The following is a 1149516-nucleotide window of genomic DNA, read 5'->3' on the forward strand; positions in this document are numbered from 1 at the left end:
CAGCAGCCAGGAGCAGCCAACTGCGGGATTCCACACCCCGGGCTGCGTCTTAGCTCCCCAGGCGGCCGGGGCCCTGCCGAGACAGACGCCAACCCAGAACCACAAGTGTGCGAGAACCAGAGCCGCCGTGTTCTCTGCTGGTGGAAGTCACCCACCGCTCTGCCTTCCCAAGCCCCTGTGTAATCAGAGATGCCGGGGCGAATGCTAATGCAGGGGAGGTGGACGTCCTGCGAGGGAAGCAAGGCCCTTTTCTGACCTCTACAGGCCACTTGGAGAAAACGACAGGCCAGGAAGGGTTTGCCGGGGGCGTCCTGGTCACCTGGTCCGGCCGCAGCCCACCCCCGTGTGCCCCACTTTCCCGCTGCACTGGCATCCCTGTGTAATGAGCTACTGAGGCAACAGGGAGGGGTCCCTCCCGGGAGACCCCTGCCATGGAGACAGAGAGCACCCGCATCTGTCGGAGCCCTGGCAGCTCGGCCCAGCGCTGGGCCTGCAGGCTTAGCAGTGAGTGGACTCATCTCTGTCCTCTGTGACGTGGCAGCCGGGGGGGAGACGGAAAAGTGGACAGGCAGCACCGAGGACAGAAGCCGAGGCAGGGCTTGGGCGGGAGGCCAGGGGATGCAGAGCTGACCTCCTGGGGGAGGGTGCACCGAAAGCAGGCCACGGACGGAATGAAACTCACGGGTGGGGCAGAGCAGGCCGCTTCCCGGGGCCTCACGTGACATTCTCAATTTCAGCAGGGGCCTGTGTCCAGAGAGGAGCCCAGCACGGCGCACCTGGCTGGACCCAGCCCAGCCTCAGCGCTGGGTTCTCTCCACATTCTATCTGTAGGACAATGGTCAGGAGGGAAGCCACAGGAAGAGGAATGGCTGTCCGTGGGAATCCTGCAGGGCCCTCAGGTGGCGCCTGAGCTTGGGGGTGCTGTGTTTCCCCGTGTATTCATGTCTGTGATCCAATTCATTGACAAATAAGCACAGTGAGAGATGGACAGCGATAGTGCAATAGAAGAATTCTAGAACATACTCTAAGAAGTTAACTAAGACTATGAATTGTGTCTAGAGTTTTCCAATTAATATTTCAGGCCACACATCAGAATCTGCAGGAACTTAGAGCACAGCTAACGGGGGGCTCAGCCCTGAGGGACTCCTGGCTGCCACCAGGAGAGCCACGGCCCAGGAGGACAGGCAGTGCAGCCACCACAGCGAGGCTGTGGCTCACGCAGGACCACACGGGCTCCGCGCCCGCTGTGCGGATCCAGCCTCGGGCGGCCAGCTGTGCATCAGGCACACAGAGGCATGGGGCGACGCAGAGTCCCTGGACGCGGTCAGGCTCAGGAAGGTGGGGCAGAGGTGTTTGCAGGACAGGCACAGTGCAGCCTGGCTTCGAACCCGTGGCCTTGGGTGAGCGGGAGTCTCCGCAGAAACGTGCGGCAGGAGGGACCGGCAGCTGAGCCAGCACAACGCACTTTCTGGGGCTGGGGTGTGCACTGTGAAGACAGACACGTTCCTCGACCTGCTTGGGGGTCAGGCTGCCCGTGCTGCAGCCTGGGTCCTGCCCCTCCCTGCCCGGATCTCAGACCAGTCCTCACCGGCTCCCTGCCCCGGCATCCCCACCCACAAAGTGAAATGAGCAAAGGCCAGGCTGGAGTGCGGCTTCAGAGAGCGCACACGCACTGGCCATGCAGGGTCACAGGCCACCAGCAGCCACGGCCCACTGTCAGGCACTGCTGGTGCCCCTGCCCCGGGGAACGGGATGCAGCCCGGGCTGGGACACACGACTGCCCTGGGAACACACCCCGGCTCCATCATTGCCTACGAGTGCCCCTGCAAGAAGAGCCGAGCTCCATGTTGCTGAGAGTTGGGGCCCTGCATAGCTCACGGCAGAGGAACACAGGCCAATTCTCCATGCCTGATGTCACCTAAGCTAACCTCCTGCTCAGACCAAGGCGTGCTGGGCCTGGATGACCCATCTGTCCAAGGACATTCAGAGGCTGGACGGCAGGTCTGCCAGGCCCAGGCCTTGGCCGTCGGGGCCGCAGCCAGCACAGAGCTGACTTCAGTGTCAGGTCCACGTCATTCCCCGCCAGAGACCCAGCAGGTGCAGACACCTCACTGCATTCCTGCCCCGTTTTGATCGTTTTGTCGGGGGAGCCCCTAACCCTGTCTGCTACCAGGAAGTGACGATCCCCCCCAAAGGCCCTAGAGAACACGAACACTCGTGGAGCCCCGGATGTTGAAGAAGCGCGCAAGGCTGTCCTTTGTGTCTGCCTGTCAGCACCCGCTGGGAGGATGGCTGACGCCCCCACATTTGTGTTCTCTTCCGGGGAGGGAGAGCCTTACTCCTGAGTGACGCAGAGGTCTGGGGTAGGCATGGGCCTGGGGGCCAGTGTGCGTCGCGTGCTGGTGAGACGGGAGCTGCCTGTTCCGCCCGCGGCCTCCACGCAGGTCCACGCAGCAGAATTGTCTCGAGTCATCCCAGCACCAACTGCCTGCGTAAGCAGGGTCTGGTCACGGGCCCTCTGTCACACGTGTTCTGCCACACGCCCAGACATGCTCTCAGAGTGCGAGTGTGAGCGTGTGTGTGCACACATGTGCACAGGCCCGGGTGTGGCTGGCACCGCCAGCTCAGCCTCCTGGCGCTGGATAGGATGGACGCAGGGGGAGATGTTGTGTCACAGACGATTCATAGTTGTGTTATTGCGCCCTGCAGGCTGTCATCCGATCCACCGTTATCTCAGAATCCCTCTCTCCACTCTGCTCTTCTGCTCGAAGCTTCTCGTCAGGACTCAGCTGGGCACGCACGGAGCCAACAGCAGCACAAACACGGGCGGAGCTGCCACGGGAAGGCAGCGTGGGCTGCAGGTCTGAGGACTGCGTCTGCCCGGGGCACGCGCGTGCAGGGGGCTGGGCTCTGGGCTGCGTCATTCCAGGGCTGGAGGCTGCGGGGCCCAGGGCAACAGGGCAAAGCCAAGCCGCCACACTCGCGGGAGCCCGAAGGTCAGATCCCCCATGTGAGGCCCTGATCCGCATCCCAGGAAAGATGGCCGGGTCAGCAGCTCCCAGAAGCCCCTTCTCCTGGCCGAGGGCGGAGGCTCCTGCTGGCTCAGCTCCCCTGCTCGGAGAGCGAGGCGACCTCCCGTGTGCTGCGCCCGGAACCAGGCGATGCTCACATGCTCTCTGGCTCTGAGTGTTTTTCTGTATGCCCAGAAGTGGAGCCAAGGGGAGGAATCTTCCGAGGCCAATTCTCCCGGATCCGACGGCAGACCCATCCCAGCGGCCGGGCTGGCACCGTGTGCTTGGCGCCGTGCGGCAGGACGCACCCCTGGGGGCACTCGGAGAGGCTGCGCTGGGTTCTCAGCACCTACCCGGCCCTGCACAGCGCAGGCGAGGACAAGGCCACCACGCGTCCACTGCCTCCCCCGAGAACACGGCCTCCAGGGCCACCAGCAGCCGGTGGGCGGCATCGGGGCTCAGAGCCCTTCCAGCAAAACCCAGCTCTGACTTGAGATGGGCTGTGGAGGAACTTATGGGGAATACACAGAATTTCTCTGACAGGACACCTGGAGGCCTGGGCTTGGCGCTAGGAGGAAGACGCACTTTTGAACCTCTTCAACGTGTCAAGAGCTAGGCAAGGCATGAGCAGAAGTGACAAGATAACAGCAGACACGCGTGTCAGAACTGACCTAGGCAGGGCACGGGCCTGGGCTGTGCAAGGCCCATGACGTTGGAGGTGGTGGACGTTCCACACAAGAGACAGCTGAACAGTGCCAGGGGCCCAGGGCCTGTCACGTGGCCCAAAGGCTTCACAGAAGAGAGGTGACATCTGAGCTGGGCCTTGTCACCCTTAGTGGTCACTGGGGTCATGGGTGATCCTAATCAGAGCCAGAGGAGAAATGTGTCTGGGTCTCAGAGTCACGGAGAGCAGAGGGCCATGTGGCCAGGTGTGGGGCTGTGTGTGCGTACATGTGTGCACACGTGTGTGTAGATAGATGTGTGTGGGTTTGAATGAGTATGTGCGTGAGTGCTGAATGTGTACCTGTGTGTGTGAGTGTGACCACAGGAAGTGAGTCTGTGCAGTGCACCCCCGTGTGTGTGTGTGTCAGTGCTGTATGCACCCCCGTGTGTGTGTGTGTGTGTGTGTGGCCACAGGAGCTGGGTCTGCAGCGCACAGAGACCGCGGCACCATGTCCACTCCCGCTGCGCCCACGCCCAGGCCAGCCGTGGCAGGGCCTCCTGGTTACTCCAGCCCCTGGCTTGCTCGGTGGTGACCTCTGTGGACAGCGATGCCCACGTCTACCGCTCTCCCTGTGATCGGAGCTTCTGCCTTCTAGCAGGTGCACCTCCGTGAAGGCCCTGCCTGCAGCTGCCTGTGCCCGGGCGATTCTCTGGCGGGTGGGATCAACGTTCTTTCTGAGAAAGGGAACGGGCTCTCGTTTTTCTGTTCTTACCAGCATCTGGGATGCAGTCACAAAGGCTGATGCTCTAGCAGCCACACTTGACCAAGAGGAAAAACAAAACTATAGGGCGTCAGAGCGGGGGAGCTGGTCTCACACCGTGGCCACAGTAGCAGCCCAGCTCGCCTACATCTAAAGTCCCCACGCAACGGTTAGACTTGCATGGCATGAAAGCTACTGCCGTTTGGAATTTTCCACTTCTCAGAGCCAAAGCTCATCCTAACTAAACACTCATGGCCTCTTCTCCTATGTCCCAGTCTGCGCCTGCCTCCCACGGTGCCCCTCAGCCCGTCTTCTCGGCCCGTGCCCCTCGGGAAAGTCCGGTCCCTGTCCTCGCTGGTGTGAGCCTTCCAGAGCTCCTGGGCTGTGCTCCTGTCACCTCCTCCCTGTGAGATCACAATGCTGACCATGCCTGTGTGGAGGGAAACACGCCGCTGCCGCGGTCTACCACGTGGCAAGCCACAAGGTCAGCCTGCCGGCACAGCACGTCTTTCCAGGAGATAAGCTCGGCACGGTCGTGTGTCTACGAACACTGGGGTGTGGGGGAGACTTCACCATATACTACACAGGCCTGGAGCGGACCTGGGGCCTCTCGCGGCCACGGAGGCGAGAGGGATGCCTGTGGTGGCGCAGCGGCACAGCCCTTCACGGCCAACCTCCGGCACCTGCAGACGGGCCGGGACCCTCGGGGTCTCAGGGAGCTCACAGCTGGTGCTGGGAGCCCAGGTGCCACAGGGGCAGAGGACAGCAGACGACAACACTCAGAGCAATCTAGAATTCTGGCTGAGGGGCCAAGGAGAGACCCCAACTCCGTTTCCTGTCTCACGGGCGAGGGCAGGGGGTGAGGGGTCTCAGAATGCATGAGAGGAACCCGGCAGCCTGGGGTCCCCCGCAAGCTCCAACATAAGCACAAAGCCGCCTGCACGCTGCATGCGCGATGCCGCAGAGACGGAGCAGCCAGGCTGTGGGCAAAGAGAAACTGGAGGGAACCGGGAGAGGGGTGCTGAGCGCTCGGCAGGGCTCTGCCGACGTGGACGTTGTGCGCGTGGACGGCGAGAAGCAGTGCCGCACAGCTCCGTGGGCGCAGGCTACGGGATGCCTTTTCTTCTCCACTCAGGACCCTCCTGCTCCGCTTCGGCTCCCTCGTCCACGTCGAAGGCACAGGCCTGGATCTGCCGGTCGAGCTCAGCGAAGCTGGCGTCCGGGTCCGAGCCGCTGCCCACGCTGTACTCGATCTCCTCCGTGCAGGGCGGCTCGTCGTCCAGCTCCGCCGTGCCGCTGCCAGTGCTGCACCTGCCAAGGGGTCCAGAAATCACGGGGAGGGGAGGGGAGTACAGAGGAGGAGACAGGAGGGGGAAACAGGGGAGGAGAGGAAGGAGAGACGTCAGCGCTGGAGAGGAGGGTGCGCGTCTCCTCGGCGTTGCCCCTCCAGACTGGCTGCTGCTGCATGCGCCTTACACGCACACTGCCTGCGCCCCAGCCCCTGCGTGAGACGGAAAGGAAACCAGAAGACACAGGAGCTGCCTGTGCCGGCAGAGCCTGTGTCTCTGAGCCTGTCCTGTCTGGGACGCCCCGAGGACCTGGGCAGCCTCACGTAGGGAGACGCCGGGTTCAGCCCACGTAAGCAGTCTGAGACAGCCACTGCTCTCCTGGGCGCATGAGGATGCCGGGCCACCTCCTCCCGGGGAGGGCGGCCCTGGACTTGATGGGGTGGAACTCAAAGCCCTAGCGGCTCGCCCGGGAGCCTGTGCATCCTCCGCTGTGTCGTGAGAATGCTTTCCCGGAGCTGGGAACTGGTGACTGGCGCAGGCTGGAATGGATCGATGAGGGAGTAAACCCTCCATGCCCACCCTGGGCGCCCACCCAGCCCTGCTCCAACTCTGTCTCCCGCGGGGGCGGGGGGGGGGGTCCACGGAGGCTGGCCAGGCGGAGACAGGCAGGGACAGCAGGGAGGAGGCGAAGCTCTCCGGCCCATGTGGTGAGCGACACGAGCACTTGCCCTGGCTGAGCGAGGGCCCTTTCTCCTGGAGGCTCGGCGCTGCCTGCTAGGACTTAACCAGTTAGGACGAGCAGCACGCCCGGCGAGCACTTCATAAACCGGCAGCGCTGTTCATCCACCTGCCTGGCCATCGACAGTGAAAACGGGTCATCGGCACACGCCGGCCGGCACGTGGATCAGCGGCCCCCTCCCTAACCGCATGCTGCCGACCACGGACTGCCCCAGCTCTGCCCCACAGGACCTGGCAGTCACGGGGAAGGCAGGGAGGGGCAGACACACGGACCCAGGTTCAACAGCACAGCAGCCGGCTGTCAGCACATTCTGCAGCCTGGGCTGGGGGGGGGGGGGTGCAGAGAGCTTGGTTGGGCGGAGAAGGCTTAGGTTACCAAGAACCTGTGTGGCCCAGGCGCACTGCGCCCACACCAGGCACACAGGCGCCGACGCCACGTGGTGAGCCTGACTCAACTATGCAAAGGCCTCCGCGTCCCACAGCATGGCGAGGCCAGCGCCCTGACAGTCGCAGAATCCTGGGGGGAGACACGCGATGTCACCCAGCGACACGCCCTGTGAGCCCCGAGCAGGCACCGCGTCTTCACGCCCTTGCTCTGCCGTGGATCCCTGGCAGGGAGCGACATGCAGGGGGAAGGAGAGGCCACACCGGGCTCTGCTGCTCTGGCTACTGCCAACACCATGGCCACACCGTCCTGCTCATCGCCCGCCTCCCGGTCTGGAGCTGCCGCAGGTTCTCCCTCCCACTGCTGCCAGGGCTCGGGGCAGGGCTGGCAGAGACGTCCCTGCAGGCTTGGGCTGATGGGAGCCCGTCAGGGGACGACCAGGTCGGCCTTGCCAGGCTAAGGCCCAGCCCTCCCTCCTGTGCCGTCAGCTCTGTTCTCGAATGTTCCCGCCGCTGTCGAGCTGCCAAGGTTACCCCGTGGTGGTCCCTCGCTCCAGACTGCCCGTGGTTCCTGAGGGCACCCAGGAAGGAGAGATGGCTGAGAAGGGGCTGGGACTCGCATCCCCTGGGGACTAACAGCCCCCTCCCCCATCCACGCAGTGAGATGACCTGGGAGCCGGGTGTCTACCCAGAGCTGTGCGTCCTCAGACTGGCCCTGCCAGCGTGGGGACGGCAGCAATGGGGCGCTCTGCCTCTGCAGCCGCCGTGGCAGCTGGACACCAGCACGCCAGCAGGTGCAGTGGCCCTGGCCACTCAGACACAGAGAACGCCTCCCGGGACCCCAGAGGTGGGCGGAGGAGTCACTGAGATGACAAAAGCCACCATAACCATGGCCTAGCTTGGTGTTCATGTAAAGCTACACACGTGACACTGCACATCGGTGTCACACACACGCCTCACAGCAGGGTCAGCTCCCTGGCTTAGGACTCACGTGACACACACATGAAATCCCATGCACGCCTCACAGCAGTGTCTGCTTCCCACCTTCAGCACACGTGTGATGCACACATGGGGTCAGATACACACCTCACAGCAGTCAGTGTCTGTTCCCTGCCTTCAGCACACGTGTGATGCACACATGGGGTCACCTCACAGCAGGGTCAGCTCCCTGGCTTAGGACACATGTGACGCACACATGAAATCCCATGCACGCCTCACAGCAGTGTCTGCTTCCCACCTTCAGCACACGTGTGATGCACACATGTGATGCACACATGGGGTCACGTGCACGCCTCACAGCAGTCAGTGTCTGCTCCCTGCCTTCAGCACACATGTGATGCACACATGGGGTCACCTCACAGCAGGGTCAGCTCCCTGGCTCAGCACACACGTGACGCACACACGGGTCACATGCACGCCTCACAGCAGTGCCGGCTCCTGGCTTCAGCCTCACACCACGTTGCCGTGAGCTGAGCCTCAGGGCAGAGGGGAAGAGGACTGACTGTTTCTGTGACTTTCTCGGGACCTAGTGTTGCTTCAAAAGCTAAAATTGCAAAAAGTTAAGTTTAACTGCACAAATGTCAAAAGTGAAAACTTTCAAAAAGTTGAAGACCCGCGGTCTGCATGTCCGTAGCAGAGTACGACCATGGCCAGGTCCCAGCTGCAGAATCACAGACAGGCCGCCCGGGACAGAGCGAGCTCCCTGCACAGCCGGCCCACGCCCGAACCCAGAGGGATTTTGCATGTTTAAAGTTTTATTTATGTTTTTGTTTATTTGAAAGGTAGAGTGACACACATGGGGAGGATAGAGAAAGAAAGGGAGAGAGAGAGACAGAGAGGGAGAGACAGAGAGGGAGAGAGAGAGGGAGGGAGAGAGAGGGAGAGAGAGCACAACACCAGGGCTGGGCCAGACTAAAGCCAGGAGCCTGACACTCACTGGGCCTTGCCCTTCCCCTCACTTGCTGGCTGTGTCTCCTCACTGTCTTTCTTAAAAAAATTATTTATTTATTTGAAAGACAGAATTACAGAGAGGCAGAGGCAGAGAGAGAGAGAGAAAGGGAGAGAGAGAGAGAGAGAGAGAGAGGTCTTCCATCCACTGATTCACTCCCCAAATGGCCACAACATGTGGGTACAGAGACCCAAGCACTTGGGCCAACTTCCACTGCTTTCCCAGGCACATTGGCGGGTAGCTGGATCAGAAGTGGAGCAGCCGGGACAAAACCGACACCACAGGTGGCAGCTTTGCCCACTACGCCACAGCGCCAGCCCCCTCATTATCTCTTGAGTATGTCTTTGCCTCTGCCCGAATTTCCATACCTCTTCCACTGCTTCAGCTGGTCGGCCGCCTCCATGAGCGGCTCTGTCTCCCTTGCTCTGAGCGCTCCAGCCCACACGCAGACGCACCCGCAGCACCTGCACGACTGCCCGCACCTGGGCTGCCGGACCCTGCAGCTGTGTGTGCACCTGCCCAGGCCACACGGGCAGCAGGTGGCCGTCCCCCGGCTGTCTGCCAGCGTGTGCTGGGCAGTGGCTCCTGTCAGTCTCCCTCGTGGCCCCTGGAATCCGGTGCGGGCTGCAGCGCCCCGCCTCTGGGCTCCCCCGACTCCCTGGGCGCCCCTCTCTCCTGCCCTTGGGGTTAAGGATCCTCCCAGCAGTCACCTCCTGGTGGGGGGGCCCCGCAGTCCGTGCTGTCACTGCCAGGCACACAGCAGGTGAGCCGTGAGCTGCAGAATGGATGGGCGCCCGCCTTGCTCCTAAGAGGGAAATCAATCTTTGACGTCAGGAAGGGGACAGTGATGAAGAAGTCAAATCATTGGAGTTGGAGTTTCAGGTCGGATTCATTCCGGGATTTCTGCTGTTTTGTCAGGATCTAAAAATTAACTCCAGTAAATATCTATCGGGAAGCCAAGGCGTATCCTCCCACGACTTTCCAGCTTTGTTTTGTTTTGTTTCCTGTAACCACAGCCTGATCTCTGATCCAGACAGCTGGCGAGGTGAGCTGAATCTAAAATGTATTTTGCTACATTCAAAAAATGAAATAAATCATTGGTGCATTTGAACAGTCTCTGCTCCCTTTCAGCCCGCACAGAAACAGGATCAAAAGCAAAACACTGGGATGAAGAAAATCTTCCAAACGCACGCTCAGCCACCCTTCACTGCTCCCCGCGTTGGCACCCGTCTGACATGAGCGCACCCGCAGCACGGTTCCAGCCGCGCCGCGGGCTGAGCCCGTCAGAGGCTGCTGAGCTGAGATGCACGTCGTGCCGGATGGCGCCCACCTGATGCTGCTCTAGACTTCTCCCAGAGGTTGCCTTTTCCACACCAGCCATGTCACACCCAGCCTCTCCAGCTGGCTCAGCTGAGAACGGTGCAGACGGCCAGTGTGCGTGTCCGACCTACGGACTCTGCCATTAACCCACGTCCAGCGTGCGCTTAACCACCCAAAGCTGGTTCTGTGGAGTGTCCACTGAAAGGCACAGCGTTGTCACAAGGCGCGCCCCAGGCTCTAAGACGGACGGTGTGTGCTGAAGTGGCTCAGAAAGTCCCCGACTCCGCCCTGAGGTTGCACCTGCAGTTCTCCGCTGCTGGCACCCAGGCCCACGTCTGCCCCCCACGCCCTTCTCCTGCTTCTGTCCAGCCGCTCTGCTTCCTGGGAACAGAAGTGCACTTTATTCATGTCCGTCCGACTCAGCGCGCCATTCCTTAATCACATACGTCATCGTGGCCCCGGCCCCTCCCGTGAATCCGGACCCTGGGATGGAATCCACTGACCCACTTGATCTTCACTGCGCAGAGTTCTTCCCTGGCTCCAGCCTGTGCCCAAACAGCCCAGAACACAGGCCCTGCTCCCGGCAGCCCCTGCAGCGGGGCCCTCGGCCCCAGCACTGTGCACGGGTGGGGCCAGATGACTCCTGCTGCACGGTCTGTCCTGGGTTGCAGTCCTGTCAGCAGAACCTGCCGCCTCTGCCAACCTCTGGCACCAGATGCCAAGGCCAGCCCCTCCCCCGCTCCCACAGTGACAGCTGAGCACACCTGCAGATGAGGCCAGGCGCCCCAGGCCGAGCACCAGTGGGGTCAGTGCCGAACACCCGAGAAAGCCTCTGCGGGCTGACTGAGTGGAGGGCTCGGCCACGGGGAGGGTGCAGAGGCCAGCAGAGGAGAACCTCCGAGCGTCGGCGGGCTGCCTCCACAGGTGCCGGGAGGCGCGGGTCCCGGGGAAAAGCCAGGCCTGTGCAGCTGCCCAGCCCCTGCAGGGGAACCGGACATTTAATCCAATCAGTGCACAGATGGCCGACGTCCACTGTAACACAATCGGGGACATCACCCGCCCTCCGTTTAAATCCGATACCAGGACTCCTTGTCAAGGGGCGCCAACATTAATTGTCATTTTCCTGGGAGTTCAATTCAATAAACCTGTCAAGAGAAAAATGAATATTTAACTATAGGAAGGGAAGGTAATGACATTATCCACCAGTTCTGTGATTGGGCGCCAGGGGTGCAGGGGACAGTAGGGAGAGAGACCCGTGCAGAAGCTCTGGGAGCCCATCTCGGTGACCAGGAATATACAAATGCAAATGTTGGGGAGCAGTAACTTGTTAAAGGCTAAGCGGTAAAAAAAAAAAAAAAATGATCGCACCAGAACCAAGATAAGAGAAACCTTCAGTCACAGGTGAGCAACGTGCAGGCTCACAGGGCAAAGTGCGGGACCCCACGCTGCGAGTGGCCGAGTGACGGGCACCGGAAGGCGTTTCCAGCAAGGGTTTTATCCAACAAGAAGAGGTGGTGAAGTTATGTGCCTAGGAAATTATGGGCCACATCAGCCACAAAACCATGGAATTCGATTTTGAAAAATCTGAAAGGGTAAAGTGGCGGTTCCTGGCTCTGTCCAGATGGGCACTTTATTGACGACCTTGGTGAAATACCATGATACAACTGAAGAAACGCACAAGACAGGGCTGGAGAACACAGCTGAACATCAGGGTCCCCCCCCGGACCCCAGCCATGACCGGAAAAAACAGGATTCTTCCAGTGGAGTGGCTACAGTGATTCTGCCAAGGAACCCAGGTACAGCCTGGCCTCACACCATGATAGAAACGTAATTCGAAATGGCTTGAATATGGTAAGAAGATACGTTATGGACACACTAAAGGAAAACATATTTTTTATAAAATTTAGAATAGAATTCTTTCTTAATTTGATATTGAAGGCAATTGTACCCTTCATAAAAATCTTTAAAATCAAAACGCATCTAAAACCTGGTAAACATTTTTCAAAGGCATAAATAAACCAAGCCAGTTCTTGCAGTGTTTACGTTCTGTAGTATTTAAAGAATTCTGAGAACATAGCAAGACAGAATCCTCACACCAGAGAATGACCAAGAGTGTGGGGGGAGACGAGTAAAGACTCTGGGGACAAAATAATTAAAAATGAAGGAAATACGTAAATTCAGTCTTACACTGAGCAAGCCAATGTAATAAAAGGTGTAGGATGGTGGTGCCACTCCGGTGTGAAATCGGCCTGAGAAGTGACGTGAGAGCATTCTGCGGGTTGCAGGTTGCATGGAGTCTGTCCACGTGGTTAGTGGGGGCTGGCACGGGAGGGCAGCTGTCTTTGAGGGGAGTCTGTCCACGGGCGCCCAGAGGCTGTGAGGGAGTCTGGCCACGGGCGCCCAGAGGCTGTGAGGGAGTCTGGCCACGGGCGCCCAGAGGCTGTGAGGGAGTCTGGCCACGGGCGCCCAGAGGCTGTGAGGGGAGTCTGTCCACCGGCGCCCAGAGGCTGTGAGGGGAGTCTGTCCACGGGCGCCCAGAGGCTGTGAGGGGAGTCTGTCCACGGGCGCCCAGAACTTTGAGCAAGATGCAGGCTTCGTCTGGCAGCCAGCCTCTGGTTAGTGAAAAGCTTGGGCCCCACATGTGTCTCGTGTGACAGGAAGTGGGTTCCAGAGCTGGCTGGAGTAGGAGGGATTCCTAGGCGGACTGTTGAGACTGGGGGGTGGGCAGTGGGGACCCTGGATTTGCCCCACTTTGTTTCCTGAACTCTCCAAAAATAACACAGTGAAGTGCAAAGAGTTATGCCAGTGCCATAGAACCCAGAGAACGGCTCTCATCTCAGCCACGGCCCACGGAGAGCACGAGCCCCACACACAAACCTCGGCCCACGGAGGGCAGCGCAAACAGGGCTGAGGAACCATCCCCAGTGGAACCACAGCGGACACTCTGCGGAGGGGGTCGCCGGAAACGGGGGGCTCGGCATGAGAAACGTCTTCACGGTGCCCCGGGCCACCCCCAAAATGCGGTGTGCACACCAGGGCCTCAGGAAGTCCAGATGGCATCACCGCACCCCGACGCACACAGCGCCTACAGAGAGGTCTGCCAGAGAGCGGGACGCACGGGGACAAACCAGCATTCGAGGCAGCTCACAAACACGAACATTTAAAAAATGTAAAATCAAGGATTGGGAACTGTTTTAATCAGCATGGCAGAGTGAAAAAAAAAAAAAGCAACACTGAATCTTCGAGTCAATGAAACTCAATCTCTTCTGGAGCCTTGACGACACTCACTCACCCATTAATAATTTATTCAGCACCTGCTGGGGCCAGAGAGAACAGACGAGGGGAGCAGATTTTCAGAGCTGAAGAGAGAACCTGAAGGTGATGAGAATCACAGCCATGCTCGTCACAGTCAGCGCACCCCGACTTAGCACAGGGAGCAGCAAAGACGGCAGAGCTGTGCGAGTCGGAAAACACTTGGACAAACCCAAGGAATCAAAGAGACCACTGATGGGAAAGAAGAAACAACCACAGCTAATACTGTGGGACAAATAAGATCCAAGGCCACAAGAGCTGGAATAGATATGGAACATGTAATAGAAACAATTCTCCAACACTTGGGCTTGCCCGATATGCCAGGGATAAGCACCATGGACAGCCCTGTGTCCGCAGTGACCACAGTGCCACAGACAGCCCTGTGTCAGCAGTGACCACGGCACCACGGACATCTGTGTCAGCAGTGACCACGGCGCCATGGGCAGCCCTGTGTCAGCAGTGACCACGGCGCCACAGACAGCCCTGTGCCAGCAGTGACCACGGCGCCATGGACAGCCCTGTGCCAGCAGTGACCACGGCGCCACGGACAGCCCTGTGTCAGCAGTGACCACGGCACCATGTGACAGCCCTGTGTCAGCAGTGACCATGGCACCACGGACAGCTCTGTGTCAGCAGTCACCACGGCACCACGGACAGCCCTGTGTCAACAGTGACCACGGCGCCACGGACATCTGTGTTAGCAGTGACCACAGCACCACGGACATCTGTGTCAGCAGTGACCACGGCACCACGGACAGCCCTGTGTCAGCAGTGACCACGGCACCACGGACAGCCCTGTGCCAGCAGTGACCACGGCACCACATTAACAGTGAGCACTGCTCTGTGTTACAGCAGTGAGCTCAGCCCTGGTTTGGACGTGACTGGGCTGGCCTGGAGCCGGCACAGAACAGACATGAGGCTGCACGACGTGTCAGTGTGCGGATATCAACAGGCAAAATGTGAAGGTGGGCGGCGCACAGGACTGAGGCCCAGGGCTCGAGATTCTGCTGACAAGGTGACGACTGGTCCCCTTAGTCTTGACAGAATGACGGCCATTTGGACCCGAACTCGGGGCGGGCCTCAGGGCTGGGAGTCTGGCTGATGACGTCCTAGACTCCGTCGGACACAACCCTGCCGCGTGGGTCTGGTTTTCCACACAGCTCCCACGGAGGCGGGGAGACGCACGCCGTGTTCTGCACGGGAAGGCGCACACACAGAAGCCAGGCTGCTCGGGCAGGAGTCAGCAGCCTCAGAGCTGGAGAAAGATCACGTCTCCGATGACGGAGGAACCGGCGAATTCGGAAACCCGGGAAAACGAGGTGGTCGTGGAGAGAGGTGGTGTGGATGCTAAACAGGTTCTAAAGGAAAACAAAAACCGACTCCAACAGGATGTCAGCTGAATGGCTGACGGCACCGCAGACACAGTGCGGGCTACCAGGAAGACGGAGTCCTGGCGTCCAGCTAAGGAGAGGAGAGGCAGCGTTCAAACTGACCGCTGAGCCGTGAAAGCCCTCAAGCTGAGGAAGCGGCCTGGGAGGTGGGGGCATGCAGGGGAAGTGAGTCCACCGTGGGGGAGGTGAGGTCCACCACGGGGGAAGTGAGGTCCACTGTGGGGGAGGTGAGGTCCACCGTGGGGGAGGTGAGGTCCACCGTGGGGGAGGTGAGTCCACCATAGGGGAAGTGAGGTCCACCGTGGGGGAGGTGAGGTCTACCATGGGGGAGGTGAGGTCCACCGTGGGGGAGGTGAGGTCCACCATGGGGGGAGGTGAGTCCACCATAGGGGAAGTGAGGTCCACCATGGGGGAGGTGAGGTCTACCAGGGGGCAAGTGAGGTCCACCGTGGGGGAGGTGAGGTCCACCGTGAGGTCATGAGGTCCACCGTGGGGGAGGTGAGGTCCACCGTGAGGTCATGAGGTCCACCATGAGGTCATGAGATCCACCGTGGGGGAGGTGAGGTCTACCGTGGGGGAAGTGAGGTCCACCGTGGGGGAGGTGAGGTCCACCGTGAGGTCATGAGGTCCACCGTGGGGGAGGTGAGGTCCACCGTGAGGTCATGAGGTCCACCATTGGGGAGGTGAGGTCCACCGCGGGGGAGGTGAGGTCCACCATTGGGGAGGTGAGGTCCACCGCGGGGGAGGTGAGGTCCACCGTGGGGGAAGTGAGGAGCAGCAGTGAGGAAAGGAGCAATCCCGTAACTCTGGGCGAGAAGGACAGCCACCCTGGAGAGAAGCCTCGGCATCTACTGCCTCCCATGTTTAGAATGTCCTGCATGAGGGGTCTCGGAGGTCGGTCCTGGTGGGAAGAGGGGGCCGTCAAAGGAGGCCCCTTTCTCTGAAGGAGAGAACTTCCACTGTGCGCATGGCCTTGTCCAAATACTGACGGAGTTTGTGGACTCAAAGGGCTTCCACGGCCTGGGCAGCTCATGGCAAGGGTCTCAGGTGGTCACTGACGCCGTACGTAAGAGTGTTAACTGTTAAATTCACAGCAGGAGCCACTGTGCACTACCTTCCCTGTAGGGCCTCTGTCCTCAGAGTTGTATTACGAGAATTCACTGTAAAACTAGTTTTCAAACAGTTTTTTTGGTGTGTGTTTGTGTGCAAATTGTTGAAATCTTTACTTAGTATAGAGCTGGTCTTCTGTGTACAAAGTTAATTGAAAATGAATCTTAATGGAGGATGGGACTGGGAAGGGGAGAGGGAGGAGGAGGGGGGAGGGAGGGCGGGTATGGGGGGAAGAATCAATTATTCCTAAAGTTGTGCTTATGAAATTTGTATTCCTTAAAAATACATTCAAAAAATAGCCAGAGCTCCGTGAAGGGAACATTTTATCTTAGAAACTTTTATGGAAATGTAAAACTATTCCAAGTTTAAAAGTTCAATTAAAAGAGAAGAAAACGAACTAAATAAATGAAAATATTAAAGCCATAAAGAAAAAAAAATAATGGTTTGGGAAGACCGAGGGAAAATGAATCGTGGGCTAGAACTCCACGCTCAGAAATGTCTTTGCTTCTCTCCAATGGGTGTGGGGGAAACGCACCCCCGCCACCCGGCCCGTGGGCGAGGAACTGCTCGGCCACGACCGAACTGGACAAGGCCGGGGCTCCCGCGGGGCCGACCGGGAGGTCTGGGCTCTGATCTCCCGGTAACTGACCGGTGGGCCTGCTGGCAAGACCGGGCCGGGCTCTGCTGTGCTTCTGCCCATTTTGAGGTGTTGAGAACACGCTGATTTCAGATGGATTCTTTGCACGTTTATTTATCAATTTTTAAAAAATTTTCCTCAAAGCTTAAGAAGAGAGGAATATTCCAGTGCTTGTAATCTGAAAATGCAAGCAAGCCTGGGAGGAGACGAGAAGGGAGAAGGCAGAGAAAGACAGAGGGGGTGGAAGGAAGGGAACGGGCGAGGAGCGGAGCGAGGGGAGGCGGGGCGGGGAGACGGGGCGCCGCTGGGGTTCCCCCAAGGCTCCCAGAGGCCACAGCTCCATCACTTCCGCTGGCCAGCCTGCTCAAGTCCAGCCCAGCCCAGCCGTCCTGGGCGCCCCCGCCTTCTCCACTGAGGCTCGCCGGCAGCCATGTCCCTCGGCTGGACCGGAGCTGCCCTTTCGGCGCCGGGCACGTGGGACAGAGACGGAGCAGGGCTTCCCCTGTGCGAGCTGGCCGTCTTCCTGGGAGCGCAAGCCTGGCCGCGCGGCTGTGGCCCCGTCTCTGGGCCGAGCGCTTCGCACGCTTCCCAGCCAGAATGTACGGCAATTTGCAACTTTATGATGTGATAAATAGAATCTCTTTGTTTTGATTTTTCATTTGCATATTTATTGAGATACGACGGTCCTAATTAGTTCTGCTTTTCTTGTTTTCTTTGTTTTCCTGGTTGGGAAAAGACCGTTTTCCACAGCGCAAGACAAGTCTGCACGCTCCCCAGTGACCCCACCAGCCGCAGCGCCCTCCACGCCTTCTTCCACGCGGGCGCGGCTCACAGCCCAGCTCCGTGCCCGGGCCTCGCCGGGTTCCTCCTTCAAGGCTGAGTGCGTGCACAGGACGCCCAGGCACCTCTGTCCATGGAGAAGCTGGGGGGGGGCAATCCAGTGTCCCCGCTGCCCCCACTGAGCCCACAGTGCCCCTCCCCAAGGAGAGGCGCCCTGCACGTGCCTGTCCCTGAGCCTCTGCAGGCTGCAGCTGCCTGGGGATGAGTCAGAGGGGCGGCCGTAGGGCCCCCGTGTGTCCTCCTTGGCTCCGTGCTAGGTGCCGCTGGGACCCTGCAGTGGGCAGACGTACGCGCACCGAGCGTGCCACGGTGCCCAGCCCGGCAGTGGGCGCAGATCCCTGGGTGCTCAGCACGTGCGAGGGGAGGGGGCGAACTTCGTCATCGCTGTACTGCTGTTCTGTCTGAACCGGAGCAGAGCGAGCGCGAGGCACCTTGGGCTCCTGCTGTGGGGGAGGGGCGAGCTCTGCCACTCAAGACGTCAGCAAAGCCAACACGCGTGTGGGGAAGACGTCACTACTCCTCCCGTCTCGCAGCTGGACAGAACGAGCCGTGCAGGCGTGAGATAACTTCTGCAATTCTTGAAGCTACGCCTGGTGTGTGTCTGATGCATGATGATCCGATACGGCAAGGATCCCGTGTCCCTGGTGCCCGGGGCCACAGAAGTAGAGAGGACACAGAGGCGGAAGACGCGGCTCAGGCGCACCAGCAAACGGCTCCACGGGCTCGCCTGCAGGAGATTTCTGTCTTATTTTTTGTTTTTCTTTTAAGATTTCCGTACTGATTTATTTGTAGGCAGAGCGGGGGTGGGGGGGGACAGAAAGGGAAACCCTCATCTGCTGGTTCACTTTCCAAACATCCTTAACAGCCGGCGCTGGGCCAGGCCAAGCCAGGAGCCAGGAGCTACATCTGGGTCTCCCACGTGGGAGGAGGAAATCCAAGCAGCTGAGCTGTAATCTGCTGTCCCCCAGGTGCCCCAGCGTGGCCGGGTCTAAAAGCAGCCACTCCCATAGGGCGCGCAGGCCCCAGAGCTGGTCTCTTACATCCTGAAGGTTTACGTGGAAACTGGCTTGACCACATGGCCTGCAGGAAAAGACATGGAAGATGGGGCTCACGGCAGGGAGAGACGCGGCTGGGGACCGCGGGAAGAGAAGACCTCGGTAACAGGGTCCCCTGAGGCCGCAGACCCTGGCTCTTCACCACGGGTGGGCGGTGAAACAGCACCTAGCCACGCTTGCTCTGTCCTTGTCTCTAGATTCCCCAGTGTTCACGCAGAGCACAGACCTGAACACCCAGCGATTCGGGCACCCACAGAGGCCCGCTGATCCCGACAGGGCTCCAGAGCGAGGCTGTGGCACACTCATGGCACTGCAGGGCATGGACGTGCTGGGTGCGGAGGGTCTGGGGTCAGTCTGCCGGCGGGGGCCGCTCACAAACCCCTTACACTGGGCTTGGAACCAGCGCTGGCTTCGTGTGCCCACGATGTCCTGCGCTGCTCTGGGTCTCCTCTGGCCGCCGCATTCTCACCTCCAGCCAGGATGCCCAGGAGTCTAGGACCAACTGTGGCTGGGGGAGCTTGAATTTCAGCATCAATACTACCTTTATAATTAATGCTATCTTTTAAAATGACTTATTTATTTGAAAGGCAGAGTGACAGGAAGAGGGGAAGACAGAGAGAGAGAGAGAGAGGGAGAGAGACCTTCCACCTGCTGGCTCACTCTCCAAATATCTCCAACAGTCAGAGCTGGGCAGCCAAAAGCCAGGAGCCAGGAGCTCCATCCAGGTCTCGCATGAGGGTGCATGGGCCCAAGGACTTGGGTCATCTTCTGCTGCCACCCAGACACATCCTCAGGGAGCAGGTGCAGAGGCACAGCGTGGGCAGGACTCTGAGCAGGCACTTTGACGCGGGACACGGGCGTCCCCAGCAGTGGTTTACCACTGTGCCACACACCTGTCCTCGTGCCACCTGTGTCCTGAGTGTGAGGAATTTTCACCCCCATATTGGAGTTGGTGACATCTTTTCTGTTTGTTTCAGAGAGCCCCGGTCCCCCGAACGTTTGGTTTTCTAGGCAGCAGAAATGATGAGTGGCCCCCAGCCAGGTCTCTGCTGTCATGAGACCCACACACCTGGCTGTGACCAAGTGGCCCGGAGGGGCCTCCTTGTCACAACTGAGACAGCAGAGCCGGCCCTGGGCAGCCCGTCTCTCCCTGCTGCTGGTCTCAGGGACCCAAGTCACTGATCTCCTTGGGCCTAAACAGAAAGGGCCCAGCAGTCTAAAGACCCACGCTCCACAGACGCACCCCTGTCGGCAGAGGCAGCAGGAGCGGAGAGACTGCAGCCCGACCCCTCTGCTTCCTGGGCGCCCTCTCTTTCTTCCCAGAATGCCCATGGTGCAGCGACAGCAAGACAAAGCCTGCCGGGGTCTGTGCCATCGCCATCCATGCCTCTGTGCCTCTGCCTCAGACCCCTGCCCAGAGGAGTCACGGCTGCCCCTCCCCCACTCCCGCCCACCCTCCCTTCCTCTCTTTCTACATGCTCAGTTGGAGAACTGTGGAGTCTTTGATACGATGGAGTGCTTCCCACATGGCCCCTTCGCTGTTCCCTGGGAGGCACCTGCACTTCTGCGTGGTCTGTAGCTAAAGACTCTCGGTGAGGGGCGTGGGACAGCAGGGAAGGGGGGGGGAAGCAGCCACCGTGGGGTGCGCAGCGGGAAACTGGGGCCTCTGCTCCCAGGGACTCTGCTCCGAGGCCTCAGGGGCCCAGGCTCGGACACAGTCCTCCTTGGCACGACCACCTGCTGCGCACAGACCCACGGCGCCTCTGCACACTGGGCAATTATGGCTGATTGGAGGCACGGCCACCCTCCTCCTTGTCTGGAGGTCAGCCGCACAGGCCCCACCCCACCAACCATCCCCAGTCCTGGGTCAGGAATGACCCCACTCCTGTCTGGAGGTCAGCCCCACAGGCCCCGCCCCACCGACCATCCCCAGTCCTGGGTCAGGAATGACCCCGCTCCTGTCTGGAGGTCAGCCCCACAGGCCCCTGCCCCACTGACCATCCCCAGTCCTGGGTCAGGAACGACCCCGCTCCTGTCTGGAGGTCAGCCCCACAGGCCCCGCCCCACCGACCATCCCCAGTCCTGGGTCAGGAACGACCCCGCTCCTGTGTGTCCTGCTCCGCTCACGACGCTTCCTGGAGGCCAGGCACACCCGAGGAGGCTCAGAGCAAAGAGAAGGGATGGAGGAACCCCTTCAACTCACAGAATAGATACAACGAAACGCACCCTGCCCCCACGTTAGGGACGGCCAAACCTCCACGTGGCTGCGTGGCGGCCGCACACAGAACCTGATGGGCAGGAACCCGACCTTGCACCCGGAGTCGGAGAAGTGACAGCAGCAGGACAGGTGTGGCAAGGCCCCTCTTGGAGACCTCAGTGTGCCTGGTGATTTTACAGGAGCCCCTGGTTCGCTCGCCACAGAGGATGTGGAGTTCCATCTCACCTTCTGTCCTATCTTGTGCCCTCCTAAGAACTATGACAGGGGCCGGCTCGGCTGTGGCACAGCAGGTGAAGCCACCATGTGCAATGCCAGCATCCCACAGGGCAATCGTTCAAAACCCGGCTGCTCCACTTCTGATCCAGCTCTCTGCTGTGGCCTGGGAAAGCAGTAGAAGACGGCCCAAGTGCTTGGGCCCCTGCACCTGCGTAGGAGACCTGGAAGAAGCTCCTGGCTCCTGGCTTCGGATTGGTGCAACTCCAGCCATTGCAGCCAATTGGGGAGTGAGCCAGCAGATGGAAGACTTCTCTCTCTCTCTCTCTCTCTCTGCCTGTCCTTCTCTCTGTATAACTCTGACTTTCAAATAAATAAATAAATAGATCTTTAAAAAAAAAAAAGAAAAGAAAAAGGAAATATCCTGGTCACCAGGAGGCCGATGTTGTGTGGGGTCCCTGTCCGGAAGGGGAGGTGAGACATTTCATCCCGGAAGTGAGGTCAGGGTGCCGGCGTGGACACATCCTGGCCTCTGGGCCCTAGTGTACACGGTGAGCAGGAGCCCTTGAGTGGGAAGCAGAAGCCGCGAGCGACTCCGGGAGACACAAGGCCGGGCCTTGGCAGCCGGGAGCAGCAGGAAGGGATCAGCGTGAGTTCTGCGGCCTCTCCCTCCGCGGGATGAAGGCGCCGGCACACACTCTAACTCATTAGCATCGGCCTTAATTATTTAAATGTAACTTCTTAGAAATTAGATGTGGAATTTAAGAAACATGATTAATTGGAGCAATGTATTAAATAATAATATTTAGCATCTATTAATGAGGATATAATTATATATGCTATTTAAAAACTTAGTGCAATATCAATATTGTCTCATAAAATGGTGCAAAGAATATTAAGTACAACTCAGTGACTGGACTAAATTTGTTTGGATCCCACATCTCTGGCAATAGTCACTCAGGTTTGGGAAGGACACTTAAAACTTCTCCATGTAGACGCAGGTATGGGTACGAATGATCAGCAACCATTTATAGGGAACAGTTTAAGCACAGAGGGGCTGTTCTCATTAGGAGACCCCGGCCTGCCTCAGCCTGGGAGGATCTGACAGAGTGCGGCCAGAGGAGCTGGAGTAGGTGGGTCTCAGGAACAGGTGGGTCAGGAGCAGGTGGGCCCCAGGAACAGGTGGGCCCCAGGAGCAGGTGGGCCCCAAGAGTAGGTAGGACCCAAGAGTAGGTGGGCCCAGGAGCAGGTGGGTCAGGAGCAGGTGGGCCCCAAGAGTAGGTGGACCCCAGGAGCAGGTGGGTCAGGAGCAGGTGGGCCCCAAGAGTAGGTGGACCCCAGGAGCAGGTGAGCCCCAGGAGCAGGTGAGCCCCAGGAGCAGGTGGACCCCAGGAACAGGTGGGTCAGGAGCAGGTGGACCCCAGGAGCAGGTGGGTCAGCAGCAGGTGGGTCCCAGCAGCAGGTGGGCCCAGGAGCAGGTGCGCCCCAGGAGCAGGTGGGTCAGGAGCAGGTGGGCCCCAAGAGTAGGTGGACCCCAGGAGCAGGTGAGCCCCAGGAGCAGGTGAGCCCCAGGAGCAGGTGGACCCCAGGAGCAGGTGGGTCAGCAGCAGGTGGACCCCAGGAGCAGGTGGGTCAGCAGCAGGTGGGTCCCAGCAGCAGGTGGGTCCCAGCAGCAGGTGGGCCCAGGAGCAGGTGGGTCAGGAGCAGGTGGGTCAGGAGCAGGTGCGCCCCAGGAGCAGGTGGACCCCAGGAGCAGGTGAGCCCCAGGAGCAGGTGGACCCCAGGAGCAGGTGGGTCCCAGCAGCAGGTGGGTCCCAGCAGCAGGTGGGTCAGGAGCAGGTGCGCCCCAGGAGCAGGTGGACCCCAGGAGCAGGTGAGCCCCAGGAGCAGGTGGACCCCAGGAGCAGGTGGGTCCCAGCAGCAGGTGGGTCCCAGCAGCAGGTGGGTCCCAGCAGCAGGTGGGCCCAGGAGCAGGTGGGTCAGGAGCAGGTGGGTCCCAGCAGCAGGTGGGCCCAGGAGCAGGTGGGTCCCAGCAGCAGGTGGACCCCAGGAGCAGGTGGGTCAGCAGCAGGTGGGTCCCAGCAGCAGGTGGGTCAGGAGCAGGTGGGTCCCAGCAGCAGGTGAGCCCCAGGAGCAGGTGAGCCCCAGCAGCAGGTGGACCCCAGGAGCAGGTGGGTCAGGAGCAGGTGGACCCCAGGAGCAGGTGGGTCAGCAGCAGGTGGGTCCCAGGAGCAGGTGGGTCCCTGGAGCAGGTGGCCCCAGGAGCAGGTGGGTCAGGAGCAGGTGGGTCCCAGCAGCAGGTGGGCCCAGGAGCAGGTGCGCCCCAGGAGCAGGTGTGCAGGCTCCAAGAGGAGGACTCAGCCAAACACGGGCACTGTCTGGACTTCCAGAGGAGTCCGATGAATTAATTACCGCTAATGGGCCTACCTCATAAAAAAGTATATATTTATTTGAAAGAGCAACAAAAGAGGGAGGGAGGTTGGGGGGAAGGAGAGAGAGATAGAAGGTAGGGAGAGAGAGACAGACAGACAGACAGAGACTTCATCTACTCCCCAAATATCTGCACAGCCAGGGCCAGGCCAGGACAAAGCCAGCAGCAGGAGCTGCATCCTGGTCTCCCACGTGGGCTGTCACCTCCTGCTTCCTGGCACACTGGCAGGATGCTGAAGCAGCAGGGAGGCGATGGCAGGATACCAAGCACCCAACGCAGGATGTGGGTCACCAGTTGGCATCTGTCCTGCTGTGCCACACACTGCCTCTCTTTTGTGGAGAAACCAAAGCTTGAAGAAGTAGGTCATTCGTAGCAGGTTGCTTGGCAGGCAGTCCTTGGAGTCAGAATCCACACTGGGATCCCGTGCATACCCCCACCTGGGAGGAAGTGTGCCAACTACAGCAGGGGAGCTCAGCTGGCAGCGTGGGAAGGCAGGGGAGGCACACGCCGACGCGGTTCACCGTCTGACCACGGGTGCACACGCCAACACAGTTCACCATCTGACCCAAGGATGTACACGCTGACACAGCTCACTGTCTGACCCACGGGAGGCACACACTGACACGGCTCACCGTCTGACCCACGGATATACACGCCGACATAGTTCATTGTCTGACCCACGGGAGGCACACACCAACACAGCTCACTGTTTGACCCACAGGAGGTACACGCCGACACGGCTCACCATCTGACCCATGGATGTACACGCCGACATGGCTCACCGTCTGACCCACAGGAGGCACACGCCGACACGGCTCACCGTCTGACCCATGGATGTACACGCCAACATGGCTCACCGTCGGACCCATGGGAGGCACACGCTGACATGGCTCAGTGCTGACACAGCTCACCTTCTGACAGCAGCACCACACTCCAGCACACGTCCACAGCTCGCAGCTGTCTGTCCTCAGCAGGTGACACACGTGGGCCAGGAGGCTCTGGTGCCCTGCTGGTGCTCAACCCTGGGACTGTGATGAGGGCACAGGACACAATCACGGGCCACGAGGGCCCTGCAGGGGGCCCTTCTCACGTCTGGACACCATACGCTTGGATGGCTCTGTGGAAAGGTGACCTTGGTGAGGGGTGTGGGGTGCAGAGGTGGAAAAGCAAGATGAGAAAGGACGCCCCCACCAAGGTCCAGGCCCCGGGGACAACCGTGCCCAGGAAAGCTGTGCTGGGGCCGAGGTGGGCAGAGCAGGGCCGCTGAGGACAAAGTGGCCATGAGGCCAAGGTGGCGCCGCTGTCCCAGAATGCCGAGCTGCTCGGTGGAGGGAGGGGCCCCTGAGCGGGCCTCTCAGCAGAGGACGCTCGCTGGAAGAGGTTGCCTTCACGTTCCATAGAGTTTATTCCGTGTGTCACAATACCAGGCTAATTCAGGCAACACGCTTCTCCCTTACAGACAAGCAACGACACAGTGCCACAGTGCAGCCCGGCCGTTGTCCAGTGGATTCCGTTATCCAGAGAGGAGGGAGGGCAAGAGGAGAGCCACCTCCACACACACCCCGGCCACGTTCTCGGCACCACCTGCAGACGCTCAGCCAGCGCCCGCTAGGAGACAAGTGGGGGCCAGGGCCTGCGCGAGTGGGCGAGGGGCGCACTGTCCCTCCTGTCTCTGACGATCCCCGTGCAGGAGCGGTCAGATCAATGTGTGGAGACAGGGAAAACCGTGAGACCCATGGGGACAGCGACAGGACAGTGAGGGCAGAGGCTTGGTGACAGCAACAAGGGGGTCTCATTGGACCTGCACACACACATGTACATCCTCACACTCGTGAGCCCACAAATGTTCACGTGCAGGCACTCACTCAGGCACAGGTATCCGTACGCACTGCCACATACATGTGCATAACCCACACTCGTCTGCACACGTACCAAATAGTCATACCCACCCCACACACATACACACACTCGTGTATAACCCACACACGTCTGTGTGCACACACACAAGCCCAGTGAGGACCTTCTCCCAGTGCCGAGAGCCGCAGCCTTTCTCCCTGGCACCCGCGACTGCCGACACACACAGCTCCTTCCTGGATTTGTCTGTCCTGGCTCCATGCCTGGGAAGTCCCCACGCCTGCTCCCCGGCTCTCCTGTTGACCCCGTGACTTGGACAGCGGCTCCCGGGGGCCCCCGGCCGAGGCTGTGCAGGAGCAGAGCGGCTGCGCCACCTCTGAGACCTTGGGGTCGGCTCCCAGACTCCCCTGTGCGAGGGGAGCTGTCACGGGAGCTGCTGCCGAGGCCCAGGTGCTTCTCTCAAAGAGGCCAAGGGCACCTGGGCTGTGACCAGGATCCCCGCGGCCATGGCAGAGCCAGCGGGGAGGCTTTGTGGCCGACCCTGGCGGCCCAGGGGAGATGTTTCTCCGCCTCCTTGGAGAACAGCCGAGCCCAAGGAGAGGTGATTTATGGCGGGGACTCCGCAGTCATCCATTTTAGGGAGTTTCTCGGGAATTACAACCTATACCATTTGTCATTGATCTGGCCATATTGAAAGCGGGTGCTCTGGTGCATCTGTGAGATGAGCCGCAGGCCAGGGAAAGCTGGGAGGGGACTCGTCCCACCCTAGGGGCCGGGGGCAGCTGGAGCGGGGCCAGGCCCCGGATGGTACCCCCTCCGGAGCCAGACCTACTGCAGGCCCCCTAGGCTTCGGCTGCCCACCCGACAGTCAGAGGAGCTGCTGCACAGGCTGTGGGGCCGCATGCTCATCTCTGCCCGGCCACGGGAGCCCTGGAGTCGCACACTCATCTCCACCCGGCCACAGGACCTGCACCACGGACACCAGGCCTTTCCCAAAGCAGCAACAAGGAGGCTCTCGGGAGAAGATGTGGCCACGGCAGGGAAGCGGCTGGAGCGTGGGCCAGACCTGCCTCCTGCCGGGCTGTCTCTTGTGGGTGGGTTGGTCCTGAGACCCTGGCAAACCCCTCTGCCCCACAGGGCCTTCACACAGACCCTCTCCAGCTCTGTCTTCCTGCTGTGCCACAAGCAGACCGCTGCTGAGGGCCTGGGCTTGGCCACCCCGGACTGCCCCACTCCCAGGCTGAGCTGTGCACGCAGAGGGAGGGGGTCCCGTGTGGGAGCTGGCGGTGGGGTGCAAGCCCAGATGAGTGATACAGGAGCCACAGGAGGCCCGGCAGGCTTGGGAGCCGACACCTGAGCTCTGACCCCATGCCAGGGACTCCGAGGCAGGACCAACGGAAAGAAACGCTCAGGATATTTGGTGCACAAACATGAAATCCGAGCATTGCAGCTTTTTACATTTTCTGTGACTTTTTAAAAAAGATTTATTAGTTTATTTGAAAGGCAGAGTTGCAGAGGGAGACAGAGATAGATCTTCCATCTCCTGGTTCACTCCCCAAAAGGCTGCATCGGCCAGGGCTGGGCCAGGCCAAAGCCAGGAGCCAGGAGCTTCATCTGGGTCTCCCACGTGGGTGCAGGGGCCCAAGGACTTGGGCCATCTTCCACTGCTTTCCCAGGAGCATTGGCAGGAAGCTGGATGGGAAGTGGAGCAGCCAGGACTCAAACTGAAATCCACATGGAACGGCAGAGCTGCGGGTAGCAGTTTAACCCAGACCCAGACCCACTGCGCACAGCACGGGCCCGACTGTGAGCTTTAGAAGACTTGCTGTATACAAGGACCTCCGAATCTTTGCACCAACGGGGCCGATGCTGTGGCGCAGTGGGTTGACGCCCTGGCCTGAAGCACTGGCATCCTATATGGGTGCCGGTTCTAGTCCTGGCTGCTCCATTCCCGATCCAGCTCTCTGCTGTGGCTGGGAAAGCAGTAGAAGATGGCCCAAGTGCTTGTGGGAGACCTGGATAAGGCTCCTGGCTTCGGATTGGTGCAGCTCCAGCCGTTGTGGCCAACTGGGGAGTGAACCAGCAGATGGAAGACCTCTCTCTCTGCCTTTCCTCTGTGTACTCTTTCAAATAAATAAATAAATCTTTAAAAAAAAAAAAAAGCATCTCCGAATCTTTGCCCCCAACAAGCTCGGCCATGAATTCCGTGTCTACAGACTTCCCGTTGCGCCTCTGTGTGGGGCCCTGTAAGGAGACTCCTACCCTCAGAACCAGCCGCAGGAGCCCAGGTGACGGATCCGTGAGACGGCGCTAACCCAGGCTGCTGAGCAAGGCTGCCCAGGAGACACAGCGCCAATCGCCCAGGGAGGGGCCCGGGGCAGACGTCCCGCATGGTCAGCCACTCCCTGTGCACACAGCCCAGGTCAGCATCCCCCTGTGCACACAGCCCCAGGTCAGCCTCCCCCTGTGCACACAGCCCAGGTCAGCCTCCCCCTGTGCACACAGCCCAGGTCAGCCTCCCCCTGTGCACACAGCCCAGGTCAGCCTCCCCCTGTGCACACAGCCCAGGTCAGCCTCCCCCTGTGCACACAGCCCAGGTCAGCCTCCCCCTGTCCACACAGCCCAGGTCAGCCTCCCCCTGTGCACACAGCCCAGGTCAGCCTCTCCCTGTACACACAGCCCAGGTCAGCCACTCCCTGTGCACACAGCCCCAGGTCAGCCTCTCCCTGTGCACACAGCCCAGGTCAGCCTCTCCCTGTGCACACAGCCCAGGTCAGCCTCTCCCTGTGCACACAGCCCAGGTCAACCTCCCCCTGTGCACACAGCCCAAGGTCCGCCCACAGCCTCTCCCTCAGCCTCCAGGGGAGCGGTTAGCATCCTGTCTCAGAAACCAGGACTCCGAGGCCCAGGGAGCCAAAGCTCCCACCCCGCAAGCAGGAGACACAGGCAGGCAAGCCTAGACAGGGCGCATCCCAGGAGGGGCTCCTTAGCAGCGCACCTGGTGGACTCTCTCCTGCTCTGTCCCTTTGGTCTCTCGAGCCCACGGCCCTGCTCACGGCCTCTTTGCTTTCTGCACGGCACAGCAGCAACCTTGCTTTGTCAGCAGTGGGAGGGGGACCTCAAGAGCAGCGATTCTCTGCGAGCCACAGAATCCTGATGCTAAACACCAGCTGACGGACAGGCTGGGGGGAGCGTGCGGGGCCATCGTGGGGGCACACAGAAGGGGTCCTGGCACGGGACCCTCAACCTGGGCGCTGCGTAAGGAACAAGCTCCACTCTGGGCGTGAGCCCGAGGCTGGCGGGGAGGAAAGACCACCCCGGGTCCTCCCTCCCTGCGGCTTGTTCCACCTGGAGGGGCTGAGCTGGCGCTGCTGTGTCCCAGCCGCTGGCCAGGACGCCACCTCTCCACTCTCCACAGGGATAGCAAGCCTCGGTGCCTGGGAGAAGGGGCTCCCACAGAGCACTCCGCACATGCTGGGATGCTCACATGTGCACATCACATGTGTTTGTATGTGTGTGGTCTTTGAACTGCCCACAGAAAATGCATCGTGTGAGAAACCGTGCCTGGTGTTCAAATTCTTCTGGTGCCAGAATAAATGTATCTTTTCATCCAATTCTTCCATGAACCTTCGTGCCCTTGTATGTGACCCGCGCAGTCCCGGGCCACTGTTGTGACATTTTTCACACAAGAAATCTTTCCATTGAAGTGGTTTTGCTTTGGCCCTGTTTCCCCTTTTATTTAAGTCACTCCTGGGACAGTCGCTGGATGCAATGGGCAACACCAGCAACACCGGGCGTGCATCTCCCAGAGGACGCAGGGGCTCAAGGCTGACAGACGTCTGCTGTGGTCTGACCCGCCCACACCATGCACCAGCGGTGGCACAGCAGAAAGGGAAGCCAGAGCCAGATCGGAACGCAAGGCTCAGGAGGCCGCGGCCGAGCCTCCGCCCAATCCGGAGCCGCTCCCTGCTTCCCTCCTGACCGTGAACATGAACGGCACTGCCGTGAGACCCAGAGCCCTCCCGGAGCTGCAGGCCGCAGTGTTTACTGCACCGCAACCCAGGGCGCCCCCTCGCGTGTTGGGGCTGCTCACACTCGTGCCTCACAGGGGCAGCGGGGGAGCCGACTCCCACTCGTCCCGGATGGTGGGCCAAGCCACGTGGCGCTGGGGTTGGGGGGACCGTGTTTAGATGCACATAGAAGGCTGGCTGCACCACACCTTGGAGAACGGACAGCAGGTCCCCAGCCACCCCATGGGGTCCCCTCCTGTAGTCACCCCACAGAGCCCCGCCTCCTGGTGCCACTCTTTGGGGTCCGGGCTTCCACATGGGAATTCTGGGGTGGCCAAGCCGCATGCACTCAGGCCACGGCCGGGCGGGACACGGTGTGTGTGGTCCTCCCAGCAGAGGCTCCTCACGCGGCCTTCAGCTACGCTGGGTTCTGACAACCACGTCCTCGTAACCTATAACCGACGGCACAGACCCGAACCCACACAGCCTGCTAACTCCTGTCCAGACCAACTCGTGCGGGAAGATCAGTGAGGCCCGGGCCCCGGCTGCCGTCCCCACACTCTGGAAGGAGGGGTGAAGGCGAGGGCCGGCGCTGTCCTTCCAAAGGGAACATGAATTGCTCCTGCAGAGACGAAAGCCCCGTGCTTGAAAAGGAACCGGTACAAACGCCGTCTTCTCCGCCTCCCGCCTGTGGACACGCAGGGCCCGGCAGAACTTCCCCAGACAAATGCTGGCTCTTGGAGGCGGCCTGTGTGGCGGCCACTGGGGCTGGGGCTGTGGGCGGGCAGCGGGGCACCAGGTGCCGGCAGCACGCATGCGTGTCTGACAAGCAGCGTCTTCGCCTCAGCTGGGCGGGTGCAGCCAGACCTGAGCTCCGAGCGGCATTGAAAGTTCAACCACGCAGGCCTGGGAGCCACTGGCACAGAGGCACTGCGGGAGCTGCTGTCTCCTGCCTGCACCCTGGGCAACCAGGGCTGGGCTGCGGACAGGGTGGGGGTGGGGGTGCGGGGGGGGGGCTGCCTGGGGCTGCATGTTCCAGCAGGCTCTCGAGGGCCGTGCGTGACCCGGGCTCTGCCTCGGTTGGACATTAGTGCAGGCAGCCGGGCACTGCCACACGACACCTCCCGGCAGAAGTGGGGAACCAGCGTGAGATGGCTCCAGGGCTGGGCCGGGCCTCGGGGCTGCTGAGCTTAGAGGGTGGCGGACAAGAGCAGGACCCAGCCTGGCACCGAGCCTGGCACCGAGCCTGGCACGGAGAATGGCACCGAGCCTGGCACCGAGCCTGGCCGCGTCTGTGGGGCTGCAGTGGGAGGGGCAGCCGGCTCTGCTCTCAGGACACATTGGCCAGGATCAACGCCGGGATGAGGCGTGGCTTGGCGCTTTCTTTTCTGTGTCCAGGCCCTGTCTACAGATGGGATGTACGAGGTCTACACAGGCCTCCTCTGAAGCGTGTTCCCACGCTCTGCAGGCCAACTCATCTTCTCCACGTCTCGGGGTCAACGTCCGTGAGTCCGTCTCTACCCAGGGGAGCAGCCAGCTCTGCTGCTCCAGGGAGGCTCCAGGGCTCTGGGGCGGGGGGGGGTGGGAGGCCTGCGAGCAGGGTGCTGATAAGCAGCTGTGGCGGCTCCATGTGCCCGGGGCCTCAGGTCCCACTGGCCGCTGGGCAGCTCCTGGAGAGCCGCTTCCTTGGTCCTGCCCCAGGCCACGTGCCCCGCCCCTTGTCGCACCCGCTGACCTCTCCGGTGGGGAGCTGGGGAACCGGCGGCTGGCAAATCCGGCAGCTGTTCAAGTGCAGGCCGTAGACTTGACTCCGCATAATTCAAGTTCAGATTTATCACCTCCACCAGGGCAGCTGACGGCCAGGACACGGAAGCTCTAAAAGTTCTTTTAGATGCTGCCTCGGCCCGGCCCGGGGCCTGGAGGGATTCGGGGGCCGAGGGGTTGGACCGTCCTGAGCAGCGCCCCCAGGGGGGTACACTGTGTCCCTGCCTGGCACTGCAAGCTCAGGAAGTCTCGTTCGGACCCTGTTCTGGGAGTCGGCTTTCTCTTCTTAGAGTGCTTCCCCCTCCCCTCTGACTTCTGTCCCCATCCCACGAACTGGTGCCACCTCTCCCACTCCTGCCAGTGGTTCACAGGCCCTGGTCTCGTCAGCCCAGTGCACACCGGCAGGGGCAGCCACAGGGTACAGCGCTCTTCACTAAGGGAGTCCCAGGAGGTCCCATCTGTGCGGCTCTGCTTCCCGTGACAGCCCCTACACAGCCCAGCCACACACGCCCACAAAGAGCAAAGCATCAGAATGCTGGGGACAGCGGCAATGGCCTCTAGGGGACCTGGCCCTTCCTCCATGACCACCAGTCAGCCTGGACGAACTCCCTCAGCCCAGGGCTGTGCGGGGTTTGCTGCCCGCTTCACGCACGCAACCACTCAGCCGAAGGCCCTGAGACGCCGCGGTGCCGTGCGCGTGGTCTCGGGCCACAGACGCAGCTATCCGGTGACCCAGGGGTCTGTGTACCCACGTCTGTGCCTGGTCCTGGGCACCGGGCCTGCCTGTGTGTGTTGTCATCCTTTCCTGACATCAGACGGCCTTCCAGCACACCGGCTGTCACACGCTAACCCATGTCACACACTGACCCCATGTCACACGCTGACCCCTTGTCACACGCTGACTCCATGTCACACGCTGACCCCTTATCACACGCTAACCCATGTCACACACTGACCCCATGTCACACGCTAACCCCTTGTCACACACTGACCCCATGTCACACACTAACCCATGTCACACACTGACCCCATGTCACACACTAACCCATGTCACACACTGACCCCATGTCACACGCTAACCCATGTCACATGCTGATTCCATGTCTCACACTGACACCATGTCACACGCTAACCCCTTGTCACACGCTGATTCCATGTCACATGCTAACCACTTGTCACACACTAACTCCTTGTCACATGCCAATTCGTTGTCACATGCTATCCCATGTTTCACGCTGACCCCATGTCACGCACTGACCCCTTGTCACTCACTAACTCCTTGTCTCACAATCATCCCTTGTCTCACGCTGACCCCTGTCACCCGCTGACCCCTGTCACACACTGACCCCATGTCACACACTGACCCCATGTCACACGCTGACCCCTTATCACATGCTAACCCATGTCACATGCTGATTCCATGTCTCACACTGACCCCATGTCACACGCTGACTCCATGTCACGTGCTGACCCCTTGTCACATGCTAACTCGTTGTCACATACTGACCCCTTATCACATGCTAACCCATGTCACACGCTGACCCCTTATCACATGCTAACCCATGTCACACACTGACCCCATGTCACACACTGACCCCATGTCACACGCTGACCCCTTGTCACACGCTGATTCCATGTCACATGCTTTCCCCTTGTCACACACTAACTCCTTGTCACACACTAACTCCTTGTCACTCACTAACTCCTTGTCTCACAATCACCCCTTGTCTCACACTGACCCCTGTCACCCGCTGACCCCTGTCACACACTGACTCCACGTCACACGCTGACCCCTGTGTCACGCTGACTCCTGGACACCAGAGCAGCCGCGGCGACATTTCTCGGTTTTGACAAACTAAGGCAGACGCCAGCTGGCCCAGGTGCCTGTGCGGTGACTTGCGCGCCGTCACCTGTGAGCCGGCGGTGTCTGCCATTTGCTTCCTTCCCTCTGCTGAGAGTCAAGGCCCCTGGGGTCCGCGCACCGAGTGCTCGGGTGGCACTGGGGGGCCAGCCCCCAGGGGACTGGATCAGGCCTCCCGTGTCACATGGCCCTGCTGTGCCCGCTGCCTCCGACTGCAGCCGGCAGGCCATGTCCCTGCTTCGTGCGAACGCCTGAGTCTAAATGAATCCACAAAGGACGAAGCTGAAGCCCAGGTCCCCCGCGCCGTGAGTCCCGCGTGTCAGCCCGGGCCTGCCCTGTGACAAGTCCTGCTCCTCACAGGGACGGCCCGTTTCCAGCAAAACACAAGGGAGCTCCGCCAACGGACCAGGCTCTTCCTGAACATGGAAGCCGAGGGGCCCCGCGCAGCTCGGCACCTGCACCTCCTCGTAAGTGGGGTTTGCACCCTCCCACACATGGAGCCCGCCTTCCCGCGGCCGGCGAAGTGCAGACCGCGAACACTCAGGACTGATTCCCACCACCCGGCAGCTCACTCCATCTGTGAAGCCTGGGGCTGCCGTAACCCCAGCTCCCAAAGAGACGGAAATGGACATGCCAGCACCTTCTGCAGGTGACAAAGGCGGCGACACACCACAGCCGGCGGGGGCAGAGGCCAGGAGGCCAGGGAAGACTGGTGAGTTCTGTACCTGTGCCCACCACACCCAGCAACGAGACAGCAGGTCCCCACGCGTGGCACAGGCCGATGGGGCCTCTGTGCTCACAGCGCCAGACGCCCCTTGGCGCCTGCCCACTCCCGAGTGCCACGCCTGCTGCCCCCACTGGTAGCACAAGGGCCCCCGCGAGCACTCTGCCCTGTCTCTGCCTTTGCAAACGCACCCGTCACACAGGAGCCCAGTGCCCGCCGCTCCCCAGGGCTCCCCGATGGCTTCCGGGTGCCGGGCGGGCATGGGGCAGGCCAGCGGAGCGCTGCCGCACACCTCGCAGGGAGCGCAGGCCGTCTCTCTTCTCTCCACGGCACTCCCTTGGCTGCGCTGAGTTCACGGCGCCTTGCTGGACGCCACCCCTGGCAAACGGGCAGTGTGAGTGACTGCGTCCGAAAGACTCGTGCGAGAAGTGGACGGCTACTGGACGAACCAGCATCCCCCACTCGGTTTCATCCGCAGGAGCGAGAGCCACGCGGTGCACCTCCCCGAGTGTGCCCAGCACCCAGTTACCCTGAGGTGTGGGTAACCGGGGCCGGCGGCAGGTGGGGGTTCTGACCGAGTTCCCTGGACAGTTCAGGCAGTGATGAGGGCGCACACAGTGACGAGGGTCACGGCAAGAAAGCACCGACCTTCATCTCCCAAACGACTCTTCCAGTCCCTCCCGGGAGGGGCTCTTTCCAGTCACAGGGGCGTGGTCTGGGGCCGCTGTGAGAGGGAACTGAGGTCTGTGGGTGTGAAGGGGTGGGGGCGGCAGAGAGAGAGGGTGGGGGAGGGGAAGTGGTGGGACAAGGGCAGCCCCTGTTAGGCAACACCGAGCCATCGGCTTAGCTAAGAGCACTGAGCACGTCCTGTACCTCGGGGAGCCTTCTCCCAACCAGGGAAGACAGAGGCTGCAGCTCAGCGAGGAGGGGGCACACTAAAGGCAGCCCCCTCGCTTCTCGCGGGGCTGGGGCAGAGGCCTGGCTGCAGCAGTGGGCTGCTCTCTGCCGAGCCTGGCATCAGTTCACTGGGGCCATGAGGGATGCGGAGGCTCCGCCTACTGTGCCACAGCCCCGCCCCACGGAGGATGCTTTCCCCCGGGAGAGGCACAGGGAGGGAGGCAGCCAGCAGGTGAACAGACGTGATGTGAGCGGATGCTGGCCGGAGCAGAGAGAAACCCACACGCGGGAGGCTTCCTGGTGCTTTCTGCTGCCGCCTGTCTCGGCCACTAGTTTTGACCAACACAGAAGAGGCGGCCCATGGAACCGTGGGCTCCCCGATGTCCCCAGCGCGGCCACCACTGCTGACACCTGCTACCTGGCGGCCACACAGCTGGATTTCCTACTCAAAGAAGTGTCTTAGATGCAAGAATGTTTAACATTTTGCCATATTTGCTTTGTATGTAATTAAATTCACTATTTTTCCTGGAGGCAGGGATATGAATAACAACACGGGATTCATGACGTGTATCACCAAGTGAGGAAGTGGGTGACTATCATAGGGAGGGGGCAACTCAGGAGCAGCCACACTTACAAATATCTACATCCAGATGAGACCAAATCAGACGACGTGCACACGCGACACTCGGTCCCCTCCCTGCATGTCCGTCAATCATCTGCCACCTAAACTCCCGCCCACCAGAGAACTCGCGAGGACTTTGTCTTCCTGGTTCTGGCTTTGTCCAGGCAGCACTTTGATCTCCAGGTCCCTGCGCTGTTCCCACGGTGAGCAGCGCGTTCCTTTTCGCTGGTGTGTTGTAGTCCGCTATGGACATTACCGCATGTTTGCCAGGCTGCCGGCCGGCGCTGTGGGGCAGTGGACTAAGCCCTGCCTGCAGTTCCAGCATCCTGTAATGGGCGCTGGTTCTAGTCCTGGCTGCTCCACTTCCGATTCGGCTCTCCACTATGGCCTGGGAAAGCGGTACCAGAACCTGCATTCTAAGAGGTGGGAATCAGTCCTTAACTGGCATCGCAAGGCCAAGTTCCTGGTCCACGGGAGCCCATGAGTTTTCCTCTGGGGAGCGTGCACAGCCACGGTCACACTCCTGCTACTGTGATGACCCCACCATGGTGACCCAGACAGAGCTTCCCGAAGTCTAATTACACAATGCTGGCCATTCCCAGGGAGAATCTTCATACACAAGACATGAACACTTCCTGGGACCTGCAGAAACCAAGGGACCCGGACCTTGTCCTCTAAGGAAGCCGAGCCGAGCCACAGGTACAGGCAGAGCCCCTGGCCACTATCCCCTGAGCACACCTGCCTGGCCATCCATGAGCCGTGCACTTGGCCCTGAGAGCTTGGCTGGGCTTGCGGGGAATCCTGTCACAGGAAATCGCGGTTCCTCGGGGATGCTGCACGTGTTCGCATGGAGAAGCCTCCTGTGTCTGACTGATCCTCACTCACCGGAGTCCTTTATGCATGGTGCTGACCCCCACCCAGCTCCCCTCTGTCCCCTCTCCTAGTACTTAGATGTACGTGCTGCAGCTCGCTCGCTGTGCCAAATCCCTGACCCGTGCGCGCACCTGCTGGCTGGCTTCTGCACTGCTGATTCTACCCGGACACCTGTGGCTCAGCCTGCGTGTGGCCATCTGGAGCTGCTCCCCTCACCGTCAGCAACTGCCTGTGGTCCTGGCTGCACTGTCCGCCCAAGCCTTCCCAGGGCTCCTGTCCCCAACAGTGCGAGCCCAGCCACACCCTTCTCTGATTCCATGGGGGCTTCGTGTGTTAGGAGTGTACGTCGGAACTGCCGTGGCAAACAGATTGAAGACACTACGCGCATGTTTCACGAACTTCTTGAAGACTCCTGGTTGCCCTCAGCACTCCGATAGCTGTTATCTACTGCGTGTGGTCCACGTAGTGGAAGGGACACTCGCTTTAGAGGAAGGAGGTGCAAGGTCAGTTCCGATGCCCGACTGTAGGGGCGAGCCACTCAGGGCCAATTTCACCAACTCAGTCACCTCCTCGTGTTCCTGATCTGAGACGCTGGCCGTGCGTGTTAGCATGGTGTCAGCCAGACACGTGTGTTCTCGCCGCCAATGCCACACGTCCCCGTCCCCAAGGACTTCTTTCCATAAATAACACTTCTGAAACACTTCTCTCTGCAAAATTTTGAATTATTCTCAAAAGTTTGAATTCTTCTCAGAAGTTTGAATTCCTGTCACTTAACCCACAAATATTTCTAATAAGGAGACACTGTTGTTACTCAGCTTTAAAAAACGAGAACGCTGATTGTAGTGGTTGGTGACTCAGGCGAGAACGCAGAACCGGGGTGGAGAGGAAGCGACACAGCCCCTACAGGCTCCCTCCCACGGCTGCAGCCTCAGTGCCCTGCCCGGCCCGGCTCTGCAGGTTGCGCTGCTGTGTATGGGCCACTGCTGGCTTTGCAATCGCGCCCCATTTATCTTGGTGATATCTCAGGGCCGGCCACTTGACTGGAGCTTGTGGATGCACCTGACGTGCGAGGGGACGCTTCAGGGTTTGTCATCTGAACTCATTGTCTTCTCACATTGAGGATGCTGAAGGTGTAATAAAACGGTCCCTGAGGCCTCTGGTGTGTCCACCACACGCCGGCACACAATGCTCAGGACTTGGTGCCCAGCACGGTGCTGTGGCCGTTACAAGGGAGAGCACACCGCCGTCCCCCTGCACAAACGGGGCGGCTGGGAGCACAGGGGTCTCAGGGTCGCAGGACACTTTAGCCCCCGGGCTTTCCTACACTCGGGGGCGGGGGGGGGGTTCCTGTCCTCGGCAGGCTCCCTTCCACGTAGGACTCTAGTGGGGACCGCGGCAGGGTTGTGAGCATTAAATGAGCGACTGCTCTGTGGCAGGCTGGACACAGCACAGCCGCTGACCGCCAGCAGCAGGCACCGGGTCTCCTCAACCCCACTCCCCAGACAGGGTGCTGCTGCCTCTGGCCACTGCCGAATGGACGCCCTTGGCTACAGCTGAGCAGAGCAGGTCCCTCTGTGTCCCCTAAGAGAAGCTGGCTACAGAGGGCTCCAGCAGCACCTCCTACCCACCCCGGAAGTCGGTGAGCCACGCCTCCACTGCTAAGCAGCCCCTTGTCTCAGAGCCCAGGGACTCCCCCCAGGCCTTGGGGATCCCCCTGCCCGGGGCAGGCAGGGCGCCTCGCCCTCCTCCTGCCATGTCGCCTGCTCACAGGGCCAGCAGAGCTTGGATTTTGCTGTGGTAGCAGACACACCTGCTGCCATGCCCGGAAGTGTCGAAGAGTGTGCTCCTGTGGACACGTGGGCATCAGCATGGTGTGTGCTCACACTCACACACACAGCTGTGGACATACACACACACAGGCTGTGGACACACACTCACACAGGGTGTAGACACACCCACACAGGCTGTAGACACACACACACTCACACACACAGCTGTGGAGATGCAGGTGTTAGCATGGCTCCTGCACAGGCATTCACACACACGGCTGTAGACACACACACAAACACACACAGGCTGTGGACATACACACACACACACGGCTGTACACACACACACAGGCTGTGGACATACACTCACACAGGCTGTAGACACACACACAGGCTGTGGACATACACTCACACAGAGTGTGAGCTGTGGAAACATGAATGTCAGCATGGCTCCTGCACGTGCATTCACACACAGGCTGTGGACACATATTCACACAGGCTGTAGACACACACACACACAGGCTGTGGACATACACTCACACAGGCTGTAGACACACACACACAGGCTGTGGACATACACTCACACAGGCTGTAGACACACACACACACAGGCTGTGGACATACACTCACACAGGCTGTAGACACACACACACAGGCTGTGGACATACACTCACACAGGCTGTAGACACACACACACAGGCTGTGGACATACACTCACACAGGCTGTAGACACACACACACAGGCTGTGGAATACACTCACACAGGCTGTAGACACACACACACAGGCTGTGGACATACACTCACACAGGCTGTAGACACACACACACGCTGTGGAATACACTCACACAGGCTGTAGACACACACACACACAGGCTGTGGAATACACTCACACAGGCTGTAGACACACACACACAGGCTGTGGACATACACTCACACAGGCTGTAGACACACACACAGGCTGTGGACATACACTCACACAGGCTGTAGACACACACACACACAGGCTGTGGACATACACTCACACAGGCTGTAGATACACACACACAGGCTGTGGACATACGCTCACACAGGCTGTAGACACACACACACAGGCTGTGGAATACACTCACACAGGCTGTAGACACACACACACACAGGCTGTGGAATACACTCACACAGGCTGTAGACACACACACAGGCTGTGGACATACACTCACACAGGCTGTAGACACACACACAGGCTGTGGACATACACTCACACAGGCTGTAGACACACACACAGGCTGTGGACATACACTCACACAGGCTGTAGACACACACACACAGGCTGTAGACATACACTCACACAGGCTGTAGACACACACACACATAGGCTTTGGACATACACTCACACAGAGTGTGAGCTGTGGAAATGTCAGCATGGCTCCTGCACATGCATTCACACACAGGCTGTGGACACATACTCACAGGCTGTGCATATGCACTCACACATGCAGGCTGTGTACTCACACACCAAGCACGTGTGTATTGCACACACAGAGGCTGGGCACATGCACACAGAGGCTGGGCACATGCACTCACACACAGACATGCACACACACTCACAGAGGCTGTGGACACCCATCACACATGCAGGCTGTGCACACGCACTCACACAGGCTGTGCACACTCACACACGCAGGCTGTGCACATGCACACAGAGGCTGGACACACACACAGGCTGTGCACACTCACACACACAGGCTGTGCACATGCACACAGAGGCTGGGCACATGCACTCACACACAGATATGCACACACACTCACACAGGCTGTGGACACCCATCACACATGCAGGCTGTGCACACGCACACAGAGGCTGTGCACACTCACACACAAAGGCTGTGCACACGCACACAGAGGCTGTGCACACTCACACAAGGCTGTGCACACATGCAGGCTGTGCACACACACAGGCTATGCACACGCACACACGCAGGCATCACAGCTCGTCAGGCGCAGCTGCAGCCCAGCAGCCCCGGCTGTGCGGCCAGGCTCGGGAGCGTCATTTGTAGTCATGCAGCGGCGCCTGCGAGCCTGGATGTCGGCATAAAACATTGATAAGTCAGACCCCAATAAGCAGCTCCCGTGCCTCATGACTGCACTTAACTCCTCCTCACTCCTTAGCAGAAGGGAAGACGGAAGGAACTAAAATGCACGCGTAGGAGGGGTCTCCAAAAAGTTCATGGAAATGCACACCAGAAAAACCAACCGGGCATGAATGTGAAATGTTTTCCACCAGAATGAGCTTTTGTACTTCCATTTCCCATGAACTCTTGGAGGCACCCTCACACACGCACACAGGCACACACACATGTGTGTGGGAGGCGCCCTCACACACGTGCACAGGCACACACATGTGTGTGGGAGGCGCCCTCACACACGCACACAGGCACACACACATGTGTGTGGGAGGCGCCCTCACACACGTGCACAGGCACACACATGTGTGTGGGAGGCGCCCTCACACACGCACACAGGCACACACACATGTGTGTGGGAGGTGCCCTCACATACGTGCACAGGCACACGCACATGTGAGTGCTAGGAGAACCTAACCCTGACACAATGGTAGTCAGCGTGCCTGGCTCTCCAGACTTGCCCTGGCGGGGGATGGTGGTCGCAGCTCCAGTGCACGGAGCTCACTCGGCGCCAGTGGCTGGGCTCAGAGCCATGTGCGCCATCTCACAGCCCCGGAGCAGGGCCCCGGTCGGCGTCAGTGCACTGTGTCTGCTGTCACTGGAGTCACAGCAACACGCGCAGCTCCTGCTGGGCTGAGCGGGGACGACTGCGACGGAGCAAACCCACGGGGTGGAGATCATCGCTTCACTGAGTGACCCTTGCCTCGTCAGTGTCCCCTACGACGTCCACACTCCGTCTCTCCCACCAGTCACACAGGTGCTGGTGCCTCGGGGGTGGACAGCGCACCTTCCCTAGGCACACGCGAGGACGCTCTTCAAAGAGCACAGCGGCCGCGTCCCAGCCTCCACGCGGACAGAGAATCAGCAGATCAGGCAGGAGGGGGCGGTGGGCAGGGGCGCGGCCAGGGGCTCAGTGGGAGAGGCAGCCCGGCCGCCCGCTGTCCGCCCTCTGCAGAGATGTCAAGGCAGGGCCCATCAGCAGTGATGAGAAATCCAATGGAGGTGTGGCGAGAGGGCGCCTTCCAGGGAGCGTGCACGCTGCAGGCTGAACCTGCAGGTCATGGCTAATCCTAGGCTCTTGGCCGGGGCTGCCGCCAGGCATGAGCTACCTGTTCAGCGAGTCCAGACCTCCTGCCCTCTCATCTGGAGCCGCTCAGCACCAGGGCAGCAGGGGCCTGCGGCAGCTTCTGGGCCAGGGCCGGGGGACCAGCTGGGCAGGGGCCTGCGCCCCACGTGGATCCTGCTCATGTCCCCTGCCCTTAGCATCGACACGGAGGGACCGCAGACTGGCAGGCACCAGAGGGGGACAGGATCAGCGGCTGATAAGGTTATGATTGAATCCAGAGTTTTGCTCTAATTACACTGCATTTAAATAAATGCAGCCTAGTAAGTAATTGTAATTGATGTGCAATTACACGAGTATTTATATCAGCGCCTTCCCGGGCAGCTGCTGCTCCTGCTCCCTGAAACCTGAGTGCCGCTCAGGAGGCGGAGCTGGGCCACAGCTGGAGGCCCAGGGGTGCAGGGAGCCAGGCTGGGGGCCCCAACCCTGCCGGCTCAGAAACGGGGATCCACAGGCACCACTAGGGCCCAGAACACAGACGCTCCGGTATAAACACCGTGGAGCACGGGCGTGTGTGGCCTGGCCCTCCCTGGCATGGCGTCCAGCCCCGGGAGCCCTGTTTGTCGCATCTGTTGAACCCACGGCACCTGGCCCGGTGCCTCCTGTGCCCCAGCCAGGGGACCAGTCCTCGTGGAAACAAGCAATAACAGACTGAGTGGGTGGGGCCCACTCTTCGTCCCCCTCGACAGCAGTTGCAGTGTACAGAGGGACCGTGCTGCCGACTGCGAGATCTGGAACTGGACCCTTCTCGTCTCCCCTGAGTGCCAGATGACCTTTGAAATGGGACACAGCCGTGGGCGGAGTCAGCAGCCACGGGGCCATCACAGAGCCACGACTGAGACCCGGGGAAGCCCAGAGGTCAAATTCCCAGGGCGGTGACTCAGGCGCTGCCGGGAGCTGACGGGACACCAAGCCCGAGCGTGAGCCAGGAGACACACGTGAAGGTGCCCTCTGCGGGTGCTGCAGGGGACACGTGTCCACGCTCTGAGCTGGCTCTGAAGACGACACGCCGTGAGGACGCTCCAGGTCAGAGCTCCGGGAAGCCAGAAAACAGCTCAGGCCACAGACGCAGCAAAGGAGAGCAAAGCATGTCGGTCCCTGTGGCCTTGAGCTCCGAGCTGCCCGACTGGGCCCCGGCCGTGATGGAGCGCGCTCACGGGGCCCTGCTCACCCCGGGTGCTTAATAAGGAGCCAGAGAAACACTGCTGTCTGCCTCAGCCGTGTGCGTCCTCCCGCCCAAAGGACACCATGCATCTCCCTGACAGCTCCTCATTACGGAGCCCCTGGCCTGATACCAGCTGCCCCCCGCTGCTCAGGGGGTTCTGGGTCCCCAGCAGGGCTGGCCCAGCGAGAGCTCCCAGAAGAGCAGCAGGAGACAGCCTCTGTGGATGCCAGCATGCTGGGCGGAGGCACGGCCAGCAGGAGACCCTGCCACACACGTTCAGCTTCAGACCCAGCGCACCTGGGAGGGGCAGAGACCCTCAGCATGCCAAGAGCCCGCAGCGCCTCCCTCTCGCACAGCTCTGGGTCTCCAAGCAGGTGCTGGGCCGTGCTGTTTGACCCTCACCCGCTGGCAGGGATTATCACCTGTCTGGGAGTAATTAAGCAATCGGAGACCCAGAGAGGCCGGGGAATTCTTCAAGGTCGGGCACTCCCCAGACACGGCTGGCGGCCGGGCCTCCGTATCTCCACTTCAGTGTCCAGTAAGAGGCACCTAAACGGGCAGCCGGGGTCTCTTAGGGCTCAGGTGCACGTCTTCAAGCTGGGAGTGGTGATGGATGCACAGGTCTGTAAGTTCTCTCGCTTAGCACAGGTGAGCCTTACGCTAGGTAAATGACACTTGAGGGTATGCCCAGCCTGGGCTCTGGTGTTCACCCTACAGCATGGACCAGCTCTTGTGCCGGGACAACCAGGGATGGGCACCCAGCCTCCTTAGACATCCCTGTCCTCATCTCAGAGATCAGACCGACGCCACCAACTTCTCAAACCTGCAGTGAGGATCCTGACCAGAGCAGTGGCAGATGGTTTGCTTCTGTCACTTCACAGGCCTCGGCATGGTGGTGTGGCCTAAGTGTGGATGCTTGTCCACGGCGTGGCTGGCCCCTGTGTGAGCTTCGGACATGCGATGTGGAAGCATGGCCCAAGCCTTCTTACTGGGCACAATGCCCACAGGGCGAGGAGCTGCCCACAATGCTCTGCCTCGCTGCTCTGCCTGCCTCTCCCAGGATGCACTCCCTCTCCATCAGATGCTGACCCCGGGGGAGCAGTGCCAGGCCTGTGACAGGTGAGCCCTGGGTGCCGGAGCCTGACGAGGGCCGGAGAAGGCGTTACCCAGCACAATCTGCCATGCCACGGGGGCACTGCAAGAGGAGCTGGTGCCCTGGAAGCCACATGGCCCCACGGCCCCGTGTGTGGGGCTGGAGGGGGACCCGGGAGAGTTCCAGGTGGCGTCAGATGTCGCAGGTGCGTCGAGAAACCACGCACCCACCACTGCCGGTGTCCGGGAGCAGCCCCCGGGGCCGGGCGCTGTGGCCCAGGGCTCCTCCATGAGAAACCCAAGCACTGCTACAAGCCAAGTGCCCACAGGAGCGGCCCGAGCTCCCCTCCCCACCGCCGGAGGAAGAACCAGCGTGCACGGCCCCCACCCCGCCTGCCTCCCGGCTCTTTATCCAGGGGCAGAGCTGACTCTGGCAGACCTGCTCAGGAAATCTCGCCCTTGCAAGACAGCCGGGGAGACAGCAAGTCTCGCTCAGGGAGCGGGTGCAACGCGGATCCTAGCCCATGTCCAGGTCTCGAGGCTGCATCCTTGACCAGCTGATGTTGTCCTTGACACAGACCCATGCACCCTCACCGCTGGCCCCATCAGCGCTGGGCTCAGCCCCTGCTGCAGGGCTGGCGGGCGGAGAGGACAGCCCTGGCGGACTTGGCTGCGAGACACGATCGGCACCTGCCTGAGTCCCAGTGCTCCACAGTCCCGGGAAGCCCAGAGGCCGAGGTCCAGCCCTCAATCTTCTCCCAGGGCTTACGTCCTGCACGCCTTCCCTCCACAGCTCACCCTCTCTCCAAAAATAGTGCTGAGGGCGATGCTATCAGGAGGGCGCTTAGAACGGCTCAGAGCCTGTGACCCTGCACTGCTGGGCTTGTGACGTCACTCACCCGCCCCCAGTCTCTGAAAGACAGCAGGAATCTGGTCCATGCCCCCACTGACCATGCGCATGGCAGGGAGCTCCTAGCGGTCATCTAAACCCAGCTTTCTTATCAATAAAACGGGCATGGCAACAATGGATGCGGTGAGACGGCTCTGCAGAATCTCATACAAACGTTAGCTCTTATCATGGATGCTACCGTCGACCAGAAGGGAGCGATTCTCTCATCTTCCTTTCTTTTTCTGGCAGGTGAGGCCATCACGTGCCATGAAAAGTGCTCAAAGTGCTTGGCTCTGGGCCAGCGGTGTGGCGCAGTTGGTTAATCCTCTGCCTGCAGTGCTGGCGTCCCTTATGAGCACTGGTTCTAGTCCAGGCTGCTCCACTTCCAATCCAGCTCTCTGCTGTGGCCTGGGAAAGCAGTAGAAGATGGCCCAAGTCCTTGGGCCCCTCCACCCATGTCAGAGACCTGGAAGAAGCTCCTGGCTCCTGGCTTCAGACGGGCACAGCTCTGGCTGTTGTGGCTATCTGGGAAGTGAACCAGTGGATGGAAGACCTCTCTCTCTCTCTCTGTCTCTGCCTCTCTCTGTCTCTTAAATCTGCCTCTCAAATAAATAAAACTAAAATCTTTTTAAAAAATGTGCTTGGCTCACTCCGTGTGCTGTTCCCAGGGCCACTGCTTCACGTGGGACCCGGTGCCATGTGGCACACCCGTGCTGCTGCCATGGCCCCGGGAGATGGGGATGCGGGAGGAAGCTGAGAAACCGTGGCAGTCGTCACTCTGCCGAGAAGCGTGGTCAGCACAGAGAATGAGGAGGGCGAGAGGAGGATGAGGGAGCCGGCCACAGGACAGAGGGGCCCAGGAGGAGAACCACACAAAACGGCGGCACAGGGCCAGCAGGTGCCCGTGTGTGAGGGCAGCGGGGCCTGCTCCTCGGTAAAGCTCCGTGGCTTTCTCTCTGCCACAGCGACACAGAGGCGAGAGTGAGAACTAGGAGGGGAGGAAGGGCAGCGGCAGAAGCAGGGCTGGGAAGCCGTCGCGGGGAATCCACGCCACGCACCCTCTGTGTCACCAAATAACCCACGGAGGAGAGAATCAGCAACCCCACAGCCCAAGGCGGAGAGTGCCGGCCCTGAGCATGGCTGCCCCGTGGACCCGGTCCCTGGCAGCCCTTGTCTGGGTGGAATGGGGACTCGTGCAGGGGAGAGCGCCGAGCCGGGCGCCACCCCTCCTGCCTCACCCAGTGGGGCTGAGGCAGACCCAGAGGAGTACCTGCCACGGACGCCACGAAGCAACAGTCCGAGGTCTCCCGGGACAGGACGAGGGGACAGAGGCGGGGCTTGCGGACAGAGGCGGGGCTCGCGGACAGAGGCGGGGCTCATGGACTATGTCCTCTGCTGCTTTGGAAACTGGGAGAAGCGCAACACCAGCAGCTCCTCCCACTAACAGCAGCTCCTCCCACTAACAGCAGCTCCTCCCACTAACAGCAGCTCAGCTCCTCCCACTAACAGCCCAGCAGGCTGCACACAGAGGCCTCGCCCACCCTGCTTCCGCAGCAGGCACGGGGCTCCAGACGCCGAGGGGCCTTGCTTCCTGGCTCCAGGCTCCCAGCATCGGCGTGGGCAGGCCCCAGACGTGAGCCTGGTGTAGCCGCTGCAGGCCTGTCACTGCCCGACCCCGGGGGTGACCTTGAGGACGACCTAGCCCAGATCTGTCTGCTCTCCACTCCGGACAGAATTCCACTTTTGTCCATGACAAGGCCAACCAGGATTCCCACAATTCTATTCTCCTGTGACTTGCCGTTCTATAATTTTCCTTGTGATTTGCATAAGATTGGCAAAACAACCTATTGCAAGCCACCACCTTATTTCCATAACCCCTTGTTCTGTGTATCAAATGGCTCAGATCCAGTGGCTGCCGGCGAGCGGCTGAACTCCCCGGCCCCAGGTGGATGTGTGCACAGCTGTGCCGCGGAGGGGCCGCTGCTAGCTGGGCCGAGCACCGCATGGCGCCCAGTGGCCGGCTGCTGCGGCCGCGGCAGGACTGGCTCCTGGGGACCCCCCCGGCGACCTGCGGTTCCCTGGGAAAGCGTGCAGCGCCACAGCGTGCTGTGAACCTGGCTCATTTTCAATTTTCCACCAGTAAGTGTCTCTCAGCGTCCATCCGGGCTGGCGATGGTGGAGCCAGGCACTCCCACCTGCATCCCCCGAGGAGCTCCTCTCCCTGGGTCCCTCACGGCACAGCCCCCAGCTGAGACCCCACTCGCCACACCCAGACACGGGCGCCTCCATGTCGGCAGGAACCAAGGAGTGCACAGATGCGGGCGAGGTGTGTGTGAAACGCCCAGGACTGCGCCCTGGAAAACGGAAAGGCCCCCGGGGACGCTGGCTTCGGTCAGCCTTGCTTCAGGCCCTTTCTCTGCCCTGGGCGTAGCCATGGCGACCCTGAAAGGTTTGAGGACAGAGGCAGTGTTCATGTATCCGTATTGGGACATCAACACCGCCTGTGGCAGTGAACCTGGGTGCTGCGTTCTCAGGGAACCCACTCCACAGAGGCAAGTCTCCAGCGCCAGAGTGGCCGGGGCCACCCTGTGGCGTGGTCTGCAGGTCTGGGCACTGCACACAATCACGGGGGGCGGGGTTCGTGGCAAAGACGTGGATCACAGTGCCAAAGGGACAGGACGCCGAACCCTGGGTGTCACCCTCCATATTTGATGGAGAAAATGTGACAGCTCCATTCTCATTGGTTCTTTCATTTATCCCTTCGTTTGGGAATAACTTGCTGCGATACGGCTTCCAGTGGATGGAATCTGTAGTTCTGGAAATCTGCCCCACAACCATCAGTTATAAACTGGGGAAATAGTTTGTAAAAGCATTCCAGGGCTTTGAAGATCAACCAAATGCATACATTAAAATGAGGATCAACGGTCTGAAATCACACTGAACGTCAGAGAAGAAAGCTGGGGTCTGCGGCATTTTCGTCTTCAGGAGCCCCCGCTGCCTCCCACACTCAGGATCTCTGTCCCAGAGCAGGGCGCTGTCAGTAATCAGAGCCGTTTACGTCACATTCAAGAGAGGGGCCCACTGTCGGCCAGCCTGGGGCATGGGCCTGCTTGGCCCAGAGCGGCGAAATCGCCACAAACGTGACAGGGAGCTCTGGGAGACCAGCCAGCCACCAGCGGCCGGGGCAAGCTTGTCGGCAACCCCCAGCTGAATGCCATGCGCTTGTGAGAGGCACCCACGCACCACTGTCTCGTCCACCCCTGCACACGTGTGCAGCCGGACCCGTAGGAAGTAGACGCTGGGCCAGCCTCAGAGCTGGAGGGCGCGGACATGCTCCCCAACACCCAAGGGCGCGGACATGCTCCCCAACACCCATGGGCGCGGACACGCTCCCCAACACCCAAGGGCGCGGACACGCTCCCCAACACCCATGGGCGCGGACATGCTCCCCAACACCCAAGGGCGCGGACACGCTCCCCAACACCCAAGGGCGCGGACACGCTCCCCAACACCCAAGGGCGCGGACACGCTCCCCAACACCCAAGGGCGCGGACACGCTCCCCAACACCCAAGGGCGCGGACACGCTCCCCAACACCCAAGGGCGCGGACACGCTCCCCAACACCCAAGGGCGCGGACACGCTCCCCAACACCCATGGGCGCGGACACGCTCCCCAACACCCAAGGGCGCGGACACGCTCCCCAACACCCAAGGGCGCGGACACGCTCCCCAACACCCAAGGGTGCGGACACGCTCCCCAACACCCATGGGCGCGGACACGCTCCCCAACACCCAAGGGCGCGGACACGCTCCCCAACACCCATGGGCGCGGACATGCTCCCCAACACCCAAGGGCGCGGACACGCTCCCCAACACCCAAGGGTGCTTGCCAACCTTGAGGACTGTGGAAGTAAGAGGTTTATTCTAACGCAAAAGAAAGCAAAGGGATGCGCGTGCTTCTCACCATGCAGGAGCTGAGGTTTGGGAAGAGCCTCGCAGACACAGACGCACTGGGCGGGGGGAGGGAGAGACGCACTGGCCTGGGGGAGGGAGAGACGCAGTGGCCAGGGGGAGGGAGAGACGCACTGGCTGGGGGGAGGGAGAGACGCACTGGGCGGGGGCAGAGACGCACTGGCTGGGGGGAGGGAGAGACGCACTGGCCAGGGGGAGGGAGAGACGCACTGGCTGGGGGGAGGGAGAGACGCACTGGCTGGGGGGAGGGAGAGACGCACTGGCCTGGGGGAGGGAGAGACGCAGTGGCCAGGGGGAGGGAGAGACGCACTGGCTGGGGGGAGGGAGAGACGCACTGGGCGGGGGCAGAGACGCACTGGCTGGGGGGAGGGAGAGACGCACTGGCCAGGGGGAGAGGGAGAGACGCACTGGTCGGGGGAGAGGGAGAGACGCACTGGCCGGGGGGAGGGAGAGACGCACTGGCTGGGGGGAGGGAGAGACGCACTGGCCAGGGGGAGGGAGAGACGCACTGGCTGGGGGGAGGGAGAGACACACTGGCCAGGGGGAGGGAGAGACGCACTGGCCAGGGGGGGAGGGAGAGACGCACTGGCCAGGGGGAGAGGGAGAGACGCAGTGGCCAGGGGGAGGGAGAGACGCACTGGCTGGGGGGAGGGAGAGACGCACTGGCTGGGGGGAGGGAGAGACGCACTGGCTGGGGGGAGGGAGAGACGCAGTGGCCAGGGGGAGGGAGAGACGCACTGGCTGGGGGGAGGGAGAGACGCACTGGCCAGGGGGAGGGAGAGACGCACTGGCTGGGGGGAGGGAGAGACGCACTGGCCAGGGGGAGGGAGAGACGCACTGGCCAGGGGGGGAAGGAGAGACGCACTGGCCAGGGGGAGAGGGAGAGACGCACTGGCCAGGGGGGGAGGGAGAGACGCACTGGCCAGGGGGAGGGAGAGACGCACTGGCCAGGGGGGGAAGGAGAGACGCACTGGCCAGGGGGAGAGGGAGAGACGCACTGGCCAGGGGGGGAGGGAGAGACGCACTGGCCGGGGGGGAGGGAGAGAAACACTGGCTGGGTGGGGGCAGAGACGCACTGGCCAGGGGGAGGGAGAGACGCACTGGCCAGGGGGGGAGGGAGAGACGCACTGGCTGGGAGGAGGGAGAGACGCACTGGCCAGGGGGAGGGAGAGACGCACTGGCCAGGGGGGAGGGAGAGACGCACTGGCTGGGGGGAGGGAGAGACGCACTGGCCAGGGGGAGGGAGAGACGCACTGGCCGGGGGGAGGGAGAGACGCACTGGCTGGGAGGAGGGAGAGACGCACTGGCCAGGGGGGAGGGAGAGACGCACTGGCCAGGGGGGGAGGGAGAGACGCACTGGCCAGTGGGGGAGGGAGAGACGCACTGGCCGGGGGGGAGGGAGAGACGCACTGGCCAGGGGGAGGGAGAGACGCACTGGCTGGGGGGAGGGAGAGACACACTGGCCAGGGGGAGGGAGAGACGCACTGGCTGGGGGGAGGGAGAGACGCACTGGCTGGGGGGAGGGAGAGACGCAGTGGCCAGGGGGAGGGAGAGACGCACTGGCTGGGGGGAGGGAGAGACGCACTGGCCAGGGGGAGGGAGAGACGCACTGGCTGGGGGGAGGGAGAGACGCACTGGCCAGGGGGAGAGGGAGAGACGCACTGGTCGGGGGAGAGGGAGAGACGCACTGGCCGGGGGGAAGGAGAGACGCACTGGTCGGGACGCCACAGCACAACCCAAACGCCGCTGTCACATCTCTGTGCTGCAGAGCAGGGGACCCCTAGAAGGCCATCCATCAATCAGAACCCAGGATGTTTAAAGAACTGGGTAGAAACGACAGCAGGCAGGCCCCGGGTAGCAGGTTCCGCAGCGACAGTCAAAGCAAGTGACTGAAACAACACACACGCGGCAAGAACAGAAGCCCTGGGTAGTAAGACGTCGGGGCTCAGAGTGACTATGACCATGTCACCCCAGAACCCTACTCCGTGAGACATCAAAGACAGAGGTGGTGAGACTAGAAACGCAGATGGGGAGCCGTCTCCCAGAGACCCCTGGACTCAGCAGGGGAAGACACAGTGTGTCCTCAGGACGCTGCGAGAACTCAAGACCGCGACGCCCGGGAGTCCACGGGGATTTCCCACAACGCCGTAAAACCGTGAAAAGATCCATCCGTGAATTCCGGAGTTGGAAAATACAATTTAAGTGAAAATTGCACTACAGGGACTCGGCAGCAGAACTGAGATGTCAAAAGAGAACTGGTAAATTTAGAGACAGACACACAGAAACGATCCAATATGAAGAACAGAGCAGAGGAAGGGTGGTGGGTGAAGAGAGCAACGGAAACAGCATCACCAAATGCATCGTGGGGGCTCCGAGAAAGTGGGGGAGAGGAAGTCGGGGAAGATATGAAAGGCCATGGCACAGTCTTCCTGAGCTGACGCAAAGGTGGCCTACAGATGAACCCCGCGCAAGATAACACCGGAAGAAACAGCTAGACACACTGGAACCAAACGCTGCTATCCAAGACCACCGAGGGGCTTTCTTCTCACTTCTTACCTGGAACACTGCGAAGAAAAAGGCAGGGGAGTGACACTCAAAACAGTGGAAGCAAAACAAGCAGACGAGCACCTCCACTCTCCAGAAAGACGCTGCTCCAAGCAAGTCACTGCCACACGTGCCCGAGAGCTGCTTCCCGGCTGCCAGGCTGTGAAACAGCAAACACGGAAAGTCATCCACCACGCGAGGAAGCCCCACCGGACGGGAACACAGGCCCACACGAAGCAACGAGGGGCCCTGGACAAGGCGTGTGGGAACATAGGAGAACGCGCACACCCGTGCAAATAGGAGAACACGTGTACGCACACACTGTGTGTGAATATAGAACACACACACACACCCTGTGTGGAATAAAAGAGAACACGTGCACACACACACACTGTTTGTAAATATAAGAGAACACGCATGCGCACACCATGTAAATATGAGAACACACGTGCGCACACACCATGTGTGTAAATCTAAAAGAACACACACACCCCATGTGTGTATCTATAAGAGAACACGTGTGTGCACGCACGCACACGCACACCCCATACAGTCCTTTTCTCTTCCTCAAAACAGAAGATTGAATTGTACAATAATTATCTCTATACACTTGGGTTGTTGGTATTTATAACACATAGGCGTAACATAGTATCAATATCAAGTAGGTGATGGTAATTTAAAAAATGCATTGTCACAGAGCAAATGCTAAAAATAGCTTTCGCAAGAAAATCAGCCAAGGAATTAAAATTATGCAATTAAAAATGCATGTACTTAATGCAAATAAAGCCAGTAAAGAAGCAGTAAAGGATCCAAAAGAGACAACCTATAGCACACAGGAGCAACGTAGTAGACGCGGTTCCAAGCTGCCAACAGTGACATTAATGCGACTGGACGACAGAGCCGCATAAAAGCTGTCAGACTGCATGAAAGAATTCTCACACTGGACAGGAATTATATCCAACTCCAGACTCAAAGACACAGTGGCATGAACACAACGGAAGAAACACGAAGCGTGTGGCCACGCAGAGAAGCTGGGTGGACGGTGGGCACAGCGAGGGCACAGCCCGTCAGGGAGGACAAGGACGCCCGGATTCATCCTGCCTCTGCGGCAACAGGTTTTTCACGAAACCCCGATTCACAGGGAGAGAGGCAGGGACGCGGGGAGCATCTGCCGTTCACGTGCTAAGTGCCAGCAATACATTCCACCACACACCGTACACACGGTTGCACTCACACATGTGCACCAAGAGCTGAAACTATGCAACCGCGTGATGAGAACATGGAGAAATTTCTTGACTTCGGGTAGGCCAAACTACATAACCAGAACTTGAATTACAAGTTTACTTTTATAAAATAAAAACTGATGCTATGGATGCCATCAAAACTCAACATTTGTATGGTTCAAAAGACAGCATAGGGGAAATAAAACTACAAATCCCATACTTGGGAACACTCTTTGGAAATCGGACATAGGGCAAAGGATCTCTATCTATCTATCTATCTATCCATCCATCTCTCTGTATAAGCCCCTTACAATTAATTACTAAATAGACAATAAGAAATGTGTCAAATCTTTGCAAAGACATCTCACCAAAGAACTACAGGAACGGCCAAGTGCTGCAGGACAGATGAGCCCCCTCAGAGCTAGCAGGGAAATCCAGACACCACATGTGGGCCCCAGTGCACGGCGGTGAGCACAGCAGAGACAGGAGACGACAGCCGCTGGCAAGGACGCAGGGAGCCTGAGCCCTCGGCTCCGGCCAGGACCGCGGGACGCAGGTGCTGACCGCTGGCAGTGCCCTCCCCACACGGCCCAGCACCCGTTCTCAGGGAGGGTGACAGGTGCCCACGCGGTGCTCGTATACGGGTGTTCCTGGCACGGCCTCCCCACGTGGGGAACGACCCCGGGGCCTGCCACCCGGTGCGTGGGGGAGCAGTGCAGCAGATCCACAGGCTAGAACTCCGCGCAGCCTGGCGCACGCTGGGGGTGCCCGAGTGTCAGGAGCCGGAGAGAGGCCAGATGCAGAGCGGGGGGCATCTCGTGATACCGTCCACGGACTAAAGAAGGTGCGAGGTGTGGGAGGGGCCGCGCGAGGAGAGGCGGCACTGACTTCCGGGGACACAGAGAAGCCTGGGTCAGTCCTGGACCTGCACTGTGGCGGTGACTTCCCCTTGCATGTGTCACACAGGAAACCCACAGGCCGTAAGCTGCACCTCGGTGACGGGACCAGCCACGGAGCTCGGCCACGGCAGTGCCCGGAGTCAGCTGGGTGCGATGATAGGAGAAAGGCCAGTGTTCCACCACTGTGGCCACCTGACCCCACCAGGCACAGCCTGAGCCCCAGGAAGGGGACACAGGGCGGCCACCAACCCGGCTCCCCACGGTGAACTCTCCTCTCACTCCCCTGAGCCGACCAGGACCAGAGGCCTGGGACGGAGCGGCCGCAGCGCGCACCCTTGCCGACGCCCTGGCATGTGCACCCTCTCTCCGTGGATTTTCTCCCCTCCTCTTAGATTTCTGCTTCTGCTTTTGCCTCCAAACGTCGGGAGGTCTTAGTACTTTCTAGTCAGGAGCCCTCAGGCACAGGTGTGGGCTACACCTGTTCTGTAGTTTGCCTAGGCTTCAGGGGACGTTTTACAGAACCCAAGGTAATCAGGTTTCCATGAAGCTGGGCCATCAGCTTCTCCGTGCTTGAACGTGGCCGTGGGCCTGAGACCTGCGTGTGTGCTGCGTGAGTGAATCCTACGTCCGACCGTCTTCCTGTGCACTCACACTTCAGGCTGTGGGCACGCGGAGGTCACTTGTGGGTGCGGGTGAGTGAGGCCGCGGCCACGGCCTTCTCCGCGGGGGCCACTCAGTGTCCTGCCACCTGGACAGCCTCCAGCGCTCCACTCGATTGCTCGGGCTCCGTGCCCAAGACGGCCATGCTGGCGAGGGTCAGTCTGTCAATTAGCAGAGCAGTTACGGAAAACGTACGACGTTCCCCCAGGCACTGGGAACAGAGCTGCCGTCTGAGCCAGCAGCCGCCAGAGAGAGGAGGCAGCGCGTGGAGCAGACCCGCGCCCTCCTGCTCTGCAGGCTTGCTCACAAAGCCGAGAGTCAGCCTCGAAGTCCATACAGCGACAGCTGCATGGCAAAACACGGTCCACGTGTGCCCAGCCCCGCTTTCAGGGGAATTCCTGTCCTCTGAGGCCACCAGGGAGGACGTGGGAGACGGCGTAAGCGAACAGAGCCAGGCCCAGAAAGGCAAATGCCGCACGCTCAGCACCCCACCTGGAGCTAAAATACGGCTGTTTTCCCAGTGCCCCCAGAGACGGGTCGGGGAGACGGGCAGCAGTGAGGTGAAGGGACAAGCTGCTGGTGAGCCTCGCACACGGGCGTCCACGTCTGAGCAAACAGAGAGGGGGCGCAGAGGCACGGGCCCTAGGGGAACCACCCCCGTCCCCGTCCCGTCAGTGCACGCCGCAGGCCCGAGGCAGGGACACTCGCTGACCCGTTTGATGCCCACACAGCCAAAGCACGCGTCCCCGCCGGCCGCGGGCTCGCAGGTGCACCTTTACGTGGAATAGAGAGGCAGCTCGGTGCTGCCTGCGGCTGGGCCGCCCCACCCTCGCTGCTGTGGCATCTGTGGCTCCCCATGGCAGCCGTGACGCTCGTCACCGTGCGGTCTGGCCGGGCCGTGCGCTCCTCATTCAGAGATCTCCGGCGGCGGCGGCACCAGGCTGTGGCGCAGACAGATGCTGGCTCCGCAGGCGGCCGCCTCACAGGGAACACTTGCTCCTCTTCCCTCGGAACCCGCCCCCCCTCCCCGCCCCCTGCCCCAGTGTGATCTGTGCGCAGGCCCAGCCCCGTCCTGGGTGCAACCACCAGGCTGTGGCTGGAGCAGACCCTTGCCACGTGGACTCATGGTCTAACGAGGTCATTGAGAAGCAGAGGGGAGAAGGGCAGGTTCCGTGGGAACAGCTGCCCCGTGGCAAACACACCCGGCCCCGAGCTGGCCCGCGGGCATCCCTTGGCCCAAGGGTCCGAGTTTCCCCCTTCCCAGAGAGCACGCGGATCACTGGAAGAGCACGCTTGGGTCTGGTGCTCATGGGAAAGCGCGGCACGCAGCTCCCTCTGTCCCACAGCAGCTCCGCGCCCCGCACCAGCGGTCAACCCTGCGACCCCACAGCACCCCGTGGGAGGCTTCTGTGGCGTTCCTGGTGGCAGCCAGTCTCTGAGTCAGAGGGAGAAGTCTCCTGGCCACACCACAGTGGAGGGAAGGGGGCCCTGCAGCTGGGCCAGCACAGAGCGAGCTGCTGAGGCCTGGGCTGCATCAAGGCTCCTGTGTCCTCGGAGCAAGAGCACCCACGGCAGCCGGAGAGGCACCTGTTCCCCGGCCGATGCTGAGCTCCAGGCCCGCCTGAAGAAGGCGCACGTAAGTCCTGTGTGGTCAGGGAGAGCCGGCAGGACACAGCTGGCCCTCGCTTAGAGGCAGAGCGTGGCTTTCTCTTCCACTCCGGGTTTCTGATTCTTCCGTTCCCTGCCGGCCGCCTTCCACCTTCTCTCTCCTGCTCTACTGGATCCGCCACGGGAGTCGGCCTCTGCCAATGGCTTTGGCAATGAAGAAATGGAATGGGAGAGTAATCACAGATTCCAGTCCCTTACCTAATCCGTAAGGGGGTTGGTATTTAAACCCAATCCTGTCTGATCTGAAGCCCAAATCCTGACATGCATGTGGGAATGCTAAGTTGCACAGACAGGCTAAAATTGAGTTTCCAGGGGCCGGCGCTGTGGTGCAGTGGGTTAACGCCCTGGCCTGAAGTGCCAGCTTGCCATATGGGCACTGGTTCTAGTCCCGGCTGTTCCTCTTTCCATCCAGCTCTCTGCTATGGCCTAGGAAAGCAGTCCAAAATGGCCCAAGTCTTTGGGCCCCTGCACCCACGTGGAGACCTGGAAGAAGCTCCTGGCTCTTGGCTTCGGATGGGCACAGCTCCGGCTGTTGTAGCCAATTAGGGAATGAACCATTGGATGGAAGACCTCTCTCTCTCTGCCTTTCTTCTCTCTGTGTAACTCTCTGACTTTCTAATAAATAAATAAAATCTTTTTAAAAAATTGAGTTTCCAGAAATAAATTTAAAAGAATTTTCAGGACCTTAAAGGTCGGCATCGCAGCAGAGCGCGCCTGGGACTCCTCCCCTGCACTCAGCAGGGACCTGCGGGCTTGTTGCTTCTCCGTCTGTCCCAGAACCCTCGCGCTGCTGTCTCCTCTTTGCTGACAAAATCCTCTGGAAAGGATCCAGCCGACGCGACGGTGACGCACGCTGGGTCGTCTCAGCGATGCTAATCTTCGATCAGCTTGGCAACCCTCAGCCCTGTCGTTCCCGGGGAGCTGAGTGCAGATAAACAAAGCCGTCTCCCAGCCGTGCCAAGCGAGCACAGATAAAACCATGTCCCCGCTGAGGACCAGCACCCCGGGCCTGTCCCAGCGCCTTCGCGTTAGGAGGGAGATTCCCGTGGTTGGTTCCAGGGACAAACGTGTCTGCTCTCATTCCCAGAGGCCAGCTTTCTGGGTGAAGGACTTTGAGCTGCTGAGAGTCGCAGTGAAAAGGACGAACACTTTGTCTGAAGGGAACTGTTTTCCATAATCTCAACAGACATCAGTGGGGCGTGGCCTGGGGTGGGCACAAAAGCAGGGCGTGGTTTGTTCTGACTGGACGAGGAAGGAGAGAGGGTGACGGCGATGGGGTGGGCATTTGCCCTGGGTTGGAGTCCTGGCTCCTGGCCCAGCTGCCTGCTCTTGTTTGCTCTGAGAAGCAACAGCGATGGCTCACGCACTGGGTCTGAGCACCCGTGTGGGGGCCTGGATTGAGTTCCGGTCTCCTGGTTTTGGCCTGGCCCGGCCACGGCTGCTGCAGGAATTTGGGGAGTGAACCAGCGGATGTAAGATCAATCTCTCTCAATCTCTCTCTCTCTGCCTTTCAAATACATCCCACAAACAACCGTGCTTTGTTTTTGAAAGAGAGTAAGGACGAGAAGGGGACAACATCTCTAGCAACGCGACCTGGATTTGGACAGAGAATCCTGGGTTGCGTCTCTGAGGAACACAAGCTTGGGAACCCAGGGGCGTCGGGGCTCGATCGTCCGTGTTTGATCAAAAGCCCAGGTCTGGGTTAAGTGAACAGCTCTTCAGCCGTGCAGGCAGACTGCATGCCGCCTGGGGCCCGTGTCCGTGCTGCGCCACCGTTACGGCGCGTGGCGTGGGCTCGGCTCAGACGTGGCCTGCTCCAGGCTCACAGCAGGCTGCTCGGCCTCCGTCGGCACAGTCACGGGCAGAGACTGCACTGGGGTAAGCTGCTGAACAGAGCCAGGGCTCGCGTCTGCTCCCACGGGGAGGAGCCTGGAGGTTGCCTCCCCATCCTGATCAAGAGAAGCGGAGACTGAAAACTCACCAGCGCTCCCCGCTCAGCACAGGCCGGGGCTCAGGCTGCAGACGGATGGCGGATACAGCGAGATCGGCGGAGAGGATGGAGACCAGGAGCGGCCAGCACCGCAGGGACCCGCGCCGGGGACAGGCACCGGCTTCGTGCTGCCGTGACTGGGAAGGCAGCAGGAGACGGCCGAGTATTGGAGCCTCTGCCGCCCACGGGGAATATAGGTCAGACACTCAGATCTCCATAAATCAGATGATCAGCAAAGGAATAGTGAAGGGGAAATATTGTAAAGCATTTTTATTATTTATAAGTGAATTAACAGATAATCTTTTTAAAAGAAGGTAGCCACCACTAACAATGTATGCAGTTATATATGCTCATGTACACGTCGTACATATGTGTTAGTACACTCACATCCCGTGGAATCCACGGGAGCAGCAACACAAGGGTGGGAAGAAGACGTCTTTGCTGTTACAAAGTATTTACACCAAACATGGAGTCCTAGAGTGTTAGCTGAAAGTTAAGTTGCGAATACACATTGCGAATTCCAGGGCAAACAGGGTTTTAAAAGTGTAGCTAATGTTCTATGAAAGGAGACAAAATTAAATCATGTAAAACGCTCAGTTTAAACGACAAAGACAGAAAAAAGTGGGAAACAAAAACAGGATCCCAAAACAGAGGCAACGAAGAAACTGAAGACAGAGGTTACCCCAGCGCAGCCGCAGGCCAACTCCGTGGTCTAAACGCCGATGAACACACAGAGATCTTCAGACTGGGCTGAAAACTAACACCCCGCTCTGTATTGCCCGCGAAGAACCCATGCTGAACATAGAGAAACATAGAGATCACAAGTGCTCAGATGTGGAAGACAAACCAAGCCGACAGTATTCAAAACGAAGCAGACGTGACTTTACTTCAGAAAGAGACGACTTCAACGCAAGTAACGTTATGAGAAATAACTCACAAAACACCTGACAAATTATTAAAAACATGGGAGTCATACAACGTCTATGCTTAGACCACAGTGGAAATAAACTAGAAATTAATGATGGAAAACAACTTGAAATGATCAAAATGTGTATGTATTAAGTGACCTAATTCTGACTAACCCAGGCCCAAGAAGGAGTGTCAAAAGAAATCAGAAAATACTTTGAACTAAATGAAGTTAGAAATAATATTTATCAAACTTTAGGGGATGCAGCAAAGGCTGCACTTAAAGGGGAGTCCATAGACCTAGTGTACATGTCAGAAAAGACGCTCCGATCCGTCATCTACATTGTCACCCTCAGAAACTAGAAAAAGGGTAAGGAAGGAAATAAGAAATCTAGCCAGCTGCAATAAAAATGGAAGCAAAATTCAACAGAGAAAATCAAAGGAACTGACAACTGTTCTTTGAAACGATCTGAATAACTGTTGAGCATCTGGCCAGACTAAAATAAAACAGAGAGGACACAGACTGCGGCTGTGGGAAGTGGAAAGAGAACGTAGCCTTGGGCCCCATGGACATCACAAGTACCAAGGAGAAATACTGAGTGATGCCCCGCCCACAGAGCAGATGCCCAACCACATGGCTGTTGCCCTGCCCACAGAGCCGAGGCCCCACCCACAGAATGATGCCCCGCCCACAGAGCTGATGCCCCGCCCACAGAGCTGAGGCCCAGATGGGACGGACCAGATCCTGCCAAAACTCACATAGGAAGGAAGAGATTATTGAACTGGCCTTCAATTTATTTTAAAAATAAACCAATGGTTAGCAACCTTCCAAAACAGAGGTCATCAGGCTCAGATGTATTCATCGATGAAATCTGCCATCATTTATAGGAGTAAGTTGTGCCAGTCACCCATAATCTATTTCAGAGGACAGAAGAGAATAGTTGTTAGTGCGTTATGAGCCTTCATTAGCCAAATACCAAAACCAGACCGAGACATTAGACGAAAAAATAGATCAGTATCTCTTACGAACACAGATGTGAAAATTCTCAAACCAGTGTTAGCAAGACAAATCCAACAAGGTACAAAGGTAATTACACCCCACAGCCAAGTGGGATGTATCCTAGGGATACAGCACTGGTTTGACATTTAAAAATCAATTAATGTACTCATCATATGAGTAGGCTTAAAAATCACAGTTATATCAGTGGATACATAAAGAGTATTGGGCAAAACAATAAACAAACAAACAAATAAATAAATAAATAAATAAATAAACAAACCTCTCAGTGAACCAGCAACACAGGATAATGTCCTGAACTTGACAAACTAAACAATAACTAAGAAAGCATCACACTGAACGGTGAGAGCTAGAATCTTGGCCATGAACATCCAATATAAGGCAGGGAGGCTCCTTCTCACCACCTGTCTTCAAAACGGAATAGAAAGTTATAGCTAATGCAATAAGACATGAAAAGATAAAGTGTAAACAAATTGAGAAGGCAGAGATAAGACTGCCTGCATCCACAGGAGACGGGAGCATCTATGTCGATTAATACACAGGGCAACCCCTTACTGTACGTCAGCAGTGACCAAGTAGAATTTAATTTGTGATGAACAAAATTAAGAAGAAATGTACAATGGAATCAGCGCTGTCAGATGTTAGTCTTCCCAACTTGATCTGCAGTCGATGAAGCCCACGGCAACCCCGGCTGGCGATCCTTGCACGTGGACAAAGCTGTTCCATGCTCATGTGGGGAAGATGAGACCAGAGGCCAGCACTGTGGTGCAGTGGGTTAAGTCCTGGCTACTATGGCCACTTGAGGAGTGGACGAGTGGATGGAGGATATCCCTGTCTCTCACTCTCTACCTTTCAAATCAATGAGTGGATGGATATTTTTTAAATGACCCAGAACAGCAATACAGTACCGAAGGGGACAGCACTGGAAGCCTGAGCCCTGGAATGGAGATGCTGTGAGTGACGGAGGTGCAGACAGCGTGGCGCTGGTCCAGGAGCAGGTGCACAGCTCAGTGGAGCAGCACAGAGCCCGACCGATGATGGCAGGGGAGCAGAGGCCCCGATGGAGCGGAGAGCCTTCAACAAACAGTTCCAGAACAAGGAGAATCCACGGGCCAAAAACATTAACACAGACACAAGATCCTTTGCAAAATGAATCATAGTCGCAATGTAAAATGCAAAAACTGTAAGTTCCTTCAGAGGTAACTCAAGAAGAGACCTAGATGACCTGGGGTCCGACAATGCCTTTTCAAAACAACACGGGAGACCCAGTCCGAGAAGTTCTCGAGAACTTGGACATCTTCACAAAGCAGTTCTGGTCTGCAGAACACCACTTCCAGAGAGAGCAAACACAAACTGGAAGAGAATTCTCACCACACAGAACTGACCCAGAATATCCAAAAACCTCCTGAGCCATCGCAAGAAATCAGACAAGGTTTGAGACCTGGGTCTCAGGCCTTGTCCTCCCTGACGGAGAGGGGAGGCACGCCGCACGGATCGCTGTGGCTGCAGTGACTTGAACAGCAGACACCGAGCTCTCGCCACAGGGCTGTCGGGGTGACAAAGCCCAGGACATGCACAGCCCACTCTGAGCAAAGGCAGAGCGAGAGGAGCTGCCGGCCCGCTGGTGCGCCTGCAAACCGGGGTCTCACACACACGACCCTGCTGCTTCTGCACACCGGCCACAGGCTCTGTGCGGACTCCAAGGAGCTAGAAAGTTCTGTCCACAGAAACCTGAACATGCAGGGTTGCAGCAGCTTCGTTCACAATCGCCAAAATCTCCAAGTGACCACGATGTCCACTGCGAGGTGGACGTACACACACACGTGTGCTCCTGACACTCGTTGTTCAGAGCTAAGGCGACATGAGGTCAGGCCACGAAACCACCAGGAGGAAAACAGGGTGCCTGCTACCAGTGCAAGAAGTCCATCTTAAGGGCCAGGCCGATATCCCACATAGGCACCGGTTCAAGTCCTGTCTACTCCACTTCTGATCCAGCTCCTGCTAATGGCCTGGGGAAAGCAGTGAAAGACGGCCCAAGTCCTTGGGCCTCTGCACCCACATGGGAGACTGGTATCCCAATGCAAGTGTTTTCCTGCTTTGTTTCATTTCCCTCCCTCCTCCCTCCCGGTCCTTCCCTCCCTTGCCCTCTGCGTCGCCCTGATGGATGATAATGCTGGGGTTATTTCCATGAGCTTGGCTGTCACCTGTAGGTCCCCTTGGCAAAATGCCACTTTATGTATTTGGTTTATTTTATATTTTCATATTTCAATTTCTTTACTATAGAGTCAGGAGAAATTTTGAATACACATCCTAAGTGTAAGTCTTTTCCAGCCCTGTGATTTCTGAACATTCCCCCGAGTTTGTAACTTCTCTTTTTATCCCTTTATAAGTCCTTTGCAAATTAAAAAATGTTTGATGAATGTCAGATTATCAAATTTTCATATTATGGCTCATGCTTTTGGTGTTACACCTGAAAACTCAGTATTTTTTTTTTTTGACAGGCAGAGTGGACAGTGAGAGAGAGAGACAGAGAGAAAGGTCTTCCTTTTGCCATTGGTTCACCCTCCGCCGCAGCCAGCGCGCTATGGCCTGCGCACCGCGCTGATCCAAAGGCAGGAGCCAGGTGCTTCCTCCCGGTCTCCCATGGGGTGCAGGGCCCAAGGACTTGGGCCATCCTCCACTGCACTCCTGGGCCACAGCAGAGAGCTGGCCTGGAAGAGGGGCGACCGGGACAGAATCCAGTGCCCAGACTGGGACTAGAACCCGGTGTGCTGGCGTCACTAGGCAGAGGATTAGCCTATTGAGCCGCGGCGCCGGCCCGAAACTCAGTATTTGATAAAGGGGTGAGGTGGCGGTCAGGTTCCCCTCTCTTCTGCCCCCAATCCCCACCCACGAATGTCTCACTGCTCCAGCACCATTTGTCAAATGCCTTCCTCTCTTCAATTGCGTCTGCGCGGCTGTCAACATCAGGGGAGCTGCCTTTGTGGCCTGTTTCCAGTGGCCTGTTCCTCTTCAGTGACTTCCGGAGCTGTCTGTCGGCCAGGATCACACTATCTTGACTCCTGTAGCTATGACATAACGCTAAGTGCTCGCTGGTGATCTTTCCTACTTCGTTGTCAAGGTTGTGTTAGCTGTTCTAGAATGTGTATCTTTCCGTATGAATTTCAGGATAGCTTGTCGATGTCTACGATAAAACTTGCTGGGATTTTGGGAGGAATTTCATTAAACCGGCAGGTGTACTTGGGGAGAATCGTCTTTAGTATATAGGTTCTTCCAATTAATGAACACTACTTGTCTCTCCATTTACTTAATCTTGTTGGATCTGTCATCCGGATTTTGTAATTTTACTGCACCATCCCTGTGCATGGTTCGTTGATTGCCTATCAGATTTGTATGAGAGCAATCATAAATTACAAATGATTCATTCTGCATGCTGATCTTCTAGTCTTCCGTCTTGCTGGCCTCCCCCATCAGTCCCTGCAGGTTCGGGGGGAGGGGAGAGGGCAGGAGAGGCGCCGTGGAGGTCTCTGCACAGACAGCCACCCGCAGAGGGGCCACTGTGCTCCTTCTCTCCCACCGTGGCCTTGATTTGCTTTCTCATCTCACTGCGCGTCCGGAGCGTCCAGCCCCACTGAACTGTCCAGGTGAGCGTGGACACCTTGCCTCGGGCTCAGGCTCCAGGACCGCGAGTCCAGATGGGGACCCTCGCAGGTGATGGCAGCCCGTGCGCCTTTTTGTGGATGCCCATGGTGACCGCGGGGATTCTGTCTGTCTCCAGGCTCCTGAGCGTTTCCCTGTGAGCGGGCGCTGGGTCTTGCCGGAAGGTTCTGCTGCCTCGGTAGGAGGCACAGTCATCCTTTGGCACCTTGGCGAGGTGCAGCCTGCAGACGGCTGGGATCTGCTCCGGGTGTGCTTGACCGGACGGACGTGGAGCCCAGAGACCCGGGGCGGCTCCCCTGTCCAGGCCCATCCCAGCCTCGTCGGTGGAGAGGCACTCCACACCTGTCTGTCCCTCACCCTCCCACCCCTCCAGGCCCTACCAACCCCACCCTGCAGGGGAGCCCAGCCTTCCCCGAGGGAGGCAGCAGAGGGCGGGGGCGGAGCCTGCAGCGCCTCCTTCTTCAGGGTGCAGGTTTCTGGGCCAGGAGGGCTGCGCCCATGGCAAGTGGCAGGGCCTCCTCCGGCTGCCTGGAGGCCTCCGGAGACGCTGGGGACTGAAGAGGCTCGCACCTGTCCACCCCAGGGCGACAGCCCCGGTCTCTGAGCCACCCTCCTCCTCCCAAGGCCCCCCTGTGGAAGGGGACTTTTTGATGGGCTCATTAGGGCTGATTGCAGCCACGTCTCCCTCATCAGACTCCGCGCCAGAGTGGGGGAGAGTCTCGGTAAAGACGATCCAGCGCTAACCTAAAGCAGCCGCTGACCGCCCTGAGCCTGCCATCCCTGCCGTCCAGGGCACCGGTGCTAACAGAAGCCGGCCCACTCCCCAGCCTGCTACTGGCCGTGGTGTGGATTCTGCGCCAGCGGCACGGCCAGCACGGCGCCCCCGCTCCACCTTCCAGCCGCACAGCATCTCGGTCCGGCACGGCGATGCCACGGCCTGAGCCCGCGCTCTGCTGCTCTTGTACTTGGGTTTCAGAAGAGGGACACAGGAAGGGGGCACAGGACAGAGGACGGAGGACATGAGGGCCCCTTGTGGGGCCACAGCTCGGGACCGAGAGCATCCACTCACTCCTGCCTGGGAGAGGCCATGTGAGGGAATCAGGGAAGAAAGCCGTGCACTGACTCCAGGCCCATCCTGGAGGTGCGCTGAGCCGGGCGGTGGCTCTGAGCCTCCAGCCCTCACTGGGCAGCTGCAGGGCGGGAGTGGCCAGACAGGTGGCCGCGGAGGGTGGCGCCCACGCGGAGCTAGCTCTTCCCTGCAGAGGCCATCGGGGGGGGGGGGGGCAGGTGTCCAGGGGCCCAGAGACGAGTGAGTGGGAGCAGAGCGGCTGGGAGCCCTCAGAGCGCTGAGTCAACAAAATGAGGCTCAACCCCTTAACGCTGCAGGAGAGGGACGGCTCAGCAGCCACAGCCACAGGCGGCGCTGTCGGCACCGGCGTCGGTGCCAGGCACTTCCACGGCTCCCACTGGCACCGCAGCCCTCGCACCAGAGGACCAGCACTGGCCAGCACACCGCGCCGCCGCTGCAGAGACCGCCTGGGAGCCTTTACCCGAGCAGTGATCCTTCTGTCCACTGCCGTTTTGTACACCTGCTCTTGTACGCCATCCCCCGTCACCCGGGATTCCTTATGTTTTCCCTTTGCAAAAACCGAGTTCCTTTTCAGCCCTGGGGTCCAAACCCTCCACCATCCTCTCAAGCACACCTCGCACTCGGAACGCTCCTGAGGCACTGGGAGCACGTGTGGACCACACCAGGCCCCTCCTCCTTCTGTCACTGCCGCCGCTGGTACCGCCTACCCCGGGGCAGCCGGCACCCCCCAGGCATCAGCACTGGTCGGTCCTCATCCTTCTCCCCCGCCCCCCAGCACCGTCAGACGGAAGTGCTGCCGGGGACAGGTGTGCCGTGAACGCGCCACAGCGGCTGTGCCCATACAGCCGCCACTAGTTCCCCTGCGTTATGGAGCCCTAAATGGCACTGTGGTGAACACTTCCCATGCCTCAAGCCATTTCGTCTTCCTAATAGTCCCACGGCGTAGGAATGATTGCTCCCATTTTCAAATACATAAACAGAGCCGTAGGAGCCGTAGATAACCTGCTCGGGTCTCCCAGGCTGGCAGAGGGTCCTCCGGTGCCTGCATGGCAGAGCTGTCCATGCTGCCCTGGCCTCCGTGTGTCCTCCAGAGGGGCGGGAATTTCCAGGAACAAAGGGCCACGTGGCCTACGCCATACAATGTGTGCACGCCTTAGTCCACAGCCTGAGCACCACTCCTGCCTTCGCTGGTCCCCGCCCCCGTGACTGCAGCCTGCGTGAGAGCAGGGAGACGGCCGGGCAGGCCTCCTGACTTGGGGTTAGAGGTGAGCTGGTTCCCTCGCTCGCCATCGCCTGGGTACAAATGTTGAATAACTTCCTCAGCCGCCCTGAGGCCTTGTCCTCACGATGTGAAAGTGAGGGGTGAGTGTGGAGGCCCCACGACGCCGGGGAGAAACCTCGGGATGAACAGGACCCGGAAACACCCCGCAGGACCTGGGAGCTCCAGGCTCAAGGCAGGGGCGGGGGCGAGGCTGTCGCTACCTCAGGACGCCGGCCCCCCTCCCCACACTGATCCCAGAGGTGCCGGCGCTCCAGCCGCCCTGGGCTCTCCTCGCCCTCCTGAGGGACTTCTGCTTCCTGTCCGCACTTCGCTATTTCAGTGTCTCTAGGTTTCCCCTCAACGGAGCCACCTCCCGCCGCGGCCTGGTTTAGAATCCGGGAGCGATTTTTACTGCCATTGTCTCATCACAGCAAACTCCGGGTCCAGGTTCCTTCGCTGTGCCCCGTCGGCCTGTCCCCTGGGGTCCCCCCTCGCTGTGGGGCCCATCTGTCCACTAACCTGCCTGTTGGGGAGCCAGAGTGGCCTTCAGGAATCTTCACATGGAATGCAAATAGCTGGACGCAAAGGTGGCTTTTCCCGGCCTCCACGTCTCCTGCCTCTTCCGCTCTGATGGCCGGCCTGGCCATCACCCTTCTGACCCCCGCTCTCCCTTGGTGGCTTCTGGGAAAGGGAGGGCAGAGGCTGCTGGGCACCTGCGTGAACAAGACCCCCCTCTCCTGTCCACTCCCACACCCGGCTGCCCTCGGCCTGTAGGCGGGCGTCCCCACTCCGCAGGCTGGCCTGGGAGAACCGGGGCCTTAGTGGATGCTCCTGACACCTGCCACTCACCGCGCACCTGTGCTGGCCCCATGCTTCCCGCTGACAATGGAGATCACACAGGCCCCGGAGACATAGGCTTGCTGCTTCTCTCCCCACCTCGGACCCAGCAGGTGGAAAACGCAGGCGCCGGACTTCTCCTGTGCTCCTCGCCTTCTCCCCACGGGGCCTCCTTTACAAACCCCCTGCCGTGCACGCGCCTCCCCCTCCACGCTCGGGAACCACCTCCGGCCTTGCCACGCACCTGCTTCTCTCCTGCAGTCTTCCCCGGAGCCTTGAGACTCAGCAGCTCCCCGTGCCGGAGGGCCAAGCCCCACCACCTGCCTCCCGGGCACGGGGCTTCCTCTCGGCTCCAGCGCAGCTCCCCAGGGCTGCAAGGAGCTTCCTCTCCCACTGCACAATCCCAGGAACTTGGGGGCTTCCCGGGAGCGGTGACCCTGACCGACTTCTACACACAAACCCCTCCCCAGAATTGACTGCCTCTTCCATCTCCCACCAGCACTGCCCCCGAATGTCTGGCAAAGAAGTCCAACTCCATGCTACAGGTGGGGCGTGGGCCCCCAACGTCGCCGTTCCCTGAGCGGCCTCACCACCTATGGCCAGCACCCCTGTTGGATTTGAAAATGCCCAGCTTCCAAATCAGAAGAGTCAGGCCCTCAGACCTCTGCTAAGTGACCCGGCCCGGAGGTTTTCTCGAGTCTGTGGACACAAGCGCTCAGCCCCTTCAGCGGGGAGATCAGAGGACACGGCCGCTTCTCAGCCCACTGCCTCAGCCCCCTCCCAGCACACAGGCAGCGCTGGCGCAGCACTCCGCACCTGCCCCCGGGACAGGCAGGGACCCATGGCCACATAAGGAGCCATGGACTCAGCCTCGGCATGAACGCCACGGGCCCGGCAGGTGGAGGAGAGACGTCGCCGGCGCGTGTGCCTTTGAGGAGTCCCCACGGGGACGCGCCCTTTCTCCACTCGCGTCACAGAGGAAGGAAATAGCCACAGGCACTCACAGGCCCCCGGACTCGCTTACTAAGAGTCGACAAGATGGACTCAGTGTTCTGTGGTGTCCGCTGGGACGCTGGACCACAACATAAGCAGAGACCACGCCCTGCGGGTTTCAGAGGACAACAGGGCACCCGAGCCAGACTCGGACAGGGCCCTGCAGGCCACACTCCTCCCTCCTCCTGCCCTCTGCTCCTCGTCCTGGACCACGCCACCCCTTCCCTCTCCACGCCCTGGACACATCTGTCGCCATTAACAGTGGACACGCAATGTGCGCCTCGCATGTGGCTCCAGTCCCGGCCTGGCCACCCCGTGTCCTCGGATCAGCCCGTGTCTGGCCTCCCAGACTAAACTGCCCGCCGGCCAGGGAGCAGCCCAGATTCAGCGTCCTGGGCCCAAGTGCGGTACCCATCCATCCCGCTCGGCCTCGGGTCCAGTTGCAGGCGGAAAGGGGCACCGCGCCTCCCCACCCCTTACACCAGGTGCCGGGTTCGTGGTCCAGGATCGACTGTGTTCCTGGAACTGGAGCTCAGTTCGAACGCCACGTGGTCTGACCAGCGCTGACATTTCTGCTTACTCGTGACAAGCCAGCTTGAGCGCTCTGTCTCTCTCCCCCCGCCTCTCTGTCTGGAATGCTGACCCTTGTTCCAATACCAACAAACCTCAGAACAACAACAGAGAGCAGAACAGAGCGAGGACTCCAGGGATCCGTGCGCCGTGCCAGAGGGAGGGTGGGCGGGGGTGGCCCCGAGGCGGCGAGCCCTGGGGCCCCGTGCTGGGAGGGCGGCCAAAGAGCATTCCAGGAAACACGCGTGGCTCTGTACAAGGAGCGGGTAGAGACAGGGGCCTGGGTCCGTTCACCAGAACAGTGCTGGGGAGAGCTCTCTGAGTTTGAGCACGCATGTCTACGTCACTGCGAATGAGCGTGCCCATGGCGTGGACAGAACCAGAGGCCGCGGTGCTACGTGACATAAGTCAGGCCCAGAAAGACAAACACCGCCCGATCTCACATCTATGTGGAGTCCACAGAAGCTGACCTCACCCCAGTCAGTGGGCTGAGAGCGGGGAGGAGAAAATGGCACCGGGAGGTGGGCAAGTTCCAGGTGATGGGGGGGGGGGGGCCTCCGGGCTCTGTGCACAGCACCATGACTGCCCACGGCGAGACCGCACCGCACAGCTTCAGCTCGGCTCTGCCCTGAGCGGTGGTGCCAAGCGTCCGACATCAGTCTGCCCTGCTGTGAGCATCACAGGACGCATCCATGGATCGCGTCGTCACGTGGTGCCCTCAGATGGGCATGGTTCCGTGGGTTGGTTCCACGGAGCCCTGCCGGGCAGTGAGAGTGGACGGGCCTCTGAGGCCCTGGAGCAGCCCGGCCGCCTGCCCGTCCTCACCGTGAATCTGCGCTCTCAAGGCCGTTCCTGAAGCCGGCACTCCCCTGCCCAGGGCGCCGGCCTTCCTCCCCCGTCCGCCTGCCCTGTCGGCCTCACCTGGGCCGCGCCACCTCCTTCCTGCTGCAGCTCGCACCCCTTCTTCCAGGCCACCCGCAGAGCCCCACCCCACAGCGCCTTCCATCTCCCCCTCCCCCCCAGTAAACAAACGCTCTCTGCTTTTTCCTACTTCTGAGGTACGAGGTCCGTGGCTGCAAACATCACACTTGTATCGGGTTTCTGTCCGCATGTGCAGTGCACACCCTGGGGCGTGTGTGTCCAGCCTGGAGCGATGCGGCCTATGGCACGCCTGTGGCCTGCGGCAGGCTGGCGAGCCGTGCACCCCGACAGCACGCGGAGCGACTGTGGGGCGTAAGGTGAGGTGGTGGGTGTGCAGGTCCATCAGGCTGCGTGAGGGTACAGGGACCAACTGCTCTTGCTAAGCGCACAACAGGATCACCTCTGTCCAGTGGGACTCGGTCAGGAAGGGCCGTACAGGGCTTCCTGGGTCTGGAGGGGAGGTGGTGGCGCTTAGGCATCATGGTGTGTTCGGGTAAGAGATCACAGGGGCTGGCACTGTTGCAGCAAGTTGAGCCGCTGCCTGCAGTGCCGGCATCCCATGTGGGCACTGGTTAGAATCCCAGCTGCTCCACTTCTGAGCCAGCTCCCTCCCAATGCACTTGGGAAAGCAGCAGAGAGTGGCCCAGGTGCTTGGGCTCCTGATACCCATGTGGGAGATGGAGTTCCAGGCCCCTGGCTTCAGCCCATCCCATCCCTGACAGCTGACATCAGACCGGTGCCCCGCCCTGACAGCTGACATCAGACCGGTGCCCCGCCCTGACAGCTGACATCAGACCAGTGCCCCGCCCTGAGAGCTGACATCAGACCGGTGCCCCGCCCTGACAGCTGACATCAGTCCGGTGCCCCGCCCTGACAGCTGACATCAGACCGGTGCCCCGCCCTGACAGCTGACATCAGACCGGTGCCCCGCCCTGACAGCTGACATCAGACCGGTGCCCCGCCCTGACAGCTGACATCAGAGCTGCTTCATTGGGGAGCAAATGCAGACTGGCGGATCTGCAGTGCGAGCGGGCAGGTCCTTCCTCTACTTTCCACAGTGGGGGAAGCTGGGCCTTGGAGTCCAGCGTGGACACAGGCTGGCCAGGAAAGGACACCACGGCACAGCTGGGCTGGGCTGCAGGTAATGACCCTGCACCCATGGCACAGCTGGGCTGGGCTCCAGGTAATGACCCTGCACCCGTGGCACAGCTGGGCTGGGCTCCAGGTAATGACGCTGCACCTACAACAGAGCTCAGCTTGGCTCTCACCCCCACTCTGGCCTGTGTGCCCTCTCTAGCCCCCTCCAAATTCCAGGACAGGAAGTCCTGTGTGAATTCAAAGATGGACTCAAAAGAGTTGTCACTTTGGACATCAACCTGTCACCTCCTTCTTGCTGGTCCCCAGCGGTGTTTATCTCTGACGCAGTGGAATTTGGGGCTAACTCCTTTGACGTCCTCGGGGACCAAGACTCCCTATCACTGACTGACAGTCAACAGCAATGACAACCAACAGGTGGGAAATGAGGGGACCCTTCTACGCTCAGCCAGGAGCGGAAAGTACTGGCACCCACAACCGTTTTTAGCTTGCAAGAATAGAACATTACAGGGTGAGGAGGGACACAGTTCACAGACGGGAACCCGGTCCCCGGCGGCTTGATCTGTAGCCTCAGCTCCACTCACACATCTCCAGGGGCTCCCTGGACCGTGCTCTGTCGTAGGCGACCTTTCTTGGCTCAGCTGACCTCACGTCCATCCTTCTCCACACTGCCTGGCCCCCACGATGCAGACACGGCAAACCCCGTCCTCTCGCATGCACGCTCCAGAGCCGCCCGTCACCTCCCCGGTAACGGCTTCCTTGGTCCATGTGCTTGGCAACCGGTGAGCAGTCCCTGCAGGCGGCGCCTAGGGCCTCCTCTGGCCCTGCAGGGGGCATTCACGACTTCCTCCCTCTCAGCACCCAGGCCTGGCATTGTCCTCATGTCCAGCCCAGCCTGCTGTGACAACGTGTTCACTCATGTTTCAGCCTTTAGCATCTTGCTGCATGTAATTCACTCAGCTTCACAAAGAATGGAGGCCGAATGCACTCATCACCGTGGGAAGATTTTGCACGCACGTGAAACGGCACAGGGTGGAGGTCACGTATTGATCTGCTCGGGTGAGGCGCTGGTCCTACCAGCTCCGTGCACGGCACCCAGCGCGGCTCAAAGTGCACTCCTGTTTGTTGAGCAAACGGGGCTTTAGAAACAGCGCAAAAGAGAGCAGAGGAGGGGGCCGGCTCTCTCCCCTGGGCCTGCCGCTCAAAGACCTCGGCGCACCCCAAGATTCTGAAAAATGGGCCAATCAATCAGAGACTGGAGACAGACTGCGGTCATGGACGACGATGCCCTGCTGTGGGTCACCCCGTCCTGTTTAGACACCCCCAGACTCTGGTTATGGACGACGATGCCCCGCCGTGGGTCACCTCGTCCTGTTTAGACACCCCCAGACTCTGGTTATGGACGACGATGCCCCGCTGTGGGTCACCCCGTCCTGTTTAGACGCCCCCAGACTCTGGTTATGGACGACGATGCCCCGCCGTGGGTCGCCCCGTCATGTTAAGATGCCCCCAGACTCTGGTCATGGACGACGATGCCCCGCTGTGGGTCACCCTGTCCTGTTTAGACACCCCCAGACTCTGGTCATGGACGACGATGCCCCGCTGTGGGTCACCCCGTCCTGTTTAGACACCCCCAGACTCTGGTCATGGATGACGATGCCCCACCGTGGGTCACCCCGTCCTGTTTAGATGCCCCCAGACTCTGGTCATGGACGACGATGCCCCGCCGTGGGTCACCCCGTCCTGTTTAGACACCCCCAGACTCTGGTCATGGACGACGATGCCCCGCCGTGGGTCACCCTGTCCTGTTTAGACGCCCCCAGACTCTGGTCATGGACGACGATGCCCCGCCGTGGGTCACCCCGTCCTGTTTAGACACCCCCAGACTCTGGTCATGGACGACGATGCCCTGCCGTGGGTCACCCTGTCCTGTTAGACGCCCCCAGACTCTGGTCATGGACGACGATGCCCCGCCGTGGGTCACCCCGTCCTGTTAGATGCCCCCAGACTCTGGTCATGGACGACGATGCCCCGCCGTGGGTCACCTCGTCCTGTTTAGACACCCCCAGACTGTGGTCATGGATGACGATGCCCCGCCGTGGGTCACCCTGTCCTGTTAGACACCCCCAGACTCTGGTCATGGACGACGATGCCCCGCCGTGGGTCACCCCGTCCTGTTTAGATGCCCCCAGACTCTGGTCATGGACGACGATGCCCCGCCGTGGGTCACCCCGTCCTGTTTAGACGCCCCCAGACTGTGGTCATGGACGACGATGCCCCGCCGTGGGTCACCCCGTCCTGTTTAGACACCCCCAGACTCTGATCATGGACGACGATGCCCCGCCGTGGGTCGCCCCGTCCTGTTAGATGCCCCCAGACTCTGGTCATGGACGACGATGCCCCGCCGTGGGTCACCCTGTCCTGTTTAGATGCCCCCAGACTCTGGTCATGGACGACGATGCCCCGCCGTGGGTCACCCCGTCCTGTTAGACACCCCCAGACTCTGGTCATGGACGACGATGCCCCGCCGTGGGTCACCCCGTCCTGTTTAGACGCCCCCAGACTCTGGTCATGGACGACGATGCCCCGCCGTGGGTCGCCCCGTCCTGTTTAGACGCCCCCAGACTCTGGTCATGGACGACGATGCCCCGCCGTGGGTCGCCCCGTCCTGTTTAGACGCCCCCAGACTCTGGTCATGGACGACGATGCCCCGCCGTGGGTCGCCCCGTCCTGTTTAGACGCCCCCAGACTCTGGTCATGGACGACGATGCCCCGCCGTGGGTCACCCCGTCCTGTTTAGACACCCCCAGACTCTGGTCATGGATGACGATGCCCCGCCGTGGATCACCTCGTCCTGTTAGACGCCCCCAGCAACGCAGAAAGACCGTAACAGCTGCAGGCTGAGAGCAGGCCGGGAGGACACGGGCCCAGCCCCTGTCTGGACCTGGAAGGTGAGAGGGCCATGCCCACAGCTGTGAGGGCTGGGAAGGGGACAGGAGGACAGACTGACCTCTGGGAGAGCAGCCCAGAATCCCACAGCCAAGGACAGCTTGCAGGCTGCTCGCTCTTGCTCTCTCTCGCTTGCTCTCTCTCTCTAACAGAACTGAAAACCCACACAGAGGCAAGGAGAGGAAGCCTGGACTTCTTTCTTTCCTTCCTTTCTCTCCGCTCCCCCGTTTTTTCTTCCCTTCTCTGATCCCTCCTCTTCTTCCTCTTCCTCCTCTTCAGGGCCGCCCCACCCCAAACTCCTCTGAGACGCACGGACCAGGCTGCCAGACCTCTCGCTCCGGAGTGGAGCGAAGCCAAGGATGAATTAATGCGGAGTCTTAGTGGGCTTTTCAAAACTCTGGAGCCAGCCTTCCACTCCAGATAGTCTGTGCTGAGGTCGCTTATTTATTCTGTTTAAAGCTCGCATTGCAGCGGAGCTTTGCAGCCAAGCAGGACACGGAACGCACACCATGGGGGCACAAAGCAGGCGAGGGCTCCGCGTCCCCCTAGCGATCCCTCCGCCCCGGGTGGCCTCAACCTCAAGATGACACTGAGAACGCACTGCCTCCCAGCTGCTGGCGACCACTGGGCCTGAGAAACACCAATGGCCGACACCGAATGGACCTCACCATCTCCAGGAACCAACCCGGACCGCCAGGAAGCTCCCCAGGCTCGCAGGAGCCCCTCCCCCAACTCCCGGGGACCACCCAACTCCTCTGCCATTGCTCCTGAGAGCTAAGGCAAGGCCTCTGGAATGTTCCACACTGAGGGCCACTCCTAAGTGAGCACACAGGGTCAGCGCATCACATGAGTCTGCTTGGGAGAGCGGGAGAGGAGGGGAATGACTGCCAGACGTGATTTTTGGGGTGAAACCAGAGTTCTGGTCTGGAAGGCTCAGAGCAGGTGCATGGGGGGGAGGGGAAGCTTTGGGAGGCATGAGCCTGGAGGACAGCACTGGCTTGAGGAGCGGCCTCAGAAGAGTAACATCCTCCCAACCTCATATTTCTAAAAGAAGAAAAATGAGAAGACCTACAGAAATTATTTCACTGCACACCCAAATTAAATTGAACCACCGCGCTTTAGCGAAGCCGATCTGAGATTGAATCATGAATCTGTCACTTTCTAGCTGGTGACCTTAGGCAAGTTAATTATTTCCTGTAATCCTTCCACGGGTGAGAATGAAATGAGACCGTGCACGCGGCACAGCTCTGCTTCTTCACTGCTCATCCACAAGACGTTGAATAAAGAACACATTCCCCTCATCAGGCTCTCATAGTATCTGGCACGGGGATCAATAAATAGTCATGAGGATATAATTGAATGAATTATCCAGGGAAGAAGAGATCCATCTGTGATGACCGATGACGGAGGAGAGGACCAAGTAAAATGGAGTCAAGAGGAATTAGGAGATCCTAACTCAGAGGGAGGCCAAGGTGGGGTGGGAAGAAGGGAGGAGGGGAGGGGGAGGGGGAGAGAAAGGAGCGGGGAGAGGGAGATGAGAGGAGGGAGGGAGGGAGGGAGAAGTGGAGTGGAAGAGTTTACGGGGCCTGGACCTCCTGGTCCACTCCCCTGGGTGCGGTGAGGGGAGAGAAGACCCCATGCCCGCTTGTGTGTCTCTCGGTTCTCTCCCAGGACACAGAGAGACCAGAGACTCCTGGAGGGCACCGGGGCAGGCTGTGGTTCAGAGATGCCCATCCACGGCTCCCGGTGACCCAAGCCGACTCGGGGAGCATCTTGTTCAAACCCTTACCAAGCCCTGTTCTTGCGACCAAGGACCTGGGACTCAGCGAGCTTCACCAAGGCCCGTGCACGCGGCAGAAGCTTCCAGTCGGATCACATGGGGTTTCCCCAGCCTGCAGAGCCATCACAGATGGTAGATACAAAACGAAACGCACGTTCAGAGCTGCGGCACAGAGGCAGTCATGGCTGCGTAACAAAGGCTACGTGGTCTGCCCTGCGGTTCCAGTGCAACAGAGTGAGAGATGCAAACACGCGTGGCATGTTATTTCTAGCATTTACATTTCATGGCACAGTTAAACACATGGCATGCGTCGTGCGGAGCAAGGCTCGGAGGGGACCAGTTGGTTCCCAGGGAGCGGTGTCTTCCAAAGCGCCCGACCGCCAGCTCAGGGCCACCCTCCTGCGTGCACCAACCCTCTCCCCATTGTGCACCCCACGAAGGAGGCACCGTGCGGCCGGCTCTGCCACACTTCACACGGCAGCCAGTGTGACCCACAGCCCCGCCTCCGAGGACCACACCGTCACCGGCACGGAAGACGGCACCCGCTGGCCACCAGGGCTCCGTCCGCTTTCTAGGCCTCCCCGATGCTCCCTCTCTCTCCCTGACTCTCCTTCCAGCTTGCGGTGCCTTTTCTTGTTCAGAGTCAGTGCCCCCCCACCCCCACCCCGGGGACTGATCTGTGTGGGGCCCTTCAGAGATGCTGCTGTTGGACAAGGGCACCGTCCTCCAAGCCATGGCATCCCAGCGGCTGCAACACGCCCACAGCGCGGCCTCACTGCAGGCCACTGGGACGCTTCTACACGCTCCCCAGGCCTCCCTGCCCTCCCTCCTCCAGCCCCTGACCGCTCACCGACCCCAATCGGCAGAGGCCAGAGGCCAGAGGCTGACCGCCCCACCCCAGCCCCGGGGTGCGTTCTGGCGTCTGGCTGCCCCCGGGCCCTGGCTGCGGCACAGCAGGCCTCCGACTTCCCTGCTCCTGGGGTCCCGTCACAAACCGGGGAGCACTCGTGTACTGCAGGAACCGACTGTGGGGGATTGCAGCCGCCTACTGGGGGCGGCGCGAAGCCTGGCAATGCCTGTCCTGGCACTGGAGCAAGGTTAGCATTTCATTGAGAAGAACATGCCCCTCACAAATGAAGAATTGGGTCTGGGCTTTTCAGAGAGCGGAGAGAACCCACGAGCGAGCCCGCCGGCCCAGGGGTGGCATTGGGCCCAAGTCGCCACAGCAGCTGAGAGCACCCAGCCGGTTTCTCTTCCCAGCTTCCCGGAGACGTGCCTGAGCCCCTCCTGCCCAGCCCTCACCTGCACCAGAGCCCTCCGATGCCGCAGCTCACTCGTCTGTCTCAGCCCATGGCTGGCACAGCGCGGCCCCGGCATGGAGTGGACCTGGGCACGGCAGGGTGGGCGGAGGAACCGTCTCTTGGGGAGAGCGCAGAGGCCAGGAGAAGGCACAGGGGAGACTCCGACCCTGCTCCTCCTCAGCCATCACCACCCTGCAAACTGATAGGAAATCCCAGCCCCGGGTAATGCAGGTAACACGGAGCGGGTAACATGGGTAACACAGGTAACATGGGTAGTGCAGGTAACAGGGGTAACACGGGTAACACAGGTAACACGGAATGGGTAACACAGGTAACGCAGGTAACACGGAGCGGGTAACATGGGTAACACAGGTAACATGGGTAACACGGAGCGGGTAACATGGGTAACACAGGTAACGCGGGTAACACTGGTAACACAGAGTGGGTAACATGGGTAACACAGGTAACATGTGTAATGCAGGTAACATGGGTAACACGGGTAACATGGCTAATGCAGGTAACACGAGTAATGCAGGTAACACGGGCACATGGGTAACACAGGTAACACGGGTAATGCAGATGACATGGGTAATGCAGGTAACACGGGCACATGGGTAACACAGGTAACATGGGTAGTGCAGGTAACATGGGTGCATGGGTAACACAGGTAACACAGGTAATGGGCCTTACAGGGAGAGATCACCTGAGCCAGAGGGGAAGAAGACATTGTGTCGTCTGCGTGAAGCACAGGCTGTGTCCACACGTGCCGGCCCGGGTCAGCAGGCTCTGCCTGGCTCAGCAATTACCTCCAAGCGGACACTCGGCCCTGGGAGGCCCAGCCCTGCCCACAGGACCCGGCCAGCCCTCAAGGCTCTGTGCACACAGCTTGTCCTGGGGGTCCGGTCTGTCTTTCCGCCTTAGCTCCAGGCTGAGGCTCCCCTAGCAGGCTGCTGGCTGCCTGTGCCCTCTTCTCTGTTGGCACAGCGTGGGAAACCCCCCCGAAGCCACTCTGGTTCTCACACACGAAGACCCCCGGGCCTGCCATCCTCACAGACTGCACTCCAGCGCCTGCCCGCCAGCCCTTCCCCGGGAACAGTGGCGCAGGCCTGGCCGGGCGGGGTGGGTGCGCCCTGGGCCAGGGCTGGGGCAGCCCGCACTGCTCCTCTTCCAGTTCCGAATCACAGGAGCCGCGGTGGGGGCCCCCAGGGAGCACCGCGCCAGGCTCTGGTCCTGCTCCTCTCTTTCCTGGGGTGTGCTTGTTGTTGCTGCTATTAGTTTTGATTTTTTTTAAAGTTGTGATCCCACCTTGAAACAAACCAGAGGAGGAAGAATTGTGGTAAGTTAGAAATGGGTCAGAGGGGGCCGGCGCTGTGGCACAGAGGGTAAAGCAGCTGCCTGCAGCGCCGGCATCCCATATGGGCGCCGGTTTAAGTCCCGGCTGCTCCTCTTCCATCCAGCTCCCTGCTGATGCCCTGGTAAAGCAGCAGAAGATGGTCCCAGCTCTTGGGCTCCTGCACCTGCATGGGAGACCTGGATGAAGCTCCTGGCTCCTGGCTTCAGCCTGGCCCAGCTCCGACCGTCGTAGCCATCTGGGGAGTGAACCAGTAAATGGAAGACCTTTCTCTCTGCCTCTGCCTCTCTGTAACTCTGCCTTTCAGATGAAATAAAATAAATCTTTAAGAAAAAAAAATGGGTCAGGGAGCTCCACACTGGGTTCTGGTCTGCCCTCAGCAGCTGTGTGCAAGGACCCAGGTTCTTCCTCGGCAAACATGGCTACTCGCCTGCGGCAACGGGTAAGCTGTGGCAATAGGGGAGGCTGCCCCACGTCCTCTCCTCCCGCCAAGCACTCGCCACGCCCTGAGCCACGCGCCTCGGGCCTCCCCGCACGGCATTGCTGTCGCTCTGTCACATTGAAGACTCCGTGGTGTTTTCCACCCCTGCCCACCATCTCTGAGTCCCAGCCCAGCGCTGCCACTGCTGCCCTGGGCGTCCATGTCTTACCTGCTCCCCGGAATCTACCCCAGGCCACACACTGTCCCCGTGCGGTCCTCGGCTGTGGCCCTAGCAATGTGCTGGGCGGGGCTTCTGGCCCCCGAGGGATGCCCAGTGCTTTGCAGGATGCCAGGCAGCACCCAGGCCTCTGCCCAGCAGGTGCCAGACACGCAGTCCCCCCCAAGGTGACAACCGAGATGTCCCCCCATGTCACTGAGTGTCTCTTGAAGCCACAGGCACTTGTGGCCGACGACCTCTGTGCTCTGCCCTTCCCATTCCCTCTCCTCTGGGATGTTCAGGATAAACACCACCCCCCCTACCAACCAGCAACAGCCACACCGCCACCACCACGTCCCCTGTCCACTGCAAAGAGCCACGAGATCCGGGGAGACAAAGAGGAGAGGTGGGGAACCCGGCGTGGCTTCCTGCAGTGAGGCCAGGGCTGGTGCCTCCCCACAAGGTCGTCGGGGCAGGCATGGAAAGCCCTCACCTGCCCATAACCCTCCTTGGGGTACAGCTCCCTACAAACAGAACAGGAACAGCCCTTCCCTGGGCACAGAGTGGCCGGCCCTGCCCTGAGGCCAGCCAGCTCCGCCCATCTCTCGCCTGAGCAGAGCCTGCGAGTGTTCCTTGTGTGCTATGTGCTCTGTTGTCTTCTTTGTACACAGGGAGAAATCAAGGCACAGAGCATGAGGGGCGGCTGCAGGTGTCAGGTCAGTGGGTGACCCAGCACAACACACGCCCAGGCTACCCGGCCAACGCCACAGGTGGCCCTCACCAGCCTCTGTCTGTGAACTGTGTCCCTAGCACGATGGTAGAGGACCTGCTCATGCGTCTGATCCTGGCATTAGACCGTGGTGTGCTCGGGGCCGGGAGCAGTGACACACAGATTCCCCGTGGCCACCTTGCATGAGAAACTGAATCCCTCAATGTGGCTCCAGACGCTAAGTTAACAGAGTCAGCAGTGAGCTCCTGTTAGCTTTCAAGAGGATGGAGCTGTGCCACGGCGACATGGGGACCCCTCCACTTTGTGACCTGGGGAACAGATGTGAGGGATGTGTGGTGCCTTGGAAGTTCACCCATAGAAAGCACATCAGGTAGGAAGTGCTCAGGGAGCCCTGCCACGGGCCAGGCTCTGTGTAGCAAGCAGGTACGGCGTGGCCGCCAGCACGGTGGCCGCGGGGGAGTTGTCGCCTGTGATGGCGGACCCACACCTGGCCGCCAGCTTGAGCCTCAGCTGTCTGCTGCTGACCCAGCTTCCTACGAACGCACTGGGCAAACTGGATGACGGCTCAAGTGCTGGGACCCCTGCCGCTCATGGAGGACCCGCGAGGACTCCTGGTCCTGACGTCAGCCTGGCCCAGCCCTGGCTGTCGAGGGGGTTGGGGAGTGAACCGACGGCGCAGGTCTCTTCTCCTGTCTCTGTCACTCTGCCATTCACGTAGATAAAAACAGACCTTTAGAAAAGACTACAATGGTGAGTAAGGCGGACATAGCCCCTGCTACCACAAATACTGCACACCTGTCTCGTGAAAACTGAAAGGCGTGAGAGGCTCACTGGACAACACGTGGGCCATCGGAGAAAGAGGAGAGCCCCAGGTCTGACGTTTGCATGATGCAAGGCTGAGAGCAGGTGAAGTAAACTTGGAGCTCACACGCCCCTGGGTTCTCTGTGGGACCGCTCAGGGAGACGCATGAACGCCCTCCCTCCACGGCCACAGAGGGAACCTGGCAGAGAAAGCCCTGGCCACCATCAACAGTGCTCTCAGGATTCGCACCCACTGCCCAGGCTTCAGAGCTCACCAGCGCCGCGAGTCGCGGCAGGGCTCAGTGTCTCTCGGCTTTGGCATTTCTCGTCTAGGTCCCCACCCCCAGTCCTGCCAGCCCACAGGAGCCCCGGCCCCTCGGCTGCTCTCCGCAGAGGGCACGGCAGGGAACAGCAGCCACGCTCTTCCTGCCTCTCGTCCCCAGGGCGCTGCAACTTCTTTAACCGCAAATCCGTGAAATCAGTTGGGAGAGATCTGCGCGATGGCAAGATCTCCACGGCGAAGCCAGAAGAAAGCAGACAGCTGGCCAGAAGGGTGACTGCTGGATGACTGGGGGATTGGTAGGATTCATATGTAGATGACAGATAGGTGATAGATGGCTGGCAGACATTGATAGATGGCAGAGATGGAGAGATATAAATGGATCGTAGGTAGATAATGCAGATGATATAGGTAGATATAAATGAATATACAGGTGACAGATAGAGACAGAGAGAGAGCCATGGCAGCACATACAGACACGGACACAGATGTGTGCCAGGGAGGCTCACGGGAATGCCGGAGTCTTCCAGCTCGAGGCCCGGGGAGTGGGAAGCATCAAGCAAGGCCGGGTGTGCTGCAGTGTGGGTGACACCAGCATTGCCGGCAGACCCAGGCCCTGCGAGCCTCGTCAGGAGCGGGGGGCACGAGTGAGCCTGTGAGGACGCCCCAGGCTTTTGTCTGTTTTATGCACCTAAGGGGAAATTAGCAATGGTTTGGGGCTGCAGGCAACACACTTATTACTGTGTGTTCTGCTTTCTACTTCTGCTTCTCCCCATCATTTCTCGGAAAAGAGTTTCGCTCCCAGATAAAACGCAGACGAGGATCTGAAGGGGGAGGAGCCACGGCGGTGCTGGGACAGGCAGCCGCGAGCTCGGAAGCTGGGAGGAGGCGGCGCGGGGCTCGCTGGGAGGCCCTCCTCGGGGACTCCGGAGTTTTGTGCCCTGCAAAGCGGCTCCATTGCACACATAAGGACCCTTTGCTGGAGACACGCTCTTTGGAAACGTTCTTGACTGCAGGCTTGCACGGTGTGTCACTTCTCTCACTCCTGAAACGCCACCTGCTGTCCCCTCACCGGGGAGCTGTGGCTTCTACGGGGGTCAGAGTCGCAGGTGATGGCTCTGCGGTCCCCGCCAGGCTCCTGGCTCGTGCCGCTGTCCCCACCTGTACATCTGTAGGATCAGGCAGGACACTGTCGAGCAAGCATTTCCAAACGGGAAGACGCGCTCCACGCGGCTCCGCACGGCACTTCCAGCTGGCGGCTGGCTGCTAGCATACGGCTCCCGCCTGAACCTGGCGCGGCCTTGCCAAGTCCAATTTATACTTCTGTCTCACTTTTGTAAGTCTCCTGAAAACATGAGGCAAGTTTTCTGTTTTGCTTTTTTTAAATTTTTATTTATTTATTTATTTTTTTGACAGGCAGAGTGGACAGTGAGAGAGAGAGACAGAGAGAAAGGTCTTCCTTTGCCGTTGGTTCACCCTCCAATGGCCGCCGCAGCTGGCGCGCTGCGGCCGGCGCACCGCGCTGATCCGAAAATAGGAGCCAGGTGCTTCTCCTGGTCTCCCATGGGGTGCAGGGCCCAAGGACCTGGGCCATCCTCCACTGCCTTCCCAGGCCACAGCAGAGAGCTGGTCTGGAAGAGGGGCAACCGGGACAGAATCCAGCGCCCCAACCAGGACTAGAACCCGGTGTGCCGGAGCCTCTAGGCGGAGGATTAGCCTAGTGAGCCACGGCGCCGGCCTGTTTTGCTTTTTTTTTAAAAAAAATATTTATTTGACAGGAAGGGAGGGAACGAGAGCTCTCATTCACTGGTTCACTCTCCAAATGCCTGCAAAGCCAGGAGCTGGGAGCTCAGTCCAGGCCCCCCACGTGGGGACAGGGACCCCAGGATTTGAGCCATCGCCTGTTGCCTTCCTGGGGTGCACATTAGCAGGAGGCCCGGACTGGAAGCAGAGCCAGCCTTGAGCCCAGGCACTCCGAATACAGCACTGAGGAGTGGAGAACGGCGCCACGCCCTGCCTCCGAGAGCCAGGTTCCTAAGCCAAACCTGGATCAGGAGTGCACAGTGAGGAAGGCGTCCACAGGGGAGCGTCGGGGAGAACCGCTGCCGCAAACGACCCTCACAGCACAGCACCCCTGCTGCAGGGCCCAGGCTCCCCCTCCCCGGGAGCTCCACAGCGAGCTCTGAGCTCTCCTCACTTGTATTCCAAGGTGTACCATTTTCAGGGACACGGACAAGCGAGAGAGAGGAAATAAAAGTAAGACAAAAAGATCCGGTTTCATTTATTTTTTCATAAATAAACTCAAAAGCCCACTTGCTGGCTGTCAAACATGTCACAGAACCATGGCATTATCACCGCCACCTAAGGCCCCAAAGCGCCCAACCTACAACGCGTACACAGCACACCTGTTGCTCCGCCCACCGAGTGATGTCATCTCAGCCACGCCCGGCGGTGCAGGTGCGCACTGCAGGGCAAGCGGAGACCCTGCCCGCGCCTGAGAACAGCCAACAGCAGCTCGATGCTCTCCACAGGACTCGCTGTTGTGAGAAGCCCAGGTGCCAGGACGCATTGAGCTGCGCTATGCCTGGGTAATTAGGAGGATATTTTCCTATTCTTCTCTGGAACCCCAATTTTCCCATCTGAACAGTGCCGGTTCCATGGCAATTACCCTTTGACCTTCTGATGACTTCAGGCATTGTTAAGCAGTGATGTGCAGAACGATTCCATTACAAGGTAACGATCAGCTTTATAGGCAACTCCGTCGCACTTTTCAGTAAGATTTTCAAAAGAATTCCGCCGTCAAGATGAGAACTCTTTGCCCAAAGTCAACAAGAAACAGGAGCCAAGCTCATGGCATGACTCCCGTTCCTCCGACGGCCTGCGGTGCTTCCCGGAGCAGGGATTCTCGACCTCGGCTCCTCTCACACAGCACCGGCGCCGCCTTCTTCCTTGTGAGATGGACGCCTCTGAGCACAGCTGAGCAGTGGGGGAAGCAGTCACGAGCAGAAACCCTGGCAAGGCGGGGACGTCTCCCCCGGGCACTGTTCTGCCGACGGTGTGCACGGGGCCCCGTCTCCCACACGCCCGCCAGCCACGCCAGCAGGTGGGAGGCGGCGTCCCTTCATGACGCGGGCTTGTGCGTCCCTGGGGACTGGGGACACCGGGCAGCTTCTCATGTCTTAGAGAACACGCCCATGCCCCCAGCTTCGTTGTGGTGCCACTCACAGCAGTCAAGACAGGACATGACCGGGGTGGCTGTGGACACTGTCAGAGGAAGTGCGAGGTGTGAGTACACATGGCCGGGGTCACCCAGCGCACATCGGCCACACAGGTCAACATCGCACCCAGGGAAACAAGCCCAACACAGAATGAAAACATTGCACAATCTTACTTGCTCATGGAATCTAAAACAAATCCAACACAGAGAGAGGGAGAAAAAACAGTGCTTACGGCGGTGGCAGGGGGAGCTCGGGAGGAAGCGGGAAGATGGTGCTCAGAAGGTAGAAAGCACAGTGAGCAAGTCTCACCCGCAGCCCGAGGACGACAGGCGACAGCGCAGGTGACAGCACGGGTGACAGCGCTGGCTGGGCTGGGGGGGGGGCGTGTTTAAAGAGGAAGGAGGCCCTGGGTGACCCCAGTCGCCTTTCGGCCCCGACTCTGAATCGCTCTCTGAAAACCTGCACTTTGGAATGGCTGCTTCTATGTTCTCCCACAACTTTTTATGCAATCAGAGATTTATGGAATGCTAGAGACACAGAGCGCTTCCTGAGGGGCTCTGCCCCAACAGGCAGACTGTGTGTCACTGCACACAGACACGAACAGGAACTCGGAACACGGACCCAGTGGTGCTGTGTCCCAGACGAGGGCGCGTGGGGAAGACGTGCCCAGGAGGACTCGGAGGCCTCACCGTTCTCAGCCAGGGCACCAAGGGATGGCTTCCACACAAACAACCGCTGCTGCAAATCCACAGAACCGAAGCCTGCCCAGGCGGGAGGTCGGCTCACAGCGACAGCAGCAAAAACGAGCAGAAGCAAGCACGCAAAGACTGCCACCGTCACCACCACCACCACCAACACCACAACTCACACCAACAACAACCCAACAACAACCTGCCAACAACCTACCACCACCAACAGCACAACTGACACCACCAACAACCCAACAACACCACAACTGCCACTAACAAAACTGCCACCACCATCAACAACACAGCTGACACCACCAACAACCCACCAACAACACAACTGACGTCAACAACAACCCAACAACACCACAACTGCCACTAACAACAAAACTGCCACCACCATCAGCAACACAGCTGACACCACCAACAACCCACCAACAACACAACTGATGTCAACAACAACCCAACAACACCACAACTGCCACTAACAACAAAACTGTCACCACCATCAGCAACACAGCTGACACCACCAACAACCCACCAACAACACAACTGACGTCAACAACAACCCAACAACCCACCGACAACACAACCCCCACCACCACCACCAGCAGCGGGCTCTCTGCTCTCTGGCCCCTGTGGGTGTTTCCCTGGCTGTCTGGCACAGAGACTCTGGTCTCACAGCCCCGCCGAGGGAGGTGCTGGTCCTGACGGTCTGGGTACCACACAGCTTGTGTGCTGCGAGCAGGACAGGAACTCAGATTGGAATAAATCACATTTATCCCATGTGGCCGCGGAAAGAGTCAACACATGACGCCAGGTCAAGGGTCGCGGCCCTTGCTATCAGAGTCCTGGTTCCATCTCAGTGACCAATCGTGGTGACTGATGGAAGGGGACTCCTCTTGGTTGGAAGATCCAGGAATGTCCTAGATTGAAGACTGTCTTGACAGGAAGTAAGAGATGCCTTGGCAACCCCATGTCGTTTTTTGTCAAACTAAAATGCAGATACCACAGGTTGACTCGCTCCACCCTGCTCCAGCACCCTTGCAGCCAGCATTCCAGCCCACTTCCTGCTGAGGGCTAAGATCTCAATCCTGCCAAGTCCTCTGCTGCGAGGGCCCCACAGATGGTCTGGCTTCTACCAGCCACACACCCCAGCCAGGATTTGGAAGGCAGAAGCAGGTGTGAGGGATTCCGCGGTTTTTCTCCTGTGCAAACTGTAGCAGAGGTTCTGCCTGGGGGTTTGCAGCCTCTCAGGTGCCCTCAGGATTCCATCAGACAGACCCCAGGGTAGGAGGGCACTTTTCCTGACTGCATTGCTCATGGCGGCATCACACGCAAGCAAAAGCTACTGCACATCCAAGAAACGCTGTAACCAATCGCCCCTGATAGATCTTCTGCTCAAACTAACCCTGGCTGATGCATTAGCAGAATATGATTTGACTCAGATCACCCTCCCGATCCTACCCTGAGCCTCCGTGGGCTCCTCCTTCCCACTGAGGGTTGGTCCGGATCTTGTCCTTGTCCGTGGCTCTCACTCCTTCCTCTGTTTGCACGTGGTGGGAAGCTCTCCCTGTTTCTCCTGTACACGCTGCCATTCTAGCATAGAGACATTTAAATGGTGCCTCTTTGACCCATTTTGACAGTGATTAGCTGGAAGGACCACTCAGCCATCGGAGATGCTTGAGCCAAATGAAGAGATCAATAGGGAGTGAGCTGTCAGCAGTGAGCGACCGCCTGGTGCATTTTTTATTTATCAGAGTGGGCAAGCGGAGAGGCCTGCAGGAGAACAGGTCCTGGCACGAGAAATACGGAGAAGAGAGAAGACAGACTGTTCTGTTCTTTTATTAAAATGACCCAGCCTTTCCCTGCATCACAAGAGCATCAAGGCAGAGCTGCTGGGGACCACAGCCGGGAACAGACCCGGCGCAGCAAGAGCAGGGAGCAGACGTCCGGACGCGAGGTCTTCGTGATGTGGGTGAAGTCCTTTGAGAGTCACAGGGAAGAGCATGTAGTGAGACCTACTGTGTGCCTGGCACTGGGCAGGGTGCTACGAACACCCCAATGCACGCAGACACCAAACACAAGTCGCACAAGGTAAGACGTCTGATGAGCGCCTGGCAGAGGAGAAAACCCAACAGTGGCATGGACTTCCGGAGGTGTGCACAGCCAACAGTGAGAACCAGAACTCAGGGCTGCCCAGTGCCCGGGCCGTGTTCTGTACCACGGTGCTCTGTGTCACCAGCTTCATGACAAGCTCACCCCCGCACGGCTCACTGCGGTGAGAAAGCCCAGGAGGCCCTGCAGAAAACAGGGCTTGAAGAACGTTCCCTAGAGGGCCAGAGAGCGGGCACTCGGGGACCCTTCCCGGCCTCTCCTGCAATTCAGCTCCACAGACAACATGCAGTGAGTGGGAGTGGCTGTGTTCCAATAAAGCTTGACTTACAAAAGCAGGGGAGACGCTGTCCCCCGGAGCTGTAGTTTGCTGACCCAGGCTGTAAAACCCAAGAACCGCAGGCCAGCGTCGCGTGAGCTGGCAGGTGGATGAACTGAACACCTCGGAGATGCTCAAGCCATAGCCGAACCCTTGGCCATTCCCGTGCCCCGGGTCAGGAGTGGGTAGGACACGGCCCCCGAGAGGCCTGTCACACGGTCTCCATCTCCGACCCTTGCCGGAGGGCAGATGAGGCCGACTGCCCCAGCTTTCGGAGGGTTCACTGTGTGCCCGGGGGGGCTGGGGTGGCCTTCATGGCAGACACGCAAGGACAGAGTGGATTGTGTGCGAAGCCCAGTGACATTTACTTTTCTGACACACAGAAAGCTCAGCCGGCCACTTCGCCTCTTGCCCATTCCCAGGACGAGATGCAGCGTGTGTGGCCTCCGGATGGGAAGATGAGCAGAGAGCCGGCTCCAGCAGTCGCCAGGTCAGTCCCCAGTCCATGGGATAAGACAGTGGGTGCCTTTCATTAGCTGATATCTCTCAGAAGAGCTACAAGATCCTGAACACTGCCTGTCCCCACTGACACTGAGGTCCACGTCCCGGGAAGGCCACCAAGGGCTCTCCACTGGGGCTTCCTTATGGGGCCACCTGACGCGGGCTCCTCCGGGTCAGACACCTGTGTATGGGGGCTTGGGGGTGGGTGCAGGGCGCCCTCCAGGTGTGAGAGCTGAGGTCCTGCAGCTGCAGAGTTGGGCTCCCCGGGCCAGGCAACGGGACCCCCAGGGCTGTCAGGGATGCCTTTATTTCAGAAGGATGCACAGCACCTCACGCCTGTCCTGCCCAGCGGGCCTCAGAAAGGACTGGCTGCAGGCGCCCCACAGGGCCCCCAGCCGGCCTCTGCTGCAGTGGCGATGGGTGCCCCACCCCGTTCCTCCCTCCCCCACACTGGAATCTGGACCAGCGCAGTCAACAGAGACTGACAGTCCAGCATTTAACGCTGAGGGCTCCGACTACACTCCAGGTGCAGAGCCAGACCTGCCATCAGGGCCCTGGAGACTCCGTCTCAAGCCCTAGTGGCCGCCCTCGCCCGCTGCCCTCTGCCGGTGGCCCGCAGCACCAGCACCGCGGGCGCGGCTCCACTACCCCCTGTTCTGCGGCAGGTGCTGGTCCACAGGCGGCCGGCTGACTAGGGGCTCCGAGGACAGGATGCTGGCTTCGTGCACTGTCTCAATAGTGGGTCATTCTAGACATATGCTTTGCAAACGTTTTCTCTCAGTCAGTGGGGCGAGTGTGCCTGGGTCCACATGTGTTTGTTTAATTCGGTAAAGCCAAAACCATCTATTTTTTATTTTGCCTCTTTCCGTTTTGGTGTCAGATTTAGGGACCCTCTTCCTAACTTACGGTGACAACAACTTAGACTGTATTTTCCTCCATAGGTTTTACAGTGTCGGCTGTTCTATTTGACTCGATGGATAATTTTGTGCCACTTTTCCCAAGTGCACGGGCAGGAGTCCAGATGACTCCTGTGCAGGTGGATGTCTGGTTTCCCACACAGCTTGTGGAAGAAACTGGCCTCGCCCTCACTTTTCCATCAAAAATCAATTGGCGTGGATTAAGCCCCGGCTGCTCAGTTCTGCCCCATTGATTCCGCTGTCTGGACTTCGGAGCCCAGTCTCCCCGGACGCTGTCCTGGTGAGGGAGGGCAGCACACCCTCTGGGGCTCAGCTCACAAAATACCCTGTGCACGTGTGTGGGGGCAGGCAGGGGCACGGACGGCACTCCACTCGCCTTTCTAGCCCCCATGCTAAGTGTTTTATGATTATTTTTATACTAGTAAAAATTATAAAAATGGGAAGTTCTAGAGACTTCCGTTCCTTGTGTATGACATTCCATAAGGAATATCGGGTGCCGTTACAGTCCTGAGGTCCTCAGCCATGAAGTGGCACAACTGCGCGAGCATCGTGGAGTAGTAAGCCAGGCACCTACGCCCAGGACTAGCCTGCAGAAGGAAGGGACAGCTGCTGTACTTACGAATCACACTCCCTGGAATCGTGAAAATACATCTTTGATTTTTCTAAACTTCTGCCCAAAGCCCCCGATGCTGTTCAATTTTATCAGAATTATTGCAAAGGCCTGGGCTGATGGAGCTAGGTCTTGCGGGTAACGGCTTCAAAGCCTACTTAATGTCTTGATTCTGTCCAGATTTCTCCATAACCCAGACCTGCATCCCGCACACGACTTGAGCAGAATACCAATGAAAGTCTTACCGGCCTCTCCTGGTGACTCCCGGGTACCAGCGCCCATTCTTCTCGCCGTTCTAGTCCCGTTACTACGCCAGCCCTCCGCACGGTGCTGTACACGGAGCGACGCCTCCCAGGTCACATCAGAATCACCTGCTGCAGGCCACTTCAGGATCCACCCACACCCCTGAGGCAGAGCGAGAAAGGCCGAGAGGGACGACAGAGCCAAGGCCTGGAATGGGCACTCGGCCTCATCATGATGGACACAGAGATAAGGAACCCTCTGCCCAACACTCAGGGCACACGGGTCCATGGCCAGAGGCCCCCCCCCCCCCAGCTGGCACCTGCCCACGTCGGAATGCGAGTGGGCACTGACATCCATGGAGAAACACACAGCGCTGAGCCTATAAAATCAGACAGGGGTGGGCCAAGGACTGTCTTAGGAACCACACGCGACTAGGAAGGGCCGGCTCAGCAAAGATCAGAGAGAAAGGCGTCATGGCTACTTGGCGGCCACAGAAAGCCTGCCCGGCCTTCCAAGCAGCAGGCTGGGGCAGAGCAGCCGGGAGGTGGACGGGACCTCCCCTCAGAGGCCAGCTGATGGCAACCCCCAGCAGAGCTTCCGGAGGGCTGAGACCCGAGGCAGCCTCCCACCCACGGGCACGGAGCACACTGAGTGAGCACCTGACCCTGCACAGGGTTCCGCGTGAACTACCTGTCTTAATTCTGAACGAACCCTACAAAGTAGGAGCATCCCTAACACCAAAAATAGGAACTCAGGGAATCTGAAGTCATACAGTGATAAATGAAGACTGAGGTTCAGACCCTGCCCGCGTTCTCAAAGTTTAGCCTGGGTCTTCTTGGTGCCACCTCCGCACACCCCAGGAGCCCCTGAAGGGCCCAGTGCTGGTGCCTGCAGGGGCCGCCCCGGGCAGGACAGGACTGCAGGCCCAGGGCCGGCCTCTGTGTGTTCCCCCAACCCCACCTCCCAACACTCCCTCTCTCCCTCTCTCCCCCCCTCTCCCTCTCTGCCTCTCTCCCCCCCTCTCCCTCTCTGCCTCTCTCCCTCTCCCTCTCTCTCTGCCTCCTCCCTCTCTCCCTCTCTCCCTCTCTCCCTCTCCCTCCTCTCTCCCTCTCTCCCTCTCTCCCTCTCCCTCCTCTCTCCCTCTCTCCCTCTCCCTCTCCCTCCTCTCTCCCTCTCCCTCTCTCTCCCTCCTCCCTCCCTCCCTCTCTCCCTCTCTCTCTGCCTCCTCCCTCTCTCCCTCTCTCCCTCTCCCTCCTCTCTCCCTCTCTCCCTCTCTCTCTCCCTCCTCTCTCCCTCTCTCCCTCTCCCTCCCTCTCTCCCTCTCTCCCTCTCTCTCCCCCTCTCTCCCTCTCCTTCCTCCCTCCCTCTCTCTCCCCCTCTCTCTCTGCCTTCTCCCTCTCTCCCTCTCTCCCTCTCTCTCTGCCTTCTCCCTCTCTCCCTCTCTCCCTCTCTCTCTGCCTTCTCCCTCTCTCCCTCTCTCCCTCTCTCTCTGCCTCCTCCCTCTCTCCCTCTCTCCCTCTCCCTCCTCTCTCCCTCTCTCCCTCTCCCTCTCCCTCCTCTCTCCCTCTCCCTCTCCCTCTTCTCTCCCTCTCTCCCTCTCCCTCTCCCTCTCCCTCCTCTCTCCCTCTCTGCCTCTCCCTCCCTCTCTCCCTCTCTCCCTCTCTCTCTCCCTCCTCTCTCCCTCTCCCTCTCCCTCCTCTCTCCCTCTCTCCCTCTCTCTCCCCATCTTCCTCCAAGTCTTAGCCCTCACATGACTGTTTCGGGAGTGTCCTGGACCTTCTGGAAAGCGGCTAAGATTAGACAACTCTCAGGGGCAGGGCCAAGTCTTCCACAGGACCGTGTACACAGGGATGCACGCACAGAGGAGAGGCCACGTGGGGCCCACGGGTCCACAAGGGTGCTCTCAGGAGAAACCAACCCCGCCGGCCCCTCGGCTCAGACTCCCGGGCATCGTGCTGGGGCCTGAGCTCTGTTCCTCGCCCTCTGTCACTGTGTCCATGCAGGGTGCAGCTCGCGGCTCTCACCAGCGGGTGAGGCTGTTTACTGCTTCTCTCGTGGAGCGGCTTTGGGTCACAGGAGCCACAGCGCACGTTCCGGGAGCAGCTGCCACGCGGGACGGCCACATGTCCTCGAGGCCTGTGGGTTAGCTGGAGACCTCAAGTCCTCATGGCAGGGGCAAGTCAGGTCACACGGGTGCCCGGGGGGACGGTCGCCAGGGTGAACGGCTGCATACCGAGACCCGGCTGCCCGGTCCGTGCTGCCCCGTGGGTGTCTATGGGAAGCCATTTCCCATAAAGCACACTATAAAAATAACACGATCTCTAAGAATAAGAGTCCAAATGGTCGTCATCTATTACCTGACACTCCAGAAAACGGGTTCCAGCCGCAAGTGGGCCGCACGGCAGTAGCTGGCAATCCCCGCAGGGCACAGATCCCTGTGTGCACACCTGTGTGCAGGTGTGTGCAGTCCATGCGTGTTCACGCGTGTGTGCACATGCCTTGGGCGATGGCGTCGCAGAGCGCCTGGAGGGGCCAGTCTCTACAGGAACAGGATCTTCCGGGGAAACACGGAGCCGCCCCTCCCTTCCGGATGAGGAAGCGCTGGCCAGGTGCGGCACGCGCTCGCTGCCCCTCTGCTGGCCGTGTCTCGGCCCCAGGAGCAGCGCCGAGCGATACGCGTGCACTCACACGTGCTGACGCGCAGCAACGGACACATCCCTGTTTTAAATGACGCCCAACTTCAAGAAATCAAATAAGAGAGGCAGTGAGGACGGTGCAAACCGGAGCTGCCGGAGCGTTCCTGATGGAGAGCTGTGGCGTCCCCCAGGCTCCCCGCCACAGTGTTCATCCCCAGCAACGACGCACAAGATTGAAGTCCCTGTGCACAGAGCTGCCCTGAGGGAGGTGAGCTGGCAGAGCCCTGCGGTCAGCAGGGCGCCCGCTCCCCGCTCGGGGACCGTTTGGAGATCTGAGGGTCTCAGCCTGAGGACTGCCTGTGCCCACCTCCGCCCTCTGGGGTGACTGATGGCTGAGATTTGCTGAGACGGCTGGCCAGGGCCTGATTGCAGCTTGGCTTGGCCCCGGCTCGTTGGCCGGGAGGCATAATTTACAGGCTCATTACTGCTTCCCTTCAGCCTTCGAGAAGATGGACTCAGGGCCATTTGTATTCAGCTGTTTGTCCCGCACAACGGGATCATCCATAAACCCGCAGGAAATACCTGGCAAGGAAATTTCACCAACCCGGCGGCACCCACCCGGGCCGCGGTGCAGGCTGCAGAGACGGGAATCCAGCCGCCATCTGCCGGAGGCCCGCCCCGCCTCACCCCAGCCCCACCGCACCAACGGAGTCTGCAGCTCTCACGTCCACGCCCCTCCCTCTGCTGCGTCTTCTGTACCCCTTGCCTCGAGAAGGAGCCCTGGAAGCCGCCGGCTCTGGGTCAGGAGACAGAGTGTGGCAGCCAGGCTTGTGGGCCCTGGTCCCTCACTCCCCAGCTACAGGGCTGGACGCACGCCCAGGCTGAGGCTCTGGCCTGGCGAGAGCTGGTGCTGCTAAGCCCCATCCAGCTTGGCTCGCGCTGGAAGGCTCTGCAGCTGACCCGCTGCCTTCCAGGTTCTGCCCCGTGACCGACCCCTCAGGGCCTCAGGGCCGAGCCCAGCACCCCCAGCTGCGACTTCTGCCGGCCTGGGGGCCCCGCACCTGTCCTTGCTTGCATCTGGGACAGTCTCCGCCCAGAGTCCGTTCGCCCGGTTCCTTCTGCTCGCTTGCACCTCAGCTCCGACAGCTGCACGCGGAGGCCTCTCCTTGCAGGCCAGCCGGGGTGCAGCCACGCGGCAGCCCCTGCCGACCCGGTGCAGCGTGCATAACCTCGGGGGGCTCAGCCAGGCGGTGGTGACCGAGCACTGGAAGGCGGCTGCTGGGCTCCTCCTGGGTGCCACGGTGTCCCGCACCCCTTGACCGAGGAGCAACGACATACACAAATGAGGCCCCGCGCTTGGCTCTGCTGAAGCTCCCGTCCACTTGCCCTGCCGACCCTGACGCCACCCACAAGTCCTGAAGGTCAAGTTCAGGGTCATCCCCGAGCGCACAGCACTGGCACAGCTCACGGGCAAGGAATGAAAGCAGAAGTTTCGGTTGCTGCAACACGTGTTTAAATCCACGCGTGGTTTGGGCACGGCCCCATCTCCGTGAACCATCTGACGTCCTCACGTCTGCCCACTGAGCGCTAAATAAAACGACGACCGAGCTGTTTATCCCTGACTTGATTCGTGTTGTGTCCCGGGCCACAGGCTGCCCACGCCTCTGTGTCCGTCCACGGGGTCAGGCCCTGTGAGAGCTGAGAGCCGCACTCGGCTGCCGTAGACCGCGTCCATCTCTCCCAGCCTCGGCAGTGGCAGCTCTGCTTCCCTGTCCCCCGTCTCCAAGCGTCTGATGAACGCTCCCAGGCTCCACCGCTTCCCTTGATGTTCAAGGAGGTGGCCCCCAAAACAGGCAGCTCGCTTGAGGAAGGAAATTTCCAGTGCAGTTAAGCATTGAGCATTGGCGTTCAGCTCCCACGAGGAGCTCTTGAAAATCAAGTTTAAAAAAAAATTCCAAGTAGAAAAAAAGGGAATTCATAGAAGAGTCTCGAGTGACCCAGCCCGAGTTGTAACTGAAGAAACACACAGCACCCACGCGATCCTGCAGTCCTGTGGGTGAGCAAACCCCACAGGAAATGCAATCGACGTCATGGAGACACTGCAACCCACATTCACCCCAGCGCTGCTCTCAACGGCCAGGAGATGGGAACAGCCAAGCGCCCAGCGGCTGAATGAAGAAGCTGCTTCTTTAACAACTAGCGATCCGCCACGATCCCACACCGACAAGGAGAGGCTGCCGCTCGGCGGCCTGCACGGCCCCGGAGCACCTGTGCTAACTCAAGTCAGGCTCAGCAAGACAGTGGCGCAGAAGCTCACTCCATGTGGGATCCGGAAAAACGTACCGAAACGGAGAACACCGACGTCAGGGCGGGGAGCGGGGGGCACGGACGCAAACAGGCTGAGCGGTGCCAACTCGCAGCCGTGCGGAAGGCCCAGAGATCTGAAGCGTGGGATGAGCACTTATGTAACTCTGTCGTATCGTTCCGCGACACCGTTGTCTTGTTACGTGACACCGTGGTATTTTTATGTGACACCATTGTCTTGTGCACCAGAATTTGCTACGGGAGTGGGTTTCCGGTGCCCTTACCACGCGCAGAGGGAGCAAGGTGAGTGTGGGGCGTGACGAGCGAGCCATGTGCTTCCCTGTAGCAGTCACAGTGCCACGAGCCTGAGCCACCGGGCATTGCGCTGCTCACCTTGGACGCTACAATCGAAACGATTTTCAAAGGCACAATCAAGTGACACCAAACGTCTGCTCTGTAGCAAGGAAAGAGGCACAAGGCCAAGTGGTGACAAACAGGGGGTGGGTGGGGAATCCCAGGCGCTGGGGGGCGGGTGTCAGATGGTCCAACTACCGGCGTCACCGGGCAGGGTCACGGCCCACCAGTCTCTGTCCTGGGAGAAACGCCCGTGTGTAAGGATGTGCAACGCGGCACCACATTTGACACCAGGGGACAAACCGTGCTGTGCTGACGCCACCCGAACCTGAGGTGCAGGGCTGGGTCTACACGGCGCTCCTCCAGCCGCGGTCTCAGAGGCACGTGTTGAAATACAAAGGCAAGAAGGAGGACCCATAGAGCCCGCGATAATTCCCTGGAAGTTAAAGTGTGCTAACACCTACGGCCGTGGTTTACGGCAACACACAGAGGCAGTAAAGGTTTAAGGCTGCTCTCAGAGCGGCCAGCGCTACATTCAGGGCGGCCGTTCTCGTGGATGGTGCAGGGAGGTACGTGCCACACAGCGACAGAGCATCCATTTTCTCCGTGATATTTCACCGCAAGTGTGCAAGAGCCTTAGGTATTTGTGTGCGTGCTCCCTGTGCCCTAGATGTTTTATTAAAAATAGCCGTGCACAACCTGCCCTGTGCCTGCCGACGGCCGCACAGCGGCATCCCAACCACCGGTCAGGAGCTCCCAGAACCAAGGCTCTGACGCGAAGGGGAGTCCCGGAAGGACCAGGATTAACCCTTTAGGAAATCCAAAGGCGCACAAAACCTCAGGAGAGAAGCCAGAGCCTCAGGTCCATGGACCCGGCGGTGTTGGTGCACACACCCCGTGCCCCCTCCCAGGCCCGTGGTGCCAGCGCTGCCCTGCCAGACGCCCCTCCCACCTCTGGCTCCGAGGGCAAACCCGGAGGGATGCACACGTGAGGTTTTCTCCCAGCCCCTCGGCCTTGACCGCTACCTGTGGTTCCCAAACTGACCGATCACCGCAGTCCCCGCAGAGCCTTTCACACAGGCCCCTCCCTGGGCGTCTCCTGCACCACCCTGGCCTGCACCCCTTCTCCTACCCACCCTGCCAGGCCACCCCTTCTTAAGAGCAGCCTGGGCAGGAGTCTCTCGCAGGCCCTGGCTCTCCTCCCTCCCTGTGCTCTCAGCCTTGGGTGAGAAAGGACCGACAGTGTCCTTGGGAGGCCCGTGGGGACAGCTCCATGGGCGAGTGGCCTCCGGAAATCACCCCTCTCACCTGGCGCACGGTGATAACCATAACCTCGGCTGTCACCGGGAAAGGCACCCCCTCTCGCCCGGTGCACAGTGATGACCTTGGCTGTCACCTTCCACGCAGTGACCCAATGGCTGAGGAGCTGGATTTTTCTCCATAATTTTTCCACTTTAAACAACTTCAGATTCACAGGAAATCTGCAAAGGCAGAGGCTGAGAACCTGCTCTGACCGTGCTGTGGACACACCGGGAGGAACGCGCCGACCTGCGGCCGGAGGCGGGAGGCGGGGGGTTGGTTCCCAGAATCTTCTCAGCCAGGGCAGGCCGACCTCTGACCCCTGCATGATTGACACAGCCCCGGAAGCTCATGCACCTTTAAACTTCGGCTCTGAGAATGGTGGGAAGATATGACACATCTTCATTAAAAACACATTATAAAAATATGCATGAAAATAAATCTTTTAAATCCACTTCTCCATGAATTCTTAAAATGCTCTCCTATAGAAGGAACGTACACAGCGTCAGTGACTCAACTCTGGCGTAGTCTTAGACGCTCAGTGGCTGAGAATGCCCAGGACCCTCTCCCCGAGACCCCTGAGCCCCAGAGCGAGGCCGTTAAAGCCCCAAGGCTGGAGCGAGGGCCTCTGGCTTGTAACAGGCTCTCAGGGATTTGTATCCACAGCAAAATCTGAGAAGCAGTGGGGCAGTGAAGATGGCCTGGCAAACGGAAATAAATGTTAGCTATTATTTCTGGAATTTGCATAACCACATCTCCTGTTTTCAGTCGAGCAGTTCACAAAGCAAATTGCCTTTCTGGCTGTATTTTTCCCGAATTCCATCAGAGGGCTGCCCCTGTGGGGAGCAGCAGTCTCTCCCTACAACATTGTTAACACCGGGATTAATATTTAACACGGCTGTGGGCGCCTGCAGTGGGCCAGCTCTGTCCTACGCCCTCCCTCCTGGAGAGCCCCAGCAGACCCAGGGCTGTGGTCAGCATCCGCCTCTCGCAGACAGTAACACAGGGCGGGCGGGCCCTCTGTCTGTGGCCCTGCGTGCAGACAGACTGGCAGACGGAAGACGGAGCCACGGGGGCAGGACGTGGGCAGACCGCCACCGAGACCACAACCCGGGGAAGAGCTCCCACAGCATCGGGAAGGCAGCCGGCAGGGTGGCGGTGTGGGCTCCCCTGGGACGCAGCGGCTGTTCTGGGTCTTTTACCTGATTCCACGCTCAGTGGGGAGAAGCAGCCTCCCAGGAAACAAGCGAGCAGAGCAGGGGGTGGGGCCCAGAGTCCCAGCTTCCCTCTCTGATAGCTAGAGTGAGCAGTTAGCTTCGGGCTCGTCTCCCACAAAGCTGCCCTAACAGGAGTCCCAGGGGGCCGCCCCCACGGCAGGCGAGTCCAGTGGGTCGCGGTTATGCCGACACCTTCTAGGTCTTAGTGTTGCTTTCCCTGTCTCCCTGCTGCCCGGGTCTCCGGGGGCTGATGGGAGCACTCAGACTGCGGGGTCAGCCACAAAAGGCAGTGCCACTGTTGGGTGGCCTCCTGCACTCTTCCCCGGCCGGGGCAGTCCGACCCCGGGGGCCCTCAGAACCCACACCGGGGTTGGAGCCCTGGCTCCTCTGTCTCGCTTCCTGGTCCATAAACACACTGGAACAGGCTGCACGGCGTCCGGAACACAGCACTCACGGTGGGCAGCGCCGAGGTCCTTCTGTCTCTCCCGCATGACAGCTGAGTTACACCTGCCCCCTTCACAGGGGTGAAGGCCACGCCGAGCCTAGCGGGAGAGGCCGTACCTGCAGTTAGCACAGAGACCAGACGTGGCCCAGACATCACATCCCCAGGCTGCCCAGTTCATTGCTATGTAAGGGTTATGGTCAATCATTATATTAAAATACAAGAAATATTTTGAAACAAGTTAAAACCCTGTGGAGTCTCGCCGTTTGTGATTTAAAAGACAAACAGAACAGAACACGAAGTTGGCACAAATGTCAGGTTTTTCCCGGGACTCCATCAGGGCTGTGCCATGGCGACCCTGGAGTGTCAGCTGTTCAGGTCGGGATATGGCACCCACGCTGTGCCTACGAGCCTGACCCCCGAGGCGTGGCCGCGAGGGCAGGACGGGCCAGCACAGCGGGCCACGGAAGCGGCGAGCATGGTTCTGGCAGTGAGCAGAGCAAGCCCACCTGTAAAAGGGGCGGAGCCAAGACCTCTGTGCTCCCTCTTCCCTGTGGATGCCAGGGTGTCACCAGGAGCCCACGCATGCGAGCTGGGAGGGCGTGTTCCAGCAGGGAGCCTCGCCGCCCCGGCCTCAGGGGGCCGCTCCGGAGCGCTCGGGACCTCGGCTTGGCTCTGCCAGTGTTAAGAGTACGTCTGATGCGCGGCTGGGGCCCAGAGAGCTGAACAGAGAGCGGTTCAGAGAGACAGACACCGAGAGCCCAGGAGCCAGAACGCTGGCGTCCGTGCCTTGATAAGATTCTGGAAGTCCTGGGACGGTCGGAGTGGAAGTCGCCGGGATTGAGCCCTGTCCTGGGCCATGCCCGCAGGATGCACGACCTGTTACTGCTTCTGAATCTCCTACCTGCTCCCAGGAGGCGCTGTTAAGGTGGAACACCTTGGGGAGGCCATAGAAAGAGAGAAGTGAAACGTGGATTACTGCAGGAAGGCCAGCGGCCTGGGGATGAAGGCGAGGCCAGAGCGCACAGGCACACAGCGCAGAACGAGGTGGGAGAGAGAGAAGACACAGTCACACCTTCAGTAATGCAAGTGACCAAACACATCAGAAAGACACGACAGTCAGCTTGGAACAACCCTCTGGGGGCGGGAGGAGCTGTCCTGGCAGCTAAGCCGCCCGTGTCCCGCGTCAGAGCCCTGGAAGGATTCCCGGCTCCAGCCCCAGCTTCCCGCGGGGCAGCGGTGACGGCGCAGGTAGCTGGGTCTTTGCCACCCACGTGGGGGGTCAAGGTTTAGTTCCCGGCTCCTGGCTTTAGCCTGACCCAGCCCCTGCCCTTGTGAGCATTCGTGGATGGGAGATCTGTCTGTCTCTCTGTATCTCTCAAATAATTTTTAAAGCACTCTATGTGCTATTTAAAAGACACATGAAACTTATTAGAGAATTAAAGAATAAATATACTTTTAAAAGCTACTATTTCCATCAGCATCATAAAATGTCAAAAACCTATTAACACATTAGTTAAAGCTTCACAAGACTTCTTAAAAGTAGATAATATCAGGGCTGGCGCTGTGACATAGTGGGGCAAGCTGCCGCCTGAAATGCCAGCATCCCATATGGGTGCCAGTTCAAGACCTCGCTGCTCCTCTTCCAATCCAGCTCTCTGCTATGGCCTGGGAAAGCAGTAGAAGATGGCACAAGTCTTTGGGCTCCTGCACCCACGTGGGAGACCCAGAAGAAGCTCCTGGCTCCTGGGCTCAGATCAGCACAGCTCTGGCTTTTGCGACCAACTGGGGAGTGAACCAGAGGATGGAAGACCTCTCTCTCTCTCTCTCTCTCTCTCTGCCTCTCCTGCTCTCTCTGTGTAACTCTGACTTTCAAATAAATAAGTCTTTTTTAAAAAGTAAACAATATGAAAAGAGCTGAGGGACAGGCATTGGTGCAGAAGCCAAGGTGCCGCTTGGGTGTCTGTGCCCCACGCTGCAGTGCCTGCCCCAGGTCCAGCTCCTCTTGCCGCCTGGCCACGCGCACCTGTGAAGGCGCCAGATGACGGTGCAAGAACTCGGGTCCCAGCCACCCAGACTTTGGCACGGCCCAGCCCTGGCTCTTGTGGGCATTTGTGGAATGAGCCAGTGGATGGCAGGTCTTTGCCTGGGTCTTTATCTCTGTCTTTCAAGTAAATTGAAAACAAATAAATAATTTTTTTAAAATTAAAGCAACTTGACCGTTGCCAATTCTATTAAAAATAAAAGAAAAATTGTTGAGATAAGTTGAAGAAAGCCTAATTAGTTGGAAGGATAGTCTACGTTTATAGAATGGAACATTTCATGGTGTCAGACTGTACAGCTGCCCTCAGATTCATCGACTGATTCAATGCAATCTGAGCCACTCCCAGAGAAACACTGTGGTGCGTGTTGGCAGGCAGACGTTCCATGGTTTATATCAGATGAACATGGCCAGGAAGAGGCAACGGAATCTGAAGAGGACATAGCAGGGAAGGCCACAGGCACAAGAGGCCGCCTGGGAGAGCCCGCGTTGACCAGGGCAGTGTGACCCTGTTCTGCAACAGACAAAGGCGTCAGTGGCACAGAAGCGAATCTAGAAACGGTTCTGGCACGTGTGGCCTCTGACCCCGCAGTGGGGCAAGAACGGTGCTCACAGTAGACACCAGGAAGCCCTCCCTGGGGACACCTGCGTCTCAGAGTCTGCTTCTGCCCCGCCTGCTCCACTTCCCACCCGGCTTCCTGCCAGTGCACAGCCTGGGAGGCAGCAGGCGGTGGCCCAACTACTGGGAGAACAGAACTGAAGCCCCTGCAGGCCCCTAGCTTCACCCTGGCCCAGCCCTGGGCGTGTGGGCAGTTGGGAGCTCTCTCTGTCTTCTCTGCCTCACTGCCTTTCAAGTAAAAAGGAAAAATAAAGGAGAAATAAATAACAGTATCGTGCCGCCTGGACACCAGTGGGAAGAAGTTCCTGACCGCTGCAGCCCAACACACACAATGACAAGTCCCGCGACCCCTCGCCCAAGGGTGAAAGCCGTCTGGAACACACGGAGGGGGAAGGAGAACTTCCTGACCTTGGGGTGCGCAAAGTCTCTGTAAACAGCACAAGGCAGGCGAGCCACGGAGGGACAGTGACGAGTGCGTTGGCATCAGGTGGAAAGTGCCGACTCATCAAAGATGCCGGAAGGGGGTGGGCGAGGATCCGCCAGAATGTCCAAGCACACGTTCTCTAAATCAGTCGCGAGAACATGACCAGCTCAACAGCACAATCAACCAAGATTTGAACGGGCTCTTCACAAAGAGGTACCCCAAACAGGTAACACAATATAAAAATGAAACGTCCCGTGTCTGAAAAATGCAAATTAAATTTAATGCAAATTAAAGCAGAATGAGATGCCCCATTCCTCCATCAGCGTAAATCAATGGACTCCAGACAATGCCGACAGCTGGGGACGTGCAGCTTCAGAAGTCTCCACGTGTGCTCAGAGCAGCTCTGGACCTGTGTCTGCTATCAGTCGATCACCCGTTACTGAGGCCACACCTGAATTCATACCCAAATAATGGCACAGACATTCTCATGGAAACACAGGTGCAGGGAGAGTCACAGCTGCACCGTTCACAGCGGCTCCTTGCCCCAGAGTACCCAGTGCCCACGAGGGCTCACTGGATAAGCAAATGCAAGGCATAGATGGATGAGCGAGTAGACCACAGAACGTGGGCGTACTAAGTCTGGCCTGATATAACGCAATGCGTGGTGGAGAGACTCACGGCCGCCGCTTCACAGCTCTGTGGGCTGCAAGTCCCAGGTGCGGCACTGAGGGGTTCGGAATCAGGAAAGAGGGCCTTCTGCTGGTGCGCACGCGGTGCCTCCCGCCTGCACCCTTGCCAACATCTGAAGGAGCTTCCTCCATGAGGCCGTGAATCCACGCCCACGACAGTCACCTCTAAGAACGCCATCACCGTGGGGTTGGAGCATCAGCGTGAGGATTTGGGAGGACGCAAACACTCCCACCACAGCGAACACTGCAGAGGGAGGGCAAGGGAAAAGTAGCCCAGAGCCTTGTGCACCCATTCGGATAAATGTGCGAACCCCACCCTGAACAGAAGCAGTTGAGCCACTAGCACACGCAGTGGACGGCTCCACCAGGACATTTTAAAAGGACAGGGAGACAGGTGTTTGCCTTAGTGGTGACACTGTGTTCCCCAGCAGAGTACCTGGGTTCAGCTTCTGGCCTGGGCTCCTGCACCCAGTTTTCTGCTAATGCAAATCCTGGGGGCAGCTGGATGGCCCCAGGCACTGGGTTCCCGTCTCTCACATGGGAGACCCGGATGGCAGCCCTGGCTCCCAGCTGCAGCCCCAGCCCGGCCGATCCTGGTGGGCATCTGGGAAGTGAATCGGAGGATGGGAGCGCTCTCTCTGCTTGTCTGTCTCCCATCTATTTCTCTCTCTCTGTCTGCCTCTCAAATAAATGAATTATACACACATGTGTTTATGTGGGAGTGTGTGTATGTGTTGTATGTAAAATGAAGACAGTCTGTTCCATGGTGTCTGACAGCAAGGCCAGCGACAGATCCCTGGACGAGCCGTGACAGGAAGGTGAGCCCAGGGGCTGGGATGCTCACAGCATTGTCGTCCGTGTTTGTTTTTCCATCTCCTCTCTTTCGTGGGAGCTTCCTGACCGTGATCCCTTTGGAAACAGGACTTGTCTTCATGATTGGGTCACCTGCCACACTTGTGCAAAATTCAGTAAAAGTGAAAAGACCCAGAAGAGGGGCAATGTGGTGCTATTACATTCGAGTGTGCGATTATTCTAGACAAAGCACATTCCAGATGGAGTGTTTACTGTGCACAGCTTCTATGAAAACAGATAAACCCATGTGAGCGGTAATTACAGTGCAGAAAGCACCAGCTCTCCCGAAATTCATCTGCAAGTTGGAAATCACTGTGGTCAAAATTCCAAAACAATTACTCATGACTTTGAATGAACAAGCGGATCCATGAACAAGTGGGTTCTAAAATCTCTATGGAAGATTAACATCAGATGATGAGTAGGGAAAAAGAAAGTCAACTATAATGAGAAGGGGATGGGGGGAGGCACGGGAGCAGGATGGGTTGGTGCCAGGAATATTTTGTTTTAAAATAAGTATGTGAGGATAGTGTTGTGGTACAACGGATTCCGTCACAGTATGAGATGCCAGACTGCTCATCAGAGTGCTCGGGCTCAAGTCCCTGCTCCACACTGCACCCAGCGTCCTGCTCCTGCAGCACCTGGCAGACCCGGAGGGCGTTCCTGGCTCCTGGCTTCAGCCTGGCCCAGTCCTGGCCCCTGGCTGTTGTGGGCCCATGGTGAGTAAACTAGCAGATGGGAGAGCTCTATATTCTTTCTCTCTCTCTCTCTCTCTCTCTCTCTCTCTCTCTCTCTCTGTCTCTCTCTCACTGTGCCTCTCATTGTACCTTCCAAATAAAATCAATCTGTGATCACTGTATTTTCATTTTCTAAAGATTATACGCAGGAACTACAAGGTCACTATTTTACTCCGAGAGGCACAGGCGCAGCAAGAGACACCAGGCTCGCAGGCAAGGAGCAGACCCCGTGTGTGAGGGGCGGGGCTTCCAGAGCTCAGCGTGGAGACCGCTGATGGGAAAAGGCAAAGAACCCTGTGTTTGCAAGAGTGAATCCGAGCACATGGATAATCTCATCTGAACCTCAGAAGCAGCCCCCTAACACTGCTGGAAGCAAATCTAGAAGAAACAGCTCCTCACTTAATTTCCTAAAGAATAAAGGAGAAATACAAAATGTAAAGGAGAAAACTCACACACATACTTCCACATATATTAAATTAAACAAAAAAAGTCAAAGAGAAAATTTTGTCCATCAGCATCACAAAGATGAAAAGTCACCAAGTGGGGGAGGATATTACAACCCCGAACCAACACTGCACCAAGTCCAGGGCGTGAACAAACCACTGCGAATGCCTGAGCAAAACAGCGGGGCGGGAGAGGCAGCTGCTGGGACGCGGACCACACGCAGCCGAGGAAACCGCCCGGTGACGGGACGGGAGGCCCGGTCTCGCTGACGGCCGGGCAAGTTCAGACAGCAGCAAGGCCACACCACTTCCCTTCTAGATCGTCCAGACGTGATTGTGTGGCCTCACGGGCAAGGTGAGGACGCAGCCCAGGAGCTGCTCCTCAATGCTGACATCCAGAGAATTTCCCACAGGGGAACGGACTGACAAGTCGCCGTCTCTCGGCGATGGACACAGGTCCGTAACTGAGACCACTCATCCCCAGCCACCCACCGAGGACCTGAACCCACCCAACACGGGGATCCCCAGAGAAGCTGGCTGGCCAAACATCGGGCACTGCCCGGCTCAGCCAGGCAAGGCAAACTAGGCCTGTGCGCCCACAGGTGCACACGCAGCGAGCGTGTAAGGACAGCCCCGCAGTGATGTGCGACGGGAGCCGCAGCACAGATGGCTCGGACACCAGGCACCAGACGATGAAGCCACAGTGCCTGAGACGGAACACTTGACGCGCGCCAACTCGGTCTCGTGTCACTGACTGACGGGCGTGTGCCTAGGCTTTTTCTGCACATTTTGGTATTTGATATACAGTCATGAAAATGTAAGACGCGTTTATGTAAGATACAATGACATCATGGAAAAATATCTTCTGGAGTGACTTTAGAACTCTAAGAGGACTCTGCCCAAGATGAGGCACAAACCTGGGGCTTAAGGAGCCGCCCGAGTCTCCATGGCGCTGGACCGGCCTCTGGGGCCATGTGCAGGTGCCCCGTGGGGAGTGGGCGATCTGCAGTGCAGCTCAGAGTTCCCACGCCCATGGCTCTGCCACAGGATTTAATCCTGAAATGCACCAGCAGTGTCGCACACTTGGGTGGGACCCCTCTTCCTCTGAGCCCTCCTGGTTATTCACCAAGAGAAACATCTGGCCACCAGGAACCCAGCCGCCTCCTGCCCTTTGCCTCGATTCCGTACCAGCGCCCTGTGGCCTCCACCTCCGGCCAGTCCCTGGCTCTGCTGTCCGCCTGCCAGCGGGCCCAGCCTCAGGCGTACTGCCCGTCAGCTCTGTCTGTCTTACCCAGCAGCTCGCGAGCACAGCGCCCAGCACAGACGGGGGGCGTCCTGTGTGTTTTTGATTTAAACGAATGAATCGTATTCTCCAAAGGACACACATGAGCATGTCTCCCTGCCAGCTACGGCTGTTCTGCGGTGACTGAAGGCAGCAGCCGGACCCCTCCCGGCACGGCCCCTGCCCACCGCTCCTCTAATTTCCCCCATGTCCATCGCGGCCCTCTCAGCACCGGGCCAGAGCGAACAAGCCATTCCATGCACGGCTCTGCTCGGCCGCCTGGAATTGATGGCACTGTGCGCCCCTCATAAACACCGCCCTCCCCTTCCTCAACACGGGCCATTATTTCCCGAGAGTCCCCCCATCAGCTGCCTTTGACCTTGCAAAGGCTGGACTGCCTGCCTCTCCCCGGGGCTCCCTGCACCAACACCGGCACAGCAGGCAACTAGCTTCTAGAAGACACAGGCTGACTTCTCCAATCTGTTGCCCTAGTCTACGAGAAACGCCGAGTGGACATTTAGTCACTGAATAAACGAAAACAAAAGGCAACCCAGGACGAAGGAGAGTTCCCATGGTGCCCAAGCCCCTGCGATGACTCTCAGCACGGTGAGCCACCGGTCTGACCCTTGTCACCTTGTCACCGGGACTCCCACCAGCTGAGGCTGCGCCGTGGGGGAGGGGCTGATGAAGGGAGTGAGGGGGCAGCGACGCCCTCTGGGGACTTGGGAGCTGTCAGCCTCCTGGCCTCGGGGAGGGGGGCGGGCTCTGGCTGGCATCCTGTCTGCCACTGTCCACAGGGCTCTGATTCCTCACACGGGACTCAGGTGCAACTGCGTTGGTTATGGCTGCTGGGCAGAGCCTTCTGGGATGAGCACCTGCCCTGATTCATAGGCGAATGTTTCCGAGCGTGGGTCCCTGGGCTGGCCGACACCCACGTGCCTCAGACTGGGACATAGACACCCACGTGTCTATGTCTGTGCTGCCCTCTCGGGGCCACCCCATCGATTTCCGTGGCTGGTTCCACGGTATCACCGGTTAGGGTCCCCCCGGTGGAGCAGGATGGTCATGGGCCCTGGAGATGGGAAGCACGGGCGAGGGTCTTGTCCATCCACACCCAGATGCTCCGCCTTTGCCTCTTCGGTGGGTACAGAGCCAAGCAGCTGTGGTCAGGCAGCAGCAGGCGTCGGAGGACACGGCTCCTGGTTTTCTGCACGCTCTTCCATTGGGTGCCTGAAGGCCAAGCGCACTGACATGCAGTTCTTAGCAGCTGGTTCCCTTTACGGAACGGTGAGTTTCCAGAGATACTTACTTCCTGTGTGTCTTTCAAGAATGCCTCCTCTGCCCTGGCCATGGTTGCACACCCACCACTGCACCACCCAATGCTACAGCACTCACGACCGCCCTGCCCTCGGCTGCCCTGCCCATGGTCACCTTGCCCACCATGGCCACCCTGCGCATGGCCGCCCTGCCCACCATGACCACCCTGCCCATGGCTGCCTGCCCACGACCCCTCTGCCCATGGCTGCCCTGCCCTCGGCTGCACTGCCCATGGCCACCTTGCCCACCATGGGTGCCCTGCCCTTGGCTGCCTGCCCACCATGACCGCCCTGCCCATGGCTGCCTGCCCACCATGGCCACCCTGCACATGGCTGCCTGCCCACCATGGCCACCCACCATGACCACCCCGTGCATGGCCGCACCACCACTCTGAAGGACAGCACTCTCCTTCTGAGTCTTTGCCCAGAGGTGATCAGCTCCTGAAAGCCCAATACCTTGCCCGAGCCAAACCTGAGACACAGGGTCAGTAGTGTTGGTTGAACAGAACCGAACCACAGACCAAAAGCCAAGCGTCAACGTGCTCTCGGGTCTGAGAAATGCAGCCTGCAGCCTTGATTTGCCACCACGGTGGCAGCTGCTGGTGCTCACGTCTGAGTGAGCGGCTGACCGGCTGACACGGTCAGTTGTGCTGCATCTTCCGGTTTCCTCCCCCCCAGCCCCTCCACCTGTGCTGCTTTGATCCCACTACTGAAACAACTGGCGAGGCCGCCCACGGCGCAGGGGGCTGTGACGGGAAGCTCTTCTCCTCCGTTCCCGGCTCCCCGGACCTCCAGCAGCCGCCAGTCAGCCCTGCCGACACCCGTGTCCTCGACCTCCCCCGGCCCTCCATCCTCACTTCCAACTCGTTCATCTCCTGTGCTCACTGAGTACAGCAGAGATCACGGCCAGCCCTCCCCCCTTCCGGCTCATGCACAGCCAACCTCTCCCTCTGTGACTCCACGTCCCATGAACCACGTGGCTCAGTGCACGGCGACGGGCAGGTGCACATCTCCCTGCAGCCTCTCCCCCGAAACGCAGACCCCACGTTCCGACTGCCTGGGGGAATTGTGGATGTCACAAAGTGAACTCACCACCTGGTGCCCTCCGAGCTTGTTATGTGGGAAGACTTCACCAGTTTCCAAGCCAGACATTTAGGAGTGAGTCTTAACTCCCTGCCTCTCATTTTCCTTACTGGTTCATCACTGTGCAATTAGACTCTGTGCCCTGCAAGCCCCTCTCACCTCACTGCTTCATCCATCCTGCTCTCCGGCACCGTGCCCAGGGCACTGCAGACCGCTCCCCTGCACCACGTCTGCTCTTCCAAGCTCTACACTGCCCCGCACAGCCAGTGTCGTGTCCGAGACACAGATCTGAACGAGTCTCTAGCGCAAGCCCCTCCAGGCCTTCTCCTCGCTCCTGGGACAGAAGCCCAATCCCTGCCCTGGCCTACAGGAACACGCGTTTGTCTTTGGATTGCAAATGAGAAGCCCAAACGCAGAGCGATGCAGACAACACAAGGGAACACAGGGCTCTGAACAGCAAACGCTGAAGGCATTCGGTCGGCTTCACTTAGGCTGTCCCCAGGGCTAAATGGTGTTGTCGAGACAGGTTTTCCTTTGTGCAGTCTTCTAACACTGCTGTCTTCCGTGAGGCTACATTCGCAGGTTTCATGGTACGACTGAGGTCAAGGCTTACCCGGCACAGAGAGTTCAGTGTCTCTGCTACCATGGCAGCCCCTGCAGCATCCTAGGGAGAATCCCTGCTGGCCCCGCTCAGGCGACGTGCCCAACCCTGAGCCGTCGCTGCGCTGGGCAGCGGAGGGTGCTGAGGACAGAACGCTGAGGGCCGCATGTGCACGTGTGCGTCCTGAAGGGGGCAGAGGCTCGGCCCCAGCTGAACTGCAAAGCCCACAGATGGAGGGGGCACGGTGTCCCGAGGAGACGCTGGGGAGACGGAAACCCAAGGCCGGGACAGGAGCTCTGGGTTCCCCGCACGGTGGTCTCCCTCTCGCCGCTCCTCTGTGCCCTGTCGCACAAGGACCTGCGCCCCTCTGGCCTCCCCAGCCCTGTCCGCGGGAGCACCCATGTCCTGCCATGGCTCTGGCTGCTGCCAGCCTCGCCCCACAGCCACCCTGGGGACCGGGAAGGGCAATGCCTCCAGCAGCGGAACGAGGCAGAACAATCCTGGGCTTCAAGTCCATGCTCAGGAGGAAAAGGAGAAGCAGCCCTGTGGGAACCTTTCCCCCACCTCCGAGCATCTGCCGAGCACGGCACCACCTATGTAGGGCAGCTCGGGTTTGCCAACCACGCTGCCTCTCCCGAGGCCAGCACGCCGAGGGGAAGACGGCTCTGCGCTGTCAGACTCACGGGGCAGGGAGCCTGCAGTACGGCCTCCCACCTCCCTCCACAGAGACAAGGGTGCGACCGTCTCCAGAGGCCTTCCCCAGCTCTCCCTGGACCCCGTGAGCACACCCTGCTTCCCGGCTTCCCCACTTGCCAGCTGTCACTCAGCCACGCTGAGCCCCCTGGAATCCTCTGTAGTGCGAGGTTACCGGGGAGATGGGCGAACTCTAGCTAAGGTAGAGGGTGACCTACAGGAGCTCTGACAGGTAAACCCGGAAATCCTCGCGGCTCCGAAACATACAAGCCGAGCTTTTGCTCCAGTGGCACACAGCCGTATCTTTTCACGCAGAGACTCAGGGAGCAGCCGCTTCCCCCTGCGACAGTCCCACCCTGGGCCTGAGGGTCCTTCGCTTCTGGACAGAGGAGGAAGAAAACCGGTGGGGACTTCCAGGAGCCAGGCCTGGAGGTGGCCTCACCCTGCTGCCCATGGTCAGGACCAGTGCAGTGTGCTGACCGCTGACCCTGAGTGTGCGGAGGGTGTCACAGCGGGGAGTCCTGGGGGAACAGCAAACAGCTGCAGGGGAGCCGCTGCTCTGCCCACCTGCCCCAGCACAGAACAGAGGCCAGGCACAGGCAGGCACGGCCGCCACAGGCAGGCACAGCCATGGCAGAGCTCACAGCGCGCGCTTCCACTGCTCCCAGAGAGCGCAGAGCCCCATGCCTTCCTGGGTCCTGCTTCTCTGGGGCTCCCTGGGAGCTGGCATTGCTCCAGCAGGAGGACAACGCCCACCCCACCCCAACCCCCAGGGAGCCCGTGCCTGCAGAAATGACCGCTGATCACCTGAGGTCCAACACAGCGCTCAGCTGCCCCGGGTTCCCGGCCGGCCCCTGCCCCTCCGGAGCTGGGAAGCACCCCTCGTCCGTGCCTCCCAGACTTCCCACCCGGCCTGCTGTCCCTCGGTCCATGCACCCTTCCAGTGCAGTGTTTCTGAAGCCCAGCCCCGCCGACATCCTGGCTTGTGTCCCGCGTGCTGGGCGCTGTCCTGGGAGCTGGAGGTCGCAGCAGCATCTCTGCCATTTACCCCGCAGCCAGAGCAACCTCACCTCCCTGCGGCCACGGCAAACACGGATGTGCCTGGGCACTGCCAGGGGTGTCCTGAGGGGTGGCGGCGCCGCACCTGAGCTTCCCCAGGTGGGACCTTGGCTTCCCCGTTTTCCTAGACCCGCCACGGGGCCAGACACAGGGTGGGTATTGTGCCCACGATTTGGCTTGTTTGGTTTTCACTCACAGTCATTTCTGCAGCAATGAAGATGAGCGGGAGAGGCGCAGGGGACTACAGAAGGCAGGAGCCCGGACGGCAGAGGCGACGTTTACCACGACACAGCGGGCAGGAGACACACACGGTGTCACAGGAGCGAAGTAAGAGCCTCCAACGTGGCTGGAGGGGCCGATAGACTCCTCACCGCCGCCGTGCACACCACGAGGACTCGTTCCGAGACAGATACAAGAACGCGTCATCGCGCTATCCTGCGCCTGTCAGCCTGCTCTCCTGATAAGCTCTGCCCGCATCTGCGTCTCATGTGAAGACGGTGGCCATGAGAAGCAGAGGGAAAGGCAAAGCCCACCCGCATGTGCCCGAGGATCCGATGCACCTGGCTGGTCCAGACCAGGAGGTCTCCGTGCACCCCGGTGCTGCCAACGTGACAGGGATGGGGAAGGCACCACTGTCCAGGGCTGGGACCGGGGCCCAAGCCCCTCTGTGAGTCACCAGGCCAGGCGCCGTCAGACGAGACGAGGCACAGGCCGTCAGAGCTCTCGGACAGGGCTGCCTGCAGATGTAAAGGGAACACAACCCAGAGTCCTCAGTCAGTGACGGGAAAGCCACGTATTTCCGTAAGAACATGGCACATTGTGCAAGGGCTTGGGCTCCAACAAGGGCACTGATTACCAAGTCAGACGCTCAGTCAGGAGGCACTCCAGCATGATGCAGCCCAGAGGAATCGCCCAGACATGGCCAAGGTACAGCCCCTCCCTCCCGTGCCCCAGGGAAGAGTCCAGAGACAGACAGAGCCTGCTTCTGCTCCCCTCCCCCTCTCTCCCTCCCTCAGGGCCTCCAGCCCTCCCTCCCTAACTCGAGTGGGACCACAAATACAGAACAGGACTTTAACAGGCTCCCGCTCAGGGCAATAGGGCCTTCGGCTGTCCACTTCTGGGGTGTTCACCTTCTCCCAAAACTGAAACGTGCTCTGGTGCCTCCTCTCCCTCTCGTTTATAATGGGAGGTACCGACTGATGACAGACAGCACATGACACCCTCATAGGAAGAGGAACTCGGACAGCCACGGGGGACGAGGGCCGGGCTGCTGTGGCATGTGCACGGCGGCCCAGCGGATGGGAAGTGCTCTCTCCCTCTTCATAGTCGTTTGGAAAGACGACGCTGCCCGAGCTCGGCCCTTCTTCCTCTAGTCACTCAGCACAAGGATGACAAGGCCACGGGTCCCCACCAGGTTCCCAGACGCCTGCCTGCTAAGCACCAAGGTCAAAGGTCGAAGGTCAAGCCTCGTGCTGTGGGTTCCGGGACTCACCTCTGAACAGAGTGGCGTTCTTTAAAATGTGGATTCAGAAACAAGAGCATCACTGACACTGCTCGCCACGCTTCTAAAATGCTGGCACTTCTTTGAACAACAGTCCAAGGCAAGTCAGCATTAGACACGCCTGGGTGCTTTGTCGTTAATTATTAAATATGATTATTATTTCATATATCATAAATGTCCTACTTAAAGTTTAATACAACCCCTTTACTAACTCGCCCTGAATCCGGAGTCAGAGCTGCACATCCGCTACTCTCTCCAGCCTAAACAGCGTCTGCAGGTCGGCCGGAAGAGGCTCGAGCAGAGCTTCTGCGTGTGCGTGTGTGTGCACGTGCGTGTGTGTACATGTGCGTGTGTGCACGTGCGTGTGCTGTGTGTGTGCATGACAGAGAGAGGCCCTTCCTGTGTGCAAAATTTCTTCCCTCGTGGGAAGGCTCCCCACCGCCCATCTCGGGTGTCAGAAAGGAAGGCGCCTCCGCTCCCTGGCTCCCCTGGCTCCTGTTCTCGTTTCCCCCGTGGACAGCACATGAGGGGACCTTAGACTGGGGCCAATGCCCGAGGGGGCTTTGAGGGTCAGCCCCGCCTCTTCCTGACTTTATAGCCCCAGTCTATAACCTGGGTCCAGCAGTGGCCACTCAGTAAATATTTGGCAAATGAGCAAATGGATGAACACAAGAGATATAACTCACTGTGCTGTGTTCCCTCAATTAGAAAACATTTTGACTGTCTCGTCATGTAAATTTTATATTTCTTATCATTGATGGCCTGGGATGAAATAAACATGCTGAATGAAGTAACACCATTATCAGTGATTTCTAACTTTGACATCAATGGCTAACTCGTCTGGGACACAAGATCACCCACGTGATCCTCAGCTGCACTCTGAACAGTGTCGTGACAGCACTGGGCCTGGGAGCAAGGAAGCAGGCTCTAAACAGCATGCAGGGGCCAGGGCGCAAGGTCGCACGGTCTGGCCACGCCGAGGTGACCGAGGACCAGAAGCTCAGTGCCTAGCGGCTACATTTTAGTTGATCATTCTGCTCGGCCCACAGTGCAGCTGCACACACCCAAACGGCTGCTGGTGAGAAACTTCCCCACCCCCGAGACAATCAGGCAAGAAGGTGGAGCGGGGCGGCTTCGTCACTGGGCGGAGACAGTCGGAAAGGCTTCCGTATGGCAGGCACAGGCACCGGGAGGTGACAGACTGGAGCTACCCGCCTGCGTCTGACTGCTGCCCTCACTCCTCTCTGGGCTGAATGACCCTGGGAAGATGGTTTAACCTCAACGCGCTGTCTGCACGAGGGGTAGCAGTTGTCATCTGTCCTCAACGCGCTGTCTGTACGAGGGGTAGCAGTTGTCATCTGTGTCACTGGGCTGTGAGAGTAAATCAGCAATGGTGGTGCTCAGCAGCCGTTTTGTGAACACTGGTTGTCACAGAGGAGGAGGAGGAAGAGTCAGGTGCTTTCCTGCTTCTGTGTCACCGTCAGTCACGGAGAGCCACACGTGCGACCCTAACACGGATCCACGCTTCTGTGTCACCATCAGACACGGAGAGCCACACGTGCGACCCTCACACGGATCCACGCTTCTGTGTCACCGTCAGACACGGAGAGCCACACGTGCGACCCTCACACGGATCCACGCTTCTGTGTCACCATCAGACACGGAGAGCCACACGTGCGACCCTACCACGGATCCACACCATGCCATGGGGAGGCCTGGCCACGGCTCACCCCAGCCACGAGGTATGCTCCGTGAATCCTGCCACGCTTCCAGCTCCACCAGGTTCTGCGGAGCACGGGAGCCCAGCGCCGTTCCACCTCCCCGCCAGCAGAGGAAACTTCTCCTGGGGCAGCCCAGGCCGCTGAGCGCAGAGCATCGCTATCCCCCACCATGTTCTGGAAGCAGGTTCATCAGAGCGCAGATCAATCAAGGGTGCTCTGTAGAATCTACATTCACCTGACTCGAAGGTGGCCCAAATCGACATTAAAACGTGCTTTACTGTCCACCTGCAAGATCTTAACGTCACGGTCACGGCTCCTCCGAGTGGCGTGGCCCTGTCGTTTCCCACAGAGCTCGGCATCTGAGCAAAGCGGCCTAGGCCGTTCCCAGGGTAAAGTGCAGAGCTCGCGGGGCAACCCCACTCCCCATCCTCACGCAGGGCGTAAACCACACATTTCATTATCAACTTGGGGGTCTAAGAGAGCGGGGAGGATTGATAATAACCCCCTGCGGCATCTCACACATCTGTCTGTCTGGGCTCCTTCACACACACACACACACACACACGCCGCCTTGCACACGTGCAGCTGACGACGCTCACAGCCTGTTCCCACGCGGCCCCTATGGTAGCTTGGCTGACAGCAGCAGGCTCCTCCCCTGCCGGTACCCGGGGTGGCCTCTAGGGGCACTCACCAGGGCAGCTCCCGCGCCACCTCCCGCGCCACCTCCCGCTCCTCGAACCCCTGGGTGGTTTCTGGGACCAACTACACTGCAAGGCTGACCGGTAGCCAGCGCTAGCAGTCAGGCTCTCTTCTGTCTGCTCGCTTGTTGGAGTTCTGTCTCACTTATTTTTGTCTGCAAAGTATTTCCTTATCGGGGCAAGCACTGTGCATCCCGGTTAGGACCTCGCTTGGGGCGGCTGCGTCCCTGTGGAAACGGCCGAGTTGGAGTCGCGCTCTGTTCCTGGCTCAGACTTCCCGCTCGTGCACACGCGGGAGCAGCAGTGACGTCGGCTCCTCGCTGTCTCATTCGGGGCTGACCCTGATGGGGGCCCAGGAGAGGAGTCGCATCAGGCGCTCCTGTCCCACCCGGGATAGGCAGGGACAGGCAGGGGCCACAGCATGACCCCACGGACCCCAGACACCACCGCAGAAAATAGCCACCTCCTTTATCTCTGACTAGATGTTTCTCATTAAAATGAGCATCATTTTTGTAGTTTTTACCCCCAATTTGTTGAGCACAAATTATCAACATGAGCAATGTTTTCTTTTTCAATTTGCCAAGGATAAGAGAGTCTCAGCATTTTTCACATTAAACAGTTCTCTGGTGATGTATTCTGAGAAGCTAAAAATAATCCAAGTCATTTCTCTCGTGGGAAAGTGGGAAATCGCCCGGGCGAGCCACCCCTGAGTGTCCGTGCACACAGAGCACGGGTCCCCCAGCCCCCGAGCACCTGCAGGGCCCCCCCTGCCACAGCCGCCCTTGCTCCTGCTGCTGCTAGTGGAGACCGAGCGAGGGAGAGGTGCAGCGCGCCCGCGGCTGTGTGAATGCAGGCGCCCCAGGTCGGGGGCCGCCGTCTCCTCTCCCCACACACCTGTGCAGCCCTGAGCGCGGTGATGGGCCACTGGATGCTTTTACACAGCAGACATACTTCTCGTGTCTATACCATCCCGACCACACTTTCTCCACTCCCACACTCCACTTGAATTCATTCTCCTTAAAAACACGCTCAGTTCTTTCATAAATATTCAACGAGAAGGAGCACCGAAGATAGGCTAGAATTAACATATTCTGTGATTTGGAAGCATGGAGTCCAGAGCTGCGGTAAAACCCTCTGGCCTTAGAGTTGCAGACACAAAACTCAACTCCCCGAAGCCACACGGCTCCAGGCCGGCACCGTGCTGTACCCCAGTCCCTGCTCAGTGCACCTGCCCCTGGGGTCGCGCAGGCCCCACCCACAGCTTCTGCCACAGCACTGCATGGTCGGAGAAACATCTCCTGAGCCAGGGGCTGTCCGCGGTCAACCTTCACCCTCCCCAAGGCCCCCAGGCTCTCCCTGGAGACCCCTGGGGTCCAGAATCCCTCTTCCCTCGCCCATGTTTGGATCAAGCTGTGAGGGTTCCCATCTGTCTTGGGAGACTCGGGTGCTGAGAGACGGGAGCGCCACTTCGTCACCACGTGGGTTCTCAGCTGCACGCCCTCCACCGTCCCTGTCACCCCTCATCCCCTAGTGCTCTGTTCCAGGGGCCCCATGGCCCAGGTTCTCCTGTCCTGTCCTCTGCCGGTGCAGCCAGGGTCGCCGCAGCCTGGGCCTGACTGTCCCGCCCGCTGCTGGACGAATGAAGCAGATTTTGCCGGGCCTCGGTGGACCCGGCGCCACCCTCACTGCCCCTCCACAGCCCCACACCCAGATCTGCCTTCCGGTGCGATCCCACAGCACTGCCCAAACAGTACCAGTTCTGCCCCCCCAGAACTCACACCTGCCCCCTGTGAGCTGCAGGATTTGAGAACTCAGCATGAGTTATGGCTTTGCCCTGGTAAAGTCGGGCTAACCCGCTGCCCCCACCCCTGCCCCCCAGAGAGCAGCGAGGCAGTGAGCTCTCGGTGCAGGCCAGGGTCTCTGTGACAGCGCCTGTCACACAGCTGGTCCTCGGCGGACTTGGTGCTGTCATAGGACCTTCTCCAAGGCTTCCAAGATCCATGGTTGAAATCAGGGAAACACGCATGCCCAGAGACAAAAGACTTAAACTCCCCCAGTGCACACCCTCAGCATCTGAGCAGTGGAAGACGAGGCCAGCTCGCTCTTCTCAGACTGAGTCGTGGGACACAGATGCATGTCCACCTTTTCCAGAGAGTCCACAGGCTGTTAGGACAAGGCCCGGTCTCACCTGCCCATTCTATCCCCTGGGGACCATGGCTCCTCCTCCCTAGGATGGGGCGGGGCAATCTTGGGAACCCAGTTAACTCCTGAAACCAGCAGGCCTCCCTAGCACTCCCCTCCTCCCTCCCCGCCCTTCAGGAGGGACCGGTGGAGGCAAGACAGGGCCACTCACGTCCCACCCAGAGACAGCTCCTGGGAGGAGCTGCACTGTTTACTTCTGCGAGGGCTCCCGCGGCGGCATGGCCAGCCGGGCGGCCATCGGGCCTTTCCTCCTCCCCTTGGTCCCCTCGCGGGAGCCGCAGCAGGTGGCAGGGACCCCTCTCGGTTGTGAGTTTCCATGATGCACCCCCGCCCTTCACCGATTCCGGGTTTTCCTCTGCATTTGAGTCACCGGGAGATGCTAATGGTCTGGGGGAACAGAGCACTTGGGGAGGAGGGGTGACAGGGACGGCGGAGCGCGTGCAGCGAGAACCCACGTGGTGACGAAGCGGCGCTCCCGTCTCTCAGCACCCGAGTCTCCCGAGCTGACCGACAGGAGGCGCCTGTCCACAGCCCCCCACAGCTCTATCCCAGGGGCCCAGGGGCCAAGAGCGTGCTGGGCTGGCCTCTCTGCTCCCCCCAGCCCAGGAGACAGAAATGAGAAAGCAGTGAGCTCCCCTGTTCTTTCAGTAATAAAAAGAGGAAAGTGCGTGAGACAGAGCACTGAGGCGGCGGGGACGGTGCGGGAGCGCGGGTGGCCGCGGCTCACTTCAGACTCCCAGAAAAGTCCCTACGTTCCCATAAGCGCAAACCCACTGCTGCTACTCCAGCCATCTAAAACTCTCCGCACACCTCATGGTCCCCAGTGCTGGGGCTGGCTGCCCTCCGCCCTGGCAGGTGCCTGCGGTCCCCCTGGTTTCCCAGAAGTCACATGGGTGTGCCTGTGATTTTAAGCACGACGAAGACTTCGACTGTGGCAGAGAGAAATCAGAATTGAGAGGGTCAGCGGGGAGAATGCAGGCAGCACGGAGCTGTGTGTCCCCTCCTGAAGGAATCTACCTGCGCGTCTGCTTCCCTGGTGACCTCCGGGCAGGCAGTGGACCCTGGGCGCCACCTCCCGTCATCACTCCACTAACAGGAGTCGGTCCTGGGACTCGGGGAGCAAAGCAGATGACAGCCCACGGAGGGGCGGCGGCTCCATGACAGCCATAGCACACGCTGACCCCGGGCTCGCAAAACAGCGAAATCCAAGGGACACACACTCAACGGCCAGTGCTGCACTGTCCCCTGTGCCTGGATCGTCTTGTCCACTTCTTTCCAAATTATACGGATGTTGCTGCTACTATTTCTACCATACAAGTGAGGAGACAGGCTTAGGAAGAAACCAAATAATCCGCACAGATGCGCACGGGACGGGAAGGTCCTCGCCTCTGGCCACCTTCTTTCACTGTCGCCTTAGTGGAGAGGGGCCAGCTCTTGGGAAGTGGACTCAGGTGTGGCAGGGCTGGCAGGCAGCCTGGCAGGGCCTCTCGCCTGAGCGGCCTCACCCTTCCTAACCAAGCAGGAAGCAGGAAGCCGTGCTGGAGCGAGGTTGGGCAGGGGCAGGGATGAGCTGAGAGACGATGCTGTGACCAGAGCCCAGCAGCCGCCCAGCGCAGGGAGAGCGCCTAGGACACAGCCTGGACGAGACCTGGACGGGCGCACACAGTCGCACAGGGTGGACAAGCGAGCACACGGGGTCGCAGGGGGTGCACGCCCTGGGGCCGAGTCCCTGGCAGTGGGCACGGACAGGGGCAAGCAAGAGGGAAGGGCACTTTTTCTCTGAAAGACAAAGGGGGCCCCGAAGGAATGGCTCAGGGAGGGCGTCTGGCACAGTGCTTGGGGCTCCGCTTGGGACGCCTCACCCCATAGAAGACTTCGGGTCCCAGCTCCACTCTGGATTCCAGCTTCCTGCTATGTGCACCCTGGGAGACAGCAGGTGGTGCCTCGAGGACTTGGGTCCCTGCCACCCACACGGAGACCCAGACTGAGTCCCTGGCTGTGGGCTTCGGCAGGTCCAACCCCAGCTGTTACAAGCTTCTGGGGAGTGAACCAGCAGATGCCCTCTCTCTCTCTCTCTCTCTCTCTCTCTCTGTGTGTGTGTTTGTGTGCTCACATGTGTGTGTGTGCTATGTCTTTCTCACCCTCTGCCATTCAACTAAATACAACACACATGCACACATTTAGAGGAAATGAACTGGCATCCCTGTCCTTGGCCTTCGGTGTAGACAGACAACCCGACGTCATCTGGATTTTGACATTTTCTGTCCATTCTGTCCACGCTAAACCCAACAGAGACATCCTCCCCTCGGGGCCCTGGGCTCCCTCACAGTAGCCAGCACCTGGCCTTACGAGGAGACACGGGACAGAATTCCACCCCTTCCAGTCCACGTGCCCTGAAGGTGTCCACTTTGGTTTTCAGCAGGGATGGATGGCTTCCGTGTCCGTGTCCCCAGGGGGGCAGCCACAGCACCAGCTCGCCCGCCCCGGGGCTTATCTGCCTCCCTTCCTGTTCCACCCCTGCCTTCCATGGAGCAGACCCAGGGACAAAGTCCGGGGCCCGTGGAGCCGTTCCCTCCGATTGCTGCCAAGTTCAAGGATGATGTGACCCCCCCAGGCCGTCATCCCGTACTCCGAGGTCCCTGAGCCGTCCCCCGGCCTGCGTCACACAGCCCCTCCCTCCTGCTGGGGTAAGGCTCCAGATGCCTTCCAGGGAAGGAAATGGAATCCAAGGCCAGTGGACGAAGGCAGGGAGAAGAGCCGGGGCAGCTGCCGGACACCGGAGCCAAGCTCCGCGCAGGTCTCGGGGAAGCACAGACGGGGAGTTCTGAGCCCGGGGAGGCACCAGGGCTTGGAGGGCAGTAACAATGGATGGGGAACACAGAGGAGAGGAGAAGGGGAGCCGAGCCACTGAGCCGCAGAGCTGCTGCTGCGTGGCACAGCTGGGCGCTGCAAAGGAAGCGTCCCTGACAGGCCCGGCCGACGCCCCAGGACCTCAGCAGGGCCTCAGCCATGCGAGGGGCCTGCAGGTATCCGCAGTGGCCACAGCTCTTTGGCCCCAGGAATCGACATGGCATGCGAGGGGCCTGCAGGTATCCGCAGTGGCCACAGCTCTTTGGCCCCAGGAATCGACATGGCAGCGCTGCCCTGCACAACGCCTCTCCCCGTGCACAGCTCCCTGGATCCTTGAAAAACTGAAGAGCACAGGACAGAAGCCAGACCTCAGAGCCCACCCGGTGTCGCGCCGCTGGCCAGCAGTGCTGTGTGGGAGCCGCCATGGGACTCTGGGGTTTCAAAAGCCACACGAGTGCTGGTGCTGCGGCGTAGTGGGTAAAGCCACTGCCTGTGATGCCGGCATTCTGCGTGGGCGCTGGTTCAAATCCCAGCTGCTCCACTTCTAATCCAGCTCCCTGTTAATGAGCCTGGGAAGGCAGTAGCAGATGGCCCAAGTGCTTGGGTCCATGCACCCACGTGGGAGACCCAGACGAAGCTCCTGGCTCCTGGCATCAGATTGGCCCAGCCCTGGCTGTTGCAGCCATTTGCAGAGTTAACAAGTGGATGGAGGAGCAACCTCTCTCTCCTTAACTCTGCTTCACATAAAAAAAAGCCATGTGAGTCCCCAGTCCGCCCCCTGGAGAGTCTGTGCCCCAGGGGGAGGGGCGCACAGCAGCGCTCACTGAGGGTCTCTCAGACCTGAGTCAGCACGGAGCCCTTCCCAACAGGAAGCTCCCCTGGTCTGTTGACTTAATTTTCAGAGTAATCCTGTTTGAACCGGCACAAACGTGACGCAGGATAATGTAATTAGAGCCCGTGCGTCCCAGAGCCGGCAGTCTTAATTTAGGGTGATCGATGCTGCTGTCTCCAGGACACTAAGACCTTGACGGCTTCCACGGTTCCCCGCGTGGGCGGCAGCAGCCGTGGCCGGCGTGGTTGCTAGATGCTGGGCTCCCTCATTACCACCTCGTAACCAAGGCCACGGTGAGGGGGCAGCGGGGCAGCCTTCACAACCACTCCCTCTGCCAGCTCGACCAGGGCCCAGGGACACTGGCCCCTGAGCACAGGCAGCCAGGGCGCCTCGGGGCCTGATGGGAAAAGGACACTGGATGGGGCAGCAGAGTGTTGCCCCTCGCTCTGAAGATCCAGACCTGCGCAGAGGTGGTAACACAGCCCAGATTCCTGGCCCAGATGAGGCTTTTGTGACCCTAGAGGAGTTCGCTGAAAATGAAGCTCCTTGGAGCAGGAGTGGGCGGGGCCTGGAGCCTCCTCCTCGGCAGGTGCACCGCGCAGAGGCTCAGCAGAGCCCGGATCGGGGACCACCGGTGCGGTAAGAGATGGGACTGCCATCCACGCGACACAGGTGTCTGCTCTCCAGGTGCCACTGGTCTCTTCCCAGGTCAGAGCAACTTGATGTAAATGTGGAAGTGGTCAGTGAGGAGAGAGGAGAGGGTCTCTCCTGAGCTGAGCCTCACTTCTGAAAGGGCAGAGGGAAGGAAGTGAGGAGGGAGGACAGACAGACAGATGAGGGAGGACGGACAGACAGAGGAGGGAGGACAGACAGAGGAGGGAGGACAGACAGATGAGGGAGGATGGACAGAGGAGGGAGGACGGACAGATGAGGGAGGACGGACAGATGAGGGAAGACGGACAGACAGATGAGGGAGGATGGACAGATGGGGGAGGACAGAGGAGGGAGGACGGGCAGACAGATGAGGGAGGACGGACAGATGAGGGAGGACGGACAGATGAGGGAGGACGGACAGATGAGGGAGGATGGACAGACAGAGGAGGGAGGACAGACAGATGAGGGAGGACGGACAGACAGATGAGGGAGGATGGACAGAGGAGGGAGGACGGACAGATGAGGGAGGACGGACAGACAGATGAGGGAGGACGGACAGATGAGGGAGGACGGACAGATGAGGGAGGACGGACAGACAGATGAGGGAGGACGGACAGATGAGGGAGGACGGACAGACAGATGAGGGAGGACGGACAGATGAGGGAAGACGGACAGATGAGGGAGGACGGACAGATGAGGGAGGATGGACAGACAGATGAGGGAGGACAGACAGATGAGGGAAGACGGACAGATGAGGGAGGACGGACAGACAGATGAGGGAGGACGGACAGAGGAGGGAGGACGGACAGAGGAGGGAGGACGGACAGACAGATGAGGGAGGAAAGAGAGATGAGGGAGGACGGACAGATGAGGGAGGGAGGACGGACAGATGAGGGAGGACAGACAGATGAGGGAGGACAGACAGATGAGGGAGGGAGGACGGACAGATGAGGGAGGACGGACAGACAGAGGAGGGAGGACAGACAGATGAGGGAGGACGGACAGATGAGGGAGGACGGACAGATGAGGGAGGATGGACAGATGAGGGAGGACAGACAGATGAGGGAGGACGGACAGACAGATGAGGGAGGATGGACAGAGGAGGGAGGACGGACAGATGAGGGAGGACGGACAGACAGATGAGGGAGGACGGACAGATGAGGGAGGACGGACAGACAGATGAGGGAGGACGGACAGATGAGGGATGATGGACAGATGAGGGAGGACGGGCAGACAGATGAGGGATGACGGACAGATGAGGGAGGAAGGACAGATGAGGGAGGACGGACAGACAGATGAGGGAGGACAGACAGATGAGGGAAGACGGACAGATGAGGGAGGACGGACAGACAGATGAGGGAGGACGGACAGAGGAGGGAGGACGGACAGAGGAGGGAGGACGGACAGACAGATGAGGGAGGAAAGAGAGATGAGGGAGGACGGACAGATGAGGGAGGGAGGACGGACAGATGAGGGAGGACAGACAGATGAGGGAGGACAGACAGATGAGGGAGGGAGGACGGACAGATGAGGGAGGACGGACCGACAGAGGAGGGAGGACAGACAGATGAGGGAGGACGGACAGATGAGGGAGGACAGACAGATGAGGGAGGACGGACAGATGAGGGAGGACAGACAGAGGAGGGAGGACGGACAGACAGGGCTCTATGTGGCGCGCAGTACCCCAGAACATGAGCTCAGCAAATCCATTCATTCAGCAAACTCCCTGCCCTCATGTGACCGTGAGTCCTTGGCAGATGCTTCAGCAGCTGCCCTCCCTGAGCAGCGGCACAGACGCCCACTCCTCACCCAACAACAGGGGGGCCGGGCTGCAGACGGGCCCACCCTCTTCCTCTTCCTCTTCCTCTTCCTCTTCCTCTTCCTCTTCCTCTCGAAACCGCTCCAGACAATGCTGCTCTGTGGCAGGTGGGTAAAGCCGTCACTCTCACTGTCAGCCTTGAAGACAGCCCTGACGGCCTCGGGCATGGGGGGCTCCTGCCAGCGCCTGGCCCCTGGATCATCCGCTGCTGCTCTCGCTGGAGCCTGGAGCCGCAGGGTGGTGACAGCCGGGGAGCAATCTGCCCAGTCTCCTCTTATCAGCTCCTTCCAGTCCAACTCGCTGCCTGGGGAAGTGACTGGAAGCCCCTGAGCCAGATAAAGATGGATGTGTTCGTCCTGAAGACCAGGATGGATTAAGACCCGTTTTGGAAGCACATCTGCTTGGCTCCAGCTCTCAGCACCCCTCCAGCTCTCAGCACCCTACACCCACGGTCTGGAAGCGGATAGGAGAGGTGGACGAGCAGGAGGCGGCGAAAGCTGGAAAGGGGTGTGGGGCAGAGCCCTGAGCCGGCGCGGCCAGCCCTGCACTACGAAGGGCTCCTCAGCCTTTGGTCCTGCCTGGCAGGGCTGCAGCACAGCTGGCAGGGGCTCTGGGAGGGCAGCGGGGGTGCACGGACCACAGGATGGGCCACAGGGACGGGCATGTGTGCCACGGAATGGCACAGGTGGGAGTCAGCAGACAGGCACCAGGCCTTCGAGGTCAAACAGGCATTTCTAGAACTCCGGGACCTGTGACAAAGACATGTTTGCTTTTTCTCATAAAGGCTTTTACACTTGTCTGTGAGTCATGTGCATATTCAGGATGTTCTAAAAATTAATACTAGATAAACCTCACCATTTCTAGCTGATTCTAAGGCGGGACCCCAAGAAAGGCAAGCACCAACACACAGAGGGTGCAATCTCACTGATCCAAGCTTCGAACACAACACGAGGCATATTCTCAGCCGGCAGGTCAAGGAGTAGCAGGCCCTGCTGGGGGGGCTGGGGGGGAGGGGTCTGCTCCCACCCAAGCAGTGTGGCCCAGGAGCGGCTGGCCGGAGTGCAATGCTGTCTCCCTCAGCAGCACCCCTACCCCTGAAGCCCAAGGTGCAGCCCCCCATGGACACAGGCCAGAGGACATTCCTGCCGAAGCTGTCTATCAAAGCAATGATGGACACACTCAGGGGGATCCACAGTAACCCAGGGGTGCACACAGGTGCTTGTGGGACAAACTGGGCCGTGAGACGGGACACACGGCCGCTCAGGACCTGGTGTCGTGTGTGTGGCCGAACGTCGCCAGGGTCTGCTGTCTGGGGAGACACCAGGCAGAAACAGCACAGGGAAGAGGAGAGACTTGTCCACAGGACGTCCACCAGGGCCTCCCTGCCCAGCAGGTATCCGCTTGGCCCTTGCCTTCTGCCAGGCCCGTCCTCGGCAGACCAGCGTGGTCCTCACGCTCAGGGGTCTCCGTCAACAGGTGGAGGCTGATGTGCACAGAGAATGAGACGTCTGGGTCCAGGCACACGGGCACACCCGTGGGGGTCAGGGGTGAGGACTGCACAGGGCCTCAGGATGCTGGGTTCAGACAGGTGCACCGGGGATGGGGGTGGCTCAGGCCATGAGGGCGGCGAGGTCCAAGGCTACAAAACAGGAGAGCTTCTGTCCAGCTGGAGGAAACCAGGCCATGTCCACACAGATGTCCGCAGGGCAGGGAGGACGCCTCCCAGGGTCCTGTGTGCCACAGCCGGGAGAATGAGCAGGGGCAGGGCAGAGCCAGGGCTCAGAAGGCGCCGACTGCCTACAGTGCGGCCAAGAGGCTTCAGCAGCCAGGGACAAGAGACGAAGCAGAAGCCCGTGTGGGATGGAGCACCCAGTGAGAGGAGCAAGCTTGACTCATTTATTTGAGAGGCAGAGAGACAGACAGACAGACAGACACACACACACACACACACACATACACACACACAGGGAGACCTACCACCTGCTGATTCCCTCTCCAAATGCATGCAAAAGCCAATACTGGGCCACACCAGAGCCAGGGGCCAGGACCTCCATCCGGGTCTCCCGCATGAGAGCCAGGCACGCAAGAACCCGAGCCGTCACTGCTGCCCCTCGGGGTGTTCCCGAGCAGGAACTGCACGTGGGTCCCCCTGTGGCCTGCCGGGCCCCTAACACACTGGCCCCTTTCCGTAGCACCCTGAATGGGCAGAGACCAGGGGTCCTAGGTGCAGCTGAGTGTGGGCCGGACAGATCCATCAACAGGAGCGTGCGGAGGGATGGGAATCCGGCACCCGTGTCCAGCACGAATTCACACCAAAAATTTATCATGAGCTAAGGACAGGCAGGCAGCCCATCTCTCAGACCACGGATGAACCAAGTCCGCAGAAGTCAGCAGAGGGCGAGACATTTTGGGGGGTGTGACGCTCTCTCAGACGTGTCCCCGGAGTTGGCAGCCCGGGGGGAAAGGAGGAGGGGCCACCATGCAGCCCCCTCCTCGGGGCGTGAGTCTCAGGTTGCCTTCCCTTCATCCAACGTGGATCTGCAGGGAGAGCTCTGCCCTGCCGCCCGGGATTGGCGGTCTCGGGCTCACCGTCACCGCCCTGTTCCCTCGAAGGCCCCTTGATGGCTCCCAGAAGGGCACGGGGTGGGAGAGTCCTCATGGCCTCAGGGGCAGGTCTCCACCTCTCCTCACATCTCTCTTGGCAGGAGCACTGTGCGAATGGGGGAGGGGAGACAAACAGCAAAGGCGAACCGGTTCCGGAGCAGGCGGCACCAGGCAAGGACCGGCAGAACGTGGGGGCACGCGGAGCGGGCTCGGCACCCCTCGTCCTCGGTCGTCCTCGGTGTCGCTGTGACTTTGAATTCCAGAGCTACTGGTCCCTGCCCATGGGACGCCTGCCCGACCCAGGCGGCCGGGGTGAGACCAGACCTGTGTCTCCTGTGTTGCTCTCGCCCCAGCAGGGCCCCATGCTCCATGGTCATTTATTTGAAGGTTGTTGGTTTGAAAGACAATGGGGGCGGGGGGGAGGATGGGGGAGAGAAAGATACGCTGGGAGGTCACGCTATGTACATAAAACCGGAACTGGGCAGGGCAGGCCCCACTCCAGGCCCCCATGCTGGGGAGTTGCTGTGAGGTCACAGGAGGCCCTCAGGGACAGTACCCCTGGCTCTGCTGACTCTGTCTCTCAGAGGACCCGGAGGAGGCTGGGCCCAGTCCTCCAGGGCAGAACCGGATGCCAGGGCCGGTGCTTCCTGATCTTGGACTCCCCCAGCCTGAGTGAGAAGGACGGGGACAGATTTCCAGTGTGAGCGGGGAAGGACCCAGGCCGCCCTGGCGTGGAGCCTGGCAAAGCGACTCCACGGGGCGGTGGGCTTCAGCCTCCGCTGCCTGCAGGCACCAGGGCCATAGCACGGGCTGACCACGTGGAAGGCTTCACACAAAGTGCAAGGCGGCGCTCCCCCGGCAGGGGAGCCACGGCACAGCTGGGGCTTGGGTCGCTCCTGTTGACTTCTGCTCCAGAGCCTGCCCAGCTCAGGGACCCCTGCCGGGCTGAGTCCTGGCCTGCCCCCAGCCTCCCCCTGCTTAAGGAGGTTCGCCCTTGCCTTCCCCTAGGCGAGCTGGGCAGGGATGGTAAGCCGTCAGCGCTGCCGGTCTACACACCCCGGAGGAGACAGTGAATTAATACGAATCTTGATCTACGGACCATCGAGGGAGACGGAATTAACATTTATAAGACATCGCCACGAGCCAGACCCTGTCCTGGGCTCATCACGGGAATCCCTGCATGACTTCTGGGCATGAGTGCGGCCCCCTCCCTCGCTCGGAGCCACCGAGGCTGGGGGCACGCACAGGAAATGCCCAGTGGCAGAAATCAGAGCCCAGTCTGACACGGGAGACGGGCGCCTCTCCCTCAGCCAGGGCGTCTCAAGTTCCAGTTAGAGGCTCCAAGGTCAATCAGAACCACGGGTCAAGGTGCTTCCCCTGTGCCTCACGGCCTGAGGCTCTGAGCTTCTGCATCTCCCGGTTCAAGGCCCGGTTCCCCTCCAACACAGCCACAAGTCATGGCTGTGTTGACTCTGTGTTTCAGGGCTGGTTCTCCGGTTAACCACCCTTGCAGTCCGTCACCACGGCCACGGCAGGCCTCCTGTGCCCTTACTCCCCCATTTCAGCTGGGCCTTGGCCCAGTACCAGTGGGCACAATTGTCACAGGTTCCACATCTCCACCCCTCTTTGCCCTACCCTGCGTGGCCTTTTGCGCTTGACTGGTGCTGTTTGGGGAACAAGTCCCGACAAATATCGACAGTGCTGCCCCCAGCTGAGGCTGACAAAGCTCGGCTCCCCCAGGTGAGGAGGAAGCAGCGCCCAGGTAGCAGGGAGGGTGGGGCCCCCAGGAGAGGACAGGTGTCCGATGGTCCCGTGCCTCCTCTGAGAGGAGGCTGAGCAGGCGTCCCCTCCAGGCCCTGAGCTGCTCTAGTTCTGAACGTCCTCCCACCCCAAAGCCGGCAGAGCTCTCCTATCTGGAACTCACAAGGCTGCCTACATGGTCCCTGTGTGGACACCCGATCTTCTGGCCGAGCCTTGCAGGTGCAAGGGCCCTGCACACAGCACCTCCCGTGCCTGGCTTGTCCACTGCTCCCCAGCTGCGCGCCCTGCCCGCTGTGTGGCCGTTCCGGGACTCCTGTGGCCCCACCTGCTATCTGCGACAAGCGCTCCTAATTTGTGAGCTGTGATCACCAGTCCGCTTCACCCTGGCGGATGCTCTATTTCAGGCTCACGTCCCCAATTAGACGGCAGCATCTTCAACGTCAGCGACGATTTTGGATCAACCGGAATCTACTCCAGTGTTCCCAAGGCTGAATCATGCCCCTTCCCCCAATCTCAGACTGGAAGAAGACACGTGTGCGGCTTGTGCTAGCAACACCTCTACGCCAGGAAGCACAGAACTTTCTGGATGTGCAAGCCGAGGGAGGAACATTCGCCTCAACCGTGGCAGCAGTGGACACTCTGGGTGGTCAGTGGTCGCCCAGCCACCAGGACTCAGCACGCGCTCCTCAGTGTGGAAGCCTGGGGTGCTCTCGGGAGGGAGCACCTGCACAGCTTCCGATGACAGACAGCACCATGCAGCTTTCCTAGACGGCGGACGGCCAGGGCCCGGGGCCGGCACAGGGACGCGGCTTCCCCGCTCCAGCCGACGAAAGCCGTGCCGGGGCACTTTCTTCCCTTCGAGCTGGGCTCTCCTCCTGGAGCACCGCTCAGGGCAGCGACCTGCTATTCCGGCGGAGGGGCTCTTGGCGCGCGTCACCGGGACTCGCCAGCTGTGCACGGGCCCAGGAAACCCTAAACCTCCCCTGCGTGCTCAGGAGGTGGGAGGCCATGGGCTGCAGGATGGGGCCCCGCCCACCATCCACTCACACAGCGGTGGAGCTCGGGTGTCCCTTGTCCCAGTGCGTCAGGGCTTAAATGTGAGGATGATGAAGGAGACGATGGCAATCGACTGCCACTTCTGACACTTTCCACCTGCCAGGGCAAGTCTGCTGCCCAAGGCTGCGTCTGCCACCCAGGAGACGAAACAGGAGGTCAGCGGCCGAGCTGCGACTTGAACTTGGGTCTTCTAGAGACGGCCGCATCGCCATGCTCTAGTCCACGAGAAGCACTGACCTCCGATGCCGCCACAGGGGGTTGGGGAAGGCAGCCGGGAGGGCTTCCTCACCCGACGTCCACGCACGGGACCGCGTGCCACACGTCAAAGACACTGAGGGGGCCTGCAGCTGACACAGCTCTGTGGGCCGGCCATCCGGGTTTCAGCAATCCGTTTTACTTCCTTCGGAACCCATTTCACACCAGGGGAGGTGGGACTGCATGGCCAGGACACACCTGGACAGCCACGCGTGGGGCGGGAGCGGGAGACCTGGGGACAGAGACGAGGTCCCACTTCCCCACGGAGCCCTGGAGGGGGCAGGTGCAGGAGCCTCAGCCACATCCTCCCCAGGCCGTCTCAGCTTTGCTAGGAAGCACAGCCGCGGAGGCTCTGTGGGAGGGGCGGGCAGCCTCCAGTGAGCACAGAGGGGAGATGCCCGCCCCCGAGTCTGGCCCCCTTATCACAGCTGAGTGCCCCAGAGCCACCTGTGTGACGGATGCCGGCACAGGACCACGGGGAGACGGCAGAAGTGATGCGTTTAAGGCCCAGGAGCGAGGGGCCCTTCTCGTTCTCCTGGATCACCGTGGCAAAGCCCACACCCTCGTCCTGGGAATCGCAGCTGCTCTCTCCAGCCCTGGGAAGCCCTGTTCACCTGCTGGGGCCAGCCAGGGGTCACCTGCTCAGGTGACGTGGCAAGGCCCTGCAGCTTCCCTAGCCCCTAAGAACGTTCCCCAGGTCGCATCCTCGCACGGTTCCCCACGTGGCGTCAGTCATGTTCTGCAGATGTCGCCTTCTCCTCAGCTCCTTGAAGACCGGGCACATGTCACAGCGGGGGACCTTGAAGACCGGGCACGCGTCACAGTGGGGGACATTGAAGACCGGGCACGTGTCACAGCAGGGGGACCTTGAAGACCAGGCATGCGTCACAGCGGGGGGAACTTGACGACCGGGCACCTGTCACTGTGGGGGGACCTTGACGACCGGGCACGTGTCACAGCGGGGGACCTTGAAGACCGGGCACCTGTCACTGTGGGGGGACCTTGACGACCGGGCACGTGTCACAGCGGGGGACCTTGAAGACCGGGCATGCGTCACAGTGGGGGACCTTGAAGACCGGGCACGCGTCACAGCGGGGGGACCTTGAAGACCGGGCACGCGTCACAGCGGGGGACCTTGACGACCGGGCACCTGTCACTGTGGGGGGACCTTGACGACCGGGCACGTGTCACAGCGGGGGGACCTTGACGACCGGGCACGTGTCACAGCGGGGGGACCTTGACGACCGGGCACGTGTCACAGCGGGGGACCTTGACGACCGGGCACGTGTCACAGCGGGGGGACCTTGACGACCGGGCACGTGTCACAGCGGGGGGACCTTGACGACCGGGCACGTGTCACAGCAGGGGACCTTGAAGACCGGGCACATGTCACAGCAGGGGACCTTGAAGACCGGGCATGCGTCACAGCGGGGGGACCTTGAAGACCGGGCACGTGTCACAGCGGGGGACCTTGAAGACTGGGCACGTGTCACAGCGGGGGACCTTGACGACTGGGCATGCGTCACAGCAGGGGACCTTGAAGACCCGGCACGCGTCACAGCGGGGGACCTTGAAGACCAGGCACCTGTCACAGCGGGGGACCTTGAAGACCGGGCACGCATCACAGCGGGGGACCTTGAAGACCGGGCACCTGTCACTGTGGGGGGACCTTGATGACCGGGCACGTGTCACAGCGGGGGGACCTTGACGACCGGGCACATGTCACAGCGGGGGACCTTGAAGACCGGGCACGTGTCACAGCGGGGGGACCTTGACGACCGGGCACATGTCACACGGGGGACCTTGAAGACCGGGCACGCGTCACAGCGGGGGACCTTGAAGACTGGGCACGTGTCACAGCGGGGGACCTTGACGACTGGGCACGCGTCACAGCAGGGGACCTTGAAGACTGGGCACGCGTCACAGCGGGGGACCTTGAAGACCAGGCACCTGTCACAGCGGGGGACCTTGAAGACCGGGCACGCGTCACAGCGGGGGACCTTGAAGACTGGGCACGCGTCACAGCGGGGGACCTTGAAGACCAGGCACCTGTCACTGTGGGGGGACCTTGAAGACCGGGCATGCGTCACAGCAGGGGACCTTGAAGACTGGGCACGCGTCACAGCGGGGGACCTTGAAGACCAGGCACCTGTCACTGTGGGGGGACCTTGAAGACCGGGCACGCGTCACAGCGGGGGACCTTGAAGACCGGGCATGCGTCACAGCGGGGGGACCTTGACGACCGGGCACCTGTCACTGTGGGGGGACCTTGACGACCGGGCACGTGTCACAGCGGGGGGACCTTGACGACCGGGCACGTGTCACAGTGGGGGGACCTTGACGACCGGGCACGTGTCACAGCGGGGGACCTTGAAGACCGGGCACACGTCACAGCGGGGGACCTTGAAGACTGGGCACGTGTCACAGCGGGGGGACCTTAGCCATTCTGGGGGGCTGTGCAGCTGTTGAGGGCACTCGCTGTCCACGAGACACAGACACTAATGGGTGGGTGGGTGTCGTACACAGCAGAGGGTCTCACAGTGCGAGCCAGGACCTCAGCTGGGACACATGTGACATGGCCTTGGATGCTGGAGAGACCACATTATGTCGGTGGCACCGGCGAGCTACACACACTCAGCCTTGGGTTTCCTTCTGTAAGTAACTGACCGTGAGTCTACTCATAAAGTTACGTGGACTGGTTAAGAGCTAATACGCACGGATGCTCTAAACAGTGTCTACCGCGACACTGACAGCCTGTGGATTCCAGCGATGAATAATTAACACTCATCCCTCCTGCTCCTCCAAGCTCCTCAGGGCCGTGGACTTCATCACAGCACCTTCCGTAGCCTCATTGCTCAGCTCTGCCCCAAGCACACCCGGTGACTCCATAGATCCCTGCGTGCAGCCAAAGGAGAGAGCAACTGCTGCCAAGGTGAGGCCTGGCTGCTCCACTTCCCACCCAGCTCCCTGCCGATGCGCCCGTGAGGGCAGCAGAGCACGGCCAGGTGCAGGGGCCCGCTACCTTGGGGGAGACCTGGGTGGAGTCCCCGGCCCCCGCTGTGACCTCACCCAACCTGGCCATTGTGACCTTTGGGGAGTGAACCAGCAGATCGAAGGTCTTTCTCTGTTGCTCTGCCTATTGAATAAATAAATCATTCAGAAAATTTCACAGAAATATGTATTATGCTAAAGCTATGCATGAAAATCAAACATTTTGGACCCAAGTAGGCTTGTCCTTTAGTTTTCCAAGATTGTCTGAAATGCCCTTGCACTGAGTCCAGGTCACATTCCAAGCGGCGACTCGGTCTTCCCGAGGGTGATGGTCAGGCTCTGGGAGTGGAGCAGACCAAGGGCCAGTCTAGGAGCCGACTGTGCTGCGAGCCCGTTTCTGGAAGACATCAGCGCTGAGCCCACGTCGGAACGAGGAGCCTGCATTGGCCGAACCACCGCGGTCCCAGCCGGAACCGAGGGCTGGGTGAGGGCGGCGCACCCCTTCCCTCTGCTGCCTCCCGATGTCAGCACCCCTGCACTCACGCCTTTGGTCTCAGGGTGGGGACTCACCCTCCCCTCCCCCACCCTCAGCTGCCAGGCCTTGGAACACAGACTCTGTGACACCCCTGGGGTTCCGGGATCTCCAAGCTGCAGACGGCAGACCTGGGACATCCCGGCTTCCATGACTGTGGGAGTCGAGTCTCTCTGTGTCTCTCTCTCTTCTGTGTATCCATCTACCATTTGTCTTCCATCTATTACCAGCTGGCACACTAACATCTGTCTGCCACCTTACCTATCGTCCACCTCCGGTCCGTGAGTGTGTGGACCTGTCCCTCGGATGGAAGCTTCCTCCTGGTTCTCTTGAGGACCCTAATATGAGGCACTCAGAAAACTGAGAACGCTGAATTAAAAGCTAAGATGCAAACATTTCTGAAATTCATCTATGCTTTTTGGTGATACACGCCTCCGCGGGCCTTTTTGAAGACCCCCTGGGTAGTGTCCAACGCCAAGAGAAGAGGGTACGACATTGCTGCTCCCCTGGTCCCTGCTTCAAGATGAGGGAGCTGACCCCGCACGTGGTCTGACTGCCAGGCCGCACAGCCGACGGAGGCGGAGCCCAAGCCCAGCCGTGTCACAGCTCGTGCAGCAGGAAGCACGCTGCTCCCCGAATGCCGGGGACATGAGCCCACAGCACGTGACGCGCAGTTAAGGACTCGAGTGCAGAGTTCTACGGCTCCCAGTCTCGGTAGTATTTCACAGCCGTCATGTATTTTTTATTAAGAGCAAGGAAGTAACCAAATCTGACTGATTTCATGAATAAACGAAAGAACACCGGGGACCTCCCAGAACCAGCAGGAAGCCCAGAGCAGCAGGGTCTGAGTGGCAGCTCCACCACTGACAGAGCTCCACCGTGTCCAGCCACCACGGGGCCCCGTGCACCGCGTTAACCTCTTACTGAGCACTGGAAAATCACACGCCTACACAGAGACATACAGACACACACACACACACACACACACGCTCAGATACACACAGACACATACATACAGAGACACACACAGACGCACACACGCTCAGATACACACAGACACATACATACAGATACACACAGACACATACATACAGAGACACACACACAGACACACACACAGAGACACACACGCTCAGATACACACAGACACATACATACAGAGACACACACAGACACACACACGCTCAGATACACACAGACACATACATACAGAGACACACAGACACATACATACAGAGACACACACAGATACACACACACTCAGATACACACAGACACACACACTCAGATACACACAGACATGCAGAGATACACATACATGGATACACAGAGAAACACACACAGACACATACATACAGAGACACACACATACACGGATACACAGACATACATACACACACATACACACAGACACATACAGACATGCACAGACACACACACATACATGGATCACAGAGAAACACACACACTCAGATACCCAGAGAAACATACACACAGAGACACACACACACATACATCGATACCCAGAGACACATACACACATACACACACACACTCAGACACACACAGAGACATGCAGACACACACTCAGACACACACAGAGACACACACATACAGACATGCAGAGACACGTACACACATATGCACACATGCACACGCTCCGAGGAACACACACCCACATACACAGACATGCAGACACACGTCTCCACACATATAAGCCTAAACCCATGTCTTATTTTTGACGTTAGAGCACACAGAGCCCGGAGCCTCCGCTTCTGCATTCTACGTGTGACTCTGCCATTTCCCGACCGCCGGCTCCTGGACAAGGGAATTCGGCTTCCATGGGCCTCGGTAGCCGCGTCCGTGATGCGTCCTCCAGCAGCGGCCTGCTACGTGGACCCCTCCCCAGTCTCCGTGCGGCAACCGTGGCAGCAGGCCAACAGCCACAGGAAGGCCTCTGAGCTGCAGGGGCGGGGCAGGCGGGGCCCACAGAAGCTGCTCACTGCAGGCCCAGGGCTCCCTTCTTTGGGCCCAGTGGCCGAGCCAGAGGCTGGGGCACATCCCTAAGGCCTGATCCACCCCACCTCCAGGCCGAGACTCCCCGGCCTCTGGAAGCCCAAACCTGTAAGCGACCTTGACTCGGAAGCCTCCAGGAAGCCAATGAGTGACACAGCAAGAGTGGGGCCGGGGCTCCTGTGAAACGGCCGCACGTGGGCTAAGCCGCTGCCTGCGACAACGGCAGCTCAATTCAGAGCCCTGCTTCCAGCCCCCGACGCTCTGCTTCTAATCCAGCTCCCTGCTTGTGTGCCTGGAAGGCAATGGTGACGGCCCACGTACTTGGTCCCTGCCACTCACGTGGGAGATTAGGATGGAGTTCCTGGCTCCTGGTATGGCCTGGCCCAGCCTCAGCCACTGCGGCCATTTGGGGAGCGAATCAGGGCACAGAAGATCTCTCTCTGTCTCTCCCTCTCTCTGTGACCCTGTCTTTCAAATACATAAACAAACAAACGTTTGGAAAAAGGAAGCTGACACCCTCTGCTCTCTCTGCTGCTTCCCGGCACCACCAAGTCTCACCTTCAGCGCTGCGGTCGGAGAAAGCCCAGGGGACTTCCTGCCGGCGCAGCCCAGAAGACGAAGCTGGACCTTCTGTGTGCGCACACCCTACCCTGCTGCACGTGTGTCAGCCGCCACAGCACCATCTGGGGCCCCGGGGGCTGGCTGCAGAGGAGAGAATGAGGGCCTCAGACAGGGCCCGGCCCCCAGGAAGTCTCCCCCAGGCCTCCAAGAGGCAGGGAGCCCTTTTCCCAGGTCCATGAAGGAAAGGAAAGCCCAGGGGGCCGCGGGCCAGACCAGAAAGGCCACCGACACAGCTCAGCAACGCGGACGTACAGTCACAAGTTCCTGATTTCCAAACCCCCCGTCTGTGTGTTGGTGCAAATCTCAAGGTCTTGCTGCTGCCTGGAATCAGTGATGGCACGCTCCTGAATTTCTGTTATCATTGCCAAGTGTGAAGTCTGCGCTCATGGGTTCTTTTTCTTTTTTCTTTTTTTTGACAGGCAGAGTGGACAGTGAGAGAGAGAGACAGAGAGAAAGGTCTTCCTTTGCCATTGGTTCACCCTCCAATGACTGCCATGGCCGGCGCGCTGCAGCTGGCGCACCGCACTGATCCGAAGGCAGGAGCCAAGTGCTTCTCCTGGTCTCCCATGGGGTGCAGGGCCCAAGCACTTGGGCCATCCTCCACTGCACTCCCGGGCCACAGCAGAGCTGGACTGGAAGAGGAGCAACTGGGACAGAATCCGACGCCCCGACCAGGACTAGAACCCGGTGTGCCGGCGCCGCAAGGCAGAGGATTAGCCTATTGAGCCACAGTGCCGGCCCAATGGATTCTTTTTCTTTAAGCATATTTTATTTATCTTTATTCGATAGGTAGAGTTACAGACAGAGAGAGGTAGAGACAGAGAGAGAGGTCTTCCATCCTCTGGTTCACTCCTCAGATGGCCACAATGGCTGGAGCTGAACTGATCAGAAGCCAGGAGCCAGGAGCTTCTGCCGGGTCTCCCACAATGGGCACAGGGGCCCAAGGACTTGGCCCATCTTCTGCTGCTTTCCCAGGCCATAGCAGAGAGCTGGATTGGAAGAGGAGCTGCTGGGACTGGAACCAGCTCCCATATGGGATGCCGATGCCACAGACAGAGGACTAACCTAAGCACCACAGCACCAGCCCCCTCACACATTCTTGAGTCAGCCCTGACGTTCGTGGTGACGATTTTTACCATCCAATGACAGATGGAGAGTTGCATTCCAGAAGCAAATGGACACCTCATCAAGATGACCAATGGAGAGGGCACAGGCACACAGGCTGAGGTGGCGGGGCTGGGGACTGAGCGAGGGGGCAGGGGCTGAGGTGGCGGGGCTGGGGACTGAGCGAGGGGGCGGGGACTGAGGGGGCAGGATTGGAGACTGAAGGAGGGGCACAGGCTGAGTGAGTGGGGGTCTGGGGGCTTGGCTGCAGACGTACAGCAGCAGACCCTGACTCATGTCTGAGACGAGGCTGGGGGACCCGTGATGAAGGTGACACCGTGGTGGCTCGTCTGGGAATCACGTTGTTCTCTTGATCCGCTTAGAATGCTCTGGGGGCCAAGCAGAGAGCTCCACTCCCAGGAGCCACCAGAACCTGGTTACAGGCACAGGGGGCCCTGTTGGGGGGACCTGAAATACGGTGTTAGCAGGTCCCAGACACTGTAGTTTGCCACGTGCATTTGTTTGACCAGTGAATAGCAACTGGGCCCCTACAGGCCAAACAACCTGAGCTCTGTGCCACGAAGCCCCTGCCCGCAGGGCACACTTCGCCAGCCCGTGGGCCTGCAAGTGCAGGTCGCTCCTGGGCAGTGCGTGCACCTGACCCACGTTCAAGGCTTTCAGACCGTGAACTAGAGGCCACAGCAATCAAGAGGAGCAGGATTCTCCCCAGCCCGGAACGCCACGGACACGGGGCAGAAGGCAGAGTTGCCCTCGTGGCCAGGACGAGGAGGCGCTTATGCAGTATCTGTAGAAAGAAACTACACGCGAAAGTAGGAAACGGCATAGCATCAAAATTTTGAGTGACGTCAGAGTCTCTCTTTGGTCCCAGGCTTCCACTGGGTGTCCAGAGCGCTGCGAGGCAGTGGTGAGTGGGGCTGGAGGCGGGGAGGCGGGCCCTGCTAGCGCCGGGATGCACCTGGGCGCTGACCCCTGGCATTTGTGCACAGGTCGCCAAGAAGAGTCCTGTGGGCTTTTGCAAAGGAGATTTCTCTAGGTGTTCAGGGCCACACACTAACGGGGGACTAACGCTGTCAGTCTGGTGTGTTAACATTCGATGGTGTCTCGGGATGCAAGGTAGAAGATTCCACAGCAGAAGCCAGAGGCCCCGGGCTGCCCTGCAGGAACACGGTCTCCCTGGACCCGCCAGGCACGTCCTGCTCCGTGCAGAGCTGTCAGGCCTCTGCCAGACTGAGGTTTCCAGAGAGGACGTCATTATCTTCTTGGCTTTGCACAAAGCCCTGGGAACCCAGAACATCGTGCGCAGGTTCATTGCATAGACGCACGTCTGGCGTGAGCTCTAAACAGAATGTCCCTGCAGACACATCAAAGAACTTAGTCTTTTGCAAAAGTCTTGCTTATGATGCCCCGCAAGCCTGTGCAGGAGCCAAGTCCACACAGTGTCAAGGTCTTCCCACCCTAACAGCCCCTGCTCCGAGGCTCCCGGGACTCACTGGACCCCTCGGAGAGCCTCAGACCCTGCCATGTCACAGTGCTACCATTTGTAAAATGAGGGCATAGTTACCGCTGACACCCTGAGTCTATAAACTGATTTCTTGTCCTTAAATTAGGAAATCAGAATCACCCTCCGGCCCCGTGGAAAGTATCACTTTACTGTTAGGCAAATTCTATTTTACTTTTCCAATTTCACTTGCATTTGCCTCTCATGATCTCTCTTTGCCTTCCAGTTTGCAGAGATAATGAATCTTCAGCGATTCATTTATTTATTCTTGGAAACGAAAACAAAGCTTTCAAAAAGTGTTACCCTCTGACCTCTCGTGTGTCGCAAGGGCCATTCTCGCTCATAGGTCCTGGGCACCAAGGCTGAAGAAATGGGGCTGGAATGAAATCTTCACACTGTCTTCCACAAGTCCACCGCCCGAGACGCCTCCTGCGAGGGAGACGGTCTCTCCCAGCGCCGTGTCACTGCTCAACACCTCCCTTCTCACGTCTGCGTTCACACGTTCAGCCAGTCCCAGGGCCGTGGGAGTCTCCTGTGTCTTAATGTCAGGGTCAGCCTTGTGGTGTGCAGGTCTCTGCGCACGGCAGGTATCTCACACCTTCCCTTTCGCCTGGCCAATATTTTAATGGTGTCATCACGCCCTGTGGGCCGCCGTCTCATCACCGCAGCGCCTCTTGCTGTAGGGTCATTGTTATTAGTGTCCCATCTTCCCAAGTCCTGCCTGGCACTTTATTTTTCTTCTCTTTGATGCAACCCTCAGGGGAGCCACCATGCGTTCTACGATTTAACACCCTTCCGTGCAAGCACGGAGGAAAAGTGCCCTTGTGTGTCTGACGGCCGAGAAAAGCTGCATCCCCTCCACTGCCTGCTGTAGCCCTGCCAGAACCAGCTGTCCCCAGAGTGGTGGATCTTAGGACGCACGACGGCCAGAACGGAGCCACACTCTTTGCATGCTCCCACGCCCACCCCCACGCTGACACCTCCTGCCATGGTTGTTAATGGCCCCCGATCCAGATGGAGACGCTGACCATCACAGAGCCCCAGCTCATGCAACTTCCACAACCGGAGCTGAGAGCCAGGCCCGGCTGTGCCCGGTGCCGGGGTCCACTGTCGTCCAGCCAGCCCGTGTTGGGAACCCAGCTGTCTTGCGCTCCAAAGGAGCCCGAGCGTCTTGTGGCTGGATCCTACTTCTGCCCCTCCAGAGCCTGCTCTGGCACTGGGCCGTGAAGCAGGAAACCAGGGGATGTCTCTGCTCTGCCGAGAACGGGCCTGGGCCTGATTCTGTCACTTAGGCGCGGACAGAAGTCTTCCACTGGGCAAAGCAGAAGTCCTGGAGCGGCTGCTGGGTCACGTCCTGTCCCCACGCCACAAGAATGTGTCCCTGGGCACTCGTCACGTGGCCTGTGACTATCGGGGGACATGGCACCCAAGACCATGAGCCCCAGGAGCTCCCTCCACAAAGGAGTGACCCCCCCCTCACCCTGTCGCACAGTGGGGCTTTGAAGAAAGTGGCATTCGCTGTGACTCGCCATTCACTCACTCAGCCGACACTTAGCTCTGCGCTCTATCGGTTGCACTTGGAGAACACCGGGCCCACCATCGCTCGCACAGAGTCCTTGCTTCGTCTCCAACTCCATCCAGCACGGACGCTGGCAACAGGGTGCCCTCCTGCTCGCTGCGCCCTCACCACCATATCAGCACCCTCCTTCCTGCCGGACCTCTGCCCCGGCTCCTCCGAACCTGCCTCCACCACCGGTTTCCTCCCAAATCGGTCACCCACACGCTGCAGGCCCCTCTTCCCTCCTGCACTATTTTGGCGTGGATCACCCCAAGTGGTTGTTGGGGACCCCAATGTCCACGTGTCTGAGGCTCCAGCACCCTGGCCTCTTCGGTTCCCCAGCGCAGCCATCAGCTCCCAGGCTACACCCAGGCCCTCCCGTTCCTTCATCTGCCCCCCGGCAGGACCACGGTGTGAAGCCTCTCCGCCCCCCCCATCCCTCATCTAGAACCTGGCCTGGCGGGGGCCCCCAGCCAGGCCTGTGCTCCCTGGCCACGTCACTGGCCCTGCCTCTCAGGCCCTTCCTGCCCCCGCATCCCGTATTGGCCATCTTCTCCCCTGTGCTCCATCGCTCCTGAACACGATGCTGGGTCTCCCGGGAGTCGGTCCTGCAAACTCTCTGGAGAGAAGAGAGGCGGTGGCCCGGGAGCTGGGTCTCTCGGGAGTCGGTCCTGCAAACTCTCTGGAGAGAAGAGAGGCGGTGGCCCGGGAGCTGGGTCTCCCGGGAGTCAGTCCTGCAAACTCTCTGGAGAGAAGAGAGGTGGTGGCCCGGGAGCTGGGTCTCTCGGGAGCACCAGGGGCAGGGGCTGTGCCCTACTGACTCGGAAACACCCAGTTCTCAGCGCCGATACCCTTGGTGCCAGGCCCCTGCCCCCTCGATCCTCAGACGCCTTCGTTTGCTCCCTGGTCACAGACTGACTAAGTGGGGTTCACCAAGCAGCAAGTGACGGCCCAGGACGGTCCCTGCGTTCCCGGCCGCTGGAGTCACCGGCTGCATGGCCCCTGCAGCACCGTCCCCTTTGCCTTGGGTTCTAAGGCGCTGCTTTCCCTTCACGACCGACCAGCCGGGCCCCTTCTCACCCCATCCTTCCCGGCCCCGGGGCTTGCACTGCACTCTGCTCTGCTGACCGTCCGCCATTAGCCTGCAGCCGCCGGCCTCTCCATCCTCACGGGCGGGCTCCAGCTGCACGGTTATCCACCTGGCTCCAGCCGGGGGCCAGGGCGCTCTGCTCAGACACAGACTTGGATAGATCTTCCCTCGTTCCTGTGATGAGTTGGGATTTTTTTTTATTGTACATTCTATTATGTTTTTAAATAATTATTTTTATTTTTCAAACTCTGGGTTCACATTTCACAGAGTAGCTGTACACTGTATGGCTGCAGCACTATAGTCCCACAGACTGGCAGGTCTCAGCCTCCCAAGTGCACTGTGGGAGGTGGCCGGGGCTGTCCAGCCATTTCTCTGGGGACCACACAGGTCAGAGTTCATGCACACTTGTCCAGGGACGCAGACTTGGTTTTCCCACTGGACGGAAGGCGCCCTGCTGCCTGGGGCACCTGGCCGGCTGTGATGGGTGGATCTGGGAAAAGCCCGTGCACAGCTGAGCGCCACCACAGGGGAGATGCGGCATCGCGCCCACAGAGCGCTGTCCTTTCCCAAGTCCCGCTGTGTCAGAGCCTGGCCGACAAGTCCATTCCCCGCGTCCTGTCCTCTGACCTCAGCAAGCTACACAGAACCATGGAGCTCCACGCTGATGTCGTAGCCCATGGCTTCAGGCCCCAGAGAGGAACTGCATTTGTGGAAACGGAGGTCGCAGAAGCCGACACTCCACAGGAGGCGCCACGCCCGCCCCCACACCACTCCCAGTCTCCCCCTCCACGGCCCTGCCCCGTGGTTTCTTCTGCTCCCTCCCCCTGGACTATTCTGCCCCCTTGGACGTCTCCCCTCCTGCTTTAATAGTGTTTGAGCACTCGCTGGATGCCAGGCCTTGCCCCACGCTTGCCACATGGAGTGGCGAACCTTCGCTCACCTCAGCGAAGGTTCTTGAGGCGAGGTTAAATGATCACCTCTTCTTCACGGGGAAAATCAAACGCAATAAAAACTCCGCTCCGTGGCGTGACAAAGCAGCCTTGCAAGTCCCGTGCCAAATCCGCAGAAACCCGGCTCCCAGCCCCGCCGGCTCCGACTCCCTTGCTCATGTGGCTCCCAGTCTACTGGGAGGCCCCGAGGCTCTACACAAAGTTTAACGATTTGTGGACCACGCTAAATTGGTTTTGCATCTATTGGTTTATGCATTTAGTTCAGATTTTCATCTACTGGTAATGGATCTCCTCCAACTCTCCCAAGCCTCGGGGTGGCTGCAACGCAAGTTAGGAGCTCTCGAGCAAAACGTCTGCACAACGTCTGGACTGCTTCAGAGCGGGACGCCTGCCGGTTCTCACCTCCGAAAGCTGAGGGGAGGGAGCTCCGCGGCCTCCCTCCTTCCGCCTGCCCCTCTCCAAGGCAAGGTTAGTTCACCTTTACTCTGTCTGCAGTCTTCCACGTATAGAAACCATAAGCAGCGACGTCCAGTGGCACGGTCAGAGGTCCAGTGGCACGGTCAGAGGTCTCATCGATCAGACGGGGCAGACGGCACCTGCAGAGCAGGTGGCCGAACCTGGGGAAACGCTGGTCTCCACCAGCTCCTCAGAGCCGCCCTGGACTCGCTGCCCCTCCGAGCCCTTCCAGCGCCCTCTGCAGGGTCCTAAGCTGAACAATGGATCTGTGAGAGCTTGCAATCCCCATAGCGCTTCCCTGCACCTCCCGTGGGAATGGCCAGGAGCGGCAGCTCTGTGCGAGGCGGCACCTCTGCTGCTCCCACCAACATCCAGGCACGCACAGCAGGTCTCTGGAGCCCGGCACAGACACCGCCTCAGACAGAACCTTCGAGAACAGCGTCTCAGCAAGAACGTGGGGAAAATAGAAATCAGTCCGGAAGCCTCACCTCCCGACAGGTCAGTCACACGGAGGCAGCGGGGGAAACGCTCGGGACGGGCTTCTCCCGCGGGAACCAGGCTGACCACCAGCTCCTGCCACCGCTCCCTCTCTGCCCTCAGTCCTTACCTCCACTGTCTGCAGTACCACAACCTGGGAGAGAAGATGAAGGTCCAGGGGCTCTCTCCTCCCCAAAGACTGCAGAATAAGAGCAATTCCATTTTCATTCCTAATTATCAGCTCCAAGTCAACCAGGAGCCACTGCTGAAGACCCCAGGCCAGGCAGAGTGAAATCTGCCCCCGCACAGTGACGGCGGCCGTTTCAGGCTGGAGAGCCGCGAGCTGCGGCCTGTTGCTTTGAGACGCTCAGCTTCGCTCTCTTCCGTGGGAAGGACGCAGAGCGCAGTGCTGAGCGGCAGGAGCCGCGGCACCACAGCGCCGCCGGTCAGGGCCATTTTCCCGTGGCTTCCCACTGATGTGCCACAGACCACTGCCTTTGTAGGAGCCCTGAGTGGCCGCAGCGGCAGGTGCACAGGTCTCTGCCGCTGACTTTGCATTCGGGGTTTGGGCCACTTCGCCCCAGTCTCTGCCTTCAGGCCCAGCCAGACACAGGATTCTGTGCCCTCAGCTTTGTCGGCTTCAGTCAGTGGAGTTGCTGGTGAGATCAGTGCCCCGCATCACCCCTTTGAGAAAGCAGACTAAGTTCCCAAGCGCGGCCAAGTCAAAGTGCTGGGGAGAGCAGAGATGCGAGCAGCGGCAAGGCCGTGGGGAAGCCATCAAATTACAGGACTTCGGCGAGAGGCCCCAGATGTCAGTGATGCGCTGCCTGAAGTGACAAGCCCACCTCTCATCTCTCACCACACGTGGCCAGCGGCTGACCGTGTGCCTGCTGGCAAGCGACAGACCAGGAGGGGCCTCCCCCACAGCGCCCTGCTTGTTCCTGGGACAGGAGCCCCCACCCCTGGGGGGTCAGGGTGGCAGTAGAGCCCAGGGGCACGGGGTGGAGGTCTTCACTTCTGAGCTGCTCAGACTCATGGCTGATAACATGGTCACAAGGCTGCTGCACAGCCGAGCTCTGCTGAGGACGCTGAGCCCCGGGCTGGGCCTCCTCCGGGAGCCGGCTCTGCGAAAAGTCTGCACGCTCAGGGTTCAAACCCTGGAACTTCCCAGCTTGCTTCTCAGCTGCCCCCCCCCCCCCCGGAGGTCTCACTCCACTCCAGCCGTTTGTCCACACACACTGGTGCTTTGAGAAGGTGCCCCCGCCCCAACCTCCCTGCTCCTGTGGTCTCCACCCGGGCTCTGCTCCCAGCGGGGCTGCTCACACACTGCCCCAATGCCATGCACCCCCAACTCCAGCTCAACTCCCACCCACACCCTCAGTGCCTCCCCCATCCCCAGGGAAAGGTGGCCTCAGCGCCCCTGAACGGCGGCGGCGCTGGAGCTGGGACTCTGGGGCCTCTGGTAGTTAATTCTGTGTGTGCTCACACCCCTCCCACCCTTGGACACAGCTCCTCCCTCAGAGGAAGTGGCTGTGCTGCTAGCGTTGACAGCCCCCGTGCCCCACGGCTGTCACGCACTGCCCTGGGCGAGCGGACGTTCACCCGTGCACGTGGGCACACCCTTCCTCTGTGAGCCGAGCCCCCAGCTTGTGTGTGCTTGAGGCCAGACCATACACACGTCACACACACACACCCACGTATGCACGCGTGACCCCTGCCTCTCCGGCAGCTGCAGGCTGCACTTGGGCCAGTGCTAATTAACGAGCAAACTCGCCATTAACCCGCATATACTTTACAGCTCTTTCTTGATTAATTTAATTCTAGTGTATTTCTTTGAGTAATTCCATGCTAAAAAAAAAAGAAAAAAAGAATTAGAAAGAAGAAAAGAAGGAAAGAAAAGCTGCTCTCTGGGCGCTCCCTTTAGATGTTGTTGGCGCTGCGGGGCGGAGGGCCTCTCGGGCCAGGTCCTGGGGGTCCCTCGGGGCTGCCCCCAGCAGTCCATGCTGCAGCCCAGGGCACTTTGAAGGGTGTCAGAGCCCGTCCTGCCTGCCTTCAGATCGCTCCCCCGTTAGCAGCAGCCTGATCTTTTTCCTCTTGTTCACTCATGTATTTAAAACATACTGTAATCTGCACAACGTGGCCAGCACGCTCTGGGCATGGGGTACCGACACAACGTTAACATTATCATTCTCGGTCGGCGACGTGGCTCAACAGGCTAATCCTCCTTCTAGCGGCACTGGCACACGGGGTTCTAGTCCCGGTCGGGGCGCCGGATTCTATCCCGGTTGCCCCTCTTCCAGGCCAGCTCTCTGCTATGGCCAGGGAGGGCAGTGGAGGATGGCCCAAGTGCTTGGGCCCTGCACCCCATGGGAGACCAGGAAAAGCACCTGGCTCCTGCCTTCAGATCAGCGTGGTGCGCCAGCTGCAGCGGCCATTGGAGGGCGAACCAATGGCAAAGGAAGACCTTTCTCTCTGTCTGTCTCTCACTGTCCACTCTGCCTGTCCAAAAAAAAAAAAAAAATCATCATTCTCGTTATCATAATTTCTTTGAGACAGAGTTTCCATCTGCTGGTCCGCTCCCCAAATGCCTGCAGAGGCCAGCGCTGGGTCGAGCCAGCGCCAGGGGCATGGAACTCCGCCCAGGTCTCCAGTTTGGGAGGCAGGAAACCTGGCTCCTTGAGCCAATACCACTTCCTCCCAGGATCTCGATCATCAGGGGGCTGGAATCAGCAGCAGACAGGGATGGGACCAGGATGGAACGAGAGCCGGCACGTTAACAACTGGGCTAAACGCCCTCCCCTAATACCACGCTGAGGACCCTGCAGCCCAGAGCAAGAGGGAGACAGTTCAAGACGCGCATCTCGGCAGCCGTAACCGACGAGAGTCAACCCGAACGCGCACCTGTGTACTGCACTGGCCAGCACAGCCTCACGGCCGCCCTCTCCTCTCTCTCCAACGCTCTTCCCGGGACCAGCTCTCCTGTGACCTCGTCGCCAGAATGTTCTATCTCCGTCCTTCCCGATCCCTTTCATAATTAATGACGGAGCTATACTTAGCTGCCTCCTCTTCTGGAGGAAGGAGAGAAGCTGAAAGGGCAAACACAAGGCTCTCTCCGCAGGAAGGGTTGGCAATGCCCTGCTCGCTCTCTCGGGGAGCACCCTGCCGGCATGGTGGTGCACACGGCCACACCTGGGGATACACCCTGCCTGCTGACATGGTGGTGCACACGGCCACACCTGGGGAGCACCCTGCCATGCCCGGGGACATACTGCCACGCCCAGGGGGACGATGCAGAGCACACGGCCACGCCCAGGAGCAGCATCTGTGGGCATCTGGCTGTGCCTCCTTGACAGGCTCCACTGAGGAGAGGGGCTGTGCCGGGCGAGGACACTGCACAGCGAGGCCAGGAGGACAGCAGCTCCTCCCCTGCCGCCCTCACGGCCCAGCCACAGTGCCGTAGCCTCCACGGCTCCACTGCCACCGCCCTCGCTGACCGAGGGGTCTTCTCTCCCTCCGCCCCCATTTCTGCTTCCTAGGCACAGACGTCCATTGTTCCGTTCCCTCCCGAGGAAGGAGTGGGAGCAGCGGCCGCCGCGGGGTCTCAGCAGCGTCTCCCAGCCCCCCTCCCCGCACTGAGGTCCCTCTGAACACCAGGGGACATCAACTAAGCTCCTCCCACTGCCACTGCCTGCTGCACCCAGGGTGGAGGCGCTCATCTCGGAGAGCACACAGATCTTTCTCTCTGCCATGTCAACTAATTAAACATCATTTAAATTACACTTAGCCCGGGCATATTTCTGCCCGCGTGCCTCCCTCAGCCACATTAAATTTCATACTCCACTTGGAAGCCCAATTGCCTAATCCTTCACAGCTCAGCCCATGAGCGGCTCTCGCCCTGACTCTTAGTATCTCCCTATTCCAACCTGAGCGGCCAATGTAGGGGAAAGGTTACATTTTCTCTTACAAACAAACAAGTCCCGAAATAAATAGAACACAGAAAGACGACTTGGGCAGCCAACCTCACAGCACTAGGCTGGGGCGTTTCCTTTATGGTTTCCACTTCTGGTTTTAAATTATTTCTGCCCAAGACCCAGGAGACAGGGAAACAGAGACTGGGATTGTGCATGGCTTCCTCACGGTCACTCAGGACGGCCATGGAAAACTGTCAGATCTTAGGGTGGCATAGAGACCAAAGGCTTCGAACCAGACAGGCCCGGGAAGGACAGGACGGACGCCGAGCTCCGAAGCCGCTCAGCTCAGTGCCTTGCAGAATGGCTCCTCCGGGTGTCGGTTTTCCTGATTTGCAAGGGAGCAGAAATGAGACTCAGCATGCAAAGGTTGCTGAGGACGCAAACATGGCACCTGAACGGTCCTGGCCCACGCATGACGTGGCGACAGCCACGGTGCCGGGGTCGGCGATGGTAACACGTTGATTCCTATCTTCTAAGCCAGCAGGGAGCAACAGAAGAGTGCCAGCTACAGTCTACCTGGTCTCTGCAGGTCATGAGGCCACACGCCTGTCACTGTAATGGCAGCACCCACAGGCAGGAGACACAGGTGGCCCTGGCTGCGCCTGTGGCCACCTCAGAGCAGGTCTCAGGACAGACCTGAACGCGGGCCATTGCATGCCAACTCCTATTCTGTGCCTTTGATTCACTCAACAAACTTTACCTTGTGCCTGAAACGAGTAAGCCGCTGTGTCTGAATTCGCAGCGTAAGAGCTGAGAACTCCTGGACACAGCAACAGGCCCGACAGAAACAAAACGCGTGCCTGCGGGATGTGCCCGCGCGTCCGAGAGAGGCGGCGCGAAGCAGCAGCAGCAAACATCAAACGCGTCGTCCCTGGTGCTGCTACCCCGAGAGTTAGGACAGGGCACAGAGCTCCCAGGAATCACTCCCAAGAGGACTTTCACTGACGCTATCGGGGCTTTTATCTTGGAGATTTTGCAAAGATTTTCAAGTTGCCTGTTTCAGAAGAACTGAGCTGAGTTTGCAGTGTGGTCTCTGAGCAGGGGTTCACAGAGAGGGAACCACCGGCGACAGATACCGGGCACCGAGAGCTGCAGAGCTCGGGGGGGGCTGTGACACAGGGGCTCAAGCTGCCACCTGTGATACCAGCATCCCATCGCTCACTGGTTCGAGTTCCTGGCTGCTCCATTTCCGATCCAGCTCCTTGGTAACAGCCTGGGAAAGCCGCAGAAGGTGACCCAAGTATTTGGGCCCCTGCACCCATGTGGGAGATGCAAAAGAGGCTCCTGGCTCCTGGCTTCAGCCTGGCCCTGCTCTGGCTGTTGTGGCCATGTGGGGAGTGAACCAGCAGATAGAAGATGCCTCTCTCTTTGTAATTCTGCCTTTCAAATAAATTAATAAACATTAAAAAAAAAAGCAGCTGGGGAACAGGGCAGGGGCCCTCACCAGACACTGAACCCAAACACCGCCCTGACTGCCAGCAGCGTGTCTGAGTGGGTTGCATCCCTTTGCCGAGTCCTTGCCAGCAGCTGCTCTGTGAACAACAACCTGCTCCTCTCAACAACCTGGGAAGAAAACACCAGGATGCTTGCTGTACAGGTAAGAGAACGCGGTGCAGACAGGCTGTGGCTCGCCACGCCGCCAGGCCTGGCACGGCAGTGCTGATACCTAACCCTCAGCTGTGTCCCTCTGAGTCCCCCTCCTGGCTTGCCCTGTTGTTTCAGCCGCGGCAAAGAATTTGTTTGCTTCTAGACCTCGACTCTGGCACCCGCCATTGACTGTCCGCACCTAAACCTATGCAGCGCTCCATGGACAAGGGATGTTGCAGGAGACATTCTTAAAAAAATCCCTTGTATCGAATTCACCCATTTCCTCCTCTAGTTAGTCCAATAGCAATTTAGTTTTAAAAAGTAACCAAGTGTGTTTGCCATGATTTATTGTCACCAATCTATGCTGCCTCACAGCCATTAAAATGCACTTTTCTAAATGAGATGCTAAGAGGCCCACGTATCAGCTCAAAGTCTCCGCCCACTGGAAGCAACAGGGCCACCTCAGCCCACAGTCACGCTTCCTTTGTTTGAGACTTAATGGGGGGCTATTTTCGGGTTCATAGCCATGCAGCACATCTCACAGGTCGGAAGACTGTTTGAAATAGACTGAATGGGTGTTCCCAAGGGAAGAGGGACGCTGTCACCAGGGGCAGCACCCTGCATCTTATCCCCCTGCACCTGGGAGTTCACCTCATTATCTGCAAATGTGCCTCCTCCTATACCAGGTGGTGAGCAGGGTGGGGAATGACTTCCCAACATTTCCACCCACTGAGACCTTTGTTCCAGCCCAGCGCCTCCACTCACTCAAAGCCAAGCCGGGAGTCTGGGGTTTCGGGACCACGTTTGCAGGCCCTCCGGAGTCTGCTGTGTCGGGCCCACGTATGCAGTTTGCTCATCTGGGAAGCAGGGCAAACGGGCAAGAGTAGACACAGACTCTGGGGCAGGGTGACAAGGTCTCGCAGAAGGGTTTCCAGTGGACGCAGAGAGCAGTAGGAGCCCGAGCCCCCTCCCCTGTGCATATGTGATCAGCCTGAGTGTGATGGGAGTTTAGCTAGGGAAAACACGGTTCAGAAAAGTCCCCTCCCCAGGGAACACAATGAGGAAGGGGTTGGAGCTGAGACTTTTAGCTCACCTCTGTCCAGCCTCGTGTGTTTCCATCACACCATGGAGTCGGCCATGCGCTAAACACCTACACAGCCATGACCCTTTATTGGTGCGCAAAGAGGAGACTGTGTAGCAGTCTGCTTTCTCTGGACACACAGTAGCCACACAATCCTGTGTTCAGCAACATCTTCTACTTCATGGAGAGGCTTCAGAGCATGGGGCTTCGCTGTGGAGGACACTGAAGAGCGGATTCTCATCCACAGCCACTTCGGTTGTTCAAAGCCCGGATCACAGGAAATGCTGTGTAACTGCTCATTGATAGCGACAGTGGCTGGTTAGAGCTTTGAACATGAATTGTAGGAGATTTGGGGTTTTTTCTTACTGTTATTGTCAGGGACAGGTAAGGGGGGATTCTCTTAAACACAAGACAACTAGGAAAGAACATACAGCCACAGAATTGCGTGTGTGTGTGTGTGTGTGTGTCCTGCGCAGGGGACCAGTACAGACCAGCACGAGAAGTTTTGTACAATCACTTGGACTGAGCGTAGCCTCAGCCGAGGAGCAGACTTCCTGTGTGCAGACTGGACAGCAAAGTGTTTTCCCCGGAGCAGGACTGCTTTAGGTAACACCAGAAAGGCAGGGTCATTGTGCCGTATTCTCGGTGCAGTGACGTGAATTAGAAACCGGACGTTTGAGAGGGGAGGAAGTGATACTTGAGATGCGTGGGCTCGCACTGTAGGCACACCTTACATACTGGTGAGGAGCCCGGGACTTGTCCTGGGGACTCCGGGAGGTGCATGAAATGGGCTTTAGTGGCAGACTTGGAGTAACGAGGTGGGGGAGGGGGCCTGGGGCCCAGCACCACACAGCATTAAGCAGGGAACTGGATGGCTGGATGGCCGGGGGTGGGGGCCGCAGACCCTGCAGGTCCCTGTCCTCCCTGCCCGGAGGGCCGCTCCAGCACTAGCGACGGCAGTGACGTGGAGGAGACACGCGTTTTAAACAGCACAGGCCTGAGATGCTAGCTCCATCCTCTGACAGAGCTTAGTGGAAATAACCTAGCCTCTCAGAGACCAGAGTGTTCACAGGCAGGCAGTTTCCTTCCCAGGCTTTGGTGAGGACTTCCTGAAGCCTGGCACAAACCTGCTTTGACCAGGGAGCGCTGCAGCCCACTGGCCTCAGCCTGCTCCGTGCGCACAACAGGTGCCAGGTCTTCCCCCTGACGGCTCCTGCGCCGCGGTTCCGGAGTGGGGGAGTCAGCGTGCGCGCTCCAGCAGGGCTCTTCCCGGCCGGCTGGCGGGTGCCTGCTTCGCTCTGCGTCCCTGGGGGCCTTTCCTTGCCTGTGCACACGTGGACAAAGGGCAGCCTACCCCTGTCTCTCTGTAAAAGGACACAAATGCCCCAGAACGCCCGCCCTCAGGACTTCATTTGCCCTAACTACTCCGTGTCTCCGGATACAGTTACACTGCGGGGCTCAACGTATGAATGGGTGGCAGGGCCCATAGCGGTCCCCGTGGTTAACGCCTGTTTTCTGGGAAGAGTGTCACAAACACGTGAGACATGGCCATCGCCAGGCTGTGTGCTGACGCAGGGGACGCAGGAAGGGGACAATTCAGTGGGACGCGCTGCTTTGAGCCTGCGTGCCTGGAGGAGGTGTCCTGGGGCTGCCCCCCCTCCATCTTTTAACTCACCCCTTCTCATTCCCCCAGGAACAGGCACCCACGAGCCAATCACACACAGCCTTTGAAAAGTTGCTCAACACATTTCTACCTCCCAATCTCCTTTAATAAAGGAGTTTAGGTTTAGGTTTAGGTTTAGGTTTAGGTTTAGGTTTAGGTTTAGGTTCCTACTTCCGGGAAAATTCTGAGTGGCTCTCTGTAAACGCTTTGCTCATCAATGCTGCCCTGTGTTTTACGCAGAAAGTTTCAGAAAGGAGATTTTTCATGGAACTATGAGGCTTTTCTTTGGTGAAATTCCTACATATTCTGTCCACTGGGCTCTGCCCCTTTTCCAAGTTATGAAAAAGGGGTTGGAGGAAGGCCTGTGACATCCGCTCCCTCTCAGCAATGAGCGTGTTTACAGCTCAGGAGGGCGGTGCTGAGCCTGTGTGGCGGGGAGGGGCTCACTGAAGGCTTCCTCGCCCCAGATTTGGTAAAATCAAAACCTGTTAGAGCGACGTGGTTTCACGGGAACAATCTCTCCGCTCTGCCTGCCTGGGACATAACCCTGCAGACACTGCACCTCCCCACTGGTGCTGAGTGGATCGCCCCCCCCCCCACCCCGTCCCGCTCAGGGGGCGTGGTCATCAGTGAGGCGGGCAAGGCCCTCTCTGCCACACCCCTGCACCTGTCCCCTGTCTAATGTGCACTCCCCTCCCCCCCCCCTCCTCCCCACGGGAAAGAGCTTACTTCATAGATGCCATGGTTAGAGGAAAGTCAGTTCAGTAGGTTTTCCTAGCATCCCACAACCAATGAGCACCAGGACCCCAGCGGGGACTGGGGCTGGCTGCAATGCCTGCCTATCTTGTGACGTCCTCATTGACAACAGATAATACTATACAGCTCGGGGTGCAGGGGCGAGGTGAAGAGAGTGCTGGTGCAGGGGCTGGCAGGGCAGGGGGAGCGCCTGACTGCCTGGGTGGGCCACCTGCTGAGGGTCCCAGGCCTCTCTCTGGAGAATGCACCTGAGTCCCAGGGGATCGTGAGGGACAGTGTCAGGCTTCTCCCCAAGAGGACACTCCTGCGTAACGGCACACGGTGGGAGAGCGAGCCCCAGGGCCAGGCTTGCAGACGAAGCGTCCCCGGAAATCCCTGGTCCCGAGCGGAGGGCCCGAGCCCTGCCTTCCTCACGTCCGCCGTGACGAGCCGTCTTCATTGTTCCCCTGAGGAGCTAATTTCATAGTCACAAACAATTCTGTAAAGCCCCCTTGGGACTTCTCCAAATGTCCAGCTTCCGTGTTTACTGACATATAACTGCACACGGCTGTCGGTCAGTGTGTGTTCTGACACACGTGTGTGAGATGCAGTGAGCTGGTGCAGTGAGCTCCTTAAACGTTTGTCACTTCCTTGTGTCAAGAAGCTTCAAATTTACCTCTATAAAATGTGTAATAATTTAAAAAGCTTTTGTGACAATAAAAATTCAATTGAAGTAAAAACATTTATTTTTATCAATAAATTGTGATATATTATAAAATCAATTTATCATACTCTTCAAGAATATTCATAAAACATACAGATATTACTTTTCCCAGTCAACAATTGGGGATTAGTTATTTAACACTTGATTTTAGGGGCAGGCTTTGGCTCAGCAGCGGAGACGCTGGTTGGGACACCCACATCCCATACCAGAGTCCTGGGTTCGAGTCCCGCCTCTTCTCTGATCCCAGCTTGCTGCTAGTGGTCATCCTGGGAGGCAGAACGCAAGGGCTCCAGTGCCTGGGTCCCTGCCACCCACGCGGGAGACCCAGAGAGATCTAGCACCGCCTTTGGCCTGGCCTGGCCTGGCCCCACTCCCTATAGGCACTGAGAGAATAAACCAGCAGAGGGAAGAGTTTTCTCTCCTCCTCTCTGTGTCTCTTCTTTCTCTCTGCCTCTCAAATAAGTAAATTTTAAATTAGTTTTATTTCTGATTGAAACTGAACCTTGCATTTTAGACCTCATGTCATTGCATTTTCTACCTTAAAAAGAATCAGCTTATTGCTAAATTTACTTCCAAAGGATGAGGTTAGAGAGGTGGTTCCAGTGCTATGGTTTTCATGGACTTGTCCACAGACAACGAGGATAGTGCTTATGAAAACCAAACTGGGTGCGATCCTCACTGAATTCTCTCCTTTGCCGTTGGGTTTCTGAGCACTGAGACACCTCGACGTGCTCCACGAGAATTCTGATCAGCTGAGCGCATCTGGAGACGCAATGACGATGCTCACACACCAGTGCTCCTCTGGGTTCCCAGCGTCAGCTGGCTGCACACGGTGAGCATCAATTAGGAAATGCATGACTTGGAAGAAAGCGAGTTAGTGCTACAGAAGGCTCCCGTCCCCATAACCACCGGTAGGCACAGACGGATCGGCTGCCTCGTTGCGTCTCAAGACTAAGTGCCGACCACGTGCCCAGACATGCAGAGAGCTCACACACAGGGAGCTCACCGTGCACACAGCAGCACACGTGGAAACCCCACAGTAACCGTTTGAGTTTGAAACTATGATGATACCCGTTCAACAAGTGAGGGAACACAGAGACCCTGAGTGCCGACTCCGCGGCACAGTGCCCTTCATTATCCCCACTCCACAGACAGGGGCCCTGCAAGGGAGACCTCGAGTCACGTGAGCGGCTCACAGGGAGTCCACACTCTTTCCACGGTGCCATGTTCGTGAGAACAGAGCCGGCGTCCACCTGCTCTTCTGCTAATCCATGCAGGTACAACAGTAACCCGGGGAGCAGAGCACAGCAGCATCCAGGGCTGGAAGCCCGTTCCCCGCCTACCCGGGAGTCTCCCCAGGTCACCCCATGCAGCACCGAGCTCTCATCCCCGCTGAGACCCTGCAGCCCCTGGGTTTCCGCCCTGTCTCCGCCTTTGATCATTCCTGTGGGCGACCTGGGGCGCAGGCCTGGGGTTACATTACTTCCCCAGCTACACTCACTGTCTTGAAAGAGAGGCTTTAAGCACAAGACCACAGTCCAGGTACGGATCCCGTGATGAGATCATCCCAGGAAAGGGGAGAGGAACCAGGGAATGCTCACTCGGAGGCTGCAGCAGGTGGAACAAGTGGGGGGCCCTGCTGAGACTCAGACTCCTGGGGAGAGGCAAGGGCAGCAAAGCTTGGGGGCAAGGGACAGCGCCCAGGGCTCACAGGCAGGGAGGGAAGGAGCTACTCCATGCAAAGAGGGGAGCGCAGGGAGGACTCCCGGGAGGAAGCGTCCCTGCAGCAGTGGCTCCCACTGAGGGATGGCCATGAGACAGGACCCGAGTGGGAAAGGAGGAAGTGGAGTCTGTCTGTCTTCTGAAATGAGAAGCGGAGCAACACAAGACGACAAACGGACACCAGCGCTTTGATTCCTTTACCCATCCTGTATTTATCGGGCAGCTACTACACGTCCTGAACTGCTTAAGAGGATGGGCACACAACAGCGAACAAAGCAAACCAATAAGGCTGCCTTTGGAGAGCTGCACCCAGCAGGCTCGGTGACCTTCATCTGTCCACAGGAATGGCTGTCACTCGGGTAGCACCGGTGACAGAGATCGCCATTGCCTTACTAACTGTATAAGTCTCACAGCTTACTTACCAGACAGAAGTTTTCAAAACTAAAAATCAAAGCACTTTACTCTGTCTCACTCTTTTCCCATATACTACATTTGCATTTGTTTAACTTGAGCTATATACTGGAGAAAGGAGTGATGTGGTTTAGTGAAAACTTACAGTGCTGCATCCACACAAAAGATGCAGGGAGAGAGGGGAGGGGGGGAGGGGGGGAGAGGGAGGGAGGGGAGGGGGGGGGAGAAGGGGGGGGGAGAGAGGAGAGGGAGGGGAGAGGGACAAGGGGAGAGACTTGCTTTAGCATTCTGGTTGGCTCCCTTCCCTATCTCTCCTTCAGATTGTTCAACACGCAGGGCCATTCCCAGCCTCTGGATACAGCCGCTGGTCTCACAGTCCCACCCACGCTGCGCACACCCGTGCCGGCACTCACACAGGCATGGACTCCTCCACTGATGAAGCATTTTCAGGACTGATGAGAAGTCTACATTCAGAATTACCAGCACAGCCAACTGGAGTCACCATTTCCCCTTCCACCCCCTCTCCAACACCACACCCTGTGCACACACACACACACACACAGACGCACATGCATGTACATACCTGCACGCAGGCGCACACACCCCACTCCACAAGTGCCAAAGGTGAGAAGGTGTCCTTCTTCCCCCTTCCTTAACTTTACAAAGTGCTCCCTGGCAGAGACCCCCCCCCAGTAGAAGCCATCATTTGCTTTTCAAAGCAGGTGCAAAGTTGAAGAGGCTGTGGTTAAAGGGATGCAAATGAGGCGAGGCTGGGCCTCCTTCACAAAGCTGAACTGCTTCCCGCACCTGGGAGTCCTGCAGGATTGACAGGAGGTGCAGCTGTGCGGAAGCTCTGGCAGCCCTTCCTTCCCTGGGGGTCCGGGGGACACTGGGGTCACAGCCTCCCGCAGGACTCCTGAACCGCCGGAACCTCCCGAAGTCTTGCACATCAGGGCACACAGCAGCACGTGCCCTTGCAAAGTCCGCTTGGCCAAATCCTGTATCTGAACTAGACCCCCGTGGGGATTCTGACAAGGACCCAGCAGGAGTGGAGGAAGCTGGGCCCAGCAGAGCCCCGGGTGCCAGCAAGAAGGCAGAGGGCCTGGCAGAGACCTGGCCCCTGTGCCTCTGGCCCCTGATTTCTCCCAGCGGAGACCCACAGGCTGTGGTCCTCCCTTGCAGGCAAATCTCAGGGCAGCACTGCGATGCTGCTTCCGTGCCCAGCGGGAAGACCTCCTGAAGGGGGGGCCAGCGGCTGGGTCTGTGCACACGCCTGGCCAGCCTGCTGAGAGAGTGACACACGCACCCAACCCCTAGGTCTCGGGGTGCACACACCACCTCCACAGAAAGAAGCGGGGTCCCTGGAGGAGCGGGCGACCCCAGAGCTGAGCCAGGAAAGGGCGGGGTGGACGGAGAACTTGCTGCTGTCACAGAAAAGGCAGCTTTGCGCAGAGAATTCTGACTTCTCAGAGCCAGGGGCTGGGGGCCGCCCCTTCCACAGGGGGCCAACTTCAGCATCGCAACGAATGAGGCTGAGGGGCTGTAACAGTGACGCTGATCCCCAGGAACACGCACAAGAGTGCCAACTAGCACACTGGGGAGAAATGCAGCCGAGGAGTGACCACTGGGCATCCCCGGACAGAGACGGCTTCAGGCAAAGCGCCCGCGGCGGGCACTGAGCCTGCAGAGTGCATGACCGACGCCCAGGAGCACTGTGGGCTTCAGGCTGAGGAATGTCAAAGGGAAATCAGAACTTGGCGGTGGCGGTGGAGAAGTTTGGCAGACAGGGCCTTGACCAGGAGATGGGTGAGCACCCTCAGGGTGGGACAGACATCGGATGCCCCTGGGGATGAAACACGAGAGACATGGCCGCCTGTCCTGTGGCACTGACCCCAGAATCTCACAGCCTTGGCTGAACCACAAAGATAACACCAGGAAAACCCAAATTGAGATGCTACCCAAGAGAACTGGTCTGAAATCTGAACCAAGAAGTGTGGGGGTGGACGCTGGGGTGCAGCAGAGGTAGAGCCGCCATGGGGCACCCGCATCCCACATGGATGGGAGAGCTGCTTCAGGTTCTGGCTGCTCTGCCTCCAAACCATCTCCCAGGTAACCTGCCCGGGAAGCAGCGGCTGACGGATCGAGCACTTGGGTTCCTGCCACCAACGTGACAAACCCATGCGGAGTTCCTGGCTCCTGGTTTTGGCCTGGTTCAGCCCCGGATACTGTGGCCATTTGGAGAGTGAATTGGCAAATGAGGTTTTCTCTTTGTTTCTGTCTCTCTCCCTTTCCCCCTTTCCATTCCCCCACCCTAACACTCTGCTTTTCTAATAAGTAAATAAGTAGATAAATAAATCTTTAAAGACAAAAGCAAAGGTTGTGGAAGGTCAAGTGAGACCCCAGAACTCTTCCAGACTGGACTGGAGGAGACCCAGAAGACCGGAAACCACATGACCTCAGTGTTCTGGTCAGCCCCGCTACCCAAGGTTTTCCTCTCCTGCTCTAAAGGACAACATCAGGACCACCGGAAAACTTGAATACGTTTGTGCATTCTTTTTAGAGTATGGATTACAACTGACTAATGGTACTGTGCTTACGCACAAGAATATCCCTGCTTTTAAAAAGTGCAACTGAAATATTGAGGGGTAAATTTGTACTACGTCAGCAACTGACACCTGGATGACTGAGGAAAAAAATAAGGTGTTCCTGTGTGAGTGTGAGCGTGAGTGTGAGTGTGAGCGTGAGCGTGAGCGTGAGCGTGAGCGTGAGTGTGAGCGTGAGCGTGAGTGTGAGTGTGAGGGAGGGAGACAGCACAGTGAGACAGAAGATTAACATTTCAGTCATGAAGATATAGGAATATTTTTACAAGTTTTTGGTAAGGTTGAAATTAATTGAATGATGAAGGTTTAAATATAGATTTTTTTAAATATGAAAGATACATCACTTGCAGTTGACAATCAATACTTTGCCTTTCTGCTTTCTAATACTCCATCTGTTTATCTCCCCACTTTATTATTTTAAAAGAAAGTTTTTGAGGCTGGCACTGTGGCTCAGTGGGCTAGGCCTCCGCTTGTGGTGCTGGCATTTCACATGGGCGCTGGTTTGAGTCCCGGCTGCTCCTCTTCCAGTCCAGCTCTCTGCTATGGCCTGGGAAAGCAGCAGAAGATGGCCCAAGTGCTTGGGTCCCTGCGCCTGCATGGGAGATCCCAAGAAGCTCCCGGCTCCCAGCTTCAGATCGGCCCAGCTCTGGCCATTGTGGCCATTTAGAGAGTGAATGGAAGCCCTCCTCTCTGTTTCTCCCTCTCTCTGTCGGTAACTCTACCTCTCAAATAAATAAAATCTTTAAAAAAACTACAGTCTTTTGGTGAAGTCTTAGTGGTGACTTCTGTCCCACATCACAAGAGGAGCCCGCAGGAAGTCTAAGTTGCACAACAAGTGACATGCTGAGTACGTTGGTGATTTCCAGGAGTGACCTGCCCACACCTGCACAGTGCACATCAGCACTTGGCTCCCAGAACACTGGGCTCAAATCCCCTTTGCATCTGTGGGCATCTTAGAGAGGCTCCTACGATGGAGAGCAGTGGGACGGGCCCTGGCCCAGGAAGCTGCACTCAGCAGCTTGTGTGGAAGCTACCGGCCTCCCAGTAAGGCAGGACTGTCCTGCCATGGGTGTCTCCCACAGGTCACCTTTGGGAACCCGCTTCTGTGCCGCTGGTGTGAAAGGCAGGAGTAGGAGTCTGGTAGAGGAGAGAGAGACGGGGCTTGGAGTCAGAGAGATCATCCTTTAAATGGGCACCACCACTTCACCAGCCCGAACTCGGCGTCGTCGTCTGTGATCGGCAACAGCCGAGCAGGAGGTGGTAGCAGTGTGTGAGAAGTATTTCAGAGAACAGGTGAGCCAGCGTGCAAACGTGCCATGCAGGTTTCCTTCGCGTCAGCTCCGCCCATCTCTCTGCACCCACTCCGGGTCCTGGGAGCCTGACCCCAGCGGCTCCAACTTGTGTCCCTTTCCTGGGCCACTGTTTGTGTTCAGGCAGATGGTGGCATTGCCAGGAGATCAGCAGTTGGCCAGAGACAGAGATGTGCATCACTCTGCCCACAGCTGTAGCCCCTGGTGGACAGGCCTCCGTCTACAGACCCAGGGCCCCAGGAGAAAACGTTCCTCCGGGCTGGGACCCGCCCCTGCCTCTCCAAGCTCGGCATTGTTGCCTTAGGACCGTTGCCTCGCCCAGGCCGCCTCCCCGTCCTGCCCAGCTGCTGTGACTCTCACCCTGTGATAGTGCCCTCACTGACGTCTCCGCAGGCATCCCCTTGCCACAGGCCACCTGCTGGACGCCGAGACACAGACTGCTTCAGGCCAGGCTGACAACCCTCATCGTGTCCAGTCTATTCAGGGAGGGGCAGCCCTGCAGCTGCTGTTTGGGGTGAGCAGTGACGACACACCGTGCGTCAGCCTCCGAAGGGGAGAAGGCTTTCGGGAGTCACCTTGAGTGCTGACGACCGGAGGGGCCGGGCCCCTGTAAGGCGGCCTGCCCACCTGTCCAGATCTTGTCTGCACAGAATCCTGCTGCACTTGTGAGGAAGATGGGTGGGTTCATAGCTAAAGTGCGGTCCATTAAGGATTAGCATGACGTCTCTTAATATTTTCCAAGATACCCTCAGGCAGGAGGGAGGAAAGAAGAGAGCTGACCTTCACCAAGGACTTCCTGTCTAGGGGTTTGTTTGCTTCGTTTTCGCATCCACAGATTTTAGGATGTGTGGAACCCACCTCGGTTTCTCCCTGCCGGTGGCCCCTCTCCTCTTTCCCATCCAACATCCGGAAGCATCTTGCAGGACTGTCCTAGACTCTGCCACGTGGTGCAGACGTGTGCCTTTCGGGAATCCGATTTTCTCCGCCCAGTCATTAGCCAATGCAGAAAAACAAAATATCATTTTCTTTCACGTAATGTAAAATGATTCACTAATTGAGAGCTGAAAAATAACCATCGCACGCTGGAAGGTTTGAGAACACGCGCGAGGGGACCGCCCCCCGGGACTCCGGCTGCCACATGCCTCCACAAGCTCCCTCTTGCCTCCTGCGGTTCTGAAGGACACAAGTGTATTTTGTAATTAGCTTTGTGTCTTGCTTGCAAACTTTAGCTGAAATATTCATTTGCCGTATAAGGCACTACCAGGACCCCCAGGAATACACACAGCAGTATTATTTAGAAACGGCTTTGCTTCCATATCACGTAACAAATAGGGCCTTGTTCTTCCTTTGTCTCCACTTCTTTCTAATACAGAAAATTGTCCAAAAAAAAGGCAGCCTACTATTTAATGTGGATTACTGTTGTGTCCTTTTACAATTTGAAATAAATGTCTCTATAAAAGAAAGACACAGCAATAGCTCCTGCTTTCCCCCGAGTAATAATGTAATTTTGAAAAATAGAATTCCTAAGGAAATAAATTGGGCAGGCTTATCTTACCACCTGCCATTTCTTTGAATGAACGATATGAGAAACCCTTCACGTGTTCCACAGTTCAGCACCTGTGCCGGTGGACAGCACCCTTGGACTGTGGGATTAAGACGCCGTGAATCAGTGCCTCCAGGTCACCACCTTCCTACTACAAATCGCTCTTCTTTGCAAACACAAGCAAGCAACAAACCCATCTTCCTTTGTCACCCTCATGGTGAAAGACAAATTTTCAAACAAATCCATGTCCCGGCCAAGCAGCCACGCTTCCAATCTACCTCTGCAGTGAGCTACTCATGTCAAAGAAGAACTTAGGGAAGAGTCAGGTGTCACCTGTTCCAAAAAGCAAATGGACCAAATCTCATCCCAGATGACTTTGGGGACAATGAATGGCTCTCTTGATTAGGGTTATTTCTGTGTCACTTTCTGTCTCAGAGTCGGTATAGACTCCAAACGCGCTGTCACTCAAGCAACAGTTTCTGTGTTCAGTGTGTTCTCTCTAAACGCTCCGTGTGCCCGCAGTCACCCAGGGATCGCTCTGTCCTGAGGCGTCTCCGGCTCCACGGCAGGTAATAATGGAGACTGATACATATCAGTCCCGCGCTGGGAGCCAACACTCATTTCAAGTTCTTTCCATGAGGGCCTGTTTGAAGGCGGCCAGCACAACCGACACCGGCTACGCCGTCCACCACTCTATGTCGCTGCTCTCCAGTCCTCTCGGCATTCTGCAGGCAACGCGCTGAACCCATTTCCATTCGCGGCACCCAGGAGTGAGCTCCGAATGCCAGGATCTGTGCTGGCCAGAACTCAGCAGAAAGATGCCCTTCCCCATCCAGTTCTGGGCTTTGATTTCTACAAAGGCCCTGGCTTGTCAGCAGGGCATTGGCAGCTTTGGCATACTGAGCCCCTCCAACCCCCAAACAGACAATGCCCCCTGCCCGAACGGCACTCTGGGGGTGTGCCCCCTGCCCGAACGGCGCTCTGGGGGTGTGCCCCCTGCCCGAACGGCGCTCTGGGGGTGTGCCCCCTGCCCGGGACGGCGCTCTGGGGGTGCGCCCCCTGCCCGGGACGGTGCTCTGGGGGTGTGCCCCCTGCCCGGGACGGCGCTCTGGGGTGTGCCCCCTGCCCGGGACGGCGCTCTGGGGGTGTGCCCCCTGCCCGGGACGGCGCTCTGGGGGTGTGCCCCCTGCCCACGACGGCGCTCTGGGAGTGTGCCCTCTGCTCACGATGGCGCTCTGGGAGTGTGCCCTCTGCCCGGGACGGCGCTCTGGGGTGTGCCCCCTGCCCGGGACGGCGCTCTGGGGGTGTGCCCCCTGCCCGGGACGGCGCTCTGGGGGTGTGCCCCCTGCCCACGACGGCGCTCTGGGAGTGTGCCCTCTGCTCACGATGGCGCTCTGGGAGTGTGCCCTCTGCCCGGGACGGCGCTCTGGGGTGTGCCCCCTGCCCGGGACGGCGCTCTGGGGGTGTGCCCCCTGCCCGGGACGGCGCTCTGGGGGTGTGCCCTCTGGCCAGGACGGCGCTCTGTGGGTGTAACTTATCCTCAGCCAGTGTCACCCTGCTGACCTCACCCATCACCTCAATCTGTAAGTATCAAATATATCCTCTTCACGTGCGATAGTTTCCTGTTATACAGAAAGAGATCACCATCATTTCTACAGTTACAGCTACTTTTTAGTATATAGAAACTATTAAATAGGACAGGACCTAAAGAAGCCCTGTTAGGGGCCGGCTCCATGGCTCACTTGGCTAATCCACTGCCTGTGGTGCCAGCACCCAAGGTTCTAGTCCTGGTCGGGGCACCGGATTCTGTCCCGGTTGCTCCTCTTCCAGGCCAGCTCTCTGCTGTGGCCCAGGAAGGCAGTGGAGGATGGCCCAGGTCCTTGGGCCCTGCACCCACGTGGGAGACCTGGAGGAAGCACCTGGCTCCTGGCTTCGGATCGGTGCAGCGCCGGCCGTGGTGGCCATTTGGGGAGTGAACCAACAGAAGGAAGACCTTTCTCTCTCTCTCTCTCTCTCTCTCTCACACTGTCCACTCTGCCTGTCAGAAAAAAAAAAAGAAGCAGCAGCAGCCCTGTTAGGAGTCATCCTCTCCATGTAAAAAGACCCATTAATTTGCATACTTTGAATATATTCTTTCAAGTTGTTACTTGCATTGTTACTGCTTGCTACGTACTCTACTCAGTCTGTGGTCTCCAAACGCTCCCATAGCATTCCACGAGAACATTGACAAACACTTATTCACGGATTTGCTGATTGATCACCGCGTATGCACTGGGTATTGTTATCAGCTCCACGGAGTCGCTTTACACCAAATTTCTTCTCTGTGGCCTCTACGTTCCAGCTGGCGGAGACGGGCCATTTAAGTTAGAGGTGTAACAGTGATAGTGACTGGAATGCTACGCTAGGTAATGTGGTCACGAAAGCCTTGCTGAGATGGTGAAATTTAAACCGAGATCACGACACTTAAGCTGAGACTTGAATGTCAAAGAGGAGCCAGCTATGCAGCCATCATCGGGAATGTACACCAGGCAGAGAGGAAACCAGCGAAAAAAAATCCAAGGGCAGGGCCTTCTCGGGCTGTCAGAGAGCTGAGTGTTGAAGTCCCTGGAAATAATTCCTTCTGCACATCTCCAACCTACCAGCCGGCAAACACGTAAAAAAGCACAATAAGATAAAGAGGCTGGGACATGAGCGATCTCGGCATCACCGCGCGGTGGGACGGACAGCCTCAAAGTGCGTGCTGCGGGTTTCGTCTCGATACATTTAAAAACGCAGGCAGCGTTTACGGAGAGGAAGCAGATCAGCGGCTGTCCGTGGCCGCCGGCGGGGTGCTCAGCGGATCACAGGAAGGCACGGAGATGTGGGAGGTGACGGGAAGCAGGATGACTGTTGGTGGTCATGGCTTCACAAACACGGACTTCAAAAAGTTTGTGGAGAAAATGAAATCAAACATAAGCTTATTTTGATGCCCCAAACTTTGAAATCCACGCATGGTTTTTTCATAATACACATGTTCAATGAACTTTCAGAAAACCCTTCTATGCACATACTTGCAAATATTTTTGCTGCAAAATAAACTCCTTTAATTTCATTCTCCATGAATTGTCAGAGTATCTGCTTCCACGCCCAAACCTGCCTGCGCGTTGTTGCAGGTCAACGGTACCTGGGTAAAGTTTTGGCGACACCGTTTTGTGGGCATCGCACCCGCTTGGCTGAATTTAGGTGACACTTGCCAGGGCGCCTCAGATAGGAGTCAGAAAATGCAGGGTGGAGGTGGAGAGGGACCTACAGCTGAGGCCGGCCTCCTTGCTGACAGCTTTCTCTGTGCGGTGCCGAGAGGCACCCGGGCCAGGAAGCAGCCCTCTCACGGGCAAGCGTCACTGCAGGTGGCGAGGCCCCTAGCTCCAGTCACGCAGGACGTGTGACTGCACGTGCTTCGGTTTCTCCTATTCCAATTCCCTTAGGAAATTTATGTTTTTGACCCAATTCTTATATCTGCTGCTAACAAATGTTGTGTTCTTGGGGAAGACACAAGCTGAGAGTTGTTCATGGAGTTAGTTACACAATAGCTGCTGGACGCAGACCAACCCTGCCTGGGGTCGTCTCCTATAAATCCCAAGACTTGGGCCACTGTTGTGACCTAGTGGTTAAGCCACTGCCCACATGGGCACTGGTTTGAATCCCATGTGGGTGCAGGCTTGAGTCCCTACTACTCCACTTCCAATCCAGCTCCCTGCTAATGTGCCTGGGAAAGCAGCAGAAGATAAATAGCTCAGGTGCTTCGGCCTCTGCCACTCACGTAGGAGACCGGGAAGAAGCTCCTGGTTTCAGCCTAGCCCAGCCCTGGCCGTTTTGGCCATTTGGGGAGAGAACCAGGGAATGGAGGATTGCTCTCTCTCTCTGTCTCTCCCTCCCTATGATTCTGCCTTTCAAAGAAATAAAAATAAATCTTAAAGAAAGGAATCCCGAGACGTGTGGGCTGCCCGCCTGCCTACAGGTGGGCCCCCCACTGCATTCCAGTGTCCACCCGGGGCCCTCATACACTCGCTCTAAACATAAATGGGAACTCCTGAACACAGGGACGAATTGCAGAAGCAATGAGATGACTGTCATTATCTACACACAGGAAGCTCGACAACAGCGAAGGTGCAGCTGAGTCACTGTCACTGCTCCCCGGGGACTCAGCCCGGGTGGCCTGGGTGGCCTGTGTGGCAAGCACGCCACTGCTCGGAAGCCACGGACTTTTCTATCCATGGCAAAGCTGAGTCGTACCAGCTGCTCTGGCTACGTGAAAACATTCCGTGGGACTCAGCCACGTGCCAGCTGTTTCTCCAAGCTTCCACACGAGGTCTTCACCAATCTGTCGACTGGGAAGCCAGGCCGGGCCCCATCTCTGGAGGGCATCTGAGGAGGATGGTGAGGCCGGCCAGCCAGCCAGGAGGGCCCGCGTCAGCCTCCAGCAGGCCTGGCCCCTCCTGCCTGCAGGCTGTAGAGGTGGGCGAGGGCAGCGCCAGCAAAGCTCTCGTCCACTGCAGATGGGGGCACTGGCAGGAGTGTCCTGGGAGCGCAGAGACCCGCAGCAGTCCTGGCCGGGCCCTGGAGACCACCAGCCTTGGCGTTGACGGTTCAGCAGCCGCCCCATCCCCACAGCCTGCACTGGCGGCCAGCAGACCTCGGGCTCCCTTCCACCCCAGTCCTGCTTGGACTCACACACAGCAGCTTCTCTGCTGACAGAACCTGGCGGGCGCAGCACGCGGCGGTGAGAAGCGCAAAAGTGGGTGCGCTTTACAAAACCAGTGCCCGTCTTCCCATGAGTGCTGAGCTTGGAGCGTGGCTGGAATCCCACAGCCAGCACTTAGGGGCCAGAAAACCTCACGTAAGTTATTTAAGCGCTCTGTGCCTTGTGTCTCTTCTGTAAGATGGGAACAATAACCTATCTCTTAGAGCTACTTGTGGGCATTTATTTTTTAACTTATTAAGCTCTATTTAGTCATTTATTTATTTGAAAAACAGAGTGACAGGGAAGGAGAAGGAGAGGAAGAGAGACAGAGATCTTCCACCTGCTGGCTCATTCCCCAAAGGCTCACAAGAGCAGGGGCTGGGCCAGGCTGGAGCCCAGAACTCCATCTGGTCTCCCAGAGGGGTGACAAGGACTCAAGTACTTGGGTACCAGCTGCTGCCTTCTCCAGCACGTGAGCAGGAAGCTGAGCAGGAAACGGAGGAGCCAGGACTCAAAGTGCCAACCCCAGATGAGATGCAAACGTCACAGGCAGCAGCTTGCACCACAACGCCTGCCTGCATTTACGGGAGATTTCAAAGTTCATAGGAATAAAAACTCAGATATGTCAATAAACCAGGTGCCGTTAGCTCTGAGTTCTCTGCCATGGATACCCAACCCCCAGCATTTGTTCCCCCACCGCACCCCATCCTCATCCTCCAGGCCCTCTTTGCAAAAATCAGATCAACCCTGCAGAAGGCAAAGCTTCGACAGACGCCATCACGCGGCCCGAGAGGCCGTGCGCACGCCAGGTGCAGAGCAGGGCGGATGCTCTCCGACCCACAGAGCAGCGAGGGAGACAGCAGCCAGGCGGCTGGCTCTGCCCAAGGCCTGGCCGCTCGGCGGGTGGGCTGTGCAGACTCTGTGGCTCCCAGCCCTGCCTCCATCGGCGAGGTTGCTGTGACCTCCCGAGGGGACTCAGAGCAGGAGCCAGCTCCTCGGGGAACAACTCTGATGGACACAGAACACGTTCTGCGGCCTCGGTTTTTCATTTCACACTGGAAACTGCTGTACGGATATATTTTTAAGCATCATTTACAGCGTGTTTCAAGGGAAATAACAGAGCAGCCATTTGGATTCAGTGACCTGTGCTTGAATTTCTGATCAGCCGTGTCGTAGCAACTTGGCTTTGATCAAACATTTAGCATTCTAAGCTGCCTTTTTTCCGCCTATAAAACAACAATTAATGATCACGACTTCGCACCGCTTGCTGTAGGATAACGCGTGCTAAATCGTCACACTTCCAGCCCCGGGGCGCTCTGTCCCGTGGTTCTGTCTCTGCACACTGGCACAGAGAGGGACTTCACCAGCTCCCGGTGCAAAGCCACAGTGAAGCCACGGTGATGACGTCATCCCTGACACACTGGCGCCGATTTGCTTTGCATTGAAGTGATGCGGGCGGAGCTAAGTCACCTGTGTTCTCAGTGGGCTCCTCTCTCTCCACGGAGAGAGCCGGCAGGGCTGGGATGTGCCGGCGCCTGACCGAGGGCGCTGTGTGTCTCCCCAGGACACACGTGAGGTCAGAACTGGGCGAATCCATCTGAGGACAGGAACGTGGCCAAGCTGCTCCTGGCGTGCCCACCCCCGGGAAGAGCAAAGTGTGCAACTGAGGCTGCCATGTGAAGGCCGTCTTGTTCCAGCCCCCGCTCCTCGTGTGGGACAGTGGTCTGGCTTCCTTCCCTCCGTGAGTTATTTCCTGAAATCCGCAACACCCACTTCATAACACTCTTCTTTCTCTTCCTTGTCCTCGCATTGTGTGTGTGTCACTCCTCCCTGTTGTCTGGGCATGGTCACTTCTGTCCCTTTATAATCCACTCAGGAAAATCAAAACAAAATTTAATTTTTATCCCATCAGATAAGAGCTCTGCGCCACTCAGTGTAATTCAGCTGCTTGGCTTTTGGCATCTGGAGCTCAGGGTGGCGGCCCCGCTGCCACGGCCAGAGCGGAAGAAAGCTCTGCTGCAGCTCCCAGAAGCAGCACAGGGTGTCCCGGCTGACGGAATGCAGGGGTCTTCCATTTTTTTTTTTTTTTGACCCACAGAGTGGACAGTGAGAGAGAGAGACAGAGAGAAAGGTCTTCCTTTGCCGTTGGTTCACCCCTCAATAGCGCACCGTGCTGATCCGAAGCCAGGAGCCAGGTGCTTCTCCTGGTCTCCCATGCGGGTGCAGGGCCCAAGCACTTGGGCCATCCTCCACTGCCTTCCCGGGCCATAGCAGAGAGCTGGCCTGGAAGAGGAGCGACCAGGACAGAATCCAGTGCTCTGACCGGGACTAGAACCCGGGGTTCTGGTTCCACAGGCAGAGGATTAGCCTATTGTGCCATGGCACCGGCCATGGGATCTTCCATTTTCAAACTGAGAAATCTGAGTGGACAAGTCTGGCTGGCTCCCCAGAGTCGCAGAACCTCTTATCAGCAATACACTAACCGAACTGAGCCTCCTGGAGGCTAAGCCGTGTGTCTGCGACCCGCACAGCTGAGCGCTAACTGGAGGACTTGGGGACTCTGAGGACAACAGCCCCGTGGCAGGACGCCCCTGCGTGGGGCAGCAGAGCACGCCGCGGTCTCCTTGCTTGCTCCTCTCCTGGTGTGGGAGCTCGGCCTTGGCCAGGACAAATCAGACACAGGATGGACGTAGGCCCAGAAACCTAAAAGCCGTCCTTTTTCTTCCACAGCAGTCACCCAAATTCGGGGCTTACACACACGAGATTCACTTCCTGCGATCCTTTACAGCTCCATAAGGATCTTCATGTTGGCGTCTCACGACCTGGGTTTCAGCTGTGTGGCCGCTCCCTCCTGCCCTTCCTCTCCTGTGGTTGGGCCACAGTTCCACCTCCTGCCCCCCATCTGCCTCTCGGCCTCCCCCAGGTGAAGTGGCTCTGAGCCCTCACACTGAAGGCTCCTGCCTTGGAAACAGCTGGAGGCTGACCGGGACTGAGTGAGCAGAAGCGTAATCAGACAAGCAGAGAGAGAAGGGCAGTGCCCCAATTAACGAAGTCACGGAATGAACTGAGGCCCTCCCCGCCCCGCGGCCTGAACCCCTCTTACGCAGAAGCAGCCTCTGCCGCTGGGGACGATCTCAGAGATCTCATTCGCTTTCTGTTCTTAGAATTAACAACCCCAGGCAGGTGCTGCCGGAGACCGGACAAGCGGTTTCTTCACTGGACTCCTCCCAGGCCCTGGGAACCGTCCGCAGGTACTGAAGGCTTCAAGGCGAGGGAGCAGCAGGCGCTGGGCGGAGCCTGCGGCAGAGGCGGGCTGGGCCCTGGGCTCCCCGAGCTGCAGCAGGAACTCTGTGAGGTCACCTTGCTGGTGTCACTGGGGACAACACTCTGGGAACGGCAGGCTCAGCAGCACTCCTCCCGCCTGCCACCGGTTTCCCTCCTCCGTGGTAATCTCCGTGGGCTGCCATGCTCCAGTCAGACACAAACCTTGGCCTCTGAGTAGAATTAACACAACCAGAGCACTGGAGAGTGAGGGGAGCTGGAGCCACCCCAAGGATGAAGCTCACACGGACACACAGGCAGCAGCACGCCCCCAGCAGGCACTCTCGGGAACTGCAGAGGAAAACCCTGGCCGGATTGACCTGGAGGCAGGTGGTACACTGAACGCCCCCCTCTGCGCGGATCTCCGCGTGCGGCTGACGTCATTGAGCCTGTGGACATCATTGGGTGCCCTCATCCTGTTCTCCCCTGTTCTTTGAAAAGCTCACCGTAAACGTGGTGACAGCAGCGGACTTAAACCCTGCCGCCACTCACCAGATGCACGGCATTTGGACAACTTCTTCATCTCCGTGACATTTAATTCCCTTGTGTGTAAGAGGCAATGACAATAATAGCGACTGCCACACAGGATTATTTATGATTAAGTGAGATAATACTTAGACAAGGGTTAGCCCAGCGTCGGGCCTAGGGAAAGGCTCTCATAAATGTTTACCGGCATTATTGCGTTGTGTAAACATTGACGAGCCATATTTCCACGGTTTTATAGCATTCTAGAAAGTTAATCAACAAGGCTCCTTCTCTGCTAGGGAATCGAGTTGTGTTTAAATTTTGGGGTACCTGTGGCTTCCATGAACACGCGCGCTTTCAATCCTGCCCTCAGCTGTGTTTCTTTTCTCGTGGGGTGTTCTGCAGGAAGGAGCCCCGGGATCAAGGGGAGCTCTGGAGGTTTGCACGCCGCGAGCTGCCCTCCGGAGGGAAGTGAGTCCACGCACGGGTGCACCCCGGCACACACCTCACCCGCACAGATCCACTGCACTGGCTCTCCATTACTGAAACTTACTTCCCACAGGAGACTCAGCATAAACTCAAACCAAAAACATTGGATTTGCCTTTCTACTTCTGCTCTTGGAGTTGCTTTTTTCTTTACATTTATGGACTATGTTTTTAAAATTTGAATGGAATGAAGGGTGACAGAAGAGAACTAAGCAGAAGTACTACCATAATCGCCAAGTGCGTCACTCAGAACTGAGGGAAACGGAGCTGGGTGACCCCCGAGGCTCGCAGCGAGCCTCCGTCCCCACTCCTGGCGTCAGGGACCCCTTGGGGTGCCAATCTCCCTGGCTCCCGACTCCCAGACAAGGCTGCGGACATCCATGGACCCCCGGCCTCCCTCGGTTCCCTGCACCCTCCTCCTGGACCTCCCTAGCTCTGCGCACGGCGAAAGCCTAAACATAAACAAGAATTCCTGAGGAAGCTCCACTGCCTCGCCAGGTCATTCTCCATGAGGGCAGAGGAAGGACCCACATCCAGCCACGTGGTACACGGATGCAGGCACACACAGGCCCTGGACCACGGAGCAATCGCGAGCCTCGAAGGGCTCTCCTGATTCCGAGATGAGTACGCATGAACCATGACGGAAGAGAAGCGGGGGAGGAACGAGCAGTCCCAGCCAGCACTGGCGAGGCCCAGACGCCCTGCAGGGGACACGGGCCCGAGGCCTCCCCTACAGCACCGCCTGGTGCAATGAGGGAGGTGACCGGCACGGGCCTCGGAGGCAAGCGGCCAGCAGCCAGGTGCCAGGAAAAGTAGGCAAAGGGCATCTGGGGAACATCTCGCGAAAAGGTAACAGAGCCGACAGGACGAGAGCTGGGTGCAGAGGGGACGGAGCGCCAAGGCTGACTCTGGGCCCCGGGTCACAGTTGGGGCAGGGAGTTCTGGCCGCACAGCAGGGTGGCTACAGGAAATGAGCTCTCCCCTACATTCTTTTTAATCTAGAGGAACGGAGTTTGAATGTGTTCACCATAAATAAATGATAAATGATTGAGGAGCTAGAACACGGGTCTGAACATCCAATGTGTACCTATAGCGAAGTGCCACGTGGTCCCCCAGGAATAAGCACAACTTCGTCTATCGGTTAAAAGATAAACACTATGTATATGCATCTATTTATTTCAAAAGCAAAAACATAAACGTTTCTGCAGGTGTTCTCCGCGGCTGGGATGAGTCGGCGCTGAGGCACGCAGAGGGTGTTGCGTGGAGACGCGGGGCAGGTAATCCGCGGAGCATGGAGATCTCCCAGAACGGCTCTGCTCCTACTCTGTGTGCCGCAGGTAGTTCTTTATGGGAAAATAATACTGTTTCCAAATAAACAGGCCTCAGGTCATTTCACACGTCCTGGGCGCATGTTGAAAGAGCAGAATAATTCCAGGAAATGTAAGGTGTTCCGAATCACAGGCCGACGTCGACTAAGCCCAGCCTTCATCCCTCACAGACACAGGCACACAACTCAGTTCACAGCAAAGAGCCCGGATCTCTGGGCTAACATGTATTTCAGACCATAATCAATGACTTTTCCTTCGAAATTCAAGGATGGCTAAACACTGGAAAATCTATTAACATAATTTAAGACTTTATTAACTCAGAGAAATGATCATGTTTAGAGATACCACAATGTTTTTGAGGAAAGTCCACCATCAAATCCTGATTGTTAATAACCTGAGACAGAAGAGCGGCTACTAAGGAAGACGTGGCCATCCACAGCACAGCCACAGCCCACACCTAATTCTCAGAGGCTTGGGGTCAGGCCCACTGAAGCTCCGCTCTGGCCCACGAGGCTCCCGGAGCCACCACCTTCGGCATCGTCCCCAAACTGAAGCCACGGCAACAAGATAAGGAAAGGAAACCGCAAAGTAGTCCAACACACATGAATGGTTCTGTCGTCTGGCCAAGAAAAGAGAAAATTCTGCGGAAATTAGTTCAGGCAGAGCCAGCAAGTGAGTCTGGAAGTTTTACGTATGCAAAAATCCAGAGTTCTCTAAACAAGAAGACAATCATCCGGTATCATGAAAAAGATACTTTCAGACCAATAACACAATTGGAAATATTGAGATCAAAAATATATCATGACATATAAGGAGGCTTTTAGAAGTTCACATAAAAATGTGTATTATGAAAAAACTATATGTGGATTTTAAAATGCTTTACATCAAAATAGCCATATTTTCCCATTCTCCACAAACCCTTTGGAGCGCCTCATAGCCAAGGACTTCGTGAAGATAAAGCCTGAAGCCCCGCACTGCTCTGCCGATGGAGGTCAGAGACCTCAGCAGGTGGGGAAGAGCATCCAACTTCGGAAAAGCCCAATGAGTCAACATCAACAGGCCAAGTTCAGAACCCAGGGGTCACAGAATCCATCAGGAAATGAAGATGGAACAGGACAAAGCAGGACCCTAAGGAAACGCTAACGAGGGGTGCGTGGGGGGGCCGTATATTACATCATAAAGCATGTGCTACTGAGGCCTCAGTGGGGCTGGGGTCTGTGGCCCCTCAGACACAGGTAGGACGTCCTGCACACGCAGGCTGCCGGCTGTGGCTGGGAAGCTGTCTCCACACCGACTGGCATCTCCCCCACTAACAGCTTCCCGTGCTGCGTGTGTGACCTCACGGCCTTAGATCACACCTGGGTGGGTGCAATCTTCCACCCAGAGCTGGCAGAGGAGGGGGCTCTCCCTGGGGAGAGTCAGACTGGCTCCAGGAGACCCTGGTTATCTTGTGTGACCTTGGGGCTTTAAGCCACACCTCCAGGTGGCTGCCATCTCTGACCCAGAGCTGGCAGGGGAGGGGGCTGGGCCCTAAGGACACAGACATCTCCAGGAAATCCCCACGTCCATCCGCTACCTCCATGAGCCCCAAGCCAATCAACGTGCGTGTGAGAAACCCCCGTCCAATGGGCACCCCCACCCCCAGAATGACCCAGTGAGCAGACAGTAACGCCTTAGACACCGGGCCACTTCCTCAGAGCCAGCGTCCCACTCGGGCACTCCGCCTGGGCTCCTCTCGGACCAGACACTTTCTCTGTCACCTGCCAATCAATTAAGTTTCTCTTCTGTCTAATAAAAGTTTCTGCCTCTTTGCAAATTGTTTCCTGGCTTTTTATTTCTATACTAAGCTGAGGAAAAGAACCCAGGCATCTCACTCCGGCAACCGTCCTCCCCGCCGTGACCGGTAACAGTTAGCAGGGCGGGCGTTTTGTGCAGCAGTTTCGACGCGTGGGACACTCACACCCTGCCTCGGAGCGCAGGGAGCTGGGTCCCGGATGTGCTCAGGACTCCAGCTTCCTGCTGATGCCCACTGGGGAGCAGTGCTGATGGGCCGAGGGCCTGGAGCCTGCACCTCACATGGAAGACCTGGACCGAGTTCCCCACTCAGCCTGGGTTTGGCTTGGCCTAGCCCTGGCTGTTGTAGGCAACTGGGGCGTGAACCAGCAGGTGGAAGATTCTCTCTCTCTCTCTCTCTCTCTCTCTCTCCCTCCCTGCTCCCTCCTTCCCCTCCCCCCACCTCCTCTCTCCCCTCTGTCCCCACCCTTCAAATGAATAAATTTTTAAGTTATATGTGCTTGTGTTCCTGGCAGGTAGACAAAAGGAACAGCATATAAAACCGAAATATACCCAAGTACATATGTGCACGAGGGGACTTCACAGAGTGTGTGAAACAATGGAATTAAAAGATAGATTAATGTCGGTGCAAAAAATTGAGAAATGCATGACATTTTTCTGATGCCCTCTTCCCCGGAGCTTCTAGAAGCTCCCTCACGGGGACTGGCAGGGTGGTGCAGTGGGCACAGCAGGGCCCCTGCAGGGCTGGCTCCCTAGGTGGGAGCTGGTGTGAGTCCTAGCAGCTCCGTGTCTGACCCAGTTCCCTGCACTGTGCCTGGAGAGCAGCAATGGCTGACTCAGGTACGTGGGCCTCTGCCCCCCGTGTGGGGAACCTAGGGGAGTCCCAGGCTCCTGGCTTCAGCCTGGCCTGGCCCTGGCAGTTGTGGCCATTTGGGGCATGAACCAGTGGATGGATGACTGATCTCTCTTTCTGTCTCTCTCTCCCTCTCTGCAACTCTTTCAAATAAATAAATAAATCTTAAAAGAAAAGGAGAGGTCACAGTTCTTAAAAAAGCAAAAAGATCCCTCCGATATATAATATACTGCTATTGCTAATCAATAATAGAGGACAGATTATTTAAAATACAAAATGATTCAATGCTAAAAATGTAAAAGAAGTTATACTATATAAATATACTCATCATAAATATACCTATCTGAACTCAGTAACAGAAAAATCATTTCAGGTTCATATTGGATATGAATTTTTTGGTATTAGGCTGCTAGACAAGTTTATCAAAGGTAAAGAAACAAAGGAAAAGTTTGGTGGCCATGTCTATTAAATCAGGAACCACCAATGCCAAACCACTCATAAGAAATGTGAAAGGCAAATGACCATGCAGGAAAACTATTTACAATGTGTACGACAAACCTAAGCCGACTAGTTTTTTTTTTTTTTTTTTTTTTTGACAGGCAGAGTGGAAAGAGAGATAGAGACAGAGAGAAGGGTCTTCCTTTTTGCCGTTGGTTCACTCTCCAATGGCTGCTGCGGCCGGCGCACCGTGCTGATCCGAAGCCAGGAGCCAGGTGCTTCTCCTGGTCTCCTATGGGGTGCAGGGCCCAAGCACTTGGGCCATCCTCCACTGCACTCCCGGGCCACAGCAGAGAGCTGGCCTGGAAGAGGGGCAACCAGGACAGAATCTGGCGCCCCAACCGGGACTAGAACCCGGGGTGCCAGCGCCACAAGGCGGAGGATTAGCCTGTTAAGCCACAGCGCCGGCCTTAAGCCAACTACTTTTAATGTATAATTTAAATTAATTTTAAATAAAGATTTATTAAAATAATGATTAACAAAATAGTGGCTAAAAAATATCAGGAAATGTATAAGAAAAGAATTCATGATAAAGAATTCTGTTCAAAATCAGAAAATATCAAATTCTAAATCCATACAACTCTCATTTGTACCTAAAAATTACAAAAATTTTAATACAAAAACAAGTTTTTATAAATATAGCAAGAAAATTGTTCAGAATATCACACATCTACTTATTCGCAGGGGAAAATAATATAGGTTATTTCAACAAATGTTGACAGTGATTATCCTGATGAGTGAATACAGGCATGGGCTACTTTTCGTGTTTTTCCAATTATATTTTCTTATTTAGAAGAATAAAATCACATTTTTAAAAATGAAAAAGAAATATTTTTATTATTTTTTATAATGTATTTATTATTATTATTTATTTGACAGATAGATAGTGAAAGAGAGAGACAGAGAGAAAGGTCTTCCTTCCGTTGGGTCACTCCCCAAATGGCCACCATGGCTAGAACTATGCCTATCTGAAGCCAGGAGCCAGGTGCTTCCTCCTGGTCTCCCATGTGGGTGCAGGGCCCCAGCACCTGGGCCTTCCTCCACTGCCTTCCCGGGCCACAACGGAGAGCTGGACTGGAAGAGGAGTAACTGGACTCCTATGGGATACCAGCGCTGCAGGCGGAAGATTAACCAAGTGAGCCATGGCGCCCGCCCCTCTTTTTTTATTATTAAAATATAATTGTTTTTTCTAAGGTCTATGGAAGGTGTTTATTTTATATTTATCTATGTTTTAAATTTTCCTTTGTTTCTTTTTACTTTATTTGAAAGGCACAGAGACACAGAAAGATCTCCTACCCACCAGTTCACTCCCCAAATGCCCACAACACCTGGGGCTGGGCAGACAGAAGTCAGGAGCAGAACCCGGTCTGGGTCTCCAAGGTAAGCGGCAGAGGCCAAGCCCCTGTGCCGTCTCCTGCTGCCTCCCAGTGTGTGCATTACAGCCGGGTGCTGGGATCGGGACTCACACCAGCACTCCCACTGGGGATGCCGGCTCCCCGGTAGCATCTTACCTCCGTGCCCAGTGCCCGCCCCATGTCCACTTGTCTTGGTCACCCATCAAGCTGAAGACAACCAAGTGACCTCAGGCTGTGCGGAGGCCATGAGGGGCCACCCAGCCACAGGACGGTTTGGGGGACACAGAGCCCGTGACCCACAGGGCTGCAGCTGAGCGCAGCGTAGAAGCCGGGGCAGCCTCTGCGCTCACTGGCAGGACAGAGCCCCAGGCAGTGGAGGCTACAAATTGAGACCCACAGTGGCTGACTCGGCAAAACCGCTAAATGACTTTGCAAAAGACCTGTCAGGACGGATAAACGGGGCCTCCTGAAGCCGCCGCTTAGCATTCCTGCGGCGCACACACAATTATTCCCGGGCTTGGGGAAGAAAGGAGAGCACATCAAAGCCTGCCTTCATCTGCAGACGGCTTTGGCGCGAGCTGCCGGGGCAGAAGCACCGTCCAGGAAAACCCCACACAGACGCACTTGCTCCTGACCAGCGGGACGTCGTCTGGGACGTTGCCAACACTCCCACTGTCTTTATGGTAAACCAGGCCTGAAACGTTGTCACCAAGCGTGCCATCCACAGCACGGTGTGCACCCAGCAGTCAGTGCTGGGGGCGGGGCCTGGACACAGCGCGCATCCCCGCGTTTCAAGGCAGAGTTTCCCAGGAGGCCCCCTTTCCCGGAACTCCTGTGTAGCCTTCTGCAGGGCGGGGGACCCTGTCACACCAAGAAGAGGCCAGAGAGGGGGAGGGAGGCGGGGTCTCCTGGTTATGACACAGGGGCTTCGTGGCAAACATCAGCAGCCTTGTGTGCTGTAACCATGTCCCTGGTGCCAGCAGGGTTTCTTCTTGGTCTGGTTTATAGGCAACTCATCCCCCACCCAGTCCCCACCTGGGATCAGGCCCATGACACAGGCAGTTCAGACAGGGCCCGCGGCCCTGGTTCTGCTCATCTCAGTGAGCCGCAGAGGAGAGAGGATGAGGAGGGTAAGAGGAGGGACTGCCCAGGGCGTCAGGCTGCAACACACATCCCAGCAGCCGGAGTCTGAAACACAAAGCGCCAGCCCGCTGGTGGGTGCTCAGGGTGTGGGCCGGAGCAGGCTGTGAGGTCCGAACAAGGGGCTCTGACCACCAGGGAGGGATGGGTCTGGGTGCTCCTACAGCCCAGGGGAATTAGGCCCCAGGGAAGCCAGGCCACACAGAGCAGCATGGACATCGGTGGCTAGATTTTCTTCCTGGGCTTGGGAACAGCAGCCTGACAACGGGGGGTGGGGGAGACAAGCATGGAAATGACCTCAATGACCCCAGGACGAACGCCCCGCCCTGCGTCCGCCTGCAGCCCAGGACGCAGAGCCCCCCTCAGCCTGCAGACTCCGCCCCCCTCGCAGCCCCAGTCCCCCTGCCCTGCTGCTCCAGGTACAGGCAGAGGCTGCCCCTCCCAGCCGCCCACTCCTGCCACCCCTGCTCCGCCCCACGGTCCCTCCTCCCTCCTCACCCCCAGAATCTGCGCTCACTGACCGCCCCCACCGTCACCGCTGTCCGGCCCTGCCTGCGCCAGCAGCAAGCAGGTTCTCTGGGCGACTCGTCCTCAGGCGCCTGGTCCACGGAGAAGGGACACGGCTGTTGGACCATGGGGGGACGGCCATTGCTGCTCAGCAATCGCTCCAGACGGCCGGCTGTGCACACACCATGGCTGCCTCCAGACGGCCGGCTGTGCACACACCATCAAGGCCTCCAGACGGCCGGCTGTGCACACACACCATCAGGGCCTCCAGACGGCCGGCTGTGCACACACACCATGGCGGCCTCCTGACGGCCGGCTGTGCACACACCTGGCTGCCTCCAGACGGCCGGCTGTGCACACACACCATCAGGGCCTCCAGACGGCCGGCTGTGCACACACACCATCAGGGCCTCCAGACGGCCGGCTGTGCACACACCATCAGGGCCTCCAGACGGCCGGCTGTGCACACACACCATCAGGGCCTCCGGACGGCCGGCTGTGCACACACACCATCAGGGCCTCCGGACGGACGGCTGTGCACACACACCATGGCGGCCTCCGGACGGCCGGCTGTGCACACACCTGGCTGCCTCCAGACGGCCGGCTGTGCACACACACCATCAGGGCCTCCAGACGGCCGGCTGTGCACACACCTGGCTGCCTCTGGACGGCCGGCTGTGCACACACACCATCAGGGCCTCCAGACGGCCGGCTGTGCACACACCTGGCTGCCTCCAGACGGCCGGCTGTGCACACACACCATCAGGGCCTCCAGACGGCCGGCTGTGCACACACACCATCAGGGCCTCCAGACGGCCGGCTGTGCACACACCATCAGGGCCTCCAGACGGCCGGCTGTGCACACACACCATCAGGGCCTCCGGACGGCCGGCTGTGCACACACACCATCAGGGCCTCCGGACGGCCGGCTGTGCACACACACCATGGCGGCCTCCAGACGGCCGGCTGTGCACACACCTGGCTGCCTCCAGACGGCCGGCTGTGCACACACACCATCAGGGCCTCCAGACGGCCGGCTGTGCACACACCTGGCTGCCTCTGGACGGCCGGCTGTGCACACACACCATCAGGGCCTCCAGACGGCCGGCTGTGCACACACCTGGCTGCCTCCGGACGGCCGGCTGTGCACACACACCATCAGGGCCTCCAGACGGCCGGCTGTGCACACACCTGGCTGCCTCCAGACGGCCGGCTGTGCACATACACCATCAGGGCCTCCGGACGGCCGGCTGTGCACACACACCATGGCGGCCTCCAGACGGCCGGCTGTGCACACACACCATCAGTGCCTCTGGACGGCCGGCTGTGCACACACCATCAGTGCCTCCAGACGGCCGGCTGTGCACACACCATGGCTGCCTCCAGACGGCCGGCTGTGCACACACACCATCAGGGCCTCCGGACGGCCGGCTGTGCACACACCATCAGTGCCTCCAGACGGCCGGCTGTGCACACACCATCAGTGCCTCCGGACGGCCGGCTGTGCACACACCATCAGTGCCTCTGGACGGCCGGCTGTGCACACTCCTGGCTGCCTCCGGACGGCCGGCTGTGCACACACACCATCAGTGCCTCCGGACGGCCGGCTGTGCACACACCATCAGTGCCTCTGGACGGCCGGCTGTGCACACTCCTGGCTGCCTCCGGACGGCCGGCTGTGCACACACACCATCAGTGCCTCCGGACGGCCGGCTGTGCACACACCATCAGTGCCTCCAGAAGGCCGGCTGTATGCACATCACTGCCTGCAGCCCCCAGACACCATCGCTGGCTCCAGACAGCCTGCTGTGTACACACTTCCCTGCCTCTAGACAGCTAGCTACGTGTACACACAACATCGCTGGCTGCAGACTACTGGCTGTGTGCACACACCATCAGGGCCTCCAATCTAGCTGTGTACCTATAACACCACTGCCTCCCGACTGCCAGAGTGTATACCCCACTGCTGGCTCCAGACTGCCAGTTGTCTACACACACCGTCGCTGGCTCCAGACTGCCGGCTGTGTACACACAGCACCACAGGCATTGTGGAGGCGTGTGGGTGTGCACGTGTGCCTACACCACACCCTCTCCACCGCAGGGAAGGGGTGTTCACCACACACATACAAGAGCTCATACAGGAAGTCTCCTGCCAAGCACACGTGGGCCAGCTGGCGGCCTCCCCCTCGCGTCCGCAGTGAGAGCGACGTCCCGCACGGCTTGGCGGTGGGCACGACTGCACCTACCTCGCGTGGCCGCTCTGCAGGGGGCCGCAGAGCTCCCAATGTGCCCCATGCCCATGGGCGCCTTACCGCTGCAGGGGGAAGTCCAGAGCGCCGTCCTGGGCGTTCAGCACCGCTGCGGCTCTGGCCAGGAGCTGGTGGTGGCAGCTTGCGGACTTGAACTCCAGGATGAGGAGGCCCAGGCAGAACATGGCGCCCATCTCCTCCAGCTCGCTCGTTCCAAACTGCAGACCCTGCCGGCACACAGAGCAGCCCGGTGACACACAGGAACGGAGACACATGCCCAGCACGGGCACTGGGACCGACAGCAGCTGTCAGTCCTGCCCTGGGGGTTTGTCGTGCGCTGTGGACTGGCCGTCTGTCAGGTTCCCCACAGGAACAGAGCTGGCCGGGTGGGAAAGGGCAGGAGGCTGGAAGCTCCTCCCCACGGCGGCCCCGGCAGCAATGCTCCTCTACTGTGTGAAGGTTTCAAAGCCAAAGCAGAAATTTACACACAATCTTACTAAGAGATAGCCTTCCTTTCCCTAAATTTATCAACCAATGGGGGCCGCCGCCTGCAGCGCCAGCGTCCTATATGGGCGCCAGTTCCAGTCCCAGCTGCTCCGCTTCTGATCTGCCTCTCTGCTGTGGCCTGGGGAAGCAGTAGACGATGGCCCAAGTGCCTGGGCCCCTGCACCCGCATGGGAGACCAGGAGGAAGCTCCTGGCTTCTGGCTTCGGATCAGCCCAGCTCCAGCTGTTGCAGCTGACTGGGGAGTGAACCAGTGGGTGGAGGACCTCTCTCTCTCTCTCTCTCTCTCTCTCTCTGCCTCTCCTTCTCTCTCAGTGTAACTCTGACTTTCAAATAAATAAATTTTTTTTAAAATGTGTCAACCAATGGAGCATGATAGGGAAAATCCTTCTTCCACAAATGCGTAAACAAGTGAACATGACGAGGTATCTGTGCGGCCTGTCTTCAGAGAGAGAAGCACACACATGACAGCTGATGTCAGAACTGAGCCTTCTCCCTGTGTCACAGAAGCCCACACGTGACAGCTGGCATTAGCATGCGCCTTCCCCGTGTCACAGAAGCGCACACGTGACAGCGGACGTCAGAACTGAGCCTTCGCCCTGCGGCACAGAAACGCACACGTGACAGCTGATGTTAGAACTGAGCCTTCGCCCTGCGTCACAGAAGCGCACACGTGACAGCGGACGTCAGAACTGAGCCTTCGCCCCTGGTCGCACATGTGCTGAGCTCCTGGCAGAGCGTCGGCTCACACCGGAGCCTGGCTCAGCAGTTAAGTTGCCACTCAGCTCGCCCACGTCCTCCGCAGAGTGCCTGGGTTCCAGTCCTGGCTCTGTTCCTGACCACCCCCCCCCACTGATGGGCAACCTGGGAGGCCACAGGGGATGGCTCAGATACTTGGACCCCCACCAACCAGGTGAGAGACCCAGGTGGAGTTCCCAGCTCCTGGCTTCCACTTAGCACAGCCCCAGATGTTGTGAGCATTTGAGGAGGGAACCAGCAGATGGGCCATCCTCCTGTCTCTTTGTCTCGGTCTGTGTCAGTGTCTGTGTCTACCTTTCAAATAAATAAAATTTTAAAAAATTAAAGGTTATTTTTCAGTAAATAAAAGCACCAATTCAATGATTCCTGACCGCAGCCTGTGAGGCCAGGCTCTGCACAGAGAAGGAGATCCAGGCGCTCAGAACCTCTAGGGGGTCCAGGCAGCAGCTCCTCGGTTGAGCGTCCAGTGCCTGACCCAGCGTCCCACACCACAGAGGCTGCTGTGCGTGGGCCAGGGCGCCTTCCAGGCAGCCAGGCAGAGGGTAGGTGGTGATCGGACTTAGAAAAAATTGGTTTCAACACCAGGTCCACTGTGTTCTGACCTTGTGCTCCGGGCTTAGTGAGCTGATCTTCTTCCTCGACACCTAGGCCTCTGGGGATAAGGAATGTTTCAAAGTTCTCATAATACTGACCACTATCAGCTCAAGTTATCTTTCTGCTCCTCGTAAAGGTGGCTCATGTGACAGAAGTCAGTGTGGTACCAAGGTCTTCCAGCTTATAAGACATTGCACCCAAATAAAGATAATAGTGCATTTCTATTTTTTAAAAAATAGGTTCTCACATCCAAATAGTGGTGCTAGAAGACAAGGGCAGGGAAGGGAGGGGAGAACACCCACTTTGCTTATGGCCGTGTCCAAATACCGACAGAGTCTATGGGCACAGAAGGCTTCCATAGCCTTGGCAGCCCATGGCAAGAGCCTCGGTTGACCACTGATGTCATAAATAAGAGTGTCAATCACTAAAGGAACAACAGGAGTCACTGTGCACTTGCTCCCCATGTAGGACCTCCGTCCCTAATGAGCTGTACTATGAGAATCCACTGCAAGTTTTGTTCCCAGACTGTATTCTATATGTTGTGTGTGCGTGGGGGCAAACTGTTGAAGTCTATGCTTAGCATGGAGTTGGTCCTCTGTATATAAAATCAAACTAAAAATGAACCAAAATGAAGAAGGAGAGGGAGAGGGCGAGGGAGAGGGAGGTGGGATGGGAGGGTGGGGGTGGGGGAAAGGACCACTATATTCCTAAAGTTGTATCTATGAAAAAATGCATTCATTAAATAAAAACTTTAAAAAAACAATTTAAAAAATAAGACAGAGGGCAGGAAAGTGAGTGTGCAAACACGTTGTCCGCAGCCTCCGAGGCAAAGCAAAATCCCCCCCCAAAATCCCTGAGGCACAGAGCAAAGTGGGACGTCTCCAGTTTACTCCCGCTTTTGGAGTCTGATTTGCCGCATTCGTTTTCCTAAAGCAGGGAGACGTGGCTTGTGGGGCGTCTGACCCTGCGCAAGCCCCAGCAGGAGGAGGGAGGACGGCTCAGCACTCAGCTGCTCTCCTTGGTCTGCGGGAGAGGTGCCCTCCCCAGAGCCCTTCCAGGAGCCGGCTCTAAGGTCCGCTTTCCCCCTGCCCTGCTCCTGGCTGCTTGTCCTCCATGGAGGACGGGGGCTTGGTTGGGAGACAGGAAGTGATGTCATAGCCTCCTCCTCTCCCATGTCAGTGGACCACCCCCCCGCCGCAGGCGCTCTGCAGAGCCAGAGAAGGGGGAGTTCTCGGGGACAAAACTCCAGTGGCGCGAGCCCTCCTGCTGCCCAAGCTGCTGCACTCTGCAAAGTAGAGTGCGTTCCCGGCTGCCACAGGACCAGCCCAGGAGGCCTGGACGATGCCTTGAAACGCTGTCTTGCTGTGGGGTTTGGGCAAAGCCCTCGCTCCATTCCGCCCTGCACCACTGGTCTCTCTCTACCACTCCATCCTTCTTGCTCTCTCCCAGCATGAAAACGTGTGTTTGTCTCCCTTCATCCCCAGCTACGGGTCCGGAAGTGAACACTCAAAGGCAAGGCCCAGGCAGCACCTGCTCCTGTGCAGGTCACACGGCTGTGGCAGGACACGGCCTCACACGAGGCCTGGAGAAAGGCCAACGCTGGGCGGGCACGGAGAGCACCTGTGTGCCGGCTCTGCACAGCGGGCTCCGTAGCACCTTTCAGTTATGCCCCTCGTGGCCACAGAGCACGAGCATTTTTTTCTGATTTTATTTCATGTTTGCCTGTGAGAGAGTCACCCTAACCTCTGGGCGTGATCTGGGAAACAGGTGGCAGAGCGCAGAGGTTCTGCCCGCTGTTCGGTCAGCGGGCGCGCACACACAGCAGCGAGCCCAGCAACAAGGGTGGTTTGGGCTTAGTTTGAAGGTGGGGGTCAGTGACAGGGAGATGCCCTCCCCTCGCCCCCAGTTCAGACCTTAACTGGGAACTTTAATGTCAAAAGCACTCACTGGAGTGACTTCAGTAAATGAGGTTTCCCTCTGCACGTGCCAGGAATGGGGGCGGGGGGCAGCGTCCCTGTTTCCGAGGCTGAACCTCAGGACCACGCCTGTCATTCTGGTTTCTCACCATGCTTCAGAGGTGGCTGCTGCACTTCCCCGGTGGCCCATCGTCACTCAGGAACGAGAGTGAGAGTGGGGCGGGAGTCACCAGCCTGCTTTTCCACACTGCACGGCCCTCGCGGTCAGAGCCATGCCAGCTCCTCCCTCGTCTGCCCTGAGCTCTCTGACTTGTCACCTCTCTAAGAGGCCAGGGAGAGAGGTGCCCCGTGAGTCCACGCAGCCAGTCACACCCTTCCTCTGATTCCGGGGCGTGCAGAGCCTCATCCACGCATCGCGCTCAGAGGAACACGCCTCCGGCCCAGCCCTGCACAGGTCCGCAGGCTGTCCTTAGTAACCCGCCCAAAACAAGAGTAGGTGCTACAGACTGGTAGACAAGCATAGCGTCCAAAAACATGAGTTTAAGAGCTGATGTTTGATGAGGAAAACAGTTCTAAGAAATAGACAAATGTGGATACATGTTCAACTTCGTTATTTAAATATGATGCATTTCAAGTCCAGCAAACTGGTAGACGCACAATCCAATTTTTAATATTGATTGCCAGGCTGTATGCTAAAAGTTGGTGGACATCACCGTATCTGGAGGAGCTGTGGGTTGATTCTCACCTCTTGAGAAGTCAGTCAGCAACACCTGACATGGTGATGACACCGCAGGGACCCCTTCCCCGAGAGCCGATGCCAATAGAGTGAAACTCCGTGCAGAAAATGCAAAGTAGGTCGGTGTTATAGTAATCATCAAAATGTGAGAGAAATAAGGCCCCGAATAACTAATAAGGAAGGGATGACTAAGGGAATCACAATGGGATCAATGTGATGGGACCTAATGAAGCCATTAAAATGATAATTACAGCAGCCGTCAGTAATCGGAGGGGGAATACTCATCATTCAACGGGAAGCGAGATGCCGGCGTGTCATGTGGTGATGGATGGCGCCGCTCTGGCACTGAGTGGGAGGGCGACTCCCCCCACGCCACTCCCTACTTGCAGACTCCAAGCTCCAGTTTGTCAATAAAATGCAAAACACAGGCGAAGGCTCTGCACGCTTGTCAAAGGAACTCCCACCTTGGAAAAGCTACTGCTGCCTGGCCCATGTCTATAAAGCCAGAATATGCCAACGTGCGCATGGCGGAGTCCATTCTGTCTACAAGATTCTCTTCTTGTCTTCGGTATTGGCAAATTTAAATGTATTTTCACCTGTTTTACTGGCAATATGCCGACACCATCATTGGCAGTTTTCAAAGATTCCAGGAAAACGTCGTTCCTTATCTTTGTGCACACTACACAGCCTCTGCTCTCTGTCCAGAAGCTCAACCTCATGCAACTGTTCATTCAACTTGCGTTCCCTGTTCTCATGGTGCCCCCATGCCCTTTGCCTTTCGTGTTTCCTATTTCTTTCATTGTAACAGATTCTGAATATTATTCTAGCCACGTTCGCTTTTCAAAATTTCTTCTCCAGCTGTATTGGGTCTTCTCATTAATTCACTCATCTAAAGACACTTTCTGAAACACTCATGAACACAGCTGCTGTACGTCGTTCGCCTCATCCCTGCATGTACAGTCACTGTGGGAAACATTCGGCAGTGAGGTTTTCCCTGTTGAACGTGGGTCATGTAGGTTGGTTTGCTCAACTGTTTTCCGATTTTTTGAAATTGTGAATTCATTGCTGGACTTGAATTTGGTTTTAATGCTCTTTCTCCAGGCCGGAACATCAGTTCCTCCCCAAATTCCCAATCAGGACCCTGAGAGAACACAAGTTCAGCGTGAGGACTCTGGGAACACACGGCACATCTGATCTGAGATCCCAGGCCTGCTTGAGGGAAGCATCACACTTAGGAGCGAGAAGTGATGCCCCTGCCATTTTCTCTGCTTTACTCAAAGCATGGCCAAGACAGTCAAGGACGATGCTAAACCCACGGAAAAATATTGGTGTTAAAGGGCGGCACTCTGAGGTGCCAGACAGGAGTCTGCCTGCACATTCGACTTACTACGGCGAGAAAAAGTCTGGGAAATTCCTTGTTTCCGTTTCTCAGAAAGAAACAGGAGTATTCTGTGCCGCTGACGTTAGAGCAAACAGCGTGAAGAGAAAATAATCAGAGATTAGCAGAGACTGCCCTATTCAGGTGGAAAATGAAATTTCCAATTAAAACAAAACAGGGAAACCTAACAGCCTGTTCCACACCGGAAACAAAATCCATTCCATGGACGCCAACTCCAAGAAATTCCCCAGGAGCCAAGATGGCTGCCTCGAGGCCCTGCACCTGCTGCGTCACAGAGAAGAGCCAGGACAACCCAGGGAGGACCACGTCTCCGGGCTGATGGAGAGAGCTCAGGGAACGGGGGACGGAGCCCCTCCCAGCAGTGGCGTGGGAGGCCAGCGTGGACGCAACACAGCTGCCCGAAGCGTCTGCTCCTGGCCATGGGGGTGGGGACAGCACTCTGCCTGGAAAGGCTGCGCGGGAAATCTCAGTGACCCCATCATTCCTTTAGGAGAATTCCAACCCACACAGGCTTCCCTGAAGAAGTCCCCCACCCCCGCACATCTCAGGAACCGAGGAAGCCCCACCCCCGCACTGCTCAGGAACCGAGGAAGCCCCACCCCTGCACATCTCCTGGATCAGGCGCTTGGTGTCCAGAGCACAAGCCCCAGCATGGACCTCGCATGCCCTAGGGGGCCTGGGAGAGGCACTTTCTGTGTCCTGCAGCTCCTAGACTGTGGCTGCTGCTGCTACGATCCCCAGAGGACACACACTTGCCTAGGGGCTGAGGAAGGCCTTACCTGCTTTCCTCTGGCCCAGACCCCTGGCTTCAGCGCACAAGCCCCAGGAAAACCTGCGCTCGGCCGTGGGACTGCGTAAGGTCCCTCGATGTCACCGGTTGTAGAACTGTTGCTGTTGGAGCTGTAAGCCCCAGTGTCACTTATGCCTATCCATCAGGACCGGGGACGGTCCTGTCCACATACTGGGGTTCCAGAGTGTGGGCAATCCCACAGGAGTCCCAAAAACAAGTCACGGATCACTGCTTACTCAACAACCAGTAGGAGGTGGACCATGGAGAAATTCATGGTAGTCCCAAATGAGTTACAGAGCACCGCTAGCCACAAGTAAACTAAAATAAGGATGGAGTCACTCATGCTACGCTAGGAGCTGGTGACATCACTTGTGCTAAGCTCAGTGTCTGCCAAGAACAACATTTCCTCATCAGACTGAACAAACGCCTCCGGACAGTCTGGTAACGCGTGTGCTAAGAATGAAAATCTCATGTCCCCTCAGCACTAGCACAGCGATTGGCAGCACCCGAGGGACACACTGGTACGTCCTGTCCTACACAGCAGACTGGTGGCGCCCCAGGAAATTCTGAGAAAGAAGGCGACTGATTGACACCTGGACCCCCACCAGGGGCCTTTTCCCCTGGAGTGGCAAGGATACAAGGAGAGCTCTTTTCACCACTCCCCATCCTCTCGGGGATCATGGCCCAGTACACGTGAACGTCTGGATCTCCTCGTACTTGGAGCTAAAGAGCCAGCACATGGCTCTGTAGCGGCACAAGGCAACTATGGGACCAAACCCCATCAGAGCCGACGCCTCTTACCAGCCTGCTGCCAGACCTGACATCCAAGCAGGACCAGCCCTCTCGGCAGGGGACCTCTCCAACTCCTCTCATTGCTGTCCGCCTGGGAACGTTGAGCCTACTGCCCAGAGTGGCAGCCATCCCACGACTTCCTGCCTGTAAGTGACTGTTCTGAGATCCATCTCTCCGAGTGGTAACAGAGACTTTGGACTCTGGACTTTGACCTTTCATGACCATGATACGAACCTTGAGAATGCAGCATTTATGATATTGGCCACGTGGAATATGAAGGAATGTGCCTCGACCCTACGATTAAGAATAATGTTATATGCTTTGCTGTACTTATATTAGTATAGTTGGATTGCCTTTAGAATGCTTTGATACTAGATGTGTGTTATGGTCTGTGGATTAATGAATATAACTGTATAGAGTGGTCTGCAGAGTGGTGAAGTCCTAGATTTTCACTGGGAAGACTGTGTCCGTGTGTTCCTTCTTCCCCGTGCTCCGACACGTCGCCCTGAGACAGCCTGTGTCCGTGTGCTCCCTCTTCCCCGCGCTCCGACACGTCACCCTGAGACAGCCTGTGTCCGTGTGCTCCCTCTTCCCCGTGCTCCGACACGTCGCCCGTAGACAGTCTGGGTCCGTGTGTTCCTTCTATATACCGTGCTCCCACACGTCGCCCTGAGACAGTCCGTGTCCGTGTGTTCCCTCTTCCCCGTGCTCCGACACGTCGCCCTTAGTCTGTGTCCGTGTGTTCCCTCTTCCCCATGCTCCAACACGTCGCCCTTAGACAGTCTGTGTCCGTGTGTTCCCTCTTCCCCGTGCTCCAACACGTCGCCCTTAGACAGTCTGTGTCCGTGTGTTCCCTCTTCCCCGTGCTCCGACACGTCGCCCTTAGACAGCCTGTGTCCGTGTGTTCCCTCTTCCCCGTGCTCTGACACGTCGCGCTTAGACAGTCTGTGTCGTGTGTTCCCTCTTCCCCGCGCTCTGACACGTCGCTCTTAGACAGCCTGTGTCCATGTGCTCCTTCTTCCCCGTGCTCCGACACGTTGCCCTTAGACAGCCTGTGTCCGTGTGTTCCCTCTTCCCCGTGCTCCGACATGTCGCCCTGAGACAGCCTGTGTCCGTGTGTTCCCTCTTCCCCGTGCTCCGACACGTCGCCCTTAGACAGTCTGTGTCTGTGTGTTCCTTCTTCCCCGTGCTCTGACATGTCACCCTTAACCCTTGTTGAGCTGCATGGCAGTGGGCGCTGGTGACACAGAGCCATAGCCATCACTGACAAAGGCCTGGCATCACTCACACAGGACTGTGTGTGTCTCACAGCACCAGAAATGTGGCCACAGCCACACAAACCCAGTGTGACTGACACTCAACTCAATGGGGTCTGAGGACATGCCGCTCTGGAAGCCCACACCCACTGCGAAGTCACAGACACCACTGTGACACGGCATCGCAGCCTCACTCACTGCTGGTGCTGATCACAGAGGCTTCACTCTGCGCTCACCAACACCACAGCAAAGCGATGCCCTGGCTGACCGTGCACCTCCATCTTAACATCAACAAAAAAGACTTCCCATGGATGCTGCTCCGAAAAGCAGCAGCAAATGTTTCCCCAGTTAGACAGATGCCGGTGTATAAATACGGGAAACGGGAAGGAGCAGGCAGGAACGGCCCCCAAGGAACGCAACAGTTCCCCCAAAATACACCCTGCTCTGAAGGAAATCTGAGAAATGCCTGAAAAATAATCCAAACGTGTTTCTAAAGAAACTCAATAAGACGCCAGAGACTACAGATGGGACATTTCAATAAAGTGAGGAAGATAATGCATGACAGAAATGAGACAGAAATCATCAAAGAGTCATTCAGAAATGTTGGAGCTGAGAATTTCAATCCATGAGATAAAAAATGCAGTTGAGAGCTTCAACAAGGAACAGATGAAGCAGAAGTTTCTGAGTTATAGGGCAAGTTTTTTTAAATACCCCCACTAGACGAGAAGAAGAAAACTTTAATGAGTGAAGAACGCCTGTGAGACACATGTGACAGCGTTAGGTGACAAATACCTGCACCATGGAGACACCTGAAGCAGAGAAGAAGGAGAAGGCTCTGAGCACCCGAGTGAAACAATGGCTGGAGAACTCGAGTCTTGGAAGAGACGAGGACACCCAGACACAGGAAGCTCCCAGGACCCGGCCAGACCCAGCCGAAGACCCTCTCCAAGTCACATCACAGTCAACGGTCAGACATTAAAGACGGGGAGAGACTCTGAGTGAAAACTGCTACAGATGAGGGAAACGCGTTAGGCTGACAGCGACTTCTCAATAGAGACCACACCAGACACAGACATGGTACAGCCAAGATCTCCAAGAAAACAGAGCAGCCAGCAAGAACAGCGTATCCAGCAGAGGCGTCCTGCAGAGTGCAGAGGGACTGGTCTTGTCCGGACGAGCAGCACCAAGGGAACCAAAGAGCACAGCGTGCGGATGGTGAAGAATCTTGCAGGGAGCGCCACACCAGAAGTAGAGATCGCATCAGCGGCCATGAAAACACGTGAGTAGACACACAGAAGACAGAGGAGGAAGCCAGAGCGAGTCCCATCAGACACCACTGGAAACAAAGGACAAACAGCGACTCTGCTGCTGATCCAGCTTCCTGGAGACGTGCCCGGGAGGGGCAGTGGGTTACGACCCAGGGGCTTGGGTCCCGACACCACAGTGGAGCTCCAGGCTCCTGTGCTGGGCTTGATTGTTGCAGGAATGCAGGAAGTAGATGGAAGCTTCCCCCCTCCACCCCTCCCTCCACCCCTTCTATCTTTCAAATAAATAAATCTGTTTTTAAAAAGAAAATGCAATAATTGTAAACACATATGCATCCTATACCAGGGCACCCAAATACGTAAAGTAAATGCTATTAGATATAAAGGGAGAGATAGACTCTCGACACCCCACTGTCATTCTGTCAGTGCATCCACAGGGACACATCAGCGTCGCACCGTATGTCGGTGAAATGGCCTAACAGGCGTTTACAGATGGTTCACCCCACCGCTCCAGAGCGCACTTCCTCTCACCAGCACAGGCAGCATCCCCGGGACAGACCGTCTGGTAGTAGTACACAGCCAAGTCCAGGATCAAAACTCTGCATCTCCTTAGATCGCAGCAGAACAAGACCAGAAATCAACAGCCAGGATAACAGACAGTTCACAACCGCGTAGAAACTGAACAGGGTCCTAAACAACCAGCAGATCAGTGGAGAAAGCAAAAGGAAGCGAAAGTATTCTTCAAACAAATGAAAATGAAATACAACACGTCACTCTGTGGGATACAACAAAGGCACAGTTAGGAGAGAATTCTACAGCAATAAGATATTAAAAAAAGGGAAGATTTCAAATAAAGAATCAAAAGAACCTAAAGAACTTGGGACAACAAGGACCAACAAATTAGCAGGAAGAAATAAGGCTCAGAGAATAAATAAATAAAAACAAAATTTACAAAAATATAGAAGACCAAAAAAAGAAACTTTTTTTGAAACATAAGCAAAATAGCCAAACCTTTAACCACACTAACCAAGAAGATAAAAAGTAAACAAATTAGAAATGAAAAGGGAGACACTCAAGGGAAATCACCAAAATAGGAAGGCTCAGAAGAAGTTAACACGACAACGACACGCTAACACATCTGAGAAACTGGACGATAAAATCCTGCACACATGCCACTTACCAAGATTAAACCAAGAAGATCACACTGGGGTGGTGGTGTGGCACAGAGCGCTAAGCTGCTCCTGTGACACTGTAGCCCACAGGGAAGCACCAGTTTGAGTCCTGGATGATCATGCTTCCTGCTAGTGCACCTGGGGAAGCATCAGAGGGTGGCCCAAGGGCTTTGGCCCCTGCCACCCGTGTGGGAGACCTGGAGACAGGGCTAGACCTGCCCTGACCATTGTGGCCATTTAGCGAATGAACCAATGGATGGGAGATATCAAGATTCGCTGTCTCTCTCTGCCTCTCAAATAAATAATTTTTGAAGAAAAGAAGGTATAGATAATCTAAACAGACCAATAATAAGTAGTAGAATTAAAAATATCCCACCAAAGAAAACACAGGCACCTAATGGATTTACAACTGAGTTCTACAAAATATTTAAAGAACTAACTCCAGTAATTCTCAAACTATTCCTAAAAGCTAAAAAGCATAGAACCCTGCCATACCTTTTTCACAAGGCCACTATCACCCTGATACCAAAACCAAAGAATGATAGAACACTGAGATATTCTTAATGAACATAGATGAAAAATCCTCAACAAAATACTAGCAAACAAAGTCCAACAGAAGATCAAGACCCCACATCAGGAACAAGTGAGGCAAGGATGGTTCAACGCTCCCCAAACAATAAACGTGATAACTCCCGTCACCAGGATGAAGGTGATGAGAGGCCTAGCCACCGATGCGGTGAAAGGTTCCACCTCCCTCCTTGATAACAGCTATCAACAAGTCAGGACAGCAGGCTAGGACATAGGACAACGCCCATATATGACAAACCTGCAGCCAACCCATGCAGAATGTGGGGACCTTAAGATCTGGAATAAGACAAGGATGTCTACTTTCAACACTCTTGTTTATGTTCAACAATAGCAATACGTGAAAAAGAACTATAGAGTGTGATCTAAAACCTTTTTCTCTTAGGCTGGCACAGGGATGGCGTGCTCAGGAAATCTACTAGTATAGACATGAAGATACCAGGAGATGAAGAGGAGGGACCTCTGGGTGCGCGCACACATTGCTGACAGACGCATGGTGCGTGAGCCCACTCGTGAACCCCGGGAGGACAGCAGGCCCAGTGCTGCCTCTCACTGCGTGGTCTTAGGAATCCATTTGTCCACTCTGCTTTCTCTGTGGCACAATGGAAATAACACAGCCCACACGACCATAATAACACTCGGCTCATTTGACAGCTGCGATAACTCAGTGCGTAGAAATATTCAGGTCAGTATGTGGCCCGTTGCATAGTTTGCAAGCATTTATTATGAACAAGAGCTTCCATGGAACCAACAGTTAACATCGCACGTGTTCTCGACAGTAACATTGAGGCTACGGCCCAAACTGTGGCCTCCTCTCGCCACTCTTATCTACCATCATTTAAAAAGTTCCAGCTAACTCAATAAGATAAGAAAACATGAGTCATGCGTATTAGAAGGGAAGGAATTACATTATCTTTATGTGAAGGCTGATTATGTACTGAAACAAACCAAGGGGATCAGCCAAAACACAAAAATCTATTAGATAGAAGCCAAGAATCGAGTGAGCAGACAAGGGTACAAATTAGATATATAAAAATCAATTTTCTTTCAATAAACTAGCAAAATAAATTATTAAGTATAATAAAAATTCCATTTGGGATAGCAATACAGCTATAAACTATCTGAGAATGGAAATTAGCAATAAATATCCAAGGGTTATATGATACATCCAGGACTTCACCAAGAGGTAACAAGGAAAATCCAAACAAATGACGAATTACGCTGGATTCTGGGAAACCACGCCCCAGTACCGTACGGCATCAGTTCTCGGATCAGCCCATGAAAGCAGCGAAAATCAAAACAACCCGGGGCTTCCAGATTTGGCAAACTAATGCCACTTCAGAGGGACACATGGCAAACGCGCCCCAGAATAAAAACTAAAACTAATCAAGGAGGCTTCCCCTTACAGGGGACTTGCTGAGATGCACCCAGAGCAGCTGAACGTCTGACGACGACACAACAGAGGTCAGAGGGCAGCGGAGGAGCCCAAGCACGCAAGCAAGACCTTGGGGTGGGAAGTTTGCTCGCAGCACAGGCACCTGTGGGTCGCCAGGAAACCGACTAAATGAAGTTAAAGAAAAGTAACAGTGATTTTGAGGGAAAATCCTAGCACAGATACAAAATGATTTTTAATTACAGGGTCGCATGTCGAAACACCGGACGATAGCCAGGAACGAGATGTAGATCCATGCATTGTGTCATCCCAAACCAAGAGGAGGGCTTTCAGTTCTCAAAGAAAGAGAGCAGGAAGGAGAACAGTAATGGTCGAATAAATAAAATGTAAATAGACCTGAATAGGCTGAAGTATCACAAATGAAAACTATAAAATAAACACAGTTACAATGAAAGAGAAAATCAACCTCTTTGTTACAAACTGTAAATTCACATAACGATGAGGCGGCATGATTTGATTTGCTTCTCAAGTCCAGCTTCCTCTCGTCCCCGACTCACACCCGGCTGCTGGGCGCAGGCCGGAAGCAGCGCTGGGGTAGTGGGCCACTGCGGGGAGAGCAGAGAACGGGACCCGTGTCCAAAGCTTTAAGAACATTCTGTTTCCAGACAGCACCGTGGCGTAGCAGCTAAAGCCACCGCTGGGATGCGGGCATCCCATACGGGCGCCGGTTCGTGTCCAGGCTGTTCCACTTCTGATCCAGCTCTCTGCTAATGAGTCTGCGAAAAGCAGCAAATGATGGCCCAATACCTGGGCCCCGCTCCCACATGGGAGACCCAGATGAAGCTCTAGCTGTTGGCTTTGGCCCGGTCCAGCCCTGGCCGTTGCTGTCATTTGGGGAGTGAAGAGTGGATGGGAGACCTTTCTCTCTTTCTGTACATCTCTCCCTCTCTCTCTGTCACTCTGCTTTTCAAATAAATAAAACACTGGTTAAAAAAAATTTTCCTTAAGCCATGCATGTGAGCCTGAAAAATGTAATAAAATGGAATTAATGTTGTTTTATGGAATACATGGTTTTAGTTTGTAAGTAAAATTCAATTTAAATTAATTTTTATACATCATTAGATTTAAATTAGGCAATTTAATTCAGATATTTGATAAAGACAAAAGACGGGGAGAAGCTGGCTGGGCCGACCCGGATCCCCGGGTCCCTCTTCCCTCACCGGCATTCCCTGGGCCCCAGACCTGAGCCTACCTGCCCTTGGTGGACACGTCCGGCAGCTCTGGGCAGTGAAGGTGCAGCGATGCGACCTTGTCCCTGGAGACACCTTTACGAAGCTCCGGTGGGCGTGGAGCCAGGGTGACGGGGGCGCGGGGGTTAACAGGTGTGCAGCAGCTCTGAGTACCTGCACCTCCAGCGTGACAGGCACCCCACAGAGCTGGTAAGGCTGAGCTGCCGCAGCCAGGCCGGCCTGTGGGGTGTGAGGGGCGGCAGGGAAGAGAGCACCAGGGCTGGGCGTCCCCGCCCCTATCGACCCCCTCAAATGCAGGCTAACGCTTTCACGCCAAGGACGAATCAATCCCTGACCCTCGGGGCGTCTCTGCCAGATGCTGTGTGATGGGCTGCGGCGTGCGCGGCCCCTCCACGTCCATCCTTGCAGCCCAGGCTCGCTCCCCGGTTACCCACAGGGTTTCCTTAGTGACCAGCGAAAGGCCAGGGACGCAGCAGAACAGCAGGGCTGATGGAGTGGACCGGATCGCGGACCTGTCCGTCCCCTCCGTGCTGGACCTGCCCGGGTCCTTTACGGAAAAAAATCAGCCGTGCACCAGGACGGACCCCAGCCCCTGCCAGGCCCTCTGGGCTTGTTCTGTGGCTTCCTGGAGCACGAATGTCCAGGTAAGCGTGCGTCAGAGACGGCACAACAGCTGGCCTAGGCCTGAGCAAGCGCCGGGCTGTGCTTCCAGACTCCCAGGCAGAGCCTCGTGCCAGCTTACTGAGCTAAGCACAGTTCGTGTTAGGGCTCCAGAAGGGTCAGACTCTAGCCCGGGGCCTGTTTTGACACACAGGGCTCTAAATTTCATGAACTCATAAAACAAAGTCGTTGGAAGGCTAGGGCTCACCAGCCCTGGCAGATCGCGTGCTCTGGAATCCTGGGCTTCCATCCAGGAGCCAGGAGGCTCTCTGGGTCGGCACCAGGACCTGCACAAGCCCAGGCTTGGACGCAGCAGGTGGCCTCCCTCCTCTGTCTCCAGCCCCTGGCCTTGTGCTGTTTCCTTTGATCTCTTAGCTCTGTCCGTCAACTCTGAGGCCGGCCCAAGGCCCTGCTGTGCTGACTAGCAGGAGGATGCTCCGTAGCCGGGTCATTGTGAATTTTTCCTTCCAGTGCTGTGCCCTGGGGGAAGCAGAGGGAAGGAGCTGTCCCCACGAGGCCCATGGGTCACAGGCACGGTGCCCAGAGCCTCACCTGAGAACCATGAGGATGGGTTGCAGGAGATGTGACCCATCGGACAGATCCAGCTGTGGCCTAAGTTCCCGGGGGTCATGGAAGAGGAGGAGGGGGACAGCACGGTGAGGGGTGACAGTGGGGGGCATGAACTGCGGCTGTTAACCTGTAGGTGTGGCCACATCTTAACCCACCAACAGAGCATGGCCACGCCTGTGCAGACCTGTGGGCTGTCCATTGTGAGCCTCCCTGGGGTCTCCACGGGTGTGAGTCACCAATGAGAACTGCTTCCAACAGGAAGTGGAAGTATCCCTGCTCCCCGCACACGTGGTGTCCCCGCTTCCTGCACGCGTGGTGCCTCCGCTTCCTGCACGCGTGATGCCCCCGTGTCCTCGCTGTCCTGCAGTGGTCATGGTGGTGGGGGTCACCAGTAGGTTTTGTAGGCAAAGGGAAGGACACAGTCAGGCTCAGGCCTCTCGAGTGTGGCCTGCAGATCATCGCTTGCCTACGAGAGGCTCTGACTCCCGCCTTTGATGAAGTAAGAGGCCTGGGCCAGAACGTGAGCCAACGCTGTAACCAAGCATACTTGTCACCCGGCTGCCTTTATCAATGAAGGCAGCACCGTGGTGGTGCCCATCTACAGCTGTGGACGAGCTCCGGACACGGTCAGAACAGCCAGCGGCTCCGCCAGTCTCCCAGTCTCCCGCCGCCAATCGACCGCAAACACAGCACTGTGGTGGCCACTCCCGGGACCCGTGTCCCTGGCCACCACAACGGCCGATCCAGGCGGCGTCAGCTCGCACACCCCGAGTCCTCATCCCCGTCACGGGGAAAGACGGCCCCAGGTAAGTTCCCAGGAAGACTGCGTGAGAGAGACACACACGGCCTGCAGAGGCAGAGCCGGGCCGGGGGAGGGCGTGAGTGTGAGTGACCACAGGCGGGGACAGCAGCGTCCATCAGGTCACCAACCCTGCTGCGGGGGTGTCTGTGGCTCCACGTGGACAGACAGACGCCACTCGTCTGTGCTTGGCTTTCCTTTCTGCACGTGAAGTCGTGATTCCTGTCCATTTCCCCGGTCAATTTGATGCGGATAAAACACAGAGAGACACCGAACTGAGCGGCGACGTTCAAGGGAGCGCACAGCTTTCATGCCTGTATATAATTAAAGTTGTTGAATAAGGTGAGATAAAAGCATAGTATTCCAATTACAATAATTCAGATGGAAAGTGGAAATTAAAATGAAGAAAGAAAATTCGGAGCTTGGAGCAGAGAAGAGATAAATTGTTCCCAAAGGGAGATTCACGTGAGTATTCAGATAAACTGGCCAGGAAGGGAGACAGAGCCGATCACCATCTCCTTGGGGCTTCCTGCGCAGCCGCTCGCGGCTGAGCCTCGGCAGGCTCGGAGCTCGCCCTTTTCAGCCGGTTTCAGGCCTGGGGACAGTCGGTAGCCCCTCAGACCACGTGCACTTGTGTGTGCGGGCTCTGGTGACAGCCGGCAGCTGAGCCAGGGCCTCACCCGCAGATGGTTAGGACACACTGCCCACTCCTCCGTCAGCAACGCTGAGTCAGCTCCCATCACGTACAAGACCCTGCTGTGGGAGCTGAGGAGGAAGCGTGGTCCCAACCCCACCTGTGCACCTGTCACCCTGAAGTGGCTTCACTCTGCACTGTGAGCACAGCATCTGGCATGGGGTGGGCAGCCGAGTCAGGCTGGCCAGCAAAGGGGAGGAGAAAAGACATGGGCCCATCCTGGAGGATCTGAGAGCCCCCGGGGAAGGCGGGGCCCACAAGGACCCAGGGCAGCGGTGAGCGCCTCAATATTCTCGATGTCCCAAGGGAGAGTGCTTGTCCGGAGTGGGTGGACCTGGGGACACGGGTGCTTCCAGACACCTGCCGAGCCACCTGCCCACCCTGCAAGGTCTCTGCAACATGGTCTAACCTAGGGGGAGCAGAATCCGAGCAGCTCTACCCGCCTCTGCCCTTTCCCAGTCCCCACGCATGCTTCCTGCTTGGCCCCTCTCCCTGCGCAAGGTCCGAGCTTTCTCCTCGCCAGAACTCTGCTTTCTTGAGAGCTTTGCCATTTTCCTTCGAGGCTGGCCTGTGAGTCCTCTGCAGAGGGACAGGGCAGGGAGAATCCAGTTCAAGGAGGAAGAAGAGGTGGGTGCGTTAGAGCCCACAGGTGTGTGTGGCTGGGACTTGCCGTCGCGACCCAAAGGGCACACTGGCCAGGAGCCACGGAAGAGCCTCACGTTCCGCTCAGTAAACGCGGCCACGCCCCACGCAGAGGAAACTCGTGACCCCGGGCTCTGCTGCGTACAGCTCTCTGATCGAGTCAATAAGTAGATGAAGGAAGAATGGCTGATTTAAGAATGGTTGAACTAAAAAGTTAGGAAGAAACATCGGGCAATATTGGAATATTAACACAATCCACCTCAAGAAAATGGGAGAGTATTTCTTCCTCTTTGTAAAACCGCTGTTTTCAGTCGATGGCGCCTACGGAATTGCAAACAGGTTGGAAAAGACGCTGGGCACGAACGTTCTGTCTTCAGACTCGCACACAGCGAGAGCACGGAGCATTCTGATTAATCCAAACTTTGCCTGTGTCATACGCTTTTTATGACAATTATTTCTGGCAGGGGTAAAGCGATGGCAAAGTAATGGATCCACGGGGCAGGGCCTCACGTCGAGGCCCCAGTTTTGCGTGGCCCCTGCAGGAAGCACTGGGTCCAATGGCACAGGCAGACCTTGGGGATGAACGCCAAGACAGTGCCCTCCCTCCTTCCTGCTCCCTGCCTGGCGCGGAAGCCACCGTTATCTGCACGTAACATTTCCCTGTGGGTGTTCGACCAGGGTCCTGTTTCCCAGATCTGGGGACTTGTAGAGTCACCTCTCTCCAGGAGCTGCCAAGTGGAGGTGACGGATGCTGGGCTGTGTCTCGTGACCCCCGGGTGTGCGTCTGTGGAGAGGCCCCGAGAGCAGGGAGGAATCTCAGCACTGCAGCCGTAACAGACCCGCGCACAGCCCGGCTGCTACCGCTCGGCAGAGCGCCGGTGCTGGCAGCCCCTCCGAGTGCCCAGGGGTCAGCTGGAGGCCCAGGCCCCAGAGGACTCGCTGGCAGACGCTGCTCTCCTCAAACCGCCTGCTCATCCGAGGCCTGCTCAGAATGTGTGTTTTGTGACCGATTTCAGCCTACCAGCCTCAAACCCAAGGCAGAGCGAAAGTCTCAATCAAAATTCTGCTACATTGGGGTGGACGTTTGGAGTAGAGGTTCATGTGTGGGTCAGGACGCCTGTGTCCCGCAGCCCAGTACCGGGCTCAACATCTGGCTCCACGCCTGGTTCCAGCCTGGGCTACTGCAGCCCCTGGGAGGCAGTGAGGGTGGCTCCAGCACTGGGTCCTTGCTCCAAGGTGGGGGACCTGGATTGAGTCCCCTACCCCTAGCTTCAGCCCCCTGGCCATTGCAGGCACAGGTGGATGAATCAGTAAGATTTCTCTCTGTGTCTCCATCTCTCTGCCCCACGAATAAATACATTTTAAACATTCTGCTACACGAGCCGTAAGAGAACCTGTATTCTACGTCTTCTGATCGGGGACAAGCCTGCTCTCTCTCCAGACTGTGGAGAGGAGAGTGGCTCTTCTCGGCGTCTCTCTGCCCACATTCCCCTGGGAGGATGACCTCAAGCACGTGGACTAACAGGCTCACCAGCCGAGGCACGCTGGCTGGCGGGTCTCCGTGTCCTCACGTCTCAGAGGACCCCGGGTGCCGCTGACTCCTGCGTGTCGAGGCACACTGGCCGGAACCAAGGTCGCACAGGCCTCAGGGGTCACAGCTATAAGATGGGCCTCATGATCTCATTTAGTGCAGCAGTTGCTAAACATTAAGTGACATAACAATCAGTAGTAACACAAGCGCCTAGGATAGTGCCGGCTCCGCTTTAACACAGAACTGAAACAGGAGCCCGGCGGAAAGGGAGTGTCCATCGGTCATGGGCACCCGGTCAGGCTCAGCCCTAGACTCGGCGACCCATCGCACTCCCTTCATTCGCCCTCTCCACAGCGAGCCCCTTCCAACGCCAGGCAGTCACACTGTGCGCAGGTGGAGGACCAGACCTTTCTCACTGAAGGAACTTTGTCTGGAGGAGCTTCCTTAGCCACGGCCTCACGAAGGCTCTGTATGTCCTGTGACGGAAAGCACAGGGCACCGGGAGGATCCACGGGGAGTGCGCCCAGGCCGCCTGCACCATCACACTGGTCACACCCTCGCCCATGCACACTTACACGGATATAAAAGTCACATGCGTGCCCTGTGAAGTTCTTGGAGAAATGGAATTAAAGGCCACTTGGGGTGTGTGTGTGTGTGTGTGTGTGTGAACATCCTTTCTACAATCCTGAAGACGCGTTTGGGAGAAGCTGACCATCTCACCAGCATAGCAGAGCCAGAAGCCACCCTGAGCCCTGGCCAGGCTCCCCCGACCCAGGCACTGCAGCGGGGCTGCCCACCCAAAGCCCCTGCCCCTGGCTCCCCTCTGGTGGACCCAGATTGGAGGACAGTTCGTCTCAGCTGCAGGAGACCTGAGGGAGAAGGTCCTTGTCTGTGACGTGAGGTCAGGCCACGGCCTTAAGTCTGGGCCGTTCAGGGCACCACAACGGCAGTTAGGACCCCACAGGGCTGCGCATGTCTATTAACAACGAGGGTGAGGAAGAAGCAGCAACGCCAGGCGTCTCGCTGGTATTTAGATGTCCTATTGTTTGTCACTTGTCCAAATGTCACCTGCAGCCAGTGCACGTGTCCACACACACACACACACACACATTTTCTGTATCTCAGTAGCTGGTGCACGCACAGTCGGCATACACAAACTACCGGCCTGAATTCTCCGAGAATGCTCCCTGAGAATCCTACTCAGCAGCTCTCGCAAAGCCTGGAGCAGAGGTTAGAGAGAACGGGTTGTTCTTGGGGCTGGAACGTGGATTGGGCCTTCCGGAGCTCTGCGGCGGGCCTGCTCCCAGCCCAGCTCCCCTCTGAGATTCCTCTGGGGGCAGGGCGGGGGCGGAAGCACGGCTGGAAAGGACTGGAATTCTGGAGATTTCCAAAGACATCAAAGTGCCGGGCAGCAGGCACAGCAGGCGTGAAACACGGCGACCTTCCAAGGAAATCAGTCCAGGGCCAGGGACCCAGCACGGCTGGGCAAGCTGCGGGCCTGGGCTGGGAGGGAAGGGCAGGGGCGAGGAGCGATGGGCCATTGTAGAGAGAGACACCCAGCAGGCCGCAGAAGAAGCCTTCTGGTTCTTCCCACACTTCCGTCAGCAGGGAGTGGAAGCCCCGCGTCTCCCTGCCCCACTCCGTCCTGCAGCGAGGGGAGGCCGGGGAAAGAGAGGATCCTTCCCGGACGCCTGAGAGCGTCTCATCACGAAACAGAGAGCCGGAGCACAGGCTTCGTGGGGGCTGGCAGCCCACCTCAGCTTCCTGACGCCCCCCTTCCCCACTCCCAGCCCCGCGTTGTCCTGGAGCTCAAACTCCGGAGACCTGGCTGCTGGGGGAGTGGCGGCGACTCCAAAAGACCAGAAAGAAGCTGCAGCCAACACAGCGAGCCCAGGAGCAGCGAGCCCAGGCTGAACAAATCCACCATCAGTCCAAGCAGCACTGTGCCCTGTTGTAAGAGCCGTCTTGCGACTCTGTAAGGCATGAAGTGCCTAGGCTGTACCATGACAATCTGGGGAGGCCCCCTGAATCGCCCCTCAGTGAAGACTCAAGGAAGCTTCGTGATCAGAACCCTGGGGAGTGGCGGGTCCCTGCCTGAGAGCTCTACGGGCCAGAGGAGCAATCCCCGAAGCCCCGGGCGGTTGAACACACTTCTCTAACCCCGTTAAACAGTGGATAATCCCAGTCACTGAAGCAGAAGCTGACATCGTGCGGAGCGTGGCGCCCGCTCCCGGCTGCACAAGGTTGGGAGTGTCCAGTCTGCACTTACAGAACGAGGGCTTCTGTGTACTTGGGGCCGTGACGCTGCGGGTGCAGAAGGGGGCCTGGGACACGCTCTGTGCAGGGGTCATGTGCATTTCACTGCCTGCAGCAGCTCTGGGGGAGGCACTGTTGCCCCCATTTTGCAGAAACAGGGCTTGAGCCCTAGCTCGCCCAGCAACTGAATCGTCTGACCTTCTGCTAGGTCAGAGTTAGCATCCACAGGCGCCCACTACTCCTGCCACGCCAGCCCCAAACCCAAGCCCACAGCCAGACTTCCCTGTGACATCTGCCCAGTCACCACCTCGACCTCCCAGCCAAACTATTTCTGCGGCTCCTGCATCCAAACCGAGTGCCCTCTTGAAGCCCCTTCTGTCACAAGGTGACCGTGCTGTCCTGTCCCCTCCCCACAGGTGCCATCTCTCATGTTCAGAATCGTGTCTGTCCCTGGTTTCCATACATGTGAACTTGATGGTGAGGAAGCCTCCTCCTGGGAGCTGGAAGTGTCTGGAATTGGGCATAAGAAGCTTCACATGGTCGTGGGAGCAGCGGAGGGAGGATAGGTGGGGGAGGGGAAAGTAGCAGCAAGCTGATCATCTCCCGAACTCGCACTCGGAGCCCCGTGAACACTCTTCGTATGTCCATGCGTCTCCCACCAAACCCTAGCGAGCATCGCTGCACGTGCTGGTGGCTCCACAGGCCACTGTGTGCTCAGCTGTGCTCAGCCCTCAGGAAACAGAAGGGAGAAACGAAAGAGATGCTTGTTTGCAGGCCTTGCACATCCCTGTCCCTCGCTAATGGTTTTCCCAAGGCAGAGCGCATTTCCAGGGTGGGGATCAGCCCAGGAATGGTCCCTCCAGGTACATCCGGAAGGCGTGACAACTGTCCAATGGGCCCTTTCTGGACGTCCCCTGCGCAGGGTCTCCCGTCCCCTGTGGGCTGCTCTGACAAGGCAGCGTGTGGAGAGATGCCAGGTTACAACAGAGCAAAACCTGAGTCCAGGTGGCCCCGTGCAGCTCCCGGGTGATTTCACTGCTTGTGGTAGCCGAGACAGGGAAGGGTGCGCGCACTCCTGGCCTCTCCAAGGGCCAGTCATCAGGGAAGCCTTGCCATGAGGGGACTGGGAGGTCACAGCCCAGGCCGTCCCCCCAGGACAGCTCAAGGACGAGGATTTAAAGAAAAGAGGACGCCTGCCTGTTCTGAGACTCCCGGCTCCTGCTTCCTCCATGGGTGCTCGTGGCTCAAAACAAGACGGCGAACAGACCCTGCCGCACCCCACTCAGCCTTGATCAAGGCTCTCCACTGCTCACTTCTCAGGGACAGAACACTGGAAACAAGGCCCCAGACAAACACTGGGCCGTCTGCTGTCCACGGCCAGCCTCAGCCTACTGTAGTTTGTTCACTGTCCCAATAACTTCTTAATGAAATTATTCCTATTTAAAACTTGGAAGCCTCTACATCTAAAACCCCCTTTGTCACACATCCTTGAAGCGGGAAAACTCTGGGGACACATTCCCACTTGCTCACCCCTTAGTGGAGCTGTCGGAGGCAGGGCACGGACAACCCCAGACCGGTATCCTCAGGTCCACAGCCTTGGGTTCGCCAACCATGGGGGGGAAGTAGCTTAAAAATGCTCCCGTGCTGGGCACAGGCCGAGGTTCTTGCTACTCCCTAAGCAGCACAGTAAAGCAGCCACTGGGGACTTGGACGTCTGTGGACTCTGGGGTGCATGGGCATCCCTGAACCATCCCCACGGACAGCTGTACACGCGGACTCCTTCCCATACCCCCCTTCACTCACGGCAGCTTCTGTGTGGTGCCCCAGACACAGCGGAGTCTCTGGCTCAGAATAAAGTCTGGGGTCTTCGTCACCAGCGAAGCCACCCTGCCAAGGCCAGCGCTTTCCCTGAGAAGAGACCGGCACTCTGTCCACACGCCCCTCTGCCCCGTGGGCAGGCACTCTGCACACTTCAGAGCACGCACGGCGCGCCCCTCCTGGATAGGGTCTGGAAGCGACTCACGTGCACCCTCTCTGATGGGTTTCCTGTTACGGCGCAGCCTCACCTCTGCCGCTCACCAGGGAGGAGCTGGGAGCACAGCTTGAGAGATGACCCCAGCGTCTCGTTGCGCTCTGTGGTCTCTGAGAGCACAGGACGTCGGCTGCTTCTGGCCCACAGTGAAGCCACACCTGGTCCTGCAGCCACCGGGCGTCAGATGGGAAGACCCCACCAGAAAGGTCTGAAACCGGCCTCTCTCTCTGGCTGCTCACTCTCAGTTTTGGGCAGGGAGGGGGCCGTGTGCACAGGGGAGTAGTAGAGGTGGGCAATCAGCCCATTACTGTAGAAGGGTAGAACCTGAAGCTTTTATTAGCTTTGACGTGTGTTGCTGTTGGGGCTGGAATGCAGGCTTTCTACTAGAGAACCTGCAGCTATAGGTCGCACGCTGCTCATCGCTCGGCTCTGTCTTATGTCTCTAAGCTTTCATTGGATCGTTGGCAGCGTGTTTATTTGCCTGGACACATAAGTCTGTCTCGCTTTTGAGGAAAACACAGAGACAAGGGTTTTGTGGTCTCCGAGGATTTGGAGCAGCTGCGCCCACCCTCTGGGTGACAGGGGTGGAGGCGCGAGCAGGCGGCAGGGTGCTGCACATGAGGCCCAGGTCGGTGCCGAGGGCCCAGGAGCCGTGGCCGATCGCTCCGTGTCCGCGTCAGGAGCCCTGGGCGTCCCTGCTGCTTCAGCTCACTCTGGCTCACAATTGAGGAGGTCATGACAAAGCAAAAAGGCTGTTGGCAATTTTCTAATGGGGGGCGGGGACTGGAGGAACTCGTTTCTCATAAAAACAATGAACGCAGGTCCTTGCCACGCAGCCGTGCCGGCCCAGGCACCCCACCTTGCTTTGTGGAAGAGGAGAGCGAGGTCACCAGACTCGTCCGAGTCCTGAGCCAGTTACGCGCCAGTGCTGGGGTTGCCAGAAGATCTGAGCGGTGGCAAAGCCACACGGCAAGGGAAACACAGCCCCTGCACGTGCGTTTCGGCAGGAGAACCACATGTCCACGGGAGCACCGTGTTCTTCCTCCACGCACGGCCTCGGGTGCTGGACCAGGGCACCCCCGGCGAGGTCCAAGTCGGGGCCCAGGAAGGCCCCACAGGTCTGCAGAAAGCGTCCCCGTCAGAGCCATGGGTGACACTGGCTGGGAAGGAGCCATCCTGGCCCACCTGCCTGTGTCATTCAGGGGCTGCCGAGTTGAGTGGTAGGTAGGGGGTGGGTGTAGGAACTGCAGGAAAGGGAGTCTTAGAACACTCGAGTGAGCTACACCAGAGCGTCCTTCCCGGAAGGAGCAGAGGGAGGGCTTGAACCCCGCAGTGTGATGGCGTCTTGGCAGCCACAGCGCCACCAACAGCCGCTGAGGTCCAGGAAAGCCCCCATCAGACCTACTGGGGATTTGCCCTTGGCAGAGAGCAGGTGATGGAGCAAGCCCTGAGCCACAGACGGCCACACCCACATTCAGAAGCCACAGGCCCTTGAGGGGAGAGGTTGGGAAGAGGGACGGGGAGAGGCCCAGCTGCTGGGAGCCTGCCCGAGAGCCGCGACTCAGGCGCTAGAGGTCACAGTCTGCGCCTCTCTCCGAAGTCGCACTGAGCAGCGTTTTCCCTTTGTCCTTTTAGAAGCAGCACCTTTGGTTTGGTCCTGGTCTCCACACAGTCTCCTGTGGACTCGGAGACACCGGGCGCAGGAGGCTGGGCCTAGGGGAGGGTGTGCTCTCCACTCGCGCTGTGCGACGGCCGCACGCATCGCCAGTTGCTAAAAAGCCCGCAGTAACACCAGCCTATAAAAAGTTATTTCTCTTTCACAGTCATTTGCCCCGCGGTGTCAGGGGCCCAGTTTGCTTCTCTCACATGCGTTTATGGAGCTTCTACTGTGCAGCTGCGCCGTGCGCCCAGACGGCGACCACGCCGCCTCCACCTCCTCCAGCGCGGCCAGAGACAGCCTGGAGGCCTGGGCAGAAGCTGACAACTCGTCTCTGTTTGCAGGCACCCAGCTAAAACGTGGGAGGGATTCTCTGACTAGGCAAGACTGGGGAAGGGTATCCGAGCAAAGCAGCCCAGACGGCTGGGAGGCACAAACCAAGCGCCCTCAGAGGGAGAGCCAGTGCCGGCCCTCTGGCCTGCTGGGAGACGATGCCCTTGATCCCCAGTAATTGTGACGACAGGAGAAACTGCCACTAATCCTCTGCATGAAAAAGACAGGACAACTTGCAACAAAGTGTCAACTGTGAAGACCCCAGCCCAGGCTACATTCTACAGTCATCCAATAAAACCACACACCTGTCTGCCTTCTCAGCTCTCAATTCCTGGTCTGCCGGGTTGCAGGGGCTCCAGGGCACTGAATGGAGGTCGCAAACACGTCACGTGGCCGGTTCACAACCCGGACCTGCAACGTGGCCACCTGACGGTAGCTGATTTGTCTTGCACGTTTGTGCCCTCAGTAAACTCTTCCTTCCTTTTCCTGAAGCCTCCAGCAGTTGCGCCCCCTCCCTGTTCTTAGTCGAGGATTTTGCTTCTAATCTCACTGCCAAAACTGAAACAAAGCTCACAAACCCTCTGTCCGCCTCCCAGACTCCACCCCCGTGCTCTGCCCTCCTGTGACCCAGGGCTGACCACCGCACGTGCATCAGTCCACCTCCTCCCTCCCCCTTGGGAGTCCAGCCAGCAATGCTGGCCTCTCTCGGACATGGTTTTCCTCTGTGCCACATCCTTCCCATAGCCTAGAATCACAGTTCCTTCATCCACCTTCAGATCAGGAGGGCCCCCCGCAGCCACGCCCCAGCCACGCCCCCAAGCCACGCCTCCCGCAGCCACGCCCCCGCAGTCACGCCTCCTTTAGCATCAACACCTGTTACTCTTTCGTTCTCTCACACCATCACTCTCATGAGACTTCTCATTTCTTTCTTTCTTTCTTTTTTTTTTTGACAGGCAGAGTTAGTGAGAGAGAGAGAGACAGAGAGAAAGGTCTTCCTTTTTCCACTGGTTCACCCCCCAAGTGGCCGCCAAGGCCGGCACGCTGTGCTGATCCGAAGCCAGGAGCCAGGTGCTTCCTCCCGGTCTCCCATGTGGGTGCAGGGCCCAAGGACCTGGGCCATCCTCCACTGCACTCCCGGGCCACAGCAGAGAGCTGGCCTGGAAGAGGAGCAACCAGGACAGAACCAGCACCCCAACCGGGACTAGAACCCGGGGTGCCAGTGCTGCAGGCGGAGGATTAGCCTAGTGAGCTGCGGCGCTGGCCAGAGACTTCTCATTTCCAAAGCATCAGTGAATGGCCTCCATCAGGAACGCAACAGCTCCTCTGCTTCCTCTCTGCTTGGCCTGGCCCGCCCCAGGGAGGCGCTGACCGTACTGAAGCACTCCCTGCCCTGGGCGCCCGGGCCACCGCACTCCCAGTCTGGGTGCCCAGTCCATACACTGCCTCTGAACACTCGGCACACCATCTGTCTCCCTGACATCACCATTTCCATACCTAACGGAAACCTCACATGCTTGTATTAGCTTTTATAAAACTGAATTCTTTGTCTCCATCTGATCTGAATCTTTTAAACCTACATGTTAAAATTTTTATTATTTGTTTGAGAAGTAGAGAGACACAGAAAGAGAGAAACAGGCTGACAGAATTCCCGCCCACCGGCTCAGTCCTCCAAATGCCCCAGCGCAGCCAGGGGTGGGCTGGCCAAAGCCAGGGCCTGGGAGCCCAGAGTCCACCGCTTGGGCAGCAGGGACCCAGCCACGGGCCCCTCACCTCCTGCCCCCCACGTGCAGACCAGCAGGAGGCGGAGCCGGACGCAAGCCCAGGCTCCAGGTCGGATGCAGCTGTCCCAACTGCTGGCTGAGCGCCTGCTCCCAAACCTGTGTTTTTTCCATCTCAGCACCAGCCTTCCAGTGGCTCAGGTCAAAACCCTAGAAGCCCTCCACCTGCCTGTCCTTCCACCCGCACATTCAATTTGTACCAAAATTAAAAATGGCTGGGGCCTGATTCTCCCCGCTCAGGTGGACCGCCCTGCGTGCGGCACCGTTCCCGCTCACCAGGAAATGGCAGCTGCCTCCAACTGCTCCCGCCTCCCCCCTGCCCCTTTCCTTCCCTCCCCTCTCAAGTCCCCAGCAGGCTCTCCAAAGCGTGGTGAGAGGGAGACCCTCAAAAGTGAGGGAGATCACGTCACTAGCTTCTCAGCTTTCTCGGGGAAACTCCAAAGCCCTGACCCTGGTCTGAAGCAACGCCCTGACCTTGAACAACACCCTGACCTTGAACAACCTCCTGAGCATTCCCACGCTGCACCTGCTGCTGGCTGTGGCCGGGCGCACAGGCCGCTCTGCTGTCCCTCAGAAGTGAGAAACAGGCTCCCACCTTTGTATCGACGCTTTCTCCAGAATGTTCTTCCATCAGATACCTGCACAGTTGACCTATTTAAATTGTTAGCCAAGGTCACCGCTTCAATGACGACCCGACCCCCACTCCAGGAAATATCAAACTCTCCCCCTCAATTCTTTTCCTAGCATTTGCCATCTTCCAGTCACCGGTGTGACCCGTGCATTCACTGTGGACTGATCCAGAACCAGGACTTCCGGGCCTGGTTCCCTGACGCAGCCTTGGCCCTGAGAGCAGGCTGCCCTGGAGCGGGACCAGGATGCACCCAGGCCATCACTGAACAGGAGACACAACTGTTGCTGGAATCTTGTTCATGTTTTAAACATTTCCTTCTTGGAAATAAGGACAGAAAATTACATTAAAATTCTCCAGCTCCTAATTCTACTTCTAGCTCAACAAAATACCAAACTTCTAATATAATTTAAATAAATTAACTTGCTAAACTTTAATTTTTTTTTTCAGAAATGGGCTTCAGAGAGCCAGTCCTGGTTATCTGAGCTGAGGCACCTCACATACAGGAAGCAACAATTTTGTGTGTTCAAGCCAGAATGCTGAACCGGTGTAAAGAAATGCTATAAACATTCCACAATCCGTCAATCAGGGAAGACTGTTTCAAGTGCATCTTTAGGATGTTCGGACATTTAATTGTAGAATGAACGCTCTGGGTCACCGGACAGAGACTGTGGCCGAGAGGCCAGAGCTCTCCCAGCAACACCACGAGAATCGATGGGAATGAAGGTTCCAAGAGCGAGGCAGAGAACGCGGTGTGAAGAGACGCTCATCACTCACAGAAGAGCCTACTCCAGCGTCGGGGCTCAGTCTTCAGCGTGGGCCCGGGCACTCGAAGCCTCCCTCTCCTTCCCGGGGGCCAGGCACCACGGAAGAGCAGACAGACAGAGCTGGGGCGTGGACACAGAAACGGGCAGCAGCGCGTTTCCTGCGAGGGGCGGGCGAGGCCATGCAGGGCCCGGCGCCCGTGGCCCCATTTCCAGGAAGCCGGCTAAGAGCCCCCAAGCTGACGTGAGCAGCGCGAGGCATAGGAAGCCTTCTGTTTGCAGCTCTTACTGCCGCCATGCAAGTCAGCACGGCTCTCGGAAGAACGATTTCCGTGGAATTACCTATAATGCCTGCACCGCGATAATTCCCTCCTGCCCTGATGCAAATCCTCCCGACAGCATTGAAACTCTGTCAACGGGAAAAGCCAATGACTCAGCAAACTCCCGGTGCCAGACAGGGCAGTCAACACTCAGAAACCCTGCTCCACACCAAGACGCACTCCCTCCCAGCCAGGAAGGAGCAGCGCTAGGCACTCAGAGGACTGACCCAGGCAGAAGACACGGCAGACGGACGCGCGGCCCGGGCAGGTGCACACCTGGAAAGCGGGGCTGCCGCTGTGCCACGTTGCTATCCTAACATTCCACGGCGGGGAACTCCTTCTGCCTGGCACTTCCCATCCTTGGTGGCGCGGTGAAAATGACATTGCCTGGAAGGTTAGAAAGCCAGTGTGGTGGGCGGGCTCCGACATCCCTGCCGGGCCAGGCTGGACGAGTACTTGACCCCTGGGGACAGCTCTGAGGTGAGGGGATCTGATTGACAGCTCACTGCAGTCCTGCCTACTGTAAAATGCTAGTCCGGCCCCCAGCTCTCACCTTTCAACTGTCAGTCAACACCGACCTGTGGTGTCAGGGAACCTGGCGCACAGGCTGTGCACCTTAGGCAAAGTAGAAAACCCGCCTCTTGAGCATTGAAAATTAGGGTTACATGGCAATGCACTCTTATCTTTCCAATTTTCTTAATTTAAAACTCTGAACCAAGCAGACAAGCTGAGAGAATAATTCAATGGACGCCAGTATATCCCTCATCATTTTAAACATTTTAACATATTTCCCTGCTTTCTGCACACACACAGCAGCTCTGCCCTGAGCTCACTCTCACACCCATTCTCTCTCCCACACGCACACAGAGGCACACACACAGGCACAAGCATCGTTTTCCCTGGGCTGTTACAAGCGATCCTTCAGATAACACGTGGGTCCTAGACACAAGGCCAGGATCTCCTGAGAAGCAGGACGTGGTTCTCCTTAACCACAGATCTGATTCATGCAGGAAAATCCAGCGTCAGTGACAGAAACACCCCACTGCACACGCACATGCCAAGCGCCCCACTCTCGGTGTTGGTTACTGCCCCTCCCTCTCTGACCTCACTGGTGTGTTTGTGGTCGCACTCCCACTCTGACCTCACTGGTGTGTTTGTAGTCGCACTCCCTCTCTGACCTCACTGGTGTGTTTGTGGTCGCACTCCCTCTCTGACCTCACTGGTGTGTTTGTGGTCGCACTCCTCTCTGACCTCACTGGTGTGTTTGTGGTCGCACTCCCTCTCTGATCTCACTGGTGTGTTTGTAGTCGCACTCCCTCTCTGACCTCACTGTGTGTTTGTAGCCGCACTCCCTCTCTGACCTCACTGGTGTGTTTGTGGTCGCGCTCCCTCTCTGACCTCACTGGTGTGTTTGTAGTCGCACTCCCTCTCTGACCTCGCTGGTGTGTTTGTAGCCGCACTCCCGCTCTGACCTCGCTGGTGTGTTTGTAGCCGCACTCCCGCTCTGACCTCGCTGGTGTGTTTGTAGCCGCACTCCCGCTCTGACCTCGCTGGTGTGTTTGTGGTCGCACTCCCGCTCTGACCTCGCTGGTGTGTTTGTGGTCGCACTCCCTCTCTGACCTCACTGGTGTGTTTGTAGTCGCACTCCCTCTCTGACCTCGCTGGTGTGTTTGTAGCCGCACTCCCGCTCTGACCTCGCTGGTGTGTTTGTAGCCGCACTCCCGCTCTGACCTCGCTGGTGTGTTTGTGGTCGCGCTCCCTCTCTGACCTCACTGGTGTGTTTGTGGTCGCGCTCCCTCTCTGACCTCGCTGGTGTGTTTGTGGTCGCACTCCCTCTCTGACCTCGCTGCTGTGTTTGTGGTCGCACTCCCGCTCTGACCTCACTGGTGTGTTTGTGGCCGCACTCCCTCTCTGACCTCACTGGTGTGTTTGTGGTCGCACTCCCTCTCTGACCTCGCTGGTGTGTTTGTGGTTGCACTCCCGCTCTGACCTCACTGGTGTGTTTGTGGTCGCACTCCCTCTCTGACCTCACTGGTGTGTTTGTGGTCGCACTCCCGCTCTGACCTCGCTGGTGTGTTTGTAGCCGTCCCAGATGTCACCTTTTCTGCTGAATGCCTCACAGGACACCCCTGAGCAAACCTCACACACATAAAGCTGAACGAAAGACGCCAGACAGGACACGACACAGTCAGACAGACGGCGTCCACGCCGTCAGAACCACGGACAGAGTTGTGCCAGCAGCACAGCCGTTGCTGGGAGGCGGAACCTGTGGGTGCATGAGGACTGGCGCTCGTCCTCACCCAAGTGCTCTGTGCGTGACTCATGAAATGTGAAATGGAAATAATTGAGATCAATTACTTAATTAAGTAATTATTTGTCAAAATGAAATGAATTAATAAATTGAGAGAAATATCATTAAAATGACTTTAATTTCCTACTCTCACTGTGTAATGAATGAACTATGCAAACACGTACACAGATAGTGACGAAGGGATTAATGTAATTAACAGAGCAGTGTGAGAAGAAACATTTTTAGTTTTGTGCATTGCAAGCTGAAAATTATTCTTCTCTCTTATGCCTGATGAGAATAGTTTTTTTTTAAATGCTACAGGGCATGTCATATGTATTTTTTAAAAAGATTTTACATATTTATTTGAGAGAGAGAGAGTTGCAGAGAGTGAGTTGGAGAGACAGAGAGTGAGGTCTTCCATCCGCTGGCTCACTCCCTTGATGACCATAACAGCTGGAGCTGTGCTGATCCAAAGCCAGGAGCCAGGAGCTTCTTCTGGGTCTCCTACACAGGTGCAGGGGCCCAAGGACTTGGGCCATCTTCTGCTGCTTTCCCAGGCCACAGCAGAGAGCTGGATTGGAAGAGGAACACCCAGGATCAAAATCAGCACCCATATGGGATGCTGGCGCATCAGGCAGAGGATTAACCTACTGAGCCACAGCACCAGCTCCAAGAATAGTTTTTGAAAGTTGTGTCTATGGGGTCGGCGCTGTGACTCACTTGGTTAATCCTCCACCTGCAGCGCCAGCATCCCACATGGGCACTGGTTCTAGTCCTGGATGCTCCTCTTCCAGTCCAGCTTTCTGCTGTGGTCCGGGAGGGCAGTGGACGATGGCCCAGGTGCTTGGGCCCTGCACCCACATGGGAGACCGGGAGGAAGCACCTGGCTCCTGGCTTCAGATTGGTGCAGCACCGGCCGTAGTGGCCATTTCAGGAGTGAATCAAAGGAAGGAAGACCTTTCTCTCTGTCTCTCTCTCTCACTGTCTAAACTCCACCTGTCAAATAAAAAGGAAAAAAAAAAGTTGTGTCTAGGGGCCAGCACTGTGGCATAGTAGGCTAAGCATCTGCCTGCAGCACCGGCATCCCATGTGGGCACCGGTTCAAGTCCCAGCTGTTCCACTTCCGATCCATTTCCCCACTGAAGGCATGGGAGAGTAGCGGAGGATGACCCAAGTCCTTGGGCCCCTGTAGGAGACCCAGAGGAAGCTCCTGGCTCCTGGCTTTGGATCAGCCCAGGTCTGGTCATTGCAGCCATTTGTAGAGTGAACCAGTGGATGGACAACCTCTCTCTCTGTCTCTCCCTCTCTTGGTCTATGACTCTGCCTTTCAAGTAAATAAATAAATCTTTTTTCTTTTTTTTTAAAGAGTTGTGTCTACTGGGACACGAGACTGCAACAAGGCCCATACACGGCCTGGGGTAGGAGCTGGGCTGCTTGTTCAAAGTTCCACGAGAGCGGGGCGGCGAAGCAGCCTGCCGCGCCAGGGAAGCTGCCGCCACAGGGTCTCATGGCCAAACCAGGAGCAGACGGCCTGAGAACCGCCTGGCCGGAGACTCCTGTCCGCTCACATGACAAACACGCGCTCTCAAAGATTCCAGTCCTCACTCCAGCACACAATGAATGCTTTACGTGTGCAAGAATTTAGAACAAGGATGTAAAATCCACCTTAAGGAGAACATAAAGAAATGATAAAACTCAATACATTGATTCAGTTAATTTAAAGGTTTCAAATGAGTTATCGAAAAATGTGAGAACCAACAGAGATGACAGACAAATCTAAGAGCTAGGTTGTTTAAAAGTAAACACAAAAATGGAGTACGTCCTATAAACCTGATTAAGACAGCATGAGGAAATAGAAATAAGGAGATACATATATATATATATATATAATTCTTTACACAGTGCCTAATCCAAGCTAAGTTCTCAATACCATTATTATGTGGAAAGAAAATCAAGGATCTGCTGCAGGCATAGGGCCAACCAGGAGATATTTAAATATTTTTTCTCATCTATTTGACAGACAGGGAGATTGCCCCATCAGCTGGCTCATACCCCAGATGCCTGCCAGGGTCAGGGCTCAGCCAGGGCAAAGCATGGAGAAATGGGACAACAGATCTGAAGTGGAGCCCTGGACCCGACGCGCTGGACGGTGGGTGCTGTCAGCTGCTGAAGGGCCTTTGCCCCGCTGACCTTGAGGCGGCCTCTCCCTGCCAGAGCTCTGAGAACCGCCCACCAGGACTCCCATGAGGGAGAGAGTCCCTCTCCCCTCTGACTGCTGCGGGAGACCCGACCATGAGCCAATCAGAGCGCAGCATTCTCTGGCCAGGAAACAGGCATGACTCAACTCAGGCAACAAGGGGCGGCTTCCTGGTCCTCTCAAAGGTCGATGCCTCCATCTTGGGAGTGCTGTGAAAACCCAGGCTCTCCCCGCTCCTGTGCAACGCGCCAGGGAGCTCCCCACTGCAGTGATGGCCGTGCCTCACCCCACGCGGGGAGCTGGCCCCACAGCTCTGCCAACGGGCAGACACCAGGTCGCTGACGTCATCCGATGGGAACAAACCCAGCCTCAAAACCCAGACCTGGCCCAGGACCGGCATGCAAGCCCACATGCTTGTGTCTTTCAAACAGCGTCAGGGTGCGTACCCTCTGTAACACCAAGCCGCAGCCATCAACTCAGGCTCCCGGAATCCAGGAAGAGGCCACAGACAGTCAGCACTTCCCCTCCAGGTCGAACAAAACTGCAGGAGGACAGCAGAGTGAGTCCCTGCTGAAGACGGGAATCCCAAATAAAGACCAGCAAACAGAGCCCAGAGCAGGTGAGAGCAGCTGGCACTGCTCGGATCCACGCCCGGGTGCAGAGGCGGCTTGACTTCAGACATATGGAATATTAATATATTATTTGGGTACTTAAGTAATTTCTAGATCATCACAATAATTCTAAAAGCTAAAAACTTGCATGCTGGTTAAATCTCTCAGTAAACTAAAAATATGAGTACTTTTTAACATGATAAAAAAATCCCATTTTAAACTAACAACCTGTGTCATACTTAATGGTGAAACACTAGAAGAAATGATGCTCACTATAATCTCTATTTCCATATTTCCTCAATTCTTAAACACTTTAATTATAAAGCTATGAACTATTAACTCTCAACTATTAACCTCCAAAAGAAGAAGAGAGGGAACAAGATTCACACCAATACATGCAGATACTGAGTGAAAAGACGCATTTCACTTTAGAGAGGCTAAAACACATGGCGGAATCATGATTGCTCCAAATACTTTACCCATCCCAACGATGGATCTGGGCAGCCACCCCCACAGCTCCGAGTCCACTTCCCTACCCTTTGAGGTTGAGCTGAGGGACTTGCTTTGCCCATGGACAGTGTTGGACACTGCGCAAGCATTGCCGTCACGTGTGCCTGCTTGGCGTTACCAGGTCGCCCCACGCCTTTGCCAGGAGAACAGGGTGAGGCAGCAGTCCCCCGGTGAGCAAGGCACATGAAGCAGAGAGCAGGCCGGGCTCCTGGGAAGGGGCACTGCCGGCCTCAAGCCCCCGAGGAGTGGCGCATGGCCACAGCAAGAGTGGGCTGCTGCAAGGTGCACTCTGTAAGTCCTAAAATTTAAGATCTCCTTTAAAACACTGCCTAGGTGTTTCTTAAAATGCAGTAAGAGCGGACACAAAAGTAAGAGTTACAGCTCCTACAAAGACGGCGATAAAACGACGGCGTATGTATAGGTGTAGATACAGATCCTGATAGGAGCGCTTACCCATATGGAAAAAATGAAATCGGATCCGTCTCTCACAGCCTGAGAATTAATTATGGCTGAAATGTCAATGTTCCAACCATGAAGTTTTAAAAGCACGGCAGAGAGAGACTCAGTGCCTTTGAGTATAATGAAGGATTTCTTAAAATAAAACAAAAAGATCATCAAGGCAAACATGGATAAGTCAGCCTTAAGACTCAGAGCTCATCGATCAAACTACGTTCTAAGTAGAGAGAATTTCAAGTCATAAACAGGAAGAATATAGTCCCAACACTTCTAATGACAAAAAATTTAAAACAGACATAGAGAACACTTGGGATTCAATTAGAAAACGATTTTTTTTTAAAATAGGCACAGAATTGGAACAAGAATGTCACAGTAGACAAAACATGAGTGACTCCTAAACGTGCAAAATACGCTTAACCTCGTTTACTAATAGCAAAATTACCAAGGAACCACAGTGAGAGGGGCCACTGCTGCGGTGTAGCGGGTGAGGCTGCTGCCTGCAGTGCCGGCATCCCATATGGTCGCTGGTTCGAGTCCTGGCTGTTCTACTTCTGACCCAGCTCTCTGCTGTGGCCTGGGAAGGCAGCAGAAGACGACCCAAGACCTTAGGTCCCTGCACCTGAGTGGGAGACCTGAAGAAGCTCCTGGCTCCTGGCTTTGGACTGGTGTAGCTCCGGCCATTGTGGTCATCTGGGGAGTGAACCCGTGGATGGAAGACCTCTCTCTCTCTCTCTCTCTCTCTCTCTGCCTCTCTGTAAGACTGCCTTTCAAATAAATAAATCAAACTTTAAAATAAAACCACAGTGAAATAATATTTTATCCACCATATAAGTAGAACCTATAAAGTTGGAGTCCTAATTGTTGCATTAAAAAAAAGAGAGTGGAAAGCTCATCTGCTGCTGTGGAAGGCTCGGATGCCCACGGTGGAAACAGCTTGGCATTTATCCAGCGAGGCAGAGCACACAGAGATCTTAGATCTCAACAATTTGTCTCCGTGATACCATCCCTGGAGCTATTTTTGCAAATTTACACCAGGAGATGTGTCAGGCACACAAATGTTCAAAACAAAATTGTCTGTAATTAAAAACAACCACCAGGCCCGGAAAGCAACACAAACAGCCATTACAGCGCGTGCAGGCTGCGTTCCGCCATTGGGCAAGGAGCACGGATCCCAGAGACACACAGCCCAGCAGAGACTCACAGCCGAACACGGCCGAGTGAGAGGCAAGGGACAGGGGAGCATGGAAACCCAAATAATTCGCAAACGTAGGACGGGAAGAAAGGATCATCACAGAGCACTGACAGGTGGGTAGTGCCCTGGCCGACAGGGTAGAGCGGCGTGGTTAGGGACAGCGCACGGCAGTGGGAGCTGCCGAGTCCGGCATTGGTTCCCTTTTTAAACTGAGTGGCAGGAGCAGGAGCCTTCAGGTCACCACTGCACTCCCTACCGTCTCCTGCTGGTTTGAACGTGATTCGGCTCCTGTACTCATCCCCAAGTCCTAAGTCAACGGTACCAAGAAGGTGGACACTGGACTCAGGTGTGGCGTCTGGGAGGCGGTCACAGTGGGAGAGTCCAGACCAGTGGGGATTGTCCACAGAAGGGAGGCCTCCAGGGGCTGAGGCTGGCCGCTCTCTCTGCCCCTGGAGAGCCCTCGCCCCACACGCCAGCGTGGCTGCCGCAACTTGGACTTGAACCTCCAACCTTGTGAGCTAAGTAAACATCTCTCTCTTTTTTTTAAGATTTATTTATTTATTTGAAAGGCAGAGTTACAGAGAGGCAGAGGCAGAGGCAGGGAGAGACAGACAGAGAGGTCTTCATTCCACTGGTTCTCACCCAAAATAGCCACAACGGCCAGGAGCTGTGCCCATCCAAAGCCAGGGGCTTCTCCCAGGTCTCCCAGGCCGGTGCAGGGGCCCAAGGACTTGGGTCATCTTCTGCTGCTTTCCCAGGCCATAGTAGGGAGCAGCAGGGACTCAAACCGGTGCCCCTATGGGATGCCGGCACAGCAGGTGGTGGCTTTACCTGATAAAGCACAGCTCCAGCCCTGAAACATCTCTCTTTATCATCAGTTTCTTCAGGTATTTTGTTGTACTAATAAGAAACTGACACACAAGAGGGGCCGGCGCCGTGGCTCACTTGGTTAATCCTCTGCCTTCGGCACAGGCATCCCATGTGGGTACCGGGTTCTAGTCCGGGATGCTCCTCTTCCAGTCCAGCTCTCTGCTGTAGCCCGGGAAGGCAGTGGAGGATGGCCCAAGTCCTTGGACCCCTGCACCCACGTGGGAGACCAGGAGGAAACACCTGGCTCCTGGCCTTGGATCGGCAGTTTCAGCCATTGCGGCCATCTGGGGAGTGAACCATTAGGTGGAAGACCTTTCTCTCTCTCTGCCTTTCCTCTCTCTGTGTAACTCTTTCAAATAAATAAATAAATCTTTTAAAACACAAGAGTAAAAATTAACTGCAAGCATGTTTACATCTAATCAGCAGAAATTTTTAAATTATTTCATTTGGCACAGTTGAGGGTGGATGAGGGAGGCAATGGTCCATACTGGAAGAAAGAAAACCAGAGAGTTCCTTCTGGAAAACGCTTTGCCAAATTCATGGAACTGCTTTAAAAGGTGACACCTGCAATGCAGTAATTCCACTCTTAGGACTTCTGCAAATATAATTGGAGATGTAGACAGTGATGCACTATTGAGTATTATTTAAGGAAAGAGGTAGAAATTGAAATTTCAACAAGTAGAGGAATGAACAAACTGTGCTCACATATAGTTGAATGCAACATTATGTCATGAATAATGTCTCAAGTGTATAAGGACGTTAGAAATGGTCATGATAGACCGGAAATGCAGCAAGACATGAAGTCTGTATACACACACACACTACACACACACAGAAGGCTGGCGAGAAAGGTGATAAAATATGAACAGTGGTTTCTCCTGTTTTATGATCTCACTTCTACCTCCAACTTTTGTACATCAAGTCTGATTGGTTTAGCAACCAGGAAGAAAATATTCTGGATTTTAATGGGGACGGATTGGTGCGTAGCTGTGTTTCTCTGCTGAGCTCGGATCCTAATGGTCTAACAGAGCGCGCGTCTAGAAAAAGCCCTGTTCTTGCAGACGGTGCACACAGGGTGATGGATTTGGCGGCCATGGCGCTGATAGTAACGACAATAACCCAGACGCGCACAGAGTGTTACAATCCACACTGCACCTTCAGGCTCATGTCCTTTCAGTCACACCAGTCCCCTGGAAAGAGTCACAACCCGACACGCGTGCCATCCGTGCACCCAACCTCATCCAACCTCAGCCCAACGCTGCCGCTGGGGAATACAAGAGAGCAGGAGATAAGAACACGCCTTCGAGGACTTTGCAGTCTGGATGGAGATAAAACCTGCACCCAGCGCATGTTAATGTGATGTAACCAGAAGTCCTAATACCCTGGGCTTTGAGCCCCCCTCACTGGTCTGCCTGCCCCATGTAGCCCCTCCCCCACTCTCCAGCTGTCAGACCACATTTTTGCTGTAGCCAACATTTTCCCTGGACTTCTGTCCTCCAGAAATGGGAGAAAGGACGAGAGCCTGGACACTGCTTAGGGAAGACGGGAAGAGAGTCATTTCAGAGGAGGCGCGGTGAGTCAGGCATGGAGGGCGCAGGAGAGAACACGGGAGTGCGAGCAGAGACGTGGTGACCTTGAGAAAGGGCACGAGAGGCACACGCGGCTCCCAGGCCGGCGCCCTGACCCCCAGCTATTCTGATCCTAGACGGCGTCGATCCCCACAGCAGCGCTCGAGCTGTTTCTGTGCGGAGGGAACCAAGGACGGGCTGGCCTCCCGCAGGGTGCGGCCGCTCCAGTTCTTGCAGTGAGAACTGCCACAGGACCCGGAGGCAAACAGACGTGAGGATGGCCCTGGAGGAGCTCCGTCCCTGGGCTTGTGCCTTTGGGAAACACTCTCTCCTGCGTGCAGACTGGAGCCAGGGGCGGATGCTACAGCTGCAGGGGGTGGGGGCAGGCCTAGGATTAACTCAGAAAGGGCCGCGCCCCACAATCCCTCACTCTCTCACCTCCTCCTTTGCCAAATGGATGCAGGAACTGTCCCATGAAGGAAGAAGCCCACCTGGCAAGGAGCACAGGGCTCCAGCCAACACCAGCCAGGACCTGAGTCCTTACCAGGCTGTGCCTCGAGATGCCAACAGTCGATCTGGGGCTGACAACGGCTGACCACGAAGTTTCAGCTTCATGGCGGAGTGAAGGTGAGACACACTCCGCTGAAACCACAGCTCCAGGCAAGCCCCGCCCTCCTGGGGGGAGCCCCGCCCTCCTGGGGGGAGCCCCGCCCTCCTGGGGGGAGCCCTGCTCTCCAGGGGGGAGCCCTGCCCTCCTGGGGGGAGCCCCGCCCTCCTGGGGGGAGCCCCGCTCTCCTGAGGGGAGCCCCGCCCTCCTGGGGGAGCCCCGCCCTCCTGAGGGGAGCCCCACCCTCCTGGGGGGAGCCCCACCCTCCTGAGGGGAGCCCTGCCCTCCTGAGGGGAGCCCCGCCCTCCTGGGGGAGCCCCGCCCTCCTGAGGGGAGCCCTGCTCTCCTGGGGGGAGCCCTGCTCTCCTGAGGGGAGCCCCGCTCTCCTGAGGGGAGCCCTGCCCTCCTGGGGGAGCCCCGCCCTCCTGGGGGGAGCTGCCCGTGCTCTACCAGGGGCTGTGCTGCTGAGTTAGGAGCCCTGAGTGCAGCGTCTACTTACAACGTGCTCAGTGCACAGCGGGCGCGTTGGGACGTGACACAGATGGCCATCGCGAGCGTCACAGCGGCAGAGTCCCCCCCACCAGCCACACTCAGACTGCCCCACAGACACCGTGAGACAATGCTGTGCTGGGCAGGGTCTCGACGTTTTATGCTGATTCCTTACTCAGCAACAGGTGACTCCTGCAGCCATCCTTTATGGCCTCTGTTTGTTCTCTCAGAAATTTCTCATCTCCCCAGTCCTGTGGATGGTCCCCGGGCCGGAGCCGTGGGTGATGGACCATCTCCCCAGTCCTGTGGATGGTCCACGGGCCGGAGCCGTGGGTGATGGGCCATCTCCCCCAGTCCTGTGGATGGTCCACGGGCCGGAGCCGTGGGTGATGGACCATCTCCCCAGTCCTGTGGATGGTCCACGGGCCGGAGCCGTGGGTGATGGACCATCTCCCCAGTCCTGTGGATGGTCCACGGGCCGGAGCCGTGGGTGATGGGCCATCTCCCCCAGTCCTGTGGATGGTCCACGGGCCGGAGCCGTGGGTGATGGACCATCTCCCCCAGTCCTGTGGATGGTCCACGGGCCGGAGCCGTGGGTGATGGGCCATCTCCCCCAGTCCTGTGGATGGTCCCCGGGCCGGAGCCGTGGGTGATGGACCATCTCCCCCAGTCCTGTGGATGGTCCACGGGCCGGAGCCGTGGGTGATGGGCCATCTCCCCCAGTCCTGTGGATGGTCCACGGGCCGGAGCCGTGGGTGATGGACCATCTCCCCAAGTCCTGTGGATGGTCCCCGGGCTGGAGCCATGGGTGATGGACCATCTCCCCCAGTCCTGTGGATGATCCACGGGCCGGAGCCGTGGGTGATGGGCCATCTCCCCCAGTCCTGTGGATGGTCCACGGGCCGGAGCCATGGGTGATGGACCATCTCCCCAAGTACTGTGGATGGTCCAGGGCCAGAGCCGTGGGTGATGGGCCATCTCCCCAAGTCCTGTGGATGGTCCACGGGCCGGAGCCATGGGTGATGGACCATCTCCCCAAGTACTGTGGATGGTCCAGGGCCAGAGCCATGGGTGATGGACCATCTCCCCCAGTCCTGTGGATGGTCCACGGGCCGGAGCCGTGGGTGATGGACCATCTCCCCAAGTCCTGTGGATGGTCCCCGGGCTGGAGCCATGGGTGATGGACCATCTCCCCCAGTCCTGTGGATGATCCACGGGCCGGAGCCGTGGGTGATGGGCCATCTCCCCCAGTCCTGTGGATGGTCCACGGGCCGGAGCCGTGGGTGATGGACCATCTCCCCAGTCCTGTGGATGGTCCACGGGCCGGAGCCGTGGGTGATGGACCATCTCCCCAAGTCCTGTGGATGGTCCCCGGGCTGGAGCCATGGGTGATGGACCATCTCCCCCAGTCCTGTGGATGATCCACGGGCCGGAGCCGTGGGTGACGGGCCATCTCCCCCAGTCCTGTGGATGGTCCACGGGCCGGAGCCATGGGTGATGGACCATCTCCCCAAGTACTGTGGATGGTCCAGGGCCAGAGCCGTGGGTGATGGGCCATCTCCCCCAGTCCTGTGGATGGTCCACGGGCCGGAGCCATGGGTGATGGACCATCTCCCCCAGTCCTGTGGATGGTCCACGGGCCGGAGCCATGGGTGATGGACCATCTCCCCCAGTCCTGTGGATGGTCCACGGGCCGGAGCCGTGGGTGATGGACCATCTCCCCCAGTCCTGTGGATGGTCCACGGGCCGGAGCCGTGGGTGATGGACCATCTCCCCCAGTCCTGTGGATGGTCCACAGGCTGGAGCTGTGGGTGATGGACAAAGGCTGGGACAGGCCCCCAGGGTGCAAGGCAATGCCGCCTCCACCATGCCCAGCGGCCAAGTCCAAAGTGCCTCCCAGGGCAACACACAACCCTCAACACCCTGTGCACACCTGCTTCCCCTGAGCCCCGTCCTGTGACCCTCCCCACCCTGAAACAGGACGAAACAGGCTGAAGATGCAAGCGGATGTGAAATCCCAACATCTCTTTCTGGTCGCTGAAGAGCGTCGGCTCCTGGGCCATGCTCGGCCGAGTGTTCGCGTGTGAGGACATCTTAGAGTCGCGTGCATCCAGTAACAGCACTGACTGCCGCCTCACAGCGTTTCTTCATCCTGGCTGGGCCACCAACCGCCACCGCCTTGGGGACCCTTTGCAGGTGGCCACTGCAGCAGAACTGGTTCCAAAGAGCAGCGACCGTGCTGTGTCTGCTCTGTGCTGTCGGAAGCAGCCTATGGTGCAGGGGCCAAGGGGGTTTCCTTGTCCCTGTGAGGTCCCAGTCAGGAGGCAAATGCGCAGTCACAGTCGAGAGTCCGAGGAGCGGAAGGAGACGGGAACTGGATTCTCTCCCACTGCCTCCTCAACAGCAGCCTGGACAGATCTCACTGGCGTCCTCCTCTCTCACGGACACGCCTGGGAAGGCAGGAAGCGGTAGACTTCCTTCACCCCCATCTCCAGACAAGGACTGCGGCTCCTCCGCTCCCTGGAATCGGCATGCCGGCATTCAGGCACGTGTGCGGACGCCTGGCTGAGCCTAAAACATCTCAGGTCGGAAACGGCAGGGTCTCTGCCTTGTTCGTCTCCCAGTCCCCCCTTCAACACCATGTAAAACCGGCACCACCTGCTGCTGCCGGGGAGGCCCGGTGGACCTGGGCCGAGCCGTCAAGGATGGCGCCGCGGCATGGCTGTTAGGATGCGCTTTCCTGCCTCCCTTGATCAACACCAGCGATGGCTGCTCAGCCCTCCACGAGCCCGGAGATGTAGCGTGCCTGGCTCACAGTGGTTCAGTCATCTAATGATGCGCCACGGAGGGAACACTGGGGTGAATCTGCTATAAAGAAATGCAGCAGGGAAAGACATTTTCATCTGGGGCCTAGTAGTGGGGATCTTAGAGAGGGAGGAGCCTATTCCAGGAAAAATGCGGTGGTGTACCGGGGCGCACCCTCTCGCAGCACCTCTGCTTCTCTCTCCCTCGACACTCTGAGTCCTGATGCTTTCAATCAGCCCCAGGCTCCTGCTACACAAATAAAGTAAGCAAGCGCATTTCCCTGGATGGTGCGCATGAAGCGTGTGCACAGTGGGGCCGGCGGGGTCCCTCGGGCTCCTCCCAGCGCACTCGAGGCTGGAAAATGGTCAGGAGTGGAGTTTCCACGACGGCTGCCTCCGCCCTCCTGGCCTGCGCCGTGCCGCTGCGTCCCCACACCCGTCGCGTTTCCCCTGGTGTGCAGCGGCGTCTGCGGGCACCGTGGGCGCTAACCTCAGGAGGAGTGGGAGTGGGGTGTGAGCAGTCCCTGTCAGGTGCCCGTTTCTGAGGGGCACAGCGAGCCCCGCGTGGTTACGTACGGCCCCTGCGCCCGTGCAGGAAGAGCCTCTGGGGTGTGCCGATGCCCACGGTGAGAGCAGAGCAAGGCCTGCCATCCTCCTGTGCCCCCCCCCCCCCACAGCTCTGGGCGCTGGGAGCAGGGAGGGGGCGAGGGAAAAGGCACAAGGCAGGAAACGAGTCGTGCTCCTGGGTGTCGGCAACACGTTTACCTGTGCGATTAGTTCCAACAAATATTCACTTTATAACTATTTGTTTGGTTGATTTTTGTCATTTTTTTTTATAGAGGGCGCCCTACACATTACCAGGTGAGGTACAGGCACACTACCCTCTCGAGAGAAGAGCTCAGGGCTGCACACACACAGGATCCCCGAGTTCAGGCCGCGTCGGTTCCTTCAGCCTCAGCCAGTGGCTCAAACCGTGCTGTCCACCTGCTGGGCCTCCACGCGACCTGAACAACAACCCAGGCCAATGGGACTTTGCCCTGGAAGTCACTCAAAGGGGAGGAAAAGCAAGGTCATAGCCCTGCACCCAAAGAAGGGAGAGAAACGGAGTTATGGGGAAACCTCGGACTTCTAGGCTCACACGAGGCGCCCAATCTCCTTCCGTTTCTTACATGAGAACGCATCATTTTAAGTCTGATAAATCATTTTCCTTTCCTGATACCTAGAACACTTTTCCATATTTCGTTTATTTAGTAGCTCCTGATTTCTCAGTGTACATCCACCAGGGTCCCTTTCAGCCAACCGTGAGTGTACGGAAAACGGAACCAGCTGTCTTTGGTGAAAGCTGCACTCGAGAGAGAATCGGAGGACAACAGCTTTTAGAGATGGCCTGCTTTCAATCAGAGGAGAGTACGTGTGGCCACTTCACACAGATGGGGCTGAGCCTGCCCCGCCGCGGCCTCCGCCAGTCCCTACGCACGCCTCTAGAACAGGAGTTTCCATAGTTCCCTTTTTCCTGCCGGCTTGATTGAGAGAGAATTCACAGACCATGAAATTGTCCATTTCAAAGCGTGCACACGTGCTTCTGGCCCTACACGGAGCTGGGTCGCCCTGAGCGCTGTCTATGCAATGCTTCCATGGCCCGGAGCAAAGGCCACGCCCACCGTGATGACGAGGCACCTCCCCTCGAGCCCCACTGCGGGATCAGAGATGCATCCTCTCTCCCTGGGTTTTTCTGTTCTTGGCACTTCCTGCTCACAGAACCACACAGCACTGTCTGTCCCATCCCCTAACCAGATTCTCACACTCAGCACAGTGCTCCCAGGCCACCCCGGGGACAGTGTGGGCCACCAGGTGGCAGCCTGTAGCACCTATGTCAGCAGCAGGTACCACCACTTCGCTCCTCTCCATAAAACCCCGTAGCGATGGGTCCTTCCGTCGGCTGTTGGTCTAGGAGCTGTTTCTGCTCTTTGGCTGTGGATATCCGTGCCTGGGGTCAGTGTGGACATGTCTCATGTCTCTTGCACACACGCCCAGGAGTGGGATGTTTGGACCATACAGTGACTCCGTTCTCCACGATTTAAAGAATTGCCCAGGGTTTTTCAAAGTGGCTTCGCCAATTCACATTCTCACCAGTGGAGTATGACGGCTCCGGGTCCTCCTCTTGTTTGCTGTCGCTGGGGTCTTCATTTCAGCTGTCTTAAAGTGGTTCTAAAATGGAATCTGCCGAAACACTGACCGCGTTCCAAACCCTTCTTTATTTTACGTTCCCATCAGCGGTGCAGCATTCGCCGCATGTGTGCTGAGCTATTTATAAAACCACACACACGTGTACAGAACACAGAGCCAGGGCAGTGGGCGCAGCACAAATATGCACGGCAGTGTCTGAAATACAGGAATGAAGCTGTAAAGTTACAAAGTTGTAAAGATACATAGAATGGTGTTTGTCACCCCCATGGCACTAGTCCCCCCACCTCAGCAAACATCAAAATCTAGCATCAGACTTGTGCTGAACCATAGGCCTTCAGCAGCAGAGGACTTCCCAGTGGACGGCGCACATGAAAGGCAAAGCCAGCACCATCTGAGAGAAGAGCGTCCTTTCCCCGGCGTTCATTCTTAGTATCTCTGACAACCATCAGTGGGCTGAGGATGTGCGTACTTGCTTTGAAGCCCTCCGCTGGGCCGCACTGATCCGTGCCTGTGCTCCTGTGCCAGCACCGAGCTGATCTGAGTACTACAGCTTAGTACTTCTGTACTTAGCGCAGAGCCCGCTGCTCTGCTCTTTTTGTGCAAGATTGCTTTGTCTTCTCAGGGTCCTTTGACGTCCCACACAAACTTTAGGAATGGCTTTTTTTCTAATTCTGTGAAAAGTGTGAGTAGAATGGTGGCTCCCAGAGAAGCAGGAACGAGCAATGGCTGATTGACAAGCACTGAGTCACAGCAGCGGAGAGAACCGGTGCTCCACGGCACAGAGGGCACCACAGGGAACACGAGTGGGCTGGTTTCCTAAAACAAAGGCTAGAGAGGGGATTCTGAATGCTTCACCAGAAACAAGGACAATTGTATGAGCACGTGGATACGTTTATCCTGATTTGAACATTACAAAACAAACGCACGTATCAAAACATGATGATACCCGATAAATAGGTATTTTTATGCATCAGCTAAAAAATAAGAAAATAAAATTTAAGAAAAAGATATTTTATGATGGTAGATATCACAGTCTTCATAAACAAGGTTCACTTGTTATAGACTCTTTCAGCTTGGGAACATGTGACCACAGGACATAAAATACAATTCATGACACAGACATGGAACACTGACGATGATGCAAACAGTGACCGGCGTGCACGTGGCAAGCCCTGAAAGCCAGTGACTCACCAAAGCTCCACCCACTTGTGGTCACACCCACTCATGGTCACACCCACCATGGTCACGCCCACCATGGTCACAGCCACCATGGTCATACCCACCATGGTCACGCCCACCATGGTCATACCCACTCATGGTCACGCCCACCATGGTCACACCCACCATGGTCACGCCCACCATGATCACAATCATCATGGTCACGCCCACCATGGTCACGCCCACCATGGTCACACCCACCATGGTCACGCCCACCATGGTCACGCCCACCATGGTCACACCCACCATGATCACACCCACCATGGTCACGCCCACCATGGTCACACCCACCATGGTCACGCCCACCATGGTCACGCCCACCATGGTCACACCCACCATGATCACACTCGCCATGGTCACGCCCACCATGGTCACACCCACCATGGTCACGCCCACCATGGTCACACCCACCATGGTCACACCCACCATGGTCATAACACACCATGGTCACACCCACCATGGTCACACCCACTCATGGTCACGCCCACCATGGTCACACCCACCATGATCACACCCACCATGATCACACTCACCATGGTCACACCCACCATGGTCACGCCCACTCATGGTCACACCCACCATGGTCACACCCACCATGGTCACACTCACCATGATCACACCCACCATGATCACACTCACCATGATCACGCTCACCATGGTCACGCCCACCATGGTCACACCCACCATGGTCACGCCCACCATGGTCACGCCCACCATGGTCATACCCACTCATGGTCACACCTACCATGGTCACACCCACCATGGTCATACCCACTCATGGTCACGCCCACCATGGTCATACCCACTCATGGTCACGCCCACCATGGTCACACCCACCATGGTCACGCCCACCATGGTCACACCCACCATGGTCACACCCACCATGGTCATACCCACCATGGTCACACCCACCATGGTCACACTCACCATGATCACACCCACCATGATCACACTCACCATGATCACACTCACCATGGTCACGCCCACCATGGTCACGCCCACCATGGTCACACCCACCATGGTCACGCTCACCATGGTCACGCCCACCATGGTCATGCCCACCATGGTCACACCCACCATGGTCACACCCACCATGATCACACTCACCATGGTCACACCCACCATGGTCACGCCCACTCATGGTCACACCCACCATGGTCACACCCACCATGGTCACACTCACCATGGTCACGCCCACCATGGTCACGCCCACCATGGTCACGCCCACCATGGTCATACCCACCATGGTCACGCCCACCATGGTCATACCCACTCATGGTCACACCTACCATGGTCACACCCACCATGGTCATACCCACTCATGGTCACACCCACCATGGTCATACCCACTCATGGTCACGCCCACCATGGTCACACCCACCATGGTCACGCCCACCATGGTCACACCCACCATGGTCACACCCACCATGGTCATACCCACCATGGTCACACCCACCATGGTCACACTCACCATGATCACACCCACCATGATCACACTCACCATGATCACACTCACCATGGTCACGCCCACCATGGTCACGCCCACCATGGTCACGCCCACCATGGTCATACCCACCATGGTCATACCCACTCATGGTCACACCTACCATGGTCACACCCACCATGGTCATACCCACTCATGGTCACGCCCACCATGGTCATACCCACTCATGGTCACGCCCACCATGGTCACACCCACCATGGTCACACTCACCATGATCACACCCACCATGGTCATGCCCACCATGGCCACACCCACCATGATCACACTCACCATGGTCACACCCACCATGGTCACGCCCACCATGGTCTCACTCACCATGGTCACACCCACCATGGTCACGCCCACCATGGTCACACCCACCATGGTCACACTCACCATGGTCATACCCACCATGGTCATACCCACCATGGTCATACCCACTCATGGTCACACTCACCATGGTCACACCCACCATGGTCATACCCACTCATGGTCACACCTACCATGGTCATGCCCACTCATGGTCACGCCCACCATGGTCACACCCACTCATAGTCACGCCCACCATGATCACAATCACCATGGTCACACTCACCATGGTCACACCCACCATGGTCACACCCACCATGATCACACTCACCATGGTCACACCCACCATGGTCACACCCACCATGGTCACACTCACCATGGTCACACCCACCATGATCACGCTCACCATGGTCACACCCACCATGGTCATGCCCACCATGGCCACACCCACTCATAGTCACACTCACTCATGTTCACACCCCCTCATGTTCAGTCACACCCACCATGCTCACACTTACCATGGTCACACCTACACCCTGGCTTGGCTCCTATTAGCTGCCCGCCTGCCTTCTCAGTACTAAATGTGCCTGGATAATGTTTCCTTTCTTTGTGGCTGCTTTCAAGATATTGTCTTGGGCCAGTGCCATGGTCACTTGGTTAATCCTCCACCTGCGGCGCCAGCATCCCATATGGGTGGCGCGTTCTAATCCCAGCTGCTCCTCTTCCAGTCCAGCTCTCTGCTGTGGCCCAGGAAGGCAGTGGAGGATGGCCCAAGTGCTTGGGCCCTGCACCCGCATGGGAGACCAGGAGAAGCACCTGGCTCCTGGCTTCAGCTCGGCATAGCTCTGGCTATGGTTCACCCAACGGAAGGAAGACCTTTCTCTCTGTCTTTCTCTCTCACTGTCTAACTCTATCTGTCAAAAAAAAAAGATCCTGTATTTTGTCTTAGTGGTTGAGTTTTTACTACAACATACATAAGCCCAGGCTGTATTTTTCGCATACACAATGCACCGTCTACCTAAGCTACATTTCATGGCTGACAAGTCTGAAGGCTCTCATTCATTTGTCTTCAGATTTTCTTTTGTGTTTTTTGCAGGCTTTTGGGTTCACAACTGAACCACACAAGTGAAAAAAGGATGGTTAGTCTGAAGCAAAAATGCTCCATAATGACAAGGAAGAACAAAGTAAAATGAAAGAGCAGTGTCTAAATTTTTGCACAGTAACTACGGCAGCAGAGTTGCGATGGTAGAAGACACGCGTGTGGCGATGCGGAACTACGTGTGTGTCTGAAGAGCAGTGGTGACAAAGGCACTCGCCCAGATCCCCTGCCTTCCACCACCCCTCCTGAGGACGCTGCGGCCTGGCTGAGCTCACAGAGGAGGAAGCCCTCATGCAAACAGGCAGTGAGGTCCACCCCGGCGGCTGCCAGGAGGAGGTGGGTGGATCCTGCCGGTCTCGGAGTGTCAACCGCACAGGCATATGCAAAGTCTTCCCTGGGTCATGACCAGCAACTAGGTAATTCAAGTGCACCTGATTAGTTTTTCTTAAGCTATTGGAAGGCGGGAAGCCCAGTGGGAACCAAGGAAGCACTGCTGGTTTGTAGAAATCACTAGCGAGAGAGTGGAGCTGAGGCAGCAGCGGGGGCGGACAGCAGTGGCCTTGGGGTCACTGAGAGAAGCCTCGGGAGAGCTGCCTGGGGGGGTCTGTGCATCTCCCTGGGGGGGTCTGTGCATCTCCCTGGGGGGTCTGTGCATCCCCCTGGGGGGTCTGTGCATCCCCCGGGGGGTCTGTGCATCCCCCGGGGAGTCTGTGCATCCCCCTGGGGGGTCTGTGCATCTCCCTGGGGGGGTCTGTGCATCTCCCTGGGGGGGTCTGTGCATCCCCCTGGGGAGTCTGTGCATCTCCCTGGGGGGAGTCTGTGCATCTCCCTGGGGGGTCTGTGCATCTCTCTGGGGGGGGTCTGTGCATCTCCCTGGGGGGTCTGTGCATCCCCCTGGGGGGGGGGTCTGTGCATCTCCCTGGGGAGGTGTCTCCCATCTCAGGCGCCCACACACATTCCCCGGGAGATGATGGGAGAGGTGAGTCCAGGGCGTGGGAGGACCTCCAGTCGAAGTGCAGCTCTCCAGCGATTAGAAAGTTGGGAACACGCACTTTATAAATGACGGAATCTGGGCTCAGGCCCCCCTGGGAAACTGGGCTCCGGGCACGTCACTCGGTATCTCCGAATCTCTCACCCCTCTGAGACCTTTATCACAAGGGGACGTTAAAATAAAAAAAAGGTTTCTTAGCACAAATGATGCTCAACAAATGTGATGCTTTCTTCTTCTCAAGCCTGGGTCTCCCCCACTTCCTCCCAGGACCCCGAGATATGAAGAGGCCATCCCTAAAAATGAGGAACTAAGGTGGGATGAGCACCAAGACAAACTGCGGTGGCAGCACTGTGCAGTGCTTACTGTCCACGCTCACGTTCGCGCTCTGGGACTACGGTGTGCCCTGAGTGAGTGCGAGGATGTTGGCTGCTGCTCTCTTGCTTTGGAAGCAGGGCGTGTGGCTCTCTGCAGTGAGGCGAGCCCAGCACCAGGGGTTCTTGTTGCAGAAGATGCCACCGTGTTCCAAGAAGCGGAGCCGATCCAAAGCCAAGAGCCAGGAGCTTCTTCCGGGTCTCCCACACAGGTACAGGGGCCCAAGCACTTGGGCCATCTTCTACTGCTTTCCCAGGCCACAGTAGAGAGCTGGATCAGAAGTGGAGCAGCTGGGACTCAATCGGCACCCATATGGGATGGCGGCACTGCAGGTGGCGGCTTTACCCGCTATGCCACAGCACCAGCCCCTTGGACTTCACTTTTGAACAGTACCCTAGCTGACTGTCTGCACGTTACCTCTTGGAAAGCATGGCCCGCCCTCTCCTCCAGCTGAGAACTGCTGGCCCTCATTTCCCTCCCCTGAGGCTGGCATGGCTTGCAGAATCACGCAGGAGTCCTGGTAGTTTAGCAATGTGAGGCACCAGGGCTGAGCTCCACAAACGCTGTCAGACTTTGGGTCTCACATCCCCCTAGTTACTAATTTTTAGGGACAGCGTCTTCAGGTCTCAGGGTCCTGGGAGGCAGTCCTCAGGCTTGGGCAAAGGAAAGAGCATCACATTTGTTGAGTGCTCTGCACTGAGCTTAACAAACCTTGGCATCAGCCCAGGGGTCACAGATAAAGAGGGGCTGAAGATCCAGAGAGAGAGAGGTGTGTGCGGGGCCAAGTTCACAGGACCTGGAGCCCCGGTCTTGCAACAGTCAAGAGGAGGGCAAGATCGGCATGCAGTGGCTCTGGACTCTTGGTGCCCAGTGGATTCAAACAAGGCGCCCACCTGGCCCCGGGCCAGAGTCGCAGCCACTTCCCCTCACCTGCGGGCCGGCAGGCTGACCGCACAGGAAGTGGAGGAGAACTTTTGTTCCCTGCAAAGCACCAGGTACTGGGTTTCACAAGCAAGCTGCAGCAACGTGTCAGCGTTCGCAGAAGCCGCCTCTTCAGTGGTCGCATCTTCTGCTCCTGCAATTATTAATGCAATGCAAATCGGTTCTACTAATGAGAATTACGACGGATGGGCAATGACCAGGAGCCCACACAGACGGCTCCTCTTCATCTGTTTCCTTTTATCTCTCTCTCTTTTCCCTCCTAGCGATGAATTGATTAGGGCCGGGAATGAAGGGAAAGCAGTATGCGTCAGCTCCCTGCGAACGCGGACGGGAAGCGCTGAGCGGCTTTTCTGTGTCTGCGGCGCTGGGTTCCGAGCCGCGTGGATTTATTCAGAAGTGAGCTGGGAAGTCAGTACTATAAAAATGACTAAGTGCAAACATAAAAAATTAAACCTTTGTCCCTTGGATGAGGCTGGCGGGAACCTTGCTGCAACCTCATCTCCATTTTTATTGGACGCAAATTATGCACCCGTGTGTGATGCAAAGGGTGCTTCGTTTTCTTCCTCCCCTTGCCCACGCACGGGGTTTGGGTGCCATGGCTAACTGTGTGCAAACACGGTAAGGCTCACATCTCGGCTGAGGACGTCCCGTCCACGCAGCCTGCTGCAGACACACATCACAAGAGGCTTGGCCGTGTGAACTCCACTGTCCCTGCCCGTGGCTCAGGGGATCCAGACGAACTCTTGTCCCCTACACATCTCCCCACTTCCAAGTTAGCAAAATATTTCCTTCTCCCTGCTACCTTATCCAGCTCCACCAGTCTCTGTCTTATTACGCATGTTTATTGGAAAGTAAAAAAAAAAAAAAAAAACTGAGCTCACGGAAACCAAGCAGGCGGTTGCCAGGACTGGGGGGCTGGGGTGCAGGGGGAGGGAATAGGGAGACACTGGTTAGAGGGCGCACCTTGCAGCGCTAAGATTCCTGCCCAGCCTATGAGCAGAATTAGGAAGAACGCCTCACAGACAGGAGGTCCTAAACATTCTCATCACACGCACAGAAAATGCTCCCTATGAGAGATGATGGCGACGTTAATTAGCTTGATTGTGGAAATCACTCCACAATGCGTGTGTATATAAAACATCACATGGCATACCTTGCATATATGTGATTTTGTTTATCAGTTACACCTCAATAAAGCTGAGAGGTGTAAATAAATAAATAAGAGAAGACATTTTTAAAACAAGAACGGGTGTGAGCTGAGCACGCCATGTGATAATCTCTCCTATCGTCCTGTACTGTAGACACAGGCTGGGCCGTCAGGCATGGAGAGACACCTAAAGCCAAAAGCAAACAAGAGCAACGGTTGGGATTCAACCCAGGCCCCCAATCTGAGCATCCCGCGATCTCTCCCCCGGGCCCACTTCCTCCAGGTGCGGCCGCAGGAGAAAGGAGCCAGCTGGTGGAGACCGCCTGCGCACCCACCGGAGCCACCCTGCCTCTCTTCACATCCACCTGGGGAGGCACGGAGACCAGGACCGCCCTCTCGGAGGGCGCCTGTCCACACCTGATGGGTGGGTGTGCGATTGCAGGCCCAGAGCCTGTCTGTGCTCAGGCTAAAGCAACGCTCAGCGGCCACTTCCTCACCGCGGCTCCGGAGGCAAAGGCTCCCGCTTCCCTTGGGAACCGCTCCCTGCCAAGGTCCAGACCTCCGAGGTCCATATTTCCGGTGTCCATACCTCCGGGGTCCACACCTCCGGGGTCCACGCCTCTGAGGTCCACGCCTCCGAGGTCCACACCTCCGGGGTCCACAACTCTGGGGTCCACAACTCCGGGGTCCACACCTCCGGGGTCCACGCCTCCAGGGTCCACAACTCCAGGGTCCATGACTCCGAGGTCCTCACTCTAAGGTCCACGCCTCCGAGGTCCAGGCCGGGCTCCCATCTGCCTTCCTCGTGCTCACGCCAGGCAGACATCCCCCGTGTTTGCTCACATCCATCCCCTCCCTCTGTGCCTCCCCCATCCCCATGCCTGCCCCTCCTCACAGCCTTCCGCTTATCCAACGCTGCCTGTTTTCTGCAGCTCTCCCGGACCCGAGTCTAATCAGAGATCACGTGTTCACGCTTGCACCGCTGTGTCTCTGACACCGCGTTTTCCTTCCTGCTGCCACCAGAGGAGCCTCTGACCTGGCTGTCCCGGGGTGGAGACAAAGACGCCTTTATAAAAAGGGCCCATGTGGGCCGGCGCTGTGGGGCCGCAGGTTAACGCCCTGGCCTAAAGCGCCGGCATCCCATATGGGCGCCGGTTTCAGACCCCAGCTCTCTGCTATGACTTGGGAAAGCAGTAGAAGATGGCCCAAGTGCTTGGGCCCCCACACCTATATGGGAGACCCAGAGGAAGTCCTGGCTCCTGGCTTCGGATCAGCGCAGCTCTAGGCGTTGCAGCCATCTGGGGAGTGAACCATCCGATGGAAGACCTCTCTCTCTCTCTCTCTCTCTCTCTGTCTCTCCTCTCTCTAACTCTGCTTTTCAAATAAATAAATCAATCTTTTTTTTTGACAGGCAGAGTGGCTAGTGACATAGAGAGACAGAGAGAAAGGTCTTCCTTTTTGCCGTTGGTTCACCCTTCAATGGCCGCTGCGGCCAGCGCATCATGCTGATCCGAAGCCAGGAGCCAGGTGCTTCTCCTGGTCTCCCATGCGGGTGCAGGGCCCAAGCACTTGGGCCATCCTCCACTGCCTTCCCGGGCCACAGCAGAGAGCTGGACTGGAAGAGGGGCAACTGGAATAGAATCCGGCACCCCAACCGGGACTAGAACCCGGTGTGCCGGCACCGCAAGGTGGAGGATTAGCCTGTTAAGCCACGGCGCCGGCAATAAATAAATCTTAAAAAAATGAAAAGGTCCCATTGGGTCCCCCCATGTCCACCAAACTCAGCACTGTCCCGTGCAAGGCTCTGGACAATAGCATTCCCACTGCATGTTTCCAGGACAGACCCCCTACACACACACATACACACACATGCACGCACACGCACGCACACACACACACTGCCTGCACTTCAGCAGACTGATCCGAGTGCAACCCTCCCTCCCTGTCTGTCCATGTCCCCTCTCTCCCAGGGACTCCCCTCTCTCCCTCCCTGTCTGTCCGGTCCCCTCTCTCCCAGGGAGTCCTCCTGCCTGTACCTGCTGCGCTCTGGGGGCCTGCCGAGGGAACGAGGGAACGGCCGCCCCACAGACTCCCGCGGGACTCGCCCGCCGCTCCCCGGCCCTGCTGCACTCCTGGCGCTTGCAAGTTGGCCGGGCTGTGCAGCTGTCACCTCGAGGTCGGGACGTTTTCTGCTGCCCTGCCAAGGTGGATCTCGAGGGAGAAACTCAATAAACATTGTTCTCCTCCCGCGTGCTTTCCCTACCACGCTCAGTTCCGTGCGGTTATTAACATTTGCTTCCCAAACATCCCCAGACCGGAGTTGCCTTCCATGAGTCTTCCCAATCGCGTTCTCCGTGTCTTCATCTCGCTGAGTCTTCAAGTCAGCGCTCAGGGCCACACGAGGTTTGTGCACGGTTTACAAACGAACACCTCGCTGTTACGGGATTCACCTGGGCAGATCTGTGTTAAAACAGCTGCCCTGCACCACCTCCCCAACACCTCTGCAAGGCTCACGGAGACTCAGTTTCTGTGTCTGTGAAATGGAGCCAAGTCCTCCTCCCTCGGAGGCCGACTGTGAGAGCTAGAGAAAAAAACGGGACTGAAGGGTGTGGCGCAATAAACACGCAGATCCTCCCTGATGCTCTGGAGCCTCGAGATGCCCCTTGCACTTCACAGGCTGAACAACCAAGGCCCAGCTGTGGATTCAGCGCCCAAAGGTCACCAGCTTGAAGGGAGCAAAGCCAATAGCACAAGCGTTGTACCCTTCCTGGTCCTCCTCCAAATAACGCAGCTGATTGTGACTACAGAGGCTGCCAAGGGGGCCTGTCTGAGCGGGCGTGGGGCTGTCCCCAGGCTCTCCACTCACTCACAGGTGCAGACACACCCTCCCCCGTCCTCCCACCCACACCCCAGTGCACAGGAGCCGCACAGGCCCCGGGGAGCAGTTCCGGGGGCGTCCATCTGGCCCTGGAGTGGCGACAGCCCTTGCATTCTGCTAGTGTCTCACTTGCAGTGCTGAGCCGAGGCAGCCACGGGCAGCTGGTGGCTGACCTTTCGGGTCCCTGGGGCAGGTGTGACACCCTGTGGCCAGGCAAGCTCATCACAGCAGCCTGTCCCTCAACACAGCAGAGGGCAGAGGGCTGCTCGCCTGAACCTGTGGACCATCCCGCTTGGGATTCGGCTTCTGCTCAAGCTCGCAACTCGTCTGTCCACTCCCATGCCAGCGCCTGCTCTTAATTACATGCCTTTGCAGGCTTCCAGCCCGGTGAACTCAGAGCAGCCCCAGGAGACGCCAGACAGAAAGAACGGGAGAAGTGGAGGCCCCAGTAACGGCAGGCTCAGAATTGATGCCTGGTGTCCGGAGGGCAGGGCCCTGCCCAGCCCATCTAAGACCAGGTGTACCCTGGGTGCTCGGCAGGTGTCACTGAGTGTCAAGCATGCCCTGTGCCCTGCAGCTTGGCCAAAGGCTAATGAGTGTCACAGCTGCCGGGTGACGTCCGATCCCTGGGCACGGTCAGCCTCACCCTCTGAACGTAAGCATTTGGAGGTGACCTGCTCTCCACCGTGAGTCACCAGGACTGGGCCTGAGAGGCACCCTCGCTGCCTCGGGAAGCGTAGAACTGCAGCCGCGCGCACTGACAGGAGCGGGCTAGCACCGGGCACCGCGACAGCGCGTCTGGGGCTGAGCACCGCCGGTGGCCACAGCCCCACTCGCTCTTCCCTCGGCCCCACCTCCACCGGCTCTCATCCTATTTCCCTTGTGCAAAGACTATTTTTATTTCATGCATGCTTTCAACCTTGGTGACAATATTTTTAATGAATGATTTGGCACAGGGTTCATGAGACTGGCCTGAGATACCATCAACCGTGTCTCTTCCAGGCGAGCTGCCCAGCGTCGTGTCCCCTTGAGTGGACAGCGAAGGCAGCAGCCACATGCCCATCGCTGTGGCGTCCCCTGGCATCAGCGAACCCACGGAGTAGGGTATGGGATTCAGGGAACTTAGTGGAAAAGTTGTGTTGTGTCCCTCGAACTGGGGGTCTGCAGGCCTGAAATGTGCCCTCCCCGTGTCGGCTCCTGCTTGTGTCCTGGAGCATCCAGCCTCCCGTCAGGGGACAAGAAGCAGGGAGTGGGCACAAGTGTGCAGAGCTGGTGAGAGGCCCAGGCTGGAGAGCGGTGGGGGGAAAAGGCAGGAGAGAACCAAGAACTGGAAAAGGCGGGCAGCGAATCTCCTTGTGTCCAGCTCCAGCCCCGGGACAGCCAGGCGCAGCCCCAGGGAAACAGCCCAGCCCTGGGACAGCCAGGCGCAGCCCCGGGGAAACAGCCCAGCCCTGGGACAGCCAGGAGCAGCCCCGGGGAAATAGCCCAGCCCCGGGAGAGCCAGGCGCAGTCCCTGTCTACACAGCAGGCTGCCCTTCAGAACCACAGCCCACAGTGCTCATGGTCACTGACCGGCTCAGAGGGTGCCTCCTAGCACTCGCAGTGGCCACATCCCAATTCTGGTCTCCCGAGTCCTACGTGATCCGGCTCCTGCCTCCTTCCCCAGACTCTACCCCACAACCCCCGCCCAAGCCACCACAGCCACCCTGCCCCGCACCTGCACCTGCTGAGGACGCGCCTTCCGGGTCTCCTCGGCCCCCTCGCCCTCATGCGCCGCTCCGTCTCCTGCTCCACTTTTCCATTTCCCTGGCAGCTACCTGGAATGATGTCCTACGACACCTGTATCCCCTTACGTCTGTTTCTATCTTCCTGTGAGCACTGGCGTCCTCTCTCTCTTTTGGGCAGCACTAAGTTCGTAGTAGTCCTTCAGTGAATATTTGTTGATTGAAAGAATCAGGCCTGCTGGCTTTTGTCTAAGCCCCTTCCTCTCCAACATTTTACCTGTAGAAGCATTATGAGATACAGAGACCTTTCTGAATTCCACATAGCAACACAACACTGACTCTAGGAAAATTAGTTTCTGAGCCTGAAAAACAAGATCCCGTCTACTCTCTGAAATGTCACCCCAAAGCAGCAGCAGAGACCTGGGGAAAGGGCACTAGTGTTTCCCGATGACTCACGCCGGCTACCACCATGCCAGCAGCTCCACAGATGTGCTGGCTGCCAGCCCTACCCCTGACCAGAGACGAGGAAGCCAGGCTCAGAGAGGACGAATCACATGATGAAGACGGTACTGGGCTGGAGGGACCCAAATCCTAACCCCCCGATTTGAAGACACAGACATCACTAGGCTAAAGTCCTCACCGTGCCATCACACGGACTTAAACGAGCCCCCAGCGCATCGACCGTGGCTCAATGAGAAGAGGAGGGACAGGGAGGACGCCGCGTTGAGATGGAGACAGAAGGGACAAGGTGCATCACCACGAGCACCACCGATCGCCGGCCACCCCCAGAGGCCAGGAGAGGGACACGGGCTGGGGCTTGTGCTGTCCAGGTCTCTGGAAGGACATGATCCTTGTTTCATGGGACCCCACGGGTGGTCACCTGTGATGGCGGCCCCATTTAGCCAACGCAAAACCTTGCGCTGGACAATGGCAGTGCATGGACGTGAACCTGGCCCTGCTGAGGCCTCCTCCCACCCACTGCTTTGGCTGACTCCCTGGGTGCCACACAGGGGACACTTGACTGCCACGTGACGACGAAAGCACGGCCCCACAACCACACAGAATCTGCAGCTGCGGTTGCTGCCCTCAGCCCGAGAATCACCCACGTTCACGACCGGCATGGGAGGAGAAATCGCTGCAGGGAGACCCCAGGCGAGGAAAGAAAGGGGCGGGGCAGAGGCACAGCAGCCCCAGAGCAGGGGGCGGGATGTCCAGGGACGCCGCTGGCTGAAGGAGGAGCCACGCCCTCGGACGGAGGACCCGCAGCTCGGGGCAGGCTGGACAGGCGTCCTGGAGAGACGTCCAGCCCAGCCCTGGCCCGCAATGCTGCAGCCACGGAGCAGCTCACAGCCCTTCAAGGTCCACGCTCAGCACTGGCCAGCTGCGAAGTCCCTTCCTACGGGGCTCTAAGGAGAGCCTGGGCTCCACCCGGGCCACGCGCACTGGACAGTACAGCGTGCAGGGCAGGACAGGAGGCTACGGAAGGGTTGAGCGGGAGCCACACGGGCAGAAAACGGGTTGATTTCTGGGGACAGATGACAGGCACTAAGTAGGTGGAGCTGACGAGGTGATAATGAAGGTCACCGGGCAGGCCAGTAGCAGGCCAGGGGGAGGCCAGCGTGAGTGGGAGGGATGGGTGCGAGCCGCACAGGGGCCAGCGGGTCCGGGGGCAGACTCCTGCCGGCGGGAACTTCACTACCCTCTGTGTCAGCACAGCTGAAGTCCTTCCTCTGAGCAAAGGCGCTGTATAAATAGGCGCGTGCAGTCGGCCCGGCACCAGGGGAGGAAGGGGTCGGAGCCCTCGCGGCGTCCCACACGCAGGCTGGGGCGGCCTCATGCAGCCTCCTTCTTTCTCACTGTCTGCCCCTGGGAACTGCACCTGGCACCTCTGGGAGAGCACCGGGAGGTGACACTGCCGCCGTCTGCTTCGACAACACCCTCAGGTCAGCGGTGCCCAGCTCGCCTGGAAGGGCACACACTGGTGGGCACCAGCGGGTCTGGAAGACGGGTTCTGATGGGGCAGCAGGAATGTCCAGGAACGGACCCCGCGGAAACCGAGCCTGTGCAGTGCCAGGGGACGTCAGAAGTCCGTGGAAAGCGGACTTCAAAGGGGTCTGTTGTGGTCACGGAAACTGAACTGCACACGTAGGAGAGGTCGTCAGTGCGCTCCTGGGAAACATGATTGATGCAGATGGTGCCTGGGTGTCAGGACTGTTTCACACCAAGATAACCTTAGCGTTTACCTACAGTTCCTGGGAGCTGTCGGAAGTCCCTCACCTGTGTTCTTCCTCTGTAGGCTGCATGGGCGGCCAGAGACGGCCTCCTGCCCCTGGCCCTGGCCCGTCCCTGCAGGCCACACCTGTGCACCTGTGCAAGGCCCCTCTGTGCCCCTCCTCTGAGAAGCCTGTCTTGATTGTCCGCTCAGCAGCCAGCTGCCCTGGGGGCCCCGTCTCGAGGCCAGAGCCCCTCACAGGGGCAGTGGCCCCTTACTGATCGCTCGCTTCCGCCACATCCGGGGCCCCGGGTCTGGGAATCAGAGGCAGAATGGACAAGAGCTACACTCTGCCACTGTCCACTCCCACGGCACTGCCCACCCCACAGGGCCACGCTGGCCAGCGCCGTCTAATCACCTCTAAATAGAAAAGACACCAAGGGTGATTTTCTCTCGGCTCTGAATTAACTAAAAAGGTCACCCAAAAATGTGATTTTTCTCCCCAAGGAACAGTGATATCAAAAGCTAATGAAATCTGAACTTTATCATTTCCTAGTGAACTTTTCATTTTGTTTTAGGATATTAAAACAGAGCAAGCAGGAGAGGGGCACAGAGGAGGGAGGAGTGGAGCTGGCTGGGATCTCAGACTCTGCCCCACAGGGGAAGAAACTCAGCCAGGTGCCAAGCGCACCCGGGCCGGGGGAGGCCTGGTGGAGACAGGTGCCATGTCTGTTGGAAATGATGGATCGGACACCAGGTGTGGACTTGACACTCTAATTAACAATGAATATCTCTCAGGCCCAGTGTGCTGCGTGCTCATAGCAGGTGCTTAATATATATTAGCTGTTCAACGAAGACGCGAATGAATGAAGAGGTTTGAATTAAATCAGTGCTTCCCCGGGCCTCAGACCCTTAAGGCTCTAATTACAGGAGGGTTCACACGATTTCTCAGTGTTCAAAGTCACCGTGTTTCATCTTTTAGGACGTAAGTGATCTCTTACGGCACTCACTGCTGACACCTGCCCCGGGTGCCCGGCAGAAGCGGCCATCCATCAGAGGCAGGATTTGCAGGTTGGTGGCAGAGGGAGCAGCAGGAGAGAGGTGCCTGGCCCCACGGGATCTCAGAGGAGGGGGAACCCGGGCAGACCCCAGGGCTCCTCCCCAGAGACTTCCCAAGAGCCTGGCAAAAGCCACCGCCCAGGGCCGGCTGGACTGAGGGCCGGGATTCCAGCCGCAAACCAGCCTGCAGCCGTCCCTGGCTCCCACTGTGTGCCCAGAGCTGTGTGGCACTCACGTTGCTCATTCTACAGCACAAACACCACATCAGGCTCTGACAAGCTGGGTCACACGCAGCTTCCTGCTGCAGGCACAGGCCAGGACCCTGTCTTTGTAAAAAAGCCCAAGGAGTCCTCTGAGGGTGGCCCGGGGAGCCACCTGGAGAAAGAGCGTTCAGCCCCAGCTGCCTCACTGCAGGGGGAGACCTGCCGAGCCACGGTACGCGCCAGTGAGCCACGTCTGGAGCCACTGACCGTGGGGTTTGCAGGTGGGAAAACCATGGCACTCAGAGTGAGTTCTGAAAAACTACACCTGTTTAAGGGCAAGACGAGGCAGACCTACGTATGGCAGTTCTCTCCTCTGCCGTCCACAGCCCCTGCACGGTGTGCAGTGGGGGCAGGCTGCTCGCTGTGCAGGACCCGCCTCTGTGGGACGTCGCACCCAGACTGCAAGAGAAATGGCTCGCCTCAGATGGAAGGCAGAGCAGCGACAAGCCCTGCTCAGGCAGTTTCTACGGAGAGAGTATGATTAAAAAAAATGTTTGACCCACAGGGGGTCCTCAATAAATATTAGCTCCACTAACATTCTGTAATCACTGACCCAATCTCAATCATGTGTTTTGCTTCTTAAATGGTAGATCAACACTCACCTATTCGAAGTTCTGATGCCAGGTTTTGAGCCCTCTCTCTCTCTCTCCATAAAAGGTGAACCATACACAGGAGACATTACTGACATTTTTTAACTATTAAGCAGCAATTTCATTCCATTCCACCCAATACATAAAAATGTGCATATTGGTGTGAATTTGATAATACCAGATGCTCATGAACCAAACCAAAATGCGCTCCCAGCAGCACGTGTAGCTCTAATTGTCAAAGCTTCTCATGAGGTCCAGAACGCCTACATGCACACAGCTAATTAGCATTGGGGAGAACCCGTTAGTTTTAGATATTTCACAGGAAACCTGGTTAGAGGCACCATTTCCTACACGGCTGGCAGTGTTTGGATTGCGTGTGTCCAGCCCCTCACACGAAAGAAAACAGCGGCTCTGAGAGGTCGCGCGGATGTGATTGCTGGCTATCGACTCTGAGACCCAACAGCTGTCACACTGCAGGAAACGTCAGTTCTGCCGACCGACAGCAGCCCGAGTTCCCAGCGCAAGGTCGGAGACTCGTGTAGGAGCTGCGCCCCTCGTGGAATGTCATTAGAAATCACAGAGTGGAGGTCAGGGTGGGCCAGAGGCAACTTGACCAGGCGAGGACACGACCGAGCAGACGGGAGACGACAGGAGGCAGCACGTGGGTTGGAAAAGAGACTGGGAAGTCTGGAGAGGGCTGTACTGGAGCTGCCCCAGCCGGCGAGCGACCAGAGGCCAGGGACCCGGGGCACGACTCGCTGAGAGCCGAGGAGGATGGCTGGCCCTACTCTCCTGAATTTTGTCACTCTTAAATCAACCATAGTGAAGCATAATTTACACAAGGATGGGGAAATTGAGGGTCGAGATGGACAGACTACGTAAATGCCTGAAATGTGACAGGTTTACAAGTGAATGGTAAAAAGCCATGAATCAACAGAAATTTCGTCCACACAAAGCCAAAAATGACAATATTTTAGATCTATGGCTTTGGGGAAATAGTAAATGACTTGGCATATGTAGACATAGGATGTAGCTTTGCCAGGGTCAACAGCAAGTTCAAATCAATAACAAAACGAGATGAGAGGGAGCCCGTGGGTGTCACTGCCCTTGGATCAGGCATTGTGGAGACAGCGCTCTTCACCTGCTGGTTCCTTCCCAATTTCCCGTCCATCACTCAAACCTCAGTGAGCCGTGCGCTCTTGACCTCTCCTGAAGCCTGTCCCAAGAGGCCAACCCATCTGCCCAGTGACCGGGCTCCATTTTCATTTTCCTGTATTAGAGCGATGAATATTCCAATCAGCTCAGTCGCCTCTCCACTGCCAACTCTCCTCTCCGGGAGCTGACCTTGCGCTTCCCTGGGAGTATCCTCCCTTGCATTCCTGTTGACACCTGTCTGTCTGTTGTAGCCCCTCCCCTTCTGCATATGCAGGCCCCTGCACCCCCCTCCTCATTCATCACTCTCACTTTGAGAGCCACACTTTTATCCGCTTGTTGGCTTTTAAATGACTCTTGGCTTTGACCTCTCTCTTTAACATCCAACCCACACTTCTAACTCTCTGGCTTCGAGTCTTTATGATGTTCTGGTCAACTCCAGCTGTGCCGATGTCAACCACAGACCTGTGGCCTTCGGATCCAGACAGGATTGTCCCAGAGCCTGCGGGATGTTGGCTGCCGCCCCGCCAGGGCCATCTCCATGGTGTGGCGAGTGTCTCATCCCAGCACTTCACAGGGGTGCTTTTCATTTCCCTCACATCTACCCCTGCAACCCGTGGTCCATGCCAGCAAAGCCACAGTAAACACCTGATCATCCAAGCTCCCACCTCCACAGCTAACTCATCTCTTCCTCCACATCCACTCCCATGTGGCTGTCAGATGTGTTCCTGTAGCCCTGCCCGACCTCAGGTCCTTACAGCATCTTCCCAGACCTGCTTTTAGTCAGTGGACAATGGTCTCACTGACCCGCCGCTCCCCACCAGCCACAGACCCCTCCCCCGCATTCTGGGCAGAGGGGTCATTCTGGTGGCCATCTGCTCGTGGCGCTCCTTCTTGGACATCCTCAGTAGCTGCCCATCACCTCGGTGCTTCCTCAGCAGGGGTGGGGAACGTCTGGCCTGCAGGCCATGTAAGGTCCGCTAAATCGCTGGGTCTGGACCTGCCAAGGCAACCACGGGCAGGACTCGAAATTCAACACCCCTATAGCCGGCTAATTTTTGAGTTGGTAATTTTGTATGTCCTGAAAATGATGTTATTAATATTCAAATGGCCCTTGGGAGAAAAAAGTTTCCCCACCCCTATGCCTCAATGCATCATTCGAGATAGCCAAGTCCCGAGGCTGTTGCTGTGGCGCAGTGGGTTAAGCCACGGCCTGCAGCTCTGGCATCCCATATGGGCACCGCTTCGAGTCCTAGATGCTCCAATTCCCAACCAGCTCCCTGCTAATGCACCTGCGGAAAGCAACAGAGGATGGCCCCAGTCCTTGGGCCCCTGCAGCCGAGTGGGAGACCTGGACGAAGCTCCTGGCTTTGGCTTCAGCCTGGCCCAGCCCCAGTCATTGCGGCCATTAGGGAAGTCAACCAACAGACGGAAGACACCCACCCTCCTCCCCTGGTATCTTAGTCATGCTACAAGGGCTGCCATGAATCTCACAGCTCCTACTCTCACAGCTGCCCCTAGAACGGCCTCCTCGGGCTCTAAGCTTCCCTGGCTGTCTGGGGACTGGGCTGTTGCCCCAAGGAGTCACCCCCAGCGGCCCCTGAACATGAAGTTCTCTCCCTCTGTGCTCACAGACTTTCTTCTTCCTCTCAGTACAGGACGTCACAGCCACTTCTCCACTCCATCGCTTTATCGAGCAAGTTCAGCAATGTATTTCCATGACCGAAGGGGTGCTGGGGAGCCGGTGTGTGCCGGCCCTTACTCGGAAAAGCCCATGAGAGCCGATGGTGCAAACCCATCCCGCCACCACGTTAGTGCTGTCTGTCAAGGGTGCAGCTTGAGACTGGCAGTGCTGGGGTGTTTGCACCACGCACACCGGCAGCTGCTATGAACCTCGGCTCCCACGCTAGGTTTCACCGGGCCTCATCAAGTGAACACAGACAACAGTCTCTGCACCCCTGCAACACGAACCGTAATAAAAGAAAGGTCGTTCGAGATAAACTAAAAAAGAAAATGATGGGGAAAATCAAAGGTGCTGCATACTCGAGGAAAAACAGAACAGGGTGGTGCGGGACGCTGCGGGCATCACAGCACAGCGAACTGCTAGGAGTGATCAGAGCAGCGGGGCTGGGAGGAAGCTCACGGGGAGGACCTGCAGTCACCCAAGAAGAAAGAAGGGCCGAGCCAGCAGGTGACTCAGCCTCGCAGGCGAAGGCGACGTGGTCTGATCCCTGCAGCTCGAGGCGTGCGTTTTTCATTGTGATTTATTCCTAGTGCCTGGCAGAGCTCAAGGGATGCTTAATTAGGTTAAAATAGATGGAATCTCTGTGGAGCCAGGAACCAGCTCAGGATGCAGTCTTCTGTCTTCAGTTTCACTTTGATTCAAACCAACCCCTGGAGGCTCACCTTCTCCCCTTTCCATGCAGAATTCACAGCAGCCCAGGTACCTCCCCTCGGGAGGCAGACAGCAGCCCACCTGGCCACTACTGAAACGAACCTTAGTGACATCCCCAGAGCCAGGGCTTCTCAGACTGAGAACCTCATTGTAAAACATGTTCCACTTCACAGGTGGCCAGGGCCTCAGATCCGCGTTCCCTCGGGCCGCAGACGCTGCTGCTCCGAGGACCACACTTCGGTAGCAGCTCTCGGAGCTCGCTGGGACACTTGCTCCCGAGGAGTGCTGTGTCTTCCTTAGGGAGCTGTGCACCTGCTACCGGAAGTCGGCTCCCAGTTGTTTCCCACTTGCTGATTCCGAGTCCTGGCCCCTTGTAAACGGGCAGGGAGGTGGCCACCTCTCACACACCACAGTCCTTGTGTCTGTCTCAGCTCAGGGCCCCAGCTCCTCCCCTGGCTCCCCCCGCAGCTCATCTGACCAAGCATCTCTGACTTCAGGCAGAGCCCCACTCACAGGTATGATTGATGAACGTGCTGCCCACCCCTGCATGCCAGCGACAGCCAGCGTCCGGTTCCCCGGGGGCTGAGTCTTGGTCGCTCTCATTCTGAGCCCTGCTCTGCTCAGTCTTTCCCTCAACTCTTCGTGCTGAGACTGCTCCCTGTTCTTTACTGGCCCGTAGCACAAGCAGGTGCACCCCAGACTGCCCTCGGCTCACCAAGCGGGTCACAGGGACCCTGAGGTCCCACCCTCCACAGCCGCCCTCTCCCGCCTCCCACCTCCTGTCTCAGGATACAAAACACTCTCCCAGGTGCTCCTCCTTTCTCCTCTTCCCAATCAATACCAAGAAACCAGCCTGCGTCAAACACTGCTCTGGGGGAGGGCGGCAGACAGGCGCCTCCCTGCCCAGCTGAGGACACACAGGTCGCTAGCACTTTGGACGAGAAACAAAGCCGAGGAAGACGGTGGACAAGGGAGGAGGGGCACGCGTCAACATCCAAGGACCAGGGAAGCCTCCGGGTGGAGCGGAGACTCCAGTAAGGAGAATTTCAGCACCTGTCAGGCTCAGACCTGGGTGCGGGGAGAGGCACCACGTGAGAATTCTTCACGTGGGCCTGAAATCTAAACGGGCATAAGGCGATGAGCTATTTAATATCATTTCGTATAAGCTTACTTGACCAAGCAGTCCTCAGGGTGGGGCCTTGACCCTGGGCGTGCAGCAGCCCCCACCTCGGAGGCACCCCCAGGTCCCGCTGCTTTTGCACAATCTCACAAATGGGTGTCTCTCTAACGAGAACCACGTGTCCAGCCACGCCGCCCACTGAGGTCACGCTCTCAACGTGATACGGTGGTGATGAAGTCCAGAAGCGCACGCCAGCTTTGTGACCGCACCAGCACCTTGGCAGAAGACGCTGCAGCCAATCAGCTGAGGCCCACAGCCGCCCCAAGCGGCCCGGTGTCCTTCAGCGTCTGGGGCGAATTCTGTGCTCCCATCTGGGCGAATGGCCCTTTCTCCCGGTCTCTGCTTTGGTGTCGAGGGGAGGAAGCAAGGCAAGGAGACTCTGGAAGCAGAATTGGGATCGGGCGTAGACTCTGCTCCATCTCCTGCACTCAGGAGACCGCAGTGGGGCCGCCCCCTCCCCTCCCCACGGCTGAGGTGGCGTAGATCCAGGCGTCTCCCATTCTGAACATTCACGGACAGCGGGGAAGGTTCAGGTGCGTCTGGGAACCCTCATCGCAGCCCAGTGACCGCCATCGCCATGGCACCTGCCTCACTCACACACGAGAACGCCGTCTTCACAACCCAAGGCGCAGAACAGGCATTGCAAACCCGCCTGCCCCGTGCCCCAAGGCGCCTTGCCCCTCAACATCCCGTACTGCTGGGTCCTGGCCGCGCGCTCAGTAGCTTGTGCATCACAGGACCTGCAGGTTCACTACGCTGTTCTCTATCCGAGCTGGGTGTTGGTGTTGGGTTAGCAGGAGCCCAGCAGCGTGAGAAGCCTGGTCACCCACACACGTGACACCCACACCCACTAAGCGCCGCGGGATCCCTGCTCAGAGTTCCTCCTCCACACGGGTCCCGTGAACGCCTCTCCCCCATCACTGCCTGCTTGGCGGGACTGAGGGCCGGCCCTCCACCTTCAACCACGGAAACAAGGCAGCGCCTTCGAGAGCATCTCCCTCTGGGTGGACGTGTGGGTTGGATCAGGCAGCAGGTAAGAAAGAGGGGAACACTGCATAGTCACAGGCGCCCACCAAGATACATTGCCTAAAAGTGTCTGAAAACAAAAAGTTGTGCCAGGGCCGGTGCTGTGGTGTAGCAGGTAAAGCTGCCGCCTGCAGTGCCGGCATCCATATGGGCGCTGGTTCGAGTCCCGGCTGCTCCACTTCTGATCCAGCTCTCTGCTATGGCCTGGGAAAGCAGTGGAAGATGGCCCAAGTCCTTGGGCCCCTGCACCCATGTGGGAGACCGAGAAGAAGCTCCTGGCTCCTGGCTTTGGATCCGTGCAGCTTTGGCCATTGCAGCCATCTGGGGAGTGAACCAGCAAATGGAAGACCTTTCTTTCTCTCTCTCTGCCTCTCCTTCTCTCTCTACGTAACTCTGACTTTCAAATAAATAAATCTTTAAAAAAAATCATGCGCACAAAATTCAGCCAAGGGTGCTGCTTGTGTCATTCCCACACATCTACCCATGTCTATCTAAGTACAGTTCTCAGCAGGGTGAACCCAACTGGAGCAAACGTCCCAGCTGCGGTCCCCCTCCTGGCTGGCTCTCCCCACAGACTGGCATCCAGCTCCCCCTGATTCCAGTGGAGTCCGATTCCCCAAGGCCAGGAAAGCACCAAGACCCGGCTCCTGACTCAGCCCCTGCCCAGAATGCAGCAGGCTGGGGCTCTCCCGAGCTCCCTTTCTTGGTCAGTCGGCTCCGGTTTGCTCACCCAGCTCAGAGCCTGCGGAGCCCCGTGGGAGCCTGCAGCCTGCACACATGCGGACGGCAGCTCAGGCCCCCTTAGTGCTCCCTCACCTCCTAGCGTGTCATTCCGTCTGAGAAGCTGCACGCCTGTGGTCTCCCCCACGGTGTGGGACAAAGACAAGCTGCGTTGAGCACACGCTCATCCTTGCCAGGCCCATCTGAGACCAAGAAGTGAATTAGGGGACAGGACAGGGCCAGGCCCTCCATCCTGCTCTGGTCCTCAGGGAAGCGCATCTCCAGCCACGGCAAAGAAAGCTGTTTGGGGCTCGTTCTGTGGCATAGGTTGGCCCCTGCCTGAAGCGCCGGCATCCCATATGGGCACCAGTTCATGCCCTTGCTGCTCCACTTCCCATCCAGCTCTCTACCTTGGCCTGGGAAAGCAGTAGAAGATGGTCCAAGTCCTTGGGCCCCTGCACCCACATCAGAGACCCAGAAGAAACTCCAGGCTCCTGGCTTCAGATCGGCACAGCTCCGGCTGTTGTGGCGATCTGGGGAGTGAACCAGTGGGTGGAAGACCTCTCTATTTGTCTCTACCTCCCTGTAACTCTTTTAAATAAAATAAAATAAATCTTTTAAAAAATAAACTGATCCTCTTGCTTACACAGTCAATACTTCTCTCATGGTTTATAGACATAATATAAAATAATATAATTATCTATAAAGTGCTGACAAGACGTTGGTGCACTGTCTAGATTTTGCTTACTAACTGTAGTTTGGAAGCACAGAATTTGCATAATAACAATTATTTCCCTATAGGACACTCCCACTGAGGCACCAGAAGTCAGAAAGCAAAGCACATCCTAAATCTCACCACAAAGAAAATAAACAACCCATCTGTAAGTGGGTAAAAGACCTGAACAGGCACACAGGCAGGGCAGCTAAATGACAGGACAGTGACCCCAGAGCCTGGTGAGCATGTGGAGCAACAGGATCTCTCCTCCTCTGCCTGCGGGAACGCAGAATGATGCTACCAATTTGAGACAGATTGGGATTTTCTTACAGAATTAAGCCTCCTCTTACCCTGTGGTCCAGCAACCACACTCGTTTGTGTTCACGCAAAGGTACTGAAAGCTCACATCCACACAGAAACCTGCACACGGATGTCTGTAGCAGTGCTGCTCCTGGTCGTCAAGACTTGGAAGCAATGGCGACGTCCTTCAGTGAGGGAATGGCTGCACAAACTGTGGCACACCCAGCAATGGATACCACGCTGGCTATAGATAAACCAGCTATCAAACTGTAACAGACATGGAGGAAGCTTAAAAGCACTTTGCAAAGTGAACGAAGCCAGAGTGAGGGAACTACACTCTACAATCCCAACCACAGGATATCCCTGGGGGGACCGTGATAGGGCCAGCGGCTGCCAGGGCACGGCAGGGGCCAGTGCGAGGGCTAAGGGGAAGCGGACCGGGCACTCAGAGCCCTGCGACTCCCTGGCTGCAGCGCTGGGCGTACATGGCTGCGTCGGCCAGAACTCACAGAACCTGCACACACGTCACGACCCTGATGCACACATGGGCTCGGGTTAATCGCAGGCATCAGTGTGGGCTGTCGGCTGTGACAGGTGCATCCCAGCAAAGTAAGCTGTTCACAAGACGGGCAAGCCGAGGGGCGGGAGGGATGCACGGGAGCTCCCTGCGCTTGGCTGAAGTTTTCGCAAAACTTAAACCTGCTCAGCAGAGAAGGATCTCCTGATATTTTTAATCAAACATGCTAATTTTAAGGACTTGTTCTGAGACTCACTTTCAGGACCCATTGTGCTCTCACCTTATTCTCAGCAAGACTTGAAGACAACCCCAGATAAAGCACAATTAAAGGCACACCACGCCCCACTATCGGGGCTCTAATGTGGCCGGCAGCAACAGCCCCTCACACCTCTTTCCTAATGTCTAATTTAGAGGAAGATAATTTTAACTGTCTTTGTGTTACTAATTATTCATCCAAAACAATTCACACAGAAGACCCAGCATTGTTAGTGCCGTTCCCAACGTCCTGCATAGCCGTGTTTCCAAGGCAGCGCTGGGAGGAACAGTGCCACACCACACCACACACCTGCCACTTTGCATGGGCAGAGCCACAGCAGCCCATCTCAGACCCGGGGCTTCAGAATATCAAGTGGTCAGCTCAGCAGTGAGAAGGCTCTGTCACCTTGACCCACTTCCTCTTCCTCTTACACTCATACATCCTACCCAGCCCGCACCACACACCTGCACACACACACACACACATGCACAGACACGGCCTCTGTGTCTGTGCTCAGCTCAGTGCGGTTGGACTCCTTGCCACATTCTGCAAGATCAAAACTTGGCTCCAACTGCATACTAATATCGGAGCAGGGAAGTCGGAGTCTTGGCCGCTCAGGGAGATGTTCCGTATTCCATGTGATGTGAAGAATGGACCAGTACATCAAAGATACAAAAAGAAAAAAGGGCTTGAAAGGATCAGCCCAGGAGGCCTCCAGTCCTCAGGCTACGCCGTCACTCCCCTGCCCGTCTCCCTCTCTCGTAGAAGTTCACACCCACTGCCTGCCTTGAACCTAAGGGGGGTTCATAGCTGTTGTGCAATGAAAACTAAGACATCAGGAATCAAACAACAGAGCACGCTGATTCCACAGGAAACCTAAAGGAAGACGCGAGATCCTCTTTGGCTATTGAAGGAGTCACCAGACAGAGACGTGGTGGTGTCTCCGTGAAAGGAGCAGGACTTTGGGAGCCAGGGCTGTGACTAGGGCTGCACACGCGCAGGCTTTATTCCGGGAAGCAGCCCTGTCTTCCTCCTCCACCTTCAAGCTCGCTCTTTGAAATAAAGTCAGTCCCTGTAAGTCACCAGTTTCGCCTGCTTGGTATGAAAGAAAGGCAGAGAACAGCCATTGCTGGGACTCCTAGACTCTCACAACATTTTAATTCTCAGCTTCAATCACCGGCCCACCCACCGGCTGACAGGCAAAACGTGGATGTGCGTCCTCTCTCGGCAGGGTGAGGTGTGCCGTTACGGTTGAAGGGGAAACACATCGAATCCACGCCACAGGAAGAGAGCAGGCAGAGACAGAAGCCCACGCCTGCTGCCACCCTGCAGGGGGCGTCGGTGGAGACACGGTGATGCCGGCTGGCCTCGGGCCCGGAAGACACGCACAGAAGCGTCAGCGTCCGCTCCTCCTCCAGGGCTGACTTTGACCAAGTCCCTTGGCCCCCACGAACATTTACTCTCTCGGTCCGTTAATGGGAATATTTCCCTTATCTCAGGGTTGCCATGAGAAATAATGACAACAAAAGCATACAGAATGTGCGCAGAGCCGACGTGCGGCAGGTTGATGGCCCTCACTCCCTGACGATGGGAACGTCTCCTGGTTTTGCAATTGTGGTCTCTTTGCTGGGTGCCGAGTTTTTGCTGCCCCTCCCAACAACAAAAATCGCCTATCCGCGTATCTGCTGAGGCGGCCCCGTGAGTGAGCTTGAGGGGATGTGATTTTCAGACAATCTGTGTGGGTGGACGGCCGGTTCTGTGCAGGCTGGGATCCTCGGCGCTCCTGTCCCCAGGGGCAGAATCTGAGACACCCTTCCACGGTCTCCAGGGGACAATCTGTCCTCGTTCTTCTTGGAAAGGAAAAGTGGAAATTTGCTACTCGTGGGCTAAGAAGAAAAGGAAAACGCAAATGGCAAACAGACGGCTGCAAAGGTCCATGGGGCCCCCGCGCTCCTTCCATCGAGGGATAAGCTTTCGCAGTTTCTGGCACTCTCGGTTGGAGTAATTAAAGTTTGGCAACTCGCAGATCTCTCTGTTTCTCCTCTCCTCCAGATGGAGGGGCGGGGAGGGAGGGAAGGGGTCAGCTCCCGTCAGAGAGATTCCATCCAATTCTTCTCCCTGAACACCACGATTCTCTCTGCTGGGTCCTGTGCTGGCTCCATCCCATTCCCAGGCACAAGGCCCATCTCGTGGGCAGGCTGAGCGGTGTCGGAGCGCGGGGGCAGGGCAGCAGGAAGCAGGCTCGGCTGCAGCACCGCACCTGACCCCAGCCAAGGCCCAGGGCTGCGGAGGGGAGCGTGCTGGGTCCTCGGATCTCCAGTGGGCTTCGCAGCCCCGTTCCAAAGCCGCTTCCCAGCCCTCTCCCAAAACAGCTGGGAGGGAGGGGCCCTTCGGAAAGTGAGCTCCAGCTGTGCCTGAAGTCTGGAAGGAGCAGGACGAGGAAATGTGGGGGCTGAGCGGGGGCCTGGGGGATGCTGGGGCTCCGAGGAAAACGGACGCCACCTCCTCCGGAGGGCTGGGGCCAGGAGCGGCCCTGCCTTCATCCCGTCGCCGCTCGCTCTACGATGAGCCTCCATCTCCAGTCGCAAGGCAGGTCTGCACCCAAGGGTGCGTGGGCCGCCGGGGCGGGAGGCCTGGTTTAGACGTGTGGCTGCTGCGGTGCGGCCTCCTCGCCCACACGGGAGCAGCAGGGGCCCTGGAGGCCAGCGAGGAGCCTGGCAGCGGGTGCTGACCCCGGGAGACCAGAGCCCCAGCTAAGCGCCCCTCCCCCGGGGCCCTGTTTATTTCTGCTACCCAGGCATTCAACTTCCGGATGCTCACTGTGAATTCGGAAGACACTCCCCCTGCCACAGGCAGATCTCTAAGTTTCCACTGTTGATGAATTGGAGGCCATCTACTGCAGCAAATCCGGCTGCTAAGTCCACAAACACTCGGTGACCGTGTCACCGTGCAGCCAGTCGTGCAAACCACCACAGCTCTTTCACGTGTGAGAGGTTACTAGATTACTGTGATTTTCCCACCAATGGCCCTAACCAACTGACAGACTACCTGGGTTTGAGTGTAACTCAGAGCTGTATACGCCATGGGTTTGTGACGTTTTTTAAAGACAAACATCGCTGGTGGTGGTGAGCACAGCAAAGCACAACACGGCAGCTCCACTCATTGAGAACGCGTCTCGCTGCGTGCCAGGGGTGGCGCTGAGCAGGCCAAATCCTCAGGAAAACTGCACGCCAGCCCCACGCCCACCACCTGCAGGAGAGGAGCGAGGGGCTGAGAGCTCACGGCGGGACGGGGGTCAGGGCTCCCCTGGCAGAAAGATCCCCGATGTCCACATGTCCAAGGTGTTGACCAGAAAGCAAAGAGAGCAGACCCAGGAATGGCTCCGGGGGTGGGGGCAGAGCAGGAAGTCCCGCCTCCACCCTGGCTCCTCCCTGTTCTGACTCCTTTCCTGGAACCAGGGTTCAGGCTGGGGATGTCTGCTCCAATCCATGCGTAGGTGATGCTCTCAATACAAAAACTGTAAGTGGGCTCTGCGAGGGACAGGTCCAATCCACCTGAGGACCGGCTGTGCTGTGGCGTACCAGCTTAGGCCACTGCCTGTAGCACCAGTATCCCTGTGGGCACTGGTTCAAGTCCCGGCTGCTCCACTTCCAATTCAGCTCCCTGCTGATGCACCTGGGAAGACAGCAGAAGACGGTCCAAGTGCTTGGGTCCCTGCACCCACATGGGAGACCTCGGTGAAGCTCCCGGCTTCAGTCTGGCCCAGTCCTGGATGTTGTGGCCATTTGGGGAGTGAACCAGCAGATGGAAGACCTCTGTCCATCTGTCTGTCTGTCTCTGTCTCTGTCTCTGTCTCTCTGGCTCTGCTTTAAATAATAAAAATAAAAACCCACCACAGGACTGCCAGGGGATGGCTCTTCCCAGAACATGGTGTATGGGACGTGTACAGGGTGCGCCCACAGATGCACTGTCACACGGCCACTGGCAGGAAAGTCACCCAATGAGGACCTTTGGGTACAGTTTGTTTAGAATCCTTTGGGCATTTCATGAAGTATACTTTGGTGCGAGGAGCGTACGCCACCTGTCTGTGCTCGTGCTCGTATTTCTGGAATATTCCATGTGTCCAAGGTTTACTGAGCTGTGTACAAATTCCAATCTTCTATATGGAAGAAATCACTGTGTCAACTTAGAGCGATCACTTTTCCGGGCTAAGCTCCACTGGTCTCTCAGTGACACATGGTACGCTTTCTGCCCCTTGTCGATTTGTTAACTCCCTCTGAACCCGCCTCAGCTTGCTGGCGCCTCTCCCTAGGTCTGCCCCAAACTGGTCATGGTACGCTCTGCCTGCTCAGATCAGGGGGACTGGAGACACCAATCCTGATTGACTTTGGCAGCAGTAACTCAGAGTGAAATCTAACAAATGTGCTACCATTGTGGTAACCAGAGCACCAGCTGAGATTCACCGTTACTTTGTAAAATGCTTCTCATCGTGGAGGTACATTCTCACTATGTGAGCCTCTGTGGGACACTGGCTGTGATGTGCAAAACAAGGCTAGGACATGTCACCCCAGGTTCTAGTAACTGAACGGACCCCACTGTTCACCAGACCGTTCAGAATGAGTGTTGGCCTGGGGCTGATATCCAGCAAAACGGGACCGAACTAGGGAAGAGGGACCTGAGTGCGGGGCGACGCTGGCGATGAGAGGGCGAGACGATTAGGCCGTCCTGAAGCACGATGCTGTCACCACTCCCAGGCCCTCACCGGAGAGAACGCCAGTTTTCCAGGACATCACACACGCATCCACTTATCAACCCCTTCATCATCTCCCATCTCAAGTGCCAGCGTAGCAGAGGACTTAGAGGAATGCATAAGGGAGGCAAATTCCAAACGTAAAACAGAGCGAGGGATAATGCCATTTGGAATAGATTAAGACCAGCAAGAAACAAAATATAGAAATGGAGGCAACTAGAACCCATGTGGTTAAAACGTTACCTGCAGTTTAACCTTGGACTTCACAGCAACCAGAACAAACATTGAAACTATTCGGTCCCATGGCTCACCTAGCCTTCACCAAATTTTTAGGGGAAGAACACACGACTTCGGCAGAGTTTCTACGGCAGATACAAAACACTCGGCCAGTCAGCACCCCTGTACTCTGGCTGAAGAGCAGAGCAGCCGCATCTTAGGAGAAAGAAACTTCTCCGCGTGAAACTGGCCTCTGCTCCCTCCAGGACATCGCCCTGGAGAAGGCGTCCTCTGTCCTTAGAGCAGTGAGTCATCAGTCAACATGTCCCAAGCATCACTCTGAGTCACAGACTTCTAGCGCTGAATGAGACCTTAAAGCTAATCTATTCCGACCCCCTACCCAAAGCTAGAACATTCTGCACCACCCCGAAGACGTCCGAGCGATGGCTAACCATGTTGAAAGCATTCCATACAAAGAAGCCTTCTGCTTTCCCGAGGCAATCTGCTCCATTTTCAGGGTTCTCGCTGGCAGCAAATTCATCATTATGTTGTCAATTCAACAGTCAGCCCTAGTTTTACTGTCTAAAGAGCAACAAAAGGCCGGCGCCATGGCTCAATAGGCTAATCCTCTGCCTGTGGTGCCGGCACACCAGGTTCTAGTCCTGGTTGGGGCGCCGGATTCTGTCCTGGTTGCCCCTCTTCCAGGCCAGCTCTCTGCTGTGGCCTGGGAGTGCAGTGGAGGATGGCCCAAGTGCTTGGGCCCTGCACCCGCATGGGAGACCAGGAGAGGCACCTGGCTCCTGGCTTCAGATCAGCACAGCGCTGGCTGCAGCGGCCATTGGAGGGTGAACCAACGGCAAAAGGAAGACCTTTCTCTCTGTCTCTCTCTCTCTCACTGTCCACTCTGCCTGTCAAAAAAAAGCAACAAAATATAGGTTGCGTTTTTATACATAAATACTGCCACTGAGTCTGTAAGAAGTTATCCCAGGATGTACGCTCACCATGAGTGCCACGTGTCTTACATCGGCCCTTTGTTAAGGAGAATGGTCAGAGCAGTGACCCAAACGCATAGAAATAGACTGTAACAGACTCCTGCCTAACTCTGCCAGAATTCAAGGGAACAATCGCGGTGAACAATCACATGTCTTTGGGGCTAGGCATGAGGGCATTTGTTAATAGTTATTTTTTGTACTTGGGTCAAAAAGACAAAGTAGAACAGGCTATGCTGTGTGCTCAGGAAGGACTGTCCGGATGTCCTAGGTCAAACCCCAAAGCCACCAGACTTTGTTCCCTTGTTAACTGCCTGCGTCACCGTGATGGGGCAGTGGTGCACACGTCCCACTGGGGATCCGAATGACCCTGCACGGCTGCTCTCTCCCCGTGCAAACACCATCAGGACACAGCAGAGGGGTCAGGATGCTCCCCGGCCGCTGACGGTGCTGACCAGCCTTGAATGGTGAGTTATCTGGAACTCTAGCCTTCCTTGAATTGGTCAGCCTCCCATGAGAAAAAGAATGACACACACAGAGGCCTGAGGACCTGAATATGCAAACCAACGCTCGCTGTAATTTACAGTGGAACTCTCTCCACTAAGAAGCCCACAGACGCTGCCCGAGCTCCCAGTCAGCCCAAGACAGCTAGATTGGCTCAGGAATGGACAACTTTCTTGTTTTTGTCTCCTTTCCTACCCAACCCAGGACAACTGAAGGAAGCCAAACATCCTCCCTAAACTGTGTAAGTTACCCCACTTATAGTTCTCTAACTCGCCCATGCCAACATCCCCAGTCAGAGCACCGGTGTTTTCCTTTTTCTCGAAAGCTTTGTGCCACCTGACTGCCCTAGTCCCTGCCAGTGTGGGGTACCTGGCTCCCTGCTCCAGGAAGCTTTGGATAAATAGCCTCCGTGTCTTTCCACAAAACATTAATGCTACAAGAGTCACCCTTAGTCTTCATCCGGAGCTCCATTTTATTTTGTATTTGGTGACTTGCCTGCTAGCAAAGATAAAAGCCTCCTCTGTGCAGCAGCAAACTGACAAACTGGCTCTAAGGTCACAGGTGACAGGGAAAGGTCAAGAAAAGCCCCCAAATTATAGTCTTTCCCAATTTCTGTAGTGTGAAAATTCTGCTAGGGCTAATATCAAGCTACAACTGGTTTAAAAACCAACTTTAGAATCCCGGATATTTTAAAAAGATTTATATATTTATGGGAGAGGGAAGGGAAGGGGAGGGGAGGGGAGGGAGTGGAGGGGAGGGGAGGGGAGAGGGACATCCTCCATCTGCTGTTCTCTTCCCAAATGCCCACAACAGCAAGGACTGGGCTAGGACAAAGCCAGGAGCCAGGAGCTCCACCCAGGTCTCCCTTGGGGGTGACAGGAACCAGCGTACTTGGGGCCATCATCCACTGTTTCCCAGGTGCGTTAGCAGGAAGGCGAGTCAGAAGCAGAGCATCCAGGAGCCAAACCAGCACTCCAGCGTGGGACGTCGATGTCTCAGTGGTGGCTTAACCCAATATACCACATCAGCCGCTAGAACCCCTGGACATTTAATAATCAGCTCATTGCTACTTATTTATTTTTCAACATTATCTAACAGTATGCCTAAGGTGGAGTAAATGCTCAAAAGCAAGTAGGCAAACACAGGTAGGTAGGCAGGCAGGACAGACGGACACAACAGACAGAAGCATCTTGTAGTGAGAACCGCCTGTCTAAATCTTTCATTTAATGCGAATTCGCTGAGTATCCACCATGTGATGTGCTATTCCTTGGTTTAGGTAGAAGAAAAACAATACTAGCGAGCCAGTGAAACAGCGATTCCTGCTCTTGACGATTTAACAAGTCCACAGACCATAAATAATGGGCTCAGGTGGGTTTTTACAACATTAGAAGGTGGTTGATGATGTGGGAGAAAGAAAAAGGCAAGCAGACCCACGGAGTTAGGCGCTCGGAAGGTGCAGGTGAGGCGGGTGTCCCGGGGAACACGAGAGCCGAGTGAGGACCTGCAGACGGCGGCAGCCAAGTGCGCCTCTGGGAAAGGATGGGGCGCTCAGGGAGTCTCCAGGCGGCGACGCGCCAGGTGTTTTCAAAGACCTGTCAGCAGACCGGTGCATCTGGAACAGTGGGTGAGGGGGACGCACCAAGGGCAGATCACAGAGAGAGCTGGGAGCCGTTACCAGGGCTTTGCCCTTTACTCTGGGAATACTGGGGGAGCACGGTGGGATTTTAAGTGGAAGAATGACATCACTGGACTTAGGTTTCAAAATGATCCTAACATGAATGTGTTGAGAATGGTTTCAAAGCCTGGAGGCTTTGATAGTAATCTGGGACAAAGATGATGGAGCCGCCAGCTCAGTGGGGTGAGAGACGGGGTGAGGGCGATTAGACTTGACAGCGTAGTGACATGGGGAAGAGGGCTGGTGCGCTTGCTTTGTCAGGAAATTAAATTCGAGGGAACCTGGATTTTCATCAAATATTAGTACAAGAGTATACTCATCAAATATGACTATAAAAGTTGAATCCCAGGATTCTGGACTGAATACCCAGAAAGACAGAGTTGACATTAACTGAAATCAGAAAGATTAAGGAGCAGGTGTTGGATCGTGGAGGGGCAGGTGTTGGAGAATTCACCGAAGAGTCTGTGAGGTCTGTTGGATGTCTCAGTTTGGAGTTAGAGGAAATATCTGGAATTATCAGGGTAGAGAGTCAGTCACGAATCTAAGTGAGCCTATCGAAAAATTGCGGTGACCATCTTGCCACTGTCTCATTTCTCACTTTTTGAAGAAATAAAAAGATGAAAATTATGACGCCATTCGGTGTTTGATTGGAGGCATCTGTGTGTCCTTGTGTTTTTGCACATGCTGTGGACATTGTCTATCTCCGATCTGTGTGATGAGACATCAGCTCCAATGAGCACACCTAACCCCTAATCCGCGGATCTTGTTTTCCTGATAAAAGGAGATCATATGAAAGAGAGACAGCAAGAGAGAGGGGGAGGGGGAGGGCAGGCGGGAAGGTGGGCGGGAGGGCGGGGGGGGGGGGGGAGAGGGTTCCTTAGAAGAAAAGCTGACTCCACAGCCAGGCAGGAAAAGTACGAAGTTGTGGTGCCAGAAACTTTAAAAAGTGCTCGCAGAGTGACAAGGACCTGTGCAGAGGAGAAAACGGACATCGTGAGGGCTCTCAACCACATCAGACGCAACCGGAACAGGGAAATGAGTAATGGCAGTGACAGACTATACCCCATTAAAGAACCCACACATCCAGACAGACAGACAGACAGATAGGAGGGCACCTCAAAAAGCCTGAGAAACAGAATTAGTTTATGGTGATGCAAAATTTGATGTTCATGCAGGCCTTTTCCATAATGTGCATTTTCCATGGCTTTTTAAACACTCCCTGTGTGCACTAAAATAATCTTCTAATTCCATTTTCCATGAACTTTTTGAGGCATCCCTACAGACAGGATGGATGATAGATACATCGGATAGATGCTTGATAGACACATGATAGATAACTGATTGATGACGATGATAGAAAGAACAGATGAGGTGGACGGATGAGGAGAAAATGCTTTGTCACAGAAGCAATGATGGAGTACAGAATATTCCGGATGCTGAGCTGGTGGGTAGGTGGCAAGCAGGACATGGACATGGCCCAGGGCGTCTTCCCTGAGGAAAGGGTGTCGTTACAATGAGGGAAACAGTGACTCTTCAGTCAATTCTCCCGGCAGACGGCACTTAGCCACGTGATGAATTACACAACACTGCCTTGGGACAACTCCTGAACACACGGGGGAGCACCCAACATGGCCTCTATGGAACCCTGCCAAGGGAGACCGCCGCACAGAGCCCACAGAAGGACAGGTTCTTCAGAGCTGCCACGTCGGGAGAGAGAAGGAAGGAAATGTGCCTGACTGACGTCAACCACGGAGACGGAAATACACGAACATGGGTGCTGGGGCTGGGTCAAAGCGAGGCAAACCGCTCTGAAGTTCACTGTTGGCGCAGCTGATGAGGGCGGAGCAGGACTGCGGACCAGCACAGAGGAGTGTTTGCTTCCTCCTGTGATGGCCCCGCCTGGGACCTGAAGGTTCTGCGCTTTCCTGAACTGCTCTCTTCTCAAGATGTTCAGAACAGACTCAGCGCACCTGCTGCAGGAGACAGCCTGTGCCTCTCACGGCTGCAACCCAGGGCCAACCGAGGAAGCTCTCCTGGGAGCACCCCCACAGCACCACCTGTGTGCCTCCCGGCAGCACTCCCACAGCTCCACCTGTGTGCCTCCCGGGAGCACTCCCACAGCACCACCTGTGTGCCTCCCGGGAGCACTCCCACAGCTCCACCTGTGTGCCTCCCGGGAGCACTCCCACAGCACCACCTGTGTGCCTCCCGGGAGCACTCCCACAGCTCCACCTGTGTGCCTCCCGGGAGCACTCCCACAGCACCACCTGTGTGCCTCCCGGGAGCACTCCCACAGCTCCACCTGTGTGCCTCCCGGGAGCACTCCCACAGCACCACCTGTGTGCCTCCCGGGAGCACTCCCACAGCACCACCTGTGTGCCTCCCGGCAGCACTCCCACAGCACCACCTGTGTGCCTCCCGGGAGCACTCCCACAGCACCACCTGTGTGCCTCCCGGGAGCACTCCCACAGCACCACCTGTGTGCCATTGGGCATGCCTCCTCTGAGAGGCACTCCTCCTAATCCTGCCTGGAAAGTTAGACCTATTTCCCTCAAACCCCCACTAACGCCAGCCTCTTCACATTGCATTCTGACACCTCGAAGCCACCAAAGGGAATCTCTCTGTTCTCAAAAGAATGAAACTTGCTACCTGGGTGTGGCTCTGCTTACAGCTACCTCCAGGCTGCTGTGCCAGCATCACATATGGGCACCAATTTGAGTCCTGGCTGCTCCACTTCCAATCCAGCTCCCTGCTAATGTACCTGGGAAGGCAACGTCAGACACCCAGGTACCTGGGCCCCTGTATGCACGTCCGAGACCCAGAAGAAGCTCCTGGCTTCGGGCTTTGGCCTGGCCCAGCCCTGGCTGTTGATGTAGCCATTTGGGGAGTGAACCAACAAATGAAAGATTCATTCTCTCTCTCTCTCTCTCTCTCTCTCTCTCTCTCTCTCTCTCTCTCTCTCTCTCCTTTTCTCTCTGTATTTCTGCCTTTCAAATAAAAAAAATATATAAGACAAAGAACAGCAAGCCACACTGTCGGTTCCACTGCTGTCACGACAGAAGGAATTTTGCCAAGCTCTCTGGCTCCCTGGACACACACACCCATCAGCCTGCCCACGCCCTGAGCAGAACCCACGGACTTGGTTCCAGCTCCCCAGGTAAGAACGTGAAAGACTGCTCTTCATAAACTGGAATCAGAGGAGCGATTAGGAAGGAATACTGCCCAGCCCATTTCTGTGCTTCTCTCTTTTCCTCCCAATCTGGAATTTGTTTCCAAGCAGGCAGCTTCTAAAGGCTGTGCAGTGAGCACTCACAGTGTGAATGGTAACAAGTACTGTGAACTAGGTGCCTGCCATGAGCTTGCCTGGCTTAGCCTTGACCTCAGAACAAGTCACAATAGTGATTCAACGAGTATGTAAGTGTTCTTTCCCTGTGTTAGATTAAGTATGTAAACCTACAAGATGGATCAGGGCAGAGAATAGCTGGATAACAGTCCAGTCAAGTGACGAAAACAGCACCATCCAAAGGGCAGGTGCGCTTAGACCATCATCCCCCGGGCTCCGCGACCTCTCCCTCTCTCCGATAGTTTGCTCACATTTAAGAGAAGCAGTGTGTATGTTGGCCTTGACTCGCAGCTTGGCTAGCATTCTCCTACCTTCCACGTCCATCGCGCTCTGGCCTCTCCCAATATCCAGACCTTCCACAAGGGACACTTCTAGTGCTTTACTCCAAAGACAGTTTTCCTCCCAGAGAGAAAATAACAGCCCAAGTTCACACTCCCCAATAGGTAGCATCACAGGATTGATTTTAAAACACTTTCAAGATAGCATATGTTAGGCCGGCGCCGCGGTTCACTAGGCTAATCCTCCGCCTTGCGGCGCCGGCACCCCGGGTTCTAGTCCCGGTCGGGGCGCCGGATTCTGTCCCGGTTGCCCCTCTTCCAGGCCAGCTCTCTGCTGTGGCCAGGGAGTGCAGTGGAGGATGGCCCAGGTCCTTGGGCCCTGCACCCCATGGGAGACCAGGAGAAGCACCTGGCTCCTGCCATCGGATCAGCGCGGTGCGCCGGCCGCAGCACGCCAACCATGGCGGCCATTTGAGGGTGAATCAACGGCAAAAAGGAAGACCTTTCTCTCTGTCTCTCTCTCTCTCACTGTCCACTCTGCCTGTCAAAAAAAAAAAATAGCATATGTTTTAAAGTTTTAAAATCATAAAAGCCTAGGGCTTAAAAAAATGTCTAAATTGGAATTAAAAAACAAATTTATTTTGGTGTGAAAAACAATGTTTTCACAATATGAATTTTCTATGAACTTTTTGAAAACCACTCATATAGTGCCAGTACGTCCATCTCCCTGGCTTAGCCATGTTCAAAAAGTTTTAATTTTGGGGGCCCGCGCTGTGGCGCAGTGGGTTAATGCCCTGGCCTGAAGCACCAGCATCCCATATGGGTGCCGGTTCTAGTCCTGGCTGCTCCTCTTCCGATCCAGCTCTCTGCTGTGGCCTGGGAGGGCAGTAGAAGATGGCCCAAGTCCCTGGGCCCCTGCACCCATGTGGGAGACCCGGAAGAAGCTCCTGGCTCCTGGCTTCAGATTGGCACAGCTCCAGCCATTGCGGCCAATTGGGGAGTGAACCAGCGGATGGAAGACCTCTCTGCCTTTCCTCTCTCTGTGTAACTCTTTCAAATAAATAAATAAATCTTTAAAAATAGTTTTAATTTTTTATCTCATAGAGTTGGAAGGTAGCGTGGTTATCATCCGATCCAATCTACTGATTTTTGTCAGATAAGGAAATCAAGACTCAGAGAGGGCACCTGAGAAACCACACTGGTAACTTAGCAACGGTTCCACATCAAGGGTGGCACTGACTCAAAACGGGACAAGGGACAAGTGCCAGGTACGCTTTTGGTTGTCACAGCTAGGAAGGTGCTATTGGGCTCTACAGGGTAAAAGCCAGCAATGCTGAACACCCCATGCCGCACAGGTCAGCCCAGCGTCAGCAGTGCTGAGCTGAGACACCCCACGCCCGTGCCCACGCGTGTCCGAAGTCACGAGTCCCCAGGGAACTCCTCTCATGGTGCTCCTGCTTCTGCATCTCCTTGAGCCAGTGAGGAAGTAGCTGGGACGGGGAGTTTTGTGAGAAAAAAATATGGGTGAGAGCACTTCAAAAAAATTGTAGAAAAATTGAATTAAAAGACATGTCTGCTTTTGTGCAAGAAAAAAATTGAAACTCATGCATGGTGCTTTCATAATCCTAATTTCTCATGACTGTTCTAGACACTTCGCATGTAGATTCAGCTAAGCTGACCCAGAGTCGCTTTCTTCAGTCAAAACAACCCCAAAAATACAGCTTTGCATTTCTAGGAAGTTAATAGTCAGGAGGAAACCTACCATAAGAATATTGAGTACGGAAGAATAGCTTTGGAATTTAAATGCAGCTCCAGTGAGGATAAAGTCAGTTATGTTGAAGCAGCAATGGGTATAAGTTAGAAAGACTTTCCTAGGGTTCATTCGGCAATTTCACATTCTCTTCCACTGCCGGGCTGATCCGGACTCAAGAGTATCACAGAGGAAATGGGCCACGGAGTTTGCCATGCCAAACCCGGCTTCTGGAGTTTCCACAAGACCCCACCCCTCCCACACTTCCAACACAGCATCCACAGACACCCACAGGACCCCGCCCCTCCCACACTTCCCATACAGCATCCACGGACACCCACAGGACCCCGCCCCTCCCACAATTCCCATACAGCATCCACAGACACCCACAAGACCCCGCCCCTCCCGCGTTCCCACACAGCATCCACAGACACCCACAGGACCCAGCCCCTCCCACACTTCCCACACAGCATCCACAGACACCCACAGGACCCGCCCCTCCCACACTTCCCACACAGCATCCACAGACACCCACAGGACCCCGCCCCTCCTGCACTTCCAACACAGCATCCACAGACACCCACAGGACCCCGCCCCTCCCACACTTCCCACACAGCATCCACAGACACCCACAGGACCCCGCCGCTCCCACACTTCCCACACAGCATCCACGGACACCCACAAGACCCCGCCCCTCCCGCGTTCTCAAACAGCATCCACAGACACCCACAGGACCCCGCCCCTCCCACACTTCCAACACAGCATCCACAGACACCCACAAGACCCCGCCCCTCCCACACTTCCCATACAGCATCCACAGACACCCACAGGACCTCGCCCCTCCCACACTTCCCATACAGCATCCACAGACACCCACAGGACCCCGCCCCTCCCGCATTCCCACACAGCATCCACAGACACCCACAAGACCCCGCCCCTCCCACACTTCCCACACAGCATCCACAGACACCCACAAGACCCCGCCCCTCCCACACTTCCAACACAGCATCCACAGACACCCACAAGACCCCGCCCCTCCCACACTTCCCACACAGCATCCACAGACACCCACAAGACCCCGCCCCTCCCACACTTCCCACACAGCATCCACAGACACCCACAGGACCCCGCCCCTCCCACACTTCCCACACAGCATCCACGGACACCCACAAGACCCCGCCCCTCCCACATTTCCCACATAGCATCCACAGACACCCACAGGACCCCGCCCCTCCCACACTTCCCACACAGCATCCACGGACACCCACAGGACCTCGCCCCTCCCACACTTCCCACACAGCATCCACGGACACCCACAGGACCCCGCCCCTCCCACACTTCCAACACAGCATCCACGGACACCCACAGGACCCCGCCCCTCCCACACTTCCCATACAGCATCCACGGACACCCACAGGACCCCGCCCCTCCCACACTTCCAACACAGCATCCACGGACACCCACAGGACCCCGCCCCTCCCACACTTCCCATACAGCATCCACGGACACCCACAGGACCCCGCCCCTCCCACACTTCCCACACAGCATCCACAGACACCCACAGGACCCCGCCCCTCCCACACTTCCCATACAGCATCCACGGACACCCACAGGACCCCGCCCCTCCCGCGTTCCCATACAGCATCCACGGACACCCACAAGACCCCGCCCCTCCCACACTTCCCACACAGCATCCACAGACACCCACAGGACCCCGCCCCTCCCGCACTACCAACATAGCATCCACAGACACCCACAGGACCCCGCCCCTCCCGCGTTCCCACACAGCATCCACAGACACCCACAAGACCCCGCCCCTCCCACACTTCCCACACAGCATCCACAGACACCCACAGGACCCCGCCGCTCCCACACTTCCCACACAGCATCCACAGACACCCACAGGACCCCGCCCCTCCCACACTTCCCACACAGCATCCACAGACACCCACAGGACCCCGCCCCTCCCACACTTCCAACACAGCATCCACAGACACCCACAAGACCCCGCCCCTCCCACACTTCCCACACAGCATCCATGGACACCCACAGGACCCCGCCCCTCCCACATTTCCCACATAGCATCCACAGACACCCACAGGACCCCGTCCCTCCCACACTTCCCACACAGCATCCACGGACACCCACAGGACCCCGCCCCTCCCACACTTCCCATACAACATCCACAGACACCCACAGGACCCCGCCACTCCCACACTTCCAACACAGCATCCACAGACACCCACAAGACCCCGCCCCTCCCACACTTCCCACACAGCATCCACGGACACCCACAGGACCCCGCCCCTCCCGCGTTCCCATACAGCATCCACGGACACCCACAAGACCCCGCCCCTCCCACACTTCCCACACAGCATCCACAGACACCCACAGGACCCCGCCCCTCCCGCACTACCAACATAGCATCCACAGACACCCACAGGACCCCGCCCCTCCCGCGTTCCCACACAGCATCCACAGACACCCACAAGACTCCGCCCCTCCCACACTTCCCACACAGCATCCACAGACACCCACAAGACCCCGCCCCTCCCACACTTCCCACACAGCATCCACAGACACCCACAGGACCCCGCCCCTCCCACACTTCCCACACAGCATCCACAGACACCCACAGGACCCCGCCCCTCCCACACTTCCAACACAGCATCCACAGACACCCACAAGACCCCGCCCCTCCCACACTTCCCACACAGCATCCATGGACACCCACAGGACCCCGCCCCTCCCACATTTCCCACATAGCATCCACAGACACCCACAGGACCCCGCCCCTCCCACACTTCCCACACAGCATCCACGGACACCCACAGGACCCCGCCCCTCCCACACTTCCCATACAACATCCACAGACACCCACAGGACCCCGCCACTCCCACACTTCCAACACAGCATCCACAGACACCCACAAGACCCCGCCCCTCCCACACTTCCCACACAGCATCCACAGACACCCACAAGACCCCGCCCCTCCCACACTTCCCACACAGCATCCACAGACACCCACAGGACCCCGCCCCTCCCACACTTCCCACACAGCATCCACGGACACCCACAGGACCCCGCCCCTCCCGCGTTCCCATACAGCATCCACGGACACCCACAAGACCCCGCCCCTCCCACACTTCCCACACAGCATCCACAGACACCCACAGGACCCCGCCCCTCCCGCACTACCAACATAGCATCCACAGACACCCACAGGACCCCGCCCCTCCCGCGTTCCCACACAGCATCCACAGACACCCACAAGACTCCGCCCCTCCCACACTTCCCACACAGCATCCACAGACACCCACAAGACCCCGCCCCTCCCACACTTCCCACACAGCATCCACAGACACCCACAGGACCCCGCCCCTCCCACACTTCCCACACAGCATCCACAGACACCCACAGGACCCCGCCCCTCCCACACTTCCAACACAGCATCCACAGACACCCACAAGACCCCGCCCCTCCCACACTTCCCACACAGCATCCATGGACACCCACAGGACCCCGCCCCTCCCACACTTCCCACATAGCATCCACAGACACCCACAGGACCCCGCCCCTCCCACACTTCCCACACAGCATCCACGGACACCCACAGGACCCCGCCCCTCCCACACTTCCCACACAGCATCCACAGACACCCACAGGACCCGCCCCTCCCACACTTCCCATACAACATCCACAGACACCCACAGGACCTCGCCACTCCCACACTTCCAACACAGCATCCACGGACACCCACAGGACCCCGCCCCTCCCACACTTCCCACACAGCATCTAATTCCTTCACAGACTCGCTCATCACAGCAGCTCATCTTCGGGCCTGGTCCTTCCCTGTCCGGAACGTCTCTCAGATGTGTCCCTCCAACAGGGGGCCGTTACTACAGCCTTCTGAGGGCTCCCTGCCCCACCCATCTAACAGCCAAGAGCCCAAGATGCCTTGCCCTAGACGACACCAGTGGACACCTGTTCTCTTTGAAATAGACCCCACTCTCCTGAGGAAGCTCCACAGGCTCTTATCCGGCCGCCGCTTACTTCTGCCACAATGCTTCCATCTGTCCCCCAAATCCGTCGTGGTAGTGAATGGAACACATTTTTCTCAGTGCAATTAGACTGAGTTGGAGAAATAACAGCTTTCTCATTTTAGGCATTATAATTTTAATGCAATTCAATACACATTCACATTTTAGCATATTCACATTTGATTCATATTACATTTACAGTAAGTAAAATGCCTAAATATTTTTTTATAAACCTTCTTGTACTTGAGCAATTTCTTTATGTTTTAATGAAATACAGGACTTCCCAATTATCCATATTAAGTTCCTCTTTTGAGATTTTGCCCAGAATTCCATCTTGCTAAGATGCTTTTAGACACAGATTCTGCCACGTAATCCAATCAGTGCTCGTCCCAGCTCTGTAACAGCTGAAAATCACATCAACATGAGATGAGGTGGCTCAGATGAGGGACCGCCAAGGAGCTGTAGGGACGTGGAACGCCACGGAGCTGTGCTCTGCCTCAGTGTCCACGCCGGGAGGAGGTGTGAGAGCACAGGACAAGTGACGGGTGAAGACGAGGACTTGCTGGTGTCCCGGGCAGCACTAAAGGCCTTACCTACACTGGCCTGAGGGAGAGGCGCTCATTAGCACCTTTCTGTCTGGTGAACTACACTGAAGGCTAAAGGGTGAGTAAGTTCCCAGAAGTCCAGCCAGTCAGTGGTGGAGGGGCCAGCACTGGACAGCGGGACGAGCTACTGCTGGACACCGGCATCCCACACTGGAGTGCTGGTTCAGTTCCCGGCTGCTCTGATTCCCATTCGACTTCCTGCTAACGCATTGGGGAGGCAGCAGCAGATGGCCCAGGAACTTGGAGCCCTGACCCCCACGCGCGAGGCTTGGATGGACTCCCAGGGTCCTGGCTTCAGCCTCTGCTGTTGCGGCCATTTGGGGAGTGAAGCAGCAGGTGAAAGGTATCTTCCCCCACCCTCCCTCATTCTGCCTCTCAGATAAATAAATTTAAGAAACAACATAAAAAACGGTGGATTTGGAGTATAGAAAAGCTGTAGTCCATGTGAATAGTCACATCATCTTTCTGCTCAGGTCATGCATTTTTCAAACACTTGCTCTGCTCTCCCACTGAGAAGTGAGGCTGTTTCCAGGCTCTCAACACTAACGAGCAATGACATCCACAGTCTCATATCTGGAATTCAATTTCTGGAAGTAGAACCTCGGGGTTAAGGTCACGCATTTTTTTGTTGGATATTAAAACAGGAAGAGGTAGCTCCTGAGAGTCCCCCAGCGACAGCAGCTCCCAGGCCAGCGGCCAGCTTTGCCTCCGGGGCGGCACTGTAGGCCTCCCAGTTCTACCCCTGGGGCTACCGCTCCCATCCCAGGGTGGGGACTCCCGTTACTGCTACCATGCAGCCAGGCCAACCAGCGGCGCGGCCCGATCTGCCCGCTTCTCCCACCCTCCAGGACTCGGACGAGCAGCCGCACAAGGGCCAGACAGAGCACGGGACCTGTCTATTGGACTCTCAGGCACACCTCTGACTGACAGGAAGCAGGCAGATAAACATTGTCTCCTCTCTTGCTTTGGCCACGTCTGGCCCATCCAGAAAATCCCACGTGGCTGAGCCTGGCTCACTCCTCACTCTCTCGTTTCGGTTTCCTCTCGTGCCGCCGGCTCATCCCGGATAATTAGGCTCACGAATGTGCTTTGTGCGTTCTGGACCACAGTGGAGAGAGAAGGCACCTCCGCTGCTGCGGGTTTTGCTGTTCTCAGCGTACTTGGGGGAAACGCAGCCAGCATTTTATTTGCGCTAACCCAATTCGGAGCACCTGTACTAATTTCCATACCCTTTACCAGTCTAGGGAGGACTAGGAAATATTCTTAAGGTGTGTGATGGCATTTGCTTCAGGGAGGGATAGCTAACTAACCACAGCCTCCAAGGGAACGCCTGCCTTTCAGGGGGCGTCCAGGGGGGCACAGACACAGAGCAGGAGGACGCGTGTGCACAGCGCCTGCCTCAGTATCGAATCCCCTGGCGAGATGTGGAACACGAGAGGAGGCCACAGTGGGACGAAGGAAAACTGGAGGGAGAGGGAACCTGCCCTATTTTCAAACAGTGATCTGCGTGCCCAGGCGTCACACAGAGAACCTGTTGCCCCCTCCCCCTGCATTCTCTCGCAGCACCAAGAGCTTCCCCTCTGCTCACGCAGTGAGGGCTGGTTTAAGCGCCTGCCCTTCTGGCGGGGCCACGGACGCTGCAGGGCCGGAGACTGCCAGCTCCAGACTCTGCGCATTGTCGGATCTGTAGACAACGTTTCTTGAATGGGGAGTGAGAGAAAGAGCGAGTGAGGAGTGAGATCTGTGGAGGACGCACCTGGCCTTGCGAGGCGCGTTCTGGCTTCTGCACCCCCAGCAGACGCTGCAGCTGGGCAGCTGCCTAAGCAGACGCACTGACCGACGGCACAATCCCAGGTCTGCACAGAGACACCTGGCGCTGTCTTCCGACAGCAGGGTTCAAAGTCGTCTGACCTGTTCCATTCTGCCCCCAGTCCTGCTTGCTGGTGGACGTAGAAACCTGTGAGGCCCTCCTGCTGGAGCGAAGACGTGGTGGACAGTGCTGAGGAGTCAGCGGGAGACTAGAACCATCCCCTGCCCTTTGCAGTCAAGGAGGGCCCTGGGGTTTGGGGTCCGCTGCGCTTCACGCACAGTGAGAACGCGCCTGGTGCAGGCCCCTCACCACCTGACAGTGTCCCACTGCGCGTGGGTGTGAGACGCACCCCAGCAACTGCACTGGCACCAAGGGCCAGGGAAGAGTACGCCACGCGAGGCCAGTCCTGTTCCTTATGCTGGACACTGAACAAAACCCTGAATTAAGTCAAGGCTTTCTTGGGCTTACTGTGTGTTCCCCAAGGGTGTCTGGCTTATTGCGTTTACATTGGTCACGTGGGTAGGGTAAGATTTACAGAGATAAACCGTCTCTTCTTCTTTGTGGCCATTTGCAGCCAAATCATTTTCAAAGGATCAGAGGGCATTTGGGGCTTACTGGATTATTCCAAGTGCCAGATTCCCTCCTTATTTTTGATACAAGGACTCGTTTTCTACAGTGGGCGTGGAAAATTCAAGGCTCCCACGGATTTCCTAATCCCCGGAAAGTCTCCTGCTGGCAACCTCATTAGCGTCTCTGCCTCTTGATTCTTTAATTCCTGTTAATATTCCATCAGCGTGCCGACAGACATCACGGAGCCAAGGGCGACAGAACGAGGGCAATATCTCACTACCTCATTACACCAGCAGTGAGTTAATAAACTGCTTATAATGTGCTTTGAGATCAAACACAAAGAGGCTAGAACCACAGAACCGCAGACAGCGGCAAGGCGATACTTGTGGGATCACAATCAGTGCGAGGGTGGAGCGGGGCACAAAGGTCTCTGATACAACCACACTGCAGGACACGTCGAGCACCAAGGTGTCACACACAACCACACTGCAGGGCACGTCGAGCACCAAGGTGTCAGACACAACCACACTGCAGGACACGTCTGTTAGGAAACTGGCACAGTTTTATCTATGGCGCGATCTACACCCTGATTTACATCTTACGTCCTGGTTCCCGCCACCATTGCTGGAAGCCAGGTGACCACATGGCCCAACTACCTGTGTCAAGCTCCACCCCCATCCTAATGGGATTCGCTGCTCCTGCTTCCCTGCCCGCCCTCCTGCAAAGTTTTAAAAGGGCCTGTTCCTGAACACGTGGCTCCCTTGGTTCCTCTCGTCTGCTCTCCTCTCCTCCTCTCTTCTCTCTTCTCTCTGCTCTCTTCTCTCCTTGCTCCCTCTTGCCCACTCTCTCTAGCCTCCTCTTCTCCTCTCTCACTCCCCTCTCTCCTCTCCTCTCTCCTCTTTCCCTCTTACTCTCCTTTTACCTCTTCACCCCTTCCCTCCGGTCTGCTGGGTTTTCCCCAATAAACTCTTTCCCTTACTCCTGTGTTTGGTGTGTTTTGTGACAGCCTAACAAAAATACATAACAATGTCGAGCACTGAGGTGTCAGACACAACCTCACAACAGGACACGTTGAGCACCAAGGTCTCAGACACAACCTCACTGCAGGACACGTGGAGCACCTGGACTCCATGTCTCTATCTATACAGGAATACAGTGGCGTCTGACAGCAAACACACATTTGGGAAACGGTCTTCTCTCCCGAGCCCTGCAGGACGGAGGCTGTCAGAGAAGACAGGTGCAGGGAAAGCAGCTCATGTCACATTAAAATGTTAGCGCAGATCTATCACGTGTCTTCTATCAGGGGCGCTCGCAACTTTTATCACATTCACACACAACATCTCATTCTAGCTAGAGAATTCTGGGAATGACTTCCTGTCCTAACACAAAGTGAGTTCCTAGGTTCCTTACCCGAACTCCACCCCTCTTCCAGCCAGGCTGCCCTGCTGCTGGGTCGCAGGTTCCCTGGGGTTCTGATTCAGTAGGTGGGGCCTGGCCCCCCTCTCCCCCCTGAGCAAGCAGCTTGAGAAAAGGCCCCTGGGACACCAGGGTCCTCAGCCCCCCGGGGGTCAGACTGGAGCTCACCCAGCACATGGCTGCCCAGCAGCACCCTTGTCCCGTGCCAGGCACATTCCATCTGACCACAGAGGCAGGCCGGGCACCTCCGGAGCTGATGTAGAAGCAAAAAGTAGGAAGCTAGAGCCTTGGGCTCCGTCAACTGAGCCACGAGCTCGCCATGTTTTTGGGGCACCCGTTCTTTTCAGAACATCATTTTTTAAAATAATTTTTATTTATATAAGGTAAACAAATTGCATAGGCACAGGGACCTTCCCTCCTGCTCTCCCTCCCGCCCATTTTTACAGTGACACACTTTCCGTTAACTTTACAATCACAAGCTCAACATTCCACTAAGCAAAGAATCCAACAAACAGTAAGAAGGAAAAAACACCCTTCCACAACAGCAGACAGGGCTGTAAACAACAATCAAGTCTCAGAATGTCAGTTTCGCTCATATACATTTTTTTGTAAACACTGTAGCTATTCTCCTGAGAAAAGGTTCCCAGAGCCTACACAAGCCATTGTTCATAAGCTCTCTCTGTTCCCAGACTCACAAAGGCCCACCCAAGAAAAGTGTCCAAAGATTCCCAACACAAAGAAATGATAAATGCTTAAGGAGATGGGAATGCTAATTACCCTGACTGGATCATTACGTCTTGTATATGTGGATTGAATTATCACACTGCACCCTGTAAACATCTCCAATCATTTCATATCAATTGTTTTAATTGTTCAAAGACACCAATGAGAGAATTCAGATCTGGGGTTCCCCTAGGAGTAGGAAAAACAAAGACATAAAAAGCATCTTCAACTCTCACTGATATTAGACAGCTTTTTTATAGAATTATGCCCATTTCCTAAAGTTGCAAATGAAGGGAACAGGGGTGCAACCAGGAGAATGGGACGCTCAGTGCGAAAGTTCCGATAGGAGCAGGTGCACCGAGCGACAGAGTGCTGCAGGCCCGACCTGCTCTTTGCACCTGCCCTGGGTGTCCTGCCTCAGTCGCTCAGCGGCCCCCATGGATGTCCAGGGAGGCTCGGTGAACTGCGGCTCCCTGGGCCAGAGCCCAGAACAAGCAACCTGTGGACACACAGTTCAGAGACTTGCACTGTGGAAGCTCCCAGGTGATTCTCACGCGTGCGAGAATGTGAGGGGGTCAAGCCTTCCTCAGGTTGTTCCTCGGATTTCATGGATAAAAGTAAGGCCCCCCCCCCCCCCACAATCCAATGGCCAGAAGAGTGGCATTACTGTGGTGGCCACCTGTGGAACAAGGAAGCGACCTGGGAACAGTGACCCTACAGGAACTCCGGGGCTGCAGCCCTGGTCCAATGGGCTTTCATTGTGGTCTCTGGGGAGACAACGGGGCCCGCCCTGCCCTCCACTCCTCACTCTTGCCTTGTGCTCTGGCTGGAAGATGCCCAACCATGCTCATCGCCTTCCTAGGCCCTTGAAAGGAAGCAGCTACTACACAGACTATGCTGCCCAGGAAGTTGGGTAGCGGCAATAGATGGGTTGATGATAAAGCCAATTTGAAAACAGTACATACAAGAGCTGCCGTGGCACAGCTAGGTCTATAGAGATGTGTGACATCAGTGCCTGCAGAAGTCAAAACGTGTGGTCCCCAACAATGCTGCACAAGAAAGTTTATAGTGCCATAAAGTCCTGACCTCCAGCCTCAAAGATTCTGGTTACAACAGTCTCAGTTATGGCTAAAAGAGGGCGTCGAGGGGCTGACAACGTGGTGCAGCAGGTTAAGCCACCACCTTCCGTGCCAGCGTCCCGTATCAGGCCCCGGCTGCTCCACTTCTGATCCGGCTCCCTGCTGCTGCACCTAGAACAGGATGGCCTGAGTGCTTGGATCCCTGCCCCCACCGGAGAGACCCAATGGAGGCCCAGACTCCGGCTTTTGCCCGGTCCAGCCTGGTCACTGCGGCCATGTGGGAATCAACCCGTGATGAATACCACTCTGTTTCTCTCGTTCTACCTTGTCAAATAAATAAATCTCGCACTTTTTTTTTTAAAGTGGGAGTCTAAGTGTCTTTATCCAAAGTAGAGGAAATCGCTGCTAATAACTCTTACAATCAGTGATAGCACAGTGATGCGTATTGAGGATTTACTATGGACATGGTGGGGACATCCCACAGGCAGGGGCTCCTTGGGGCAGGACTCATGAGGGACACCAAGGTCACAGGACACTCTCAGAGGTCAGGAGCCGCCAAGGTCATGGCTGTGCAGGACAGAGCTGTCCTCGGAACTCAGCCTGGGTGATCGGCTGTGTTTCCTGCTGTGACTGCGACCTTGAGGCCCACAGGGTTGTGCACGTTTACTACACACACACACACACACGTGTGGGGGAGAGCTGGAGGGTGTGTGTGCCCGGGTATACCAGGCACGTCTACACACACACACACACACACGTGTGGGGGAGAGCTGGAGGGTGTGTGTGCCCGGGTATACAGGCACGTCTACACACACACACACACACACGTGTGGGGGAGAGCTGGAGGGTGTGTGTGCCCGGGTATACCAGGCACGTCTACACACACACACACACACACGTGTGGGGGAGAGCTGGAGGGTGTGCGTGCCCGGGTATACCAGGCACGTCTACACACACACACACACACACGTGTGGGGGAGAGCTGGAGGGTGTGCGTGCCCGGGTATACCAGGCACATCTACACACACACACACACACGTGTGGGGGAGAGCTGGAGGGTGTGCGTGCCCGGGTATACCAGGCACATCTACACACACACACACATACACACACGTGTGGGGGAGAGCTGGAGGGTGTGTGTGCCCGGGTATACCAGGCATGTCTACACACACATACACACACACACACGTGTGCCTGGCCACACAGGCATGACTGCTGCTCGGGACATCTGTGTGAGAGCAGTGAGCCTGGTGGGAGAAAAGCTACCAGGGAGAGACAGCGGGGCAGCAGCAGCCCAGGAGCTGCCTGAGGCAAGGTAACCTGGCTGATCCCTCGCTCCCTCCGTCCCCCGCCGCACTCCTGCCAGGCCTCTGCGCTAACTGGAGGCCAGGCCAGGAAAGGCGGGAGGGGGCGGGGCTGGTGGAGAGAGGGCCAAAGGCACCGGACAACCGGCTCCTTGGTACCAGCGTGGACTTTCTCCCTGGCAAGGTGAGCAAACTCAGAAGAAGCTGCAAACCACGGCCATGCCAGCCCCCCGGGCTAGGGGGTCCCTGAGTCCCCAGCCAGCAGACCGTGCCATCTCTTCACTCTCATTCTGAACCAGGGAACTGGAGCCCGGAGAGGGCAGGACGCACCTGCTGCCAGAGCTGCTGTGGCAGCCAGAGCAGAGCTGCCTCCTGTTTCCTCAGCCCAGGCTCCTCTCACCAACACCTGCTCCTAAGCAGAAAGCATGGGGGTGACGGCCAAGAGCCCCGTGCCAGACTTGCCTGGCATCCAACCCTGACTCCAACGTACAGGCCGTGTGACCTCCAACGACCTCCTCGTCCTCCCTGTCTCTGTAACACAAGGCCCACGACGGAGAGAACAGAGCTGATGTCGCAGTGTTTTGTTGTGCAGCAGCAGGTACGGGGTGGTTTCACAGGTGCACGGGGTCGGCGTGTCTGTTGCCATCCCTGTCACCTGAGCATCCCAGCCCTGACTTCATCAGCACTCATCACACACGGCAGTGACTCTCCAGATGCTGTGAGATCGACCCTTCCTGTCATAAGGTCGAGAGAGAACAAGAGTGTGACCACACCCGGGATGCTTCCCGGCATTGCTGGGTGTCCTGTAACTCCAACCAGGCCAAGTCGCGTGACCCCATCCGCCCGCCCGAGGGGTCACTGCAGATGCAACTGGTTAGGCTGAGGTCATAATGGAGCCAGGGGGCCTTCACCCAGTATCTCTGGTGACGACCAAGAGGGCACTTGAGTGATGTGCCCGCAGGAAGGAGTACCAAGGGTGCTGGTGACACCGGCAGTTAAGAGAAAGGCACAGAAAACTCTGCCCTGCAACTGTGAGAGAGCAGCTTGATCTCAAACCTCTGGGCCCCGGGACCAAGAGGACTAAGGATGCCGCGTTAAGCCTCCCAGTTTGTGGTGGTTTGTGATGGCAGCCACAGGACATATGCCACAGCCAGCCCGTGTTCTGCTCCGAGCCACCAGCTCGGGTTCTGCGTGGCCCCGCTACCAAGCCGGGAGAAGCAGAGTACAGAAGCTAGGATCCGGGAGGCTGCGACACCAAGATCAGACGGCTCCACCTCCAGGGGCAAATCCAGCCCCGTCAGCCGCCTTCAGGGGTGCTCAGCCAACACGTGTGTCCTCTGACCAAACTTGTGAGACACTGGGCAGGGGCTGCCCGGGGAGCAGCCTGGAGACTCTGGGATCTGCATGTACAACGGTTTGGGAGATGCTCACGGGAACAGCCCCAGCAAACACGAGAAAGCAGGGCTGGGCGGGGAAGTTGAACTGCAGAGCAGAGGCCCCAGAACCCACAGGAGAACTGGAGGGCTGCGATGGCCTTTGGGGCTGTCCCAACTGAGGCCAAGAGGCCGGGCCCTTGGACTCACCGTGGACCAGCTGGACCCACCGTGGACACAGGTCCCACCGTGGACCAGCGCTGGACACAGGCTGGCTTCTTGAGGAGCCATGGCTTTGGGCAGCCTGGCTGCTGTCTGGAAAGTTCAGGCAACTCCATTGGGCCGACCCCACGGAGACCCTGGAGGAGACAGGCACCAGGCTCGGCAGGCTGCCCGAGTTCTCGGCGTTGCAGGATTGCTTATGGGAGGTGACAGGGCTCTGGGCTGGTGGCCCAGCCTGGGTGTGTAGGGCAGCTCAGACACACATGCCAGCATGCGTTGTACTTCTCGACATCCACGTGTAGGCTGCCTTCCACACACGCCAACCCAGGAGCCCCTAACACATGCCCCTGCGCTGGCACCTGGCCCTCCCTGGGCTCCTGCATCATGGCCTCAGGGAGTGGTGAGCTCCCTCCCAGTCTGTGGTTGGCCCACTGGGCCCTGGCTGTGAGCCTGGGAGAATGAGTGCCCGGGGCCTACAGAGACCGCAGGGCGGCTGCAGCTCTGCCCAGTGCAGGGACGGAAGCTGTCTGTCTCACCGTCACCTGTTCCAGAGCCACCAGACCTCGCGCCTGGACTGGCGCCGCCCTTGCTCTGGGAGGAACCCACCGGGGCCTCTGAGGTCGGGTGACAGTGACAGGCCTGCGCCTGTCAGCACTGCCTCCCGCCCACAGGGCTCCCACCTCCACCCCGCAGCGACGGCTTCCGGTCACATCTGGACCATGGCGACGTCTTTCCTAGTCTCCCGTGGCTTGAGCAGACTTGGGGCCTTGCCGACGCGGTGAGGGAGGGGTGCAGCGCCCGGAGGCCAGGACACAGAGCAGGCAGCTCGCAGGCAAGGCCTTTGGCGCCAGATGGGCCGCTAGCCCACCTCAGTCCACCTGCCCACCCACCGCCCCTCCTCTGACCAACACCCCCCAAGTGAGCGGCGCTGCCAAGAAGCGAGTCAGCCCGCCTGGGTGGGAGCTCACGGAGGCCTCCAAGCCGCTGCGCACGCCAACACATCGCGCACAGGACGCCAGGGCACACCCGCACAGCTGTCCGCACGGGCTGCACACCTCTGAAAAATGAGCCCCAGCGCCGCCATCACTCCGTTTGGGCTTCCCCTGGACAGGCTCCATAGCCTGGGGCCGGACCCCAGTGGGCAAAGTAAATCTCTCGGTGGGCGGGGCCTCCCCTTACATTCACATCACAGATGCAAGCAAACAACCACCTCCCAGAGAAATACAAGCCGGGGCGTTTTAAAAATGAGCCACCTACAGACTGGGAAATAGAAGAGAAAATGCCGTATTAATGACGATTATTTGAAGGTAATAGGTTGTGTTCTTTAATGCAGTTCCAACATAAATGTCAGTGTAAGAAATGATGCTTCATTTCGCTGCTAACCAATCAGGTACTTAGTGTGCTGGAGAGAAACCACGGGCACTACTTTAAAGCCACACTAACCAGAGAAACTGCAGAAATATTTACGTTCCTAGGAAGGGAGGAAGGAATGCCACTCGCGGGTGTATTTAAGGATCCTCCCTCTGCTGGATACATGGTGATGCTAAACGAGAAATGGAAAGATGATCTCAGAATAATAACCTCAACACCCAGCTGGGACCCCGCTTCCCCACACACAAAAATCATCTGCTATGTGTCCGGGATGGAAATTTCTATGCTGCTTTTATAGCTCGCACAGAGCTCACCCCAGCACCCGGCACTGGGGGAAGGAGTGCGGAAAATCACTCCCCTCCCCCTGCTCGGACGCTGCGCCGTGTGCAGGGTGAAGGAGGGGACAGAGAGAGCCGGTCCACCGAGAGGTGTTTCATATCGAGCGCGGCACGGCTGAGCCAAGCCAGCCACGGCGCCGTGCGGGCTGTCTCCAGCCAGTTCTCGCCATGCCTCCCCCACAGACCCCACATGGAGCGGCGTGGATAGCAGCCTGCCGTGTCCACACCTAAAAGCCCTCCCACTGGGCGTGGCTCCTTCATCTCCTGTCATTTCTAACAGCCACCGGGTGTGAGGCGGGGGAGACAGAGATGCAGCGGCAGCCAGGGCCTCTGAGCCACTTGGTTTTCAAACAAGTCCCCAAGGACGGGGGACTCCAGTTCATGGCCATGAGTGGCACTGACACTGACACTACCAGAGCTGTTAGCCTGAGTCGGCGCTTGGAGAGACAAAGGTAACGAACGTTGGCAACCAGCGAATCTGGGGGAGCCGCAGGGAGCTGTCTTTTCAATAAATTCCTGGCCCCTTTCCGTAGGAGGCACACAGCTGAGACACACAGACCCGGATCCAGAAGGCCTCGGGGTCACCTGCCCCAGGCTCTCTCCCCTCCGACCTACAGGCCTTGAACGCCGAGAGAGGGCGGGGTCTCTGGGGATGGAGCCTGCACCACACTCACAAAGGTTCTCCCCCAGCCTTTGCGAGCATCGTGTGTGGCCGAGAGGAGCAGGATCCTTGTTAATACCTGCGCTTGACGCATGAACACAGGGCCTCAGCGGGCTCAGCCGCTGTCCACACTGCTGGGAAACAGACCAGCAGGCTCCCTCGGTGCCCATCCCACAACCTCCACTCTTCCTATCCTGCAACTGTGTTGACGTGGGTAATGAGGATTGATTCAACCTAATAATTTATTAATACAGTCACAAAACAATTCCTTGAGAAAACTGTTTAAACTAGCTGGCTCTCTGACAGATTTAAGGGGTCAAAACAAGCCTAACAGCAGGTGGGAAGTGAGACAGCGTTCTCCATCCCTGGCTCCACACAACCCTTCTGACAACCAGCAGGTGCACACGGGCTGGGACCGCACAGGTGCCAAGCGCGGCGTGGCTGTTCCAGCAGCAAACCAAAGCCAACCCATGAGCGTCAGCGCCGGTGAGGTCCAGGTACCCCGAGGTTGAACAGAAGTCACCAAGGAGTCATCCATCAACTCGTCTAGGAAACTTAAAAGAGCCCCTTCCCCTGGCTCCGTCACAGTGGCCCTTATTTATGCTCCTCTGCCGGGAGAGGGAAGAGCCGCCAGCCAGGAGCGCCTGCTGGAGCCGCCAGGCAGCTGCGTGCACAGTTAACACAGCTGTGGAGGGAGCACTCGCCCTGCCACTGAGCGCCCGTCCCAGACCCAGCCACTCTGGGAGACCCTGCATGCGCACGTCTGTGCCAGGGGCAGGAGGGTGACACAGAGGACCGCTCATTGAGGAGGGCACAAGACAGAGAGATGCCACACATACGTAGTGGACAACCATTGCGGAAAACCTGCGGCTGTGTGACGCATGAGGACCTAGGCTCCTTGTTGCAAAAAGCACTGACAGATTCCTGTGTGCGTTACAGACCCAGGTGGGCAGGGGTCTGTGAAAGGGGGCTGTGCGACAGAGGGCGGCTCCTACTGTCTGCCGCGGAGGGCAGCTGACCGGGGAAGCCGGCTGGAAAGTACGCGCGCTCTGCCTCCGGGATCAGCACGGATGAGGCTGCAGGCCAGGCTGGTGGAGCCGGCGCCTCCCACCAGGAGCCTGCTTCCCCTGCAGTGGAGAGAGTGGGGTGGGTCTGTACGGCTCCCCACTTGCAGGTGTGGCTGAGCCAGGGGCAGGCGGTCCTGCAGCCCACGTACCTGGTAGCGGCCCTGGTTGCAGCCGCAGAAGCTGCTCTCCATGGTGTAGCTCCGAGACACCCCCATCTCCCTCCACACCACCACGCGGGCCGTGGAGGCTCGGGACTTCTCCACGAGGAAGCTGCAGCTGCTCATGGTGAATGCCGGCGCCAGCTTAGCGAGGATTTTGGGGAGAATCTACAATAAAAAAAACACAAACTGATGAGTCGGGGTCTCTACGACACATCTCTACGTGTCAAGCACTTGCTTATTGTGAATCCTTTACCAACTCTGAGAAACGGGGACTGACTGTTCTGTAAATCATTTTGCTGATAAAACCTCGGCCCAGAAAAGGTGGAAATAAACAGCATTAAGTCCCACAACGCTGGAGAGGCCAGAAGGAGGCCCAAAGACCCAGCTGGCTGATGCCACACTCGCCCCTCCGTGTGGCTGCTCCGCACTGTGCACGTGGCCTCCCCTGTGGCTGGGCTGAGTGTCTGGGAGTCACAGGTCCCCCAGGGCCTGGAAACACACAGTCACTGGCCAGCTGCTCTCTGCCCTGGCAGGACACCAGGGCCACGGGGCCACGAGGAGGCTTCAGCAGTCACTTGGCTCCCATGAGTGTGGGAGCGACACATGAACCCCTCAGCCTCATGCCCTAAGTTGCCGATCTGAGGCCAAGGCAACGGTGAAACCACTGCGTGTGGGTCACGCAGCCCAGCTCTGCTTACAGAACGGCTTTTCTCGTGACCCCCGATGTCCAGCAGAAGGCACCTGCAGGCTCTGACGCTCTGACTGGGGGACCGCGGTCTCTGCCACCGGACCTCCCCCAAGGACGGTGACCCAGGGTGATGGTGCGCACAGCCCTGGGTCACGGGGACACCGAGAACTCTCACTTCAGTATCGACAGAACTGCACCACACACTGCTGCACGCGTTGTATCAGAAGGAGCGAAACACCAGGCTCTGGGGCAAGCCGTGGAGACGCACAGTCGATGAGAATACAAATGAGTCGTCTTTAAAGAAAGGCCGTTTTGTTAATTTCTCAAACAGTGAGTAAATCTCTTAATCTGGTACTTACTGTCCCGGTTTTCTGTGTACTGCTAATTCCATCACATAATTATTAACTACATTGTAAATTACACATGATACAAAGAAGGGGCCACATACTAATATGATTTACTATCCTCTCGGAGCTCCCCGCAGCCCCCGGACCTGCAGGCGGCCTGACAAGGGGCCACGCAAAGCTCAGTCAGCCCCACCAACGTCTCCAGCTGCCTCCTGGGTGAGACCCGCACAGCACGCCCACTCGTGTACGCCAACTGTGACCCCTCGCCCAACTTTTGTCCTTCAGAACGTTTAGCACGAGCGCAGGCACTCGGCACAGCAATGAGGACACAGCCCCACAGTGGAGCGCCTGGTCCGAGTCCCAACACCACCTCCAATTCCAACTTCCCCAGGACAGCTCCCGTGCTCGGGCCCCTGCCACCCACCCCCATGGGTGAACGTCTGTGCTCCTGGCTTCTGCTTGGCCCTCGCCCTGGCCAGTGTGGGCCCACGGGGAGTGAATCAGCAGATGGGATACCTGCTTATCTCTGTCTCTCTGACTTCCGAATCAGGTAGAAAGCAGTATTCAAACACCTGAGCTGCTCTGGGTGCAGCCCGCTTGTGTCCCATCTCTCTGCAGCCTGGAAACTCCGTGAGGGAATCTGGGTCTCGTTCACCAGACACCTCTGCGGGCCGAGCAGCTCACGGGTCAGAGAGCGCGCCCGGAATTCCTGGCTGAAATAAACAGGATCTGCCAGGGCAGGGCTTTAGGGGACACACGCTATCCATATATACCACAGTGAAAGTGATGGAAGACACTGGAGGTCGTTTTAGCTTATTAGCATTTAACCATGTCTTTATATTTGTGAATCTTCACCTTTAGCTGTTCTTAGGTTGTTTTTTTTCCCCTAAGATTTATATTATTTATTTGAAAGTCAGAGTTACAAAAAGAGAGAGGGAGAGACAGAAAGGTCTTCCATCTGCTGGTTCACTCTCCAAACGACCCCAACAGCCAAGGCTGGGCCCGGCCAAAGCCAGGAGCTAGAGCTTCATCCGGGTCTCCCACGTGGGGGCACTGGCATCCTCCACTGCTTTCCCAAGTGCATTAGCAGGGAGCTGGATGGGAAGTGGAGCAGCCGGGAGACAAATTGGCCTCCAAGTGGACACCAGCACTCAGGTGGCAGCTTTACTCACTACGCCGCAACATTGGCCTCACTTTCTTTTTTAAAAGGTTTTATTTGTAAGAGCAGTGTTAGGTCCACAGAAAAAACTTGAGAGGGCGATACAGAGACTTCCCAGGCGGTCCCTGAGGTCTCCCCACGGTAAGCACCCCCCACCGGAGGGGCCCATCGCTTACCACTGAGGAACCAGCACTGGCTCCTTCACCCTCAACGCCCTCGGTCTGCACGGGAGGTCAGACGCCTGTGATGGCACGAAGCCAACCTTACAGCACCACACGGGATAGCGCCTGCCCCCTCCCGTCTCTCCTGCCCTCGCCCCCCGAACCCCGGCAACCACTCATCTGTTCTGTCTCACAGCTGCCCTTCCTGGGCGCCACAGCCACAGTCAACTTCTTTTCCCACTGCCTCCTTCCACTCGGTGGTACCTACGGAAGCGTCGTGTCTTCCCAAGGCCCGACGCCTCATTTCCTCTTAGTGCAGAACAGGATTTCATTGTCTGCCTGCATCACGGTTGATCCGTTTACCTACAGAAGGACATCTCGATTGCTTCCCAATTTTGGCAATTATGAAGCAAGCTGCTATAAAAACCCATATGGAGGTTTTTATGTCGACATACGTTTTCGGTTCCCTTGGGTAGGAGCCAGGAAGTGTGTTCAGTGGGCTGGATGGGAAGAGGATCTTCAGCTTTATAGGAAACAGCTGTCTGTCTTCCAGGGCGGCTGGAGCATCTCGCACACCCACCAGCAGTAAGTCAGAGCCCCTGGTGCTCCCTGCCCTTGCCAGCGCTGCTTGTGTGTGGTAGAATCTCATGGTTGTTTTCACTGTTTTGATGGTGTGTGGTTGGGAGCGTCTTTGCCATGTGTGTATATCATCTTCGGTGAGATATAATTTTTCCTAAGACTTATTTATTTGAAACGCAGAGTTACAGAGAGGGATCTACAGAGAAAGGAATTCCCCATGTGCTGGTTCACTCCCCAGATACTGCGATGGAGGGGCTGGGCCAGGCCGAAGCCAGGAGACCGGACCTCCATCCAGACTCCCACATGGGTGGTAGGGCCTAAGCATTTGGGCATCTTCTACTGCTTTCCTAGGCTCGTTAGCAGGGAGCTGGATGGGAAGTGGAGCAGCCGGGACTCCAACTGGCACCCATGTGGATGCCAGCATTATAGGCGGTAGCTTAACTCACTGAACCATAACACTGCTCCCTGTGAGAAACTTTTTAATATTCATTTAATTATTTGAAGGTCAGAGCTACAGAGCAAGAGGGTGAGACAGAGACACACCACAATGCCAGCCCCTCAGTGATCCATTTTTAGTTAAATTTTGTGGGTGATGAGAGGCAAGAATCTAAATTCATCTTTTCCCAAGCGACTGTTCACCCATTCCACCACTTCCTGCTGGACAGAAAACCTCTCCTGAATTGCACTGACTTGACATCTTGTTAAAACATCTGTTGCTCATTCAAGTGTATTTTTGTTGTTCTGTCGCATCGGTCTATATGTTCATCTTTATGATTACTATAGTTTTATAGTAAGTTTTGAAATCATGTAGGAAATCCTTCGACAATTTTCTTCTCTTTCAGAGTTACTTTGACTATTGTAGTTCATTGGCATTACCTTAAAAATTTAAGATTGACTTCTCAGTATCAATAGAAATTGCACTGAATCTATAGAAAAACTGGGGAATAATCATCTTTAAAACAGTAAATCTTTCAATCCCTAAGTTTGTTACACCTGCCCATGTAGTTAGGTTTCCCCTCATTTCTTCCAGTTATGTTTGGTTTTGTAGTCTTCAGCGTATACATAATGGACTTCTTCCTGCTCAGTTGTCTAATTGTCTTACTCTTTTTCACATGATTGAAAACAATTTTTCTTACCCACATTTGTAGACTGTTCACTGCCTGTGTATAGAAATGAGATCAACTTTTATTCTGACCATGTATCAGTTTTTTTAGATTTCTTGGATTTTTCTACATAAAATATATCACCTGTGAACAAAAAGCAATGCTCTTCCCTTCAATACTTCGCTGGCTTCTGTACTGGGTAGAAAATCCACTACAATGTCGGATAGTGATGGAGGCACACATCCGTGCTTGTTCTCTGTCTGACGAGGAAAGCGTCCACGATTCTGGCAGTATGCGTGATGAATTCTTTTAGCGGCTCCATATCAGGAACAAGAGTTCCCCCTCCTAGTCTGTTATGAGATTTTATTTTGAATGAGTGATGAATTATGTCATCTGATTTTTTGCATATATCACAATCATGTAGTTTTGGCCATTTTTAAAAATCTACAGTGGGGATAAAACGTTTAAATGCTTTAATATTAAGCCAATCTTGCATTCGTAATATAAACTCCACCTTGTCACAATGAACAATCAGTTCTACATGCTAGTCAACCTGATGTGTTGGTATTTTGTAAAGAAGTTTTGAATAGATGTTTGTAAGAGACATTAAGTTGTAGCTCTGGTATCAAGGGAACATAGGCCTTATAAAATGAGTTTGCAAATATTTCTTCTCCATTTTCTGAAAAAATTTTTGATTACTTTCATTAATTCCTTAAGAATTTGGTAGAATTCATCAATCAAGACTTCTGTTTATGGGAAGATTTTAAGTTACTAATTCATTTTCTTAAATAAGCCTTGTCAGATTTCCTGCCTTTTTGAGTCTTGGCTACTTGGACCCTGGGAACCCAGCTGTCTGTCAGCAAACACCTATCAGTGAGTCTTCCCTCCGTGCTGTGTGAGGACGGTAGTGATGCCTCTTCTTTCAAAGGCTGCTGGTTTGCCTTCTTTCTTTCTTAGCCCAGCTGAGGAGTAATTACTTTTGTTGACCAATTCAAGAAACTGAATTAGCATTCGTGGCTTCTACATTGTTCGTGTGATTTCTGTTCATGATTTTCAACTTGACTTTTGTGCTGTTCTTTCTGATATTTGGCTTGGGATCCGTTTCTTCTGCTTTGTTTTTCCTTTGATTCTGAATGTGGCAGCTTAAATACCTTTCCAAAAGAAGCACTGAAAACTACAGATTTTCCCCAATTTAAAATTTAAAATTTCCTTTAAATTTTATTAAATTCAAAATATTTTCCAGTTTCCCTTTATGTTTCTTCTCTGATCCATTAGCTGATTTTTTAAAATACTCATTCATTTATTTATTTATTTGAAAGTCAGAGTTACACAGAGAGGAGAGGCAGGGAGAAAGACAGGTCTTCCACCCAATGGTTTGCTCCCCAATTGGCTGCAAGGGCTGGAGCTGAGCTAAATCCAAAGCCAGGAGCCAGGAGCTTCTTCCAAGTCTCCCACAGAGGTGCTGGGGCCCAAGGACTTGGACCATCTTCTACTGCTTTCCCAGGCCATAGCAGAGAGCTGGATCGGAAGTGGAGCAGCTGGGTCTCAAACCAGCACTCATATGGGATGCCGGCACCACCAGTGGTGGCTTTACCGGCTGCGTCACAGCGCCAGCCCCTGTCCTTACTTTTCTAAATCTTCAAGTTGCATCATTAGATCTTTAAATTGAGATTTTTTAAATCTAAGAACTTAATGCTATAAGCTTCCCTCTTAATACTGCTTTTGCTGTCTCCCAAAAGTTTTGATATATTGTGTTTTCATTGCCATTTATTTCAAGAAAATTTTTTATTTTCTTTTTAATTTTTTCAATGACCCATTGATCACTTAGTAGCAAGTTGTTTAATTTCCAAGTATCTAGGAGTGTTCTAGTTGTCGATTTCTAGTTTCATTCATTTATGGTCGGAGATGATATACATGATACGATTTCAATCTTTTTTGAATCTGCCAAGACTTGATTTATGGCCCAACACGTGATCTACACTAGAAAATGCTTCATGTGCTGGTGAGAAGAATGTGTGTTCTGTAGCTGTCAGCTGAAGTGCTGCGCACATTTCTGTTAGGTCCATTTGCTCAATCGTGTGCTTCAACTCCAATGTATCTTTATTGATTTTTTGTCTGAATGATCTGTCCATTGATGAGAGTGGAGTGTGGAAGTCAACCACTGTTATATTGGAGTCTTTCTCTCCCTTTAGGTCTAACAGTATTGTCTATAAATATCTGGGTGGTCAGTGTTGGGCACATACATATTTATTATTGCTATGTCTTTTTTTTAAGATTTTATTTATTTATTTGAGCAATAGTGACAGACAGAAAGAGGGAGAGACAGAGAGAAAGGTCTTCCACACACTGGTTCACTCCCCAAATGTCCGCAGAGGCCACAGCTGGGCCTATGTGAAGCCAGGAGTCAGGTCTTCCACGCGGGTGTAGGGGCCCAAGCACTTGGGCCATCTTCTGCTGCTTTCCCAGGCCATTATCAGATTGCTGGATCAGAAGAGGAGCAGCCAGGATCTGAATTCGGGATGCCGGCATCACAGCCGAAGGCTTAACCTGCTGCACCACAGCACTGGGCCCGTATGTCTCCTTCATCAAAATATGATGAACTTCTTTATCTCTTCTCACAGTTTTTGATTTAAACTCTGTTTTATCTGATATCAGGATAGCTATGACTGGTCCTTGCTCACAGATCATTAAAATGTCTATACTGCCTAAAACAATCAACAGAGTCAATGCAGTCCCTACCAGGAGGACAACAGCGTTCTTTACAGAGTAGGACAAACAATCCTAAAATCCTAGAATCACAAAAGGACCAGAATAGCCAAAGAAATCCTGAGCAAGAAGCATTAAGCTGGGGGCATCACAATACCGGATTTGAAAGCATAGCACAAAGCTACAGAAATTAAAATAGCTTCGAACTGTCCTAACAACTGCTGTAGATCAATGGAACCAAACAGAGAGCCCAGAAATTAACACACATACATACAGCAAACTGATTTTTCACAAAAGTGCTCAGCCCATACAGTAGAGTAAGGATAATCTCTTCAACAAACGGGGCTGGCAAAATGGAATGTACACATGTAGAAGAATGAAATTAGATCCATACTTCTCACCACATACAAACATCAACACAAGGTGGATCAAAGACCTAAATTTAAGACCCAAGACTATGAAGTTGCTAAAAGAGAATGTAGGGAACAGTGCAAGATACTGATGTATGGGGTGACTTCTTGGACAAGATCCCCAAAGCTAGGCAACAAAAAAATGAGACCATACCAAACGAAGAAGGTTTTGCACAGCAAAGGAAATGATCAATAGAGTTAAGAGACATCCAACAGAATGGGAAAAAATATTTTAAAACTACCTACCTGACAAAGGATTGACACCCTGAATATGTCAGCAAATTTAAAAAAAAATCTCAAGAACAACTAAACCAATCCAGCTGAAAAGCAGGCAAAGGGCTTCAACAGACAGTTCTCGGAAGAAGTACAAGTGGCCAACACATACATGATGAAGTGCTCAACGTCACTAGCCATCAGGGAACTGCAAATCAAAACCACAATCAGATATCACTTCAACCCTGTCAGAATGGCTAAAATCCAAAACACAGAAAGTGGCAAACGCTGGCGAGCATGTAGACAAAGAAGAACACGTACACACTGTTGGTGCGAATGTGAATTGATGGAGCCCCTGTGGAAAGTGGTGTGGAGATTTCTTAAGAAACTAGAATAGACTTGCCCTAGGACCCGGCAATCCCCCTGCAGGGTACACACCCAGACGACGTGAGCACACTGTGTCTGCAATGCAGGGACCTGCACCATCCTGCTTAAGCAGCAGTGTTCACAACAGGCAAAGTCTGGAACCAGCCCGAGTGTCCATCATCGGTTGAGTGGATAAAGAAAGTGGGGCATATCTACACAGTGGAATGTTATTCAGCTATGAAAAATTAAATGCTACCATTTTCAGCAACATGGACGTGCCTGAAGGAAATCATGTCAAGGGGCTGGCGCTGTGGCGTAGTGGCTAAGGCCACCGCCTGCAGTGCCGACATCCCATGTGGGCGCCGGTTCAAGTCTCGGCTGCTCCACTTCTAATCCAGCTCTCTGCTATGGCCTGGGAAGGCAGTGGAAGATGGAGTAGGTCCTTGGGTCCCTGCACCCGTGTGGGAGACCAGGAAGAAGCTCCTGGCTCCTGGCTTGGGATCGGTGCAGCTCCAGCCATTGCAGCCATTTGGGGAGTGAACCAGCAGATGGAGGACCTCTCTCTCTCTCTCTCTCACTCTCTCTCTCTCATGCCTCTGCCTCTCCTTCTCTCTCTGTGTGACTCCAACTTTCAAATAAACAATTCTTAAAGAAAAAAAAGGAAATCATGTGAGTAAAATAAATCAGACCCAGAAAGACAAACACCACATTACCCCTTGTATGTGGGAGATAAAATTTAAAAAATAAACAAGAAAGAAAGGAAAAATAAAGAAATGTCTGTGCACATCAGTATTGCTGCAAACAGTTTTCTAAAACTTTGTGTTTTTACCTTTGTCAAGTAAATGATTGGGAAAGTTATACTACTACAGTTTTAAAGTCATACGTGACTACTTTAAAATTGATTGTGTATGGATTAAATGGTCATTTTCCCATTCAATTATCGTTTTATAAGCATTGTCTATATTCCTACTAAAGTAGGATGTTTTTGCTTTTTACTTGTTAAACTTATTATTCTGTATTAAGCCTTTTTACTGTAATGTAACTTTAAAATATTTTATCTCAAAAACTAAAAAAAAAAAAAAAACAACAACAAACAGAAAGGGAGGAGTAAAGAAGGTGGTGGTGGGGGGGAAGAAATATCATTCTGCTCTTAGAGTTGTCTCTACAGATCACACGGAGTCTGTCAAACACTGATTAAAATAAAAATCGGGGCTTCCTGTCTGTGACTCTCCTGTCCTTCTCACATCCTGGAGAACACAGAAGCAAAGCTCCGAGGAGAAGCCCTGATTCAGCCAGAGGGGAGGGAGGTGAGCGTCCCCAGCCTGCTTGTATGACAAGCCTACGTCAGGAAGACAGTGGGTGCGCGCAGGGCTCGACTGTGTTCGTGCAGTCGCTGTCCCCCTGCGGTGGTCCTCCGTGACTCACTCTGTAGCTGACGTCCTCCGAGAGATGAGCGGTGCCCACCGTGCACGCTGCCTGCCACAGGGTCTCCTTGATGCTGCACCCGTAAAGGAACACGTTCTTCTTCTGAGAGTGGCCGTGGAAATCGCAGAAGACCTACAACAGCACACAGGGGAGAAAACAGACAAGCTCAGGGGCGCTGGGCTCTCGGATGCTCACAGTTTCTCAGATGGATACCGTCTACTCAGCGGAGCCAACCGTGTGGAGCCGCTGGTGACCTTGGGAAGAGCCGTGGACGAAGGCAGCTAGCCAGGTGTTGGGCTGCACGGGAGGTGAGGAAGCGTGAGTCATGGACAGCTCTCTTGGGGAATTTACTTGAAAGAGAAAATAGGAAAAAGAGCATTTGAAAATATACGAGTGCGTTAAATAATTTAGTCAACAGGAAAGATCTGTTTAAGAGGACTGGAGTGGCCTTTCGGCCGGAGCCGGCATCTTCCACTGACTGGTCAAGATGACCATCAGAGGGGAAAGACAGGCGCACGTAGCCGGTGCATCCCCAGGCCATGCAGGACACACAGAGTCGTTCCTTTGCCCACATCCATGGGCGTCTACAAGAAAGGTGGCATGGTAGACACCCAGGGGACAGTGCTGCTCCCAAAGGACTTAAATAAAAAAGGAACAGAATAAATACACAGAAGAGAAGCTAGTGGATCGCTACACCGTCCCTCCAGGCTCTGACGTGGACAGGACGACCCAGTGACACTCGGCAGCTTGGATTCCGGGCGATGCTCCACTCGCGCTGCAGACTGGCCATGACTGCCGTGCGGGTCATGAGGCCCACGCCAAAGGCAGAACCTGAACTCGGGACGTGCTACACGCTCTTCCTGTGTCTGAGGGGCAGAGGGAAAAGGTGGACTCGCACAAGGGCTGTTCGAGCTGCTATGGAAGCCTGGCAACCATGGAACTGTTCATACTCCATCGGTCAGACGCTAATTGGCGGGGCGGCTTGTCCCCCTGTGGGCTGGCTCTTCAAGTCACAGGTCAGAGGGCAGTGATGTGCAATTCTGTTAGCAAAAAGAGATGCTAATATTTGAGAGAAGTCATAAAATATTTAAAAATGACCAGAAATTCTTCCCAACCCCTTTGCAACTACGTTCCGTCTCCACGGAGAAGACTGCATTTCTCCTCCCCCCACCTCGAATCTGGACTTGGCCGCGGGACACCCTTCGCTCGACAAACGTGAGCACAAGTGATGCGGGCGCCTCCATGCTGGGGCTGCCTCCTCGGCGTTCCTGCAGACCCGGCCCAACAGCCGGTGAACACGCATGGCCAGCCTGCCGGGCGGGGAGACACGCAGCCGAGTCTTCCCCCACTGGGCAACACCAGCCCGGCCACCAGACACGTGAGTGATTCCGTCGTGGGCCACCCAGTCGTTGCCATCCCGGTTCAGCTCAGAGGAGTCACCAGGTTAGCTGGATGGGTCTCACTTCCAATGGTTAGAAGAACGCACAGTGTCGTCCAGTCCCAGGCCTCACAGTGCCTGTCTCCCACACAAAGCCATGACTACAGCCACCTGTCCTTTCAGTCTAAATGCAAGGGGTCTTGAACACTCATGGGAAAGGCACACCATGCACCAGATGTGCATGGACTTCAAAAAGAGCTTTGTACGCAAATGAACTTATTTCTTAATTCTATTTTTCCATGAAATGTCTGAAGTACCCTCCCTTCTGCTCCCCTCCATTCTACGTGAAAGTCCTACCCCTCCCTGGGCAGGAGGCACCACGCGCAGCATCTGGTCACAGGCCACACTCGCAGTCCAAGGCCCCATTACTGTTTCCACATCCATGAACAACAGAGGAGAGTTGTCTCCCTCTTTCTCACCTCCACACAGTGGCCGGAGGAGGAGACAATACCCCAACGACACGCACGTGTGCAAGGCGGTGAAGGGGCTAGAGAGCAGCCCCTCACCCACGTGGCTCTGACGGGCTCATGGGCAGACGGTGTGAGGCTCCTGAGGTGGGAGGGGGTAGGGGCTGATTGGGCCTTGACCCTGCTCCCTGTCAGTAGCTCTCCAGCATCTTCCCTCCATGAATCTTTACTCTGCCCTTAGGAGGCGCTTATTGTCCCGTCGTCCTTTGATGAAAAGAACTTTGGAGAACACAGCCTTCTGTGAGGCCAAGCACCTATCGTCTCTGATTCCCGATGGAGAAACTGGAGACCCAAAAGTCATGCTGGTCTCAAAACTCACAGTCCCTTTGACTCACAGCACTAGAAAAGCCCTGGAAATGAAAGCAAGATGATAGGTTTTGATTCAAAGATGATAATTCATTAAACGTGAATGCCCAAACACACCAGTTGGAGGGGAGGCACTGGCACAGTGGTTAAATGCCGGCACCCCGCACTGCAGTGTCGGGTCCAAGCGGTTCTTCCTACTAACGCACACCCTGGCAGTCACCAGGCGATGGCTCAGGGGCCTGGGTCTCAGCCACCCCGGTGGAGAGCCAGATGGCGCTCCGGGCTCCTGACCGGTGGGTGCAGCCCTGGCAGTTCAGGCATCTGGAGAGTGAACTGGCAGGAGGACAACCTCTCTCTCCATTTCCAGTAAGTTAGTTCTTAGAGATGAAGAATGTCAGGTCGATAAATGAGCAAGATCAAGGATATTCTATCTACAGGAAGTCACTTTAAATATAAAGGCGTGGGTGGGTTAAAGGTAAAAATGTGTAGAGAGACACTGTGTGCAAACACTGCTCCCAGCTGGGCTGACTCTATCACTCGTCGGAGGAAGCAGATCCCAGAACAAGCATTCCCTGAGATGGCTGAGGTGTCCACGGGCAGGTGCTAGCCCTTGACCCCTGCTATCCTGGGATCCCATGATCTCACCAACATCAAAGACCCACCCCCACAGAGCCGGCCTTCACAGAGAGCCCCTGCAGAGCCGCGCCAGGGTGAAGACGCCCCCTCACTGGCGCGTTTCCCACGGCCTCGGTGCAGGCGGCACCTCGAGACCCCGTGGGCAGGACGGACGTGCGCAGGCCTCCTGAGAGAAGTCCAGTGCACGTTCCCAACTTCCGGAGACCGGGCTCTCTCTTCACACCAGCGAGGGAAGCCCGGGCACTTCAGCCCTGCTAAATGTGGGCAGCTGTTGGGCACAGCACTCGGTCAACCCATTAAGCTGTTAGCTACACCTCGACTGCTCCAGCTAACAAATTAAGTGTGGACTGTGCACGCCTGCCAGGGAAGTCGGCCAAACCCGGCGTTAGGTTCTGCCCTTAATGCATCCTTGGAATCCGTCCCTACCCACACTGTCCAGGTCTCTGACGATTGATGTTATCAAAGTCTTGCGATTCTTTTGGTGTGCAGGCTGTTTCCTCCAGGGGCAGAGTGTGCAGCTCTGCTCCGATCTGCTGGTGTTTGATCCCATTATGAGCGCAGGGAGCAGCGAGGGCCAGTTGTGCTGGGCCTTGGAGAATAGGAGCACCTCTTTCAAAGCACCTGCCCCAGGGGAGGGGATCACAGGATTTCCAAGCAGAGGAAGAGCAGTGGCCCCCTCAGTCCCCACTGGCAAGTGAAGCCCGAGTGATGTTCTAGTCTGCTCTCGAGAGCGGGCCCTCAAATATGAATGAGCTGCAGAATAACAGAAGGGCTTGTTAGAGCCCAGCGCGGAGCCGTGACCCAGACACCCTGCGGTTCAACAAGCCTGCAGTGGGCCCGAGAATTTGCATGGCTGACAAGTTTGCACAGTAAAGCGACCCCTCTAGTCCCAGACCATCCTGAAAAGCTGCAGCCTAGGGGAACCAGCAGAACAATTACCTGGGGCGTAATCCTTGTGTCATGAATTTTCCACCAACCTCTATCTCGCACACCGCAGGTTCTCTCTGTGAACAAACACCCACCATGCTTATGAAAAGTGTGCAAACAAAGTAAGGCTTGTGTCTTAGCAACAGATATCTCCACAAATCCTGAAGCTCTGCCTCCTTAGTGATGGGGCCCCAGGAACGCTGAAGGCACTGGAGAAGAGGGCGTCCTTCCGCCCTGGTCCCGCAGGCTCCGAAAGCCGAGATAAGCAACAACTTACAGACCTCTTCACTCTGGGAATGAGCGCGGCTGGCCTCCGCACTCAGAATACAGGCGATGGGGACATTGTTCTGCCAGTTGCTCAAATGATATCCCAAAAACAAGTGCCTGTTAATTACAACAAACACACGCTCCTCAAAGAGCAGGGGTCAATGACAACCAAACCGTCAAGTTATTTCAGTTAGGAAGCTTTCTCTTTCCTACTGGAAGATTTAATATTCCCTTCCAGCAAAATTATATACCAGGCACTAGCAGATGTGTCCAGTTAGGTGCTCCAAAACCCACAGGCTGATCAATAGCCTTACTTTGCTGCTGCTGCTTCTTCTTCTTTTTTTTTTTTTTTTTTTTTTTTGGACAGGCAGAGTGGATAGTGAGAGAGAGAGAGACAGAGAGAAAGGTCTTCCTTTTTGCCATTGGTTCACCCTCCAATGGCCACTGCGGCCGGCGCATCGCGCTGATCAAAGCCAGGAGCCAGGTGCTTCTCCTGGTCTCCAATGCGGGTGCAGGGCCCAAGCACTTGGGCCATCCTCCACTGCCTTCCCGGGCCATAGCAGAGAGCTGGCCTGGAAGAGGAGCAACCGGGACAGAATCCGGCGCCCCGACCGGGACTAGAACCCGGTGTGCCGGCGCCGCAAGGCAGAGGATTAGCCTATTGAGCCACGGCGCTGGCCTTACTTTGCTTCTTCATCCAGCAAATTTCTCCTGGATGCCTGCTAAATTGAAGAGAGATTAAAATTGTAATATAACACAGCACCCTCCACAGCAACAGTAACAATGACAATTTATGGAAGACCACAAAACTGCAGATACTGTGCTGAAACTTATAATTGTGTATAAAAATCACGTAACTTACATAACTCTGTAACACTGCTCAAAACCTACATTTTACATAATGAGCAAGAGTTCAGATTATCTTATGGTGAAGTTGGTGCTATTCTTTTTATCCGCTTTCCATGGCTAAGACCACAATATTCGATGAAACAAATAATTTGTCCAAATTTGCACCGCTAACAAGTGTGCGAGGAAATCTGCGAGCCGCACTCTGCCCGGGGCCGGAGGCAGTGTTTCCAAATCCTCCGGTTCCTGTCCTGCCTGACACCGGAGCTGCGGTCACCCAGGCCTATGGCCTGCGGACCACAGCGCGAGCGCAGCTTGGGGCCTCTGGGAACTCTACTGAGGGCAGTGTTCACACCGACTGGACGCTCAGGAGGCTTCCTTGTGGTGGTCCTGGGATCCCCCGGGGGCTTCCGCAGGAGCTGGGTTTCTGAGCGACAGCTCTCCAGGCAAGAGAAACTGGGGAGGGTTGAGGAGCTGCAGCGCAGAGGGGAAGGGGGTGGGTCTCGGCCATGTTTCCCAGGGCAGCGGTCAGACGGTGAGTGCGCCGTGCACCATCCTAGGGTGTGTGGGCGTCTGCCGGCCCGGTGAGGGCGGCTTTCCAGTGTCTGAGGACGGGAGAGCTGGGGACGGACTAGAGGGACTGAGACATTGTGGCCTGGCTCAAAGCACAGCCGCAGGTACGTAGGGAAAGCGGGTTGTGTGAGGGTGTGGAAGGAGCTAGATGCTGAGAGGAGGAGGTTAACAAGGGAGCCTGGGCTTCCAGGTTAAGCGAGTGGGCGGTGGCTGTGTTTTCCCAAAGGCGAGGGACCTAGGGAACCACGCAGGTTTGAAGGCCACGTGAGGGGCCACTGAGCTTCCTCTGAGCTGCAGTGCTTGGTTCTGAACTTCTGGCCCTTGGCTAACCTGATGCTGTGTCTGTCTCTTCGTCAGCAAAGCGTGCAGTGCAGGTTGGCTTGGGATTGGGACATCAGACGCTTCTGCATTTCTGGGGGACTTTTCCAGTGAACACTCGCCTGAGCTGAACGGGCAAGGTTAATTAATTCACGCGGACTTGAGTTCCATTGTTTCTTGCTCAACAAGGAGGCTGAGCTGGGCCACATGGCTCCTCCCACACTTCCCACTCTTTGCCCTCCCTGCCTTGGTCCCTCTGGGGTTCCTCTGCCCGAGGTCCCCCTCCATCTCCCACACACCCTTCCACTGCCCCATCACTCCCCACAGCTCGCCTACCCCTACGGCGCTTCTGGCTCTGCTCTGCCAGCTCTGAGCTGCTGTTTTCCATCGCTGACATCTGAGTCTCACTGCTGCCTCCCAGCAGCGAGCTTTGTGCAATATTTTATCACTGCCACGGGGAATGTGCTAGGAACCCCACACAGTGACACCTCCCACTAAGCCAACCAAGGCCCACGAAGGCACTAGAGGGTTCAGCCTGTGCCCAATATCGTGCGAGCTCCGCGTGGAGCAGACGTCTCTATGAGGGAATGACGTTGGCAATGTGTTCAATTCCCTTCCAAGGGCCCGGTGTGCAAGACCACATCCCCCAGTTCTGTTCTGCTTTCACTGACTACCACAAGGTCCCTGAGTATCCACAGGGGTCCGGGTGCAGGCCTGTGCAGACGGTAAGAGCCTCAGAGGCTCAACTCCTCTCTGTAACCTGGTGCCGAGTTTGCACACAGCCCATGCACGTCTCCCACATCGGTAATCATCTCTAGGTGGCTCACAGCAGCTGGTACCAGGCACGTGCTATGTAAGTGGTGGCTATGAGGACTGTTTCGGGGATGACCGTATGTTTATAGTACACGTGCAATTTATTTTCAAACATTTTCAATCCATGGTTGAATGGGTCTGAGGACGGGAGGCCAACTCTGCTCTCCCCTTCGCTGTGTTTCCCCTGAGCTGTCAGCATATCTGGTCACGGCTGAAGTTAACCACAGGGGTCAGGGCAGAATCGACATTTTAACTACCTGAAAGGGGATTTTATGCTCTGCTCCCTTTGCAAAACGAGAGACTCTCACTTAAACTGGGCCATTATGGGCCGAAGTCCCAACACAGCCATAAAAAGCAGCCTTTCCTTAACTACCGGCTTTGTTCCCTCCCGGTGGCTCACCGGGGCGCCAGCATTCACACTGACCTCGGCAGAGTGCACGAGTAACCGACTGTTCACAGACCCCCCACGGCGGGGTCTCTGACTGTGTGCAGGAGGAGACCGTCCCTGTGGTGTGGATTAAACCCTCTGCCTTCCAAAATATTTCCACTGCGCTGCAGGAGCCCATGTCGAGCCAAGCACGGGATGCAGCGGAAGACGTGGCTTTACTTTGCCACTAACGTCTTCCCACTGATCACCACCATCTTAGCGCCTGCTCTTGGGTGCCTGATGCACGCCTATCAGAAAGCTAAGACCCCTCACACATCCACGCTCAGCGTACACAGCCCAGAAGGAGGCGCTACCCCCGCTCTGCCTCTGAGGTTCAGCTCCCAGCAGGCTTAAAGGACATGACACCGCTCGCCCTTGGCCACTCCCTAACCACAGACACACTGTCTCTCACAGTAAAACGCGTGAAGACGCTGGACTCTGCCATGGTGAGGACCAACATAAACATAAGAAGGCTGTCAATCAGTGAGATGCTGGGCTGCGGGAGGTCCCCCATAGCGGCTTGCTGCTGAGCCTGGCCAGTGTCATCTGTGGGCGGGAAGACCATTCCCAGCAGGTGCCTCTGCAGCTGAAGCTGTCCCCGTTCCCGGCTATCCACATGGAGCCTGGACTCCAGCTTGGACACAGTCCCTGCGGCCTGTCAGGCTGGGCAGACCTCGGCTTCTGTCCCAGCTGCCGACTCCAACACCCACGGCGGAAGCGTCCCCCACCACTGTGTGCCAAACCCAGCAGGGCAGACGGGCTCTCAGGACCTCGGACTTCACCGGAACAGGGGAGTGAGACTGGTCCCTTTGACCTCCAACCAGTTCCCACATTGTCTGGTTAAACCCTCGGGTGGGGGATGGATACTCACCTTCTGCCCTTCCCACCCTGTGCACATCCAGAGGTCTGCCCCTCTGCCTCCGTCTCAGGATTTTTTTTTTTTTTTGACAGGCAGAGTTAGACAGTGAGAGAGAGAGAGAGACAGAGAGAAAGGTCTTCCTTTTTCCATTGGTTCACCCCCCAAGTGGCTGCTACAGCCAGAGCGTTGTGCTGATCCAAAGCCAGGAGCCAGGTCCCTCCTCCTGGTCTCCCATGGGGTGCAGGGCCCAAGGACCTGGGCCATCTTCCATTGCACTCCTGGGCCACAGCAGAGAGCTGGCCTGGAAGAGGAGCGACCGGGACAGAATCCGGCGCCCCGACCAGGACTAGAACCCAGGGTGCCGGCGCCGCAGGCGGAGGATTAGCCTAGTAATCCGTGGCACTGGCCCCCCGTTCAGGATTTCAATCCTGTCCGTGAGGACTGGCTGCCCTGCCCCTCACCCGGCGCCCTGGACTAGAGTGTTGAACCCTCCAGCCATGAGCCTTGCTGGTGACCATGACCGCCCTGCTCCACTCGGCCTTTCCTGTGACCACGGCTGCCGCGCTCCATTCACTCAGTCGGTGCCCTCAGATCTCCAAGCAGGCACGTAGAGGACTCCCCAGGAGGTCCATGGAAAACGGGCCTCAGCAGCCAAGCATGCTCTCCTCGGACTCCCAGGGCCCCCTGTGGCTTCATCCCTCCCAGGGACAGGACTCGGACAGGTCAGCTCCTCTCGCCGGACCTCCTTCCCTCACTTCCAACCTCCCACCTTCCCAAAAGTTGGAGGGAGCCCTTATCCAGGCAACAGCGGCCCCCTACCCCTCCCTACCCCGAGAGAAATGAAAGAAGCGAGTGTGTTAGGCGCCTCTGAAACACCTGCCAGCCCCCACCATGGCTCGCAGAGGACCCTGGATCCCCAGCCCTGAGCCACATGGACGTTCGGTACAGGACCCCCGAGCACAAGGGCAAGGTGCCCTTCACTTCGCCGCGGAACTTCACCCAGGAAGCTGGCAGTCACCCCCACGGAGCTGCTTTGTATCAGTCAGCAACCACCCAGTCATGGCGTCTGCTGGGACAGGAGCATTCAGCTCTACCCTGATGGCACGGGGAGGGTTCTGAATCACACACACACACACACACACACCTCCATTTAGCTGCTCTCAGCCAGAACCCCCGTGGGTCCCCGGACTGCGGCCGCAGAGTTCTGGGGTACTCTTGCCCTGACATATTCTCAGATGCAGAAAGAGGGGAGTCCTAGACTTAGGAACATTAGCACGAGTCAAGAAAAATAAGTAAAATTAGCAAAACTCGACCGTTCTTCTGCCCCTTCTGCGGAGCACAACCCGGAGAAAACCGAGTGCCGGGCCCGCGTGGCCGCAGCGATAGTTTAGGAGGGGACACTCCGTCCCTTTCCTTCTCCTTTTGTGCCTCTTCTAAAGAAGCCGATTAGCTAAAAACACATGCCTGAGGGACAAAACAAGACCAGAAAAATCATTTAAGTAGCTAAAAATTCTATTCCACCGGGCCCCAGAGAAAGCCACAACCAAAACACGCGCTCCCTCGCCGTGGCAGGAGGCCGCCGGGCTGCGTGTGCTGTAAAAGGAAATCAATCAGCCCTTCAAAGAGCAGTGCAGCCCTTTACCAACACGCGCTCCCACGGCGCGCCAGGAGCGCCCGCATCGATCCCTCGGCCTGGTTCTGAAGCCCAGCTGTTCACGGTGGCTCGAGGACCAGGCCAGCTGCCATGGGACACCGCGCAGGGCGCTGCCCTGGCCTCCCTGGCCTCGCGCCCTCTGGGCTCTACTCCACGGCAGAGGCCATGCGGCCCCCTGCCTCCAACAGGAAGCTCCGTACACAGGATTCATGCCCCCTGCTGGTTGGTGGGCGGCCCCTCTGCACCTCAGGGCTCTCCTTGGGGTCTTCTCGCTGGCCGATGGTCTCCCACAGTCTTCCTGCTCTGGGCGCAGATGTCCCCTTGTCCTGCCACGTACTTCTCCACACCAGTCAGTTTCATTGGGGGCAGCCTCCTCTGTCTTCCAGTTGCATTTTAAAGCCTTAGAACTTTGCTCTGGTTTATTGGCTTTTAATTCTCTGTATTTAGGTAAGTGTGTGCCTCCGGTGCAAAGCACAGATCTAACCCGCACTTCAGTGAGTCTGATGGACCCCGCGCCCTTTCATGCAATCCCCTTCCCGGGGGCAACCACTGCCCTAATTCCCATCCTCACAGTCACCTGTCCTGACCTTGAACCTCACATCCGTGGAGGCACAGAGATGCTGTCACTGGTGCTCGGAATCTTCCAGTCAACATAGTAGCTCTGAAAGCCACGCCTGTTAGCAGGTGCAGCACAGTTAACAGGTTTGTGAAAAAGGAGGGAAAGGCTCTCCCGTCTTCAAGCACAGATGGCCCCTGCAGCCTCCAGCCTCCCCAGAATCCTGAGATAAAGTGACCCAACCCGTCTGTGTGTCCCAGCAACATCTCCCACGAGCCTTTGTTACTGTTTTGTACCACACTGGTTTCTTTGCAGACCTGACTCCCCTTTCCATCAAAGTAAACTGTGAACTCCTCAAAGAAAAGGACAATCTCTAAAATTCTCCTCCTGTCCCTGGTCCCCGGCACGCTGATGCTACACACGCAGGCTGTGAATGGAGAGACAGTGGAGACTACTCAGGTGGGAGGGTGGGTGGACGGACAGACGATGGACGATGGGTGGGTGGGTGAATGGACGATGGGTGGCGGGCAGTCAGATGGGTGGGAGAAGCAGCATGTGAATACGGCCACATGGCCCACGAACTGAACGGCTTCTCTGGTCTGAGCAACACCAGCAGCATCTGGGCACTCTCTCCTGTGGCCCCACGGTCTCACGGGTGCTGGGCACTTGTGTTATCCTGTGTAGCAGCAGGGAGCCACCTGAGGGGCGTCTAGGACAGGTGAGACATCCTAACCGCCGGGGGGGACTTCGTAGCACTCCAGACAACACCGTCTACGAGATAGAGGTCGGCTGCAGCTGATCCCAACAATACAGCCCTAAGTCCGTCCAGCACAGTGGAGACCCCCGGGGCTGGACAGGCCGGGAGCTGAGTGAGGGGCAGTGTCTCTGCTGCCGGCAGGGGGCTGCTTCAATACGGCGTTGTGGGTGACTGGGAGGTGACGCCGAGCCTGCCAGAGAGCTCGGTGACACCGCGAACACATTTAGCGCTCAGCTGTTTCTCACCCACCTCTCAGATGGTCCCAGCAGGGAACACGTCTGCGGCTGTCATGTTTGTAGCTAATTAATGTTTATTTATATTTTTAAACAAGGCTTTCACCTGCCACGCTTTAAAATAAATGTTCCACTCTTCAATGAGAGACTGTCAGAGCGCAGAGGCTCCCTGTTCTGCTGTGAGCGGAACGCACGTGTGTTTACATGTGCAGGAGACGGTTCTCTCCTTCAGTGTCTGTGGCCTCCGGCAGGCTGGAGCTCCCCTTCCAGGCATCCCCTCTGAGAGGGGGCTCTGCTAAGCAGCTCCTGAGCTTGCCCCCAGCCCCAGCGGCGGCCAGCTGCCAATGCAGTGCCTTGCAGCCATGGGGGAGGGAGCTGCCACGGAAACTCCGCCCACCTCACCCGTGCAGACCCAGTGTTCTGAGGAAGAAAAGGCGAGCTTCGTCACCGGTGCAATGGGGGTGACCTACTGAGTGTGGCCCCCCTTTCAAGGAAAGGCAGGGCCCTCGGTGGGAGACGGAGAGCAGACTTCATACCCCTGGCTTCCGAGGGGCTCTGTTTCCCCGAGGACTCGGGCCATTCAGAGACCGATGCTAGCAGTGTGACAGCGGCCACCCTGGGCTTGCAGGGAGAGCTCTGGAGAGGCAGTTATTAGGATCGGTCGCATGGGGCCTCAGAGCTACCTAACAGACCCCCAGTAAAAATCCTGGACTCCAGGCTTTGGGGGGCCTCTCAGGCTGGTGCCGAGAGGGAAGTCCTGCCCAGACGCCCCCCCCGAAAGAGGACTCCCCGGAACCTGAACCTGGCTGCCCATGACCCCGCCATCCACGCCTTTTCCCTCTGCAACTTTCCTGCACAGACTCACTGCAGCCGGCTGCCACGGTTACGTACGGCAGCGCCCTGGGTTCTGTGACGGCTTCCAGAGAACCAGTGACCGGGACTGGTCTGGGGACCCTCAAAGGTGGCGCGCTGGAGGGAGGTGGACTCCAGGGTGGAATCCAACCTCTGCAGTGGCACTTCTGGTGGCCTCTTGGCAAACACTTGGCCGCTCCTCTCCCGGGGCTGCCTGTGCGCCGCGTATGCACCCATCTCCCAGCAGGCACCGGTGCACCGTTTGGTCACGCAGTGGTGGCGGTCACGGCGCAGACGACTGAGCTGGCGAATCCTGTGAGCTTCCCCACTCCCGGCTGCTCAGAGCAGCAGGGACTCTGCGTTTGGACACTGCACCCACGGGCGTGTCCACACTTTGCAGCCAGCATTTGCACGGCTACTTGGCTGCGCCTCTTCCTGTCTTGAGCCAAGGCCTCTGGTTTCTCTCATGGATCCCACGGCACAGCAGCCTTAGGAGAAAACCCTGGACACGTGAATACCTCGCACAGCGACAGAACCGCCTTGAGAATTCACTGAGCCCTCGCACGTGGACATGAACACCTGGAGATTTCTCCCAGTGCTGCTTAACAGCTGTGTGCATTCTCCTCCTTGCCCAATAACTGAACAGCCAGGCAAGTAAAGACCAAGAAAATGGGATGAAATAAAATTCCTTGCGCAGTTTTCACCAATGCGCACTGAACCCAAGGTTTGCCCTGTTGTGGAATGAACTGTGCTTCGTGGAGCTGCGACCCCTCATCCCTGGGAGTGCAGCCTTGCTTGAAAATCCATTCTCCACACTAGAGCTGAAGCCACAGTGAGGCCCTGCTGAGCTGGGGTGAGCCTAACGCACTGAGTGACGTTTATGAGAAAACGGGCATTGGAGACAGACACACACAGAGGGAAGACGGCCTCGTGGGGACGGGGGAGTCTGGGCTGGGGTCTCACAGCCGAGGACCAACAGTGCTGGCCACCAGCAGGACGCGTCGGGGGCAAAGGCGGCTTCTCCCCCGAGCAGACTGAGCAGCGAAGACCGCCGGTGTCCGGTGTTTTAGGACAAGCAGTGTGTGCTTGTCTGCTATGGCAGCCACAGGAAACCAAGGCAACGCCCCCCCCCCCCCCCCCGAGCTTCTCACCAGGGCTTGTGCCTTAGTCTGGCTTTCTTTTCTCTTTATAAATATTAATCTACTGTATTTAAGGGGAGAGAGAGAGGTCTTGTTTCCACTTGATTGTTTTCCAAACACCTGCTGGAGCCAGGAGCCCTATCCTTGACTTCCAAGTGGGTGGCGGGGGCCCAAGGACCTGCTTCCGGAAGCCGGCATCGAGAGCTGGGCTGGAGCTCGAACCCAGGCACTCCAATGTGGGATGCAGAGCCCCGAATGGTGCCTTAGGCACTGTGCCAGCCCCGACGTGTGGGCTCACTCTCCTGGAGGATGGAAGGAGCTGGGTGGGCAGAGACTCACCACGGGACTCCGGCCGCACCCCACCCCCACCCCCACCCTCACCCCCACCCCCACCCCCACCGTGTGGGCTCACTCTCCTGGAGGGTGGCAGGAAGTGGCCCGGAGCCAGCAGGTGCCGGGGTCAGGCGCGCAGCGACTCACCACGGGACGCCGGCCGACGCTGCCCAGGTAGTGGAGGAGGCCTTTGGCGTGGTACACGGTGGGCTGCCGCTGAGCCGTGGGAGACAGCCACTGCCTGTTCAGGTCTTCCCCCCACAGCGAGCACCTGTGACTGAACAGAAAACAATAAGCAAACACAGGTTAGAAGAAGACAACCTGAGACAATAAAGCTCGACCAGACAAATAAACTAGTGAGTCCAGCTTCCCTCGGACTTCTGTCCGTCGGTGTCGATTCCGGAAAGCTGCAGATCCACCCTTACGATGCCAAAAGACCGTGGTCATTCACAAATGTCGCTGCCTTAACACTGCACTGCTAGAGTGTCAGAGCGGGGTCTGGGAAGGGTTCCCCACCGACACATCCACGGAGGGAAATGCAGTCATTTCTCCAGGCTGCGGGCCCTTCAGTCCCATAGATAATTATCTGAGCTCATCCGTCACACTGGGTGTGTTGCACATGCTATTTCCAGCTGCCCATAGCCGTGCAAGGTAGATAGAGACTGAGGCTTAGGAATGACTGAGTGAGTGGCCCACGCACTCACGACCACAGGCAGGCTTTGTGCTGGGTCCTGTTGGCCTCTGACACTCAGGTCTGCTGTCCCAGGGCACTGCCGCCACCCCTGGCTGTGCAGGACGTGGTGAAGCCTGCCTCCTTCCAGAGAGCATCACAGGGTGTCAGACCTAAAGGGGGCAAGCGCGTAATTCACTCGTTTTGAGAACGGAGGTGTCTGCTCTCGGAGGCACCAGGCGGATTTGCAAAGGTGGCCCCACTGGGTAGGGGTGGCCTTGACGGCCACTCTGAGCCGGGAATCTCAGAGCCCGAGTCATCCGAGAGGCCCGCAGCCAGAGGAGGTGCTCCCTGTCCTGCCATGCCACTATCTCCCCCGCAGGGTTACCGAGCCAGGTGCTGCCACCGGCACTGCCAGCCCCGCCACCCCCAGGCTTCTGCTTCCAGCGTCCAGGGAGTCATCTGTGCTGGGCTCTCAGAGATGGGTCCTGATTTCCCAGGCCACTGCCTTCTACTCCTGCTCATTGCAATGGCATCCCGGGGTGCACCCAGTCAGAGACTTTGTAAAGCCCTTTCAGATGGGTTATTCTTACTTCCTTTTTTCCTTTTCCTTCCCTGTTAAACTGAGAGCTGCCTGGGGGGTGAGGACAGCTTCTTGGTTACCAAGAAAACCCTGCTAGGGAACGGAGTCAGAGCTGGCATTCAGAGCACCACGCAGCAGGAGTAAGCACTTGCGCATCCAAACGCAGAATCTGATGTGCTTCCTGTGTTTTCCACAAACAGCCCCATTTTCCATAAACCCTGGAGGTGGAAGCAGGCAGCTCAGCCTCCCGGCTCTCGGCGTGCTCATCTGTGTGCTCCTGAATTACCCTTAAACACCAGCTCCCTGCTGCGCGTCAGCCTCCTCACGCATCCCGGGGACTGAACATCCTCCGAGTGATCACTCATCCCTGATTTCACCATTAAAATATTTTGACTTCGAAATGGTAGGTTTACGCATCTTCCTCGCTGGCGTCTTTATTCCTTTTCTCCCTCCCTTCCTCTTTTTAGTGACAATGACATCGAGAAACAGGCTGATCTGTTCTGCCTGGCGACCGAGGAGGAAGGGAAGCGTGAGGCGGATCTCTGATGCCAACAGTGAGGGAAGGAGCTATGTGCAGACTTGGCCGAGCACCTCTGCTGCGTTCAACTAACTTCCTTCTCAAATTAAGGCACTTGCAGGTGCCACGTCCCAGGCCTAGGGTCTGTCTAACCCCCCGGGATGCCGCTTTGTAGGCACCACATCCCAGGCCTAGGGTCTGCCTAACCCCCCTGGGATGCCGCTTTGCAGACGCCACGTCCCAGGCCTAGGGTCTGCCTAACCCCCCTGGGATGCCGCTTTGCAGGTGCCACGTCCCAGGCCTAGGGTCTGCCTAACCCCCCTGGGATGCTGCTTTGCAGGCACCACGTCCCAGGCCTAGGGTCTGCCTAACCCCCCGGGATGCTGCTTTGCAGACGCCACGTCCCAGGCCTAGGGTCTGCCTAACCCCCCTGGGATGCCGCTTTGCAGGTGCCACGTCCCAGGCCTAGGGTCTGCCTAACCCCCCTGGGATGCCGCTTTGCAGACGCCACGTCCCAGGCCTAGGGTCTGCCTAACCCCCCTGGGATGCCGCTTTGCAGGTGCCACGTCCCAGGCCTAGGGTCTGCCTAACCCCCCTGGGATGCTGCTTTGCAGGCACCACGTCCCAGGCCTAGGGTCTGCCTAACCCCCCGGGATGCTGCTTTGCAGACGCCACGTCCCAGGCCTAGGGTCTGCCTAACCCCCCTGGGATGCCGCTTTGCAGGTGCCACGTCCCAGGCCTAGGGTCTGCCTAACCCCCCTGGGATGCCGCTTTGCAGGTGCCACGTCCCAGGCCTAGGGTCTGCCTAACCCCCCTGGGATGCCGCTTTGCAGGTGCCACGTCCCAGGCCTAGGGTCTGCCTAACCCCCCTGGGATGCTGCTTTGCAGGCACCACGTCCCAGGCCTAGGGTCTGCCTAACCCCCCGGGATGCTGCTTTGCAGACGCCACGTCCCAGGCCTAGGGTCTGCCTAACCCCCCTGGGATGCCGCTTTGCAGGTGCCACGTCCCAGGCCTAGGGTCTGCCTAACCCCCCTGGGATGCCGCTTTGCAGGTGCCACGTCCCAGGCCTAGGGTCTGCCTAACCCCCCTGGGATGCCGCTTTGCAGGTGCCACGTCCCAGGCCTAGGGTCTGCCTAACCCCCCTGGGATGCTGCTTTGCAGGCACCACGTCCCAGGCCTAGGGTCTGCCTAACCCCCCGGGATGCTGCTTTGCAGACGCCACGTCCCAGGCCTAGGGTCTGCCTAACCCCCCTGGGATGCCGCTTTGCAGGTGCCACGTCCCAGGCCTAGGGTCTGCCTAACCCCCCTGGGATGCCGCTTTGCAGGTGCCACGTCCCAGGCCTAGGGTCTGCCTAACCCCCCTGGGATGCCGCTTTGCAGGTGCCACGTCCCAGGCCTAGGGTCTGCCTAACCCCCCTGGGATGCTGCTTTGCAGGCACCACGTCCCAGGCCTAGGGTCTGCCTAACCCCCCGGGATGCTGCTTTGCAGACGCCACGTCCCAGGCCTAGGGTCTGCCTAACCCCCCTGGGATGCCGCTTTGCAGGTGCCACGTCCCAGGCCTAGGGTCTGCCTAACCCCCCTGGGATGCCGCTTTGCAGGTGCCACGTCCCAGGCCTAGGGTCTGCCTAACCCCCCTGGGATGCCGCTTTGCAGGTGCCACGTCCCAGGCCTAGGGTCTGCCTAACCCCCCTGGGATGCTGCTTTGCAGGCACCACGTCCCAGGCCTAGGGTCTGCCTAACCCCCCGGGATGCTGCTTTGCAGACGCCACGTCCCAGGCCTAGGGTCTGCCTAACCCCCCTGGGATGCCGCTTTGCAGGTGCCACGTCCCAGGCCTAGGGTCTGCCTAACCCCCCGGGATGCCGCTTTGCAGGTGCCACGTCCCAGGGCTCGGGTCTGCCTAACCCCCCGGGATGCCGCTTTGCAGGTGCCACGTCCCAGGCCTAGGGTCTGCCTAACCCCCCGGGATGCTGCTTTGCAGACGCCACGTCCCAGGCCTAGGGTCTGCCTAACCCCCCTGGGATGCCGCTTTGCAGGTGCCACGTCCCAGGCCTAGGGTCTGCCTAACCCCCCTGGGATGCCGCTTTGCAGGTGCCACGTCCCAGGCCTAGGGTCTGCCTAACCCCCCTGGGATGCCGCTTTGCAGGTGCCACGTCCCAGGCCTAGGGTCTGCCTAACCCCCCTGGGATGCTGCTTTGCAGGCACCACGTCCCAGGCCTAGGGTCTGCCTAACCCCCCGGGATGCTGCTTTGCAGACGCCACGTCCCAGGCCTAGGGTCTGCCTAACCCCCCTGGGATGCCGCTTTGCAGGTGCCACGTCCCAGGCCTAGGGTCTGCCTAACCCCCCGGGATGCCGCTTTGCAGGTGCCACGTCCCAGGCCTAGGGTCTGCCTAACCCCCCGGGATGCTGCTCCCTGCCCTGCCCTGGATTCTCAGCCACAGGCAGGGTTTGTTTTCCCCAGGTAACACTGACCGTGATTAAATCAGCCAAGGCCCTTTAAAAGCATTTCTATTTGTATAAATGAAAATGCGAGTGTTTTACGTGTCGGTCAGCAGCAATTCTGTGTTGTGCTCTCCACAGCTTCTGTCCCTGTGCTCCATGGAGACCAAGTGCAGGGCAGTGTCCGTGTGGGGACGGCCCCCGCGTCACCATGCAGCAGGAACACAGTTCTCCATCACAGCCCCCCAGACAGGAAACGCTGGGTCTGCACGGCAGCCAGAAGCAGCCGGAGCTTGGTTAAGATGACCTGGATCCAGCTCCCAGTTGTCACCAGTGTGGGGATCTGGGCTTCCCCGAGAGTCAACGTTCTCACGTGGGGAAAAGGTGAATATGCTGAGCCCACCTCTCCAGAGTGCGTCTGGGGATTCAGTGACACAGTCTCTGTTGTCAATACCCCCATGGAAACTCCCTGTGAAATCCCACCTACACCCAACACTAAGCCACACCTGCACCACGCCTGTCACCAGGGAGGCACGGCACAGCTCCGTGGCTCCTTAGGACACATAATCTGGTGGCTTCGCAAGCTGGGCAGAGGGACAAGAACCTTGGAGATGGGCCCCAGGCGAGACACACGGGCATGTGCGCTCAGTTGCTTGCTCTATCTAATTATTTATTTAACAGAGAGGGAGACAGAAGGCGGGGGGAGCAAATGCTCTCATCTCTGCTGGCTCACTCCCCAAGTTCCCACATCAGCCAGGGCCAAGTAGGGGCCAGAGTTGGGAGCTAGAAATTCAACTCGGACCACTCATGTGGGTGCCAGGGACCCCATCACTTGGGCCACTGCCTGCTGCCGTGCAGGGCACACATCACAGCAGGAAGCCGGCATCAAGAGCTGAGCCACGTGTGCGCTCAGGAACTCAGCGGTGGGACGTGGGTGTCGTAGCAGCTGGACCAACGCCCACTCTTGAGATCGGCTTCAAGCAGCAGAAGACCTGAGCGCACTAACAGTGGAGACAGTAGGGCTGAACAGGAAAGAATTCACCTAAGAACAAAACGCAAAGGAATCATCGACGGAATTCACTGGAACTCGGATGTTCTCACTGCACAAGGGAAGCTGGCACCGACGTTCATCCCAGTGAAGAGAAGACACACGGAAGCCAGGGCAGCTATCAGATGTGAACAGGGACAGAGGCAGTGGCTCTCCCGGGGGCACGCAGGGCCGTGTGGCTGAGGACCCCCCACGTGTGTGTGCGCAGGGCAATGGGGACGACAGTGTCTGCGATGCCTCTGGCTCCGGGGGCTCCCGGATCTCTGCAGTTGCCAATGGCTGCGGCAGCACTACACCTCGCTAAAGTGCTTCTCCTTTTAAAGCAAGTCCATTGGCTTCCAGTTTCTCAATCCATTTGGCATCTTTGTGTTAATAATGCCAGAGATGCAGTCAGGAACCGCTGCTGCATTTCCTGGGGATTTGTTTTAAGCGTTTGAAAACGAAACGCACTCGTCTTGTCCTCCACTGTAGCGTTTCTGAAATGACAGCCGCTCCCCCTGTGCAGGGAGAGTTAGATGGAGAGCGAGGGCTGGCTGTGACAAACTCAGGGCCTGTAATTTCCGAAAAGGGGTCACCCCTCAACGAGAGTCTGGAGTCCTGCTTCACTTACGAGAAGAAGAAAATGGTGATATTGGTATTTTTTCCACTAAAAATCACAAACTTACAAGGAAAAAGGAATCCACCTCCTTCTTGTTTCAGAGCTGAAGTCATTCGATCCAAATGGACCCTCCCTGTTTTTCAGAATTTAAGTAGAGGCTGGTTTAAGACAAAGTCTAGATGAACAAAGTGTGCCAGACGTAGGGTGCCCGGCCACCCCATTTGTCAGGAGTGTGGACGCAGGAGCTCACCCACCTGGATGTCAGGAGTGTGGGTGCAGGAGCCCACCCACCTGGGTGTCGGGAGTGTGGGTGCAGGAGCCCGCCCACCTGGGTGTCGGGAGTGTGGGTGCAGGAGCCCACCCACCTGGATGTCAGGAGTGTGGGTGCAGGAGCCCACCCACCTGGGTGTCAGGAGTGTGGACGCAGGAGCTCACCCACCTGGATGTCGGGAGTGTGGGTGCAGGAGCCCGCCCACCTGGGTATCGGGAGTGTGGGCGCAGGAGCCCGCCCACCTGGGTGTCGGGAGTGTGGGCGCAGGAGCTCGCCCACCTGGGTGTCGGGAGTGTGGGCGCAGGAGCCCACCCACCTGGGTGTCGGGAGTGTGGGTGCAGGAGCCCGCCCACCTGGGTGTCGGGAGTGTGGGTGCAGGAGCCCGCCCACCTGGGTGTCAGGAGTGTGGGTGCAGGAGCTCACCCACCTGGGTGTCGGGAGTGTGGGCGCAGGAGCCCGCCCACCTGGGTGTCAGGAGTGTGGGCGCAGGAGCTCGCCCACCTGGGTGTCGGGAGTGTGGGCGCAGGAGCCCGCCCACCTGGGTGTCGGGAGTGTGGGTGCAGGAGCCCGCCCACCTGGGTGTCAAGATTGTTACTCTGAAGCCTGGACACTCTTGCATCATAGAAACCCTCAGCAGATGCAGACTGTGCTCTCCCTGCCCAGGTCCTGCATCTGGGAAGTTCTGCAGAGCTTGGATCCCAGAGCAGAACGGGCCTCATGGCCTTGCACCGACCTGGAGCCCCTCGTGGGGCTGCTCCTCCCACCCAGCCTCATCCCCCTCCCTCGATGTGTGGGGCTGCATTGCCTCACAAGCACATCCTCTCCATCCCCAGCCATTCGCAGCCCGTGACAAGGTCTCCAACCTTTGGAACTGGGTTTGCTGGGACCGAGCCCTCACGGTGAGCGTCTGGTCTTACTTAAAGGAGAGTGTTCAGCCAGATACCAGGAGACAGGCAACACAGCCAAGGGTTTCAATTAACGACCTTACATTACCCGGAACCCTGACTCAAAGAATGGGCCACGAGTCAGGGGATGAGAGAGGAAAACTTCCTAAAAGAGAATCAATAAAGCTGCAGTCAGAGAAATAAAAGGCTTTTCAAAACTCCCCCATCTACCCGTGCCTGTGCAACGGAGAGGCGGCGTCCATCAGCATGCAGGAACGACTCCTGGCTCGGTAATGTTAGGGCCCCCAGCACAGCGAGCGCGGCTGCCCAGGAAGGCAGCCTGCTGGAGATGTGGCGTGCAGCATCACCGTTCACTGCCATCCCGAGAACGGATTCAGCCATCGTGCGGGAGAATATCTATAAAGGCAAAGGGAGGCACGGAAGCTTCCAGAACACGGCAGAACAGCACGGGGCACCATCAGCCAGGCACGACTCCCGGAGCTTTCCAAATAATCGTGGCTTAGATGGAAAAGGGACAAAAGAGGGAAAAACAAAAGGCAGCTCATTTTAAGGGCACAGTTGCTCTAAAGCCAAAACAGCCAGTGTTGCCAGGGACATATTATTATGTTCAGGACATTTTTATCACACAAAATGCTCAGAATCAATAATCTAGGAATAGAAGAGACCAAAGCCACGTGTTCTCAGCATCGCTGAGAGCCAGCAATGGGTGAGCAGGAGCAGGGTCACCCCAGGGACCAGGACAGCTGGAGCTTCAACGAGGGAGCTGACCTGGCTCGAATGTCATCACTGTGCAACAAAGCACCCAGTGTCGGCGTCTGAAACGGGGTCAGCCCAACACGAAGCCAGCCACCCGCTGTGCCCTTGTTCGTGGCCACCCAGGAGCACCCTAGGGTCCTCCCTCTGAATCTGCATTTTACAACACCCTTGGTGGGTGGGTGCACAGTTCAGTGGGAGAAGCAGTGCTGTGTGCAGTACCTTAGGGAAAGAGAGAAAAGCAGCTTTTCCAGAAACCACTGACTTTCAGCCAGCCTCAGCACCACCACATGTCCAGGAACTAGAACACAGAACACAGTGTTGACTGTCTCCAGCCTTCCCCGGAGCGGAGCCAGCACCAAACCCTTGGAGAACACCCCCCAACAACGCCTGACCGCCCCCTTCCGCCCCTTCCTCCCCTTTATGTTAGTCTCTTGAATGTTCCAATTTGACAGCCAACACAGAGTGAAGACTAAGAATCTTGACGAGTCAGACTCCATAGTACCACAGCATCCAACGGGATGATTCAAAGGACCCCACAACAAGGAGAGCTTCCACGGAAATCTGTTCAGACCCGATCAGAGGCTGGGCCAGTCTGGCTGCAAACACAGAGGTGCTTTATGACGCCACAGGCACCAATCAAGAGTACGTAATCAGTTAACTTTTTACATAATATTCCACCCCATATAAAACTGACTCCATAAAAATAAATATGGCTCCCAGTTGTCTACACTCAACGGTAGAAGTTTCTAAAGGTACGTGCTAAGACTGACAAGCATCTGTGGACAACATACAAACAGAGCTGCCCGTGAGCAGTGAACTGGAGGTTTGCCATCAGTTCTGAGGCCAGCCAGTCCATAACCACGTCACGTCATTGCTGCAACCAGCTGAGTGAGGGACCACGCAATGGTATTTGCTAGATATGAATAAGAGTGAGTTATTCAGTTTCTGAAACCTTAAATCCTTATTAAGCCTCAAAAGAAGTTGTAAATTGGGAAATTATAAAAGAAAATCTTCACAAATCAAGAGCTAACCATCACTTCCATAATGATAACAGAAGCTTTTCAAAGGGCCACACTCATTCCTAACGACAATAATCAAGAAAGACAAAGTTAGTGGACAGCACGTGCACACACACACACATGTAAAACCACTTCTCTAAGTATCCTAGAGGAAGCATAGGAAGGCTTCCCTCAAAGGAGACAACGGAGGAATCTCCACAGTAGGACTGAGGTGGCCGAGGCAGCCATGAGCACGGCTCTTCAGTACGTAGGGGACACACCAGCCAAGAAACTTAGAAACAGCCATCAGCTAGAAGAACAGAAACAGGTTGTCATACCAGAGCTGCCTGCCCCCCCTGGTTTCTGCAATGCCGCTCACAACAGCAGAGACATGGAACCAAGGTACCCATCATCTGATGGACACACCGAGAATGTGGCATACGTACACAGTGCACAAGGCCACCGTAAAAAGAATGAACTCCTGCCACCTGAGGAAGGCGGCTGGAACTGGAGGAACCCACCTCATGCAACATAAGCCAGATACAAGAGCCGAACACCAGCTATCCTCCTGTGCAAGCTAAGAAAACGCCCTCAGTCGAAACGCAAGAGTGATTACTAGAGCCTGGAAGGAAGGAGGGGTGGAGTGTGGGCGGTCCAAGTCAGAGTCGACTGCAGGAGTAGGCGCTGTGCCCCAGAGCGCAGCGGATGGCTGTGTCCACAATAACTTATTATATATTTATGAGCAAACAGCAGAAAGGGGCACCAAGTCCCCATCAACCAAGTAATGTCAAAGACGGAGACACGCTGATCGTCCTCATCTAATCAGAACACATGGCAGAGGTGTCTTGAAATGTCACAATATAAGGGCCAGCAGTGTGATGGAGCGGGTAAGCAGCCACCTGCAGTGCCGGCATCCCATATGAGCACCAGCCCAAGTCCTGGCTGCTCCACGTCTGATCCAGCTCTCTGCTAATGGCCTGGAAAACCAGAAGATGGCCCAAGTACCTCGGTGCCTGTACCACATGGGGGACCCAGGGGGAGCGGCAGGCTCCTGGCTGTGGCCTAGCCCAGCCCCAGTTGTTGCAGCCATCTGGGGAGTGAATCAGCAAATGGGAGATCTTCCCGCCCTCCCTCCCTCTCTGATTCTGCCAGCCTGTCTCTCTCACTCTCTAACTCTGCCTTTCAAATAAATCAATAAATCTTTTATAGAAAAGTCACAGCCCGGCACCGTGGCTCACTTGGTTAATCCTCCACCTGTGGTGCCAGCATCCCATATGGGCGCCAAGTTCTAGTCCTGGTTGCTCCTCTTCCAGTCCAGCTCTCTGCTGTGGCCCGGGAAGGCAGTGGAGGATGGCCCAAGTGCTTGGGCCCTGCACCAGCGTGGGAGACCAGGACGAAGCTCCTGGCTCCTGGCTTCGGATCGGTGAAGCACCGGCTGTAGTGGCCATTTGGGGAGTGAACCTACGGAAGGAAGACCTTTCTCTCTGTCTCTCTCTCTCTCACTGTCTAACTCTGCCTGTCAAAAAGAAAAGGTACAAAACTTGTAACATTTACATATATATATATCTGTGTGTATGCACATATACATACACACACAGAGGGAGTTAAGTGATGAAGAATACATGGACTGAAGGAGACGGAAAGTGCATGCATCTTTTTGTTTGTGAAAAAATGCAAAAAGACAAATCAGAAGCTATTACAGCGACTACCTACAGAAGGTGCCTGGCAACACAGGATGAAGAGGAAGAGGGCTGAAATGCCCGGTGTGGGGAGGGTGCAGAGCGAGCGAGGCTCCCCTGCGCATGTTTTCTGTTTTGTTTTGCATGGGTCCAACTCAGCACCATGTTAATGATCCACATTCTCATGTGAATTAATAAATAAATAAATGTGATCAATCAGAGACCCATGGAGGGACCCAGGTGGACTACAAACACTCACAATGAACTCAACCTCTACAACAAATAAATAATACTGAAAGAAGAAAAAAGAACCAACCTAAGTAACTTCAGAAAACATAATTTCAGCTATAAACTGTAAAGCTAAAGACAAAAAGGACAGTGCACAAATTTGCCTTTCACAGCAGTGTGCAGCTCTGAGCTAGCAATTCTAAAATTACTTTGTGTGTATTACAGGACTGAGTAAATAAACAAATCAATTAGGAATAATAACAGCCAGGTTCCTCGCAGTCACAGAAAGGAGTTGCAGATGAAGCATTAACTCGAGGATGTTGTATTGGAATCGGAGGGATCAGCATGGGCTCGATTTTATACAGAAAGGTAAACAAAGAAATTGGTGTGTGTGTGTGTGTGTGTGTGTTCACACACCTGTTTCCTACCTCTGTCTCTGTCTACTGAGGAGACCAGAGGTAGAAATGTCCTAATAGCAGAAACATACGTAGTGCCCAGAGCTCCGTTTCTAAGTACCATTACCCAGTAAGTGGATCCAGGGCTTCTTGGAGAAATGCCCGGCTCTAGAGGTGAGGCAGAGAGAGAACAGAGACTAGAAAAGTTAGGAGGGGCTGGCACCATGGCGCAGTAGGTTAATCCTCCACCTGCGACCCTGGCATCCCATAGAGGCGCCAGTTCTATCCCAGCTGCTCCTCTTCCAATCCAACTCTCTGCTGTGTCCTGAGAAGGCAGTGGAGGATGGCCCAAGTGCTTGGGTCCCCGCACCCACATGGGAGACCAGAAGAAGCTCCTGGCTCCTGGCTTCAGATCAGCGCAGCTCTGGCTGTTGTGGTCATTTGGGGAGTGAACCAACGGAAGGAAGACCTCTCCCTCTCTCTCTCTCTCACTGTCTGTAACTCTACCTCTCAAATAAATAAAGAAAATCTTTAAAAAATAAGGAGAACTTGCTGGAATGACAGAGATTGATTCTAAGAGAACCTTAATGGCCGAATGAGTTGAGATTTCACAATAAAATAAGAGGATTATATAACAACCCATAGAATAAAACTCATCATATCACACTGATATATACAAACCAAGGAGTAGAGGAGACAGGATGGCTCCTTGGTAGAAATTCAGTTAGCAAGCAGAAGGAGTGAGGAAATGGAGGCTATCACTTGGCAAACCCCACAGGATAAACTGCTGAACGCAAAGAGCCATCCGCGGATGCTAAAGCCAGCAGGCGAAGGTAGAATCAGCGGCAGACGTCTACAGTCTCAGGGAATCTCGCCCCAAGACGCTTACACGCGCCAAAGGGAAAAATCACAACTCACGGTGGAGAAGCCCGCAGACACCAGCTTAGCAAGCGCCCACTGGTGAGACAGGACAGTGTGACGCTCTGGGCACAGCACCACAGCCCTGTGAGGGCGGTGCTCTCGCCCACAACGTGACGTAACTGCTCATCACAAGGACACATCACCCAAACTCAAATCAAGGCAGAGTCTAAACACCGGCCAGTTCTCTTAAACACGTCTGGATCAAGAGAAGGAACACAGACCAAGGGGTTCCTGTGGGTTGGAGGAGATCTCAAGACAGGACAGCTAAACCTAGAGCTGTGCCCGGGGAAGGCACAGTGATGGAAATCTGAACGATGCACGCAGAGTTACTGACACTAGAATCTCATTGTGCATGTCCTGGTGTCAGCCATTACTCTATGGCTATGAGAGGTGCTCGCATTTGAGGAATATGGGTGAACTATATACAGAAATTTATATACTATTAGTGCAACTTGTTTTTACCAAAAAAGTACAAGGTACATAAGTAAAGAGTTTTCTTAAAGTTATAACTTGAAAATGCAACCCAGTAATATTGTTCTATAATTTATGAAAAAACAACATAAGAATTAGGAAATCTCAAAAATGAGGTAATAATAAATGGTTAGGAAAAAAAATGAAAACTATGATAGAAAGGACACAAAAGTGAGTAAATATGGCAAATAATGCCTTGAGATAAAAACAATGTAACGATAAAACATTTTTTAATCATAAGGAAACAGATTAAAAGGATTTAAGACAAAGTAACAGACATTGAAAATAGGCAAGGAGAATCCAACACACAAATAATGGTAACTCCCAAGAGAGAAATCAAGGATCAGAACAAACCTTAAAACTCAAATAAGAGCTGGCACTGTGGCGTAGTGGGCTAAGCTTCTGCCTGCAGTGCCAGAATCCCACATGGATGCCAGTTCAAGTCCCGGCTGCTCCACTTCTGACCCAGCTCTCTGCTATGGCCTGGGAAAGCAGAAGATGGCCCTAATGCTTGGGCCCCTGCACCTGCGTGGAAGACCCAGAAGAAGCTCCTGGCTCCTGGCTTTGGATTGGCTTAGCTCTGGCCATTGCAGCCATCTGGAGAGTAAACCAGAGGATGGAAGAACTTTCACTCTGTCTCTTCCCCTCTCAGTCTGTAACTCTACCTCTCAAATGAATAAAAATTTTTTTAAAGAAAACCCAAATAAGAAATTGTTCATTGGGACCTGCATTGTGGCGCAGCAGGTAAAGTTGCAGCCCTCAGTGCCTGCACCCCATTTGAGCACTAGTTCAAGTCCCAGTTGTTCCACTTCCAATCCAGTTCCCTACCAACGCAGCTGGGAAAGCAGCAGAGGATGGCCCATGTCCTTGTTCCCCTGCACCCACACGGGAGACCTGGGTGAAGCTCCTGGCTTTGGACTGGCCTGGCTTTGCCACAGCAGCATTCTGGGGAGTGAACCAGCGGATGGAAGATCTCTCGCGCTCTCACACTCTCTGTCTCCCCCTTTCTCCAAATACTCTGCCTTTTAAATAAATACAACTTTTTTTAAAAAGAAAATGCTTATGAAATAGTTTTTTTAAAAATCCAAGCTGCACACTTAAATAGTGTTTTATAAATCTGAGAATATTGATCCAGAACAACCAATACCAAGACAAAATCCAATAATAGGACTGCAATTTAATGAACAGGAAACTCGGGGAATTTAGGTAACAAGAAGATGCCATTCAGAAGCTAAATATGATATAAATATGATAAATATGATATCACCCTTTGTGATGGCAACGCTTCAGGAGAAAAGTGCATGGCGATAGTGAAAGCATTCAGTAAGATATTTAGAGAAAGAGAACGTGAGGCGATGGTTCTATAGCCACTGAAACTGATATCCAAACATAGAGAAGTGCAATTATTATCAACGTTCAGGAACACAGGAGGTATTATTTGCCATGATCACATCTTTACAACTGCAGTGGAGTGACCACGACGACCCACGGTGTGGCCAGAACCCGAGGACCCTCTGATGACACCACCGCTGCGTGCTCCACCAAAAGTTCAGCCCTTCAGAGACAAGACAGCGCTGAGTCTGCCTCCAGACCACGGGGCACGAGAAGGCACCTGTCCCACAGAAAGCACTGGGTGAACTTGCATTAATGTGAATAAAATTATGTTTTTAAATTTCTTATGTGAAATGAAACCAATTGGAAAACAAATCCAATGCTCACTGCTGCCATAAAGGCAAGAACACGTTATTCTGCACATTTATCTTACACAGCTGTAATGTCTGTGGTGTGAAATAAAATGGGTAATTACTGCTCTTCATGTAATATCAGAAGTTCCTCTCACCCTGTGAAGAATGAACGAGGCACAATTCATCCTTTCTTCACCCTGTGAAGAATGAACGAGGCACAATTCATCCTTCCCTTTGACTCCGTTGTCAAGGCAACTCCTCCTCCAGAGCACTGTCCTGGCCATCATCATCCCCAGCCGTGGTCCCGTCTGCGTCCCCCAGAACCCCACCTTCATCCCCACCCTGGAACCCTGCATTCAGCCTCACCCCGGAACCCCACCTTCATCCCCTCCCCGGCACCCCACCTTCGTCCCCTCCCCGGCACCCATACCTCACACCAAGCCCCGGCGAGCTCCTTGCTCTCTCCAGGAGTCTTCACTACAACCCTACAGGTATTTGGCAGAAGGAAGGTCCCGTGCCTGGACGGCCTTCTGGGTGGAGAGGAAACACAGAGAGTGGTCCTGGGAGCCCAGAGCCTCAGGTGGCTCCTCGAGCCCTCAGGAACCGGAGACAGGAGAGTTTGCTAGCGGAGGGCTCTGGCACCGCCCGGGCGACCGCTGTGTCTCGGCTTCTCTCTGAGCTGCCTGTGGAACCTGGGAGCCAAATTTGCATAAGGAATGTTTTCTCTGTTTAGTATGTTTTTTTTTTTTTTTTAAACAGGCAGAGTGGACAGTGAGAGAGAGACAGAGAGAAAGGTCTTCCTTTTCTGTTGGTTCACCCTCCAATGGCCGCCGCGGTAGGCGCGCTGCGGCCGGCGCACCGCGCTGATCCGATGGCAGGAGCCAGGCGCCTATCCTGGTCTCCCATGGGGTGCAGGGCCCAAGCACTTGGGCCATCCTCCACTGCACTCCCTGGCCACAGCAGAGAGCTGGCCTGGAAGAGGGGCAACCGGGACAGGATCGGTGCCCTGACCGGGACTAGAACCAGGTGTGCCGGCGCCGCAAGGTGGAGGATTAGCCTAGTGAGCCGTGGCGCCGGCCCTCTGTTTAGTGTTTTAAAAGCCCTGGCCTAAGAGTCCAGTGTCTTGCCTTGACCACAAATCCCAGAAACCTTTGCATTCACCTTTCTTATCTGTAAAAATCGAATGCTCTCCTTCACACTTGTCCCAGCTGCTGTAAGACATGAAATGACATTCAAAACATAAGAGTTATATAAAAACGTACTGCTCACTCACTCACCCAATGTTTGTTATTCAGCCAAAGTACCTACTGTGCGTCAGACACCAGTGCACCCTGGGGAGCACAGCAGTGAAGGGCCCTGCTAGGAATTCCATCCGGGGGTTAACATCAAGTGGCCGCTCAATGCAGGACCCCCGTGAGCCCCGGACACGCACCCCCAGCGCAGTGGCCGCCTGCAGCGGCTGGCAGCTTCACCGTCTCCAAGACAGGAGACTCGGCTCCCTGCTCCGCTGCTCCCCGGGTGTCGCTGCTCTGCAGGCCAACATCCCAGTTCAGGCCCAGTGTGTCCCACTGTCAGCTCAACAGATTGAATGACGGATCGCGGGTCATTCCTGGTCACCTCTGCCCCAGCCGGGGCCGCCTCCCTGTGGGGAAGTCTGCTCTGGATCATAAGTCACTTTCTTTCACTTGTTGGAATAAATCTTCTGTAGAAAATAACTCATGTAAAGTTCAAAACTAAAGACATGAAAAAAATAAAGGTGTTTTTCAGAAGTTAGTGGAATTCCATCTTCTCTCCCTAATGCAAAAGCTGACGGAGCTCCCAGTGAAGTTCCCTAAGAGGCTGCACAGCGAGGGTCCCTCAGGACCCAGAGACCCATGCTCCTCTTCCTGGGCGAAGGGGAGTCAGAGCTCTTCACTTGTTCCCTTTTTGTAGCCTCCAAAGCGTCCCCTGAATTACGGGAATGCTTCCTTGTGGGACAGAAGGCAAACCAGAGAGTTACATCTCCCCGATGGGTTCACAAGCCCCAAGGTGCCTCCAGGGGGTCCCAGCTCTGGCCTTCCCTGCTGACCAGAGTGAAGGAGGGTGCTTCCTGCAGAGGGGGTCAGCGCCATCAACTCTGGTGTGTGATAAAGTCCAGATGAGCCTCTGGGGTGAGCAACAGACCTAGAAAAATAATTTCTGCTCCCTGGCACTTTCAGAAGCCGCGGGACATCCAGACCGTCCCCAGAAAGCACTGGTGGCTGCCAACGCCAGCCCAGGTAAAGGGACGAAAGTCACCCTGGGACTCGGGACATCCTTGAGGTCCTAGCAGACTGGGACGAGCAGGGCCAGGGCACTCACAGCGCTGAGGGAAAGCTCAAAGAACACCCGAGCCTGCGTCCACGCTGCGGCACCTGCTGAGAGTAATGGCGGCAGCTGCCTGGACTTCCCTTGATTCAGAGCTGTGTGCTTTAAAATAAAAAAGATTGGAATGCGTGATCTGTACTAAAGTGAGTTTCCCTTTCAAGCATCCATAATTAGTGGTAAAGACACGCAAAGAAAAGAGAAAGAGGGGCGGGGGACACACGAGGAACCTTGTCCTTTGAAACACAAATTCAGTCCCAGAAAACCTGTCCAGGACTCGCCAGCATCTCTGGATGGCGGCCAGCGTCTTCTCACAGTTTTCTCATCCCCTGCCATTCGTAGTGCCTTTCCTCCAACGTGACACAATGCCAAACTCATATTCAAATCTGGCAGTGGCTTCCCACGGCCTGAAGCAGGCTGGGTTTTATGATCTTCCACAAGCCGGTCTCCGTTTACCAATCTGAGGAACTTTTTCCCACACTAAGCAGGTGGTATAGGAAAGCCAGATTCCCATCTGTGCGCCCCCACTGTCGAATCCTCACTACCGCAGATGGAAGAGGCTGACTCCTGACCGGTTCTCCTCTCGCTGTGCCCACCTGTGCTCAGGGACTCTCCCAGGCCCTGTCCCTTTCACTGTCTTTGACTTCTCCAACCCATAGCAACCTCCACATCCTCACACCTCCTGGAGAATACAAGTTAGTGAGGAGTCACCTCAGTGTCACCGGGGTCAGGCTGGGCCTTCAAGTCTGCCTGTGCTACTCACTTCGCAACCTTGGCCAAATTGCTTAACTTTGCCAAGTGTAAGTCTTCAACATCAGATGAGGAGTGCACGTTAGGGCATATTAGTATTTAACTCACAAGATTTTGTTTATTTCTCTCTTAGAATTAAGTGACATAACACACTGAAGGCACTTAGCAAACGCTTCGCACATCATCCGTGATCAACAAATGCTTGTGTTTTTCCAAGCGGCTCTTCCGCATTCACATTTGCATCCCATCAAATACTGCGTGAGCGTCTGCCTAACTGCACCACGGACACAGCCTATAAATCCCGGGAGGAGAGCTGTGCGTCTCTACTGTGCATCGAACCTGATTCAATACTTATCATCACAGCCTACATTAAATGGGTCTTCATAACTATTTGTTACATCAAGACTTAGAGATAATTAGATCATCAATACTGGACTTCTTTTTGAGACTTTCAGTAAACCATGATAATAAAACACTATTTATATTTATCATTTAACGCTCAAAACAATCTATTTCGTATCTGAGGGAACTCTACTTTAATAGGTTTATGCTATTGTCTTTAGTCACATCAAGGGGACATCAAAAACTGTCTGGAAAATGGAATTAAAAAATAAGCTGTTTGGGCATAAAAAAATGTTTGAAAACCACTCCATTTTTTTTCTTAATACGCATCTTCCATGAACTTTTGAAGACACTCACACTTTACATAAGAATGCGAGCCCAGGTCTTTCCCCAAACACAAACAGGTGTCCAGGAGGGGTCAGAAAGCCCCCTGAGTCCAAGGACAGTCCTCCCCCAGCCTCCCCTGCTCCCTCGCCCTTGCTCCCCACTTGCTCTGCGGTCACCCAGGAACAGCTTCCGCGCTGGCTGGAATCTCAGCCAAGTCCTCCGGAGTCCATGTAGGCGATGGATGTGGCTCTCTGCCTTCCCCCTCCCTCTCTCCCTCCCTCCCTCCCTCCCTCCCTCCCTCCCTCTCTCTCTCTCTCTCACACACACACACACACACTTCCATGAATTTTTCAAAAGGCAAATAACCAAGTCTTAGCTTCATAAACACCCACGGGAAGAGCACCAACCACGCTCTTTCTCAGTACAGTGGGACCATCGTACCCCCAGGCCCGTTCACTCAGCTCCCTCAGCGCCCCTCTGCCCCTCTCACCTCTAATCCCGTTCAACAACAGAGGTAGACAGAAAGCAGCCACAAGGCGCCCGTCCAGGTCAGCGCCACCTCTGACCCCAGCCACTGCAAGCGCTCCTAATTATTTCCTTTGCTGCCCAGGAACTGTCTACACCCTGGGCCAGGACGCACACCACACCCTCAGAGTCCCCATTCCTTCCTCTCCCACTCCCTGCATTCCAATCCCACTCTGAATGACAGTCACTCCAGAGGACCCGACCTGCACCGGCCCCAGTCAACTCTCCAAGCTCATTGTCTACGATTTTCACTTTCTTCTGGCTTTCCTCACTCTGTGAGGATGCTCCCCTGCTGGGCGTTTGCATCTACCTGGTGACGTCTTTTCCCAGATGGCCTCCCTCTCCTTACTCTAGGTACTTGAGTTTCTTCTAAATGTTGTTTTTTTTAAGATTTATTTATTTATTTGAAAGCAAATTTAGAGAGAGAGAGAGAAAGGTTGAGAGAAAGAGAGAAAGAGAGAGAGAGAGAATCTTCCATCTGTTGGTTCATTTCCCAAATGGCTGCAATGGCCGGGCCTGGGCCGATCCAAAGCTAGGAGCCAGGAGCTTCTTCCAGGTCTCACACATTGGTGCAGGGGCCCAAGGACTTGGGCCATCTTCCACTGCTGTCCCAGGCCACAGCAGAGAGCTGGATCAGAAGTGGAGCAGCCAAGACTTGAACCAGTGCCCATAAGGGATGCCGGCACAGCAGGCAGTGGCTTTACCTGCTACACCGCAGTGCTGGCCCCCTGAATATCATTTTATCAGAGGTTCTTCTGTCTATCCTACAACACCTGTTGACTTCCATCCCATCGCTTGCATTATCTTGGTCACTGTACGAGCACCGTCCACCACCTAACTACAGGCGCACCTGTAGTTCAGTTTAGAGTAGCAGGGACATGGACTGTGCCGTTCTGCCCGGCCACCGTTTCCTCGGCACTAACAATGCACATAGCGGTCTGGAGAGTTAGTAACAGGGTGAATTCTTCCATCTCCAGCCTCTGGGAAGCAGATCTTCACAGTATGAGGATATGAGGATACTTCAAAAGTTTGTACAATAGTGGAATTAAAAGATAAATTTACTTAATGCTAAAAAATGAAATCTGTGCATTGTTTTTCTATCATGAACTTTCGGAAGACCCTCTGTTTCTCACTTTTGGAGTGAGTTTGGCTGAGCATAGGAGTGGTATTAATAGTCCCTTTCTGAAATGATCATATCGCCATCTTTATTACTGACAAAGAAATAAGCTCAATTCTTTTAAGTGGGCTGGCTGCCTAAAAGATATTACATTATTAAGTTATTTCACTTCAGTTTATTTCCACGAAGATCCATAGAGAAAATAAGAGGACTTTTATCATTTTAAGGAAGCCATTTTAGAGAAATCAATCCTTATAGCAAGGTTTCATGGATCTGGAAAAAGTTATTTTCAGGGCTGGCACTGTGGAACAGTGGGTTAAAGCCCCAGCCTGCAGTGCCAGCATTCCATATGGCCACCAGTTCGAGTCTTGGCTGCTCCACTTCTGATCCAGCTCCCTGCCAATGGACCTGGGAAAGCAGCAGAAGATGGCCCAAGTCCTTGGGCCTCTGCACCCATGTGGGAAACCCAGAAGAAGCTCCTGGCTCACGATCAGCTCAGCTCCAGCTGTTCCAGCCATCTGGGGGGTGAAACAGTGGATGGAAGCCCCCTCCCTTCCTCTCTCCCTCCCTCCCTCTCTCCCTCTCTCCCTCTCTCCCTCTCTCCCTCTCTCCCTCCTTCCCTCTCCCTCTCCCTTCCTCCCTCTCTCTGTAGCTCTTTCAAATAAATAAATCTTTTTTAAAAAGTTATTTTCCATTGACAGAATATTCGAAGCTAAAATGTCCACCTCAACCATAATGTAATCATTAAGAATTTTGCATTTCTCTTATTAAAGGAAATAATCATTAAAACAGTAATCAGTAAGAAAAATATCCCAGATAAGCTGATACTTGTTCTTCTTCATTCACCGTCCAAGGTACGGAAATTCCGAGTAAATCTTCAGGAAATAAAAGAAGCCTCCCTCCAGATACTGTTGCTCCCTGGCTTCCCAGCCCCAGGTCGGGACCACAGTCACCAGGAGGGGCTGCTCTCGGTCACCAGGAAGGGGCTGCTCTCCGGGTCACCAGGAAGGGGCTGCGCTCTGGGTCACCAGGAAGGGGCTGCGCTCTGGGTCACCAGGAAGGGGCTGCGCTCTGGGTCACCAGGAAGGGGCTGCGCTCTCGGTCACCAGGAAGGGGCTGCGCTCTGGGTCACCAGGAAGGGGCTGCTCTCCGGGTCACCAGGAAGGGGCTGCTCTCGGTCACCAGGAAGGGGCTGCGCTCTGGGTCACCAGGAAGGGGCTGCGCTCTCGGTCACCAGGAAGGGGCTGCGCTCTGGGTCACCAGGAAGGGGCTGCGCTCTCGGTCACCAGGAAGGGGCTGCGCTCTGGGTCACCAGGAAGGGGCTGCTCTCGGTCACCAGGAAGGGGCTGCGCTCTCGGTCACCAGGAAGGGGCTGCTCTCCGGGTCACCAGGAAGGGGCTGCTCTCGGTCACCAGGAAGGGGCTGCTCTCGGTCACCACGAAGGGGCTGCGCTCTGGGTCACCAGGAAGGGGCTGCGCTCTCGGTCACCAGGAAGGGGCTGCGCTCTCGGTCACCAGGAAGGGGCTGCTCTCGGTCACCAGGAAGGGGCTGCGCTCTGGGTCACCAGGAAGGGGCTGCTCTCGGGCCACTCCGCCACCTGCTCTGGATCACACTGCCCGGCTCCGTCAGGTAGAGTAGCAGATGGCAAGTGAAACCCAGCGAGTGGTGTCTTGCACGTCGCGTCAAGACTCTTCAGTTAAGGTTGTTTTGTTGAGAAGTCACTGGATGAGTGTTATCCCCATTCATAGGCAAAGGGAAACAGCAGCACTGGTCTCTACATTTGACCTGATTCAAACTTACTGAATGAAAACCAACATTTTCTCACAGGCATGGAAAGCCATGACACGATGGCAAAAAACAATCTAAATGAAAGACCCTGGTGAACAAGACCCCAGCAGAAGGAACAGGCCATCAAGGAGGGAGGCGCCTTTCTCTGAAGGGAGGAAGGAACCTCCACTGTGACACGGCCTAGACTAAACAAGTTCAGAGTTGGTGAACTCAAGGGACTTCCATAGCCTAGACAGCTCATGGCAAGAGTCTCGGTGATTGCTGACTTCATAAATAAGAGTGCCAATTGTTAAATCAACAATGGGAGTCACTGGGTACATGCTCCCCACGTAGGATCTCTGTCCTTAATGTGTTTTACTATGAAACGTAAAAACACTACTAGTCAAACAATACCCTATACCTCGTGCGGTTGTGTGAGTGCAGCCTGTTGAAATCCTTGCTTAGTGTATACTAAGTTGATCTTCAGTATATGAAGGTAATTGAAAATGAAACTCGATAAAGGGCGGGATGGGAGACGAAGTGGGAGAGGGGAGGGCCATGGGAGGGAGGGAGGTTGGGGGGGCACAACAATACAAAAGTTGTACTTTGTAAATTCACATTTATGAAATAAAAAAAAAGAAAAAAGAAAACCGACATTTTCCTAGGACACTGTGAAAGAAATTGGTGACAACTGCAGAGTGTTATGGCATTCTGAAACAGTGGGTAATACGTGGACAAATCACACAACCACTAAAACTTAGAAACTTCCGTAAGAGAATTTGAAGAGTGCCAGCACATTCCTGGGGATGTACATGCACAGGGTTGTGTGCCAACCCAGGGCTGTCTGCACACTCAGGAAAGACCAGAAAAAGTCCTGAGTTCTTGGCTAGGACGATAATTGAGGCTCTGTATAAGCAGGACGCGAGTGGACACTGTGGAGCTGTTGGAAACCTGATGAGTTTTGGAGGCGTGTCCTCACACACACACGAGGTCCCACACAAAGGCTACAGACTCCCGGTTCTAGGCAGCCAGGGGCAGGTATGATGGTGCAGGAGTTCATGCCAGCAGCCACCATGGCAGCAAGGCCTGGCTGCTAATAAGCCTGGGAGAGCAGCAGAAGACGGCCCACGTGCTTGTGCCCTCGTCACCCCTGTGAGAGACCCAGAGGAGCTCCCTGCTCCTGGTTTCAGCCTAGCCCAGCCTGGCCTTCTGCAGTCGTTTGGAGAATGAGCCAGCAGATGGAAGATCTCTCTCCCTCTCTGTCTCCCACTCTCAAATAAATAAATCTTAAAAAACAAGTTCACTAAGATAGTCATGCAGAGACTTTAATAACCAATCTCAACAAAGAACACACAATTTACAGATTTAATTTCAAAAATTACAAAGCTAACAATAAACTATGGGTTAGGGTAAGAATCTGATTTCCACAGTTGAAATATTGTGTGTTTACAATGTTCAGTTTTCACTAAAACAAATCATAAATGCACCTTTCAGTTTTTTTAAAAAAAAAAAGCAAACAAACAAGAAATATGGCCTAAACCCAGGAACTAAAGCCATTAATAGAAGCTATACCTATAGAACCCCAGACACTGACTGACAAAGATTGAAATCAGTTATCATACTCAAAGAACTACAGAAAACCAGGTCTGAAGAACTACAACATGAGAATAAGGTCCCAACAGACAGAGACCAGCAATAAAGTAATAGAAAGAGAATCAGGCGAAAATTCTAGAGTTGAAAAGTATAATAACTGAAATAAAAAATTCACCAGACACACACAACAGATTTGGGCAGACAGAAGAATCATTCAGTAATTTAATTTAATGAGAGGTCCGTTGAGATTATCAAGTTTTACAAAAGAAAATAAGTAATGAAAGAAATTAATTAGACACCACAGAGAGGACAGCACACACACACACTTGCACACGAACACGCACACATACGTACACACACGCACACGCACACACACTAGGGGTTTCATAAGCAGAGAAAAAGAGGCAGAAAACAGTGGAAGCACACATTGTTGAAAATTTCCTTAAAGCTTTGTGAGATCCAGCAATCTACACATCCAGGAAACTCATCAAATCCCAAGAAAGATAAAATCAGAGCCCACATTGAGATCCACAATAATTAAGATGTCAACAGACCCGAGGATTCTGAAAATAGTGAAAGAATGGGACAATATATACCACGCAAACAGTAACCAAAAAACGATGGAGCGCTATACCTTCAGGTACAATAGACCTGAACTCAAAAGTTACAAGAGACAAAGGAGGACATTACATAATGATACACGGTCAATTCATCAAAAATAAATAATAATTGTAAATGTGTGTATCTAATTTTTGCAAAGCACCATGATACATGGAAGAAGCAAGAAAAACTCAATTGAAAGCAATAACTAGACATTTCAACTCCCCACCCTTGGTAATGGATAGCGCAAGCGGGCAAAGAACAGAAAGGAAACAGAGATTTTCATAATACTATAAACTCTTTATACTAGCAGGTATCTAGAGCACTCTTGATCAACAACAGCAGAACGCACACTTGTCTCATGGACATATAAAGTATTCTCCAGGGGAGACCACATGGTAACCCATAAAGTAAGATTTGATAAATTTAAAAGACATTGAAGTGTCTGATCTTTGACCAACACAAATGAAATTAGAAATCAGTACAGGGATAAATGTGGAAAATTCAAAAATACATGGAACTTAAATAGCATACTCTTAAATGATCCGTGGGTCTAAGAAGAAATACAGGGGAAAACAGAAAATATTTGTGATGATTGGAAATAAAAAAACGCAGCAGCACACAATGAAAGCTGGGCTTAGAGGAAAATACATATTTACAAGAGCCTTTATTTAAAAGAAGAAGAAGAAGAAAGAAAGATCTCAACTAATAGCCTAAACTTCTACCTCAAGAAACTAAAAACAGGACAAAATTAAACCCAAAGCAAACTGAAGAAAGAAAAATAAAAAGATTAAAAGAGAAATAAATGAAATAGAGAATAGTATAATAGAGAAGCCAATGAACTAAAAATTGGTTCTTTGAAAATTGACCAGTGTTTAGGTGGAGTAGAAAGGAAAAAAGAGACGCTGCCTGTCTCTTTATTTAAGGTCGGAACGAAGGGATGTTACCATTGATCCTCCTGGAATCAAGACGGCTGCAAGGGAATACGATGCACTGTGCACCAACAATTCAGATAACCTAGATGAAATGGACAAAACCTGCAAAGCATTTTAACTTGAAAATGCAATCACAAAATGTGAGAAACATTCCATATTCCAGAGACTCCATTAATTAACCCCTTAACTGGCAGGGTTTCCCATTTACATAAGGAACTTGGAATAACCTGTTCTTAACCTCCCTGCCTTTTGTGTGAATCTCCAGCTGTCATTTTCAGAATTCAGATTCAATTTCAAATCTCATCTTGTTGGAGAGTTCCTGGGAGCTCAATGATCAGCTGGAAGCCAATGACAGACACAGAGGCTGTCTCCAGGACCTGTGCGTCCCAGAAGGCGCTCCAGGGCTCGCCCCGGCAGCCCCACAGCATCTCCGGCCGCCCCTGTCCCCTGTCCGGAGCAGGGAATGGCACCGCTTTGTTTAGTTGTCCGTTCTGTCTGGCAAGTCAGCATGACCACAACCCAGCAATTTCGCAGCTTTCCCACAGCGAAGTAAAAAGAGCTCAGGTTGTCAAAGGAAAAGCTCTTTTGATAACCAAGGCAGTCACACCTGAGAAGCTGTTAGACCTTCCCTGGTGACTCCCCAAGGCTAAGATGTTAATTAACCTGAAGAGAGCAGAACCCACCGCTGCTCCATTTACATAACAATGGGACACCTCTGTGGCCGGCTGGACCTCCTGTGTGCCCGCTGCTAACCAGGCCACGGCCTTCCCTGAGCACCTGCTGGTAGTTTAAGATGGCAGAAACATTTATTCACAGCCTCAGCTCCCTGGGATGCATTTAAAATGTACACCACCTCCAAGCTGGATCCACGCTGAAACCTCTCGCTGTGGGAGCGTTGCAGAACTGAACTATAACACCAAGTAGGGTAGGTTGCAGTCTACGACATCCCAGGATAAATCAGTTCCTTCCATGTACAACACGCCTTTCTGGTCTGAATCGTCACCAAGTTCCTGCTGGCTCATCCTTCCCATAGATGGGATTCTTGCTCTCACAATGTTTTCCTCGACTTTTCAAACATTCTCTTGTCTTAGCTCAGTTTCCCTGGTTCCATTTCACTTTATTCTAAATTATGTGACCATAGAACCCAACAGTTCTCAAACCCACTGGGGTTCTCGCTCCTGGAACCAAACACCAGCCCAAATCCCCAGGCTTTCTGTTTCTTTAAGGAGAGGTTAGACAGGGCCCACATTAACAGAAGCAGTTACGTCTTCTACCCTCAGCAAAGTTATCATCCCCTTAGCTGACAAGTGTTGGTCGTCTCTGCATAAGCAGAGACTCGTGGGGCGTATGATCGTGTCTAAGAACCCTGTGACCTGTGAATAACGCGGGTCCCTGTACACTGTCCACTCAGAGCACTGAAGGAGACAAGCTCAAACTACGGTCGCTCCTCCTGGGGATGGGCCCTGGTGCAGAGGTATGTCTGTGCTGCTACCGGCCTGAGGTCTGGCCCACAAAACACGTCTGATGGTGGAGGCAGAAAACAGGGGCGTGGTAACTGCCACATGAGCACGTTGGGTAACGGCAGACATGAAAAGTTCACCCGTGCCCCTTGGCAGCTGACATGTGATCTATGCATGTTTAATTTTTTTTAAAAAAATTTAATACACATAAAAATTATATATACTTACGGGGTACTTGAATTATGTTTTCCTATAAGTATACATTGAGTAACAGCCAGTGTGTGTAAAAATATCTATCATATCTCAGACATTTAATATTTCTTCATGATGAAAACATCCAAAATCCTATCTTCCATTTTTTTTTTTTACTAGAGAAACACATGGTGCATTTGTCAGCCCAGCACTAAATACGGAGACACAGTCTCATGACTCCTGGCTACTTGCCCAAGGCTGAAAGAGGGCGGCCGGACAAGTCCCCAGGGGTGCACACCAGGCCCACGCTAGCCAGAACGAGCCAGGGCCACTGCAGCACAGGCCCGCCCCAGGGCCAGGCAAGTCTCGAGGCTCCGTCTGGGAGCGCTGGCCTGGAGGCAGACTTTCCAGGCTTTACCCGAGCTGGGTCTGGCCGTGGCAGGCCAGCTCTGAGCCCCGTGGCAAGGCCCTCAGCCCCCTCTCCCACGCTACTCCATGGCACCAGGGTGGAGGTGGCTGGCAGGTGCAAAAGCCAGCTGGCTGTGGAGCTCGGTGACCTGTCTGCAGGTGTGGGCCTGGGGGCAGGGGTCCAGGGGCCCTGCGACACTCAGCTCTGTTGCACGGGGCCTGGCACTGGGATCAGCTTCCCCTCTGTCCCTGAGCACGAAGCCTCTCTTCACACGGAACTGCTTGCAGCTCGGGGAGGAGGACACAGACATCTCGTTCCTTTCTGCTTTCTCGTTTTTTCCTTGTTGTTTTAGGAAAACAGGGCCCTGTGGTGTCCCCCTGGCTTCTGCAGGCCCAGGGACGGTGACTTGTGAAGAGCTGTTCAAACGGGGAGGGGGTCTCTAGCCCACCTGCTGTCCTGTCCAGCCCTGCCTGCTCCTTTGAAGTCACGTCCAGGGTCCTGTCTCTGCTGCCCCTCATCTTACAAGACGCAAGGTGGATAAGGGGTCTTCCCTGTCTGTCCAAGTCGATGGCGATCATCTGCGGTGTATCTCATACTCCTTGGAAGAATAAACGAGAACAAAATAAAATACCAGCCGGACTGCTGGAACCGCAGGCGCAGACGAAGGGGTTGGTCTAGATTCCAAATCTGGAAGCACCTTCATCAATAATCGAATTATCCGAGCACAGGGTGACACTGCTACGTCGTCACTGCTTGAGGTCCGAGCCTTCTCCTGGCGCTGGTTTCTAAACCCGCTAATCAATCAGAGCCTATAAAAAGGCCGAGAGGAGGCCGTGAGGACGCGGCGCACATCTGGTTCCAATTCCCCACCGAGGGTGAGAAATCTGGTCACACCGAACACTCCTGTGTAAGTTCTGACTCGAAACTGCTAGGTGTTACAGAAGCGGCATTTAGGGAGTAACTGCTTTGCCCAGACACTGTGACAGGTACTAAATATTCTCAAGTGCACCAGCGCCTAGGAGGCTGTGACCCAGCCAGCTCTGCTCGGCTTGTAAAGCCCACCAGCCAAAGCCAGAGCTATGAGAAAGACAAACAGGGATGTGGAAGCAATTAGTCCTGAATCGGGGGTCAATTACAGAGAGGAAAGCACAACAGCCATTTATAATTATAAGTTAATGTGTTACGTCTCCCTGGGATAGTTCTAATTATGAAATGAAGACTCTATCTGCTGTTAATAGAATTTCCAATGTCTGCAAAAACTTACTGGAAAAGATTTTTGTTTAAACACAGAAGGTTGAATCCATGCACTCGTCCATGGTACCTCCAGAACCCTCTCCACAATTCCCATAAAGGGTTTAAGAAATACTGCTAAATCTTCAAACACAGAGAAAACAGGAATGGTGCGGAGACAGCTGAGAAATGTGTGCATACTGAGCGGTCGGAGCACAGCTGGTGTCTCTGCAGGGGAGGACCACGGAGTTCCCCGGCTCGTGGTGACGCCCGCGCAAGGCCTGGCCGACCTGCAGGTCCCGCAACCGGCACTAAGGTCTCCGCTTACTGATGCGTCGCCTTGCGGAGGGAGGTGTCCCCTCCAGACGGATCTGCCAATGATTGAGGCACCTGTCCCGAAGCTGGGGCATCAGTCACAGCCTGGGGAGGCTGCAGTGCCCTCCCTCCAGCCCCGGCAGGGCACACGGTGCAGTGGAAGCAGAGACAACGGCACAGAGATGGTGCAGTTCCTCTACAAGGACGGCCAGGCTCTCTGAGCAGGTTCCTCACTCGTCACAGCACACAACTGCAGGCAACGCAGGGAATTTCAGAGCTGAGGGGGAGACAGCTGTTAAACTGGAATTCTGATGTAGAGAAAGTATTCAAATGAAGAGGAAATAAAGACGTTTTCAAACAGAAAACAAAATTTAGAATTATGTCTCATAAATGGGTCGTGAAAGAATGACTGAAGGGTGTGCTTCAGCAAGAAGCAGGAGGAGCGCGTGGAAGGGAAGGAATTCCTGTTCCTTCCCCACGTGAGGAAGCTGACTTCCTTCAGATCAGTGATGCTGATCTGCACACCGCACGTTGTCCGTGGTGTCAGATACTGTGTGGTCAACAGGACTGGTGCATGTTAGAGAGCCATTCCCACGGAAGTAGGGTTCTCTGATCACAGTGGAATGACTTAGACATCAAGTGTCACTTCAAAGTCTATAAGATCAATCACTTTTAAGGGTTTATTTTATTATTTCATCTACTTGAAAGATAGAGCAATGGGAGTGGGAGGAAGGGAGGGAGGGAGATTCCATCCACTGGTTCATTCCCCAAATGCTGGCCCAGGTCAAAGCCAGGAGACTGGAACCCAGTCTGGGTCTCCCACGTGGGTGGCAGGGACCCAAGTCCTTGAGCCATCACGGCTGCCTCCCAGGACACGTGAGCAGGAAGCAGGGTCAGAAGTGGAGCTGGGACTCCCGCCAGCATCCAAGCGGGGCTGTAACTCCTCTACCACAGCGCCCGCCCCAAAGATCGATTATTCCAATAACACCTTCCGGCATCCGGAGACAGATTCTATTGATTTGGAGGCTACAGAAATAATGATGGAAATTACAAAATATAGAAAAATGAGAAGATAATGCTTACTGGATTTCAATTATAAGGTTTTTTTAAGAATGCAGAGTTAAAACAAGTTTTGTTCAAACCAGGAATCTGCGGGGGGAAATGGTGTAAATCCAGAGAATGAAGGAATGCACAGACTCGACTAAGAAGAAGGAGATGCAGGGAGCAGACGCGCTGAGCACGCCCAGAGGGAGGCTGGGAAGCCAGGAAGCCCCCAGCAGCCACCGGGAAGACATCATTCGCGGCCAAATCATTAATAAAGGGAGACATCATGTGATCCTTAAGGGGAGGATGCACTAAGTAATTCTCACAACCATGTGCGTGCATGGCTGTAACCACTCACTTCAAAATGCACAAGTAAAAATAATTGCAAGGAGAAATTAATAAAACCTCAGCAGTTGATAGATGAAGCTGGGAAGAATGATGTTGGAGACTCGTTTTTAACTTGGGGATTTTCTTGGATGCAGGGCTTTTAATTAATGGAGAACTTCAATGCTTTCTATAAAACATTATCAATTTGTCATATACAGATAAAACAATTGGCCAAAGACAGCAGAGAGAAAAAAGTGAGGCAAAGAGAAGGAGAGAGAGAAAAGAAGAGGAGGAGAAGGAGGGGAGGAGGAGGAGGGGGAGGAAGGGGAGGAGCAGGAGGAAGGAAAAGGTAGAGGAAGGGGAAGGAGGGAGGGGGGAAGGAAGGAGATTATGACGGTGATGGATGGATGGATGGATGGATGGAAGGATGGAAGGATGGAAGGATGGAGGATGGATGGGTGGATGGAAGGAAGGATGGAAGGAAGGATGGGTGGATGGAAGGAAGGATGGATGGATGGAAGGATGGGTGGATGGAAGGATGGATGGATAGATAGCTGGATGATGACACGGCTGATAGGTAGCTGGCTGTACAGGACGAGAGGCAGGCAGGTGTGTGACAGATGAACAGGCAGACAGACAAGCAGGCGGACTCATGGACAGACTGACACCTTCAGGATCACTGTGTTTTGGAGAGAAGACAATGGAAACTGGATTGTGAATCAATTCAATGGGGACTTGAATTCTTATCCACAGGATTTTATTTGCTTAAAATGAAAAGCCTAAAGCAAACATGTAAAAGAACTAAAATTTGTTCACTATTAGTGCTACTTTCATTATACCGTGCATTGCTATATGTTTGAATTATTCTATAAATAAGTAAAACAAAACAAACATGAGTAATAACGGCTCCTTTATGAAATGATAATTACTGAGGTTTAGTTTTTAGAGATTGGTGCTCCAGAGTAAAGGATAGAATCTATTTTTTATAAAACAAGAATAGTCTCAGTCCAGTCTCTCCCTGGGCCTGCTGCTGCCAGTGCCCCAGGGGCCCTGTCCTGAGACCATGGGCCCCGGGGAGTCTGTGCACGGCGGCAGCTCTGATGGCTGCCTCTTCTAACCTGGGAAACGTCGCCACGGAGGAGGACGGGGGCCGGCAGGGGACAGAACCCAGCGTCCCCTGTGTTTCTCGGAACATCACCTCGGTTCTCTTCTGGACATCAGCTACTTTTTGTGAGTGTTTATTACAGGGAAGGGTCCTGTCCGTGTTATTCCTGCCTCAAGAACCAGGCAGCAACTCCAGGCCCTCAGAAGGGGGCTCTTCCAGGCAGACGGAAGTGCAGAGGTAGAGGCCAACCCCTCAGGGTGGGGCTGCTGCCAGCTGCGGTCAGCCACACAGAACGTGGGGACAGCAGCAGGATGGGGGTGCGGCCTGTGACAGCAGCAGTGTGACCCCCCACCCTGAGAACAGCCCCCTGGCCTGCGTGTTAGACCCACCGCCTCACACCAACCACCTCTGTGCCGACCAGCAGCACAAGCAGCGAGCGGGACGATGGGACCCCCGGAAGGCCACCTTCTCTAGGGGAGAACCTGGGCAAGGCCAGGCTGCAGCGGCTAAGAGCCACTGAGGTGCCCTGGAGTCGAGTCCAGATGAAGCGGCTCACTGCCCGCTCTGCTGGCACACTCCACACGGTGGGCAGGCTCCCGCCCCTCCCAGGCAGCACTGACCCAGGTCTACAGGGAGGCGCCCCTGGGAAACCCCTGGCCCCCGCCCTCCTGCTGGCTCCAGCTGCAGGCTGGGGTGTTGGTGAGCACCCAGGGTGGGAGATGAAAGAAAAGGCACTGTGCCTGCGAAGGGTGGGGCGGGGAAGGAGTGATCTGTGGCTCCAGAGTGGGGCAAAAGGGAGGAGCCAACAAGAAGGAGGGAAGGCATGCGGAGGGCCGGCACATCACGGTGTGGAGCGGCCAGGGGGCTTGGGTTGGGGCAGGGAAGGACCACCAAGGATCCACTGCCTGGAACTTAGATTCAGGAACCCGGTGGTCCCCACGTTTCAGTGGAGTCCATGATGCTCGGAGATGACTCTGCATGTTCTGTGGGGGTGCATGAGAGCACCTGTGTGGATGCGTGTTCTGTGGGGCCATGTTAGAGAACAGGTGTGTGTGGATGCGTCTTCTGTGGGGCCATGTTAGAGAACAGGTGTGTGTGGATGCGTGTTCTGTGGGGCCATGTTAGAGAACAGGTGTGTGGATGTGTGTTCTGTGGGGCCGTGTTAGAGAACAGGTGTGTGTGGATGTGTGTTCTGTGGGGTCATGTTAGAGAACAGGTGTGTGGATGTGTGTTCTGTGGGGTCATGTTAGAGAACAGGTGTGTGTGGATGTGTGTTCTGTGGGGTCATGTTAGAGAACAGGTGTGTGGATGTGTGTTCTATGGGGCCATGTTAGAGAACAGGTGTGTGGATGTGTGTTCTGTGGGGCCATGTTAGAGAACAGGTGTGTGGATGTGTGTTCTGTGGGGCCATGTTAGAGAACAGGTGTGTGTGGATGTGTGTTCTGTGGGGCCATGTTAGAGAACAGGTGTGTGTGGATGTGTGTTCTGTGGGGTCATGTTAGAGAACAGGTGTGTGTGGATGTGTGTTCTGTGGGGTCGTGTTAGAGAACAGGTGTGTGTGGATGTGTGTTCTGTGGGGCCGTGTTAGAGAACAGGTGTGTGTGGATGTGTGTTCTGTGGGGCCACGTTAGAGAACAGGTGTGTGGATGTGTGTTCTGTGGGGCCGTGTTAGAGAACAGGTGTGTGTGGATGTGTGTTCTGTGGGGCCGTGTTAGAGAACAGGTGTGTGTGGATGTGTGTGCTGTGGGGTCACGTTAGAGAACAGGTGTGTGGATGTGTGTGCTGTGGGGCCGTGTTAGAGAACAGGTGTGTGTGGATGTGTGTTCTGTGGGGTCACGTTAGAGAACAGGTGTGTGGATGGGTGCTCTGCAGGGTCACGTTAGGGAGCAGCTGCGTTATGTCCTCTCCCCATTCTTCCTCAGAGCGGCCTTCTGTAGACACAGGCACCCTAACGCACACTTCCCTAACGGCCGCCAGTGCCTTCCCCTTTCTTCCACGCCAAGGTCCTGGCTGAGCAGGCCCTGAAGCCTCACTGGCCACTCAGCCAGGTGCAGCGCCCCGGCCTCTTTGTATTTTGTCCCTGTGTCTCCTCGGGCTGACCCTCCTGCCTCACAAACCATCCCCCCTCACCGGACAGGTGTGCCCTCCTCCGTGAAGCCCCTCCAACCAGCTCCACGCCCCCCAGTACCCTCGCCTCCCTCGTGCCCACCTGCAGCAGGCAGTGAACGCCCCATTCACACTGAGTTCACCTGCCCAGTCCACGAGCGTGGTGAGAGTGGGAAACGTGTTGTCTCTAAGCCTCCTTCCCTCACCCAAAAACGGAGGGGAAGTCGACCTCTAAGAGCCCTTGTGAGAAGAGAAAGCACGAGTGTGGGACACTTGGGCAGCGCCTGGAATAAATCATTTTTAAAATGAACACGACTTCCCTTCTGTTCACTGTGCTCCCCACGCCCACTTCCAGGACCTCGCTGCAGGCCCAGAGCTAAGCAGAGCCTCATTAAACGCCTTTCAAATGGTGACTGGAAACATCATTAACCTCGCCCAGTGCTTTGTAGCTTGGCAGTGCCTCCGCTCAGCGACTGGCTGAATCATCGGCGGTAGCACAGCCTCCTCCTCCCTCTGCCTCACCCGCCGCCCTCCCCATGGTGATTCAGTCACTGCTTCAGGAACCCACCCCCCTCGCCCCCGCCCCAGGTCCAGTCTCCTTCCCAGGAAGCTGAGGGAGCCACCCCCTTGCTTTAAAATGACCCTGTGTGCCTGATCATAAATACACTGGGCTGGGGGCCACGCCCTGCCCCAGAGAGGCCCCCAGGGACCTGTGTGCACACCAGCCTCACCCTCTGCTGCCCACCCTCCTGTCACCCAACACTGCCAAACCCTCCGGAACTTTGCACGTAGGCCCTGGTGTTTCACACCCCGTGTTTCGTCGCACCTGTGGCTATCACATCCTTTCTCATCCACCTCAGTTGATGACAGTGACCCAGAACACATTCAGGTGCACGTGGGGAGAAGCCGCCTGCACACACAGACTCAGAGAAACGACCCCTCCTGCCCCCTGTGGGTGCCGGGGACCCCAAGCGAATCAGGCTGGGAGCATCCGTCTGCGAGACTGCCCCCTCCAATACACTGAGCCGTGCCGCATAATCACGCGCTAGGTAAAGGACCTAGAAGCAGCAAACACTTAGGAGCGTGCTGCCACGTCCCATGGGACCACAGCGAGCCCCGTGAGGATGGCAGAGGTCAGAGACGTGCCAGCGCAGTCGCTCGGGCTCCGTGCCGCAGGGGCAGCGCCCGGTCCTCCTGTTCCCAAGCCCACGCTATTTTGATACTGCAGGTGCCTCTGAGAAACAGGGAATTTCAATATTGTCTTTGTTTGCATGATTTCACTTTAATCACGCAGTCTCTTAACCAGTCTGCAATCAGGTTCCTTATCTAACTCCGCGATGGCACAGGCTGAGCGCCAGCCGCAAGATGAAAAGGCGAACAGCAGCCCCTTCTGTTGGGCTTGCTGTGATGCTGATGCCGGCACACGCGGAGCCAGTGTCTGCCTGTCGGCAAATCCAGCCCAGCTTACCAAAGGGAAAAACCGTCCAACTGCAAAATTCCCCCACAGCCAACCAGGTGCCTCACGACAAGGCTGCAAGAAGAGGAGGCCTGGGTGCCACGGAGCAGACGGCTACAGAGGCGCCCAGTGCAGGAAATGGCTGCACGTGCCTCCAGGTGCGAGCGGCCCCATCTGTTCAGCCGGCTCAGGGCTCCACCGGGAGGAAAATGATCTCAGGGGGAAGGCAGCCTGTACCCACTGCACGGAAGATGGGAGCCGGAACAGGCACCGTGTCTAACTCCATTCCTGGAGCAGAGCTGCGTGCACAGCGACTTCCCAACCACAACCATGACAGAGTGCTGGGACAGCCCAGGGGGGCGCCACAGCTGCCGGTGGAACTGCGGGCCCTCGTGGGGGCTGCTGCTGCGCCTCTGTGGCCCACAGGCAGCCTGGGCTCAGCCCCGGGTCCTCCGGTGCCCTCCCTGGTGACGGCCCCTGCTGTTCTCCAGCCACGTGTCCACCTGCACGGCCTGGCCTTCCAGCGCAGAGGAGCCCCGTCCAAGCAGCACACGGGGTCCAGTGCAAGAGGAAGTTTCCTGTTTCCTCGGCGTGCTCGAAGGGGCAGGTGCCGTCTGCCGAACGAATGCCCGACGGTCCAGGCTGGAGCGCGGCCTTTGACATCACCTGTCACAGCCACGCAGCTCCACCGTGGCAGGGAGGAGTTCCAACAAAACTCTGTGTACCCAACAGGGCACGGGGTCAGACCCCTGACACAGGCCCCCGGCAGGCCAGAGAGGAGACGGACGCCCCGTCACTGCTCCTTCTGGCTGGATCTTCGGCTTCAGATTTGTTGTTTTTATTTTATGCTTTGCGGCTCATTGGCGGAAGCGCAGAAAACACTGACAACCCACTAATGGGGACATCAAGTGAGAGAACAAATGTGGAAACATTTTGGGAAATCTCACAGATACAAACCATTATTATCAGTGCAAATGGATCTAGCCGAGTCTGCCCAGACCTGCTGGGTTTGCACTGTCAGGTGTGTGTTAGGTGCCAGACACCGGGTGACCCCGGAGACAGGAGACAGACAGAAGGGCCCTCGCCTACAGTGCTTCGGGTCTAGAACGAGCCAGCAGCCCAGCCAGCGCAGGGAGCGCCGAGGGCCCAGCTCTGCCGCTGGCTGACGTCTCTGGACTGTCCCGAATGTGCTCCCTCTCTGAGCCTCTTATGGCAGTGCCCCCGCCACAGGTCATCCAGGAAGCCCTGATCCCAGGGACGAGAGAACACGGAAATCACGGGAAAGCGACGGCCTAGAGAACTAGCGTTCAAGTGGAAGCCTTGGTTATGTTTCTCCCCACTTGCAGGGAGAAATGCTGGGAGGATAAGTGATCGAGACAGAGGAAGGAGTGTTGGCCACGGGGACCTCTCTGCTGGCAAGGAAGAGGACAGGCCAGCCCAGGCGTGGGAGAGAAGTTCAGGACAGATGGATGCTCCCCGAGCCTTGGAAGAGGCAGGGCAAGGAGGGGTGAGGAGTGCGGAGCGAGGGGGATGTGCTGGGGAGTTGTCTGGAGCAAGGGGGTGCACATGGGGCGGGAGGGAGAGCGCAGGGTGGGGGCGAGAGGCTGAGTGGAGTCCTGTGGGGGGCGTTGCAGGTGCTGGAGGGGCTGCCTCTGTGACCCCAGATCTCATCTCAGACCTGCACCAGGGTCTCACCTTCCAGCGTTACCTTATCATCACGTCCCCTCTTCAAACCAACCGATGCACCTGCCTGGCTCACTCTGCAGCTGGATGGACGAGCCTGGCGCCGGGTCAGCTCCCGAGGAGAGGAGAGCCTGACTGGGGGGCTGGGAGCAGACTCCGCGCTCTGGCAGGGATCTCGGGGGTGAGAGCAGGGACTGCCAGATCACAGCACGGAATTGTCATCTTCAGGCGACTCCAGCTGCAGGGTCCTGGCTGCTCAGAGCCTGAAGTCCACCCACTCCACCATCCTTGCACAGTTAGGAGCAGGCGTGGCAGCCCCAGCTGTCTTTTGGCTTAAACACCACGTGTGACACGGTGGCCGACACGACCGGAAACTGAACGGGGGCTGAGGGAAAAGTTTGGGGTCAGTGAAGGACGCTTCCTGCTGCGCATCTGCCCACACCAGGTGAGCCCTGCTCCCTAGAAGAGGCCAGAGGTGGGGGAAGCGGAGACCCAGGCGGACACCACAGGGCGCACCGCACAGCTACCAGTGCCCCGGGAGTTGTGGCACCACATGGGGTGGTCCAGGGGCCATGGGTTTGGAGGTGTAATTTACAACAGATGGGTTTGGCTGCTCTGGCAAAGGATGTCCCCAAGGTTCGACCACGGTGCCGACCTCAGCCCCACCGCTGGGTCCCTGGAGATGGGGCTCAGGGGCTGCCCAAGAGCAGAGGGGGCATTTGCTGTGGGGCGCAGGCCCGGGCCTCCTTGCCAACCAACCAATTTAGACCAAAGCCAACGTCTTCTTTAAACAATCAAGAGTCCTTTGCAGATCTTCAGCTCATGGGTGACGGAGGGCGTCCGGGTCTCAGAAGTGCCTTTGGGGGACCCCCTTCTCCCTGATCAGTCAGCACCCGCGTGTTCCCGAGGCGTCCGTGGGATGGCACCACGTGGCAAGTGCTGCTTTCCCTGACGTGGGCGCACGGCAAGGCGGTCAGCGGTGCTGTCCACACCACAGCAGGAAGGCTGCACTTCCACCCTTCGGGGGCTCTGGGGAGAAGCCCTGGGAGCACAGCCCCTTATTCAAGCCGAGGTCTATAGGGAGAGAAGATTCCAGGGGACCTAGCTTGTTTCTGGAAGAAAAGGCCCTGGCCTTCGTGCCCCTGCCTCTCTGATCCGGGAAGCCTTTGGGAGCATGTCCTAGAAGATCCACAGCAATACAGCAATAGAGACCTGGTGGGCCCCAGGGATGGCTACACAGGCCCAGGGATGGCTATGTGGGCCTACAGGGATGGCTATGTGGGCCTACAGGGATGGCTATGCAGGCCCCAGGGATGGCTACATAGGCACCAGGGATGGCTACACAGGCACCAGGGATGGCTATGTGGGCCTACAGGGATGGCTACGCAGGCCCAGGGATGGCTATGTGGGCCTACAGGGATGGCTACACAGGCCCAGGGATGGCTACACAGGCCCAGGGATGGCTATGTGGGCCTACAGGGATGGCTACGCAGGCCCAGGGATGGCTACGCAGGCCCCAGGGATGGCTACACAGCCCCAGGCATGGCTACGCCGGCCCCAGGGATGGCTACGCAGGCCCAGGGATGGCTACGCAGGCCCAGGGATGGCTACGCAGGCCCAGGGATGGCTACGCAGGCCCAGGGATGGCTACGCAGGCCCAGGGATGGCTACACAGGCCCCAGGGCACAGAGCCTGGCCCACCTCGCAGGATGGGTACACGGTCGCTGGAGCATCCCCTGGCTGGAAGGGGATGAGACGAGCCTCCAGTGGTCCCATGGAGAGTGCAGCACTCCAGCTGAGGACAGGCCACGGGTACAGGTGTTGCCAACGGCCACTGGGAACCAACGTCCAGAGAGCCAGGCTGATGGAGGTGCGTAGCCAAGAGGAAGGGAAACATGGTCAGGCACAGCTGAGCCCCCAGTGTCCTCCACAAGGACACAGAGGAGGGGGCACGGGGGGGGGGGGCTTCCCTGGGTGCTGAAAGCAACAGGGACGCATCACCCAGATCAACAGCTCACTTGCAGGAGTGAGGCTGGGAAAATAAAATTCCAGTAAGAAGTCTATGTGATACAGAAGATGGATTTTCATAGCTCCTCTCAAATCCTTTACTCATAGCAACTATTGTATTGATCTCTTCCATTCACACAGCAAGCGGCTGTTGACGCCTGCTCTGGGAGACAGACAGCTGCAGAGGCCAGGCCCAGCGTGCGGGAGCAGACGGGCACACGCTCATAGTGACAAGCGTTGGGACACTGGGGTCAGCCAGGCACGAGGAGGGACAGTGGTCCCTTTAAGCAGAGACGGGGGAAGGGGAGCGAGAGAGAAAGAGAGAGAGAGAGAGAGAGTGACTGAGACTTCTCGTATCCACGGGTTCACTCCCCCACATGGCTGGGCCAGGCTGAAGTCAGGAGCAAGGAAGTCCATCAGGGTCTCCCACAGGAAGCAGAGCAGCCAGGACTCAACCCAGCACTGCAACATGGGGACGCCAGCTCGCAGTAATGGCTTACCCTGCCACACCACAACACCGCCCGCCTCCCAACCTGGGCACCTCATTACCCAGAGCCCCAGACTCATGCTCTTCAGTGGTTCTGGGCTGAGCTCACAAATAGCCACACTAAGTGCGAGTTGCTGACCACTGAATAGGGAGCCATGCATTCCTTCCGTGCTTCAGAAGCAAAACAAGATTCTCTGAGGGAAAGGCAGAGCTAGGAGCGCGGCTGGTTGGTGTCGTGATCTTAGCGAGACACGGAGAAAACCGAGACCGAGTCAGAGTGGAAATGAGACGCGGGGCGGTGGGCAGGCAAAACCACGGGTCTGACCACCGCTCAGATGCAAGTGGCAGAGGACTGAACGCGTCCTGCATCGCTGGGTGGGAGGGAAGGCCGTCGGGAGAAGGGTGTGTTCATCAGAGGCCAGGTGCAACCAGGCACTCTGTGAGCGTCCCCTTCGTGTACCAACGTCCACGAGGCGCTGGCCACCTGATGGGGCAGAGGGCAGATGGACGGAGAAAGAGGTCACACTGAGGGCTGGCGCTGTGGCACAGCAGGTGAAGCCGCTGCTGTGATGCCGGCATCCCACACGGGCTCCAGTCTGAGTCCCGGCTGCTCCACTTCCAATCCAGCTCCCTGTGAGTGGCCTGAGACAGCAGCAGAAGACAGCCCAAGTGCTTGGGTCCCTGCACCCCCGTGGGAGACCTGGATGCAGCTCCAGGCTCCTGGCTTCAGCTTGGCTCTGCCCTGGCCGTTGTGGCCACTTGGGGAGTGAACCAGCTGATGGAAGACTTCTCTGTCTCTACTTCTCTCGCTATAACTATGACTTTCTTTTTTTTCTTAAGTTGTTATCTAATGGTTGAAACGGTTTGCTAAGTATTCATGTGATATTGCTATTGTCAGCAAGCGATCTAGGACTTGCTCCCTCATTTCTCTATTCGAAGCCCAACTTGTTCTTTCATTTCTCTATTCTCTTCAAGGTAGGAAACTAATTCTATTCTGAAGGAATCTGTAGGATGCACAATTTAATCTTTAGACCTTATAAAAGAGATGGCTAACATTTTTCTGCAATAGCATAGCCAAAATAAGAACTCAAATAATAATCTCATAGCTAGATTCACTTCGCCATCAGCGAAGTATACAGTAAGTAGAAAAAACCTCCCTTTCAGACCAAAGGGAAAGAAAGTTTTAAAGTGAGAATATAATTTTCCTCATGGGCATTGTCTACCTTAGAAAAACTACTACAGAACATGCCTGTGACTATAGACTTGTAGTTCAGGCCACCGAAGATTAGAGATGGGAAACGGGCACTCCCTTGACTTGCATCCTCTGGTCTGCTTTAACACAAACCAGGAGGAAAAGAAAGCTTGGCATCAGAAGCAATGGGTGGCAGGCCTATTAATGGCTGATCTGTACAGTGATCTGCCCTCAAGGAGACCCAACAGGCCAGTCCACTGCAGTGGCTTTCAATGTGGTAAGCCTGGGCTTCAGCAGAAGTCAGCTTGTGAAGAGCCCTGGCAGCTCTGCCAAGAGTTGGATCACTGGTAATGGACCTGCCCTGGAGTCGAAGGATGCCCAGGTCAGAGCCACAGATCTTATTGGCTCTAAGCTGACTTTCAAATAAATAAATAAATCTTAAAAAAAAAAATTAATAAGACTGATGCACACACCATCCAGTGGAACCACGAAAGAGAAGACTGCCCCGGCTGGTGAAATCAGTGATCCTAATCCTAGCCTCATCCAGGTGGGGAAACCTCTCTGGCAGCCTTCAAACACGATCCTGGACGGGATAGCCTGGCTCCCACGGTTCTGTTAACACCACTTTACAGATAAGGCCACAGCAATGGAGCCGTGTGACACTGCCTCCACGTGGTCTGTCTGAGGCCAGACTCTCAGGGGGAAACAGACCTGAGTTTTACTATTTTGAGTCAGAAGTGGGCGAGAGAAAACTAGGTCGAGGTGGAAAGAGCATCAGATACAGCAGCACATGTCTGATAAGAGATAGGATCCAATCGCTCTGCACACAAAGGAAGAAGTCAGGCGCTCTCAGCTTGAGCTCCAGGAAGCCTCAAGGCGGGGCTGTGCCATTGAGAAGCCTGATGCATCCCAGAGCTGGCGCTGGGGCGTTTTTCTGGAGCCAGACCAGTGATTCCACCAGAATCTCAGAGATCCGGCAGCCAAAAGCAGTGATGGACCCCAGGGTGAAGACCCAGCCGTCCGGGAGGCAGGAGATAACACGGGTTCCTGTGCACTGGCGGGGACAGGTGCTGAGAACCGGCACACACCCCTGCGAGCTGTCTGCAATCCTGTGTGGAAATGCGTCAGGTGCCACCCAGCAGGGCTCCTGAGGGGGCGCCCCTCTTCATCCCTGCTCCCGCCGACACCCTCTCGCAGGTCTAGCCTAATCCGGAAGTTACCTTTCCAGACAAACCAGCAATGTATGAGACAGTGGGGGAGAGGCAAATGAGACAGAGAGGCAAACAGTCCGGTAGGAACATGGTGATGGGTAGAAAGAGACGATTCTGTTCAGAATATGATGGACATTTTAGGGAGCACAATGAACTTCAAGAAAAAAGTGTCCTCACTTTAAAATTAAGATTTTGCACTTAAAATGATATATTTTGAGCGATTGCAGATTCAGGAAGTAAGGAATATTATTATTTGAATGTTAATTGTTTAAGCGCATAACACTTAAGAGTGATTGAGTACTTCTTATGCATCAAGTATTTTGTTAGCAATTTGCATGATTTTCCCTCTTTTAATCCTCACAGTGAGAAGAACTTAATTTTCTATGCATTCCCGAAGATAAAGCTGGGGTAGAGACAGATCAAAGAACCTGCCCAAGTCAGCCAGCTGACAGTGCAACGCAGGGCACGTGCCCAGGGGCAGGACTCGGGAGCCCACATCCGCCCAGCCACAGCACTGACCTTCAAGGACGGGGACAAGCACCGAAGCAGCCGGGCCCTGAACACCTGGAGGAGCCCGAGCGAGCGAGAACAGAGCGCCCACAAAGCCATCGCTGTCACCTGGAGCTCGTCAGAGGCGTGCCGTCCCAGGCCTCACACCAGACCCACTCAATGCCATCCACATCTCAACACAGCCCCAAGAGATCCCCACACAGCGCTGCTCACACCACAGCTGAATACAGAAACAGAGCCAACCCGCAAGCTTCAGCTCCCGCTCTGACCATTTCTGTACAGACAGCTACGCCGAGTTTTCATGGATGTCAGGGGTCAAACCAAGCTCCGTCAGAGAATCAATACTTTAGGCTCTGCGGGCTGCACGGTGTGCGTTTCAACTACTCAGCTTCTCTAGTCCGGGGCGAGGGCAGCCACTGACAACATGGAGAGGCCGCACAAAATCTCTGCGAGAATGAAATTAGAAGACAATTTTTTTAGGGCTAACATTTTTAAAACACAGGGTGGGAATTGGATCCTGAGGATTGACACAACACTAGGAACATCCAAGTTCCACAACAGAAGGTCTGGGTTCAAGTTCTAGGTCTGTTCCCAATTCCTGGACTGCAACCCTAGGAGGTAGAGATCAAGGTGGCTCCAGTGCTTGGGCCCTCGTCTCCCACACAGGAGACTTGAGCTTGACCAGCCCCAGCTGTCGCCGGCATTTGGGGAGCGAACGAGTGGATGAGAGAGGAGAGATCTCTGTCTGTCTGTATTCAACCCCCCACATATCCCTGTCTCCCTTCTTCTCAAATAAATCATTTTGGAATCCATACAAATCCTTACATGGGTCTTTCACAATACACATTTTCCATGAGTGTTTTGAAGAACCTTTCTATCCAAGCCCATGGCTGTGGCTATGGCCCAATGCAACTGTACACATTTATGAGCACTTAAATTTGAACTTCACATAGTTTTTAGATATCATAAAATGAGTTTTCCAAAAAAAATTCATGGGAAATGCATACACTTGGTTTTCAAAAAGTTTTGCACCAACATAAACGAATCTTTTTTCTTGAATTTGTTGAAGCCCCTTGTACTCCGTCTCCTCTGATTTTTGGTCAACCACATAAAAGACGTAACAAGCATACTCCGTGGCAACAGACAGGGGTCAGGCGTGGCCGGCAGCCCAGAGCTTGCCCACTGTCACACACACACTCCAATTTGCATCTGGTTTTCATTCCGCTGTGCAGATCCATTCATTCAAAATCAATTCTCGCTCCTGGCTCCTGGCTTCGGACTGGCTCCGCTCCAGCCATTGCGGCCATCTGGGGAGTGAACCAGCGGATGGAAGAAGACCTCTCTCTCTTTCTGCCTCTACCTCTCTATAACTCTGCCGTTCAAATAAATCAATAAATTTTTTTTTAAAAAAAGCAGTTCTCTTCGGCCTTCCTAGCCAAGAGTTCAGTCACCCCTTCGGCTAGTTTTACAGAGCTTGAAAGACACAAACTAAGAGTTTCAGAGAGACCCCTGCACCCGGAGCAAACGGAGAGAGGCCAGGACAGTGCACTTGGCACATCCGCGCTGGGAGGAGAACAGGGAGGATCGTCACTGTGCTGCGGCGTAACCCTCTATGCTACCGGCTCCAAGTTCCTTCTCCCAAAATCCTCACCCACACAACCAAAATCAACACAGATCTCAAAACTGTCCTGGGAAACCCATCACTGCAGACGGTGCTGGAGCCTGAGGAGAAGGGGCAACGACTTCAAACTCGTGGGCAGGACACCCCTTCCTCCTGAGCAGCAGCTGCCCACGCCCTGTCCTGCCCGTGGGCCGGGTGGGAAGGCAACGTCTGCAGGTGAGAAGTGAGATCCCTGGCGTGCGCTCACCATTGAGCACCCGCTCAACACACAGCGAAGCGAGAGCTGCCGGCGCGCCCTGGTTTTTGTTGTCATGGGATCTACTCCATAAATTGTCTGGAACCGAACGCCGCACCTTCATTCCTTACCGACACAGCCCTAACAAGCAGCGTGCAAGCCCTGAGAGTCCACCTGTGAGGGAGGCGGCAGAATTAAGCCCCCTTTTCTTCTGTGCTTGTCCCTTTCGGGAAAATATCAAGGGGAAAATGCGGACAACACACACCGACACCAAACACTGTGGGAACCTTGTGGGTGCCTTTCCCTTGCCCTTCAGATCAAACCTAACCTGGGGCCCGTGGCCCACAGACCCAGCGAGGCAGCCTCATCTCCCCCAGCACCCAGCTCAAGCTGCGTTCTCTCCCCTTCCCCCACTGCCATGGGCGCTGCGATGGTGGTCCACCACCCAGATGCCCCCTTAGCATGGCGGCACTCACGTGCCAGCTGCCGGGGGCGCTGCCACTGACAACCCTTACCGAGCTCCATGCTCTGGGACTCACCTTCGGCGCCCTAACTCTGCACTTCCCCGGGCCACGTCCCGTTCCCAAGAGCAAACTGCAGGTGGTCGACCAGGAGCCGTTCTCAAGCCTGGAGGTTCTGAGAGCAGCTCTGCCAAAGGCTGCAACCCCAGGAGTTGGCAGGGACCCTGCTGTGGCTCCCTGGCTGGTCACCAACTCCCCTGGACTGGGTCTCTGCTCTTGGCTCCACAGCCAAGCCCAGGAGTACTTGCACGAGGCCTTCCTGCCCACAGCTGTCCACGTCCCGTACTGCAGCCCAAGACACTCGTGGGAGGGTTCCCTGCCTACCAGCGTCCAGCTCGGAGTCTGTCTTCCAAGGCAGCTGCTGCTTAAGGCCAGGCTTGTCTTCCGTGGTTCTCAGACAACGCCGGTGCCTCTCCCACCCATCCTAGGCCTGGAACCTGCTGCCCAGCTGCACCTCTCCCACAGCTGCCTGCGCCATTCATGGCAGCCTCGTGTGTCTCCCACTGGGAGGGCAAGCGCTCTGCGTCAGAAGCCCCCGGGACCTTGTTTCACTCCCCCTAGAACTGTGTCAGTAACCACAGCGAGGAGACCCTCACTTTCTAGACAAGTGCCCAGTACACAGAAGATGTTGGTCGGATGCCCGTGCACACACTACAAAAAGGCATCATAAAACGCTACAGCACACATTATCTATTATTAGAATAACATTATCTTCTCTTGGCCCAAGCACACCGTCCTCAAGACCAACCAGCAGTCTGGCAGGATCATGTGAGCACACGCCTCGCTCGGCACGCTCTGGCTGGGCCACTGACGCCGTCTCTTAGTGTGCGCTTGGCCTCCCTGGTGCTCCGTCCCGCTTGCAAGGAGGTCTCGGAAACCACTGAGGGTCTAAGTCAGTGACCGGTGGGAAGGGACACGTGAGTGGCTCCACCAAGCTGGGCGTGCGGGAAGGTGAGGCAGGCTGGGGCCATCTCGGAAGCCTCTTCCATCACCTCCGGTGACGCGGCCTCACCCAGAGCTTCGAAACCCTTCTTGGAGCACGTCTACGCAGCCACCCCACTGAGCATCACGGCTACGGATTTGGAAGAAGGGAGCAAGGCCTTGGGGTTCTCAGGAACACGCGTAACAGTGACAGAGGGCTGCCCTTCGGGTGCATCTCCATGGGCAACAGCACCTCATGGTGCCGCGGCAGTGACTGCACCCCACTCCCTGCTCCCCAGAACCAGGAGCGTGGGAACGCAGAAGTAGCACGCCCCCTTGCTCTTGACATCAGGTGCAAGGTGGGGGAGGCTTGGGGAGAATCAAAATGATACCTGTCAGTTCCAGAAATGACCCCTCGCATGTTCAGCTCATGGGGATACTGAGTCCATTTATTAAGTTTTGTCGAACTAGAAAGTGCCATGAGTCCTCGTGAGCAGGTGCCCCAGGAACTCCTCCCTGTAGGTGCACAGCTGGACATCAAACCCTCTCCCCTGCCTGGCTCTTCCCACCCTGACCCCTTCACAAATTACCCCAAACCGCCCCTGCTTCGTGACCCCCTCCCCTCCCACTCTGCTGTGGCTTGTAGGAAGTCTGTGCACGCTCCCGATCCCAGGTTCTCCGTTGCACCACTTGTGCTTGCTGGAGGGGACAGGAAGAGCGGTTACGCTCTCGACAGCTGCCTGAGCCAGATGTTGCCCTGGGAGGCTGTGATTGGCTGGCAGATTGAGGAGAATGGCTCTTCCCAGGCAGACGTGAACAGCCACAGGCCCATTTCAGCCCGGAATTAGCAGGTCCTCATTAACCTGATTGGAAATGTCCTTCAAAGTCGGACGGGAAAACGGGGAGGACGTTGTCACGGGATCTTTCAGCTGGATACCAACTGTTCCCTCCCTGCTAAAATAGCAAGCAGCTTATTTGGAGAGATCATAACCGCATTCGAGATGAGCTGGGACTCATTTACACAGCATCTGCACTGGCAAGCAGTAATTGTGGAGCTGCAGAAGTTTGTTTATTTTAACAGCTAAATGTTTGTATCTCAAAACCCAATGAAAGTTTTCTGTAATCACTTGGATGCACTTGAACCATTCCATCCGCCCAAATCCTTCCATTGTGTTCCCAGCCAAAGACAAAAGACAGAGACTGGGGCAAAGTCAAGCAGCCATGGCCTCCCCCTGCCTCCCAGGGACAAGTGAAACCCAGGACATACACTCTGGCTGCTGAAGTTTGTGCGAATGCTTAGGACCATGCGAGATAAATTAATTACGGAGTCTGTCCTGTGCTGACCATGTGTAGACCAGGCGGATGTTGCAGGTGGCCAGCGCCTGCCTGTAAGACACACAGCAGGAAACCACCTCGCCCTTGACCTTCTCACACCACATGGAGACACCCAAGTGCACTTCCCTCACCTCACTTCCCAATAGAAGACATAAAGGATACAACCAGGATTTTACCGCAACTTGTTTTAATAACAGACGCCAATAGAAGACATAAAGGATACAACCAGGATTTTAACGCAACTTGTTTTAATAACAGACGCCAATAGAAGACATAAAGGATACAACCAGGATTTTAACGCCAAAACTCAGCAGATGAAATAGGAGGTGGAAGAGCTGCTATTTATGGTGCACTGGACGGGCACCTGCAGGGGCAACCCAGGGATGAACGGAGGCAGAGGCCGTCAATCTCTGTGGCCCCGAGCAGGAGTCGACAGCCATGATAATTAATAACCATTTGTGCTCGCTAGCTCCCTTCAACTGCGATCTCAAGGTATCTAACTCACACACACTCCTTAGCCTCAGCCACACCTGGGCATTCAGAAAGCGCTTGAAGGCTAGGCTGTTGCTGTTTTATATTCACACTGCACTTTTCCTCCAAGAAGCTCAAAAGGATTATAAATGCATTACCAAAGCAGGTTAGCTCATCACAGCGATGGGTCAGGAAAACAGTGCTTTTCTCGCCTTAGCCTGGGCACTGCTAAGCTGTGACAGACGGCAAGGCGGAAGGCAACACAGCAGCCGACTGGGCTTGGTCCTAGCCGCACTGACCCGCTCCTTTCTCTGCCCAGTGTTTACCCTCTGCACCATCAGACACGGCTTTGCCGCACTCGTTCCCTTCTCAGCTGCGTTAAATGAGTCATCTGACGGCAATGCAGCTGTGCCTCAGGCCAGTTCTGTGCAGGAACCCACCGAACTGCTGGGTGAGAGCTCCCATGGGGCGGACAGTGAACGGGTGAGACTGGAGTGCGGCCCAGCTCGAATACGTGGGTTTGACGGAACCTGCAGAGAACAAAGCCCCCCGGGCAACTCTGCCAGGTATTCCCCACACAGGCCGTGTCCTACCCAATTTGCCGTGGGGCTCAGACACAAGTTAATGAAAGCACGGGGAGGGTCTCGCTCCCGGAGCTCCACCTATCAGGTGTGGGAACACAGTGAGCGCTACGGTCTGGAAGCAGCCGATGGAGGTTTTATTCCCAGCCCTGTAATCAAAACTCGCGTGACCAGAACAAGGCAGTGACCCGCTTACACTTTGACGTCAACATCCATAAATTGCGGCTTTAAACACCTACCTAAAACGTCCGGGGAAAGGGCATCCTTTCAAGGCGAGGAGCTGGCCCGTCACAGGCGCTCAAGAAAGGACAGCGGCCGTTGCTGTCACGAAGCCATCACAAGGCTTCCCATCGAGGAAGAGGACTCCGGCAGCTCTTCCCTCACTCTGTCCCTGGCTCCAAGCTCAGGTTCCACGTCACAGGAAGGGTTCTACTCCTTTCTCCTCCTCGTTTTTCCCCACGCTGTCTCCCTCTTGATTGATCAGTCCTACCCTTTGAAAAGAGTCCCCAGTACGGCAGGACAAAGCCCAGAAAGATCTCAGTGTCCTTAGCAGCATGACCAAGTCCTGATTCTCCAGCCGTCACCCAGACCAGACTGGGCACATTTCCCAAGTGCCTCTGCCCTCCTGACTGCACCCTGTCTCCATGCCGTTCCCATGGCCCGCTAGGCTCCATCATGGACCATTCTGTCTGGCTTGCAGGCCACTCTCTGTGTCAAATCTTTCAAAAAAACAACAAAGAATGAACACTGTCTTGGGACAGGCATGTGGCAGAGCGGCCAAGACACTGCTTGGGACACCTGCGCCTGTGTGACAGAGCTCGCGTCTGAACTGCAGCCCCTTCATCTCCTGTTAGTGTGGCCGACTCCAGCTGTGTACGCCCGCCAGCTAGTGTACGCCTACCTCGGGGTGACTCCAGCTGTGTACGCCTGCCTCAGGGGTGACTCCAGCTGTGTACACCTACCTCGGGGGTGACTCCAGCTGTGTACGCCTACCTTGGGGGTGACTCCAGCTAGTGTACACCTGCCTCAGGGGTGACTCCAGCTGTGTACGCCTACCTCGGGGTGACTCCAGCTGTGTACGCCTGCCTCGGGGGTGACTCCAGCTGTGTACGCCTACCTCGGGGTGACTCCAGCTGTGTACGCCTGCCTCGGGGGTGACTCCAGCTGTGTACGCCTACCTCGGGGTGACTCCAGCTGTGTACGCCTGCCTCGGGGGTGACTCCAGCTGTGTACGCCTACCTCGGGGTGACTCCAGCTGTGTACGCCTGCCTCGGGGGTGACTCCAGCTGTGTATGCCTACCTCGGGGGTGACTCCAGCTGTGTACGCCTGCCTTGGGGGTGACTCCAGCTGTGTACACCTGCCTCGGGGGTGACTCCAGCTGTGTATGCCTACCTCGGGGGTGACTCCAGCTGTGTACGCCTGTCTCGGGGGTGACTCCAGCTGTGTACGCCTACCTCGGGGGTGACTCCAGCTGTGTACGCCTGCCTCGGGGGTGACTCCAGCTGTGTACGCCTGCCTCGGGGGTGACTCCAGCTGTGTACGCCTGCCTCGGGGGTGACTCCAGCTGTGTACACCTGCCTCGGGGGTGACTCCAGCTAGTGTACACCTACCTTGAGTGCTGATTCCAGCTAGTGTACACCTGCCTTGGGGGTGACTCCAGCTGTGTACACCTACCTTGGGGGTGACTCCAGCTAGTGTACACCTGCCTTGGGGCTGATTCCAGCTGTGTATGCCTGCCTCGGGGGTGACTCCAGCTGGGTACACCTACCTTGGGGGTGACTCCAGCTAGTGTACACCTGCCTCGGGGGTGACTCCAGCTGTGTACACCTGCCTTGGGAGGCTGCAGGTAACAGTCCATGGGGTTGGGTCCCTGCCATCCACATGGGAGGTCTGGGTAGTGTTTCTGACTTCTGGATTCAGCCTATCTCAGCCCTCGCTGCTGCAGACATTTGGGGAGAGAACCAGCAGATGGGGACGGATAATTCTCGTGCTCCCCATGAGAGCACTGTCACCCCCTCCCTCTGTTACCAGGACATAGCGGGTGCAGCTCTGGCCCTGCTGTCACACTGTGCACTCTGGGAAGACTAAGTCCCATTCATCACCACACAACACCCGACACAGAGCCCCATGCTCGCAACCGGCACACAATGAGTCTACCAAGAAGAATTTGCTCAGTCATTTCTGGCGCAAGCTCCCTACATCAGCCTTCTCACCGTACGTTCCATTTGCGTGATAAAAACGACCCCAAGCCTGCACCGTGCACTCCCACACTCAAGGGGGAAGCAAGTCTGAATGTGTGCAGCACGGCTCTTTCTGTAAAGGTGACTTCCACTGCATGCATCTGAGGGGAACAGCACAGTGTTGTGGACACAGAAGACAGCAGGGGAGGCAGCTGGCACAGCACAGCGGCCCAAGCCGCAGACTGTGATGCCAGAGTCCCACACAGGGACAACAGCTGGAGTCTCAGCTACGCCTCTCCTGGTCCAGCTCCCTGCCAATGCACCTGGGATCCTGCTGTCCACTGGGAGACCTGGCTAGAGTTCTCGGCTCCCGGCTTCAGCCCGGCCCCGCCCCAGCCATTGTGCCCGTTTTGGGAGTGAACCAGTGGATGAAAGAATGAAAGACCATACCAACCAACCTCTCTCTCTCTCTCTCTCTCTCTCTCTCTCTCTCTCTCCTTCTCAAGTAAATAAATAATCTTTTTAACAATAGTAAGAACGTTTTCCAGAGTAAAGTAAATCCACATGTCCATCACCTCAGAGTTGCCCATTTCTTTGTTGTTGTTGGTTTTGTGGCAAGAGCAGCCAAAATCTGCTTATTTAGCACGAATCATAAATCCACTCCAGTTTTGCTACGCTTAGTCCAACAACACATGTCCTTCCTGTGAAATCCGGTCATCTACAACAGGAATATTCTAGAACGTTCTCCAAAGGGACATTTGGCCCCAGTTATCCAAGAAGAAACGTGTCAGGAGCCTTGACCCAGCACGACCACAGTGGAAGTTCACGCTGAGGACGTGATGCACAGACGGACAAGGACCGGCGGCGTTGGTGTCCGTGGCCCTGTTATTCTTAAGGGTGAAAAACTGGAGGCAACGAACATCCCAGAGACAGCACAGCCACGCTGGAGATGCGAGGACCACGATTCGGAAAGTTATTAGGTCAAATGAATCATTTTCCACTCTTGTGAGAAAATTGTATTATCATTAGAATCATGTCTCAGAAGAACAGTTTGGATGTGAGGAAAGAAACTGATTGACCCTGTACATACCACAAGATCACTTTTTAAAGCTGTCAAGCAACACTGTACACTTTACATTCACACAGAAAATGCAGACCAGGAGCACTGAACCCGCCCAGATCACGCTACCGGACATCGGTTTTCTTCTTGGGCTTTGCTCTTTGACTTCAATTCTGACCTATGGAACATTAAAGCCAATATAGAATTATATTGATATAGATCAATACAGATATATTGATAAGATCAGTGCAGATAATATTGTAATAGATAATACGAGAGCAAAGTTATCCACAGACAAGTCCTGAGCACCTCCCTGCACTGTCCTGGGGGACACTGAGTGAGACGCCCCCTCCCATCACACCCAATGCCCTCCCCCATCACACCCACGGCCCCCCCATTATACCCAATGCCCTCCCCTATTACACTCACGGTCCCCCCCATTACACCCACCGCCCCTTCCATCACACCCACCACCCCTCCCCCATTACACCAACCACCCTCCCTCCATCACACCCACTACACCCCTCCCATTACACCCATGGCCCCCCTCTCATTACACCCACCCCCTCCTTCCACTACACCCACTGCCCCTCCCTCCATCACACACACCACCTCTCCCTCCCATTACATCCACCACCTCTCCCTCCATCACACCCACCACCCCTCCATCACACCCACCACCCCTCCATCACACCCACCACCCCTCCATCACACCCACCACCCCTCCCTCCATCACACCCACTACCTCCCATCACACCCACCACCCCTCCCTCCATCACACCCACTACCTCCCATCACACCCACCACCCCTCCCTCCATCACACCCACTACCCTCCATTACACCCACTGCCCCTCCCTTCATCACACCCACCCCCCTCCCTTCATCACACCCACCACCCCTCCCTCCATCACACCCACCACCCCTCCCTCCCCTGAGGCTAGGCCAGGAGCTCTGCTCCAGGCCCCTGGCACAAATGCCCGGGTACAATCCGACCTGCATACAGGAATTTGTCGGAGCCTATGTGTTCCAGAATCAGAGAACAGTCCCCCCGGAAAGACTACGGCACCATCAGAGCAGTGCTCTGGGGGAATATTTTATTTGCAAAGGGAAAAGACTCAAGATACTGTTAAAGTAGGATACACATTCAAATATTGGTATGGGGATAATGTGTCATTTTTATTTTATTCCTTTTGTCTATATTTTCTAAATGTTGTTCAATTAGCATTTTTCCAATTAGAAAATATATTATCAGATAAAAACAAATTAACAAGCATACTATAATAGCTGTCTCTTTTCATTAGCTAATATCCAAAATACATGAGAGTTTTAAACAATTTAATAGCAAGAAAATAACAAATAATCTTATTTTTAAAGTGGGCAAAGAATGTGAATAGACATTTGTGAAAAGAAGACACACAAATGGCCGAGAGGTATATGAAGAAATGTTCAACATCACTAATCAACGAGTTATTACTCACGCCTGCCAGAATGGCAACTATCAAGACAGAGGATAGAAGGCCGGCGCCGTGGCTCAACAGGCTAATCCTCCGCCTGCGGCGCCGGCACCCCGGGTTCTAGTCCCGACTGGGGCGCCGGATTCTGTCCCAGTTGCCCCTCTTCCAGGTCAGCTCTCTGCTGTGGCCCGGGAGTGCAGTGGAGGATGGCCCAAGTCCTTGGGCCCTGCACCCCATGGGAGACCAGGAGAAGCACCTGGCTCCTGGCTTCGGATCAGCGAGATGCGCCGTCCGCAGCGGCCATTGGAGGGTGAACCAACGGCAAAAAGGAAGACCTTTCTCTCTGTCTCTCTCTCTCACTGTCCACTCTGCCTGTCAAAAAAAAATTAAAAAATAAATAATAAATAAAATAAAATAAAAAAAAGACAGAGGATAGAAAGTGTTGGGGAGGGTGTGGACAAGGGGGACCCTGTACACTGTTGGACAAAGTGCGCAATGACAAGGTCTTCGAAGGAAGATGCCGATGTCACAGAAAAACTCCAGTGGAGCTGCCTGTGGTCCACAGGCCCACAGCTGGGTGCTTATGCGAGGGAAGCCAAGACAGCACATCCAGGAGCGGTCTGACACCGACTTACCCCGCGTGTGCATGGACAAAGTAAGTACTACACACACATGGCTCACACCGAGGTGGAATAGTGTTCAGTCCTAGAAAGATAGGATTCCCTGTTTCAGACAGATGGACAAACCTGGGGCTGTCGTACTACGGCACAGACACAAACTTGAGGACCTCACTTCTGCGTGGACTCTAGACCAGTGGAAGTCACAGAAGGGGAACAGTTGGCTGCCAGGGGCCAGGGCTGGGGAGGGGAGGGGGGATCTTGGTCAAAGGCATTCAGCTTCCGTCGGGGCCAGGGTCACAGGGACCGTGGCTAACAGCAAGGGTTTCCATGCTGGAGAACTGCTAGCAGAGTGGATCTTGAATTTCTCACCAAGCGAGAAACTGACTCTGGGAGATGATGAATATGCTAATGAGCTTGGTTGTGATAATCATTTCACAGTGAATACATATATCAAAACATCACATTGCATGCCGGCGCCGTGGCTCAACAGGCTAATCCTCCGCCTTGCGGCGCCGGCACACCGGGTTCTAGTCCCGGTCAGGGCACCGATCCTGTCCCGGTTGCCCCTCTTCCAGGCCAGCTCTCTGCTGTGGCTAGGGAGTGCAGTGGAGGATGGCCCAAGTCCTTGGGTCCTGCACCCCATGGGAGACCAGGAGAAGCACCTGGCTCCTGCCATCGGAACAGCGCGGTGCGCCGGCCGCAGCGCGCTACCGCGGCGGCCATTGGAGGGTGAACCAACGGCAAAAGGAAGACCTTTCTCTCTGTCTCTCTCTCTCTCACTGTCCACTCTGCCTGTCAAAAAAAAAAAAAAAAAAAAAAAAAAAAAAAAAAACATCACATTGCACATTATAAATGTCTATAATTTTTATTTGTCAATTATATCTTGATAAAGAAAAAAAAATCACAATCCGCCCTCCTTTCCCACTTCATTCAGCTAAATTAGATTCAAAAATGAGAGACAAAAAAAAATCTATTCTCATTCAGTCTCAAGATGGATAATTCCCCAGCCCTCCACGACCCCCTTACATCTCTTGTGCAAAACTCTCTTTTAATGCTGCAATTGCTGGAGTATTAGCTAAGGAGTTTATGAACCCTGCTCGTTGCTCCTTGGTGATGAAAGGAAATGCCACAAACACGAGAGTCACACTTAAAAGAAACGCACAGCAGCCTTCTAGGGGAGCCCTGGCCAGAGCAGACCCTCTCAGAATGGAAGGTGCGCAGCCGAGGGGCACCAGAGCTGGAAATGAGACCACCCCCTACCGCGTCCCCGGAAGATGAGGACCCACAGGCCGCCTGCAGGTGCACCCGTTATCCTGACATTGGAGCTAATCTGAAAGTGAGAGAGCCGAGAGTCTACAGGGCAGCTTCCGCCTGGAGCTGGGAGGCTGCACCTGGGGAAGCCTCAGCCGTTAGAGCATCCCAAATGCAGTCCGAACTTCACACAACACACACAAGGCTTGTCCAAAGATCCAGCGTAGGGCCAGGTACACACGTGCTGAGGCCCTGGAGGCCTGGTCTAAGGCTCTCTCCCCACACGGCAGGTGGAGAGCCAGGCATTGCTGTGACCTGTGCGAGCAGCGAGCGCCCTCCCACCCCTGCCCCCGGAGGTTGCAGTCCAGGGCGGAGAAACGTGGGAAGGGATTCCACTTGCAAGGGTGGGAACCTTCTTTCTGCCAAGGGCCATCGGGGTTTTTATCACATCATCTGTGGGCTTAGAAATTAGCCTGCTAGAGATGTGTGGAGTTTTGAGAGCGGCAGCGGTTGCCTTGGCAGGGCCAGACCAGACGATCTCCAGGGCGTTATACGGGGCCGCACATCCCCAGCCCCACGGAGGGACGCTCAGCCAGGGGGGTCAAGCAGGGGCGACGATGCCATGGGAAACGAGTCCTGAGGAATCTGTGCAGCAGCCGGAGAATCAGTCACAAGTCGGGTGGACAGGGCAGGGGAGGCTGCACGGCCAGGCCTCAGCGTGGACACAGCAGCAGTTTGATGACCAGGGAAACAGCCCCCGAGCAATCAGGCACACGAGGAGTGCCCGGGCCCCGAGCGCAGCCGTGGGAATTCCAGCAATAAAGAAAGAAGAACGCTCTCCCAGAGGGAAGGAGAAAGAAAAACGGGGCACTAGCGAGCAAAAGAAGGCGTTGGAAAGAAATGGCGGTGGGGGGAAGCTCACTTGGGGGTTTAGGGTGAACACATGCGAAGGGTGTTTCCTGCCTTACACACACTTACATGACACCTACGCCCACGATGCCTGTGGCATGCACGAACCGTAGGGCACTCACTTGTCCTGAAGTAGTTTTCATTATTTAGTGCTGGCGTCACGCTCCTGTGAGACCTCCCATAAAACCTGGGGGAGGGCTAACGAGGTCTTCAAACAGATCTGCAAGGTGCGTGTGCTCCGAGGCCATCAGCTACGTAAACACCAGGCTAGGTTCTTCCCGGGCCGTGGCTGGGCACTCGCCCACAAGACCAGGCGCGTACCTAGAGCAGAGGCTTGTCCCAGCCCGGGGGACTCTCCTGAGCACAGCGGCTCCAGGACTCTCGGGGCGCTGTCCTCACCCCTGGGCGCAGCAGAGGCACCAGGGACAGTCAGGCCCAGCCCCGGGCCAACTGCACCGCCACCCCCTGGGCAATCTGGAAAGCTCCAGGAGGGACATCACCCACAACAAACAGGAAAACAGATTTGTCTTCGAGCACCTTGGGCCAGAGGTCGTCGTGTGGGGGGCTTGAACTGCCCATTCTCTCACACAGGGCTGGCAGACACAGAGCACAAGGCCAGCAGTAGAAACAGCCAGTGGCCATGGCCAGAGGCAGGAAGGGGACCACAGACGTCGGCAGCAGCAGCTGGGGCTGGAAGAAGGCAGCGCTGAGGTCAAGGCCACAACTGGCAGGAGGACCCAGGCACTCGGAGCCAGGCACTCGGAGGAACGTCGTTGGGAGTCGGTTCTGCCGGCCGACGCCATCTTAGTCTCAGCGCTGTCTGACGGCAGGGACCACCTGGAATGTGGGATAAGCAGGGCCCCCAAGGCCGGCAGCACCCCGAGTCACAGACACAGGGCTGGCACCAGGAAAGTCACAGTGGGAATGCTTCGAAAAGTTCTTGGAAAACGGAATTAAGAGCTGTACTTATTTTCTTGCAAAATACTTGCAATCCATACATTCAAGGGCTCTTCAAAAGGTTTATGAAAAATACGTATTTTGAAAAAAGTATGTATGGATTTCAGAACGTTCTTGCACCAAGCGCATCTTTCGACTGTATCTTCCACAGACTTTTTGCAGCACCCGCATGCATTTGCAAGCACCTTTGATGTCTGTCACGCACGGTCTGCCCTGACGTCCCAGCAGATACAACTGACTCCCACGACCAAGACCCCAGGTCGAACCGGGTACCAACCCAGCCTCGTCTCCAAATTCACACAGCTTGGCACTGGCACAAAAGTCCAGCTTTTGAGCCGTTTCCCCGCCTACTGCAGAAGCAAGGGGATTTTGTCATTGATTATGCACAAGGCTTGAGCATACATTCTTTCCTGATTTTTAGATTCTCTGGGGTCCACATCCCGTAGCAAGTCCCTGGGCTATGTGTGCTCATTCTGTTTGTCAAAGTATCTTCCCGAGGATGTTCCCAGGATTCGATTACGGAATCAAAGCTGGGTAGAGTCGCATAGATGTAAAGATTTTTATCTTCAAGTCTTTCTTCGCATTCAGACCAGGATGGAATGAGAACTGGGAGATTCATCTTCGCCGTCTGGTACAAGCAGCTGAGCGACAGCGGCGTCGCCACGCGTTGCCAGGCAAGCTGACTGTGGGAGTAACACTGATCCCAGAGTCGGGAACAAACGTACATTTGCCACTGATGTGGCTTCTGTTTCCCTCGCTGTGTGGACACACACTTGTTGGCAAAGTGCAATGAGACTGGATGAAAATCAGATGTGCACATGCCACTCCAGTTCACCTTACCAAATGGTAGGAAGCCCCCAGACCACACAGAACCAGCAGGAAACAGCCGAAGCACAGCTGTTCTCTGTGAGGTGGGCCCTGGCCAAGAGCCTGCTCTGGCCACAGGGTCACTGCACACACTCACAGGCAGGGAAGGCAACAGCTAGGGGGCATCCCAAGTGCACACAAGCCAGGGAGAAGGAAGGCACCCCACTTCTCCCAAGTCCAACTCAGCTTGCAGGCAGGAATCCTTAGGCACAAAAGTTCCTAGGAGGACACGCAAGAGATTCTGCCAAGCTCTTAAGGCCAGAGCTAGTGACTGGCTGATCACACACTGTGTGACTAACTCACGGCGGCTCTGGCTCCTGACTGGCTGATCACACACTGTGTGACTAACTCAGGGCGGCTCTGGCTCCTGACTGGCTGATCACACACTGTGTGACTAACTCATGGCGGCTCCGACTGAGCAGCGCTCGAGAGGACCTCCATAGCTTCTCTGCCTTGACTGCCGGTCAGCTGCAATGTTGCGTTTTGCAGGCTCACGTCCCCATGTCCCCTAAGCACACACGATGGCCTGTTGCTGCAAACTCCGTGGGCTGTGGCTTAGGATGATCATGCGGCAACAGGCACTTGGTGATGGGTGCCCGTGGGGAGCTGCTCACCTCTCCCTGCCTCCATTTCCCATCTCTTAAACAGCACAATACAAGTATGGCTCACATAAAACTGCAACAAGGAACATAAATCAGAAAATACAAAAAGGATGCTTGGAGCATGGCCCATGGATGGAAATTACTGTATCATAATGTAGATTGTACAGGATATAAAATATAAATAATAGTGTATTTCATGCAACAATGTTGATTGCAATTATTATTAATGTACCCCTTGACATTTTGACTCTTATAAAGAGAGCCACCTTCCAAACGTGGGGAAACACAGCCTCGTCACTCTAGTCCGGGCCACTCGGGCCGACTGCTGGACCTTGTCACGGAGTCTGTCTACCTTGCACGTGGCACCGGGTGGACGGGAGCAGTCCGCCCTGCAGTGAGGAAAGCGGGCCCCTCGTTCCTCCCTGCTCACCTGGTCTCTCCTTCACGCCACCAGTGCGCTCCGGGCACCAGGCCAAGGGAGGACTGACAGCAAGAGAAGCTGAGAGACCAAGCGCCCACCATGGATGAAGCCAGGGCTCTCGCTGACCCCAGGAGGAGACTTCTCAGAGGAATTAGGGGACCCAGCGACTCCTGCTCGCCGTGTGCGCCTCACGCTGCCCTTCCTTCTCTTGGGGGAAGACCAAGCTTCACTTCCCCTTACAGAGTAGGTGACTCTACTCCCTCAACGCCATCCAACCAGGACCCCTGCACCCCCTGAACACCAGGACCATGCCCGACACTGCCCCGCAGCGTCCGCAGAACACATCCAACCTTGCTTCCTCTCAGGGTCATTTGTTCTTTAAAAAAATCATTTATTTGAGAGGTAGAGTTACAGACAGAGAGAGAGAGACAGAGAGAAAGGTCTTCCTTCCGCTGGTTCACTCCCCAAATGGCTGCAACAGCAGGAGCTGGATGGATCCGAAGTCAGGAGCTGGGAGCTTCCTCCTGGTCTCCCATGTGGGTGCAGGGGCCCAAGGACTTGGGCCATCTTCCACTGCTTTCCCAGGCCACAGCAGAGAGCTGGATCAGAAGAGGAGCAGCCGGGACACCAACAGGCGCCCATATGGGATGCCGGCACGGCAGGTGGAGGCTCAGCTCACCACGCCTCGGCACTGGTCCCCCGTTATTGGTTCTCAAATACCTGCACAGCAGAGGGGGACATTTGGCCCGGACTCGGGACTCCTCATCCCCTTTTCCCAACCCTAGAACTCCCCTGAGTGAAATCAGACAAAACCCGAGTGCGAGCAGCCGGCTGAGGCTGAGTGTCCCCGCGACGGCCTGCCCCATTCTGAAGGCACAGAACATTCCATGTGTTAGAATTTGGTCCTGGTGGGGTGACAAGAGAGGGGCCGCCAGCAGCCTGTAGAGGACCCTCCTCTGCAGCAGACAGAGTAGGAGAAGCAGCGTGGGAACCACAGCCCGGCTGCAAGTCCCGGGCCTTCCACAAATCATGTGGGCTGCAGAACAAGGCTCACGCCAGGTTCAGCCTTGAGGGGGAAAGTCGCTGTCATGACGAAGAGCTTGCCAAAGCAAATGTGAAGAATGGCAGAGACAGAGGACCAGGTATTTTCCTTTTGTCTCTACACAGTTTCCAGGAAACACAGGCTGAGGTGATTCCCCCGGGCTCCGGATGAAAGGGAGTTCTGTCCTGGTTTACAAGACCACGCGGTGCGTGCTTCTCTCCATCGCCGGGGAAGCTGTCAGTCTGCAGCGCGCACGCAGTCCCCATACGAGACCTGATTCCCCACGCCGCTCAGTCCACACAGTAGCAGGGTCACAGAGCCCACGCGTGGAGCCACGCAGAAACGCTCCTCCGTGTACAAGCGGCCGGGTAGCTCTGACCCACGGAGAGACGCCGCGATTCCTGTCTTGGAACCGAGGCACCAAGACTACAGGCACGACATTTCGTTTGCTCTACAAGCGAGGCTCCACCGCGTGTCCTCACTGAGCAGCCCCATCAACCCGGGACTCTGACGAGACCTTCCCTGCCCTTACCTCTCACCCGGGAATCCCCCAACCATGAGCCCGCCTGTGGGCACGGATGTCAGCCGGGAGCAGGAACACGCAGAGCCCTCCAACACCGTGCTGGCCACGGGGTCTTCTCAGCCTCCCGCAAAGGCACTACTGCACCAGGACCGCCCGCTCCTGTCCGTGAACTTGGGAGCCGAGTTCTTCAGTTGCCAAGCTGAAGCATCACCGTACCATGAGCACATGCTAGATGTGGCCAACAGATTATCCAGGAGGGAAAAACCAACACGGACAGAATCGGCCGGGCAGCTTTCTGAGGGCTGCCGTTAGTGTTCTCTCACTGTAAGGTAACGCCATCCAGACAGACGTGGTGTGGACTGCCCACGCTAAATTCACACGACTAGCGGACAACAACGTTACTGCTCAGTGGGTCCACCTGTGTTGCTCTGTTTATTTCCAGATTGTTATCCAGGCACACTAGTTGAACTCACTTAAGCCAGACTTCTGGGTCTCATCATTGAGTTTGCTTAGATTGTTTGTAAAGTAAATTGTAAGGATGTGATCAATTTGCCTTCCAACAACACAGGCTGACCTCTTCTCCCTGGTCAACTCATGTGTCCCCACTTTCTTTTCTTTTTAAAGATTTTTATTGTTTATTTGAGAGGCAGAATTATAGAAAAAGGGATAGACAGGGAGAGAGGTCTTCCATCTCCTGGTTCACTCCCCAAATGGCTGCAACGGCCAGGGATGGGCCAGGCCGAAGTCGGGAGCCAAGACATTCTTCCAGGTCTCTCACGTGGGTGCAGGGGCCCAAGCATGTGAACTATCTTCCACTGCCTTCCCAGGCCACAGCAGAGAGCTGGATCGGAAGAGGAGCAGCCGGGACTTAACTGGGAACCAGGTGGGAGGCCAGCACTGCAGGTGGAGGCTTAGCCCACTGCGCCACAGCACCGGCCCCAACTGTCCCCACTTTTATTCCACACGTGTTCTCTGTGCGTCAGACCAGTTCAGGATTTAAAACACAAGATGCCGAATGAGACCCAGTGCCCCTCCCACCACAGAGAACCTGGGGCACTCGGTAGTGGGCTAATGTACAGCAGTGGTTCGTATTCTGAATAAGAAGCAGGTGGAAATCTCAACAGACACGAAACCGCATGACCTGCTCTCTGTTCATCTCTGTGGCCACCAACCTGAATGACAACAAGGCGAAGGGTATCACTAGGTGGACACTATTTATCATATTGTGAGGGAAAACGCCGAGACTACCGTCCTGGAGGTGGCTGGACGGTGGACGGATGGGCGGATGGCAGATAGATGGATGGCCCAGTGAGTGAATGGACAGATGGGAGTGTGGATGAGTGCCTAGACGGACAAAACGGTTCAAGGTCATGATGGTGTGAGACTTGAATATAAACCACACATGTTCAATCTCTCTGCCTCTCTTTCTTACCTAGGATTCTGGGAAAATCTGTGTGGATTTCCATTTCCTCACACAAAATGCAGGTCATGAAGACAACAACGATGGTGGTGGTGATGGTGGTGATGATGGTGATGATGGTGGTGATGGTGGTGATGGTGATGCTAAGACCCACCTCATCTGGTTTGTTGAAAGCTAACTGATTATACATACTACCTGTGATAGCACTTAAAACAGCATTTGGGGGCTGGTGCTGTGGCGCAATGGGTTAAAACCCTGGCCCCTGAGCACCAGCATCCCATATGGGCGCTGGTTCTAGTTCCAGCTGCTCCTCTTCCGATACAGCTCTCTGCTGTAGCCTGGGAAAGCAGTAGAAGATGGCCCAAGTCCTTGGGCCCCTGCACCCATGTGGGAGACCCAGAAGAAGCTCCTGGCTCCTGACTTTGGATCAGCCCAGCTCTGGTCATTGTGGCCATCTGGGGAGTGAACCAGTAGATGGAAGACCCCTCTCTCTGTAACTCTTTCAAATAAATAAAATAAATCTTTTTTTTTTAAAAAAAGAAAAGAAAAAAAAACAGCATTTGGTACATTTTAAGCACAAATGTTAGCTTTTATTGTGATAGGAAAAAAAAATCCAAGTTCTACCCTAAATCTTATTTCTACTTTTTGTATTTCTACAAAGCTTTAGAGTTCACAGAGATTGGTCAAATATTTTAAATTATTTGTCAACATAGACCGTGATTTACAGCATAAGTCTCCATCAGAGAAGCTACCTGGGAAGCAGTATAACTTGTCTGAAATTTTCATGTAATGAAATAACCTAGTGCCAGGAACCCGGGTCTGAAACCTGTCCCCACTAATTACTAGAAGAGACTTTGGAAAAGTCGCCTGACCTCTCCGGCCAAGCTTCCTGTGTGTCTAAAGCGGAGACACTTCAGGTCAGTCCCGCCTACTCCAGAACGTCGTGAAACGCAATCACCCAGCCTGCAGTCTCGGCGTCTGGCCCGTTGTGCTAGGAACAGGGCGCCTGAGGTCCACCCACGCTACGGCACGCATTCTGCAGAGATAAACCGCAGCTGGGTCCGTGCATCTGCTGGCAAACGTGGGGTTCCGGCTCGGGTGATTCTGAGCGCAGCTGTCGGGAGCACTCGCGCAGAAACAAGCTTTCCTTGTACTGAAGTGGACACCTAGGAGTGGGATTACTGAGTGCATTGTGATCAATGTGTTTTCTAATTAAAAAAATTCTTCAAAAGTGCTTTCCGTGGCTGGCGCTGCGGCTCACTAGGCTAATCCTCCGCCTAGTGGCGCCGGCACACCGGGTTCTAGTCCCGGTTGGGGCGCCGGATTCTGTCCCAGTGGCTCTTCTTCCAGTCCAGCTCTCTGCTATGGCCTGGGAAGGCAGTAGAGGATGGCCCAAGTCCTTGGGCCCTGCACCCGCATGGGAGACCAGGAGAAGCACCTGGCTCCTGGCTTCGCATCAGTGTGATGCGCCGGCTGCGGCAGCCACTGGGGGGTGAACCAACGGCAAAAAGGAAGACCTTTCTCTCCATTTCTCTCTCACTGTTTAACTCTGACTGTCCAAACAAACAAACAAAAAAAAAGCATTTTCCAAAGTCAGAGGTCCTTTTTGCACTCTCCGGTAACACTGTAAGAGTTCCAGTGTCTCCTCATTCTTGCCCACACCTGGGTTCACGTTAGTGTACAAAGCAGTTACTGTCCGGGGGGAAGGGCAGAGAGGGAGCCCACAAGCTGCAGTCATTTCAGTCGGTCATCAGCTCACGAAACCTGGAACACAACGCACCAGACAGAAACCAACAGGCAAACACGGGCCAGGCTGGGACCGGTGCCGACGCCGCTGCCGCTCCCAGCCTCACTCAGGGCTCCACGCCGGGCGGTGGCTGCGGAGCCTCTTCAGTACCCAGCATCAGGAGCGTAGACACTGAAATCAGCTACTTTAGGGTCAGGCACTGGGAAAGATGCTAATAAAACAGATCGACCAGCCACCTACGGATGAGAAATCCCTAAACCCCGGTGGCTTTTCACAGGTGACTGCAGCCAGTTCTGGGTCAATGCCGACTGTTTCTGGGTAAAATGCCTGCATCAGGCTTCCAGAACATCACTGCAAGAGGCACGGCTCCGCTGTCGGGAGAAGCAGTCAGGCCCGCTGCGCTCCAAACCTGCTTCGCAGAACGGCGCCAGACGGCGTGCGCTTTGTGTCATTGACACCACTGTGCCTGTACTGGACTTGAACTCCAGAGCACGCATCGTATTTAACGCAGGCATCTGCTCACGCGGAGAGAGGGACGTGGGCGGCTGAGGGGTACAGGCACCTACGTTTAGTGTAACAAACACGGGCAGTCTGTACGCTCTGTGCTCACCTTCGCCTGTCCATTTCTTTAGCACACACCCATGTATTCCTCAAATAGTTACTGAGCACCCGCCCTCGGCTGGGCCTGTTGTAAAAACGCCTTCGGCCAGCAGCTGAGATACCTGCATCCCTGCCAGATCGCCTGGTCTGCTCCTGGCTCTGCTCCTGGCTCTGCTCCCGGCTCCAGCCGCCTGCCGTGATCACCCTGGCTGGCAGCTGTGATCGTTCAATTAATTGGGCGCCTGCCACCCATGGGGAGACTCAGACTGAGTTCACGGAGCCTGGCTTCAGCCTGGCTGTCGGCATTTGGAAATCCCAGTGTTGGGGACCCTTTTTCTGTCTCCTCCACCTGTTGGAAGAGGTAGTCTTTAAGATAGAAGAACCGAGCCAATGATCCCCTAGATCGAGTAGAGATTTCTGAACAATGAAATGATAAATGTTGAAACAGAGAGACGGTGCATGGCCTTGGATGTAAGGGGCGAGGAGCTCAAACTTCATTCAGTGAGGATTAGGAGCCACTGAAGGTTTAAAACATGGTAAATGTGCTTTTTTGGAAAAAATAACTCTAAAAAGACTTGCCAGATTTATTAGAATTGGTAGAAAAGCAGCAGGTTGGAAGCCACATTAGAACAGTGGTCAAAGCCTGGAGAAGACTGGAGGATGTGGAAGAAGTGGAGGAGGCTACCTTTAGCGAAGGACAGAACACAGAAGATGGGCGGCGCCAGTGCTGCCCCCCCCCACCCCCATTCCCCTTTTGTAGCTGCAACTGGAATCTCCTTTGAGGACTTAATCCAAACTCCCGGACTCCACTGGCCAAAAGCTGGACAAATGACCACAGGTATGATCCTGTCTAATAACTAAAGATGCAGACGCATAACCAGGCTGTTTTCTGAGAGGTTCTGAAAGAGAGGGAATTCAAACATAATTCCAGTTCAACGAGTGAGCGCTTTAAACGACAAAAATGGGAAGAATGGAAGAATGGAGAGGGTGGGGTCTCTGCCCCCAAACCTCCTATTGGAAATGACAGAGGCCGGTCTCTCCTCCCGCATCGTTTACAATCCTTCTCTTTTTAGTTTGTACTGCCATCAGTTACAGAACCAAACAGCAAAGGCAATGAGATGCCAAAAATGGAGGGAGTCACACATCCCAAAACTTCAGTAGGAAAGCATTCGGACAGCAGACTTCCGGCAAACATGGTATAAAAAACCAGTGGTGATCTTGTACATACATTAAGTATGTCCGTATATACATGTACGTGTTTAAAAATTAAGTTTTCAAAGAAACCATGGACACTCATTGAAACACACTATAGGATATATTATTATTTTATAATCCCAGCGGAAAAAGAAACCAATTAGAATATACAAATATCTGGGCTGATATAAGAAAAATGCAATAAGAATATCATTGATTAATCAGTCAATAATATAGATAAATTGTTATTAACTATAGCTACTGTTTAGATTTCATCCCATGGCCAGGAATTGAGCTAAGGACTTTACAGGCAGCGACTCTGTGACCCTGACCACAGACACATGAGGTGGTGTCTTCTGCATTGGATGAATTAGGGCTTAAAACAGTGGAGTTGTGGGGCCAGGTTGTGGCACCCTAAGCTAATGCACTGCCTGCAGTGCCATTATCCCATGGGCACCAGTTCAAGTCCCCTGCTCCGCTCCTAATCCAGCTCCCTGCGAACACTCTGGGAAAGCAGCCCAAGATGACCCTGCCAGCCACGTGGGAGACCCAGAGCTCCAGGTCCTGGCTGCTGTGGCCATTTGGGGAGTGAACCAATGGATGGAAGATCTCTCTTTCTGTCTCTGTCTCTCTCTCTCCCTCCCTCCTTCTCTATCTCTACCTTTCATATAAATTAATCTTTTTTTTAAAAAAAAAAAAAAGGTGAATTTGCAGCCCCTAAGTTATTATGTAGCTGAGTTGGAATTTGATCCTATGTAATAATAATAATCAAAAAGCAAGGAGTGACCCTTATATCTCAACAAATGAGATGAATAATGTTTTAAATTTTCTGTAGGTGAAGTTAAAAGGAAGCATGTAGCCCCACTTATTCAGAAAACACAATTTAAAAAATCTAATCCAGCTCAATTGTTCGAGGACATAATTGTATGTGGCAAGCTGCTCTCAGAGGTGGGCTCCAGGGCACCCAGCTGGGCAGGTGTCAGGAGCCTGCCGTGCCCACGGGGCTGTGGGGCACCCACCTGGGCAGGTGTCGGGAGCCTGCCGTGCCCACGGAGCTGCGGGATGCCCCAGAGGCCTCCACAGGTGCGTCTGGCCCAGGCGAGCCCCTCCGCGAATCGACAGAGCAGGTGATGGCTTCATATGTCTGATCAACTGAACTGAAAAGAGCGTGAAGGAAGCAGAGATGGAAGGGGCGAGGGAAAGGCAGGTTGCAGGAGGGACTCAATGGGGCTCATCTTCCTGGTTTGCTCTAAGCTCGGAGGTTCCTTTCCTGGCTTCCTCCGGCTTCGTCCTGATGCACACACCCCATCCTGCAGGCTCCCTCTCTCCCTCCTCTCCTTTCCCTCCTCCTCCTCCTCCTCTCCCTCTCCAGTCCCAGTGTTTGGAGGGAGCTGGCATGATGGATGGCATGTGCTTTCACACACTGTGCCATTTGTCCCATGACAGCCCCAACCCTGCGAGCGGGCCCTTCCCCATGTGTCACTGTCGGTTTTCACACAGCCCCAATGCATCAACAGGAAATGGTCAGCACAAGTCCTGCATCCCAGCTCAGAACAGGGGCTGGGGGTGCTGTGCCCCTTTCCTCCCCACCGCATCTGCTTGTTTCAGCTGCTCCCGTTCCTGATACATGGATGGAGGGACTCGTCCAAGTTCGGGTCGAGGGGAAATTGGTCCGCAGACTTATGCTCCAGGCTGGAAGTGACAGGGAAGACAAGCCTTGAGCAGGAGGCCACACCCACCACGTCCCTGCCAGAGGCACGCTTGTCTTCACAGGAGCACAGTGTCCGCCACACTTGGTGGCGAGGACCGTCCAGGGATGGAGTCCGCAATCCAGACGGACGCTGGTACTGAAGGGAGGAGAGTGGACGGCGTCAGCCAGCAGGCAGGTCCCCTGGCAGAGCCTTCACTATGGCTGCTCCTACTCTGGCAGAAGCCAAAGCGTTGGGAGGTGGTTCTCCTCTAAGTCATCATCCCAGAAACATCGCCATGGCAACAGGTCACAGCTGAGGAAGCACCAAAGGCCGCCACGGGTCACAGGCTCCCCGGATTTCCCTCCCCAGACGCCCACAGGAGACTCACCTCCCGCCAGCCGGCATCTCCCCCAGGGTCAGGGCTTCAGGCCAAGCACACAGCAATGGCGCTTCACCTGCAAGGCCTTGGAGCAAAGGAAGCAGAGAGGGGCCAGGCACCCGGAGTTTCTAACCTGGGGCTGTTCTTGCTTGCACTGGGACGACTTGGGTACACACTAAGAGATTTCCTGTTGAAGTCCCAGCTGGAGAAAGTTTTAATTTCTACCTCACGTGCACTTTTCACTCCTGCCGGTGGGGGGTGGGGGGTTGTATATGTTAGTGCACCTGTTTTGACTGCCACCCTCCTTCCATGCCCAGGTGTGGACTTTGCCACCTGTGGCGTGGTGTTCATAAAGCTCAGGTCTGGGAGCATCTTGAAGCCTGTCAGAGTTCGGGGTGCTCACCCTGCAAGCTCTCGGGTTTGCCACCTCACTCAGATGCACCGAGACAAGGTGACCTCCACCTCTCCATACACATGGCCCTGTCCCACCGGACAAGGAAATGCTCACATTGTCAAATTAAGGTGTCTCAGTGTTTCCTAGTTTTCTGTGGGGGGACAAAGAGTTCAATGATAATGTTCCTTTTTTTTTTTTTTTTTTTTTTTTTTTTTTTGACAGGCAGAGTGAACAGTGAGAGAGACAGAGAGAAAGGTCTTCCTTTGCCGTTGGTTCACCCTCCAATGGCCGCCGCGGCCGGCGCACTGTACTGATCCAAAGCCAGGAGCCAGGTGCTTCTCCTGGTCTCCCATGGGGTGCAGGGCCCAAGTACTTGGGCCATCCTCCACTGCACTCCCGGGCCACAGCAGAGAGCTGGCCTGGAAGAGGGGCAACCAGGACAGAATCCGGTGCCCCGACCAGGACTAGAACCCAGTGTGCCGGTGCCGCAAGGTGGAAGATTAGCCTATTGAGCCGTGGCGTCAGTCCCTTCCTTCCTTTTCCAAGATGGCATGTGATTTCAGAGGAACCATGAAGGTGTAGGGTGGGGCAGGTAGCCCCTGGCCTCATGCTGCAAAGCCCTTGGGTGCTGCACCTGCTCGGGCGGGGTGGCTCTGGTGCTGGCCCCAGTACCTGCCCCTTCTTGTCCACGGCCCTACTTTCACCGAAAAGATGATGTCCCCCAGACCCCAGTGGCCACCCTGGTCCCCAGGGTCTGGGAGGGAGACCAGAGAGGGCCTCAGCTCCTCTAATCCTTGCCACTGTCTGCCTTTGCTGTGGTTTTCCACAAAGTGCACCTCAGGCCAGAGCCCTTACCCCACTTCTTTACTGGGATGGGCATTTGGCGAAAGGTGGGGGTGGAGCACTAAGTGTGGGCACAAGCGGAGCCACCACACCTGCGCCCTATCAGGGTGCTGGTCTGAGTCCCAGCTCCGCTTCCAACCCAGCTTACACACCCACCCCGGGAGGCGGCTGGCGATGGCTCCAGTCTGTGGGTTCCTGCCATCCATGTGGAAGCCCTAGATGGAGTCCCAGGCTGCTGGCTGTGGCTTGGCCTAGCCCAGCTGTTGGGGAGTGAATCAGCAGAGGAAAATGCTGTCTTCCTCTCTCTGTCTTGCAAGCAAATGAAAATAAATAAACATTTTAAAAAGAGACAGGAAAGGGGGGAGTGAGGGAAGCCAGTAGAGTGGAGGGAAACCACGCGATGTGTGTTCTCGTCAGGGATCCCACGCACGCGTCCCATCGCCAGGAGGCAGACAGCAGTCGCACCGCCCATGATCCCGAGTCCATGTGGCCCGAGTCCCCGGGCTGGGTGGGGAGAAAGAGCTGGTGGCCACCCTGGCTCGGCCACTGCAGTCCGGCTGAGGGCAAGTGTCCTCCCCAACAAGCTGGCCTCTGGGGTAGGAGATCCACAGGGGGCAGCCACGGTACCCAGGCCACAGCAGACTGCCCCTGCCCCGGGACCCTCTCACACAGCAACCTCACCTCGGCTTTTTCTTCCAGGGCTACATGCAGACAGGAGCAGCAGCCCCTCGGCCTCCTCCGCGCCCACCGACAGACTTTCCCGAGAGGGCGGCCAAGCCGAGCTTTTCCTGCCCGCGATCGGAGGAGGCTTTTCCCTGTCCTCGCCGGGTCCAGCCGAGTCTCTGGGGAAAACGCGGTTCCTCCACACCCAGTCTGCTCCTGCAGACGAAGCAGGACGTGCCTTCCTCTTTTGCCGACCTCACCGTGTGTCTTCCAACCTGCACACCACAGGCTGCACAGCTCCCGGCTCCACACACCCAAATGTGTCAAGTGAGCAGCTTCTGCTTTCAGGGCTCCCAAAACAGACGGTCCCACAGCGGTGACCCCCGACAGCCCTTCACAAAATAGGCTTGGCCAGCAAAGCGCCACCTGCTAGGTAGGCGCTGGCCATCTTTCCTGGGTCCCGGCTGCAGCCTTGGTCATAACCACATCCCTGAAGGTTCGCTGTCCCCTCCAATGGTCTCTGATGTATGCTCTGAGCCCAGGGTCCACTCCTGCACTGAGTTCGATCTTGATGCTTCTTCCTCTTTTTCCCACGCCTTTCTCTGCCCCTGATGTTTGTTCCACTTCCCACGCCCCAATAAAAGCCATTTCTACTCCTAGGCGGCTCCTGCTCCACTCTCGTGAGAATGCTGTGGAGTTTGGTTGCTGCTCCCTGGCTCTCGCTCCCACTGCAGTCACCAGCGCGGTGGCACCCAGCAGGAGGCCACGTTACATGCACCACAGCCGGTGCTCCTTGTGGGTGACACCTCCAGTGATGTCATTCGCTATCTGCACCCATTTCCTGCCTGATAAGAAAACACACACAGGACGGTCACGAGGAATAAATGAACCCACATCTACAGAATGCTTAGCACAGCCCCAAAACAAAGCGAGGGTCCAGCTCTTGCTAGACAACAAGTCTCCTTATCGTTCTTCTGGCTCAACCCATGCAGAGGCTGGACAGTCGCCCAGTCTACCTAGACTTGGAGGGACTCTTGACCTTCACCCAACTTCTGCTCAGTGGCCTCGATAATCTACGTTTCACAGTAGCCCAGTCACAGATGAACCAATCACGAGTGTATCATGCACTTTTTAGCATTTTCCCAGTTGGAAAAATTTCTCTTATTTTTTAAAACTTACACACAGTCTCCTTGAAGATAGCATTAAATTTCCCGATGCAAAAAGGCTTAGCTCCCAAGGCATGGTTTTCAAAGGATAATCATGACTCTGTCATTATCATGCAGACGTCGAACACGGTGTTTCCATTTCATAAAAATATAATACGGCTGCACAGGACTCACAGGCAAATTACGGTGGAAAATTAGTCAATAAACTTTTATTATAAAAGTCCTTAATGCTGTTATTAATATGGAGGAACTTAAAATTAATTTCTATCCAGAGCAAGATTTACTGCAGAACTCCAGAGACAAAGCTGGCTGGGCACCCAGGGAGGCCCCTGCAGGGCCCGCGGCTGTTGGCAGCTGGGCTGTGTGCGTGTGCCTGTGTGATGGAAGGACGCACGTAGGACAGCTGGGCATGCTCTGTGTGCACACCCCCTCACCAGGGCTGCACCGGTGAAAGAGGGCTGAGCAGGGGCAGTGCGCAAGACAAAGAGAAGGCCCCCTCACCCCTGACACCCGAGGGGCTGGGCGTGTGCAGAGCCACAGGACAGCACCCAGATGGGGGGTGTTGCCGCCTGTCCTGGTGGGAGCAGCCGTCAACTTCTACCTGGTGGCAGGTGCTCCGTTCTCAGCGCTGCTGTCGGCTCTGCGTCTGATCTCCACGGAATCCTGCTACCCTGAAACTTAGGGAGTCAAGGATGCATTCGCTTCTCCACCCAACCTTTCAGCAGATAGTGCTTCAAATACTGAGCCCTGGAGAACCAAAGATGGGCGTTACCCTTACTTCTTGGAGTTTAGTCTCCTTGGGAAAAAATAAGATCTACACACAAGGCCCTTACTACGGAGCCAGAACAGGGCCACCTGTGCGTCAGCTGAGAGGCTGCCTCCAGCGTGGGCTCCGAGAAAACACTTGGGGAGAACACAGCAGCCCTGGCCAGCACAGTGACCCCTAAGACAATTAACTGGCTTTAACAGCTAAGTATCGCGCATCACACATGCTTGCTTGCTTGCTTTCTATCTGCCTGCTTGTGAAAACTGGGAACTCAGAGCCTTGCCTCGCCGAGGGAAACAAGCCGGTGGGTGCTGCCCTGGCCCGGTGTCAGCGCCAGGACTTCCACCCGCCCGCACTTCCAGCCCAGCCACTGCAGAAAATTGGGTTTGCCATCCCCAGGAAAATTTTTAAATATCAGACAGGGACGGGCAGCCAGAAGGGAGTGGAGGAGGAAGAGAAGTGCCAGATAAAATACAGACTGTCGGGTACATCTGAATTCCAGATAAACAGTTGATAATTTTTAATAAACGCAGCCCCTGAAATAGTGCATGGGACACACTTGTACTCAGAAATCTGTTGTTTATCTGAAATTCAAATTTGCCTGAATGTCCTGTATCTTTCTAAATGCATTCAGGAATGGAGGGGTTGGGGCTGGAGTGGTCAGCTCCGATGCACTGAATGATAGAAAATGCCAGGAGGACAAGGAGAAGCGAGTGCCACCACCAGCCCAGAGCGTGCTACTGGACAGTCCAGTGCGGTGCCGCCACCAGCCCAGAGCGTGCGACTGGACAGTCCAGTGCAGTACCACCAGCCCAGAGCGTGCGACTGGACAGTCCAGTGCAGTACCACCAGCCCAGAGCGTGCGACTGGACAGTCCAGTGCGGTGCCGCCGCCAGCCCAGAGCGTGCGACTGGCAGTCCAGTGCGGTGCCGCCAGCCCAGAGCGTGCGACTGGACAGTCCAGTGCAGTACCACCAGCCCAGAGCGTGCGACTGGACAGTCCAGTGCGGTGCCGCCGCCAGCCCAGAGCGTGCGACTGGCAGTCCAGTGCGGTGCCGCCGCCAGCCCAGAGCGTGCAACTGGACAGTGCAGTGCGGTGCCGCCTGCCCAGAGCGTGCAACTGGACAGTCCAGTGCGGTGCCACCGCCAGCCCAGAGCGTGCAACTGGACAGTCCAGTGCAGTACCACCAGCCCAGAGCGTGCGACTGGACAGTCCAGTGCGGTGCCGCCACCAGCCCAGAGCGTGCGACTGGACAGTCCAGTGCGGTGCCGCCTGCCCAGAGCGTGCGACTGGACAGTCCAGTGCGGTGCCGCCGCCAGCCCAGAGCGTGCGACTGGACAGTCCAGTGCGGTGCCGCCGCCAGCCCAGAGCGTGCGACTGGACAGTCCAGTGCGGTGCCACCGCCAGCCCAGAGCGTGTGACTGGACAGTCCAGTGCGGTGCCGCCTGCCCAGAGCGTGCGACTGGACAGTCCAGTGCGGTGCCGCCACCAGCCCAGAGCGTGCGACTGGACAGTCCAGTGCAGTACCACCAGCCCAGAGCGTGCGACTGGACAGTCCAGTGCAGTACCACCAGCCCAGAGCATGCGACTGGACAGTCCAGTGCAGTACCACCAGCCCAGAGCGTGCGACTGGACAGTGCAGTGCTGTGCCACCGCCAGCCCAGAGCGTGCGACTGGACAGTCCAGTGCTGTGCCGCCGCCAGCCCAGAGTGTGCGACTGGACAGTGCAGTGCTGTGCCGCTGCCAGCCCAGAGCGTGCTACTGGACAGTGCAGTGCGGTGCCGCCACCAGCCCAGAGCGTGCGACTGGACAGTGCAGTGCGGTGCCGCCTGCCCAGAGCGTGTGACTGGACAGTCCAGTGCTGTGCCGCCGCCAGCCCAGAGCGTGCTACTGGACAGTGCAGTGCGGTGCCGCCACCAGCCCAGAGCGTGTGACTGGACAGTCCAGTGCGGTGCCGCCACCAGCCCAGAGCGTGCGACTGGACAGTCCAGTGCGGTGCCGCCTGCCCAGAGCGTGCGACTGGACAGTCCAGTGCGGTGCCGCCGCCAGACCAGAGCGTGCGACTGGACAGTCCAGTGCGGTGCCGCCGCCTGCCCAGAGCGTGCGACTGGACAGTCCAGTGCAGCACCGCCAGACCAGAGCGTGCGACTGGACAGTCCAGTGCGGTGCCGCCGCCAGCCCAGAGTGTGCGACTGGACAGTCCAGTGCGATGCGCTACCTACCCGTCCTCTCCCCTGCTCTAGGAGTCAGGACACTGAGAAGGGCTGGAGGGTGCTGGGTCCAGAATGGTGCAGTTGGCCATGGGAAGAGGCAGGATTGACCTAAGGAGACTTGAGTGCCTCCCACCCCCGCCCCACACAGCTGCCTGTGACAGGAGCAGCAACAGACTGGGGCTTTTTAGCCTAGGATTGTGCGCCGCTCAGCATTTCACCCCCACCCCACCCCAGTGCTCCGGCAGCGTGCCCTGACGCTGTGGGTGCCCCTACACAGGCCGTCACCGCGGCAGCTAGCTCGGCTTAGGGTCAGCAGAGCCTGTGATGGCAGCGGGAGCAGGACCAGCTGGGCTGGACGAGGATGGGCGCTGGACGGAAAACCTGGCAGAGCCCAGGCCACGCAGGAGGAGGCAGCCGCATCTCTCGCTCGCTCTGGAAGCACCCAGCAGCTCAACGGAGGTCTCAGGAAGAAGACCCCCGGAAACACCCCCGTCCCCAGGAGCAGCTTCTCCCGTCCTCTACCGCGGAGAGAAAGCGGCGGATGCCTGGGCTGGTGCTCCAGCGACCAAAACCATCGCCATACTCGGGAAGGGTTAGGGCAAACCACACCCAGAAGCTTAAAATTCCATCAACGCTGAGCAGCACTTGGTGCCAGTGTTTCTCTGTTGGTCTCTCCAGGAAGAGGAGTCTTCAAAATGTTCACGGAAGATGCAGATGACGAAAACCTGCACGCGCTGCAAAGATGTTTGCACCAATGGGAAGGTGCCGTTTAGTTCCATTTTCCACGAACTTCACGAAGTACCTCGTGCACACGCTCATACAGTGTCTTCAAGTCGAAATACTGTATAAACTCATCAAAGTGACGATCCATTCAGTGCCCCCTCTCTGGATACAGGGAATTGGGAAAAGCTGGTCTTAAAAGATGCTGTCAGTGGAAAAGCCCCAGAAAAAGTCTTCATTTGGCATGAAGCAAAAACAAGCACAGCAAGACCCCAAAACCCCGTCAGAGCCCCAGGCACGAGGCTTCCCCAGGCTTCCCCAGGCTCAGCCAAGCCGCTTGTGTCACCTCCGGGAGGCGCAGAGGCTTGGACACAGCAGAGCTCCTGACTCTCTCGTTCCCTTCCGGAGACATCAGCGGGTCCTGAGCACCCTCTGAAAACCTGTTCCATTACACTAATTAACTTCAGGTACCCGCTCCTTAGTAAAGCTGTCACTCAGCCTGTTTGTAAAATAACAACTTGGAGGTCATGGCTGTCAAGCCACATTAACAACCTCTAATACGATCTTTCCCATTAGCTTGGAGCAACTGCCCTCCCAGCGGGGCCCTCTCTGGTCTCGGCCACTGTGCCTGAGGCTCACCACTGCTTGTCACCTGAGGGTGCCACTCAATACCCGTGGAGGGAACTGGATTTCCTGGACCCCAGGCTCTTCTTGCATCCCAAACTCACGCTGGGCAGGACCTCGGTTGTCAACAAGAGCCTTGCTCCCAGCAGACACACTGGACTGTTGTCTAGGTTTTCCCTTAGGCTAAGTCTACGATCACGCACATTTTCCTGTGTTAGCGACTTATTTTCTCTTCTTCAGTGCATCTTCTGCTGCAGTGCCCCTTCCTCCTCCAGACCTCCTGACTCTCAGATGCACAGTCCGGGCAGGGGATGGAATTCCCATCAGCCCCAGCCCCAGGGTCCCCCGCACACCCCCCTGACCTGACTACCACAGAAGCCAGGGCAGTAACGTCCGCAAGCACACAAGTCTTGGAGCCGAGGTCCTCAGTAAGAAATGTGTCCACAGGGGAGACGCAGAGGGCGCTGGGAGGCTGTGTCGCAGGCACCCCAAAGTGCCGTGTCTGGGGAAGGCAGCCCAGTGTGATGCTCCCGTAGACTGGGAATGTACTTTAGCCAAACAGGAAGTCCATGTATCTGTTGACGATTATGATATATTGTCCTGGTACTGATAATTAACCAGAATAACGCTCGTCTAAGATGTACCGAGCATTTATTACATGCCAGGCTCAGCGTGAAGCACTTTGCTTGATTTTTTAATTTGACAGATAGGTTGTTATCTTCCCGAATTTCCCATAGGGACTCTGTGCTGCACACAGGTTAACACAGGTATCCAAGGGCAGCAGCCGGGCCGGCAATTTCAGAATCCTGGCCCAGAGCCTACCTGCACTTGCAGCATACACGAGGGTGGTGAGCAGCCTAAACAGCCACTCAGGCGCTCCGAATTCTGAGTCTCAAATTCCATGAACACACAAATCTGTGACTTGAACTTCTGATTCTCCTGGAAGTGACCCTGAAAAACTCAGCCTACGGGGAGCACCTGTCACAGCTTAAAGTTTAAGACACAGAAAATATGGAGATGTCAGCCCCATCCCATCGTGTCTGCCCGGTCCTCACTCAGCAAGAACAAAATGAGGCTCCCCACGGTGAAGTAGGAACCTCCTGGCCAAGCCTCCGTGCCCGGTCCAGAGAACCCCACCTGCCTCCACCAAGTCCCAGCTCCGGACTGAAGCCATGGCGGAGTCAAGGACATAAACTGGGGAAGACAGGAAATCCTGAGGGCGCGTTTTCAACGCGGGATCCCAGGTGCCCATGCGGAGGTTTACCTGGGTGGGCTGACGCCTCCTCTCCTCTTAGGTAAGTCATGGGCGGAGCCGTCCCCATCGGCCACTCATACTTCCCCCGCCCTGCCTGCCTCAGTGGAGCGGATGTACAGGGTCCTGAGCACGTGCCGGCACACACGCTCAGGCAGGAAGACGCGCGACCCAACGCACACCCTCATTCAGAAGCTTCGAGCTCGGCCGTGGCTGTGGAGCAAACAACTCCCGAGCCGTGCGGCAGATGAACACTGAGCACCGCGCGTCCGCTTCTCCCGCACGGAAGCGCAGCGGCACCACGAACCTCTTCTGAGCGGAAGCCCAGTCCCGCCGGCCACGCTCTGCCCGAGACACGTGGGCATTGATTGCTGTGCGGCGATGCTGCAGTCCCCTGATCGCCCTGACATTCTCCGGTGCCGGAGCCTTTGGCAGCAGGTAGCAAAGCCGAGGACAGGGGAGCGGCTAATGGATTCTATTTAAGGACATTTGATGAAAATGTTGACTGGCCCATGACCAATTTTATTCTTAGCGCTTAAATGTTAGTTAGTTAGTCAATTTGAATGTTAATTAGCCATAATGACAAGGAGTGTCTCTTTTTACGATCCTCTTAAAATGTGCCCAGGGGCTAATAAGCAATGGGTGCATCCCATAAATATAATAAGTAAATAAATTAGCATCAGTTAATTTAAATGTAAGCAGACTGCGCTATGCGGCTTTCTCCACTCCCTGAGCTTCGCTCCCAGCGCCTCTCGTCCTCGCCTCATCAGTTTCATGACCCAAACAATGCACTCTGCAGCTGCGGAGCAAGGTCACATGTTATTGGACTCGGTGTAAAGCCAGTGGGCCTCTTCCACTCCTCAGACACGCGCCGTCCCAGAACCGGGCGGTCAGAATAAAGGTCACAGGAAATGAGGCTCGTAAAACCGCGCTTCCGCGCACGCCAGCTCCACTGCCGCGGTCATCCTAGACAGGCAGTGCGGTCCCCAAGGGTTCGTGGGGTCAAACGCCCGCCTGCCCCACTGTATGGAAAGCTAGGACGCCCGGCCCGCCAAGGGAATAGCCCAGGGTTCCCGGGTGAGCAGGCTCCATACGGTGCCCAGAGTCCTCCCCGGCTGGATCCACTGGGACTCCTGGCAGGTGCTCTGGTTTGGAGTGGAACACAGTCAGGAAAACCTTACAAACGGGGCCCCCACAGCTGTACTTGTAGAAATCGACATCCCTGGGGTGAGAGCCGGAGAGTCACAGGCCAGCTAGGAGAAGGGGCAGGAACAGAGCCGTCCAAGAAAGCGCTCCGCTGTTCCCCCCTCGCCCACTCACCCAGCGGGTGTCGGTTTCTGGACGGCAGTGGTCGTACGCCAAGTCCCCCAGACCTAACAGGGAAAGCCGAAGTCCCAGCCTGGGCAGGGCGTCTCCCCAGAGGTGTGAGCTGCCACACTGCACGTGCCAGCGTTCTCCCAGGGCGTAGAAGCCCTGCGGACGCAGCTCTCTCCAGGAATCGCACATGCCCAGCAGCTGACCTGCGAGTGGTGCGGGCACAGACCTGGGGGCCATGGTGTCCTCAGCTGGCTGGGTTCGACCTGTCCCACTCGGCCCTTCCGCCACGGGAACACAGAAGCAGCCTCCAGGGAACAGCAGAGAGCAGGAGCCCAGACCTTCCTGCTCCAGGGGGAGCTGGCCAAGCTGCTTGAGGTCGACCTGCCCTTCCTGGCTCTGTGGACCACCCCTCCAACATGCAGCCAGCGCCCAAAAGAGGAGTGACGGCGCTTCATCTTCTCTCCAGGAGCGAGCTCCGAAGCCCTGCCGGTCCGCAGAGGTGGCCCTGCCTCAGGGCCCACAGGGGCCAGCTCTCGGCGTCTGCTCCTATGTCTCCCCTCTCGGCTGTCACCCTCGCCCTGGAGTAAGTGCAGCTGACTCACTCTGCTCCTCGCACTGTGAACGTGACGCTGGCCCCCACTGGCCCGCCCTGGACCTCCTGCAAGGGCCCTCCAGGCCTGCGGTACCCCCAGGGTGCGTGGGATGGGGCCACTCGCCTGTCCGTGTGACCCATCCCTGTGAGGCCGACAAGCTGGTCTGCAGGCACCTGCCAAGGGCCACACCCTACTGCTCACCACAGTGCTCTCCAATCCCTGTGACCTGGGATAACAAAGCCAAAGAGGAGAGGCTCAGCCGTTCGGGTCTCCCTGCTTTCCACGGGCGCCCACCCAGCTCCTCCCAGCTCCGCCGTCCGTGGCAGTGATGGGTAAAGTCCAAGTGGAAAATTCGGTCAGAAAGGGTGCAGCAGAAAGCATGGTGGTCACTCCTCCAGAGCGGAGAGGCTGGTGGCCCTTCACGCATGGGTCAGCCTCAGAAGGGGCGAGGCCCACGGCCAGAGAGACGCATCTGTGACACAACGGGACGGATGCCGTGGACGCCTGTGGTCCACTCCCCGAGAAACACGGCCACGAGGAAGACGCGAGGCAGGTCCCAGTCAAGGGGCCTCTGCGAGACCGTCTCGGTGGACAACAGCACAGTCCAGGAAGTGGCCAGAGCCGGGAGGAAGCGGCAGAGACACAACGTTGAGCGTAACAGACAAGGACGTGGACTTCAGCCCACGACGGTGTGTCGCCGCTGTCTGTCGGGGGGAGGGGTCCCCGGGCAGCTGGCCTGAAGCCCCAGAGTTGGTCCTTGGGGAGCAGAAGCCTGAGCCACACAGCTGAGGCCCAGCTCTGGGAGTGGCAGTGCTGGGCACCACTGACCGCCCAGCTTGGGAGGATATGAGATGAGTCTGCGGGCCCAGGCCTGGCCGGCGGGAGAGGCCACTCAGGACCTCGGCTCTGCTGGTGGGCGGGGAGCTTTGGGGCAGCCGGCTCCCTGCAGAGGGGAGCCAGGGAGGGCCAGAGGGGATAACGCCCCCCCACGACACCAGGGTTCCTACATGATGACCACAGTTCAGTCCAAGTGCTGCTGAGCGGTAGCTGTTAAATTAGCATGAGTATTTAAAAATGCACGTGGAGTCCTACAGCTTGTGAGATGCTGCAAAACCACTCAGGCTGAGTGATTAAGTGAAACCAATCTTGTTAACCAGGACTAAGGAGTATGAAGGTCAGTGTGAGCTAGAGACGCCCCACCTGCGGCCTCCCCGCCTCCCGCCCAGGCAGACACTGCGGCCGGACACAGTGCTGGGAAGTCCTCGGATGCCACGCACTGGGCTCACGGCTGCCCCTGCGTGTGGACACCCCACACTGGGTCACGGCTGTGCACTGGCTCACGGCCGCCCCCTGGGTGTGGACACTATGCACTGGGCTCACGGCCGCCCCCTGCGTGTGGATGCCGCGCACTGGCTCACGGCCGCCCCCTGGGTGCTGTCACTCCTCTAACCCTGCGAGGGCTTCATGGGGCAGCAGCTCCTACAGTGCAGATGAGGACGGGATGAATTCAGTTTCGTGAAACCTAAGACCACCTGGGTGGTGAGTGGACATGAAGAGCCAAAGTGACTCCATTTTAAAAGCAAGCAGCCTCCGTTTCCCATAGCAGACCCGAGTCCTTGTAAAAGCAGGCATTCAGGCATTCCGGAGATGTCAAAGCTCACCAGGGACAGCTAGCTCGGTAGACCAAGGACAGCACAGTAGATATTGCTAAACAAAGTCCCTCCCTGCGCCCAGAGCTCCCGTGCTGTGAGCTCCCACTGTAACTCCCTGTGCCCAGAGCTCCCGTGCTGTGAGCTCCCACTGTAACTCCCTGCGCCCAGAGCTCCCGTGCTGTGAGCTCCCACTGTAACTCCCTGTGCCCAGAGCTCCCGTGCTGTATGTAACTCTTTTTTCCTGCTGATGTAGCCCTTTTTGCATTTAAAAACTCTCCCTAACAAAGACCAGGGCCTCACTCCTTCCTCCGCTGTGCCGGTTGGTTGGATGGGGTCCCTGTCGCGGCTTGTACTCCCGCATAAACCTTGCTTTTGCAGTTCGGTGTGATCGACTCTCTGGGGGTCTCTGCGGGGATCTAACAATCTGGGCACGACATATTTTTTGGTGTCCAACAGACACAGAAACCAAGAGTCCCCAGACAGCCAGGCCGTCGTGGGGCAGGGCCCAGTTCTGGAAGATGGGGTCCATTGTGGGCTCTCCTACTTATCTCATTACCAAGGTCACTGCTGACGAGGGGGTCCTGGGACATCACAGCAGGGCGGGCCGGGTTCCCACCCCAGCTCTAGCACCCAGAGAACTCGAGTAAGTTTCTTAGTCTCAGTTTCCCTGTCCAGAGAAGGCCGTTCAGCACGGCCCCTGCCCGCACGGGGCTGCCACAGGACCACGTGGCATTGTCGTAGGAAATGCTGGGCGGACCCCTGGCTGAACAATGCCTTCCTATAAACGGTGTGTCACAAGACAGACGGCAGCATCACCCCCTCACGGCGCCTTTCAGCCCCGCCATCTCCTGAAACGCTGCCCACCTGCCGCACCTCGGGAGCGAAGCTGGTTCTCTGTGCTGCTCTTCGCCTGCACAGCTCCTCCCTGCCATGGCGAGAGCACACCCGGGCAAGGACATCTGCTGGGGCGTCAGGCTGACCGCCCCTCTGGGGACAAGACACCGTGTCTGCTTCCTAAGACCCGCCTCGGGGCCTGGCCCTTGGCCCAATAATCCCATGTGTGTGAACGTTTTCCCTGTGTCTTTAATCACCTCATCCCTGAATTCCACCTCCGGGTGCTGAGCAAATCCCGTGTGGAGAAAATCCTGCAGACAGCACAGTGGAAACACAGGCCCTGCAGTAACGATCGGCCGTCCACGCCTTCGCCCCGACGCACGATGGCATTGGCGTGATGCTTTGACACGCGACGTCTTGGTATCCAAAGACTGGCCACGTCAGTGAGGGCACTGTTTCCCAGGACAAACGCTGGGGCTCCATTGTACTGCGCCCCGGAGCCGGGATCATCAGAGGATGAAGAGCTGCCTGGCCTCGAGGCCGGCCTGGGCCAGGGTGAAGAACATCCATCAGAGTCGTGTATTGCTGCTGTTTGTTGCAACCACCGGATTTTTCTTGAGCTCCTTTTTATTTCCAAGTCAGGCTCTCTTGGCATCAGAAGCAGCCGAGCGCAGGGACAAAGCAAGAAGGATGCCTGATTTCCAAAATTGACATGTCCTGCAAGGGACCCGTTAGCGCTGATAACAGGAAGGGCATGGACCTGGCTCAAGGCTGCGCCCCCCACACGGTGACAACAGAGCCTGACATTTCAGAGCTGCGAGCGTGCGGGGCACAGAGAATGGTGTTGGCGAAGCCTAGCGGCATCGCCCCATCTGTGGGATCTGCACTGAGGGCCTGCCGGACCCCGCCATGATGCTGAGCCTGGCAGTGTGGCTCACAGCCTAGTGTGCACACACAGTTCTTTAAACTCACACCTGCACAGAGACATCACAGCGTCCTCTTGCCCAGCAGCGACCCAGCAGCTGTGCACATGGAGCCATGGAGCCTTTCCCCTCTCCACGGGCCAGGACAGACCCAGCCCAGAAGCCGGCCCCAGAGGAGGGCAGAGGCAGGGCCTCTGAGGCCACACCAGCCTGGGTATGACAGGAGCCTTGTCACTGGGGACAGGGAGTCCACCTGCTTTCTTGCTCATACCTGGGCATCCTTGTGAGCAGCCCCAAGGCAGCCAGGACGCTCGTGCTCACACCCGGGCGTCCTCGTGAGCAGCCCCAGGGCAGCCAGGACGCTCGTGTTCACACCTGGCATCCTCGTGAGCAGCCCCAGGGCAGCCAGGACGCTCGTGTTCACACCTGGCATCCTCGTGAGCAGCCCCAGGGCAGCCAGGACGCTCGTGTTCACACCTGGCATCCTCGTGAGCAGCCCCAGGGCAGCCAGGACGCTCGTGTTCACACCTGGCATCCTCGTGAGCAGCCCCAGGGCAGCCAGGACGCTCGTGTTCACACCTGGCGTCCTCATGAGCAGCCCCAGGGCAGCCAGGATGCTCGTGTGCGTCCGAAGCCAGTGCACTCACGCCCTCCCACATCTCCTGGCATCACTGTCAAAGACACAGCTCTTCTGGAGCATTCCATGGGCGATCAGCCTCCCAATTGTTTTGTTTCCCTCCGTGAAGGAGAAGAACACGCATCTCCAAAGGGGCAAAGTTGCATCATCGCGAGCCAGGAAGGGGTCTCCTGCAGCCCTCTGCCTCCAGGCGCGGCTCACCCCTCTCTCGTCCCCGACGCCATGCTGGGGTCCACGCTCCGGGCTGCACCCCGCAGTCAGCGTGCACGTCCTTGTCTACCGTGCTCTCCTCTACAACCGTGTTCCTGCTGCTCGGTTTTCTCAGCGGAGAAATTAACTCATAAAATAACAATTAAGCACACACTAAAAGCACAGCATGCATCTTCTGAATATTGTCCAGGAGACAGTAGGGACACCAGAAAGTAGATTATGTCTAAATACAGCAGCGAAGGAACTCTGCGGATAGCAAGCAAGCAAGAAAACTCAGGAATATCAAGGGGGAGGTCGGGACCTGGCTGTTCCTAGAGCTTCCCTTCAGTTCACGGCCTCTGCCTTTGAGGGCGCCGCAAGGACAAGGCTACACGGTGGCCCTGGGGACAGCAGGTGCACCCTCGGTCCTCCCGGGAGAGTGCAGACACTGAGGGCTCCAAATACCCAAAGCTACATTGGAATTTCTGTAAAATGTTACCGCCATGTTGGCTCGACTTTTTCAGCTCCCTTCCTTTAATCGGTTTATTTAGGGACTTCTGAAAATACACAGCGGGGGCCCAGCGCTGTGGCACAGTGAGTAAAGCCGCTACCTCCAGTGCTGGCATCCCACATGGGGGCCAGTTCGAGTCCCAGCTGCTCCTCTTCTGATCCAGCTCTCTGCTAGCCTGGGAAAGCAGTAGAAGATGGCCCAAGTCCTTGGGCCCCTGCACCCACATGGGAGACCTGGAAGAAGCTCCTGACTCCTGGCTTCAGATTGGTTGCAGCTCCAGCCATTGCAGCCAATTGGGGAGTGACCAGTGATGGAAGACACACCCCCCCCGCCCCTCCTTCTCTGTGTAACCCTGACTTCCAAAGAAATAAATCTTTTTTTTTTTTTTTTTTTGGACAGAAAGAGTTAGACAGTGAGAGAGAGAGAGAGAAAGGTCTTCTTTTTTCCGTTGGTTCACCCCCAAAATGGCCGTCACGGCTGGCGCGCTGCGCCAATCCAAAGCCAGGAGCCAGGTGCTTCCTCCTGGTCTCCCATGCGGGTGCAGGGCCCAAGGACCTGGGCCATCCTCCACTGCCTTCCCGGGCCACAGCAGAGAGCTGTCCTGGAAGAGGGGCAACCGGGACAGAATCCAGCGCCCCAACCGGACTAGAACCCAGGGTGCCGGCGCCGCAGGCGGAGGATTAGCCTAGTAAGCCGCGGCGCCGGCAATCAAAGAAATAAATCTTTAAATAAAAAAAATAATACACAGGGAACTATGCAGTACGCTGACAGGAAAGACAAGCTCCCAGTATGCGGGACCAGCTCCCAGGATCCCAGGTCCCTCATCTTCTGGGCACAGGCGCCCAAGCAGTCTTTCAGACCCACCCCACCCAACACTGAGCCCCTTGCCTGACGTGGACAAGGCTGAGAATGGGGCGGGGTGGGGGTGTCCGGCACGTGGCCACCTTCTGTTGCATCTTCACCGAGTTTGCAGCCCTGAATGTCTGGGAGCAAAGCTTCGGTTTCCAGAGAGGACACAGCTGGGAAGCAGAGAAATCAGCGACTCTGCAGTGGACGTCGGGCCAGCCGTGACCCCGCCGACCACGCAGAGAGACGCCGTCAGTGTGCTGCCCACGGCGTGGGGCACAGAAAGCGTCCTCGGAACAATCACGCCGACGGACACGAGCCTGCAGGAACGGCGTGAACCCCAACACCTAACGAATGGTCCCAGAAACTGCAGGACCTACTTTCCTGTGGACTCCAGGCCTGCATGCCCAGAACAGACTGAAAAAATAAAACAACACGAAAGATGGAATGGCGGCATAAAGCTGGAAATGTCATCTAGGACTCTGGAGAGGCCCTGGTCTCCACTCGCAGAAATATTGCCTAATTAATGGCTCGCTGTGTACTAAAATATCTCATGAAAGACACTAACGTTCACCCTGACGCAATTTCTGTTCTTGCTTATGGATATTGCAAAAAGGTCTAGCCCATTTGTCACCATCTTTGTAAAATGAGACTTTTATAATTTCACTCCGTGAACCGTTCCTCTTCTCCCTTCTGCCCATGAAAAACATTTTATCTGGGGTCTACGCCAGTAATTCAGTCAACCACAAAATCATCCGGTGACAAGAAAGAAGGAAGTGAATTTCTTTCCTTAACTGATCACCATTTCTCTCAAACTAAAATAAACACAAAATACACAACAGAGCAGACAACATGCGTGGCGGAGCAGCCGCCACCCAATGTGGGCAGCGTCGGTGCCAGGCCCTGTGTTCCGGGGGCCAGCGGGCCTGCACTTGGTGGGCCGGCCCATTACCACGCTTGCTCGGGCAGCCTCTTTGGGGCTTCAGGGCTCCAGGTGGCTCAGGCTGATGCCACATGGAGGAGCCCCTCAGGACGGACCCCGGGTCTTAGCACGGTTCCTGCCAGAGTGAACCACGCCACGGTAGCACGGTTCCTGCCGGAATGGACCACGCCACGGAAGCCCTCACAGTTTTCCTTGGGGCTCACCTCCATTGACAGCTCATGCACTCGAGCACCCGGCACACAAAGTGCGATCCTCACCCTGGTCAGCCGGCTGTCCTGACTCACGAGGACAGGAAGAAGCCCTTGGCCAAGCCATCTCATGAGATTTCTGGACCTGGACCGGTCAGAACCCAATACTGACGGGCTCGGCCCTGGGCCACTACCTGAGACTGACTCGTCCTCTCCCTACCCATGAGAAAGCCTGGACTCCCCTGATGAGGGCCTTTCGGTTGATTCCAAGGAGCCCTCGGTCTCCACCTGCAGAGCTGCAGTCGTAGCTGGCAGAGCCCCGTGCTGGTTTCTGTCCCCACTGTGTGTCCTGCTTTGTGTATCCCATGTGTAGAAATGAGCACAGTGCATCTCTGCGCTGGCAAACTTGGAGCTGCTGCAAGCTGTCAATCACAGAGGCCGGAATCGCAGAGTCAGGAGCTGGGGGCTCCTCTCCCGCTGCAGGACGCTGTCTGTGCCCACCCTTGGCTGGAGATGATGAGGCTCCAGGATGCTCTCTGCGCCCACCCTCTGCTGGAGACAATGAGGTCGACACCCCTCCGTGTGGGAAGTCGGGGAAAACCGGAAGAAACCTGTGAACTCGGCAGTGGCTTTCAGCAAATTCTGGATGAACGGGGAAGTGGGAGGCGCCTAGAAAAGGAAGTAGGAATCACAGAGCCCAGCACCAAGGATGACTCAGCACATCACCCCATCTGCGTTCCGCACTCTGGCAGGCGATTAGACAGGAGACGGAGCCCTGTGGCTGTCAGCGAGGAGTTGTCTCTGAAGACATCCTTGCGAGCTGCGTAGAGACCAGTTCTATGGCAGCTCTGAAATAGATTAGGGAGAGGTTGAATGATCACAACTAAAGGGTCCATGTCTTCTTGTGCAGTGTCCGTGGCTCACTCGAGCTCAGCAGACCTATCAGTGACACGTGCAAAACACGGAAGGATTCTTGTCAGTGCTGAAGGCCCATGAAATCGGCAGACAGCCTCATCGAGGGAGTGTCCGAGTGAAGGCTCAAAGTGTCCCATCGTCTCCCCGGATAAACCCGGGATGAGTGTGAACCCAGGCACTCGATCCACCCAGGTCAACCACACACACGGTGACGCAGCAGGAAACCATCAGGTCAGTGGTGATGAGCAGAAAACAGAATCAGGGCTGCTTCACTCAGCAACGAACTGAAGGGAGCCAGCCACGGTCCAGGCATCAGGAGAGCTTAGGCTCAGGCTCAGAACTGAAGGGAGCTAGCCACGGTCCAGGCATCAGGAGAGCTTGGGCTCAGGCTCAGGACTGAAGGGAGCTAGCCACGGCCCAGGCATCAGGAGAGCTTGGGCTCAGGCTCAGGACTGAAGGGAGCCAGCCACGGTCCAGGCATCAGGAGAGCTTGGGCTCAGGCTCAGAATTGAAGGGAGCTAGCCACGGTCCAGGCATCAGGAGAGCTTAGTCTCAGGCTCAGCGACAGCACCAGGGTTTTCTGAATGGTGGTATGACCACCTGAAGCCTGAGCCGTCCAGCGAATCAGGACCCGGATGTGACTCTGGACGTGCTGCCTGTAGGAAGCTCTCGGGACGCCCGACCCCGGCTGCCCGCACTCCGGTGGCTGCCGCCTAACCCTCCCCCTACTCTCATGTAGATGGCTCAGGAGGAGTGCTGGACCGCGGGGGACCAGGTGCCCTTTCCTAGCCATCTCTGAGGCCATCAGTCACTTCTAACACTGCCCCGGGCTGTTTCCCGCTCTGTGCCCACCTCGCACAGGTTTAAGTCTCTCTCCCGGGAGATGTGCAGCAGGTATTTATTGAACGACGAATGAACAAGGCGATTCAAACAGGCATCGGGATGGTGTGGAAGCGTCCAGACCACACCACAGGCAGGTGTTTGAGGGGTTGCAGGTGCTTACCCTGGGGAAGAGAGGCCTCCTGGGGGAAGGCTATCACAGTGGTCCTTAGCTCTGTCTAAGGAGGAGTGGCTCCCCCACTCAGTCACGGCACCCGGAGTAGGAGCTTTGAGGGGAGATTTTTTTTTTTTTTTTTTGACAGGCAGTTAGACAGTGAGAGAGAGAGACAGAGAGAAAGGTCTTCCTTTTTCTGTCGGTTCACCCACCAAGTGGCTGCTACGGCCAGCGCAGCGTGCTGATCTGAAGCCGGGAGCCAGGTGCTTCTCCTGGACTCCCATGCGGATGCAGGGCCCAAGCACTTGGGCCATCCTCCACTGCCTTCCCGGGGCCTCAGCAGAGAGCTGGACTGGAAGAGGATCAACTGGGACAGAATCCGGTGCCCCAACTGGGACTAGAACCCGGGGTGCCGGCGCCACAGGCAGAGGATTAGCCAAGTGAGCCACGGCGCCAGCCAAGAGGAGATGTTTTAAGATGGTTCAACAGCTGATTCTGTAACAGGACTATCAGCCACAGAACGCACTCCAGGAGAGACCACAGCTGCACACTGGCGGTGCCAGAACACGGACTCCAACCACACGGCATGGACAGCTCAGGATGGACGTTGGGCCGGCACGAGGTCCCCTAAGAGCTCACGGCTGTGTAATCAAGTCAAAGGAACGCAGCCCTTGGTAGCTCACACAAGCTCACTCTGCGGAGTAATACGGACGGGATTTTTGTCCGAGAGAAAGTGCATTCATGGAAATATCACTGGCCAAATGGACTTGACCTCATCTGCTAGGAAATTGGGTAAATTTTACAAATAGCATCAAATCACTAAGTGAAAGATTAGGTTGGGCCAAGTGTTTCTGAATATTCCTTTGGATACAAAATCGATTCTGTGCTCTTCAGTCGCTTTAAATGACTCACGCTAGGGGAATGCATTGTTTTTCAAAGGATATCATTGTGTAACATGCATTATGGGCAAGCCTCTTGATGGCAAATCCACTGAATTAGAACCTGCAATAACTCAGTGTCAAGACGGCTAGATTAATAGCTAGATACTGAATCACGTTAAAGGAAAAGCCTTCCCACATTAGATCTGAGGGGCTTCAGTGACCTTGATGACCGCTGAAGGGAGTCTCGCTGTCTGCGTCGCTGGGCTTGCTACCACAGGTGACAGATATTCATTAACCTCCCTCTGAGAGAGCCCCCCCAGTAAAGACCCACAGGCACGGGGATCCTTTGCCCTGGCATTGGAAAGTACAGCCCAAGCTCTGGGCATGTTCAATCAACACTGTACTTAGGGTAAAAAAAAAAAAAAAAAAAAAAAAAAAGATTTCCACCATGCTAGCATCAAATATCCTGACATCACATCAGCACAGGCCATCTCTAGCACAGGCCATCTCTAGCACAGGCCATCTCTTCACACAGACAGCTCCCCCTAGATCTTATCAAAGTCACAATTAAGCTCATAGGAACCAGTCCATATCTAGCCATTTCTGTCCAACGTGCATCTTCGCCTGGGCTGAACTTCACTCATTTGCTTTTTAGCCAAATCCCTGAAGAGGTAGACTGCTCATTAGAGAGGCCTGCACGGTCAGAGCACACCAGAAATGCAGCGTGGAGACAGGAGCCTGCAGACACCGAAGCTGTTATTAATTCGTTAGGACTAGAACACATGCCTTGTGTCCTTTACGTTTCCATTGTCTTAACTATGAAGTCCATGACTAATTATCATTTTATGTAGCTTTATTTATATTTTGTATGTTGATTTCTTGGGCCTTTGTGGAGTGCTACCAGGCACACTGCAAAAAACTCTGGATTCACAGGGGCCTGTTCAGAAGTGCTGCTCGGTCCCGTTGGTCTGTGGATCTACTGTATGCCTCACCATGCTGCTTCCCTTCCTGTAGGCTTGGGCTAGATTGTAGTCAGGTGGCCAAGTGACTCCTCCTTTGCTGCTTTCTCTCGTGACCCCTTTGGCTATTCAGGGTGGTCCGTAGCTGTCCATACAAATTTGAGTGTTTTCCAGTTCAGTGCAGAACGTCACTGATATTTTGATAGAGCCCTTATAAGCAACCTATACATCTGTAGCCATATGATCTCAAATGAATGTGCCAAGAACATGCACTGGAAAAAGAACAGCGCCATTCAATTTCAACTATTCACATGCAGAATCAAACCTGACCATTATCTCTCAAAACGGATTAAAAACCTGAATGTAAGATTTGAAACGCTGAAACTCCCAGAAGGAAACACAGTGGAAACACTTCAGGATATTGGAATGGGAAAGAGCTTTTGGGATCAGATCCAACAAAGCACAGGAAACAAAAGCAAAATAATACACAAATGGGATTTCATCAAACTAAAGCGCTTCTGCACAACAAACGGAACAATCAGCAGAGTGAACACACGGTCTACAGCACGGGAGAAAATAGTTGCAGATTATACCTGAAAGGAGGTCTAGAACCAGAATACGTAAGGAACTCAAACTCAACAGCAAAATAACAACAACAACAACAAATGGACAGATTTGACCAGGCGTTTCTCAAAGGGAGACATTCAGACTGACAATCAAGTACACAGAAACGATGCTCAATGTCACGAATCATTGGGGAGACACAAATCAAAACCGCCACGAGGTTTCACCTCCCTCTAGGCAGCGCGGCTCTTACCAAAAGACAAAGGCAACAAATGCCGGTGAGCATGCAGAACCGAGGCAACGCTCACACACTGTCGGTGGGAAAGTGCATTACCACAGGCACCATGGAAACAGTATGGCGGCTCCTGGAAAAACTAGGAGTTACCATAGGACCCAGGAATCCGACGACTGGGTTAATAGCCAAAGGAGATGAAATCCCTCGGCCGAAGAGATACCTGTGCTCCCAGACCCAGGAGCGCATCCACCCAGGCGGCCCCGTTCGAGCCAGCTCAGACAGTGCTACTGACATCTCACGCGGGGGCCCAGGATCGCTCACATTCCAACAGCACTAACAAGTTCTGCAGTGAGAACCCCTTCCCAAAACCAGGCTGCACTTTTCCAACCACAGCGCTGTCTAACGCGAGACATCTGTCAGCACCCACCCACAGCCTGCCTACGTCTGCGAAACGCTGGCCTAGAGACGTCTTTGTTCTGCCAGCGGTCAGGGGCCTCCTGCACGCCCCTCCTTCATGTGACCACTTGTGTCCAAGCTCGTGTGCTCCCCGTCTTCCTCCCAAGCCTCTGTGTCACAAAACTACGCAGAAGTCCCCACTTCAGTGTCTGCAAAGGCCACAAACACGTTCGTCTCGCCACGGCCACCAGGGAGTGGGGGAGACCCTCAGACCTAGACTTCAAATTTACTTCTCATGCTGTGGGAGCTCAGAATTTTAAGAATCCACTACACCGTTAGGGCATCTGGGTTCTCTTCTAGAACGCTGGAGTGAGGCTGGGATCGTGGATACACAGCTGCCCTTCCACAGTGACGTCACAGGACTCTACAACTCCGGATTTCACAGGCAAACACTGGTGAGCAGGCAGGAATCGCGCACACACAGCAGCCAGCCGCGGTCAGCTTCCTCTCTACCCCAGGCCGTTACCTAGCCCCAGCTTTCTCATGAGTAACGGCAGGATGACACGAACGCTGGCAGAGGGTGGCTGTGGGTGCGGCCACTGGGGTGAGAGCCCAGTGCCGGGAAGCGTGTAGTAAGTGCTCGATGAATGGCAGCCATTCTCTCGTCATGGATGGTGGTGCCAGCAGAGATGGCGGTGACGGGAGGGCGGCGGCATCTTTGTCTGAACTCTGCCTGTCCCGGATTGGTGCCCGAGACCAAGCTCCGACAGCAACTCAGGAGAGCGTGGCCACGTGATGGGTTTATCGGTGGGTTTGAGGCTGCAGGAACCAGGCTGAAGGGTGACGCTCAGAGGTGTGGCGAGGCCACTGGGCCTGGCCTGCCATCCACACCGGGACGGGAAGGAAGCCACACTGTGGCACCACACTGGGGGCTGGGGCTCAACACAGAACACACAGCTCAGCACCCAGGAGGGAGACGGCTCCAACAGGAAAGCCTGGGAAAGACAGACGGCTCTCATGCATGGAGAATGGCCTCGGTCGATGAGCAAAAATAACTGCTCTCATTTCCACTGCAGGCCAGAGGACAACTGGATGCTGACCGCTGTGGGCAAAGTCAGACTGGCCGGAGAGAAAGGCCCTTCACCCTGGGGCCAGTGAGCACCGTGTGTCCCGCCGAGGCAGGCACCGTGGCCTCCGCTCGGAGCCCCACAGACGACGGGGCCAAGGGGAGGTCTGAGGACAGTGAGAGGGCAGTGGGCTGAGCTCTGGCGACAAGGTGACTCGGCTCCGTGCCTGTCCCCGGCGGGCACAGGACTGCTCCCTCCGCGAATCTCTGTGGTGTCTCCCCTTCACAGACCCGGGCGTGTTCCGAGAGCAGCCGCTGTCCTAGGAGGCTGCGTCTCCAGGCAGAGCGTCCGCAGGGCCGGCAGATCAGTCTCTGCTCTGGCAACGCCCCTTCCCTGAGCTCTGCTCCCTTACTTTTTATTTATTGTAATGACTTCAGCAATAAGATTTGTTTCCCTGTTATGTATATATGACCGTGCAGAGTAACAAAAAACATAATAGCCAAGAAGAGTTATGTTTCTTATTTATCTCCTTGGCCGTTATTGGGCCAGGGGGAAGGGCGGGGAGCAGGGAGGAGCCGTACATGGAGGAGACAGCACTTCCTGCGGAGTAAGATGTATGGAGGCCCATTTGCAAGAAGGTAGCAGGGCCATGGGGCAACCGGGCCACCAATTCACAAGGGCTAGGGCAGCTCAGAGGTAAGTGACCAAGGCAGAGGCCACCGGAGGCCAGGACAGGGAGGGGACCTGCGTCACCAACTGTTACAGATCCTGCTCGTAGTTCTTACCTGGTGGGCAGAAGGCTCCAGAACCACAGAGCAACAGGCCCTGGGTGGGGCAGTGCCCTCTGGCCTGCCTTGGAAGAGAGATTCTCTCTGCTCCCACTGGGTGCATTTCCCTGGATCCCAAGGCTGGGGTGCAATAGAGAAGGGACCTGGGCTTGGCACAGGCTGCACTGGCACAGGCTCCCTCAACAGCCCCAAGGGAGGCTGGCTGGGCCCACAGTCACCAGTTGCTAAGGGAGAGGAGCCGCATCGTTCTGTCCACGCCAATGGACCAACCGCATCTGTTTAAAGGAAAAGGGCGCTTGCTGTAGCCCACGTTGTAGGCGCCCTCGCCTGCTGCAATTCGTGCAGGCCTGGACCCACTCCATCACGGCCAACCACAAGGACGACCAAAGCTTTACCAAGATTCTACTCAGACGCCTTCCTCTGTGGAATCCTATCACTCGGGGCTCATCCCGGGACCTCTCTGAGACACCACACATGGGAAGCAAGAAAGCGACCATTTCCACAGCTCCGCTTGGCCGTGCACAGCAGTGAGGGCCAGCCATGGACACGCAGGCATCCACGCCCGGCTCAGTGCTCAGCTTTGAACTTCGAGCATTGACGGTGATGCTAATGGCGATCAGGCAAGACACAGCGGTAAGGGTCCAGGCGCTCTTAATGAGTTGAAAACACAGGAGCAAGCAGAGCCCCTGTCCCCCGGGGCCACTCCCCGCTCCCCAGCTGCAGGCACCTGCCTCAGGGAGCCACGTACGGAACATCACGGAATGCGGGATGGCCGTGAGGGAAACTGAGGACTAGCAAATCCACTCTGCACCCAGGCTTCGCTGTAGAAAGACTTCCAAGTGCAGCTTCAGAGTGTGGGGACACGGGCGCCCAAGAGGGACATCTGGGCACTCTGAGAGCAGGGGCTCTGCCCCACCCCTCCAGCCCCGCCTCCCTGGCCCCATGGCTTCCCCTCCATGGGTGGGAGGAGGGCAGGGAAGGAGCGTCGCCAGCAGGCGCCCGAGCAGCACGCAGTCATCCGGCCAACGAGGAGCGGAGCCTTTAACAAAGCCAGCGCGTTTTCCCGGAGCCGCGGCCGCGTGATCAATGGCTCCGCAGCGTGGACTCGTTTTTGATTTACTGCTTCTGGGAAGTGAGGGGACCCATCAACTCCAGGCACAGTTGGCGAGAGCTGGGGATTAGCATTCGGCAGCATTTATTATCGCTGTTTATGATGGCATAAATTAGGTTTATGCTGATATAATTAATAACCCTAAATTTGGGAATAATAAATAGTAATATTTTTTCGGAGCCACAATGTCAGAGAAGCCAACGGCGTCCTCAGGTCCCGACTTGGTTCTGGGTGCAGGCGGGGGGGGAGAGGCGTGGGGAGCCCCGCACCCTGCACCCTTCACTGGCACACAGGGCTGAGCAGCGGCGCCGCCCCCATTCCCAGGCAACTGATTTCCATTTCCATCTCCACGGCCAGGCTCAGCAAGGTGGAGCGCACTGTGCATCCTCCAGAACCCGGACGCCGACCGCTCATGGAGCCCACACGACTGCTGTGGCCTGGGCCCAGCAGTGAGGTACGGGCACAGCCCACTGCCCCTTCGCGGCCTCTCCAGCGCCTTCCACTGGGAGGGTCTTGCAATGTCCTGCGACTCCCAGCCAGGCTCTGAGAACTCACAAGGAAAGAGCTCAAGGCAGCACACAGCTCAGCACTTTTAGATTAAATACACGTCCGTCCTTCACACAGGAACCTGTGAACAAAAGCCGCGAGACAAGAACTCTCCTGCCGCCGTCCAGCTGTCCGGGAGGGCGCTGCAGCCTCCTGGGTGGCTGAGCAGGGCCAGGAGGCGGGGGACAGAGCCACAGCGCCTCGGTCACACGTCTTTTCTCATCGTCATGTGGGAGCAAAGGGCGGAGACTGACGACCCTGAGCCCACTCCTCACAGAGCCCCCCACACAGGGCAGAACCACAGCCCCGCCTCTCTTCTCTCTTCAGTTAATTTATTTGAGAGAGAGAGAGAGAGAGAGAGAGAGAGAGAGAGAGATTGATTCCATCTGCTGGTTCACTCCCCAGATGGCCACAACTGCCAGCGCTGGGCCAGGCTGAAGCCAGGAGCAGGGAGCTTCATCTGGGTCTCCTACATGAGTGGCAGGGGCCCAAGTACCACCTTCTGCTGCTTTCCCAGGACATTAACAGAGAACTGGATTGGACGTGGAGCAGCCAGGACCCAGACAGGTGGGTCCTATCCCAGGCAGCAGCTTTACCTGCTAAGCCACAGCGCCAGTCCCTTGTCTGACATTTTCATCCAAACATGCAGCCTCTGCTATGCATCCAAAAAAGTCCTGGATTTTCCTAAAATCAAGTAAAGTGCAAATTTCCACCCAGTGTTGACTCTGCTCCATTCCGCAGGGTTTGAAACAGTGAAAGCCACCGCGAGGCCCATGTCTGCACAGGTGCCTTTGTCAGCTCAGGGCAGAAGGCACTGACGCTGGGCACCTGAGCGCCCTCCGCTAAGAGGCTGTGGTCTGAGGACAGCAAACTTTCCACAGGGCCTGGCTCAGAGCAGGTCTGCGCTGCCCCCGCTCGCTCTGGAAGGAGACATCAGGAACGAGAGTTTGCACGGAAGCACTGTGCCGAGGTCAGCCGTCAGCACCATCCCTGAAGAAGTGATGCAGCCAGTGCCGCATCTTTGCAGAGGCCACAGAGCAGGCCAAGCGCTCTCATACGGCCCCGCCGCCGGCCATCACCCAAGCTTTCACCGGGGGGCACAGTGCCTTGCCAGGTGGCCTCCTGTCCTGCCCCACTGCAGCTGGCTGCTGGTCTCTGCCCTTGCTACACCCCCCACATGGAGCTCCAGAAGCCAACTGAACACCAGATCTACAGACGAGGGAACCATTCGCACCTGATCCAGGAGCCGTGGACCACGAGTCTCACCGGCGTGGTTACCAAACCCTGGCCGTGTGACTAACAGGCCCCAGCTCCGGGCTGCGTCCCAGGTGTTCCCTGAGGACCACCAGTGACAGCTGAGAGGAGGAAACAGCGTTGGTGAGGACGACGCCCACAGCTCAGCAAAACTGAGACTCCAATGTGGCAGATGCTCACCTGTAGCAGGACATGGCTGCTGGGTGCCCCAACCTAGTACTTAGGTGCCCATATCCTACTGTGCGGGTTTCAAATGGCCTCACCTTCAGAAAGGCCAGGTGCACCCAGGGTTAGCCCTGAGGGCACTCACACCAGGCACCACCACTTCCCAAGGCTATGCTAGACACATGCAGGGCGAGGCCAGGAGGACTGCCTGGAAGTGGGAACGCAGAGGCTGACAGCCCAGGGAAGAGCCGGGTTTGGTCACCGGTGCCCAGCATGGAACCCCTGCCCCTCAGTCATGGGGCGGTGTGTCCTGGAGTGTGTCCCTCAGTCTCCGTTTGCCTCGTGTTGTTAAGTCTGCAAAGCAGGAGTAAAATGTCTTCCTTTTCAACCAGCTGTAACAATTAGAAGTCAGATACAAAATTATATGTTTAGCCTACCAGATTGACAAAAAATCAAAAGGTTGATGATGCACAGTGGTAATAATGGCGTGAGGACCCAGAGCTTGTACCCACTACCGGTAGGAATTTAAATCTCTGACTTTTCTTTTTTTAAATTTTATTTATCTATTTATTTATTTTTGGGAAAGGGAAAAGAGCTCGCTCCTACCCGGTGGTTCACTCCCCTAACTTCCTGTATCAGACCACAGCCCGGAGCCAGGACTCAATCCAGGTCTCCCACGTGGGTGTCAAGGACCCGAGTCCTTGAGCCATCACCCGCTGCCTCCCAGGGGGGCATCTGCAGGAAGTGGGAGTTGGAGACAAAGCCAGGCCTGCGCGCTACGACGGGACGCAGGCATCCAGGGCAGCCTCCCATCACCAGGACAACACCTGCCCCAAGCTGGCCCTTTTCCAAAGAGATTAACCTGGCCATGACCTGCATCAAATATAAATTCACCAACATTTGGGTCAATGACTGCTTTTGAAAACTTATCTCAAGGAAATTAGCAGAGAAATTCACCAAGAATAACTGTCTATTGTTTATAATATGGGAGAGTTGTTTAAATTATTATGGCCCATCAGTAACATGAGATCGTTATATTAAAACCTAATATTATCATTTGTATCTTTTGCCCTAGGAAGATGTTGTGAGTTTATAAATTATACCCTAAAACGTATTATCTTGCGAATTAAAGCAGGCGTGGTTCTAGAAATACACCCGAAGAAGCAGCGGGTGTACCTGAAGCAGTCAGTTTGCAGACAAGAGACCGGAGGGTTTTCTCCGACTTGCTGAACATCTGGGGGGCAGCCTCCTGCAGCTGCACTGTGCAGCGGGCACAAGCGTGTGAACGCAGCCCTCGGAACCACCCCCGCAGCGCCCCTGGAGCTGGGTGCCCCTCAGCAGCGTCTTGCCCCCGTGCGTACGGAGTGTCCCAGGGTAAGGATGCATCCTTTGCCCACGGGAAACAATACGACCACGCTGTTTTCCAAAAGCGACTCGCACAGCCGGGGCGAGCACCACGCTGGTGTGTGCTGGGCACCCAGGAAGTGCGTGTTTTCCGCTCGTTTTCTCCTGCTGTCCAAATCGCAAACTGCAGTGGGCAGAACCCCCTGCCCCTTGGATTCCAAGAAGGCTCCGCCAGCGAGAGGCACGAGGAAAAGACAGGAAGGCCGAGAGAAGCAGAGAGAGACCCCCGTCCTGGGCCCAGTTCCAGGGAACGTGGCTGGAGGCTGCAGGGGGTGCAGCCCCGCCTTCACTCTGCACTCCCTCCAAGGGGCCAGTGGCAGCAAGGACCACAGAGACACCTGCACCCTCCAGTGTCCCCTGGTCCACTGATGCCCAGCCAGGTCCAGTCCTCACCCCAGAGCTCCAAACCCAGCCTCATGGAGCCCTGGTTCTGGGAAGACCCCTCCTTGTAGTGCACTGCCCCTCCCACAGCTGGCAGCTGCCCTGTGGTTCTGTCTCTCACCTTCCATAGCTTTGCCTCCTGAACTTCCGGATTCTACTACCCAAGGGGTGTGAACCGATTCCCACCTCAGCTGTTGTCTTCAAAACCCCAGTATCCTGGCTCTGTCATTTGCTGTCCTTAGAAAACACTGAAGCTGGGGCCACCATCTGCAGTGCTGGCATCGCACATGGGGGCCAGTTCAAGTCCCGGCTGCTCCACTTCCGATCCAGCTCCCTATCAGTGCACCTGGGAAAGCAGCAGAGGATGGCCCAGGTCCTTGGGGCCCCACACCCATGTGCGGATCTGGAAGAAGTTCCTGGCTTTGGCCTGGCCGTGCCAGCCATCTTGGGGTGTGAATCAGCAGATAGAAGCTCTTGATCTCTTTTTCTCTGCGTAACTGACTTCCAAATAAATAAATAAATGTTTTTTAAAAAAGGCAGAGAAAACACTAGAGCTATTTTAACTCCTTTAATGCCTCAATTTTGCCGCATGCAATTCTTGGAAGAGATCAGCTGTTAGCCTCATTATTCACTGTTTCCTGGGGCGTCTCACTATGCAGAGTCGCTGCCTCCCCCTTCCCAACATTAACCAAGCCACAGTTCCTTAAATCCTAATGGTGCCGCTGAGACAAGACGGAGGCTTCGTGGCACTCAGCTCGAGTGTCAAGGAGATGGCACAGACAACCACCCAGAGGACATCTGAGACCATTACTGCACGGCGGTCTTCATGGTCAAGTGGCCGGTCAGGGACGGCCTCTTCTAATGGCCTCCACGCGACAGACGCTGCTTTCCCTCTGTGACCGGACAGGACACTACAGTTAGACCACAGAGCCCCATGTGAGGCTTAGAAGATCCTCTCACCTCCCAGCTCTCTTCCCCAGAATCGCAGGGCACACTGCAAGCACACTCAGGCCGCCATCTGCAGACGCAGCCTCGCGCTCTCCTAGGCTACCTGAGGACCCCTGGGAGACGGGAGGCAGGAAGCAGCAGCTGAGATCCTGAGATCGAATGGCTCACCAGTCTGCTGGGGGTCCCCAAAGTAGCTTCCATTTCTGCACAAATTTTTAAATGATATGCTTGTTAATCAGACCTCTGTGTATGTACTTGCAATGGATCCACACGTCTACAAGCCGCTGCTACGTGTGATTTTATAATGAAGAGATGTTCAAAATAGAGCTGAGGCCAAAACGAGACGGAAGAGGCATGGCCCAGCCCATGGGGATGTGAGCCCAAGGAGGGAGAGCCAAGTGCTTTGTGACCCAGCCGAGTGAGAACACGCCACAGAGGGGCCGTGGCACAGGGCCCAGGGCCGATACCCATTCAACATGAGCTGGTGGTGCTGGCAGCCAGTCCTCCAGTAACCAAGGAGGCGGTATCTCTAGTGCAGCAGGCTGGCAGGGCCAGGCAGAGCGCCAAGGTCCCAGCTCGGCCAGGTCCCCGTGCCAGGGAGCCGAATCCTGGGTCAAAACAAGAGATCTCTGGGAGTGCTGCGCCTTGGCTCCCCCCAGGCCCCTGCACACGAACATCTGGATCAGCAAGCTTCAGAGCCTGTCAGCTTCAGGGCTCGACTCTGTGCAGCTCCAGCCCACCCTGCGAGGAGCCCATGGCTGGACTGGACAGGGAGCTGAAGCTGGGCAGACTGGGCTCAAGGCGCCGCTCTGCTAACAAGCTGGCATTGACCTTGGGCGTGGCCGTGTGTGCACCTCAAGACAGTTTCTCCAAGCCATTTCACCTTGAACTAGCGACGTGACCGTAGATAACGCTTTCCCCTCGTGCGTCTCCACGTCCTCATCACTGAGGGGCTGAGAACACACAGCGCGCACGAACACTCCCGGCCAGAGCATTTTAAGAGATTTTGGTTCTAATTTCCTTAAATCACAGCAAAGCAGTGCAGGAGAGACAGGAATTCCGGTTCTGGCTCTGCAGTTTCCTCCTGGGAGACCCCACGGAAGATTACGTGTTGCAGGGCCACAGGGACAATTACATGAGACAATATACGCAACAGCAGTGGGCTCCTCGCTGACCAGGAGAGATACAGCCCCCGAGAGCCCTTCTGGTGAGGAGGGGAGCCTTCACCCCCAGGAGAAGAGCCGGCACAGCCTCAGACACCCCGACTGCCGTGACCATCAGGGCCTCGACCTGATTGCCGTGGTTTGACCGTCTTCCTCCGGGACGCCCGGCTGCTACCCCACAGTGACCACACCCCTTCCGCCGTGCTGACGTACATAGGTCCTACGGCCTGTGCCCTGCTTGTTCCCAGCCCACGGAAGGTGAGTCTGTGATGTGCACAATCAACCTCCCGGGCTCCGTGTGCCATAGGCAGACGATGTCAGGCTGTGTCGCGGCCACCAAAATAAGAAACAGTGGGCCTGGCACTGACTTCATGTGCCGCACCCCGTCCCACCACATCGTGTCCACCTCTTGGGCAGCTGAGGGGGTCACCCGCCTTCTCCCACTTTCTGCTCCAATCTCCCGTTTCACTTCGACCGCAACCCAAGGTGGTGACTCCCTGCTCCGTGTGACCCACTCGAACAGAACCCCGAGAGCTCCCTGCTCCGTGTGACCCACTCGAACAGAACCCCGAGAGCTCCCTGCTCCGTGTGACCCACTCGAACAGAACCCCGAGAGCTCCCTGCTCCGTGTGACCCACTCGAACAGAACCCCGAGAGCTCCCTGCTCCGTGTGACCCACTCGAACAGAACCCCGAGAGCTCCCTGCTCCGTGTGACCCACTCGAACAGAACCCCGAGAGCTCCCTGCTCCGTGTGACCCACTCGAACAGAACCCCGAGAGCTCCCTGCTCCGTGTGACCCACTCGAACAGAACCCCGAGAGCTCCCTGCTCCGTGTGACCCACTCGAACAGAATCCCGAGAGCTGATGAACCACGCTCTCAGCGGCCCCAAATCTCACGGAACTCAGCTCAATTCAGGATGCACCACCAGGCCAGCAAGGTGGCAAACTGTTTCTTGTGAACGTTCATAACTGTCCATCTCTGTGTTTTGTTTTCCTGTTCAGACATGACCTATGTCTACAAAGTCCTGGCTTTGTCTCCCCGGTCACTGTTACCAAACCTGCCCACGGCCCCCGGAGGCTCCATCAGCACCACCAAAGGACACTCCTCTGCTTATCCCTGTGAACTTCCGGGAGGCCCAGTACTGCGTGTCAAGGAGAAGGCCTGGAAGGTTAAGTGCCGCGTTCAGGTTCAGGCTCTGGGATTCGTACAGTGAGCACCCACAGCTGGGCAGGAGGCAGACAGGGCAGCTCTATCACCTCCAAGCAGCCGGTTAATACGAATATGCCCAGGGAAAATCAGCAAAGATGGGAACAGTGGAAGCAATACCACATAAACATTTAGGGGACAAAAACTGGGCAAGGGATTCCCACGGGGGAGGTGAGCACGTATGAGAGGGGTCAGATTTGTATCCAGGGTTCCTCCAAGGAGACCCCACCTCAAATGGACAAAGCTCGCGGGGCAGCGCTCCAAGCTCAGGAACACACAATCCACATACTTATTCACAAAGAAGGGGCCTGCGCTGAGGGGGTGGCAATCGCAGAGCTGACGTGGGGAACCACGTGCCTGGGGTGCTCTGAGGACAGCTCAGGAGCCGAGACGTTGGCCCTCTGCTGTGAGACGCAAAGCATCCAAGGCAGCCTCATTTTCTCACGACGACACGCTCCAGCCTGCGGATTTTCCTATCAGCATAGTAACATCCTGGCTTCCAAACCCCTGCAGGCCAGCAGCGTCTGCCTGATCCAGGCGGTCACCAGGTGTCTGAGGCTCCGGGATGAAAGATGCACACAAATGAAAAGGGGAATTTGAGTCATAATAAATAACGGTAATGATGATGGATGCTGGGTCACTGGGAGTGAGCTGGCCTGCCATCTGGGAGCCCGAAGCGGCCAGCTGTGAGCTGCAAATACCGTGTGTCCAGGCCAGGAGGACACACGGGGTCTGAGACCACAGGAATCCTTAAGCCGAAGACCTGGAGCGGGTCCCTGCTTGGGAGGCAGGAGCCCTTGGAACGGAAGCAAGTGCAGCACTTCATCTCCAGACTTGGAAGCTGCCCTGGGCTTGTGAGATCCTTTCCCAGAGAGGCGGACAGTGAGCACATCACCCTCCTCGTCCAGCAGGCAGAGCACGGGCCAGAGCCGGGGCAGGGGCAGGGCTCAAGGCCAGGGCTGTTCCCATCCCCCCCGAACCCATACAACCCAGCGGGAGGAAAGACGACCGCAGAAGACAGCCAGGGTGGGGGGAAAATGTCCAAGTGGGATCAAGCCTCAAGACGCCGACTCGGCTGCTTTCTGTCCATTAGCGTGGGGAAGTCTTGGGAGTAAATCCCACGGCTGCTCAGGCGGGGAGGGGCCCCTCGCTGATGGCCTGTGAGCCCAGGTTGTCCAGCCTGAGTCTGGGAGGCGTCCCTGGTGCCAGGGGTTTGACCGGGCGCTCCCCAAGTGAAGGACATGGCCCCCAGGCCTCCCATGTGTGAGGGTGAAGCAGTCGCGGGAGGGACAAAGGAGAGACCCTGCCCTCTGCCCCAGCGTCCCTGCTGTCACTTGCCAGGGCAATGACCTCCGGGAGCTCCGAGCCCCAGGCCCTGACCCATCAGAAGCCACAGCCGCTCCCTGTGTCCCCTGCACGTGTGAATTCTGTCTCCACAGCGCAGCCTCGCTCAGCCCGGGGAACCTGTGCTGTTCCTCTCTTTATCCGTTATCATCTTTATAGATTTAGCCTTTTTAATTATCTGTCTTTATTCTGAGCTGATCCTTTGAAGTCAGTCTATTCTCAGCTGTGTAACAATTCATTTCTTGAAGAAATTACTGCTCCACCTACTTTAAACCATTCGTATTTGTCACTGTAATTTTATCTCCTTGAAGTTTTTGTTTTCTTTTTATAGTATCTCCTTCTAATTAGCATTTCTTTATAATTCTCATTCTATCTCTTCTACTTCACATTATTAATACTGCTCTATTTTCTCTACTTTCTAAAGTTATGTTTTTACATCTTCAATACTGATACTTTAAATTGAAGATACAATTTGAATTTGCAGCTTCTGAAATTATGTTTTCAATATTTGCTGTGTATCCCATGTTCTGTCTTCCTTATTCTGAAACGAGAGACAGGGTCCATCCCCGGATAACAGGAATTCACCGCTACCACGGGCAGGGCCGAACTCTCCAACTCCGAGGAGGAGACGAGATGAGTGAACGTGGATCCCGCCACCTTGGGCCTCCACTCACACTCCCTGAGAAAGCTGACGCCGCCCACTCCCCACCAGACTGTGCCCCCCGGAGGCCCCTCGGGCTGGGCTCGTGCCCTGACTACAGCCAAACACGGAACTCAGTAAAACGCAGCGAGAACAACACAGCTGTGCAGCGAAGGAGAGCATCGGCCAGGAGCCTGACGTACTTGCCGCTGACGACGCCGTCTGGGTTGAGCATGGGGATGATCTTGAAGATGAAGGCCTCCCTCAGCAGCCTCGCAGTGGGGGCCCTGCTGACCAGGAACTCCAGGGCCCCCTTCATCACCCAGCTGGCGTTGCTCTCCCCTGGGTGGACCCGGGCAGTGATCACCTGGTAGGGACGATGTCCTGCGGGAGAAAGGACACAGGAGAGCCAGCCTGAATAGACTTCCAGAGTTACGCCTGCCCGGCACAAGGAGCCAAGTGGGGCTGTTATCTGTGATGCGCATCTCCTCTGCACCTGCCCCCTCTGCAAGACTCCCGAGACCCGAGACCCGAGACCCAGGGTAAAAGATGGAGGCTGCCGTCAGAAGCGTGAGCGACGAGTGCCGTGGCGGGAAGCCAGCGAGCGGATTTTAAACCCGTAATTCTCCAGAACCTTCCGTGTGACTCTGCGGCCACAGGTCTGAGACCGCTCTCATCCTCTTTCGCGTCAGCTGTGAGCTCCTACATGCTGACTAGTTTCTCCAAGGCTTTTTCCACACGCGTAACACGGGACAGAAGGCAGACCGCACACGGCTGCGACAAGAACAACACAAACACGAAGTCGGAGCACGGATGCCATTCAGTTCACTCCTCCGTCCCCGTGAGGGGAGCTCTGACCGCCCGGCGCCCCCACCCCCTGGACAATCAGGGCCGAGGACGGGCACGGACGCAGCGGGCACCCAGTCCCTGTGAGAGGCTGCAAGCTCAATCCTGGGGTTTGCCTTACCCTGGGTTCCCTGTGCAGAGGGAGTTGGGGACACCCAGCCTTACCCTGGGTTCCCTGTGCAGAGGGAGACGGGGACAGCCCAGCCTTACCCTGGGTTCCCTGTGCAGAGGGAGACGGGGACAGCCCAGCCTTACCCTGGGTTCCCTGTGCAGAGGGAGACGGGGACACCCAGCCTTACCCTGGGTTCCCTGTGCAGAGGGAGACGGGGACACCCAGCCTTACCCTGGGTTCCCTGTGCAGAGGGAGACGGGGACACCCAGCCTTACCCTGGGTTCCCTGTGCAGAGGGAGACGGGGACACCCAGCCTTACCCTGGGTTCCCTGTGCAGAGGGAGTCGGAGACAGCCCAGCCTTACCCTGGGTTCCCTCTGCAGAGGGAGACGGGGACAGCCCAGCCGCAGGGCGTGCCGGGAAAACACCTCCAGGAGCGAGGGCAGGCTGACTGAAGGCTCAGTCCGAGCCTGGCTCGGGAGGGAAGTGCGTGCGATCCGATGGACGGATGAGTGACAGCATATCCTCAGGGAAGGGGCTGTGGCATGAGAACAGGAGCCCCAGTCTCCTCTGACCTCGTGGCCAATCTCGTTTTTCCCCACTTTCTTTTCCTTTCTTATTCTCACCCAATTCTTTTTAACTTTTATTTAGTAAATATAAATTTCCAAATTACAGTTTATGGATTACAATGGCTTTTCCCCCCTATAGCTTCCCTCCCACTCACACCCTTCCCATCTCCTGCTCCCTCTCCCATTCCATTTCCATCAAGATTCATTTTCAATTATCTTTATATACAGAAGATCAATTTAGTATATATTTAGTAAAGATTTCATCAGTTTGCACCCACACAGAACATAAAGTGTAAAGTACTGTTTCAGTACTAGTTATAGCATTAATTCACATTGGACAACACATTAAGGACAGAGATCCCACTTGAGGAGTAAGTACACAGTGACTCCTGTTGTTGACCTAACAATTTACACTCTTGTTTACAGCATCAGAAATCTCCCTAGGCTCTAGTCATGAGTTGCCAAGGCTATGGAAGCCTTTTGAGTTCACTGGCTACGATCTTATTCAGACAAAGTCATTCTCAAAGTGGAAGTTCTCTCCTCCCTTCAGAGAAAGGTACCTCCTTCTTTGATGGCCCCGTCTTTCTACTGGGATCTCATTTGCAGAGATCTTTCATTTAGGTTTGGTTTTGTTTTTTTTGTTTTGTTTTGTTTTGTTTTTTGCCAGAGTGTCTTGGCTTTCCATGCCTAAAATACTCCCATGGGCTCTTCAGCCATATCCAAATGCCTTAAGGGCTGATTCTGAGGCCAGAGTGTTGTTTAGGACGTCTGCCATTCTATGAGTCTGCTGTGTATCCCACTTCTTGTGTTGGATCGTTCTATCCCTTTTTTATTCTATCAGTTAGTATTAGCAGACACTTGTCTTGTTTGTGTGATCCCTTTGACTCTTAGACCTATCAGTGTGATCAATTGAATTCTCACCCAATTCTTTCTTCTTCCTAAACTCTAATGACAAATGAAGTATTTGCCAAGTATAAATATCCCAACCGCCAAGTGACCTGAAAGTAATAAACCAGTAATTTCTTCCCAAATCATCCAGATCACTGTGAATCAAATAGGTCTCTCCTCTTCTTAACAGCAGCTTTTGCAAGGGCAGCCACTGGGTCCGAAATCAGGCACAAAGAAAGGTGATGCTGAGTAACTTCTGGTAACAGAGCTGACGGACGCGTAACAGGAGGGGCAAAAATAAACCTTCAAAGACAGCATCACACTCTTATCGTCGCCAGCTAAGACAAAGAGGGAAAATGCAAAGTCTACTCCAGGTCTCTCCTGTATGTCTGCTGACAGCCACTAATCCACCGAGGTCTGGGCCCCAGGCACAGGTCAGCGAGCTTTTGTGACTACGGCGAGAGCAGGCCGCCCTGTGTCGGAACAACCCTCGGTTGTGTCTTTGCTGGAGCCAGGGCCTGGGGGAATTCCAGGAACTAGGTGGGGGCACTGAGTAGAGGACGCTGAAGCCGTTACAGTTCTTGCTCTCTCGGAGGACACGGCATTGGTCAGTGGTGACCAACACAGAAGCCAATAAGGGCAGGTGAGCTCTGGGGCTGCACGCAGAGCCCCACAATGGCTCCCCCGGTGGTGAGGACATTCTCAGGGCCGGGATGTGTCAGCAGGCAGCTGGGACTTCCAGGTAAGCACCATCTCGCCGCACTGAGAAGGTGGTGAGAATTTTCTAAGATGACGATGCTTTTAAAAGTAAAGAGAAGGTTTGGTGGTGGAAGCAAAGAGCTAGAGGTGGCCGGACATGAATTCAGAAAGAGGCTGGGGGTAGCGGGTAGAGCCGCTGCCTACGATGCCAGCGTCCCACATGGGCACTGGTCCGTACCCTGGCTGCTCCACTTCCAACCCAACTTCCTGCTGTTTGCTGGCCTGAGAGAAGCAGCAGAAGACGGCTCAGATGTTTGGGCCCCTGCCACCCAGGAGGGGGACCCAGATGCAGCTCCCAGCCCCTGGCGTCAGCCTGGCATAGTGCTGGCTGCTGTGGCCATCTGGGGAATGAACCAGTGATGAAAACACACACTCTCTCCCTCCCACCCTCTCTCTCCCTCTCCTTTTCCCCTTCCCCATGCCCAGAACTCCTTCAAATAAATAGATCGTAAAAAAAAAGAAGTGTCGGCTGGGGTCAAGCTGGTAAGACCCTCCCCACACACTGTGTTTAGGGGTTGGACTTCACCCACAGGGCAGACATTCTCAACAGGCAGTCGGCCTCTCGGGGGTTTCCTGGGTTAGTAATGGGACCTCCCGTGGAACCATCAGCCACCAGTGAAATACAAGTGTTTGTCATACTGTACGTACAGCTGCAGCTGCTGTTTCCTGCCCAGTAGCCTTCGTCCCCACCTCGCACTCCCAGAGCCCTGGTTTGGGGGTGGGGCGGGGGTTTTCCCAGACTGAAAGCTCAGCTGTGGAGATCTGCCGCAGGTGGAGTGGCCATGGCTGCAGCTGTGGCCAGCGGGACGGAAACGGTAGCAGAGGGCGTCTCTCTGGACAGCCGAGGAAGGAGGACAGCGTCACCGGCAATGCCTTTTTGTCTTGCTCTTTGCCCATCTTGTCCCACCTTGCTCACAGATATGACAGCCTCAGAGGAGGATCCAGCGTGAGAATCAGTCACAGGCCAACTATGGTGACCACAGGGGCAGAAAGAGCCAGGGCTTCCAAAAAACCCATTAGGCAGCCACACCACACCTTCACCGGCTTCTTCAACACTCTGGGATATTTGAAAATAAGAAGCCACTGCTTGGGTCGGCCATTGTAACCATGTTTCTGTTACAGCCTCTTAACTCCAGTCCAACACATGAATGGAAGCTCAGGCTCAAAGCCAGCCTACAATCACTGCCCTGAATGGCTGCAATCAGACGCACTTTCCGCACTGGGGAGAGAGCGGGAGAGTGAGTGGTAATGAGAATGACACTTGACACGTCTTCCAGGGAACAGCGAGCAGCACCACTTCAAGGCAAAGGGAGTCCGTGACGGCTTCTCATCAGGAGACAGACGTGCTGTGACTGTACTTTCGGTGATTCTTCCGACTCTGGGAACTCCCCGGGAAGCACCTGCCTGAACGGAGGCAGTGGGCGCAGGGGACGGAGAGCCACGTGAAAGTGACACCAGATGTCCAGGGCCCACGTGGCAGCCTCACCTCTTCTGCCGGGGATGAGCTGCATCCATTGCTGGAGAAACGGGGTGCTGGGATTTGTCTCCACACCTGTGAGCTGCTACGAGAGCGCGCCGTGGTCAGGGCGGCTCGTCCACCCCGGACATGTGTCCCTCACAGTTCTGGGCATGGAGAAGTCCACGCTCAAGGCGCTGGTGAATTCCATGTCTACTCGGTGTCTGGTTCAAGGATGCCATTTTCCGGGGCATCCTCACGTGGTGCGAGGGATCAGGGGTCTCTCCGGGGCCTCTTCTGCATGGACACGAACCCCATGTAACCCAAGCAGCTCCCAAGGCCATCACCCCGGGGCCTGGATTTCGCCACAGGACACAGGTATCCAGCCCCTGCAGATTCAGTATTTGTGGATGCGACTAGCTGTTGACTAACTGGAGCTCTCTATATAAGCACGATGGGGGAGCCATGGTTAGCGTGTCGGCACAACTGAAGCTAGCTAGGGCCACCTTTCCCACTCCCTCCTCTGCTCAGAGCAAGCTGTGTTGGCACTCCAACAAAAAGCCTGTTGATGAATCCGTACCCAATGAGCAGCCCATTTTCAGGCCCACAATTCCACAGCACTCTCTTTGTGGTTTTTGAACTATGCTCATTTGCAGCATATTGGACAACAACAGTAAGTGCTCCTAGTCCAGCAAGAAGAAATAAAAAAAAAATAGCTTAAGCTCTTGTAAATCTTTGACATCAGCTGAACACGCACTGTCTGGGCCAGTTGGCCTCCATCGCCTGATGGACCCAGACGATGCGGGTGTTTGTCCATAAGCCAAGTAAGCTCTTGCCTGTGTCTCTCTCCTCTGCAGAGCCAGGCTGGGAATCTGCTGAACTGGAACACGCCACAAGACCTACCCGGCCGCTGGAGCTCCTGGCAGAAACAAACTGCATTCCCGGGTTCTAATGAAGACACAGGCAGCACTAGCCATTCCCAGCGGCTTTCCGCTCCTCCCTCCAAGATGTAAGGTGGCTTCGCAGTCGTCTTGCAGAGTTAACCTCCAGGCCCCCTCCACTGCGGCAGCCAACAGCACTCCAGAGAAGCTGTAAGACAGCAGCTGCAGCCCGTGGGCAACACGCATGCCCCGTGCGTTCCTCCTGCGATTGACACACAGTCCCAGTAACCGTTCTCTGCTCAGGGTCTGCCGAGAAGCATCGGGGATCTGCATTTATTTATTTATTTTCTCTAGAATTGACAAAATCTACTCGAGACACTACTGCAATCCATAGGAGAATCGCAGTTTGGCCATATTCTAATTCTCTTTTATTTATTTGTTTGTTTATTTGCTTGACAGGCAGAGTGGACAGTGAGAGAGAGAGCAGAGAGAAAGGTCTTCCTTTTCCATTGGTTCACCCCACAATGGCCGCTGCGGCCGGCGCACCGCGCTGATCCGAAGCCAGGAGCCAGGTGCTTCTCCTGGTCTCCCACACAGGTGCAGGGCCCAAGCACTTGGGCCATCCTCCACTTCACTCCCGGGCCACAGCAGAGAGCTGGCCTGGAAGAGAAGCAACTGGGACAGAATCCAGCGCCTCAACTGGGACCAGAACCCGGGGTGCCGGCACCGCAGGTGGAGGATTAGCCTAGTGAGCCGCGGCACCGGCCCATATTCTAATTCTTAGAATTCTAATTCCTGTTGAATGTATGCCGGTGCTAATGATATCTGTGAGGAGAGATAGGAACAACTAGAGAAATGAACAATGTATAAGAGATGTCCAGCGAAAGGCCAATGAGAGGTTGAGTGAAAACTGCAGATATGTGGGATGAAAAACTGGCTATGTAAGGGATGATGTATGAGCACGTGTGTGCCCAATTACATATACACCATTCACCCACTCCTTCTTCCTTCCAGCAATATAGCTCCCACTGGCACTCTGAGGGTCCCCCCCTCCCGGAGAGATAAGGATGTTTGCCCACAGGGAACTATATCTGGTGGGTAGCACAGGCACTCAGATAACCATGATCCAATATGATCAGAGACATTTGTCAAGAAATTTTTAAAATGCAATGAAATACTCATTATGACACTGTTTCTAATAACGCAAGCAACCGGAAGTAGCCTAAATATACATGCAACTAGTGAAGGAGTGGACATGAAACAGAGAATACTGTTCAGCCATTAAGAAAGACGTGTACATCTTTTTCTGTTGCCATGAGAAATACCTGTGAGCGGGGAGGAAAGGGCAGAGCACTGCACCATGGGAGGATTCCATCCATGTGTGGCTGCGCCATCTATTTACCGACGCGTCTACAAGTGGAGGCCACCTGAGTAATTCTTGCGTCTTCCTTACCCTCTTCTGAAATGTTTGCCTTTTCACAAAAAAATGATCAGATGCCAATGTCCATGAAGGCACCATGGTTTCCAAAGCAGAACCCCACAGAAGAGGAAGAGTGAGGAAGAGGAAGGGTGAGGAAGAGGAAGCTTCGCGTAAGAGGCAGCGTCTGCTCACGGCCATCCAGTCTGCGCACGCGTGTGCCAGGTGGCGGGGTTCGAGTGTGGTCTGTCCTCTGAGGCCTCATGCGGTGATGTGCAGAGGTGCCGGCTAGGTGGGAGGTGATTCGGTTACTGGGAATGTGCCCCTGGGAGACAGGGAGGTCGTTCTCGGGGACCCCAGTTGTTCTCACAAGAGGAAATTTTTACAGAAAGACCAAGAGCAGCCGCTCCCCACTCCCTGCTGTCTCACAGGCAACCTCATCTCTCACTTGTGCTGCCACCGAGAGGCTGTCTACCACCCTGTGACACTGTAGGGAGTCAACGTCAGGGCTGAGCCAGACCCTCTGGCCTTCAGACTCCAGAACAGCGAGCTAAATAAATCTCTTCTTTATAGCATCTCTGGATGCCACTCTTGCAAAGGAAAGTGGACTCACACGCCAGCTGAAGAAACACAAGGAGCAGAGTGGCAGAAGAGGCCTAAGTAAGCATAGCTACACACTGCCAAGGTCATGAACCTACACATTGCCAAGGTCGTACACCTACACACTGCCAAGGTCGTACATCTACACACTGCCAAGGTCATGTACCTACACACTGCCAAGGTCAAAGACCTACACACTGCCAAGGTCACAGACCTAAACACTGCCAAGATCACAGACCTACACACTGCCAAGGTCATTCACCTACACACTGCCAAGGTCGTACAACTACACACTGCCAAGGTCGTACACCTACACACTGCCAAGGTCATGCACCTACACACTGCCAAGGTCAAAGACCTACACACTGCCAAGGTCATGCACCTACACACTGCCAAGGTCATACACCTACACACTGCCAAGGTCATATACCTACACACTGCCAAGATCACACATCTACACACTGCCAAGGTGATATACCTACACACTGCCAAGGTCATGCACCTACACACTGCCAAGGTCGTACATCTACACACTGCCAAGGTCGTACACCTACACACTGCCAAGGTCGTACACCTACACACTGCCAAAATCATGTACCTACACACTGCCAAGGTCACAGACCTACACACGCCCAAGGTCACAAACCTACACACTGCCAAGGTCATGCACCTACAAACTGCCAAGGTCGTACACCTACACACTGCCAAGGTCGTACACCTACACACTGCCAAGGTCACAGACCTACACACTGCCAAGGTCACAGACCTACACACTGCCAAGGTCATACACCTACACACTGCCAAGGTCATACACCTACACACTGCCAAGACACAGACCTACACACTGCCAAGGTCATATACCTACACACTGCCAAGGTCGTACACCTACACACTGCCAAGATCATACACCTACACACTGCCAAGGTCACAGACCTACACACTGCCAAGGTCACAGACCTACACACTGCCAAGGTCATAGACCTACACACTGCCAAGGTCACAGACCTACACACTGCCAAGGTCACAGACCTACACTGCACCTACACACTGCCAAGGTCACAGACCTACACTGCACCTACACACTGCCAAGGTCATATACCTACACACTGCCAAGGTCACAGACCTACACACTGCCAAGGTCATGCACCTACACACTGCCAACGTCATGCACCTACACACTGCCAAGGTCATACATCTACACACTGCCAAGGTCACAGACCTACACACTGCCAAGGTCATACATCTACACACTGCCAAGGTCATGCACCTACACACTGCCAAGGTCATGCACCTACACACTGCCAAGGTCATGCACCTACACACTGCCAAGGTCATATACCTACACACTGCCAAGGTCGTACACCTACACACTGCCAAGATCACACATCTACACACTGCCAAGGTCATGCACCTACACACTGCCAAGGTCATACATCTACACACTGCAAGGTCATGCACCTACACACTGCCAAGGTCACACATCTACACACTGCGAAGGTCACAGACCTACACACTGCCAAGGTCAGATACCTACACACTGCCAAGGTCAGATACCTACACACTGCCAAGGTCATAAAGCGCATTACCCCTGAAAGCACAGTGTGATCCTTGCAACTGAAGCAAAGACGTTTGGGAAGCAAGGGGCGGAAGTGAAGCCTCGAGGCCGCATTTCCACTGCCTGGGCAGCTACGGGTAAGGGGAGAGGCAGCTACGGGTAAGGGGAGAAGCACCATGGTGTATCATCCTGCAAAGGTGTGATCAGATGGGACTTCGTGTTGCAGCTGGGGAGCTGGACAGGAGCTGAAGGCAGAAGAGGTGGCCCGGAGAGCGGATCCTGGCATCAAGGTGAACTCAGCTACCGTCAAGTCCAGCAGCCCTGGGAGACTGAATGAAGACAAGCTGGCAGAAGACCGGTGGGCTGAGCAAGGAGACGGCACTAGTAAAGGAAGTGTCAAGGAGAGAAGGCTCAGAGAAAAAGGAGCGTCCGAGAAGGGTGTGGTGGGAAGTCTGAGGACTTCATAGCGCACGTTATACTAATGTTCACCACACAAGGTGGCCCCTGTGTGTTTCTCATTGACCAATCACCCTGGGATCTGTTCAAATCAATATGAAAAAGATCCTGTATTCTTCTTTTAGGTTTATTGTGATACAATCTGCATAGAATAAATGTTATGATCCAGTGAATGTTGGCAGCCATATACGTGATCTCAGACATCATTATCGTTTCGAAAATTCCTCTTTGCAAGTCCAAGTCCTTAATGCTGCACTTTCAGTCCAGCTCCCTGCTAATGAGCCTGGGAAGGCAGCCGAGAACGGCCCAGTGTTCCTGGCTCCTGGCTTCCGTCCCAGCCCAGTGGCCGTGTAGGGAATGAACCAGCCCATAGAAGATCTTTTTCTCTATCTCTACCTCTCTCTCTTTGTAACCTGCCTTTCAAATAAATAAATCTTAAAGAATAAAGAAGAAGATTCTCCTCATTCCTGTCTCCAGGCATCAGACCCTCCTCACACGCTTGACCCAGAGCCCCCGTGGATCTGCCTTGTCACTGCCAGGTTCTTCTCTTCTGGAATTCCGTAATCATGGAAGGAGAGCATCGCCTTCCTGTCTCCATGAGCTTAGGCTTTAGGAGTCCTCCGTGCTGCCGACGCTGCACGTGTTCCGGTCGGTCACTGGCGTGTATCCCAGCATCCTGTGCGGCAGTGCACATGCCATGTCTGTCTTTCACCTGCTGCTGGACATTTGAGTTCTTTCCAGTTGAGGCCATGATGAGGGCAGCTGTTCTGGTCACTGCACAGTCATCACTCTTCGGGATGACCACCTGCAAGTACTTTCTGGAGAGCAGAGATGGTTACTATTATGGGATGTCACTAAAAGGTGCTTCCAAACAAGTTCAGAGGGAGCCCGTGCGGTCGGCACGTCCAGCAGCAGTCCTGGCCACACGCAGCCCTACCCTGCCCTGGCCGGCTTCGTTACGCTGGGCGTGCTGTTGAGGACTCGTGGTACCTAACCGCTGTCTGAGCTCCCCAGCGTCTGCCCCAGTGTAGCTCCCTCACAGCTAACGACACTGGGAATCTTTTGTTCTGCTTTTGGGCCACCTGCACATCTTCATAAGGGAAAAGTCTGCTCAAATCTCTGCCCACTTTAAAATCGGGTTGCATTTCCTGTGAGTGAACAGGTTCTTTATTCTAAATACAAGTCTTTAGCAGGTAAATGTTTAGAAAAGTCTTCATGTCTTTAGCTTGCCTTTGACCGCATTTTGGAACATAGAAGCTTTTTTTATTTTAATAAAGTCAAATTTTTGGTTTGGATATCTTGCATTCCATCTAAAACTTGACCTGACCTAGTTCTAACAGCGATTTTCTTTGGCAAGATTCACAGTCTGAGTCTTTTTGTTACATTTAGGTCTTTTTACGTCAGGTCCTGTGAGTTGATTTTGGGACAAGGGGTGTAATCCAAGAGTACGACACGTTTTCCCCTCTGTGGTCTCCTACAGGGTTTTCTACAAATAACGACAGCCTCGTCTTCCTCTAGGAGTCTTAAAGGCATTTCTTTTCCATGGATCTGGGGAGGGGTTTATCCCCCAGGAGCTGTCTGGCAATGAAGAGTCACAGCTTGGGAGGGGATGCCACTGGCTACTGAACAGAGGCCGGTGCTGTATGCAGGACGGCACAGCTCCCACAGGAGAGAATTCCACGGCCCCAAAACGTCAACACGGCCTGGATGGACATCCGTGGCTCACCACACGGCTGGTCTCTCCAGTGTAGCGCGAACATCCGTGGCACTGGAGGCGCCCGCCCTTGCCCACCGCGGAAGGAAAGCACCCACGTCCACCATCGAGGCTGCGGTGCCCTTGGTCCTAAACGACACCAGATTATCTCAGCTGGTTTATTAGGAGCCACAGGGAGAACACATGATTTTCTCCCTTATGTGTTCTTACGGCGAGTTACCTTGATTTCTTTTTATTTCTTTTATAGAAAATTCCAAATATATACAATTGTATTTATTACCCAAGAACAAAAACTGTCACATCATGGCCCTCCTGTTTCCTTCATAGTCCCACAAACTTGCCACTTCTCACAAGACTGTTTTGAAACAAATCCTCTCACTCTAAATGGACAGTGTTTCTTCAAGATAGACCCGTGCTACGATCCTGGAATAAAATATATTTGATCATGTTGTCTTTGTGCGCAGTGCTCCAGTTGTTATCACCTCTGTATGTGCTCAGAGTAACTGCTCACAATTTCCTTGCTTGCCACGTCCTTATCAGACTTCGCCACGGCGATGTGGCGAGTTAGCAAGCATACTCTCTCCCTACTTCCTCGTGGAGTACTTCAGATGGGTTTACTCCTTCCCTAAGCAAAGTTAGCTGGTGACGCCATCTGGGTCTGGAATTTTGTCAGAAGATTTTAATCACAATCTATTATACGATAAAAAAATAAGAATCATTAGAAACACATTCACGTTAGGCACTAATTTAGCAATTTAGATTCTTCTATCTCTTCTGGTGTCAGTTTGGCGATCACACTATCTACACTTTCGAATTTGGCAGCATCGGACTGTTAAACCTTTATCACTCGTTTCAAGAATCTCTGGTGATGCCCACTTTAATTCTCCAGGATAAAGATGTCTTCCTTAATCCATTTGAAAATAGCATCACTCTTGGTCTTTCCCAAGAACCATTTTCTACTTGTTGATTTTTCTTACAATTGTTTTCTCTTACATGAATTTCTGTTCTTAATGTTTGCCTCTCCCTTTTAAAAACACTTGGTTGTTTTAATCTTTATTCCCTTTACAAAGAGGATAGATGGTATTTAGATCATTAGCCCAGCACCCAATGAAACCGAACATCACCATGGCCTGAGGAAAGCTTGCTGGGTGGAACGTTGCACAGGCGCCACCGAGGGCCAGCTGGGGAGGCACAGGCGCCACCGAGGGCCAGCTGGGGAGGCACAGGCGCCACCGAGGGCCAGCTGGGGAGGCACAGGCGCCACTGAGGGCCAGCTGGGGAGGCACAGGCGCGCTCAGCGCTGAGGTTCTAACTAACACTGCATCTGCTCCTTCTGGCTTGAGGTTTTTCTAGTTCTCCTGTGACGTCATCAGGTCTTTACTGATTCCAAGGTTACATTACACATGGTTACAGATTTACAATGACTCTATTTCCCTGATCATGTTGGGATTCTGGGGTCATAAGTATGGTAATTCTATTTGATGTCTACGAACCTCCATCCTGTTTTCCACAATGGTTGCACAGTAGGTGACTACAGATAAGGCTAACGCACTCTGTTTGTCTTTAAAAGATAGGATTTTGAATGCTTTCATCATAAAGAAATGTTAAGTATTTGAGGAGACAGATATATTTACTTTGATTGGACATCACATATTGTATCCACATGTTGAAACATCACCTGGTATCCCTAAATATGTACAATTTTTATGTTTCTGTTGAAACTATACAGCTAGTCTCTGGTGCTGTAACTTGGTATTATTAATATACATCACTTTGTCACCTCCTTACTTTCAGCCTCCCTGTACCTTTCCATAAGGACTTGCCTTGTGGAGCGATGTGGCTGCATGGTGCGTTTCTCCCAGCCTGGCTTTATTTTAGACTCTTCCCATCAATTTCCATTTGATGTGATCAGCAACATTAGTGATTTTAACGCCAGGATTTCGTCATTTGCTCTCTCTTTGTCCTAACTTTTAGGAGACTGACTGTCTTCCCACTGGACCTTTGTCCAATGGAGTGGACGTTTTCCCCATTGTCCTTTTCCCCTCTCTGTCAGTTTAGTTGTTACACAATCGTTTATCCTCCTTTAGTTGGCTAGAGATTACAAAATGGATCTTTGACCTGGCATAACAGGATACTCTGTACTATATTTTAATTCCACTGTGTATCTTAAAATCCCAAGACACGTACAATTATTGTTTAATAAAGTCAACGTTGATTTAGACTAACGTACGTAGTCATCCTTTTTATTATCCTTCGCTCCTTTCTGCCTTCAAATTTCCATCTGGTTTCATTTCTCTTCTGCCTAAAAAGAAGTCCCTCTAGAATCTCTCTAGTACAGGGCTGCTAATGGGGAACACTCTCACTGTCTGTCAGGAACGAACTCGTTTATCTTCAGCCACGAAGAAAATTCTTGCCGGAGACAGAATCACAGAGCCCCGCTCGACGGCTCCCTGCTGCCCAGGGGTTCCCACGGCCGCTCGCGGATTCTGCAGGGGAACCTGGAAATCGGTTCCCTCCCTTTGCAGACATAGGAGTGGGTGTTTTCTTCCTGTCACGTGTGCTCTTTTTACAAGTTTTCCAAGAGAATGGAGAGAGGATTCACTGGAGCTTCCAAGTTCTGAAACTTCCTTATTCTTGTTTTTTTTTTTTTAACCTTTTCTGTTGATTCTCAAGATTTCCAGGGACAATCCTAACATCTGCAATGAATGAAGTACGTCTTTTTCTCCAAAGTGTATGTCCCTTATTCCTGATGCATTTCTAGTTTCTTTGACAGAATTCCCTCCATGATCAGATGGAAAGCAGTCCCTTAAGTCCGCGTGACACTGACAGACTCTGCCACGTCATCTCGTCCGGCTCTGGTGCAGCCCATGGGAGTCCCTGAACACATTGGTGACGCTCACCCCGTGCCCGCAGGTGAAGGCTGCCTTCCTCTGCCTCCCTCTGTCCCCATGGTCGCCTGAGAAGCGGTGAGACAGGCATCCCCCCGTCCTCTTGTCGACAGGGAAAGCAAGGGAGCAACTCAGGTGCTCCGAGTCGAAGCCGCACCTTCTCTTCGCTTTGTCCTGGATGCTCCTGTCCGCACACAGTGAGGAGGAAGTTCAAACGAGCCCAGAGGAAGTATCACTCCCAGGGCAGCAAGGTCCCCGCCCATCACGTACCTGCAGCCTTGGTTCTAGGGTTAGCGCTGCCTCTTGCTCAGTGAATTGATGAGGACAGATTAAAATCTTCTGAGACGCCCGTTTCTGCCCTAAAAGCAAGGCTCCCTCAGGTCTCCGCCTCACTGAACCAGTGACTGTCGGTGGCAATGAGACACAGGAGGGTGGCAGACTCTTCCACCAGGGGTTTCCTTTCTCTCTGATTCTATTGTGTTCTTCTGCACTACTTCAGTGGGGCTGATGGGAAGCGGCATCTCTGTCCAACATGGAGATGCACCTGCTACACTGGGCGTGCCCACAGTCAGGGGGCGGAGGGGAAGGGGTTCCTCCTGCTGGCAGCCAGGCCCAGGACGATCAAGTGGGCCAGTCTCCTGCTGCCGCCAGCTCTGGGGCACGGCCCCTCCCAGGGTAGTGGGGTCTGCCTGCCCACACACCCTTTAAGACAGCCTCTGACCCGAACAGCATAAGAACCAGAAACTGTCCGGGCTGTGCCTTCCGCGTTGTCTCCCGGGCAGTTGCTGCCAACCCCGAGGCAGACCCCCGGCCTGGCCCAGATGCTCACCTTCCTCCCTCGCGCCCTCCCCAGGGCAGACAGTGGCCGGGCCTGCCTTTCTCTCACAGCACAGGGCCCGGCCCCCCTCAACCCCGTGTCATTCCGTGAAGAGTCCATGGGGAGACACAGGGGGGTTCTCACGGCCCCACTTCCCTTCCGGGCCTCCTGCAGGCAGCAGGGAAGAGCCGTGGAGACCGAAGCTGACCCTTGGTAGCTCAAGAGTGTGGAAACTGCCATAGGATCACGGTGGTCGTATTAGCAGCCCATAAACCTGATGTTTGCTACACATCTTCCCAAATTATGAAACTTTAAAGTAAACCTGGAAGTCAAGTGCCCCCACTAATGTGGACCTGCAGGGCCTGCTCTTGCAAACACCCTCTCTTCCCTGCCCACAGCCTCCTCCCTTCTCTCACAGTGACCCCTTCCTGAACCCCTGAAGCCAGTGTCCCTCTCTCTCTGGTGTCCCCCGAACATTCGTCCCTGCCCTGTGACCCCCAGCCCTCTGCCCAGCAGACCTGCCTACCCGTGCCCTGGGGCTCCCCCAGGACCTCTGGAGTGTGCAGCCCTTCTCCACGTGCCGTAGCCTCCACCAGACATCGTCCCCAGCCCAACAGTGACCCCCACATCTGTCTCTTGTGGGATTCACCCTCACATCTGGTCCCTTCCACCACCCCAACTGCTTCAGACCCTACTCTGTGCTCCTCAGGCTGTACACCTTGGGGCTAGCCAGGAACACCTGCTGTGTAGACGGATGGGTGTAATTGTGATTACACCTGCGGTTGACCCTCCACGCCCTCATATGTCACAACACATCAGGCACGTTCCCATCCATCCATGGTGTACCAGGGACAGGAACTGACGTTCCCCTCCCCCATGGGGAAGGCACAGGGCAGCTTTGTGAAGGCCCATGAAGAGGGGAGACAGCAGGACAGCAGTGCCAGACGGGGGCACCGTCACCGTTCTATGAAGCAGGTCACCTCCAGGAGCAGCCATCTCAGCAGAAACCTCTCCGGGCTCAGATCAAGAACACACTTCAGCAGAGCCGGAATCGAGTATGCGAGGGGGAGGGAACCGCGTAACACTCCTGGTCCGGGAGGGCAACTTTCAGACAACAGGCTGGGCAGGGACACCACCCGGCAGGAGCATGCCGCTCTGCGCCTCGGATGCCAAAAGGACACCGTGGTGGCAGTCACATGACCCTGGCGGTGTGACACCACAGTGGGCAGCCACGTGACCCTGACGGTGACACCGTGGTGGCAGCCAGTGACCCTGACAGTGTGACACCATGGTGGCGGCCACGTGGCCCTGACGGTGGTTGCCTGCCAGCATCCATGCCGTAGCAGGCAGGGCCGGGCGCTATTCATTTGCCCAACCTGAACTGAGTGTCTTCTGTGTGCCGGACTGTAGCCAACACTGCGGGTGCCGACGAGCTGCACAGCGCCCTCTTCCAAGTGCCCAGTTTCCCACGTGAAGCCGAGGGCGTTTGTGGGAAGGGGTGAGTACGTGGGCCGTGCGTCGTCTTCCCCAGTCACAGCAGGTTCTCAGGTTGCACCATCGTGTAGATGCCCAGAGACCGTGTGGTTCCGTCCCGGTGGATCTGAGGAGCCTGACCCTGCATCGCCACCACGCCCCGGGGGTCGCCGAAAGCGCTGGGCCAGGGGACCACAATGTGAGTAGCGAAGCCCTCCCTGGCAGCCAGACAATGCAGGGAGACAAGGTAGAGACATCACATATGCAATTTTGGTTTTTCTAGGAGCTGCATTTTTAGAAAGTGAAATAAAAATGTGAAATTAACTTTAATAAAACTTTTATCTAACCCAATAGACCTGAGGTATTAATGCACAATCCGCTTGAAAAATTATCAATGAACTGTCTCACACCTCTGCACACAGCCACCAGCAGCCCGGCATGCATCGTCACCAGGAGCCCTTCTGACCTGACGACCTGCTCCTACCTGTTCACTGGCCGCTCAGGGCCCCTGCACTGAGCAGCGCCACCCCAGTGCTCCCGCGGGTCTCTAACTGGAGCTCTGCCCACACTTCTAGTACACTTGAACTCAGCTGAGACAGATCCCCGTCTGAGACAGATCACACTGTCCAGGCCTTCTTTCTCATGGAACAATCCAACTTTGAAACATTAAAACTTGCATTTCTTCCCACAGGGTATGATGCCTTCCTAGTCACACCCTCTCTCTGAGTGAGGAGAAAGCAGGCTCATGTAATGGGTACAAATGAAAAGAAAATCAGCAAATCTATTCCCAGCAATTTTCAGATAAGCAGGAGGAAGTGGTGTAATGGGGCCGAGATAACAGCTCCAGACTCTGCATAGAGACGAGAGACTGATCTGCACTTGTTGGTCTGCGTCAAGCGTACAGACTTTCAGGAGATTTTGTTACGTGATAATATGCTGGAAATAAAAAAAAATACATCCGCGCTATAATGATGCATAACACATACAGCATAATAACACGGAGTTTGGATGAGGCTGGAGCGTTCACTACACGGAGAGGCGGAGGCACCAGGGAGAAGTGCAGAATCGCACCAGGAAAACTGCAGGCAGGCGTGGCGTCCCTGCTGCCACTCCACCAGCTGCCTCGGCCCTGCTGCTCGCTGGGCCCTGCACCACTGGCTCCCCTGCCCCATCCCTTCTGGTTCCAGGTCCCCAGGAGGCTCCCGGCACCCAGGCCCCCAGCGAGAGGCCCAGTGCCTTCCAGCTGCTCCTGGGGAATGATTCCTATAGACCCAGCCCTGGTGTGAGCAAGCTCCGCACAGAGCCGTGCGTCCCCAGGACAAGAAACATGAAGGGCCAGAAGCAGATGGGGGGCTGTCCGTGTCCCACAGGGCTCAGCCGACTCCTACCCTGCGGATCTGGGTGTGGCTCGCCAGGTCCTGCAGGTTGTAACACACAGGAGGACGGGGTCTGGAAGAGAGAAAGCTGCGGTTTTCATCCAGGAAACTGAAATCCACTCTACGGTAACTCTGCTCTCACATCATACATGGTTTCCTGCTCAGAAACATATTTGAACAGGAAAAGGATGCGGGGTCAGGCGCCCAAGACAGAACCAAGTGTGTCCCTGCCTCCGTGCTGTGGGGCTGCTGGGGCAAGCCTGTTGCAGGCTGTTGTTCCCAATCAGTGAGGGTGCAGGGAACAGAGCAAAGGGAACTGGGAACTTAGGCGCAAGGGAAATGAGAAGCAGGCCAGTGAGTGGCTTCCTTCGCAGGCTGAAGACTTGCTCTCCACAGTGTTGTTTTTCCCAGGATTCTTAGGGTTCCTGGGTCCCGTCCAGCCCTGGCTATTAGAGAGCACAGCACCACTCAGGGCACACGGCTAGAATAATAATCAAGGGTCCTGAGTCTAGAAGACTAGGAAGGCAGGAAAAGCATTTAGGAGTCCAAAGTCCAGAACTGACACCAGCACAGAGTTCATGGAGACCCTGCCAGGAGGTGCCCACCACAGCGGCAGCACCTGCTCTGAAATGCGGACCTTTGTGCACCTGGGAGGGCACCCAGCAGCCACGTCTGCAGAAGCCTGGAAGGCTCTGGGCACGGGGACAATCCACAAGAGGACGAGGGACTCACAACAGAACCCGGGGCTGCTGGGGCACAGGAGGGCCGAGAGGCTGGTCCACAGTGACAGGGGGAGGGGGAGACTAGGCCGAGATGCTGGTCCACAGTGACGGGGGAGGGGGAGACTGTGGGCTGAGATGCTGGTCCACAGTGACAGGGGGAGGGGGAGACAGGGAAGCTGAGATGCTGGTCCACAGTGACAGGGGGAGGGGGAGACTGTGGGCTGAGATGCTGGTCCACAGTGACAGGGGGAGGGGGAGACTAGGCCGAGATGCTGGTCCACAGTGACAGGGGGAGGGGGAGACTAGGCCGAGATGCTGGTCCACAGTGACAGGGGGAGGGGGAGACTAGGCCGAGATGCTGGTCCACAGTGACAGGGGGAGGGGGAGACTGTGGGCCGAGATGCTGGTCCACAGTGACAGGGGGAGGGGGAGACTAGGCCGAGATGCTGGTCCACAGTGACAGGGGGAGGGGGAGACTGTAGGCCGAGATGCTGGTCCACAGTGACAGGGGGAGGGGGAGACTGTAGGCTGAGATGCTGGTCCACAGTGACAGGGGGAGGGGGAGACAGGGAAGCTGAGATGCTGGTCCACAGTGACAGGGGGAGGGGGAGACTGTGGGCTGAGATGCTGGTCCACAGTGACAGGGGGAGGGGGAGACTAGGCCGAGATGCTGGTCCACAGTGACAGGGGGAGGGGGAGACTAGGCCGAGATGCTGGTCCACAGTGACAGGGGGAGGGGGAGACTAGGCCGAGATGCTGGTCCACAGTGACAGGGGGAGGGGGAGACTGTGGGCCGAGATGCTGGTCCACAGTGACAGGGGGAGGGGGAGACTGTAGGCCAAGATGCTGGTCCACAGTGACAGGGGGAGGGGGAGACTGTAGGCCGAGATGCTGGTCCACAGTGACAGGGGGAGGGGGAGACTGTAGGCTGAGATGCTGGTCCACAGTGACAGGGGGAGGGGGAGACAGGGAAGCTGAGATGCTGGTCCACAGTGACAGGGGGAGGGGGAGACTGTGGGCTGAGATGCTGGTCCACAGTGACAGGGGGAGGGGGAGACTAGGCCGAGATGCTGGTCCACAGTGACAGGGGGAGGGGGAGACTGTGGGCCGAGATGCTGGTCCACAGTGACAGGGGGAGGGGGAGACTAGGCCGAGATGCTGGTCCACAGTGACAGGGGGAGGGGGAGACTGTGGGCCGAGATGCTGGTCCACAGTGACAGGGGGAGGGGGAGACTGTAGGCTGAGATGCTGGTCCACAGTGACGGGGGGGGGGAGGGGGAGACTGTGGGCTGAGATGCTGGTCCACAGTGACAGGGGGAGGGGGAGACTGTGGGCCGAGATGCTGGTCCACAGTGACAGGGGGAGGGGGAGACTGTGGGCCGAGATGCTGGTCCACAGTGACAGGGGGAGGGGGAGACTGTGGGCCGAGATGCTGGTCCACAGTGACGGGGGAGGGGGAGACTGTGGGCTGAGATGCTGGTCCACAGTGACAGGGGGAGGGGGAGACTGTAGGCCAAGATGCTGGTCCACAGTGACAGGGGGAGGGGGAGACTAGGCCGAGATGCTGGTCCACAGTGACAGGGGGAGGGGGAGACTAGGCCGAGATGCTGGTCCACAGTGACAGGGGGAGGGGGAGACTAGGCCGAGATGCTGGTCCACAGTGACAGGGGGAGGGGGAGACTGTAGGCCAAGATGCTGGTCCACAGTGACAGGGGGAGGGGGAGACTAGGCCGAGATGCTGGTCCACAGTGACAGGTGGAGGGGGAGACTGTAGGCTGAGATGCTGGTCCACAGTGACAGGGGGAGGGGGAGACTGTGGGCTGAGATACTGGTCCACAGTGACAGGGGGAGGGGGAGACTGTGGGCCGAGATACTGGTCCACAGTGACAGGTGGAGGGGGAGACTGTGGGCCGAGATACTGGTCCACAGTGACAGGGGGAGGCGGAGACTGTGGGCCGAGATACTGGTCCACAGTGACAGGTGGAGGGGGAGACTGTAGGCCGAGATACTGGTTCACAGTGACAGGGGGAGGGGGAGACTGTAGGCTGAGATGCTGGTCCACAGTGACGGGGGAGGGGGAGACTGTGGGCTGAGATGCTGGTTCACAGTGACGGGGGAGGAGGGAGGGAGGGAACAGGATAAAAATGAAAAGGACAGCCAGGATGACCCTGACCACTCCCATGGACATGACCCCAGGGGTACCCTGGGTTCTCCCCCTGCAGTTGAACCTGAGGGGTCTCTCTCAAGCTGCCTTTCTTGTCTGAGCACTCAGCTGCCCTCGCCCCCGAATCAGGCCCCTTGCACACGACGGGGCTACAAGTAAGGGCCCCTGGCAGGCTGTGTGCTCAGGGACCGTGGGGAACCCGCAGCGGGCACAGGGGTCTGCCCAGAGAGCTGGACTGGGAGAGTGGGCCGCACACTGAGGTCTGAAATGGTGAATTCAGATCTGCAGGACAAAGGCTCGCTGCTTCCAGCCAGGCTGCTGCCAGGATCAAAGAGCTGCCTCTGGGCCCCAGCTCTCAGCGTTGCCTTCCCTCGTTAGCCCTCCCCGGGGCCTTGTGACAGCATCGGGGACAAGAGCCCAAGAGGCTGGACCCCGGAACTTGGATGGCCCCTGCTGCCCCCAGTGGCTGCTGTGGTGGTGCCCAGCGCCACCCCCTGCAGTCACCTCAGGCAAAAGGGGGTGGTCTCCCCAGACACCCACACCACAGTCCCCACCCAGAGGTACCAATCTTGTCACTGCTGCCTCTGGGGTGCTCTCCATCCTCCTCACTCCCGTTCCGTGAAAGTCTTCAGGGGCTCCCACTGCCTCGAGGTAATAGGAGGGCATCCCCAAGGAACCAGCCCAGCGGGGGCACCGCACAGCACCAGGCCCACTCAGAGTACAACTGTACCGACGCCTTCCACAGGTTCCCCAGGCTGCCGGAACGCCCTCTCCCACCCCTCACAGCCTCTCCCCCTCCCCACGGCCTCTAACCACAACCCCGCACCCTCACAGCCTCTCCCCCTCCCCACGGCCTTTAACCACAACCCCGCACCCTCACAGCCTCTCCCCCTCCCCACGGCCTTTAACCACAACCCTGCAGCCTCACAGCCTCTCCAGCCCCTCACAGCCTCTAACCACAACCCTGCAGCCTCACAGCCTCTGGCCTCCCCATGTCCTCTAACCACAACCCCGCACCCACACAGCCTCTCCCCCTCCCCACGGCCTCTAACCACAACCCCGCACCCTCACAGCCTCTCCCCCTCCCCACGGCCTCTAACCACAACCCCGCACCCTCACAGCCTCTCCCACCTCTCAGATTCTCTGCCCTGCCCCCAACACCTTCCCACAGGACTTGGAGTTAGCACAGGTGGAGAAGGAGACAGGCAGGCTGAGATGCTGCCTCTCCCCTCCACCTGTCACTGTTTCTCTCCCTCCCGGGATAACCGCCCTCCTGACCCCTTCAAGTCCAGGGAAACCTGGGGACCCAGGTGCTGTGCTGTGACCAGGCTTCTCCTGCCTTGTGTGGGAGGCCCGGTCCAGCCTGCCTGGCCCACAGGAGCCAGCATCAGCACAGAAGGCCACCAGTGTCCCCTGCCCCGCAAGTTCCCATCACTGGCCACAGAGTCAGATAAATATTTGAGATCTGAAAAGAAAATGTATCAGCTCCAAAATGTGAGACTGTTAAACTGAAATAAATGCTTAATTATCCCAAAAAATTACATCAACTTCATTATGGAATTTAGTAATCATGAAAGTTCTATTGGCTGTGAAAGCAATTTGTAGGTGAGGCTTCCATACTCTGCCAAGAGTTACCAACTACAGACAGTCACGGCTAAAAAGTCACAGCTCCTGGCACGTCAAGTATCACCCATAGCCCAGCTGTGAAAAGCCAACACAAAACTATTTGAAATTCAACAATTAATAAGATATTCAATGTGGGTGGTGTGCCCACATTGTATGGTAGATGATGATATATGATGGTACATGATGATAAATACCAGTATGGTAGATGATACATGATGGCACATGATGGCACAAGATGGTAGATCAGTATGGTATATGGTGACACATGATGGTACATGATGGTATATGACATATCAGTATGGTATATGATGATATGTGATGACACATGATGGCACGTGATGGTAGATGATACATCAGTATGGCATATGATGATATACGATGGCATATGATGATATATCAGTATGGTATATGATGACACATGATGGTACATGATGTTATATGATATCAGTATGGCATATGATGATATACGATGGCACATGATGGCACATGATGGTAGATGATACATCAGTATGGTATATGATGGGGCCTCCAGCTCCAGACATACCTCAGGTCTAAAAAGCACTGAAAATGGCCCTGCATGTGTGCTGACTTCAGTTTTGTTTCCCCAGAACTAGGAAGCTGCCCAGCCACCAGTACACACACATTTTACCAACACCACGAATTAGAGGAACAAAGACCAGCAAGGGCTCGTGTCCCTGTCTGGGAATGAGGCGACGCTCAAAGCAAGGACTGTTAACGCTGCACTGCGTCACAGGAAGAGACGTGGCTCCCTGGGACTCACCTGGGTGGATCATCCCCCAAGTCAGAGCTGCACGTTGAAGATTAATAAGGCAGAGTTTTCAACCACGCACACGCGTGGGTGAGCTTGTGAACTGGAAGGAAGCTAATGAAATACTTCTTTCCTATTTCAACTTCAGAGACACAGGGATGGACAGGGAGGGATGGATAACAGGGCGGGAGAAGAGGGGAGGAGAGGAGAAGAGAGACCGTGTGCATGAAGTTAAGAAGGAAGACCCGGTCTCTGGCCGTCAGTCTTTCCCCAGCAGTGTCTGGATGGAACAGTCCCCGGCACACAGCTCCATGCCAACCAGTGACATCCACGTGTGCTTTGCCTTAACACAGTCCCAAGCCCATACTATTGACTGTGCCAGAAGTGACCGTACACATGGCACAGAAATGAGCATTTCGTAAATCAAAGCATTGCTCAAATCGAGTTTGAGACCTCTCACTTTGAAGCACCTGGCTAGGAGTCGTTCTGAAAAGCTACTGTTCTCACACTGTGTCTGAAGCCAGAGGCAGCTACACGGGGAAGACTGCAGGTTCTGCCGGTCTTGCAGCCGCTCTGAAGAGGGCAAAGCCTGCAGCAGGCAGTGCATCCTCTGTCCACGAGGTCTCTGCCTGGGACGTGGGCGAGAACCCCGGCTCCACATCCCCTCAAGGCTGGGACCGGAGTCCAGGGGTGCCCCTTACTCACCCTTCCGCTTTGTGTGGCGTCAGGGGTCCGTCTGAAAATGTTAATATTTGTCTTGACTCAGAAGACAGGGAGCACACTCAGCAGCTCTCGTCGTCGTATACTGTTGCAATGATTCTTCATTATTGCTCTGAATATCTTACTGTGCTTAATTTATAAAGTAAACCTTATCATGGCTCTGTGTGTATAGGAACAAGTATTGTATGTAGAGGGCTCAGCTCTACCTGCAGTGTCAGGCACCCATAAGGTCTTAGGATGCATCCCAGGAGGCTGAAATGGGGACTACCACGCTCTGAGATTCAATGCCTTATTTGCAAAACTTGGAAAATAATGGTACCTGTCTCACCGGATTACTGCAAAAAGTAAATGCAATTATGCTTGTAAGGCATTTTGCAAAGTATATAGCACACATTAATTGTTCAATAAAAGCAATTAAGTTGTGTAATTACTGACATTATTAAGAATTATTATTCACACTACAATAAATTAAACGTATGAAGGAATGAATGGCTAGCATGGCCACAACTAGATTGAGTGAGAATGACTCAAATTTGACGTAAGAATGTTTTTCTAAAACACAAAAGCAAGAGGAAGCAGAGAAGAATGGGCATCGCTGTAGCCACGTCTCTGACGGCATCCCCTGCTGCCCTGCTCCACGTAGGCAGGCAGCTTCCATAAAGGACAAGAGCAAGGGTTTCGGGGCCGGTCTGTGACACTGGGGGTTAATCCTTGCCTGCAATGCCTCACCTGTAATGCCAGCGTCCCATATGGACGCCGGTGCAAATCTCAGCTGCTCCATTTCCCAGCCGGCTCCCTGCTAACGTGCCTGGCAAAGCAGCAGCAGAAGGCCCAAACGCGTGGGCCCAGCACCCACATGGGAGACCTGGAAAAAGTTCCTGGTTCCTGGCGTGGGGCCATTTGAGGAGTGAACCAGCAGATGGAAAATTCTCTCTCTCGCTCCCCCCACATAACACTGCCTTTCAAATAAATGTTTAAACAATCTTAACTCGCCTGGGATCTCCGTGGTGGAGGCGAGGGAGTGGATGAACCATCTGGTCTGCCCAGGACTGCTTGGGTTTCCGCAATGAAAGTCCACATCCCGGGAAATCCCTCAGCCCGGGCAGAGCAGCACCATGGCCACCACCAACCCCAGCCCTGCCACTGCACTTGGGCTTGGCCTTGCGTATACCATGTGCACTCAGCTGTGAGCGCCTCAGCTGTGGAGTGGGGATAAGGACGATCGCCCCGGCTGTGTAACGGAAATGAAGGAAGAGCTTAGGGGAACAGCAGTGCAGTAAGTGAGCAATGAACGATCACATTGTGTGAGCCCCAGGAACTCAGGTTCCCCCAGGAAGCCCAGGCGGGGGCTCAAGCTACTCGGTGCCCGGTGAAGCAGCCCAGGACCCCCAGGGCGGTCACACGCCCCTCTGTTCAGAGGCAAAGAGGCTTCTAGGACCCTGCCCGTGGACACAGACCCCAGAGTAAGGAAGAGGAGGAGGCTGACGGGCGTGGGCGATTTCCCTGACACAGAAATCCTCTGTGGTCATCACACTGCTGGGAAAAGGAAACACGTGGAATTTACATGACAGTTTAATAGGGCTTTGTGAAATACGATATTATTTTCTAGTTTGCCTGAGTGAGGTGGACGCACATTAAGGTAACTCCGGCTCTGAGAAGATGATGGTGATAATACTGTATTTCAAACTCTCGCATTTGTCTTCCTGGCTGCGTCACTCGGAGGGTGTGTATTTGAGTCACGCGTGGACGCTGAGCCGCCAAGTGGAGCTCAGGGTGGGACTGCCTTCACACTGCACCCAAAAGGAGCTGTTGGTTCTCCCTACGGCTGTCCCTCTGCCCTGGCCGCTGTCCACCACAGCAGGAGGACCGGACACAGCAGGTGATCCTCCCTCAGGGCGATGTCCCCTCCCGGCAGTGACACAAATCACACCTGCCTGTGTGTGGGGGAGGACAGAGTCCAGGCAGCCTCCCAGTGGCCTTGTCCTGAAATCCACGGTGTTGGGGGAGGGGGCTTGGCTCCCAGGAATGGAGGGCAAGGCAGTCCCTGGCTGCACAAGGTGATTTAGGGCTGGCTTAGCTGTGAGACTAGCATGCCGGGAACCGGCTACTCTGAGATGTCACTTATATCAAATAAGCTTATAAATTGCAATATAAAATAATGCCCTGAGAGAAGCCTTTGGGGCCCAGTGAGAAGTAATGAAAATGGGGGTTGCAAATTCAAGACTTGTCAGCAGCAGCAGGAGAGGCACTGCTCTGGTCTGAGGGTCTGGTGCAGACCATGATGTCGGGGCAGTGGGGAAGCCGGTCTGGCCGACCACTGTGGGTTCTGAGCCAACCAAGCTGCCCTCTGGGGTAACGTGGGTCCTGAGCAGCTCACCTCAGCAGGGTGGGAGCACCGCAGGAGGCAGCACTTCTGTTTCTGAGTAGGGGCACGCACACAGTTAAGCATGCACATTTAACTGGAAATCGATTGGCTGGATTGTGACCTTGGTCCATGCGGCCTGATCCACCTGGGGAATCGGACCAAATCCACGTTTGGGACCTGCAAAGCCAAGTCTGAGGCTGCATGCATGGGCTCAGGCCCAGCCAGGAAAATCCAGCCAGAATCACCGTCCCCGGTAAAGGCCTGGCCCACTCCAGCTCTCCCCAAGTCAACCTGGTCCACTCTCCACAGTCCCTACAGCCGTGTGCCACCATTCACAGGATGACTTCAGCTTTCCCAGAGAGAACGGCTGCTTACAGGGGGTCCCTGGGCCCCTAGAATGTCCTGCCTGGTAGGAATAGATCTATCATCTATCCGGGGGCTTTGGCCACCAGACCCTCTAACAGTGTGAGTCAACGTGGCAGCTGGGGCCGTGCCCGATCACCCCCACCTCTGGAGAAACAGGAAGCTAAAGGCACTCGCACCACCTCTGCCCAGGGCTGGAGACAGCGGTCAGCCACGTGGGCAGGGAGCAGTCAGACCCCCATGAAAGCTTAGACACAGAGGTCCCAGGAGGGCATCTCTGGTCGCAGCACATGGAGCAGATGGCACCCACCGCGGCCGGGGGCAGGAGAAGCCACCAGGACTGCACAGGAGGAAGGCCGGGTCTCTGCTCGTGGACTCCTGGGCTCTGCCCTAGGCGTCTTCTACCCGGCCTGTTTCTACTGTGCACTCACTCCCTGTAATAAACCGGCACTGTGAGTGTAACGGCTTCCCCTCGGCTGTGTTGGCCTCGGCACAGCAGAGCCCCAGGGTGGCTTTGGGAAACCCCAAACTCACTGCTGCTGCCCAAGGGGGCACAGTCTCGTGCAGGTGTCCCAGGATGTCAGGGCTTGGCTCGTTGTGAGCAGACACCCACCCGCATGAGCCCCCCCACTCCAGCCCCTGACCACGCTCCGCGGTCTCACCTCAGCGGTCTTTCTGGTGAGATTCTGACAGCCCTTTGTCCCATCGCGTCCTCAGCCAGCATCCAGGCTCAACGCCCACACCACACCCTCGCCCAGAGCCCGAGTCCTCTCCAGTGTAACCATGTTCTCCATGTGCCACCTGACATAGGGGCCTGCTCATACTCCACTGGGTCAGAACCCACCACCTTGTGCAGAGCCCTGGGGCCACCAGGCCCAGCCAGACCTGCCCTCTGTCCCCAGTACACCCTGGGCTGGTCTTCCACTTTCCCTTCCTCCGTGGCCCCTCACTTAGGCCCTCCTCTCTCTGCAACCACACAGTAAACGTGGCGTAACACACACGTGAAACTAACTGCTAAGTGCAGGTCTTGGGGCCAGCTCAGGGCTCCCCAAGAGACCACTTCCACTGCGGGGTGCCACGCTTGTGCACGTCCACCTGCGTGGCACACAGCACTCTCATGGCACCGGGCACTGTGCAGGGTGCTGGAGACAGATGAAGGGAAAGGCCGCCATGCATGGGAGAGGCAGGACACCAACAGGATGCTGCCACAGGACCGCGCCCCTTTCAAACCACATCTGCACCCGGGTATGATCTCACCAGGGTTCGGGCAGCCTGACTCCCAGTGGCTGGCAAGGAGGCAGGGGGCAGATGCCATAAGGAGAGGGCGGGACTCAGCAGCTCTCGGACCAGGTAACAGACAGAGGTGCCTTCACGCCTGTCCACGGTTGACTGGGCATCACCTGTGTGAGCATAAAATTATCCCAAAACAGCTCAGGAAGCGAGCAGCCAAGTGTCTGGCCCAAGGCCCCCAGGACAGAGACAATAAAGGCTGGATTCTGTGTGTGCTGTGCCCTCGTCCCTGACGGGCTCCACTGCATGACGAAGGGGCTGCGTGAGAGGCCCACCCACGACCCAGACCCCAGACAGGGCAGCAAGGCAGAGGGGCTCTGGGGACCTCCTTCTGGCCACTGTCTTGGATCTTCAACTAGGGTGGCCGAGATGGCCAGCCCAGCTCCGCCCCAGACTGCTGCCCGAGTACAGTCACAGCCATCATTACCAGAGGGACTGGGGTGGGAAAGTGGACACAGCAGGGGGAGCTGTCACCAGCAGGGTGCGAAGGAAGGGAGGCACACCCTGACAGAGGAGCCGCTTGGTCTCATGGATACCATCCATGATCCATGCTCCTACCGCTGCGTGATGTTTGGATGAATGGAAGCCAAACAGTCAAACACAGCCCTCCAGGGTGAACATCAAAACATATCCAGAAATCAAAACCACACCAACCCTCACGGGCTCAGTGATAGACCAGACACCCCTCTATTCACACTGTGAGTCCCCACGAGCTTAACTGGAGAGGTGCATGGGTTAGGATTTGGAGAGCTGGACCGTGCAAGCATTTCTGGCTTTGCTGCCAGCAACTTCTGGCTCCTTCACCAAGTCAAGTTAGAGCCGGGACTTCGGTTTCTGCCCAAACCTGAAATGGGTCGAGCTCAGGAGGAGCCTGTGGGAAGCGTGCTGGCTGGCCTGTGCAGAAGTCACGCTCGCTTGTGCAGCGCACGCCACAGGCCTTGGCCGGGCACGGGGTCCACGGTCATGGTTCTCAGCACATCCAAGCTCACCGAGTCCTCAAGACACAAAGCAGGCGAGTCTTGCCGGCTGCACTTAGAGCATAACGAACGCCTGGCAGACCTCGGGGTGCTCCCGGAGGGATCCCCGCACCCGACACGAGAACTGAGCCCAGACCCAACTGAGCCCAGACCTGCTCTTCCTCGGCTACCCTTGTTCTCACCAGCGCTCCCGGCCTTGCTACGCTCCAGTCCCAGCCTGGGCCTGCCATCCCTGTGCGTGGTCTCCGGCTGAGGTCTCACCCTGCCCTCCTGCCTGGTCAGCCTTCCTCCTCGGCCTCAGACCTGCTGAGTCCTACACTCTACCTCTGACACCCGCGCGTTCCAATAGCACAGGAAAGCCGGCTGCTGGCCCTTCCCTGGGGACAGGGGAACAGGACCACTGCCATGTCCCTCCATCACTCTTCCCACCCCGGGTGGCGAGGTACTCCTCTGCCCATGGCAGCACGAATTCTAAATGCTGGGAGGACGCCAGGTTCTCTGGGGGAGATAATTCACCACGCTGTAAGAGCCTTGCACTTGGACAGCAAAGTGCATACGGAAATTCCGCCCAGAGAATTCCAGGTAGAATATCACCGAGCTTCTCCTTAGGAGGTGTCGTTACACTGTGATGTGTTGCCCAGGTGAGGGCTGATGAGGTGTGTTTCAGAGGCAAGGGCCCCTTAGGCCGCCTGCCATGTGAAAGGGATGTGGGAGCAGTTCCAAAACTTGTGCTGCTTTGACCACTTAATTACATGCCAGCGGCTCTGAGAAAAAGAGGAGGAAGCAAGCAAAGGAGGCGAGACCAGCTCTGCCCGGTTCTCTAACACTTCCTCTTCTAGGTCCCAAGTCCCGCCCTGGCCACCCGGGGGCAGCCGTGGCAGCAGCGAGTGCGTGTGTCAGGGGAGGGGGGTTGGGGGGCCTGCCTTTGCACCTCACTTCCTTCTGCACAGAGCCCCAGGGCCCTGGTGCTTAATTTGGAATTTCTCCAGGGCCATCTCTGCAGTGCCTGGAATCCAGCAGCCAGGCCGGGTAGCACTGAGTGCAGCGTCCCACGGGACAGCTTCTCAGACACTGTGCCGGTGGACCACACAGAGACAGCCAGGAAAGCTGTAACCAGGGGAGGGAGAGCCAAAGCCTGCGTCCCCACTCTGAACCAACCAGAGGCCAATAATAGAGTTCCCACGAACTTTCTCAGCCCCCATGAATGCGTGGGCTTTAATTTCATTTTCCAAGAATGCTTAAATGCCTTCAGATATACCTTACACAGTATGCACACGCAGTGTGGTAAAGATTATTTAGATACCATTTAAATGCTCACAACTCTCAAGGTCAGGTCCCCAGCCTTGACCTTGGCTCTGAAGCACGGATGTCAAAGACCAGCAGTCTGTGCAGGTGTCAGGAGGACACGTGCGTGCCTCCGTGATGGACTTCACGTGCTAACCCCTACTGTCCACACACAGCCCCTGACATGACTTGGGGGTGTTGAGATCTCCCCCAGCAAGGGGGAACAAGCAAGCCACAAAACACCACACCATAAGGCAGACTGAGCCGTGCCCCGAGAACAGAGAGGTGCAGACAAAGGAGTATGAATCAGGTCAGGTTTCGGATCAGAGGGCACACTGTGGGGCAGTGTCACCTACCCTGCCACTGTAGAGTGGGGACAGTGGGAAGAGACGGGCAGCCTGGGAAAACGACCAAACATTTGAGCACCCCATGGGGTGTGGCCAGGTGCCCCAGCGGCCGGATTGGCTGCATCCCACACTCCTGACAGTTCTGATTGTCTTCAGCCCAGGACGGCTGGAAATTCCAGGGCGACTTCCCATGAAGAATTAAATGTTCAAATATTTTTGTGATCGATATGAAATCAGATCGCCCTGCTCATGAAGCCTGCCAGGGATTCTCTGAGATTGCCTGGGAACTGACAGGAGCCAGCCCGGGGTCAGAGTGTGTCCGTCTGTCCAGAGTGGAGACCTACACGTTCTAGTAAGGCGTTTATTCAAGTCCCCCGCCGCGTGGACGTGTCCACGTCTCCTGGTAGCCCGCTCCGGCTCTGCTCAGTTGGCATAGTAACCAGAACGTGTGGCTACGTGTCCTATTATGCACTGGTGCTCTCGGCTCCTACACACAGTTTCCTCAAATTGTCTCCCATCTGGTGCTAATACTACCACACAAGCTCACAACTGTGAACTTGAAATGACGTCTTAAGTGTCCTTCTTATTAGCACAATGGAAACAGGTTTCAGTTTTATCCATTTCAGTCTAGAACAGTCGATCTTAGTCCAGCTGTATTTGCTGGTACTACAGGTGGTTCGCACGTTCATTTCCGCCCACTCACGCTAACCGACCTTCCTCTCCCCCCCCCCACTCTGCTCTATGCTGATGTGACAGAGCCAGATACATTCCGCCCTGCTTTCTCTCTTAAAAGTTTCAAAATTACAGATTTTTATCTCTGTCTTTTTAGTGATTATCTTTAGACTATACCTCTTCCAAACAAAACAAAGTTATTTACAACGCATCACCTCCCCTAAAACATGACAGGAATTTTATCATATTACCCATTTAAAACAGGCTTCCACCTTGTTATTGCTGCCTAGAGTTTATCACATGAGATGATAAATCGGTTTTTACGGCCAATCCTTACTGTGGTTTTTATTTTAAATGTATCAGTTTCTATGGCCACGATCATTTCTCGTATACCAGGCCTAGCATCTCTGGTTTACTCTTCTCTGGCTGAAGTACATCTACTAAACTCTCTCTGATAAAAGGGCGCTCCGATAAAAATTCTCTCCCTCTTCCCTGGCTGAAACTATTTATACTTAAACTGTATTCCCTGAAGACATTGTGCATTCTTGCTGATCCAGTTCTTTCCATCGCATGTCTTTTTCCCTCGAGGAGGTTTTAAAGTTTCTCTATCCTGTTGTTCTGCTGCTTCAACACGGTGTTTCTAGATACGGCTGATCCCGATTCCTCCTGTGTATTCCGAAGGCACTTTGGAAAGACCCAAGTCTTCCTCTGTGCTTCAAAATCTTCAGCCATTCTCCTAAACCTGTTCTCTCCCATTCCCTCCACTCTCTTCAAAGTCCCACAGAGAAACGTTGGAGCCCCTCAGTGAATCCTCTGGCTTCACTGTCCAGTCAGAGACTCTCTCCCCTCTCTTCCCTCTCTCTCCTCTCTCTCTCCCCTCTACCTCCTCTCTCTCCCCACTCTCTCCCCTCTCCCCTCTCTCCCCTCTCTCTCTCCTCTCCCCTCTCTCTCCCCTCTCTCCTCTCTCTCCTCTCTCTCCTCTCCTCTCTCTCCCCTCTCTCCTCTCTCTCCTCTCTCCTCTCCTCTCCTCTCTCCCCTCTCTCTTCTCTCTCTCCTCTCCCCTCTCTCCCCTCTCTCTCCCCTCTCTTCTCTCTCCTCTCACCTCTCTCTTCTCTCTCTTCTCTCTCTTCTCTCTCTCCTCTCTCTCTCGTGTGCATGCACTGCCCTCTGAATGAACTTATTCCAATTCATTAAGTCTCTCTTCAACCGTGTCTAGGATTGAACTGATCTCATTTACTTCTTAAAAAGTGAGCCCTGTATGTTCTCAAATGCAAGATTTTTGATTAGTAATTTCTCCTACTCTCCTAGTCTAATTTCATTTCTGCCTTTTCTGTCTCATATGTTCTTGTGCTTAACTGGTATTACTCCTTCATTTCCCACTCTGAATACCCTAAGTGTAGCAACTTTAAAATCTGCAAATGAAGTTTCCTCTCTTTGATATCATCTGGGAGCATGTGTGGTTTTGTTGGCTTTCTTACCACGTATTTTGGCTTTTCTGTGGAGAGGCTTGTTTTGAGCGTGGGGTTTGCATAGCTGTTGGTGAGGTTTCCCTGCCCTCCATCCCTCTGTGCGCCCCACACATCCGACGGTGCAGTCTGCCCCACCACGCCTCCAGACCCCGGCTCTGTGTGCCCCACACTCCAACAGTGCAGTCTGCCCACCACGCCTCCAGACCCCGGCTCTGTGCGCCCCACACATCCGACGGTGCAGTCTGCTCCACCACACCTCCAGACCCCGGCTCAGAAGCAGCAGAGGATGCTTCGCCCACAGGGCATCAGGACTCCGGCACCTTCATGCTGTTGCCGGCTGTGTCTGCCCTCCTGGCTTCCTCGGCCGTGGACGTCCCCAGCTCTGGGTCGGCAGTTATGTCCTCCTTAGGGCATTTCCCTTTGCAGGATGTGGTCAGGACCCAGATTCTGCCTCTGTCACCAAGCATGAGCCCAGCCCTGGGGCCCCAACCCACAGGGGGCAGCACAATGCTGGCCTCCATCGTCTCCTCCATCCTCAGAGCCCAGCAGGCCCCAACCCGTGTCCATGTCGGCACTTTGGATATCTGACCACCTGCGGCACACACTTGGAAGCCCACGTTCTCTGTTCTCGTGTGTGTGTGCGCGAGTGTGTGTAAGCGTGTGTGGGAGTGTGTGCGTGTGCGTGCGTGTGTGCACGTGTGCGTGTGTGTGCGTGTGCATGCGTGTGTGCGTGTGCATGTGTGTGCACGTGTACGTGTGTGTGTGTGCGCGCGCGCTTTAACTTCTGTATCTGTCACATGTTTGGAGCTTCAGGAAACTGTCCTAAAAGGCTTTCTCTCAGGAGGTACCTGTGCATGCAGGGGAGGAGGCCGGGTCCTGCTCTGGACGACATATCTGGCCACTGCATGCCCACCCCCACCCATCCTCTTTCTTCTGTTTATGGAAACGTGACTTTCCTTGGTGAACCATTTATTTCTCAGGTTCAGGCCACAGGGTGCAGGTGGGTGTGGCCCTGGGTTTCAGGCTTGGGAAACTTGCAGTTTATCACCAACCCTCCCCACCAGCGTGCCGGGGTAAAATCCTACATCAGGTCAAGAGGCAGCTCTAGGGTGGGTACCTGCCCCTGGGAAAGATGCCTTCTCTTAGCACTGGGGTTGCTAAAGAGAACATAAACTGGGACCCAGGGGTGGAGGAACAGGACCTGTGGGGGAACGACCTCTAAAATGAATTCTGGGGCAGACGTTGTGACAGTGTGCCAAGTCCCCACCTGGGACACCCATAAGCCATATCAGAGGCCATTGCAAGTCCCAGCACCTCTGCTTCTAATACAGCTTCCTACCAATCCTGGGGGTAGAGAGATGGCTCGACTGCTTAGGCCCCTGCCACCCACGTGGGGAATTGAGGTAGAGTTCAGAGCTCCTGGCTTTGGCCTGGCTCAGCCCTGGACACCGCAGGCATTTGGGGAGCGAACCAGTGGATGGGAAGATGGGAGACTCATTCATTCTCTCTCTCTCTCTCTCTCAAGTTTATTAAAAGAAATACACAAATATTTTAAAAATAGAATGGACCCAAAAAGCTGAGGAAAGAGGGCAAGAGACTGAACTCTGAAGCAGTCCAGTCCTGGGGTAGAACCAGGCCTAAAAATTCCCCTCTCCTGGACACGTAGTCCACATGAGCCCGTTCATTGTCTACTTTATTAAAGCCAATCTGCACTGAGTCTTGTCTCGGGGTCTGAAGACACTGCTGACTGTGATACAGTCTGGAAGGTACATGTTTGCACTTCCCTGCACATTGTGTGCATATAACGAGGACATCACAAGGGAAGGGAGTGCACTCACACCTAGAAAACGCGACACGGTATCAGCAGTGAGAGCCGGGACGCTGTGGAGTATTCTCTCCTGCAGATCCTACCGCGGACGACAAAGTCTACAAACATACAACTCACATGGGTCCTCAGCAAATGCCGCCAGGGACCAAAGCACCATACATGTGCTGCGAGTCTCCGGTCCAAGTCTGCTTCACAAAAGCATATTACAGCCCAGGTGCTGTGTTCCAGGGCTGCTTCCACCATGGGTTTTGTCCAAATTGAGAAGTCAGAGCAGCAAAGTGGTCCCCCCACTGGCTTCCGGGGCTCCCACTCACAGCCTCTGGGGCCTGCGTATGGCACTTATGCCTTGGTCTTCAGGGGTGTGGTACTGCTCTGCCAGGCAGGACGTACCACACAAGAGACTATCCAGGACAAGAGAAACCCAACGCTTGCTGGCTGGGGCAGCCGCTGCACTCAAGGTTCTACAGGGACAGAACCGGGGGAAGGCTGCCACCTGACACCAGCCCCCCAGAGCCTGACTCAGACAGATGTCCAAGCCCAGGGTCCCAAAGAGCCTAGGTCCCAGTGTAGACCCGCACACCTGACTGCCAGAACAGAGCCAACCGCCCCGCCCAGCAGCATCGCCTGCCGCGCGCCCACAAGGCGGCCGGGGAGCTGCTCCTCCTGCAGACCCCATGGCTTGTTTCCGACAGCTGGGAGTGTCTCTCTGCAGCCCAAGTTGCTCCAGGAGTTGGGAACCCGCACATTTCCCAGGTATTTTTGACAGAATCCATTTGGAGAGTGTAAGGGAATACGACTGCCGAACCTTCCAAAGAGCTCAACAAAGAGGGCCTGGGGAGATGTCTACAGCATCCACGACATGAAAGATGCCGGGGCACCCTCAGAGATGCACGATTCCAGGGCGCCCATACAGATGGGAGATGGCAGGGCGTGCATGAAGACGCATTCCCAGGACATCGACAGAGACGCTCTCCGTGGAGATGGGAGATGCCCGTGTCCACAGTGATGACGGCCGCCAGGCTGGCACCTCCCAGCAGCACAGGACACGGCGAGGAGCCGGGACCCTGGCCCTGGCTGCATCTGAATGCTGTTCTCCCTCCCTGGCAGCTTCCCCACGCTGACCTCTCCACGCCTCGGTTTCCACAAACATAAAAGCAGATGAGCGCTGGCCTGACAGGGTGGTCATCCATTTCTACCGGACTTAGTGTTGAAAGACCCCTTGGAATCTGGTGAAGTCCTACAGAGTCCGCAGTCACTCCTCCGACCCCCAGGGTCCCTCTTTCATTGAAGAAGGGGCTGGCAGAAGAAAGTGGGGGAGGGAGGGACACTGCCTTTACTCCACAGTTCCTGAGGACAGCCACAGACAAATCCTGGACGCAACACTTTACACCCAGCACCTGAGCAACCTCATGGAGACACAGGCAGCCCCCTCGGGGACACAGAGGCTGCGGGACCAGGCGGCTCCTGCACAGCGTGCACAGGATCGCTCTGCTCTGATTGGAGCATCTCAGGAGGGAGAAAGAGGGTTTTTTTTTTTTTTTTTTTTTCAAAATCATGAAAAGGCACCGCAATCAGAATCTTCCATTATCACAGGGATAAAATATCAATTTTTGTCAGGATAAAATGAAGCACAGATTGGTCCTGATAGCGAAAATTAAATTTCTAGCCTCCACTTGATTTGATATTTATCACTCCTTTACCCCAGGAATGTTCTGTCACAAAACATTAAAAACATTTTTATTCATCACACACCCAACAAACTTAAAGCCTCTTAGAAAGCAGAACTGACAAATAGCAGGTGTGATGAGAGAAAATCAAAGGGTGGAGAGGGAAAGGGGGATAAAGAAAAAATCAGAAATGCAAATACTTCTAGGCAGCTTCACAAAGACGGAAACGGCGGCAGAGGAGCGAAGCTGAGTGCACAAGGAGGCAGGAGCCCCACCCCCCTGCAGCTCACTCTGTCTACAGCTGCAGAGACGGCCACAGCCACGCACCTCCGGGGCCTGCGGCCTGGGGAGCCACGGCAGGGGCATCGCTCCCCTGGGGACCGCTCCCCACTCAACATCAGAGGATTCAAAGAACTCCAAATTAGCTCTTCCAACAGCACTGCTGTGGAGACTGCCGACCTGAGTGGCCAGTGCAGGAGATCAAGACAGTGCTATGAACTAGTGGACCAGCTGTTCTGACTGTGCCATTCTCCTGGACACTGGCGAGGTCCTTGTTCAGTTATCACTTCTCTCTTGTAGATGAGGCTTTAGCTTTGCTCACTGGGAAGGGCCGTTCTCTAAGTGTAAATACATCAGTGACACAGATATCAGTGACTACAAACCAATGATGCTCCTTCAGTTTGTCCAAACACTATTGCTAGAAACAGAATCAGAAGCACAGGAACGGTGCACCACATTGAATTCCAAGCAAATCTGATATGCAGTCGACGTGCTACCAGCCATTTCAATTTCAATGAAGACTCTACCATACTGTGGCAAGGCACGCTTCTATATGTCTGAAGGGATAAAGGGATGATTGACAAACAGTTCCCGAATTTAAGGAGATAAAAAATATCAGAGCTGGAAACCCAGAGGTGCACATTACTATAAGGAGTCTTTAATGAGGCTGTGTATAAAAGCATCAAATAACTAATGTCAGATTTCAAGTAGGGAGCAGGACGCAGCAAAACCTGTGCCACAGAAGAGGGCGTTTCAAGTTCAAAAATTCAAAAACAGAATTAAAAGTATGGATTTCTTTTGGTACAAAAAACAGTGCAAATTTTCTTTACAAAATGTCAAATGTATCCTTTTTAAATGTATTGCTTATTTACTTGAGAGAGAAAAATCTACCCACTGGCCGATTCCCCAGATGCCTGCAATAGCCAAGGCTGGACCAGGCCACAGCCAGGAGCCAGGGCTCCACCCTGGACTCTCGCGTGGGCAGCAGGGGCCAGGGCACCTGAGTCTCACCTGGCCTCTATTAGCAGGACGCTGGACTCAGAAGCAACGTCAGGCCTTAAACCCAGTCACGCGTCATGGGAAGAGACATACCAGGAAGTGTCTCAACGGCTCAACCAATGCCCACTCCAAAAATATGCGTTATGAAAAATCTATGCATGGGTTTCCATTTTTTACCTCAAAATAACCTTATACTTCCAGTCACACTTCCACAGGCATCCGGTACCCCCTTGCGCTGTCCAGTACAAACCAGACGGGGGCAGGCGGGGCAGCCGTCAGCCGCGGTCAGAGCCGGTGCCGTGCAGCAGGCGACAAGACAGCGGGATACGAAGGCTGCAGATTCTGGCGCTGCCCTCAACTCCGATGTTTGCCGACGACGAGACCGCCAGCATAAACCCAGCATTAAAATGATGAAGTCACAACAGTAGGCAGAGCCCCGACGGTGCAACAGGGGGTAGACACACTAACTGCTCCGGACACGGAAAGAACAAAGTGAGGACTCTGTTTCCAGGGGCTTCAGTAACAGAAATTTTCAGGGAAGAAGTCAAAACAACAACAACGAGGATGAAAGAGAACAGAGGCACTCTGCATCAGCTGTGCGGCACTGCCGGCTGCCGGCTGCGAGCCACCAGCTCACCACGTCACAGCAGGAAGAAGTTGCTGCGCGCCCTGCGCACAGTTTCATCTGGAATTCCACGTCGCCCCGACTTTGACATCAGCCTGGAGACTGACGGGGGTCTGAGCAGCTGCCGGGTTTGGAACAGGAAAGCTGTGTTGTTTCCTCTCCTCCCTTCCCCCACCCGCACACAGCACCATACTGGGCAGTGAAAAGCCACACAGCACAGCGCCGTTCTCCTACGAGCATCGTAGTCAGAGTCCAGGCAATGTGTGGGGCGGAGGACAGAGCCCCTGCAGCCTGCTACTGCGAGTGGGGCTACACTCACACACTCCGTGTGAGCCAGGGTGGTCACCTGAGCCAGGGGCTAACACCAGAAGCAGGGATGAAAAATCCACTCCCCAGATCCCCTGCATTCCGTGACTGTGGGAACTCTATGACTGCACAGTAGGCGCAGGGTGTAGCTGGGTCTCTGGGCAGTCACTGTGTCTGGTACCAGCAGCTCAGAGCTCCCTGGTTCTGTGGGGTGGGTCATTGCAGAGGGATCCGAGCTCACACCAAGGCCTGCGCAGGTCCTTTGTGCAGTACACACGGCAGCACAGGTGAGTGCTGCGCCCACTATGGGCTAATCCCAGGCATTGGTCACCTTGGGAGTGAGGAGGTGAGGGTACGACTACGCCAAGAGGGGTGTTCATACCCTCCACTGTTGATAACAGAGGTCTACCACATCCACCTTGGATGGATGCTCACCCCATACCACAGCACTGACCACAGCTCCCTGTCCACACCCAGCAAAGGCCTCTGGGTATTCACTGAAAGAACAGACATACCACTAAGCCACAGAGGCATAGTTCAAAGACAAAATCCATCAGAGAAGAAAACCAACAAGTATTCCCATAAATCCCTAAAAATAAATGCAGAAATTCAAGAAACAAGAAAGACAATATGACTTCCTTAAAGGAACACAACAACACTTCAGTGTTAGAATGTGAAGATGAAGAGACTGACAAAATACCTGAAAAGGAATTTAAACACTGATCAAAAGATTACTCAGAAGCAGTGAGAAGCAAATTCATGAGTTAAGGAAATCCAAACATGACTTGGAGGAAAAATTTTCCCATGAGATTTTGAAGAAAAATCAAACTGAAATATTAGAAATGAAGAATTCAGTATCTCGGAGCCAGTGCTGTAGCTCACTTGGTTAATCCTCTGCCTGCGGCAACGGCATCCCATATGGGCACCGGCTTCTGTCCCGGCTGCCCCTCTTGCAGTCCAGCTTTCTGCTGTGGCCCGGGAGGGCAGTGGAGGATGGCCCAAGTGCTTGGGCCCTGTAATGTGTGGGAGACCTGGAGGAGGCTCCTGGCTCCTGGTTTCGTATCAGCCCAGCTCCAGCTGTTGAAGCCATTTGAGGAGTGCATCAGGAGATAAAAGACCTCTCTCTCTCTCTCTCTCTCTGCCTCCTGTAACTCTGACTTTCAAATAAATAAATCTTTAAAAACAAAAAGACACAGGCTGGCTGAATGGTTTAAACAAGATCTATCTATTTGCAACCTATAAGAAACACCTCACCAACAAAGATACACACATATTGAAAGTGAAAGGGAGGCCGGCACTGTGGCACAGCGGATTAATGCCCTGGTCTGAAGTGCCGGCATCCCATATGGGCGCCGGTTCAAGACCTGGTTGCTCCACTTCCTATCCAGCTCTCTGCTGTGGCCTGAGAAGGCAGTAGAAGATGGCCCAAGCCCTTGGACCCCTGCACCTGAGTGGGAGACCTGGAAGAAGCTCCTGGCTTTGGATTGGCGCAGCTCCAGCCTTTGCAGCTATTTGGGGAATGAACCATTGGATGAAATCTAAAAGATTTGTTCATTTATTTGAAAGTCAGAGTTACACAGAGAGAGGAGAGGCAGGGAGAGAGAGAGGTCTTCCATCTGATGGTTCACTCCCCAGATGGCCGCAAAAGCCAGAGCTGCGCTGATCCAAAGCCAGGAGCTTCTTCTGGGTCTCCCATATGGGTGCAGGGGCCCAAGGACTTTGGCCATCTTGTACTGATTTCCCAGGCCACAGCAGAGAGCTGGATTGGAAGAGGAGCAGCTGGGACTAGAATCAGCACCCATATGGGATGCCGGCGCTTCAGGCTAGGGTGTTAACCTGCTGTGTCACAGTGCCAGCCTCTAAATAAATAAAATTTTTTTAAAAAAAAAAAGTGAAAGGATGAAAAAAGATATTCCATGATAACAGAAAGCAAAAGAGAGCAGGTGTAGCCATCCTAATATCAGATAAAATAGACTTTAACACAAAAGCTGTTAAAACAAAGAAGGGCATTATGTAATGATTAAGGGATTAATTAAACAGGAAGATGTGACTATAATAAACATATATGCATCCAATATTAGGCCACCTAGCTATTTAAAACAATTGTTAATGAATCTAAAGTGAGACATAGACTAAAATACAATAGTAATGGGGGATTTCAACACCCCACTTTCATCAGTGGACAGATCAACTAGACAGCAAATCAAGACAGAAACAAGAGAGCTAATCTACACTATGACCTAATGAACCTAACTGACATATGCAGAACCTTTCATGCCACAATTTCACAATATACATTCCTTTCATCATTGCATGGAACTTTCTATAGGAACTTTTTCTATAGGATTTCTAGAGAAATCAAAGGCCATAAAGCAAGTCAGCAAGTTCCAAAAAAAAATGAAATCATAACCCTAAATCTTTTCATACCACAATGAAATGAAGCTGGAAATTAACAACTCAAGAATTTCTCGGGGACGGTGCTGTGGCATAGTAAGCTAGGCCTCCACCTGCAGCAATGGCTCCCGTAAGGGCACCAGTTCATGTCCCAGTTGCTCCTCTTCTGATCCAGCTCTCTGCTATAGCCTGGGAAAGCAGCAGAAGATGGCCTAAGTGCTTGGTCCCCTGCACTCACGTGAGAGACCTGGAGGAAGCTCCTGGCTTCTGGCTTTAGATCAGACTAGCTCCAGCCATTGTAGTCCTTTGGGGAGTGAACCATTAGATGGAAGACCTCTCTCTCTATTTCTCCCTCTCTCTGTCTGTAACTCTATCTCTCAAATAAAAAAAATTTAAAAAATAATCTCTAGAAAATATGCAAACACATGGAGTCTGAACAACACACTCCTGAATGAATAGTGGGTCATAGAAATCAAAAGGAGAATTTAAAAAAAAAACTTCTGGAAATGAATGAAGAGGATAATACAACATATCTTTCCAATTTTAGTATAACTGCTGCCAAAGTGAGCATGACAATACAACATCAAGACTACGGGATACAGCAAAACCAGGGCCAAGAGGGAAGTTCAGGGCAATTGGTGCCTACATCAAGACATCAGAAAGGCATCAAATAAATGAGCCATCGATGCATCTCCAGGAACCAGAAAAACAAAACAAATCAAACCCAACATTAGGAGGGGGGAATAAATTATTAAAATTAGAGAAGAAATAAAAAGTTTAAACAAAAAATTATAAAATATGAGTGAAATGAAGTACTGTTTTTTTAAAAACATAAACAACATTGATACAACATTGGCCCAACTAACTAAAAGATGAGGAAGAAGATCCAAATTAATAAAATCATAGAGAAAGGAGATGTAACAGATACCACAGAAATAGAAAGAATCATCAGAAATTACTACAAATAGCTGTATGCCAACAAACAGGAGAATCTGGAAGAAATGGACAGATTTATGGATATACACAATCTACCAAAATTGAGTCATGACGACAGAAACAGACCAATAACCAAGGTAGAGATTGAGTCAGTAATAAAGACCCTCCCACAAAAAGAGACTCGGGACCAGATGGTTTCACTGCTGAATTCCACCAGACTTCTAAATAATTAACACCAATTCTCAACTGAAAGTGTGGGAACCCTCTAGAACTCCTAGTAAGAGGCATCACCTTAATTACAAAATCAAAAAAGATAAAACAAAGAAAGAGAACTATAGACCAATATCCCTGATGAACACAGAGGCAAAATTTTTCAACAAAATACTAGCCAATTGAATCCAACATCGGAAGGATCATTCACCCAGACCAAGTAGGATTTATCCCTGTCATGCAGAGCTGGTTCAACATATGCAAAACAACAATGGCGATGCACCACATTAACAACTTGAACAAAGCCATATTACAGTGGCAGAGAAAGCACTTGATAAAATCTTATATCCTTTCATGAAAAAAGCCTAAGCAAACTGAGTATAGAAGGAGTATTCCTCAACACAATCAAGGCAGTTTAGACAGACACACAGCCAGCATCTTATTGAACGGGGAAAAGTCTGAAGCATTTCCACTAAGATCGAGAACCAGACAAGGATGCCCACTTTCACCACAGCTGTTTAACATAGGCCTGGGAGTTTTATACAGAGCTATTATGCAAGGAAAAGAAACCAAAGGATATCAATTGGAAAGGGAGAAGTCAAATCGACATGATTCCATACATAGGGAAACCAAAAGACTCCACTAAGAGACTATTGGAACTCACACTTCCTGATTTTAAAATCTATTACAAAACTACCATCAACAAAGAGGCATGATACTATAATCAAAGTATAGATGGACGGGACAGCGGATAGAACAGAGAATCCAGAAACAGATCCACACAAGCACAGTCAACTGATCTCCACCATAGTTGCCAAGACACCAAGTGGAAAAAGGACAAGCTCTTTTTAAAAAAAATATTTTATTTATTTATTTGAAAGTCAGAGTTACATAGAGGAGAGGCAGAGAGAGAGGTCTTCTATCCGCGGGTTCATTCCTCAGATGGCTACAATGGCCAGAGCTGTGCCAATCCAAAGCCGGGAGCCAGGAGCTTCCTCCGTGTCTTCTCCTGCGGGTGCAGAGGCCCAAGAACTTGGGCCATTGTCCACTGCCTTCTCAGGCCACAGCAGAGAGCTGGATCTGAAGTGGAGCAGCTGGGACTTGAACCAGCACCCATATGGGATGCTGGCACTGCAGGCGGCGGCTTTACCAGCTACGCTACAGTGCCGGCCCCAAGGACAAGCTCTTTTATAACTGGTGTTGGGAAAAGTTGATATCTACATGCAGAAGAATGAAATTTGGTTCTTTTATTATACACAAAATTGAAGCCACATGGATTAAAGACTTAAACATAGGATCTAAAACTTGGGGCCAACATTGTGGAGTAGCGGGTAAAGCCACTGCCTGTGCCACCAGCATCCCATGTCCTGGCTGCTCCACTTCCAATCAGCTCCCTATGAGTGGCCTGAGAAAGCAGAAGACGGCCCACGTGCTTGGACCCCTGCACCCCCGTGGGAGACCTGGATGCAGCTCCGCTGGCTTCAGCCTGGTTCAGCCCTGCCTTTGCAGACATCTGGGGAGTCAACCAGCAGATGGAAGATCTCTCTCCGTGTACTCTTTCAAAATAAACAAAAAATCTTTCTTTAAAAATCTAAAACTATAAAATACCTGGAAGACAAAGGGGAAACTCTTCTAAGCTTCAGCATGGGCAACGACCCTCAAAACACAGGCGAGACAGAGAACAGACAGAGTGGGGACGCCTCCTGGGGACAGGAGAATGGGAGACCCTCAAAACACAGACAACAAGACAGAGAACAGAGTGGGGACGCCTCCTGGGGACAGGAGAACGGGTCTGTTAGCCATGCATCCACCTGACAAGCACTGACATCAACATGCACGGGGAACTCAAACTCCATAGCAAAAAAAAGTAATCAAAACACGGGCTAAGGATTGATTAGGCATTCCTCAGAAGACATACAATGTCCAACAGGTGTCTGAAATATCTTCATCACCAATAATCATCACAGAAATGCAAATTAAAGCAACAATGAGAAATCACCTCACACCTGTCATAATTACCACTATCAGAAAGACAAAAATACTTTTTCACAAGAATATGGAAGAAAAGAGAAGTCTTGGATAATATTAATGAAATGTAATTTGGCACAGTTACTATAGAGATAAGTACAGTGGTTCCTCAAAAAATTAAAACAGCATGATCCAGAATCTCACATTTGGGTACACGTATAACGGAAACGAAATCAGTACATCAGGGAGACACCTGCACCCCCATAGCCACTGCAGGACTCACAGAAGCGAAGAAACAGAACCACCTAAGTGCCCATGAGCAGATGAATGTATGCTACATATACAAAACACGGAAAAGTGCTGTTTGTGACAATATGGTGAACCTAGAAGGTACTGCGCTAACTGGACTGATTCAGGTGCAGAAGGACAAATGCTGCATGATCTGACTTCTGCACGAAAGCTGAACAAGTCGAACTCAATCTGATGGTTCCCAGGAGGGGAGTTGGAGAAAAACAGAGATCTTGGTCACAGGGAACTAAGGGTCCGTCAGGCAAGACGAATACGTTTGGGGGATCTAATTTATACTGTGGTGACTATAATTAACAATATGGTTTTGCATACTGGAAATTGGCTGAGAGCTCATCTTAAATGTTTGTACCACATCAAAAAAAATGTGTGAGGTGAAAAATGTGATTGTGGCAATAACTTCACAATGTGCACACATTTCAAAATATGTTGCCCATCTTTTTTTTCGTAAATATACTGCATAGAATTTTACTTGGTCACATCTACCCCCAATAAGGCTGGGGAGGGTGGGAGAGAAAATTTAGGAGTGAGCATGAATTGAGAAAGCGGAAGTACCAAGTACAAACAAAAGTTACTGCTTCACTAGAAGATTCAGAATGGAAATGTAAGTGCTGGCGGCACAGGTAAGAACTGCCATTGTGATGCAAAGAACCCACGGTCTGTAGCTACATGGCGGCAAAGAGTTCCCCTGGAGGAGACATTTGAAAAGTTAAGGAGAGAACAAACAGGGGTGAATCTATCAAAAGGTGGACTTCGCCATCCAAAATGTCCTTTGTCACCAAATATGAAAGCAAAAGCTTAGATGGAGTGGGAAGTCCAGAGTACACAGCGAAGTAGCACACAGAACGTCAGGTGGAACAGTGCTAACTCTGAGGGAAACAATGCCCACCCCGCCCTAACACCAGTTCTGTAATTCTCTACAGCATCTCCCGAAAACGACCGTCCGCCTGGACGTAACTGTCTGAGAAGACACAGAATCTGGTATCATGTAAAGCAGGTAATTCCATGTAAGGCTGTAGAATTGGAAGAAAATTCTCCCTTTCTGGGTTGAAATCTGCGTTCCTACAGTGGATACTCAATCCTGCATTTGCCCCTGAGACCACACGGATCGGGCACATCGCTGTCCTGTGGGACTTCCTAGAAACCTCTGACGGGGGCAGGCGTGAGCCAGCTGGGCTTCCGAGTCCTCCAATGCTCTCTCATCCAGACTGGCTCTGCGCTGACCGTCTCCATACCTGCCCCCAGGAAACAAAGACGAGGTGATCCTCAGGGAAACATGAATGGAATCGGTGTTAGGACTTGAGGACAGTGGAGCCTCGTGGGGTCAATCCATAGCAATGCTGCCCACTGTGGGACGTTGGACCACCATGGTCCCCCGTGGGACTCAGCCGACTTTTAGGCAAAATGAAGACGTCTCCATCACACAGACGAGGCCACGTGGCCAAATGCCAGGGACGTCTGCAAGAGGAACACACCCTCGTTTGTCTTTGGGGGAGTCAGGCCCAACGCTAACCCTAACCCCAGCCGTGGCTGTGCAGCCTGCAGCCGTCACATCCTCCCAGCGCAGGTCTGAGCGTGGCATCCTCTGTGAAGCCTCAGATCCATGGACCCGGCACATGACCTGTGCCGAGCCCATCAGGGCCACCAAGACCTCCTCTAGATTCTGGTCTGGAAAGAGCAAGCTAGCGTCCCATCCCCCCTCCTCCCCCAGAAAGGGCACGGCTTCCTGTACGGTTTATCAAGATGTAAACCGAAGTTTCGGCACTCACACGTATCTCCCCGGTAAACATGTGACTCCCTGAGCTGGCTTGTTTCTTCCTTTCCCTTAATCCCTAACAGAAACAGGAGAAAATTCGCCTAGTGCCACCCCTAAACACAGGGAGTTTTTCCAGTTATCTCACTCAGTGCCTTTGTGGACTAACTCCGAAAAGTTTTATTCTTCACCCTCATTTTATTCCCAGCCAGCCTCTGTGTTTCTCATTCGTTCCACTCCTCCTTCCAGCCTCACCAAGCAGCCCACCCCTGTGCTACCTGTCAATCCAGCTCTTGCTTACCATAAATTAGCATTTCCAGTAGCCACACTTACAGTTCAAACACAGAAGGTAGCTCTATGGACTGCACAGGAAGGGTGCACACTAGCCCACAGCCCCACCCCGGGCTGTCCACCCAGGCAGATACATGGCTTCCACAAGCACATCACCACATTCTTTTGATCAGGATGCTAAAGCGAAGACGCGTAAACTCATGGATGAGTTTTCAAAACACAAATAAGGAAAACCTGTGAGATGTCACGGTTGGAAAAGGTTGGGCCCAGTGCTGACAGAACCGCCCGAGAGGGGCTCCCTTGGCGCCAAGGCCAACTCCTGCATGTATTTTTAACACATTACAAAACCGTCTTGAACTGGCAATTATCGTCTGTGTGCGCGTGTGCCTTAGATGCACAAACACGTCCGGACACAGAGACTGCTGGGAGATTTGTCGGCTTTGGCAGAAGCTGAGGGGAAGAGTGAGTGTGAATGTCTGACAATGAACACGAGCCAGCAGCCCACAGAAGCAGAGAGCAGGGAATTTCACACAGGCAGGCACTCCTTATCACTGAGGATGTGGGAAGGGTGGGGTGCATCCTATTTCCAGACCAGCTCGTGGTGGCGAATGCCAGCATTCGGCCCGAGTGTGCAGGCACTGCCCTCACACTGACAGTTTTCTCTACTATGTTATATAGTGCAAGATACATTTTGGACAGGACTGTGTGTGCACACAGGTTTCGTGATTGTGCATGTTCACACGTCTTTATTCGTGTGTGTATAAATCCTGATATGCGGACATATTACTTTTCTTTTTTTCTTATTTGACAGGTAGAGATATAGATAGTGAGAGAGAGAGAGGCAGAGAGAAAGGTCTTCCTTCCATTGGTTCACTCCCCAAATGGCCACTGAAGCCAGTGCTGCGCTGATCCAAAGCCAGGAGCCAGGTGCTTCTTCCTGGTCTCCCATACAGGTACAGTGTAGCCGTTGAATTCTCTACAATGTAGCAGTGGGTTCGTTTCTGAGAAGAGCAGCGTGGTGGGGGCAAGAGGCGCGGAGTCAATACACAGACCCCGGGAGTCCGGTGAGAGCAGGCTTGAGGCGAGCAGCCTGCAGACTCGTTTATTACAGTTGATACAAAGCTTATATAGCCAAGATCAGCCAATCTGGTCAAGGGGCGGTCTATACCCCAACCAATCACAGCCTGTTGCCAGGCAGTTTCCAGAGCCATACAATCACAGCCTGTCACCAGGCAGTTTCAAATCCATCCAATCACAGCCTGTCGCCAGGCAGTTTCAAATCCATCCAATCACAGCCTGTCGCCAGGCAGTTTCCAGAGCCATCCAATCACAGCCTGTCGCCAGGCAGTTTCAAAGCCATTCCTGACTAACTGATGCTCGCTTGCCAGTGGCCACCTTGGCATGGCCTTCTCATTCCACTACAGTACAGGGCCCAAGCACTTGGGCCATCCTCCACTGCCCTCCCAGGCCACAGCAGAGAGCTGGACAGGAAGAGGAGCAACCAGGACTAGACCCTGGTGCCCATATAGGATGCCAGCGCCGCAGGCAGAGAATTAAACCAAGTGAGCCACGGCGCTGGCCCCCTGGACATACTACTTTTCTATAGTTGTCATAATAAATTACCACAAACCAAGAGGTTTAAAACACAGCACCCACTTCTCTCACAGATTTGTGGCTTGGAAGCCAAATGCCGGTCTCCACAGACAAGCGTCAAGGTGCCACCAGAGCAGGGGTCTTACAGAGTCTATGTTGGAGAACCCTCAGGTCAGCCAGGTCCTCGGCAGACGTCAGCTCCTGTTGTTAACGGGCTGAGGCCTCCCTGCCTCGCTGGTCCTCAGTGAAGGACACCCCCCCCCACCCCCCCGCATCTTCCCTCCGTCCACCAGGCAGCGGCACCACAGGAAGCTCTTTTCAGATTCCAGTCTCTGCAGCATCTCTTCCGTCTACCACACCCGACTACGACCACAGAAAGTTCTGGTTTCAGATGGGTGCTGAGATCCTGCCGGCTTAAATAATGCAGAGATCTGCCTGCTTTAAGGGCTGTGACCTTGTTAGGTCTGCAAGGGTCTTTAATATGTAAATTAACCCACTGTGGGTCAAGGATTAGGGCAAGAGCGTCTCTGAGGAGCCGGGATGAGTATGTCATCTGAATTCCTTTATCCACTGAACTGACACTTCAGAAACCTCAGCTGGTGCCCAGGCCACGCACACGGCTCCAGATCTCCAAACCCACTCGCCCTGTTTAACTGCTGGGTATCCTCCCACTCACGCCTCCCACCCAACCCCTTCCAGCTCTGGGCCATTCAAACACATGTCATCCAGGACATTCAAAACTCGTCCACGTCCTCCCTAGTCCAGGGTGTGCCCAGCAGTCATTCACATCTCACGTCTCCTCAGTGCCATCAGGTCACTGTCCTGGCCCTTCCCTGAGCTCTTCCATCTCCTTGATGTTCAAGTCCCCGGATGAACCCCCTCCTTCCCCGTGCTGACCTGAACTACGCCGTAGAGCAGGTCCACCCTAAGCACTCGTCTGCTTGGTTGTCCCTGGGCGCAGTTTCCTGGAGAAAGGGCAGGTTGCCCCCTGTGCCCGGCGTGGACAGAACCCCTTCTCAACAGAGGGACATCACACAGCCATGCCCGTGTCTCTGAGGCAGTGACGTGCAAGTCCGCTTCCCCACTGTCTCCCCAGAGCCACGTGCTCCGGGCCGGGAGTGTTGTTCCGCCTTGAACCCCGCAAGAAGGAAAAGAGCAGCTGTTTTGCCGAGGGTGTGTGAAGTTTGTTACAGCAACTGCCACCACAGCTTCTCCCACACTCCAGGCCGGCTCCCCACGTGACTCAGGTGTTCGCTCAACATCTGGTCCTCTTCCACATCGCCCTGGAAGCCTGGCTTCGCCGCTGGGAAGTTTTCCTCTCCATCTCGACTCTGCGGATGTTACACCTCTCACCCTCCTGCTCAACGCTGAATTCCCGAGAATCCGGTGCAGACGATCGGTCTCGCAGCTTCCCAGATACCTGCGCTTCTCTGCCCTTGACCCATTTCCCATTCCCATCGGATGATTTACCAGAAACTCACACGCACTGCAAAACAGCTGGCAGCGCTCGCTGACGTGGAGAGATGGGAACACATGCCCTCCATTCTCCTGGCAAGGGGCGGCGTCTACTTCGGCATCACGCTGGGCTGCGTTAACGTTCCGCTCTCCACTCTCCTTCGCCAGTGGATGCAGCCTGACCTGCAGCTGGCCCCAGCGGCAGCCCAGGGGATGTGCCCACAGTGGAGAATCGCTCTGCACCGATGGGCCCTGGTTGTAGGCACAAAACCAGATGGAAGCTGCAAGCTGCCCTCATCCTGGCCAATTTCACGTCATAAATAGATCTCCGTGAACCTCTTCCTCTCCCTGGCAACAGCCTGAATATGTTCAGATAGCCCACTGCCAAGACAACCAGCTCTCCTGCTCAGACTCTGCGGACGGTGGGAAAGCTGTAATGGATAACACATTGTTAGACAAAGAGCAACAGTGGGAATCAGGACGGAAGGAGGTCAGCCATTCCCCGCCCCAGGTTTCTTTCAGCTGGAGCGTATTGGAACACAATGACGTGCTCTTGCCGAACATCTCTTTTTAAATACGCTTTATCTTGACAAAGCTTTGCATTCCTCTGACCTACTCAGAGAATACAGTCTAACCACTACCCTCGACCCTCACGTGACCACTAAGCCATTTTCTTTCCAACGTAAGAAGTTTTCTTGGCCTGCGGTCCCTAGGAAAAGAGCTGTGGGCAAGAACCGAGGCACTGCTGCTCGAGAGGCACAGACCACAGGCCTAAGCAGGGAGGAAAAAGCAGGACAGAAGACACACCCGAAGCAGCGCGGCAGCCTTCCCTCACCACCTCGGCTCCCAGCCTCCATGAATGGACAGAGCGAGTGACAGCCTACGGGCCGTCCGAGGCAGGGTGCGAAGGCGCGATCGCTCCTCCCAGGAGTCAGCACAATGGAAGAGCGGGGACCCTGACCACCTCCTGTGGCTTCCAGGTGCGCAGAGGTCGCCTCACAGAGCACTGGACGTTCCTCCAATACTCGGCTGTCCTGGTCAGCTCAGGCCCTCACTGTGGCTGCCCTCCACATCCAGCAATGGCTGCGCTGTGGTCTAACAGGATGTCGCTCATTAACTCAAGCAGACATCAAATCCTTAAGTTGCTGATGGTACTAAGAGCTTGGAAGCAATCAATTCTGGTGTTCAGGAGTCAGGCCTGGTGAGGGGCCATCCGGCTTTTGAGGGGGTGCCCTTTGAAGGGGATCCCCAGGAAAGCCATTTAAAAGCCCAGTGGGTCTAGCCCCGCCCCGCCTTCCTGGCTCACCGCAGGGCCACTCCTCGGCAGCTGCATGGCCACTGCTGTCTCCCGGGCTGACCGGACAACTGAACCGGGGAGCCAGCCAGTCTTGGACTGTGAGCCTGCGAGACCACGAGCACAAAGCCCTCTCTCCTTCACAAGCAGTCTGCTTCGGGAATCTGACTGCAAGGACGGACACAGGCCGCAGGAGTCAGAGGCTGTCCTTCCGCTCCTGGTCATCCCAGCTCTGCGGGACAGCCGCAGAGGACGGCATCGACCCTCTAAGGACAAGCGACTGGGCGGTCCCACGGGGCCACAGGCTGTTAGAAGGTGGGCAGCCCCTCCCGCAGGAAGAGAAGGAGAAATCCAGGAAGTGTGCATGCCACACGTCTGATAGAGTGGGACGCACGTTTAATTCAGGTTCAAGAGCCAGGTGGTGTAGTGGGTTAACCCACAGCGTGCGGCACAGACGCCTCACGCGAGCTCCACTTCCAGGGCAGCTGCTCCACTTCTGAGCCAGCTCCCTGCTGATGCACCTGGGAAAGCATCAAAGATGCTCAAGTGCGTGGGCTCCCACCACCCATGTGGGAGACCTGGATGGAGTTCTGGGCTCCTGGCTTTGGCCTGGTCCAGCATCGGCCAGTGTGGTCATTTGGGGAGTGAGCCAGTAGATGAAAGATCAATACCTCCCTCCCCCTCCCTCCCTCCCTCCCTCCCTCTCTCTTGCTCTCTGTCCCCATCTCTCCTGTATATATGTGTGTGTGCCCTCTCTCTCTGTAACTCTGCCTTTCAAACAAATAAATAAGTCTTTAAAAATAGATAATAAAAATTGAAGGAACATCCATCATGCATGTTGTGTTGAAACTGGATGGACCAGAAAGGAAGTGCAAAAGTGTTTATGTCACCGTGCACACAGAAACACATGGCCTCAGCCTGGGACAGAAAGCAGAGGTATACAGATAGATGAAGAACCCACGGCCTCCGCCCCAATGAGGTGCATGTAGAGCTGTTTTGCACAGGATCCTCTTGGGAATGAACTTCTGAAAACCCAGAAATGTGAGGCTTGTGGAGTGAGACATAAATAGCAAAATTAGTATTAATTTGGCAGTGCAGCAGGCAGCTAACCTGTTTTCCTCTGGTGATCAAAGACCTGCTCTTATAGCATCTTGGCAGAAGATACCAGCACTGCTCGGCGGTGATCGCCTGTGACGCGCCCGTCCCTCCTTGGCCCTGACGGAGATGCAGCACCCACGCGGGATCGGATGTACAGGTGGCCCCCACCAGGATGACGCAAGCCAGCTCCCCACAGGCGAGACGGGCAGCGTGGCGTGCACCCGGGAGTGGCCGTCAGTCCTCAGCGGTACTGCAGGGACTCTCCAGCGCAAGCCCCTGGGGTGGCAGCCTGCCACAACTGGACAGCGACCACAACTGGACAGCGACCACACTGGACAGTGACCACACTGGACAGCGACCACACTGGACAGCGACCACACTGGACAGTGACCACACTGGACAGAGAACACTCCACCCTGAGACAACACAGCACTACGTTTTCCTCGCTCCAGTTCTGGTCTCAGCCGGAAAAATCATCCTCCTGGATGTAATTTGAACACAATTATTCTCTAATTCATTTAAATGCACTTTTTTCTCAAATTTCATTTTCCCCTGAAATGTTCCACTGGACGCCTTTCCATGCCAGCATATTTTGGTCAGGGCAGAGACCCTGCACTGGGCCGTCTCCCAGAACAGCTGTCTTGGGACCGCCTCCTGGCTGGCCACCTCCCAGCCCAGCACCCCCCACCCCAGACTCTCAAAACTGTCCTACTGGAGCTCGGAGAAGCCCTGTTCTGAGGCTGCGGGCAGCACCCAGAGTGCAGGCTGCAGACGGAGCGCGGGGTCAGCCAACTCCCACTGCTCCCGTAGAGAAACACGGCCCAGAAGGGGGCCAGGAAAGCGGCCTTCATGAAGACGACCTACGAGCACACATCATGCCATCCTCCCTCCGTGTGATGTCTCCTGCACCACGCCGCCTGGCCCCGTCTGCCCCACGTGCCCAGTGACCACCTGGACCTTCCACACAGCCTGGAAGCCAGCACGCTCCACCGAACTGTCACGGGCTCCGAGATCCTCGAACTGCACACTTGACCGTGGCCCTTGGTGTGCCTCAAATGCAAGCTGAGAGCCAGACCTGCTACCTCGCAGGGCATCCTAACCACCACCCCCAAAAGCAAGCCTGGCGCACAGGGCAGCAGTCTCAGCAGCACACCCCTCCACGGTCCTGTCTGCCTCCCGCCCCGTGTACTCACGTCACCTGGGTGGGCCACCAGCGGGAAACAGGAGCAGAGGCCTGCCCCCATTTTCGGGTGGGGGTCCGTCCACGCCAGGCACCGCTATTCCCACGCTACAGGAGAGAACATGCGAGTGGCCTTCTCCCGCCTCTGTCCCACAGGCCACGCTCTCTCCACGCCCCGTCCACACCAGGCCCTCCTTGCTGGGTTGGCAGGATCACCATGGACTTCTCAAGCATCCGTGGCCACAGGGAAAGTGCAGCCTCGAGACCTGGGCAGTGCTCGGCTGACGAGCGTGGACTCAGCGCCACTGTAACCGATGACGCGCTGACAGCCGCTACTGAGTTCCTGGTCCTCTGTTTCATCGGAAGCAGAGAAGCCAACACAGCCCTGCCCCTGCCTTCTAAGAGTTAAGAAGCTGGCTCAGCGCAGTACACAAAGGCCCCAGGAGTTAAATAGCGGGTGAGAGGTGAAAGGTCACACGCGCAGAGCCTGCCCGGAAGCACACATTACACAGCAGGCATCCCGGGCTCCGGGCGCGAGCTCTACAGCAGGGCTCCTCAGACCATCGCCTTCGACCCAGGACCACGCGGCTGCTGCAGGTGCCGTCCCGTGCCTCCCGGCATGCATCGCCACACCGTCAGCTGCCTATGACAAGGGATGACCTTCTCCCTCCGAGGCTGCACCATGGAGCCAGCAGGGCTGGGGCTCGCCCTCCACGGCTCTCAGGAAGTCGCCGTCCCTGCCTCTCCCGGCTTCTGTGTCAAACATCCTTGTGGTAAGGACACCAGTCATCGGATGAGGGGCCGCCCCAATCCAGTGTGACCTCAGCTTCGCAGGGTGACCTCTGCAGACTCCATTCCCAAGTAAGGTCGTGCCCACAGGGACTTTGTCGGGGAAGCGGGAGGACGACTCTTCAGTCCAGACACCTGGACCCTCCCCGCGACAGCGCCTCCCTCCCCACCCTGCCAGCGTCTCCTGACCCCACCAGCTGTCCCCTGGCGGCACAGCAGGGACGCGCCTGTGCCTGGGCACCCACGCTCTGCAGAGGTCAGGGGAGGGAAGCAGGAGCACGGGCCGTACCTGCTCAGCAGAGACGCACACAGTCTGGCTTTCCCCAGCTCCCTCCCTCCTCGTCTTCTCCTGCCTGAGGCTCTGTGTCCTTCTTGGCCCGGTTTATTTTCTTACACTTCCTGCCTCTCCTCTTTGCTCCCCACCCCCTGGCAGGCCTGCCAGCTCCAGCCAGCCTCGGAGGTTGCCATAGAAAGCATCAGATTCCCCTGACGGGTGAAAGGGAGGCCGGGTGGGGGGGGGGGAAGGGGCCACAATGGTGTCCCTCCTTCCCTGTCCCCTGGAGAAAAGCTCTCACCCAGGCGTCTCCCTTTCAAGGGTTTGTTAAACCCATTCAGTGAGGGGAAAAAGAAGACGTGCGAAAGGAATTATGAACTCTGGAGGAAAATTACTTTTTTTAAGGTTAAGTAGCATGACAATGGCAGTTGATGGAGCAAATTAAATTCTAACCGCACCAGTGATTTGATAGATATCATTTTGCTAAGTGTTACCGAGAAAATGCCTTCTTGGGGACAGGAAGCTCAAATCCAGAACGAACACCCGTCATCGAACATCCACTTCAGTGAGGTGCGGTTCACTGGCGTCGGAACGCAGAACACGGGTCCGGGGCCCTTCCTGTCTCCTCTGGGGACAAAGGGCAGGAAGGTACTTCGCCTCTGCCTCCATGAGCAGGCATCACGGGGAGCAGAAATGGTTCACTTTTGTGACATTTAAAAACCCTGCGCAGGATCCGTCCCCACGAACAAAGGCAGAGCTCACACAGACTCGCCCTCTCCCAGAACGTGTCGCGTCACGGGGATGTGGCCCTGTGTCGTGGGCAGGAGGCCAGGCTGGTGACCCCTGCAGGCACTCGGAGACAACCTTGCACCAAGAACTGAGCACCAAAGGCAACTGCTAACTGGCATTTCCAGTAGTCACCTAGTTATCCTTAAAAAAATTAGCAAAATGGGTGCTGTGAAATGCTCTCCATGAAATATTTATCACCCATTTAGCAGATCACTTCTCCTAAGGCGTTCACGCAGGGCCAGCTGAAAGAGTTTCAAAATCTTATTTTGCCTGGATACAAGCAAGTCCGCCTCATTAGTGATCAATTACCAGCCAGATCTGCCCTAATAAGTCATTAATATATACCTTGTACTGTCAGATCCAGTAATTGGGCACCACATGTCCAATAAACCATCAGTCGTTGTTATTAACAAAGCCCTCCAAGCTCCACAGGATCCATACTGTGTAGACGAGGCACCAAATGGGGTCATTTTTCACTGCCTTCCAACTTGTCCTGTGATGGATCAACACAGAGCAGCCGGAGCTTGGACCCAAGGCAGAGTCTTGCTCAACAGCACGTCACCAGCATCGACCCCCGAAGCTCTCGATGGAGGGATCCGTCGTGTAAGCTTCTTCCTGGGGGCTGTAGGCCGGGAGGAACCCGGCGAGCTCCACGACTCAGAAGCAGCTCAGCCCTCCTGACTCCCAAGTCTGCGATGCCGCTGTTCACTGGGTCATAAAGAACAAGGTCTCGTCTTGGGCCCTGGAGTGCTTTCACAGGAGGAGCCGTCTTGTGTCCGGGGGGGAGAGAAGGAAGGATCAGCAGCCAAAATTCCACAAGCAGAGGGCGAAGGACCAGGCTGGTGACTCCTGCTGTCCACTCCACCTCCTGAGATGCCACTCACCCTGTGGGAGCCTCCTGGGAGACCCTCCGTCGGAGGACTTCTGTCGCTCACCTGCTCACTGCCTGGGGCTGGACGGTCTCGCCACTGCACACAGTCACCAGCCAGTCAGCAGGCCCTGTGCCGACCCTCCTGGGGAAGCACTGCTTTGAAAACCAGCCTGAGATTTCAGAACCCCTCTCCCTCCACTTCCCCCACCTGCAACTTGGTGTCGCCCTCGGTGTCCCAGCTGAAACGCCACCGCTTTCAACCTCCCCAGAATGTCCACATTCATCATTAAACTGTGACCTGAGGACGCGTTCGGCTCAGTATACCTGGTGCTCCGCACAGTGCCTGGTACACAACAGGTGCACGATTAATTGTTCCTGAATGACTGACTGTTGATGCCACAAACTACAGGAGGCAACCATGGGACGGCTTGTCCCCAGCAGAGCCTCCAGAAAGGGAGACCAGTCAAGCCTTCGAGGACTGGGCCCACTTCCTCTACCCTCAGGAAGTCTTCTGCACGTGCTGGCCTCTCTCTCTTCCTCCCACCTCCTGCTGCATTCTCCCAAAGAGGCTTCGTGCAGGCACACGGGAGCTGTTCAACAGCCTTTGGGCATGGCGTGTTTAATGTCTTTGTTCTCTGTTGCTGCCCAGAACCCAAAACAGCACCCGAGGAAGAAGAGGTACTCAATCAATACTTTAAATCAACGAATGAGCAGATTGATTAAGTCATTGATTGTGTAAAAGCTCTGCTCCTCTTTGCACCCCACTAAGGACGCGTGACCAAGCCAAGACAGGGAGTCACGGAGGAGCTGAGGACGCTGGCGTGGGCTTGACGGACGCGTGCCCCTTCACTCCTTGTCGTCGCTGGGCAGAGCCGGCCTGGCGGCCACGTGTCTGATCAAAACACTGGTGAGGCTCAGGCACTCCAGCTCTGCCTCCAGCTTCCGGCTAAGCAGACTGTCGGGAAGCAGCGATGGCTCCAACACCGAGTTCCCGCCACCCACGCGGGAGACGCGGACCGCGTTCTCCGCACCCAACTTCAGACGCGGAAATTGCAGGCGTTTGGAGAATGGCCCTGTAGACTGGAGTTCCAGTTCTCAGTCAGCCAGATAAATCATCCTTCCTGGCCTCCTGGCGTCTGAGGCCCAGCAGGAGCCACATTTTTACTAATAAAAGCATCAGTAGTTAACAGATCGCTCAGCACACTGAGCAGAGGGTCTGAGTTTCTCAGTCTGATCCTGCAACTGAAGCCACACAGGCAATGCCCTTGTCACCAACTTCACAGAGGACACTCAGCAGGGCTCAGGGACGGGAAGCCTGTGTCACACTGCTCACGACAGCTCCGGGATGCTGCCCAGGCACCCCACGCGGCTGCTGGGCTCTGCCGACCTCTTCACCAGGTGCTGTGAACCCAGGGCCGCTCTCACGGCCACAGCTCACACACGGCACAACGCCAGGAGTCCACGCTCAGGGGTGACCATGGGAACGGTGCCCTCTGGGTGTAGGCTACAAGGAAACTTGGACATCAGGACACGAGCTCAGGACACAAGCTTTCGGCGCCATCCCTGGCAGAGCTTCAACACCCACCTCCCACAGAAGCCTTGGACGTGAGCGTTGCTGCCACTGTGACGACTCAGCATGACAATGACCGTGATTCCAGGCCCTTCTCACGCTCAGATCACCCTGACCCGGGAGGCAGGCCCCCGGCCCACGCTGCGTCCATCCACACGCATTTCCAGGAGACTTCTCTCCACTCCAGTGGCCTCTGGTTAATTTACACGGTGCCAAACTGACCTTTCCCAATGCGTCCCACAGCACAGCGAGAGCGAGGGAAATTTACTGCCAGGAACCAAAAATAGGCACTTTGTGAAATATGGGTTTTTTCATGGCTTGATTTGAACTTCACATCAGAAACTGTGGAGCAGTTCAATGATTATTCACCATCTGAGGATGGGAAAAGGCAGTCGGGGGGCCTTCGGGGGCCATATTTCACAGCCCTATCAGACGCTCACACAGGTGATTAAGAGCCCAGCAAGCAGCAAGTGCAGGCCTGCTGGCCACATCCTAGAGAGACAGACTTCTGTGAGAGGCAGGAAACTCAAGGACCCACAGGTCCCGGCACAGGTGGTACAAATTTCCCCAGTGACTTCACTTGCAAAGAAAGTTTTCAAACGTCCCTTCTTCCCATCTTCTGTTCTTCCGTGGAAATCCACCCAGGGCCCTTCAACCTGTGCCTTCCCGAGCGCAGGCCCGGCTGGGTGACAGCTGGCTTGGTCCATCTGAGCACGAGGAGCTGCAGGTGCGAGAATGGCCTCTGAGAAGATCGGGGGTCGGTGCCAGCAGACAGCACTGAAACGGGGGGCACAGCAGGGGCTGCTGCGAGCACCCCAAGGGGAGAGGTTCCTTACTGGTAACCAGAAAGGCAGAGGCATCATGGAGAGGAGGGTTGCAGCCGACTCACAGCCAAGGAGGAGGCCAGGGAAACAAAGGCCGTGCTCTCCCACTCTTCCCGGCACACGGCTTCTGCACTGCCTCCCTCTGGACACACCGCCCCAAAGCCACTGCCACAGAGGATCCTGCTGGGGTACGAAGATCAGCCGCCCCTAACACACAGTCCCTGTGCTGGGTGGGAGGTAGGCATCAGAGGCTGGAGTGGCCCACTTGGAACTGTCCAGCAGACCAGGAGAATCCCTCCAGCCGACCTTTGACCTTGACCTCCAAGCCTGCCCCATGCTAGTGGAGCCCATGTCAGGTGCAGCAGGGTGACCGGTGCAGCCGGAGCGCCAGGTCAAGCTACACAGAGCAGTGCCAGCTGCACACGAGCAAACTTTCAGTCCACAAAACGCTGCTCCCACAGCGAATTCCCAAGATGTTCCAATCACTTTGAATCTCGCATTCCTCCTCCACCACGCTTAACAATTTCTTGGAGGCAGAGAAACACAAGTTGCTAATAAGCGACATAAACTTGAGTGCCTTCTTTTACTACATAGGCTATACTGTTGTTACTGCATTTAATTATCTTCATCCACATCTTAAAAAGGAAACCAAAGCCCAGAGAATCCACATCTCACAAAGGAACACAGCTAGGACGAGGCAGCGTCCAAACTCAAATCTTTCAGGTGCCAAAGTTCAGGTCCCGGTCCCTAGCCTCCAGGTCATGTGGTCTGGTGTCTGCCTTTGAAATCCCTACCCTGCTGAGATGGTCTCTATGTGTTGGTTGGCTGGAAGGATAGATGGATGGACGGATGGAGCCCAGCTGAGTTAAACCTTAATTCTCAACCATTAGTAGCCAAGTCCTCTTGCATTTTCTTAGCTATCCCTAGAGGTAGAAAAGTACCAGGAAACATAACCATTAAGCCTCCGACAGTATATAATACATCTGAGAAAAGCTGTCTCAATATGCACAAGTCCAGGAGCACAGCTACGTGTGCACACAACAACCAGAACTCGGCCCTCTGCCAAGTGCAAAGCTTGGGTGATGCTCAGGACACAGTGCACCGGGCACACAGAGGGCAGCAGGGGCGACAGGACAACAGGCGAGACACCCAGAGGCCAGGGCAAATCCAGAAAAGGGTCATTTCAGGCAGGAGCTCTCGTTGGTGCACAGAAAGCGTGAGAAGAGAGAGCAGTAGCCCGCCCCACAGGCCAGCGTCCCAGCGAGCAGTTCCCGACTCCCGCACCTGTGCTCGGGCAAACGCTCGCAAGCCGAGTGGCATCCCTTCCCACCGGAAGCACCAGCCTTGCGGGAGTCCACGGCTAAGCGTCCTGAAATGAAGGCCCCCTAGAAATTACTATTGATGTCGGCTCCCACTTGGAGCAGGATCTCACGAGCGAACAGGACAAAAGCCATTTCTGACCAGAACCTCACCACGGCCTGCATCAACCACTCCTGAGTTTGGGAGACTTGATCGTCTTCAGCTTATAATTAAAGTCCAGGTATAATGGCTCCCATAGATCTCTGGAGGGCCTGAGAGAGATGCTAACCAAGAAAGGGCTTCAAACACCCCTGACCTCTGCCCCTGGGGACACGAAACAGAGGCACCGAGCCTTCTCCTGCCCCCAGGGCTGCTGAGCGCCAACACTCTGTGTGAACAAGCGCAGGAAAAGTCTGAGAGGTGGAGAAGAGGGGCCAGCCAGGGCCTCCGACCCCAGGAATGACACAGGGCAGTTGCCTGGCTCTTCTTCTGGCCGCATCCTTCCCCAGCCGGGAACGAATGAGTCGGGACCCAAAGACTCCAGGGATCACAGACAAAGCCTCCCGAGGATCGGGGCGGGGGCGGGGGCGGGGGTGGGGGTGGGTTGACATTTGATACAAAGTGTAAGACTCCTGCACTTCCTATCAGAGGGCCAGGGCCAGGTCCCAGCCTCCCTCCGAATTCCACCCTCCTGCTACACGCACACTGGGAGGCCCAAGTGCTGGGTCCCTGCCACTCACAAGGGACATCTGGATGGACTTCCGGCTTCCTGGCTTCCACCTGGCCCAACCCTGGCTGTGTGGGCACTTGTGGGCCTGAACCAGCAGACGAAAGTACGCTCTCTGCCTCTGTGTGTGTGCGGCTGCCTTTCGAGTGAGTAAAATAAGTAGACAGAAGTGGAAACAAAGCCCCCAGGAACGCCTGCTCCCTCCAGTCGAAGGCACAGGCCAGGGGTAACCCAACAAGTCAGGACACTCCCCCACGCAAGTGCAGCCAAGCATGCACCTCACCTATGGCGACAACTGTGAATGGCAGTGCATCTCATCAAGACCACGGAGGCCAGAGGAGGCTCACAGTGATGAAAGGAAGGACCACCAGCCAGGACCCTGTGAGGAGCAAACATCCTTCCAGGGGAGGGGTCCATGAGACGAGACCCCAGATCCCGTGAACACCCACACGGACACAGCAACCGGTACAGAAAAAGCAAAACCCTCTCCTGAGGAAAACCCTCAGAAGCAGGGACGGAGGGCTCCCTGGGACCCGACGTCACCGTCCACAGCACCCGCTGCAGGAGCCATCCCCAGTGGCTGTCGTGGGCCGTTTGTGTGGCTGTAGCACGATGCCACAGACCAGTGGAGGACAGAAACTTCTCACAGGCCCGGGGGCGGGGAAGCCCCAGCCCACGATGCCTGCAGGTCCTCTGGCCTGGTGAGGGTGCTCTCGGCTTCTAAGTCAGTGCCTCCAGGGGCTGGGGCACGGGTCTCCCACGCCAGGAGGCAGAAGGGTGAGCCGCACCGGACCCTGCCACGGAGCCCTTTCCTAAGCACTCCAGATTCCTTCCCTAGGCCTCGTGGCCTCTTTTTTAAGACCTGTTTTATTTATTTGAAAGGCAGAGTTACAGAGATGCAGATACAGAGAGAGAGCCGATCGGAAGTAGAGCCTTGAGCGAGCACTCCTACTGGCTGCCGGCCCGGCATGGCAGCAGGCAGCTTCACTTGCTGTGCTGGGCCCCTCACAGCTTCTTAATACGAATGCACTGGCAATGCCTGCGTGTTGGAGGTGACACATTCCAACCTCAGCACTGGGGACAGACGACGGGTGACCCAGAACAGGCCCTGCACTGGTGTCCTGGCTCCAGCCTCTCCAGTGGCTCCAAACTGCCTATCCTGAGAGTCGTCCTGGACGCTGGTCTCTTCCCCGGACCGGCAATGACATCTGTGGCTCTGCCTTGAAGGTGTGTCCAGGACAACCACCTGCCAGCCCCGACTGTTCTGTTCAAAGTCACCACCGCTTCCACATGGACAGAGGCAGTGCTCCTCAAAGCCCCCCCGCTGCCCTGTTAGCTTTTCAGCCTCATCAGAGCGGCCGGGGCGGCCGTTCCCAAAGGCAAATCATCCCACTTCACTCCCGACTTCAACCCCCAACAGCGCCAAGTCAGGCGAAAGAAAAGCCGGCATCTCCACAGCACCGCAGGTGCCTCCATCGCCTCATACCTTCCTGGCCCTTCCTCTGGTCCACGCCAGTCAGCCACGTGGACTCCAGGCTGGAACCCCACACCCACTCCTGCCTCAGGCTCTGACACAGCTTGCACACCAGCCTTCCGGCCTTTGTCACTCCTGGCCACGGATGGCCCTGCAAGACCCCCTCCAGCTGGCACCTCCTGTGGGCTTCTCCCACCACTTCTCAGGCCGACTCAGAGCCCGGGCCCCTGGCACTCCCTCCCCACGCTCCCGGTAGCACAAGCAAACCACCGGATGTATTTTGTAAAACACCACACAACACACAGGCTACAACTCCACCGACAAACCATGTGCACGTACAAATCTGCACGAGTTATCATGGCAATGAGCAGAGAAAATGAAAGACGAAAGCTCCCAGGATTAACTTTTTGTGTCCACAAAATTCTTCACCTTCGAGGGTGACAACCTTTACCCCCGCCCCCTGACAGCCAGCATCCTGCAGAGTGCCTGCCAGAACCAGGGAGACAGAGTCCAGCAGCCCCCACTCTCTCTTGGGCAACGTCCCCTTGCGGGACAACTGTCTGTGGGTGGAGAGGAGGCAGCACCGTCTGTGGGTGGAGAGGCGGCAGCACCGTCTGTGGGTGGAGAGGCGGCGGCACCGTCTGTGGGTGGAGAGGCGGGGGCACCGTCTGTGGTGGAGAGGAGGTGGCAGGGCGACTCATACACAGGCCACAGTCTGGTCAAGCTCGTCTGTCAACACAGGAGCCGCACCCAGGGCCTCCTATCCTGCTCTGTCTTTGGGTATCAGACCTGCTGCTGCCCAATTTCAGAACCATGCAAAGTCCCCAGCGAGTCTCTGCTCCAAGGCTCAGGGAGAGGTTTGTGTGAGTGAGCAGGAGCCCCAGCGATGGTGCAGCCTTGCCTGCTGTCCCCACCTCAGCACACATCGTGGGTGGGAACTGCAGAGTGTCCTACCAACCCCACAACCCTGCACGGATGGAACCCCCATGCACTCCCTCAAGCCAGGGCACTGGGTGACAAAACCCAATCAAAGGCCAGCGTGTATGCAACAGCTGTCACTCCAGATGAGGCCTCGCTGCTGTCTGCCCAAGGACAGCGGACGATTATTCATTTAGCTCAAATGCAATTGGTTTCTGGACTTGTTTCAGTTGGATTCGCTCATGCTTTACGCGCCATAATAAGTTTATGTTCTGTACAACAAGAATCAGCAAAACCTCAGGGGCATCTCCTGCAAGTTAGAGCGATGATCATTAGCAACTCGAAACAGAACCCAACCCCACGGAGCAAGAGCCCAGCGCGGTGGCCAGAATCTGAGCTGAGGGACCGGCTGGGCACCAGCACTCCGTGGAAACCTCTGCGCTGCCGGGCTCCAAGCTTCAGCCAGGCCCGGCCACCAGGGGCACTCCGATGTAGCAGGTGGACGCGGGTGGTGGGCTTCTTCCTCCACCCTGGATTTCTCCACAGCCCCTCCCTGCCGGTCACAGCTGACCTCAGCTTCTCCACAGCCCCTCCCTGCTGGACACCAGCTAACCCCACTTCCCCTGCTCTCGGTCAACCTCCTAGCCCAGGCACGTGGGGTCTTGTGGCAGAAAATGCCCGTTGCTGACGGTGGGAGCCAGCTTGTCCGCAAAATCAGAACCACCAGAGAAACGCCTGCGCGCTCCTGACCAGGAGAGGGGCAGAGCAATTCCCACGGGTGTTAGACAGACCCAGAGGAGGGCCACCCAAAGCTGAGTGCTGCAATTTCCCCATTCAATGCCTTGGAACGTTTTTCTTAGATTTTCCTCTCTTTTTCACAGCTTTCGCACAGTAACACCTTTCTGAGTTTTAGAAAACAGTGATCTGGGGGCCGGCACTGTGGCGTAGCAGGTAAAGCTGCAGCCTGCAGTGCCAGCATCCCATATGGGCACCAGTTCAAGACCCAGCTGCTCCACTTCCGATCCAGCCACTCCACTTCTGACCCAGCTCTCTGCTATGGCCTGGGAAAGCAGTGGACGATGGCCCAAGTCCTTGGGCCCTGCACCCACGTGGGAGACCTGGAAGAAGGTCCTAGCTTTGGATCAGCACAGCTCCAGCTGTTGCAGCCAATTAGGGAGTAAGCCAGCGGATGGAAGACCTCTCTCTCTGCCTCTCCTTCTCTCTGTATAACTGTGACTTTCAAATACAGTAAATAAATCTTTAAAATAAATAAGAAACAAAACTGATCAAGCACTAGGCCATGCCACCGTCTAACTTCCCCTGCACATTTTCTGTTCTGCAATCCCACTTGGCCATGGATTCAAGTTCAAAGTAATTGTCATCCTCAACCTAAGGACTCGCCTCCTTCAAAATTCTGGGAAACTCTCAGCCAGCAACGGAGGGCACGGCCTTCTCACCTCCACATCCCGTCCTCTGCATCTCTGTCTTCCGTGGTGCTCGGCTCCTTCTCCAGGCCATGGGGACTGCGCTCTGCTTCCAACACGGCTTTTGTTCTCTGAGATTCTTCAACTGTGCTCAGTCTAAGCTCGGCGTGCACTGCTGTGCTTTCCAAAACACGTGCTTGCTTTAGTTTCCTTAAACGCACCTGCTGGTTTTCACAACTTCTTATTCCACCTTTAATTTCCTAACCCTTCCCTTCCTTGGTTTGCTGGTCATTTGACACGTGACAGTTGGAAGCATCTGTAGATGATTCTGCCGTCTCAGGTCCCTCAGAAGCAAACGGCCCCCATTATCGTGACCGCTGGGCTTCCGGCTAGTGCAGGCTCCCTCCTAGCAGAGCTGTGTTTGCACCAGCCCTGGGCCAAGGAGCTGCCCCCGTGGATGGCTCTGGAGAGGGGGCAGGTTCACCACCTGTGCAGCAGCCCATCCACCGCCTCCCCTCCAGGCTGCTCCCTGCACTGTGCACACGGCTCCAGAGACAACCTCGTCCCCATCTGAGCTCTGGGCTGGGAGGATCTGAGCCGGAGGGCAGGAGCCTTCTGCACGGCCATGTTCCTCGCAGCCTCCCATCCTGCTGCCCACAGGCCTCTGCGTGTCCTTGCCACACACACGCACGCGGCCCCGCGCCTGTCTCCGCGTGCACCAGTGTGTGTTCTCACAACCTCACACGCTCACCAGTCAGCCACTATTCCTCTTTCATTTCTGGCACACAGGCACTTCCCTGTCTGTTATGCTTGGATGTGTTTTCTTTCTAAAGGTTTATTTTGAAATAATGTCAGTTGGACAGAAAAGTTGCAAAAATAGTTCAAAGGATTCTCGTGTACTTTTCACCTCCAATCCCCGGATCTCCCAATTCCACAGCATCCCCGCCCCCGCCCTCTTCTATGGACGTGTAATTGGGCAGGTGGGAGCAGGGTCTGCCCTTGTCACAGCAGAAAGCCTCCAGCAGCACTCACCTGCTCTCCCGCATTGGGGGCTGGGAGTCCTTTGGTCAGGAAGAGGTAGGAAGACAGGAAGAGCAAGAATCCCTAAAATCAGTGACCAAGTCTGACGTCCTCAGTATTCGACTCACTGGCTCTTCAGAATAATAGCAGGCCGGCGCCGCGGCTCACTAGGCTAATCCTCCATCTGCGGTGCCGGCACACCGGGTTCTAGTCCCGGTCAGGGCGCCGGATTCTGTCCCGGTTGCCCCTCTCCCAGGCCAGCTCTCTGCTGTGTCCCGGGAGTGCAGTGGAGGATGGCCCAAGTGCTTGGGCCCTGAACCCACATGGGAGACTGGAGAAGCACCTGGCTCCTGGCTTCGGATCAGCACAGTGTGCCGGCCGCAGCGCACTGGCCGCAGCAGCCATTGGAGGGTGAACCAACAGCAAAGGAAGACCTTTCTCTCTGTCTCCCTCTCTCACTGTCCACTCTGCCTGTCAAAAAAAAAAAAAAAAGGAATAGCAGATGGTGTCTGAGCTTCATTGTTAAGAAAAATAGAGGCTTAGAAACAAAGACTCGCTCCACCTCAGAGCTGGGAGGTCCACATGGTCCACGTGGCTGCAAAGCCAGGAGGCTAAACTGTCAGGGACGCTGGCTGGGGCTCCTCAGGGGCCGTGGCACCGCGCCTCCCCCTGGACAGGGGCCCAGCCTCCTCAGCACGAGTGCAGAGTAAATAAATGAGAACGGCCTTGCTTCTCCCCCAGCGAGCAACCAGCAAAGGCACCCCCGCCGCAGGCTCATTTGTACACGCACCCCGGCTCCTCGGAGTTTTATACCTGTCGCTTTCGGCAATTAGCAGACTCAGCCGAACCTTCTGTGAGTCACCTCAGAGCGCCATATGCTCACAGCGGCTCACGTACAGAAGAAGCAGCTGACGCCCATGGAAAACATCAGCAAACCCGGGGAACGCAGCGGCTCTTCTGGGCACACAGACCGAGACCTAGCGCCTCTCGCGTGGCTTCCTTTACTTCTTGAAACAAACGAGCAAAGCTGAACTCATTTCTGGTGACATCTGCATTCAGACGAGCGTGTCTGCTCCCAAAGAGCACGCCTCGCTTGCACACGAGGAGCCAGGGACGCAGCAGCTCCCGCGGCGGCAGGAAGGGGCACGTCTGGGTCTCACACCGTAGGAGCAAAACCGCCAGCCCGGGCTTGGAGTGCCACGGGCCTATCACGTAAGGACATAGAAAACAAGGTGTTCCTGACCTTAACCCCCTTCAGTCCTCAGTCTGACACTGCCCGGCACAGCTTTCCAACCCACACAGGTGGAAGCCCCGAAAACCCACAGGCTCACCCTGGAGCATCCGCCCTTGCTGTCGCCCTCCCTCCCTTCTCCTGGAAGGGCTGCCCTACTTTGCCCATTCCCACACAGCGGTCCACGTGCCGGCTGCTCGGCCCTGCCGTGCGGCAGTGTCGCTGGGGGCGCCAGCCCGGAAGGCAGAGGTGTTGTTCTCAGGGTACCCAGTAACTCCCTGACAGTGCGGGTGGTCCCAAAAGAGCGGGCCTGCCTCCTGATCCTCTGGCTTCCTGTCTCACAGCAACGTGTTCCTGGTCACGTGTGCACTGCCCTGATGTCTTCTGCCCTGTCACGTGGCCAAGCGGACACGGCCGCCCCGTCTTGAACTCACAGCCTCCAGAACTGTGAGCTAAGTAAACCTCTTTTCTTTATGCGTGAGCTTAGATACCTTAGTACAGAGGCAGAAGTTAGACCAGTGCACCCCTCAAATCCTCCTACCCTATCCCCCATCAGCAGAGGATCTCAAGATTCCCTATGCAAAAAATCAAAAGCGGGCCCAGCACTGTGGCACAGCAGGTGAAGCCTCTGCCTGCAGTGCCAGCATCCCATATGGGCACCAGTTCAAGTCCCGGCTGCTCCACTTCCGATAACAGCTCTCTGCTGTAGCCTGGGAAAGCAGTAGAAGATGGTCCAAGTCCTTGTGCCCCTGCACCCATATGGGAGACCTGGAAGAAGCGCCTGTCTCCTGGCTTCGTATTGGCACAGCTCTGGCCATTGCGGCCAATTAAGGAGTGAACCAGCAGAATGAAGATTCTCTCTCCTCCTCCTCTGTGTAACTCTTTCAAGTAAATAAGTAAATCTTTAAAAAAAACAAACAAGGGCCTGGGGCATGACCTCCCCCCACGTCCTGCCTCCCAGTCTACAGGTCTGTCTGCTTCTAGAGCCCCTGTCCTGTTGAAGGGACAGAGGTTCCTTTGCCATCACCCACAGTTCATCCAAGCCGATTCCCTTCCAGCCTCCTGGAAACAAGTCATCATCACTTGTTAACCAAGTCTGGCTACATCTTTATCCTTCTTTTCCCTCAAAACTGGCTTCTTCTACACCAGAAGTTCTGAAAGCTCAAGTGCTGCAGTCTTTAAACAAAGCAGCAAAAAGTCAACAAGAACATCAAGAATGGATACAAACCCCTTCAGTGCTCAGTATTGCCCTCGTGGTCTCTTCCTCTCCACAATGCCGATTCTCGAAGACTATCAACATCATCTGTTTGCTCCCTGGCCAAACTTTCCAGCCAAGGAAGTGACTCACCTCCCAGTCTGCTCCTCAGCTTCCTTGGCCTCCCTGTAGCATTTGAAAACTTCAGTTACGCTGCAGAATAAACTGAAAACGGAATGTGCTGGCTCCTTAAGCAGCAGGAGGGAATCAACTCCTCGCTGATGGAGACCGGCATGGGCGGCCGAGCTCCCACCTGCCGTCACTCAGGGGAGCAGAGCCGGGCCCTCCTCTTCACCAGAGGAAAAGGTGTCCAGCACCCTCCAGATCGCGTCCAGCACCCTCCCGTGGCTTTGTGTGATGCTTGATATTGGGCCTGGTGTTGTGGCACAGTGGGTTAAGCAGCTGCCTGCAACACCAGCATCCCTCATGAGCACGGGTTCGAGTCACCCTGCTCTGCCTCCAATGCAGCTCCCTGCTAATGTGCCTCAAAAGGCAGCAGCTGATGGCCCCGTGCTCGGGCCTCTGCCACCCACACGGGAGACCCGGACGGAGCTCCAGTTCCTACTCTCGGCCTGGCCAGCTCCAGCCGTTGTGGTCACTCGGAGAATGCACCTGAGGATGAAAGCACTCTGTCTGTGACTCTGCCTTTCAAGTATATAAATGTTTTTTATAAAAGACGGACACTGAGGGGGGGAGCGAGACGTCCTGCTCATCTAGGGGGGCTGGGACCTTCTGAAGGTGGCAGGACTGCATTTGGGGCTTCCCATGTAGGAGATTCTGTAGAAAAATGGGAAAAATCATGAAGTATGTCTTGAAGAAAAGGGTCATTCCTGTGAGTCTTTCCCTTTCCAACTTTTAAGTCCATAAGGTGTTTCCCATATGGATGCAAGACAGCAACCAGACCACACAGTAGTAACTGCTACCCCTTCCACTGAGCGCGCGCGCGCGCACACACACACACCCCGCCACTCTGGGGGAGGGAGTGACAGCCCGCAGTTCCACTCACTCAGTGTTCTGCTGGTGAGAACAAATCGGCGGCAGTGAGAACAGGGACACTGTCTGGTCCCTGTTCATCTTCTGGGGGGGCGGGGGATGACTGTGCCGACAGAGACGGGGCCGCGGGCCTGGCCAACTCCGCTCCCCAGCGACAGCACCCTGGCAGCAGGGGTGGGCATGCCCCAGGCGTGAAACCTGACTCCTGGTGTGGATCAGCCAGTAGAGGCCTGACAGGCAGGGGTCGTTTCTAATGCAATCCTGATTGCTCTTAGAAGCCCCACGTGGAGCCCCCGTCCAACTACACGCTACACGCTCAGGCTCTCAGACAACAAAGGTCACCATTTGCCTCCTACAAAAACCCCCTCGGGGTTTTAGCGGCGTGGAGCCCACAGTCCGGGATTTTCCGGCAGCTCCTCCTCTTGCCTTGCCAAACGCTTCGCTCGTGTCCCTTCCTCTCGATTCCCGAACACATTCACTGTTTCCTGTGCACATCACCACCTAACAGCTGGCAAGCTGAGGTGCAAAAGACCGGAACAAACAGATTAATATCTAATAACTCCATCCCTTCCGGAACCGAGACACCACACAGAGGAGAAACTCCCAGGGAGAGGTCAGGACAAACACCGGAGAGAGGCGAGTCCCGAAGCTTGCGAAGCAATGCGCAAGGGTCCGAGACCTTAGAATAAAGGAACAGCTTCAGAGGTCACATGACAGAGACTGGCGAGCAAGGTGGAGTCCAGGGAGTTCGCCTGTTAAAGACCGGCCCTTCACCTGAACACTGGGGGTGACAACAACACAAGGTCCACGCGGGCTCTGCACCGGCAGCCGACGTCTGACCTCCTGGTCTCCGGCCGGATCGGCCTTGGCCCCACATCCCGTCACCTCCAGCCTTCCCAGTCACAGGGAAGTGGGCCGATCTGATTATTTCTCCAGACCTGACATGTGTTCCATGGACTTCTAAAGTTACTCAGCTGTTTAGATAAGCAGAGAAAAGCCAAGAACTTTATTGTTTCTAGAGATATTTCTCATATATCACTTGGCTGATCCCCTCAGCCACTCCAAGAACGAAGCATGAAAAACGCTCGTCAAACTCTTCTATTTCTGGCAACGTGGGAGACGGGAAACCTCCCTCAGCCTCCTCACAGAGCGGCCGAGCTGACGGCTAACACACAAAGCGTGCAGACGCTGGTCTGAGGAAGGAGACGCTCTGTGCGCCCTCGCAAAGTGAAACCAGAGGCACTGGCGGTGCGTGCGCCAACCGCCGGGGGCTGCGAGTTCTGCATTAGGAGCCGCGCAGGTCCCAGGACACAGGAACAGCAGCTCCAGGTCTGACCGCTGTGGAGAATCTGCCAGGAAACCATGGCCAAAATCTGGTACCCAGAGGTCAGAGTCCGAAGTGGACCAGAACCAGAGCCTTTCGCTGAGGGGTCAGCCAGAGAAGCCATGTGACTTCGTCTGGCGCCGTTCTTGGAAAGCGTCCCTGCGCGACCTCGAGCTCGCTTTCAGTCCAAATTCCCATGAGCAGGGGGCAGGAAGGCAGCCAGCCGAGGAGCAGACGCACAGCAGGCCCACGTCAAGCCCGCTGTGAGGTGACCCCCAGAAGAAATCCCCAAGAGGAAACTGCGCCCCATCTCCAGGGCGCTCCCCCAGATGCACTGCAAGTGAACGGCGCCTTAGCAACCAATGTTCCTAAAGCAGAATCCTGCAGAAAGCAAGTGGCGTGACAGACAGACCTCCAAACACACCCATTCCTGGAGACAGACAAGAACATACTGATCCCCAAAATGTAGAGAAGAAACACATCAGAGATCTCTAAGGCACTGGAGAGGAAGATCACTCCGTAATGACCAATGTTTCCATTAGGAAGAAAAATAATTCTAAACTTAGATGCAGCTAACAACATAGTATCAAAATAGATAAAGCAAAATGTGTTAACCAAAGAAGGAAAATTAGTAACTATCATAACAAAGAGGTTAACACAATTTTCTCAAATATGGATACATCCAGCAATCCAAAAAGTCAGAAAACAGGCTGACACAGCACAAACTAAGGTGTCTGATCTGAAGTATGTATGTGTGTGTACACACATACATGTGTGCATACATAAATATGTGTACATGTGTGTTTATATACATATGCATGTGTGCACATGCATGTGTATATACTCATGTGTGTGTATATACACATGTGTGTATGATGCACCCAATAGCTGAAAAACACGCGCTCCTTTCATGCACACGTAGGCTGTTCACAACATTAGCGTGCTCCAGGACGTAGCCTAGCCTCCATTCAGGATGAGTGAAAATAGGCAGATGACATGCTCTGTTCATAACACAGCTGACGATCAACACCAGATAACCAGACAAATTCCACATACCTGAAAAGTTAAAGAAAGTGATGAACAGCTCATGGGTTGAAAGTTGTACAATGAATATTTGAAAAAAATGTGTTGTTGACAAAAATGAAAATACCACATAGAAGTTCTGATGGGAGAGAGCTAATCATGGAAATTAATTGTCTTAAATGTGTATAGGACAAAAGAATAGGCATGAAAAAACATTAAGAAAGGAAAAACCAAGTCACACAATTTGAAGAACTTGAGAAATTAATAAAAGACCATAGGATGAAGCTTACTCCAGCGATGTTGAAAAATTGAATAGATAATTACAAGGGGGAAAAAAGTTTATCAAACTTTTCTCAAAAATAAATAGCAAAACCAGGAAATAATAGTCAACAAAATAATTGAATCAATAGGTTAAAAACTTTTCACAAACTTTTCACAAGGCCCAGAGAACTATAGAGGCAAATTCCCCTAAACACAGGAGAGAGAATTCTAAAGTTGTACAAAGTCCCCCAGAGAACAGAAAAGAGGCAAACCCCCAACTCGACTCTAAGGGAGAAACACAGCCCTGACACAGGAGAGAGAGATGAGAGAGAGGAGACGTGGCCTCCAGCAGCAGTGGGCTCCTGAGCTCCTCCTGCACAGAGCAGGCTTACTGCGGGATACGGACACAGCGGAACATCAGAAACTCACTCACGTGCTTCACCCTCGTCACAGATTAAAGGAGAAAACTCCCTGATGAGCACAATAGATTTGAGAAGAACAGCCACAGAACTCGGCGATCACTCAGGTTACAAACTCCCAGTAAGTGGAGAAGAGCAGGTGAATACACACAGCTTCTGTTAGCACGTGGTGGTGGTGGGATGTTGGAAGCATTTCTGCTAGGGTCCGGGCCAGGACAAAGGCACCCACCATCACCATTTCCACCACAGACATTGTCCTAACGCAGGGGAACGTGAGGCTGCAACGCTCAGAAACAAAGCGGGAAGTTGGCATCCGCACGTGGTATGATGACCCACACAGAAACCCTAAATAAGCAGAAAACGTACCTAAATGTTAGAAGTGCTGTACACAATTTTCTATAAATTGGTATGGAAAAGTCAGTCTTGTTTCTCTATACCAGTAGCAATCATTTAAAAAGGAATTTGTAGAAAAAATATCATTTACAATAGCACACAAGTATATAAACTACCCAGGAATAAAGTTACAAAGTGTAAGCAGGTATCTTACAAAAAACCCATGATGTCTCATGGAAACCATTGAAGAACCTTCCCTAAATGGAGAAATAAAACATATTCTTGGAAACTTCTCGGGTAAGTGTTCGATATCATGGAAACATCATTTTTCCCTGATATTTCATTTCAACAAAATTCCAATAAAAATCCCAGTAGGTATTTTGTGTTTTTGTAGGCTAGACAAGCTCATAAGAAAATTTACTTAGAAATGAAAGAGTCCAACAATATTAGAATATTCTTAAGCAAAACAAATTGTAGGACTTCCCCATAAGACATCAACACATATCTAAAGAGAAAGACAGGAAGCTGGTATGACGGACAGAATAGCACAGAATCAGAATCAGGACACCGGAAACAGATGTGACTCAGGTCAGAGCTGGCGGGGCATGTGAGTGGGGAAAGGGTGACACAGGAGAGACACAAACCAGGGGAATACTCGTGTCCTGGGAGAAGGAATCCAAGACGCTAGGGAAACATTACGAAAGGTGTCCAGCCTTGCTTCCAAAGAATGCCAATTAAAATGACCATGAGAAAATCAGACACCCATCAGCCCAGATACCATCACGTACCCATCAGATCGTCACACTGAGAAAGTTAGCAAGGGTGTAACTGTCACCCACAACTGACCGGCGGCCACTCTGTAGTCACCTCAGCACCCAGTCTCTGCTCATCGGTTCAACATCTGCATATCCCCAGACACTGTGATTCCCCTCTAGATGAGAGCTCTAAACCGCAGCGGAGCAGCACCAACGACAGCGAACACCCAATGGTCAAACGGCAGGGAGACGTGAGTGTATCTGTGCCTTGGATATCATGTAGCAACGAAAATAAACTACGGTGCTCAAGCTGTGGCTGGCTTGTGCATCTGATTCCCTTGCAGGCAACAGGCTGTAAGGGAAGAACTTAGGAAAATCCACCTTGAGTCCCGAGAAAAACCAGCCAGCCAAGCCCTGGCGTGCAGCACACACTGTAGAAGCTCAAACTCTTTCCATGGCCCTTCATCGAGGTCCGTATGCTCCAAGTCAAAGCCACAAACCAACTCACCTACCAGACCCTACACGGACTTGTGTGCTCCAGCGACAGCTGCGTGGGTGATGACAGTACCTCCCAGGCTTATAAATCCTGACCCTTCCCAGCCACAGAAGTCTCGACTAACCCCAGCTCCCACATCCTACAAGCTCCCTCCCATAACTCCCCCTCTGAAGGGCCCAGTGAGTTTCCACTCTGTCTGAGGCAGAAAGTTGTCGCTGTGACCTGCTCGGCTCCAGGTCTGGCCTTAGGGGTCTCTGGATCTTGGGCTTTCCCACACATCCACGTGGAGGGTTTTGCAAAACAGCTTGAGGGGACCGCTCATGTCAGAGGAGGTGCTGCAGGACGGCTCAGATAATTAAAGCTCAAAGAGGTGAAGTTGTGCCTTGTGTTGCAATAAAACCTTTATATGTGGTGAAATCCTAAAGACAAGCAAAGAGATAGCGGTGTTCTGAGGGTGAGACCTGGGAGACGCACACGGTTTGGGCATGGTCTGTTTTGTTTAAACATGAGTTTGTGGGGAAAATAGGTACTCATTGTGTTACCCTTTAGCTGTGCAGACATATATCATAGATTGTTCTACATCTCTAATGTGGCTCACGAGAAAAAAAAATACATCTCCAAAAGAAAGAACTGGGAGTGACTTTGGTTCAATCATTTATTTGGCCAAGTTGGCGTGGCTCATGAGCACATAAAGCTTCTGACATCGACGTTTGTGCACTGCTGTGTTCCCAACGCCCAGCAGAAAATTCTTCATGAAACAGATCTGCAACAAACATGTGCTGAATGGACAGAGAACCCCGGCTCTCGGTCCCCATGTCTTCCTCCCGCTCACGACCCCGTAACTGTGAGACAGGGAGCCCCCAAGAGCTGTCGTGTCCACACTGCCACTCACAACCTTTCCCTGGGAGCAGGAAACGGAGCCTGTGACCCTCAGCTCCCAGAGGTCCGCGGGCCACGCTTGGCCACCTCCTGTGCCTACAGATGACGCGTCACTGGAACACCACACAGGCTAGTGCAGGCCTGGCCTATGGCTGCTTGTGTGATGAAGTCAGAGTCCAGCAGTTGGGAGGAGACCATCTGGCCCCCTGAACCTCAAATATCTACAGCCCTTACAGCAAGAGCCTGTCAACCCCTGGTCCAGGACAGCGTCCCTATCGACCGCACCCAACCATCCCTCACAGCCCCGGGCTGTACCCAGCCATCCCTCACAGCCCCAGGCTGTACCCAGCCATCCCTCACAGCCCCAGGCTGTACCCTGCCATCCCTCACAGCCCAGGGCACGTCCCTCGAAGCTCTGATGTGCTCTGCGTGTGTGACGCTTGTCAGCCCAGAAGAGCTGGGCAGATCACCTTCTCAGTGTCTGCAGACACAAGCACTGCTCACCAGACTCGATCACTCCCATCCCTAATTTCCCTGACGCCATTTGGAAAGGCTGCCACTTCTCTCTCGTTGCCTCCTCATTTATCTCTCCGTGTTCTTTACCCCCAAGGAAGTCTACGTGTGGACAAGATAGTGCTTTCCTTTTCTTCTTTTCCAAAAGCCCATCTGCTCTCTTGCCACCTAAGTGCCACTTCAAGTCATCACCCTCCGTGATATCATTGTTGGTTGCTACGGAAACAGGTGAGCTAGGAGCTAGGCTGGTCTACAGCTGTTGTGGACACTTCCTTTAAGAAATGTGCATTGAGTTTCACTTCATGCAAATCGCCTTGCAGGGAAACAACAGGGAAGCAGCAGCAAACAGGTGAGAAGCAAGAAGCCCCAGACTCCCTGCTGTCCACGGCGATGGCAACACTGAATGATGACGCCAAGGCGGCCATCTTCTGTCGTCCACAGGACAGCTCATCACACTCGCGGTCTCAGTACAGACTTCCACCATCATTCTACACAGTGTTTTCTCACAGGACAGCATCATCCTGGGCAGGATTCAGGCAGCCAAGGACCAACACCAGCTACCGAAATGAAATCAAGGAGGGGAACCAGGACCAGGTAACCGAACTCAGATCATGGAAAACTAGTACCAAGTACCCAACTGAGACCAGGGAGGAGAACCAGGACCAAGTACCCAACTGATCATACAGAACTAGCGCCAAGTACCCAATTGATCATACAGAACTACTGCCAAGAACCCACCTGAGACCAGGGATGAGAACAGGACCAAGTACCCAACTGATCATACAGAACTAGTGCCAAGTACCCAACTGATCATACAGAACTACTGCCAAGAACCCACCTGAGACCAGGGAGGAGAACCAGGACCAAGTACCCAACTGATCATACAGAACTAGTGCCAAGTACCCAACTGATCATACAGAACTACTGCCAAGAACCCACCTGAGACCAGGGAGGAGAACCAGGACCAAGTACCCACCTGAGACCAGGGAGGAGAACCAGGACCAAGTACCCACCTGAGACCAGGGAGGAGGATGCACAGTGCCTTGACCCAATCGGGATTCACGGAGTCCAACTCGGACGGGGACTATCAGCACAGTTCGGAACGACAAGAGTTGGGAAACAATGACACACGTGGTGTTTCCTCCCCAGAACCCGTGGCCTGCTCCCTCCCTCTAGGAAAGTGCACCCAGTGTCACAGGTGAAGGCTGGTCAGTTAGGAAGTGACCTCTGCTGCCTCTAGAGAAGGAGGGAGGCACACACAGGCCTCCGAGTGACGGCTGCTGTGAGAACCAGGGCAGTCCGGCTTCAGAACCTACTCTCTCCAAGCCCACAGCTGACAGCCTCTGTCTAGACCCGTGGAGCATGGTGGGAGTGGTTCTACAATATCATCTGTGTGTGAAAGAGAGGGAGAATCCAAGCACATGAATCAAGCACAACTCAAATAAAGTCCTTGGCAATTATCTGCGGTCCCTGGAGGAGCCCTTCACTCCAAGATGAGCTGGGTTTATTTCAGTCAGGAACAGCAGTTGAATCTATTAAGAGGTTGCCTCCAACGTCTCGTAGTATTCTCAGGACGCCTTTGATTGCCTCTACTCTTTGCGCTAATAAATGGGACCTTCCAGGCAGTCTCACGGGCCCATCCTTGGTAGACGAGCTAGGTGTAAAGAACCAGGCCAGGAGAGGAGGGGATCCATTGCCCAGGCTAATATTAGGTACATCTGGATTCACTGGGCCAAATGAGTAAGATGAAGCTTGGTCTGCTGACAGGCACCTTTCGCTCGGTGTAGTAAACACAGATCAGGGTTTTCCTCTGGGAGCTGTAGGCTGAGACAATGTTTTTATTACGTGTTACTTCCTGCTCATCGGCATTGTCTAATTTTACAAAGAAAAGGCTATACTCTCCTTGCAGCAAAGCCACACTGGAGGCAGGTTCTGACTGTAGAAGGCTCATGTGAAAGGAGTAAGAGGGAGACAGTCTGATGTGTGCCTGGCACTGTGGTTTATGTGTTCAAATTCTGAACTTCACCATTGTCGTAAGAGAAAACATTACTGGCGTGGGTTAGAGATGAAGAACAGGAGCATTACCTAACAGTCAGCCTGTGCACAAGTCTACCCAGCGACTGCACGGGAAAGCCCAAATGTGAGGGCAAAGTGACTTCAAACTCTTTCTGGGGCTGTATCTCTTGACATTATATGTGGGGAGTTCGTCCACCCACTTGGATCTCACCCAGGGCCCATCTGTTCCAAAGGCTGTGAGTTAACCTCTGTGATAAAACAGCACCCTATATGATGGGCGGTCTCCACCTGCAACAAAGAAGGGGGGAGGGAGAATGTGAGCATCTTCCCACACACCGCGCCGTGTCAGGAAATACACCTTATCTCGTCAGCCTCACCCCAACTTTACGGGGGTGTAATATCCCCATTTTGCAAACGAGGAACTTGAAGCTCGAGTTTAAATCACTGCCCGAGTTCCACACAGGAAATTCAAGATTCCGAACCACATCTGATGATAAACCCACACTTCCCACTCCTGTCAAGACGCCATCTTTCCTGGGGAGCACACACTTGAAAATGCAGCTTCTAACGGAACTCACAGAAAGAAGCGAAGGCGCCCGAAAAGCGGATCTCACTTCTTATCTGCTGGTTTCTGAGCTCAGGGCTTGGGATCAAGGGTGCCTTCCCCTGGAGAGGTCACGGCTCAGGGGAGCCAGCTGCCAGCAAAGCCTCCCGTCCCTCTGACGGAAGCACCACTCCAGCGCTAAGAGCCAAATGTGCTGCTTGTGTCTGCCACAAAGCCAAGACCAGGTCCCTACTGACAGCTGTGGGAAGTGAGGAGTCACCACGGAGGAAGTTCTCACATCTCACCCTCCCCTTGGCATCAAACAAGACTCCACGTGAGGTCAGAAGCTGGCCGGCCTTGGGAACACCACCCTCCCCTCCGTCAGCTCCTGTCCTTTGCTCCTCTGGCATCAAGCGACCAGCCTGAGGCTACAAGGCAGAAAAAAAAACGAAATGAAACCCAGGGAGGTGAGTAACAAGCAGGGGGTCTAAGCTGCCTCGGGTAGGGTTTCTCCTCCTCACCCACAGGTGCCTGTAAGATACGCCATCTCGGGCCGGCGCTGTGGCGTAGCAGGTTAAGGCTCTGGTCTGCAGCGCTGGCCTCCCATATGGGCACTGGTTCAAGTCCCAGCTGCTGCACTTCCAATTCAGCTCTCTGCTATGGCCTGGGAATGCAGTGGAAGATGGCCCAAGTCCTTGGGCCCCTGCACCCATGTGGGAGACCCCTGGGAGGCTCCTGGCTCCTGGCTTCAGATCGGTGCAGCTCTGGCCGTTGTGGTCTTTTAAGGAGTGAACCAGCAGATGGAAAACCTCTCTTTCTCCCTCCAGCTCTGCCTCTCTCCGTAACTTTCAAATCAATAAAATAAATCTTAAAAAAAATATATATGCCATCTCCCTGAATGGCACACACCCACGAGAGACCCCACGCTCCAGCAATAAGCCCCAAATGTCCTTAGACTCATCCACACTGCAAGGGGGGACAGTGGCTGGCTCAGTGGCATATAACAGGGTCTTCTCTATGGACAACTCCTTGATACAGTCTCAGCTGGAAAAGTCCACCGAGCTAGACGGATGGCATCTCCCTGATGTTAGGCTCTCCAAAGAGTTGTTTCTCTTCCAAGGCCTGAGGACCATCTTTCATGCTGCAGATTCCATTTGGTCTTTAAGGAATTGCTTCCTCCCCCCAGGACTGATGATAAAAGCATCCCTCGCTCTCAGGTGAGACCCCCAGACCCTCCAGGCTGGGGCTCAGTCTCACTGGACAGCCTCAGCAGAAGAATTCACCGATAGCAGGTAGTTGAAGGCTGACAGCACTGACACCACCCACACCATTTAGCATCCGTGGCTCCCTTACCTGGAGGTGTGCTGGCCTCTGACTAAACCTTTTAATCTCTTGAGCTTCAGTTCGTAAAGAAGCTAAATGCCTACTCCTCTTAATTAACAACACAGGGTTGAGAAAGCCTCCCTCTTTCTGACCAGCTCTGAACTAAAGATAATCTTGCTTCATTAAAAACCCCATCAGCTTTATCTCCACAGTTATTCTAAGAAAAGTACTTGAGCATTTTGTAATTAACATGTGGCAGGAGGTGTGATGAACAGAGCAGGCACAATTACAATAACTTGAAGTCAATAATTCATAAATGATAATGCATTATTAATCCATTATTGGGGCCTGAGCATTTAATGAGATTAAGCTGATTGCTGGGCTGAACTGTTGGATACATATTGATTTAATCCAAGTGCTTAATTAGACTGTGTAAGTTGCCCACCAAATCATTACATCACAGCTTCCTTCAACGGGGAACAATTTTCCTTCTTCTTTTCTCTTCCTTGTGAATTAGGAATTGTTATTGATTGAAAAGAAATTAAGATAAGGAGTCTTGCTTTTCATAAGAACTTCAGAAACCGCCATGCCATCTGGCGCCATTTCTCCTCCATCACAAGGAGTAAGTGGGGTCTGCCTGAAGTGTGCTCAGAGTGCAGCCTGGTATGCAGGTTCTTTGTTTTTCAAGAGCATTCCGAATCTTAATAAACAAGGCTCCTCTGTACGCCCAAAGACGACAGTCCCCTGTAATCCTCCGTGGTAAAGACCGAAAACCGAGCCTTAGAGAACTACAAAGCCCTGCAAAACTGGAAGAACCAGGACTCAGATCCAGGCAGCCCCACCCCTTCCCCAGCCGCAAGTGCTCCCCAGGCCTCGAAGCAAACTTCAGGTGAAAATCAGAGAAGCAAACCACTTTGTTCTAGAAGGTTCTCCCAGAATCTCCCAGAAGCCAAAAGTCTTCAGAACCATTCGGCTTTTCCAATAACACATAAATCCTCGTCTGTTGACATGCAGGTCCTCCTTTCACTTGTCACACTGCTAATGATGGGAGTTATTTATGTTGAACAGAGAACAAAATGTTTTTTGCTCAGTGTTCCAGCCCAGTGATCCTGCCTGAGGGGACAGTGACAGCTCTGTCTTGGCATCTGGGGTGCAGGGAGCCCTGCTGGTCTTTCCAATTAGGGCTTCACCCTGTCAGTTTCACAATAGCCTCTTCCAGATGCTCTGGGCATCACCACATGCCGACGATGGCCTCGCTCTGTAAGATTCCACAATGTCAGAATCCACAGCTGGCTCCTGGGCAGAGCTCAGTGAGCCACAGGGCGCCAGCTGCACGAGGTCCTGGGGCAGCACCGACTCCCGCGCTGGTGTTGTCACCGGCTGCCCGCACCAGCTCGAGGGGAGAGCTGCTGCACGCCATCATTACCCAGGTGGCCACCAACAAACATCCCGATGATTCCTCTGGGGCGGCTAATTGGCCCAGTGACTCAGCTCCTAACCTGCCTTCCGGAATCTCACTTTCAGCTGGAATCAGTGGGGCGGGGGGAGCTCCAGCCACAGCCTACAGGGGCTCCGGTTCACGGATTTCTTCCTGCCCATGCCTGCCTTTGGGAGAATGGCAGAAGAAATCTATGGACGACCCAGAAACTGCCGTAGCGTTCCCTTCAGTCTTTCCGCACCAATTCCCCTCCCTGCTCTCAAGGAGAGAATGGGGAGGCGGCCAGTGAGTCAGGCAGCCATGTGTCCTGTGCACTTCGTCACCGGGAGAGAGAGTCCAGCTGCCAGAATCACCCATCACTCACCTCCAGAGAAGACGAAGAGCCCCAGTGGCCATGAGCACTCACTCTGGAAAAATGGCCAGGGCCACCCCCAGGCTCCCCTGCATCACTGGGTCCTGGCTTCCTGACAGCCATCAGTCCGCCAAGAGTCAGACGCAGCCCAGTCACACAAAGGACATGGCCCTGCAGGCTGGCGACCCCGTCCTCGGACCTCCCGAATCTCGACCAGCTGCAGGGGAACAAGCCGGGGGCACAGCCAGAGGCGCCCCGAGCAATCCCCGTGCAGCAGAAACCATGGGGAAGATGACATCGCCGGCCTTTCTGAGCTTCCTGGTGTTGATGCTGGACACGGGTGAGTGACATCAGAGGAGGCACCTCTGGGCAAATCAGTCACCTTACACAGAAAAAATGCACCCTGCCGCTGATGTTCCTGTGTCAAGGCTAGACAGACAGAAAGCCCTCGAGAAAACCCAGTGCTTGGTTGGAATTGTAATTCAGAGATTCCAAAATATTTCTCCACTGAAGTCTTACTGTCGGCTAGGGAGAAAAATGAGCCAAAGGGTCATAAAAGAAAAGGAATTCTTTTCGACAAGAACAATGTCATTTCTAAACACAGACCAGCAGATATACCATTTCAAATTAGAAGCAAACTTTTACTCTCACATTATCCACTGTAGCACACAACAAAACACCGCTTTCATTTTCCTAATGGAAAGGAACAGCAGATACAGTGGAGGGGCCAAGGGGCCTGGGACCTCCATGTCTCCAAGAATTATAGACCAAATACCCTGAACAACCCTCCAAAAGAAACAACAAAACTGCTAAAATCTTTTTCCAAAACTCTTTGTTGTTGCCATGCTGAACTAGCCTGAAAGAGTAAATCGGTAGCTGTCAAAAATAAAGTGACGCCCAGGAGCCTGGGAAGACAGGCATCACGGCTTCTCCTGAGGCTTCAGCCGAGCCTTGGGGACCTCGCGGTCCTGCCTTGAGGCCACAGAGACTCAGGGAAGCCGAGAGGAAGCTGAGCCCCACCCTCGGCAGCCGTCCAGCAGGACAGCTGTGCACAAAGCTGAGACCCCGAAGGTCTTCACTCTCAGTTCACTCAAGAGGAGAGTAAGCCCAGCTTTTTATCTCAAATTTCCCCTAGGAGTGTAGACCCAGGAGCAAATCCTCAAATCCGGATGAGTTCCCAGCACACAGGGTGGGGAATTATTGCCGGCCCAATTTAACACACTCTCAGGTGTGAGAAGAAGCAACTACAAACGCCCGCCAGGCTCCAGCCCAGGCCCCGTGGCTCCATGCTCCATGGACCAAGGGTAGACTCATACCCTGGGTCAGTCCTTGCAAGCCCAGCCTCCAGGCCACCTGCTGAGTAACAGTCAACAGGTCCACTTGAGGGGACCACGACCCCTGCCGACCAGGGCCCCACCACCCTGGCAGACCCTAGCTTCAGGTCTTCCTGGTGAAACCAAGCTCTAGACCAAGGCACCTGCTGACCCAGGCACCAGGTTCCCACCCAGGACTGCAGAAGGAGCCCGCCTGTGGATCACGGGATGGCCCACCAAGAACTTCTGGACCAATGAAACTAAGTATTAATTTTGCAAAAATACAAACAAAACAGACAAGCCTTTAGCTAGACTAAGAAAACAGAAAATTACAAATGAAATGAGACATTAAAACTGATCCCACAGAAATACAAAGGATCCTAGGAGAACACTGTGAAAAATTACACGCGAACAAATGATCACCCAAAATGAATCTGACCTTGCCTTGCCGTGCCTCCACGTTCCGTGACAGCCTGTGAGCCCGCCGGTGCCGCTGAGGGAAACCCCGCGCATGAGCAAAGTCATTCATGTCTGAGCCAGCTTCCGCTGCCCAGCTCATCCTCTGACCCACGCCAATCCACAGCCCTGCAGCCCTGGCACCCTGAGGGGCTCAGAGCCCCACTGCCCGCTCCTCCTGCCTCCGCATTTGCTGTTTTCCTCCTTGAAAAGGAACCGTGTCCATGTCACTGCCTGTAGAAGGCGCACGCCACTGACATTGCTCTCAGCCTCAGTTTTATCATCCATACAATAGGTGCAATAATCACCTTGCTTAACTCACAGGGCTACCACGAGGACAAAATAATATTATGTGAAGCTTTGTAACAGGAAAATGGTTACAAGACGGGGTAGAAAATAAAGTGCCAATCCCAATCAACTTACATCCTCATAAAGCCATAAATCATAAGTTAAAAAAGCAAGCATAATGTGAACCTTTCTCATACTCACACGTCTAACCTACGGCTGAGCCAACACCACCGTACGCAGCTCAAAACACAGGCTTGCCTACATCTGGAACACAGCACTCGCACAAACCCCACCCTATAACTACATGTTAATGTCTCACGTACTTGAAGGAAGACATGATGGGGTGCAGGGAAAAACAAACTCAGTATCCACAGAACGCTGGCACACCGCACAGGGTCATCACGACTGTGTGGCTGCAGGAGCTGCGTGCACTGCCCAGCGGCCCGGCATCCGGAGGCAGGATCAGACCACACAGCTCCGGCCCAGAGAGCCAAACCCAAGTCTCCAAGTGCGGACTCTTCGGAGGGCAATCGCTTCTGCGCCACTGCAGAGTCGAAGAATCAGGAGCCGACCGTGGTAAACCAGACGCCCCTGGGACAAAGCTCTCCATCTTCCCCATCTGTCCAGCTTCAGAAGAAGACTGTCAGCTTCCCACCTGCTGGAGTGACCAGGCTGGGGGGGGGGGGGGCAGAGCTCTGCCATCGCACAGTTCTGAGGGTCTGTGCCGAGAGTGACACTGCTTGAGTCACCTTGTGTGAACGGACCGATGACAGAGTGACAAGGACACATTGAAGACGGTGGGCATGTGTTTCACATACTCTCCACGTCATGGTCCCTCGAGAAGATTCAAATTTTCTGCAAAGGTTTTCATTCCCAACGGAGGTTTCTTTGAGAGCAAAGCTATGTCGACGTGGGGCTCCAACAGGCGACTCCGGCTGTGGGCTCCCCGATTCCACCACGTGCCTAATTCCGCTCTCCTCGCTGCCTCCCCAAACTTTGCTCGGCCCCAGTTGTAGTGTAACTTGCCGTGTTTAACCAGCTGTCTACACGACGCACTCCCCGCAGCTTGGGAGTAATGACAAGGGGGAAGCAGTCCTGACCTTCACATCCAGAACACCTGCCATGGTTCCCGGCCTGGGCGCCCACGAGATGGGCAGGCCCGGGAGAAGCGGGCACGGTTCAGGTTCTCTCTGCAGCTCCTGTTCTTAAAGCCGTCCACACCAAGGAGACCTGTGCTCCGGGAGCCCATTTCCTGGCTCTAATGTGTGTCCGAAGGAGCACGTTAAAAAGACAAACAGAAACAGTTTAGCCAGGACACAGGGACTGAAGCAGGTGCGTCTCTGCCACAACCTGACCGGGTTCCCAGGTCCCGGCCAACATCAAGGTCTTGGTGGACATCCGTACTCTACAGCTCCGAGATCCCTCATAGCACGTGGCCCCGCGTGCCCCCGGGAGGTAAAACGAGGAGCTTCAGGGGAGACAGGCTTTTCCCTCCACTTCCTTGGCCCGCTGTTGTCACCTGCGGTGTCCCCAACAGAAATCTCCACTCTTCCTCCCCCATCAGGTGTCTCAGAAAGAGGCAAAGGCCAGAGAGGATGGAAAATGATTTGCAAAGAAGCCAAAGGGGGAATTCTGTAACTGTGTATTTTTCCACTCCGTTCTAATTTAAAACCACTTACAAGTGACAACTCCCAACCCTCGGCAGGTGCCTGTGGTAGCTCATTACACCCTAGGGACCCCCTGTAAATCTCTCTTCAGAGAACAGCCATTGTCTTCCCAGGAAAGGCTTTTAGCATAATGGCAGGCTGAATAGAGCCCTGCTTTTGTAAGAAGGTTTTTAAGGAAAGAAAAGGAGAAAGGCATTCTGAATGTCTGCAAAGGCAGCCTCTCCCTGCCTGGGCCCCCCAGCTCCCCAGGAAAGCACAGTGTCAGAGCCCCAGGGACGGCAGGAGCGCAGGCACTCACCTCCCAGACACAGAAAGGTCACACTCTGCTCCCGGCTCTAATGAGCACCTCTTGCCGGTGTCTCTGGCTGCGGACAGCAGAGCCGTCCCTCCCAGCCACCCTGGCTGAAGCTCCTCACCAGTCCGCGAGCCAGGCCAGGACTGCTCTCGGTAGAGGCAGAGCATCTAAGGAGACAGTGGCTCTCCCCCACGCTCCCCACACTCCACTCCTCCCCGGCCAGCACCCGAGGACCCCCGACTGGAAGGGGACAGCTTTCTCTTCTCGGGGCTGAAGCGGAGATCTGCACCCCAAAGCCGCGGGGCAACGCAGAGAGAAGGGGGAAGTGAGCCAGGAGGTCCCACTGTGTGCAGCCTGCACGGGGCAGGGCCCACTCCTCCAGGGCACTGACTGCCCATGGTCCTGGGCTGGCCCCGGGCTGGCTGCCTTCAGAGTTACAGTCGGCAAAATGGGGCAAGGAGCACAGGGTCAGGAGGAAGAGCCCACGCCACACAAACGCAGCACACAGTGGAGTGCGGGCATGCTACAGGTGCAAGGGACTGCTGTCTGAATCGCTCCATGCTGCTCTCGGTGCAAATCCAGGAAGGCGGACCCCACAGTGCACACCCCACATGCACACCCCACAGTGCACACCATACACACTGCACACACCACACTGCACACAGCACACACCGCACGGCGCATACCTGCCACAACACTACATACACCACATTGCACACACACTACGCACATACTGCTATAGGCAGGCATATAGGAGGAGGTTTGTGAGCTGCAAGTCCACGCCTTCACCACACCCCCGAGTGATCTCAGCTCCTACCCCACCACACCTGTGTGCCCACCTGCCAATCAGGCTAATTAACCACTCCCCTTTGGAAGTGGCTTAAAGGCCTGAACACGGATGGACCGGGCCCTTTTGCCTGTTCGCCAGTGCGGACCCTTGCTGCCCCTGCGCCTTCGGTCCAGGCCGCCACCGCACGCTCCCGGCATGCCTGCTCCTCCACGTGGCTCCCGGCGCTCGGTGTGAACCCAGACTTCCCTCCCTCCTTAGACAGGGCCCTCGCTCTCCCATGCATTTCTCTCACTGAATAAAAAACTTAAAAACTTACCCTGCTGCCTGGTCTGTTTGTGCCAGTATTCAGAATTCTTCTCTGAATATGAGGCACGGACCCACACAGCTTATTAATTTTGAATTATTAATAAGCAAACCGGTAACATAATCGGCTGTTTTGAATTAAAAGAACCTACAATACTACACACAACTAGACACACACACCACACTAGACACACACACACTGGTCACACACACACACTACACACACACACTGGACACACACACACTACACACACACACTGGACACACACTAGACACACACACACTACACACACACACACTAGACACACACACACTGGACACACACCACACTAGACACACACACACACACTACACACACACTGGACACACACACACTACACACACACACTGGACACACACACACACTGGACACACACTAGACACACACATACTACACACACACACACTAGACACACACACACACTACACACACACACTGGTCACACACACACACTACACACACACACTACACACACACACTACACACACACACTGGACACACACTAGACACACACATACTACACACACACACTAGACACACACACACTGGACACACACCACACTAGACACACACACACACACTACACACACACTGGTCACACACACACTACACACACACACTGGACACACACTAGACACACACACACTACATACACACACACTACACACACACAGGACACACACACACCACACTACACACACACTGGACACACACCCCACTCTGAGGAGTGCTCCAAGTGAAGACAACGTCAGCTCTCAACTGGAAGCACTCAGCGCCTGCTCAGGTGCACCTCACAGGCTCCCCTAGGCTAAGTGCAACGACCCCAGATCACCCACGGAACATCTCAGGCTCCACCGGAAACAGCTTCCTGGAGGGAACTTCCTGCACGGCTGTCTCCAGACCAGCTCCCGAGACGGCCTCTGCTGGTGCCTTTGCCTGTTCCCTTGGACTCGGCTGCCCCACCCCACCGGCACTCTGTGGTGCAAACCCCAAGTGCCCTGAGCTCCCCCTGTCCTGACTCTCCCCAGGCAGGAAGGACCCACCCATCCTAGTTGCCAGTCTGCCCTCCATCACCACCACCATGCCTTGGGTGCTATACCATGCTATCCCTCTGCCACCATCCCTTTTATCACCAATCTCTCATCCCAGATGGCTCCAAGGACGATTTGTCAGAGGTCGTGCGTGCTCACGGTCCACGGCCGAGGCCGGGAGGATCCTGGCCCTTGAGCACAGTGAGCCTGGTGGCTGAGGCTCCGGGCCCACGCTGTGGGCAGGCTTCCCTCAGGAGGTTTGCAGGAGAGCATCGCCCTCACTTCCCCCAGTGGAGACGGACTGGGCAGCCAGCAGGTCTGGTGGCAACGGTGCTAAGAAGACGTCCATCCAAAAAGTAAGACGAACGTTTCCAGGAAAATAACGTTCTTAAAACAAAGTGCTTTTGAAAAATAAACCAAATGCAATAAATGCTCTCGGAGACTCTCTGGAGCCCGGGCCCTGGGAAAAACCGAAGGAATCAATAAACCCCCCTGGAGGAGCTCCAGATGGAGACTTGAGACCCAACCGCAGGGAGCCATCCTGCAGCGGGGGAGCCCCGAGGCCCCAGAGATGCGCTACGTTCCTGGATTTCTAAAATAAGCCTCGTGACAAGCCTCCCAGTGCCCAAGCAGTTCCCGAGCAGGGGCCGGTGGCTGTGAACCAGGAAGCTGCCAGCCGGTAGCCCAGGGCGCAGACTGTCCCGCACGCGCGGAGGAAGCGGGTAAGACCATGTAGCTCCCGGCAGAGAGGCTGGATGCAGGAGGAGCTTGGCCACTGCTCCATGTGCTGTTTTATCTTCCTGCATCAATACGCCCATTCGGGGGCTCACGGGCAGTCAAGTGGTTTTCCTTACAACCTACAGCATGAGTAAGCGCACGCGGGAGGGTAGAGGGTGTGGTTATGGTTTTCCCTTTTAGACACAGAGCAACGCGTGTGTGCGTGTGGCTATCACAGTTTGCCGTGCGATTTTTTAAAATTTGATTTCATGTATTTGAAAGGCAGAGGGTAAGAGTCAGCATCGCTTCACGATGAACGGTCAACAAATGACCGAGGGAGCACACCTCAAAATGCAGAAGGCTGTATGAGACAGACCCACAGCAGGGGCAGCGGAGAGCACTTTGCCTCCAACCTGGAACAAGGCGCAGGCGGCCAGCCTCACCTCGCTTTTGCAACGTAGTAGCAGAGGCATTCAGCAGTTAGGGAAGAGGAAGAAGTGGTGTTGAAACAGAAAAAGAAGTTACAATGTTTGCTGCCAATGTGATTTTGCATGTGGAAAACCTCACCTTTCCACCAAAAAGCTGTTGGAACCGACAACAAAATGACATAAGTAGAAAACTGAAATTAGATTCCTACCTCTTACCATATACAAAAATCAACTCAAGATCCATCAAACACCCACATGTAAGACCTGAAACTATGAAACTACTAGACCTGGTCGGGGCGCCGGATTCTGTCCCTGTTGCCCCTCTTCCTGTCCAGCTCTCTGCTGTGGCCTGGGAGGGCAGTGGAGGATGGCCCAAGTGCTTGGGCCCTGCACCCCATGGGAGACCAGGAGAAGCACCTGGCTCCTGGCTTCGGATCAGCATGGTGCCAGCCGCAGCATGCCAGCCACGGCGGCCATTGGAGGGTGAACCAATGGTAAAGGAAGACCTTTCTCTCTGTCTCTCTCTCTCTCTCTCACTGTCCACTCTGCCTGTCAAAAGAAAAAGAAAAGAAAAGAAAAGAAATACTTGAAGGAAACAGGGGAGGCACTGGGAGACACTGGAATAGGCAATGATTCATTGGCTAACTCCCCAAAAGCGCAGACAAGGAAATCCAAACCCGACAGGTGGGAGTCTACCAGACTCAGAGGCTTCCGCACAGCAAAGGAAAGAACGCAGGGAAGGGAGAGCCACAGAACGGGAGAAGACATTTGCAAACTACTCAGCTGACAAAAGATTAACATCCAGAATGTGTCAGAAAAAACTCAACAACAGAAAACAACCAACACAGTGCAGAAACAGGTATTTCTCAAAAGAAATACAAAAGACCAACCACTGCACAAGAAAAATGCCTCCTATCACTGGCCATCAGGGAAATAAAACCACAATGGACATCAGCTCACCCCTGTCAGAATGGCTGTTATCAAAAAGGAGAGTGGCATATGCTAATGAGAATGTGGAAAAAGAAGAATCTTATACTGTTGGTGGGAATGTAAATAGCGCAGAAAAGTAGAAGCGGAACTGCCATGTGATCCATCAATCCCACTGCTGGGCATACACCCAAAAGACATGAAATCACTGTCAAAGACATACCTGCCTCACCATGCTTGCTGTACCACTGTTCAAAACAGCCAAGATACGGAGTCAAGTTGTCCATCGTCAGATCAAACATATGTGTGTGTGTGTGTGCATACCGGGACATACTGCTCAGCCACATAACAATGCAATCCTGGCATTTGGAGCAAAATGGCTAAAACTAGAGGCTATCATGTTCCGTGAAATAAACCACACACAGACAGACAGACACCACATATCCTCCCTCACACGAAGAAGCTAGAAAAGCCTCAGTCTGAACACAGAACAGCGATGACCAGAGGCCGCAGGAGGTGGTGGGTACAGGGAATTTGGACGACAGGTACGGAACCCGAGTCAGACACCACCCCCGCCCCAGGCCAGGAGACGGAATACCCTTCACTGAGAGCAGGCACAGAGACATACACTGATGTGCAGCCGATTCCACACCAGTTGCTTTAACCACTGGTTCCTGACAGCCAAGGACACAGGACGGGGACAAGAAGGTAGGAACCAGGACACAGTCGCCGAATACCGGCACGGGCACACTTGCTGTACGTGTGCCCTCCAAACCAGACACCAAGGCTGGATACCAGCACCACCACGGCCACAGGACTGAACTTCCTGAGCCCCACTTAGTGATCTGTGAGCCAGGGGCCTCTGGATAGAAGCCTAGGGATGAGTCTCCAGCCAGCTCCTCACCCACACTGGCAGGACTCTCGGCAGGAAGGCCGGCAGCAGCTCGGGAAGCGAGGACGGAGCAGCAAAGGGCTCCCGCCCTGCCACCGAGCACTCCCAGGCCAGGCTCCACCGTGAGCAGGCCCCGCGTTCAACGCTGACTCCAGGGTGGTGATGGAAGAGCAGTGGATGAGCCGCGCTGCCTTTCGGGGGGTGGGGGGTGTGCGCAATGGTCCGGGCCCCACGACCACACAGACAGCCCTAGCGCAGCTCAGCTTCCCTCAACAGCCGAGGCCTTGACTGTGGTCAGCACCCCTCTGAGCACCCGGGAGCCCCCTCTCCCGCCCACGACGCCGCTTCAAGTGAGCAACTGGCAGGACAGCACGCGTGCCAGAGAAAAAAGCCAGCGCTGCACGAGGTGCACGTTCGAGAACTGATCAAGGAGCCTGCGGACGCGGGGCTGATCCGGCAGGGCGCACCAGGAGTCCTCACCCTGCCTGCCACCCCACCCCCGACCTTGTAAAACAATTTCCTCGAACGATCTCTAGTGACAACACCAACACAAGCAGCGGTGTCAGCAAAACGCAAACACACAGCCCCTGGGGGCCCAGCTGCACGCCGGGATTCTGCCCACCTCTTCCCTGGAGACAGAACTTGGACTCACACAGCATGTGGTCATCTAGTGCGCTCGCCCAGGAGGGATTTGCTGTCCCCAGGCCCCGGGTCCCGCCCACCTGCGACAGTCACAGAAATCGCCCTGAGTGACGTGGGAAACACATGCGAGGGAATCTTCGGAAAATCCCCTAATATTCAGGAAAGTGTTCTAGGGCCTCTATTTCAGACGGGACCACTGTTGTTTTTGACACAAGTTGTTCAGTGCCCGCTGTCAGAGGCCGAGCAGGACAAACTGCACTTCGTACCCACCAGTCCTGGACACAGCTGGCGCGTCGCCCGGTACAGCTGGGTCTGCGGGGGACAAGTCAGCTGGATTTTACTCCTCTCCAGACGTGTCTGTGTGGACAGCGCCCCTCACCCTGCACAGGGCTTCCTGCCAAAGCCACGTCTGTGACCGCAGCAGAGCCACTGTCAGACCTGCACTCGTGACAGGTGAGTCCCACTCCTGCTTAGAACCCCCATGTCAGAAGGCACCTGCATGTCTGTGTGTCCCCGTCTGTGTGCACGCGTATCTCCTGTGCGTGTGCACCCTTGCATGTCTGTACGTGTCTTCTGTGTCTGTGTTTGTGTGTGTCCCTGTCTCTGTGCGTGTGCATCTTGGCATGTCTGTGTCTCCTGTGTCTGTTTCCAGTATCTCTGTGTGTCTGTGTCTCTGTGTGTCTGTGTCTCTGTGTCTGTGTGTGCTCACTTTCTATGTGTCTCTCCTGTGTCTCTGCGTGTCTCTGTGTCCGTGTATCTGTGTATGTCTGTGTCTCTTGTCTGTATGCTTTCTGTGTGTCTGTGTCTCTCATGTGTCTCTGTGTCTCTGTGTGTGCTTTCTCTGTGTCTTTCCTGTGTCTTTGTGTCTATGTCTCTCCTGTGTCTTTGTGTGTCTCTGTGTCCGTGTATCTGTGCACGTCTGTGTCTCCTGTCTGTGTGTGTTTCCTGAGGTTCTGTGTCTCTCTTGTGTGTCTGTGCATCTGTGTATGGGTGTCTCCCGCATTTCTGTGTGTCTGTGTGTCTGTGCGTGTCTGTGCGTGTGCATCTCGGTGTCTGCACGTGTGCTGTGTCTGAGTGTGTGAGCTCTCTGACCAGGGTGGAGGTGCGCGCCGGCGTCCCGGCTGTGTCACTGGGAACAGCTCTCTGCTGCAGCCAGCTCTGGGTCCCTCTGTGCTCCCACAGCAGCCCTCGCCTCCCTCGGCGTCCATCAGGAGTGGAGCCTGTCTTACAAGCACAGACACGCCCCAGCCCATCAGGAGCTCCAATGAGAAAGCATGCAGCTCTCCCAGGCTGCACGGCACCCCCGCAGCGGCAGCTTTGGAGAAGAGGGTCGTCGTTTTACTCACGGAACTGCTCCAGGTGGTCAGGGCTGCTGGACGCGGGCATGGCGGTGACGGTCACCAGGGGACACGGGTTCCCTCCCAGCGTGTGGCAGAGGACCTCCTGCCGGAAGTAGACCTGCCTGCGGTCGACGCTTCTTTCCAGCAGGTCCAGGTGAGTCTGGAGCAAACACAGAGCAGGCAGCGCGGTTTTCACGGGTTCGGTAACAAAGCAGCAACAAACAGCAGCCGCTGGCGTCGGCTGGCGCCCGTGGGACGAGTGTCCTGTGGACCTAATCCGCCCAGCATCCGCGGGCTCGGAGTCACTGGCAAGTGTGGCCCTTCCACCTGGACGGGTGCGGAGGCTGGGGGCTGTTTTCAGGTGGCACTGAATGCCCGAGGGTAGGACCCCAGCCCTGTCACCGGAAGACAGAGTGCCCCAGGCCAGGGAGCAAAGGCTGAGCCAGGAGCACACTGGAGGGAGGCGGGCAGCGGCTGCCCCGGGACTTGCTAAGCTGACAGATGACCGGCTAGGAGCAAGCTATGTTCCCAATACCTGCAGAACTGCAGGTAACGTACAGACAGGACAGGGACGACCGGTGACGCACCTGCGAGTCCTCTGAAGCGACTCACTGACCAAGGCACCAGGACCAGCCCCGAGGAGGCCGAGGCTGCCCACCGCCCTGCGTGCTCACGGTGCCTTCAGCACCAAAAGTCATCGCCCCAGACGTCAGGGCACGAATCGCCTTCCCGTCTAAGAGCTAAAGATCCCACCACCAGCAGGGAGGGCCTCCCTGGGCCAAGTAAAAAGCGCTCATCTTGTTTCTTGACAAATAATAAGCCACTTGCCAAACCAAAAAACCCCATAGGAATCTTACAAAGCTATTTATAAGACAGCCATGAATACGTCACGATAAAGGGCGTCATGTCCCCAGCAGGCAGAGCGAGTGTTTACGGGGGGAAGGGTGAGCTCCAAGGTGCTGGGCAGGACCCAGAGCCTGGCTCTGTGCTCCCTCGCACAGTGTAAGGGGCTGCAGAAAAGTTCAAGATCAAGGTCGGCCTGAGACGGGAGATGGCCTGCGTGACACACGGGCCCAGCCCTCACTGGTGATTAGCGCAGACTCTGTCCTGGCTGCGGGAGACCCAGAGACGCAGCACAGGGAGGACTCAGGCAGCCAGCGGGGCCCCAGGCCAAGCCAGGCTGGTGGCCTTGGAGCAGGAAAGGCAGGAAGTGGATCCCCCCTGCCCCAGCCTCCAGAAGGGACCAGCCTGACACCCGTCTTTGCCCGGTGAGATCCTATCAAACTTGCAACAAAACTAATGCCTAAGCTAAGTAAACATCCCAGAATTGCACAGACCGGACCCAGTTGTACGTGTATTATCCTGGAATATCCGAGGTGCACAGGGAAAAAACATGCAAAGGAAAGAGACCACCAGGTGACTCTATGGCCTTTCTTCTGGTCTCAGGGTCACCGGACACTGGGACCCCGAGTCACTCTCACCTGCCACAGAGGGCCACACCCATCTGCTCACACGGCCTCCTGCGTGCTGAGCGTGGCTTCTTTGTTCCCGGCCACCATCAGCGTCACCTCACTACTCCCAGAAACCCTTACCCAGGAAGAGACGAGTCACAGGTTGACTTCTGTGTGTCCCAACTTTTCAGCAGAATGAACCAAGTCTGATCCAGGATTCGGGACCCTCCGCACAGCATCCCCGCCTGGCGCATCCCAGTCACCTCATGACCCTTACCAGCCCCAGTCAGCCCCACGTTAAAGCACCTGTGTCGGTGAGCGTCCCCTCTCGGCCTCCCGCAGGAGGCACAGCCAAGGTGCCGCCTCTTTCTTCCTCCCCCGCTCAGTGTGTTAGTTTTCTGCTGCTGCTGTGACACTCAGCCTGATCTTACAGCGCTGGGGGCTTGGCAGCAGAATCCGTGCCTCTCCCAGCTTCTCGGGCCGCCAGCATTCCTTGGCTCGGGGACTCCCCCTCTGCCGTCACAGCCAGAGCCTGCATCACGCCGGCCTCTGTGCCCACGGCATCATGGACATGTCCCGCCTCCTCCCCAGCTGGACCCTCTGGCCGCATTCTTGTACTTTCAAGGAGCCTTGTGATTACCCAGGCGGTCTCCCTGACCCAGAATCCACCTGTGCATCCTCACGGCTCCGGCAGTCAGGATGTGGACACCTCGGCAGGCCCTTATTCACGCCAAGGTAAGCAGTAAACTCGACTCTGCCTTAGCAGGAGGCTGCCTGTGAGACTCCAAGGAGGCGGGGCTTTGGCTGCCCAGAGGAATTGTGAGCAGCAGGTCTCTCCCAGAGTCAGAACAAATGGAAATCAGCCGGGGCCGCGGCGCTAGCCCAGTCTTCATATCTCATTGTTATGGTTGGAAATTAAGTGATAAGTACCAGGTATGGAGGAGCTCCTACCGCCGAGCAGACAAGGGGGCTGCACGTGCTCTTGTGCACGTGAGCACACACACATGGGAGCTGCCCAATTTGCTAAGTGTGGGAGCCTCAGAAACCCAGGGCTGACGGCCTCCCTAGGCTGCAGTGGCCCAGGCCTACTCAGCCTCACCTCTCAAGACCACATGATCCCCCGGTGAAGACACTGGAACCAAGGAAGTCGTGTCTGGGGGTCCCGAAGCCGTGACCAAACTCATCCCGTGCGTGCTGGGCGGGGTCGACTCTGCAGCCTTTCCGGGCTGAGCGCCCTGGATCTGGGTAAAGCCCGGTCTGCGTGCTCACCGCCGTCAGTCTCCACCCAGCGCCACTGCTCCTGCTGAGCACAACGGGCTTGCGCGTTTCCGTTTAGATTTTTAAAGTGTGTACGTGTGTGTGAGCCTGTGCCTAGACACACAGAAGTGTGTGTGTGTGTGTGTGTGTGTGTAAACACCATCCCTGCATCCAAACACACAAGTGTAAGAGGGAGAGTGAACAAGACCACTGGCCCTGGACCTACCCACAACAGCTCACTCTCGGGGCTGCTGTGGTGTGCAGGGGGTTAAGCCGCCATCCGCAGAGCCAGCGCCCATATGGGCACCGGCTAGAGTCCCAGCTGCGCCGTTTCAGGCTCAGCGCCCTGCTGATGCACCTGGGAAGGCAGTGGAAGATGACCCCAGTCCTTGGCCCCTGCATCCACATGGGAGACTCAGCTCCTGGCTCCTGGAATCAGCTTGGCCCAGCCCTGGCAGTTGCAGCCATTCGTGAAGGGAACCAGTGAACAGAAGATCTGTTTCTCCTTCTGTCTCTGTAACTCTGCCTCTCAAAGAAAAGCTTAAAAAAAAAAAAATTCAGCTCCTACTTCTCCCACGACGTGGATGCTGGGAAAAGGAGCACTTAGGGCTCAAAGCTGCAAAGCAGCGAGGATCGCAGTCCAGTGAGCCCATGCGCAGCTGGATGTCGCTCGGGCCTCAGCTCAGACCGGAGCCTGGGAGCACAGAACCCCGCACACCAGCTGCCTCCGGTCAGAAGGAGAGCACCACAGTCCAGGCACACAAGGCTCCGTCTCAGTGGCCATGAGAAATACAGCTGCTGTACCGTGCAGACATGAAAACAACCGAGGGCTAAAATACACATTACCAAACACTGATGGCGCCACAGGGCTCCAAAATGAAATGCACAATACATGGACAAGGGAGGAACGAAGGGACAGGGGGACTTTTGTCTTTCGTAGACCTGGCAGGATCACTTAATTCTTGGAAATGAGAGAGCAGCAGAGGAAGCGGCCACAGGCAGGCGCATTCGGCTGCACACTCGCCTTCCGGCTGCAGAGCCCGGGCAGGCTCCGGGGGTTCCTCACCTAACCCCTGTGGGACTCGGCGGCTGCACACTCACCTTCCGGCTGCAGAGCCCGGGCAGGCTCCGGGGGTTCCTCACCTAACCCCTGTGGGACTCCGGCTGCAGAGCCCGGGCAGGCTCCGGGAGTTGCTCACCTAACCCCTGTGGGACTCGGCGGCTGCACACTCGCCTTCCGGCTGCAGAGCCCGGGCAGGCTCCGGGAATTGCTCACCTAACCCCCGTGGGACGTGGCTTTCTCATCTCTAACTTGGGTGTAGAAGGAGCACTCCCAGCCCTGTGCAGTGGCTGCCCTACTGCATCTAATGACAGTGAAGCCCCTGCTGGGTGTCAGCGGGAAAATGTCAGTGCAAACAGATTATTTTCCAGACCTGGAAGGGAAGCCCTGGTGTAACCGCAAACATCAAGGGGAAATGTCAGAGGAAACGTGACCCACGCTGCAGTGAGAAAGAAAAACCAGCAAAAAGGCGTGGAAGATCGCGTGGAACCCAAACGGCAGAAGGAAAGCAGAACTTGCTACAGACAACAGGTCAGCCGGCCTGGTGCAATGGCACAACTTTCAGAGGACTCCTTCAGATCCCAAGAGACACTTTCAGAGAGCGACAGCAACATGATGCGTACGCGGAGCCCCCCTAAATGACCTCTGCTTCCACTCCGACGTGAGAGGAGAAACCCTGGAGCTAAGAGTAAGCAAACATAAGCCAAAGCAGGCATGGTCACCGCAGATGACAGCCACATTCAAGATCAAGGGCATTAAACGGGATTTAAAAATCTTATTTTGAGAAAGGGCATGATTCACGATGAACATATACAACTCACAAATCTTAAGAAGCAAATCACATGGGATTGAAAGATACACACAAAAATGGCAGGGAAAAAAATGGTACTCAGAGTGGGAGCCCTGAGGACAGCAGCTCAGTCACGCATGAATCAAAGCACAAAATGAGGGCAGCGCGCACGACCCGGTCCCGGTTCTGTGGCCGGGCTTGGTCTTCAGAGAGCACCCTCCACCTGCCCACACAGCCGTGGGGCTGGAACACACTGCAGCGCCCGGGTGTGGACGGAGGAGGACGAGGCTGGGAACCCATGGCACAGGCGCGTGGAGAATGGAGCAGGAAACAAAATGAAGATGTCACTGGGCCTGCAAGGCTCCCCCCACTCAGTAACCTGCCCATGGGCACCGGCAGCAGAGAGGCTGCACAAAGTCTGTGTGTGTGCATCTGTCTCAGTGTCTGTGTGTCTGCATGTCTCCATGTGTGTCTGCATGTCTCAGTGTCTGTGTGTCTCCATGTGTGTCTGTGTGTCTCCATGTGTGTCTGTGTGTCTCAGTGTGTCTGTGTGTCTCCATGTGTGTATCTGTGTCTCAGTGTGTCTGTGTGTCTCCATGTGTGTCTGCATGTCTGTCTCAGTGTGTCTGCGTGTCTCCATGTGTGTCTGCATGTCTCAGTGTCTGTGTGTCTCCATGTGTGTCTGTGTGTCTCAGTGTGTCTGTGTGTCTCAGTGTATCTCCATGTGTGTGGCTGGCTATGTCTCAGTGTGTCTGCGTGTCTCAGTGTGTCTCCATGCGTGTCTGTGTGTCTCCATGTGTGTGGCTGGCTGTGTCTCAGTGTGTCTCCATGCGTGTCTGTGTGTCTCCATGTGTGTGGCTGGCTGTGTCTCAGTGTGTCTCCATGTGTGTGGCTGGCTGTGTCTCAGTGTGTCTGTGTGTCTCCACGTGTGTCTGCATGTCTCAGTGTGTCTGTGTGTGTCTCAGTGTGTCTGCGTGTCTCCATGTGTGTGGCTGGCTGTGTCTCATTGTCTGCGTGTGTGTCTGTGCCCCAATGTATACACACCTCTGTGTCTCTCTCCAATCTCCTGTCTCTCAGTCCATCGCTCTCTCAGCCCAGACAGAGGCTGCTGGCTGCAGTGGGAGCCTTCTGCACAGGTCAGTGGCTGGGGTTCTGTGATGGGACAGCTCTTGCCACCTGTTCCCCGACACTAACACCACGACGCAGTCTAGACCTCCCGAGTCGGCGCTGGGAAGCAGGGCTGGTCAGTGAAGGTCAGCAGGCACAAGTAGCTAAGGGGACAGAAAGAGTCACAGAGCCACAGCTGTGCCACGCACACTGTGCTCAGGCGAGTGCTGGCCCAGCGCACACCCTCGCCACCAATTCAGAAGCACGCGATGTTTGCACGTTCTCTCTCCTGTGGCCGGGTTTGGCGTCGTTCACAACATACAGCTCCACGAGCGCCGCCCATCACGGAGCATCGCTCATCTTGGGGGGACACGGGTTCGTCACGAGTCCCTGTGTGAAATCCCTCCACTGGACCTGCCGCTGACGGCACTGAGCACGCCAGAGCCCACGCTCGGGATCGTCCGCTGCCTGTCACGCGGAAGCCTGCTACACGCAGAGCAGCTGTGAGCGTCCACGTGTTTCCTCTGGGCAAAAATGGCTCTATCCTGATCCCCTGAAAACGAGGTCCCAGCAGATGTGCCCTCTCACCCCAGAGAGGCCCCGAGGCGCCAGACCTCACTGGGATCGTGGAGGAGAGAAGTGGGGCCTCTGGAGGCACCTGCGCCCTTGGTGAACGTGGGGATGAGCCCGGGGTGTCCAAGAGGCCGACTTCGCGGGGAAGCCCCTGGTGACACCGAGCAGCACACTCGGCCTGCGCCCCATCCTGCGTCTCCCTCTCCAGGAAAGCCCCCCTGGACCTCCGCAGGCCCCTGCTGACGCTGCTGAGAAGCGAGAACGTTGTGCACTGGGAAAGCATCCCCACTGCCGCCCCCGCCGCTCCCCGGCTCAGAACGGCCGCCCCGAAGATGAAGATGAGGCTGCTGTATCGTGCGCGGCCCAGGTCTCAGCTGCCACGCAAACACCCTCATCCGGGAATCTGCGAGTTCTCATCACGAGAGGACAGATAACAGCTGACCCCAGTGACCGCTGCCCAGCCTGCGGAGTTCCCCTGGCCGGCCCATGCGGCTCTCCCCAAGCTAAAGGGACCTACTTCAAGTTGAGAGAAATTACTAAACTCTGACTATAAAGAAAGGAGGGATTAATATCCTTTTTCTATTAAAATTAAACACATTTTTATCACTGAGAATTTTGGGAAAGAGTAAGGAAGATCACCAACCACCCTATGAGAGCCATGAGTGGCCTTCCTAGTCATTTCTGTTGGGTCTTTAATTTGGATTTCTGGAATAATTTTAATTTTACTATAAATTATAGAACATCTTCCACTCAGTTCGTCAGAGAAAACGATCGCACATCATCCCACAGAGTAAGTGCACAGCGCTTCCATGGCTCCATCAGTACTGACACCGGCCCTTTATTAACCTTCCCACCTGCCAGTTTGTCACAGCCCATGCACCCATCACGTGATCTGCGAGCGGGCCTGCAGAGGAACCGCTGCTGTGTGCCCACCTCACAGACGAGAAGGCTGAGGCTGAGGGACGGACGGTGGCTGTCCCCGGTCACAGCCAGAACACAGAGGGCCGGCTGGAAACACCGCCATTCGTGCCCAGCGTGGCCCCTCAGGGTGCCCACCGCTCTCACGTCCTCAACAGGAACCCCCGGGGCGCCTGACCGCCGCTGCCTACTGATCGCCTGACGAGGCCGATCCACGCCTTGCTCCGGCATCCTCGCTCTCCCACGTGGAAGGCAACATTTGCCATGTGACACTGTTTAAACTCTCCATGAATTCGGAGCCCTCTGTAAGACAGCGTACATACAGCACCCTAAGTCTCTCTCCCTCCCCCACTCCCCTTCTCTGAAGATAACGGCCCATGCCTAGTGAGGACACTGCCTGAACTCTCCCAGCCTGTGGCGTCTACGCCAGGCTAGCCTCCCTGCCTTCGCCAGCTCTCGCGGCTGCGAGCTGTCAGTGAGTCTCCCTTCGTTATTTCCTGAGACGCCCATGAGAATCGCTCTTGGGTCCCTGCAGCCATCATGTGGTCCCGACACTGCACCCAGCATGGCTAACAACACTGAACAGCCACTGCAAAACAGGCATCACACAGCGGATTAAACCATAACTCCTTGTTTGCTTCAGAACGACAACAATGTGGTATTTCTTTCTCTTCGCTTTATTTTAATTCTGTAATTTGGCCAATTACCCAACAGAGCTGCTGGCAAGCATCTGGAAGATATCAGAGAGAAGGAAGAAGCACTAATTGTCTTATTATGGTGGAACAATACAATTCTCCAAGTTCCAAAACTGTATTCATGCTGAAAAGCAGCCAGCACACAAGGCCCCCCGCCCCCTACCCAGTAAAAAAGCCTGCAAGTGCTCAGCGTGATCCGTATTACCAGAGAAGTGCAGGGCCAGGGCTGTGGTGCGCTGGGTTAAGCATCCGCCCACACCGGCGCCGGTTACAGTCGCGGCTGCTCCACTTCCCATCCAGCTCCCTGCTGCTGGCCTGGGAAAGCAGTGGAGGATGGCCCACGTGCTTGGGGCCTGCACCCATGTGGGAGACCAGGAAGAAGCTCCTGGCTTTGGATCGGCCCAGCTCCAGCCGTTGCAGCCATTTGGGGAGTGAAGTGGCAGATGGGAGACCTCTCTGTCTCTCCCTCTGTCTGTAACTCTGCCTCTCAAGTAAATAAATAAATCTTTTTTTAAAACAAAAGAGAAGTGCAAACTGTGAATTCCCCTGGAAAGTGTTTCCCAGCCCTCGGCACAGCCCCAGGCCGCCGAGCCCAGGCACTTCCTGGTTAATGTGTCATGGATCTTCTGGGAGAAAAACCTTTCTCCTCAGGACAAGTCCAGAGATAAAAACACCCAGCTGCATCCAGAAGGCACTCATTACCCTGACAGCAGGAGGGCTTCTTAGGAGCAATCATAGGGTCGATGGCCTCCAATCCAGGGAGGACAGAGACCGAGAGTTATTCAAAATGTAAAACCTAAAATTGAGATTATACGTTCCGTCACTTGGAGGTGACAAACGGCGTCTGGAACCCGCGTTACTCAGGCGGGAGCAGGAGGAATCCATTCCTGCCACTCATGAAGTGGACAGCCCGCAGGCCGGGTCAGTTACCGGGCCTCCCTCCCGGCCCTCAGTGAGACTCAGGGCTGGGGGACCCGCTGGCTCCTGTTCCCCTCCTCTCACGGTGGAATGAATGCCCCTCTTAGGGAGTTAAACGTTAGCCCATGTGTGTGAAAGGCCTGAAGACCAGCACCTACTGGGAAACCCCAGAAGCCAGCATCTGCACTTCAAAGCCTCCCCCCCCCCCCCAGACCTGAGAATCTCCCAGGTGGTCCCTGCCCTTCCCCTAAGGAAAGCTCCCAGAATTCTCTCTCCCCAGGACCAAAGGGGTTACCTGACCTGATAACACTGGGCAATAAAACCTTCACAGACACCCTAAGGGGAGCCCCCCTACTCTGCCCGGTGCCAGCAAATCTGGGGAGGAACTTGCTAAGTTTCACCCAACAAACCCCATCCTTTGTCCTGGAGGAGAGGGGGGTGGGTAAACAGACTCCCTTAAAACCTAGGGGGTCTAGACAAAGACTGTGGGCTCAGCCCTCTGCTCTCTGCTGAGCCGCCCGCCTGGCCCGCCCAGGTGTACTCTCTCCATTCAACCATGAAACCTCGCTCTCCCCGGTCAGAGAGACTGGGCGCTCCTCTGTCGTTTCCATTCTGACAGCTGCCCTGTCCCCAGTAAAGCCTATCACTCCGCTGTCTCCCACTGGCATTCTTTCTTGTGTGAAGACAAGAACCCCATGGCCTCCAAGGCCTTCTCTCCAGTGACAACCCCATGCCCCAGAGGCTCCTTCCTGTGTGTCTGTTGTAAACTTCAGACCACGGTCTCTGCTCTGAACATGAGGGGCCCAGAGGCACAAGGTAAGCACCAGGTACGACAAGGACAGGTTGGGGGCCGGCGTTGTGTTGTAGGGGGTAAAGCCACCACCTGCAGCACCGGCATCCCATATGGGCGCTGGTTCAAGTCCCTGCTGCTCCACTTCCATCCAGCTCTCTGCTATGGCCTGGGAAAGATGGCCTCTACACTCACATGGGCGACCTGGAGGGAGTGCCTGCCTTCGTAGCAGCCTCCAGACCAGGACCAGAGAGGCCGACAGGGACTTCCCCAGCTCCTCCACGCCCTCCACCCCGCTCCTTTCCGTGAGGGGTCTTCACATTTGCCCTCAGCTCCCCAGTGCAGCTCCACCCCAGCTCAGCTCCAGTCTCCCCACACTAACCCTGAGGGCTGAAGACAGAGCTCCTAAGAGACTCCCCCACCTCCCACACACACCCTGCAGAGGCCTTGGGCTTCTCAATGTCCCCTGGAGGGGGGGCTCTGTCCTGGGAAGGGGACAGGGCCCCTCTAGAGCCACCAAGTCCCTGGCGCCCTCCAGAAGGCCTTCCCCGCCTGCCACCCTCCCACCTGTTGGGATACCCAGACTGCTTAAGACAGCCCTGGTGAGCCCTCGGCCGCCAGTCCCGTGGCAAGGGGCACGTTACCATGAGGGCCGTGTAGGTGTAGGGGTAGTGGTAGGCCACGTAGCAGACATCCTCGCCGTGCGGGAAGGTGATGGAGAAGGTGAGCGTGTAGTAGCACTTGTCGCGTGCGCCGCCGGCACCAGCCACAGGCTGCACGTAGCGATTCCTAGGAGAGGAGCACAGGATGAGGTGTGGTGGCCGCAGGCATACCCTCGCCTGCCACATATGGGTCACAGGACCCTCAAAACACACAGGAGAGACACAGAAGACATGGAAATGCACCAGTGGACCTGCTGCAGGCCGAGAGTCAGCTCCCAGTGCCGGCCCTGCCCCAGCCTCGCCCACATGGAGTACAGGCCATGGGCCCCTCCTTGCTGAAGCTGAAAACCCGGGTTGGGTGGGCACTGAGCTGGAAACCTGGGGGACTGCTGGGTACCCCGTTAACTCTGCAGATGGGGTCTTCAGTCTTTGTGACTCACAAGGGCACCCCCCTAGGCTACAGGGGCTGGTGGATGCTGCGTGGCCATCTACCAAATCCATGCTTGAACTGAATTCTGAATCATGGCTGACGTACATCATCTTCTGTTAGTACTGCAGCAGCCTGCTGTGTGGATGAAGGAGAGAGCGTGGAGAAATTCATCGGTAGCTGCAAGACCAGAGCCCAGATCTCTCCGGCTGAGGAGCCTCTGTTCTGTCACTCCATGATGCTTGTTTCCAAAGGGACCCGTGCGTCCCCCACTGTGGTCAATCCCGGGCAGCCCGAGAAGGCGCAGTCCCTGCGTCAGGATGAAGAATCAATCCCGATGCTTCCGGGAACGGGCAGAGGAAGCCACACCTAGAAGTATGTCCCCGCACGCTGCCAGCCACGCTCTCGCCTGCTGATGCCGAGACAGCCGTCAGGGCGGCGCTGTGACCCAGAGCGCACCCCGACACCACCGCGCGAGGCCACCCTCAAACACACGGCACTGCTTCCCGGCCACGGTGCTGCGGGGGTTTGCGGGGGGAAAGGGCGCGGCGGGGAGGAAGCAGCAGGCAGTTCTCGCAGAACATAAAGGCTGGGGGCATTCTCCTCTGCCTTCACGCCGCCCTCAAAGCAAAAGAGCAAGTGTGTAAGAGACGCGGATAGAAACTCCCACGTCTCGTGCTTTGTAACACGAGAAGTATTTCTGAAAACCACGAGGAACGGGAGTCGGATGAGCTGGTGGCCCTGCCGACTATGGCCGGAGCCACTGCTCAAGCCTCAGCCTCTGACAGCCACCTGCAGCCCTGACCACTGGGGACCAGAAGATGCCGTAGCCCCCGAGAGCCCCGTGCACCCCTGTGCCTCCCAGCAGAGTCTGCTTCTTTGTGCCTGTGGTGTAGAAGCGTCCAGGGGGTGGTCTCCCCATGGAGTTTTCTAGATCTTGACACCAACACATGGCTCTGTTCTTCCTGATTTCCCACAAGTTTTTCCGAAAGCCAAGATGCTGGTCCCTGGGAAGTCTGCAGAGCAGCAGGGGGAGCTCAGAGGCCTGTGGTCGCACACGCGCTGTCTCTCTCCTGCTGAGATTGCTCTAAAGCTCACGGCAGACATGTGCCCAGTCAGCAGCCCCTCCCCACAATGCAGGCGCCGGTGGAGACGATGTGAAGGGGGAGGGATCACCTGGAGACACATGCGTGTGAGCGAGCACACACATGCATGCAGGAATCTAAAGAAGCACACATCCAGGCCTTCACTGCCCCCATGTTCTTCCCCGACAGACACTGAAGGCAAGGCCTGTCTCCACTGGAGGACAGAATGTCCTGAGGGCCCAAGGAGTGGATAGGGAGAGGGCTCCCTGAGCGGGGGTCTCCCTGAGCCGGGGTCTGCCCTGGCACGGCCAAACTCCCCGTGGGTTCCCCCACCCTGCCTGGAACAGCCCAGGAAGCCCCGCTGCAGATGGCAGCCACTGGAGCACGGGGAGAGCGGGCGGGCAGCTGAGATCCCCAGAGGCCCCGGGCCTCTCCCCACTCAGCCCTGGCTCTGAGGGGACAGCAGTGGCCGCAGAAAGGGAAGCGGCGCAAGGCGGGCCGGCCCCCGGCTCCCAAGTCACTGCGGCTGCTGAAGTCTGGCCTCTCACCTGCCTGACGCAGCCCTGACGTGCCGCCGGGTGGGGTGGGACTGTCCTGGCAAGGCTGCCTGCCAGCCCTCGCAGGACACTTGCTGGAGGACCACAGAATGGACGCCACCTCATTTAGAAGCAGCTTCAGCAGGGGGAGGGCCACCTCCGTCCCTCCCCCCGGGTCTGAACTCCCGCCTGCACCTGGAGCAATTGCTCTCAGTGGAGTCACCTGGCACTACCTGGAGCAGGCGCCGCCCAGGAGACGGCCCCGCCCCCAGCTAGGCAGGCCTCTGGTTTATAAGCCTTCTGCTTGGTGGTGACTCTGGCTGTCCATGGGAGCGCGGTCTCACCCGTGGGCGGTTTCTGTCCTCCCAGTTAAGACGTGAACATATGCAGCGAGGTTTTCACGGCCGTAACAGGCATCTTTCCTGTCCCACCTGCTTCCCACGTCCTCCCTCTGTACGCAGAGCCACCTCCCACGGCCTCTCAGGTCTCCAGGGTCTCCTGCAAACTGCCCTGCCTGGTGGCAAGCCCCAGCCACGCTGTGCCTCCCTCACTGCCAGCTCCCCACAGCAGGGCCTGGGCTACACAGCTGTGCACCCTGATGCTGGGTGCAGAGTCCGGCCATAACAGCTGCTCATGTAAAGTTTGTAGAATAACTCCAGGAGCAATCATTAGGATGGCCGTAACCACTTTAATCCTAGCAACATCCTTCAAGGTCACTATCATCACACACATCCTACAGATGGGAACATGGAGGTGCACACGTGTTCATCGTCTTGAGAAACTCCGTGTGAGCATGGTAAACAGGTTCAACCTTCCATGGGGCTTACTTCCATAACCACAATTTTTATCATTGTCATCAGTGGCCTCTAGGCACTGGGCAAAAAGACAAGAGGTCTTTCAGCCAATTCAGCAAGAAGTCTGACGTTCTGGACTTTGTAGACCAGGGTCACCTGGGAACCGAGGGTCTAAACCCCGGGAGGAACATGCAATAATCAGGGGAGAGCTGGTGGAGACCTCCTCACTGCCTTGGGCCCAAAGTTCACACTGTTCCTCCCCTTGTCAGTGCTGAGCTGACCAACACTCCTCCAGCACCTGCTGTGTTCCGGGCGCTGTGAAAGCTCCCAGGTGTTTGTCTCCTGCCACTGGCCCTTCAGAACAGCTGCGGCCGGCAGAACCTGCCCCACTGCACAGAGAATCACAGGGCGAGAGGAGTTGGGGGTAATTCGCCAGGGTCCCTTCTTAGGGTGCAACGTGCTTCCAAGAACTGCCCCCCAAGCCTGTTCTTCTAGGTGAAGCCTGGCACCACCTGGGTGAGCCCTGAGACCTGCTGGGGGCCCAGCCAGAGGGATCCAGCCACCCACGTTTAAACGGCCCCCTCTGTTCCCACCCCTGAGCCCTTTATCTCTGGAAGGAGTGCACCTCTGTACTTTGAAGCCTCCAATGAGGCGAGCAGGGAACACAAACACAGTTAGGAGCCCAATCTGTTTCCATCTGTGCTTAGAAATCCGCTGGGAACTCCTGTCTCTCTGGGTGTTGATGGAATGAACAAGCGGCACGACACAGTGAGTCAGGTAATCTCGTAATGAGGACATTCTGCTTGGCAAGTGTGCATCGGCCGGAACAGGACCTCACAGGGCAGAGCGGCCACGTCCCGGCCAATGGAGACTGCGTCCCCCAAGTGCAACCCCAGCTCTGGATGCAGACGGCCGCTAACCCTGCTTGGAAGCCATCACTGATGATCGGCACAAACCGCAAGCACAAACGACCAAGAAAGTGGCCACACAGACCCGGGCTGCCCCACTCGCGGCACCCGCTCTTTCCAGAGAATTCTTGTCTGGGTAAAAGCAATCATTGATCCGGAACGTGAGGCTTATCCCAGACTGTTCACATTTCTTGTTCATATTTCTTGCTGCTGGTGTTGTGATATCCCAGCAGCCTGTGGGTGACCTGCAGACCAGGCCGCCTCCCTCCCCACGGCTCATCCACCTTGAAGGAAATGAATCCTTCCCCCTGCCCTTCGCTGCCGCTGTATACCCGAGGTACAAATTCCCAGAACACGGAATTAAAAGACGCGTCTACTGTGGTGCTAAAACGAATACTGAAATGCAGGCATCTGGAGGGCCTTCCTAACGTTCATGGAAAATGAGAATTGTGGAAAAGCTGTGCGTGGGTCGCGAGGTCTTTTGTTCCAACATAAACATCCTTTGACTCCATTTTCCATGCGCATTTTAAAGTCCTCCCACATCCGCTTACAGTTCCCCCGCCATGGAACACCACAGCTGGCCAGAGCATAGCAACACGCCATGGACCGTAGTAACACGCCATGGACCATAGTAACACGCTATGGACCATAGCCACATGCCATGGACCGTAGTAACATGCTATGAACCATAGTAACACGCCATGGACCGTAGTAACACACTATGGACCATAGCAACATGCTATGGACAAGGAAGTGCGGGCCCGAGTTCTCCCAGACTAACAAAGTCAAGCGGAGGATGAGGCCAGACAACCTTGTACACAGATCAGCTCAGGGACTGGGATGCCCATGAGATACTGCATAATAGAAGGCGGTTACAACAGGGAGAGGTGTTCTGATTTCATGGGTGAATGGAACTGCACACATCCATCCAGTTGTTAGACTCCATTACTGGAAAATGTTAACATAATGTGTGATAATTGTGCAACAAGCCACAGCACAATGCAGCAGGCTTATCCCATCATCTGCTGTACTGGGGCTGGGGAGTACATTCCACACGCATGGTTTCCATCCCCACCCCGCCCTTCTCTTTAATCACCCAACAATTGTCTTGTTAATGAATCCGAAAGCCATTCACATCTGCTTTTCCAGCCGGGGCTGGACTCCCGGGTTAGGACTTTTCCTCTGCTTTTGGCTAATGGAGGCCCCGTCCTGAGAGCTGCATGCACCCACCAGGGAGGACACAGGCCGCTCCTGCGCCCAGCCCCTTCTCAGGTGCCAGAGCCACGCCAGCCTGCAGCCGGGTCCTCCGAGTTCAAGTGTCACCATCTTCAGAGGAAGCCGAGGTCATTCCTGCACAGATGTGGGTTTTCAGACTCCTGTCCTGCAGCCGTGGCCTCTCTCACACCCTGAGGCGGCTTCCAATCCACGTCTCTTTCATAAAAAGACCAGAGAATCCTCAGAGTTCGCCAGAGGGTAGCTGCACTCAGGTGACCGGGAGGCAACAAAGCTGCTGCCTCTGCTGCTGTCGTAAAGGACGTCTGGAAGCCGTGCTCGGATTCGGTCATGTTCAAGGGCCGAGGCTGCCGGCTCTGACTCCACTCCAGGGCCAGCCCGGCCCCGGTCTCCCATGCTGGTCTCTGCCTTCCGTCTGACACACGGCAGGAGCCCTGCCCGTCCCCCTTCAGTCCCCACGGCCCAGATGCCCGGGACACACACCCTCTCTTTTCTTCTTACACTTTACTTAGGTATTTGAAAAGCAGAATTACAGAGAGCGAGGAAGAGACACAGAGATCTTCTATCTGCTGGTTCACTCCCCTGATGGCTGCACCGGCCGGGACTCACAGGCGGCGGCTGACCCTGCTATGCCATGACACAGCCCCCACCCCCTCTCCACTGGTGCTACAACCTCAAACTCTAGAATGTGTGGTAACAGAATTTTAAGGGCCTTTAAGCCAAGACTGACTTCAGCCAAGAAAATAAGTACCAGCCCATCAGTTTTTAGAAGAAACTGGCAATGAGCTAACAGATCCTACATGCCCTGACAATTGCTATCCTTTTATGTCTCTTAGACTTGAATTGTATTTTCCACCATAGGAAAATGCATACAGAATCAACTCACGGGTCTCAAACGCATTTCCTTCATCTCACGATAAACGTGTTTTGACTTCATTATAAACTGACGCCACTGGCTACTGAGCAAGGGCTGGAGGTGAAGTTTGGAACCCACCCCCCTCTGCTTCCACCTGATCACCCTGCCCACAGCAGCTGCTCAGGTGTGTGATCCCCTGGGAAGGAGAAGCACGGGTGGGCAGAGCGGGCCAGCGCCTCCCAGGCTTGTGGGAACAGCTGAGGAAGTGCGGTGTGGTGCGTGAGCTTCGGTTGCGCCTGCTCTGCTCGCCTTAGTGCACTGGGAGGAGGACAAGCCACGCCCAGCAAACCAGAGGCTGCTGCCTGGGGTCGGCTGTGGGTGCCATGCCTTGCTGTGCCTCTGAAGGGCGGGCATTTGCCACTGGACGGGACAGCCACAGAGCAGCACTCAAGCCCACGCCGCTGGGGTTTGTACACGGGTGTGGGAAAGCCACACAGCGAAGACAATCCTGGCTTACCTGTAGTAGCAGATCTCCGAGCCCGCCCGCACCCAGGTGGGTCTGCCGAGGAGGGCCTCCTTCATGGAGTACAGAGTCGGCTGCATCCCTGCACGGAACAAGAGTGGGCTCAGGCCAGGAGGAAGGAGAAAGGGACACAGCCGTGGGGGCAGGCTGCGCGGTGGCCTCCGGGAAGGTCCAGGTCCCAGGCTCTGCGCGCCGTGAGTGTGAACCAGGCGTGGCCAAAGAGGCCTCGCAGAGGATCTTGAGAGGAGGCGACTGTCCCAGGGCCCCATGAAATCCCGAATGCCCTTTGCAAGGGAAAACTGCCCGGAGGAGCCGTGGGACAAGAGCAGAGAGAACCCTGAGCACGTGGCTACGCTGGCTCCAGAGACGGGAGGGGCGGTGAGCCATGCACGCGTGGGGAACACTGCAGTGCACACCGCCTGGGCTGCCACCCCGACACACGCACTTGGACTCTGGGGCCCCAGAGGCCTGAGGGAAGGCACGGATCTTGTTTGTGGCAATGGCCACAGCAGCCACACAAAGTGGATGCAAGGGTCAAGTCCACATTTTCCCTTTCTGTACCACCAAGGGGCTTTGTAGTCAGCACGAAACACAGGCAGCCCCTCCCCTGTGCGTGGGCCTAGACAGCACCCAGCCGTTAGGCAGGAGCCAGCAGGAAGGCACACTGGGGCCACAGGTCAGTCGTGGGCTCCTGGATGTCTCCTCCAAAGTGGCCACAGGGACCCAGGAGAGTCTGAAGTTTCTCCAGTTTTCCGGGAGTGTATGTCAGGTGTCCCATTGCTCCTGCTCTGTGTTGTGACGAGCAGGTGCAAACACTCGATCCCAGGGGACTTGGGAGGTGACGGTAAGGAATAATCAAGCCGGCTCGGCAGCCTCAGTGAGTGCAAGGTGGGAAAAGGGAGCCTGGAGGCAGCAGAGAGCCCTGTGCAGGTCAGCTGTCCGGGGTAGAGGGAGGGTCCCCAGCCGCCCCTCCATGCTCACAGCTTGCTAAGTGCCACGCCTGGCCACCAAAATGTGCCAGCCCCTCTGGGCACCGAGCAGGGCTTAGGCTGATTATCCAGACACATCAAGAAGTGGCCTCTTTCCTGGTGCTACTGAGAACCGCCCCCCACACACCCCCGCTGCCCCTGGGGCGCGTACCGTAATTGAACTGGCTGTTGGGCTTCTCACAGTTGATGATGTTGAAGCGGTACGGGGTGGCAGCCCTCATCCGGCTCACCTGGAAGTAGAACCACTGCTGGTGCTGGGAGCTGCTGACGTCGGCGTTGATCAGCAGGTCGTACTCACACCTGCAGTGGGGAGCGGGGTTGGAGGGTTACCTCGAGGTCCTTGGGGAAACTTCCAGAACTGGGCACAAGGTGGGGGTGGGGGAGGGGGCTCCCGGTACCAGAAGGGTCAGTGACACAGGCCAGCTGAAGTGTGCAGGTCCCACAGAAAACTCAGTCACACCTGCCTCGGTGTTGCCACTTCTTCCTGTGCCTCAGGAAGCAGCCCCTGAACGTGCAGGGCTGTGTGCAAAGACGAACTGGTTGGGTGACAGGAATCCCCCACGGGCAGCCACACGGACCAGGCTGGCAACACAGTGCTGTCCGTCCCGTCTCTCTGTTTTGAGGCAGAACCTGTGTGTGGCCAACTGTTGCACACATGCTAAGTGCATGGGTCAGCTGGCCGCCCGCGTTACCAGCACCCAGACACAGGCTGCTCGGAGCACGCGGCAGGCGCGCCTGTGTCTTCCCAGGTGCTTTGTCTCCAAAGTTAATTATTTTCAGAACTCTGCCCACAGAATCAGCAAGGCGGTTTTGATTTACACGTCACGACCAGGATTCGTAGTCTTCAAAAATACTGCCTCATCCCCTTGGTATTTGAGCTGCTCTTTTACAAAGAACACTGTTGTGTCTTGATCCATCTACCCTCTCCCAGGGCGGACCCCAGACACGTGCACGTGGCTGCTCAGTGAGATCCAAGGGGAGGGCAGCTCGGTGTAGGACAGAGGTCAGCAGGGCGGGGCTCACTGGGGCAGCCCCACCTTTCTCACGGTTGTTAGAATCACCACACACTGACCACGGGGCTCCCCAGGCCACATCTGAGGGGCACCTGGCCCCAGCAACTCTGCAAGGCCTGACACCCTCCCCGTATCTCTACTCCCACACCGAAGTCAAGACTCCTGAGCAGGAGGGGAGTCTGTTTTCCTTCCTCTTGCTCCACTACCCCGCCCACACTGATTAGTTAAGGATCCCACACATGGGTGAAAGCCAGAGCAGAGACCTGGGCCAGGCCAGCAGCCCAGGCACAGCCCGGACTGGCACCTGCCCTCCAGGAGACGTCCAGTCGGGCCTGGTCTCCTGGACCCGGCGCACCTGACACGTGCTGAGAACCAGGAGTGAAAGTGGCAGCCACGGAAGCAGGAGCCGAGCTGACCTTGACCTGGACTTGTCTTTGTGAACTATTTCACGTACCAAAAGTAAATGAATAAAAAACACCCTTTACCTCCCTCAAAACAGAATGACTGGGCGGATACAAAGCCGGTCTGAGCTTTTCCAAGAGCTGAGCCCATCACGGGGACCCTGCACCCCTGAACAGGAGCTCACGGCGACTGCGTCTCCCCTCCCCAGGGCACTCAGCGCGTTCTGTAACTCCCAAACCCACCCAGGCGGGTGCCATTGCTGCCGCACGGCCTGCGTGAACCACAGAGGCGCGGTCTGTGAACTCGCGCAGTCTCCCCTGGAAGGGGTGAAGGGCCCTCACGGCCGGACTCCAGCCCAGCGTCCGGGCCCCCGCACGCCTGCAGAAGCCAGGCACGCATCTGGCCTTCAGGCATCAGGAAACAGGGTCCACCCAGCCACAGCAGAAGGAACTACACCTCGGGGAGACAAGCCCGCTCTGCCGTCGCCCGGGCTCGGTCCCCTCAGCGCCCCCGGCCTACGAAATCCTTCTCGGCTTCTCAGAGGTTCTGCCAGGGAGGCACGGCACTGCGCCTTCTCTTGAATAAACGTTGCACCATCATCATGGTTTTTGCGAGACCAACAGACTCAGGGAGGTGCGGAGCGGGGAGCCCCACAAACTCCACGCTGGCAGAACGAGGCCTGGCATCCGTCAGACACAGGTCTCCCGTCAAGGGGCTCTCACCCCACTGCGGACTCTGTCTGCAACGTAAGCCGTGTTCATAACCGGTCACCTCCGGCGAGCAGTGCACCCGGCCGTGACCGCAGCTCGCGAGCACCCTGGGGTGATCACTGGTTAACATCTGAGCTCCCAGAGGAAGAACCTGCATTGGCACTGTTTGCCAACGTCCAAGGTGTAATCCTCCCAGCACGGCTGCTCCCAACCCCTACGGGAGGCCGCTGGACGAGAGTGGGAAGAGAGGGTCACAGATCTCTCTCTCAGGGCCCCCAGCCCTGTCCCCGCCCCGGCTCCCCACACTTACTCCCGCACTTGGATGGCTTTGCGGAGATTTCCTGACTCAAACTTGGAGAAGAACCTCAAGCTGTTGGAATCAGTGTCCTGTAAAAGCCTGGAACGAAATTGAGAAGATGTGAGCACAGGACGGTGGGCGTGCTTGGACACAGCTGGCCAGCCTCGGGAACTTGAAGGCGATGAGCTTGGGGCCAGAGGTGCCAGCCGTGAACGCAAGTGGGAGCAGTGCCTGGAGCAGTTTATTAAAGACAACCCTTCCCCTACAGAGCTTCTCTTTAAGGTTTGTTGATTCAACAGACAGAATTACAGAGAGACAGATCTTCCATCCACTGATTCACTCCTTACATGGTGACAATGGCCAGGGCTTGGCCAGGCTGAAGCCAGAACCAGGAGCTTAATTCGGGTCTCCCACAAGGGTGCAGGGCCAACCATCTTCCGCTGCTCTTCCCAGGCCATTAGCAGGGAGCCAGATTAGAAGTCAGTGGCTGGGGCTCAAACCGGCGCCCGTATGGGAGGCGGTGGCTCTACCAGCTGTGCCGCAGTGCCCGCCCCCTCGTGGGTCCTGAACCCAAGTGCTCATGGTTCTCTTTGTGGGAGCAGCAATGTATTATCTGGGTGACATAGCCCTATATCAGTCCAGGGGCAGAATCCCCCACACCCCCCACAGCACGGATGCACGAGACCACCTACCCAGGCTCATCCAAACTGAAGACCACTTTATTTAGGACATCACTAGGCTGGATCAGCCTCCGGACATCCTCCAGGATCTTGATCCTGGAGAGAAAATTGGAAACATTTAAAGGGCCGACCCTCGCTCCCCTCTTCTCACCCTACGGTCACCTGGGAAGGGCCCTGGAGAGGCCCAGAGGTGCACAGGGAAGTCAGGGGCGTAACCGTGCACAACCTTGTGTCCAGGGCGCACTCAGCACTGCCCTGCTTTCTCCTCTCTACGGCTGTAGCAGGAAGCTGCGCACTTGGATGTCAGCGAGAGGCTTCTTGGCTTGACAGGGGCCTGTCAAGTGCATGCAGGCTGGGGGTGGGGGGGCGGCCTGCACTTCCCTGGCTGGAAGGATAAGAGGACCCTCGGCACAGAGCTTGGAGGGAGACATCGGGCTTCAGGTGGCAGCATCCTCGCGCCTTGGGAGGCTCCGGCAAACCCTGTGTCCCCGCGCCAAGGGTTGCTGGTGCACGGTCTGCTGCAGAAGCCTGGGGTCAGCCGTCTGCCTGAGGGCCCCAGGCTCTGGGAGATCTGAGCAAGAGGGAGGGGGATCCCCGGGAGGCTGTCAGGTTCCCGCCCCCGAATCTCCAGTGCACTGGGCTGGGGTGGGAGGAGGGTGAACAGGAGCAGGCGCGAGGCCTGACTCAGGGGGGAGACCGCCCATGCAGGGCCCAGAGGTGCTGGCCACCTCGGGAACTTGAAGACGACGAGCATGGGGCCAGAGGTGCCAGCCGGGAACGCAAGTGGGAGCAGTGCCTGGAGCCGTGGTCCAGAGAGCGCTCTGGCGAGCACACGGAGGGCAGGTTAACCGAACCTCACGGCTGCATGCTTTGCTCCACGCTCCCCCATTGCCAGGGAAAACACTCGCTTGCTTGGCTTGGGCAGTCCTCACTTTAACCTCGCAGTGCTGAGCCAAAGGCAACGTTTGCTTCCCTGCACTCTGGGAGTAATCCATCTCCCAGCGCCTCTGCCCCGGAGACGGACGGCTGCTCCGCCCTCCTCGGTGATGCAGTGGAATTACTCTCTGACCGAGCCAAGATCTACAAGTCAGGGGTGCGGGCGAGGGACGCAAGCTCCTCTCTATTAGCAGGAGGCCAGAGGCGAACTTGAAGAAAACACATCCCAGTAATCAGCTCTTGGCTTTTCTGAACGCGCCCTCTGAAGACAGATTTGGGGATTAGGAGAAACTGGATCACCTTTCCCTAACGTCGCCCTCCGCAGTGGGTGTGAGGGAAGCTTGCATTAGGGCTCTGCAAGGAATTCGTAGCAGGGAAACATGTGCCCGTCACTACCCCGCACTCCACTCTGCAACGGCCCAGCCTGTGTGTCTGGCAAGCCTCCCAAGGGTTTAGCAAGCTCCTGACTAATGCTCACACCCCTGCAGACAACGGGACTGTCTGTAAAACCGCTCCACCCACAAAAACACTCAAAGAGAAAATACACTCCAGCCAGTAGCATCGGCACCTTTGGATGCCGCATTTGCGCTCCAACATGGACTGGGCAGAGGGAGGTGGGCGGTGTCCCCAGAGATCGGGAAAGGCCAGCATCTCGAAGTCCACCACAGATCTGGTCCCTTTGGCTTTGGCCACGTAAAGATGGGGATCGTGGAAAGGCACGTGCGTGGGGTGTGACTTCAGGAGCTCCTCCAGCACGTCGGCCGTGTCTCCGGATCTAGCCGCAGTGCAGAGGAGAGCGCTCAGCCGTGCGCAAGAGACCGCTCCCAGGTCCCGAGCATCCTCTTCGAGGGGAGTCTGAATGCCGGGGCTTTCATTTCCAGGAGAGGCCGTCCCAAGGCCGTTGGCTTGTCCAGCTGGGTGCAGGGTCGTGGCAGGTCTTCTCCTGGCCCCCGCCGTCTTCACCATCCTCAGAAGCGAAGCCTGGATGGTGTCTTCCCTTTCTCGCTCCTGGGAGCCTTGGTCCTGACCCACGCAACGCGGCTTGGGGGAGGCGGCAGTCGGAATGTGCTGGTGATTGGCACATCCAGAGTTCAGGTCATCTCCAGACTGGGACTCCAGTTCCTTTGGGTTTAAAATGGAAAAGAATATGAGCTTGGTCCATTGCCAGCCAAGGAAGACGACTCTTCACGGCTCAAACGACAGAATCCCAGAAGCCCATGCTGGCAGGAGGCCTGGGGGACCTCGCGCAGTCCTCTGCAGCACTGGCCTGGGGTCTGCTGGATCAGCCTCAGGAACAGGGGCCTCACTGCACCCAACAGTGCCTCCCCGCACCCTGAGGCAGTGCCTCTTACGATGATTCTGACTGTCAGAGATAAGAGGCAGATCTGTTATCCTGGTGGCAACAGCCGCACCAGCAGCAGCCGCTACCAGGCTCCGCACCGCCATGCCCAGGCCGGAGCCTGGACGCAGCACGGCCACCTGCAGAAACCCATCAGGATGACTCTCCACACTGGCCAGAGAGCCATGGCGTCTGCTTTCTCCGTGCTGGGGCTGGACACGTCGGCCACCAGATGGCATGTGCCCCGGCTCCATGCGGGGCAGGGCCTCGCTGGCATCGATCCTGGCCGCCCCCTCCCATTTCTGCTTGGCCTCTGCCTGTTTCTCAGAAAGACCCCAGAGGCAGCCTGCCTGGGTGGGGTGGGGTGGGGAGCCATGCCTCCATCCGGACACCTCTGCTTGGCCTCCCCGCTTCCACAGAGCCCGGCGCACATCAGCAAGGGGCAGAGCCACAGCCCGTGTCCTACCTCGAAGCCACAGGAGAGCTCAGGACACATCGCCTCATACTGCAACAGCTCCTCTTCTGGCCGGTCTAGGCCAGGTTTGGCGGTCAGCTTGTCCACATCTGTTTCCAGGTCATCGTCCTACAGTGGAGCAATCACATGGCAATCAGCGAAGCAGCCCGAGACCACACACTGTGAGCTTCTTCAGAGCTCGAGTAAGGGCTCCCTGTCTCCAAGTCACAGTGTAAACCGGTCCAGCAGAGAATCGAATATGCTGGGTGGTGTTTTAAAAACAAGAAAGGAGGAGGATATGCAACTCTGTGTCACTACTGTGTCAGTATTTGTTAGCCTGCATCATAACTAAGTAATGCTTCATAGCAAACGAGGTGGACTAAGCAAACTACGAAGCAGCACCCAGAAGAAATCCTTTGTCTCATCACCGCTGGCCCTGGGGTCGTGGCGAGCTTTTCCGTATTCTTCCATCTACATCTGCCTTGTAGGTCCTTCGCCGTTTCCACACACATTCAACGAGCACCTGCTCTGACCACGGACTCGCCCAAGCCCTGGAGATTCCACAATGCAACAGGCACACAGCCCTGCCCTGTGGACTCTGTCTTCAGGGACAGGAAGACGGCAGTCAGTAAGAAAGTCGGCAAACACGGTCCCTTCCCGTGGAGCCCGGAGCCCCGAGGAGGAGGAAGGCAGGAGTGGACGGCGACAGCCCGGGCTCGGCAGCTCTGAGGGTGGGCCACCTGCGATGGCCCCTCAGAGGAGCACGCATCCTGAGACCCCAGCGACAGAAGGGCCGGCCACACAGCGGCCTGGGGAACAGAGCCACTCACAGGAGCAGCAGTGGGGATTTCCCGCAGAGCAAAGGTGTGAGAAGAGGCGGGAGGAAGTGCCTTAGGCTGCGTGGCAGCAGAAGCCCGCGCTCTCCCGCCACCGCGACCCGTCCACTCCGGGAGACCCGGGGCCGCCACTCCTCCCGCGGTGGGCCGAACCACCTTCCTTCCGGGTCAGCATCTCCCAACAGTCGTGGTGAGGCTGACTTCTCAACACTGGCTTGTCTGCCAGGGCTACTGCGTCTCCAGGAAGGGCTCCAGGAATCAGGGGGCCCACTCCCTTCCTCTCTCCACGTCCTCCATCAAGTTTCCCTGGCAACATCAAGGAGAAACGTCTACCATGTGTTTGACAAGTATGGTTGGTTCATTAAAGAAAAACCTGGCAGTGTTGGAGGCCTAAATCAAACGAAGTCCTGGTCCAGTGAAAAAGAAAATACAATATTCCTTCCACCTTCTGCCATATTCCTCCACACTTCCACTTAAGAGAAACGTGTGGCTGGCACTGCCATGCCAGCATCCCACATGGGCACCAATTAGAGTCCCAGCTGCTCCACATCCCATCCAGCTCCCTGCTAATGTGCCAGGGATGGCAGCAAAAGACGGTTAAAGTCCTTGGGCCCCTACACTCACACAGGAGACCTTGAAGCTCCTGGCTCCTGGCTTTGGATCAGCCTAGCTCTGGCCATTGTGTCCACTTGAAGAGTGAAACAGCGAATGGAAGATCTTGGGACCAGCACTGTGGCATAGTGGGTAAGCCACTACCTGCAATGCCAGCATCCCATATGGGTGCTGGTTCGAGACCTGGCTGCTCCACTTCTGATCCAGCTCTCTGCTATGACCTGGGAAAGCAGTAGAAGATGGCCCAAGTCCTTGGGCCTCTGCACCTGCATGGGAGACCCGGAAGAAGCTCTTGGCTCCTGGCTCCTGGCTCCTGGCTTCAGATCAACATAGCTCCAGCCATTGCACTCATTTGGGGAGTGAACCAGCAGATGGAAGACCCCCCCCACCGACCGCTGCCTTTCCTTCTCTCTCTGTGTAACTGTGACTTTCAATTAAAATAAATAAATCTTTAAAAAAAAGAGATCTCTCTCTGCCTCTCTTTCTCTCTCTCTCTCTGTAACTCTGCCTTTCAAATAAATAAATCTTTTAAAAAATTAAGAGAAAAGTAAATCATGTGAGCTGGTTGCAATGACTTTCAGGTGTGGTTCATGCCAGACCAATCCCGTAGCCAGAACTCTTGCCCTCCCAATGTCCGCCATCACCTCCCGCCTGCCCCAGGCCCTCGGCTGAGCCCCGGCAGCCACTGAGCAAAACTGTCCCTGACAGCCAGCACGGCTGTGCTCCCTGCTGGAGCCGGGGGTGCTGTGGCTCCCATGGGCCTCAGGCTGACGCACTCCACGCGTGGCGAGGTGACACACCCAGCCTCAGAGCGCAGGTCAGCACACTTGCTGTTTTTCAAGTCAGGCTTCGCTGGGACACAGCCCCAGCTGTGCACATCTGTTAGTGACAACCACTTTCCCAGGACAACAGCCAGGTGTGCCCTTGTCACAGAGATGGTTTCTGGTCTCCGAAAGTCCGCAGCGCAGGGATACAGCAGGTTCCCACCGCCATCTATGCCGCCCCCAAGTGCCGTGTGCACACCTTGGGGTGGACCCACATCTGGGCCCGCACGGAGCCTGGGCCTCTCTTCTCCCACTGGGTTCCGGCGCCCACACAGCGCTCTCTGGCCTGGGCCCTGGGGTACAGATGTTTCCTGCCAGACTTGAGTGTGCGCCCTGGGAAGGAGGGATCCACACTTGAGTCGGGCCAGCCCCAGGCTCACTGCACCGTGAGGGCTCTGAGGATAAGAGCCTGCTGGGCGATGTGCTTGTGTGACACGACCGTCCCCGGCCCCAGCAGGCTGCATGTGGATCTCACCCACAGAGTGCCTGGAAGAAACAAGAGACTGAAACGAGGAGGTGGGAGAGGAGGCCGGGAGCGTGAGCATGGAAACACCCCTGTAGTCCTTGTGTCCCTTTGTCCAAACCTAGTGCTCTGTGAACAGAAACCGCTGCCGACGCCCGCTCCGCACTGGTCCTGGCCTCTCTCCCCCGTGTGGGTTTGCTGTGCTCCCAATCAAAGGAAGCCTGGGCTCTCCACCCCCAGGACCGTTCCCAGATGAAAGGCCCCTCTAATCCTCCCCGCGCAGAGGCTGGTCCCCATTGTCGCCTACGATGTTCAAAAGAGACGGCCACAGGTTCAAGCCCGAGTCAGCTCTGTGACCAGAAATAAAACCCACCCAGCTTCTCGTCCTCATCTCTGACACGAGGGGCAGAGCAGGGCCCTGCTCTCGCCGCACCCAGAGCCCATCCCCGGGGCCAGGCCTCCGTCTCCCTACAGCTCACACACACACTCACCGCGGTCCTCCCTGGCTTGAAGGCTGTCGGTGAACAGTCTCCAGGCCTCCCCCGTTCTCCACACTCCTCTCCCAGCCGGCTTTGTGCACCTGTTTAGGTCCCACTCTGCAGAGCGGGGACCGCGGGCGCTGACTGAAAGCCCTCCCCGCGTGTGTGAGGCCAGGCCCGGCCCCGAGCCTTGCCCCCGCATCAGATCCGCACGGCGCCAGGCCCCGCGTCAGACACGCCGCTGTCACACAGTAAGCAGGGGGCAGGGGGAGTGGCAGAGATGGATGACTGCAGCCACCAGCACCGCTCACACGCGGCACACGCGCCGCGGGCCTGCACTGCCCGGCCCCAGGCAAGAGCCAATTTGCTCCTGATGACTTCGGAAATGATTCTATTTATCAACAGAACCCTGAGCCGCCCAGGCTGTCAATAGCCGTGTAAACCGAGACGTGAGGCCGAGGGCCATCCCTGTGTGAGTGCTGGTGCCACCAGCAGGCAAGGACCATGGGATGAAGACCTCCAGAGGAAGGAGGGAGGAAGGGAGGGGCGGAGTGGAGGAAGGAGGAGGGGAGGAGGGAGGAGGGGAGGGGGGAGGAGGGGAGGAGGGAGGGGCGGAGAGGAGGAGGGAGGAGGGAGGAGGGGAGGAGGGAGGAGGGAAGGAGCGAGGAGGGAAGGAGGGGAGGAGGGAGGAGTGGAGAAGGGGAGGAGGGAGGAGGGAGGAGGGGAGGAGGGCAGGAGGGAGGAGGGCAGGAGCGAGGAGGGAAGGAGCAAGGAGGGAAGGAGGGGAGGAGGGAGGAGTGGAGGAGGGGAGGAGGGAGGAGGGAGGAGGGGAGGAGGGCAGGAGGGAGGAGGGCAGGAGCGAGGAGGGAAGGAGGGGAGGAGGGAGGAGGGGAGGAGGGGAGGAGGGAGGAGGGAGGAGGGGAGGAGGGGAGGAGGGAGGAGGGAGGAGGGGAGGGGGGAGGAGGGGAGTAGGGAGGAGGGGAGGGGGGAGGAGGGGAGGGGCGGAGTGGAGGGGGGAGGAGGGAGGAGGGAGGAGGGGAGGGGCGGAGTGGAGGCGGGGAGGAGGGGAGGAGGGAGGAGGGGAGGAGGGAGGAGGGAGGAGGGAGGAGGGAGGTGGTTTAAATTCAGCTTTCCTCCCCAGGAATGTCACAAAGGGCAGCATCTGTTTCTGGGACTTACTTTAGAGATGACCAAAATGAAGGATCCATAACTTGAAGGAACTTGCCCACGCCCACGTGTGCCAAGAGGAATGGAGGTGGAATTACAACCCATAGACAAACTATCATTGTGCGGGAGCAGTGGCTTTCAACCTGGGGCGATTCTGTCGGTTTCTGGTCCACGGTTGGGGAGGAGGGGCAGGTGCTGCCTGTACCCCGTGGGCAGAGGCCAGCAACGCCGCGAACGTTCTATGACGCCCAGGACAGCCACCTGCAAGCAGGAGCTACACGGCGAATCGCTGAGCACAGGGCGGCTTAGCCACCCCTGCTTGTGTCTGTAAACACGCTTTCGCTGGGACCCAGGCACATCTGCTCATCTACTCGCTGTCCGTGCCCGCTCCTGCGCGCTCGTGACAAAGACTGCATCGTCCACACAGCCTGAAACAACTGCTGACCGACCTAGAGACCGGCCTCTGCGGGCCTCTGCTCTGTAGCCCAGGCCACCATGGACAGGGGCCGGGGAGCAGCACGGCCCAGTGGCCAGAGGTGCCCCGTCATCTCCAGGGAGGGCCCTGCCCCTGGGCTCAGATCTCAGTGGAGTCGCAGGGCGCAGCAGGCCTGGGCCGAGTGGCTGGAAGAAGAGACCCATGGAGCCGGGAGGGGGCCTCTAGAAAGCCTGGGGGACCCCCCCTCTTGCTGCAGTTGCACTCGCTCACTCAGACCACTCTGAGCAGCGAGTGTCCACCTGCGCTCCCACCGACACGGCGTCTGAGGCCCGTAACAGATGCCCTCTGACCTCACAGCGACCGTGCGCTCCACCTGCCAGACGGAAGCGGCCACAGGGAACCCAGGCCCGCCCTGTCACCTCTTCAGTGTCCCTTCACTGGATGGCAGCACAAAGCAGGTCCCTGAAACTCACACCCGGCCCAGGCGAGCTCCGGCCTGATGGGAACGTGGCGGGCAACGGAAGCACCCACCTCTTTCACGTCTTCAGGATCCAAGTCCTTGTCAAGCTCTTCGTCGCTGTCATCTTCAAACTCCTCTGGGAGGGGGGGAAAGAAGAGGGTGAGCCGGGCCCTTGGCTCGGGATTCAGACCTTCAGCACCCTTTGCTCCCACAGACCAGGGACCGTCACCAGGTGCACGGGCTCCTGACACGCAGGAGCTGATTGGCACGTAGGGAGCCACATCACCAAGTCCGCGCCCCCTCCCCCACAAATGCAAAGGGAACGCCGAGTGGCCATCGCTGGAGTCCCGGCCCCGTTCACAGGCACTCCCAGGATGAACGCCACCAAAGCTAACAAACCGTGCCGTAGCCTGGAGATCACCTGCATTGGGCCCCTAATCTGCAAGTGCAGGAGGTCACTCAGAAGGTCCCCAGACAGCAGCCCATGCCACAGCAACACAATCGTGTCCAGGAAGTGCGTTCCGTGGCGGGAAGACAAAGCTGGAAAGACCAGGGTACGAGGTGGACGGACACCTCGCTGCAGACTGACTGATCCCGCTAGCAGACCCCCTTAGACCAGCACGGGGTCTGAAGCAGCAGGCGTTCCATTTCCGTGTCACCCTTGGCGGGAGCAAACCCCACCACAGCCAGCGCAGTGGCAGGAGACAGCAGCTGATGGTGGAATGGCGAACAGGTCTTTTTTAATCGGCCAGATGACCATGCAGGCCGTCAATAGCTTCCAGGCACCCTGGGGACCGCTGGTAATTAAGAACCAAATGAGTGAGCTCCATGTTTGTTCGCCCTGTGTATGAAAAATGGCTTTTTCATCTCTATCCATAATTAGCTTATTAGACAACCACGGTTGGCTGGTGAAACAATGGATTCTAGTTTTATCTACGTTCCTCTACTTATAGCCATGAGGCAGATGCTCGTCCAGAGTCCAGGGCTGCCCACTTCTCTTACCGTCCGTCAGAGCCGGCGGAGGGGCGGGGGTGACGCTCCCAGGGGCTGGGGCGGCATAGGCGCAGCTGGCTGTGGCCAGGGGCAGGGGGCTCCTCGGGCAGCACTGTCGCAGGATCTGAAGCATGGCCGAGACCACGGGCTCCACGCTGCTGTCCTCCAGGTGGCTCTGGGCAAGGGGAGAATGCGTCAGACCCCACCGTGCAAGTGCGCGCCCCTCGCGCCACAGGAGTTCAGGGCGCACATCACACACAGCCTAAGTGCACACACACGGCCTGCGTGGAGGTGGTCCCATGTGAACACGCGTGTGGAGTTTTCTCTACTACAGAGCTTGCATTTGTATTTCTCTTTCACAGCTCATATGGGATCGGAATAAATTTAGCCTGAAAATAGACTCAAAATTATTTCAAGGGAGGCTTCACGCAAAGCAAGCCATTGTCCAGGGTAGCGGGAGGCGGGGCGGGGGGAGCGAGCTCCTGCTGCAGCCACCCACGTGTCGGCCTGAATGACTGCCCAAGTCAGGGAACAAGAGCTGAGTCGACGCGAGTCCGTCTTCTCTCTCAGCCGCTCTCTGAAGAGAACACATGAAGGGGAAAGATGAAATATGAAATCAGACGAGCAGGCTGGGTCCCAGGTACCTACACGAGGCCGCGTGCCTTTGGCTCAACACACACAGTGCCGGTCCCTCTAGGTGCCGCCCAAAGCAAAGAAAAATTGGGTTTGCAGACGGAGCATTTTGACAATAATGGAACATGACAAGACCTTTCTTTTCAGACACTGAGAAAAATGTAAGAGCAGGTCTGCTAAATGGAGAGCGAGCGTGGGGTGCACGTGGGTGTCTCAGTGTGTCGGCGGGCGCTCTGTCTGCTGACTCGCTGCAGCGGGCTGGCCACTGTTCCTGCTGCGGCCGCAACTGCTCCGGCCAGGAAGTCACAGCAGGGGACCTGGGGGCGCAGGTCCCCACTGCGGGACCCTGCCAGACACACGTCACAGGGAGCTCACTTGAGAGATCAAGGAAAAACGGTTTGAATACACATTTAGCTGTCAAATGACTGCAAAGCCCGCTTGCGAGCGGAGACGCTCCGGACACGGCCGGCGCCGGTGCTGGTGCACAGCGGTGCGCCCAGCACCACGGACCCGCGCCCTCGAGGAGGTCCACGCTGTGTGACCTGCATGTGTATTTATTGTTAATTTAGAAATCAAAGCAGACCATATCACGTCAGCCACTCCCTTGCAGCAAACCGGCAGGGGGAGAATCCAAATCCTTTCTCACATCCTAGGGAGCGCCAGCCGGGAATGCCTCCTCCTCCACCTGTGCCTGAACTGGAGGGAACTGACCCCAGCTCTCAGGAGCTCTGGGCAAGCCCGGCCTTGGCTCCAACTCCACCGCAAGCCGCCTCAGCCCTCAGTCCACGCAGCTCCGGGGTCTCAGCTGGCCCTGCCCCACCACCTCCCCGCTCCTGGGAGCCCTCAGGTCCTGACCCCGGCTCACCCGTGTCCTCCGGATCTCAGGTCAGGGGAGCTGCTCTCTGATGCCCACCCGGCTCGGCCTGTGTCCCCTCCCCCCACAACACCTGGGACACAGGTGGGGAAATCCCAAGGCCACCAACAGAGGTGGCAGAGCTTCCGTCAGGGACCGCCCTCCATGGGAAAGCTCCCCGGGTGTGGCCTTCTGGCTCACCCTGGCCCTTCTCCCCGTGCCCGCCTCCAGATGTCCGGCTGCTTGCCACTTCCACGCTGCTTCTCTCACGCCCGTTCCTCCGGCCACATCCTGGCAGCTCCCCGAGAGAACCAGTGTTCTCTTGGCCTGACGCAAGACTCCCTTCTGAGGCTTCCCCAGGCAGCTGAGACCGAGAGGGGCTCTCCTGCCCCGCGCGGTTTGTGCACCGCCTGCACAGCCGTGACCATGCCCTGCGCCTGTGTGCGACAGGTTGCCCGAGGCCGGTCCTCACCACCTTGACTGTCGCCCTCCTGTGAGCCCCAGCCCCAGCCCACTGCTGAGTGACCGGGGAACCATCTCAGACCCGTCCGACCTCCGGGACTGGCTCCCGACTCCAGGCTGGCAACATTCCCTCCTGGCCTTGGAGCCTCCCCCATGCACGCACGGCGCTACAGCCGCTGGTCCTGCTCGGCGAGAGGCTCGGGGCACTGGGGCCAGGCCTTCCTCTCTCTGAGCCACGGTGACTCTGGCTGTGACTTCAGCAGCTCACCCTCATGGTCCGAGGCACCCGAACCGCCAGCATCGGCCCGAGAGCCTGCTGGAAACGTGGACCCTGCGCTCCCCAGAGCAGCCGCGTTACACACTCTGGAATCTGCACTTCAACACGTCCTCCGGGGCCCTCACACATGCTCAAGTGTGACAGCCACAAAGTTTAGCAACGTTTTGGGTCTCTGACGCTGTGTGCCTCCAACACGCGGTCCCTTCATGGCCACTCCACACCTGCTCCTGCAGACCGAGGACCCCTCATAGTCTTTCAGGGCACCCACAGGGGTCTTCTCACAACCTCACCCCCCCACACACTTAAGTGGAGCTCCAGCAGGATCCTCGCTCGTGGTCTGTGTGGGGAGGGGAGGCTCGTGGAGCGGGGCGGGGGCCGGCAGTGGGAGGGGCCGAGGCTGTGGGAGTGCTCAGGGTTCCTGCTGCACCCAGCTGATGTCTTCTGTGCGCGTGATGACATCACACACAGCAGAAGCAGGACAGGGGTTATTGTAACGATTCAGAAAAGTTTTAAGTTTACAAAACCACATGTGAGCAGTAACACAGAGTCCCGTGTACCCCGCCCCCTCCGCCCCTGGGAATCAAGATTCAATGCTCAGATGGAAGTGCTTTTTTTTTATTTCAGCTCCCACATGTAAGGGGAACAGGCAGCATCGTCTGAGTGTGGCTGGTTTCACTCAGCGCGACATCCATGTGGCTGCCGATGCCAGGACTCAACTCTCCGCAGCCGAGTAATACCCCACCGCGTGCCCGTCTCTTATCCCGTCACCCGACGGGGAACGCCTTCACTGTTCCCAGGTCAGCTCTCGTGAACAGTGCTGATGGCCGTGGTGCAGCAGGAGTCTCTGGGATACAATGAGCTCACGTCTTGGGGATTACACACCCAGTAGTGCACCTGCTGGGCTCTATGGCAGCTCCATTTCTAGATTGTAAGGAAATCTCCACACTGTTTCCCACAGGGGCTGCACTCATTTACACCCCACCAACTGTGTACAGAGCCCCTTTCTCCACACTCTCACCAGCACCTGGTACTCTCTTTTTGATGACAGCCATTCTGACAAGGGTGGGGTAATAGCCCACTGTGGTCTTGGTTTGCATTTCCCTCATGACTTACGATATTGAGACTATTTTTCCATGCACTTGTTGGTCATTTGCATTTCTTCTTTTGAGAAATGTCTGTTCGGGTCCTTTGCCCATTTCCTGACTGGATTGGTTGGGGTTTTTTGTGGTTGTTGAGTGTTTTGAGCTTCTGGTCTGTTCTGGGTATTAACCCTTTGTCAGCTCCCTTGCAAACACTTTCTCCCATTCTCCTGGACGTCTCCGCTCTGGTGACGTTTCTCTGCCGTGCAGAACTTCTGAGTCTGACAGAATCCCGTCTGTCGGTTCTGCTTCTCTTTCCTGCGCCTTGGGAGTTTTATCCAAGAAGTCACCAGCACCAATGTCTTGAAGTGCCTCTCAGGTTGTCTTCTAGAAATGTCAGTTTTCAATCTTACATTTAGGTCTCTGACCCACCTTGAGTTGATTTCTGTATAAGGTGACAGGGATCTAGTGTCCTTCACACACACACACACATCCAGTTTTGCCAGGATCATTTATTGAAAGCGCTATCCTTCCAGATGTGTGTTCCGGTACATTCGTCAGAACTCAGCAGGCTGCATGTTCATGATTTAATGTATGGGCTTTCTATTCTGTTCCACTGACCTGAGTGATTTTAGGCCAGTACCATGCTGTTTTAACTCATGTAGTTTTGTGGTATGTTTTGAAATCCTATCTTAGGATGCCTCCAGCTTTCTATTTTTTTTCCCCTCAGGATCACTTTAGCTATTCAGTGCTTTTTGCAATTCCATGTGAATTTGGGGACTGTTGTCTTCTAATTCTATAAAAACGTCATCAGCATTTTGCTAGGAATTGTATTGAATCCATAGATTGCTTTAGGTACTATAGACATTTTTTAAAACTTATTTTATTTATTTGGAAGACAAAGTTACAGAGAGAGGTAGAGACAGAGAGAGGTCTTTCATCCACTGGTTCACTCTGCAAATGGCTGCAACAGCCAGAGCTGGGCCCATCCGAAGCTAGGAGCCAGGCGCTCCCTCGTGGTGAGGGGCCGTCCTCTGCGGCTTTCCCAGGTGCATTTGCAGGGAGCAGGATGTGAAGTGGAGCAGCCGGGACTCGAACCAGCGCCCATGTAGGATGCCTGCCACAGTGTCGGCCCCAACACTTTAACAATACTAAGTCTTCCAATACACGAACGAGGAGTTTCTTTGTTTATTTTTGTGTGTATTCTCTATTCAGTTCATCAATTTTTACAATTCTCATTGTAGATATCTTTCACTCTTTGGTTACATTATTCCTAATTTTTGTAGCTATTGTGAAAGGAATTTCTTTCCTGACTTCGGTTTCAGCAAGATCGTTGGTGCATCCAAATGCTACTGCTTGTTGTATGTTGACGTTGTATCCTGGCTTGGTGTGTCAGCCCCAGCAGCTTCCTGGTGTTGAGGTTTCCCATGTACAGTTCCACGTCATCTGCAAACATGGACGCTTTGACTTCTTCCTTCCAAATTCCGATGCCTTTACTTCTCTCTACCCTCGAATCGCCCTTGCTACCACTTGCACTACTACGTAACAAGACGGTGAGAGTGTACATCCTGGTCCTGTTCCAGATCTGAGGGAGACAGCGTCCCGCGTTTCCCATCCCATGTGAGGCTGGCTGGTGGTGCGTGAACTCGGAGATCTGCTTCTTCCGTGCAGTCCCCACCACGCCATCCACAGCTTTACCTTCGTTTCCCTCTGCTCTCACGCCTGTCACCTGGCTTCCCACTACCGTTACTTTGAACTCTGTGTCCGGCGTCTCCTGGCGTCCCCCAGATCTACTGGATGAGCACCGTGGGCCGCCACAGGTGTCGTCTTCCTTGCATCTTCACGACTCCCGCACCTGCGGCGTGAAAGCTCCTTTCCCTAAGGAGTAGTTCTCACAGGAAATTTCCTATTTGGATGGAATGGGGGCATCCCTTGCTTTGGGCGGAGTTGTGGCTAGGCCCAGACATGCGACGTCCGAGTGACTTCTCCAGTGGCACAGTGACAGCTGTGTCTATGAGCGCCCCAGCGTCTGCCCTCCGCAGTCTGTGGAGACAGTGCTACCACTGACCCCAGTGTCCGGGGCTGGGAGTCGTCGCACTGAGGCGCGTGAAGACTGCAGCCATGTGTCTGGTGCTGTAGGACATAGAGCAGGCCGTCCCCTTGTCCCACCAGGCAAACCGGAGCGGCACCAGGAGCTGTGGCCCTAGACTGCACCACGCGGACAGGGCCTTCCCAGGTCCTGCGTGGTGTGACTACTGCTGCGGCTTGCAGCACTGAGAGACCAGGCAGGCAGTGGGCCATGTTAGGGGACTCACCCCAGCCCCCCAGGGGTACACAGGGCACACTGAGGCCGTGCACCGGCAGGAGTGGGTCTGGAGCACTGGGGTGCAGCAGGCTCCCCGCTAGGCCCTGCCCTGTGTGTCCTGATGACCCTGAACAAGTCATGCTCACAGTCCCAGTCCTGGAGCTGCAAGATACCTGGATCTTACCCAGATCGCACGGCGTCAGTGCCAGCTGTGCTGGGCTCGTGGCTGGAAGCAGAGGGATTCAGGTAGGGCCTTCTGGGTGCCACAGGTGAGTGCAACGTACCCAGGGGACATCACGTCACACAGAGCACGCAGGTGTGGCTGCAGGGCCGTGCCCAGAACCCTGGCGGCTGCAGGATTCTGGGGGCTAGGAAATGCCCTGGCTGTCTCCAGGGCCTCAGGCTGCCAAGGGGCTGCTGGCTTCCCCCAACAAGTGGACGTAGAGCTTCCTGCCATCACCCAGGTCTGGCACTCTGGGCAGGGAGAGGCAGCCTGAATCCTTCAGTGGAGCCAAGTAGTTGCTGAGACCCCAGCCAGGCCTCTAGACTGGATTTAAGGTGGTGAGGACAAGGACTCCGGGGCTGTGCTCAGCGGGGCGCTCAGAGCTCTCTGCTCCCCTCTGCCCGGCAAGATGGCAGCAGCCCCGGCAGCGGCAGTGGGCAGCGCGCTTTGTTCCTCGCTCTCTGCGGCCTCAGGGTCTCTGGGTCTGGGCACCTCTGTGCCGCAGGGTCCCCTCAGTTCCCACACAGAACCCCTTCCCCAGCAAGATGGCGTCCCAGGCCGGGCACGGCGGAGCAGCGCGGGGAGCGGCAGCGCCAGGCAGTTTGTTCTCTCCGCTGGTGCTCAGCGCCTGTGCTGTTCGCAGTTGTTGTCACTTCCGCGTACGGAGAGGACAGAGACGTGTCCTCCACCCACTGGTTCACTCCCTAAGTGGCCACGGCGGCCAGGTGTGGGCCAGGCTGAAGCCAGGAGCCAGGAACTCCGTCTGGGCCTTCCCAGGTACATTAGCAGGGAGCTGGATTGGAAGTGGAGCAGCCGGGACTCAAACCGGCACCCACACAGGCTGCAGGCGTCACAGGTGGTGGCTTAACCCACTGCGCCTCCCGCGGGCCCCTGGCGTCACCTCTTTACTGTAGTCCCCTCAGCTCCAATATCTCACATAGAGAGCCTTGTCCTGGCAAGATGGCGTCCGCCTGCCCCGCTGGGGCTTTGCCCTGCAGGTGCGAGGTCCTGTGGGCCGCAGCCAAGCCTCCCAGCAAGGACTCACGCTCAGCAGGAAGTGAGGAATGACAAGCCCCTGTCAGCACGCAGCATCTCCACGGGGCTGTGGCGTCCACGCAACGACACAGGCACTATCATTTCCACTTTTCCCAGAGCTGAGGCCCAGGGACGCTGGGTGACTGTCCTGCAAGTCACAGGTGCAGGTGCAGGTGCAGGGCTGGGACATGGCCAGGGCCCCCACCCGCTGCAGCTCCCAGAGCTTCCCCCCCACAGGCACGAGGGGACGAGTACACGCGTGACCCAGCAGGAGCCGGGCGGCAGGCAGGGCGCCCCGCTCTGTGGGAGCGGCCCCTCCAGCAGCCCGGGGCTGCCATGCGACCCACCTGTGCGTGGCTGAAGAGGAGCTCCATGCCCCCCGCCGCCAGGAAGGCCTCCCTGCCGGAGCGGACGGTGGTGACGTTCCTGAGGCAGAGCAGCAGGCCCCGGCGGATCGGCACGCAGGCGGCGGCCGCGTCGTGGCTGTGCCAGTCCTGGTGCAGCCTGAGCAGGCTGGCGACGTAGCCCTGGTTCACCGCCCGGCGGCTGTTGGACTCTGAACACACAGGAGAGGCGGTTTCAGGCCCAGGGTGCCTCTCCCAAGAGACCCAGGGCCCCCGGGTTCTGCCCCCGCAGAGGGCGCCTCAGCCGCCCCAAGCCAACCCCGCCAGCCAGCGCCCCCTAGCGCGCCACCCTGTGCACAACCTGACCGGCAGCCTGAGCAAAGCCAGCAGCCCCCCAACGACGGACGCCCCACAGATGTGACCCACGTTCCTCAAAGAGTCAGTGTCGTGAGAGGCAAAAGAAAGGACAAGAACGGAGGCTGAGAGACAGACCACATGACACACCAGTCAGTCCGCGAGTTCCGCCCTGGGCGTTCGGGGCCAGTGGGAAAAGCTGAGCGAGGTGTGGGGATGGCGGACACAGTCGACGCTGACTCTCAGGTTCCATAAACTGTGGTCTCTGTTTTTAGGAAATTCATAACTGCAGTACATGCGGGTGTGTAACTTATCTCAGGGTGGGGGGTGTATGACAGAGGGGTGGGGAAGGGAGGGAGGGGCCCATCGTACCCTCATGCTGTCAGGATGCTCGGTGGACCTAGGACATCGCCACGGGTTGAGCCAACCCAAAGGTAGGGTGGGGAGGCAGCCACCAAGGGAGACCCGGGATCAGGAGGGCTCCCACGCGGAAGAGCGGCTTCCCGTGAGGATGGATGCTCCATACAGGTAATCAAGGTGCCGCCGCTGTGGGTCAGGCCTGACCGGAGTCGTCTGAAGCCAGCTACACCTGCCACCTCTGACCTAGTGAAACCCCCTCCCCATGGGGGGGTGGGGGGAGTCCTGAGACATCACCCAGGCGTTTGCCATCCACTGACAAAACCCAGCACACCCCACAGCTGCTACATGAAACCCTTCGGGCAGGGCCAGAGTCGGGATCAGCCGCTCCAGCGCCAGACACCACAAATAGCCGTAGGGCTCCCCAGGGGCCGACTGGAGCTTCACCCACACACCGGCCTCAGCACCACCACCTCCAGACTTCCCGCCAGCCCCCAGGTGTCCCCAGGGCCCCTACTCCCATGGATCTGAGAGTGACACCTGCTTCGGTCACGTCCCGTGTCTTCTGGGTGGCCTCCTCCACAGCCCACTGGCCATCGCACCTGGGGGGCCCTCCTGGAGCGGCCGCCTTGGCTTAGGAACTGCCCAGAGACCCTCAAGATCCGATCACGACAGAGAGAAGCCGAGTGTGCAGGGGCCTCACGGTCACGGCTATCCAACGCCATGGCGGAGCAGCTTGACCCGGACAATGCTCGGCGGGGGCTGGAGGTCGCCCAGCAGGACTGTCAGCTGGGCTGTCTGACCCCTGACCTGTCACCCAGGCTCTCGGGGTGCTTTACCATGGACCCCGCAGCTTCTCTGCATTAACTCCGTGTGCCTGGAGGAGACCCTGCCTCCCCAACACCCCGTCCATGGCTCAAGTTCTCTTGGAAGCGTCGTCTGAACCCCTCTCGGGCTCCTTTCCAGTTTCAGCTTCTGGGCCACAGGTCGGCCCCAGCCAGCAGACGCCCGGCCCACAGCTGAGCACCCAGCCGCACAGGGCCCAGGTGGCTGGCACAGCCTCCAGGGCCCAGCTTGCAGCCCTGCGTCTCCTGCTGTGCCTGTCACTCCCAGAGCACCGGCGCGGCTGTGACACAGGGTGAGCCTCGGCCGCGTGTGTGGGGAGGGCCCCGGGCTGCAGTCAGAGGAGCAGAATCGCAGCCCCGAGCCCCCCTCCCCTGGCGACGGCGTGACTGCGCAAGTGCACAGCCTGACGTGGACACCCACGCTTCCTACCAGAGGGATGTCTCTGCTGCTGGTGGAGCGGTCTCCCGGCATGTCTAGCACACTCTAAATGGCCAGGCCCGGCTGAGCACCACTGCGCAGTCGGTTTTATTTATTTTTTTCTCTCTTGACAACATCTCACTCAGCCGCGACCTTGAACTGAGAGACGAGCCCTCTGCACACAGCGATGCACTGTGGACGTTTAAACGCGCCTGCCTTGCCTTCGCTAATGAATTATTCTTTTGCATCAAAACATTGCTCTCTCAGGCTGGTCCCGGCCACCCAGCGCGAGAGTTCCTGAACGAGCTTCCAGCCCATCCAGCATCTGACGCTTAGGAAAAACTGAGGCTGAAGCAAGAGGCGATAAGAACAGCACCACTGAAAGAAGCCAAAGTGGCCAGGAGCGGGCAGGGTGCGGGGGCAGCGCGAGGCTGGGGACTTGGGCCCTTGTCTGTTCCAAGTGGGTGAGACTGACCACGCCTCCAGCTCGCGACCTTCATCTGTGGCTGTTTTCCAACAAGGGGAAGAGGGCAGTGAGAAGCATCTCTAATTGTCTGGGAGAATAATCCCTTATCAGATCCAGCGATTTTATTCATGGTTTCCTGCTAATCCCCAACAAGCCGTGGTGTTTACCAAGTCTGCGATGGCCGCCCTTGCCCCCTGACCCCGGCCCGTCGCTGCTCCTCTGAGACAGCTCGGAGAGCCCTGCACAGCCCAGTGTCTCGAACTCCCAGCGAGGCGCGTCCGGCTGAGCAGGAGCCTGTGTGGGGGAGCACAGCACCAACGGGGCGGGAAGGGTGCTGGGCGTCCCGAGGGGAGAACCCTGACGAGGAAGGAGGGGGTTCGGAGACCACCGCTGGGCTCGGAGCTGGGGGCTCCAGAACCCCGCCCCTTGTCAGGTTACATAAACAGCCTCCTCCTAAAATTTGCTCGGAAAAAACTTTCCTGTTGCTTAATTTGATTTTTAATTTCCTGAGAAACACGGCGTGTGTTACACTGGTTGGAGGATGGGAGCGGTGGGCAGAGGGGAGCTCCGGGGTCTTTCCGTGTAGCCCGGGGCCTGCCCCGCCACAGAGGCCCCGGCTCCAGCGCCCAGGCCCCGCGGCCTTGCCTCCAGGTGACCTCACCTGACCCCGCTCTGGGCCGCCTCCTCCCTCCGTCTGGCACGTGCTCTGGGGGTACCCTTGCTCTCACCCCTCGCAGCTCTTCCTTGAGGGTCAGGTGCTTCTCTCCAGCGCTAACCCCGTCGAAGCCAATTTCACACCCACGCAAACCGGAAAGGAAAATGTCAAGGTATCAAAAGGGGACTGAGAGCTCCAGTTGCTTGCTTAGACTTCCCTGTCGTCCGTATTGGCCAAGTGTTCCATAGTAAACTTGGATAATCTGGAGCACAAAACATGCAACCCTCGCCCAGAGTCACAGAGGGGCCGCCCGGCCTCCAGGTGTGTGTTCAGGTTGCCATGGCAACTACCTCACTCCACCTCCGTGACGCTGCTGGGCACAAGGACCATCTTCACAAAGGGGACAGGAGGGCCCGGCATTCACCCAGGCTCCAGGCTCGGTGTCTCAGTGACTGTGTCTGCCCACAGCCCGCCTCCCCATGCATCCTATCTGGTCTTAGGCAGAGGCACTGTGGGAGCAGGTGCCTCACGCGGGGGGGACACAGCCCTGCAACTCCAGGAAGCAGGCACAGAACCCTGTAGACCCCACCCGTCCTCCCCACGCTCACGAGCCCGTCCTGCCTGCTGGTGCTCTGTGCCGGAGACTCGCCCACAGCCAGGCCCGCCACGCTCTGAGGCACTCGGCAGTGCCTGCACCGAGTTCGCCTGCAGACAAAGCTAGGAACGACCCGGCTGAGGAGAGACAGCAAGAGCCTGCGAGTCAGACCCCATTCCTGCGACTGCGACGCCGCCTGTGAGGCCGCGAGCTCGCCTCCTGGCTGTGGAGGCCCCACGTCCCACGGCACGTCACAGACAGCCACGGCAGGCGTCGGAGAGCGTGGGCCTGGGCCTCAGCTCTCCCTCCCCTTGGAAAGCCACCAGGATCCGACCACAGGCCTCACTCAGCTGACCCGATTCAATCAAGTCACCCGCACCTGGGCACCGGGGCTGGATGAAGTTTCCACCCTCTCACTGTCAATCACTTTGGGCTTCGGGTGTGGGTTCCGGCCTGAGGTCAGAGGACACGTCACACTCGAACCACGGCGTCCCCCGTGGGCCGAGGAGCACGTGCCACACACTGGGCACTCGGCACCTGCTGCCCGCTCTCCCCTCTCCTCCTGCTCCTCTGCCCATCACACCAGCACCCTCTGTCCACTGTTCCACACCCCGGTCTCTGTTGTGCCAGATGCTCAGGCGGATGGGAACTTCCTCCTACAGCCTTGTGCAAGCAGAGGAGCTGCCGCAGGTCCCAGAGCCGCTGGCATGGGCTTGGCCCGCTGCTCACTGCCGTGCAGCCTCAGCCAAGTTCCCCAGTGCTGTGGTTTCAGGGTGTCCCTCCAAAACTCAGGTGTTGCTGATGTGAGAGCATTAAGGGGTAGGGCCTTTAAGACGGGACCAGGCCATGAGGGTTCCCCCCACTGCAGGAGGCTCGGGGCCTCCTAGGAGCGGTCCCCTGCTGCATCCCACGAGCTCGCCTTCCATTCCCTCCCGCCAGCACACGGCAAGTGGGCCCTCCCCAGATGCCACTGCGCTTTCCACCTCTGGACCGTGAGAACCTGAATTTATGTTCCCTGTCAATTACCCAGTTTTGGGTATTTTGTTTCAGCAGCACAAGACAGACTGACACTTAGCCATTCTACACTGTCTTTGCGTCTTCTGCAACTGTTACAGCGACAGGAACCGATAAAGACGTTTACGTAGCTGCCTTAAAAGCCCATTCGAAGCACAGGACGCATAGCACAGCCCTGGCCATAGAGCAAGGGCAAAGCAAACCGTAACCCCCTTCCCAGTGCCGAGGGCCCCGGCCCCACTACTTCTCCAGTGAGAACAGCCCTGGCAAGGTTTCTAAAGAAGCCCCCACCTCTCACCCAGAAGGGCCCCCAATCTTCTGCTGCTGCCTTCTGTCCTGAGACGCCCTGGCCCACATGCCCCACCTCATCCCTGCACCCTGACAAGGTCAGGTCCACGAGCGCATCTTAGTGGTCCCATCTCTGCGGATAGTTACATGTGCTGGGCCCCAATTTCAGAGGAAAAGGCTTAATCCTGGGAGACCACCCTGGATCCTAAGTGTTTCGTGGACCACCCTTGCTTGTGATGAGACGTGTGAGTAGAACAAACTCAGGGACCCTGCCCTTCCTGGCACGAGAGACCACCCTCGGCTGCCAGTGCTGGCCACTGCTGGCCCAGGAAAGCTGTCACCGAGTTTCCCATCTGCTCGGGACCTTTCTAGAAATCCGACCCAGAAGACGACTCAGCGGGACTCGTCCAACCTCCACTGGACTCCACGCTCTGCCTCCAAGCCCTCTCTTCACGGTGTCACCAACCCTGGATCGCTTCACCAGTTAGGACCCCACACTAAAGACCCCCTGTGGCCCACAGCCTCAGGCCGTGGTGTCCCACCCTCGAGCCTCCCTTCTTGGACATAATTGAGACCCAGAATGACAGAGCTGACTGCCGTGCCCCGCACGTGGCTTCAGTGGTCTTCCCGGGGCCTGAGAAGATGTCTGGACATCGCAGCCTTTCAGCGAGGCTGCTGAGCCACACGGAGAGCACCTGCCATGGCTCCGAGCACCCTGCCCACCCGCCACGTGCCCGGCACCCGTCTCATCATTTCCTGGATCTTCCCGTTGGCCTCAGGAGAAGCCTGAGACGAGCATGGCCTTTCTGCTCATACGGATGAAGACACGGAGGCCGGGGGAGGTAAACGTCCGCAGAGCTGACAGTCGGCGCGTCTGGGGTTCAGAGGGGGCGCCCCTTCTGACCCGAAGCACTTGTCCCACGTTACCCCCAACGCCCCCGAGGCTGTGGGCGCAGTAGACAATGTCTGCACCCAAATACACACCTTCAGCTCTGCCCACTCAAGCCACACCGTGGGGAGGACTCTGAAGGCTACTGGTGACAAAGCCACGGAAGACCTGCAGCTGAGGCCGCCCCCCCACCAGCCAGGCCCCGGCCTGTGCTGGGAGCTGGCCTCAAGGTGAAGGCCCACAAGATGGCCTATGCTTCGTCAGGGCTCCGGGGCCCACCTGGGGTCTTCGAGGCTTGGAGGGAGGGATGGGCCAGCCCTCGCCCCCAGTCGGGCTCCCACGCGGGCAGGGCAGAGCGCGTGCTGCCACAGAGCTGGTCTCAGCGCCACCCTACAGAAACTACTCGGTCATCTCCAGTTCCAGGAAGATCACGCCACGGCGTCAGCTCACAGGTGTTTGTTTTCCTGTGTAACGCAGGTACGGTTCAGGGAACTCGGCTGAAAGGTAAACCCCAAGTTTGAGCAAAGCCTGCTTTCCCACTGACCGCCGTCATGAACCCACAGCCACTGATGGGCGGCGCCACGAGCGGCATCTGGCACGGCCAGGGCCACGCCCTCGGCACCTGCGCCTGAGGACGGTCCAGCTTCACTCCCGAATCACCGGGCGTCCTCACTCTCAGGAAACCTCAGAATCCAAGCCTCCCTCTGCCCCCCACCCCCGCATGGCCTGCCCTCCCTCCGCCCCCAGCCCCTGCATGGCCTGCCCTCCCTCCTGCCCTCCCTTCTGCCCCTGAGCTTAAAGGAAGGGCACTGAGCCACAGGAAGGGGCTGGGCCTGAGGAGGGGGCTGGGCCTGAGGAGGGGGCTGGGCCTGAGGAGGGGGCTGGGCTGTGGGGGGGGCTGGGCCTGAGGAGGGGGCTGGGCCTGAGGAGGGGGCTGGGCTGTGGGGGGGGGCTGGGCCTGAGGAGGGGGCTGGGCCTGAGGAGGGGGCTGGGCCTGAGGAGGGGGCTGGGCTGTGGGGGGGGGGCTGGGCCTGAGGAGGGGGCTGGCTGTGAGGAGGGGGCTGGCTGTGAGGAGGGGGCTGGGCCTGAGGAGGGGGCTGGCTGTGAGGGGGGGGCTGGCTGTGAGGAGGGGGCTGGGCCTGAGGAGGGGGCTGGCTGTGAGGAGGGGGCTGGGCCTGAGGAGGGGGCTGGCTGTGGGGGGGGGCTGGCTGTGAGGAGGGGGCTGGGCCTGAGGAGGGGGCTGGGCCTGAGGAGGGGGCTGGCTGTGAGGAGGGGGCTGGGCTGTGGGGGGGGGGCTGGGCCTGAGGAGGGGGCTGGCTGTGAGGGGGGGCTGGGCTGTGGGGGGGGGCTGGGCCTGAGGAGGGGGCTGGCTGTGAGGAGGGGGCTGGGCTGGGGGGGGGCTGAGCCTAAGGAGGGGGCTGGCTGTGAGGAGGGGGCTGGGCCTGAAGGGGGGCCGTGGCTGCAGTGCCGTCCTGGGGGAGGGCCATGGTGCCCTGGCCACAGGTGACAGCCCCCTCAGCCGCTGTGGTTCCTCAGCGTCCTCTCCCCTTCTGCTCCCACCACGATGGCGCCGTTCCCGGGAATGGGGTCCGCACCACTGGGGCGATGTTTTCCAGTCGCTGCGGCACACTCCACACGGTGCGCGGACCGCGAGGACGTCTGAGTGAGGAAGAGGCTGACTTCCAGCGTGGCTACTTTGGAAATATCTCCTCGTAGCGATACCAGGAGCTGATTCCCAGAGACGTGGCCACTGGAGGTCTCCACAGAAAGGCACAGCCTGCGCTGGTGCAGCCCACACGGGCACGAGCCAAGACCAAAGCCAGAACCCAGACCCAGGTGCCCCAGGGGATCCACCGGCCAGGCACTTCTCTAGGACGTCATCCCGCCAGCGTGCGCCATGCGCAGCCACAGCCACTGTGGACACAGCGGGCCTGCCTGACCTGCAGATCCACGGAGACACGGGGACACAGACACCGACAGGCACAGCACAAGAGACACACGGCCCTGCAGAGGGACAGACGCTGAGGCCTGGAGACACGGGGACACAGACACCGACAGGCACAGCACAAGAGACACACGGCCCTGCAGAGGGACAGACGCTGGGGCCCGGAGACACGGGGACACAGACACCAACAGGCACAGCACAAGAGACACACGGCCCTGCAGAGGGACAGACGCTGGGGCACGGAGACACTGGGACACAGACACCGACACGCACAGCACAAGAGACATGTGACCTTACAGAGGGACAGATGCTGGGGCACGGAGACACGGGGACACCGACACCGACAGGCACAGCACAAGAGACACACGGCCCAGCAGAGGGACAGACGCTGGGGCCACGGCGGGCTGGCTGCTGTAGGCCCTGTGGTCAGGGAAGAGCCCCTGAGGGGGGCACCTGAGCTGGAACTGAGTGTCCGCAGGAGTCAGGATACAGACGTGGGGGTCTTCAATGCCACGTCATGAGCAAGGCAAGGAAATGTGTGCAGTGCGGAAACTATGCACGGGTTCCAGAACTCGGTACCCAACAATGAACCTTTATTTCCTTTTCCACAAGTTTTTAACGGACCTGGGGATCCTGGAATCCCTCGGCACAGCAAGCGAAGAAGCCACAGCTTGGCGCCAATGACAAAATGGCGGCGAGCCAAAGCCCGGCAACGGAAGCGCAGAGCGCAGGGCTGGAAAGGCAGGCAGGGCTACAGACCCCAGCCCCAGCGCAGAGGCCCCTCCCGGCAGCCGTGCAGGTGTGGGGCTGGCCAGGCCCCGAGCTCCTCCCTCTGCTCTCTGCTGCTCCCGGGGAATGAGAACCTTTGCCTGGGAATTCACCAAGGCGCTTTCTTGTCGGGTCCAGATGCTGAGGACGCCCTGCCCAAGCCCCAGCAGGAGCCCCCGTGGCCACTGGTCCCTGCAGAACACCGGCGGCCGCGGCCTCGCCAGAGCTCGCACCAGGGAGCAAGCCAGCACGTTCCAGGAAGGAGAGCGGCAGAGCCCTCCCCTGCCCTCCTCCTCCCTTTAGGGCGGGGCTTCTGCCTGGCGGGGCACCACGTGCTCCTGGCCAGAACACAGACATGTGTTCCACATGGCCCACGGAAAGCAGACCCACGTGTGGCGGCTGCCGTGGCCCGGGGAGCATCCGGGGAGGCCACAAGCCGCGCCTCGCGCCCTGTCCTGTCACTCAGCTCCTTTCCTTTCTGGTGTTCCATGCTCCCCACACCCCTCGGCGGGGCCGGCAAAGCCCCCACACAGCCCCCGCCTCCCTCCCCTCCTGCACTGCTGCCCAAGCCGGACGCTTCCTTCCTACCCCGCCCCCCAAAATGAGTGGGTCCAGGAACACCCACAAGGTATCCCCGCATCTCCTGGGGGTTAGGGACCGGGCTACAGAGCAGGCCCATGGGGTCTGTGGGCCACCCCCCACCCCACCACCCAGGCAGCCCCTCTGTCATCCGTGTAAGTGCACTGGCTCGGCAGAACCACCTCATCCAAAGGTAACCATGTTTTATTTTTTATAGAAAGACCTGAAACCGTTGGTCGTGAAGCGAAAGGAGGCATTTTGGCCCCAAGCGTCCAAGTGTGCACCCACGTCCCGGGAGCTGCTGTGTCCTCTTCTGCCGCCCCGGGGCCTGGGGGCCCCAGGATGTGCGGCATCTCCCAGGCCCTCCTTGGGAAAGGCCAGCAGCCCCAGTCACCACGGCCCCGGCATCTGCAGACCTCGCTGAGGGTTCTCTCACTCCCCGAGCACCTGTGCTACTGAACAGCTAGACACTCCTGTCCTGCCAGCGCGCTGGAGACGCCGCGCCACTGCCCCGTCCCGCCGGCGCGCTGGAGACGCCGCGCCTCTGCCCCGTCCTGCCAGCGCGCTGGAGACGCCGCGCCACTGCCCTGTCCTGCCAGCGCCACGCTACAGGAAGGAGCTCTGCTGAGCGCTATTATTAGAAGCCTGCAGGAAACACCTGATGTGCGCCTCGACATAAATAAATAATTGAACAGTCAATCCGGAATGTGTGCCTTCGCAGGCGGGAGATGTTTATCTTTTTGTCTATCTCTTTAAATCTTTGTGATACTTTATCTTTGTCAATCCATAGCCAGGCATCCATTACGCCAGGGCGATACCAGATCTACACTCTCCGGCACTTAGGGATCAGCAGTTAACCCCTGCCTGCCTCCAGTGACAGCAGCCGCGTGCCTGCACCTCTGCGGGCGGGGCGGCACAGGTGCATCTGTGGGCAGCGCTGCACACGCCGTGTCTCTGTTTCCCCAGAAACCGGCCCAAGCCAGTGCAGTCCAGCAGCCCACAGAGCTGAACGGGGAAAGGGGGCTGCATGGGCCCGGCCACCGGTCCCAGAGCCTCACCCCTCCACTGCCCGCACACACAGCCCTCCCTCAGGCCGCAGCGTGGACAGAGCGGTCCCCAGCCACGCGGCCCCACCACACGGCCGCCTCACGCATGGTCCTGACCACCGGGCAGTGCCAAAGCCCCGGAGGAGACAACAGGTGTGGGGCCATCCCGCACAGCTGTGAGACGCCGGCTCCGTGTCCCCAGCACCACCACAGCCGTGTCCAGTGGGAACCCGCTGAGCCCTGGCCCTCTGGTCTGGGGAGACGGCTGCCGCTCGCCCTCTCCACCCCCAGAAAGCTCGTGGACAAGGACGCGAGCGCCAACTCTGGGTACCAAAGGTTTCTGGAATGCACGCTTAGTTTATGACGCGCAGTTTTCCATGAACGCCTAAAGGTGAGATCGGCCACGCCTCCAAGCCTCGGGAGAAACGGCCGGGTCCAGATTCATTCCAAACCACAACCTTGGCTCTGCCCGCGCCCCGTGAGGCCCCTTCCAGAGCCTTCCAGAGCCTTCCAGAGCCCGCGGCCAGTGCCTGCGGCCCTCGGGGCTGGGCCGGCACGAGCGGCCACCTCGGGCTCTGCTCCCCGGGGCGGGACCCCCGACGTCCAGAGAGCACGGGGAGCCCCGGGCAAAGGGCAGGCGGCCCCGGGCCGTGCGGGGCGGGAGCCCGGGTCCCGGGAACAACAGGCTGTGCGGGGCGGGAGCCGGGGGCGGGCCGTGCGGGAGGCGGGGGGCACTGCTGGGCAGGAGCCGGGGCCGTGCGGGGCGGCCGGGCTCAGGGCGCCGGGGCCGGGAGGCGAGCACGGATCATCCCGGCCCCGCTCACCTGGCCCGTCCCCGCCTCCCGCCCCGCGTCACGGCTCATTTCCTTCAAGACATGCACGCTGCTGGCGCTGGGAACCACAGCGAGTGTGGAACAGCAAAGATGGCCAAAATTAGATTAAAATAACCTCCCGATAAACAGATGACTCACCCCGCGTCCACACCGGCCGCCGCGGCGGAAACCTGGAGACACAGCGCCACCACGCGGCGGCGGCGGGAACGGCGGCCCGTGGCGCGGGGCCGGGCAGCGGGGGGACCCGGGTCCCGAAGGCACCTGCCGCGGGGACTAGACTTTGGGGTCAGAGTTCCCTGTGCCCGCCCCCTCCTCTCTGCCGGCCTCACTGGTGAGGCTGCCCGGCTCACCTCACTCCGGACACCTGACTCCCCCCAGATGCCTGTGCAGACCTAGTAAGACTTCCATCCTGTGCAGACCTAGTAAGACTTCCATCCTCCCAAAATGATGCTCCTACCTCCTGGGAAGAGCTGCCTGAGCTCCCTGCTGGCAGCTCCTCTCCCAGCCTCCCTCAGGGTCCCGGACCTGGGGCCTCCAGCAGCGCTGGGCATCACCCAGCCTTCCACCTGTGAACCGGCCTCACATGCCCCGCCCCCCAAGGCGGAACACGCGGGCTGTGTTTGACACCTAAGAACTGGACAAGCGGGAGACGTCTGTGTCATCCCTTCAGACCGACAGCGCTGACGGATGGAGCTGGCCAAGCTGTGCCGGGCAGCGTGGATCCCGGCGGCAGAGGTGGGCCCGGCGAGGCTGCGGGAAGCAGAGCTTCGGGGATCAGCCATCACCTCGTGCCCCCCAGGAGTCACGGTGCAGAAGACAGCAAGGCGTCACCACGGCGAGGGTCCTCCTTGCCGCCCAGGAGTGGGACGGCCACTTCACCACGGCAGCCTAAGCCAGGGCCTGCAGCCTTCTCAGTGGACACTAGGGCGTGGGCAGCTGCCCCGGGGAGCCTGTGGGCCTCTCCCCGGAACACACACAGATGCATGCGATCTGTTGATCCCAGGAAAACACGCACACAGACAAATGTGCAAAACACGCGTGATCTGTGGATCACAGCATGGCTCTGTCTGCGGAGCTGCAGGACAGAGTCCTAGGAAGAGGCTGGGCAGGGACCCACGGCTGGCATGGGGGCTGGGTGGGGTCAGAGACCAGAGGGGGGGCCTGTGCGGGCTGAGCGAGTGTAGCACAGGTGGCGCTGGTCCCCTGGGTCCAGTGTGTGGTCGGGAGACCAAGGGAGCCAGGGTGCTGGCCGCCTGGAGACACCAGTCGCCGTTCTGAGGACTCCATGCCGTCTCCCTTGACGTTGTACATGCCCTGGCATCTCTGCATTGCCCACTGTGGGGCCAGTGGACAACCAGCAGCCAGGGGCAAGGCCGTGAGGTGCTGAGAAGGCGCTCCCCTGTGTCCCTGTGCACCTGCCAGACACAGCATTGACCTGGAGCCCTCGGAAGTGTCTTCTTCCTGCCAGACCTCCCATTAGCTCGCTCCTGCCTGCCTGCCTCCCTCCCTGCCTTGCTACCTGGCCTCCCTCCTGCCAGCACCCTCCCCCAGCCCAGACTCCTGTAAGCACCAGTTCCTAAGCCACAGACCAACCACCCACACCTCCCGGAGGTTTAGGGCCGGCCCCAGAGGGCGTTTTCTCCTTGTAGGAACTTGACCTTTAAATCTGAGCGGCAAGGGCAACACCGAGCTGCCACTGGGGGACTCATCCTGGAGCCGGCACCAAGCAGGCACAGTCCCGTCGTACCTCACCCAGAGCCACTTCCGGGGCTGCGAGTTTGCAACACGTGTTTATGCCTGATGCTTGTGAAGGGAAGCCATGCTGCGCGAATGGACAGAGACGGAGACGGAGGAGGGCGAGAGTGGACAGAGACAGGATGAGAGCGGACAGACACAGAGACAGAGACGGGAAGCAAAGACGGAGCGGGGCAGGTGGCAGGGACAGGACAGTGGACCGTAGGCTCCTTAGGTGGACGAAGGAAGGGGCCTGCCAGAAGTCACCATTCCTCAGTCACAGCTCTGTGACGTCCTGGTAGAGAAAAGCTAAGCATTTGGGCTAAGATCAAGCAGAAGAATGTAGGGTGGGATCTTCCCCAGTTTGGGTGGAAAGAAGGGAGACTCACAGGGCAGGCCTGGGATTTGGGTTGGAGCCCCGAGCCTGCAGAGGTAGAGGCCGAACCCGTGAATGAGCATGTTTGTTACGGTGCGGGGTGCCCCACCGCCGAGACCGCTGGGAAGAGGCCGAGGACGCCCCAGCTCACTGGGCAGGCCACTGCCCAGGCAGGAAGGAGGGCCAGGATGCCCCCAGGCCATCCCTGGGCCCCTGCCAGCCTCCAACCCCACACGTCGCCCCACGCAGGGGCTGTGGGAGAGACAGCTGAGCCTGCCTGCCACCCCGTGCCCTCTGTTCTGTCTGCTGCCCGGCCGAGCCTCCCAGACTCCCCCACTCTGCTTTCCTGTTCCCCCTGGGGACAGCGCCCAGCCAGCCGCCGAGGACCTCGGATGCCCAACCCAGTCCAGTGTTTGCTGTCCCGGGAACACTGACTGCCCCGAGGCAGTAAATATTTTGTTCTGGCTTCACTTAGACCAGGAATGCTCTCCTTTTGTGGTACAAGCGTGGCCGACAAGCGAGGGTCAAGGCCAGGGTAACCACCAGCTGAAAGGAGCGAGGCTCTAGGGGCTAAGAAGCCAGAGAAACATTCCGCGAACCAGTGCCAGCTGGCGAGGTTTTAGGCTGCACACAGAAACTGACTCCCTGCACCCTGGGAGCCACACCAACACACAGGCCAGGCCCGGTCTTAACCGTGCAGGACCAGGCATGGCCCACAGCCACAGGAGAACTGCGGGCCACACACACCCTGCAGCAGCCCCGGCCGCACGGCCACGGCACCTTCCACACTCGGACCCTCATGCCATGGAGTTCTTGGCTCAGGCTGGTAGAACACAGGGGCGACTGCCTGGCCTGAACCCCAAGTCTGTGAGTCTCCACTGTCTAAATGCAGCTCTTTGCTGCACAGCCCGGCTGTGACCTCAGAATCCTCCTGTCCCCTGTGACGGCACCTGGGCGACCTCCTGGGAGTCCCCCAGAACCTGTTCCCCCACAAGCAGTCAGTGCGTGTTCACCTACCCCCGCCCCAGGAGCCAGGAATTTAAGATCAAGTTTGGGGGCTGGCTTTATCACTACACCACCTGCAGTGCTGGCATCCCATATGGGCGCTAGTTCGAGTCCCAGCTGCTCCACTTCTGATCCAGCTCTCTGCTATGGCCTGGGAAAGCAGCAGAAGATGGTCCAAGTCCTTGGCCCCTCCACCCACATGGGAGACCCGAAGGAAGCTCCTGGCTCCTGGCTCCTGGCTTCGGATCAGCCTAGGTCTGGCCATTGTGGCCACCTGGGGAGTGAACCAGGGATGGAAGACCTCTCTCTCTCTTTCCCTCTGCCTCTCTTTCTCTCTGTGTGTAACTCTGATTTTCAAATAAATAAATAAATCCAGCTGTTGTGGCCATTTGGGGAGTGAACCAGCGAATGGAAGGCCTCTCTCTCTCTCTCTCTCTCTCTCTCTGCCTCTGCCTCTCTGTAACTCTGACTTTCAAGTAAATAAAATCTTTTAAAAATAAAAAAGACCAAGTTTACAAGAAAGACATTGCTGTGAAATGCCGATCAAGGCACAAGGGGATGGGGGCCTTGGAAGCTTTCAGTGGGCTCCAGCCTGTGGATGGCAGTTTTGACCTCTTGGAGGGTGAGCATTTGTGTGCTATGCCAGGGGTAATGATGCTGGCCTTGGGTGGGTGTGGCTAAGTGTGCTGCTGTTTATGTATCATACCCTAGCAACAAGGAATTCTCCAAACTCCAGGGGCCCAGGAGCGAGAAGCCCAGAGGACACTGCGGTGCAAACCGAGTGAGAAGTGGAGGCCTCCCACCCGACTCTTCCGTTACGAGTGGTGGCCTCAGGCCCAGCACCCACTGGGACACTGAAGCCTGTCCATGGCCCCGTGAGACTGTCAGCGCTCCCCGACATGCCGCATCGAACGCCAGCTGTCCCAACTGAGTGGCAGCCAGCAGGCAAACAGGGAGAAGCCAGTTCAGTCCCAGAAGGACCGGTCTGCTCCCCTCGGCCCCTGCTCTCCGCCCTCACGGCACCAGCACATGGATCCGGCCGGTTCCATGAAGCAGGTGAATCCAGGTTTCTTTGAGTCCTTGGGTCTGTCACAGGCAGCACCGTGTGACCACTCCCTCTCTGGGCTCATGGTTGACAGAGATGTATGGTTGGCAGGGGATGTTTCTAATTTTATTTATTTATTTATTTGTGAGTTTCATTAAAGCTCACCTACTACCCACAGGCCTCAGGCTCCCCATAGAGAAACAGAAATCACAATTGAAGCAGCTGGTTTCCAAGGCACCAAATTAAAACAAATGAAGAAATGTTTTTCTTCAAAAAATAAAAATATCAAGCTACGACTTCCTCGCTCCCAAGTGCGTCGTGCCTTCTATTACATTGCACACTCGAAATTGACTCTCAACCTATTTAGGCCATGGCTGCCGGGCAAAAGGAAGTTCGCAAATTATTCAGACCCCCAGAGCCACACTCCTGCAATCATGCCAGCAATAGAGAAGAGCCCCCTGTTTAATGGAACTTTGCTACCAGCACCCTGGCTGCCCAAGCCACGCCAACACTGCAGCTGCCCAGAACACAGACCCCAGTGCCGGGATCCGCGTCCCCACGGGAGCCCGACCTTGCTCTCAGCAGTCTGTGAGCCTGCTGGCCCTGCTGAAGGGGCTGGAGTGTGGCCCCTGGCCGCACTGGACCGTCCCCCACCCGAGGCCAGCTGTCTGGACAGCACTGGCACGGCACATCCACGGATGGCCCTGCTCTCTGCAGTCCTGTACCAGGAACACCAGTCATGGTCTCCATCTCACCCCCCCGTGCCCAGGACCTGGTCTGCGTGGCCTCACGGTCGACAGTGAGGGTCCCTTAACTAGAAACAAAGAACCAGTTGTCTGCAGCGGTACTTACTGGATCTCAGCAGCATGGCCAGGACTTCCGTGGCTACCCTGGGGAGAGAGGAGAGGGGAAGTCAGTACACAGGGGGCGCCCTGTCAGCCCCATGCCCCCATCCGTGTGTTCCTGGTGCCCCCTTGAAGCCCTTACTACCAGGCCTCCCACTGACCATGAGCTGACCGGTGAATGAGCACAGACACAGAAATCACATCAAACAGGCGTCCACTCAGCCCTCAGAGGGACGCCTCTGTCCCTGCTGCCCACACCGGCTGGAGCTCTGCTGTGTGCCTGGGAGGTGTGGGGGCCCCAGGGCGGGTGGGGAGGGGAAGGGGTGTAGTGGGTTCTGCTGTGGCCATGGGAACACCACGAGGGAGGCTGTGTCCCTCGGCTGGGAGACGGTCATGTCAGCTGTTTGCCTCCAAGTGCCCATCTGGGCCTCTCTCTGCCGCTCTGCAGCCTCCCCAGCTGCTGTCCCGAGAATCTTCCCTCCCCAGCCCTGCCTGGCCTTGGCCTGGCCCGTGAGAAACGGCGCTCTCGGAAATACAGGATCTGATGTGGGGGGGAGAGCCAGCCACGCAGAGGAAACAGCGGAGAGGATGAGGACGAACTGAAAACAAACGCAGCCCCGAGACTCCACTGCTTCCTGGGGCCTACGAAGGCATCTCCCAGCCGCCAAGGCCTGGCCCTGCAGCCCCAGGCAGTCCTGGAGCCCGGGAGAGGCCAGCTCCAGCCCACGTCCACGCCCACGCCCGAGTCACCGCCTGCTCCTCTACCTGACCTCCGGCTGCCCCAGCGCCACCCTGGCTAACCCAGGGAGATCGGCCGGGGCAGTGGACGTCAGGAGCAGCACTGGGTGCTGGGGGAAGCCCGGGTGTCCAGGACACCCAGGGAGATCGGCCGGGGCAGTGGACATCAGGAACAGCACTGGGTGCTGGGGGAAGCCCAGGTGTCCAGGACACCCAGGGAGATCGGCCAGGGCAGTGGTCATGAGGAGCAGCACTGGGTGCTGGGGGAAGCCCGGTGTCCAGGACACCCAGGGAGATCGGCCGGGGCAGTGGACGTCAGGAACAGCACTGGGTGCTGGGGGAAGCCCAGGTGTCCAGGACACCCAGGGAGATCGGCCGGGGCAGTGGACGTCAGGAACAGCACTGGGTGCTGGGGGAAGCCCGGTGTCCAGGACACCCAGGGCTGCAGCCGCCGGGACTGGCCTCGGCTAGGCAAGAGGGAAATGGCTGTTTGGGGTAATGCAGGCGGCTGAAGTAACTTCCTGTGTGGAGTGGGCTGAGAAGAACCTGAAATGGGGGAGAGTGGGGCCAGCCCAGGCCGGCCAGGTCTGCATGGGCTCTGATGGGGGAGGGGCACTTTGGTTCCGGGGAGCACACAGACTTCAGCGTTTCAGGAGGCCAGGCCGCAGAAGGTCAGGCGGGAGCTGGGTGGAGGGAGCACGGGCCGTCCCCCTAGAGACTGGGCCCCTGAGCAGCTGCTCCCATTTCCCGGGAGCAGGTGCAGGCCCTCAGCCCCCAGAGCGGCCGCTCTGAGGCTACTGGTGCACACGCCAGGGCTGGGCGCCCCTGGCGGAGGGGACAACACAGGGGCTGCCTGACCCTCGGCATGAGCACAAGTGGACGCTCAGATCTGACCGGAAAGCACAAACAGCACAGAAACAAGAAACAAATCTGACTCCGACACCACGTGGCAGGCAGCAGCCGGGCAGTGCCGCGTGACCCGGAGCGATGCGGCTGATTCCTGGGGAGCCGGGCACGGCGGAGGGGCCACAGGGAGGGCAGCAACGGACCGCGCAGGCGAGGACAGTGCAAGGCTTCAGGCCGACGCCCGCTATTCCAAGTGCTCGAATTCAGCTCCAGTCGCCAGGGTGATGCGACCGCGAGGGCAGGGCAGAGGACAGCAAGGACAGCAGGACCTGCAGAACGGTGAGCTCAGAGGGCGATGGAAGCGCGGCTCTGGGGATGGCTGGGAACCCCGGGCTGGGTGCACGGAGGACAGGAAGCCACCGTCAGCCCGAGGAGGGGCGCGGCGTCTTGGGAGAGAACACTCGTTTTGCTTCCAGAGAGGCTACATTCAAGACGACGGGGAGACAGGACGCGGGCTGCTCAGAATTCTGAGCGAGGTAGGGTGTGCGTTACAGACTCACACAGCCAGGGTGGTTGTAGCCACGGGAGCAGGTGGCGTGGGTGAGGAAATGCAACCAGACAGCACAGAGGACCAGCCGGAGGAAGGGAGCCCCCACAGGAGGCAGGGGAGCAGGGGCCGCCTGGGGTGCTCGATTTCAAAGTAAAAGTCCCTGGACTGCCCCGGCACCGTGTTTCACAAACTGCAGATGGTGGGTTATAAAATTAATTTTGAACTCTGCCTCTCAGCTAAACAAATAAATCTTTAAAAACTAAAATCAATTGTGTAAGCATTGACTACACTTTTAAATAAAAGAGGAGAAATCAGAGCAGAATCCAAGAGAGCCGAGCAGCGATCTGAGAAGCCTTGGCCTTGTGGCCTTGGGTGCCAGGTTTGCTTGATCTCTTGGGATCTCGTAGGCTCCTTGTCCGTAACATCTAGAACTGATGGGCTGGGGCAAAGGGTGAGGCAAACAGAAATTAAATTAAGAGCCTCCCACATTCCCAGAGGAGCACCGACTGGAATGGCGGCATGCGTTAAGGGCGGTGGAACAAATACGGGGTGGGGGGATGCAGGCTCATTCCTGCCCCTGTGCCTGTGGCCAGGAGACCCCTGGAGAAAAACAGGTTCCTACCCCAGGGAGCCTGAAGCAACAGGGACCAAGCTATCTCTGGAAGTCACGTGGGCAGTGAGCCACCTGCACCAACATGAGCTATGGTGTCACCAGGCCACACACTGCCACACGTGTGGCTGCTTGCACGGGCCTCACTCCACCTGTTTGTGCAGTGGGAATCCCACGCTCGGGTCGGCCACAGCTGGGGCTCTCGCAAGGCTGTGTGCAGGCGTCAGCCGGGCTCAGCCTTCACGCGCAGCTTCTCAGCCCGAGGGGGTCCTTGGCAGGATGGACTTCCTCGTGGCCGCAGGGCTGACGACCCTGCCCGCCCCTGCCCACACCTGGAGGAGGATGCTACACGGAGGCTTGGACGCCAGGAGACTGGGATCCTGGGCTCCACCGTAGAGTCCCCCCACCACCCAAAGCCGCCCGGAAACAGCGACAGGGTACCAGGATCCTCACACCCTCGCAGCCAGGAACCGACCCTCCTCGCTCTCCCCCTGCCAGAGCGAAACCACGCCTTCTCCAGCCCCGGGCGTGCGTCCTTCCTGGTCCTGACCAGCTGGGCATCAGCACACGCTCAAACGACCCCTGGGGAACTCCTCCCGAGCCCCTCCAGGTCATCCACAGAAGGCTGCGACTGCTCACGGGGAAATGTAATTTCTGGAGCTATTGGCCCTTGTTCCAAATTTGCATTTTAATTTTCTATATAATAAGTGTATATTAGCTACATGAGAATTTTAGGTAAGTTGAAAAATATAGTTACAGAAAACAAATAGAATAAATTAAAACCAGCCAGCCGTCTCTCAGCTAGCCTCTGCCGTAGCCTCCTAACTAACCCACCTGTCTGCGACTGTCATGGTCACGGGCAAGGCCGTCTTCTGGCCCCAGGGACACCCTCGCGGTGCTGCCTGGTCCTTCTCACTCGGGGAGGAAAGTCCAAAGCTGAGGCCTGGACCGGGAGGCCCCACCAAGCAGAGCAGCTGCCCGCCTGCCCACTCGCCTCTGTGCCCCTGCCCCGTCTGTCACATCACTGGTCCTCGTCCTCTGTCCCTGTGGGAGAGGCAACCCCAAATGTCTGGGGCCTCCCCCCCCTTTCCCTGCAGCTCACACCCCCTCCCATCCTGATCCTGGCCCTGGACGGGTCAGCCATCCTTCCCCCTTCCTGGCCGCCCCGCTCACCAGTGTGTGGGGTTGTTTTGTCTGTGGCTGCCTTCTTCAGGCCGTAAGGTCTACAATTTAGGAGACGTATTTTGTTTTGTGCTATTCCGCCCTCACCACACAACAGTATTTGAACATAGAGCACCATCAAATATTTACTGAGCCTCTTCCAAAGCTGGGTGCTGGTCGAAGAGCTTTGTATGTGCCGTCCGCTCACTCTACAAATACGTATTGAGCACGGGGTGCATGACAGGATAAGCTGAAAGATCCTTGGGCTCGAACAGCTTCTATTCTCAGGGCTCAGGGTGAGTCGTTAGTAGGTAAGAGTAGCTGCAGGAAGTACAGATGACTGTAAAAATGTGACAGATGCCGTGGACAGAAGAAAAAGCCAGCCAGGGTGATGAGATCAGCGGCACAGGGACCAGTGGGTGCGGAGGCCTCCTCGAGACGGCCGCGGCCAGACCAAAGTTGGAAGGGGGAGGTCGCCACACCAACGCCAGGAGGAAGCATGTGCCGCTCGGAGGGCACAGCCTGGGGACACTCTCGGGTGACAGTGGGCCTGGTCTGACCAGAGACAGAGTGGGGCAGAGCCGAGGGGCAGCGCTGAGGGGCAGCGCTCCACAGGGCCTGGGAGCAGAGGCAGGCCTGCACGTCAGCAAGCACAGGACTCACTCCAGGGTCTAACCTGTTTCAGGATTTCTCCCACTCTCTACTTAAAAATAAATAATAGAGACCCCTGCTACCGGGAAGACAGGAGGAGAAGCCCGAGCCAGCGGAGCAAGCAGAAGACAGCAACAGACAAGAGGGAGCCACACAGTGACCAGCCCGGGGATGACCAGGAACGCAGGGCTGGTTTCCCTCCTGGGAGTCAACAGCATGCCTCCACGCTGTAGAGCAAAGCCTTGAAGACCACAGGACCTTTGAGAAAATCCATCGCCCTTGCACTAAGATGCCACTCAATAAACGAGAGCAAAGGGGGACTTTCCCAAGCTGATAAGGAAGCTACCAAAAACCAAACTAATGCCATACTTGGAGACGAAGGACTGGATGCTTGTCCCCTAAGTCAGGAACAAGAGAGGACTGTCTACTCTACCCGTTTGACATCGTACTACAGGTTCCAGCCAGGGCATTTAGGCATAAATACATAATAGACAGATGGTTGACAGAGCATAGATGGTAGTGTACATACAAACTGGAGAGGAAGTACAATTATAATTGCAGATGATATAATCTTTGATACAGAAAAGTTTCAAAATCCACTAAAAATGGCGCTGATAGTTAGCCTCACAGTGATTGTGCCAGTGGAGAGGCCCACACCCACATCAGAGAGCCTGAATCCAAGCCCCAGCCACAGCGCCTGACCTCAGCTTTCTGATAAAGCAGACTCTGGAAGGCGGCGCTGATGGCTCGAGTAACTGTGCCCCTGCCACCCATGTGGCGACTCGGACTGAGTTCCCAGTCCCCAGCTCCCAGCTTCCTCTGTACTGAAAAGCCACTGTGGGCATTTGAGGAGCGAACCACTGGCAAGAATAAATCTCTCTCTCTCTCTCTCTCTCTGCCTCCAAAATAAATAAATTTGAAAATGTTTTAAAGAGTCTACTAAAAAGTATTAGAACTAAAAGTTTTGCAATATGCCAATGATAAAAGATCAACATACAAACCAAGTGTAGTTTTTACACATTAGCAACAAATGATTCAAAATGAATGTTTTTTAAAAAATCCCATTTAGAGCTGGAGATAGGCTGTGTGGGGCAGCAAGCTTACGGCCCTTCCCGGAAGCCTCCAGAGCCACAGCCAGAGTCCACCTGCTGCTGCCCGGCCCCAGCAGAGCGCTGGCTGTCACGCCAGGCTCCCGTCCACCGCAAGCCCCACCCCTCGGTGCTCATCCTGAGGTTGTCTAGATCACACGATGAAGAAGTGCCTCTTCTACTTCAGTCTCTTCCTTCGCGTTTAGAAGTATTAGGCCGTCCCCTCCGCTGTGCCCTGAGGAGGTCACATAGGTGATGAATGAGGGAATGAGAGAGAGAAAAGGAACGTGAGGATCACGGGTTTCTGCTCAAAGAGAACGTAACACGAATTCACCCTCCCTGCTCCCTAAACCCCGTTAACCTCAGGGTAGAAGCACAAAAGCGGTGATTCCGTATCAGTGGGGGTAATGGAGAAGGTCATCAGCCGGCCAGCTATCTCAGCAGATCAGGGGAAGTTCACGGACACACGGGACAGGGACAGGGAGCCCGGGGCCAGAAAGAGCTGTGATGAGAGAGCGGAAGAGGCTCCAGGACAGGTGGGGGTCAGCCTGACCGTGAGAAGCCCAGCGAGGCTGTGGGTGGAAATCCCACCCGGCCCCGCCCTCATCGGCAACGCCGCGGTCTCGCCTTGCAGAGTGCACGGACGCCGTCTGAAGAACGTGAGCTCCTGCAGCTGATCCCACAGTATTTCCAGCTGCCTGCGGGAGGATGGCGTGCTGTAGCTGCCTTCAGAGGGTAAGCAGAACACTTCAGATTTGCTCACCCGACTCCTAAGTGCCCGCTCCCCCTAAGCTGGCAACAGCGGATCTCGGCCGTGCAGCACGTCTCAAAGCCCACACCAGGCGTGAGCTCCCCAGCCCCGCACCCCCGCCACACTCTGCGGCTTCGATTGCGGTCACTAAGCAGTAATTCGCACCCTGCTGCCGTCTCTGGCTCCTCCCGGGAACCTCCCAGCGCTCAGCACCAGGGCGCGTCACACCCAGAGTCCCCAGGGACGCGGCCTACATCAAAGCTTCCCACCACTGGCAGGTGTGTGAGGTCAGAGGGCGAAGCTTCCAATTTGGTGGATCGACTCTCTCAGGAAATAAGCGCGTCGCATCCTCACCACCTGCGGATCATACGGCGTCACGGCGTCACAGTGGACGGTGTGACCCTGTTGCCCGTGGAACCCACTGCCCACTTGCCAGGTGCAGGCCGGCAGCAAGCGCCTCACCCCCTGGTCCTTCCACAGCAGACCTGCGGCTGCCCCGCTGCGAAGACGCCCAGGGCTTAGGGAGCCGAACTCAACGTTCACAGCTCAGCATCTCTGGTGCCAAATATAGCACCTTGCCTTTCTCACCAGAAATCGATTAAGAAACCAAAAATAGAAGAATGGTGACACGGACCCTGCCTCCCGGGGCCTGACACAGGTGTGGTCTCTGGGGATCACGTTAACGGACTCCTACTGGCCTCCTTGGCTGCCCAGACCTACCGTCCTTGTGCGAGTCGCCTACGAGGGCCCTGAGAAGAGAAGGGGCCTCTAACCCTGACCCCTGCCCCTGCTGACGTGGCTTGTGTGATGGGCTCGGTACAGAAGCTCTGTGCAGGCCACTGTTGGCTACGCAAAGGATGCCCCAGACTCCCAGGGTGGCCCGGGAGCGGGACACGGCCTCTGTTTTGCAGACAGACAGCCTCAAGCCCTCGGCCACTGCTCTTCCTCTCCTCCCGCAGCCTCCAGGTTCCTATGGTGACAGCTGGCCTCTACCATGGGGAGAGTCAGACACCAGCTGCCACCTGCCAATCCCCGGTCAAAGCTACTCCGGTGAAGACAACACGGACGGTGTGCTGCGTAGGAAATGGCCTGGCACCGGCTGAGCCACGATGCCCTGTGACGACGTCGTGCCTGTGGGTGGGAAGCTTGTCAAGGCGTCTTCCTCTCAGAGTGGCCCCTACGTGGCACGGCTGCAGGATTGTGCTTGGGGGTCGGACCCCGAATAGAAGCCTGCAGTGCCGACAGTCCTGTGGTGTCTCTAATCCAAGCTGCCTTCCTGGATACAAGAACACAGGAAGCTCCCTCTGCCCACGGGGGAGAGGTGGGGGAGAGGGGCGGAGAAAGGAGCACCCTGCTATGGTACGGGAGGGCCCCATTGTCTCTCCTGGGTCCTGACCAATCCACAGGCTAATCCCAGGAGCCCTGGGGGTACAGATCCTGGATGCGCCTATAAATTAGTAAAACCATTGTCGCCGACTCGCGTGTGAGGGGGCATGGTAGCAGTGGCTATGCTGCTGTTAGATCATTGAATGAACACTCTGATAAACTTATGACTGCGCGCATTGGGAAAGACACTCTTTACACCACCACTCTATGCCGTGCGTTGCAGCACATGAAAGTGTTTAGACGGGAGTGTGAGTAAGGTGATTTCTTTTTCCAGTTTAAAAATCTGTGGTTCTTTGGGGCCGTACCATTATGGGAACAAATGGGGGGGGGGGGAATAGTGTCTTTTGCTCTAGAAAAATAACATCACGGACCTTACACGTGATGCAAAATAAGCGTTTTAAATAAGGACGCAGGGGAGCCCCTCGGCCTGCAGTAGCTGAGGTCTGTGACGACCGCTTCGGTCTCCGGGGACCGAGAGACGGCAGATGACAGAAACGAGCTACCGAAGACGAAGTGGACTGGGGAAAGATTCTTCCTTCTTGTAACTTCCCGGATCCAGGGGAAGAAACTCATTTACAACTTTCCAAGCCTCGGATCCATCAAGTTAATGGCCCTGGCTCTTTGTCTTTTCTGCCACGTATATGGGCTGTCCCTGGAAAAATCCCAGCCAGAAACGAGGCTTTAAAAACGAAGAAGTGAAAAATGTAAACGTTTTCATTTTTGAGGAATTAAATGGGCAAAGCTTCCAAAATGCCGCATCTGGGCCTTCAGACCCCTGAGTGGGGGTACATGGATGACAGTGAACCGCGTCGGCGGGGGCCTGCAGAGCCCCACTCTTGCTGTTGGAATCCAGTGCAGCCCCTGTCTCTGATAACACAGCGGTGCCTTGGCCTCTGCAGCTCGGCTGCGAGAATTCCCAGGCCCGTGAGAATCACCCGTGTTTATTTTAACAACCCCATTCATAGGATTAAATGGGTTTAAAGATTAAATGGCTTTACTAGGGTGGGTATCGCACATTTGCAGAGTGGTGTTGATAAATAAAATTAAGTTCAAATCATATAAATTACAAGAAGTCATTTTCCTTGTAAACACTGGGGACATTTTTAAACTTTTCCAGGGAGGCCAGGGTCTTTGGTGCTGCCAGCATCCTGCCTGCAGCTCCGTCAGTTGTGTTTACCCTTGTGGTGCACGTGGCTGGGAGGAGAGTCCATCCCAGATGGGAGAAGTCAGCATCGGGTGACGTCACAATGTCCCAACAGCGCAGGGTCACGGATGGCCCCTGGAGAGCGGGCAGCCCCACTCCTGTGCACAGGCCAGACAAAGACATCCCCACGTGGCTGCTAATGAGCGCTCCGCGTGCGCTGGGCCCATCCGGCCTGGTCCGATGTCCTGAGAGCCTCTTCCACGCCCACAGACACAGAACCTGGCGTTGCAGACTAGCAGGCCCAGCAATGTGCTCTGCTGACCGGGAGCCCCGGGAGGTTTTCTCCGCGTTCAGACGAGCGTGGGAACCACCCCACACGACACCCTCCCCAGTGGGGGTGGCCCAGGAAGCCACAACACACCTGCACCTCGTACCTGGGCAGAGCGGCTGGGGGGGGTGGGGGGGAGCTGTGCATTTTGGTGAGCAGAAACAGCTTGCAAAACAGAAAGTAAAATATCGAGCATGTGTCTCATTTTTACAAAAACTTTAAAAAAACAAAAACGAAGGGAAGGAAGAGGGGGATTGAGGGGGGGAGGGAGGGAAAATGTTTATCTTCTTAGAGCTGTTCTCTTTCTATCAGGCCCCAAACAAGAACTCTGTCTTTGTGTAACCCAGGGCGAGGACCACATGGCAGTTGTTGTATGTCCATGCAAAGCAACACACTTCACATACAACTTCTTCTCATTTCTCACACGCTGACGCGGCATAAGCCTTTTCCTGAAGGATGACAAGACTTCTTGCCACTGAAATCATTTAAGTCACCAAAGTTATCATAAATGATCTAACTTCTCAGAAATATGCAATGTAAATCTTTTTTCATTCATTTATTTACTAAAAAATTTAATTGATTCAAAAAATGTAAATATTTATAGCATGCCATGTGGTGTTTCGATACATGTGTATCTCGGACAGTGTTCACATGAGGGTAAGTTATCTGTCCGGTGAAAACATTCAAAATCCCTTTGTCCAGGTTCTTTGGAATACACAGTAGTGAGGATTATCTACAGTCACCTACCCCGCAGCTGAACACCAGGACTGACCTCGCCTATCCAGCTATCCCTAGAGCTCCTAGAACAAAACCACACTGACAACCAGCAGATCCTCCACAAAGCGCTCAGAACACACGTTAGAAAGGAGGACAGTGTAGTCAGAAAACGGAGCCGAACTGAACACCCACGTGCAGAAGAGTGGCCCTCATCTCTCTCCATGTGTGAAAATCAACTCAACACAGGTAACGACTTAAATACGAGACCTGAAACTGTGAAGCCATGAGAGACAAGATGGGGAAATCCTTCAGGACGTTGGAATGGGCAAGGATTTTGGGATAGGATCCCCAAAGCACAGGAAACAAAGACAAAAACAGACAAATAGGATTATGTCAAACTAAAAAGCCTCTGCCCAGCGGTGAGAGATGACCTGCGGCAGGAGGGAGACACCTGAGCAGGGGTTACTACACGGAGTTCGTAAGGAACTCAGACGACCAATAGCAAAGATAAATATGTGGCTCCTTTTAAAGACTTATGAGCATCACTCCCCGAGAAACTTACAACATATATGATTGTATTACAGAATCTGAGACATCCTGTGGTTTAAAAAAGGACCCGATTGTATTTGAATCAGAGCATCCCAAATTCATTTGATCATGGATTCCTTTTATTTTCTGTTTAGTGGACTTGCTAGCCTCAACAAAAGAGGAGACTGACGGATGGAAAGACGTCCCCAGGGCTTTCCCAGGATGAGCACAGACGCGGGTAGGGACAGAATAAACAGGGGGTGCCGGGGACGTCTACACTCTGGGGCGTCCAGCAGCAGGCGCGGCCACGCTGTCCTGCGGTTTGACCGTCGCCGCCGCCACCTTTGGCCCCAAGTCCGCCATGAAACCTGCTGTGTAGACATCTACCAGGGAACACTGGCGGTGGAGTGACGCCGACTTTCCCAGATTTGCAGTCAAATTTCACATTAGTCTGAGGCCTTGGGGTCCCAGAGAGCCAGATTTGTGGACCTTGGAGACTCTGCGATACAAACACGACGTACTAAGTTTCCTAGGCATCATTCTGATGGAGGAGTCGTGTTTGGGGGCATCGTTTCCTAAGCCAGGTGCACTGAACAATATCAAATGTGTGTTAAGTTTAGAACAGAGCGCCCAAAGCTCATGAGCAAGACGCCAGGGCTGGCTCAGCGGTGAGCAGTCACTCTCATGCATGTGTGCTACCCCGGGATGCCCACAGCAGGTTCGCCGCTCAGAGCTCCAGAACACCCGCCCACCTGCCCTTGCCAAGGCACCTGTGCCACCGGCTGCCCTCAGGAGGCTACCAGCGTTTGTAGGATGCTGTGATTGACATGTGTCTTCCCACTTACCTAGAAACTCCCTGGGGACAGAGAGCAATTCTGTTTATCCCCAGTGGCCCAGAACACTCAGCCTATGGTAAACTCTCATAAATGCACACACGAGTAAGTAAGGCATTTAAAAACCCCGTCGGTCACCGGAACAAGTGAGTCACTGGTGCTTAGCATCTATGCTTAAGGAATAAATTGATGCCCATCATAAAATAATGCCTGCAAGTCCAAGAGGAGACAAAGACTTTGCCCGGACCAGGCTCGGCAGAAGTCCTACATGACAGACTGTAGGATGTGGTCTGTCCTCATCCAGGGATCCTCGCATATGCTGAAAACCCACGTGTGCATGTCATCATTTTCGGCATCAAAATAAACTCGTCTTTCATTTCCATTTTTCATGAACTCTTCAAAGTCCTCTCATAGATGTCTTTTGCCTGAGACCTTGCGAGCTTGCTTCTTTGGTGCCTCGTTTGGTGGGGCTGGGACCAGGACTTGGTGACCACAAGGTGACTCCAACCTCTGGTAGATGGCAGGGCGGGTTCCATGTCTGTGTACAGCTGTGCCTTCTGTTCAAACCAGCTCCCCCGTGCAGGGCCAGGGATCCATCGCTCAGCCTCTTGTATGTCGGCACCACCAGCACTACCAAAGGTCAGTTGGTTGTAAAACTCCTTGGAGCTCTAGGTACTCAGGGGCTCAGACACAGAGAGCCCTGGTTTCCAGAAAGTTCTAGCTCTAAAACCATCGTCCCAGAGATCCGAAACTACACCAGGCTGAACACTCTTTGGGAGCAGAGGCTGCAGGAGATGCTGTGGTCTGGTAGGGCAAGTAGGGAGCAAAGGGCCCCGACTGCCGCCAGACAGGCCTCAGCCCGGGAGTGCATACCCCCCCTCTTCTGTGCAAAGGGCCAAGCGCGGACCAGACAGTTTGACAAACGAGTAGGATCACGGAGAGCGCTGAGGAGGAGGATGGAGGGAGTGGAACCGCTGATGTACGAGGAGAGAGGGTTTGGAAAATCTAATTAGGAGTCGGCCCGGCCAGACGGTGGGTCTGCCGAGAAAGTGCAGACGAAAGTGGGGGCGTGCGCCCAGAATCAGCCCCCGGGCAGGCTGAGGACAGAATGACTTGCAAGAGGACGTGAGTGGGAGTGGAAGGGATAGACACAACTCGGGGGAGGCGGGAGCAGTCCCAGGACCGCGTTCCCCCCGGGCTGCGCTCCACAGCGGGAGGGCCCAGGCTGCAGACGCCCGGCCGCTCAGGACTACAGGGCAGGCACCCTTCCCTCGCCTGGGTCTGGGAGAGGCCCTGGCGTCTCAGTCCCTGTGACTCAGGCAAAAGGCTCCTGTGTTTGTGAGAGGAGAATGGCCCCAGTGCCGCCTTCGAAATCTGGCGAAGGGAGCAACCTGCGCCAGGAAACCCTGAACACAACGCTGCAGGCGCCACGCGCTGCGCACGGCTCTCCTCCACGCCAAGAAACCCAGTTCCTTAGCCCGACGGCTGACCGCAGCTCCACACGGTCAGGGCTCTCCCTGGCCGAGTGAGCGCCGCACAGAGCCAGGCCCCACTGTGTGCCCGCACCCCTGCCTCCAGCACCCACATTTAGCACCGAGCGGGAGCCACTCGGAGAGCAGGGGTGGCCGCAGCCGCAGACTCGGGGTCAGGGGGCGATCGGTGGGCAGGGGCGACTCGGCTGGGCCACCACCTCCTAGCTCGGAGACTCGCAGAGTGGGCCTTAGTGCGTCCAGAGTCCAATCTGACGCAATGCAGAGTCCTTGACCCAAGAAAGCAGTCTCTCATTTCTATAATTGCATTCTTCCGCCTCCATGTTTGTGCTGTTGCTCCTTCAAGGCCATTAGCGTCTCGGCCAGCTCCTCTCTTGGGAGAAGAACGCCCTGGGATGGCTGAGCGGTAGGGACAGAAAATGCCCCATCTGGGTGATGTCTCTGACCGCACCCAGGACAGCGTTCCCGTCAGCCCTCAGCGCAGCCGCTGTCCACACGCGATGATTATTTTGGTGTTCATAAAGGTTTCTACATTTTCTAAAATACCATCTTAGGTTTTCCTAAGATTAAAAGACATTTTAACTAAAAAGTATGGGGAAAATTAAGTGTAAAACAGAACCTATTTTTGGAGTTTATCACGCCAGCTTCAGGCAGAGAGGTGACTGGAATGGATGGATGGCCAACAGATTGCCAAATGAGATTCCATACGTGTGTGTACAAATACATATACTCTTTCTTTTTCATAGTACCTGCATTTTTCCCCTAACAATGAATTTTCAGCTTTGTCCCACGCATTGTAAATGTTCTCCTAAAATATGATTATAATGACTGTGTAGCATCTGATGTTGTGTACACATCATTACGTATTTTATTAATGCCCTAGGATTTAATTTTTCTTTTATTTCTAATTGTTTATTATTGGGAACAATGTTACAAACTCTGATCATTTATTTTTTAAGATTTATTTATTTATTTGAACGACAGAGTTACAGAGACAGAGAGGGACAAGGAGAGATCTTCCATTCACTGGTTCACTCCCCACATAGCCACAATGACCAGGGCTGTGCCAGGCCAAATCCAGAAGCCTGGAGCTCCATGTGGAACTCCCACATGGGTGCAGGGGCCCAAGGACTTGGGCCATCTTCCGCTGCTTTCCCAGGTACATTAACAGGGAGCTGGGTCAGAAGTTGAGCAGCCAGGACATCAACAGGTGCCCCAATATGGGATATTGGTGTTCCAGACAGAGGCTGAACCCTCTGTGCCACAAAGCCAGCCCCTCTGATCATCTCTTTAAGAGGAGTTGGAAAAATGGAATTTCAGGGCTGATGTTGAGGTGTGGCGGGCAAGACCACTGCCTGTGACGCCAGCATCCCTTACGGGCGCCCATTCGAGTCCCGGCTGCTCCACTTTGGATCCCCCTTCCTCCTCATGTGCACCCTCGGAGGCAGCAAGGGATGACCCAGGTCCCTGGGCCCCCGCCAGCCACGTGGAGACCCGGACGGAGCTGCTGGCTCCTGGCGTTGGCCTCGGCAGCCCTGGCTATTGCGGGCACTTACAGGACGAGCCAGGGGAAGGATGACTTCTCTGTCCCTCTGCCTTTCAAATAAAATGAAAAATTCCTAGGCCAAGGGGATGGAGCGCCTGCATGGTCTTTGGTTCACATGGACTGGGGCAGTGTGTGAACAGACCTGCCTACGCTCCCCTCCCCAAACCTCAGCTCAGCATGCCTCAGACTGGCCGTGTGACAGACACGGTGTATGTCAGGCACATCCGTGTGTACCTGCATCATGGCCTTCATCTCTAGAGCAAACATTAAATTTATATTTTACTATATACTAAAGACATGTCAATATGTATAATACATTTGTATAAAGTATTTTGCATATAAAATTAGAATGATATCAACATGATTTATTATATAATTAAAAGGCCATATTTATAAATTCACAGTATTTACATTGTATTATAAGTAAAATAAATTACTTCTCCACGTTAGGTGATAATGGGCTGAGATTTCCCAACACAACACAAACTTTTAAAATAACCAAAAAAAGTTCAGGTCAGAGGCGCACAGGGACCTTTATGAGAGAGAACAGTTTCAGGCCCCTAAGGCGTGGGTGTAGACGGATGGGCTGCACCGGCCCTGGTAGGCACTGCTCACACAGAGTGACCCCGGCTCGGCTGCCCTGGGCACGCACGCCCGGCCTGCCGAGCCTGGGGCACAGGCGTCAGGAGGGCTGCGATGCCCCTTCTCCCAGCACTGGTTTCTAACTGGTCCCTTCCAGCAGCTGGGGACGAGGTCCACAGCCACCTGTCCACCTTGCTCAGGCTTAGCTGCCGCACAGGTGTGGCTCAGCCTCTCCAGGTGGGCCGAGCACCCCTGCCGTGACTCCCACTCGTGTCCTGAAACTCCAGCTCTCACCGAGGACTCTGCCAGGGCACAGCTGTTGGATGCCAGGGGTCTCCGTGGCAGCTTAGGCACAGGGGGAATTCCTGTGAGTGAGCTATGTGCATTTGGGAGAAAATAGTGATTTCTGCTTTTCTTTTTTTAGCAGAAAATTCTGTATGCAATTATCATCTTAACCTTGTTAATCGTACCCCTCAGATACACTTCTCTCGTTGTGTGTGTGTTTAATGCGTTGCCTTTTGAGACAGACGTGTGGAGCTCCCCCGATCTCATGCGAGCTCCAGGGGTTCACGCCTACGCTGCGCCGTGGGTGCTGGGAGAGGCGCAGTCCCACATCCTCTCGCTGGGTCTCACTTTCAAGATAAACCGTCCCTTCGTCCCCTTTCATTCTCTGGCCTTCGTTTCTAGTTTGTCTTACATTAAGGTCGCCGCGTCTTTGTGTGTGTGTGTGTGTGTGTGCGCGCGCGTGGCTGCTGTGGCATTCACAAGGACCTGCTGCATCTGCCTGTCCCTGGGTCTGTCCTGTGCCTGTCCTGTGCCTGTCCTGTGTCTGTCCTGTGTCTGTCCTGTGCCTGTCCTGTGCCTGTGCCTGTCCTGTGTCTGTCCTGTGCCTGTCCTGTGTCTGTCCTGTGTCTGTCCCTGTGTCTGTCCTGTGTCTGTCCTGTGCCTGTCCTGTGTCTGTCCTGTGCCTGTCCTGTGTCTGTCCTGTCCCTGTGTCTGTCCTGTGTCTGTCCTGTGTCTGTCCTGTGTCTGTCCTGTGCCTGTCCTGGGTCTGTCCCTGTGTCTGTCCTGTGCCTGTCCTGTGCCTGTCCTGTGTCTGTCCTGTGTCTGTCCTGTGTCTGTCCTGTGCCTGTCTTGTGTCTGTCCTGTGTCTGTCCCTGTGTCTGTCCTGTGTCTGTCCTGTGTCTGTCCTGTGTCTGTCCTGTGCCTGTCCTGTGTCTGTCCTGTGTCTGTCCCTGTGTCTGTCCTGTGTCTGTCCTGGGTCTGTCCTGTGTCTGTCCCTGTGTCTGTCCTGTGTCTGTCCTGTGTCTGTCCTGTGTCTGTCCTGTGTCTGTCCTGGGTCTGTCCTGTGTCTGTCCTGTGCCTGTGCCTGTCCTGTGCCTGTCCCTGTGTCTGTCCTGTGCCTGTCCTGTGTCTGTCCTGTGTCTGTCCTGTGTCTGTCCCTGTGCCTGTCCTGTGTCTGTCCTGTGTCTGTCCTGTGTCTGTCCCTGTGTCTGTCCCTGTGCCTGTCCTGTGCCTGTCCTGTGCCTGTCCTGGGTCTGTCCTGTGTCTGTCCTGTGTCTGTCCTGTGCCTGTCCTGTGTCTGTCCTGTGTCTGTCCCTGTGTCTGTCCCTGTGCCTGTCCTGTGTCTGTCCTGTGTCTGTCCTGTGTCTGTCCTGTGTCTGTCCTGTGCCTGTCCTGTGTCTGTCCTGTGCCTGTGCCTGTCCTGTGTCTGTCCTGTGCCTCTCCTGTGTCTGTCCTGTGTCTGTCCTGTGTCTGTCCTGTGTCTGTCCTGTGTCTGTCCTGTGCCTGTGCCTGTCCTGTGTCTGTCCCTGTGTCTGTCCTGTGTCTGTCCTGTGTCTGTCCTGTGCCTGTCCTGTGTCTGTCCTGTGTCTGTCCTGTGTCTGTCCTGGGTCTGTCCTGTGTCTGTCCTGTGTCTGTCCTGTGTCTGTCCTGTGCCTGTGCCTGTCCTGTGCCTGTCCCTGTGTCTGTCCTGTGCCTGTCCTGTGCCTCTCCTGTGTCTGTCCTGTGTCTGTCCTGTGTCTGTCCTGTGTCTGTCCTGTGCCTGTGCCTGTCCTGTGTCTGTCCCTGTGTCTGTCCTGTGTCTGTCCTGTGCCTGTCCTGTGTCTGTCCCTGTGCCTGTCCTGTGTCTGTCCTGTGCCTGTCCCTGTGTCTGTCCTGTGCCTGTCCCTGTGTCTGTCCTGTGTCTGTCCTGTGTCTGTCCCTGTGTCTGTCCCTGTGCCTGTCCTGTGTCTGTCCTGTGTCTGTCCTGTGCCTGTCCCTGTGTCTGTCCTGTGTCTGTCCTGTCCTGTGCCTGTCCTGTGTCTGTCCTGTGTCTGTCCTGTGTCTGTCCCTGTGTCTGTCCTGTGTCTGTCCCTGTGTCTGTCCTGTGTCTGTCCTGTGTCTGTCCTGTGTCTGTACTGTGCCTGTCCTGTGCCTGTCCTGTGTCTGTCCTGTGTCTGTCCCTGTGTCTGTCCTGTGTCTGTCCTGTGCCTGTCCTGTGTCTGTCCTGTGTCTGTCCTGTGCCTGTCCTGTGTCTGTCCTGTGTCTGTCCTGTGCCTGTCCTGTGCCTGTCCTGTGTCTGTCCTGTGCCTGTCCTGTGTCTGTCCTGTGTCTGTCCTGTGCCTGTCCTGTGTCTGTCCTGTGTCTGTCCTGTGTCTGTCCTGTGCCTGTCCTGTGCCTGTCCTGTGCCTGTGCCTGTCCTGTGTCTGTCCTGTGCCTGTCCTGTGCCTGTCCTGTGTCTGTCCTGTGTCTGTCCTGTGCCTGTCCTGTGTCTGTCCTGTGTCTGTCCTGTGCCTGTCCTGTGTCTGTCCTGGGTCTGTCCTGTGTCTGTCCTGTGCCTGTCCTGTGTCTGTCCTGTGCCTGTCCTGTGCCTGTCCTGTGTCTGTCCTGTGCCTGTCCTGTGCCTGTCCTGTGCCTGTCCTGTGTCTGTCCCTGTGTCTGTCCTGTGCCTGTCCCTGGGTCTGTCCCTGTGTCTGTCCTGTGCCTGTCCTGTGTCTGTGCCTGTCCTGTGCCTGTCCTGTGTCTGTCCTGTGCCTGTCCTGTGTCTGTCCCTGGGTCTGTCCTGTGTCTGTCCTGTGCCTGTCCTGTGTCTGTCCTGTGTCTCTCCTGTGTCTGTCCTGTGTCTGTCCTGTGTCTGTCCTGTGTCTGTCCTGTGCCTGTCCCTGTGTCTGTCCCTGTGCCTGTCCTGTGTCTGTCCCTGTGTCTGTCCTGTGCCTGTCCTGTGTCTGTCCTGTGTCTGTCCTGTGTCTGTCCTGTGTCTGTCCTGTGCCTGTGCCTGTCCTGTGTCTGTCCTGTGTCTGTCCTGTGTCTGTCCCTGTGTCTGTCCTGTGCCTGTCCTGTGTCTGTCCTGTGCCTGTCCTGGGTCTGTCCCTGTGTCTGTCCTGTGTCTGTCCTGTGCCTGTGCCTGTCCTGTGTCTGTCCTGTGTCTGTCCTGTGTCTGTCCCTGTGTCTGTCCTGTGCCTGTCCTGTGTCTCTCCTGTGTCTGTCCTGTGTCTGTCCTGTGTCTGTCCTGTGCCTGTCCTGTGTCTGTCCTGTGTCTGTCCTGTGTCTGTCCCTGTGTCTGTCCTGTGTCTGTCCTGGGTCTGTCCTGTGTCTGTCCCTGTGTCTGTCCTGTGTCTGTCCTGTGTCTGTCCTGTGCCTGTCCTGTGCCTGTCCTGTGCCTGTGCCTGTCCTGTGTCTGTCCTGTGCCTGTCCTGTGTCTGTCCTGTGTCTGTCCTGTGTCTGTCCCTGTGTCTGTCCTGTGTCTGTCCTGTGCCTGTCCTGTGTCTGTCCTGTGCCTGTCCTGTGTCTGTCCTGTGCCTGTGCCTGTCCTGTGCCTGTCCTGTGTCTGTCCTGTGCCTGTCCTGTGTCTGTCCTGTGCCTGTCCTGTGGCTGTCCTGGGTCTGTCCCTGTGTCTGTCCTGTGCCTGTCCTGGGTCTGTCCCTGTGTCTGTCCTGTGCCTGTCCTGTGTCTGTCCCTGTGTCTGTCCTGTGTCTGTCCTGTGTCTGTCCTGTGTCTGTCCCTGTGTCTGTCCCTGTGCCTGTCCTGTGTCTGTCCTGTGTCTGTCCTGTGCCTGTCCTGTGTCTGTCCCTGTGTCTGTCCTGTGTCTGTCCTGTGCCTGTCCTGTGCCTGTCCTGTGCCTGTCCTGTGTCTGTCCCTGTGTCTGTCCTGTGTCTGTCCTGTGTCTGTCCTGTGCCTGTCCTGTGTCTGTCCTGTGTCTGTCCTGTGCCTGTCCTGTGTCTGTCCTGTGTCTGTCCTGTGTCTGTCCTGTGCCTGTCCTGTGTGTGTCCCTGTGTCTGTCCTGTGTCTGTCCTGTGTCTGTCCCTGTGTCTGTCCTGTGTCTGTCCTGTGTCTGTCCTGTGCCTGTCCTGTGCCTGTCCTGTGTCTGTCCTGTGCCTGTCCTGTGTCTGTCCTGTGTCTGTCCTGTGTCTGTCCTGTGTCTGTCCCTGTGTCTGTCCCTGTGCCTGTCCTGTGTCTGTCCCTGTGCCTGTCCTGTGTCTGTCCTGTGTCTGTCCTGTGCCTGTCCTGTGCCTGTCCTGTGTCTGTCCTGTGCCTGTGCCTGTCCTGTGCCTGTCCTGTGTCTGTCCTGTGCCTGTCCTGTGTCTGTCCTGTGTCTGTTCTGTGTCTGTCCTGTGTCTGTCCTGTGTCTGTCCCTGTGTCTGTCCCTGTGTCTGTCCTGTGTCTGTCCTGGGTCTGTCCTGTGTCTGTCCCTGTGTCTGTCCTGTGTCTGTCCTGTGTCTGTCCCTGTGTCTGTCCTGTGTCTGTCCTGTGTCTGTCCTGTGCCTGTCCTGTGCCTGTGCCTGTCCTGTGTCTGTCCCTGTGCCTGTCCTGTGTCTGTCCTGTGTCTGTCCTGTGTCTGTCCCTGTGTCTGTCCTGTGTCTGTCCTGTGTCTGTCCTGTGCCTGTCCTGTGTCTGTCCTGTGTCTGTCCTGTGTCTGTCCTGTGTCTGTCCCTGTGTCTGTCCCTGTGCCTGTCCTGTGTCTGTCCCTGTGTCTGTCCTGTGTCTGTCCTGTGTCTGTCCTGTGTCTGTCCCTGTGTCTGTCCTGTGTCTGTCCTGTGTCTGTCCTGTGCCTGTCCTGTGCCTGTCCTGTGTCTGTCCTGTGCCTGTCCTGTGCCTGTCCTGTGTCTGTCCTGTGTCTGTCCTGTGTCTGTCCTGTGTCTGTCCTGTGCCTGTCCTGTGTCTGTCCTGTGTCTGTCCTGTGCCTGTCCTGTGTCTGTCCCTGTGTCTGTCCTGTGTCTGTCCTGTGTCTGTCCCTGTGTCTGTCCTGTGTCTGTCCTGTGTCTGTCCTGTGCCTGTCCTGTGTCTGTCCTGTGTCTGTCCTGTGTCTGTCCTGTGTCTGTCCCTGTGTCTGTCCCTGTGCCTGTCCTGTGTCTGTCCCTGTGTCTGTCCTGTGCCTGTCCTGTGTCTGTCCTGTGTCTGTCCTGTGCCTGTCCTGTGTCTGTCCTGTGTCTGTCCTGTGCCTGTGCCTGTCCTGTGTCTGTCCTGTGTCTGTCCTGTGTCTGTCCTGTGTCTGTCCTGTGTCTGTCCTGTGTCTGTCCTGTGTCTGTCCTGTGTCTGTGTCTGTCCTGTGTCTGTCCTGTGTCTGTCCCTGTGTCTGTCCCTGTGTCTGTCCCTGTGCCTGTCCTGTGTCTGTCCCTGTGCCTGTCCTGTGTCTGTCCTGTGTCTGTCCTGTGTCTCTCCTATGTCTGTCCCTGTGTCTGTCCTGTGTCTCTCCTGTGTCTGTCCCTGTGCCTGTCCTGTGTCTGTCCTGTGTCTGCCCTGTGTTTGTCCTGTGTCTGTCCTGTGTCTGTCCTGTGCCTGTCCTGTGTCTGTCCTGTGTCTGTCCTGTGTCTCTCCTGTGTCTCTCCTGTGTCTGTCCCTGTGTCTGTCCTGTGTCTGTCCTGTGTCTGTCCTGTGCCTGTCCTCTGCCTGTCCTCTGCCTGTCCTGTGCCTGTCCTGTGCCTGTCCTGTGTCTGTCCTGTGTCTGTCCTGTGTCTGTCCCTGTGCCTGTCCTGTGCCTGTCCTGTGTCTGTCCTGTGTCTGTCCTGTGTCTGTCCCTGTGTCTGTCCTGTGTCTGTCCTGTGCCTGTCCTGTGTCTGTCCCTGTGTCTGTCCTGTGTCTGTCCTGTGTCTGTGTCTGTCCTGTGTCTGTCCTGTGTCTGTCCTGTGTCTGTCCTGTGCCTGTCCTGTGCCTGTCCTGTGTCTGTCCTGTGTCTGTCCTGTGTCTGTCCCTGTGCCTGTCCTGTGCCTGTCCTGTGTCTGTCCTGTGTCTGTCCTGTGTCTGTGTCTGTCCTGTGTCTGTCCTGTGTCTGTCCTGTGTCTGTCCTGTGCCTGTCCTGTGTCTGTCCTGTGCCTGTCCCTGTGTCTGTCCTGTGTCTGTCCTGTGTCTGTCCTGTGTCTGTCCTGTGCCTGTCCTGTGCCTGTCCTGTGTCTGTCCTGTGTCTGTCCTGTGTCTCTCCTGTGTCTGTCCCTGTGCCTGTCCTGTGTCTGTCCTGTGTCTGCCCTGTGTCTGTCCTGTGTCTGTCCTGTGCCTGTCCTGTGTCTGTCCTGTGTCTGTCCTGTGTCTCTCCTGTGTCTCTCCTGTGTCTGTCCCTGTGTCTGTCCTGTGTCTGTCCTGTGTCTGTCCTGTGCCTGTCCTCTGCCTGTCCTCTGCCTGTCCTGTGCCTGTCCTGTGCCTGTCCTGTGTCTGTCCTGTGTCTGTCCTGTGTCTGTCCCTGTGCCTGTCCCTGTGTCTGTCCTGTGTCTGTCCTGTGTCTGTCCTGTGTCTGTCCCTGTGTCTGTCCTGTGCCTGTCCCTGTGTCTGTCCTGTGCCTGTCCTGTGTCTGTCCCTGTGTCTGTCCCTGTGTCTGTCCTGTGTCTGTCCTGTGTCTCTCCTGTGTCTGTCCTGTGCCTGTCCTGTGCCTGTCCTGTGCCTGTCCTGTGCCTGTCCTCTGCCTGTCCTCTGCCTGTCCTGTGCCTGTCCTGTGTCTGTCCTGTGTCTGTCCTGTGTCTCTCCTGTGTCTCTCCTGTGTCTGTCCTGTGTCTCTCCTGTGCCTGTCCTGTGTCTGTCCTGTGTCTGTCCTGTGTCTGTCCTGTGCCTGTCCTGTGTCTGTCCTGTGTCTGTCCTGTGTCTGTCCTGGGTCTGTCCTGTGTCTGTCCTGTGTCTGTCCTGTGCCTGTCCTGTGTCTGTCCTGTGCCTGTCCTGTGTCTGTCCCTGTGTCTGTCCTGTGCCTGTCCTGTGTCTGTCCTGTGCCTGTCCTGTGTCTGTCCTGTGCCTGTCCTGTGCCTGTCCTGTGCCTGTCCTGTGTCTGTCCCTGTGTCTGTCCTGTGTCTGTCCCTGTGTCTGTCCTGTGTCTGTCCTGTGTCTGTCCCTGTGTCTGTCCTGTGTCTGTCCTGTGTCTCTCCTGTGTCTGTCCTGTGTCTGTCCTGTGCCTGTCCTGTGTCTGTCCTGTGTCTGTCCCTGTGTCTCTCCTGGGTCTGTCCTGTGTCTGTCCTGTGTCTGTCCTGTGTCTGTCCTGTGTCTGTCCCTGTGTCTGTCCCTGTGTCTGTCCCTGTGTCTGTCCTGTGTCTGTCCTGTGTCTGTGCCTGTCCTGTGTCTGTCCTGTGTCTGTCCTGTGTCTGTCCCTGTGTCTGTCCTGTGTCTGTCCTGTGTCTCTCCTGTGTCTGTCCTGTGTCTGTCCTGTGCCTGTCCTGTGTCTGTCCTGTGTCTGTCCCTGTGTCTCTCCTGTGTCTGTCCTGGGTCTGTCCTGTGTCTGTCCTGTGTCTGTCCCTGTGTCTGTCCTGTGTCTGTCCTGTGTCTGTGTCTGTCCTGTGCCTGTCCTGTGTCTGTCCTGTGTCTGTCCCTGTGTCTGTCCCTGTGTCTGTCCTGTGTCTGTCCTGTGTCTGTCCCTGTGTCTGTCCTGTGTCTGTCCTGTGTCTGTCCTGTGTCTGTCCCTGTGCCTGTCCTGTGTCTGTCCTGTGTCTGTCCTGTGTCTGTCCTGTGTCTGTCCTGTGTCTCTCCTGTGCCTGTCCTGTGTCTGTCCTGTGTCTGTCCTGTGTCTGTCCCTGTGCCTGTCCTGTGCCTGTCCTGTGTCTGTCCTGTGTCTGTCCTGTGTCTGTCCTGTGCCTGTCCTGTGTCTGTCCTGTGCCTGTCCTGTGTCTGTCCTGTGTCTGTCCTGTGCCTGTCCTGTGTCTGTCCTGTGCCTTTCCTGTGTCTGTCCTGTGTCTGTCCTGTGTCTGTCCCTGTGCCTGTCCTGTGTCTGTCCTGTGTCTGTCCTGTGTCTGTCCTGTGCCTGTCCTGTGCCTGTCCTGTGTCTGTCCTGTGTCTGTCCTGTGTCTGTCCTGTGCCTGTCCTGTGTCTGTCCTGTGTCTGTCCTGTGCCTGTCCTGTGTCTGTCCTGGGTCTGTCCTGTGTCTGTCCTGTGCCTGTCCTGTGTCTGTCCTGTGCCTGTCCTGTGCCTGTCCTGTGTCTGTCCTGTGCCTGTCCTGTGTCTGTCCTGTGCCTGTCCTGTGCCTGTCCTGTGTCTGTCCTGTGTCTGTCCTGTGTCTGTCCTGGGTCTGTCCTGTGTCTGTCCTGGGTCTGTCCTGTGCCTGTCCCTGTGTCTGTCCTGTGTCTGTCCTGTGCCTGTCCTGTGTCTGTCCTGTGCCTGTCCTGTGCCTGTCCTGTGTCTGTCCTGTGCCTGTCCTGTGTCTGTCCTGTGCCTGTCCTGTGCCTGTCCTGTGTCTGTCCTGTGTCTGTCCTGTGTCTGTCCTGTGTCTGTCCTGGGTCTGTCCTGTGTCTGTCCTGTGTCTGTCCCTGTGCCTGTCCCTGGGTCTGTCCCTGTGTCTGTCCTGTGCCTGTCCTGTGTCTGTCCTGTGTCTGTGTCTCAGGTTTCTTGTGACATCTCATTTCCAGAATCTCTCCTGTGCATGCCACACAGGTGGCTTTTGTTTTTTTAAGATTTATTCATTTATTTGAAAGAGTTACACAGAAAGAGAAGGAGAGAGAGAAGGAGAAGGAGGGGGAGAGAGGGAGAGGGGGAGGGGGAGGGAGGGGGGAGGGGGAGGGGGAGGGGGAGGGAGAGAGGTTTTCCATCTGCTAGTTCACTCCCCAGTTGGCCGAAACAGCCAGAGCTGAGCCAATCCGAAGCCAGGAGCCAGGGCTTCCGCTGGGTCTCCCATGTGGGTGCAGGGGCCCAAGGACTTGGGCCATCTTCTACTGCTTTCCCAGGCCATAGCAGAGAGCTGGATCGGAAGTGGAGCAGCCAGGACTCGAACCGGCACCCATATGGGATGCTGGCGCTGTAGGCAGCAGCTTTACCACTACACCACAGCAAATGGTGGCTTTTAAAAGCAATGTCTGCTCCAGTCCTGTGTCTGCCTCGCTCACATTTGTTGCGATATTGTGTGGGCTTCCGTCTCCTTTGTTGTGTTTTTATTTCCTGTGCATTCCTTCCATTTAGGTCTCTTTTCTTTCCAGCTTCTCGATTGATTAAAATTACTTTGTTTACTTATTTTCGCTCTACTCATATAAAAGTCTTCCCCTCCTATTTTCTACTGGCCATCTTGAATTTTAAACACACACAATTAAACCCTAACAATGTATTCCGTTGGAATTTTTACTTACAAAAACACTTTTTCCTTTTTAATTTCTGTGTATGCTTTGCATTTTGTGGGGGTGAGGACAGGGAAGCCAGGAATGATTTTTTTTTCTGTGTTTCCCAAAATATATTTATGATCTTGACCTGCAGAGATACAAATGCATGGTTAGGAGTTCAGATAAAATTCAGGCTCAGGAGGAAAAGAGCAGTGCAGAGCCACACTTCGGTGTTTACAGCCTGCTCCCTAAAAGCAAACTCCTGAAATATTTTCCTGCTGATTCTAGAAAGCATCTGTGTGCTTCCTGCACAAGGGTCTCACGCTGCTGCTCCACCCGGCTCACTCAGCGCCTCCAGAGCTGCCGGCGGCCTCTGTGTGTCCCCCCCACCCCGGCTCAGCGCTGGGGGCGGAACACCAGGTGCCTGAGCCCAGCATGGCCATGTGATTCCCCGGGGAGCTCGTCCCTCCCCACTAAGAAGGCAGACACAGGAGTGGACAGCTGCTGGTCCTGCCTTCGCCGTCTTGCACAGCAGCCACAAGCCAGGGTGGAGGAGAGAGCGCTGGGCGGCCTCACCTCCGCAGACTGGGCCTCGTGGTTCCACTCGCCCAGCCTATCTGAGGCCACCCTAGGGGGTGTTCAGTCACTCACGGCCGTTGTATTTCTGTCACTTGCTACTTCCACAGACCAGTTCTCAGAGCAAAGCAGAAGCCCTGGCCTTCTTGTCACTGCTGCCACTCGGGGGCCTCATCTCTGCTATGGCCTGGGAAAGCAGTAGAAGATGGCCCAAGTCCTTGGGCTCCTGCATCCTTATGGGAGACCTGGAAGAAGCTCCTGGCTCCTGGCTTCGGATCGGCGCAGCTCCGGCCGTTGCAGCCATCTGGGGAGTGAACCAGCAGATGGAAAACCTCTCTCTCTGTCTCTAACTCTCTCTGTAACTCTGTATTTCAAATAAATAAAATAAACCTTTAAAAAAAACTCAGCCCAAGATACAGCCCAGTGAAACCAGCAAACCCATAATATAAAAGGACACCCACATATGTGCTGTTACTTTAGCATAAAAATATAAGGACACCCTGATGTGTATTTGAAACCATGCATTACTCCTTATTATTATTTACTTTTCTAGTATATAAATTCTAATATTTAAACAAAAATGTCTGAAAGTAGGAACTAGTAGTAATTAGTAAATAAATGTGAACAAATGTCATGTTTTATCATATCCCTTCCCATACTCTGATGGAACAACTCATTTAACCACGCTCCCTAGGGGATACTACAGAATCACGCTATATATGCATTATGCTATATCAATGTGTATTCACGGGGGCATCACATATGACGTTTTAAAAAGGGACATGGATACAACAGGACTAAGGAGACAGATACCTATGTGCAGCAGCAAGGTTCCTTCCATCTCCCAACACCGCGGCATCGTTTAATCTCCTCTGACTTCTGGGATAGCACCTCTCTGAAACACACACCCTCTGGGACTCCTACTGTCGACTGTGTGGCCGGTGCAAAACTGCACATGGTCAGAGCTACAACCCACCCTGCCTTGCAGCTCTGCTCTCGTCCAGCCCGAGACACACTGGTTCCTGGCATCTGTCCTGTGTGTTGGAGCCTCTCCACACGTGCAGCTGAATGTTCAACATTGCACTGACTCCCAAAGCAGGTTTTCAGAGGTCACAATTCCTTTTCGTCCAAAAATGCCCATCCACTTTGTATCCACCGGCTTGTTATGGTGGACTAGTTGGTTGACTTGTTATGGTAGACTAGTTACTTGCAATGGTGGACTAGTTAGTTGACTTGCTATAGTGGACTAGTTACTTGCAATGGTGGACTAGTTAGTTGACTTGCTATAGTGGACTAGTTACTTGCAATGGCGGACTAGTTAGTTGACTTGCTATAGTGGACTAGTTACTTGCAATGGCGGACTAGTTAGTTGACTTGCTATAGTGGACTAGTTACTTGCAATGGCGGACTAGTTAGCTGACTTGCTATAGTGGACTAGTTACTTGCAATGGCGGACTAGTTAGCTGACTTGCTATAGTGGACTAGTTACTTGCAATGGCAGACTAGTTAGCTGACTTGCTATAGTGGACTAGTTACTTGCAATGGCGGACTAGTTAGTCGACTTGCTATAGTGGACTAGTTACTTGCAATGGTGGACTAGTTAGCTGACTTGCTATAGTGGACTAGTTAGTTGGCTTGTTATGATGGACCAGTTAGTTGTCTGTCAATTTTTACATAGCTTCCACATGTCTGAAATGGCCATGACTTTCAAACATTCCAAAGTTAACCTGTCTCCGAAACAATGTTTTAAAAAGCAGAAGGAATCTACACTTCTGCGATCAAGGTGCCATTCCAAACAAGTAACAGCTCAGCAAAGAAATTGAGAAAATTGGGCTTAATTGGATTGTCCTTTTCTATTGACATTTTTGAATCCTGAAGCACTGTTCTTTCCAAACACTGAGCCTTTTTGCCATGTAAATGTTTGCCCCAACCTAAAACAACCCAAGTGCTGGCAGTCCGCCCTTCCCCAGGGCCTGGGATGTCCTCTGCAAGGTCAGATGGCTTGGAGAGCAGAACAGCCTGGCCAGCCCTGCCTTACACGTTCTCCCCTTCCAGTCCTCTCCTTCATGTATTTCCAAACCAGAGGAGAGGGCCTGTGTGTGTGGATGTGTCTGACAGCGGCCCGGTGTGTTACCAAGGTTCTATGACCAGCAACTGTGCAGGTGCACCACCCTTAGCGGGTAAGAAAATGTCGGGTGGTCCATCTTCAACACAGAAAGCAAATTTCTGTTGGTTGTCTTGCTGATGGAGCAAAACTCATTATGCAAACAGCAAGTTATGGAGTAGCCAACCCACAGAGAAGGGAGGGAGAAGGTAACTTTGTAACTTAGTGACGTCAGGGAAGATTGTATACGCCATGGCACTCAGCCAGTGAGGACCCAGGGGAAGGACCTGCATGCTGGGGTATAAATCACTTACTGTGACGGCTCCTGGAAGCCTGCTCCGCAGACACTGGTCTTGCAAGACTGCTACTAAAGTCTCGCTTCACGGCACTTCCTGATCTGAGTCCATCTCTTGAGTGGACAGGTGAGCATATTTCTCACACAGGTACACTTCTAAGAAGCCGTCTCCTGCCATTTGTGTAAAATTGAAAATATTATCCATTGCTTCTGCATATTATGAGAAAACTTAAAAGTGACCAGGATGGGCCGTCACTGTGGTGCAGTGGGTTAACGCCCTGGCCTGAAGCTCTGGCATCCCATATGGGCACTGGTTCTAGTCCTGCCTGCTCCTCTTCTGATCCAGCTCTCTGCTATGGCCTGGGAAAGCATCGGAGGATGGCCCAAGCCCTTGGGCCCCTGCATCCATAAGGGAGACCTGAAAGAAGCTCCTGGCTCCTGGCTTCGGATTGGCCTAGCTCCAGCCATTGCGGCCATCTGGGGAGTGAACCAGCGGATGGAAGACCTTTCTCTCTGTCTCTACCTCTCTCTGTAACTCTCTTTCAAATAAATAAAATAAATCTTTAAAAAAATGACCAGGAATCTTTATTACTACATCCTCAATACCATAGGTCAAACCCCACCTTCTCCAGCAGTCGTGTGCAAGATGCGTGCAACGTTTAGCAGGTAAGATCTTGTTTTCTTCAGCATAAAGCTTGTAGGCTAAATAGAATTTGTCAAATTTACATCAGTTCTGTCTGCCACAAATATGCAGACAAATGAGCAAACTCTGTTTTGCATCTGACAAGATTATCAACAATTTTTTGCTTTATGTTTTCTGCAAGTTCATTAAAATTTTCATGGGAATCAAGAGGGTGGTTTGAAGCTCCATTTTTCCTAATCTGAGAGCCAGCAGACATCCCCTGGCGCAGTAGGAGGCAGGATCATTAATAAGAACTCAGATTCAGGTCTGCAAGGGGAGGGACCAGCAGACCAGTTTTCAAACTGCCCCCCTATTTTTCAACCACAAGGTATCTTAATTGCAACCTCTGAATCAGGAAAGGCACTTTCACTCAATCTAAGAGAACATTCAAAGGAGCAATGTGATGCATGTGTAGCCCTTCGTGCAGTGGGCTCAGCTAACTCAGCAGCTGTCAGGTGAGCTGGTAGCTTTTGAGAAATAAGAGGACTTTAAACTCTGTTCATGGTGCACCTGCCACATGGCAGGCGTGTGAGGGTCTACAGCATCCTGACCCCACACTCCTTTTGGCTGTGGTTACTTACTGTTTTTATCCAGTTGAGTGTGTCCTGCCTGCCGTAGAAATTCTATAGCCAAGTGGCATTCTTTCCTTGAACTCTTAGAAAACATGGACAGGGACTGCCGCTGTGGTGAGGCACGTGAATCCTCCACCTGCAGCTCCAGCATCCCATATGGGCACCAGTTCAAGTCCCGGCTGCTCCATTTCCAATCCAGCTCTCTGCTATGACCTGGGAAAGCAGTAGAAGATGGCTCAAGTGCTTGGGCCCCTTCACCCACATGGGAGACCAGGAGGAAGCTCCTGGCACCTGGCTCCTGGCTTCAGATTGGCCCAACTCTAGCCATTGCAGCCATTTGGGGGGTGAACCAGCAGACAGAAGACCTTTCTCTGTCTCTCTCTCTCACTGTCTGTAACTCTGCCTCTCAGATAGATAAATAAAATCTTAAAAGAAAACCTGGGCATAATATCCACAGTGTCTAAAATTAAACTAACAGAGACAGCCAGTGTTCCCAGTTCCAATGTGCTTTAGTTGCCCCACACAGAGGAACGACACGGGCAGTCTGTCCTCGGGACCAGCGGCCAGGCTGCCGGGTCGGCAGTCAGAGCACACAACCGCTGCAGGTGTCCACTTACCCATCATGCCATTCTGTGCGACACTGAGAACCATGCTGTCTCCAGCCCCTATTCCAGGGGTTCCCTAGGAGTTCCATTCTCCCCCCCAAAACTTCCGGAGCTCTTTAGAAACCAAAGTGTTGCACATCTCAAGAGGGGATTCCAAGACAAGATTTTCAGCACAAAAACGGAGAGTGCCACAGTGAGACTGAGGTCTCCCTTCCTTTTGGAACCTGTTTAAAACCTGGTCACACACCCTCATTGGTGAGAGGGTGGCCTAGCCAAGAACACTTGGGCTTTCCGTCACAACTGATCCAGGCTGGAACCCAGCAGAAGTCGTCGGCCCAGGAGCTTGCTCCGCCTCCCACCCCCACCCCTGGCAGCTGGGTGTGTGACTTCCCATCCCAGGAACCAAGAGGCTGAGATGACGCGGCCGGGTCCGGGGTACCCACTTCTTATTCTGCCCCAGGGCCCCTGGCGCATTTTGCTTCGCGTATTTCCTGATAACATGAACCCGGGCTGCTCATTCTCCCCAGCACGGCCTCGGGGGTATGTTAGAACAAGCGTCAGCCCACCAGAGGGTGCGGGCACACCTATAAAGAGATCGTCAGAACTAACAGCAAAGAGGCAAGCAAGCCGACAGGAAAACGCGCCAAGGAAATGACGGCGCTGTCTCCAGCAGAGGTGCACAGTGGCGTGAGCGCTGTCAGCCGCTGGGGAACACATGCAAAGCCACAAGGAGTCAGCGCCTCACGGACCAGAGGGACCATGCTGGAGTCAGAGGGTGCAGCACTGGTGATGCCGTGGATGCCGGAAGCCGCCAGACCCCTCCCGCACTGCTGACGGGACTGGGAAGAGGCTCAGCTGCACGGCTCCTCGGAGGGCAAACCACGAATTAGATTACAACCCAGCAATTCCACTCAGATGGGCACCTCTAAGAACAACCCGGGCTCACAGGACAGGCGTGCGCGCCTGCCCCAGCAGCTCTGTTCACGACAGCCAGTGGTGGAGACAAAGCAGGTGTTATCCAGCTGACGGACGATCACAGGATGAGTTTCGGCCGCACAATGGACGGCCACTCAGCCACGAAGGAGCTGAAATGCCCAGACACGCTGCGATGCGGTGAAGCTTGGAAACGGGGTGCTAAGTGAAAAAGCCAAACACGGCAGGCCACATGTTAACTGGATCCACGTATAGAGTATGTCCGAGAGAGAGAGAGAGAGAGAGAGAGAGGTTGAGAGAGAGAGAGAGAACAGCAATTAGTGGAGAGGGAGAGAGAGAGAGAGAGAGAGAGAGAGAACAGCGATTAGTGGAGAGAGAGAGAAAGAGAGAGGTTGAGAGAGAGAGAGAGAGAGAGAGAGAACAGCGATTAGTGGAGAGAGAGAGAGAGAGGTTGAGAGAGAGAGAGAACAGCGATTAGTGGATGCCAGGCCCCCCGGGGGGGGGGGCAGCAGTGGGAACGCACTGCTTCATGGAGTGGAGACAGTCTCCCCAGGGCGCTGGTGACAATATTTGGAACCAGATAGAGACGTGGTCACAGCACTGTGCGCGCACTCAATGTCTCTGCATTACGTTCTTCTAAGTGGTGGGTTTTATGCTATGTGAACTTTATCTCAGCCTTTACAAACGATACATACTGGAGATGCCAACTACCTACCGGGGAAGCATTCACAATCTTTGTTAAATAAATGGTGCAATAGAAGGGAGTAGTCTTAGGTTAGTCCTGCTTCATGAAATAATTAGGGCAAAAATAGATAGGTCCGTGTGTAAGTTATCGCTGGAGAGTAGAACTGCAGGAGACATTCGTTATACGTAATTTTTTTAAAAAAGAAAATAGAAAAGCTTGTAACAGACTTTTTTCAAAGGAATTAATGATTCTTCCCACATATAAGCTAAGCAAATTACCATCAATCCGCACCAACCCTGCCTGCCTGCCCGTCCTCTATCACACTGTGGTCTTTCAGGCTCGCCATGACTGACGTCTTTAGCTATTTCGCCTCCATCTGTCCTCCATCTCCCTGCACCCCCGCCTGCCAGAGAGGGAGATTGAGACGGAGCGTGGCGGGGGGGACCCTGGCCCCTCTCCTCAAGGCAGGCCCGTCACTGTCCATCAGAAATGCCTGACGCTTCTAGCACGTGGGTGACACGTCCCGGCCAGCGTGACTGCATCAGGTCACCGGGAGACGGAGCAAACAGAAACCAAGCCACATCCTGGGCAGATGCCCGGGGACTCGAATCGGGGCATCCGCAGGCCGGAGGGCCGGGCTGGCTCCCCTGGGCGCCGCCCCTGCCGAACCGTGACAGCCTCGCAGAGTGTGAGCTGTGTGTGACAACAGCAATGGCACAATCCCGCGATCCCGGTGAGACGGAGGACCAAGTGCAGATTCTTTGTTGCAGCTCAAGTTCCCTTCCTGGCCCTGGGCCCCGTGAGCGTCAGCGCACTCAGCCGCACGGCGGTCTCCTCGGACAAGCACCACTCATCAGGCAGAAGCGAGGCTCGAGGGCATCGGAGGACTCGCTTTTGGCCGGCGGCAGAGGGGGAGTTGCGACTTGAAGGCAGGCCCGGCTCCCGAGGAGACGGCGCTCTCGGCTTCCCAGAAGGCTGTGGTCCAGGTTCTTTCAAGTCCTGCCGTGCAGTGTGGGGCCCGGGGGTCCCAGGAACACAAGGAAAGCAAAATGCCAGGTTCTCAGCTGCTGTTCCCAGCAGAGAACTTATTTGTGTTCTAAGAATTCATTTGAAGAAGAACGTAGGAAGTCTCCACTTTAAACAACACAGCTTCCAAAGGCGTCAGGTCTGAGACACACAGCGACATCTCTGCCAGCCGCACCCTTTCTTCTGCCGCTGGGGTGTCAGACCTCGCCGAAGGGCGTGTGGACGCGGACGAGCGCTCGTTCTGTAGCCGTGCGGGCGCAGGTGGAGGTTTTCGCTCAGAAGCAAGGCGGGAAGACGCAGAAGCACCTGCTTTAGCTTGGCTGACGTCGCATGAGCATCAGCGAGAGACCAGTGACCCTCGGAACACACAGGGCGTGAGCCCAGGCCGGGCTGGATGGTTTGAGGAGCCAGGGTCCAGGGTGAAGAGCGTGGGACGGGAGCGTGTCACGGCCCAGGAGGCTAAGCCACCTCTTGGGACACCCACGTCCCATGTCTGAGTGCTGGTTCAAGTCCTAGCTCCTCTGCTTGCAATCCAGCTTCCTGGATGCACACCCTGGGAGGCAAGGGGGCGGCCCACGTACTCGGGTCCCTGCCACACTCGTGGGAAACCTGGGTGGAGTTCTGGGCTCCTGGTTCTGGCCTAGCCCAGGCCTGATTGTTGTGGCCGTTTGGCCGATGAGTCAGCAGATGGGAGTCTGTCTCTCCCACCCCAGCCCTGTCTCCCTGTACTTGGAGTGAACATCCATCCCAACCAACAAACAAAATTTACGGAGTCAATATTTGGATTCGGCAGACAACAGAAAGAGAAAACAGTGAATTGAGGGTTTTAAGCGATGCTCTGCGTTTCTCAGAGATAGCATCCTCATGAATGAGACGCTGTGAGAACAATTTTAAACTATTTTTAGGCACGCCAGCTGTGGCGGGGCAGCCTGGCGCTGTAGTACCCAGGGCCACCAGGTGGCGGAGCGGTGTGCGCATGCCCAGGACTGCTGGCTGCGGGAGCCCCTGTGTGTCTCTGACTCCTGTTTCAGGATGCTGCTGTCCCCAGGGCCACTTCCTGGTCACTTCCTGCTCTCCCCTCACCCTTCTACGCTTTATTCTGCAGCCGTATTATGCAAATCCGTAACAGCCTCCTGTCATTGAGGGGCCCTGATGTGAACTCTGAGAAGCGCTTTGGCGCTTTGGCCTGGAACACGCCCCATAAAGGGGGACTTGGTGCCGTGTGATGACGATGGCTGTGACTAGGGGGCCATTTTCAAAGACAAATTATTTCAGCCTCTAGGAATCAGAGGCTTGGAGCTGCCTCCCTCCCCACGGGGGCTCTGCTCGGGTCCCGTGGTCATGTCTGTTGCAAACGCTGGGAGGGAAGAGACTTGTCCTGGCCACGTCGGTGTGAGCCGCGGGGACCCACCTGGGCTGACCCCGTCCAGTGAGGGCGCTGGGCGAGTCAGCACAAGCCTGTAAGGTGTCTGGAATTTAAGGCCCCGTGTTGCACTGCAGCAGGTTAAGCATCGCTGGCGACCGACGCCAGCATCGGTATCAGAGTACAGGTTCAAGTCCCACTGCCCCATCTCCAATCCAGCTTCCCGCCAATGCGCCTGCGAGGACGTGGGAGACCTGGATGGAGGTCCTGCCTCCTGGCTTTGGCCTGGCTCAGCCCTGGCTGTTGTGTGGCCATTTGGGAAGTCAACCAATTGATGAAAAATATTCTTTCTCTCTGCCTTTCCAATAAATACGTAAATAAAAGAAACAGAATCTAAGATGTTTTTAAAGTGTCGGAATATAAAATTGGTTTACCCTTTAAAAAAAATGGTAGAAATATTCAAATCACAAAATGTCAGCAGTACTGAGAAACTGCCAGAGTAAAATACTGAGAAGTATTTGTGACGGCGAGGGGTAGGGCAGAGGCCCTAGCAAACTCCTGGAGAAACCGTCCACCCCAGAGAAGTGAGAACTCAAGGTGAACGCCACACAGAATCTTCTGGACACCGTGATTTGGTCACCGCCCCCTTCACACACCTGCGTGTCAGGGGCCCCTGAGCGTTGCCACTGATCGCACACACCACTGGGAGCACCCAGTGCCGTGGCCCCAGACCGGCTCCACCGCCCCCGAGGGCGCCACACGCAGAACAGCAAACAGTAGCCACGCGGGTCCCTCTTCTTCCGTTAAGCTGAACCTGGAGCTCCCACTATGAAATATTTGCCTGGACACCTACACCAGACTCCAGCATAATCCAATGTGACTGTTATTGATTAAAACTAGCGCTGGCAGAGAATAGATCTGCTTGTGTAAGGCAGAAATAGCAAAGCAAACTATTTTCAGCTCAAAAGAAGAAAGTAATCAATTCTTAGATATTCAGGGGTGCCCTCCTGTGAAATAGAGTAGAAGCAACTTAGGAAAAGGAAATGAATCCTAAAATATCTGATTTGCATTCTTCAGAATATTCTCACATTTTAATTTTCTATTCACTTACTTTCAAAACATTAAAGTCTTTGATTAATAATTTATCCATATCTATGGTGCACGTTAGAATGAAAAAAAATAAAACCACTAAGATGACAAAGAGCAGAGAAAGGGTGGTGATAGGAGGGGATGGGAGGGGGAATGAAGAGGGAGGGAGGAAGACGAGAAGAGACAGAGGGCCGTGGACGGCTACACCTGCCCCTCCTGTCACCTGGCCTCTGGTAACACCCACTGATGAGTGCCCACCCAAACCGCTCTGCTTCCTGTGTCTGCATTCTCTTATGTGTTGTTCTCCGCCCAGAAAAACTTCCTTCCCCCCCCCTCCCCTGGTCCCCAGCTCTGCCGACGACAGGTGACATCCAGTGCTTCTATCAGGACTCCTCTTCCTTCTGAACTGGTGAGTGTGACATCCACTCGTATGTGGGGGGGTGTGTCCAGGTGTGCTGCCAGCTCCTCTGTGTGTGTGTGTCCAGGTGTGCTGCTAGCTCATGTGTGAGTGTGTGTGTGTGCAGGTGTGCTGCCAGCTCCTGTGTGTGTGTGTGTCCAGGTGTGCTGCCAGCTCCTGTGTGTGTGTGTGTGTCCAGGTGTGCTGCTAGCTCCTGTGTGTGTGTGCCAGGTGTGCTGCCAGCTCCTGTGTGTGTGTGTGCAGGTGTGCTGCCAGCTCCTGTGTGTGTGTGTCCAGGTGTACTGCCAGCTCCTGTGTGTGTGTGTGTGTCCAGGTGTGCTGCCAGCTCCTGTGTGTGTGTGTGTGTCCAGGTGTGCTGCCAGCTCCTGTGTGTGTGTGTCCAGGTGTACTGCCAGCTCCTGTGTGTGTGTGTGTGTCCAGGTGTGCTGCCAGTTCCTGTGTGTGTGTGTGTGTCCAGGTGTGCTGCCAGCTCCTGTGTGTGTGTGTGTGTCCAGGTGTACTGCCAGCTCCTCTGTGTGTGTGTGTGTGTGTGTGTCCAGGTGTGCTGCCAGCTCCTGTGTGTGTGTGTCCAGGTGTGCTGCCAGCTCCTGTCTGTGTGTGTGTGTCCAGGTGTGCTGCCAGCTCCTGTGTGTGTGTGTGCAGGTGTGCTGCCAGCTCCTGTGTGTGTGTGTCCAGGTGTGCTGCCAGCTCCTGTGTGTGTGTGTGTGCAGGTGTGCTGCCAGCTCCTGTGTGTGTGTGTCCAGGTGTGCTGCTAGCTCGTGTGTGTGTGTGTGTGTCCAGGTGTGCTGCCAGCTCCTGTGTGTGTGTGTCCAGGTGTGCTGCCAGCTCCTGTGTGTGTGTGTGTGCAGGTGTGCTGCCAGCTCCTGTGTGTGTGTGTCCAGGTGTGCTGCTAGCTCGTGTGTGTGTGTGTGTGTCCAGGTGTGCTGCCAGCTCCTGTGTGTGTGTGTCCAGGTGTGCTGCCAGCTCCTGTGTGTGTGTGTGTGTCCAGGTGTGCTGCCAGCTCCTCTGTGTGTGTGTCCAGGTGTGCTGCCAGCTCCTGTGTGTGTGTGTGTGTCCAGGTGTACTGCCAGCTCCTGTGTGTGTGTGTCCAGGTGTGCTGCCAGCTCCTGTGTGTGTGTGTCCAGGTGTGCTGCCAGCTCCTGTGTGTGTGTGTCCAGGTGTGCTGCCAGCTATTGTGTGTGTGTGTGTGTCCAGGTGTGCTGCCAGCTCCTGTGTGTGTGTGTGTCCAGGTGTACTGCCAGCTCCTGTGTGTGTGTGCCAGGTGTGCTGCCAACTCCTGTGTGTGTTTGTGTGTGTGTCCAGGTGTGCTGCCAGCTCCTGTCTGTGTGTGTGTCCAGGTGTGCTGCCAGCTCCTGTGTGTGTGTGTGTCCAGGTGTGCTGCCAGCTCCTGTCTGTGTGTGTGTGTGTCCAGGTGTGCTGCCAGCTCCTGTGTGTGTGTGTCCAGGTGTGCTGCCAGCTCCTGTGTGTGTGTGTGCAGGTGTGCTGCCAGCTCCTGTGTGTGTGTGTCCAGGTGTGCTGCCAGCTCCTGTGTGTGTGTGTGTGCAGGTGTGCTGCCAGCTCCTCTGTGTGTGTGTCCAGGTGTGCTGCCAGCTCCTGTGTGTGTGTGTCCAGGTGTGCTGCCAGCTCCTGTCTGTGTGTGTGTGTCCAGGTGTGCTGCCAGCTCCTGTCTGTGTGTGTCCAGGTGTGCTGCCAGCTATTGTGTGTGTGTGTGTGTCCAGGTGTGCTGCCAGCTCCTGTGTGTGTGTGTGTCCAGGTGTACTGCCAGCTCCTGTGTGTGTGTGCCAGGTGTGCTGCCAACTCCTGTGTGTGTTTGTGTGTGTGTCCAGGTGTGCTGCCAGCTCCTGTCTGTGTGTGTGTCCAGGTGTGCTGCCAGCTCCTGTGTGTGTGTGTGTCCAGGTGTGCTGCCAGCTCCTCTGTGTGTGTGTCCAGGTGTGCTGCCAGCTCCTGTGTGTGTGTGCCAGGTGTGCTGCCAGCTCCTGTGTGTGTGTGCCAGGTGTGCTGCCAGCTCCTGTGTGTGTGTGTCCAGGTGTGCTGCCAGCTCCTGTGTGTGTGTGTGTGCAGGTGTGCTGCCAGCTCCTGTGTGTGTGTGTCCAGGTGTGCTGCCAGCTCCTGTGTGTGTGTGTCCAGGTGTGCTGCCAGCTCCTGTGTGTGTGTGTGTGTCCAGGTGTGCTGCCAGCTCCTCTGTGTGTGTGTCCAGGTGTGCTGCCAGCTCCTGTGTGTGTGTGTCCAGGTGTGCTGCCAGCTCCTGTGTGTGTGTGCCAGGTGTGCTGCCAGCTCCTGTCTGTGTGTGTGTGTCCAGGTGTGCTGCCAGCTCCTGTGTGTGTGTGTGTGTCCAGGTGTGCTGCCAGCTCCTCTGTGTGTGTGTCCAGGTGTGCTGCCAGCTCCTGTGTGTGTGTGCCAGGTGTGCTGCCAGCTCCTGTGTGTGTGTGCCAGGTGTGCTGCCAGCTCCTGTGTGTGTGTGTGTCCAGGTGTGCTGCCAGCTCCTGTGTGTGTGTGTGCAGGTGTGCTGCCAGCTCCTCTGTGTGTGTGTCCAGGTGTGCTGCCAGCTCCTGTGTGTGTGTGCCAGGTGTGCTGCCAGCTCCTGTCTGTGTGTGTGTGTCCAGGTGTGCTGCCAGCTCCTGTCTGTGTGTGTGTGTCCAGGTGTGCTGCCAGCTCCTCTGTGTGTGTGTCCAGGTGTGCTGCCAGCTCCTGTGTGTGTGTGCCAGGTGTGCTGCCAGCTCCTGTCTGTGTGTGTGTGTCCAGGTGTGCTGCCAGCTCCTGTCTGTGTGTGTGTGTCCAGGTGTGCTGCCAGCTCCTGTCTGTGTGTGTGTGTGTGTCCAGGTGTGCTGCCAGCTCCTCTGTGTGTGTGTCCAGGTGTGCTGCCAGCTCCTGTGTGTGTGTGTCCAGGTGTGCTGCCAGCTCCTGTCTGTGTGTGTGTGTCCAGGTGTGCTGCCAGCTCCTGTCTGTGTGTGTGTGTCCAGGTGTGCTGCCAGCTCCTGTGTGTGTGTGTGTGTGTCCAGGTGTACTGCCAGCTCCTGTGTGTGTGTGTCCAGGTGTACTGCCAGCTCCTGTGTGTGTGTGTGTGTCCAGGTGTGCTGCCAGCTCCTGTCTCCTGGGGTGGGGAGATAAAAGCTCAGGCCCCGTCTCCTCCAGGCGTCCCGGCCCACCATGTGGCCCTTTCTCTATAGACTCTGCCATCCACCACGGACCCTCAGTAGGGCCAAAGCACGCACCTCCCACACTGTGAGCTAAGAAGTAGTCTCTCTTCATAAGCTGTCTGCCTCAGGTATTTCATTACAGTAACAAAAGCTAATACACCAGTAATAAAATATAGTACTGCAATTATTCTCATTTAGTTTTCATAATTATAAAAGTAATGCCTCATAGAAAAAATGAAGTTAGTTCACAGTCTCATCCCTCCAAAATAAGTAGTCACTGGTATCTTGTTTTGAAGATTGAACTGTGCGTGTTCTTTGTAAATTTTTTGAACCAAGGATTGAGATAGAATTGCAGTCATTGAAGCACACACATGTGCAGGACCCCAGCCAAGACAGTGAGCTCACCCCGACCCCCAGACGACCGCCGGGCTCTTTGTAGCCCTCCTGCCTGCCTCCTTCGCCCATCCTCATCTCCAGATGCATCCGGCCGCCCTCTCACACCACTGCTGCAGTTCTGGGATTTCACAGAAACAGAATTGTGCACACGCACTCCCCGGTCTGGCCCCTGAGTCAGCACCGTTAACCCGAGATCTGCTCACGGGTGGCATCTGTCAGCGGTTTGTTCTGTCTGTTGCTGAGCAACATCTCATTGCAAGGGAAGGTCATTGTGATCCGCACGCCAGCTGATGGGCACTAGCACCGCTTCCAGCTCGGGCGACAGAGAGGAAGCCACTGTGAACATGCGTGAGCAGGTCTTCGCGAGGAAAATGCTTTCATCTTCGCTGTGCAAACACCTGAAAGAGGAGTGGCTGGGTGTCACGACAGGTGCAGGCTGGGTGTCACGACAGGTGCAGGCTGGGTGTCACGACAGGTGCAGGCTGGGTGCCATGACAGGTGCAGGCTGGGTGTCACGACAGGTGCAGGCTGGGTGTCACGACAGGTGCAGGCCGGGTGCCATGACAGGTGCAGGCTGGGTGCCATGACAGGTGCAGGCTGGGTGTCACGACAGGTGCAGGCTGGGTGTCACGACAGGTGCAGGCTGGGTGCCATGACAGGTGCAGGCTGGGTGCCATGATAGGTGCAGGCTGGGTGCCATGATAGGTGCAGGCTGGGTGCCATGACAGGTGCAGGCTGGGTGTCATGACAGGTGCAGGCTGGGTGTCACGACAGGTGCAGGCTGGGTGCCATGATAGGTGCAGGCTGGGTGTCATGACAGGTGCAGGCCGGGTGCCATGACAGGTGCAGGCCGGGTGCCATGACAGGTGCAGGCTGGGTGCCATGATAGGTGCAGGCTGGGTGCCATGATAGGTGCAGGCTGGGTGCCATGACAGGTGCAGGCTGGGTGTCACGACAGGTGCAGGCTGGGTGCCATGACAGGTGCAGGCTGGGTGCCATGATAGGTGCAGGCTGGGTGCCATGACAGGTGCAGGCTGGGTGCCATGACAGGTGCAGGCTGGGTGTCACGACAGGTGCAGGCTGGGTGCCATGATAGGTGCAGGCTGGGTGTCACGACAGGTGCAGGCTGGGTGTCACAACAGGTGCAGGCTGGGTGCCATGATAGGTGCAGGCTGGGTGTCACGACAGGTGCAGGCTGGGTGTCACAACAGGTGCAGGCTGGGTGCCATGACAGGTGCAGGCTGGGTGTCACGACAGGTGCAGGCTGGGTGCCATGATAGGTGCAGGCTGGGTGTCATGACAGGTGCAGGCTGGGTGTCACAACAGGTGCAGGCTGGGTGCCATGATAGGTGCAGGCTGGGTGTCATGACAGGTGCAGGCTGGGTGCCATGATAGGTGCAGGCTGGGTGTCACGACAGGTGCAGGCTGGGTGCCATGACAGGTGCAGGCTGGGTGCCATGATAGGTGCAGGCTGGGTGTCACGACAGGTGCAGGCTGGGTGTCACGACAGGTGCAGGCTGGGTGTCACGACAGGTGCAGGCTGGGTGCCATGACAGGTGCAGGTTGGGTGCCATGATAGGTTCAGGCTGGGTGTCACGACAGGTGCAGGCTGGGTGTCACAACAGGTGCAGGCTGGGTGCCATGATAGGTGCAGGCTAGGTGTCACGACAGGTGCAGGCTGGGTGTCACAACAGGTGCAGGCTGGGTGCCATGATAGGTGCAGGCTGGGTGTCACGACAGGTGCAGGCTGGGTGTCACGACAGGTGCAGGTTGGGTGCCATGATAGGTGCAGGCTGGGTGTCACGACAGGTGCAGGCTGGGTGTCACGACAGGTGCAGGCTGGGTGTGATGATAGGTGCAGGCTGGGTGTCACGACAGGTGCAGGCTGGGTGTCACGACAGGTGCAGGCTGGGTGCCATGACAGGTGCAGGTTGGGTGCCATGATAGGTGCAGGCTGGGTGTCACGACAGGTGCAGGCTGGGTGTCACAACAGGTGCAGGCTGGGTGCCATGATAGGTGCAGGCTGGGTGTCACGACAGGTGCAGGCTGGGTGTCACAACAGGTGCAGGCTGGGTGCCATGACAGGTGCAGGCTGGGTGCCATGATAGGTGCAGGCTGGGTGTCACGACAGGTGCAGGCTGGGTGTCACAACAGGTGCAGGTTGGGTGCCATGATAGGTGCAGGCTGGGTGTCACGACAGGTGCAGGCTGGGTGTCACAACAGGTGCAGGCTGGGTGCCATGATAGGTGCAGGCTGGGTGTCACGACAGGTGCAGGCTGGGTGTCACGACAGGTGCAGGTTGGGTGCCATGATAGGTGCAGGCTGGGTGTCACGACAGGTGCAGGCTGGGTGTCACGACAGGTGCAGGCTGGGTGTGATGATAGGTGCAGGCTGGGTGTCACGACAGGTGCAGGCTGGGTGTCACGACAGGTGCAGGCTGGGTGCCATGACAGGTGCAGGTTGGGTGCCATGATAGGTGCAGGCTGGGTGTCACGACAGGTGCAGGCTGGGTGTCACAACAGGTGCAGGCTGGGTGCCATGATAGGTGCAGGCTGGGTGTCACGACAGGTGCAGGCTGGGTGTCACAACAGGTGCAGGCTGGGTGCCATGACAGGTGCAGGCTGGGTGTCACGACAGGTGCAGGCTGGGTGTCACGACAGGTGCAGGTTGGGTGCCATGATAGGTGCAGGCTGGGTGTCACGACAGGTGCAGGCTGGGTGTCACGACAGGTGCAGGCTGGGTGTGATGATAGGTGCAGGCTGGGTGTCACGACAGGTGCAGGCTGGGTGTCACGACAGGTGCAGGCTGGGTGCCATGACAGGTGCAGGTTGGGTGCCATGATAGGTGCAGGCTGGGTGTCACGACAGGTGCAGGCTGGGTGTCACAACAGGTGCAGGCTGGGTGCCATGATAGGTGCAGGCTGGGTGTCACGACAGGTGCAGGCTGGGTGTCACAACAGGTGCAGGCTGGGTGCCATGACAGGTGCAGGCTGGGTGTCACGACAGGTGCAGGCTGGGTGTCACGACAGGTGCAGGTTGGGTGCCATGATAGGTGCAGGCTGGGTGTCACGACAGGTGCAGGCTGGGTGTGATGATAGGTGCAGGCTGGGTGTCACGACAGGTGCAGGCTGGGTGCCATGACAGGTGCAGGCTGGGTGTCATGACAGGTGCAGGCTGGGTGTCACGACAGGTGCAGGCTGGGTGTCACGACAGGTGCAGGCTGGGTGCCATGACAGGTGCAGGCTGGGTGTCACGACAGGTGCAGGCTGGGTGTCACGACAGGTGCAGGCTGGGTGTCACGACAGGTGCAGGCTTCGTGTTTAAGAACCCACCAGGCTGTCTTCCGAAGCTGTGAAGTGATGTTTACCCTCCCACATCAGAGTGTGAGACTCCAGCTCCTCTTTGGTCAGTCGTCTGGACGTTGGCCATCCTCAGAGGTGACTAGTGATGGCACACTGCAATGTTTATGTTTTCTTAATGAATTATGATAGCAAGCGTATCTTCTAGGCACCTTTGTCAACTGTGTGTCTTCTTTGGTGATGTATTTTACTCATTCTAATTGTAGTGTTCATTTTCTTATTATTTAAGTTCTCATTATATATACAGGGTCTTCCGTAGCATCTTCTTTTTCTGGTGTCTTAAGGCAGAAACTGAGGCCATTGGAGAATTTTCTCTCTTCTCTTCCGATACACATCTGTAGTTCTGTGGGCATCCCCGGGATTCTAAAATGCTGCCTCTAGTTTTCATTACTTTAAAACACTTCCTAGTTTCTCTTTGGCGATCGTCTTAGCCTCGTGATTTCTTTAGACATACACTGTTTTTCCAAGATTTGGGAGCTCTCTCAGAAAGATTCATTTCATTGCAGCCAAAGAACATCTTTCCCATCACCTGGATCAGATAGACCTGTGTCTGGTTTATGGCCCATCACGCCAGCTCGCGTGCTGGACGTCCACGTGAACTTGGAGGGAACACAGAGTGCTCTTGGTGGGTAGAGAATTCCACATCAGTTGAGCCACACTGGCTGGTGGCATCGCTCACGTCTCCTCCAGCCACACCGGCTCTCTCCCTGCTGACTCTCCCCTCTGTGCGCATGGCTCCTCTGTCCCTCCTCCAATGCTGACAGTTTCCACTCCAGCTACTGTGAAGCTTCTCTGGGAGGGTGGACATCTGTGGTTTCGGTCCTCTGATGAGCTGACCCTTCCATGAAATCACTGTCTTTATCCCAAGCCCTGGTTTGCTCTGAAGTCTGCTTCATCTGAGGATATTAAAGGCGCCGAGCGCGGCTTTGATTAGCGTCAGCTTTGGACCTCTCTTCCACCCTTCCACGTTCAGCCTACCTGTGTGTTGGCCTTCAGCGCGTGTTGCGTGTCCACGGCCGGCTGCTGAGTCTCCTGTTCACAGTCTGTGAGTCTCCCTGTGTGGCGGGGTGCCGTGTAAGCCCGTCCTGCTGTGTCTTGTCAGCCTGCAGCAGTCGTTCCCCGGTGATTAGCTATCCACTGCACTCACTAGTTCTGACGCTGCTTTGATGTGCACCTTAACTTGGCGAGTTCAACCCGGAATGCTTGTAGACGTTATACGTAAGACAGTGACAACAGAGAACTTGCATTTCTCTCCACCTTCGTGCTCTTGTAGCAGATATTTGACTTTCACAACCACATTCTGGTCATGTTTACTTACACACTTCACCGTCATCTAAAGAGACCAGAATAGGCCGGCGCCGCAGCTCATTAGGCTAATCCTCCGCCTGCGGTGCCGGCACCCCAGGTTCTAGTCCCGGTCGGGGCACCAGATTCTGTCCCAGTTGCTCCTCTTCCAGGCCAGCTCTCTGCTGTGGCCCGGGAAGGCAGTGGAGGATGGCCCAGGTCCTTGGGCCCTGCACCCCATGGGAGACCGGGAGAAGCACCTGGCTCCTGGCTTCAGTGTGCCGGCCGTAGAGGCCATTTGGGGGGTGAACCAATGAAGGAAGACCTTTCTCTCTGTCTCTCTCTCTCACTAACTCTATCTGTCAAAAAAAAAAAAAAAAAAAGAGAGAGAGAGAGAGAGAGAGAGACCAGAATTAAGCAACAATCAGGCGTGTTTGCCCGTAGACAATTCCAGGGCTGCAGGGTCTCCTGAGCTCGTCTGTCCACCCGGTATCACTTCCTCCTGCCTGGAGCTGTCTCTCCACGTCTCGTCAGGAGAGGCGGCTGCCAGTGGCGTCTTTCAGCTTTTGTCTGCGTGAAGTCTTGTGCGTGTTGTACGTGCAGTTTGAGTGCCGCCCTCCCTGAGTGTGCACTGCACACACTGGGGACGCTGCGGCACCGTGGTCACTTCGTCGTCTCCCAGGAGCAAAGTGCGGGCCCGACCTTCGATCTTAGCTGAATGGTGCGTCTCTGCCTTCTCTGATGGCTGCCGTTGAGCTTCGCTTCTTCATCAGTGATTCTGAGCAATCTGATGACTCGCCTTCGAGCAGTTTTTTGTTCGTTTTCGTGTTCCTGAGCTTGCAGTTGATAGAGCCTTCTGGGCTCCGACGTCACACTTTCCATATTTCAGATTTCATTGTTTCTCCACATGCGCTCCCTGCCCCACTCCTCTCCCCCTCTGCCGAGGCCTCGTTTGACCCCTGTCGGTCACTGGAAGCTGCCCAGGGTTCACTGGCTCCCCTCCTCCCCACTTCACTCTGGACGCTCTCTGTTGCTGTATCTTCAAGTTCACCTTCTCTTTTGCCGTTTCTCGTTTTCCCTCATTGTACGCCAGCGTATTTACCTCTCATCCCCTGTAGACTCCCTCTAGCAGTTCTTCTTTGAGTTTTTTGGACACGGGGAATATCCTTAGAACAGCTGCAGCGTCCTTGTCTGGTCATTGCAACATCTGTCTCAGTGCTGGCTGGCTTTTGGTTGACTTATTTCCTAATTATGGAAAAAATGTTCCTGTTTCTTTGCACGCTTAATAATTTTTCATTTGGTCCTCTCCTTTGTGCCGTTACCTGTTGGGTGCTGAACACTTCTGTACTCCTGTGATACTGGGAGTCTGAGCTGGAACACAGTCGGGCTGCTTAGGAGCCACTTTAGCCTTCCAGGTTCTAGCACTTGGCAGGCAGGGCCAACGCAGAGCTCGGCTCCGAGGTGGCCACACCTGGATGAGGCGAGACCCTCCTGTGTGCTCTGCACCGCGTCTGGTCAGTCCTGGGCTTCTCCGGCCTGCCTCACAGAACCAAGTGCTCTCTCCAGCCCTGTGCACTGTCTCCAGCCCTGCGCACTGTCTCCGGCCCTGTGCACTGTGTCCGGCCCTGCGCGCTGTCTCCGGCCCAGTGCACTCTCTCCGGCCCTGCGCACTGTCTCCGGCCCTGTGCACTGTCTCCAGCCTCTCTGGCCCTGTGCACTGTCTCCGGCCCTGTGCACTGTCTCCAGCCCTGCGCGCTGTCTCCAGCCCTGCGCACTGGCTCCGGCCCTGCGCACTGGCTCTGGCCCTGCGCGCTCACTCCAGGCCTGCGCGCTGGCTCCGGCTTTCCCAGGCCATAGCAGAGAGCTGGACAGGAAGTGGAGCAGCCGGGACTAGAACTGGTGGTGCCCATATGGGATGTCAGTGCTTCAGGCCAGGGCGTTAACCCACTGCGCCATAGTGCCAGCCCCAACAATGTAACAATAACATGCATAAACATATCACTTTTGTTTTTGTGCACATCCACCTTTTGCAGTAATTGTTCAGGACAGATTTCAATATATGAAAACCGTGGGTCACAGAAGAGGAATCTTAAAACCTTGATGGGCATCACCACAGCATTTCCCCAAAGATTTTACCACCTTCAATCCCAGTCGCACGGGGGGTGCCCAGCTGATTGAATCCTCAGCACAATAAATATCATTTTTCAAATCTGCTACTCTGACCTGTGAAACTGGTGTCTTCAACTAAACTGTGTTTCTCCGGTTCTTAGAAAGTCCAATACTTTCATGGGTTTGTCAGTTGTCCTGTGTTTGTTCCCACTCTTTCGCTTCCAGCCAGGATGGCGGGTTGCCCCACGTCAGGCCAGGTGAGCTTCCGGCCCTCAGCCTCTTGCAACACACTCCAGCTGCACCCTGACCCACCGTGCTGGGAAGTCCTGTGCCGCAGGCGTAGCCTCTGGGAACACCGGCCCTCTTTCCGACCAGCGAGTCCCCCACTGCCAGGTCCTGAGTGGACCAGGGCCCTCCTCGGGCATCCCCGCCCCACAGGAGGTATCTCAGACATTCACGGGCTCACGTGGGCCGGCTTCTGTAAGTTCTGCCGTGGACGTCCGCCCACGACAGCATTTCTCCTGGCTGTTGCAGGCTGGCGTGCAGGTTCCCACGCACTCCTACAGGCCAGGACAGGAAGATTCCCCTCAGAGCTGCACAGTTCTGCTGGCAGCGGGAGCCTCGTCACACTGCTGATGACTCTCGGGTGCTGGAGTGTGGGCCTCATGTAGCCCAAGCACACAGCTCACCAGGCACACTGAGTGCCCCGGTCTCCACCTGGAGGCGGTGCGGGCTGGCTGCTGTCCATCTTCTCAAATGGCCGACCCTTGCCCTCTGGCCACTGAGGGCAAGGAATCACCACGAGGGCCCCGCCTGCCCCGTGCTGCACGCTGGGCCCAGCTCCGAGAGGCAGCTGGCAGCACCTGCACAGGGGCCACGCGGCCTCACTGTGTGGACCACGCCCACCCGCAGGCCCGCACCCCCTCACAGCCCCTCGGGACAGCCTTCCTCCCCTCACTCTCCGCTGTGTGGTGTCTGGAGGCGGGCTCCATCCCTGAAGAATTTGGCCCTGGCCGACTGGCGCAGACGCAAGGTGCTGGTCGACCGGGTCCCCCAGGCACGGGTCTTCCTGTGCCTCTGCCGGACGCCACTGTGTGCACAGCACTGGGGGCGACACACACACACACACACACAGAGGCGCCTCAGTGGGGCAGGCTGGGCCAGGTCAGCTCCCCGGGGCCTGTGGGGCTCCGCTGGGATCTGTCCCGGCTTCAGCAGGCAAAGACAGAGAGCGGCTTCTGCACAGAACCCCCTGGGAACACGACATGGGATGCCGGCCCAGGAAGACGAGACTCAGGACTGGGTCTGGCTCAGCTTGGCTTGCTTTTGGAGCCCAGCTCTGTGAACAGGTAAATCCAGCCAGTCTGATCCGGTCAGCACCGTTCTGACTGCCCCCGGCCACCACCATGAGGAAGAAACTCCACACAAGCTCGGGGCCAGGTGTGCCGAGGCCCAGGGCCCAGAGCCAGCCAGCTCAGCACCGGGGTGTTTCTGAGGGCGGCACTGTGAGCATGGGAAGCTGGCCCGACTCCCGAGCCTGGCACGGGGTCACTGTGAGGATCTTCCGACCCGCTGCACCGCCATCACTGGCGTGCACAGGCAGCAGCTGGAACAAAGCCTGGCTCGTGTCCCCAGTGCCTGGCACGGAGGTGGCCATGTTGGGTGAGGTCAGCCGAGGGTTCTCGTCCCGAGCACGTTTGCTTTGCACCATGCGGCTGAACGCCTAGGGGATGAACCGTGTCTTGAAGTTAGGGTGCAGGCTTGGCTCAGGCTCTCTGGGTTTCAGGGAGCTCACCTTAAGGTGAAGAATACGGAGGCCCGTGTTGCGACGTAGTGGGTCAAGCCACCGCCTGCAGTGCCAGCATCCCATATGGGTGCCGATCGCAGGCCCAGGTGCTCCACTTCTGATCCAGCTTCCTGCTAATGCACCTGAGAAAGCAGAAGACGGCCCACGTGCCTGGGCCCACGCCACCCACAGGGAGCTCCTGGATGGAGCTCCAGGCTCCTGGCTTCAGCCTGGCCCAGCTGTGCAGCCATTTGGGGAGTGAGCCAGAAGATGGAAGGTCTCTTTCTCTCTTTCTCCCCAATTCTCTCTATTACTCTTTCAAATAAATATTTTTAAAGATATATTTATTTATTTATTTGAAAGTCAGAGTTATATAGAGAAGGAAAGGCAGAGAGAGATGTCTTCCATCCGATGGTTCACTCCCCAGATGGCCGCAACGGCTATAGCTGCGCCCATCTGAAGCCAGGAGCCAGGAGCTTCCTCCGGGTCTCCCATGCAGGTGCAGGGGCCCAAGGACTTGGGCCATCTTCTACTGCTTTCCCAGGTGGTAGCAGAGAGCTGGATCGGAAGAGGAGCAGCTGGGTCTCAAACCGGTGCCCATATGCCGTTCAGGCCAGGGCATTAACCAGCTGCGCCACAGTGCTGGCCCCATAAATAATTTTTAAAGAAAAAAGAGGAAGGGGATAGGTGAGAGCCATCATCAGACCTTCTAGCTTTAGGTGCCGTGGTGGAAGGTCTGTGGCTGGGCCTCATCCGGAGAGCTCACTGGCTTCTTAAGGAAATGAGCGGGATTTAAACCCATAAACCTCCTTGCCAAGGTTGAATGCATGCAGGAAACGATCCATCCACCCTCGGTGACAGGCTTGGGTCAGGTTGCAGATGCAGGGATCGCTGTGACGGGAAGCTGAGCCCAGGCGCAGCCCACCCAGCACCAGGGCTGGGACGCTGGCGCAGTGTTTTGTTCCTGTTCCAAGGGGCTTGAGGCCCCACACTCCGGAGCACGCAGCTTCTCAGGCCAGGCCGTGAGCTCTTGCTCTGAGAGCACGGATCTGCTCGGTTGTTGGAGCCACAGAGCCCTCAGTGGTGGGGGCGGGCAGGGAGGAGTTCAGAGGCTATTTTGAGAAACAGAAAAATCTGTGTCTTATAACTTGGACCCCACCGTCTCAAGGACAGAGTAGCTGAGTCACTGGAGCCTTCTAGCCCTGGCTGGCTCTCTGCTCACCTGTCAGCCACTACCATTAAATAAAGAGGAACAGCAGGGCGGCTGGAGACGGCCCAGCCAGCCTGGCCTTGGGAAAAAGACGGTGGCTTGGACAGAGGGAGAGGAGGAGCAGGATATGTTTTCCAGCTCATAAATTGAAGATGAAATCACCCCAAAGAGCTGCCAACAAAGCAGTGCCCAGGATCCTGCACTCGGGCAGGGCTCGGGTGCCAGTGCAGCCCCGGCATATGGGGCCCTTGAAGGGAGACCAGCATCCAGCATGGCTCCAAGCCGAGGGGAGACCAGCATCCAGCTCGCTCCAGCCGAGGGGAGACCAGCGTCCAGCACGCTCCAGCCGAGGGGAGACCAGCATCCAGCTCGCTCCAGCCGAGGGGAGACCAGCGTCCAGCACGCTCCAGCCAAGGGGAGACGGTGCTGAGGATCCTGCTCGTGAGGCTGCCCGAGGCCAAGCACACCCAGCCGCTCCTGTCACCATGCTGCCCACACCAGGAGGTGTGCAGCACACAGCGGCCACCCCCAGGGGCCGCCGATCCTGCAGAGGCAGCCTGCACGCTGTCCTTGCTGACCCTAAGGGGTGGGGACACTAAGGGGTCCCGTTGGCCTGAGCGAGGCACTTCCTGTTCTTGGAAAACTCCGGGGAGAGTGGAGGCAAGGGGGTGAAGGGGCTGCCTCAGCAGGGCGTCCCGGGCCCACGTCCTCGGAGTGGCAGGCGATGGCCCGAGGGCGCCCAGGCTCCGGACTCAGCCTGCGCTGGGAAGGCCCGGCCCATCTCAGTCCACCCTGCCATTTACAAGGCCAGGCAGGCGGGCAGAGCTGAGGTCCCTGGGGAGTCGCTGGTCACAAGCCCTGATGACGGGGGCCGAGGGAATGTGGCTGTGCCTGGGACGAGGGCACGGCAGGCCCTCCTGGAGTAGGGAGGGGGTGCCCCTCGCAGAGGGACAGGAGCGAGCACGGCTCTTCTAAGGTCACAGGGTGAGTCAGTCGCGGACAAGTCATCTGTCTTTGGCTCGATAAATTTTCCTACTTAATGAGTTTGGACAGCCTCAGATAGCTTTGGTGCCGATAAACAAGCTTACCCGTGGTGGAACAGGCTAGCAAGGGGGGGCACACCCTGGCCCAGCGGCAGCCCTCCCGTTTCTATAAAAAGCACCCCAAGAACTCCGAGGCCCCAGCAGCCCAGACTAATGGGCCCAGCTCCCCATGTCCCAGGGAAGGCAAAGTTTCCACGCCGACGCTGCCTCTCCTGGCCCCGCGAGCCCAGGTCTTTCCTCTCTGCCCAGCTCTGTGGCTTCCCCAGAAAACTCCAAATAGGAAACTGGCTCCAGCCCTGCCCCTCCCCGTAGTCGGGCAAACCCAGCTCCCTGGCATCTCAGCCCCATGCCGCGGGGCCCTGGGTGGTCCTGACACCAGAGCACCACATGCAGGGGGTGACAGCCCAGAGGCCCATCTGGTAAGGCTGGTTTACCGACTGTCTTGCAGGGAATTCACCAAAAAATACCTTGTGCAAGTATTTCTCTAGAATTTAGGCAACAGCCCACTCAGGCTACGCACAGGGCTGGGCCCCATGGGGAATGCAAGCTGCCCACCCCCGGGGACTGCAGGGTTGCGAGAGGAGAGGAGCCTCCCGGGCCAGCCATGCGAGCAGGTAGAGTTGTGCACGGTGCAATTTAAAGAGCACGAACAATGACCCGGCAGTGCCCGGAGCAGAGACGGCCCCTTCCGACCTGTGAGAGGCAGCAGGCGGTGTCCGCCGAGCTGAGGGCTGGGCAGGGCTCTGCTGTCTGCCGGCAGCGAGGCCAGGGGAAGAGGAAGGCCAGGCCAGGGCCAGGCTCACGCGGCCACACTCAGAGGAGGAGAGAGGACTGAGAGCCCAGGCTGCAGAGGGGACAACGTCGGGGAAGATGGACCAGAGGGCTGCAGGAGCAGCCCCAGGCTGGCGCACGGCTCTGACTATGGGCAGTCCCGAGAAGCAGGGGCAGGGGCAGGCACGCGTGGGCGACGGTGGCCGTGCACCAGCACAGGGGCCGGCTGGCAGAGGAGGAGGACTGGCAGAGCCGCCTCCCCTGGTGTGAGGCTGGCCCACGGCCACCAAGGGCTATGACCTTGCCCTCCGCGCCCCCTCTCCCTGGTGGTACACGGTCTGAGATGCCACCATAAATCTCATCCTGAGTACGAGCTGGAGATGGGGCCTCGCCGGGGACAGCTGCACATCTAATTTTAGAGCCCTGCTGGAGAACTGGGCAGCTTCTAGCCCCACAGGAGGAAGCAGCACAGGGGACAGCACCGGGCGTCTAGGGAGAACTCCGGGGCTGGCCAGCATTCGCAGGACACTCCGTAGGGCTCCCAGCGGCCGCCGACGGGATAACCTAACCTTCCGGGAGGACCCCTGCCTGCCCGCAGGCTCCGGCATCCAAGTGGGTTGAGCAGAATCCACTTAGATACGCTGCAGTTACCTCTGCGGGGTGAAGCCCAGGAGAGAAGATGGGGCAGAAAGCTCCCATCTCTGTCCTGCTGCAGCCAGGCCCTGCCACCTGCCTGGTCCCCCGGGGCAGCCAGGAGTCCAACCACCTTGAGTTACTAACGAGCTCCAGTGTGACTGCACGGCCAAGCTCACAAAGCTCTCACCCATGATTCCATCATGTCCACAGCCAGACCTGGTCCTCCTTGGTCTTCACAATTTACAAAATGTCAAAGTTCAGGTGAGAGAAGCTGGGCGACCCAGAGTTGCCTGGGAGTCAGCCCGACAGCGGCTACAGCGCACCGCTCCCCAGGTCAGACCCCAGTTCTCACCGTGGTGCCGGGAGGCAGTGGCGAGGTAGAAAACAAGGTAGCTTGGGGAAGAATCCAAAAGCAGAGGCTATAGATAGGTAGACGTGGAGAGAAGAGAGGAAGCAGAGGAGAAACTCCCTCTCATTAAGCAAATTGTTCCATGGGTATGAGCCATTTAGACAGTAAAGGATTTAAGCAAACTTCAGCAGCTGCGCGTGTCTTCCGTATGGTGGATGTAGGAGCGAGCTGCGGGAACAGGCTGAGTGAGACTCCCCTGCCGTGGCTTAGGGCTGCAGCTCACTTACCAGCCAGCGATCACATCCCAGCTCTCGCCCTGACACCCCAGCATGTTACTCCACTACTCGGGTTTTAACGTGTCCTCCTGTGAAGACGGGGACAGCAATAGCACGTGCCGTGCAGAGGAGAGGATGTGCACCGGTAAGACAATGCACACTGGAGCCCGCACGAGCCGGGCCCCTGAGCAACACCCTGGCTCAGAGCCCGCACGGGCAGGGCCCCTGGCCAGCACTGTGGCGATGGCCGATCGTGACAGCTGGGAGGGGAAGCCATTCTTCTCTAGAGGTTTGGGTCAATTTGACCTTTGAATAAAGAAGGGAAATCGTCTTGGCCAAACTAATAGAGCAGACCAGAGGTGCGGACACACGCCTCGCGTCCCTGGGAGGGTCTTGGGCTACTGAGAAGACCCCAGCCCAGTCCTGCCCAGTCACTTTCGCATGTTCCGGCCGCACCAGCACGAGACCCGCAGCTGCAGACCTGACCCCCTTCACAGGAAGCAAAGACAGCAGTGGAGAAAGCGCCTGGCGCACGCGTCTGAGGGCGGGGCTCCCGTGCTCTGCTGCGACATCCCCCAAGCTGCCCCACCAGGGAGACAACAGAGCAATGAGGACCCCATGGCAGGGGCCGGTGCCTTGACACGCAGGCTCAGCCAGGAAGGCCTTCCTGGTGACGCTTGGCAGGCAGCAGGGCCCCGGGGGACAAAGAGGAGACTGAGTGAGACACCCCGTCGGGGCCAGCAGACACCCCACGACTGGGCACGTGGTCGGGGGAGGCCACCAGACGTCTCTAGCTCTGGAGCAGCTGGGTGATGCCAGCCTCGGAGCAGAAGGAGCCCTGTGCACGGGCAGAGAGTGCCCCCAGCCTGGGGCCAAGGCCATGCTGGGGCTTAGGTGCCAGCACACACATGATGACACGAGACATGTGAGACACATCCACGCCTCGCCCCCGAGTGGACACGACGACTCAGGACAAGCTGTGCTACACCTCTGCGTGACCTCCCCGCTGTGCCCCCCAGGAAAAGGGGAGAGGACTCAGAACGCCCAGTGGACCAAGGCGCTAATCCAATTTAGATCTCTGATTAGACGCTGAATGATGGTTTCTGTTCTCTTGGATAAATAGAAGTTTCAACGAAAAATGACAGAAAAATGAGGCTTTTTGTCCTTGAGTTTGTGACACTGAAGGGTTCCACTACTACAGGACGGTCCCCGGGCAGGCTTGGCATGGTCCCACTTTGCAAGGAACCTGCACTCTGCAGGAAAGGTTTCCGAAAAACAAGATCCATGGATCGCTGACCCCAGAAAGGGTGCTCTCCAAAAGCAACTCACCCCCACAGCTGGGGAGCAGGGCGCACTGCATAGCCACCTCGGGGGTCTCAAGACGCCTGGGCTTGTTCAAGGCCATGAGAGCTCTTACAGTAAAGAAACCCATTCGACTCTCCTAAGCACAGGACTTCCAATGTACTTGATGAGGGTTTTTTTTTTTTTTTTATTTCACTGCAGAAAATGCTGGTGCAGAAAGCTGCAGGTGAGAATGGATGATAATGGCATAACTGTGATGACCCAAGAGGAAAATAATCAGGTGGATCCTGAGCCTGGGCGGGCTGCTGGGATCAGAGACCGCACAGCCGGGCACGGCAGTGCTACTTATCGAATGACCCCATACATCTTGGCAAGTGGCTGGATTTCCTTTAATATTCTTTCAAGGTCCTTGCTGAGTCACTCCCATAAATGATGGGTCCTAATGGCTCTGAGCATCTCAAAAGCCTCCCGTGCAGTCACCTCCCTCTGTAACCTGCGATTCGCTCCACCCCAGCCCGCAGAGCAGAGCACAGACCTCTCCCGTACCAGCCAGGCCAAGACCCGCGTGCGACCCGGCAGCCCGGCCCCCAGATCCGAGGTAGGGCTGGCGATTCTGAGAGACCCTGTCGGTTCCAGACTCTTTTCAGGACAATGCTCATCCATGGTAGACTCTCTGTGAGTAAAAGGGTCTATCTGAAGGCTCTAGACCAAAAAAACGTATCATGGGGGCGTGTGTGGGATGCTCGGAACTCCAATCTCGACTCGGCCGTCCCCGGCACTGACGGGGATGAGGCCCGCGCGGCAGCTCAGCCTCTTCATCTGATGAAGGCAGTGACCGCCACTCAGGGTCAGCGTGAGCATTTCAGGAAATGACTCAGGGGGAGGAGGAGCACTGGTCCATGCCTCCAGGGGGGGAATCGTGGCTACACAGGACCCCGCTGCGGCCAAGCGGACGGAGGGCCCCGCAGGTGCGCCGTACCTGATGGTCCGCGTGTGCCTGTGGGTGTAAGGAGGGATGACCTTGAGAAGCAGCTCCATGGCTCCGTTGATGCCCAGCATGGCCCCCGTGGTCACTGAGAAGGACAGAAGCACAGTTGTTGTCACAGGAGGACGAGTGATGGCTCAACACAGCTCGGTGCCTCTCCAGCAGTCAGGGGTTACTATGCATCAGCGAAAAGTCTCTTTAGAAACCTTAAAGCGTAGCCCAATAAGCAAGAGTCTCCCTTTCTTCTCCACTGTGGCCCCAACTTCCCTATGACTGTGCCTGGACCTCCCTCAGCTGAGACAGGGACTTGCTGGTGTGTCCACTAGAAGGCCAAAGAGAGTCAGCTCTCCTGTCGTGGCCCAGCAGCCTGGCGACAGAAATTCATTCTACTTTAGCCCAACGGGACGCCTATAAAAGACACAGCCACAGATCTGAGTGGTGGAAATAAGCTCAAAGGGGTATCTGGTCAGTGGACGAGACCTCTGGGTGCCACTCTTGTTTCCAAGGCTGCCCCAGCCTCTTTGTAAGTCTTCGATATCCCACTCCACTCAGCCAGCCTTAGGAAGTGCTCTAGTCACGTCGGAACTACGAGAGGAATCCACAGGACCTGTGTGGAGCCTGTGTCACCAGGCAAGCTGGCCTTCCCGGGTGGGACCCTCTTGTCCCTGGCCTGCACCGCACTGGGGCTGGCCACGCCTTGTGCTTGCGGCAGCCTTGTTCCGGGAAAAGCAGCTGGGAACAAGGAGGCCTTGGAGCAGCCGAGAGGGAGAAACACCAGTGGCTGGGGAGAGGCGGCTACACGGAAACCTGGAGGCTTGAATGTGCTTCCCGGTGGGATCTCGGTGTCGCCGACCACAGGGACGAGGCCGTCCAGCTGTTCTGGGACAGCTGTTCTGGGACACCCCTGCCCAAGTGCCCCTCCTGAGGGAGCACAGGCCTAACTGACCGGATCAGAACTGGGGGAGTTGGCACCCTAGTCCTGCCCATCGGTCCTCATTCTGACGGCTGCTCTCATGGTCCTTGCTTCTAGACCAGGAAAGCAAACTCCCGGAAACCGAGAAGTCATGGTGTTGAGTCCAGTTGTGGAGGGGATGGTTGTGCTAACACAGAGACTCTGGACCCGGACCTGGAAAAGGCTGACCAACACAGCCCTCATGGAGGCCAGCCTCGCTGGGTGCCTGAGAGTGGCTGGGTGTCCGTCAGCTCTGGAAACAGCCCCAGCAGTCATCTGGGATCTCACTGGCTGCTCTGCACCCATCCTGGTCCCAGGCAACTCCTTCTCGAGACGGAAACTGACTGGGAAGCTTCCGGAACTTTCCATAGTGCCTAATGAAGAGACATCAACCTATGGCTTCCTGAACTCTGCCTGTCGCTCATCAGACTGGCACTGCTGGAGAGTAGTGGTGTGACTTTTAAAGCTATCTTGGCGAACAGTCAGTTGGTACAGTAAATGTAGGCTTAGAATCTGAGCTGGAGGGCTGCCTCCTCACACCCAGGCAGATCCCAGAACTGCTCAGAGCTCCAGCCAGGGGGGTTTTCTAGGTCTCCACTGCCACCCTGTATTATGGAGAGGACAAGTTATTCTTCAGGAAACCATGAGACATTACAAACCCTGTGCTGCTGGCGGGCTCCCCGTGGGGAGCACCCCAACTCCGCGCTAATGCGGGACCTCCTTGGTGCAGGGCCAGGTGCCTCTCCCTCTCTCAGGATGCGATTTTGCAGACCCAATTTTTGTACTCCCAAGTGCTCTGCTTTCTGGCCAGTGTGCCTGGGACATGGTAGAGGGGGCGCTATTGGGGAACACACGGTCGAGAATCTATCCCATTTTTCCCAGAAAGCCTCTCTCTCTCTATGGGCCCTCCATGCTCATTAGTGGAATTCTCTAATGAAAATTGGGGTATTTTTGTAGTTCTCAGGACAACCGGGAAGAAGCCACCTACTTGCTCCCCATATTTGTACTCTTCTTGCTATTTCAAAAGACAACGGGGAGAATAGAGAGGGGAACACAGCGTGTGACAAGCCCACCTGTGGCCCCTGGCTCACGTCCTGTGCCAAGTCTGTAGGCTGTGTCACAAGCTACGTCCCCCAAACCCAGAGTGAAGCCCCGATCCCAGTACCTAGAGAGGTGATTAAGCTCAGTTAGACTGGGCCTGATCTCTTCTGACTTCTGTGCTTACAAGGAGAAAATTGTGCACAGAGAAAAGTCCAGGGACACACAGGAGAAGACGCCATCGAGACGCCAAGGCGGGGCCCCGAAGAGCCGACCCCGCTAGCGCCTCGCTCCAGGGCTTCCAGCCCCCAGAGCGGTGAGGAAGGGACTTCCTGTGGCCCAACCACCAGGCTGCGTTTTGACACCGCGGCCTGAGCTGGCCAGTGGGGATAATTATTGCCTCTATAATTCTACAGAGGAAACTTGGGTCAGTCGGGTCAGGTGCCCACGTTCCATGACTCATAAGAAACAGGATCCGTGAGACTCAGGTCTTCCCGGCACTAAGCCCACGTTCTTTCCCCTAAAGGGTGTTTTACATCTAAATAATCGTCACTTCTATCCCACGAGGAACGAGCTCAGGAAGGAGAAGTGAAAGTCTGTTCACTACACGTGCGAGAGGTCCAGAACTGAGATTATTAACTAAAACGTCTCCATACGGAGAATTAGCGTGAGTCTTGGAGCCACTCAGCCCGCACAACCTTTACCTGCATGAATTCAAGCCGCTGTTTCACTCTTCTAAGTTGTGTTTTCCCCTTAACTATAAAATCGTGAGTGTACACACAGGATTGTCAGGGCAGCCAGAAATCAGCCAACCCAGGATGGCAACGACACGGGCACCTCACGCTGTGGAGCAGGGGCCGTCACCTGCAGGGCTCCACGGAGAGGCCCACGCGATCAACACCTCCAACAAAAGTGGGAAGGGACAGTCACACACGCGTGCTTCAGGCGTGTGCCAGGGACAGAGATGTGGCACACGGACGCTGAGCCCGAGTGCAAGGGCCTCCTCCCACCACAAGTACTCTGCCTTGCAGCACGAACAGAGGGGCCTGGAGTGCTCCCAGGGGGAAACAGCATGGAAGTCGACCTCCAGAAGCAAGAGCTCTACTGGCCGAGCAGGAGATGGGCAAGCGAGTTCTCACCTCCACACCCTGCGCCTCTCAGGTGCTCCACTCCTCTGGCTGGGACCACACGCCCCCCCCCCGCCTTCCAGAAGGCTCTGCCGAGCACTCACCACGGGTGGCAAACACGCGCAGCGCCCAGAGACAGTGCAGGAGGTTCTGGCTGTGGGACAGGCTTTTCCTGGCCAGAATCAGCGTCACATCAAGTGCTTCCAGTTCCAGTGCCTTCTGTCCAATTTTTTTGTCTAGGAAAACAAAGAAATCTCTCTTAATTGCATTCATATCAACGCTACAATTGTACAAGGCATGGGGAAGGGGAAGGGGAAGGGGAGGTGATGGAGTGAGGAGCAGGCTCTCACCAAGGAGTTTTCACACCCAGTAAAAAAAATGCTGCGGGCTCTGCCCCCTTCATAACCGAGCAAATCAGAAGAATCAGCCTGGGCTGCACAGACCACAGTGAGGCTCGTGGGCTTCTCCCTCTGCACGCCCGCCCCGCCACCACCGAGGGCCTGCCCCAGGCAACCTGGGCTTCCAGGCTCTCAAACTGGAACCCAGGTCCTCCTCGGCAGCTCGTCTTGTGGACTGTGTCAGTGACAAAACCGGGTGCAGAGTGGCACTGCGGTGATGTGACAAAACCGGGTGCAGAGTGGCACTGCGGTGATGTGACAAAACCGGGTGCAGAGTGGCACTGCGGTGATGCGGGAAAACCGGGTGCAGAGTGGCACTGCGGTGATGCGGGAAAACCGGGTGCAGAGTGGCACTGCGGTGATGCGGGAAAACCGGGTGCACAGTGGCACTGCGGTGATGCGGGAAAACGTCTCTTTTCAAGCACACGCCTAAAAATAGGATCCAAGAGCAAAACTCCGTCTGTAATTCTCCTGAAGATGCTTCAGATAAAGAGAAACGAGCGAGGGAAATTTGTCAAAGCAGCAATAGGAGCTGCGGTCTGGGTAGGTGGGAGGTCGTCGTTCGAGGTGATGAAGAACTTTCATAATGAAAAGCAAAAATGTATTTTGAAGAAAAGAAAAATTTGCCCTAAAATACCTCCAAATCATTGCTCCAAATAACTTGACCTCCAGTGTTGCAGGTACGTCTTTTTTTTTTCTTTTTTTTTTTTTTTTTAAGATTTATTTACTTACTTGAAAGTCAGAGCCTCAGAGAGACAGGGAGAGAGAGAGAACTTTCCCATTCACTCCCCAGATGGCCACTGCAGCCAGGACTGGCCCAGGCCAAAGCCAGAAGCCAGGAAATTCTTCCAGGTCTACCAGGAGGGTGCAGGGGCCCAATCACTTGGGCCACCTTCTACTGCTTCCCCAGGCCATTAGCAGGGAGGCAGATTGGAAGTGGAGCAGCCGGGACGTGAACCAGCACCCATAGGGGATGCCAGTGCCATAGGCGGCGGATTTACCCTCTAGGCCACAGCACCAGCCCCCATCATTATTTTTAACAGCCAGAAATAAATATTAAGAAACAAGAAAAACAATTTGCTATTCTGTGTTCCCTCCTCCTGCTTTGGGGGCAGGTGAGCGTGCTGCCAGCCACATCTGCCATGTCCTTTCCGAAACAGGAGGCCTGAGTCACCGTCGTGCTTTGGCAGGGACACGTCACTCAGATACACTGCAGGTGGAAATGAGTCACAGCACACGGGATCCCAAGTGGCTCCTGATGGACACCAGCAAGGAGACTGTGACCCCGCCCTCCTGACCCGGCCCCTCCGTTGGAAAAGAAACTGCAGGGCCGGCGTGCAGCACAGCAGTGAAGACCCCACGTGACACGCCACACCCTACAGGCAAGGGCCTGTGTTCAGGTCCCAGCTGACGTGCACCCTGGGAGGCTCAAGAAGTAGGGTCCCTGCCATCCCTGTGGGAGACCTGGATTAAATTCCTGAGACCTGGCTTCTGCGGGCATTTGGGTCATAAACCAGCAGTTGGAATATCCATCTTTCTATGTCTCTCTGCCTTTCAAATCAATATGAATAAATACATAGAAATAAGTAGACAGTAAGTCTCCATCCCACCCCACGCCATTTGTGCTGTGTTCAGGTCTTCCCAGGGGTGGCAAGTCAAGGACTCCAACGTCTTGGTGGTAGAAAAGAAGATGACATCACCACTGTGTGGTACCCAGCATCACAGTAGTACAGGACACGTGATGTTACAATAGTGATGCCAGGGCAGTAGCCTGCAGGTCACGGTCTTGCTGTCTCTCTCGTCTCCTTCTCTCATGCCGCTTGCGTGACCTTGTCGCCAGGCCCTGACCCATTCTCCACGCCTGTGACTTCAGAGCTTCGCCTAATCCTCACCGAGACTCCAGAGCAAGAACTGCTCCCTGCATGAAGCATGGGGCATGATGGCTCACAAAGGCTGAACACCTGCTTCGCCAGGCCACCAGCTCACGCACATCAGGGCCAGACCTGGCTTCCCAACTTGACTGCGAGTCCCCTGCAGGCACTTGGCCTCTTCCTGGGGTTCTGCTGACTCACTCTTTGCTGACTTCCTCTTGTCCTTCACATTCCAGCGCCAATGTCACCTCTCCCTGCCCATGCATGTCAAGGTAGCGTCACTATTCGTCTTCCTCACACACTCACCGTGGTCTGCTCCCAGCCAGCAGGGACATGCTGTGGACATGGCAGCCTTGTCCTTGGAATGACGCCGTGTGAGAGCAAGCCCCTTAACTTTATTGCTCCCCTGGGTGTTCCCGGTACCTAGAAGAGTGCCCGGCCCTGGGAGACACATAGCAAGCACCTGCTGAATGAGTTTACTGCTCTTGTCTGGGACATGTCCACACTGGTGCTGGCTCGGAGCACCTTCTCAGGTATTATCCACAGATGATGAAATGGACACAAAGTAGAGATGCCCAGGTTAAAGAGGGAGTGCCCAGGCCCTTGGCTGCAGCTGCTAGCACTGGACATCAAAAGTCTAACTCTCAGGCCGGCACAGTGGCACAGCGGGTTACGGCCTTCCCTGAAGTGCCAGCATCCCTTATGGGTGCCAGTTCAAGACCCGGCTGCTCCACTTCTGATCCAGCTCTCTGCTATGGCCTGAGAAAGCAGTAGAGGATGGCCCAAGTCCTTGGGCCCCTGCACCCACATGGGAGACCTGGAAGAAGCTCCTGGCTCCTGGCTTCAGATTGGCACAGCTCCATCCTTTGCAGCCAATTGGGGAGTGAACCAGCAGATGGAAGATCTCCCCCCTCTGCCTCTCCTTCTCTCTGTGTGTAACTCTGACTTTCAAATAAATAAATTCTTGGTTGTGACTCACATAATGCTAATTTCTGTGACGACTTCGGACAAACTTCGAGTGCCCAGTTTTACAAACCCCACTTCAGGAAGGCCTAGGCCTGAGGGGAGGTGCTCGAGGGCCCCCGCGGGGACAGAGAATGAATGCGAGTGGCAGCGGGGGCTCCAGGCTCCCATCCTCCCTCCACCTGGGGAAGCTCCACTCTTCTACGTCCCTGAAATTCACGGCCACCCAGCACCTCAGAACGTTGTGCTATATTGGGAAAGGGTTTTTGAGGTCACAGAGATTAAAGCAGGTGCTACCCTAACCACTGCTGCCCTGTGCCAGGAGGAGAGGACACAGAGACACACAGAGGAGCAGGCCACGGGAAGATGGAGGCAGAGATGGGCGAGCTGAGTGTGCAAGCCAGTGAACGCCAAGGCCTGCCAGGAGCCACCAGGAGCCCCGAGGGGCCTGGAACTGGTTCTCCTGCAGAGAGACCAGCAGGGAGCAACCCTGCCAACACTGGGCTCTGGACTTCCGGCCTCCAGAACTGACAGGCGTGGGTTTCTTCCGTGCTGAGCCGCCCGGCTTGGGGAAATGCGCTGGGCAGCTCCGGGAAGCACACATCTCTCACGGACTCCCACGTGCAGGCAGCAGCGCTCCACCTGTTCGTTCCACGGTCACCAGCTGCATTTGGGGTACCTCCCATGCCTCCCACCGGGGGACCCAGATAGCCCGTGCCTGCCCCTCAGCCCTCGGCACCAGACTTTGGACTAGCTGACATCCAAGTCAAAAAACGACCTCCAATTCCGGAAGGGTGCTCCCTCCCACCGAGGTGTGTGGGACCTCCCTGCACTTCCCCTGGATTCCCCACGGCTCTTGGGCTGACATCTCCAGAAGTGCCCTCCGGCCATCCCTGGGTCCTGGGCTGTGGGTACCTCTCAGGCCGACTTTGGCCAGCAGCCGGAAGAGAGGCAGGAGGACATCGTAGTCGGGGGGGTCTGTCCTCGCCGTGTCCACCAGGGTCCGCAGAAGGGCTTCACTGCCACCCTTGCTGATCAGGTAGTGGATCCTCCGGTCTGTGCCTAGGGGGACGGGAGGGAAGAGCAGCACAGGGGTCACTGTGACTTTGCCGGGAGCAGAAGGCACACCTACGGCTCGGGGCACAGCGAGCTGCACTTGCTTCATCCCAGAGACTGAACTGTGCAGCTCCTGAAGCAACCTGTGTGCAGAGCTGCAAGGAAAAGGGTGTGAAACAGGGGCACACGGACTATGTAAGGTCCTCGGTGAGCTCCTGCAGAGGCTGTGACAGACGGAGCCTGGGACTCACTTCCTGAGGACTGCCAAGTCTTCATGTGCTGTGTGTGTGTGTGTGTGTGTGAGTAATCATGTAGCCTTAAACATTTCGTCATATGTTTAGTAAAAGAGGGGTTTTCATTATTCCCTGCACTACACGTTTGAATAGTCTGAAACAGGGATTGGGATGAAGACGTTATCTTATGACAATGATTTCCCAACACTGCCTTCAGTTACTGATGGGAAGAAAACATGGAAACCACTGGAGCAGTCCCCTAAGAGACAGGCGTCTTGTGTAGGGAACTTTGAGGAGCACCTGGAGCTGGGATGCAGTGTTGGTCTCTGATGAAGAACAACTTTGTTGAACTCCTTACTTAACACAGAGTTAATCATATGTGTACAAAGTCAATTGAAAATAGATCACAGTAAAAAATAACAGTGGGAATAAGAGAGAGAGGAAGAAATTTGTAACTATAAAGCTGTATAGTTCTGCATACATTCCTACGGACTTACTTCAAATTAAAAACTTGTTATAAGACTCCAAATTCCATTAAGCTTGGTGGTAAAAATGCCATTTTAATTGTGAAAGTGATCGTATTAAGTGTTAAGGTGAACAGATAGGATTGAGTGTTAAAGTGGCCATGTAAATAGGCTCAAGTGCCTGGTAATAATAATAGAATTGAAAAGGAGAGAATGTTCCAACATGGAAAACAGTCCACACTCATAGAATGACAATCACTTTAAGTAACACTCTGACCTCAGAATCAACCCTTAAGGCCTCCTGGTCTGTCTGAAAAGCCCATGAGAGCATTTCAGGCATGGAAAGCCAAGACACTGTGGCAAAAAATGTCCTACATGAAGGATCTCTGTGAGACCCCAGTGGAAAGAAGGGATCACCAAAGGAGGTACTTTTCTCTAAAGGGAGGAGAGAACTTCCACTTTGCATATGGCCTTGTCCCAACACTGACAGAGATTGTGGATTCAAAAGGCTTCCATGGCCTTGGCAGCTCATGTCAAGGGCCCCGGGTGGTCACTGATGTCATACTTAAGAGTATTAATTGTTAAATTCACAAGAGGAGTCACTGTTCACTAACTTCCCATGCAGGACCTCTGTCCTTAATTAGTTGTATTATGAGAATTAACTATGAAATTTGTTCTCAAACAGTTTTGTGTGTGTATGCGTATGTGTATGTGCAAATTGTTGAAATCTTTACTTAGTATAGAGTTGATCTTCTGTGTTCAAAGTTAACTGAAAATGAATCTTAATGGAGAATGGGACTGGCAAGGGGAGAAGGAGGAGGAGGAGGGGTGGGAGGGTGGGAGGGAGGGCGGGTATGGGGGGAAGAATCACTATATTCCTAAAGTTGTACTTATGAATTTGTATTCCTGTTAAAAAAAAAAAAAAAAAAAAAAAGAACAGCCTGGAACAGGGGCCTCCCCCCCCTTGCCTGAGGACACGTTCCAAAGCTTGGAGCAGGCCCTTGCTGATCTCTGTGCAGGGGCATGCCTGACCCAACCCAGGGGTCCCACAGCGGGAGATGGCAGGCAAAGTATATTTTCCTTAGGGAAGGCAGGCAGCCCCACCGGCATCACAGGGAGAATACAAGAGACCCTCTGGACAGACTGGAGTCAGAACTATCCCAAAGCACTGGTGGCTTCTCCCACGCAGGGGACGCCCCCAATGGGCTGCATGGAGGGAGCCAGCCTAGTGCAGTACAAACAGCAGGAAGACGCCTGTGGCAGGACCTTTGCAACCAAATCTGTGCCCAGCTTCAGCCGGGTGTTCCTCTTTGGTGTTGCCTGTTGGGTGTTAATGGTTTTTCCTGTAGTGACAGAGCCACCTCCATGGAATTGTACATGGATTGTAGCAGAATCCAGAACCTGGGTGCGCTCAGAGCTCCTGGAGCTGTGCTCAGCTGACTCTGCTGATTCCAGTGTGGGCAACTCTCATCTGAGCTCTGCAAACCAGAAGCCTCACGGCACTTCTGGTCCAGCTCCTGCCTCGCATCCCTGTGTCCACTGGACACACGTAAGGGATTCCAAGGCCTGGATATCTCCTTGGAACCAGGGATGGAAGGAGGGGGAGGTGAGGGTCAAACCACTGAGGGGTAGCTTTTCCCAGGGGGTCAGAGGTGGACACAGCCCCCGAGGACCCTGGCCTCATAGATGGGAAACTAAAGCACCCACCCAGAGTTCAGTGTCCACCCGTGCTTTGGTCCCTCCAGGGAGACAAGACTGAAGGCCCCAGGTTCAGAAATCCCCATGTTATGGGTGTTACTAATTCAAACGGGAAAAGTGTTGGCAACTGTCTCTCACAGGAAGCTTGAACAGGGCAAGCCCCAGGCCACCCAGACACCTGCACAGATGGCAGCCACGTGGCCCACTCACACGCCTCCCCCAGCCACCAGATGAGGGGCGGGGCATGGCCTACTCACCGACAGAGAGCAGATCTGCCAGGACCCTCAGGATGGTCAGCACGGACTCCCTGTCACAGGAGCTCTGCAGAGAGAACGCAGACAGTGTCCTGAGAAGAAACCCAGGGACACGCAGCGGGCAGGGCGCCTTCCCGTGAGAGCGTGCAGGAGAGGGCGGGCAAGGGGGTCCACTGACGGCATGGGGGTGGGCACCCAGCCTTCATCGCCAGGACTCGTCCTTGTAGTGGCATCAGCAGCAAGAGTGAAGGACTTTGCCCCGATATCGACACGGGAGCAGCAGGGGAGCAGGCCCCTGGGGACTGGGGAGGAGCCGGCTGCAGGCAGGGAAGGGAGAGAAACAGAAACGCCCAGTGTTCTAGGCCAAGGTTTCCCCAGCAGATAACAGGCAGCCTCGCTTTCCTGAGAGGCACCGAGTTCAGGCCGAATCGTCGCTGTGGTGCTGAAGGGTGTGGTGCAGGACCCGCCCCTCTCTGAGAGGCAGCAGGGGACACTGAGCTCAAGGGAAGAAGGACCACTGGGTCTCCAAGGGCGTCCACACAGCAGGGGCCACTCCAGGTTCCCAGAAATCAGGCAGCGGCCTTTGCCTTGTGAGACATGCTTTGAGAGCATTTGAGGCAAAGCCTCATCTGCCCATCAGTGGGACTCACGCCCTCCTCTGCTCCGGGGACCGGTCACTCCCCATCAAACTTGGGATAAGTAGGTTTCCGAATTTCTCTGTGGTCTTGCCTCACGTATGCCCCAACGTCATCATTCAACACCCTCCCCCTAAATAAATGTGCTAGAAACAAGGAACGTCAGTCTCCCACCCAAGCCACGCTGTTTCCCACTCGACAGCTTTGACCTTCTACTTCCTCTGCCCACAGCACGGCAGTGCCAGCTCAGCCTTCAAGTGAGATTCCTCTGGGGTCCCTGCTCTCCACAGGGCACTCACCATGTGGTATGAGCACCAACTGCTATCTTGCTTCCGCTCCTCACTAGAGATTAAAATCTTTAGAGAAGGACCAAGTTCTGTGTCTTATTCTTGGCGGCTGACCATGGGGTACACAGGAAATATCTGATGAGCAGACGCAAACCCAACCAAACACAACTCCAGGGGAGTCATGCAGACCAGCACCATGAGCAGGACACAGTGGGGCCCAGGCTGCCTTCAGCCCTGGCCTTATACCCTCCTCCAGGGAGTCCTCCCTCAGACCCAGATGGGCCACGTCTCAGGGGGCACCACACACATACATAACCATAGGTCACACCTTAACGCTACATTTTCACAGATCAAAAGTGATGCCAAAAAATCCTGCTAGACAAAATAGCAAAGTTGAACTCTCGGACCCCTGGGTGGGATGAGCTGTCTGAGGACCCTTGACACTTGACGTTCACCTGGGGAACCACCCCAGCTCCATCTCCACTGGGCGCTTGGGCCTGCCAAGGGCACTCTCAGCCTTGGCTTTGCTTATGCCCCCTTCACCGTCACACTGAGCGTCACTGGAAGGTGCTGTTCTCCGAATCCCTCCAGCAGTGCCATAGACCCCTGCCCACTGGGCCTTCCTCACCTTAGGACCAAGCCAATAAATTTCTAGACGTTGAAGGACCCCAGCCCGAAAGGGCTCCCAGAAGGAAGCAGAGTCCCCAGCATGGTCTCCCTGAGTGTGTGCGGCTGGACAGACGCCGGCACACCTGCCTTTCTGTGAAGAGGGGGAGAAAGGCCCTGTGAGGCTGTGTGGTGTGACCTGTAGAATGCATTAATGAGGAAAGAGGAAGTGGGAGACGAGAGAAAGGAAAGAGCAAAACTAACAAGGTGAAAGCTGGAAACGAGGAAAAGATACAGTGAAGAACGAGAACTATCAACCAACATCCCTGACGAACAGAGGCGCAAAAACCCTCCCCAACTACTAGCCAAACAAACACAACAACACGTCCAAAAGGCATCCACCCAGGCCAAGTGGGATTTATCCCAGGGGTGCAGGCATGGTTGAACATTTACAAATCAACAACATGACACATCACATGAACAACTGAATGATAAAACCACAGGATTGTCTCCACGGACGCAGAGGAAGCTTTGGGGAAAATACAGCATCTTTCATGATAAAAATCCTTAAGCCAATCGGGCATAGAAAGGACATTTCAACACAATCAAGGCAACACATGACAAACCCACGGCCAGGATCGCATCGAATAGGGAAAAGCTGAAATCACTTGCACTAAGATCCAGAACCAGACGAGGATGTCCTCTGTCACCGTTACTATTCAATATACTTCTAGAAGTTTTAGCCAGAGCCATTAGGCAAGAAAAAGAAATCAAAGGGATACAAATTGGAAAGGAGGACGTCAAATTATTCCTGTTTGCAGATGACAGGATTCTGTATATAGGGGGAAAAAAAGACTCCACTGAGAGACTATCGGAACTCATAAGAGAATTTGGTAAAGTTGCAGGATATAGAATCAGCACACAGATTATAGCCAGGGCTGACGCTGTAGTGCAGTGGGTTAAAGCCATGGCCTGAAGCACCAGCATCCCATATGGGTGCCAGTTCGAGTCTCACCTACTCCTCTTCCGACCCAGCTCTCTGCTGTGGCTTGGGATAGCAGTAGAAGATAGCCCAAGTGCTTGGGCCCCTGTACCCACATGGGAGACCCGGAAGAAGCTCCCGGCTCCTGGTTTCAGATCAGCATAGCTCCAGCCCTGGTGGCCATCTGGGGAGTGAACCAGCAGATGGAAGACATCTCTCTCTCTGTCTCTACCTCTCTCTAACTCTGTCTTTCAAATAAATAAAATAAATCTTTTAAAAAAAGATAATAACCTTCAAATGTACAAGAAATACCATGGATGAAGAAGAACTTGTAAGGTCAGTCCCATTCACAATAGCTAATAAAAAATTTTAAAAACTTGGATTAACCAAGGAGATGAAAGATCTCTATAGTGAAAATTACAAATTATTAAGGGAAGAAATGAAACAAAAAATTGAAAAAAAAAATCTTCCATGTTCATGGATTGGAAGAATCCATACCATCCAAAGCAATTTACAGATTCAACATAATCCCAATGGAGATACCAATGACATTCTTCTCAGATCTTGAAAAAATGATGCTAAAGTTCACATGGAAACACAAGAGACCCCAAGTAGCTAAAGCAATATTAAACAACAAAAACAAAGCTGGAGGCATCACAAGTCCAGATTTTATGACATACCAAAGGGCAGTTATAATCAAAACAGCCTGGTACTTGTACAAAAATAGACAAGTAGACCAACACAACATAGAAACCCCAGAAATTCATCCACGCATCTACAACAAAATAATCTTTGACAAATGAGCTAAATTCACTCCCTGGAGAAAGGACAGTCTCTTCAACAAACAGTGCTGGGAAAATTGTATCTCCATATGCAGAAGTATGAAACAAGATCTCTACTTTATACCTTATAAAAAAATCAACTCACAATGGATCAAGGATCTAAACCTTCGTGCTGAAACCTTCAAATTACTAGATTAAAACCTGGGCAAACACTGCAAGACATGGCATAGGCAAAGACTTCTGATTAAGTCCCCAAAAGCAAGGTGATAAAAGCAAAAATGATAAAATAAGCTTCTACACTGCAAAGGAAACACTCAGCAAAGTGCAGAGGCGACCTGCAGAATGGGAGAAAATAACTGCAAACCACACAGCTGATCAAAGACTAATACCCAGGATGTATAAACAACTCAAGAAACTGAACAACAACATAAGTGATCCAGTTATGAAATGGGCTAAGGACATGAGCAGGTATTTTTCAAAGAATGAAATTCAAATGGCCAACAGACACATGAAAAAATGCTCAGGATCACAGCCATCAAGCAAATGCAAGTAAAAACCACAGAATTTCTCCTCACCCCAGTTAGAATGGCTCTCATCCCAAATCAAAAAATAGCAAATGCTGGCGAGGATGTAGGGGGAAAGTCCCCCCAGTATACTGTTGGGGGGCTGTAAACTCATGCAACCACTATGGCCAACGGTATGGACATTCCTCACAAATCAGAAAATAGATCTACATGTGACCCAGCCACCCCTCTCCTGAAATTTACCCAAAGAAATGAAGTTGCATATGAAAGAGTTATCTGTACCCCCACGTTTATTACAGCTCAATTCACAATAGCTAAGATACGGAATCAACCCAGATGTCCTCAACTGAGACTGGATAAAGAACATGTGGTGGGGCTGGCTCTGTGGTGTAGTGGGTAGAGCTACCCTCTACAGTGCCAGCACCCCATATGGGCTCCAGTTTGAGTCCCGTCTGCTCCACTTCTGATCCAGCTCTCCGCTATGGCCTGGGAAAACAGTGGAAGATGTCTCAAATGCTTGGGAGACTCGAAAGAAGCTCCTGGCTTCAGATCGGCACAGCTCCAGCTGTTGCATCCATTTGGGGATGGAAGATCTCTCTCTCTCTCTACTCTTCTGTAACTCTGCCTTTCAAATAAATAAATAAATCTTTAAAAAAAGAAAGAACATGTGTATGTATACACTACGGAATACTACATAGCTATAAAGAAAGAATGGAATGCTTTCTCTTGTAATAGAATGGATGCTACAGAGATCATTACACTCTGTGAAATAAGCCAGACCCCAAAATACCAATATCACATGTTTCCCCTGATTTTGGATCACTAATGTATATAGCACCAAAAAACAAACCACTGAGGTTAAGAGCGAAATCGACATCTTACGATTTGATCATTTACAGCCCTTGGCTACATTCTTCTGGAACAGCGGTCTTTCTGTCTTTTACTTGTTGAACACTATATTTAGTGGAGTATTGAGCCTGTGATTATAGAGTAAATTTGAAGAATAATATCGCAAAAATGAAAAGAGAGGAAGGAGGAGGCACGGAGGGAGGGAGGGAAGTATCCTGTGTTCTTGGATTTCTATCTTTGGAATACGTGAAATCTGTTCCTTCATGTTAACAAAAATATTTCAAAACAAGAAGCTGGCTGGGGAGAAACGTTAGGTCCCACTCTCATCATCCCCAAACCGCACTGGCAAGGGTCTGGCTACTGGGGAGGCCCACACATCACAGCACAAACCGAGGGTCCTGCTCTGGCTGGGGAGGGGCTGGAAGGCAGGTGGGACCAGGTGGGAGGGGCTGGGCAGAGGGATCCAGCCTGGCCCTGAGGGGGAATCTGAGAAGCCAGGCTGATGGGGCGAAGCTGCCTCCAGTTTAGCATGGAAGGGAGGATGGGATGGCGAGGGGCGGGCACCGTCCCTGCGGGCAGGAGGCAGGTCTGGCCTCTCCCTGCATGCCTGCTCCTGGGGCCTAGCAGGGCATGCGTGCAGGCTACTGAATCCACGCCACAAGCTGGGAGCTTCCTGCCTCACTGGCGCACCACGCACACTTCTCTCTCTCTCTCTCTCTCTCTCTCACACCCACACACACACTTCCGTCCTAGCTGCCGGCAGGGCCACAGAGCTGGGCACGTGCCAGGCACTACACCCCAGCCCTGGATCTCTGGGACCCGTGGCTGGCACTGCAGGCTGCACACACAGCAGCTGCTCCTCTGTCGCTGCCTCCAAGGAAGCCCCTGCTTGCTTCCAGGACGGGGCGGGCGGGCAGCGCTCCTGGACCCCCCAGCCTAGGGAGCGCCAGGGGCCTCTCCTCCATCTTCTCCTCTTAGAGGCGAGTCTGAGCTGAGATCGGGATTCTGCAGAGGTTTTCCTCCAGGGTTAAGAGAAAAAGAGCATGAGCTAAAAACAGAAACAACATGGTTGTATGAAGGCCTGACCCCGGGCCAGGTGATACCACTCAGCAGCAAATCGACTGGATGCAAGCAGCTGGGCGCTCAGGTAAGTGGAGCAAGAACTTCAGAGCTGCCTCCAGCCAGGGCCACTTGTAGCTGGGGAGTTGGTTACAGAATTCTGATGCGACGGAGAAAGATGAAAATTTTATACCTCCAAGTGTTCTCTCCCCAGGCACTCGGGTCTTCAAATATAGAAGAAATAGATTTCAGGAGGGCTGCAGGCAGCCGAGAGAGAGCTGCCGTCCTCAGAGACCGAGAGTCCCTAACGCCACCCCAGCTCCCAGCCAGAGGGGTCGGCGTAATACTGCTTCTCCTTCAGTAAAAACGATGGCATCAGTGGAGAAAGAGATGCTCCCCCAGCTCTCCACTGGCATTAATTTATGCACCGCTATATTTACCAATAAATATTTTACACTATTTAGAAAAGTGACACAGAGCCATTATTTCACCTCCAGCAATAATGAATGAGCAGTTAGAGGAGGCAGGCTGCGACGTGCCTGATTCTCCTCCAAGACGCCTTTAGATGAATCATTGCGTGGTCCCCCGGTGTTCCGGACTCTCCTACAAAACCCCGACCTGCCAAGACTTCAGGAGAGGCAGGTGCCGGAAGAGCAAACCGTGTCTCACAACCCACAGGAGTCTGACTGCAATTTTCTCCTATTGTTTCACATTTGTCACTGCCCTGCTTTAAAAATCCCGGGTCAGGGCTGAGTCGTGGCGTAGCGACTTAAGCCACCACCTCCTGAGATGCCGACATCCCGTGTGCAACGGTGCCGATCCTGGTCCCTGCTAATGCAGCTGGGAAAGCAGCAGTGCTTGGGCACGTGCTACCCACATGGAAACCCGGAGAGGCTCCTGGCTTCAGCCTGGCCATTGTGGCCATTTGGGGAGGAACCAGCGGATGGAAGGTCTGTATCTGTCTCTCCCTGTCTCGCTGTAACTCTGCCTTTCAAATAAATAAAACGAAACCTTTAAGAAAATGAAATAAAACCTCTGTCTCCTTGATGCGTCTTTCCCCTGACTGCTCAGTGTCATACACAAACAAGATCTTCACGTGAACCTGCCCTGCAGGTGCATCGCCAGCCCCTCCCCCACTGCCTGAGTGCCATTCCTGCCTCTCTCTGTGGCCTGCCTCCATTCCCAGCTCCACTCCCCTCTTTGTACAACCTCTCCGGCACCTGTTACCCACAGTCACCACATACACCTGTGCAGCTCGGGCACGGCACAGCTGCAGGGACGCCGGCATGATGGGTGCCCCGGCCCCTCTGAGGGTTACGCGTTCTGGGTTTGTCCTCCAGCAACCCACACCTCCCACTGGAGTTCTTACCAGATCCTGGCTGCTTTCTTACCTCCCTGTTCTGGTCGTCCGTTGGAGGGTCACCAACTACCCCACAACTTAATGTGTCCTGATCTTGCGGGGACGGAGTTTGGACAGGGCTTGGCCCGGAGGGGTTGGCTTTCTGCGGCACCAGCTGAGGGCACAGAGGGGTGCTCAGCTGGGGCGTCCGTGGTGGCCTCACTCACGGGTCTGGCTCCTTGGCAGGGACGACGGAAGACGGGGCCGACCCTGGACTGTGGCCCTGGGCTCCCACCCTGTCCTTTCAGCAGGACAGCCGCGAGGTCCTTGAACTCCTTGCACGGCAGCCGGCTGCCAGGCCAAGCATCCCGAGGGAGCTGGACACAAGTTGCAGGCTCCTTCTGACTCAAGCTCAGGGAGCCGAACTCGCCGGCTGCTGCGTCCGATGGTGCACGATGTCACTGACGCGGCACAGACTCGGGTGGGTGGGAGTGGACCCCACCCCTCCCAGCCCTGGCATCGGGGAGGGGGAGTGCAGAGCTGGTGTTTAGGAAACCATGGGATGGGAAGGGGTGGGAAAAGCGCAGTCGGCCAGAGGCTCACTGCCAGCTTTTAGCCTAGAGGACACCCGGCGAGAACGTGGTTACGGCAGCGTACCAGGCGCACAGCCCGCTTTTCTGACAAGCGAGCACTAGCAGCTGAGCCCAGTCGGCCTCCGTCATGTTGTGAATAGGAAGTATCAATACAACCACAGGCTCAGAAGTGGGGACCGAAGCATCTGGTGCCGTCCCCAGATTCCTGCACAACCCTGGCCCCAGGTGTCTGAAGTAGGAAATCCAGTTGGCCCCCACCCCACCTGGAGCAGCACAGCCGACACCCCCGAACCATGCTGCTGCTCTGTTCCCACGGGCGGAAGGAACAGGCTGTGAAACGCTAACTCGCAGTCTCTGTAGGATAAGACAACATGGCTTCCAAAGCCAGGAGCCAAGAGCAGAGGACACGGTCCATAGCCCAAGAAAACCATCTTGCCAAAAATAAATGTGCTCTTCCAGTCATGCAGCTTGAACACTCACACGGGAAGGCCCACTGGTTACATAAAAGGCATTATTGGATCTGGAGCCAGTCATGAAGGCTGATCAGGCTGCAGTACCAGGAGTGGCGCCCCCCACGAGCGCGGCTGGCCCCGCTCCGTCTGCGCTCAGGAGGGAGGGGACAGGTTCTATTAAGAAGTAACAGCAAAGTCTGGGACTTCCGGGTAAGAGAGTTGAGGCAGGAGTAAGATGGCCCGGGGCTAGTACTCAACGCCAGGGACAAGCCCGAGGCCAGGGAGGCTCAGGGAACAGGAGAGAGAGGAGTGACAGACTCACTTTCCCAGTGTCTGAAAGACTTGGCTTCCGCCCGCACCAGGAGCCTAATAGTCGGCCCTAAGAACAGGTACACTCGAGTTAGATGTAGGACGGCCCAGCTCACCAACAGGTGCACCTGGCTTAGAGGGGAGATGGCCCAGCTCACCAACAGGTGCACCTGGCTTAGAGGGGGGACGGCCCAGCTCACCAACAGGTGCACCTGGCTTAGAGGGGGGACGGCCCAGCTCACCAACAGGTGCACCTGGCTTAGAGGGGGGACGGCCCAGCTCACCAACAGGTGCACCTGGCTTAGAGGGGGGACGGCCCAGCTCACCAACAGGTGCACCTGGCTTAGAGGGGGGACGGCCCAGCTCACCAACAGGTGCACCTGGCTTAGAGGGGAGATGGCCCAGCTCACCAACAGGTGCACCTGGCTTAGAGGGGGGACGGCCCAGCTCACCAACAGGTGCACCTGGCTTAGAGGGGGGACGGCCCAGCTCACCAACAGGTGCACCTGGCTTAGAGGGGGGACGGCCCAGCTCACCAACAGGTGCACCTGGCTTAGAGGGGGGATGGCCCAGCTCACCAACAGGTGCACCTGGCTTAGAGGGAGGACGGCCCAGCTCACCACCGGGCCGCTATGAGAGCTCAGGACCGTGCCAGGACCATCCTCACCGAAGAAGACTGACCTGAGGGCAGGTCTGAAGATCCTGAGACACCTTCCTGGGTCAACTTTCCACCCAGGTGGTGATGCTCCCAACTCGGCTTAACACCGGTGACCCAGGCAGGGCAGTCAGCCGGCACCGAGGTTTTGCAATCCCATACGTGGCCCGTGACGCCCTGCTCGCCTCTGCCTATTGGCGTCGGCAGAGGTCTCCAGGTCTCCAACAATACTGATGGTAAGTGACAGTGAGACCGCCCCGAAGGCCTCTGGTTGCCTGTGAGCAGCACTCACTGGAAGGCTGGGCTGTCTGCAAAGCACAGTTGACAAATCACTGCACAAAGCTTGCAAGGTGGAATTAAGGATTCCTGAGAAGAAGAAGTGCCCAACAGTTCTCAGCTCCTGAATGAGTTCCGAACCCAGGAAGCATGCAGCCGCCCCTCCCAGGTGCCCACCACCCAGGGACCTCCCAACCACCACCTTCAAACAGCCCTGAGCAAGGGAGCCCCAGCACTGCAGCTGAGAGGCCACAGAGCCCACCGGGTCACAGGTGACTGCGTCCACCGAGCCCACCGGGTCACAGGTGCCTGTGTCCACGGAGCCCACCGGGTCACAGGTGCCTGTGTCCACCGAGCCCACCGGGTCACAGGTGCCTGTGTCCACCGAGCCCACCGGGTCACAGGTGCCTGTGTCCACCGAGCCCACCGGGTCACAGGTGCCTGTGTCCACCGAGCCCACCGGGTCACAGGTGCCTGCGTCCACCGAGCCCACCGGGTCACAGGTGCCTGTGTCCACCGAGCCCACCGGGTCACAGGTGCCTGTGTCCACTGAGCCCCCCGGGTCACAGGTGCCTGTGTCTACCGAGCCCACCGGGTCACAGGTGCCTGTGTCCACAGAGCCCACCAGGACACAGGTGCCTGTGTCCACCGAGCCCACCGGGTCACAGGTGCCTGCGTCCACCGAGCCCACCGGGTCACAGGTACCTGTGTCCACAGAGCCCACCAGGACACAGGTGCCTGTGTCCACCGAGCCCACCGGGTCACAGGTGCCTGTGTCCACCGAGCCCACTGGGTCACAGGTGCCTGTGTCCACGGAGCCCACCGGGTCACAGGTGCCTGTGTCCACTGAGCCCACCAGGACACAGGTGCCTGTGTCCACTGAGCCCATCAAGTTCACAGGTGCCTGTGTCCACTGAGCCCACCGGGTCACAGGTGCCTGTGTCCACCGAGCCCACCGGGTCACAGGTGCCTGTGTCCACCGAGCCCATCGGGTCACAGGTGCCTGTGTCCACCGAGCCCATCGGGTCACAGGTGCCTGTGTCCACCGAGCCCATCGGGTCACAGGTGCCTGTGTCCACCGAGCCCACCGGGTCACAGGTGCCTGTGTCCACAGAGCCCACCAGGACACAGGTGCCTGTGTCCACCGAGCCCACCGGGTCACAGGTGCCTGTGTCCACGGAGCCCACCGGGTCACAGGTGCCTGTGTCCACCGAGCCCATCGGGTCACAGGTGCCTGTGTCCACCGAGCCCACCGGGTCACAGGTGCCTGTGTCCACAGAGCCCACCAGGACACAGGTGCCTGTGTCCACCGAGCCCATCGGGTCACAGGTGCCTGTGTCCACCGAGCCCACCGGGTCACAGGTGCCTGTGTCCACAGAGCCCACCAGGACACAGGTGCCTGTGTCCACCGAGCCCACCGGGTCACAGGTGCCTGTGTCCACCGAGCCCACCGGGTCACAGGTGCCTGTGTCCACCGAGCCCACCGGGTCACAGGTGCCTGTGTCCACCGAGCCCACCGGGTCACAGGTGCCTGTGTCCACCGAGCCCACCGGGTCACAGGTGCCTGTGTCCACAGAGCCCACCGGGTCACAGGTACCTGTGCCCGAAGATGCCGAGAGGACGCCGATCCCATGTCCTCCGCCCCTTAACTCGCAGCGAGGAGTCTGCACGAGGACGAGGACAAGGACGGGCGGCCCTGTGTGTCGGGCTGCCCGCCTGGGGCTCCTGCTACCTGCAGTTCTCCACCACCTGGTACCTGGTGCACTTGGGGGCGCTGGTCTTCCCTGGCCCCCTCTGGAGATTTGAAAGTTTGCCGTGCAACAAGCTTCAGTAATACACGAGCTGGCATCCCATGTGGCCGCAGGTCAGCACTGAGAGCTTTGTCCAGCCGTCATTTACCAGTGCCGCTTAATCCTCAACACAGAGCTCTCATCTCGCAGCTCCGCATCATTAACCCGTGGTACAAAACAAGGCCAGGAGAAGCTGAGTGAGGTGCAAGAGTAACATCTCTTCTATGTTATGAACTGAGTTTGAAACCTAACAAATTTGCAAAAAAAACAATGGGAGACTTTCTGAAGTAACCAAATTACTATTTCTTTAGTAAAAGCTCTTTAATTCTGGAATCCAAACTGGAACCATTGTTAAACCTTGTCTGCAAATGCTTTGTCACACCTACCAGCAAGAGGTGACACCTATGTTCCCTACCCGTGAATCTTCGCCGATCTCAATAACTCTCTTATTACCCGGCAGACTGTAACAGGAGAAATACTGCTACCTTCCAGGCGAGCTCACAGAAACACTGCAATTTGAAGGTACATTCGAGGGCTGCGAATCAGGCTGAGATCTGCAGGTCTCCACGTAACAGGCCGGACTACACTAAGGTGACCAGGTTGAGAGCTGAGGTGACCACACGGGAGGGAGGCACTCCAGTAGATGGTGACACTCTTGGCAGAACTGGGAGCAGCCGCCATCAGCTGTCACCCACGGGCGACTCATCTGGGACATCCAGAACAGAGGGAACACAGACAGCTCCTGCCCTCCCACAACAACATGGGAGCCACCAAACAGCTGCCCTACTAAGTCCTTCCCAAATGCCTGCCCCGCCCCCACGCTGTGAGACGGGTCAAACGGCCACGGCAGGACACTGAGATCGGATAATATCTCACACAGCGGCAGCCACAGAACGCAGACCAATCTCAACAACAGATCGATAGAAGGCATCGAAAACTTGATTCTACAAACTGAATTTGGAATGCATGGCTACAAGGAGGCTCTGGACAAGCATTTAAACGATGACATTTCACAGAGCTATTGCTTGGCTTCTTCTCGCTCAGTTACTGGTTGTTGCAAAGCCTACATGTTAGAGAGAGACGCCGGACGGAGGCAGCAGACCCAGCTGTAACCCCAGTGTCTCCGCTGGGACGTCCGGTGCAGCATTTCCCTTCTCTGGACCCCGCTTGCTTTCCTTGTGTTTCTGCTCACGGGCTAAGAAGGGACGATCCCGCACGCTGCTCCCAGGTCCACGGCCGGGTGACGTCCTGGGCTGTTGACCGGCGCCTGTGAAAACCCATTGCGGTGGCCTGGGCCAGCGTGGCTGCCGGGCCTGGCAGGGGAAGTGGGCATGTGGGTTAGGAGTCTCAGGGCACAGGCAGAGCCTCAGGGGGCTCAGGAGAGCCAGGAACTCGGGCTGCCTGCAGGCACGAGAGCGGAAAGCGTGAGGGGCCCGCACTCCAGCCGAGGAACGTCTTGAGCTCCAGGGTCCTGCCCTCATCCGCTCCCTGTCCCTTGGACCTCTGTTCTCTTCAGACAGAGCCACACCCTTGTAGGTGCAGCCCAGCCTCAGCTTGCTCCTGGATCAGGAGTGGTGGCCAGGAGCCCCCAGATAGCCCAGCAGTCCAGCAGGGGTCTTCCAACATCATCGTCTTCTGTTCCTGCCTTTCTGCTCGCCCTGCCCCCTCTCCCCTCTTCTCCAAAGATCTGTCGATGAAGTCAGCTACTCGAGCGAGCGCAGGGCTTCCCAGCCTCAGCACTATTGATATTTGGGGCCCGGTAATTCGTTGTGGAGGAGGAGGAGGGAGAGCTGCCCTGCAGGGTGGTCAGCAGGACCCCTGGTCTCTGCCCACTGCAGGCCGCAGGCCTAGCCACGCTCCACCCCAGCCCCAGTGGTGACAAGTGAAGATGTCACAGACTGCGGGAGGCAAGCCTGGCGCTGGTGAGTCACCGCATTGGTGCACTGGAGTCTAATACCGACGGAGTGTGGCAGCCCTCCCAGGTGGCTCACGAGGACAACAACATAAAATCAGGAATCAAGTTCTCCCATTCCCAGCAGCAGGGAGCCAGGCCAGACAGGTGCTTCCCACCTGGAACCTGGCAAAGCTCCCCGCCAATTAGTCCACCCAGACGACCGAGACAACTGTGCCCACTCTCACGTAGCGTCAGCACCAGCCTCCCGCATCAGCCACATGGTCCAGGATCAGACACACTCACAGGGTTGAAGGAGGACCTGGCCGAATGCAGCAGATGTCACTCGACTATCAGAGTGATAACTGACGCCCCTCCCTCCACGGCACTGGCTGCGTCCTCCGTCACCCTCAGCAAGGTAAAGATTTCCCCTTTGTCTTCTTGCCAATATTCTCCCCGCGGCGCCCGTGATCGGCTGATGTAATTGGCAGGTATTTATTGGGCGCCTACTCCTGTCAGGGACTGGGGATGCCGCTGTAAATAAGTCAGCGAGGACTGAGCTCTGGCAGGTGTCCCCGCCCAGGAAGCCTTTGCTCAGGGACCCCAAGATTAGCAGAGATAATTGGCGTTGGCCCTTCGCAGCCTGCAGGAGCAGTTTGCCTTCCCAGCTCCAGTAAATGAGCTCTGTTGGCTTACAACAGAAGAGAAGAGATAAGGAAAGAGAACGCAGGTGAGTTAGCACAACCAGGTCAAAACTCCCTGCCTCCAACACACAACATCCAGCTTGGGATGCAGAGGAGGGGAGAAAGGGGCACCGCCTCTCAGCTGCCGCTCAGAGACTGACCCCTGGGGACCCCGAGAGCCAACAGAACCAGGACACAGACTTCCCAGCCGACTCCAGCATTCACACTTCTACCAGGACTTGAGAGTAATCTCTCAATAGATATGCAAATGTGCAAGGTGTATGTTCTAGTTAAGACAACATTACCCACGGGTCCTAGTCATCTTAACAAGGTATGAACGGCCCAACCATAAAAAAGAAGGAGAGAGCTTCTGAAATCACACGAAGTCCAGAGAGGCATTCTTGATTGACGGCGGGGATTCTCCGCACAGCGGGGCGGGAACCCAGCTCCCTTCTGTCCGGGGTCCGCTTTTCTCAGCTGTAAGCTCCAACCTCAGGGAGCTCATCTGCCTGGGACAACCAGGATAAAGGCCCGGGACCTCCCCCGGGAGGCCTCTGCGGTCAGGCCTGGGCCAGGCACGCGTCATTCCCACCTTGCTCACCATCTCGAAGTCCGTCACATGCTCACACGGCTGAGAAGGAGACGGGAGCGTGCAGCCCAGCCCCTGAATTCACAGGAGTTCCGCAGACAACTAACCAGTGTGGTTTCCCAGCTTCCACGCCGCGTTCCCAAGGCCCTGCCCTTGGCCAGCCTCTGCTGGTGAGGGCCGTCTTCCCCTGGCCGCCTGCAACCAGACCTCCTTGGTGTCCACAGGCTTCAAACTGTAGCCCCAGGAAAAACGAAGCCAGACACGGTTCCCCATCCTGCCACGCAGGTGATTTCCCGAGACCTTACTCCTTGCGGGACCCACCCCCTTCAAGAAGGATGGCCTCTGGTTCTGATTGCCCCTTCTGGATGAACAAAAGCCCCGGCTCGGGGAGAAGCACAATATTACATATGAAAAAACCTCAAGCAGTGGCGAGAAGGAATCGATCACAAAGCCGTAGCCAACGTTGGAAGCACAAAGCCCTCGTACCCTGGTGAGTGAGTCCCTAACGCCACCACCAGGCTAAGGACCACAGGTGAGGAATCCCATGGTCCCACCCTTGCTTGCAGGCACATCCCACGGCGCATCTCAGAAGCACACGGTCAACATGCGGCTTTGAGCGTCTAGAAGACCTTGCTCGTCCTGCTCGTCGAGGGAGACACAGGCCGCGCACTTACTGCACCAGCTGGCCGAGGTCAAGCGCCTCTGAGGAGCCTCACCTGTGACTCCCAGCCCGGCAATTCTCATCTTCAAAGAGCGGAATGTCCCCCGCGAAATATACCCAGGAGTCTCAGTGCTGTGAGGCCAGTGCTGTGGGAATTCGTTGCCAGATTTGCTGTATTAATTCCAACTGTAGGGCAACCGCTAGGCAGAAAGTTGTTTGGACGTAAATTAGGCATCACGTTCGCCTTTCCAAAGGCCCTATGACGTCATTCTGTACTGTGCGAAGGCCAAAGATTAAACATAACAATGAAATAAGGGGCCACTCTGACCCTTTCCGCAGTGAATGACGATGTTCAAAATGTCATCGTCAGGAGTGGTTTTACGACACAGTGAGTTAAGCTGCCACTTGCAACACCAACATCCCATGTCAGAGCACCTGCTCAACTCCCGGCTGCTCGACTTCCAATCCAGCTTCCTGCCAAAGCACCCGGGAAAGCAGCAGAGGACGGCCAAGCCCTTGGGCCCCTGCACCCACCTGGGAGACCCAGAGGGAGCTCCTGGCCCCTGGCTTTGGCCTGGCCCGGGCCCAGCCATTGCAGCCATGCCCGGAGTGAGCGGATGTTAGAGCGCTTCCTCCCTCTCCCTCTCTCTCTGTGTCACTCTGCCTTTCAAATAAATAAAATAAATCTCAATAAAAAGTCATCAGCACTACCTAATACACACAGATAACCGTGTGCTGTCATTCTCATCTCTCATCAACAGGAATTTGTGCTTGAAGCATTGTACAAGTCATACAGACTCTCCCTTCCACTGACGGATAGCGGGAAGTGTGGACAGGCCACCCTGGGGGCACCACGACCCACAGCTGCCACCCTGCCCTCTGCCAGCGTCAGGGTGAGACCTGCATGAAGAAGATCTCTCTGGCTGCTGATCACCCACACGGGGTTCTCCCGGCACTCGGGCCTCTTCATGGCACAGAGGGAGCAGGGGAACCGTTTTTAACGGAAGGTGACACAGAACACAAACTGAAAATCCCAAACAGGATTCCAGAAAATCAACGTCAGAAAGCTGAGTTGTTCAGTTAATGAGAGTTAAGAAATTACATAAATGGGAGAAGACGATGGGGAAAAAAAGAGCCTCCAAGGGCGGAACTGGTAGTTCCACTGTGGATCAAGGCTTCCAGGGTCAAAGATTGCAACAGGACACAGAGAGGAAAAGAGTCTATTACAAGGTTCAGCAGCCAAGCCCTGAATGCTTGGCGATCAGCCAGGAAGTCACCGTCTAACGGTCCAGAAAAGTGTCTGCAGCTGTGTGGGCTCACGTAGCCCATGAAGAGGATGGCAGGCAGCTCTCTGCTCTGATTGCCAGGGCTGCCTTCCAAGGACTAAGGAGACACTCAACAGGCTCTTAGTTCAGTGCTCGCCTTGAAGGAGCACCAATTACCCTCATTTCTCCTCTCCAGAATGCAGCTTTCTGGTGAATGATCAAGTACATGTCCTGATGACTGTGAGCTTCTCCGTGAACCTGAGATGTGCCTGGGACCCAGTACCCCGGGGGCAGGGAACATCAGGGTGCTGAGGCGAGAAAGCTGCCAAGGAGAAGATACAGTCACGGGGAGTCCCCCTCCCACCTACCCGCTCCAGCACCCGTGGCTCTGCACTGCTTGGTGCACTGAGCCACGGACGAGGGGGACACAAGGCCTGCCACAGCTTGGGAGTTCTCCGTCCAGCTGCTGACAAGACACAAAAATGTCGATGAGTTCCCACCGTCAAGTCCAACTGAATCCCGGGCATGCGGGCAGTGAGTGGGGGTTCAGGAACAAGCATGAGAGGAAGCAAACCTGGCTGTGAAAGCCCTCGTCATGGAAACGGAATGGATAGAGGACTGTGAGGAGGCCACAGGAGAAGCCGCGATTTTGCTCCACACCATGGTCACCACGGCAAAGTAGAAACCCCGCCCACACACCTTGTGGGTGATGGCTGACTCCGCCGGGGGTGTTGGCCACCATCTTCCTGAAGGCAGGCAGCACCCATGTAGATAAATCAGATTCACCCTGACCAAAGACCAAAGCTCTCTGTGTCAGGAGGACGTGACTTGGTGCAAACACCGGTGCTGCCGAGCACCCTCCATGTTTGACAGGTGTGTGGCCAAATGAGTTCTGCAGCCCCTGTCTTCATTCTTCCACAAACCAGGGTCTGCTGCTTCAGCATCGGTCAGTGCCCTGGAGCCTGCCGCTCTGCCGGCTCTGAGGACTCACGCTGAGTGCCCTGACCTGCTTCTGTCCTCCAGAGATCACGTGGTCAGTTGACAAGTACGTGATGACGAGTAACCACTCCAGCCATCAACTCTTCAGAAACACATCCAAGGGGCAGGTTTGGCTGGGAGGCTAAGACAGCACCTTTCACGCCTGCGTCCCATATCGAAGTGAGTTCAAGGTTAGGCTTCCTACTGACATGTGGCCCGGGGGCAGCAGATGCGGCTGAAGCACTTGGGTTCCTGCCACGCCTGTGGGGGACTCAGGTGGAGTTGTAGGCTCTTGTTCTTTGGCCTAGCCCAGCCCTGTCTGCCACAGGCATTTGGGGACTGAACTAGTAGATGGGAGTCTCTCACTCTTTCTCTCCACCCTTCAAACAAGTAAATAAATAATATTTTTTATAAAATACAGTCAAAAACCCTGCATTTGAGCCATATAGTTGGGCATGTGGGTATTTTGTGAAGCACACGCTCATTTCCTTAAATGTTATCTGACAGATCTGTGGCAGAGGCATGGACCAAGTCCTTTAGGTAATGAAAGAGGAACTCACACAGAGAAAAAAAATCCTTAAATATATTTTTAATAAACTTTTTTCACGTGGGATATGTGGAAGTTGTTTGAAAAGTTACAAAGGTAGCACAGAGTCCCCGTACACCCCTCACCATGTCTCCCCATTGCTGGGTCTTCAATAGCACCCTGCGTTTGTCAAAACTCAGCTTGACTGGATATGTCACCGTTAACTCCAGACTCCCTGCCTGTCCCCAGCTTTGCCGCCAGTGTCCTCACTGTGCTCCTGTTACCCCGCCCCCACCAAGCTGCACACTGTGGTGGTCTTCACACCTGCCCGCCTCCCTCTGTGACAGTGCTCATCTCTGCTCTCAGCCTGACCCTGACAGCCCAAAGAATCACAGAAAACGCTCCTGCGTGGCCTCCCGTCCGTGCTTTTCTGACGTGTTTCCTCTCTGCTGACCAGTGGGTGCCCAGAGGTAAAGGCTCCCTCCCATCACACGTCTGCATCGGGGACACGCGATGGCCCTGTTGATGTGGGAAAACTCAAAGTGGATAGCTGTTTCGTGAGCTGGAGCCACACCTCCCCGCCCCCAGGTGACCCCACCTGTATCCACCCACCGTCAGACTTCGTAACCACTCCGTTTTTGGAAGTGGATAAGAAGCATGGTGAAGGGGAGGGGCTCCCTCTCTCTCTGTCCCCTGGTGGACCCTGGGAAAGAGTGGTACGTGGGTCTCACTTTCCCCTTCCGGGACCACTCTCCCTTAACAAAGCCTTCACGTTCCTGTGTATTCATTTCACTCCGTAAATAAACCTTATCACGCTGCACGTCATGTTTGGGCCTGTACTTAGGATTCTTCTCTAAGTGGAAGGCAAGAACCTGAAATAGGAGTTTGAGCCTAACCTAGCCCACAACACTCTGACATCACTGATGATGGCGTCATTGGCTCATCACTTGGCTAAACTGCTGTTTGCCAGGACTCCCGCTGTGCTAACCACACAGTTTTTGGACTTGAGTGGCTGTGTCTGTCCGTTCCTTGGGGAAAAGGGGCGGAATTCAGCTCCAACTCTACATGGAGCCTTCAACTCCTTAGAGTTTGAGGGAGAAATAGTTGGGCTCGTTCACCTCTCATGGGGACGGCTACATCCCCCCCTGCCCTGTTCTGCACCATCACTGCCCCATGACCTCACTCAGAAAGGACTCCACACACTCCACCCGCCAGTGCCTCCAGCGACCGTGTCAGGAGACGGACAGTATCGGCCTGCTCCCTCGGCTGCTCTGACATCAGCCGCGGATTCTGGCCGCTGAGAGGCGAACGGGAAGGAACTTGGAGACAGTTCTTGGGAGAGAGAGCTCGCATGCAAACGCGAATGTGGTGCAGTAATTAGGTATGATGGGCTGCAATTTTCCAACTTCCTTCAGCAGAGCAAATTGCTTTGGGGGCTGGAGTGTTCCCTGCTTTCTTGCCTCAAGGTTGGCCTCTTATGAAAGTCTCCCTTTGCAAAGAGCCAAAGTTGCTTCATTTTCTCCTGTAAGTAGCTTAATGGTAACTACACAATGACTCCATTAGTCATCACGGGACAATAACACCTCGTGGAACGTGCGTGAGGCAGCAGAGAACAGACGAAGGTCAAGCCTGGAGAGCCGTGGGGCAGCAGAGAACAGACGAAGGTCAAGCCTGGAGAGCCGTGGGGCTGCCCGCTGCCGGGGACGGGAGGAGGCGCTGGAGTCCTGACTCAGCACAGCAGGCGCCACCGGGGAAGGGGCTTCGCCCTGGAATCCATGAAGATTCTCCAACGCTGAGAATGGCAAACTCCAGCCCTTAGAGCTGATGACGTTCAGACACGCACAGCTCTTTAGAATGCTCTCCCTGAGACAGGAGTTGGCGGCCCCCAGAACAGCTCGCACCACTCTCTCACACGGCAGTCACGGAAGCTCCTCTCGAGACCTGGTGCATCCTTGTGATGTTCACAACCCCACGTTTGTCTCATCTCCTCGAAGGAGAGTGATTGAATTAAAATATCTGGGGAAACAGAGGCTCGTCTTTGCTATTCCTGAGTGTGGGATTACAAATGACTGTTCCTTGATCCATTGCTAACTTCTCTAGAATGACCACAGACTTCCACAATAAAAAATACTAAAAGCAAGTGGAAATATAAGAGGAGACGAACGTAGGTAGAGGAAATATGTGAGCCCACGATTTTCTAATTCCCTTGGGGGCAGGAACAAACTTGCACTGAAGCGATGTCTCTACAACATCTAAAATTCTAGCCATGTAGCCGGCCATCTTACACCGACTCAGTGATATTTATAAGCAACACGTGCTCAGCCTCCTGCCAGGCCGCAGGAGCACCGTTTGTGAGTGCGGGCACAGGTGGGGACAGACGGGCGCATGAGTGAAGGCAGGCTCTCTGGAGCGAGGGTGGCGTGAAGCTACGTCCACCGTGCAGGCAGGCAGCTCGTGCGCTGCTCCGTGAAGCCGGTGTCCAGGTGCGCGTATGTTGCGCCGTCAGCGCCGGTCCACATTCCTACTGCAGGGCGCGTCCCGCATGCGGCAGTGTCTCCGGGACAGAACCCTGCTTTCTCACGGGCACAGGTCCCCAGTAGGCGACTGGCTGTTCTGAAGGTCCCCGCGGGCGATGGGAACACACCAGGGCAGGGCCACTTAGCTTTGCTCTGGGATCCAGGAGGGTGCTGCACAGAAAAGGCTGGGGAGGGAACCGTGGAGCTCTGGCTTAAGCCAAGAGAGGCTCGTCCACCAGCAAACCAGGCAGAAAAACATTGCTACTTGCCCAAGAGCCCTGCGTTCCGACAGGGGAGGCAAAGATGGTGTTCAGAGTCCATCCCGTCGGCAGTGGGACAGGGTCGTCTGTTTTTAAGGCCTCATTTCTCATGCTCAGTATGGTGAATGAAAAATGAACGTGTGAATGGATGGGTGAATGATGTTCGGGCTCGAAGCTGAGAACAGATCACAGACAATTCTCTTCCCTGGCTCCCTTCAGTCCCCAGCCGAATCTGTCCACCTTTCCCCATCGACGGGAGCCATCCACAAGAACAGGATGGAAAGCACTGTGTGGCCCCCTGTGCACCCCCCAGGCCCCCACCTCCAGGAAGCACCTGCCCTAGCAGAGGCGCCCTGGGCTTTGGTCACATACAGCCGAGCAGGAAATGCTCACACAAGCCCTGGTGTCGACGTCCGCTGGTGCCATCCACGCTGGCCACTGCAGGAGCCGCCATGTCTATGCCTCCCCATGTTTTGACCTGCCCACCGGCCCCCGTGCTGGGTGGCTCAGTCAGGCTGGCCCAATCAACCCCATTTTCAGGACTGTTGGAGCAGTGCCTCTACCGTGCCACGGTAAGCTCAGGAACTGCCGCAGGCCGTGGAGACAGCCGCATGGAGGAGCCGGCAGACGCCCGTCTACACAAGGAGGAGTCACGGGAGGAACAGAGAGAAGCAGACAGAACACTGCCGACGTCCTGCAGGTGCAGGCGGCCTCGGGGGTGCAGCCCCATGCTGGTGTGGTGAGAAACCTCTGTGTCTCCGGAATCAATTCCCTTTGATGTGGAAGCCGGAGCTGAGCTACATTCGTTTCACTAAATCCATATGTGACTTGCACGGGGTTTGCTGGATCCAGACTTGGCTTCCGTTACCCGCAGCCCAGCACGTCCTCCTCAAGCCAGCAGCCAGGCCCCAGGAGGGAAGAGCAAGGACTCGGCCTGTGGGTCTGGGTCTTGCTTCGGCCACTCACTGGCAAGGCAGCCCCCGTGGAGCCCCTGCAGAGTCTCAGAGCATCCCACAACACGCACGCCCCACGCTGGCCGTGGGAACAGGAGTCACGGTGGCAGCGTCCCTGGGACCCACCTGGGAAGCAGCAGGCACTAGGAGTGTGGCCATTGCCATGCTTGGGCCATGCCAGGGGCCCCTGTCCAACACGGCTGCTTCACGCTGGCTGCAGGAGCCCGGGAAGGTCCTGGTGAGTTACTAGCACAAATCTGTGTCCTCGTCGCACTCCCACCCAAAACTCTCCTTTAGCCCAGGCCCGTGCCCCTGGGTGATTGCCTCGTGCGCAGAATCCGAGAGAAGGGCTCGCCTGTCCTGCCCAGCTCGCCTCTTGCCATCCAGAGCCCGTTCTCAGTGACGGGTGGGACCGAAGTGGGACGCTGGGTTCCAGACTGCGGTATTAGTCTTGAGGTCTGCGGCTGCTCCCCAGCAGCCTTACACAGACTGACTACGACAGCAAGCAAAGGCCTAAAGATGCAACGTCTGGCCGTAATTATAACATTATCCCTGGCGCCGACTCACAGAGGGCCGGCAGCGCGCACAGCGCCACAGAGCTCCTGCCAAGGCAGCCTTGGTGCACAGGAACACGGGGCGGAGGTGCCTGGAGTCCTGGCTTTGCTCTCTGAAGTCGAACCTGCTGATTCAGATCTTCCCACTCCTCCCACCCCAGCCCAGAGAGGAGCAAAGGAGGAGGGGCACGGTGACCTGGGGCCGGCACCTTCCACAGTGGAGCTGAGCGCCCACCGGGACGGTCAGTGCTGCCCCGGGAGAGAACCGGGCATTTCTGACAAGGGGGCTGCAGCCCCCCAAGTGGATGCAGGCGGGGGTCTGCTCACCGGGACAGCACAGACAGAATGGGCACGGACTTCTCCATCCAAGACACGACGCCAAATTAAGACCAGCAGTCTAGAAAGCTCTCCTTGTGCCAAGGTCCCACCAGGAAGACGTCAGCTTCCTGCACCACAGACGGCCCAGGCCCACCCAGACCCTCCAGCCAGAGGCCCAGGGGACGGGGCTCAGGCACAGCAGGTTTCGGGGCTTCCTGTCACTCTGCAGTCATCCTCGCTCACGTTAAGCTTGTTGTTTCTTACTCTGTGAAACCCTGGATAAAGAAAAACACAGGATGAAGTGTCCTGTGCGACAGTCGGCGGGGACTTGGGATTCAGGCAAGGAAAACCAGAGCTTTGAGTGACGCTGTCTTCACTGTCTGACACTGTGAGTGATGCTGTCATTGCTGTGTGTCAGACACTGTGTGTGACGCTGTCATCGCTGTGTGTCAGACACTGTGACACTGTCATCGCTCTCTGACACTGTGTGAGTGACGCTGTCATCGCTGTCAGACACTGTGAGTGACACTGTCATCGCTCTCTGACACTGTGTGAGTGACGCTGTCATCGCTGTCTGACACTGTGAGTGACACTGTCATCACTGTCTGACACTGTGAGTGACACTGTCATCGCTGTCTGTCAGACACTGTGAGTGACACTGTCATCGCTGTGTCAGACCCCAGGTGGCACACACACTGTGAGTGACACTGTCATCGCTCTCTGACACTGTGTGAGTGACGCTGTCATCGCTGTCTGACACTGTGAGTGACACTGTCATCGCTGTCAGACACTGTGAGTGACACTGTCATCGCTGTCTGTCAGACACTGTGAGTGACACTGTCATCGCTGTGTCAGACCCCAGGTGGCACACACAGAGATGGGTCTGAGCCTTGGCATCCTCATCTGTCAGACAGACACAGTGCCTACTTTCAGGGCTGAGTGTTGTGGCTTGCAGGGTTAAGACAGCACGTGGACACCCACATCTCATGTTGGGGTGCCAGTTCAAGTCCCAGAAACTTTACTTCCAACTCAGGTTCCTGCTGATGCCTCTTGGGAAGCAACAGGTGATGGCGCAAGTGCTTCAGCCTCTGCCACCCATGTGGGAGGTCAGGATGGAGCTCCAGGCTCCTGGCTTCAGCCAGCACAGCCCTGGCTGCTACAGGCGTGTGGAGAGTGAAGCAAGGGATGGAAGACCGACCGATCTCTCCCTCTCTCCCTCTCTCTCCTTCTCTCTCTCTGCCTCTCTCTCTCTCTATGTGCCCCTCTCTCCCCCCTCCCCCCTCTCTCTCTATCCCCCCTCTCTCTCCCTCTCTCTCTCTCTATCCCCCCTCTCTCTCTTTCTCCCTCTCTCTCTCTATCCTCCCCCTCCCTCTCTCCCTCTCTATCCCCCCTCTTTCTCCCTCTCCCTCTCTCTCTCCCTCTCTCTCTCTCCCTTTCTCTCTCTCTCTATCCCCCCCTCTCCCCCTCTCTCTCTATCCTCCCCCTCCCTCTCTCCCTCTCTCTCTCTCCCTCTCTCTCTGTCTCCCTCTCTCTCTCCCTCTCTCTCTCTGTCTCCCTCTCTCTCTCTCCCTCTCTCTCTCTGTCTCCCTCTCTCTCTGTCTCCCTCTCTCTCTCCCTCTCTCTCTCTGACTCCCTCTCTCTCTCCCCCCTCTCTCTGCCTTTCTCTCTCTCTTCCTCTCTCTCTCTGTCTCCCTCTCTCTCTCTCCCTCTCTCTCTCTCTATCCCCCCCTCTGTCTCCCTCTCTCTCTCTGTCTCCCCCCCTCTGTCTCCCTCTCTCTCTCTGTCTCCCTCTCTCTCTCTCCCTCTCTCTCTCTGTCTCCCTTTCTCTCTACCCCCCCCCTCTCCCTCTCTCTCTCTCTATCCTCCCCCTCCCTCTCTCTCTCTCCCTCTCTCTATATCCCCCCCTCTCCCCCCCCCTCTCTGGCACTCTGCTCTTCAATGAGATATAAGCCACGCCTACTTTCAGCACTTCGGTAAGATTTAAACAAGATGATCGAGCAGAGTGTCTCACTCAGAGAAGTTATAAAACTTGCCCAGCAAAATAAAGTTAGTCACAGGGAAAACTGGAAATTATAGCCGGTTCCGTCTGACACCACATCAATCTCCTCCTGACACACTCAGATTCCCACTGGAAAAAAATTCTCCGATGATGAGAAATAAAGGAAAACAAAGTCAGTCACCAGGCAGAGACGGCCAGGCCTTCCCCTTCTTCCCTGAAAACAGGCTGAGGTTAGCAGGGGCCCCAGCAGCCACCATGGGCTGGGGGTGCCCTAACCGTGGCCACAGGGCAAGGACAGGAGAAAAGCCGAGCTGTGGACGTGGCCCAAGCTTCCTCACCCGCAGACGTCTAAGAGGGGAAGAACTGAACGGTGAGTTTTCGTCTTCTCTTCTCCATAGCCCAATCTAATTCTCATCAATACAGTCACACGGGACACTTCAGCACGCCTGTGATGATGACAGTCAGTGGATCATTAAGCCAATGGCCTGATACACAAGGCCCTCTCAGCGAGCGTTCCTGGGACCAGATGAAGGAACAGGGCGTCCTGACAACCGGCTAAGGGTTCTGCCGAGAATCACAAGCAAGAGGAAGCGGCTTCCGATGGGAACTGGCTCGTGTGGCTGCTGAGGCCAAGGACCAGACCTCCCTCTGTGGGCTGGAGCCCCAGGGGAGAGGATGCAGTGGCCCACATGAGGCAGTCTCAGAAGGAACCCCAATGTCCCTGCCCAAGGTGGGGGAGCGAGGAGGGCGGGACTTGGGAGGAAGACAAGAAGGGAACCCAGGATACAGCTCTGGGTGCTAAGAGTGCAGGTGGACAGTGAGGAGCCGGTTAGGAGCCTGGACAGAGGTAGCGCTCCCTGCCCCAGGGCCCTGGGTGTTCAGAGCTGACAGCCAGGCGGAAGTGTAAATAATCCTGGGTGCGTGGCTTCCTCCAGCCTTATAAATTCACCATGGTGTCACTCAAAGCTCCTTCGTCTCCAAGCAGCACAGTGGTCCTAACGACGTTGCTGATGTGTGCTTCCAAATCGCCCGGAGCAGCAGAATCTATTTTTCTAAAAAAAGGGAAGAATGAAAGAAATAGCCAACCTGCGCAGGCCTAGGTTTATACTCTAGCACAACCTAGTGGCGCCATGTTTAACAGGCAGGTCAGGCCCAGGATGGCGTGAACACTGCGGCGGAAATCCTGTCTCCACTGTCCAGCCTGCACCTTCAAGATCAGCAGCAAGATGGCCGTCCCGGCACTGCACAGCAGCTTACACGTCCTTCCAGAAACTTCTGGAAAGACACAGGGGGTCTCCGCGTGCCACTGGTGGTGGCGGCAGCTGTTCCGGCAGTCAAGACACCGCAGGTCTCCCCCATCCCAAGGGCCCACAGGCTGTCTACTCACGACCCAGGGGTGGACAGACAGTGCCCAAGGCCTCAGCTGGCCCTGTCCCCGCCACGTTAGCACATGCCATGACCTCAACATCATCATCCCAACCAAAGGCCAACCTCAGGACAGCTCAGGCTGCCTGGACCATGGTTGCCATCGGAACTGTGTTCCAGAGGAGTTCACTGAGAAATGGATTTGCTTAAGGTCTCCTTGGTGTGCACAGATGACACACTGACATCTCATGACAGTCCTGACAGAGGGAGCTGTACCTGCAGCCTGCTCCGCGCACCCGCAGTCGTGTTATGGCACCATGCAGTCCTCAGACTCCCTAAGCCGACAAAGTCCACAGCTTCAGCAGGAGCCAGGTGCACGAGGCCGACCCCTCCTGGAACTCCCCCCGAACTTCTCTGTCTCAGAGGCCAAGCCTGCAAAGGAGCTCCCATCACAGAAGGCATGCCGGGGCTGGAGGGAGCCAAGCTCCTGTTACTTCTCACAAATGCGGGGCTCCAGGGGTCCCCCTGGGGTCCGCCACACTGGGCGTCTCCTCAGGTGGGCACGCTCGGGCTGGGGAGCTCCTCCTCTGGACCCCGGCCAAGGCAGAGCGCAGACTCGCTCCCCACCCACAGGGCCCTAGGCTGAAGACACAGACCTGCTTCTACAGCCAGCTGCAGCTGTAAAACTCAGAAGCGCGGCTGATACCCCAGAGGGGAAGACGGCGCGTGCGATGCCGAAAGCTCCCTTAATTGGACTGTTCAACAAGACCAGAAACAGTTATTGGATTCCCATTCCAGCCAAGTTTGTAAATAATTTCAATTTGCTAAGGCTCAGTTATTAGCAAATATAGCCCTTGAAATGTCAGTGATAGTCACACATTTTCCTTCAAATGTAGTTAATGATGGAAGTGAAGAGTGTTCGGAGTTGTTTCCCAGGCGTGCAGTGACAATTCTCAGTGTTCTCCAAGAACCAGGATGGCACACGCACCCCGGCTTTCTGGGGGTGGTGGAGAGCGAGGAGCCTTGCAGGGTGGGGTCCTTGCTCTAAGATCACCCCGCATGTCAGAAGACGGTCTAGAAAGCTCAGGACTCCAGGACCAAGTGGCACGATCAGAAAACAGCATTACCCACCAGGGGCTTCGAAAACTTGGCAGGAAATGTGAATCCTGAAAAGACGACGTGTGGATCTCGCAAACTGTTGCACCTGCTGTACACGAGCCACTCAGGACGCTCAAGGGGTAGAGACAGACGTTCCTGGACATCTGGGGGCTTGGTCCCTAGGAGGGGGCACAGCAGTGCAGGCACTTGGCTGACCAGATGTTAGGTCAGCAATGAAGAGAGGAGTAAGGTACTGAAGGGCAGGCACAGAGCTGAGCAGCCCAGGGACAGAGAAGCAGCCCGAGGCCCGGCCCGGCACCTGCCGCGGGGGCCGCCACTTCCTCCGGGTACGGTGTTCCAACGGGAGGCACATCTCTGGAGCCTGAGAACAAAGGAGGATGCTATAACCCGATGCTGACACCTCCGCGGAGAATGTCCTAAAGCAAGCTTCCCTTGCCCAAAAGAAATAAGCAGGCAACTCACAAAAGCAGAAATGCAAATGGCTACTAGGTCATTAAAAAATGTTCAATCACATTAGTAATCAGAGAAATGCAAATTAGCACAAATTACCATCTTCCCTGTCTCACACGGGCAAGGATTTAGAAGCCTGAAAAAATGCAGCCCTGGTGAGGGTGACGGGAAGCGAACATCCCTCCCTCTCAGGGTGCAGGCTTCCACGGCTTTCCTGCTAGGCTGTGAGCCTCTACGATGGACAGAGCCTTTGACCCATCCAGTCCACAGCAGCGACTCCCGAGGGGCGGCGACAGCAAGGCCCTGCTTCGCGCCCCTGCTGCTGCCATCGTGGGGAAGGGAGAAGACTCGGCTATGGACGTGGTCCCGAGGCAAAGCGCGGCACTGCTGTGCTGGGGCCTGCTTGTCCCTGGGAGGGACATCCCTGTGAAGTCACCGCCATGCAGCACACACGCCTCTTCTGAGCGACGGCAAGTGCAGTGAACGCATCTGGGAGGACACAGTGTCCACTGACGGCTATGCGTGGACAGGCGCCCTGGCCAACAGGTGCGCCTTCACCAGTGGGACAGGCGCCCTGGCCAGCAGGTGCGCCTTCACCAGTGCAGGCCTCCTGCTCCTCCACGAGGGCCTTCCCCAGCTCAGCCTCCCAGTGCCCTCTGCAGGGTCTTCAGGTGTGACTCACACGTCCCCTCCCCAGTCCCCTCCACTGTCCATTACCCATGGCCAGCCCAGGGCAGCTACGAGGCGTCAGGTTCAGCAGAGATTGTCCCTCAGGCCCTGTGTTTGAAAAGGCACAAGCCCTCCCCCAACTCTTCAGAAGGAACGTCCTCCCTGGGAACGGCTCCCCAACAGATGGGTCCATACACAGCACGGGCACTCACGCCTGCACACACGCACATGCACATGTGCGCACACGTTCACACACATGCACACATTCATGTTCACACATGCATACACATGCAGCCACACACATGTACATATTCATATTCACACATACATACACATGCAGCCACACACATACACTCATACTCATGTGCATATTCATATACACTCACACACATACACACATGTACATATTCATATTCACACACATACACATGCAGTCGCACATGTACATATTCATTTTCACACACATATACATGCAGCCACACACATGCACACATGTACATATTCATAGTCACACATACATACCCACACAGCCACATACATGTACACATGTACACACCAATATTCACACACATGAACACACAGTCACACACGTGCATACATGTACATATTCATATTCACACACATACATACACATACAGCCACATACATGTACACACATACATATTCATATTCACACACATGAACACACACATGCCCCAGAGTCTTGCTATTCCAGGACTTCCTCCCGGCAGCCTGCCAGGGACATTGTACCCCAGCAGGACTGACTTCCTCCTACCACTGCCCCAGCAGCCCATCCACCCCTCAGAGAGGAGTGACCGTCACAGGGGAGAGAGACGCCAACCTGTTCTCCCAGATTTGCAGTCAGATTTGACTAAGGACCCTCAGCCAGGAGCCACCAGGGCGAGGCCGGGAACTGAGCCGAGTCCTGCTGCCTCCGCCTTCCCCGGCAGCTTCCATTGAGAGGAAAGCCTGGGACAGTCGTCCGGTGCTCAGTTTGCCCTCAAGCCTCGCTCCTGGGAAACGAGAGGTGGGCGGTCACAGGCGGCGATGATGGCAACAGTCTCCACGTCTCCACAGCCCTGGGAAACGCAGGCTGTGACCAGCAAGTCGCTGGTCCAGGCAGAAGGAGGGCAACAACGCTGACCCTGCTCTGCCCTGTACCAGGCCTGCGTGGGCATGGGGATGGACATGAGGGAGACTGAGGCAGGCAGTGACAGAGCCAGGGGCTGCTCCACGGAACATTCGCTAAGATCCTCCAGCTCCTGGGGGCTGGTGCTGTGCTGTAATGGGTAAAGCTGCCGCCTGGCACGCCAGCATCACATACGGGTGCCAACTCAAGTCCTGGCAGCTCCTCTTCTGATCCAGCTCCCTGCTAATGTGCCTGGGAAAGCAGCAAAAAAATTTCCAAGTCCTTGGGTCCCTGCACCTACATGGGAGACCCAGAAAAAGTTCCTGGCTCCTGGCTTCAGATCAGCTCAGCTCTGGCTGTTGTGGCCATTTGGGGAGTGAACCAGCGGATGGAAGATCTCTCTCTCTCTCTTTCTCTGCCTCTGCCTCTCTGTGACTGTGTCTTTCAAACAAATAAATAAATCTTTTTAAAAAACCTCCAGAGGTTCTCCCAGATTGGACGGTAATCCTGAATGTTCCCCTGATATCACCCCAGAACAAGTCATCAAACTGAAAGAAATGTTTCTCTCATCCATAGTAAAAAAGAAATTTTCACCAGCCCTGAAGAAGAGGCTGAGTGACCCTCATATCCTCTATGAAATGGCATTATAAAATACCATATGAATAGGACAATCAAAGAACATTCAACCCCCGGAGATGGGGGAAGGGTTGGAAGGCAAGTCAATAAGCCAATTTAAAATACACCAGTTTTCTGGCTTTGCGAAGTTTGTGGCATCTGTCAGCTTGAAAACCACTGCTTTGTGAAGCTGCTCATTCTACATAAACTCCCTCATTCATTCTTTGTGTCTGTGCCTTCAAATTCCTTTTCCTGAAGAGAGATGCAAAGCCACACACACACCGCGGGCCCCGGGAACCTGGGCGCACGGGCGCTCTTGGTCGGTGTGTGACGTTGCTGCGGGGCTACCCAAACACCTGCTCAGCACGCCACAGACGCACGGGGGACGTGCGGCTGCTTTTCCCTCTAGTTTCTTTTAACAACCAATATCCACGTCACAGCCCGCTCTCTAATCCAAAGGCAGAGGGGCCCCAAACGTGCTGAGAGGCCCCCACCCCTTAGCCAAGGGCCTCCAAGATTTTCCACTGCATTCTCTTAACCTCCACGCACCCCGATTTCCTGGGGTGGAGACTGAAGCACCTGGACGTATCCCCACAAAGCGAATGACCATGAGCTTCTGAGTCCCCAGCCTGTCCGGCCAAGGACACAGCAAGCCCGGGGCCTGCTCTGATCTCCCCCCCACTGCAGCACAAAACCCTCCTCCCAGGGGAGGCTCACTGGTGTCCTTGTGTCCCTGCACTGGGCTCCTCTCAGGCCCAAAGGCAGCTTTGGTCTTGGTTCTGGGTTCTGTGTCCAGAGAGCTGCCCTTCTTGGAGGACGGAGGTAGGAAAAGTGAGGTCCTCTGCTCCAGGACCCCGAGTCAGAAGCCATGAGACTGCAAAGCAGCAGCCAGCGTGACGGAGTCCGGCTCCTCCCGCGGAGAAGCCCTGAACCAAGTCGCCCAGGCCCGCCTCCCTGTGGTCCCCGGTCTGCCCCTACACAAAGAGGAGAGGAGGGCGCGCTGTGTGGGAGGTGAAGCAGCCCTCGCGCTCCCGTGCCACCAGGGGCCTCCGAGGCTGTGGCCGCCAGCACTCCCGGCCTGCCGGGGGCCTCTGGAGCGCACCTGCCCTCGCACATCATACATGAGAATGGCTTTGACTGTGGGCACCCTGGAGCATCCAAATGCATTTATGTCCTGAGTAATGGGGAATTGAGCTTTCCTGAACACAGCTCTGTGACTCCAATCTCACCAAGACCAAGCACAGGTCACAGAAGTACCGCATTCACCAGATGCTGAACCCCCACCCCCGCTTTCTCTGAGGAATAGACAGAAAACGCGGGCTCACGGAACACCCCAGGAGTTCCCGCACACCACACGGACCCCACACCGCTCTGCACGTTACTCTTCATGTGCATTTCTCCCATGCCATTTGTAGAATTAAATGACAGCATGGCGAGCAGGTGCTCCGAGGCAGAGGGAGAAGCGATTCTCGGGGGAGGCTTGAGGAGGTGGGGGCTGGGGTCTCAGGGCACTCGGGAAACCCCCGAAGTCCCAGCGCAGCCTGTGACTTGCAAGGCACCAAAGCAAACCTGTGCTGAAACTACTTCGCCGTCACCACTCCTGCTGCACCGGCCCCAAGGGGTCCAAGGAGAGGCAAAGGGTCAGCCCAGGAGCTCAGATAAGCCTGGGCTGGAAGAGGAGAGGAGACGCCGGTTGGGGCAGCAGAAGCCGAGCTGTAAAACTGGGGGTCGGACGACGAGGTGGAGGCCAAGTCCACAGCCGCTGGGCACAGGCCCCGGGACTCGGCGCTCAGCCGAGCCCTGGCCCCAGCTTCTCCTCACCTTCCTCCTGCTCAGCCCTTAGGCTGACAGTGGTCTCCACCATCATGTCTTACTGTGTGACGGAAGCAGGGTTGTCCTCCGCTCTCAGTGCCTTGGAAGTGTCTGACAGAGACCCCACTGACCAGGTGGGACTGTGCCCCCTTCCTAGCCCCACGGTCGGGTGATTGGTGTGTCCTCCTCACGTTCCTGTACCTTGGTGCTGACCTAGAATTCCCATGGCCCTCTGCAGAGGGGTGACAAGGACCAGGAGCAGTGACCCCAGTGAATGGAACGTGGCAGAAGCCCTGAAGGCCTCCGTGGCACTGCTCCTGCCTGGGCCCCGTGCTTGCAGAGGCCACAGGCCCAGACGCCAGCTACAGGCTGGGGCAGCTCAGCACAGGGCTGACAATGTCCAGGAAGATCTCAGGAACACTGTCGCAGTGCCCCAGGCCAGGCGGGCTCAGCTCTGGTCAGCATGGACAAGGCAGCTGCACAGGATGTTGGTGGTATCCCAGTGAGAGGACGGGGAAATGCGCTCCCTGTCAGTCACTGAGGAGGGAGGCGAGGGCACAGGACCCAGCTGCACCAGGTCACTCCAGGGCCGAGCGACCCTCTGCTGGGACAGCTCCTGCTTCCAGGATCGTAGGAGGATGAAGCATGAGGTCCATGGCCACTCATCATGAGGTCCACGGCCACTCGTCATGAGGTCCACGGCCACTCGTCATGACGTCCACGGCCACTCGTCATGAGGCCCACGGCCACTCGTCATGGGGTCCATGGCCACTCGTCATGTTGTCCACGGCCACTCGTCATGAGGCCCACGGCCACTCGTCATGGGGTCCACGGCCACTCGTCATGAGGTCCGTGGCCACTCGTCATGAGGTCCACGGCTACTCATCATGAGGTCCACAGCCACTCGTCATGAGGTTCACGGCCACTCATCATGAGGTTCACGGCCACTCATCATGAGGTCCGTGGCCACTCATCATGAGGTTCATGGCCACTCGTCATGTTGTCCACGGCCACTCGTCATGAGGTCCATGGCCACTCGTCATGAGGTCCATGGCCACTCGTCATGAGGCCCACGGCCACTCATCATGAGGTCCACGGCCACTCGCATGAGGTCCACGGCCACTCGTCATGGGGTCCACGGCCACTCGTCATGAGGTTCACGGCCACTCATCATGAGGTTCACGGCCACTCATCATGAGGTCCGTGGCCACTCATCATGAGGCCCATGGCCACTCGTCATGTTGTCCACGGCCACTCGTCATGAGGTCCACGGCCACTCATCATGAGGTCCACGGCCACTCGTCATGAGGTTCATGGCCACTCATCATGAGGTCCACGGCCACTCGTCATGAGGTCCGTGGCCACTCATCATGAGGTCCACGGCCACTCGTCATGAGGTCCACGGCCACTCGTCATGGGGTCCACGGCCACTCGTCATGGGGTCCACGGCCACTCGTCATGAGGTCCACGGCCACTCGTCATGGGGTCCACGGCCACTCGTCATGAGGTCCACGGCCACTCATCATGAGGTCCACGGCCACTCGTCATGATGTTCACGACCACTCGTCATGTTGTCCACGGCCACTCATCATGAGGTCCACGGTCACTCGTCATGAGGTTCACGGCCACTCGTCATGAGGTCCGTGGCCACTCATCATGAGGTTCATGGCCACTCACCATGAGGTCCACGGCCACTCGTCATGAGGCCCACGGCCACTCGTCATGATGTTCACGGCCACTCGTCATATTGTCCACGGCCACTCGTCATGAGGTCCACGGCCACTCGTCATGAGGTCCATGGCCACTCATCATGAGGCCCATGGCCACTCGTCATGAGGCCCACGGCCACTCGTCATGAGGTCCACGGCCACTCATCATGAGGTCCATGGCCACTCGTCATGTTGTCCACGGCCACTCGTCATGAGGTCCATGGCCACTCATCATGAGGTCCACGGCCACTTGTCATGAAGTCCACGGCCACTCGTCATGAGGTTCACGGCCACTCGTCATGAGGTTCACAGCCACTCGTCATGTTGTCCACGGCCACGCATCATGAGGTCCATGGCCACTCGTTATGAGGTCCACGGCCACTCGTTATGAGGTCCACTGGCCACTCGTCATGAGGTCCACGGCCACTCATCATGAGGTCCACTGGCCACTCATCATGAGGCCCATGGCCACTCGTCATGAGGTCCACGGCCACTCGTCATGAGGTTCACGGCCACTCGTCATGGCTACATTTCAGACACAACACCTGGAGCCCCACTCTGGAACGGGGCTGTGGCTGGGACTCACACTAACACACGTATGATGTCAGAGCTCGGCCCTCATCTGTCCTCCAGCACTCCTGGCCCACAGGAGTGGCTGTGGGGACGGGACTTCACCCCACAGACCAGCTAGTCCAAAGGGCAGAAGCTGCTGCTGAAGATGGGGGACAGGGTTCCGGGGGCTCGGTACACCCAGCATTCGGAGTCCCTGCAGCACACAGAGCAGGATGTTCGTTCTCAGCCAAGCGTCTGCTCCTCTCAGGGAATCGTCTCTTCCAATCCCAGTTACTGCATATTCCCAAGGCCGTTCAAATATCTGCTAACCTCTCAGAAAACCGCAAGGCCCCGGGGCTCAGAGATGCAATGGGCAGCAGCACCAGAGGGCTCATGACATCGTGTCTCTTCTATGACATTCAGTTCTGTGGCTCCTTCCTGTGGGTGCTAAGCGCCACTGCTATACTTAGGGCTGTAGAAGAGCATTCACCCTAAGTTAAAAGGAACACAATTCCTGGGAAAATGTTGAATAAACAACAGTACAGTTGATTTGAAAATGCAGAGAACCAACTGTGGGCTGGCAGGTGAATGAGCTGAGGAGCTGATGTGCCTGCCCTTACTTCCCAGGTGACGAAACCAACACACAGAGGCCACCGGGCTGGCTGCAGGTCACACAGCCAGGTCCCAGGGTGCCCAGGCTCATCAGGATGAGGCTGTGGGTGACAGCCCTCAGCCAGGTCCCAGGGTGCCCGGGCTCATGGGGACGAGGCTGTGGAGATGGCAGGTGACAGGGCCCCCAGATATCTTCCTGGTAGGAAGTCCCAAGGCGCGACTTCAGGGGTGTAGCCCCACCTCCCACCTCCTGAAGACAGAAAGGCCCTCAGCGGTGGGGAGAAGCCCTGTGTGGGGAGGTGGTGCCCCTGACCTCACGGGCAGGTGCGTCCGCACACAGGATCCTGGAGAGAGTAGGTAGTGTTTCCTGAGTTCTGGGAGCTGCTCAAGTGAACTACCAAGTGCAAAGAGATGGTTGTGGGAGCCCCTGGATTCATAGCTGATTGGTCACAAGTAGGGCAGCTGTGATTGGCTAACAGGAGTGAGCCCTTAATTGATGGGATCTGATGCTAATTCTAGGTGAATAATGTCAGAAAGTAGCTAGACAGGAGGACACTCACCCATGGCTGCAAGAATGGGTGTGGAGGGAGGAAAAACCTCGGCCACAGATGTCAGAGGTGTGGTGTGGGCAGAACAGGATTGTGGGAACCACACCCCCATCAGGAGCCCCCTCATCCAGTGGTCATCAGTGGTGCTTCAAGCCCCTTGCTGCAGGGCTGGGGGGGATGATGCTGAGAGACCACCCAAGGTCCAGCACTGTCCATGAGGTCAGCAGAGCCTTTGCTGTGGCCACACTGTGGTGCGATCCTCCCTCTCCATCCCACTTGTTCCCCTTCCTCTGTGGGGACCATAGCTCTGCCCAGCTCACCACAACCCCGCCCAGCTCACCAGGCCCCACCCACGTTGGCATGGCCCTGCCCACTGCATAGCCCCACCTAGTTCACCATGATCCTGCCCCCTACAGAAGCCCCACCCAGCTTACCGGGGCCCTGCCCAGCTCCCCTTAGCCCTGCAGTTTGCCCACTGTGTGCAAACCACCTCAGCTCACCTCAGCCCTGCACAGTTTGCCCGCTGCGTGCAAACCACCTCAGAGCCTCTTTTTCACATGAAAATGTGGGGTTACTTATCAGAACACCAGATGGGACAGAGAAAAGGGCAAAAGGAAGGAAATGGTAGTAGTTCAGTTAGCTGTGACCCTGCGAGCAGATCTGCACGGTGTCACTCATTGCCAACAGCCCAATCAGGAGTAACACACGGGAGCTTTAGGGGTGTGTCGGCCACAGGAGTAGCACACGGGGGCATCGGGGTGTGTCAGCCCCAGGAATAACACACAGGAGGTTAGGGGTGTGTCGCCCCCAGGAGTAACACACAGGAGCGTTAGGGGTGTGTCGGCCCCAGGAGTAACACTCGGGGAGCAAGGGATGCCAGCATGGCAGGCGGTGGCCTTACCTGCTACGCCATAGCACCGGCCCCAACGTCCTTAGTTTTCAGTGCCATCTGTGATACCCTCTGCTGAGGGAAAAACTGATTGAAATATTAAAAATGACTGCCCAGTAATTTTTAGATAAGACCGTGAAGGGTTGGCTCAGGTGCACGGGCAGGTGAGCGAGTCCCAGCTCTGGGAGAGCCGATCTCCCCACAGAGACCTGGAGCAAGGACGACCCTGGGTCCTCCACTGGTCACCACACACTGCACTGTCCCATGGACAAAGGGGCCGGGACTGACGCAGCCTTCTGCATGTCCTCCTCCCTGAGCCTGGGCAGTAGCTATTGGAAGAGCCTGGCTGATAGAAGTCAGAGAAACTTGCCACCCACTGCCCGGTCCCTCATGTGGCTCCAGGGGGCGTTCAGCAAATGAGTGAGCAACAAGGGGGTCCCACTGCATCGGGGCACTGGGTGACAGTGCTAGGTAGATGTCCTGGCACTGAGGTCTGAAACCACCCAGGGTAGCAAGCCAAGCAGAAAACCAGGGGCAGCATCCGAAACCAACCCCAGCCTCGAACCCAGCCAGGAGACCCAGCTCCTAACATTAAAAAAAAAAAAAAAACACCTTATGTTAACTGTGAGACTCCCCAATCATGCAGCACTTCCCTGGGTGGAACAGAAATGAGACTGCCCAGTGCAAGAACTGTTAGTGCTGTAGCTTTGCGAGCTGTTGGCACATGCTGGAGGGGGTGGCGTGGCAGGCACACACTACGCCAGCAACAAGACTTGGGAAAAAGTGAGCGCTCTAGTGTGACACTTCAACATCACCGAGTGTCTGAGTTCCATAACGGAAAGAAAGGTCATACGGCAACAAATACCCATGGAGGAAATTCTCGATAAAGTAGACTAGTGAAATGCAATGTTTAACTCCCAAAAGTAAATATAAAGAACATAAAGTCAAGGTCAAGTGAAACACTAATAGAAAATGCTTTTCACTGAAATATCAGCACACGTGCCAAACAACTGCTCGTCCAGAACACTCGGCTGAGTCTCCACGTGCCGAATGATGCAGATGTCAGGTATATGGCTGCATGAGAAAGACTTCAACACCAGTGTGTTAAGATGACATGAACATTGCTATCCAGTGACAACTAAATACACACTACTGTATGTGCCAGAGTACTTCAAAAAGTTTACGGAAAATGGAATTAAAAATATTGAGTGTGCTTTGGTGTAAAAAAATGTGGTACGAGACATTTTTTCAGAATACATGGAAAACACGTGTTATAAAAACTTGCATGGATTTCACAATTGTTCTTGCACTAAAATAAACTCGCATTTTTGGTTCCATTCTCCACACACTCTTTGACCCTCTAGATTAACAAATCCCAATGAGGCTGACTTAGGGACTAGGATCCGATGGAGGAGACGTTTACTCCTTACCGTTTGTAGCTACATAGTCATTAATTTTTAGAAGATAAGGAGCTTGTATATTCTCACCAGGGAGACGTGAAGTGAGGAGAGGACGCGTGAAGGGAATCCATGATGCGTGGGCCGTGTCCAGGCCCAGATCCCGGCTCTGCCACATGAAGGCTGTGTGAGCGCCAGCGAGCGCTTGTGGTTGCTCCACGAGATAGGACACGGAAAATACTGGAGAGTCCCGGGCACACGCTGGGTGCCAGGAATGCCCACCATGCTTCAGATATTATAGCCATGGCAGCCTCTTTCTCCCTTAAATGTCAGCTGTCATTTGGAGATACCTTGATGCCCTAGGACATAGAATGTATATTTTATGATTTCCAAAGGGAAGTCAAGGAGCCAATGGGACTTGTGTGTGAGCTCTTCCTCACCTACCATGGCCCTTGGGGCTGCCTGGATGAGCACTGTCTTCAAGGGGGCTGCAGAGGACGCCCATGGGCAGAAGTGTAGAAGGGGCTCCCAGTGCCCGGTGGCCCCCACAGCTTGGAGGTGTTAACAAGCCTTGTGATGGGGGTGCCCTAGGGGGGCAGGTTCCAGCTGCTTGTCTAGAAGTCTCTGAGGCAAAATTTCCTCATGGGCCCAGACCCCGAGACCCATCCATGCCTGACCCTACCTGGAACCCAGAGCTAGGGCTGTGCTTGTTGTCAGCAGAGGGCCTCCTGGGGAGCATCCGAGGGGCTTTTTCTGCAAACACAATGCCATCTCGTGATAAAAACCTTAGCAAATAAGGTAAAGAAGTAACAAACCTCAGACCAATAAACACTACCTACGACAAGCACACAGCTAACGTCACGTTGAATCTGGAAGAGCTGGAAGCCTTCCCACTAAGGTCTGGAACCAGACAAGGATTCCCGCTCTCACCACTCTTGTTCAATACAGTTCTGGGAGCTTTAGCCAGACCATTACACAAGGGAAAGACATGAAGCTGTACAAATTGGACAAGAGGAAGTCAAATTATCCCTGTACACAGACAACATGATTATATAGCAGGGAACCAAAAGACTCTCCCGAGAGATTGTTGTAACTGATGAGAGAATCCAGCAAAACTGCAGGCTGCAAAATCAACACACAAAAATCAGTGGCAATTTTAAAGCCGACAGTGGTCTTACTGAGAGAGAACTTAACAAGAACAATTCCATTCACAGGCTACCAAAAAAATAAATATTTTGGGATAAATTTAATCAAAAATATAAAAGACCATGACGATGACAATTATAAAACATTGATGAAAGGAGAAGACGCAGGAAAACAAAGGAAAGACCTCCCACGTTCATGGGCAGAAAGAATTAATATTGTGAACATTTCCATTACCCAAAGCAAATTTCAGATTCACCTCAAGTATCCATCAAAATCCAATGTCATTCTTCAAAGAACTAGAAAAAAAATCCTAAAATCTCTATTGAACCACAAAGACCCCAAATACCCAAAGCGATTTTGAGCAATAAGAACAAAGCCATCGGAATCACAATACTAGGTTTTGAGACACTACAGGGCTACGGTAACAAAACGGCACAGCACTTGTGTAAAAATAGACACAGAGATCAATGGACCAGAACACAAGCCCAGTCATAAATCCATGTATCTACAACAAACTTGTCTCGACAAACATGCTACACACTCCTTGCACAAGCAAATATAGTCACTTCAAGAAGTGGTGTTGCAAACGTTGCATTTCCACTTGCAGAAATTTGAATGAAGACCTCTACCTTACACCCCCCCCCCAAAAAAAATCAATTCATGATGGATCAAGACTCCAAATGTAAGACTTGAAACCATGAAACTACTGGAGGACACACTGAGGAAATACTCCAAGACCTTGGTATGGGCAACGACTTTTTGGACAAGATCGCAAAAGGATAGGCAATAAAAGCAAAAACAGACAAATGGGACCATATCAAACGAAGAAGCTTCTGCACAGCAAAAGAAACAATTAACAGAGTGAAGAGACAAGCAACAGAGTGGGAGAGAATATTTGCAAACATGCATCTGATAAAGGGTTAATATCCAGAATATATAAGGAACTCAAGAAATTCAACAAAAAAAAACAATGCAGGTAAGAAATGAACAAATGATCTGAATAGACATTTTTCAAAGGAGGAAACACAAATGACCAACAAACTCATGGAAAAAGTCGTCAGGATCACCAGCCATCAGGGGAATGCAAGTGAAAGTCACAGTGAGGGATCCTCTCATTCCAGTCTGTGTGGCTGTTGTCCAAAAGTCAAAAACTAACAAACGCTGGCCAGGGTGCAGAGAAAAGGGAGCCCTAGTGCACTGCCGGGGGAATGCAAATGAGTGCATTTGTCAGGGAGAACAGTACAGGCATGCCTCCGAAAACTAAAAATAGAGCTCCCATAAGACCCAGCTGTCCCACTTCTGGGAACTTATCCAAAGGTACTGAGGTCAGAATATCAAAAAGCTACCTGCACTCCCACAGTCACTGTAGCCCAGTTCACAATAGCAAAGATGCAGAATCAACCTCGAGGTCCCTAGGTGGATGACTGGATAAATGAAACGTGGTACACATACGTGATGGAATATTACTCAGCCATAAAAAAGAATGAAATTCTGACAAAACAGGTGGAACTGAAGATCATTATGCTGAAACAAATAATCCAGACACAAAAAGGTGAATTCTAATTCTCATGTTTCCTATCACGTTGGAAGTTAACACAGAGGGAGTGTGTACAAGGGTTTGCCGTGTTGTTCGGCATAGATGTTTACCAGTGCTGTCTTCCCTGAGTTTTACCTCTTACCCCATAATCCACCCTTCTCTTCTCACGTTATGATCCTGACATGAGCCCACATTGTGTGATATTCAAGAAGAATAGCATGTGTGTGTGCATGTAACATACACTAGAAGCGATATGGAAATATGTTAAAGATGATTAAACACCTGTGTGCCCCTGCACTCCTCTTCATACTTCTCTGTATTATTTAAACATTCAGAAAAAGGAAAACACTTGTGCTCCACAGCTGTTGCTTGTCTTTTTGTCCCAGGCAAGGAAGGAGCAGAAATTCTCTCAACTCAAGGCCGGCACACGGGCTGTGGAGTCCCCACTGGACGATTCCCAAGAGAGGGGATGGCTCCAGGCTTCCAGCCAGAGCAGCCGCAGACCCAGGCAGACCAGAGCAGTTCAAACATGGGGGACCCATTTCCAGATCAAAGGGGGCTGAGCTTTGTGAACCACCACCTACAACCGTCGTGCATAAATATATATAAATGATTTTGCACGACATATTAATAAGTTGGTGTTGCACTAGACAGCATTTCTAGACCATCTTGGACACGCTCTAATATATGGTCTAGAAATGCTATCTAGTGTAACACCAACTTACTAATATGCCACACAAAATCATTTTTATTGGCAATCACCAAACACTGAACAACTACCACGTCTGAGATCATGTCTTCAGGTAGCAGAGATAGAGTGGACAGACAGGTGAGAGCCCAGCCCTGACGGGGAGGGCGGCCGGCACTAAAACAGACGCAGCACTCAGCGGGAGGTGGAGCCGTGACTGAGCCTCCCACAGAGGAGCCTCTCAGAGAGCGAGACGCTTACGAGGAGAGCTGAGACACATACGTGTTTCTACACACATAGAGACAGGTCACCCCCACCCATTCCTCCCGCCCTACACTTGGACTCCATCTGCCCCTGCAACCCTTTGCAGCCAGGCGCCCATTAGCACCTGGGTGCAGGAAACAGGGATGTAGCCACTCTGCACAGAGCTGTGGGAGGAGGGGGAGGGAGGGGGGAGGGAGGGGGAGGGAGGATAAGGGAGGGAGGGCGAGGGAGGGTGGGGGAGGGAGGGAGAGAGGGAAGGGAGGGAGAGGGAGGGCGAAGGAGGGAGGAGGAGGGAGGGAGAGAGGGAGGGGGAGGGAGGGAGGGTGGGGAGGGACGGGGCATGGGGTGGCAGACACGGACACGCGTGTGCTTCTGGCCTCTTCCATGTGCCCCCTCTGCTCCTCCCCATGCTGCCGGCCCCTCTGCTTGTGACCCTCCCTCTTCTCACACCAGCCCCCTCGAGGAGAGCCTGGCGGGCAGCGCTCCCACTCGGAAGGGCCCATGCGGCTTCCTTTCCCTGGAAAGACCCAGTTCCAGAGAACCTCCACTTCCTCCACGTGGGGTCTGGCAGACGCACGCCGAGCTCACACCCGGAGGATGCACTTCCCAGCGCCTGACTCTGCATATGAAGAGGCACCGACCTCTGACTCCAGGCCACCTGCCCCAGCAGCCAGAGGCCCTCTTCCCGCCAGCTGACTCCCTCGGTCCAGGCCCCCACCCACCTGCGCTGCCTCTCCTGAGACCACTGCCAGCTTGGGAAACTGAGCGAACTGTGGGTCAGCGCTGCCCGCGGAGGTTCTGCTGCGGCCACACTTGCTGCCCCTGGCCAGGACACCACGTTGCCAGTTGCACCTGGAAGCCATGCCAGCCCCTGCCCCACCCCCACCCTCCGAACTGGGTGATCAGACCCACAGGTGGGAATGCCAACTGCTGGCGACGCCCCAGTGGTTGGGGGCTTTTTGCCTCAACTCTGCTTGTTTCAAATCAGCCGTGCTGTCAGAGGACAGAATGACCTGTGTCTCTTCCAAAGGAAACATAAGAAGTCACAATGCGGCTCCTCCCTGCAGCCCTGGGCCCCTCCTTCTGGGGGTAGGGTGGGGAGGAGGCTCTGGAGGAAGAGGTGCAGGGGTGAGGCGTGGCATGGGCAGTGCTCAAGGCTGGGCCACAGGGGCAGGAAGAGAACCAGGGACAAAGGTCAGGACTGCAGTGGGCTGACAACAACATCACATCACTTGATGAAAAAAACAAAGACCCCAAAACAGCACTGCAGTCACATCAAATGTCCCCCCATCCTGGCAACTCCACGAACGTCCTCTTGGCCCAGCATTCTGCAGCCCAACCCCCACATCCAGGGGTCAGCAGCCATGACCCTGGGCACAGCTGGCTCTGAAGCTTGCCCCGCAGGACCCCAGGGCCCTGGGCAGGCTTCCATCTCCATCTCCTTCCTTGCTCCTCGTGAACTTTGTGTTTCCATCAACACTGAACACCCCACAGCTTCCCCACACCTGCCACCTGGGCCACGCATGCCCTGAGGCGCTCCCTCAACCTGCAGCCAGCACCGCGCCTTCTCCAGACGCCCACCTCCACCACACTCTTCACACATACCTGCCCTACGGACGGCTCTGTCTCCCTGCTTTCTCACTGCCACTTTGCACGTCCAGGAGGGCGGGGACAGTGTTTAATGGTGACCATTGGTGCTGGTGGCCATTACCTCTCGACATGCGTGACCTCTGAACTCAGAATAGCCCTTGGGTAGAAACCATGATTCTCACGTTGCAGGTGAAGGCATTTCAGTACAAGATTCACCCACTTGTCCCAAATCACGCAAGTTGTAAGTGGTTGAGTCAAGATCCAAAACCATTGCTTCTTAGCATATCAGCTTACCCAGGAGTCTTTGATTCTCTTCCTATGTGGAGGAAGCTGTGGATGGATGGATGGACGGGTAGATGGGTAGATGGGTGGATGGATGGATGGATGGATGGATGGATGGATGGGTGGATGGATGGGTGGATGGATGGGTGGATGGGTGGGTGGGTGGGTGGATGGGTGGGTGGATGGGTGGGTGGATGGGTGGATGGGTGGGTGGATGGGTGGGTGGGTGGATGGATGGGTGGGTGGATGGGTGGATGGGTGGGTGGATGGGTGGGTGGGTGGATGGGTGGGTGGGTGGATGGATGGATGGGTGGATGGATGGATGGGTGGGTGGATGGATGGGTGGGTGGGTGGATGGATGGGTGGGTGGATGGGTGGATGGATGGGTGGATGGGTGGGTGGATGGGTGGGTGGATGGATGGGTGGATGGGTGGGTGGATGGGTGGGTGGATGGGTGGGTGGATGGATGGGTGGATGGGTGGGTGGGTGGATGGATGGGTGGATGGATGGATGGATGGATGGATGGGTGGATGGATGGATGGGTGGATGGATGGGTGGATGGATGGGTGGGTGGGTGGATGGGTGGATGGATGGATGGATGGATGGATGGGTGGATGGATGGATGGATGGATGGATGGGTGGATGGATGGGTGGGTGGATGGATGGGTGGATGGATGGGTGGATGGGTGGGTGGATGGGTGGGTGGATGGATGGGTGGATGGGTGGGTGGATGGGTGGGTGGATGGGTGGGTGGATGGATGGGTGGATGGGTGGGTGGGTGGATGGATGGGTGGATGGATGGGTGGATGGGTGGGTGGATGGGTGGGTGGATGGATGGGTGGATGGGTGGGTGGATGGGTGGGTGGATGGGTGGGTGGGTGGATGGATGGGTGGGTGGATGGGTGGATGGGTGGGTGGATGGGTGGGTGGGTGGATGGATGGGTGGGTGGATGGGTGGATGGGTGGGTGGATGGGTGGGTGGATGGGTGGATGGATGGATGGATGGATGGATGGGTGGATGGATGGGTGGGTGGATGGATGGGTGGATGGATGGGTGGATGGGTGGGTGGATGGATGGGTGGATGGGTGGGTGGATGGATGGGTGGATGGGTGGGTGGATGGGTGGGTGGGTGGATGGATGGGTGGGTGGGTGGGTGGATGGATGGGTGGGTGGGTGGATGGGTGGGTGGATGGATGGGTGGGTGGATGGGTGGGTGGATGGGTGGGTGGATGGGTGGGTGGATGGGTGGGTGGGTGGGTGGATGGGTGGGTGGATGGATGGGTGGGTGGATGGGTGGGTGGATGGATGGGTGGATGGATGGGTGGATGGATGGGTGGATGGATGGGTGGATGGGTGGGTGGATGGATGGGTGGATGGGTGGGTGGATGGGTGGGTGGGTGGATGGATGGGTGGGTGGATGGGTGGGTGGATGGGTGGGTGGATGGATGGGTGGATGGGTGGGTGGATGGGTGGGTGGGTGGATGGATGGGTGGGTGGATGGGTGGATGGGTGGGTGGATGGGTGGGTGGGTGGATGGATGGGTGGGTGGATGGGTGGGTGGGTGGATGGGTGGGTGGATGGGTGGATGGATGGGTGGATGGGTGGGTGGGTGGGTGGATGGGTGGGTGGATGGATGGGTGGATGGATGGGTGGATGGATGGATGGATGGGTAGATGGATGGATGGGTAGATGGATGGGTGGGTGGGTGGATGGATGGGTGGATGGATGGATGGATGGGTAGATGGATGGGTGGGTGGATAGATGGATGGATGGGTGGACGGGTGGGTGGGTGGGTGAGTGACCGGGTGGCTGGGTGAGTGGAAGCATGGGTGAGTAGTTGGATGGATGGATAGGTGGGTGGGTGGGTGGATGGTTGTATGAGTGGATAGATGGGTGAGTATTTGGGTGGGTGGAGATAAATACTGGAAATACTCAGCGGGCCCAGAGCTGCGGTTTCCTTTCTTTACTGGGTGTTGTTCTCCCCCCAAATTAGGGTGCGAGGATGATTTACGTCCCACAGAAGCCTCTTTCTATTGTAGAGAATTTGTGTTCCTCCAGTCTCCAAGTCCCGTCAGGCCAGATTAATGCCCTCAAAACAAAGACCAGAGTGAGTGTCCTGTCGGCCACTTCAGCAACACGGACCCTGACCTGCCTCTGCCCCCTTCCGTCGGAGCCTTGAGTGGCTGAACCCACTCTTGCCATCAGTGAGGCAAAGAACACCCACAGATCCTCCCAGGGGGCAGGGAGAGAGCATCAGTGGTGGATGTAAAGGCCTGGTCCGAACTGAACCTTTAACTTTTCATTTCCTCCAACCTCTAATTCCAAAAAAAATTGAAGGCACTGAAGGCAGCAAGATCTTGAGAACTAACACGCCAGATAACACTTCTCCAGTTCTGCTCAGCCGGCCCCTACGTGCGCCAGTGCCCGCGCCTTCCAGCAGGAGTGGCCCCGAGTCCGGCCATTGGCACTGGCAGGTGCAACGTCTTGTCGGTTTTGTGCTTTTGTGGTTGGGCTCCTGTCTTATGGGCTTGTCTTTGTCTTTGCCTCTGCTGGTGCCCAAAGTGAACATGGATTTCAGTGTTCCCACATTTGGGTTTCTGTTGAGGTTCAGAGCCCAAAGCTTCCCCGGAGACGGAATCCCAGTGAGCTCCAGAAGATCTGTTCCATGTTTGCTATCTGGGAAGAAATTCTTCTCTTCATTTGCCCAGACACCTCTGTTCACCCCCAAGAGGAAAGCTCTCGTTCTGCTCCACCTGGGCCTGAGCATGCCGAGGGTAGAGGTTGCCACATCCGCAGATAGCAGCACAGGAAAAGATCAACACATGTTTTGGAAGAAAAAGTCCCGAGTGTTGTGAGTGATGCCTGTCGTCAACGTCTCCACCCGACCCTTCCTTGCAGCCAGTGGCTGAATCACCTGTGATCCCGCAAGTGACCCTGGGAGGATCAAGTCCAGGGTTCCAGTGATCAACGCCCACAGCTCCCTGGAGCCGGGAAGCCCACATCCATAACAGATCATGTTCTTGGAGCCCAGCGAGAGAAAAGGAGCTAACTGCACATTTGGCAATGACACAGACCTGGGATTTGGTTCGCGTCCCTGAGACATAAAATAATAAAGGACAAATGCAAACAGCAAGAATGTGCCCGTGTAATAGCTCCGAGTGTGCCAAAGCCAGCTGAATAATTAGAGACTTTTCCTGTTTCAATAAGGCACTTAACTGGCATTTTGTGGGGCGTTGCTGGGCGAGGGCTCCTGGCACACGAGCTGGCGTGGAGCTGCAGGCGGCCACCCTGGCAGTACCCCATCTTCCCCATTAGCTCGGAACCACGTGGAGGACGAGAGCAGAACAGAACGAGACAGTCTCTTTCCCCACAGGTGTTGGAGCCCACCCAGGAAAGAGCGAGGCGAGTCGATGAGAAGTGTGGGCAGCCGTCCCGCCCTGCGGCTGTGCCCTCGGGCCGTGCCCTGGGCAGCCTGGGAGCGTTCTCCTGCTCCCCTCCCCTGCGCACTGGGGCGGGCGAGTGCCTTCTGGTGTGGCCCTTCTCAGACCTGCACAGAGATGGCGACGCTGAGGGATCGCCCAGCGAAGGCAGGTGGCGAGTGTCAGAAATGGGGTGGATCCAGGCCTCCGCGGCTTCCCCACCCAGGCTGGGGCTGCAGCCCCTTCAGCCAGGCCCGTGTGCCCCTGTCTGACCTCCCACCGCTAACCCGTGCTGCCAGGACCAGGGACTTGGCACACTGGCCCTCCTCACGCCCTTAGGATGGAGGCAAGGTGGGCCAAGCCACTTCCCCTTTCTCCATGAGTGCAGGGCCAGGGGCCAGGCAGGAAGCTGCTCTCTGCTGTGCCCTGGGGACGCAGAGCAGATCTTCAGCAAGAGCTTCCACCAAGGGTCACGGGACGCCTTGCCTTGCTCTTTCTGGTCACTTTTCTTTCCTTCTTCCCTGTGTGATGCCCTGGGCCACTCCAGAGGATGTGGGGCTCGGGGCTAAGCTTCCACCCTCCTCGGGTGCTGCACAGCCTTCCTGGAGGTCTGAGGGGTGCAGGCGTCTGTCTCCCGTGTGCTCAAGGACAGACAGCTCCGTCTGAGCAGCGGAGGCTTTGGGATTCCCCGCTGACAGCGTCCCTGGGTCAGGGGCTCGCTAGCCAAGTCCCTAGGAGCAGGGGGGGACACAGCATCAAACCGGGAACATGAACTACCACGTGCTCTGTACGTGCACGCTCACAGCATTCCTGTTTGTAAGAACCGCAGACCCAGGATAACCCAAGAGTTCATCAGCAGGTGATTGGGCCAAGGCTGGTGCATCATGGGAAGATCATTCAGCCACAGACACTGACACGTGTACCAGAGCACCCGCACTGCCCTGACCCCCAATGCAGAGGCAGGAACCAGGTGCTGAGGGCTGCTTGTGGGAGCAGCTGGGGACCCAGACCTGCTCTGCCAGCGTGTTCTGATCATCGGGCGTGCACAGCGAGCCTGCTCCTGCTACTTCAACGTTCTGGTCACGGGGAGCTAAGCAGGGCCAGTGGATGATGTTTGGGGGCCGGTGCTGTGACTTAGCAGGTAAAGCCACCACCTGCAGAGCTGGCTGCTCTACTTTCCATCCAGCTCCCTGCTAATGGCCTTGGAAAGCAGCAGAGGATGGCCCAAATGTCTAGGCCCCTGCACTGGGAGACCCAGATGGAGTTCCTGGCTCCTGGCTTTGGTCTGACCCAGCCCTGGCCATTGCAGCCAGTTAGAGAGTGGACCAGTGGATGGAAGCTCTCTATCTGCCTCTCCCTTGGTAACTCTGACTTTCAAATGAATAAATAAATCTTTAAAAAATGAACACACAAAGTCAAGTCCACATTGAAATTCTTCAGGCCCCCTCTCGGCCCTCCCCCACCCCCCAGGAAGCAGTCCTGTGACACTGCAGAACCTACTGCACTTCTGAGACTCGGTTTTTGGTGCTTAAATTTTTAAAGATAGAGAACTCCTTAAGAATCGGAGGACAGCTCAGTTTTTCATAACGGGAAACCGTGTATGTTCCCAACATCTGTGCCTCCCATCCGTGGACCCAGGGCTTACAATCCTGGGGCAGAACATGCCTTGGGCCTCTGCATCCATCTAAAGGCACACTCCCCACCCCAGAGCCCCAGCCCTGGCGTCACCTGCCCACCAGCCCTGGGGAGCGCTCTGGGCTCCAGTGCCCAGCTGCTCCCACACCAGCAAGGTCAGACTGTGCAGGGGTGGACCGCAGGCCCTGGGACTTCTGACGCTGCTTAGGCGATTACAATGTCCAGACAAGTTTGCAAACCTCTGCTCTGCAACAAGGAGTCTCGGATTAGGAGGGAGCAGAACCACCTGGAGGAAAGAGGATTCGTGGGTGCCCTGGTGGTTCAGGTTCCTTCTGGCCAGACCCTGCCTGGGAGTCCGCACTGCCAGCAAGGGTCCCCACCCTGGGAGTCCTCATTGCCAGCAGGCATCCCCACCCGGACCTCTCTGATGGGAGACAGCCACAGAGCAGGAGGAGCCCGAGGGTCCCCTCCCTGCCAGCCCCTCCTCCCAGCCGCGGGTCCCCTGCCCTGTTCGGCCACGGCTTCAACAGGGCACCCTCACTTGCATTCTTTTTCTCCCCATTTTTCCCATCTCTAGAGAACTGGAGCCTCGTACTGGAACCTCCGCTCTTCCCAGGTTCAGCCATTCAGTGGGGAATCTCCCGCACTGGCCGTTAGCACGTGAACACCACAGCATCGCTCAGGTCAGCTTCAAGGTGAGAACTGACTCCCGCTCTCTGGCCAGTGGCCAGGCAGTGGTGGCCCGAGGGGACTGTGTGGGCAGGGCTCCAAGCACAGCCCCAGCCCACCGGGCCGCAGCCCTCCCCCTTCCTACCTGAAGTGTGTGCAGCAGGACCTGCAGCCCGCTGGCTTCCCGCTCGGCCATCCTGCCTCGGGCCGGGCACCGGCTGCCTGCCGGGGAGCCGGGCTGCAGAGGCCGCGGCTGCCCAGCTGACCTCGCTGCCCGCCTTGCAGGAGGAGGCCTCAGCTGCACATGCTGCTGAGCGTCAAGTCCCCACGGTGCAACCCTAGCCCTCGGCACAGGCGCGAGTGCCCCTGACCCCCAGGGCGGGACCAGGCAGCCGGGCCACGGGGAGGGCTGCGTGCGCATGGGGCGCGGACGGGGGAGGGCCCTGCGTGAGTCACGCACCCACCTCCAGGCCCACGCAGGAGCCGCCCTGGACGGCTGACAGGCATTCCCAGCTGACCTGGTCAGCCTGCCTCCCCCCGCCCGCCCCCCCAACACTCTTTATTTTGGTCTGTCGCCGGCTCCCGGTAACAGGAGACCCGGGAGTGCTTGCACAACTGTGGCAGCTCAGGGCACAGGCGCCCAGGCCCCCGAGGTACCAAGCTCGCGGACGGGAGCCCTGGCTGGGAAGGCAAAGGGCAGCTCAGGGCCGTTCCTGAGACCGGGGCCTGCGCGAGGCCTGTCCGCGAGGCCTGTCCGCAAGGCCTGTCTGTGTTCTCAGCACTGCAGCGGCATCACCCACTCTGCTCTCTAATGAGGAACCCAAAGCACTCGGCACAGAGCGCAGGAGGGTGTGCCAGGCCTCCCACCAGGACCCCCACCATGGCACCGCCCTGCCCCCTACAACCGCAAACCGCCTGGGCAAGGTCCGGCGGAGAGCAGACGCCTGCTCCTCCCCACAGCCACCCCCGGGTCTTGTCTTCCTTTGGACGCTGGCTTCTCGGAGTGAGGTCAGGGGTGTTTCACGCACCACAGGCCTCCGGGATCCAGAGCTGCCCGTCAGGATTCCTAGCTGGTTGTCCAAGGACTGAAGGAGGGGAGCCTACTTTCATCAACTTCCCTTCCAGGAGCCGCCGCTGCCTTGGCCGCGTCTGACAACGCTCAACCCCACAAACGGGCACCTCACCAGCTGTGAGAACAGCGTCCCCGTGTGAAGCTGAAGACGGGCTCGGGCTGGCCAGGGGCACCGCAGGTGGAGGACCCCCAGAGACTGAGCACCCAGCCACATCCCTGCAGAGCCTGGCACTCCCCCGGCAGCCCAGGCGCCCTGCGGCAACTCAGATCTCGACTGGCCCCAGGCCTCCAGACACTCGAGCCCAGCCCCCAGCTCAAGGGCTCCTTCCGTGGCCGGCAGAACACCCGTGGTTGTTGTGGATTGACACTGAGATCATCGTGTTCCCCGACAGCATCGAGTGTTCAGTGCACCAGCTCCCTCCTACTCTACATTTTTATCAATGACTTGGATGAAAGTAAGGCTGCACGCTTGTCAGAGTTTCTGGTGACACCAGTTGAGAGAGAGAAATAAGTCAGATGTCACAGCGGGGATCCAAAAAGGTTTCAGCAGCCTTGAGTGATGGGCCAGAACCTGTGGGATGAGCTGTGCCAGAGCCAGGCGGAGGCGTCCTGCCCCGGGTCCTGGTGCCAACTGTGCAGAGCGAGGTTGGGCAGGGCCACGGCGCTGCGTGTGGCCACGTCGTGGGTGCCGCCATGGGCGAGAGCGATGGTGTCCTCTCCACCCAGAGCCATCACCTTCACAGGGCACAAACGCTGCCCCCCACCATGAGGCTGGACTGGGCCCCTGTGCGGGTGGCTCTGCTGTTGTGACAGCTGTGGGTTGTGGTGATGGGCGTCACCGGAGCCGTGGCACAGCTACAACACAGGAGAGCCTGCTCCTCAGTGGGCACAGAGAGGAGCGGTGGACCTAGGGGCTAGGACCAGGACCAGTGGGCAGGACCCAGAAGGGGCCCGACCTGGGAGGACGCGGGCTGCCCCGGGGCGGTTTCTCCATGCCATTCAAGTAGCTCGAAGGGTTGTGCCGCTTCCCACGTGGCACACAAAGCAATTTCAGTGGCACTGGGGTGAACAGGTGGAGTTCAGTGCGTGAGCTGTATCCCAACCTGTTAGCAGAAATACTGTGCACAAGAAAGCCACGTTTTCTGAGACACGAGTCCATGCTGAGGACACAGAAATCAGTGCACGCGGTACCAAAGACGGCACAAATCTCAGGGGGGAGGGGGTGACCACATTTAAGGTTGTGTTCCTCCGCACTTCCTACCAGTGCTCAGAGCGACTCCCAGACCCGATGCTGAGACCACATTTCACTCCAGGAGCAGCCACGCTCTCCCCTGCTCGGATCCTGGTTGGTACAGGGATGCTCCCCGGGCACACAGCAGAGCAGCTGTCTGCAGAGGGGCCGAGTGCCACACACGGCCGTGTGCGGACTCCTGGGCTGGGCACACAGCCTGTGTGAGAGGTCGGGGCTCCCAGGGGCCCTCTTGCTTCTCCTAGCACATGAGGTGCCTAAGAGGGTGGCGCTAAGGGGCAGCGCTGCCGTTTGCATCCATCGCCGAGTTCTGGCTGCGCCTGCCCGCCCAGGACGCCTGTCAGGCGCACATGAGACGACCACGGCCAAGTGATGGGAGGATGTCACATGAGGGTTTCACCATGGAGCCTTCCACTCTGCGGAAGCTTAGGGTGCGATGGTCCAGGAAGGGAAATTCTCAGTGGATTGAAACTCAAACGGCAAACGGCATTTCTTTCTTTTCCAAGAAAAAGAGGAGCACGTGGGGAGCAGAGGGCAGGAGGAAGCCTCCCGGTGGGCAGCAAGGTGCCTGACTCCAGAGTTCCTGTTTGGCCACCACGGGGCCAGGCTCACGGCAGGGTCCTCTCCCTCTGAACTCAGAACGCCCCCTTGCCTGTGACCTGTGTGTCTGGGAAGCTGCCACGCTCTCTGGCTAGATTTTCTCCCCTGTTCACTGGGAGAGGGTGATGCCGCCCTTGCGAGGGCTGCTGGGGGGACTGGTGCAGCACCGCTCTGAGTACAGCGCTGGCCGTTTACTAAGCCCTGATGTTAGTTGTGTTGTTATCACCATTGTTACAGGTTCACTGACATCTGCCCCCAGACAACTGGTAGAGGAATTAAGTGAGCAAACACGGTCCTTCCTAGGTGTCCACATGGGAAACCCCCAAGGGAACCCCAGTCGGCAGATGCTCAAACCCTGATAGGACACGGTGCGGTGTTCACACAGAACCTGTGCAAAAACCGCCTCCACCCTCAAGTCGCCTCCGGATTGCTCGCCGTACCTGACAGCGTAAATGCTGTCCAAACAGGGGTTCAGCTGTGATAAGGAAAAATCAATACATGGTCAGTACAGTTGCAATAATGTTTGAATATTCGATATTAATAGTTAATACCTTAATATCCGAGGTTGTTTGAACCCACGGACACAGACCCTGTGGATCCGTGGAGCTGACCCTGGACGTGCAAGGAGAAGAGTGGCGGGTACAGATTCAGCGACACTGCCCCGACTCCTCCTGGGTCAGAGGGCACAGGGACGAGGGAGCACTTGCACTCACGCTCTTGGGCTCTGGCCATTCCCACGCATTTTTGAAACAAACGACTGTGACCTCACAGCAGGTGCACGATGGCAGGTACTGCAGAGGGCTGGGATTACAGTGCAGGGAGCTCAGCCCCAGCAGGTTGGCACAGCCAGGAGACACAGCGTGACGCACCAGGTACAAGGCAGAGGGGCAGCCCCGTCTGCAGGCTGCAGGAGTCGACCAAAACTAGAGAGTTTGTCCTTTGGGGAAGAAAAAACCCAGGGTTTAGAAGTGAGGGATTCACGCAGCATCACCATGCCCACCACAGCCAGGCCTTGTGCCAGAGCCACACAGCACGTGAGCCAGGGCAGAGGGAGCATCCTGAGGCCACCCCAACACCAAAGCTATAGGAGAAACCCCCCTTGACTGGGGAGCCTGAGGTCTGAGCGTCTGCCTCCCCCCAAATTCAAATGTGGAAGCCCACCCCCAAGGGATCTGTCCAGTAGCAAACCGGTGTGTGTGGTTGTGTTATGAGACCACGGACATTGGCTCTGAGATGGTCTCTACTGGTATTCTACTTTCCACTTCATTCATTTCTGCTCTTTATTGTATTTTCCATTGTACTTTGGATTGAAATTGCCTCTTGGGGCCGGCGACGTGACTCACTTGGTTAATCCTCTGCCTGCGGCGCCGGCATCCCATATAGGCACCGAGTTCTAGTCCCAGTTGCTCCTCTTCCAGGCCAGCTCTCTGCTGTGGCCTGGGAGGGCAGTGGAGGATGGCCCAGGTGCTTGGGCCCTGCACCTGCATGGGAGACCAGGAGGAAGCACCTGGCTCCTGGCTTCAGATCAGCACAGCACTGGCCGTAGCAGCCATTTGGGGAGTGAACCAGTGGAAGGAAGACCTTTCTCTCTGTCTCTGTCTATAACGCTACCTGTCAAATAAATAAAAAATAAATAAATAAATTGCCTCTTAAGGCAGAAATGTGGGTCAGTTGTATTAAATCTTTCTCCTTGCCTGATGATGTAAGCATACAAAGCTATGAATCTCCCTCAGTGGGCTGCTGTAGCTGAATCTCTCATGTTTGCACGAGCGTGTTAACTGTCAGCTGAAACTGTTCTCTAACGTGTGACACGTGGGTTATATAGCACAGGTTTTCTACAAGCGTTGGGAATTTACCAGCATTTGTATCACAAATTTAATTTCCAGTTTAATTCCATTTGGACAGAGAATATACTCTAGAAGTCAGCGCCCAGCGAGAGCTGATTTTTGACTTCTTGTGCGTGAGTAGAGTGTGTGTTCTGCAGCTGTGCGCTGGCCGAGCTGTGAATGCCCGCGAGGTCCGGGAGGTCACGATGGCACAGATGCTCGCCACCCCCAGTCCTAACCCCTGATGTGATGGGATCAAGAGGGGGGTGCCTGGAACTGACCGGGCCAGGAGAACGAGCCCCTGGGAGCCCTCCCACCGTGTGAGGACCCAGCAGGAAGTCGGCGGCCTGCTGGGCCTGAGTCCCCGCGCAGGGATCTTGGGTTCCAGACCGTTAGAAGCGAGGAGATGCTGTTGCACCAGCCCGGCCGTGGGGTTTTCAACAGAGCAGCCCGAGTGGACTGACAGGCGTCAGCGGTGACGCAGGGCTGCGTGGGTCTCAGCTCTGTGTCAGGCAGACACACATGTGTGTCTTCCCGAGGAACTGGCCCTGTGTGTCGTAGAGTCCCCGTGCGACGCCAGTGCAGCCCTGCAGCCCTGCGGGCTTGGTGGGGCTGATCCATCCTTCTCCAGCCTTCGCTTCAACCCCGCTTTGTCTTACAGTTAAGGTCACTTCTTGTACTTGAGACGTAATGAAGTTTTACTTTTCTTTCCACTCCAACAACCTCTGCCGTGAAATTCGCCTCTGATTCGTTTACTTCACTGGGCTGTGGATGCGGCCGGGTTCACGTCTGTCCTTTTGCTATTGCTCCCCTGTCTCATCTCTTTGCAGCTCTCCTCCCCTGCTTTTCTGCCCGCTTTGGGGTAACCTACTATTTTTTCGCGTTCTGTTTTAAATCTGCTGCTGGGTTCTCATCTCTACTTCTGCGCATTGCACGTCAGCGCTACGTCCTGAGCTGTGACCAGAGTCCTGCCTCACGGCGAGTACAACAGGCCAGCTCCACGTACTCCCCCTGCCTGCACCCTTCGGTGTTGTTGTTGGATGGAGTGCACTACATTTGCTATAAACCGCACACTAGATTTTGCCTACAACAGGCATAATTCTATTAGAGAAATTACGGGAAGAAAAAGCAGTCCTTTGTGCCCACCCCCCTCGCTACCCTCCTTCCTCCCAAAGATCCGTGTTTCTACCTTCAGCTCGAAAAGCATTTCATCAGTGTCTCCCGAAGTGGCCACAGATGATCTCTGGCTTCTTTTATGGACAATGCTTGTCTCACCACCATTTTTTTAACCATGAAAGTTTGGGATTCTGGGTTGACAGTTTTTCTTTTTAAGATTAATTAAATAATTAATACATTTACTTGAAAGCCAGGGCAAGAGAGAGAGAGAGAGGGAGAGAGAGATCTTCCACCTGCCAGTTCACTCCCCAGTTGGTCACAACAGCTGGGGCTGGGCCAGGCCAACAGCCAGGAGCTCCATCCACATCTCCCACGTGGGTGGCAGGGACCAGACGTTTGCTCCATCACCCGCTGCCTCCCCAGGCAGGTCAGCAGGAAGCTGGTTGGGAAGCGGAGCAGCCGGGGCCGCACCAGCACTCCAGTACGGAACACCGGCATCGCAAACGGCAGCCTGGCCACGGCTCCACGAGCCGGCCCGTGTTCTCTTCCCTCTGCCGCGCCCTGAAGGTGTCGCTCCATCACTCCATGGCCTTCTCACTGCCGCTTTTGTAACAGAGAACTGGTCACCGGTGTGCCTGCTCCCGGCGCGTGATCTGGCCTTGCTCTCTGACTGTGTCCAGAGCTGGTCTTCCTCTTTGACTTTGGCTGGATTTATATGCAGTGATTTTCTTTGTTCATTTAATTATCCTGCTTATATTCCATGAGTTGCTTCATTCCTAAAGTTTGGTTTTTTTTTTTAAAAAAACTTTGGACCTTTTAGTCATATCTATGGTCGTATCTTCTCCATTTTTTCTCCTCTCCTTGGATTGGAATTATATGTATATATATATATATATATATATATATATATATATATATAACTTGATATGGTACCACTGGGTCTTGAGGTTATTTTTGTCTTTTAGGCCTTTTTTTCTTTGTTCTTCACATTGGGGAAATTCTGTCCATTTCTGGTTTACTTACCCATCCTCTCCGTGTGGTATTAGACCCATACAGCAGTCTTTAAATTCCGGATATTTAATCTCTACAATGAGACCGCAGCTCCGTTCTTTCTTCCACGTCCCGTCTGTCGGTCGTTAGCGTCCACCTGTGTGCTCGTCATGGCTGTATTCTCCTTTAAACCCCCAAACACACTTCAAGGAGACGCTCTCCGGCCCCAGTCTCTCGTGCAGCAGCTCCGAGTTTGTTTCTATTGACCGCTGTGTCCCCTGACTACGGAATCCATGTCTCTGTTTCTGTGCCTTCCTGGCTGCCCTGTTCTGACCACGAGCCGACAGGACACCAGCGAGACGCCACGCCGTCCCTCTGCCTGCGCTGACCGGCTCCGGCCATCTGCCAGAGGTGGCCCCAGGTACGAGGGACAGCACAGAAGCCAACCCCGCCTCCTGCCCCCGAGTGCAGCGTCTCCCCACCCTGCAGTCTGCCGATTCATCACTATTTCAATACTTTTCCCAAATATACTCCTTGGAGATATTGCTTTCTCATCTCATTTTAGAGGAGGAACCCTAAGCCCTTCCTTTTCTGGTTTTTTGGTTTTTTTTTTTTTTTTTTTTTTTTTTTTTGGACAGGCAGAGTGGACAGTGAGAGAGAGACAGAGACAGAGAGAAAGGTCTTCCTTTACCATTGGTTCACCCTCCAATGGCCGCTGCGGCCGGCGCACCACACTGATCCAAAGCCAGGAGCCAGGTGCTTCTCCTGGTCTCCCATGGGGTGCAGGGCCCAAGCACTTGGGCCATCCTCCACGGCACTCCCGGGCCACAGCAGAGAGCTGGCCTGGAAGAGGGGCAACCAGGACAGAATCCGGCGCCCCGACCAGGACTAGAACCCGGTGTGCCGGCGCCACAGGCGGAGGATTAGCCTATTGAGCCGCGGCGCTGGCCGCCCTTCCTTTTCTGTGTCTGGAGGTCACTCATTCATTCTGGTCCTGTGATGCTCCTGCTGTCACTCCTGGCGATGGCACCTGAGATCCTTGAGCACCTGCCCATGGCCACACACCCTGCTGACACGGTGGCGTTGGCCCCCGGCAGGGAGCGGCACCTGCCCCGTCCTGCTCTGAACTGTGTTGTCTTCTTGCAGCAGCTTGCCCGATGCTGCCGTGCTTGCTGGCAGAATCAAATACTCCTTTTTACATGGATGCAAAGCACACACGAGCAACATCAGAGTCATGATCATGTCACACGGATGACATGTCAAGGCCCAGTGGAGCCCTCTCTGTGCTGGGCACATGGGCTGGGCCCCTCTGGCGTCCAGCGTAAGGGAAGCGCCTTGCACCAGGCCGGCATCTGCCATTATTCCCAGCCTGGTCAGCAAGTAGCGGCTCAGAGGTCACCATCTCCTTGGTCCTGTGAGGCAGCGGGCCAGTGCTACTCGGCGTCCACTCTGAGTTTTGTTGCCACGGACACCTTACAAAGTTCTGCAGGGAAAGCCAAGCCCGTCCCTCTCTCCCCCACCCCGGCCTGGCCTCATCAGTGACCAGACCTGCAGTACTGACAGGTGTGGAATGTCCATCAGAGCCTTGCGGCTGGGCCAGCCCGAGGCCTCGTGGCTTCTGGGCCCCAGCGCCGAGGTATCAGGTCACCGGCAAGTTGGAAGCAAGGGCTCCTCGGGTCAGGCTTCCCAGACAGGGGCACGGGGGGAATAGAGATGTCAGCCATCGGGCCGCCCGTCCGAGCCCGAATTCCTACTCCTTTTCAAGCGAGGCTGCAAAACTGCAGGCCAGGACCACAGGAAGAAGAGGCCGACTGGACAGGGACGTGGCTTCCCTGGGTGTGGCTGTGAGGGCTGGGCGCTCTGGCGGTGACACGGGCATGCAGCTCAGAGCCACGTGCCCATGACAGCTCTGCGGTAGGGACCCTGCAGAGTCCCACAGCACAGCAGCTAAGGCCAGTCTCTGCGGTCGCACAGGTCAGGGCCACCCACACTGAGATTTTTGACAAGTTCTATCCGTCCTCTGTGCCTCATGACTACAGCGGATCCGGAGACTGACATGTGCAGCCCGGTGTCTGGCACAGAGCAAGAGCTCAGCGGGTGCTGGTGGTTGCTAGCATCAGGCCCGGGGAGACATCAGAGAGATCAAGGAGGAAAAAGGCAGCCCCTGCCCTCCCGGAGGAGCAGGTGGAGGGGTGCGAGGGCCGACCTCAGCTTTGCAGCGTGAGCCGGGCCTGACAGCAGCACTGTGGCTGTCCCCCGGGGAGAGCGGCTTCTCCTTCCTGGAGGTGCTGGGGAAACTTCCCCAGGAACGTGGGCCTTGCACTGGGCCTCGTGGGGATCCCAGGCTGCAGAGAGCCGCAGTGGGGTGTGTGCGGGAGTCTGCGCGCTGGGTGTGAGGTGACGAAAGACTCCCAACGCTGCAGAGGAAGCCCAGGCAGGCAAAGCCACGTCATCCCTAACGTGCCACTGGAGCTCAGGGAAGGTTTGTTAAGTGGGGAAGGGACACAAGTAAAGTCCGTTCCCATGTCCCACTGTCATCCCTCTCCATGGCAATGTGAGTTTGCCCCCTGCCAACAGAGTGGAGCACCTGACACCTTACTTTCCCTTGTCTTTATTCATACTAGGCTGTGAGAGACTGATAGAGCCCGATGCAAGGCTTCCCCGAGGCCCAGGATGGCTCAGTAGAGCACTCGAGCCAGAGGAGGCTCAGAGACCCCCAGCCCCTCCGTCCAGGTTCTCCTCGGCGAAGCTCGTCTTCCAGTTCTTCCTCTGCTGGAGCCGCCTGGGGGTCCCGGTGCGGTGTGAGCCCCGCAGACTCTGGACCCCCACCCCGGGAGGTGTGTGCAGCCTGTCCCGGAGCTCCTGGCCCTTGCACCTGCCCAGAGCTGAAGCACTCACTCACGGCCAGGTTGTCAGGAGCATGGGGGCAACGTCCCGGAAAAGACCAAGGTCCTGGACGGCTTCGTAGTTTCCATCCCACACCCGTCCAGCAGGGCCTTGTCTTCCCACAACTCCACCTCCCTGCCCCACACGCATCAGTGAGGGCTGGTGCAGTGGGCCCTGGTTCCCGTCTCGCTGTTCTGTTGGGAGTAAACTAAGCAAACCGTTTGAAATTCCCTCCATCTGCAGTCGACCTGCACACAAGGCAGGGTCCCTTCCGGGACTGTGAAACACCTGAGAACAGGCGGGGGTGTCTGGGCGGCAGTGAGGGAGGACTTACGCTCCGTGACCTTGGCCTTACGTAGGCCGGACAGAGCTGGACATTGCCCAGGCCTTGTGGGATGACGGTGACACCGCCAGACCCCGCCAGGCCCTCCACCTCCTGGTTTGCATGCCCGTAGAATACGTGCAAGGGACGCTGCGACTCTCGTGGCACGTGACTCCTGGTACAGACTCTCCTCGCCAGCTGGGTTAGCAAGCAGCCGGCCAGGGAAGCCCACCCTGCACGAACCGTGGGGGCCTGCACGAACCGAAACAGCCAGCCAAAGGCCCGAGCCCGCGCCCTCCGCCACCTGCAGCCCCACCCCTGTGCCACGGCAGCTGGGAGTGGAGCCCCAGCCCTGAGCAGCCAGGAGCCCAGCTGCCATCCCTTCTGCCTTTCCCACCCCCTCGCCTTCGCCGCCCACCCCAGCCTCGGCAACCTCGCCACCCGCGCAGGAATCCGGAATCATCCGCGTGCCTGCACATCACTCACACCCAAAACTACAGCATCGTGGGGCGAAAAACAGCAGCGTCGGATCCGGCCGGCTGGAACCAGTTCTCATTACCGTGATTCACAAGAATAGGAGCTCGAATTTGCATGCCATTAAGTGTTTAACTTGTGCGAGTTGTATTGGATTCCAGCTTTAAATTCTTCATGGAAGCTGGGCCTCCGTGGTTTTCTCTCCCAAGTTCCAGAGCTTTGAAACAAAAAATAAAAGAATGGGCATGCCCAATGGGTTTCTTTGAATTCACAAACTCACTCTGGGGAGGGGGCACGGAGCACTGGGGCCGCTCCCTCAGCAGGGAAGTGGAGCCGGGACGGAGAGCCGCGCTGACGGGAAAGCCTCTTGGAGCAGGACGTGGAATTTTAATGCTGAGCTCTTCAGAGTTTGCGAAACCTCGTCACCCCCTGCCAGGACCTGCCACAGCGGGCTCGGGGTCTGCCATCTTCCATAGCAACAGGAATCCAATGTGCACTTGACCCTGCCTCGGGGCTTAGCCACACCTGTCCTCTGGCTCTGAGTGCCAAAACCTGGGTGGGTGTGACTGCCCAGCCGGCCCCTGTAAAACCCGAGCAGCCTTTATGTAAGGACACGGAGCGGCAGTGGATCCCCACGGGGCAGCAGTGGACCCCCACGGGGCAGCGTCCTTTTACGAGCCACGCCCGCACACCACTTCCCCACACCGAGGGAAGCGACTCTGAGCACCCATTAACGGCAGCCGAGAGGCGCTGGTTTGCATCGGCTGTGTTGTTTCTGGCAACAATTGCACCTGTCGGTGACGCCCTGCGAAACCATCAGCTCTGGCAGCACGAATCTTCAGGGCAGAATAAGAGCCACTACCCGAGGGGGGCTGCTCGCCCACTCGGAGCTCACAGCTCGCCCACCAGGGTGGAGCTCAGTGCAGGCGTGGCTTCCAGCACCCACGGATGCACCCACAGGTCCTCCCCTCGCCAACGCCCCCTCCTCTGAGCTCAGAGGAAGCCCGGACCCTCCCCCAGCCCAGGAGGAGACTGCCCACAGGGAGCAGGCGGAGGAGGGGGGAAGGAGCGCCGCCCGGGCACCAAGTGCAGCCACCGTCCTGGGGCAGAGCATCAGGGCAGGGCGCGGGGCTCCCCCCAGCACCGACCCCACCTCCCTGGAATCAGCTCTTCTGGAGCCAAGTAGGGAACAACACGTTTTAGTAGCAAAGAAGCCCAAACCCTGCAACCCTCCCACCACGTGCTTCTCCCAGAGAGCAGGGGCCACCCAAGATCCATCACCCGGAACGAGCTCCTGGGGAAAAGGAAGGGCCCCAAGCCTGAGGCAGGGCCGGGGTGTCCCGGGTGGGCACTGTAGCCCGAAGCCCAGGCCGCCCCAAAGGCTAGTGCGCAGCCCTGGGCTTGCACCCCGGCCCTCCTGGCTCCCAGCACCATCACCACCGGCCGGCGGCTCGGACGTCATCCGCAGGGAGAGGGCAGCCTGAGGCTCAGGTTCTGGCGTGGCAGCCTGGGTAGGGTTACACGTGTGCTTGGTGCCTGCCGCCCTCTGCTCAGGACAGCCAGCCAGGCCAGGCAGAACTGGCATCCCAGAGCCAGTCCCAGCCAGATGTGGCTCCACAGACACCGGGCCAGGGGACAGGATTCTGGGGTCCGTGCAGCCCCGCCCTGCAGCCCCACGCCTGCCCACTGAACCTTAGGGAGGTAACGTCTTGACCTGAGCCCACCCTTGCCAGCTCTGCCTGCCAAGCCTCAGGAAAGTACCCCAGGGCGTTCCCCCAGCCCCTCGCCACCCCCCGCCTCTGCCAGGTGCCCCCAGACTCCTTCACAGATGTCCCCGAGGCCCGAGGTCCCTTTGTCTCCCCCACTCGGCTTCCCAAGTGTCCTTGAACCAATCCTGGAGGCTCCCACTCTGCCCCCTACACACTGCCCCAAGCTCTGTCGTGTGGATCACATCCATCTTCAGGTCCCAGGGCCCTAGGGTGCTCAGGAAATGCAGGTGGAGGAAAGGAAGAAGGGGGTGGGGGGCCCTGAATTCCCTGGAAGCTGAGCAGGTTTCCGCGGTTGCTGGAGACAAAGGGGAAAGCCGGATCGGAGCCAGCGTGTCTGTATCTGGCATCGCTCTGAGTACGCTGTTTGACTACGCACACGTTTAGTTCTCTCATTACATTTTATAGGTGAACAGCCGGGACTCAGAGCCGTGGGGAAACGTCCCCAGGGCAAACAGCTGGCAGGCTGGGAGCCGGAGCCTGGATCCCTGCCCGCACACCGGTGGAACACACACCCACACTCCCCCAACACGGCCTTCTTGGGACCCAAAGTGTTTGGACCCAAATGGGCCTCGGAGGGGATCTCATCTGAACCGTGTGAGGCCCAGATAGGCCACGTCCATCGCCCCAGGTCACCCAGCTGGTTTGTGGCAAAGCCAAGAGCTCCCCTCTCCCCACTCCCCATCCAGGACTCTGGCATCACCCCAGCCTGTGCAAAGCTCCGTGATGAAGTGCCGGAGGATCCCACCAGCCCCGACCGGAGCACAGGGAAGCAGCCGGGAAGCAGGGTCGGCCCGAGTGCCTTCCCAGAGCAGCTGTGCGTCCATGGACACACTGAGCAGACAGACGCCTGGAGGACAGCGCCGACCCCTGGTGTCCCTGCAAGGGGTCTGTCCCTGGGGGAGCAGGCACCGAGGGTCTCTCTTCAGCCTGTCGGGCCCCGCCCTCTGACCTGAGTGCGCGCCCAGCAGCCTGCCCGCCCCATGGACCACTTTGCCGCCTGTGTCTCCCGGACAGCACCCTGGAAAGCCAGGCCCCTGCTGTGGGAGCAGCAGCCCTGGACAGCCCCGGGCTCGGGCCAGCACCTGTCGTCCTGGTGGTGCTGCCACCCGGCTCCTCCTCCTCCCTCCCACCTTCTGCTCCCCCTGCCAGTGGTTTTCTCTGCAGATGGTGGCCCCAGTTCTTGCACTTGCCCCGCCCTTGGGGACACACGGGCCTTGGCAAGGGCTCCATCCCCTACATTTTGAGGTTTCTCGGGGCTGCCCTGACTTGTCCACTGTCTGACCTTGACCTCCAGCAGGTGGCAGCAGCCCTGTGCGTTTAGACGGATCCACCCCACGCGGCCACCTGATGCTGGAACTGCCTCCAGTCCGGCGCGGCTGCTCCCACGCAGGAGCCAGGGCCGATGTTTCTGGTTTGTTCTCCGTGGCAGCGTCCACAATGATGATGCTGGTGGACTCATTAGCGGACGCAGCGCCAGGCGTGCCTGGTGTCTGAGCCACCCTAACAGAGGGCCACGGCCAGCCAGGGGCAGCACCAAGGCCCCTCACAGCCCAGCAGGCCACAAGTCCAGCGCCCGACAGCAGCAGGCGGGCTTCCCCCAAGGCCTCCCACACCCGGGTGTGTCCACCCCAAACGCCTACCGTACCCAGAATCTGGGCCCCCTGGGCTGAGATGGGGCACCAGGGGCTCCCCCCACCCCTCATGCGCCAAGTCCTAGCCCCCACGTGGTGGGGCTTTGGGGCATGATTAGGATGGGATCCACGCCCTCATAAAGGGAACCCCCTTTCACCGTGCAGGGCAAAGGGGGGCGCCGTGAACCAGGAGGGCCCTCAGCAGCATCTGTGCCGCTGGTGCACGGATCTGGGACTTCCCTCCCGAGCCGTGAGCCCCACAAATCCTGCTGTGTCAAAGCCCGCCAGGCTATGCTGTGTCAGACAGCGGCCAAACCAGACCCGGGGTCAGACTTGAACACAGGAGCTGGGGCCACACAGGAAGCCACCTCGTGTTCCCAGCAGCACCAAGCAAGCCCCACACCAAGGCTTTCTGTGAGAGTGTGTGTGCACGCGTGGTACATGGATGTGTGTATGTGGTGTCGGTGTGCGTGAGTGTGGAATGTGTGCTGTGAGTGTTCAGTATGTGTTGTATGTGTATGGTGTGTATGTTATACGTGTATATATGTGTGTATAGAATGTGCACGTGTGTGGTGTGTGTGTATGATGGTGTTTCAGTGGGTGTGTATTTGTGTAAGGGTGTGTGGGTGTATATGTATGTGTGTGATGTGTACAGTTGTATGTGCTAGTGGTGAGTGGTGTTTGGGTGTGTGGGTGCGTGTGGAAGGTGTGGTGTGTGTATGTGTGTGGTGTGTGTGATATGTATATTTGTGTGTGCAGTATGTGTATGTGTGTATATGTGTAGTGTGTGTATGTGTGTGGGGTGTGTGTATGTGATATGTGCAACTGTGTGCGTGTGGTGTGTGTGTGTGGAATGTGTGGTGTGTGTGTGGTGTGTGTGTGATATGTGTATTTGTGTGTGTGCAGTATGTGATGTATGTGTGTGTATGTGTATATGTGTAGTGTGTGTATGTGTGTGGGGTATGTGTGATATATGTATTTGTGTGTGCATGGTGTTTGGCGTATGTGTGTGTATGTGGTGTGGTGTGTGTGTGTATGTGTGTGGGGTGTGTGTATGTGATATGTGCATCTGTGTGCGTGTGGTGTGTGTGGAATGTGTGGTGTGTGGTGTGTGTATGTGTGGTATGTGTGTGATATGTGTATTTGTGTGTGTGCATGGCGGTCTTCCCCGGGCCCAGAATCACCTCTGGCTGCCGGCCTGGAGGAGGGGGCGTGCTGCCTGCTGCAAGCCGTTGCGTCCAGGCAGTGCCTGGGAAAGAGCAGGTGCTGGGTGTCCTTCGTGTGCCGGACTGGCTCGTGTTTGAACAGCATCTCGCGCCAGCGTGATGCCCTGAGCCCTGTCCCTGGCTGCGTCTGCGTGCCCATTGGGTGCTGCAGCTCCGACCCTCACCACGAAGGCGCTATGCTCAGCGTGTGAACCAGGAGACCTCGGAAGGCCCCGGGCGCAAAGCCCCTCTCCGAGCTTCTCTCCGCGCCCCCTTTCCCCTGCCCCCTCCTCCTTCAGGGCTCACAGAGCCCACAGCTCCTCTTGCTCAGGCTGTCGTGCAGGCCGGAGCCCCTCTCGCCCAAAGCCGGCCCTGACGCCCCCACACACCACCGGGGTTCCCCAGCATCCGGGACAAGACGGCCAGAAGGAGCTTCCCGCCTGCCCCATCTGGTCCCAGGCTGAGACGCTTCCACCCACCCAGCAGCACGGAAGGCAGTGCCGAGATGCCGGAGACGCCACGAGACGCCCCGAGATGCGCGAACCCAGGCCGCACGGGGTCCCCTCCGGCGGTCGCCGGAGCCCTGGCACTGCAGCCCTCTCTCAAGTCCGCCCAGCTGCCTGCTGTTCCTGAAACCTCTCTCATGGTCTCAACACCGTAGCTTGGAGACACTCACCCCAGAAGGAGGGGACAGTGGCGCCTGAGCTCCCTGGACTTAGCCACCTGGCGAGGCTGTGAGAAGATTTCCCTGTATGGACCCTGCGGTTGCTCTCGTTGTAGGGGTGTCAGTGCTCAGCCTGGGACAGGTGTGGAAATGCATTGCAAATGGTCACCCCTTTCCACCCTGCACGGCTGAGCCCCCCTGTGGTCCCATCCCCTCCCCTATGAATGAGCGGTGACTGCGCCTCCCTCAATCACTGCAGTGAGGAGCGCCCGGAACCCCACCTGGCCAATACTATTATACACATTCACCCCACAGCCCACGACGCCCCTCGGAATCCAGGCGCATTCCCTCCAGGGTTCAGCCAGCCCTTGTCCCCCGCCAGGCAGCGGTCGCTGCACTGGAAACCATGGGTTCAGGGCCGGTTTGCCTGCAGCCTCCAAGCAGTTTCAAGGTGAAAGCTGGCTCTGTCCAGGAAGACGCTCCCCGATCCACAGTCGCTACCTTTGCTGGCCTGGGTCCTCCCAGAGGGTCGGCGACGGTCCGGTCCCCTCATTGTCCATCCAAGACTGCAGGCTTTGAAGCCACACGCTCAACGACTGCTCTCAGAGCACACAGCCTCACCAGGTGGCCAAGTCCAGGGAGCTTCGGGCGCCACTGTCCCCTCCCTCGGGGGTAAGTGTCTCCAAGCTCTGGAGCTGAGGACCGTGAGTCTCGAGCCGACTCAGGACAAGTTGTCCGATGGGCTCCCTGGTGTCTTTGCCCTCTGACCATCTCAGTGGAAGCTTCCCGAGGCCTATAGAGATGCGCCAGTGTGGGAGGAGCTGGACGGAGAAGACTCACCCCGCTTGTTCCCTTTCGGCCTGCACACACCTGCCCGCCCCTCCCAGACCAGCTGTCGCTGATGTCGGGAGCACCTGCGCGGGCCCCGTCTGCCTGCCTCGCAGGGACACCGGGGATTCAGGTTGGAAGCCAACAAGAGACACTGAATTTGGGAAGTGGCTTAGATGGTTCCTGTGGGGTATCTGCTTCTTTAACTTGAGTTATTTTTAATTCTGCCTCACTAGTCCTTAGCTACCCTCAGTCCTCTAATGAAAAGTGGTGCGTGGTTTATGGAGCTAGGAGATGTCTCCCTTGTGTGAACCTCTGCGGATTTGTACGGTCACATCCTCCACACAGCTCCAGCTCCACACACACCACCCAGCTCCATTCCAATCAGATTTAGGCACCTGCTCTCCCAAGGTGCCTCTGAAGTGGTGTCAAGTTCTATTCTTGGAACACCTGAAAACATCTAGGATCCCTCGTGAGCGTTACATGCCACCTGTTAAGTCCAAGGAGGTTTGCAGTTATGGGTAGGGCTCTGCCGCGTGGGAAAGCGTTCATTCACCCACTTCATGCTGTGTTAAAGGAGGAAGATCACAGAGCCGGCGCTGTGACGCAGCGGGTGAAGCCACCGCCTGGAGCACCGGCGTCCCATGTGGGCACTGGTCCATGTCCCGGCTGCTCCACTTCCCATCCAGCTCTCTGCTGTGGCCTGGGAAAGCAGTAGAAGATGGCCAAGTCCTTGGGCCCCTGCACCCCCGTGGGAGACCCAGAAGAAGCTCCTGGCTCCAGCCTGGTTCCGCTTGGAGAATGAACCAGCAGATGAAAGATCTCTCTCTCTCTCTCTCTCTCTCTCTCTCTAACTCTGAAATAAATAAATCTTTGGAGGAAGGGAAGAAGAGAGGAAGAAGGAGGAGGAGGAGAAGAGAAGGAGAAAGAGGAGGAAGAAGAAAGAGGAGGAGGAGGAGGTCAGAATGGAGTAGCACTAGCTCAGGAGGTCACTGCTAACGCAGATCTCAGACACACACACGGCTGAGCTTTGCACGAGGCTGACTGTGGCCAACCCTCCACCCCGTGCATGTGGACTTCTGGACTGGGCTCGACGGTAACCCATGAGCCTTGGTTAACCATCTGTGAGCCCAGCTTCCCCTGAGTCCCCTGGAGAGGGCCTTGCCAGCGTCACTCCGGCCTGCACCCATCACAGCTCCCTAGGAGCAAAAGACACGGCCCCAGCCACGCAGCTGAGGTGTTAGTACAGCCACTGCCTCACGGAACCCCGCAGCCGGCCTCCAAGGCTGCCCGGGGCTTTGTTCTCCCATGGAACCCCGCAGCCGGCCTTCAAGGCTGCCCGAGGCTTTGTCCTCCCAGCTGCAGCCTCAGTGTGACGCTCCACGGAACCCCGCAGCCGGCCTCCAAGGCTGCCCGAGGCTTTGTCCTCCCAGCTGCAGCCTCGGTGTGACGCTCTCGGTTCTCCCTAGGCTGGCGGCTGAGCACCAGGGGTAAAGGAGACAGGCATGGATCCTGCCACCCAGGAGCTCCCGGTCCTGGCCGGAAGAACAGACAAGGCACCGAGGGGAACACAAGCGGTAAGAGCCCGGGAGAACGAAATCAGAACAGCGGCTCCGGGGGGCCGGGGAAGATGGGACCATGGAACAGTTGATCTCGCGGGGCAGACGTGAGCTGCAGCCCGAGGGCAGGGCCGCAGCCGAGGGAGAGAGGGCGGCTGCCCCAGGTGCAGGCAGTGCCGCTGTGCAGAGCGTCCTGCAAGGACCATACCCTGGCCTGTGCAGCCAGCGGGGTGGGAGCCCCGTTCAAGTTCCAGGCACGCTTCTTCCCAGCTTGCCCGAGTCCCCACTGGCCTGCTCACTTATCCCCGTCACCCACCGGGCTCAATGTGTGACCCCGGAGCCATGGCAGCCACTGAGGGGATGGAGGAGGAAGATGCTGGGTCAGCCCCGGCCTGGGTGAGAGGGCAAGGTGCAGGGAGAGCCCAGAGCAGAGCCAGGACTCCGGCTGGTGGTCCCTGTCCAGCTGCTGGACCCCGTTTATGCAAATAGACAGCTAAGGCTCCACCCACCTTTCCCCTTGGGAGCAGCCAGCAGAAGCCAGCAGGGGCCTGGAGCCAGCAGGGGAGATGGCCCTCCAGAAGCTGGGGCCTCAAGATCCTCCCCACCCCGAACCCAAAACCTGCAGCTCCGGCTGGTGCACCTCAGAGCCGCTTCACCACCTCCTCCCCCTCCCAGTCTCCCGCCCAGCCCCCTACCTGTTCCCCCATCCTCCCCCGCTCCCCCAACCCGCCACTGGCCTAAATTAAGTTTTCCAAAGGCTCTGTGCTGATTTTTGCTGGAGAGCATTGAATTCAATAAAACGTAATTATTGATTTAATTAGAAGGGTGGCTCTGTGAGAAGGGAAGCATTTTAACAGGCAGCCCGCATAGTGTAGCTTCTCACACAAATTGGGCTGTTTTCTCAATCGGCCAACTCTGTGTGTGGCTCTGAAGTGGCTCCCACAGTGGCTCCTGTGCGCAACTTACGGAGAGCAGGGGCCTTCTCACCGGCAGGGGGGGGCTGGGAGGTGAAGAACTCACGGCCCCACCCCTGGGCGCTCCGTTTCCTTCTGCTACCTGGTGCTGAAAGGACCGTGGACAGGGACTGTGGGACTCCCGTGCTGGCCCCACGTCCTCTCGGCAGGGCCAGCAGCCTGGGGAGCAGCCGCACCCTCGGTCTTCACTATCCGCGTGGGAGGCATTGGGCTGAGCACGGGGCATGGCAAAGACCCGGGATGTCCCCGGCACAGGGCAGCAGGGCCTGGGCCCCTCTGGCACCAGCCTCCTTGGCAGCTGTTGGCCCAGGCATGTGGAGAAAGAGATGTGTCCTGGGAGAAGACGTAACAAGGTGGTGACACGGTTTTAATTCACTGCCTCGCGTAGATGATCACTCCATCCCCCCAGAAAGATGGGCAGTTCATGGTGTCAACGTGACACAGCTGCTGCGGGTTACACACTCACACACAGCCACTCACACTCATATTCACACAGCCACACTAACATACACACACACCACTCACACACACAGTTACAGTGACACACAGTCACACACACTCATACTCAGATACACAGTCACACTAACACACTAACACAATCACACACATACAGTCACACACAATCATACTCTTACACACAATCACACTAACGTATACATACAATCACTCACACACAGTCACAGTCACACACTCACACAAGCCAAACACACTCACACACACAGCCACACTAACATACACACACACCACTCACACACACAGTTACAATAACACACAGTCACACACACTCATATTCACATAGCCACACTAACATACACACACACCACTCATACACAGTCACAGTAACACACACACATAGCCACACACACTCATATTCACACAGCCACACTAACATACACACACACCACTCACACACAGTTACAGCAACACACAATCACATACAGTCACAGTCACACACACTCGTATTCACACAGTCACACTAACATACACACACACCACTCATACACAGTCACAGTAACACACACACATAGCCACACACACTCGTATTCACACAGCCACACTAACATACACACACACCACTCACACACAGTTACAGCAACACACAATCACATACAGTCACACACAGTCATACTCAGATAAACAGTCACACTAACACAATCACACACATACAGTCACACACACAACTATACTCTTACACACAATCACACTAACATATACACACAATCACTCACACACAGTCACAGTCACACACTCACACACAGCCAAACACACTCATACTCACGCACACAGTCACACTAACATGCACACACAATCACTCACACACAGTCACACACAATCACACACAGCCACACACACTCATACACACACACTCATACTCACACAATCACAGTCACACACTCACACACAGCCACACACACTCATACTCAGACACACAGTCACACTAACATACACACAACCACTCACACACAGTCACAGCAACACACACTCATACACAGCCACACACACTCATACACACACAGTCACACTAACACACACAGTCACTCACACAATCACACACTAACATACAGACACAATTACACTCACTAAGACACACACTCACACAATCACACTAACACACAGTCCCCCAGTCATACACACTCATACACAGTCACACTAACACAATCGCACAATCACACACACAGTCACACACACAATCATACTCTTACACAGTCACACTAACATACACATACAATCACTCACACACAGTCACACACACAGTCACACTAACACAATCACACTAACACACACTGACATACACACTAATATACAGACACAATCATACTAACACACAACCACACTCACACAATCACAATAACACACAGTCCCCCAGTCACACACACACACATACACTCACACTCGCACACACGCACAGTCACACACTCACACACTGTGGCTCCCTGATGACGCTGTTCAGCGGCAGCCGCGGCCTGAGACAGCGAGGCCGCCCTGCTCGCAGCCTGGGGCCGTGGACTCCGCTGGTGTGAGCACCGGGCTTGCGAGGGAGACACCGTTCGGGCACCTCCTGGAGCCTGGTGAGGAGCACTGTGTCAGGGCCTCCACGCAGGGCGTGGGGACCTCTGCAGGGGGGGTTTGCAGTGGGGGCCGTGAGCAGAAAGTCAGGGCAGGCGAGGCCACACAGGGATGCGGGCTCTGTGTCAGCACCGGGAGGCACACAGGTGGGCTTGGAGAAGGTTCAGGAACCTGATCAAGTTTTCTGGATCAAAGAATCTTGGTCTTGCGGGGGCTCAGAAAACCATAGCCGGAAATAAACCACTCGAGCTCAGCCTGAGCGCTCTCGGGAGCCAGGGCTGCAGGAAGGGGCTTCCTCCCTGGCCCCTCCTCTACCCCAGACCCAGACCCCCAAGGAGGAGTGCAGCTGCACCCCAGCTTCTTCCTGCAGCTCCTTTAGCCGGGGAGGAGAACGCGGGTTCCAGAGGAAGGGGACGTCCAACAGCACACGGGAGCCGTCCCGGGCCTCTATCCCGGGGGCTGTGGCTCCCTGCAGCCCCTCCCTGGCTCTTCCTGAGTCTCCTGGACCAGGAGGCCCCCGGCACACATGCACAGCCACAGGCCAGCAGGCTGCCATCTCTGACCCAAACGTCAGACTTCCCGAAAACGGAGTGTGCCCAGGACCAGCATCTGTGACACGCGTTCATGACCTGGGTGGGAGTGGGTCCCAGTGGTGGGTGCTTGTCCTTGGACAGAGACGGGCTCCATGGGGCCACAGCAAGGGCTCCGTGGACAGAGGCTCGCCAGGAACACATGTCAAGGCTGACTGGGGAGTCTCACGGATGGTGAGCAACCAAGGTGAAGCCCGGGGACTTCACCTGCTTGTCCAGGGTAACATCAGACACCAGGGCGGGGGGAGGCACCAAACCCACCCAGCAGGGTTCTTGCTGAGACTGGACCCAGGAGGCCAAGGACAGGTCCCAGGGTCGACGAGGAGACCCAACCCCCTGTAGGGTCAAGGGGTGCCTTTGGTTGCTATGAGACCTGCAATGTTCCAAGGCGGAAGCCAGCGATGTGTTGACGGCTTCAGGAAGTCGCTGGCAGAGGAGAGGCCCCCCCAGCAGCCCCTCCCACCCAGGCTGGAGGCGCCGTCTGGAGACTTTGCTGCTCTGCAAGATGGCTGCCTCCTGTCCGGCTCCGGCCTTGCCCCTGTGTCCTCAGTGGCCGCTGGCCGCAGGCAGCTTGACGAATGTAAGAGGTGCCTGTCCCCTGGGTTCTCAGAGTCTTGAAATGTCACCGGGGCGCTCTTGGAATCTCAAACGCCCGCTGCAACAGCAGCCGCGTACCCTGCAATGAAGTGAGCCTTGCCGGCCCCGTGCCAGGCCCAGAGCACACAGTGTCTTTACCCAGCCCTGGGAGGTGGATCTTCCTGCTGGTACTATACAAGCTCACGTTCGGAAATCGGCATCTTACAAGACAGGGCTCACGCTCCAGCCCGTTTGGCTTCCTCAAGGCTTGCATGGGGATTCCTGACACCAAGGTTTTTATTCTCAATTTGCAACAGAGAAGTCACAGCTCAGAGGTGGGATTCGAACCCATACCTTCAGGACCCAGAATCTGAGCATGACCCAGTGCACGGAGGTGAGGTCAGACGATGAAACTCCCGTCCCATCCACCCTGCGGGAGGCAGCGTGCCCACTGGTCATTCAGCCTCCACGATTTAGCCATAGAAATCAGCAGTGGAGCCTCCCCTGGGTCCCGGTGGAGAAGCAGGTGTCAAAATGAGACCCTCCCGGTGCACGGGAGCCGCTTCCACCACCACCGCTCCCGCAGGCTCCTTGTGAGCAGAGCCGGGTCCGCTTCCCGACGCGGAGTCACCACGGCCCAGGAACAAGGACTCCGGCAGCACAACAGTGACCCGGGCTTCCCTGCTCCGGGAAGGGCCGGCACTGGTGCAGCCCGCACACCTCACAGGATACGTGATCGCGGCGGGGGAAGACAGCTCTCTGAACATTCTGGAAGCTCACCAGGGCCAGAGGGAGCCCGCCGGGGCCATGAGAAGGGGGTGCAGGAGCAGTGGTCCCCAGCGTCTCTGAGGCCCCCGGGAGATGGGCAGGTGCTGAGTGCGCCCTGGGGTGTGTGGGGAGCCACACGGAGTCAGTTCAGAGTCCATAAGAACGTACACCCGAGAGCGCCCTGCTCCCAGCCTTCCTCCCCAGGTGCCCTTTGTCTTCAAGGGTGAACAGAGTAAGTTCATGGCTACAAAGGGTTTTCAGTTTAATTGCTCTACATATGAAGACTTTGGGCGGCGACCCACACACGCCCACGCACCTGGCACTAGGAAGGTGCCCTTTCTCCTACATCCCTAGGTCAGTGGTGCCGCCTCTTCCCGTACTCTAAGTGCTACGTGGCACCTGGCACCTGGCGCCTTAAACAGTGAACTAAAACCACTTTTGCTGGGGTTGAGAAACCCTTTGAGATCACTGGCTCTCATCTGGAGAATCCCAAAGCCAGCTCTGAGCCTCTTCAGGACAAACCCGGCAGGCCAGACCTGCAGACCGGCAGCTCTTCCCTCCCAGCCTCCCGGCGGGGCTTCTGGACAAAGGGGGGAGTCGTGTCCCTGTCGTCTCCCAAACACCGTGTGTGGTAGGGGAGCCGAGTCTGCCCTGGAGGAGGCCATGACGCGGTGACGTGCCAGCTTCTTCCTTCTTCGCAGGTCAGCAGAAGCCCACCCGGTCCACAGCACAGGGGTTTTCCCAGAGACCATGTGTGCTCCATGTCCGATGACTGCCCACGTGGCTCACAGCAGCCCTGCTCCTGTCTGGAAACCACGGAGGTGACCAGGCACGCATGTGGGAAGGACCCCTCAAAGTGACCCCCATTCAGGTCACAAGCTAGGGAAAGCCATGGCCCAGAGCTGTCCTCGGGGGCGTCTGTAGCCCGCCAGCTTGCGGAAACCCCGGCAGAGGTCCTGAGAGGGGCTGGGAACACACCCCATGGAGCATCACCTCGCCCCTGCCTGTGCCGGCCAGGCCGCCTCCCCCAGGGCGGCTCGCGGAGCCAGCCGTCGCTGCACTCAGGATGCTAGGAATCAGCCCCGTGGCCGTCCTCCTGACAAACGCTGAGCCATCGCCTGCAGTTCTTGAACTTGTGCCTCCAAAGGAAGTCTTTAAATGAAGCGACAAAATAATTCTCACAAAATCCCACCCCATCAGTCCACCGCCCTGCTCCTCTTCTCGTCCTGTGGTTGTTTTTCTAGATATAGAAATGTTTATTCTGGAACCTGGCAGAGGGGGCTTCATCGTTGCTTGGGATTCAGGATGTAGCTCAGGCAGGAAGCAGGCAGGAACGGGGCTGGAGGGAAGAGAGCAGGACCCAGGGTCCAGGCCTCCCCTCCCGGCTCAGCCCGGGGAGCTGGTGTGGCGGGGACCCAGGAAGAGAACCCCGGGTCTCCACTCAGCGTCAGAAGAGTTGAGTGACAGCCTCGGCGACAGGCAGAGGGAAGTCCAATGCCCACCCTATGTCACAGCCGGGGTCCACGGTCCCCTCTGAAGAAAGCTACGTGATCCTGGCTGGGCAGGCCTCTCAGTCCCTGCCCTCCCCCGTCAGGGCTATTGTGAGGACGCAACAAGAAACACCTGGGAGGTGCTTGGCGCGGCGCCAGCGGCAAGTGCAGGACACTGATGAGTGCCTGTCCCAGACAGGAGGTCCCAGGACAGCACGGGCGCACTCACACACGGCTGGGCTCCTGAGGTTCTCGCTCAGCAGTGCGGAGACACCACATCTTTGCAAGGTGCACACACACACAGAGGACCTGAGTCCGTGACTGTTTTACGGTGCCGATTTCACTTTTAGGGACATGCAGCGAGTTCTTCCTTTCAGAGCCTGGGATCGATTGTCCTGCGCTGCCGCTCACGGCCGGCCACATCTGAACACATAAACTTTACGAGGCAGTGGAAGGAGCTGCAGTCTGGCTGAGCGGAATTCTTGAACCCTCGGGGCCTCTGCGAAGCTCTGTGGGCAGACATCCCACCCGGCTCAAGGGGGCTTCAGTTACTGCTCTCCCTGACCTTCCCCGTCCAGAGCGCAATGACCAAATCGGAGTCCACCCCGGCAAGTGAACCCCGGTATCGTACACGCCTACAAACCCAGCCCCTGAGGAATGGCGACGGGGCGGAGCTTAACCTGGGCAAGGAAGGCTCCGGGGGTGGAGGCTTGGGTTGAGTGACAGGTTGTCCGAGACAAGGTAGATTTTCCACTTTTGTGGTGTGACCCGAAAGTAGAACATAATGAGGACGGTCTGCCAAGGTCAGACAAGTGACACGACCATGTGACGTGCTCCACACGCAGGAGTGGTGGGCCGTGGCCCAAGTGAGAGAGAAGACTACATCCATCTGCGGGGGCTGGGTGCCTGTCCCCTTACAGGGCTCAGGAAGAAATGTGATGGGCGCTGGCACAGAATTAACGGGTGGGGGTTCTAGTCCCGGTTGGGGCGCCGGATTCTGTCCCGGTTGCTCCTCTTCCAGTCCAGCTCTCTGCTGTGGCCTGGGAGTGCAGTGGAGGATGGCCCAAGTGCTTGGCCCTGCACCTGCATGGGAGACCAGGAGAAGCACCTGGCTCCTGGCTTCGGATCAGCGTGGTACGCCGGCTGCAGCGGCCATTGGGGGATAAACCAACAGTAAAGGAAGACCTTTCTCTTTGTCTCTCTCTCACTGTCACTCTGCTTGTCCCAAAAAAAAAAGAAAGAAAGAAAGAAAGAAAGAAAGAAAGAAAGAAAGAAAGAAAGAAAGAAAGAAAGAAAGAAAGAAAGAAAGAAAGAATTAAGGGGTGGGACCCAGCGGGAGCCCTGAGACCTGGATGTCCACGTACAAGAGCCCCGGCCCCAGCCACTCAGTACTGGGCCAGGGAAGCTCCCCTTGGGGACTTGCAGGGCTGACGGCCACCTGCCACTTGGGCCGTCTCTGAGCTGGGGGGGTGGGGTTCTCGGAGCTTCCAGAAGAACCTAGAGTGGAAAGGCAGACTTTAACACCCTAGCCCAGGAAGGGTTGCTGGAGGCCTGCAGGTGCCACGCCCACCACTCCTGTCTCCTGTGGAGCACGTCACATGGTTGTCACTTGTCTGACCTTGGCAAACCGTCCTCATTATGTTCTACTTCCAGGGCACACCACAAAAGTGGAAAATCTACCTTGTCTCAGACAACCTGTCACTCATCCCAAGACCCCACCCCCTGAGTCTGCAGGCCGACTGACACTTGAGAGCAGAGTACATGGTGTCCCATAGCCCTCATGCCCAGCCATCCCCTCCTTGACCACTAATGGACTTGACCCCTGGTAGAAGTGACCTCTGGTGGAGGTGACCCCTAGTGAAAGTGACTCCTGGTGGAAGTGGCCCCTGGTGGAAGTGACCCCTGGTGGAGGTGACATCTGGTGGAGGTGACCCCTGGTGGAAGTGACCCCTGGTAGAGGTGACCTCTGGTGGAAGTGATCCCTGGTGGAGGTGACCCCTGGAGGAAGTGGCTCCTAGTGGACGTGACGCCTACTAGAAGTGACCCCTGGTGGAGGTGACCCTGGTGGACGTGATCCTTGGTGGAGGTGACCTCTGGTGGAGGTGACCCCTGGTGGAGGTGACCCCTGGTGGAGATGGCCCCTGGTGGAGGTGGCCCCTGGTGGAGATGGCCCCTGGTGGAGGTGACCCCTGGTGGAAGTGACCCCTGGTAGAGGTGACCCCTGGTGGAAGTGATCCTTGGTGGAAGTGACCCCTGGTAGAGGTGACCCCTGGTGGAAGTGACCCCTGGTGGAGGTGACCCCTGGTAGAGGTGACCTCTGGTGGAGGTGATCCCTGGTGGAGGTGACCCCTGGAGGAAGTGGCTCCTAGTGGACGTGACGCCTACTAGAAGTAACCCCTGGTGGAGGTGACCTCTGGTGGAGGTGACCCTGGTGGAGGTGACCCCTGGTGGACGTGATCCCTGGTGGAGGTGACCTCTGGTGGAGGTGACCTCTGGTGGAAGTGACCCCCAGTGGAAGTGACCCCTGGTGGAGATGGCCCCTGGTGGAGATGGCCCCTGGTGGAGGTGACCCTGGTGGAGATGGCCCCTGGTGGAGGTGGCCCCTAGTGGAGGTGGCCCCTGGAGGAGGTGACCCTGGTGGAGGTGACCCTGGTGGAGGTGACGTGGTCCCCATGCTGGCTCAGTCACCTGAATGTGTTTCTTGACCTCTCTGGGTTTCTACGTCTGTGGATGAGAGTGACAGGAGCAGTGTCTGTGACAGCACCTGCTGGACCCGGGGGGGGGGGGGCACTGAAAACCCATCTGGCCACCTGAGTGCCCCCCCTCAGTTCTCTCAGGTGGAAACACCAGGTGCAGTCAGCACACGGGAGCAGAGGGGCTTCAGCCACCGCAGGCAGCAGAGGGGAGCGTGCACAGCCCTGGTCCAGCACCTACAGGCCTTCCAGTCCTGGGGAAGCCCTGGGCACCTTGGGTTTCACGTCCACAGCTGTGCATCAGGCGCTGTGAGGTGATGGCCCAGGGAGGCAAAGGCAGAAAGGCCCTGACCCAGCCCTTCGGTGCTCTGCAGGAGCCCAGGCCCGCCTGCGAGTCCCTGTAGTCTGCTTGCGTGGGACAGACAGTGACGAAGCCTTGCCGTAGTTCACTGAAACCAAGGAGATTAGATCGCGTCCCCCTGTGGCTGCAGCGTCCAACCGTTGTCCTGGCCTAACACGTGTGTCCACGTGACTGTTGGTGGCCCCTGGAAGGAGGACCCGTGGGCACGCAGGGAAGGCCGCCCACAGCCCCGTTCACGGGACAGAGCAGACGGCTGCGCTCTGACCCAGAGGGCCCTCCCCGTGCAGGCCGGCTGGCGCAGAATTCAGGGGTTCTAACCACGTCCTGCTGAGGATTTGAGGAAATAATGTTCCCACGACCCCCAAATGGGGAAAACCAATTAAGGCACAATCCGTTATTGCTGCCTAATATGGGCCAGTCTGGGTCCCTGGGAGCCGATTAGCCTACTAACGGCATGCACCAGGGACCTGCTGTCACGAGGTCTCGACTGTGGACCCGTGTGCTGGAAGCCGGGGACGGGGTGACCAGCGGACTCCCTCCACAGGGGCAGGCTGGGATTCTGACACGGAGCAAAGCCAGCGGCAGTCCCTCGCCAGGGGAAAATGGGGAAGAAGGCGAAGGACGCAGAGAGGAGAAAGTAGGGGAGGAAGGGCGCGGGTCACACTGCTCACGGGAGGCCCTCGGGTCACTGGGCAGGATTCCTGAGAAAGACGTGACCTCTGGGGTCATGTGCACAAGGACACAGCTGGTGCCCGGAGTCTCTGGCTTGTGCGGCGTCAGCGGTCAGCCAGCCTGAGTGGCCCTCGGTCGTCCCCGCCCCCATCCCTCCCCATCTCAGCTCTTCTCCAGGCAGTGGAAGGCAGAGGTCTCTTCCCCGGGACCCCTCCACACAGGGCAGAACGGGCGTGCGAGCTGCCCGCTGCGGCCACCTGAACCGGCCGTCCGTCCTGAACAGTGACAGCTCAGGGCACCGCCACCATTATTGAAAGGAAGGGCAAACGCTCAGGGATCTGAAACTCGGCCTCCGACGGGGCGTCCCTCGTGCGAGCCACGCGGGTGAACTCGCCCTGCACGCCCTGGACGCTGCGACCTGTTGGAGGATAACGACCCCAGCGTCCCCAGGGCGACGCCCAGCAGCGCAGGAGGAGGAGCCTGGAAGCGGCAGGTGCAGGGCGGGCAGTGCCGAGGACGCTGGGGTCCTGGCAGGAGAGCACAGCCTGGAGGGGGAGTTTGCCGGCACAGGGCGGGAGCTGCGTGCCTGGCCGCGGTGACCGAGAGCAGGGTGCCGGTCCCGGGCTTGAGACCCAGCGTGTCCCTCCAGACCGTGCGAAGACTACACTCAGGTCTGCTTGGGTTTTCCTTGTCCCCATCTTGTCCCTCTCTCGCCACCTGACAGCTGTCCTAGGCCATTTCGCTCGCCGTAGGAAAAATGGTGGGGCCTGAAACGCAAGTTACCAACAGCGCCCACCACGCGATCGAGTGGACTTAATGCTCACTGTGTTTTATTAACGCTGTAACATTTATTGTGCATTTTAAGTTGTCATTGATTTTTATGGAAAAGGGTGCTTTTATGACAGGTACCTGGCGCCAGTAAAGCAAAACCCTCCCCCCGCCAAAGCGAATTGGGGTTCTCTTTCTGTAAGTGGTTAGGAGAAACCCTGCTGGATTGGGCCGCCCGGTCACGCCTCCCCGGCGACAGCCTCTCCCCTCGCCCCACCTGCGTGAGGGGTCAGCAGCGCCTCGCCTGGGCCTGGCGTTCGCCAAGGAAGCACACGATGTTTCCGGTGCTTTTTTTCTTTTCATTTTTGACCATAAAACTAATGAGCAAGTGACGCCATCTGCTCACCAGCTAACACGTCAGCCTCGCCACAGACATCCCTGGGTACTGTCACCGCTCCTCCGAGAGCTTGCTTCCCCGGTGAGCAGCCCAAACTGGGTCTCGCCGCCGAGTTTCCTGTTACCCAGGCTGTCCCAAGCTCTCGTGCGTCCCGCCAGCTGCTCTGGCCTCCGATTTCTCCCCCACTCTCGCTTCCTGGATCCAGGAAACTTCCCCTGGTACTTGGAGAGATAAGGGAGTATTCTGCTCCCTCCCACGGAGAGGCCACCAGCCACAGGTGGCTGTTTACGTCCAGCCGTGGGATCTGTGCGACAGAAGTCCTCGTCCTCATCTCTCCAGCCGCGTGGCCAGAGCTCAGGAGCAGCGAGGTCCGAAGTCGGCCGTCCCGGACGACACAAACAGCAGGCAGCGCAGCTGGGCAGTGCCGCCCACAACCACCCGGCCCGGCCCACGGGCTCCCGCAGCCTGTTTCTGGAATTCGCCGTGAGGCCCTCCTCTGAGTGCCTCATGGCCCCTCGATGGCAGCCCCAGCGCCCTCCGGCCTGAGCGTGCACCCTTCCTTCCAGGCCAGCGCCTGTCTGGGAGGTGCTGGGATGTGAGGCCCAGGGAGGTGCCCGTCCCGACGTGACCCTGGCGGGCTGAGCAGGAGTTGGCAATGCACTGGTGTTGCTCTGCTCGACTGCCTTCCACAGATCACTGCTTCCCAGGGGAAACGCTGGGGAAGAATCGCTCTAAAGGACCGTCTGCGAACACACGCTCCGGACCGACGCCTGCAGGCTTCACTGGGAGCAGAAAAATCTGCCCTGGTGTCTTGCCCTGCGCGTGGTGCCACATCCTTCAAGCTCTGTACACGGACGCGTTCAGACGTGCATTTGCACCCCCCAAACCATCAAATGCCCGAAGGCGGCCTGAGGGAGGAGGCCCCAGGGAGGCCTGGGGGCCCCAGGAGAGGCCAGCGCTTGGGCCACTCCTGGAGGGTGGGAGGGAAGAGGCGCTTCAGAGAGCACCTTGGGCAGGGACGATCTCGCACCTCCCGGCGCCGGGCAGAGGGGACGCAGGAGCAGCCCCGGCCGCTCAGGCCATCAGTGACAGCTCCTGAGGGCGGGGCCAGGGTTGTTCCTGCTGTGTGTCCGTGTAGCCAGGGCCGCACCTGGTATTCTAGAAAGACGGGCAGAGAGAGATGAAGCAGCTGCCCCGACGCGAAGCCAGGCTCCGTGGGCCCCAGCCCCATGCAGCGTGTGCGTCGCCCACGCGGGAGGATCCACAACCCGGAGCCTCTCTGTGGTCCATGGCCGCAGACCCTCTGACGAGAGCATCATGGCGGTAGCGGTGCCCCAGCATCTGTGCCGGCCTCAAGACACCGCGAGAGTCCCCACAGGCCAAAGTCCCGGCTGAGCCCCTTCCCACACAAAGGTCACCGGGGGCGGGAGGGACTGTGGGAGGTGGGGCTGGCTGGGAGGCCTGGTGGCCGCTATGGCCATACACCCACCCCCTCTGTGCTCCCCGTGGCCAGCTCACCCTTCCTCCCCAGGCAGGCCCCGCCACAGGGCCTCACCAGAGCCTGCTCCACATATCTGGACTTTACAGCCTCCAAAACGCTGAGCTAAATAAGCCTCCCTCAGGAACAGCCTGTCCCAGGGACCTTGTGTGGAGACAGACGCTGACGAATACCCCACTCCCCCTCCCCCCTCCTCCCCCTCCTCCTCCTCCCCTCCTCCTCCTCCTCCCTCCCCCTCCTCCCCCTCCTCCTCCCCCTCCCCCTCCTCCTCCCCCTCCTCCTCCTCCCCCTCCTCCTCCCCTCCCCCTCCCCTCCTCCTCCCCATCCTCCCCCCAGGGAGCTCCGGCTCCCTTCAAGGCCAGGTCTAAATGTCACTTCCTCTGTGAACCTCCCTCCCCCTCCAGGCCAGAATCGATCTTCCGGTCACTTTTCAGTCTTAGTGCAACTGAGGGCGTGCGTGGAGCCGCCACTGGATTGAGCTTCCGAGCTCCTCTGCAAACCAGCACAGATCCCTCCTCCTGCCTTCCACAGTCACTCGCTATCCTGTCCATGTACCCAGGCCGAATATTCTGGAAAATCAGAGAGCCCTCGAGGCCAGCGTGCCCCAGCCACTCCCCCACGAGAGGCAGCAGGGGCGCGCAGACACCCCTAGCCTTTCTGTGGCTCCTCCCCAACTGCAGAACCCCTCCCTGGGGCTGTCTCCTGCCCCCAGCCAGGGGACGTCCTGGCCACCCACATCCACGGAGGAGCAGGAGGCGGAGGGCAGCCGCCCGTCTCAGGCCCTGCCAACATCAGGGATGCCCCTGGTGGAGACGGAGAATGGATTTGGTGATGGCTGCGACCCTCGGATGTCTGCCACCTCCCCCAGGCTCAGGATACCAACCCAGGCTCTCCAGTGCCCTGTCCCTCTGTCCAGGAATACGTGTGTCCTGCCCCCGGGACACAAGTTCCACTTCACGGCTCCAGCCCTGTGAGTCCAACTCAGAAAACTAGACTTTGGTGCAGAAAGAGGGGAGGGGGTGAGAGCTGGACCAGACCACACGGGGGCTTGGCTCCCAGCCCACCCCCAGATGAGCGCGGGAACTGACGCTGAGAGGGAGGACGGGGTCCGTCTCCTGTTTCACACGCTGCTCCTCAGCTCGTCCGTCATCCGTCTGTGTCTTTCAGCCGTGCCAGCCCTGGGAGAGGCGTCCAGTGCGTCTCTTCAGCCAGTTCTAACATGAAGCTCGGAGCAATTAGTGGGCAGATTTACCTCCCTGTCTTAAAAGCATTTTTATTACTTAATCAATCACCAGCAATTCCAAACAAGGCTGGGGTTTTACAGGGGCCATAGATCTCCCACTTGCTTCCAGGAGAAAGAGCAGGAAAAACAGGCCTGACATTCCAGAAGAGACGTTTTCCCAAGGGGGGGCTCGAACCCTGGGGCAGAGGCAGCCGCAGGGCCACTGAGCACCCTGCAGAGGGAGCTCTGGGGCCTGGAGTTACCGCCCTGGCCCCGCGGCTCTGCCTCGCGGAGTGGAAGCCGAGAGCCCAGCAGACTCAGGCGTGCCAGAACCCACTGAACCCCAGGACCTGAACCTGCCCCGGGGGGCTGTGTCCAAACTCTAGGTGGGCGGCTCCTCTCCTCTGGGCTCCGGAACTGGACCTGTTTTTAACTCACAACACGGTCCCCTGGGCTTACCTATACTAATGACAGGGGCCAGCCTTGTGGTATAGCGGGAAAAGCTGTGGCCTACAGCACCGGCATCCCATGTGGGCACCGGTTCATGTCCCGGCTGCACCACTTCCAATCCAGCTCTCTGCTAATGACCTGGGGAAGCAGCAGTGAATGGCCCAAGTGCTGGGCCCCTGCACCCATGTGGGAGACCTACGCGTGGCTCCTGGCTTCAGCCTGGCCCAGCCCGTCATTGCAGCCATCTGAGGCGTAAACCAGCAGTTGGAAGATCTCTGTGTCTCCCTCTCTCTGTCTCTGTCACTCTGATTTTCAGATAAACACACAAATGCTTTTTGAGAAGTGCTAACAACTGTCCTAAGTGTGTCTGCACTCCTAGGAACTTACCTTGAACGGCCCAGAGTCGCCCCAGGAGATGCGGCATTTAATCTCCATTTCACAGGGGCGGAGTCGGAGGAGGGCGACGCCGTGTGCCCCCCCCCCCCCCCGACACAAGGCAGTGACTCTCGACTCTGCGTGAAGAAAGTGCGCAGCATCAGACAAGTCACAAACACCCCCGGATTCCCGCAGCAAAGCTCACGTCACATCGAAGGAGATGACCGAAGCTTCGCATGTGCACAATGGGTGAAAGCTTGGGGTCCAGCAGGCCCTGCGATCGGGGCCATGAAGCGAGGGAAGGCAGCTGACTGCCACGGGCCCCTCCCCACCGCCCAGCACTGCCCCTCAAAGGCGGAGCCTCTCTCCTGCGTGGCCTGTGACTGGCAGGACCACGGTCGTGGGCAGGAAGTTGTCGCGTGACCGCCACGGGTTATACCTGTCACGTGGAGTGAGCCTCAGAAAGGTCTTGGGACCTTCACCCACCACGGAGGGAAGCTCCACACTGAGGAGGAGCCGGGCCGCATGGACACCAGGCCGTCCAGCTGCAGCACAGCCCCAGGCGGGGGTTGGGGAGCTGAGACATGGGACGCCAAGCCTGAGTGCCAGGTATAGAGGGCATGGGGGTGCCAGTGCCAGCTCTGAGCACAGGGCAGGAGCACAGGCGTGCGCTGGGGACACTGGCACACAGAACTCGGACGCTGGATGTGGAACACCAAGCTGGGGAGGTTCCCGCAGAGAACGGAGCAGAGCGGAGTGAGCAGGTGCACGGACCAGATCCCCATGCTCCAGCGACGCCTGCACGGCTCAGCATGTCAGCTGCGGGTCGTGCCATGGCCGCTGGGGCTCTGGCTGTCTCTGTGTCCCACCCGAGACTCCGCTACAGGAGCCCTGGGATGCCTGGGATCAGCCACGCAGGGTCCAACCTGGGGATATTCTCCTGCTGAAAATTCTGCCTGGGGCCTAAGGCTATGCTACTGTTTGTTTTTTTAAGTTTTTATTTTATGAATGCATTTTTCATAGATATGCTACTTTTTTAAGATTTATTTATTTATTTGAAAGTCAGAGTTACACAGAGAGAGGAGAGTCAGAGAGAGAGAGAGAGAGAGGTCTTCCATCTGATGGTTCACCCCCCAGTTGGCTGCAATGGCCGGAACTACGCCGATCTGAAGCCAGGAGCCAGGAGCTTCCTCCGGGTCTCCCATTCGAGTGCAGGGGCCCAAGGACTTGGGCCATATTCTACTGCTTTCCCAGGCTATAGCAGGGAGCTGGAGCAGAAGAGGAGTAGCCGGGACTAGAACCAGCGCCCATATGGGATGCTAGCGCTTCAGGCCAGGGTGTTAACCTACTGAGCCACAGCACCGGCCCCATGCTGCTATTTTTTTAAGAGTATAATTTGCTTATGGCCTACTGCTGAATTTAAAACATAAAAGAGAACACAGAGAACAATCCGATTTTGACACAAAACAGTGCCCACATGCACGGATACAAACAGTACTCCCCACACACACAGAGTGCACACTTGTACACACTCGGTACACCTGCACACACAGAGTGCACACTTGTGTACACACTCAGTACACTTGCACACACACCCAGCACACAAAGAGTGCCTGGTACTGAGGAGAAAGTTCACATGACTGCTGCAGGTGGGAGGACAAGGCAGGGGGAGAGGCTCCAGGGTGAGGCAGCGGCTCTCAGAGGACGTTGGGGACCCACCACGGCCTCCTGGGCAGGTCCAGCCTCACAGTCCTTCAACACAGGCCCCGTTCAGAGTCCCCTGTAAGCCTTAGCATGTTGGCTCCGGAGGCCCGTCCCAGCTCCACAGTGACGCACAGAGGCCAAAGCCACCGGCACTGCAGGTGCATGGAGGAGGGCCCTGCTAATCCCCACCGGGGCCTGTTCCAGGGTGACTCCGTGCTTCCAGGGGACGCCCTGGCACCCGTGCCCCCAGCTCCCAGCATGCACCTGCTCAGCATCGTGCTCGTACAACTGGGCGGGGAGGGTGCTCCGTACAACCAGCACCCCCCGCTCCTGTGATCTCGCGGGACCCCTAGGAATGCAGAGGAGGCTCTGCCCCCAGGCCCTGACACACACCCAGCATACCTGCACACACAGAGAACACACACACCCAGCACACCTGCACACACAGAGAACACACACACCCGGCACACCTGCACACATAGAGAACACACACACCAGGCATACCTGCACACACAGAGAACACACACACCCGGCATACCTGCACACACAGAGAACACACACACCCAGCATACCTGCACACACAGAGAACACACACACCCGGCATACCTGCACACACAGAGAACACACACACAACCAGTATACCTGCACACACAGAGAACACACACACACCCGGCATACCTGCACACACAGAGAACACACACCCGGCATACCTGCACACACAGACAACACACACCCAGCATACCTGCACACACAGACAACACACACCCGGCATACCTGCACACACAGAGAACACACACAACCAGTATACCTGCACACACAGAGAACACACACACCCAGCATACCTGCACACATAGAGAACACACACACCCGGCATACCTGCACACACAGAGAACACACACACCCGGCATACCTGCACACACAGAGAACACACACACCCGGCATACCTGCACACACAGAGAACACACACACCCGGCACACCTGCACACATAGAGAACACACACAACCAGTATACTTGCACACACAGTGCACACTCGCACACACCCAGCACACCTGCACACACACACTGCTGGCAGCCTCGCAGACGGGCGCCAGGACAAGCTCCGGCTCTGACCCTTGGCCCTGCTCCTGACCCAGAGCTCCCAGTCCCTGGTCATTTCCTGGGTGACGAACCCTGCACACAGAGCCCCTGGGTCCTTGGCATTCCGGGTGACAGGCACGTCCTTGCTCTAGGGAGGGGACACTGGTGGGCTCCTGGACAGCTTCAGGATGGGAGCCGCTGGCCAGAGGAACCAACCATGGGACAAGAGGCCTGGAACTTTCCACCCACCCCCTGCCATCCAGGGGAGGCTGAAGGTTGAGTGGGTAGCCAGTGCCGATGACGTCATCAGTCATGAACGCTCCAGAGAAACCCGGAAGAGACTGCTGCCTGCTTGGAAGTGCCCAGAGGGTGGCATCCAGGCAGGGCACGGGAGCCCTGCCCCTTCCCTCCAACCTTGCTCCACGCATCTCTTATATGGCGAAAACATGCACTTCGGCTGTCTCTTCAGACTCCCCAGAGGGAAGCGTGCCCGGATGGTTCCATCTCTCACAGCCTGCGTAGCCGCCAGCTGCCTCCCTCCCCCAGGCCCCCGCCCACCAAGCAGAGCCCATTCAGCACTGTGCCAGGCTGGCTGCTGGGAGCCCCAGGAGAGCAGCCATGGAGTAAGCACCCATCAACACCTGGTGGACATCAGAGACACGAGCCCCCAGCGTTGCAGTCACCGTCTGCCGGGATCACCTTCTGCTACCCAACCTGGGCAGAGGAAGAGGCGCTGGGCAGGGCCAGCGAGAAGACGATAAATAAAGCCCTCCCTCTGCAAACGATCGTCCGGAGGCTCGGCGCTCCTCTGTGTCTGTGTAATTGAGCTACTGCCGCGGGCGAGCCATTTGTCCAGCAAACTTCGCGGGTACAGACTGGGGCTGCGGTTCATTAATCCACGCTGGGGATGAATGCACTGTCCCGGGGCCCAGACACTCACATCCGTCTGACCGGGCACGCGCTCGGCCCGCAGCCGCGGCGGTACCAGGAGGTCGCCCGCTTTGTGATTCAAATTCAGCCAAAATGAACCAAGCTTCAGCATCATGTGTGGCACTGGGCGGAGAGGACGGGGAGACGGAGACGTGAGGCCGACTCGGAAGAGTCCACAGCCAAATGGAAGTGTGGTCACACTGCCGCTCACCGAGAGCCACGCCACAGCAGGTGGCCAGGCCCATGGATGGGGCTGGGGCCTTCAAGGACTAGCGGGAACTTGCCCGGCACAGGGCTGGGAGAGGAAGTGGGTTAAGGCTCACTGTGTCTACACCAGGCGTGAGGGGGTGAGGTGTGGCGGTGCCACAGCGTGGAGAGGCAGACGGCGCTCACATCACAAAGTGGTGCTCCGCGTCGGTGACATCCGCCTTACCTGGGGCACACGTGAGTGCCCGGAGCCTCCGGAGCCAGAAGCGGCCCAGGCATGTGCACAGTGGGACCAGACGGGCTGCAGGGCTGATTCTGAGGTGCAGCCCGGCCGGCATCTAGCCAGGAAGGCAGCATGTGCGACTTCAGACTCACGGAGCGCTGTGTCATGGGACACACAGGAGCCACGTCAGCTGGGCAGGGGGCGAGGGCGCCAGGCAAAGGGACCGATAGGACCCTGCAGACGGAGGCAGCAGAGATTTGCTTTCTGCCATTGACTTGAGAGGACACGCGGAGCCCACCCTCTGATCCCCTTCCCAGATGCCTGCAATGGCCAGGGGACCAAAGCCAGCAGCCAGGAGCTCAGTCCAGGTCTCCCACGTGGGCGGCAGGGACCCCAACCCCCATGCCATCGCTGCTGCCTCCCTGGGTCTGCATGGACGGAAGTCGGAGTCGGGAGTTGCAGCCGGGAGTCAAACCCAGACACTCGGCTATGAGCTGTAGGCCATGGGCTGTGGGCCATGGGCCGTGGACTGTGGACTGTGGACTGTGGGCTGTGGGCTGTGGGCTGTGGGCCATGGGCCGTGGGCTGTGGGCCGTGGGCTGTGGGCTGTGGGCCATGGGCCGTGGGCTGTGGGCCGTGGTTTGTGAGCTATTGCTGTGGGTTTGGGGCCGTGGGCTGTGGCCATGGGCCATGGGCTGTGGGCCATGGGCTGTGGGTCGTGGGCTGTGGCTGCTATGGACCGTGGACTGTGGGCTGTGGGCCGTGGGCTGTGGGCTGTGGGCCATGGGCTGTGGCTGTGGACCGTGGACTGTGGGCTGTGGGCCGTGGGCTGTGAGCTGTGGCTGTGGCTGTGGGCCGTGGGCCGTGGGCCGTGGACTGTGGCCGAGGGCCGTGGGCCATGGGCTGTGGGCTGTGGCTGTGTTACCCAGCGTCTTCACTGCTGGGGCCAATACCTCCCCACACAGTGATTTTCAGGAGGAGTCACAGGCTCTGGGGGGAGGGGCAGCAGGTCCAACTCCGGCCGGGCAGGCAGAGGCGGAGACCCCGGCAGGCGGTGGGTGCCGTCCTGCGCGTGAACCCCACGGAGCAGCGGCTGGCGGAGCAGGCGGTCTTGCTTCCATTGTTTGTCGCAGGCCTGAGAACTGCTTCCTCTTAGGGACGCCTGGGTCTCCCCCTCCAGGCCTTTGTGGTGGCTGGAAGAAGCAGTGACATCTGCCTCAGCCCATGCGATGTGACCAATCACACGCAAAACGCACCTCCCCCCATACCAGTCCGCATTGGATCCAACACAGGGTGCTGTTTGCCAGGTCACACCAACCCCACCACCCCTGCCGGGAGTCTGGCTCCGGCCAGCCCCTGCCCTTCTTTCTGGTTGAGAGAAGACTGCCAGGGGCAGGCACGGTGGAGCAGCAGGTAGAGCTGATGCCTGCAGTGCCAGCATCCCATGTGGTTCAAGTCCTGGCTGCTCTTCTGACCCAACTCCCTGCTAATGCACCTGGGAGAGCAGCGGAAGATGGGCCAAGTGCTTGGGCCCCTGCACTCATGTGGGAGGCCCAGAAGAAGCTCCTGGCTCCTGGCTTCCCTTTGGCCCACCCTGGCTGTTGTGGCCATTTGGGACTGAACCAGTGAATGAAATGTGTCTCTCTCTCACCTACCCCACCTCTGTAACTCTGCCTTTGAAGTAAGCAAAATAAATCTTTTAAAAAAGAAAAGGAATTTGCAAACACAGAGAAGTTTCAGGTGGCCGTCAAAGCCTTGAGCTCCCCCAAACAAGGGTGTGGCCCCACGCCTGGGCGGCAGCTCTGCAGCCCAGGGAGAAGGGGAGGGCACAGGGGGACCCCGGGCTCGTTGAGGGAAACTTGCTGCTTGTTCGCTGTGCACCGAGGCTGGGTCCCCGGGGCTGACACGACAGTCGCTGGCTTCTGCCGTGCCCGTCCTAATGAGAACGAATGGCGGACGTGCGGTTCCCCGCTCTGCCCGCCGGGAGGATTCTGATGAACGGCGCCTTTCTGCTTTTCTTCACGGCCCTTTTCATCACTCGAGGGGAGACAGGAGCGAGCGGCTTCTCAGTGCAGAACCTCTGCCGGCGGAGGCTGCACACCGATCCGGGGAGCCCGGGCCCCGCTGCTTCCCACGGGAGCCCCTGAGCCTCTCCTCTGCCGTGGAGAGAGCAGGCGCTGCTACCTCCTGTTCCCTGGAGCGAGAACAGAGCACACGGCTTTTCATTAGACTGACCTGAATCAGCGACGCCAGGCCCGCCTGAATCTGACCCTGCTCTGCCCATTGAGGGCAAAGAACAAAAGCTCAAAGAAGCAAACGCACATGGACCTTGCTAACTGAGGAGCCGGAGTCTGGTTGAGAAATCAAAGTGGAAGTCTCTCCAGCCAGCCAAGCCGGGGAGCTAGACCAGGAAAGGGCCCGCAGGCCTGAGCTTGGTCACAGCTTGTAAAAGCGCTTGTCTTTGAGGCTGAGGACAGCGCTGTGTCAGGGTTAAAAAGCACAGATGCCCCATGGCTGTCAGTCACGTTGAAAACCCAAGAACAGCTTGCAAGAGCGAGCAGACTTGACCACTGGCTCAGGAAGGGCTTTGCGTGCCACGCTCCCTCCCACGTGGGCTGTGAGCACACAGGGGCTTGCCCAGGCCAATGTCCTCCACCAGGGTTAGGTTTGCCGAGAGGTGCTGTTACCCAGCCGACTCAGGCCCCCACAGCCACCGTGTACATCCACGCTTTGCACCGTCGCGGTCTTGCAAGGGAGATGTACAGCCGGGGGCAGCCTTTCCCACAGTGCCCACCTCTCTGGGAGCACCCCCTCCACCAGCGGAGAGATTACAAACATCAGGGCAGAGACCCACGGAGCAGACAGGGCGCAAGTGCCCGCACTGCTCTCTCCTGGAGCTGAGCCAGGCCCTGACGATGAGTGGACCCGCAAGCCCCCAGGACGCGAGTCATGCTCAGAGCGTCTGTCCCCAGCCTCTACGTAGCTGGTGAGCCACGGGGCAGAGCGGGGCTGCCGGCTCTTCAGGGCGGCCCCTGAGGCTCAGGGGCCACACCCCGCCTCCCAGGTGCAGGGGCCACGCCCCACCTCCCAGGTGCCGTGGTGCTCAGGACCTGGTGGGGGCAATACTCAGGACTGGGCCGCAGGAGCCCAGGCCATTTGGCTCCCTGGGCACGTGGCTCTCGTCTGCCTCTCGACCCCGTGAGTTTCATCTCCTGAAGACGCTCCCCTTCCTGCACACCTGCCGACTGGACTCCGGGCTTGCACCAGAAGTTGTGACTGACACAGGGCCCTGCATGCTGAGAGGGTGCAAGGGATTGAAGGGCGCCCAGGGTCCTCACGTGGAAGTCCTAACCCTCCCCCCTCCTTGAAATGGGGCCTTATTTGGAAATAGAATCATCACAGATGTCAGTAATTAAGGAGGGGTCATTAGGGTGGCCTAGCCCACGGTGACTGTCCTCATCCGAGAGGCCGCTGCCCACAGGCACAGGCAGGGAGGACACGGCGTGAGGCTTCTACAAGGCAGCGGTAGCCAGAGCCTGCCAGGAACCACAGGAGCAGGGTGGGGGCGGCACACAGAGCCTCCCCACGGCCCTAGACGGAGCCTCCCAGACGCCGTGGACTCAGCAGCCCTCGGGAGCCAGGGCAGAGCTGCAGCTTGGACAGGAAAAACCACGGTGACTTTACCCCCTTCCCCTAAGGCGAGGTGGTCGGCAGCCCCTGGGCCTCCCCTGTAACTGTGCAACTGCCAGGGTGAATCCCGAACCTCCCGGCCCAGCCTCCAGCACGAGCCCCTCCCCCCACCACCCCCCAACGCACCAGCCAGCCCACGGGGCCCTGCCCCACCTGCGGATGCCCCTGCAGGCACCCTCCCTCTTCTACATCCCTCCCTATGTGCCCAGAAAAGACACACCTTCCACAAAATAGCTCAGACATGCTCTTCCCCACGCAAGCCCCCAACACCCTCGGCCAGAACAGACCATGCCCCCGGGGCCGGTCTCGACACAGACCTAGGAGTTACAACATCACTGTCACACCTTCCACCCACTCTATCAGACCTTACACACCTAGGACACAGACCACTCCCAGGACAGAGACCACACCCAAGACACAGACCCAACCAGGGACCACGCTTTCAGCGCAGGAACCCCTGGGGGAGTCGGTCTTTGTCCCTGGTTCCTAAAGCCCTGGGCGCTCTCTGATAGCACTGCCTCGCATGGTTCAGGGAGTCGCCTCGCAGCCGCCTGAGTGGCGCTGACATGCGGGCTCAGGCTGCAGGCCACGGGACTGCTCCCAGGACAACTCAGTCCCTGGGGGGCTGGACTTCCAGGCCCACCAGTGGCCTCCGGGGAGGGGAGGGGCTGCAGATGGAGCTCTGTAAGATTCTGTGATATTCTGTTGGATTCTGTATAGAGTCCATGAGTGCAAGGTCCTGTAGGATTCCATGAGTGGAAGATTCTGTAGGATTCCGTTGGGTTCTTGAACGAGAGTCAGAGTTCCTGTGCTGGGGGCGGGACAGAGCCCAGGAGGCAGGTGGAAGCCCCGTGCCCCTCCCTCGCCCCTCCCTCGCCCCTCCCTCGTCCCCGTTTCCCTTTGCATGTTCCTGGTTGGCTCCTTTTCAATATTCTACTCATAGCACAGCGCTTGTCTGAGCTCCAAGAGTCACCCCTACAAATTATTGGGCTGGCGTGGGGTGCTGTAGGGACCCCAAGTTTAGAGCTGGTTGGTCCAAAGTGAGCCTTGGGACTTGCCTCTGGCGCCCAACTTAGTGGAAGTCTCACGGGGCTGAGCCTGCAACCTGTGGTGTTGCGTGGCCTCAGACGGCAGGGGCCAGGATCACACTGTGTCGCTGGGCACCTGGTCGCTGGGAGAGAACTGGAAAAGCTGTTGTTGGAGGGCCAAGGATGTGTCAGAGCAAACGCATGAATTCATTCCCGGGGTGTCCGGTCTCTATCAACTCAAGAATCCCAGGCTGGGGCCAGTGCTATGGTGCCACGGGTTAAGCCCCTGCCTGCAATGCGAGCTCCCCCATCAGAGTGCCGGTTCAAGTCTTGGCTGCTCTGTTTCCCGTCCCGCTCCCTCTAATGCACTTGGGAAAGCAGTGGAAGACAGCCAGAGACTTGGGCCCCTGCCACCCACCTGGGAGACCCAGATGGAGTTCCAGGTCCCTGGCTTCCATCTGGCCCCGCCCCAGCCATTGTGGCCATTTGAGGAATGAACCAGTGGATGGAAGATCTCCGTCTCTCCCTTTCTCTCTCTGACACTCTTTCAAATAAATACATCTTGCAAATAATAAAATAAAATAATAAGAATCCCAGGCTCAGGAAGTGTTGGTCACTCCCTAGGGTCACACAGGTCATTAGGCATCAGCTGGGCCGGGCCTGTGTGACTCTCCGGGCTCCAGGTCTCCTCCACGGAGCCACTCCTCGTCCCTCGGGGCCCCACAGAGGAGATGGCACACAGGCGGAGGCCGCACCAGCTGGCCTCAGGGACCCAAGACACCAAGCGTTATTGTCAGCTGATGGGAAGGGGGTCTTCCCACGGGCCTCAAAGAGGAGGGTCCTCCAGGGACCCTGAGCCCCTGCCCACTCTGGAATGACCCCGAGCACCCGCACAACGTGCCCTGTGCATCCGCACGACAGCCCAGTTCCTGGACCAAGTTCACACGTGGGGTTGCGAACCGGATCTGTCTGGCTCGGAGCCAAGCACGTTTGCTCTGTTTCGTTTGTAATCTCCCCTCCTGTCCTCGTCCCGCCTGGGCCACCCCTGGGCCCCGCAGCGTCTCCCTCAAGCTCCAAGACTGCGTCGCAGGCACCAGCAATCCCACTCGGTGTGGCTGACTCGGGACTTGTCGCTCGCCCCGGTTTGATGCCGCGGCCTCTGCCTCCCTCCGAGCCGGCCACTCTCGGTCTGACAGGGCGAGTCCTATTCTGAGCCTTGTTACCCTTCCTAAAAGGCTCGTTTCCACAGCCGTGGTCGTGTGTGTTGTGCTGATCGGCTGTGAAATTCATCTTGCTTCATCAACATCGGCTCACAGCGCGTTGGCAATAACAAGGCGTCTGGAAAGGAGAGCGACGGTGGGGAGGGCGGGAAACGGAGCTGGAAGTGGGGCAGAGAGGGGGTGGCGTGCAGGTGGAGGCACAGCCCACGGTGGGAGAAGGCGGGACTCAGCAGGGACAGAGAACAGCCCAGCAAAGAGGGGTGCAGGAGGCCTGGAGCGGACATGTGGGGAGAGGGACAGTCCACACAGGCAAAATCTAGAAGTTTCCAGGGCCTGCACATCACAGAGGCAGCCAAGCAGAGCACAGAGGATCCAGCCATGCCGCCCTACTTCCCCGGGGCCCCGTGCTTTCTCCCCAGGCCGCAGCACGTGCTGTTTCACTGGCACACCTTCCGCGTCCCCCATGTGCACGGTTGGTCCTCACCCTTACGCCTCCCACGTTTCCTGCTCCAGGGAGTCGGCCCCACATGCCACAGCTCCACACTGCACGGTCCTGCACACTGCCCTGTCCAGACACAGCACTCCTGAGGCGGGGCTGTGCGTCCACTCCGCTGCAGGCTTCAGTCCCAGCAGTCCTGGGAGGCCAGCCACTGTCACTCATGCCCCGACCCGGTCAGCCTGCAGGGATCCGAAGCTCGGAGCACACGAGGTTTGCACAGGACCCAGCTGGGGCTGCTTGGGCCTAACCACCCAGGTGTCCATGCAGCTCAGGGTGACCCATGGCTGTAGGTCGCCCGAGGACCAGCAGGAAGGGGCTTCTGTGTGCAGCTGCCGTGGGGGCTGTAGGGTTCTTTGCCACACTCTTTTGGGCTTCCTGGTCCTGAGGGTCCCTCTGAATAGAACTGTTTGCCTCTGCTTTTTTCACCTCTGCCAACTTACCAAGTGGGCATGTGCCAGGTCCCGGGGTCACCACCTTATCCCGCTGCAGGAAACACAAAGGTGTCCAGACAGGAGACCCTAAGACACTGCTGCAGGCCACTCCCGGCCCCACTCGCACACCTGGCTCGAGGCGGGGGAGGGGCCCCCAGGTGACGTGCTCAGCTCCTTCCCAGGGCAGTGACCAAGAGGTGCCGGTCTTCCAGCAAACACCCCTGGAGCCTCGCAGCTCCCTGGGCTCCGGGTCCCAGGGTAAGAGGAAAGGTGAGACCCTGCCTCGATTTCTCTCTCGGTCACTCTGCTCTGCAAATAAATAAAACACAGAAATATGTTTTAAAAAGAATTGAAAGCAGGGACCTGAGCGGATCCTTGCATGCCGTGTTCACAGTGAGCAGGCGTGCCTGGGGAAGCCGAGGTGCACTCCCGCGGTGAGACGCACGCGGTTCAGCCCCAGAAGCGGGGCAGGTTCCGAGCCCGGCCTCAGCGCCGACGAGGCGTCCAGCCAGGAGACCGCATGCTGTGCGACTGCACTCACGTCCGGGGCCTGGAAGAGCCAGACTGGGACACACAGAGCAGAGCAAGGGACACCGCGGGGACAGGGCCGGCGCAGAGCCTGTCGGGATGAGACGTTCTGGAAGACGGTGGCGCTGGCGCCCACAGAGCGTAAACGCCAAAGGCAGACAGACAAGAGGTGCAGGTGAGAATCTCCCTCCACTCTCTGCTCATCCCTGTCGGCCTCTGGGCTGTGGAACAAACCGACTCCAACTCCCTGTTTCTCTCCAACGCGTCTGGAAGAGGCAACAGCAAGGGAAGAGGCCGTGCTGGGGGTGACGGCTTCGCACACTCACAAACTGCTGGTTCCAGCGGCAGCTAGCACGGTCTGTCACCAACAATCAAGGCTTGTTCTGTGTGCAAGCCCTCTGACTCCTGGGTAACTCGTCTTCTGAGTTTGTGTCCCAAGGAAATAATGAGAGAAGAGTAAACAATCAACATTGTAAGGATGTTTGCTTCTGCATTATTTATAATAGAGAAAGAGAGGAGCCGGTTAAAGCAGCAGGTTAAAGCCCTGGCCTGAAGCGCCGACTTCCCATATGGGTACCGGTTCTAGTCCCGGCTGCTCCTCTTCTGATCCAGCTCCCTGCTATGGCCTGGGAAAGCAGTAGAAGATGGCCCAAGTCCTTGGGCCCCTGCACCCACGTGGGAGACCAGGAGGAAGCTCCTGGCTCCTGGCTTTGGATTGGCACAGCTCTGCCTATTGTGGCCAATTGGGAAGTGAACCATCAGATGGAAGACCTCTCTCTCTCTCTCTCTCTCTAACTGTCTTTCAAATGAATAAAATAAATCTTAAAAAATAATAATAGAAAAAGAGAAGCAGCAAGGAGGGAGGGAGAGAGACAGGAAAAGAGAGGGAGGGAGAAAATTGAATCCCCTACAGTGAGGTAAATGGCTAAGTAGACTGCAGCCACACGACCAATTTATGAAAGGAACACTGTTAAAAATCCCCGCACTGTGGAGAGGAGCTGAGGGGGCCCCAGCGTGTGCAGAGCAGGCCCTGGCTCACTCCCACACCCGTGCTGGTCTTGCCCTGGCCAGGCAGGGCCCCTCCGGTCCCAGCCGCCCTCGAGCCCCGCTGACGACTGAGGGGGCCCCAGCGTGCGCAGAGCAGGCCCTGGCTCACTCCCACACCCGTGCTGGTCTTGCCCTGGCCAGGCAGGGCCCCTCCGGTCCCAGCCGCCCCCGAGCCCCCGCTGACGACTGAGCGGGACTCAGCCGTGGCCCCGAGCTGGAATTCCTGCCCCAGCTCTTTCTCACCAAGTCTAGATCAAACAGCCTCCCCAGCTTCCCACAGGGACGGCTCCAGGTGGTGATGGGGCCACCGGGATAGGGGGACAGGAAGGCCACACGTCCCACCGTGCTTTAACCAGTGAAAATGACCAAGTGGGGGACAGGCTGCCGCTGAGACACCTTCAGGCCCCTGGTGCCGTTGGGTCGGCGTTCCCAGCCGGGCATAGCGGGGGTGGGGCAGGGTGGGGTGGACGTTGGGGTGGGTTGGGGGGCAGGCCTGGGGCTGCTCTGAACCCCTTCCGGGGGGGCTGTTCCCGCACCCACACGCTCCATGAACTCCTCCTACATTTGTGATCATAATTAATTTTTGGTAATAATTAACATTAATATAATGCGAGTGGCACGTGATGCTAATTACTACTGGTAGCAATTAATATTAGTGATAATTAATGTTATGCTAATCAGTATTGGTGATAATTCATGTTAGAAATAATTAATACAGTGATAATGTGGTGCTAATTAATATGGGTGGTAATTAATATTAGTGATAATTAATATTATGCTCATCGATATTGGTGATAATTAATATAGTGATAACACGCTAGGCCGAATCAGTGGTAACTCATAGCAACACCGACACCATGCCAACCCAGCCGGTGGCAGTAACCAGCACCAGTGGTGGCGCAGGGGCCGCCTGCTCCCCCCACCCCACCTCCCCCTGACCCAGAACGCCCCCACCCCGGGAGGCCTCTCTCCCCTCCAGCCGGCAGGACCGCCCCACCTGCTGGCCCCCCTGAGTGTGCTTCCCGCGGTCACTGCTCCCCGGGGAGGGTGGCCCGCGCAGCCTGGCCCGGTCACCACCTCTGTGCCCAGCGCCCTGTGCACAGCAGCCCCAGGGACACCACTGAGCACAGGGACGTCTGGGGAGCCGCCGACTCCCCCTGGTGGCAGCGGGAGCGCCCTGCACACGTCGCTCTGCCCACAGGAACCCGGGGGATTAAGAGGGAAGCTGGTGGGTCTTTACCCACTAGGGAGTGTGCCAGTCCTGGGGAAAGCAAGCTGCTGGGCTCCGGCTAAGTGATGCCACTGCCCTCTCCAACAGGAAGGTTCTAGAACCCCAGAACGGCCACGGCAGGGTGAGGGCCCCTGATCCCTGTCCCCAGCCACGGCGTGGGCGGCCCTGGTGTCTCCTCTTCCCCGAGGTCACTACAAAAGCGCTGGCTCCTGCTCTGCCATCGGCTGCACCCTAACCGCTCCGCCTTCCTGAGCAGCCACTGCCCACAGCCCCCCCCCCCCCCCGCCCTCCTGCTGTGGACGCACTGAGGCCTGAACACTGCAGACGGTGGGGTGGAAAAGCCGGAAAAAGCCCACTGGGCAACCACCGTGCCTGCCCGGGTCCACCCCAGCCTGTCCAGGTCTGTCGCAGTCATGGCGCCGGCTGGGCATTCGGCCCGACACCTGCCTAGGTGTCCTCCAAACGAGGCTCCACGTCAGAGAGCACCCGCCCCTCCCCTGCGCCGTCGTCCCCGGGAGCTACCAAGCGCACTGACTCGGGCGCCGCCTCACTCCACCTCACCAGCTCCCGGCTCCCTGGGGCACGGCCGGCCCCTTGCCTTTCGGTGGGGGCCAGGTGTGCTGCCGAGGCAGGGACTCCTCACGTGGCCGCTGGTCGGGGCCACGTGTCCTTTCTTCCTGGCTGTCTTTCGCCAGGGCAAAAATCCAGGGGAATTATTGTCATCAGGGGAGGAATGCCGCAGGCCCCCCCCACCCCCACCCCACCCCACCCCACCCCCGTCTCCAGGAGCGGAAGGAAGCCACAGCCACGTCTCGGTGCAATCACTGGTATTTTTCCTGCCGCAAATGTGCCATTTACATATTAAAGTAATTATTAGAGGAGAGAGCTCACTGGTGCTAATTTGACATTCAGACGTCAGGCACTCTGTAAATAAGGTCAATGGTGATGAGGGCTCCGCAGCGCCCAATTAGGCGCTGAGCGTCTGACGGTGCGGGCGCCGGCATCTGCGGCCCCGCCACACAGATGCTGATGAGAGTCGCCCCCTCCCGTGGCCTTCACACCCGCGGCTCCCAGCCCTGAGCCGCCCCGGGGGGCTGGCGGTGGGCACGGGGCAGTCTGAATCCGTTCTGGGACTCCCACAGACTGGGGAATTGCCGAAGAAGCTTACTCCACTCTCGGCTCCAGGGGCTGGGAAGGCCTCTGGTGAGGCCCCGGGCTGCACCGCTGCCCGGCTCGGGTGTCCAGAGCAGCACGGCAGGCTGCAGCACGGGCCTCTCTTCCTCTTGGGCAGCCGCTGACGTCACCATGGGGTCACCCTCACGGCTTCTTCCCAACATGCACCTGGTCCTCCGGGGCTCCTGCACGCACCATGGGGGTGGGGCAGGCTGCTCCTTGGAAGCTGGAAAGCTGAGGGCCCCTCCCTCGCTCCGGAAAGTCCCTGGTCCTAGGCGGGTGGACCCTGTCCCTCCTGGAGCTTCCTGAAGATCAGAGCCTGCGGGCGGCCCTGTGTCCACAGGCGATGATCGCCCCGGGTCAGTCTTGAGTCCACTGGGGGCCTGCAGCCCAGCTCTGCTGCACAAGACTCCCTTCCCACCATCACCACCCCTCCCCCTCCAAGACCCCCAAGCAGGCTCAGGGCTCCCCCCCAAGCCGAGACCCCCTTGAGAGCCCTGCAAGAGCTGGAGGCCGCCGGGCCCACCTGCAGGAAGCCCGAGCCCCTCACAACAGCGGGAGCACTTGTGTTGGGCACGTGGCCCTTGCGCGAGGACAGACGAACCTGGCTGAGGCAGTGGCCGCCGCTCCAGGCTCTGACACCTGCCGAGGGAGCCCGTGGGTAAGAAGCCAGCCCCTGAGCCATGGGAACCGTGGGAGAAAAACTCAGCCCCGCGAGTTTGTGGGATTTTCTCTGCCCTTGGCCGTCACCGCAAATTTCACTCCATCACACCCGAGAACACTGGCAGGCGGTCGCCGTGCCTGGAGTCTGGGAAACCACCCAGCTCACAGATCCAAGGAATTTGCTTCCGCTTTTTAACTTCCGTTTTCCTATTATCTGCTTGCTTTTTGACTCTCCTGCACTCTTCTCTTCTTTTTATTTTTAATTTTTGCTTATTTATTTGAGAGGCAGAGAGGAAGAGAGAGACAGAACCCGTCTGCAGGTTCACCCCTCAAATGCTCGCGTCGGTCCCGGCTGAGGCTGAAGCCAGGTCTCCCACTGAATGGCAGGGACCCGACTGTCCCAGCCACTGCTGCCTTCCAGGACCTGGAGTCAGAGCCAGCAGCTGGGTCAGGGGTCAATGCCAGGTGCTCCAACGGGGGCCGCGGACAGCAGCGTCTTCTCCAGCTTCCTCCCCCCTCCGCCAGGCACCGCCCCTGGGCCTTTAGCACTTTGTGGAGCACACGTCAGGGCTGCGGTCCCCTCTCCGGGCCTCCTACCCTGTCCACGAGAGCTCCCGGGCCTCCTATCCTGTGCACGAGAGCTCCCGGGCCTCCTACCCTGTGCACGAGAGCTCCCGGGCCTCCTACCCTGTCCACGAGAGCTCCCGGGCCTCCTACCCTGTGCACGAGAGCTCCCGGGCCTCCTACCCTGTGCACGAGAGCTCCCGGGCCTCCTACCCTGTGCACGAGAGCTCCCGGGCCTCCTACCCTGTGCACGAGAGCTCCCGGGCCTCCTACCCTGTGCACGAGAGCTCCCGGGCCTCCTACCCTGTGCACGAGAGCTCCCGGGCCTCCTACCCTGTCCACGAGAGCTCCCGGGCCTCCTACCCTGTGCATGAGAGCGCCTTCTCTCTGGAGTTCCCTCGGCCTGGGTTATTTCTCCCTCCTGACCGTCCAGGACCCTGATCTAGGTCTCCTCTTCTCACTCAGTTCAGCTACTGAGTTGTTAGTTGGCAAGCTACACCTTCACACAGGCAAATGCCTCTCTCCTGGGCCCAGAATCCTGCCCAGTGCAACGGGCTGAGAGTGGAGTGCGGCCCCCGTTGGAAACAAGGTCGTGGCAGACGTAATGGGTTAGACAAGGCTGCCCTGCATCGGCCCAGTGCCACGTGTGGTGCGTCCTTCAGACAGGAAAGAAGCAGGGGACACACAGGGTGAAGGCCACGTGGCACAGAGGCACGGGTGAGGCAGCCACAGCAAGGCTCAGCTTGTTCTCGTCCCACACAGGAGAAAACCGGGCTCGGGTCCCCGGGGCCTGGGTGGAGCCCTGGGCCACGGAGGGCCCTGGTACTGCATGGACACTCCCACTGCAGCCAGACTGACAGGATGCAGGTACAGTGCGATTGAAACTTGGGCTGGGGCGGGGACAGGGCCACCAGTGGCTGGGTCCCTGTGGCCGTGCTCCTGTGTGCATCCCAAGGCCGAGCGTCTCCAGGCCACTGTTTGGTTTCTGGCATCAGAGCGTGTATACAGCGCACACGCAAAGTAGCCACTTAAGGAGACAGAAATCTGCTCCCAGTTCTGTGGCTTTGCTCTTCTCTGCCACCGAGCGCCTGGCAGGCCGCTCGGAGCCTTCCCCGACCCTGGGGGCCCTCTGCCCTCACACGCCGAGGGCTGGGTCTGACCTGAGCCAGCTGACATCAGGAGCCAGGCCCCGGGGAGCCGCTTTCTGGAACCTTCCCTAACTGGACCATCACCCCTCCCCTGGGACCCCTCCTGGGCTTCCGTGCTGGCTCTCGCCTCAGCCCACCTCCTGCCTCCCACCCTCCCCACCCTGCACCTAACCCCTGTGTGCTGGAGGGGAGGTCCCCAGGAGTCAGCACACAGCCCGTGTTGCCACGGAAACAGGGGAATCGGTGGTTGTTTTCCTACCTGGCAACCCTGCAAGTGGTAATGGTCAGGCCTGCCAGGCTTGGAGCCGCTTGGCAGAGGGCACTGCCCACCCTTCATGGGCAGGCGTGGGCACTGGGAACATCCCTACTACCCGGACTAGGTCTGGTCATCCCGACGCCACTGCATGGCAGGTGCCTCTACAGAGTCGCATCGTGGCCAGGAGGGCACTTGAACCAGAGCCGCGTCCCCCGTCCCAGCCGCCCGTGAGGCGGAGGCGTCACCAGCACCCAGACCAGCTCTGGCTGGCAGGCATCGCTCCATGGTAGCCAGTGCCTCCCTGTTCCCGCTGCAGGCTGAGGTTTAGGTGTCCCCAGGCCTGCCACTGGCCTGCCGTGTGCCTTGGCTGTGGCGTTCTTAGCCGGCACAGAGCAAAGGTGCTGCCTGCATATCCTTGGGACCACGAGTCTGAAACCCCAGACATGGGGTGGGGGGTGCTCCCTCCTCCGCAGCTGCCGGGGAGAAGCCTCCTTATCTCTCCCCACCTCTGGAGACCCTGAGGGCGCCTTGGCTGTGGCTGCATCGCTCCCGTCCCTGCCTGTGTCATAAACATGGTTGTGTCTGTGCCCATGTGCAGGTCTCCTCTTCGTGGGACGGGGGTGAGCTGGGTCGAGGGCCACGCTGCTCCAGCAAGACCTCGCCCTCACAACCACATTGGCAACAATCTCATCACCAGATAATGCCACCCCTGGGCACTCAGGAGAGGCATTCGGGGTCTCTACAGATCTTTCCAGAGGACACAGTTGAACCTATAACCCTGCTAGGAGCTTTGATGGTTAACCTCTCTGAGCTTCCTCAGCTGAAGGAAACAGAACCGTGGCTCACTCCGTGGGAAGTGGGGCCGTGGCTCACTCGTGGGAAGTGGGGCCATGGCTCACTCCGTGGGAAGGGGGGCTGTGGCTCACTCTGTGGGAAGTGGGGCTGTGGCTCACTCCGTGGGAAGGGGGGCTGTGGCTCACTCGTGGGAAGCAGGGCCGTGGCTCACTCTGTGGGAAGCAGGGCTGTGACTCACTCGTGGGAAGCAGGGCTGTGGCTCACTCGTGGGAAGCGGGGCCGTGGCTCACTCGTGGGAAGTGGGGCCGTGGCTCACTCCGTGGGAAGCAGGGCCGTGGCTCACTCGTGGGAAGCAGGGCCGTGGCTCACTCGTGGGAAGTGGGGCCGTGGCTCACTCTGTGGGAAGCAGGGCCGTGGCTCACTCCGTGGGAAGCAGGGCCGTGGCTCACTCGTGGGAAGCAGGGCTGTGGCTCACTCGTGGGAAGCAGGGCTGTGGCTCACTCCGTGGGAAGTGGGGCCGTGGCTCACTCCGTGGGAAGGGGGGCCGTGGCTCACTCCGTGGGAAGGGGGGCCGTGGCTCACTCGTGGGAAGCAGGGCTGTGGCTCACTCGTGGGAAGCAGGGCTGTGGCTCACTCCGTGGGAAGTGGGGCCGTGGCTCACTCCGTGGGAAGCAGGGCTGTGACTCACTCATGGGAAGCAGGGCCGTGGCTCACTCCATGGGAAGTGGGGCCATGGCTCACTCCGTGGGAAGTGGGGCTGTGGCTCACTCTATGGGAAGTGGGGCTGTGGCTCACTCGTGGGAAGCAGGGCTGTGGCTCACTTGAGGGAAGCAGAACCGTGGCTCATGTCCCAGGGCTGCCCTGGGGCCAGAGGAGGCCTCTGGCAGATGTTCGGTAAACACTGGCTTCCCTCCCACCCACTACGTGCCTCCCCGCTCCCCTCCAGACCCGTCTCTGTCCACTTTGGGGCCACTCTTGCCTTTGATTCAGGTCCCAACTCTCTGCCTGCTGAGATCAAGCCCAGTCCAGGCACAGTCACAGCCCAGAGGAAAGGCGTGGGGGTGGGAGGAGGGGCCTGGCTGTGGCTCCAGCCTGGGCAGCAGCACTCCAGCCGTGGGTTCAGTGGGAGCTGGCGTTTGGCTTAGCAGCTGGGACACTGTCCCACATCAGAGCACCTGGTTCAACACCTGGCTCTGGTTCCTGCTAACGCACACCTGGGAGACACAGTGATGGCTCAGGTGATCGGGTTCCCACCACCCACGGGGGAGACCTGGACTGAGTTCCTGGTGGCTTCAGATCCAGCCCAGCCCCAGCTGTTGTGGCCATTTGGGGACTGAACCAGTGGATAGAGGGCTCTCTCTCCCTCTCTCTCTCTCTCACACACACACACACACACACACTCACAAATATTTTTAAAAACACAGGTTTTCTGGGACTGGCACTGTGGCACAGGTTAATCCTCCATCTGCAGTGTCGGCATCCCATATGGGCATCGGTTCGAGTCCCAGCTGCTCCTCTTCTGATTCCGCTCTCTACTGTGGCCTGGGATAGCAGGAGAGGATGGCCCAAATGCTTAGGCCTCTGCACCTGCAAGGGAGACCTGGCAGAAGCTCCTGGTTCCTGGCTTTGGATCAGCCCATTGTGGCCATCTGGGGTGTGAACCAACAGACAGAAGATTCTCTCTCTCTCTCTCTCTCTCCCTCCCTCCCTCTCTCTCTCTCCTCTCTCCCTCTCCCTTCCCTTTTCTCTCTCTGTATCTCTACTGTTCAAACACATAACATACATTTTTTTTTGGTAGAGTAGAGGTTATGATTACAAAGGAATGAGGCCCAAGTGCACTAGACAGGGCCTAGAACAAAGGACAGAGTCATTATTAGAGGAGCTAAGAAAGGTGCTGTCTAAGCTACAATGAAGTTTTCTGATTGAGAGGCAAATAGAACCTGATAGAAGGGGCTTGATAATAATCTGGTGGGCTTTAGGCCTTGTAAATTCAGAGGCCCAGACCTATCTATCTCTTCACATGGGGTATATCCTAAGGGAGGTGTGAACCTCCTAGGGGAAGGCACTCTGTTGACTTTCATTACTTGGCTGGCCTGGGAGGAGAGCTGGCCAGGTAAAGGCAGGTGGCATCTCTAACAAGAAATTTACAGTTCTGCCTGCAATGTTGCTGACCCTACTTGACCATCCCCTCAGCTGCAGTGGTCACTTTGGAAGTTGGGCTGAGTGAAGGGCTTTTCAGCTTAGAGCCAATAAGATCTGTGGCTCTGACCTGGGCATCCTTCGACTCCAGGGCAGGTCCATTTCCAGTGATCCAACTCTTGGCAGAGCTGCCAGGGCTCTTCATAAGCTGACTTCTGCTGAAGCCCAGGCTTACCACATTGAAAGCCACTGCAGTGGACTGGCCTGTTGAGTCTCCTTGAGGGCAGATCACTGTACAGATCAGCCATTAATAGGCCTGCCAGCCATTGCTTCTGATGCCGAGGTTTCTTTTCCTCCTGGTTTGTGTTAAAGCAGACCAGAGGATGCAAGTCAAGGGAGTGCCCGTTTCCCATCTCTAATCTTCGGTGGCCTGAACTACAAGTCTATAGTCACAGGCATGTTCTGTAGTAGTTTTTCTAAGGTAGACAATGCCCATGAGGAAAATTATATTCTCACTTTAAAACTTTCCTTCCCTTTGGTCTGAAAGGGAGGTTTTTTCTACTTACTGTATACTTCGCTGATGGCGAAGTGAATCTAGCTATGAGATTATTATTCAAGTTCTTATTTTGGCTATGCTATTGCAGAAAAATGTTAGCCATCTCTTTTATAAGGTCTAAAGATTAAATTGTGCATCCTACAGATTCCTTCATAATAGAATTAGTTCCCTACCTTGAAGAGAATAGAGAAATGAAAGAACAAGTTGGGCTTAGAATAGAGAAATGAGGGAGCAAGTCCTAGATCGCTTGCTGACAATAGCAATATCACATGAATACTTAGCAAACCATTTCAACCATTAGATAACAACTCTCCCTCTCCCTTCCCTTTTCTCTCTCTGTATCTCTACTGTTCAAACACATAACATACATATTTTTTAAAAGCAAGTTCCAGAATACAGTCCTTTTATCTATCCTTGTGGAAAAGAGAATCCATTCACACATGCCCATCTGTATACACACACCTGCCACCCGCACACCCGTGTGCCTGGGACATTTCTGGGAAGATACGTTTAACGTTAGTGAGTGTTTGCCTTGCGGAAGGGAACTGGCAACGGGGCAGCAGGCCAAGGGCAGGTTTGCGTGGCAGGCCCCGCCCCTCTGTGGTTTTGCATACACGCTAGTACGCAGTCACATACTCGATAAATGAACGTGCTCTTTAGATTACAACAGGTTCCAAAGTTTGTGACCAGTCGGGCTCCCCCAGAGCAACGCGAGCTCCAGGGAGGGTTTCGTCTGGTGCGAGAGGGAAGCACGAGGAGGTGCTGATAGTGTGGCCAGCAGGGACCTCTTCATTTAGGTCCGGCTGGCCAAGTGGGCAGACAGGAGTGGGGGCTGGGCCTCCACAAGGACCCAACGGGAGCAGCATGGTGGCTGGGGGTGCAGCCTCCGAGCCAGGAGCAGAGATGGGGCTCTGGGGGGGAAGAGGGAGATGGAGAATACACCATCGCCCACTGGAAACACTCCTGGGGGAGGAAGCTGGGCCAGGCTCCACACACACACACCTAGGAGGTGGGAGGACACCCCCAGCCCTTGCAAAGCCAGGAGGGAAGGCAGAGAAGCCGGAGCCAAGCCCGAGCCACCATCTGCCCAGCCAGTGTCACACACGTCTCCCTCCACCTCCTCCTGCAGCGGCTGCAGGGGCGGGCGGGTTTGCTGAACAAATTGGGGCACGCCAGCTGCCAGCCAGCACTACCGCGGGAACACCCCGGGGGCACCGGAGCCGCTTCCCCGGCACCAGCTCCACGCTGCTGTACTCCCAGCTGCTGACTGTTTCGTTTGCTCGTCCTTCCCAGGCGTGAGCCCCAGACCCCGGAGGAAGCCACCTCAGGCCCGGAAGGAGGGCAGGGCACGGCTGGGGCCCTGGCTGCACCCTCAGCTCCCGAGACAGAGCGGATGACCGGCCTGAGGACCCCTTGAAGGGAACAAAAGGCCACTTGGTGGGCGCTTGCCAGGGCCTGCTCCGCACTCCGGGGTCCCCGGGACAGCTCACCTTGAGCTGCCGTCAGATGCTGCCTCGGCGTGTCAGGTGTGCTGGGCCCGAGGGAACTGACGCCCCCGGAAGGCGTCCCAGGTAGGCCTGGGAGCGCCCCTTGCTCCCCCAACTTCTGCAGCCCAGGGACGGGGAGAGAGGCCCTTCTGCCACGCGCCTGAGAGCGCGGGAGCCTGCCTCGTGTGTGGCTCAGCTCCCTGAGCCACCAGCGGTTCCTCCTGGGTGACGGCTGCTCTTAGCATGCCGGGGACAGAAGCTCCACGCGACTGCCCTGGTGCAATCGGGTATTGATTTGACACAGCGTTAGCTCCGTGTTTTAGGTCATTTAGGGCTTTAATTTGTAATTAAATCCAACAACGCCACATCACTGGGACAGCTGGGACTTGTTAACACTGCCACGCCAGCAACTCCCCATTAGGCCCTGAGCCTGGGGGGGTGGGGTGAGACTCCAAGCCCCGCAGCTTCTGCCCTGGCCCTGCAGCCCAGCGGGGGCCTCCACGCAGGGGGCCCAGCCCTGGGAAAGGGTCCACAAGCGACAATGTACGGAGGCAGCGGGGCAGCTGGGACCCTGCCGCGTCTGTTCTGAATGGTCCCCAGGCCCCTGACCACTCTTCCCCCTGCCCGCGCAGGAGCCCGTGCTGTGGCCACTTTCACCATCGCACTCGGTTCAACACGAGGTCCCCATCCTGCTAAGAACTCGCAAGATGGCGCTGACAAGCGTGCGAGTCCCGGGCATGCACCCTCTGATCTCGGCCCTGGGCACAGGGTGGCTCCGCACGGCGTGCGCCTCACACAAGGACATAAGACCCTCTGAGGGCCTCCGTCCCAAGCTCCCAAAGGCATCGTGTGCCACCACTCAGCTGGCAACCGCCGACCCAGCGTCAGCAGCCACGGAAAGCCCTGCCTGTTTTCAAACCACCCCGGCGTTTAAGAGCTCAGCAGCGCAGGACGGGTCTGGGCCACCAGGGGAGGACAGAGAGCACCCGTCCGCTGCAGGCATGGCTTTGCTGCTCCTCTGTGGCTTGGCTCCTTCCCTGTGCCGTTCCTGCCCCCGCTCCTATGTCAGCCTAAGATCCCCACTTGCCCTCGACAATCCGTGTTAGACCAGCCCCTGCCCCATCGCAGCCACAGCAGCATTTCCTGAGAAGCCGTCCCACGGCTTCCACGTGGCTCCGAGGCCACACAGAGATCTCAGCGGCACAGGACTTCGCTCTGCCCTGCCCCACACGTGCTCAGAAGCCCCGGAGGTGAAGGTGAGGCCAGCGCCCGCCCGGGGAAGCAGTGGTGCAGGGCTGGGAGTGCGAGCCCCCATGGTGTAGGGGAAAGAGTCTGACTCCGCCCTGGAAGCTCCTCCCAGACCTCGGGCAGCCCGCCCCCACGCCCCTCCTTGCCCTGCACAGGGACTCCACGGGGTGGGAGGGGGCACGGAGCAGGGATTATGCCGCGTCCCAGTGCGATGGGCAGCTCTAGCTGGGCGGGGAAGGCACAGCTGTTGCCACCGGGGCCCCGAGGTCCCTGAGGGCCTCTACGTCAGTGGTAGGCTTAAGGAGGGCGTGGGAAGTCTTGTTCGTGATGCAGCCTCTGGGACCGGAAAAGCCCAGGCCAGCTGAACACTGAACTTGCTTTAATTACAGGGACGGCGCTCACACCCATGGTCTCTCCCTGCTCAGTGACCGTCCGGGGAATGGTCAAGGGCCTGGCGCTGTGTCTTAGTGGGTTAAACCTCGGCCCGCAGCACCACGTCCCATACGAGTACCGGCTTGAGTCCTGGCTGATCCACTTCTTTTTTTTTTTTTTTTTTTTTTTTTTTTTTTTTTTGACAGGCAGAGTGGACAGTGAGAGAGACAGAGAGAAAGGTCTTCCTTTTTCCGTTGGTTCACCCCCCAAGTGGCCACTGTGGCCGACGTGCTGCGGCCAGCATACCGCGCTGATCCAAAGCCGGGAGCCAGGAGTTTCTCTTGGTCTCCCATGCTGGTGCAGGGCCCAAGCACTTGGGCCATCCTCCACTGCACTCCCGGGCCACAGCAGAGAGCTGGACTGGAAGAGGGGCAACCGGGACAGAATCCGGCGCCCCGACCGGGACTAGAACCCGGGGTGCCGGCGCTGCAGGCGGAGGATTAGCCTATTGCCACTTCCAATTTAACTCCCTGCTAATGGCCTGGGAAAGCAGCAAAGGACAGCTCGAGCCCTTGGCCCCTGCGTCCACATGGAAGACCAGGAAGAAGCTCCTGGCTCCTGGCTCCTGGCTCCTGGCTTTGGCCTGGCCCAGTCCTGTCTGTTTCAGCCATTTCAAGAGTTGAAGAGTGAGCCAGTGGACGGACGACACCTCGCTGTCTCTCTGTTTCTCTCTTCATTTCGAAAGCACAATGATGCGTCTGGGTGCCCACTTCTCTGGAACCCATGGGAGCACTAACAACTCCGTGTGAACCCCAGCCCTCCATTCATTGGCCACACGGCCCTTCCCCAGGCCTGGAAACCAGGAGGGACAAGGCCGCTCTCGTCACAGTGCTGCAGTGACCAACCCGGAAGGCACACGTGAGCCCTCAGCAGAGGGCCTGCGCCGTGCCGACCGCAGCCAAGAAGGCTTCCTGTCGTTACGACCCCTCAGGACAGCCCAACACACCGCCCAGCCTGGCTCACACTGGCCACAGCAAGAGAAAGAGCAGGGATGCTGAGCATGGGTCAACACTGACAGCCGTGGGGCACTGTGAGGACAGAACCCCTGAGGGCGGACCCTCCCTGACCACCGAGGCTCCGAGCCTCTGCTGGTCAACGGAGCAGCCACCCACAGATGTCTGCCAGGAGTGCTGGCGGCCCCAGGCTGGACGTCCAGGGTGGAACGGCACTGCCCGGGGCTGAGCGCCAGCCCTCGCCTGGGCGTTTGTGTGTTCATGGCAGGCTGATGGCGCTGATGGCCCTGACGGGAAAAGAGGCTTGGAGTGGTGAAGCCTCTCTCCTGAGGTCGCCAGCCACTGAGCCTGACTCCCAGCCCTCTGACCACACGGTCGGCCTCATCCTCTCCACCTGCTGGGCTGCGAGCCAACACCCACGCGTAAGCTCTGTAGGACGCAGACCGGAGCAGAGGCCACCCTGACTCCACCTGGCATCTCGGGCCAAGGGCCGAGGGCGGTGAGACCCCAGCTCTGGCCATCCTGGCATCAGGGGAGGGGCGGGGCGGGGCTGCTGCTGAGACGGCGGCTGCCCACAGCCCCTGGAGACGCTGCCTGTCCGTTTCCTGTGGCTGCTGGAACAGAGAGCCACAAACCGGGCAGCTTCCAGCTGCAGGAATCTCTCCAGGGCCCTGCCCTTCCCGGCTGGTCCCAGCATTCCTTGGCTTACGGCTGCCCCGCCGGATCTCGGCCTCCATGTCTACACAGCCGCCCGTTCTGATCTCTGCCTCCTCCGAGGACACCTGTCACTGGGCCACAGGCGCCACCTGGCTAACTCGGGAGATCTCATCTCAGGGTCCTCTATCCATCAGCTCTCTTAAGACCACTCTCCAAGCAAGGTCCCATCAGCTGGTACCAGGGTTCGCAGCTGACACACCTTTGGGGGCCACCTCAGGGACCAGTCCACCTGCCAGCCAGGGCTCACGAGCTGATGGGGTTGGGGAAGACCCTGAACTGTGGTCAGCGTCAGGCGTTGCCTGAGAGGACTGAGGCCAGAGAGGCCGGGGCGGGGGCGGGGGATGGTGAGCATGACAGGCGATGACTGACAATGCGATGGAGTCCTGTCCCTTTAAGTCCCGGAGGCCCTGCTCTTGGGCTTGCTCTGCGACTGTGCACAGCCGGTTGGTGCAGGCTGACGGGAGCAATCGCCCGAGGACAGACGTCCAGGTAATTTACACTCAGTCAATGCAAACCCAATTCCCAGGTGACCCGCGCTGTGCCCAAGGAGGCTGAGATAATTGTGTATTTGCCCTTCACCCTGGAATTAGACGGCAGGCACTCACCGTGCAATTTCCCAGCCACTAAGTGACAATTACCGTGTAATTAAATGGTCAGCGGTTACCATGTTATCCAGTAGCGCTGACACGATATTCGTTCCACAGAACCTTGTACTGTCACCACAGAATTAAGTCCCCACCAACACAGCCATCCCCAGGAAGATCTCTAGGCCAGGATGGCTTCCAAGCTGGCAGAAAGGGAACCTGGGAATGAGCCACGCTGGGCACAGATGCAGCACGGACCCAGGCCGCTGGCCGGACCACAGACCCCTCCACCCTCTGCGGCCCAGCTCCAGGCCACGCCAGGACGTCTGGACCTGCCCGCCACCCTTCTCTGAGAACGTGGGCAGTGGGGAGGCGGGCTCCACGCTCCTTCTCTGGTGGAGCTGGGACCCGCCCAGGGCACAGGTGCAGCAGAGCTTGGAGCCCTAATGGAAGCTGGAATCCCATCTCAGCCTGCGAGAAACCCTCTCCACATCGACAACCGAGAACAAACCTCCCGCACGCTCCCCGAGGACAAGCCTGCGTCTGTCTGGGTTGTCACTCATCGCCTGCACCATCCAACACGTGGCAAACGCGAGTGTTAGTTGCAGGAACAGATTGATTAATTGATTGATTTGCACACTTCCAGGCTCCAGGCACTGGAACAGCTGAGGACGCCGCAAGGTCTACATGGAGAACCAGAGGCTGAGCCCTTGTCCGGGGCCCAGCTCCAGCTGGGAGGTGGCGGGTGCACAGCCAGACAAGGCCAGTCCAGCTCCAAAAGCTATTCCCTTCCTGACACCCCAGCCTCTAGGTCACAGCCTCAGCCCATCTTGAGACACTGAAAGGGACCTTGGAAAGCTACAGGCTTGCCCAGGGTGAGTGTGAAGGAATGGGATGGTGAGTGCCAGCTGTTTGAGAGGATGAAGAAGGTGCACCTCAGAGGCCGGCAGAACAGTCCAAAGTCACACCGCCGGGAGATGAGCCCAGAAGCCACTGCCCCACTGCGGTGACCGGAGAGACAGACTTCCTGGCCCGCACATCCTCACCGTGGGAATGGTAGGTCTCTGGCTCCGTATTGCTTCCAGGTGGTACTGCTACAGTGCAATATCTCACTAGCACCATCCAACACCCTAGGGCGTATTACACAGCCTCCAAAGACACCCTAGGTATCCAACACCCTAGGTATCACACGGCCTCCAAAGACACCCTAGGTATCCAACACCCTAGGTATCACACGGCCTCCAAAGACACCCTAGGTATCCAACACCCTAGGTATCACACGGCCTCCAAAGACACCCTAGGTATCCAACACCCTAGGTATCCAACACCCTAGGTATCACACGGCCTCCAAAGACACCCTAGGTATCCAACACCCTAGGTATCACACGGCCTCCAAAGACACCCTAGGTACCCAACACCCTAGGTATCCAACACCCTAGGTATCACACGGCCTCCAAAGACACCCTAGGTATCCAACACCCTAGGTATCACACGGCCTCCAAAGACACCCTAGGTATCCAACACCTTAGGTATCACACGGCCTCCAAAGACACCCTAGGTATCCAACACCTTAGGTATCACACGGCCTCCAAAGACACCCTAGGTATCCAACACCCTAGGTATCCAACACCCTAGGTATCCAACACCCTAGGTATCACACGGCCTCCAAAGACACCCTAGGTATCCAACACCCTAGGTATCACACGGCCTCCGAAGATACCGTAGGTATCCAACACCCTAGGGCGTATCACACGGCCTCCAAAGACACCCTAGGTATCCAACACCCTAGGTATCACACGGCCTCCAAAGACACCCTAGGTATCCAACACCCTAGGTATCCAACGCCCTAGGTATCACACGGCCTCCAAAGATACTGTAGGTATCCAACACCCTAGGGCGTATCACACAGCCTCCAAAGACACCCTAGGTATCCAACACCCTAGGTATCCAACACCCTAGGTATCACACGGCCTCCAAGGACACCCTAGGTATCCAACGCCCTAGGTATCACACGGCCTCCAAAGACACCCTAGGTATCCAACACCCTAGGTATCCAACACCCTAGGTATCACACGGCCTCCAAGGACACCCTAGGTATCCAACGCCCTAGGTATCACACGGCCTCCAAAGACACCCTAGGTATCCAACACCCTAGGTATCCAACACCCTAGGTATCACACGGCCTCCAAAGACAGGCACGGGGAGGTGAAGCCATCAGGAATGCACAGAACCTGAGGCTGTAAGGGGACAGAAAGCAGGTCTCCTGTGTGTCCACTCGGATGCTGGGATAGCGGCCGTCTGGAAGGTGCATCGGGGCTCAGCAGTATGGTGATTGATTAGTGATGTCTGCAGCACACATCTCTGACTCCACAAAATACGGTCAGGCTTGGAATTGTCAGGGCCGCAGAGAAGCCAGAGGGACGACCACAGCAAGCAGCCAATGTCACCTATCCTGCCAATAAATCAGAAGGTGGAGAACGAGGGCTCAGTGAGAGGACGACGTGGCTCAGCTCCGCAGCTGGGGGACTCCAGTTGTCTGCTGGCCCCACTGCTCCCCACCCCTGGGTCTCCATTTCCTCCTCTGTGAGATGGAGGGGCTCGAGTGCAGACCCCAGACCCCTCCCACAGCCAGGGCCTGGGAGCCCGTGGTGGCTGTGAACGGAGCCGACAGAAGGGACAGTGACCGGCAGGAGAGGGGGCAACAGCGGGTCACACGTCCTGCTCACTCTCGCAGTGAGAGCCGGGGGTGAAGCCAACGCTTCCGTTCCAGACGAGATTCGGAGGCCAGTTCAACAACCGGCTGGCAGTGCCGGGCACAGGGCGGCAGCTCTGTCTGGAACCTCAGGGAGATGCCTGGGTGGAGGAAGGGAACTTGGAGAGAGAGGGGGCCAGCAGCGTCCCAGCATCTACAGCTCAGGCAGGACGGGAGCCCCAGCAGCGATGAGAAGGGACACGGGAGACAGAGGCTGCCACGGACACAGCGGGCAGCGGGGGTGTCAGGGAGGAGCTGCCAGCTGGGCGCCAAGCTGAGGGCTCTGTCGAGTAGCACCGAGGGGGAGTGACGGGGACAGACCCTGGCGGGAGAGAAGAGGACCAGGTGGAGGCAGAGGCGGCACGGACGAAGCTCGAGCTCAGGTCCTGGCCCCCAGGACTCCCCGCGCCTGGCATCTGCGTGAGAGCAACGTGGAGGGTCTCAGGCACACAGGCCCCTGCCCCTCTGCCCCGTCTGCCTCCCCCCGCAGAGGGCTGGCGTGGGCCCCCGTCAGATGCTAGTGTGAAAGCCCCTCTGTCTGACCTTGGCCCCAGGGAGCCTGCGACACCCCCAGGGCTCACCTGCTCATCTCCCACCTCCCGTGGTCAGATGGCTGCCTCACCGGGCGGGCCAGCACCAAGGCCAGGACGCCGTCTGCTGGAAGATAGGAAGTTGGTCAGGTGCAATGGCTTCTACAGACACCCTGCCACCAATCCCACCGACCCCTTACGGGAACTCCATAGCCTGAACCCTGCTGCCACTGCTGTGGCTCGGACGTGGTCTCAGTGTGTCCCCCAAGCACGCATTCACGTGCTGGGGACTAGATCTCCATGTGGAGGTCTCCCTGCTTCCCACCTGGCCATGCGGTCTTTCCCGTGGCTCGGGTCCCACCACTGTGGTGCCATCAGCCACACAGCCGCCCCAGAGCCACTATCGGCACGTTCAGCCTCTCCCCGTGAGCTAAATGAGCCCCCTCTCCTTATCAATTTTGTTATGGTCACGAAAGCAGGCTGATGGAGCTAGCACCCAAGTGCGCTTACTGGTCATGTCCCCGTCCTGCAGCACAGAGGCCGGATGTCCCCGAGAAGCGCTCTGTTCAACCCCCACCGGTCCACCCAGCCATCGGCCCCCCATGCACTTCTGAGCACCCACCTACAGACACGCACGCTACAGACGCAGCTCCCATTTGGAACAGTAATCCGTTAGTTAGGTGCAGTCGTCCTGAACAAGCTTGAATCGTCAGTTCCCTATGTGATAGGCAGAGATGAAAAACCACGAGAGCCCCCATCACCAGGGAGATGATGGAGAGTGGACCCCCGAGGCCCAGAGGAAGGAGCCACCCAGGGAAGGGAGGGGCCGAGATATCGGCACCAGCTCCCCAGAGTGGCCAAGCCAGAGAGGCAGGCGGCACCCACAGCCTCTCCCCCGTGAGGCCAGTGGTGCTTTTCCATTTGCCAGGCGCCAGAAAGGCGGCTCCAAGACATAGAGATCGTCTCTGGGACAAGGTTATGGTTAGGGTCAGAGCGTGGAGACGGAATTCAAATCCTCACTCTCCCTTCGCCGAGCCCAGGCTGCCACCTGCCAAGGCCTCTGCAGACTCAGGGCTGCCGGGTGGGGAGGGCTTCCGGCCAGCCTTGGCCACAGAGGCCCAGAGGCTCAGGCACAGCTCGTGGGGTCCTGGGCAGTGTGAAGCGAGGCCCTGGCAGAGCAGCGGGGGACCTGCAGGCACCTGCTGGCCTAGGGTGGCTCCCTCTCCTGCCCTCCAGGAGCTGGTGGACAGGCCGAGAGCAAGTGACCAGAACGTCCCCCTTCCTGGTTCTGTGCACACACACACACTGAGAGGGTGAGAGGACTGCGGCACATGGTTGGGAGGAATGAAGACAGGAGCCCAGAGGTGCAGGCCTGGGGCCGCCATGCCAGCCGGGTGCCTAAGTGAGGGCTCCTAGCCTGAGCTCCAGGGGCCACACCCCCGACCCAGGCCTGAGGCACGCCAGTGGTCATTCGCCTGTGAACAGCACCCACCTCCTGCGCACTGTGGCCACAGCCTCGCCTACACCCAATCGATCTCCCCACAGGGACCCAGGCACAAGGCAGTAAGGTGGGGCGGCCAGGAACCTGAAGTTCGCGTTTCCTGCTATCAACCACGGCCCATGAGTACTGCCGCAGGTGCATGGACGCAGCAGGAGAGACGCCGTTCACCCGGTTTCATCAAGTGTACAGTCACGACTGCTATTTCCTTATTAGCCGTTGCTGCGTATCTCTTGTGCCTTATGTGTAAGTGAAACCTCATCAGAGGTGGTCCGGCCAGCACCACGGCAAACATAGGGCACCCACAGGGGGTCCTGAAGCGTCTCCCCCGTGGCTAAAAGCAGGGGGCAAATGTACTGCGGTTGGGAGAGCACTCCGACCACGTGACCCACAAATGCACGGAGGGTTGAGAAGAAGGGGCCGTGCTCACACAGTGAGGATGAACAAGGCCGGGAAGATCCCTGTGGGAAAGGGACTAAGGGGCCAGGAAGAAACCAAAGGGGGTCCCTGGTCTTCACAATTCCCCAGGGTCAGGGGGCAAGGGTGGATCCTTCTCACCTGTGTGGGCCCCTGGGTCCTGCTCGGTATCCAGAGATCACACTGGCCGTCGCTCAGATCAAATGCAACCAGAGATGCAGGCCGGTCCCAGGTCCTGGCACGTGGCAAGCCCTGAACATTGTCCCTTTGTTCATCCTGCAGCTCCACGGCTCGCCAAACCCCGCACTCAGCACCGCCGGGCAGGACAAGCAGCAGCAGGACCCTGAGACGCCGGAGCGAACAGGCCGGAGCAGCCGTGCTTCCGGGAGCTGGCCCCAGGCAGACTCCCGGCTGGCCTCAGACCCACACTTCCACTGCAGAACCTGCCGTCCTCCCCATCACCACGGGCCGGTCCGAGGGGCCCCGCGGCCTCCCTCCCCCCGCCGCCCTGGACGCAGACTCGCCGAGAACGCAGGCAGCGCCCACCCTCCCTCACCACATGCCACCGCAAGTGTGACAACTCCCCACACTTAACTCTGTCCGCCACGGCAGTGGTGACGTTAACGCATGTGATTTTTGATATCGTATGGTGAAATGTGGGTTTGGATAAGCCAGTATTTGCAAATGACTGACAAATGAGATCACCAAATCGCATCTAGCACTTGGTCTAGCAGTTAAGACCGGTTAGGATGCCCGTGCCCCACATCAAAGGACCTGGGTTCAAGACCTGGCTCGGGCTCCTGACTCCAGCTACCTACTGATGCAGACCCTGGGGGACAGCAGTGACGGCTCAGGAGCTGGGTCCCAGCCACCCACACTGGAGACCTGGACCGGGTTCCTGGCTCCCAGAGCCAACCTGGCCCAGCCCCGACCATTGCAGCCTTTTGAGGAGTGAACCAGCACTTGGAGCTGTTTCTCTCTCTCTCTCTCTCTCTCTCTCTCTCTCTCTCTCTCTCCCCCACCTCCCTCCTCTCAAATAATATTTTTAATCATGCATGAGTAAAAGATTCATTTAAAGGACAAAATAGACCACTGGGTTGTTATGTAACAGAATACAAAACTTCATAGATGGGATTAGAGATGGAAACTACCATTTACCCAGTTTTGATGTAATCGTAAAAAATTTCACAATCACATGAGTAATGCTACTAAAATACTTCTGCCTTTACCAGTTATGCATAAGAGGTCTTTAAAAAGTTCACAGAAAAATGTATATTAGGAAAAAAACTATGCATGCGCTTCAAAATTTTTTGAAAAATAAGCTTATGTTTTCATTCCATTTTGCAATGAACTTTTTGAAGTTCCTTTGTGTTTGTATGAGGCTGACTTTTTTCAAACAACAGATTAAATTCCTGCAGCAGATATGAGAATCCAGTCATCTTCTTTCAAACCAGACTTTCAAAGAGATTTGCAAAAATGTAAAACAGCACTCCTACTGATTTTCTGAAAATACAGTTTTTAAATACAACATTCATTATAAATAAATTAACACATGTTATTAGCTGTTTTGTAAATATCGACAGCTGTAGTTCACCCTCAAATCTCACTTTGGGATCTTTGACAACTACCAAGTATGTACAACGTCTTAGACCCACATGTTTGAGAACAGCTGCTTCGAGCTGTCGGTATTTCGGTTGCTGAGTCTTCCAAGACGAGGATGCTTTAGCTCATTCGCAACCTCATCTTCCGATTCGCAGCTGGCGGCAAAGCTGAGCAGAACTCAGAGCTTAAGCAGAATCCTGGACTCTTGAGACTGACGCTGACTGACGGGCGTCTGCCCAGCCTGAGCCCTGATGCCCGTCCCAGGCCGAGCAGCCGTGTCCCGGGTAGACCAGATGACACACTGGCAAGCACTACACAGACCTGTGAGTTCTGGAGGGAGGCCCCTCACCTGGGCGGCCCCAATACAGCAGAGTCGCAGGTGGCTCCTGCCAGGACCTATGATGAGCTCCGGCCCCCAAACCTCCCTGGTTCCCCCTCCCTGACTCCCCTCGTCTCACCCCAGCTCCCTGTGGGGCGCAGCAAATGATGAACCTCAGGGGTGTCGTGCCAGGGTCTGTACTGGGGGAGCGGCAGGCCTACCTCTGAGCTTGCACCGTCCACCCAGCAGCCTCCTGACTGTTCTCCTGGCTCAGAGCCTGCAACAGCGGCTTCCATCGGCTCGGGGGTCTGCAGATCCGGGACGCGGAGACAGCAAGGACTCCTGCGTCTGCTCCCGTACGTCGGAGGCCACAGCTGAGACTCCGACCCGCAGGCTGAGGGTGCCTGGGGAACCCCTAGGCTCAGCTAGACTCGCTTAAGCACAGGTGTCTGGCACCTGGTGAGAGATTCAAGGCTGGCACAGCCACCTGGAGCACCCACTCGGCGCCCCTGCCCGTGGCTCGGGCCCCTCCCAGCCCAGCACAACTCAGGGCTCCAGCACAAGTCCCCAGTGGCAAGGGGGAAGCTGCCGTGGCCTGCATGACAGTGGAAGTCACCCAGCGTCACTTCCTCTGTATTCCAGCCGCACGCTGCCTGGGCCGATTAGATGTCATCGCCTAACAGACACTGGGCGGTCCAGGAACCACACGTGGGGAGGAAGATACTCTTCCCGGCCATCTTTGGAAAGCATCCACTACCCCATCTCCGCTGCTTTCATTTCTCCATAGACCACCTTGTATTCAGTAGACGAAGTCCACGTCACTTCCTTCCTGGACATCGCTCGATGGTTCTTCATCACAAACCCCAGCGCGTCCCGGCAGCCAAGAGGGCCCTGCACAGCCAGCCCCGGCCTGGGCACCTGCCGCTCCCCCGCCCACTCCTTCCCCTGCAGCTGTTCCTCCACAGCTCCTTCTCCCCATCAAAGTGCAGCTCCAGGGGCCGGCGCCGTGGCACAGCAGGTTGAAGCCCCGGCCTGCAGCACGGGCACCTCACACAGGCACTGGCTCGAGGCCTGGTGCTCCACTTCCGATCCAGCTCCCTGCTAAAGCACCTGGGAAAGTAGCAGAGGACGGCCCAAGTGCTTGGGCCCCTGCACCTGCGTGGGAGACCTGGAAGAAGCTCCTGGTTTGGGATTGGCCCAGCTTCGGCCATTGTGGCCGTTTGAGGAGTGAGCCAGTAGATGGAAGACCTCTCTCTCCCTCTGCCTCTGTGTGTGTGTGTGTGTGTGTCTACCTCTCTCTGTAAACTCTTTCAAATAAATAAAAATAAATCTTAGAAAAAAAAAAAGTGCAGCTCCAGTGAAGCCTCCGAGACAGGGTGTCCTGCAGAGCAGCCCCAGAGCCCAGGGTTCAGTGAAGTGACCAGAGTGTAGACAGCAGGGGTGAAGCGACCACAGTGTAGACAGGAGGGTAAAGTGACCAGAGTGTGTGGGGGGGGTGAAGTGACGGGAGTGTAGACAGGGTGGTGAAGTGACGGGAGTGTAGACAGGAGGGTGAAGTGACGGGGTTGTAGACAGGGAGGTGAAGTGAGGGGAGTGTAGACAGGGGAGTGAAGTGACCAGAGTGTAGACAGGGGGGTGAAGTGACCAGAGTGTGGACAGCGGAGGCAGCAGGTGCAGATTCAGAGTTCTCTGGGCAGCCCCCAGACGCTGCCCTGCGGAGCCCTGGCCCCGCACCAGTGTGTGTTAGAACCACAATGAAGCCCCCCCCAAATCCCGATCAGAACACGGTCGTGGGGCTTGCTTCTCAGCGTGGCCATTCCCAGAGTCCTCTGCTACCTGCACAGAGGTCTCCACGGAAGGGTGGGGGGAGGGGCCCTCAGCTTTCTCGGGCAGCCTCTCCGGGCTCCACCTGGAAAAACCCTGCTTCTGATCTGTGTCCTCAGACTGCGTGACAAACAGCAGAAAACCTGTGGCAGGCCCAGCTCCCCTAGGAGCGGCCTGATTGGCTGGAATTGAGGTCATGCTGTTGATGGGTGCTCCTGACTGGCTGGCAGCGACACCCCAGTCACGGCCATGCGTCGGTAGACAGGGGAGCCCCTCGCCTCGAGGTGTGTGGCCATGCGTCGGTAGACAGAGGAGCCCCTCGCCTCGGGGCGTGTGGCCATGCGTCGGTAGACAGGGGAGCCCCTTGCCTCGGGCGTGACTTAGAGGGGAGTCACGGAGGCCAGCGCTGCTGGGGGCTGCACTTTCTCATGGAGAACTCTGAGGCTGGTCAGCAGCGGCTGTCCGACCCAGAAGCAGCCTGGCTGGCCCTGGGCTCCAGCTGGACACCTCCGAGGAGATGCCCAGTGCCCAGAACAAATCTGAAACTACCAGAAAAACTTACACTTGCAGTCACTGCTCATTCCCGACGCCTTCTGGGAATGCTTCGGGGCTTGGCTTGGTGAGGAAAGCATGTTGTAGGTTCACTGCGGTTGGCTCTCTGTCCCGTGAAACCAGCACCCAACAGCCGAGATAGCTTCCATCCTAAGGGGAGGTCAGTGCCCCTCCCCGGAGCCTGCCGCACACTGGGCACGGCTACCCTGTGGGGGGGGGGGGCACTGCCTGGGGCACCCATCTTAAGAGGGAAACTGAGGACCCAACACTCCACAGCCAAGGAGAAGAGCAAGGTGTGGATCCCGGGCAGCTGAGCGCCAGACCCAGGCGCTGACCCACACTCGCCTTCCCCGGTCCAGCTGCTCCGTGCAGCTCCTGGGGTGGGTTTCACTGCACCGTCCTTGCTGGAGGTCACAGCCCTAGTGATGCCCCTGCGCAGCCTGTGAAACCACGCTGGCGTGAGCCCACCCCTCTCCTCCTCCCAACACACCGCCCCCCAAGAGAAGGCCGTTCCCAGCCCAGGCCACCCGGCCCGCCAGGACGCAGGCTGCCGGCTGCTCTCCCTCGAACACACCCCACCCACCAGCTGCGACGTGAGAACATAAACAGCCTGGTGTGACTGAGGCCCTGCGGCTGCGCCGGCTGCCGCTTCTCCTGACTCATCCCAAACACACACAGCCGACGACGGAGGACGAGCGGGGAAGAGTGCGCGGCCACAGGCTTCGCAGCAAGCAGCTGCACACAGCCCTGTGATGCGGCCCGGGCTGTGCCCCAGAGCCGGCTCCTGGGAGCCGCTGTGCCCCCCGCCTGCGGCAGGTGCCTGTGCGCCCCCAGGAACAGCCCCGTCCGGCCTTTCTCTCGCCGCAGCCCCCATTGCTGTTCTCCACTGGCGAGCCAAGGAAATAAGTCTATTTCCTCTGAGTAGCCGTGGCCCAAGCTGCTGGGAGCAGGCGGTGGCCTCCACGGCTCTGGGTGGACGCTGCCCGGTGGTAAAGAAACCAGGGCTTGGGCCTGTCCATCCGCGGGTGTGCGACAGTGGAGTGAGAACCTCCACCCTCTGAGGCCTGCCCTGGCCTTGTTCCACCCTCTCTGGATTCACAGCCACTGGGGCTTCCTGTAAGGAGGGCGCTGGGCTAGAGAGACTGAGCCAGCATCCCCCCCATCCCGGAGCTGAGCCACAGCAGGACAGTCCCCTCCCTGCTTTGTCCTGGGAGCCAGCACACAGCGGCAGACGAGCCCTGCTCGGAGGGGCGTGGCTCTCAGGAAAGGACTGGCAGGCAGTGACTCCCGGCACCGCCTTCTAAGACCCACCAGAGGCCGGGACAGAAGCCGCCCTCTCCTGCAGGTGGGGCCTACCCGTGCTTCCCACCACCCAGCCCGGCTCCTTTTGAAACTTCAATATAGCTCCAAATGGGATTCCCCAGAGTGAAGATCTAGAGCGGTCACAGGACAAGGCGGCACCCAGGAGCACCTCCCGATCGGCGGAACAGCAAGAAGGTGCTGGCCCGTCTTCCAGGTATCTGCTTAGCCCATCGGTCCTTGACACTTTCCAGATTCACGGGCACTTCCTGAAAGGCTCTGGTCCAGAAAACTGGCCCTCTTGCTCCGGCTCCGTCCACCTCGCCAAGACTTTCCATTCTGCCAGCTGCGCTGCCCAAAGCCCGCAGGTTGACCAGCAGAGTCAAAGGGGAGAAGGCGGGCAGGACCCGTGGGGGGCAGGAGGAGGCATGGAGCCAGCGGTGCTGCAGGTGAGCCCAGCGCCAGGGCAGGCCGGTCACGGCCCCTCCTGGCAGGGACCATGCATCACAGCCTTGTCCCTGGCGGAAGCAGCTCAGGATTCAAGAGCAGGTGGTATCTTTCTGGGGGCCTGTTGTCTGGGCACCTGTGAGTTTCACCCACATCGCCAGGGCACCCCAAGCCCTGCCCGCGGAGTCAGGAGATGCCGCCCTGCAGGTGGGGGTTCCCGGGCAGCGGAGAGCGGTCTCCTTCCCTCACACATGGATGATTCTTTCCTTTAATAGTTACTTAGTTATTGAAAGACAGAGTTACAGAGAGAGACAGAGACAGAGAGAAAGAGAGACCTTCCAGCCGCTGGTTCACTCCCCAGCTGCCCACAATGGCCAGGGCTGAGTCAAGCCACAGCAGGCCAGGACCTTCATCCGGGTCTCCCACTTGGGTGCAGGGACCCAAATACTTGGGCCGTCTCCTGCTGCTTTCCCAGGCACATTAGCAGGGAGTTGGATCAGAAGTGGAGCGGCAGGTATAGGAATCAGCACCCACATGGGATGCAGGTGGTAGTGGCTTTACCCTCTGTGCCACAGCACCGGCCCCAGCTGATTCTTACAGAAGGGGAGAGGAGCTTTAGGGAGCGTCTTCCACAGGTGAGGAGCCACGCAGGGAAGTCCCCGCCTACCGTAGGGGGGGGTTAGCATCTCAGAAGTCCCCGCCTACCGTCGGGGGTTAGCGTGAAGTCCCCTGTCCTACCCAGAAGTCCCCTGTCCTACCGTCGGGGGTTAGCGTCTCAGAAGTCCCCTGTCCTACCCAAAAGTCCCCTGTCCTACCGTCGGGGGTTAGCGTCTCAGAAGTCCCCTGTCCTACCCAGAAGTCCCCTGTCCTACCGTCGGGGGTTAGCGTCTCAGAGCGCTTTCTGTGTGCCGGGAGCGGTGCTCACACCCTCACAGGCATCATCCCACGTACGCCACCTGGCAACCTTGTCTGAGAAGTGCTGTTTCTGCTCCACTTTGCAGACACAGACATTGAATGTTGGAACATTCGAGGAACTTATTTAAGGTCGCACAGCTACCAGCCTTGTGAAGCCAACCAGGGTTTCACAGCCATTTTCTGAGCTTTGACTTCACCCCAGCTGTGCCCAGGGGACTTGGCCCGAGAGATGACACAGCAAGTCAGGTGACAAATGCGTGGCCTCGCAGGTCCCCTCCATGCTTAGCCGCATCTAAGGGTCACAGCATCGTCCCCACCCCCGTTCCTCTTGCTCCCCTCTGGGAGTCCGAGGGTCACAGCATCATCTCCCCCTCTGTTCCCCCCTGCTCCACCTCCCAGAGACCGAGGGTCACAGCATCGTCCCTCCCCCCGTTCCCCTTTCACAGCCCCCCCTGGGATAGGTTCAGGCTCCACAGCCAGGCTTCAGCCCTTCTCTTGTATAAATACATGAAGGGAAAGCGCCCAGAGCCTCCCTGGATGGCCATGACCGCCCCCCGGGTCCAGGCTGAGAGGGGACAGGTATTTCTCCCTGGGTGGGAAGCCACGCCCTCCTGCCACGCTCCCCTCCACGGCAGCCAGCTTCCCCAGAGTCATGTCCACTACCCTCCTAACAACTCGCTTTTCCAGGCAGGCCAGACTCTCGGGCGGCTCAGTCCTAGCCCGTTGCTTTCTCTAGAACTTTCTTCAACAGAGCACTGCTGAAGCCCGAGGCAGCCCTACCTGTGCACAGCACACATGGGCTGAGCTGGCTATTCTCAGCTCCTCCCAGACCCGGCAGGTGCTCCAGAGGGGCCTGGATGCCAGGTGTGCTGCCCCCCTACATCAGCACAGAGACCTCGGTGGGCCACGCGGCGTCTTCCTGGAGTTCACGGAAAATGCGCATGATGAACAAACCGGGCTCCTATGCCAAATGCTGTCACAAAAATAAGGTCGTTATGACCGGTCTGGACAGGTCTCGTGGGAGGCACCAAGGAGAGGAGGAGTCAGTCTGAAAGGAGCCCCCATCGGCTCAAACTGGAGCAAGAACGAGCGCACACTGGTGTGAGGCCGGGGTGGCCGCGTGGGGAATCCCCAGGCTTCACAAGGAGCTGCCCCACAGAAATCCTCCCCGACAGCTGGTGACGGTGAGGAAGGGGGAGGCTGTGTCGCAGATGAAGCCTCGGCAGATCACCGTGACAGTTTGCAAGGCAAAAGTTAATCTTGTGGCTAAATGTACGTGGACCGGTGACTGACAGCAGAAGCAGCTGCCAACAGCGTAGCCTCTCCGTGGCTTAGCTCACACGGTTTGGACAAAAAGATTGAAGTGGAGCAAACCCGCAGCCTGACAGGTGCCGAAACCTCTGACACAGGTGAGCTGTGGACAGAGCAGGGTCCTGGGGGCGACCTCATCTGACCCAGGTGACCTGCAGACAGAGCAGGGTCCTGGGGGCGACCTCAGCAAGCGGACCCAGATCCCGACGCGTTTCTTTGAAGAACTGCAGCAGGAGATGAGACACGGCTGTGCCGTACCATCCAGAAGGCAAAGCACAATCAAATCCACACTACCGAGCGGTGGGCGTGGCCCAGCCGAAAGGCAGACCCGTCCAGAGCAAAGGCCACGGCGCAGCTTCTCAGGACGCTCAGGGGTTTGCTTGCTGACCTTCCGAAGGGCCAAAGGGGGCTGCTATGAGATCGTGCCGAGAACAGCAGCCAAGCCACCACTGACAGAGCCCAGGAAAGCCGCCCCAGAGTGCCTCCCCCACGACCACTGCCACTGTTCACCCTCACCAAACAGCAGGCTGGGAGGGCTTCCGGGGCACGTCCACACCCACCTCAGGCTTCCTTCGGCCCCTAGTCTTTTTTTTTTGAAGTTTTTTTTTTTTTTTTTTTTTGACAGGCAGAGTGGACAGTGAGAGAGACAGAGAGAAAGGTCTTCCTTTGCCGTTGGTTCACCCCCAAATGGCCACCGCGGCCGGCGCACCACGCTGATCCGAAGGCAGGAGCCAGGTGCTTCTCCTGGTCTCCCATGGGGTGCAGGACCCAAGGACCTGGGCCATCCTCCACTGCAATCCTGGGCCACAGCAGAGAGCTGGACTGGAAGAGGGGCAACCGGGACAGAATCCGGCGCCCCGACCGGGACTAGAACCCAGTGTGCTGGCGCCGCAGGCGGAGGATTAGCCTATTGAGCCACGGCGTTGGCCGGCCCCTAGTCTTACGGCATCTGCAAGGGCTCCCCTTTTTCTCCGGCTGGTAACAGCTGGTAATCTAAAAATGACTGCACTGGGCTGGCGCTGTGGCATAGCTGTTAAAGCCTCCATCTGCAGTGCTGGTATCCCATGTGGGCACCAGTTCAAGTCCCAGCTGCTCCACTTATGATCCAGCTCCCTGCTATGGCCTGGGAAAGCATCAGAGGCTGGGCCAAGTGCTTGGGCTCCTGCACCCATGAGGGAGACCCAGAAGAAGCTCCTGGCTCCTGGCTTCAGATCAGCCCAGCTCTGGCCGTGCGGCCACCTGGGGAGTGACCCAGCGGATGGGAAACCTCTCTCTCTGCCTCTGCCTCTGCCTCTGCCTCCTATAACTCTGCCTTCAAATAAATAAATAAATCTTTAAAAAAAGACAAGACTTCATTGTCACGGTTGCATTCCTGGATACTGAGTCCCTCAGGGAGGAGCTAACGGGCTGGAATCTTCACTTGCAGAGTGTCCTGAACCTGGTGGAGCTATGGTGAATGCTTTTTAAAAATCTTTTAGTTCCATTATTCCGTGAACTTTGTTGAAGCTCCCTCCGGCCCGAGTTTCAGCTCCTCCGTGTGAGCTGCACCAACAGCTGACGCCGCCTGCCCTCGGAGGTTCACCACACCTGGCCGCCGGACGGAGCCACAGCGAGAACCAGAGCGACAACCCCCTCTCGTGGGCAGGGCCACCGGCAGGCTGTTTCCAGGAGTGGCCTGGCTCAGGCTGACAGCTTACAGCTGGAACAAGGGAGCGGAGAGGCAGGAACCAGGGCCACGCCGACGTGAGGGCAGCCTCGAGGGAGACAGAGCCGGACTCGGCCAGGAAAATGCACAAGTCAATCCTACTGGCCATTTGCTGCCTACCAGCCCCGAGCGGCCTGTGTTTTGTTTATTATTGTCACATTTTATTTTCAGTTAATACTTAATAATTCCATGAGCTTTGTATTGCCACTCTCATTCTCAACAAGGAAAACCTGGGGTTCCTGGAGATGGGGTGATTTCAGCTGCGACTTATGACTAAGAGACAGTGAAGCAGGCTTGCTCACCGTCTGTCTGGTCCCCGGCGGCAGCATGGAGTCAGCGGGTCTGGCCGGCCACACACTGGTGTCCAGGCACAACAGCACCCGCTGGGCACGCAAGGGGCCGCCGTGCTCCATCCCAGAACCTGCTGGCTCAGCCTTCTACCTCTTCTTCCTTCCTTTCTCCCGTGCTCTGCCCAAGCACTAACCCCAGGATCCAGGCTCCAGCCCCACGGCATCCCAAGAACACATGGAATTTCCTGGAATGTCCAGAGAAGCAGCTTCCGGGGGCTTCAGGGGTTGAACTACGCTCCCCCCCCCCCCCCCCGGAAGACGCACTGAAGCCAGCCCAGGGCTTCAGAATGTGGCCTCACTTGGGAGCAGGGTCTCGGCTGACTTACCCAAAGGATGCCAAGGGCACGCGCCATGCGGCCGACGTCCAGGGGACAGAGGAAGCACTTGTCCCAAGGGAGACCATGGATGGATCCTCCAGGAGGCAAGGTCAGGAGGGGATGACTCCCCCATGGAGGTGCCTGGTGCCCTTCCTGGGGTGGGGCTCAGTCAGTCACCTCCCTAAACCACCCCCAACACGGCTATGTCAGGGGTAGGGAGAAAGGCGTTCAAACCACAGCGCAAAGGATCAGCAAGAAGACCCGCCACAAGCTGGGAAGAGGTCAGGAAGAATCCCTGCAGGTTCCAGAGGGTGCGTGGCCCTGCGACACCCGGGTCTCAGAGACACAGACAGTGAACTTCTCTCGCTGAAGACACCAGGCTGTGGGGTTTGGTCACGGGAGCCCTTGTGAAAGAGCGTAGGGGTGCCCCACCCCTGCCCTCAGCCCTCAACCCCCCCACCACACAGGGAGGCATCTTTGGGCATAGCCTGGGAGACCCAGGTGACCGGTGCTAAAGCCAGCCTGGGCGCCGGCACTGTAGCCTAGTGGGTAAAGCCGCCACCTGGCCTGCAGCACCAGCATCCCATATAGGCACCAGTTCACGTCTCAGCTGCTCCACTTCCGATCCAGCTCTCTGCTAATGCACCTGGGAAAGCATCGGAGGATGGCCCAAGTGCTTGGACCCCTGCCACCCACGTGGGAGACCCAGAAGAAGCTCCTGGCTCCTGGCTTCAGCCTAGCCCAGCCCTGGCCATGGTGGCAATTTAGGGAGTGGGGAATGAATCAGTGGATGGAAGATACTTCAGGTCCCACAGAACTGGGCCCTCCTCCCCACCTGTCTCTCTTCACTCAATACCTCGAGGCAGGTACGTTACAGCCAAAGGTACTGGGGGCAGGGACCCTGGCCAGCAATACCCAGAATTTTCTAGAACAGCAACACACCACCCACTCACCCACAGGAAACTGCCAACCACAGCTGTGAGCGTCCACAGGGCTTCCCTGGTCCCATCCTGAGCTCACCTGTCCAGGCAGGTGACAGTCTTACAGGGCAATAGTCGCTTAGCCCCACATCTAAATTCAGAAACCTCCACAGCCCTAAAGCTTTGCAAAGCTCGGCAGCAGCAGAATCTGACCAAGAAGACAGGCGTTTCGTGCTTATCTTCCACTGTGAGTGGCTGTTCAGATGTGCTGCCGGGCTTCCAGGCCCCAGACGCCAGGGGATGTTCTGTGCTAAACAAGTCCTGTTTTATCACCCACCGCCACGTCCCCACCGTGCCGAATGCAGCCTTCAGGAAGGAGTTACAAACCTGAGCCTGTCCCTAGCATCATCGTCACAATGGAGACAGCCGTGGCAGGGTTAGCACAAGAGGGGCCGGCAGGGGCGAGCGGGGAATTGTCAGTGGAACTGGGACTGGAACCCAGACACTCAGATGCGGGATGCAAGTGGCATCTGAAATACTCAGCTGAACGCCGACCCCATCCTGGTCCTGCAGAAGTGGCCGGTGCTCCCTGGACTCCTAGCCAGGGCCTGGCCCGGGGTCTCCCCATAGCTGCCTCGCACCCGATGCCATGGCTGGGTTCTCCGCTGAGCCCTGGTCTGCCGAGCGAGGCACAGCAGCAGCCGTGTGTGCCCTGGGCCAAGACGGGCAAGGGCCGGTTCCCCTCACTGCTTGGCCACCCCGCGTGTCAGGCGCAACAGTCCCAGGTGAGCAAGACCACCCCTGAGCAGCCGGGCCACCGTGTTCCCATCCCCCAAGAGCACAGATGCCATGGCACCGGCATGGCCAGGAGGCACCTGCCGCGCAGGCTCCCCTGCAGTCAGGGTGTGAGGGGTTCCCAGGAGAGCAGGAAGCAGGGGGAGCAGCCCGGGTACTGCTGGTCCAGCCTCCTCCGGCGGGAAGCCACAGCCAGGCCAGGGTTGCTCTCTGCCATGTGGGTTTTCCTTCCTTCCTCCAACTCTATTCCTTGAAGAAGAGCCAGGCTCAGCCACGCCCCCTCATCACAAAATGCTCAGCTACAGCGAGAGAGGGAGAGACCGACAGAGAGGTCTTCTATCTGCTGGTTCACTCCCCAAATGGCCACAATAGCCAGGGCTGGGGCAGGCCGAAGCCAGGAGCCAGGAGCTTCCTCTGGGTCTCCCACATGGGTGCAGGGGCCCAAGTACTTGGGCCATCTTCTGCTGCTTTCCTAGGCGCATTAGCAGGGAGCTGGATCGGAAGTGGAGCAGCAGTGCGCATGTGGAATGCCGGCATCACGGGCAGGAGCTTTACCCACTATGCCGCAGCGCCGGCCCCAGCCATGGGGTTTAGTTCTTCCTGACAGGTTCCAGCTGTCACACATGCAGGGCTCCAGCCTGCCTGTGATCGTCCTACTCTGACTCCTGCCTGGAGGCTGGGAGCCCCAACATTCAGCCACCAGACAGGCTTGGGGAGGCCAGTTGGCCAGAACCTGTTGTGGTAGAGGCCAGTCTCCTATAAAGCAGGAAGAGATATTTATTCTGATGCAGACCCGGGAGGCAGCAGGTGACAGCGTAAGTGGCCAGGTCCCTGCCACCCATGTGGGCTTCCTGGATGGAGCTCCTGGCACCTGCTTTGGGCCCGGCCCAGGCCTGACTGCTGCAGACATCTGGGCAGTGAACCAGCAGCTGAGCACACTCTCCCTCCCACCTCCCCTCAAGTATGTGAACACAACTTTTTTAAAAGGGAATACGATTGTATTTGAAATATGATTGTATTTGAAAAGGCCCACTTCCTTCAAGACAGCATTCAGGATGCCTGTTCCTGCTCCCAGCAGCCCCTGCATCATCACCGCTGGGTGCTCTGCCTGCATCACCGCCGGGTGCTCTCCCTGCATCATCACCGCCGGGTGCTCTCCCTGCATCACCGCCGGGTGCTCTCCCTGCATCACCGCCGGGTGCTCTGCCTGCATCACCGCCGGGTGCTCTCCCTGCATCATCACCGCCGGGTGCTCTCCCTGCATCACCGCCGGGTGCTCTGCCTGCATCACCGCCGGGTGCTCTCCCTGCATCATCACCGCCGGGTGCTCTCCCTGCATCACCACCGGGTGCTCTGCCTGCATCACCGCCGGGTGCTCTCCCTGCATCATCACCGCCGGGTGCTCTCCCTGCATCACCGCCGCCGGGTGCTCTCCCCGCATCATCACCACCGGGTGCTCTCCCCGCATCATCACCGCCGGGTGCTCTCCCTGCATCACCGCCGGGTGCTCTCCCCGCATCATCACCGCCGGGTGCTCTCCCTGCATCATCACCGCCGGGTGCTCTCCCTGCATCACCGCCGGGTGCTCTCCCTGCATCACCGCCGGGTGCTCTGCCTGCATCACCGCCGGGTGCTCTCCCTGCATCATCACCGCCGGGTGCTCTCCCTGCATCACCGCCGGGTGCTCTGCCTGCATCACCGCCGGGTGCTCTCCCTGCATCATCACCGCCGGGTGCTCTCCCTGCATCACCACCGGGTGCTCTGCCTGCATCACCGCCGGGTGCTCTCCCTGCATCATCACCGCCGGGTGCTCTCCCTGCATCACCGCCGCCGGGTGCTCTCCCCGCATCATCACCACCGGGTGCTCTCCCCGCATCATCACCGCCGGGTGCTCTCCCTGCATCACCGCCGGGTGCTCTCCCCGCATCATCACCGCCGGGTGCTCTCCCTGCATCATCACCGCCGGGTGCTCTCCCTGCATCACCGCTGGGTGCTCTCCCTGCATCACCGCCGGGTGCTCTCCCTGCATCATCACCGCCGGGTGCTCTCCCCGCATCATCACCGCCGGGTGCTCTCCCTGCATCATCACCGCCGGGTGCTCTCCCTGCATCACCGCTGGGTGCTCTCCCTGCATCACCGCCGGGTGCTCTCCCTGCATCATCACCGCCGGGTGCTCTCCCTGCATCACCGCCGGGTGCTCTCCCTGCATCACCGCCGGGTGCTCTCCCTGCATCATCACCGCCGGGTGCTCTCCCTGCATCACCGCCGGGTGCTCTGCCTGCATCACCGCCGGGTGCTCTCCCTGCATCATCACCGCCGGGTGCTCTCCCTGCATCACCGCCGGGTGCTCTCCCCACATCATCACCGCCGGGTGCTCTCCCTGCATCATCACCGCCGGGTGCTCTCCCTGCATCGCCGCCGGGTGCTCTCCCTGCATCACCGCCGGGTGCTCTTCCTGCATCACCGCCGGGTGCTCTCCCTGCATCACCGCCGGGTGCTCTCCCTGCATCACCACCGGGTGCTCTCCCTGCATCATCACCGCCGGGTGCTCTGCCTGCATCATCACCGCCGGGTGCTCTCCCTGCATCACCGCCGGGTGCTCTCCCTGCATCATCACCGCCGGGTGCTCTCCCTGCATCATCACCGCCGGGTGCTCTCCCTGCATCACCGCCGGGTGCTCTCCCCGCATCATCACCGCCGGGTGCTCTCCCTGCATCACCGCCGGGTGCTCTCCCTGCATCATCACCGCCGGGTGCTCTGCCTGCATCACCGCCGGGTGCTCTCCCTGCATCATCACCGCCGGGTGCTCTCCCTGCATCACCGCCGGGTGCTCTCCCTGCATCATCACCGCCGGGTGCTCTCCCGGCATCACCGCCGGGTGCTCTCCCTGCATCATCACCGCCGGGTGCTCTCCCTGCATCACCGCCGGGTGCTCTCCCTGCATCATCACCGCCAGGTGCTCCCCCTGCATCATCACCGCCGGGTGCTCTCTCTGCATCACCGCCGGGTGCTCTCCCTGCATCATCACCGCCGGGTGCTCTGCCTGCATCACCGCCGGGTGCTCTCCCTGCATCATCACCGCCGGGTGCTCTCCCTGCATCATCACCGCCGGGTGCTCTCCCTGCATCACCGCCGGGTGCTCTCCCTGTCACCGCCGGGTGCTCTCCCTGCATCATCACCGCCGGGTGCTCTCCCTGCATCACCGCCGGGTGCTCTCCCTGCATCATCACCGCCGGGTGCTCTCCCTGCATCATCACCGCCGGGTGCTCTCCCTGCATCACCGCCGGGTGCTCTCCCTGCATCATCACCGCCGGGTGCTCTCCCTGCATCATCACCGCCGGGTGCTCTCCCTGCATCACCGCCGGGTGCTCTCCCTGCATCACCGCCGGGTGCTCTGCCTGCATCACCGCCGGGTGCTCTCCCTGCATCATCACCGCCGGGTGCTCTCCCTGCATCACCGCCGGGTGCTCTCCCTCCATCACCGCCGGGTGCTCTCCCTGCATCATCACCGCCGGGTGCTCTCCCTGCATCATCACCGCCGGGTGCTCTCCCTGCATCACCGCCGGGTGCTCTCCCTGCATCATCACCGCCAGGTGCTCTCCCTGCATCACCGCTGGGTGCTCTCCCTGCATCACCGCCGGGTGCTCTCCCTGCATCATCACCGCCGGGTGCTCTCCTGAACAGAGTGGTCTGGACAGAGCCCTGGGCCCTGGAGGCTCAGTGTTCCCAGGCCAGGCCCAGCTCCCGCAGTGCTGCCTCTCTCCCCAACACGCATGGAATGAAGCCAGGACCCAGTGCTCGGATCCCACCGCCAGCTCCTACCACGGGGGCCAAGCTCTCTGGTGTCCAAGCACACTCCATCCTTGGCGTCCCCGAGGCGCTGTAGAGCCAGCCACACATCCACTGTGGGGCAGACCACACTCTTGCTTGCAGTCCGCCCCTGCTCTGCGTCCTACCACTGAAGCTGATGGGCTGGGAGCAGGTGACAGCCTCCCCAGCCCACGAGCCCTGGCGCGCGCTCTCTCTCGGGACTGCCATTCCCCCCAGTGCAGACAGCTCCACGGCTGTCTTTGCAGCCACAGGATGGAACGGCCTAGAACAAGCCTGTCCTAGAACCAGGCGCAAGACCGCCCTGCCCCTAGAGTGGTGGCTGCTCTGCTCGGGCACCTGCCCAATCCAGCCCCCGAGGCCAGGTTACTGCCCCCTCCCCAGAACTCCCCCACGGCAGACGGAGCCCCTGTGCATCGTCCACGCAGCTACATTGCATTCGTAGCCTCGACTCCAGCCGCACAGCCGAGAAGCCCCCTGGGAGGTGTCTGTGCTGGGGGAAGCGCTCAGTAATTGGATCTTAAGGCGAACCCACCTCAAAGGACGCCTGTAAAGCAATCAGGGAACTCCTCATCCAGGCATCGCATCAGACGATCTGGAGGGAGCTAGGATGTGATCCTGCAAGGTGTTTCGTAAAAAGGCCTTAACAGTGACAGATCGGGGCTAAACCAGTTGCAGTGAAATGATTCAGGGTTCGCTTTAGGTAGTCCAGGAAAATCAGTAGGGGAAAGGAGATGAACAAACGACGGGAAAAATAGTAATTCCTGGTCTCAGTGAGGATCCGTAGAAGTCCCTAAAATTGTCCTGCTGGGGCCGGTGCTGTTGCGTAGTTGGCTAAGCCTCCACCTGCTGTGCCGGCATCCCGTATGGAGACCAGTTCATGTCTCTGCTGCTCCTCTTCTGGTCCAGCTCCCTGCTTATGGCCTGGGAAGCAGTAGAAGTTGGCCCAAGTCCTTGGGCCCCTGCACCTGCATGGGAGACCTGGAAGAAGCTCCTGGCTCCTGGCTTTGGATCAGCTCAGCTCCAGCCATTGCAGCCATTTGGGGAGAGAACCAGCAGGTGGAAGAGCTCTCTCTCTAACTCTGCCACAACCAATAAATAAATAAATAATCTTTTAAAAATCATTCTCCCTCTTGTGTGTCTGAAAATGTCCATTATAAAATGCTGTGGGGTTTTTTCTTTTAACTGATAAACCCACAGACTGCTTGGGCAGACTGGGGGCTCCTCCGGCCCCACCCCATCCCACCCATGGGTGTCACTGGCTCTTTCCTAGACCTCCGAGCACCCGCTCTCCCAGCCGCCCCCACGGCAGGGACTCAGACTCCCCAGGGGGCTCGTTCTCAGCCTGGCAGCCTGGCAGGGCAGGAGGTGTGCAGTGGGGGGTGGCCCCAGCCTCACATCCTGGTGGGCGGTGCTCCGGGGGCTCAGCCCTGGCCCATGACCCAGACGGGCAGGTCTGCAGTTCTGGCTTAGACAGATGCTGTGGATTCCTGGGAATGCTGGAGGAAGCAACAGGCTGTGTCTCAGCACAGAGAGCTGCCCACAAAGGGTCCCCCAGAGCCTCCCAGGGGCTGGACCAGCTCTGAAAGGGATACAGGCCCCGCCCTCAGCAGTCACCAACACGGATCCTGTGTCCCTGCCATGGGGTCCCGGCGTTCGTCTCTTACCAAGGGCCCCATTCATTTTCTGGAGGGGTACATGCCAGCTGACGTCACCTCCAGGTCTTTGAAATTCAAAGAGCCGGATTAATGAACCACCGACTTCGTGCAAATTAGCTGTGCCGTCCACCACCCTGACCACGGCTTGGCCATTGTCCCCAGCTCCTAGGAGCAGCAGGAATTTCCCAGGCTGCTTGGAGGGGGACACAGCGCACCACGTTCACCCTTCCTACTGATCCTCCGCGCCGGGAACCGGGTGATCCCAGCATTTACCCTGTTCAAATGCCGCACTAGATTCCAGTACCTTGCAGTCTTCTCCCCGTAATCCCTCCTCCCCTGAGCTGTAGAAAGTGCTCCTCTCGGCAGCCTTGCAGAAAAGCTGTAGGAACGGCCGGCACTTCGGGTTCTCTGAAGAGGCACCTGCTCCTCGGAGGCCGGCTGCTCCACTTCCTGTCCCCAAACCCCTCGACAACGTCAGAGCCACCAAATCCAGGGGCAGCGTCTGGGCAGAGCTGTCCACCTTTCTTTCCGCACTGAAATGGCATTAGCATTCATGGGTGGAAAAATATCTATCGAACTAATTGCCTCCTTTTCTTCCAAAGTGAGAAACGCGCTAACACCATTCTTTTGGACAAAATGTCATTTCTTTCACATACGGGGGGTTTGGGGTGCTCAGAAAGGTTGGTGTTTAATATGTGTGAATCCAAACCTAGATGAGCTAATTAACTCATGTGCCTGAGAGCGAACTGAAGAATCGACATGCCGGGAAAGTTGTCACAAGCAGAGAAGCCCTGGAACCTTTCTGTGTGAGACCGTGATGTGCCATGGCTGGGCTCAGCCGGAAGTGAGTCCTGGTGGGGAGCTCTGGTCTCCTGATAACTGAAAGGAACACCTTCATTTTTTAAACTCTTTTTTAAAGATTTATTCATTTATTTGAAAGGCAGAGCTATAGAGAGAGAGGGAGAGACAGAGAGATCGTCCATCTGCTGGTCCACTCCCCAAATGGTCACGGCAGCCAGAACTGGGCCCATCTGAAGCCAGGAGCCAGGAACTTCTTCCAGGTCTCCCGTGTAGGTGCAGGACCCAAGCCCTAGAGCCATCTGCTGCTGCTTTCCCCAAGTGCATTAGCGGGGAGTTGGATCAGAAGAGGAGCAGCTGGGACACAAATGGCACCCTCTGGGATGCCAGCATCACAGGTGGCGGCTTTACCCACCACACAACAGCGCCAGCCCCAGGGCCCTCCCTGAAACAGCAAAAGCTTTTTTCTTTCTCTCAAGCATTTCCCTGCGCCCAGATAGCAAACACTCAGTCTTGCGTGGCCACCACGGTGACACGAAGAGGGCCCACGCTTGACAGATGGGTCGCCTGTCCCCACATGCAGGTGCCCAAGTTGTGCTGGAAGCACCTGCCACAGGTGTCGCAGCTGAGCGCTTGCTGTCTGCTCCCAGCCAGACTCCAGCCGTCATTGTGCAGAATCTTTGCAACCAGAGACCTCAGTTGTGTTCATTCTTTGCAGGGTCAGGCAAATGCCAAGGTCATTTCTTTAGTGTTGCTGTCACCTAGGGATGTGACAGGAAAACCCAGTCCCCAGCTAATCCAATCCTGACTGACAGAGGAGGAAGAACAGAAAATTAGGTTCTTGGCTAGAGTTTGCTGGCCATGGCCATCAAACGCCTCACAGAAAGTTCTAGAAAAGCAGACACGGGGACTGAAAAGCATCGGCATCACTGTCAGCTTCCCGGGCGATGCTCTCAGCATTAACTTGGCTGCTGGAGGCCCCCATGGTTCTGGTCTGGGCAGTGTTTTAGAGGCTCAACTTCCAAATGCTCACACCTGCCCGTCAACGGCCGTGGAAACGACCGAAAGTGCCCTGCTTCTCCCGCTTCACGTGAGGACAGTGTGGTGCCTCGCTACTCCCCCAGGGGACAGGAGGGTCCGGCCGCTCCTCTCTCAGTGTCACCGTCAGGCCAGAGCACACCTGGGACTTGACCGAGGAGCCCCGGGCCGACATGCTGGGGGATTTCTCCCCAGCTGGGGACTTTGGGGAGGTTTCCTATGCTGCTTCCTCTGTGTGATGGAGACCACCGAATCCCTGCCCGGGAGCGTGCTGTGAGAATTGAACATCGGCGCGGAGACCGGCACGCTTGGAGTCCTCCCGGGAAGAGAGGTGCCTCGGTCTCCCTCAGTTTATCCGAGGTCCTGCACCTTCTCCATTCCTTGCTTTTCTTCACGATTTTCTTCCATCTTCCACCTGATCGCGCAGCTGTCATGAGTCCCCTCGCATACCCAGGTGTCCTGCTCCTTCTAACTTTGCTTCCTGCTCTCGGTGGGTTATTGAAATAAAATGAAGCTTTTTAGACTGTGTACAAAGCAAGAGAAAACCGGCCTCGACGTGGGGCCTCCGCTCTGGCCTGAACCCCTCCCTGGGTGAGCTTGTGGCAGGAGTCCTGCCGAGGTGACTCCACAGTGGCTGCTCAAGACCGTGCTCACCTCATTTTCTCAAAATCACTCCTCGAGTTATCAATTTTCTCCAAGAATTAGCACTTTAAACAAATACATATTTAAGAAACAGGAAACTTTTGGAATGCTGTTGGTTGGACAAAGTGCACAATTTAATTTATAAAGTCTTTTAAATGCCTGAATCCAATCAAGACAGGAGGCCATCAGGGACTGGAGGAGACGGACAGAAAGATCGACCAATGCCTGCGGTGCCCCAGCTGGAGACCTGACTGCCCGGCGATTCCCCGGGGAGGAGGGCCTGTCCTCAGCCGTGGGGCACGACGCTGTCACTGGGCTTGGTCGCCTCTCTGTTGGGGGACACACGTGGTTCACGAGTCGGTGATGCACGTTTGGGGTTCCCTTTTCTCCTACTCCAGCTGAAAATAAGAGTGTGTATGTGAGGGCACCAGACAAACAAAACCAGTAGAATATCGGTGTCTGCTGGGGCGGGGTACCGAGGGCTTAGCAACCATTCTCTTTAAGGTTTATCAATGTGACATATTCCCAAACCAGTCTTCCAGTCTATATGGCTCCCCTTGTAACAAGCACATCAAAGCACCACACTCCCAGGGTCGAAGCCGGCTGCACTCGCTCAGTCCAGCCATCCATCAGCACTTATTGAGCACCTACTGTGCACCCGGCCCACAGCGCTGAGGGATCGGCTCATTAGCCAGCATTTCCCGTGCAGCGTTGACACTGGAATGCATTTTTTTCATTGAATCAATTCTGGGAAATCGTGGGGACAATGAGATTCTCATTTGGGGCCAGCTCAGGTGGAGAGACAAATCCGTGTGCCGTTTTGCCCTTCCGTCACGTCCCCAACGTGTCCGTGTGTCAGCAAGTACCTAACAAAGTGAACAGAGACTGTCTGGGCGCACTCACCTGTCTGTCTCCGACCGCCTGTGTACCTTTCTCTGCAGGTTTGCAGGGCAGAGCTCAGACTGCGTGGAGCCCTCTACCTCCGGATACAGAGCCTGGTTCTTTGATAGTTTGGGTCCCACAAAAACAGCAGCACCAGGAATCTGGAGAAAGGAGCCCGTCTGTGCTCTGAGACTCGATCTCTCCGCGACAGATGGCTAACTGTGCCTGTCACACAGGGGACGACGGAGCTCACCCACAGTCGTCCCTGCCCCCTCGATTCAGGGACCCAGCAAAAGAGCACAGGCTGTGCTGGGAGCCAGGCGGAATCACCTGAGAGGCAGCAGGTCAAGACACAGCACCTGAGGGCAAGGCTTCCTGAAGCCAGGCTCCTGAGAGCGGGCGTGCCTGTCCCCAGAGGCTGGAGAGCCACCTTTCACCTGGACCTCTGAGCACAGCGCGGTGTAGACAGTGTGGTCGATGCAGCACAGTGCAGTGTAGACATGGGGAGATGTAACAGTGCAGTGTAGACATGGGGTGATGTAACAGTGCAGTGTAAACACGGGGGTAGTGCAGCATAGCACAGTGTAGACACTGGGGAGATGTAAAACAGTGCAGTGTAGACACGGGGGTGGTGCAGCACAGTGCAGTGTAGACATGGGGGTGATGTAACACAGTGCAGTGTAGACACGGGGGTGGTGCAGCACAGTGCAGTGTAGACATGGGGGTGATGTAACACAGTGCAGTGTAGACACGGGGGTGGTGCAGCACAGTGCAGTGTAGACATGGGGGTGATGTAACACAGTGCAGTGTAGACACGGGGGTGGTGCAGCACAGTGCAATGTAGACATGGGGTGGTATAGCACAGTGCAGTGTAGACACGGGGGTGGTGCAGCACAGTGCAGTGTAGACATGGGGTGGTATAGCATGGTGCAGTGTAGACACATCCTCTGGATGCTGGCTCATGGCCCATGCCCGTGGAGAGTGACGATTTGATGGACCAGAGACCATCAGGGGTGCGGGAGACCGGGCCACGCCTGGGGCTCCAATGCTTCCTGCCATGTTCTGCCTGTCAGCAACACAGGGGCCCACTGCAGAAGAAGTGAGCGGCCAGCTCCCCTGGGCACAGCTAGTGTGGAATAAAAGTGCTGTGGCGGAGTAGGCTAAGCCGCCACCTGCCGTGTTGGCATCCCAAATGGCGCTGGTTCAAGTCCCGGCTGCTCCTCTTCCAATCCAGCTCTCTGCTGTGGCCTGGGAAGGCAGCAGAAGATGGCCCAAGTCCTTGAGCCCCTGCACCCCTGTGGGAGACCCAGAAGAAGCTCCTGGCTCCTGGCTTCGGATCAGCACAGCTCTGCCCATTGCAGCCATCTGAGGAGTGAACCAATGGATGGAAGACTTTCTCTCTCTCTCATTCTCTGTGTAACTCTGCCTTTAAAATCAATACATAAAATCATTTTTTAAAAAGGTGCTTTCGATCAGGGAAGAGGCGCCAGCTCTCACGAGGGCCACAGTGCAGCAGCCTAAGGCGGCTGCTCAGTCCCGAGACACAGATGGGTTTGGGGCAACAGGCTCCCTGTGGGCTCAGAGCACAGTGTCCCCGTCACACACACACAGCGGAGGCCAAGGGAGGCGCTGGACCACAGGGGCGCTCGTGTGAGCCAGGCTCGCCGGGTGCCCACCCCACTCCACGAGCCCACCTGTGTCTCCTTCGTGTGCCCACGGGAGGACGCTTTCACCCCAGCGCTGGAGACAGCCGCTCAAAGACAACCATGTTGTTCTGAAGAGACGGGGGGAGGAGGGAGACACAGTGCCAGGGCTTGGGCTGTAGGGGGTTGGAGCCATCGGCAGATAGGCGGGAAGACACTAGGGGCTCAGCGGGACTGCCTCCCCCCACCCCATAACCCGCTCTGTGGGGGACACCTTCCCAGCCCAGGGTATAACCCTCTCCGGGCTCTTAAATGCCTCTCCCTCCACCCCCGCCCAACACGGAAGCAGGGGGCTCCCCCCTCAGCTCAGAGAGGGTGTCCACGTGGTGCCGCCAGCCGGTGAGGGGACCACAGACCAAGGGTACTCGGACGTGAGGTTCGGAGTGCGGAGGGGCCCATGTTGTCTGGAATGCAGAATCCCGACGGGCGGCTTCACCGCTCACCTGTGGGCGGGTTTGGGGTTGCTTTCAGCGTGGGGTGATCAGGAATAAAGCTGCTATACACACGCGGTTATGGTTTCACGTGATGTGTATTTTCGTTTCTCTTGGGTGACTATCTAGGAAAGGCTGACTGCACAGGACGCTGAGAACTGGTCTCCCGGGTACTCGTGCCCGGTGACGTGAGAGCTGCCGCTCCAACACGGCCAGCACTGGCACTGCACTGGACGGTGGCTCAGTGGGGGGTCTGACGGCGGCGTTGACCTCGCCCCCCCACAGATGCTGGCCCAGGGCTGCAGGTGCTTGCTGCTGCCGTCTATGCCTGTGTCTTCTGTGACCTGCCTGCAAGTGCCCTCGGCCCAGTCTTTTCAAAGGGGGTTCTAGTGCCCAGCGCTGTGGCACAGCGGGTTAAGCCGCCACCTGCAACCGAAGCATTCCTTGTGGGCACTCCTTCGAATCCCGGCTGCTCCACTTCTGATCCAGTTCCCTGCTATGGCCTGGGAAGGCAGCAGAGGAAGGCCCAAGTGCCTGGGCCTCTGCCACCCACCTGGGAGACCCGGGTGGAGTTCCAGGGTCCCAGCTTTGGCCTGACCCAAGCCTGGCCATTGCAGCCATTTGGGGAGTGAACCGGTAGATGGAAGCGTTCTCTCCTTCCTTCCCTCCCTCCCTCCCTCCCTCTCTCTCTTGTTCTCTCTCTCTCGCTCTCGCTCTCGCTCTGCCTCTCAGTTAAATAAATAAATCTCCAAGAACAGTCTGCATTGTTCGTTCTAGTTCTCCGTCGCACAGCCTCCATCTGAACGCCGGCTGATGGCCGCGCCTTCCCGTTTCCCTGACGGCGCCTTAGGAAAGGAGTGGGTGTCTGATTGCGAAGAAGCCCAGCACGCGATTCCTTTCTGTTCAGGTTCGTGCTTCCTGTGTGTGAGAAGTCTGCCTAGCCCAGGGCACGGCGTCTCTCCCGTCTTCTCTTCCAAGTTTCAGTGTGAGGCGTGGGTTCAGGTCTCGCACCTGCTGTGGGTTCGTCCTGCGTGGCGTGCAGCGTGTGCTCTGAGGTCCACTTTCTCACGTGCGGACGAGGCCAGCGCTCCAGGGCCCTGCACTGGAAAGGCAACGCCTGCTGCCTTGAGTGGCCCGGACACCTCAGTCGAAACCAATCGACCACGCACACGCGGGCTAATTCTGCACCGGATTCCGTCCATCGATCCATGCGTCTACGCTCCTTCAATACCGAGCTGTCTTAATTACGTAGCTTCCTAGTAAGTCAAAACCAAGGGGTGAGACTTCTCCGGTTTCGGCATTTCCTCCAAAATCATTTTTGGCTAATCCATTGCCTTTGCATTCACAGGTGCGTTCTCCAATCAGCCTGGGTCCATGAGACTGCAGACAACTTTTGAGATGGAAGGATGGCTTCACCAAGGTCACACGGCCAAGGTCACACGGCCATTTCTCTGTACCCAAGTCTGGATCTGACCTTGGCCTCGGAGAGGGGCTGAGGGATGGCGCCACATGGAGGTAGACCTGGGGCAGGCTCCGCAGAGAGTGCGAACGGTCAGAACTCCGGCTGCCGAGCACTGGGCAGAGAAGCGGCCCGGGCTTTCTGAAGCCAGAGCTCCAACTCCCTGTCCTGCCACCGCCACACAGCGCCACAGCCTCTGCCTTGGCGGCAGCAGGGGCTCCAAAGCTGGGCACGCCCAGGATGCTCCCTGCTGCCCGCCCTCTGCTGGCTCCCGCCCCGCAGCCAGCCCTGCCCCAGGCCCCTCCTCTCGTCTCTGGCTCCTTCCCACACCCAGCCGGGCTTCACTGCTCACTGTGGACACCTGGTCATCACCCCACGCCGCCGCCACTCGGGGGCGCACAGCAGGAGGCAGCCCAGGTAGCAGGTGAGGACCCCAAAGCTGGGGCTTGGTGTCAGAGACATTTTTTTTTGTCAGGCAGAGTTAGTGAGAAAGAGAGACAGGGAGAGAGTTATAGACAGTGAGAGAGAGAGACAGTGAGAAAGGTCTTCCTTCCGTTGGTTCACTCCCCTAATGGCCACTACGGCAGGCGCTGCACTGATCCAAAGCCAGGAGCCGGGTAATTCCTCCTGGTCTCCCATGGGATGCAGGGACCCAAGCACTTGGGCCATCCTCCTCTGCCCTCCCAGGCCACAGCAGAGAGCTGGACTGGAAGAGGAGCAACTGGGACAGAATCCGGTGCCCCGACTGGGACTAGAACCCAGGGTTCTAGCAGACGGAGGATTAGCCTAGTGAGCCGCGGCACTGGCCATCAGAGACATTTTGGATCCCAAGTCTGAGTGTCTATGGCAGACCCAGGGAGCAAGGGCAGGAGACAGCAGCAGGCCAAGGACGAGCAGCGTCTGGTGACAAGGGACCGGAAAGCCTGGAGAGGCAGCAGTGGCCCAGAGAGGCAGGCCCCAGGCTGCTGGCTGGCTCTCCGGCTCCTGTCTGTCGGGAACCCAGCAGTCACGCACAGAAGCCCTGCCACCCACAGGCATGTCCTGAGCTCTGCCCTGCACAAGGCCAGGGCACAGCCCTGGTGTTGGCCCTCACGGATCCTGGGAGCCTGTAGGGCGGACAAACCATGAGAGAGCCCCTGGGTGAGAAATCGAGCCATCGCCAGTGATCAGGCTCTGCAGAAAGAACAAGAAAATAAAGCAGGAGTAGAACCATGACATTGGGACTGAAACCTGAACAAGAAGCACTGGCCAGGGTGCTGGGGACAGGGAGAGCTGCCCAGCCCCCAGAGCATGGAGAAGCCAGCCAGAGCGCAGTGAGTGAGGCCAGCAGCGAACAGGGGCTCCGCGGAGCTCGGGGCTGGGAGTGTCCGGAGGCCACGCTGGCCATGAGAAATAGGATTAGCAAAAGGAGCCTTCTGATCATCAGATCAGCACTTCCAGAACATTCCACCGGCAGCCATGGGGAGGCGTCCCTGTGCCAAGTACGAGAGGAGCTGGAGAGACCACCAGGCGTGCTGCAGCCCAGGGCAACCGTGAGTTCTCTGCCTGAACGGGCACCTGTGCAGTGTTCGGACTTCATGTCAGCAGGTCCGGGGCTCCGTGACACCGCGTGCTGGCCGGGGTCACCCCAGACAGTCATCAGGTCACCCCGGCAGGGCTCCTGACAAACCTCTAACCTGAATCCCGTCACACAGAAGCCATGAGACAAGACGAGGATCTCACCTTGCAATGTCAGAGAACCACAGAGGGAGGACGGCACTAACAAAAGGTGGCCGAAGAGACGAGGCCGGCAGCTGTGGCCCTGATTCCAAGATGGACCAAGGGTCGGTTACAGTACACTGCGGGGCCGAGTGGCCAAGACCCCGCACACCACAGCAGACCGCGGCTGGCCCCCGCCCCAGCTCCCTGGCCACTGCACACCCTGTGAGGCAGTGCTGGTGACCCAAGTGCTTGGGCCCCTTCACCCACATGGGAACCCTGATTGTGGTCCAGGCTCCTGGCTTCAGCCAAACCCAGCCCCGGCTGTTGCAGGCATTCGGGGAATAAACTGTTGAATGGGAGGAGGTGGGGGCTCTCACTCCCAGTCTCTTTATTTGTCTGCTTCTCAAATAAACAAATGAATGAATTAAACACACACACACACACACACACTGCTGGGATTCGTGGGGACATTCACCGAGGATTGTGTAGTGCACAGTGTCGCTGTCTCAGTGCCATCTTCCATTTGTGACCGTGACGGCGCCCGCAGCAGTGATATGTGCCAGGTGTGGAGGGGTCAGGGTCGGGGTCAGCTGCCCTCCTGGAAGATCTTCACCCAGGGGAGCAGAGCCAGTGCGGCTCAAGGTGGACAAATGGATCCCAGTGGAGGGCAAGCAGGTTGGAGATGTGTCAGAACAAAATGCCGGGGTTTTGGGAAATACGTCCATGAATCAGCAGCCGAGCGGCAGGACTGCTTCGTGAGGGCTGTGCTCACCGTGAAGGGGACAGCGCTGCTCCTGGCTGGGACAGCGGTGGAGGGTCTGCCGGATGCATGCCGGACTAGGACGGCCCGGCCTCCTGCGCGGATGCTTTGGCTGCTACTGCCATCTTCAGGAAGCCGGGTCTCAGTGCAGCTTGGCGGCCGGCTCGGGATAGGAGGCTTAAGGATCTCTGTGCACCTTCCATCCAGAATTGGCCCCTGCCCTTGGCCTTGCCGTGGGGGTCATGACCTTGGACATTAGCAAGCTCAGCAGGACCCACAGCGCTCACCCCACAAAACAGAGCCGGAGACCGCGGGGGGTTTCTCTGCTGCGGGCGCCAGTGCTGACTTGTCGGCGTCCTGCTATTCACCAAGGCTCATCCAAACCGTCCGGGGCACTTATGACACCTGCTCGTCAAGCCGCGGATTAGAAAGAAGCAGACCCTGACCTGGGAGGGCAGCGAGTCGGGAACTGGAATCAAACGCAGGGGCTGCGATCGTCTCCAGCCAGGCGCTCCGGGGCTTCGCTTTCCACCTCTGGGCGTTCAGAATGTGCCGCAGCCTCAGTGGGCAGGGGGGCCCTTCCAGAAAGCGGCAGGTGTCCATGTCCTGCCTTCTCACGAGCGAGTCAGGAGCCAGCGTGAGGCTGAGAGGGGAGCGGCACTCTGGGTGCACACAGTGACGGGTGTCAAGCACTCGGCGCACATGCTGGAGCTGTCCGAGGACCCCCCGGTTCGTGGCCAGCCTGTGGGGCAGTGGGCTGGGGGCTGGGGTCCTGCTGGTCAGTACGTGCTGTCCTCACAACACCAAGCACACCACGTACTCTAAAGTGTCTGAAGTCCAGCCACACGTCCGCAGTGCTAGGAGCACTCCCCATTGTACGGTGCTTGCATCCGTTGTGTCACTTGTCCCTGAAATCCTCACACAAGGTCCTGTCCACCCCAGATCCATCTCAGAGGGCTGAGCAGGGGCTTCCTTCCAGAGCCCCGGCCACCCCCGGCCCCTCCGTGGGGAAGCATCTTCCCAGGTAACACCCGACAGCCCTTCCACCTTCCCTGTTCTCATGCTGTTTCTTGCTTCCCGCACTTGGAGCTGCTGCTAGGATTAACCACGGGAGAGAAGTGAATCCCGGCTTAACTGGAAATAAGTGTGGGGACACAATTTCACTGCAAGCTGGCTTCCATCCCAACGCACTCCCCCAGGTGTCCCCGCCAGGGTCCACCCCAGCCACCCTGCACCACCCAGGAATCCAGAGCGGCCAGCCCAGGGCACTGTGGCACCTCCACTGCTGTCTGCGCCGTGGGCAGGCTGAGGGTGGGGCAAGCACGTGGCCGACTCCGAGCCACCACTCAGCGAGACCAGAGGAAACTGGACGAACTGGCAGGACGAGCTCTTCTCAGAGTTTTAACAAACATGGAGACCCCGGCCCCTCTGAAATCCCCCTAGGACCACCCCACCACCTGCCAACTCCCCACACCCACGGTGACCCCCATCTCCACCCTGACTTCCAGCTCCAAATGTTGTCTCCTGGGTTCTTCCTGGGTATCTTTGTGCCCCCTCCAGAGTCAGCGCGCTGAGATCCACCCCAGGGGGCGGGGTGGGTGGAGGCTCTAGGAGGGGATTAAGGCCTTGATGGTGGAACCATCCCAGCCAGCGTCCTGCCAAGAAGACGCAGGGCGCCCGCCTCTCCCCTCTGCTGGCGGCGTCTCAGACCGGGAGGAGGGTCCTTGCCACGTGCCAGATCTGCCAGCACCTAGGCCAGAAACCCCCAGCCACCAGACCCGTGAGCAGGCCACGCCTCCCAGGACACCTGCTACAACCAGTGCCGCCTGGGACACGCGTGTCCCTCCTGACATGTGTGGTGCCTGCACCAGGAGCACAAGCAAGGCCACCTGCCGTGCCTGACAACACTTCACAAAGCTCGTGGAAATGGAAGAAAAGTAGCGTTTTCCATGAATTTCCTGAAGACCCGTGCTGTCTACAATTGTATTTAAGTGACCGATCAGGCCAGCAATCACTCAAGACGACTCCAGCCCCTGTCCCCACGGCCACACCTCACAGCGACCTGGAGCCTGGTGACTCTCAAGGACTCAGCCTCTTGTGTGGTCTCTGCTGGCCCTGGTGGCCTGTGGAGGACCGCCCTCTGTGGCCTGTGGCGTCGACACCCGGCCCACACTGCCCTTCAAGCCTCACTCCACACACACGCAGGCCCCCCAGCCCGTGTCCCGGCTCCGTCTGCACCACAGACACCAGCAGTCACCTGGGCCACCCCTGGGGTTCGGGGACACACACTGGGCCACACAGTCTGTCCTTGGGGCACAGGCCCAGACAGGAGACCCACAGGGACCCTGAGTGGGGCTGGAGGTTAGGATGTTGGCTCAGGGTGGGTGGGCAGAGACTTGGGGAAACACAGTGCTTGGGTCTGACTAAAGAGAGACCCCAGCAGGAGCCTCTTCTCCCAGGTGTGAGGGAAGCACCTGGTGCCTGGCTCCCCTTCTTGGGGGCCTAACATCTCAATTCCCTTTGGGGAACCTTTCTCCACCACCCAGGCAAGGTGTTGGGGTGCAGCTCTGCAGCTGGGGGTTGGGGTGCAGCTCTGCAGCTGGGGGTTGGGGTACAGTTCTGCAGCTGGGGTTGGGGTACAGCTCTGAGGCTGGGGCTGGGGTGCAGCTCTCAGGCTGGGGTTGGGGTGCAGCTCTGAGGCTGGGGTTGGGGTGCAGCTCTGAGGCTGGGGTTGGGGTGCCGCTCTGATGCTGGGGGTTGGGGTACAGTTCTGCAGCTGGGGGTTGGGGTACAGTTCTGCAGCTGGGGGTTGGGGTGCAGCTCTGATGTTGGGGCTGGGGTACAGCTCTGATGCTGGGGCTGGGGTACAGGTCTGAGGCTGGGGTTGGGGTGCAGCTCTGATGCTGGGGTTGGGGTGCAGCTCTGCAGCTGGGGTTGGGGTACAGCTCTGATGCTGGGGCTGGGGTACAGGTCTGAGGCTGGGGCTGGGGTGCAGTTCTCAGGCTGGGGGCTGAGGTGCAGTTCTTAGGCTGGGGCTGGGGTGCAGCTCTGAGGCCTCACATCCCCAGGAGAGAAACACACTGAGCCCATGTGATTGACAGCGACCAGCCCACATCAGATAATTTACGGCTTTAATAACAAATTAGCGCAGTGAAAATTAAAGAGACAATAATCCAATGCAGCCGCAGGCGCACTTCAGCAGAGGACCCTAACGGTGCCTTCGAGGCTTCGCGTAAGGCTCCCGCCCTGGCTGCACCTTAGATTTGGCTGGGGAGCTTTTAACCATCCTGGCGCTGGAGCCCCTGCCCCCAAGACTCTGATGTAATTGGTCTGGGATGGGGCCCAGGTAGCAGCATTTTTTTTAAAAGCTCCCTGAGTGATGATAATGTGCAGCAAGGAGTGAAAACCGCTGGTTTAACATCCAGCAGGCGCTTGGAAGACGGGAGCGTTCACTAAATACGAAAGCACATGGAGCCCAGAGCTCCCGCCCAGAACCATCTGCTGGGCCAGGTTTACAAAATTCACGTCTCTGGCTGCACCCTTAAGCCGCCAGGTGAGGCTGCCACTCGGCGCTTCTTCCAGAGCCTCAGCCGTGAGCTGCAAGAGCCTTCTCTCCCGGGACGTCTCAGCTCTGCCCAGCGCCTGCCCAGGCGCCCATGTCGGACGGGAGCTGGCCACACAGGGTGCGAGCAGCACCCACGCCCAGCCCCACCCCTGCCTCCAGGGGGACTGGAGCCCTCGGCCTGTCCTCTCCCTGCCAGAGTCGGACACACAGCTGCAATGTGTGTGGGAATGGGCACGGGCCGCCGTCACTGGAGTGTGTCATGGTGCTGGACGCCAGAGAAGCAAGTGCTCCTCCCAGAGAGGAAGGGGGGAGCCTGCCCTAGCGGTGGTCCACGTCCCTCATGAGAAACGAACATGTAAAACCAGGGGGGTCAGGCCAGGCGTGCGGCTTCCCAGGGATGCAGGGGAGATGAAGCACCTGCTGGTGACCGCGCCGGAGCTTCCGGGGCTTTCCACGGCGCTGCCTGGGCTGCCGTGCCGCGCACAGAGCGTGGTCCTGGTTCCTCCAGTCCAGGCTGCCATGCCGTGCACAGAGCGTGGTCCTGGTTCTAGCCTGGCCTGCTGCGCTGTGCACAGAGTGTGGTCCTGGTTCCAGTCCAGACTGCCGTGCCGTGCACAGAGCGTGGTCCTGGTTCCAGTCCAGGCTGCCGTGCCGTGCACAGAGCGTGGTCCTGGTTCCAGCCCGGCCTACCGTGCCGTGCACAGAGCGTGGTCCTGGTTCCAGTCCAGGCTGCCGTGCCGTGCACAGAGCGTGGTCCTGGTTCCAGTCCAGGCTGCCGTGCCGTGCACAGAGTGTGGTCCTGGTTCCAGCCCGGCCTGCCGCGCTGTGCACAGAGTGTCATCCTGGTTCCAGCCCGGGGTGTCACAGCTTCTGCAGAGTTGTTTGTTCTGGGGTTGCTGGCGTCTTTCTTGTTTTCTAACTGAAACTTCCTAACTGAAAGAAAGGTGAGAAATGCAGGTGAAAAATGCAAAATCCAGGACAGGCTCATGGAACCTGCGAGTCCTCCTTTGGTCCCGTTTTTCTAAATGTCACAGAGTGGGGAACGTGTGAACATCACCCACCAGCACACTGCCCTGCTCCGGAGCACTGCGTCAGCGACCACCGGGAGATCTCCCATCTCGGGAACGTGGCTCCGGTCACCTCACCGCTTGCAAACAGCAAAACCACACAGTTGCCAGTCTCCACCTACTGTGAGGAAGGCTTTCAAGGAGAATCTTCTCCAAGGCGTTGCACTTTGGTGGACGGGGAGCCGTGTCGCCACTCGCTGGGAGCCTGCTGGGCCACACTCTCGGCTCCAGTAAGACACAGACAAGACACGCAGAAACACACAGCCCTCAGCAGCCACGCAGGGGTGGACGCTGGTCACGGCGGCTTGGGTCGCTCCTGAGGACGCCCACAGCCGGCGCCCAATGCCCGCCTGGAGTCCTGGGCCCTCTGCTTCCCTTCAGCCCCCTGCGGAGGGGGCACCAGGGAGCCAGCAGTGAGGCGCAAGTGCTCACGTCTCTGCCACCCACGTGGGAGACCAGAGTCCAGTGCCAGGCTCCTGGCTTTAGCCCGGCCCAGCCCTGGCTACCTGGGGAGTGAGCCGACAGAAGTGGGTGCACTTGCTCTGTCTATCTCTCTGCCTTTCAGATACGGGGAGGATAAATAAATACCAATGTGTAGAAAGCCCAGGCCCACTGCAGCCATTCTGGGAGTGGATGAACAGGTGAAAGATCTCTCTCTCTCTCTCTCTCTCTCCTTTCAAATAAATATCTTTAGGGGAAAAGCTAGTGGGACAACTGATAAAATTCAGATTAAATCATTGATTGGCTATTAGTACTGGGGATGCGAATTCCCTGACTGTGATAATCCCGCGGCTCTGCTAGCAGACATGGCCGGAAGCGAGGCTCTGGTCTCCGTGCTGGACAGAGCTCAGGCGGAGACGCGGGCTCAGCAGCACAGTGAGGTCCAATGGGCAGGGCCTCCGTCAGGAGGGGTGGGCGCCTCCCCAGGCGGAATCGGAGAGAACGCACTGCCAGACCGCGCGGGCAGCTCGGGAGGCTGGGGCTCCCGAGGGAGGGGGCCGGTGCTTCCCGCCAGACCCCACTCCCTGGACAGAGGTTGCTGGTGTGAAGCAGGTGGAGCCTCGGGAGGGACTCACTCCCTGGGGGCGGCAGGCGGGCAGCCCCTGGGCGCCGGGCGCTGTCCTGGGAGGGGGGGCTGTGACCGCCCAGGGGTTCTCGGGGCCTGGGCAGGACTTTGTCATGGGAAACACGGGGCTGCCCCGTTCCGGTCCCCAGGAGCCATGCTGTCCTCGGCCCCTCTCCCGCACACAGGCTGCCTGCCGTCTGCCTGCCTAACAGTTACAGGAGAGGGCGTCCTCATTCTAAGGAGACACAGAAAGAAGCAGTTCAGGTAAAGGCCCATGGCGCTGTAGACACCAGACATCTCGCATCTACGTTGTGACGACAGGGCAAAATACTGGGCCTGTGAGCGAGGGCCACAGGTCAGACCTCTACTATTTGTGCAACACTCCTGAGAGCCTGGAGCTACTTCAAAACATTCCTAACTTACTAAATATCCCCGGGAATGCGCCGCGGCCACCGCAGCCAAACTGTGGCGATGCGCGAATTCTCGCCCGGCTCTGCCAGAGCTCGCCCGGAGCCTCACCAGGCTGCTCCCTCTCCCCTCTCGCTATGGAAACAGAGACGAAACAGTGACTCGGAACAGGTCGGAATTCCAGACACAGAACGGATCAGAACTGCAGGAGAGCAAGGGCACCAATGCTACAACAAGTCCCCCGGGGGCAGCCTGTTCACCTGCAGGCGCTGGGGGGCTCCGGCCTGGAACCGGAGTCCCCAGGGAGGACCCACCTGGAGGCGTCTCCCAGAGGCCCCTCGCAGCCGAGAAACCAGATGAGAAGAGGCCAGCACCGGGGGTCCCTGCAGCTGAGAGGACCTCGCGCTCCCTAGGTCAAAGTCAAGGGAGGAGCTCCTGAACAGGACAGAAAGCACTGCAGAGACCAGGGCTGGCGCCTGATCACACAGGGGTCAGGGCTGGCAGAACCGCGTTCCGGAGCCACAGTCTACCCCACTTCCAACGTCCAGCAGCCACGATGTCCGGAGGCATACTGGCCAGGAGCAGTCATCTCTCCTAGAACGTCCCCCAGCCCCCCGGGCTATGCACCTGCTGATGCGACCCCCAACAAAAGCGACTCATGCAGCCACCTAGGCTCCCGCCGCGGCCCAGCCACCAGGCCAGGCTCTGTGACTCCGTGCAGAGCCCTCGTGGCCTTGCCTGCTGTGACAGTGTCCTCGCTCCTGTCGATCTCTTCGTCAGCTGCTGCAGAGAGCAGACTTCTGAACACTCAGGAGCTCCCGCACACACATACATCTCCCCCAGAGGACAAGGCTGAGCCCCCAGAAAGCTGCAACCCGTTACCATAGAGACAGGCTCCGGGGAACCCCAAGCGTGGGCCGGCAGCACCACCTAGTGGGGCACTGGTTGTCCTGCGTCCCCAAAGCCCTGGATCTTGGATGGCCGAGGAGCAGGTGTTCTGTTTGTGGTGCTCAGCTTTGCTTTGCTGCTGGTAGCGTGGTTCGCCAGGGCTGGGTCCACCAACGTCCACTTCAACCTCACTCCTCGAAGCCCCTTCCTTCCCACAGGGAGACGGCACTGCAGCTCCTCTCGGATCCCAGTGCCCACTCTGTGATCCCACCCCGAGCTGTGCACAGACAGGCCCTCAGGTGTCCCTCGGTGTCCCCCTCGGTGTCCCCGTGGCAAAGCCAGGCCAAGACTCCCCAGCCCAGGCAGTGACGTCTTCCTCTGTCGCTTGCTCCTTTACTGAGCCCATGCAGCCACCGCTCACAAACCGGGTGTACACAAAGTCAGCGTTCCTCATTTTCTGCAAGAATCTCACCCAATCCAGCTGGGGGCAGCAGGTCAGCATCTGTGAATTCAGGGCCCGCCTGTCTGAGCACCCTGGCATCAGAGCCCTCGCCCACTCCTCTCTGCTGCTCGGCCTCCTTCCCCTCCTCTCAGCCAGGACCCTGGGCACGGAACCCTCCGCCCAGCTGGTCCAGCCACAGGCGTCCCGGGCCAAAGCTGGCCTGAGACTCTGTCCTCCCAAGCAAGGGCCACAGGTGGACCAGCAGAAGAGGGAGACCCGGGAAGCCTCCCTAGATCTGTCTCCCACCGAGGTGCGCGGCCCGGCCGAGACCCCTCTGAGCCCCGTGGTCTCTGAGGAGGAAATCACCCACCCTTTTCTTGAGCTCACAGACGCCTGAGGGACAGAGCTGCTGACCAGGTGTGGGAGGGAGCCGGGGCCCTCAGCAAAACGCTGAGCCAGGTGCACTTGGATTCTCAACCTGTCAGCATCTTCTACTTATTTATTTTGAGAGTTACCCGGCAAGGGAGGGAGAGATCCGCCGGTTCACTCCCCAACTGGCCACGAGGACTGGAGCCGGGCCGGGTAAAAGGCAGGAGCCCGGAACTCAACCCAGGTCTCCCACGTGGGTGCAGTGACCAGAGCCCTCAGGCCACCTTCTGCTGCTTCCAGAGAGTCAGGCTCACCGTGCTCTGTGCCCCGCCCCCCACAGCAGCAGCTCTGAGGCTGGGCGTTCGGAAGAGAGCAAGCCACAGCCCTGGTCACATCAGCCTGAACAGGGGCTCAGGTACCACAAGGGCAGGGGCCCCAGGGCAAGGCTTGGGTGGCCAGAGGGGCATACATGACTCCTGGTCCATCACAGGCCAGCCTCCGGGCTCCCGCTTCACCCTGTGGCCCGGTGGGGACTGTGTGGCCAGGCGGGGACTGTGTGGCCCTGTGGGGACAGCATGGCCCGGCAGGGACTGTGTGGCCCTGTGGGGACTGTGTGGCCCGGTGGGGACTGCGTGGCCCGGTGGGGACTGCGTGGCCCTGTGGGGACTGCGTGGCCCGGCGGGGACTGTGTGGCCCTGTGGGGACTGCGTGGCCCGGTGGGGACTGCGTGGCCCGGCGGGGACTGTGTGGCCCTGTGGGGACAGCATGGCCCGGCAGGGACTGTGAGGCCCGGTGGGGACTGCGTGGCCCTGTGGGGACTGCGTGGCCCGGCGGGGACTGTGTGGCCCTGTGGGGACTGCGTGGCCCGGCGGGGACTGCGTGGCCCGGCGGGGACTGTGTGGCCCTGTGGGGACAGCATGGCCCGGCAGGGACTGTGCGGCCCGGTGGGGACTGTGTGGCCCAGCGGGGACTGTGTGGCCCTGTGGGGACTGTATGGCCCGGTGGGGACTGCGTGGCCCTGTGGGGACTGCGTGGCCCGGCGGGGACTGTGTGGCCCTGTGGGGACAGCATGGCCCGGCAGGGACTGTGCAGCCCAGTGGGGACTGTGTGGCCCAGCGGGGACTGTGTGGCCCTGTGGGGACTGTGTGGCCCGGTGGGGACTGCGTGGCCCTGTGGGGACTGCCGCAGTCTGAACCTGGTCCGTGCTTGCCGGTGCGTGCCGCCAGGAGAGCTAACCTGAGCCCAGCCCCGACCCTGAGCTCAGCGCCAAAGATGCTCCTGAGGCTCTGGGCCCACCTGGGGGGGTGGGCCTGCGAGGGTGCAGGTGTCTGGGTGGAAAGGGACGGTTAAGGTGGCCCCTCCCGCCTTGGCCATCGCAAGGTCAGCGGTGCATACACGGGGAAGTCTCTGTCCAGGCTGGGGACAGGGTGTACAGGAGGCCGGCCCCTCAGATCCCACCCAGGGGCCGTGAAGAGGCAAGTGTGGGGACCATGGCCGAGCCACCCAGCAGGTCGCCTGTCCTTAGGGGAAATCCGAAGTTTGCGCATAAATATTGCCAGTCACCCAGACTTCAGTTCCACCTGCTGAAGCTCCCCTGGGGAGGTGACCTCTGACCCTCCACTGCCAGCGACCTCAGGAGTTGAGAGCTCTGCCTTTGGGGCCGGCAAGAGCGCCACCATCGCCCCCCAAGCACAAGGACCTGGGTGGGTGGCTGGGCTCACCCCACCCCATTTCTCACAGACTTGGAGCAGGGAGAGGAATGCACGCCTCGCCCCGCGTGGGGATGAGTCCCTCCTCACGCTCCCGCGAAGCAGCTACTCCTGCACACTTCCAGAAACTTCCACGATGCGACCCTCGATCACCCGGGGCAGCTTCTCGATCCAAGCAGCCACAGCGTGGCGCGTGGTCACTCTGACGGGGATGGGGACAAACCATGGCGACAATGCAGAGCACAGACAGTCAGGAGGTGGACAGGGTCTGGGGTGGCGAAGGCCCAGCCGCCCCCAGTGACGCCCACGGCGAGGCCGAGGGCCTGGGCACGTGCTGGGACCACGGCGCGTCCTGGCCGCCTCTGAGTCGGCCGCAGCCCCATCGCCAGTGGCCGGCGTTCCAGCCTTGGGCTGGAAATGAGCTCAGCCAGGTCCATCCTGCCCTGCCACGAAGCCCGTGAGCAGGTTAAACCGGAACGTTCTCGGGCTGAGACAGGCAGGCCGGACCGGGCCCCGTCTGTGCGGCCAGACGTCTCTCTGTCCAGCTCTGCGCCCAGCTCTGAGCCGGGCCCGAGGGTCCTGTGAGGCTGAGCTCAGCACCAGCGCTGTGGGTGGTGCCTGTGGGTAATCGCCCCGTGGCTGAGCCCCACTAGATGTCCCGGTGCACAGAGCCAGTGTAGACACAGCCAGTGCAGACAGAGCCAGTGTAGACAGAACATGTGTAGACAGAGCCCAGTGTAGACAGAGCCCAGTGCAGACAGAGCCAGTGTAGACACAGCTAGTGCAGACACAGCCAGTGCAGACAGAGCCAGTATAGACAGAGCCCAGTGTAGACACAGCCAGTGCAGACAGAGCCAGTGTAGACAGAGCCAGTGTAGACAGAACATGTGTAGACAGAGCCCAGTGTAGAGAGAGCCCAGTGTAGACACAGCCAGTGCAGACAGAGCCAGTGTAGACAGAACATGTGTAGACAGAGCCCAGTGTAGACAGAGCCCAGTGCAGACAGAGCCAGTGTAGACACAGCTAGTGCAGACACAGCCAGTGCAGACAGAGCCAGTATAGACAGAGCCAGTGTAGACACAGCCAGTGCAGAGCCAGTGCAGACAGAACATGTGTAGACAGAGCCAGTGTAGACAGAGCCTGTGTAGACAGAGCCAGTATAGACATAGCCAGTGCAGACAGAGCCAGTGTAGACAGAGCCAGTGTAGACACAGCCAGTGTAGACACAGCCAGTGCAGACAGAGCCCAGTGTAGACACAGCCAGTGCAGACAGAGCCAGTGCAGACAGAGCCAGTGTAGACAGAGCCAGTGTAGACACAGCCAGTGCAGACAGAGCCAGTGTAGACAGAGCCTGTGTAGACAGAGCCCAGTGTAGACAGAGCCCAGTGCAGACAGAGCCAGTGTAGACAGAGCCAGTGTAGACACAGCCAGTGCAGACAGAGCCAGTATAGACAGAGCCAGTGTAGACACAGCCAGTGCAGACAGAGCCAGTGTAGACAGAACATGTGTAGACAGAGCCCAGTGTAGACAGAGCCCAGTGCAGACAGAGCCAGTGTAGACAAAGCCAGTGCAGATACAGCCAGTATAGACAGAACATGTATAGACAGAGCCAGTGTAGACAGAGCCAGTGTAGACAGAACATGTGTAGACAGAGCCCAGTGCAGACAGAGCCCAGTGCAGACAGAGCCAGTGTAGACACAGCCAGTGCAGACAGAGCCAGTGTAGACAGAGCCAGTGTAGACAGAACATGTGTAGACAGAGCCCAGTGTAGACAGAGCCCAGTGCAGACAGAGCCAGTGTAGACAGAACATGTGTAGACACAGCTAGTGCAGACACAGCCAGTGCAGACAGAGCCAGTGTAGACAGAATATGTGTAGACAGAGCCTGTGTAGACAGAGCCCAGTGCAGACAGAGCCAGTGTAGACAGAGCCAGTGTAGACATAGCCAGTGCAGACAGAGCCAGTATAGACAGAGCCAGTGTAGACACAGCCAGTGCAGAGCCAGTGTAGACAGAACATGTGTAGACAGAGCCAGTGTAGACAGAGCCTGTGTAGACAGAGCCAGTATAGACATAGCCAGTGCAGACAGAGCCAGTGTAGACAGAGCCCAGTGTAGACAGAGCCCAGTGTAGACAGAGCCAGTGTAGACACAGCCAGTGCAGACAGAGCCAGTGCAGAGCCAGTGTAGACAGAGCCCAGTGTAGACAGAGCCGAGTGCAGACAGAGCCAGTGTAGACACAGCCAGTGTAGACACAGCCAGTGCAGACAGAGCCCAGTGTAGACACAGCCAGTGCAGACACAGCCAGTGTAGACACAGCCAGTGTAGACAGAGCCAGTAGACATAGCCAGTGCAGACAGAGCCAGTGTAGACAGAACATGTGTAGACAGAGCCAGTGCAGACAGAGCCAGTGCAGACACAGCCAGTGCAGACAGAGCCAGTGTAGACAGAGCCTGTGTAGACAGAGCCAGTAGACATAGCCAGTGCAGACAGAGCCAGTGTAGACAGAACATGTGTAGACAGAGCCCAGTGTAGACAGAGCCCAGTGTAGACACAGCTAGTGCAGACAGAGCCAGTGTAGACAGAACATGTGTAGACACAGCTAGTGCAGACACAGCCAGTGCAGACACAGCCAGTGCAGACAGAACATGTGTAGACAGAGCCCAGTGTAGACAGAGCCCGGAGCAGTCAGAGCCAGTGTAGACAGAGCCAGTGTAGACACAGCCAGTGCAGACAGAGCCAGTGTAGACAGAACATGTGTAGACAGAGCCCAGTGCAGACACAGCCAGTGCAGACAGAGACAGTATAGACAGAGCCAGTGTAGACACAGCCAGTATAGACAGAGCCAGTGTAGACACAGCCAGTGTAGACAGAGCCCAGTGCAGACAGAGCCAGTGTAGACACAGCCAGTGCAGACAGAGCCAGTATAGACAGAGCCCAGTGTAGACACCGCCAGTGCAGACAGAGCCAGTGTAGACAGAGCCAGTATAGACAGAGCCCAGTGTAGACAGAGCCCAGTGCAGGCACAGCCAGTGCAGACAGAGCCAGTATAGACAGAGCAAGTGTAGACACAGCCAGTGCAGACAGAGCCAGTGTAGACACAGCCAGTGTAGACACAGCCAGTGCAGACAGAGCCAATGTAGACACAGCCAGTGCAGACAGAGCCAGTGTAGACACAGCCAGTGTAGACAGCCAGTGCAGACACAGCCAGTGTAGACACAGCCAGTGTAGACATAGCCAGTGCAGACAGAGCCAGTGTAGACAGAACATGTGTAGACAGAGCCCAGTGTAGACAGAGCCCAGTGCAGACAGAGCCAGTGTAGACACAGCCAGTGCAGACAGAGCCAGTGTAGACAGAACATGTGTATACAGAGCCTGTGTAGACAGAACATGTGTAGACAGAGCCCAGTGTAGACAGAGCCAGTGTAGACACAGCTAGTGCAGACAGAGACAGTGTAGACAGAGCCAGTGTAGACACAGCCAGTGTAGACAGAACATGTGTAGACAGAGCCAGTGTAGACAGAGCCCAGTGCAGACACAGCAAGTGTAGACAGAACATGTGTAGACACAGCTAGTGCAGACACAACCAGTGCAGACAGAGCCAGTGTAGACAGAACATGTGTAGACAGAGCCCAGTGTAGACAGAGCCCAGTGCAGACAGAGCCAGTGTAGACAGAGCCAGTGTAGACACAGCCAGTGCAGACAGAGCCAGTGTAGACAGAACATGTGTAGACAGAGCTCAGTGTAGACAGAGTCTGTGTAGACAGAGCCAATAGACACAGCCAGTGCAGACAGAGCCAGTGTAGACAGAACATGTGTAGACAGAGCCAGTGTAGACACAGCCAGTGCAGACAGAGCCAGCGCAGACAGAGCCAGTATAGACAGAGCCCAGTGTAGACACAGCCAGTGCAGACAGAGCCAGTGTAGACACAGCCAGTGTAGACACAGCCAGTGCAGACAGAGCCAGTGTAGACAGAGCCAGTGTAGACAGAGCCCAGTGCAGACACAGCCAGTGTAGACACAGCCAGTGCAGACAGAGCCAGTGTAGACAGAGCCAGTGTAGACAGAGCCCAGTGCAGACAGAGCCAGTGTAGACACAGCCAGTGCAGACAGAGCCAGTGCAGACAGAGCCAGTTTAGACACAGCCAGTGCAGACAGAGCCAGTGTAGACAGAACATGTGTAGACAGAGCCTGTGTAGACAGAGCCCAGTGTAGACAGAGCCAGTGTAGACACAGCCAGTAGACACAGCCAGTGTAGACAGAGTCTGCCATGGTAAATACGCCAGGTGAGTCTTGTGTGCCAGCTGTCAGGGCCCTGCAGTGGGCGGTGTCAGAGCTCATCGTCTACACGGGCGTTCTTGTGTGGCTGTGGACCGGCCTGGGTCTCCCTCCAGCCTTCTCAGCCTCTGCCCCCTGCCCGTGGCCGCTGCCTCGCTGTGCTGCACACACGGGGGGTGGGCTTTCCTGAGGAACGGCCCCCACGGCCACGCAGGACCCTCGTCTGCTCTTCCCTCGCCGCTCCTCTAAGGCGGAGCCAGCCACCGCGCTTCAACCGTGTTCACATGTGCCACATCACCACGAGCTTCACCCCTGCACGCCTGTGCCACGTCTGTCCCGTGTTCACCCTGCACACCTGTGTCATGTCTGTCCTGTGTTCACCCTGCACACCTGTGTGTCTGTCCCGTGTTCACCCTGCACACCTGTGTGTCTGTCCCGTGTTCACCCTGCACACCTGTGTCGTGTCAGTCCCGTGTTCACCCTGCACACCTGTGTCATGTCTGTCCTGTGTTCACCCTGCACACCTGTGTCATGTCTGTCCCGTGTTCACCCTGCACACCTGTGTGTCTGTCCCGTGTACACCCTGCACACCTGTGTGTCTGTCCCGTGTTCACCCTGCACACCTGTGTCATGTTTGTCCTGTGTTCACCCTGCACACCTGTGTCATGTCTGTCCCGTGTTCACCCTGCACACCTGTGTCATGTCTGTCCTGTGTTCACCCCTGCACACCTGTGTGTCTGTCCCGTGTTCGCCCTGCACACCTGTGTCATGTCAGTCCCGTGTTCACCCTGCACACCTGTGTGTCTGTCCCGTGTTCGCCCTGCACACCTGTGTGTCTGTCCCATGTTCACCCTGCACACCTGTGCCATGTCTGTCCCGTGTTCACCCTGCACACCTGTGCCATGTCTGTCCCGTGTTCACCCTGCACATCTGTGTCATGTCTGTCCCGTGTTCACCCTGCACACCTGTGTCATGTCTGTCCCGTGTTCACCCTGCACATCTGTGTGTGTCCCATGTTCAACCTGCACACCTGTGTCATGTCTGTCCTGTGTTCACCCTGCACACCTGTGTGTCTGTCCCGTGTTCACCCCTGCACACCTGTGCCATGTCTGTCCCGTGTTCACCCTGCACATCTGTGTGTCTGTCCCGTGTTCACCCTGCACACCTGTGTGTCTGTCCCGTGTTTGCCCTGCACACCTGTGCCATGTCTGTCCCGTGTTCACCCTGCACACCTGTGTGTCTGTCCCGTGTTTGCCCTGCACACCTGTGCCATGTCTGTCCTGTGTTCACCCTGCACACCTGTGTCGTGTCTGTCCCGTGTTCACCCTGCACACCTGTGCCGTGTCTGTCCCGTGTTCACCCTGCACATCTGTGTGTCTGTCCCGTGTTCACCCTGCACACCTGTGTCATGTCTGTCCCGTGTTTGCCCTGCACACCTGTGTCGTGTCTGTCCCATGTTCACCCTGCACACCTGTGTGTCTGTCCCGTGTTCACCCTGCACACCTGTGTCATGTCTGTCCTGTGTTCACCCTGCACATCTGTGTCTGTCCCGTGTTCACCCTGCACACCTGTGTGTCTGTCCCGTGTTCACCCTGCACACCTGTGTGTCTGTCCCGTGTTCACCCTGCACACCTGGGGAACATGTGAAGTGGCTGAGCTCTCCTAACACACACAGTAGCCAAGCTACTCAATCAAAGCAATGAGTTGGTTTGCTTTAACAAAATAAATATTAGCACAGCTCCCATCCAGTTATTCAGGCGAGACGGGCAGCAGTCTTTCAACTAAGGGGCGTCCCTAGTGGGCAGCGGCCCTGTCCCAGCTGATCCACAACACGCCCCGGCGATGTCACTCCTCCGCTCCCGTCTGTGGCTCCTGTCATGGGCGGGAAGAGCCCGTGCCTCCCGGGGGCTCCCCGCTCTGCCCCCAGGGCGCTCACCCCCTGTGCATCCCCAGTTCCTGGGACGACTCTGCTGTCCTCCGTGTCCAGAACATTCCCTGACCCCCTTGTCCCCGGAAGGTCCCACTTAAGCCCAAGCCAGGAGCCACTTGTTCCAGGAGTTGCACACCCACCTGCAGGCTCTGTCTCAAGGCGAGGGAGTCCGACCAGGCCCGGCACCACGGTCTCTGCAGGGTCACACGTCAAACAGCTGCCTGGCCCAGCGCACACCAGCAAGCACGGAGGGTGACGCTGGACTCTCACCGCTCCAGGTCACGGGCACAGCTCTGCCATCACACCCTGAGCCACAAGGACACGTGTGCCCCCCCCAGCACAGGGCTGGCCCGCGTGTGCACGCCGGGGGCCGGTGTCTGCCTCTCACAGGACTGGGTCTCCTTACTTTAATTCCACAAAGGGTGGGGATTTCAGTCCCTTTGTGCGTGTCTCCCCCTCTCTCCCTCCCTCTGTCACTCTGCCCTCCAAATTAACCCATCTCTAAAGAAAGATCTGTCCGGTGGGCTTATAACAAAGCCTGACCCTGGAAGGGGGAGTCGGGGGCTGGCGCCCAGGTCCAGTCCCAGCCCCACTCGGACTCCTGCTTCCTGCAAGGGTGCACCTGGGAGCCGCAGGTGAGGACTCCAGAGGCTGGGTCCCCACCAGCACGCGGGAGCCCGGCCAGAGCTCCCAGCTCCCATCCAGCCTGGCCCAGCATCGGGGAAGTGACCCACTGGATGGGCAAGTGCCCGCCCCCCTCTCTCTCCTCTCTCTCTCCCTGTCTCCTCTCTCCCTCTCTCTCCCTCCTCCCTTCTCTCTCTCCTCTCCCTCTCCCCCTCCCTCTCTCCCTCCCCTCCCCCTCCTCCCCCACCTCCTCCCGTGTCTCTCTCCCTCTCCCTCTCTTCCTCTCTCTCTCTCTCTCTCTAATAAATAAACACATCTAAATCTGAACGCAAAGGAAACTTGGGGGCCCTCTGCGGCTGCCGTGCGTGCTTTGTCACGGGAAGGCGTCGGACGCCCGGACGTGGGAGGTGGGAGCCATGCGGGCCGCAGAGAAACCCCAGGGCGGTGCGGAACCCGGCGCGGTGCGGGCCCTCGCCGCCAGGGGGCGCACGCGTGCCGAGCGCCGCCCGCTGCGGGATCGGACCAGAGAGGCCGAGCCTGTGTCTGCGCTGTGCACCTGCGGCCGGCCGGCCCCGGGGACCTCGCTGCTCCCACAGCGGCGATTCTGCTGGAGCCCAGTCACCTCCCAGGTGCGCATCCCCAGGCGACACGCCCAGGGCGGCCCGGCGTCTCAGCACAGGCTGAAGCCCTGACCCCAGTTCCCCGGATGTGATTGGGGTTGGACAGAACGCCCCTGAGAGGGGTCAAGTTGGCCGGTGCTGTGGTCTGCCGCTCAAACCGCTGCTTGTGACGCCGGCATCCCAGGTCAGAGCGCAAGTTCCAGTCCCGGCCGCTCCACTACCCACCCAGCTCCCAGCTAAGGCCTGGGAAGGCAGCAGATGGTGGCCCAGTGCTTGGGCCCTGCACCCACGTGGGAGACCCGGATGGAGCGCCAGGCTCCCGGCTCCTTCCACTGCAAACTCCTCCCACAGCAAACCTCCAGACAAATCTGGAGGCCTTTTTAAGAATTTGTTTCTTTTCCCTTATCTGAAGGCAGACAGAGACAGACAGACACAGAGACAGAGACAGACACAGACACAGAGTTCCTCCCTCCACTGTTGGTTCACTCCCCAGATGGCTCCAGCAGCTGGGGCTGGGCTGGGCAGGAGCCAGGAGCCCAGATCTCAGTCTGGGTCTCCCAGATGGGCAGCAGGGACCCAGGAGCCTTCACCTGCCTGCTCCCTGGGTGCACATAGCAGGAAGAGTCAGGACTCGAACCCGGGCACTTCCAGTACCAGATGTGGGCTCCCCACGGCACATCCCAGCCACTGCGCCCACACCCGGCCAGACTTGGAGACTTTGGAGGCCGCAGCTGTGTTGGGGAGGAAGACTCATCCCCAGGGCCTGGGGCGGGGCCGAGGCCTCACTTTTCCTCACCCCCAGGGCACCCCCTTGTGGCTAGCAGGTGGAAGCTGAGCCGATGGACAGGGAAGGGGAAGGCGGCACCGGTGGGGACCCTCCCTTGGCGCAGGGGACGGGTTGGGGCCATGAGTGGCTCTGCACGTGAGCGGGAGGGTAAACAAGCCCCGCTCTGCCTCCCTGACCGCTGAGGTGAGGCCCAGGGCTGGGGAGTCCGGTGCTCAGAGCCGGGGCCTGGCGGTGTGGGCTCCCGGAGGCGGCCCTGAGCTCACTCTCACCCTGCAGGAAGTTTTGGCCCGAGTTCGGGTCTGCAGGGCGATGCACAGCTGCCCACGGGCAACCTCGGGCTGTGTCCAGAGAAGCCAGCCGCACTCCGGCTTCCCACGGAGCCACCGCGGGTCCTCGCGGTGTGGCCCTGGCCCGGTCACTGCACGTCTCCGCCTCGGCTGTTTCTGCACCCTCTTCCTCGGCGCAGGCGCGGGAGGCCATGTACTTAGCGGCTCCTCCCAGCACCCAGAGCCTTTGCCCAGAGCCACGCAGCCCCTGGCGCGGTGACCTGTCCTCCAGCAGCGCCCAGCACGTGGGTTGCGAGGCCTTTCCCGGCGTGGTCCCTGTTCCGCACCCCCAGCCTCCCCAGGCTCGCCCTCCACACCCCGCGGGGGTGCCCGAGCACCCACCATCCCAGCCACGTCCTCCAGGGCCAGCTGGCGGGCTTCGAGTGGACACGGGTCCCCCCTGCTCCCCCTCCCACTCCCTCTGGCTTCACCTGCCCCAGAGTTCTGTGACCTCCAGAGCCCCCGCACCACGGCCCAGAGCATGATGGGAATGCGGGCTCTCCTGGGAGGACCTTTGTCCCCAAAGCTAGGCAAGCTTTTTACACTTCTAGAAAGGGGGAGGCTCCCTTCTGCTGGGCCGGGGTTGACTGACGTTTCCCCAGGCCCAGGCGCAGCGCTGGCACCCAGGACGCAGTGAGCCCCAAGGTTAATGCCCGCCCGCCAGGGGTGGCCTTCAAGTATCAGGGGCTGAGGACGACGGCCAGTGCATGTGCGCCCGGTAGCAGGACCAGGCCCGTGCCTCCCTCAGGGAACAGCCCCCGGACACCTGGAGAAGGAGCAGCACCCGTGCTTGTCATGTGCTTGGCACAGGTGAGCATGCAGGTGGCCCGGGGGCCAACCTCAGCGCGTGGGTGGGGGCTCGCCCCCACTTCACAGGTGGGCCCGGCGGGCAGAGAGGCCGCCACTGCCCTGCACAGCCCCTGGCTGGTCACCATCACTCTCTCCGTGGCGTGGTGCAGGTGCGCCTGGGGGTCACCCCACAGTTCCTGTCCTCGCACCTCCTGGGGGGGTGACCACTAGCACTTCCCCGGTCCGTGCCTCTGTGGGGAGAATCTCCTCTGGCTTTGGAAGCAAAGGAGGTGCTCCTGGTGCAGGAACCACCTTTCCCCGTGCAGGCTCCTCCTTCTGCCCCTGCCCTATGGACGCAGCTCGGCTCCTGAGCTACACCTGGGCCCGTCAACCATGGCTGCGGCAGAGTGACCCGGCCCCAAGATGGTGGCTCCCAAGAGTCCCCTGCGGGGGCAGGACACAGCTGCAGGTGCTGGCCCAGGCTTTCCCGGGCAGCGGGTCTGGAACACCTGCTTCCCGCGGCCACGGCCGGCTGGCGTTTTCTCACAGATCTACCCGTAAGCACTGGAGCCAGAACTGGGAAAGCAAGCGTTGTCTTCCAACACCGGAACGCTAGACCCAGCAGCCAACAAGCGGTGCGGCAGGCTCCGAAGGGGCCAGGGGGCCGCTCCCGAGGTGAGTGGCAGGACGTCCCTCCGTCCTCACCTGCCTCCGCCCCTGGTTCCTGGACCCCGCTCCGCCGGCAGTGTCCGCAGCAAGTCCTTGGCCAGCTTCCCTGGCCCCGGCTGAGTTCAACCTCACAGTAAAAACCCAGCAGACGCTGCTCAGCGTGGAGTTGGCCCGTGTGTGTGTGCAACATGCAGCCCCGTCCTCCCCGGGCGTCGCCTGCACCCCTGGTGACAGCTCTGCGCCCTGAGGGAAGTGATGGCATGCATGGTGCAGCCCGGCGCTCACACTCGCTGCCGTCTGGGACCCACGCTGCTTCTCAGTGTCTGGCGTGGAGCTGGGGGGGGGGGGGGGACTCTCTCAAGCCTTTGTGAAAAAGCCCCTCCCTCCCAGCCAGGTTACCCCGGGGATGGCTGCGTCCTCACCCTTGACCTCGTGTGGTTCCCTGAAGATGCACAGGTCACGACCTGCAGCACTGCCATCCCTGGGGTTCCCCGCGTGCCCAGCAGTGGCCACAGACCTCAGCTCGGGCCCTGGCACAGCTGTGCTAGGCCTCCAGCATCCACACCGTTGATCGTTGATTTAGCACATTGCTAAATTGGCCAAGATAATATGGTAAAAACCCGTTAAAATGACAGTTTTTTCCCAATATGACACAGTTTGTGGACAGGAAATTCACGTTTATTTGTAGAATTTTCATCCGCAAGGCAGCTTCTCTCTAGGTCAGCCCCCTCCTCCCAACTCCAAGCTGAAGACACAGCTGGGGGCGGGGGCTGTCCACACACTGCCCAGGAGATTCTGGGTTCAAGTCCAGCTCCACTCCAAACTCTGGCTTCGCACACCCTGGGAGGCAGCAGGTGGGGGCTTGGGGACTGGGGTCCTGCCACCCACATGGGAGATCTCGATTAAGATTCTGGCTCCTGGCTTCAGGCTGGCCCAGACCAGGTTGTTTTGGGCATTTGGGGAATGAACCAGTGTTTGGGGGAGTCCCTCTCCCTCTCCCTCTCTCTCTCCCTCCCTCTCTCTCTCCTTCTCTGCCTCTCACATAAATATATCTAAATATTTCTTCAAAAAGACATGAGCTGAACTGGTATTAAAAGCAGTCAACTGTGGCATTTCACTCTCTCCTCATGAGAGAGGGAGCAGGGCTCCCAGGTCCACACCTCAGGTAGGAGGGCCCCTCTGAGAGTGGGGGTGCAGAGTGACGGGCAGCAGGAGCCACACTTGCTCTTTGAGGGTCTTCTCAGTCTCGGAATAGCTCCCTCTGTGGGTGACAGCGTCCTGGCGACAGCTCCCTCCGTGGGTGACAGCACCCTGGCGACAGCTCCCTCCGTGGGTGACAGCGTCCTGGAGACAGCTCCCTCCGTGGGTGACAGCACCCTGGCGACAGCTCCCTCCGTGGGTGACAGCGTCCTGGAGACAGCTCCCTCTGTGGGTGATTATCCTTGGGGGAAGGAAGTAGCCAGGACCAGCATCCTTGGCCAAGCACGACTCAGCCTACAACATGGGGCAAAAACCAGAGTGCACAGTTGTCGTGAGCGCCACTTGTCACGCAGCTCGACAAGGCTAATGCGACGTGTCGGAGCACGGGAAAGAACCACACAGAGTTGTGATAGTCTTTTCAATATAACTTATTATTCAGTACTACTCAATATATACTCAGTGTACACATCTAAAGGTCAATACCACTCAATAGGTCACTAGTCCACAGGTCGTAACACATCTAGGAGTAAGGCAACTTCCAGAAATATCAAGCAATGGTAATAAGCATAACACATAGAAAGCATAAGAGCATAGGAGCATAAGCAGTCTAAACACTCATGGCTGAGGATGTAATGTGAACGCTGTGTTCTCAAGGTTCCTATCACGGCCACGAGAAGTCAGAGTCCAGAGTCCAGAGTCTCCGTTACCACTGGGAGAGACGGAGCTCAGAGCAGTCACTTACGGGCAGGGCTTGTGGGATGGCTGGCACTCTGGGCAGTGGGCTCCGAGTTCCCAGACGGACGGCGAGGTGAAGGGCTGGAGAGGTCACCTGACGAGAGGTGCGGTCCGGCTCCGATATCACCTGATGAGAGGTGCGGTCCGGCTCCGATGTCACCTGACGAGAGGTGCGGTCCGGCTCCGATGTCACCTGACGAGAGGTCCGGTCCGGCTCCGATGCGGCTCCGATGTCACCTGACGAGAGGTCCGGTCCGGCTCCGATGTCACCTGACGAGAGGTCTGGTCCGGCTCTGAGGTCACCTGACGAGAAGTCCGGTCCGGCTCCGATGTCACCTGACTAGAGGTCCGGTCTGACTCCGATGTCACCTGATGAGAGGTCCGGTCCGGCTCCGATGTCACCTGACGAGAGGTCCGGTCCGGCTCCGATGTCACCTGATGAGAGGTCTGGTCCGGCTCCGATGTCACCTGACAAGAGGTCCGGTCCGGCTCCGATGTCCCCTGACGAGAGGTCTGGTCCGGCTCTGAGGTCACCTGATGAGAGGTCCGGTCCGACTCCGGTGTCACCTGACGAGAGGTCTGGTCCGGCTCCGATGTCACCTGACAAGAGGTGCGGTCTGACTCCGATGTCACCTGACGAGAGGTCCGGTCCGGCTCCGATGTCCCCTGACGAGAGGTCTGGTCCGGCTCTGAGGTCACCTGATGAGAGGTCCGGTCCGACTCCGGTGTCACCTGACGAGAGGTCCGGTCCGGCTCTGAGGTCAGGTCCGGCAGCGGCTGGGGTGTCCAGGGAGGTGGCTCCAGTGGACTGGCAGACAGAGCTCAGTCAGTGGTCACCGGCAGAGCTTCGCTTGCATGAGCCGTGGTCCCCGGGGGATGAGAGCAAGTGTGAGGTTTTCCTTTTCGACCCACTCTGGGGTAGGTGGGCGGTGAAGGTGCCCTGGGTGTCACCAATCACAGGCTCACCTTTTGGGTGTCACCAACCAGATGTTGTTTGGGTGTGACCAGTGGTGAGTCGAGGGTCTCCTGGGCATGGCCAGTCGTGCAGTAGTGTGGGTGGAGTAAAGCAGTAGCCAGCTGGTTGGCTGCTCCTTGTGATGGAACGTCCCCCAGTCCTCATCAGGCCTCACCACCTGTGTCTGCTCTGACCGATGGTCCGGGCAGTTCCTGGCGCTTAGTGGCCTTAGCTCAAGTAACTCCATTTTGGTTTTGCTTTGTAGCCTTAGCTTAAATAACTCTATTTCAGTTTTGTTTTTTCTCTTTCTTTTTGGGTTAGCGGTGCTCTGTAACTCTTGGGACTCCTGTGGGATTCCCCACTACAGTGGCTGCTCCACCAGACCCACTGGGCTGCCTGGGAGTCCAGGGCCAAGGAACGCCCTTCTCGGTGGACAGCAGCATGGCTCAGTGGTGGCTGCCACTTGTAAACAAGCACATTGAAAACGAGCCGCCCTTGGGCTTCAGTGCTGTGGCACAGCGAGTTAACGCCCTGGCCTGAAGGGCCGGCATCCCACATGGGCGCTGGTTTCAGTCCCGGCTGCTCCACTTCTGATCTGTCTCTCTGCTGTGGCCTGGGAAAGCAGTGGAAGATGGCCCAAGTGCTTGGGCCCCTGCACCCATGTGGGAAACCTGGAAGAAGCTCCTGGCTCCTGGCTTCGGATCAGCACAGCTCTGACCATTGCGGCCATCTGGGGAGTGAACCATCGGATGGAAGACCTGTCTCTCTATCTCTCTCTCTCTCTGCCTCTCTCCTCTCTGTGTAACTCTGACAGCCATGGTAACAGATGGACGTCCCCACTCCTGTGTCCGATGCCTTCTGGGGGTGATCCCGTGAGACTGCCTGCCTGGCTGGCAGGTGGGGGGAGCCCCAGGCACACCTCCCCCACCCCGCCTTCTGCCAATCCGGTCAACCGTTCCCGGAAAGCCACCGTAGCCTACGTGACCTCCAAGCTGATTGGAGAAGCATATCGCTGCCCTTTAAAAGTGTGCTTGTTTGCTAATAAAGCAACCGCGTTCACCAAAGCTTGTCTCTGGTGCCCCACCCATGCCGACAGCGCCCGGGCCTCTCGGGCGAGCCCACAATGTTAAGTGATGTGGAGATTTCACCTTGGCTCTGGGGTCTTCCCCTGTTGATCTCACCGTCGAGCCACACGAGGGAGAGGGGGTCACTAAAGCCTTGGGGAGCTGCAGGAACCCCAGGAATCTCTCAGAGGACCCAGGGCCAGTGCCGGGCGTCTGGAGAAGCATTGCCAACACCTGCCGCCATCCAGCAAGGACGCCTGGCACGGGCGCCGCTTCCTCACCCAGAGCCAGCGAGCTCCCCCGGCGACATCACGACCCCAGCTCCAGGACCCCAGAGCCTTCCAGGAGCGACCGCAGGAACCTCGAGGAGGTGAGTTTCACAACCATGGGTGTGCCGTCGACCTGGACACTGGAGACCGGTGTCCCGCCGACCTGAACGGGACAGCCCCTGCTGCAGCTGGGGTCCTGGGGCGTGGGTGGGAGCAGGGCCTTGGAGTGGAGGCGGACAAGGCAGAGCCTCCACCGTAAGTCACTTCTCAAACCAAAGCACCGTTTTCTCCTCCCAGTGCCTGAATCTCACTGGACACCAGGTGCCCCGAAGGCTTCCCGGGGCTCTGTCGGCAGACGTCAGGTGGTCACACGGAACTAATGGCTCAAGCAGGGCCCTGGACACCTCTCCACTCTGCCCACCTGGGGCAAAGCGGGCCACGTCTGCTTACTCTCCCTGCGCCCACATCGCAGACGGCATCTCCCAGGAGACGGCGCCTCTGTCTCCGTGCAGAGCAGGCGACCCCGCTGCCACGCAGGGACGTCACAGCTCCAGCCCTGACCCCTCCGAAGTCCCCTTGGTGATGGTCATGGCAGGGCCAAGCTCACCTCACTGTTGGGTTCATGAGGGAGAACACCTGGGACCCCCGAGGGGTGCCCCACACGGGACCCAGCAGTCACTTCTCTTTGACTCTTTAAACTACAGAAACTGAGGCCCAGAGGCGCTCAGGGACCTGCTTCCGAGGGACAAGAATCAGACCGGGGGACACAGCCAGGCCTCGGAGGACCGGGCCCAGACCTGCTTCCTGTACACAGAGCCCGCTCTCCAAGCAGGGGTTCCCCCTTGGTCTCCTAGGCCTCCATGCCCAGGGCCCGAGCCGGGGCTGCCCGTGGGGTTCCACTTTTAATATGTGCACCTTCACCGCGAGCAGACCTGAAACTGGCCACGTGCTGGGATCCCGAGCCCCTAGCAGCACCAGCTGCTCCTAACCTGGGCACCCGCCTCCCCGCCCACCGTCAGGCTGCCAGCTGCCGTCAGCACAAGCCAGGGCCTGCGGTGAGCGTGGGCCTGGGAGGCGGCAGGAGGCTCTGCTGGGCAGAGACAGTGCCCCCAGCCTGTGAGCCCTCGCCCCTCAGCCCGAGGGGCCGCGCGCGGCACAGGCTGGGGCCTCGGGAAAGTCACGGCCCCGGGGCCTGAAGGGCAAGTTTGCTTTGGTGAAAGAAGCCTGAAACCCGTGCACAGTTCCTGTCCGTGAAATGCGTTTCCGTGGACCTGCTGAAGCCCCTGGTCTAAGGTCTCTCGCTCTATTTTCCAAGAACCCCTTGAAGTCTGCTTGGGCGCCGTGGCCACCGTAAGTTACCAGCAGCTCTGCACACGTCCTGCGTGTGGTTGTCGTCCAGGGTTTTTGTTGCTGACTTCTTTCCTTGTCAATAAGCTTCAAGCCTCAGATGGATGCCAGCAGGTACGGTGGCAGGATCCAAGATGTTAGTGTGTGTCTACGTTTATAACTTTATTTTTCATTTGTCCCGAGTTTCAAGCATGAAGTTTCTGTTTTCAAAATGGACCCAGCTGGCCGTTGTCCAATTATGATTCAAGAACCTCACATGGTGCAGTCAGAAGACACCTTCAAATAACTCCAGCGCTTCACGGGTGTGAGCCCTGGCCAGCCACCCCCACCCGTCTCCTTCCACCTCCTTCGTGCCCCCCCTGGCTCCGGGCAGTGGAAACACCACAGGTGACGCTAACCAGTCCAGAGTGTGACCCTGGGCGGCAGAAAGCCTAAGATGTGGCACTCAGCCGGGGCCGACAGAGTTCAGCTAGGGTCTGCACGCCAGGCACCCGGAGAGGAAGAGTCCTTAGGGCCAGGTCCCGACCAGGAGCCGGGGTTGCTGCCAGCCAGCCCTGCAAAAAGAGGGCTTGGGGTTCAGAATTGCTTGGTGGAAGGACAGCGTGCGCTGAAGCAAGAAGTCACTGAAGACGCACCCAGGGGACACAGGGACTCTCGTCCACCATCCTTGGACACTGCCTGGCGCACACGGAGGGGGCGGGGCTAGCTCCCTGCCAGTGGTCAGATCGCCTCTCCTCAAAGACACTCCTTGCCCCCAGGGAGGACTCCGGCCCTGTGCTTGGGGGTCCAGGATGGTGGACAACAGCACTCCTGAGCCAGCCTGAGACCCCACACACTCGGGCAGACCTGGGGGCTGGGCCCGCCTGGCAGTGCGTGGGCAGAGGGGCCATTGGAGAAGTGGTCAGCTCTCTGCTGACCGTCTCTGCTGGCCGGTGCTGGGCCTTGGGGTTGCAGCCGGGACATCGGCGGGGGACCTGCAGGGGAGTCTGCAGCCGGGGAAGGCGCGGCCCGCAGCCCAGCTGGAAGCAGCCTGGTGAGGCGGAGCAGCAGCCTGGCGCGGGGAGGGTCTGGTGTGGAGCAGGCACAAAACCCACACCACGGGAAACTTCCCGACCCCGGAAGTGGTGGGTGCCCCCTTGGAAGCCCTGAGCAAGAAAGGGTGGCCCAGAACCCCATTTCTGTCAACAGTGCCGAGGCTGGGCCAGCGTGGTGAGGAGGCGAAGGAGAGGAGCTGCTGCTGCCCACGGAGAACACGGGAAGCCAGGAGCGCCCCCCCCGCCCCCCCGCCGTCACCGCGAGGACGAGGTCACTCTGACTCAGCTGTGTTCCGTTGGCAGGACCCTGGAGAGAAAGCCAGCTCAAACCCCAGGCGCCTCTCTCTATGGCAGCAACAGAGAGAGAAAGCATGTAAAGGTGGACGTCAGTGAGACAGCACCCAGCATTTCCCGACTTCCCCCGTGGTGGGGCCACGTTGGTGGGATAAGCAAGAGCCCTCCTGAGAGCCGGGCTGGAAAGGTGGCCGGTCCCTCTTGCAGACTGGAAGGGAAGTGACCCGCGGAGGCAGAAGTGATGTTGCCGGCTGCCATGGTAACCCTCAGGAAAGCCAAGGTTCCCCGGGTGGGATCCACATCGGAGCTGCACATGGGGGCCAGGCTCTGGGGTGGTCACAGCCTTCCAGACTGGCTCCCAGAGACACCGTCGACTTAGACCTGGGCGCGAAGGGAGAGCGCTCCTAGCTGGAGGTCCCCGGGGCTGGCAGAAGCTGGCTGAAGACCACCCATTCCCTCCTCGCCCCCTGCTCATTGTGCCCGTGGTGTTGTCCCAACTGCCGGCCCCTCTGCCCAGACATCCCTTGGGACATGAGAGGCCTGCACTGGACAGCCAGGTGCCGGAGCTTGGGCACTGGGCAGCACTCGGATGCCAGCTCCGTGGCAGGTGCACCTGCCTCCTGAGATGCGTGAACCTGGAAAGAGGGCCCGGGATCCCCAGAGAAGAGGCCACCCAGAGTTGCCAGAGTGCGCATGCAGGGGCCTGGGAAGTGCAGCCCTGGCTCTGCTTGCACCATGCAGACTGGGCTGTGCCCCGAGGTGCGGGGGTGGGGTGCAGCCACCTCCAGCCCTGGCCCTGTGAGATGCATAAGGTCCCCAGAGCCCCCATACTAGCCCACAGGTGAGCAGACCTGTGGGGGCCTCAAGGAGGGGGGCTTAACGAGGTCGCGGAAGTTGCTTTGCTGGAACGAGAAGGTCCCAGTGGAGCTGATGAGGCCCTGGGCGGCCCTGTCCCCGGCTGTGCTTTGGTGAGTCATGGTTCCCAAGCTCCACTGCCAGCTCCTCCACCCTCCTCCTCAGCCCCACTCAAAATCTGTCACCAGGGCCCCAGGAAGACTCAGATGAGGGAACTGTTGTTTGTTGTGCGTCATGGACGTTGGGTCAGACTTGCAAACGAGAATAAGCTGCCCTTGGGGGGGATCAGCCACAGGAAGCCTGGGGTCCATGGTGAATGGGGGCAAATCCGGGGACGGGTGGCCCCATGGGTCCGGCCAGAACGCTCCCCTCTGCCCCAGAAGCGCTCCTGGCACAGTTGGCACCCAGTCTCTTGCTGGCAGAGGGAGGAGGAGCTGAATCCTCTCTCTCTTTCCTTTCTCATGAGTCTGGACGCTCCTCTGAGCAAAGCAGTTCCCTCAATTATTGTCCATCCACGGCAGAGGGGGCATGATTTTCCCCCTGGAAGTTGTGAAAATTTATTTTTCAAGTGTAAACATGTTAAAGTGGAAGGGGGCGGGCAGCTGGAGCCGTGGTTAAGCTGCCACTGGGTCACCCAGGTCCCATCTCAGAGCCAGGGTTCCAGGCCCAGCTCCACTTCTGACCCCAGCTTCCTGCTAACGCGACCCTGGGAGAAAGCAGGTGATCGATGGCTCAAGTGCTTGGGCCCCAGCCACCCAGGTGGGAGACCCAGATGGAGTTCTTGGCTTCTGGCTTCCGCCGGCTTTGATGCCAGCTCCTGTGGCACTTGGGGAGTGAACGTTCAAGTACAATGGACATCAGGACTTTTCAAAGGAGCAGAATGGTCAGAGGGCCCCAGGGTTCAGCAAAGCTCTTCCCTGGGCCGACTTCTCCAGAATCCGATCCTGCAGCCAGCAGCCTGGCTGCCCCAGCCACCTCTAGGGCTTCTCAGGGGACGATTGAATCCAGCAAATTTTCATTCCTGAAAAGAAAAAGTGTTTCTCTGGCTTCAGTGGGGAAGGAAGCCTGGGGGCTCGTGGAGGAGGTGGCGCCTTCCTGGGGCTGTGGAACCAGGGGTGGGAGCACTGGCTTTCTTCCCCGCCCCCCATCCTGCTGTCCTCCTGGTCGCCCCTCTGAGCCTGACCCCTAGGGATCCATTTCAGGGTCTCCTTGGCCCTTGTGGCTTAAGCCAACGTCAGGTGTGTCCAGGGTGAGCCAGTGCCACCCATGCAAGGACTCTGACCCCTGTCCTCAGCCTGACCAGCGCTGGCCTCTGCCTCCCGCCGGCCACACTGCTGCCCCCAGGCCTCCCATGGCAAGGGGAGGCCAGGGGGTTCCCCTCACCCCACACTGCATCCGGGGAAGTGTGTTCCCTTGCAGTGCCGTTTGTTAGGAGTTGGGATGAAGTTCCTGTGGAAGATTCTCGCTGGAGCCACTGCAGTGCCAAGTCCCAGAAACACCCCCACCACTCTGCCACTGCCCAGCCCCCCTGAGACCACAGGGCTGCTCCAGAAGTTTACAGAAAAGGTGAATTAAAAGCTTATTTGGTGCACAACTTTTTTTAAGGCCATGCATGGATCTTTCATGACATCCGTGGGCTTTTTGTTGGTGTTGTCTCCCAGGCAGATGGATCCTTTATAGACGACTTCTTAAATCTCCTTGTCACCCAGCAGTTCTGTGCCTGACACATCTTTAACGTAGTTTTCATAGCCTGTGTGTTCTCAGAAATCTTCAGTCACTGAGGCTCTGAAAATGTCTTGTTACGCTGTTGCATAATGTGTATTGTGTGTGTATACATAGTGTTTTTGTATCTATAGGATGTAAGTTATTAGCTGTAAACAGTATCTACCTTCTGGCCTCGCCTAAGCTTGACAATGTCCATCAACAGGATCATTCTTTATGTGTCCCTTTGCAAATTGCTTCTCATTCAGCATCCAGTTTGCCAAATGTATCCATGTAGACACAGAAAGAGCGCCTTGCTCCTACTGCCCTCAGCCTTCGGGCAAGCGCTGGTGTTTATCTGCCCACACGCCTGGTTTGTCACCCGGCAGTTTCTGTGCTACGTTCAAGGCCAAGGGCCATGGTTGACTCATGTCTCGGCGCCCCACCTCCTGCTTTCGCACCCCCACCGCTGCCTAGAGTGGAGCCTGTTCGTGGGACACTGAGGCCAGCACCTGCAGCCTGCAGACACCTGTGGGTAGGTGACAGTCCCACCTGGCTGTGCCCCGGCTCATGGGAGCCAGGAACGCAGCCCAGCAGGTCCCCGTCGGCTCCTCTGGGGCGGGGTCCCTTCCCGGCTGCCCCCACACAGCTTTTGAGGGGTGAGCTCTGGGAAAGGGGGAGTCCTGCCATGGATCTGATGAGGAAAGCGAGGCTTACAGAGAGGAAGTGGCTCCGCACCGTCCCACCGAGGCGGCTGCTCTGGCTTCTCCACAGGAATTTTTATTCCCGCCTTGCTCCCCCCCCCCCCCCCCCGCCTCAGCCCCTCCCTCCCTCCTTGCTTCCCTGTCTCCCTCCTGACAACAGGAGAACAAATCCCCTTTATTCTTCCCCTGCCTCTCATCTGCATAGCAATGCATCATTTTATTTCATTTTTCAAGCTTCTGACCTGGTTTTTGAATTATTTTTTTGATTAAGCAATCAGTTCCTGTGGCTCAGAAATCAAACTCTCTCACAAGGCTGCCTGTGGTGTCAACCTCTGGGCCCCGGGGCCCTCCCCCCTCAGGGGGCTCCTGGGTCATTTTCTGAAGGCCCTGAAGCGTGTCTTGATCCACACACACACGTGCTGGTTTCTCCCACTTATGGACCAAAAGGAAGCAGCTACACAGACAGGTTTGTCTTTTTTGAAGATTTTTCTTTTGACAAGCAGTGTCAGAGAGAGAGGGAGGGAGACACATACAGAGAGAAAGAGAATCTTCCATCCACTGGTCCACTCCCCAAAGGGCTGCAACAGCTGGAGCTGGGCCCGACTGAAGCCAGGAGCCTGGAGCTCCATCTGTGGGTGCAGGGGCCCAAGCGCTTGCACCATCTTCCGCTGCTTTCCCAGGCGCATGGGCAGGGGGCGGGACTCAAACCAGCACTCGGGTGTCAGAAGTGGCAGCTTAACCGCTGTGCCACAACACCAGCCACTGCGCCCGGCTCCTCACTTGGCTCCACCTTGCATGTTCCTGGGGAGGAAGGAGGCGGACAGGCTTGGCCACAGCTGCCTCTCTCCTTCCTGCCGCCCAGCTCTCCCCGGGTGTGGCTGCATCACCACGAGGCTCTCAGGCTGAGCCCGCCGTGCGTCTGCGCGGCGGCTGCCCTGTGGACACCTTCCCACCCCTCCCCGAGCGTGGGTGCACACAGGTGCCCAAGTTTCTGCATCAGACAAAGGTCTGATTGTGGCAGCTGCTGGGAGTGGAGACTCAAGGCTCAGACCCCTCCCCCTCCTTCCCCAGCAGCCTCCAGGAGAAGGTGTGGTACCTGCGCCTTCTGCAGCCCCTGGACCTGCCCGACCCAGCCCTCCCACATCTTTGTGTGCCCGAGCCCAAATGGTGACTGTCTGGGATTCGGTACTGGCTGCAGACCCAGGACGGCAGCCACTGCCATGGGCCCTCCCCTGGAATCCAAGGTGCAGGAGCCACTCCCACTACTGCCCTGCCCGGGCGTCCCCACAGGTCCCAGGGCTCCATGTTTCAGGAACTTGAGGGGAAAACGGAGCCTTGGATGAGTTTATGGGGACTGAGATCCAAAACCTCTCATTCCCTGATGGCAACACTACCTCAGTGGCCACCTGTAGCTCACTCGGAGCCCAAGCTGGGGGAGCTCTCAGCGAGGCTGCTGGGGGGGCTCAGCGAGGCTGCCGGGGGTGGGGGACACTCAGCCAGGCTGCTGGGGGGACTCAGCGAGGCTGCTGGGGGGACTCTCAGCCAGGCTGCTAGGGGGGGGACTCAGCCAGGCTGCTGGGGTGGGGGGACACTCAGCCGGGCTGCTGGGGGGGCTCAGCGAGGCTGCTGGGGGGGTGCTCAGCCAGGCTGCTGGGGGGGCTCTCAGCAAGGCTGCTGGGGGGGACACTCAGTCAGCTGCTGGGGGGGGAGACACTCAGCCGGGCTGCTGGGGGGACTCTCAGCGAGGCTGCTGGGGGGGCTCTCAGCAAGGCTGCTGGGGGGGTGCTCAGCGAGGCTGCCGGGAGTGGGGGACACTCAGCCAGGCTGCTGGGGGGGTGCTCAGCCAGGCTGCTGGGAGGGGACACTCAGCCAGGCTGCTGGGGGGGGGGGACTCAGCCAGGCTGCTGGGGTGGGGGGACTCTCAGCGAGGCTGCTGTGTGTCCAGCCTTGCTGCTGGCCTGGAGGTGAGGTCCCGGGGCCTGGGAGAGCAGCAGCAGGAGAGATTCCTCCCCCGTGACTCTGATGTGTGTGTGCACCTGTGAGTGCGTGCGCATGGGCGTGTGTGCTTCACTGTGGCAGGGGTTAGAGCAGGATTTGGGCTTTGGCTTTGGCACAGGCCTAGGGAACTAGGGCTTTGTTCCAGGCCAGGGGTGTCAGAAAGCGGGGGTGGACCTGTGAGGAGGAATCCATGGAGGGAGAGCAGGTGCCGGCAGGGGGGCTGCAGCTCCGGCAGGAAGCTCTCCTCGGCCAGGAGGGGGTGTGTCTGGCACTTTGTGGCTGGGACAGGTTCCTGCTCTGCGGGATGCCCTAAGTACCCAGCATCCTAGCAGGGCGTCAGTAGAGCATGGAGGGGCCGGCATTGTGTGCAGTGGGTAAAGCGCCACGTGCCGAAGGCTCCTGTTCTTGTCCCGGATGGACCCCGCTTCCAATCCAGCTCTCTGCTGATGCTCCGGGAGACAGCAGCGGATGGCTGAGGGCCTGGGCCCCTGCACCCACCTGGGAGACTGGACGGGACTCCTGGGGCCTGGCTTCATTCAGCCTGGCCCAGCCCTCGTCGCTTCAGATGGAGGATCTCTCTCTTTCTCTCTGTTTCTCCCTGTCTCTGTAACTCTGCCTTTCAAATAAACAAAGAATCTTATCTATCTATCTATCTATCTATCTATCTATCTATCTATCTATCTATTTTAGAAAAGAAGAAGAGAGCCTGGAACGGCTGGTGTGGGTTTCCGAGCAGGGACCTGACCCGGAAGGCAGGACTGCTCTCTGGCTGTGTGTTTGCAGTGGAAGCACAGCCATTCCAGGGCCAGCGGGGAGGAGGGGCTGGGGTCACTCTGGTGTCAGGTGACCTCTGACATCTGCGAAAGAAGCAAGAGGAAGTCACAGCTCCCTTTGGGCTTTCTGTCTCGTGCAGAAGCTGATTCTGACGGGTGCCCTGTTTGCAGGTTTTCAAAGTGGGGTGGTCAGCCTGGGAGCAGTGCCCAGGACCTGCAGGTGCCGGGGGGGGGGGGGGCACGGAGCAGGTGTCTCCAGGACAGCTGCAGGCGAAGGCGCAGTGGGCGCCAGCAGGGTGGGGCAGCCGGCAAAGCTCCCCATCCATGCTTTCCCTCGCAGTGACCTGGACACGTGGTCTAGGGCTGACGCCCGTCCACTGCCTCTCTGATTTCCATGTATTCCAGGGGCTAATTGAGGGCTTGGAACGATGTGGGGAAGGCGATCGCACGGCCAGATCTTAGCTGCCGGCACCTGTAATCTCGGAGCCCCGGCAGTGAGAGCCCAGGGTCAGGACGGCCTGTGGCCTGCGCTCCAGCCAGCAATTACACAAGCGCTCCAGCCCAGCAAATTGGCAGGTGCCGAGCCCGCGGGTGCCCGCGGTGCCATTTCTGGGCCAGAGCCGTAATTCTGGCGCCACCCTGCCCTTCCGGAGACGCCTGGCTCCCGGCCCCGGCCCCCGTGGGCTCGCAGCCCCCAGACGTGGGCCGAGCGCTGTGGCTGCTCCACCTCCACGGCCAGGCTGCGGAGTCCTCCGGCCACTCCTTGGGCACTCCTGGCCTGCCCAGGGGTCACCTGCAGGACCGGGCGCGAAGCGGACCTCAGGCGCCGGCCCCTGGAGTCTGGCCTCGGGCCTCACCTGTGCCCACCTCGCTCCATGCGGGAGCAGAGGAGACGCCGCCACCCGCAGGGCGACTCTGCCCGGTCCCCAGGTCACCCTGTGCGGCAGGAGTCACAGGTCCCTGTGCCTCCCCTCACGTCACACACACGTCCACGTCACACACACACACGTCCACACACATCACACACACGTCGCACAAAGTCACACACATACATATCACACACAGGTCATAAACACACGTCCAGGTCACACATACCCACACATCACACACAGGTCACACAAGGTCACACACAGGACACACACACTGCACATAGGTCACACACGTATGGTCACACACAGGTCATAAACACACGTACAGGTCAAACACAGGTCACACACATATCACACATATACACACACTCCTACATCACACAGGGTCACACACAGGTCACATATATACACACACGTCGCACATAGGTCACACATGTATGGTCACACACAGGTCACACATATCACATCACACATACCCACACCTTCGTCATACACATACACATGTACATGTCACACACCTACTTACCACACGCGTCACCCACACCCACACACACCCATAGCCTTGTCACACACATATACGTACACGTCACACACATGTACACGTCACACACATACTTATCACACAGGTCGCACACATAGACCCCCCCACACACCAACACCCACACCCACACCCACACACTCACACACACCCCGTAGCCACCGGGGCTCGCACCCCACACAGCAGGCCGGGCCGGCCGGGAAGCCCTGGGCTGAGCCTTGTGTGGACGCGCGGAGTGGGAACGCCTCGTCACGGACGCGCGTGACCCCCACGGGACTCTGCGGACGACCCCGCATCTCCGCAGTGGGCGATCCCGCCCCGACGCCGCGGTGGCAGCAGCTCAGTCCGTCGAAGTCTCTAGAACGTCCAGGCGGTCGGCGTCCGGCACCGGGGTGCGGGACCTGGCCCTTTAAGAATCCGGTCCCAGTCCTTCCACGCCCCGCCCCCCGCGGAACCGGCGCGGCTCGCACGCCCGGCCCCTCTCCTCGGCTGCCACGGGCTCGGCCGCCCGTCCGTCACAGGGGCGCGGCCTCTGATTGGCTGCGGCGCTTCGGGCCAGGAGGCGGGGCGGGCCGGCCGGAGAAAGTAGCTGCCGGCGGCGTCTCGGCGGTCCCGCGGCGGTTCGTCCGGCGGAGCGGAGTGGAGCGGAGCGGGCCGGGGTCTCGGTGAGTGCCGGGGCCGCCGCCCAGGGACGTGGCCCTTCCTGGGGCCGGGCGGCGCGCGGGAGCCAGGTGTCCACCGGCGGCCGCGGGACCCGCACCGGTCAGCCTGGCGGCGCGCGCCGCGGGTCTTTGTGGGCGAGCTTGGCGCTCCCGCGGGTGGGCCGGGGTCGGGGCGCGTCTCCGCGGGTGGGCCGGGGTCGCGGGCGGGCCGGGGTCGGGGCGCGTCTCCGCGGGTGGGCCGGGGTCGCGGGCGGGCCGGCGTCGGGGCGCTCCCGCGGGTGGGCCGGGGTCGCGGGCGGGCCGGGGACGGGGCGCTCCCGCGGGTGGGCCGGGGTCGCGGGCGGGCCGGGGTCGGGGCGCGTCTCCGCGGGTGGGCCGGGGTCGGGGCGCTCCGCCGCGCGTGGGCCGGGGTCGGGGCCCGCCCGCCGCGTCCTGGGTCTGCCCGCCCCGGCGGGGCCTCGCCAGCCGCTGCCTTCGGGAGCTGTGCCCGGGCCGGGCCTGCGGGTTCCGGCGGGAAGTTGCGTTCGGGCCGGCCGCGGACCCCGCACCGGGCCCCTGGCTGGGGGCAGAGGCGGTGCCCCGCGGCCGGAGCACTTGGCCCTCGTCGGGGGGCCCGCAGCTGACCGGAAGCAAGGCCCCCTCGGCCGGGGCGCCCCGAGCCGGCAGCGCGGAGCCCCGGGGTGCGGTGCGAGCCCGGTGCTGTTGGGACGCGGTTCCTGGGCGCCCTGGCTGCGGGGAGGCCGAGGCGGGTGCTGCCGGGCACCGGTCGGCCGTGTCCGTGCGGGGGCGAAGAGAAGACCCTCGGCTCAGAGGAGCGCAGCCCAGCGCGGGCTCCAGGCTAGCCGCCCCCTGGGGTCCCGGGAGAGCCCACCCCCGGACCGGAGACCCGCCGGAGGGGCTGGCAGAGGCAAATGAGGCGGGCAGTGAGGGGCACTGTCCAGCTGGAGGTAGCCGGCCGGGCGCGGGGGCCGGGGAGGGGGCTCACCTGCCCGCACCTGTCCTGTGCCTGCAGAGCTGACTGCGGCGTGGCCGCTGGGAGTGCGCTCTGCGCCGCGGGGGTTGGCGAAGGGGGCTCCCTGCTGCCCTGGGTCCCGGTCAGCCCCCACCCTCTTGAGCCCGTGGCCAGCCAGGGCTGTGGGCATGACAGACCCCACAGGGAGCCTCGCCGGGCCCTCCCTTCCCTGTGGCCTTCCTGCTGTCAACAACCCCCCACCCTGTCTTGGTGCCGGTGGCCGGGTAAGGGGTGGGTACTGTGGCTCATCATCCTCTTGTCAGATTTTAATATTTTCACTTAATTTGAAAGAGACACGGGTGGAGACGTTGAGTGAACCCGCTGGTTCTCCAGGGCTGGGCTCGGCCGGAGCCAGGACCCCAGCACCCCATTTGTGTCCTCCACGTGGGTGGCGAGGACCCAAGCCCCTGAGCTCCACCTGCTGACCACCCCCACCCCCGAGTTGCTCATTAGCAGGAGGCTGCATGGGCAGTGGAGTAGCCAGACCCGGGTGACCACAGTCCCGCCCTGGCCCTTAGGATGAGCACCATCTCTTCTGCACACACAGGCAATGTGCCGCCCCGGCCAGGCTCCTGCACGTGTCTGCAGGCTCCTGGGCTCCCTGGCCTCGGTTTGGTGTTCTGTGCAATGGGTGGGTGCCCCTCTACGAGCTGCTGTTGAGTTCTTCCAAGCCCTGATGTTCAGCATCGTGTGAGGCCTCGGTGCCTGCCGGCCCAGCTGGCATTCACGGGGGGCGGGGTTCGGGTTGCAGCACCACCTCTGCCGGGGGCTGTGGGTGACTTCCCTCCCCTTCCTGTACCCTGGCTTCCCCGGGTGTGGGGTCTTTCTCCTGGGGGTGACTCCAGGGGGACAGACGCTCGTCCCTCAGCCTTCCTGGGTGCCTGCCCAGAGCTGTGGGCGAGGGCGTGAAGGAGGTGGCATGTGGGTGACTCACTTCCCCAGGGCTGCTCCTGTGCTGGGACCTGGGCAGGGCGGTGGGAGCGCCGAGGCTCCCCTAGAGCAGACGGTGAGGCCTGGCCCCCGGGAGCCCCGGGCACAGAGCCGGGGCCGCCTCCTGGGAGAGGTGGACAGAGAGGAGGGGCCGAGCGCCCACGGCACCTCGCCTCACCCGCAGGACCAGCTGGGCGGCCCTCACCCAGCTTGGCTGCTTCCTGCTGTGCCTCTTGTGTCCCCGGGGAGGCTGACCGCAGATCAATCCAGGCTGATTGATCAATCCAGGGAATTAATTTCCTAATTACGCCGAGAGGAGCTTTCTCGTTGCAACCTCAGGACGCACGCCTGCGGGGACAGCAGCTGGCTGGCTGGTCTGCCGGGTGCCAGCGAGGGCCGAGGGTGGAGCGTTTGCTCTTCTAGGAAGCCGTGGCCGTTGCCTGAAGCGTCCAGACTCCTGGTGCTGCTGCCCCCAGGTGGCCCCTGAGGCCCAGGGCGGCAGGTGCCTCGACCCGTGGGTGGCTCTGCCTTTCAGGCCTCCTGGGTGGCGTGCACTGGGCTGGACCCTGGGGAAGGGGCTCCAGGAGGGCCCCTGCTTGCCCGAGGCAGGCCGGGCCCGGGGTGGACCCGTGCTCACGATGGCACGCGGCTGCCTCGGTTTCCCTGTTGGAAGGGAGAAGTGGCTACTGCTGGCCTCTTCTCTGCCAGCTCTGGGGTTCACGGCGGAGCCCAAGGCAGGGCCCACTCCCAGACCACAGGAGGCTGGCGGGGAAGTGGGCGTCTCTCGGGTGACATTTGCACCGGCGCCCAGCCCCTGTGGAGGCAGGGCCAGCCGGGCTGGGAGGAGTAGGTGACAGGGCGGGTGCAGGCTGCAGCCAGAGCACTCTGTGGTCTGTGGAAACCGATCCTTGGAGTTGTTTGTGTTAAATAACTTGCCAGGCGATCTATGTAAGAGATGGGCCACGGGCGGGAGTCCGCCTCCTCTGGGCCCTGCAGGCCCCCGTTCTATGATTGTTTTGGGTAACTCAGGGACCCCCTGTGGTCCACGGTGAGCCCCAGGGCACCCCACGGCCACACCGCTGTCCTCCACTGCCTGCCTCCCGGTGAGAGGCCTTGGGCCAAGCCTGCGTTCCCCTGTGTGTCTGAGCAGGGGTGAGGGTTCTGTGCCCTGTGCCCTCATGTGCGCCCGGTGTGCATGGTTTCCTTCTGATGCTAGGAGCTCCGATGGGGAGTCACCCCACCCCCACCCCGCTAATCCCTGCCCTGCTGTGCCGCTCTGTGCTTTGCATGGGAGAACATTCCGGAATGCTCTGTAGGCACGGGGCGGCTGTCACCAGTGAAGCCCTGTCTGGGGCCTGGAACCTTCCAGTGAACAGGCCCGGGGAGGGGCTGGGGCCTGCCTGGCCTGACCTGAGAGCGCCCTCAGGTCACCTGCAGGGGCAGCAGCACCCTCTCCTCCATGAGGAGGCTCAGCAGGGACACTGGCCAGCCTGACAGAGCTGAGCTCCGCTCGCCTCGAGTTTGTCTCCCCAGGCTCCCTGTGTCTCTGCCCAGCCAGAAGGTGCTAGAGCAGGGAGGCCGGTGGGAAGGCAGATCTGTGAGTGGGGGCTGCCTGGAGGGTGTCATTGCCGCTGGGGGTGGGACTCCCTGGGGAAGTGCAGCAGGGTTTGGCCATGCTGGGGACGGCTCAGCACCAAACCTCAGGGAGGCTGTTGCTGTCACCAGCCTGACCTGGTTGGGGTCTTACAGCCTCGGGGCGTGGGGCAGGGGGAACAGCAGGAGACCTGGGCGCAGCTCTTGGGGTTCCCAGGCAGGTGTTTCTGGGGGAGCGAGGGAGCTCTCACTGAGGGGGGCCATTCCCTCCCGGCTGGGGGAGGCGGGCAGAGCTGCTGTAGGAGTTGAAGTTGCTGTTGTGACCTCCCCGGGGACTTGGCCGCTGGCACAGTGAAGAGGAGAGAGTGGTGGGGCCAGCCGCCCGCCTGGCACTCAGCGCGGTCCTCTGCCGACGTCTCGGGACAGGACCTTGGGCAGGGGCAGCTGCCGCCCCATCCTGCTGCTGACAAAAGAGGCTCCCGCTGCCGGGCGTCCGGCAGGGCTGGGATTTGAGGGGGCACTGGTCACTCCGAGTGCCCTGTGCTGTGTGTGGACTGTGGGGTGCTTGCCACACTCCATCCAAGGAGAAACGCACCCCCGGGAGCCTGTGTGGAGACCCCAGTGCTGCTGGCCGATCCTGGTGTGTCCTGGTGACCCGGGTGGCAGAGGGGACGTGCAGGGGGCCGAGCCTGCCCTCGTGGGTGCCCAAGAGTGACCTCTTGTGTTGGTGATTCCGACATCTGCACGCCACTCAGGTGAGGCCGTGATGGGAGTGGAGTTCAGAGAGGGACGAGGCGGAGCTAGGACAGCCCCATAGGGAGGGGCTGGGCTGGGCGGTCAGCAGCTGACCGTCTGGCAGTGGAGTGGGGCAGTGGGCGGCACTCCGTGGGGCCTGCGGCACAGGGGATGACAGAGCGGGCCTGTGGGACCTTGCTGGCACACACCAGCGAGGGCGCTCCGTGGGCACCCCCGTGTCTGCTATAAATAGATGCGCTTCTGTCTTCAGAAATCCAGTGCAGCACCCACGCCACCTTGCCGCAGAGGCCCTGCGGGCACAGGGTGCAGGCGCAGCCCACCGTGGCCTGGGTGCTGGCTCCAGGGGTCCTGGGAGCTGAGCCGGCCCTGCTCCAGCAGAAGTCGCTCCCCTGAGAATTCTTAAAGGCAGGGTGCAGGGTAAGGGAGTCCCACCGCCCCGCATTCCTTTTTTTTTTTAAGATTTTTTTTCTTTCTTGAAAGGCACAGAAAGACAGGGAGAGGTCTTCCATCCCCTGGTTCACTCCCAGAATGGCCATCATGACCAGGGCTGGGCCAGGCTGAAGCCAGGAGCCAGGAGCTTCACCCGTTTCCCACACGGGTGCAGGAACTCAGGTGCTGGGGCCGCCTTCGCTGCCTCCGGGGTGCGCAAGCACAGACTGCAGCCGGCACCCCAGCACCACCGCGGGGTGGGCCCTGTCTCCATGGTAACACTAAGGCGCTGTTGCCCTCTTCCCAGATTCTCCCGCGTGAATGACTCGGTGAACCGTCGCTGCGCCAGTGATGGATGGATTCAGACAGGGCTCAAGTCCCTGTGGTCCCCGAGGGTGAGGGGGCCTGGGAGGGCCTGATTCCTTCCTGTTAGCTGACCAGGGCGGCACGCTGGACACGCTGCACGCAGGCAGGTGCACAGCCGCCCCCAGAGGTGTGGCAAGCCTTTGGTGCTCGGCACTGTGCCCGGAACAGAGCTCGGGTTTGAGTCCTGGCTCCTCCACGTCCAGACCAGCTCCCTGCTGAGGGAGGCTCCAGGGCGTGGGTCCCTGCCCCCACACGGGAGATGCACAGAGTCCTGGGTTTGTGCCTGCGGCCTGGCCCAGCCCTGACGTTGGGGCGAAGCAGCAGATGGCAGCTCTTTTTTGTCCCTCTTCCTTCAAAAGGAAAAAGGAAAAAAAGATGTTTTTGTGCAAAAACTTGAAATCCATGTGTGGTTTTTCATAATGTGCATTTTTCACAGACTTTTTGAAGATCCTATGTGTGCATGGATTTCAGAATTTTCTGAAATAAATTTCTTTTCATTTTCACAGACTTTTTGAAGTTCCCATATGTGAGAATGCAGCCACTACCCCAACCAAAATTGGTTGGAGACTTGGCCTGTGGAACCAGCTCTGGTTTGCACAGCCCCTGAGTGTATCCGTGGTGGTTAAGCTTCCTCTTGGTTTTCATTTGAAAATGGTAAATACCCCAGGCCCTGGCGCAGCGGTTAGGCTGCCACCTGCGGCACCAGCTTCCCATGTGGGCACCGGTTCAAGTCCTGGGAAAGCAGGGGAAGATGGCCCCTGCCACTCACCTGGGAGACCCAGAAGAAGCTCCTGGCTTCAGCTTGTGCCAGCCCCGGCTGTTGCAGCCATTTGGGGAGTGAACCAGTGGATATAAGATGCATCTCTGTAACTCTGCCTCTCAAACAAAGAAGTAAATCTTTAAAAAGAAAATGGCAAAGATCAAGAGGCAAAACTGCGTGAGAGAGGCCCTCGGGCCCTCAGTGAGGAGGAGCCCTGGACGGGGCCGTGGGGAGGGGAGCAAGGCCCTCGGGCCCTCAGGAAGAGCCCTGGACATGGGCCGTGGGGAGGGGCCCTGCACAGACCGCGCCCTGCTCTGGTCCCCTCGTCTCTCAGCAGCCCTGAGGAGCAGGCCGTGAGCAGGCCGTGAGCAGGTCGGGGATGAGGCGGGGGACCACGTGAGGTCGGGCAGCTCACAGCCCTGGCAGGGAGCTCCGGCAACCGGAGTTCGAAAGGTGGACCCTGGACCTGACGCGAGAGCGGGGGTCAGAGGGCGAGCCGAGAGTGCCAAGTGCCTGTCACCAGCCCGCCTGCCGCAGGTGTGTGCAGCACGGCAGGGTGCAGGAGCGGCGTACACGGCGGCTGGTGCACGCAGTGGGTCGCGTGTGCACGGTGTGTCACTGGTACCCAAGGCAGGTGCACGTGGGGGTTGGCTCTGTGTGGTGTGCGGCCTGTGGTGCCTGGTGGTGCACATGGCCGGGTGCTGTATGGTGCCGACGTTGGTAGGCGGTCTCGCCGTTCCCGTGTGAAAGCTGCTGTCCCGTGCACGGCCTGTTGCGCTTTCACTTGCCCAGCCGGCCGCTTCCTGTTCTGCTGGCTGTGTGGCGCCTGGCTCCGTGGCTCTGCCACGGATTATCTGCCCCTGCAGCTGCGCTGCCTTGGGAACCCCCTCTTGTGCAGGCACCAGAGGCCCAGGGCACCTGCCGGTGCTGCCAGCCGCACCCCGCGCCCTCCCGTCTCCCGACGTGCAGAGGCAGTGCCGTGGCTGCGGCCTAGGAACCAAGGAGCATTGTCGTGCTGCTGGGCCCCTGCGTGGGCAGCCCGGGGAGGGGCCGAGCGAGGGCGACGCCCACGGCAGTGACTGCCCAGTCACATGCCTGCTTTCCCATGCTGGGCGCAGGCCCTCGGAAGAGTCTGGGGGGGGGGGTGGAAATGGAGTTAAGACGATTATTTTGACACAAAGTAACTTTTAAAAATATTTGTTACTCGTCTATTTGAAAGGCAAGAGTTAGAGAGCACCAGGTCTGCCTGCTGGTTTTCTTCCTGAGTGGCCTCAATGGCCAGGCTGGGCCAGGCTGGAGCCGGGAGCCGGGAGCTCCACCTTGGTCTACCGCGTCTCCTGCCGCCTTCCCGGCGGCGTTAGCAGGTGGCTGGATGGGCTGCATCGCGGTGTCCAGGAATAGAACTGGTGCTCTGACACCGTGCCAGCCTTGCAGGGGCTGTTGAACCTGCTGCACCGCAGCGCCAGCCCTGGCATGGGGTTATTTTGAAACTCATACATAGTTTTTGCGCAATCCACATTTTCTGTGAGCTGCTCGAAGAGCCCTTGTCCTGCTTGTTGGTTTAAGTTGCCCTGGTGCCTCGGGCCAGTGGCATCCAGGCCAGGCCAGCGGTCACTGGGTCCTTTTGTGAGGATCCAGGCTGCCCCGGCGGCTCGGGGCCTCGGAGCTGGGTCCAGGCCGTCCTGCTGGCGAGGGCGCAGCCTCCACAGGAAGTCGTGCTTGCTCTGGGGGTCCTTTCAGCTGCTGGCCGTGCCCTGCTGAGAGCTTGTCCACTCTGCCACTGGGACACAGGTGCCCTTGTTGGCCATCTGGGGCGGGAGCTGGGGCGGCAGGTGGGCACAGGCAGCACCCCCTCGGCTGTGCAGGTGCCCGCCTGGGGGCCCCAGAATCATGGCATTTCCCCCGAGGGGACAGGGCAGGAACAAAGATGTTAGCGGGAAGAATCCCACAGCTGCCGAGTCGCCCGTCCACGCCCCGCGGCCGCTCAGTGTGTGTATTTCTGGAGGTAGAGGGAGGCACTGCCCGCCCCAGACCTCTCCAGACCCCTGCTCTGGCTTGTGCCCACCCCCGAGTCTTATACAGAGTGGGGTTCTTGTCCTGGGGCAGTGCAGCCTCCCCCGCCCTGTGAGAGTGCCCGTGTTGGGGCGTAGCCTGAGCTCATCGCTGCAACAGGACAGAGTGCCCAAGTGCCACTGCCCGGCTCGCTTGCCCCCTGGGAGCTGGCTCTCCCCAGGGAGGCAGGATGCCTGCACGTGCCGTGGGCTGGGGGTGTGGCCAGTCAGTCACCATGGTGGGGGACCCTGCAGGCCGGCCCCTGTCTGAGGAAGAGGTGGTAAGGCGCTGGCTGGGGACGGGAGGCTGTGCCCCAGCGTGGCCTTTCCACCCAGCAGGGGGCGGGGCTGCTCTGGCCGGACGAGTTGGCAGCTGGGGTGTGGGAGTGGCTCCCTGCGTCCGTGTCCCTCACAACTTTGTCCTCTTGGGGGTTCGCCGAGCCGGCCACGTAGAAGCTGGTCAGAGGGCAGAATCCTAGCACCGGAGCCTGACAGGTGCCCAAGGCTGAGGCTCACAAACCAGCCCCTCTGCCCTTGGTGCCTGGGGGAGGGGAGCTGGGACCGGCAGCTTGCCATGGCTGCTCCCGCTGTGGTGGGGCTGAGCCCCTGGGCAGGCACGGGGACCAGAGTTTCCTGCTGGCTGTCACTCCTATCCCTGCAGAGCCCCTGGTGGGATCTGGGAGGGCTCTGCTGGAAGCCCCTCCCCGGCACCGCCTCCTGCAGCCTCTCCAGCCCCAGCAGGCAGGGCTCCCGGGCGGTGGGTGCCGGGACAGGAAGGGAGATGCCTCCTCCCCTGCTGGGGTAGCAGAGGAATGAGGGGCTGCCCTGGGGGAGTCCCTGGGCCTTGGCTGCTTGTCAGGAAAGCGGCTGCTGTGGTGGGGCGCTGGCTGTGGCGCTGTGGCCATGCACGACCCTGTGCAGGTTTCTCGCACACGGAGGCCCGGGCGCCTCCAGGCGGAAATCCAGCCCCAGGGTGCTGGGGAGTGGGGACCAGTGCTCATACCCAAGGCCACGAGGGCCGGGTTGGCGGCAGCCCTGAGACAGTTGCTGGCACCTGGGAGCCACACGGAGCTGCCTGCCTTGAGACTCGCCGACACAGCTGGCGGAGGAGGTGGGAGGGAGTCCCGCCCCAGCTAGGCTTCAGGCTTCCCGAGGGCAGCACCTGAGGGCCCCTTTTATGGCCTCTACGCATTCCTTTGGGAGTGGTGGCCAGGGGTCCAGCCCCAGGAAAGCTCGCAAGTCCCCTGGAGGTGTCACCCCCGGCAGCAGGTGGCAGCCTTGGGTCAGCCATCTGGGCGAGGAGCCTGCGTCGCCGCTCCAGAACACATCTCCGTATAGACCCGCCCTTCCTCGTCTCAGCTGGGTACGTGGAGAGGGTGGGGTGTCAGGGCCCCGGGAGGGGCGGCTGCCCGATCCAGTGGCCACCACCGCCCACGGTGGAGCACTCGCTGCTGTCCCTAGCCGGCCCTGCAGGCTGGATGTTCTGCATAGTGACGACGCGGGCTGTGTCCCTGGCAGGGGGAGGGATGGACGGGTCCATCCGGCAGATGCCGTGACCGTGGTGCTATGGCCACATGGGCTCTGCACATAGCAAAAAGCCGAGCAGGGACTGGCACGGTGAGGGTGGCCGTGCCTCGTCAGTGGTGCTGCGAGTCGGCTGGGGACCGACCCGCCGCTTGGGGGCAGCATCGTGCAGGAGGCGGCGGGGGAGCTGGGCAGTGGGTGCTGCGCTGGCCTTGTCTGGCGGCTCCGCAGTGTGCACTCAGCCAGACCCCCATCGGCTGTGCCCCTCAGGGCCAGGGGGCTGCTCTGCCAGGCTTTGTCCCTCCAGAGGGCTGGCCAGGCCCGGGGGCAGCTGCCTTGGGAACGTGGACCTGGGGGTTGCCAGGCCAGGCAAGCTGAGGAGCTCACTGGATAGGCTTGGAGCATGCAGTCCACGTGTGGCTCTGGACAAAGCAGGCCCTGCCCTGGCCAGGCCTGTGGCTCCCTTGGAGCAGGTGTGGTGGCCATGGTCGCTCTGGAGGGGTGGGGCACTCGGGGCAGCATGAGCCTGGTTCATCAGTGGCCTGGGACCCGTGGAGTGAGGGAGCACTTGGGAGCCAGGCTTGGGGGGTCTCCTGCTTCTCGCTTTCCCAGCCCTGCCCCGGTCTCCTAGCATGGTCTGGAGAGACTCAGACTGTCCTGGGCCCTGGGGCGGGAGAGGAGGAGGCAGGAAAGTGTCCAGTTACGGAGGGGCGGCCGCCAGGAGCCGCTACAGGGGCTGGGGCTCAGCCTCTGGGGCCCGAGTGAGGGCAGCCTGGCTCTGGGACGGAAACACTCGGGGGGCGCGGAGGCCTGGGCAGGACAGGCTTCCACTTCTAGATGGGAGTCGGAGCGGCAAGGGCCTGGTGCCTGCCCCACCTGGGCCCAGAGCCAGGCCCGCGCCCCGCAGCTGACCGCTGGCTCCTCAGGAAGGAGAGGCAGGGCCTCGGCCCAGACCTGGAGGTGAAGCGCAGAGACCCTGGCGCCCGTTTGCCGCTGCCCGCGCGGAAAGGGCGTGGTCCGGGCGCCCGACGGTGGCTCGGGGCGGTTTCTCTCCAGGCCGTGGGCTTTGCTGCCTTTTGGCTGAGCCTCGTTTCCACAGCCCTCGGCCGGGGTCTTGGTTGTGCCGACCGTGGGAGTGTGATGAGTGCCTTGCTGTCCCGACCCCCACCCCGTCCACGTTCAGTCCAGGTGGAGTCAAGGCCAAGGTGCTCAGGTTGCCCAGGTTCAGGCAGGGCCTGGGGGTGGGGGCCTACAAGGCCCCGGATGCATAGTCCCTGGGAGGGGGGCAGTGAGCGAGGGCACCACACTGGGGCACCACCGGCCTGTCTCGGTCAGCCTGCCTACTCCACGTCCTCACATGTCCAGGCCTAGGATTACAAGAGTACGTGGCTATGCAGGCCACGTGTGGCCGGTACCAGGTGGAGCCCAGCTCAGGGCTGCTCGCAGGTGCTGTCTCTGAAGTTCCCATAGCAGGTGCTGCAGGAGGCCAGTCTCCTGGGGCCGGCCGTAGAACTGGGTGGCCTGCATGGGCGCCCTGGCTCTGCCTCTGAGGCTGTCCCCAGGGTGGGGTGGGGGAGGGTCCCTGATGCCCGCCCAGCCAGGTCTGCGGGGGCCAGGCTGCCAGGGCCGCTCACCGTGCCTCGTCCCCACAGGTCGGCACCATGTCGGTCAGCGTCCATGAGACCCGGAAGTCGCGGGGCAGCTCGGGCTCCATGAACATCACGCTCTTCCACAAGGCCTCGCACCCCGACTGCGTGCTGGCCCACCTCAACACGCTGCGCCAGCACCGCGTGCTCACGGACGTCACGCTCTGGGCCGGCGGCCGCGCCTTCCCCTGCCACCGCGCCGTGCTGGCCGCCTCCAGCCGCTACTTTGAGGCCATGTTTAGCCATGGGCTGCGGGAGAGCCGGGACGACACGGTGGACTTCCAGGACAACCTGCACCCCGAGGTGCTGGAGCTGCTGCTGGACTTCGCCTACTCGTCGCGCATTGTCATCAACGAGGAGAACGCCGAGTCGCTGCTGGAGGCGGGCGACATGCTGCAGTTCCCCGACGTGCGCGACGCCGCGGCCGAGTTCCTGGAGAAGAACCTGCTGCCCTCCAACTGCCTGGGCACGCTGCTGCTGGCCGACGCGCACCAGTGCCGCCGGCTGCACGAGTTCTCCTGGCGCATGTGCCTGCTGCACTTCGAGACCGTGTGCCGGGGCGACGACTTCCACGGGCTGTCCAAGGACGCGCTGCTCGGCCTCATCTCCAGCGACGAGCTGGAGGCCCAGGACGAGCGGGCCGTGCTCGAGGCCGTGCTGCAGTGGGTGAAGCACGACCTGGAGCGGCGCCGGGCGCACCTGCCCGAGCTGCTGCACGCCGTGCGGCTGGCCCTGCTGCCCTCCGACTGCCTGCGGGAGGCGGCGGCGGCTGAGGCCCTGCTCATGGCGGACGAGCGCACCCGGCTCCTGGTGGACGAGGCCCTGCGTTGCAAGACCAGGATCCTGCAGAACGACGGCGTGGTCACCAGCCCGTGCGCCCGGCCACGCAAGGCCGGCCACACACTGCTCATCCTGGGCGGGCAGACCTTCATGTGCGACAAGATCTACCAGGTGGACCACAAGGCCAAGGAGATCATCCCCAAGGCCGACCTGCCCAGCCCCCGCAAGGAGTTCAGTGCCTCGGCCATCGGCTGCAAGGTCTACGTGACGGGGGGCCGGGGCTCCGAGAACGGGGTCTCCAAGGACGTGTGGGTGTACGACACTGTGCACGAGCAGTGGTCCAAGGCGGCGCCCATGCTGATCGCGCGCTTCGGCCACGGCTCGGCCGAGCTGGAGCACTGCCTGTACGTGGTGGGTGGCCACACGGCCCTGGCGGGGGTCTTCCCTGCCTCGCCCTCCGTGTCCCTGAAGCAGGTGGAGAGGTACGACCCCAGCGCCAACAAGTGGGTGATGGTGGCCCCGCTGCGGGACGGCGTCAGCAACGCTGCCGTGGTGAGCGCCAGGCTCAAGCTCTTCGTGTTTGGGGGGACCAGCATCCACCGCGACATGGTGTCCAAGGTCCAGTGCTACGACCCCGCGGAGAACCGCTGGAGCATCAAGGCTGAGTGCCCCCAGCCGTGGCGCTACACGGCCGCCGCCGTCCTGGGCAGTCAGATCTTCATCATGGGCGGCGACACGGAGTTCACGGCCGCCTCCGCCTACCGCTTCGACTGCGAGAGCAACCAGTGGACGCGTGTCGGGGACATGACGGCCAAGCGCATGTCCTGCCACGCCCTGGCCTCGGGCAACAAGCTGTACGTGGTGGGGGGCTACTTCGGGACGCAGCGGTGTAAGACCCTGGACTGCTATGACCCCACGTCGGACACGTGGAGCTGCGTCACCACCGTGCCGTACTCGCTCATCCCCACGGCCTTTGTCAGCACCTGGAAGCACCTGCCTGCCTGAGGGGTGTGCACAGCCCACAGGTGAGCGCGGAGGCCGGGGGGTGCCCCGGCTGCGGCCTCCGTGGCTTTGTTTTTTTCTGGGAAAGGGATGGGGGGGGCAGCCGGGGGGCAGCAGTGGGGCTGGAGGCTCCGGCACCTGTGGGCGTGGCTGCTCATGAGGCTGGCTGGCAGGTGTGTTGGCCCTGCCCTCCTGTCCGCTGGGAAGTAGGTCACCTCTCGGAAGCTGGGGCGAGGCCCGGCCCCTGCTGCACACCCAGGCCTGGGCCTCTGCACACCTGGAGCTCCCTGGGGTGCTGCTGTGAGGACTGAGGCCCAGGGACCACCATAGTGTCCACCTGGGGTAGCCGTGGTCACTTGTGTCCCTACCTGTCCTGCCGCTGAGGTGGAGCGAGGTCTTTCACAGCAAGTGGGCATCCCTTGGTCCTGGGAGGTTCGTGTATGGAGATGGGGGAAGGAGATTGCCCATGGCCCGCCTGGTGCCTTCTGGGAGTGGCAGAGCTGGCCCAGCAGCGCGAATGACTGGTGGGTGCGAGGGGGGTTTTGTTTGGAGCCACGCGCCCTGGGCACACCTGCCCCACACTCCCATGCTCAGGGACAGGCGCTGGCCGGCCCAGGTCCCGGGGCCCTGTCGGGAGCCGGCCTGGACCAAGGATGCAGTGGCCGCGAACACTCAGCCGAGCACCGGTGGTCTCTGCTCGCTGGGCTCTGGTCTCCGTGCTGGACAGAGCTCAGGCGGAGACACGGGCTCAGCAGCACAGTGAGGTCCAATGGGCGGGGCATCCGTCAGGAGGGGTGGGCGCCTCCCCAGGTGGAATCAGAGAGAACGCACTGCCAGGCCGAGCGGGCGGCTCGGGAGGCTGGGGCTCCCGAGGGAGGGGGCCGGTGCTTCCCGCCAGACCCCACTCCCTGGACAGAGGTTGCTGGTGTGAAGCAGGTGGAGCCTCGGGAGGGACTCACTCCCCGGGGGCAGCAGGCGGGGCAGCCCCTGGGTGCCAGGCACTGTCCTGGGAGGGGGAGGCTGTGACCGCCCAGGTGTTCTCAGGGCCTGGGCAGGACTTTGTCATGGGAAACACGGGGCTGCCCCGTTCCTGTCCCCAGGAGCCATGCTGTCCTCGGCCCCTCTCCCGCACACAGGCTGCCTGCGTGACAATGCGGTCAGCACAGGGCAGCGTGGCCGTCTCTGGCCCTGCCCTGGCCTTCAGTCCTCCTGTGCCCACGGAGCGGCCTCCGGGAGCCAGACCTGCGGCGGTAGCCTCCTGGGCTCCTGCTCGCCAGGCCGGGTCCCCTGCGGCTGCCGTGTGCGTTCCGAGTCGGCCCGGCAGTGGTGGCAGTGGGGGGAGCAGCTGGCCGGCCTGGGCAGAAGCGGAGCTGTCCCTCTGCGGTGGCGCCTAGGTTGGGCCTCTGTCCGCACCGCACAGCGCCAGGCCCTCGGGGATGGGTAGTAAGTGGATGGCCTTGCCTTCCTCCTGGCCCTCCCCCGCCGTGCCCAGGCTGCCTCGGTCCTGACCGAGCACGGGGCGGCGTCCAGCTGAGGGAATCACCCAGCACATCCTGGCCTGCCCGGGAGGCCCCTCCTCCACGGGCGGCGGGGTGTGTGGGGCCCTCTGTGGCCTGCACGTGGGGTGCACATGGGGGCACCCGGCCCCTTCTGCTGGCTGTGTCTGAACTTGACCGTCTGGGAGCTCTCTCTGGCCAAGGCAGCCCTCCTCGGGGCTGGGCGGAGCCTCGCAGCGCTGCCAGCGCCAGGAATGACCACACAGCCAGTCGGCTCCTGCCCTTGCTTCTCGGATGCGGTTCCGGCAGACCCGCCATCCTCTCTCCCAGGCCTCTGCTGCTCAGAGTGGACGCACCCCGAGAGTGCCGCCGGGACCAGAGCCGTGGGGCCGTCCTTACAGCCTGCCCCATAGCCTCCGTCTGACGGCAGGGCCGGCCGGGCCTCGCCCTTCCTGGTCCTGCCCCACATGCCTACTTCTCCGATTCCCACCTCAGTGCCTCTGCACGTGCGGTTCCCGTCGGTTCCCGTCGGTTCCCCTCAGGCCAGCTTCTCCGGTTAAACGTCACTTCCTGTCTCGGCGTTTCCCTACCTCACGTTGGCAGGCCGACCTGTGCTTTCCCTCGGAGGCCGATGGGCCCGGGGTGCAGGAACGGGCGACTGTCCCGGGCTGAGGCCACGCGGGGCGGCGTGGCCGCTGACTCCTCCCTTCTCTCCTCCACAGCCGCCCGCGCCATCACAGGACTCTGTGCCGCGGCCGCCGCCGGCTCTGCCCGTCCTGGGAGCGGCCTCAGAGGAGAAGCAGAGCGCCAGTGCCGCCCGCCCGAGGGCGCGGCTGCCTCCAGGCAGACTCCTGTGGAGATGCGGCTCCTGGGTGCGCCGGTGGCCGGGGCCGTGCTGGGGCCCAGGACACAGCGGGGCTGTGTGCCCGCGGTGACCGCCAGAAGCTCCGGTAGTAAACGTGCAGGGCCTCAAGGTCCTGTGGGAGATTCTTGCCCCCCTCCCCCGCCCCCCAGCCCCAGCCCAGTGCCCACTTGGCCCACTGAGGACCTGCCCCAGGGCCCTGCCCAGCTGGGCCCACCTCACAGCGAGGACCCCTCACCACCGTGGGCCTGCCCTCAGATGGGGACCTGCTCTCGGGACGGGGAGGCCCCAGCGAGGACGCCGACTCCCAATCACGGTGGCCCCAGACCTGCCTGATGCCGGGCCTGGCCTAGGCTCCCCCCGCTCCTGCAGACGGTGCCCCGGGCCAGCAGCGGAGGCCTGGTCCTCACCCTGAGCCAGCGCAGTAGAAGGGGTTCCTGGGAAGGGCCCAGACCTGCTGGCACACCAGCCTGCAGTGTCCCTACCCCCAGGTCCAGACCTGTGGGCACCTTTTGAGTTGGGGCCTTTGCCTTGGGTTTCCCATTGCTGGCGAAAGAGCCCAAAGCACAGGCTGCTCCCCGGGGCGCGGCACTTCCAAGCACAGGACCCAGCCCGGTGCTGCCTCCGTTTGCCAACTTAATAAAGAGAGTTGAGAAGGTCTCTGTGTGCCTTGGCCCCCGTGCCGACGTGGGTGGGGGCTGCTTCGGTTCCCATCCCCCACTAGGGCCCAGCGCCTACAGCGCCATGGGGCCCGGGGAGGCGGTAGCTGCCTTCGATGCCTGCTGCTGTCCCAGTGGTGAGTGCCAGGAGCCGATGCTTTCGTGTCTCCTGTGCAGCCCACGTTGCGCTCTGGAAGCCCTGCCCCAGGGCCGGCGGGCACACGGCCTCGGAGGTCGCGCCTCCCTGAAGCCAGAGCCAGCAGCTGCAGGCTGTGCCCAGGCTCAGACCCAGCAACACTGCCTTCCTGGACTCCCACGCCACGGGGGCAGGGCGGGCTTGGTGGGGACACAGGGCGCCAGTGTCCTGCCAGTGCCCCTCCACCAGGCGTCTGGTGCTTGGTTAGGACCCCGTGCCCCACAGGGCAGGGCCTGGGTTTGTGGCCTGGGCCCACTTCGGGTTCCAGCCTCCCACTCATCACATCCTGGGAGGCAGCAGGGCTCGAATGTTTGGGTCTCGCAGCCACGTGTGGCTCCTGGCTTCGGCCTGGCCGGCCCCGGCTCTTGTGGGCATTTGTGGAGTGAACTGGCAGATGGAGGCTCTGTCTGCGCCCTTCAAGTGAACAGTGAGAACCAATCGTTGGCTTCTGAGACGGCCGTGGCGCTTGTGCCGGGTTAGCAGGTGGCTGAGTGGCAGGGTCTTTGTGTTCTGGAAGATGCACTCACTGGTGCCAGGAGGGGCTGGGTGGGGACGCCCTGGTGTGAACCGGGCTCCTGGGCCCACGTGAGAAAGCAGCTTCGCAGAGACCTCGCTGACGCCGGGTAGATGATGTGTTAAATTGTACGCCATTGGGGCCGGCGCCGGGGCTCACTTGGTTAATCCTCCACCTGCAGTGCTGGCATCCCATATGGGGGCCGGATTCTGTCCCAGTTGCTCCTCTTCCAGTCCGCCTCTCTGCTGTGGCCCGGGAAGGCAGTGGAGGATGGCCCAAGTGCTTGGGCCCTGCACCCACATGGGAGACCAGGGGAAGCACCTGACTCCTGGCTTCGGATCAGCACAGCGCCAGCTGTAGTGGCCATTTGGGGGGTGAAACAATGGAAGGACGACCTTTCTCTCTGTCTATAACTCTACCTGTCAAAAAAATAAATAGTACGCAGTGATAAAAGGTGACACGTGTGTATCCCTGTGGTGGTGGCCGTCGCCCGTGTCATGTGCTGGCCCCAGAAGGTACAGCTTGGCGGTTTTCAGGACAGACACGGTGGTGCAGCCGTCATCACGGTCAGATTTAGGATAGCACTGTTCCCTCCAGGCTGGCCCAGCCCACCATGGGCACCTGTGCCTCAGGCTGACCATGCACATGGCAGTGTGCCAGGCTCAGACGCTGCCAGCCGCCCGGCAGCCCCGAGCCCCGTGAGCCGGCCGCACGGTAACCATCCGAGTCCGCATTGTCAGCGTGGCCCCAGCAGCATCGGAATGCTGTGGAGCGCGAGCTCGCACAGGTTCTCTAACAGCCACGGCGTTACTCTAAAACAGCGCAGAAACATGGGAGCTGTGGAGACGCGTGGTGAAGTCCCAGTGCTGAGCGCGCGAGTGAGGCCCCCACACCCAGCACGGCCTCCGACTTGCCAAGTGTGCACACGGGGGAGCTTGGGAAGACGGTGGGGAGCTTTCGCATTTGAGAGGCTGAAGAGCCAGGCGCTCGGTCCAGGTCTCCCACCCTGAGCCGTCGCCGGTGCCCTCCGGGTCCAACTTAGCAGGGAGCTGGTGTCAGGCGCAGCAGCCGAGTCTCGGTGGCCGGGTGTGGGATGCGAGTGCCTCGCTAGGCCAGACGCCTGCCCACGTTGGGGGTCCTAGTGAAAGGTGGCGGCGTGGTTTATTCTGGGCTGTGGGATTACAGGTGTTTGCAAATGTTTAAAAAATCACATCTCAACTTTCCCCAGCCATTGTGGCCACGTGAGGAGTGAATGAGCAGATGAAGAGTCTAACTCTACCCTTCAAATAAATATATTTAAATAAAAATTTAAACACAGCACTGGCGTTGATACATCCTCTTTAGCTAATCATAAGATCGTCATCAAGTTTCCGCGCTGACACCTTCATTCCCGGCATGCACCTGGCCCTTTCCAAGACAAGGAAATGGGTGGTTCTGGGGCCCCGCCCAGACAGGCCTGTGCCTGCACCTCCAGGCGTGCCCGTCCCCCCGGGAGTGTGTGCTTCACTTCGCTGGCAAATCAGCTCGCTTCTCCGCTGGCCGTCACTGAGTCAGAGGCGAGAGCCTGGAGCCAGTCACCCAGAGTTCCATGAGGTTGTGGAAGGGAGGTTCCTGTGGGCAGCCCAGTGAGTGCCTGCCCAGGAGGACCCCTCCCGGGACAGAACAGGGACGGACAGGCTCTGCCTGGATGAACCCAGAACCATCAGGGCTCCTGACACTGCACCCGGAGGCCGCCATCCAGGGAATGCCGCGTGCGTCCATGCTGCAGCCTGCGAGGTCTCTTACAGAAACCGCAGAGGGCACGCGGCACCCTGTCTGATGCGGAGATGAAGCTCCGCGAGGCTGAGCCGTTGTTTCAGGATACATGGGCAGGAGCGGCAGAGCTGCCGGGGCTGTTTTGAGGGGGAGAGGCGGGGCGATGGGGTTCCCAGCCATCCCAGCCCCGGTGGCAGGGAGGCTGGACCTTGGCCACTTCCCGGCACCCATGCACCGGAGCCTTGGATGGGAAATGTGGACCAGGGGCCTGGGGAGGGGGGCGGGGCAGCGGCAGGGCTGGGTGGGCGTGGGTTTGCCTGGCACCGGAGGTGGCTGGTGGGCAGGAGCCGAGCTCAGCCAGCTGAACCCGCACAGCTCTGCTGGACACTGCCCGGCAGCAGCCCCTGCAGTCCTGAGGCTGGTGGCCACACTGCACGCCATGTGCCAGCCCTGTGTGAACACCCGTGTTCACCTCGGTCCAGCCCAGCTACTGGCAAGAAGGTCACGTGTGGGAAGGGCAGCGGCCAGTTGGGGCTGGCCCGCGCCGGCCCGCGCCGGCCCCCGCATGCAGCTTTGTTTCAGCTGCCAGCGTCCCCCTCCTCTGGTCCCCAGAATCAGACAACGCGTGGGAAAGTGCGCGGTTGTCCAGGCAACTGGCAGTGGGAAGTCAGTTCAGGGCTGGCTCCCAGGGAAGGGGGGAGGGGCGGGGAAGAGGGGCCTCTCAGCTGCTGCCCCCCCACCCCACCCCATCAGTTCCCCGAGGCCTCCTGGACCCTTCTGCCCTGTGTCCCCAGAGACAGCAAGTGACTCCTGGATGGGGAAGCAGCCCAGCTGTGTGGAGCAAACAGCACCAGGTGCAGAGGGGCCTGGGGCTGTAACGGGGACCAAGGTGCACAGGGCAGGCCAGCTCCTTCCCGGCCCAGCCTCCATCCCCCAGGGGTGGCAGGGCGGGAACAGGGCTGCTCCACCACCCTCTCAAGGGCACAGGAAGGGACGTGGGCTCCTGGGTGTGCTCCTCGGGGTGGCAGCTCAGCTCACCTGGGTCCTGCTTCCACCTCCAGCCTGGCCGGACCAGGCCGCCTCAGGCCTGCCATCCCCCCTCCGCGTCTTCCTGGAAGTCTCCAACCGCTGCACAGACCCTTTGCTGAGGTCTCCTCCTCGTGTGGCCTGCGAGCCCCTGGCACCGTCACACAGGCCACATCCGTGCTGTGGCCCCCAGGAGCAGGCGGGGCGTGACCACCTGTGGCCTGGAGCCCATTTGTGCTTCCGCTGTCCTGGAAGAGAACGGACCTGTCCTGTCTCCCGGAGTGAGCCCGACCCTGGCCCAGAGCCAGCCACACAGGCCTGGCAGGAGGCCATGGGAACTCCCTTCCGCCTGTTGAGGGCTTCCCGGTGGGGGTGGAGTGGGGACTGCAGGGCTGGGGGGGGGGGGTGGAGACCAGTGCTTCACTGTTTCTGGGGAGGCAGCCGTCGCCAGGGATACAGGACTCCTGAGAAAGCCCTGTGTTCCACGGTCCTGGAGAGAAGGCAGGTGGTGGCCCCCTGCAGGACTTCCGCTGCTGTGAAGGGCAGGGCTCCTGCGGCGTTGCCCCACGCTCAGCGTTTCTGCACGTGGCACGGTTCTCCGGGGCCGGCGGGGAGGCAGGCAAGCCGGGCTGGCTGGGCAGGCGGCACAGGAGCTGGCATCCGAGGGCAGAGCTGGTTCATCCCCGCTCCTGGAATCTGCTAGGCAGTCACTTCTCCACGTGGGCGGTGCGGAGCAGGTCAGCAAGGACAGGTCTTCAGTAACTGGTCAAGGAAACTGCATTTTATGCAGAAACGATGTATGCACCCAAAAGTGGTTTTTTGGGTTTTTCTTTTTGCATCAAAATAAACTTGTCCTTACTGGTTTCAACACGGTCTGAACGGGATCTAGCCCGAGGCGAGGAGCAGTCCAGACAGCGGCTGGGCCGCACACGTCCCAGCTGCTTCCACTCACACAGCTCCAACAGGAAAACTCGAGTGGAGCGCACTTGCTGTTCGACAGGCACCAAATGCCGTGCCCAGGTTAGCCGCAGGCAAGTCCCATGGGAAAACCAGGTTCTGAAGCTTCCCTGGGACAGACTGGACGCGGGGAGGACAAGGCTCCCGGCAGGTGGGCGAGGCACTGGCCTTGGGGACCAGAGGGCCAGATGAGCAGCGTGTGTTGAGTGCACAGTGCTCAGCGCCCGAGAGCCCCTGCCCATGGGCAGGCTCTGCAGGACACAGTCCTGATGGCCCCCATGCGGCTCCCCGTTTCTCCAGGTGGTGCCGTCAGCAGGCCTGCGCGGGCAGGCTCCTGCTCCCGGGCCCTCAGCTCTTCAGGCATGGACCGGCGGCGGCTGTCACGGCGTCCAGGGGTCCGGAGCGTGGTCCACCATCTCCCGCGTGCATTCCGTTCCTCCACACACCTTTGCTGAAGGCGGAGGGCCCTGGGTGGCGGCACTGACATGTGCCCCGGAAATCCGAGTCCTGGCTGCGGCCCAGCCCTGTGCCGGCGGGTGGGTGTCATGGTTTCATCCTCAGCGGCGTCATGCCACAGGCCTCCGCTCCCCTGTCCCCCCTCCTCCCCACCCCCGGCACCCTGGACCCTGGAGGGCCCCTGCCCCATGCAGATCACTCACAGTGACAATCTAGACTTCAAAGGAAGTTCATTCATTTATTTAATTTTTTTGAGAGGGCTGGGAGGACTTCACAAGAGCCTGAAGCCAGTAACTAGGAAGGAAGATAAATCAAATACAGAGCCAGTATGTCATGGCAAAATGCCAGAAAACACACTGAAAAAAGGGTACAGTTCACAACTGCTCACTGTGTACATAATTACAAGTCCATATACAACAGCTGGGCTCCAGGGATCGAGCACAGCGCGGTGACGGGCATCTGCAGACAGGCAGTGAGCACGGGGCGCGTGGTGTGCGACACACAGGAGACCACAGGCTGACCGGCACTGTCCCCTCGGCACCCTGGGACTGCCTGTGCCTCAGGTGCTGCCCAGAGGCAGAAGCGTGGGGTGGGAACGGTCTGGGGGAACGGGGTCTGTGCTTCCTGTGGGAGCGCCTCTGCACAGGGCACAGTGGGGCCCCCGTTAAGGGCAGGTCGCCTGCTCCTGTGGCGGGGGACACGGGGCCGGGCATGGCGAGGGGGGCAGCTAGGAGCCATAGAGCCCCCCAAAAGCCTTAGGGAGATGGAGACCATGGCCTGTTGATATCTGACAGGTTAAATGAGATGAGGAAGTGAAAGATGCCCGTTTTCCCATCCATCCTTCTACCTCCCACTTTGAAACCTGGCCAGCAGGCTCCGGACCCCCAAGCTCTAGTTGTCTAGCAACGTTTCGCTGCGACAGAGGAGAGGTTAAGAACCAATGCAAACCAACTCTGCCCTGGGTCAGAGGATGCGTGGGCACAGCCCAGACACAGGCGCAGTGCCGGGACAGCCCAGCTGCACCCTCCTTCTGGACACAGTCCACTCACCAGGGTTGGGCTGACCTCCAGGCACAGTGGCGCGGGTCCTTAGAGTGAAGCTCAGCTCCAATGCCAATGCCAAGGCCTTGGGAGGAAAGAACTAGCTACGGGAAAGAGCTTGAGAGACAAAGAATGAAACAGTACTTGTATGAACAGCAATTTCTGGCCCAGAAGGTTCCACCCTTTAGGGGAGGGAACTAAATCGAATCCCTGCACCCTATACCTCATCCCAGATAAAGGGCTGAGCGCAGCCCCAAGGGGGCTCCTGAATGGGCGCCTACTGTTCACCGAGGCCTCGGGGAGGCCACGGAGGGAGAGGACACAGCACAGGCCGGTGGTTAGTGCTGCTGCCCTGAGACAGGACAAGGAAAAAGGCAGAATTCGTACCTTCCCAAAAGCAATGCTGACAGGCCCTCCCGGCAGACGGCCCGCGGGGCGGCGGCAAAGGCAGGCTGCGTGGTTTAAGCCTCCCCACTTCAGAGGAGACACAGGCACACACTGGATTGTCTGAGGAAGCTGGCCGCGAGGGTCACGCACGTGCACGTGTCACGGCCCTGTGGCGCCACAGGCTCCCCTCCCAGGAGGAGCACTCCGTTCTGGAAACCGCACCCTGGGTGGGCAGCTCCATCTGTGCGCCCAAACCCACACGATGCCAGGCACTTGGTCTATTCAGGGAGATGGGGAGCAGCCTCAGGATGAAATCCCGGTCCCCAGGACAGTGAGCCCGGAGGGCTCAGATCACAGCCAGAGCGCAGCAGCCACAGTCGACCTCGCGGCCAAGCTCAAAGCGGGAGGGCGAGGCCCTGGCAGGGGCGCCCCGTTCTCGGCGAGTGCTTCTCTCTGCTCCACAGAGCTCGTTCCCTGACAAGCCAGGGCCACTGCAGCCAGGTGGGAGTGGGAGGCTGTGGACAGCGTCCGCTGCAGACCGCAGGCCACAGGCTCGCTCACCTTGGCTCCGGATTGCCTGCCTGGGAGCCCCGGGAGGAGCCAGGCCTTCCCCGCCAGCACAGCACTTGCGCAAGGTGGGGCGAGGGGCAGAGCCAAGCGGCCGGGTCCTGCAGCCACGGCAGGTCTTGGCTGTAACCTGGGGGTTGTATGGAGCAGTGGAGGAAGCACCAGAACTGGTCGCTGTTGAGGCTTTTTAGTGGGCGCACCACGGCTCCAACAGAAAAACCAGAGGGCTTCAGTTTTGAAGTCTTTCTGGGGGTGAGAATTTATTAAAGCAGGGCATCCCACAAAGGTGGCCAGTTTCTTCGTTCTCAAGGAAGACACCTGGGACAAAAGAATGGCCTGAGGGGAGGGAGGGAAGGCCGGGCGCCTTCCCCAAGCCTGAGTTTCCACTGGAACCGCCAAGGTCCCTGGGAAGGCGGGTGTGGGGGAGCTGGCGGAGCAGCGGCCGCCTCAGCTCAGCACTTCAGGGTTGCGCGCGCACACACACACACACACACATACACACACACACACACAATAAATAAAACAAACCTAGGTTACAAATTCAGAACCAGACCTCTTTCAAATAAACTGAAAGATAAATGCCCCACCTGCAAGGCCAGCTTGCGCCTCACCAACCAGCACCAAGGTACAGATGGTTTCGTTTCTGTAAAGTGTGTCCAGAGCCCCTGCCTCCAGGAGCAGAGCGCAGGCAGCGAAGGCCACGTGGAAAGCACAGACTGCCCCGGGGCCCCGAGGGAGGCCAGCCCGGCACACACAGACCACAACACAGCGGAGAAGGAAGAGGAGAAAAGAAGCAGGCAGCACCTGGGACAGCGCTGAGCGGTACAGCCCGATTAATGACGACGGACGCTAACTTGGAAAGTGTTTTAAGAAACCAAACGTGGCCAAGGTCTCCTGACCCAGACCGAAGTGTGTCCCGGGCCAGCTCCTCGCGTGGGCCGCAGTGGCAGCAGCCAGGCCTGGCCCCACCTGCACCTCCTTCTCCACCAGTGGTCCCTGCCTGGTCCCACCAGGAGCTGCCCTGGGGGCTGCCCAGGTTTCAGGAACATTACCAGGGGCAGTGCCACTCCTGGGTGCTCAGTGACACCAGCAAGTGTCACACCGCAGGGAGCGCTGTGAGGCGCCTCTCATTTTAGCGGTGCCCAGAACGCGAGGGCAAACTACTTGGAAAACCATGCACTTCCTGGGGATCGTGACGACACGCCATCTTCGTTCCCCTGAGTGCCCCGACAGAGGTCAGGGTGGGCAGATCCCGCCCTCTCCTTGGTCTCACAAGGGGAGGGCACAGCCTCTGAAGACCATGGGTGAGCACCAAGTGCCATGCGCCCGGCAGCACAGCACTGCCACTCGTGCTGAGCTACAAGGGCCTAGCTCGGGCACACACCGTGTGCTGTGGCATGCCCTGGGTCTCCATGCCGACGGTCCCTGGGAGCACACAGATCGTCCAAACTCTCTGCCCATTCACTTTGGTCATGTTCCCCCAAATACAAGGCAGCCAGAGTTTCAGACCTCGTTTGGCAATTCGTTCGGCTCTCAGGGATCCTGGATGTGCCCAGGAGCTCACCTGTACTCCTGGGCCACCACCTTCAATAGAGGCCTGGGTGCAGCCGGCCCCACCTGTGAGTTCTGGGCACGCACAGGTCACAGACAGAGCAGGGGCTGGGCCTCTCTCCACCCTAACTCGCGAGACAATCTGCTGTTCTCCTCGAGGCCCTGGGGCAACCCAGGACAGGCCATCCGGTGTGGGGGAACTTGCACACGCAGGCAGGGCAGCAGGAGAGGCAAGGGTGGGGCGGCGCTCAGCAGAAGATCTCTTCCCCCTCTGCTGATGCTTCTGACACAGGACCTTCTGCAAGGCGAAGCCACAAGAAGATTCAGAAACAACTCCGCTCATGCCCTTCCTCCCCAGCCACACCTCCTGCAAGGCAAACCAGTTCGGGGTGCAGGGCAACTGCACTTTCTGCACCCCGGGACTTCCCAGCAGACTCGGTGCACGGGCTCTGGCCCGGCCTCCTTCACCCCGCCCCCTTTAACGTGTACCTTGGCACCAGGACTACTCTTCACACGGGGCTGGGAAGCAGAGTGTGCTCTTAGCATCCCACGCACTGAGAGAGCAAACCTAAGGCCTGGGTGGGGAGAGGCCAGGGCAGGGGAGGCCCTGGACACTGCGCTGTGGCTCCCTCCTGTCTTACTCCAGGCTTCTGAAAACTGCTTCACCACACGCCCACGCCTGCTGTCAGCGGCTGGGCTGGGGTGAGGAAGAGGGGAGGACGTGGGGTACTCTGTTTAGGCGAGTCCCAGCGCCTCTGCAGGAAAGGCGCACTCTGTCTGGGGCAGGGCGTTCTTCCCACGCGAGGCCAGCTCTGCGATCCCCATGGCCCGAGGGCGCCATCCCCTCCGAGCGCAGTGAGTGGGGTCTCACCTCCCGGCTGAATGCGGCCTCCTCTGCTCTTCTTCTTCTTCTCCTTCTTCTCCTTTGGCTTCGCTAAGCCAAACAGGCGGGAGGAGGACGTGGAGGAGGAGGAGGTGGAGGAGGAGGTGGAGGAGGAGGAGGAGCACCCAGGGGGCAGGCTCGGCCCCTCTGGCCCTCTGTGACTCTGGCTGGCTGAACCAAGGATGTGAAAAGGCCCCTTATCCTTATGTGTCCGGGACAGGCTGTTCCGTTTTGGGGACACGGAAAGCTCGGGGTCCAATGGCCCTGACCTGGCAGCGGCAGGTGCGGGCGGCAGAGACGATTCCTCAGGGCTGGGAAGGAAGGACGGGATCCTCATCAGCTTGCCGTGTGGACGGGAGACCTGCACACATGCAAAGAGGCGTCAGCATCCCTGCCATCCACCCCAAGGCTGAACCGTCAGCTGTGCTGGCCTCTGAGAACTGCACAGATCTCACTGTGGAGCAGCCACAGCCCCCAGCTGCACTGCGAACTATGTCTATGGACATCTTAGAAACAGCACCTTGGGCACACGGACATTGGCATCGAAGCATGAACACACAGCTGTGCTGGGGCAGCTCGGAGGAGAGCCCTTCACCCCGCAACACACGGAGAGTCCGACCTTAAGGCTGAGTTACACAGGGATGGAGGCCAAGGGGTCACAGCAGCACGTGCCGGCTGCAGGGCAGGAGGAGCTGTGCCGCGCTCCCAGGCAAGGGCCAGGCCCAGCGGCCAAGCCAGAGGCCACCTTGTGGTTTGGTGCCCTCCACTGGACTCCCAGCGCCTCTGCAAAAGTGAATTTTCTTTCACATTTCAAGGTCAGTGAGTCAAACGGCAACACAGCAGGGTTTTCAGGCGGGCAGGTGTGTGTGCAGCCAGGCTCTCCGCCCGCCACCAATGCCCATGGTCCAGAATCACCATGGAATACCGCCAAATAAACCCGGAGCCAGCGTGCCGGGGAACCGAGAGCCCTCCCGCAGCAGCAGGGACAGACACCGGGGCTGTGTCAACAGAAAGCAGGCGAGGCCTGAGGGCTCCACACAAGGTTATCGGCTGCAGGTGAGGGCAGCAGCTGCATCCACTGCTCTGACTGCCCCGGCCGCCCCTGCAGCATCTCAGGAGCTCTCGAACCCAAGCCGTTCCCTGACCCTGGGTTCCGGGGCTCCTTCATCCTTGTGTTTCCCCATCAGGCGACAAACTCCTTCAGGTGGGAGACTTGCCTGATTTCTTTTTAGTTATTAACTTATTTGAAAGGCAAACAGAGAGGGAAAAGACAGACTGATCTTCATCTGCCAGTCCACTTCCCAAACACCAGCAATAGCCAGGGCCAGAACTCCATCTGGGTCTCCCATGAGAGCCATGTTCCACTGCCTTCCCTGCACACTGGCAGGATGGGGAGAGCAAACAGAGCAGCTGGGACTCAAAGTGGCACTCCCACCCAGGATGCCGGCATGACAAGCAGGGGCTTAACCTGCTTTGCCCACCACCAGCCCCCATGCCCAATTTCGGACACGGCACAAAAGTGAGGGGAGTGGAGGGCAGTCATGCCTAAGGCTACTCTAGCCCAGGCCTAGGGGGTCAGCTCCAGGAGTCCTTTGGATCCTGGCCATACCCTCCAACATTCCTCAACCTCTTGGACATGCAAAAAGCAGAAAAACACGCACTCCCATCACTGCTGCCCTTGCGGGTAACAGAGATTCCGTACAAGCCGGCACCACACCTCCGCCCGCTGTCTTACAGCACGCCCTACAGACCCTCTGTCTGTGCTGGTCACCACCCCGGCTGGCAGGGCGCCCGCTACCTGGCAGAGGTCACGCTCCACGTGGCCCTGGCCCAGCCGCTCAGCGTCCCGCCGCAGCCGCTCCTGCTCTCTCTCCAGCTGCCGCTGGGCGGCGCGCAGCTGCTCCAGGTCGCACTGGTAGGCGCCCTTCCTCTGCTGCAGGTCCTCTTGCTCCCTCTCCAGGTCCCGCTGGCCCCGCTGCACCTGCTCCTCACGCTCTGCCAGCCGAGCCTCTCGCGCCTGCAGCTCCCGGTCACGGGCCTCCCACTCGCGCTCGCGACGGCGCCGCTCTTCGGCGTGCTGGGCCTGCTGCTTCTGCAGGTTGGCCAGGTCCTGACGCTGCTTCTCCAAGCTGCGCTGCTTCTCCTGCTCCACGAGGGAGCTGGGGCGGGACGCGCCCCGCGTGAGCGGCCGCTCGCTCAGCACCAGCTTCTGGTCCTCGATGTAACTGTCCTGCTGCAGCACCACGCCCTGGGGAGGCACAGGGGAGGAGAGCCCGCTGTAGGCACCAACAGAACGCAGGGAGCACAGGTCAGCGCCGGAGCAGCCGGCGGCACTGCCGGGGCTGAGGGGAGTACATGTGCTGTGCAGGGGGTGGGTAGGTTCCGTCTCTGGGACAGGAAGTGAGCAGAGTGAGGCTATTCCTAGGGTCACCCTGTCCAAGTGCTACACAGAGGCACGGGGTATGCAGCCCACAAGCAGGCAGCAGCCCGTGTGCACGGGGCATACCCACAGGCTGTGGCCTCTGTGAGTCCTGGAAGGCCCCGGGGCACCCTCTCCACCGCAGCTTGTAACCTCCCCACCACAGAAGGCCCCATGTCCACATCAGCAGCCCACGGCCCTCGCAGGCCCAGTCCAGCGGTCGGCAAGGCACATACCTGCAGGGCGCTCAGCAGCTCGTGCAGGTGAACGACGCTCTGCACCACCTGCTGCGAACAGAACGCAAAGATGCATCAGGGATTCGGGCAGACCCTGGGCGCCGGCAGTGCCCTGAAGAGCCCAGCAGGGCACCGTGCGGATGTTCTCGGCCGCGTTACTGAACAAGCAGGTGGCCGGGAGCGCGGGCACCCGGGGGAGAGAGAGCCGCGGGGCCCTGCTGCAGTGCGGGCGCCGTGACTGCTCTCCCGGCACCAGCAGTGGCCCCTCGGTGTGGGACTGTGGTTATTAAGTAATGCACACCACTGCTCTCTTTTCTTTTTATAGTTCTCAACATTTTTCCAGTTTTCTTCCAAAAACATGTATTGCTTTTATAATCCCAAAACAAGTCATTCGTCAACAAAATGCAAAAACTTAATCACAACACGCAGGTCTTCTGAGAGTATCCTCTGCCTTTCGCCGAGGGTTATTCTCAGCTGCCGCGGCCCAGGGAAGCCTCAGCCACGACTCTGCTCCTGCTGTCTCCCCGGCCGCCCTCACCACACACCACGGAGGCTGCTGCCACATGGGAAAGCCGACCGACGACCGCTTTACCCAGCAGCCTGTGTGGGCCCACGCTGAGGCCAGCGAGGGGACTCCGTTAGGACACCACCCAATTTAGACTTCAATACCAACAAGCAGACAACAGTCTCCTGTGGTTTTTTTTTTTTTTTTTTTTTTTTGGGGGGGGGGAGGCGATATTTCTTTTAATTTAAGTTCATAAGACAGAGCTCCTCAGGATCTCAAAAGCAAGATGAAAGAGAGAAAAAGAAAAGGAAGAAACACACAAAGAACACCACTGAGAATACAGCTTAGAGGGCAGGCGTTGTAGGCAGCCACCCCCCCTGTCCATGGGGATGGATTCCTAGACCCCCCAGCAGATGTCACACCTGTGATAGCACTGAGCCCCATTTCTCACGCTGGTTCCCACACATGCACACCCATGACAAAGCTGAGCTTACAACAGCCACAGGAGCCAGTGCTATGGCACAGCAGGCAAAGCTGTCGGCTGCGATGCCCGCATCCCACGTGGGCGCCAGCTCAAGTGTCAGCCGCTCCGGTTCCCGCCCAGCTAACGGCCTGGGAAAGCAGTGGAAGATGGCCCAAGTGCTGGAGGCCCTGCACCCATGTGAACGACTTGGAAGAGACTCCTGGCTTCGGCTTGGTGCACCCCTGGCTGCTGCAGCCATTTGGGGCATAACCCTGCAGAAAATCTGTCTTTCCCTCTAACTCTTTCAAATAAATTAAAAAAACACAAAAGCCGAGGCACAGGGAGGGTGGCAAAGTAATAAAGTAGAATCCCATGATGCAGTTCACTTCTCCCTCCGAAGCAGCAGCCCACACCTTCCCTCTGGCATCTCTGCCCGGGCGGCGCCTCTGAACTTGTGCTTGGGCCATTGGAAATTAAGTGAAGGCTGACTTGAATGCAGTACTGTGATAGCACAGCAGGCATCTGACAGCCCTGATGGTGGTGAGTGACCCCCACACAGGCAGAGTATAAGCAAGAGGGACAGCTGCCACCTGGAATCACCCCCAGTCCATCTCCAGGGTCCAGACTTGTGGCTTTTGGCACCAGGTTTGTGTTACAAAAAAAGCTGCTGCAAACTCTGCTCGTGTGTCTAAGCCTGGAAGACACCAGAGAGGCTGTACGGCCCACAGTCACAGGAAGCTGAGGACAGAGGACGCTTCCGAAGGACAGAGCATCAGAGGTCACGGTCAGAGCAGATCTCCAAGAGGCTGGCCTGGGGCAGGCCAACAGGAAGAGTCCAGGAGACCAACAGCTGTGCAGCTCTGTGTGCCAAAGGCAGCCTGCACTCAGCTTGCGGGGCACAGAGAGGCAAAGGCGAAGGCGGGCACCTGGCAGTGAGAAGCAGCAGTAACCAGGCTCCTTACCTCGGTGTTCCTCTTCAGGGTAAACACCAGGGCAGCATTTCCACCCTGTAAAACAAGACAGTGCTTCAGAAGTGAGCATCCTGACACAGACGCGGACTTCCACACTCGAGGCGCAGCCTCCCACTGCAGCAACGGAAGACCTGAGCTGCAGCCATTGCTACTGCAGCCAGATACAGAGACCCCTGGCCTGGGGCATCAAGGGCAAGTTCATGCTGGAACCAGCTCTGCCCAGGCCACAGCACGGCCGTGAGGGCAGACACAGCGTCCTGAGCCAGACAGGCTGAGCACCGGCGGCGTGGGCTGCCCCACTGAACTGTTCATTTTTTAAAACTGTGCTTTCCCCTGAAAATAAATTGCGACTTCATGAAAAGCAGCAAGTCAGGCATCTAAACCAAGATCACAATGGAAAAGCTCCAAAGGCTACGGATTCTGGGGGGTGGGCCACGGGGGGAGCCAGGGAGTGTATATGAGGCAGGAATACCTTTTTCAGACCACTGTCTGACTCCGTTCTCCTAAGATCCTGGCCATCATCTCCCTCTTCCTTCTCACCTCCTAAACAAAAAACAGACAGACAGAGAGCTCCGTGGTTGTCCTTCAAGGCGTAGCCGCAGACGATCTGCTCCAGACCCTTTAGAGACGACCGCCCGAGTCCTGCTGCTGCCCCCACCTCAAGCCGGCCTGCAGGCGGCTAACTCCAGCAGGAGGAAGCAAACGCAGCTTCTGATTTGGCTCTTGTGTAGCCCAGATGCCACGAGAATCTTCTGTTACAGTCAAGACCAGCCAGACTGGGGCACACGGTGACTGCCACGTGTGGAAGAGGGGCTGGCACCCCCAGAACAGAGGTCGTTCCTGGGAGTGGGAATTCGGGCTGCCTGTCCAAGACGTGGGTTCAAATCCCATACCTTTTGAAGCATTCATCTGGTGGCTGTCAAATCCGCCGAAGGTCTCCGCTCTGCGAGGCAAGGACACAGGGCCCATGCTGCCTTCCTGCCCCACGGGGCTGCTGGCCGTCTGCCCCAGGGGGCCTCCCAGACTTCCACTCACCAGACCCTGAAGGACCTCCACTGGGAAAGAGAAAACACGCACAACTGAGCTCTCCTCTCTCAAGGTGACACGGGACACAGACGGGAAGCAGGATGACCACCCTGCTCAGAGGAGGGTCTCAGGTACGTTTGGGTTTTAGTGGGTTCTGCTGGAAACATGAAACCTCTACCCCGATGCATAGACAGGGAGGCGTAGGGGGTTCCAAAAGGAATAGGGAGGCAGAGCAACTGACTGGACAGAGCACGGCTTCTGGACAAGGCCCAGAGCAGCTGGAAGAGGCGTCCTGCCATGTGACGGGCGACTCCAATGCAGAGCAGTGCAAACCACAACCAAGACTGTTTGCTAGGGCAGAGCTCAGAGGGGAGAAAGTGCCGCACATGAGCTGGAGGCTGGGTGCAGGGCAAACAAAACAGAGGCAGGAAAGCCCACAGAACACGCCGCCTGGCTTTAAAAAACAGGACAGAAAGACAACATGCGGGCACCCTAGGAAGAAAAGCTCTCTGAATCTAAAAATTTAAGAAATTAGTATCACATAAAAATGAGCAACAGAAAAATGCTGAAGTCAAATCCCACAAGTCACACAGCTCACCTGGACAACAGGCTTGTGATACACACAGGCTGAGCATAAAACAAAGTGAACTGGGAGACAGGAACCTCAGTGGAAGGAGAAGACACAGGAGGTGAAAGCGAGCAAACGGCATCACCGTACAAGGAAGCGAGCAGAGTGCGAGGACAGACAGACCCAGGCGAGAACAGCCAAGCAGGTGGTGGCTGAGAGGAGTGGCTGCACGTGAGGCAGGGGGCAGGCGACAGGCGCTGAGGACAGACGACGCTGCCTGGGGAACTGGGGTGCCTGGAGCCGGGGCTGGGACCAGCACCGCCACGCTGCAGGGCAACGCTGCTCTCCCCAAGTCTGCAAAACGTGGACATGGAGCAGCGGCCAGCACAGCAAGGCGCATCTGGTACGGCCGCCTGGATGAGTGAGCCCACCGCGCCCGGGAAACCCGCCGACCGCCAGGCTCTGCCAGCCGCGCTCCAAGCCAGAGCGTGCACGCCAGGCCCGACGCCCGCGGCAGCCTATCAGGGTGAGGGCGCACGTGACCTCAGCACACAGCACCCTCAGGGGTGCCTCCTGAGGCCCCCGCCAGACAGCAAGCTCCACGCACCGTGCTGACACAGGGGTGCTGCCTAGGCCGGCTGAGTGCTGGGCACCTAGTACACGCACTTGAGAGAGAAGACTGCAGGCCTGGGTGGACGAGAGAGCACAGGGCAGGCGTGCCACTCCCTCCAGGGAGGCAGCACACGAGGACCCTGTCTGGGAGCGGCCCTGCTACTACAACGGTTCGGCAAAGGCGCGGCACTGGGCAAGTGTGAGACCAAGCAGAAATGGAGGAACTCTGGAGGTGCGATCGCAAGAAATGCCACAGGAAGAAGAGGATGCGGGGTGGGGCTTGTGTCGACTCAAACGTCTACTGTGAAACGTGGGGGCCGCTGTCTGGGAACGGGAGCGGAGGCCATGGGACCTTAAAGCGAGGTCACTACGCACAGCAGCATGGGGCCTTCTCCCTCTGCAGGGGCAGGTGGGGGTGGTGGGGTGGAGGGGTCTTAGGACCACATTGTAAGGAGGCCCACCGGCAACAACTTCTGCTGCAGGATATGTTTTCTCTAACAGACACGGCAGCAGTTAAGCTGTGACCGGGACGTCCGAGTCCCACCCCACGGAGCCCGGGTGTGCGCTCCAGCCCCGACCCTGCGTCCAGCTAATGGCAACTGGCGTCAGGCGATGGCTCAAGGGGCTGGGCTCCTGCTAACCACCGGGGAGACCTGGACCGAGCCCCAGGCTCCTGGCTTCAGTCCTTTGGAGACTGAGTCTCTCAGGTAAGTACCAAGGAGCAGAGTGCACGCTGGCAGGTGGCTGCACACAGCCCCGTGGGGAGGGGCCGCGCTGCACGCTGCTTACCTTCACTCATGGCGCTTCTCATGAGCGGTCCTCCTTTGAGAGCCTCCTGTGTGCTGGAGCGGAAGAGGGCTCTGGGGCTGTGAGCAGGGGAGCAGTCCTCGGGCAGCGGAGCGCTGCACTCCGCCAGGTCCCGGAAGATCGCCTCCTTCTCCTCCAGGAGCAGCAGGATCTGCTGGTCCTTCTGCCGCAGCTGCTCTGCAGGGGAGAGAGGCTGCGTTGGACAGGCGGCTGGGACGCGCGCGCCCCCTTGTGGGGACTTGCGGAAAGCGGCAGAACTAGCCCGGCCTCAGGAGGGCGGAATACTAAGTTAGGCGACATCTGCCTGTCACCACCATCCTGATTCTAGGATTAATCATGTGGTTAAGGAGTAGTCCCTTTGAAAAGACACATGGTTTTCTCCCTAATAAGAACTGTGAAGCCACTCGGCCTCTGGCAGGCACTGCAGTCCCTGACCCAGGCCGTGCTCAGCCCACTGCTCACTTCCTGCTGCAGCCACCACCCCACGGCCGCCCAGCCCAAGGCCACACCTCCAGTGCCTCCTTCCCTCTCCTCTCTGCAGATCTGCCACCCACAGGAGCACCCGGCAGCCTCCTCCCTGCCACCCCTCTGCCACCTCTGCCTTGCACTGCCCCGGAGGGTGGATGTGTCTTGACTGCTTCCTGTGTGCTGACAACCAGGTGAGTGTCCCCGCCCCGCGGCCCCCTCTGCAGAGTACACGGTCAGCGGCCATCTCCACAGAGACCCTGCCACTTGTGGTCTCTTCCTCATCAGCAACTCTCCCCCCGCCCCCCAGCTACCTGGGACGTCTGGGAGAGGCTGCGGCTCAGCTCTGCCCCTCCACCCACACTCAGCTGACCAGGCTTGCTTGTTTTCCAATATTTATTTATTTTCTAATTTTTAAAAATTATTTATTCATTTGTTTCTTTTAAAGTTTTTAAAGATTTATTTATTTTATTTTTATTTGTTTGAGAGGTAGAGTTACAGAGAGGGAGCAACAGAGAGAGAGGTCTTCCATCTGCTGGTTCACTCCCCAAATGGCTGCAATGGCCAGGGCTGGGCCAGGAAGAAGCCAGGAGCCAGGAGCTTTTTCCAGGTCTTCCACACAGGTGCAGGGGCTCAAGTACTTGGGCCATCTTCCACTGCTTTCAAGCCATAAGCAGAATGCTGGATTGGAAGAGGAGTACCCACAAACTGGCACCCATACAGGATGCCAGGGCCATAGGCAGAGGCTTAACCTATTCCGCCACAGTGGCAGGCCCTAAAGATTTATTTTATTTATTCGAAAAGCAGAATTACAGAGAGAGAAAGGGAATGAGATCTTCCATCCGCTGGCTCACTCCCCAAATGGCTGCAATGGCTGGGGCTGTGCCAGGCTGAAAACAGGGGCCTAGAGCTTCTTCTGGGTCTCCCACGTGGGTGGCAGGGGCTCCAGCACTTGGGCCATCTTCTGCTGCTTTCCCAGGTGCATTAGCAGGGAGCTGGATCAGAAGTGGAACAGCCGGGACTCGAACTGGCATCCGTATGGATGCAGGTGTTATAGGCAGTGGCTTCACCCGCTACACAACAGCAGTTCCGAGCTGCCCAGGTTTTGATGACCCTGTCATTCACTACCCCCGCCTCCTCTCTAGCTCAGGCCTTACACAACCCAATCTAGGAGTCATCCCACTGGTGTGTCCATTTTCAGCATGCCAACTAAAAAGACAAATCAATCCCTTCAGCTGAAGCACCCATCATCTGGCTGACACCATCGCCATCTGGCAGGTGCATCGAGTCCCTCTTAGTCTGCACACAGCTCTCCTTCTTGCGTGGACAACTAAGTTCCTTCTGATGCAGTTCACGCCCTGGCCTCCCCAGGAGGCAGGGTGGGTGGCTCCCACATGTGCAACACGTGCACCGGTCTAATGAACCACTTTGTGGCCTGTCACTTATGTCTGTCTCCCTTTCATGAGTCTGAGTTTCCAAAGGCAAGGTCAGCACCTAGCAGCACCCCTAGCCAGGGGTCAAACAAAAGTTCACAGGAGGATATGATTCGGCTCCGCAGTGTGACACAATGCTCTCTGTGCAGCTCCAGGGACCAGCAAAACTCCTGGGTAGGAGCCCTTAGTTGACCCCAGGCCTTGCTGCTACGCAAGGCACAGGCCTTACCCTGGAATCTTCAAAAACCACTGGGAGGCCACACTGTTTTAAGACAGAGCACAGGGCCGGTGCCGCGACTCACTAGGCTAATCCTCCGCCTAGCGGCACCGGCACACCAGGTTCTAGTCCCGGTCGGGGCGCCGGATTCTGTCCGGTTGCCCCTCTTCCAGGCCAGCTCTCTGCTGTGGCCCGGGAGTGCAGTGGAGGATGGCCCAAGTGCTTGGGCCCTGCACCCCATGGGAGACCAGGAGAAGCACCTGGCTCCTGCCATGGGATCAGCGCAGTGCCGGCCATAGTGGTCATTTGGGGAGTGAACCAACGGAAGGAAGACCTTTCTCTCTGTCTCTCTCTCTCACTATCCACTCTGCCTGTCAAAAAAAAAAAAAAAAAAAGAGCACAGATTCCACTCAGCGTGTATGACCCCGGTCTGCTTGGTCTCTCGGTCCTCAGTGCCCTCACCCGTACAGTGGGGCCAGACTCCCCGGCCAGCAGGGCTCCCAGCAAGGCCACCCAAGAAACAGTGTCCAACAGGGTACTAGTCTGTCTCCAAGCCCCCGCCCAGCTCACTGATGAACACACGTCAAACAGATCCACTGAGAATCCTCATCCTCAAATTCTGTCCTTCCCTGTTTGGATTTTAGAAGGGCCTATGATTTTGCAAAACATCCGGGGACACGGACAGAGACGGGAGACTCGGTGCCCCTGGAAGCATCTGTCTCCTGCGCCCTCGAGACGGCCAGGATGGGGCCAGAACCACCCACCCCACCTGCTGACCTTTCAACTCCCGGGCTCTGGTGTCCAACATTCGCTTTTCCTCCTCGTTCTCACTGGGGACTCCTTCATCTTCATCTCTGTTCCTAAGACAGCAAACACAGACCAGACTCAGACACCAACCACCAGTCACCGTCCACTGTGACAGGGACAGGGCGGCGCGGAGGCCGGGCGGGCTCACAGGGTGTTGATGGTGTCCTGAATGGTGCGGATCCAGCTGTTCCTTTCCTCTTTGGAGCCGGCGTGGACCTCCACCATCTCTGGGTCCTTCACCCCCATGCTGATGAGAAACAAGCCCTTCTCCTCGTGTGCCACTTCCCTCACGATCAGCTTCTTCAAGGAGATCACCGTCGATTTCTGGTCCTGAAAGGCGGGGAGAGGGGAAGTCCATCGCTCACAGACACACTGCCTACCTCTCAAGGAGGTCGTTGATGTGGGTAAGACCAGAGGCTCTCAAAAGCATGTGGTTCAAAGAACGGCAGCTGCTCTGATGGAGAGAGGTGTCCCCCAATTCCATCCACAGAGCTCGCGCTGCAGGACAGCCAGGGCTGAAGTCCACGCCCGCCCAGACGCTGAGACCTCAGCAGGGCAGTGACTCTGCTTACCAGTGACGCGAAGATGTACTTCTGGTCTTTCTCTTGAAGGAAAACCAGAATGTCAGTGAGCAGGATGGCCTGGACCTCTGCAAAGTGGAAATGGGGAGGGAAGAGAACAGTGACTACCGGCAGCTGCAGACCGCAGTGGGCTTCTACCTCTGGGGCACACCCCGAGACTGCAGCTGGCCAGGGCAGAGCCTCCCCAGCTCGGCAGGAGGCAGGCAGGTGCATCAGCAGGGTGCTGGATTGTGGGTGGAGCAGCTGGGGCTCGAACTGGTGCCCACACGGGATGCTGGCGCTGCGATTCAGGGCCCCGCAGCGCCAACCCCATGAGGCAAGGTTTTCAGAATACTTCGAGGGGGCTGCTGCTGTGGCGTAGCGGGTAAAGCTGCCACCTGCAGTGCCGGCATCCCATATGTGCACCAGTTTGAGTCCTGGCAGCTCCATTTCTGATCCAGCTCTCTGCTACGGCCTGGGAAAGCAGTAGAAGATGGCCCAAGACCTTGGGCCCCTGCACCTGCGTAGGAGACCCAGAAGAAGCTCCTGGCTTCAGATCAGCACAGCTCCAGCCACGTGGCCATCTGGGGAGTGAACCAGCAGAGGGAAGACCCCCCCCCCCCTCTGCCTCTCAAATAAATAAATAAGTCTTAAAAAAAAATACTTTGAGACTTCACTGTATCTTCATGTCATTTATAAGCTACCGCAAACCAATCCATTTGGATATCAGATTAAAACAATGAAAGGGAGGTTGACGCTGTGGTATAGTGGGTAAGCTGCTGCCTGCAGTACTGGCATCCCACATAGGTGCTGGTTCTAGTCACAATTGTTCCACTTCTGACACAGCTCCCTGCTGACGCATCTGGGAAAATAGTGGAAGACAGTTCAAGTGCTTGGGCCCCTGCACACAATCAAGAGGCTCAGAAGCAGCTCCTGGCTCCTGGCTTCAGCCTGGCCCAACCTTGGCTGTTGCAGCCATTTGGGGAGTGAACCAGCGGACGGAAGACCTCTCTCTCTGTAACACTAACGTACTGTTGCTTCCGGGTGATGTCTGGGTGCCTACTGCGGGAAAGGCTCTGCTGAACCCCCCACCAGAGCACAGGCCCTCGGGGCGAAGGGCGCCTCACCTTTCAACCGGCCAGTGGAGCTCTTGAGAGAGACGGTCCCATCTCGCACGAGCTGCTTGCGTTTCAGGTCCTCTTTGGCGAACATCTGACCGCTATTCATCCTCATGATCGACTTGCTGTCTGTCTTGGTGTAGAACTCACTGAGCCGTGCCTTCTTTTCATAACTCGCCACTTTGCTGTCCACAGCCCCAATCACGTCTTTCACCAGGCTCAGGCACTGGGTGAGGTCTTCTTGCTCTGCCTCGTTGTCTTGGAGCAAAGGATAATTCTGTCATTAATGGCTCTTGCAGATGAGGGGAGAGGGAGCCAGATCAGCCTCCTGCTCCCACCGCCACTCCCTCTGTGGTTCCACAACACAGGAGAGCCAAGAGCTGGAGGCCACGTGCCTATCCCTCGTGCCATCCTAAATCTAATTCTAAAGAAAGAAGTTTCCGGTGACATGGACAACACTAAGTATGAGCTAAGTTTTACAATAAAAGGACCCAATGATTTTTAGGGAGGGCGAGCAGTAGAGAGGAGCCAGCAGCTGTTTTACCTAATCTTTACTGGAACTGCCTGTAAGCCAGCACTGGCAAGACAGAGAGGAATCCGTCAATGCCGACGCACTGAGCAGGGGCAGCAGCTCCAGCCCTCACAGGGAGAACCGGTCACCCAATTCCCAGGGGAGCCGGCGGGTGTTTCCTTTCCCTCTTGCTGCTGCCCGCCCTCACCCCAGTGACAAAACATTCCACAATTTTACTCAAGAAAACTGTTTTCAGGATCAGACAGAGGATTCTCTTTTAGACCCAGTATGAAGTAGCTCCTCCACGCGGGCTCCAGTGCTGCTGGGTACCTGGGAAGGAGACCACTGGCTGATGAGACAGTGTTAAAAAGCAGACTCACCTTTGGTACACTGCAATATTCTTTGGAATAAAACTGGGTACTTGGTGATCCGCTGGGTTACGAGCAGTATGCACTCGGGGATTCCAAGCCTCCTTACTACCGAACTGCTCATCTTCTTCTGCAAGACAGTAAATGAGTCATCAGGAACCACGCAAGGCAGAGGCTCTGGCTAAGACGAACAGTGAGTGATGACTGCTCACGACAATGATGGACAGGTTCACGGTTCACATCAGTACCTTCACAAAGGTCTGAAAGCGTTTCTCCTTGGTGTAGAGGTCTTTGAAGTAGTTCACAGACTGGTTGTGCTGCCCACAAAACTTGCCATAGGTCTTCTTCAAGCGTTGTGCATTCTCACCGGAAAACTGCAGAGAGAAAACAGCACTTACTCCAACACGCACAAAGTCCCGGGCTATCTGTGAAAGCCTGCAGTGCTGGTTCGTCAGTTCCCTCCACAGCAGCTCTGCACAGCTGCCCAGCTCCCACAGATGTGTGTCCACTCACACCTGTGACACATACGTGTTCACAGCACTATCATTTATAGTAGCCCCCAAGTGACAATCTCTCATGGACAAATAAAATATGGTATTATCCACACAATGGAATATTATCTGGACATAAAAAAATAAAGTACCAACACATGCTATAATTACGATGAATGGAACCATTATGTTACAGAAAATAATCATGCATTCTGCATTATTTCATTTATACACGATGTCCAGAATGGGCAAATCAACAGAGTGCGACAGGAAGAGTACTGGTGGTTGCCTAGACCAGGAGAGCACAGGGGTGGGTATGAAGGATGAGTGACGCCTACAGGTGCTTCCTGTAAGTGATGAAAATGCCCCCAACCACTGCATGATGGCTGCACGACGGTGAATATACACACAAAAAATTAACCGTGCACTTTAAACGAGTAGACTGCATGACATATCAACTATACCTCAAGAAAACTGTCACATATATTTGATAAACAAAAACTCATAGAAATATCCATGTCCAGCATATACAGCACAACAAAATATGCCCTAATCTCCATTTGTTACAAACATATTAGCACGTTTCTCAAGGAATAGTTTTAAAAATAGGATCCGGGTCAAAGTTAGACATCAACAGTCATCAGTGGGGTCAGCAGCAGGGTCAGCCACCAACTGAGACACAGAGTGTCTGAGATACCAGAGTGCTGGTTCGAGTCTCGGCTGCTCCACTTCCAATCCCGCTATTGTTGCACCTGGGAAAGCACTGGAACACAGCCCAAGTTCTTAGACCCCTGCACCCACGTGGGGGCCCTGCGTGGAATTCCTGGCTCCTGACTTCAGCCTGGCACAGACCTGGCCAGCCACTCGGGGATGAACAGACGGAAAATCTTCCCCCCTCTCTCTCTCTCTACCACTCTGCCTTTCAAATAAATAAATCTTAAAAGAATAGAAAGCAAAACAAAGAAACAGCCATTATTACCCACAATCTGTTCACTTCCTTCATGCAGCAGGCCTCATGACCCGGCATGGCCCTTCAATCATTTTCAAATGCTCACAGTCTCCACGGTTCCCCTGAAGTTAGGTCCACTTGCAGGTAAATCAAGGCGCTTCTCTGTCCACAGGACGCCTGCTCAGCATTTACAATTTCCATGCACTAAAAACGCAAGCCGATCCTAGCTGAAGAATGTGGGAGACGGGCAGCAGAGGGCGCGCAGGTGCTCTGCCTGTGCCTACAGCAAGTGCCTGAAAAGGCCAGTCTGGGGCCCGGTGGTGCTGAGGCTCCAGTCAGCTAGCAACCAAGACCTTGCTGGAGAACCTGCACACAACAGGGCCTTAAGTCCAGGCAGAAAAGTGGGGCCGGACGCACGGGGATGGCCGAGTGGTCAAGGCGCTGGACTTCAGAGAGGTGGGGCAGAAAGGTGGACACGCAGAATGTTTGGGTCAGAGGCCGTTCAGGGAGGAACGATCCTCATTCGGAGGTTCCACTGCTGGGTCCTGGCCGCCTGCTCCAGCCCCCCGTGTGCAGACACTATCCACAGGGCATCTATAGTCCCTTCTTACCCAGGGATCAGGGGACCCGCACACGCAAGTCCAGGCTGCTCCAAGCTCTGTAGCTCCTCCTGGCCCTTAGCGCCTTCTCAGCAGACAGCTGAGCAATGCATGTGCCTGCTACTGCATGAGTGAGGTGAGGTGGATGGGCTCAGGAACACAAGAGGAGGCCTAAGTGTCCAACTATCTGACAAACACTCCAGCAATGATCTGCTGATGGGAAAATACCAAGTCACAGGCCCAACTTACAACCCTCTGCCTGTCAAGCTGCTATGAACAGTGTCTTTTTGGTTTTAAGAATATCTTTAAAAGAAACATTAAAAGCTGTCTACACATCTGAACATATCAATATAATTTGCAGCAGAATTTTTTGGGAGATTGAACCCACACCATCCGCTGATGAAATTACCAACGTTAACAGTCTGCCAGGTGTTTCCCAGTTTCCTGCCCAAGTTGTGCCTCAGCTGGCTTTTAGAGAAGTGAGGCAGGGGGCAGTTCAAGGCCTCCAGCAGGCACTTTCTGGTTCCTTACACCACGGTACTTCTGATGAGGGCACAGATGGAGGCAGGGCAGCTGGCTGTCACTGCTTCCCTGCCCCATGATCAGGGACTCTGTGGAAACACTGTCTCGAACCTTCTCAGCGGCATCAGGAGAAAGCTACTGTGCTACCCATTCTTCAGAAAAGGAAATGCCGCGGAGCAAGGCCGAGTGACCTCCCCACGTGGACACTGACGGGGCTGCCCTCTGCTCCCGTGCCCGTGTGCGTTCTCACCTGATTTACAAGCACGTCCCCTATCCTCTGGATGAGAAAGTTCTCACTCTGATCCAGCACAGACTCCTTCTTCCGCTCCAGGATCTTCTGAAAGAACTGGCTGTGGATATTGATGAGCTCGTCCAAACAGGGGAACAGCTTGTCCACCATCTGCTGTTCGAAGTGCAGCTCCCCCACCAGGCCCCGGCTGTACACGTCACTCATGATCTTGAGGGTGCGGATGTGATGGAACTCTGTCTGCATCAGCTCTGCAAGGACAGCAAGGACCAGGGGTAACCCGGCCGAGGGCGACCCGGCCAAGGGTGACCTGGCCAAGGACTTTCCCTCGGAGATCACCTGTGGCACTCCCAGGTGAGTTCGGAGCCCAATTTCAGCTTTCAAACCGGGTCAAAAGCTGTTTTGCCCCTCTGAGTATTCTCATTTCGCACCTCTGTGTGTCACACAACCCAACCCTGCACTGTGAGGACAGAAGCACTGCTGAGCCAATAAATGCTCAGAAGGTTGAAAAGAAACAGTGAGGCAAAGTGGAAAACAGGGTGCACTCCAGACCACATTCTCGCACCTTAGTTTTTAAAACAAATCTTTTGTCATCTGCAGGGGACAGAGCTGTGGAACAGTGGGTTAAAACCTGGGCCTGCAGTGCCAGCATCCCATATGGGTGCCAGTTCGAGTCCTGGCTGCTCCACTTCCAATCTAGCTCCCTGCTAATGTGCCCGAGAAGTCAGTGCAGGACGGCCCAAGTCCTTGGGCCCTTGCACTCATGTGGGAGACCCGGAAGAAGCTCCTGGCTCCTGGCTTCGGATCAGTGCAGCTCTGGCCACTCAAGTCATCTGGAGAGTGAACCAATGGACAGAAGACACCTCTCTCTCTCTCTCTCTCTCTCTCTAACTCTTTCAGATCAATAAAATAAATCTTTTTTTTTAAAGTCATCTGCTCAAAAACTGATTTCCCATAGCCCAGACAAGGCACCCCAAGTGCAGGCAGAGTAAATGAAGCCTCTCACCATAGATCACTTCCTGCCGTTTGATCACATCTTTCTTCTGCTGTCTCAGAAACTTGCTGTCCACAATCCGGCTCCAGGACTCAGCTTCCAGCTGTCTGGAATCAATCTCAAAGTCCCCCATCAGCTGTCCTTCGTTCATATCCGTACCTACTCCTCCAAACATCAGAAAACCAGAGTTAGAGTGCCGGAGTCTGCAGCGCGGCAAAGCCTGTGCCGGCCGTCTCAGCAGAGCGGCTTCGGCGGCGCACACCATGCACGTATATAGGGCGGTCCCAGAAAACACATTCTCAAACTACTGGCGTCAACGCCCCGTTGGCGGTGACGCACTATTCAAGACTTTGCTTGGGAGCGATAAACATCATACACACTGCACATGAAGAAGACATGATTCCTGTATTAAGTAGGACTGCGCCCTGTTTAAGAGAGCAGGCCGACAAACGCGCCAAGAATGCTCGTATCCAATGTGTGCCAAAGTCCAGGAGGGAAACGGCTGTGCGCCCACATGAAAGCCGGACACCCTTCAGTGCACAGCTGACAATCGGGTAATGACTGCCAACTCACTGTACAGCCGGGTGGCTCAGAGAAGCAGCCTCTGCAGAGGCATCGAGTCGGGCTCCCATCTCCCTCTTACCCTCATCGGTGAGCGACTCTGTGGACTCGGTGACCTTGCTGATTTTATTTAGTGAGTCTGTTGAATGGGACAGGAACTTCCAGGTGTTGGACATGCTCTCGTCACTGCCGACTCTAGGGACAAGAAACAGTGAGCACGGTCAACCACATCCAGCACGCCACGGTCTACACTGCTAAAAGAGCCCCCGAAATCGCTCAAGTTCCTGCTGGCTGAGAGTACCACAGAGACCTAAGGGCAAATTACTTCTGCCAGGTACACAGCAACGGGCCATGCCATCACTGCAAACTCAAGCCTTTTAAGCCTTTTTTAAAAATGACAAGAGGCAAGAACAATCTTGCCTGAAATCATCATCCATTTCTTAGCTTAAAATTTCTTGCCTAACTGTACTTCCACCTTCTCGCCCCTCCCCCATTTCCTGAAACAACCAGACTTATAATGAGCTGTATTATAATAAGTGAAGCTAATAGTACTCCCATAATACTTTAGTAAGTTAACCATTATAACACTTGTGACAAGCCATATTCCTCGACTTTCTCAACCCCACTCATTAGCCAGCCCAGGAAGCGCCCGGGAAATGTCGCGTGTGACACAAAGGCCAGCAACAATCACTGCAAACTTCAAATTTTATTGAGGATCAGCTTGTCAAAGTCATAATGCAAATCCACTTTGATAACGTCTCAACTTCGAAAGAAGGCTTTGGGAGATAATGAAAATACAAAGACAAAATAAAAATACCTGAAGCATTTTTTTAAGGAGGAAGAAACATAGCCAGGCACAGAGGTTAGGAAATACAGACAAAAGGAGACTGTGCATCCTTTTGTTAAACCTCTCCTCCAACCTAGGTTAAGAGACATGCAAGAGATGTCTGAGTCCTGCATTTGCCATGACTACTTCCCAGGAGGCCAGACATCTGACCCCACACAGCCTGCAACACCGAGCTCCGAGCCCTGAGCTCCCCTCTGACCCAGGCCTCAACAGCCAGGGCCACAGCAACTTTCGTAGAGGCCTGAGAGGAGCTGGTGCGAACCAGTGACTGCCTGGGAGCCCACAACTCACCCCCGTGACACTGACTTCCGAGTTAAGAGCCAAGGATGGAAAACAGTTAAAAAGAAATGAAACAAAACCAGTACATCTGAACGGGAAAGCCTGACAGCTCAAAAGGAAGAAGTCGCAAGGAAAAAACATTCCCTCTTCTTATTGAGATCTAGAAATCTTTGCAGAAAGTAGGTTCTTCGAAAGCAGGGCTAATGATGCAACTTGGCCTGAGAATGGTTTCCAGAGTCACGACAGTGCCCCAAATACAAAGCCCTGTTCTGCTCCTGCCCCCCGCCGTGACCACTCCCTTCCAAGTGAGGAATCTGTGTCACCTACCCCGTGATGTTCTGTATGGAGACACTCTTGGAGAGGGAGACGCTCTGCTGGGCCCGTCTCTGGGCAAACACGGGGGCAGCAGCGGTTTCCTCGGCGAGGAGGACTGCAGATCGAGGGCGCTCCTTGGGCTGTGAGGCTGCAGGAGAGAAGAGCACGCCGGCCGGGACATCACCCACCGGTGCCCAGCTGGCAGACGCCAGACACTAGCAACACACTCTCAGAGAGGTGTTCCCCGGGAGGGCAAAGTTGCACAAAACCTCCACGGAGGACAGGTGGCAGAAACTGCCGAGACTGAGCGTACGTGAGCTCTTTGACCTAGTAATTCCACTTTGAGAACCGATTTATTCTGTAGGATTTGCTGGTATATGTATGCGATGATGTACGCCTTAAATTATTTAATACAACACCATTGGTTAAAAAAAGGGAAACAATACAATGGAGTACCAAGAAAGGAAGACACTCTCCACGGACTGACAACCTGTCCTCCAACTCACATTGAGGGCTAAAAAACACCATGGGACAGGACAGTCTACGTAACAGGCAGTCCTTTGTGCAGCCAGGTTGGGGGCCGGCACTGTGGTGTGCAGGTAAAGCCGCCTGCTGCAGTGTCCATATCCCATATAGGTGTTGATTCAAGACCCGGCTGCTCCACTTCCAATCCAGCTCTCTGCTATGGCCTGGGAAAGCAGCAGCAGATGGCCCAAGGCCTTCTCCCATGTGGAAGACCTGAAAGAAGCTCCTGGTGCCTGGCTTCAGATTAGTGCAGCTCCGGCAATTGTGGCCATTCGGGGAGTGAACCAATGGATAGAAGACCTCCCTCCCTCTCTCTCTTTCTCTCTCTCTCTGCCTTTCCTCTTTCTGTGTAACTCTTTCAAATAAATAAATAAATAAATAAATCTTAAAAAAAATCCAGGTTGGCATCCATTTAATCTGGGAAGAAAAAACAGAAAACTCAGAAGTGTGGTGACTTGTGTATGAGATGGGCACCACACAGCGGGCAAGGGGTCAGGTGGAAACAGGAAAGCAGCTTCCAGGGCAGCAGGAACCTGGCGACACTGAGGCCAGCACTCTGTGGGACCAGGCAGTGCCAAACCTCCCAAGCACCCATCACAAAGGCCAGCACCGTGGGCCCAGGGTGGGATCCCTTTCTGGCAGGTTCCTCAACTGATTTTGCTCACTGTTTGAAAGCACAGATTTCCAGCAACTCTTGTCATTTACAAATATGAAAAATATTACACAGCAATTTGTTCTTACACTGCGTGTTTCTCCTGAACACAATCAAAGAGGAAACTGGAGCACTTGAATGACAAATTATTTTCCCTGGTGACTGAGCTGTAGGAAGCAAGGCTGTGTGGCAGCTACGACTTCACAGCATTTCAGGATGTTCTGACTTAATAAGCTTTATTATAATCAGTAGTTTCCAATTCAAATTATATTTAAAAGATGGTGATAAAACACAGAAACATGGTACACGGCCAGACCCCGGCTGCAGGCAGTCCATGGACTATGACGGTCTGCCGCCGGGGCTGCACACATTGCAGGTGTCGGCAAGGGAGGCCGGAGAGCAGACGCCGTCTACCGGGAGAGAGGCCGGTTCTGGAAGCATGGTAGGATATGAGCAGGTCAGAAGGAAGAGACATTCTGAGGGGCCTGCAGTGGAAAACCAGAGCGGTTCCCCAGGCTGAAGGTAAGCAAGAGGTGGAGGGAAGCCATGAGGCTTGCCAGGCCAAGCCCCACGGCAAAAACAGCATCTGACGTCTAAAGAGCAGGCGGCATCAAGAAAACAGCAAGCTTCTCCTTGTTTGAACCAGAGGATGGCTGCAGGCAAGGCTTCTCACCGCCGTGTGACCACTGTGACTCCATCTCCACTTCCTGCTGCAGCTAACCCGTGTGATGCCCAAGGCTACACAGCTACTGAAGTGGAGGTGCTGGGACTCAAGTCCACACAATCCGAATCCACAACCTGTCCTGTAAGCCAAGTACCACCTTGGTGGGATAAAAGAGAGATCAGGCATCCATGTGGGCAGAGGTAATACACAAGAGGAACCCAAAACCTAACAGGTGTTTGGTTTTGTTTTAAAGACTGATGCTATTTCATCTGACATAAAAAAAAAAAAAAATAGGCTTCTGGCATAAGGGAAAGAAAGAGCTTAGGGAAACTGGACTCATAACAGGTGTGCGGAACGTGTCAGGTCACAGGTCCAAGTGGGCGTCAGTCTGCCCAGCTCCCCATCTTGTCACCCACACACACAGCTTTCAATGTGCGGAGAGAAGCCTCCCTCATGGGGGAGTGCAGGCAGCCCAGCCACTCCAGAGCTGCGGGGCAGCATTCAGAGCAGCGAGGCAGAGCAGCGGCTCCCGGGCTGCGCAGGGAAGCAGCACTCGCCTGAGGATCCATCACGGCACAATCAGCCGCTGGATTCCACTCAGGATTTCGGACTCCCAGCTCCGGCAGGACCCAAGGAGGGGCAGTTCTAATGGGTCCAGAACTATGCTCTGTGAAACAGTCTTGGCAAAGTCTCACAGAGGAGCCAGCCAAAAGATACTCCGCTCATTCCTGAGTTATCTATGGTAGCAATTTAAATATCCTGTTTGGTGAAACTGAAACTGAAAATGCGACATGGGCTCATGAAGGGACGTAGCAGGTTACTGTGCTGTTTTACTGTGACCAGGCTGGCTTTCTGACAATTTCTAAACTGGGTCTTCTGAATTCAGGGCTTCCAGTCAGATCCCTGGAACTCTCAAAGGATGAGACTCTCAACTTGGTGAGATAATGGTTGTTTGAGTCAATTCAGATTCTGGGAAGTACACTGTAAAGTTATAAATGACACCAAATTTATGTTGTACTCATGTCGCTCCTTTAAAGCTAGAGTTGTTTTATAAAAAATGAGAGTAAATTGTGCACACGCATGCCTTTACACTGTCACGTCGAAGTGAGCCAGCGGACTGGCTCAGAAAAGTGATGTGGATCCAATGCCCTTCAGTTCAGTGGCTCACATGTGGTCTTTGATGATACGTTTTAAACTTGTTTTTCTTAAAAGGATAAAGATATTTTCAAAGTTGTTAACGTACACCAGTGCCTGTGTTTGCTGTTCAGGAGGTATATATTATCAGTTATTTACAAACATGGAAATGTAACTTTGACCTTAAAATAATTCAGACAATAGTATGGTATTCATTAATATCTCAGTGTCTTAAGTCATCTAGGCATAGTTGCTAAATAAAACTTGGGTAAAGGTAAATACAAATATGGACATGTGTAATCTTAAATTCTATAAGGAAGACTGTTGGAGTTTGTTAACATATTTTCATAATTTGTCTATGAATGACAATTCAAGAATGCTTGAAAGTTACTAAAAGTTTAAGTTGCAAAATGTGTGAGCAAGTCATAAAAATTTTGAGAGGAATAAATCTTGGAAGAAAAAGTTTATGTGTGAAAAGGTTGATTATAATTTTAAATTATTGTTTACAGAGTTTTCTACAAATTGAGCGTTAACGTCAAAGTCACACTGACCTAAGACTGAAGTCTGATCTTTTGTTACAACAACAAGGTTTCTGAAAAATATATGTTAATATCTTAGTAAACATCTGGAAATAGCCTTGATCTTGAATCTTAAAAAATCTGTTATTGCAAAAAACTGAAATGTCTCCTTTTAAAGTTTCTGTTTAACTGGTTGCTCTGTTCCAATTTTATAGTTAGGTCCTATAAACTCTTTTCTGACTCTGTTAAACTGCTTTTTATATTTTAATGTTGTTATTGCTGATTTTTGTGATGACCAAAGAGACATAGATTTTATGTTCTGTTGAAGTAATCTATTGTGTTCTCTACTGTCTGTTAAGGTCGATTGTTGGAAAGTGTTGAGTCTCAAAGTTAAAATTATTTTTAAATATGTATTTATTTAAAAATATTTGGCCACTTTATCATTATTATTAATCTGATCTAAAATTGGTAAAATCACCCTAAAGAGATGGATACTCTTTCGTGATGTTAAGGAATTCCATTTTGACTGGATACTGGAAGTTCTCTTGGCACCTTGAACAGACTTGCTGAAAATCAAGCTCTGGATTCCCTGGACTTTGATATTTCTAGTCGGGCCCCTGGAAGTGTCAAAGGATACATCCCTCATCTTGTAAAGATAATAACCAACGAGGCTGTGTGGATTGGATGTGTCGCCAAGATGTGGGGTGATGCTAAACTTCAGTTACGGGCATCTTGTGTGTGTGTTGTGTGTGTTGCGTGTGTGCTGTGTGTGTTGTGTGTGTGTGTGCTGTGTATGTTGTGTGTGTTGTGTGTGCTGTGTGTTGCATCTGTGTTGTGTGTGTGTGTGTGTGTGTATTTTCCCCCAGCTGTTCCAGTCTCCTGGCTTGCAGGCCAGATCTTCAAAGGGCTGACAAAGCCTCAGTCAAGGTAACACTGAATAACCGGTCACTGCCAGTTCAAAATGTGGATCAAACGGGGGTTCAGCCAACAGGGAGGGAGGGTTCCAGAAGACACTTAGAGACGACTGGAGATGGATACGCAGCAGATATCAGACAGCTCCGTTCCAAGAGCCCAAGAAAGCTCTAGTATTCACAGGCTACATGGTGAAAATCCGAAAGCCAGAAAACTTACTAGATGAATCTGAAACTCAATTTTGAGTTACATGGTAAGCACTTGTGTAAATTTATGGGTTATAAAAATGAGTTAAACTCGGCAACCCAGGCCCATAACCCACCGGCTACACAGTGAAAGTCCGGAAACCTAAGGATGGCAGAGACATCACAAGTCCTCTAGGTCAGGCTACGCGGTAAGCACCGGTTAAATCTGAAAGCCCGGGAAGTCAGGCTGAGCGATCAGCAGCCCCGACGCGCTGCCTCAGTTCTCCTCTTTTCAAGATGGAAGTTGACTGTTCTGCAGGACTCTCCACTGCGATGCATGGCTTGATCCCCAGACCTTAGAAAAGGGATGACTGACCTTTTCTGTAATAATGCCCAGTCACAATACAGAGGACCACACAGCACAGCTGGAAAATGAGGTTAAACTTTGAAACGATTTTACAGCTAGATTTTCTATGTGCACAGGAAATGGAAAGAACTCCCCTTTTAAACCAAACTGAGGGGGAGTTGGGAAGTTTTACTGATGACCTCAAAATATACAGAGATCACCACATTTATCTTACCTGAAAGGCCACAGTTACCCTCATGGGCACGGTTTTAACTAACAGGGACATACTAAGTGTCACAATTTGCCCATGACCATAGCTTTCCAGCTCACCCTGACAATAATACAAGACATTTCCAAAAACTAGGGATGGGACTGAGCAGTCCTTTGACTGACATCATAGAGGCTGCCCCGGGGTCTACCTAACAAAACTAGGAGAAAGAGAGCGAGGGCGGCAGCAGGAGCAATGGCAGGACAATCAATGGCTGCTTTACACAGTGATCTGCCGTCAAGGAGACCCAACAAGGCCAGTCCATCCCCAAACAGCACCTGTTTCCAACAGGAGTCAGGACACTGGGCAAGCAGCTGCTGTGACAGAGACGAGCTTCTCAAGGCCCTGTCAGCTCTGCCAAAAGCCAGGCCACTGGAAAACAGAACTGCTCTGGGAGTCCTTGGGTCAGAACTGCAGACCCTGTTGGCTCCAGCTGCCAAAGTAACCTTTGTTACTGAGGGGATGGCCAAGGGTCAGTGACACTGCAGGTAAGACTGCAAATTTTCCCCGGTTGCCCCTCTTTCAGGCCAGCTCTCTGCTGTGGCCAGGGAGTGCAGTGGAGGATGGCCCAAGTGCTTGGGCCCTGCACCCCATGGGAGACCAGAAGAAGCACCTGGCTCCTGCCATCGGAACAGTGCGGTGTGCCGGCCGCAGTGCACTACCGCGGTGGCCATTGGAGGGTGAACCAAAGGCAAAAAAAAGGAAGACCTTTCTCTCTGTCTCTCTCTCTACTGTCCACTCTGTCAAAAAAAAAAAAAAAAAAAAAAAAAGACTGCAAATTTCCATTTAGAGACACTGCCTCTTCTGGACCAGCCTCCTGTTCAGACCAGCTCTCCTAGTCCAGCCAAGTAAAGGGAGTCAACAGGTGTCTTCCCTAAGGAGGGTCACAGCTCCCTTGTAATGTGTCTTCCAGGCCTCACACATACCTGGCCAGGCCTTAAAGCTTACCCGATTATTATTAAGACAAAAAAGCCCCTCCTGTCAGTTCTTATTGCCTTTGAGTGGGTTAAAAAGAAAAAGCGGGGCTGAGAGCAGCAGCAAACGACAGTCCACCTATCTGGACGGGCCCTCACAGAGGACTTATAGGACCTATCTCTTGAGGGGGTGCAAAATACCCCAGAAGGCAGATGGTTCACTCGTCTGTTTCCCTCCCCAACCCAAGAGTCTGGTCATGTGCTAGCTAAGACCTTAACTTCCCGGCAGCACGGAAGGGATTTAGCACTTGTCACCCTGGGGAGAGAAGACCAGGCCGGAGAGGACACAGCCAGCAACAAGTTCCTGCTTCTGCAACCTTGAGCCAGCCCCAGCATTTCCCTAACAGGTTATGAATTCCTGGGAAACAGCAAAGTTCCTAAATCAGGCTCTCAAGAGTGAGCCAAAACAGGGGAAAAAAAAAACAAAGAAAACACAGCCTTCACCCACTGAAAGGCTGCCCCATAACAGGACTGTTAACCCCAGTCCTTCAACACAGGCAGGCCCCAGACCTGCCAACAGCTGCCCAACAAAGTGTCTATCCCAACAATGTTTATTGGGTCAAACGAGGCTGGCATCTGGTCATGGACGTGCTGGCCATGCCCCTCTTGGTGCCGTGGCTTCCACACTCTTTCCGCTTCCCTTCAGACTACGGTGTGTTAGTGCCCCTGTTTGTTTTGTCTCTAACAGAACACAAGTCACCTAGCTCCAGGTCCTTCTGAGGCTGGGCTGGCAGCCTGCCCTATCAGAAGATGGTCAGTCCTCTGGCCAGTCTTTTCCGAGGCCACCCTCAACCACCACAGGACCGACAGCAGGAGAAGAATTCCCATAACCAGCTCTATGCCCATTTGTCAGCTCTGGACAAACTACAGAAGATGGACCTTCATCCATTCTATCCCCATACGATTATGCCTACTTTCTCTTTTCTTTAAGATTTATTTTGATGTATTTAAAAGGTGGAGTTACAGAGGGAGGTAAAACAGAGGTCTTTTACCCACTGGTTCACTCCCCAAATGGCTGCAACGACTGGGGCTGGGCCAGGCAGAAGCCAGGAGGTTCTTCTGGGTCTCCCACATGGATGCAGGGGCCCAGGACTTGGGCATCCTCCACTGTTTTCCTAGGCGCACGGGCAGGGAGCTGATTGGAAGTGGAGCAGCCAGGATCCAAACCAGTACCCACATGGGATGCTGGCGCTGCAGGCCGGGACTTTAACCCTCTGTGCCACAGTGCCTTCTCTTGAGGAGGGGAATGTTGGGTAGGAAGTCAGAAATCAGCCTGTGTGTGTGAGAACAGCCTACCTGCAGAGGCTCAGCCTGGACGCAGCCCTGCATTCCGCACGACAACTTTAGAGCTGGTCTCTGCCTCCCCCAAGGCAGACTCCCCAGGAGAATCCTCTCTCCTCAGCACCAAATGGGCTACCTGATTGAGCAATACAACGATAACATCCTTCCTCCGAGGCAGGCACCCTGGGGGAGGCTCCTCTGCCTGGCACCCAGTGGGCTCCCCGGGCTGATAGCACTGAGCAGTGGACCCTTGGGAGGGACTGTATCTAATGCGCACTGGGCCATCGGTGTCCTGGCGGAGGAGGGGAAGGGGAAATGGAGAGAACTGGACCCCTTCGCCCTGAGCCTGTCTGAGTGCAGACTGCACGCTCAGCTCTCTCCAGCCGCCCGCCTGGCCTGCCCGGTGTTCTCTCCAGTAACCACATCACTTGGCTTTCCCCAGCCTGAGTGACTGGACACCCTCTCTTGGATTCTGTCCATCCATGCTGACAGATGCCCTAACCCTTTAAACCTTGCTACCTTGTTTACCACTGCTCTCGGTCTCACGTCTGAATTCTTTCTTGTGCGAATATCAGACCCTACCCCACCTGTGGCCGCGAAGAGTCATACAGCCGCGAGGCACTGAAAGCGAGAACTGGAGAGATTAGACACACCTGCTCAGACCCAGGCCGCGCGGCCGCCAGGGAGCAGACGCGCACACCTGACAGAACCCTCCTCGCTGGCTATCCCGTACGGGTCAAGCCACCGGCCAGCAACTCCGACCACACGGCAGGTACTGAAATCTTGAAATCAAGAATCACGAGACAACATGACAGCAGGGTTTGAAGTCCGGAGCCAGAGAGCAGGGAGGGGCCTGAGCGAGGACGCTGACTACTTACGCTTGGTTCTCATGATGACCGTGGGCAGCGAGGAGGTGTCATGCGCCTGAAGGCTCCCTCTGGGCTGCTGAGGAAAGGAACAAAACACAATGACTGCACTGGCACCTGCCCTCCGTCAGGGCTCAGGAAGCTCGGGCAGGACAGTGGGCAGAGGGCAGTGTGCGTCCTGGTCCACGTGCCCTGGCCCTGTGCCCCACGGCTGCTCACTGAGCCCATCACGCACGGTGGTGCTCAGCTGCTGCCTCCTGCCCGGAACAGCTGTCTGGCCTCCACAGGTGTGGCACTCTTTCACCTCCTGCGTATTAAGCACCATCTCCTTGGTGAGGCCACCCCTGAAGACCCCGCGCACCCCGCACAGCACTGTCTCCTTTAGGGAACTGCCTGCCCGTCTCCCACACCAGGTGCCGGTTCCTTAGCAGCAGCTGGGGTGCTGCCTTCTCGTCCTTTCTGTTTCTCCAGTGACCAGCACTTACGAGGCTCATGAATTCTTACACAAAATACTCATTTTAGTTAAGGATTTTGTTGTCGTACATAACAAAAATATTGTAAGAAATTACAAACTGAACAAATTAAACAGATTATATCACGAGAGAAAATAGGCCACTCCCAATTTAGATGGAAGCCTCCTTTCTGGCTGTATCTGTGACACGGGAGACGCTGCTTCTCCAACCTCAGTGACACAAGGACCATCAGAGACCACAGACGGCCATGACGGGGGCGCCGGAAGGAAGAGTGACAGCAGAAACCTACAACTCGCACATCCTGTCCGGGAGGCAGTGGCCATCACTTGCCTTCCCTCCCTCTGATGTCAAGGACCTGAAAGCCGGACACCAGCCCCGGACGCCAGTGCCATCATCCCATCCACTGGCTGCCCGCAGGACACCTGCGAGTCTGGAGCTCACGTTCCGTGAGGAAGAAGTGAAGGCCACAGAGAGAGGGACACAACAAAGACCAAAGTGAAGGCCACAGAGAGAGGGACACAACAAAGACCAAAGTGAAGGCCACAGAGAGAGGGACACAACAAAGACCGCTAGGTGCAGATGCTGGGAAGGTGACAGGACTGAGGAAGGAGGACAATGGGTAGGATGGACTGGGCTGGGCACGCCAGGCCCAGGGCTGACAGACCTTTGGGGAGAAAGCAGAAATGCAAAGACAGGAAATACGATCTTTCAATAACTGCACACCAGGGCGTGGCTGGCTTAGTGGTCAGGCTGCTGGGCGGGGTATCTGAGACCGCATCTCCGTGCCTACGTTCCAGCCCAGCTCTGCTCTCACCTCCACCTCCTGCTAACATGTACCCTGAGAGGAGCTGGTGAGGCGTCAAGGAGGTGGGTGCGAGCCTTCCCTGCGAGAGATCCAGACTGAGTTTCCAGCGACTGACTCTGGTCTGGTTCACACAGGCTGTTGTAGACATTTGGGGAGTGAACCAGCTACGGAATCTGACTCTGTGATAAATAAGTAAAAATGTTAATATAAAGTGTGTTGGTTACTGGTGAGGCTCACAGCACCTGGGCACCTGTGTCCAGGCTGGAGCGTTCTCTCCTGCCCCAAACCCACTCTGACGTCTGAGGGCTACAGGAAAACTGCACTGGTAGGCAGCCTGCAGGCTCAGAGCAGGCAACACACACGACCAGAGCTGTCTCTCAGAGCAGCCCCGCCCACCAGCACGGCCAAGGCCTGGTTGGCAGCGGCTGCCCTCCCTGTCCCGAGTGAAGAAGCCAGGCGTACAATCGGCAGTGTCCTGCGGCACAGAAATACTAACGTGACAGGTGCAAGTTCTGAAAGCATCCTCTTTTCCAAAAGTCTCAGGTTCCCAAGGATGTTAACCAAGACGAGATGAGCACTTTGAGAAAACCTGTCTTCTGGTTACTGTGGTCTCAAAGCTGGTACCAACTGACTGAATCAACCCCCTACAACCTCAACGTTTCCAACTCTGAAGATTTTACTGGTTTGACCTCTTTATTGTGGGCCTTTGTTTAGCAAGAAAAACCTTACCTTCATCTTGACCTTTGCACAGGAGGCCAGACTTTCCCTGCAGCCTTTGTGGACGAAGGCACCGCAGTCTAAAAAGAAAGCAAAACCCAAGGTCACAGGCTGACAGACAGATCCTGGATCCTGGCTCCCCTGCAGCTTCTAGGGCAGAGCCAGGCTAGCCAGCTGAACTGGGGGGCACAGTCCTTGCTGGGGAGCAGGGTCTGGGACGTTCTTTGGAGGAAGAGAAGTAAGAGCAGATGCGGTTTTGGGTTAACAAAACCTGCAACTCGGGAACTTCACAGAGAAGCCTGAGAGACCACCAGAGCTACAAGTATAAGCGTCTGTGGACATCTCGGTCACATACAGAAACAAAGCCCCCCACTGCATGGTAAAATGTGTAGTGCCTGATCAAAGTGCACAGGGTGCATCTAAAAACCCAGCAGCCTACTCCTTCTACCCGGGACCCTAACCACCCTCAGCTTTCCCAACCGAGTCCACAGCCACAGGAACGGCCGTCGGAGCCCCCACAGTACTTCTGGGATCCCAACACAGGAGGTGGGACTTCCTCAAAGGCAAGGCACAGACCACAATCCACCAGCAACACCGCATTTTTCTTTCTTCTGCATGAATTCAAACTCTTTTTTTTTTTAATTTTATACATAAATGTCATGTACATACACATTCTTACAACTTTTGTTGAAAAGTAGTAAGGATATTAACATCGCATAATACAGGATTCAGGAAAGGATCATAATATGAGGAGGAGAGGGCACATAATTACGTAGAGGGTATAATTCAGACAACATTTACAATTATCTATGCACAAATCAACATGGCATCCACACAGATTTTATAGTCTCTCTCTCTCTCTCTATTAAATCTCACACAGGTAAGAAAATGTGAACTTTGTCTTTCTGTGCCTTGCTTATTTCACGTAGCATGAGTGATCGCTAATTCCATCCAATTTGTTGCAAATGTCAGGATTTCATTCTTTTTTATGCCTAACATTCTATTGTGTATATATTCTAAATTTTCTTTATCCAATCATCAGTAGATGGCTATCTAGGCTGATTCCATATCTTTCCTATTGAGTTGGACTGTAGTAAACGTAATAGTGCAGACATCTCTCTCATATGCTGACTTCATTTCCTCTGGATGTATTTCTAGAAGTAGGCAAATCAAACATGATAGTGACAGAATGAAGAATAAAAGTCACATGACTATCCCAACAGATGCAGAGAAACCACTGATGATGCATTGATACAATGTAACATTCTTCAGAAGAAACACAGCTCAAGACAGTAAATGCTATACACACGCCCACAGCGACATCACACTGACTGGGGAACAGCTGGAAGCCTTTCCGCTAAGGTCTGGGATCAGGCAAGACGTCACTCTCTCCACTCCTGTTCAACACAGTTCTGGGAGTTTTAGCCACAGCCATTAGGCAAGAGAAAGAAAAGGCTACACACATAGGAATGGAGGAAGTCAGATGATCCCTGCGTGCGGATGACAGGATTGTATATCAGGGAACCAAGACTCTACCAAGAGACCACTGGCAGCTTATAAGAGAAATTGGCAAAGTTGCAGGCTGCAAAATTAACACACATAATCAGTAACATTGTTATACACCAACAACAGTCTTGCTGAGAAGGCACTAAGAACATCCCATTCACAAGAGCTACCAAAAACAAAATCCACCACTAAATGCCTTGTGATAAAATCAACCAAGGACGTGAAAGAACTCAATGATGAAAATCACAAAACACTGATGAAAGAAATATGGGGTCAGCATTGTGGTGCAGGTTAAGCAGCCACTTGTAACACCAGCAACTCACGGAGCCCAAGGTCAAGTCTACGCCACTTCTGATCCGGCTCCCTACAAAGGCACCTGGGAAAGCAGCAGAAGATGGCCCAAGTCCCTGGGCCCCTGCACCTATGGGGAAGGCCCAGACGGAGTTCCAGGTTCCTGGCTCTGGCCTGGCCTAGCCCTAGCTGTCGTGGCATTTGGGGAAGCAGCAGATGGAAGATCATTCTCTGTCTCTAACTCTGCCTTTCAAATAAATGAATCTTAAAAATAAATAGATCACACACACATACACACAGAAAAATCTCCCATGTTTATGGATTGGATATTATCAAAATATCCATCCTATCAATTTATAGATCCAACACAATCTCCATCAAAGTACCAACAGCACTCTACAGAACTAGAAGTAACAACCCTCCAATTCATATGGAAACACAGAAGACCCAAATTGCTAAAGCAATCTTGCACAATACAGTCATCACATTACCAGATGTACAGGGCTGCTATAACCAAGACAGCATGGTTCTGGCATAAAAACAGAAACAGGACTTAAAGCCATCATTTCCAATTTCTCACTCCCTTGGCTTTTTCCAAGGGCCACTGAGGTAAAAACCCAGCTCTGTATCAGCAATTCCTGCTGCTACAAGGACATGAAACAGAACTGTGCCAAGACGCGGGGCCCAGGGAGAACAAGGCAAGGACTTTGTGACGCGCCTGCAGAGTGTCTGGACCTCCGCTCAGTGTGGCCGCCCTGTACGTTCCTGCCCCGCAGGTCTCAGGGTCCTCACGTGTTCCGTGAGGGAGCAACACGTATCTCCCCAAGCCCCTCTGCGACTCTGCAAAGGCGGAGGTGGGCACCAGCCAAACACACAGCTGAGGAAAACCTCTTCCTTTCTTCTCGAGAGTGACAGAACGCCCTGCCCTCCCTCCCACCGTCTGTAGGGCCCTGCCCGAGCGGTCCTGTCCCGGCCCTGGCTTCACAGCTCCCTGCCTCCTCCGGCCTCGCTCTCCAGCCTGGCCCAGCTGCAGTCTCCCAAGTGGACCTTGTGGAGTCCCTGTCCTCCTCCCCGTAAGAGCACTGCCCACACACCGTGAGAAGCAGCTGCGCTGCTCTAAGACACAGGAGTCCAGAGCAAGGGCCGGGAAGGCCACACACATCACACGGAATAAAACGCGGCACCAGCACACAACCAGCAGCAACTTGGGGATATCAGGATCTCAAGACGTAAAGAACAACAACCTCACGGAAAACCGGACAAAGACAATTCACAAAAACAGCCCTGATAACCTCCTAGAAATCAGAGAAACGCAGACTTAACACCAAGAAACACAGGTTCTTGTCGACCAGACTGGCCAGAAGAAAAAGCCCTGGGAGGGCTGGAGATAGGGTGCTCTCAACACTGCACACGGCCCACACAGCGACTCTGCACACGGCCCACACAGCGACACTGCACACGGCCCACACGCTGACACTGCACACGGCCCACACAGCGACTCTGCACACGGCCCACACAGTGACTCTGCACACGGCCCACACACCGCCACTGCACACGGCCCACACGCTGACACTGCACACGGCCCACACAGCGACTCTGCACACGACCCACACGCCGACACTGCACACGGCCCACACGCCGACACTGCACACGGCCCACACAGCGACACTGCACACGGCCCACACACCGCCACTGCACACGGCCCACACAGCGACTCTGCACACGGCCCACACGCTGACACTGCACACGGCCCACACAGTGACACTGCACACGGCCCACACAGCGACTCTGCACACGGCCCACACAGCGACTCTGCACACGGCCCACACAGCGACACTGCACACAGCCCACACAGCGACTCTGCACACGGCCCACACAGCGACTCTGCACACGGCCCACACAGCGACACTGCACACGGCCCACACAGAGACACTGCACACGGCCCACACAGCGACACTGCACACGGCCCACACAGCGACACTGCACACGGCCCACACAGCGACTCTGCACACGGCCCACACAGCGACACTGCACACGGCCCACACAGCGACTCTGCACACGGCCCACACGACTCTGCACACGGCCCACACCCCACCACTGCACACGGCCCACACAGCGACTCTGCACACGGCCCACACAGCGACTCTGCACACGACCCACACAGCGACACTGCACACGGCCCACACGCCGACACTGCACACAGCCCACACACTGACACTGCACACGGCCCACACAGCGACTCTGCACACGGCCCACACCCCGCCACTGCACACGGCCCACACGCTGACACTGCACACGGCCCACACAGCGACTCTGCACACGGCCCACACGCTGACACTGCACACGGCCCACACAGCGACTCTGCACACGGCCCACACAGCGACACTGCACACGGCCCACACAGCGACTCTGCACATGGCCCACACAGCGACTCTGCACACGGCCCACACACCACACTGCACACGGCCCACACAGTGACTCTGCACACGGCCCACACACCGACACTGCACACGGCCCACACAGCGACTCTGCACACGGCCCACACACCGCCACTGCACACGGCCCACACGCCGACACTGCACACAGCCCACACGCTGACACTGCACACGGCCCACACAGCGACTCTGCACACGGCCCACACAGCGACACTGCACACGGCCCACACAGCGACTCTGCACACGACCCACACAGCGACACTGCACACGGCCCACACAGCGACTCTGCACACGGCCCACACCCCGCCACTGCACACGGCCCACACAGTGACTCTGCACACGGCCCAGTGACACTGCACACGGCCCACACAGTGACTCTGCACACGGCCCAGTGACTCTGCACACGGCCCACACAGCGACTCTGCACACGGCCCACACAGCGACTCTGCACACGGCCCACACAGCGACTCTGCACACGGCCCACACAGCGACACTGCACACGGCCCACATAGCGACACTGCACACAGCCCACACAGCGACTCTGCACACGGCCCACACCCCGCCACTGCACACGGCCCACACAGTGACTCTGCACACGGCCCAGTGACACTGCACACGGCCCACACAGCGACTCTGCACACGGCCCACACAGCGACACTGCACACGACCCATACACCGCCACTGCACACGGCCCACACAGTGACTCTGCACACGGCCCACACAGCGACACTGCACACGGCCCACACACAGAGTCTGCACACGGCCCACACAGCGACTCTGCACACGGCCCACACAGTGACACAGCGGACCAGTGGGCAGCCCTGGGTCACATGCAGAATGCTTGCACTTTATGAACTGGCCCACTGGTCCACTGACACCACCAGGTGTGGCAGAGGGGTTGGGGACATGGTGATGCGGGCAGCAGGGGAGAGAGGTGGTCCTGCTAACCCAAGAGAGCACCCATGCTGAGCTGAGTCAACATACTCGTTCCCCAAGAGACGACGTTGAAAGGAAAGTGAATTACAATGTAAGATGTGGTGCAGTTTCTTTTAAAACTGTACATTGAAAACAAAAAATAAACACTGCCTATGCATGATGAGCTGAAACTGAAAAACACAGACAACGACTCTACTGAACTAACGACATTGCCCTTGAGGAAGAAGGAAGAGGACTAGGCTAGGCAGCAGAGAAACCCACTTTTTCGTGTCATAATTCATGTCTTTGGAAAATGACGAACAGGGCTGGGTGTTCAGCACAGTGGTAAGCTGCCCGAGACACTTGCATCTCAGATCCAAGGCTGTGGGTTCAAGCCCCAGCTCTGCTTCTGAGCCAGCTTCCTGCTAATACACACCCTGGGAGGCAGCAGGTGATGGCAGACCCATGTGGAGTTCTGGGTGCTTGGCTCAGTCCTGGGCCAGCCCCAGACGCTGTAGGCATTTAGGGAGTGAACTAGTGGATGAAGATTTCCCTCTCTCTATGCCTTAAATAAATAAAAAACTTAAAAAAACAATTGCAGTCTTACAACAACAAAATGTTACTTTTTCCATTAGTGGTGGGGTACACAGTATTATCAATATATAATACTTTGATTAGTATATTTCAAAATTAAAGAAAAAATCCCAAACCAGTGCATTAAACTCTAATATCCTCTAAAGTTCCTTGGAGTTCCTTATAAACTCTACCTTATACTGTAAAAAGGGCAAGGAAACGATCTTCAATTAGGTCTTAGTGTCATGTATTCCATTGGAAAGTGCATTCCTTTTGCTATACTGAACATCTACAATATTGTGTGCATCTATGGGCATGCCAAGAGGTGGCGGGTGCACTTGGGAACCGGCCACTGATCCTCACCCGCAGAGGGAACTTGGTCCTGAGCAGCCTTCCGCCTGCCCCTCGCCAGCCCCTTCAGTGGTGCCCCTCAAGGAGGGGCATGGCCACTCTTAAACAGAATGCACAGGGGTGAGCACAGTGGTGTGGTGGTTACGTCACCACACAGACGCCCACAGCCCGAATCAGAGTACTGGCTCGGATCCTGCCTCCTGTGCTTCGAAGGCATGCATGACATAAATACGTATACACACAAGTATAAACATAAAATCACACACAAATCTTGGAAAATCCAGACCTCGGCAATGTTCAGGTTCTCAGGCCAGTGACCGAGACGTAAAGACAACTCTAACTGAAAACTCACAGAACAGAAATGCCACTGGAAATGTGCTTCTAGTTAATACAATTTTCCACATAAATTCATGGTTTTAGCTAACTGGGACAGGACCCACATCTACAACACAACTGAGCTTTAGTATGCTCTCGAATGGCATCACAGGCCCTGGTGACAAACAGTGCACGCGGACACTTGGTTAACACGCTCGAGATGCTACTTGGAAACCACTCAACTTGTCATCAAGCTGTCCCGGCTCAGCCCACGGAGACAGATCTGGTGCTGTGCGTAGGTGAGTCAGAGACTCCTGTCCTAATGACATCAGCCAGAGTCATGAGATCCAAACCTTCCTGTCTGTCCTGGAAAACAGACAATTACCAAGAACTGAAGACAGACCTAACAGAGTTCCCAGTTCTGTGCAAACCCTTTGTCAGGAAGATCAAAGAGGAATTATCTGGCTCCTCATTGATTCAGTCTCTTACAAGATTGCCCAAGAGCAGTACGCAAAATGCATTCATTTTTCAAAATTTTTCAGAAAGGTCTCAGCACAGTGGTCTGTGGGAGCAGAGCTGACCTCCAATCGGATTTCTGAACTCAGAAGCAAGCGCCCCTGCCTTCAGCTTCTTTCTGTTGGGACAAGGAGGCATCAAACGAAGAAAATGAAGCAAACCCCGCCTGACGAGGAACCACCTTTTATCTCTTGCCACACTTTTTTTTTAACACCGCTACCACTCACTACAGATCTTCGGTGAACTGTTTTATACTAAGCATTCTTTATCTTTCATCAGAAAATTAAAGCAAGTCATTAGAGAGACTATTTTTTTTTTCTTTTTGACAGGCAGAGTGGACAGTGAGAGAGAGAGACAGAGAGAAAGGTCTTCCTTTGCCGTTGGTTCACCTCCCAGTGGCCGCTGTGGCTGGCGCACCGCGCTGATCCGAAGCCCGGAGCCAGGTGCTTCTCCTGGTCTCCCATGGGGTGCAGGGCCCAAGTACATGGGCCATCATCCACTGCACTCCTGGGCCACAGCAGAGAGCTGGACAGGAAGAGGAGCGACCGGGACAGAATCCGGCACCCCAACCGGGACTAGAACCCGGTGTGCCGGCACTGCAGGCAGAGGATTAGCCCATTGAGCCATGGCGCTGGCCAAGAGACTATCTTGAGGAAGTAAGTTTTATGGAGAAGTAAGAGGGGTGGCCCATCAGAAAGCCGGGACCACAGATACTAAGGGACTGCCTGTTAAAGGGGAGTGCACGTCCGTGGGTGCCTCTGCTGCAGGCCAGGCGCGGGGGCTGGGCTTCCCACACACCGAGCCCTGACAAGAGGCCGACTGGTCTACCTCCTAGGGCCACGGCTTTCCTTCCTTGGAAAAATGGTCTGGTCCTGTTTAAGGATCCAGGTGGAAGAATAACTGCTAAGACAGAAACAAGCAATTTCCTATCATTTCAACCCCACCAAGAAAATTAAAACAAACAGCATTTAAATATGAGCAACTCTCCCTGTGCCTTCCTGAGTAAAACCTGTGGGCAACGTGAGACACCACGCTGACATCTGGAAGACAGGAGCCAATCTACAGACATCACACGCACCGTGGTGACTCCGCGTCTCATCTGTCTGCACGTCGACTCTACATCTGACTGAGGGGTGGCGTTTAGCCTAGCAGTTCACACTTCCAAACCACAGCACAAGGCCTGGGTCCAGCTGCTGCCCCGGCCCCGACTCCAGCTTCCTGGCCCTGGAAGACAGTGGGGAGTACTCAGGCACTCGGGTCCCTGCCCCCCACGTGGGAAATCTAGGTTGTCCCTGAGTCCCCGCTGTGTTCAGGCCCAGCCCCTGCACTGCAGGTGAACCATAAGATGGGAGCTCTCGGTCTCTCTACACCTATCTCGTAAATAAATAAAAATTAATAAAAACAAAACCTGAGTAGCTGCTTGGGTTATGAAGCTCCACCCAGGAGTCAGCAAAATATGGTTCTATTAAGGCAGAAGGGAAGTTACTTTCTTGTAAGAGCATCATGGTTTCCCAGGAGACACACGCCTGCCTGCTGGGACAACACATTCCCTGAGCCCCCTGGCGCACTCGGAACACGGCGGGGGGGGGGGGGGGGGCACAGACGGCTGAGTCCTGAGTTAGCCAGATTTTCCCCTTCCTGCCCAGATAACAGACGAGCCTTCACACACACACACACACACACGTACTGCAGGCCGTTCTTCAAGAGGCTGGAGACGCTCAATCAGCCAGTTAGTTCTGTTTCTCTGGGAAGATGACTGCATAGCGTTCCTTTGCTTTTAGGCTGTGATTTCCTCCCGACTTCTGCCAAGAGGCAGGCTGCTCACTGTGGTGCCCAAACCTTAATGACACCACCAGGCAATGAGATCGTCCCAACACCACTCCTGGAGCAGGGTGATGTGGGGTGCTGTGCAAATTAAAACTGCATCTTTGAACCTTCGTGCATACGAAGACAGTCATGAGGCCCCACTGAAATTGTTCCTTTTGCTAATTCTTTTCAGTTCACTTTTCCCCTTGCCGTTCCTGAGGGGTTCAACGGAGATGACCCTGACAAGAACCCCTGGCACAGGACCGTGGATGCCCCTTCCCTCTCCCATCGACTGGGACAGAACCGCAGCCGATCCACAGTGCACTGGTTTCCCACTTCTAAAATGTCTTAATGAAATATACTGCTCCATTTTGTGTCATCAGGTACGTACACATCTAACATAGATTTACTTTTTGAGCTAGAATTTTGACATCTTCACTTTTAAAGTCAATCAGTGAGTACAATGAAGCTGTTCTGATGGACACAGAAGTGGTGAAATCAGAGAGCCAAGGGAGCCCTGCCAGTCACCTATCTTAGCACCTGGCTTACTTCTGTGTATTTAGTTCTGCGGACAGGACACAGAGGACATCCGTGTTCACAAAATGAGGAAGTACAAATGTCAGCAGATTTTCTTTGAAAGTGGCTTCAATTAATTAGAGGAATCAGTAAAAATATAAATGGGCAGGTAGGCTGACACCCGAAGCCAGTGTATTGATGCTAAAATCTGCTATTGGTACAATTGTATTACATATGTTAGAACTCACCCGTGTGGAGCCTGCCATCAGCAGACATCCCTACACCAGTCCATGAGGACACTAACTGGAACCCGAGAAACCTTCACATGCTTTGTCTTCCTCAGCTCCAGACCCTCCACAAGACTCGAGACTCTCCGTGGGTGCTCTGGCATCCTCGGGCAGTGGCAGTGCCAGCACACGTGGTCCTACAGCTAGGGAACCCGAGCTACGAGTGCCTTCTCCAAGGGAGTCCAGCCACACACGCACAGGTGTGCTCAGGGCACCTGGGTCAAGAGGCACATTCTCTAATACTACAATGGGCACTCGTGGGCTGGCATCAATTTCTGTAAATAAAGTCTCACTGGAACCCAGCCACCTCCATTTTCCTGTCTGGTTTGTGCTAACTTGCATACTACCAGGGCAGTCAGGCAGCTGCGACAGACATGAAGAGCCCAGCTCCACACACACGGCCCCCAGCTCCACACACACGCCCCCCAGCTCCTGATCTACCTGATTCTTTGCAGCACCGTCCCCATATCGCATCTAATGACTGCGTGTACTGGAGCTGCTGCGTATTTAGACGCTGCTACAATGGCTACATGTCAAGGATTATGCTTTGAGGACCCTTATCTAACATCATCGTGTCAGCAGCTTGGGAAAGGTGCCCGGCACATACTGATGCACCTTTGAACAGTCCATGGAAGATCTGTAGTAGGAAAAAGTCATGCATGGGGTTCGAAGTCTTGTGCACTCCGGGTTCCCACCAGCCCGTGGAAAAGCCCTCACACATGTGCACTGTTCTGCTGGCCAGACACAGACCCTGCACCTCGTAGCATTTGGGCAGTGGTCTTTGTTCACCAGCGACCCGAGCGTGCACCCACTGAGGGCTGCACCTGAGAAGATCTGGTCTGAGGGCCTCAAGATTCCTGCACTGCTCAGCCAGGCCCAGCCAGGAAAGCCGACAACAGTGTGGACGCCATTTAGAAACAAACCGAAATCAGAGCGGCAGCGACAGGACAGCACACTGGAGCAGCTGAAAAGGCCCCACGACCTCCCCCCATGACTGCTTGTATTCTTGAAGCTGTACTGTTGTTGTTTTCTTTTCCAAATATTCCTCTCTATTGTCACAGCATCATCTCCTATCAGGGAGTCTGCTCACTTCAACACTTTAACAATTTTCAGTATCTCATCTTGCCTGCGCACCTGCTGCTGTTCCTAAATGTGGTCTATTTCCTCACACATTTTCATCGTGTGCTCAGCTTCACAGGACTCTTGTCTTCCGCCCCAGTGGCCCCTGAAATACTGCCGTATCCGCGTGGTTTTATTCACCGTTAGCTAGGGTCCCTCAGGATGTCATCAATCCTACACTGGGGTCTCAGGAAACCTCTTGTGAAAACTGCTTAGCTTTGGGTTCCAGCACACATGAAGATATAAATTTGGATACCAGAATTCAGTTTGACACCGAATTCTCTCACAGCCGGGAGACAGCAAGGATCCCCACTGCTTCCGAAGGCCAGGGGCAGGTTCATGGTCCAGGTCCCTCATGATGGGTATGACAGTCTGCCAAGTGTTTGTTTTCAGTTCCAGTCTATATACAGTGTCCCACGGTCACACACGCTGTCCTCAGGTACTGTGAGGGAACGCTCTTTACTGTGAGATGACCGGGGAAAGAATCCTCTTGGAATGCTGCAGGGTGCTGGCAGTGTCTTGTTTTCCTAGAAGTCACAGGCAGGAGGAACTCGTGGTTGATTAACCTTACGTGAAGGGTGACACGCGCACAGGCAACCTGTCCTCCTGGGACAGGAGTGGACACAGATGGGCACTCCTACAGCGCTGTGTTTTCAAATAGGACAATGAAACAAATACTGCTGCACACTATTTTTAAAGCATAATATATCCACAGGTCACTTTATAAGGAGGGACTTAAAAGTCCCAACAGCTGCAGGCCACGTGCTCGGGCAGTCACACTCCGCTACTCAAGAAAGCAAGGCAGCAGAAGTCATCATGGAAGGGACTTTGATCCTGCCCAAATGAACTCGTAAGTATTTCAAGTGTAAGCTAGCTATTTTTAGGTACTAACAGTTAGTTGGAATACTCAACACGGAGGCCTAAAAACAAGAAGTCCCGTCAAGGTCTGAGACTGGCCCCTGGGGGTCTGAATTAGTCGTGTTTGTTGGGACTGGCCCAGGTGCAACAGGATGCTGTCACCTTAGCCTTCGGTGGGCTGGGGTAGCTGCATCTCCACCTGTCCCCTCTGAGCAGGAGAGGCCTCCGTGACTGGCCTGCTGTGCTCTGGAAGGCACTTATCTTCTGTGTGTGCAGTGGCCGAATCTCAAATACAGGCTTAAAAATGATGACCTAGGGGCCAAATGGGGAGGGTCACAACCTGCTTTGTGTAGCCCTGGAGCAACGAATGATTTTTATATTTCTAATGGTGGGAACAAAATGAGAAAGATTTTACACAGCACATAAAGTTTTATGACACTATTGTTTCGGATGCACCTGGCCAAGCCAGCTGCAGAGTCCAGCAGTGGAACCTGAGATACCCTGTCCAGTCCACAGCAGAAAAAGTTGGCGCCTCCTGCCTGAGAGCATCTTACGCAAACCAGGAACCAGGCTCAGGTAGCACACCTGGCGTCCTGGCAGGTGCAGCAGGTCAGCACCACTGCACATGAAGGCATTCACCCGTGGCCGTCACAGGCGAGGGAGGCGAATGGTCAGGGCACAGACCCAGGATGGAACCGAGGGGAGCGTCCGTGCGCCACGGCAGACTGCTGCGCAGCTTCCTGGCCTGATGCCGGCAGGCTTTTGGAACAGGAAGCGAGCAGTTTAGGAATCAGAGAAGTATGTGAAATCGGGGCTATCTGAAGAACTGAAGGCTGAATTATACATCGAGCACTTATTTCTTCAATGATGTCTAAATAAAAAAAAAAAAAAAAAAAAAAGGCGCTACTTCTCCTCACAAATGAGGAACAGACAGGGGTAGCAGACAGGAGCCAGCACGCGCTGCCGGGGCAGAGCTCTCTCACAAGGAAGCAGCACCTCCCTTACTTGTGCAAGTGTGGGCGTCTCTGCTAGGGAACGGCTTCGCGCACTGGCTGCAGCTGACGGGGCCCACCACGGGGATGGGGCTGAAGCAGTGCCCGTTGATGGCCTTCTTGTCCTTCTCCTTCTCTTTACAGTCTTTCTCCTTCTCCTTCACTTTCTCTTTCTCTTTGTCCTTTTCCTGCCAGAGAGAAGAATCAACAGTTAACTGCGCATGGGCAGGTCTTTCCCCTTCTCGAGCCCCAGATGGCAGGCAGTCAGGGGGGTCGGGAATGGTTTCGACCAAAGTGGAGGAACCACGTTCTGGACAAAACCACACTAAGTGGTGAACATGACAACCGCCATGGAAAGCCCTGTGAACACCAGGCTGGCAAAACAGTGTGGCAGGGGTCCCTCAGGGTTATTTCCATCGAGAAACACCACATCCAAGGACCAACTCAAGAGAGAGGCTTCTGAGGTCCCCTCTGTAGGGCACAGGGGGTCCACACAGGAACAGCTTCAGACGGGAGCAAAGAAGCGTGGGAGCAAATGGGGATGCGTGAGGAGGAAGGAGGACTCCCGAGGCTGCTCTGCCCGCTGCACACCCTCACCCATGTTTCCTCTTTCTCTCCGGCCACACACTGTAAACATCTCCACCCCTACAGTTCCACTTTTTACTGATGAGCATTTCAAGGCTTGTAGATACAAACTTTTATCCAGTGTCCAACCTGGGAGGAGGATGCTGGGAGGCATCGGATGGAAAGAGCACAGATGAGGGGACCAGGAACCGCCCAGCTACACTACCTCAAAGTAAGGTAGGACCGCGAAAAATGCCTTAGAGACTAGAGGTGGAGGACCAGCTCTGGCATCCAGCCTCAACTCAAGAGAGCTTAGCAACGCTTCTATAGTCACAAAGAGGAATGGTAAGAAATTTATATCTTGGGGCCGGCACTGTGGCGCAGTAGGTTAACACCCTGGCCTGAAGCGCTAGCATCCCATATGGGCACTGGTTCTAGTCCTGGCTGCTCCACTTTTGATCCAGCTCTCTGCTTTGGCCTGAGAAAGCAATAAAAGATGGCCCAAGTCCTTGGGCCCCTACACCCGCATGGGAGACCTGGAAGAAGCTCCTGCTTCCTGGCTTAGGATCCGCGCAGCTCCGGCCATTGTGGCCAATTGGAGAGTGAAGATCTCTCTCTCTCTCTCTCTCTCTCTCTCTCTACTCTCTCTGTGTATCTCTGAATTTCAAATAAATAAATAAATCTTTAAAAAAAAATTAAATCTTGAAAAGTTGAAATAACAGTGACATGTGCTGGATCTTGAATAAAACATTTAAAGCATTGAGGGGCACTTCAGATGCACGGTGTCCCCAGGAGCCAGGGCGCAGAGGCACTACTGGGCATGGCACACGGCTGGCCGAGCAGCTTCGGTGGATTTCACTGCCACTCAATCAAGGAGCACAAATGAGTACAACCCTCGAGGGAGGAGCTCTGCTTCCCGGAGTGTGGTCCACCGCGACTGACAAATGCCCACCACTACACACACTGCTCCCTCTGCTTCCAGGACTGAAGTGTGCAGGCTGCATCACAACCACCAGGGAAACTAAGGGCTGGAAAGTCCTGGACTGTCACTATTCGCAAAGTACTGGGGTGAGCAACTGACACGCACTTTCTCACAACCACCACAGGAATTAAGTGCTGCCGGACCTCCATCTTCCGTCTGAAGAGACGGGGGCTCACACGTGTCACACAGGAGGTACTCAAGCCCCAGAGAAGACCCAGACCCAGCTGACAATCTGCACAGAGCCAGAGCCCAGTCTCCTGCTTCCTGCTCAGAACCCACGGGCAAATCTAAAATGGAAACATCTGTGGGTCACAGACAAGTCCTAGGTTTACAGAGTGTGTACGCGGAGAACCCAAGAGCGCGACTGCCACTTTCAAACTATATGATACTAGAGGAAGGAAGAAAAACTGCTTCCCTTGACAAAACAGGAAACTGCTGAAATAAGTAAATTTCTAGTAAAACAACAACTGTAAACTCTGCCAACAGACCAAGAAACAGCAGCAGTCTCCAGGAGGCCCGCTGGCTGCCTGCGGCTGAGGCTTGCCCCGTGCCTGAGCATCTTCGCCTGAGGGAGCCACGGCCGGCCCGGTCGCCAGAAACTCCCGTGGCAGCTGCCTCACTCCCTCAAGCTTCGCAATGCTTTTCAATCCCAGTAAATTATAAGCGAGGTTTTTATCCTAGCAACAACCCACAGTCGTTCTTCAAGGATAAAAGCAAACAACCACCCCCAGTGTCTCTCTCAGTGTCATCTGAATTCAGTGCTTAAAAGAAGTCAGGCGCTTACCTCCCCACGTTTCGGTCCTAAGAATCTCACGGTTACGAGGGGCGCCTCGTGGAACCGAGCCCATTTCCCCAACATGGTCTGACCCCCATGCCAGGAAGCGCACTCTCACAAGAGGAGGGCTCATGCCGGCAGGGCACAGCTCAGCCGCTCTGGCTGCCCTCTGCAAGAGAACCCTAAGAGGAAGCCAGAGACAAGTTGAGAAACGGAAGGAGGGAGGGCTGAGGCCGCCCGTTTCCTGGTGACAGCCTCAGCTGTTAGACTGCTGCCAGCGCTGAGCACACAGGAAGCAAGCTGCACTCATTCCCGACAGAGCCGCAGACAGAGCTACGCGGCAGCAGGGGCTGGGACGGGCAAGCCCGGACTCCCTGTCTGAGAGGAAGCAGAGAGCTGCAAAGCGAAGTTTCAGTAAAGCTGCCCAGCTAAAGGGCGACCAGCTGGCTTTCCATGTTTGACAACTGCCACATGCTTCAGCCTCCTGCTGCGGAACACAAGGGAGCAGGGCACTTCTGAGCCTACCAGTTTTAATTGCAATTTAAAAACCTGAGAACACTGTAGACAACTATGACAGCAGGATGGGATTCACCTGTCACGCTGAAGATCCTCATAAAAGCAGGAATGTGACCGTCTCTGACACCGACTTGAGCCTAATCTCTGCTGCTGGCCCCTGGGACACACTGACTGGAACAGCTCTTTTTAACCAGGCTACAGGAACTACAGGTCTTGTTACAAGTTATACAGTGCGTCAGCAGCCGAGCACCCGGAAGGGCCTACAGCAGTCAGCGGAAGTCTGTCTGAAACATCTCTAACCATCCTGGTGTTCCCCAAACTGATCATTATCAAAAGGACAGGTGAAGATCACTGATTCAATCTGTTATCAAAAGAAGAGGGAGGGAGAACGACAGGAAAACATACCCGGGAATGCGAACACCGGCTGCTTGCTAGGTCCTCTGACCACTACTCAAGGCCTGCTGCATGGCCACCCTTTACCCCACTGAGTGCCATGTGCCTGGGTTAGTAAGGACAACCTCCTTCCATGTAAACACACCTCTGACACATAAGTGAAGCAGAGATTTCTAAGCTATCCTTGCACACCTCAGAATTACAGCTGACATTTTAATATAATATTCAGTAAATGCTTCAAATTTCCTTTAAAAGGAAGCATAGTTATATTACACAGATTAGTGAAACAAACAGATTATATGGTCTCTCATAGTAAGACATCATTTTCATAGGAAATTCAGTGTTAACAACTATACTGGCACCTCCAGTTTTAACACGATGGAGAAGGACCATTGTTCCATAGTGAAGGTCAGGGAACATTTATTATTGTGCTACTGTCTGGAAGATGGAGGCTTTCTCTGTGGTGAGGCTCCACCGTAGATGCAGGGCACATCAGGAGAGAATGTTTAATGTAACAACACAAAATAACCTTATTTGGGGCTGGTGTTGTGGTGTGGTGGGTTAAGCTGCTGCCTGTGATGCCAGCATCCCATATGTGTGTAGGTTTGAATCCCGACTGCTCACTTCCCATCCAGCTTCCTGGGAAAGCAATGGAAGGTGGCCCAAGTGCTTGGGTCCCTGCACCCACATGGGAGACCCAGATGAAGCCACTGGATCTTGGCTTCAGCTTGGCCATCTGAGAAGGGAACCAGCAGATGGAAGGAAGACTTCTCTCTGTCGCTCTAACTGTAATAAATAAAATAAATCTTTAAAAAAAGTTATTTCTTACTACCTTTTGCTAAACAGAAAAAAGTCAAGTTGTTCTACAGGAGGACTGATATCAATCTGACCTAAAAGTCAGCTAATAACAACTACGAAAGGCGACTTCTGGGGCTGGTGTTGTGGACAGCAAGGTTAAGCCACTGCGTGCAACACTGGCATACCATACGGGTATTAGTTTGAATCCCAGCTGCTCCACTTCCGATCCAGCTCCCTGTTTATGTGCCTGGGAAAGCAGCAGAAGATGGCCCCTACACCCACAAGGGAGATCTGGTAGAAGCGCCTGGCTCCTGGCTTCAGCCTGGCCTAGTCCTAGCTATTGTGACCATCTGGGGAAGGAACCAGTGGATGGAAGATCTCTATGTAACTACGACTTTCAACTAAATAAATAAAAATATATTTTGAAAAAAAAAAGGAAAGAGAGAAAAAGATGATTTCTTCATCTACTCGTCCACTGAGGTACTGCAAGTGCCTGATAGTGGGAAAAGCACTACGGATTTGTAATATTTGAGGTTCCACTGCTCGATGGCACTGCCCCCCAAGATCAAACCTCAAAGCCAAGACGGAAAGAGGAACAAGCTCGACTGCAAGAGTGCTGTTGGTCTGACTCGGGAGAGGACGGCGGCGAGGTCGCCCGTGCTGCAGCGGCTTCTGCCACAACCACGGGCTCTCGTGGCAAACGCTAGCCTCAGACTTAAACACGCTTCAAAGAGGAAAAAGGAAAATACACATAGCACTTGGAAACGGATTTCAAGAGTGAGCAGGAAAAGATGCGCGCTACATGTACATGTCAGCCAGGCCAGGGGAGCCTCTGCCTTGCTCTGGCTGCCTCTGTGACCCAAGAACACTTCCCCATGCTTAGTGTGAACATAGAGAAGCTGGGACGAGACCTTCTGGAAGGTCAGGCTCAGTCTACGTCGTGTGTTGGTATCACCTCGTCAACAAGGCCAGTGGTCTAGTCACAGCACTGTCCAAAAAGCTCATGCCACTGGAGGTGGACAGAAAGGAGAAGCTGCAGTTGAAAAGTCTGTTTGAGGACAAGATTCCAAGTTTAAAAATGAAATAAAGAGCAAAAGCATCGTGAACTCATCCAAACCAGATCACAAAGATTTTCACGGTCATTTACTGCACCTAGGAGACTTCTAAGACGGTAGAAGTCACTCAGTAACACTCAACTTAGGTTAATCTTCCCAAGGGGATGTTCTTTTGTTGATGTCAACTTGTACCCAAGCCAGCAACAAGCGAAACAGCTAAGGCTCTACTTTAAGCTGTTTTTCCACTTAAAGCTTTGTTGCCAATATATGGAAGAGTAGCAAGCATTCCACTCTCCTTGACCTTAATTTTTTTTTTTAATACTAAACCAAGACCGAATACGACTTCACACGTCTCTGTGACTGGGCAGACACGGCCTGCTGACCTCGGTGCTGTTTCCTGACGGCCCACTTTCCCTTTGCTCTGCACTTTGGCAGCAGACATGAAGAAAAACTGCAATGCTGGGGACAAGTTGTTGGAAAAATCCCTCTAGGTGATGACCAAATCTGGTGTTTTCTAGATTGGACAACACATCAGCTGTACTTCAATCAGCCCACTTAACTGAGTGCCCAAGAGACTTAGTGGGGGGCTGGCGCTGTGGCACAGTAGGTTAATCCTCCGCCTGTGGTGCCAACATTCCATATGGGTGCTGGTTCTAGTCCTAGCTGCTCCTCTTCTGATCCAGCTCTCTGCTGATGGCCTGGGAAAATAGCAAAGGATGGCCCAAGTCCTTGGGCCCCTGCACTGACATGGGAGACCTGGAAGAAGCTCCTGGCTCCTGGCTTCTGATCGGCTCAGCTCTGGCAGTTGGGGCCATTTGGGACGCAAACCAGAGGATGGAAGACCTGTCTCTCCCTCTCACTGCCTGTAACTCTACCTCTAAAATAAATAAGTACAATTTTTACAAAATAAAAATAAAAAAAAGACTTAGTTGGGAAGAGGGAGTGGCCTTGTTTCATGTTTATTCCCTTAGTTCTTCCATGCGTGTATGTACATATGTACCCATGTATATGTATGTATTCATGCATATACACACATATCTTTTTTCTTTCCTCTTAAAATATATTAAATACATTTTTTTAAAATTAAGAATATACAAATCAAAATACTAGCAGTAGTTATCCCTTTATGTAGTTATTACAGGTGATTATTTTCTTATTTTATATTTGGAAGAGTTTATAATGAACATGTAAAAAATAACTAGGTTAACTAGTTTCAATATTTTAATTTAACATCAGGCACTAAAGAGGCTACATTCTAAATGTTCCAAATCAGAAATAGATCTAGGAATTAACAGTAAGATAATCTTAAAGTTCTTAGAATTTTCTGTGGGGTCATCTGTCTTCCTTCTAAACCCAAATACTGCAAGTACTTTCCATACCCTGTTCTTGGTATAAAACCTTTCTACAACATTAAAAATTTTAATTAATTCATTAATTTATGACAGGTGGAGGAGATGGAAAGGGAAAGAGGGAGGGAGAGAGAGGGAGAGAAGGAGAGGGAGAGAAGGAAAGAGGGAGAGAGGGAGAGGGGGAGAGGGGGAGAGAGGGGGAGAGGGGGAGAGGGGGAGAGAGGGACAGAGGGGGAGAGAGAGGGAGAGGGGGAGAGAGGCAGAGAGGGGGAGAGAGGGGGAGAGGGGGAGAGGGGGAGAGGGAGAGAGGGGGAGAGGGGGAGAGAGGGAGAGGGGGAGAGGGGGAGAGAGGGGGAGAGGGGGAGAGGGGGAGAGGGGGAGAGAGGGAGACACGGAATGGGAGACAGCACTCCCACCTGCTGATTCCCCCCACAAACACTTGCAGGAGCAAGGCCTGGGCCAGTGCTGAAGCCATGAGTCAATGACTCCATCCACGTTTCCTACATGGGGGCAGGGATCCAACTATGTGAGCATGGCCTGCCGGCTTCCAGGATGTACTTTAGCAGGAGGCTGCAATTGGGAGCCGAGTTGGAGCTGGGACCTGAAACCAGGCATTCCATACAGAATGTGGCAGTCCCAACGGCTATGCCAAACTCCCATCCCCTTCCGCGACATCTTTAATAATCCTATATGTTTCATTTTATTTGAAAGGGAGAGAGAGAGAGACAAAGAGCTCTTCCATCCTTTGACTCACTCCCCAACTGTCCACAACAACTAGGGCTGGGTCAGGCTGCACCCATCTGGGTTCCCACTCGGGTGGCAAGTACTCAAGTACTTGGGCCCTCCCTAGATACACGCTAGCAGGAAGCTGCATCCGAGGGAAGGAGCCAGGATGGCTACCAGGCACTCCGTAGGGGATGGAGCATCCCAAGCAGCCTTTGAAGGTTTTGCCAAACACCTGTCCCCTTCTATGACAGGGAATCCTAAGTCAAAGAAATCCAAGACTGAACCTCTTCTCCACATTTGGGGCACTCCCCACGGTACAGGGACTACCTGCGAGACACGGCTGCGGGACAGGTAACCATCTGTGGGGAGTTCTCAGCACACACAGTGCGAGTGTACCGAGTGCAGCACTTCTCGTGACTTGACTTAGTGCTGCTCCTTTGCTCCACGGTCAGGCTATTTCAGACCGCTCCCGAGTTCACTTCCAGTTAGGTGCCCATCCTGGAGTCCTGGAGTTCACACAGCGGCGGCAGGGCTTCCCGAGGACGACTGAGAGGGCCCCTCAAGGAAGACGCGCGCTGGCACTTACTTTGCTCTTCTTGCTGCTGGACATTTTATTCTTGATGTAGCTGAACGTGCGACTGACTTTTGTTCCACTCTTCCCTTCGAAGTCTTTCTTGGAAGGGCTCTGGGGCAGGAAATTGTAGCTCTCTTCTGTCATACTAAATAAAAACAAGAAGAGTGACCTTTTTAGGGACCAGAGAAGTTCAACGGTGGCAGAAGAAGTGGTAGACAGAGATGGCTGAGTGGTTTGGGTTTCGTGCAGTATCTGGGGACAGCATGAACTACAACACCCACGTTCTGTTGCCAAGAGCGGGCTGTGTTTTTTCTCTTAGTCTTAATGTTGTAATTATAGATTTGCAGTGACTCAGGTTAAAGACCCTGTCAGTTACTCATTATTTTATCTGAAATTTCTAACACAGCATTTGGTCTACAAACTTTGTTGCAAACTGGTGCTTGAAAGGACAGTCCTACACATAAACGAAGGATGAGGCACTGGTTACCAGGGGATGCAAACCAGGGAGCCTCACGACTGATGGAGGCTCACGCTCACCAAGCTTTGGGCACCAAACAGCCAAGACCGTGGACTGGTGTTTGCAGCTACACATGCTTCACGAGGGTCTCGACAGAGCAGCGGGCCAGTCTGAGCTGCAGTGTGTACGCACAGAGCCCTTCACGAATTTTATACAGACACTTGCTCAAGAAGCCCACATAACATCTAAGACCATCCCAAGTGAACCAGTGTGACCTCAGGCAACTCGCACGGCTGACCTGTGAGTTCAATCCCTGGCCTTGCCACGGCTCAGTTTCTCCACGCCGCCTCTGAGACGACCTCGCCACGGGGAGGGTGGGAGGGAGCACAGCTCGTGTGTCACTAAGGCTCCTGCTCCACTACACTGAGCGCCCAGCTCCTGGAGCCCCAGCCGCGTGCTGGGTGTGAGTGCGGGGCTGCTTTGGAACGGGAATCCCTGCCTGGCACTTCGCTCACGTGCTGTGGCACCCCCTGGCAGGGCAGCCCTGTCCACCTCAGGTGTCTCTGGGAGAGGAGGCAGAAGCAGAACCACAGGTCCTCTCCACAACCAATGCCCACTGCTATGCACGTTGCTTCTGTGCTGTTGTGAAAAAGTGGACTTGAAAGGATGGCTGGGCAGCACCCAGAAGCCCAGAACTCTCAGATTAGGATATTTAACCACACAAGCATGAGATGGGAAGGATAAAAATAAAAATAAACAATGGGCCAGAAGAGCAATCTTGTGTCTGCTCCAAGAACCTTGCCCACTAACTGGGAAAGAGCATTGCTCAACACACACGTGCACAGAAGAACCCAACTTGAAAACATAAAAAGGTGAAGGAGGTGGAGCACAGTACGGATGTGGGGACAAGGGCACCTCACAAAGTGACAAGAATTTTTTGGTTCAAAAAATGTTGAAATCCATGCAGACAAGGGAGCTTCAAAAAGTTCATGTCAGCTGTGTATTGAGAACAACTATGCTCTGATTTAAAAATAAATCTTTACAAAAATAAATTTCTTAAACCTATTTTCCATGAACTTTCTGAAGTACCCTCATATATACTAATTACAACACAAATTGTACTTAGAAATTTAAAATCACCACAAAGCATGCACAAATCCATGACGTCCAATATGTATGTGCCCTCACATGACTAACTATAACCAATAATCTTCGTCATGAAAACGGGAGGAAGCAGTAAACCATTGGAGATCTGCACGTAAAGGACGCAGTCTCCACTGTACGTCTAGTCGTTACTGCACATCCATCACTCGGGAATTACGTGCCCATGACCTCAGCTAACCGAGCTGACTTCACTAACGGCCCGGGACACTCCTGACTCCCCTCACTTCATTCTGGGAAAGGAGTAACAGGGTCACTGTACCGCACCTCTCGGTCAGATGAGCACTGGTGTTGTGGAAGGACCGTGAGTCTAGAAAACAAAAGGCAGAGGACACGTTAGCAGAGGGCCTCCCCACGACAGGTCAGCTATTTAACAGTTACAGTGACACCGCTAAAGCAGACACAGCACCTGAGAGCCACTGCGTGGCGCCTCTTCCTTCCGAAGGCTTGGTAGAAGGAACAATTAAACTTGAAACCTTTAGCCACGGGGAGTGGATTTCTTACAAAGAAAATAAATTTAACCCAGGATTCAAGTAACTGAAAAAATCCCAACCAATATTTTCTCTCTAGCGCTTACACACACACACACACACACACACAGCAGCTCTTCAATCCCTGCCTTGCCACGGCTCAGTTTCTCCACGCCGCCTCTGAGACGACCTCGCCACGGGGAGGGTGGGAGGGAGCACAGCTCGGGTGTCACTAAGGCTCCTGCTCCACTACACTGAGCGCCCAGCTCCTGCAGCGCTGCTGTTCTCTTCAGAGAGCCTGGAAACAGGTCAGTGAGCAGGAAAGAGCATCGGGCTAGCGTATAGAATGCCGGCCCAGTCACTAATTCAGGGTAAAACTGCAGGATTTCAGGATTGTGAAGTGAGGGAGGAAACTCACACGGCGAAGTCCTCTCCACGAGTAAGATGAGTTCTTTCTCCCCCATAACTGGTGGCCCACAGAGGGAAGCAGGTCACGAAAGCCCTAGGGACAAGTCAGATGACAAGGCACGAAGCAGAGAACGGTGAAGCAACAGGACCGCGACTGCCATCGACCACACGTCCAGCAAGTCGGAGTCACTCTCAACACCTCATGGCTTTCAGTTTCGAGGTCAGACACAGAGAATCTTTGCAAGGACACTCCACCAGACAAAGGAAGCTCCGGCAAGTACTAGGATAGGGAGCACGCGTACCCATTCCCCTTCACACTGGTTCTAAGAACCCCTGAGATTGCTGTGAGTAAACTGTCCTCAGGCAGACGTGTCATGATCTACAATCAGATGACCAGCACCTGAAACCTTTAAACGCCCCAAAGATTCTAGGTTCTGAATAGAAATGCCGAACTGTGGCTACTACTAAGTAATTCAAACAGCCAACAGGTGGGAATAACTCCTAGGAAACTCAAAAACAAATTCTAAGTCTTCCAAAGATTGCTTTCTGTAAGTCTTCCTTTTCCGTATCTGGGGCTCTTCTACTCCACTCCCTACTAATGCAGCCTAGGGGAGGGAAGACCAGACAACAAAGGCCAGCGCCCAGTTCTGCAGAAGTCAGGTGTCCACACAACCAGCATTTGAACCTTGACGCCTTAGTGCACGTAACAAACTGGAGAGGCTCATTCAAGTTAGTGGCTTTAACGTTTTACACTAAGGAGCCTTCAGTGACAAAAGCAGAATTAAATTCTCTCAAGTCACAAAGATTCTACTGTACACTTAAGCAAGGGCCTAGTAGGTCAGCATTCTAGGAATGCAAACAAAATAAAAATAAACAGAAAAGTTCCAACTACACAAAGACCTGCCAAGAAAAAGCAAGCAGCAGATTTCTGAGGAATAAATTACAAACTAAACAAAGCCGTGACAGCGACCTGGGGGGCCCACGACTCCTAGGAGATGTCCAGCTTTTTTACCACTGAGACTTGGTTTCTCTGACCTCTTAGCTGTCACTCCGAGGACAGTGATTAATCCAAAGCTGCCCCTGAAATTCCTAGATTGTCACCAAGCTTTCAGAGCATCAAGGAGTACAGAAAAACCAAGGTTGTTTACACAACAAAATTACAGACAAAAGTAAAGGAACTTGTCATCAACCCATAAGGTTTACAAGTATTACTGCAGGGGGCCGCCGCTGTGGCATAGCCCTGGCCTGTGGTACCAGCATCCCACATGGGTACTGATTCATAGGAGTACTTTTTAAATAAATATACATTTTTTTTTTTGACAAGCAGAGTGGACAGTGAGAGAGACAAAGGTCTTCCTTTGTCGTTGGTTCACCCCCAATGGCCGCTGCGGCTGGCGTGCTGTGGCAGGCGCACGGCGCTGATTCGAAGCCAGGAGCCAGGTGCTTCTCCTGGTCTCCCATGGCGTGCAGGGCCCAAGCACATGGGCCATCCTCCACTGCACTCCGGGCCACAGCAGAGAGCTGGACAGGAAGAGGAGCGACCGGGATAGAATCCAGTGCCCCGACCGGGACTAGAACCTGGTGTGCTGGCGCCGCAGGCAGAGGGCCTATTGAGCCGTGGCGCCAGCCAAATATACATATTTTTAAAAGTTAGAGTCACAGAGCCAGAGAGATAGAGATCTTCCATCTACTGGTACACTCCCAAAATGGACACAATGGCTGGGACTGAGCCAGGCCAAATCCAGGAACCTGGAACTCCATCTGGGTCTCCCACATGGGCAACACAGGGCCCAGGCACTTGGGCCAGCTTCCACTGCTTTACCAGGCACATAGGCAGGGAGCTGGATCTGAAGTGAATCTGCTGGGACTGAAACTACTGCTCACACTGTAGACAGTGGCTTAAACCACTGCGCCACACTACCTGCCCCAACCACAGGAACACTCTAATTGTCAGAGAGTCATAGTGTCAGCTGCAGGAAATGAAAACAGTTCAGTAACCCACTGAACATCAGAAAAGGTTTTTCCGGGGCCAGCACTGTGGTGCACAATGGGAAATATAATTTTTAAGTTAGTTATTACCAAAAATGTATTAATCTGAAACTTACAGTTTATTGAAAAGTTTAAAGATTTAAAAAAAAAAAAAAGAGATCCAAGGAGGAGAAATACATTAACTCCCACTCCCTTGTTCACACGGTGTTATTTCAAATGAAACATTTTTAAAATTACTTCATTTATTTACTGTCAGAAATGATGAGAAGATAAAAAATGCAATATAAGCTTTTAAATACCACAGATGGGCATCTATACAGTTGTACCACTAGACAGAGGGGAAAAAAAAACAAACAAACAAAGCCAGGACAATGAAGCTGCCATGACCAGGTGGAATGTTTGCTGAAATTGTACCCAGGACTACAAAGGCACAGTGAGGGTTGGGAACACATCGCTTATGCCTTGAGATACCCTGGAATCGGGAGGCCACTGGAACAGTTAGAGGTACACAGAGACAGAGATGTTGGCTCTAGATCCATTTTCAGAGCCAAGTACAAAAACGTGATTTCCAAAAGATGGCATGCAACGGGGTACAGCCAACATTAGTGCCAAGCCCACAGCACTTCCGGAGCCGTGAGGCCGGAGCAGCGGCGGACACGAAGCTGCTCACTTACTATGCAGCTCCTCCTCCGCACTGGAGTCAGAGGAGCCGAGAGGAAAGAGCGCTTTAGACTTGAGGAGGAGCGGAGAGACGCTCACGGAGAAGGAGATCTGCCTCGGGGGCTGCACCTGCTGCTGAGCTGACAGTGGGTAAGAAGAGTTAGAGCACACAGATCAGGCACATCACGCCAGCACGGCGTGAACCCCTCCAACCCAAGTGGAAACGCAACTGTCACGAGCCTACCAAGTCCCAGGAAAGTCCTGTGGTTTGACAAATGCTACTTCTTAACACTTTCATCTTCATTTCTAAATAGCAGGAATTCAAAGGCGCAGTGCAAAAGAATTCTTATACTGGGGCCGGCGCTGTAGGGCAGTAGGTTAATTCTCTGCCTGCGGCGCTGGCAACCAATATGGGCAGCGGTTCTAGTCCTGGCTGCTCCTCTTCCAATCCAGCTTTCTGCTGTGGCTTGGGAAAGCAGTAAAAGACGGCCCAAGTCCTTGGGACCCTGCACCCGCATGGGAGACTGGGAAGAAGCTCCTGGCTTCTGGCTTCAGATCGCAGCTCCGGCCATTGCGGCCATTTGCGGAGTGAACCAACAGAAGGAAGACCTTTCAGTATCTCCCTCTCATTGTCTGTAACTCCTCCTCTCAAATAAATAAAAATCTTTTTTTTAAAAAAAGAATTCATCTACCAAGTATGTACTTGTTACCATTATGAAAATAAGAAGCAAATTATTTTAATGGTCACAATTCATACCTGAAGTTTCCAAGGGCAAAAGCTACTGCTTTTAAACACTGGGGTGGTGTGCCCCACACGCCTCATTCCCAGCTCTTCACCGACTCTGAGCATAGCGCACCTTCTTCTTCTTTTTGTTAACAGTTATTTATTTGGAAGGCAGAGTTACAGAGAGAGAAATATCTTCCATCCACTAGTTCACTCCCCAAATGGCCACAATGGCCAGAGCTGGACCAATCCAAAGCCAGGAACCAGGAGCTTCTCCAGGGACTCCCAAGTGCATACAGGAACCCAGGCACTTAGGCTATCAGCAGGAAGCTAGATCAGAAGTAGAACAGCCAAGGCTTGAACTGGCGCCCATATGGGATGCTGGCACTGCGGGTGGCGGCTTTACCCACTACACCACAGCACTGGCTTTGTAGCAGACTATCTAATCTCTGGCCAGATCTCGCCTTTGAGCTCCAGGCTCTATGACTTGGTCATCGATGGTGGATATCCCACAGGCAGTCCAAACTCGGGGCTTTTCCTACAGACCTGTTCCTCCTTGCCCTGGTCACCAGATTCTTACAGCATACGTCAGCAGGCCTCTACCTACTGTCTTCTAGATCTCTCTGAAGCTCTGCTCCCTCCCCGCCATCCCAGCCCTGCACCTTGCCTCCAGACACCATTCACTGCTGCTCGAGCCCTGCAAAGCCTACTGTCCACCAGCCAGACTCCGCACACACTTTCAGTGGAGTTAGCTTGAAGTTTCAATCAATTCATTTTTTTCATTTTTATTTTTGACAGGCAGAGTGGACAGTGAGAGAGAGACAGAGAGAAAGGTTTTCCTTTGCTGTTGGTTCACCCTCCAATGCCCGCTGCGCTGCAGCCGGTGCACTGCGCTGATCCGAAGGCAGGTGCTTCTTCCTGGTCTCCCATGGGGTGCAGGGCCCAAGCACTTGGGCCATCCTCCACTGCACTCCCGGGCCACAGCAGAGAGCTGGCCTGGAAGAGGGGCAACCGGGGACAGAATCTGGCGCCCCAACCGGGACTAGAACCTGGTGTGCTGGCGCCGCAAGGCGGAGGATTAGCCTGTTGAGCCACGGCGCCGGCCAATTAATCAATTCAATAACCTTAAGTGACCACACTGCCTCCAGGAAGAAGCCCCAAATGCTCAGTTTTGCTGTCCACTCCTGGTTTCCTGCTAGTCTAACCTTTGCTATGACTGCTGGGAGCTTTCTCTGACTCTCAGGTCAGAGACTCCAAAACTTCCAAGGTTTGTTTCATAGCCGCACTCACCACTTCCTATCGGATTCTCCCTCTCTCATCCGTAGCCTGCACAGATTCTTCCTGCTCACAGCACTGCCTGGTCTGGTGCATGGCAAAAAGCAGGAACTGAAAATACTGACTGGATGAACAAACCAATAAATGAATTTCCCTCACCAGGCTTTCAGGAATCCCAATGTCTTACATGGAGTGTGAGCAAGTCTTGTACCTCCCACCACAGCCCTGGTAAGCACCGTGCGAGCTCAGAATGCTTGCTGTCTGCAGCCACTTCAAGCGGCAGAAACTAAACACCTGGCCCCGGCGTTTTAGGCAGAGACTGTCTCCTGCGAAAGCCCCATCGTCCTCGGTGTGCCGAGTAACTTCCACAGGTGAAGTCAATCAGGAAATGTAAACAGGCCCCCTACTACCGGGAATCTAATACTATCCCCTTCTTGGGTCACAAAATCATGGACCATAAGGAAAAAACTTCACTGGCACGGAGAAGAATAACCCTGAGGTTATCAAGCTATAAGGGAGAGGCACTGCTCTGGTAACACAGGGATTCAGTTTTATAATCCATTCAGATTACAATGCACATGTGGATATTCTTAACAAACATGTGTGTTCACTAACTGTACAACTCAACCCAATAATAAAAAGTTTCTTTGCCTGACTAAATTGTTGTTCAGACAGTTGTGTCAATGCTATATTTTCCAAACACAACTATGCTGAGAAAATGCATGTGTTTCGGGAAATTTCCACCCTATTGTCCACAAGAGATGGGGCCAGACAATGAGCATGGAAACAGATAGAGGGGCTGCCATGTACAGCAGGTAAAGCCACTGCCTCCACACTGGCTTCCCACTCTGCAGTGTCAGCTGCTCCGTTTCCAATCCAGCTCCCTGCCAATGCACCTGGGAAGGCAGTGGAAAAGGGCCCAACTACTTGGGTCCCTGCTACCTGTGTGGGAGTCCAGGACAAAGTTTCTGACTCCTGGCTTCAGCCTGGCCTAGACCTGACTATGGCAGCCTTGTGGGGAGTGAAACAGCAAATGGAAGATCGATCTCAATCTCTGTTTCTGTCTTTCCCTCTGTCACTTGGCCTTTAAAGTAAGTACACTAACAAATAAGTAATTATCTCAGCTCTCATGTCTGTCTTCCCGGAGGCTCACTTGTTTATCCTTTTAAATCTGGTACAAATTGCCACAGTTTGGCTCCCTTAAAACAGACTTAGCTTTCAGAACGTATTGCAAGCTATAAGGTAGAGGTCCCATTGGTATGAGGCAGCCAGGCAGGCAGTCACAAGCCTCCACTCCCTGCCTACTTGTCAATCAAAGGGCCTGGCTTTCCAATGGTCACCTGCTGGGAGTCTCTTGCTAGAAACTGCTTGGTCCATATAAAGCTTTTTTTTTTTTTAAATGACTCTAGGGTGAGCTTTTGAAATGTGAATGTGGATGCTTTTGTACTTTGGCAACTGCTGGAGGCCAGCCTCAGCCTGGAAACACCAGGGTTAAAGGGAAACCATGGAAATTCTTGGTAATTGCCTGTCACCAGCCTAAGATGGAAACTGTCTGTCCAAGTGCGCACCTTTTAAAAGCAATGTAGTTTTGGAACTAGATTTTGATGTAGGACAGTTCGTTTCTTACCACTGAGCCATAACTGCTGGATAAAATGTGGTGGACTCAGATTTGTCCTCTTGTGCTGACCACGTGGCTCCTCCACCCCACCCTCTGCTGCTGGAAGAGGGAAGGGCATTTCCTGCTACATTTGGCCAGCAAGGGAGTGTTTAAAGGTAGGCTTAAATTGTCAATTGCTTGGGGCTGGTACTGTGGCATATGGGTAAATGCTGCAGTGCCAGCATCCCATATGGACACCAGTTCGAGACCTGGCTGCTCCACTTCTGATCCAGCTCTCTGCTATGGCCTGGGAAAGCAGCAGAGAATGGCCCAAGTTCTTGGGCCCCTGCACCCACGTGGGAGACCTGGAAGAAGCTCCTGGCTCCTGGCTTTGGATCAGCACAGCTTCAGCCATTGTGGCCAATCTGGGGAGTGAACCAGCAGATGGAAGACCTCCTCCTGACCTTGTGTGTGTGTGTGTGTGTAATTCTGACTTTCAAATAAATACATAAATCTTTTTTTTTTTTTTAATTTTTGACAGGCAGAGTGGACAGTGAGAGAGAGACAGAGAGAAAGGTCTTCCTTTTGCCATTGGTTCACCCTCCAATGGCCGCCGCGGTAGCGCGCTGCAGCCAGCGCACCGCGCTGATCCGATGGCAGGAGCCAGGGGCTTATCCTGGTCTCCCATGGGGTGCAGGGCCCAAGGACTTGGGCCATCCTCCACTGCACTCCCTGGCCACAGCAGAGAGCTGGCCTGGAAGAGGGGCAACCGGGACAGGATCGGTGCCCCGACCGGGACTAGAACCCGGTGTGCCGGCGCCGCAAGGCGGAGGATTAGCCTAGTGAGCCACAGCGCCGGCCAATACATAAATCTTTTAAAAAATAAACTGTAGATGGCACTGTAGATGGCTTTTCGTTCCTGGTATAGGAATGTGGTTTCTGCTGCTCGGTGGAACCTAAGAGCTCGTGCACAGCTATGCTGGGGTTTCTCAACTCCAGCTTCTGGCAATGCCTGGATCCTATCCCACCCTGGTGCACAGACTCCAGGCAGAGAGCTTAAGGCCACCTAGGGGTTGGATACCCCAGGCACAGAAGTGCAGGCCCCTGAAGATGTTCAGGGCACAGGGCTTCAGGGTTTATGCACAACTCGACAGCTGGTCTCAGCTTTATGCTGCTTTCTGGGACCCTGGAGCTGAGCTTCCAGGCACGAGGCACAGTGCCCCTCATGAAGTCTCCAGCAGCAGTGGCGCAGCCCCCAAACTCATTTTGATATGGGATAAGTCAGATAGACAGATTAAATTCATGAGCTGGAAGCCACATAGCCCCCACTCCATGTTACCATATCCACTACCTGTCAATCAGATGACCCTTTCCCCAGAAAGTACTTCCCCCTACCCAGGATCTGGGGGTAATACCATGCAAACACTTCCATTTTCCAAGCTCATAAGAAGTCAGGTAGGGGCTGGCACCATGGCACAGTAGGTTAATCCTCCGCCTGCAGTGCCAGCATCCCATATGGGCACTAGTTCTAGTCCCAGCTGCTCCTCTTCCGATCCAGCTCTCTGCTATGGCCTGGGAAAAGAGTAGAAGATGGCCAAGTCCTTGAGCCCCTGCACCTACATGGGAGACCCAGAAGAAGCTCCTGGCTTCAGATCGGCACAGCTCCAGCCATTGCAGCCATTTGGGGAGTGAACCAACAGAAGGAAGACCTTTCTCTCTGTCTCACTGTCTGTAACTCTACCTCTCAAATAAATAAATAAAATCTTAAAAAAAAGAAAAGAAGCCAGGTAAAGCAGAAGCTGGCTCTCTCTCCTCAGGGACCCTTAGCGAGCCGGGTATGGAATCCCTCTTCACCATTCCTGGCCCACTCTCCCCAGGTAAAGCCCACAGGTGCATATGTACTTTCCTCACTTTGTAAAGAAATACTGTGTGTTGCACATCTTATTTGTGCCTGTACTTAGAATTCTTCTCTAAGTAAAAGGTAAGAATCTGGAATAAAAATTTAGGCCCAATCTAGCCACAACAAATTGGGGTGCTAGGAAAACACCCCAACCATACATGTAATTGTGTCCTCTGATGTACTGGCATCTTAGCAATGGTGACAGCGCCTCCTAGTGGCCAGTTACCCTAGGTGTGGTGGTTAGTAAAGTTGAAGGGGCATTCTGTGGTAATACCCCAGGATCTAAATAGATCTAAATATCTAAATAACTTGTAAGGGTGAACACATGTGGACTGAAACAAGTAACTCCACTTTGGGTGCAAAAAGAGACTCTAAGGTGCCAGATTTCATCAAACATAAGGGGTTTAAGCCACATTCTTAAGTATAAATGGGCTGTGGGGAGCCATGTGTCCTTGTCTTTCCAGGTTCTACAGACACTTCTCAGCTGTGTACAGTTCTGCACTCCCTCCTATGGACTCACTTCTAAGGGTACAATTTCAAAACCTGGCCATGGGACCCCAAATTCCCATGGGCCAGATGGTAAAAATAAAACGTAGGGTGTTTAATAATAGCAACAGGGCTGAGGAGGAAAGAGTACTCCAACAGGGCAGCAGCCTCACAGGGCAGCAGCTCTTCAAGCACTGCCCAGTGACCTCACTGGAAGCCCACAAGAGAATGTTCCAGGTGTGGAAAACCAGGACAGTGGTGCACGAAGTGTCTCTCTCTGAAGGACGCCTGGTCCACGCCCCCAGTGCAAGAGACGTGGCCATGCACAGAGGGAAGGGAGCAGAGAACTCCGCGTGCTCGTGGCCTCGGCAGAGGTCTCACAGGAGGCTCCCCGGCTTTGCCGTCGCATTCAGGAGCCTGGGGAGGTTACCGACCTCACAGACTACAATGCTGATTACGCTGACAGGAGTCACTGCGCTAACCTCCGATACAGAACCTCTCTCTGCAGGAAAAACAAAAAAACTATTAGGAGAGTTGATGGCAAACCTCATTCCAGGAAATCCACTTTGCCTGGACCTTCTCGAACAGAAGATATTCTTGTCTCTCACCAGCTTTTGGTCATGTTTGAATGTCCAACTCCTGGGCTTGGAAGAGATTTGCTTATTTTCCTCAAGTTAAGTGTTCCTAAGCTTAGCTCAGAGAGCTCCAATCAAAGAATAGTGCAGTTCTACAATCTCTAGATGACACTCTCATTTGCTGCCCCTCCAAGCAGGGCTCAGATGAAAACACTATCCAAGGCTTAGACTTTTAGGAAAACGGGGATACAGACTTTTCCCAACCAAAACTCAGATTTCAATATAAGAGGTATACTACTTGAGTATATTCAGACCCCAGAAAAGCAATGCTCTTTCACAAAAGAGAAAGGAGGCTATATTATGTACAGGGCCACAAGGCGAACAGCTGAGTACATTCCTGGGAATGGCAGTGTTCTGTAGAACATGAGGTTCCAGGACTCTGACAGCCAGACTTTTATGTAACGCTTTAACCCAGATGCAATCTCCTGGACAGGAGCAGAACGGAGTCTTCCAAGGATGAAAGGGCTCTTAACAGAAGCCCCAGCACGGTAACTGGGACAAGTCCTTTGTTGTTCGTAGCAGGGAAACCGAGGTGGCGCTAGGAGTACTGACTTAGAAGCTGGACCTCCTAACACGATCCGTGGCATACTTTTCTAACCAGCTAGATTCGGTGGCTGTAGCAGGGCCTGGAGGTTTAAGGGTGTTTGCTACTATGGCACCCTTGGTTGAGGAAACCACCAAGCTGACTTTGGGTCAGCTACTGGACGTTCAAACTCCACCCCGGGAGCAAGGAGTCCTGGGGATGAGAGGCTATGATCAAGTATCAGGCTCTTCTGTGAGACTCAACTAGGGGAAAGCTCGAGTCAGCCGCGTGCTCCACTGCCGGCGGCAAGCACTGCAGGACTCACTGCTGGGTGGCGATTCTAGCAGGCACAGCCGATGAAGATGAGCCTCTGGGAACCCCGATGTCCAGGGCTTACTAAGTCAGGGAGGCCACGCCATGACGGACCTTACTCAGGTGACAGAAGCTCCAGCACTGCCATCCAACATGTCAGCTCAAAAGGCTGAACCTACTGCTTTGACTAGAGCCTTAGAATTAGGAAAAGACCAGAGTTCATTTTAACACAGACTCCAAAAATACTTCCCATGTGTTACATGCCCATGTGGCAATTTACAAAGAAAGAGGCCTATGGACTGCAAAGAACCTTCCCACTAAATGTGGACAAGAAGTATGAACTCTCCTTCAGGCAGTGCTGGAGCCTCGGGAAGCGGCTGTCACTCACTGCAGGGGCCATCAGGAAAAAACAGCCAAGTTAGCAAAGGAAATGCATTAGCAGATGACTTGGCAAAAAGAGCTGCTGTACAGGGGATTCTAGAAATGGCTTTAATACCTCAGCCTGCAATGGTAACTAAAATCCTAGCACGCTGAGCCCGACACAGAACAGGCTCCACGGGGTTACACTGAAGATGCCAACGGGTGGTGGACGTTAGACCATACGGTCACGCTCCCAGTGGTTTCTCAATGGAAAATTACTAAGGAAGACATGACTCTACCCATCTGGGAAAAGGAGCCCTGAAGCAAATCGTTTCTCAGGTATTTGGAGGGAAAGGACCACATCCTGTCACGGGGAAGTGACTCGTTCCGTTTGCAAAATAACCCTGCTGGTCACATCGGCCACCTCCTTCGCTCACTCCCGTCAAAGGAGAACGTATCCAGATGAGGCCTGGTAAATGGACGTCACTAGCATGCCTTCAGCAAATCGTTACAGACACCTACCAGTCTTCATTGATACTTTTCCAGGAGGGACAGAAACTTGACCAACCTGAACAAAAAAGGCACAAGAAGTGTTCAAATTACTGTTACAACAAGTAAGTCCTCACTTTGGCCTTCCAAGAGTGTCAGTCCAGAGTGACACTTGAGTCTGAAGTGACTCGGCAGATAGCCACTGCGCTAGGGATCTCATCAACTCCATGCCCGGGGGACTCTCAAGTCATCAGGTACAGTTGAAAAGGCCAATGGTAATCTTGAGAAAATTCTGGCTAAGCTTAGCCAAGAGACCTCAAAAACATGGCACAAACTGTTGACTACCGCCCTCCTCAGGAAGAGAAGGGCAGCCAAGGAGCACTAAAGTTTAGTTCATCTGAAATGCCTTATGGAAGCACTCCTACTGCAGCAACTTGGAAGGCAGTCCAGGACGGGCACATCTGTCAAGAATTAAACTTTTACCACTTGAGTCTGGACAGGCACATGTAGAGGATCCGTCTGAGTACTTTTGTGAACCAATAATGAAGACATCAAATATCTCTTCACAAATCAGTAAGCAAAGTCTTTGCCTTTGTCTTCCCAAAGCTGCTGCACTTTGCGGCAGTCATGTTTTACCCACCTCTTCTCCTGATTCTCTCAGGAAGCTGCAACTGGCAAGGAGACTCCTTAGTGAGTCCTTCTAGTTCTATCATCATGAGAGAAGACCCTGCTATACTGCAGGCAGCCATTTTTTAAAATCTCTCTATCATGTGGGGCAACCTAGCCCACACCTCAGGCCCACTTTTACAGCAAGCACTGAAGTAGGTACTTCTAAGGCAGCCCTGGACAACCGGCCAGCTTAGCACAGTGTGGTGGAAGGGAAGAGCGTTACCAGTGGTTCACAGAATGCTGCACCTACCACTGGAGAATATCTTCTAAATCTGTATGCCCAGGCTACTGTGCAGAGAGAATCTACCAGTGTCTGCTACTTGGGAACCAACAGGATGCACTTTTCCTTTCTTAAAGGGGATTCCACCAGCAATTTATCTTTTTCCAATTATGCACATTCTGTTAGAAAAACGTGTGTGTTTCAGAACTCGACAACTTCTCAGAATCACGACGACCACGCGGGGTCACAGTCTCTGGAATTAACTGAAGACAGCCCTCCAGCTCGTGAGAGGATCCGCCAGATGAGACAGGTGGGGTTTCCAAAGCCAGGGCGGGCAAGGTTCAGGACCCTGGTCAGCAGGAAGTAAGCACACAAGACAGAGCTTCACTCCTCAGCACCCCCTGAAGATTAAAGGCTGAACTGCGGGCGGGGGAGAGGATGGAATAGGCAGGCAGCTAGTAAGGTCTGTGGGCTGGAAGTCACTAGCTGTTACCCCTTCCCCCACTGAGTGTATCCTACTTGTCAATCAAAGCGTCTGCCTCCCCATGATGCAGCTGTTGCATCGGGGATCTGGGCGCACGTAAGGAAAAGGGAATATGTGTAAGAACAAGCTACAGTACATACCTGACCGTCTGGCCGGGCAGAGGCCCAGGCCAGCACACCACCCTGCGTGCACTCTTCTGACAAGTATAGACCCTAGGCTACAGGCGTGGAAGGCTGAGCGAGTGGGTGACACGTGCTAACCCCACCCTCACCTTCCTCCCTTCCCTGTGGTCTTCAGTGCACGTCTGGACGTCTGGACGCCACAGGAAGCGAAACAGTTTAGAGAGACGACTCACACTCAGGAGCCATGAGACCTGCAGTACCCTCTGTATTGATGCTCTCCAGCCAGGAGGCAAACCGTCTACTTTCTCTCTTTGATCCTGGAGCTTACAGAAAAGTGCACCCCCACCTGGCCTGCTTACTAGCAGAGGGTGGAGAAGGTAGCGTGAGTGAGCTGTGAGAAGTGCCGGCCCCTCCACTCTGAGTCCCTTCTCAGAACTCTGCCTCCTACCAGGCCTCTCGCCTCTGTCACCCAGCACGTGCTCCCATGGGCATTACATTCTTCTCCGGGTCACAGAGCCCCGGTCTATTCAGGGAGCCACCAGGGTTCTGTTACTGCTGGGACGGAGACGTTCACCCAGCGGAGGAGCTCTGTCCTCAGGTGACCACTGCCCCACTGTTACCTTCGCCGGGGTTCTAGGCAAGCATGGCCGGCAACTCCAGATGGTACTGACTGCATATGGATGAATCCACATGATGACTTGTTTATTTTGGACAGGCAGAGTGGACAGTGGGAGAGAGACAGAGAGAAAGGTCTTCCTTTGCCGTTGGTTCACCCTCCAATGCCCACCGTGGCTGGCGCGCTGATCTGATGGCAGGAGCCAGGTGCTTCTCCTGGTCTCCCAGGGGGTGCAGGGCCCAAGCACTTGGGCCATCCTCCACTGCACTCCCGGGCCACAGCAGAGAGCTGGCCTGGAAGAGGGGCAACCGGGACAGAATCCGGTGCCCCGACCGGGACTAGAACCCGGTGTGCCGGCGCTGCAAGGCGGAGGATTAGCCTGTTGAGCCACGGCGCTGGCCTCACATGATGACTTCTTGAAATACCTCCTGACCTGACTCCTCATCCCTGAGACTGGTTTGAGCGACAGCCTCACTACTGGACACTTCCAGCAGTGGCTTTTGCTTCTGGAGTATAAGGTTATTGTCTCTTTGCAGGGCCTCCAGTTTTTCTCTACCATGCCCCTTCATGGGCTCTTACAGGAGCCTCCTTGTACTAACTGCCCTCTTCTACCACCCCTCAGATTCTCCTTAGGAATCTCTGGAGGGGTGCCCACCTGCTCTGGTGGATGCCCTCTCCCATTAAAACCGAACAATGGTGAGCAAGCTCTAGTGGACTTCCTGTCCTGGCACATGGTCCCTAGCGCACAGTGACCCTGAGACCCATCTCACTGCTGCTGACCTCTGGCACATGGTCCCTAGCCCACAGTGACCCTGAGACCCATCTCACTGCTGCTGGCCTCTGGCACATGGTCCCTAGCCCACAGTGACCCTGAGACCCATCTCACTGCTGCTGGCCTCTGCTTCAGAGGCAGTCCAGCAGCTGACTGCGGACTAGGTACCAATGGCCTAAGGGGTTTTTTCTTTGAGTAAAAGGAAACCCAGTCTCAAGTTCAATCAGAATCTAAAATGATGTCTTTGGTAAATATAATTTGATATAAATTTAACTTTGACCTTAATTCAGATAGAGGTATGGTATAATATCAACATCTTCAGTCATCTAGGTGTAATCGCTAAACGTAAATAGGGAAAAGCAAATGAGATAAATCTGTCTAAACGTAAACTTTGGTACTCTTAGCTCCTTATATGCTATGGGGAAGCTATTTGCGTTTGTTTAACAAATATGTTTTCATAAACTATCCATATGAAAACAGTTCACCACCACCTGAGGTGAACACCTAACTAAGGCTGAAATTGGATGTGTTTCCTTATTTAAAATATTGTCTTGATCTGGAGATTTTAACAAAATGTAAATCAAGGAAGGTTAGGATGGAAAGAGTGTTCTTGGTAAGGAAGCTTCAGAGAAGAAAGGACGCGGCTTGTCAGAATTACTCGTTAGTTTACTCCAGACTGCAATGGAAACAATAGGACATTTCAAGTAAGCTGAAGAGGGTAAGAGGGCGTGGAAGTCACAGAATTAGAAACCGGTCCTCTGTTAAAGCAATGAGGGTTCTGCAATTTATATATGTTAGCAAATATTCTGAAACTGATAAAAATCTGTGTTTTTTTTTTTTTTAAACTACAGCATTTCCTTTTAATAGTTTTAATTGGTGACTCTGTCAGTCTTTTAACTAGCCCCAGTAAGCTATTTTCTCTTCCCTAGTTTCTGTTAAAATTATTCCAAGTTATGGGTTAATTCCAAGTGCTAACTAACTTAAGTTTTATTTACAATTCTTGAGATGACCAAAGACAGATTCTGTTGAAGTTATCTACTGTATTCTCTTAATGTCTCTGTTAAATCCTAATTGTTTAAAAATAAAACAGTTGAGTTTTTTTTATTAAGAGCTATGGGTTATTCAAATATGTGCTTATTTTCAAGAATTTGAGTAATCACTTTGTATCAATGAACAAATTTGGTCTATATTACTTCATGATGTAAGGGATCCTATTTAAATGATAATGTAAAATACTACTGATACAAATGTCCAAAATTCTAATGATCTTGTGTTGTTATCAAGACATAATGATTAGCTTAATGAAAAAGGCCCAGAGGCCTAAAAAGGTTAAATGTTTGATAAAATCCTACAGGTGCTTTCAAAAATACTGCGTGGAATAAGCAAGTGCCTATTCTTTTTGATTAATGAGTTCATGATTTTAAAAATGGCTATTTAAAGCCTTTGTCATCCACAGTTTTGTATAAGTATGGTTAATTCAGATTACTAAGGGCAGAGAGTAATCCTAATTGGTTGACAGTAATAAGAAACCTGCTAAAAATTTTAGGAAACTGTTACTGATGTTGCTCTATTGTTCTATCGTGTGTTATGATACATTGTGTACATATTGTATGTCTACCTGGGAAATGAGTTGTTTTAATTGGCTTTTGGATAAAATACTGCTCATAAGTTCAAACTAAGTTAATCAAAGGTATCTTTTTGGTTCATGTGACCTAAATTTCTGTACCAGATGTTATAAATTTGTTGACTTTTCACTTGGGTTTGCTGGTCAAACAAGTTACACTTGTGTTAGATATTTAAGCAATGTTTCCAAATACGTACACTATTGTCTTAAAATTTATAGAAGGCATTGGACCTTCAGATAAATGTTTTTGTAAGTTGTTACTTAACAGTTAAAATTGTTTTCTAGTTTTCATTTGATATTGTTATTGTCAGTAAGCAATCTGGGAAGCCTAACTTGTTCCCTCATTTTCCTATTCTGTTTTTTAAATTTATTTATTTGACAGGTAGAGTTACAGACAGTGAGAGAGAGAGACAGAGAGAAAGGTCTTCCTTCCATTGGTTCACTCCCCAAATGGCTGCCACTGCCGGTGATGCGCCGATCCCAAGCCAGGAGCCAGGTGCTTCTTCCTGGTCTCCCATGCAGGTGCAGGCGCCCAAGCACCTGGGCCATCCTCCACTGCTATCCCAGGCCACAGCAGAGTTGGACTGGAAGAGGAGCAACCCGGACTAGGACCCCGCGCCCACAGGGGGTGCTGGCACCGCAGGCGAACCAAATGAGCCATGGCGGCCCCTCTCTATTCTCTTAAAGACAGGAAGCTAATTCTATTCTGAAGAACTCTCTAGAATGTACAATTTTATCTTCAGACCTTATAAAAGGGATGGATGACATTTTTCTGTAATAATAGCATTGCCAAAGTGAGCACGTAAATTGTTGATTCCACAGCTGGATTTACTTTGCCATGGGCACAGTAAACAGGCAAAACCTGTTTTTTTTTTTTTTTTAACCAAACAATGGGAGAGAGTTTTACCAATGACTTAAAATTTAATAAATAAGGTGGTCATCATTTTTGACAGCTTTCCTCATGGGCATTGTCTACCTCAAAGAAAACCATCAGAACGTGCCTGTGACTACAGATTTCTAGTGTAGCCCAAAGATTAGAGTCGGAGCAGCCCTTGACTTACAGTCTCTTAAAGGTTTCCTCTGATTTGCATTAACAAAAACCAGGAGAAAGAGGAAGCTGAGCTGTAGAAGCAATGTAAAGATAGGTGACGGGCCAATTAATGGCTGCTTTACACAGTAGTCTGCCCTCAAGGAGACCCACAGGCCAGTCCACTGCATTGGTTTTCGATGTGGAAGGCCAGGGCTTCAGCGGAAGTCAGCTTATGAAGAGCTCGGGCAGCTATGCCAGCCAAGAGTTGGGTCACTGGAAACGGACCTGCCCTGGAGTCGAAGGGCTCCAAGTCAGGGCCACAGGCCTTGTCCACTCTAAGCTGAAAAGCCAAGCCCTTCACTTGGCACAGCTTCCAAAGTAACAACTGCTGTCGAGGGTATGGCCAAGCAGGGTCAACAACATTGCAGGCAGAACTGTATATTAACTAATAAATGTTTTCCTTTTAGAAATGTACCTACCTTCTCGTCAAGCCAACTCTCCTCCCAGGCCAGGTAGGTAATGGAAGTCAACAGGGCGCCTCCCTCATACTGTGCCACATGTGAAGAGATATAGCTAGGTCTGGGCCCCCTAACAGACAAGGCCTTAAGCCCACCTGATTCTTTTCAAGCCCTTTCTGTCAGTTTGTATTTGCCTCTCAATGAAAAAACTTGCTCAAGGTGTAGACACTTTTCTTAGGGCCTCTCATGATGACTCTGTCCTTGGTTTTAGATCTTGTTGATATCAGAATTGACCTCCTAAAATATGGATCAAAATGTGGCCCCTTAAAGGTCCCCACAGGGGGGATGGAGCTGGGGTTCACTTGGCTAATCCTCCGCCCGCAGCACCAGCATCCCATATGGGCACCAGGTTCTAGTCCCGGCTGCTCCTCTTCCAGTCCAGCTCTCTGCTGTGGCCCAGGAGGGCAGTGGAGGATGGCCCAAGTGCTTGGGCCCTGGACCCGCATGGGAGACCAGGAAGAAGCACCTGGCTTCGGATCGGCGCAGCGGCGGCCGTGGCTGCCATTTGGGGAGTGAACCAATGGAAGGAAGACCTCTCTCTCTCTTTCTCTCTCACTGTCTATAACGCTACCTGTCCCCCCAAAAAAAAAAAAAAAGTTCCCCAGAGGTCGAGTCTGGGGTGCCACCTATGTTATCGAAATTTGGGATGCCACACGATATCACCATATGCTTATTAATAAATCCCAAATATTAATAAGCCCAAGTGGGTTCTTGCCTAACATTGAGAAGAATTCTAAACACTGGCATAAATGAAGGAGGCAGCATGGTGTATTTTAAGCTTTTATTTAGTGCGAAAGATGTATAGGAGACTGAGGGCTTTATCTAAGAGAGAGGGGTAAATCTGGGTTCATACCAAGTACCAGGAACCAGCCACGTGGAAGAGCATCTAGGCCTGGAAGCATAGGCCATGTGCCTTGGAGGAAAGGGCCAGACCCACCCTGTCCCAGGCGTTTAATCCACGTTCAAAGGGGCGTGGTTAATTAACCTGATTGGCCAGTGGGCACTCAGGTGTGGCCAGGTAGGGGCATGATGTCACACAGGGGCGTGGTGAGGGCATGGTCTTCCAGCTCACAAACCTAATCAATTTTAACCTGTATGCCTACCTGCTTCACTGTGAGTTTAAACTGCTTGTTAGATTCATTTTCCCTGGACTTAAAAGAAAACATTCTAGGTGGCCCTGCGCATGAAACCTCAGACGGAAGCAGTTCCTGCAAGCTGGCGCTGCAGCTCCTGGAGAAGCCCCCCTGCTGGAGCCCTGTCTTGACTCCCCTTCCCAAAGACGCAGCTTCTCAGCAGGAAGCAGCCAGAGCCATCACCGTCCAGTTCCCACTGACAGGTGTTAGGGTCTCCATTCCGGAGGAGTCAGACGGGTCAGGGGTCCCAGTGGAATTTGGGCTGTAAAATACTTACTCCTTCCCCTTCCCCAAAACTTTATCTTTAGCAAGAACTGACAGGCTGCCTTCCTTCCTTCGGAATCTCCAAATTTACCGTTAGAATAGCAAGGGAGCTCCTCCAGAGCTCACAGCTTATCGTGAAAACAACTTATCTACCCACCCTTAGCAGGCCAGACAGGAGGGAAAAGAGTAAATGAGGTCTTTTGATGGTTTTTGTCCCTGCCTGGTAACAGAATGCCAATCTAATCCTTAAATTTTTTTCCCTTGGAAATTATACTTAAAGCTGACTGCCACCAGTCCCTTTTGGGTTTTCCTCTCTTGGATGCCCCCCTCCATGCCACTCTGGCTGGAGGTTCTTGATTCTAATAAATACTTTTAGTCTCTTTGCCCCCACCCCACGGACCTCATGTACAAGTACTGCACCAGTTCCTCTGGCACTCAGCCAGAGCTCTCCCACTCTCGCACCCTCCTACCCTGGACGGTCCTTCCCAACCCCAGGGGCCGTCTGCAGTCCTCTCTTCACCCTGCGGCCCACTCGTGCTGTGCATCTCTGTGGAGGGAGGCCCACACTCAAGTGGGAATGTTTCTTCCCCACTGCCAAAAAACGACTCCTAGCAGCACCCAACAGCAGTCTCTGCTGGGTATTTCTACCCCTGTGGGAGACAGGACCTGGATCAGACATTAACACAGGCACAGCCACCTCACCATCCAGACACACCAGAGACATGCAGACTCACGCCACAAGTGAGACTGGCCCCAGGGCAGGTGTCACTGATGAACAGCCTTCGCTATGCCAACCAATCACGCAAAACCAAGAGGTAAATGGAAATGGCATTCAGAAGCATACGAGATTAAAACATCGGGTGGGGCCAAGTCCCCCTATAAATATTTCCACCACTAACGTGCTAAGAGGTCTTCGGGTGTAATATCCGGTGTGCACGATGAAGAGTGTCAGAAGGCACGCCTCGAGGAGCCAGTCTGCGACCGGGTAATACTCTGCATAGGCAAACACCACGCTGATTCTGAAATCCTATCAGCTGGTGACGAAGATCCCACACAGTCTTCTCCGAGGTCCAAGGAGAAGCACGGTGAACACAGTTTCTGGAGCTGCTGCTGAAGCAGGCAGGCATACAGGCTACAACTGGTTAGATCTGTGAGCTGGAAGGCCATGCCTTCGCCACGCCCCTGTGTGACTTCATGCCCTGATACCTTCGCCATGCCTCTGTGTGACCTTACACTCTACCTGATACCCCACCACGCCCCCATGTGACATCAGGCTCTGACCATACCTGAGCGCCCACCTGGCCACAAGCCACTCCCCTGTGGAAAATATATAAAAAGGCAGGGAGTGTCGCAAAAGCTCTCTCGGCCTCTGCGGTGCTGCTGGTGATAAGCGGTGGATAGCAGCTCGAGCTGCTTGCTGCACGTGGCTCTGGCCTGCTCTCTGAGCGGTATGGACACTAATCCAGTTTCCAGACCTTCCCCTCTCTCCTACCTGAACTAAAGCCTTCACTTCCCTAGATACTTCTTACACTAAATAAAAGCTTAAAACATACCATGCTGCCTTGTTTATCTGTGCCGGCATTTAGAATTCTTCTCTAAATATTAGGCAAGAACCCTCTTGGGCTTACGAATATCGGGGATTTAGTAATAAGCCCGTGGTGAAATCGTATGGCACCCCAAATTCCGGTAGCACATGTGGCACCCTGGATAGCATTTCTAGGGAACGTTAAGGCCACATTTTAGTGTAGATTTTAGGGGGTCTTCTCGGATTTCACTGCCATCAGGACAGGCCTCCCAGACTGTGCCTCCTGACAGAGCCAGTGTCCTCCACTACGTGGATTCCGTAAGAAGTGGGCAGGCAAGACGCACAGGGCTGTCACAGATTTCCCACCCTTTGTGGCTCCCAAATCAGCTGCTGCCTGTCAACTTTCCAATCCAGAAAATGTTACAGAAATACCCCGCCCCCTCCGGTACTCAGTACTTCCTGACAGCAGTGGATTTGTAAACACTCAGCCGGGAAATAACGCCATCGGACTGCTGTGCGGATCTAGCACATGACAGCTCAGCGCGCTGAGTTTTTAGAAACGCCTGCCAACGTCACTGTCAGCTGTGACAGTGGCTCAAAGCTGCTCATCCTCTCTCTAGACGGCGCTCACGGGGAAAGCTGGAGAGCAGAGGGGTAAGGGTACACTTTGGAAGCATTCGGTTCCTCGACCAAAGGACTGGAAGTTGCGGCCACCTCCAAGACAACAAGGGCCAATGCTGCGGCTCCTGTGGCCCTGCTTCCACTCCGGTCTGAACAACAAAGCCGGGCAGCTTCTGGCAGTTGTGGACGCAGCACTCCACCAGGATAACCAAACACACTAATGACACGACAGGAAACAAAGAACTTGAATGAAGTCACGTTTCAGCACATTACACCATCACCCCCATTTCACAGCTGAAGAGCTTCAGGCAGTTTTTGTAATGAGCTCAGTCACGTGGCCACAATGTCTGCTTACAACAAAACCCCACGGGGAATCTGAGCGCACCAGGCCTTTAGCGAGGACACTTTCAGCCAGGAAGACCTTCAGTCTAGGGCAGGCACACCACACAGAATTTTAACATTTCCAACAGGACTTACCGTGTTTCTAGAGAATAAGAAACACAGCTTGGAAACCAATGAACTGCAGGGGACTCCGGGCATGGGGCACAGGGCTTGTGTGGGGGAGGAGCTCTGGGGAAACAGTGACATTACAGCTGGGTGTTCTGCCAATCCCAGCACGCACTGACTCAGAACGCAGGCAGGAAGTGCTGCCCGAAGGCCAGGCTCTCCTCTGACAGCAGCCTCCCAATGGCGTCAGGTCCCTCAGTGAGCCGACAAGCACATTTCCCAGCAGCAGGAAGAAGAGCTCCACGTGACAGAACCTCTGAGACTGTTTTCTGGAGTCAGCCACATTATTTATAGTATTAGTGTAGCAACCACAAGCAGTTGAAGCCATCTTGCTTTTAGGAGGGAAGTTAAAGAAATGTTTCACTCCCAGGAAAGAGGCACATGGGGTGTACCCTGCTGGTGATGGCAGACTCTGAGGCCAGGGCAGGACACCCTCGGCCACATGTCTGCTGGCTGCAGACAGAGGGCGCGTGACATTGGTGCAGTATGGGTGCTTTCCTATTTTTGGCTCATCAAATCCACTAGAAACAATTTATAATTTCCATTCTATACCAGTAAAACTGCTAGCCCAAGGCCAAATCCTAACAAAACACAAACAAATGAGAACAGAAATGCTTTTCTGCCACCGGGCTATGAGGGCCTCTGTGCATCTTTGGGCAGAAGTCACCATAGGCACAGACTTGTGTTTACAATGTGAAGCGACAGCCACAGCTGTCAGACTACAGGGGGGGAGAGACCACCGCACAGGCACAGGTAACGCCCTCCCAGGCAGCGCGGGCAGAAAGGACTTCACACTGCAGTCACTCAAGAAGCAAAAACAACGTGTTTCTCAAAGAGCATCTGTGGCCAGCAGCAGTGTCCAAGTCAGGCACGGTTCTGAGAATCTTTGGTTCACAGTGCCCAGAGTTCAGGACGCCGTATCTCCACATGACCGGCCCTGCCAGCTGGCTTCAGTCTGCACACGCACCCTCAGCTGCTACCAATGATCGCTCGGCACTTGCCGAACTAACGGGCCCTTCCCAGCTTGGCATTTCCACGAGGGATATGCCAGATCACGGAGACATGACCACCTAACTCAGTGCATCCTCTTGGACTGGGTCTTGGGTGCAAAATGGGTGAGAGATTTGCAAACCTGAAAATGGCCTGTACGATAACAGTAAACTTTTATCAATATTAATTTTCCTGATTTGGAGACTTACACTGTAATAAAAAAAGTATTCCTGTTTTTAGGAAATATACACTAAATTGTGCAGAGACAAGCAGCAGCACGGTATCGAGGATTTGTTCTTTGGGCACCTCAGAAACAAACTTCAAGGAGAGTGATGACATACAGGGGAAAAAGGCATGCAAACAGATGTTCTGGGGACACCAGGTGAAGAATACGTAAGAACTCATTGTACTGCCATCTACAACTAGTTTTCTTCCCCAGGAGGACTATTTGCAACTATTTTTCAAGTCTAAAATTATTTTAAAATAAAAACCGTAACAAGTATGCACCAGGCACCACCTAAGAAGGGAAGGCCTCAGCTGCTGGGGAGGCCTGCAGGCCGGAAAAGGCAGGCTCCCAGCACAGGGCCTGCTCACCTCCCCTGCTGCAGCCCCGAGCTCCTTCCGTAGAGGGAGACGCAGACAACCTGGTGAGGTTAACGTGATGGGGTACAAAGGGGGACACACAGCAGGAAAAGTGGTGACAACGTCAGATACTGGACTTCTTCCAAAGCAGGATACTCACTGTCCAGTCCCGAATGGCTGATTGTCATCAGGGAGACGGACTTTGTCAGTGGAGAAGCAATGGCTGCCGTGCAGTAGTTAAACCCCTGCTGCTTGGATCTGTGGCGCATCTGTGAAGAACAAAGTGAAGAAGGCCCTGAGCGTGCGGTCGCTTCCGGGAGAGCACACGCCTGCACCCTCACGGGCAGCCCAGGCGGGGCTGCACTCGCTGCTTCAGCCTCCGCTCCTCAGAGGCTCCTTGGGTTGGAGGCCTTGGCCTCCTCCACACATATGAGGGTGAGAGCCTTTGCCGTGTACAGAGATCACAGATGCCCACAGGACCTGAACGTGTTTCCGATGCAGTGGGCATTTAGTAAGTATCTGCTGAATGCATAATCACATACAAATGACTGCACTGCATATATCCATGCAGGAACAATACTCGTCCCTGAGAATTTAAAGATCCCTCATCCATACAGACGTGCAAGGGCGTCAGGAACGTCATTCTGGGTAGACAGCTGGCACCCGAGACGCCGGTAAAAGCGCTGTGAGACCACAGCGAAACAGCAGCGCATCAGCAAAGAAGCCGAGTCTCTTCCACTTCCTTTTCCAAGAGTAAACAGGAGATTCCACAAGGACGTGAGGGGACTGAAGCTCTCACTCCCTCAGCGAACTCACAGCAACTGCAAGGCCACGGGGTCTGAGCCCCTGTGGAGGTTCTGCTGCGGCACCTCAGGGGCCCAGGGCGCCGCCAGCACATTTCTGGAGATGGAGGGCACCACCCTTCTGCTCTGAGAGTCATTCTAATCATAAACCAATTTTAATTATCATTCTAGGATGAAATCTACCTCCTTATGACTCACACATGTTGAAAGGGAGGCAAAGAAAACCCATTTCTTGCAAGAACTTGATTCAACTGAGCCAAGGGCTCTGATTATTTAGAGCCTGGTCTGTGTGTAACCATGGAGCCTGAGCAAACAGTTGCTCTGTTTCAGATACAGCTGTGCGGTCTGAAAAATGACCTCAGAGGCAGGCAGAGGCTCTCCACAGGAAGTAGCTGCAGGCAGCTCGTCCAGACCAGAGAAACAAACTGTGCCAAGGAGCTGCTCTAACGCTGAGCAGAGGGTGGGAAGCCTGCAGGGAGATCAGACGGCTAAGCAGAGCAGGCACTACACTGCGGGCTTCATTCAGAGAGGCTAAACATTTCAGAAGGCTATCAGTGGTGATTTGTGTCACTCACTGTCAAATTCTGGAAGTATCAGTCTAAAAAGGCATCACACAAACAGCGCTGAGTGTTCTCTATCCTCATCCAATGTGTCCGCTTCCAAAACATGGGAAGCAGCGGGGCAAACGGCCGGGAATTCTGAGTCGGACACTGCTCAGCTCACAGCCACGCCTGTGGCCCAGATGGGCGTGATGTTCTCACACGGGAGGGCTTAAGCTGAATCTGAAAGGGTTTATTCCCTCTAAGACCACAACTCCATACACAAACACAATCCTGCAGGTTTATCTGGTCTTGCAAATGATTCCCGAAAGATTCCCCACACAAGAAATGTGATTTGTTTTAAATTTTCTGGTTTATTTACCCTCAAAAAAAGCTGTATTGATCAGTCACCAGGCTCATTCCTATTTTTCCTTCTGTCATTTGCTAACTACATCTAAATCAGCTGCTTCGATAACCACCTTCTGCCGCTGCTAACCTTTTCAAAAATATCAGGCCAACCAGAAAAGGGAGGGGTACGGAACGTGACACACAGAGCTAAGGTGGCCCTAAGCGGTCACTTTTCTCGGGCAATTGCCAGGGACTGGTATACACTCAGGAGTTGGAATTCCACAGAGAGCCACCATCTTCACGTCAAAGACACGAGCTCCACTTTCTATTTCACTAGAAAGGTTTCTGTGGGAAAATTCAGATGTAACTCCAAATCCTCTCAGGAATTGATCCAGAGTCTCCCTGCCCAAAAGCAGAAAGCAGGACAAGGCATAAAGTGGGATGTGATAAAGGCAGCCAATACAAATTCTCAACTCACAAAGAGCCCAAGCAGCGGAGAACCAAGAACATGCCACTGGCTTGGCTGGCAAGGCCACAACCTCCAGAAGAGGAGTTTCCCGGAGTGGCAGGAGGTGAGAGGACAGCAGGGAGCGCGATGTTCTCAAGAATCTGAGGTGCTCGCTTCGGCAGCACACACACTAAAACCGGAACGCTACAGACAAGGTCAGCAAGGGCCCTGCACAAGGATGACACGCAAATTTGTGAAGTGTTCCACATTTCTAAATCTTAAAAAAAAAAAACCACAGAACTTTGGAAGGGACAGGAAACAGTCTCTTCAGCCATTTCCCAGACGACGTGTGGCAAGACATTGGATTCTAAGGAAGCAGAGACCTTGGGATGCGTTGAGAACTGGGAAACTTAACAGGCTGGGAACACATTTCAAGGCTCATTGTATCACTGACAAGTGATAAAACAAGGCCTCAGAAAAGAAAAAACTCAATGTTCTATTTTCTTAATTCTTAAAAGTTAGCTTCAATGGAACCTTTAAATTATGTGGATTAAGGTAATCTGTAAGGACTATGAAGCAGCAGGTTGTTGTTTATAATGGGCAACACGAGTCTTGCTTTCCATGTTCCTTGGAAGGTCACACTTTGGAAATGAATTGTTTCCTGATCAGCAGTCTTACCTGGTGGTCAAACACCCCGTGTTCTCTCGGGTCAGACTCCAGGTCCTCTTCCGAGAGTGACAGCAGAGAGCCCCCCCGCTCCTCGCGGCTGGAAGGGTGTCTGCGCTCTTTGCTGTCTGCAGGACTTCCTTCCAGAGATAAGGACGGCTTGTTTCCCAGAGCAGCTCCTCCTGCCAAGCCTTCCAGACTGAAACTGAGCACAGAGCACGGGAATCAGTTCATTCGGCTTGGGAGTCTAGACTGGAAGGGCACAAAACCTCGCTGGCTGTGTGTCCCCACTGGAGTACTGTCCCCAGGGCACGGCACACAGAGCCACTGGAGTACTGTCCCCAGGGCACGGCACACAGAGCCACTGGAGTACTGTCCCCGGGTCACGGCACAGAGCCACTAGAGTACTGTCCCCAGGGCACGGCACACAGAGCCACTGGAGTACTGTCCCCAGGGCACGGCACACAGAGCGTCATCCTCCCAGAGCTCTGGGAGCTGAGGAAGCACGCTGCACTGAACGCCTTCTCACCTTGGGCACCGCATTTCAATGATGACCAGTGCAGGCCACTTCCTGAGCTGTTTTTCTCTCTCTCACGTGACCATACCACACTGTCTGATCTTTCGTGTGTGTGCTTCTCCTTGATCTGATATAATTAAACTGCACCAGGACCTAACACTTCGATGCCAAATAATCAGATGCCACAGAGAAAACAAGAGCATAAGTAACTGAGAAAGCACCCTGGGTGACGTGCCTTTGTCTGTTAAGTGGATGCCACAACTCTACACTCAGCTACGTCCTAGGTGACCCCTGGTAACTGCACAGGTACGTGTCCAGCAAAACCCAAATGGAACCCATGTGCATTTTCTTCTGGGCACACCTGGCCAGACACTGCTGCGTACAGAGTAAGTGGAAAAAAGCTACCAAGTCCAAGTGTTCACATTTTTGTCTTGATACTGATAAAGGGAAGAAAAGCAAACAGGGTTCAGAATTTAAATGAAACCCTTTAGCTGAAGATGTTTGTGGTCTGCAAAACGCAAAAGCGTTTTCAGTAAGCATGAGGCCAGCGAGGTTATCAGTGAGGTATGCTCCTTGGGTTGCTTATTAAAATAATTCACACCTGTTAGAACTGCAATGGGAATTTCTTTAAAATAAGCAAGATTTCAAGATACAGTAGAGGGGCCCATATCTTCCCTCACTGGCACTGTATTTGAGAGTACCCTGCGACTGTTTGTTTACGTGAGCTTCGGGAAAATGGCATTGTGGGCTCCCCCATGCCAGTCTGGAAGACCTGTGCTTGCCTCTGTTATCCCCACAAATTACTCCTGAACTGGAACCACTGGCTTCTATCTCCTACTGTGGGTAAACAGAACAGATACGAGAACAGAACCACAACCATAGGAAAATGTCTTTCCAAAACTTATTTTCAATACCACAGGTAAGCGCAGAGACTAAGTAAAGAACAGATTCAGCGTTCTGTTGTGAGTTATTTGAAAAGCCAGAGGAAACCAGATCAATGTTAACATAAAACTCAACCCCGAGAGTGTCGGAGCCATGAAGTCCAGCTGCTCCGCACGGGGAGCCTCTGAATGCTGAGGCAGGAGACTGACGGTTTTGGAAGCAAAGCAGACACCAGTGCACCTCATTAGCTGCCTTTCTTTTCCAATCGTTCTCCTCAGGATACGGGAATTCCTACGTCCTGGGAACTGGGACAGACCCCAAAGACATGGCGTGCCATTCCACAAAGACGAGCCAGCAGAAGACACCAGGTCTACAGCCACTGGAGACAAACCAGACGCTCAGGGCACTGCCACTCCTAGGTGCCACCCCTCCCCCATCAGCAGTGCCCACAGCAGAGGCAACAGCAGGCCACCCATATGCACCACAGCCACACAGAAGCCAGCTCCAAGCCAAACACCCAGGTGCCACACTGGACAGTCCCCTGCCAGGTGGCGGGACAGGTGAGGATACCATACCTTCTGTAATTACAGTCAGCACTCAGGGCGGCCGAGTACTGCACACCAGAGGGGCACCAGCTCATACTGGGGATGACACAGAGGCAAAAATGAAAACAGAGAGAGGGAAACAAGGATGGCATTATTAGGTTTTAAAAGAAAGGGCACAGTTAGAGAAAGAACCATCAAAACATTTAAGAATATAACATTGAGAATTTAGAAAAAGGCTCCAGTGAGATCCAGGGAAACTTAAAATAGCTTCATCACTGTCTAAGTAATGTTTTGGAGAAGACTAAGTGAGCTCCTTGCAGGAGAACCAGTCCCACCTGACTCCCCCGAGCCGAGAACTCCTGGTTACCACTCGGCAAGAGGACACCAGCCCTGTGGCTCCCTCCAGAGACCTCAGAGTGCTTCAGCTCCCCTGAGGCCAGCCTCTCCGCACGGCCACCTCGGCCACATCGCCCTGAACACAGAATCTCTAACTGTGCGCTTCAGGCAACAGTAACAAGCCAGGCTCAGGGGCTCATGAACGTAGTTGCTTTCCTCAGGTTTCCATTAGGAATCCAACTGCACACACAGTTCATTAATCCTGCACACAGGCTAATGGGCTCATACTCGCACCCACTTCTAAACCCAAGTCACAAGGAGATAAGGCAAAACCAGTATCTGAATAATGATGTAGGGATCTCTCTCTCTCAGGAATTCCATGTACTGAGCTGGAAATGTGTATTTTAAACTTTCAGCTTCTAGCCGTGTTTCCCGCAAAATAATCCGAGGCCATCTGATCACGGACCTGATGACCGATAACTGGTATCAGTTCTCAAGCGGCGGGGAGAGAAAATCTGGGGCTGATAACTCATCCGAAATATCTAGAGCTCGGTGACTGGAAGGGCAGCAGGTCAGAGTTTTTGAATAGCCAAAAGCTGTTAATTCAAAAAAATCCACTGTTACTATCTGCACCTTCCAGCACTGAGTGGTCCCCTTTGTTTTCAGAAGGGGGGTTGAGAACAGAGCTCAGGGGCAACAGGAAGACCACGCTGCTCCTCCTGAACCCTGCGGATAGGGGAGGGGCTGGCACCAAACCCCAGGGGAGGGGCAGGAGAGCGGTGTGTGCGGCACAGAGCCCCTCTCAGGGTCTTTCACAAGATTTCTAAGCCGTCACTCACAAATCATTTAAACAGCATTAAATCCAATTGAAAGACTAACACAAAGCTCGTAAGTGGGACAGCAGCAAGCAGGGATACACGGTCGAGGCACATCACCGGTGAGCAGGACCCGGCTAATGCCAGTGCTCTCCTGGAGCAACAGCGTTCACAAACACAAACACAAACACCCCAGTGCATTCCCAAGATGCTAAAAAATAAGTCCGATATACCTAAACACCCAGCTTCTTAAAAATTGATCGCGGTAATCTGTAACTGAACAGACACTGCGAACTGCCTCTCCCAAGAACCAGCTCTCTGTGCAGTTAAACACTGCCCTTGCCCTTGCGGAAGAGCAGGACGAACCGCACGCAGGGCGTGGAGAGTGAGGATGACCACAGCCCTCTCAGAGGGCCACAGCGTCTGCCCTCCGGGTGGGGAAAACGTCCTGGGGCACTAAGAGCACCTCTGAGAGCAGCCTCCTTTTCTCAGCCCCTCTAACAGTACAGGTAAGATCTAATGGTTCACCGGCTTTGTTTGGAAATTTAGGAAGTCCTAGATTACAAAAACAAACATTTCTCTCCCTCACTTTTCCATACCAGGAATGTTTCAATTTTACAAAATTTAAAATTGTATTTCATGGCCGGCGCCGCGGCTCACTAGGCTAATCCACCGCCTTGCAGCGCTGGCACACCGGGTTCTAGTCCCGGTTGCCCCTCTTCCAGTCCAGCTCTCTGCTGTGGCCAGGGAGTGCAGTGGAGGATGGCCCAAGTGCTTGGGCCCTGCACCCCATGGGAGACCAGGAGAAGCACCTGGCTCCTGCCATCGGATCAGCGCCGTGCGCCGGCCGCAGCGGACACTGGGTGAACCAATGGCAAAAGGAAGACCTTTCTGTCTCTTTCTCTCACTGTCCACTCTGCCTGTCAAAAAAATAAAAAATAAAAAAATAAAAAATAAAAAAATAAAAAATAAAAATAAAATAAATAAAATAAAATTGTATTTCACGTTCTTCCTACAAAAATAGGCTTCAATCTGGATGAAACTATCCTTGGAGTTGCTGATGGTTATGTCGGTCATGCCTTGGACGAGGGCCAGCAACTCATCTGTCACCTACTTTAATAAATGAATGCGGAAGATCTCTAACAGTGAGCTGACAAATACCCACAGGGTTTAATACCTTTTACTTCATGTGTTCCCCTCAAGAGCAATTCAGCCGCACTCACAATTATCAGAGACACTACAGATTATCTGAATCTAAACTCATACACACCACACACACACACATCACACACACACAAGTACACGTGTTCACAACCACACACAAGCACACACGTACACACATCGCACACATGTACACAACCACACACAAGCACACGTGTACACAACCACACACAAGCACACAGGTACACACACAAGCACACATGTACACACAAGCACACATGTACACACACAAGCACACAGGTACACAACCACACACAAGCACACATGTACACACACAAGCACACAGGTACACAACCACACACAAGCACACAGGTACACAACCACACACAAGCACACATGTACACAACCGCACACAAGCACACATGTACACGCACACACCACACACAAGCACACATGTACACACACGCACCACACACAAGCACACATGTACACACACACACCACACACACACATTTTTGGTCTCAAACCTGGCATTGACCAAAGTATCCATTTGAAAAAGTTCAAGCAGGAAAGATCACTACTTGCCTGCCTCTCAACAAATCAGCTCAGCTAACAGTAATACCCCTTCAGCATGTCCCCTAACACACAGGTCCATCTAACAGCTAAAACACTCCCTTGTATACATGTTCCCAAAAACAAGAAGCTAGCTTAAATGCTATAAAGGTCATTAATGATTTACAAATAGTAAAAGTAAACCAAACTCAGCATTTAGAAAACCTAAAGCAAACCAGCACTTTTGACTAGAACTGACTTCCAAGCTTACTAATCACTTATTTTTAGTTGCACAATTTTACCTGGGAGGTAATAATTAAGGAATTGAAAGGCTGAAAGATGGACTTATGCCTCTTGTTTTCAGAAACCACTATATCAACAAGGCAATGGGAACTGCCAGGTAGCCCAGGAACAAGTCTCTCACCAACAAAGTGTCGAAAATATATCGGGGGGGGGGGGGCAGCACTGTGGTGCAGTGGGTAAAGTCGCAGCCTGCAGTGCCGGCATCCCATATGGGTGCCAGTTCAAGTGCTAGCTGCTGATCCAGCTCTCTGCTGTGGCCTGGGAAAGCAGTAGAAGTTGGCCCCAGTCCTTGGGCCCCTGCGCCCATGTGGAAGAAGCTACTGTATCCTGGCTTCAGATCAGCAGATCTCCGGCCATTACGGCCATCTGGGGAGTGAAGCAGCAGATCGAAGACCTCTCTCTCTCTCTCTGCCTCTCCTTCTCTGTGTAACTCTGAATTCCAAATAAATAAATCCTGAGATATGTATGTATCAGGATCTGTGCGTGAGCACACAGGTGTTTCTATTTCTCTTCTAGCGAAGGGAAGAACTGCTTTTCAGGGACAATTAAGACAAGTCCAATTCCCCTACAGAAAGGCAGGTGAGACCTGACCATCCAAGTCATCCGAACACCAGTGAGTGACAGATGACAAAAATACTATCAAAAACGTAACAAAACAAAGTAGAATCGGGAAGAAACATCAGATTAAAAAAATTTCCTTTGGTACAGATCCCAGCATTCACTAAGTACGTAGATTTCATCTGCTCAAATCAGATGCAGCATTTGACAGAAAACAGCGCACGGGATGAAGCAGTGAGGTGCCTGTCAGTATGCACTGGGAGCGGCAGGGTTAGTCCATCGAGGTGAAGAGCTCTGTACCTTCTCCTATGAATGGGAGGTCTCCTGACAACATCCCCAAGAACTCGCACTGAACTGAAAATGAATGGTGGAAGAGGTCAGTGTCGCAGGGCACAGAATGGGACACAAACGCACGAGACACACACACCACAAGGGGAAGACAGACACAGTACAGGGGCAAGACAAGGGGGCATGGTGGAGCAGTGGGGGCCGCCTTCACTCCCCCCACCCCGTGCTCTAGGGAGCCAATCAGATGACATGTTATTAAGTTTATTAAATTGTAAAAGCACAAGGATCAAAAAAGATTATTCAAAACTTTAAAAGGGTTTTTGGAGGACTTTAAAATTCAGGTGCATAATATTATAAGTCAAACTCATGAAAGTGATCATTAAAGTCCCATGACATCAGACACTGAAAACACAAACAACGTGACTGACAGAGTTCTAGGCTCACTTCAGTCTTGAGATCACCATGAATCCTGGGAAAATCATTTATTTGAGCTTCAATTTCCTCATCTGAGCTACCAGGTCACAAACTAAAACGCAGCTCTGACAGCAAAGTCTCCACACAGCGGCCCACGTCCCTGGAACACCAATGCTCACTGCGTGATGTGCTCATCACTAAGACACGGTCGCCCTGGTCAGCACGTCACCCTTGCTTTGGGAAGGGAACTCTGGCTGTAGGGATCATTCCCCACACCCATAGATTTTCCTTTGTGGTCCATGCTTTAAAAAAAAAAGTACAGCATGAATCAAACTGGTAAGCAAAGTGCTTAGAAACTGCTTTTGTACATAATCTAGAGTCTGTGGATGAGACTATCAGCAGATATAACACACCAACGACTCTGGTTAGCACCCTGAACTTGGCAGATACAACACGCCGACGACTCTGGCTAGCACCCTGAACTTGGCAGATACAACACGCCGAAGACTCTGGTTAGCACCCTGAACTTGGCAGATACAACACGCCGACGACTCTGGTTAGCACCCTGAACTTGGCAGATACAACACGCCGACGACTCTGGTTAGCACCCTGAACTTGGCAGATACAACACACCGACGACTCTGGCTAGCACCCTGACCTTGGCAGATACAACACGCCGACGACTCTGGTTAGCACCCTGAACTTGGCAGATGGGCGTGGGGATGCACAAGGGTCCTGGATTAAGAGCTGGAAGCGCCTGGTGAATGACACAAACTCTCGGCCCAGTGTCGTCTTCTGTGATCGAGGGGATGACACCCCCAACGCAGGGGGAGCCGAGAGACTGCACGGACGGTGGAACTAAACAGGTCTGTGAGCCCCAGGGGCAGCTGAGCTGTGAACACGGACGGCCGTAAAGCAGCCATCAGCCCTCTCCTTCAGGTACTTCTCCCCGGGACCAGGCAGCTCTGGAATGCGCACAGCCTGGCAGACGCACTGTTCACAGGTGTCCAGGCATCCGGGGACCAGAGCAAACCCAACTTCTCTTTCTACAGCCTGCTTCCAAGAGAGGGACTAAGCCTGGGGAACACAGATGTCCTAAGACCAAAGACACATGATGAGATTATGCTCCCTTAAGGATTAAACAATGGCCATTTATCCTTTATCAAAGCCTTCTGCTTTAGAACCACATGGCTTTAATTCTTGGAAAGCTTTTTTTTAAAATGTAGATTTTTGTTAAGGCTGTAAGACTCCTTGTTTATCTAATTCAAGACGGGCAGGAAACTAGTCCCTTCCATGTTCTCTGTGCACAGATCTCACTAACACAGCTGGCAAACGCTGCACTTACTACGTATGCACTCTACGAGCCACAGTTCAGTTGATTATTACAAGCATTTAAAGGCAGGTATTTTACAGATGAGAAAATCGAAGCTCAGGGGATGAAGTGACTTGTCCAAGGGTCACCTCCAAAGCAAGCACAGCACTGAAATCTGAACATGCATCGTCCTGACCCCAAAGCGTGGGTCTGTCTCCTAGTCTCACCAACAGTAACAGCAAAGCAGAGACTCCTCAACAACAAGCAGACAGACACTGCGCCTTCAGCCCGCTCTCACCTCCGCTGGTTCATTTCTGCATCGCTGGCTGTGTTCTTCCCAGGACCCCAGCTGTGCCTCCGGAAAGGGGACAGAGGACGCATGGAGCCCCGCAGGACTGAGCAGCTGGCAGGCACGTCAGTGATGCTGTCCATCTCTTCTTCCTCTTCCACCTCACCACCGCCACCAGGCTCATTCTCACTCTCGCGGCCCTCAGCTCCCATCCCGAGGCTGGCAAAGCCATCAGGGCTCTGCTCATCTCCGGACCTGTTCAACCCTGCAACCTGGGGCAGAGACACATCACCACCCCGAGAGGAATGCTGATCCGGCGAAGCTGCGTCCTCGGCGGAAGAACTGGATCCCAGGATGTCGCTGGCCGACCGCTCTTGTGAGGGCTGCAACAGACAGGAAACACGGTTGGCTCTGACAACGACGTAGCAGACAGCCCCAGTTACTCCAGGCCATGCCAACGGCTTCGCAGTAGACCCCAGAAGGGCAGGATCAGAACTGGCTTCAAATACACAGATTTTTTTTTTTTTAATTTATCTGAGAGGCAGAGATGGAGAGAGCTCCAGTCCACAGCTTCACTCCTCAAATGCCTGTGATGGCTGGGGCTGGGCTGGGCTGAAGCCAGGAGCCAGGACTTCTCCAGGCTTCTCACGAGCAGCAAGGACGCACTCACTTGAGCCGTCAGGATCTGCACTGGCAGGAAGCTGGAGGTGGGAGCCAGAGCCAGGACTCCGACACTGGCTATGGGTTTCCTGATCAGCATGTTCACTGCTAGGCTAGATGCCCACGCCAACAGAGAAGCCTTTGGAACACGTGACCAAGGCTTGGTCTGAGTCCACCTGGCCTCCAGGATAGAATGGTCAAGGTCCCCTCTTTCCAGCCTCTTCCCAGAGGAACAATATTAGAAGTACAGAATTTTTGTTTCTTTCTTTTTTCTTTCTTTTTTTTTTTTTTGAGAGGCAGAGTTACAGACAGAGGGAGAGACAGAGAGATAGGCTTTCTATCCACTGGTTCACTCCCCAAATGGCTGTGACAGCCGGAGCTAGGCTGATCTGAAGCCAGGAGCTTCCTCTAGGTCTCCCACGTGGGTGCAGGGGCCCAAGCACTTGGGCCATCTTCCACTGCTCTCCCAGGCTATCAGCAGGGAGCTGGACTGCAAGTGGAACAGCTGGAACTCGAACCCGCACTCATGGGTTTCCGGTATCACAGGCAGATAGATGCTTAACCCACTATGTCACGGTACTGGCCCTTTTGTTTCTTTCAGAGTAAAGAAACACATTTTCTAGGTCCATCCTTTCAGTCAATGCCATCAGCTTAAATGAGGCAGCCTGTTTGCCTCTGGTTTCCGCAGTATGAAAACTCCAAGCCAGCATTTCATCAGGTTTAGTTTTATTCACAAACTTAAACTGAAAACAAAGCCTGGCCTTAACAACCGTGCTCCAGCTAATCTTCCAAAGAAGCATGTGGCTGCTTTGATTGAACTCCTGGGAAACAGGATGGCTTAGGATCCCACGTAAGGTAGGCTGCACATACCTGTGTGGAAAAACGTTACTTTTCCCCAGTTTCACTGAGAACTAGCAGAAGGTTATGCAGTCCGATCATACGTAAAACGATCAGTCCAGGCAGTGGAGCGGCAGTGCCCTATCCCCGGGCAGCTTCCAGAGCCCTGCAGCAGCAGTGCAGCTCTGGTCCGGCAGCCCTGCGTCCTCCACCTGCTCAGACACCGGAGCTGTCACCGGGCGGCTGAGGCAAGGAGGAGCTGGGCATGATCGCATCCCCCTTCCAATGCGGCCATTGTCAAAATACCTTTATTTTGCACTCTTACAGGACCAGGAGCAAGGGAAGGGAAGGTCTTTTTGTAATTTTTTTCACAATATTTTCCTAGTTCTCTAAGTAGGCAGCTGACTCAATGTTTCAGTTAAGAGTGAAGAAATCTGGCACTGACACTGTGGCATAGCAGGTGGGGCTACCACCTGCAATGCTGGAATCCCATATGTATGCTGGTTCATGTCCTGGCTGCTCCAGTTCCCATCCAGCTCCCTACTAGTGGCCTGAGAAAAGCAGCGGAAGATGGCTCAAGTGTTTGGGCCCCTGCACCCACGTCGGAGACCCAGATGAAATTCCTGGCTTCTGGCTTTGGCTTGGCCCAGCCCCTATCATTGCAGCTGTCCAGGGAGTGAGCCAGTGTTCGCTCGCTCTCACTCTCATTCTCTCTTTCAAGTGAATGGATAAATCTTTAAAAAAAAAAAGTGAAGAAATTTATGATACTTATGGGAAATAAAACCAATCTATGAGAACCAATGCACCGTTTCAGCTTTGGAGCAGAAAATCAGCACCAGAACATGAATCTTTTCAAAGGTTTAACTTAAGCAAACTTAAGTTTCAGATGAAAAACATACTAGCTTCCAGGCCAACTCTCATGGCTTTTATCATGAGGATTCTTCTTCGCCCCATCCCGTGGAATCCAGCTCCCGTGTTACCTGCCTGTGAGATGACATGTGGATGAGACTGACCGTCTCCCTATGTGTCTCTGTCTCTTCTGTCCTGATGACGCCACCCTCTGCAGCGTGACCTCATCTTAACTAACGCGTGTCAAAGACCCTGTTCCCAGTTAGGCCACATTCTTGAAGGACATGTATTTGAGAAGGACACTAATCACTTAAGTACAGGCAGAATGCTGGCTTTGAGATGTTTTCTGAAGATGACTGAGGGACAGAATAGAGTTTGGTTGAAGTCGACCTGAGTCCATGCCTTGATTTTGCTGCCCACTGCTTGTGTGGTGGGAACAGACTGGGCCCGTGAGCTGGGTGTGTGGGTGAAGGAGTCGGCTGGGAAAACGAGGACTAAGCCTGTGCCTGAGGCGACATGAAAGTCGTCCCCCCCCCCCCCCCCCCGGTGTGTCCTCCTGCACAGGAGGGGAACACAGATGAGGGACGGCCCTTTCACCTCCAACATCAGCCCTCTTTCCTTAGGGCCTGTGCCATTTTGAAAACCAGCAAACATCCTCGCAGGTCAAAGCAGAAGGCGCACAAAGAATGGATGCTCCAAGGGCATGGTGTGAAGTGTGGCTGTGCTTTAGGAGAGCCACCCTCTCACTGGGACAGGGCCTGGAGGTGTGGCTAAAGATACCTTTCTGCTGCATTTCAGGCCAAATAGACTACAGAGATTGTTTTAAAGATTTATTTTATTTATGTGAAAGTCATGGTGTTGGGGGGGGGGGGTGAGAGAGAGAAGGAGGGAGGCGGGGATGGTGGTGGTGGTGGTGGAATATCTTTCTTCTGCGGGTTCACTCCCCAAATGGCCACAGCAGTTCGGGCTGGGCCCGTCTGTCTGGATCTCCCACGTGGGTGGCAGGGCCCACATGTCTGGACCACCACTCAGTCACTTCCCCAGACACATCAGCAGGTAGCTGCACCAGAAGTGGAGCAGCCAGGACTCCAACTGGAGCTCATATGGGATACTGGCATGCAGGCTGTCGCTTTAACTCTCTGTGCCACAATGCCAGTCCCGTTACGGAAATTTTAATTGTAACAATCAAATCATAAAGCTAAAAATTAATGAAAAGGTCTAAATAAAATGACAATGATGGCGTGGGAGTTTTGCCCAGTGGTTAAGACACACATGGTTTAATTCATGGCGCCACCTCCTTGCCCCGGGAGGCAGGTGATGGCTCAAGGAATTGGATTCCTGCCACTTCTGTGGGAGACCTGGACTGAGTTCAGGTCTGCAGTCTGGTGCCGCAGACCGGCTTTACCTGGGCTGCAGGCATCTGAAGAAGGAAGCAGACAGACCACTCTGTATGTCTCTCTCCCAAATGTTTGTAATGTCTGAGAAGCTATTACTATTCTTAAATACATGTGCAAAGTAACCAGTGAACATTCACAGAGTGATGACTGGTTACGCAGCACGCGGGAGGCTCTGTGTTTAGCCAGATGGATTACTTCTTCTAATCCAAGCAGTTATTTCGCTTAGTACGGACACTTACTGCCATTTTACAGATGCGAAAACTGTGGTTCACTGAGGTTAAATAATAAACTCAAGACTATTTAATTTGACTGGTTTGGGGCAAGGCCAGCTCTGCCTTTTTTAAAGTTCCCTTGGTGATTCTAGATAGAGGGTGGGCTTAATCTCACTTCTACAAGCTACATAACGGCTATAAGAATATTTACATCAAGTACGATGGAATCCCCAGTCCTAAATGCAAAGACCAAAACTAGGAAGCTTCTAAAGAAAATCACTAGCTGGGAGTGGGATGGAGTAAAGAAGAAAAAGAATTAATAAGTGGCAGGAAATCAGCTTCCTGGGACACGACCATGAGAGTAAAGAAGTAAGCCGTGGACTGAAGGAATAGCCACAACATTCAAATCTAACAAAGGACTGGAATCCAGATAGATTTGGAACTGCCACTTCTCAACAACTGAAAAAAAATCCAAGTCTTAAAAATAGGCCACAGACTTGAACAGACACCCATAAAGGAAGATACACAGTGGCCAATAAGCACGGGAAAACGTGTTTCAGACCATATTGGTTATCAGGGAAATGCAAATCTAAACTATAATGAGATCCTCACTACACGCACATCAGAAGTGCTGACATTAAAGCAGTAACAATTACACATGTTGGGAAGCACGTGGAGCAACCAGAGCGCTCACACTCGCTGGTGAGGATGTGAGATGGCGACACAGTCTGGAAAGGTCTTTTTCTTACAAACACGACACCTCCCACACCTCCCACCCTCAGGTGTCTGCCCAAGAGGACCAGTACTGTTTAGATGGGTGTAGGGAGGAGCAGAGCTTTCCCAAGTGATTCGGGCAGGTCCTGGCTGAGGAGGCCTCAAGCAACAAACAGGCCAACCGGAGCACTCACCACAGCTCAGAATGCGCACTTCCTCGTGTGTGCTGTTACCAAAATAACTGTACACAAGTGAAGTGATACTTTTAATTCATTCTGAGATGCATCAAAGAATTCGAGGGACAGACAGAAGGATGGACACACACAGTTATGTAACGAAGCAAATTCGATTAAAGGTTAATTGTGGGCCGGCGCTATGGCTCACTAGGCTAATCCTCCACCTTGCGGCGCCAGCACACCAGGTTCTAGTCCCGGTTGGGGCGCCGGATTCTGTCCCGGTTGCCCCTCTTCCAGGCCAGCTCTCTGCTGTGGCCAGTGAGTGCAGTGGAGGATGGCCCAAGTGCTTGGGCCCTGAACCCCATGGGAGACCAGGAGAAGCACCTGGCTCCTGCCATCGGATCAGTGCGGTGCGCCGGCCGCAGTGCGCCAGCCGCAGTGGCCATTGGAGGGTGAACCAACGGCAAAAGGAAGACCTTTCTCTCTGTCTCTCTCTCTCTCTGTCCACTCTGCCTGTCAAAAAAAAATTTAAAAAAATTAAATAAATAAATAAATAAAAGCTTAATTGCAGAACCCAGGTCCGCGTCTGTGTGAGCTCACGGCACAATTCTCCAAGTTTCCTGTATTCCAGTACCTTCGCAATCAAAGATTTGGGGGAGACGGCCGTTTGGCATCTTTGAGCAGAGTTACATTACACAAACAGGTATCACATAATATACGCTTACTACCTGGAAATACAGAAACTGCTGCCACTTACTATTACACCTGAAGGCATTCACTTAATACTGCCAAAATGAGTCCTTTCATTTTCACTTACTCGCCAAGTATTTGTTATTTGCTATGTTACGCACAAGGCATTCCACTGTGTGCACATGAAAAGACCAGCCCATTTTAAACCAGCACACATTCATCATTTAATGGATTCTAAGAATCTGAAGACCGGAACACAAGCATTGTCCCTGGTCCACAGTTCTGAAATTCTAATGATTTTGGTACTTCACAGTTTTTCTCATTTTAATTCTATAAATATATTTATTTTTACCTAAAAGTTTTCTTTTATATACTAATTTTTTGGCTTGGTGTTCAAGTACCTAGGCAAAAAGTACACCTTATGAAGCCAAGGATGTTCCTGTAAGTTACTCTGATAATAAGTAGTTGTGGCTCCCTCTCACCAGCCAGGGAGAACACAGTGGAAGGGCTTAGCCTGACCTTCCCAAGGAGACGCAGCGATTCCACCCTCTGCTGCTCTCCCCAGGCCATTAGCAGGGCGTTGGATGGGAAGTTTAACAGCCGGGAAGTGAACTGGTGTCCACAAGGAATGCTGGCATCACAGGCAGCAGCCTTACCCTTTTGTGCCACAGTGCTGGCCCCATAACAATTCTTACAGTCTCTGTACACCTCAACTATCCTTGTGCATAACAGAATAGCGCAGATCATTGGTATTTTATGATCACAGCTTCTCAGTTGGTGCCAAAATGATCCCAGGACTGTATCTTACTTTCAAAACAAAATCTAAATTTCATGCTGTTGATCTTAGAAACAGCGCAGGAACCAGAAACTGCCCATAAGGGCTGCAGACTGAACAGAGCTTGCCTCCCCAAACTCATGCAGAGTGGGACTTTTTAAAGGTTGACAAATTCATGGAATTACAGCATCTGGAGAGGCAGGTCTGCTGGGGAGGTGGCTCTTGTCATGGGGCTGGGGTACTCACGCAGAGTTCCTGCCTCTCTGTGTGACCTTCCTCACACCCTCTCCACCAGATGCCAGACCTCTGGGGCTGCCTGGACCTGAACGGAGAGACTGCAAACTCTAAAACTTTTCCTTCCCAGAAAACTCTTCTCAGGTTTTAGTGCAGTCACGAAAAGCTAATACCGCAGGAGGAATCTCAGGGCTCACGGCACCCCCTGTAGTCACATCGAGCAGGAGGACAGTGAGTGGAAGGAACAGATGAAGGTGAGAGGTCAGCACAGGCACTGGCGGCGGTGCTGGAGGCCGCTGCAAGGCCGGATTCTCACACGGCTCCAGGAAGTGACTTCATGCAGCACTCGGAGCTCACAGGGAAGGATGCTGTCATGCCCTAAGATTATTTTCTAGTGCAGGGAGGAGAAGAGGGTCAGACCCTGGGAAGACACTTGAGGACATCCAGTATTTCCCAGCGCATGCTTTGGGGTGACCTCTGAGTAGCAGACAGCCTGTTCTGCCAGTGCCGGGCTTCTAGATGAATCACCGGTTACTAGACTGAGTGGAAAAGACCACCACAACAAAATGGCCAACAGTCAGGCCTAGCTGCAAACTTCGATTCTCTATCTCGCTGAGTAACTTGGGGTAAAGTCTGTTTCCACAGGGAAGAGGGTAAATCCACCTCCCTGCAGGTGACATCGAAGGCCGAATGTGTGCGATGGGGCTGACGCCTGCCTCCTGAAAGCATGGGTCAGCCTCAGCCCTCCCGGTCCTTTCCCTTTCACGGGGGAGGCCCCACTGAAACACTGAGGACACACTGTTGCAAACACTGCTCCTGGGCCCATCCCAGGCTACCCAGACATCTCGCGCCCGCCTGGAGAGGTGGCAGGCATGCAGCACTCTGCAGAGGAGCTCTGATTTGGGGAGTATTGTTCAGCTTTTAGAAGTTGTATCTGGGGAGTCTTCCTGCAGAAGCTGCCCACCCAGCACAGGTCCTTTATGGAAAAACCAGGACAACCATCACTCTGCAGGGAGCAAGCTGCCGTGCACCCGAGAGGTAGGAAGCATTTCTTAGTCAAGACACTTCCTTCTTTTTTTTGAAAAGTTGTTACTATTAAAAAAATTTTCAAACACACATAAACATTCAACAAATTTCCACACCTTTGTGACCCAATTTCACGGATTAATTATTCTATTTTAAAGCAGGAATTTAAAGAAAAATCTCTGATCTCAGAAAAAAAGCATGTTCACATTATACAAATAAAAAATTGCTTAAAGAGAAAAAAGCATGTTTTTAGGAACCAATATCTGCAGAATGGTATTCCCCTTAATGGGAACAAAAATCTACATTTAAAATGTCACCATCACAGTGGAAATTACCCAAATTCTGATTTAATAAATAGAAAAAATGCTAGTTCCTGTTTTCTCAATTAACTTTAGAGAAGGAGGATGTTCCCTCTAAGAGCTGGTGCAGCGAGTAACAGGGGCAGAATCCCCAGGCCCACCCCAGGTCTCTCCAGAGCTCTTGGGAAGACAATGAGCCCCAGAGGGAAACAAGCCAGGGAAGGAGGCCGTGCGGGAACGGCCCAGAGCTAACGCACAGAGGCCTCGGGCGCTCCGGACCGCACCGCCAGGACTCGGCCTCCACTCCTCACCACGACTTCTAAACGTCCTCTCACGAACACAGACCGTAAAACCAGTCAGTCTTCTAGTCTTCCTCACAGCTCCCGAGTTCTGCCCCACTCCCCACTCCAGGAGACCCACCAGGGCGTGCGACTGAGCACAACGCTGCCCTGCTATGGGAAGCCCTTGACCCTGGCTGAGCCAGAACCAAACACTAGAAACAGAAAGCAGTGACCACTGCCTCCCTCAGCCACCCCAGCTGCACGGCAGTGACCACTGCCTCCCTCAGCCACCCCAGCTGCACGGCAGTGACCACTGCCTCCCTCAGCCACCCCAGCTGCACGGCAGTGACCACTGCCTCCCTCAGCCACCCCAGCTGCACGGCAGTGACCACTGCCTCCCTCAGCCACCCCCAGCTGCACGGCAGTCACCCTGCCTCCCTCAGCCACCCCAGCTGCACGGCAGTCACCCTACCTCCTTCAGCCACCCCCAGCTGCACGGCAGTCACCCTGCCTCCCTCAGCCACCCCAGCTGCACGGCAGTCACCCTGCCTCCCTCAGCCACTCCAGGTGTATGCAAACATGGCCTGACTCACGCCCACAGGCTTTCCACTGGGGAGATTCAGAAGTTCCGAGTAAGCAGGACAGATGATCAGGGGTGATGTCACCACGCTCAGCAGCAGGCTTCAGGCCTGAACACACGAACCGGAAATGACTCCATGGTTGGCATGTCACATGTGACATCTCGCAGGCCACGCTGTGGTCCCCTCTGCCCGCTAACCGCACTCTCTGTCCTTGACTAAGCTCACCCTGACGGATCTCCCACTCCTGGAGGCTTCAGTGGGAGCAACAAAACCTGCAGAAAACCAGCCACGCTCTTGCAGAAGATGATGTGGGCAAGGCCTTTCCCAAATCCCTGGCAATCTGGAGTTCCTTCTCCAAAGGGAAGGTGTACACTCTAGCTTGATCTCCGCTTACTGGGGGAGGCACCTACAGCGTGGAACAGGTCTCGGCCAGACAATGAGCACAAGGACAGAGGAACAAGGCAGGAAAGGGTTAGGGCAGCCAAAGAGGAACCTGAGAACCACAGGGACAAAAATGCGAAGAAGGCCCACCCAGTACCTCTGAGAACAGGATGCTGCCCACGCCGTCACTGGGGGAGGCGAAGAGCTCCGGATCGCTGCCAGACGCGCTCTGCAGTCCGGCTTGCTTGGGGGCACACTCTCCACCCAGCCCACCATCCAGGAACTTCTCGCATTCTAAAAAAGACAAGTGATCAAACAACATTTAAAAGGAAAATGCACTCTCTTTTCATCCCAGCAGCTGGCCTTTCAGATTTCTTTTTTTATCTTCTTTCCATTCCCTTCCTCTCTCCATGCATCTATCATTCTCTGTCTCTTTTTTTCTTTTTTAAAGATTTATGTTTTTATTTGAAAGGCAGAGCTACAGAGAGGGAGAGGCAGAGAGAGAGAGAGAGAAAGATCTTCCATCCACTGGTTCACTCCCCAAACAGCCACGACAGCTGGAGTTCAGCCAATCTGAAGCCAGGAGCCAGCAGCTTCTTCCAGGAAGAGCTTCCGTGTGAACACGTGGGTGCAGGGGACAGGACTTGGGCCATCTTCTGCTGCTTTCCCAGGCACATTAGCAGGGAGCTGGATTGAAAGTGGAGCAGCTGGGACTCAAAATTAGCCAGCTAGCCCATATGGGATGCCAGCACTTCACATGGCAGCTTTACCCACTATGCCACAGTACTGGCTCCTCATTCTTTTAAATATTAAGAACTATACAGGACACAGCAGTATTTAGCTCTGCTACTCCAAGTCTAGGCTGATACAACTAGTGATGATCATGTTCTACCTACTTACAGGTACATAAGTGGTAACGTTTACCTCCTCCTCCTGGTAGTTAGGGAAGTTTTTCTTTTGCTTCCCGAACCTGATGTCCTCTACCAGGAAACTAAGTGATAGGGTTTGTGGTAACTTTTTGTTTTGAGTCTAAAGTTCTATCTGGAACTTGTTACTTTATCAATAAAAGACAAAGTGAGGAATAACAGAGAGAATGGAACCTCCCCTACTTAAACAATCTTCCGCTGGGAAACTAACGTGTGGTCACAGGACACTGACCACCAAAGTCTGCAGCTCGGCAAAGTGGGACAGGGGCTCTGCTCAACACAGGTCGGGTTCTAGACACAACTGCACTGGAACACTGAGGGAGGCCCAAAGCTTCGCCTGAGGAAATGCAGCAAGGTAGCTCACCTATTCTCCCATGTGATCTGTGGCATCAGTGTCAGACGGTGAACCCAAGAACCTCCAGACCAACTGCTGGGTGGCCACGCACCTCCCAGGAGGCTCTGAAGGTGAGAGCGCAGCACCTGCCCTCTCTTAGCACCATCAGACACGTGCACTTTGTCAGACTTCATCAAATCTGAGGGGGGAGGGCAGCAGAAGGGGTACCTAGCTACTCATAAGACACAGCAAATTCAAGAGCAGCTGATAGTACAAGATGATAGCAAAATTAACAGACCACTAACAGTTTTAGTCTTCATTAATAGACAGTGCACTGAAATCTAAAATGAGAATAGCCCTGGCACCATGTGCTACCCGAACCATGCCTCCCAGGACTGCGTTTGCCCCTAGGTAACATCTGAATTAGAACACTGATGAGCAGAGGGGTGCACGTGGTCATGAGGTCACAACAATGGGAACATTTGGATACTCTCAGCTTTGCAGAAGGACTGGAGGAAATGTGCGTAGGACAGGTATGGGGCAGCTGTGGATTCCCACTATTCTGCCATGGACAAGAACAGAGACCATCAAAGTGGCGGCCCCCACATTCCACCACACAGGGCTCTGGCACAACAGGCTGCATAGCCTCAGAAAGCAGGGAGGTCACTTAACCAGAAGAGCGGATCAGACGTGGTGAACAACTCAAGACGTCACAGAAGAGAAATCCACTCAGAGGGGAGGTGCAGATTCAGCAATATAACTCCCAATGTGACTCTCAGATTCCAAGGTGGCACAATAGCTGTGTAGGGATGGGGGATACAGGCAGGGGGAGGCATGCTCCAGGAAGCTAGTTAACTATCCCCCTTCTCTCTCGTTTCACACGATCTCCAAGACCCGACCAATCATGCTCCCTTCCATAGCTGGGGAGCACTGGTCAACAGCTAGACACGTCCAGCCCCAGCGCCTGCAGGGCCCAGTCAGCATCGGCCCTGACCCTGTGTCCGGGTGACGTAGATGAGAGGGTAGTCGGAGGGCCTTTTAAGGACGGAGGATCCCACTTCCCCAGCAGACATCCAGTCTGGGGTCGCTCTCCGTGTCTTACTCCTGGGGAGCTCTGCTGTTCCGCTCTTCAGCTTTGCTCTACTCTCTCGCTCACCTAATAAAGTGTCCTCACCTTGCAGCTCAGACCAAGTGGTCCTCTCCCACCATGACACTGTACGTGTGCTGAGACACTATGGAAAGAAACTATGCTTATCTAAATGAATTCATAGTCAATGAGTAGTTGACAACAAATTATTTGCCACGAATCAGTCACATAACTTAGAGCATGGGGAGAGGAAGCCTTGAATCACTTGCCAACAACACCATCTTTTCTATTAGACAGGCATTTGGCTACGCAGTGGGAAGTATCCAAACAGAAATGGTATGGGGGAGGGGTGGTGATTACACTCTTCTGACAGAGATGAACATATTAGACAGTTGCAACATAGAATTATATTAGAATGAAAGAGGAAGGAAGGGATTGATCGGAAAATATTTCAGTTGAAAAACGATCTTCACCCATTTCGGCCTTGGTTCAGACCATTTCAGTGTGTGTCTGTCTTTAAAGAGACTGGAAAGACGGGTATTCTGGAGGTTTTCTCCACACTTCGCAGAAGATGCAGTAACTGAAGGTGCTGGTGGATCATGACCTCTCTGTTCCTCCCCGTTGTGCCCCGTAGGAAAATCAAACACTGCACTCTGTGGTTGGGGGAAAACAGGGGTCTGGCCAAGGAGGGAAAGGGCTGTCACAGCAACTGGGCATGGCTGCTTCCTGTCCAGCTGGCAGCCCAACAGACCACGTCCAAACTCCAGACTGAAGATCCCATCAGAACACGGAGAGCAGACCCAGGGTTAGCTCTGCAGGAATACCTCACTTGGAAAATAAATCCAAGCCAGCACTGCAAGGGACCACAAACCAAGTGGGATAAGAGTCCACAGTGTGAAACAATGCTGACTGTTATGTGGGGAGAGGGAAAGCATGAACAACAGGAATAAGGAGAAGGATCCTCAAAGGTACTATAATACCCCACCAACCTGGGAGAAGGATCCTCAAAGGTACTATGATACTCCTCCAACCTGGGAGAAGGATCCAAAAAGGTACTATAATACCCCCCCAACCTGGGAGAAGGATCCTCAAAGGTACTATGATACTCCTCCAACCTGGGAGAAGGATCCAAAAAGGTACTATAATACCCCCCCAACCTGGGAGAAGGATCCTCAAAGGTACTATAATACTCCTCCAACCTGGGAGAAGGATCCTCAAGGTACTATAATACCCCCCAACCTGGGAGAAGGATCCTCAAAGGTACTATAAAACTCCCCCAACCTGCGAGAAGGATCCTCAAAGGTACTATAATATTCCCCGAAGCTGGGAGAAGGATCCTCAAAGGCACCATAATACCCCACCAACCTGGGCGAAGGATCCTCAAAAGTACTATAAAACTCCCCCAACCTGGGAGAAGGATCCTCAAAGGTACTATAATACCCCCCAACCTGGGAGAAGGATCCTCAAAGGTACTATAATACTCCCCGAAGCTGGGAGAAGGATCCTCAAAGGTACTATAATACTCCCCGAAGCTGGGAGAAGGATCCTCAAAGGCACCATAATACCCCACCAACCTGGGCGAAGGATCCTCAAAAGTACTATAAAACTCCCCCAACCTGGGAGAAGGATCCTCAAAGGTACTATAATACCCCCCAACCTGGGAGAAGGATCCTCAAAGGTACTATAATACTCCCCGAAGCTGGGAGAAGGATCCTCAAAGGTACTATAATACTCCCCGAAGCTGGGAGAAGGATCCTCAAAGGTACTATAATATTCCCCGAAGCTGGGAGAAGGATCCTCAAAGGCACCATAATACCCCACCAACCTGGGCGAAGGATCCTCAAAAGTACTATAAAACTCCCCCAACCTGGGAGAAGGATCCTCAAAGGTACTATAATACCCCCCAACCTGGGAGAAGGATCCTCAAAGGTACTATAATACCCCCCAACCTGGGAGAAGGATCCTCAAAGGTACTATAATACTCCCCGAAGCTGGGAGAAGGATCCTCAAAGGTACTATAATACTCCCCGAAGCTGGGAGAAGGATCCTCAAAGGTACTATAATATTCCCCGAAGCTGGGAGAAGGATCCTCAAAGGCACCATAATACCCCACCAACCTGGGCGAAGGATCCTCAAAAGTACTATAAAACTCCCCCAACCTGGGAGAAGGATCCTCAAAGGTACTATAATACCCCCCAACCTGGGAGAAGGATCCTCAAAGGTACTATAATACTCCCCGAAGCTGGGAGAAGGATCCTCAAAGGTACTATAATACTCCCCAACTTGGGCAAAGGATCCTCAAAGGTACTATAATACTCCCCCAACCTGGGAGAAGGATCCTCAAAGGTACTATAATACTCCCCGAAGCTGGGAGAAGGATCCTCAAAGGTACTATAATACCCCACCAACCTGCAAGAAGGATCCTCAAAGGTACTATAATACTCCCCGAAGCTGGGAGAAGGATCCTCAAAGGTACTATAATACCCCACCAACCTGCAAGAAGGATCCTCAAAGGTACTATAATACCCCCCCAACCTGGGAGAAGGATCCTCAAAGGTACTATAATACCCCACCAACCTGCAAGAAGGATCCTCAAAGGTACTATAATATTCCCTGAAGCTGGGAGAAGGATCCTCAAAGGTACTATAATACCCCACCAACCTGGGAGAAGGATCCTCAAAGGTACTATAACATTCCCCGAAGCTGGGAGAAGGATCTTCAAAGGTACTATAATACCCCACCAACCTGCGAGAAGGATCCTCAAAGGTACTATAATACCCCCCAACCTGGGAGAAGGATCCTCAAAGGTACTATAATACCCCCAACCTGGGAGAAGGATCTTCAAAGGTACTATAATACTCCCCCAACCTGGGAGAAGGATCCTCAAAGGTACTATAATACTACCCAACCTGGGAGAAGGATCCTCAAAGGTACTATAATATTCCCCGAAGCTGGGAGAAGGATCCTCAAAGTTATATGTACTGGCAGTTTCAACACTGGTGAAATCCTTCCTTTCTCCCCAGCCTTTCAAAGTGTGACCAAGTGCAAAGGGCACTGGTTTCAGAGTGGCTCCATCTGGCATAAATCTAGGCCCGAGCACTTTCTACAAGAGGAAAATCTCAGGCAAGTAAGCTGTCCTCTCGAAGTCTCCTCTCCACACAGTGAGAGTGGGGCAAGTACCTCCCTGCTAGAGATGCAGAAGCGGTTAGAAGCAACTTATGCATGTAATAACTCTGGGAGTCAGTACTCAGCAGGTGTGCCACTCATGTGCTCACTGACGTTTAGACTTCATTCATCTCTGTGATCCAATGAAGTACTAGAGGACAGCACTTTAAGATGGGCACAGCTGAAGCCTGTCCCACTTTACGGCCTATACATAAATGTGACAGTCGCTATAATCTCTGACAGAGATTATAGTCCTACAGCCTATACATAAATGTTAAGGTCGCTAGGCAGACATGAATCTATGTGTGTGAGAGGAGAAGATGGGTTTCTTTTCTTTCTTTTTTTGTGTGTGTGTGTGTGTGTGAGGAAAATCAATAGTGGAATAAGGAAAGAAACGTAGGACAGGCCTTGGAAGCAGACCAGCATTTACACATCAGAAGTCTTGTCCTTGGTTCCATCACCTTGTTAGGCCTATGGGGATCTCCCCAGCCCTACACCAAGCAGGCTAGCAGGTCCACTATGAAGTTCTGGGAGGAATCTCGGGAAGGTCCAGGCCAGGAAGCCCTCCACCCAGCCACACTCCAAAGGGGGGTGTGTGGGGAGGAGAAACAGACCCGCGCCACATCCACATCCACTGCACTCTGAATACAGCCCGAGTTCTCAGCCCTCTGCTGAGATGCCCGTCCGGAACTCTCTCCATTAAACCTGGCTACCTCACTGGGGCTACGCTCTGTGTCCCTTCCACATTCTCTGTGAGAAGACAAGAGCCTCCAAGCAGCCGTCTCGGGTAGCGCACTGGCAGAGAGCGAGGGCAGCAGTGCAGTCCTGACGAGTGCCGTGTCCAGCCTTCTACCCTTTCCCCGCCTTGTCCAGTGGCAACCCACGTCTGTCAATGTTTCACCGAGACAGATCTTACCCATTTTCCTTTCAACTAGCCACCTTGGCCCTTCCCTGTTCCGCCTCTCTTTTAGTCAAGTCTCTTTGCCACACTCACGCAGGAAAAGCATCCCACATGAGCCGAAGTCAACTTAGTGTTTATCAAACTCTGCCAAGCCCTGCCCAGGTCTGGTCACTCCCCAGCTCTCCATCTCAAAGAGCAGGAAATCAGGGATGGCACTTCTGTTAGGCACACAGGGATGCCATGGGACCCATTTCCCCTACTGCCTTTGCCACTGTTTTGAAAACGTACTGGCCAGAAGAGGTTTCAGACGTTTTCACTGCTACTTTTACCAAGGACCACACCCCCAGCAGGGCCACGTGTTTCAACTCCCTCTTCAATTGGGTTTTTCCCCTAAACTAGTAACAGCGGGCCTCATGGGACCAAAGGGTCCCCATTTTCTCACCTGCTAAATCATGACAGTTTCTCTGCCCACTTATTTAAAGACCCTCTGTTCTACAGCTGAGGCCAATGAATGCCCTGTTACAAAGCTGTCCAATCACCACTGCCCTCCAGTGTAGGATGCCAGGCCTGAAAGATCAAAGAGTAGGGGCCGGCGCCGTGGCTTAACAGGCTAATCCTCTGCCTTGCGGCGCTGGCACACCGGGTTCTAGTGCCGGTCGGGGCGCCGGATTCTGTCCCGGTTGCCCCTCTTCCAGGCCAGCTCTCTGCTATGGCTCGGGAAGGCAGTGGAGGATGGCCCAAGTGCTTGGGCCCTGCACCCGCCCGCATGGGAGACCAGGAGAAGTGCCTGGCTCCTGGCTGCAGATCAGCGAGATGCGCTGGCCACAGCGGCCATTGGAGGGTGAACCAACGGCAAAAAGGAAGACCTTTCTCTCTCTCACTATCCACTCTGCCTGTCCAAAAAAAAAAAAAAAAAAAAGAGTAAAAAGTCTTACCATGCTTTCTAAGATGTTCTAAGCTGCTGAGTCGCCACTGTGACCACCTATGTTAAGTCTTTTTGTCACCCAGTTGTGAATCTCTAAAAATACCCTTAAAAGAAGTTATATTTATGGAGCTATGTTACGAACATAGCTCTATCCGTAAATGTTTTGTCTCTTAGGTTTAAAAGTTTTTCTGAGACAAAGATAAAATGAAACTATGGCCTGAAATTGTTTTTATTAAAAGGTGTTTTCTCTTAATTTAGAGGTGTTGAGGATTGTTTCCAGATGTGAACTGAAGGAATCAGTATGTAGGAAAGAAAGATGTGGAGAAACTTATAAACATAAGAATGTACTTTTGGTGATGAGGATTAACAAACAGAATTTATATGTGGCTAGGAAGTGAAGGACAAAGTATGCTGCAGATGGTTTGTGCAAGCTGAATACTGTGTGAGACTACATCGGATGAGATTAGAAGGAAATGATTTTAAATTCAGCTCCTGCTTATCAGAAGTCCAGATAACAGGGTCAGATGATATTTTACCTCTTTTGTTTCTTGATGTATTTACCTGTCCTAAGTAATGGGAATGTATGCTGATGTCATGTGCTGATCCTTTTAATCAAGGTTTCTCTGAAGTGTTTTAATCAAGGTTTCTCTGCAAGTAACCTAGATAAAGAGAATTTTATGAGTCTTGGGAGTGTTTTGTTGTTCTGAGTCCTGATTACTTGAGAGAGAACTGAGTCATAAAGGAGTTATATTATCTACCTAATTAAAAATGTTTGAGTGATCACCTTAACTTTGATTAGATCTGGCCCATGGCTTTGATTATTAACAATCAGATTAAATGAAATACTACTTTTATTTTGATCCTCTGACAATTCCTTTTTATTTTTTTTAAAGATTTATTTACTTATTTATTTGAAAGAGTTACAGAGAGGCAGAGGCAGAGGGAGACCTTCCATCTGCTGGTTCACTCCCCACATGGCCACGATGGCCGGAGCTGGGCTGATCCAAAGCCAGGAGCCAGGAACTTCCTCCAGGTCTCCCACGTGGGTGCAGGGGCCTAAACACTTGGGCCATCTACTGCTTTCCCAGGTCATAGCAGAGAGCTGGAGCGGCTGGGTCTCAAACCAGTGCGCATATGGGATGCCAGCACTGCAGGAGGGCTTTACCTGCTACACCACAGCACCAGCCCCTGACAATTCTTTAAAGTTCTGAACTGAGTGAGTCTTTTGACTTCGACGTTTCCAGTTGGATCTCCAGGAATCTCAAAGGATGAGACTCTCAATGTGATGAAACAATAGCTATTTAAGTTAATACAGATGGTATAAAATGATGACAGATTGGGCTTACTATATACGTAAGTCAACAGGAAGCAGTTCAGGAGTAGTCCCATCCACCACGGCTTCCTGCCAGCATGCCACAGAGGGTGACAGGGATAGATGGTCTCCCCCTTGTCACCAGCATCTGATCACACCAGGCTGGTGCTGAGGCAAGGAGCTGGCTGCCCTCTCCCTGCACCTCCATCTTTGCTTAACACCCCTCTTCTCCAGTACCTAGCAAGTCCTGAAACTAGGAGTTAACCCCCTAACCAGGGCTGCGGTGGGGGGCAGGAGGTCATCATCTACTTAGGGGTCCAGAGATGCACCAAAGGGGAATACACCCCTGGGCTGGACACCCACATCACAGACAGGGAGCTGCCTGGCAGGCATGCAGAGACAAATGTGCACATCTTTCAGGCCAAACTCTCTAAAGAGAAGGGGGGGAAAGGCTAAGCAGGGGGTACCATGTAAAGGGCGTAAAGCCACCACCTGTGCCCACGGCATCCTATACAGCACTCATTTGAGTCCCAGCTCTTACACCTCCCATCCGGTTCCCTGCTAATGGCCTGGGAAAAGCAGTGATGATAAACCAAGTGTTCAGGCCCTGCCACCCACATGCAAGACCTGGAAGAAGCTCCTGGCTTTGGCCTGGTCCAGCTGTGGCTGTTGCAGACATCTGAGGAGAGAACCAGTGGACAGAAGATCTCTCTCTAACTCTGATGTTCAAATAAATCTTTAGAGCGGGGTGGGGTGGGGTGGGGTGGGGGGTGCTAAACAGGCAATTTTGCCTTGCCCCAGCCGCTAGGCTTGGCATGCGGGTCAGATTCTTAAAAGGGGCACTGACGAGGGCTCAGGCAGGCTAAACATCAGACATCCAGGCGACCGGAAGGCTGCAAAAACGACTCGGAGATGGCTGGAGACAGTTACGTGGGGAAAGTCTTGAAGCTGAGCATAATTTACAAGTCGCACAGTAATACCAGTTAAGCCCAGAAACCCATGGCCATAACCCATGAGCTCCATGTTGATAGAGCAAAAGCCAAAGGGTGGGAGTGAAGTTCTTTCCAAGTGGGGAGGTAGAAGCAGGGCCTCCTGCTCTGCCCTCTGATGGCGAAGATGTCAGCCATGACTTCTCCTCAGTTCTCTTTCAAAGGAAAACCAACCCTCACTAACGCATGACTCACCACTAGGGTGCACTCTCAAAAACTGGCCTCAGTTTGACTCCAGCTTTGAAGCTGACACAGCAAATTTCTCTTTGCAACACCACCTGGCCACAATATAAATTAAGTGACCGGGAAGCCTGGCCAGAAAATGGGGCTTTAAATTAGAATACCGTTTTACAGCTGCATTTGTTCTGCCGTGGGCATGGTAAAAATGGACACAAGTCCCTTCTGAATAGGCCTCTATGGCACTCAGAGAAAATTATGAACTTTGTAACAACTGAGAGGCAAAGTCAAAAGAACTGACAGCACAGAGCAGTGCCCCAATAAACACTCACATGGCGCTCTACCCTCTGTTCCCCAAGAGAGCTCTCTCCCTTGTTTGGAGAATCAACCCTCAGCCCTGTGGAAAGGAGCCACTGGAATGTACCCCCTACAGGAGACAGTGGGACCAAACAGTATATACAAGGCAGGATTTCTCTGAGATAAAAGGGACATTTTGAAGCTTTAAAGAGAACCCGAGTAAGTGGACAGACAGAAGGTGCAAGGTGACTAACATGGTTAGTCTCACTTGGAAGGACGAAACTCTGCTCCTGTCTTAACTCACAGGGAAAAATATAAAAACATGTCAAAACATGCCCATGACTACAGTTTTCTAACTCAGGCCACCCTGGGTATTAGAATAAAGTTTCACAAATTAGGGATGGGACTGAACATCCCTTTGGCTGACATGGCCCATGCTGTCAGGAGACCTACCAAGACCCGTTCACCCTCAAACAGCACCTGTGTTCAATGTGGGACGCCAGGGGATCGGGCAAACAGCTGCCATGACAGAAGCTAGCCTCTGGAAGTGAGGCTGCCCCAAGGGTCAAAGGACTCCCAGATCATAATCGCAGAACCTGCTGGCCCTCAGTTGAAGAAGCCATTCTCTCTGCTCGGCTCCCAAAGAAAAAACTCGCTATTGTGGGGGACAGGGCACAGGTCACTGCTGGCACGGCAGGGAAGACTTTTCCCTTAGACGCCTGAGCTGCCTGTTCTGTACCCAGCTCCTTCAGGCCAACTCTCCTCCCAGTCCACCCAGGTGAAGGGAGGCAACGGAGTGCCTTCCCTACGGAGGGCCAAACACTTCCCTTGAAACGTCTCCTCCAGTCCCACATCTGAAGAGGAAGATCTACAGTTCTAGGCCTCTCTTGAGGGGCAGGAAGATAATCCAGCAGGTAGGCAACTTGCTCACCTGTGGCCCCACCAAACTCTGGTCTTGGGCACTTCACCAACACCCTTAACTTCCTAGAAAGTCATGGCTACCAGGTATCTGAGCAGAAAACACAGCTGGTCCATCAGGAAGTTAACTACTGGGGGCTCGTCCTCACCCCGAGGAGCTTGGACTGGCCCCTAGAGGCTCCATGCCATGCTGCAAATTCCCATCCCCACAATCTTAAGACAGCTCCGGGCATTTCTTGAACATGGATCCCTAGGTACAAGGAAACAGAGAATCTCCTTTAGCATGCTCTCAAGAGCAAGCCTCTCCTTTGGGAAAGAGAACAAGGCAGCCTCCACCCAGTCTGCCGTAACTAAGGCTCCTGGCCCTCGTGGCTGAGTTGTAAACCCAGTCCTTCAAAAAGGCCGGCCACAGACATGCTGACTACTGCCCAAGGAGACAGCTGTGCCAGCTCCATAAACAGCGTTGTTCTGGGGTCAAACCGGACAGGTACAAAACCACATTCATCATTCCTTGGATGAAGCCAGACAATTCCAGGATCAGACCAAACAGGGCTGGAATTTCTGGCTAGTATCGGGTCACAGGAATCCTGGTTGTTGTCTCTCCTTGGCCCTACAACTCCCATACTCTTACTACTTCTCTTTAATGCACACATTCATTTTGTCTTTGATAGAATCAGAGCCATCCAGCTCCAACCTATCGCCCTGGATGACACAAGCAGCACCCTGAACCACACAGGACGATCTTTTCCAAGGCCACCCCAGACACCACAGGACAGACAGCAAGAGAGAGCCCGTGAGCAGCTCTACACCCATTTGCCAGCTTGAAGAAAGCACACAGTCTTCACTCGTGCTACCCACACAGGTTACAGGTTACTTCTCGTGAGGGCAGGATGTTAAGGCAGCTAGGTAGGCAGCAGCCTATGTGTATGAGGGGCAGAAGGAGATGAGGTGTTGTTGTTTAGGAAAATGGGCAGCGGAATGAGGAAAGAAACGATGTAGGGCAGGCCTTAGAAGCAGCCCAGCATTTACACATCGGAAGTCTTGTCCTTGGTCCCACACCTTGATCAGTGGCAGTCTATGGGGATCTCCCCAGCCCTACACCAAGGGGGCTAGTAGGTCCATTATCAAGTTCTGGAAGGAGTCTCAAGAAGATCAAGACCAGGAAGACCTCCACCCAGCCATATCCCAGAGAGGGAGTGGGGAGCAGAAAGGCAGGGCCTCACCCATATCCATACACACTGCAGTCTGAATACAGGCTGTTCCCAGCTCTCCACTGAAATGCCCATTTAGTGCTCTCTTCATTCAACTTGGCTACCTCACTTACTGGCTACTCTCTGTATAATCCCAAATTCTTCGTGCAAAGACAAACGGCTACCTCTAAGTAGCTGTTCTGGGTAACATGAATCTCTCTATAATTGTTGTACACTGAGCCATTAGCTTTTTAAAAACACTATATAAATACACATGCACACATTATAAAATATAAAGGCAAAATTACAGAGTGAGATGGAGAGACACAGTGAACCATCCATTGGTTCACTCCCGAAATGGCCACAATAGCTGGGGCTGAGTCAGGTCAAAGCCAAGAACCTAACTCCATCTAGGTCTTCCATCATGGGTGGCAGGGACCCAAGCACATGGGCCATCTTCTACTGCTTTCCCAGGGACATCAGCAGCGAGCTGAGTGGGAAGTGGAGCACCCAGAACTTGAACCAGCACTCATATGCAAAGCCAGAGTACAGGAGGCAGCCCAACCCCCTGCACCACAACACTGCCCCACATCGTGTAATTTTTCAGATGCTATCTAGTCATTTGACACATATGTAGGGCAAACCCATAGCCCAGCAGTTAAGGCATCGGTTAAGACACCTGCATGCCGTATCGAGTACCTGGGCTTCAGCTCCCGACTCCAGCTTCCTGCCGCTGCAGATCCCAGGAGGCAGCAGTGGTACTGAAGTAACTGGGTTCCTGCCACACACTCAACCCACGCAGCCGCCGGTTCCAACCATCTGGTAGTGACACCACTAGAAGGCAGCAGCGCTCTGTCTCTAATCTCTATCTCCCTGCCTTTTAAATAAATTAATAATACAATGTTCAAATCTGGCTGGGGGGCCGGCGCCATGGCTCAATAGGCTAATCCTCCACCTTGCGGCACCGGCACACCAGGTTCTAGTCCCGGTCCGGGCGCCGGATTCTGTCCTGGTTGCCCCTCTTCCAGGCCAGCTCTCTGCTGTGGCCCGGGAAAGCAGTGGAGGATGGCCCAAGTGCTTGGGCTCTGCAGCCCATGGGAGACCAGGAGAAGCACCTGGCTCCTGCCTTCGGATCAGCGCGGTGCGCTGGCCGCGCCGGCCATTGGAGGGTGAACCCACGGCAAAAAGGAAGACCTTTCTCTCTGTCTCCCTCTCTCACTGTCCACTTTGACTGTCAAAAAGAAAAAATAAAAATAAAAAAAAAAATCTCGCTGGGGAAGAACAGAATAACCTCTTAGCAAAAACATACGTATCTATTGACAGTTTTATCCGATTCTAAACACTACACTGTATGCGCAGGCACAGCACAGATGCTTTCACAAGTGAACTAAGAAGCCATGCAGCCACCAAAACAAAACTAGTCCCAGGGGCTCATCTTCAGCTGTGACACAAATCCTTACGAACCCAAATCACACCCCTTCCTCTGCTTAATGGTCACCATGTCAAGGACGGGCAGATGCCCAAGTGAAACAAGCTGTCATTAGAATGGTACTGTGGCTCTAGCAAATAGACAATTTAGTACAGGTATTCAAGCAAATTGGAAATGGAAGACCTCTGCTTACCTGCACCCTGCTTAGAAGCCAAAAGAGATGCTGCATCAGGGCACGGCTCTAGTGAACACCAGCTTTCCCGGTTTATCTGAAAGAAAAGAAGCTCTCTGAGTTCAGACAGTCAAGGCATACGGGAGAATTTTACAGCTGCTGGCAGTGCGTCTAGTGCCCATACATGCTTATCTTCTCAATACTATCTTGCAAGGCAGACAAAATTATGTCAAGAACAAAAAGCACTTCACAACACATCCAAAGTAATCTGTACTCAGGACTCTGAAGACGTGGTCAACAAAAACTAGGCATACAGAACAGCAGATGTACAAACAGAGCTCAGATGTAGGCCAAGGGTAAAATAAAAAAGAGTTAACAGATGAAAATGACCAGATAATACTTATGTAATGTTCTAGTCTGCAGGTTTAAAAAACAAACAAAAGACAAAGGCTGTCAGGGCTCAGCAGGTTAAGCTGCCACCTGCAGTGCTGGCATCTGTATCTGGGTACCAGTTCCAGTCTTAGTTCCTCATGCTGACACGGCTCCCTTTAACACACCTAGGAAACCAGCAGAATGTGGCCCCAGTGCTTGGGTCCCTGCCACCCACTAGGAGATCAGCTGGAGTTCCAGGCTCCTGGCTTCATCCTGGCATGGCCCCAGATGTTGCCATTTGGGGAGTGAATCAGATCTCTCTGTCTCTCCCTCTCTCTAGCTCTGCTTTTCAAAAAATAAATAAAAATCTTTAAAAAAAAGCTTAAGAAAAAATATTTAAGAATATTACCCTGTTGAGAGCGTCACAGCTCATGTGCATCTCACTGAGCTGCCACAATCTAGGTAGAGTATCCAAAGGAGAAACGGGTCCAAGGGGTTTGCTGGAGTACACATCTGTGATTCTGGAAAGCAAGGAACTCCCCTTCCTTAAAGCAAATGTTTTCTGCTTACACTTCACAACTCCCAGTCATAACACCATAATGCTCTACTTTAACTCTGAAATAATTAATTCTTCTTTTTTTTTTTTTTTTTTGACAGGTAGAGTTAGACACTGAGAGAGACAGAGAGAAAGGTCTTCCTTCCATTGGTTCACCCCCAGATGGCCACTACGGCTGGAGCTATGCCAATCTGAAGCCAACAGCCAGGTGCTTCTCCTGGTCTCCCATGGGGTGCAGGGCCCAAGCACTTGGGCCATCCTCCACTGCCTTTCCAGGCCACAGCAGAGAGCTGGACCGGAAGAGGAGCAACCGGGACAGAATCCGGTGCCCCAATCGGGACTAGAACCTGGGGTGCTGGCACCGCGGGCAGATGATTAGCCTGGTGAGCCGCGGCGCTGGCTGAAATAATATAATTCTTAAAATTACCATTCCAGATACCAACACTCTTCACTCAGTAAGTCGGCAAGCATACAGAAAACCTGGAAAACATCAGCCAACTGGACCTACCCAACACAGGCAGCACAGCCCCTGGGAGTAGCAGGACACTGATCTTTTCAAATGCACATACGGGATGGACACATTCCCTGGCAGCAAGCATAACACACAAGATCTACATATTCTGTGGCATAAAACAAGTCTAAGTGTAAGAGACTTAAGATGCCCCAGTGCTTGGACCCCTGCACCTGCACAGGAGACCCGGAAGAAGCTCCTAGCTTCAGATCAGCCCAGCTCTGGCTGTTGCAGCCATTTGGGGAATGAATCAGTAGATGGAAGACCTCTCTCTCTGTCTCTCCCTCTCTACAACTCTGCATCTCAAAAAATTAAAATAAAATAAAGTAAGGCATCTTAACCCCTGCGCCAAATGCCTGCCTTGGCATGCTCTCTGAACACAAGAATAATAGAAACCAGAAACAAAGATATCTGGAAAAACCCCAAATATTTAAAAACTGTTATTAAAAAAAACCTTCTAAATATAACCCATGAATCAAAAAAGAAATATCAAGAAAAACTAGAAAACATTTGGAATTTAATAAAAATTAAAATACTACATATAAAAATACGTAGGAAAAAACTAGAGCAGTGCTTAGAGCAAAATATCTAACATTAAATACCTACTAGATAAGATCTCAAATCAGTCATCTAAGCTACTGCCCTAAGAAACTAGAAAAACAAATACAAATCATGCAGGAAAAAGTAAATAAAGAACAGAAATCATTGAAATAGAAAACAAGAAAAATCAACAAAAAGTAAAAGGTAGGTCCTTGCAAAGGCCAACAATTTCAATAAAACTTCAGCTAGACAGATCAAGGACAGAAGAAACGTACAGCACACCAGTGTCATACATTACAGGCCGCACAGACACTGAGGGTAACGACCGGAACTGAGGTGCGGTCACCGTGTTGGATGGAGACATTCCATCAGACTCTGCCAACTACCCCAACTCGCTCAAGAGCACATAAACAGCCAACAGCCTCACTCTGCCTTGGTTCCGCTGAAGTCACTGAGGAAAAGCCCCACACCCAGCCTTCAGCGGTGAACGGCATCACTTAAGAAACAACACCGGCTTTTCCACCAACTCGGAGGGAAGCAGCAGCAATGCCCAATCATAAAACAAGACGTCGGAAAAATACAGATTAACAACCGTCAGGGCCACAGACACAAAACTGTCTAGAAAGTGCATCCACAATTATACAAACATATTACAACCAACTGGGCCTGTCCCACAAGTACAAGGTTAAGTTAGCTTAGCATTCAAAAAAAGTTATTTCAATTAAAAGACTATAATAGGCCAGGTTCTAGTCCTGGTTGGGGTGCCGGATTCTGTCCCAGTTGCCCCTCTTCCTGTCCAGCTCTCTGCTGTGGCCCGGGAAGGCAGTGGAGGATGGCCCAAGTGCTTGGGCCCTGCACCCACATGGGAGACCAGGAGAAGCACCTGGCTCCTGGCTTCGGATCAGTGTGGTGCGCTGGCCACGGTGGCCACTGGAGGGTGAACCAATGGTAAAGGAAGACCTTTCTCTCTGTCTCTCTCACTGTCCACTCTGCCTGTCAAAAAAAAAAAAAAAAAAAAGACTGTGATAAAGCTCACAAATTAATGATTATCAATAGATGAAAAGAACTTAGGAGAATTCAACTTCTGTTCATGCTAAGACTCTCCAAACACTAGGAACAGAAAAGAAATCCCTCAGCCTGATAAAAGACGTTTTAAAAACCCTACAGTGAACATCATACTTAATGGTAAGGCCAGAACTCTTTCATCTGAGAGCAGGAACAAGATAAAGATTGCACTCACATCACTTTTGTTTATTTATTTATTTTTGGCTTGTTTTTAACCTACATGAAGGCAGAGAGACAGAGAACATGCTATCTTCTCTCAGCTGGATCACTCTCCCAATGCTTACCACAGCCAGAGGAGGCTGGGACAAGCTGGAGTCAGGAGAGTGAAACTCCACTGGGATCTCCCCCATGGCTGGCAGAGACCCAAGTCCTTGAGCTATCACCTGTTGCCTCCCAGGAAGCTGGAGCAGAAGTGGAGCAGCTGGGACTCGAACCAGCAGTCTGAAGCAGAGTGCAGTGTCTCAGTGGTGGTTTAACACTGCTGCACCCCAACGCCTGCTCTCATCTACTCTACTCAGCACTGACCCAGAGGGAGAGTGGTCAGTGCAGTAACTCAGAAGAAGAAAAAATGAGCACAGCTGGACAAGAAGTAAAACTGTTCACAGATGCTATGGCTGTCCATGTGGAAAATCCTAAGGAATTCACAAAAATCCTACCAGAATCAATGGTTTAGCAAGGCTGCCAGATAGAAAGCTGACACCCTGCCCTCAAAATCAACGCTAGCTCTATGTGCTAGCAACGAACCACTAGAAATGTAAACCAAGAGGACAAGCAGTATCATCACTACACGATTCCAAGACAAAGTACAGAAGCTACACTCATTAAGTTAGAAAGGCACTGGGCACAGACAAGAGAGAAGAGAATACACAAATAGACCCTCACAGATATGGCCCACTGTTTTTGTTTGTTTGCTTTTAAAGAATGGTAGAGTTATAGAGAGGGAGAGACTGCAGAGATCAATTTTCCATCGGCTAGTTCACTTCCCAAATGGCCACAATGGCCGGGGTAATCCAGGCCGAAGCCGGGAGCCTGGAACCCCATCCGAGTCATCCATAGGTACAAGGGGCCCAAGGACCTAGGCTATCTTCCACATTAGCACAGAGCTAGATGGGAAGTGGAGCAGCCAGGACTTGAACCGGTGCCAGCTGGCACTGAAGGCGGTGGCCCACCTGCTGAATCACAATGTCAGCTCAGGTCCATGGATTCTAACAAGGAAGTCAAATACATCAATGTGGAAAAGAAGTCGTGAAAACGGATGCTCCAGCAACTGATATCAACAAACAAAATTCACCCTAAGCTGGAGCCTTTTATTACACCATGTATAAAAATGCACTAGAGGAACTCTCTGTGACTTTAGGTTAGGCAAAAAATTTACTAGATACTACACACAAACAGCATGAAAAATCTGGTAAATTCAACTACACCAGCCTTAAAATCTTTTGTTGCTCAGAACTGCTAGGCAAATGCAAAACATAGTCCACAGACAGGGAGAAAATATTTTAATGACATCACCTGCTTTAGCACTGTACCCAGATCTGAAACCAAAACCAAACTCTCAGAGTACAATAATAAAACAACATTTTTTAAATGGGCAAAAGATAAAAGATACAAGAATGGCAAATAAGAACAGGAATCAATAGGCAAATGCAAGTTAGGATCACAAAGACCAGCACACAGTCACCAGGACAGCTGAAACTAAAGACATAACACCAAGTGCTCAGAAAGATGTGGAGCCCCGGAACACGGAGGTGGCAAAACAGCACAGCCACGCTGGGACACAGTGCCACTGTTCCTTACAATGTCAGACACACACACACACACACACAAACACTACACCATCCCACTCCTCTAACTGTTTGCCCAAGAAAAATCTAAACATATTTCCACACATAGACTCGTATCTGAGTTTTTTACAGGAGCTTAGTCAAGACAACTCCACACTACAGAGTCCAGATTGCCAGCAACTGGTACCTAAACTGTAGCATGCACTTACAATGCAATAACTCCCACAAAGAAAGAGTGAACCACAGAATTAAACTGCAGCATGGATGAAACTCAAGAGCACTACGCCAAGGAGGAAAAGCCAGACAAGACGCCACCTTGCAGTGTTCTGTTGATGGGGCACTTTGCAGAGGCACAGGGGTGGGGTCTGCGAGTGACCCTGAGGGCCTGGAAGCGGCTGCAGAGGGCACTGCTGAGCTGACAGACCTGTGCTTGTGTGACCGGCGGCGATCACCAGTTCACACACTGTCAAAGCTCAACAGACTGAAAACTTCAACTGGGGAGTTTTATTACATGCAAATTATACCTCAGTAAAGTCCACAACAAATATATTCCTAAAATAGAAATAAAAATACAAACACTTCATTATAACCCTCTCAGCACATTAAAATTGAGACCCATTCAGCCATAACTCCAAACAAAACACAGCAGGAGCATCTAAACAAATTGTTAAGGAGCCGAGTAACACCCAAAGACAGAAACTGTTGCCGTTTTTGGTGACCTCTAGAATACAGTTTGTATGCAGGTTCTAGCAGATTTCTGGTCACTGGTGAGAGGATACTAAACTACCCTGGATCCATGGATTTACTACATCTGCTAAGTGGGATGGGCAGAAAGCAAGAGAGTATCTTGTTAAATTACAGCTGGTTGCAAAAGAAAATAATTAAGCTACTTGTCAATACTCGCTTTGTCAACAATAGTGCAAACTTAGACCCTCACCTTACACTCCCTCCCCAACTCTAGCCCACCACGCATCACTTCTGTGACTACCTCTACCCTGCCCATTTCATTTAAATGGAATGATGCAATTGATGGTCTTTCATGACTGACACTGAGCAAAATATTCAAGATTCATCCATGCTTCAGGACATCAATGTGTCTTTCCTCTCCCTGCCAAATAATATTCCAGTATGTGGGCATGTCTACATATTACTCAGATATTCCTCCATGGACAGAGGTCTGAGCTGTTTCTACTTTCTGGCTGTTAGAAGGAATGCTGTGGCACAGCAGGTTAAAGCTCTGGCCTGCAGTGCCAGCATCCCATATGGGCACCTGTTCGGATCCTGGCTGCTCTACTTCCAATCCAGCTCCCTGCTAATGTGCCTGGGAAAGTAGTGGAAGATAACCCAAGTCCTCAGGCCCCTGCACCCACGTGGGAGACCTGAAAGAAGCTCCTGGCTTCAGATCGGCCCAGCTCTGGCCATTGTGGCCATTTGGGGAGTGAACAGGTAGATTGAAGACCTCTCTCTTTCTCTGTCTCTACCTCTCTCTGTAACTCTTTCAAATAAATAAACCTTTTTTTTTATTAAAGGAATGCAGCTATGGACACTGGTACCCAAGTTTTTTGTGAACATAACTTCTCATCTGCCGTGCAGAGAACCTGGGCTACACACATGGTCACTTTCTCCTGTTTTTCAGGAACCACTAGGTCATTGCCCAGGGCAGCCACAGCATCTGACAATCCCTCCATGTGTTTGCCAACTCTGCTTTTGTTCTTGTCTGACGTGTTGGTCACAGCTCTCAGAGTGGGTACAGTGTGGTATTTCATCCCAAGTATGTGTTTCTCTTATTTTTTTTTAAAAAGACTTATTTATTTATGTATTTGAAAGGCAGAGCGACGCAGGGTGGGGACTTGTGCAGAGACAGATCTGCAACAGCTGGGGCTGGGCTGAAGCCAGGAACCAGGAACTGATTCAGATCTCCCCCATGAGTGGCAGGAGCCCAAGTACTTGGGCCGTCTTCCACTGCCTTCCCAGGAACATCAGCAGGAAGCTGGATCAGAAGTGGAGCAGTCAGGATGCCAACCAGCATCCCAATATGGAATGCCAATGTTGCAAGCAGTGGCTTAACCCGTGGTGCCAAGACGACAACCCATTTCTTTTAAAATGGATAATATTTTAATCCATTGCTTACTTTATAGAAAAGGAAGACAATGAAGATGTTCTTCGTGCTCAATTTTTGTTATTTAAAAAAAAAAGCTGTTGAATACTTTCTATGAATCAGATATTGTGCCAAGCTTTCAGAGCAGAACTAGGAAAAACTCGCCTTCATAAATGTTGCAGTGATGCACAGGTCAGACCCCTCCTCTGTTGAAGGAGACTCTAGTTACAACTACATAAAGCAAGAGCAGGGCCATGTCAGGTGATGCAGGACCCAGTCGGTGTGACCAGGAAATGCAGAAGCAAGCTGCCCCACACTGGCTTGTTGCCAGTGACGCGCTGCCCGGTAGCACACATGAGAATATGCAGAACACACTTCAGACAGGAAACCATGGTAAGGTCCAGCAACAGACAGGATGCTGAACAAGGCGTGATGCTGATTAGAACCTGCACAGCAGGCGCCGCAGTTTACAAGATGAGGAACCCGATCAGGAGTGTCCAGGGTGGCAGGGGTCTGCACTGTCAGACAAACTGGCTCCTAGGCTAGGAAACACTCACGTACTTGTGAAACACAACAGGTACAAACAACCACAGTCCACAGCGCTAACAGAGCCTGAGCATAACAACAATCATTTCTGCTTCCGCAATTTGGAAAAGGTTCAACATAGTGCTGGCCCATGGAGGAGTCAAAAGAGGGGGTGGTATGTCCAGGGGAGCGGCTGGCAAGACTGGAACTCCAGCCACGTGGAAGCGAACGTGAGCAAGCGCTTAGCACACGCCAGCAGACTTCACAGCCTGTGTCACAGACATCTGTGAGATGGCCTGCGCCAGGAACACGCATGTGTGTGCCCCAGCTGGTGGTTCTGGTGCACACTCTTACTACCCCTCACCCCACCCCATATTACAGGCCTTTGCTTAAGAGGTTTATCAGGAGCACAAAAGGACCAATAGAGTTCAGAAGTTTAAACCAAGAAACGAACAGGAGATAGCTACGATAGGCTGCAGTTCTAGCAAGGCAGAACCCTCCAAGCACATCGGCAAGGAATGAAAGGATGAGCGGCAGCGGCAGCACTGTGGCACAGAGGGTTAAGCCGCTGCCTGTGACTTCAGCATCCCATATGGGCACCAACTCATGTCTCGGCTACTCTGCTTCCAATCCAGTTCCAGGCTAATGTCCTGGCAAACGGCAGAAGACAGCCCAAGTACTTGGGTCCCTACTTTCCCGGGGGGAACTCCTGGCCCAACCCCAGCCATGGCAGCCATTTGGGGAGTAAACTAGTAGAAGCAGGATTTCCCTCTCTGTCTCTCTCTTCTTCTCTAACTCTTTCAAATAAGTAAATAAACAAATCTTTCTTAAAAATAAAAAAAGGAAAGAACTGATCAGTGTATACTTAGAAGGCAGCTCTAGAGGATGTGCAGAAACGAGATGGGACAGCAGAGGAAGGACGCACAGCCTTCTGGGCACACAGTCAGGATGAGGCCGCAGACACCTGACCCTGCGGGGCAACCCCTGGAGCACGGAAAACAGTGGACTGCAGGGAGCTGGTACAGGGAACAGCATCTCCAGACATGAGAAAGAAGCACCAAAGATCCACAAGCGACAGAGCTAGGAAACCCATAGGGATAGAAGACGGTGATAAACTCTCTGCCTAAGCAAAATTTTGGACATGTCCTGCCAATGGGTAAACACAGTCAAGAAAGCTTAAGTGAAAGGCTGGGCTAGCTCTGCTTGTTCTTGAGGTAACAGTGAAAAGAATGCATGAGAGCACCAGAGAGCGCACTCAGAAAACGCTGAAGGCAGCCCGCTGCAGCTGGCCTGGCCTGGGGAGCGCCTACTTGCTGACTTACAAACACAAGCAGCACAAAAGGAAAGGTGCGCTAGGGAAACGCAAATCAACACCACAGTGAGGTGTCACTTGACACACATTAGGATGGCTATTATTACAAAAAAAAAAAGAAAAAAAGAAAGAAAGAAAGAAACAGTAAGTGTTGGTGAGAACACAGAGAAACTGGAGCTCCTGGTGTACTGCTGTTAGGAATGGAAAATGGTGCAGCCACTGTGGAAAAAAGAACAGCCCTTCCTCAAAAATATGTAAAAGACATAAGCATATACTCACATCACCTAATGACGCAGCAATGTCACTTCTAGGTATGTGACCAAAAAGAACGGAAAGCAGGGACTTGAACCGATTATTTTGTATCTGTGTTCAAAGTGGTATCATTGGCCGGCGCCGTGGCTCAACAGGCTAATCCTCCGCCTTGCGGCGCCGGTACACCGGGTTCTAGTCCCGGTCGGGGCACCGATCCTGTCCCGGTTGCCCCTCTTCCAGGCCAGCTCTCTGCTGTGGCCAGGGAGTGCAGTGGAGGATGGCCCAAGTGCTTGGGCCCTGCACCCCATGGGAGACCAGGAGAAGCACCTGGCTCCTGGCTTTGGATCAGCGCGGTGCACAGGCCGCAGCGCGCTACCGCGGCGGCCATTGGAGGGTGAACCAACGGCAAAAGGAAGACCTTTCTCTCTGTCTCTCTCTCACTGTCCATTCTGCCTGTCAAAAAAAAAAAAAAAAAAAAAGTGGTATCATTAACAGCCAGACCATGGAGTCAGCCCAAGAGTTCCCAGAGACAGAAAACTGGATGAACAAACGGCGGTGTACACATACAATGGAATACTATTCCACCTTTAAGAAGCAGGAAATGTGGATGCCTGTGAACACTGCCAGGTGAATGGAGACGGTCACCAGAGGACAAATACACGAGGCCCCTGGAGTAGCCAAATTCCTAGAGACAGAAGGCAGATGGTGGATCCCAGGGTCTACAGGGAGCAGGAATGTGCAGCTGGGGTTCACCAGCTGGGGATGGTGACAAAGGTCTGGAGACAGCTGCAGGCGATGGTTTACACAGTGCGAGCCTGCTTGGTGCCCCTAACTATACACCTGGAAAGAGTTACGATGGCAAACTTCACTTTATTCTAATTTTAAAGAGGATATGCAGCAGCTAGCAGACAGGCAAGCCTGTTTGGAGAAAAGCAGCTTGTCAGCCCACGTGGCTCATCCGAGCCAGAGATCTGAGCCACACAGTCCCCGTCGTGGGCAACACCACTAACCAGAGGACAGATGCCACACGCACTGAGTGTGGAAAGAACACCGAAACACGATTCAGCACTTTCGGCCACATCCTGTACAACACCAACAAGCAGCATGTAACATCCATGTGTGAAGACACTGTGCCTCCGTGGTAAGCACGCTGTTGAAAAGACATAAACTGGATGTCACATCCATGTGTGACGACACTGTGCCTCCGTGGTAAGCACGCTGTTGAAAAGACATAAACTGGATGACCAAGTCTTTCCCCTGCCTCTGCGCTATTTCAGTCACACTGTGGAAGATAAATGTGCCCCGGCCTAGCCTCCATTCATCGGCAGCTCGGCCCTTTCCTTCTCACTCACAAAACCAAAGCAAAACGTGAAACATTTTCACAGCATTTCCCAGAGGGCCAGACGGCTTCCCAAGCCCACACACCTGAAACGTATGGTGTGCAAACCAATTCGTTCCAGATATTTCCGGTGGAAGGAATGCTTGTTTTCCATTCCAAAAAAATGATTTCTAGGATTGAGATTTTCACCCTGACAGTCAGCTAGTTCCCAGTTCTAGTCCTGAGATGAGGCCTGGCCAATGATTAGGCTCCTCAGAACCTGGCGACAGAGTCTGAAGGAAAAATGACCATCCAGATTGTGCCTTACTTCCGGGCTGTGAACAAAATGCCCCACTGGTAACTGACTGGGTGGGAGAGAGGACAGGTCAAGATGTTCAGAAATGTTATTTGGCAAAAAGTTAGGAATGTGAAAACCAGAGCTTCTGCCGTTAAACAGCAACACTTTTTAGAGGTAAGTTACCAAAATACATTTTTTGGCCCCGAGCGCAGTTATGATCCTTTAGCCACTGCTTTTCTCTTGTGCACAGCATCCCCATGACAACCAGATCAGGGACAGCACAGGCACTCAACAGCAAGGGTACAGTGCACACAGAACAAGGGCTCAGACGCTCCTCAAAGTGCGCATCAGAGCTGTGTGGTCACGTCTCCCCCCTCCCCACACTGAGGCCGCCAGACCTTGTGCAACGACCCAAGCCACACCCTCCATCTTTCCCATCAGTCTGAAAATAGACCAGCACATATTTTCAGTTGAGAGGGAGCTGGCTGTGTTTCTGGCAGGGTTCCTGCTACTGTTTATATCGGTTCCTCCTGCTAATGCAGCTCGCAGTTCCATCCAGCCTTCCCAGCCACAGCCCCATCCACTTCCTTTGCCTCTGTCTCAAGAGATCAGCCTGGGCCGCAAGGCTGAACAAAAGTGAGCACAAGCCCACCATCCGGATGTGGTGTCAGTCTCTGGTGAATCAGGCTGTATTTGAGCAGACTGGCTTTCATCCGAGCCTCCTGACTTTTGTTATAAGGCGAGGGCAAGTCTCTAAGAGCAAGCAACATGCATTTCTCAGGGAAATGACACTGGAGTTAGGGACAAACTGCTGCTCTGCCCTTTTGGTAATGGGGTCATCCTCAAGCGTCACAGACAGGGAGCTGCCTGTCCTCTGCCAGTGCTGTCATGTTCATACACACAAACACGGCTGCATACTTCTCATCTCCAGCTAGCAGTCTCCGGCACTAGCTACAAAATATGCTCTTGATGAATCTGCAGGAACCAAGAGTCACACTTGCCGTTAGTAGACAGGCTTTTCCCTTACCCAAAGTTACAAAAGCAGTAAAAGAGAAATGGTCCCTGGCTGAAGAACTCCAGTGTGAATGCGCAGCAGTGAACTCCACATCCTGACCCCTTTCCTTTTTGGTTCTGGTACTCACGAGGCTGCGTCCCACCAGCACTCCCAGCAGCCACCACCCAGGGAGGGGAAGGATGCTTAGCGGAATGGGCACACTGGGCCAGGGGGCTCCTGCCAGCAATCAAAGTTCTCCCATGTTCGTTTGTTAGCCTATGACTCATGCTTACTAACCTCCTATCATAAAAGCCAGAAGCCATGTATGTCATCGGGAAAGAGAACACGAGGATGGCACTGACAGAGGACTAAGATGTGAGATGCACCGGGGCTGGGGACCAGGGAGTATCATCGGCTTAGGTTTGGTCACTTAGGAGAAATTTTCAGAATATTTCAGGGATGCTGCTGTTTGACGGTGGGATGCAAAAGCGATCTGAGGCTGGAGCCCCGCGCCCCCCGCCGAACCCTCCAGGGAAGTCCAGCTGCCCTGAAGCTGACCACGTGGAACTGACCCAGGAGCACAGGTCAGCATGCCGGTCCTGAGGCTGCTCCACAGCGCGTCGTCTGCACAGCCCTGGGAAGGGCTGGAGCTGGAGGCGCACACCGCCACGGCACACAGGCTGCGGCGGCCACCGCCCCTCTGTTCTCAAGCCACAGCATCAGCACATAAACAGAACTAAGGTAACTTGCTACACAGGATCCAAAGCTTTAGATCGTTAAAGATTAACTCAACCAACAAATATTTATTGAGCATTTAATATGAATTAGTTAGTGGTCTGAGTGCCTGGGTTCATTAATGAACAGGTGAAAGATGACAAACTCCTTCATATAAAAAAGCAAGTGTCTACAGATAGGCGTAGAGAGAGGGAAAACATGACATGTCACTTCAAACTCTAAGTGGCACACACACCCAACATAGCCATGGTTTAAAAACAATGATAGAAAACACTGAAATTCCAAATGATTTTATATAAATCATTAGAGAATACTACTGAGTAATTTTTTTAAAAAAAGAAAACAGAAGGACCAGCATTGTGCAGTGGGTTAAGCCACCATCTATGATGCCGCCATGCCATTTGGGCATTATTTCAGTACCTGGCTGTTCCATTTCCGATCCAGCTCCTTGCTAAAGTACCTGGGAAAGGAGTTAAAATAAATCTTTAAAAAAGTCACTGGGGCCAGCACTGTGGTATACTGGGAAAAGTGGCCACCTGCGATATCAGCGTCTCACATGGGCGCCAGTTCAATCCCTGGCTGCTCCACTTCCAATCCAGCTCCCTGCTAATGTGCCTGGAAAAGTGGAAGATGGCCCTAACACTTGGGCCCCTGTACCCACGTGGGAGGTGGGGATGAACCTCTTGGCTCCTGGCTCCAGACTGGCCCAGCTCCAGCGATTGCAGCCATTTTGGGAGTAAACCAGTGAATACAAGATTTCGCTATCTCTCTCTCCCTAACTCTGCCTTTCAAATAAATAAATATTAAAAGGGGGGGGGGCGGCGGCGCTGAGGCACAGTGAGTTAACGCCCTGGCCTGAAGCGCTGGCATCTCATATGGGCACCAATTCTAGTCCTGGCTACTCCACTTCCAATCTAGCTCTCTGCTATGGCCTGGGAAAGTAGTAGAAGATGGCCCAAGTCTTTGGCCCCTGCACCCACATGAGAGACCTGGAAGAAGCTCCTGGCTCCCGGCTTCAGATAGGCTCAGCTCTAGTCGTTGCCGCCATCTGGGGAGTGAACCAGTGGATGGAAGACCTCTTTCTCTCTGGCTCTACCTCTCTCTGCAATTCTGTCTTTCAAATAAATAAAATAAATCTTAAAAAAAAAAAGAGAGAGAAACAAAAGAATTGTGGAGGAAGCAGCTAAAAAAGTGTGTGACAAACTTAACACGTGTCATGTACAAGGGGGCCGTGCAGAGTCTGTGGGAAAAAATGGAATTAAAAGATAAGCTTATGCTGGTCGGGGGGCTGGGTTGGTGCTTCCTGGTCTTCGTGGACATGTGAGGCCCAGCCGGGCCCCAGACCCACCCCGTGGGGGACGCCGGGTGCTGGCACCTCGAGCCTGCCCCGGCCACTGAGAGACCCGGGAGTGACCGGCTGGGCAGGGAGGGGGCCCAGACTCCCGGCTACCGCCCCTACAGCGAGGGTACACTGGTCCCTAGGTGCTGAGTGGCCGGCACCTATGTTGAGGATGGCGTGGCAGGGCCCCCACTTCCGCTGCACACAATCTTTTGCACTAAATTTTGCAGTCTCCTGGAAGCTTCGTTTTCTGCTAATTCGCTGGCGGTATCGGAACCCCCCTGCTGAGGGCGCAGGGTGGTGGGAGGGGGCACGGTTGCCCCGTCTCCAGTGCCTGGTCAATTCTTTATGAGGTGAACCACTGGCATTAAACCTAATTTTTTAACGTGTACAAAAAAAAAAAAAAAATAAGCTTATTTTAGTGCAAAGCTTTTGAAAGGCACATCCAGTTTTTTTCATGACAGGCCTTTTCCAGTCTGTGAAGGCCTCTGGGTCCTGTGTGGCCCCACAGAGGAGCTCCTGCGCTGGCCAAGGAGACTTCTAAGCCACCTCCTAAATACACAGTCTATGCCAGGAAAAGAGCACAGATAAACCTGCCCATCAGATCACAAACGGCGTCACTCAGAGGTGGCGGCCCTGAAGGGCAGGACCACGTGCGGAGTCTGACCACAGTCTGGCCCTGGGCTGCTCCCTCCTGCCTGTCCCTGTCACACGGGAGGAGGAAACGCTGGGCGTCACCCACTATCTGAACCTGACAAGACAGAGGGGGAATACAGACATTCAGTGCCTGTGTCTCAGATGCACTCACTCTTTCCTGCCTGGGCCACACAACAGCAGCCTGACGATTTCCACGTGAGGTAAGGTATCCTCCCCACGTCTGCTGGGGTCCCTCTGGGGCCCCGGCCTTCTTCAGACACTACTTGTAGCCTGCAACTCGGAATGCTCCCATCCGGCTGTCAGGACAGTCCCGGGGATTCTTCCCTGTCCCAGAGCCTCTGGGACATCTCTTGTATAGCAGGTGTCTTCTGGGGACCAGCTCTGTAAACACCAGCAACTCAGAAAGGCCCTCTATGATCCTCTCCATCTAAAACAGCACTTGCCATCACTCCCCAGGCAGTACCTACTAATTTCTGTCAACTTCTCTGTTGAATGCTGTTAGTGGTGTGAAGATAAAGACCATAACCCTGGTCCCAGCACCGCTCCTGCCACAGTCAGTCCTTGTACTTCAAAGCGAAGACCCTGACACTAAATGTTCCCCCATCTCACTCCAAACTGCAAACAGCATTTTCAACACTCCTAGTACTCACTTATTTGCAATAAATGACTACATTCTAAGAAGAGAGGTTTTCAATAAAGAAAAGTGGTAGGCAATAAAATGTACAAATACAACAATATAAGCATCTTCATTAGCAATAGCCTTGTGGGAAAAAAACCCCACATTTTTCTCACTCAAGTCCTTACTCCTCATTATGGCTGGGATAAGCCGCAGGCTCTGCACTGGCAGTGGGCACAGAAGGCCCCAGAAGCGAAGTGCGTGGCACTGCGTCCTGAGCACTGGGCGTCAGCCTTTCCCGAGCTGCGCTGACGCAGCCCCATGTGGAGAGGCTCCCGCCGGCGGGACAGGGCACCACAGGGTCTGTCAGTACTTCAGATGCCAAACGGATTCACAGCCTGGGGTGGTCTCGCCATCACTGTCTCCCCCACTCCACACATTCAGAAAGCACCATGCAAATAAACGCCCTGGAAGTGAGGCTGCCCCACATTCAGCTCAGGAGGAATCACACGTTAGAGAAACTAAAACAAGTGTCGGCTTGGAGTACGTTCAAAACACCAAGTTACCAACTGCAACGCGCCTACGGTCAGCAAGTCCACCAGTGCCTGAGGTGACGGTGGAAGGGTGAGGACACTGCCAGATGCCACACCTCCTCCCCCGCTGCCTTGCCTAACAGGCCCTTGTCCAGCTTCTGGGCCAGTTCCTAGCCTCACTCAACCAAAGAAAAAAAACCAGTGAGCATTAGGCAATAAACTGACTTCAGAAGTCGGTCAAATAGCCCCCGTCTCCCCCACTAGGGCTCTGCAGCCCCACTTCGACTTCCCGCCTAGCTCAGATGCGGAGGCTCTTCCGGCATCCCTGATGCCCTTGGTTGACTTCCACGTTCCCCTGCCTTTGCCAGAAACTTGCTACACTTCCAAAAAGTGCTCCTGAGGCACCAACATTCCCAGACTCTCTCTGCTGGCTGGAGGGGCCCTTCCCAACTCTGGATTCCGAGATGAGATGCCGTCTGTGAGCAATTAGCTACCCAGCGGCTCCACCCCCAGCTGCTCAGACACCCAGCACAGCTAACGCCAAGAAAACACACACACAGAGCTCCCAGCGGAAAGGCAGTCCAGCCAGAGGGCAGCTCTGCCCCTTTAAGAATCAGGGTGACTAGAGATTCTTCCAAAAAAAATAAATGGAGTCTGTCTTTCCCCGGAAGAGTTGGGAGTTGAGAGAGCAGCCCAGCAACAGATGGAAAAGACTCAGACAAAAGGCAGAGACTGGCAGGGAAAGAAACCCAGACAGAGTGGGCAGGGGAACGAGACAGAGACAGGACACCCCCCCGCCCCACCCCCAAGGAGAAGCAGACCCTAAGGTGAATTTCTCCTTCTGTGATTTTCAAGACAATGCATTCTCCTGAGCCCAAGAGTCCATTTTAAAACTAGCAAAATCACATTTCAGCAGGAAGTAGCTCACTGCCAGCTCTCGAGCACCCCTTTTCCTAGTTCAGATGCTCTGTTAGGAACCTGTGAGTCTTCCTCACCACCAAGCCCTCCCGAGTGCACAGATCTCTCAGCTCTTCTCCTGGCAGGGGAAGGCCAGGACACAGCCCCTGGAATGAAGAAGAGGAGAGCTTCAAGATGCCCGAGGCACGGCGCCCTTACCTTCAGCAACACCACATCCACAGTCCTGTCCACTTTGGAGATGTCACACAGGCTGTAGCGCCTCCTGTGCCGCTCATACATTTTGCCTGAACGCAGAGGAGAAGAGACAAAGCGCAGGAAGTGCACCGCGGTGAACTCACGGACCAGTTCTCACGGCAAGCAGGGGGTTTCTGCCCTCCAGACTTCCCTATCTGAAAATCCTCAAGGGGCCAAAAAACGAAGAGGAAAGAAACCAAGCAGAATCCAATTCTTTCAAGAGACAGAACTTCGTGGCAACTTCAGAGCATGGGATAATAGATCTGCAATTCCCAGTAGAGAACCAATATCCCCAGACGCTATACTTTGCGCAAATCTTGACTGAGAGGGAGGCACACACCCCTTCCATCACTGGTGATAAATCCAGAAGAGAAACAAAGAGCAAACTGGCTAAGCATAACAGCTGACAGTCACGGAGAAGCCCACAGCAGGCGTAAAACTCCAGTCTGCGCTTGGCCAGGAAGAGGAAAAGAAAGACGACTATTTCAAAGGAATCACACGAAAAAATGTATTAAATTCTGTTCTTACTCAGAAAAGAAAAAAACAAATGCAAGGAAAGTCAATTTTTCCTTACAGGACTTCGAAAGAGGGGAGGGCTGGAGACGCTTTGCAAGGCGGAGTCTCTGAGTCTCTTGCTCACCAGGCAGCTGGGCTGGGTTTTGATTTCAGCTGCAATATCCAAAGACAGCAGAGTAAAAGGGAAAAAGCTCACTCCTGCTTGCGGTCCTGCCTCCGTCAGCCCGCCCAGCCCGGCCAGCCCGGCCCTGCCCAGCCTCCCCTTTCTTCCTTCTCTAGCAAGAACGTCACCACTGGCCCTTTCAGCTCTGCACCCGCAGCCCTGGAGGTTTGAGAACCTAATTGCAGTGGTGGGAACATGATTCATCTACAGACTGAGTAGAGAAAAACAAGGCTTCCTTTTCCAGCACGCTTCCTCCTCCTCCTCCTCTTCCTCCTCCTCCCCTCCCCCTCCCACAGCCCCCTATGAAAACAGCTCAGTCAGGCAGCTGAGTGCTCTGATGTCAGGGCAGCATGCTAATAAAGGAAGGGGTATGGTCCCAAACAGCACAGTGTGGATAGCGCACTCATCTGCTCCCTCAAGCATAGATATGGAAGCTGCCCCAAGCAGACGCTGCCTCTCCCTGCCAAATGCAAGCCACGGATTTAGGGAGAAAAATGTCAGCCAGCTATATCAGGGCTGCGTGTCTACGACCCTGCAGAGGCTAGAGAAGTGCCTGCAAGGTTTACAACCACCAAGAGTCCTGGTGGGGAGGAAGACAGCTGGACTTTAAAGAAAATTAAAGGGAAGAGGAGTAAAATGAATACATGCCTTCACACTTCTGTGACCAACAGCCCCCGGTCCCTGCTCCCACCAAGCGGTGGCCGTGTAGGGCTCTGATCTGGCATGCGTCCCCCTCCTCCATGCTCCAAACCTTCCAGCCTCCACCCCAGACCACATTTTCAGGGAAGACTACTCCGAAAGGCAGCCTCTGACTTCAGGCATAGGTGGGAAGCGGAAGAGGAGGAACACAGGAAGAAGCCAGAAAGGAAGAGGTTAAAAAAAAAGTTCTCTTCCCCAAGCTGCCTGTCTTCCTTGAGTTGCCCAGAGCAGAGCGTGGCTGGACCAGGAGAGTGTGCACACAGGGTGCCAACAGCACAGCAGAAAGGCAGGCGGGAAGGTCCTGCTGGCCCTCACACTTGGGGAGGCTTCTCAGGGCATGGCAGCTCTGAGTCTGCTGAGTCACCTTCCCTGGGCTGGTCACTCAACTTGCTAAGCAAACCCCGTTAAGGGCTATGGCCGCCTGCATCTCCCTCCTCCCTGCTGACACACTCCAGCTCAGCCGGAACCCACCCCACAGCTCCCAGCACCCCGCTCTGCACCAGCTCTTCTCAGGCATGAAGGCGGGGAGCCCTTCCCTTTCCAGGCTGCCAGTGAGCCCTGGCTGTGATGTCACCAAGGGAAGGGGAAGGGGACGTGGTTTTCACAGCGAGGACACTAGGAAGCAGCAGACTCACAGATGGAAGTTGTAAACAGGAGTTCTGCTTGGGTTTACTGAAGTGTGGGAATCTGGCCGGGGGGAGCAAATACCTCAGACGAGGTGGCCAAGGCACACCCAGGAGACCCTCTAGAGAGGCTACAGAAAAGCTGAGAGCGGGTCATCTTTCCGGTATCAACTTTCCCCTAGCAATAATTTACAACTCCCCGACCTGCCACCACACAGGCACAACACTGCCTCCCCTGTCCACAGAATGGTTCACCCCACACACACTGCCCTCCTAATTAGAATCAAATCTGTTTCCTGTTCCCAGTGTTCCCAGGGCCCTCTGCCTTAATCACCAGAGCCACTCACCCCAACCCACCTAACGGAAGGCTTCAATGGAGCTCATCTGTACCAGTCAAGCAGACACTGGGCCTTGCAGTCTAGGAAACAAATAACAAGGTCTCTGTCCTCAGGAAGTTTATCAAATTAAGGGGAAACATGTTCCAGAGTAATCTAATTCTCTGAAAGAGCCCACATTACTGCTTGAGACATATAGGTTAACCGTTTTATTTCTGACTACCCGCTGGCTTTGTGCTACAGGCTGGACATGTGGGCTTTCCACCGCTTCTGCTCACATAAACACACCGAAAGTGCAATTAGCAGCTGTCCTTGTGCGTCCTGTTCTTGGAGAACAAGCCTCTGGGTGGGGAACGCGAGCATCTGCTTTCCCTCCGGATCTGCTCAGCACTCCCAACGGCAGACAGAATCTGCAGGCCTGCGCATTTGCTGTGATGTGACCATTCCAAATTTTTATCAAAACCATCTGGAACCACGGACTGTCACTGTTGAGAGTTGAAACACAGCGACCAACCACTTCCTATTACACCAGGGCTGGGAGTTCTAAAGGAGACTGAGTCTACTTCCCCGTCCTCGAGTTTTGGGAACAATGAGCACTTAAGGCAGCGGTTATTGGCAGTGCTGACGGGCCCGCCCTTCCGTGTCCTCCTCCACCCTTGCTCCACAGTACGGGGCTCCCAGTTCCACAGAAGCAGCCAGCATTAGGCTGTGGCATGCTGTAGGCTCCCACAATGGGAGGCAGGAGAATATTCCACACATAGTGACTGTAGCATTTCTGTTCCTGAATTACTTTTTTTTTTTTATTTGACAGGTAGAGTTCTAGATAGAGAGAGACAGAGAGAAAGGTCTTCCTTTTGTTGGTTCACTCCCCAAATGACCGCCACGGCCAGCACGCTGTGCCGATCCGAAGCCAGGAGCCAGGTGCTTCTCCTGGTCTCCCATGCGGGTCCAGGGCCCAAGCACTTGGGCCATCCTCCACTGCCCTCCCGGGCCACAGCAGAGAGCTGGCCTGGAAGAGGAACAACCGGGACTAGAACCCGGCGCCCATCTGGGATGCCGGCGCCACAGGCAGAGGATTAACCAAGGGAGCCGCAGTGCTAGCCCCTCCCCTTCTCCTGACTACACTCTAATGGTTCAGGCCCTCCCTCACGTGGGTCAGCACTGCCTGGCTTCCGCAGCCCTGGTCCAGGCAGAGGCTGAGTCCACAGCAGCTCGGAGGCAGGACACTGCCCACTGGATGTGCAGGGCTGTCCACTGCTCCTCAATGCTTCTCCTGAAACTCCAGGGATTAGTGAAGTCTTCACAGGATGGGGAGGAGCGCAGGGTGAACGTGAAAACCCAGGGGCCTGTCTTCTCTCCGAGCAACTGAGGAGGAACTGCTCTGAATCTCTGGGCCTCCATCTCCAGAACAGAAAAACAAGAGGGTTTTGCCCCGGACCCCATGTGAAGCTCAGCCCAGCTCTACAGCTGTATGTGGTTGCCCGAGAACAAGCAGTCTCCATCACCTGCCATCTGGCCACAGGATGCGGATGGGTTCAGAAGACAAAAGGAACGGAGACATCCTCCCGAAACTTGTGAAAAACACAACTCTTCCAAAATGATGTCCTACCTGTGCTCCCGGCACGAGACGGGGGGAAGAAGACGTTTCCCCAGCCAGCACTTTCCATTCACCAATGATCCCGGTGGCGTGGTGAGTCACCCCAGAGATGCATGTTCGCCAGTGGCAAGATTTACCAGAACACAGCAGGACACCTTGCATGCACTTGAGGGACACCCGCACGCTGAGATGAGCACAAGGCTTCAAACAAGACGTCTGGGTACGAGAGCAAGAGGAAGGCTTGCGGCAGAGGCAGCACCTCCACCCAGGCTTCCTCTCCAGGCTCCGGCTAGGCCTTTGAGCATGGCTGGTCCCCATGCTTCCCGCTGGTATCTCACTGACTCACACACATGAGGGTTCCAGGAAGGGTGACACGGTACAGGGGGAGGACAAAGTAGTGTAAGTGCAGCCATTGTAGCCACTGCTCTAACACCACTGCCTTTGCAAGAGAAACCTGTCTAAAGACCACACAGCTGGGAGCAGCAGGGCTTGACAACAGAATAGCAGAAGTGACAACAACAAGAACTAATCAAGATGGAAGAAAACAGAAAGTCTCTTCACAAAAGTGTGTTCTTGGGGCCAGAGCTGTGACATAGCCAGCATCCCATATGGACGCCAGTTTGAGACCTGGCTACTCCAATTCCAATCCAGCTCTCTGCTGTGCGCTGGGAAAGCAGTAGAGGATGGCCCAAATCCTTGGGCTCCTGCACCTGTGTGACAGACCTGGAGGAAGCTCCTGGCTCCGGCTCAGCTCAGCTCCGGCCGTTGCAGCTATTTAGGGAGTGAACCAGCAGATGGAAGACCTCTCTCTCGCTACCTCTACCTCTCAAATACATAAATCTTTTTTTTTTTTTTATAAGGTGTGTTCTTCACAGGTAAGAGATGTTAAATTTTACTACAATAATCAACAGCTTTCTGAAAAAGGAGGTGGAGAGAAGAAAGGAGATGGCTGAAGGGATTTCAGCTGGAAGGATAATGCTGGCACAGGCGTTCTGGAGCAAGAGCAGCAAGGCTCTCACCGAGGGCCTCCCGTCTGCTTCCACACTCAGCGCTCCGGTGCCTCATACACAGCCACAGCTGAGACTGCACTGTCAGCTTACAGAGGAAGACAGCAGCGCTCCGAGTTCAAACTGGGCAGATCACACAGCGGGTAAGCTAGTGCGCTTCCAGCTCAGTGCCATAGCTCACCCCTCTTTCCTCCACACACCACATTCTGCTGTGTGGGAAATGCCTCCCATTAAAAGAAAGGAAACCACAGTGGAGAAACAGACACTAAATTTTGAGGGAAGAAAACCTAGAATTCATTACTCGTCATCAATATTCTCACATTTGACTTGACACTAATGCCAAAGGACAGGAAGAGATGTTATCTTTTAAATAACAATGACCAGTGACCCTGGTTTAGAAAGCAGGTACCGAATGTGTTATTACACACATCGCTCAAGTTCTGTGTCAGCAAAGTGCTTGACGTTACAGGTTTTTAGCTGCTTCTCACTAAAGTGACATCCTACAAGAATTAGAACGAACACACCCACACATCACCACCCAGGCCTTCTTCGGAATGAATGGCTATGACAACCCTAGTTTTCCCTTACATCTCTGAAGCTCCCCCACAGCTCCCCACCCTCTGGATCCAGATTCCCAAGCTGCTCCCCAAAGGACACCTGGTGGACATGGGGATGAGGGAGATAAAGTGGTTTCTAAACACCAACACCACCCTGCTAGACAGACAGGCCTTTGGGGAAGCAAATTCACTTCCTATACCTTTTGTGCATTTGATTTACGTTAGAATAGGTATCCACACCCTATAATCTTGTGTTATTTATTCTGAAATTTCTTTGCATCCCACAAAGCTGATGCTCTCCTCTGCTTTAAGTTACCATTTTAGCCTAAAAAGACCATCCTGAATCTGGATACTGAAGTAGCTGCTATTCCTTCAAACTCTGTGTCACACAGAACCCAGAGGGGTGCCAGAAAACCCCCAGCAGCACCATCAGCCCTCCCATGAGCCGCACCCACCTTCCGGACAACACAGAAGGCCTATGGACACTTATCATGAAAGTCGCACTGTAGGGCGGTGGTGTTTTCCTACTCAACCCAGGAGTCCTGTGTGACGGCCATGGCTCCACCTGACACCAGTTCCAACGTCATTTCCAGAGTAAGCTGTATCTACTGTAACTCTTCCAGCCACAACTGTCTTTAGCGTGACGACGACCATCACATAAGACAGATTAGCACAGAAAAGTACAACTCTAAGTTTTCCATACTTACATAGTATGGTACAAGAATTTCTCTTGTCAAAATCTTACTAACATCATGAAGTCTGTAAGTGTAAAGTTTTGAGTAAAATGGCTACAAATGGTATCCTTCCCTTTTTCCTCCTAAGAAATTAACAGTGAGGAGGATATGATCTCTCCCCACTTTCTTATTCTTAACCACATTAGATCCACCATCAAATAGCAACTTCAAATGGATTCATGTCTGTGGGCTGTTTTTCCTACCCAGTCTGTGCACATGTGTATGGACTATAGACTGCTCACAACACTGCTACAGAAGTTGGGTGAGAGACCATGGTAGCTGGAATTCAGGGCATGAAGTGCAAGCCAGAAAAAAATTCAGAGTCCAGAAATGTTTAACACTAGCCAAACACTGGGCATTGAGGATGGGAACATAAAAGAAAAACAGCCTAGCTCTCTGCTATGGCCAGGGAGTGCAGTGGAGGATGGCCCAAGTGCTTGGGCCCTGCACCCCATGGGAGACCAGGAGAAGCACCTGGCTCCTGGCTTTGGATCAGCGCGGTGCGCCGGCCGCAGCGGCCATTGGAGGGTGAACCAACGGCAAAGGAAGACCTTTCTCTCTGTCTTTCTGTCTCACTGTCCACTCTGCCTGTCAAAAAAAAAAAAAAGAAAGAAAGAAAAGAGGCCTGTCCTGGCAGGTGCAACCGGGCACACAAGCAGAAGTTCATGCTAGACACAGGGACTCTGGAGCGTCTCAGAGAAAGTCAAGCAGAGCCACGGTAAGCAGCACGACATGCGTGTTGAATGCTGGCGACTGGGAACCAACACAGGTGTAGAATCGGGGAAAAGAACTAAGCACCGCAAAGACAGAACGATCAAACGCCACATGAGGGCAAGCAGACAAACCTGGATTCTGCCATGCAAATGTCGGGGGGGGGCCTTGGTGAGGGTAATTCTGGGGCAGCTGTAGTGCAAAGAAACTTGGATTTAAAGATTCTACCATTCTATGGGAGAAAAGTCCTTTTGATCTATTTTTTAGAGATTTACTTTCTATTTATTTGAAAACCAGAGTTATAGGGGGAGAGAGAGACAGAGCGCACGCGCTTCCATCCTCTGGCTCCCTCCCCAAATGGCCACTGCAGCTGGGCCAGGCAGGAGCCATGTGGGTGCTTTCCCAGGCAAATTAGCAGGGAGCTGGATTGGCAGTGGAGCAGCCGGGTCTCAAACCAGCCCCAGAACAGTTTTGTCATAAAGTGTATACTCAACTTTCTGGTTTCTCCACAAGATATTTTTCCTGCTAGAGAGAATACCTTCAGTGAACTCTTACACGAGAGGTGCTGTAATAGGATGGCAATAAAGGTAAACAGGACCGCAGCTCTGATCAACTCTGACAAGTACAGCACTGACAGAACAAGACCCACCACCCTGAGCTGAGTTGTCTGCAACCCACATGACTGCCCTCTGTACAGTTGATTCTGTCAGAGATCTGCACAGAGACCAGAGCATCGCACCCACGTGCACACCCTGCCTCCGGGGGGTGGGGCATGCAGGGGGGTGCGGGAGGCAAGAAGGTCTTGGCAATGAACAGAAAAAGAAAGGAAGAGCCAAGAAGAAACTCCTTTTCAGATGACCATCTATGGAAATAAGAACAATTTCACTCCGTAAAGGCAACGAGGTCAAGGGGAACAGGCTGACATTAGCCGACAGAATTTCTTAGAGGGATTTTGTCACCACCAGCATGGGGTGGTCAGTTAGCAGTAGACCACTGCACACTGGCCAACTTACTCCCCCATCCAACAAATATTTAGTTATCTGCTCTAGGTGAGTTGCTCTGTAATGTCAGAAAGAGACAAAAATGCATGGAACATTCTGGGCTCTCAAGGCAAGGGCATTTAAAACCAGCACAGGACAGCACTGGGGGGGTGGGGGGGGGGGACACACAGACACAATGCACAGGCTCGGCAGGGCAAGGCTCTCTGGCTGATCCGGAATAAGGTTCACACACAGGAGGCACACAGTCCTCCAAGTTGCTGCGCACTCATGAAAACGTCTGTCACATCAGCACCACAGGACAACTGTGCCGAGTACCTAAGATGAACTGCTTCAGGAAGGGACTTCTTTTTCTCTGCAGAGTCGCTAGAGGAGCCACGGAGACTCAGCTCCCATGGAAGATGGCGCTCATCTTCCAGGCCAACAGCCAGGACAGGCACGCCTCCCAAAATGCTCACAAGACAAGGCAAAGGGAAAAAGAGAAAACCCTTCATGAAGAAGTCCACTTTCCATACTACGGGCAGGCTAACGATGGCATTTAGTCCCTTAGAGACAACCTCGTGCATCTGTATTCTGATAATTCTATTCAGGTAAACAGGAATAAAAGTGGAAATTCTGAATAAATGCAACATTAACTGTGTACCTAAGACTAACTTGTGAACATTTGTTTAGAGAGAAGGGGATGCTCTTGTCCCTAAAGACATGCCAGCTGACACGTCGTCCGCAGCACACAGCAGAGACGGCAAGGTGCTGCCTCTGACTCTGCCGCGCTCAGAGCGCCAACACTGCAGCCAGCTGTCTGCAGCAAGCGACAGAGCTTTGTTTCTGCAAAACGGGGATAAAAACAATGAGGAAAAGAAAGTTGTTATGAAGAATAAATGAATTCATAGATAAAAGCATGTGTCTAATGCTTATGGTATAAGTACCATAAAGTGTTAGTCGCTCTATTATTTTTGCATTTTTACAGGCAGTATTTAAGGCCACTTCCCAGGATGTATGTGCGTGCGTGTGTGTGTGTGTGTGCACACGCATACACATACATACATATATATGTCTGTATCAACATTTTAAAAAAGCCAAGCGGGAGCGTGTGTGGCCTGGTGATAAAGAGGCCAGTTAGGCCACATCCAGCTCCCACATCATGGTGCCTGGGTTGGACTCTCAGCTCCACTTCCGGATCCAGCTTCCAGCCAGACACACTCTGGGAGGCAGAGTGATGACTGGAGTAGTGGGGTTCCTGTCACTCCTGTCAACCCTGTGGGAGGTCTGGGTGACTGGAGTAGTGGGGTTCCCGTCACTGTGGGAGGTCTGGGTGACTGGAGTAGTGGGGTTCCCGTCACTGTGGGAGGTCTGGGTGACTGGAGTAGTGGGGTTCCCGTCACTGTGGGAGGTCTGGGTGACTGGAGTAGTGGGGTTCCTGTCAACCCTGTGGGAGGTCTGGGTGACTGGAGTAGTGGGGTTCCCGTCCCTGTGGGAGGTCTGGGTGACTGGAGTAGTGGGGTTCCCGTCACTGTGGGAGGTCTGGGTGACTGGAGTAGTGGGGTTCCCGTCACTGTGGGAGGTCTGGGTGACTGGAGTAGTGGGGTTCCTGTCAACCCTGTGGGAGGTCTGGGTGACTGGAGTAGTGGGGTTCCTGTCAACCCTGTGGGAGGTCTGGGTGACTGGAGTAGTGGGGTTCCTGTCAACCCTGTGGGAGGTCTGGGTGACTGGAGTAGTGGGGTTCCCGTCACTGTGGGAGGTCTGGGTGACTGGAGTAGTGGGGTTCCTGTCAACCCTGTGGGAGGTCTGGGTGACTGGAGTAGTGGGGTTCCCGTCACTGTGGGAGGTCTGGGTGACTGGAGTAGTGGGGTTCCCGTCACTGTGGGAGGTCTGGGTGACTGGAGTAGTGGGTTCTAGTCACTGTGGGAGGTCTGGGTGACTGGAGTAGTGGGGTTCCCGTCACTGTGGGAGGTCTGGGTGACTGGAGTAGTGGGGTTCCCGTCACTGTGGGAGGTCTGGGTGACTGGAGTAGTGGGTTCTAGTCACTGTGGGAGGTCTGGGTGACTGGAGTAGTGGGGTTCCCGTCACTGTGGGAGGTCTGGGTGACTGGAGTAGTGGGGTTCCTGTCAACCCTGTGGGAGGTCTGGGTGACTGGAGTAGTGGGGTTCCTGTCAACCCTGTGGGAGGTCTGGGTGACTGGAGTAGTGGGGTTCCCGTCACTGTGGGAGGTCTGGGTGACTGGAGTAGTGGGGTTCCTGTCAACCCTGTGGGAGGTCTGGGTGACTGGAGTAGTGGGGTTCCCGTCACTGTGGGAGGTCTGGGTGACTGGAGTAGTGGGGTTCCCGTCACTGTGGGAGGTCTGGGTGACTGGAGTAGTGGGGTTCCCGTCACTGTGGGAGGTCTGGGTGACTGGAGTAGTGGGGTTCCCGTCACTGTGGGAGGTCTGGGTGACTGGCGTAGTGGGGTTCCCGTCACTGTGGGAGGTCTGGGTGACTGGAGTAGTGGGGTTCCCGTCACTGTGGGAGGTCTGGGTGACTGGAGTAGTGGGGTTCCCGTCACTGTGGGAGGTCTGGGTGACTGGAGTAGTGGGGTTCCTGTCAACCCTGTGGGAGGTCTGGGTGACTGGAGTAGTGGGGTTCCTGTCAACCCTGTGGGAGGTCTGGGTGACTGGAGTAGTGGGGTTCCTGTCAACCCTGTGGGAGGTCTGGGTGACTGGAGTAGTGGGGTTCCCGTCACTGTGGGAGGTCTGGGTGACTGGAGTAGTGGGGTTCCTGTCAACCCTGTGGGAGGTCTGGGTGACTGGAGTAGTGGGGTTCCTGTCAACCCTGTGGGAGGTCTGGGTGACTGGAGTAGTGGGGTTCCTGTCAACCCTGTGGGAGGTCTGGGTGACTGGAGTAGTGGGGTTCCCGTCACTGTGGGAGGTCTGGGTGACTGGAGTAGTGGGTTCTAGTCACTGTGGGAGGTCTGGGTGACTGGAGTAGTGGGGTTCCTGTCAACCCTGTGGGAGGTCTGGGTGACTGGAGTAGTGGGGTTCCCGTCACTGTGGGAGGTCTGGGTGACTGGAGTAGTGGGTTCTAGTCACTGTGGGAGGTCTGGGTGACTGGAGTAGTGGGGTTCCCGTCACTGTGGGAGGTCTGGGTGACTGGAGTAGTGGGGTTCCCGTCACTGTGGGAGGTCTGGGTGACTGGAGTAGTGGGGTTCCTGTCAACCCTGTGGGAGGTCTGGGTGACTGGAGTAGTGGGGTTCCTGTCAACCCTGTGGGAGGTCTGGGTGACTGGAGTAGTGGGGTTCCTGTCAACCCTGTGGGAGGTCTGGGTGACTGGAGTAGTGGGGTTCCCGTCCCTGTGGGAGGTCTGGGTGACTGGAGTAGTGGGGTTCCTGTCAACCCTGTGGGAGGTCTGGGTGACTGGAGTAGTGGGGTTCCTGTCAACCCTGTGGGAGGTCTGGGTGACTGGAGTAGTGGGGTTCCCGTCACTGTGGGAGGTCTGGGTGACTGGAGTAGTGGGGTTCCTGTCAACCCTGTGGGAGGTCTGGGTGACTGGAGTAGTGGGGTTCCTGTCAACCCTGTGGGAGGTCTGGGTGACTGGAGTAGTGGGGTTCCCGTCACTGTGGGAGGTCTGGGTGACTGGAGTAGTGGGGTTCCCGTCACTGTGGGAGGTCTGGGTGACTGGAGTAGTGGGTTCTAGTCACTGTGGGAGGTCTGGGTGACTGGAGTAGTGGGGTTCCTGTCAACCCTGTGGGAGGTCTGGGTGACTGGAGTAGTGGGGTTCCCGTCACTGTGGGAGGTCTGGGTGACTGGAGTAGTGGGTTCTAGTCACTGTGGGAGGTCTGGGTGACTGGAGTAGTGGGGTTCCCGTCACTGTGGGAGGTCTGGGTGACTGGAGTAGTGGGGTTCCCGTCACTGTGGGAGGTCTGGGTGACTGGAGTAGTGGGGTTCCTGTCAACCCTGTGGGAGGTCTGGGTGACTGGAGTAGTGGGGTTCCTGTCAACCCTGTGGGAGGTCTGGGTGACTGGAGTAGTGGGGTTCCTGTCAACCCTGTGGGAGGTCTGGGTGACTGGAGTAGTGGGGTTCCCGTCCCTGTGGGAGGTCTGGGTGACTGGAGTAGTGGGGTTCCTGTCAACCCTGTGGGAGGTCTGGGTGACTGGAGTAGTGGGGTTCCTGTCAACCCTGTGGGAGGTCTGGGTGACTGGAGTAGTGGGGTTCCCGTCACTGTGGGAGGTCTGGGTGACTGGAGTAGTGGGGTTCCTGTCAACCCTGTGGGAGGTCTGGGTGACTGGAGTAGTGGGGTTCCTGTCAACCCTGTGGGAGGTCTGGGTGACTGGAGTAGTGGGGTTCCTGTCAACCCTGTGGGAGGTCTGGGTGACTGGAGTAGTGGGGTTCCCGTCACTGTGGGGGGTCTGGGTGACTGGAGTAGTGGGGTTCCCGTCACTGTGGGAGGTCTGGGTGACTGGAGTAGTGGGGTTCCTGTCAACCCTGTGGGAGGTCTGGGTGACTGGAGTAGTGGGGTTCCCGTCACTGTGGGGGGTCTGGGTGACTGGAGTAGTGGGGTTCCCATCACTGTGGGAGGTCTGGGTGACTGGAGTAGTGGGGTTCCCGTCACTGTGGGGGGTCTGGGTGACTGGAGTAGTGGGGTTCCCGTTAGTGAGAGGTCTGGGTGGAGTTCCCTGCTCCTAAGGGCACTGGGGAGTGAACCGACGACCAGGAGCTAAACTCTCTCAGGAACACTGAAGCTTTCTGGTCCCTGCAACCCTGGAGAAAGTAGCAGCACAACCCACTGGGCAAGCGGACACCCAGTTTTCTGTGAAGAAGTTCTTTCTTTATACAGTTAAGACAGGACTGGGAACAAAAAAGATGATGGAAATTTACACATGTTTCTTGGCCACCTGCCACAAGTCCCTGAAAAAGATCCCTACCAAGAAAGCTGGACAGCCTGGCAGTGGGACCCAAGAGGATCAGAAAGTCTTGCTCACAACAGTGTCTTCGGGGACCCCCAGCACTGGGATCCCTCTTAGGCCTCTTTTCTGATATTCCTGCCATTTAAATGTAAAGTTTACATAAGCCATGGATGTTCCAACAGACATACATACTAGGGAAAACAGGCATCTTCTCTGCCCCTGGATACCAGTGGTACTGTCTACCCACTGCACACCATGGCACCGCGTGTCCACTTCACACCATGGCACTGCGTGTCCACTTCACAACATGGCACCGTGTGTCCACTGCACACCATGGCACCGTGCGTCCACTGCACATCCTGGCATTGTGTGTCCACTGAACACCATGGCACTGTGTGTCCACTTCACACCATGGCACCATGCGTCCACTGCACACCATGGCACTGTGCGTCCACTTCACACCATGGAACCTTGCGTCCACTGCACACCATGGCACTGTGCGTCCACTTCACACCATGGAACTTTGCGTCCACTGCACACCATGGCACTGTGTGTCCACTTCACACCATGGCACTGTGTGTCCACTTTACACCATGGCAACATGTGTCCACTGCACACCATGGCACTGTGCGTCCATTGCACACCATGGCACCGTGCGTCCACTTCACACCATGGCACCGTGCGTCCACTTCACACCATGGCACCGTGCGTCCACTTCACACCATGGCACTGTGCGTCCACTGCATACCATGGCACCGTGCGTTCACTGCACACCATGGCACCGTGCGTCCACTTCACACCATGGCACTGTGCACCCACTTCACACCATGGCACCGTGTGTCCACTGCACACCATGGCACCATGTGCCTACTGCACACCATGGCACCGCGTGTACACCGCACACCATGGCACTGTGTGTCCACTGCACACCATGATACTCTGTGTCCACTGCACACCATGGCACCGTGTGTCCACTGCGTCCATTGCACACCATGGCACCGTGCATCCACTGCACACCATGGCACCATGCGTCCACTTCACACCATGGCACCGTGCGTCCACTGCACACCATGGCACCGTGCGTCCACTGCACACCATGGCACCGTGTGTCCACTGCGTCCATTGCACACCATGGCACCGTGCATCCACTGCACACCATGGCACCATGCGTCCACTTCACACCATGGCACCGTGCGTCCACTGCACACCATGGCACCGTGTGTCCCCTGCGTCCATTGCACACCATGGCACCGTGCATCCACTGCACACCATGGCACCATGCGTCCACTTCACACCATGGCACCATGCGTCCACTGCACACCATGGCACCGTGCGTCCACTGCACACCATGGCACCGTGTGTCCCCTGCGTCCATTGCACACCATGGCACCGTGCATCCACTGCACACCATGGCACCATGCGTCCACTTCACACCATGGCACCGTGCGTCCACTGCACACCATGGCACCGTGCATCCACTGCACACCATGACACTGTGCGTCCACTTCACACCATGGCACCGTGAGTCCACCGCACACCATGGCAACATGTGCCCACTGCACACCATGGCACCATGCGTCCAGTGCACACCATGGAACTTTGCGTCCACTGCACACCATGGCACCGTGCGTCCACTTCACACCATGGCACTGTGCGTCCACTTCACACCATGGCACCGTGCGTCCACCGCACACCATGGCACCGTGCGTCCACTGCACACCCTGGCATCGTGTGTCCACCGCACACCATGGCACCGTGTGTCCACTTCACACCATGGCACTGTGCGTCCACTTCACACCATGGCACCGTGCGTCCACCGCACACCATGGCACCGTGCGTCCACTGCACACCATGGCACTATCTGTCCACTTCACACCATGGCAATGTGCATCCACTTCACACCATGGCACTGTGTGTCCACTTCACACCATGGCACCGTGCGTCCACTGCACATCATGGCACCATGTGCCCACTTCACACCAATGGTACCATCTGTCCACTTCACACCATGGCACCGTGTGTCCACTACACACCAATGGCTTTGGCACTGAGAGTTCATCAGGGTACGGGACCTATCTGAAATTAGTAAATGCAGAAATTGTCTAACTACCTATTTTTTAAAAAATAATTTTAAAAATTGGAAGCCGGTGTTTAGTACAGCAGGCAAAGCTATGCCTGCGACAGCAGCGTCCTGCCAGTTCAAGCCTTGCCTGGCTACTCTATTTCCCACCGGCTCCCTGCTAATGACCTGGGAAAGCAGAGGAAGATGGCCCAAGTTGCTTGGACCCCTGCCTCTCACATGGGAAACCTGGATGCGGCTCCTGACTCCTGGTTTTGGCCTGGCTCTGTCCTGGCCATTGCGGCCACTTGGAGAGTGAATCAGTGGGTGGAAGATTGATCTTCTCACCCTCCTCCAGTAACTCCTCCAAATAAATATCTTTAAAATAGTAATAAATAGGGGCAGCATTGTAGCACAGTGGGTAAGGCTGCCACCTGCAATGCTGGTATCACATATGGGCACTGGTTCAAGTCCCAGATGCTCCACTTTCGCTCTAGCTCCCTGCTAATACTGCCTGAAAAGCAGCAGAAGATGGTCCAAGAGCTTGGGCCCTGTACCCATATGGGAGACCCGGAAGAAGCTCCTGGCTTCAATCTGGCTCAGCGCTAGCTGTTGTAGTTAATTGTAGAGTGAAACAGGAAGACCTCTCTGTCTCTTCCTCTCTCTCTCTCTCTGTGACTCTGCCTTTCAAATAATAAAATAAATCTATAAATTAAATAATAAAATTTAAGCCACTTTACTGAGGTATGATTGACATACAAAAATTGTTAATGTGTACAACTTGATAGGTCGGGGGCTATTTTTAAAAAATATTTACTTGGGGCCAACGCTGTAGTGTAGTGAGTAAAGCTGCTGCTTGGCGTGCCAGCATCCCATATGGGCAGAGGTTTAAGTCCCAGTTGCTCCATGTCCTACCCAACACCCTGCTCATGTGCAGTGGAAGATGGCCCAAGTACTTGGGCCCCTGCACCCACATGGGAGACCTGGAAGAAGCTCCTGGCTCCTCGCTTCAGACCAGCCCAGCACAAGCTGTTGCAGTCATTCAGGGAGTGAACCAGTGGTTAGAAGATCTCAATGTCTCTCTCTCTCTCTCTCTCTCTCTCTGTTTGTGTGTGTATATGTGTGTCCTTTTCTCTGTAACTCTGCCAAATAAATAAATAAATTTTGAGAGAGAGGCAGAAAGATACAAAGGATCCAGCCACTGGCTCACTCCTCAAGTGCTCCTAAACTCAGGGCAGGAGCAGGAACCGGGAACTCAATCCGGTCTTCCCCACGGGCAGCAAGGATCCAAGTTCTTGAGGCGTCACTTGCTGCTCCGCGGAGTTCACTTTGGCAGGAAGCTAGCGCAGAGAACAGAGCAGGGACCCGGTGCAGGCACTCTGACGGGAAACGGCAGTGTCCACACTGGTCCAAACTCCTGCACCGGATGCAGGTCCTGGCCACTGTGGTCCACAGGCTGCCATCCCAGTGATTTTCGTTAAAATATGTGATGTCGCTTTCTGGAACTAACGTGACTTCTAAAAATGTGAATGTTTTCAACATAAACCTTGAAACAAGAAAACAAGTGTTCCAGTAAAACTTTTAAACATACTTTGCACAAATGGTCCATTACTCAGGCCAAGTTTCACGGAAGTATTTTGATAACTTCTCTAAAAATCAGGGTGTGTGTGTGCATTTAATGGGCAGCAACTTGCAGAGACAGGCCGGCCAAGCAGCGAGCCCAGGAGATGAGGTGAGCGGGGAAGGTCAGCCCTGGGCTCCAGTGGATCGCTGAGCAGAACAGAGGGCCTCTGCTCTGTGTCTCACTAACACCCACCTACTGCCTTCCCTACGAGGCTGCTACAGTGACCCACACCAGGGGAGCTCAAAACAAGCACATCATCTTCAACACAATCCACTGTGATCATCTTTCTTTCAGACGAGTAGTCTTCCCGGGTCTGAATTCCAAGGACTCTGCCTCTGTGCTGACACTGACAACCAGCTCTTCATCCGTTCCACTGCACAGAAGCCAGGGAGGACCGGGCTCCCTTCTTTCCTCAACCCTAACTATACACAATAATGGACTGCCAATGGCGGCTAATGCCACCTCCACCTGATTTTTATTTTTTATTTGACGGGTAGAGTCATAGACAGTGAGAGAGAGAGACAGAGAGAAAGGTCTTCCTTCCATTGGTTCACCCCCAAATGACCACTATAGACAGAAGTGCGCCGATCCAAAGCCAGGAGCCAGGTGCTTCCTCTTGATCTCCATGTGGGTGCAGGGGCCCAAGCACCTGGGCCATCCTCCACTGCCTTCCTGGGCTACAGCAGAGAGCCAGACTGGAAGAGGAGCAACCGGGACTAGAACCCGGCGCCCATATGGGATGCCGGGGCCCCAGGCAGAGGATTAACCAAGTGAGCCACGGCACCAGCCCTACACCTTATTTTATTTATTTATTTATTTATTTATTTATTTATTTATTTTGACAGGCAGAGTTAGACAGTGAGAGACAGACAGAGAGAAAGGTCTTCCTTCTGTTGGTTCACCCCCCCAAAATGGCCGCTACGGCGGGTGTGTTGCACTGATCCGAAGCCACGATCTGGGTGCTTCCTCCTGGTCTCCCATGCGGGTGCAGGGCCCAAGCACTTGGGCCATCCTCCACTGCCCTCCCAGGCCACAGCAGAGAACTGGACTGGAAGAGGAGCAACCGGGACTAGAACCCGGAGTTCCAGCGCTGCAGGCAGAGGATTAGCCTAGTGAGCCGCGGCGCCAGCCCCACCTGATTTTTTTAAGATTTATTTATTTAAAAGAATTACAGAGACTCAATGCACATCAGCCCATACTGTGATCACATGGGGTCCAGCCACAACCTCCAAGAATAGGTATCAGACAGTAACTTGCCAACAGGCAGCACCAGAGACCGGCACAGCAGATGCACACAGCTGATCCACCACAACACCCTTGCCATAATTTCTCTCTTCAACGGGAGTACGGGAGAGGGTTGGGGTTCAGGGAGCTATATGAAGCAGAAAGTCCACTGACAGTAAAGAGAGTCAAAGAGCTTCCTGGGTGAGGATTTCCTGGAGAAACAAGAAAGGGCTGGCATCAGCAGAAACACTGCAGAGGGTCCCAGGCTGAAGATACTGGGGGAACCTATTTCAGCAGGGTCAGTGCCAAGGGCGACACTGGAGAGCAAGCAGCTGGCCCACACCGGCTGGCCCTGCAGCTGCTGCTCTCCTGCCTCGCACATCAAAAGCTGCAGACCCCATGAGCACTAACATTCTTCCCTACACCAAGATTCTAGGGTAAAAATAATTACTTCTACAAGATTCTGGATTCGTGTAGTTACAGAATCTAGGATATAAACAGACAAGCTTTTGAATGGTTTCAATTACACACTTTCTGATCCCATACTATTTCTTTACAAATGAAACAGGGGAGATGGGGTCCCTGCAATTCAGGTGTATTTTTCTACTGGTATCTCTCCTCACGGAGTCTAAGCAATGAAATAAGAAATTTCTCCTCCTGGACTTCCTCTGCCTCTACTTTTTTTTTTTTTAACCTGACTCTAGGAAGGGTTGGGCTAAAGCTTTCCAGATGCTGTAGCACTCCCCATGTACCTTGTGTGCTGCACAGCAAAAGAAACACACGGGGGTGTGTCTGTGAGTCCCACGTTAATGGAAGTTCCAAATCTAAGTATTTCTCACAGGGGCCGCTTCTCTAATTACTCCTGTAATTACTTCAAACAGTTTCAGAAATCTCTTGCAATTATCTGCAGTAGGAACACAGGAACGTGTTCAACCCCCAACCACAGTCCCAGAAGGACGAGGCTTTAAGGTTTAAATATAGATCAACGCCATGGCTCTGTCAGGGCAGACATGAAGCACACAGGAGATGAACCTGTAAGCCAGGCCCAAGGTCAGGATGACTTCAAGGTGCTCCTGAGAGCCACTTGCTGGCCCACATGGGGGAAGTCGTCACTCCCAGCCACTGTTCTCCAGAAGCTTCACATGATAACGTCACAACACACATCTAGTCCTCAGGCAATGAATGACAGGGCTTTGGGAGTTTCCAGAATGGAAGCAAAATGCTTGCATCACTGCATGGAACCAGGAGGCCAGAAAGAGAAGAGACTCCCACTGGTTGAAGGCAGACAGCTGAGCAGAGGCCCCATCCCTCTCGGCCCCCAAGTGGTCCACGCACTACTGAGTATTGTCAGCCTCCAGGGTTCTAGGGCAAACGGCTCAGTGCATTGTGAGCACAAAAAAAAAAAAAAAAAAAAAGTCTGAGGCCGAAAAGCACGCCCACGGCTCCCTAAATGCAGCCTCATTCCCTCCGATGTGCAATCCATCCACCTGTGCTACCACGTGATACTCACACTGCAGACCACACTTCTCCAGGGGCCTGCGCCCTGGGAACTCCTGGATGGCATGGCACACGCATTGAGTCACATACTGTGATAACTTCACACATTTGCTTGCTAGCTTTAACCAGATTCAAAATGTCTAACTTTTGGCCGGCGCTGCGGCTCACTAGGCTAATCCTCCATCTGCAGCGCTGGCACTCCAGGGTTCTAGTCCCGGTTGCTCCTCTTCCAGTCCAGTTCTCTGCTGTGGCCCAGGAAGGCAGTGGAGGATGGTCCAAGTGTTTGGGCCCTGCACCTGCATGGGAGACCAGGAGGAAGCACGCGGATCGTGGCTTTGGACCTCTCTAATTCTGCCTGTCCAAAAAAAAAAAAAAAAAAAACACGCAGCGTGGACAGTGAGAGAGAGAGAGAGAGAAAGGTCTTCCTTTTCTGTTGGTTCACCCTCCAATGGCCACTGCGGCCGGTGCACCGCGCTGATCCGAAGCCAGGAGCCAGGTGTTTCTCCTGGTCTCCCATGTGGGTGCAGGGGTCCAAGCACTTGGGCCATCCTCCACTGCCTTCCTGGGCCACAGCAGAGAGCTGGACTGGAAGAGGGGCAACTGGGACAGAATCCGGCACCCCAACTGGGACTAGAACCCGGTGTGCCAGCACCGCAGGTGGAGGATTAGCCTATTGAGCCACGGCACTGGCCAGAAAATATCTAACTTTTAAAAATGCTCCTGAGGCTGGCATTGTGGCTGCTGCAATACAAGTATCCCATATGGGTACCAGGAAGGAGTCCCAGCTGCTCCACTTTCAATTCAGCTCATTGCAAATGTGGAAAACTGGAAAAGCAGTGGATGATGGCCCAGGTGCCTGGGTCCCTGCCACCCATCTGGGAGACCTGGATTGAGTTCCTGGCTCCCGGCTTCAGCCTGGCCCCTACCTGGCTATTGTGGCACTATGGAGAGTGAATCAGAGGATGAAAGATCTCTTTGTCACAATCTGCCTTTCAAATAAATAAATAAACCTTTTTTTTTAAGGAGATCACATTAATATTACTAGAATATAAATATGGTGAAAACACGTCTAAGAGTTGGATGCTACTAAAATGTGGTATGTCTCTGTGACTTTTTTTAATTTTTAAAAACTGTATTTAAGTTATCCACGTTTCATGTATTTCAAGGGCCTACTGTAAACGTTGGTTACCACGTCCTGTCAGTGCCACGGCTCCACAGATTAGTTCCCGAACTACGTGGTAGCTGCCACGTGATAGCTTGGTGCAAGGGCCATGAAAAGCCACACAAAGCAAATGCTTTTAACCAAATTTCTGAGAATGCAAGCATGCCCTTGAGAGAAGAGAAAGAAAACAGTGTACCATTAAAAATAACAACAGGACACAAAATTCGAGAGATACTAACAGGAAACAGTACAAGACCAACACTGCAATTACCACAACCCTCTAGAAGCAAACATTAATACTACTATAAAAATAAGAATGGGAGAGCTGGCGCTGTGGTATAACGGGTAATGCCGCCATCCTCAGTGCCAGCATCCCATATGGGCACTGGTTCAAGACCTGGCTCCACTTGCGATCCAGCTCCCTGCTATGGTCTGGGAAAGCAGAAGATGGAGTGCTTGGGCCCCTGCACCCACGTAGGAGACACAGAAGAAGCCCCTGGCTCCTGACTGGCCCAGTTCCTGCCGCTGCGGCCATTTGGGGAAAGAACCAATGGATCAAAGATCTCACTCTGGCTATGCCTCTGCCTCTCTGTAACTCTGCCTTTCAAATAAACAAATAAATCTTTAGGAAAAAAATGAAATTTCAGCTGACGGGATGTTTGGTTTCCCTTCTTGACCAGGGAGTCACTGCAGGCAGAGCATACCTTCTCACTGATCCTCAACACATCAGTCTGCTAGTTGTCCTTGACCATAGCATGAGCATCCTGAAGACACAAACTGCCTGGCAGAATTAACTGTTCCTGACAGCTAAACAGCTTTCACAGTGCGCCCCAGGGGAAGGAATTACTGCAGATGCCGCATGAGCAGATCCCCAGGAGGCAAAGAAGCTGGCCACATCTTGAAAAGCAAAGACCCCTATACTGCAGGGTGCTGGTGTGCAGCAACGGATACAAGCAGGCAGGAATCTGAATCTCTGCTGGCCGTGGTGGAGCACCCTGGCCAGGTACATGGTCCCAGAGGCTTCCTCTCTGGACTTGAGAATTCAATGCTAGCTCCTGGTTTCCATTCAGCATCTGTCTCTCTTCCTAACAAAGCTTAGGAAATAAAAAGCAGGTCTGAATGTTACATAATTTCTGCACCAAAAGCAAGTTCCCTGGACAAACACCATCTCGGACAGATAGATTTATTTATTTATTTATTTTGACAGGCAGAGTTAGTGAGAGAGAGAGAGAGAGGTCTTCCTTCCGTTAGTTCACCCCCCAAATGGCCACTATGGCTGGTGCGCTGCGCCGACCCAAAGCCAGGAGCTTCCTCCTGCTCTCCCATGGGGTGCAGGGCCCAAGCACCTGGGCCGTCCTCCACTGCCCTCCCAGGCCACAGCAGAGACAGCTAAACAGATTTCAAGTGAATCAGCTTCCATCCCAGAGTGGCCAAAGTTACTGCTCCGGTGAATACCGAAAGCATGGGAATGTGACGCACGGTCAGGATCTGCACCAGAGCACAGGGGAGCCTGCGGACGTGCACTCAGGACGGATCTTCTGGAAGCAGCAGCTGAATGCGAACGTGACTGACACAGAAACTGACAATCAGCCGTGAAACAAAACAACGTCCACTGCTTCTCCTCGAAAGCACTTGGATCCCCTTTAGAGTTCCTTCCAAATCCCAAAGCTCTCAGAAACAGAACCAGGTCCATGTGTCCCAACTGACACTAACGGAAGAGGCCTTCATGACCCCTCATAACGCGCACTCAAGCAGCAGTAATTGAGCTTGAACCACCAGATTCCACAGGTAACTTGGAAGAGTGAAGGGGGTGTGGGAACATGCCGGTGTTGTGGCACAGTGGCCTAAACTGCCGTGCGCTGTGCTGGCATCCCACGTCAGAGTGCTGGTTCACGTCCCACAGCTCCTGCTCCTGCTCCTGGGAAGGCAGCGGAGGATGCTCCGGGTGTCACAGGCCCCTGCACCCATGTGGGAGACTCAGACGGAGATTCTGGCTCCTGGCTTCCGCCCGGCCTAGACCTGGATGTGGCGAACATTTCAGGGAATGAATCAGCGGACAGAAAACCAACCAATCAATCTCTGTCTCTTCCTCACTCTGATCTCTGCTTTTCCAATAAATACGTCTTAAAAAGGAAAAAAAGGGAGGAGCATGGACACTGGGACCTCAGTTCCAAAACGAATGAGCAGCTCTAGGACGGCTGACGTGCACCAGGCTCTGTTCTAAGCCTGTGATACGCAGTCCTTCCACAGGGAAAGGAAAACAGCCAATGGCAATCTGAAACCATGAAGTGCACAGCGGAGAAGCTCAGGAGCAGGAGGGACCCACATGCAAACCACGGCAATCTGTATCAGCAAACCACAGCCATGAAACCATCAGACCGTACACAGGGATGAGCTTTGTTGTCTGCTAAATGACCTGGCACCCTAAACGGTGAGCAATTTTCTGTCAAGCAAAGAAAGTTAAGACTATCATGAGATCCGCATCTTTTAACATGCATGTGTTTTCTCTGATCAGATAAGCTAATTCCTTTGTGAAAGCAAGGCTTATTTCACGGCACATGTGTTAGGGTGAGGAATGCAGTCACTCCCAAGCTTATATGACAGGTGACAGACTACTGAACTCACAAGAACAGGACTCTGGCTGTTCTGTTCAATTCTTGTGGTGCCACTCGCCAGAGACCCACGTCCTGACAATCACCTGTTTAGACAAGGTGACCCACGTAAGCAGTCAGATGGATTCTTCACGTAGGTTACTAGGAAACTGCCACAATTTCCCCTCTGTCCTAGTTTTTCAGGCACAGAACACACAAAGAGGACGAATGGATGAAGCCATGATTCAGTAAAGCGAGGACTGTTCGACTGCTCCCAACTCCAAACCACCGACTGCGCTCGTGTCAGGAAGACCAGGTTAACTAGTATTAGGCAAACACCACTCCTCCTCAACTACAGTCCTAACTCAACCAGCCCTTTGCAGAGGGCACAGCCAGACGCCAAGGTACAGGCCAGACAATGAAGACCTGACACACAGAGGTCCAGGGGGCCAAGCTCAAAGGCAGCTCAAGAGAGACAGGATTGCAAACCGGCCCCAGCTGGTAGTGTAACAGAATGCCTTTTTTTAAGGGGGGGGGGGGGGGGAGGGAGAGAGGGAGGGAGAGAGAACAAATCTGTTGCTTTCTTTCAGAGCACAGGTATGCTCTGGATGGCCTCTGAAACTGTAACAGTGGATTTCATACTTTGTTTTTAAATGACTGGGGAAAAGGTTCAAAACAAGATTATTTCAAGACATATGAGCAACAGGAAATCAAGCCTCAGACCCACGGTAAGGCCTGCTGAAGGCCAGCGGCGTGCAGTCCTCTGCACTCGGCAGCTGCTCTCACGCCTTAGCAGCAGAGTGGCAGCTGTCAGACTGTGCATCCCACTGCTGTCCACGACCAGTGAAAACCTGCAACAAGCACACAGTCCACGAGCAGCGAAAGGACGAGGAGAAAATGGGACACAGAGAAATTAAACTGTGTCTACTTTTGCCTTTCAGTCCACGTGAATGGGGCAAGGGTGGCCCACAGCAGGAGGACAGGCAAGGAGTCAGATCTCACGTCATTTTGACAACACTGTGAACACAAAAACTCTATTATGATGTAGACCTGAACATCTCCCAACCTGCGTGCAAGGTGAGGCGCAGAGGGCAAGGCCTGGACATTCACGTTACGTGGATCTCGGGCTCCACAAAATGTCTCTGCCAGGGATGGAGCCTGGCTGAGAGGCAGTGTGGACTGTGCCCTGCTGTCTGTGTCTTAAGCCCAGGCCAGGCCCCTCCTAACAGCTGGGGATGACCTTGAGTTATGTGATTCTCTCAAGATCCGTTCTTTTATGCAGAAAATGGCTGTGTGCTGACTAATCAGAGGAATATTACCCCGTCAACTCCTAAAACTGGAAGAAAAATGAGAAGAGAAAAGGTTCAAGAGGAGAAAGACTTCAAAAAAAAACCGTTTTGTTTTCTTCTTTACAGAAGATAAGAAACAGTTAGCACAGACGTGCGGAAGTGAAGCCCCGGGAGCCAGGCCCAGGCCGGCTCCATGGCATCCCTCACCAGCACACTAAGACCGAGGCCTGCGAGTTCCAGGACGTGTGCTCTGTCCTTCCCTTCCTGTGGAGATGTGGGAACAAAGACTCGGGCAGTGTTGCGCTGTCCAAGCAGCTGCCCGGGCGGTGGTCACAAACTCTATCTGTAATGAGGGGTGGCTTGGAAAGTCAGCCCCTCCGCACCAGGGCACACGAGGAGGCCTGGTTATCACGTGCACACACTTCAAACAGTGTACCTAAGGGGTACCTTTAGACCAAACAGCACTGTGGAGTCCAGCTGAGTCCAAGACTGCCTTTAGGAGAAACAAGACGACGCTTCCAGCTCTCTAAGGATTCTTTTGACCAGCGTGGAATCTAAAGCAGAGTGCTGTTCCTTTCAGCAAGAGGGTTTGCTTGGGGCCAGTGTCCTGGCACAGCAAGTTAAGCTATCGCCTCAATGTTGGGATCCTGCATGAATGCAGGTCCAAGTCCCGGCTGCTTCACTTAAGATCCAGCTCCCTGCTAATGCATCTAGCCCAAGAAGATGAAAGATCTCTCTGGTCTCTAACTCTGCCTTTCAAATAAATAATCTTTTTTAAAAATGCTTCCTTTTTTTAAACAAGAAAAAAATAATTAAAATCAAGACCCTGGAGGAAAAAATGAGGAGACTTCAAAAGGTTTACAAAAAATGGAATTTTAAAATGAGTTTATTTTGGTACAAAAATCTGAGATCCATATAGTGCTTCATAATATATATTTTCTATATATTTTTTGAAGATTCCTCATATTTTTAAAAAATCTACTGGATATCAAATGTGCAATTATTATGTGACCCTGCCTGCAGGGACACGGCAACACATGCACTTGCTCTTGCACACAGAGCTCTTCACAACAGCCCACAGTGGGATCAGTGCACACGCACAACAAGACGTGGCACAGTCACACAACAGAATATTTGCCAACTAAGAAAAATGCTGGAGGGGCCGACACCATGGCGCAGTAGGTTAATCCTCCGCCTGCAGTGCCGGTATTCCATAAGGGCACCAGTTCTAGTCTCAGCTGCTCCTCTTCCAATCCAGCTCTCTGCTGTGGCCTGGGAAATCAGTAGAGGATGGCCCAAGTCCTTGGGCCCCTGCACCCACATGGGAGACTGGGAAGAAGCTCCTGGTTCCAGATTGGCACAGCTCTGGCTGTTGCAGTCACCTGGGGAGTGACCAACAGAAGGAAGACCTTTCTCTCTGTTTCTCCCTCTCACTGTCTGTAACTCAACCCCTCAAATAAATAAATAAAATTTTTAAAATAAAAAAAAGAAAAATGCTGGGGCCAGCGCTGTGGTACAACAGGTTAAAGCCCAGGACTACAGCACAAGCCAGTTCGAGTCCTGGCTGCTCCACTTCTAATCCAGCTCCCTGCTAATGAGCCTGGGAAAGCGGTAGAAGATGGCCCAAGTCCTCAAACCCCTGCACCCACGTGGGAGACTCTGAAGAAGCTCCTGGCTCCTAGCTTTAGATTGGCACAGCTCCAGCCATTACGGCCATTTGGGGAGTGAACCGGTGGATGGAAAACTTCTCTCTCTCTCTACCTCTCTCTATAACTCTTTCAAATAAATAAAACAAATCTTTAAAACAAATAAAAAGAAAAATGCTGACACATGCTACAACATGGGTGAACTCTGATGACATGCTGAGTGAACCGAGAAAGCCACACATCACATGACTCTGCTACACGAAGCCTCACGACGGACAAACCCACAGCAGCAACAGCAGATTCCAGGCTGTGAGGCACTGGAGGGTGCAAGGCTGGGAGAGCGACTGCTACAGGGTGGGTTTGGGGGGTGACAATACTGTCCTAAAACCAGAATACCAGTGGTGAATACTACACAGCACCAAAGAAATTAAAACCACTCAACTGTGCACTTTATTTGAATGAATGGATTTCACAGTATGAATTCCATCCCAAAAAGGTGCGACAAAAAACCTTGCCAGACCGTTCATGGTCACTGTAAACACAACTTTGTATTTCAGATGATGACCACTGAGCCATCAACTAAATCTCACCGGTGCTATCAGTCTGTGAATGAAGAGTGAGTGAAGAAAGGCTGCACAGCCTGTTGTGGTATCTGTCATTGTGCGACACTTTTAAGCTTGAAGACAAAGTCTACAGTCCTGTGCTCACAGGGAAAAAGCTTTTCACGACAATCTCTAAGAAATTCACGTAGGGGAATCTCGTTTTCTTTGCCCTTATTACAAAATCTTATAAGCAATTTAAAAAATGGGCAAACACATTCCTGTGCCCACCTGGCTGGTGACAGGCACCTTTCACCTTTCATGTTACAGTTTAACTGCCACAATCTACATTTAGTTAAGAAAACAAAGAGGGGTGAATGCCACTGGGTCCCTCTACCCCCACACAGGACCCAAGGCCCTCAAGGAGACACAGCAGACCAGACGGCGTAATCCGGCATGCACACGGGCACCGTGCCACTCACCGCCTGGCTCTCCGGGCCTGGTCTCATCTTGGGTACAGGCGCTCCGCTGCCCACAGCCACCTCTGCAGAAACTGAACTCACTCTGGCATGACTCAGAAAATCCACTTCATCTTCAGCTTTCATGTCGGGCATTTCTGAAGAGAACAGGAAGTTACAGAGCACATTTGAAAACACCAGTCCCTGTGCCTCCTACTGTACTAGCAAACCCCCAGTTCCGTGTTTGTTCGTGTTCGCTTTTCTGCTAACTGGAGACTCTCCCCTTGTTGTCAGGAGCTGGTGTCACGTCTGACCTGAGCCGCACATGCTCGTGGGGTTCCCCTGGTCTCCCTGCGGCTCTGCAGTGAACAGAGATGCAATTCTATGTCTGCTGGATATCCACTGCCACCCTGACTTTTCTGAGTGTGGTGCTGACTTGCCTGCGGCAAAGCAAATACCTGAGTGCTAAGGGGACGATGACAGCTCAAGTGAGGGGGTCCAAGCTGGCATCCACAACAAAGGCAGGAGAGAGCTATGCAAGACCAAGTGGAACAGGCCACAAGAGTGAGGCCAGGCATCTGGTAGAGGCTGGCTGCCTAAGAACAAGCCACACACCCAGCAACGGTGAGGCCCAACTAGTCTGTAAATCGGTTTTTAACTTGAATTTCTTTCAAAGCCAAAATATAATCACAAACCAGCAATTCCTTATCTTGGGGAAAAAAAAGTCTTTCCATGTGTTTTTTTTTTCTGCAACCACACCACTGTCCCCTCACTGGCACAGCTGACAGACCAAACGGTAGTGGCTTAGGTTGACCTGACCACCACATACATGATCAAGCACAGGAAGGAAGTGATCAAAATTATGTCCGAGGCAAATTTAGCCTCCTGACACTTCTCTACAGGGGCCCCGGGCTGAAGAGCCGCAGTTCACCTCGGCAGTGCACACACCGGCTTCTCCGGTTCACCTGCAAAGCTCCCTGTGCTCGTCTTTAACCCCATGCATGCTGCTGCTGCTTTGGCACAGAAAGACGCTCCCGCCACCAAAGAGCAGGGCAGTTTCCTTTGCCAAAGAATAAATTGCATTATTAGGATTTTAGACTAACAGCACATGTGGCAAGCACAAAAGTCTAGTTTAGATTTAGGAGAGTTATACTTCTATAAATGAACATTTATAAATCTCACTTCTCCCTTCATTGCCCTAATTATACAATCTTACCAGCAATCTTACAATGGGCAAACAAGTTTTTCCCTGCCCAGAGGAACAAAATCTGGGTCAGATTTCATAAAATGTAATGAAAGGTCACAGACCGACTGAGCGATCCTTTAGCAGCATCCCTGGATGCGAAGACATCCACGAGAAAGGGCATTCCTGTGGGCGGGAGAGTTGTGGCTGATTGTCCTCCTCACTCACTCGGGGATGTGATTTCAGGTACAACCTTAGTTTCCTATACCTATCACCTGAAAACATGCATCTGGGCAACAGTGCTGAGAGGGGGCTGGCACCTCTGCTGCCCTGGTTGGGGTCCCTCAGGCGCCACCAAGGCCTACATAGTGATCAACGCTTTGGCTGCGTGAAGGGCCACACCTCCTTCCTTCTAACCAGCTGTGTCTCCTGGCTCATCAGACAGCATTAAATTAAACACAACTGGAGCCTCAACTCGGCAGGAGACACCCTGGGCTCTGAGGTCACCGTCAGGTGCTTTTTATCCAAGGCAATGTGACCAGGGACTTTCCCAAGCTGGCTACTTCTGAAGAAAGCACCGATTTCATCACTTCGACGAGCCCTTTCTATAATTTGAGGCCATGAGCACAGAGCCTGCCATGGCTCCTCCAGACCGCAGAACAAGTTCCTCGCCTACACCACACACACTGCTGAAACTTTCCGCCTTCAAAAGCTTACACATCGCTCCTCTGCATCTTCACTCTCTTTGTGCATTTTAACTCAAAGTCTGACATTCCTCCTGGTTCTAACCTGTCTTCCACAGGAACTATAGACCCAAACCCCATAGAGCTCATGCTTGCCTGGCTCACAATCCAAGCATGGAGAAATCGTCCAAGCCCGAGAGGCCAGGGACACAGCACAGAACAAAAAGAACACAGCGGGCATCAGCTTACAGCCACTCCCATTCTCTTAAATGCCAACCTGCCAGGGCCCCCAAAATAGACTTCTTGCGGTGCGGGACCCGAGGCAGCAGCCAGCAAATCTCGACCATTCACCACCCAGAGCGTCAGTAAAAGTGAAAACCTGAACTCATCGAGGGGTAAGGCTGCAGCCGGCTGCACGGCCTTCACCAGGGGCCAAGGGCCATGTTTAAACTGCTCTGCCTCCCAGGCAACTTCTTTTTGCATTCTGTTCAGTTCTTTTCTCTCCAATCTCACAATCTTAACATATACTATGCTTAAGGGATTGCCAACAGTGAAAAAGAATGGCAGAAACACTCAAACAATCAAGACAAGGCAGACTGCTCCTTACCTACAGGAGCCTTGGGGCGAGCACAGGGAAGTCCTTGTCCCCAGCTGCTAACAGGCGGTGGCATGAAGGTGCGTATCCTCACTGCCCTTTAAGCGCTTTCAGGAGTCAAGACCAGACCCTCAGCAAGCTCTCCTGCGACAGCGTAGCTCCCCTTGCGCTCGCCACACATGGTTACCCACAGAAGACCGGGCTGCCGTGCGCAGGCTGCTCGGTGCAGCTGCTTCTCTGAGATAAGCAGACACAAGGTCTGCCAGCGACAGCCGCTCGGCAGATGAAGCTTGGGCGGAAATCCTGCATCCTACCCCGTGCGTGAGGGCCCTGAGCTCCGGGACTGCTGCCCCAAGCAACAGGCAGTGGAACTGCTCCTCTGGCAGGAAAGGGAAGGAGCCTCCCTCCCCCACTCCCAAGCAAAACCAATGACCTAACTCCACCATTTTGGAGGCCAGGCCCTTAGCCTGGAACGCTACCAACAGCTGCTCCTGCCACCACCCTGAATAAGCTCTGCTCAGAACGCAGAGGGTGACGGGCGTGAGTGGGTTCAGGCTTGCACAGAAAACATCTTTTCAGCCATGGTAATCAGAACACGGACAACTCCTTCACCAGCTAAGAGCACCTGTGGCCAGCAGCGTGGGAAGTGGCAGCTGCTTCAGTGTGAGCAAGCAGAGAGCCCACAGGCCATCCCGTCCTGTGCCCATGGAATCTGCACCACAGGAAGCAACATCTGTTCTGCCCTGAGACCACGGCCTCTCCTGAGGGTGGGGCCTCGAAACCTGGCCAGTACGCAGCACATACAAGGCCTCCAACGACAAGCACACCAAGTTTCAGCATCAACAGCGTTATCACAGAGACGCATGGGGAATCTGCTTCTCAAAATGTTAACGGTGCACCCTGCTCTGCTCACCTGTTGTTGAGGCGGGCCCTTGGACAGGCAGACTCTTCTCTGATGCCTCCTGTCCAGCAAAATGCCCTGCGAGGTGGCCTGCAGCTTCTTCCAGAACACTGCCTGTCTGTGAGGTCCCCCTGGGTGGGAGAGCGTGCCCTCTCTCTGTGGGAGCCTCCTCCGGCCACTCAGGACAGCACAGCTGCCCCTCAGGCGCCAGTGCTCCTGAGGCCCGGACGCGTTCCATGACAGCCTCCACTATGCGCGTGGCAGCCTCCTCAATGGAGTCTGCTCCCCGAGGCAGAGGCCCCCCTTGGGCAGAGACCCCGCGAGGTGGAGAAGGAGCACCCCTGTCTCTGCCTGGGGCCGAGGCTCTCCTGCGTTCTTTCATGCCAGTGGGGGCCTCGTCCTCTTGGGCCACAAGCGCTGGCTCTGTGGGGGTCCCCTGGGGAATAAGCTGCTGGGCTTCGTCATCCACCGGCTCCTCCCTGGAGTCGCCCGTGGTACAGCTGTGGTCTGCTCCCTCCAGACGCCCTTGCTGCCAATCAAGAGGTAGCGTCTCTGGCGCTGCAGCTGCCAGCAGGTCTGTGGGAGCTGAGTCTGGTAAAGGTCCCGGCAACCCCTGGCTCGCATTCTTCTCCAGCCTCGGCAGGACTCTGGGGAGCGGGATGTCCAGGGGCTCGTCAGGTAAATCCTTGCTTGAGGGCCTGGCAGGGCCTTGTGCAGCCTCCACACTCACCTCACAGGCACCAGCTCCGTCCTGGGGTGGAGGGGTCTTCACTTCAACTCCCAGAGCCAAAGGCAGACTGTGCAGAGCCTGAGAGCCCTCTGACCACAGGCCAGGCAGCAGGGTGGAGCTGTCCTGCTCCACAGTCAAGGCTTCTACAGCCAGTTTTGCTCCTGGTGACACCAGACTCCCTGCAGCCAGACCTTCACCCGGCTGTGGGGCCACTTCCTTGTCATGCTTGGTGTCCATCTTCAGACAGGCAGAGGGTGTACCCAGCGAATGGCAGTCCTGAAGCGCCTTGTCCTGGGCACAGGCAGCCGAGCTGGGTTGTTTACAGAGTCCCCGCGTCTCGAGTCCAGGAGGCAGTACTCTCTGCTCACCCTGCAAGGCTCCTGAAGAGAGTGTGTCTTCCTTGATGGAGGAACAAGTCCCTGTCTTGTCCGTGTCGTCTTGTCCCTGAGCTGCAGGGCTGTCTGGAACCACCAGCGTTTTTTCTTCTTCAGTCAAAGCTGAACCAGGAGCCAGAGTGGGCTCACCCACAGTCTGCAGGGCACATTCCGTGTCCCCCTGGACATTCCGAGCTTCAGGGTTTGCGGAGGAGCCAGGGTCCTCGTGCTCCCCACCAAGTCCTGTGGGACTGGTATTCCCCATGCCAGGCTGCAGCTGGGAGGCAGGGGAGGACGTGGGCAGTCCAGCTGCCAGGTCTTCTCGGCCCGTCTCAACAGGACCACTTGGCTCTCCGTCCTGACCCTCTCCACCATCTGTAGCTGTATGTGGCGGAGGAGTTGCTGTTCCCTTTTCTTTCTGGGAGGAGACAGGGGAAAGTGCGTCATCTTTGGTTACTGATTCACTGCCGGGACCGCCTGCCAGAGAGACAGCGCTGCCTGATGTCACCGCCCGGGCTGGAGCCATTTCTTTCTCAGTTTTAGGCACAACTTCATGTGGAGGGGAAACATCCACACACAGATTTACTGCAGGTGTATCTAGTTTTAAATCCTTTCTCTGGCCCATTTTATCCGAAATGCCAAGAGGACAGGTATCCTCGCGTTCCTGGGAATCCCCACCAGGGTCAGAGGTGATGGCGGTAGCCTGCGGATCTTCACAACCAACAGCAGAGGAAGCATCTGGTGCGTTGGGCTGCCCTCCTGGGGTGCTTTGGGGCTGAGTCACTCTGCCACTGCAGTGCTGTGCACCACACTCGCCACTAGAGGGCACTGCACCCTGCAGACACAGAGGGTCCGTGTCCTGCGGATCACTTCCAGCTGAGGAATTTGCTTCTGACTGCTGGTCTCCCGTGGCACCGTCTTCTGGCCCAGGAACGGTTATATCCCAGCACGACACTGCCCTACCTACGTCTGCTAAGGCAGAGTCAGGTTCCGATCCACCTGAAATCCTGTCTTCTGCAGCACCCGCAGTGACCGGAGAGCTGGTATCTACCAGAACATCAGCATTGCGCTCAGCACGTCTTGGAGTTTCAGTGTCTGCTGCCTTCGCCACGGAACTTTCTCCACCGCTCACAGCAAGTGCGGCAGTGGCCGGCTCGGCCCCTGCCCGGGCAGTGGAGGCAGAGGCACCGTTTGGAACAGCAGCTCTGCCCCCGGGCTTGCCTGTGACCTGCGCATCAGAGGCCCCCGCTGTGCGGACCTCAGAGTTCCCAGATCTCTCCGCTGTATGCTTCCCTCCTTGAAGCACCTTCTTCTGCATGGGGGCAGCTGGGTGCTCAAGGTCTCCTTCTGCTGCCCCCGCAGCCTCTAGGGCACAGACTTCTGTGGCTAAATCACCTGCCAGCTCACCTGCAGGACACCCTGTGCCTGGCTCCACGACCACGTCTCCTCGGGGCACGCTAGCTCCGCTGCACACAGACTCCTGGCCTGTGGCCATTCCAGAACATGTTCTTCCAGTTTCTTCATGTCTGTCTCCACGGGATGGAAAGTTCTCTGAGCCCCCCACTCCACAGCCAGGCTCACTCTGAAGGCAGCCCTCCTGCCCAGACACCACTCCGGAATCCCCAGTGTGTGCGGGCTCCACCTCTTCCCCTTTTCCTTCGGTGCCTTGCTCCTTCACAGAGGAATGGTCTCTGTTCTCTCCCTCAGCCACGCTCTGTGGCGCGAGGCCACAGTCACTCTGCCCAGCAGGGCCTCCTTGGCAGCATGCAGCACTCTCAGTCTCTCCAGGGGGAGGAGGAAGTCGCTGGCTGCCCGAGGGCTCTGGTGCACAAGGAAGAAAGCAGCCATCCGTCTCCTGCGCACTGGCACTGGGTGGACTGCAAGGATCCTGGGCTGTCACCGTTAAGGGCACGAGATGGTCCATTTGCTTGAGGTTTGTTTTCTAGGAGGAAATGAAACATATTTTAAAGAACTTCCATGGGAAGAGATGTTCTATAAGCAAAAACCCTACTGGACTGAAGCTCACCACCACTCCAGTCCTTCTAACGTCACATAACAAATCCATCTAAAGAGACACAAGTCAGTCTTCTCTTATTCCTAACATCTTTTGGTCCTATCTGCATATCCACTGGGACATTAAAAACGGCATGAAATACAAATACAAAATGACAGTTTTCTACAGTTTAAAGTTGTTCTAGAAAGTAGATGAGGTGGTATAGCGGGTGGGTAAACCCACCACCTGCCGTGCTGGTATCCCATATGGGTACCAGTTCAAGACCAGGCTGCTGAACTTTCAATCCAGCTCCCCACTATTGTGCCAGGGAAAAGCAGCAAAAGACGGCCCAAGTGCTTGTGCCCCTGAACTCATGTGAGAGACCCAGATGAAGCACCCGGCTACTGGATTTGGCCTAGCCCGGTGCCAGGTGATGTGACAATTTGGGGAGTAAACCAGCTGATGAAAGGTCTCTAAATCTTAAAAAAAAAAAAAAAAAAAAAGAGATGAACACTGAGCCTCAAAATCCTTATTTTAAAATATCACAGTGGATATCTGTCAAATGAGCTGCTAAGAAGATATTTTTATGGGATCTTTGGAGGAGCAGAGCCAACTCCCATCCCACCTTACACACTCAAGCAAAAACAACTCTTCAATCCCAAGATGCAGCCAGGTGCTTCTATGCCCTACACGCTTACTGAGGAGTTACACAGGGTCTTTTAATTCCCAAAACATGCTCCTCCAATCCAACCTAACCATTTTAGTTACAGGTTTATAGTTTCAGGAACAGTGGCATGGTAATAATAGCTATTGTTTCACTTTGAAGAAAAACAAGTATTTATGTGAGAAGCAGAGAGACAGAGCTCCCATCCACCGATTCACCCCCGCAAACCGCCACCACAGGCAGGGCAAGACCAGGAACCAGGAACACAAGCCAGGCCTCCCACGTGGGCGGCTGGAACCCAATTACTTGAATCACCACCTGCTGTGTTCCCTGGGCCTGCGCCGGCAGAAAGTCCGGAACCAGGACAGAAAGCTGCATGAGATACGGGCATCACAGCCACTGGCCAAGTGTCCGCTCCCTTGCTTTCACCTCTGACAGATGTGATCATGCAACACTACTATCACCTAGCTTCGTAATTATCACTGGAAGGTGCTGAGTAAAGATCGTCTTGTTTCACAGGGCAGGGATGGGCACTGAAACTTCAATGTATTTTTAATGTAAACAGAACCAACAACAGAGTTACCAACCTGATGGACAATACTATGTTTGTACAAAATTTTTACTTTTAATATCACTGTGCAATTGGAAAAAAGGTTCAACAATACAATGTGAAAAAAAGAAAAAATCTACAGTTAATCCAAGGTTATAATTATGCAAGTATTTCATGTATGTGCAGACAAGGTTTAGAAAGATGGAGAAAAGCATACAGGTGGATTTTGTAGTAAATTTACCTTCCTATTCAAATTTTAAGAAATCTTATAATAATAATACTTGCTCATCATGACCACTATTTTTAAAATACCTGGTTTGGGAGCAGCATTGTGGCATAATAGGGTTAAGCCGCAGCTTGCAACGCTGGCATCCCGTATGGATGCCAGTTCAAGTCCCAGCTGCTCCATTTCTGATCCAGATCCCTGCTAATGTGCCTGGGAAAGCAGTGGAAGACGGCCCAAGAGCAGGGTGGGCCCTGTACCCACCCTGGAAGGAGTTTCAGGCTCCTGGCTTCGGCCTGGCCCATCCCTGACTGTTGTGGCCATTTGGGGATTGAACCAGTGGATGGAAAATCTATCTCCTGGACCACACATCCCCTCCAACTCTGCCTTTCACGTGAATCTTAAAAAACACCTGGTTTGCTGTCTACTCACTATCTGACCTGCCCAATAACCGTAGACATTATCTACTGTTCTCTGTCATTCATTTACTCACGCAGCAAACGTGCTAAGCACCAGGGCTCCATCATCACACTGCCCCGTCCACTATGGAAGTTTCTGCACGAGTGTGAAATGTGTCACACCCACTGACACCCTTCAGTTGGGAACGTAAGAAACACGCACTTTGACTAAAGGCTCCTGTGTTGCTCCTCTCTTCTAGTTCTCGTTTTTTCCTGTCAGCCATTTCCAGCCTGGTTGTGCTTGCACCTGTGGCCACTGCCCACCCAGCAGCAAGAGTCCCAAAGGAAACTCTGACTTCCTGGAGTCCACGCGGGAAACGGCACGACACCGGCCCCACAACAAACACGCTGCGAAAGCAAGAGACCGGCACATCCTGTAATCCTAGGATGGGCTGCTGGGCCCAAAAGTGATGCCCTCTGCCAAGGACGTCGCTGGCGCTGAGATGACCTTAGATGACCTTAAAAGAAATTACTGTCAAGCTATTTCTAAATCAAATCAGCTCCGTGATACACTGGGTGGAAAAGTCATCTAAGCTTAGCCATTGAGATGTTATGGGCAAGAGAGATGCAGGCAAAAGATGTTGCTATCCCCGTAATAATGCTACCAGGGCATCCATTATGTTTCCATGACTAGCAGCAGCTTAACCTTGAGGGCTTCAGTGGATTATAACATTTTCTGTTGTTTTTTAGTTATCGTTTTACCATACAACTATCAGTTTAGATACATCCACATTGTTCACTAGACTGGCTGTGAAAACACTCCTGAGGAGTGGCTTGATGCTTGCTCTTTAGCAATAATCTTGTCTAGTTTCATAAAATTAAAAACAAACCACGTATTTCCTTTCATGCCAGGAAAACTCAGTTCCAGCTGTTTCCTACTTCTGTATCTGCAGTATGTCTGGATGAGAATCTCATGTCTTGAAAAACCTGACCAAAACCAACGATAAAATCTCTCCCCCCTAGTTCTGGTTATTTCTAAGTGATCATGCTGGACACGTCCCGGGTGCTTACAGCCCTCACGGTTCTTACAAGAAGCATTTCCTGTATATTTCATGATAGCCAGGTTCACTAGGAGGTGGGGACGGATGCGTGTGCCCATACACGCACACCCTCCGAGTGTGCACATGCCCCCCCCACACCAAGTGTGCAATGCCCCCCCACACCAAGTGTGCACATGCCCCCCACACACACCCTCACAGTGTGCACATGCCCCACACAAACACCCTCTGAGTGTGCACATGCCCCACACACACCCCCAAAGTGTGCACATGCGCCCCACAAACACACCCTCTGAGTGTGCACATGCCCCCCATACCCTCACAGTGTGCAATGCCCCCCATACCCTCCCAGTGTGCACATGCCCCCCCACACCCCCAAAGTGTGCACATGCCCCCCCACACGCCCTCCGACTGTGCACATGCCCCCCACATACACCCTCACAGTGTGCACATGCCCCAAACACCCTCTGAGTGTGCACATGCCCCCCCACACCCTCCGAGTGTGCATATGCCCCCCACACATACCCTCACAGTGTGCACATGCCCCCCCCACACCCTCACAGTGTGCACATGCGCCCTACACCCTCACAGTGTGTACATGCCCCCCACACACCCTCACAGTGTGCACATGCCCCCCCACACCCTCACAGTGTGCACATGCCCCCCCACACCCTCACAGTGTGCACATGCCCCCCCCACACCCTCACAGTGTGCACATGCGCCCCACACACCCTCACAGTGTGCACATGCCCCCCCACACCCTCACAGTGTGCACATGCGCCCCACACCCTCACAGTGTGCACATGCGCCCCACACCCTCACAGTGTGCACATGCCCCCCACACACACCCTCACAGTGTGCACATGCCCCACACAAACACCCTCCAAGTGTGCACATGCCCCCCCACACACCCTCAGTGTGCACATGCCCCCCACACCCTCACAGTGTGCACATGCCCCACACACACCCCCAAAGTGTGCACATGCGCCCCACAAACACACCCTCTGAGTGTGCACATGCCCCCCCATACCCTCACAGTGTGCAATGCCCCCCATACCCTCCCAGTGTGCACATGCCCCCCCACACCCCCAAAGTGTGCACATGCCCCCCCACACCCTCCGAGTGTGCACATGCCCCCCCACACCCCCAAAGTGTGCACATGCCCCCACACACACCCTCCGAGTGTGCACATGCCCCCCCCACACACCCTCAGACTGTGCACACGCCTCACACACACATACACACCCTCCGAGTGTGCACATGCCCCCCACACCCTCACAGTGTGCACATGCCCCCCCCCACACCCTCACAGTGTGCACATGCCCTCCCACACCCTCAGACTGTGCACATGCCCCCCCACACCCTCAGACTGTGCACACGCCTCACACACACATACACCCCCTCAGACTGTGCACATGCCCCCCCACACCCCCTCAGAGTGTGCACATGTAAAGCACAAACTTCTTACCATCAGTTGCTGCTGGATGTTCATAAGTTTAAAAATATGCCCAGTGCAGCTGTCTCCAGAAGTGGGGGGCTCCTGACGGGCCTCAGACTCGGAGGTTAACGTGTAAACATCCAGCTCCCGGTGGTGCCTCACAGAGCAGTCTCCACAAGGGATCTCATAGGACAAACTGCTCCAGGAGTCAGGTTCTCCAGCATTCTCCCTGCAAACAAGAATCTCGGTTAAGGTTAAGTGTGATCTGCCTCCTAGACACAGGCTCACCCTTCTCAGTCTGTCAGAGTGCCACATGCCCCACACAGACACCCTCAGAGTGTGCACAGGTCCCCCACACACACCTTCAGAGCGTCACAGAGTGTCACAGCTCCAACCTCACTGTGCCTCGCTGACGCTAGCGAGGAGCCCATCACTGCATCCTCCCCCAGCAGCCACCGACGGCAACGTGCAGACCCCAGGGTTCCTCCCCAAGGACACTGCTTGGGTCCAGATAAGAAGTCGGTGATCTTCAAACAGCAGTATGCTGACCGCCCCATAATGAGGAGGTGTTCAGACAAAGTTTTAGCCTGGCTTTCCACAGAACAAGACTTGCCAAGAGCTGCTCTTGTAAGTCACACAGTATGCTGGCTGCAGGCTGGTACAGAGGCCACCCAACCACACAAGGGCACTCCAGCTTCTGTAACAATAGCTGGGGGAAACAGCCTCAAAGTTTTGAACTCAACTACACAGAGGAAAACTGCCACAATGCCATTTAATACTCCACTTGTCTGTATAGTTGTCAGCTACTTTAAAGGAAGAGCCAGGTTCCAAGAACTTTAAGTCAACTTTTTTTAAAAAAAGATTTATTTATTTACTTGAAAGTCAGAGTTACACACAGAGAGAAGGAGAGAGAGAGAGAGAGAGAGAGAGAGAGAGATAGAGAGAAAGAGAGAGAGAAAGAGAGAGAGATCTTCCATCCGATGGTTCACTCCTAAATTGGTCGCAACAACTGAAGCTGCATCGATCTGAAGCCAGAAGCTTCTTCCAGGTCTCCCACGTGGGTGCAGGGGCCCAAGGACTTGGGCCATCTTCCACTGCTTTCCCAGGCCATGGCAGAGAGCTGGATCAGAAGTGGAGCAGCTGGGTCTCGAACCGGCGCCCATATGGGATGCTGGCACTGCAGGCAGCAGCTTTACCTGCTACGCCACAGCGCTGGCCCCAATTTTAATTTAAAAAACAACTTTGCTCAAACTTCTCTTCATGACCATATGTAAGATAAAAGTAAGTCAACAAAGGTACAGGCTATACTCCCTGGGGTCCTCCTTGTTAGTCTGGTACACGGGATAATGGACAGTCCGATTTCCAGGCTCAAATCCTTGTACCTTATGATCTAACAATGTGATGTTAGACAAGTGTCTTAACTTCCCTGGGACTTTACCTCATAATCTGCAAGTAAGAACACTGAAATCCAAGAAGGAACTGGAAGGGCGTCTGCAGTACGCGCACGGAAGCCACACGCGGACGCTGCCTGGCGCTCCTCCTCCTGCTCCTCTCATTCAAAACAGCTCCTTCCCGTCTTACTCATCTTAGGGTTCTCTACTTTTTTCAGAAAACCTCGCTTTCGCCGGCGCCACGGCTCACTAGGCTAATCCTCCGCCTTGTGGCACCGGCACACCAGGTTCTAGTCCCGGTCGGGGCACCGATCCTGTCCCGGTTGCCCCTCTTCCAGGCCAGCTCTCTGCTGTGGCCAGGGAGGGCAGTGGAGGATGGCCCAAGTGCTTGGGCCCTGCACCCCATGGGAGACCAGGAGAAGCACCTGGCTCCTGCCATCAGATCAGCGCGGTGCACCGGCCGCAGCGCTCCTACTGCGGCGGCCATTGGAGGGTGAACCAACGGCAAAAGGAAGACCTTTCTCTCTGTATCTCTCACTCTGTCCACTCTGCCTGTCAAAAAAAAAAAAAAAGAAAGAAAGAAAGAAAACCTCGCTTCCTCTGGACGCTGTGAACACGCTGGGAACAATCTCCACACTCTGATCACATGCAAGCGGCTCCAGGACCAGGCACGACAACAGATCACGCTCTCCATCAGACTTTCCGTCTCTCCCTGGAACAGTGTTTATTTTTCCTTTCCTCAAACAATGTATTTTATGCAAATAAACTCAATTAATCAATTATATTTATTATTTTCCCATAGCCAAACAGCAGATTGCTCGGGATTCCAGGAAGAGAAGATAGGCTGTATTTGAGTTCATTACCATATTTTGATATTGAAGAAATTAAAGAATTAAGAAATAACAAATATACCATACACTGACAAATCACATAAGAAAGGACTACTTCAACCGTCTTTCCCAAGTGTTTTTTAGGAAATCACACTGTCTGCCGTGAACAATTCACCTGAAATGAGAAACAGGGGTGGGCATCTGGCACAGCGGCTGAGGTGGTGCCTGGGACACCCACGTCCCACAGCCGAGGACCTGCTTCCGGTCCAGCTTCCTGGTAAGGCACTCTCTGGGAAGACGGGGTACCGGCTCCAGTCTCAGGTGTCTATTACCCATATGGGAAACCCAGATGGAACTCCAGGCTCCCAACTGCAGCCTAATCCACCCCTGGTTGGTGTGGGCATTTGGAGAATGATCCACCAGATGAAAGCTATCTCCTTTCCCTCTTCTCTCTCTTCCTTTCAAATAAACTGGAAATAGCTATTCAAAAAAAAAAAAAAAAAAAAAAAAAGGCTAAAATTACGCCTCAGTGGAAAGCTGAACTGAGGGTAACAGTGACGCTACAGCAGCAGCCGGGGCTAACAACAAGCCTACTCCAAAGAACACGACTGCCCAACAGTTGCAAAGGCAGGGCAGGCATTTGGTCTAGAGGGTAAGAAGGCAATGACATCCATTAAGCTTCCAGAGTACCACATTACAGAGCCTGGCTTCGATGTCTGGCTCCAGTCCTGATTCCAGCATCCTGCCAACGTTTACCCTGGGAGGCAGGGGTGGTGGCTCCAGTAACTGGGTTCCTGCCACCCCGTGGGAGACCTGGATAGAGCTCCTGCTCTCAGTTTTGGCCTAGCCCAGCCCTGGCGAATCAACCATGGGACGGGATCTTTGTCTCTCCATCCCCCTGCTACCTCTGACTCTCTGGGGTGGGGCAGAAGCAACTGGAAACAACCTAACGAGTCAGCAACTACAACATCACTTGATAAATTAAAGAACAGATCTATAGGCTATCCTGCAGCCATCAAAAATAACTGACATAGTCATTCAGTCACACTGAAATCAACGACATTCAATGAAAGAAGCAAAATCTGGATTCAAAAATGTAGGTATGTCTAGACAGTAAAACAGACAAGCAGCAGTGCTAACGTCAGGCTGGCTGGTTCCAGGCCCTTCCTTCCCAGGATGCTTTTCAGTTTCCATCTCGCTAGCCTCGCTGCTGCTCAGGAATGATCACTCACTTGTCTATTATTCATCTTTCCCCACAGGGGTTCTATATTTATATTATTTTTATAAAATTATATTTTATAATATATCTTACATTTAATATAAAATAAATTTTGTATTTCTATATTATATACATATTTATATTTACTAAGTTATAAAGTATTTTATGTTTGCATATGTACTATGTTTATGTGTACTGCATTATAAATATGTATTACTTCTATTCTGCAGAATTCTACATTCTATAACTTCCTCAAACACCAAACAGGAGCCTCCGGGGACCTTTCCTCCTATCTTAGCAACAAGCTTGAGGACTTCGAACGTGAGCTCAAGAAACTCAACAATTTAAAAAGGCCCCACCCACGTCTCCCCCCTCAGCATGCCCTGCTTCTGCAATCAGCCCCTGGCTGCCTGCAGTTTTCCACTGGCTCCTGGACCCGCAGTCCTGGCACAAGGGGAGGTGCTGTGGGGAGAGGAAGCAGACACAGACTACCAGCTCTTCCCCCAGCAGGTCTAGAGACATCACGGTTGTCACACACGGGGGGTGGGGGAGCCTACAACAAAGAATGACCAGGTCCACACTGTGGGCTGTGCAGGGCCGAGGGGCAGAGTCCAGGAGTCGTCATCTCCACTTTCTTTCCAGCCCTCCCACAACTTTGCAATCTGGCATCTACTCACTCCCAGTGGTGCTACCACTTCTCTGCCACACAGATCAGTGGTCCTCCTCTGTCACCATGATACATGTGGCAGGATCTTTAAACACTGACTTGAGTCGTCTTTGTGAAATTTACCTCACCTGTCATGGAGCCCGAGCCATCCTGTGCACACACCGCACCTCTTCTTCCTCCCCACACTCGGTGAGAACCCAGAGCCCCCAGAGTCCGCTCGCTGAGCCCAGGCCTCCTCGGGTGTGCCCCTTCCCACAGGCTCCGTCTCTGAGCGCCTGCCCCACACTTCACAAATGACTCCGTGAACATTCACTAGCATCTCCGGGGCCTGCCCCCAGAGCAGGTTCCTCTCATTCCCCAGATCAGCAGCAACTCCACGTGTTTCCACTGTTACTCCACACCACACCATTGCCCTTACGGGAACACTTTATGGGTTCATTCAGCCCCTCACTTCAACTCCTACAGCCTCTGCCCAGCTGGGACTCGCTCCAGGCTGGCTGCCCTAAAACCTCTCCATCCCCCAAGCTTACCAGCATAATGATTTCACAGAAGCACTGATGCCACCCTCTCGCTCACATGTTTTGCAGCCATATAACACCCAGCCTCTCTTCCTCCTGTCACATCGACTGTGTGGACGAGTGAGACAGCCCCAGCTGCCCGGCTACGAAGCAAGGAGAAGCTAGAACCGCCCCTGTCCATTCGGACGGCACCTGCACAGGCCATGCTGCACCAGATCTTCTGCCTGGCCTCGGCCGTGTCCCACATTACAGCCACAAATCATTTCCTTCAACCCCATCCTGCAGCCAAGTTGCACATTTTCATTCCTAAGATACACTTCAAGCCAGCCTATCCAGAATCCCTGGCTCAGCCTGGCTTCCTGGTCTGTCCCCATTCCTCTACTGGGACAAGTTAACGTCCCCTCTGACTACACGGGGCCCTTTCGGTATCACTTTCTGGTAGCATTTTTTAAACAACCTCCTGGGACTATTTAATACAGAAGTCTTTTCCCCTACATAGAATACAAGCTCCTTAGCTATGGGATGCTGTCTAGTCAAGGTGCAATTGACTGAGGGTCAAAGACCTAACCAGTACATAAGAATGTAAAAGTAAGAGCATACGAGGAAATTCTCTTTTTCACTAGTTTCTGGCTGAGTACGAAATGAAATCCAAGCCTGGCATTTTTGACTCATGTTATATTAAAAGCCTGCAAACAGAGTCACAAGAAGTAGGGCATAACACACACACTACAGAGGCACTAAACTGGAATTGAGAATGACACGTTACACACTGAGTTCCCAGCACAGAAAGCCAGTGTTTCGCCCTCTACCTGCTCACTTCCCAGCAGACACAGGCACACAGTGTGCTCTTTGCTCCTGCTCTCAGTTACGCCTTGGTCGGATCTGCATTCAGTGCTGACCCAAGGACTGTACTAGTACTTTCTTTCACAATTACTTTCCCTGAACTAAGTGAGTCACTTTCTGTAGGGAAATTAGGTACACAAAGCAATTCAAAGATGGTGCCCAAAGGAAGTAAGGTGGGCGGAATCCCAAGTTGTTTACCACCAAAACTCATTGGCTACACAACTTCAGGGGAGGTGGCAACAACTGATAACGAGGGTGTAGACATAGGGCTAGTCCTGTGAAAATCGCCCCGTAAAGTGACCCTTTAAATGATTGGTTGGTCCTTAGCCCTGCCCCAATGACTCTGCAGTTTTGTGCTTTAAAAGGCTTTGTTACGCGCGAGTTCTTGCTAGACTTGGCTCCCCGCCTCCAGGATCGGGGAGGCTGGGGAACGGGCGAGCGGAGCACTTACCTTTCCTCGGGCCAGTCCATCCTCATACGGGTGGACTAAGACCCTGCAGCTTTCTTTTTTCTGATTACTCCTAACTTCAATCTTGCTTTCATGGTCTAGCTTCAGACAGCACCTTCAATGGGGCATGCACCACCTCTGATGGGCACTACGCGAGATGCTAGGGTCAGCAGGACAACTGTGCTCTGTAAGGATTAAACCAAACGCAGTCTGAGAACAAGTATGACTGTGAGAACTGCCATTTGGCTGAGATGTTAGTGCCACCGCCACAGATGCGAAAGGCAGGAGACTCTATCGGAGTTTTCTGCTTATAATGTGGCATTCTCTGCACTAAATCTATCATAGTTCATCATAATGAAGTCACTCTACTTGTCAAAGCAGTTCTATGGTTTAGAAACTAAGAGGGAAGAAACAACTTATTTGGGAGGTGCCTGGCTGGGATGGTCTGGGTGGAGCCCACATGACGCAATCCTGGTGGCTTTATAAAAGCAGCTGCACAGACGACAGACACGCTCCCACCTCGTCTCATCTGAGGCTCTGTGCCCGCAAGAACACCTTCACCAGCAGCCTGCCCAACTGTGCCCTTCCAGAACTGTGAGCCGAGCACGTCGCCCTCCTTTATAAAGTTGGTCTGCTTCACATATCCTGTAATAGTGACATAAAGCTAACTAATACAAGCATCATCATATATATGCCACTAAGAAGTTAAAACTATGGCAAATTAAATTATAACCTCGGGGCCGGCGCTGTGGCAAAGCGGGAAAACCCGCTGCCTATGGTGCCAGGATCCCATATGGGTGCCAATTTGTGTCCCAGCTTCTCTGCTTCTAATCCAGCCCCCTGCTATGGCCTGGGAAGGCAGCAGGTGATGGCCCAAGTCCTTGAGCCCCTGCACCCACATGGAGACCCGGAAGAATTTCCAGGCTCCTGGCTTCAGCCTGGCCTAGCCCTGGCTGGTGTGTCCATTTACAGAGTGAACCAGCAGATGGTAGATTCTCTCTCTCTCTTTGTAACCCCACCTTTCAAATAAATAAATCTTTTAAAAAGAATTATAACCCCACATTATCATAATGATCAAAATGAACCTATTTCACAGTTTGAAAAATGTGTAAGATACGAGAGAAAACAATGAACTGCCTGTCCGAAGCCCTGGCTCTGGCTGCACAAATATTCCATATGAACCAACAGTTCCAACGTCAGCGGCTCTCACACTGCACGCTGTGGAAGTTCAGGCTGCCATCCAGCCACCTGTGTTCCAAATGCGTGCAGCAAATGCGCAGCAAATCCCTGCAGAGGAGGGCACCCCAGGAGACTGCAGCTGGGAACATCCCCCAGAGGTGGCCAGAGACAGCTGCCAGACTCTGAAGCAGCTGCGTGGTTTCTGAGAATCGACTCTGCTGTGATGATGGGGCTGGGAGCAGGAAGGCAGAGGCCTGCTCTCCTGCACCTCCCTCCGTCCCCTGGGGCACCACGAGGCTGCTCCCTAAAGTTCTGCAACCCCCCGCAGTGCAGGGCTTCCTTATGGACAACCGCACGGCCCCCACTTCAGTGTTCAGTCGACTGCAGACGGCAAGTCCCTCCTGTGTCTGCAGCTGTAACTGAGCTGTGTTTCTGCCCGGGAATCTAACATTCACCTTGGACAACGTGTGCACAGATTCTACTGTAACCAGACCGAGTGTGGCAGGAGCAAAGCACAGCCACAAATCTCTAGAAAGCCCAGCTCTCCCACAGCTGAGCACTGAGAAGCACCACAGCCCCAGCTGGGGCTGCTGAACAAGCGGTGCCTGTGCCATCTGTGCGCGAAGACGGTAAACACCTAGCGACAGTCTGCAAAGATCCCTGCCAGCTTCCGCTTCCCCATCCCAACTCTGACGGAGGAAACGATGCTCCACTGCTGGCTGTGGCATGACGCCGAGCAGGCTCCGTCCCATTGCCATGGCAGCAGACAACACAGGGGCTACTCAGCTAGCACAGTCCAGCAGAGCCCAAGGCACACTCTGACACAGAAAAAAGCTGATGTCACGAGTACCCAAAGCAGGTGGCTGGTGCTGTCTTCAACCACCAGGAGCGCCCTGGATTACAGCTCAATGGCAGCACACGCCCGGGGTGTGCCCTTCCCTCATCTGCAGCCCCTCCGCAGACAAGGGCCGTGTGTCGCTGACCCACACGGCCACCACCTTTCCCTTCTGACATACCAGCGGGCACCAGTGTTTGCTGGGATTTCATTCCCCATAGCAGAGCAGGATCATTCTTGCTTTTTTCTCAAGCTTAAGAGGCAGGTGAACTCTAGTATGACCCAAAGCAGTGGGAGCAGTAACAGCTTGAAGGACACTCAGAGCTAAGACAAACAAATCCAGTGTCAGATCAAGAACAAGAGAAAAACCATGTCCCAGAGGAGAATTAGCAGGTCTCTAAGGAAAAGCTACTAGAAACCAAGCATTTGCTCCTGGTGGTACTACCAATATTAAATTGCTGACTTGGAGGAATGCACTACTATGTAAGACAAGGTCTTTGTTCTTAGGAAGTAAGTGCTGACATACAATTTCTGCAATTGAAGCTCACGGAATTCAGTAAAACTTATACACACTCCAAAGCAAATGTTAACAATTGGTGAATTAGGGCCAGCACTGTGGTACAGTAAATGCCAGGTCAACACCAGTTCAAGTCCACTGCTCTACTTCCGATCCGGCCCCCTGCTTATGGAACCTGGTGAACTACAGGGTGATGGTCTAGGTGCCTGGGGTCCTGCCACCCACATGGGAGATCTAGATAGAGTTCCAGGTTCCTAGCTTCAGCATGGCCTGGCCACCAACCGTGTAGCCATTTGGGGAGTAAAGTAGCAGACAGAGGATCTCAATCTCTCTCTGTGTCTCTACCTTAAAAATAAATAAATATTCAAAAAATAAACCACAGTTGAAGAGTAATGAAGGTTATATATTCATTATACTATTCTTACATCTCTTCTGAGTTCCAAATTTTGTAAAATAAAAAGCTAAATATAAAAATTATTTTTAAAGGGAAGAGGAAACAACTTTTTTTTAGGATTTATTTATTTATTTGAAAGAGTTAGAGAGAGAGGGAGAGACAGAGGGAGGGGGAGAGGGACAGGGAGAAAGAAATCTTCCATCTGCTGGTTCACTCCCCGGATGCCCACACAGCCCAGTGCTGAGCCAGGTCAAAGCCAGGAGCCAGGAACTCCATGCAGGTTTGCCAATGTAGGTGGCAGGGGTCCAAACACTTGGGCCATCCTCTGCTGCTTTTCCCAGGCCATTAGCAGGGAGCTGGATCAGAACTGGAGTGGCTGGGACATGAACTGGTACCCATGTGGATGTCGGTGTCACAGGCTACAACACTGGCCTGGGGACAACTCTTTCACTCTTCTACTGATTCCTCTTTACGTACAGGAGGAAAAAAACAAGCAGGATTTGGGTATTTACTAAGACACAGAGGCCCTAAAAGTGCATTTTGAGGTACAATCTTTGTGGCATTCTTCATAGTAGTACTGCTGTGTCAAGATGAGAAAACTAGGACTACGAAACAGCAACTCATCAGCCTGACAGTGAACACAGGCTCAAATCAAATCTGATTAACTAACAAGATGTGAAAACCTGGGCCAGACCCTTAACCTCTTTTGAGTATGGTCTATAAAAAAATTCAACAGTCCCTTTACAAAACTGCTGTGGCAATCAATGGGGAGAGGGCACAAGTCACGTAACTATCACATGGCACACGGTAGGTACTGGCACAGGTAACTAACTCGCCAGCACTGCAGGTCCGACTTTGGAAACAGGCTGCACAGCCTGGGAAGTCTGTGCTCTCCCACTATCCAGCTCTGCAGTGCTTCAGGGGGGAGAGGTGGTCCCGGTGAGAACACCTCCCAGGGGAGCGCAGCAGAGTGCATTTCGGGGGACACCTCAAGGAGAAGCTTCTCTATGAGGCAAAGCAATGCCCACTCCAGGTGGCACATTTGCAACATTTTCTCAAAAAATGTCCCAAGTCCAGCATTTGCTGCTACATTGATGAGACTTGGATGAAAATGTAAGACAAACTGCTTAGCCCCAATTTCCATTGCTTAGCTGTTCTCAAAGTAAGCACATTCCACCGGTGAAAGCCAGGACCCATCTTAACTCTGAAATGCTGAGAATGGCATTCCCACGTAGTTCACAAAACTCACACCCACCAGCATCTACCTTATCCTAAGGGGCAAAAGAATATTCGTCACCCAGTTCCCTACAATTTATCTAACGGTGTTGAGTTCTGTCTTCCCTGGAGGCTAAATCACAGAGTGGGAGGACCAGAAAAGCACTGGCGTCAGCTCCAAGTATCTCACGCACACCACGGTCTGACCTGAGACACACCACACAGCTCCTACCTGCCAGGGCTTCTTCCATCTGTTAACTATGGAGGAAAAAGGGGCCGGCGCTGTGGCGCAGCAGGTTAGCACCCTGTCCTGAAGCGCCGGTATCCCAATATGGGCAACGGTTCTAGTCCCAGATGCTGCTCTTCTGGTCCAGCTCTCTGCTATGGCCTGGGAAAGCAGTAGAGGATGGCCCAGGTCCTTGGGACCTGCACATGGGAGACCTGGAAGAAGCTCCTGGCTTCAGATCAGCGCAGCTCTGGCTGTTGAGGCCAATAAGGGAGTAAAAGGTAGATTGAAGACCTCTTTCTGTCTCTACCTCACTCTGTAACTCTTTCAAATAAATAAAAATGAATCTTTTTTTTAAAAAAATGGAGGAATAAGATATGTGTGTGTGTTTAAGATCTATGTGTGTATACGTGTGTGTATCTGGCTATATATTGTGTATATATATGTGTTCAATTATACGTGTGTATACACCCGTAATATTATCTATGCCTAGTAAATACTCATTAAATACTGGTTTCTATTTCCTTCTACAAACGAGGGGGTCCACGCCACACCCATTTCCTTTCACTGTTAATATTTATCATTTCACCATGCATCAGACATTGAACTATGGTGCTTTAATAATCATTTCATTCATTCTCTTAACTACCCTGTGAGGGAGAATGCTATCACTCTCACTGGTAGAAGAGAAAACTGCAGATAGGAGAAAGAAGCAATCTGCTTGTGAATAAGGGAACCAGAACTCAGCCAACATTGCAAACACCACACAAAACCAACGCCACTGCCTAGTGTGTAGCAGAGAACGCAGACCGATGAAACACACAAAATTCTGTTTACAGATTTATTTATCAATTTGAATGGCTGAGTTAAAGAGAAAACGAGAAGAGGTGGGGGGAGGAAGGAGGGAGAAAGGGAGGGAGTGGAGAGGGAGGGCGAGAGAGGGAGAGAAAGGGAGGGGGGAGGAGTATGGGGGAGGGGGGAGAGAGGGAGAGGGGAAAAGGAGGAGGGGGAACAGAGAGAGGGGGAGATAGGGGGAGGGGGAAGGGGGGAAGAGGGGGGGGAGGGGGGGAGAGGGAGGGAGAGAGAGAGAGAGAGAGAGAGAGAATCTTCCAACCACTTGTTCACCCCACAAATGGCTGCAATAGCCAGGGCAGGGCCAGGCTGAAACCAGGAACCAAGAACTCCATCAGGGTCTCCCACGAGGGGGAGAGACCACTGTCCTCCCAGGCACATTCTCAGGAAGCCAGATCAGAAGTGAGGTGCTGGCAATGCAGGCAGCAACTCTAATGCTACAGTGCAGGAACGCTGACCCCACAAACAAGATCTTATAAAAACACACATCTGGGGGGCTTATGGTGCAGTGGAGCACGGGGCACAGACTGTGGCCACAGCTTCCACGATGCTTTTCTGCTCTTGCCTCCTTTTCTCCTGTGCAGCTTCTCCAGCTCCCTTACCCAAGGGTTCTGGGACTTTTGGATCACCACCTGCCTCTAACACCCAACTGTGTGTCTTTTGGACCCCTCCCCACTGCCTTGCTTTCAAGATCTTGAAAAAGTGACTTTTCAGCCGGTGCCATGGCTTAACAGGCTAATCCTCTGCCTTGCGGCACCGGCACACCTTCCTGTTGTCGCCCTCTTGTTCCGGGAGACATGGGCCACCTCAGGGACTCAAAGTGGATAAATAAGGGTTTCCAACCCGGTGGTCTAAGACAGAGGATTCCCATGGGAGGCTCTCTGCCAGCACCTGTGTCCCACAGCAGTCGGCCGCCTGACCACTCACTGTCCCCTGAACACCCCGTGCCTGCAGCTGCTCAATGACAAAGGCTGTCTTGAAAGTAAGAACATGAACACCCTGGACCCAAATCAGTTCTCAACTGGGAGAGGAGAGGAAGTGCTAACTGTCATTTCACACTAACAACAGCAAACAGAGCAGAAATAGCTTAAACTTCTTGGTGTGGGGTGGGGGGAGCCTTTTATTTTATGATTTTTATTTTTTTATGAAGACAACACGTTTCTTATACATAGTCTTACGAACATAATGGCATTTTAAAACATCAAGAGTTTCTTTAGCTAATAGAACAAAAACACAAGCCAAAAATCATATGCCAATTTAACCAAATCATTATAGAAAGAAAGGAACACCCATCAATTCTCCTGGTCTCATTACTAAAAATCATTCAAAACTAAATAGGAAGATTTAGGGGCTAAGCAGGAAGTGACAGTTAACACTAAAAAACCTGAGAAGCAGGCTTCCAACTGGACAATTTCAAAATCCTACAAGTCGGCCATTTTTTCTACTTACAGAAATCCACAACTTCAATCCAATGACGTCATCACCCTTTTTTTTTTTTTTTAATTTTATTTTGACAGGCAGAGTGGACAGTGAGAGAGAGAGAGAGAAAGGTCTTCCTTTGCCGTTGGTTCACCCACCAAGTGGCCGCTGCGGCTGGCGCATCGTGCTGATCCGAAGCCAGGAGCCAGGTGCTTCTCCTGGTCTCCCATGTGAGTGCAGGGCCCAAGGACCTGGGCCATCCTCCACTGCCTTCCCGGGCCACAGCAGAGAGCTGGCCTGGAAGAGGAACAACCAGGACAGAATCCGGCGCCCCGACCGGGACTAGAACCCGGTGTGCCGGCGCCGCAGATGGAGGATTAGCCTACTGAGCCGCGGCACCAGCCGAAGTCATTACCCTTTAAACAAGCTTTCCAGTTCAGGAAAAATGAAAATAAACTTCTGCTAAAAAAAAAAGAAGTCTGGGCAGCACCCGTCTCCAGGCATGAAGCCGTGTGACTGTCATTAAGACGCAAAGGCAGCTCCGCACCCAGACACCCGGGAAGCTCCTGATGACCTCAGTGCTCCCATGCAGTGCACGGCCTGACTCGGCACTTCCCACGACTCATAACTGGAACAGAGCAACGTTATCTGGAAGCAGTTAGGAAAACAAAGCAGGTCATAAAAAAGAGAGAACATCACGTCCAGGCACTCAGTGTGACTCTCCAGTCTCTCACCCACAACCTGCTGCTGTGACAAAAGCATCTCATGTGGACCTTCTCTCCCTGAGAACAGCAAGACACACTGGGTCAGAGCAGAACTTCTCAAACGATTTACCAGGGCTAACACGCTGCTTTGCACACATTCCAATACATCGCAGAAGCAAAAATTCTAGAAATAAATTTCTAGAGGAATGAAATGTGGTCTCCATAGCCCCCGCAGCCCACCAGCAGGTGAGAGAGCGCACAGCTCAGACTGGACACGGTTGTGACGGACGCTCCACTCTGCTGGCTGGACAGCACTCCAGGCGCACCACAAGTTCATTCCCAACTGGCCTTCATCGTGCAGTCAAATGCGTCCAATACCCACCTCCATGGTGATGTCCAATGGGAAACACCAGGAACAAATCCCAGTCCCTAAGGAAAATGACACACTGCAGAGCAGCCCGCCATCCTTCAGAACATCCTCGCCAGAAACGCCCACTCCACCTTCCAGGTGAAAGACCAAAGTTCTCCAAGAGAACAATAGCTCAGGTAAAGCAATCACGGCTTCACAGAGCCAATGACCCAATGAGGGGAAAAATGCCAAATATTTCTGTTCACTCCAAGCAATCCACTTCTTCCAAAGTAACTCCATGTAGCAATTCATGGGGACTAACTGGATGGAAGACAAGTGCTGCCTTAGAGGACATCTTCAAATGGCACTAAGGGATTCTACTGAACACTCCTATCTTAGCAACAAAAGTGCTTTCAAAAAACATGTATTCTCTGTCCAGTGCGTACACAAAGACTGCACAGGTGGATGGAGGATTCTGACTCACTCGGCATGAAGTCTGAAGTACAGACACAGTCTTGTGAAACTGAAGGGAGTAGCCTGCACATGAAGCAATTACAAAACACCGCCCCGCGGCCTCGGAAAGAGCAGCAAGTTCTGCGTGAACACTCGCTTTTGAACAGGCACACAGGCGCTGCTGCTGTCCCTCACAGCCTGTGGGAAAGATCAAGCCACAGATCGACTGCCCTCCACCTGGAAGCCAGCCTGCTCGCCATCGTTCTTAAGCTCATATTTCAGGATGCCCCCAACAACACGATTCCAGAAAATTCAACAAATGTTCATGCATTATCTGCTATGATTCTAGATACCAGAATATATTCATGAAGAAATAAGACAGCCATGGTCCATACTGAAATGGAACTTCTGTTTCAGAAGGGCTTCAGCACTGACGGAGACGAGTGCTTTGAAGACGACACAGCAGGCTGCTCGTGGCAGCACCCATCCTGGGCTGGGCAGTGGTTTCTTCAGTCAGGCAGTGAGGAAACACTCACTCTCTGAGGAGGCGACACGGCCGCTGGCCTGAACTACGAGTGGAGTGAGTGGGACAGAAACGATCGGGCAAAGGCGAAACTCCGAGGTGGCAGTGAGCAGGCCAGTGTCACTGTCAGGGAAGACAATGGGAATGAGTGGAATGTGCTGGGATGAGGGGCCAAGGTTGCAAAGGGTTCAGGTCTCAGAGGGTTTTGCAAGGCCTCGCAGGAGCTAGGATTTAACTCTTACCAGGGTAAGAAAACATTAGAAGGAGGAAGGCGAAAAAGAACAAGAGAAGGAAGCTTGGGGCTGGGGTCGTGGTGTGACGAGTAAAGCTGCCATGGGCAATGCCAGCAACCCCTATGGGTACCGGTTCATGTCATGGCTGCTCCACTTTCAATCCCGCTCCCTGATAATGTGCCTGGGAAAGCAGTGGAGGATGGTCCAACGTGGGAGACCTGAAAGAAGCTCCTGGCTTCAGCTCAGCCCAGCCCATGCTGTTGCAGCCATTTGGGAATGGAAGATCTTTCTCTCTCTGTAACTATGCCTGTCAAACAAATAAATAAATCTTAAAGAAAAAAGGAAGCTTACAAAAATTAACTATTTAGTCTGGTATCAGACAAATGAATAGCTGTAGTATTTATGAAGCTCATCTGGTAGATTGGGTTTCTGCCATGAACTTTATAGGATCACAGCAAGTTCTTCAACTGTAGTGTAACACAAATCAGAGGACATTCCTCTGAGACGGGGTTACAGCATCCAAACTGAGTACCTATGGCTGGCCCCAAATCCCAAAGTTTATGTAGGTGGTACAACAAAACTTAATTTCCCAGCATCCCACTTGATATTTCACCACTGAAAACCAGTGTACCTCTGCCTTCCTGCCCAGCTTTGTATGGTACAACTCATGACAAAATCCAGGCTTTGACATTAACATGCATTTGAAACCCAGTCAAATTAACTACAGAGAAAAACACTTTTCTGGTCCTAACACAACCAGTCATTCAGGGTAAGTCCACACGTTTCACGTTGAAAGAAAGAAAGAAAAAGCCAGAGACACGCTCAAAGAATAAACAGTGAAGATCAGTTGATACTCACACACACCTGTCCGTGCACCACGAATACCGCAGGCCCATCCTATTTCAATGCTTGCCTCAGACGAAAACGCAAGGATAGAGAAAGCAGTCGAGTGGGCCCTCCTAAGGCATGTCTGCTCTGGTCTGCTCTGACGAGGAACTGCGTGTGGCACCTACTTCCGTCTTCAGGAAGCATTGCAACATTCCCAAGAAACCGCATCACCCAAGCAGCACCACTCCACGAGCTCCGAAGCAGCCATGCAGCCTGGTGACTAGGACGCCCTGTGCCATGCTGGAGAGCCCGGGTTCAACCTCAGCTCCCGATCCGGACTTCAGTTCCCTGCCAACGTGCACCTGGGAGGCATCAGTGACGGCTCAGGTCTCAGCTGCGGGAGGGGGAAAGTGTTCTTTCTCTTGTAAATGAAATCAATTAAATTGGCAGAAATAAAAACCTCCGTGAGTTCTGTAAAACAGACCACAATTCCCCTGAAATGGAGCTGGAGAGGCTGAATGCCAGAAGGCGAGGGCAAAGGAACAGCTGACGCCCAGCCCCAGCGCCTCAGGAGACTCACACATCATCCGTGCACACAGAGACGCGCTGGAGGCACCAGCATTAACGTGCCTCATCTTCTCCTCACTGGCTTCCTCATTTGGGGTGGTGGTGTGGCACAGAAACGTCCCTCCGTCCTTCACAACGTATGTAAGGAGAGTGGAAAGGAGAGGGAACAGGCGCATGGGCCAAGCGACTACTGTACACTGGGTATTTTGTTCTAAATTGTGCACCGTCACATCATTAAAGACAGAGTTTTAGAAGGCAATGGTTAGAACATAAGCTGGAAAGGCAAACAGATTTGGTTTAATCTGCGTCACCTTGGTCACCCACGCTCCTCGGCACACCTGTTTCCTCATACGTACTGTGGGAATGCTACCGTGTGTGAGGAGCAGACAACACGGGTGTGTGATGAACAGCGACGACGTGGTACAGTGTGGGACCGCAGTAACCCTGAAGAACATAAACGGAGGAGCCGGCAGGTGCTGGAATGGAGGGGAGGGGGACACAAGCACCTTGCTCAGGCTAACAGCAGGCAATGCCCTTCACATCACCCACCACTGCTTATTCCTCAAAATTCTAAGAACAAAATGGGGCTCAGTTTCCTGCTGTTTTAAAAGACAGTGTTGGGACCAGTACTGTGGCATAGTGGGTAAAGCCATAGCCTGCAGTGCCGGCATCCCATATGGGCGCTGCTTCAAGTCCTGGCTGCTCCATTTCCTACCCAGCTCCTTGCTACTGTTTCTGGGAAAGCAGTGGAAGATGGCCCAAGGCCTTGGGCCCCTGCACCCACGTGGAAGACCCAGAAGAAGCTCCAGGCTTCTGGCTTCGGATTGCTCTGGCCACTGAGGCCATTTGGGGAATGAACCGCGGATGGAAGACCTCTCTCTCCTTCTGCCTCCTCTGCCTCTCTGTTAACTCTGCCTTTCAAATAAGTAAATCAATCTTTAAAAAAAAAAAAAAAAAGACAGTAGTACTGTTCTAGGTAAGGCTGTCCAGGTTACAGTGAGTGAGAAACCACGTGGTAATGGACGTCAGATCACACACAGATCAAATCATTCCCGGCTGGCGCCGCAGCTCAATAGGCTAATCCTCTGCCTGCGGCACCGGCACACTGGGTTCTAGTCCCAGTCAGGGCGCCAGATTCTGTCGCGGTTGCCCCTCTTCCAGGCTAGCTCTCTGCTGTGGCCAGGGAGTGCAGTGGAGGATGGCCCAGGTGCTTGGGCCCTGCACCCCATGGGAGACCAGGAGAAGCACCTGGCTCCTGCCTTCGGATCAGCGCGCCAGCCACGGCGGCCATTGGAGGGTGAACTAACGGCAAAGGAAGACCTTTCTCTCTGTCTCTCTCCCACTGTCCACTCTGCCTGTCAAAAAAAACAAAAAAACAAAAAAAAATCATTCCCAAGGAATTTCCCAGTTCTCCAAACAAAGGGACACAGGACGTTTTGAAGATTATTATAAACATGCTCTTGTTTAGCCCTAAGTGGTCCATGAGGTACACATTATTTCTTCCCATTTTATTCATGAGGGAGTTGAGGCCCTCAGACGTAGGACAATGGGATTCACCCAAGCCCAGCTTTGCCAGGGAGACGCCTTCCAAGCACCAGTGTCGTCAACCGGCCAAGTGACTGCTCCGGCTGTCACCGCATCAATGAAGCTACACCACCAATACAAAGACCATCATGGGACGCTGAGAAGCGTTTGTGCAGAAGTGGAATTGAAAGGCACGCTTATTTGGAAGTCATGTATAGTTTTTCCACAATACATACATTCCAGCAACTTTTTGAAGACCCTTGTATTAAACTAGTGAGTATGTTTTAACTATTTTTTTTTAAGATTTATTTATTTATTTGAAAGGCAGAGTTGCAGAGAGGCAGAGGCAGACTGAGAGAGACAGAGAAAGGTCTCCCAACCACTGGTCCACTCCCTAGATGGCCACCAACGACCAGGAGCTGCGCTGATCCAAAGCCAAGAACCAGGAGCTTCTTACAGGTCTCTCACGTGGGTGCAGAGGCCCAAGCACTTAGGCCATCTTCCATTGTTTTCCCAGGTCATCAGCAGAGAGCTGGATCAGAAGTAGAGCAGCCGGGTCTCAAACTGGTGCCCACATGAGATGCCAGCTCTGCAGGCAGAGGCTTTACCCACTACGCCACAGTGCCGGCTCCTGCTTTAACTTTAACCTACAAAATTTAAAGTACAAACCTCCTCATGTGCTCTGTATGCAAAAATTCTATCACTAGTTAAGGCATAAAGTACATATTTATTATAAGAGTAAAATGCTGCAAAGTTAGTGACTGAAAACTCTTAATGTTTTATGAAATGTTATAAACAATTTTCAAATGGTCACACAGAGCAACAGCTTGACTATTAAGACAACAGCTTGAAATACAAATATTAAGAGATTACACAAGCTAGGTAACCTCTGTAAGCCAACAAATGTTTATAAAATTCTAAATGGAATGACACAGAACTATAGCTACTTGATTACATTAAAACCCTGGTTTTGATCAACTTTGTTAACTAGCATTCAGAACCTAAAATACATATTGAGTAGAAAAATTTTTAAGAACTTCAGATATCTCATTCCATGTGAGCCACATCTCTCAAGGCAAAGTACTAGCTGTAAAATATCCACACCTTAGAAAAACATTAAAACAGAATGTCAACAATGCTATTTCCTAATTTTTTATAAGGAGAAAAAATGCCCAAAATCACTACAACTATAATGTAAATATACGTGGAAAATGTGTAAGAAAAAAAATTCGGGATCTCCTATACATTTTGTTTTCATTAATCAAAATTCAAAACTGTAAGATCACTTCAAGAACACAAAGCCTTCTAATCTTAAGTGTCTCTGGCCACATCTCAACCACACCTGTCAAAACGACTGTTTCGCAATGCTGACCACTCTCAGCAGTTAAAGGACTTCTGTGGTTCACTAAGCCAAGAATCCTAATATAAGATTTCTTCTAGAAAACATGTTACTGAAAAGCTTTCCTGAATTCTAGTTTTCTACAGTCCAATGAGGATTCCTGACGTTCAGTAGGAAGTATGCACACTGTTTCATAATCCAGCGATGCATACTTGCCCTGAAGCCGGCGAAGCTGAGAAATCAGTGCCCTTCCAGGACTGGTCAGATGTTGGAAACGAGCTATCACATCCCAATACGTGTATCAAATTAGTTATGCTTTACATTATCTCCTACTTATTCTTATACCACAAAACTTCATTCTATCACGGTGATACTCAGTTTTGGCCAACTACTGATTTTAGCCAAAATATTTATTTAACAGGCCTACTTTTCTGCCCTTGCGTAAGGATCACTTCTATTTCTGCTACTAATAAACAGACAAACTTTTCAAGTCATTATTTCTATTCACACATTTTTAAGGAAACTTCAACACTGGCCAAATAAAAATATTGTGCAATGGTCTCTATGGAGTCGGATTTTTTTTTAAGAGAATGGAAGGTGCCAACCAACCAACCCACCCTTAATTTTCCCGTACCTGCATATTAAGCCCCATATGCATTTGGCCAATGTTGTCTCTCACTTAAGGCTACAGTGAAGTCAGCAACAAGTTGTTCCAAAAGCACATGCTGTTGCCATAGAGATCACCTTACCACAGACCAGGCTGTGTCACTTCGCAACTATGGAGAAAAACTCTGCAGAAAATGCTGCAGCATGAACATTACCTGGCCACCTCCACAGGAGCTGCAGGAAGGGACACAAGACACTGGGAATGGTTTTGTGACTGCAACACAGACATGTCCCAACACCTCCTACCCTCCCAGGAAGATCACAGCCCCGTAGCAGCCTGGCTCAGTCTCCTGTTCCAATCTTCCCTAGCTGTGGCCTTCCCTCCACATAGGGGGGACATGCCCACCCATGAGGGTCAGAGGACACTATATGAGAATCTATGCAAAACGCTAGTCCAACACATACGACGAATGGAGACTAGTGCCCCTGTTTCCCACCTAGAGTGATCAGCCTTAGGAAGTTTACTATACAATATTCAGCAAGGTACCAGGTTGCAATCTTGAAATTACTAGTTGAAGGGCTTAAAAAGTTACAAAACAGGGGCCAGCACTGTGGCACAGCAGGTTAACGCCCTGGCCTGAAGTGCCGGCATCCCAATATGGGCACCGGTTTGACTTCCCATGCAGCTCTCTGCTGTGGCCTGGGAAAGCGGTAGAAGATGGCCCAAGTCCTTAGGCCCCTGCACCCACATGCAAGACCCGAAAGAAGCTCCTGGCTCCTGGCTTCAGATCGGCACAGCTCCAGCCACTGCGGCCAACTGGGGAGTGAACCATCAGATAGAAGACCTCTCTCTCTCTGCCTCTCCTCTCTCTGTGTAACTCTGACTTTCAAATAAATAAATAAATCTTTAAAAAAAAAAAAAAGTTACAAAACATCAAAATCCTTAAAGTCATTCAACCAAAAATTTGCACAAAGAGGGGGGGAAAAGATACCTAAAATCAAATCTTTGCATCACATAATCAAATTAATTTGGTTTTAAGACAACAAATGTTATCATGGCTCCTCACACAATTCTATTGATAAAGCTGAAAATCACCTGAAGACAGTCTGTGATGATGGCAACTCACTAATGTCATGGCCCTGGGCGAGCTGCTTGGCCTCTCTGGGTGTCTCCTCCTGTGCAGTGCTACTGAGCGGCCAGCCGAGAGCTTGCACACAGAACAAATGGAAAACACAGTGCCGTGTGTAACAAAAGCAGGTATTCATACTCAGTAAATGTCAGCGCCTTCCCAGCACCTCTAGCCCTACCCATCTCCACCATCTCACCTTTTCCAAAACACACAGACCCATACATCAAAGTGACAGGTCAGGCAGATGGACAGATGGGCAGAGAGCCAGATGGTTATTACTTGGAAGAAGTTATGTCTGCCCCATCCTTTCCCCGATAAGCAAAAGAAAGGCTCCAAAAACTTACTTTGCACCGTATGTGCTATGGAGGACCATTTAAAAGGACCCTAAAATGCAATTGCTATATTTATAGAATATCTTGCTCCAGAGCACTCGGTTCAGCCGTGAAATAGGTACACTGGAGGAGCTGCTCTGGAGTCTGACTCTGAATCTAGGTTTAAGTGCAAGTGTCTCAAAGAAGGAACAGAGAACCGAACAGGCAGTCACACGTGTCACAGCAGCTCTACCGCTGTCCACACTGCCTCCCCCAGGAAACTCAGAAAACACTCACTTCAGAAAGGCCGTCCGAGGCTGGGATAAAACGACAACTGCAACACAGCAACCGTGGTTTCTAGTGCAGTGAGGTCATTCGACAAACAAAGATTTGTTGAACAGTCACTAAAAATGAGATAAAGTTTATGAGGGCAAATTCTTTAAAACCAGCTCCTAGGGCGGCTGAAACGTTTCCGCACTGCTCTGACAACGCTCCAGAGAGCAGCCCTGCGAGCGCCGGCTTCTGCGGAGCACGGCACCTCGCGAACGAGTCTGTGCGGCCGGGAGCCCCTGGCGCCACCAGGCTGTCAGCTTCAGCCTTGCAGCACGTCCAGCGCCCCGCTGACTGCACTGGGACATCTGGAACCCTTAACACGCAGGGACATCCAAGAACTGCCCACAACACTTCAGGACCTTGGCAACCTTCCTTTAATGCATGAAAGATTGGTCAGGCATGAAAGGCAAACAGAGGAAAGGGTAGCAACAGATAACACTGACGTCAGTCCCCGAGTTACGCCCTCACCACAGGTTCTCATCTGTGTCTCAGAGCACCTCTGACTCTCGCCAGGCAACAAACAAATCCACGGAGTGAGCACACCGCACAGCTTCACGGAGGCCCCGGACTCCAAACCACCAACCCATCTGGCCTCCCTGACCAGTCGCTTCGGCAGACACTCTCCATCAATCAGCTGAGATGAGTTCCACTCCAGTGAACTCTGATCTCACTAATGGCGTCACCATGCAAGAAAACTTACCAGCCAGTGAGCTCTGTGATGGAGGCATGACAGGCACCATCTAGCACAGAGGACATGCGTGGACTCAGGCTGGATGGGTAACTTCCTCCCAGTTACACGGGCCACAAGTGAAGAGACAGCTCTCGGGCCCTCAGTCTCTGTTCACACTCAAGTACTGACAGCTTCTCCACCTGCTCCACAGAGCTGAATGACACACAGGCCCTGGTTTTTCTGCTCAGGCAGAATGGACGGCACCACTCACCGACAGTCATCACGTCACAGAAGGCACACGGAGTGGGGCTCACCAGTCAGGCCACAGCCGGGTCTGGCTGTGCACTACAGCAAACCTGGTGGGCCCGGTATCCTGGGGCTGGGACTTCTCAGGTGAGACTGGTAACATCTCATCCAGAGTCAAATTCAGTTACCATGTACTTCCATACACACAACTGAAGATCAAAAGAGAAACTACAGCAAGTGGGCAGGAAGTCCACAAAATCTCCCCCTTCCCTGTCACTGAACAGTCAGTGAAGGGCAACAGCCGGGGAACAGAGCAAAGGAACCCTCAGAAGCATCCCAAAGGGCTGTCACGACCGGCTGGGCTGAGTATCCACGTCAAGTCTCTAAAGACCCAGGTGTTAGAGACCCCATCTGCAGTCGAGAGCAGCAACTCAGTTTTCACACAGAATGAGACTCGCTTTATCAATGGATTGCCAACCAAAATCAGCCCTGGCCACAAACTGCACCGTCTCCCACCCCACCCCCACCCCCACCCCCAATTTTGAAAGTAAGCAAAAACAAGGCAAAGCAGCCAGGAATTAAAATAGCAAATGTATTTTAGAATACATTTGTATGTAGAATACAAAAGGGTTAAATGAAGTTGACTTTTCAGAAGATTAGAATGCAAATAATTTCTCAATAAAAATATACACAGGCACACTTCAATTTCATATTTGTTGAACAGAAGTGATACAAGAAACAGGCCTTACTCAGAAAAATATGCATTACAACTTCTGCCTATGGGTTCGAGGCAGAACCTTGTTAGAAATCCAGGCGTGGGCTGGCCCTGGCCAGCCTCTCAGCAGATCGGGCCTCTGTTTCTGGCCCTGCTACTTCTTACCCAAGTCCAGTCACTTCATCAGTCCAGCGCCTGTTACAGATGATCTCCCCTTGTTAAGGCTGGATTGGCCCACTGCATGGATACTGTATGCCCGTTTATCTGCTAAAAGATATTTAGCCTGTTTCTATCTTTTGTCTATGTGTAAGTTTTTTTTAAAAAATGACAAATGATCATTATAAACAGTTACACAGTAAAATTTGATTTAGATACATTTAATGTAGAAAGATTAAATTAGTTAATTAACAAATCTATCACCTCACCTACTAATTTTTTTCTGTAGCATGACTATTTAAAATCTTCCTCTAGCAGTTTTCAAGTATAAAATTATTCTGACCCACGTGACAACGTGGATGCAGCTAACACTGTGCCATGGGAACCAGCCAAGAACGGGACAAACGCTGCACAACCCCCATGAAGGAGGAACCCTGAACAGAGCTGACCGGGGCTGGCATGAAGAGGCTGCGCTGGGAGACGGTCCTTCACGGGGTACCATTTCTAGACAGGGCCATGAGATGGGCACTAAAAGAGGTCAGACCAGTCAGTCTTACACATATTTTACCACAATAAACCCTTTATGGCTGAAATTCTAGCGCAGTCTACAGGTATCACAGTAAGACAAGGGATTTAGTGGAATCACCTCCCTCCCATGGTGCACATGCCGGCTGTGACTCGGCACCTGCTCGCGGCTTCAGCCCAGGACAGCACAGGAGGGCCCACCTCAGAGTCCTCCAGGAGTTCCCTGGAGACTCCTCAGGTTCTCCCTGACCCACCTCTCTTCACAGGGAGCCGGGTGGCCTGCCCACACGTGACAGGGCAGCACTCTAAAGCACACGAAGATCCCCAAGAACAAGCGCTCTCCAGTTTCCTTAGAGCCGTGCTGCAGTGACCGCCGTGTGCCGGCGGCGGTCCTTCATCGACTGTGCTTCCAAACTCAGGCCAGAAAGCAAATCCAGAGAAGTGCATCTGAGCTCCCAGCAGCGGGCCACAGTTAGCTGCTTCACATGCTGAACGAGGCCACGCAATCACCAGCCAGAGGGGCTGAGGGGAGGAGTGGAACACCTGGGTGCCGGGACAGCGTCAGCACGGAAGTCAGGTGTCCGCAGAGCATTCTCTGCCAGGAGCCTCTGTCTGTCCTGACTGGAGAAGCGTACACAGGGCAGTGATGTGAAAAAAAGGTCTCCTGACCGCACTGTGCGCTGAGCTCCCTCCTTGGTCCTTCCAGACCACCCAACTCAACCCAAGGATTTGGGAATAAACTCTGCTCACTACGAAAGAACACGGATCCTGCGGGGTTTATTCTTGCTCAGATCATCTGGTGGAGCAGATGATGACGACCATAAAACTAATAGAAAGGCATCCAACGAGAGAAACTTCCGAAACTCCTGCCTTTTGTAAATTTTCCAGTGAGAAATGTTGGCTGTTTTAATGCATTTACTTTTCTGTTTATAAAACAAAAACTCTTTCAACTTCCTAAAAGTCTTCCACCAAATTTTTCCTCAAGGAGTCAGAACATGAACTACTGAACCCACAGACAGATGGAGTTCCTGCTGCCCATCTCCAGGACAACTCCTGTGCCATGTACTGCACTCACACAAAGAGAACCCCACTCTCGATTCCATTCACAGAAACACACTCAACTGACGCCAAACCAAAACTTAACAGCATGGCACACTTTCTGTATGCAATTAAAATAGGAACATACTGGTTTCTAATTCACTCTTTCACATCAAGGAGACATAGTGAAGAAAATACATGGCACAGACGACTTTCCTGTTGTATTCAACCAGGATAAACTACACACACAGGTAATGTTACAGACAAGACTCATTCTGAGTTTTCAGAAACTATAAGAGGTAACAAGCAGCGAAAGCAAGGAGGCAGGGAGGGACCAAGTGGCAGGAGGATGACGCACAGTTGTCTCTCGGCAATGATCTGGACGGCAGGAGCAGGTTCACGCACTTGCAGCTGGGTGGGCACAGGGCAATGGTTTTGATTGGTGGCAGCGCACGCGGAGCTGCCGGGCCGGCACCACTCTGAGTCAGGGGTGGGGCTGGCAAGGAGAGGAGGGGAGCAGAAAAGAGCACTCACTGGGTGAGAAGCTGGTGCAGCTGGTGATACCCTCGCTCCAAGGCCAAGCTCACAGGTGTCGCCCCTTCCTGGTTGTGGATACTGAGAGCTCCGCGGCCACCTGGCTTCTGCAGCAGGAACCATGTCAACCTCAGCAGTCCCAGGCGCACAGCGAAATGCATCAACGTCTCACGGGGGCCAGCATCTGTCAGCAGGAAGGACGTGAGAGTCAGAAGAGGAGAACACACCAACAGAGGAGCCATCAGCCACACCCACCTCCTCCTGCACACCAACAGAGGAGCCGTCAGCCACACCACCTCCTCCTGCACACCAACAGAGGAGTCAGCCACACCACCTCCTCCTGCACACCAACAGAGGAGCAGTCAGCCACACCACCTCCACCTGCACACCAACAGAGGAGCCGTCAGCCACACCCACCTCCTCCTGTACACCAACAGAGGAGCAGTCAGCCACACCACCTCCTCCTGTATACCAACAGAGGAGCCGTCAGCCACACCCACCTCCTCCTGCACACCAACAGAGGAGCAGTCAGCCACACCACCTCCTCCTGTATACCAACAGAGGAGCCGTCAGCCACACCCACCTCCTCCTGCACACCAACAGAGGAGCCGTCAGCCACACCCACCTCCTCCTGCACACCAACAGAGGAGCAGTCAGCCACACCACCTCCTCCACCTGCACACCAACAGAGGAGCCGTCAGCCACACCACCTCCTCCTGCACACCAACAGAGGAGCAGTCAGCCACACCACCTCCTCCTGCACACCAACAGAGGAGCAGTCAGCCACACCACCTCCTCCTGCACACCAACAGAACAGTCAGCCCCACCACCTCCTCCTGCACACCAACAGAGCAGTCAGCCACACCCACCTCCTCCTGCACACCAACAGAGGAGCAGTCACCACACCACCTCCTCCTGCACACCAACAGAGGAGCAGTCAGCCACACCACCTCCTCCTGCACACCAACAGAGGAGTGAGCCACACCACCTCCTCCTGCACACCAACAGAGGAGCCGTCAGCCACACCCACCTCCTCCTGTACACCAACAGAGGAGTGAGCCACACCACCTCCTCCTGCACACCAACAGAGGAGCCGTCAGCCACACCCACCTCCTCCTGCACACCAACAGAACAGTCAGCCACACCACCTCCTCCTGCACACCAACAGAGGAGCAGTCAGCCACACCACCTCCTCCTGTACACCAACAGAGGAGTGAGCCACACCACCTCCTCCTGCACACCAACAGAGGAGCAGTCAGCCACACCACCTCCTCCTGCACACCAACAGAGGAGCCGTCAGCCACACCCACCTCCTCCTGCACACCAACAGAGGAGCAGTCAGCCACACCACCTCCTCCTGCACACCAACAGAGGAGCAGTCAGCCACACCACCTCCTCCTGCACACCAACAGAGGAGCAGTCAGCCACACCCACCTCCTCCTGTACACCAACAGAGGAGCAGTCAGCCACACCACCTCCTCCTGCACACCAACAGAGGAGCAGTCAGCCACACCACCTCCTCCTGCACACCAACAGAGGAGCCGTCAGCCACACCCACCTCCTCCTGTACACCAACAGAGGAGTGAGCCACACCACCTCCTCCTGCACACCAACAGAGGAGCCGTCAGCCACACCCACCTCCTCCTGCACACCAACAGAGGAGCAGTCAGCCACACCCACCTCCTCCTGTACACCAACAGAGGAGCAGTCAGCCACACCACCTCCTCCTGTATACCAACAGAGGAGCCGTCAGCCACACCCACCTCCTCCTGCACACCAACAGAGGAGCAGTCAGCCACACCACCTCCTCCACCTGCACACCAACAGAGGAGCCGTCAGCCACACCACCTCCTCCTGCACACCAACAGAGGAGCAGTCAGCCACACCACCTCCTCCTGCACACCAACAGAGGAGTCAGCCCCACCACCTCCTCCTGCACACCAACAGAGGAGCCGTCAGCCACACCACCTCCTCCTGCACACCAACAGAGGAGCAGTCAGCCACACCACCTCCTCCTGCACACCAACAGAGGAGCAGTCAGCCACACCACCTCCTCCTGCACACCAACAGAGGAGCAGTCACCACACCACCTCCTCCTGCACACCAACAGAGGAGCAGTCAGCCACACCACCTCCTCCTGTACACCAACAGAGGAGTGAGCCACACCACCTCCTCCTGCACACCAACAGAGGAGCCGTCAGCCACACCCACCTCCTCCTGCACACCAACAGAGGAGCAGTCAGCCACACCACCTCCTCCTGCACACCAACAGAACAGTCAGCCACACCACCTCCTCCTGCACACCAACAGAGGAGCCGTCAGCCACACCCACCTCCTCCTGTACACCAACAGAGGAGCAGTCAGCCACACCACCTCCTCCTGCACACCAACAGAGGAGCCGTCAGCCACACCCACCTCCTCCTGTACACCAACAGAGGAGTGAGCCACACCACCTCCTCCTGCACACCAACAGAGGAGCCGTCAGCCACACCCACCTCCTCCTGCACACCAACAGAGGAGCAGTCAGCCACACCCACCTCCTCCTGTACACCAACAGAGGAGCAGTCAGCCACACCACCTCCTCCTGTATACCAACAGAGGAGCCGTCAGCCACACCCACCTCCTCCTGCACACCAACAGAGGAGCCGTCAGCCACACCACCTCCTCCTGCACACCAACAGAGGAGCAGTCAGCCACACCACCTCCTCCTGCACACCAACAGAGGAGTCAGCCCCACCACCTCCTCCTGCACACCAACAGAGGAGCCGTCAGCCACACCACCTCCTCCTGCACACCAACAGAGGAGCAGTCAGCCACACCACCTCCTCCTGCACACCAACAGAGGAGCAGTCAGCCACACCACCTCCTCTTGCACACCAACAGAGGAGCAGTCAGCCACACCACCTCCTCCTGCACACCAACAGAGGAGTGAGCCACACCCACCTCCTCCTGCACACCAACAGAGGAGTCAGCCACACCACCTCCTCCTGCACACCAACAGAGGAGCCGTCAGCCACACCCACCTCCTCCTGTACACCAACAGAGGAGTGAGCCACACCACCTCCTCCTGCACACCAACAGAGGAGCCGTCAGCCACACCACCTCCTCCTGCACACCAACAGAACAGTCAGCCACACCACCTCCTCCTGCACACCAACAGAGGAGCAGTCAGCCACACCACCTCCACCTGTACACCAACAGAGGAGTGAGCCACACCACCTCCTCCTGCACACCAACAGAGGAGCCGTCAGCCACACCCACCTCCTCCTGCACACCAACAGAGGAGCAGTCAGCCACACCACCTCCTCCTGCACACCAACAGAGGAGCAGTCAGCCACACCACCTCCTCCTGCACACCAACAGAGGAGTCAGCCACACCACCTCCTCCTGCACACCAACAGAGGAGCAGTCACCACACCACCTCCTCCTGCACACCAACAGAGGAGCAGTCAGCCACACCACCTCCTCCTGCACACCAACAGAGGAGTGAGCCACACCCACCTCCTCCTGCACACCAACAGAGGAGTCAGCCACACCACCTCCTCCTGCACACCAACAGAGGAGCCGTCAGCCACACCCACCTCCTCCTGTACACCAACAGAGGAGTGAGCCACACCACCTCCTCCTGCACACCAACAGAGGAGCCGTCAGCCACACCACCTCCTCCTGCACACCAACAGAGGAGCAGTCAGCCACACCACCTCCTCCTGCACACCAACAGAGGAGCAGTCAGCCACACCACCTCCTCCTGCACACCAACAGAGGAGCAGTCAGCCACACCACCTCCTCCTGCACACCAACAGAGGAGCAGTCAGCCACACCACCTCCACCTGTACACCAACAGAGGAGCAGTCAGCCACACCACCTCCTCCTGCACACCAACAGAGGAGCAGTCAGCCACACCACCTCCTCCTGCACACCAACAGAGCAGTCAGCCACACCCACCTCCACCTGCACACCAACAGAGGAGCAGTCAGCCACACCACCTCCTCCTGTATACCAACAGAGGAGCAGTCAGCCACACCACCTCCTCCTGCACACCAACAGAGGAGCCGTCAGCCACACCCACCTCCTCCTGCACACCAACAGAGGAGCAGTCAGCCACACCACCTCCACCTGCACACCAACAGAGGAGCAGTCAGCCACACCACCTCCACCTGCACACCAACAGAGGAGTCAGCCACACCACCTCCTCCTGCACACCAACAGAGGAGCAGTCACCACACCACCTCCTCCTGCACACCAACAGAGGAGCAGTCACCACACCACCTCCTCCTGCACACCAACAGAGGAGCAGTCACCACACCACCTCCTCCTGCACACCAACAGAGGAGTCAGCCACACCACCTCCTCCTGCACACCAACAGAGGAGCAGTCAGCCACACCCACCTCACCTGCCCGAGGCCCCGAAGTGCAGCTCAACACCTCAGGAACCTCTTCATCACGCTAGCAAGGTCACCTCGACAGGAGAGCAAAATGAAGCAAGGAAACAGCATGGGAAGCAAGACCTTCCACAGGAAAGCCCTCCATTTCTGCGTTCTGACGTCATACACCGTCAGCCACTCCCACAGGAAAGCCCTCCATTTCTGTATACTGAGTTCATACACCGTCAGCCACTCCCACAGGAAAGCCCTCCATTTCTGTATACTGAGTTAATACACCCGTCAGCCACTCCCACAGGAAAGCCCTCCATTTCTGCGTTCTGACGTCATACACCCGTCAGCCACTCCCCACAGGAAAGCCCTCCATTTCCGCGTTCTGACGTCATACACCCGTCAGCCACTCCCACAGGAAAGCCCTCCATTTCTGCGTTCTGACGTCATACACCGTCAGCCACTCCCACAGGAAAGCCCTCCATTTCTGTATACTGAGTTAATACACCCGTCAGCCACTCCCACAGGAAAGCCCTCCATTTCTGCGTTCTGACGTCATACACCCGTCAGCCACTCCCACAGGAAAGCCCTCCATTTCTGTATACTGAGTTCATACACCGTCAGCCACTCCCACAGGAAAGCCCTCCATTTCTGCGTTCTGACGTCATACACCCGTCAGCCACTCCCCACAGGAAAGCCCTCCATTTCTGCGTTCTGACGTCATACACCCGTCAGCCACTCCCACAGGAAAGCCCTCCATTTCTGCGTTCTGACGTCATACACCCGTCAGCCACTCCCACAGGAAAGCCCTCCATTTCTGTATACTGAGTTCATACACCGTCAGCCACTCCCACAGGAAAGCCCTCCATTTCTGCGTTCTGACGTCATACACCCGTCAGCCACTCCCACAGGAAAGCCCTCCATTTCTGCGTTCTGAGTTCATACACCCGTCAGCCACTCCCACAGGAAAGCCCTCCATTTCTGCGTTCTGACGTCATACACCCGTCAGCCACTCCCACAGGAAAGCCCTCCATTTCTGCGTTCTGACGTCATGCACCCGTCAGCCACTCCCACAGGAAAGCCCTCCATTTCTGGGTTCTGGCGTCATACACCCGTCAGCCACTCCCACAGGAAAGCCCTCCATTTCCGCGTTCTGACGTCATACACCCGTCAGCCACTCCCACAGGAAAGCCCTCCATTTCTGGGTTCTGACGTCATAAACCCGTCAGCCACTCCCACAGGAAAGCCCTCCATTTCTGTATACTGAGTTCATACACCGTCAGCCACTCCCACATAAAGCACGCCATTTCTGTATTCTGAGTTCATACACCCGTCAGCCACTCCCACAGGAAAGCCCTCCATTTCTGGGTTCTGGCGTCATACACCCGTCAGCCACTCCCACAGGAAAGCCCTCCATTTCTGCGTTCTGACGTCATACACCCGTCAGCCACTCCCACAGGAAAGCCCTCCATTTCTGCGTTCTGACGTCATACACCCGTCAGCCACTCCCACAGGAAAGCCCTCCATTTCTGCGTTCTGACGTCATACACCCGTCAGCCACTCCCACAGGAAAGCCCTCCATTTCTGCGTTCTGAGTTCATACACCCGTCAGCCACTCCCACAGGAAAGCCCTCCATTTCTGGGTTCTGATGTCAGACACCCGTCAGCCACTCCCACAGGAAAGCCCTCCATTTCTGGGTTCTGATGTCATACACCCGTCAGCCACTCCCACAGGAAAGCCCTCCATTTCTGCGTTCTGACGTCATACACCCGTCAGCCACTCCCACAGGAAAGCCCTCCATTTCTGTATACTGAGTTCATACACCGTCAGCCACTCCCACAGGAAAGCCCTCCATTTCCGCGTTCTGACGTCATACACCCGTCAGCCACTCCCACAGGAAAGCCCTCCATTTCTGCGTTCTGACGTCATACACCCGTCAGCCACTCCCACAGGAAAGCCCTCCATTTCTGGGTTCTGATGTCATACACCCGTCAGCCACTCCCACAGGAAAGCCCTCCATTTCTGTATATTGAGTTCATACACCGTCAGCCACTCCCACAGGAAAGCCCTCCATTTCTGGGTTCTGGCGTCATGCACCCGTCAGCCACTCCCACAGGAAAGCCCTCCATTTCTGCGTTCTGACGTCATACACCGTCAGCCACTCCCACAGGAAAGCCCTCCATTTCTGCGTTCTGACGTCATACACCCGTCAGCCACTCCCACAGGAAAGCCCTCCATTTCTGCGTTCTGACGTCATACACCCGTCAGCCACTCCCACATAAAGCACGCCATTTCTGCGTTCTGACGTCATACACCCGTCAGCCACTCCCACATAAAGCACGCCATTTCTGTATTCTGAGTTCATACACCGTCAGCCACTCCCACAGGAAAGCCCTCCATTTCTGGGTTCTGGCGTCATACACCCGTCAGCCACTCCCACAGGAAAGCCCTCCATTTCTGCGTTCTGACGTCATGCACCCGTCAGCCACTCCCACAGGAAAGCCCTCCATTTCTGCGTTCTGACGTCATGCACCCGTCAGCCACTCCCACAGGAAAGCCCTCCATTTCTGGGTTCTGATGTCATACACCCGTCAGCCACTCCCACAGGAAAGCCCTCCATTTCTGCGTTCTGACGTCATGCACCCTTCGGCCAATCTCACCAGGCAGTGTCTAAGAGTGCCCCTCTCACACACTTCTCCTGAACGAGGAAGAAACAGAGTGACTGTGGAAGTGTACCCAGCCCCACTACAGGGGGATGCAGGAGGAAGAGCTGTCACACCCAGATGGGTGTGCGCTGAGGGGTTTAATTACTGTCAACAGAACACAAACAGGAGCTGGCCAGTCACACACTAAGAACAGGTTCTGCCTGTTAGGTACCCACAGCTCTTTTCAACTCCTTCACATTAAGGGCAATCAAACAGCTGGCACTGTCAGCTCTTTGTTTAAAGAGAGAAGGAAAGGGGTCTTCGGGGGTAAGGAAAACGAAGACAATGCACTGATGCCTTCAGAGAGGAAAACGCAGGCCTGCGTGTAACTCACTTGGAACGAAGGCTCCTTCGTGGTGTTAATGAGTCCAAGTGGGGAGAAGAGAGGTGCTGCCGAGCCAGACAACTCTGCTCTGCCGTGGCACTGACCAGCTGGTGACCTGGACGACTCTGCTGACCTCCCTCCCTCCCAGCGTTCCCACGGCCAACGTGAGGAGGCAGGTGAAACGCCAGCGCAGTGCCTGGCGGGAATGGGTACTCACTAAGTACTGGTTCCCCTCCCTGCTCTCTACCCTGTCCTCCTGGTCTTCAAAATCACCTTCTAGGTTGACTAGCATCAATCTCTATGTCAACCATCTGCTTGTGCCCAATCTGTGACAACAGGATCTAATGCCACCGTAGACCACCGCTGACACCCAGCGAGCCCCGAGGCTGTGCCTGCACCATCCTGGGACTTGAGGCTGCCCTGGAGTCTTGCCTGCCTCTCCTCTCACGTTCAGGCCTCGATGCCTCCACTGAGCACACTCAGGCTCTCAGGCTGCGGGTTTTCCTCACTCAGCAACCCTCAGGTGCCGCTAAGTGTGACAACCACAACGGGACTGAAAGCATGCCTGAAGCTGGGATTTTACACGGATCTGCACTGCCCAGTGTCACCTGTGTATTAATCCATTCTCCCCATTTCCAAAGTAAATTTCCTTGGCAGAAAAATCTGTTTCTTATTTTATATTTTCCCTATAGAATCTCTCTCTCTCTCTCTCTCTCTCTCTCTCTCACACACACACACACACACACACACACACACACACCAATGTTCAGGATGATCAAATAGAGGCACACGGCTGGAAAAAACGGAATGCCCCAGAAGACACAATTACATATACTGGTACAAACTTTGATAGTCAATACCGCTGAGAAGGTGGGCAAGGGAGAACCCCACAAAGATCCAATATCACCATCTACTGGTGCCTGCAGTCACTCACAAGCATGGGCACAGCCTTACCAAACCAGAAGCGCTAATAACGCACTGACTGACCCAGAAATGGGACTCTGGAGGCTGGCTGATTCCAGACTCACTGGCACGCCTCTCTAAGGCACGGCCTCTGCAGTCCCCCTGCCCTTTCGTCTTGTACTTGCTGAGTCAGCTTGGCAGCAGGAGCTCAAGATGGGCAGAGTCCAACAAGAAGGCCATGCACCGCTCAGAAGCCAGCAGGTGAGGCTCCTCCGGACATGACGTGCCCGCACCATGACAGCTGTGTTGCAGCTATACGGGAAGTCCCTAAGCAGCTCATGAAGCAGGGTGGCTACCCTGGGCAGACGGAAGGCTCTGGAAGCAGCGAGTCCGCCATGGACAGCCTGCCGCTCCCAGAGGGCCTCCTCCCAACCGTGTGCAGACAACAGCGCTGCCGAGACCTTCCCTCCTGCCCTGTGAGTCTCGCACTTGCTCAGCCCAGCCCCACAACCCACACAGCCAGTCTGACAGTTTCCTGCTGCTCCCTGACTGATGCCCTCATTAAACCCATCTTCTCCCTGCTGCTTCCTCTCTACTTTCATAACAGATCTGATTTCTTCAATCATTTAAAAGACAAATGGAAAATCTCATCTCAGTTTCTCTTTGGTTTCTTAAGGAAAATCACGAGTAGAGAGTGGTCCATCTGAATACTCTTGATGCTCTCCCTGTCCTTCAGGCTGTGATGCTACACCACAGGACCCCACTGTGCAGCTGCCCCTTTAACCAGCCTGGGAAAGGCCTCCATGCAGGCCTCACTTCCACCCGCAGAGCTGCCCCTTTAACCAGCCTGGGAAAGGCCTCCACGTAGGCCTCACTTCCACCTGCACTCTCAGATGGGCAGAAAGATCAGCAGGCAGGCAGCGTTGTGCACCTCCCACAAGGCTCTGCCTTTTCCAACCCATCAGCCGCCTCAGACAACAAAACCACTCGAATTCTGGGAGCCGCACAACCACAAAGGATGGCGTGGACTTTCCTACCTGTCAATCCATGCCAAAACTCTGTGTGAGTCCTAGTGGGACTCATCTCCCCACACGACCCTGCATAGGGAAGGAAGACACTCAGCAGGCCACTGGAGAAAACGGGCTCTTGGAAAAGTGAGACTTTTCTGCTCACAACAGGGCCAAGTTTTGGGAAGCAATGGAGCCTCCAGGAACCAATGCCCTGCCGCTACTGTCCCTGCCCGTCCTGCACAAGATGGTATTAATCCATGGCCCAGAAAAAAAAACACTAGCAGTCTTTTTATAGTCTATTCTTTTATTTTTGGTAGTGATGACAGCTGAAAACAGTACATAATGGTAGCTAAGGAAACCCTTCCCTGAGCACTCTACAAGGGAGGTGGGCACTGCTCTCCAGACAGCCGTGGCCACAGAGCAGCGTCAGATGTGTGGCACGAGAGACCAGGCTGGCGGGGCTCTCAAACCTGCAGCCCTCTCTCCACCACTTTCCCCCAAGAAGCTCCTCCTTGTTTTCTGTGGAGCAAGTCGCCTGTGAGTTACGCTAATCACTACTGCACCAGGGTCTTCTGGGAAAAGAGTCTGCTTCACCAGTTCCCACCCTTAGCAGCCAGGGGGAGACCTGGGAAGCCCAGAGCAGGAGGCCGTGCCCGCCTACCTCTCCCTCCACCCACAGGAGGACACCTCCTAGCTACGCTGAAGACAGGATGTGGCGACAAGCACGGAGCAGAGGCTTTCCTACCCAGGGTTAGAGCACCAGGAAGGACAAACACAGACAACGCCCTCACACTGCCCTGAGCTGCCACACCCTCTCTGGCTTTGTACCTGAGAGGTTACTGGACACTGGTCATAGGTACGTTCAGAACCAGAGCTTGCAAACTAGCCACACTATCACAAGACACTGATGTCATTTCACAAGGAAGAGGCTGAGTGACAGGAAGGCATTCCGCTCACGCCTTCCCCATTTTACAGCATCGGATCTGAACCAAGGGCACAACTCCAGGTCCATGTCTGAGGCAGGGTTGACCAAGAGATCTGCTGTAAGAACATGCTTGCAGATGGTCACCTGTATGCATTTTTCTCCTGAGAAGGTAGAGCAATTTTCAAAGGAGTCACTGACCTGAAACAATGTTTAAAAGCACCTAATGTAAACAAAGAGGAGGAGGATTATCCATAAATCTTCCCAGATCCCTCTGAGCAAGTACTGGGCTGGGCACCTGTGAACACCCCAGCTCTTGAGAGCAGGTGCTCCTGCGCGGTAACAAGGTGCCCTACTTGGCTGTCATTGTTGCAAGCACCACGCTCACTTCACAGCGCCTCCTTTCAGAAACCTGCAGCGCCTGTGACGGGCAAGCACAGGGCAAAGACCGTGCCACCACCCGTCACTGCCCACGGCAAGAAGGAGCTCTTCAGGGACAATGTGCTGCTCCCATTCAGCTCCCTGCCAAGGTGCCTGGGAAAGCAGCAGAGATGGCCCTACTACTTACAGGATGGAGTTTCTGGTTCCTGGTTTTGGCTTGGCCCAGCCCCAAACACTGCAATCATTTGGGGAGTGAACCAGCAGATGGAAGATCTCTTTCTCTGTCTCTCCCGCTCTGTCACTTAGGCTTTTTTAAAAACAAGCAAACATTTTAAAAACTTGAGAGACAGACACAAATAGGTACCTCCCATCCACTAAGTCACTCCCCAAATGCCTAGAGCCAGGAGCCGGAAACTCAATCCAGGACCCGCTTGTGGATGGCAGGGACCTAACCATGTGTGCCATCACCTGCTGTCTCCCAGGGTCTGTAGCAGCAGGAAGCTGGAATGAAGAGTAGTAACAGGACTCTGATCCAGGCACATCATCAACATGGGATGCACCTGCTTAACCAGTAGGCCAAATGTCCACCGATGAAGTAAACATTTTGGGGGCAGGTGTTGTGGTGCAGTAGGTTCAGTAGCCACTGAGATGCCTGCATCCCACCTCAGAGTGCCTGGTTCATGCCCCAGCTGCTCCATACATCCAATCCAGCCTTCTGCCTAACACGCCTGGAAGGCAACAGATGATGGCCCAAGTTCCGGGACTCCTGCCATCCACGAGGCAGACTTGGATGGAGCTCCTGTCTCCTGGCTTCAGCCTGACCTAGCCCTGGCTGCTGTAGGCTTTTGGAGAGTGAACAAGCAAATAGAAAATCTCTTTCTGTCCGTCTTCTTCTCTGTCACTGGGATTAAAAAAAGAAGAAGAAGAAGAAAAGTAAACATTTTGATTGCAATCTGACTCCTCGATCTTTCAACTGCATCAGAACTCAGAAGGGAAACAGGATGTTCTTTACTGAGCCACAGTAGAGATTTTACTTCATTATGTAACTTTATACAGCAATATAATAAAATAAAATCATGACATCCAGATGTCCTTGGTTACAAAAAATAATTATGTGGAAAACATTTATGTATAAAGTGGAGTCCTTCCCTCTCCCCCAAAGAAACCTTTCATTCAATGAGAATAAATTTCTCAAGTGCAACTTTAGGAACACAGGGATTCCTTCATCCCACCTCCTCCCTCCTCTCCCATTCCCAGCCCTATTGCTCCATTAAGATTCATTTTCAAATAATTTTATACACAGAAGACTAACTCTATACCAAGTAAAGATTTCAGCAATTTGCACACAAACACACACACACACAAAAAAAAACAACTGCTTGAGAACAAGTTTTACAGTTAATTCTCATAATACAACTCAATGAGAACAGAGGTCCCGCATGGGAAGTAAGTGCACAGTGACTACTGTTATTAATTTAACAATTAATACTCTTACATATGATGTCAGTGATCACCAGAGGCTGTTGACAAGAGTTGCCAAGGCCATGGAAGACTTTTGAGTCCACAATCTCCATCAGTATTTAGACAAGGCCGCAAGAAAAGTGGAAGCTCTCTCCTCCTTTCAGAGAAAAGTACCTCCTTCTTTGATGATCCCTTCTTTCCACTGGGGTCTCACTCACAGAGATCCTTCATGTAGGACATTTTTGCCACAGTGTATTGGCTTTCCATGCCTAAAATGCTCTGATGGGCTTTTCAACCAGACCAGAATGCCTTAAGGGTTGACTCTGACATCAGAGTGCTATTTAGAATGACTGTCATTCTATGCATCGGCTGGTGGACTGCTTCCCGCACTGGAACAATCTCTCCTTTATAATTCTATTATTATTACCAGACACTTGATTTTATTTATATGAACCCTTTAATACATAATCCTATCTTTATGATCACTTTAACACTTGATATGATCACCTTAATATTTTAGATGGCATTTTTACAACCCAGCTTAATAAGATTTAGGGTTCCATGGCTTGTTTTTTAAACTGTACACTTAGAACTAAGTCCACAGAAATGTACGCAGAACTATACAGCTTTATAGTTACTAACTTCCTCTTCCCTCTCTTATCCCCACTCTTATTTTGTACTGGGATCTACTTTAAATTGGTGGAGTCCTTTCTGCAATGAACTTTCGTATGGAGAGCCAGAAGTCAAAACCAGCAGCAGTGAAACCACCCTGCTAAAGTGGACCACGGTTCCGGGCCAGGGCTGTGGCTCACTTGGTTAATCCTCGGCCTGCAGTGCTGGCATCCCATATAGGCGCTGGGTTCTAGTCCCGGTTGCCCCTCTTCCAGTCCAGTTCTCTGCTGTGGCCCAGGAAGACAGTGGAAGATGGCCCAAGTATCTGGGCTCCTGTACCCACATGGGAGACCAGGAGGAAGCACCTGGCTCCTGGCTTTGGATCGGCGCAGCACCGGCTGTAGCAGCCATTTGGGGAGTGAACCAACGAAAGGAAGACCTTTCTCTCTTTCTCTCTCTCTCTCTCTCTCACCGTCTATAACTCAACCTGTCAAATTAAAAAAAAAAAAAAAAAAAGTGGACAGTTCCTTGGAGCCCATCCTCCCATCACACTCCAATCTTTTTCTTCCTCTAAACCCAGGCAATCTGTAGGGAACTTCAGGACAAAATAATGAAAACCTTGTCTTTGAAATCTGAACCCCAGAGTTACTCTTCTAATTCCTGGGCCACCTGATGTGCTTCAAAGATCATGCAGGCAATCCAGGCTCTAGAAGCGGACACTCCACTCTCTTCTTGGGTGTTCTGTCTCTCAGCATCTCACTGTGAGGATGGGCCAGGACCTGTCCATCAAGGCCACTTTGCTACAGTAAGGGTAAGGAGTACTCAGCCACCACGGAAGGTCTGACTATAAAGACTACAAAGACGAAAACACAGAAGCTTCCAAACACAAGGTTTGTTTGTGAGTCACAGAACTTCTTACCATGCAAAGCTTCATCTGTCCCCAACACATTCCACTCGGCGGGCAGCTTCAGGTGTCTGAACGCCAGCGCAACCTTCTCATCAAGGGAGTTCACATCCCCAGACGGCGGCCCTGACCGGTCCAGGAAGCGGGTGAAGTTCAGGGCCTGCTGGTTCCCAGCGCTGGTTGCCAGGAACTGGGCTGCATCATAGGCCTCATCCTGGACGAAGCGGAAGTCTTGTTCGGCCACCACAGACACGGGGAGGCCCCCTCTGGAGGCACAGAGCAGCACCTTCACGGTCTCACAGCAGTCGTGGCCTGGAGAAAACAAAGCAAACAGCATTAGCATCCCCAGTGACGGCAGAACAGGGCAGAGTTCTGTTAGCTCCTTTTCCACTAGACATAAATTTCTCCTCCCGAAAGAAACCCATCCTAACTCTGAGCACCAATAGCATTTTCATTTGCAAATGTGAATGAGTCCCCTTAACAAAGAGCAAACAACTTTGTACCCCAGCTTGCTCCATGACTGTAACGTGGTACCCATGGCCCAGAACAGGCTAGGAATGTCAACCACTTCTGCTCAATTGAACAAACTGAAGACTGAGACGTCCAGGGTCCTAGACGGTTCAGGCACAGGGCAACTGAATCCACACTGAGCCGCCAACCACCCAGCGTACAGAGAGCAGTGTCGCAGGGCCTGGCTCCTTGCCTCGTCACCACAGCACAGAAGACACTATGAACTACACAACCACTTGCTGCTGTTTCACTGTGATTAGCAATCTCTGGCCTAAACAACAAATAACCATAATTTTTGTTCTCTGATACACATTCTTCCCCATCTCAACCATTAATATAAATGTAAGGACTTAAATGAAGTCCCTGGTCACCCTGATGCGACATAAGCAGAGGCTGGAAGCCCCACCCAGGAAAAGCAAACAGCCAGGGACGGGCTGGTGCCCGCTGCATAGCCCTGCAGGCACCTCGTAGGCTGTGACCTCCAAAGGCTTGGCCTGGACCACTTCTCTGTGGGCACGCACTTCTGCAAACTAAGGACTTCTTTCAGGCTTCTAGCCTCGCAGAATTAAGGATTTCTAATAAGCCGAAGGTACTTCAGAAAACATAACACTGTTTTTCTTCAACTTTCAAATGCTGATCGCAACTAGCTAGAACACTGCTCCTACCACCATCTCTCTTCTTTCAAAAATGTCTTTCTGATGAGAAAAAAGGGAAAACCTGAGTTAATGCTTTATTGCTTGCGTTATGTCTCCTCCTGCTTTGCCCAATTCGCCACAGCACTTCTGCGTCTCCGGCCACGCTGAATCAACACTGCGGCCAGGGAATGTGCAGAGGGCTGGGGTCTACAGTCCAGGACCCAGGCCAAAGCAAGTTTCAGACTCACACAGAACAAAGTCTGCTTTCTGCTGTCTGTGGAAGGGAAAACCATGTTGCCTCCACGTGACCCATCAGACAAATAAGGAAGTAAATGGAAAACCACGTTGCTTCCACATGACCAATCAAATAAGGAAGTTGAATTTTGTACATACTTTTCCCCCGGGAGCCTCCTTAAGCCCTTCAGCCTTGTGACAAAAGAAATCTCTCACCGTTGTGTAGTTCTTGGGTGGTTACAAATATTCACTAATCAACGGCTTACCATATGCCATGCACTGGACATGTCCTTCTCTCCACATAACAACTTTATGAGGCATGAACTGTCCTCATTTTACAGGCGAGAAAACCGAAACTTCAAGGTGTGCCCGAGGCTACATAGTTACTAAGAGGCAGAACCCATTACGCAGAGTCAAGGTTGGTGCCCAAGGACACACAGCCCAATGTATCACGAAGCAAGGATCTTGGAACACACTGCCTCTGAGATGAGGAGGGTCACAGCTAAGTCAGAGCCTAACGGAGCCCAGCACTTGGAGGGACAGGGAAAGTGACTGCCAAGTACAGGTCACAGGCTCAGGACCCACCCAGCATCTGCACACAGACACCTGACTCCCTTGCACCCCAATTCAGAAGTTTCTACGAGGCTGTCGGCAGTCAGTGTCTCCTCCACTAGGTGGGGTGCAGGGAGGGCCCACACACACACACTGCAACTCAATACATGCGCAGGGCTGAAACACTGAATGTCTTACAGGACAGGGCAGGCGAAGCCCCACAGCTAGGACACCAGTTAAGATGCTCCCGCCTCCTGTCAGAGCACGCGGGCGGGACACGCAGCTGCAGCTCCTCACTGGCTTCCTGCTGGAGCACATGTGGAGGCACAGTGATGGCTCAAGTAACTGGGTTCCTGCTACGCACGCGGCAGAATGAGACTGAGCTCCTGGCTCCCAGCTTCAGCCTGTGCCAGCCAGGACTGTTGTGTGCATCTGGGGAGTGAACCAGCAAACGGGAGTGCTTGCACTCGCTCACTCTGTCTCTGTCACTCAAAAAATAAATCAATTAATAAGAATATAAATACAACACTAAAGCAATTACAAGTCAAAACTAAAAAATAATAATAATAATAATTTAACACATGAAATGAAATTAGAAAAAAATGAGCCCTCTTTGCAGGGCAGCAGCCTGATTATGTGCCTAACATCAGAAACGGAGTCTGGCGCAGGTGGCATTGGGGCAGCTTCTCGGGCAAAAAAGGGCCTCTTTCCCAGGGTCCCAAGACACTCAAGTTCTGTCAGCCAGACAGCTGGGAGCCCCCCGCGCCCAGATACCTGCCAGAGGTGCAGCCACAGGTGCAACAGAGCCCACCCTCCAGGGGTTGTGGTCCGTAGGACATCCAATGACGGCAGACAACTGCAGGCTAAATCCAGCAGGGGGGCTCTGTAGGAAACGCGAGGAAGGTTCTTGGAGGAGGCAGCCGCAAGGGAGCCTGCAGCCCTCAGAAATCAGCCGCACCTTCCCTGTCCTCCGTATTTAACATCCACTGTGTAACACTCACTATGCCACACATGATCCACTTCAGGCCTTTCCCAGTAACAACCCACTGACGTCTCAGAGGGACCCTAGGCAGCTGCAAGTACTGTGGTCTGCACTTCCAGATGACAAACTGAGGTACAAAATACACAAGAACTTGTTCAAGAACAAAGCTCTTAAGTAGCAGAATCAGGATTTGAACTCAAGCCTCATGCCCCAAAATTATGGACATTCACGATGGTTGGTTCAAGAAGAAAAAACTTTGTTACAGCACTTTCAGTCTAGACAGTCCACTGTCCTTATGAGCGAGGGGCTATCATTTAGAAGGGCCCTCCCCGACTTTTTTTTTTTTTTTGGTCAGGCAGAGTGGACAGTGAGAGAGAGAGACAGAGAGAAAGGTCTTCCTTTTTGCCGTTGGTTCACCCTCCAATGGCCACTGCGGCCGGCACATCTCGCTGATCCAAAGCCAGGAGCCAGGCACTTCTCCTGGTCTCCCATGCGGGTGCAGGGCCCAAGCACTTGGGCCATCCTCCACTGCCTTCCCGGGCCATAGCAGAGAGCTGGCCTGGAGGAGGGGCAACCGGGATAGAATCCGGCGCCCCAACCAGGACTAGAACCTGGTGTGCCAGCGCCGCAAGGCGGAGGATTAGCCTGTTAAGCCACGGCGCCGGCCCCTCCCTGACTTCTTGAACACTATCACCCAAAACAATACACACAGCCTCACTTCACTTTCAAATAAAGTAGACAGATGTGGTAGTATGTACTTCAATCGGACAGATTACTTTCACTTTAAAGAAAAGATCGTTGTACCACGAAGCTGACCAGCAACTACAGCACAGTACCATCTGTTCAGAACTCAGTTAACATATGAATTCCTGATAGGCCTTTAAAGGCAAATTGAGTAAATGTCAATAAAGACTAAAATCATAAATTTCACAATTCAATGAGGATGATGTAAATAATTTTAGATCCAAACTGAATTCTGCCTTCAAAATTCAGATTTGCTATACTTTTGAAGAGAGATTACACAAACCTAAAATCCTTCTTTCCAGTCTCCTTCCCAGCCCGTGCAGAGAACAGAAACCCAGACCCTACTGCAGAAGGGGCCACAATGCACTAGAGCAAAGCTCACTCACTACTGCACACACAGCAAAGAGCCACAGGGAAGCAACACGGCTTTATTCAGAATCACAAAGTGTAGAATTAAAGGATCTGCACAAAATCTATCTAGATTGCAAAAACGACTGCTGACTTGACCAGAACGGTGTGGGAAAATGAGAGAGAGGGAGATCAGGGGCCAGCAGCACAGTGCTCACCTCTTTCTGCTCGGGCAGAAGAGTCTGTTAGCAGGGGACGGTGACCCACTGCCAAGTCCGCTAGCGAACAACTGAAGGAAACTGTGCATTAAAGAAAGCCAAACACAAGCAGCCAGAGAAGTTATGCAACTCTCAGCCCAACACTTCCACTTCAAACGCGAACTCTCACCTCTGAAAGAGAAAGTCAATCAACAAAAGTCAAATGCACCATAAATCCCCAACCTGCTTGTATGACTATAAGCTTCTTTCAAAAAGCCCACTGAGTGGTAGAGAACCAAGGATTCTGGGATCAGGCTTCCTGAGACACACAGCAGACTGAGGAGTCACCGCTGACAAGGAACACAGCACCTCCCCACCTGTCGGAGCACCAACCACCCAAGACTGGCAGGGTTCTTCTCACGACCAGGCTTCCTGCCCTGTGGCTCTCAGACAAAGCACAGGGGTGAAGGCGGGGGCGATGTCCCGTGTTTTCTTAACCCACAGGTTATATAACACAGCACTGGAGACATGGCTGGTCGCAAGGCCCCTCAGTCCCAGGTGGCTCTGGTACATGAAGAACGCAGGGCACTGACACTGCCAGTGACACTGCAGAGACACACGCACAAGGAATCACGTCCAATCTCCTTCAGCACCACAATCTAACTCTGCCTGGAAACAGAAGCTAAACAGGAAGAACACCAACACCTGAAACTAGTTCCATGGTGGTTTTCATTCCTCTCAATTTCCTGGTAACAAAAAAGGAAAATAAAAATCTTCGTTTATTTCTTGTTTACTAAAGGGAAGTTGTGACGTTTCTGAACTTCTGGAGAAAGCTATCCCAAAGGACGTACAGAGGGAGGAAAAGAGACAAACTGAAGAAACGTGGCCTAAACAGCAACGCCACCTTTTAAACTGCCACTACCAAGTTCAGTTCAATTACAAAAGACAGCTAAAATAAACGAAGGGCTGGGAGATGTCGGCTCCCGCTGGGGGACAGGGAGGGACCCTGCAGGCTGCTGCCAGCTAGCAGTGGAGTCAGGAAAACATCAAGCTTAACCCGAATCCGAAGCAGACAGGTTTGGGACCCGAGACAGTCGTTCAACCTCAGGGCACTAAGTGAGGACACCAGCAGGCAGCCTCATCTAAAGAGCAAACAGGGCCGTGCGCCCAGCACCTGCATACTGGGCACCGGAGCCTGCAGGCAGCACTGCTGCCCCTGTCAGCTCACTCGGGACAAGGCAGCTCTGGAAGGGCTTCCCGGAGGAGCACCTCAACACGGCTGCACAGCTCACCGCTGCCTCTGGCACCACAGACCGGAAACAGAAAGGGCAATGGGGAAGAACACTCAGCACACGGGAGCCCCAGGAAGAGGGAAGACCTTCCTGTCCCGGGCCTCTGAGACCACCCCCTCCACAGCTGTGCACAGCCACAGGCCCACAGGTCAGGTTGGTGCCCTCCTGCACACTCCATCCCAGCACGTGAAGCACTTGCCCCCAGGGGGACCAACCAGTGCCACAGAGAAATCCAGCTGCTGCAGCGCTGTCCACAGTTGCTGCCTGCCCATCCAGCTAGAAGTGAGACAAGCCCCACACGCATCCTCTTGAGGATGAACAGCTGGGACTTTGAAAGCCATCTAAAAGAAGCACCACCAGTGCTTGCTGGGTTGGCCAAGCCGCACCCCACAGGTGTCCCCAGGGGCACACCCAAGTTGGCGGTGGGAAATACGGAAATGGTCTGCTTACTGCTTCAACATCACTCTGATGTGCTGCAGGACTTCTTTCTGAAGTGGCCCTAACCAGGTTCAGGAAAATGTCCACCTTTAGACCCACACTCAGTGTCCGACAGCCTGAGGGCCGTATGGGGGGGCGGGGCACAAGAATCGCATCAAGTACATTTCAGGGATGGGAGGGACTAATTAATTCTAAATATCATCCCCTCAGGAGTCTCAGACATTTTTCTCTACTTCCTGTGTCATGACATTTAATGCCATGTATTCGTACACACGTACCTGTGCTTATCCATAAAGAGTCAGACCTCGCGCTCATGGACACCACCCCATTCTAAAGCACACCCCAGACCCCAGGGCTTGTTGCCGCGCTCAGGGCTCCAAGGGCACAAAACACACAATTCCTTCATCATTACCAGAGGACAGTGTGGACAACACACTGGGTCCCCATCAGCAAGTCTGTCTGTTTTCCCAGTATAACCACCGTATGTATTGAAAGCATGGGGTCAGGGCCGGCACTGTGGCGTAGTGGGTAAAGCTGCCACCTGCAGTGCCGGCATCCCATATGGGCACCAGTTCAAGTCCCAGCTGCTCCACTTCCAATCCAGCTCTCTGCTGTGGCCTGGGAAAGCAGAACATGGCCCAAGTCCTTAGGCCCCTGTGTCCACATGGAAGACCCAGAAGAAGCTCCTGGCTCTGGATTGGCACAGCTCCGGCCATTGCAGCTATTTGGGGAGTGAACCAACAGAAGGAAGACCTCTCTCTCTGACTCTCCTTCTCTCTGTGTGTAATTCTGACTTTCAAATAAATAAATAAATATTTTAAAAAAATAAAGCATTGGGTCAGGAATGTAAGTTTTTTAATATACGATATTGTATCTTCAATAGGGATCTGCTAGAAAGTGTCCAACAAAAAGTAACTGATCACTTTCAGGAGCTGAGTACCAGTATTAAGAGCCTACAATCTGAATGGCTTACAGCCTGAATGAACTTAATTATTATTTTGTAACCATACAGGAAATATTTGGATGTTATGCTGTCATTGGTTTTACTTCATTGAAATAAATTATGAAGTACTAATTGACCCATAAAAAAAAACTAAAAAAAAAAGACCTACCACTTACTTCCAAATATACTATTCAGTTTGGTAATCTTTGGACACCTGCTTCTATAAAAAGTATTGGTTCCTGAGAAACGATACACACATATCGCTCTAACTATGGGACCACCTGCTGAGATCGGGGTGCCAATCTTCTGCTAAACCCAAAAAAACCTGTCATGACAAATTTCCTAATGACAAATCTACTTTAAAAAAAAAAAAAAAGTACTTATTTTGCAAGTCAGAGTTATAGAGAGCAAGATCTTCCGTCTACTGGTTCAGTCCCCCAGATGGCCCCAATAGCCAACACCAGGCAAGACCGAAGCCAGGATCCAGGAGCTTCATCTGGGTCTCCCACATGGGTGGCAGGGACCCAAACACTTGAGCATCCTCTGCTCCTTTTCCCAGGCCATTAACAAAGAGCTGGAGGAAGTGGAGCAGCTGGGACACAAACAGTTGCCGTATGGGATGCCAGAGTTCCAGGCTGCGACTCTTCCTGCTACGCCACAGCACCAGCCAACAAATCTACTCCTCATAGTTCCTTTCTGTATGACTGAGAAATAAATGAAAAATAAAAACACGTGAGGTTTTATCAAGGGCTTTCTTTTCCTGCAAACAAGACCCCTTGCAGTGAACTCCAAAAGTAAACAAGGGAGCAGGTGTTCTGCCCGGTGGTTAAGACGCCCAAGTCCCACATCAGAGTGCCTGCAACTGAGTCCTGGCTCCCGCTCCTGATTCTGGCCTCCTGCCAATGCCGAACCCAGGAGGCAGCAGTGGGGGCCCAAGTGATCGGTTTCCTGCCACCCATGTGGGAGACCTGGCGCCTGGTTTCACAGACAGAGACACAGACACTGAGACCACTGTGCTCCCTGTCACTTGTTCTGCAGCCCTTTCAAACTCTGCAGAAGGAAGGCCCAGGTGAGGCCTGGTCTTCCCATCTCCAGACGCAGCAGCCAGAACAAGCTTCTTTTCTTTTTAAGGTTGGGCCACCTCGGGTACTCTGTTATAGTAACGAAATGCTAGTCCTCAGGTACTCTGTTATAGTAATGAAATGCTAGTCCTCGGGTACCCTGTTATAGTAACGAAATGCTAGTCCTCGGGTACCCTGTTATAGTAACGAAATGCTAGTCCTCAGGTACCCTGTTACAGTAACGAAATGCTAGTCCTCGGGTACCCTGTTACAGTAACGAAATGCTAATCCTCGGGTACCCTGTTACAGTAACGAAATGCTAATCCTCAGGTACCCTGTTATAGTAACGAAATGCTAGTCCTCGGGTACTCTGTTATAGTAATGAAATGCTAGTCCTCGGGTACCCTGTTATAGTAACGAAATGCTAGTCCTCGGGTACCCTGTTACAGTAACGAAATGCTAGTCCTCGGGTACCCTGTTACAGTAACGAAATGCTAATCCTCGGGTACCCTGTTACAGTAACGAAATGCTAATCCTCGGGTACCCTGTTATAGTAACGAAATGCTAGTCCTCGGGTACCCTGTTACAGTAACGAAATGCTAATCCTCGGGTACCCTGTTACAGTAACGAAATGCTAGTCCTCGGGTACCCTGTTACAGTAACGAAATGCTAATCCTCGGGTACCCTGTTACAGTAACGAAATGCTAATCCTCGGGTACCCTGTTACAGTAACGAAATGCTAATTCAGCCACTAATTAGAAAACACGCAAAAAAAAAAAAAAAGACAAAAAAGGCAAGTGATAGGACTATAATTGCCTAGTCTAGGTTGTATTTTTTTAGGAGATAACTTAGAGATATCTCATTTTCCACTCTGAGGAAAATATTAACTTGATAAAAGGTTACAGACTAACATCAAGAAGGGCACTGGCCCCTAAAGGCTACAGCTGTAGAAAACACGGACAGTGAAACACAGGAGCTGCCTGGATGAAATGTGACAGAAAAAGCAAGAGCGAGGCCCAAAGCTCTTCTTGTCAGTCAGCCCAGAGGTTTGATCCCACAGGTCACCGGCCCTTCTGGCCATGAGTGGCTGGGCGCTGTTCCAGCACTCAGGATGCACAGAGCATCGGACAGCGGCCCACGGAGACTCCTGAATGAGCTGACCCTGCCTGCAGAGTTGCTAATCCAGGTCAGGACAAGCTTGGAAAAATCACCCCTGCTCCGGCAGGAACCAACAGATTCTACCTGGATAAGGAGCTGTTTCTCACCAGCACCAACATATAACAAGTGTCTAGCAAGGAGGTATTGCATGCCACCTGCCCTGCAGAGAGCAGGCCTCAACTTCCAGATAGGCCTTTCTGATCTGATACAAACCACAGGAAACCAGGCTGGAGCCGCAATTACAAAGGATACCTAATACTTATTAGAAAAGAAATCTGGACCCATCCTGACTGCTTACATTCTGATCCTGAAACCTTGGAGGGAACACGCCCAGAGACTGTCTGGAATCTCTGAATCCTGTATTTTTCAAAACCATTTTGTCAGTCACCATAATCCCAGTTCTGTCATTTTCTATCATTTTCAGAATTCGATGGGTAGCAGGAAATTAACTGATGTGAAGCGACACAATAACAAAAAAGTAGCAATCTAAACCAATCCCATCAAGACCAGATATTCAAAATGCTTCCTAAACTAAACTTTTCAGACCACCTAGACTAAAACTGGAATCAGCGTTTTCCTGTAAGAACTACATCCATTCTCTAAAGGAAAGTAGTTAAACTGTTGCCAGTTTTTAAAGGCTTCCCCTCCTCCTGCCCTCTTCTGAATCCTGATGAGTGCCAGGCAGTGGCCAACTATGACAAGAGGCACGTTAGGACTAAAGCCCAGCTCCAGACGCAGCGCAGTCTCTTCCAGAGCTGTGACAGGCCAACAGCACGAGGGCCGGAGCTGGGCAGATGTGGAGCCAGGAGCTTCTTCCAGGTCTCCCAGCTGGGTGCAGGAACCCAAGTGACCAGGCCATCTTTCCCTACTCTACCAGGTGCATTAGCAGGGAGCTGGATCAGAAGTGGAGCAGCCAGGACATGAACCAACACTCATGGGATGCCAGGCATCACAGGCTGCAGTTTTACCTGCTATGCCACAGCACTGGCCCTTCTATAAGGGATTTTTAATAAGTAAACATTTTTCTTTAAATTCTGTTACACTTATATAAATATAATTGTAATTAAGCAACTGTGTTATCATAAAATCAATTTGTTAATATCAGGTAAATTTGGCTTCCCAAAAGATTCTGTCTTCCCACCAAAGATACTGGGGCCTGTGCTATTTACTGTGCTTTCTATCTTGGTTTTAGCACCATGAAATACAGAACCAAGGGGCCTGTGCTGTGGCACAGCGGGTTAAAGCCCTGGCCCACAGTGTCAGCAATCCATATGGGCACCGATTCTAGTCCCGGCTGTTCCTCTTCCAATCCAGCTCTCTGCTGTGGCCTGGGAAAGGAGTCGAAGATGGTCCAAGTCCTTGGGGCCCTGGACCGGCATGCGAGACCGGGAAGAAGCTCCTGCTCCTGGCTTCAGATCAGCTCAGCTCTGGCTGTTACGGCCATCTGGGAAGTGAACGAGTGGGTTGAAGATTTCTCTCTCTCTCTCTTTCTGTGGCTCTACCGCTCTCTGTAACTCTTTCAAATAGATAAAATATAATCTTTAAAAAAAAAAATACAGAATCAAAGCTGAAGTCCTCCCATGGTGCCCAGGTGGCACTCACATCTTCCGCCTGGTGGTTTGGCTTTGTGTAACAGTTCAGGTTTTTGTGTAACAGTTTGGATGTATAAAAATAAAGATTTGACCACAGCCCTAACATCCTGACTAGCTCTCCCAATCACTGTCCAGGAAGAAAGAGCAAAGGTGCTCGGAACTGGAAGAGATGGGTAAACATTCCATTCAAATACTTACCGGGAGCAATGGTCTCCAATGTATCCGAGCTAACCTTCCGAGTACTTGCACAGTGATGGAGGGTAGAACCCGAAAACACTAAGTAAAACACTACATCCTCTTCCACTTTGTCCTCCTCAGCCAGCAGTACTGTAACAACACAATCGCCCTGGGAAAGGAAGAGACAGCAGTCTGCGTTACCGAGATTCCTCTAGGAGCCCATTGTTACACAACACACTTAAGGGGAAATCAAATATACCCTCTTCCCTGTGCCCATCCTAGCAGGACTACACAAAAGTAACTTCTGCCTGACCACTGTCACGCACTCCAGGCACCGGGAATGCAGAATGAACCTTAAACTAAGACTTCTGTCCCCTTATTGAAGCCTGTATTTTAGTGGAGGTGATGAGACAAACAAGAAGGCAACAGTTTGCGGGGCCAATGTGGTTTGTGATACCAGCATCCCATACGAGCAGTGGTTCGAGTCCCAGCTGCTCCACTTCTGATTCATCTCCCAGCAGAAGATGGCCCAGGATGGTCCCCTGCCACCCAAATGGGAGACCTGGAAAAAGCTGCTGGCTTCAGCCTGGCCCAGTCCTGGCCATTGCAGCTATTTGAGGAGTGAACCAGTGTATGGAAGAGCTCTGCCTCTCCCTTTCTGTAACAAATGAATAAATCCTAAGAAAGAAAGAAAGAAAGAAAATATAGCAGTTTGTGATACTGCATGATGAACATTTTTTTAAAAGGGCAAAAATTCAAGAAAATCCAAAAATGAAACCAAGAGGATGCATGTGGTATGTTAAAAGCTCCATCCTCGCAGTCAGAATGTGCCTTGACGTCTGGGTCCAAATGCAGCGAAATCTCTAATGACACATCCCACCACCACTGCCAAGCCCGCCCCTATGCAGCACAGGCGAGGCCCTGCAGTGCTTGCGGGGGGGGGGGGGGGGGGGGTTGGCTGTAAGTCCACCCGCACAGCTTCCCAGACACACTGATCCTCACATTCCTTGACTGTACAAAGACGACGGTACGCCTTCTCTCCTGACAGCTGCCGTGGAGAAACCACCGAACACATGCAGCTTAATCAGCTACAATGGGAGAGCACTTTGTTAACAGTCTGTACCTCCTAGCCTAGCTGGCTCTGCTTTATCTACAACTATACCCAGTTTTCCAAATATTTAGAGGGATATCTTTGTCCTCTATCTATATTCTTGTTTGTTTTTACACGATGATTTTTTTTAATTGAGGCCAATGGTTAAATTAGTCTATGAAATAAAAACCTTACGTAATTACCATCTCTCAATTTATAAACAATGCAAACCCCACTGTAACTGTAAAGTTACAAGAGATCTTAAAACATCAGGTTTAAAGCACTGAGATTTAATATTATGTAAATCCTAATAATGCATTATGGAAAGCTGAAGGTAGAGAAATACAGGCCATTTAATACTAAAGTTAGAGGAGAGAGTTCTTTTTTTCTTCCTTCCCATTTCTGCAACAATAAAGCCACAAGAGAACCTACCACCCTACAGTCACAATTTATGAAGCCCAACAAGGTAAGAGAACAGAAGGGAGTTTCTTACTAAACACTGAAAGCCAAAAATCATGAAGTTAAACCTAGGACCAAGGCTATGAACAGAAATACTTCAGAGGGTTGATACTGGAAACAGTTCAAAGGATTCCCAAGCCCAAGTCTCCGTTTCTTGTTTTATCTGCCTACCTTGCACAGTGCACTCTATACAGAGTAAGTGATCAAACTTGTTCAGTGCAAACACAAAAAGTCAACATAAACTACAATCCCAAATAAGCTGTAACTTACTCTGCAGAAAAGTCGGTTCTTAGTAAGATTCCTGGGCTGGAGTGTCCCCTAACACAAGGAATATGGTAGTCCTAACACAGAATCATCGCTGGCTCCAGCCTTGGTTCAGAACCATACTTCCTCCTGTATGTAAGTCCTTCTCTGAAATGCTGTAGAAACAGGCCGGTAAATACTGAATACCTTTGGCATGATGCAACCAGTTAGAACGCCTGCAGCATGCACAAGGAAGTGCCTCAAGGTACTGAGATACCACTATAACCTGAAAGCAAGGCAAATCCAAGTTTACAAGTACCATCCTTTATTATACAGGCTGGCAAAGTACCTCCCAGGGGGCAAATCCAGCCCTTCCCCCACCCACCTCCTGCTTTCTGTAAGGCTCACAAGATCTCTTTCATTGTCTGATAATCAGAAGATCTTTCAACATGAAAATCTTATAAAATTTGGTGTCCATAAGCCAACTTTTATGAGAACCTGCCACACCCATTTGATTATACACTGTCCGTGGCCATTGGATCTACCAGGGGGCACAGCACCTGAGTGACCTCCGCAGATGGCCAAGACCAACTGCTAGCAGCCTCCACTATGCACTGTCTAGGGAGCTTTACCGAACACATTCTGCCATGATTTCTAACTTGGAATTCTAACCTAGCTTCCTTCTCTAGATCAAAATTCCCTTTCCACATGAGAGCCAACGTCTTGTCAGGAGACCCTCTGTGTCCCCAAGACACCAGTGATGCCTGTGCCCTTCCTCTTCCTGGGGACAGGGCAGCTGGCTCATCCAGGCAGTTGAAGCCATTCCAACAAGAATTTCAACACAACCTCTTTTTTCACTCCCAAGACGAAAGTAAATAAGCTTAAAATTGTTTTCATATCTTTGTGGTTTTTTAATGCTGAATCACATTACCTTATCCTCAAAATATGAAAAGAGGAAAGAACACAGAGGCTTCGTTCCCTTCAAAGCCACTTGGAATGCAGATCCCAAAAGCGTGGAATCAAAGTCCCCATCTCCTTGAAGGAGTGCTCTCTGCAGGCTGATCAACAGCAAGCAAGCCTGCATAGCAGCCACCGCTGGGGTACCAGGTACCAACTAGTACTCAGGATTAACAGAGCAGCATGGTGAGGAAAACAAAAGCCGTAAGAATTTCTGTCCAGCTTGTGCTGTAACTCCACCCTCCTGGAGGAACACCTGGTAAGTTACTCGCTGTTCACGGGAAGAGGTGGCCCCACAGCACGGACAAACATTGGCCACTACACCATTAGGGAGCCGAACGTGAACTTTCTCACAGGCCAGTTCTCAGCACACACTCAGTGATGCTCCCTGAGTACCCAAGCCCTCAGAGAGCACACACCCACACAGGAAACCACGCTGCCCGGGGACATTTCCATGTCTGCTCACGAAGAGAAACGTACCCTTGAGCCTGACTCCTTTTGCTGACACATGACACAATCACTAATAGAAAAGACGATGCTGACCAGGCCCACTGTCCAAGTACTGACCCCCAAGGGATGCACACACTGAGGGCACAGCAGCACTTACAATGGTCCCCACAAAATGTATACGCTCAGTCTAGTGACAAAGCCATATCAAGGAGCTTCCAAAGAAAAGCAGGCCTGTGGTTTTCATCAACAGAAGACAAAGGAAGACTGAGAGACTTTTCCAGATTAAAGCAGACTACACAGACTTTGCCAGCTAACACAATACAGGGCCTTGTCCTGAACCTTGCATGAGAAACACAAATTGCTAGTAATGACAATGAGGGGACATCTAGCAAATTCTGAATGTGGTTTGCAGACTGAACACCACCTTGAGCTAGCACTCCAGGCTGACTGTGCGGAGGTTATGTGAGCGAATGTCCTTGCTCTCAGGAAGCACACAATGAAGAGCAGGGAAAGGAACAGAGACTACAACTCACTGTCAGAAGAATGAGAACGAGGGGGAAGAGGGACAGGGACTAGACACATGTCACACATTGTCAACGGTTGGCAAATCTGAGTTCTGGGTGTATGGGATTTCTTTGTACTATTCTTAAAACTTTCATGTAATTTTGAAATGATTACCAAGTAAAAAGAAGCATCTGTATTCGAAGTTAAAAGATGCAAAATTAAGTTAGATTTCGGAGATTACTTTTTTACATGCTGCAGGTAAATACATTTACATACAGGCATTCTTGCAAGGTACTGGGCCTCGGAATTATGAAATTGTAATAGTAGCTACCTTTCTTTCAAGCATCTTAATGGAGTTGCATGGGCCCTCCCAAGTCAATGTGCCCACAGAACACAAGTGGGCAGAGGGAGACAATGCAGATCTGCTAGCCAGTTAAATACTGAGCATTATTACAAAGGGAGGGCATCATCTGCTAAAGCAAACCAAGAGTAGCTTTTAATGGGTGAAATGCCAAGTCTTACCCCTTGGAAGCTCACAGCAGCCTGTGTTCAATTCCAGAAGGGTGAGCTCACCTGGTGCACAGATCTTGGTCAGCAACGCCAGGCTTCACTGAGGAGCTGGGCTCCTCGGTGACATGGCTGATTTCAAGTTGGGGTCAGGGCATTCCCAGATGGAGAAGGAGCAACTCTGCGCACGGCTGAATGGTGAGGGCCAAGTAGTCAAAGTGGAGAGACTGCAGAGTGGTGAAATTACCACTCTGCTACCATGATAGCAGCTGATGCTGGCATAACCACCAAGGAATGTTCAAAGTCTGGAAATCTGGGAAATCCTGGTAAGGAAGGAGAAGCTGACACTGTCTTGAATACCTTCCCAAGGCTGCATTTACTGAATAAAGAAATCCGTCAATACCTTCACTGAACCGAAATAAACATCCCACTAACGAAGAGGGATATGGTATACCCTGAAAACACAGGTCCCCCATGCAGTGGGAGTCTGCCCAGAAACGCAGGGCCTCGGTTTCATCACAAGGCAACAGCAAAGGACACTGTGTCTGGAGAACTGCCTGCACCACGGGGATGAAGGATGCGTGTGGACAGGTACCAGAGCATTGACCATGCTATCAACGTGAGAGCATACACCCCTGCTCTCTCTCTCTCTCTTTTTTTTATTTTTATTTTTATTTTATTTTATTTTATTTTTTTATTTGACAGAGTGGATAGTGAGACAGAGAGTCAGAGAGAAAGGTCTTCCTTTTTGCGGTTGGTTCACCCTCCAATGGCCGCCGCGGCCGGCGCACCACGCTGATCCGAAGCCAGGAGCCAGGTGCTTCTCCTGGTCTCCCATGCAGGTGCAGGGCCCAAGCACTTGGGCCATCCTCCACTGCCTTCCCGGGCCATAGCAGAGAGCTGGTCTGAAAGAGGGGCAACCGGGATAGAATCCAGCGCCCCGACCGGGACTAGAACCCGGTGTGCCGGCGCTGCAAGGCGGGGGATTAGCCTGTTAAGCCACGGCGCCAGCCTCTCTAAGATTTTATTTATGTTTTTGAGAGGCAGAGTTACAGACAGAGAGGAGAGACAGAGCGGTCTTCCTTTTGTTTGGCCACTCCCCAGATGGCTGCCATGGCCAGAGCTGAGTCGATCAAAGCCAAAAGCCAGGAGCTTCTTCCAGGTCTCCCACGTGGGTACAGGGGCCCAAGGACTTGGGCCATCTTTCACTGCTTTCCCAGGCCAGAAGTAGGAAGCTGGATTGGAAGTGGAGCAGCAGGGACTGGAACTGGTGCTCATATGGGATGCAGGCACAGCCATGGGAACTTGGGCCCGCACTCCTCCCGCACCTGCCTGTGTGCCTGCGGGCCTCACTGCAACCAGGGCCTCATCAAGCAGGCCTGCTTCCGGGTGGCCCCTGGCCTGGAAGGTTCTGGGGCTGGACCGGAGGTGTTGCTAGTGGGCCCTTCTGGAAAAAATAAAATACAGCTCCCTCCTGCTCAGACACAGGATTGCACTTAAGTCTGCAGCCCATGGCTTCAAACTTGAGGGAGCATTTTCTCTGGGACTCTGAAGCACTCAGTGGGGCAGCCCAGCTGACAGGAGTGCATGACCCCTGTGCAGGCTGCTGTGTGTACTCAACTTTGAAATGCTGCTATTAGTTTGCACTGTTGGTTAACTGGATTTTTTTTCCCCTTACTGAATTTTTTCATGCTTATAAAGTGGTTATCGGTATTTATTTTAAGGGTGCTAGAGTTAATTTCCTTTGTTACTAGAGCGAGATGCTTGTCTTGTGCTCCATTTAAGCACAGCACTGATTTTTTTTAACAGCCCACATTTAATGTGAAATAACTGGTGTGGAATACTGTAACTGTTCAACTTCAGGATTTTGTTCGTAACCTAATAACAGTGAGCTACTGAAACGTTCTGTACTGTGCTTGTGAGCAAACTGTCAATTAGAATTCAAGTGAAACCTAAAAGCCTACTTACACCACAGCGCTGCAGCCTACTGCCCCCACACCCTCCCATTCCTAGAATGAGTAGCCAGCATGCATGTAACTGACAGTTCAGGGACACTCCATCAGGTGAGTGCAAGAACACAGCTAAAGAGTGTAAGTGAGGAGAACAAACAGGGTAAACCGTTACCAATCACCGGTAAACTCGGTAAAGGGCACATGGTACTCTTTCTGCTGTTTTTAGAAAATTTTTGTAAAATTTTCAAGTAATGAATCCTTTCAAAGTTATTCCCAAATAAAAAGTCTTAAAAACACAAAATTATAAAACTCAAAAGGCTTTAAAGAAATTAAGGCTGAAGCTGTGAGAAGCACTATAGGTGATGTGGACAGAGCTCTGCCATCAACAGAAAATTCTACAGAAGATCCCCTTGGTATTCAGCCCACATTGAGAACACAGAGCCTGTCCTCACCCTGGCACAACTGTTCTTCCCCTGAGGATGCACAAAAATACAGACCAGGGGCCGGCGCTGTGGCACAGTGGGTTAACACCCTGGCCTGAAGCACTGGCATCCCATTTGGGCGCTGGTTCAACAGCCAGCTGCTCCACTTCTGATCCAGCTCTCTGCTATGGCCTGGGAAAGCAGTAGAAGATGGCCCAAGTCCTTGGGCCCTTGTGCCCGCGTGGCAGACCCAGAAGAAGCTCCTGGCTCCTGATCGGTGCAGCTCTGGCCGTTGCAGCCAATTGGGGAGTGAACCACTGGATGGAAGACCTCTTTTTCTCTCTCTCTCTCTCTCTGCCTCTCCTCTCTCTGTGTAATTCTTTCAACTAAATAAATAAATCTTTAAAAAAAATAAATACCAGTACACCTCAGACGTTCATCACCAACAGCAAATACTGCAGGCATCTAGTGCACCTGGGGCAGGAAGGCAGGCGGCACGCTGACTGCTGTGGTCTTGCAAACACCTAAGGCAGCACAGAGCCACATGGGTGCTTTACAAAAACCCAGCAGGACCCAGAGCCCCATTTCAGAAACGACCAAAGGGGGGCCCAGAGGACGGTCAATGCCTGCTTAAGAACCAAGCTGGAGGGGCCGGCGACACGGTCAACAGGCTAATCCTCTGCCTGCGGCGCCGGCACCCCGGGTTCTAGTCCCGGTAGGGGCGCCGGATTCTGTCCCGGTTGCCCCTCTTCCAGGCCAGCTCTCTGCTGTGGCCCAGGAAGGCAGCAGAGGATGGCCCAAGTCTTTGAGCCCTGCACCCGCATGGGAGACCAGGAGAAGCGCCTGGCTCCTGGCTTCGGATCAGCGTGGTGTGCCGGCTGCAGTGCACCGGTCACAGCGGCCACTGGAGGGTGAACCAATGGTAAAGGAGGACTTTTCTCTCTATTTCTCTCTCTCACTGTCCACTCTGCCTGTAAAAAAAAAAAAAAAAAAAAGAACCAAGCTGGAAGGTGTCCAGTTGGGCTACCAGAGTCTGTGTTCTTCCACCCTCTGTCCCCGCAGTGAAGCCCAGGAGACAGGCGGGAAGGCAGAAGTATGCAGCACTCCCAAAAGTTCACAGAAATATGAAATTGAAAAGTAAGCTTACTTTGGTGCGTATGTGTAAAGAGGGAATTACCAACAAAACACATGTTAAAAAGCAAGCAGCAACTGACACCACCAGGGCTACAGGGCCGCGGAGGACGGGGTGCTGACTGTCAGGAGGGGGCAGGCCCAGGATGTAGGACAGAGGCAGAGGCATGTTTCTGGGGCACTTCACCCACTGGACTGGCAACATCTCATCACTGTCTGAGACGGTGTCTTTGGAGCACCTCACGCTTGCCTCTCCAGAGGTGGAGTTCCTTCAGCAACTAAGAGGACAATCAAAGGTGGCAGCAACCACTGATGCAGGATGTTCATGGAGGCCAAACACTCAATCAGTGTCTGCCGGGTTGAACCAAAGCATTTCATCTTTTTTTAAAAGTAAAACTTGGGGGCAAAGTTAAGCACCACCCACCTGCAACACTGGTGTCCCCCATCTGAGCACGGGTTCAAGTCCCAGCTGCTCTGCTTCTGATCCAGTTCACTCTGCTAAATGCCTGGGAAAGTAGTGCAAAATGGTCCAAGTGCTCAGGCCCCTGCCACCAGTATGGGAGGTCAGGATGAAGCTCTGGGCTGCAGGCTATGGCCTGGGCTAATCCTGGCCATTGTAGCCAGCTGGGGTTAAAGCAGTGCTTGGAAGACCTCTCCCTGCTGTCCTCCATCTCTCCCTCTCCCTCTCCCTGACACTCTTTCAAATAAACAGCACTTAAAAATAAAACACAGAAAACTTAACATGCTGCAATAAGAAAAACACTGAATCTTCTTTGCATATCAGGCTGAGTATCAAGGTTATGAACAGAAGACATCTCTTGGCCTCCTGGACAAGGAAACCTGTACTTACAGCTGCCTAGGCGCTGGGTCAGAGAAGCGAGGATGGGGCTATGGGCATCGGAAGGCCCTCAGTGCCACCTGTCAGTTCTAGGGGCTGTCCACAGTCTCCTCAAAAGGGCTCTGGTAGGAGCTAGAGGAACACAGGTTTTCTGCCCAACTCAAATTCTGTGTGAAAAAGATGACAACGACTGGATGGAACTGGTGCATGACAAGTAGCAAAAAAAGGCTACAAACTAAACCCAAACCATTTGGCCAGCAGTTGTCAGACCTAGGAGCTTTTTATACACCAGGTACAAAATGTCATAGATCCCAGCAAACTCAGCACAGACAGCACCCTTCCCCACGTTTCTGTCTCTGTGAGCACCTGACAGGTCCACCCCTTGGCCTTCCTTACATTGAAATCCATTCAAAACGAAAACGCTGCAAGTATTGTGACCTTGATCATCCGATGAAAACTATGGTCCCTCCCTCCAGAAAAAAACAAGCATACCAACACACAACCCTCTGGTATACATCTCCCCAAACTCACACATTGCCCCCATCCCAGTACATCAACAAAAAGGTAAGAAGCCGGGACCCAGGAGGATAAACTTGTGTCGACAAATAGTTACAGAACTGTAAGAAGCGCTGTCTATGCAAATACTATGATGTAAGACAAGAGAAACGAACAGGTAAAATCAGGCCAGGAAAGGCTAAGAGACTACCTGGAGGAGACAAAACTGAAGAAGAATCTTAGAACACAGGCAGGCGCTGCCCAGACAGGCAACCAACAGTCACTCCAGGAAGAGGGGCGTGGACAGAGCCAGCATGTGCACGGTGTGTGTGCCAGGGCAGCAGCACAGGACACAGGAAAAGCCAGGACTCTGGCATTTACATTCTAGACCTCAGGGAGCCACAGGAGGGTTAGCCGCCTCTATCCCGTGTACTACACATGGCTAGAGAGGGCCAACTGGGTTCATCACAAACAACTGTTATGTAACACGCTCGATCACTAGTCTTCCGATGACTCCCTCTAGGCGAGCTCTTCCCCAGCCGCTGCCCTCACCCCTCCCTCTTGCTCTGCTTTACTCATTACCATCTAACGGGCACCTTTATTTGTGTACATACAAGCAGTAATACGCAGTGTGCATTACACATGTTGGCAAGAGTGTGTATGTATGGACTTGTCTCAGTCCCTCTCTCCTCCGTGAGGCCTGGAGCCATGTCTGTTTCAATCAGTGCTGCAGCTGAACCTCAGTGTTTGGCTGGTCGTTCTAGTGCTCAATACATAAACTCCTAATTGGACTCCCCTTTCTGCTTCTCTTAGAAATTAAAAAGATCTAGAAAGTAATGCTCACTTTTAGTTAACTGGTCCTTAAAAAGTCAATTAATACATAACTAAGACTCCAAAGGACTACTGACAAGAAGGGAACATGAAAGCCAAGGTGTGTTTGAGCTGTGGCCACCCAAGTCCTTCTTAGGTGGAAACATTCAGATACTTGCCACGTCCTCACATGAAGCCCACTTACCAAACCTGCTGGCAAAGTGCTCTTTGTAACGCTTCCCTTTAGAATAAGCACAGAGCAACTCCAGCCTCATCAACAGAAATCCACTGACCTCAGCACAACCTGCAGGCATTGCCAACATAGACTTGGGCAGATTACAGTGTCTGAAAATATTACACGTCTTATCTGGGCACTGGCAGTCACTTTCCACAGACCAGGTTAATCTGCCAGATAGACACTGGGCGAGGAAATCCCTACAACCTGCCTTCTATGTCTCCGGTCATGCAGGTGAATGCCACAACCCAAAGCAGCCTCCCTCCCACTGCTAATACAAAACTATTATTTGAGATACTGCTAACAATAATGCAGATTCGCCCTGTCTACCAGCTTCATCACTTTGCCAACACTAAGAAATGGGGTGTGGGCACTGTGGTGTAGAGGGCAGAGCCACCACCTGTGACGCTGGCAACCCACATGGGTGCTATTTCATGTCCTAGCTGCTCTACCTCCAATCTAGCTCCCTGCTAACGGCCTGGAGAAAAGCAGTGGAGAACAGTTCAACTGTCTGGGCCCCTGCCACCCACTGGGAGACCCAGGTGAAGCTCTTGGCTCCCGGTTTCAGCCTGGCCCAGTCCTGGCCACTGCAGCCATCTGGGGAGTGAACCCGTGAATGAAAGTTCTGTCTGTCTCTCTCTCTCTCTGTAAATTTGACTTTTCAAATACAGAAATAAATCTTTAAAAAGAAAGAAATGGAGAACTCTCTCTTAAGCACCACTTCTCAAACCAGGGAACCCGGCCAGCAGATGGCATTCAAGAGTCCTGCAGGGTTCCTGGCTCAGGGAGCAGTTCCAGGAGCTGAGCAGGAGGGGCTGAGAGTTTAGATGGAAAAAGAATCAAATTACAGTAAGTTCGGAAGTCATTTCATGTATGGTCTCCTTAATTAGAAATATTTCTTTAAAAAATTACTAAAAATTCCAAAAATGTAGGTTATTTATCTTTCTACCCCACTTCTCAGTTGACTCTTGTTTTACCATTTTGCAAGGTTCAAGTGGCCAGAGGACATTGGCTTTTTTTAAATTTTTATTTATTTATTTGACAAATAGAGTTAGACAGTGAAAAAAAGAGCGAAAGGTCTTCCTTCCATTGGTTCACCCCCCAAATGGCCGCTACGGCCGACGTGCTGCGCCAATCCGAAGCCAGGAGCCAGGTGCTTCCTCCTGGTCTCCCACACGAGTGCAAGCGCCCAACCACTTGGGCCATCTTCCACTGCCTTCCTGGGCCACAGCAGAGCTGGACTGGAAGAGCAGCAACCAGGACTAGAACCTGGCACCCATATGGGATGCTGGCGCAGCAGGAGCCTAGTGCGCCACGGTGCCGGCCCAGGACATTGGCTTTTGCACAACAACACACGCACATGCATGCATACACATTCCCCTCCCCCAATATCCACCCAAACACACCACACCACACCACACCCCTCTCTCTCCCAAATGTTAACTCTCCAGAACTGCCACAATAATTAGATCAATACTTAAAAAAGACATTCTTTTGCCAGTAGGACTACATACTTGGTTTAAATGTAGAAAGGATGGGGCTGGCATTGTGGCACAGTAGATTAAGCTGCTGCTATTACACCAGCACCCCATACAGAGTGCCAGTTTGAGGCCCTGCTTAGCTTCCAATTCAGCTCCCTGCTATCATGCCTGCAAAGGCAGAGGGAGATGGCCCAAGTGTTTGGGCCCCAGAACCCACAAGGGAGACCTGCCTCCAGGTTTCACCCTGGAAGAGACCATCTGGGGAGTAAACTAGCAGATGGAAGATGGCTCCCTCTGTGCCTCTACCTCTCTCTATCACTCTGCCTTTCTAACACACACACAAATCTTTTCTTATTTATTTATTTATTTGAAAGGCAGTGAGAGAGAAAGAGAGAGAGAGTGTGTGTGTGTGTGTGTGAGAGAGAGAGAGACAGAGAGAGAGAGAGAGAGAATCAATCTTCCATCCGCTGGTTAACTGCCCAAATGGCAGCAACAGCCGGACCTGGGCTGATTAGAAACCAGGAGCCACGTGATTGTTCCAGGTCTTCCACGTGGGTGGAGGGGCCCAAACATTTGGGCCATCTTTCACTGCTTTCCAAGGCCACAGCAGAGAGCCGGATTGGAACTGGAGCAGCCGAGACCCAAACCGGTGTCCATGCAGGCAGCAGCCTTACACACTGCACCATAGTACCAGCCCCTAAATAAATTTTTCTTAGAACTACAGAGAACATAAGATTTTTACTAATTCTTGATAAATGTTTAATCAAAATTTTAATCTAAGAAGGTGGGAGTGGTGAGGGAACATCTATTTCCGACTCCTCATCCTCCCCCTCCCCTTCTTTGCTGCAGAGCACACCGGGTGTTTCCTCTGTTCCCTGGCTTCCTGGGTCACCATCCTCCATTTCAAGAGGCTGGACTGCAGGCTGCAGCTAAGGATCCACACCTGAGGCTCCAAGGAGTCTGCAAAAGCGACTCCCCTGCCACTGTGGGGCAGCCAAGGCAGGAGATCCCAGCTCCAGAGCGCCCCTTCCATCCGCACAAAAATCCTCCACACCCTGGGGCCAGTTGTGCCCCTTCCAGGGCTCTCCCCAGACACCACACTGACATCACAGCAGTCTGCGGTGCCAGGTCACGCACCCCAGCCTCACTCCCTACCCGGCCTGTGATACGGATGGCCAGAGTGACAGCGAGGACAAAACAGTGCCGCCTTTCCTCTGCAGGTGAAGACCTCCCTTCTGACTCAGGCAGATCACAGTGCCTCTGAGCCTCTGAGCCCATCAGGCCCGGGAACACAGCAGCCCCCAAGTCACTGCTAACACAGGAGGCTGCAAGCTCTGAGACCATGGGAGAGAGATTTGGAGTTGGCAAGTGCCACACTGTCAGCCGCACCACGACTAGGAAGGGACCAGGAGGGGCAAGCTCAGGATGGGAGCACCAGGGGAAAAGCGGACTCCGAACAGCTTCCCTGGACTGGCTGAGTGCCTACCATCAGCTGCTTCCTTCAGCAGCGGCTCACACCCTTCCTGGGACCAGCTGGTCTTTCTCGCCTACTCATTCACAAATCTGAAGTGCAGAAAACAATGGTTCTGTCGCCAATCTCAAGGAAATCAAAGTATTTCACATTTCAGAATCTCTACACACTTTTACCTCCTTTTTCAATCTTTTCAAGTGAAACAAATTTCTCAAAGTGTGACTCTTTTTGTATTTTTTAATTTTTTAACTATGGGTGAAAAATTTTAACTGGTTAGCAAACTGGTTTTATGAGAAACCCTCTGAACAGTAGTCATAAGGGATGAGGGTTAAAAACAATAAAATTAGTTTTAAAAGTAAACTATAAAGCTTTCTTAAAAACATGTGCTTTCTAATTTGTAACAAACAGCTCTATGGGCATTAGTCAATCCACAATAAGAAGGAAATTCAATCACTTCAGATAATACCAATATTTTTCTTATCAGGCACTACAAAAAAAATTTTTTAAAGATTTATTTTATTTATTTGAAAGGCAGAGCTAGACAGTGGTAGGGAGAGGCAGAGATCTCTCATCCACTGGTTCACCTCCTCAGACGGCCTCAACGGCCAGGGCTGGGCCATCCAAAGGCAGAAGCTTCATCCAGCTTCCCACATGAGTACAGGGGACCAGGAACTTGGGCCATCTTCTACTGGTTTCCTAAGCGCATTAGCAGGGAACTTGATCAGAAATGGAGCAGCCAGGACATGAACCAGTGCCCACATGGGGTGCCAGCAATTCAGGCAGCAGCTTACCTCACTATACCACAACGCTGCCCACCAACACCCCTGCCCATAATTTTTTTTTTTTTGTTTTTAACTAAATGAGTAACCCAGTTTTTAAAGTTTTCCTCTTGAAGTATCAGTATCTTCACAGAAATACACAGCACTCTGACCTGGGGAGCATCACCATCTACAAGTCACCTCACTGAGCCCCTGGGAACACAGATCACGTGACACACGGAGGCACCTCTCCACGTAACTCCTTTACATACTCAATATACCCTAGGCATTGCAGTTGTTTTAAAAATCATGTGAAAATCACGTGTAACTCCTCACAAACCCTGTGATACAGGCACCACCCTGCTGCATCTCCAACTAAAGGCTCTGAGGCTCCCACAGCCAGGGAGCAGCAAAGCCAGACTTCCAACTCCTGGGACGCGGAGTTCCTCGGTCCTGCGCTCTTCTGGACAAGTTCTGTCCCGGGATCAAGGAATAGCAGAAATGCAGTGGGATGAAGAAACGCAGTCACGTGTGTTTTCATAAACCCCGAAAGTGATTCCAGTGTATCCTACAGTTTGAGAACCGGTGACTGCACAGCCCACACTCTACTGCACCCTGTATCACAAAGTCGAGTATCCGGCCCGGAATAATTTTCCATTCTTCCACTTCTCATATCTCCGCTGCCTGTGATAATCTCACCAACATCCTTGCTTTACAAGTCCCGGGCAACAGCCCACTTCTTTTCCATAACATATGGCGGGGTGGTTAAGAGCAGACAACAGCAGCAACAGATACACTGACACAATTATTTCTTTTTTTTTTTTCTTTTGAGATATATTTATTTATTTGAAAGGCAGAGTTACAGAGAGGCAGAGGCAGAGGGAAAGGGGAGGGGAGGAGGGGGGGAGGGAGGGAGGTCTTCCATCTGCTGTTTCACTCCCCAGATGGCCGCAATGGCCGGAACTGCGCTGATACAAAGCTGGGAGCCAGGAGCTTCCTCCGGATCTCCCACATGGATAAAGTCTTAAACAGGCACTGCAGGCGGCCATTTTACCCACTACACCACAGTGCCAGCCCCAACATTATTTCTTATTTACCTATTTGGTTTCTTTTTTTCTCTCTCTCTCCTTTTACTTGAAAGAGTGGAAGTGAGACAGCAAGAGCTAGAGTGAGATCTTCCAACCACTGGCTCATTCCCTAAACGGCCACAACAGTCAGGTCTACTGTGGCCAGTAGCCAGGAACTCCATCCTGGTCCCATACATGGGCGGCAGAGGCCCTGTTACCTCCCAGGTGCAGTAGCAGGAAGCTGGATCAGAAGAACAGCCAGGACTTGAACTGGTATGGGATGATGGCAAGCAGTAGCTTAAGCCGCTGAGCCACAAGGCTGGATCATGACATCATCACTTTAAAGTTAAGGAAGGCTTGCATGAATCCAAACTCTATCACTTGCTAGCAGCACGAGCTCAGAAGCAACACCAATTATCTGACATTCCCTCACTTGTAAAATACAGAAAACAACAGTAATCTCATGAGGCTGTGAGAATGATGAACTGAGGACACACAGCACTGCAGACAGCACTGGCAGGTACTGAGTTAAGTAGAGACTCTTAGGGTCACAATTAAAACACAATATACAGGCCGGCGCCGTGGCTCACTTGGCTAATCCTCCACCTGCGGTGCTGGCACCCCGGGTTCTAGTCTCGGTTGCTCCTCTTCCAGTCCAGCTCTCTGCTGTGGCCCGGGAGGGCAGTGGGGGATGGCCCAGGTGCTTGGGTCCCTACACCCACATGGGAGACCAGGAGGAAGCACCCGGCTCCTGGCTTCGGATCGGCACAGCGCCAGCTGTAGCGGCCATTAGGGGAGTGAACCAACAGAAGGAAGACCTTTCTCTCTGTCTCTCTCTGTCTATAACTCTACCTGTCAAATAAAAATAATTAAAAAAACACAATATACATGCCTGCTAACCTCTACTGCATACACTTGGGCACGCGCACACACACACACACACTATGGCAAATGAAAAACTAGTTCCACGACTCTATGCTCACCAGAAAGGAATAGGAATCTCACCAATTTTTCTATTTTTAAATATTTATTTATTTATTTTAAAGTCAGAGTTACAGAGACAGAGAAGGCAAGGCAAAGGGAGAGGTCTTCCATCCACTGGTTCACTCCCCAACTGGCCACAATGGCCGGAGCTGTGCCCATTGGAAGCCAAGAGCCAGGAGCTTCTTTCAGGTCTCCCACGTAGGTTCAGGGGCCCAAGCACCTGGGCCAACCTCCACTGCCCTCCCAGACCACAGCAGAGAGCTGGATCGGAAATAGAGCAGCCAGAACTCGAACCAGCACCCACATGGGATGCTGGCACTGCAGGCGGAGGCTTTACCTGCTACACCACAGTGCTGGCCCCATCTCCTTGACTCTTTTTTTTTTGACAGGCAGAGTGGACAGTGAGAGAGACAGACAGAGAGAAAGATCTTCCTTTGCCGTTGGTTCACCCTCCAATGGCCGCTGTAGCCGGTGCATCTCGCTGATTTGGGCCATCCTCCACTGCCCTCCCAGGCCACAGCAGAGAGCTGGCCTGGAAAAGGGGCAACCGGGACAGAATCCGGCACCCCGACTGGGACTAGAACCCGGGGTGCTGGTGCCGCAGGCAGAGGATTAGCCTATTGAGCTGCGGCATTGGCCTCTCCTTGACTCTTAATTCTGAGTAAGATACAGGCAACATACAAGTACCATACCATTAAGATGGAAATACAGTAAAACAAATTTTACAGAGAACTGGAAAATGGGGATTTGTGGAATAAAAACACTGTCTGTAAGAAATGCCCACAGCAGTAGCTTCTGAACATTCTCCAGGAGGAGCCAGGCGGAGAATCACAGCAGAAGTCATCAGCTGCATTCACAGGGCGCTTCAGGAGCTCCAGAGGTATCCAAGAATCAGAGCTCCAGAGGTATCCAAGAATCAGAGCTCATGAGGGTAAGTTAGGATCCCCCCGGCCTTCAGCTAACTCAGGAAGATGACAAGAATGGTAGGAAGTGAGCTCACAACCAGCTCGGGGGTGCCATGGACCGAAAGGAGAACTTACCACCATCTCAGCACACCTCCTCCTGTGAACAATGAGAATCCCACCCTCACCACCAGACACTTTGTATAAGGTCAGGGTCAACAGTTTATCACAACACAGCATTGTGAAGGGCTTCAAAGAAGCACAAGAGATCTTTTGCAGTTTGAAAAACAGGCCAGGGATTCGGCACAGTGGGTTAAGCCATCGCCCACAGCACCAGCATCCCATATGAACACCGGTTTATGTCCCAGCTGCTCTACTTCTGATCCAGCTCCCTGCTAATGCACCTGGGAAACCAGCGAAGACAGCCCACGTCCTTGGGCCCCTGTACCCATGTGGAAGACCAGACAGAGTTCTAGGCTCCCAGCTTTGGCTTGGCCCAGCCCCAGTCATTGTGGCCATCTGGGGAGCAAACCAGTGGATTAGACATGTGTGTATGTCTGTGTCTTTCTTTCAAGTAAATAAATAAATCTTTGAAAAAAATAAACAAAGCTTTGAGAGTACAAGTGATGTTCTCTATGCTTAAGGTTAAGTCTCACAAGATATAAACCCCACCTAAAGGAAACCACCAGAATCTGTGCAGGAGAAATGTGCAGGGCTGAGAAAAAGCACTCCTGTGCCCGCTGGCCCATCCATCAACCACTAAGCTCACGTGCCCACATCAGTGTCTTCCCATCTACCTGGAAGGTGCTTCTCTGGGCTTTCTGAAGTGCAATTTCAGGGCTGACATTACAAATGGAGCCAACAGTCCAACAAATCCCAAAAGGAACAATGGAAAGATTCAGAACTTTAAGATCTACACCTTCCCGTCTGAGTTCCGCATCTCTCCGTGAGTGGAGAAGGAGCAAGCACAGGGAGCTCAGGTAAACACTCCACACCCAATACAGAGTGCTAATAATCCTGGTCAAATTCAGTTTTCATGCAGGGTCAACTCCAAGTCTTCACTAGAAGAGAGTCTCCCCAAGGACCTCCTGAGGTCACAGCCAAGTGGCTCCAGGTCCCAGAGTCCACCAGTGAAGTTCCATCTGCCTACCAAATGAGTCAGTGGCCTTCCCTTTGAGATCATAAATCTTAACCAGAAACAGATCAAATCTTTGGCTAAAATCAGCCATTCACAGTCATCCACATTCTCACTCTTCCCAAAGAACAGCTTTGGCTCCACCTGGGCACACTTTAAGTACCTGTAGCATGCCACGCACTGTAATGGAAGATGGAGAAAAGGTAACAGCAATAGAAACAGTAACTCAGATTCAAAGTGCCTGCCTTCAGGAGGAACCCAACAGACTAAGTGCCCGAGTGCCCTGGAAGGAGCGAGGTATTGCAGCAAGGTCTGCATGGAGTAGCTGGGTGATGTAGGAAGGCTCAGGAGAGACTCCCCAGCGGCCAGTGGCTGTACTTGAACCCTGGAAGATGAGTGGATTGTGTGTATTCGTGTGCATTGAGGATGAGGCTTGGGGGGAGGGGGATTGTATTTGAGAGGGGAACAGATGTGACAACACTGTCCGTGGCTGAAGGGGAGACCAAGTTGAGTTGTAAGTGTTTAATCTGAAGTACCACTGAGTCAGCATGGGGCCCACCAGGTGAGATTTTTAAACTCCCAAATGCAAACTTCAAAATATTGCTTCTATTTATCCTGCTCAAGAATCACTGTCAGGCCGGCACCATGGCTCAACAGGCTAATCCTCCGCCTTGCGGCGCCGGCACACCGGGTTCTAGTCCCGGTTGGGGCGCCAGATTCTGTCCCAGTTGCCCCTCTTCCAGGCCAGCTCTCTGCTGTGGCCCGGGAGTGCAGTGGAGGATGGCCCAGGTCCTTGGGCCCTGCACCCCATGGGAGACCAGGATAAGCACCTGGCTCCTGGCTTCGGATCAGCACGGTGCGCCGGCCGCAGCCTGCCAGCCACCAGTGGCCATTGGAGGGTGAACCGACGGCAAAGGAAGACCTTTCTCTCTGTCTCTCTCTCTCACTGTCCACTCTGTCAAAAAAAAAAAAAAAAAATCACTGTCAGGGGCCAGTGGCCAGTGCTGTAGTGTAGAGGGTAAAGCTACCACCTGCTGTGCCAGCATCCCATATGAGCACCGGTTCAAGTCCTGGCTGCTCCATTTCTGATCCAGCACTCTGATATGGCCTGGGAAAGCAGGAGAAGATGGTCCAAGTCCTTGAGCCCCTACACCCGTGTGGGAGACCTGGAAGAAGCTCCTGGCTTCAGATCAGCCCAGCTCCAGCCATTACGGTCACCTGGGGAGTAACCCAGTGGACAGAACACCTCTCTCTCTCTCTCTTTCTCTTGCTCTCTCCCTCTATGTAACTCTTCCTTTCAAATAAATAAATCAAACAATCATTGTCAGCACCTTGTCTACAACCTCAATCCAAACCCATATGCCCTGAGCAATTCCATTTGCACCAGGGTCTGCTCTGCTCCTGTTACAAATTTGGCTTTAATTATCCACAGCCACACAGGAAGAATTCGTGAGAAACTCTAATGAAATAAGAATATTGTAAAGAGAGGCTGGCATTGTAGCACAGCGAATTAAGCCACTGCCTGCAACACCAGCATCTCGCGTGAATGTCAGTTCAAGTCCCGGCTGCTCCACTTCCGATCCAGCTCCCTCCTAATGTGCTCGGGGAAAACAGCTGAAGACGGCTCAAGTACTTAGCTCCCTGCCACCCACATAGGAGACCAGGATGGAGTTCCAGGCTCCAGGTTTCCACCTGGCCCAGCACCCAGGCAGCACAGACATTTGGGGAGTAAAGAAGAAGATGGAAAATTTCTCCCTCTCTCTGTAATTTGCCTTTCAAATAAATAATCTTTGAAAAACATCCACTGTGAAGAAATTAACACCTTAACCAAAGTATCTTCTGAAAATCACTTCTTCCTCTCACTAAGAGACAGTGCAGCTTCAGCCCTTGCGGTTAGACTACCACAGTGAAAACAGCAGCTATCCTCTCACCGCGAGGATGCCCCAGAGAACAAACTGCCCACCCCTTCAGCCCAGGACCTGCCACACCACTGACAGCACCACGTCCACACCTGGTTCCAAAGACATTTCCTCCTCTCACTCTGCCTTTCCATCTCTCCACACCCTGCCTGCAGGGCCTGCATCTTTCTTCCTGAGGCTTCCCAACACTTTCTACCAGTCTCGCTCCTCCCAGCTCACCTGGCAGGGGACGAGCACACAGGGAACCAGCACTGGCATCCAGTTAAACGCGCCTCTGCGCCAGTCGCCAGTGAAGAACCGTGCCGCTAAGACCGCATCTCCCCCCACCTGACAAGTCCTTCGCAGATACCCGTTCTGAATGAACTAAGGATGCAGGGCCCTGCGTTTTGTTCTTACCTAGACAGCACGACTTCTTTTCACTAGTACCAAACGTGAATTTTAACCCTTCACTGTTATCTGGAGCTTGGAGAACCCTGAGTTACTATATTAAAACGCAAAATACAATAAAGAAGCCTGTACACAGGCCTTGAGAAGTATTTATCCTATGTATCTTGTTTCTAAAAATGCCAAGGAAAAATATGAAAATACTACTTTCAGATGTAAAGGCCAGTACCTTCAAAGTGTCTGAAAACTGACTAAAAGGTCCGACAGGAAACTGGAATTTCTGCCTCGAAGCTGGATGGAGGAACACTTGACTTCCTTATTCCTTCTGGCAGTAGCAACAAAGTGTCATTATTTCAGCACCCAGCTGGAAGCCCCGCAGGCTGGAAAGCCCCTAGTCCACCAAACGCTGGGCAGCCAGCCAGCAGGCCCATTGTCAGGGCAAGGGCAGGTAATCCACTTGGGAGATCGCGGGACGACAAGGCTCTTCTGCACAGCACCACACAGCCCACAGCCAGGTGGCTCAGCTCCTCCCAGGAAGGAGGGCCAAACTGTCAGCACCAAACGGGTCCTCTTCCCTGCAAGGGGGCAGCTGAGCCGTTCGGCTGAGGGCATCCACGCGCTGCGGCCTTCCAAGCCTGGATTATTCATGCCAATTACGGTCACCGCACCTGCACCTGCATCTAGGCGCTGCCGGGGCTCCAGAATCCGTTCTCTGAGCACACGTGCAGGGACCTGGGCGTGGCGTGGTGAGAGGAGAAGGGTGGCAGCAGAGTTCCTCAGCTGCGTTTCCCTCCACCTGCACACAGGGGCACTGCGTGTGCTCTCCACACCTCCCTTCCTCCCAGGGCTCCAGAGAACGCACACACCCCACTGAGCGCATCCGCGTGTGGACATTCACTGGGTGTGAATGGGGGACGGAGGGAGGGACTTTTCCTGGCATATAAATTAGGTGATTCGTCCAGGTTTGCTCTCTGCCCAGCAGAGCATCAGCCAGGGTCTGGGGAGCAGGACACAAACGCGTTCCCCTCGGAGCCCTCGCCCCATCTGTGAGCGGAAACACTAAGCCGACCTCAGTGCTCCTGTGAGGAATAAACCTGGCAATGACCACAGAGCCCTGCCAAGAGCAGCTTCTCAACGGTAACACAGCCCGAACCTACTCTGCCCTCCCATGGGGAAAACAGAAAGACAGCTCACAAGAAGCGCCCGACTTCACAGCTGAATTCCTCAGAGAACGCTGGATTCGCACATTTTACCCAAGAAAGGCACCCAGCACCACACAGCCTTTTCATGACCTCTGACTGTCCTCCCACGCCTCCAGCTACATGCAGTTACAAAACAGCATTTAGGCCGGTGCGGTGCCGTGGCTCACTAGGCTAATCCTCCGCCTGAGGCGCTGGCACCCCGGGTTCTAGTCCCGGTTGCTCCTCTTCCAGTCCAGCTCTCTGCTGTGGCCCGGGAAGGCAGTGGAGGATGGCCCAAGTGCTTGGGCCCTGCACCCCATGGGAGACCAGGAGAAGCACCTGGCTCCTGCCATCGGATCAGCGCGGTGCGCCGGCCGCAGCACGCCTACCGCGGCGGCCATTGGAGGGTGAACCAACGACAAAAAGAAGACCTTTCTCTCTGTCTCTCTCTCTCACTGTCTAACTCTGCCTACCCAAAAAAACAAAAAACAAAAAAACCCAGCGTTTGGTACAGAAGCAAACAGCATCACAGGCCCGCTGGGCTCCTGGAGGTCATTTTGTAACTGGAACGAATCTTCCCCCTGCAAACCTCACAAATGTGGGTTTTCCCACAGACCCGTGGCAGGTAATGCCAATCATCCCGCATATCATCTGAGGCAGAGTTCGCATCTCACATCTGAGTAGCTCGGAAAATTAAATAATTTTTAAATACTTTAAATTCTCAAAATACTTCAGAAACTACTTAACTTGGAGGGAGAAATGCCTTTTGGCTTTTCTGAGACCCAGAGTTGCTTTCAACAGAGGACAACTCTGAGACACAAACAAAAAAAGCAAATTTACAATTTAGCCTGAGAACGGCAGATCATTCCAGTCATCTCAGCCAGCCCATGTGTGCGGGGCACAGCCATCTACTCTGGAGCTGCCGCTGCTCCTGTCATGAACCCAGCATCCAGTGCCCACTGGAACACAATGGAAGCCTGCCAGGAACACCCTGCTAGCACAGAACAAGCCGAGAATGGCAGGAGCTGCACCTTACACAGGAGGAAGGCCTTCACAGCTCCAGGGCATTGGTCACAGGCTTACTGGTCCAAGGCCAGTAAACCACCATCCTCTTGAGAAAATTCCAGTAAAAGATAAGTTTATCTGGTGCAAACAAAGAAACAAAGCAAAGAAAATCAAAATCCATCCATAGTCTTCTCATAATTTGCATTTCCCATAAACTTTTTTTTTTTAAAATATTTATTATTTATTTGAAAGGCAGAGTTAGAGAGAGTTAGAGAGCTAGAGAGAGAGAAGCAGAGACACAGAGAGGTCTTCCATCCACTGGTTCAGTCCCCAAATGGCCACAACTGCCAGAGCTGGGCTGATCCAAAGCCAGGAGCCAGGAGCTTCTTCCAGGTCTCCCACGCAGGTGCAGGGGCCCAAGCATCTAGACCATCCACTGCTGCTCTCCCAGACCATAAGCTGGGAGCTGGGTTGGCAGTGGAGCTTATGGGATGTTGGCACTGCAGGCAACAGTTTTACCTGCTATGCCACAGCACCAGCCCCTCCCATGCACTTTTTTGAAGACTGCTTGTATGCATGGGTTTTGAAATTGTTTCACTAAAATAAACTTATCTTTGGATTTCATTTTCCACAAACTTTTTAAAGCCTTACCTTGGCCACTCCTTAGGACAGAGTGGTCACACCAGCTCTGACTCGGTTCCTCCTACAATACTCTCAGAAGAAAGATCACTTTCTGACATCAATGTGGAGGGCGAAGCAACTCTGTGAGCGACTTGGTCCGTGGACAGCGTCAGAGCCCTCAGGCTGCAGGCTCACTCCTGGAGACTGACCCCACTGCAGAGGCCCGTCACAAGCCCCAGGCTATGAACTGGAGTTCCCACAGCCTCGTCTTGGGACCCAGGATTTGCTCACGGACCTCAGGGAGACACGCAGACACAAGCTGTCCCAGAGGGGGCGGGCAGGGGAGGGTGCAGGGGGCGGGAGGTGCACGGGCTCCCAAGTCCTCTGCAGGACCCTCCAGATGTGCTCAGCTGTCCAGACGCCCCCTGCACCCACCCCTGGACTCTGCTGGGGGCCTCAGTGCACAGGAATGACCACTGAAGAGCTGAGTGGGAACCCACCTGGCGTCTTCAGCAGCCCTGCCTGGGGGCCGGGGCCGGGGCCGGGGCCCTCTGCCGTGGGGGAGGTCTGAGGCCTAGTCTCAGACTTGCTGTCGGCTCACCACCACAATACCTGGGTTGAATAGCAGAGCCGATCAGAGAATGAGCCATCCTGAGCTTTTGATTCCTTGTGTCGAGGAGGGAAAGAACATGGCCCTGTCACGACAGCCCAGTAACAGCAGGTGCGCATGTGCTCTGGGTGCTATGCGGTACGAGCTCCTTGTTTTAAGAGGCCACAGGGGATGCAGCAGTCACTGAGCAGCAGCAGGTGAACCCTGGTGACGCCACACAGCACTCAGTAACTTCATCACTGCCTCACAGCAGTGCATCTGGAAAAGATGCCCGTCCTCCCAAACAATGAGTCCGCCAGGAAGGACATAAACAAAGCAGCAGTGTCTTGTCACACTGTCCTCTGACAAGTAAGACACAAATCTGCTAAAAACGTCCCTCAACTCAAGAATGTTCATTTTCATCTAAAAGATGAATCTCAAAGATGACTAGGAAGGACAAAACTCTCTCCTCACATCAGCAGTCCACAACCCATACATTCAATCCACCTACGGAGCCGGTCACCAGGACAGCTGATGCACATTAAGATAAACCCAGAATCCCTAAGAGGTTTGTCTGGATCGCAAGCAGAGAGCTGGATTGGAAAAGGAGCAGCCGGGACATGAACGGGCACCCCTATGGGATGCCAGCACGCACACACACACACCTTGGTGTTCACAGTATCATTATTCACAGTAACCAAAAAATGGGACAACCTACTCATCAACTGATGAATGGATGATAAAATGTGGTAAATCCACACACAGGGATATCACATTCTTCATTAGAAAGGAACAAGATACTGACACATGCTCTACAGTGGAGGGACCCTGGAAATACGAGACTAAGTGAAAGACGCCAGTCACAGAAGGCTGCACACTGAATCTATACAGTGAAACTTCCAGAACAAGTAAAGCGATAAAGGTACAAAGTAGGCAGTGGTGCCAGCAGCTGGGAGGAACGGAGACTACGCGTTTCTTTGTAGGGTGAAAAAATGTTCTCAAGTCAGACAATGCTGACTGCACAGCTACTAAAAACCCATCTCACTCTCTGGAGGCAGAAGTTTACAGTATTTAAATTACACCCTAATAAGGCTATTTTAAAAATAGCCAAGGCACTTCGTGCATGTGCAAACCCACTGCTGGATATAAATTATCTGCAAGTAGTTTGGAAAGAAAATAAGCACATGAAACATCTAACATAACCATCAGCTAGGCAGAAGTTACCATGTTTCAAAGGTGGCTGTTTTTATACACTGTGGTTAAAGCAAACATGGGAAGTGAGCCACAGCCTCAACACACACACCAGGACTGCCCCACGCCTGGGGCACATGCCCAGCTCCCCACTCCTGCCTACCACCTAGGTCACCTGCCTTTTGTCTTGCACAAATCCTGTCACATGAACTGCAACCACAAGGTCCTGGTTTTCCAAAGCCTGCTCTCACCCTCTCCAGGCCCCAGAAGCCCAGCATCCAGCAGTGCCTCCAAAACAGGTGCTTTTCACCACACAGATGCACCAACTCCTGGTCCTGCCACCTCCTCCATGCAGGTGCTGCCTGGGCAGTCCTCCGGCCAGTGGCAGGTCGACACCTAGTGGCTGCCCAGGGAACTCGTCCTCACAGCAGGGGTCCTTAAGCCCCAGCAGGCCCCACCCACCTACCAAGTCCTACATGCATTTCGTGCTCTTTGCTTATGTCATTTAGTATTTACCAAATTAACCTCGATCTCTAAGGCAAATTTCATCAGTAAGTACACATGTACACGGTTAAAATTTCCTGAAAATTCCTATCACAAGCCAAGTTTATTCTAACAATACTGATAAGTACAAAATTAAAAGAAATGTCATGATTTACTCACATATAATGGAGCTTGTTGTGGATTAAGTTTCATGTCCCGAAACACTGAAACAGAAATGCAAAAAAATGAGAATTAGAAGTTGTCATCAAGAAAGCATAAAAACCACCCAAAGTCCTAGGAGCCAGGCACGGCTCCGTGAGTACAATCCGTGCTCCCAGCTTTCTTGGAGGCTTGGGAAGAAAGGAAGTCCCAAGGCTGCAGAAGTCCTTGGATGCCAGGCTCCGGGCTCCAGGCACTGAGGTGGGGAGGAAATGTTGGCACTGAAGAAGATAAAACGCTTCCCTGCTGCAGAAGGAACCCTGGCGACCAACGGTTATGTCAGAAGGAGCTACCAAAGCCACGCCACTGCCCTGAGAACCAGAAGCCGGCACCCTGCTCAGCGCCAACAGTGTCATCCCCGCTTACTACTCTCAGTGGAGTCCCACGACAACCCACGCAGAAGGCCTGCAGAACAGCTCGCTGCCAGGAGTGTTTCTGGGGGAGGGAGGCCACCTCTTCCAGGCTGCCGCAGCTTGCACAAAGCATGCCGTCCTCACCGGTCCCAAGCAGACCCAGTGACGGCATTCCCGGCTGATCCGGGGAGTTTCTTGCCCCCCACCCAGAGAAGTGAAGGCACATCCTGCCCGGCCAGAGCACCAGCAGTACGGAAATGCCAAGGACGAGCACAAACGGACGAGGCCCTGACAGCACAACCCGGGGATTACCACCGCAAACGTCTCGAAGAAAAGGCCCCTGTCAGGGTCCACGGACAACGTGAGCTACCCTGCAGCCTCACGGTCCCAAGATCCTCACAGAGCAAGGCAGCTCCCACACTCAGGAGAAAGAGCCCACAAACCCTCAACCCAATCAGCTGTGACCAGCCACCGGCCGCAGAGGGCAGCAGGCGCGGACAGGCAGGTGGGTCCAGAAGCCGGAGTCACTCCATGCCCATCCCCAAGCAGCTACCAGCCTGCCCCTCCACCCTCTCCTTCCTGCCTGCCTCCACTTGATGACTTCATGGCCCCAGGGGCTAAGAGCATCTGCAGAAACCCACACTGAAAAGAAGCTCAAGAAATGTAGCAATAACAACTATTTTTAAAGAAAGATAAAGTAATTCCAAGCCCATCAGACTGGAGCAGTGGGCAAAGGTTAAAAAGGAAAAGAGTGCGGGGTGGAGAACTTTCTCAATGTGTTAAAAATCTTTTATTTTAGGATTAACTCACTGTGCTCATTAGCATTTTAATCAGCTTTCCAGGTCCTGTTCAGACTTGCCTGGGACAAAGCACCGACAGCCCTCACCACCATCACAGGCACAAGGGCTATTAGTGACACCAACACAGAAACTGACACTTGGTCACCAGGAGCTCCAGACTCTACAGACAGGTCCCCGACAGCAGCCCTCGGATGCTCTGTGACTTGCCAGAAACCAAAGGGCCTTGTAAGACCCATGATGCCAGCTTACCTGTGCAGCTCCTGCTACACCGGGAGAGGGACTGTGACACTCAGCTAGCACTATAGCTGATGCCACTGCAACTATCTGAAATTATGAACTCGACTCAACACGTTTCAAAGCCAGCACTATCCATGTCGCTCTAATACAAGGGTTAAAGAGAGAGGACAAAGTGTCTGTCCTACACTGGCCAAAGGGCCCAGTCACTGTCACACAGGAGACACAAGTGGCTGAAAAGAAGATCTGTCAACAACAACCAAAGTAATGACCAGAAGGTTCCAGAAGTAGTCTTCTAAGTTCGGGTGACCTCTAGGCTTTGCAGTGCGAACACACAGGAAGCAGTGAGCCATCTGAGACTGCATTTCATCTCATAAACGATAATATTTTCACTGGTGAAAAATGGAGTTGGGTTTCCAAGATTACATTATGTAATACCAAGGACAAGAAGTGGGAGAGCCCAGATTCAAACCCAGCCTGATAACTGTGCACATGCACTTCCCCCACATCAAAAGATGATCTGCTAATGACCTCAAATTTTAAAAGTTTGCCTGGGGCCAGCGCCGCGGCCCACTTGGCTAATCCTCCGCCTGTGGTGCTGGCACCCCAGGTTCTAGTCCTGGTCGCGGTGCCAAATTCTGTCCCAGTTGCTCCTCTTCCAGTCCAGCTCTCTGCTGTGGCCCAGGAAGGCAGTGGAGGATGGCCCAAGTGCTTGGGCCCTGCACCCACATGGGAGACCAGGAGGAAGCTCCTGGCTTTGGATTGGCACAGCGTGCCGGCTATAGTGGTCATTTGGGGGGTGAACCAACAGAAGGAAGACCTTTCTCTCTCTGTCTCACTGTCTAAAAAATAAAAATTAAATTAAAAAAAAGTTTACCTGGGCCAGACACTTAGTGCAAGCAAGGGTTAAAAGACACCACTTGGGACATCTGTATCCCATATCAAAGTGTCTGGGTTCAAGTCTTAGCTCTACTTCCAACTCAAACTTCCTGCTCTTACCAACTCATAAAAGCAGCAGATGACTGCTCAACTACTTGGGTCCCTGCCACCCAGCACTGGCATGGTAAACCTGGATCAAGTTCTGGGCTCCTGGCTTCAGCCTGGCCCAGCCTCTACCACTGTGGGCATTTGGGGAGTGAATCGGTAGATAGAAGCTCTCTCCGTCTGTTCTTGCCTCTCTGTGTCTCTTTGCTCTACAAATAAAATGAAAATAAACAATTTTTAAGATAATAAAAGCTGACTTGCTCTCCTGCTGCACACAGTATAGACCCCCTGGCTCTGCTGTTCCTCTCCCACGCCAGGCACCGCTGCTCCTCAAAGTCCTCAGAGCTCAGCAGAGTCAGAGGTGGGAGCCCCTGCCTTCAGACATCGCATTATAGGAGCAACACAGATAAATAACGTCACAAAATAAATGGTCTTAAATAATAACAAATGTGGTGGAGGAAAACCAAACAGAGGAGATGGGACATGAGGGGGGAGCGTTCTCAACAGGGAAGCCTCCCTGAGACACACACGTGACACTCAGAGCTGGGCCCCAAAACTGACAACTCAGAGTTACAATGCAAAAGGTGCTGCCTGTACCACGAGGCCTCAGCCACGCGCAGCTCTTCTCTACTGGAGAACGCCTCTCTGCAGCAGAAAACACACCCTAGGAGGCTCTCCTGAGCTCACACACCCTGACCCGCAGACCAAGAACACAGCAAATTCTGTGCTTTGTCAACAGGTTTTTCCCAAACCTTTCAGAAAGGAAAATGGGAGAAAATGCAGCATGTCCATCCACTTGAGAAAAAACTATCGTTCCTTCCTTATCCGGTACCCAGTGATGACTTAGAGCAACGCCCCAGCTTCCCAAAGGCTGCATTCAAGAACAAGGACAGTGCACCTGCCCCCGCAAACACACGCAAACACACACACACACACACACACACGGGGGGGGGGGGGGGCGGTGTGCCTAGCCTTTGAAAGACTATGAAAAGGAGGAAATAACAAAATTCAAAGACCTAACTGATGTGGTTTTCAGTATGTTCACCCCACCCTCCCTCAGTAGTAAAAGCAGCTGGACTCAAGAGTGGTCGATGAGTCGAGCATAAATTTGAGGGCGTGAAATGAGATAACAGCAGAAGTGCATTAATTACTTTTATTTGTCCCACACTTTTCACTTTTTTACAATGCTGAAAGAAAACAAATGGAATCTGTTACAGGTGAAAGCAGTGCACACTTTTTTATCATCAAATCAAGACTCACCCAAGTTTAATGCAACCGCCTCAATCAGATACACCAGCGGCCTCCAGGCCCAGCCCGCGACAATCCGAGTTCCAGAAAGGCGCACACTGCGGCTGCAGCCTCTGCCTGCGTGCCATGCCGACTCCCCAGGCTTTCCTTCACAGGCCCCCATGCGCACAGTACCTTCAGAAGGTTCCAGGGTAGAGCAGGGGGTACTCACAAAGATGAGCAATTGCACAGTTGGGGGATCTCAAAATCATGCTGCCTGCAAAGGACTATGTAGAAACCCAATGCCTGCACAGGACAAGAAACTCGCACAAGTTGACAGGGCTGTCTGGTTTAGAAGTAGGGGACAGAAAGCACTTCCACCAACCAGCCTGCCTGAGCTAACGAACGCAGGCCCTTAGAAGCAACAGGCATTTCACACAGGCCAGAAGTGCTGTCTGCAGTACTGGTCAGCGGACATCCTGTAGGGAGCAGATGCCCAGCACGGCAGGCTCTGCAGGTCACATGACCTGTTACAACACGTAAACGCGCACGCCTGCTGCCCTCCAGCAAAACTTGCAGATCCAGGCCCCGGCCATTCACGCTGGTGCCCAGGAACAACGAACAAAATACCTCTTCCTGAACAGCTACGCCCAACAAGCAGTGTCTTCCCATTTAGCAGATTCAGATGTCCCAAAGATGTTCTTAGTTTAATAAAACAAAAAAAACTCCATCAAACAGAAAAGTCATGGCTGCACAACAATCGCTAAACAAGAAATCAAACTACAACCCAAGTTCTCTACAGATGACCACAAGGTCCTCATCTGCAAGGTCTCGACTCCTGTCCACACCGTGGCACCACTTCCTCCTCCTGCCGACCCCACATCAGCACCACAGAGGCCAACCATGGAGGCCTGGCCAGGAAGGCCTTCGGGGACTCAGGAATGCCTTTCTGACAATTCTTAAATCACCATGACAGGGGCCGGTGCTGTGGCATAGTGGGTTGAGCATTTGCCTGTAGAGCTGGCAAGTCCCGGCTGCTCCACTTTCGATCCAGCTTGCTGCTGATGGCCTGGAAAGGCAGCAGAGAATGGCGCAAGTGCTTGGGCCCCTGCACCCACGTGGAAGACCCAGAAGAAGCTCCTGGCTTCAGAACGGCCCAGCCCCAGCCATTGCAGCCATTTGGGGAGTGAACCAGTGGATGGAAGACCATTCTCTGTGTCTCTCCCTCTCTCTGTCTATAACCCCGCCTCTCAAGTACATAATCTTTAAAAACAACAACAATAACAACACATGGCAGGTATATGACAATTCTAAAATATAAAATAGTAACCACAGGAAAGAATCCAGAGAAGCAAACAGATGTCGACTACACCAGGAATTTTCATTCTCGAATCACCTGCTTCTTAATCATAACTGCTCGAACAACAGATAGTACTTCTGAAACCCAGAAAACACTGCATTCAGCCCATCTGTTTTAAGTCTCCTGTCAGTCAACAGATCACAATGGAACTGGAAATGACTATAAAAAGAGTTTCCTAAATGCACAACATTGGAAATGCTGCAATCTTTGCTCAAAGTCCCTTCAGCCAATAAAACAAAGACAACAGAATGAGAAAGCCTGCACCGGCGTGTGCTGACGGAACTCTGAAGCACCACTCTGCATCAGCTACACTACACTGCAGAAGAGGTAACACCTGCTCCACCTTCATGAAAGTCCCTCAAGAGGGGGGAAGGTGATCAGGTTACAGACCAAAAACTTCGTCATGTCCCTGTTACCCATGGTTTCAGCTCATTTCCTAAGGACCAGCTGCCCAAGCTGGACAACCCTATCACTTCAGCTGACCTGGTTTTGGTCACTCGCCGTAAGGACATGCAACCACCCTCCACACGGTCCCCACCCCTAAGAGGGGGAGGGCAGATGTCTGGGACTCAGCCCAGTGTAGCAGGTACAAGATTTTTTTTTTAATTAAACTTTTATTTAATGAATATAAATTTCCAAAGTACAGCTTATGGGTTACAATGGCTTCCCCCTCCCAAAACTTCCCTCCCACCCGCAACCCTCCCCTTTCCCGCTCCCTCTCCCCTTCCAATCACATCATGATTCATTTACAATTCTCTTTATATACAGAAGATCAGTTTAGTATATATTAGGTAACGATTTCAACAGTTTGCCGCCATATAGCAACACAAAGTGAAAAAAAAAAAAAACTGTTGGAGTACTAGTTATAGCATTAAATAAGAGTGTACAGCACATTAAAGACAGAGATCCTACATAATATTTTTTTTAAAAATTAATTTTCTATGCCATTTCCAATTTAACACCAGGTGTTTTTTTTTTCATTTCCAATTATCTTTATATACAGAAGATCGATTCAGTATATAATTAGTAAAGATCACATCAGTTTGTACCCACGCAGAAACACAAAGTGTAAAAATACTGTTTCAGTACTAGTTATAGCATCACTGCACATTAGATAACACATTAAGGACAGATCCCACATGGGATGTAAGTACACAGTGACTCCTGTTGCTGACTTAACAATTTGACACTCCTGTTCATGGCGTCAGTAATCTCCCTAGGCTCTAGTCATGAGTTGCCAGGGCTATGGAAGCCTTTAGAGTTTGCTGACTTTGATCTTATTCCGATAGGGTCATAGTCAAAGTGGAAGTTCTCTCCTCCCTTCAGAGAAAAGTACTTCCTTCTTTGATGGCCCCGTTCTTTCCACTGGGATCTCACTCACAGAGATCTTTCATTTAGGTCTTCTTTTTTTTTCTTTTCCATGGTGTCTTGGCTTTCCATGCCTACAATACTCTCATGGGCTCTTCCGCCAGATCCGAATGCCTTAAGGGCTGATTCTGAGGCCAGAGTGTTGTTTAGGACGTCTGCCATTCTATGAGTCTGCTGTGTATCCCATTTCCCATATTGGATCTTTCTCTCCATTTTTGATTCTATCAGTGAGCACTTTCCATGGCAAAATGCATTTCCAGTGCATTTCCATGGCCAGAGACCCTGCAAAGTCTAGCTACAGGCAATTCTTTGAAACCTACAGAAATTCACAGTGAGCATTAGCGTGGAAATGACAAGGAATGGTCTGCACGTGCAGCACTTCTTCGGGGCCAGGAAGAGGACCCAGACTTTCCTTCTTTCTGGCAGGGAACTGGCAAAATCCGCAAAAGCAGCAAGGAACAGAGGAAACGAATGGGCTTTCCCTGCTGAAGACGCCAATCAAGTCTGTGACAAATACCAAACACCCACACACCAGAGCCGCTGCCCAAGCAGGACTGAGCAAATCCTCTGGGAGCCTCGGGACGGCTTCCCTTCGGTGTGCAGCTGCTGGGAAGAGTAACTGAGAGGCGGCTTTCAGGCTCTGATGGGCACACACACCCAGCTGCCATGGGCCTGGTGACAGAGAGCAGACCCCTGCCCCTACCACCAGAGAGTCCGAATCAGGAGCCCAGATCTGGTGCTGCTCTGGCTCTGGAGTCAGGGCCCACATTCTGAGAGACAGCGACGCTGAGTCCCCTACGCCTGTGTGCTCCCTGCCCAAGGGCCACAGGGCACAGACTGAGCAGCCACCATGGAAGGAGCAAAGCACTCATGGCAAAAGGGAGCAGGAGCTGGCAGAGAGGACAAGAAGACCCAGCACAGAGGGACTGAGTACGCTCCACAACAAACACAGCACGAGCACCCACCTCCACTCACTCACTCTTCAGAAAGATGGGTTACACAGCACACAAAAGGCCTTAGGGAAAAAGCACACACACAGAGCTCCAAAGTAACTACTACTGAATGAAACATCGGAATTCTCACCATGGTAACAAATAACTAACAAAACAATCTAAAATTGTTGAAGAAATGAAATCTAATTTGAAGACTCAGAACTCTGGCTTTCAGACTTGCTCCGAGATTCCAGTAGGAGGGACAAGCTGTAGAGCCTCCTATTCTTCACATGTGCACTGAACACATGACCACGCGCACTCAGTCACGGCAGACGGCACAGTTCTGAGCCCCACAACAGCCCACACGCTAAGCCAGTCACTGAGCTTTAGAGGGGAACAACCCCACCAATTTAGCAAGAGGTCTCGATATGTAAACAGATATAATGGGATGGGACATTCATAAAAATGTTACAAGGATCAGGAAAGAGCAATACACGCTCCAGCAGGTGGGGGCTGGGACAGAGTTAACAGGAAGCCAGCACAGGCAGGGCCTCCAGGAAGACAGGCCATGGGTGGAGCAGGAGTCAGTCAGGGCCAGAGTGGGTGGTGGAGAACACAGAGGAGATATGCAAGCAGGGGAGGACAGCAGAGGCACTCATGTCAACTCACCGACCTCAGGAAGCAGGGAGGGCAGAGAGAGGAGAAGAGCAAGTCACGACAGCCGCCCTACACTACAGAAAATCACAGCCACGCGATGGCAATGGTAGAGACTACGTCTTCTTTCTCTGTTGTCACTAAACTCAGCTCAAACTTCTTCATTCATAACTGCAGGTTCAAAGATTCACAAGAGGTAGCACTCAAAGAAGTTTGTGATCATGTGAGCTGAACTCAAACCAGGACCCCCTCACACGAGGGGCCCAGGCCATCCTTCTTCCCTGGGAATCACCAGTCCCCCTGTCTGGCTGCAGACTTGAATGCCAGGGCTTCATCACCATGAGAACACCTCTCCCTGGTCCACTGCACCTGACTCGCCCTCTCTCAAATGCTTTTACTCGGTTACACCTCTCCGCCTACACTGCAGGAAGCAATCTTTTAGCAGGTTCTTTTGGAGTGCTAGGGCAGTTTTCTGGGAGTTCTGGGGCCTAAGATAGTCACCAACCAGGGAATCAAGGAAGGACAAGTACAAACGTAACATGCGAATCATTTAGTTTTCCAAGCACTTCCAAGCTCCATGTGTTCAGGTGCAGCCTGCATCCAGACACTGGGCCTGCACAGCAACCAAGCTCACTACACATCCTCTGTGAAAGTTAAACGTTTACCGGCACCAGCGATCCGCACAGCACTCAGGATAAAAGGAAGCACCCACAGGGGAGGCCTCACCTCCCGCGGAGACAAGCTCCCTTTCAGCACTGAAGAGCTCTTTAACAGCTCCAAACAGAACAATGTGAAGACACAAATTCAGAGATGAAAACAGCCTGGATTTGAGGTGCGGCTCTGGCTCTGGTTCTGTTACCCATGAAGCTCTGCTTCCCTCAGCCATGAACAGGGATAAATGTGTGCACAACACCTGGCACAGTGCTGAGCAGAAGGAAACACCTGATACCAAACAAGTTTCTGTTCTGACAGCCTGGTAGGACCTAACAGCCACTTCAGGCCTGACCACAACCACGTCCCCGCCATGTCCCTCAGCCCACCCTGACCCAATTCTAAATAAACGGCAGGGCTGAGGGACGTGCAGGTCCAAACAGGCAAGGCGCTCTGGCCAACATGCCACGCACGCATAGCGGGCACCCACAGAAGGCACCCACACTACCCCTACGACCGCACCGTGCCCCTCTGCTGCCCTCACCCCCACACACCTTGAGTGTCTCCTCAAGTTCATGTGCTCCACCCTTGCAGAATCTGACCACTCAGTCAGCAGTCAACCTGCCCAGTGTGTCCTCTTTCGCTTCTGGGCCTGCCTGCTCTGCCCAGCTTATTCTAGCCAACTCCCTGCCCATGTCCTCACAGCCCCTGGCCTAGCAGACCCCAGGCAGACAGAGACATCAGCCAGCACCACTGCATGAACGCCAAGGGGTCCATAGCTCTGAGTACAAAAATCAACTTACCAAAATCCCTACATCGGTGCAGCCGCTTATCAAAGACACTCTGGGTTGTGCCATGGGTCAAAAAATCCAGGTCAAAGAAGCCATGTGTTTTAATCTGCCAGGAAGTGAACGGGACCCCTGTAAGGGGAGGCAGCACCCGACCGGACAGCCTCAGCAAAGGCAGGGCTCTCTCATGAGGGCAGAGCCCTTGGGGAGAGGAGCACGGCACATGCAATTACAGTTCTCTTCTAGTGTTTAACATGGGCTTGTGGTTTCCTGCAAAAATGGTTTCTGCTGCTCTGAGAAGATCTGTACAGAGAAGAAAACGCCCAGTGGCCATTGCACAGGTGAGAACTCCGCAGCCAGCTGCATCCTGTTATCCAAGGGAAGCCAGGAGATCCAGACCCAGGACAGCAAGACCATAAATTCACTGAGTGCTGACATACTTATCCCTACGGTAAGAAGAATAAACTTTAAATTTAGAAAAATTCATACACAGCTGGGCTTTATGTAAATTAACTTTTTTCAGGGGTGAAAATAGATATCCGGTAGAGACCTCTGCACTTCCTTCATCACCCCACCCCCCCCAACCGTCCAGAAGGCAGGCAGCCCGATGGGCTGAACCAGCGACAACCATCTGCAAAGACCAAATGCTGGCAGGTGGGCTCTCGCCCAAGTGCATTCACTGCAGAGCTGGAACGGCCTCCCTGCTCTGAGGCTGCTGTTCTAGAAACCACTTCAGAGACAGACAGTCCACCATGGACACATACGGTGACAAAGGCACTATCAGATGGCTCCCACAAAGGGCAGGCAGAGGAGGTCAGAAACAGGTGCTAACCATGTCCATGTGAGCCTTTAAATCATGAGAATGGTTGTCACGTCTAGAGGACAGTGCCTCCAACGCTGATCCCATAACACTAAGTCTCCACATTAGCGCCCTGAGGACAATGACATCAGAAAATGCAGAAGTGGCAGGTTTTAAAAGTCATCTCAAAACTGGAAGAAAAGATTTTAAAACAAAACTTTAATAAATTTGTATATGTCACAATTAGATAAAATGCTATAGAGACCACAAAATAAATAAATAAATAAATAAATAAATAAAAGCATCCAATATATCAGTCTTCTATTAAGGGTTTTCAGAAATGCTATTAACTGCTTAAATGAAAAAATTTTTTTCTTTCTTAAGATTTTATTTATTTATTTGACTGGCAGAATCACAGACATGGAGAGACAGATAGAGGGGTCTCCCAACCACTGGTTCACACCCCAAATGGTCACAGTGGCCAGAGTGGAACTGTTCTGAAGCCAGAAGCCAGCAGCGTCTTCTGGGTATCCCAAACAGGGGCAAGGGCCCAAGCACCCGGACCGTTTTCCACCGCTTTCCCAGGCCGTAAGCAAAGAACTGGACTATAAGAGAACCAGCCAGGACACGAACCAGTGCCCATATGGGATGCCAACTAAGCCACGGTGCTAGCCCCCCCGAAAATTATTTCTAATGCGCAATTTTTATTCGTAAAACATCCTTGGTCTGTGCAATCCCTTGGAAAGTCATTCTTGTTCTTGAGAATATACAGTGAGCAGACATAACTTTAAAAATCATAAATCAATTTTAAATGGGAAAGAACTAAGATCAGTCAACTTATTTTTTATACAAACTATTTTTTTCACCACTCTTTTTTATTTGACAGATAGAGTTAGACAGTGAGAGAGAGAGAGAGAGAGAGAGAGAGACGGAGAGAAAGGTCTTCCTTCCGTTGTTTCACCCCCCAAATGGCTGCTACGGCCGGCGCGCCGTGCCAATCCAAAACTAGGAGCCAGGTGCTTCCTCCTGGTCTCCCATGCCGGTGCAGGGCCCAAGCACTTGGGCCATCCTCCACTGCCTTCCCGGGCCACAGCAGAGTGCTGGACTGGAAGAGGGGCAACCGGGACAGAATCTGGTGCCCCAATAGGGACTAGAACCCGGTGCCCTTATGGGATGCCGGCACCGCAGGCGGAGGATTAACCTAGTGAGCCATGGCACTGGCCCCAAGATCAGTCAACTTAAAAAGCACATGAAAATCACCATGCCCACTTCTAATAATTTAGATGCCAAATCCATACAGTACTCTGTGATAACATGGTTAACATTTTTAGCACGGAATTTGACTATCTAAAGATAAAAACCAGGAGCAGGTGTTTGGCACAGTGGTTAAGACGCTGCTTGGGATGCCCACATACCACATCACACTGCCTGGATTTGGGTTCTGGCTTCACTTCCAATTCCAGCTTCCTGCCACCCCGCTAGGCAGGAGGCGATGGCGCAACTGCAGGGATCCCTGCTGACCCCCGTGCAGACCCAGCCTGGGTCTGGCTCCGCACCTCTGCTGCCTGGCCCAGCTCTGGCTACTGCAGGCATTTGGGTAGTGAACCAGGACCAGACGGATGATCCCTCTGTCATCTCGTCTTTGTCTCTCTGCCTCTTAACCAATTTTTTCTTTTAAATTTTGAGTATTCTGCAATACTGTAACTCTTTCTCAACTTCTAAGGGAGAAGGTCTCATTAATCCGTCCTAGCTAAACATGGAAGGCACTAAAGCAAACTGCACGGAGAGTCCACAGGAAAGAGAGAAGCACCTATGCATTTGTAAAATGGCAACTTAAAGTTACAGCCAGCTCAGTCCAAACAGTAATGAAGATCATTCCCTTTGAATTCAGACATGCTGTGCTACAAAACAAATGTTAAATGCCGAGACAAAGAATTGCTAAGTGTATTTTTACAAATTCTCATAACTTCATCAGTTCATGAAAACAGCTTAAGAACAATGATTAAAAAGGGGGATTTTCATCATGTTATTAAAAAGTTACTGCTAAATGAAATTTGAGTAATATTAGACTCATTCTAGGATTTTGAAACAACTGATTTGAGAGACATTTTTGGTGATTATTACCTGAATTTCTTGATTTTCTGAACTTTTCTCAAACAGGAAAATCATAGAGCTAAATGCATAAGAACTTACCACGTGGTACATGAACGGAATGTTAATTCCCCACTTGAACTATCATAAAAAGTAAAGCTGCCAAAAAAACCACAGACCTGGCGCTTCAGGACACGCTGGCAGTGGTGAGGAAGTCGAGGCTGCCGACACACCAGGACACAATGACACAGCTCTGCGCGGTGAGCGGACCAGAGCCCGCTGATGCGGCAGTGCAGGCAACAGCAGACATCTACTCCTCGCAAGCCTTACACGGGGGCCCAAAGGCTCAGAATCTGGCCTGTAAGTAAGCACTGCGGGGCAAGGGGCTCGGGCTCGTTTTCCTGAAAGGTTGGAGAGGAGCTTTCACAGCACACTGCCCTCCAAGCAGGGCAACTCTGCAGATCTGCTCCCAGGGCGTGGGGAGGGAGGGCAGCACCCGTGTGTGGGGACTCGCCCCCCTCCAACTGCGGCAGGAAGAAGACAGAGAGCTGTGGGGGGGGTCCCTCTGTGCAGCAGAGGCCGGAGGCACCTCACAGGCAGAGAGCAGACAGCAAGGTGTGAACAGTCCAAATGAACTCTGCAGCCAGCACTGAGACCACCCGGGTGAAATGGGCCCAGGGCAGAAACAGCTGATTCAGTGCTGGATTAGTCCCCGTCAGAAGGTCAGAATCCACACTGATCTGAAAGACTGGAGAACTGAGGCTGACCCCAAAACTAAACATCCCACGCCAGTCACAGAATGGGTGGGTGGGTGGTTTTGGTGCTTCTAAAAGGGCTGTGGGTCAGGAGGGGAGCTGAACCCAGCCTCCCGCTAGCTGCGGGCCTCCCTCCCCTGTGTACAACCCAGGGAGCGCCCAGTCACCTCCGAGAGGCTGCAGGTGAAGGGTGCCCCGGGGAGGTGCTCCACTGGCACCTGGCCTGCACTGACCACCAGGGGAAATGGCAAAGGCAAACATCTGGGAAACCAAGTTCTCACTCCTGATGGCTCCTTAAGAAACAAGACCCCTCAATCCCTCGAAAACGAAGTTTCAGCTGAAAAGCTCCGTGACACAATTCTCTTTCTAGGCCACTCAAGCTGAACAAGTGCTGCCAGGGACAGCGTTCTTCTGGCGCGCTGCCTCCCACAGAAGCAGCAATGGTGAAAACCACACATTCTCAGCACCTGCCCTAGGAGGGAAAGCTCTCGAGGTCAATTTTTTCTCAGTTTTTAAATAAATATTCCCAATTCCCCTTTCCTTCCCTCTGCTCCCTTCCCCAGTGTGGGTGCCACCAAGCTACAGGTCATTCTAGACAGAACATTCTAGACAGAACTGCCCCAGTGCTGACTAAGGAAGAACCGAACCGAAGTCGAAGGCCGAGGACTGACCTGGCTCCATCCCGCACTCTCTCCCCTGTGCTCTCCAACCCCAACTGGACACCCAAGCTCCCAAGGAGCAGTGGCATTTTCGAGCTCACGTGTGTGTACAGAAATAGAAACACGGTAAATGTTGGAGAGCAGAATAAAAGGATTATCAAGTAGCTCCAATTATAACAGCTGCTCTCATCTCCTGTCACAAGCACCTCCCTGGCATCTGAAACCATTTCTGATGGATTCAGCATTTAAAAAAAAATACTCCCTCCTCCCTCATCCTCTTTCCCAAGCAGACACAGAAACACACCCAGGGAAAAACGTACGTACTCACAGCTTTCAAGAGTCGCTCTTGAAAATCATGCAACACCCACATCTGTCGTTACCCATGGTTCACAGCTCCCCATCTCACTCCACAGGAATCCTGACATCTTACAGCTGCTTGTCAATTGTGAAGACACCACGGCCATCAGCAGCATCCTCCCCAGGACTACTCCTGTCCCCTGAGTTAACTCATTTTACAAATGAAGACATTGATGGTTAAAGTCACAGTCACCCAGATAGTCAACCAGTGGCAGCTAGAATTTGAACCCCAATGTGACTCCAAAATCCACTTGCATAACCTCTACACTTGCAACACACCGTAACCCCACACGCAAAGACACTGGGCCCCTAAGAACACACACAGATGAAGCAGGTGATTCTTGTGAGCTGGGAATGCAACAGTGATGGCAAGGAGGAACTTTAGCCACCCACTCCAATGAAAACACTTGGTGCTGGAAGTGGCATCTCACCAATCCAAAGACCACAGGGCAAAGACGAGGACAGAGATGTGCCCTCTGCCTGTCCCCAGAACTTACGACTGCAGAGGAATTCACAGCTGTGCTCTATTCTGCTTTCTCCAAGCAAGCAGTGGCTAACAAACTACAGAGGAAATCGCTGCATAACCAACCAACAACTACAGCCCTCAATGGACCAGCATGTTCCCACCCACATCCTCTTAGGCAGAAACCTTTATAGGTCAGAAAAAGCTGAAAACGGACACTCTCCCTCACAGATAGAGGCTCACATCCAACCTGGCTGCTGTTAATGTAAGCAAAAGAAACTTCTGAGAATGTTTTCCCCCAAGTTCTACAAAAATCTGTTGAAAAGGGGCCAGCACTTGTGGCACTGTGGGTTAAGCCACTGTCTGCAACCCTAGCACCCCATATCGAACTACTGGTTCCAGTCCTGGCTGCTCCACTTTTTTTTTTTTTTTTTTTTTGACAGGCAGAGTGGACGGTGAGAGAGAGAGACAGAGAGAAAGGTCTTCCTTTTTGCCGTTGGTTCACCCTCCAATGGCCGCCGCGGCCGGCGCACCGCGCTGATCCGAAGCCAGGAGCCAGGTGCTTCTCCTGGTCTCCCATGCGGGTGCAGGGCCCAAGGACTTGGGCCGTCCTCCACTGCCTTCCCGGGCCATAGCAGAGAGCTGGCCTGGAAGAGGGGCAACCGGGACAGAATCCGGCGCCCCGACCAGGACTAGAACCGGTGTGCCGGCACCACAAGGCGGAAGATTAGCCTATTGAGCCACGGCGCCAGCCCTGGCTGCTCCACTTCTAATCCAGCTCCCTGCCAATGCAACTTGGCAAAGAAGTAGAAAATGGTCCACGTGTTTGGGCACCTGCCACCCACATGGGAGGCCCAGCACTACAGCTATTCGGGAAGGAACCAGCTAATGGAAGATCTCTGTCTCTCCCTCTACTGCTCTTTCAAATAAATAAAATAAACCTTAAAAACCCGAAAAAACAGTCAAGCTTCAGAACTGACACCTGAACTTGAGAACGCACAGAAAGTCCTCCATTCAACTCCAGTGAAACCACTTGGCAATGTTTCTGTCACTACTATCACACTTCACAAGCAGGGTCCAGCACTAACAAGCACTACATCACCCCACCATTTCTTGGCACACACTGCGAAGCACACTGGCCTTTCACACAGGTAATTATCTGCTCTGAAATGAGCTATTAAGCTGAAGAGAAAAATGAAAAGGAGGCAATTGCAAAGCAAGATGGGCCGATCACAGATTTGGGCCATGACCTTGTGCTTACAGACCAACCACTACCCCAAGTCACAGCAAGAGCAAAGGTAGTCCTCTACTGCTCCCCTGTCCCTGGTGTCAGCCACCTGCAGTCAGAAATAGTCCAAAAGCATTTAATGAAAAAGTCCAAAAAATAAGCAATTCTCAGGTTTCAATTTGTGAGCTGTTCTAAGTGGTGTGATGAAATCTCACAGGGTCGCACCTGGTGTCAGAATCACCCTTTTGTCCAGTGTGCCCATGCTGTCTACACACAATTCCCTTCCGTGAGTCACATGGTCAGGTAGTGGAGTGACTCATGGTATCACAGTGCCTGTGTCACCCATCTTGATCTCCATAATGGCCCCAAATGCAGGAGCAGTGACACTAGCAAGTGAGATGTGCCAGAGAAGCCATTATCATGCTTCCTGTAAGGGCATGGTACAAGCACAGTAAGGGATTTTGAGAAGGAAGACAGAGACAGATCCCACGTTCACACAGGCAATTATACAGTACAGGTGGAATCTTCAAGTTGATGGAAATGTGCATTATGAAAACAGCAATACATGGATTTCAAATTTTTTCAGCAAATTAAAACATCTTTTAATTCCATTTTCCATAAGCTTTTTGAAGTACCCTTGTATTGTTATGATTGTTCTACTTCGTTATTTGTTACCATTTTTAATATCTTACTGTACCTAGTCGATAAATTTACTATAGGTATGTAAGTACAGGAGAAAATACAGTACATACGGATTTGGCACTAGCCTAAGTTTAGGCATTCACTGGCAGTCTTGGAAGACAAGCCCCACGGGTAAAGAACTCAGCTTCCCAAAAGACAAAGGACTACTACAGAGCCAGGAGTCTAAAACTCACTCACAGAATCTCCAGTGCGATACCGCTAGGTATCCAGAGATGAGCCAGAAGCTTCTGGCCTCCAGCTTTACCAACTCGACCTGGGTGTTTGGCACAGCAGTTGAGACACTCACATCCCACACCAGAGTGCTTGGGGTACACCTTGAGAGAGAGCAGTTTATGGCTCCAGCGCTTGGGTCCCTGCCACCCATCTGGGAGACACAGACTGAGTTTCAGACTCCTGATTTTGGCCTGACCCAGTCTCCGGCTGTTGTAGGTATCTGGGTGTGAACTAGAGGATGGACGATCTCTTTCAAATAAAATGAAAATAAATAATTTTAAAAAGAAACAAATACAACCAAACTTTCCTTGCAGCACCAGCATCAGCTCCACTTACTCTACCTTCCAACAATCTGTTCAGAACAGAACTAGAAACAAGGGAAGCATGGCTTCAATCCTGCCAAATAAATCAACCTGACACCAAAAATAGACCAAAAGAGATTTTAAAAAAATACAAATCAAGTCCCTTATAAAAGTAGACACAAAAACCATAACAGAATATTACCAATTCACATACAGGGAAAGAACTATATATACACATATACATACATGCACTATATGCACTATAACAGACAATTGCAGGCTGAAATTTCAAACATTGAATTTTATGGTCTGTATACTGAAAACAACAAAACTTCCTTCTTAAAAAATTCTTTAAAAAGAGATAAATATCAACTCTCCCCCAAACTGAGCTATAAAGCTTTAATGCATTTCTACTAAAATTCCATAGATTTTCTTAATAAAATTGGTAAGCGGATTCAAAAATGCATATAAAAATGCACATGACTAGATTAAAACCAATTCTGGAAAAGAACGAAGTTGGAAGACTTACACCACCCAATTTCCAGGTCCACAACAAAGCTGCAATGATCAAGACAGTACAGTCCAGCATACCTCAGCTACAGAGCTCCACAGACACTGTGTGATTTAATAAATCAAAGGGTATATTGAGCAAGTCCACTGGGGCCACCTTCCAACAGCTGACATGGTTGTCAGCAATTCTTTTTTTTTTTTTTTACCAATCAAGTATACTTAAGATATATACATCATTGTTTCAGATACACTGCCACTGCACACGCATAGCTCATGGTATAGTGTAAACATAACTTTCATACACATTGGGAAGCAAAAAAATTGCTGTGGCTCACTTCGCTGTGATTTGTGCCTTTTTCACAGTGGCCTGTGTTAACTCACAACATCCTTGAGAAATCCCTCCACTGGTTTAAGGACAAACAGAAATGGTGAACAGACCCACACATATCCAGTCCATTCATTTTAGACTAAGAGGTTAAAGTAATTCAGTATGGAAAGATAGGGGAAGATTTATTTATTATTTATTTGAAAGGCAAACTAACAGAGGGATAGGAGGGGGAGATCGTCCACTGGTTCACTGCCCAAAATGACTGCAACGGCCTGCCAGGAGCTTGGAACTCCATCCAGGTCTCCCACATGAGTGGCAGGGGCCCAAGGACTTGGGCCATCTTCCACTGCTTTCTCAGACACGTTAGCAGGGAGCCAGACTGGAAGTGGAACAGCCAGGATGCAAACTGGTGCTCACATGGGATGCAGTGTCGCAGTCTGGCGACAAGGCCAGCCCCACGGTTTTATTTTTTCCCAACAAGTGGGACATTAGGTACAGAAAAGCGCACCCCAGGAGCAAGCGTTAGACACAGCAGCTTCAGTCACCACATGGCTCCCCCATGCCACACTGCGAGCCTCAGCTGAGCCCAGTCTGCTCCCTGCTGACAGGCGCTCTCGCAGGCAGCAGATGGTGGCTCGGGTCCCTGACACCACATCCGGAGCCCCTGGGTTCAGCCTGGCCCAACCCTGGCTGCTTGTGGGCATTTGGGGAGTGAACCAGTGGGTAGATGATCTGTCTCTCAGATAAAATGAAAATAATTTTTTAAAAAATGAACCTCAACAATTACTTCACCCCATCTACAAAAAGTTAAAACAAATCACAAACCTAAATTTAAGAAAGAAAATTTCCCAGAGTAAATGTGGGAGAAAAGCTTGTTACATTAGGTTTGGCAAATATTTCTTACATAAGGCACAAACACACAAAAAAAAAAATGGACAGACTAGATTTTAATACGTTCTTAACAATTAAGAACTTTAGCTCTTTAAAAGGCAAAATTAGAATAAAGAGAAAAATTCAGGTGAAATGATTTGCAAAACATATCTGGATAAGGGGCAGGTATCCAGAACATTGTAAGAATTCTTACAAGTCAGTAAGTCTCTCCAAAGATTAGCAAAAGACATTTAATGGATCATCCACCAAAGAAGAGAGGTGCTAAACTTTATTAGTCATCAAGGAAATAAAAATTAAAATCAACATGAATTAGCATGACACATCCACTATTGTGACTTAAATTTAAAAGACTAATACCACTGATTTTTGAGAAGTAAATAAAGTGATTCACTTTATTTATTCACTTTATTTATTCACTACAGGTGCAAACAGAAAAATGTGCAGCAATTTGCAGAAGAGTCTGGTGGTTTCTTAATAAACTCAGACTCACTGAACATATGACCCAGCAATGCTTAGGTACAAGAGAAGCAAGAATATGCGTCTACAGAAAAACGACCTGCAGAGTCCTGGGAGCTTCAGTCACACTCCCTAAACCTTGGAAACCGTCCAAGCATCCAGCCAGCAGAGGGTAAGCTCTCAGCAACAAAAGGAACAAAGTACTAAGACCTCATTAAAGCTACTAAAAAACTCCAGACATGAAAACAAAATCAACAACAACAACAAAACTACCATCCTTCTGTATGATCCCATCCTTATGAAATGCTAGAAAAGACAAAAACCGTGACACAAAGCAAGCCAAGGCTCACCTGACCCAGGAATGTAGGGAGAAGGCTCATTACAAAGGAGCAAAAAAACGTTCTGGAGTGATAAACACGATCTACACCTTAGCTGGCGACATGACAGAGTCATCAGGACCAACTGACTTCAAAAGGAGTTAACTGGGTGTGAGCATGTGGCTTATTATCAAGAAACCCATGTCCCACAGCGCAGTGCCTGGGCTGGATTCCCAGGTCCTGCTCCTGATTCGTTTCCTGCCAATGCAAACCCTGGGAAGCAGTGGGGATGGTTCAAGCAGATGAACTGCCCTGCCAGCCATGGGGAAGACAGGGATCAGATGCATGACTCCACCCTAGCCATTGTGGACATTAGGGAAGTGAACCAGCAGATTAAAGCAATCTCATCTTCTCAAACAAGTTTTTTTAATTTTTAAAAAAATGGTAATAATTTGGAAGAATGAATTAGATTGTATGCAATTTATACCCTAGTAAAAAAGCAGACCTCAAAACTTCAACACTCCTTGAGAAGGCTGTGTGCTCTGTTCCTGTGCTGAGCACCAAGTATGACTGTTCTGGCTGGGTCTGGGGAGCAAAGTCTCTGCTCCCTCTGCGAGGGAGGCAATGAAGGCCAGCAGTGAGTCCTAAGGGGCATGGAAAGTGCATAAATTAGGCAACCAGCGTAGTGCCAAACTGTCATCAAAAAGCACTGAAAAGGGGCAGGCAAAGTGTCTACTCCTGGCTCCTGACTCCAGCTTCCTTTTTTATTATTATTATTATTTATTTGACAGGTAGAGTTATAGACAGTGTGAGAGAGAGAGACAGAGAGAAAGGTCTTCCTTCCGCTGGTTCACTCCTCAAATGGCCATTGCAGCCGGCGCTGCACAGATCCGAAGCCAGGAGCCAGGTGCTTCTTTCTGGTCTCCCAAGAGGGTGCAGGGCCCAAGCACTTGGGCCATCCTCCCCTGCCCTCCCAGGCCACAGCAGAGAGCTGGACTGGAAGAGGAGCAGCCAGGACTAGAACCCAGCGTCCATATGGGATGCCGGCGCCGCAGGTGGAGAATTAACCAAGTGAGCCATAGTGCTGGCCCCTCCTTTTTTTTTTTTAAAGATTTATTTGAAACTCAAAGTTGCGTGTGGGGGAGGGGCAGGGGGAAGGTCTTCCATCCACTGGTTCACTCCCCAAACGGCCACAATGGCTGGAGCTGCACTGATCCAAAGCCAGGAGCCAGGAGCTTCTCTGAGGTCTCCCATGCAGGTGCAAGGGCCAAAGCACTTGGGCCATCTTCCACTGCCTTCCCAGGCCACAGCAGAGAGCTGGATCAGAAGTGGAGCAGCCGGGTCTTGAACCGGTGCCCATGTGGGATGCCAGTGCTTCAGGTCAGGGTGTTAAGCTGCTGTGCCACTGTGCTGGCCCCCTGACTCCAGCTGCCTACTAACACACACCCTGAGAGGCACCTCCACACACACTGGGTTCCTGGCTCCTGGTTTCAGCACTGGCCAAGCTTTAGTGAATGTGGGCATTGGGGAGTGAACCAGCAGACCGGGGAACACTCTCCCCCACACCAAACATCTTATAAACAAAAAGCACTGAAAAGTACACAGATAATAAGGATAAGAAAGAGTTAAATCCCAGTGAGACTTTACTGACAGCAGCCATACTTATCGGGAAGGCTTCTTTCCTGCATTCTCAGAGACCTCAAACAACTCTGAAAAGCAGACACACTCCCGGTTCTATTAAAAGAAAATGGACATCAGGACTCCAGAATTTTTTAAGGACCAAAGTGGTAACCTCAGTTTCACCTGACTCCAAAGCCCCTTCTTTCTTAACCCAAGACCACACTTCCTCCTGTAACCTGTAACGGATTTCCCACATCTCCTCACACACTGTGGGCACAGGCGCAAGAGGAGAGACAGGGAGATGTTTAGGCGTTTACGAAGAGCGCAGGCTCCCACTCCCTTCCGGGTAGGAGCTGTCTGGGAAGGAGAGGGGTAATCCTCAGGGCAGTCCCAGAGCAAGCCAGGCCCGGCGGAGTGTGAACAACGCGCGGCCATCTCTCAAACTTCTAACAATCATTAGGATCCCACCAGTGCATACCAGCTGGGTGTGAGCGCACAGGTGTACATTTCTAAAAAGGTTACGAAATCCAGTTTAGAATGATGGGCGTGTGGCCTCCCCATCTCAACCAATAGATGGGCTCATTACCAAGGGACTCCCAGCACCGCCACCAGCATCAGCCCCGGAGAAAAAGCAGACCCAACAGAAGCCTCTCCTCAGAGGTCAGCGCCCCCTCCAGCTGACCTGGGCAGAGAGAACTGCCTTCTGATGTAACCAGTCCAGCGCAAATCCTCTACTTCCTCTTTGCCCCTCATCAGAAACAAGAAAAGGGCAGCAGGAAAGGACACAAAGAGAAGAGGCAGAGGACACAGCAGGACACACAGAAAGGCCCAGTGTGCCCCGCAGAACTCGGAAGAAAGCAGCCCTGGCACGTTTCCAAAAACCACCATAGCCCACCATCCTGTGCAACTTAGTGAGGCTCCAACTTAACTACTGAGGTCTTTTTGTTTTTTAAGATTTACTTATTTATTTGAAAGTCAGAGTTACAGAGAGAGAGAAGGAGAGGGAGGGGAGGGAGAGGAGGAGAGGAGGGGAAGAGGAGGGGGAGGGGGAGGGAGAGGTCTTCCATCCGCTTGTTCACTCCCCAGTTGGCCACAATGGCTGGAGCTGAGCCCATCCCAAGGCAGGAGCCAGGAGCTTCTTCTGGGTCTCCCATGCAGCTGCAGGGGCCCAAGGACTTGGGCCATCTTCTACTGCTTTCCCAGGCCATAGCAGAGAGCTGGATCTGAAGTAGAGCAGCCAGGACTCGAACCAGCGCCCATGTAGAATGCCAGCACTGCAGGCAGTGGCTTTACCTGCTACACCACAGTGCCGGCCTCACTACTGATGTCTTAACAGCATGAATCTGTAAGATCCAGAAAAACACACCGTAGGAACAGAAACCAGGCAAGCTTGTTAAAAGCAGGCCTTTTAGGAGAAGTGGGTAGTAATGCCGTAACTCTTCTAGCAATGATTCCTTATAATTCTTTTCTTTAGTTTAGGAAATGTTCACCCCTCACTAGCTCTTTCGCTTTCGTTGTTGTTCCGTTCATTGTATTATAGACCTTTTTGGAAATGCCCCACACTTTTGTCCTGCTGCTGTGTCAATGTGTTCTCTCTGTTCTTCAGATTAGTTTTTACTGGCTCAACGAGTTCAATGATTCTGTCATCTCTGTCCTGCTCTTAAACTCATCCCATAAAGATTTTATGTCTGCCAGCTTTTCTTTTCTGTCATTTCTCCGCTGAGACTCTGTAGCTGTTCCTCACGACATCCCTAGTGTGGAATGGAGTGATACGGAAGTCCCAGCTGCTTTAACCCTTGGCAGCCAAGCCCAACACCCACATCCACCCAGTGAGGGTCCACCTCCACCTGTGTGTCCCTCGGGAAGAGGCCACAGTTTCCTGTTTCTTCTTTCTCTGAGCAGTGTCAGGGGCCACCTGGACACCACAGCAAGCCTGGACCGTCCACTGCTCCATTACTGTCCATCTTGCTTCCTGTGTCAGTGGCCAGTTGACAGGGCTGTCCCATCAGAGCACGGGCTGGTGACTGGGACAGACCGTACTGCTCTCCGCACCCTCTCCCCCCGCCTGCACTGCTTCTTCATGTCCCAACTGCTGCGCCGGTCTTGCTCTGCGTCTTCTGGTGACACAGGCCACAAACACTCAGGCCACCCCCAGGCAAGAAGCTAAACAAGACGTTCACCGTGTGACTGCAAATAAACTGCCCTCCAGAATCGACTGTGCTAACGCTCCAGGGCGGGCAGGCAGCTGGCCGCTTTACCCTGACCTGTAACTCACATTAGCTGAATGAACACAGGGTAAGGAATCTGGTATTCATGCTGGATTTACCCTGGGTACAGCTTAAAAACAAAAGAGGAAATCAGTAACTTTATCTCATTTATTCAAATTACCGAAGTGAAATTTTTGAGACTTCTTCATGGAAATGGAAAAGTACACACTGCTCAAACTTCTCTCTAAAGGGACTACGATATTTTTCACTATACTTCAAACTGTCCTGTGCATATGACACACATGAAGCAACAAACCATCAGCAGGAAAAGAATCACCATAGTTAAAGCAGGAGCAGGAAAAAACAAGTTAACAGGAAGCAGACAAAAACAATTTTTAAAAAGTAAAAATGGGGGCCAACACTGTGGCGTGGGAAAAGCTGCCTCCTGCATTGCTGGCATCCCATATGGGTGCAGATTTGAGTCCCACCAGCTCTACTTCTGATCCAGCTCTCTGCTATGGCCTGGGAAAGCAGTGGAAGATGGCCCAAGTCCTTGGGCCCCTGCACCTACGTGGGAGACCGGGAGGAGGCTTCTCACTCCCAGTTTCCGATCGGTGCAGCTCCAGCCGTTGTGGCCATTTGGGGCGTGAACCAGCAGATGGAAAACCTCTCTCTCTCTGCCTCTGCCTCTCTGTAACTCTGCCTTTCAAATAATCTTTGAAAAAAAAAATAAGAAGAAAAAAAGTTAAAATGGCAACTCAAAACGTAGCTTCTGAGATTGAGAACTGGGCAAAAATTATAAAGACATTTATAAGGATACAAATACCATGCTCATTTAACGTTATCATTTTGTTAGTATTGTTAGATGCTGAAGACAGAGATGAAAATATAACTAAGCCCCTGTCTTTACAGAGCTTAAAATCCAGTGAACAGAAAGACAAGAAATTAGTCCTTTCCAACCTGGGCCCGGCAGGAAGGTAGCAAGAGGAAGGGCCGCTCTGCCATGGACGAAGTGGTGACTGGGAATGCACACCAACATTCACACGAGCACCCATGGCATGGGCTTCAGGGAGCACGCCTCTCAGGCACTCAGAGAGACCCCGAAGTTTGCCATTGGGAGATGGGGACTCCAGGTGTGCAACTGACACCAGGCTCAACAGAGCTGTCCGGGCCGACGGATAGGAAACGTCCCACCAGCACCCGCATGAGGGTCCAGAAAGCACAATGAGGATGAGGAGTCCCTGGCTCTGCACTTTGGTCACCTCCGTCCCTATCACCACCCTCAAACACCTACGGTCACTGTGCCTGAGAACTAACTGCCAGCTGCAGAAAAGAAATTAGACATATAACACGGGAAGGCCAGGAAGATACAACAGAAGTACACTAACTTTCTATTGCAGTTATGACAAACTACCACAAACCTACTGCCTTAACACAACAAAAAGAAGCTTCTTTAAAGCAGGTCTGTAAGTCAGAAACCTAGCGAATCTCACTGAGCTGAAAACGAAGGTGTCAGTAGCACTACATTTTTCTCTGGGTCCCATTAGAAAGTCTGTTTCCCTGCTGTTTCCTGTAGTTTCTGGAGGAAACCTGTATTCCTTGGGTAGGCCCATTCTCCAGGTTCAAAGCTAGCAAGATCTTGTTTCCTCCCCATCCCTCGCTCTCACTCTGGACTGGCCCATCTGATAATCCACAACAGTCTTCCCACCTCAAGGTCCTATCTGTGAAGTGCCTTCTGCCATGCAAAGTAAAACAGCCACAGGGTCCAAGGAGAAGGACATAGATGGCTCTGGGAGGACACTGGCCTGTCTACAACAGGAAGTATCACAAGAGAGTTAATAAACGTGAAACAAGTAAGGTATTTCTGGCCAGCAAAGGAATGACAAAGTTCATGAACAGTGTCACACAAGAACTTCAGTTCTATCTTCAAGGACTCATACCAATGATAGGGAAAACACAGGGTGAGTTATACAGGGGGCTGTATAACTTTCCAGACAAAATGAAGCGCATGTGCAAATAAACATACACATGTACATAAAACTTCATTAAATATTCAGAAAACTGCTACAAGTTTGGAAGAAAAAGTGATGACTAGGTAGGTACGTGATAGCAACAGGAGATAAGATCTGAAAGTAAAAAGAAATAGTTACAAACTGTTAAGGAATTCAAACCTTATTCGAGATGGGAATGGGAAACCATTAGAAGTCCGTAAGCACGGGCAGGCGGTGTGACTCAGCTAGAACGGCTGCTCATACCTGAGTGCCAGCTCAAGCCCCATCCAGCCCACTTCCAACCCAGCCTTCTGCTCCTGGGATTCTGGCACCCACGTGGGAGACCCGGATGGCTGCTGCCTTCAGCCCGGCTCAGTGCAAGCATCTGGGGAGTCAATCAGTGAATGAAGACCTAGATATATCTCAATATTTCTATCTGTAACTCAATCTCCCTCTCTTTCCCCTACCCCCACTCTGCCTTTTAAATAAATAAATAAACCTTTTTAAAAAATCTGTAAGCATTAAAATTGCAGGACACATAAGCCTAAGAAAGTAATTTCTATCCATAAGGTAAAAATAGATTTGAAAATGTTGTTGAGTAGGAAGTTGAGAGACTACTCACTAGTCCTTAAAAACTGTAATGGACAGGAAGTGCAGCCGGTACTGTGGCACAGAGGATTAAAGCCCCTGCCTAAAGTGTCGGCATCCCACATGGGCGCCGGTTCAAGTCCTGGCTGCTCTACTTCCCATCCAGCTCTCTGCTATGGCCTGGGAAAGCAGCAGAAGAGGGCCCAAGGACCCACTTGGGAGACCCAGAAGAAGCTTCTGGCTCCTGGCTTCAGATCGGCTCCAGCCACTGTCGCCATTTAGGGAGTGAACCAGTGGATGGAAGACCTGTCTGTGTGTGTGTGTGTCTACCTCTTTCTCTAACTCTTTCAAAATAAAATAAAAATAAATCTTTAAAAAAAATAAAAAGGACAGGAAGTATAAACACGAGAGATAGGAATGGAGAGAGATGTGAAAGGGAGCACAGCCAGACCTTAGTGCTCTGATACACTCGGAAATAAAGAACAAGGCAGGGGCTCAGAGCACTGCTACCTCATCTACATGCATGATGGCACTACTAAGAAAATAAGGTGAGCAGGTAGTACTCGCAGGGGAATACAAGGAGTTACATTCTAGATATGCTCCTCTGTAACAGATGGCTCCTACGGATCTAAAGTTACAAGAAAGCCTGGGTTAACCACACCGTTGGGAATCATCGGCACACAGGTAACAATGTAAACCTTAAGGTAGAAAAAACTGCCTAGACAAGAACACACAGACTCCAAGGAAAATGAGTATTTAGAAAGAAGCCGCGGGGCAGGCACTGTGGCCCAGTGGGTTAGGCGGCTGCTAGAAAAACCACACTGCCTATCGGAGCGCCGGGCATTCCGTGTGCCCTCTGCTTCCCGCTGCTCCACTCCTGGGAAGCCACAGACAACGACACCAGCAGATGGCTCCCTGCTACCCACACGGAGACCTGGGAGGAGCTCCTGGCCCTGGTTTTGGCCTGGCCCAGCCCTGGTTGTTCCAGGTATTCAGGGAGTGAACCAGCAGGTGAAAGATCGCCATCTCTCCTCGCTCTCTCTCCTCTGTCTCTCTTCTCTCTCTGTGCAATAAATTAAAAAAAAAAAAAAAAATAGAAGCCAGAGAAGTGGAGGAACAGGAGACTGCTATGACAGAAGCCGTTGAGGGGGAGACAATTCTGACAGCACAGCAAGGTTGGATTGATGCTGGGAAACAATAATGGCTTCGAGTCACTATAGAAAATTTTAAAAAGTAATCCATGCTAGGAAGAGACATTTGTCCAAAATTGTAAAATAAAATTTTGAGCAGAAAAAACTGTTCTGAAAACCAATGATTAAAAATGATTTCTTTAAATTTCAAGGCAGCAAAGAATGTGTCTAACATATATCAGGTACTTCAAAATCAAATATTTTTTAAAACAATCATTCTAAAAAGACTGTACTTATGATATTAAAAACCTAGACATAGTTTGTGTAACATTGAGAATGATATATAGATTAAAGCTATGGGAACTAGACAGCAGGTGCAAACTCACATAATATGAAGTAATAAGAATTAAAATACAGACAGAACATTCCGTGCACACATAGTAAAACGCAAAAAAGAAGAAAAAGGACTCAAATGTTCACAGTGACTATTCCTGGAAAGTGCAATTATGATCATTTTTATTTTTATTTTTCTAATTCATATTCTAAAATTTCCACAAGTTAAATTCTACACAACAAGTAATATTTCTAAAAATCAGGAAAAAGATGATGCCTTTAAGGATACTTGAAAATGTCTTCTTTCCAACTGCTTACGGCAGATGCATCACCCCTGGACCTACTCCTTCGTGGCAAACACTCAAACCTCTCTTCAAGGAGGTTTGGCTGAGAAGGGCTCAACAGGGCTTTCATTACAATCAAGCAATGCAGTGTAGCCCCCATCCAAAGTCCCACCCAGGGCTGGAGTTCTGTAACGAAGACAGTCACAGTTAATCAAAGAACCCAAAGCAAAGACAAATCATTTGGTTGATTACCATGCAGCAGACGGGCTAGACCCAAGGAAACAGCCGTGTCCGAGTGGAAAGGGGCACACAGATGATCCAAGGAGTCAAGGCTAGGACACCCCGGCGCCGAGAGGGCCATCTCCGCCTGTGCCTGCAGCAGCGCGGCTCAGCACACAGCGCCCCCAGAGAAACGGAGGAGAGGCCTCTCTTCTAAAAAACTCCCAACGGCTTTCCCCACCCTTGGCTTTAAAAAGACCAAGGATGTGCTTCCTTTAATTTTTTTTATCCTCCAATGCTTGGCCCTCAATAGCAGAGAGAAAGATCACCTGGTCTCGTGTCAAACAGACCTAGACTAGAATCCTAGACGTGTTGTACTGGTTTTGGCCAAGTTACTTTTCAAGACTGAAGAATGCAGATGGGGTCTATGGTGATTCATTTGGCCCCGCTAAGCTTCAGGCTCCTGGCCAACAAGAAGGGAATCAGATTCCCTTCTTACACTGTTAGAAGGGTTAATGAAGAAAATGTAGGGGCCGGTGCTACGGCACAGGTTAATCTTCCGTCTGCAGCGCCAGCATCCCATATGGATGCCAGTTCTAGTCCCAGATGCTCCTCTTCCGATCCAGCTCTCTGTTGTGGCCTGGGAAAGCAGAAGAGGGTGCAAGTTTTGGGCCCCTGCACCCACATGGGAGACCGGGAAAGCTCCTGGCCCCCTTGGATCAGCCCAGCTCCGGCCATTGCAGCCATTTGGGGTGTGAATCAGCTGACGGAAGACTGAACTTTCAGGTGCTCCCTCTTCCTGTCTGCAACTCTACCTCTCAAATAAGTAAAATTTAAAAAGAAAGAAAAAGAAAATGTAGAATGCCCAGCTATAGGCAGTGGGTGGCACACAGCAGAAAATAAACCATAGTTATTATTGCACAGCATCGAACAGATTGACACTACTCCGCAGTGCCATGGCCTCATGGAACCTTCAGAGAAGCAGAGAGCTTAACCAGAGCTCACGGCCGTCCAAGCCAAGCAGCCCCACTGCGGAGCGAACAGCTGCTGACAAGAGCTGTAAGCAAACAGAGCTGGGACTGTCCTGAAGGCTCTTGAGGTCCTTATGATTTGGATTCTGACTAAGGCATGGTCAGGAATTGTTCTCATCTCTAATGCCTTATTAACAGCCATCCTCCTCAATCCAGAGCAGAGGGGCCTCTGACCAGTGTATTTATCCAAGTGCAAAGCAATTAAACTCTGTGCTTACAACAAGAAGGATGAACCCAACAAAAGCGGAGAGAGCGAAGTCAGAGAGGGTATAATGCTCTACTCCCAAAATGAGTTGAATCTTGGGAAACTGCCATGGACTATAGCAGGGCCTCTGTTTTTCTAATTTTGTTTGAGGGAAGACAAATAAGTAGCTCCGAGACCTACTGCTCAGTGTGCCTGTGAACAAAGATGTACATAAAACAGCTCCTTGTCTATTTTACTTCCTCCATTTCTGTCAAGGACAATGAGTTTCAGAGTATACAACATCGAATAAATAACAGCAAATAAAGACAGTCTACTTAAATATACACATTGTTGGAGCATCTGGTTTAAAGGAGTTTGTCCCGGGTAGGAAAGAGGTATCTCCTGAGTTATGAAACATTTAAAAATAAAAAGGGGGGGCCAGCACTGTGGCGCAGCGGGTTAATGCCCTGGCCTAAAGCGCCGGCATCCCATATGGGCGCCGGTTCGATACCCGGCTGCTCTACTTCCGATCCAGCTCTCTGCTATGGCCTGGGAAGGCAGTGGAGGATGGCCCAAGTCCTTGGGCCCCTGCACCTGCATGGGAGACCTGGAAGAAGCTCCTGGCTCCTGGCTTCAGATAGGCGCAGCTAGACAGTTGCAGCCAACTAGGGAATGAACCATCGGATGGAGGACCTCTCTCTCTCTCTCTCTCTCTCTCTCTCTCTCTCTCTCTCTCTCTGTAACTCTGACTTTCAAACGAATAAATACATCTTTAAAAATAAATAAATAAAAGGGACAGGCATTTGGCCTAGCAATGCAGACACTGCTTGGGTCACCAGCATCCCGATTCTGAGGACTCAGCTTGATTTCCATCGCCATTCCTGCTTCCAGCTGCAGATAAGGTGCAGCATGGCAGGCAGCAGGGTCCCTGCAACCCTCCCAGAAGGCCTCAACTGGCCCAGCCCTGGCCCTTGTGGGCATTTGAGGAGTGAGCCAGCAGATGGAAGATCTGTCTCTCTGCCTCTGAAATAAACTTTTTTACTCATATTTTAATATATTTATTTATTTGAAAAGCAGAGTGATAGTGATCTTCCGTCTGCTGGTTAACTCCACAAATGGCCACAAAAGCCACAGCTGGTCCAAGACAAAGCCAGGAGCCTGGAGATCCATCCAGGTCTCCCACAAGAGTGGAAGGGGCCTACGTTCTTAAGCCATCGTCCACTGCCTCCCTAGGCACATCTGCAGGGAGCTGGATCAGAGCAGGACAGCGAGGACTCCAATCAGCACTCCAACATGCCAGGATGCCAGTGTCACAGGCAGCAGTTTAGCTCACCGTGCCACAACACTGGCCCCAACAAACTTCTTTTTAAAAAAATAAAAGATTATAAAGGGACAGCTGTAGTTTATAGTATCTGTAACATATTGTGTTTTTTGTCAATATCTGACACAAATTTTTTAAGGATGCTTTATGAGCCTTAGGGAGCAATAAGCTAAAAGCTCAGCATAGGAGAGGGCACTGTGGTGCAATGTCGAGCCACTGCTCAGAACACCCACACCTCCTACTGGAGTGCCTGGGTCCAAGCCCCTCCTCTGATTCAGGCATCAAGTGAGCCTGCACTCTGACACTCCGTGACAGCACACCAAGGAGCAGATAGCAAGCGGCCTATGACTTTGGTGGCCGTAATCTACTCAACACCAGTAAGATGACAGGTCCAGACAGGGATGATGTGGCTCATTCTCTTTTTTCTTTTAATTTCTATTTATTTACTTTCATTTTATTTGAAAGGCAGAGAGAGAGACAGACAGAGAAATCCTAACCCATTGGTTCAGTCTCCAAATGCCTGTTAACAGTTAGGGTAAGGCCAGACCAAAGCCAGGAAGGAGCCTAGAACCCAACCCATGTGGTTGACAGGCACCCAAACACTTGGGCATCATCAGCTTCCCCAACAGTACACATTAGCAGGAAGTTGGACTGAAAGTGAAGCCAGAGGGCCAGCGCTGTAACGTAGCAGGTAAAGCCACTGCTTGCAGTGCCAGCATCCCATATGGGCACTGGTTCAAGACCTGGCTGCTCCTCTTCCAATCCAGCTCTCTGCTACGGCCTGGGAAAGCAGTCAAAGATGGCTCAAGACCTTGGGCCCCTGCACCCGCATGGGAAACCCAGAGGAAGCTCCTGGCTTTGGATCAGTGCAGCTCCGGCCACTGTGGTCAACTGGGGAGTGAACCAGTGGATGGACGACTTCTCTCCCTCCCTCCCCCTCTCCCTTTCTCTCTGTCTCTCCTTCTCTGTGTAACTCTTTCAAATAAATAAATAAATCTTTAATTTAAAAAAAAAAAAAAGTGAAGCCAGAAGACAGACCCAGGGACTCAACATAGTATGCGGGTGTCCAAGCGGCATCTCAGCCGCTGTGCCGAACGCTGCCCCGTGGCTCAGTTTCTTGCTGCCTCCGGAAAGGCCATACGAGAAAAGCATGAAGTGTAAGTGACTCAGGATTAGTGCTAAGGTCACGTCAGAACAGACAACATCCAGACAGTGCATGGTTTCTTTCTGGGATATAGAAAATGTTCAAAAAAGTGTTTGTGGTGATGGCTGCAGAACTCTGGGTATAATAAAAGTCACAGACCTGCATACTTCAGAAGGTGAGTTCTATGGGATGCAAAGTGTATCCCAATAAAATTATTTTTAAAGTTAAAAATTAAGGGTCAAGGGGCCAGCGCCATGGCACAGTAGGTTAATCCACCGCCTGTGGCGCCGACCTCCCATCTGGGCACCAGTTCTAGTCCCGGGTGCTTCTCTTCCAATCCAGCTCTCTGCTATGACCTGGGAAAGCAGTGGAAGATGGCCCAAGTCCTTGGGCCCCTGCACCCATGTGGGAGACCGGGAGGAAGCTCTGGCTCCTAGCTTCGTATCAGTGCAGCTCCAGCTGTTGCAGCCATTTGGGGAGTGAACCAACAGAAGGAAGACCTTTCTCTCTGTCTCTCCCTCTCATTGTCTGTAACTCTGCCTCTCAAATAAATAAACAAAATATTTAAAAAAATAAAATCTTTTAAAAAATAATAATAAGGGTCAAACCCAGATCCACAACCCTTCCATTTTACCAATTTTTTTTAAAAAACAGCAAGTCCATTATTTTAAAAAGTAAATCAGAGGTCATTTTCTGACTACATATTCCCTTTCTTTTCATTTACCTACTGTTCAATTTCTTCCTTAAAGCTCAGAAGGCAATATGAACAGTAAGGCCTGTCAAGCAGCACAAGAAAACCAGTGCTGTTATGGAAACTATGGCCCAGGTCTTCCTGCCCACACACTTGATTTGGCACTAACGCTGTTCCAAAACAAAAATGGAGCCTCACTTACCTGACGTGCATTTCCAAAGGTATGACCAACTTCTATGGTCCACACACACATTATCCAGTGCATGCTTCCAGACCCACGTCAGGGTCAGCCCACACCAGCAGGGTTCTATCTCCCCTATCAGAGAGCTACTTCTGCGACCTCTGATTACATACAGATGACACAGTCATTCAACTACGTAATAATGGAGTTCATGCTACAGGCTAGGACAGGCGCTGGGAAGACAAAGTTGAGCCCACAGTGTGCACAGTCTGCAGAGGACCAAAATGCAATTATCACACATGGAAGCGGAAAAAGGCAACAACCCTACAACCGTGAGGTATATGGTTCTGTGAAAACCAGTAGGGTGGGGGGCTCATCTGATTAAGGAGGTTAAGGAAAAGCTTCCCTGAGGAAGTCAGGTTGTGGGCTGAGAAGCCAACAGGCAAAGAAAGATCTCATCTTACAGCAGAATGGAGTAAGTGAGCATGATGGCTGAAGCAGAGAACAGAGGTGCGAACACCGTAGGGGAGGCTGGAAAGCACCCCTGATGACGATCCTGTCCACACTTCAGTCTTACTCTAAGAGAACAAAAGTCACAATCAGATTCCAGGAGGATCACCTGTTTTATTAATTATTAGTTATCAGACTGCAAATGTACTCAATTACTAAGTGGACCATTTAGAGCAGGTATCAAGAGACACAGTGATAACCGCTAATAAACCTAGCTGGAGTTTAATGGGTACTAGGCTCTGTTAAAAGAGTTCTTGGTTTTGTTTTTTTTTTTTTTTTTTTTGGGGGGGGGTAGCATTGTGCCGTACTGGGTGAGGCTGCCACCTGCAATGCAGGTATCCCATTTGGGCGTTGGTTCAAGTTCCAGCTGTTCCCATTTCAAATGGCTTCCTGTTAATACACCTAGGAAAGCAGCAGAGGATGGCTCAAATGCTTCAGCCTCTGCACCCACGTGGGAGACGTGGAAGAAGCTCCTGGATCCTGTCTGGCCCAGCCCCAGCTGTTGTGGCCATCTGGGGAGTGAACCAGCAGATGAAGATCAATTGATCTCAGTCTCTCTCTCTCTCTCTCTCTCTCTCTCTCTCTCTCTGTGTGTGTGTGTGTGTGTGTCTCCCTCTCTCTGGGTCACTCCCTGCTGGGTGGGGCAAAGGTTTTACAGTAAGAAATCATTTGACTTTCTCAACAGCCATAAAGGTTATTTCCATTTTACAGAGGTACAAAGTCACATGGCTGGTAGGGGGCAACTAGTAAGGAATGAACAGAGAACGGCTCGGCACCCAGCCATCCTGCTTTGAATCCCTGCCCTGCGTCACCACGCCACGCTGCTTCTCACAGTGCACGGAGAGAAACCCAGATATTACTGACTCAGCACACAGTTATACAAAGTTTACTGACAGATTTTAAATTAGATCATCTTCATCAAAGCCTGAGCATCAGGACGGGCTGAGCAAGGTAGTGAGAAAGGAAAAGCCCGCCTGGCTGGCCACAGAGCGCCCTGCTAATCCAACAGTCTCTCTGCACCTCACTCCGTCTCAATCACTGCTTACGCACACACCCTTGGCCAACACCAACTCCCCAGTCCTGACTTTCTCCCTTAGTCCACACCTGCCAAGTGCCAACCAGACAACCTGGAGCCAGAGGTGTTGAGCACCTGCTGTCTTCCACCAGGGCTGGGAAACCTTCCTGCCAAGAGCCACTTGAATATCTATAGCATCATTCACAGGACATACAGAATTATCAACTTAAAAATTAGCCTGCTATGAACTGAATTTCAAGCCCCACCTGTGGTTGCCCTGGTAGGACCAGATCAAATGATTCTACCAGCTGGACGTACCCATTCATAGTGTCACCTCCTGCTCTGTGTCACTGCTTCCTTCTCCTTCCTGTCCCCTAGGAATTTCAACAAGCCCCACTGCCTCTACCTCCATCCTTGGAGCCCAAGCCTTCCCCCTCACCCTGGACCACAGCTTCCCCTGTTCCAGGTGCTTTTAGAAATGCCCTCCACAATGGCACAAGGTTGAAGCCCCCCTACAACTCAGATATGACATGTGAGCCAATTCTCTCACCAAATCATCCATGAGAAATATTCCTGACAGTCTTCATAGTAAGGCCAACACCCTACTCCCAAATTATCTGCTATTTTCGGAGGCTCACAACTATAGCAATACCAGGCTACTCACTAACTTCAGTCCTTGTGCAACTAAGTGAAAAATGGAAAGAAATTTGAGGTACATTGCATTATACGGAGACAATACAAGCTCTCTCCTTCCTCACCTTAATTTAAGTAATGAGTTTACTTATAGACTACTTTCCCAGCCAGATGCTTTTCTTCGTAAGTACTACGACACAGACAAATCGCTGTGCCATGGAGCCCACAGGAAGATGAAACTGAATGAATGCTCATCAGGGCACACTGGCACAGAAACCGCTTCCACAATATGACAAGCAGGTAAGAGACCAATTAAACGACATTTCAGGAAACTGAATATCCTACTGCAGTTCCTGGTTAAATCATTTTGTGTCAATGGTTATTAAAACTCCTACGATTCCATTTCCTTTTCTGTCTCTAAAATTAGAATATCAGCCCAATAACTCGTGAGAATAACATCACAACCTATGGCTCACACTGTGACCCCTGGAGACAGGAGGCCCCTTTCAATGAGAAGGTGCCAGTGGTACACTCTTTTCCTTGCCATTGTAGGCTCTCAAAAACAATGCCCACAACTGCTAACTGATCATCCACCAGAGCCATCCAGCTATTTTAAAAACATAAATAATCCTAAGAAGGACCATTCCGAACAACTGTTTTGATCAGCTAGTTTTCCAGGACTTATCAGAAATCAGAAGATTAAGGGCTTTCTTGCAGAGAATGCACATGAGGGTGGGGGAAGGGACCTGGTCAAGTCAGAACTCTGTACCCCAGGAGACACATGACAGTAGATGGAGAAACAACACGCATGACCCTGTGCAACCTCGTCCTGCCTTAACTTCCGCAGCTGCGGAACAGATTTCACAACCACTCTGAGGACTGTGCCACACAAAGAACTGACAACCTCTGTGGACACGCAATTCTCGGGAACCACCAAGGACAGAGGGCGGGAGTACTGCTGGAGTGCTGGGGTTAACCTCACACAAGTTTATCACAGCAGAGCCCCTGGCCCCACAGCCCTCTGAAGAGATCCTGCTGTCCATCCTAGACAGCCCAGAGGGACTACGCTCCCTTGGCAGCTGAGTCAGTAACGGCTTTTCTTCCTAATTGCTCTAAAAACGTGAAAAGCAAAAAATGCCATCGATGCAAAGATTTTACTCCAAACACTGGCACTGAAGTAAAAAAAAAAAAAGAAAACATTTCACTTTTTATCTCCACTAGGATTTCATTTCTCCAGCTCATAAATCGCCTTTTACGTTCTTCACCAGGATTCTCCGGTCTACACTCACTGAAGTGACCACTGGGAGCTGCCACCTCGGGTTATTTTCTGCTGTGTTTGTTGGCATGAGCCTAACCGGGCAGTGCAAACCTCCACACTGGCCTGAGTTCTGTCAGGAATAATGCGATTCATATCACCAAGAGCGACTCAAGAGGAAAGCCTAAATCACTAACAGAGCAGGTTAACACGGAGCTCTGCTTTACAACGGTCCAGAGTCCAGACACCCACCTTCCTCTGTGCTCATTGAAGTCCCAAGCCTTAGCCTGAATCATTAGGAGAAAAATTTCTGCCAGAATGTCAACTGGAAAAAAAAAATGCTGGATTCCTGCACAAACCCATGAACCACCTTTGTTTTTAAAAAGGATGCTATGGCAACAAGATATGCAACAGATTAGACAGAACATGCCATGCTACGTGACAGAGTGAGGGCACGGAAAGTTTTGACTGTCAAGACTTTTACAGTCCTAAATGCCTCCGAAACAAAGGAGGAAACACAATGCTCTAGGATCACAAATCTACACAAACACACACACCATAACACACCACTCACATCCACAACACACACCACACTCATACACACAACATACACATGCACACTCTCATACATACCACACACAACACACCACACTCACACACACAACATATACATACACTCTCATACATACATACCACACACCATAACACACCACTCACACAAACTGCACATCCACAACACACACTCATCAGACACACACACCACATACACACACCATACTCATACACACAACATACACATACATACCACACACAACACACCACACTCATACACACAACATACACACCAAACACACATTCATCATGCACATACCACTCACTCCTACACAACATCCATCGCGCACACACACACACACACACACACTGGACATGAAGAGGACACTGCAAGCAATGCTCCTCACCCACTGACAGAAACGCGAAGGTCTGAGGATCTGGACTTTGGTGTGTACTTGTCCCTGTGACAGGTACTATGTGACCACATCACCAAAACCTATTTCTACTAACACAAAACATAAGAATGGCCAAGAGACCACAAAAGGAGCCTTGCTGAGGGGTGGCCTATTTTACAAATGAACATAACGACTGGCTGGCCTTGAAATCTACAGCTACATTTCTGATGAAATCAATCTAATTCAAGGAATTTTCCTTATTAAAAATCTAAGCTCATCTCCATCTTTCCATTCCAATAAAGGCCAAAGTTAAACCAATGGCCTCAGAGTTGAAAACATGGAACAGGACATGAGGGGATCACAAATGCTCTGACAGAGAACAGAAGGGAGCCACAGGTGCCGGGAAAGGCAGGACAACAGCTTCACTCCTCCTCTTCCCTGGCCTTCCCCTTCTTCTTCTCACATAAAGACTTATTATTTATTTTATTTGGAAGGCAGAGAGAGAGAGAGAGAGAGCGAGAGAGCGAGAGAGAGAGAGAGCGCGTGCGCGTGCGCCCAAAGAGACAGCGATCTCCCATCTCTGCTGATTTACTTCCCAAGTGACCACAACAGTCGGGGCTAGGCCAGCCCGAAGCCAGCAACTTGGAACCCCACCCAGGTCTCCCATGTGGGTGGCAGGGAACCAAAACTTAGGACACCTTCCACTGCTTTCCCAGGCACATTGGCGGGGAGCTGGTTTGGAAGAGGAGCAACAGGAACTCAACAGTGATACCAGTCTCAAAGTTCTGGGGGTGTCCTCTTAAAAGGTAATCAAGCGAGTGAGCAAGAGCTCCCTCCAGCAACTCAAGGCCCAAGACAACTGCTGTCCCTCCCTCTCCCCTAGTCCAGCCAGAGGTGGGGACTCTACTCACTGGCACACAGCAGCACAGCTCTGAGGAAAAAGGCTTTCTAAATGCCTGTTCAACAACAGCACTAGAACAAGCATCTATCAAAATCCAAAATGCAAAACCGTGAACTTAGACCCTCTGCTCACATCGTACACAAAATTAACCGAATTATGGATAAAAACATAAGAACCAAACCTATGAAAGTTTCAGAAAAGAAAGTCTTTGTGACCTTGGGTAAGGCAAAAATCTCTCAGATTTGATATCAAATGCATGATCTATAAAAGAAAACAAGATAAACTCGACTTCAACAAAATTTATAGCTTTTGCTCTTCAAAAGATACAATCAAGAAAATGAAAAGACCTGTCAGAAATAAGGAGAAAATATTTAGAAATCACTGATCTGATAATGAACCTCTATGTAGAATTAAAAGTATAAGCAAAGGCTAATAACAACGAAAAATTTTAATAGGCAAAAGGGTTCAATAGCTATGTCATCACCAAAGAAATTAAACAAATGGCAAGTAAAGCACAGAAAACAATGCTTTATCATCAATCACAACTGACACACACTGAGCAGAATGGCTGTGATGAAATAGACTAAGGCTACCAAAGACCCGTAAAAAGGCAGCAGCAAGACCGGGATCCACCTGCCCTGACAGTGCAAATGTCAACTGCAGAGCCCAGCAATCCCACTCCAAAACACACAGATGTGAAGACAGAACCAACACAGGCCTGAGCAGGACGTGCAAACCTTCCCATGGCATCAGACCCTGGGCTGAGATCTTACACACGCGGCAGCACCACTTGCTATGAAACTGCTGGCTCCTGGAAGTGCTCCCTCAGCCCCTTCAGTGAAACTCATGTGCACCACTTAAAACCACTCCGGAATTCTTATTTTAAATTTCCATCACATTAATCAGGAGTGGGAACACATTTTTCTGTCATCGGTCATTTGGGTACTTATAACATCATTCAAGGGCCATACAAAATCATCAACTTAAAAAGATTAACCTGCTATAGGGGCCAGCATTGTGGCATAGCAAGTAAAGCCACAGCCTCCAACACTTGCATCCCACAAAGGACAAGTTTGTGTCCCAGCTGCTCCACTTCTGATCCAGCACCCTGCTAATGTGCCTGGGAAGGCAGCAAAGATGGCCCAAGTGCTTGGGTCCATGCACCCATGTGGGAGACCTGGAAGAAGCTCCAGGTGCCTGATTGTGGCCTGGCCCATGGCAGCCATTTAGGGAGTGAAACAGCAGATGGAGGATCTCTCTCTCTAACTCTGTCTAAAACTCTGCCTTTCAAATAAATAAATAAATCTTTTTTTAAAAAATTAGCCTGCTGGCTGGCGTCATGGCTTAGCAGGCTAATCCTCCGCCTTGCGGCACCAGCACACCGGGTTCTAGTCCCGGTCGGGGCGCCAGATTCTGTCCCGGTAGCCCCTCTTCCAAGCCAGCTCTCTGCTGTGGCCCGGGAAGGCAGTGGAGGATGGCCCAAGTGCTTGGGCCCTGAACCCACATGGGAGACCAGGAGAAGCACCTGGCTCCTGGCTTCGGATCAGCACAATGCGCTGGCCGCAGCAGCCATTGGAGGGTGAACCAACGGCAAAAAGGAAGACCTTTCTCTCTGTCTCTCTTTCTCTCACTGTCCACTCTGCCTGTCAAAAAAAAAAAAAAAATTAGCCTGCTATAGATTTATTGAATTTTGAGTCCCACCTGCCGTTGGCAAGATCAGACCAAATGATTTAAGGGTCCTTGTACAGCGTGTGCTGGGACGTTCCCCATCCCTGCACTACGTCATTCCCAAAGTACTCCCTGGCTCCCGAACGTCCTTCTTACTTTAGTAGAGGCCAGGAAAAGAGACAGGATACGTGTTCAAGCTGCACACATGGTCAGCTGGCTGGATGGCTCTGACAGAGCAGCTCTCACAGGAAAAGGCAGTGTGAGAGCAAGCTCCAGGGCGCCTCCCTGCTGGCCTCCCTGGCTTCGCACACCCTCATGTTCTTTCGGTTACCAGACAGTCCTCAAGTGTGAGGACACAGATTGTTTAATTAAAGATTCACACACACAACACCACACTTAACACTCTCCACTGATGAACACAGGGAGAAGGAAGATCTTTCATCTATATGACAACTGCCTTCTATGAGTTAGTATCTGCTCTGTGGTACCAAAGTCAGGGTCCTCCTGGGTAGAACTCAGAATTTACAGTTACGGTAACAGCAGCACTCAGAACATGTAAATTATTTCCAGGAAAAGAAATTTCTAAATTAGGAAAAATTGTTCATGCATGAAACAATAAACAAGCAACTACTGCTGTAGGAACAAGTCTCTAACCTGTTAGCTACCTGACAACCTGCCAATCACAGTCAGAGAAAAGGCAGAGGGAAGAAAGGAGCAAGGTGCTTGCCCTGAGGCGAGGAAGGGCAGACATCCTGACTGGCTCTTCAGGAGGCACAAACCGGTCTGGTCAAAGTGACTGCGAAGCAGAGGGAGGATGGGCAGTGAGCACCATAAACAGGGGTAGCTTTCTCCTTCACGGGCAGTTTCCAAATGTTGCGTGACTTCTCAGCGACAACCTGGTGCTTCAACGACAGCACACTGGTCCAACACAAACACCCACGCATTTAGGAGGCAGAGCAGCCATGTGAAGGGGTGATCCGAAGTCCCCAGAACTGGGTTCAAACCAAAAACAAAGGTCTAGGAGCAGACAGGCTGACTGGACACTCAGGGTGTTTTTCAGAGGCACAGAATCTCACCGTATGCAACATGACAACATGTTCCACCAGAAATCAGGAGAGGGAAAGAAAGCAGAAATGCCCAGTTCTCACAAAGATACGGGAAAACAAGTACTTCTATGCTAGAACGCTGGGCTTAATAAAATGTGGGTGTCACAAACACTGAGGATAAAATTTAACAAACTTGAATGTGTGTGTACATATGTGTATATGAAGACTTTAGTGTGTGTGTACATATGTGTGTATGAAGACTTTAGTGTGTGTGTACACATGTGTGTATGAAGACTTTAGTGTGTACATATGTGTATATGAAGACACTTGAGTGTGTGTGTACATATGTGTATATGAAGACACTTGAGCGTGTGTGTACATATGTGTATATGAAGACACTTGAGTGTGTGTACATATGTATATATGAAGACACTTGAGTGTGTGTACATATGTGTATATGAAGATGTGTGTGTACATATGTGTATATGAAGACACTTGAGTGTGTGTGTACATATGTGTATATGAAGACACTTGAGTGTGTGTGTACATATGTGTGTATGAAGACACTTGAGTGTGTGTGTACATATGTGTATATGAAGACACTTGAGTGTGTGTGTACATATGTATGTATGAAGACACTTGGGTGTGTGTGTACATATGTGTATATGAAGACACGAGTGTGTGTGTACATATGTGTATATGAAGACACTTGGGTGTGTGTGTACATATGTGTATATGAAGACACGAGTGTGTGTGTTCATATGTGTATATGAAGACACTTGAGTGTGTGTGTACATATGTGCATATGAAGACACGTGTATGTGTACATGTGTGTGTAAGAAGACACTTGGGTGTGTGTACATATGTGTATATGAACACACGAGTGTGTGTGTTCATATGTGTATATGAAGACACTTGAGTGTGTGTGTACATATGTGTATATGAAGACATGAGTGTGTGTGTGTACATATGTGTGTATGAATACACTTGAGTGTGTGTGTACATATGTGTATATGAAGACACTTGTGTGTGTACATATGTATGTATGAAGACACTTGAGTGTGTGTGTACATGTGTATATGAAGACACTTGAGTGTGTGTGTACATATGTGTATATGAAGACACTTGAAAAAGGTTTGGCCTTTCAGAATCAGCCCTCAAGGCATTCGGATCTGGCTAAAAAGCCCATGGGAGTATTTCAGGCATGGAAAGCCAAGACACTGTAGCCAAAAATGAAATGAAAGATCGCTGTGAGTGAGATCCCAGTGGAAAGAAGGGGCCATGAAAGGAGGTACCTTTCTCTGAAGGGAGGAGAGAACCTCCACTTTGACTATGGCCTTGTCTAAATGAGGTCAGAGTTTGTGCCCTCAAGAGGCTTCCATAGCCTTGGCAGCTCATGACAAGAGCCTCAGGTGATCACTGACGTCATAAATAAGAGTGTCAATTGTTAAACCAACAACAGGAGTCTTGCTCCCCATGTAGGACCTCTGTCCTTAATGTGTTGTATGTACTATGAGAATTAATGGTAAAACTAGTCTTCAAACAGTACTTATACTTTGTATGTCTGTGTGGGTGCAAACTGGTGAAATCTTTAGTTAGTATAGAGTTGATCTTCTGTATATAAAGATAACTAAAAATGAATCTTGGGGCCGGAGCCGTGGCTCACTTGGTTAATCCTCCGCCTGCGGCGTCAGCATCCCAGTTCTAGTCCCGGTTGCTCCTCTTCCAGTCCAGCTCTCTGCTGTGGCCCAGGAGGGCAGTGGAGGATGACCCAGGTTCTTGGGCCCCTGCACCCATGTGGGAGACCAGGAGGAGGCACCTGGTTCCCGGCTTTGGTTCTGCACAGCACTGGCCATGGCAGCCATTTCGGGAGTGAACCAACGGAAGGAAGACCTTTCTGTCTCTTTCTTTCACTGTCTCTAACTCTATCAAATAAATTTTTAAAAAAATGAATCTTAATGAAGATTGGGATGGTTTCTGGGTGAGAGGGTGGTTATGGGGAGAAGAACCACTATAATCCAAAAATTGTACTTTTGAAATTTATATTTATTAAATAAAAGTTTTCTATTAAAAAAAAAGGCTAATCCTCCACCTGCGGCGCCGGCACCCCGGGTTCTAGTCCCGACTGGGGCGCCGGATTCTGTCCCGGTTGCTCCTCTTTCAGGCTAGCTCTCTGCTATGGCCCAGGAGTGCAGTGGAGGATGGCCCAAGTCCTTGGGCCCTGCACCCCATGGGAGACCAGGAGAAGCTCCTGGCTTTGGATCAGCGCGGTGCGCCGGCCGCAGCGGCCATTGGCGGGTGAACCAACGGCAAAAAGGAAGACCTTTCTCTCTGTCTCTCTCTCTCACTGTCCACTCTGCCTGTCAAAAAAAAAAAAAAAAAAAGGAAAATGGTTTGGCCAAGTATGTTTATTTTATCCTAAGGAAACAATGATGGATTGACGGGGAGACTTGGTAGGGTGTTCTGGGGGGCTGGGCACAGGCAGTTGTCTAATACATCTTATAGTACCGAACAACACAATTAAGATATTCAATAATATAGTATCCAAAACTCTGTATAACATGGGAACACAATATTAAATGTTTAAAAAGAAAATTGTGTGTGTGTGTGTATATATATATGATTTTTCAAGTATGTATTTTCAAAAGCCATGTACAGCCACGTAGATGAGAAAGAAAACCAAGATGCTAACAATGCTGTGTAATGGGCTCAGGCATAATTTGTTTTCTTCTCTAAATATTTTATAAGTTCTACTTGTCGCATATGTATTTGGGAAGAAGCAGGGGAGGAGACAGTAGACAAACCCACCACCACCACCACTTTTCACAAGCATGACAGCAACCAACGTCAAGGAGGCAACAACAAAGCCGTCAAATCCACCCACACCCTCGAAATGGGCATCTGCTCTTTGCACTTACGATCTAGAGTCACAGAGACCAGCTCACCGCAAAAGGGCCAGGATTGTAGATCTTTTCTCTTTCTTAAGATTTACTTATTTGGGGGCTGACGCTGTGGTACAGTAGGCTAAGCCTCCACCTACAGCACTGGCATCCCATATGGGCACCAGTTTATGTCCCAGCTGCTCCTCTTCCAATTCATCTCTCAGCTATGGTCTGGGAAAGCAGTAGAGGATGGCCCAAATGTTTAGGCCCCTGGAAGATCTGGAGGAAGCTCCTGGCTCCTGGCTCGCATGGGCCCAGCTCTGGCCATTGCAGCCATTTGGGGAGTGAGCAGCAGATGGAAGACCTTTCTCTCTGTCTCTCCATCTCTCTTTTACTCTACCTCTCAAATAAATAAGTTAGAGTGATGGGGGGGGGGGGGAGGCAGGAAGAGGGAGAGAGGGAGAGGGAGAGAGGGAGAGAGGGAGAGAGGGAGAGAGAAAAAGACAGCGACAGAGGCAGTCAGATTTTCTATCTACCGGTTTGCTCCCCACATGGACACAACAGCCACGGCTGGGTCAAGCTGAAGCCAAGAGCCAGGAACTCCATCCCAGTCTCTCCCATGGGTAGCAGGGTCATCCTCTGCTGCTTCCCAGGTGCACTAGCCGTGAGCTAACTGGACCAGAAGTGGAGCAAGGTCACAAGCACCAGCTTAACCAGCTGTGCCGGCCCCTCTCTCATTAGCCTAATAATGTCCAGTTTTGTAAAGTAGATGAAAATCCAGGGGTATGATGAGGGTGGCATCCACCCAAGTCTTTTTCAGATAGCAAAGTTCTGCTGGTTTATTTAGTGAACTAATTCTTAGTCTCCTAGATCAGGATGGTAATGGTGCCCACAACAGCCCGGTTCACCAGCAAGCTGCCACTGAAGGATGCCAAGAAGGAATACAGTGTTCCCCAAGCTTAAAATCACTCCGGCAAACTCAATCAACTCCTTCAATTAAAAATAAAAAATAAAAATAAAAATAAAAAGACCGGCAGAGGCATGAACAAAGGCCAAGGGGTTAAGAAAATAATGGGGAAAAACATAACCCAAAATAAATATGCATTAGCTTGCATTTTTCTCCCACACTGAAGGAAAAACAGTTTTATAGAAAATTAAAAGTGGGCAGGATTTTACAGCCAAAATAAACTATAAAGTTAGGCTAAGTTAGGAATGAGGTTAGAATGAGTTGAGATAGCTAACAGAGAAAGCTGTTTTCTATTGTTCTTAAAGTACATATTTCCCTGAGAAGGAAGAAATGAGAACTAATCTGGTATGTAACACTCAATACTCAAAATAATAATAATAAAAATCCCAGAGTTAGAGCCTCTCATCAAAACTGCAAGCCATGAGTTCAGGCATCTTCACACACCAAACCCGGATCCGCGTGGCTATGCCGGCCCTCATCCAGATCAGTAACCACCACTGGACACTCTTCCTCTTGCTTTCCTCCAGACACACACAACTCCCTCACATTGTATCTCTCAAGTTGTATCTGTTGCTCTGCTCAAGGAAATCAGCAACCAATTTTTCCACAATCTACCTTCATATTGCCTATAAGCAAGGATATTTTAAAATATGAACTGTTAAGAATCCAGAATTTTACCTGACATCCTTCAATGAGCAAAAGGCTGGACATCATCAACCTTAGGACCACCAAGAAAAGAAGGTTCGACAACAAATGGCACCATAACCTGAGCCTCATCACTGAACCTTCTCTCCACCCCAAGGCTTCCACACCAGCTCAAATGTAACACACGCTCCCATGACTTCCCCACTGGCGCATGACAGCCAGACAACACCCAGAGCTCACCCTGGGCCACACTCTGCTGGGTCAATCTCACCAGCCACCACACACCACCATACACCAACAAGTTTCCTGACTTTCAAATAAATAAATAAATCTTTAAAAAAAGGATTAAACGTTATTTTGTTCCTCTGGGTTTTTGTTTTTTTTTTTTAAGTTTTATATTTTATTTGAAAAGCGGAGTTACAGAGAGACAGAGAGAGACAGAAAAAGAGAGATCTTCGATCCACTGGTTCACTCCCTAGATGGCCTCAATGGCCAGGCCAAAACCAGGAGCCAGGAGCCTCTTCCAAGTCCCAAGTGGGTACAGGGGCCCAAGCACTTGGGCATCTTCCACTGCTTTCCCAGATTCATTAGCAGGGAGCTGGACTGGAAGTAGAACAGTCAATATTCAAGCTGGCCGCCATATGAGAAGCCAGCACTGCAGGCGGTGGTTTAACCCACTACGCCACAATGCCAGCTTTAAATATGTGTAATTATGTCAGTTATGCAAAAGATAAAAAAACACAAAGATTTGCCCACAGACTGTGCTACTTCAGTATGCAAATGGATCTGTGTACACACAAATTCATTAATTTTTACCTACAGGGGCTGGCACTGTGGTGTAATAGGCTAAGTCTCCACCTGCAATGCCGGCATCCCATAAAGGGTGCCAGCTCATGTCCCAGCTGCTCCTCTTCCCATCCAGCTCTCTGCCGTGGCCTGGGAAAGCAGCAGCAGATGGCCCAAGTGCTTGAGCCCCTTCACTCGTGTAGCAGACCCAGAAGAAGCTCCTAGCTCCTGGTTCCGGATAGACCTAGCTCCAGCCAGTGGATGGAAGACCTCTCCTTCTCTCTCTCTCTCTCTCTCTCTCTCTGTCTCTGTCTCTCTTTCTCTGTCTGTAACTCTACCTCTCAATAATAAAATCTTCTAAAAACATGTGTTTTACCTATGCTCATTTTAAATGATCCTTGACAGTAGTCCCAGAGACTCCTAACAAGCAGCGTCATTTGTCAGCTACAGGAATCTGGAAGCTTGCCACTGTTCGTCGTGCGACTGCCTTAACAGCCCTGACTTCATACTTCCAGACCTCATGCTGCAGTGAAACCTTGAGAGGACTCATTAGCAAAATGTCTAAGAAACCAATACAGAATAGTTTTTTCAATTTCGATAACATATATAATCCAAAGCACTGAAGAGCCCAAGATTGGAAAGTACACGACGAACACGGACTACCCTGTGAGTGTGTCTGCATGGTCGGCACCGACTCCACCAGCTGCCACTGCTCCGCGTGTTCCGTGGAGCGCCTTTCACAAGGGCCTTCAACCGGCGCTGGAAAGCCTTCACTTCATGCACACTTCTCATATCTGTCCTCACAAAGCTGATTTTGCAATTTGATTATCAGCTTTGTTTAGCAATCCTGTTAGTAAATATCTTTTAGGCTGTGTACTTAAAAAAACCAAAAGAACACCTGCTCAAGAAAAACTGTCTGCCTCCACCAAAAGCCTTGCTCTGGTTCCTACAGTAACAGAGTGAAGACAGTAATTCCCACCAAGTCGAGGCCTTGAAGGACTTTCTTTAAATGAACACAGTTTGAGTTTCAAAACAGCTACTCAAGAACTGGAAAGGTTTGTCCAATGTAGTTCAAACATACCAGGCTATTCCTGATAAGAAACATAAAGGGAACGCGACAGGAATGCATGGTAAACCTGAAAGCCTGAATACGCACTCTAGTCAAGCAGTCCATCCGTGCATGGTCTCGCACAACCAGAAAACAGCACATAAATAAGGTACAAAACATTTCTCAAAGTTGCCTAATCACACTGCGGAGCACTTGCGTTACTCGGACGGATTTGTTGCCGATGTAGGAACATGGACAATTACCACCAGCTTCCCCGGACCAGGGCACAGCGCTGCACATCCTCTCCTCACTCACAAGGCTGCGCAGTCATGGCCACAGAAGGATGCCGCACTTTGTGGTTTGGGGGTAGGCAAAGCAAAGTTCTTTCTTAAACTGCTCTGCTGTGAGAGAACTTTGTATGAGAAGAATAAAACCCAACCCACCACGGAACTTCCTTATGGCACACAGGCTGTGAAGTGACAGTGCAGTCATCCTACTGTCACTTGTGACACCGGGGGAGAACCTGCTCCAGGACCCCCACGATGGATCCATGGGTGCTCAAGTCTCTTAATATAAAATGGTGGGGTAGTTGCCTAAAACCTACACACATCCTTTTGTATGCTTTCAATTATCTCTAGGTTACTTACAATCCCTGATACCGTGCTATATCAACACTTTATGAAGAGTTGTTACACTGCACAATTTAAGTAATAAATTATTTAAGTTAAAAAAAAGTCTGTCCATTTGGTGCAGACAAAATGCTTTTGATCTGGCTGAGTGTGCATGTCCCCATCACACCAACCGGGTGCTGCAGCACCTCCTCCACTGCCGGGCAGTGTGGTGCTGGTCCCAGGTACATGAGGAAGGGGGGAGACCTCCCTCAGGGAGCAGGAACAGCGACATCAGTAAGCCAAATGTTCTTAATACAACATGACACATGCAACCTGAAAAACACCTAGGAAAAAAAGTGAGAAACCGTTTGCAGCCACCTCCTTGAATCTGTGAAATGCTGCAACTCACTAAACAAAGGAGGAAGGGCCTCTGCCTCTCCCAATTACTTGAGACCAACAGGGTGCAAGCACTAGACTGGACGGGGAAGGCAAAGAACAAAAAGCACACGAAGACAGACACACAAGCACACACTCACGCACCCACACCCCACCATCAAAACATCTGCCGCGCTCCTCAACCTCTCTAACCAAACAGCGCTTTTATTTTGACAGGGCCAGAAATTATCAAATGTTCCCTGTCATTCATTCCATTTCCTGTGCTCTAATCCAAGCTCTTTTCATATCTTTCCCAAAAATGCCATGAGAGTCAGGCAGGACTTCTCAACAAAGCAGAGAGCAGACAGGGCGGATTCTTCCGCTGGGAGCGGTGAGGGAGCCGAGAGCCCCACTGCAGCTGTTCCCAAGTTCAAATGCACACATAAGCCTCCATCTATTTTTAGGTTTAGCTGTGCCCACCCTTTTAGGAACCACTAGCACACTTCAAGAGCTCAAACGCAACCTGAAGCAACACTCTCCCCTAATTCATCCAGTTATATGTGCCTTAAGACGACCTGACATCTCAGTATTTCACAAAATAACTACTTTCCAAGACTGTCAACTTACAACTTGAGAAATCAAGCACAAACCAGCGAGCACCATCCCTCTGTACCTTTGTTTCTGAAGATCTTAGGGCCTAGAAACAGTTCTCAAACTTCCATGTAATTCAGGTTTCCCAAATGATTAAAGTAGGAGTGGGCCACAACTCCTTTAAAAGTAGCAGTCTCAGGGCTGGTGCTGTGGCCAGTAAGTTAAGCCTCTGTCTGTGCTCCCAGCATCCCATATGGGTGCCAGTTCAAGTCTCGGCTGCTCTACTTCTGATCCAGCTCTCTGCTGTGGCCTGGGAAAGCAGCAGAAAGTGCTTGGGCCCCTGCAGCCCCATAGGAGACCCTGAGGAAGCTCCTGGTTCCTGGCTTCAGACTGGCCCAGCTCCGACCATTGTGGTCATTAGGGGAGTGAACCAGCAGATGTTAAGACCTCTCTCTCTCTCTGTAACTCTGCCTCTCAAATAAATAAATAAATCTTTTTACAAATTTTAGATATGGATTCCAGGATTTGGATGCCAAGCCTTTGTATGAGGCTTTAAAAGGCCCTGACACAGGGCTGGCACTGTGGCACAGCGGGTTAAAGCCCCAGCCTGCAGCACCGGCAGCCCATATGGGTACCAGTTCAAGTCCTGACTGCTCCACTTCTGATCCAGCTCTCTGCTGTGGTCTGGGAAAGCAGCAGAGGATGGCCCAACCTCTTGGGCCCCGCACGCACATGGGAGACCTGGAAGAAGCTCCTGGCTCCTGGCTTCAGATCAGCTCAGCTCTGGCCGTTGCGGTCACTTGGGGAGTGAACCAGCAGAATGAAAGACCTCTCTCTGGTTCCACCTCTCTCTGTAACTCTTTCAAATAAACAAAAATTAAAAAACAAAACCAAGGCCCTGACACAGACACACTGTGCTGGACAGGGGATCTACAAAAGGTGTTCCAAAGAATTAAAGACCTTTTAACAAAAGCTCCAACATTAGGAATTCCTGAACAAGCCATCCATAAAGATCCTCTCCAGATCAGCTGCAGCCTAAATGGATGGGACCTTCCCAGGTGCTACTGAGCACGGCTACTTCAGTAAAATTAGGGTCAGGCGTCTACCTCCTAAGTCCTCACAGGTGAACTCAAAAGACGCGCCTAACTGTTCCTGTAAGCCAACTGAAGATCTCAGACACCTCTTCAAAGACAAAAAGTAAGGAAAGCTGTTGCTTTCATCACATCAAGACTGCCGTACCCTAAGCAGATGTGCTGTACCTGCCTCCTCTTTTGATTCTCTCTGGGAACTGTTACTGAAGATAAACTCCTTAATAGGTTCTTCTATTATAATGCTCTATGCTCAAGCTAAATGGTTTTATAATCCACATAAGGGTAGCCTATCACCACCTACTATCTGGGGGTAAGATCAGTTCTTTCTGTCTTAAGGGGCACACCACTCACAACTGGCTTTGTTCCAGTTTTGCTTATGCTAATTAACAAACTTCTGTTTCAGAACTCAACAACATCTAAGAATAACTGACCATGCAGGGGACACAGCCATAGGCGGTGTCTGAAAATTCTCCAGCTCCTAAAACAAATTCCTTAGGCGAGATAGGCGTAGACTTCCAGACCAGGACAGGCAGGGCCTGCACTACGCCCCTAATCAGAGGAAGCAGCTATAGAAGATGTGATGATTCTATGCCCTGCAGCATCCCCTAAGATTAAGGTCTGGAATCTCTGAGGGGGAAACGATGCAGGCAGGCAGACAGGATAAAACTGATTAGCTTTGTGAGCTGGAGACCGCATCCCCTGGGTGACCTCATCCCCCTACCAGATCTCATGTGGACGCCCACCTGCCAATCAGACTATGTAACCACTCCCCTTTGGAAGTAGATAAAAGGCCTGGAACACAGTGCACCCCTGCCTTTTTGGCTGTGCACCCTCGTTGTGCCCTTGTCCAATGGACGCTCCGGGCGAGGCCTTATGGCCTCTGCCCTGCCTCTGCTCCATGTGGCACCTGGCCTGCTCTCTGCCTGCTATGGACCCAACCAAGCTTCCTGTGTATTTCTCTCAATGAATAAAACCCTTAAAAAACTTTAAAAAATTTTTTTTTCAGAAAGTAGTATTCTCATTTTGCAAACATAGTTCAGTTTTTTCCAAAGACAAAGCAATATCTGGGGCAGGCACCTGGCCATACGGTTAAGATGCCTATGTCAGGATACGGACTCCAGCTTCCTGCGAATATAGTCACTGGGAGGTAGTGGTGAAGGCTCAAGCAACTGGGTCCCAGCCACCCATGTTTAAACCCAGACGGAGCTCCTGACTCCTGGCTTCAGCCTGACCCAGCTCTGGCTGCTGTGGGTATTTGGGGAGTGAACAAGTAGATAGGAGATCCCTGACATACTCTTGGCTAAGAAAGAAAAAAAGGGAGGGAATAAATAAATGGGAGGGGAGGGGAAGGGAGGGCAGGGGAGGGGAAGGGAAAAAACATCTCACGTCGAAGGAACCAGCGAAAGGAACCTTTTCTTATACTTAAATAGTCCTTCTTTACAATTCCATGTCATTCAGATACTTCCTCACACAAAATAGCTGGCTCCAGACCCGCTTCGATACATACTGCACTGTATCCCATAAGCAAGAGTTGCAAGTTAACCAAAAAAAAATAATGTATCTCTGGTCCCTCCTTTCTACCTCTCCCGAAAATTTCTTAACCAAATCCCAGCTGGGCAAGAGTGCTCAATAATGTGACTTTTCTATCTCAGGCTATGGTTGACTGCTTTACAAATAACTGGGAAAGAGTTTTCACATAAGATACTAAGATAATTAGAGTAAACCCATAGCCTGCATCCATTCTTTCAAGCAAGAAAGGGTCCCACCAGTCCCAAAGAGGAGAGCACACTGATGGTCATGTGCAAAGACCCGGGCCGGACTGTGCAAGAAGCTGCTGCACAGAGCATCATGAAAACGAAGCGCCACGTCTGTGTCCTGAGGCTGCCTCTGCTGCAGCCCTGCGTGAGGGCCACTCTCAAGCCTCCCAGAAAGGACAGAATACGGAAGGTGAGTCCTCCTCTTACCCTCCTACTATCTGCAGCCCACAGCGAGATAAGGTGCAACACTGCCTCCCTCAGCACCTGGCTTACCTTCAGGCATCAACAACTACCAACAGAACAATGTCCATTTCTACTGACAAAACGCCTTCTGTTACCTTCAAGAGCTTTCAATCTTTTAAAACAACAAATAAATACCAGTTAACTAATCATTTCTCTCTGTTCCCTCTCTTCCCCCCAACAAAATAATCACTAAACTGGAAAAATCTTATTCTCGTCCCCTAACCCAAATAAACTATAATGGCAATCATCTTTCACTCTTAAATGAGTAGGCAACCACATTTCCATTCACCATGACCCAAGCTATTCTAAGTATAACAGCCAGTATGATACTCACATCCAAGACTGGTATACCCTAGTGTACACACACAGGTCACATTACTTTTTCAAAAGCTTGGTCAAAAATGCAGATCACATTTAGCCATGTGATCGGGAATAGAAATGTGGCAGTGGGGACGCCTGGTGTAGTGGCCACAGACGTTGCTTGAGATACCCCATCCCATACAGAGTTCCTGACTTCAAGTCCTAGCTCTACTCCTGACGACAACTTCCTGCTAACGCACACCCTGGGAGGCAGCCACGAGGGCTCAAGGAGCTGGGTGCCTACCACCTGGGCGCTTACCACCTGGGTGCCTACCACCTACGTGGAAGACCCGGACTGACTTTCTGGTTCCCAGCTTTGGTCTGGTCCAGACGCAGCTGTAGGCATATAGCAAATGAATCAGCAAATCAGAGATCTCTTTCTCTGTCAGTCTCTCTGCCTTTCAAATAGAAAACATGGCTTTAATGTGGCAAACCACACACTGTCAAAATGAGAAAATTTTATGGACTGGTTCTGGAGTTGTCACAATCCAATCCTCTCAGCACCACATTATAAACTTTTTCAAAAATGCACAGACACTCACAAAGCACTTACACTAAGTTTCCAACTTTTTTTGCCAACCCCACAATGCTAGGGGGTAAAGTTCTATCTAAAGCAAACACTGTCTTCATTGTAAAATATCCCAAAATACACGGAGTTTCACTCTTTCCACCACCCTCAAGCTTTCCTTCTCAACCATAATCAGACAAAAAAAAAAAATATTCTGGCAATAACTGTTGTAATTAATCCACTGAGGGTGAGATCCTTGAGCACAGGTTCTACTGCTTGTTTTAATCCTTAAACACCCGAACAATGCCAGGCACAGAGTAGGCAAGAAAAGCACGTTCCTGGGGCCTGGCGCTATGGTATAGCAAGTAAAACCACCATCTATGATGCCAGCATCCTATACGTACGCTCAGCTGCTCCACTTCCCATCCAGCACAGTGCTAATGGCCTGGGGAAATCAGTGGAACATAGTACAAGCACTTGGGCCATGTCATCCATGAGGTAGACCCTGAAGAAGCTCCTGGCCCCAGGCTTCAGCTTGGCTCTGCCCTGGCCATCACAGTCACTTAGAGAGTAAACCAGCGGATGGATGGTATCTGTAACTTTGACTTCCAAATAAACAAATAAATCTTTAAAAAGAAAGAGAGAAGAAGAGCAAAGCAGATGGAATCATCGACCTTTAATCCATGTACACCATTTCAACTGTTTCCTTTTGTGTTCAAAAACAGTGGTCCCAGCCACTTGTGGTCTTTATTATTAGAAATAACTACATGACTACATTCTTTTTTATCTCTACGCTAAGCACAACTTCTTGTCCTTCAAATGTCACTGTTTTTTTGTTTGGTTGTTTTGTTTTTTATTTATCTGAGAGGCAGAGAGAGCTCCCATCTGCTGGTCTACTTCCCAAATACATGCAATGGCCCCGCCAGAAGTGAAGCCTAGAGCCAGGAACTCAATCCAGGACACCCATGTAGTAGCAGGAGCACAAGTGCTTGAGCCATCATTAGCAGGAAACTAATTGGGAGCCAGATCTGGGACAGAACCCAAGCACCAGGAACAATATGTAACGCAAGCGTCTTAACTGCTGGCCAAATGTTCACCCCAAGTATCTTATTTAACCTACATCATCTACTCCTGTTCAAAGGAATACAATTTCTAAATATAGGAAAGACAACCAAAAAGCTGCATTACCAAAAGGCTACTGCATCACTGTCAGCAATGTCTGTCAACCAGTCGACAGCTGTAGTTGCGTGCTCTGAGCTTAAATAATTTAAAAACATCCAAAACTTAGGTTCATGTTTTAGACCCGATTCCTTTGGTGCCTACACGCTTAAGAGAAGCAGACAGAGTGGCCACTGCTACGGGCAACATGTCGCCACTGATCGGCCACATGAGACCATGAATGTTCAGAGGGGTCCAGTCTGAATTGAGAGGTGCTGCACAGTAAAACACACTGATTCCGAGGACTCAGTATGGAAACAGAACACCAAGTACCTCAATTTTTTACATGAATTACATATTGAAGTGGTATTCTTACAAACTGTCTACACTTCTTTTTACTTTTCTAATGTGGCTACCAGGAAATTTTAAAGTCCATGTGTGGCTCATACGGTATTTCTGTTGGACAGTGCTGAGCTAGGGTCAAACTTGGGTTCAGTTCCCAGTATCAGTGACTTCAGCTGGCTTTGTGCCACTTAAACAGCTGCTTAACATATGGCCTTCATTTCCCCACGAGTAAAACTAGATAGAGTAAGGTCACCTCCTTCACTGGGTCAAGGTGAGGACTAAGGAGCACTCGGAGGCAATGGCTGGAACCTAGCAGAATCTTCATCAGTGGCAGCCATTTTTAACCGGCACAGAGAGTTCCAGACTCTGCCAGTGATGCCCTGCCCCTCAGCAGCCCCTCGACAGTGCGGGTGGGCTAACTGTTCAGCAAGGCAGGACTCCACGGCAGCCCCTCGACAGTGCGGGTGGGCTAACTGTTCAGCAAGGCAGGACTCATCGCACAGACTCACTAGCTAGACTGCGGCCCTGGCCACTACCACCACACCGCGGTGAATTCTGGCTGAAATTTCAATTCAAAGGCCTGTTCTTAAGCTGTTTTAATTCCACCAAAAAGGAACCTTGAGTATCAGAAGGATCCCTTTGGTTGTACATAGCAATTCTACATGCCTCTTTTTTTTTTTTTTTTCCATTTCTATTTATTTATTTTCATTTCATTTGAAAGGCAGGGAGAGACAGAGTGAAAGACATATAGCAATCTTCCATTCACTAGTTCACTCCCCAGATGCTTGCACCAGCCAGGGCTGAAACTTAACCTGGATCTGTCACATGGCAGGGACCCAAGTACTTCAGGCCATCTTTATCTGCTGCTCCCCAGAGTGGGCATTAGCAGCAAGCTGGAATCAGAGAGCTGGGGCTCGAACCAGGCACCCAGTATGGGATGCAGGCATCCTAAATCCTAAGCACTACACCCCACATCCATAAGAATTTTATATACATAAGAATTTTAAACTCAGAGAAAAACCAACAAGGTCCAAATCCAACCCACAGTCTAGCTGAAAGCTCATGAGAGCATTTCAGGCACTGAGAGCCAAGACACTGTGGCAAAAAAAAAAAAAAAAAAAAAAAAATTGTCCTACATGAAGGACCTCAGTCGTTGAGACCCCACTGGAAAGAAGTGGTTACCAAAGGAGGAGGTACTTTTCTCTGAAGGGAGGAGAGACCTTCCACTTCTTATGACCTTGTCTAAATACTGATGGAGTCTGTGGACTCAAAAGACTTCCACAGCCTTGGCAGCTCATGTCCAGAGCACCAGGTGGTCACTGATGTCATACGTAAGAGTGTTAACTGTTAAATTAACAAGAGTCACTGTGCACTAACTTCCCATGCAGGACCTCTGTCCTCAAAGAGTTGTATTATAATTATGTCTAACATTCTTAGGTGCTTCTTTAAAGTTAATTAAGTTTCCAAAAAAAAAAAAAAAGTGAAATTAACTTCAAGATGCAATGACTTTGAACAGCCCTTGTCTCAACTGTTGAGGAAGTTTATTTTTTGTTTTTTTATGCAAATTGTTAAATTCTTTACTTAGTATAGAGTTGGTCTTCTGTGTACAAACGTAATCAAAAATGGATCTTAGTGGAGAATAGGACTGGGAATGGGAGACGGAGGAGGAGGAGGAGTGGGAGAGTGGGTGGGAGGGTTGGTATGGTGAGAAGAATCACTATATTCCTACAGTTCTATTTATGGGGGAAAAAATTACTACCCATATCCAAAAGGAGGTTTCTAAAATCCTGAAAAAAAAAAAAAAAAAACTACTGGAAGCTCACCTGGCATATATTAAAAGAAGCCTGGCACTTGTGTATGGTGAACATGTTACTACTGTCAATGCCAATCTAGAGTAACAATCAGCAAACAATAAAAAGGGAAAAGTTACCTTTTGTTCCTAAGTTGGCAAGGTTATAAGGAAAATTTATTGTAAAAATCAGTTGCTCAAATTAAGCAGTAAGTAATATTCCCTTGGGGAATAATGGACAAAGACAGTTACACTGGTGAATAAAATCCCATATTTTATTTGAAACACATTTCTACCACTCTGACACCTCCCACTGTGCCACCAACAAACATAGGTCTACACACAGAGACAGGCTTCTGACCTGTCACAGGACAGTGTTTAAGGGGGCACCAGCAGGTAGGAAGTCTGAAATTTTACTACCTTTAATGGATGGGGAAAAGGAGGACTGAAGCGTGACAGGGAAACTGGCACTGCCGAGAGCAGAAAGGAGTGAACACACTGGCTTCCGGGTGGGTCAATTTTCAGCAAAACAACTTGGACACTATCTCTACTTTTCAAACATACACCAGAAGCTGACGCTGTTGCGTAGCAGGTTAAGCCTCCAACTGTGGCACTATCATCTCATATGGGCACCGGTTCGAGTCCCAGTTGCTCCACTTCTGATCCAGCTCTCTGCTATAGCATGAGAAAATGCCATACTGGAAAATGGCCCAAGTGCTTGGGTCCCTGCACCCATGTGGGAGGCCAGGAAGAGGCTCCCGACTCCTGGCTTCGTATCAGCCCAGCTCTGGCCGTTGTGGCCATTTAGGGAGTGAACCATTAGATGGAAGAAGACCTCTTCCTCTGCCTTTCCCTGTGTCTGTAACTTTGCCTCTCAAATAAATAAATAAATAAATAAATCTTTAGGAAAAAAATACACCAAAATTCCCACCACTGAGACAGATGTGAGTCACCATTTACACAGCCTGTGAAAGCTAAATGTGCTGTTCCCCACCTTACACGTGCTCACGGACCACTGCAGCCCCCAACATCACTGTGATACCCAGTCACTGCCCATGGACACTACAGGGGACAGGTACCGGAGAGAGGTACATTACATTAACAAAACGGGTGTTTTCTGAAGTGGCTTAGCAGCAAGGGGGAGAGCAAATAACCCAACTAGCACACATCCTGTCCGAACCTGGCTGCCCATAAATGAGTCTTAAACTACAAGGTATAGCCCCACCCTTCCAAGAACACTGGAAGAACGGATGCAGGACCAAATCTATCTTCTCTTTCTAACTCCCCCAAGAACCCAGCACAGTTCCAAACACAAACTGCACAATGATGCTAACTCTTCAGTGTGCACTCATGCAGATACCCGGTGCCATGAGCTGAGTCTGGACCAGCAACCCCGCTCTCCGTGGCTCTCCCGCTTCAGGAATGCCCTCCTTGCCCCTCGCCCCCCAGCTCCGCTGTCCTTCAGGGTTCCCACCTAACTGCTCAAATCTTTCGATGCCATTTATCACACTGCCTCATTATTTCTGTTTAGAAATCAGCTTCATTCCATGCATTATAAGCTTAAGAAGAGCCAGACACACTGACCTGTAAGGCTCTGTGTGCACCAGCTCTCATGTCCACCTTCCATCACCTTTCAGAAGCCACTAACACACTTGTGTTTCACTTTTAAAAAGTCACTTCTTGGGGACTGCGCTGTAGCACAGCAGGCAAAGCCGCCACCTGCAGTGCTGGCATCCCATATGGGCACTGGTTCCAATCCCAGCTGCTCCACTTCTAATCCAGCTTTCTGTGATGGCCCGGGAGTGCAGTGGAATATGGCCCAACTTCTTGGGCCCCTGCACCTGCGTGAGAGACCCAGAAGAAGCTCCTGGCTTCAGATCGGCCCAGCTCTGGCCATTGTGGCCACTTGGGGAGTGAACCAGTGGATGGAAGACCTCTCTCTCTCTCTCTCTGCCTCTCGGAAACTCCCTTTCAAACAAAAAAGATCTTTTTAAGGGAAAAAAAAAAGTCATTTCTCTCTGAAATTCCTCCTCCTAACTAAACAATTATCACTTTCTAGAGTAACTTGACTACCCTCTCCAACCTGAGAATAAATTTAAGAAACAAATCAGCCCAACTTGAGCACAGCCACTCAGCAAAGTTCACAAAGCACTCCCTCAAATCATGAAGTTACACTTGAGTGCTCTTCCCATCATAAGCAGCGAATCCTAAGCCCAGATTCCCAGACCATTCTAGTCACATCCAGTCAACACACTCACAAGCTGTGCGGTACGGCAGCTACACAGTTTGGGATGCACACTGGAATGTCCAGTGTAGGCCTCGGCTACCCAGCTTCCTGCTACACCCTGGGAGGCGCAGACAGTGGCTCAACTGGGTCCCTGCTGCTTTGTGGGAGGCCTGGATGGAGTTCTGGTTCTGGCTTCAACCTGGCCCAGCCCCAGCCATTACAAGCATCTGGAGGGTGAATCTGAGGATGGAAGATCTGTCTCCATCCCCCTGCCTTCCAAATAAAAATGGAAAGAATGTTAGGGGTCTTGGGGAGAAGGGAATCCAAACACTAGGGGAAGCCAAAGGCAAGAACAGGCCCCAGGCAGAGGCTGTCTGGGAGTAAGGACATCTTCTCAATGTGTCACTGCTCAGAAGACTTTGAACAAGAGACAAGAACAAGCTAGCCATTCATTCTAGAAATGTTTCCACACCAAAAGACGGCATTTTGACATAAGAACAAAATATGCTGTCTGCCAACTTGCTTCCCTAATCTTTCAGATCGCACAAATCAAAGAACACTTTGTACCCATTCCATCAGTACTAACAGTACTCTTCCATGTCATCTACACCGTGCTGCAACACACTCTTAATGAATGTATAGGAATCTTTTCTGTTAATTATCAGAGAATAAAAAGCTACTGACAAGTTCAGAAGGGTAAAAGAAGCACAATCATCATGTTCCCCTTCACTTCTGTGTGCGTGTTCCTGTTGGCTCCTCATTCTAAAACTCCTCACACAATTACCAATTCAATTCTATGACAAAATACAGTTTTAGGAGTGAACAGGCAATCTCGACAACATTTAAATTTGCCCCGTCAAGGCCCATTTACATAATACAAATCTGAAGCAGGAGTACCAATTACACACTGGCCACAGCAGTGCTGAGTAAAAAGGCGGTTCTGGTTCCAGGATCCAGCATGAGTATCCCAGAAAAAGCTCAAGTGTTTTGGGCTCAAGAAAAAAAATAAATAATTCCTGTTTCCATTCCCACTGAGGTGGTAAAAAGCTTAGAGAAAACAAGGAGAGTTAAGTGGGTATACAAAAACTACATAGATTCCTTGACAGAGGCAGATTAATAAATTAACAAAGACAATGTCCAAGCAGCAGAGAGAGCTGCACAGGGCACAGGGACACTGAACACACCACAAGGTCCTCTGGTCAGAAGCCCACCAAGCAGAAGTACCAGTGTTCTGCTGACCATGGCTCCAGTACACTCGCCATCCCCAGAGGAAGCCAGGACAATGGATGCTCCAGGACAGGGGTCCACGTCGAGTCACTTCCACTTCTTGACCTGTACTCTGTCACTTACTTTCTTCTCAGTCACCCGAGGATCTCAGCACAGTAAGCGGACAGCCTGGCATCGCAGAACAGTGCTACGTGTCTCATCTTCACCTGGTCTCAGCTCACCCCTACTCCCTTTGCTCCTAGTGAGAAAACGTCTTCCGGTTCAAAATAACACTCTCGGAGGAGCTGAGGTTTCTATGCTCTTAAATGAACGGAGAGGGGGGCCACGTCCAGGAGCAGTGTGCTCTGAACTGCCACCCACCCAGCCATAGGGAGTTCACGAGAAACCACGCACACACCCTGCCCCTGGTGGTCTGCTCTAAACTTTCGAGGGAACTACCTTCTCAAGAGCATGTTCCACAAAGCAAGACAAGATGCTAGCCTGGGTTTAAATCAAAAAAAAAAAAAAAAAAAAAACAGGGCAGGACCTCTAGCCACTGCTTCCACCTTGCATCAGCAACCCTGGAAAGACTCTCTGGGTGGCTACACAGCAGGGATGCCCAATTCTGTGCAAGGCCTGGGCTTCTAGATCAGACTGGAAAACGGTGTTGCCCAGGAACCTCTTGAGGAAGTTTGAGCCAAGCCCTGGTCCTCCGTGCCCTCGTCCCTGCCACTGGAAACGCTGGGGTGTGTACGCTGCAGCGTAAGGGTCAGGAAGAGCAATACAGGTATTGTGTTTCGTGCAAAGCCAGGCACATGGTCAGTGCTCAATGAACGTGACTCAGCGTGATGCACACAAGTAGAAACACACCATTTCTCTTTTCTTCTGTGTTGCTTTTATAAAGACTTTCAAATGAGCCAGAAACTAAAATATTTCCTCAAGAGATTATTTTAGTTGTTTGATCCACTGCAAACTATAATCAGTGCTTTCAAACTTCTAGGTCTTCTGAAACCTTTTTACTCTTAAAAATTAAGGATATCAAAGAACTTGTATGATGTGGTTGTATTTATTAACATTTAACCAGAAATTAAAGCAAAAATAATGAAATATTAATCCACTTAAAAATAACTGTGAACTCATTATTACATATTAAAAATAAATACCATATTTTATTAATGTGTAAAATAACTATATTTTCTGAAATAAAACGGGAATGTAATTACAAAGTAGCGCTATTTTACCTTTTTGCAAAGTTCTTCAGTGACAAGCTTAAGAAAAGACTGGAGACAGATTCTCCTATCTGCTTCTCCACTAAAACTGTTACTGTTTTTGGTGAAGTATATGAAAAAATTCAGGTTTATATAGATACACAGCTGAAAAAAGGAGGAATATTGTAATAGCCTTGTCATCTAATTACTAATAGTCTTCTTCAATATTACACCCAAACTTGACAAGCAGTTCTTTTTCAGGGTTAGCGACCACGCGAGATGTGAAGCCAGGACAGTGGCAGTTCTGTACCACGCCATGAAAAGTCATCAGGCTCTCACTCTGAAGGAGTCTTCTAACCACGCATGATTCTGCAACACAATGATCATCAGTAAAATACTAGTGCCTTAAATTATGTAAATCTTCCAAATGTAGACACATTTCATGATATATTACCAAAAAAGTCATATTTGTTAATAGTATAAATAAAAATATCACAAAGTTTATAAATACTTGGAAGGCTGTCAAACTCATGAAGAGAAATACAAGTCCCCAAAACTGAGTTGTTCACTTGAAAACAGATTTTATCACTGGCAGATATTGTTCCTGATTTCCCTTGAAATAACATGACTGCTTTACTTTCAAGAAAATATATGCCAAATTCTCAATTTCTAAATAACCACAGTTTATCAGTCTTCTCTTAAAAGCAAAAATGAAGCTCCATTAAAAAATAAAAGTTACGGGACAAGTCTTTGGTACCACAGTTAGGCCGTCACTCACGACATCCACCTATCAGAGGGCTTGGGATCCAGGCCCAGCTCCCCAGCTCCCACTTCCTACCAACAGAGACACTGGGTGGCAGCAGGTAATGGCTCAAGCAGTTGGGTTCCTGCCACCCATGTAAGACAACTGGGCTGAGTTCCCAGCTCCCCAGTGATTGGGAGGTCTCTGTTCATCTGTGTCTGTCTCACCCTCTTACTTGCAAATGCATTTTTTAAAAAACTGAAAACACAAAGCAGTAGTTTTTCCTGAGTGGCAATCACACAAGACCTTCTCCCCAGAACCGGAATTTCCACGGGCAGTCCTTGAGCACACCTGTTTTCATCGCACACTAAGAGCACATACTCGGGGGCCGGCCTGCGTGCAGCAGTTAAGTCACCATCTGGAATGCCTGCATCCCTAAAGAATGCCTGGATCCAGTCTCAGCTATTGCCACTTCCAATTCCAGCTTCCTGCGATTGCGTATTCTGGAAGGCAGCAGATGATGGTTCAAGTATTTGGATCTCTGCCACCAAGTTGGGAGACCCGGACTGAACTTCAGGCTCCCGGCTTCAGCCCAGCCCAAATGCCTTGCTGTTGCAGGCATTTGGGGAGCCAGGGGCTGGAAGATCTCTTTCTCTTCCAAATAAAATGAAAATAAATATTTTTAAAATATGTGTGTATATATATTAAAGGTTGAGATTTTCATGAAACCAATATTTACTGCTTCATCAAGGACATTTAGTGAAACTGGCATCAGCCTTCACTCGAGTCCATGACTGTGACAGCTACAATGCCTACTGAGGGTATGCACGCCAAAGAACTGGGAGCACAGACTTAGAGCAGTATTCGCACCCTCACATTTATAAAGTTACTCACAAGAGCTAGTAAGTGAAACCACACCAATATCCATCAATGTATGGATGTATAAGCAAAACGTAGTCTATCCACACAACAGAATTTTACTCTGCATTGGAAAGGAAACTCTGTACATGCTACAACATGGACGAACTCTGAGGACATTACATCAACGTGAAGTCACAGAAAGACAAACACTGTGTGATACATCTGTATGAAGGACACGCGGTAGTCAAATTCATAGGGACCGAGAGTAGCATGATATTTGCCAGGGCTGCAAGAAGACAGTTGCTTGTGTACATGCAAGAGGAAGTCTTATGGAGAGAGGGGCCATAATGAAGACTGCACACAATGTCAACAGAGGTAAAGCCACTGAACTGTCACTTGCATGTACTTAAAATGACAGATTTTTACCCTATATGCCCTACCACAACTATGATCTCCTCTTCCGATCCAGCTCTCTGCTTTGGCCTGGGAAAGCAGCAGAAGATGGCCCAAGGCCTAGATCTCTTGAGGGAGACCTAGAAGAAACTCCCGGCTCCTGGCTTTGGATCAGCGCAGCTCTGGCCGTTGCAGCCATCTGGGGAGCAAACCAGCAAATGGAAGACCTCTCTCTCTCTCTCTCTCTCTCTCTCTGCCTCTGCCTCTGCCTCTGCCTCTGCCTCTCTGTAACTCTGCCTTTCAAATAAATAAATAAATCTTTAAAAAAACTAAATAGAACCTAAATAAAACCTAAAATAGCTTGTAGGCAAGAACAAGAACCACTCTGAACTCAACTGTTAGCCCCTCCAGGAAGCCTACCTCTGCTCACGGGGGTGAGTCACTCTCTTAGTAAGATGACTTTCACCCAGCAGCGTATGCTAGAAACTTCCAGTCCCCCGGACAATGACCACCCTCATTTCCACTACCTACTCACCATGTGTCACCCCCTGGACCTCTCATATAGCCCACAGATTTGCTGACCCCTCATGACCACCACCGTAACCTGTCCTAAAGGTCTCCTGTCCCCGGTCTCTGAAGCAGTGTCCCCCACTCTCCACCTCCTCTCCATCCATACTGCTTCCAGGATGAACAACCCAAAAAGCCACAGACCATTTCTCTTTGGCTCCAAATTCTCTACCACATCCCTGACACATCCACCACCCCCACCCTGATTTCAGGTCTAATCCTGTGGCCACATCTGACCCACACTAAAAAAAGCCAGCAGCCCCTCACTACACAGGGCGCTGTCTCACAAGCTCTCTGTGTCCAGAGTCCATTCCTCTCCCCAGCCCATGCCCGGCAAACTCCTACTCATGCTTTCAGATCAGTGCAAATGTCACGTCCCCTACTCCTCTTCTGTGTTCTCAGAACTCTGCACACCCATCACACCACAAACCTCCATCTCTCCTACTACAGCCCCGAATTATCTCTGCACTCCTAGCAGCTGGTGCACGCCGACTGCTCACTTCTTCAGTGGGCAGGACCTTCGTTCTCTTGCTTTGTGAGCTCATCCTTCAGTCACTCTCTCACCTTCAGTTCTTTCAGAGTCCTGCCCACAATCTGCTATTTCAAATGTCTGCTGAAAGGATTCCGAGACAAATGTTCCCCAATAAAGCTAACAAATTAGCTCCATCACACTCTTTCGCTCCAGGTATCTATGCTCTGCTTACATAAAATGTTACGAAATGTAGTTGTATTAACAAAAATTCACAGAGAAACAAAGTTGCAAACAACTTCGTAGCCAATTGATGTCTGCGGAAACAGGAACACAAAGATCACAGCTCATTGACTTCCAAGCAGAAATGCAGACTGAAGGTCAGGGCCTGCTGGCAGCACCTCTTCTTCAGCCATCCAGAGTCTTACGCCATGATCTACTTACAATTAAAAAAAATTCTTCTCACTTGTAGCTACCACCACAGATGAAAATACGTATGTACTATGTGCCCAGCAACCAGCAATACAGTCTATGAAGTGGGTATTCTTCCCCAACTAACATAGGCAATCGCAGTTCAAAAAAAAAAAAGACTAAATTCATGTCTAATCCAACATCACAAAAAGTAGCTGACAGCAACACTTAAACCCACAATCAGAAACTGGTCCCTTCACACAGGGCAGATATAAAGCGCACTGAAAGAAATAGGAAATTATTGCATTATTGTGGAGTGTGCAGTCTTAACAAAAGTCATCCAAGCTTGAAAGTAAGGCTGGGAAATGCGCATCTCCACACGCCCAAGAATGGAGAACCAGAACTCCCAGTGAGCAGCGCAAGCGCCCAGGTCACCCTGCTGTTGCACCACGTCCAGTAACAAAGCAGCCGTCTGGAAAAGCAGACGAGCCCCACTTCTCTGCACTAGTTACCACCACAGTAAACGTGCTGTTAGGGAGTCAAAGGGACCACCGAATCTCCTCCATGGCCTTACAAAGGTCAAGAATCTCACACTGACCATGGAACAAGCTATTCTCCACAAGCTCACTGACTACGGAATTTAGCAACATCTATTTTAGGGTTCTTTCGGTATTGCTTTTCTGTTCTCTTTTTTTCCCTTATTTTCTAAAGACATAGCAGATAAGAAGTATTATATACAGCTGATCAAATAATTTCTGCCCTGTTAAAGCATTCCTGGCATAAGAAGCAGTTAAGAACAACGAAGGCTGCCGATACTTCTATTACCACATTTCATTAACGAGAAACATGAGTAACAGTCTTGCTATTAATAGCTTGTGTGAGCTACAGAAATTTAGGAGAAGTGGACAAAGAATGCACGCATTTTAGAAACACAATCCTGGTCTCAGCCCACAGCCTGTCACTAGCAGTGGAGGCAGGCTAGCCAAGCTACAGCTCTCGGCAAGCCTCTGTCACATCATCATCACACAGGAGCCCCGAGATAGTTCACGGGGCTGCATGAGACAGCTTATACAACATCCTATGGGGAGCACTCGAAAACTGACAGTTTTATTTATTTATTTGAGAGGTACAGTTACAGACAGAGAAAAGGTAAGACCGAGAGAAAGGTATTCCATCTACTGGTTCACTCCCCAGATGGCTCCAACAGCCAGAGCTGGGCCAATCCGGAGCCAGGAGCCAGGAGAGCCAGGAGCTTCTTCCAAGTCTCCCACGTGAATACAGGGGCCCAATCATTTGGGCCATCTTCTGCTGCTTTCCCAGGCGATGGCAGAGAGCTGGATGGGAAGAGAAACAGCCTAGCCTACTACGCCACAGTGTCGGCCCCAAAGCAAGGAGTATTGACTTTCTGCTCTTTTTTATCAGGATTTTCCAAGCTACAAGAGAAATGAAAAGTGCTTTAATTTCTAATCTTTTAGTTGGGGGATATCTCACGTGCAGTTAACATCACGGCATAGCAAACAGCCCAACACCACAATTATCCACTTCATTATATGGTTCCTGCACGACTGAGCCAACATCTCCCTAACACTGGAAGAATCATGCCAAGAATAAGAACACACTAGCAGACGGGCATTCATACGCATCAGACCTTAGCATCAGAAAGCACCGTCAATATGTCTCAGTTCAGATGCCTCCAAATTCATTCTAGGCATTGGAACTCTCTTCAAAGAAAACATTCCAGGAAAACAACAAAGTAAAATTTTTAGAAATGGGCAACTCTGTGTGGCACTACTTGGTCTCTTCCTCATGGATCCCATCTGGGTCCCCGACGTAACTCCAAGGATCACAAGTTGTCCACAAAACAATTTTCCTCAGCTACAAGGTCTCTGCATCGGAACGCAGGCTTTGTGTCACAGTGAGCTTTAGCCTTCCAGTGACTCACCGGCATCCTCTGCTTCTGTTCCACTCACATTACCCTCCGATCACTCTCACACTATTCATTCTTACTCTGATCCTTGTTAGTACAGTCATACGTTTCAGAACTACACAGAAACACTTAACTCCTAGCAATGGTCGACAAAATCTACCATGTTTACCCCAGATCCATAAGAGAGAAAGACAAAGTCATGAGCACCAAGTCAGAATCTTCTGAATGTCAGACGCCAAGGTCCCATCGTTCAGTGACCTCTAAATGTTACTGCTCCCTTTTCTTCACACCCAAAGGGCAGCTTGTCAAGAGTCCGACACAAAACGACCAGTTCCTTTGGTAAACAATTATAAAAGTTAGCAAGCGGAGAAGACAGTGGGAAAGCAAGATGACACACTTCTTGAGGTTCAAGCCCAAATTACGTGGTTTTAACAAGAAAAAAAAAAAAAACAGAGCTGGCCTAATCCCACAAGATTTCCAAAACAGAGGCCTATAAAAATGTTGAGCAATTCCGGCTGGCAGAGAGGATGCCCCTGCAAACTAACATTCCCACTTATTAATCAGCTCTTTCTTTACAACCAGAAACAGACTGTAGATCAGCAGGATAACAGCCATACACAGACCCTAACCTATCACTAGAGCCGGAGATCACCGCGGGCAGCCTCCTGGCACAGCGGGCTTCTCTACGGACAGCAGAGAAGCCTGACAAACATCTGATGGGGAAGTTCTGCCACCTTGGTCCCACAGATGAAGTTTGGCTATGCTACAGTCACCAGCAGTTTCAACGCTTCGTTTCCTTATTTTCTCAGCTATGTAAACCACAATCTCAGCATACAACTGCAACCTGAACAACACGTGGGTCAAGCAGCCTTGTGCTCCCAGAACTGAAATGGAGCCACCGGGCTGTGTGGTCACCGGGCCACCTGTGCTCTCCATAAGGGGACCGTCCTGCCCCACCCCCCATCTCAAATACCTCCCTGGCTCACCGCTGCAGTTCACTTGCACTGACAGTTAAGGAGGAGTGAAAAGGCCCTGGCATCAGTGACTCACTTTATTTCAAAGTCGCCTTTTGCGTCTTTTCGTACTGAGAACTGACCTTCGATTAACTTTCTGTGCTTCAGAGAGCAGTGAGTCTGCTTCCCGAGTCTCTTCCCATCCCTTCAATGATTACTGATGTCAGTAATTCAGTAATTCTATTATGGCACCAGGGAAAAACCTGCTGACCAAAGGTCAAAGAGAAAGTGGGGGTGGGGGTGACTGACAGAGGCTTTCTCCAGGCTCCTTATTATCACCATCAACCGCTGCTACAGCATACACCCAGTCCCTAGCAGCTCCTTTTTATAAGGAAGCACACGGGACACAAAGACACACACAAAATGGTGTTTGTCACAGCAATGTTTACAATGAAGAAAGGAGGGAGCAAGAGGAAGGAGAAAAGACAAACCCAGCCTCAGCAGAGAACTAATGGGGTTTTAGGGACTGAGAAGCACATGTCCTCAGAAGCACTACACAACCTTCACCAGAATTACACCAATTACTTAGTGTGATGCAAGTTACAGTCATGGGTGTTTTAATTTATTTATAACCAAGAGTACATGAAACATTTCACATATGGCTTATGTATATGTATACACACACACACTCCTCCACGATTTTCGAGTTTGAAATAAAAACACCAAATTACACCAGCAACATTTTTCTAGGTAGCAACATTTATTCACATGCATGTGTTCATCTGGGGGAGGAGGGTTACATGTAATTCTTGAGAGGATTCTATATTACTGTTGTAATAAAAAATAAGACTTCCTAGAAATCTTTTATGAATCATGAAAATTGTCTGATGACTCCCTGAGTAAGAGATTATAAAGCAAAAAGTTAATCACAAAATAAATCTACTGGCAAAGGCAAAATGACATAAAGTTCTGCCAAATCACAACTCACAATGGGTGTCTCTCTCAGTCACTTAGTTCAGCTCTTGCTGCTAGGAGGCGCAGAGGGAGGAGTCTGTGCTCTGGAGTCTCAGGCCCATGGCACAGCCTCCAGACTGCCCACACCTAACTCGGGGCTCCCAGAGCGGCAATCTTGCCTGCCAAGTATGGAGAACAGCAGACCCACCTCTGCAGAGCTGTGCGGCTGAACTGAGGTCTGCGGAGCACCCAGCAGTGGGCCTGAACAGGAAGGCAGCAGCCACTGCTTGTCACGTGGTGACCAACAAACAGAGGCAGGGGCGCCGCAAGGCCAGCAGCCACGCCGCACGGTGCTCACTTCTCCAGCCCTGGGTCCAGCACTGCCTGATACAACAGCAAAGAGCTAAGGGAGGAAGTCCAACAGCACTCCTCAGCCTCGCCAGGCCTCAGCGCCCTTCTCTGGAGAGTGGTACTCCCCTAAGGAACAGCTGTGGCGTGCGTGGGCGTGTCCCTGGAGGTCTGAGCGTGCTTCCTGCTCCGGGGGCGGAGAGTGGACAATTCTGAACTGTATCTGTGTCCTGAGCTACCCACAGATGAGCCTTTACTTCTATTTGGACTCAGGAAACAAAACTCTCCATTGAAAGGCACACGGCCTGGGAGCTCTCGATCACAGTTCGCACACAGCACTTCTGGCAAGGCAGCCAACACAATACTTGATCACAGAGGGCAGAAAGTGTGAGATATCAGAGAATCCAAGAGCCTAGGATGTGACATGCAACGTCGGCCATGAAAACAGTGCATCACTTCTTCAGAGAGGTTCGCAAAATTAAAGACTTTAAGATTACAATCTGAATTATGAAATACGAGAAAAATCAGCACAGCATAAACACCGCCAAACAAATTATTAAGGAAGTAAAAAAGCTATTAAGCTATTCAATTACCTAAAAAGCATTTCTTTTACAAAAACAAAAATGGGAATGCATCTTTAAAATAAAAGTATGCCAGGGGCCGGAGCTGCGGCACAGCGGGTTAAAGCCCCAGCATCCCATGTAGCGCCGGTTCCAGTCCCAGCTGCTCCACTTCTGATCCAGCTCTTTGCTATGGCCTGGTAAAGCAGCAGAGGATGGCCCAAGTGCTTGGGCCCCTGCACCCACATGGAAGACCTGGAAGGAGCTCCTGACTCCTGGCTTTGGATTGGCTCAGCTCTAGCTGTTGTGGCCAACTGAGGAGTGAACCAGGGGACAGAAGATCTCTCTGTGTCTCTACCTCTCTCTGTAACTCTTTCAAATAAATAAAATAAATATTATTAAAAAATAAGTAAAACTATGCCAGTGTTGTGGCTCAGCAGGTAAAGCCACCACCTGCAATTCTCAGCAGCCTATGAGGTGTCAGCTCGCTCGTGTCCCAGCTGCTCCTCTTCAGATTCAGCTCCCTGCTAATGGCCTGGGGAAAGCAGCAGAGGATGGCCCAAGTATTTGGGTTGCTGCCACCTACATGGGAGACCCAGATAAAGCTCCTGGCTTCGGCCTGGCCCAGTACTGGCCATTGCAGCCATCTGGGAAGTGAACCAAGAACGGAAGATCTCTCTTGTATTTCTCTCTCTCTCTCTCTCTGTAACTCTTACTTTCAAATAAATAAATAAATCTTAAAAACAAAAAAAGAAAAGTAGATCCTGCAAGGAAAAAAATAATAAATTCTACTGCAACACACAAAAAAAACCAATGACATAAAACCAAAAATAATTTCATATAAATCTTAACATTCTTGAGCTGGTTTTAAGAGCAAACAGTCGGCCGGCGCCGCAGCTCAATAGGCTAATCCTCCACCTTGCAGCGCCAGCACACCGGGTTTTAGTCCCAGTCGGGGAGCCAGATTCTGTCCTGGTTGCTCCTCTTCCAGGCCAGCTCTCTGCTGTGGCCCGGGAAGGCAGTGGAGGATGGGCCAAGTGCCTGGGCCCTGCACCCCATGGGAGACCAGGAGAAGCACCTGGCTCCTGCCTTCGGATCAGCGCGGTGCTGATTGGGTGAACCAATGGCAAAGGAAGACCTTTCTCTCTCTCTCTCTCTCTCTCTCACTGTCCACTCTGTCAAAAATTAATAATAATAATAATAAAAGAGCAAACAGTCATCTGAAAAAAAAGTCAATAATTTGTACAGCTTTGTTTAATTTTCCTGTTTGATAGAAACCTCAGACTTCATACAAAACTACTTAATAGAGAAGAGGCCACCCAGCATTCATTCACTGATTGGCATCCTAGAAACATATCACGCCACTTTTCACAGAGACACTTCATGGTGTTATATATAAACTGAGGTAAAAACACCATTTAAAATCACTACTAAGCAAATAAAAAATGGTAGTGACTTTGCAGACAACTATAATGAACACAGGAAAATGAAACGGGTTAATTTTATGGTATATGGTTTATACCACAGTAACACTGTATTTTAAAAATTATGCATGGGGCCAGCATGGTGACATGGTGGGTGAAGCCACCGCCTGTGGCACTGGCATCCCATATGGGCACAGTTCTGGCTACTCCACTTCCAATCCAGCTCCCGGCTGATATGCCTGGGAAAGCAGTGCAGGATGGCCCAAGTACTCATACCCCTGCACCCACATGGGAGACCCAGATGAAGCTCTTAGTTTTGGCCTGGTCCACCCCTAGCCATTGCAGCCAGCTGGGAGTGAACCAGCAGACAGGAAACCTCTATCTCTCTGTCTCCCCTTCTCTCTAACTCTGCCTTAAAAATAAATACATCTTTAAAAAAAAAAAAAAAAAAGGATGCATGAGGAAAGAGCAATACCTTCTCAATTCTCTAAAATCTGAGCAATGGGTACACAGGGGTCAATTCTACTCTTCTGTTTTGAATATGCTTTAAGACTACAATTGTTTAAAAAATTAGGCAGGAAGACCACACCTGCATTCTTGGCAGACCATTACTCACATACCAGTGATGAAGTGTGACAGGTCACAATGCAAAGAGCCCTCCCTGACCAGGCACCAAGAAAAGGCAAGAGCTGCACAGATTTCACCAACAAGCCTGGTCAGCACGACCACCTTCCCTTTAGCGTGGTATCTCCTCTTCCCCCAGAAGAGATGCTTTAAGCTCACAAAACCAAACTACAACTGATGTTAAGCAAGAAAAACTTAGCACCGTTCATTTATACCACAGCACCGATTTTTGCTGAGTTTAATAACACAGCTATTAAGACATACAGTTTTGTCAAAATTTAATTCATTCTATCAATACAAGGATTTCCTAGGCAGCAACTACTGTGTGTCATGCACAATGCCAGGAGCTAGGGATACAGCAATGAACAAAGTGGGTGACATCTGCCTTCAAGTAGATTATACTCTGGGAAGAAACAAACTTCTAGCATCACCTTACCTCCCCCTCCCCATTCAGTAAGCAAGCAATCTGACAAATGAACCCTACTAAGTTAACTGGAAGAAGGAAGTGAACAGTGACCAAAGACAACATAGGAAAAGTAAGGAGGTGACTCAAAACAGGACAATTGAGGAATAGGCATTTGGGCTAGTGGTTAAGGCAACAGCTAAGATGCCCACATCCCATATCAGAGTGCCTGGGTTCAAGTCTTGGCTCTGCTCCTGACACCAGAATCCTGTTCATGCAGACTCTGGGAGGCAGCAGTGGTAGCTGGACAGTTACTGCACCGGGGGGAGAGCTGCTAGAAGGACACTGTTGTGTCCTCCTCCAGAGGAGGCCGGCAAGGTGCTCGCAAATAGGCGCCTGCCCTCTGGGCTAGCTAGTTAAAGGAGAAAGGGAGTTGTAGGGGGTAGGGCTCAGGGAAGACAATGGATCTCAAAATTCTTAGGCAAACAGTTTGGTCAAAAGACCAGTCACAGGTAAGTCACAAGATTAATATGTGGTTTTTGTCAGCTAAGATGTGAAAAGAAGGGAAAGGAAGATGCTTTGTCATGGTTACAGTGAGACTGCCCGGCCACCCATTTTGAAGACCTGGACTGAGTTCCTGGATCCTGGCTCTGGCCTTGTCCAGAGCTGGAGGTAGCAGGTGCGCAAGGAGTGAACCAGTGGACATGTCTGCACACACATTCATTCTGCCTCTGTGGACGTCTTTTTCTCTACCTCTCAAATACAAAACAAGCACAAAAGTACAACGCAAATCCCTAACCTAGACGGGAATACAATTATTTACCCAGTTGCTAGCACACTATCTAAGAAATTCCATTCATTTCTGTTGCCTATGATACTGCTCCAGCCAGTCACATTCCCAAATGAAAACATCCACCCTAAGGGTACTTGAAAAAGTTCACAAAATTAAAAGGTAAGTTTATCTGGGAGGAAAAAAAAAGTCTGAATTCAAGGCATATAATATTCTTCAGAAAGTTCATGGGGATGTGTACTATGAAGAAACCACGGGGGCCAGAGCTCTGGCACCGCAGGTTAAGCCTCCACTGCAGTGCCAACATCCCATGGGCACCAGTTCCTGTCTGGGCTGCTCCTCTTCTTTCCAGCTCTCTGCTATGACCTGGGAAAGCAGTGGAAGATGGCCAAGTCCTTGGGCCTCTGCACCCATGTGTGAGACCTGCAGAAAGCTCCTGGCTCCTGGCTCCGGATAGGCCCAGCTCCAGCCGTTGCAGCCACTTGGAGAGTATGGATGAAGACCTCTCTGTCCTCTCTCTGTATGTAACTCTGCCTCTCAGATAAATAAAACACTTAAAAAAAAAAAAGAAAGAAAGAAAGAAAAGAAACAAATAATGGATGGATTTCAAAAATGCTATGCACCAAAATAAGCCTATCTTTTAAAGTCCATTTTCCATGAACTTAACTACTGCCAAAAAGTCCCCTTTCTCAAAAAGGTCAATAAATATTGCTCTGAGTTATCTTTTCAAATAAAATGGTGTATTTAAAAATTTACTAAAACAATCTCAATTATCCACAGTTCACATCTAGTATCATTCAGGTCCAGGCACACAGCAACACTCCTTCCAGGTCACCATCAGAAAGGATGAGCAGCTGTAACCCCGGTGTGCTGAACCTGACAAAGAGATCCAACAGCCACAACCAACTCATCTCACGTTCTCATTTTCACATTTCACTAAGAGAAGACAAGAAAACAAAAACAACACTACTAACAAGGGGACGTTCAGGGCCATTCTTCTCTAGCCCCATGAAAGAACAGATTTCCATTCACAATAAAAATTTAATCAAATATATGTGCCAAGCACTCAATTTTTCTCCTCTGTGCCACCACATACTTACGTCTCTCTGGCAAAGGCATCCAGACAGAGTCATAAACAGGACACTGAGAAGCTCAGGCTATAAGCAATGACAAAAAAGAACCTGCATGTCCTCTTAGGAAATTGCCCAGACACAATATTTATCAAACAGTTCCATCTGCCACTGCACTGTACTGGACAAAGAAAAGATGTTTAACAATGGCAAGAAAATGAATTAAATACTGAGAGCAAAGCAGGAAGGGAGTCTTGGATCCTGAAGACTGCTCCCTGAGTGAAAACATGGCCGCCCGTCCCACTTCACAAGCGGGAGCAAGAGTTGCTGCGGCCACGCCTCAGAGGGCCCAAGGAAGGAGAAGGCACTGACCAATACCAAGTCAGAGAACAAAAGAACTCCCCAGTGGCCTGCTCAAGGTCACAGGGCTGCCTGGGACGGGACTCCTGTCTCCTTCCAACTACACAACCTTGCCAAGTAAAATCCACCTTACAGAGGTTGGGAGCGGAGGAGACGGAATCGGGTGACAAGCAGTGTAAGGACACTAGCAAAGTATCCAGCTACGAAGTACATCTCCTAAGCCAGGAATGAGAAAGAATCTTCCTAGAAATTGGCTGCTTTTTTTTCTTTTTTTTTCTTTTTTTTTTTTTCTTTTTTTTTTTTTTGACAGGCAGAGTGGACAGTGAGAGAGAGAGAGAGAGACAGAGAGAAAGGTCTTCCTTCGCCGTTGGTTCACCCTCCAATGACCACCACTGCCCACAGCGCGCTGATCCTAAGGCAGGAGCCAGGTGCTTCTCCTGGTCTCCCATGAGGTACAGGGCCCAAGCACTTGGGCCATCCTCCACTGCACTCCCTGGTCACAGCAGAGAGCTGGCCTGGAAGAGGGGCAACCGGGACAGAATCCGGTGCCCTGACCGGGACTAGAACCCGGTGTGCCGGCGCCGCAAGGTGGAGGAGAAATTGGCTTCTGTTCCTTGGCCAGTGTGCTTCCACGCAGTCTGCCCTCAGAAGGCTCAGACTGAAGCAGCACAGGCACCCCACTCCGTCCTGTGTCTCCTCCAGCCTACACGACCCCCTCCCTTGATGAACCAGAAGACACAGCCAAACACAAGCGCTAAGAGGGGCACAGACCTCGGGGGCTGAGGACAGAGCCTTCAGGCTCACGCGGAACACGGCTGCTTTTTCTCACTGGAGACTTACTCCTCCTCCCCAACACCTCAGTACTGCTAAAATGAACCTAGAAAACTGGTTTTTCAACTTCCAATATAGGTTAAACATGAACTAATTAATGTTTGCAAAACACTTTGAAGACGTGAACAAGTGTGCAAATGTTAATTATTAATTTTCACCCACAAAGCCTCTGCACTGACAAAAAACACAACTCTGCTGCAAGTTCCTGCCACTCTCAAGGCACAAACACGGAAGCCAAGCATGTTCTCAAGAATTCTAGGAGAACTCTAAGAGCAGACCACAATGACTTTCCATTTGCAACAAGTTGGAATCTCAAACTGGATCCTCTAGACATAACCATATCACAGTGGACAAGCAATGGGAGTCGAATGGCATACACGGTAAAACTAGAGTATGTTTATAACCAGTTCACTGAACTGAAAGAAGCAAAGCTAAAACCTCGGAAACTTGGTTTTTCATGAGAAGAGGGAGGGAGGTCAGCAAGAGTTTAAAGAATTCAGGGATCATGGGGCCAGTGCTGTGGTGTAGCGAGTAAAGCCACTGCCTACAGTGCCAGCATCCCATATGAGCGCCGGTTCGAGTCCTGGCTGCTGTACTTCCCATCCAGCTCTCTACTATGGCCTGGGAAAGCAGAAGATGACCAAGTCCTTTGGCTCCTGCACCCGTGCAGTGGACCTGGAAGAAGCTCCTGGCTTTGGATCGGTGCAGCTCTGGCCATTGCAGCCATCTGGGGAGTGAATCAGCAGATGGAAGACCTCTCTCTCTCTCTCTCTCTCTCTCTCTGCCTCTGCCTCTCTGTAATTCTGCCTTTCAAAAAAATAAATCTTAAAAATAAAAAAATTAAGGGGTCGTAAACGAACACCACACAAGCAGACACACAGCTTTCTTCTCCTTCAGCGACTACCTCTCAGACAACACCATTCAGGAAACGGCCTCAAGAGAGGCTGCAGACTGGAAAGACGCACTCTCCTAGGCTACTAGGACGGTGCACAGTTCCGGCGAGCGGGCTCGGACAAAAGCTCTGGCCCTTCCTGCCCACTGATCCCCAGGACAGAGTGCATCTCAGCCAGGCCGGAGGCTTCACATGACCAAAAGAGTGCTCCAAGCTCTGCTTTCCAACTCTGGCTGCAGCACTTTTTCCCAGAGCAAGTCCCAGACCACAAGGTCTCACCCAGAGTTCCTCTACCGAACTCAGCCACCAAGTGCAAGGCCCCTGCAGCCCTCCCTTCCCCCACCCCAGAAACACCGACTGCAGACCGGGCACAGCTCAGCTGGCACGAAGAGGCAGATTAATTTACAGAGGCCACCCAAATCACACTACTGAGTGTGTTTTTAGAAGCGATTTATGAATTACAGAAAATGTCAAATTTGAAAAAGGCCCATCATATCCACCACCTATAGCACATTATCATATGTGAAATAATTCAGAACCAGAAACAAAACAAAAAACTTCACGCTTAGTTCAACTGCTCTGAGAGGTCTGCTAGCACAATGCAACAGAGGAAACCCTTTGAAAACAGCAGTGGCCCATCGGCCTGGCAGGCAGAGCATGCTAAGGGGGGCTGGCAGGACCCTATCAAACCACCCAGGCTCTCACCTGGTTTCCATTTGGGAAGCAGGACTCACAGCCAGAGGCCCAGCCTATGGGAATAAGTAACATTAGCAACCACAAATAAATGAAACCCAGCACTCTAAAAACTCACCAGCAGAGTAGGTCCTCCAAAACACATTAACTTCCTTTGTAAAACTAAAAATAAAGACAAATATATAAGCTGCAAAAAATCAGATCAAAAAAATACCCTACACCTATGACCTTGGGTGGTGCACCCCACAGCATACTGACGATCAAAGACAGCCTTCGACTGGAAATGCACATAACATTTCACTAACAGCATTCTTCTTGTGCTCAGAGAACTTCTCCACACATTCAGACCCCGAGCCAACTCTGATAGGGCCAGCCCCCAGTGGATGCCTACCGCAGCTAGCAGTACTGATCACTACATAAAATGTGTTTTTTCCTAGGCATAACAAGAAGGTAAGCAATTAGAACAATACGCTGTAATAAAACTCAGGTGGGCCAGCACCAAGACTCAATAGGCTAATCCTCCACCTGCAGCGCCAGCACACCGGGTTCTAGTCCCGGTCGGGGCGCCGGATTCTGTCCCGGTTGCCCCTCTTCCAGGCCAGCTCTCTTCTGTGGCCAGGGAGTGCAGTGGAGGATGGCCCAGGTCCTTGGGCCCTGCGCCCCATGGGAGACCAGGAGAAGCACCTGGCTCCTGGCTTCGGATCAGCGCGGTGCGCCGGTTGCAGCGCGCCAGCCGCGGCGGCCATTGGAGGGTGAACCAACGGCAAAGGAAGACCTTTCTCTCTGTCTCTCTCTTTCTCACTGTCCACTCTGCCTGTCAAAAAAAAAAAAAAAACCTCAGGTGAATATTTGCTGTCTCTAACTATCCTCTTAGGGCTGGAGCTGTGGCGCAGTGGGTTAACGCCCTGGCCTGAAGCACCAGCATCCTATATAGGCGTCGGTTTGAGACCTGGCTGCTCCACTTCCCATCCAGCTCTCTGCTATGGCCTGGGAAAGCAGAAGATGGCCCAAGTCATGGGGCCCTGCACCCATGTGGAAGACCTGGAAGAAGCTCCTGGCTTCGGAACGGCGCAGCTCCAGCCATTGCGGCCAATTGGAGAGTGAACCATCGAATGGAAGACCTCCCCACCCCACCCCTCTCTGTGCCTCTCCTCTCTGTGTAACTCTTTCAAGTAAATAAATAATCTTAAAAAAAAAAAAAACCACCGTCTTGATCACAGATTTCAAAACTGGCTGAGAGCTGCGCGCTCACCAGTGCAGTCGTGGAGACAAGACACAGACCAACAGAACAGAAAGGAGAACCCAAGGAGAACCACGCGAGGGGTGCAGAACGGCCACTGAGCTGCAGATTAGGAAAAAACTAGGCACCTTTAGGTTCCATTTTCCAAGAATTTTTGAAGTACTGGCATATCTGATCAATCAACTTCCAAGAAAGGTGTCGCGCTAACTCAACAGAGAAAGGCCAATGCAGGGAGGACGATATACCCAAAAGCAAAAAAAAAATGCACTTCAGTCTACACCTTCTACCATCATTTAGGAAAATTAAGTCAAAACTTCTAGGAGAAAATACAGGGGAAAGTCCTGAGCTGCTGTCAGGCAAACACTTCTCAGCTGTTATACCAAAAGCACAATCCATCGACAAGAAGAACTGGGTGCCGCCAAAGCAACAGCTCTGCCCTTCAAGAGGATGAAAGACTGAGAAACGGTTTGTAAACGAAAATCACACATACAATACAAAGAATCCAACCTTTCAAGTGGGCAAAAGATGCTGCCGGACCCAGGAAGACACCTCTCATCATTAGGCACAGGCAAGCTTAATAAAAGGCTGCCTTCTGTAGCCGTCCACCAGACGCAGTGGATCAGCACCTGCCCAGGCCTGAGGTGAGGGGCTGCTACAGAACAGCGCGGAGCACACTGGGAGGCAGTGGCTGTAAGAATTACACATTTGTCAGACTCACAAAATGGGACGTTAAAATGGATAGATTTTGGTGAAAGTAAACTATACATTTAAAAATGTAGTAAAGAATGAAAAACAGAGACTAACATTAACAATGAACTGAGTGGACCTGATTTTACTCTGGCTCAATGTGTTAAAAAATCAACTATAAGCTGGCGCCGTGGCTCAGTAGGCTAATCCTCTGCCTGCAGTGCCAGCACACCGGGTTCTAGTCCTGGTCGGGGCGCCGGATTCTGCCCCGGTGGCCCCTCCTCCAGGCCAGCTCTCTTCTGTGGCCCGGGAGTACAGTGGAGGATGGCCCAGGTCCTTGGGCCCTGCACCCCATGGGAGACCAGGAGAAGCACCTGGCTCCTGCCTTCAGATCAGCGTGATGCGCCGGCCACAGCGCATCGGCCATGGCGGCCATTGGAGGGTGAACCAACAGCAAAAGGAAGACCTTTCTCTCTGTCTCTCTCTTTCTCACTGTCCTCTCTCTGCCTGTCAAAAAACAAAAAAAAAAACAAACAAAAAAATCAACTATAATATAAGACATTTGAGGGACAAATACAGAAAGCTCTGAACAATACTACAGAATGACCATTTATCTCGGACATGAGTAACTGCATCTGGTTACACGGAACAAGGGTCAGCAAACTTGGGCTTTAACTGTGCCACACCACCACCACTGTGGCCTGGCAAAGCACCAGACAATACATACACAACAGGGCCTAGCCACATCCCAGCAACACCTGAAGACAAGCACAGGCAGGAAGCCGGGTCTGGCAAGACAAACTGTGGTGATGAGCAAGGGACCCTGTGGCTTGCCCGTGGTGAGGGACATGACAGCCCCGAGAGCGGCTGACTCTCCTAACTGACAGACAAAATCTACCTCCCGGCAGTGCTGCTCAGTTACAGGCGCCGATATGTCATCAAAGCACGCCACGCTCGACTATGATACAGTTGGAATACCTCAGTAATCCTGACTCCTTCTAAAAACATACTCTTTTCAAGCGCTAGCATTAATGCTATGAGAAGCATGGCATCTGAAGCCCGAGCCATGGCCTCAAATTCCAGCATCATGGCCTACGAGCTACTGGCCACCACCAAGCCATCTGGGCGTCTCACTTTCCTAACCTAACGTAGGTGAGTAACTTCCGCCTCACAGTGTGTTTAAGAATTAAGCGAGAAACCACACAAGACACAATCCCACACCCGGCACAGGAGAGGTCTTCTGTCAGAGTTGAGTAAGCCAATTTCAGATAAGAAAATGCCAGTGACGCCCGCCGAGCACCGGGACTCCGCAGCCTCTTGAGAGGCCCTGACTGACTGTCATGGTTTCATCCCGTGCCAGCCCCCATGAGTTCACAGTAATCTGGGTTGAACAGCAGGCACTGGGAACTGAAATTCCTTTAGTGTAGAAAAATATTCCATGGCAAATATTTTGTAAAAGGTAATATGAGAAGAGCTGAAAATAAAAATACCAGCTTTCCCAAACAAGAAGAATGGCAAAATAAATCACTTTCTCTAAGAAAAACCCAATTAACAAAGTTGAATGTTCAGGATTTGGATTTTAGCCAACCAACGAAATTATACCGCCACACAGCTGTGGTTTAACAGCTGTATGGAACAGACAGGGTGAGAATATTGAGTTTTGTTTTCTAAGCCAGGGTGCTGAGTCTGAGACAGACAAGGTAGCTTGCTCACCACCACAGAGCCAACAAATGGCAAAGTTTAGCAGTAAAGTCAGAGCACATGTTTCCATCAGTGATCTCCATCAGCAGCTGACCGACTCACCATGGTTCTGTGGAGCTCTTCCCCTAACTCCTGAGGGCTCTTCCCTACCTTGACATCTTTAGTTGAAAAAGCTAATTAATTGTAGTATGTAGCAAATTCAATTACAGGGATAATTAGCCACATGGAGTAGCAGAAGCTAGTTACCATGTGATCACAAGTGGAAGTTCTCAAATGTTGATTGCCTCCGCCGAAGAGCCTGCTTCAGAAACATACACACCTCTCCTCCTCTCCCACTCCGACTTGTACATCACACTGACACAGACACCCTGGCACAAACACAGCTCTGAGAGTCAAGATGGGAGAACACACCTTTGCCCCCACAATCTGCAGAACCACAGCATTTCAGTTCCAAAGCTGGGATTCACCCCTCAGCAAGCACAAAAATGGGCCATCTGCTCCTCTTCGTGTTGTGACTCAATCAACCCACAGGGTGACTACAAGACTACGAATCTGAAACAAGCTTCCTGCCACAAACAGCCTGCTCCTCTCCCCCATGTACAGTGGCATTCAGCCCGACAGGAAGTCCCTCCCCCAGACAGACACCTGCACATCAGCAGGAATCACTGGAGATCAAATCTATGCAAGGGCACTTCAAGGTCAACTTTAAAAGACGGCAGCATCAGACAGGTGCGGGGGATACCAGCCGTCGCTGGGGACACCTACACTCTGTATCAGAATGCCTGGGATCAGGCCCACCTCTGCTTCCAGTCTGGCATTCTGGGATGCAGCAATGATGGCCCAAGTGCTTGGGTACTTAGCACCCATGAGGGAAACCCAGATGGAGTTCCAGGCTCCTGGCATCAGCCTGGCCCAGCTGAGGAGGGAACCAGCAGACAGAAGCTCTCTGTCTCTCCCTGTAACTCTACCCTTCAAATAAATAAACCTTAAAAAAAAAAAAAAAAAAAAAAAAGAGGAGGAGGAGGAAGGAAGGAAGGAAGGAAGGAAACATCAAAGTCCAAGTTTGCTCAGGTAGCTTTGTCAGGGATTCTTACCCTCATTCTGTAAGTTTTAATTTTTAAAGGTTTATTATAAAAAAAAAAAAAAACTGTTCCTAAAGTTGTACCTATGAAATTTGCATTCATTAAATAAAAGCTTTAAAAAAAAAAAAAAAAGGTTTATTATAGGGGCCGGCGCTGTGGGGTAGGGAGTAAAGCCACTGCCTTCAGTGCCGGCATCCCATATAGGTGCCAGTTTGAGTCCCAGCTGCTCCACTTCGCATCCAGCTCTCTTCTATGGCCTGGGAAGGCAGCAGAAGATAGTCCAAGTCCTTGGGCCCCTGCACCCACGTGGGAGACCCAGAAGAACTCCTGGCTCCAGATCGGTGCAGCTCCAGTCATTGCAGCTGATTGGGGTGTGAACCAGCAGATGGAAGACCTCTCTTTCTCTCTCTCTCCCTCTCCTTCTCCCTCTCCTTCTCTGTGTAACTGACTTTAAATAAATCTTTTTTAAAAAAAAAAAGATTATAAATTTCTTCATAAGAAAACTAATGGAAGATGGAATTTAATATACAGAAATGTCCTTTACAGGCAAAGAGCTCTAGAAGGATAGACTTAGTTGGTATACAAGCGTTCTAAACTGAGTTGGTAGAGCTGATTCAAATCACGGCGTCCTTCCGGGAAAGGTGGCACCTTTGCCAGTGTCACCCTGAAAGGGAAGGGTGCGATTTGCTCCAGTTTCCGCACAGCACCAGCCCAGCTCTCCCTTCAGCAGCGGAAGTCAGAGAGGAAGTCAGAATCCACACCTACTGTTTCTCAAGACTAAGTTAAAATGAGGGAATAAAGCTGGCACTGACTAAACAGTCTATTACTCCATTTACTGTACATTACACTAGAGAGAGAGTACTACATACAAGCACTGCCAACCATCCGTTCTCACCACTTCCTGAACACAACAACTGTGGAGCTCTCCCCCACGTCCCTCTTCATGTCCCACCGAAAGGAGGACTAACAGGTGACTGGGTAAATTAGCCTGGGATCGTTTCCATCTTCCCTCAGTTCACACGGCACTCATCTGAGTGAATCTCAGGATGCCTTCTTCGCGAAAGAAACAGGGAAACCACTGCCCTCAGAGGAACCCCTCTTAGGAATGCTCAGGAAAAAACGTCTACTTGGAAGGCAGAGTTATAGGGCAAGAGGGAAACACACAGAAAAGAGATCTCCACCTGCTGGTTCACCCCCCAGATGGCCACAACAGCTGGGGCTGGCTGGGCAAGGCTGAAACGCCGAGCTCCATCTGGGTGTCCAACGTGGGTGCAGGGGACCAAGCACTTGGGTCATCCTCCGCTGCTCCCCAGGCACATTAGCAGGGAGCTGGATCAGAAGCGGGGTGGCAGGGATTGGAATCAGCACCACATGGGATGCTTGCATTGCAGGTGGAGACTTAACCAGCTACTCCACAACTCTGGCCCCAAGAACGCTTTTTAAATCATGCGAAAATGCACTGGGGCCGGTGCTGTGGCATAGCAGGTAAAGCCACCACTTACAGTGCCAGCATTCCATATGGGCTCCGGTTCGAGTCCCGGCTGCTCCGTTTCCAATCCAGTTCTCTGCCCTGGCCTAGGAAAGCAGTAAAAGATGACCCAAGTCCTTGGGACCCTGCACCCATGGGGGAGACCCAGAAGAAGCTCCTGGCTCCTGGCTCTGGATCAACGCAGCTCCAGCCGTTGCAGCCAATTGAGGGGTGAACCAGCGGATGGAAGACCTCTCTCTCTGTCTCTCCTTGTGTGTAACTCTGACTTTCAAATAAATAATAAATAAATATTTTAAAAAGGAAAATGCATCAAAATTATGTCAGCCACCAAGAAATAGCTCCCTACTTAATATCAGGCCCCACCCTGAGCATCTTGCATACTAAGACACTACAAAGTGTGTTACCACGCCTTGTGGAGCAGGAAACTGAAATTCTGAGATGAAAGAATACACAATAGTGAACGGAAACGAGGGTCTGAATTCAAATTTGCCGAGTTCCACGGCACGTGCTGCCACCATCCTGCTCCCGATGAGCCTCCAGCCCGGTGACCGGGAGGAACAGGATCAGCATCTGGCTCCCCGGCGCCAGCTTCCTGCCTGTGCAGACCGTAGGAGCCAGCAGGTGTTGGCTCGAGCGCCTGGGGCCCTGCCACCCACGGGAAGACCTGGATTGAGATCTTGGCTCCCGGATTCCATCCAGCATCTGGGGAGTGAACCGGCTGGGGAGTGAACCGGCTCTTGAATAATAAAAATTAAATTAAACGAGATAAATAAGCAGTGCTCCCTCCCAATTTCACAGTGGAAGATCTACTGTGAACACATGTGTCCGGCAGCTTTCACATTTTCACCACAGGGAGGAGGAGGTCTCCATCGTATCTCAATGAAATAAGTCCACAGCAGATTGCAATCTAACAGAAGGGTTAGGAATTCTCTTAAGTTCAACTGCACTTCATCACAGATGCCCAAGTGAATTGTCCTTCTGGACAGGGGCCCAGAGTGAGCGGCGGAGTCCTGAGTGCAGGTCCACCAACCAGTGAAATCCCCATCCCAACTCCTACACCGCGATTAGCCTCTGCTGGCGAGAGCCAGCGCTACCCCTGGGCCAGCAGCGCTGAAGAGCAGCTGCGGACAGAGCAGGGGCTCCGGGAAGCCTGAGAAGCCCTTGGACTAACGCGGGTGGCCAGGAGAGAGCTGGGTGCCTGCCGGATGGCCAGGAGAGAGCCGGGTGCCTGCCCCACCACCTGTCAACCCCCCAGGCACCCTCCAGGAAGCAATGGCAGGGCAACTGGGAGCCTGAAGTACAACGCCTATGCCGGAGAAACCTTTCCTTTAGCTACTTCGGCTGAACAAAGTTTTAAAGCAACCAAAGCAGAGAAGCCCCGAACACTCGGCATGACAGCACGCAAGGCGGGCTTCCGGGCACGGCCACGGCGTACCCAACCTCGGTGGCACGCTGGGCCCACCGCAAGTGCCAGAGACCTGGGGAAGCCGGGGACCCAGCACTGGCGACAAGGCAGTGCCCAAAGAGCCCACGCCGGGCAGTCCCCTGCCGCGGCTCCTTGATGTCCGGAGCCGGGCGGGCCGAGGGCTCGGGCACGGGGCCCCTGCCCAGGGCCCGGGCGCCGCAGCAGGGCACGCATCCCGGAGCTGCGGAGGCCACGCGCACGCGAGGAAAACTCCCGGCTCTCCGGGCCGGCCCAAGAGCAACGAAGCCTGCCGGCCTGCCCTCCCTCCAAGGGCTCCCCGCACCGGCCGGCTCTCCCCGAAAACAAAGTGCCGGCGCCCCGTCGCGACCACAGCCCCGCCGGCGCGGCCTCGGCGCGAGGCTGCACCCCGCGGCAGGTGAGGGGCCGGGGCGAGGGGAGCGGGGGACCGGGCCCCGGGGCGAGGGGAGCGGGGGGGGGGGGGTCCGGGCCCCGGGCCGAGAGGAGCGGGGGGGGGGGTCCGGGCCCCGGGCCGAGGGGAGCGGGGAGGGGGGCCAGGCCGGGGAGCAGGGGCCAGGCCGGGGAGCGGGGATCCCAGGTCCCGCGGGGGTCCAGGCCGGGGAGCGGGGGCCAGGCCGGGGAGCGGGGGGCCCAGGTTCCGCGGGGGGCCAGGCCGGGGAGCGGGGGCCAGGCCGGGGAGCGGGGGGCCAGGTCCCGCGGGGGGCCAGGCCGGGGAGCGGGGGCCAGGCCGGGGAGCGGGGGGCCAGGCCGGGGAGCGGGGGGCCAGGCCGGGGAGCGGGGGCCAGGCCGGGGAGCGGGGGGCCAGGTCCCGCGGGGGGCCAGGCCGGGGAGCGGGGGCCAGGCCGGGGAGCGGGGCCAGGCCGGGGAGCGGGCCGCGGCCCGGCGGACAATGCGCGGGGAGGGGGCGGCGCCGGGCCGCCCCCCGCCCCTCGCGCCCAGACCTCCCCTCAAACCACGAAACTTCCCAACTCCGCCGACTAAGTTTCGCTCTCACCGTGCGGCTCCCGGGGCTCCCCCGCGGGCCGAGCCGGAGCAGCTCCGCACCTCAGCGGCGAGGCAGCACAGCAGGGCGGCGGCGGCGGCGCCGACTGAGGCGGCCGAGGCGGGCGACGCGAGGGAGCAGCGGTCTCGGCGGAGCGCGGCGCTTCCCGCGGCGGCTCGGGCTCCGCGCGGCCCCACACTGCCCCGCCCGCCGCGCATGCGCCGACAGCCGCCCGCGGCGGGGGGCGGGGCTCGAGGAGGGCGGGCGCTCCCGCGAGCGCTCCCGTGAGGAAGCGCGGAGCCGGGGGCCGCGAGCCGCGACTGCACAGCAGAGCAGTCCATCAGGCTGAGAGCGACCAATAGAAAGTCTCCGGGGCGGGGCGCTCGCGTTGCTAAGGCCGATCGAGGCTGACCTCGCTCAGCGCGGCTGCGGGGTGATCCAAGCCGGGTGGCCCGGCCGCCGCCGTCCCTCCGTGTGCCCGGTGGTCACCTGAGTCGCAGCACTGACCGCACGCCCTGCAAGGACTTGCTTTCCGTGTCCCCCACTTGAAGTCAGGGAGTGAGGTGTCCTCTGCGTCCAGCCTGGGGGAGAGCCGCTGCCGGCTGGCCGTCTGGTGTGGACGGACGGACGGCGACAGGGTGGCCCGAGAATTCTGACTACTTGGTGGCCGCACAGCCGAGGCCCTCGGAAACCCCCTGGCGGCTTCCGGGGCCGCATGAGCGCCACGCACCAGTGGCAGCCCCGAGGCCGAGTTGCAGGGACGTGAGGACACCGGTGCCTGCACGGCCTGCGTTTGTTCTCACCTGCGTCCGCCGCTGCTTCTCCCTCGGTGAATGGAGGTCAGGAACCTGCAGATTAAGCGAGGGTCCCGCGGGGTGGGTAGGGCGGGGTGCTGGGTGACACAGTTCTACTCCCTCTGTGCACTCTGCACATTTCAGGTCATAGTTTTTTAAAAAATGGATTTTTTATTTATTACCTATTTCGTTTCCTGAACATTTATTGACTTATTTGAAAGTCAGAGTTACAGAGAGAGGTCCTCCTGGTTCACTCCCAAATGACCACAACAGCTGGGGCTGAGCCAGGCCACAGCCAGGAGCCAGGAGCTTCTTCCAGGTCTCCCATGCAAGGACTTGGGCCGTCTTCTGCTGCTTTCCCAGGCGCATTAGCAGGGAGCTGGGTCAGAAGTGGAGCAGCCTTGGGGCTGGCCCTGTGTGATGGCGGGTAAAGCTGACTCCTGCCATGCTAGCATCCCATACAGATGCCGGTTCAAGCCCCTGCTGCTCCTCTTCCAATCCAACTCTCCCCTGATCGCCTGGGAAAGCAGAAGATGACCCAATTGCTTGAGCCGCTGCCCCCATACAGGAGACCAGGTGAAGCTCCTGGATCCTGGCTCTGGCCAAGCCCAGCCTGGCAGTTGCAGCCATTTGGGGGGTGAACCAGCAGATGAAAGATCTCTCTCTCTCTCCTCTCTCTCTGCAACTTTCGCTTTAAAATATATAAATCAATAAACCTTAAAAAAAAAAAAGTACTGATACAGGATTTGGCAACTAAAAAAAATGCAAAAACACAAATAACTGTCATTTAAGAAACTGTGATCCAAGTTGCCCACTACGAATCCCTGATTTGTGGGGCCTGCCAGGGGCACTTTGCCAAGTGTGAATCCTGACCCCAAAGTCTGTGCTGGCATCTGGCTGGGATGCTGCAGTTCCCAGAAGCTCCCAGGTGATGCTGACGCTGCGGATCTGAGACGCCACTTCGAGCAGCCAGGCCCTACTCCAGATTCCACAGGCGACTGAGCCCTCTGTCCCCATTGGGAGGTGCTCGGCAGTCGTCTGCTCACTCAAATGCTCCTCCCCAGAGAAGCTTCCTTGGCTGCGCTGTCTAAGCAACCCACTCTCACCTGGCTCCCTCTCCGTGTGTTGCTGTCTGTCTCCCCGGCCCCTCTCCAGTGTGTTGCTGTCTGTCTCTCCCACCAGAATGTAAGCCACCTGCAGTCTGTTGGTTTATCCTCTCTCCTGCACCTGGAGTAGTTCCTGGATCCAGTAGAAGTTTTGCATGAATGAATTTGTTCAGAAAGAGCTACTATGAAGAGGTGGCTTCAAACCCAATGTCCCTGACAGTAAAGATTGTCCTTTCAAGGGGTCCCCAGAATCTCTATACTGTGTGCCCCATTCCACAGAGATGTCAGGCTAGCTGTTTTCTTACTTCCCCTGAGAAAGTTAACAAGCCAGGAAGGAAGCCAGGGTCTTATCAGGCAGCTGTAGGATTTTGTGTCTCTCCAGTTGACGTGTATCTCTGTAACTGGTCTACACAGTTCACAATACCTAACGCTATAACAAGGATAAACCTCTTTTTCAGAGAGTCCCTGGCAAACAGTGGGAAGAACATGAATTTCTCCCAAGACCCATGATTTGATGTTGAGGTGTAGCAGGTTAAGCTGCCACCTGTGACTCTGGCATCCCATGCAGGCACCAGTTCAAGTCCCAGCTGCTCCACTTCCAATACGGTTCCCTGCTGGTGGCCTATGACAAGCAGCAAAGGATCACCCAAGTGCTTGGGCCCCTACACCCATCTGGGAGAGCTGGATGGGGCTTCTGGCTCCTGGCTTTGCCCATTCCTGGCATTGTGGCCATCTAAGGAGTGAACCACCAGATGGAAGACCCCTCTCTCTGTGTCTCTCCCTCTCTCTAATTCAGCCTTTCGAATAAATAAATGATTGTTTTAAATCTACTTTCGTGCAAAGAAGCATGGGACCAACTTACCCCCAGGCTCTGCTTCTACAGCAGTGCACAGTGTCAGCTCTGCGGCCCCCGATGGGCTTGGGGGACCTGCCCCTTGCAGCCTCTTGCTTCCTGTGAACCCAACTCCACCACGGCCCCAAGTCCCTGACCTGGTGTGCAGTCCCGGCCTGAGCCAAGCACTGCACCTGCCCACCAGCAGTGGGGATGGTTTTTGCTTTATTTATTTTTTTGTTTTGTTTTGTCTTTAAGATTTATTTATTTGAGAGGCAGAGTTACAGACAATGAGAGGAAGAGACATAGAGAGAGGTTTTTCCATCCACTGGTTCACTCTCCAAGTGACCACAACAGTCAAAGCTGAGCTGATCCTAAGTCAGGATCCAGGAGCTTCTTCCAGGTCTCCCACGTGGATGCAGGGGCCCAAGCACTTGGGCCATCTTCTACTGCTGCCCCAGGCCATAGCAGAGAGCTGGATGGGAAGAGGAGCAGCCGGGACTTGAATCAGCACCCATACGGGATGCCAGCACCACAGGTGGAGGCTTAACCTACTGCGCCATGGTGCTGGCCCCCAGCAGCAGAGATTATTAGCTCAGGGTTGGACACATAACCCCAGAGAAGCCAATCAGAGGAAACAGGAATAGATGCCACCTTTCTCTGGCCGGAATCTTCGCCTGGAACCTGGAAGAATTCACTTGTCCACCATCTTTTCACCACGAGGAAAGAACCTCGTAGAAGAGGTAAGCGAGATGAAGAAAAACAGTGTCTTGGGATCCCAGGTGGGCTGCTGACTCTGGTGGCACCTGAAGCTCACATGGCAACTTTGCAGTCATGGAAACCCAGAAAGCTGGGCAGGGGGGAGGTTCCCGTCCCTTGCAGCCACGGAGTTCTGCTGTAGCACCAAGGAGCCAGGGATCCCTGGTCAGCTCCCTGACCGGCTTCTTAGCTGAACTGGGAGCAGGTACTCAGCTACTGCGTGCTAGGCAGTAGGGCCGGGCCTGGGGTTGTAGGGCCGGGCCTGGGGTTGTAGGGCCGGGCCTGGGGTTGTAGGGCCAGAGCAAGCTCCCTGTCCTTAAGGAACTTACACTTGAGTGAGGGAGACAGGCTGCCAGGCTGCAAAAATGCAAACTTGTCTTTAAGGAGACGAAGGCAGGGTGAAAGTTCACGGAAGACGCTGAGGGTGAGCAGGGCCCTAGAAGACAGGCAGGTGGAGGCCGTGGGGCAGTGCGGAGGCTGGACGTGTGGGCACAGGCAGTGGAGGACTTTCCCAGGAAAGCTAAGAGAAAGGCGAGACGCGGAGGTGTTGGAAACGCGCACACAGAAGAGACGGGAGGAGGAGGGGGCAGAGCCAGGGTGGGGGTGGGGGCTTGCGCTCTGGAAAGCCAGCAGGAACCCTCAGAGGATGCCAGGCAGCAGCACGTGCTCAGGACAGGGCCTCACCTTGGAGGATCCACTCGGTGCGGCAGGAGGCTGGGATTCAGTGGGGAGTGAGGTTCCAAGAGAAACCTGGCTCCAGGTGGCCGATTTCACAGTCCAGAGCTCAATTTTCACTTCTCAAGGGCAAGGGGGAAACTTCCTTCATCAATGCCAATCCCAACTCTGTCCATATACACGGTTTTTTATTTTTAAATGTTTATTTTTCATTTCTGAGAAACAGAAATCTTCCACCCACTGGTTCACATCCCAAATGGCTGCAACAGCCAGGGCTGGGCCAGGCTGAAGCCAGGAGCCAGGAGCTCCCTCTGGGTCCCCCATCACTTGAGCCATCATCTGCCCCTTCCAGGATGCATTAGCGGTGGTTTGAGTCCCAGCTGCTCCACTTCCCATCCAGGATCCCTGCTAATGTGCCTGGGAAAGTAATGGAAGATGGCCAAGTTTGACCCCTGCCAGCCTGGCCTGGCCCCGGCCGTTGTGGCCATCTGGGGAATGATCCAGTGAGTGGTAGATTGATCTCTCTCCCTCTCCCTCTCCCTCTCCCTCTCCCTCTTTCTCTGTCTGTCTGCCTGTCTCTCTCTCTCTCTAACTGTGCCTTTCAAATAAAGGACTAAATCTTTTCTAAAAAGAAACAGGTGAAATTAATTTTAATAATACTTAACTTGGCAAAATATTAAAATTTCAACATGTAATTCATATGAAAGTGTATTAATGAGGTATTTTGTGTTCTATTAATTGTACTGAATCTTCAAAATCATGCAGTGTGCATTTTAGACTATGACACAGCTCAGACCAGCCACAGTGCGAGCTCTCCAAAGCCCTGTGTGGCCGGCGGCCAGGGCACTGGACAGTGAAGGTCAAGCTGATGGGGGCTGATAGAGAGCCTCTGTCCGGAAGTTCTTTTGGACGTCAGCCTGTGCCTGGAGCCATAATTCCTGCACTTGACCTCTTGTGCTCGCATTACCTCGTGTATTCCTCACCACTGCACTGGCCGTCAGCATCGTCCCTGTCTGACAGGTAACTCAGCCTTAAAGCGATGAACTAACTCGTTCCAAATCCTATAGCTACTGACTGGCACAGCTTACCTCCCAAGGGCTGAAAACTAGGGGAAAGTTGCTAAATCCAATTAGAATAGCACCCCACTAGGTCTTCCTGCAACTGGGCTCCCCTCTCCTCTCTTCCCCACTCTCCCCTTCTGTTCGACTTGGAACCCTGGGTGTCCAGTGCCCTAAAAAGCTGCCTAAGCAAATGAGCCATGTTCAGCATACATTCCTATACACACTTTAGAAACTCTGCAGGCAAAAGGTAAACAAAGAAGCAGTCTCGTGCTAACTTCCAGGTAAATGTGTAACAAGTGGCTTTTCACATCATGGCTGCCTCAGATGGCATTAACATTTTTAGAGACCTTGATGCACATTCGTTGCAAATAACTCTCCAAAGTGATTGTGCTGACCCTTGTCCCTGCTGCGAAGGCACCGCAGTGCCCACCTCCCCTCACTTAAGTTCCTCTCATATGAAACAGAAAAGCCAGGGCTTTCAAAGCAGTCAGGGCTGGGCTTGGGTCCTGTGAAAGGTTCACTTTCATGTGCAGTGGCCACACGGTGACAAATAAATGAAAACCTACGTCATAGCCCTTAGCGTGCTGTCAGGCACAACGTAAGTGCTCTGCTGACGATACTACCTCTTCCCCTTGAGCGACAATAAGACAAAAAGTCAGGGAGTAATGTGATTTGCAGAAAAAGTGAGATTAAAGAAATGCTTTGAAGCGTGCACCTGCTACAACTGTGATGGAGAATTTGCAACAAACTGTCAATTGCCATGGATTAACTTCCCCAGTAGATGTGGCAGCCACCCATCTCCTGCCCCAAGAGGCCTCCTGGCCTTTAATTAATATATTCCAGATGTCCTGCTTATTGATAGAAGGACTCATTTACCTTCTGAGACCCTTGCTATTCTCTGTGATGACTCTTCCCGCACAGGTTTGCTTGAAGGCTGCCCTTGGGACCCAGTTAATCTTCTGGAGCCATTGTGTTTCCAAAGGTAGGACTGGAGGCTGCTTGGTCCATGGAAGGGAGGGCATCATAGAAACCTCGGGATTAAAGGACTCCCCTAGCCTAGCCTCAAAGTTACTGCCATCTTTCTCAGTCTACAGTCAAGAGTTCTTAGGTCAGGGCCATGGCAGTGCCGAGAGATGCCCCCCAGTAACTGGGGGAAAGAAACAAAAACAGGGAACGCAGAATCACATTTTGGGGGTATCATGATCTTGATTTGGTGAAGATTGGCTCAGCATTGCTTTAAATGCAGGTTCCAAGGGGAGAAGGAGGGAACTGTTACTCCACCCCAGGGAGCGGTGCTGGCTGGCTCCGGTGCAGCCCGGTTCCGCCTCGCGCTTTCTCCTCGTGCCCAGCCTTTTCCAGTTTATTCAGCTGCTCTCGTAATTATGCCCAATTATTCATGATGGCAGGTTTCTGAAGCTGGAGTCAGGGCCAGACCCAGCTTCATGAGCTGCAAACACCGCCCAGTGGAAAAGGACTCCAGCAGCCCTCGCAAGGCCTCAGCGCCCGTTTTCTTGTGCAAAATTGCTTCCAAATTTGTTTCCATCTGTAATACGATTTTTTTTTTCAAAACTACTTGGGGCTTTGCCTGTTACAGGAGAGGAATCCTTACTTGCTCCTGACTCTCACCAGTCACTGTGGTTCCTGCACAGCCTTGCCCAGCTTTTGTTAAAGGGTTTCCCTTGGAGTGTGAACACCTGCAGCTCTGCCCTCAGCAAAGGCTTGGTTGTGCAGTGCCGTCCTCCGAGGATTCGCCGTGCGCAGTAGCGGTACACATTACAGCTCCTGGCAGCTTTGCATTCAACAAAAATCAGCTTTGTCGAGTCCTCTGTTTTTCAATTATTTGACCATGAAACCAACTGCCCTGGGAAAACTCATCAGTTTATCATCTTGCACTAAGACGCAGTTTGAGAAGGAACGCCTTGACCCAGTCCCTTCACCTTCCACAAAGAACAGGACAGATCTTGATCCGGAAGCGTCATTTACAAATCGCCCTACCTCAGGGACTGAATGTCTGTGTCCCTGCCACGCACATGGAGCCTAAATCCCCAAGGTGATGGCGTTGGGAGTTGGAGCCTCAGCGATTCGGCTGAGATGAGCCGCAGGCCCCGTGATGGGAAGAGACCCGGAGCTGCCTCTCTCTGCCAGAGGAGGAGGGGCAAAGAGGAGGCCGTGTGCAGGCCGGGAAGGGGCTCCCCACCAGGAGCGGAGCCTGTGGCCAGCACCTTGGTCCCAGCCGCCCACCTCTGGAATGAGGGGCAGCGTATGTTGTTCACACCACCCCCCCTACCCTATTTTGTAATCACAGCCTGACTCATCCATCCACCTGTCACCCCTTCAAAGTCTCGACCCCTTCGTCTAGAAAACAGAATAGATACTTCCTGAGTCTCAGCCCGTAGGCACACAAGTCACTCCCCGTGAGGGGTCAATCCACGGCCTGGCCCGCCTGCAAGCCCCCCTGTGCACCTAGGAGGTCCGCGGAACCACAGCTCAGCTCCAAAGTGAGGTCTCTCTCCCTGCCCTTCTCCCTCCCTTCCTCTCTCCTTCAGTTCCAGCTTTCCGCTTTCCTTCTGCCCAAGCCCCCAAGGCCGAGCCTCCCTGTCCTGCCCTTTCCTACTGACTGCAGGAGTCTGGCTGCTCTCCTGGTCCCTGGTACCCCTACCCAGCCCCCGTCTCTGCAGCAGAGGGATCTACCCGCGGCCCCTGCCGGGTAACTTCAGTGACTCCCCAACACTCACAAATCACACAGAACTCCCATGCAGAGAACCCCGAAGCCACTGTCTTCCAGCGTCAACCCACACAGAGCTGCGCTGATCTGTACTTGCACCCAAGCCGAGCCCCCACTCACAGTCTGACCCTTGGCCTTGGCGTGTAAACACGACCCCCACCCACCCACTGTACTGAGACACTGGAGCTCCTGGTGCCTGGAATCTCCTGAACCGTGTTCTCCAGGAAGGACTTCACTGCACGGCCATTATTTTAGTCTCCTCTAGAATTTATTTTATAATATTAACGTTCTGTCTTACTTCTCTGGTCCTTATCCTCTGTTACAGTTTTTCCAAGTCTCTCTTACTCTAAGAAAATAAAAACCGGTGACCCAGGTGCGTCCTTAACGCACATCCCATACCTCTCGCCTTTACCATCGCACGTTTAGCCTTCTGATTCCACCTCCACATCACGCGCCCTCTTCTCCTGAAGCCACCTTGGTAAGATAAAATATACCGACAACAGCTGCACCCGTTGTAAGGTACAACTCGAGGGGGGGCAAACGTGTGGCCACCCCACAACCCAGCAGTGGGACAGCGCCGTGATCTCCCAGAGTGTTCCTGTATGCCTGTCCAGTCGGTCCCCGGCCCGTCCCCCGGCGAATGCAGGCCTGCTTCCTTTCGGTGGACGGAAGATCTGTCTCCCAGGAGTCCACTTACACGGAGCTCTAGAGTGCGCGCCTTGGCAAGCAATCATTTATCGCTGGATGACAGATTACGCCAAAGCTCAAACAGCTGATGTTATTAACTCCCAGAGTTTCTCGGGGGTGTCTCTGGCCCGTGGCTTCCCATGAGGCTGAGGGGAGCTGATGGCTCGGACCTCAGACTCTGCACTGGGGCTGGAGGACGCCTCTCCAAGGTCGCTTGCCTGGCTGGTGGCCGGGGCTTCAGTTCCTTCTGTTGGGGCTCCTTTTCAGGACCACTCACTGGGTGCTTCTCCCAGACCGAGCGACCAGAGAGAGGATGAGAGAGCAGAAGCAGCCCTACCCGACGGCCTAGGCTTTTGAGTCGTGTGCCGATACTTGTGATTTATTCTCGTCATTAAAGCCAGGCACTCAGTCCGGAAATCTTACACACAAGACTGGATTTCAGGGCTGGGAGCCCTGGGGGCCATGCTGGAGCCTGGCTCTAACAGTCTCTCTGCCCTGATCAACCCGTGTTCTTCCCACACCGCAGCCTCTCCCAGGGCCCTCAGAAATCTCGGCTGGGTCCAGAATCGCAGGATCCAGATGGGATCGGGCTGGGATCGAGTGTCCTCCGGCGAAGCTCTTCATCAGCAGCCCGTGGGCTGTGTGCCGTGAGTTGTCTGCCTGTCCATGCCCCCCAGCCCCGACAGCGTGCAGTGCTGGGACTGGCAGTGCACAGCTACCGCAGGGATTCCTGTTCAAGGAGGCAGCGAGAGGACAGAGGTGCCACTGGCCCGCGTGGACCTCAAGTCCATCCTGAGAAACAACATCAGGCCCCGGTCAGGCCTCGGTCCTACTTCTGCCCCAGAGTGATTCTCAGAGCACTTGGTGCCTCCCCTGGGTCGTGTTTGCATTTCAGTGGAAGGAGCTTGTGTTTGAAGGGGGGTGGTTGTCTCAACCTGCACCTTTCTGTGTCCAAGTGCCCTCTAGTTTTATACCACCCCAGCCTCTCTCAGCCCAAGGTGCTGATGCCTCTGCTGATACGCTCATTTTAAGTTTCTAGTGCGTCTCCTGTGAACCTTACTAGTCATCCACACCATCAGATCACAGCCACATGTAGGGGCCAGCACGGTGATGCAGCCAGTGAAGGCCTCCGCCTGCAGTGCCGGCACCCCATGTGGGCAGCTGTTCGAGTCCCGGCTGCTCCACTTCCCATCCAGCTCTCTGCTATGGCCTGGGAAAGCAGTGGAAGATGGCCCAAGTCCTTAGGTCCCTGCGCCTGCGTGGGAGACCCAGATGAAGCTCCTGGCTCCTGGCTTCGGATCAGCTCAGCTCTGGCTATTGAAGCCATTTGGGGAGTGAACCAGTAGATGAACTATATCTCTCTGTCTCTACCTCTCTCTGTAACTCTCTTTTTTTTAAAGATTTTATTTATTTATTTATTTGAAAGGCAGAATTACAGAGAGGCAGAGGCAGAGAGAGAAAAAGAGAGAGAGGTCTTCCATCTGCTGGTTCACTCCCCAAATGGCCACAATGGCCAGAGCTAGGCCATTCTGAAGCCAGGAGCCAGAAGCGTCTTCCTGGCCTCCCACACAGGTACAGGAGCCCAAGCACTTGGGCCATCTTCTATTGCTTTCCTAGGCCATCACAGAGAGCTGGATCAGAAGTGGAACAGCTGGGACTCGAACTGGCACTCATATGGGATGCTGGCACTGCAGGTGACAGCTTTACCTGCTATGCCACAGAGCCAGCCCCTGTAACCCTCTTTGAAATAAGTAAAATAAATCTTTAAAAAAATAGCCACATGTACGTGTCTGACAGAAGCACTTCTCTACTTTGTACTGCTGCGGGACGCAGCATCCTGGAGTTGGTTGGGTGCCGCCTTGTTTAGCAGGAGGATCCACTGGTCACACCCTTCTTGTCTGAGAGGACTTCCTGTTTTACTGAGCAGCACGGTAAGCTATGATTTTACAAAGATGCCTCGGCTTTGTCTTCAGACCAGCTTTCCCTCGCCACACCCTGGGCTCCGTCTTTTCTCAGAAGTCGTTCTTGAATGTTAACATGATTTGCCATTTGCCATCTAGTGAGCTGAGAAATCCTCAGACTTAGCTCCTTTTGATTTAGCAATCTTCCCATTAATTGATTTACCCCACTTTCTTGGATTTGGCTATCAGCAGCCAAAACAAAGCAGGGGTCCTTCAGAAATGGACGTCTGGTTGAAGCTGAGTCCACGGCGGCCCTGAGACTTTGCTGCGTGCATTGGGATACAGGAAACGCTGATTGCCCTGGGGGTGCAGCGGGAATAGAAGGGGGACCTGAGGCTTCTGGAGGTTGTCTGGCTGCTGTGAGGGAAGAGGCTTTCTTAGAAAAAAAAAAAGGAAGGAAGCAGAGCCGGGGACCACGGGAAACCTCCATGACTCCATCACCCTGGTCAGCAGGTGCATTCTCTGCCACCCACATCACAGTGGGCAATGGTGTCCCTGAACTCTCTCTAGTGCACAGCAAGAATCCTTTTACCCATTTCCCAACACGCTTGTCCCCTCTTTCCTTTAAACCCTCACTGGCTGCCTCCTTGAAGTCCATAATTCTACAAAATACAAACACAAAATGTGTTCAAAGCACTTTCAGCTTTCACAAACACACTCTTAAAAACCCTGACAGCTGGCCGGCGCCGTGGCTCACTTGGCTAATCCTCCACCTGTGGCGCCGGCACCCCAGGTTCTAGTCCCGGTGGGGGCTCCGGATTCTGTCCAGTTGTTCCTCTTCCAGTCCAGCTCTCTGCTGTGGCCCAGGAAGGCAGTGGAGGATGGCCCAAGTGCTTGGGCCCTGTACCTCATGGGAGACCAGGAGGAAGCACCTGGTTCCTGGCTTTGGATTGGCGCAGCTCTGGCCGTAGTGGCCATTTGGGGGGTGAACCAACGGCAAAGGAAGACCTTTCTCTCTGTCTCCCTCTCTCACTGTCCACTCTGCCTGTCAAAACAAACAAACAAACAAAACAAAACACCCTGACAGCTTTCCCAGCTCCCACTCACCTCCTGGTTCCAGGGAAATCACAACGTTTTAGGTCTTTACTGCATTAACATCAACAGCCCACTGTTGGCACCAAACTCGGCATGACTACTGCTGTGTACTAAGTTGCTGGCAAATTTACCAAACTTTATGTCACACGATCTCTGAGATCAGAAGTCACCAGTGGCTTAGTGGGGTGGTTCTGGATCAGGGACTCTGATGAGCTGGCAGAAGTTGTAGCCCCTGGAGACTCAACAGGGCTGAACTGTCCCCTCCCAAGCTCCTTCCCGAGGAGGCTGGCTGGAGACTTCAGTCTCGGCTCACATGCATCGCATTAGGGCTGATCACTGCGCGGTTCTCCGTAGAGTGAGCGGGCACGGAGAATGGAGCCACTGCACCTGTCACCCAGTCTCCAACGGCCACACGGATGCCTCTGCCCTTCTGCTCATCACAAGGAGTCGCTGAGTCAGCTCACACTAGGAGGAGAGGACAAATAAGAAGATGAATACGGGGAAGCAGGCGTCATTGGGACCACCCTGGAGTCTGGGCCGCACAGCAAATCCCCATACTAACCCCGGTGTGTCCTCCAGTGTCCTGTTTATAAATTGCGAATAACAGTAGCACGGGGGCTGTGAGGTGTAGCGAGAGACTAGAGAGAGCCCCTTGGAACAGAACTGGCACCAAGGGAAAAGTGCAGTACTTGTTGGATGCTATTGTTACTGCTGCAACCACGTGAGTGACCCCCACATCCTCTCAGTGCTCAGACCCCTTGACAGGGTGTCCAGGATGCTCGTTCTAATTTCTTCCAACTGCCCAGGTGACGCCCAGTAGCTTTATGTGTCCAATGAGTAATTTTGTATTCACTAAGACCCTTGGTTCATGAGCTCAAGAAAAAAAGGAAAAGGAAAATTCAAGTCTGGGCAAGTTTGGCTCCAGGAGATCCAGTGATGCCATTAGGAACTGTGTCTGCCCGTCACCCTCCTCACCTCCCACCTCCCTAGGGCTCTCTCTCACACAGCTCCTCCCCATGGTAGTAAGGTGGCCCTCAAGAGCGTGAGGCCCATTCCATCCCAGCAGAACGAGCGTTTCTGTAACCTGTAAGCCAATACTTTCACTGGAAGTCTCGGGGCCACCTCTCACTGGCTCAGCTTTGATCGCATGTCCATTCCTGATTCACTAGTGGAGGTGCCATGGCACACTGGGGCAGCCACGGAGGGTGTTCCAGCTCCTCCATAATGTGTATCTTCCCCGTCCTGTGGGCAATTTCCTAATTTTGCATGAATTGCATGCAAACATAGCTTCTCACCATTGTAATAGGATCCATATGCAAATCTATATGAAAACTTTGGAGTTGTTCCTGCTGACCGGGTCAGTGTCCACCCGCAGAGACAACGAAGACTTCAGCTACCCCTACACCAGGTGAACTGGGGGTGTGAGGAGGGCCAGGTACTTAGGAGAAAGTCGATGCACTGTGGCCAGAGGCAGTGCAAAGCCAACAGATGCCCACCTTGTTCACCTGCGCTCCCGATCTTGCCCCAGGTTCCCTCCATCAGTAACAGTCCCCTCCTGGGCTGACCACCTGGAGGTCACATCTCATGCCTTCCTCTGCCATCTCCATCTTCCTCTGCCTCCTTTCCATGTCAGGAGCATGCCGTCTGGCTCCAGCCTGGCCGGCTCCTGTTGGTACCGTGGTCTCTGCCTGGAGTGTATTCTTGCTGCCTCTGTGCCTGGCTAGTCCCACACACCTCCCAGGGCAACTCAAGAACACCACCTCCTTGAAGCCCACTGATGATTTCCTGGGAGAGGTCACGTTAGTCACCAACTCACAGGGAGAGGAAGCCGGGTCCCCTTTCATTTGGGAACTCTCCTGCAGTTAAACATGGTTCTAAACCGAGACCTTTGGAACTTGGCCTTGGGAAGATACAGGCCGGAGTCAGCCCCTCACCTCCCTCTGCCACTGCTGCTTTATCCTCGCGACTGTTTCTCTTCACACAGAGTAAGTGCTTTGCAGATGCCACCACGGCTTGAATGCAGGTCCTTGTCGGCCAAGAAGGATCGGGAGGGCGTCCTGAAGCGGTGACATCTGTGTCTCGATTTGTGAAACTTGCCAAAGCTTTTCCGCTTCACCTGGATTTGATGGGTGTCCGTCACATTGGCCGGAAGAGACCCTCTGTTAACTCACGTCTGCCCTGACCTACAGACCTGGGAGGTGTGCGGTGTCCAGCTGATTCTGCCTTGGCTGGAGGACTTGGGCTGGGACAGACACTGTGTAGCTGGCCTCCCACCTGGAAACCCTCTTAACTTCTTTTTGTTTCTGCCCCGAACGTCTCCATCTCTTTTTGGTTTAAATACAACCTTGCCTCAGGATTTTCTACTTTAATTCTTCAGTGGCAAAAAAGCTGCATGAGACACACCTGCATGGGTGCACACACGGAGGGTGAGCACAGCCGCACAGGTGCACACACACACACCGACAGTGAGCACACCTGTGTGGGTACACGCACACAGAGTGAGCACAGCCGCACAGGTGCACACACACACACTGACAGTGAGCACACCTGTGTGGGTACATGCACACAGTGAGCACAGCTGCACAGGTACACACACACTGATAGTGAGCACACCTGTTTGGGTACACGCACACAGAGTGAGCACAGCCGCACAGGTGCACACACACACACACTGACAGTGAGCACACCTGTGTGGGTACACGCACACAGAGTGAGCACAGCCGCACAGGTGCACACACACACACTGACAATGAGCACACCTGCATGGGTGCACACACAGAGGGTGAGCACAGCCACACAGGTGCACACACACTGACAGACTGACAGTGAGCACACCTGCACAAGTGGAAACACACTGATTAAACCTGTGTGCATACATGCACACACTGAGTGAGCACACCTGTGTGGGTACACGCACACAGAGTGAGATAGCCACACAGGTACACACACACTGACAGTGAGCACACCTGTGTGGGTACACGCACACAGAGTGAGCACAGCCGCACAGGTACACACACACACTGACAGTGAGCACACCTGTGTGGGTACACGCACACAGAGTGAGCACAGCCGCACAGGTACACACACACAGTGAGCACACCTGTGTGGGTACACGCACACAGAGTGAGCACAGCCACACAGGTGCACACACACACACTGACAGTGAGCACACCTGTGTGGGTACACGCACACAGAGTGAGCACAGCCACACAGGTGCACACACACACACTGACAGTGAGCACACCTGTGTGGGTACACGCACACAGAGTGAGCACAGCCACACAGGTACACACACACTGACAGACTGACAGTGAGCACACCTGCACAAGTGGAAACACACTGATTAAACCTGTGTGCGTACATGCACACACTGAGTGAGCACACCTGTGTGGGTACACGCACACAGAGTGAGATAGCCACACAGGTACACACACTGACAGTGAGCACACCTACACGGGTGCACACACACACATTGACAATGAGCCTGATTGTAGAAGTGAGCCCGAGCGGGTTAACGCCCTGAACTGAAGCACCGGCATCCCATATGGGCACCACTTCATGTCCTGGCTGCTCCTCTTCCAACCCAGCTCTCTGCTATGGTCTGGGAAAGCAGCAGAAGATGGCCCAAGTCCTTGGGCCCCCGCACCCATGTGGGAGACCGGGAGGAGGCTCCTGGCTCCTGACTTCGGATCAGCGTAGCTCTGGCCGTTGCGGCCATCTGGGGAGTAAACCAATGGATGGAAGACCCCTCTGTCAGTCTCTACATCTCTCTATAACTCTGTCTTTCAAATAAATAAAAATAAATCTTTAAAAAAAAAAAGAAGTGAGCCCGGAACCCATGTGAGACCAGCAAGAGTGGCCTTCAGAATGACGGCAGGGGCCTCGCTCTGCTGTGCGGACAGTCCCACGTTCCAGCTTGTCATTGTCTCTGGCCTTTCCAAACGCTGGCTTTGAGCTATGCTACTTATCACCTGCTCAGAATGTGGCACTTCATCTGCCAAGACAAATGTCCTGTTCGCAAAGCCTCCCGCTGAACCAGGGCGGTGAGGGTTGCAACACACGGAGTTTGAGCCTTCCTCTTAAGGCGCGTTCCAAGTCTGCTTTCCAAATCTTGACTGCTGCTGGGGCCGAGTGGATTTTACTGCATGAGGGTGAGTGGCGTTTGGGTTACAAAACAGGTCGTGAAGTACAGGGCAAACTGCTCTTGAAACTCAAAACTCTGACCATAGATTTGATCCAAAGAAGGGACCGGGATTAAAACATGCACAAACGTTACAGAGCTACCAGAACCGAGGGCCTCGGCTTGCTGGGCGTGCGCATAGACTTATTACTATCAGAGTTTTTTAAAATTAAATGAACTATATTCTTTTGAAAGTGAGACACTGACAGCTGTGGAGAAGGCCAGGTCTGGTGCACCTTGGTAGTGAGGCTTTCGACTGCTCCCCGGAGTGAACTTTACGGTTGGGTGGCAGCACTGTGTACTCCCACACCTGGGAAAAGGCTCAGAATCTGTGTGCCAAAGAGATGATCACCGTCTCCAGATTTGGTAAAAGTATCAAGATTTGGGGCTGCTGCTGGGGTGTAGCAGGTTAAGCATCCCATGTGGGCACCGGTTTGAGTCCCAGCTGCTCCACTACCGATTCAGCTCCTGACCAGTACACCCAGAAAGCAGCAGAGGATGGCCCAAGCACTTGAGCCCCTGTCACCCACTTAGGAGACCCAGATGACGTTCCTGGCTTCAGTCTGGCACAGCCCCAGCTGTTGCAGTCATTTGGGAAGAGATCCAGGATTGGAAGGGCTCTCGCTCGCTCGCTCTCTCTCTCTCCCCTCTCTCCTCTCTCTCTCTCTCTCTCTCTCTCTCTCTGTGTGTGTGTGTGGGGGGGTCCCTCACTCTGTAACTCTGCCTTTCAAATAAGTAAATTTTTAAAATATTTTATTTATTTATTTTGAAAGGCAGAGTTACAGAGAGGGAGAGGCAGAGGCAGAGAGAAAGAAGTCTTCCATCCATTGGTTCACTCCCCAAATGGCCACAACGGTCAGGGTTGGGTCAGGCCAAAGCCAGAAGTGAGGAGCTCCATCCAGGTCTCCCATGTGGGTGCAGGGGCCCAAGTACCTGAGCCATCTCCCACTGCTTTCCCAGGCACATTAGCGGGGAGCTGGATTGAAAGTAGAGCAGCTGGGACTCGAACTGGTGACCATATGCTACACCATAGTGCTGGCTCTAATAAATCTTTATTTTTTTAAATAAAAGATTGATTTATTTATCTGAAAGGTAGAGTTACAGAAAGAGAAGGAGAAACAGAGAGATCTTCCATACACTGGTCCACTCCCCAGATGGCTGTGACCACCAGGCAGGGCTGTGCCAGGCCAAAATTGTGAACCAGGATCTTCATCCAGGTCTTCCACGTGGGTGCAGGCACCCAGGGACCTGCTTTCCCATTGCTTTCCCAGTCATATTGGCAGGGAGCTGGATTGGAAGTGGAGCAGCCGAGACTCAAACAGATGCTCACATGGGATGCCGGCACTGCGGGCTGCTTAACCCACTGTGCCACAATGCTGGCCCCAGGAAAAGTTAAAAAAAAAAACACCTCAAGAGCTGCGCCCAATTATGAGAACCATACATTTAAACCTGCAGGTGATCAGTCATATGATTCAGTCTCCGAGCCAACTTTCCTGTTCAAGTCCAGAATCCCCCAGCTCTCCACTTCCTGCCACCAAACAGAACCAGAACACCAGCTAGCACGAGGCACTGTGACAGCTTTGATTTTGAAGATGCAACTTCTCTTTCCACCGAAGGGAGGGAACCCAGTAGTAACATGAGTCCAAAAACAGCAAGCCAAATCCACAGACATACCTTCTCCTGGCAATTTTCTGTTAAAAGCAGATCTGACCACGCTACCCTTGGAACACTTCAAAGCCTCTCCACGCATCTCACATTCAAACCTAAATTACGCAGCTGTGCTTCCCGGGCCTCTGCCTGACTCTTAGCCCCCACCCCGGCGTCCCAGCCCCACGGCCATTCATGCTCCACACAGGACACCTGCTGTCCCTGCCTTCTTTCTCCACCTGGCCTGATGGTGTCCCCACTGCACAGCGTGCCCAATGCCCCACCACGCACACAGGTGCACACATGTGTATACATGCCCCGCGAGCACACCGGGAATTGCACTTCCATGTCCCTGCAGGGCCCGCTAGGCACTCTGTTCATGTCCGCCAGCCCCCCAGCCACGGTCTCAGTGGGCTCTCTCCCTTCTCAGCTGAGGCCCACGCCTGTTTGTGTGTCTCTGGCTCCTCATTCAGTCCCAGGCACGGCAGAAGGCTTAGTGATTCTTACGAAAGGAAAGCTAACTCCATCATGCAGCTTCCGGGACACAGGGTTCCAGAGTGCCCTGCAACACCGTGTGACCAGCAGTGCCGTGTTAGGACAGATGGGCGGCTCTCAGGCTCTCCAAAGGCCCTTCCAGCACAGGAGGACGGGCAGGCCAGCCTGGGAGAGGGAGCGGTCAGGACACAGCCATGGCCCGACTCCGCCCGGAGCACACCAACGCATAGTTTCTCGTTGAATCCTCTTGGTGACTTTCCAGTGTACGTTTTGTTTACTGGCGCAGACGGGGGAATAAACTGCCCAGATCCAGGGCAGCCAGGCAGCCGTGGACGTGTGGTTCACCTGCCGGTCCTCTCGCTTCTAAGATCCTGTTCTCCCTGCACACAGTGTGGATGCACGGGTCCCTCCTCTTCCTCCAGCAGGGTTTGGGCCAGGGGATGTGTGTGGCTTCAGTCCCATGACAGAGACAAGAGCAGCAGGAGCACCGTCTGTTAGGAACTGGAGTACAGGCTGACCCCACACCTGGCCCTGGACGTCCTCCCAAATTTCAGACTCAGGGAAGATACTGTCCTGTTGATGATGGGGAGAACCCGGGCTACAGGTGAGCTTGTGACAAACCCTGTCCTTCCCTCAAGTCTTCACACCCATGTCTGTTTTTAGAGCAGCATGTGCTAAATAATTTACTGATATTTTATTTTTGGCTTGTTCACACCATAGGTATCATTGAGCAATCTGCATAGATGCGCACCTCCCCTGTGGATCTTTCCTGGGTCCCTGGTACAGTGATGAGCAGAATTAAACAGGTGCACGTCCACTCAAGTGGCCTGGGCACTGCTTTGCCATGGTGGCACCCTGAGGCTTGGTCGCTGACTGGAGTTCCAGTGACCTGCTCGGGCAGTCCTTCTCCCAGGCAGGTCACTGTGGAACCAGCTGCACCTGGCAAGGCCTGGCCGGGGAGGAACTTGGCAGCGGAGCCACCCTGAGATTTCTCTGACTCATAACTTGGGGCTGACTCTGAGCTCCACGCTCCAGCCACACCCTCCCTTGCTTTTTCCCTGTGCTGATTCATCCTGGGGTGGGATTTTATTGTCAACAGTGATCACTGTGTACGGGTGGAACTTGGATTTTTTTAAAGGACAGGAGGCCAACGCTAGGGTTTCTGCTAGCTTTATTATTGATTGTGTCATTTTCCTTAGTAGAATAAAAAGAAGGAAGGGAAGAAGGGCGGGCAGGAGGCAGGGAGGGAGAGAAAGAGAGAGAGAAGAAACTTGCCAGGCATCCATGCTGGAACCCACGGCCTTTCTGTCCCCTGTGTTCTGTCTAAGCTCTGGGCGAGGCTTGGCTCACAAGAGCAGACGCTGGGTGTGGATCCCAGAGTTAGTGCCTCTGCAGGGTCATGGGCAAGTTACGCAACCCCTTTTACTTGTATGCAAAACAGCAATCGATATTTACCTTGTCGGGTCTCCTGAAGATTAAGAATATCAGGTATGGAGTGCCTGGCGCCGCAGAACGCATTTAGTGAGTGGCAGATGTTGTTGTGGTAGCAATTTTTATTAAGGGGCCTTTTGCGATACAGAATGTAGCCTCACAGAGGAGACTGAAAGCTTACATTTCGCCCCTGGAATTCTGACATTGTTCTGTGCACCTGGGATGTGGGGACTGGGCGGATCTGGTGTCAGGCAGGTTGGGTCCAGGCACTGCCTCGGGCTGTGAGAACACCTAGAAGGGCCAGTGCAGGTGAGAACCAGGTGAGAAACAGAAGCTACCTCCTGGGGGAAGCAGGAGAAACTGGGTAAAGAGCTGTGGCTGAGCAGCCGGTGACTGGCCAAGCAGGTAAGACACCTGAGCCCCATAGCAGAGCCAGAGGGTTGGAGCCCTTCTCTGGCTCACGTGTTCAGCTTCCCACTGGGAGGCAGCGGCGATGGTTCAAGCAGATGTGTCTCTATTCTGCTTCTGCCTGGCCCAGCCCCATCTGCTGCAGGCATCCGGGGGGTGAGCCAGTGGATGGGTGCTCTCTGTCTCTCTCCATGTCTCTGCTTCTCAAATGAAAAGAAAGAAAACAGGGCTCGGCTTCGTGGCCAGCTGCGCCCCTACCTACTCACGGGAGCACCTGGTACAAGTCGCAGGGGTCACTGGCCCCGTCCCCGTCCCTTCGTGTCTGTCTCTGGGTCCTCTGAGGACTGAAGGAGACCGCACAGGTGAAGACCTGGGTGCAAACAGAGCCAGGGCTGAGAAAAAAATGATTGTAGGTGTTACAGACAGACAAGTGGGAGTTGGTCAAGTTCAAGTGTTGTAGGGCAGAAGCTTTAGAGTAATACTGTCTCATTTAGAGTAATACTGTCTCATTCGGACGTGAACCCCACTGCCTCTCCTCATTTGTTCCTCTGTAAAATGGGTATAACAGTAGCCTCTTTTTTTGTGACAGGCAGAGTTAGACAGTGAGAGAGAGAGACAGAGAGAAAGGTCTTCCCACCATTGGTTCACCCCCCAAATGACCACTACGGCCGGCACGCTGTGCCAATCTGAAGCCAGGAGCCAGGTGCTTCCTGCTGCTCTCCCATGCGGGTGCAGGGCCCAAGCACTTGGGCCATCCTCCAGTGCCTTCCCGGGCCACAGCAGAGAGCTGGACTGGAAGAGGGGCAACCGGGACAGACCCAGCGCCCCGACCGGGACTAGAACCCGGTGTGCCGGCGCCACAGGTGGAGGATTAGCCTAGTGAGCCGTGGCGCCGGCCAACAGCAGCCTCTTTATCTGCACTTGCCACACGCATCTGTGATGAGCAGCGAGCTCGAGCTGATGTACGTCAAGCGTGTAAGACATCACTTGGCACAAGGCCAAAAGCTACATGCGTATTGTTAAGTGGGTCAGGGGGGAGGTCAGAGCTCAGCAAGAACAGAAGACGCGACCTCAGCGTGGGAACCCTGGTCGGCTGACTCCGGGCTGGAGTGAGGTAAAGGATGAACGCAGCAGTGAGGCTGGGGACCCCAAGCAGATGAAGTGGGGCTGAGATATTCAGGCTCAAGGCCCCTTTCCTGGGAAATGGAGACGAGCGTGGGCGGACCATCCCTGCGATTAGCCATGAATCCGGCAAAGCACGGTGGCGTCACCTGCTCCCTTAGCCCCCTGGCCTGAGCCACTCTCAAGCCTCCTCCCCCGCCCCCACCCGGGGCGCACTGCTCTGGCAAAGCTCCCATAGGGCAGAGCCGCTGCTGCGGAGGGGCCCCCAGCCACGTCCAAGGGCAGCTCTGCAGGACACACAGTGTTCAAATTCCAGCACCAGAGCCAACTGTGCAGATCCCTGACAGGCAGATGGAGGCCAAAATTCCACGCCAGCCAGACCCTGCGGCCCAGCAGTCTGCGACAGCAGCTGCTGCCTAGGGGCCAGGTGCGTGCAGGGAAAGTCCGGGCTGGGGACGCCTGGCAGCCGCGGGCAGAGACGGCTCTGATCACTCTGGGGTAAACCCTCTCGTTAGCCTTGTCGCCCTCGGTCCAGCTCTGCCTGCAGCCTCTGCCCAGCGACCTTTATTCAGGCCTGCTAGGTGACGTGTTTGTCGTGAGCACGCCTCGGGGTGCTGTCCTGGGCCCCAGTGCCCTGCTGCTGCGCGGCTTCAACCCTAGAGACTTGCCCGGGCCCCTTCCCGGCTCCGAGAAGCGTTCTCGGCTTCTGTGCAGGGTGAGCTCCCCTCCTCTGGGCCGGCCTGTACCTGTGTTCACACAGCATGGCGCTCTCTCTCCATTTTGTTTGCCCTCCACGGGACCACCACCCCCGGACGCAGGGGCCCCACTTTCCCCGGAACCCAGTGAATGAATGATATCTGCCACTCTTTAGAACCAGTGAAATTATTCTTCCACTTGGCTGGGACCCAAGACTCCTTTCTGGTCCTTGCTGTTCTAACCTACTCTGAAAATCCATCCATCTGTCCAGCCCCACAGAGAGAACCCACTGGTTCACAGAGGGCAAACCCCACCCACCACACACTGCTTTTTTTTTTTTTTAAGATGTTTTTAATTTATTTATTTGAAAAGCAGAATTATGGGGGTGGGGGTGGGGCTCTTCCATCCAGCGCTTCAGTCCCTAAATGGCCACAACGGCCAGGGCTGGGCCAGGTAGAAGCTGGGTGTCTGGAACTCTACCCAGGGATGGCAGGAGCCCATGGACTTGGGCCATCTCCTTCTGCTTTCCCAGGTGCATTAGCGAGGATCTGGATTGGAAGTGGAGCAGCTGGGACTCGAACCGGCACTCACATGAGACGCTCCACAACTCCAGCCCCACGCTGTCTGTTTTTAATGCTATTTAATCTAGGGGAGTTGGGGTCCTGGGTCTCCCCTGGGGCATCCAGTCTTAAATTTATCATTTCTGTTTCATCAGGGTGCACTATGGAGGCCTTAACTATGGTTGGTATTAGTTTGCTCGTAGTTATACCAAAGTCGAAAGGTCTTACTCCGTTTGTAGCATAGCGTTCC

General features: G+C 55.1%; 4 protein-coding genes and 1 non-coding gene across 13 annotated transcripts; 2 read left to right on the top strand and 3 right to left on the bottom strand.

Annotated features, from left to right (window-relative positions):
- Positions 1–5320: 5320 nt before the first annotated feature.
- AGBL1 (AGBL carboxypeptidase 1) lies at positions 5321–605140 on the bottom strand. Its single transcript, XM_062204897.1, has 23 exons — positions 605136–605140; positions 604961–605049; positions 602168–602314; positions 598125–598256; positions 594898–594991; positions 541503–541540; positions 525442–525650; positions 518237–518402; positions 517306–517370; positions 511970–512086; positions 510733–511286; positions 509241–509324; positions 508561–508647; positions 506277–506425; positions 505131–505218; positions 498757–498901; positions 488560–488713; positions 397738–397918; positions 297643–297772; positions 284095–284226; positions 274926–275102; positions 175352–175515; positions 5321–5746 (listed from the first exon to the last, which is right to left on the bottom strand). Exons 1-23 carry the CDS (start codon positions 605138–605140, stop codon positions 5542–5544), a joined length of 3312 nt encoding a protein of 1103 aa, XP_062060881.1. The 3' UTR covers positions 5321–5541.
- A 174706-nt stretch (positions 605141–779846) lies between these two features.
- On the bottom strand, positions 779847–781135 carry LOC133769736 (proline-rich protein 2-like). Its single transcript, XM_062204898.1, has 2 exons — positions 780989–781135; positions 779847–780842 (listed from the first exon to the last, which is right to left on the bottom strand). The coding sequence occupies exons 1-2, from the start codon at positions 781133–781135 to the stop codon at positions 779847–779849; spliced, it is 1143 nt and encodes a 380-aa protein (XP_062060882.1).
- Positions 779917–797880, top strand: KLHL25 (kelch like family member 25). The gene is made up of 3 exons (XM_062204917.1): positions 779917–779996; positions 791067–792865; positions 795061–797880. Exon 2 carries the CDS (start codon positions 791076–791078, stop codon positions 792843–792845), a length of 1770 nt encoding a protein of 589 aa, XP_062060901.1. The 5' UTR covers positions 779917–779996; positions 791067–791075; the 3' UTR covers positions 792846–792865; positions 795061–797880.
- A 3101-nt stretch (positions 797881–800981) lies between these two features.
- On the bottom strand, positions 800982–1127184 carry AKAP13 (A-kinase anchoring protein 13). 9 transcript variants are annotated; one of them, XM_062204920.1, is made up of 38 exons: positions 1127105–1127184; positions 1043039–1043082; positions 1017616–1017763; positions 1006747–1007043; positions 993135–993318; positions 967828–968026; positions 960382–963415; positions 957032–957165; positions 913468–913543; positions 899782–899918; positions 890522–890895; positions 888510–888563; positions 884515–884580; positions 882553–882745; positions 879897–880005; positions 856499–856541; positions 854626–854758; positions 846895–847069; positions 834414–834481; positions 832419–832482; positions 824094–824229; positions 822723–822835; positions 822092–822244; positions 821089–821336; positions 818526–818651; positions 818290–818407; positions 817408–817656; positions 816293–816369; positions 815869–816050; positions 815691–815773; positions 812781–812975; positions 810679–810840; positions 810258–810328; positions 809777–809821; positions 807847–807897; positions 806990–807439; positions 805180–805552; positions 800982–804606 (listed from the first exon to the last, which is right to left on the bottom strand). In XM_062204920.1, the coding sequence occupies exons 2-38, from the start codon at positions 1043069–1043071 to the stop codon at positions 804557–804559; spliced, it is 8403 nt and encodes a 2800-aa protein (XP_062060904.1). In that variant the 5' UTR covers positions 1043072–1043082; positions 1127105–1127184; the 3' UTR covers positions 800982–804556. The 9 variants fall into 9 exon arrangements, with proteins under 9 accessions (XP_062060904.1, XP_062060906.1, XP_062060905.1 ...); XM_062204922.1 differs by having other exon boundaries at positions 822092–822238; positions 832419–832485; XM_062204921.1 differs by having other exon boundaries at positions 807847–807894; positions 832419–832485.
- LOC133770651 (U6 spliceosomal RNA) lies at positions 882041–882147 on the top strand. Its single transcript, XR_009867361.1, has one exon. It is a non-coding gene; the product is annotated as a U6 spliceosomal RNA (small nuclear RNA).
- Positions 1127185–1149516: the final 22332 nt, after the last annotated feature.

Source organism: Lepus europaeus, chromosome 11 (assembly GCF_033115175.1).
Source record: "Lepus europaeus isolate LE1 chromosome 11, mLepTim1.pri, whole genome shotgun sequence".
NCBI classification, from domain to species: domain Eukaryota; kingdom Metazoa; phylum Chordata; class Mammalia; order Lagomorpha; family Leporidae; genus Lepus; species Lepus europaeus.

Excerpts from the sequence above, each read along its gene's own strand:
- AGBL1 (XM_062204897.1), bottom strand. Across the intron at positions 598,257-602,167 it reads GGCCAAAGTCGGCCTGAGAG|ACAAAAAAATTGGACAGAAG; the intron begins GTACCCACAGCC and ends TTGTTTTCCTAG. Across the intron at positions 594,992-598,124 it reads GCGCGTGTTTGCCACCCGTG|TGACCACGGGGGCCATGCTG; the intron begins GTGAGTGCTCGG and ends TGTCCTTCTCAG.
- LOC133769736 (XM_062204898.1), bottom strand. The coding sequence starts at position 781,135 with ATGCCCACAGCCCTGGCTGGCCACGGGCTCAAGAGGGTGGGGGCTGAC. Across the intron at positions 780,843-780,988 it reads GCTCTGCAGGCACAGGACAG|GGGGCGGCTAGCCTGGAGCC; the intron begins GTGCGGGCAGGT and ends CCGGGACCCCAG.
- KLHL25 (XM_062204917.1), top strand. The coding sequence starts at position 791,076 with ATGTCGGTCAGCGTCCATGAGACCCGGAAGTCGCGGGGCAGCTCGGGC.
- AKAP13 (XM_062204918.1), bottom strand. The coding sequence starts at position 1,043,071 with ATGAAACTTAATCCACAACAAGCTCCATTATAT. Across the intron at positions 899,919-913,467 it reads GGCTTCTAAGCAGGGTGCAG|AATGCGAGAAGTTCCTGGAT; the intron begins GTAAGCAGAGGT and ends TGTCTTTTTTAG. Across the intron at positions 890,896-899,781 it reads GCAGCATCCTGTTCTCAGAG|CCCTCACAAGAGCGGTCGGC; the intron begins GTACTGGGTGGG and ends TGTCTGTTGCAG.